Source organism: Haemorhous mexicanus, chromosome 1 (assembly GCF_027477595.1).
Source record: "Haemorhous mexicanus isolate bHaeMex1 chromosome 1, bHaeMex1.pri, whole genome shotgun sequence".
Classification (NCBI taxonomy): domain Eukaryota; kingdom Metazoa; phylum Chordata; class Aves; order Passeriformes; family Fringillidae; genus Haemorhous; species Haemorhous mexicanus.
Genome location: NC_082341.1, coordinates 93,843,398 through 94,894,494, shown reverse-complemented (window position 1 = coordinate 94,894,494; position 1,051,097 = coordinate 93,843,398). Strand labels below are relative to the sequence as shown.

The 1,051,097-nt window shown below is 39.3% G+C and overlaps 12 protein-coding genes and 1 long non-coding RNA gene across 35 annotated transcripts; 5 read left to right on the top strand and 8 right to left on the bottom strand.

Moving 5' to 3' along the window:
* Positions 1-22,437: 22,437 nt before the first annotated feature.
* On the bottom strand, positions 22,438-232,570 carry MOCOS (molybdenum cofactor sulfurase). 2 transcript variants are annotated; one of them, XR_009487894.1, is made up of 16 exons: positions 232,144-232,570; positions 204,577-204,666; positions 201,919-201,985; positions 147,703-148,341; positions 110,253-110,329; positions 75,840-76,039; positions 60,824-60,940; positions 57,692-58,135; positions 50,670-50,832; positions 44,490-44,571; positions 40,255-40,379; positions 39,573-39,678; positions 35,552-35,678; positions 33,154-33,258; positions 29,165-29,287; positions 25,832-26,053 (listed from the first exon to the last, which is right to left on the bottom strand). XR_009487894.1 is itself a non-coding variant. In XM_059856631.1 (15 exons), exons 1-15 carry the CDS (start codon positions 232,553-232,555, stop codon positions 25,907-25,909), a joined length of 2,901 nt encoding a protein of 966 aa, XP_059712614.1. In that variant the 5' UTR covers positions 232,556-232,570; the 3' UTR covers positions 22,438-25,906. The 2 variants fall into 2 exon arrangements, 1 of the variants encoding a protein (XP_059712614.1); XM_059856631.1 differs by lacking the exon at positions 29,165-29,287 and having other exon boundaries at positions 22,438-26,053.
* A 123,630-nt stretch (positions 232,571-356,200) lies between these two features.
* Positions 356,201-853,266, top strand: LOC132332309 (poly(rC)-binding protein 3-like). 18 transcript variants are annotated; one of them, XM_059856458.1, is made up of 16 exons: positions 356,204-356,495; positions 460,820-460,957; positions 554,115-554,171; positions 682,387-682,472; positions 792,181-792,336; positions 804,931-804,954; positions 805,058-805,090; positions 807,850-807,966; positions 813,860-813,991; positions 816,684-816,812; positions 817,638-817,781; positions 822,512-822,568; positions 823,051-823,126; positions 824,917-824,969; positions 833,163-833,332; positions 839,081-841,222. In XM_059856458.1, exons 5-16 carry the CDS (start codon positions 792,259-792,261, stop codon positions 839,427-839,429), a joined length of 1,362 nt encoding a protein of 453 aa, XP_059712441.1. In that variant the 5' UTR covers positions 356,204-356,495; positions 460,820-460,957; positions 554,115-554,171; positions 682,387-682,472; positions 792,181-792,258; the 3' UTR covers positions 839,430-841,222. The 18 variants fall into 18 exon arrangements, with proteins under 18 accessions (XP_059712518.1, XP_059712527.1, XP_059712441.1 ...); XM_059856527.1 differs by having other exon boundaries at positions 356,206-356,495; positions 822,512-822,553; XM_059856553.1 differs by lacking the exon at positions 839,081-841,222 and adding an exon at positions 834,585-838,279 and having other exon boundaries at positions 356,212-356,495.
* ZNF830 (zinc finger protein 830) lies at positions 848,452-859,681 on the bottom strand. Its single transcript, XM_059856619.1, has 10 exons — positions 859,523-859,681; positions 859,316-859,415; positions 858,173-858,293; positions 857,602-857,635; positions 856,215-856,426; positions 855,760-855,850; positions 855,029-855,092; positions 852,023-852,103; positions 850,638-850,714; positions 848,452-848,902 (listed from the first exon to the last, which is right to left on the bottom strand). The coding sequence occupies exons 1-10, from the start codon at positions 859,642-859,644 to the stop codon at positions 848,719-848,721; spliced, it is 1,086 nt and encodes a 361-aa protein (XP_059712602.1). The 5' UTR covers positions 859,645-859,681; the 3' UTR covers positions 848,452-848,718.
* A 643-nt stretch (positions 859,682-860,324) lies between these two features.
* BAG1 (BAG cochaperone 1) lies at positions 860,325-877,458 on the bottom strand. Of its 2 annotated transcripts, none has more exons than XM_059856424.1 (7): positions 877,310-877,458; positions 873,300-873,428; positions 873,079-873,161; positions 872,230-872,343; positions 871,653-871,760; positions 866,077-866,139; positions 860,325-863,688 (listed from the first exon to the last, which is right to left on the bottom strand). In XM_059856424.1, exons 1-7 carry the CDS (start codon positions 877,350-877,352, stop codon positions 863,599-863,601), a joined length of 630 nt encoding a protein of 209 aa, XP_059712407.1. In that variant the 5' UTR covers positions 877,353-877,458; the 3' UTR covers positions 860,325-863,598. The 2 variants fall into 2 exon arrangements, with proteins under 2 accessions (XP_059712407.1, XP_059712415.1); XM_059856432.1 differs by lacking the exon at positions 877,310-877,458 and adding an exon at positions 876,530-877,085.
* Positions 877,459-877,642: 184 nt separating this feature from the next.
* CHMP5 (charged multivesicular body protein 5) lies at positions 877,643-887,017 on the bottom strand. Its single transcript, XM_059856412.1, has 8 exons — positions 886,856-887,017; positions 882,905-883,009; positions 882,120-882,166; positions 880,487-880,580; positions 880,332-880,403; positions 879,247-879,355; positions 878,745-878,857; positions 877,643-878,238 (listed from the first exon to the last, which is right to left on the bottom strand). The coding sequence occupies exons 1-8, from the start codon at positions 886,922-886,924 to the stop codon at positions 878,188-878,190; spliced, it is 660 nt and encodes a 219-aa protein (XP_059712395.1). The 5' UTR covers positions 886,925-887,017; the 3' UTR covers positions 877,643-878,187.
* On the top strand, positions 887,016-888,010 carry LOC132332308 (uncharacterized). The gene is made up of 2 exons (XR_009487870.1): positions 887,016-887,213; positions 887,846-888,010. It is a non-coding gene; the product is annotated as an uncharacterized LOC132332308 (long non-coding RNA).
* Positions 888,011-888,308: 298 nt separating this feature from the next.
* On the bottom strand, positions 888,309-904,190 carry FH (fumarate hydratase). Of its 2 annotated transcripts, none has more exons than XM_059856395.1 (10): positions 904,034-904,190; positions 897,467-897,601; positions 896,604-896,714; positions 895,064-895,240; positions 894,121-894,303; positions 892,957-893,122; positions 890,990-891,193; positions 889,626-889,753; positions 889,051-889,204; positions 888,309-888,520 (listed from the first exon to the last, which is right to left on the bottom strand). In XM_059856395.1, the coding sequence occupies exons 1-10, from the start codon at positions 904,160-904,162 to the stop codon at positions 888,378-888,380; spliced, it is 1,530 nt and encodes a 509-aa protein (XP_059712378.1). In that variant the 5' UTR covers positions 904,163-904,190; the 3' UTR covers positions 888,309-888,377. The 2 variants fall into 2 exon arrangements, with proteins under 2 accessions (XP_059712378.1, XP_059712386.1); XM_059856403.1 differs by lacking the exon at positions 904,034-904,190 and adding an exon at positions 903,219-903,237.
* Positions 904,191-905,534: 1,344 nt separating this feature from the next.
* Positions 905,535-920,686, bottom strand: SDHA (succinate dehydrogenase complex flavoprotein subunit A). The gene is made up of 15 exons (XM_059856353.1): positions 920,537-920,686; positions 917,866-917,952; positions 917,413-917,574; positions 916,497-916,640; positions 916,201-916,365; positions 914,937-915,085; positions 913,516-913,640; positions 911,250-911,418; positions 910,461-910,656; positions 909,474-909,645; positions 908,039-908,157; positions 907,555-907,666; positions 906,845-906,975; positions 906,214-906,327; positions 905,535-905,879 (listed from the first exon to the last, which is right to left on the bottom strand). Exons 1-15 carry the CDS (start codon positions 920,606-920,608, stop codon positions 905,793-905,795), a joined length of 2,004 nt encoding a protein of 667 aa, XP_059712336.1. The 5' UTR covers positions 920,609-920,686; the 3' UTR covers positions 905,535-905,792.
* A 146-nt stretch (positions 920,687-920,832) lies between these two features.
* Positions 920,833-925,852, top strand: CCDC127 (coiled-coil domain containing 127). Of its 3 annotated transcripts, none has more exons than XM_059856367.1 (3): positions 920,833-921,206; positions 921,578-921,706; positions 922,315-925,852. In XM_059856367.1, exons 2-3 carry the CDS (start codon positions 921,586-921,588, stop codon positions 922,986-922,988), a joined length of 795 nt encoding a protein of 264 aa, XP_059712350.1. In that variant the 5' UTR covers positions 920,833-921,206; positions 921,578-921,585; the 3' UTR covers positions 922,989-925,852. The 3 variants fall into 3 exon arrangements, with proteins under 3 accessions (XP_059712350.1, XP_059712366.1, XP_059712358.1); XM_059856383.1 differs by having other exon boundaries at positions 921,182-921,245; XM_059856375.1 differs by lacking the exons at positions 920,833-921,206; positions 921,578-921,706 and adding an exon at positions 921,738-921,952.
* A 9,156-nt stretch (positions 925,853-935,008) lies between these two features.
* LOC132330415 (sodium-dependent neutral amino acid transporter B(0)AT1-like) lies at positions 935,009-955,691 on the top strand. Its single transcript, XM_059852747.1, has 12 exons — positions 935,009-935,265; positions 943,535-943,675; positions 945,135-945,272; positions 946,186-946,367; positions 947,135-947,245; positions 948,004-948,116; positions 950,381-950,509; positions 951,241-951,397; positions 951,533-951,737; positions 952,294-952,453; positions 954,759-954,921; positions 955,485-955,691. The coding sequence occupies exons 1-12, from the start codon at positions 935,064-935,066 to the stop codon at positions 955,689-955,691; spliced, it is 1,908 nt and encodes a 635-aa protein (XP_059708730.1). The 5' UTR covers positions 935,009-935,063.
* A 2,652-nt stretch (positions 955,692-958,343) lies between these two features.
* On the top strand, positions 958,344-982,196 carry LOC132325483 (sodium-dependent neutral amino acid transporter B(0)AT3-like). The gene is made up of 12 exons (XM_059842885.1): positions 958,344-958,500; positions 967,342-967,482; positions 969,063-969,200; positions 970,197-970,378; positions 970,789-970,899; positions 975,649-975,761; positions 976,041-976,169; positions 976,782-976,938; positions 978,224-978,428; positions 980,021-980,180; positions 980,555-980,717; positions 981,767-982,196. The coding sequence occupies exons 1-12, from the start codon at positions 958,344-958,346 to the stop codon at positions 981,977-981,979; spliced, it is 1,869 nt and encodes a 622-aa protein (XP_059698868.1). The 3' UTR covers positions 981,980-982,196.
* A 301-nt stretch (positions 982,197-982,497) lies between these two features.
* Positions 982,498-1,016,158, bottom strand: TERT (telomerase reverse transcriptase). Its single transcript, XM_059856341.1, has 16 exons — positions 1,015,765-1,016,158; positions 1,012,866-1,014,753; positions 1,009,735-1,009,930; positions 1,005,328-1,005,517; positions 1,003,837-1,004,019; positions 1,002,331-1,002,492; positions 1,001,843-1,001,938; positions 999,804-999,889; positions 997,855-997,968; positions 996,054-996,125; positions 994,064-994,249; positions 992,704-992,830; positions 992,351-992,412; positions 990,451-990,575; positions 989,954-990,091; positions 982,498-986,252 (listed from the first exon to the last, which is right to left on the bottom strand). The coding sequence occupies exons 1-16, from the start codon at positions 1,016,068-1,016,070 to the stop codon at positions 986,149-986,151; spliced, it is 4,035 nt and encodes a 1,344-aa protein (XP_059712324.1). The 5' UTR covers positions 1,016,071-1,016,158; the 3' UTR covers positions 982,498-986,148.
* Positions 1,016,159-1,024,279: 8,121 nt separating this feature from the next.
* CLPTM1L (CLPTM1 like) lies at positions 1,024,280-1,050,556 on the bottom strand. The gene is made up of 17 exons (XM_059856328.1): positions 1,050,305-1,050,556; positions 1,049,306-1,049,406; positions 1,047,783-1,047,972; positions 1,046,886-1,047,028; positions 1,044,897-1,044,975; positions 1,040,979-1,041,096; positions 1,039,495-1,039,589; positions 1,037,873-1,037,957; positions 1,036,412-1,036,515; positions 1,035,003-1,035,068; positions 1,033,945-1,033,995; positions 1,033,238-1,033,320; positions 1,031,407-1,031,441; positions 1,031,069-1,031,124; positions 1,030,942-1,030,986; positions 1,027,731-1,027,846; positions 1,024,280-1,026,528 (listed from the first exon to the last, which is right to left on the bottom strand). The coding sequence occupies exons 1-17, from the start codon at positions 1,050,479-1,050,481 to the stop codon at positions 1,026,450-1,026,452; spliced, it is 1,623 nt and encodes a 540-aa protein (XP_059712311.1). The 5' UTR covers positions 1,050,482-1,050,556; the 3' UTR covers positions 1,024,280-1,026,449.
* Between the last annotated feature and the right edge of the window lie 541 nt (positions 1,050,557-1,051,097).

Below are 1,051,097 nucleotides of genomic sequence, written 5' to 3'. Positions count from 1 at the left end.
ATAAAAGCCAGAGGAAGCACACTGCAATACACAGCAATAGCAGTGCTGAACGTGTCACTGCCTAGCAGTAAAATTAGGGGACCTGCATAGAACTCCTGAAATTATCCTAAACCAAGATTTTCTGAACAAGATATTAAACTGTTGGAAAATTTTTAGGTTATTTTTGTTATTTGTTTGTTTATTTTTAAAATTTAAATTAAACAGCAACTCAATGTTGATTTCTCAAAATCACAAACCAAATGCCATCACATACTTTTAGAAAAAATCTAGCTCAAGCATCCACTGGCAGGGTAATTTCTGTGTGATGTGTATCTGCTGTCAGATACAATGCAGATTTCTGAAGAGCAGAGTGGTAAGATAACTTGATACACTGGCTACTTCACCTGGAGTCATTTCAATGAATGCAGCTTTAAATACCAGCCCATTCAACACTACTATCAAAGCTTTTCCTTCTAAACTTCCAGTTCCTTAAGGTAAATGAGCAAATCCCAGCAGGTTGAAAGGACCATGGGAATGAAGTCAGCCTGCAAAGTTGCTGCAGAAACTTGAAGGGCTCCAGGGACAAAAGGCTGGGAGGAAGTGATGTGCTTTCCCACTCTCTGTGAGGGTGATGCAACCTGTTGTTATCCAGTGCCACTTTTTTTTCCCTAGCTTCAGCTCAAGGGATCAACAAACACACCTGAAGGCAGCAGGGATGTGTTTAAACAAAGGGCATTTGAACAGATTCAAACCTCAGACTTAAACTGGCAAACAAAAAGACTGCATAAGGGAAAAAGGAGGCAGCTGTAGTAATTGCAAGGGCAAAACCATGCAGAATAATGAACCCAGCAATAAACTGCTGCCAGCACACACAGCTTTCCAGTTAAGTCTGTAGGCTGTTCCACTGCCAAATCCTGCCTGTTGAGGGGCACACAATCAGGTAGAACATTTTTTTAAGGACTAAGTTCTTTTTCCAACTGGTTTTCTCTCCATATTTGGTTATGTTGTGGTGTGAGTGTTTGGCTGACTGGCTGGTGAGCCAAGAGGGCCGATGCCTGCATTTGGTTTTGCTGTATGCTCCCACTTGCAGCAGTTCCCCTCACAGCCCCACTGACTGGCTTCATTACTTGCAGCCTTGGATTGCTCAGGTCTGTAGCTCTTTGTTTTGCCAGTAGTGAGTCATGCTACTCCAGTATGGATGAAATAACGTCAGATGGAAACTGTGAAAACTCCATCTTACTGTCAAAATTTCATACTCTGGAGGTAAAGATTGTTCTTGATGAAAAAAGTAGGGAGAGGTAGATATTCATGTATGAGCTCTGGAATTCTTTATAATGAAAAATAAGGGCAATATACAAGAAGTTCTCTTTTAATGTTCCTACATTAAACAAAAAAGGAAGGACTTTATTTGTTGTTTCCATTCAAAATGTATTGATAGAGAGCAATGTGTCCACCAGTGGTTGTGCTTGGACCATTTTCCACAGTTAATCTCTGCCAATCGCCCTAAAACAAAGGAGTCAAGAAGCCAAATTAATGTAGCTCAAAAAGGGAGGATAGCTGGAGAAGAGAAGGCGGAGATATATCCCTTCGTTGTGGAAACCTCAGTTAGGTGCCCCCCTCAGAGCGCATTTGTGGCTGGTTCCATCTCTTAGAGTTTCTGAGAGTACATCAGGGACCAGGAGCCTCCTGGAGCAGTACAGGGGTAGGTGTAAGCAAAGCTGGCTAAACCCCCTGTTGGGCATGTTCCTCTTGCAGCTTATAATTTTAAGTGATTGTCTGGAATTTAATCTATTTTTCAACTACAATTAGCATAAACTGGCACTTCCTCACCCTTAGTGCTGAAACTTATTTTTGTCATGAAGAAAAAAACCAGAGAGGTATAATAACAAGAGGAAGAGGGTAGTCTTGCCTATTAGTCAGTGCATGTAGCCAGGTTCTTTTAAAAAACAATAATTAAGCACAAACAGACTAGATCATAGTATCATTGAATATCCTGAATTGGAAGGCACCCACAAGGATAATTGGAGTCCAATTCCTGGCCCTGCACAGGACATCCCCAAGAATCACATCATATGCCTGAAAGCCTTGTCCATGCTTCTTGAACTCAGGCAGGTTTCATGTTGTGACCACTCCCCTGGAGAGCCTGTTCCAGTGCCCAGCCACCCTCTGGGTGAAGAACCTTTTTCTAATAACCATCCTAAACCTCCCTGACACAACTTCAGGCCATTCCCTTGGTCTTGTCACTGGTCACCACTGAGAAGGGATCAGTACCTGCTTTTCCTCTTCACCTTGTGGGGATGTTGGAGACTGTGATGAGGTTTCCTCCCAGTCTCTTCTCCAGGCTGAACAGACCAAGTGACCTCAGCTGCTCCTCTTTTGGTTTCCCCTCAAGGCCCTTCACCATCTTTGCTGCCCTCCTTTGGATGCTCTCTAACAGTTTAACATCTTTCTTGTATTGTGACACCCAAAACTTCACACAATATTCAAGGTGAGGCTGTCCCAGTGCAGAGCAGAGGGGACAATCCCCTTCTTTGCCTGACTGGCCATGCTGTGCCTGATGCCCTCCTGGACAGGGTTGGCCCTCGTGGCTGCCAGGGCACTGCTGGCTCATGGTCAGCTTGGAACTGACCGGGACCCCCATGTGCCTTTCTGTGGTGCTTCTCTCCAGTATCCCATTTCCCAGTTTGTATGTTCATTTGTCCCATTCTGGGTGCAGAATTCAGCACTTGTCTTTATTGAACTACATATGGTTGGTAGGTAATTCCAATCTTTGCAGGTAATTCCAAATGATAGGCAGACACTAGAGGACACACTGAGGGTATTAAATGTACAGGAAATTCCTAGTATGATTTTGTAGGTCAACTGAAAGATGGGGATTATTCCGAGTGGAGGGCAAAAATGCAACCACAAACATTCATTAAAAAAAATCATAAAACTGATCATTTAGGGTGTAGGAGGTTGCTCAGAGTTAGCTGGAGGGTTTAATTACCCTGCATTTCTTGGATGAGTAAGCTTCTTGACTTCTTTTCAATGTGCTGACCAGAGGACATATGTAAGCTTCACTGTATTTAGTAAATACCTTAGGGTAGACGAATTCCAAGTGACATCCCCATGGTTTCATACAGCAAAATGGTGACATGTCATCACCACCATGTTATCATCACACAAATTGTCAACATGGCCATGTTATTCACTACTGAGTGTGACACCTTAATGACATGGAGTGACATTTTGTTCCTTTTCTGCACCTGTAAGTCCCAGAAGCGTGGCTCCTTCCTAGCCTAGTTTTAAGTCCCATCAATCCTTTTGTACTGACACTCAAGCATGACTCTTGCACACACACTACAAAGCAAAAAGTCCCTACTAAGTTTGTCTCAAAATTTTATGAAAGCCTAACACAGAAGGAACTGGCCACCCAAGGATCCTGAACAGCAAAAAGGCCCTGCAGAGGCAATCCAAATTTGGGCAATCTCTGAATAAAGCTTTAACCCTACTAGATTATTTGAGCCATATTCAACAGCTGAAGTGAATCTGAAGCTCCAGCTGCATTAAGCTTTATGCTCAATGAAGGAGCTAGAAATATTCCTGTACAATTCTACCTGGATTAGAGAGTCAGATGTGTCCATGAAGACCAGCAAAGAAAATGTCTCTCAGTCAGCAAGACACCCTCTATTTAACCACCTCACTTAGAACTCTGCAAACTGGGGGTGCAGACCAAAAGTTAGGTAAGTGCTCAGGTAGGTATTTGTCATCCTTAGATGAAAGGAAGTGACATATTTCATATACATTAGCTTAGAGACCAATAGCAAGGAACTGTTTTTAAAGCTGCATAGGACCAGTATTTCAAGAATATGAGTTTCAGAGATATGCCAGTTGAATTGAATCAGTCTCCACTTCTGCTCATTACACACAGATGATACTTCATCTTCACATAAGGATGCAGATTTCTCACATCTATGTGTGAAATGCTCCATACCTTAGCACTTTGAACTACTGTATCCATTGATCTCTTGGCAGCTATGCACACACACAAAATTTTAAGAATTTTTTACTGTTTGCAAATGCTCTCTGCACTAGGGGATTTCATCTAGCTAATTATCCACTTGGCTACTGATTCCTTTGGCATCTGTGCTTTTCCTGCTGGGAATCAGGAGATTCAACCAAAGATCTAAATTAAAAAAAAAAAACACAGCCTAGGCTTCACTTTATTCTCTTCATCCAGGTAGCTTAGAAGTAAAAGTTAAACATGTTGTATAGTAGATGAGGTTGTTGGACAAAGTAAACATGAGTATTTAAAACAGAATATTTTAATGCTTGATCTGACCTTAACTTCCAAATGGTGAAATACTTGTTCACATAGCTATTCAATTTAACTTCACTAACAAAATAATTTCTTTTCAGTTTCTTGCAAGTATCATGCTGGTTTTATGGTAACATCTGAAGGAAATAAGAAAAATTAAAGCTCTGTATTTAACACTGCTTTATGTATATATACACTTCTAACATTGTGCTTCAGCTTACCAAAAATATACCATCCCTTTGTGGCTTATAGAAGGAGGTCTGTGATAAAAAGCCAGCACATACCTCTCAGTATTTCTGCTGTTAATTGCCCCGATCTTATGAATCTACCTGCCACGACTAAAAATCTTACTGCTCTCTATGCAGTCACACACTCCAGCATGGAGAGTGAAGGCATTGTCTAGTGGGTCTTACAACTGCTTTATAAAAATCTCTGTGAGCACTAAATATTCAGAGCTAATCAAATGCCCTTACAGAAGAAGATGTTAATGTTCCCTGGAAAACAGATCAAACTTGTTAATTATCCACACAAGTATGCCTCTCTGCCTGTGAAGGAAGTGCCTCCAAAAGAAAGCACAAATGTAACACTGAAGAGTTTGAAATGCATCTTAAGATGCTTTCTCACAATCTGTTACTCCTTTTGACCGCTACAGTTTTTAAGCCATAATTCTAACCAAAATAGTTGATAACACAAGTTAGTCCATGATGGAAGTGTTTCACTACTCTTTCTTTGATAACTCTCATTGCCTTGTTCTTACACTGACAGCCTCAATTTCCTGTCACTTGTGGGTTTTTTATTATTCGAGGGTTTATTATTTTTTAATTATTGTATTTCTTAAATAATTTATGGTTTGCAATCTGATATTTTTTGATATGCCCCTTAGGATCAGGTACAGTTTGTAATTCAGTGAGTGTGAAAAACAGAAGTGAAATGATGGTCCATTGGTAATTCAGTAAATAAAGGAGATAAGGTAATTAACAGGAAACTGATCCTATTCTTATTTAGCATGTATTTTATGCCTTGAGAAAAATAAATCTTTTTCTGTGTTTGCTGTTAGATGTAAAGACCAGTGATCACTGCATTCCAAGTGCTGTGTAGTAAAGGCTTTGAAAAGAAGTGTGGGCTACCACTGTGTGCTGTGCATTTCTGCTTTTGAGGCCAGATATTCTGTTTTGTGATTTATATCAAAGTAACTTTGGTTCTATTAACTATATTTAGAGTGATACAAAGCCAGATATAAAAATAATAGATAATACATCTGATGCCTTGAGCAAAGATCCGCTAACTGAAAATCCCGACCCTTTTGCAGGATTTTTTGGATATCTTGTTTCATGAGGCAGTGGTTCCTCAGCATAAAATGTTCTTCAACAGCTAATGATGTAAGCAGATGGGACTTCTTGCTGTGAGTCAACTCCATACTCATGATACAACTTCATCAGCATTTTAGTCCGGGTGAGGAGGGCGTGCTGAAGTGGCTCTCAGTTCCTGGACTACTTAGCTTTGGCCTAGGAGAGCGCTAATTGGATCAAGCTCCAGCCACAAAAAAAGCAATCACTCCTTGGAGTAGAACAATCCCTGTGACAGAGATTTTGGACATGTTCTGTAGAGCCCCTGCTCTTGCTTTGCACTGTTTGCTAATGCAGACAAGGCCTCAGGGTGCCCAGTGTTGCTGCTTCTGTAAAATGCTGGTGGGGTTTTTGGTGATCAAATCACATCACCTCTGACAGTCTATGTTTGTTTAAAACAAAAGGTCTTGGGGGGAGCAGACCATATTAAGAGAAGGAAGGTTTGGCAAGATAATTGAAACAATTCAGTATCATGGAACTGACTGGGGTGTGGAGGCTGGGGGCTTTTTGATTTACTTGGTTCCAATTTCTTACAGGATTTTAGCTTTTTCTATATAATAAACTAAGAATTAAAACATTTTAACTTTATAAAAATGTATTTTAAAGTAATTGTTTTTTTTTCCAAATGAGAATATATTACCTTAAAACAAACAAACAAAAAAACCCCAAAAAACCAAGACAACCAACTAACGAACGAACAAAAACAATTTATCATCTAAATCCTTGAAAAAACTTGCATGATTTTGAAATTCCGGAGTTTCTTATAGGACCAGGTTTCATTTTAAAGGAAGCTCTTTTCTTATACTATTTCTGAACTGGCACAACTGTAACAGATATGGCCAAGCACCTGTTTCAGAACAAAACCATATACTCCAATTCCTTTCAATAGCTGCTGCCACCATGCACCCCCTCTCTCTGCTGTGAGCTATTATTTCCCAGGAAAAGGTGGCAGAAAATAAACTTATAAATCCAGATCTGTGGTAAATGCCCAAGGAAGCTCACCTTTGCTCCCGTTAATTTGTCCTCCTGCAAAAAATTCCACAGCGCTCTGCATTCATGAAGTTTTGTGCAGTTGCAGAGTCAAAAGAAAACAAATTTCTTTCTCGTGGTGCAGGCTCTGCCCCTTCCGAGGAAGAACGTTTCTGAGCAGGCAGAACAGCAAATATTCCCTTCCTTTCCTCACCTAATGCCCTGCCACCACCCACAACATTTGGACTCCTCCCAAGGTCAAAAATGACAGTTGTTTCTCTTCTCACCCTGAAAGATATGGCATTAAAACCATTAGCATGAAGGTGTGTGAATCTTGGAGAGCACGGCACTCACCTGCCCTGCCAAGGCAGTGGAAAGATTTATAGTTTCTAATTTATTTGTGTTGCACAGCTTTTATTGTGGTAAAAATTATATTGCTTTTTAAAATCCTGCTACTGCTGTTCCCAGACAGGAATGAGGGGATGCTGCAATGTGTTTTTTTAGAATTAGCCACATAAGAGCCTGCACAGTCAACTTTGTGCTTATACAACAGGTTTTGGACACTCTGGTAGAGCATCTAATTCCAGGAATGGGCTTTGCAGGTGACCCCACTTATGGCCATTTGTCATGAGCTTTTTGATTTTGTTGGGCATTGTCTTACCTCACTTTCTGCGCAACTTCTCTCTCTTGCCTCCCAGCAGGAAGGTTATTTCCAGCAGAACAAAACCCTCCTGTGATTTCAGCTTGGACACTGAGAAAGAGAGAGATCTCCTCAAGGAAGCAAGGACCAGAGGGGGAGGAAGATGCTCAGGATTAGGGCAGTGGTGCTCAGCTGAAATGGTTCAGGAAAAGGCAACCCAGGAGAAACCAGAGAGTGTTTTTGGCCACCGTACCACGAGCAGCAGCTGAGCGCTGAGGCTTGATACCATGAGCTACCACACATGAGAGGCAGTGGGATGATCTGAGGCCATAGAGGGCCTGACTCAGCCTCCTGGGCAGCAGGGGTGGAAGTGCTGGGGCTGACCTGCTGTGGCCATTTGGGTAACCCAAAGGCAATAACCTCATTTGAGTAATTCCAAGGTTTTCAACAGTTTCTTAATCTGTGGGTAGCCACCCTGCTGTGTCATGCTTTTTAGGGAGAGAGAGGCATCTTCTCCAGGAATGGCCAGATTCCTTTTCTCTGTGTTCAGTGTCAGGAGCTCCTTTCCCAGCCTTTGCTGGGGCATGAAGATAAATATATATATATATATATATATATGTGTGTGTATATATGTTTAAAGTTGATGTTTATACAGGAAAGGAAAATGTTTATATATTAGCGAAAAAATTACAGAACTTCCTGAAGGTCATATTCAGACATGCTTCCTGACACCAGCTTCAATTAGTGAATGGACTCTCAGATTGCTTTGGAATTCTGCCAGGGTCTAAGAGCTTTCTCTTAACCCTCGACTTGACTAGTTTTTAAAATCAAATTGCAAACGAATAAGATCAGTTTGCCAACACTGTGAGCAAAGCACATGTTACTTTAACTCCTGCTAAAGAGCAGCCAATCACAATGCCCTGTGACTCAGTTATTCATGAACTGGTCTAATTTTCCTGTGAAAACTATAAAGAAACTTTCAAATTGCTTGCACACAAATGCTTTTTGATCAGCTTAGCTCTATTTTTGGAACGAGCTCTCATGAACACATTAGCAGTCAGTTCTTCTCATATTTATATTTTTCATTCTGTCTGAGTTTAGGGGAAATATGTGTCATTTATAAATTGGCTTATTATAGCTTTGTGTTGAGCTCATATGTGGAACACACTGGTCTAAATTAGATTCCTTCATTATTTTAAATTGTAGCCCTAACAGAGGAGCTAAATACACAATTATATACTCATAATAACATGACTCTGGCCAAAGGGCAGTGGGGAGGGGTAAGATACTGACTGAGCCAACTGGTCAAGCAACAACAGAAGTCCTTTGTACAGCCAGCCATTCTCCCCAGGGCTTCCTTGAAACCCAAGGAGCACTGTTTACATTAGAAAACCTTCTCAAAGAGGAAGCCCAGGCTGGGTTAGGAGCCCTGGCTCACCTTCCATGGGCCCTTCTCCCTCTCTTCACTGCTCTGGTGATACCTGGCAGCCCTGGCTTGGCTCTGAATGTTGGACTGGCCTTTAGATGTCAGCTCCTGTCCATATTGCCCACCTATCCATGTGTACAGGAAAATAACTGACTGTGGCAGTGCATTACTGATGGATTTCCATCACAGTATTATGCTGGGTCTCTGGGACTTTGGGTTAAAATTTATGATGTTTTATTGAGATCTGGGATGCTTCTGCTCCGGAGAGCTGGAAGCTGAGCACAAGCAGACAAAAGGACTTGATACTTACTAGGCACCCTGAAGGATAGGTCCTGCTTGGAAAAGTCTCATGAACTGAGAGTTAATCACTCAAAGAAAAAGAGGAAAGATAGAAACAAGATGTAGGTCGTGCTCTGGAAGAGCAGATTAGGGATGGATCATTTGCAAATGCCATCCGGCTGGCAGCCAGTCTCGCCCTCCCGGCAATGAAATAGGCTCAGCAGTTGCTATCAGTATGAACAGAGTTTAAGATTATGTATAGGCTGGACTTGCAAAGCATGACTTTTCCAAAGGCACAGAATTTTTTAGCTTGTCTTCGTCACACATTTAGAGGTATGATCCGCAGCTATCAATATATACTGCTGTGCAGGACAGAGAGATTTCCATCACATTTGTACTGAGATAGGTAAAGAAATTCTTTATTCCAAAGCTCCATTTCACCAGTATTAGGAGACGTTTCTGATTTGTGAGGAGTCTCATAAGGTAACTACACACATGCATTTATAGAATGTTATAATATATATAATCAAAAAAGTGGGTGGTGAACCCAGCTCATGAAGGACTGAAAACCTCGACTCTCTGCACATTTAATGAGGGAGACAGCAGAACACAAGCTCAGATTTAGCTCATTCCGTACCTAAACTGTTTCTCAGTTAGAGCAATGCAAAGGAGATGAAAACAGGTGTAAATTGTAATAGACTCATTGCCCACTGTAAGTGGAAGAAGGAGATTGCAACTTGCTCTTCTAATTTGTTCCTCCCTCTTCCTATCGGGCTGGACAACTTACCTATGTGAGTGCTTCTGCACCCCACAAAAGGATAATGCAGCCTCCATGCACTGAGCTCTGTGTGAGATCCAGTTCTCTGGGTCTGCTCCAGCCCCAGGGCATAGCCTGAAGCAAAGGATGTAGGGGTGTGTTTAATTTGCATGACCTACTCCTTCACAACTAGAAAACCAGGCCAAAAATAATTTCCTCGGGGTCTTTCCATTGATTCTAACTTGAAGGTGCTGTAAAAATACAATACAGGATATATAAATATGCAAGCACCACTCACAGATCCACTTCTCAATAGCTTGAAGTAGAGAGGAAATAAAAGTGCCTAAAAAATCAGGGCATGGATGATTACATGTGTACTCAAAGCATCAGTATTTAAAAAATAGGAAGGAAGAGGAGACCTTAAGCTTCAGTGAAGCTCTGCTGCAATACACAGTAACCACATCATATTTCACAGACAAATCCATGAGGAAATATATCCCCTCCTCAAATTCCCTGGCTGGCACATCATCAGAGGCCACTGTTTCCTCCACAGCCCCTTCTACATAAGAGTCTGTAACATCACCATTTTTCTCAGCAGTTACACACACTTCTCTGATAAAGATTTTCCAGATTGTTAATCTGGATGCTTTGGGACACTCTGACCTTGAAGGAGAAGGTCTACATGCACCTCCCTGACAGCCAGGGCATCTTTTGAGTGGGGTGAAAGGAGTGCCTGCTGTGGGAAAGCAGCAGCTCAGGTGTTGGTTGTTCCTCCCTGCCACGAAGTAGGACCAAGGCCGTCTTGTGCAGGAGCACGTCGCAGGGAGCTGCGGTCCCAGAGCACGGCTGTGTCTCACTCCGGGAGAAGGGTTAGCCCTCACCTGTCAGCCAGGCTGAGCTGCTGAGAGCCAGAGGGCAGGGATTCCCACCACCCTCTGGGTTCAAAGGGATATGCTAAATGTATGCAAAGGCATGAAATCAGATGCAACAGGGAAAGGGAAGGCTGACTATCTGTGGACCTTCCAGAAGGCTGCACTGTGCCATTGCCTCAGGGAGGAAGAAGAAAGCTCCTCAGGATACCATGAGCACTGGGTCATGCTTGCTGTGTCCTTGCTTCTAAGCAGGGCCAGTTAGCCTTTTTTTCCTCTCCTTCAGCAGTAAAATTAGGGGTAAAATCAAGAGAAAAGAAAGTGTGTTGGCTCAGATCAGGAGAGATTAAGTTGTCAGAGCTTTCTTGTCAATATAGGGAGAAATAGTTGTTGTGGACAATATAAGAATTCAATCAAGTTCATGTATAGCAATAGCAAAGATTATATTACATTTTATGCACTGGCATGTAAGGACATGTCACATTCTCCTGTTCATTATCAGGGAAAACTCTGATTCCATAAAAGATGAAAGAATTACATGAATCCACTTCCCCTGCTATTTTGGAGGACAGTTGATGTCTGATCACAAAGTTCTCAGAGGTGAGTGGTGACCCTAAGCAGAGGAAATGGAGAAACAGGTCTCTTGGTGCCCTGGAATAGTTATGCAAGAACCAGGGACAAACCACTTCATTATCTAGGGCAGGCGCTGTCCCCAGGGAAGGGAAAGGCAGGGAGCTGGAGGCAAGAGGGAGAGGTGTTGTCAGGGACAGGAGCATGTGCTGCAACGAGGCAGCAGAGGGCAGCGACCGAAGAGGCTTCTCAGATGAGTAACTCTCTCCAGGTGACTCAGCTGAGGTCCTATCAGCAAAACTGCACAGAGCTCTGGGTACCCCTCCTCTAGAAAGCAAAGCTTCCTTTCCTGTTTCAATCAAATCCCTGACCAGACGCAGGTCAAGTGGTGCCAGCAATATTTTATGGGCTGGGAAGACTGACTTGTCCTAGCTGGGAAAACTGACTTGAAGAAAATTAAGAGAGCTTGGATAAGCTACAGGCAATTTCTGTGACAAGATTAATTGAAGGGTGGAGGTGAAAAAGGGAGTCAAGTCATCTAAGGCAGAGTAAGCACTATGGCCAGATCATTATGTACTTTTACAGCACTTAAAGAGTGATCAGACATTTAATAAAACAAATAAAAATCCATAGTCTGAGACCCTTATGCTCTAGTCAGAGGCATAACAGGATGCATGACTGAAGGAATGAAAGGCAAGAAAATGGAGATTGAGAGATATAATAATAAGTAATGTACTGAAACTAAGACAGGACAAACGTAAATTGAAATTAAAATTCAAATAGATCATTAGGGCCATTGCAAAATCATCCAAAATACTGATTAAATATTCAATTTATCACACCTGAACAAAATGTCATGTATAGCATCACTTGCAAAATGCATTAAAGGATTTCTCCCTAGAGGAATTCACAAACTTTCACACAGGAGAAGGAACAGAGATGGGTCTTAGCAAGAGGTATACAGAAACAATTCAAAGAGCAGAGCACTGGACACAAGCATTGGCCTCTATGGACATTGTCTCATTTGTCCTCAGAAAATGCAGGACAACAGTTATCATATAGAGACCCATTACACCAGTGATACACCGCTCAGCTGGGGTTTTCATAAACACCAAGAACATTTTTGGAAGCTCTTTCTGTTGTGTCAAGCATTAGGCCTGGGCCTGTATCCTGATTTGCAGAGAGATATGGGCTTGATTCTTTGTCATCTTGCTTCCCAGTAAATCATCCAACACCATCAAATCCGTAAGACAATTCTGTGTCACAGCACTACCACCACACTTCAAAAGAAAACCTAGGTTGCTAAATAGCTGTTGTTTAGTAACATTTTTTCTTTAATAATGAAATATTGGATGCACACGAGACCATCTTGCAGGAATTTTATACCAGAAAGTCCACTGGTGTAATTGCTAATTACACAAGACCTAGGTTGGGATCAGCTCTCAGGGCAATTTTATTGATTTCCTCATTCTATTTCTGATTTCTTACAATCACTCCTCACTGACTTAGCAGCAGTGAAAGTGCTAATACCTAGAAAAGTTGGGGCAGAGAGAGAGAGAGAGACTTCCCTCACATTCAGCACAGCCTCTGGGAGTAAACTGATCCTCATCTTCATCACTAGGTGAAGTAACAATGTTTGCAAAATAGGCCATCTTTCAAAAAAATTTAATTGTTCTACTTTACAAATCATATTCCACAAGTAAACACATTTCTCAATAAATTGGTGCATAATTCACAATTTTTTTTTCCTACAGAAACTTGCTTAGGACCCTAGGAGCTGATAGCTCAGAATTGACAGAACAGTCTGAGTAGCATAGCAAGTTTTTTCCTGTGTGGCTGAGCCTGAACACACTCATTTTTGAACAGATAAGATAAATAGAACAGATAAAGCTTGCCATCTAGAGGAACTGTACAGAAATCCACTTTTCTTTCTATGGAACCTGTTCTTGCAGTTACTCATTTGAGTGTGAGCAGACCAACAAGAGCAAGTGACACATTTTAGTATTGATCAGAACTCACCAGCTACCAAAGAGGTTGGAGCAAGATGATAGAGAGATCTGCCTTCAGCTTGTCCTTTTGCCATTCAACTTCTCCCTCCTTTTGCACCCAGTATAAAGATCCCTGCTCCATCTTGCTCCCACAACTACTCCTTGGTGAGATTCCCTTCCTACAGCTTTCTGTGCAATAGTGAGGAGGGACAGCAGAGGGGTGAATCCCTGCCCTGGCATTTTGCAGAGATGGAGTCTGGAGGATAGGTGAGGGAAATGCCTCAGGGGACTGAAGTATCAATTCAAGACGTCATTCTCTGCTCACCACAGAACGATAGCCTTTAGACCATGAAGAAGATCACAGGGACAGAAAAGGACCCAGGCCACAAGCTATTGGAGCTGCCTGAAAAATGCAGTAGATAAGGCAGGGGTAGGATGGTACAGCTGTGTCCTGCTAAAATATTAGAGGTACACTGCAGTGCCTGGGTAGGAGATGCTTCTTGGTGGGAGCCCCAGAGCAGCCACATATGACTTGCTTGGTAAAGTTGACAGGGTTTCCAAACCTGTGTGTGGCTTGGAGCGGAAGGAAGGTGGCCATGCCAGGCAGGGATGAATGCATCCAGGCAGCCAGGCCAAGGAAAATCAGGTCTTCTGCTCTTGAGGTGAAAGCAAGCTGCCCTGGCTGCGTGCAATCCAGTCGAGGCTGCTGTGCCACTCAACCTGGCCAAAGACACAAAGTGGCTCCCAGCTACTTTCTCTTGCATAAGAGTGTGTTATGTAAGCAGCAGAGGTGGTGCAATTATTTGTCTGGACACAGCACTGGGCACAAGGTCAGTGCCACTGCTTGTTAAGCTGCCTCAATTTCAGACCTGAGCTTCCGCCTCGAGAGCAGATGCTTCAAAGAGACTGTGAGAAGAAAGAGTACCACTCTCATCTCACTGGACGGAAAGTAATACGTCCTCCCAGCTTCAGGGCTAGCAAAAACAATAAACAGAGCTTCTCATGAATTTCCATTACATTTGGGAGAACTTCATACAATTAAGAGAATGACCTTGTCCTGCTTCTCTCGAAGTCACAAGGAGTTGCTGAAGTTTATAGGAATTAAAAATGTAGAAGTGTTCACTGTGCTTTTCCCTTTTCCCAGTCAAGGTGATGTCAGAAGAGTCACGTCGATAGAAGTCAGTGAGGTGCTGCCAACTTACACCAGGGCTGGACGTGACTGATCCTGAGCTGTCATCCCTCAGGCTAATTATGAACTCATCAGTTCAAGGATTCTTCTGAGTTCACTTTTAGGGATCAGTGTGGCTAGTCCTCCAAACCTAATTTTTAGCCTTACAATGACATACCTAAGTACCTATGTTTAACTTCTGAGTTACCACTCCTTTGGGCTGGGAAACTGATAACAATTAGATGAGTCGTCCCCAGATCAGTGCTGGCCTCATATTTCACCCACCCTGCTGTACCCTGTTGTTTAATCATACCTCACTGCTCTTAATGAGACTCATTTGTCTTACTCTCAAGTTTCATACTATTTCCTGCTTTACTGACTTTTGTGATGAAAGCAACAGAAACATTGTTAATTGATGCCTTTCAGGTGACATTAGCCCTTGCAAGAGGATCAATCAGTGGTGGTAAACATCTGTCTGATAAGAATTTTCCTTTTTATATTCCACTTTGGAAATTTAAAAATAGCTAAAGCTCTGCTGATAAAGGATAAGCAATACGCAGCCCTCATCTGAGAAATTACAAGGACGAGGAGCATGGTAACAGAAGTCTCTCAGATCTCTGGTGGCATGGTGGTGATTATAAGACCAAGTTAAGCATACTGACAAAACCCTTTCATCAGAGCTGCCCTTTGCACATTAAGTTGCATGAGCATAAGCCTGTGAGCACATTGTCCATAACAGTCTGGGTGCGATGTCAGACTGGGTCAGCTCAAGGACAGCAAGAGTCTCCAAGTTCAGCTATTAGTTGAAAAATAATCACCTTGGTCTTTGGCCCACATCACTTATCTGGCAGAAAGTAAAAGTCCATGAGAAAATCAGTGGAACTGACTGACTGAGGTGTGCAGACTTGTGCAGAAGCAGACTGACCACTTTGGTCCTTAGTCAAAGCAGTTACTGCTTCTTTCTGTGCCAAATGGAGAATGACCCTGATTGCCACACAGAGAGAGCTGTGTGTTTTCAAGAGCACTTATCCCTAGTTCAGGTCTTGAGGGCACTGATACACCTCAATTGCCCTGAGCAGTGTCCCAAAACTCTATCCCTGCTCAGCCCAAGACCTGTCTCAGCTCCATCTCGGCACTCCGTCCAGCACTGCCCTCTGCTGCAACAGGCTGGGCATGAGGAATGCTGGAGTTAGGGAACCCTTTCTGATCCCTTTGTCACCAGCCAGGTGATGTACTGCTATATTTGGTGCTGGCCTAGGGCTGAGGGGAACGTTTGATAACGTCTCAAGGACTCTTCTTCCTCCATTTTGCTGCTCTTCTCTAAGACACCAGGATGATGTTCATCCTTGAGATCAATTGCACATCACTGCAAATATTGAAGTCTTGGGAATCTTCCAAATGATCTGCTGGAAAAGCCCAACTTTGTACAGCTCCTCTGTAGTTCAGCCAGATAACATGCATATGAGGATATCCCATCAAAGGGACAAGAACTCATGAAAGCAAGAAATGTTGACTGACTTACTAACAACCTCTGCCGGGTAATAAAAGACTTTGCTGCAAGAATTTTCAGATTCACAACCTCAGCTGCTATACTTGCAACATTAGCCTAATACAACAGAAAAAAAACAATTAAAAAGTAAAAAAAATTGGGAATAATTTTGAGCCCTGCCACCTCAGCAGACAAAAATTTAGGTTCTAACACCTTCTCAACTTCTTTATAATACAAACATCCTACTGATCCTGGTTCAACATTACCTTGGAATTCATGTAGATTATTCATCACCTATGCATGGGGATTTCAGAACGATACTCGAGAGAAGGTTCTCTGCTCCCATGCAATTATAGCTTTTATACGTTGCACTGGGACAAATAAGTATGCCAGGTGCCAGGGAAAGAAAAATGAAGCTGCTCAGCAGTTCAGGCCTTATTTCCTGTGGTTGCCTGAAAATCTCATTGACCTATTCTGCCCGATTCACACTTTTTGCACTGTACATGCTAAAGAAAGAAGCACAATTTCATGTTCACATTTGTGAACAGCTGTCAACTTTCTCTTGCCTGCTGGCAGTGAAACAGCTGATTACCTGCTTTCAGATGTAATTCATTAAATAAATTAGGAAGTGGTACATCTTTGTCTAAAGTTCCAGAAGTACTCGGGCTGCATGGATATTTGACTGATGCATTGCTCAGTCAACCCAATTTTTATTGAGTGTTCAGCTCACGCTTCTAGGAAATCAAATTTGTTAAGTATCCAAAACTGTGTATACAGAAATGGAACTGCCTCAGTTGCATAGCAACTTTCTGAATATTGTGGAGATCCATTTAGAACATATTGAGGGAAGCAAATATGATTACCACTAACCTAGAGAGGAAATGTGAGTTTACTCAGCAAAGATGAGTTTAGTTCTGCTGCTGACTTCATTCAGACCAAGATTTCAACCACATTCCAGTCTTGTAAAGAATGTACTAAACACCCTGTCTCTCCCAATCCTTGAAAAAAAACCCCCAAATTTTCCTTGATTAAGTCAATGGTAACAGACTTATACCCTGAACTCAGTGAAAAGGTTAATTTTAAACTAAATGCAGAGACATTCTCTGAGGAGCAAAAATGGATGTGTAACAGTCAAATCTCTAAGCAGATAATAATATAGCTCTTTTGACCAGCTTGCCAGGGAAATGATGCCTTCACAAACTGTGTGTCCTTTCTCACTCATTCACCAAAAGAACAGATGAGAGGATGCTATCCAGCCCTATAGGCCAGGCAGTGATTTTCTTGAGTTCTCTGGTTTAAATCTTCCAGCATTCATCACCAGATATTTGAAGTCATGCATGATACTTCTGACTGGAGAGGAAGGTCTGAGGATTGCAGTGCAGGATGTATGAGGTGATGCTGAGGGAGTGGGTTTCCTCAGACTAGAGAAGAGAAAGCAAAGGGCAGGGGGTAAAATTACCTATGGACCAGAGGTAGAGACCAGTCTTCAAAAAGATGCACAGTGAAAGGATAAGAAGCAGCAGCCTGAAGTTGAATTTTGGTCTAAAGAAGGACTTCTTCATCAGAAGGTGGAAAAGCAAAGGAAGAGGTTGCCCAGAAACATTGTTGGAGAGACTCAAAACTCAGCTGGTTACAGCCTGAGAGACCTGATCTAGCCCTGAAGTTTGGAGCAGTGTTTTGAACTAGAGGACCTTCAAAAGCTGACAGCTCCACTGCCAAGAGGGTAACCAAAAATTAATGAATGCAAGTAGCACTCAAAACAGAATTTCACATGAATGAATTCATGTAAAGCCCATCACACAAAATTTTTAAAAATTTATTAAGTTGTTATTGCACAGCAATATTTTTGCTCATTAAATGAGAAAACAACTGGCTTATAAAGAAAAAGGATTCACTGAAATACACAGCTTTCTAATCTCATGTTTTTTTCTTTTTCGAATCCAGCTTTGCTTTTAGACAAAAATGAGAAACAGCTGAAAGACAGAGGGGAGAGTTCACTTTTAAGGCAGCATTTCCCCATTCTCAAGTCCATTCATGAATCTGTAGTTGCATTTTCAGATGGATTACTGGGCTCATGGCTCCTATTGCCCTAAGGGCACCAAGGGGTCTTTTTCTAGTTACAGGCTCTTAAAAGGCTTCATCTCCTCTGCCATTCATGCTCAGACATCCTCTTCCTGCCAGATGCAGTTATTTCTTCCACAGAAAACCCAGGTTAAGAAAGGCTGAGTGTATGTCACAATAATGCCAGCATCAAGAGGTCAAAAATCATGATGTTTCTGAACCAGTAAGTATTGCTATACCTAGAAAGCTTTTCAGCTCTTTATTGCAGTATTAAGGTCAGAATTTTCCTCTTTCTGAGAAAGAGTGTGTCTCTCCATGAGGGCATCCCTTACGATTTTAAGGTTTGCTTTGTCATATAACTACATTGATTAGCAACTTTATCTCCATGCCCACATCCAGCATGAGTACCTCTGTCAATAATAAGCTGATAACAACACTATTTCAGTGACTTCTATCCATGATCTGGCAGCCAGGGGGCTGTAAAAACAAGAACTGATAAGACAAAGTGTGGCTTGGATGTTCAAAATCCAAGAAATTATTTTATTTATATTAATGCATTCTAGAAGGCTTAGATAGTTTTGTTTAGTTCTATTATTCACTTTTGTACTTATTTTCATATTCTTTTTAAACTTAATTTTCTTCCTACAGAGAAAGCTGTAGAAAATCAAAGCATGCTATTTTCTTTTTAAAAGTTCCATTATTTTGCTGTATTCTGGAAATTTCCATCTGATACCACTTTGCCTCTCAATCTCTACCTGTTCCTTCTGGCATAAAGATCATCACCAGAGACTTCAGAAAAATAAGAACACCTACTTAAAGTAAATGTCCTAATTTGAGTTTCTGCGAGAGATGTGTGTATTATGGGATTTCTCTTCCAGCAAGCACTCCTTTTGAGCCTTAATGTGATGCCTGACTGTTTCTTCTCTTTGATAAGTGCCATGGCCATTTTTCCAAATGGCTCATTGGTAATATCACCATTCAGCTAATTTGTAGTCTCTCAGTTCAGAAAGCTGTGTCTTGGGCAGGAGTTTTCAAAGTTCAATTCCTCTCACTAGATAGAAATTAGAATTTAAATAAACATTTTGCACATCAGTTTTGGGGATGATAGATACAATCCGAAGAAATACAACACTGGTTATAATGACCCTCCCAATCCAAACATTCTTATTTGAAGCATAATATTGATTCAATATATATGCAGATAAATATGCTAATTTAATACCTGACAATCTCATTTAGATCACATATAGCTTCTTAAATACATGATTGATGGCTTTTATTACCTATGCACTTAACAAAAAGGGCTGGTAGGAATCCACTTACATTCTTCCCAGTGTTTCATGCAGGTCCATGCTCCACACAGCTCTCAGTCTTGCTCGACTGTTTTAACCAATTGTTTCAGATTACCCACTCAATGAAACCTCAGATTTTCTCTTCCTCGACACAGTCTTCACTTTGCACCTAAATAGCTCCAAATTACCATGCTGTGCCAGGGGGAAAGGCAAGGGAGACTGAATGAATACCAAGTGACTCCATGATGCCAGTAGGAGATATAAAATAGTATAAGAACTTGACAAAGTCCTTCCCTCAGAAAAAAACATACAAAACTAGTGAAAGAAAAGTCTTCCAAGGCTGGTAAACTAAATTATCAATGACTGTTGGGTTTTAATTGATCTAAAAGTCTCTGGCCACAATAAACAACCAGCGTGCTACAGCACAGGGCAGCAGTGGCAGCATTCCAACGTTGTCCCTGACCCACTGTGCCACTCTCTCTCTCTCACTCTCTCTCTCCATTTTCTTTTTTAACTGACCAGACATTTCTGAGGAACACAGTTACTTATTCAAAATACTGGCTGACAGATGAAGCAACTCAGACAAGAACCTTCACTTTTCAAGTGCATTAAATCACTACATCAAGCTTTGGATAGCCAGTCAAACACAGAAAATGTACATTCTTACAACCATAGGACCACTTAGTCTGGAAAACACCCTTAAGGTGTTTAACCCAGCACAGCCAAGTCCACCACTAAACCATGCCCCTCAGAACCACATCTGTGTGTCTTTTAAACACCTCTGGGGATGGTGACTCAGCCACTTCCCTGGACAGCCCATTCCAATTCTTGACAACTCTTTTCATGAAGAAATTTTTCCTAATGTGCAACATAAACCTCCTGTGGCACAATTGAGATTGTTTCCTCTTATTCCTTAAAGGAGAATAAAACCACACATTTGACCAAAGAAAAATTGAATTTAATTTCAGTACTAAAGGGTTTGCTGGGAGAAACTTAGAAAGGAAATGCAAAGGCTCCAAGGATAAGAAATAACTGAAAGCATTTGGCTAAACCAGTGAAATTACAAATATTTAATACATGACTCACAGGAATTACATCCATGAATGATGGATACTGCAGAGGCTCATCTCTATTTGTAGAATGGGTTCAGCAGTGCAGGGCTTTCTGTAGTCTCCTAGTTTTCTGTAGCTTCTGGAAATAATAACTCACAAACTTTTCAACAGCTTTATCTGATTCATCTACCATAAGTACCAGGAAACAACTAGCTTGATATTAGATCACTGCTGGCTTTTAAAACACAGCCTCATGGAAAACAACCCTTTCAGAAATCAAAAGCTGATTTCACTTCTGGACTGAGGAATCATCTCTGCATCAACAATCCTGGCCAGAGTGCTTTAATCCAGATGGGACACTTGCCTCTGAAAGCCAGCAAAAGCATGAAAGGGGCTCAAATATGGTATGTACTGGTTATCTAGGAGAAGCTGATGCTAAGTTCCAGATTTGAAGTGTGTTGAGAAGTTTTGGTTGCAAGTTTGGAAGAGGTTGGCTCATAGAAGAAATTTGGTTTAAGACAGAAATGTACCTAGTTATAGGCTACATATGAGCCATGCAAGGGAAGGGGCTTTACATTTGAGATCCATATCCTTTAAAATCTGCCATGAAACTGCTGTACTAAATCAAATTATCTGATTTCTCACATTTTGTCTTACTTGGTGGGTATTTAGGACACTCCTCCGCAATTCTGACTGGCAAATGCTACAACATGCAATTTTTTTTTGTTTCTCTCCTTTCCCCATCCTTCCTTTGCAATGATCTGTTCCCCAATGGCACAATTCTTGAATATCATCCTTAGAGGAAGACGTCACAGCACCAGCAGAAAAATGACTAACTTTTTCTGTTACACATATTTCTGGGATTATTAGGGAGGTTTCTGATGTACTCTGCCCATGACAGTGATGGTCAAAGATGCTCCATTTCAGACTTCCCTAACATCTCTCCCTGTCCATAGTCCTCAGTGAGTGACTTCACTCCTCATGCAGGAAAACTGCCTATTTTCTTTTCCAATGGAAAGGACCTTCAACCGCCACCTCACCAAGTGACTAGCAAAGCAAACTGGTTGGCATGAAAAGGAGGGAAGAGAAGCCTCTTAAATGGTGCCTTGTTTTAGAGGCACCTCTCTGTCAATTACTTACTCTGAGCTCTCAGAAAGTGATTTATGGGCCGAAAGATACCTTTATTTTTTCAGGAAAAAAATCACAAACTAGATGATGAAAGCATTCGCATCACAACTTTTCTTTCTCTCCCACATTTTTTCCTGTTCACTCTGCCCTTACCACTGGCACACCTACCTAGAAGTCAGAAATGTGGGTACATTTTGATTTCAACTTTTGATGACTTAAACTCATATTTCCTCTGATGGCCTATTTCAAAACACACTTGGGAATTTCTTCTCTATTTTTGATGAAGTTCCACGTTTTATTTCAACATTGGTGGCCAGAGGAAGGAGACAAGGCTGCCTCTGCAAATGCACTGTCTCAAAAATTCCACTGGAAAGGAGCACTCTGCCTTCTCCTCCCCTCTCTGGGGGCTATGCCTATGTTTTGCCCCAGCAGTTGCCTCATGACAGCTGTATAATGGAGAGACAGGGCTGTACCCACATTTCACCTCCATGGGAGTGACCTCTACCTGCTGTGTTGCAGAGTTCTGCTCTTCTTCCCCTCCCACACTCAGTGAATCAAAAAAAAAAAAGCATGAACAATTAGCTCAAAGTCACGTGTGGATGCTGCCTCACTGTGCTCATGTCTGTCTCTTGCTGGCCCTGTGAGTCACAGATCACTTCCATGTGTACCTCATGAGAAGGGAGGAACAAGCCTTCCCTGTTATTCCTACACACACTAACTCCTGTTTTGTCTTCCCTACTGACTGACAGGCTAAACAGCGAGGAAAAACAGTGTTGGATCCCTCCAGGCAAAGGAGAGGGAAATAAACCATCTCTTCTCTCACCATCTCACCCTTGGTAAAAGCTCCAACCACTGGATAACAAAGATGGATGCAACAGGACTGACTGTACATATTTCAAAGGAAACCAGTTATTTTGAGTTCATTTTGTGCAGGGCCTGAGTGTGCAGCTGACTGGCATGTGCCTACACAGATGGAGGAAACACCTCACCTGTGAATCCCAGCAGCGATGAGACATCCCTTCAGTCCTGAGCCATGTCACCCATGTGCCCAGCCATGCCTCCAAGCAGAACTGAGCACCTCATGAGCTTGAAGGTCAGGAATGCAACCATCACCAGCAGACACATCAAACACAATACATATTTTATTGGTTTAATTTCCAAGGAAGTTAGAAACCAGGTGAAAGAAGATTTGCATAGCATAATCTCTACAATTTGTGAAGAATAATCACATCTTTATGCAGTCCTTTATTTTGATTTGGATGTGATTTTCACAGAAAGATGACCTAAAATTTTTAGTATACTTTGAAGGACACCATTGATAGTATATAAATCATAAACTAATCTGAAATATCTTAGTCATATCAGAAAACACAGAGCTCAGAAACTTATCCTAAAAGAGGGGATTTCTGTTTTGTGATTCAGCCTCCTGGCTATTATTAGAGCTTGTAACAATCACCATTTTTACCTTGAGATTTGAGAAGGGGCTAAGTCTCACAGAGAATGGAATGTGTCTGAACAATTAATTGCAAGTAAAGAAGCATTTGGTTTTCAAACATATAGAGGACTTTCTACATATAGCACTCTGGAAATACTGTATTAAGTACACTTATTATCCATATAAGGCAAACATATATCTGCAATTTTTATTTATTATTAAAAGATTTAATTTGGCAGTAATTGGAGTATTTAGATCAAAGAGCCTACATTCATATGAAGTGGTCTTATTTTCTATATACTTGGAAAGTTAAGAAATAAACCCTTATAGACCATATAATTTTTAATATAGTGTTTCAAAGTGTTTATGCCCCTTTTGTATCTGCAGTCCTTGGGGTTACAGTAGGCTAAATTTCTTTTTTCACATTATGGGAGGGTTCTTTCTGCAAACTTACAGTGCATGCCATTTAAAAGTGACTTCTCGTCCTTCAAGATTTTCCACAGAGTTTTGTCACTAAGAAGAATTTGTCTTCATCGATGGAAAGACATATCAGTTCTGGCAGGAACACTCCACTTACTAGAAGGGAAATATTATCTTTTATTTAGCTGAAAGATTCCTTATGTATCTTCCATCAATCTGAAGTGTTGTGACATTTCCTACCACTGTACCACAAGGATGTTCCTTCTGGGAAATGAACAGACTATACTAATGACTATGTTCATACATCAAAAAAATCTTTCTTTTCCCCCTATAAAATGGCAAAATTATTCTTGATCTAATATTACCAAGCCAGAACAGAGAGAATGTGTAATTGACTGTAAATAATAGGCCAAAATGACCAAGCATGACATTTTTAAAGTTCAAATCCTCTCATCCACAGTTATCATAAATTGCATTATGGATATTCACAAACAGTATTTGTCAAGCCACTGTGTACCAAAGTGACTTATTTTGTACTAAATGTAATAACAAGTGAAACAGAACTTCTTGAGGTTGCTTTCAATTTCCTTTTCTAACTTCTGTGTCATTTTAAACAAATGACACAGTGGTGAGGTGAAGAGGACAGGACAGAGCACCAGAGATCACCGAAGGTCAGCATGCAACAGGTCTCTTCATATTAAATCTGCCAGAGCTATGCTGGCTTTCTACTCAACAAAGCAATGCTCTGCATAACAGAAAGTGAAGCAGTTAAGAGATTTAGATACCAGGAAACTGCTTTTCAATGTTCCAAAAAAGCCTGCTCATTACAACCTCTGAAAATTGACTTTTAGAGAGATAAACTCCTTGCTTTTCAAAGCAGGCATCAAGGAGCAGACCTTGGGCTCTGAAGTGGAAGGTACAACTCTCAAAACTGATTTTCAGTTTACATACATATGAAAAACCTCTCTCTTCCCATGTATTTTATGGCAGACTGTAAGAAACAGATAATGTTTCTTCTTATTTCCATTACAAAGCTCTGCTGAGAGACTGTTCCAGCTCAAGTGAGTAAAACCAGTTCTTCAAAAGAACAAAAGAAAAAAGAAACCATACATTAAAAAAAAAAAAAAGGAAAAACAAAGGAAAGAGAGAAAGAAGAAAGAGCATTTTTGAATTCTGATTTGTGCACTGGATGATGAGCTTCCTTTTTCCCATTCTCTGCTGCTCTGTGGTAGTCATTCTCTTTTCAGAATGGCTGTTTGACCAACTCTTTCACAAAGCCGCTGCCTCCCTCCGAGGATATGCTCAAACAACTCAAGGATTGCTTCAGCCAGAAGCACTTTCACAGAGCCTGAGCCAAAATTGCCCCTAAATCATATTGGATGAGAGTTTTCATGGTGCTTTTAGCAGGGTCAAAGTTTCACTTCCCAGATGGCAATAGAGCAGCCAGTCTGGGAGAATTTTGTCTTCCAGAAGGACTTTCTGGAAGCATGAAATCATCCCATAGCTAACTGGACACATGTTGAGGGTCATAAAACACCTGGCCTCCGTGTCTTGATTTACATCGACTTTCCATGTGGATTTTTTTTTTTTTTTTTGCTCTGCGTCTTCCTTTATTTATTTATGTTTTGTAATTTTCACAGTAATGGATACTTCAGAGTAAGGTCTCAGACATTTGCTCTCGTAAATCAGCACGAGTCTTGTTTAGGAGCTGCCAACAGCCGTTTAAGAAGAACATTATGAAATTAACAAAAGCTAAGAAAAAAGAATGCTTTGACCTGTTTGTGATGGGGAAACACTCAAACTCTCAAGAGTTCCCTCAAGTGGCCATTAGAGATTGCTCACGATAAACAAAGTTTGTATAGAAAATAACTGTATTACTTGAAAAATCTCTAATTAGAAATAATGTGTCAGCATCCACAAATGCGTAAGAAAACAAGAGTGTGGAACTCATTGAGTCATGAAATGTCTGGGGTTGGAAGGGACCTTAAAGATCATTTAGCTCCAACTCCCCTTCCATAGGCAGGGACACCATTATATAAAAAAATCCCAGGGAAGACATCACAAAAAATAAATCAGATGGAAAAGCAACAAATGGAAGAGAAAGAAGTTGAGAACAAATGGATGGAATTCCTTCACAGGGAATGTGCCTTGCAAACGAATCCTCATTTTCTTTGTTGGCATTCTCACACACTACTTCCAAAGGGGGAGACACAGACTTCCCAATAACTCCCCCTTTTCATTGCTTTCACACTGTCTACACATCACCTTCAGTTTTCTTTTGGAAAAGCTGAATGAACTGCAACTCTCATGCCACTCTTCCACTGTTCTATTCCCACCCACATTGTTTCTAAAATATGTCTTGCATCCCTCTCCTAATTGGGGTTTTGACAAAGCAGTAGAAGGAAGTAGTGTATTGTTGTGTTTACTTTCTTTCATTGAGATGTGGCTTTCTGACAACAAAGTTGGGCTTGTTTTGGGAGTCATCCACCACTAAGACTTGATCAAACCTGTTGCACCCTGAAGCAATTGTGCAAAATAGAGTTATGGCTGCTGCAACCTAATCACAAGCAAAAACATGTAGGTGAGCTGTAATTATCAACAGTTCTGCCATCTGATAACATTTACAGCAAACAGAAAATTACCAGAAGCAAATGAGTGGAAGCTTTTTCTTTTTTTTGCATAACTGACTACACACTTTTCCTTGTAGTTGCATAAAAATTTCATCTCCACCAGAGAATCTATCCTGAACATTTTTCTTCACTGGATGTCGGAGGCTGAATTTCTGTATTCTCCTTCAGCACTGGAAGTACTTGAGACCCAACTGATAACGTATCTGAAAAGGATGAGCACAAGGGCTGGTTCATCAGGTATATGCCAAAGTTTGTCTGAAAAAAAGCAAAATATTTATTAAGACGCAATACATGTAAGAGTAATCAAATCTATAGAGGATCTCACAACCCAGATATGTCATATCCTCTTCTATGATATATAGAAGAAATATATTGCTTTAAGAACAAGGAGGTATGTACTATGCCCATGTAATTAAGAACACTCTTAACTCATTAATTATAATAGACTGGTAAACAGAAGCTAATGTCATGCTATTCAAGAAGAGTAACTTAAGTAAGTGGATAAATAACACAGTATTTCATCATGAGCTCCATAGTATCATGTATGAAATTCACACTCCCTCACAATCCTGTTATTTAATGTCTGCTCTGGCTCCTTGACAGAGCAGACATTATGTAGTTAATGCAGTTAATGTACTGTCACAAACAAAGGCTCTGCAGCATGGGAACACTGGTATGTTCTAACAGTAAAGAAATCTTGCATCTCCTACCATGAATTATTCGCTTTGTTAACAGAACTTTATTCTGCCCAGCCTCTGTGAGTTTCCCTTCATTTGTTTTTTTTATGAATATTCTAGTATGTTTTACAGTAAATATTCAGAAAATTCATTTTATTGTTGCTCCCACTTGTTAAGTGTCATTATCTGTGAACCCATCCTCCATAAATATTAAAAATATCTAGAATATATCTTTGGGATACCGAGTAATACAGAAAAGAAAAACTGAATATTCACTTTGCCCACTGACCATGCGACCCTCACAGGCACCAAAGACCTGATCTGAGTGTCCGGTCTGCATTCTTATGTGAGGTCTTGATCTCAAGCAATTGAGTGTTACAGTGGTGGGTATGATCTGGAAATGTCACAGGAAGAGACTGATGTGGTTCCGTGGTTTTGTTTTCCAGCAGTGAAGAATTTAGAAACATGCAAGAAAAAGATATGTCATCTCACGACAATATTTTCCAAAGAATTAGATAATAGTTAATAAAAAAATATGTAATGTAGGACAAAAAAGAACACTGTAAACCTTGTTAAATTGATAACAGATTTTTAGACTTCAGAAAGTCTTTGCTCTTTAAACCAAGGACCTTGGAAACCCGATGTTAATTTTGTTGTCTCTTCTTGCAGGTTTCAAAAAAAAGTATTTTGATTCGGTACACTCCAGCCAAAATGTACAAGTAAATAAATAAAAAAACTAAATACAAAATTCTATTATCCTTTTCTTTTTCCTGATTACATTAACTGCCATTGTTCAGATCAATGATCCTGAAATTGAGTGAATTACATTTAGAGCAGGTTAAAAAAAATAGTAGGTAAAAGGACTGCAATAAAGAAAAAAAAATAGATTAATTTAAGGGGGGATATTTCACAGACTAAATATGAAGGCAGTATGCTGTCTCCTATTCTTGCACTGTGCAATTAAATAAAGATGAAGAAATGAGGTAACAGAGCACAGCTCTTAGTGGTAAGAGAGAGGTTAGTTTGAGACCTACCCCATGTAAGAGAGATGCTGAATCCAAACATGGCCTCAGACCCTGAATCTGGGTCTTTCTGCTTCATTTGTAATCCTAAACATCAATGAGAAAAATGGGCCCTAAGCTTAGGTATTCTTGGCTACCTCTGCTATTCCTTCATCCCACTGGCACGTGACATTAGAGGGCATGAGCTGAACATCTCAGGCCTGTCCTACTGCTGGCACTTTCTGGGTACCTGGGGCTGTATTGGTGTCAATGCTTGGTGGACGCACAGCACATCCTTGTGGTCACTGTTCTAAGGTTACTGCTGAGGAGTGACTGCAGCACTGTAAGATCCCAGCCCTCTAGCACAGTGACTCTGTTGGACCAACTGTGCTGCTGTAATGGTGTCAGTAACTGTTTAATGTAAAATATTAAAGTACTTAGTCTTTATAAAAATAGTCTTATTTTTCCATTTCTGCTTTTCTCTCATTCATTGACAAGTTCCTCTATTGGCATAAATGATGTATTTTTCAGCCTTGTGGTTGATAAGCTGGATTCACCTCTTATACCCTAATGCAAAAATGACTGTTGCCATGATTTTGTTTTTTTTTTTAAATCAGGCCATTATAAAACAAATATTTTAAGATTAATTCTAGTTCATATTACACCACATTTCACACAGGAAGGAATTTTTTAACTCATCTGTGTAAATGAGCTAATTTGATGCATGAGAAGTTTTTATGTATATTTACTGTATTGTCATCTTGAGGTATCTTAAAATGAGACTAAAATAAATCTGGGCAGCTTGTTCACTGTGAAGAACTTAATTTACCAGTTTTTGTTATTGAAAATCATTTAACAGGAATTTTTTTTTTCATGCACCTTAAAATATTCAGAATTATTTAAGAAAATGCATGTCTGAGTGCATCTTTTCTTAAGGAGTTCTCAAATACTGTTTTAATACTGGTCCTTAGTATTTTCTTTCTCTGACTGGGCATCTGAAGTCTTAGTGTTTTTTTCAGTGAGTAATGCCTGAGGAGTTTCCAAGGTGATGATACTGATGGTATACATATTTTAATGCTAATGCCTGTTTGGAATCACCAACCTCTTTTTCTTTTTTTTTTTTTTTTTTGAATGTTCTTAAAACCAAAATTTAGCCTGTAATTGCCAGAAGTGGATTTAACATCTTTTAAGTAAATTTCCCTGCTTTTTTCAATAATTACAAATAATGACTCAGCAAGTACTGATAACAGCAATCACACACACCCCTAACAAGCAACCACAAAAGCTGCATCTGCTACTTTAGCTCTCTTTCAAGAGAAAGATAAAATGTAGAAATCCTCACATTTCTGATGAAAAATGAAGCTTTAAGATGCAGAGATTACAGCTTGCAGAGTTATTACAGTGAACCTCATAATCTCTGCCGGCTACCTTTTACTGACTTCAAGGACATTTGGTTCTGCATATAATCTTTCCAGAGCACACCAAGCACTGGGCAGGGAGTGCAGGACCATGAGCACCATGGCTTTATCTGGCAGTCGAGACCCTTCCCATCAATGTAAAATGTTACAGAAACAAAAAATTCAAAGCTTCTTGATTAGGAAATAGTAGACCACTTCACTGCTGGGAGAAAGAGAAAAAACATACATATTCTTGCCAACAGTGAATCATATGATAGTCATCACACTCACTTAAAGGAGGAGCTATGAAATGCTGTCATTCTTGCATGTTGTTTCAAGTTCATTTACTGGATCAACAGTTATATGCTCTGCTCAGAAATTCACTGACAAATATCCCGTGTACACTATCCCCTTCTGCAAGACAGAAACACAAGGAGCTTCATCTGACAAAGGCCTGAGGTGGAATGTCTTCAAGCTATGACTCCTACAGAATCAGTTAAGACAGACTGGAACCTGGTAGAGAAATAACCTGCTAGAATGTGTAACAAGCCCATAAATCATACTGCATGCTAATACTTAGCTTTGGATGGATGAGCTCTGGATTTTGCGTCTCAGCTGCCATATCCCAGCAGATAAATTTACCTGTCCAGGTCTTTTCATTTGTTCATACAACAACATAACCTCCCTCTCATCCAAAGATTTGGGGGATGCAATTATTAAAATTGATTTTTTTTAAATGTAAAAATGTTTTATTAGCCTTAGATTTACTAGAATGTAAAGCCTTACGAAATAGGAGAGAGGAAGTACTCACTTCTGATATGCTGATTTTTTGTACTGGAAAAAGGGAAAATTTTAAGCTGGCATAAATAAAACCCCATATTGTTCTGTTGAAAATATCTGGACTGTAGAATGCTTCCTTAAGAACTAATTTTCCTTTGTTCTACCTTAACTAAATACATTTTCCAGTTCAGTCACTGATGAGAAAAAGAGAACCATATTATTTCAGAGGCCTATTAATTACAACAAGCACTGTTCTCAAATGTTCCACATATTTGAATGAAATGGTGTAGAGCCCTGTGTTACTATGAAAATAATGATAATGATGCATCAGATATGAGAGGTAATTTGCTATCCTTGCTAACATTTCACTAAGCAATCCAAAGGCATGGCATCTAATTCTGCAGGAAAATAAGCTCTCCCAAGGTACAATGAGATACATTACGGAAGATCAACAGACCCCAGAAAAAAAACACAAGCTTTTTAGTGTATGAAGGCATGTGCAAACATAATGGATTTCCCTTGATGTACTGCTATCCATACATTCAGACCAGGGCAGACTGCTAATGCAATAATTCCCTTTGCTGCCTTGCCAGCAAGTCCCAGCATATAGCACTGCTGCAAATCTACCCACAGGGCTTCTGCTATCATTAGTGCTAAACGGCATCTGCAAAACACCAAAGAGAGGCAGGAATGCTGAGTTCTCCCTTTTCCATCCCTGTGTGTTTTGTGTCAGGTGGTGAGGCATGTGAAACAGCATGTGGCCATTTGCTTAATGGAGTTATCCAGTCTTTCCTAATCTCCTGCAGTAACAGAGAGCACTCTGTCACACGAGGAGAGCTCATCTTTCCAGTCAAAAATTACAGAAGGAACCCTTTATGAGTGTTTCTTCAGAAAGCAGAGCTCAAGTTCACTTTATGGAGGTGTTTATATTTTGTGTTAAACAATGATATAAAAGGTTTCATAAAAAGCAGCTGGCAAGGCTTCAGCACCATGCTTTGCATTTGTCTGGAAAGATGCAAATTGCTTGGGTGGCTAGTTACAGTAGCTGGTCCTGACTTTCAACTGCAATCCATCTATGCAAAGGCTCCATCTTTCAATTTGAAGCACCAGGTTCTCAGAGTCTCAGAGGAATGGAGAAAAATAGGATTTTAGAAATAAATATTGAACTACCTCCTACCAGCCTTACATTATTTAGCTCATTATTGAAGTTCATTGGCAGTGCTGCTATTTGGGCTACTTGTTTAATAAATTTCAATGTAATTTTTTCAGGTTGGTGTTCTTGGAAAAAACAATCTAAAATGGTAAATATTGACATCTGGGTCTCTTTTCTATCTGCAGTATCTTTAATGTTTTGGCAATCAACTTGCTACAGCAGCTTTCCAAAAACCTGGGAAACTATCTTAAATCTTATTTTTCTGCAATAGTTTTTTTGTAGTTTGAATCAGATTATTGACAGATGGAAGCAAACACTGCTGAATTCCTTCACTGAATCTGCATCTGATTTAAAAAAAAGAAAATTAAGTCTATTAGACGACTCCTTAGCAGAAAAGCACATGGTAGAGAAATGAGTCACCAAAGGATTAGCTCTGCAATTTAACACAGTCACATGAACTCGATGTTCTTTCTCCCTACTGTGAGCTGTGAAAGGTTTGGATCAGTGTCCTCTGTTAGGTCTGCTGAGCACACTAAAAATGCCACAGTCCTTCCTGGGTGCTGCTCACTGATGATCAGCAGGTGCCCATCACCACAGGGGCGACCTGCAGGAGTAATGGGCTCTGAGGTCTTCTCAGACCAGAGCAGGCAAAGCTACCAAATCAAACTCTCCCTTTCAGTTGTCGGCTAAGCCAGAGGACTCACCCTCACGCAGAGCAGGGCACGCTCACAAGACCCCATCTGCCAGCAGCGCTGAAGGCTGGGAAAAGATAAAAAAGGCTGAATGCCCGTGTCTTTGCAGCGTGAATATCGGCGCAGCTGAGGCAGAGAGAGCACTCCCCCGCGGTGACAGCAGCGCCCGCCTCGTCTCGCAGCGCGGCTTTTATCAGGCGCCAGCTCCTTCTCGAGAGGCTGGATTGCTCTCTTTGCCTTAGTCCCGTTTGAATGAGCCACTTGGTTCTAGCAGTGCATCATGAAAATCTCTTCATTGTTGGGTTAATCAGAATGAGAGAGGAGCTCATCTTTGCTGTGGGAAACATGAGGAAGATGCTGTGCTTCTCCTGAGAATCTGCATCCTGAGTAAGGTTTTGTTGCCATTTTCTCGCTGAGTACAGAGTGCTCTTGACAGAGGTTTCAAATCATAATCCAGTAAAACCAAATGGGCACAAAAAGTCCTCTGCATACGACACCTCTTGTGGCAGCCGGGAGCATCCCTGTCCCAGATGCTAAAGCTGTGGCTCACCATTACTTGGAAAAGGGCCCCTGTCCTCAGACTACCCACCGTGGCCAGGAGCTCATCTCACAAAGGCTCATGTACTGTGGGGACCAGGAGCAGAGCCTGCTGTGCAAGCCTAGGTCACGTCAGGTCAGCGGGAAGCTGTGCCTCGACAGCCGTCCCTGCTCACTGCACCGGGCTGGCTCCGACAGGGAGCCAGAGGAGCTATTCACCAAGGACAACAGCCTACGAAAAGAAAGCCCTTTGTCTGCTTAATGAGTCACTGAGACGAATCAATTTTTTTTTTTGTCCAAACACAGAATGCAGTATTTGTAACTTGTTTGTGCATTGTCTGGTTGAATGATTTTCAGCCCATTTGTTATTGCTCTGTGCCGGTGCTGTGCCCTGTCTATGGTGTTTGGCGGGTACTGGCAAAGCTCCCGAGCCCCGACTGCCTGAGACACTTTAACAGAAGCTTAACCAACAGGAAGCAATGAATTTTAAATAAGGATTTTCAGCCAAATAAATACGTATGAGGGGATTTGTGGAGCCTTTGGGATGCCGAACTGTCTGGCCATCATCTGAGCATTCTTGATTCCAAGAAGCAAAGCAACCTAAGGAAGCAGGACCTCAAATAAACACCTGCATTTCACACTTACTTTCTGGTCTCTTTCCTAAGCCATTACTCTCCACTTTGACCATATTCACATCTGCTCTATTTTTCCTGCTAACTAATTTCTCAGAGTAAGAATAAAGTTTAGTCTTACATGCCTACTGTATGATATCAAACACTTTCTAATTTTTCAGCCTATTTCTTTTCTTAAATACATCAGTGCATCAGCTTGTGTTTTTAAGACCAAAATAAATACACTGTAAAGAAATACATACAAAATAAATGCAAGCACAGTTAAAAATCATGCATATTAATAGTCCATTTCTGAATGAAAAATATATTGAGCATTTTATAGAAATAAGCCATGCCATATCTGGGTTGTAAGTGCATCCTCTTTTTGCAGAAAAAATCCAAATGGTAACAACCTAGCTGTGAATATTCGCTCAGCAGATATTTCACTACCCATGCAATAAAGTCACTACATCTTTCACTACAGCTATTTTGAAGTACTGTACTGACCTTTCTACCTCTGGCAGCAGACAGGGACTGCAGAATTTCTTTGTTTCGTTCCCCAGACTGTTGATCAATGCAGATTATTTGACATCTGCTACATGGACCCACAACCTGAAATTTTAGTTGAAGAAAGTTCATGGCTGTTTATCAAAGCAGTACAGCATTGAACAGTACAAGTTTCCAACCATCATAATACATTAAACACATACCTTTTGCATACATTTTCTGTGGTTTTTCAAGCTTTCATTATGTAAAAGGTCAAGTCTGTTCACCTAGTGTAGTAAGTCTACTCGCAAAAGTCTCACTGAATTTTTAATTCATTTTTTTTGTTTTTTTTAAGGAAAACTTTCTTAGAGACAGAGAGACAGAATCTGAGAAATACCAGACATTTATTTACATATTTGAATTTCCTGATGGCTTCCCTTCTTCTGTGGGTTAGCAGGGCTGCTTGCCCAAAGAACTGAATACAAAATTAGGCCAATGCCTCAGGATTCAACCCAAGGAGGATTTTCTTGGGACTGGGAAATGCACAACATATTTCTTATACGCATGGCGCTTTTAGATACTCAGAATGTAAAATACTTAAATATACAAGTTTACCTAATCAGAAGAAATAATTCATCCTCTATTCATCATCTATTACACATCATGCTAACATCATATGCAGTTGTTCTTAAAGCTAATTGTTTGAACTAAAGTATGTTTTTAAGGAAAAAAAAAACAAACAACCCTGCAACAAATTTCTTCTTAGAGCTTTAAAATGGAGAAGGATGACATATTGCACTTTCACTTAATACTGCATCCCTAACTTTAGCAAAGCTGTACATTACAGAAATAATGTCTTACAGTATCCCAGTATACACATTCTACTTTAGTAAAATGTGCCATAAATTTCAAGTAGGGCAAATAATTAAACTATACACTTCAAACATTTTACGTGCCGATATGAAGTGATATTTCAGGTTTTTGAGATGCATCTAGACTGCTTGTATAACTCTTCAGCGTAATCATCAACACCAAACATCAGCTCTTTTAGAAAATTATCTTCCACAGCTCTATTTTTTTTTAATTACAAGAACAAGACAGAGAAGGAAATATTTTTCCCTGCTTTACTTTGTTCAACAGCTTCTACCATTTTTGTTGTCATAAAGAAGCATTAACATAACTTCTACTGTTACTACATCGGTATCTGAAAAAGGATCTAGCAGAGATGGGAAAAGACAGTGAAAGTTACATAAGACTTTCTATTTTTGCCTTGTATTCCTAAAGTATATCAATGCCAGAAATAGGAATGCCTTTTATTTTGTAGTTTTACAGTAACTTATCAACAGGATCCTCAGCTGAACTCCCCAGTGTAACTCCAGCCTCCAACAAGCTATACACCATGGATTTTGTCCTTTTTGTTCCTCATTTCTTACTAATAGGAATTTTTCCTCAATTTTCTGTAACGTATATTGCAACTTACTGATCAAAGTACACATAAGAAAAGAGCAGATAAGCAATATTTTCCACCCTTGCTGAAAAAGTTTTTTACAGCATGCTGACTAGAAAAAAAAGAGTGATGCCTATCACATCCTCTAGATTTGACCTCAGTATTCCTGTCATTCACACTTAAATTATAATCTCTATAAAACAACAAATAAGCCACTTCCATATCCTAGGCAAAGCATCTTCAAATACATATTTCATATCTCTTGGCCAGACAAATTCAGCAGAACATTTAATACATGTGTGCATCATTCCCTTAGGTGTCATGTAGCTTTTACAGATTCTTTGTTGAGAGCTTTTCTTGAAAGAATGTATTTACAAACAAGGTCCGACTCTTCAGCATTTTCCTTACAGCACAAAGGACATTATGTTGTTAGCTATGAGCATACCAAAAAACCCTACCAGGCTAGAATTAGACACATGCCTTGAGTGAAGACTAGGATAAGATGCATACAACAGAGGGCAATAGACCATGACTGTTCACTTGTATTCATGTCCAGTCTTTGGCCATCAGTTGCTTGATTTGCAGTAACGTGAGGTTATATTTGGACTACTGTGCTAAACAGCAACAAGTATTCTCTGCTGACGTGCTGGCTAAATATGTTGTGCCCTAAACTTTGCCTCAAAAAAACTGATTATTATTCAGTTCAGATAGATAAAGATAAGAAATGCTATGAATTATGAAATTCAATAGAGGTGTGGAGAAATATGGCAAAACCTCTTAAATATATTGAAGTATGTTTGTCACGGGACACAACACTTTTTTTTGACCACACTTCATAAATTTCACCTGCACAAAGTGTGCTGCCCATATTCTTTGATTCAGGAATCAAAGTCTTGTAAAAATTGGTTTGTCTCCAGGCGTCAAAATGCTTTGTGATACCCTGGGGCATGGCCAAGAGAGAAAAGGTCACACCTGGAATTGCAGAGCACCTATTGAAATCTCAGCCCACTCCTCCTCTTCAAAGGACTCTGGTGCACTGATGACAATGTTGGCACGGAAACGTCGGATCAGTTCCTCTATTTCCAATGGCTCCTTCAATCTGTCTCACAGAGTTGACAGAGCAAAAGAAAAATTAAAATTATTAACTAATTTTGCACTAGACGTTTGTGCTGCAAGACTCTGGTGACTCATGTCATTGGCAAATGCTTCTCCAGAATAACCTGGACCAAGTTTTATTACAGAGGCTATGGAAATGGCACAAGGTACTCAACTGGAGTTTGTAACCTCTCAACCATAATATGTAACCCTCTAGGTGGCTTGTTCAGAGGTGTAACCTGGAACAATAGGTATGAAAACATGCAGACAGGTGATTGTGAACCATACATATGAGAAAATTCCCAAATTGTCATCACATGTAAGGCTAATGGTAACAAGTAAAAAAGATCTTTTTAGTTAGTAATCATTTGGCTTGTTAAATATTGTAAAAATAGAAGCTTCTAGCACCAAAGGCAAATAAAATTTTATTCTGCACATGCTGCAATGTCAGAAGGGACAAAACCAGTAGTTGCTGAAGGTGAAAAAGGCCAGTAAAATAATTTTATGAGAGATATATCCCTCATATTATTATTATTTGCCTTTGGGAGGCAGCAGATTGCATCCAACGATAGGTGTTTTAAAAAAAATTAATCTCTGTGTGGTGATATCTTCCCCTCTTTACAAGCATTTGAGCTGCCAGAGTGTAGATTTGTGTCAGTGTGGAGAATGTATATGAGACAGAAAGAGCAGCAGACTGCATACAAATATCAGAAATCTTGCTGCATCTTTGAATTGCCATTCTTCACTCTTCTAAAGGAGAACTTGAACAGTAGCAGAAAAAAAAAACCAAAAAAACAAAAAAATACTGTAAATTTGCCAGAGGGTTCTCTCAGTGCCACAGTTAGTGGAGAAGAAACTTCTTTTTGCATTAGCTGTTAAGGACATGAACCATTTTTGATACTCCATAAACAGTACTCTGACAACTTAGGGATATGACATCCTACAGCAGAGGCAGAAAGGCATTTCTGTCCCAAAAAAAAAAAAAAAGAAAGTGAGGACATACAGTTTAAAATGTATTTTAGTTAGAGAAAAAACATGCAAAATCAAAGTACAAGGAAAACTTCACGTCAAGCAGTCTTGGCCGAGGTGGCCTGTTAGGTGAAAAAAAGAGCTTGATTTTATTTTAAACAGTCTGGATCATCTTCTCTAGCAGACAAAACTGCATGAGGATAAACTGCCTGTGCAGACTTTCAGCCAGACCACAGAAGCCCAGCTCCACCAAGCCGCAGTGTTCACAAGGGCTCCAGCAGCCTGGGGGTAGAAGGTGGGATGAGAAGCTGCAAGGCTACAGGTTTTCCCTCGAGATCCCACAGTTAATCCCATGGCTGAGACAATTTGTAATGAATGCAGGAGGTAGGAGCCAACAGGAAGCACAGATTATGCCAGTGCTCACACAAAAAAGAAGGAAAATAGCAGTTACTTGTGAACACATTCAATTATGCTGCTCTGCTTCCCAGCTTTGCTGTGGGCTCTTGGAGTTTGGCTGCAGTTGAGCCTCTAGTTTTGACTGTGTTTTGCAAAATTTAAGTGCCTGACACCCGAGCCTGCACTGGGAGCATCAAAAGACCAGTAACCTCAGAGCTGGGCCTGCAGTGTCCTGAGACAGCTGCTGAAAAAAACTTCAAGCTTCTATTAATTTACTCCTTGCTGCTGGACTCGAAGACTGCAATGCTCTACCCAACCTCTCTGCCTTCAACCCACTCGGGCTCACATCCAGAATACCTCACCCCTCTTGCACCTCCCCCAGCCCTCAGAAATGCTTATAATTACTTGGCAACATGTATCTGAGTAAATTTCCATTATTTCTTCTCCCACAAAACATGCATTGGTTGGATTTAGTGGCAGGTACCTTCATCCTGCAAATCCTAACACGGACCTGTTTTGAAAATCAGTGTAATGTGCCAAAGTCAGCCGAGGTGCTTTGGATTTTCACAGCAGTGGGCTCTGCAATGAAGAATGCATTGCCTATATTTAACAGGCAAACTTGAAAATTAATATTTATATCCTCAGGGTTACAGTTCTAACAAAAACATTCGAGCATTAGGCCAGGCCACAGGGATTTCCATGGAGGTGACCTGTAATGGAAACAGCAGAGAGACAAATGTCTACAGGTACATGAGCCCTCCAACAGTATGCTGGATTCTAATTTTTAATTGAATTGCTGTTTCTGTTTTTGATCATCTCTCAAGAGCCAAGTGCAAACTGGAAGACTAGTTTTTACTTATAGAAGATACAAAGTGAAATTATAAAAACTTGATTGAAAGTTGAAATAGCTTTGTAAAATTTAGCAGGTTTCATTTAAGCAAAACCAAACTCAAATGCCAAGAAGCTAAAGAATACTTTCTAAAAACCCTCCAATATTTAATAAAGACACCTAAGTGCAGTTCTTAAAAGTACATTGGATAGTTCAATATTTGGAAAGTCCATACTCCAACATTTAGTAAAATTGCAGAATGAGGATGCTGTGTAGCTGAATTTATTTCTCCAGCACCCAGAGAAGGCAATGCATGGCAAACGGAAGACATTTCCAAGTCACACTGCAGAGTGGGAAGCCAGATGCTTCTCAGTCACCATTGCAGCTCTGGTCACATCTGGAGTTTCCTTTGAGGAAAAGGAGATTACAAGCCTAGTTGTGCTGGAAGATATTAGGCATAAAACCAATGTATCATCTGATTTTGAATGTCTTACTAAAGTTCATTTTTCTCCTTTGTCCTCACTTGCTGCTTCTTACTCATCATATTTACACTCAAATCCCATATCTGGAAAGTTCCACACTGTCTTATCATGGAAAAAGCCCAACCTGAGTAAGGGATACCTGCAAGAAGTGCCCTCCCAAGGAGATGTAACCCAGCCCGTCAAGCCTCACAAGAAGACATGAATTGTCACTGAGAAAGGCTAGTCACAACACTGAGAGATTGACTGCTTCAAACCTTTTCTACACATATTTCCCATGATATTCTAAAATTGCCCAGCTGTCTTCTCCTGAAGAAGGAAAATCCTCAGACACTGCAAGCTCCAGTGGTCTTGGTGATGCTTCATTCAGTCAGTGGATTTAAATCCTGAAGCAGATATACAGATACATATATCCTCTTCTACTCAAAGCAGGAATTTTAAATGCAGGAGGTGTGTTTGGTGGGTGACTAAGAGAAGAGAAGATGACTCCAGGAAGAAGCAAGAGAGAAGTTTTAAGAGACAGGAAAAGAGGACTCAGATACAAATGCTGGGGTCTGGGATACATAGACATAATGGAGGACTTGAAGGAAGACTTTTTGTGGAATTTGAACATTTCCTAGTTATATTCAAGAAACAAAAATTTCCTGTAGTCAGTATATGAAAATTTGTTTGGTAATGGGTTTATCTTTGAACTATGGACTGACTCAGTGTTTCATTTGCTACTTCTATCTCCCACTTTTGTATAAGTAAAGCCAAATTAAATTAGGAATTAAAATTATTCCAGTCCTGAAAATACTTTCAAAGTACTCCTGTTGTGCATATTTACTCTAAATCTTAATAATTCCCATGGGAGAGAAATAGTTCAGCCAGACTTTGTATTTTTACCTGCCAGACAATTTATGTTGAGAGAACCCTTTTATCCTTGTTCTTCTGACAAACAGAAGTTGGCTGGTTCTCAATATCTTTCCACCAAATCATTTGACAAAAATTTCATTTACATTTTCCTAAAGATGACTGGTAGACAGATGATGCTCAGGCATTTAATAAAAATTTTCAGAAATCATAAAATAATTAGTAATTATAGCAGTTTAGTAGCTATATATTTTTTGAATGTTGAAAAGTAACTATCTCTACATTTCTACATAAAAAACCTATATTGGCATCTTATGGCAAGATTCTGGAATCCAAGATCACTGAAAGACATTTGGAGACAGAACAATCTTACCTTGCAGAAATGTGTTCTTTCAGCTGCAGAATGCTTGCAACATTTATCAGGAGGTATTGTGCTTCATTCACAAGAGAGAGTGAGATGTTTGTAGCAGATGACAGACCTAAAAAAAAAAAAATCAATCCAACATTCTAAAATTATAATAAAAATTAGTAATTTCACTTCATCTTTGCTTTGACCTCTTACTCATTCTCATTACTAGTTTATTCATTTGATTCCAGGCACTAAGGAAATATTCCAAGGATGCCCTTAAACCTGCAAATGATAATGATGCAATGCAGTTAGAAACTGAGATAAAGGTGAGGTTTTACCAAATTTGTAAAATAGTTTAGAGCCATATCTATAAATTTTTAATATTCTTTCAATTATTTCTGTAATGAAATTTAGTGTCTGAATAAATTCTTTGATTCTTCACAATCATTTTTCTAAACGGTCTCTAAGTTTCCAAACAAAATCATGGTCATGATGATAACTTCTCCATACTGGTGCATCTGTACATTTTCATCAAATTTAACAAGTAGAAGGGCAGCAAAAAATCAGTTTGGTATGAACATAACAACTAGATCTATACTGGATAACTCTTTCAGCCTTTATCAGGGTACCTATATACTCAGTGTGAAGTCCATGAGCCTGATTTTTATATGAGGAATCACAAATATTTTTAAGGATGACAACATACCTTTTGTATTTTTCTGATGTGACTTGCTTTTCGTGTCTGAACTTTGCCTTATCAAGCGACACGGACGACCAAGAAACATAGAGAGCCAGCTAGCAATTCTTTCTCCACAGTCATACGTTTTTACCCTATTACAAGAAGGGAGGAAGTTTAAATTTGATTGCCCAAACATTAATTTGCAAAACAGAAGTCAAATTGTGAAGATGTTTATTCTGCATCCTTCAATATGAAGTACAGAATCCATACTGTCTGATATGAAGCTTTGCATGACTCTAACTCCCCTCTTTCCTCAAGTTTACTCCTTTCCTATTGAAGTTGACTTTCACAAGTTCCAATTTAGTTTAGTATGGAAAATTACTGTGGAATAAAGGATTAATCATAACACTGAAGACACTGACTCTTAAGTACAATAAGTGTCTGCCTGTATAACAATATTACAATACAGTACTATGAAATAGTCACACTCTGTACTTTTTACTAGAAACAGAGAGGAATGATCTGAGTTCAATTTAAGACTGCTCTGCTGCGTGTAATTTTTAATGATCCCATCAGGTACAATGATGTTACTTCTCTAATTTAAATCATGTTTGTACTAACATTTCATATTAAAACATGGCTCCACTAACAAAGGCCAAGCATCTCTCTAAAGATGATTTCCATTACTTGTAAAATGTCTAGTGAGATATGCAAGCTGGCAATAAAATTTCCTTCTTTACCTGGATGTAATCTTTCCTAGAGGGACTTTGAAATCATCTCTCTCAATCCAAGAAGGCCACTGAAAATGGATGTTGTTTGACATTAGATTACTCAGCCCTGACTAAACTTAAAGTCAATCTTCCAAAATTCAGGCATCTAGTTTAAATTAGTTGTCTGGGTTTCACTCACAGATAATGGAAAGAAGTAAGAAGTTCCCATCTATATTAGACCTCAGGATGGGATGACTCTCACTGTGGGAATGTTCAACTCTCTACTGATCACATAAAGAGATTTGACTGATACCTAAGTTTAAATGTAAGAGCAATGTGACTTCTTATGCTGACCTAGGGAGGATTCCTGTAGCAAGGAAAGTGAAGTAGTTGTGTTCCTATGCTCACCTTGATGTCCTATCCAGCCAAAGTTCATCTGCATGGAAACCATCTGCTTTGTGAAACAAGAAAACAGCTACTCACAGCAAAAGGTGCTAAACCCCAGGACTGAGAGGAAATTGCCTTGGTTTACAAAGTGGTCTGTCGTGTTCAACTGAATTTCACAGGTACAAAGCCAGAGGAAGTGAAACCAAGGAGATTTTATAGTCCTGCATGGATCTGGTATCTTTTCAGCGCTTGTTCTGAATTTTGAATTATGGTGCAGCTCTGCATCCCTCTCCCTGCTCAGAGTGGATAGATGTCAACCACAGCTGCATCTAGCCAGTGATGCCCTAGAACCGGAATGAGTATGAGATGAGATGCAGGCACCGTGTCAAGAAAGAGGCCAAAAGGTGAGTGTCCACATGAGATTTCACAGTCTAAACTGTGTTAGGGAGAAGGCTGCTAATGAGAACACATGAATCTTCCATGATAACAGTGCAGGTGAAAGAAATTCCTCCAATATTTTTTTCCATCTTCTCAGAGGTTCTAGGGGTGTTTAAAATCTCTCCTGAGCCAATTGCCTCTGGCAGCCTGATGGAAATTAATACTGTATAAATCAGGAAGAAAGTTTTGCCCTCTCTTTATACATTTATTGTTTTGAGTCACAGTGGCTGAGTTAGACTCACCCCATTCTTGGTATTTCATCAAATGCCACTGTGCAGTTCTTGTATTCTAAAACATGTGTTTTCAAATTGCTTTTCCTTATCGTCAGACCATTTTCTGAGCAAGTACCATCATCTCTTCAAGGTCTTAGTCAAAGTCATTCTGTTGTAGCTCAATTCTACTTGTTTTCTGCTTGTGTTTATTTTTGTGGAGTATAACTTTACATCTGTCAGCATTACATTTCATTTGGCACATGTCAGGCAATTTATAAAGGAGAGCCTATTTCTCTCTGATTTCACCTGCTGTTTGCCTTGAGTTCCCCACTCATCTTTCTATTATGTCATTTAGCTTCAGTGCATTACAACTGGTCCCTCTAGCAGGGTAATTTACAGAACAAGAAACAAGGACAGATGAAGTCTGAATATTGATCTCATGGGATATAATACAACAGGCTCAATTCACCTTGTTCTTAACTACACCTTTGTCTTCTACCACTGCTACACTTCCCTTGATCTCTTTGATATTGCAGCCTGTCAAAGAGGAGGTTGTGTCCCTGCTTATTTCGGTAGAGCAGCAACCTTGAGCATTTTGGATCTTCTACAGCATCAATCCTATCAGCATTAGCTTCTACTTTCATCATTTATGTCACTGGTAGACATTGTACCTGAAAGCCAGGTCCCTCTGATGTGAGCAGCACATGGTGATGGACAGCCCCTGCTGGGATGAAGGCTAACACTGATGAATTGCTTCAGAAGGGAAATTTGGGCTCATTAAACTTCCATGGCTACTGCGAAATTAAACTTCCTCACATGACTGCTTGCGGATTCTACATCATGTACTTTTCTCAGTTATCTCAGTCTAAATTCAGAGTAAGCCAATAGAACTGCATGAAATAACTGCATCAGAGCACAGAACTAATAAATAGAAAATTCATTCACTAGGCATTTCTTTTGAATAAAAGCCTTTTAACAAAGACTTTTGGCCCCACTGCTCACCTTAGACATGTTGCAGAAAAGACCCCTGACCTCAAATCACCTCCTGTCCTCTTGCAAAGCGCTGTTTTTCTCATTATTTTTGGCCCTGGAGGCTCTTCTGCTGAAACACTGTAAACTGGCATCAATGGCTATTGGGTGTCTGAGCAGTTTCAGAGCCTCATCAGTGTTGTTGACTCATCCTGCCTTACTTCCTATCTTGTTTATTTGCTAGTCACAGTCCACTCCTTGCAATTTGCTTTCACAACCCCTTTCTTGTTCATTCTGTTCTTTCCTTCCTTTACAGAACTCTAAGAAGTTTCACATGAAAACTTCCAATTTGATACAATAAAAATGACACAGTCAGTTACATGAAAGAGAAGCTACAATAAACAGTATGGCAACAAATTTTATGCACACAGAGAGAACGATAACTCAGGCTGTTTTATAGCCTGTAATAGATGGGCTTACCATGGGGAGGCTAGGGATGAGTCAACACTAAGGGAAGTGGGACAGATGGTTAAAACAAATGACTCTTGGGTGGGTTCCACTACCTGAGGAAAATACACTTCTGAGGAAAAGATCCTCTTTATCATCTGAATAGCTAGTAGAAAAGAAGGAGAAAATAATTTTCTGCATGGCTCCATGGGGAAATTGCCAGGTCTTCTGCTGGTTTGTTTATGCGCTACTCAGAAAAGCAAATGTAGAGGGCTACAAAGAATTAGTATACCTTGGTGAAAGGAAGACATAAATCTTTAAGTGGCTCTTTTAGTTGGACTTACCAAGAGACTCATTGAAAAGAAACATAGTAGATAATGCAAATTGTGCTTTAGGAAGGCACTCGATACACTGCCACTCAGAAAACTTAATGAGACGGTGGGAAGTTCTTAGAAAATATGATGAATAAACACTTACATTTACGGATAGGAAATAATATTATTCCTAATCTTATATTCACTGAAGTGGTATGTCTCTTGATTAGAATTAATGCTATTTAACTTACATACCTGCAGTTAAGATCATTAAGGGGACACTGAACAACATGGGTTGTCAAAAAAAAATTAAAAAGTGTTGTAAATATGGAAAGCTGTTTATAACTTTAGAAGGTTCTAGCAATTTTGAATCCATGCAGTATGAAATGGGCAAAGCTGCTAACATCATCACTATTAAATGTGGGAACTGAATTCAAGTCCTGCTGAGAACCCCAATTGACATGTGGAGGTAACTGGGGACACCTCCTTTTCTCATGCTTGAAGCAAGTAAATAGAAAGATCTCACTCATTCAAGTGAGGGCAAAGTCAGTTTACTGTACTGTCCTTCCTCTCCTTTTGTCATGTTTTAAAATTTTTTACTGTTTTCTATCAGACATGCTGGGCATGCCAACTTACTCATTTAAATAGGACCACAGTCCTGGTCCACTAATCATTCATTGCTTTTCACCATTTTTTCAAGGACTTCTGTCTATGTGTTCATCTGTTCATATCCTGAATGCCACTACAGTGATTTTCAGCTTCAGTACCTCTCTGCTCTCCCTTACCTGTGTGAACAGACTTTACTCTCACAGATCACAGCCTCTTTTCCAGTATTGTCTTCTAGTGGCACAGATATTGGGTCCATGCCTAGGCGGGAATACAGAAAGTCATATTTCAATTAAAAAAAAAAAAAAGAAGAATGATAGGATCATGAAAAAATGTTCCTATTTTTGCTCCTTTCACAGTCACGGCAGCCTCATAAACAGCAAATAAAAACATATTTTTTCTTTTTGCTAGAATTATATTCTCTGCCAGCAGGTGGCTCCAAATGATAAAACAAAGCACAAAGGCTGCATATGACCTTGGTACTTAAAGCATATTTAAAAAATACACAATTTCAGCTTTGAGTAATTTCCTTCTCTGTTTATCTCAGGCAACAAAACTGGCACGGAATTATGGCCTCAGTCACAGTTTCTGTTGAAAGGGTGGCTTCTCTGACAAGTCAGGAGATGATGTTAAACACTGTCATGTTGTAGTAGAGGGATTGAGTGATCTGAAAGATGAAAGAGGGAGGAGGGGGGGGAAGAAGAAAAGAGGCACAGTCTGTTCAAAAAAAGAAATATATTGTGAGACAAAACTACAATAAACAAGACAAAATGTATGGAAAACTACAAATGAAACAATTATTCCCATCTATTAATCTCCAAGTTTAAACCAGACGAGGAATCCCTGGTAATGATCTATCTTAACTTCTCCCACATTTTTCTTATCTTGAACAGAATGAGACAAGGAGATGGAAAGAGTACTGTAGTTTGCTAGAAACAAAAAGAAAAGCTGTACTACTTTCCTTTCTGTTAATTGAAAACAATAATCTTAAATGAAGAACAAAGCTTTTTACTGTGTGGCTGCAATGAATCCAGCTTTTCCTTTACATTGCAACATATATTCACCAAAACTCTGACACCCCCCCCCCCATTTCCCAGAATTATAACTACATATTTTGATATCATACAATATTGTAAACCAAATAAGAATCATGCTCTACCAGCTCTGTGATACAGTGAAATCAAGTTGGCTTATTTTCTTCGGCAGAATAATGAAATGTAGTTCAGATTCATTATAACATGACTATCGACTCTGTTTCATGCATCTTTTGCAAAATAGAAAGTGGTCTACTTCTTCTTTGGTTAATTATGTTAGTACATGTCATAAGTGAAGACAGAGGGGGAAAAGTTGGGTTCACTTAAGAAAATAATACATGTAAAAAATGCTTTGAACTACCCTGTAACAACCTGAAAAAAAAGCCAATGTTATTATCTTATCAACTAGAACTCTTGGGCTTTGAAACAATTAAATATTAGAATCATTCCTTCTGGAAAAGATGAGTGTGAAATATTTTGTCCTGCATGCACTCTTAACTGTTACATCTTCCAAATACTTTCTAAGAAAGGCATACTCACAAAATTTCTTAAAATAGAATTTCAGGGCTTTAAAAAGGCTTTTATACACCAGCAAGTGTATCACATTTTTATTGAACAGTACACATTTTACAGTGATGTTTAGGTCAGTTAAACATTGTTAATTACAATTTTATTCTGTCTTTAAGGCAAAAAAATAAAGTAGAATATTGCCAGTTACTAAAGTGCAAAAGCTGTCATTTTCCATGGTAAATTGCTTGATAATGAAATTCACAGATGTGCTCACAGTATTAATATAAAAAATTCTTATCGTTATAGCTCCTATTTTCAGTCAATGAGGAAAATTAGAGATCTGTTATTTCAATAGACTGAAATATAAACCATTCATGTATATTCTTTCATCAGTGTATGCACTTAAATCCCATTATTTTTATTGGCAGTAACACATGACTATTTGAAGGCACAATAAACTCCAAGTGCAATTAGCTGCTCAGTTTTGCTAGCATCTTTCTACTCCAATATTTTAAGGTGCCTCCTCGACACTCAGAATTTCTCCCACTGTGCAGTGACAAACTAATGCTCAACTTGCCAGAGTAAAATTGTTAGCTAAAATGGAAAGAGAGAAAATAGTCTTTTCCAGAAATGTATTCTCAGCTGAATTCTGTTTGTCTACATGTTTGTGTAGGTCAGGAACAAGTGCAATGTAATCTGTGCTCCCACATATTTGATGGAAGAGGACAAGGAGATTTCCCTTGATTCTCACTTCAGTAATAGGGTTTTTGGAAATGAAGGCACTTGCTCCTGCCCACCTTTCAGTTACTGGGAGTCAAACCTCTAATAATTTCATTCAAGACACATAAAATTCTTTCTCTACATGAGGGCTGATTTAGAGTTAGGTACACTGATTTTCTCTAAGAGGTTATGTGATAGCAGGGCTTTGTTACACTTTGAACAGTAAACAAAATAGGGAATGCCTGTTAACAACTTCATAGCCTAAGCAAATAATTCTGACAAAATTAATAAATGCAGTTTCTCAAAACTAAAATGTCACTCCCTCTGCTGAAAGCAACAGAGCCAGTGAGAGAGTATGCACAAGCCCTTCCTCTCCCTCTGCCCTCACTTAACCACTTAGTCAGAGATCCGGGAAACACCTGGAGCTCCCCAGCTGCCGTGCAAGCCAACTAATTTTGAAGGCATGCCAGGCAAAGATCCTAAGCCTTCAGGCAGGTTTTGGCTCGTGTAGAGCCCCTCTCTGCCATCCTTGCTACCCACAGTGGATGGGTGGCACGATTGCACAGCTGGGTCGGTCAGACAGCAAGTTCTGCCCATCCACAGCTGGGGCTACAGAGACACTCAACGTTGCAGGGGTTGAACAATCCTGAAAGGGTGTCTCGGCACATGGAGAATTCAGCAAAAGGTGTTAGAGTAGTTACGGTCACACTAAATCATGCTGACAAACTTCTCTTGGACAGAGAAGACAGAGAATATTAAGCCACGTTGAAATAAAATAGCCATAAACAAATTTTCCGCTAATGAAAAGTTCTAGAGGGAGAGGAACACGTGTGCCTGGAGGGGAAGAGAGAACACACTCATTATGTTTTAAAAGTGGCACAGATAAAGTATTCACCATACTCTAACAGTGTAACAGCAAAACGCTCTTAAAAACCAGTGTGTACTCCAGCTACGTGGGATCCGGCTCTCTCGGCTTCAGGCACTTACCAGGGGCCCCTATTCCAGCAGCACGCTTGCCTTAGGCTCTCTCTTTCGGAGAGAGACACCTCCAGCCAGCAAAGCACGCCCGGGCGGAGGTGTGTGCCGCAGGCAGCGCTGCCAGCGGGAAAAGCGCGGGTAGCAGCGGAGCTGGCCGGGAAAACACTGCGGGTACGGCTCCTTGCAGAGGCGGGGCAGGGCCGGACTGCGCTGTCACCGTCAGCTGGAGCGCTGGGCCTGCACAGTCACCGAAGCAAGGGCATGGCAGAAATGGAAAGAACAGAGAAACTCAGCACAGCGACTGTGAGGGCAGAGGGAGGAGAGATGGAGGGAACAAAGCCCAGCTTGGAAAGATGCATGCGGCTGTGGCCGAGCAAAGGCGGTTTGGGTGGGTGGCCTTCCATGTGCACGAAGGAGCGGAGCAGGAGGAGACCTGGAGGCGGCTGTCAGTCACCAGGCCAAGAGCGGCGGATCTGAAATAGCATCGGCCACCGACACAGGCAGCCAAGGTTCTGAGCTTCAGAACAACCAGCCTGGCTCAGGTGAGCTCCACTGCTCCCACCACATAGATCACTGCTCACAGGCTGAGCTTTGGAACAACCAGCCTGGCACAAGTGAGTTCCACTGCTCCCACCACATGGATCACTGCTCACAGGCTGAGCTTTGGACCAGCCAGCCTGGCACAAGTGAGTTCCACTGCTCCCACCACAAGGATCACTGCTCACAGGCTGAGCTGTGGAACAACCAGCCTGGCTCAAGTGGGATCCACTGCTCCCCACCACATGGATCACTGCTCACAGGCTGCATGCAGCTGCAGGTCCTACATTCTCAGCCAGCTACAGACAGGCTGGAGGTGTGGTGACAAAAGCAGCAGGGATTAAAGTGGGATTTGCGAGGAAAGAGTCAATTTATTAAATTAAATTTGGCTGCCATGAAATGATTTAAGTGGAAGACATAACACTGACCCATGTTTGTGAAGGGATAAAAGAAAAAGATTAAAAATTTAACACCAACAAACAAATAATGGATTTAGTCTGCAGGTAAGAAGAAAGAAAACATAATAAATATTGAAACAACTTCCTACAGATTTATCTGCTCAGCCTTACCCTGCTGGTTTGTATGTGCTCCCATCATTGTGCCATCTTAGGAGCAGTAAGCTCTGGAATAGACTCCCCAAGGAAAAGACTCCCATTATCTCACTGTCAAGAATTTTAAAAAATGCCACAGGTTGCAAGACTAAAAAACAGCAGGAGTACTAGAAAAGAGGCCCCAGATCACCTCATGGGCTAGGACTTTGGTAGCTAGAGTCATTATACAAAGAATAAAATGACTCCATTCTTACACACTGGCTGTACCAAAGCAGGCTTGTAAATAAATGGCAATGACATTCCTGTTAGAGCATGCTGATCAATTACTTCTGGGTAGAAAAATGATCAATGGACTTGGACAATCATTTCCGTGTGGAAATGGTTCTCACTTTCATTGGAAGGAAGGCAAATGGTAGTGAAAACTTCAAAAAAACCACACAGTAAAATGTAGAATTTGAAGGCAAATTTCACCCTGGCACTAACTGTGGCAAGAGATTGGAAATCTCAGTGTGAAATGGGTGCCTTGACTGTCATTTTTGTCTGGGAAAACTTCCTCCAGACTCCCCGAAGTATGACAGGTCTTACTGACAGGTGTTATTGACAGGTGAACATACTAATGGGTAGGCACTTGTCTGAACAAGTGCTAGCAAGGAAAAAAAATGAAGAACAGACTCAGAATGGTCAGCAAGGAAGAGAGATGGTAAGGAAATAAATCTCTAGAAATAATTAGTTCTGAAGCACTTGATAATTTAAAAGTTGTGGGAGAAGGCTGTCTGTGCAGCTGTACTACAGAAATTTGAGGTGCAAGGTGCTCCATGTAAAATTGAAATGAATTAAAGATAGATTTTCAAGGAATTAGTACAGAGGAAAGAGGAGAAAGCAGCAGTGTATGTGTGTGAGCAAGTCTGGAATCCCTAAGAAGAGACTAGCTTGTGTTTGGGATTGGAAACCGAAAATAGCAAATAGAAAATTAGTGGAAGTATCAAAATGTACATTTGAGAAACCTATTTCAGACAAAAAGAATCAACAAGTCAGACCTAATTCCATGGAGAGTGCTCAGACAGTTGGAGATGACAGCAACCGTAATGTACACACAGAAAGGAGACTGTGGATACAGATCCACTTATATGGCTTTCTAAAAAAGGGTGAAAAATCTGAAGATAGGTTCCCTTGTTTTGCTCTGGCTGCTGAAAATGTGGGCATGTGCATTATTAGTGGTTAAGACATTATGGGCTGAGTAAATGTTGGAACCCAAGGAAATGATGAACACCATTCAGACACATGCAAACTCAGCATTAGTAATGACTTCTGTGGAATTCAAACCCATCCCAGTGTTCAGTGGCAAAGGCACTGTTATGAAAATAAATAATTTTCATCCCTGAGTAGTAAAGGGCTTTCTGTAACACTTTACATATTTTTTCCTTTTTTTCCCCCCAGCAGTGAATAAAAAGGATTTTGATAATTCCCAGGAAGCTCAAACATCATAAAGTATTTGCCTGCTAGTGCAAGTATTTAATTGAGTTAAATAATGTCTGGTCCTTACTTTAATTCATACTAATTTCCACTGAAGACTTTACCCTTCTAATCCCACAGATGTAAGGAGGAAGAGAGATACAAAATGGGAAGGTTTTTGTTCAAGGTGTTTAATGTTTACACTTCTATTCCTTTACCTTTGCAGCATTAACAATCCCTTCAGGCTATGGGACTTCGTGCTATGGAGAGACATCCAGTCAGTAAATTTCCACATCTGTCTGTTCCTTTCTCCATCCTGGAGCATTCCCTTTATAATTGCACATAGGGAGTCACTGTCTACTCTCTGCCTGCCCAACAATAAGTTAGGAAGCCCCCCAGTGCTGCTTCTAACAGGCTGGGCTTCATTGCCCACAGCTGGCACAGAACTTGTCCCTGTCACAAGTAAGTCACAAGTAAGCATGCACAGCATTCAGTAGTTTGGTGGCAGCATGCAGGTGTCCCTGCCTAGAAATCTGACACCAATAAAGAAGGGAAGGAAAGGATATTGTTTACTAACCTTCTGCCTGAATGACCATAATTTTTTGCTTCAGATCAATTGAGGGGTTCACAAGACACAACCTTGGCTCCTGCTTCTGAGTCATGCAGACTCCATTCTGGTTTACAACCATCCAGTTTCGGTCATACAGCAAACCCTGGTTTCCTACTGGCCATTCTGTAACCTGGGAAAGCATTAGGAGGGGGTAAATGGGTTTAAAAAATGTTTGCTTCATTAATAGATTCATGCTGAAAAGAAAAGAGAGGGAAAAGAATCCATTCATCAAAGATAAAGATACCACTGCACAAAGCTGACCAAAAAAAAAAAATTACTCAAATTTGTTACATATTATCATACAGTTTAATAGAGCTATAAGAATAAACAATCTCCAAAACACTCTGAAAACTGTCTTCAGTTTTATACTCATCCATTTTTAGGACCTATTCCTCCAGAAATTTTCATTTAACTTACAAAGCACAGAAATTTTATGAACTAAGGCAAAACCAAACAAACAGCAGGAAAACTGTGAAATTCAAAATTCTGAAAAAAATTGTTTTTCATAAAATGGAACCACTTTATCAATTAATCCATTTGAGAAAATCTCTGCCACTGAAACTTCTGGTTTTGCTGGGAGAATAATAGTTTCTTTAAATTCCCTTACAACAAAGCACATTGTCTTCTTTGCTCTCTGTTCTTCCATTATGTCTATAACAGCCTTTACATTGAATAGCCCATACAAGAATATTGTCCTTGCTTTCACATACATTTTTCTGGTGAAAAGAACATCTGTTTCTGATGCTACACAGATGGTAATCTTGAAATCCAAAAAGAGAGCAATTTTAGTAATGCCTTTGGGTGACATTAATATCTGCTTTCTTCTCCAGAATGTTAAAATATTAATACCATTCTTGTAATATAAAGCTGGCCACTAACATATTCTTCAGCTCGCGTATGCTTCCTAGTCACAGTTGAATAGGGAGAAAAGTTTACAGCTGAACTTTGTTGAATTCTTATAGAAAAGCTGAGCACATCTCACATGAATTAGTTGACAAAAGACTTCAGCAAAACCCTATTGAGTAAAAGGTACGTCAAGCACAGCCTGATGCTATGAAGAACAGCATGTCTGGAAGCACTGGTTAGATTAATTAAAAATCCCATTTTTGTTTATCATATGATTAACCCAAAAATTGACAGAAGCTAAAATATCTCATTCTTGTAAACTTTTCCTGTTTTTATAGAAGCCTGCAGCAGCAGTTTGACACTGACTGCCTGACTATAGAAAGCTAAGGGCAGGCATGGTAGAGCTGAAAACTTAAAGCATCAAAGCTGAAATAAAAATAATTTCACCAGAGTGCAACCAACTATACTGAATACAGAAAATAGAAAAATAAAAATTAGATGAAGAAACATGTTCTATCAACTCACTTGATTTATAATGGTATTTGGCATTTTTTTATGCAACTGTGGATGAAAGTTCCATGATAAATAGAAATTTTAGGTCTGACAGTGTCGTCTGAAATCCCATTATCCAAGTACCTCAAACTGTCAGCACCTCAGCTATGTGAACCTTTGCCCTGTATTTTTTAGGAGAGGAATCAGCCCAAAGACTGCAATATCAGCTGAAGAACACACTTTTGTTCTTAGTGGAAATTATTCTTTGGAGAGACCCGCATTTTTGGTTATCCTGTATAATTAGACTACAAAATGCATTTGAACAGCTGGTGACCATCTGAGAGCTGCAAGAATTTCCTGCTAACAAATCTCCCTTCCAAAAAAGAAGATCATTAATTGGTAATACATCCTCCCATGAATCCAACAGATCTCTACAGGATTTGATAGATATAGAGAGCAGAATGAACTAAAATAGCAGAAAAATGGAAGGAGACCACAAAGTTTCTCAGTTCCCTATTGCAACATTCAGTTGTTTTGGTTCCACTTCAGGACAGCAATCTTATTCAGGAAAAAGCTTAAGCATTTGCATACCCTTCACTGAAGGCAAGAGGCTTTATGAGCAAAATAAAACTTCTCTTTAATCAGAGCTTCAGGTAGTTCTTGCATGCTGAAGGGCATTAAAGGGTAAGCCCAGCTAACTAGCTAGCAGATATTTGGAAATTATCAACACCTTCCACTCAAGATACCTCTGACAGGTTCAAAATAATGGCAACTAACTCCATGCTTCATTTATACCACAAATGTGATGCAGCCCATGACTACAGGTCCTCAACCCATTTTTCCCTCTTCCTCTGGATTTTTGCCATTGTGGTGAGAGTCACACACTGTGCCCTGCAGTGAGTATCTATCCTGTCATGCATGTTCTCTGTGCACTATCAGGTGCCCAACTCCCTCTCCACTTTTCAGCTCACTGTATTGCACATGTTGCTAGGACCCTGGTAAAGGAAGTTGGAACAGCAAAATAACTGTGGCTTGCCTTGAATGGAGAGTCACAGACGGCTCTGAACAGCCAGAGCTGGTTGGCTGCTAATACTGACACTGGAGATGAGCAAGGAAGAGCACATTCATTTCTTCTCTCAGCACTTAGGCCTGTGCAGAGCATATCCTGCCCTTACTTCAAAGGGGCTGAAGGGATTGTTAAAGAAAGTAAAATAGAGCAGGTTAGCATACTTGGTAGTGAGCAGTAGTGCATTATATAGCCTGTAATATGATTCCCTGAAGTTGCCTGGCCATCTCTGGCTACTGGGACAAATTAAAAGTGGGAGGACAGAAGGAAAGCATGGAGTGCATGGTTTTAGATAGATAGCTGATTGACACCAGCAGAAACCTTCATTCCAAGCATGGCAGATGATGACGCATACCAGGATCATTCCATTTATGGTCTCCTCTACCTGTCATGAGGATCATTGCATAATACAGCCAGTACTTGGTATTATCCCATCTGCTTTAGTCCATCTTTTCCTATCGCAAAATGAAAATATCCACTGCATGTGGGGTTGTTTGGTTTTTTCTTTATTTCAGAATTTTCTGTAAAATATTTTGGGCTGCATTTCTCCCATAATTCACAGTAATGTCATCACAAAGGCTAACACAGTTTTTGAACACATTAAAGGAATCACTGAAAAGGCTTTAAATAATCTAAGTTCAAAAATATTAGTGGTCTTACATATACTTTATCAACGGATCACTAGGAATTTGCATTGCATTTTAAATTAAAAGCTAGTTTGTCTTCTCTGTTGAGATGCAATTTTTTATACTCTGAAATCTACTGTAAGAATAATAAAGGTATTAATTAATTATTAGTTTAAATTCCTAGCCTCTTTCACTGGGCACATTGCATTATATAATTATGCAAAAGTCATCGACATGAGAGATGTTCCTGTTTAAAAATGCATGTTTAAAACCCATTTTTATGCTGGAAAAAATAAAGTGGTCTGGGATAGAGGCTACTCCTCTGCTTTTCTCCATTTAATAAAATAATTGTAGGGAAAAAAAAAACACATTTGAGAAGTTGAGCTAGAAAATTCTGCCCTCCTCTTCCTGCACTATGTGTACAAAATCCATGGGACAACAATGGCCAGGAACACTCCATACAACTCTGAAGAAACCACCTGACCTGCAGCGAGCTGAAAATCTTCATGCCAAGTTTCATCCTCCCAGCTGCCAAAGCACTCTGCACTCTCATTTTCTCTGGAGGTCAAGAACCTCTTATACTGAACCACTTAGAATAGAACAGAGAAATCAGAGTTTAGGAGAGGAGGAGATTATGTGACTCTAAAGAGGAGATCAAACAGCTGTGAGTTCGCACTCACATCCTCCTCCAGTTTGTCCTCTGCCCACTCCGTTGCAACCAGCAACTCCGTGGGCAGATTTCAGTGGCAGATGGGCTGAGTCCTGCACACAGTTATCTGGAATTTTCCACTGCACACATTATTTTAGGAAAACTCAAGTGATCATGTAGTTACAATAAACCCTAGTTACAGCACACGCTAAAGGTCTGACCTCCCATACCAACGGGAGGCCTCCACTTGAACCTACAAATCTATGAGCTTCTGGTCTCAAGTATCAAAGTATTGGAAGGGGAATGAATTTACTACAGCTCTGCATTTGAGCCACTTCTGCCTTTTCACATCAGCTACCTGAGTTGCCCTATAAATGATAAACATGGAGATCAAGTTTTTAATTGGGAAAATACTGTTGTAAATTTCCAGCAACTACAAAGCATCTAAAGGTATTTTAGATTAAAAACAAGACACTGATTTTCATTTCTTGGATTCCAATCAAAGACTAAAGCTATGTGATAACTTTAGAACTACTTCAGAAGTTTATGTTTCCTTACTTTAGGAAACACAATGTTAAGTGTGAAGTCTATGAAAAAATACACTAAAACAGTAAAAGAATAGTTTTGTCTATGATTCAGTCTTTTCAAGATAAAGCCTAGAGATTCTGGTATAATCAATATTTTAGAAAGCAAAATGATTTCCAGGATTTGATTCCATTTAATTGTGGTAAGGTTTCTTTTCTACTATGTCTTGCTTCACACTCCAGTGCATGTGACATACATTGTTTTCCTGTTTCAAAGGAAACAGGATACAGGCTGAAGCTGCAGTAATGACATATAAAAACATATATATATATATAGATATATATTGGAGGTTAGTGCACACTGCAGGGTCTAGGTCCTGGCAGCGATGGCTTTCTATTCTACTCTTACTCATGGAGACTAAGCCACTTGGTGATTTAGAATGGGATAATTGAGCTTTAAAGTTGATTTGAAAAATGGTGGTCTATAAGATAGTATTTTTATCTCTTCTATAGGCAGACAGTGAGATTGGCAGATCTTTCACAGGCTGGTTATAAATGTATGACAGGTCTAGAAATGCCAGTCAGACTTTTAGGAAGAAAAAACATGAAGAACATCTGGTAGACACAAAAAAAGTCACAAGAGCAAACATATTTTTTGAAGGGATTTCATTCAATGTTAAAACCCTATCCAAATCAAAATAGTCTTTTGACTTCAACTCCTGGCCTGCTCTCCCAATGCAGTGAAAGCCCTTTCCCAGTGGATGACAACAATTTCCCAGTTCTTAGGTCAACTTCTACTGTTCTTTTGCATGCACTCATGTATCTTCTATAAACCACATGGAAGCCATGTGGAAATGCACAAAAATTACTTTTTAAGTAGAGGAGAAGAAGAGCTAAATGCTCTTTATAGTCGAATTTCAGTACCTTCCAATACCATACCTAAATCCAGTATTTATTTAATTTTCTGTTACTCTTTGGCAGTACAGGCTCTGACAGTGCTTAGATTACAGGGCTTTAATGTGGCTGAGGCTTTGTCATAAAAAAATCAAAACAGACTTCAAAAATTACTCTAGACATGCGAAATTAAACCTCATAATGTATTTGCAGTTTTTAAATCTGTTTTTAAATTATTCAGATCAGCTAGTGTTAGCTGCATAATCTAAGTTGCCTTGGATTCCTCTTGCAGTCAATGAAAAGAAACAGAAATATCCAGGAAAATTTATTTCTCCTACTGCAGATGCCTACTTTATGCTAAAATGAATAAGCAGGTGTCCATCTCTCACTGCTTACAGAACAGTGTTGAGCTGTAGAGGTGGGAGCTGAGGTAAGATGATTCCTGTTTTCATTCTGGGCCCATCAACACATGCCTGGCACAAGCACTATGCATGAGACCCGGGGATTTCCCTCCTCCATATAGAATTGCAGTCCTGTTTGCTGGGGAGTATTAGGTTTGTGTGAATTTATCACCTAAAGCTGTTTCCCCTCAGGGAGCTTGAAGAGAAGAAATCTGGCTCAGCTTGTGGGGAAACATAAGCTTTCTTTCATGCTGAGGTATGTCTTACCTGCTCCTGGGCACAATCACTTCAAAGCCTTCCTAGTGCTGAATGTTGTGGCATGTATCTCACAACACCAGCCTGCATGTCGAAAGCAGAACTTAACCCCAAAGGTACATGAGCACTGCCAACATATTTCAGCAGCTTCCATACTGGGCTTCTCTAATACAGCTATAAAAACTGCAATACTTCAACAAAGGTTAAAAAATTTTCACATGAAATGGGCAATTAATTTGATTTTCTAAACAGTTTGATCTAGTGGGAGGTTAATAAGGGGTGGAAATTGTTTGTTCAGGTCTCATTTGATGCTCAGGATTGTGTCTCTGAATTAAAGATATCATAAGCCAACCCAAATTTACAAACACAGATGTTTGGTTGATCATTTAATAGTGTTTAATTGCCAAACCTCTCTGCACTGAGAAAGATAAAAAAACAAAACATGATCAAATCAGCTGAGAAGCCTTATTTGAAATTCAGGAGATTCGTCACTGGATTTGACCCCAATTTTCTCTTAGATGTGAGACACTGACCTACACCAGTAAGTTTTCATAGGGAAAGTTATACCATTATTGACATTCATTAAATCACTTCCCAGTATGGTACTAAGCAGACTGACATTCTAGGTCATGTGTGGGCCATACACCTATTTCATCATGCATTATTTAAAAAAAAAAAGTCACAGCTAAGGTGATGATATTATTAACTTGGTAAAAAAGCAATTAAAATCTTCAAAGAATGAACTTTCAAATAGCACAGCAACACTTAAATGTCATATTTCTGTTGCAAATATATTTTTAATGATAACATTTCTTTGTAATGTAAATCAGCCGCCTCTCAATTATAACATGTTAATCAAGTTACTTCTCAATTGCTGCCTACCCATCAATGCCTACAAGTCCACCACATGTCATTCTGTAAAAGCATACTAATTACTTGATTATATTTTAGTCAAGTTTTGCAAATCCAACTTTTTTCTTCAAGACAGCATATTACATGCAGATTTGCCTGTTGTGGGAGAGGGGAGAGCAGAAGACACATTTACCCCTCCCCTGTAACTTCAGCCTAATTCAAAATCCTTCAAGGTAGCCTAACATGTGGGACTTGGTCCCAGAACCCAGAAAAAAGGAAACATGGGTACCCACACACTGCTTCCTAGTATGTCATACACACAGGTCTGATGAAAAACACAAGGCTGAGCTGCACAAATACTTCAGAATGGTTCAAAGCACATACCTCAAATGCAGAGCAGGATTTGATTGGGTACAGGTAAATTTTGGCGATAGTGATGGGCTTGCCACCTTTTCTACACATTGGCACTGCAGTCTCAGAAACAGCTGCCCTCATGCTTTCTGCCTCAGGCTCTGGTGGCTGCCAGCTGCTAGTTGTCTCTGCCTCAGACGGAATATTCCTGAGTTCTCTGTCAGAGATTTGCAGTATTGGAGACAATTTATCCGCCTTGTTAAAAGAAAGGTGGTCATCTGGAACAGACTCTGTCGTCAGCTTTGTAACAGACTGGAGAGGAATCTCAGCATCTGAGTTGCAGAGTCTGGTGGCTATGATGAAATTCAAAAAAGTCTGTGCATCTTCAAAAGAAGACATGTAGCCAAAGGATATTCTCACAGAACCAGTGGGACGCCCATCAACTAGGTCTATGTTATCTCCACAGACATGGCCAGCCTAGTTTGAAATAGGAAGAAAACCAGAGAGCTGTCATGATACTTTGCTTTATTTCTCTTTAATTTTACCTAGTTATTAACGTGTCTCTTAATTCTAACCTGAAAAACTGTTGTAAAAAAATAGAAGGTTAACTCATCAATACAAAGAGAAAATGAAGAAAATACCCTCAATCATCTTATGATTTACTTAGGCTATGAAGATTTTTTTGAGCTGCTTGTCCTATTCTATTCTAGGGGAAGAGATACTTCCCAAAAACATATCAGAATCACTTAAAGGTTGTATGTCCCATGATGGTCAGCTCAGACAATCTCCAGGGATATTCCAGTCTCACCTGCATAGTTCACTGGGATTCAAACTGTGATGTTATGTTCAGATAAGTGAACAAACCATGAGACGGCTGATTTTTTTGGGGCAGTTTTCTCAATATTCACTGTCAGAAAACTGCCATTTTATACCACCAGTGGCTTTATCATGGCTTATGTTTAATAGTCCAAACAGCAGAGAACTAACTCATTTGGGATAGCAGCAAAGCAGAGACTTGAATCTAGAGTTCAGACATCCTAAGTGACATAGGAATATCCAACAAATCTGTCTTGCTGATCCGTCAACACATTGTTTTCAGGATAAAAGGATCTAGTCTTCCCCGTAACACTTCCTCCTTTAAAGAGCACAAGTTTCCACTTCAAAGAATTTTGCTGAAAAATTTTTTGAATGTCCTATAGTGACCTCCATGTAGATACCTATCTGATAGGTCTCTCATACAAGACTCTATGGAAAACTCTCCCTTAAGAGCAAAAGTTTCCCATTCTTTAAGTGAGTCAGTGAGTGCTGCCACTCACCACCAGTGAAGCAAGCTAGAGTCCCCCCTTTCTTCATCCACTTAATAGTAGCTCACCAATGGACTTAAGATTTAGTCCAAACTCAGCATCATATTCCCTAAGTACAGCAGCTGTTGGGTTTTTTCTTCAGAATTTAATTTATTTACACATTTCTGTCACATTAAAAATGGACACATGAATAGTTTATTTACATGAGGGCTTTTTTTTAAAGCAAGAAATGTCACAGGACAGTGAACATAGATGCAATTTATGCAAGGAGAAATAAAAACCCTACATCTATGTCAAAGCATGCAACACAGTAGTAAATATTTTAATGCAGTGTGAAGTAGTTTTTATCCTTGACAACAGAGCAGAAGCAACATTTTCAAAATTAGGTTGCATCTGTTAATGTACCCTTCTGTAACCCTTCTGCCAAGTATTGCTTGATTGACTGAGGAGAGAGGTTCCTACTGTGCAAATAAGTGAGTGAGTTCCTACATAACATTCTAAGAAAACTAACCACACTTCTCCAGGGACACTTGAAGACAGAAAGTCCTCCCTCACAGGCATTTTATCATGTACAACTTCATCTGGGAAGGAAGAATACAGCCAGCACCCTGGGAAAAGACGAAACTGAAGTATATGTGCAAATAATGTGATAAAAGATGCCTTCCTCTACACAGTAATGTTGTCAATAACTCATCCTGATCCTTCTCAAAGCACTGATGGGAATGGAATGTCCCCAAATAACGACTGTGTAGCTGTACCACCTCATTATACAACCTTTGGCGATTAAGTGTCTCTCCATAAATTTAACTTTAGCCTATCCCCATTTAAATGAGACAGACCTAAAAGGAGTCACTCACTCCTTAGCAAAATCCTCCTTCTATAAGGAGATCCAGTAGCATTGCAGCTGGTTATTTGGCATTTTTCACTTCAGCAAAAGGGTAGTCTGTTTTTTGTTTTCTCAGAGGAGAGAGCTTCCATGGCAAGTCATAGCACCTTTTTCCCAAGGAAGGTATTAAAGAACTGCAGAAGCCTTTAAGAACTAGTGCTATCAGTCCTGCATGTAAATGTGCTTGCAAAATTATCTATATGTCTCTGTGAAATTATAAGGCAGCTATAATATCATCACAGCAATTAGATTTTTTTTTTTTTTTTTTACCTTTGGAAGAACATCATTAATAAGGTTTTTGATTGTTCTGAATTAATTTACTGTAATTTCAAACTCTGACAAATATGCAGACAAGAAGCCTCTTCCACTGCAGTGTAATACATCCTGCTATACATCTTTTAATGACAGCGTATGGGAAACATTAGTAATCTGGAAAACAATCTTTACATTCATATTCTAAAAATCTAACACACCAGTAATCTAAGTAGATTTCATCTAAATTTGTTTCATTCTCTGAGATTCACTGTGTAGTTGCCTTTATAGTTTCCTGTCCAATTTGCATACATATTTTAAATTGTAACACCCAACAGCAACAGGTCTACAAGACTAGAGCATTAGTATGTACAATAATTAATTAGGATACTTAAAGAAAAACATGAAAGGAATTGTTCAGGAAATTCTGTTCTGCTGGAAGTCTTGATATCATGCAATTTCAAAACCAAACAAGAAGGCCCAATTTCCGATTCTCCAATGAAATAATAACAAGCAACAGACACTTCTCTACATCCATTTTGTTTCAATACCTCATTTCAATGAGCTGAGTTTCAATCAATTTAGTTCTTTAACAAGGCAAAGGAGTTGAATGCTTAAAGAAAAAAAGTCAAATTTAACTTCATTCGTAAAGTCACAGAGACTCAAAACCATGGGATGTGATGCACTTCAGCTTTTAAGTTCTAACCACATTCAGAGACTAACCTGCAGGTTCCTTTGGATCTCCTCATTGCTTATGTCCAGATGCATCTGGCAGGCTCCAGTGTTACAGAAGCAGCCTGTGCGAACGTGTATGTTGTGGAGACTTGCCATGCTGTCCACCTTCCCAATTGAGCAGAAGACACAGGAGAAGAGTGAAAAATAGACATTTTAAAGTTGTGGTCAACAAGATACAGTGTTTTAAAGGCAGAAATCCATGGAGGTAAATTATGTCTCCAAACAATTAACAACTTACTGCAGCTTTTACCATTCCTATACAGATTTTGCATTTTTCAACTTTGTTACTTCAGCTAGAAGAAAGCAGTGGTAGGAGCAGAGATGTTTACCTTAGCATTGAGCAACTACTCCACAATAAAACACACACAACCAGGTCCTGAGCCTATGAATGCCAGTACATCTGCTGAATTTTAAAGCTGTGAACAGGTTTATTCACATCAGGGCTGCTAATTACAGACCTGCAGCCAGGTGTTATTTGGTGTCTTGACAGAGCCACCACCTGCAGCTGCCTCTGAAGAGAAGCCTGGGGCACATTTTCAGGTAGCTAAAGAAAACCTTGTGCTCCAAGGATCTGAAACTGCAAGTCCTCATTACAGAAACCAATGGCATCTATGGGATTTTGGCACACAAGTGCTGGAAGGATCATCCCCTCAGTAAGCAGTAACACTTGCCAGGACAAGGAATGAACTGGAATGCCTCAATGAGTCTTGTACATACAACCCCCCAATCTACCAAGTCCCTGGTTCATTTCTTCCTCGTGCTGTTTGGTATTATACCATTTCTTTATCATCCACTGAATAATGAATGGCCAGAAATACAATACTTGATGACAAACTGGCATGAATAAATTATGGGAAGGAATGAAAATGATGTGCAAAGACAACAGAAGAACGTGCCCATTTGTGCCTCAGAAAGAGACATATGTATGCATGCACTGGGAGGACAGCACTGCAAGGGATACAAATTTTAAGGGTTTCAGAGCACACCTAAGAAAGACTACAGGGATCCTCTTAATACAGCTAAGAAACCATGGAACCTCATGGCAGGGACCTGGAAATGTTTTATATTGATCTCAAAAAGCAACAGCAGCAGCTGATAAGATTAGCTGAGCTACCACCAGCTATTTCTTTGATGAAAAGTGATGAGCATTCCTGGTCAGGACTGCAAGAAAGGACAGACAAATGCATGAAATCTGACCCCCACCTCTACCACAAAACAACCCAAAACAACCTTGTACAACTTGCATTAACACCTCTGTGCTTTTGCTCCTTTTCTACAAAAGAAGAGCTGAGAGCCGTGCCAATAAGCACGCTGCAGACTCAGGGGACTCCACTGCACCAGGGACAGAATCCTTCATGCAGGAAGCTCAGGCTCAGCTGGATACACAGCAACAGCTCAGCCTAAAGGGGCAGGAAAGGGAGTGTCAACCAACTCACACTAACCACTTCCCTAACTGTGAGCCCATGCTTTGTCTGAGGTATCAGTATAAATGTTCGACCCAGCTTTTGTAGCTGGCTAAATCTCTACTGGCTTTTATTATTTTTAACATAAATTCCCTCTGTTTGGAGCAATGGCCCAGTACACATACCAAACACTTTCTGGTATAATTCAGTCTATCTTCTGTCTTGACATATCTTCTGATATCTCTGAGTTTACCTGTGTGCACCAAGTATCTTTAAAGTCACTATATCAGTGGCTAGAAAACCCAAGCCTTCTGTCAGAACTTACTCCATGCTGAAATAATTCAATCTAAATAGTATTTAGCTCTGCTAAAAGCAGTGAAGAGTTACTGCTTTTTTTTTCATGTGTGGGGCATAAGGATCTCTGCACAAAAATGTGCTGTATACAAAAAAAAATTCTACAATGCTATAGCATGCAAGTTCTCAAGTTCACATTTCAGTGTGTTCTGTGCCACTAGTTCAGTTCAAAATTGTTTGATTCTCCAACACAGACATAATCAAAATAACTCCATATATACAGACTCGGAAAGCAGAGAATACAATCAGCCCCAAGATCCCTATTGATGAATAATGCCTTGGAGAATATCTTGTGTTTAAAGCATGTTTCTCAAATTGAAGTTTTAGTAAAAGGCATCTGTTGAGAGAGACTGTTGTGGCGTCGTTAGCTTTGTTTTGTCAGAAGACTTCAATATGGGAACAGTGACATTTTCTTGATGTCTTTTTTAATTTAGATGAGAAAAGTTGTCATTCTGCCATAGCATGGTTTGTCATGGTGCTAGTGACTTGTGGGCAGATCTGTCATTCTGTTAATCATGACAAGCAAGGCAAAAATCATGACATACTTCACTGCTGAAATCATACAGCATTTGGGCTTATTTACTCAGTCTACAAAAACCTTTAAATAGAATCTTTTTACTTTTCATACTTTTTAAAAGGAATGTTCCTGGGGCAGCCTTGTCAATCAAAACGTATGTAGTGCAATACAGTTTCCATGACACATCTTCAAGGAATTGCAAACAGGATTTTTAATTTTTTAAAAATTTTGTCAAATAAATTATTACTGTTCTTTAATGAAGAATAATTTCACTCTAGAAATGCAATCCAATCCTTACCTACAGTAATACTTTAGTTGTAAGATATATTAATCTGTATACTGGACCAGGACTTCTGAGACATAAAAACATGATCATTAAAAGAATATGGGAATTGTGATTCAGGAGGAAAAAGGTAAGTTATGAATAGCTTATTATATTAACTGAAGTTCATTATTACCAATGTGATAATGTGCACAGATCTTGGGAATGTGATGCATACTCAGTGGAAACGATGGCACCATGTAAAGAACCAGTAAAGTCAGCACTGCAAAAATATCTGTCCCTTGAATAGATGCTTGGTTTTCCCTTGGACATATGCTTTGATTTCTTCTTGTTTATTTTCACCCTAGAAATACACTACTTGGGGAGTTAATTTAATCTCTCTCTGCAGTGCTATCACATAGCAAAACAAATAGAACATAAAACATCTGTTACAGTTATTTTGATGAAGAAAAGCTTCCTTAAATAAAACAAATCTATAAAATTGCCATAAAGAGCAATAATGAATATTGAGCTCAGGGTTATGAAATACAGAATGTCACTTGCAGCTCTGTCTGTAACAGCAGAGGGTGACTTTTGGGAGCCAGGAATGAGTTCATCAATGAAGGCACAGAAGCATGAATGGTACTAATGGTAAGTACACAGCTTCATGTACTTGGATTGCCAGTTTTGGTGATTCCCTGGATCTGATGCTTGGAAATACTGTGCCCTGGTTTTTAAGAGATTAGAGACTACAATTAAACTGCAAAATAAATGCAGAAATCTTGCAGCATTTTACTGATTTCAGTCAGTGAGTACATGGTAATCAAGCCATCATGCTATCTTGGAGTCCCTTCTGTCTCTCAGAGCCCCTTGGCATTCATTACTTTTTCTGAAGCTCTTTACTGTGGGCCTGGCCCTGTAGACTGCTTCACACCCCAACACTTCTGATGTCACATTGACAAGCAAAATGTGATTTTCACACTTCCAAGTCACGGTCTTCAAATTTAATAAAGATACGTAAAGGAAGTTTGCCTAAACCAATTTTTTAAAACAGTTAATTTTTCCATCAATGAACTTTTCTTTAGTGTTGTCAGATTGATCAAATGCTCACATTTGGGGTTTTTTTTCATGGTGCTCTATCTGATAAATACAATTTTTTTTAAATTTTAAAAATATTGGAGTGGAGAGCTTTCATTTTAATGCATTACTCTACATAGTCCCCTCTTGGAAATCTGCTTTTTCAGTTGATACTCATTGTGGGAATCCACAAAATCAGAGGGTTTTGGGAAAGCTGCAAAAGGCAGGCCTCAGAGACAGCAGAACTGTGATTAGAGCTAAGCAGTAGCCATGAGATAGGTCAGCAGAAAAATTATTTAAAAAGTAGAAAAGCAAGGACGAGTAGAACAATGGTCTGTGTATTAACGCTTGTCTAGGATAACTTCCTAAGCTGCAGAAAAGTTTGTCTAGCAAGATATTAGGAAGTTTGAAGTTTAATAATGGAGCTCTGTGCATTGTGTTTTAAGGCTTACAAGCAGGCATTGTATTCGAAATAAACAAGCATTGTTTTAACCAAAGGTACGTGTGCTTATAGTGGTTGGATGGAATCACTGTCAATATGCTTTTGCTTTGTGTGATTGGTCGAAAAAGTTGTAAAGTAAGTTGTAACATTAAGTTCTTGGTCTGCCGCCTGGGATGTGAGCTGCTGGCATCTTCCCATTGTCATAACCGTGTAATGAGACTGATGCTGAAAAATAAAACAGCTCAAGGCAGGTTCCACGGCAGTTCCGTCCCGTTCGTGGTTTGTACATAGCCCCTGGCCAGCGATACTCATCAGCTGGAAAGCTCTGAGAAGAAATGAGATTCTGGTCTGGTCTGCTTTCCCATTCCCTGCCACACAATGCACTGGTGACTTCTCTGTGTTTGCTAAATGACTGACTTCTGCTAACAATTCACTTCAGGGCTTCTGAAGCACTCAGTGAGAGCTGTAAGTTTTTCTCTGGCATCAGGTTCCATTGCAATAAGTCTTAGAATGATACCTGCTGTAGGTATGTAAATGCTAAAGGAGAGTAAAGATTTACAAATAGCACATAATTTTGCATTATTCCTAATCAACTAAATCTAAGACTTTCACCAAGAATGATGAATGCTTTAGAAACCCCTGCTGAAGTCATTCCGATAGGATGCAATTCTATGTAGCTCTTATTCAAGCAAGTACTTATTTGTGTAAGTTATCACAAGAATTATTCACATGAATAAAGGAACTTTTTATAATACATCGTGAAGTGTTCTGAAAAAAAATAATATAATTCAATACTGGCAAGTACTGTCCTTCAGGAATTGGGATTAGGACTTCTCATTCTGCTTTCTACAATGCCAGTGCCCAAGTATCAGAGCAGTTTGTCTGTCTGATGGATTTGCTCATTACAAGAATTTCATTGCACACCACTGATGGCTGGTTATAAAACAGGCTTCAAGATGCTGTTCTCCGCATCCAGTGGTAAATTAATTCACTGATTCATGGCATGGAATTGGAGAGAAAGTAAACTAGCTCTTTCTGTCACCCAGCATTTGACTAAGAAACGCTGTTGCTGATGCAAATGCATACTTAATCTTGTTAAATACAATTTAATAAGAAGTAGGTCAGAAGGAAAAAAAACCCAGCATTTGTTTCCAAACCATTTAGTGGCGGGGTAGGGGGGAGAAGGAAGAATTTTAGTTGAGTTACAGTATCATCAACTGTTTTAACTGCATTGTTTTCTACAAAAAAGGCTTTTTCTTTCCATCTCAGAGAAATAATTTCTATGTGGGCAGATTCTCTCAGTATTGAGCAATCTGATCCTCTCCTTTTTGCCTCTCTAGTTGTTGACAGTGGTTTAAATTAACCAAAGAGAGGACATATATCTCTTCTTAGTCTTCATCCATTCATCACTTTGACCAAAATCCCTTTGGTAGAAGGCAGTGAAGTATTAGACAGAGATATTGAAATGTAATAATATTGTCAAGTTCAGTGTCCTGAATATACTTGTTCAGTATAAATGCTGTCTTATCAGGAACTTTACACCCGATATGATAATTTTCTCAGCTAGTTTTAAAGACAGTCAAATAGCAGGTAAGATTGCATGGGAGAGAAGCAAGCTGGAAATATTAGCATAATTCAAAATATGTGGGTTGCCACTCTGCAGGAATTCTAACTTAGGAGATGCCATACACACAGTGAACTGCAGGTTCTTCATGCATAAAGGAGTAACAATAATTTTACATTTCTGACAACCAGAAGCTGGAAGATTTCTTGGGGATAGGGTGGCTATAAAAACAAAATGAAACAATGAAACACAGTCTTGTAATGGATGGCCTAACAGTTTTTTCAACTGTTTTTTTCCTTTCCTGTTCAATATGCAAGTGAATTTGAATCCAGCTATTTGAAATGGAACAGACTGATGAGTAAGCTAAACGTCTTGGTTTTCTTTCTTTGATTTGGAGCCTTAATGACCATAGTTCTCTCCAACCAATGACATCTTCTCTTCTGGTTTTTTTGGGTTTTTTTCCCTTCCGGTTAAAACTGCATTCATTGACAATGTAAAGCTGGTTCACTAAAATGATATCAGGAAAAGGATAGATTTCAGGAAGAAAGCAAAGCAAAGGAACTCAAGCCCTCAGTGGCTTCATAACTGACTTCAACAAAGCATCCTCTTGTGAGTCATAGAAAAACATCTGTATCTCTCCACCCCATTGAGCATCCCCAACCATTTTTGTAGGCTAAAGGCTTTCAGTCAAATTGCTGCTAGTCAGAAATGTTGAAGCTAGAGGAAAATTACACAGAAGACTAAAACATAACTAATATCAAGAGGGATAAAGGGGAATGTAGCAGACTTATACAAGTGGAAACAATGCCTAGGAATAAAAATGTGCAGTGCATGCTACTGAAAGTCCAGTGACATAGGTTTAATTCATGTCACAGCCAAAATCTTCTCCACCATTTTCTATTTATTTTAAAGCACTTAAATCCTCTCCTATCTGTATTTAACCCCTGAAAACAGGGATAATAGAACATAGGGAGGTTGTGGAGTCAAATTCCCATATTATTTTAGTTACAGTCACAGGATCCTATACAGTGGTGTAGTAGGAAGAGGGATGTGGGGACAGGAAGATGCAAACAAGGAAGCAGAGTAACAGAGAAGGTGGGGCTAGTCTCTTTTTGTCTTGAAAGGCATCAGATGGTGGACTGAAACTAGACACTGCATGCATTCAAAGGCAGTTGATCTGCTTTTACCAAGATCAAGGACAAGGGAATCCAGTGGAAGCTCTCAAAAGTGCAGTTCTTTTCCTGGTACCATGTGGTTTTTTTTCTACATTTCTCCCATGTGACAAGATCTGTAGTTTAGAGCCACAGTTTGGCCCTGTTACCAAACAGAAAATGTTTAGCCTCCCTCATTCATCTTGGATTCTTTCATCTGAACAACTATGAGCATCTTTCTTTTATCTCTTTTCGTTTCCTTAGCAACATGCAAGGACACTTCAGAGAAACAGTGTCAGACAACACCTTCAGTCTAGTCTTTCATGAGGCTCTCTAACCTTGATCAGCTCTGATGTGCAGTTTAATAGTAGGCAATTTCAGGCACACTAACTCACATGTGTCTTTGTCCCCCTGCAAAGAGATAAAACAGAAAGAACTCAGCCTGTACTCTGCCACTACTACCTCAGCAAGAAGAGAGCTTCATTACCTACTCACCAGGTTTGCATTTCTCACATTGAGCCTCTGAAGTACAGCACCTCCTTATGCTCAGTCAGTGATCAACTATTATGATTATGTTCAGACCTAGGTCAATGAAGCTGCCTCCTATATTGTGAGCTCCTTTTTGCATGGGCTGTCTTTGAGCACCCAGTGCCATGTTACAAAAGCAAAGATCCAGATTGTAATGATTTCTTGCCAGTTTGAAGAAACAAGGTGCCATTTATTGACACACCAGTGTGGTTTACTGCATTGCTGGTATCTCCCTGCTCCAAGACATTCACAACACAATTGGAAACTAATTGGAACCAAGGAAATCAGTATATGTTCAACAGGAATCTTCACAACAATCTTTTTGTCCTTATAATCTTGTTTGTATTCTATTGTGCAGATCCATCTGCCATTCCTGGCTTCCTGAAATCAATGGCTAAATCCATAGCTAAAATCAATAGTGAGTAATCAACTCAGCAATTTTTAGGTAGCTATTGGGAAGATGGCCAAAAATCCCATTAAGCAAGTTAGAGAACATTTTCTTTCCCTGAGTCATCAAAATTAATATAATGAGTGGTTATGCTTCTAAAAGCATTAGTGTAACTAGCTCAGAGTCATATGACCATTGCTGCAAAGCCGTTCTTAGCTGGAATTAAAAATTGCTGGATTTCCATTTTCTGTGGCCCAGATGAAAAAATGCTGCACTTACAAAACCGAATGATTGTTTCACATGGAAGTAAAAAGAAACAGACGGGGAAAAAACCCTAAAAAGACTAAATATGAAGAGCAACAAACATGTCTTGTCTAATAACTTTCTATGAAGATTTATTTCAAGTTGGATAAATGTAGTAGGAGGTTTCCCCCCTCATTGCCCACTTTCTCCTGCAGGGATATGGTATGAATTTCCAGACAAGTACTGACAAGTAGAACCAGGCTCTCTGGTCAGTCTGATCCAATTGATTTGGTATCAACTTCCCGTGCATGGGAAATGCTGTAGCTCATTTCTTTTTTTCACTCCCGTAATTCACATGTTGCCATTGCTCTAATTGTGTACACCATGTGCACAGTGGACTGGAGATGATCTTCTAGTGAAAAATATTGTCTAAGACACAAACAGCAATTATTTTGAGAAATCGACCCACTTCAGATATTGCCTGGGCCCTTTTATCAGGTAATGATAAGCAGTGATATGAATATGTATTGAACCAGCTGTGTGTATATACAAATGCATCCGCCACTTGATATCTGAAGATTTGACAGTATTTAACATATTTTCTCTCCACTCCTGTGAGGTGAGAGTAAATTGGGAAGATAAGGCATTGAATTCCTCAAGGTGACACTGAAAGCCTGCAGCAGAGGGAGGGCATTTCACCTGGCTGGTGCCAGGTCGTGGTTACTAATCTAAGTCCAGCTGAACAATTCTTTAAGATATTACTAAAGGAAAAGGAAGCTTTTAAAAGAGAATGTTGTGAAACCAAAGCACTGTATTTACAGTATGAAAGCACTTCCAGAACTGGCTATCACCATGACATTTACCTAGAGCAGCTACTTTTTTGTGCATTTCCCATCCTGCCTCACACCACTTTGTCCTGTGTTACTTTTGCTTGCAGACCTGTCCAAATACAAGCAGATGGAAGAAGTTCTACCTGCATATGCTGCTCTGTTGCTTCCCTCGTCACACCTCATCCACATAACACTGCTTCATGCTCCATGTCCAGCTCTTCCCCCATCTTGGGTGTCTGAAATCCTCTTTATTTCTGCTTTTCTGCCCAAACTGGTGTCTCTTTCTTTGCCCAATATATGTAATAATGGAGTCATTCTGAGTGCGAGAAATTTAGTTAAATACTCGGAAATATTTTGCAGTAGTGAATATAGTACTGCATGTAAAATGTAAAAATTGCTGCCATCTCTGAGAGTGTAATTATGGTGTGGTTATTTGTTTCTTGCTTTAATAAAGTCCCAGAACAAATTGCCTCTGATAAGAAAGGTTTAAGTAAAGATGACCATGCTATTCTAAGATATATTTTTCTCCCTCTACCTCTCAAACGACAGGGTTGAATTTAGCTCATCTGCTAAGCTGCTTACGAGAAAATTCACTAACATAGAATGCTTTGGATACAGAAGGAAAAATGGGATTAAAAGGAAAATGAAATTTTGTTTATTGGGGGAATCTGATTCTGATTTTGCCTTCTTCAAGTAAGGTGCTAATAATACCAAGGCTGTGGGTTTTATCCCTGTATGGGCCATTTACTTAGGGTTGGACTTGATGATTCTTGCAGGTCCCTTCCAACTCAGAATATTCTGTGATCTGGAACTAAAGATTATACTCCTAACACACACTGCTAGCAGAAAGAGGCTACAAGAGTACAGAAGGTGTCACAGTGAGTGGTTGGATGTAAGTGATTTGAGGCCACACATTCCGATGGAAGACCCTGGTCTTCACTTCAGAATGATAGAAAGCAAGGGAGAAAAGGAAAAACCCAGTGGGTCATCAAGTCATTACATTACATTAATTCAAGGTTGTCTGAGATGGAGGAAAATGAGTGAGACAGTGGGCACATGCCATTATAAGAGCAGTCATCGTAGTTATAGATTTACACTGAAGGGATGCACGCTAGAAGTTGTCTCTTGAGAAATGTTGATTTTTTTCCTTTTAATTGAGAAGTGGGTGAAGAGAGTCAACTGAAAGTCTAGATCTCCCTTCACTCTATCTGGATTGATGAGGGTGAGCAAGGACATTCTAATGTATGCTCCTAGGCAAAACTGATTGTAATATATGTGAGCAGGGTTCTCAGTCTCGAGAGGCACAACTCATTCATATGCAACACTGCAGAAGAGCCTTCCTTAGGCAAACCAAAATGTTTACATTCTCTGTCTCTGGCAGCTATTCCTGTTATAGCAGTTTGTCTATCACACACAAGTGTGAAGTGGTAGGCAAGAAGGCTGAGACTGCTAATGGACTGATGCTCATTCCCTTCCTGACAGGATTTTTAGGGGACATGGCAAGCATATATGTACACTAAGGGAACTTTTGTGGGTGAGCCTATCACAGAGAGTTACTTGTTTAGGTTCAGGCTCTAAGCTAAGGAGGCAGTGTGAAAAAGCAGAGTATGGATGTATGCTGGTAATCCACAGCTGAAATGTGAAATGATGGTCATTTTTCAAAAGACAGCCACGATGGTTTGCTCACTTTTTAAAGCCCATTACTGGCTCTATTACACACAGGAGGAGAAAAAAAATATTGTCTCAGAAGATCAGTGCGGAAAAAGAAAAAGTTTGGTAAGGGAAGGGCTATTTTTCACTACTGGCATAACACTGAACTGAAAGTTGTGGCTGGGCAAAAGCTCTCTAGTGCATACAATTCAACAAATATTTCAGATAAAATTCCATCTGACCATCTGTGTCATCTCTTTACCTTCTTCCGGCTTCCAAACTGACTTTATAGAATAAAATGTGAAGGGATTATAAAACTCTGGAATTATCTACTGAATATACAAAGAGAATTTTACAGACCTCATCTCTCTATCAAAACAAAGAGAAGATTTCATAAATTATATTAGCATAAAAGATCTCCCAGAGCAGAGATGGTGATGTTTTTTGATGTCTGCAAGTGTGAAGAGAACATACAACATTTGCACTTTGACCCAGTTTATAAGAAATCCACCTTTTTGTGTGTATGATTGTTGTTTCAAATCTATGTTGATCTCTTATGACTGTTCCATCTCTTTGAGATTCAAATCAGGTTGGACTTCATAGAGTCCTATGCAAGTTTTTACTAAAAAACTCTATGAAAAAACTTCATAGAGTCCTATGCAAGTTTTTGGTGAGAAAAAAAAAGATGACAAGGATGCAAACTGAAGTTGAGTCATTGCTTTCAGTGTTCAAGAGGCTGGCAAAGACTTGGGGATGACAGAACACATGACATTCATATATGCTGAAAGCTGCAAATATTCATTGTTAATGAATGAGCTGATGATTCTGTGTGAAGAGTTTACTGCATGAGCTCAGCACCAGATATATCTCTGTAGCACCATCTTTTGTTACATCGCAAGCCCTCTTTAAAGTCTAGGGCTGATTGCCTCTGTTTTTCTGGTAGCCTCACAAGGAGGCAGAAGATTGACAGTTTGCTGCTTTAATGTTAACTCCTCTGCTTCTATCCTGCAGAGGTCCTTCATCCCTACCCCTGCACTTTCTCACCTTTCCAAATTACCAGTCTGTCATCTGTCCACACTTCATTAGCAGCAAAAAATCTAATGCTGGGGAATTATCCATTCTTGACTAGACAAGTATATATGAAGAAGCCATTTGGCAAAAAGGCCATCTTTAGTCCTGGACCTGTCAAGTACTCTTCATAATTCAACTCCTGGTCATAACAGGGGCTTTTTGATGCTGCAGTGCAAATAAACACTTAACAAAATGACAGAGGTGCTACTGCAGAGGACAGGCATCTTGTGTGAAAAGGATGCAGGTGTCCTCCCAAGTGATTTCAAGAACAAATTACTACCAATAGTAGTCTATGAGACAGCTTTACTGAAGGAAATAATTTTCATGGAAAGTATGTGGTGCAGCTCAAAGGAGGAAATTTAATGCAGTTTTAGTGCTCAGAGACGAGAGGTTTATGGAAATTTCAAAATGGTAGTAGTTTAATTCCCAGAAAAAGAAATATTTCATGAAAAATCTAAATTAAAACCTAAGCTTTTGAGTGACTATTATTGTTTGGGGTCCACAAGTCCCTCTTATTTAATTGTTTTAATTACCATTTGGAGCAAAAACCTCTAAACTAGTAATTAAACTGTCAATTAAACCAATGATACATATAGCATACAGCACAAGTGTATTCCAAGTATAATGTTCTACAACAGTATTACCCTTCAACAGTCACAAAGATACATTTAAACGAAAAAGCAATAGCAATTCAACTGACTTCCACAGTTACTTCAATCCTTAACATTCAAATATTCTATATAATCAATATTGGGACAGGAGGCTGTAAAAATTGCTGCCATCTCTGAGAATATAATCATGGTGTGGTTATTTGTTTTTCACTTTAATGAAATGCCTTCATTTGCTCTTCAGAGCAACATTGAAGGTTTTACTCAAAGATGAACCTGAGATTGTGGCTGTTTCCTCTTGGTGCAATTGACCTTATGTATGTAATTCAAGAGTGTTTGTGTTTACTGGCACAATCTTGTTAGCTCTGGTAATTAAGCTGATAACACTGACAAATGGATTTCAATCGTATGAGCAGGTAACAATAACTTTCTTCCCCATTGCTACACAGATGAAAGACATAATTTTTTTTCTCTGTTCTCATTTTTCAGCAGTGGTATTACATGTCATGTATTTCACTACATGCCTTTCACATGCAAAATATCTTGGGCTTAGTTCAGAGTTTTGAATATCGTGCCAATTATGCAAATCTTGAGGCTTAAATGTAAGCTTGGTATCCTCTGAAGACAGTGTCTACTTATGAAGTCTTTCTTGCCAATCTCAAGTGTTCCAAATAAACTGCTCCAAAGCATCCTCTTAATATTTTCTCTAGAATCAGTTGGCCATATGGTCCTTTTCAAGCCACCAAATGTTAATGTCCAGTCACACTGTGCCCTACAATAGGCAATGGGCACATAACAATTGCCTGTCAGAGAGGTTTGACGCCTGGTTATAAGTTATTAATTATAGATGGGATATCATCCATAAAGGAAAAGGACATTAGGTCCTTTCTCTATTAATGTGAAAAGATAACCTGAGTCATTAACTGGTGTCCACTCGTAGTAAATGCCATCCAATTTTCCCTTCATAAAAAATTCCCCAAAATGTTTTCTGAGAGCCTTCTGAAACAGTGTTCTGTTGACTCCACTGGATTGCATGTGGAGACTGCACTGTGAACCCACATGAATGTGCAGACCATAGGCACCACCAAAGCAGAGGCCACTATTTCACTTCCAAACAATTAACAAAAGTATTGGATTTACCTTTGATTCGAATAAACCTATATAAATTTAGACATTCATGCAGGTATGAAGAGATTACATAGTCAGCTTCATGAAGCTTACTTTCTGTATTTTCTTTGTAATCATAAACAAGAAGCAGCAAAGGTTTTTTCTTCCCCATAACTTCTATAAGGTGTCTATGAAAGAATTTCATTTGATAAAGAAGCTAATTATATATATATATATATCACACATTTTGTAGCTTTGGAAAGAATAGTGCTTGTTAATTCCTGAAAGGCATTAAGTTGCACATTATTTTAATTAAATGAAGTAGTGTAACAGGCACTGCAGATAAGACTGGGATGCATTTGAAAATTTTATAGCTCTTCATTCCACATATGCTGGAAATCTTCAGAATCTGGTGAACAGCACAATCCAGATGATACAGATCAATAAAGAAGCTTTTTATGAGCAGACACTGTAGCAAACAGGCACAATGGATTCATAAGACTATGAAAGAATTTTTAATTTGAGGGTACGATTGAGTTTTAAAAAGTGAAACATGGATCAGCCAATTTAACTAAGAAGTTGTGAAAATCAGAAATCAGAATAAAGGTTTTAATTTTAATCAAAGAATAGAAGCAACACTGAAGTTTTTGGGGAGTTTTACAAACTCGATTGTGTTAATATCTCCAATCTTTTCTGAACATTGTCTCACATATTGAAGGCTACACAAATGACTAATTCCTAAAATGTGGACTGCTTTGAAATGAAATGTGGTGAACATTTGCTGCTATTTGATAGCATTGGCTAAAAAAGATGTATGTGAAGAAGTTATTGAGTACTCTACATTTGGCCATCCCATGTTCATCAGGTAAATGCCTTACAAAAATGTAAAACTCCACACTTGCGGCTACAAAACAAGTGCTTCACTTCTGTTCTCCCTAGTGAGAAATGGATCTCTTCCTGTATTCTTGTAGACATATCTCCATGTTCCCCTCATTATCCTATTCTCTCAGGAAGTCAAGGGAAAAAAAGAAGAAGCAAGAAAAACAAGAGCTCTGTGGTTTCTCTGCCTTCTGCTGATGAGCAAGTGAGCAACTGTCCCCTGTGTGACCCACTGCCCACACGGTGCACAGCCATACACACAATTATGGTCACTCTCTGCTGCAGGGAGGAAAGCCTAATGAAGCTTCATCTTAAAGATACTTGGTATAGCTGATGGATAAAGGCTACAAAAAGCTGCTGAGAAAGACAGCATTTAAGAATTTCTTGAGCTTGAATCTCACTCTTTACACTGATCATTTAACTTTATTCCATGGTTGCTCAAGAATATTACAAGAATGTAATTGTTACAACTGAAGGGAAAAGAGTACTCCTCTTTCATTGGTGACTGCAATATTCTGAGATCTAATTTCACTTGTATGTCAAAGCTCCAAGGCAGTCTCTTTATCAGCTTTTCCAGACTTGCTCTTCAATTCCCAATTTTGAGTACTCTAGAGAAGGAAGCCAGCAAAATATCAAACTGCCTAGTCAATGTATCCTGTTAAACAGCCCACTTCCAAACCTCCTGTTTGTGGAGTAATAAATCTGAAAGATATTGCCTCTGGCTATTACGTATTTTGTATTGTGCCAGCACTATTTATTGGATTCTTTTTCTACTGCTTTAAACATGGTGTGTATATGTGGTGCAGAGCTATGAAGAAACAAACCCAAAACCTCAGAAAGAACAAAAGATTACCTTTAGGACAAAGAATTCATTGTGAACACGCTTAAATTAAAGTACAACAGTAAACTCAAGACAAGAGTAAAACATACCTGTGAAAAGCCGAGCACTTGTCCATTTTCATCGAGCACGTTAAAATTAATGATTGGACCTTGGGCATCAGGATTGCTGAAATCTGTGTCACTGTAAATACGTACTACAGGAGCCCCATTGGCATATTTCAAGTTAGACAGCACAGTGTAGGTGTAGTGAGCTAATGCAAAGGTGTGCTGTTTTATTTTCTCCATTCCACCTACAAAAGAAAAGTGCACATACATGTCGGGGCATTATTTTTATGGCAATGTAAAAAAAAGGATGATTTTTCAGAATGGTGTGGTGTGAGGCAATTAGCACAAAATTGATAGTTTTGTGTTTCTTTAAATGCATATACAATTTTCAAGTGTTTCTTTCCTCATGTAGAAGTTTCAGAAGTAGCGTTGCACCAAGGATTTATCTATAGTTAATCTAATGTAGAAAGCTAAAGTTCCACTGAAATGATTTACAGGAATTACAAGATTTATACTTCCAGTCTCTACATAAAACTAAGATGTTCTGGTACAAATAAACTGAAAAACAAGTTTTTCTCCAGATATAACTCTGGAGATCATGGGAACACAGCACAGAAAGCAAACTGTTATGTCTGAGGTAAAAATTATTAACATTCTAAATGTAATGACAAAATAAAAATGTAATTTTACAAGGAATTTACTTGAATAATGAAGAATTATTCTTCCAAGACTTCCTACTACAGAAGAAAAAGGGCATTGTGAATTCTTCATTGACTACACCCCCATGCAATCTGGGGGGTCAAGAGAAACTTTACAGACAGGCTTTCACAGAACTTGGCCTGGCAAAAGCATAAAGAGTAATTTTTTTTTTTCCCTTTTTGCTACACTGTGCAGTTTGGAAAAGAGAACTGCAGAGAATTCCTGATAGATGAAGACCTCCAACATCTCTGCTCTTTGAGGAGAGGTTGTGTCTTTGCTAGATGTCCCTATTGAAGGAGCTTCCATTATGCACACTGTGCACTGCACTATAGTGGGTCTACATCATGTGCAAAGAATAAAAACAGGTAAAGAATCAGCAAAGACCTCTTGAAGTAGCAAAGTATTTTTCTTTCTGGGTTTTAGACCCAGAGTGTTTTCTGTAATGCTGAGTATCCTATTTGAGGCTCATGAGTATGTCTCACATTTTATTTTACCTTCTTTTATTAATCTTTGTAACTATGAATCTCACACTTACTTCTGTGCATATTACTTTTATATCTGAGTATCTGGAAAGATCCACACTTGAAAATTTGTAATCTTGTTGACTTTTGTGCCTTTATTCATGAAAAAGACCATGTAATTTATCAATGTATATAAAGAAAAAAAGTAAGATGCATTTCTGTTGACATGCAGAAGAACTTCAGCAGGATCTGTTATTTGACTTTTATTTTGAGTTTCTCTATTATGTGCTATCTTCTTTAGATAAGATGAGAGAGGATATGTTAAAAGCATAGTAACAGATTAGATATAAGGTAGAAGCGTATTTTTTTGGTGCTGAAGAATAATGAAGAGGAATAAGATATTTAATGAGATACTAACATGTAAAGCATTTGCAAGGAAGCATGCCAGGAGCTAATCAGTGCAATTTCTAGATGCTAGCCACAGTAAACTCGGTAAGCATCTCTAGAACATTTTGATCTGAAAGATGATTTGTATTTTTAGAGTCTCTGAGAATAAAAGATTGACTTGTCAGAAATGTCCTAGTCATTGTTGGGTAGAAGTTAAGAGTGTTGAAACAGCAAAAAAAGGAAACCAAAACCACACACACACACACAAAACGTTATTTCTGAGCATTTGCCAGAAAGTAGCTGTCTTAAGAGAAGTGACTGCCTTGTCAGCTTCTGAGATGTGTCTCATCTCCTGATTCAGAGCTTTTCCAAACTGACAGGGATCTTTTAATAGAAGATGAAACTACTGTCCTTGTGGCTGGTTGAAGAAATCACTTATTCAGAAATTTCAGTCACTCATTCACAGCAATCATCCCTGCTATCATTTCTATATTGTTTTCAGCTACTTTCCTTTAAAGTTTCTTAATCACATTTCCTTGTTCATTACCAAAAAGCTGATGAGCCTTTTAATTATTTTTTCTGACAAATCCAAATGCAACAGCCTGCAGTTGCTTTCCTGCCCTGTGATTGGAGAAAAAAAGCTGTGTTGCCAGGATCCCATATTTTTAAGTAGCAGAATAGGTGGTAATTAGGTCTGATGTCACAGAAAACCTTGTGGAAAAACTGCCAATAATCTGAAATTTATTCTGACAGAAAAAGGGATATAATCAGAAAATAGCTCTGATTTATTTTTATTTTGTTCAACAAAATTATCTGTACTATGTATTATATAAATACAGTGCTTACCTCATCTCCCTTCTAGGAGTAAGAAGGAAGGGAAAATAAGAGCCAGAACAAATCTCTGTTTGAGAATAAAAGTAGTAACACATCATAAGCCTTTTATAAGACTTACAGTTCAGAGAAATCATCGATACTTCACCTCAGGAAGGTGCTAGGAAGGACTCAAGTACCCTGACTTCTTCTCAGTTTAAGGTTTTTATTCCCTACAGCTGCATTATTTCAAAGTGAATTGCATCTAGTTGCTCCTAAAAATTATTTTAAAATTAGGAACAATTTATGCATTCTGTGATTTGGATCAGAATTAATCCCATGTTTAAATTACATCAGGTGAAGTCTATCTAATACCATCCACAGTATTCATGTGTGCAATGTGTGCAGGAACACATTCAGCACAGAGAATGCTCACAATCCACAACCTGCACTCATTAGTAACTTCGTGGTAAACTTTTTGAGCAGAAGAGATTGACAAAGCAAGCTTCTACTTACTTTTGTGTGCAAACCTCCTTGCCATAGTATTCTAGGAAGTCTATGGAGATGCTGGTACCTCTCATATTGCTGATGAATGTTTGCACACTACAGTATTCTGATAGGTCAGCACCATCTCAGACCTTCCATGCCACCTTATCCCTCAGACTGGCTATTGTTATGGAAACAAATACTGTTCAAGTATGGAAAATTCAGAGTGTCACTGCATTGGATAACCCACAGATAAATTTATAGTGTCAACTCTTCCATAAGAATTGCATGTATGCATATGTCTTCACAGAGACTGTGGGACAGTTAAGTCATATGTAAGAGAAGAAGTTATGCCACACTTACAAGAGGGTACAAACTGTGCGCATTCAAAGTATTCATGTAGGAAATCCACTGCTTGTCTAGACTGCTGATAAGATCTTGTATTTGCTTTACCCTCTGTCTTGTAAGCTGCTTGTTCTGTGCAAAATAGAATAAGATTTTTTTCCAGTGGAATTTTATCTAATCAGATAAGTCTGAGATATACAGATGTCCAATAACTATTCAGTAAAGAATGATTCTGAGTTAGCATGGACCTGGTTTTGCATTACATAATGGCACACATGTAATGGTATATTGTCTCCTTTCCCAATAAACCGGGATTTCAGCAGCCCAAATGTTCAAATGTTAGCTCTTCCTGAAAGAGCTGTAGACAAATAGGTGTATGTCAACACCTATAAAAGATTTTGAATAAAGAGATTAAGATAAAGCAGAGACTGGAAAGGAGCCTCTAGAATGAAAGATCTGGTACTTAAGGTTTTCAGGCTGTACTCAGAAACCTCTGTGATCTGCATTCAAATACATTTTTTGTCTCTCTTATTATGAGAAGCTAAATACTGGAGATAAGGAAGAAGAGAGATATAAAACAAATACACAGCTATTCTAACTCAGTGTGAAAAAGCTACAGAAATTGAGGTTTAAGGGCAACAAATTCTCTATCACTCCAGTAAATCCAAGCTCACATATGTGTTTGGATAAGAGAAAGATCAATATGATTCACTATCTGTTAGTGTCACCTAATAGATAGCAAGGAGGCAGAGAAATAATGAACTGAAATCTCAGCAAACCAATCATCAGGGAGTGAAACCATCATGTAACCACCTTCTACTGAATCCCAAATGAGACAGATCACCATGCAGGACTGGTGAGTCAATGTGTTAATGAAGCCATGGAACCTGGAAATCCTGTCAAACATTTGGAGTTCTTCCTTCACTTTCTCCAGAAAGCGTACATTAAGATTAATTTCTGAGCTTTTTTTGGTGTTCTTTCCTGCATAGAACTGGATGTCTCTGACTGAGGTCTTTCACCTATTTAGTGTTATTCTTCCCACTAAAAAAACCTCTTGAGGATGAACTTGGTAATGGTAATTTTTGGTGAATTTGAGTGTTTCAGCTTTAAACCACATTAAACAATGTATTCTAACCATGGCTATTCTTTTGCACTCCTGTTTTAACCAAAATGCTGCAAACATGAACATGAAATATTCTTAAGATGATCCAACTCCCCACCCCCAAAGTGCAATCCTGAAATGTTAAAAATAAAAAACAAGAAAAGGAAATAAAGAGAAGAAAATATAATCAACTTGATCAGCCACCCCTTGGTAGAGTTCCTACATTTATCAAAAAAACATTAAATATACCCACTCCTGGTGAGATTTTCCCCCTAAATTATGAGAATTTCTTCCCTTAGTTAAACCAAATCTAGCCTGTTTCCCAGAGTAAGGAGTAACAGATGCCTAGAGGAAAAAAAGATATGAAAAAGGTATGTAATTTCTCATCAGCTACAATGAAGTAAACACAATATATATATTTTTAAAAAAATCCCAGGATATGAAAATGTCCTTAAGGGTTGGCTAACAGCAACCAAACAGAACTTAAAATTAAACAGTTTTTAAAACAGAACTAGGGGTAGAAAAGCCACTCAGGGAATTTGAACATTACAATTAATACATTAAAATTTCCTTGGTGTAAATAGAAAAGAGCTCCTCTGATGTAAGAGAACTGCAATATTGGTCATAACTGTTACCAAAATCTCATTCATTTAATTCAAAATAAACCACTGTAAATGACTTACCAACCTATTCATAAAAATATCTATCATCCACACTCACAGTAAAGGCATAAGGCATGGACAGATTGCAAACCTCTCTTTCACTCTGACTCACATGACCAGTTCAATCAACTTCATCTATAAAACACATGTAATAAAAATTATTTTGGGGAGCACAAAGTGGGGTGGACCATGACTGTTTCTGCAGCTAAGGTGACTGCATTTAAGAGCAAGAAGGGTAAAATCTTTTTAGAGGTACCAATGAAAACCCCGGTTGTCATTGGTACCTCTAAAAAAATAATGCAGGCTTCTTTCTAAAGTTAAGAGGTAACAAAAAGAATTACATAAAAAGAATATTTCAGTTATGAAATATGGGGTTTTTTTCCCCCAGAAATGTACATAATGTGGTTTGAAAGTACATAATCAACTGGCAAGAATCCCTATCAAAAGATCAGTGTCCAGACTGAAACTTCAGCTGGATTCCTGAGAGCTAATTATGTACTTTCTGTGTGTCCAACATAGAGAGCTGTGTTACACTCAACACAACTAAATCCATGCAGAATTCAATGGGTAATAGGGGGACCTTTTACTCTCTCAACACTAATTCTTTGCATAATAGCTTAAATCCTTTTATTCTCCTCCTTCTCCCACACCATCTCAATAGTTTAAGACTGTGGGAAGCAACTGCTTAATCCTCTATTCAGAATGTTATACTGAAACCAAACATGAAACACATATTCAGTGTTTATCTTAATGAACAGAAGGCTCTTTGATGCCCCATCTCCCACTTCTTTAGAGCAGCTAATTCAAGCTCTGTTTTCACACAGTGAGGGGAGTTTGAAGTCTCTGTTCTAAATAAAACGAGCAGCGCATTCTGAAAGAAGCAGCTCCTGATTTTCAAACATCATAATGAGGAATACTTTGCCTCTTTAAAAATTTTTTGGAAGTTGTATGAAAGCAGGGAAGTTGTACATGCCAGCTGTCTGACTCAATTTTAGTAAAAATATTTTAATTACAGGTACAATTCAATTTCAGTTAACTGCCTCTTAGACTAATAGCTATCTAAGAATTCAAATAAGCTTTAAAATGTAAGATACATTTAAATTACTGTTTGAGGGTATTTCTGTCCATCCTTTCTTTCCTTCCATGTGCCCATGCATACTCTCAGCAGAGGTAATAATTGCAGGATTACTTTTCAAACTATAAAACCAGCAACATAAAAGGTGACTGGGGAGTCTCTCTCAAAAAGGCAGAGTGCCTTGCACACCTCATGGAAGCAGCATTCCAACTGTACCTCCAGAGTGCTGGATGACATGAGCCCACAGAGGTTTCGGTGAGAAAAGCAGAATCCTCTAAAAGTATGTGTTTATGTGATACTCACATTTTACCTCTAAAGGCTTTATCTCTCAAGGTTTTTCTCAGTCCAGCAGAACAATTTCTGCTTATGATTCTGTCATCTTAAGGACGAAATGCAAGAGAAGCTTGACTTTAAAAACACATGAATTCTCCTGACAGCTGTTAGAAACCTGAATATTACATCCAGGCCTGTTTTCTGCTTTATTATGAAACGTCTCTGTTCTTTGTTTAATGAAGCCTGCTGTACACAATTCCTTGAAGTCAGCATGTGGAAGCTTAACTGCTGCTTGTTCCATGGAATTTTTAACTCTCCACAATTAGTCTGCTAATACAATGCAGAGCAAAAAGCTCTTTCTTTGTCTCTATAATGGGAATTTAGGAAAGGTAAGATGAGACAGAAAGTCTTACGTTTTCAAGACAATAAGACTAATTTGACCATGATTTTGCATGAACACTTCTTTATTAATTTTTAACTTACTTATTCAAGTCAGGAGCAACTTTCTAATCACTGTAACATAGCTGGAGGAGAACCTTTATCATCTACTCAGCTAAACTGATACTATCATCAGATCTGCAGTTAAGTTGTATTCTTCCAAAAAATAACTTTCCTGTAGGATCCAGCCACCACTGCTACTTGATAGTATCATGATTTTCTAACATCTTCACAGTTTTGTGGGTTGTTTGTTTTCATTTTCCCTTGAGGGGAGCTGCAGACCAATGGATACAAACAATTTGCACCAAAAATAGACTGAATATAAAGAGAAATCCAAATGTTTGGGGGGGTATGGGGTGTGGGTGTTGTGGGAGGAAATTTTTCCCTCAGCATCAAGAGAACCCTTTGAAATATTCTGAAAACCCTGACAGATTCCTTCTTTTCCTTCCTAAGATGACAGATCCCAATCTAAAGCCTTGCTAGGATATAAATCAGTTCTGCTTCAAAACTCACCCTGCCTGCATTAGGTGAAGAAGAATGGCTAATGTTGTGCCCAGAACTCACACCTCAGCACCCCTTGGTTTGACTCTACCTTCCTATAGGTTTTGTATTAGCAAAACATTTAACATAACATTTTTGCAATCTCTCTGTTAGTGAAATACTTTGGTGTTCACTGCAGCATATTGATTTGCTGTACAGCTTTTTTTCTTACACATAATTTTGGTTGGATACCTTTCCTCTTTTTCTCTGACAATCTATGAACCAAGGCTTTTCCTACCAATATATGAAGTAGAGGGATGCTCTATCTGTGCTCTTGTGCAGCCCTTGTATCCTGCTCTAAGGCTCCACAGAACTTTCCCATCACAGCAATACAGAAAATACCACAAGTTCATTTAATTAAACCAAGAATCACCATACACTGGAAGAAAAGTTTCCAGAGAACAAATCTTAAAGCATGATGCTGAATAGTGATGGAACAAGAAAAAAAAAAAATCTCTCAATTTCCCCATTCTCTTTTTGTAACATTCAGGAATAGAGGAAGTTAGTAAAATAATTTCTATCTTTTTTAATGAAAAGAACAATCTTTTTCTTAGTGGAATTTTGGATTTATTGATATTAATAATTTTTAATAGCCTTAAAGGATGCTTTGCTATTTGTTTTGCATTCTCAGACTAGGTCTCTGCTGGTACAGTAGTAGTAGTAGTAGTAGTAGTAGTAGTAGTAGTAGTAGTAGTAATAATAATAAACTACCATGGAAGGAAGGGTGTCAATAATGAAAACAATGGTAATAAAGCAAAAACAATGAATTATAAAAACTGCCTTGAAATTTCTCTGATTTGATGTCTTAATCATTGGGAAGCATGCAGTCAACATTAAGAAGTGCTCTGAATTCTGGAACCTCATGCCAGGGCTTCTCCCAGGCTTTTTAACACGGTTAATGTTGTTTTAACAATTATCTACACTAACACCACAAGAGAGACCTATAGTTAACATATAAACTACCCTGAGGTCACAGCACGAAGCCTGCTTCAGTCACTGTTCTTTTGAGGCCCAAAAGGTGACCCACTGAAACACCTTCCCTCCTGTGTCTGTCTTTTCTGACTGCACATGGCAGGCTCAGACCTCTTGAAGTTCATTGCTGAGTTGTGAGACGTGTGAACACACAAAGCATTCCACAGATAGTGAAAGGAAAAATTGAGAGCAGAAAGTGGCTACTTTGGCACAGTGTTACACACTCTCAACACACAGGTTTCAGCAATGATGTTGTAGTTCCAGCCTCACTTCTCAAGAGTTCATGCAATAAAAGTGAGATGCCAGTACAGCCATTGCTGGGGGATGCTCAGCAATCACTCCTGTAAAACAGCACCAGGCTTTTGTATAAGCAGAATGTCCTGCAGTGTTGGCTGATATAAACCTCCCTTTTGGGAGGTTTTTATTACACTGTTCATTTCCCTGAGCTTCAAGGGGCTGTCAAGGGGCTGATGAGCAATTTGGAAGTGTGCTGGATTAAGACTGAACATTTGTAATTTTGTAAGCATGGAATAGGTATTTTACTCAATTGTAAGTTCAATGAGCAGATCTACTAAACAGAAGACTAGAAGAGAAATCTAAGGTAGAAAATGTTGATATTATGAAGTAATTTTTTGCAGTTTTTGCTTCCTTATAAAGGCTGTAGGTAGTGTGCTTGTGAAAAAAATAACCATTCTTGGCCTTATATCAGCTTCAATAAGCTGTAAAGCCATAAATCAGTCAAAATCCCTACTTCAGATTCTGTTTAGAAGAGTTGAAGTATTGAAGACATGAGCAATTCCTACGTGCACCACTTGCTGTCTCATGCTGTAAATCAAGCTCCACGGTGACCTCAGGAACTGCCTCTGAAGACAGACTTGGGCAAGGTTAAAAGAAAACACTGATGTGAGCAAGGCACCAGTGAAGGATGAGTGCTGCCAACACAGAGGGAGCCACTGACAGGGAAAAGAAGCAGGCAGCATGCACAGAGGAAGCCCTGGCCTCTTCCCATGGCAACCCATTACATTATGAGCTCTGCAGATGGAAGGGAAAAGGAGTAGGGGCTGCTGCAGCTCTGTCAAATGAGGGACTTTACAGTTAAGCTGTAAACAAATAGCTTGAAAAAAGCCATTTCCCTCATCATTTCAATTTCAAGTATTTTTTACAACAGCAAGGCTTTAGAAATGAAGGTCCAGTTCAAGGCACTGTTCACAAATTTCCATTTTTTAGTAACAAGGAAAAAGCAAAACAGCAAAGCTTTCCTTCCTACAAGGTAGGGATGAAGCTACAACACTCATGAGATGTGGAGGGGCCAACATTCACCTGTGTCTTCCCTTGAGGGGCTTCACACTCTAGTTTGTCACCACCTATAACTCTAAAAAAAATTTTTACTTTCCTGTTTTTTTTTGGAGCTCTCAGTTTTTGGAATTATTTTTCTTAGATCCACCAAAATGGTAATAGTAGCTACTGCTCTTCAGACTGTTCTATGAGATTCATATTTCAACATGTTAAAGAAGATTATCAGGGCAAATGAAGGAAAACAACAGAAACAACAGCTCTTCTTGTGGCTTTTTTTGTTATTTAGTATTACTTACCATGCATTTCTTTCCTTCTTTTATGCAGCATATTTTACAAAGACATCTACAATGCCTTTATTTGTAAATGGAAATATTCAGGAGAGAATCAATTTAAGGAAATAAAGACACAGATAATCCTTATTACTTTCCTTTTTATTCTTGCCCCACCAAGGGCAGTCTTGCTATTGTAAATGAAAAGTATGACCACGAAAAGAACTTCTTATTTAAAGCATCATGAAAAGAAAGCCCTCAGAAATGACTCACATTGTATATGGCCATTATGCCTAACAGGCCCTGAGTATAACTACTGTTGGCAAAGAAAGTTGGCACACATTTATCTCCATGACCTTTGGCCACACAGAGGTGCTGCACAACACGAGATATGCAAATGCCATACTCACAGCAAGGAATCTCTTTTCATACCTTAGCCTTGAATTACAAAACTTGATGAAATATGTTTATCTTTTTTTTTTTTCTTTTTTTTTTTTTTTCTTTTTTTTTTTTTCCAAAAGACGCTTAACTCAATATATGAGATAACTTGAATGGCTGCAATGGCACACAAGACACCCTTGCAGATAACACTGTTTTGGTTTGGAATCTCTAGCTGACCAGTCAGAAGCCCTGGCTTGCAGTTGAAATTACTGACACCTATTAAAGATTATTATTATTTAGTCTATTTCATTTATTAAGTGCAATAGATATTCTTATCTGAAATGAACTAATCAGAATGGCTGTTTCGGGCTGCCCAAGCTTCTAATACTTCTCTTGACTCAAACTCTGTAATATTTTATTGACTCAACCTTTCTGGCCTCACCACACCTCTGGTGGTCTGACATACCTAGGTGACAGTCCTGCACAAATTCCATCCCCCTGTTGAGGTACTTTGCACACCTAATTCAAAGCTGCAGCAAATTTTAGACCATTTAGAAGTGGAGTGATTAATCAAACTATTTGATTAATCAAACATTTGACTGCAAACCCAACAGGAAAACTTGTATAACTAAGAGGTGTGACTTTAAATGCATGGCAATGCATTTAAAGGCTGCACGTGTTAAACATTAGTGTGGCTGGCATTTCATGCAGAGCTGGCATATTCATTTACCTCTCCAAAACCCTTCTGCCTTCTTGGATATGGTAGGATAAAGGGGAAACAATATGCAAACAATCAGCCCTGTTTCCTTTCACAAGAACAATAACAGTCCCACAATTTTGTGGGTTGCCATCTGCAAATCTTTTTCTAGTACTCAGTAGCTTTCTTCCATGAAACTCCTCAATAATATTTAAGAGTTCAAGAACTTCTTCAATGTTTACTATAAATGGTTTGAATTTACTGAGCAGTTTTCAACAGTGAAATTTTACCAAATTGGTGAGACCAAAAGGCAACTGCAAGGACATCAACCATAGTATGTTATTCTATTCTAGGGTGACCAAAAGTGACACCAGGATCAGATGAAGTATTTATCAGATGATATTAGCTTGGACTGTGATATGGCTTCTCAACCCTTTCCCCTTTCATTATAATGCCTGTTGTAGCTCTCAGCAGGGAGTCTTCTCAAAGGAGAAGGCATCAATACAAACTATGAAGGGAGGTCAGAAGATGCAGGATGAGCTGGCCTTTCATGGCAATGGCAGACAGTGAACTTGAACTCCCCAGGAGAGACAACACAGTAGTGACAGCTACACAGCAAGTGCCCCTTCAGCAAGCTGCTGAAACTTCAGCAGTTTGGAACTGGCCTGGGAGGTTTTTTTACACTGGTTAGCAATTTTCCTTTTTCTTGTCTTCTCACATACTTTGACAACCATTCTCTCCAGAGTATGAGGAAGCTTATGTGACATATCTCTTGCTCTCAAGCCTTTGTAACAATATTGTGTTCTGTCCGTTTTTCTTAATTTCTTCCTAGTTATTCTGACATCAACAATTCCACAGTGTTGAGAAGTGATAGAAAAGCCTACATGTTGATCTAAAGAGAGACCTCTAATGTCCCAGAGAGTTCTACTCTGTCACATGCCATCTGAAGATAGAAGTTTCACAGGAGTAAAACACCCCTTGTAGAGCAGTACAAATAAATGAATTGATAAGTAAAGAAATGATGGCTCAAGCACTTTCCTTCTCTATATCTGATCATGTAAGAAATAAATAGATTAACATTATGAAGTTATGATGAATCATAGAATTTTTAGGATCAGTAGAAGCTGTGTTGAAACATTTCACCTATCTTAAACATAGAACAGAAAAGGAAAAAGGAAAGTAGTGTAAACTGAAGGGTCAGAAAAATTAGTTTTATGGTCCTGCTGAGACTTGACTCACCTGTAAGGTCAGACCAATCCATCAATCAAAAAAAACCCTTTCTTTTTGAGGACTTGACAATGTGAGTCCTGCCAAAGGTACTCATTACAGCTGTTCCCTTTTTTCTTTTTTTATCAGAATGATGCTGTCAAGTTCAGTATGTGATCTAATATAAAAGCTTAGATCCTTCTTTATCAGAGCAGATAACAAGACGTGCTGGTAACCAGACAGCACGTTGATTATTTCTGACTAAAAGCTGAACCTTGAAGGCTCACTTTGTTCAACAGCCAGAGACAGCAGCTGCAGTCTTTATTTTCTTCTGCAACTCCCAAGCTTTAAGTCATACCACACTTTCTTGGAACATTATGAGCTCTGTTACAAAGGATTAATTTGTTTCCCACATCTCATACAGTTTTTTTTCCCCCCCTCATTTCCACAGCTCTGTATGGATAATATTCTGGGTATGTGTGATATGTTTGTAATTTTATCTGAAAATATTCTGTAAGATAGAATTTAAACACATCACTGTACTGCTCAGCTATTTTGGCTTTTTTGCTATGCTGGTATTACTTTCCTGCAGACTTTGCCTCTTCATCTATAGGCAGGGAAGAGATGAAGGAGGGTGTCAGGGGCATCAGGCACTTTAATGTCAGCTGCTTGTAAGCCAGGTTAGTCTGTAATGTATTCAGATCCTATTAAAGCTGACAGGATCCTCCACAGCTGTAAAGCTCTCCTGCAGTAACCAGCAAGAACATTTTCCCATATCCTCTGTGATGCTGAGATGCAGATCCATCCTTCAAAGTGTTTTGAAATTTTTCCATGCTAACTGAATGCACCCCATTGGACTTCATCTCTTTAGTTTTCTCATTTCGTTTGAAGCAGAGACAGTGAGTATTTGACCCAAAGACAGAGGCTGGATCAGCCTGTTTCACACAGCTGCTTGTCGAGCTGACATTTATTCAAAACTCTTCCCATCAGAAGAGAATGATCTATTACTGCCACAAAATGGCAAAATGCCAAGAGACAGATTTTGAGAATTTCTGCTTCCATGAACAGGAAGATATTATCAAGACTAATTTATGAAAAGAAGAGCAAAATATATCTTTAAAACCACTTAACACAGCCATAAAAATATATTGCTTTTAAATGCCCACAATGTTTTTCAATTAATGAATTGGTATCACTACCCTCAATTTAAAAATTCCGATTTATAAGATTCTCAGACTCTATTTTACACCCCTTTTATTCCCATGCTCCCCTTTTACTCACCTCCAGCTCTTCTAAAGTATTAAAGAAAATAATGAATTTCACCAAAACCTGTTGCCACAGGATGCCTGTGCTAGGAGCAGGGCCTGGGATCTGCTGTCAGGGCTTGGAGATGCCCAGAGAACACTATGACACTGCAGGACAGTCACCCTGGTCCTGGGGCGATGGAAGAAGCACAGAGCTCTGAGGTGCCCAGCTCCCAGGAGAGCAGTACCCTCTCTCAGGAGGCAGCATTTGGCAGAGGATGCCAAAGACAGTCATGGAGATCCTTTTGGAGAACGCCAACTCCCAGCCTGCTGAGGGGCTGCCAAGCCTTCAGAGGTTGCCAGGAGAAGGATGGGGCAGGAGGGAGAGCCCAGTGGTGGCCTGGGGCCACACTGAGCTCTCTGGATGCTCAGGCCAGGCGTTCCAGCATGGGGGGCATGCTGTGCCAAGGCAGCCACTTTCATCCCATGCCTCTTCCTCCTCCTCTTCCCGCACATGGGACACGGGCAGCAACATGTAGTGCCTCAGGACAGCCATGGCCAGGCCTCGTCCCCACAAGGGGACAGGCTGCCACTGCTCCCAGATACAAAAATTGCAGATACCTAAGCTGAGAAAAGCACAGTTTTAACTTTCAGGAAGTATTTTTATTATCTCTAAGCAGGTGACAGCCGCTGCACATATAAGAACTATCTTCCTTTCTTGACTCCAGCTTTCAGTCGTCTTTAAATTTCCTAAGCTTTGAAATGAAGATCTTCTTAATACCAGAGAAAGAGGCTTTGCATATGAAATGAATTATTAAACTCACATGAGATGCATCCATTTTGGAGATGAGGGATTGCATGAAAGAGACACACACTGTGATCTTTTCCTTCTTGCCACTTTCACATTAAAACAAACGCTGTATCATTATTGGGACCAGTTTGTCCAAGGTCACTCAATTGTTCAGCATTTACAAGCTGGCAGCTCATCACAGGCAGAAGCAGCACATATAATTATTATTGATGCTGGCAGTCTCCACCCTTGCTAATACTACTCGTTCTGTCAGCCAGTCCCTCGTCACAGGCAAATGGAATTATTCTTTGAGCTCTGCCTCAGATCTGCAGTTCAAGGGAGCTGTTTCATGCTAGACCACAATTAAGTACCAAATGGTGTCATGCCTATTTTTGGAATATGCCAGGTCAACAGCTACTGTTCAATTAGGCTCAACTCCTCCCATCTACAGCTCAACATGAATGCCATGTCATGTGGTGGGCATCTCTGAGGGAAAGTACCTCACCTCCTGCCACGTGTGAATGGCTGAAGAGCTGCCTTCTCAATGCCATTGTAGTCCCCAGAGGGGGCTCTCACTTGGAAGGCATTGGTCCCATCTTCTAGCTTTGGGTGACCGACACCATTACTCAGCTCCCACTGTGAGGCAGAAATATACAAGCTATAGGAATTCCTGGCTCTAGAGTCTTGCAGAAAATTCCCTCTGCTCTGTAAACTTCAACAACCTTTCCCACATATTATTAATCCTCTTCAAAATTTGTATTTGTATCTGCAAATGCTGAATTTTGACACTATGTAAATGACAATTGTATTTATTAACATGAAACCAGGTATTTGAGTTTTCAGCCCAAAACTTTAACTAACTTTAATGCATGATCTTTTTGTAGATTACAAAAAATTCTGCGTAAAACTCCAGAGATAAATGATTTAATATAATATTTTTTAATTAATGAATGTTCTTTTAGTTTATTTGTTATTTAACTCATTAAATAAGCCAAAGTGGCAAGCACATCTGGAATGCCACACAGATGATACAGAGAGAACAAAATATATACTGAGGAACTTGTTTGTTTTCTAGTAACTGCTGTTCCATCAAAAAAAAAATCCCATGAAGTCCACTTCCTAATGTTAGTAGAGCACAGAAAAGCCATCGACTACTAAAATGTTATAGCTGTGCTTCTCTTCAGTACCTTGACAATTCAAAATTACCACTGAGGTAAACCACTTCTTGATAAGAACCAATACATAAAACATATCTCTGTAAGTTTGTTTGTTTTTTTTTTTTCTGAGGGAAACACTAAAATCCAATAACAGAGATTAAAGCACTTGATGAAGATCTGCTGGACTTCTGTTACCAAGACATTTTTTTTAAAAAAGAATTTGGCAATGGGACATAAGCATATTTATGTAGATGTACATAGGAAATTTTAAGTTTGATGGAAAAACAGGTGTGTATTGCAGATAAAGTTTCAATAAATTTGCTCTAAAATGAAGATATTCTGCTTAAAGAAATTACTGCATCAGCACTAGACTCTTAAATTGCTTGAAAATAAAAACTTCATTAAGACCTCAGTCTTGGCAGTAATTAATTAAGCATCAGTAATAGCTATATGCCTGTAAGAGACTACTTACAGAAAAACCTAGTAAAGTCACATCTATTTGGCTACCTTGCAGTTACTATGAAAGTCTAGACAGTTTGAGAGAAAATTTTTCCTTTTTAGAGGCTGGAGGCATTTCAGGAATTCATATGGGATTCTATAGCCAGTTCATTTTTCTCTTCTAATTGCTGGTGTATGGTTACAAATGTAATAGAAAAGCTTTTATTTTCTATTAAATCCTTGATAGCTTTTTCAGGAAGGGCTAAACTCTAAATATTTAAGATTAGTTTCAGTGATAATTTTGTACTATGCCCATAAAGAGCTTACAGGCTCCATCTTCTTCCCTTGCTACTACTCCCATAGGTATAGCATAGATGGATTCTTCTCTGAATGGTACAATGATCTCATGAACCACAAGAATAATCCACTTCCTGATTTTGTGCTCATGGAAATAAATGAGAAATTTTGGTAGTGATTTCAATTATTCCTGCAGCAGATACATAGTCTACATACCCAAATACCTGTTATTACCCAGTTGCTTATGTCCTTGTCCAGCTTTTCAGAAATGCTTCCCAGCACAGTTAGGAGTAGTGACTGCAAAAATTTGCGTTTAACCTAACAAGAAAAATTCAACTTCAGGTACAAAAAGCAAGTTTCAGGGATCACCTTCTTCAAGCTCAGGAGTGGTCCATCCCAGCAAGCAGGAAACATAGTTAAAGCAGCAGACTTTCATGGATGAACAAGGAGTTCCCTACTAAACTAAAACACAAGAAGTAGAAAGGTGAAAACAGGACCAGGTGACCCAGGAGGAACACAGAGCCATGGTTTGAACATGCAGGGATGCAATCAGGAATTTTGTAAGGAATGTAACTGGTAACAAGAAGGATTTCTATAAACAGAATTCCTGTTGAGAAAGGACACATAAAAGGATAAAGGTCTCAACATCTTCCATGACTCATTTTTTACTGGTGAGCCTTGCCTTTGGGACTCCCAGGCCCTCAGCTCAGAGGAAAAGCCTAGTCCAAGGACAACTTACCATCAGCGGAACAGGATCATGTTACGCAACCCTTAAAATAAACTGGGCATAAACAACTTCATGGGCCCTGATGGGATGATCCCACAAGTGCCAACGAAGCTGGTTGCTATTGCTTGCAAGGCCAATCCTGGTTGCAAGGCCATAATCTTTGAAAGATTATGGTGATTGAGAGAATTTCCTAAAGACTGGGACTGGAGGAAAGCAAATGTCATTCCTATTCTCAAGAAGGGGAAGAAGGAAGATTCAAGGAATTACAGGTGGTCAGCCTCATCTCAGTCTCAGCAAAGGTGATAAAGCAAGTGAGTCCAGAAATAATTTTCATACATGAAGGACAAGAAGGTGATGAGGAATAGTCATCATGGATTTACAAAGAGTGAAACATGCTTAACTGACCTCATAGCCTTCTTCAATGAGATGACCAGTTTGGCAAAAGAGGGAAGAACAGCAGATGCTGTTTATCTTGACTTTATTAATTTTTGACACTCTCTCCCATAAAATATTCACAGACCATCTGATGAAGTTCAGGTTAGATAAGTGGACAATGAAGTGGAACTGAAAAATGGCTTAACTTCCAGGCTTAGAGCATAGTGATCAATGGCACAAAGTCCATCCCAGGTGTTGATACTGTGTCCTTTGCCATTGAAAAACTTTATTAATGTCTTGGACAATGGGGCAGCATGCACACTCAACAAATTTCCAGATGATACAACTAATGATTGCACTGCCAACCAGAGGGATTTCAACAAACTGGAGAATTATAAAGAGAAATTGACAAAGCTCAACAAAGAGAAATGCAAAGTCCTGCATTTGGGTAGGAATAAACCCAGGCACCAGTATTGGTCAGGGCCTGACTGTCTGGAAAGGAGCTTTGCTAGAAAAGGGTCTTTGTGTCCCAGTGGACAAGCAGCTGATCACCTCATGGCATAGGAGGTTAATGGTATCCTGGGCTGCATTTATTGAGGTTATCCCTCCCTTCTATTCAGTGCTGGTGAGGTCACCTTTGCAGCGCTGTGTCCAGTCCTGAGCTCCTGTCTTAGGTTGGAAATGGGGGTGTGTATTCTATTCCTATCTGATAGAGGTGGGGCAGCTCCACAGTCCATGATGTAGTGGAGTGAGTCTAGTGAAGGATTACAAATATGAATAAGGGACTACACCATCTCTAATATGAGAAGCTGAGAGAGATGGAACTGTTCAGTCTGGAGAATACATCTTTCAGGTAGGGATCTTTTTGATATGCATAAATATCGAAAAGGGAAGGTTGTAAAGAAGATGAAGCCAGGCTCTTCTCAGTGGTGCCCAGTGACAGGTCAAAAGGCAATGGGCACAAGCTGAAAAAGAGGAAATTCCACACAAAGAAAAAACTTGCCAGAAAGCATTCAGCCTTGAACTGGGAGAGCTCTTTTTCTTCATTCCATTGAGTAAAACATTTAGTCCCTCTGTGGGCCTAGAAGAGACTTATGGACTCATTCAAGCAAAAAGGCCTGCCTATTTATGCTGCTAGTTTAGTTTTTCAATGATATATTAATTCTTCTCTTATATGGACACAATGACTAACAGTTTTAATAACCTGTGAGCAGCCAGACTTGATCATGACTCCCTTCATTGTATTATAAAATTCAGTCTCTTTGAAAGCAGGGTTTCTACACAACTGCTCAAGAAATGAAATTCCTGTTATATATGAAATTCTAACATATTAAAAAGTAGTTCTGATTTGAATTGCAAATATAAAGTGATGAAATTCCTATAAAGTGAATATTTTAAAAAATCACAACAAAGTTAATGCCCATGAACAAACATCTTCTCAGTATCTTATAAGTAGGTTTTAAGAAAGTAGTTGCTGGAGTTGCTGAAGATGTAGAACTCACTGTCCTAGAGGTCTTTCCACCAAGTATCTTCTGAGTGATGTAACTGAAAAACTCACCATGTTGGTTAGTTCTGACTTCTGAAAACTTCTAAAGTTAAAAAACTCCACATCTCATTATTATTTGACAGCATTTAACAAGATGTACAAAAAATAGTATCTTTAAAAATACAAGAAAACCTATACCAAATTAAAATATTTTTATTTTCCTAGGTACACAATCCACATTTTCTAGGTACAAAATCAATGACACTTCTTTGAAAAGAAAAACAAACCCAAAAGCTCAGAAATGGCACATTTCCAAAAAGGGTTTAAGTGTCATAAATTCATAATTCATAAATTTCATAAAAACTAAATGTCAGAGAATAATTTGGTTAGTAAATACACTGCTGTCCAATACACCTGCAAGCAAAGGCTGTATCATCAAGGAGCTTTGCAGAAGACTCAGCTCTTTCTAGAGTTACCTTTCTGAGATTTGGTAGACTCTTATTTGGCCTCAACACACAAATAGAAGGAAAATCAGTTTCAGGATTTAACAATTGAAGTGATGGTCTACAATTCCTTGGGAATGTGCCTTGTCACAAACCATCATGGGCACTGCTTGAGGGACAAGGAAGACTACTGTCAACTTTTCCCTCCTGACTACTGTCAACTTTTCTGTAGTCGATGAGGCTCATAAATTAAAAACAAAGCTCATATGTGAGCACATAAGGACTTCATAGAAACTTCCTGGGAGGAGGGAATCACAGTGTAAGACACCAGTTCATAACATTTCATGTGGCCCTTGAGAATTTTCCACATTTACTGGAAGTATAGCTTCAGTGCACAGAGGTTGCTTGGACACCTACATTCACTATTGCTGACTTAAAGGGGAAGGTTTATAAAGGGATTTCTGGAGGAAAACATTTGTAGGTCCTTTTAAAGCCAGGAAAAGAAAAATCTGAGACTAATAAAACTTCTTCCTTTTCAGAGAAGTCATCCCCTATGATGAACTATAGAGTGACATCTCTATTTTCTGGTTAAATCTTCTGGTAAAATCTTCTCATAAAGATCTGTAGGCTATAGATAAGTGGATATAAACTATGCTAGCTCCAAGGCTATATAAGTTGTAATAAATCCTGCACAGACTCAAAATAAAGGTGTCCTAATCCCATTTGTTCCTTTCTTTCTTTTTTTTTTTTTTTCACTTTCATATGCTTTAAATTCAGTACTAAGCACAGATCACCCAGAGTTGCATTCGACCTGCATCAGCTCATCAGCTCACAAAACCCATCCCGAGGTTTGTTATTTGGCTCGTTATTTATAAATTCATTTACTCAAATAAGTAGTAACATATTCAAAGTATCATGAAACCTTGGTGTTGAGCAGGCTTAATTAAGATTTGAATACCCGATTAATTTAACATTATTTGGAGGAGGCTGTTATAATTTACCTGCAATCGTATAGTATGGTAAATTTAAAAATTTCTGCTACTGCTAATCAAGTTACATTGATATACTAATAATTAATAAGACCAGAGGAAAAGAAACCCAACAGTAAGAACAGCCACAATAAATCCTCAGGTAGTGTCAGAGGTTCCAGCATCCAGAAGATGAATCTCAGCATTTCTCACTACTTAAAAGTAATGTCAGCCTCTGCCATCAGACAGTGGTAACAGAGCCTAGTGCTGCCCTCAGCAACCTCTGCTTGAACATTCTCTCCAAGGTCCTTACAAAATTTAAATGCTTATTCCATCACCACTAGCTGTTAGACACCGAAAACTAACAAAATCTGCTGAAAAATCAATCCCCTGATCACAGACTGTTGATGCATATCTCCAAAATATCTGCCCAGTAAAAAACATATCCAGACAGACTAATGCAGAGTAGGCAATGCTTATTCCTGTTATTTTGCCCAAACACGCGCCCTTCATCCCCAGAAACACAGGACCCACACAATTATTAAAACCTGCCATTTTATATGCTTTATGCCACTCCTACCTAATCTCTCAAAAAGTTCAGTAGATCCAATCCAGGTATCTCAGACTATATCCATTCCTTTTCAAGGATGGAGAGAACGCAAGTGAGGAGACTCAACAGCTCATCTGGGTGAAAGAAATTCTGCAGCAACTTAAGAGAACACTTCTGCCAGGTAAGTGGTTTTGGGAAAGTTGGGATAAGGAGCTCAAAGCAGCCCTTTTGTCAGATATATGAACTCACTGTCCTTTCCTACTCCTGGTTTGTCTATTGTTTTTTTCTGGTTTTGTTTTGTTTGGGATTTTTTTTGTTTTGTTTTTCTTTTTTTTTTTTTAATTATGTAGTGTTATACTGGCTTTTAGGTAGAAGGAAAGAATTGATGATGTTGCCAATCTTTTAATTTTCTTCCCCTTGGCCCCCTAAGGCCTCAGTTCCTTTTAAAATCTGAGCCCAGGAAAATCTTGCAAAAATTGCTCCTAACTTCCTTCTGATGTGATTATAAGTTACAAATACAAAAAGGTAGTCAAAGATTGTTAGCAGGGAGAATGGCAAGCAATCTCTAAGTGTCTCTTCCACCCTGTGCTGTAAAGCAGCTCTGGATGCTTTCTTTAAATCTCAAGGCATTAACACTGCTTCATAGCCATTCTGCCAGTTTCATTAATTGCACTTCTATTCCAATCATTTCATAAGCGGACTGTACTTATAATCTGGCTATTTATCCTAATGTTTGATGTTTCTGAGTCACATAAATACATTATGTTTGAATGCAGAGAAGTACTTTGCATGACAAATTTGAGATTTCTGCCGGAAATGTTTGACTGATATTTATTTTTGCTATCCATAGGGAATAAGCCTCTGCATTATTTGATTGTTATTCACATTTTGGTAATCGCATTACGAACCTCTACAAAGAAATGAAATGGCAATGTGCCTTTTTTTTTTTTTCGACTAAGAGCAAATGTCTCCTTCCCTTTCCAGATGCACAGACCTTGAAAAGGCATTAGAAAATTAAAAAGCCAACAGAAATAAAATAATGTATCTATGTTTGAATATTAATTAAAATACGACATTGCTTAGTCATTGCTTGCCATTTGGATGATACAGGGTGCTTAGGCAAGCTTAATGCAATAATGAGAATTCAGTCTTGTTTTTACAGGGTGGGTGGAGACTTCAGTGGACAGACTGGTGCTCAGACAGCAATGGTGCTCAGCTGTACTAATTCCATTAATATTTTTAGGCTATAAATCACCATACATCAGTTGATCTGACTTTATGTTGTAAATAACACTTCAGAAAAATAGTAATAGATCTCATTTCTGGGTGTTATTCACATCCATCCTGATATTTCTCATTCTCTCCAGCAGCTGTTCTACCTACAGGGCTTTATACTAAGGACCACATGTTTTGTCTAATGGAGCTTTTTGCCCTTGATGTTGTTTGCCCTTTGTTACTGTTGTATTATATATGCTCTTCTCTCCCAGAAACTTCTAGCAGCTCCCCCACTGGCAAAAAATTTACCACATTTTATCTCATTCTGTCTAGCCATTATCAAACATCACAAGCACAAAAAAGGATACAAACAACCATCTTGGGTACTAAAACCCATGAGCCAAATTTATTTCTTGTTTCACCTCACAAATCGCAGCAATCTGTTAATTGTGTCCCCCACTGCTTTTAGATTTTATGAGCATCAAATCACAGTAAGTTTTTTTTCTCTGGAATTTGATGAAAAAACCCAACAAAAAATAGAACAAACAAAACTAAACAAAAATGCTGCCTCTACTTTTACCCCTTTCTAACATCAATTTTCTAATGGGAATGTCTAATGTACTTCCTAACCCCTAGCCCTTTGGCAGCACTTCAGAATCTCCTTTGTTCTGCCCTGAAACTCCTACTGCCTGTGCTTCCACCAACTAACTACCAGAAGCCCTCATCTTCTGTACTCGGAAAAAAAAGGAAGACAAGTTGTGGTGGAATGGAGACTCAGGAGAACACACAGCCTCCCACCCCAAGCACGGCTGCTTTGCTGAACCAGTTGTGCCTGTGCTCAGGGTGAAGAGGAAGGAACTGCACAACACCATAGGCACGTTTTCAAGCAGTGACGCAGCACCTCAGGCTCAGCCCTACCACAGGACAGCGCATGGCAGACGTAGGTCCTTGTAAGACATCACCTCACAGTAGTGTCTCACACAGTCATGCAGAAATAAGGGGGGAGACTTAGGGTTTTATTTTATTTATACACATTTATACACATGAGGGAGAAACATAAGACAAATAATAGTTATATCCTTTTTTCAGTTTGATAACTTTCTGTACTGGATGCAGCCATTTGCCTGATGCTTTTATCCCCCGATTAGCTGACAAGAGATGCTCCACCCCAGCTCTCTTCAGCCACAAATCAGGAAGCCAGCCACATACCCTTCTCACAATACCTTATGCTAAACACACAGCATGACTTGAGATCTTTCATGTTGGACAGTGAAATAATTTGGAGGCCAGTCAAAGCCAGTACTTTGAAAATAGCCAGTTATAGTTTAGCTTGTTGCAATGTAAAAGATAAAACACAATTGCAAACCCCACACAATATGGACACACAAAATTACTTATATAGAACTACTATTTTATAGGAGCAAAAATCTCAGATCATAATGAAAAAGTTATGGTTTCTTCTCAAAATCTCATGATGTTGGCTCAAATCATGCACCCCTTAATGGGGTTGCTCAAGTTACAGTGAGGCTGATTCAACCTTTTGCACTGTCAGTATGTGATGGATGTGCCGAGCTATCCAGTTTGCTTAGTTGATACTTCTTGAAAAGGGTAAGAATTCCTTCCAGACTTGCTACCAATGTAATGTCCACTAGTCATGTAGGGTGTATTAATGCTGAAGACAGATAAGTGGCTTATTAATTTAATGAAAGTGATTAATAGAAACATGTCAACCCATTAAACTGAGTAATCATTATCTTCACATTATGTTTCTCACAATTAAAGTTGCAAAATCCAAACATCCACATGCATTACCAACATCAAGAAAAAGATATTCTGGAGTTTGAACTTCATTGTTTTCCTTAATAACTGGATGTACCCAGCAGTTTAACTGCCCAGATCAACAGTGCCTTTTGGCTAGCTCAAGGCCCTCGCATCGATCTTTTGCACACATGGTAAATTATTCAGACAACAGCAGCTTGCAGACCCCAAATCCTTTTAATGTTATTGCTCTTATTGAATCAAGTGGCACTGGAAAAATTGGATTGTCCTCATAGTTTTTTTTCCTATTTCCACCCCCTGTTTCTTGAACACTGGTCTAATTCTGCTGGTGACTTTCTTCTAAGAATAGCAAATACCCTGTGGAACAGCAGGAACAGGAAGCATTATGGGAATGCTTCAAACATGGCAAATGCTATGAAACCAAAGATATGAGGGAAAACAAGGAGATTTGTGTTCTGCTAAACAGGGTTTTAAGCCCATACAGGCTTCCTTTTTTTTTTTTTTTTTTTTTTTTTTTTTTTTTTTTTGATAAGCAGAGACACATCCCTAAAGGATGCCATTGATTATTTTAGTCTCTGTCCATATGAGGACTCATTTGTGCTGCTACTTGTTGCTGAGCACACTCCAATTCTGTGGATGTACTTGTGTGGTGAGGCAATCAGGACTGCATTACACATTTAATATTCTAAGAAACATCTGATTTATAGGGTGGCACCTAAGTATCTTCCACATTATTCTCCAAGATAGTCCATGGAACTTCTGTTCTCCACCCATACTATGTTAATATATAATTACCAGAGGCTTTATGTCTTTACTGCCTTTGGACCTTACTCATGTTTTTTAGCTTCTACTGGCATAAAATTCAAGCCTCTGCTTCACAGCCTCCTTCAGCCCACACAGCACTCTGGTTACAGAAAACAAGACAAAAGTGGCAAACTCCGGCACCCACAGTCCTGACAAGGATTGTGAATTCAAGCATTCAGCTGGAGGGTTTCATGATTTTTATTTGTGGAGATAGAGGTGGATGAAACTTCAGTTTGTAGGTTGGGCTGCCACCTGTCTGAGCTCAGAGTAGGTACACTGACAACTCAGCCTCTAGACATCAACGCTGGCCAAGATTTGCAGGGGAGGGTGGGGGTGTCTGGAAACAGAAATCTCTTAATCACTTAATCAGCAGCAATGACAGTGAATTTGCCGATTGTGCAAGCCAGAGCCAACGTAAAATCTGAGTTTCATGTCTCTCTAGAAGACCTTATCTATCTGAAAATAAAAATAAAAAGAAGATATTCTCACACCAGACAAAAAAAACAGCAGAGAAGAAAGAAATTACACCCCCAAAAAAAATCTAATGATACTTGTTCCAATTGAAACAGAGTTGAAAAAATAGTTTATCTCCATTAACAGACCTGACACCATTTCCAAAACTCTACAAAAACAGCAACAACAAAGCTTCCACTAATGTAAAGAGGGAAAAATAAATGTAAAAAATTTAAAAAAGGTGCCTGGAAGCACCCTGAAAAGGCACTGGCCTGTTGTTTTCAGTTGCCTATATAACAATTTTTGGTATACTTCAGAAAGTAAATTACCCACCCTTGGGCCCTGATGCTCTACTAATTAGAAGCTGAGTTTCACAGCTTAATATATAGCCACAAGAAGGAAAATAAATAATTTTGGTGATATATGAACTATATTGAAAAAGAAACCCTTTCAAGGCAGACTTCACCTCCCTCCCAAAACAGGCTCAAACACAAATGTGAGAGTACCTAGCCTACCCTGTTGTCTACTGATTGACCTAGAATCAATTTGATCCCATTTTTCTTTAGTACAGTAGAAAGATCATACCACTGTAGAGAGCTGCCAAAAGTTATGAAAGCTTATTTTTTATAAATAAAACCAGCCCAATAATTTTGAGCCCCAGCCTTGCTCTCTAATTTCTGGGATGAAGTTCCTTTAAGGTGTGAACTAGCCACATCCAAGGAGTGAAACAAGCTCAATTGTTACAGGTCTGTACTCTGATGATCTCGGTCAAACCACCTGTAAATTACAGCTTTTCAAGCAACGTCTCCATGTTCTTTGCCAAAGATTATTGTGTAGGTGGCATCAACTACCACGTCTCCACTAACATCTATAAACTATGGCAGTTTGTAACATAGAATCATAGAACCATTAAGGCTGGAAAAGGTCTTCAAGATTGAGTCCAACCATTAACCCATCTCTGCCAAATCCACCACCAAACCATGTTCCTAAGCACCACACCTAAGCCTTTTTTGAATACTTCCAGGGACAGTGATTCCAAAAGTTCCCAAAGCAGCCTGTTGAAATGCTTGAACATCATGACTGAAATAGAGTTATGCTGCTGGACACACAGAAGCAAAAAGCTTTTTTTTTCCTTGAAGGTTTTGCCAGTGTATTTATGGCAGCAAAGTCCTCCTAACAAAGGTAGTTCGAACAGCTCCTGTGACAATACTCAACCTAGTTTGCTTGGGGAAGCAACTAAGGAAAGGAGAAAGGAGGGAAAGGCATCAAAAATATTTTCCCACCTATTACAGAATTGCAACAATTGCAAATGGAGATTCTTTGCCCAGTAAAGTCTTCCTTTCATGAAAACTAGGATGTGGATGAAAATGGGGAAATAGGGGGTGTGATATGGATGAGCAGAGGTGTGGATCTCAAATCTGGAATTAGGCAAGATACACAGAGAGTCCTGAACGCATAACAGACCTGAAATGGCATTACAAATGAATATAAACCTAGAGTTATAAAAAATGAATTTTTGTAGGAATGTAGCACACAAATGCCCAAAGCAGGTTCAGTAGGATGAGTAGATTCAAAGAATAGAGACATTTTACTTGAATGAAGCCAATCTGAAAAAATTCACTTATTTGAGCACCTCAGATAAGACTTTTAAATACACTTTACCAGTAGTGATTGTGAGAAAATATATCCACTTCAACTGGATAGATGAGATGCTACTTAGTGTCTTGAATCCACAGGTTACCCAAAAAGGCAAAGGCTAATTTTGAAATATTAAAGACCTTTTGTTGGGGCCATGTAATCTGTGTCTTTTCAGTTCTGCTTTTGCACCTCTGCAAGGCTATGCCTGTCCCAAACTATGGAAGTGACTCCTGGCGGGGGGAGCAAGGCTGGACTGCAGAAGCTGCCAGGTGCATTCCCAGGGGTTCCTTGAGGGCCTAAGCCCAAGGGGGACTTGCTGGTAGCTCCGTTTGTGTGAGTCTCGTTCCACCCTGACAGCCTCTAAGTGTTTAAACCCCAGCTAGAGCAGGTAGCGTACAACAGCTGAACCCTTATCTAGAATGGCTCTATTGAGAGCCATTAACGACTGGGCAAAGGTGACAGCTGAGGCAGATCTTTATTGAAAAAATAAACTGTGAGTGTAGAGCGAGCATTAGACATGAAACCAGTCCCTGTAGGCAAAACAGCTCTCCCAATTATACCCTGTGGTTTCCTTCTTTCCATTTCATATTGACTGAATCAAAATCAATGGAGACTGATGACAAATATTACGTGACTTGCAATTAGTCCTGTTCATCTATAATGGATCATAAACTCCTTTTCTCTGATATGCACATTTCTGCTAAAAGTAGCTTGGCTGTTCAACAGGAAGTAACATTAGTGAGAATATAGAAAAATTTTATTTTGCCTTTATTGATTTTGTATCTGTTGATACACTACTTAACACTTCCCAAATAATAAATGTAATGCTTCAGCACATCTAAAAACTTCAAAGTAGTCATTTCCATATTAGCAGGTCTCTCCTCCAGAGATGTAAGAAATGGCATTGTAGGACCTGAGGAGGAGAATGCCAGTTAACAATCTGCCAGTAGATGTCTCTGCTAAACACACTGAAGGGAAAATACTCAGTTTGAAACTCCAGTGAAATGCAAGGGGAAGTTTGCATACTTCAGCTGAAGAGCAGGGTAGAACCAACTAGGTCACTAGTCCTTTCTGAAGACTACTTTTACATAGTCACAATAAAAATGGCATTTACTTAAAACTCAATGACTCCCAACTTAGTTAAATATTGAATTTGTCTACTGATATTGCCTTGCTGAGTAAGGAGACTCAAGAAAGGCTAAGCTTATACATTAACATTCTTGACAGAAATTATGAGTGTAGAGTCTCCCGGAAAAATATTTTTTATCATTTAAATCCTTACTTTTGTGAAAACAAGCAGTCCTTCCTACTTCCAACAGAGAACTTCTTTATTAAGTATTTTTGCCTCAAACTAAAAAAACATTACATGGAAAAAAAAATTAGTTTTAGGCTCAAATAGTGCAATGCATGGTAGAATAATTATGTCCCTGATGGAAAACATTCAGAGGTTCTCATATTTTCTTTACATCTATATGTTATTTGGCAATGGTCTTATTTGCAAAAGCAGAGCTTCTAAGCAAAGAAACTAAGATTAGTTTCACATAATTGGCACTTGCCGTTAACATACAGCATGATTTTCTGATTAATAATGAAGAAAAAAGATCTCAAAAGGCACAGATCAGCTGGAAAAGCATCTGCTTAAAATACACACTCATAATTAGGAAAGGACGTCAAACAGACTTGATTACATATTTCATGGGTATGTGTCAAAGAGTGTAAAGCATTTGACTTAACCCCAGGGTGACTTCAAGAGGATTTACTCTGTCTAGTGTTTGTGATTAGCACCATATAATCTGGATCTGCTGAACAAGTGGAGTTTTACATGATATGCAAATTTCATTTCGCTTTAATTTAGCCCCTTTGGATTTAGCATAAAATCTCTGTGTTGCATGAAGGGCTGAAACAGCTGGATCCAGTTAACTGGGAAATTAAAAATGTACTAAATGAAATAAGGTAATCTTTGCCATGGTAGCCAGCACACACTAGAGTGGGACCCTGAGATCTCTGAGGGATGGCTGAAGTGGGCACCAGTAACACCAGCCAGACTGTTTCCACAAACACCAAAACACTGATCCTTCCCTAGTCCCAGTGTGCTCTAATTTTTCATAAAACTGAATTATTTCACCGCCATGTCAAGGTTCATTTTCCAGGTGCATGTTAGTAAGAAAATCATTCACCTTATCAGTAAAGGAAATTAGCATCCACTAGGTAACATTTTATTTCCTTGTTAGTATATTAAGATGTGGCAAAAAATAATTAGCAATACATTACCCTGTTTAAAATGAAATTGAATTAATTTATTTGTAATTTAATTTGCCATTCCCCTCCAGGTTTCAGTTGGACTATACAGAGACAATTCTTGAATATTTCATATGCATGTTTTAAGAATACAGCTGAACAAGACTTTTTTTTCCCATTTCAAAAGGGTATTCTAAGAATAACAAGGTCCCTCACCTAATCTATCACTTGAGGCATCAAAAAGTCTTTGGGAGATCTGCACCCAAGTCTAAAAGCTGTCACTTCTGTTCTCCTTTGATAAAGATGGTTTCATAGGACTTTATCTCTCAGCAGTGGTAATGACAACTCTGTAATGAAAATGACAAGTCCTTTAGGTCCTAACTGTATCTGACACAGAAAATAATCTTGGGAAAAAGTTATTACAGACAGAAAGTGCTTCTTATCCAAGATATCCTTTGGCCATATGTAGGCAATGCTGCATCACTGCACTGCAATGAGTAGATCTGTTTCATTACACTTGACTGCTGCTAATATTCCTATGGCTTTTATTGAAGTCTTGGTCTTATTGTCTCTCAATGGGGGGTACGGCAATTTCTTCTGCTTTATTTCCTGGAAGTGATGGATTTCACCAGGCTACCTTAGGCAGAACTGGGAACAGATTTTGTATCTATGGTACAAAAAGTAGCCCCCATCTATTAATCCAAACTTGCCTTCCAAACACATTGTATGTGCTTGGCTTTACTTCCAGGTAGTTGCACAAGATGCCTCACCTCCTTGCACATTTTATAATACTGCCTCTGGAATTGTTTTAATTTCATCCATAGCCATTAGTAAATGCACACTCACTTAAGCCTCTTCTTCCTAATAAATTAACCACAGTCCCAACAATGGCTTCTTTTGATGCAAAAGAACCAACTGAGCTTTCTTTCCTCCTAATCTGCTATAACCTGTCATTTGAAAATGAAAACCACCACAGACTTCTGAAATCAGATGTACACACACATTCTTCATATATGGCATCTTTTTTTATCATAATAGGCACATTTGCACCCTGGAGACAGAATTTTTTTCGCCTTTGCAGGATAGTTTGCTGTCAGACTGTGAGCCTTTCCCCCTCTGAGAAAGCAACATCTACCTGAATAAACCTGGACTTGAAGCATGAAATATATGTTGGAAATCAGAAATCACTCCTGGAGTAATGGACAGATAAAGGTTTCAAAAATAGAAAACCTCCCCTCAGGGTTCTTCCAGAACATTTCCTGTTATGCTTTACGGGTTTCTTTCAGCCACAGGAAATGTAGAACCTGCCCTGCTCAAAAGAAGCTGCAATTCTAAGGGAAACAAAAAAATCCCAAAACACTATTTCCACCTTACCTAATCTGGTAGTTCAGCTTTCTAGTCCCAAAGGGATCATTAGCAGAAAAGTTATATAAAATTAAAGAAATGCCCTATGCCACACTAAGCTAATCATCTAAGCTCCTTTAATAGACGAAGAAAAGAGCTGATATTGCTGGCTTTAACTCCTCTCATACTAAATTTCAAAAAATTTAGAGGGATCAGGCTGATGAAGTTACTGTCTGTTCCATTGATTTCAGTAGGAATCAAAATGGTAGCTTAGACATCAGTGTTGACATCAAGTTAAGGTAAATGCCATCCAGAGGTTAAATGCAGATCTGAAAACATATTTGGTTACCTAACTCCCTGCTCCCCTTAAAATTAGTATTTACATGCTTTAATAAATGTCAAGTAAATTTTGTGGCCAAGGAAAGGAACTCAAGTATCCCAAGTCCTTGTCTATCTCTCAGGCCATTATATTAGACTTTTCATGGCCCCATTGACTTCAATGGAAACATCCAGCAGTGCCCACACAGACGAAACACAAGTGAAAGTCCTCACAGTGAAACACTATCTCATGTTGCAAATCTAAAAGCGAACAAGTGCAGGTAATTCCTCTGTAGAGGTTCTGAGCCATCAGTAGGCCATGGCTTAGTTTTACAGCAGCCACCTGATGTAAGGCAGGTAAACCACCTTTCTTATTATAATCCCGCATGTAGAAAGAAAGATACACACGCTTGCAAAATATTTAGAGTGTACTGTTGGAATTCACATTAATGAACCCCTAAATCTATTAAAACTATGAGTTAAAGCAGCACTAAGGATGAAAGCAGTTAAATACATAAGCATCACACCCATGGTCCAAGTTCAGGTGATGTGACCAGACAAGAGTAGGATGAAGCCACAAATTCTACACAAAAGAAATCCCGGAAATCCCTGACAATCGTACTTAGATGAACATTGCTTTTTTCTGGCCCCTAAACTGGAAGCCTTATATAAACTTAAGTGTTTAAACACAAACCACCTAAGCATCTGTGCAGTATCATTAAATGCATGCTGCCAAACATCCCATCAGTGACTGCAAGCAGTCCTTCATGGAGCAGAGCAAAACACAACAAAAGTTCCAAAGACCAAGTTAAAAAACTAAGTTACCATCACCATTTAACATCCTGCACTACATTTTGCTTTGGCTGTTTTGTGGTACAATTGTCTTTATGAAAGGCAAAATAACATTTACTCTGTAACAACCAATCAAGCATCTGGTGAATTAGAAGCAACTTTCAATTCATCATCCTTAGGAGACTTAGTCTGCATTTAAAAATTTCTTCCCATACACATTATATTTTCTTCTGAAGTGAATTAGTTTCCTGAACAGACATTATAATCAAAGTAAACCTTATAACACTAAGGCACAAATGACGTGCCTTGGTTTAATTTTTAAAACAGTTGAAAATTTACTAACAAAAATACATACCATAAACCATATAGATTTAAGACCTCTGTGAATGGTTTAAATACACATGCACATCATTATGCAATTCTGGCAGGAAATATGCCTTGTTTTAAATGGAAGTTGAGACAGGTCAAGGATGTATTCAGATGATATCAGCGTCAGAAACTGATCTGTATGTTTCACAAAACTGACTAACACTGAAACTCTGAGTTACTTTCTATTAGTGATTTTCTTCCCTATCTTCAATAATTACACCAGAATAATCCAGCTAGAGCACTGCACATCCCCAAAGAACTTCAGCAGTGCTTTCATTATATATTAGAACACGATTAACAACAACACTTTGTTTATTTTGCTTGTTTCTACTCTAGGCTATTTCCAACCCAGAATGAGAATCATTGTTTGTGTTTGGGGAGTGCAAAGCAAGTGCTCCAGTAGCTACAGCAAAGTGAGATTCAAAAGTGATTCACATATGACAGTGCATTTTGCCACTGAAAACTCTGACAGTTGAAGTGGAAGAAATATGCATAAAGAGGCTTAAAACAAATCTGCAGTCCTTCTGGATTACAAAGTGTTTCTACAGTATGCAACGGCTTTGTTGTATACACCCAAGTGCTAATAATCTCTGTTCAAAAGGAACACTGTGCCTTTGACAGAAATTAAATAATCTGCAAAACTCCATGTTGTCAGTGATATTCAGGGGAGAAAAGGATGGTGAGAGGAAATGGCAACTGCAAATCCCTAAATCTCTTGTTGCATCAGTTATGCCAGGAACATTTAATGCCTACACAACTGAAGAGCAGGGCCCCCAAAGCCTTTGTCTCACAGCCAGCACAGAAGAGCCAAGAGACCTGATATGGCTGAGCCACCCTTCACATCAGCTTTGAAAACTTTACACATAACAATGCATTTTATGATGGAAAAAATCCAAACATGACCGTAGTTGGGCTACGTTCTAGTATCACCTTTGAGTGGCTTGTTTAATTTACCTTTTGTATGATTAAATTCTAATTATCAAAAACACATCACATGGAAATTTTTCTACTTACATGCACATACATGTAAGCATAATCACAAAGGTTTTAACATGAACATGTTGCAAGTTCCTACTTATCTGGAAGAAAAGCTCAATTCATCTTTGGTAATGGAAAATAGTCTAGGACCAGCCCAACTTTGCAGAAAATTATTGGATCATGTGGTGATTTAAATCCTTTATAGAATTCCATTTTTTCTTCCATTATGGATTTCTCCAATCTCTTATACATGTAAAGAGGCAGTGCTGGCACTTCTGCTTTTAATTGTGGCACTCCAGAATTTGACTAGAGACTACTAAAGTAACTAGACTACACCAGTAGTGCTGAAATTTTAAAATTACAGTATTTGTCAAAACCATTTTTTATTTAATTTTTCAATTTTCTCCTCTCCAATACAGGTTTCTTCTTGTTTGCTCTTTCAGTCGATGTTTTCCCATCTTTCCTACATTTTAGAACTGTTGGAAAAAATGTTTTTAAATTTTTAAAATATTAATATTCCTAAATTTTTGATTTTCATTCATTATGAAAAAATTGAAATTATGAAAATTTGAGCCAGTTCATATTTTTGACAACTGAAAGATCTCAACACTATTTCCTCATGCTTCTCTTCTACCATGTCCTCCACTGATACCCACTTTATTCAGATTCAGGGCTGAGTGTTCCCCTCAGTCTAGTATTAAGAGAATTTTCAATTGTTTAGCTAAAATAGGTACCAATAACAGGTTAAGATGGATGAGAAATGCAACAGAGAAGGTGCTATCATAAAATCTCACATTCATGGCAGGCAATGCTCCTACACATTAAACCAAAGCCCTCTTTAAGAGTGAATGTGTTTTTTTTTAAGTTTGCACATTTTTGAGAAGCATTCTGTACTACAAGAACATATACTAAAGGCTGGTTTCTGATCCCTGGTCTCCATGTTGAGCAACATAAAATAAAACATCCTTACTTGTTGGGTGTAGTCAGACTATTGATGTGGATGAAAACTGCTATTGATTTCCACACAAACTAGACCTGAAGCTTCTAACAGAATACTCCTCACAGAAGCCTTGCACTGGGAGGAAGAAGAAACCAGAATCCTTCAGATAAATCATGACAATAAACCTCCACAAACACTAGCTGAAATTACACTAACCTGAAGAGTACATAGCCATTGTCTCTCTGGACTCAGGCGTCATTTACATCATGATGCACTTTATGACTTTATACAGGAAATCGAAGAGTGCACTGGAGAAGGGAGGTTCACACATTACACATTAAGTAATACACGTACCTGATCAAGAAACCCATTTCAGGAACATCCTTTGTTAACCTGGCACATTCTACATGTGGAAACATGCCATGGTACCTCTGCACAGCCTGCGGTGCAAGCTTCCCTGGCCAGGTGTCATCTCCTGCCCTGTTCAGGAGAGTCCCTGACCCATGGCAGCAAACAAAGAGAGACTGTGCTTTTGGGGTGCTGAGCCAGACAAGCATCAGTCTATCCCAGGGGGAATGTGCCTTCTCATGGCACATGAGTATCACCCTTCACTTGCAGGTTCTGGCTTGAAGATCAGCTTGAAGTTTTTTTTGGGACTTCAGCATCAGCTCCATGTCAAGGGCTTCAAAGGTTGACTCAAACAGTGTGAATCACCCAGCTCCTTTCTAGTATTACTTTCCTATTGCATCGTTGTGAGTGTGAGGCAGATGAGATGTACTCAAATCTTGCATATCCAAAACAGTCTGGACCCTTTTTTTCCTTTCAAACCAGGCCAGAATAATCCAATAGGGAGCATGCGAATAAGCCAGTTACACTGAAGTCTCATCTTCACAATGATGAACATAGATAGTAAAACTAGAAAGGAAAATAAAGCTAGAGCCATAAGAAATATGATCAGACCTGTGCCCTGAGCATAAATCTGGAACGGCAGTCTTCTTAGAGTTATATTAACTGACCTGTGAGTTTTTCCAGAACATCAAATCCATGTTTCAGAGCAATGATATCAAGAAAAGAGACTGTACCATCTTCAAACCTAAAGAACGGAATAAATGAGCACAGTAAATACAACAAGCAGCTATGGTATCAATTTTAAATCTATTTTAAGAGTTATTATTTTTATATTCAGTGAATCTAACTTGCAGAGTGGGAACTCTTCCCTTAGGGATTCATCTTCCAGTCTTGTAGTGTCCTGTGGCAGAAAAATATGTTCTTCAAAGCAATAGAGGTGACATAAACAGTTGCTTGCCCATAGGAAGATATAATTTTCTCCTGCACAGAGTAACTATGTACTAACCTAAATTAAAGTAATGGTTAACAGTTATGTGTCATGAGCTAATGTCACAACCCTAATTTACCTTCTTAGAATTTAGTGAATAGGTGAGAAGACAGGTGGAGACTTGTGTGCATCCCCCCACCCCTCAATGTAATTACACAGTTGAGTTAGAAGGCTCCAGGAATCTGGTGCAAAGACAAATCAGACAAAGAGATCACTAACAAATCTCCTTCTGTGTGCTTCTCCTGGAAATTAATTTTTAACTGACCTGCAACAAGAGCATTATACAAGGATGGGGGGAGGGGTGCATCCCATACCATCATCTTTTAAAGGAAACACCAAATAAAAGAAAAAACACTGGATTTAATGAACTACTGAAGCCACAGTCCAAGAGGAGAAAGTGAAGTTCCAAGGTGAGAATGTACTCAGGAATTGATGCACGAAAGTATTCAAGGGCCCAGAAGGGACACCAGGGAAGTATCAAAATGTTTAATCTGGGCTTTGTGAGCACCACACTCCACAGGAAGTTTTAAGGAGAAATCATTCATTTTGCTTCACCAGAAAGAAGAATGCAGAATAATGCAAAAGATGAAGTCAGAACTGTAGAGAACTCAATACTTGGCAAGGCTGAACCTGGGGCCACAGCAAGTCTCTCACAAAGGAGCTATGCCCAAAACTGTAAGAGTTATTGCTGGAAATGAACCCACCCCAAATCTCATGGTTCTAGTTTAAAATTAAACTCCAATCAAGAGGATGAGACCTCCAGAGGGACCAGGTGTTCTATGGCTTTTTCTCGGAAAGATCAGATGATATCTACATTGAAGAATTAGAGGATAAGGTGGAGCATAAGACACACACTCTTGGGCAAAAATACTTTAAATACACATTTTTGACCAGAAAATAGGTTGTTTTTTTTTTTCCCTGGGTGCATAATTTTTCATAATGCATGTTAAAAGCTTTTGGTGCCACAATTAAGTATGTCTTGTGAAAAGGCTCAAAGTTTAAAAATGTCATATATCAAATGCTTTTTCTTTAATAAAATAAACATCAATGGAATAGCACAATAGCTCTCACTTCTATCATAACTTTTCTTACTTCCTATTTTATTTTTCTATAGTTATAAAATATAACACAATAGAAAAATGCAAGAGTATTGTGTATATACGATAATATATTCAGCTGCAACAGAAGAATATAGAGGCAGCAAATAATTATAAACCATGTGATAAAAGTGGTGCACCACTACAAAGATGAATGGTCCAAAAGAGACCACTTATATTCACATATTTTAACGTAGCATAGGCCAAAGAATCCATCCTAGAAATGTCTGAATCTTCCCTACTAATTATTAATAATTGGTATTGAACTTTAGAGAAGAAATCTTGCAGGTTGCCAGTGATGAAATGTAAAATGGCCATTTGTGATTTGAAAGAGACCTAACACCAGGAATATTATCACAGAGACCTGTGGACCAGTATCTGAGGGAAGCATTACTCTATCAAAAAAGCCATAAAAAGTGTGGGAAGATGAGGAAGAAAAGACAAGGCAGAGGCTAAGAGATGTTTTGGAATTGAGTACAGAAACCTTTTGCTCTGGTTGCAGAAAGGGTCACAGCAGTCCCACATGTCTGCCAAGGAGAGATTACATAGAGGATCCATGAGAGGGATCAGACCTGCTCTGCTCACAGTGGCCAGAAAAGCAAACAGAACACTGGGAATTGAACCAGAGCAGAGACACTGGCACTGAGCCTGTCAAGGAGACTGCATGATCCCCAACAATGTTATCGCGATCATAGTGATAAAATTGTAGAAAAGCACTTGAAAGGGCAACAAAGATCTTCAAAGACATCTGAGTTGTACCCATAGCAAAAGGGGAGGCAACAATTGTATTTCTGTTTTTCAGATTTTATTATTAACTAAGCAGACAACTGCAGTACATCTAATGCTACATAATAGGAGATATGCATGGACCATGTCTCTTCATTCTTGTAAGATCTTAAATATTTTTATGATAATAATTCAGAGCTTAGGAATCTTCACCTAATTAAAAAAAAACCAAAGCCCAAAAAAACCAAAAAAACCCCAAAGAACAAGTAAACAGAGATTTGGGCTTTTGGTCAAACCTGCTCCAGAACAGGCCAATTGTTGATATGCATCCTGCATTAAGTCTTTCTGTATCACAAAAAAAATTATTTCCTGGGAGCTCCATGGCAAGAACCAGAAGCCACAAAAGAAGTGAAAATAATGCTAAAAATATCTGCTCAAAGATACGGGCAAGTCTCTCTACAATTTAGACATGGACTATTTTGCAACATTCATCTCTTCTATTTTGTTTGTTCATATGGCCCCCTTTATTCCTACATTACCAGCTTCCCTGTTCTGATTAACAAAGCACAAATACGTTGTTATTCCTATAATACATATATTTACACTACTTCCAGTGCACTTGACTCTCAAATATCCTTCAAATTTAGTGGATATGTGGTGGGCAACTTCATGTCAGAATTTTCAGGAATAGTGTATCAATTCTGATACTTAGCACATTAAGCCTTAAGTGCTATAGCAGTAGTGCCATGGCAAAACATAATACTGTGAAGGGCAGCTGTTCCTGTCTTGGGACACAAAGAGTTCTCTCTCAGAATATTTAACTGTATTTAAGACTGAGAGGAAGCATGCTCCTTGAATTGCAAAACATTGGCTTCAATGGCTATTTTTCTGTTTGGTGCAATTGATGCTTCAAATAAACTGTTTCCCCACTCAGTGGCAGTTGCAGTGTTAGAATAATCAGTTCAGGATGAAGTTCATTTGAATGCTGGTCTAGAAGCCACTTCCTGAAGTAATCAAGATTTTGTAGCTGATGATGTATAAAGGATACGTACAAAGGCTAATACTGCAGAATACCAACCCAAGGAACAAGAAGCTTACCTCTCTTATCTAGTTCTTAATATAATTGATCTCACTTAATCACGTCTGGGATGAGCTCAGTTGCTTAGCTGATTGTGTTTGTGAAGCGCTAATAGCATTTCACATCCAATTGCTATCTGACAAACTGACTAAGCAACTCGTGGCATAACAAAGAGCAGCGTGCCTAACATCTGTCCAGGAGTTATGAAGCTGATGAGCTGCTCTCCCTTTCCAAGTCACACAAAAACTCTGCTTTTGGAAGGAAAATATTTTGAGTCACAAGAAAAAAGTATTGCCTTACAATGAGCAGTCCTGCCTTTAGGATCTTCCTAGGGATGGAGATGGGCTAGTCTTTGAATCTTTATTGAAATGGTTGTTATGACACTTCTCTGTTACACTTCTGCATATAAATGCTATTTTCTAATGCCACTATCCCACACTTCAAGGCAACTGAAACACAGAAGGAAACTGTGACATCTTGGGCAGTTTCAACTCATCCTGCCCTTAGCCAGGTCACTTTTACACAGAAATATAATGACAAGAATTCTGGCCTGGACAGATGTGATTGGAAATAAAGCGCTGAAGGGCTAAAAACCCTTAATGTTTGAAAATAGGACTTAGAGGAAATTTGTTGGAATGCAAAAAAATTACTGTGGAGTTGGACAGCACTGACTTAAGACTTTAGAAATTCCCTCAAGACCCATCAACCAATGCTGAGGTGGTGAAATATTTTTCATAATATAAGCTATTCTGCATATAAAAAGTATACAAGGGATGGCTTTTAGGTGTTTTGGTAGGAAGCATCTGCTTCTTTATTGGGAATGCTGACTTGAGTGACTGAGTTGTTAGAGGGTTTTTTTTTTTTGTTTTTTTTGGGCTTTTTTCAATTCATTTGTGCAGATAAAGTAAATCCAGATGTACAGACATTCTATCTGTGCACAGAATCACAGATTCATAGAATACCATGTTAGAGGGAACCTCAAGAATCATCTAGTCCAACCTTTCTTTGCAAATGCATGGTCTAGACAAGATGGCACATTTTGTACAACTAAATCTTAAAAGTGTGCAATGTGGGGGAATCCACCACTTCCCTGAGGAGATTATTCCAATGGCTGATTGTTTTCATTGGGAATGTCCAGTCAGAAACTTTTCAGGAGCAACTTGTACCCATTACCCCCATATTTCCCATGTGACTCCTTGAATAAAAGGGAGTTTCCATCTTCTTTGTAGCCACACTTTAATTACTAGAACATGGTTATAAGGTTTCCCGTCTTACTAGTTGCCTTCAGCATGCTCAGAAAGATCCCAAATTCCACAATATTGAGATCACAAAACCATTGCTAACTGAGATTTAAATGAAAGAAGTTCTTCTTGGTTTGAGTCCAGCAAAAATGTCTTTCCCAGCAGGGACAGCTAACATATGTATAAGGAAGTGGTTTTCCACGCATTTCCAAAACTTGATAAATTATGTGCTAGCTATTGATTGTTCTTCCAATAAATGTTTAGGGTGTTTAAGTCACCCATAAGAACAGGGTTCTCAGTGATTTGAAGCTTGTTTTTGGCAACCAAAATATTGCTTTGTTGGCCTTACTGCCTTGGAGACGATCCCTGTGATCTTGAGCCAGAGGCATTAGATAGGGCTTCCATAATCACTGTACTTGACTTCTGTCCATTAGAGGCTCTCTTTAACTTAGAGTATGATTTCTCCTCCTCTTCCTCCCTGCTTGTCTTTACAAAAGAACCTTTAACTATCTATTACAACCCTCTGCTCATGCCAGCTGTCCCACCATGTTTGATATTCCTACAATATCGTAACTTTCTGACTGGGCATGCAGCTCCAGTTCCTCCTGTCTGTTTCCCAGGCTGCACACACTGATACGTATACACATACTAGGTGGTGTTCTGGTTCTCACCTTGGGAGGCAGCTGAGGAACATTTCCATAAGGGCAGTTCCTATCCAGAACACAGTCCAGAGCACTGAAACTTTGCTAAAAATCTCATCACAAGGTCAAAAATAATCCTGCTCATTTGAGAGCATTGCTGAGTCAATGCAAAGTGCAACAAAGGAGCACAGGGGGAACATCACTGTCAGCCAGCTGCCACTCTCCCTTACACCGGGGTAATGACTCCATTCAGGTCAAATGAACAGAAGTCATTCCCGAGTTTCTAAAGCAGGTAAAAGAGAAACCAAATCCACAGAGAATGCATATTTCTTGAATAAGCTGCTTTTCTTTTTTTTTTCTTTTTCTTTTTTTTGAACACTCCTCAAGAGTGGAGCTGCCCTTTGAAGTGAGATGTTACATGAGTTCCTTTCATCTTTTCAATTCATTTATTTTCATCTAATTAAAAAATAAAACAATACAGAGAGGTTCTTGGTATGCATTTAAAAGTAGTTCATTCAGATGCTATTTTCCAGCTCTAACAGATACTCCATATCACCACCACATGAAATATCTGTCCTGGCAAATTCAATTTTTACATTTTATATATTTTCATGTTTATTCTACAGTGACATTTTCTGGAATTACAACAGCACCAAGGGTATATAGCATGAAGCTCATGGCTGTAGGAACAGACTGTTATCAGTCGTATTCATGTTCTTAGGTTAGTAATTGCCATCTCTGATATTAGCAGGGGAACAGATTTTAATTGGTCTCACTGCTTTCCGACATCAAAACGCAACATTTTCAGAAGGACTGATATTTGTTTTGCTTTTCTTTAATTCACAATATATCATTACTAGGCTACAAAACCTTTAGGGCCCTGCTCTGCTCTTTAGAACTTTTATCAACTCCTCCTGAGACAAAGTTCTCAGGTACTTTTCCAGGGTATTTGTGTGTCTCCAGAGGATAGGATTCCCTTTGCCTGGCTTTGTCTCCTACAGGTGATACTCTTCATTTTTAGCAATTTGCTTATTGCCTGTATTAGTCACTGTCTTAACTGGGGGAAATCCTGGTCACATTAACACCAAGAGCTGAACATCTCCCAAGACCAGGCATTTGTCTGTGGGCTTTTTGATCCTCTACTAATAAAATCATTGGAACATGATATGATTCACAGATGACTAACCACAGGTACACACTCAATTTTGACTAAATATTTGTTGCTTCAATGGCATCCACTTTGTTTCACACAGTGAATGCCATTGAAGCAAGTAAATAAAGCTTAGGAGGTAGCCTGTTGTTAGAGACACATATGCTGCCATCAAACCATTCTTTCATAATTATGTAACATTTGTGTAACTGCCTGCAGAGGAGCATACTACAGAAAGCCAAGAATTTAAATGGTAGGAGGGCAGTACTTAATGTTAGACCTCTGAATAAGACACCTGTGTCACCATTTTAGCAACTCCTTTTTACCTCTGTTATTGGCACATTACACAACCATGAGCAGTGATTTTTTCTCATTCAATGAAGGGAGATCCAGTGCCCTAAAACCAGCCCCTTGTGGAGGAGCAAATTGAATTAATAAATCAATCCATTTTTATTTTTCACATCTCTGTGCATCTCTCCCTTATGTACAATTTGATAAACTCCTAGCTGGTAAGTTTGCTCACTATATATATCTAGAAAAATCTTCACCATTTGCACGGAAAAGATTAGCAATCCTTAAGCCTGTTACTCAAATTGGTCTGAGCGACACACTGCGATTTTGTAGATTATCAGCTCCTCAGAGCTCTGAAACAATGAATAAATTATATCTCAGGGATAATATACTCCCTCTGCCAACCCCTACAAGGACCCTCCAAAGTAAAATAATGACAAAACTACTTTATTTTTCCCCCACTAGAAGTCATTGGTCACAAAACAACCAATGCACTGCATGTCACAGGCCAAAAGTTCCCTTCCAAGTTCACAAAATGGGCCAATATATTTTCATTGCATTGCTGTGGCAGATGGGGAGAAACAAAAATAATCTTTCTCTTTTAAATTCCATTATACAAAGGGATATTTCCTTGAGGTATATTAAATTTAAATCTTTAGGAACATGAGGCCTGCTAGTTAACTACCCTCAAAGAATAATATGTTCAACTATCAGCTTGTTAGCTAGCAATTTATTCTCATTCATCTTGACTTGTAACTTATTAATGTCAACAAGAACCCCATTAAGGTGCAATTCAGTGTGAGCAGGCGTATTGCAAATGATTTCTGTATCTGTCTGAGTATTTAACATTTGATATGCATTATACTCCCATGATTATATATCAATAATCCAAATGTTCACACCTCTGCTTCCCATGGGAAAGTAATATCCACATATAACCCCAAGTAACAGTTAAAGTGAGCAATTTGCAAAGTGTATTTGCATAAACTGTTCACTGATCAGCTATGAGTAATGAATCATTAATAAAAATTCAAAGCCCCTTCTTTGATTTTCTCCTAAGGAGGTAGGAAAGGATGAAAGACATTCTGGAAGTAAATTTTTCATAGGCAAGAATCTGACCAGCTGTAAGAATTTTTCTATGCTCAGTATAAACAGATTTGTTTATTTCCTCATGAAGATTGAGATGTAATCTTTCATCCTTAAACAGGTACATTTGGGATAAAGAATAAGTTTGTAATTAACTGCTAAAGATTTAAATTGAAATATCAGTTTAAAAATTGGCAGACAAAAAGGGATCCACTTGAACATGAATTCAGTCTTAAAAACCTACACCTAAAAATACGACTGTGTAATCATGAGTGCCAGTGAGGCAGGCCCAGAGCAGTGACCTTGGATAAGGTTAGCAGTAACTTATCCTCAGATAATGGAGAAAAATCCCTATGAGTGCTTTCCAATGGGTGGTCTCCGTTCTATACAAAGGTCTGTCTCGAAGAAGGGTTTGCTGCGATGCATGAACTTTATTTCTACTTCAGATAGAAGTGAATTCAGCAAGACTTCTGAGCATTTTATTTCCTCAGTTGGGGGGTGTGTTACTGATAAGTCAAGCTTTATAAAGCCTTACTTATTCGTAACATGTATGGGCAGGTGTGTGTGTGAAAAGACTTCTCTGATGTCATCCAAAAAGCTTCTTTCTCTAGCAAAAAAATTCTTTCCAGAGGTAATTTCCACAGGCAATGTGTACCCACGATTAGCAGAGTGCATTGGGAGCTGTGGATTAGGACCATCATGTTAAACCACTCTGTGTTGAGCCACCATTTGAAAGATGTGCTCGTCTTTTGTGGCAACCCAAAAACTGACTTAAAGAACTTCAAATGTTGTTACTGCCTCTAAGACAGAGGCCCAATGTGTGCTCATGAATGTGAAGGATCTGGACAGGCCAATTGTACAAGATTTAACAGGGTGAAACACTGAGTCCTGTGTTTAGGCTGCAACAAACACAGGCAGTGCTACAGGCTGGGGGCAGAGTGGATGGAAAGCTGCCTAGTGGAAAAGCAGGGGAGCAGGGATTGTTTAGCCTGGAGAAAAGGAGGTTTTGGGGGAACCCTACTGCTCTTTGCAGCTTATCTGAAAGGAGGTTGTGGCCAGGTGGGGGTCAGTCTCCTGTCCCAAGTTACAAACAATAGGACAAGAGGAAACAGCCTCAAGCTGCACAACAGGAGGTTTAGATTGGATATTAGGAAAAATCTCTCCACAGAATGGGTTGTCAAGCTTCAGCATAGGCTGCTCAGGGAAGTGGTGGAGTCACCATCCCTGGTATTTAAAAGCTGTCTACATGTGGCACAGAGTGACACAGTTCAGTGGTGGACTTGGAGGTGCTGGACTAACTCAGATAAAGTACAAGCAGGAAATAATTATTGTTTTTATAAAATGGAATGAGTTAAGTGGATTTCAGAAGCTTTCATGATTGTGCTGAACATTTCATAGGTGTCAGCAAGAATATAATGTTATCAGTGTTTTTGTCTTTTATATCTGATGTGAACATGCATGTATGTGAAATCATTGTAGTTGGTGGCATACACCAACTACAAGTAGTAACAAGTGAACACTAATCAGCTAAAGTCAGTTTAATGTATATATGTATTTGTAGAAACAACACTGTGTATCCAGAAAAGCTGGCAGCTTGACAGAACTGGCATTATTAAATTACTGCTATGAAACATCTTAGGTTCAGAATAAGGTCTTATTAGCTAGTTTGCATTTTGAGACCTTTGTGGTAACAGTAAAATCACCAAAGAAGAAAGGGACAAGACAAATACAAGGAAGACTCTAGCTAATAAAACATTCTAAGGTATATGAGTAGCCTTTTTATGCCTAGGGGATACAATCAACTATGACTTTCACAAGGAAATACCCTTACTGCTTCTGCACCTCTTTCATGCTTGAAAAAAATTAAAGAATTGTATAGTAAGGTCTGCTGCACCAAATCAGGTGCATCCTGGTAACTACCTGGTTTACTGCAAGCAATTTTTCCACCTTGGGACCATAGTATGCATATTTCTTCCAATGTTTTTTTATTTTTCAGCATTGTTGTGAGGCTTGCTAATACTTCATGCTACCTTGTGAGGTCAACAGGTAGTACCTCAGTGATGAAGACTGGGAAGTTGAAGTAAGCAACTTTTCTTTCCAAGGAGCAACTCTAACTGATATTCCAAGCATGGGCTGGGTATTGGGAGGTACCAAATTTCCAGAAAATTGAATTCACAGTAGTGATACTGAATTAGCAGTACTCCTAATTTCTCACTGTTTTAAGCAGTTTGCAGCCTATACTGCAAAAAGCCAAGAACTCTTTACATGCAACTGCCTCTCCTCCAACAGGAGCGCAGTGATGGAGACCCCAGGAATTTCATGTCCTCATATAATCAAAGTTGTCCTAGATCTGAATTGATAAGGTCAGTAACTGGAGGAAGTTCTGGAAATCCTCCAATCATCCTAATCCAGAAGAAAGGATCATCTGAACTAACAATTCCTTCAAGAAGGCAGGAAAATTCTGGCATGTTACTGGAAATTGCTGATGCTTGAAGAAGGGAGCCCAGGGAGATGACTCCTGTCCCTGACCTTGACAGAAAAGAGCATGAGTCATGCAGCTGAGGAAACAACAGGGTAAAGGAACAGCAGAGGGTTAGGAGCGTGTGCATCAATAGATGCATCAATAGAAATAAAAACCTTAATATTCATAGAAGCATTTGTTATGTAAGCAAGATCTTCCCAGCTATCACCCAAACAGAAAACAGGATAAAAAGGCAGAGATGTTTATATGCTAAGACAAAGTACATGGGCTACAAAATGGAGGGATCAGAGCCACTCTAGGACACAACCTTATAAGAATGGGGTAGAAATCATGCTAAAGAAAGCACAAATAAATATAGGAGAGACAGGGATGAAGAAAACTTAAATGTTTTGAATTGAAATGCTTTTGGTGAGATGTTCAAAACAAGGACTAGTTGCTAAGATTCTGCTATAGGCTAGGTAGCTATGTAGGAAAAAAAGTTTTTGGGTCAAGCAGATACTTTTCTATGACTCTCACAGAAAGAAAATAATTTTTCTTCAAGCAAAACCAAGGTAACAGAAATGGTCGGGTTCAATTATTGCTAAATTTCAGAGCCAAACCCAAACAAAACCTTCTATAAATAAAATAACTACCTGAAAAATGGCTTTTATAAACAGTTATACAATACACAATAGGATTGAAACCCTGTCCAGAGGAATTAAAAGTTTACATGTCACAGACAGATAAACAACCTCAAATGAGATTTTGAATGTGACTGGGGCAAAATGAGACAATAATGAAGCTACTTTGCCAGGAAAACTGAACTGAAATCATCAAATACTTAGATAAAGAGGAGACTTAATGTAACTTCAAGTTGAGGTTAAAAAATAGATGGAATTTGCATCCCAAAAGTATGAAAGAAATAAAGAAAATCTATTAATTTAAACTTCTAGGGAAAGCCTCCATTAATAACCTGCACTAAACCCCTCTTATGAGAAATGTTAGTACTTCTCATTAATGGTGACATGAAATCAGAAGAAGTGCTGCTCAGGGAAGGAAGATACTGTTGGAAAGACAGAAAAAACAGGGATAAAGTGAGAATTCCCAGAGCCAAGCCCTGACAAAACAAATCTAACTGTACAGTGAACTATTATTTATATACAAACAATGGAAAATATAAGGATATATAATAACATATAAATATATAAAAAAGGAATATAAATAAAAAGAAAAAGAAAAGGATTATGATTGTTGTTCAAGAAGCAAAGAGCTGGTGGAAAAGTCTGAAAACTACCTGAGTACTTGGACTGAGATTTTAAAATGACTGATGAAAAACAGGTCAGGAGAGGGTGACTCATGGCTGAAAGGGCGTGGAAAGTATCAAAAACTGAAGTTATTGCAACTGATGTGGAAGTTCGTTTCAAAGGTTTTGATGTAGTTGAACACAGGCAGACAGATAAACTGTGCCCAGAATTGTAAGAAATTGGCATGAAAAACTCCCTAAGACAAATAACACAGGCCAGTAAGCAAATTTTTCAGACCGAGAATGGAAGCCAGAAAACAAAGTATTTCTGCTGAAGAAAGGGAAACAGTTTTCCGGGGAACAATACGTCTGTTAGCTTGAACTCAGTGTTATGTATGTTCTGAAAACAAGTTCTGAATGAAAGCACAATTAAATGAGTAAATAAAAGCATGTTCAAATGTATCATGGGTTGTGCCAATGGAAAATCAATCCCAGAGAGGCTACCATTTTAAAAGCACATTATTTTTCTAGGTAAAATGCAGAACTAATTTTTCTGGATTTCAGTAAAACATTACCTCTAGCGTCATATGACGAACTATTATAGAACAAAGAATATTAGAAGAGTGTAACAGTAGGACAAGCAATTGTGCTAAAAGGGGTATTATGCTTGGAAAAGGTTTCCCATTTAACTCCTTGAGCACTGGCTTTGGGACAAGTATCTCTTTTAGTGGGACAAGTATCTCATGATCCTGGCATATAAGGTAGGCATGTGAAAATAAATTGGGCCGCTGAAGTGAAATCTGGAGACTTTCAGTGCTGGAGATGGGGCTGTATAATGTGTGCAGTAGGAAACAGATAATGTTGAAAACCCTAAAAACAGAAATGAGATTAAATGCATAATATGCTATAATGTATGATAAGTACATCATCATGCATAAGCCCTATTATGCACTTAGGGATTACTGACATTAACTTCTGCCATGAACTGGAGGACTGTCATCCAAAATATTAGATTTGTCAGTCTATCAGATCAGCTATCAGCCATCAGGATGAAAACAGGAAAGCATGCTAGGAGTTACAGACAGAAAAATAAGAACACCATTAATAAAGGTTTGATAAGATTTTCTGTGGCAGGCTGTATATGATGAACAGAGAAAAGGAAAGCACATCTTAGAGAAGTGTTCGGTTCACTTAGTATGGAAATTCAAATCTAAGTAGAATTGCTTGGTAGATGTAAAGATGGAAAAGGTAGGTAATAACCAGGAAGGAATAAAATCTACAAAATGTAGTTAAATGACCAAACTGATCACAAGGTAGTGTAGACTGCAAATTGAAAGTTTGTAAACATCCAAGACATGAGATCATAGAACCATTTCCCAACATAAGAAGCAGGACCAAACCAAATCCAACATATCCTCCTTCACCTGTCCCAAAGGTATCCTCCTCATTCTGCACACAAGCTCAGTATGAAGAGGGGATTATATAGTGTGCGTGTCTTTGACCACGAATAGGTTGATTACACGACCCATAAGGTTTTTGCACCCCTCCAAGAATCCAAAAAAAGAAAATGCCAAAATAGCAACTCCTTTTACTTTCTGAAACTGCATATGAAAATAACACAACTGCACAAGATTGTTACTTTGGGAACCCCTGAAAACACTGAAGTCATCCCTCTTGATGATTTTCCTGTGACCAAGTTAGCTCCATTTGACATGCAATTAGGGTGACACCATCTAGCTAAACATCAGCTGAGTAAGAGACTACTGAGACAGCACGTACTGACAGGGCTTCTTTTCTTACAAATTTGTGTGCAGATTCAACCAGCCTGAGAGTATGGTGTATTGACTAGTTCCCTATGCTTCCATTAGGAGGGTCTCTGGTGATGGTGGTGAGGAATAAATAGATAATTTTATTTACATTGATCATCACAGAAGTAAAAGGTGATCTTGACAGCTGTACAATTTTAAAAGATGATGTTAACACAGTAACTGTGGAAATACACACCTACATTAACTTTTTTTTTCACTTAGGAGTACAGGAAATCTCTCTGCTTCAATCATACCAGACACAAAAGACTCATCAAGAAAGAAAAATTGTAAAGTGACATTGTAATAAAAAACATTCATTTCAAAAACTCAGCATGCACCAACACAGCAAGTCATCTATTCCTTCTTATGAATAGAACCACTTTCAAAATTCAGCTCTCAATGAGTCTATAATTCTCCTGGACAAAAATATATTGAGTTTTGTAAATGCTTTCAGCAGTGTTGCAGTAAGTATAGGAGAAAATATTTGCATGCAGGTTTCACCAAATTGTACCCACCACCAGAGAAAAAGAGGTATGTTTTCCGTAAAAAAACCTTCTCATAGTTCATTTACAACCAAACAATAAGCAGGGCTGAAATGAACCTACTTCCTCTTCCACTAGTTTGATTTTTCAGACGGAGCATATAGATATTTCAGGGACATGCAGCCAAATAACTGATGCTTGTAAAATAATAGGCAGTAAAGATATTTGGTGTGAGTATGAATATCCAGTAGGAGAACCAGGTGACATTGCTCCAAATAGAGTACATATAGTTTACAAAATGTACATATCTTTTCTTCAGACTTGCTAACCGCTGGAAATGGTAGAAAGCAGGTGGCTTTGTATGCAGGGAATTCATAATATACAGGGGAAAGTATAATCACACTTGAATATATGCTTAGTACTACACATGAAATAAAGTACTTTGCTAAAACAGAGTCTTAAGAAGATAGCAAAGAGAGCAAAAAATTCATTTTTGAGTTACCATGAGCTCTGACTGGGCCAATAGGGTGCTGTGGTGGTGCACCAGAGCACAGTGGGAAGCAGCACAAAGCATTGCTGCCCTCGGCTTGACTGCTAGACTCCCAGATTGCCCAGCAATAAGGAAAAGGGTTTGCACCAGCAGAATGGGAGCTCCCCAAAGGCAGAAAGTTCTGCAGTGGAAAATAAATGTGAATTTGGAGTGAAAAGGTACATAGAGTTGCTATTCCAAAATAAAATATACAATTTTTCGGGGAATACAGGAAACTTTGTAGTATGTGGGCTGAAATACCACACAGACAATAGGTTTGGTGGTCAGAGGGATCCCTGGTTTAAAATTTAGTTCAACACTAGTCTTCTATGCAAGACAGCAGAAATCTGGAATGTCATATGTCACCTTAAAATGACACAACCAGTAGGTCTCTGGAAAATTTTGCCTTCAAAATGATTATCCACATAATGAATTCCAAATGTATTTCAGATTTTTAATCTCTTAATATATGTAGAAAACCCCATATAAAAACCTAATAAGACTGTCAGCCCATTCAGTATTTTGATATATCAGCTATGCCTTCAGAAGACTTCTTTCCTTCACCCTCCCTTCCCCATGTATGTTAATGTTTGCTTTACTGGTTATAATTACTGAAAAAAATCCAGTTGAGATTAGATTTCAGTTATAATTAATGATGAATGTGTCAAAGTATTATGATGTTGTTTATCACGCTGCTTGCAATGTAATTTAGTGCAATAATACTAAAGCTTGCTATGTGACAGTTATTTAGCATTTAAGTCTTCTTAAGATGCTCTGCAGAGTATCCTGAATGTTAACTATGGAAAGATTATTTTATACAAAAGCAGCTTCAGGCAAAATGTAGCGACAACTTGCTAGAGCCCAGCAAAAGCTCTTAAATCTTATGTCATCTACAAGCTGAAACATAATAATTAAATAATCTAGACATGTTGTAAAGCTAATGAGAAATCCAAAGGATAAAATTAAAAATTGACATTAATAGGGCAGCTTAACCATATGAGGGAATAAACAGTCTTTGTTCTTTCTGGTACAATTTCTGAAGAAATATCTTTCTTTTCAATGTGCACATACACACAAAAGATTGAAACCTCAGATCCTGGGGAAAAGAAAAAATTAATAACTTTGGATGCCATAGACAGCTCAGGGTATTTTAAGGTAAGTATTAGCTGTCCTAGTTTGTTGTGTTGGGGGTTTTTTTGTTGGTTTGGTTTCGTTAGGTTGGGTTTTTTTCTCTTTGTAGCCACTAAATTAATTTTCTTTTCACCTCAGACATGGTCCTAAGAATTTTCTACAGTCAGGGTGTCCCCATTGTGTATTTACTTGAATGCTTGTGAATCCTGTTCCCGGCCTGGGGCCTTTTTCTGCAATGAATATGCACATTTGCCCCGAGGAGTTGTGTCCCAGCACAGCACAGAGCTGCTGTACATGACCTCAGATTGAAAAGGAAAGCAGTACTTTTACATATATGGACTGTGATGACCTTAGACAAAGGTAATTAGCTGCTACATGTTTTTACCAGAGAAATGTCAGGCATGGTGGGAAACAAGAATATGTTAATTATTTTCATAGTTAGCATAGCTAAAATGAAAAAGTTTCAACATTCAGTCCAAATCTAGATGCAAGGTCTAGTTTAAGAAAATCTGTACATGTACATAGAAAATCAGTTCACTTGGGCATATTGTTTTCAATATTGTTTCAGCATGCTGAAAATATATATAAAGTTAAAACTTCTCAACAGAATTTATTTATTTTGTTGTGGTTTCTCACTGTGCCATATAGAATTCCATGCACATATGACAATGCATATAAAATTGACTAACATGTTGTAATCTCATCCTCCTAAACCCAAACACAGTTGAGGGACACAATTATAGGATCTGATTAAAGAAAAGCAGTTGTCCACAAATTCTTCTGAAAATAAACTTAATGCTAAAAGTGCTGCCATTCTTGTAGAAAGAAATCTAAATCGTCCTTACTTTGGTAAAAACCTAGAAATAAATATTATTAATATCTTGCTGACATGTGTGAATGGCAAAAAATCTAAAATTTCTTTTCACTTGTAGCCTTTGAAAATAACTGTGTTTTCATAGCAAGCATATTCTCTAGTTTTTATGGTATCTAGCAAACTAGTGCTCTTTAGGCTATTTTCTGGCTAATACTTTATATTTTTGGGGGAAGGGATATATCTGATAATACACTGTTAAGGACATTATACCTAATGCAATTTTGCATTTGCTAATGTTTCTAAAGCTACGTTTGTTATTGGAATTCAGCTCTGCAGACATGAAGTTTAATACAACTTGACTAATGTACTTGTTCAATTAACCATCATTGCACCTATTAAAATTCTGGTGTTCAAACTCACCAGAGCCATTTCAAAGACTCCTTTGAGAAAACCAGAATAAACCAGTGAGATAAATGGAAGATTTTTGAGAGGTACAAATTTTGATATAGGCACATTCATCACCAAAAAAAAACTTGGAAATTTTAAGCTATGCAAAAAGAATCAGCATTTTTTACCACCTTCTGTTACCATAATCACAAATACCAATGATGGAACTGAAGATAACATTGACTACCCACAGAGATGGATATTGATTAGCAAGAGAGATCCTGGTAAAATTCCACTCTTAGGAAGCACTTGGCCAAAGGCCTGGAGAGTCTGCACCTTTAAGTTGCACCTTTGAGCTTTTGAATTGTTCTAATGACACTCCTGCTAGCAGCAACAACTTCTATGGACAAATTTATCATGGACTGTAACCTGAATTTGTGACTCCTTTTTCCCTTACTTCCTCCCTCTGCACACAGGTAGGTGTTACCAAGAAGAGTGTTTGTGCAGGTAGGTTGAGAAAAAGCACCATGTTGCCTTTTTCGGCTCATAACACCCAAGTCCCCAGAGGGAGAAAATGCCTGGGGAATTTTCTGGAGAGACTGGCAGATACACATTGCTGGCTGCCACCATGAGATGTTCTCATGGAATACTGGTGCCTATATCTAAGTTCACTGTTCTTCATAACTTGAACTTCCTATTGATCTAATAGGTGCCATCTGCTATGCTGCCTTTACTTGCACTTTTTCCTCCAAAAGATTGAAACTGTTTTTTCATTTAAAAAAGTAACATAAAAATGAAGTTTTCCATTAAAGTTATGGGAGTCATCTTGACTTCCCTGCTTTTGGGCAGATACATGGCACTTATCTCAGTTTCCAACCAAGTTAAATCATGCAGGTCATCCACTGATGTGAGTAATTTCAGATTTCTTTCCTATATACCTGTGAGATATAAGTCATCAATGTTTATCCTGATCAGAATAAACTGGACACTTTCCAAACAATTGCTCACCAGCACCAGCTTAGGAACACATTCAACTATTCAGCTCCTCCAGCAACCTCACACCACTCTGCTTGGTGGGTACACTCTGTGCTAACTACTGTGAGCAAGTTATAAATTAATACCTTGTGTCCTTCCACAGACATATTTCCCATAAAGAGATCTAATGAAATATAAGCAATATACATTAACTGAAATGCTACTGTAAGTTTATCTTCATTTACATTTTCCTCAGCAAACTATTTAAAACCAAATCTTAGTGAAGTTCTGACTGACCTTTTTGCATACACATACCAAAAATAAATACTGCTCTACTGCTTTACAAAAGTGAACTGAAGCTTAAGCAGACAAAAGCTGCAGTGTCAATTTTGAGATACTAAAATGGGAGCTGCATTTGAGTTCTGTTTTCAAATGCTGGGAGTAGCTACTGTTCTGCCAACTGACCAATGCTGGATTTCAGAGTTTAACAAAGGCATTAGTGTTGAACACATAACAGTTTGGGGAAAATAAAATCTGTGTCCACTTTCAAAATCTATGTTAACCAACAAGGATACATATCCTAAAGTACAACAAAAAAATGATGGAAATTGAAAAATAGAGATGAGCATATACATAAATCAATTCTAAGTATTTCCTTTAGTCACAAAATTATAGAACCATAAAGGTTGGAAAAAACCTTGAAGATCATCACGTCCAACTGCTAACCCAGCACTGCGATGTTCACCTCTAGAACATACCCCCAAGTGTCACATCCACATGCCTTTTGAACACTACCAGGGTTGGTGATCCACCACTTCCCCTGGGCAGCCTATCTCAATGCCTGGCCAACATTTCAGTGAAGAAATGTTTCCCAATTATTAATCTAAACCTCCTCCAGAGCAACCTGAGGCCATTTGCTCTCATCCTGTTACCTGTTACCTGGGAGAAATCATACTGAATCATGGGCTATTACTCCTTTACTGAGTCACAGTACACTGGCAGATTGCAGACTGAATAATGAAGAGCAAGCAATCAGTACTGTGTACATCTAAGACACAAAGCTGCACAGAGTGACTGTCTCAAAACAGAATGTCATCTGGAAAAGGACAAGAATTCCCTAAAGTGAGTAGAAAAATGAAAATATTTAGTCTCAGAGCCTCTGAAAAGCACAAATTAACATGACTGCTTAGCATACGGGAGGAATGCTTAAAGTACCAAGGGACTATTTGAAGGCAACATGAAGAAGATACCAAACAAATGCATTATAAACAACAATAGCACCACACAGACTCTGCTGTATCTAACCTATTTTGTCAGCAAAACTGTACCATTTGAGAGGCATGTGAGCAGGTAACATGGTCTTGCTAATATAATTTGAGTACTTTGAGTCAGATGTAGCAGCAGCGGAGGACCACAGAGCATTTCTTAACATAAAATGAAAAAATAAATAATGCTCTTTTTTCTAGTTGCTTCTCCTCTTTTTCTTTTCAGAAATGAATCCTTCCAAAGCAAGACAGTGCAGGTGCAGCTCTTGTGAACAGCAGGTATGTACATACTTGGTCTTAGCAAACAAAGCAAGCTGGCACATCTTAGCTGTTCTACCTCCTCAGGTGTCTTGGTACATACTGATTAGCCTAAGGCTAATATTTATGCTAAATAAGGGCATAATGCTAAGTCTCTGCACTGTTCTCTCTCAGAGACAATGGGTCCTCACTCAGCGTTCTGGAAGACTGTGCTTCCCTAGAAAAGCATCCACTGTATTCAGTCAATCCAGCAGCCATAAATCTCTTTTATTGCACAAGTACAAATTAACTATGCTTTCCCGGGTAAAAATAATTTATATTTAAGGAAGTAGCATTTTTAGGAGAGAACAGTCTTTCTAACTCAATGAAGGGTAAACTCCACACACACTCAAAATTTTCATCTAGGAGGCTGCTTTGAAGTTGAATCACCTAAACTGTATTATTTTCTGGTGATAAAACTCTTCTTTCAAAGAACATACACTGTAAATGACAGAAAAATCCATGTTTACTTCCAACACAGTCAGCTAAAATTTCATTCTTCAACAATGAACACATTATGGCAAGAGGAGGTTAGAGATAAACTAAATTGAATATACTGTAATTATATATAATTGTAATTGTAATGGTAATTATTTTCCTTAATTTGCGTCTTTATCAAATGGCTGAGGAAATATTTATAATGTAATTGTTATGCACACTGGCAGAATCATAATTCACACTGTAAATACAGAGCATTCTCTGAAGCTTTTCTTAAGAGTGAAGTATAATCAGGGGATTGCAAAACAAAACCAGAAAAAACAATGGAGTGGAAACAGAATAATGAGCCAACAGTTCCTTAGAATAATCTTACAAGGAAGATCATAAAAATGTAATTTATAAAAAAACCCTGCAAAACAGTCGCACTTAGTCTGAATGTTGACATTTTCTACCCATGCAAGGTTTCTGCAAACAGGATTATTACTGATGCATCTCATATATGCCAAGGAGGTCTTATTCTCTTAGGATGCTGCTATAAGGCAATGCTGAAAGCAAGAAGACAAACTTTGAACTTCTCAGTCATAAAGAAATCCTCATTTTAAATGGTAATCAAATTGCCAGGATCAAAAGGATTCAGGGTTTTATCACTCCATTGACTATATTTTTCCTGCAATCAGGGAAGTAATTGAAATAAAAATACTAAGACAGAATGCTGGAAATAGTACAAGGTAACACTGTCTTCTTGGATCTGCTGAGAGACTGCAAGAAGACCCAGGAGGGACCTCAGCTTCCAAATCTAATTGGGGCTGTAGATATATACATCATTAAACAAATAAAGAAAACACGATAGACACCATGCCTCACTGATTTTTAGTTGCCTGAGGTTACAGAACCAAGTTCATCTTTGAATGCAAGATGGTGTCTAAAAACTGAAGTACATGGAAATTAAAAAAAAAAAAAAATCCTAGATCTAAATACTACTGCTAACCATTTTTTATTCCTTTTAGGATTAGGTTTTATTCTGCAGTATCTTATAAAGGAGATTATCTTTCTTTTACTGTGCAATTTAGCTTAAGTCGTGCAAAGAGTGTTTAAAAGGATTTTTTTTCATTTTTTTTTCCTGCAAACTGAAACAGATGCCAAAGATACTTTCCCCTATGGAAATCTGAAAAATGGTACTGTCATTGCTTTACTTCTTCCTGCAGATCAGTAATGCATATATTGATTATATCACCATGGGTTGTCAAATCACTGTGGTATATAAAGCCATAAATGCTCTGTTGCAGTTGATAGCTATATGTTTCAGTGAAAATGTAGTTATACTGCTCTTCTTTCAAATTTAAGAACCAGATTTCATCCCCTCCAATAAGGCTGTTCTCTAGAAATCAAACATTGTTAGAATTCTGGTTTTGATTTAGAGAGAAATGGACAAGGAGCAGAGGATAAGAATCTGGATGTCTGTGTGTTTTCAGTAGAGCACTAGCAAACACTGCCTGATTTAATGGTGTCTAAAGCTTATAATGCAAGTTGCATAAAAAGAGGTAAATAGATAGTGGCTGGTCCCATAAATACGGTTACTTCAACTCATGAGTCTTACCTCACTTGCATTTTAGACACTGTAACTAAAACAACTGCCATGTCCTTGGAGTCTCAGGGACAAGAATTTGGCTGAACACTTCTAATTACAGCTCTATGCACTACCTGAACCACAGAAGCAGGCTTAAAACTTGCTCCTCCTTGTGAAAAGGAAAGAGATGTGTTCAATGTTTTGGTTTTCCCTTTTCCCGAAACGAAAACATTTTTGTATTAGAGGATTTTTCATGTATTTAGCTTTAGAATAGAAACTGAAGAGACACAAGAAAAATCCTGCACTAATGTTTAAGTAATCGAGTATTAATGTTAAAAAAAATACCAGTGTATGCCTGGAATGTTAGCAGTTTGAAATGAAGTGATTCATCAGCTATTACTACAGACATACTTAAGATTCACATTATTTATTCTCAGGGCAGTACCACCCAGACTTTCTGGATCACAAAGAGCCCTAAAAGCATCAAACCACTATCAGTTTACAGAGTTGATATGCTGATGTTTTCTTTAACATCAAGTTCTTTTGACATTTTCAAACCTTTATTCTGTAGCTATAATCAGCAGGCACCTCAGCACAGTCCTGAGATAAGGTGAGAAGGAGACTTGGCTTCTGTTTTTACCTTCTGTACATTTAAGCCTACAGACATGCTGACAGCAAGGCAGAGCAAATCATCCAGCAAGATTAAAAATAGTTAGAAAGAGACTATTGTAGCTATTGCTAGTCCTCTGATGGTGCACACTGATCACTCTTGCTTGCCAGGTCACTGCCTCAGACACAGTTTGGCCAGACAGAATTCAAAGGCAAAGGATGTAAGACAAGGCTCATGCACAGAACCTTGTGGAATTGAGAAATTAACCTGTCACGCGACAGAGGGTCCCCCTTCTCTGTTACTCTGAGAATTAGCTACAGTCTTGGCTTTGCTCTCCGGTAGTCTTGGAAGAAGAATGAGTTCTGAATGTCATATGGAGGAAGAAATACTTGTCATGTAACATGCTGCGTTCCATCCCTATGGCTTAGCCTTTCTTTGGCAAGTAGTTCCATGAAAAAGCTAGTGGCATGCTCTCCTTGCTCGTGTGTATACAGTTTTCCTTTCCATACATGTCATTTGCACCTGGAAAATGAGTTGCTAGTGCAATTTGCAGACATAAATATAGTGAATATTCTTCCTCCACCCTCTTCAGGACATCCACACAAAAGCAAGGTTCACAGGCTTGTTAAATACTTTCACATCTTTTGTTAGGCCACTATACATTAAAAAACGTCTCTGAATGAACTTCATATGATATTTAATAATGATTGGGCTTTCCTTGATAAATTCTTTGTGTACCTGAGGAAAAAACAATTCAGAAACGTTAAATTAATGGATTATTAATTGTTAGCTTGGGAAAGCAGCAGAGATAAGTTTACTTAAATAAGATGTTCTGCTGAGAATTCTTGTGTTTGTATAAATTTCTAACATTCCTGAAGCCACTTAAACAGCTGAAGGTAGATCTCCTTAGTTGTTATTAATGCTTCATTAACTACAAAATGGCTTCAAGATACACATTCCTACCTTTAGACCATAATTTAAATAAACCAGGCTAGGATAAGAAATATTTATCTTTGACTCACACTTCTGATTGCCAAGCATTTGTGTTCATCAGACTAGAAGGGAGATTAAATGAGAACTTACCCCATCCACCCTGCATGAAACAAGTATGTGTAAATTTACATTTTCTTGCACAGGGAAAACTGAAATAGACCCTATATTTGCTATACTCCAACCTTAGTTATACTCTAAGTTTGATTTGTCAAATAAACTGAGTTCCTGAAATATCCATATAGTTCATCTTAGAGGTGTACATCCACTAAGCTGTGCATAGTATCACTTTTAGGATTTAGTGACAATGTTGATAGCATGAAAGTATTAGAGAAATTTTTAGGGACACAAAATTAATATATCTACAGTCCTATGCACAGTTCAAATGAATGAAGCCTGCAGGTGGGTTTATGCTGTGGACATTAATCTTAATTTCTTTACAGAAAAATCTTTCTTAATCACAATTTCTTTACAGAAAATATTTAGGATGTCTGCTACAAACTGGCACACGAACAATTTCAAAGACTATTCTCCTTTACCAAGAGAAGAATAGTACAATTTGATTAACATTTTTTATAGAAGCTGCACACATTCATATGTCTTCATGCATGACTGAAGGTAAAATTTTGTCTGAAGGTAAAATTTTACAGCAGTTTCATTCATATGTTTATCTGCTGTGGACTTACATAAGCAGCACAAGATAAGGAATACAAACAAGAAAATTACAAAGGAATGGAAATGAAATCCTGTTATTAAGCTAAAAACAGGCTTCATTATATCCTATTGTTTAAACCATTTTGCATGCCATGTCCCTTACCAAGTTTTGCTTAGCAACACCACAGCATCTAGACCCGCTAAAATTTAAAATTGAACCTTGCACTTCTGTGTGTAAAACTCCTTGTAAATCCTACCAGCTGGTATCAGAGAACAAGAAGAGTTACAGCTGCATGAATTTGTTATATGCAGAATGTACACTTGCATGCAAAGTTTGGAGTTTCCATGGTTATTTGTCTGCTGGTGAGTCTACTACAGTTTTGGGTTATGTATGCCCTTAGATATATATATACCCATATACATAAAATGACAAATTCTTCAGAAAAATCAGGTGCATGGTCCTGCTTATTTTTGTTCTAATTTAAACATTACATTTAATGCCAGGAGTGCAATTCCTATGAACAGTTAGAGTGGCGATATTTTTGTTTGTCACCAATTCAGCAGCAATTTGCCTAGGAAAATCATCTAGAAATGTCTAGACAGAGAATTGGTGAGATCCATGTACTTAAAAAAAAATCTATTCACTTGATTAAAATTGATTAAATTTGGCATAAGGAATGTAGCCAGAGATCTCCTGTTGAATTGGGTCAACAGGCCTCCACACATCAGTTCTGTCACTCCTCCCAGAGAGCTTATGCTATTCACATTTACTGTGTCATGTTTTTGAATGCCAGGAAAGGCCCTTCCTGGGCTTTTAGCAAAACAGAGCATAACCTTTCTGGGGCTACATGTACTGTTCTAGCAAAGAGCCACACTAAAGTATGTGATGTGTAAAACCTTATTTTGAAAGATTTTTGCCACACAGAGAGGTGCTTTGAATCATAATAGAAAAATGTTACAAATGTTTATCATTAAAATGATTAGAGATAACTTGGTGTCTACATATTGGTATTTGACACTGAAGGATGGGTTGTGCAGGGCTCTGTTTTAGGCCATGTGCTCTTCAATATCTTCATAAATGACTTGGACAAAGGACTGGAAGGGATACTAAGCCAGTTGACAGATGACACAAAATTGGAAGGAGCTGTTGACTCCCATGAAGGCAAGGAGGCCCTGCAGAGAGATCTCAGCAAATCAGAGGACTGGGCAATAACCAACCGTATGAAGTTCAAAAATCCAGGAAAGTGCTGGATTCTGCATTGGACACGGGACAACCCTGCATGCATGGACAGACTGGGGAAGGAGATGCTGGGAAGCAGTGCCATGGAGAGGGACCTGGGGGTCCTGATCAAAGGCAAATTGACCATGAGTCAGCAGTGCCCTGGCAGCCAGGAGGGCCAACCCTGTCCTGGAGGGCATCAGGCACAGCATGGCCAGCCAGGCAAGGGAGGGATTGTCCCACTCTGCTCTGCACTGGGGCAGCCTCACACTGAATTCTGTGTGCAGTTTTGGGGGCCACAATATATAAAAAGATATTAAGCTGTCAGAGAGTATCCAAAGGAGGGCAATGACGAGGATGAAGTGCCTTGAAGGGAAGCTAAATGAGGAGCAGCTGAGGTCACTTGGTCTGTTCAGCCTGGAGGAGACTGAGGAGAGACCTCATCACGGTTACAAATTCCTCATGAGGGGGTGGAGGGGCAGACACTGATGTCTTCTCTGTGGTGACCAGTGACAGAACCTGAAGGAATGGCCTGAAGTTGTGTCTTGGGAGGTTTAGGTTGGATATTAGGAAAAAGTTCTTCATCCAGAAGGTGGCTGGGCACTGGAACAGGCTCCCCAGGGACATAGTCACAGCCCCAAGGCTGAGTTCAAGAAGCATTTGGACAATGCTCTCAAGAACACATTTCACAGGGCCAGGAGATGGGCTGGATGATTCTTGTGGGTCACTTTCAACTCAGCATATTCTGTGATTCTGTGATTTCTTATATGTATATACATGCTTTAGTTAATTGGATAAAAGCTCATGCAAGGTTTATAATTTATCTTTCTTAAGCCAAAGTCAAAAAAATCTAGGGCTAACAATGGCTATTTATTTTGAAACTGTCCTTCTAAACTAACCAATCATGATAAAACACAGAAAAATGTATATACAGAAAACCCAAGAACTAAATATGGGATGACATGAACAACATCCTTTTTTGATACTGATTGAAACTTCAAAGCAGTTGCCTTCATTCATATACTGACAGCAGAAAACTCAAAAAATATACTTTATTTTCTAGGAAGAGTTAACTGGGTTCCTGTTACTTGGCATCAATTTATTGATTTGCTTAAGAGGACAGACTTTGCCAGATCTGTCATTGACAAAATCATCACACCATTTTTCCCACCTAAACTGGTCATATATTAGTGTAGGTAACTTAAGATCGATCAAGACACTTCTAATATAAAACCAAAATGAGTGATAAGAAGAGTTAGATTCATACTAACCACTTTTTAGAAGTGAATGTTATAGAGAAAATCCATCCAATCTGTATTGCTGAACTTAAGACTGTTGGCATCAGCAACAATTAAAAAAACCAGAAAGGGCCACTTCAGAGTACAACTGAAAATACAATGGTAAAATGTCTGCCATAAAGTATGAAATAGGAGATACAATCCTTTCAGCATAAATACTTTCCCTGCTGTAACTCTAAAACTTTTTATCATTAAATTCACTAAAAATAAAGCTGTTACAATCATTTGACACAGTTATTAAGCCATAGCAGATGTTACTTGATAATATAAATGCATAGATATTAAAAAAGCAGATTATTATAATTCTAGAGAATCCCTCTGAATTTTTTAATTGAACATGAACAGACACAAATGTGACAGCCAAGTGTTTAATCAAATCTGCGTATTTCCATTTTTGGAAACCGTTGCTTATATGTGAAAGTTAAGGAAGACTGTAAAACCCCTTTTTCTCAAGAGCATCAATATTTTCCTTTTTCTTCTAAATTAAATCTGTTTGAGAAGCCTGTAGATGTTTCTTTCGCGGGTTCCCAAGAGCACAACTGCCAGATGCATTCTTGCATATATTAGACTAGTAAGAAGATGAATAAAAAAGAATCTAGACCAAACCCGTGCTTGTACTTGTAATCTTCAAATATTAGGTTGAGAGGGGTCATCTAAACACCACTCAAGTAAACTACTCTGTTTCTACACATCTTTTTTACCCCTAGGAAGGTAGCGAACACTAAGCTTTCTAAAAAACGTAGCTCCCTGTAGCTTAGCTATAAATAAAATATAAAATAACATGGGTATCAAATAAGCCACATAATTAGAGTCACTAAATTTAAGATAGTTCTGTAGGTTTTCTGCTATAAATGGACAAACCATTTCAGCTTGTCCTCTTGCATTCTGATGTCATTTAGACTAGAAAAACATATCCTTTTCTTAAATGATAAGACATCTCTGCTGATACTGACAACAAGAAGTCTGATTACAAATACCATTCCAAAAAGATTTTAGAGGCATGGTTCTGAGTGGAAGAAAGCCACCAAACTAGGGAAAAAAGTCACTGAAGTGAAAAAAAAAATCAGTGAAGGTGAAGATGTATTTCAAAAGGTCAAATCTGAAATTGCCACATGATATGCCACATGGAGGTGTCTCAGTCTCCCTTGCTGGAGCCTTTACAGTGAGTTCATGGATCTCAAGGGATCCATGCACATCATGCTGAAACCCACTGATTCTTAGTCCCTTCCTGCTGGGCAAGCAAGAAATGGGCAAATAAAAGTAAGCAAGAATGATTACATCAATTCATGACATTACAATGTATTAGTACATTATAGTAGAGGAGATGTTTTGTCATTCATGGTCATGCATTGCCTGACATAACCTTAGCAGCAGTTTCTATTAGAGGAGTATATTTCTTCATTTTGCAATGATTATTTCCATTAAGGACAAAATGTTAAAGGAAACTAACTTGTCCCATCCCATTCTGGAAAAACTAAATTTGGATGGCATTCAGTCAGTGATTTTAATTGCCAGGCAATTTGCCATGCCTTCCTCTGCTCACTGTCCACAAAAATGAATAAACTAAATCCATACAAGTAACATGGTGGCAGGAACTGCTGTGAGAAGGGAGAATATAAGTATTTCCTAAAAGTTTTGCTTCCAAAAGGATCAATACAAAAATACACCAATGCAATTAGCATAAACTTATTTGACAAAGTACAAGCAGACACCTTTGCTAAAGCTCAAGAAGTTTTTGAACCAGAGACTGACTGAAATAAATACGCTACAGTCCTTTTCTGGATTGGAGAACAGATTCCCCTCCCCACAATTTTCATGCTGTGCATTACTCTTTTTAAAACCCAACACAGTACTATCTCCTAAGTCTAACAGCTGTTTCAACTGAAAATTGACACAACTGTTGAAACCAAGAAGGTTCAAAAAGCAGAGTTTGTGCAGCCAGACAACCTTGCTCCTGGGGTGTGCGTCTCTGGAAAGGCACCCCTGGTCTATCACAGAGCTGCACTTGCAAAGGCACCAGCTCACCTTCAGACCTAGCAAATGGATTGGTGTGGGGCTCACAGTCTTGGTTACTTTGCTCTACCTGGACACTGAGAGGGCCATGTGTCTTTCAGCTCTCATCCACATGTGGCAAATTAAACTACATCTTCACAGCTGTGAGCATGCATGTGTATGAGTCTTGAATCCACACGTGGACCTGGGTGTCCTGTTCTGCAGCTGGCAGAAGGACTGGGTGGCACAGCAGCCATGCACAGCAGGATCCTGCAGTTTGGACTCATTCACTCATCAAAACAGAAAATCTGGAAAACCACAGATTACAATGGCTTCTTGGAAGCCCATGATGGCAGCATCCGTGCCAAAGACATGCCAAGAGCTTTGGCACATGCTGAAGGGAAAGGCCCTCATCCAAAGCTCATGACAGCTTCCAACAGGCCAACACCACTCATCTGAGGGTCAGAGACGCATAAGGAGAGAGAGACATTGAGCCACATTTCTTGGCTTTCCCCATCTGCTCCTAACACCCCAAGCCCTCCCCATCCTGCCTGAAGGAGCCCCCTCATGTGGATGGGTCAGCTCCCAGGGCAGATTCGCCTCTCCCCATGCAGAGCTGCCACCTTTGCAGCAGCAACCTCATTTAACCATATCTGGGGCTTGGGGCTGGCATCCTTACAGACACATTGCTTCAACTTTTCCTCCATTTTTGCCATCTCCATTCTGCTTGTTCTTATTTCTATTATCTCACACCTTTCTCCTGCCCACATTATCTCATGTTTTATAAAGTTGCAAAATAGAAAATATAAACACCTTTTCATAGTCATTTCTTGCCCTGATGACCTTCCTCCTTAGGAAGGAACATGGAAACATTCACACGCACACACACACACACACACACACATGAAAATCATCCTTCCTTCCCTGTTCTCCTCAAAAAGTCAGAGAAAGCAGTAACGGCTTTCCTGGGATAAGAGGGAAGATGTGAGAATGATTCCTTCCTGTTTGGGAGGTTCTGAAGAGGTCCAGGGACATGCTCTGTGCAGGACCAGACCCGAGGGCAGGCACATGCTGCTGCCCAGACCTGGCGCTCTCTGCATATCTCAGGCTGCACCATGTAAAATAAGACTGAACTCACTCCAAAGAAGCAAAAAAAGTTTCAGCAGCCAATTCAGAACCATTTCAACATCGCCTTGGAAAGTATTTAAGTGCACACACAGATGCCAGAGGATTCAGGGCACATAAAAACTAGGTTAAAATAATGTTAAATATCTAAATTGACCCCCTGATAGCAGTTACAGCTCTTCCATATGTCTGCCTTAGCTCATGTTTTTGTCTCTGAGACTTCAGGAGTCAAATAAAGAGCATTATACTAATTATATACTATACCGTGGAGTATTTACAGCAATTCCTGTTACTAAGAACTGCCTGAGGTAAAAAGAGAGAGAAAAAGCTTTAATTCCTGCACTTTGAAGTAAATCAATCCCTTAACATTAATTAAATATAACTTGTATATTGTAAATACTGTCTGGGTCAAAAAGCCAGTCTCACCCTTTTACATCCAGTATCACGACATTTTAAGTACACAGTACAAATGGCAATGAAAAAAATGTGACTTTTTTGTGCCAAACAAGTTATCTTTATATATACTCCCATATCAAACAGGCTAATTAATCACAAATGTAAAATCTACAAAGCATAATTAAAAATGTGCCATAAACTTATGAGCAGAAAACCAATTCTGTAAAGTCACAATAGCTGGTGCTAAAAATTTACAAAGCCTTTTAGAGAAGTATTAGAGAAAAGGTTTGATTCTAAATTGGAGCACAAGAACCCCATGGGGTAAAACTATGTTATGTCACCTTGTTAGCCACAATGATTTCAAAGATACATCCTGGTTCAAGCAAAATTTTTACTGTATTTGATCAAAGGCAAAATCAAATTCTGATATAAACCACAACTGCCTTCTTCCTTGCTATCATCTCAAAACACTTTCTATTTTAAGAAAAATGCATTTCACAACGAGCACCACATTTTTCTTTTTAAAAAATGAATGTGCTGTAGCTCTCTAGGAGTTTGTAAGGTTTATTTCATAAATCAGTTATTTGGTTCTATTCAAACAGTGGGATGGAGTTTCCCAACAATCCAGATTGGTGTTTGCTGTGATTTACATGTGCCTCTCTGTGGCAGCCATGTGGCTATCCTGGGCCCATGATTTCTACTGGCTTCTAATGGCACTTGGAAGACAAAAGATGAAACACGGCTAGTTAGATCAGCCTACTTCCAAGTAAGAGAATCTATGGTACAATTTAAAAATTCTTTGTATTTCTGGGTTTTATTGATTTCATTATGCTGAACATTTCTAAAAAGCATGCAAGAGCCACTACTTCTCCTGCCTGAGGAAAACACCTCCTTCTGTATTTATTACCATACTGTAGATTGCACCCTGGTATTTGGACACTCCAGGAGTGTGAAAATGAATAGAGGTGGGGCTGGCTGACTAACAGAAGCCACCTCTGCCAACTGTATTGCCTCTTCAAAGTTTTACTGATATTATTGCTTCTGTTTGGGTGACTAGCCACTAACGCAAGCTAACAAACATTTTCAAGTGACTGGTTGTGCTCTGCAAGCATTTATCAGGTGCACTGCTTTCAGTTTATCCCAGATTCAGTAATTTAAGGTGAATCCCATGGTGAATCAAGATCAAAAGTGATTCCCTCAGGATAGCATTTGGGTTGCTGATATACAATTTTCAGTTTATTCTGACTATGCTGGGGAATGAAACAACTTCAGTATTAAAAAAAAATCACCCGGAGGATTAGACTGCAAAATGATACACAGATGCCTTCTTAATGGTGGGACTTGGAGTCAAAAAAATGAGCAAAACTTCCCTTTGCATCAAATACTGAAGAATTTGGCTGGCTGCAGTGATGGCTGGCAGAAAAACACAGCAAATGTCAGCTGCCACCTTGGATGTCCTGAGAGGTAACAAAACAGACTGCAAGAAGCTTGCCAGCAGATAATTAACACTTCAGCAGAGAAGGGAAAGAATAACTGGTTAGTTAAACCTTCTTACAGTTACCCTTTTATTTTTCCACAGCTCTTGTCTTGAAAAACAGTTATAAAAGTTGTCAGAATTAAGTTCCATGAGTTAAATAAAAGGACTTTGCCTTTCAGACACAGGGAACAGCTGAGTGAGAGTCCTATGTAATTCTTCTCAATGACCTCTGACCTCTCATCTTTGCAGGACAGGGTGGCACTGGGAGCTGAAAGGAAGAGACTTGTTCACTGTCTTGATCCCTGTTCAGGCTTACAAGTCCCCGTCAGAAGCTGCAACAGGTCTGGCAGGTGCAGAAGCCATTCTCATGCTGCAAACACCCATTAGAAATTAGATGAAGATCCCGTCACTTCTGAAGTACCCAATCAGAAATCCATCATTGCTATTTGAAAGGGTGCTTGTTCAGGAAATTCTCCCCTAAGTGGTCCTGGAAATTCTCCCATAAGTGGCCTTGGTTGGAAATCTCTGAACATCACCAAAATGCAGAAGCAGCACAGCAAAATGCTTAAACAAAATGTGTTTTTGACAGGGTGATACTCCAGTCCACTTAGCACAATAAAGTAACCATGGGCAAATGGCCAGAGTCCTCATGTGTGGAGCCAATGAGCATGTGCCAGACTACAAGGTGAGCTTGCACATAAAGACTGCGCTCTTCTCAGCACAGTCCAGGCCCTAGGTGATTTCTCAGCACAATGAAGAGCTTCAGTGCAATAAGCCAGCACCTGTCAGTATATTCTTTCTTTCTAGGCTGACAGATACAATCACACTAAAGAGACTGCTTCAGGCAGATCAGCTTTATTTGCCAAAGGATTCTCAAGCTGCTGCATACCCACTACCCAGCCTCAGGATTTTTTCTCAGCTCCAGCTCTTGGGACCCTAGTTTTCATCCCTAGCTTTCTGCCTCTATTTTCCATTCGTTGCTTCCTTCCCTTCCCCTCAGCACGCACAAACCCAGAATGTAACTGAGGACCCAAACCATGTCAGTATACACTGCATAAGCATGCACAGAGTTGTCCCAGAGATCTCTAGCCACAGCATCAAGAATAAAGAAACCTGCTGTGGCTAAGTGCAATGCATAATAGACTACAAAAGTGTGGGTGCTGCTTTGGGATTGTTAAATTATTCAAGCAGCAGAGGCAAGAGTCACTAAAACTTGTCAGGGACAAAGTCATGTCATCTGGATTTCCAAAGCTTTTGAAAATGCATTTGGAAATGAACAACATACAACACCTAATGCTCTAGATAGTCACTCTGCTAGACTAAGATGCAGATACCCAATTTACAGATAACACAATAGCTCCTTTTCCCTTAGTCATAAATTCCAGAATGATCAGATTCTGAATAGCACTCCCAGATACAAAAGAAAAATAGGGCAGATGATGAATATTTTATCGCTGAATTCTTGCTATCCATAATCATATTATTTTATTATCTCATGCTGTGCAGGAAAAAAAAAAATGGGAAATGAGGCTAGATTTGTGAATGATAATAGTAATTTGTCAAGCTTTTTGATACAAGGATGAAAATACAATAAACATGATTTTAAAAGCTGAGATGAGAAGATTGGCTACAGACATGAAATGGGAAAACATGGAAGTGATTTAAGAGTATTAAAAAAATGTAAAAGACACTGCAGTACATTAATTTATATAGCAGGAATAACAAAATAAATATGAAGAACACTAGCAAAAGCTGTATCTATTAAGAAAAATGGCAACTATTTTGACAGTCCTGGGAAGGAAAGGTGGATAAAGCGTATCCTGTTACATGTTTCCACTTAAGTTTCACCTTGACTTCGAAAAAGCTATTTTCGTAGTACACCGCTCTTGGATTATGTGTGAATGGGGAATACCTTCTGCTAGTGGCACTCAGACACATATATTTAAGTCCCCTTTTCCAATGACATTTACTAGAGTTGAAGTTTTCTTATTAATTACCACATGAAATGACATGTTTTAGTGTATTCAAGCCAAATTAATCAAACACTGTAAAAAAGCATTTTTAAAAAAGAAGAAAATTAAAAATAAAACCTTTTGGAATTACAAAAACATGTCTGAAGAGACAATGCAGATGGAGTTTGGGAACAGTGCACAACATCAATCACAGAAGCACAGAGGCTGGAAAGGACCCCTGGGAATCTCAAATCCAACCTCCGGCATAAAGCATGTCCAGCTGGAGCAGGTTGCTCAGGGCTTTCACCAGTTGGGTTTGGATGCCTACAAGGATAGATGTTCCTTACTGCAATAAGGCAGGGATAAAACCTGACTAGACCTGCGACAAATAATGGCCCAAATGTTTCAGCCTCTAGCAAAGAAATGGAAATGTGGCCCAAAGATAAGGTAATCGTATTAACTCTGGCTATGGTGACCTGGCATTTCATTTGAAGCGTAGTAGTTCTGTTCCTAACTGCTCTGCCTGTGTTTCATTATTGGGAAAACACAACAAAGCAAAACCTATAGCAGCTGAGAAAAAAAAAGAAAAGGTGATAAAAAAAAAGAAAAGCTTGAATCACATTGATTGAGAATGTCAATGCAACTCATTGTTTTTACTCTTCAAGAAAGTTCTCCTCATTCCTGACCTACATTTGAAAACGTCAAGCTTCTCCAGGCAGAACTTTAAGTCTCCGCAGTTCATGAGAAATTATGGACCGCATCAGTAATGCCCTAGACATGAACTTTTAAATATTGGCTTTTCAAATAACAACCAAAGGATCAGATGATGCCAAGTATAAATATTGACCTATGAATAATGACTTAGACTGTCTGCATGACACTTTGTTGTTTAATGGGAACTAGTATCCAGCTGTCAGTTTTGATTATTTTAGTTTTAATCCCTCATACAAAGATTACACATTGTGTACCCAGCCTTGGAAGTCAATTTCCTTTTTTCTAACTCTGTAGCAGAAGACAGTTAAAGCAGGCCCTTCTTCTGAACTCAGTAAAAAAGCCCTTGAAACAGTGGGAGCCTCAGATGCATGAAAGGTTTATAATTAGTCAACTTCTGCAAACTCTTGAAAAAGATACCAGAAATAGAGTACCCCTCCAGGTTCCCACATACCTTTCCTTTCCTAATTAAAGAAAGTATAAAAGCAGAACTGAGATCTAAAACACATTTCAGATATTTTCATCTGCTATGCAATCCCATGAGTCACGTATCAATTACCTCTAGAAAAGCCGCTTGGAAACTAGAGCCTGCCCAGGTGAAATTAAAGGGAGTTTTATCTTTGGCTCGCAGATGATGCAGGAGCACCCCGGGATCCCATGATTGCTATGCTCTGTTACCCTGAATTTCAGTGAGAGTTGCACTTCAAAGCCTTTTTTGTTTGAAAAATCAGAAACAGAGGTCCAAATGACAATGTTTCCCTGTTCTTTTTATTTCTATATTAAAAGATTAACTGGACATTCACTGTACTAACATCCAATTCTGAAATAATGCATGGTCTCGTCTGGCAAGAGCTAGGTAAATGCAGTCAGCTTCTGCATTTACTAGTCCAGAACCAGAACCCCCCAGCAGCATCCACCAGAAGAGGTGCAAACACATGAAGCATTATTTTGCATACAGTGAAAGGTCAGATATTCACATCATGGGAGATGCAGGGCATCATGCTTCTGAATGCACGTCCAGAAATAATTTGAAGGAATGAAGGGCTTTTTTAACCATTTCCCCTTTTCACTTCTAGCCTTTCCCAAGCGCCATAATTTTATATATCTCTATTTATCAATATATATTTCATATTTGTTAGAACACTGTGGGATAAAGCCCTGGAAGGAAGAGTGAGGCAAGAGAGCTGGTTAAGATTCGAGGGTCATCTATTCCAAGCTTAGGAATGATGCATCTTAATAAAAAGGAAGTCAGGCAAAAATGCCAGGAGGCCTGCATGGATTACAAGGAACCTCTGAACAAACCAAAACAGAAAGGAAGCCTGCAGGGGGTGGAAGCAAAAACAGGTAACCTGGGAGGAATACAGAGGGGTTGTCTGAGCCACTAGACATCAGGCTAGGAAAGGTAGAACCCTGAGAGAATTAAATTTGGACAGGGACATCAAAGGAAACAAGAAAAACTGTACATTAGTAGTAAAAGGAAGACTAAGGAAAATGTTGGCTCTCTCCAGAAGGGATCAGGATACCTGGTTACCCAGGATATGGAGAAGGCTTTCATTCAATCACTTTTTTGCCCCTGTCTTGACCAGCAAGTGCTCCAGCCACACTGCCCAAGTCACAGAATGAAAAGGCAAAAACTGGAGGAATGAGGAAAACTGTAGGAAAATAACAGGTTTGAGACCATCCAAGGAACCTGAAGGTGACCAAGTCCATGGCATCTGATGAGATGCATCTGTGGGTCCTGAAGGAACTGGTGGATGAAGTGGCTAAGCCACTTTCCATTGTATTTGAGAAGGTGAAGTTCCCACTGACTGGAACCCCCAGTTTTAAAAAGGGAGGAAAGGAATACCTGGGGAGCTACATATTGGTTAGTTTCACCTTAGTGCCCAGCCAGAACATGGAGGAATCATACTGGAAATTATGCCAAGGCCCGTGTTAAACAAGGAGGTGATTTCTGCCAGCCAACATGGTTTCACCAAGGGCAAATCATGTCAGACATATTAGGTGGCCTATTACGATGGTGCTACAGCATTGGTGGATAAGGGACGAGCAAGTGACATCATCTACCTGGACTTGTGGAAAGCACTTGGCACTGTCTTGCATGACACCCTTGCTCTTAAACTGAACAGGCATGGGTTTGACAGATGGACCACTTAGTGGATGAGTGGATGGGTTGGCTAGATGATGACATGCAAAGAGCTGCCACCAATAGCTAGATGTCCAAGTGGAGACCAGTGAGAGGAGGTGTTCCTCAGGGATTGATATGGCGACTGGCACTGTTCACCATCTTTGTCAGCGACGCAGGCAGTGGAATTGAGTGCCTCAGCAAGTTTGTCAATGTCACCAAGCTGTGTGGTGCAGTTGACACACTGGAGGGAAGGGTTGCCAGAGGGCCCTTGGCAGGCTTGAGAGGTGGACCTGTGTGAATATCATAAATCTCAACAATGCCATGTAAAAGGTCCTGCACATGGGTCAGGGCAATCCCAAACGCAAATACAGTGAAGAATGAACTGACATCAGCCCTGGGGAGAAGGACTTGGATGTGTTGATTGATGAGAAGCTCAACATGATCCAGCAGTGAGTGTGCTGGCAGCCCAGAAAGCCAACCGTGTCCTGGAATTCATCCAAAGCAGTGTGGCCAGCAGGTTGCAGAGGGGATACTGCCCCTCTGCTCTCATGAGACTCCACCTGGAGTGCTGCATCCAGCTCTGAGGCACCCAACATAGGAAGGAAATTGATCTGTTTGAGTGAGTCCAGAAGAGTCATAAAATTGCTCAGAGGACAGGAGTACCTCTCTTACAAAGACAGGCTGAGAGGGCCGGGGTTGTTCAGCATGGAAAATAGAAGATTCAGGGAAGACCTTACAGCAGCCTCCCTTACCTGAAGGAGGCCTACAAGAGAACTGGGGAGAGACTTTTTACAAGGGTGTATACTGACACGACAAAGGGAAATTCCAACAGAAAGGGGGAAGGTTTAGATTAGATATGAGGAAGAATTTTTATACTGTGAGAGTAGTGAGGCAGTGGAAAAGGTTGCTCAGAGAAGTTCCTAGATGCCTCATCCCTGCAAGTGTTCAAGGCCAGGTTGGAGGGGCCTCTGAGTAATCTGGTCTAGTGGAAGGTGTCTGGGCCCACAGCAGGGAGCATGAACCTAGACGATCTTCAAGGTCTCTTCCAACACAAACTGTTCTATGATCCTGTGATGAAATGCTGATCTCTAGAATTTCCTTTGTGCAGATGTGAGACAGGAAGAAGGACCCTTAACTGCAAGTTGTTGCTGACATGAAGGAGAGGGGCAGAGAGACCAAGCGTCACTAAGAGTGGCACTTCAGTGTGTTCAGGAACTGGTGAAGCTTACCTTATTGGCCAGCATTTTCTTATGTGTGTATGTTTGACCTCCTTTAGGTGTTCTCTATTTTCTGTAGGAGAGCTTCAGAGCTACCTCACAACCTCAGCCAAGGAATAAGAGCACCACAAGTATTTGTTGTAGGTAATGTATTTTACTGGACTTGTTATTCTGATAAAGCTTGTCTTGAAGGTAAAGCATTGCACATTTCCAGTGAAATACATAGAACTAACTTTGCAATTTCACTGAGCGTAGTTACACTGTGTGATCAACCTTGCTCTGGCTGCTTTGGTTGAGGAGTTTCAAAAACAAATCAAGTTTCCACTGAGACACCTTAAATACAAATTAAAAAATGCATGGATTGACCTTTATGTCACTGAATGAAGCCTTAAATGTCACAGAATGAAGCCTTATATTTTTAGCAGTTTTGGCAAACTAGATCAGGAAAGGAAGGTAGATATTTCAGATGATGCTCTTTAGCTAGGAAAAAAGAATAATAAAATGAACTGAGTCAGATGTGAGATACCTATCCAACTGCATAAAAAGAACATGCATCACAGCCCAGTGCATACGCCAAGCCTGAGACATTTGTCTGATGCAAATAGTATCAGCAAAAAATCAAAAGCAAAAAATTTGTTTTTTTAAACAAAGCCTTACCTTTCTGCTATGGATTTCCTGGGGAAATAAAAATCCTCTCCTGCGAGGTAGGCAGCTGCAGTTCCACCTCCAAAATACGTTTTCCTCAAGAGGGGAGCAATCCTGTTGTTTACCAATAATGCTCCTAAACCAGTTGGGAATCCAAAGATTTTATAGAATGAGATGGGGATAAAGTCAGCTTGGTGAACTCCCAGGTCTAATGGAGAACTGCTCACGTACGAGGCTGCATCTAGTAGAACAAACCACCTCCCTGGTAGTTTGATGGGAAAGAGTCTTCCAGATTTTATGTCCTGTATCCATGAAAGGGGATATTTGGTACCAGAAAAATTGCTCTGAGCTGGGTAAGAGAATAGGTGAGGGGTTGTGCAGTTTTGTTCTTCAGCTGGTAACCTGCTTTTTGCTAACAAAATTTCCTTTGGTTTTATTGGAACAGACAAGACATTCTTTGAAGCAGTTATGCCTCTCATACCAACCACAGATGTGTGGCTGTCAGTTAGGTAACAAAATCGACTGCTGGGCTGCTTTGTGCCTTCAGGTATCCAAGGGAATGATTCTGCTACCAATTTAAGTGCAGCTGTGCATCCAGATGTGAAAATGATGGTGTAGTCCTCAGCAGTAGTGTGAAAGTGTTGCAATATTCTGAAAAATAAAAAGAAAAATATCAATTTATTTTCTGATTTTTGTCTTTTATTGCTCTGTGATATATTTTGGCTTTCCTCACAAAGTAAGTTCTACTCTCACATCAGATACGAATAGAAGTAGACAAGTTTTGCCAAACAGTACTATAAACTTCAACAAGGGTACCTGAATCATTCTGCCCACAAGAGACTCTTTTCAGTGTTGAAGTGAACGTGGCTGAGTTCTTAAGAAGGCAATTTGCCTGGCTCCAAATAGAATGGCTAGTCTGGTCCCTCAGTGGGATCAGAATCAAGCCTGCATATAATTAAAATCACAAGGTCCTTCAGAGAGACCAGTTTTATTTGCAGCTATGAGGGTTTTCAGTTTACAAAATATTTAGAGCAAACAGAATATGCTTCAGTTAAGATAATCTACCTAAATAGTGGACATCCAAATTAAGGGTCACAGTATTCAACAGGGAAGCCTTAGCAAACAGCTTTGCTCCTTGCTTGTGTTATTAACAATAGAAACAGAGGGCAGCAAGAAACAACCACACATTTCCACGGGCCTTATGCACAGAAGGCTGCAATCTCTGTACTCCACAAAGGTAGCTCAAACCAGAAGAAATCTGATGTTTCCCAATGAGCCAGACTATGAAAAGCAAACTGGTCTCTGGAGGCATGTCTGTGCTACACATTCTTTGATGTCTTGACAGCACCTTGCTGGCTCTAAACTACCTTTTGTGAACACCATCTAACACAGCTTGTGGTACCCATGCTAGGTTGTTCATCTACTACAGGTTTGCACTGCGCAAGATGAATCTTTTCAGAGGTTGAGGAACAGTTTCAATTCAGTCACCTTTCTCACCTTTTTCACCTGACAAACTTTCTCTGAATTAACTTTATAAAACTCCTTCTAAAATAAACAGAAAATGTAACAAACATCTGAGAGACATCAGCTTCAGTGAATGGAGCAGAGCAAACAAAATTGAACCAGAGGATACATGTTACTGCTCAGAAATGCTTTCCAAGCAGCAGGCATTTGATCTGTTGAATTCCAAGATGAAGACCAGCATTTTGAATTGGTGAACTCTGGTTTCCAATGTGTATCATTAAAAGTTTGCATGTTTTATACAACAGGATATTCCCTTGCTAGAAGAGGCAGAAAATGAAGGTTGAAGTGCGTTTAAATATAATTTGTACAAAAGATTATGTGACGAATTCAAGTTAAAAATCCCGAAACATAGGGTAGTGGTAAAATTCCTTAAAATTTTATTATCTGGTCTGTAACACAAATGCTACAGGCAAGGGGTTTTAGAGCTGGGTGGTGGGTGCAGCAGTCAAGTATTAAACACTGGAAAAGAAACAATTGCAATAGCTTTGATGATTTGCACTAAAACACTACCCTGAAAAGGCCTACTGAAATGATATTATGAATACTTTTCTCAGTTGAAGTACTGGGTAGTACAGGATGCAACAGATGGATTCATAGGCCCATATGAGACTCAACTTTCTTCAAATTTTTTAAATTTTTGAAAACTGATGCAAATGGTAGGCATTTTATGTTTTCTGGAAATGAAGAAAACACTGCAATTTTTATGAAAAAGCAGGTCATAGATTTAGGCTTTAAAAATTCCAAGAAACCATTTGAAAGAATCGGTAAGAATCTTTCTGAAACAGACTTGCTAGGGCATAGTTGCTGCAAGCATTCACAGATCTGGACATAATTTTTAAAGACTGTCTTCACAAAAATTTTCAATTAGAGTTTAGAAACCCTGTTAGGGCTGAAGACAGGAACAACCACAGACTTTTTTGTATTGGGTATTGAGGTGACAGCCTGCCTAATTCATTGCTGTGACCTGATCTCTCTGGCCACTGAATTACTCCCCTTTCCCCCTGCACAGAGCCGTGCAGCCTTTCCCTCCACCACCTGCTTTGCAGCCTGGAGCACGCATAAGTCATATAGGACACCTGAGTGAAGGAACCTGAAACCCTTAACCCAGGTAGCTCCAGGGCTAAGATTCAGAACCATGCCCGGAATTTCAGTTCTGATATCATTCTGCCTTTATTCTTCTTTCCTTGCATTCACCTAGATACAAAAAAGGTGGAAAGCAGAAAAAGCAAGTCTTAATTTCATCTTCAGGGACAGAGAAGGAAAGCATTATACCTCTGTTGGAAAGGAAAGGAATGGTGGAAAGGAATGGTGGAAAGTGGATTAGAAAGGAGGTTGGATCTTTGTGGTTGTGGGCATAATTTTTTATGTATTATATGATGTGGCGAATTTTTGTAGGATAGAGGATAGATTTTGGAATCATCACACTGATATAAACAAAACTGCAAAAACATTGTGCAATTCCAAGAAAAATCAACAACAACAACAACAACAACAAAGTATCCAGCTTGGTTGATTTCTACCTCTGTGAGCTGTAGGACAAATTATGTATTCACATGTATGTGTACACACAGAATACATTTTGAGCTAAAAAACTTGGAGATAGGAGCAAATTCTTAATATGTAACATCTTTTCCTAAGAGTCAGCTAACAAGAGCAAGAACAAAAAGCAAGCTGAAGGCTATTATCAAGTCTGCTCCTCTTTTACTCTCAAAATTTCTCAGTTCTCCTTCACTTAGCCTCTTTGTGCCACACAGGCTCAATCCAAGGTGAGACACACTGGGTAAAAAGCAAAATTTTGTATAAGATTAGCACCTGGAGCTCTCCACTGGAATTGTACTTGCTTACCACAGTACTTAATTTGACCAAAAGACTATAAATGACTATAGCTGGAATGCAACACTGGTGGAATGGGATTTAATAAGGGGATGCTGTCATCCAACTATGAATATCAGAGCCAGTAAGTACTTTTATTAAACATTTTCAGAATTCTACAAAACAATAAATACTATTTTGGATTGTTTAGGCTCACAAATAGTGACAGCTCTATGTTTAATTCATAAATGAGTGAGACAAAGCTCATTGGTATTTTAACTATATTTAGTTTTAGTTCATTCAAATTCAGAAATAGCAGAACAGCTCTGAAATAAAATCTCTGACACAACACTGTTGTATTATCTATTCAGTTCAGTATAAAAAACTGACTTTCACATTAAAAAAATCAAGCTTTAGGATTAACTTGCATAATTCTCCAAATAAATTAGAGGGTTTTTTCTTTTTAAGCTATTTCAGTTCCTGGAGCTGGAGAAACAACCAACTTATATTTCTAATTTACTTAGATAGGAAATAGATTCTTTGGTGAGTCAAATTAGCTACCTATTGAATTTTGAGTCTCCAAATGCCTTATAAAATTGCTATGACTCCAGTACTTGCAAAAGAGGTGGAATTTTTCATGTCTGACTTACATTTTGATTGAACTATTTCTAACCTTGAAGAGAAAAATAAATAAATAAAGCAATACCAATGAGTTCAGGTAATTTTCTTCTCCAGAATGACTTCTGACATGCAGACCAGAAAAGCTGCAAGAACCTCAGAATAAGGTTGATAAAATGAATACCAGAAACTCTTGAACTAGAACAGCACTGCCATGATAAAATCAGAGTACTCGGGGATAGAAAACTGCAATATGTCTCAATGACTTCTGCAGCCCACAGTCCTACATCCTCTGTTTTGACATGGATATTGGGAAGCACTGGCTATTACACACAAAATTCCTAATGCTGCCTGTCTTTGTGTAAGACATTCCCCATTCCAGTGAAATGCAGTACACCTTTATTACACTCCAGAAAGATTTATAGCTGAATATAAGATTGCCGTTGGCAGCAGGACTAAAGACTTGCAGTGGAAAACTGATAACTTGATCTACTACGGGTGACAGCTGCAAAGAGCAGTAGCATTTTATAGTATTACAAATTCCCACTTTTCAAAGGACTCTTTGGAAGAAACGACTAAGAGGGTAATTGTTTCATGAAACCTACGGATACCACTGTGCCATCACTTGTGAGATGGCAGAAAGGCTGAGGAACCAGTCCCTTGCTGCCAGGCTGGCAAGGTTAGGGAGGAAGCTGCAAGCTCCATCTTTGCAGGATATTGAAGGCCCACCGCGAGCGGCCACCTCTTCTCTTTGTCTTCTCAGTGTCCCCAGGAGCACAGATTGTGGCATAGATCATGCAACCTGTCCAGAGAGAAGGCAGTGAAAATGCTCTCAACTTGACTGCACTTCCCTGTGAGGGTTTGTATTTGAGACCTCTCTGTTAGCTGGTGTATAATCATTTCTAAAAGTTGCCAGGAGACTTTTGTATCTCTACGACAACAGCTGAGACAAAATGCCTTTCCACTTCAAAGCAAACACTGACAAAGAAAGTCCATTTTCAACCTAACCAAGCCTGCTGTCTCATTTTATATGCTTAATACACACAAAATTAGTAATGAATTTTATACTTTGAAGATTTCTATAATCAAGTCATATATTTAGATGGAATAGTTGTATTATCTAACTTATCTAATCCAAAAGCCCAAACTAATAGTTTAATTAGAACTATGACTCCACAGTGCCACTGGCAGCTCTGCAGAAGGTAAGAGGATACTATTTGTTCAGCTACCTTAGGGATACAGTGACACCCAAAATTAGACAAGAGAGATGCTCTCCAAAGCTGCTGCCTGGCTGCCCTTCCCTCATGCAAGAAGCCCCATGTTCCTCCTTGCCATCAGCTCTTTGTAGCTCTCAGCAGAAGATCATTAGCAAACAAACTTATTCCCATACTACACCATTTTCATTACAGACTCCCAAAATTCAGCTCATTGACATGGCTTTTCTTCCATGCTGCTAGGCTTAAAATACTTCTAAAATATGTTATACATCAATTTATCTCTATACAAATCTACCTTTTGAAAACAGCGGTAAAAAGCTGAAAAGCAACTTATATTATTAGGTTTTCTTCCCTCCATACTTTCATTCCAATTGATGCAATCCTTTCTATCTCTAGTTGGAAATATCAAAATATAGTCAAGGAATTTGTGGTTTATATGCTTTATATTTTTATTCACAATGTTATTTAGATTGCATGAGTTTTCACAAATATGAGTACAATGTTTCTATAGTCAGTAGCTGATCTATATTAGAAAACCCTTATAAAAATTTACATATGACAATTTTACCAGGAGATTCAGACTCAAAGACAGAAGCATAGTTACCAATTCAAGTTTAGGTAGCACTTAATAAAGGAAACTTTTCAGCTACACATTTGCATCTAAATTTTTTTATTTTAGCATTTTTTTCAGTGTAATGCTATCCAGATTCACAAATCTAGTTTGGACTTGTATTGAGAGATGCTTACCTTGGGCCTTAGATATATCATCATTTTGTTTTCTGCTTTATGGAAACTCTGAAAAAATGTAACATGCTATTGCTTAATGAATACATTTTGTAAGAATTGAATTTAAAAATTACTTCAGAGTCAGAAAATAATTTTGTTTAATTTTGTTTAAATGTATTTTTTTTTAATTTAAATTCTGTAACTGGCATTTTAAGCCTTTCTGCACAGAAGTGCAAGTCAAAGTAGACAGTGGCTGAATCTACATTTCTGGGTAAGAATTATTTAACATTCCCCATTTATCAATCAATAGTAAGAGGCAGCCAGCAAAGCAGTCAATGGAAAAACTCCCACCAACTTTAGTGAGAGCTCCTAAGGCTTGTAAACTGCTGTGCCTGTCACAGGGCTGGGCCCACCCTTGCTTTCAGGCTTAACTTCACATGCAGCAGCAGTTCTGCACATATTTTCCTCTCTACATATACAGAGAAAAAAGGAAAAGAAAATGTGGCTGTCCTCATTCAAGCCAGCACAGAAGGACACCATACTTTACATACAACCCATATTTTCTTTAATTTCTGTTGATGACAGATATGATAGCTTACATGTATATCCATGAAAGGAATGTTCCAGTTTACAAATTAAAAAGACAGGCTTTCTGCATAGGAAATATTTTATATCTTATTTCATAAAGACAAGGTCTAAATCCAGTATGTCACAGCACTGAGTTATATTCTTATTGTCAATTCTGAATTCAAAAAAAAGCAAACTGAAATCGATAAATTCTTTAAAGAATCAAATATATTCAAGCAAGAAAACATTTACCTACCCTGTCTCCCTTCAGCAAAACATTACTTAATGGAAAAAATCCCTCGTAAAAGTTTAGGTTTGGGGGTTTTTGTTTGGTTTGTTCCTTTGTTTATTTTTTATTACAGTAGTGTTTTCATCAGCAATCTATACCATATAATCTGAAACCTGGGGAGCTACTCCAGTGGAAATACACCAAATTGAAGGATTTCCCCATGGATTAATACCAGCATGAGAAAGAGCAGTGGGATAAATAATCTTTTACAGTTCACTATCAAAGTTTCCTCAGTCATTCCCTTTTTCTGTTTCAGTTTTCTTTCTCATACTGACAATGCACAAATTTAGATTTTTAAGAGTACATGCTAAATGTGAAATAGCTGCACACTGCCTTGTTTATCCTCAGCAGTTACATACAAATAAACTTCTTCTCTGACCATTTTACTTGAAAGGCACTCATTCTGAACCCAGCTTCTTCTCATTACTGCTTGCAGCAGAGTGATTAGGATCCTACCCATTGACGTGATTCTTGTTTATTTGCTCCCCAAAAAATTAGATGGAATGCACCTCATAAGTTCCACTTGGCATGGGCAAGTGATGGAAAAATCCCCACCTTCTATTGGAAAGCATTACTTTCTGTTGGCATTCACACTCAGCCACCTGTATTGAAGCATTATAATCCCTTAAACTTATTCCCCTGTCCAGTTCACTGGAGACACACTGTGGAAATACTCGTTTGCTTACAAAGGGTCATAGTCAGCCCTCACCAAACAAATCCCCTCTCCAGCTGCACCAAGATGACAGCTCAGCAGAATGCCTGGAGTTTCCCTCACACAACAGTTTTAGAAGAGCAGGGGCTCTTTAGTGGCCACAAAACATCTTCCTGCAGGAAAAGACGCTTTGATGAACAAAGCTATGAGAAGCACACACCCTGACTGAGAGGTGTTGACCCTCATTACTCATTTCAAAGTGCACATCCAGAAGGCGATCAGTGTCACACCTGGCACCCTGACAGAGCAAACTACAAATAAGGGTGGTATTATGGCTCTGCATGTAATCAAAAGAGCAAAACAATCAGAAGGACTCATAAAATCCACAAAATCTGATGCTGCAAGTGCCCTGTTAGCACAGTTTGTTCTAACACTCAACTGTATCTCTTCTCACTGACAGAAAGCTCCAATGCCTGTAACATTCTAAATGTGGCAGAAACCCCTAGGTAACTGTTTTCTTTGAAATTAACTGCTATTTTTCTGTGTAGAGAGGGAAGATCAATAGCTACCTGATTTTAAAACCACTTTGTGGATATCTTTTCTGAGTAAGACCAACCAGATCTGTTTACTTCAGTACTTGAACAAGTGCCAAAGATTTGTGAAAACACCCATGGAAACCTAGGATTTTCATTAATTACAACACAAATGACTGTGAAATTTTAACCATGGGTTCTTTAAAGGAAAATTCACCACCTGGTATTCAAGTAACCCGGAAAGAAATGTAAAAAAATAACCCTTGTTTTAGGCAACCATTTAAGGAGGACTAGCCATAAACATCAAACAAGTAATGACAAAACATTTCAAACTGTATTTGCACAAACTAATTGCCCAGTTGAAAAAATACAAATTAAAATGAATCAGTTTTTAAATAATTATTGTCTTAGAATTTAAGCTATTTCTGCAGCAAATCTTAGGAGTCACTAGGAGGAAGCAAAGTTAAAACAAACACAGGAAGGTTTTGTGCATGGACTAGCATATCACCTCAGCTGGTGGTCTAGCAACTCCACCACGAGATGTTTTCAGTACAGTATTTTCTTCATAAGTTACACCAAACACCTAACATCACTGTATTTTCCTCTTACCTAGCACAGACCATAAGTTTTATATTTAGGTATCCCCTGAACAGGAACAAACACAACAATATTTGCCTCAATGGTGAACATTCAAGACAGCACAATACCAGCCAGAGCTGCATTTCTACCATGAATATGTGCAATATCCTATTCACAGGCTACAGGAACAAATTAAAGAGTGTCCATATGGAAGTTTGTATCTCAGTAAGACATCTACACTGTAGACACCAGAGTAAATCCCTCTTTAGAGCCATCCAAAGACCACAGGCTCTGCATCAAGACGCTCATCTGACCTACACTAGAGGTCTGCCTTAGGCTAAAATGTCTCACCCTGGACATTTCCAAATCATCCCACTGCATGCCAAAGGCATCAAAATGCCTTGTGCACCATACACAGCTAAGCTCACCCAGTTTAACCTCAGCATCTTTGGAGTGCAAACATCCCTCTTCCCAATCTTACTTAGTAGGTTCTGATCTCTGACCTTTCCACATGTTCTGAGCTCCTGCTGGGAGACTAAGCGCTGCAGTGTTGAATTAATGCTGCTACTGCCAGCAAGCATCACTGCCACAGAGGTATTTCCTGGTAATTATTAAGAAGATAATGCACATTTTCTTTTCTGATTCTTAGAGACTGGAGCATAAGACTTGGCTACTTTCAGCAGCATAACAAATAAAATTTTGTAAAGGTTGTTTCAGAAAAAAAAATCCCACTTAGGTGTTCTGATGGTTCCCCACAAGTTTTTACAGTGGTTAACCTTTTAAGTAATGTCAGATAAGAAATTAAATATTCGTTATGGTGCTAAAAAAACTTTATAAGCTAGCCTTTCTTTTTCCTTAAATAACATACCATTGCTTCCATTCTTTTTTAACATTATTCTTTGTTTAACTTTCATTTAGTGGAATTTGTTTCCAGATCAGATTTGGCCTTTAAACTGTATACTTCTGCAATCTCTTCAGCCATGGTGGTTTGTTTTTGCTTCTGTAGTAGTTTTGTAGCCATTAAAAAAACTACAGCAATTTTTTCCTGAAACAATGTGTCACATACCTCAGACATTGACACTGGCCAACCCCTTTTTCGTGTAGGTGCCAGAGAATGGACATGTGACAATGAGTCCATGACCGGTTTATAAAATGGATTTGCTATCAAGCAAGCTTGACTTACTTACACCTTACCTGATATTTTAGACTGTAAGGCATGAGTAAAGAAGCATAGCTGCAAAAGCATAACCCAGCAGCTCTCACACTCTCCAGCAACAGTTTGGCTTATTCTGTGGTGTGTGAGTCAAGCACTGGCATATGCTCACTGACTCTGCCATTACTTATTTAGCCTTTTTGTGCTGATGTTGCCTGGGACTAAGGTAGGTTTGAAATGCAGAAGAACAGGTGTTTAGACAAGCCTGTGCATCCACCGCATACCAGAGTTTCTCAACACCTCCTCCAAGCAAGTCCATCCCTGAGCGATCCTGAGTGCCAGGGATCTTAGCACAACATTTCTGACAAGGTGTGTGGGTCCCAAGCACTCCCACATGGCTAACAATCTTCTTCCCCCATCTTCTGTCAGAAGATTGAGGAGTCAATCACTCTGACTTGTGGTTATCAGAAAATGGATACACTTGAGTCTGTAGCTTGTGAAGACTACAGCTGCCAACCTCCCTGTTAGGATGAGCAACTTGGAAGACAATTTTCCAATGGTGAGGTCTGTTTGATAGTTTCTACTCCAATTCCTGCTCTGAAACAAGGCCTTGATGCTAATCGTGAAACATATCAACTACAAACAAAGTATGATCACATCGGTGATCACACATGCATTGCCAATTCTTTAATATTAATGTGTTTCTCTGGAGTAATTGCAAAACACAGCATGAAAGAAAACAAAGACAAAATGCTTTCATGCCAAAACGAGTCACCTACATAAAATGTACCCACAGTGGTGATGAAGTACTCTGATTCCAAATATCCAGAAGCTCAGAAACTGACTGTTTCCAGTAAAAACTCTTGGAACCACCTCATTGTCACAGTGTGATTGATGGTCTGACTACAAAAAACCATCAGACCCCCTGACAGAACTTTCTTGCTCAAAAGGAAAAAAGAATTATGAAGAAAGGATAAATTTTTGCATTTCATAAAAGGCCTGTAGAGTGAGTTCACATTTACTTGAAAAATGGGGCCCAGAACTTTGGAAGTACTCAGGTGCTTAAGAGGGAATTGCATGATTTTGTGAATCTGGGTCTCAGTTACTATGGTGACAGGGACTATGGTAAATGCTCACAAATATATAGGCCTTATTTCATCAAGGGTAGTTTTTCAAGTACTGTACTTTTGTCTGGAAATTACTTTAGATGAAGATGTTAATCTGAAATTGCCTCAGTCTGCATTCAAAATACAGAGGACTTGCATAAATCTGTTCAAGTATTTCAGCAGTATTTTACTTTACATGGCATAGGTATCCCAGCAAATTTGGAGTTATCCTCAACAGCAGTCCGTACTTCACCTTGCTTTGGGGGAAAAGCCACAAGTGAAGCCTGGAAGACAGCTGGTCACCATGTATTTGCCATTTGTTTTTCATGTGATGTGATGTCCCACTTTATCGGCATAGCTCTGATTCTGCTTCCTAGGAAGGACATTGAAGCATTTTACACAAAGCTGCAGAAACTTCCTCAAGGGCAGTGACAATAATATGAAGAGAACAGCCAGTAAGTCTCCGCACATGAACTCTTGAAACCTGCAAGGTTCATACTTTGGTAAAACACTGGACTACCTGATTGCTTGTGAGTTAGAAGTAACACATTTCCACAAATGCCTTAGTGGAACCGTCTTGGTGACTATAATTACAGAAATACTCAAGCAGGAAGGCTTTTCTGCTTGTTTGATGCATGCCGTTCCCACATTCTTGTGTTGGCTCAGACAGCCCAAGATTTCCCAGAAACTATGAATGGATGTTTTTTCATACAGGAAACATAATTTCTGCCTGTCAAGGCTCTCTTCATTCACCTTAAATCCTGACAATTGAGCTTCCAGTGCTCCTGGCAGTTGACAGAGAAACTGTTTGACACATGATGGATGCAACAAGGCATAAATGGCTGTTGAGGGATAGCCTTAAAACAAAGTTGGTGGCAATCTACAACAGCAGGGAAAAAGAAACAATAAAAGCATTTTAAGGAGCTCACAAGTGACATTTTTAGAATCATAAAATAAAAGCAGCCTACAGGAAACTTAAAACCCAAGGGGTCACAAAACATCCATATAAAAGCCATTGCTTTATTAATTGAAGACAAATATGAATAAAACTCAGGAAGCAGATCCTGCATATGTGAGAGAGAGCTAAGAGAAGTATTTTGTGACTTGCTGCAATCCTTCCTATCTTTTCTGAGGATCATTCTTTTCAAACCAAAATGGACGTGACAATTATAACCTGATACTAATGCTATTTGAAGTGTCCCATTAGATAATCCCGATGTAAATTTAAGACACTATTGATTGGAAAATTCACACCAGAAGATGCATATGAAATAACCCTTTCTTTTTGAAAACCTGAAGAAATAAGAAATGACTAAAAACATGTATTAAGAGCCAAAATTTCATATAATCCTTCGACATTTCAATCTCATCTTGTAGAGTTTCTAGGCAGAAAATTTGAGTAAGAAAATGTAGTGGCTGCCCTGAATTTCTCTTTTTGTCACTATCTAGCCTCTAGAAAGTAGAAACCTGACTCAGGAGGCCAGGAATTCCAGATGTGAGATGGTTGAGTCATATATGGAAATACACACCTATGTTGACTATATTCTGGGAAACATTCTGAAAGCAATTCAACACTGAATTACAATCAAAATTGTAATTTAGAGCAAATTACAAGAAGAAGTGATACTTAGGAACCTATTTATGGCATTCCAAGTGTGCCACCCCACATAGCAAAGCCACAAAAATAACCCCAAAAAAACCCCAAAAAACCCCAAAAAACTCAACAAAACAAACAAAAAGAAACAAACAAACAAAACCGGTCAGGAAAAGATTCTCAAAATGAGCACAGGACTACTCACATGCATAGAATATTGCCATGCACAAGATGACACACCATGCTGAGCTGAAACAAAATACTCAGCATCTTATGGGAAAAGAGCCACAGATCACACCTTCAAAACAGTGATTAAGTTGACTTTTTAAGTTCAAGTTCCTTTAAAGAACAAAAGCAGAAAGAACCCAGCAACTTGGGATGGAAAAACCTCAGCATGTTTGACTTCTTTTAAATGCTATTTTAATTGGGATGGTTAACAGTTTAGAACAGCTGAAAAATTTTCTCTTTCCTATTCCAGGTATCAGTAACCTTAAAAAAACCAAAAAGTAAAGTAACATTGCAGCTGACAACTGAAATCTGAACTTTAGCCTTTCACCACTTGAGCTGACACCATGTGTTGAGCTAGAAAAGCAGGAATACCCATTCTTCTTGAATACATGCAGATACATTGAAATTGCCTCATTCAAACTAGGATAATGGCACAGTACTGTCCATGTTCATGCACTAACAAAATATTTGCACCTCACTACATGATTTCCTAGTTTTGTTGTTGTTCAGGGAAGGGGTTAATTAGTCTCATTTTCATTGGTAAATTGTGGTCATTTTAGCAGAACTAATGGTTGTGACAACACTGATGCAATTCCTGTCGATGTATGCATGTGTAGGGCCACGTGTGTTGTTACATGCTCACAGCTGCATAAAAGGCAGCCCTCTACCCTTGATTACATTTCAAGGTAAAGTATGGTCTAGAATTATTGCTACTGGGATCCAAAAGTTCTGAAAGTGTATTCAAGCTAAAACAAAAGCCTGGGTACATTCATGTATTATCTTATGTAGTGATGAAACCCTTTTGGGAAAAATGTAATTAAGTGAATAAATCTTTCACTAGACATAGATTTAACCTATAACCTTCTTGCATTAGGGAATATAGGCATTCTATAAATTCACCAAAATTGGAAAGGTTTATTAATGGCTGGAAAAAATACATTCCACAACAAATAGAAATTGCAACAGCCTCTGTATTACCCTGCACCACCACATTACAATAAGTTAGTTCTTGTGAAAGTGATCTCTTCTCAAATACAAACCAGAGGGGATGTGAACAGTAAGATCTGATCAGAGTTTTAGAGATCTACTAAAGCTGTTCTCCACAGCCCTCAACGCAAATTCCAACAGTATCAAGTAACATTTCACGTGTTTGAAGCGCGGGAACAGAATTACGAGTTGTTTATTAAGTTTATTCAGTTAAAATCTACTGTGTTTCTGGTCTGTACTTTTAAACTCTACCTATCATAGTTTCAATACCATTTTGGAAGATTTGTCCCACCTTTGATACTTTGATATTAGCTTTGGTAACATCTAATATCATGAGGAGCAGAATGAAAAGTGAATATATTTGATGAATATTTATTCAAAGTTCTAAGGACACTCATGGTGTGTATGTCTGTGCCCTTTGTTTGCTTTCTGCAAACATTCCAGCAAATGCACAGCAAGCATAAATGATTACAGAATGTTCTAGGAAGGTAAATACTGAACTTGTAATTGTACATTAGAAATCTGATTCTAAGAGCTGCGTTCTAAAGACCAAAGGCAGAAGCTTAACAAAGGCTGTATCTCATTAAAAGGCGCAAAATTTGAATTAAAAGACCTCAAAATTAATTTCTGGTCACCATTGCCTTCAACAAGCTTGTCAGCAAATTATGTTGTGAATAACAAACCATGCTGAAGAACAGTCTTATTTTTATGGACAATTTTCAGAGTAAGTGCTATGAAATTCCCAACACAGAATAAATAATTATGTTCTTTGCCCAGCTCATGGTCATCAGCTCACTAGAAATTTGTCCAGAAATAGTATCAAAAGGCAACCTTTCTTCAGAAGCCATACCTAAAGACAATTAAATCCCAGAAGGATGTGTGAAAGTCCATTGTATTGCAGTATGTATTTTTAGCTATGACACTTCAGATTTCATTAAGTGTTTGTTCAATGTGACAGAGCACCAGGAGGTAAGTGCTCTGGTGTATCATTTCACACTTTTTAATCATCTGTCTAGACCATCTGGCTGCAACTCAAAACTGCATGTCCCTAAAACAAAGGTAGATGCATGAATTGTCAAGAGACATCATCAAAGTAAGTTACCTATGAGTATTAGCAGAAGAAGTCAGAAACAGTAAGTGGTCTGCTATAAAAAGCAGAAGGGCTCATTCCAAATGTACTTTGCTTGTGATTCAAAGACAATTAAATGTGAAGGGTACAAGACACTTTTTGTGTTGCTGCTCATTCGCATTATAGTTCTATTGGGCTCTTCTTCATTATGCATAATTTTTCAACAAAGAAAAGGGCAAGAATTGCATAGATATTTTCAAACTTACAGTTTGATTGTTTTGAAACTTTGACATTTCTCTATGTACCAAAATTTTCATACCTATATAAAAATAAAGGTATAGTTACAGCCTGTTGCACAAAACCTTCAAGAAAGCAAATTTAATCAAATTATTAGGCAAACCTTTGCTCTGCTGAGATTGGGCAGCTATCAATCAGACTTTTATTCAAGATGTGCAGATGTTGTTTGCTAAGCCAGTGGGCATTACAGGAGGTTTGGCACTGCATGTATTGCTACATATTTGGACAGGCTGGGTTGATGGGCTGGGGACAATGGCATGAAGTTCAGCAAAGTGAAGCACCAGGTCCTGTACTTCAGTCACAAAAACCCTGTGCTATGGGCTGGGGAGAGAGGGCTGGAAAACTGCCCAGTTGAAAAGAACTTGGGGGTGCTCGTCGACAGCAGCTGAACATGAGTCAGCACATGCCCAGTTGGCCAAGAAGGCCAATGGCATCTGGCCTGTATCAAAATCAGTGTGGCCAGCAAGACAAGGGCAGTGATTGTCCCCCTGTATGCAGCACTGCTGAGGCTGCACCTCAAGTCTCGTGCCCAGTTCTGGGCCAAAGACATTGAGGTGCTGGAACATGTCCAGAGAAGGGCAAGGGAGCTGGTGAAGGGTCTAGAGAGTAAATCACATGAAGAGTGGCTGAGGGAGCTGGGGTTGTTCAGCCTGGAGAGAAGGAAGCTCAGGGGTGACCTTACAGTTCTCTACCACCACCAGAAAGGAGGCTGTAGCCAGGTCAGTCTCTTTTCCCAGGCAACCAGTGACAGGACAAAAGGAAATGGCCTCAGGCTGTGTCAGGGGAGGTTCTGGTTAGATATCAGGAATAATTTCTTCACTGAAAGATGCTTAAGCATTGAAACAGGCTGCCCAGGGAAGTGGTGGAGTCACTGTACTTATAAGTGTTCAAGAAATGACTGGACATACAACTTAGTGCTATGGTTTAGTTGACAATGTGGTTTTCAGTCAGAGGTTGGACCTGATGATCTTAGAGGTCTCTTATACCCTTCATGCTTTTGTGATTCTATAAGACTGTATAGCTCAGAGTAGATTTCGCCACTTCCGCTCCTCAACTCTTGCTACTCATTAGAGAGCTGCTATCAAGCTCACCAGTAAAATGCAAGAGCTGGGCATCAGCAGTCACTGATTCATTCGCCTGTCTTACAATTTTGTTTATACCACTGTCCCTTTTGGAAATATCCATTTTGGTTGGGTTCCTACAGTTATAGGCAGGAAGCTAAGAGCCCTTGCTCTCTGCCCCCAGAATTTCCTATTCTAAAAGATCCTAGCTGTATTTTTATTCACCTTGTCTTTCCCACTAGACAAAATCAATAGTTACCTTTACAACAAAACAGCACAAACTATAAAGGGTGGGATACAGTTGGTGGACAATCCTGTTCCATGGTGTTGAACTTCCCAGAGAGCTCCTGAGGTTAAAATGGTGTTTCTGCATACTATCATGAACTGGGCAATTTCTGTACTCTACTGAGACCTCCCTCCCAACCATTTACTCCTGCTGAACCACTACCATTTCTAGTGCACTTGCTGCACATTTTGGCTAGAGGTCTGGTTGTATCAATGTCACATTGCTTGTAGTAATCCAGAAACATGATCATTACAGAAGAATATGAAAGATATAAAGCTCTGTTGATATTTATTGACTCTTTATTGACTCTTGAGTTACTGCTTCATATATGTAGGGGTGCAGTGCCACTGATACACCACCTTTGTACCATATAAAGAACTTCAAAAAGCTCTCGGAATACACTTCTGAAAACAAAACACCCACAGTGGTTGGCAATAAAACAGATTCTGCTGCAGCATGTCAGTTTTCATCCGACAGATGTTGGGCAGGTTCTCCAATTCCCTGCATAGACCTACAGATTGATTTGTTTCTTTTCTTGAAGCAGGAAGGTTACTGCTTCCTCTGCTGCTGTCTTCCCCTCCTCCCTCTCATTTGGCAGCTATTAGAGAAAACTCCTGCAGCAACAGCTATCCCTTCAAATCCTGTCTATTTTTCACTGGAAGCAGCAGATGCACACATAACACTTCACTAAAGTTAGAAAGGGAGGGTTGACATGACATATCTGTACTACAAGTGCACTGCAGGTTTATTGGGTGCTTAAGCCTTGGTAAGGAGAGTATTTAAGCATGTCTTTAACTCTCCATCTTTACCCATTGTTTTCAATTTGTCTGCAATTACACACGTACCTAAGAACCTTCTTGAACGGAGACATTACACAGTAAATTCTTCACATTCATCCTTCTTCCTCAACCCCCACAAATGATTCAAATGCCATAAATATCATACCAATTTTATAGGCTATTCAACAGTTCTTTACTCAATGTTGAGGCATACTGACTATTTTTGCTTAACCACAGGGTCAAGCAGCAAAATGAAAGCACTCTGTCCTCTTACTGCTTGTAGGCTGGCAGAAGAGGGGGAGATGTTGTGCAGACTCGCAATGGATTTTAGCATAGCCTTTTTTGATACTTTTTTCACATGAATGCTGTGTTCTGGAGGTCTCTAAGGAAGAGATTCTAGATAAAGAAAGCTACTTTGTTTATAATATTCCATCAAGCTGCAGTGCAGATGTCTTCAAAGATCTCTGTGCCTACACATTTCTTAAATGTAAGTGCCGAGGTTATTTTTTTATCACAATAACTCCACATACTAGGTAATAATGATAATTATAATTAAGTTATTATTGTTTTATAAGTAATGAAATATTGCAATTACTATTTTTCATATTATTGCACTTTTAGTGCAAATTTTAGCAAATCTGTAACTGTTTCCATTGCCTTCATGCTTCACTTAACATGTGATGGTAGATTAAAAGATAAGGACTGAGCTTAAAAATAAAATCCCCAATACCATCTCACAGAATTTCAGTTCCTCTTACCATGAACTTGGAGTACACACACACATTTGGTCATTGTTGTTGTTTAATTATTTGCATTCTGTTACTACACAAGAAGCTCTGCTCACCCACAGGATGCTGCTGTGAGAGATGCTGTATTCACACAGAACAAAATAAATTCCCCAAGGAACTTCAGGATGGCTCTGATTGCCTTCTGAAAGCTTATGTGCGCTGCCGAATTGGCAAGGTTTACAGCACAGCCTTGAAAAACACTTTACAACCAGGCAGACTGCACAAAGCAAAATCAAACACAAATTTTGTTTTGCTTAGATATACATCTGTGTATATGCACAGACCAAAAAAAATATCCCTTTAAGCTAGGGGAAAAAATATGTAAATAAAAAGAAAATTACTCCAGAATAGTTGTAAAGCTTTACAAGATCTTATGAGCTATGCAAAGGAATAGAGCTTCTGTGTGCTCCCCAGACAAAGCTAATTGACTGTCGATTTAAGAGAAAGAAAAAGCCTTACAGTCTTGTGATATCTACTTTATTCAGTGCATAAGACTTCTTATGGACATATGGAGACCATTTGTGACTTTATTGTCCTTATTGTTCTCATGAGGATTAAGCTTTTTGTGATTCTCAGATATTGCTCAGCCATATTACAAAGGAAGAAAAAAAATATACATCTGCCACAAGCTTGCATTCCTTTACGATCAACAGAGGTACTGTTATTTTACTCTGAACGAGAAACCAAAGAGAAATTAGCTTTTAAGTCATGATACACAGGTGCTAAAAAGGTTTACATTTTGATAAATAACTAAAGAAGCATTTTTACTTAATATATTGAGTAAATAACTAAGCCATCAGGGAATTCAAAAACTTAGGAGATTTTTTCCTCCCCTTGATCTTTCTTTTCCCTTTGTGCTTTTGCAGAATATTTGGTATCTGATGCTCAGAAACCCAGGTCAGAAAAGGACAAGCACTGCAATGTTCTGTACATATCCTGTTGCTCTTTTGCAACCACTGCTTTGTGCAGCAATTGAGGTACACTGCACTTTGGTCCTCTACAGGCTGAGGCCCTGGCACAAGCTGAAGTTTTGCCATTTCTCTGTAACATTTAGACATTTACACGATTAAGTGTTGTATCTCTGATGTTACAAACTGACATTCTTGCTAGCAATTTGACAAAATTATTGCCAAATAAATGCTGCTTAGATAAGAAAATGTTGACAAGCGCGAATATTTATTTCTCCAAGGCTTCTCATACCTTTCTCTAAGATAAAGTGTTCCAAACAAATTACCAGTATTATTTAATTTCAAACATTTCTCTCAATAAAGTGTTTCTAAGAGAAATAAATAAATAATTAACTGCTTTGAATCCTTCAGAGCATTAGCTAAACTACACTTACACAACCTGCTATAATGTCCCAAGGCACGCCTGTTTCCATGTGTCCACAAGGACAAAAAATCTAATGTAACTCATATCCCTTAGCATGCCCTTTGCCTTTGGCATCACTCCCTTCTCCCCTTCCCTGCTAGTTCAAATTCTACTGCAAGAAACAGCTTCTCCCTTTGACACTTTGACCAACTCACTGTCCCCAAGTACCTCTCCCCATCTCAACTGAAACAAAAAGGGAATTTTGTTCTCCACTGCCAAGGTTTTGATTCTTGTCTCTGTGACACAAACCTCACTACTTTTGTATTTCCAAACAGCCCAAATTCTGCTCTAGCAAAAGCTTGTAGCAAGCATCCACCAGAAGAATATCCATTTATGGATATACAATTAAAATTCTCCCTTGTTGCCTTCCACCCCCACTACCCTCCAGAATAAATTTTCTTTCAACAAGTGGGGCATTACCACTGTTACTTCTTATGTTCGTCTCTCTTGTCTGCTGGCTCTACTATGCTCCCTTAAACATCTGTGCCCACCTGCAGTCCCTGCTCTTAGAACCAGATAATTTTTTCAGGAAAGAGACTACCTTCCCCAGACACTACCTAATACATCAAGCACCACAGTATGCATCAGGTTTTTTATGCACTATCAGAGCAAAAAGAAAAAGAGATTAATGGTAAACATTTGTATCCTAAATGTTGAATGCAATCCAAAATTCATACAAAACATGAAGATTTTGGATGCCTGATTTGATAGCACTTCTGAAATTTAGGCTTAAGTAATACACCTATAACACCTACTAATGACGATAACAGTTTGTCACATTCAACTGTCTTTTAATTAATAACTGACTATATTTTAAACTGATTGTACTTTAGCTGATAATTTTATTGAAATTATTCACCCAAGAAATCACACAGAGGATATGTGAAAATCTCCTCTTTTCAAATTACTACATAAAGCTGACTTCTATCAGCAGTACAATCTGAAATGTTTCACAATCAACATGATGCTAAAGGGGTACTAATTAGTACCCATAAAGAAAATAAAACATTTTTATTTGAAAGTTACCTGGAGACCTATTTTTTAAATCATGAAATTTAGCTACATCTCTGCTCTCAATGGCAGAAAGCAAGAGAGTATACAAATGGGCACAGTCAGAAACTATGAAGATAAAATATTTTGAAAGATTTCAGCATTAATAAAACATGAGTATCTGACCAAAAAGTCACACACAGATTCACAGAAAGGAAAAGGTTCACTAAAGAAGCTTTTTTTGAGATTTCAGTATAGTGGTTTCATGTGATGTATTATTTTCTTTGGAAGCAACAAATTGTACTGCTAGAATGAAACATCCACAAGGAAAATGAAGCTTACTAATGAGAAATTATTGTTATATAAAAGCAACCAGATTAAAAGAATACTCTGTTAAAAGATACACCTAATTTTTCCTGCTAAGACAAAAATACCATCAGAATAAACATTATGCAGTACAGAAAACCCCATCTCTTCCAAGAAGCCTCTGAAATGCTAAACTATTATTTCTAGACACTAGATGTAATTAGAGTACAACCACTTTAAGTGCAGTCTAAACTGGATTAATCAATAATGCATCAACTCCATGCTCAAAATAGCAGGTCACTGTCACTGGGGATTAGCAGGTATCACATCTGGGAAAATGTGCACACAGAGCACTTACAATTCACCAAATATATGACAGACCAAAGTATACAGTCTTTACAGATCCCAGGATCAGCTACATCTAGTAGAGAATAATGGAGCACTTTGAGTGAGGCCAAGCAATTCTGCCAAGTGTAAGCAGTTAACCAGCTCCTGCCACGAGGGGCTTGGTTAGCTCTGTAGTGTTTTCGAGTAACATTCCCTTTTAGATAAAGATATACATACACAGAAGGGAATACGGGCCTGATAGCCAAGAAAGCAAGCAGCATCCTGGGCTAGATTACTTGAAGCACAGCCCACCATCCTCTTCTATGAAGCAATCATCAGGAGCACCCAAGTTTCAGGCCTCCAGCACAGTAAAGACAGTGATCAAGTGCAGCTAACTCAGAGGAGGAACGTCAAGGCTGAGCACATGACCTGACGGGGTTGTAGCCTCTGAAGGTGAGGACTTCAGGGGGATCTAACAGCAGCCTTCCCTTACCTGTGAGGAGGTCCTTAAGAAGACAGAGACAAGTTCTTCACAGTGGCATGGTGTGAGGATGTGGGGCAAAAGATATTACATGAAATGAGAGAGGATCAATTTGGATAGAAGAAAAAGCTTTTGCCCTGTGGGGACAGCAAAGCAATAAAAATTTGCCAAGGAGCATTATACAGACCGGAGTTCTTAGAGGTTTACAAATGGATGTGGCTTTCAAGAACTGTATGGTTTTCACCATGTACCAAACACCTTCTTCTTCCATTCTTAAGGTCCTCTACATTTAAAGCACAAGGGATGACTGATATCTTTGGCTGTTTTCTTTTGCACTTTTCAGAAACAAGAAAGCCAGAAGTAGAGCAAAAACACCTCCCAAAGTAGATAATTTCGTCTTTGTAAGTGTGAAAATGGGTTTGATATATGTCACACAACAAGAAAAATAAAAATAGTTAAGTCTTAAATAATTAACAACTTGCAGTCTGGCTGCTAACTCTAACTGGATGTGCTGCTGGTTTGTTTTTTTTTCAAAAGCTGACAGTGCAAACCACTTGTCTAAAAATATTTAGTTTACAAGAACATAAAATGAGACAGAAATTAAAAACAACACGAAAAACCAAACACCCCCATGCTGTTCTTCATTGTGCTCCTGTAATTAAAGATAAACCTGCTAATAAAAAAAAAAAAAAAAAAAAAACCTTTTCTGAACAGCAGTTAAACACATACCTAGTTTTAAATGTGGGCTTGTGTCCCACTAGAGACTTAAGATTTTAATGCATACTTATATCTTAGTCCAGACAGTAAGAGATAAATGGAATTATCTTCTGGAGTGGAGGCCTGACACTATTTACCAGAAGGGAAGTTTAAGTTGGCTAAGAGCAGGCTATTAAAACCTGTTCATGTCTGTGTGGGTCATTCTGGCATCCACCACCAGAGCTACCTGCAAGTCCTACAGAAGAAAAGACAAGGCAGGGAAAAGGCCAGTGGCTCTAGCTTTCCAAAGTAAAGCATTTAAAATAATAATTTACTTTTTATTCACCTCCTTCCCTTCTGATTTCTTCAGCTTGTTCTGCCAAACACAAAATCCAAGGTAAAGGGTTTTCTATGGCCTGAGGTTCATGTGTGAGTATATATTTTTTCCTTCAGTCCTTCAGAGGAAATATTGTTTTGAACAAAAAAAATGATGAAGAAAATATGCTACCATTCCATATTTTGTGTAACAGCTCTTTAGTGTATTTTTTTTCTTAGTTTCCCAGGTTTCTTTGTATCACCTTGGTGTGTGAATATTGTAAAAATTTGAATCCAAATACAAAATGTGTGGTGATTTCTGGATGTGCAAGGTGAGGAGTTCTGATAGCAAACGAATTTTTAAACACAGACCATTGCAGATTTGCAAAAGCCAGAAGAATTTGTAACTTTGTGTAGTTTGCAGGAAGGTTAAAATTTCACATCCTATTCAGTCTTTGAAATACAATTTTTACAATTTTTAACTATCTTTTCAAGGAAAAAAATATTGATGTTTTTACTGCACTTTGCATAGCTTTCTGTGAAACGTCTTACCAGTAGGCATGATTGACTGAATTAGCTTGTTGCTGCTTAAACAAAATGAGAATGGACTTGGCTGATTTTAACTCCTAATGCCACTCAAGAAAGTCCTGGCTAATTATAGTTTTGCAAATGTAGAAAACCCTAATGTAAAGTTCTAAAGACATTAAGTTGAAATCTGATGGCACCAGTGGTTTATTGATTAGGCAAATGTCTTACACAAAAAATATATCTGTGTGTACAAGAGAGCCCTACAAGAAATATTGCATGTTCTTTTAATAGAAATAGGAGGGAAGCAGCCAAGATAATAACACGGTATATGAAGAAAAAATATACAAGAGATAGCACAAAAATATTTTTTTTTAAATGCCTAGAGCAAATACCACATATTCCTAAACCCCAAGCCACCTCCACTTTACAGACTGTTATACAATCACTAGAAAAAACCATTTTGATTAAGAAATCTACTTTTCGGTTTTAGGGATTCAACCAATGAAGTATTTACATGTGATTAAACATGTCACTTTTCAGACTCATAAATTGTACCTAAGGTCAGGACCACTCTTGATGGAAATCATGCAAGTCCATCCCTCAGATCCAGCAAGTTAAGCACAAGTTGTTGGAAATAAAGCCCATGAAAACCAGACACTGACATCACTTGAGGATGTGGCTTTGGTTTGCACTGGTAAGCAAGAGGCAGAGGGATTCTGCAAGCATTCTCATTATGAAGAAGATGCATGAAACAGCCCCACTAGTACAGGGCTGTGTCTTCTGAGTTTCAAAGAGGTTTTGACAGCTAGGAAGTCAAGGAAGAAGATAGTTTAGCTGTACACATTTTCACATTTGGATCATATTATTTGCTTTTCATTAGGTAAAATGTTTTTCAACTGTTACAGAGACACCTTGATATTGCAATAAATTTGAAACCCCTAAAAGTCTCCCTTGATTTCACCTTAAGATGGAGTGGAGTAAACCACTAAGTATTTCACAAAGGGCTTTGGCTGCTCGACTTGCTGGGAGATACAGAAATACAGGATCTCACAAAAAAGCTCAGCACAGAGAGACAACATTTCCTTCTTTGGTAGCATTGGCTGTATAGTGGATATCAAAGGTCTGTGTTTATTTAAAAAGGTGTTGTTAATGCATCAAAAGTTTTTATTAACAATAACACAGCTTGGAAAGTAATGTTAAAAATTTTAAAATTATTCCACTGTTTTCTTCTGCAGCTTACCTATAATCAGCACTGCTATTTTCCCATGTTTAACCAATTGGTAGTCCTATTCAGAAATGTCAGCAAGAAATATGATTACTTGAAAGGAATCACATTTGTATAACATTAAATCAACAGCTAATTAATTTAGCAAATAACCACTGCATTTTTTATTATAATCATTTTAAGTGTAATGGTTATAGCAACAGTAAATTTTATTACACAGATTTATCTCTGTTTTGATAATATTGTTAAAACATGACTATCTGGCTGACTGTTTTATGTATTAGAATATGCAAAAGCCTAATATCGTGTTCTTACACCTGTTTGGGTTATGATATTCATTTGTTTGAGTGTTGAGATGCACCCCTGAAATTATCATGAGCATTAGCTGGTAAAGAAAGAGAACAAGACATATTAATGGAAGACACAGTAATGCAGTGCCACAGCATGCTCATGCATAATGCAAACAGCCATTTATTTCCCTCAAGTAATAATAAAAAGGTTCATAAAGATGCTAAGCTCTGCTATTGTGCCTGTAGAGCCCCATTTTAGCATGTGTTCACGTAGCCAAGAGGCATGGAAAACCTCCACAGCAACCAAATAGGCCAAAAAATTAAGAGTCCTAAAATAAATATCATGTACAGGCCACCTTCTCCAAAAGAACAAGCTATAGTCTTGTCTCTCTATGGTACTGACCATCACTGCTCTCTCTGGTAAAGCTCTTTTATTTTTCCAGAACATCAGGAATATCTAAACTCATGTCAAAATATCTCCATATCTCCAAGGTGCTCAGAACTGTGGGCATCTATCCATTACCCTGTCCACATCCAGAGGGATATACCATCCTCCTGCTGCTCACAGAGGTATTTCTCCCAAGCCAGAAAGAAAATGCAAATCACAATTTCAATCTGCCTATATGTAGAAGCCTAGAAGATAAGAGGGCTAATGCATATGTCTCAAACACCAACTGCCAGATACTTGTGGAGCCAACCAAGGGCTATTGGTAATAACAGCACGAGAAAGACCAGGATGTGACTGGAGAGAGTGATCATATGGAGGTAGGGCTGCACTTCTCTGGTACAAACATCCTTGTTCTGGCTTCTGAAGACAAGCACAGCACAATACAATACAAGAGAAGCAGCATGGACTGTCAACCGAAAGCTGATCCACTAGGGGGGAATCAAGATCATTGAAGACCCCTGAGGCTCTCCAACACATTTCCACAAATGTCTAGAGGAATGGACGGTGCATGATAGGTAATTTGCATAGAAAGCAAGACACTAGTCTCCACCTGAGTGTGTGCAGCCAGTGCATTTGTGTGGCATTCCAGACATATATTGCACAGAATTATTAGCAGCATGGATACAGGTCCAGTGGTTGTCCAGCACTCAAAGAATGTTTGGATTTCTGTGTTCAGTTTTGTGTCTTCAGTATTTGTAAACTGCATTGAGTCCAACATTTAAGTGGCCCACTTAAATGGCCAGAAGTTGAAGCACTTGTCCTATAGAGAAAGACTGAAAGATGGTGTTCTCTCATCTGGAGAAGAGGAGGGATGCTTCAGGAAATCACATTACCATCTTCATTAATTAAAAAGAGAGGAGTTAAAGAAAAAACAAAGCCAGATTCTTCTCAGATATACACAGTACAGGATAAGAGGCAACAATCACAGATGCAGGAAAGAAAATTCGGATCAAAGATAAAGAAGAAAGTATTCCCCAAGAGGGCAGCCAATCACTACAACAGGTTTCTTGGAGAGGCTGTGTCATCTCCATCCTTGGGGATAACTCAAAACTAGTCTGGACACAGTCCTGAACAGCGTAACCTAGCTTGCAAGGTAGCCCTGTTTAGTGAAACATGCCATTCCAGAGATCCCTTCTAACCTGAAGTATTGTATGAATCTGCATGTCACAAGGGAAACTATGATCATTATGAAACGCCGTAAGGTGGGACATTGCTGCTCCTTTGTAGAAAAACAAAAACTGAACTGATGCTGGGGAGAAGGAAGGAAGGGTGTGTCAAAAATCTGGAACTGAACAACACTGTTTAAAAAATGGCAGGATAAAAACTTCAGAGATGTTTGAGAATAAGCAAGTTACAAAAGCACTGTGGCCACAAAACCAGAATTCCTGCCAACAAACAACCTCCAACTAGGAAAAAAATTGAGAAGACTCAAGAGCCAAAGGAATTGGGAAGGCTTACAGAAAATGAGTTCCTTCTATGGTAAAGGCTTTAAAAGTCATTCGGGTCAGTTTAAAATTGATCCATTGTCACTTTATAGGCAGCAAGTGAAAAGACCGCTGGGTGGATGTAATGTGATCGCAGCCACTCAGTCCCGTGAGCAGCGTGAGGCTGCACTCTGCCACGGCTGGGAGCAGCAGGCAGCCTCTTGCTGGAAACCCTACTAAGAGAAAATTGCCACTGTTGATCTTCATGCTGCTGTTCAATTTGATGGGAATTTTTACTGCATAAATGACTGTAGGACCATAGCCTACATTAAAACAGCATAAACATAAAAAAACAAGCTTTAATTTCACAATCATATGGCTCCCACTTCTTTCTAACCAACAGGAAATCTGTGTCAAAGGGCAAATTTGGCTCCCAGTTTACTGTTGCATTACCCCGTTGCTCTTAAAAAAATGAAGAAACAAAGGAAAGAAGGAAAACGTCATTTACAAGCATGGGTACATTTCCATTTCTGACTTGGAGATGACCTTTTATTCTGATAAATTTCTGGGCTGTCAAATATTGGAAACAATGTATTTATCACATGGAAACTGATGTGTTGGCAACATCTTTTTTAAAAAAACCTCTGTCCCAGCCAAATGTCAAAGTCTGTTATTTAATGTTAAATGGATTTATTCAATTCTCTTGCAAGTCAGTGCACAGCCTGACCTTAGGTAACCACTGCAATAAGGAAGCCTGTACAAGGAAGTAATCAGCATTACATAGCCAGTCTAGTACCAAGGGTACAATAAGTTCATAACTAACCTTCATCACCATTTATCAACAAACATGTTGATAAATTTCTAATGAATATTCTACTAATATTCAACTTTAGTGAGAATTCTAGCGAGTAAAGCATTTTTCTGCTGCTTTTTCTGTAAGCAGCAATGGAAAGGGGAAAACAATTAATGTTGGCACACAACTCTCCCCTTGAAGGCAGCTCAACTACATGCACAGTACTCAGCTGTGCTGAGCTTCCCTTGATAGATCTAGTCATCTAATTATTGGGAGCTTTTCCTCTTATCCTACATGGAAATTTAAAAATTAGCTCTGTGTTTTCTTGGGTGCTGTTGCAATATCAAAGAAGGTGACAGATCTTGTCACACTTCTTTAGACATTGTTCTGACATTGGGAGTAGAAGGAAAAAGAAGAAATGAGAGATTTTGCTGCTCATTAGATTTTTTTTTTTCCCCTCTGGTGCCTCTGTTCCATCACTATCCTTGAGGGAAAACATCTGTTACCTTACCAAAAAATTGCCTTCCTTCTTAGATCTGTTTCCCTCCGAAATATCCTTAATTTTGCAGCACTGGCATTTTAGATGTCCTTTATTCTTTCTCTCCTTCCAATATGCTTAGGTTTTAATCTGCACAACTTTATTTTTCACCTTCATTCTAAAAAACTATTAAAGAAAGACCTGTGAAATGTCTTCTTAGGGGCAAGGAATACATTTTTTTTCCTAGTCAGCTGAAGGACTTCTGTGAACATCTAGAGAGTTTTCACACAACGTATGCATGTACGTATGCTTCATGCAAGTTGTACATTTCTTGTTGCAAAAGAGCTCACTCAACTTTTTACTTGGGCAGATATTCGCAGATACTTTGCTCTGTTTTTATTCCAAGCTTAAAATCTCCTCCACCAATAACCAGAAAAGTTGAAATAAGGGACAAAATGTTATGACTTTTTTTTATATCCAAAATAGAGGGAAGATATATATGTGACCCAGCACCTCTGATAACCAAGAACTTGGGACAGAAGATTGAAAAAGCCAAGCCCCAACGACGATTTTGACTCTAATGATGAATTTTAATTCTAAGCTATAGTTGTATTAAGTCCTTCAAAGTTATTAAAAGATGTTTCTCTCAATCAAAAGTATTAATTTATTAATTATATTTTGCCACCAGCATTGATAGTTATCCTAGCCAAATCTAAAGGCTCAGTGATTTTGCTTCAAAGCTGTAAGGTTAGATTATGTAATCAATTTGACTTGCTTGTAGATAATTATATAGTAGCAAGTGACATAAACTAGACAAGATGTATTGATTCCAATAGGGTAAAAACTCAGCCATCACTCTGTGATTTTTCAATATACAAAAACCTCTCACAAAGCCACCATCGTCTTGTGGCTTGAAAATTATGGTAAATGTTAAAATGAGGTCAAGGATGATATACGCATCAATCCTTCTCTCTTTAGAAAAAGACGGTAGTCCTATAAATAGTTCCAAGGACAACCATAACTGTTAAATGGGTAAGGATGATGGCACGGACTTCAGCCAAAGTGCTAGATTCAAAAATCACTAAAGATTATGGCACTAACAAAAGGCAGTTTTTATTAACCCCCAAATTAATAAAATATCTCAGTCCCTATTGGGATTATTGTGAAAAGTGAGCCAAGTGTCTTGACAGTCATTGTAAGTTAATGTGGCAAAACTAAGTCACTGGAAATGCCACCTGCAACTCTGAGCTCTTACTGACAACTCAGTAAAAATAATACAGAACTTTTCAACATCCAGTATTCCTTTCACCAGCAACTAGACTGCAGTGTTCCATGAAGATAGAGATACAGATGCTCCTTGCAGAAAGAGATCACTGCATTGCTGTAAATAAATAAAAAGCTGTTGATACACATAAAATGTAATCTCATTACATGAGCAAGTCTTAAAGCTAGCACTTCATATTGCAAACATATTTTATCTTTTCTTTGTTACTTAGACAATGAATCACATGTATATCAGTTATGACTGAACATGGAATTCAAAATCACTGTTCCCAAATACAACATAACTAAAAATTCTTTCAAGGAAATGGAAAATGGAAGCCCTGTGTCATTCTGAGTGGACATGTCCACACAGTGATTGAATTATGTTTTTAATTACATTTGAGCTAATAGGAATCCTTCTCAGGTATCAAAAGACAGTGATTACTTACAGCACCTCATGCAATAGGAAAAAGAATGATTTTGATGACATGTAATTTGGACATGACATAAGGTGTAAATTATAAAACCCATGTCATGTAAAGAAACTTTATTAGAAAACAGAAACATTTTATGGATATGGGACATCTTCATTTGCAAATATGACAATTTCCTACCTTTTTGTTCAAAGACACTAAAAGTCAAAATGTACTGAAATTCCAACAATTCCCCTTTCCCAGGCCATGTCTTCCTTTTGTCCTGAATGATTCCATTATGCTACCCAGAGAGGCACTTCCAGCAGTTTGTTAAAAAATAAGAAAAAATATTATTGATCATAGCTGTTAAGAGGGAAAATATTTCCTAAGAATGCACTGTGACCTGCCCCCTTCCATGCAAAGGGAAGAGCTATGGTATTTTCAGGATCTTAAACAATGTTTTCAGGGTGTCATTTGAAGCTGATATTTTCCCACTTATTTACTTTTCTATATAAAAAGCATGACAGGTCAACCCTGAGGTCTCAGGGTTGTACAGAGGTACATTGTTTTAGAGTAGAAAAGTGGCCACAACCTCCTAGGCATTAAGAAAAACCACTTGTCAGGTGTTGCAGAATGCTACAGGGCTTTCAGTGGTCACCAATTTATTTTTTTCTTCTGTCAACAGCCATCTGCAGATGGTCCTACTAAATCCAGAAGCTTTCCTTAACTTTTAGAATATATCAATCATACCACAACAGATAGAGAGTATCTTTCCTGGTGAATAAGATTTTTTCTTGATGGCCATATGAAGACATTATTAATTTTCAGCTGAATCCCTACAAATCTATAGGACCTGATGGGATCCATCCAAGAATCCTCAAGGAACCGGTAGATGCCACCACAAAGCCTCTCTCAATGGTTTTTCCATGGTCTTGGGAATCCAGAGTGGTCCCAGCTAACTGAAAAACTCGTAAATGTTGTCCCAATTTTCCAGAAGGGCAAAAAGCAGGACCCTGGAAACTACAGGCCTGTCAGTTGCACTTCAGTACTTGGTAAAGTTACAGAGGAGATTATTCTGGAACATATTGAAAAACACCGTCATTGGCCACAGCCCGCCTGAGTTCATGAGAGAAAGTTCTGCTTATCAAACCTGATTTCCTTTTATGAGAGTATAACCCACCTAGCTGATCAAGGGAAGCCAGTTGATGTGAACTTTCTGGATTTCTGCAAAGTTATTGATACCGTCTTTCATAATATCCTCCAGGACAAAATGCACAGTACACATCAGGATAAACACATCATGAAATGGATGAGCAACTGGTTCATGGGATAGGCTCAAAGGGTCATAGTGAACCGGGAGACATCAGACTGGAGACCTGTCACTAGGGGGGTTCCTGCTTAGGTGCTGCACTCTTCAACATCTTCATAAATGACTTGGACACAGAATCAAGGGATACTGAACAAGTTTGCAGATATGCAAAACTTGGAAGAGCTGTTGATTTCCTCACAGGCAGGGAGGCCCTGCAGAGAGACCCCAACAAATTAGGAGGACTGGGCAATCACCAACTGTATGAAGTACAACATGCTGGATTCTGCACCTGGGATGGAGCAACCCTGGATGCATGGACAGACTGGGGAAGGAGATGCTAGGAAGCAGTGCCATGGAGAGGGACCTGGGGGTCCTGATCAAAGGCAAATTGACAGTGAGTCAGCAGTGCCCTGGCAGCCAGGCAACCCTGTCCTGGAGGGCATCAGGCACAGCATCACCGGGGAAGGGAGGGATTGTCCCACTCTGCTCTGCACTGGGGCAGCCTCACACTGAATTCTGTGTGCAGTTTTGGGGGCCACAATATATAAAAAGATATTAAGCTGTCAGAGAGCATCCAAAGGAGGGCAGTGAAGAGGATGAAGTGCCTTGAAGGGAAGCTAAATGAGGAGCAGCTGAGGTCACTTGGTCTGTTCAGCCTGGAGGAGACTGAGGAGACACCTCATCACGGTTACAAATTCCTCATGAGGGGGTGGAGGGGCAGACACTGATGTCTCCTCTGTGGTGACCAGTGACAGGACCCAAGGGAATGGCCTGAAGTTGTGTCTTAGGAGGTTTAGATTGGATATTAGCAAAAAGTTCTTCACCCAGAGGTGGCTGGGCACTGGAACAGGCTCCCCAGGGGAGTGGTCACAGCACCGAGCCTGAGAGAGTTCAAGAAGCATTTGGACAACACTTTCAGACACATGGTGTGATTCTTGGGGATGGTCCTGCACAGGACTGAGTTGGACTTGATGGTCCTTGTGGGTTCCTTCCAGCTCAGAATATGCGGTGATTCTGTGACTCAGCAATTAATTTCAGAGGACTGATTTTCAGCACTATGGTATATTTCTATATAAACTACTTATTGTAATTCAAAGAAAAATATAAGAAGAAATGAATTATTATAAAGCTTCTTTTGGTAAGAGGCTTAAGTAGGTGATTTGAGATTTTCACTTTTCCAGTAAACTTACAAACAAGCTCTGCACATTTCTCTGTTTGATGTGACATATTTTTACACGGTGTGGATTAAGCTTCAGCTGAACATTATCTTTCTTCATATGCATTTTCCTTGATTTCCGTGGGAACCAAAATCCACTGAATTCCACTATTAATGTAAGAAAATGGTAAAAAACAGGTGTCAGGGTCTCTAAGCTGCCTCCCTGTCTCAGAAAACATGTTTTCATAAATGTATGTGTTCTATGGGAGTATCTTCACTACTCATTGTAAAAGTTTTAACATATTTTAATACTTAGTTCCTTTGCCTCTCAGATACTGTTTCAGCCTGCAAACTCAAGTTCTTTCCTGATATTCAATTGCCTGCATTGAAAACAAAGAAAAATGTAAACTATAATTTTTTTACATGCATCTTTTCTTTCTGGTACATGCACATGTCACTTTTCCTCAACTGGCTGAACAATCTCTTTTGACTAAAATCCCCCATTTATTTATGCTAGCAGCAGAAGTGAAGCATATGTCAGTTATATCCATGCATCTCAAGCCTTTTTGAGTCACTCATTCCAAATTACAGGCCTTCATTCTGTGGAAAGAAAATCTGCTTTTCATGTCTGGGTGCAGAACCTTTAAAACATAAATAAAACCAAGAAAATCTGTACAGTGGTAAGTTAAATGCCTATCAAAAATCTCATATGTCAAGAGCTCTTTATCCCAATTAAACTCAGAAAATGGTCTCAAGCAAACAAAATTTGTTTACCATGAGTTTGATTTGCACATAGATTTACATTAAGAAAGTTGTTATCCTTTAATACTGTACTGATTGACTCTTTCAGATAGATATCAGAAGAGATGCCAAGCTTATGGGTATAAAGTTGCTTAACCTTCACAGGAGAAAAGAATACTTTTGAACAAAGCCTGGGCATTGCAAATGACACACCTGGAGTCCCCCAACAGCTACATAAATGGTAGAATGGTACTGTACATATTTTCCTCTTCAATAAGGTAGTTATTAGGTTCACTTTTTATCTATCCAATCCATCTGTGAGTTGAAGAACTTAGTTCCTAATGTGTGTAATTTGAAATCCATCATTTTTCACAATGTGAGCAATCAGACTTGAATTATTTAGAAAATATCAATGCAAGCTGTCTCAATTCTTTGAAGGGTAAGAACATGAATGGAGAAGAAAGCATATCCAATCAGTGGACTAAGTGAAATCAAGGTACACGAGGTCATGGTGACAAAATTCTGATCTCATCTCATTGCCCAGACCAAAATGCCCAGGTCACAGAAACAGTGCAAATTAGCTAACAAAAAAGCCATTGTTAGTTGCAATGTGGTTGTCAATCATTAACTTGTATCATGCTTCATAACCCTAAGTTTTCATAGGTATTTCCCAACTAACTGTGTGCTCTTTCCCCCACCACGTAAGAGGGAAAAAGGAAACAAAAAGTTAAAAAGAAGGCCTATTGCAGACTGGGGTTTTTTACCCTCCTAACAGCTATAAAAAGGATCTAATGCAGTTCAGCAGCACAAGTAACAAGAATGCTCCTCAGGATCACTGTAAACTAGCAAACTCCATAAAGTCAAATAATTTATACAAATACAGAACAGTAGGCACAAATTTCACAGTTAGAAAAAAAGAAAAACCAACACCATCAAGGCTTTGCTACTACAAATATACAGGTATAAATATAGTTATTTAAAGGTTTAATTAAAATTAAGTAAAACCTGTATACACTCTGCTAGCTTAAAGGACAAAATATAGGAAACAAGGTCTGAGAGTTAAACCACTGGTTAGGAACTCAGAAAATAGTGGTTCATTTCCATAAACCTCATGCATCACAGTCTTAGTAACTTCAGGCAGTTATTTCAGAAGAGCTATTATTATGGCAAAAGCATTACTGCCTGTGAACCCTCCTTCCCCACAGATTTCATGAGAACAAACAATAGAAACATCAATACAAACTGAGCTTAAACATCAACTGTATGTGTCATGCTTTGCAAGGACATAGCACACTCTCAAATGACTTAGAGAGCAATTCTGAGTACTGACAAGGCCCTAGGTCTTGTTAACTGCACTTGTGTATAGACTTTACAGAATTTTAGGAGCATTTATTTCACAGCAAACCATCAAAAGCAGTATGGGCTACTTGTATAAGCATAAGATATTTGTCATAAGAAAACATCTATCTGTAACCTTGGTCTTGAACTGCCCAAAGATGAAAGAGACACTCCTTTCATAACACTGATCGTGATAAAGTTTGGCTGTACATATTTTTTGAATTAAATCCAATATATTATTTTCCACTCAAGTATCTTACAATGATAAGAAGTATCCCCTTATTAAGCTTCAAAATACCTCTCTAACTCAGCGAGATATTATCTTCACATTTTACACATAGGAAAAAAGGTTCCAACAAGCTGAAACAGAGCCCTAGCACCACATAATTTGGTCTCTCAAGAAGAATTCTAATTCCTGCAAACTCCAAATCTATGATTAGCTCTCTAACTTCTAATGTGAGTGATTTTTTAATGTTGCTAATCAACAATCTCACAGAAGATTTTTAATACCTGGAATATAACAAAATCTAGAAACTGCAAACTTTTAAGATAAATTATCAATAACAATAATGATCAACTGAGTATCTTGTGCTACATTCAAGGGACAATGTAAGATAAAAATCTCAAAAAGGTCTTAAAGAACAGATTACTTCAAAGTTTGACCTAGCAAGCTATAGAATGCAAAGCAGCTTCAATACAGAAACCTCACTTAAGACTACAAGATAGTGTTTTAATTATGTGGCACAATGGCTATACAGGTTTGGAGGATTTAATGTCACAGAATTAAATTTCAGTAACTCATTGAAGTGTACACTTGCTGAATTAAAATCAGTTATCCAGAGAAGCTACGGATACCCCAGAGCCCTGGAAGTGTTCAAAGCCGAGCTGTATGGGGCTTGAATCACCTGTTCTACCAGAAGGTGTCCCTGCCCATAGTAGGGGGGTTGGAACTGGGTGAGATTTAAATTCCCTTCCAACCCAAAGCATTCGAAGATTCTATGATTCTATACTGAGTTTCTTTTGCACTGCTATGTTGAGTAAATTATCTACAGTACCAAATTTCTGGTTTGTGTTTTAACCTCACACATACCCTAAACCTGCATTTTGAATAGTCTGGCTGGTGGATCACCAGCAGGGCAGCACTCTACCACTACCACATTTTACCACTAGAAGAACACCTCAGGCAGATGTATGTTAATGAGACTACAACCAACATATTCCCCTTCCTCTCCAGTACTTATTATTCACTGAAGTGCATTCCTGCTTTACAATGTTTTAAAGTATATTAAATGTACTAACAATGCAGCTGGCACATTAGTAGCTGTCCCAAGGATGAATTTAACTTTGAGTGTGAACAGCAAAGTATACACAAGGGAAGACTGTATTTACATGCACAAACACACCTAATGCTAATTAGGCAGAATACTGGAGAGACTATAATTCCTTACAACATTTTCTATTCTACATTTTGCCAGTGTAGCTGGGGCTCCTTCACACTCACTTGTCTAAATACTTTCCTTCAATAAGTGGGGGGTTTTAGGTAAGAAATATATTCCCTCTTTAAATTTCCTTCCCAGACTTCTCAAAAAAATAAAATCTTTTTAAATAGACCCAAACGTAGGTAGAAAAATTATTCACTATATATATCAATTTCTTTGCTTCTGATAAGAGGACTGGCCTGTGCAAATGAAAGATTCAGCTGAAGCTTTCCCTATTTAATTAGCACTGGCTGAGGTGTAGCCCTAAGAACAATGCTGGGAACCCAAGTACAGGTGAGGTTATCTTTCCTCTTTCCCATACTCACTGGCTTCATTTGTAGTGAGGAAGGTGTTTGTGAAAATAAGAAGTGAGCAGATAGACCTTTTGGTTTAATTTTTAACACTGAAGTCCATCTTGCACTGTTGAGAACGTGGGCAAAATTTTACCCTTTCATGGCTTGTACAGCTAAGGGTAACTGCAAAATTATAGCCCTTTGCCTCATCTTACACCACCACTAATAAAAGCTGTCTAGCACATTTTCTTAAGGAAAGAACATTTTAAAATATCCCAGACTCTTGCCACAACTCTAATATGTGGGAAAGCTTTACAGCTATATGTTACTGCATATGAAAGTAACAGTGTCTGATTGTCTAACAAGTTTCTTTTTATAATATGCATTCAATAAATAGTTTTATTTCTCCAATGACTTTAAATTTTCCAAAAGAAGCTAAGGAACAGGCCTTTTAACACATAGATATGCTGCTGTCACCACTTGCTCTCCCCTAAAGTGGCTACACCACAGAAAAAAACCCAATGATCAGGCTTCTCCAACTAATAGCTCTTCTCATTTTCACTTATTCAGCAGAAGGATGCATGGTACCACCATATATTCCCACCTCACTACTTAAACCATCAGCTCTGCACCAAGAATTATATTGTCTCTTACTAAACTGGTATTTCACAGCCTCTGCAAAAGAAAGCTCTAAGCTGCTGTGCAAAGAGGAACCAAGCTCTAGTTCTTCCTTGTTACACCTGGCTTTTTGTGAGCAAAAGGCTTGACTCCCAATTTTCCGAGAAAAGGTTTTTTTAAGGTTGGACTCCAAATTGAATAATGTGGCAATTGTGTAACACACAATTTGAAGGACAGAGAGTGTGCCACATTTTGTCTCCAGTCACATGTACTATAGTTATTAAGAGTAACCATAATATAGTTGTTTGTACTTATAGGAAACTTACTGCCCCAGAGCTGAAAGGGAAAGAAATACAAAGAACAGCCCTGTTTTTCCCCTCTCCTCCCCCATGAATCACAGGGGGCATGATTAGTCCTAAATCTACCAACTTCTTACAGTTTCCATTGACTGAAATTATTTGTCTTTGATCCTTAACTAGCAGTTATGATGCTTGAGATGACTGTGTCCCACAAACTTTGCATTGAATATTCTACGTTTTCTAGTTTTTCTCAGAAGTAGACTGTTTTACACAAGTCATTGCTCTCTCAGGTTACTGCAATATAGTACAGTGACTATTTTTGTCACTTTTAGAAGTACAACAGTAATAACGACTGTCAATATCAATCTCGGCTCAATCATTTCTATCTGTCATTGAAAAAAAATCCTTTCTTATATTCTTTTTCTTTTGCTCTAAAGTTCTGCATAACAAAGGTTACCAAATTCAGTACCAGACATTTAATAAAATGTCAGGTTTTTTTCTATAAATAGAATTATAGCACCAGAAATGAATACAGTAAATAATGCTTTTTGGATTCTAAGACTGGAGTCACTTCACCTAAGTTGAACATTGAAACATAAATTAATCACCCCTAATAAAGAAGATTTATGCTACCTACCTTAGATACTGATCTCAACCTGAGATTTTTAAAATAAGGTAACTAAACTGACCAACTTTGGTAATGTGCAGTACCAAAACTCAGGTTAGGACTGACATTGAAGTGCTGGAGCAAGTCCAGAGAAAGACAGTAAAGGGTCCAGAGGGTAAGTCCTATGAGTAGCTTATGAAAGATAAGGAAAACAGAGGAAAAGGATATTAGCATACCTTTGGTACTGGCAACATACCTTCATGCATCCCAAAACGCGTAACACTTGCACATATTTCAGTGCAAAAGTCAAATTGAATAGCACACCTCTTAGAGCATGTCCAAACTACATGCTTTGTAGAAATACTTTCTGACAACTGAAGTTATCAAAAGGAATCAGAGTCCATTTACAGCAGCACAGATTCTCTGGCTTTGTGCATGTGGAATAGACTATAAAACTAAAACGAGCACTTCTCATGAAGGATGTGGATCCCTCATAATTCATACACACAAACTAACGGCTATTTTCAAATGATGTAAACAGTGCAACTGCTACCATCCAATCCTTTGTGCCCAAAAGCTGCATGGCATTTATTTTGTGTGATCATTCGGAGATGCTTACATGTAGATAATTAAATTCAAAATCAGTGATAAAAGGAAGAAAAGTCCAGATCAATTCTCACTGGATAAAAATCCAGACACCACATCAATTTATTTATCCACTATGAAAAACAGCTTTAGATATTACAGACATTTGTGGGATAAAATATTCTACCAGAACAGTGCACTGTGCTTGGCAGCAAACCAATTCCAGTGACTTAGACAGAAGAAAATTGAAATTGATATTGCAATTGCTGCAAATGGGTACAACTCCCTCATAGTATTATGAGTCTGTGCAATTACTACAGTAAGAAAACTTCACAGGTAACTGTTCCAAATGCTGAACAGGAAAGGTTTGGGGAGAATGTGTTTTCTTGAACACACAAGTGTTTGTGGGTTTGTTTTCCATGTTTCACAAAGGCTAAGACCGAACACCCTAGGACAGACAAAAGGAATCACCAGAACAGCTAAAACCCCATAAAAAAATGAACCACAACTGCTTATTATGCAAGACAGAGACCAGGAAGCTCATGCTAACTCCAGTATCACATAAACTAGCTGAAAGACACAATGTGCCTCTTCTTTCTCCACTTAGTACTTCTTTCCCATATAACTAATAATAATTGGATAAAAGAGGTGTTTAAGGATCAAGTCTCTTGACCAATGGCTAGTGGCATCCTCAAGAAAAAAAAAATATGAAGCTTCAAACCCATGGGCCAAATCAGGTAGAAAAGACTGCTTAGGAAAATATACTCAGGGACTATATGCTAGACACACTTGCATAGGATGTACTTCATATTTTTCTACTTCATGCATTACCTAGCCTCTGATAATCCAACCTCAATTTTCTGTTGTAGGTGTAACTTCTCTGTCCTGTTGTTAGAAGCAAATCAGCACAATAAAAACTCACAGAGGATCATAAAGACAAACCCCAGTGGTAATTGCAGCCTTTTGCGGGGATGGGGAGAACTTTATGCCATGTCACAACCTCTGGTAGGATCTCTACCTCAAGCTTTTCCTGAGGACACTGTCAGATTTCAGATCAGTACAACTGAGGGGAGAAGGTCTCAGAGATTGCTAGAACAGGAAAAAAATAAATACTGAGTTTCTCAGCTGCAGTTGAAATAGACTCACATAACTACATCCTGTGAGAAAAAAGTGAGCAGGATGCTGCTATAAGCCACCTCTCAGGAGTCAAGCCAGGCAGTCAAGCAAAATGCTCATTTGAGCCTAATAACAAGCTACAGTGCTCTTTACTACTAGTGTCAATCCAGAAGCATTCAAAAATGAAAAGAGAGATACCACAAGTCTCCTAATATTTACAGAGACCATGTCAGGTTTCCTTTTGGGAGCAGAAGTCACAGCTGTGGGCTTTAACACCCACAATCTCACAATTTCACAGTCAATACTGCCACCATTCCTCTTATACACAAAAGACACAAGTTTTTTTGCAGACATAATACACAGAGCCAGGTGCAAGACCCCAGAGTCCCATGGAGGCAAAAAAAGCTGAAATCTTAAATTCTATTCTGGTGTTTCAGTTTGTCTTCATATAAGTAGGTGAGCAGTTCATTAAATGCAAAGTACTTTTGAATGTCTGCTGTCATGACACAATTCTCATGTCCAAAGCATCCTTTTCAAATTTTTTCAAGGCAGGCACCAGGTGAGAACCTGAAGGCTGCTGCTTTTCTAGCAGCTCTTCAGAAGCAGCAAGGCTGATTTGGCAATCTATTTTACATAGACAATATCAGGATATAAGTGAGCTCATAGAGATTTTGTTGTTGTTTTTTTTTAACTGGAAAATATGTTGTGACAGTGAAATCAGTGAAGAGGGGCCAAGGAGTTAAAACAGTCAGGTAAAAGCAATGCAGTCTATGAAATGAGAAAATAATATTTTGGATACTAAATAAGCAGGAAAAAGATTGAAGATCATAAAAAACAGTGATGAATGGCAGTATCTCTTTTCTCCTTGAAGTGCAACTCTTCTCTGGGCAATAATAGTATGCGATCACTCTTATCCCATGCCATGAAGTAAGAGGACAGAAAAGAATGTCAAAAGTCCTAAAATGTGAAACTCAGAACTAAGAGGATGTGAAAATGGCTGAAAACCTTCTCAATCAGAATTTCTTACAAAACTTGGGTTTAAAAGGTGTGCTAGCAAAATGGAGAAAAAATATAACCAATAAAAATAAAATCATGGCAGCCACATAGCACTATAGAAGCCCTCTGGGTTTTCAAAATTATTTTAGGGCCTCTCATCTCAGTCTTCTTCTATTTCTGCTCTCAGAAAAATAACTGCATATTTAAAGACCAAAGAGTTTTCTTCCTCAGTAGCCTACCACCCACAGACTTGAATTTGCTGGGGTTTTTTTCCCCTTTAGATTACCAGCCTTCTAGGAATACCATACACATTACACAGGTATAAAAGAGCACAAAACCAGGGTTCTGCATATAATGCTGCTCTGCCTTACAAAGCTCTTTTCCTGTAGTCAAATCACCTGCCCACAGTAGCAGAAAGAAAACATAATAATCCCTTTGTATTGTTATGAATTCTACAGACAAATCCATAAGAACATATCTAGAGCAGAAAGCCTGAGGAAAAGGGAGGAAACATTTATTCAAAAAATGTAGAAAATATATTATTAAATTTGTTAGAACCCTACTTCTAGTCAATTAGTCAATTAGGCCCAGTACAAACTGCTGCTGGGATCAAGAAGAAAGTACAGAGTCACTGTTTAATTTTTGCATCTGACTAGCAGTTCTCCTCTCCTGACTGGCATCAATTTCTCTATCTTAGTTTTGCTTCAGAGAATTCAGCTATATGCTTTTGTGGTCATTTTTATCAGCAGCCCTAGCTTACTGTATCCACTGCAGGTAGCTTATGCAATTTATGTTTTTAATTTTTCTGCAAAGCACCTAGTACAATGGTGAGAGGCTCCATTTAAAATTACCTACATAAATAAGCAAATATAACACCATTAGCATAACAGATTGTACTCAACAATCTATAAACACTGTAAGTTCTGAAAGTTTAGAGGCAGTGGGACTACCAATGCATGGAGGGACACGTATTAATTTTCTAATAGCTCTAACAGACCTTAACTTGTTGTGTAACTCAATAATAATCTTCTCACAATTTTCTAGGAAGAATTTAGGATTCTCATTTTCTTCTTTACATTGTATCAGTAGCTTTTCCTGGGCAACACACTCGCTTGTGCTAGACCCAAATGCTTGAAGTAAAAAATAGCCAAAATCCATCTACCACAACTTCTCTGACACCATTATTGTGGGAATAATGTATGGGACTAGTCAAGAACAAAATTCCCTTCTGCAAAGCCTTCAGGAAGCTGATCTCTACCAAGTGATACTCAGAATGCTGGATTTTCCAGCCCCAGATCCTCAAATCAGTGCAAGTCTCAAGCAATTTGAATGTCCACTCAGAGCACTGACAGAAGGCCACATTGCAGGGCAGTAATTTCCAGCTGACAGCTCCACTCTCGGAGACAGGAGCCCAGCCTAGCAGGGACCCAAGCCATGCTACGTGCCACAGGCATTATCATGAGCTTCTGGGAGTCTGGTTTTCACCATGTCCATTCACCTGCCTTGCTGCCTGCCTAAAATTATCTGTCTCACCACAGCTGGTACTGTGCACATGTGTGTGTCCCTACTGCTCCAGCTCCACATTTGGACTTCAAGTGACTGTCAGCAGCTCCAGTCTGCTGGTACCAGAAGTGTACCTCTGGAAAAGGCATGGAAAGAACCCATGGGAGATAGTAACAGCACGTGACCAAAGCTGGTAGAGCATTATTTATGTGACCTCTCATCCCATGATTCTCTTAAAAGCTGTCTTCAAACACAGAATGCTCCATCAGGTAAGTCTGCTGACCTCTGCTCACCACAAAATGCTTTGCTGTTTTTTTCCTTTCCTTCTAAAAAGTGACAGTGATCTGTAAGCTACACAGAATAAATCATGAGGGCAATTCTTTCACTGTAGTTGTAAAAACAAGTTTGACAACACTTATATTTTGCTGTGATTAAACCTTCACAGAGAGTTGCCATTCAAGAATTTTAAATTACTTACAATATGCTGTGAACCTCAGTGATTATATTCTAAGCCATCAAGTTCACACACGCTCTCCCTCTGTAGCAACCCACGTGTGCTCGAGAGAAATTGCTTCTGAACTTGCCTAATTTCAAAGTCTTCATTTTATACACTGTATGTAATCAAAATTTTTATTAAACATTGCCAAGCAATCTGTCTCATTTAAAATGAACATCCCAGAAAATGTAAAGGTCCATTAAGCTGCTAATTGTGCACTATAACTCTGAATTCTTGAAAAGTTACTTTGAATATTGTTTTCCCAAACGCTTAATTCTATATTTAGCTAGTTCTACTGCAATAGTTACTATATTGGTCAGGTATATGATAAGAAGTCAGTATAGCCACATGAGCAAAATTCTTGCATCTAGAAAGAGGGAACAAAAAGAGAGTGTTTAATTTCCAATTCTCTTGTTTGAGTTTTATACAGGGAATTTCACTATATAGGTACAAAACACAAATCTGCTAATGTAGAAATATAAATACACCCTAAAGGCAGAGTGATTCTGCTACAGTAATGGTTTTAGTGATTTGATAGCTCAAATTCATTGCAAGTAAACGTCGATTAGACGTGAAAATGAAAGTCAAGCAAGTGACATATCAAATATATATATGCCACTGGTTTTAAATTACTTAGAATGGAGGTGAAAAATACTTTAGGCTGTGAAAATAAAGCTGAGATGACTCCAAAACACCTAAACCACATATAAACATATTCAAAAAGATTTCTACCTCTTATAAGTGGTTCTGAAACAGTTTGAATGCAGGTCTTTGTGTGCAAAAAAACCCCTCCAGTGAAACACTCGAATTTGACTGTTCCAAACTCAAGAAACAGGAACTCTTTTTTACATAGTAGCTAATTAAATAGACCTTATCATGTACTCTTGCCAAATAAAATTGTATTTCTTATCCTTAAAGGACTCTATATCCATCTTTGTGTTTTGTTTGTTGCAATGTGAATTATATGATCCTGAAAGTAAAGAAGGAGGAAAATGATGAAGAACATACTAATTTCTCTAAAAGACTTGTAAATCTAAGCGTAAGTATCTAAGAGTATTACATAAATGTTGACAGTTATTTTTTCCTATTTTCCCCTTCCTATTAAATTTGATGTACATACCTTCTCACAACAGTGAAAATGAAGTAATTAGCACTGCTAAGTGTGAATTTATTACAACTTGTAGAAGACTTTGTCAGGGGAATCTCTCTCCTCCAAGCCTTATGACCCTTCCATAGGAACATCTTCAGCCAACTGGCTTTCCAGCATTTTATCACGGCCATAAAGTTTAAAAATGGCAGGGCACCCAGCAAGAGTTTGTGGTCAATCCATTTCCACTTGGCAAGGCCTGAACTGCCAGGCATGAATTCCTCATATACAGCAACACACTTCATTGCATTGTCCACAGGCTGCAGCCACAAGCAGCACCTCCTCAGTATTCCAGATTCCAGCACCAGATACCAGGTGCTTTAGCCCTGTTGTTGATACTCAAGTGTTTACAGCTCTGATTTTCATGGGCTACAACCAAGGGGAAATTTACCTCAGCTCTTTTTCACACAATTGAAAAAGAAATACCTGAGGATATCAAAAGGGCCTGAAATTTACCAAAGAAAACAAGTAGTATTTTGTTGAACACAAACAGCTTTGAAATATATCAGCACTATCTTCCAAATAACAATAGTTGTTCAGGGCCTGAGACTTCAGATGAAGAGAATTAAATTTCCAAAATTCAGTGGAGTGTGTGCTTATTTAATTAAAAGCAGATAGAATTTCATTTGCACTTCATTGTTAAGAATGCCACCTATAATATCACATTTTGACAGTGCAGCTTAACTCCAATTTATACTAAAAGCATACTTCATCAAACTCATTCTGAAGTTCATTAGAAAAGCTAAATGTCAATACTATTTGCTATGGCAATCCCATCCCATTTAGATGTTTAAATAGGCAAACATGGTCAGATAAACTCACAGTGGACTGTGAATGTTCTATGGTTTTTCAGATGAATTCTTCTGTATCTGAATCTCTACTGCGAGCTACATGATGTATCCTTGATTTTAAGTTTTCACATGTATGGCACAAGGCATTGAAAAACTATCTTGCTTGTATGTGTGCCTATGAAGTAAACCAGCTTATTTTATTTTCCTCTCAGAAATGAAGCAGCATTAACTCTTCAGTGGGCTATGTCCCACACAGCAAGGACAGAAAGTTGCCCTTGTGCACTGTCTTCAGACAATGCATATGTAAGGTTAGCACAGAACTTTCCCCCACCCAAAGGAGAGAGAAGGAGTCTTAAAACAAGCAAGAACATACCAACATACCATGACAGCCACTCAAGAAAGCTGACAAGTGTTCCTGGAATGCTGGAGGCCTCCCTCCTTCATCTAAACAACTTTGTCGGCCGAGTAGGAGGGAGGAGAGGCACTGCCCCTACCTATTTTGGTTCAGGCATGTCTGGTTAGCTGAATTATACCATGGTTGTTTAGGTTTCTTCCTTGGCTGAGGTAACCTGCTACTGACAGATTTACAGACTCCTTTCAGTTGACTTCTGCAACACACTGAGCTTATCACAAATGCAGGCAGTTTGTGCTGAAGTCATGGACACTAATGCAGAAATTACCTGCTTGTAGCACACTCTTTACATAGGTGGAACATGACCAAGAAGAGTTAGAAGGTCTGTTTCAATCTAGGCTCTGCCTAGTCACTGCCTTCGTACACTGTCTCAGCCACAACGCTTCAGAGGTCCATCAACTGGTCTCATTCCAGCTTCAAACCATGGTAACACCTAAATTTCTAACAAGGCGGGCTGTAATAACAGTTATTGTAAATGTCTTGTTACATGATTGCAGATAAAAATCAAATTATCAAAACTGTCCATGAACACCTTTTTCAGGGAAGGAACCAGTCTTCAAGCATGTTACTGAAACATTATACGGTGTACAGGACATTGATGGAGTTCACATTAAGTATTTTGGCATAAAGTTTTACATATGTGGCGGGCTGTTTGGTCCTTGGAAGGCCAGACAGGCTCTTCCCAGCAAGCTTGTACATGGGGACTTTGGGGTTTGCAGTGTATTGGTGAGGGACTAAAGGTTTTACAGCCCTGCAAGATGAGCAAGGTAGCTATTGTCGAACAGAACATTTTGGATTCTTGTTTTCACCTTTCACAAGAAGACAGATATGTGTGAAATAAAATAACTTTCAGCTTTTATGAATTTACAGCAAGACTGTATGCATCTTGGGACAAGCTCTTACTGGCAGGCTGATCTCTTTCTCCTGTTGTAAGTTAGCTGGACAGTCATTGAACTGGAAGTTTCACACCCAGCTTACCAGAGAGCCACGTTCTTAAAGAAGACAGAATTCAGAACATACAAGATTTTGGCACCAGGATTTTGGAACCAACAGGTCAGCAAAAATTTTTTTAGCAGGGGAAAAGTAACTAGGATTGTGCCTCACACCTCTGCTGCAGAGTGCTTGCCTTGTTAGTACAGAAGCCTCAGCCTTACATGCTAGAGGTCAGTTTTAATACTGTTCATATCTTTCATCTTTTTGTAGTTTTGTGTTCATTTTTTTTCCTTCCTGTAAAGCAATACTGTTTTCATACATAGTTTACTCACAAGTCAGAAATATCTGGTCTCTGACCACTGACAGATTTTCCAAAAAATTGTTTCACGTGTCTAAAAGCCTATTTTTATCATATGACTGGTATTTGGGAAAAAAAAAAGTATTGAATATTTACACCCTTTTATAAAGGTAAAAGCAGACAAACTAAAAGAAATGGTGAGTGGATGGCTGAGAAAATCTGAGTTTTGAAAAGCTCATTTGAGAACTACTGCCTGCAATCACTGGATTCATTACAAGACTAAGGAGTCTCCATAAAATCCAAAGTACATACATCAAACTCCTCTAAACAGTCTCACCATCCAAAAGCTTGAAATAAATTCTAAATTATTCACAACATGTTATTGAGCTGGCACTCAATAATATCAATGATGCAATTTTCTTCTGCCTTGACACAAACCAAATACACTAATAAAACCTAGCAAATTACACCTGGATTCACTAAGTGTTATTAACCTTATAATAAAGGAGACAGTTCTCTTCAAAGTCTTGCTTTGTTTATCTTTCATATTCCTGTATTTTACTTCTTAAGTGCTTAAGTGCTGCTTCTTAAAGGCAGCCTTTAATTTCAAGCACACCATCTTTGCTTACAACCTTCAAACTAGAAATAAAGTTTAAAACAGGGAAGAAACTTAAATCAATGCAATCAGCAGAGAAACAATAGAAAGAATAATGAAATTTGGAAGGAACTGACTAATACTGCCATCATACACTACAAAGTTCTATCTGAGCTTTAGGTAGTTATTTGCTATTATTTCAATTTACCAATTAAAGTTGGTGTTTAGCTTCAAAGAAGAGAATGCTTCAAGTGATCAAGTTTAATCAAATTATTTTCTCTTCTTTAAGTCATTGTGGTACAAAAACTCTCTGCACACAATCTCACAATCTTCTTTGATTTTTGCTCCAGTCTTGTAAGTATCAACCAGTTTATGGACCACATTATCCCTTCCAGCCTAGCATAAAGTTTCATAACACAAACAAACAAGAAAGCTCATGTTCCAACAAATTTTTTACACTCTAGAAGAATTCCCAGAAAGAAGTGCTTTCTTTCTGTATGGAAATCTGTTGTGCCACCAGATTTCCTCTATTTGTTTGAAACGCTCGTGCCATTTCCTTAGCTTTACAACATTTTTGGTCTTCTTCCAGAACCCAGAACACTAGTTGAGGTCACACCATTATTTCAAGAATCTTTATTCTGTCTCAATTACCAAACCCTCAATTGCCAGGCTGCAGGATTTACTTCAGCAACCCATTCTATTATGGTCACACACTTGAGAAAGATTAAGGTAATTTGGATCAAGCCCAAAGAAACTCATTGAGATTGGCATGGGGGATGAAAATTGCATTTTGGAAGTAGTATCTAGAGGAGTATATCTTGTTCAGCCTACGAAAACAGGTCTCCTCTACTTATATACATCAGAAGGGGTTAATAGTAGAACAGACCACAAAAGCCGATGAGCAACACAAAATTATGGTATAGGAACAAAAGGACACTGGTTTCTCAAGACACAGTGTAAGAGGGAGTATTCTATTCCTTATAGTGGGGAAAGATCATCAACAGTAGATGAAAAGTACTCTATAATACTGGAGATGAAACACAAAATCCTGAAGGTTACATGCATTCTCTTTAACATACACACTCTTTTAACATACACACTCTTTAACCATATCAGCTGGGATAAGTTTCTGACCTGGCTGTCCTGAAACCTGGCACCCCTTACTGGGCTCACACAGACTCATTTCATCCCTGTCCAGGTTAAGGTGGCTGGGTTATACCACACCCTCACCCCTTGACAGTCACTGCCCATCTTTCCTCCTCCTCAGTTTCTTCTGCTGCTGCAGTGCTCTGCTGGCTCTGCTCCCTGTGGTGTTTAACACATCCCCTGGGCAGCCTGGAAGCTGTGCAGCTGTCTGTCTTTTGCCACAGAAAAGTTTTCATCAGGGCAGCCATGACCTCAGCAACAGGCTGTTACACATTTAATGAACACAGCTAGCTGGCACCTGCCTGCAGCCAGGTGCAGTCTCAGTGCTGGAGGAAAAAAGACTGCTAAGAGACATGGGATATTAACTGAGATTTTCAGCAAGACAGCAGGTTGGAGCGGGCAGCAAAATAAAAAAAAAAAACAAAAAAAAACAAACCAAAAAAAAAAACCAAACCAAACAAACAAAAAATCCAACATTGTTAGGACTACAGCATCTAGCATGGCTGCTGTAAACAACCTGCTCATTAGAGAAAGGGAGCTGAAGGCTTGAGCCATCATTTGACAAAGTAAATGTGTTTGCTTGGTCTATAAGAAAACCAGATGAGCTACAGATAGTCTGGAACAATGCAGAGAGGAAATTCGCATTATCCCAGATGAGAAGGCAGCCACAGTTACACTTGATATATCAGGGGCAGAAGCTAATTGTAAGGTTACATCAGAAATGAGAGTAAAATGAAATGTGATGAAATCATTCAAACTGCAGAGGCACCTACCCCAAAGTTACTACTACTTGCACATCATATCTGCTTCTGGAGAAAAAAATAGCAGAAGATCCTGAATACATTGCTATATTTAGGAGACGAAAAGTCCACCAGTAGTTAAAATATACATATATTCAAAATTTAAATAGTAAGTCATGAATTAGTTCACCCCCATTCATAATAATAAAAACATAGGCAACACTAATAGCTATTGACTTAGGTGGACTTTAAAATAAAACTACATCAGTGAATTCCAGTGTTTAAAGTATTGAAAATCCTGATCACTAAGGATCATGCAGTGGGGGCAACAAAAATAGTACCAAAGTGCCAAGGGAACAGAACAGTGAGTTAGAACTGGCAGTCAGAATTCTGAATGAGAGCAAAAAGACTCTTAGTGCAAATGATGACTTTTAAGGACTCAAATCTACTAGTTAAAAGTGCAGCAAGGTGGGACTCAGAAAATAAAGGATGAGTGACAAAAGCTCTGTCTTGCAGCAGCCATGATACTAGGAATTTCAGATTGATTGAGACACAGATGGCAGGCACCATGGAAGCCCTTGGGAATGCTTTAGTGTGTCCTCAACAGCTTAATTATAACAATAAATGAAATACTCATATTGCTTTGCAAGTGGAATGAATAAGATTCAAAATGGAGCTCAATACTGGATTTGCTAACTTCTCAGAAAGATTATTAGAGACTATTTAAAAAGGGCCAGAAATAAATTATCTCTGTGTTTCTAAAGAAGTAGATGAATTAGTACTTCCCAAAGTTATGATTTTAAATATGACAATAAGGTATGAACAGCACAAATTAAAATTTGTCATTCGTGCAGGAAAAAGTCAGTTTCTGATGGAGCAAAACAGAAAGTGTCTCTAGGGTTCAAAAAAATTAGACATGTAAAAAAATCAGCCACATTTTGAACAACACACATAATTGAAGATGGCTTTCCAAATTTCTTAACTTCAGTCAGATGGAGCACCTCTCCAATGCTACATAACTTCTGCTGAGAAACAGCAATGCACTGAAGCCAAAACAAAGTTGTCAAACACAACAGGTGCACACAGGAGATGGCAAAAATTATATTTGTGCTAAATATCTGGTCTTCCAAAAGCCTTACTTGAAATACAAATAATCACATAAGCCACCAATGAAGTTGTCAGGCTCCCCTGGAGTTGGCAAAGGAACTGCTAGTGTTCCCAGCAGCCAGGAAGGACAATGTTACTGCTCCTTGAACATCCAAGGCAACACAAACATCACCAGAAACATCACCCACTGGTGTCTCACAATGCTGCTTAGGAAAAACAGCTGTAAACCCAGAAGAGGGAGGAACACTACACTTCTGTGAGTATTGATAGCCTTGGGAGGGGAAAAAAAGCTTCCATTTAAATCCTGAAAAAAACAAAGAGACTGAGAAAATGAAAAAAAGGAATTTGCATTGGAGAAATTTCACTATATTTATCAGTACTTTGCTCCAGCTGGACTATCTCATTCATCAGCTCATGTGCCCTTTCAAAGACCTCCCCATGGGCACAGAGGCCATTGGGTCCTAGCCAAAAAAGCAGCTGAGGAAGCATCAAGGCTGTGTGCATTAAAAAAAATGTGAACTAAACCGGTGGCCTGAATCCAAGCAAGCCTGTACCACTCTCCCTACTCTGAATGTTATCTAGAGAGAAATGGCACAGAAAGATCCCCTTTAAACTTAGTCTCCATAGCTGCTTTGTCACAAACATATTATAAAAGCAAAGTCCTGAGGGTTTTTTTCTGAATTAGAAAAAAAAAAAAAAAAAAAAAAGGTTGTATCCAGTCTTTTTCAGACCTCTATGCAAAACATTCTAGCCACCAATACTAATAAAACTCAGAATTTCCCAGAAGCATTTCATCCTTTTTGTTCATAAACTAGCGATCTTGACCTCCAGTTTTTCATTTATTTTACTGAAGTATTTATTTCTTTCAACAAATGAAGCATTCCAGATGTGACTCTCTATGCAACAAAGATTAGTCAGAGAGCATGACAGTGCATGCACCAATTTTATTTGCTACTCTCCTTATATATGAAGGTATAAAGCTGACTACCAGAAGAGTAACAGAGGGCATTAGCAAATTCCTTTCTAAAGCTTCAGATCATCAAGTTAATGATTAATGAATTTATTAAAATAGAGCTGAAAGTCCAGGAGCAAAGTTCCAAAGTAAAACAAAGTGATTTTACTTGTTCCTAAAACAGTCTCCTAACACATTCAAAAATGACCTGTTACCCTGACCAGAAGCTTTTTACTACCTTGCATAGGATTGCAAAGAGTAAAACCTCCAAAAGTAATAGATTGACTCATGAAAACAACTGTTTATAAAATTGAGTCCTTTGAACAAAAGGCTAGGTGTGGCTGAGGGAAAAACAAGAAGCATTTGCACCAAAGCCCCTTGCTGTGCTGTCACTCAGCACATGACAGAGCCCACAGTGGCGTCATCAGCCACTCACTGGGGGGTACAGTTGAATTGTTTAATTGCACGCCTAAATAATTTCATGAACTATGAGGAAAAGATCAGCCCTCTTGCCTAAACGCTTCCAAAAAACCTATCCATTATTCCTAATTATCTTCTAATGCCTCTCTCATTTACATGTACAGAGTCACTGCACTGATCACAGTGACCTTTTGCTGGACTTCACCAACTGTGGTACTTCAGAGTTGTCCCACTGAGCAGTGGGATCAGGAAAAGCAGTGATTGCAAATGGTGCTCTAAAACAAGCATGCAAAAGGGCTGAATCACCCTAGACTGGAAATAAGGTTTTCAAGCTGATGGGTGCCGTGAAGGAGGACAGGATGCAGCGCTCAGATGTCACTCATCCATATGGTCTCCCACCAATGACCTTTGCAAAGAACAAATCAATACTAAGAAGATACTGTATCTACTACTTCTTACTGTGCAGGAAAGGTCAAGCCATTTTCATGTATGTTTCAGTTCCAACATTACTGTTTTGAGACATGGAACTGCCTAAACCCGGGAAAAAAAAAAATCCCTATCTTGAACAAAATACCATTTCAAAATGTGTTAACAAAGAAAAGACTTGGAAGGGAAACTTATTTCTTAAGCAAGGTATGATACTTGCAGAAGGAATGTAAAGTTCTATCTTGCTATCATGAAATGTTCTCTAAAAATACAATGCAAATGAAATTATAAAGAGCACTTATGAGACTGCTTCCTTAGCATAATCTGGTACCACCTGTGTGTTTTACCACAGAATCAAATATATTTTTAAAACACCAAGCCATTTACAGTCATTTTGTGCATGCCCAATGTACCTGTTTTTGATTAATTAAATACTGATTAATCTCCTCTTACAGTTCACTTAGGCAATATATTTTGAGAGAAGCCCTTACAGAAATACATGTTTTGGTTCTGTATTTTAACTTGATCCCATTTAGCTAAATGCCCAATTCTTTTAGCTTCAGCAAGAAAATTCTGTAATATACATATTGCCACAGTCTAGGAGATGCTCAGTACCAAAATCATAACTGAAATTTCTGGCCTTTTTTAAAATATGTATTTGAATTCCCAAAGTATGATTCAGCTTAACACTTCATAGGACCTGAAAGTTCAAGGATGAACATAAAAATTCTATTACAACACTGTTTATACATGAAAAAGTATCCTGTTATATTTCTTAAACATACCACAGATTTCAAACTTCAGTCTGGTTCTGGTTAGAAGACACTGCTGCACTGTTTGATATTGCAAGTGCAAGATCCACAAGGACGATGTGTTAAAATATTCAGAAATCTAGAATTTTAAAATGCTGGCATATGGGAAAAGGTTTATTTAATACTCAGTGTAATGAATTTCTGAGTTACATTGACTGCAGCATCATAAGGAGGTACTGTACTCCTGCTCTCTAGCTGTGTGGAACTGGAGCAATGGCAGAGCCATACATTCATAAGCAAAGTAATAAAAAAGGATCTATAATCTTTTGACACATACATTTAACACATTTCTGTAAGGTTTATTATATTTCTTGATTCCTCTTTTCAGCATCACTCATGGTTAATGTTGACGTATGCACAATGCTTAAAATCACTCAGCTGTTCACATTAAGAAAAGAGAAGCAATGTTTTTAAGAATAAAATAGTTATTTCTAATCTTTTTTGCACCTGAATTGGTTAAGAGGTAAAGCATCTTTTTATAATTTTGTAAATCAAAGAAAACATCCACTGACTCAATTATTTAATTATTTATGTTATTCTATTGCAAAGCCACATTCTAAGAATGGTTTCTCTCTGTCAATCAGATATGAAGGTAAAACCAAATCCCTCCGCTTTGTACCACTGAACAGTGTACACTGACAGATTAGCAAAGTCTTTTCTAATGCTGCTGCTACCCAAATCAGCAGATATAAATCTGAAATTAAGTTTGATGTTAATTTTTAATTAGTTGATGGGGCAATCACTTTGGAAAATCAAATTTAAAAAATAATCAAAAAAAATAAAATAGCATTGTCTTGGAGTCAAACACTGAAAAAAAAGCTATACTTCTGACTGCAACATGTGCCATAAGCCAATTTACAAGCTAACAACTAATTTTAAGATTTCTAAAACTACTGCTGAATTTCACTGAGGAAATCCAATCAAAGCACTGTGATGCAGGACAGATCTGCCTATCTCCCTGTCTTGTCACACTGCTTATTTTGATTAGCTGCAATGGCATAGAGGTATAGATTTTAATATACTTTTATTGCATTTTGGATAGCTGACTTATTGACAGTAGGTTTGGGGCATTTTCTTCCTGAATTTTTATGACTATGCCTTCTTGACGACTATGATTTTAAAATTTTTATTGGGAGTTTAAAAATGTCTGCATTTCTTTTGGGACAGATAAAAAATTTTATCAGTTGTAATATCAAAAAAAAGTTCATTCAGATGCAGAGGGCATTTTTAAGAAAAGCAAAACACACAAAAACCCTCTCAATACTAACATTGGTATGTTCTTGTCTTCTCCCATTCCGCCCTTAAAAAAGTCTCAAGCTCTTTTAAAGCAGCATCCAAAATAAAACATGCTGAAGATGTAAGTTCTTTTCAAGTGATCTAGGTTTTTACTCAGTGAAAGGCTATTTCTTTTCTGCCTAACAACGAAGAACATACAGTACAATAGTAATTATTCTAAAAACAGTTACCCCTCCTACTGTGCCTTCATAAGCAGAACTGTGAAACAGCAACATTGCAACAGCACTAAGTAAATGGAAATCAGAATGCTAACTCTGCATGCAAGCACACAGGTCTGATCAAAAGACTCTGCAGACTGTGGGTATTACTGTAACTGGCTATAAGTGTCTGCTTCTGAAGACAGCTATTCCTCATGGGTAGTCTCTTCCATTTCATTTGGCCATTCATTAATAGGATGTCATCCTGGTCAGCATTAAGAGAGGGTTGTGGCAGAAGCAAAAATAAATGCTTTCTCCAGAAAGCTGGTGATGGGAAGGGGGAAATGGATTGTAGCCAGCAGCAGCATCCAACCAGATATTCACTACAATGCTATTGATCTGAATTCTGTGATGTGTTCTGGAGAAATATTTACTTTCAAGGAAGAAGATAAATCCATTACATTCTTTACTTGCCTTAAGTGTGTCATTCAAATCAGGCAAATAAACTCAAAGCATGCATATTCTGTGATAAAAAGAATTTTATAAAATAGCAAGATTTTTCTGAAACAAATCCCTAAACCAAAAACCAAGTGCCCAAGTGGCATATTTCATCATGATGTAAATCATGACAAATCGATTGCAAGATGTGTACCTTCAGCACACTCCAGCCTGAGCTTTCAAAGGAATACTTTGTTTAGAGAATCAGTTCATTTTCTTGCCCATACCCAGAAGCCCCAACACTCAATTTTACCTTTTTTTCTTTCTACTCTTAAAAGTTATACTAAAACTGTTTTAAAAGGTATTTTATTACTGCTATGGAAGTACCTGCTGTAAAACAATGTACACATTCCCATAAGCTTTTTGTAAATTCTCACAAGCCATTACACTCTATTTAATTTTATCTGACTATTAACCATGTCTTTGCACCTAGTCCCACCTTACTATCTTATCATACCATCTTACTAATAATCACTTCTGAAATTCCAAGTCCTACATTTTAATTAAAACTGTGGACTTGTATTACAGCACTAAATTAACTACAGGACTTTGAGGATTTGGGCATCTGGGAGAAAAAGAATTGATATGATCCAAGACTTGATTGGATCAAATGCAAATACCTTGTGTTTTAAGAGTGAGGTGTTTTCTTTAGGCATTACATATGACCCTTAGAAAATGGTATCACATCAAAGTCATAAAAACAGTGCAGACCTAACCAAATTAAAACTATCAAGTGCATCATACAACATCTGAAATAAAGATTATTCTACCTGTATCGAACATGCTCGATCGTGTCATATGTCAGCTTGCTGCTGATATTCTGACTATGAGGGTTGCCTAGGAGACAATAGAGATACAGAAATTAATCATTAATCACAATTTTGCTATTAAATTTCTTTTTTATCAAAGTATTACACCAAGAGAGCCTAAAAGATGATAAAGATTCAATGCATACTTCACAGCAATTCCCTGTAGCCCCTTAGGCAAGAGAAGGGACATACACCAGGATAAAACAATTAGGACAGACCTAGAAACTTCACCTGGATCTCTTACTAATATTTAGGCAGTTCCCCTAAAAAGAAAATGAAACTGCCTATGCAAAACCATACTAGAAAAACTACAGACAGAATGCACATTCATAAATGTGCATTTGTATTTGTGCAGTAGCTAAGAAGCAAAAGACAGGATCTGGAGATAACAGACAATCATGATTGGATAGAAGAATTAACCCTTGGTTTTTTAGTGTCTGAAATTCAAATAATTAATTTAAATCTAAATTTTATTGCAAAATTAGTAGCCACCTTTGCCCAGCTCAACACAAGCATATATAACAATTAAGACAGCATGATTTTATCTTGAGCAAAAAAGGTTACAGCAATATTCAGCCAGACACAGCACACTCTGCTATCAGCAAATAATTAGAGAACATGCAAAAACAGTTTGTAAAGGAAATAAGGAAAAAATTGCTATACTAACACAGTTTTTGCTGTAGGCTCCAATATTAGCCACTCTTTTCAAAATTTAAAAGTAAGGCTGCTGAAAATTGTTGAGTGAAGCTGTTGAAAATAATAACTTTAGAGCTCAAATCCAAAACTTAGACTTTTCATGTCTGATGTTGCATTTCTGTAATTTCCAATTCAAATATTTTTAATTTAGAAGTGAGACTATCTCTTACTTATATTACTTTCCCTCATTTACACATGCAACAGCTAAACTGCAGTTCTTTGGACCTGTGGATTGTCACCAAGAAAATTAAAAAGCTGCAAGTCAAACTCCCCCTTTATTCACATCTGTGTTTGTTAAATTGACTCTTCCTATACTGTCCTTAGATAGCATTTACTGTCCTTAGAGTATGAGATGTAACAGAAAAAAAAAAAAGTATTGACCATGCTGGAACTCTTGTTATCATTTTAGATGAAAATACCAATAAAAATATACAATTTGTTCTCCCATAGCATTATAGGTGCTATGCAAATCTGCTCCAAACTGGCAGTACTACTATTTCTATTCACAAGTACTCAATTGATTCAGAAATTATTTTCTTTTTCTGCCACAGATAGTACTTATTAAAAGGGTTGAGCCCAATGTTTGAAATAACGTGTATCAGAGCACAGACATTTCACTTTACAATGTCTGTGGTGACAGAACATTAATTTTTGTATCACTGGCATGCACTTGAATAGGAGACCTTGAATGTAATCAAATCGCTGTATTTTGTTATAACAGAAAAAAAACCTCCCTATCTCTATAAAGAATAACACTTATTTTGTAGTGGAACTCAAATTTGTGCTCTGTATCCCAGCCCTTACCAGCATTCAGGAAAAAGAATAGGGGGAAATGACATAATGGCACATGGAAAATGAAAACTACCCCAAACTCTCAAATGGCTTGCCCAGATGACAAGCACGTGTGCCAGTGCTGAAGTGAACAAGCATTTTCTTGTAAAGCACTGGTACCTAGTTCCCAAGTGAGGAATCCCTTTGTTCCATGTATCAGGGAGCACAAAACTACCAAAAAGGACACATGACCCTCAGATAGTAACAGACCATAGGAAATTTGATTACTTCAGAGGGGACTTCTCACAGCATAATACTGTGCAGTATATTTTTTTTCTGGTTGAGCACTGCTCACTTTAATGTATATTGTCTCACACAGTATCAATATTTCTTATACAATGCATGCTGCTGACTTTGTATAAAATCACACTCCCTGTGTGATTCTAGGCTAGATAACATCAGAAAGAAATAAAAGGTTTAAGCAGAGGATCTGGGGATGAAGTGCTTACAGGTGGGGCTGTAATAGTCAAAACTCCACCAGATATTATGCCATTCTGCAGATACTTTTACTCACATTCCTCTGCACAGGATTGCTTTGGCAATACCTATCTTTTTTCTGAGTAGGCACCAAAGTCTAATAGACCACAGCAAAGTCTAATAGCACCTATTCTGCGCCTAAATTCACTTGGGATCTTTGAGCTACACTTTCTTCTGAATAAAATTCTTATACTGAGTCACAGTATAAGCTCTTTGTGAGAATTCTGTCTGAGAAGGACGGTGGTTCTGGATTCTGGTCCTTGCATAAGAAATTAGGTTTGCATTTCTGTGTGGAAATAAACCGCAAAGAATGAACAGGGCTTATAGCTAAAATGTATTTCTTTAGCCCAAGCCTGGTGCCCTAACAGAGTCATGCAACAGAGCCATGTTTGCTTTGATCTTTCTTCTTTACCAACATAGATAGGTCCTTGGTCACCAGAGAATGAAGACAGGGGTGACACAAAGGGCCTATGCTTCCTTTGTAAAAGCAATGGTCTTCCAACTACTCTATGGCATCATTAAAAAGCCTGCAGAAGGTATCTTCCAAGAAGCTCAGTTTTGAATGATTTAGATGGAAAGTTGAGAAGACTCATGGGAACGTTGCTTTGCACTTACCATAAATGTTGTTTCTGAGGTCATCAGTAAAAGCTTTAAGTAGACTCTCCGGGAAAAGCGCTGAACCGGCATGGTCAAGGTAAGTAATTCCTAAAACACAAATACAATTACTAGTTTCAATTTTTAAAAGATTCAATGCCATTTTCTCACATAGATTATATTGTGAAGTGCACCATTCAAATACCTCTTTTCATTCACTAGCAGAAAATAAAAAATTAGGCTAAAACAATAGAAGGTAAACATTTTGATTACCTGTATATAATTTTTAATTAAAACCAAAGAGGTCCTTCCTTTCATGCTTAGATTACACAATCTTTGTAAGAGAAAAATCTTTTGTTTGGCCTGCACAAAACTGAGGAAGTTGGTGTCTTCAGCCATAGTACCTTGCTACTTCTAGGCACTACTTATTATGAAAACTACTATTACCACAATGCTAATAATTATTATTAACAGCAACACAAACAGTGATGTCTCCTTACTGAGAGGTGACGCAACTCTCTCAAGAAGTGACAAGACCTAAATCGTTTCTGAAGACCAAAGACAGGACTAGTAGAAGTTTTAATGTATTTAATCATGTCTCTCCACTCAGTTGCACTTAACATTCAATTAATTTTTAAAATCTCCTTTTATATTATTAGGCTATTACAAAACTTTTAAATATATGCTTATTGGAAATGAAGGCTTTTTCATGTTTGGCCATTTTAGATTTCTTAATGTTTAGCAATTATTCTTCCATTTCTCCAATGTGTTTCATGCTCTTTATTAGTTTTCTCATTTCACTTACCTTAAGTATTTCAACCTATTTCAAATTTTAATAATGATGAATATGATTAAGATTAGAATTTATTAAGTATTTTAAAGGTCTTCCCTTTCCACATGGATTTAAAATTGAGTTAAGATTTAAATGAGATGTTATGACACTTGGAAATATATAATATTATATATCATATATTATGTCACTGTAGCAGTGATCCAGTGGGTAAAGCTGTGAGGCAGGGCTAATAATAAAACTAATCCAGACATCCACCCCTTATTTTCAAAAGAGAAGGGTCCTCTCCTGCCTTAAGATTTCCTGACTTAGAGTACCTAGCAGAAGAAGAATTTTTAACGATGGCTTGAAGTCAGTGAAGTGTTTTAAGGTGCACGGACAAAACCAAGGGTCAAAAAAAAATAAGGGTCAACTTATTAGCTGTACAGGTTTTCCAGGTTTTTACTTATTTAAAAAAGATGAATCCTAGGAAGCTTCTCCCAAGCAGTATGAAGCAGCACACGCAAGTACTCAGGGGTCAAAACACATATGGAGGTCTGTCCTGCTCAGATCCCAACAGCTGCTTAGCTCTCCCCAGGATTGCAGGGCTTTGGAGGGAGAGAGCACACTGCCCACAGCAGGACACAGCCAGGCCCCTGCCCAGCACTGTGGCACAGCTTCTGCCAGCAAGGGGACAGCAGCTTTCCCTCCAGCAGGACATATGCTCACCATGGCCACCCCAGGACTGGCAGCTTGGCCCCAAAAGCTCAGGCAGGCCCCGAGATGGAGCTAAAGCATGGAGCAACAGCCCCAACCTCCACCAGCTCTGACAGCAGCAGTCAGGGCAATAGGCAGCCCACGGTCACTGGCTACAGCTGGGAGAGGTGGGAAAGGCAGGATAGGGGCTGAAAAAGGGAAGAGGCAGCCCTGAGCCAGACACAGGTGGAAGAACTACTGTCCTGGAGGGAACCACCCTGGCTAACACTCTTCCAACAAAGCCTCCACAGAGGTGCCATTTAGCTCTCATGGGCAACAGGAGCACAGCCAGGTGATGCTCCTCTGGGGGCAGCTTCTGTGTTTGGACCTTTCCAGCCCCAAGGATGGAGACAGCACTGAAGTCATTACACAGTCCTACATCAAGAGCAAAAAACAGGCAACCAGCTGAGGCTCCTCAAACATAAACCATCCACTGACAAAGGACAGGCACTTCCCATCCTGACCAACACTCCTGTGAGATAATGTGGACAAAAAGACCTCTAGGTAAAGGCCCCTTACATGGTTTCTCAAGTTTGATTCCTTATGCAGCTCATGATGAAGGACAATATTGCAGTTCTGTGAAATGGAAGTATAAAAACCAGCTAGTCATTTTTTAAACTCCTCTTCTGGGTATAATACTTTTAAAATCTGTGAAGAAATTTGGCTGAGGAAGGAAATATTATTAATTCTTAAACTTTATTTTGTATTTAATGCTGCTGTTTAATTGAAAACAGAGAACAGCATTTAATACTCTCTCCCACTGCCCAAAAAAAGAAATGGGCTCTCTCATCTTTTGAGGCTGCACTGAAACAAATACCTCCATTGCTATTGCACTTTTATGATGTAGTTTTTCCTTGCTGTCTTATTTCAACCAAATTGTATTTTTAAAGAAAAGAAAAAAAAAAAAGTGGCACATGTATAACACAACAGAAAAAAAACATATTAATAACTTTAATTGTGTTTTTCCCCTGATTTAATAACATTTGCTATTTTATCTTTATTGAATGCACATTAGGCAAAGAGATTTGTCGGTATATAGAGAACAATACAGTTCCCGTTGTTTCACTGTGGTATTTAGTATATAGGCTGTCAGCACTATGAAATGATACTGTTTATGGGAAATAACAGGAGAAAGAAAATATAATATGATCAAGCAAAAGAACATTAAAATGCAATATCCATCAGGACATCATTTCATTGCTCAGGGACAATGCAAAATTAACTTTTAGTTTAATTTACATACTATTATGTTTGGAGTGTGTAGCTGACTTCACCAGTCTAACAATTCACCAACTATTTGATAAAATCATATTTCAGAAGTAGGGCTTTTTAATACAAGTATCAAAAACCATGCAATGTGTTGGCATTAGTCATGGAGAGTTATTCAGCCAGAGTATCGGTTCATAAGCTACAATATTCATATGCTAATATCCTTGCAGATTAATTTTACACGAGGAACTCTTTGGGAACCAATACAAACCAGTCTGTCCTGCTGGAAAGTCTCAGCCCAGCTCTCTGATCTCCTTATGTGCTACAATTCACCTCGTAACATAGCATTTACCATATCTGTGTGCTATTGGCCCCTTGTAAAAAACCTTCTTGAATGCACACCTACATACAGCCTCATAAAAGCCAGTTTAACTGAACATTTCTATCTCTTAAAAGAAAAATATATAATTTAATTTGGAGCATTTCAATATTAGAGTTTAAGGCCAAGCAAGAACACTCAACTGCACAAAAGTCTGAGAACCTGAAAAACCTACAAGGCAAATCTTCAGATTAATCAGATTAATCAAATTAATCAGATTAATCAGATTAATCTTCATGAGCCAAATATCTGCTTCTGACAAAAGCACACTTGCCTAAAATGTGACTCCACCTGATTTAGAAGAAATTGAAAGACATCATTTGATGAACTGAAAGTTGAACTAAATCTTTTAGTAACTACTAAGCTGTGTAAATGTCTACCACCCAGAGGACAGTCTAGAGGGGAAGCACAGAGAGCCACCCTGGAGGCACTTCCTACAATGGCCTGGTGCCACATGGCACTAAGTGACTAAGCTGTCTCCTACTTCACAACCCACCCATAAACCCATGTCTAGTCACCCAGCTCCTCTCTGTCTAAATGTTTACTAACTATTTTGGTATTATGAAATATGTTCTTGTAATCCTTGAAACTGTTCTTGGTGCTACACATTTCTGAACTTTGTCTAAGTATCACTTCCAAAAATAACCAATTTACCTACGCACCATCTGGACACTCTGTGTTCACCTCCTTAACCTTTCATTATTCTGTGGTTCTACTACAGTCACCAAAATAAGCTAACTTGAGCTCCACAGGTTATTTCTCACAGTCCTGACACTTCAGAATTCCTGCACTCCAGCTGATTATAGGCTGCCAGTTATATTGCCCAAAGTCTCATAATAAAGAATGAAATGTGTAGTTACAAGGCAGCAACTCTACAGAGTCATAAATTTTGATTGGCGGATATAATTGCTATTCAGCAACATTATATACACAATATTACTTGGAAAGCAGATACAGAAAATGCCCTAGGGAGAGAATATATATCTTAAGTATGGCGATATTAACAAAACCAGTATGAAATAAACACAAGCTGAAGGCAAAATTAAACATTATCTGTCAAAAGATAAATATCACATTTACATATACCAAGCCATAAGCAGGAGAAAAAAACGAGTGACAAAACAGGGAGAAGTGGGCTCTACAGAGGTTGTAGACAAGTGTGATTTCATTTGGACACAGAGAGGTTTTAACAGGTAGTATCACATCAGGCACCTCAGACTCCTACAATCATAGAACGGTTTGGGTTGGAAAGGACCTTAAAGATCATCTCGTTCCAACCACCCTGCCATTAGCCCTTCAGGTTGCCTGAAGTCCTATCCTACCTGATTTTGAACACTTCAAGGGATGGGGCATCCATGACATGCCTAGGCAATCTGTTCCAGTGCCTCACCACCCTCAAATTAAAGAATTTCTTCCTAACATATAATTTAAACCTGTTTTCCAGTTTGAAGCCATTCCCCCTTGTCCTGTCTGTCTTGGGTTGGAAATGGGGGTCTGTATTCTATTCCTATCTGTTAGAGGTGGTGTGAGAGTCTGTCCGAAATATCCCTCATCTGCCTCACAACTGTCATTGAGAGACCGCTCAGAAGACCCCTTTGCCCCTCTCCTCACCACAGTGGACACACCACACCAGGGGGGTTAAGTTGCCGTCTCCACAGGTGCAGTTCCCTGCACGCTACACTGAGCACATTGAGGCACTGTGTCCTTTTTACAACAATAATCTTGGACGCTGTCCACCTCTTGACCGAGCTGAACTTTTCCTCCCTGAGTTTTTGGGTAGTCTCCCACAGAAGACCCCTCTCGGTCATCTACAACCACCGTGACAGACAAGCTGAGATGACAGAAGCCTCTCCACCAGAGAAGACCCCAAGAAATCCCCATGTGAGAAAAGGCCTCCCTCACACTTTCCAAGGACTGGAACCCCCAGCCCAGGGGAGGTGCACGGGGGGAGGCAAGCTGACCAAAGAAAAATGACAATAGATTTGGTTTTGAAATAATCCCCTTCCCCCTCATCAAAAAGGGTATAATTGGAGTCCAGATTGACTGCATCTCTGAGATGTCCCCGGGACGTGACCTGGTGAACTTCTTCGGCTGGACACCGAAGGACCTCCGCCATTCTCACGTTTTGGTAGCTATAACCCCCCCCTTTTCTCCTTTCCCTTCCTTTATTTTTCCTTATTTTTCCCTTTTTCCCTAATTTTTTCCCCAACGCATTTTTTGCTGTGGTTTTTTTAATAAAGTCTATTGTGTTGATTAACTTGCAAACCCCCTTGTTTCGTGTCGGTTTTTTGCACCCTGAAATCAATCTAAAAGAACCTCTACGAAACCCGTCCATAGGGACAGATCGTAACAGGTGGGGCAGTTATCTTCTGTTGATTGGGCAGTTTTTCTTTTTCTCTTCCGCAACCAATCCTACCTCAGGGGAGATAACTTCTGTTAATGGGCCATTGAGTCTCACAGCGTGACTGACAAAATTACATCATCCCATTGTGAGAAGTTCCACCCAGAGGGAGGAGCCAAGCATTCCTAACTGGATATAATCTGAGATTTGGGATACCAGAACAGCCTTTCCCACTAGATTCCCAGAGAAAGACTAGGCCCATCTACACCACTACCAGACCTTCAGAGGAAGACTTCACCCTTTCTACAGGATCACTGCTTCAACAGAACCACATGTGCCACTCCAGGAGGACTGCTGCCACCTTTCCAATTGGACTGCTACCAACACCCTGACCAACAGGGTGTCAGGTTGTATTCTGACTCTGTCAATGTTGTTTTGTATTACTGCACTGTTTATTTTATTTTTTATTCTCTTCCCTAATTAAGTAGTGTTATTCCTGCTCCCATACCTTTTCCTGAGAGCTCCCCTTAATTTCAAATTTATAACAATTTGAAGGGAGGGGGTTTACATTTTCCATTTCAGGGGAGGCTCCTGTCTTCCTTAGCAAATACCTGTCCTTTCAAACCAAGAAACTGTCACTACATGCTCTTGTAAAAAGTCCCTCTTCATCCTTCTTGTAGGCTTCAAATACCAGAAAGCTGCAATTACGTCACCCCGAAGCCTTCTCTTCTCCAGGCTGAACAATCTCAGTTCTCCCTTTCCTTATGGGAGAGGTGCTCCATTCCTTTAATCATCTTGGTGGCCTCCTCTAGGTTGCACTACCAGGTCAGTGTCCTTCCTGTGTTGAGGACCCCAGAGCTGGATGCAGCACTGCAGAGGGGGCTCTCAACAGAGCAAAGAAGAGGGGCAGAATCACCCCTCTCACCCTGCTGGCCATGCTGCTTTGGATGCAGCCTGGGATACAGCTGGCCTTCCAGGCTGTCAGCACACACGGCTGAGTCACGTCCAGTGCCAGGTTATGTTAGTAACCTAAGTCAGATACCTTTTAGAGTCAGCTCCTTCTTTCCAGTCCCTGTGTAAGACTTACCTCCCCCAAGGGATGCTCCTAAATTAAATAGCAAAAAGTAGCTTTAACTATGTAATGTAGTACATATAGCCTTTCTAAAAGTGTCTGAAGTTCCTGACACAGGGCATGATATGCCTACTACAGACAGAGAAAGATCCTCATTACGCAAAACCATTAATAAAGTGCACTAAAAGAAAACAAAATCCTACTAATATGGCTTGAGATTTGCCTTTGCTGGATATTTTCTGGGTTAACATTTAATGGATATTTTTACCTGCACCTTAATTTCCTTTTTGGCATTGATTTAGACAAAAACTATCACTTCAGAGTATGTTTTCTCAATAAAAACATGCCCCTCATCTAAACAGTTCTTTTCTGCAAGACAAGGTAATGTTTTATTTCCCTTGCTTAAGGCCAAGGAGCTCTTCAAAAGACCACAAAAGCATAGTGCTTGATGGACAAGGCCATAGATGCTCAAAGCCTGAATAGTTAGTATGCAGTTAAAGGAGGTCCTCAGCATGACTTGACTTAATTGCTGCAGGCCTGGTGAAGTAACACAGCAGTCAGCCCACAGTCACGGGGCGCATTCTGCCAGTCCACCAAATTCATCAATTCAAGTATTCACAGCTTGACCCGACTGCCAAATGCTGCTCCACACTAGGCTCTGACCAACCTGGATAATGGTACCAATATTCTAAGGGCTGCTATCCAGTTACTGAGTTCCGTGGGAAAATGGTGTTTAATTAATGTGTTTGAGTGTTTGACTTGATGGACTCATTATAAAAAGCAAAGCATGAAATGTGCAATTACATTTATCCATAATAAGTTCCCATTATTTTTTCCATGTGCTATTGGCTTGCATTATTTGCTCTCACTGCATTATTACCTACAGCAAAGTAGGCAGAACATCAAAACCCTTTACAGAGAACACTGCACACTCTCTTTGCTTACTGTACTCCCCAGCAGGGGCTATACCAACTCCACAAAAGCTCTTTAGGTGGATGAGGTTATTCAGTGTCATTATGCACTGACACTGTTCTGTGTACGAGTTCCTACTTGCAGGTTTCAGTTTACAGCCTACTGGTTCTGAGGAAGAGGGGAGGGCAAAAGAAAGTAATGATTTCACATTTACTAAGAAATCACATCCAAGCCTATGCATTCTTCACAGCTACAGAAAAAAAATATATATATAAACAAAAACTGCAAGCCTTCAAATTTCATCACTTGCCAGCTCCTGTGTTAAATGAGACTGCAGGAAAGGGATCAGTCAGCACTCCCCTTCATCCTTACAGGCCTACCTCTAAGGCACAGCTTTGCTCAGAGCATCACTGGGGCAGGATTAAATATCGACTGCACTCAGTGATGTTATTTCCACTGACAGCTTTAATGGGTTGTGTGAGACTGGTTGAAGTCTTATGTGTGGGCATGAACCAGAGGTACCCCAGCTTCATACAAATAACCTACTGCAGCCTGTCTCTCCGTCTTTGGATGAAATATACATCACAAGTGATTCATATTCATGCATTTCTTCAAACAACTACAACTTCCTCAGACAAAAAACAGCACTCACACCTCCCTAGAGAAGATACAATCATCTTTCAGTCTCTTTCTTTTTTCCCTTTCTCTCTGATGAAGTTGATCACACAAAAGAAGAGTTGAAAGAGAGCATATTCTTCATTCTTCTATTACGGGAAAATGCTTTTGTTGGTTTTCCAGAAAATTTCACAGAAACATTCACATTTGTGTAGGAAAGAGGCAGTTTTGTGTAGGAAAGAGAATTTCCTCTTGAGATGAAAACACAATGGCAAAAAACAATGTTTAAGGAATCATAATAATTGTTTATAATAGCGGTCATTACGTAAACATTCTAGTAGCATACTCCTGCTCTTTGTTCCTTTCTTTTCTTCCCATGAACAGACTTTAAAAAATGTTTAAAACTGACTTTTCTAGTCAGTTCTATTTCTTGCTCTGTGACCTGAAATAATGGGCTTCATATTAGGACAAAACAGTGACTCAATATTCTCTCCAAAATATATACAATTAATTGTGCAGATATACAGAAAGCCTTTTAAATTATTTTATGTGTTTCCAAAAGCACTAGAAGATAAATTAAGTTCAAAACAAAAACTAATGAGCAACCCTTTTCCCTTAAAACTCATTTCATTACACAGAAATAACTCTTTATGAGCTTCTGGCAACTGGAGCCTTGGGTTGAACTTCCAACCATAGCAATAATTAAAAACCCCCATGAGAACTGGTACACACAATGAACACTCAGTGACAGAGAGCAAAAATCAATTGTCCCCACTGTTGAGGCCCTGCAGAAGTACTTCCTGACCATCATTCCTTCCCAATGACAAGACCACATTAACACCTTGTTTGGCAAATGTACCAGTACTTCTCTCTGCTGCTTTTTCTGGCAAAGAAGCAAGGCTGCTACTGCAAACCAGTAGAAAAGTTATTCTGCAGTGGAAGTTCTTCATACAAGGCTTCCCACAGACATTTAGAGCCCTTGATTTCCTCTACTGTCCAGCAAAAAGTCCAGGAACAAATAGTGAAGATCAATTTCAGGGATGTAAGAATAAGTGAAGCATAAATTTCCATTCAGCATAAATTTGATTTTTCAGGGAAAAATATGTAAAACAAAATGACCACATTACCAAGAGGAACTGAGCATAAATTCAAAGACTATGGAATGAAGAGTGTGAGTGAGGACTTCAGCAAAAGCCACAATCATAAGATGAAAGGTCTATGAAGTTTCTCCTGGCCCGTAGTGGGCAGTCCTTTGCTACAATACTCATCAGCTAAGCTACTTCCATGATAAAAACAAGCAGGTTGATAGTCTATTTGCTCAAACCAGAACAGTGCTTCAGAATTGTGTCTTTCTAGTAAGAAACTACATCTCAACCTTTAGACTGTTTTTCCACGACCAGTGTATTCTCATATCTCCCATGTCAGCGTTGCTGTGCTTTAATACTTATCTTGAGTCACTCCACTTTAACAGTATTTTTCCCTTGCCAACCCAGAAGCATCTCTCCACCTTTTCTGGCTAAAACTGCAGTGTTCCTTTATTCCTAATAAATGGTAATTCCAACAACTCATTTCAATCCCAGCCATGCCTCTTCCAGCTGGAAGCCCTTCCTCTGGGAGCAACAGGGGATTGGAGAGCAGGAGTGGGGGAGCAGAACAGGCATTCCAGAAGATGATGTCAGAATTTTGGAAATCCAGAGTTAAGTGTCCCTAACTTTACTGGAAAAATACCTCATTAGACCAACATATCCAGATTTCTTGGGTTACACTCCTAATTGTTATTCCTGATTTACACCCCTAAATTATTGTAGTGTGTCAGAAAAAAAACCCATTATTAAACCAGGGAGAGGTTTCAATGCTTGAAATGCCCATATATAATGCTTGACCAAGACCTCCTGTATCTCCTTTTCACCAGTGAGCAGCCATCAACAAACAGTGAAACCACAAACACAAGACAGAAAGAATGGTGTGTAAAAATGTTATGCATAGGAGTTTCAGTATGGCTACTGAGTAAATACTTGAGACTTAATACAAACAATTTACTTTTAATGAGGCAGAGAAAATACTGAGATTTCATTAGGGAGATAGTAAGTATGCATGAAAAACTATGTACAAGCTTTTCTTCTGCATATGTATTGGGTTAATCTAGACATTTTTCCATCATAAAACCTTTTGGCTCCAAGTTCCCACAGATTAACTTATACTTTATAGTAATTTGTTCCTAATGCTCTCTCAGGTGAAACTATTTAACTATAAACAGACCAACATAAAAGGTAAGATTATACTCAATTGCTTTACCTCTATTGAAGTTCATTGACCACATTAGGGATGCGGGTATCAATAACAAAACTCATTAAAAAACCTTATTTCATATTGAGGGATTTTTTTTAAAACAAGAATTATTTTGTAAATTTTTTGAGGACTGACTGTAATTTCTTGATACATGCACAAAATTGTAATACTTGAGTACAAAAAGCATCTACTAATTGGAAAATAAAATTGTTCCCACTAAAAAAAAAATCTAACAGACACAAGTTTCTGTAAATAAAATTTAACAGGTATGCAATTAAACATTGACATAAATATTCTGTTACTACTATATTTTACTCAACCTAAATTAATTTCCACAGGTTATCTTCCATTTCTTAGTGGTATTCCCAAGCATAGATTCAAATACCCAACAATCATTTTCAGAAATGTTCTAGGAAAGAAAAAAATACATTTATCAAAAAATACTGGCATAGGAAACCAAAGGTTTTAATTCTGAAACAGTTTGGCAACTGTAGAGGTTTGTTAACTAGTTCTGACAAAAATACCAACTTGCTAATGAGTAGGTCTGAAAACAGCAGTATAGGATAGAAATCCTACTTAACAGGCCTGCTTTAAATACAAATAACAGCATACAGCTTCCAGATACTCAATTTTTTTCAAAGTTCCCTGATGTCCATATTAAGGATTTCTAAAAGAAAACAAAAAATCTCCTGAGCTATTGGCACAAACACGTAATTTACAACCATCATCCTTAAAGAATGGCTAGCATGTGACACAACTTTTGGAAGTTTGGTGATTTCTTTGAATCTGAGTTTGGGCAGCAACAACCTACTGTTGGACACAGCCATAAAGGTGTTTAGAAGGAGGAGTTTGTGGCCCTTTGGGAGACATTACATTGCACAGGGTACAGATACTGTACCTTCAGAGGATAGGCTCTCTGAACTCAAAGGGCTGCAACCCAAAAAAAAAATATTTTCCAAAGTCCAGTGACTTGAAAGGATCCCATGCAGAGTCTGATTGTATTTCTGCTGTACTACAGTGAATAACCAAAGCAGAACTTTGCCTTCAGGTCACAGAGACCTCAACTCTGCAAAGAGAAACAAACTCACTCAAACATGAGAACACATGTCAAGGTTTCCAGAGCCTTTGAAGTAATTATGAGTAAATCTGAGTTAAACCATTAACAAATACACTACAAACAGCACTTCCTAAACACACTGCACTGGTCGTCCTTCTAGTTTCAGGCCAAAGTAAAGAGCTGGGTTACACTTCACAGAAACCCAAATGACCTTTGAAACAAGTGAAATTTTCATTTCTTTAATCAAAAGCATTGGACTGCTTATACAGCTGTATCTTCATCTGGCACCTACAGAACATTTTCAGTCTCTAGGGTATGCATGCACTCTCCAAAAGTCCAGGTATCAATTTTAGAAGTGCAGCTTTTGTAATAACCCAGAGACAAGAGGAGTAGGAGTGCTGTAATAACAGGCAAAAGTAACAGAATCTCAAAATCATACAAATCCATTTACTAGAGTCAGTTACCTCAAATAAAGAACTGCTCCAGAGGTGTGTTTAAGCATCCAGGTGATTATTTCCTCCTAGCACATATTGCACACATATTGTACATATCTTATTTAAAAATATGCACAAATCTGCCTGTGTATGCAGTGCGGAGATGGGTGTATTAAAATATGTAAATAAGTATCCCCTTTAGAGGATAATTAGTGTTTTCCTGTTGCTCCTTGTAGCAGAACATAAGGAAAAGCAGATGTGAGCCTGAAGACTCTCTTCCCTTACAGCTCTTTTCCACTTTCTCTTTTCTAGCGCTTCTCCAATTGTACATTTTGATATTTTTGGCAAAGTCATAACCTAGAAGCCATCACATCTGCTTTCAATTAAAATCAACATCTACAGAACATCATCAACACTCAACAAAAACAAAACCAACTTTCAGTAACAATACGCTAACCACAGCTACCAGTGAGTATCTTTGCAGACTCAGGCACCCTTCTAATTTGAATAAATTTTCATCCACTATAGAATTCCAGTACTGGAGACTGAGTTCAAATCCTGCTCAGCTCAATGCAAGTCTACTCAGACAACTACTCCTTTGCATCTTTGTTTATCAGAATGCTCTGTGTTTAAATGAAAGTAGTATTTGGGGCACCAGTGAAGTTAGTCCCAAGAGATATAAATATCTGAGCATCATAAAAACCCAATGAGAGCCAGACACTACTGATATAAACATACAGAATTTCATTTTTGGTAGCAACCTTACATTGTATACCTTTGGCTGCAAAAATGAGTTTCACCATTCTTCGTTTTTTGGTTTTTTATAATGGACCCAGCAACAAAGCAATTACTATGTCATCCCAGTTTTTATCAGCTTCACTAGGTCATGATATAATTTCTCTCAATCACACGGCTTCTTTCAATACTAAAGACTTTCAAAATTAAAGAGAATTATAATTTCATCATAAATTATTCAAAGTACTAAATACAAATGGTTTCATTAACTGTAGTAAAATGTTCTGCATGGAAAAAGAAATATTCCAGTCTCCCTAATCTCTGAAGTCTGAGTTTAAGTTTACAACTCTACCCCAACATCAGCTATTACACTTTGCCTCAGAGCATCTAAGAAAACATGATGTATTTAAAAATCAAGGTCTTCCCCCGGAAACTGCATAATACTTGAATAAATGACAAGACCAGACACAACGTTCATGTAATATATCTTACTCAATTTCTGAGACAAGACACTTGAAAATGCTACCTAGATAAAACTACAGATGGCATATACACTTCCAGAAGTGACTTCGGTCACTTGGATTTCAAGTATGGGTAGCAATTCCCTGTGTGGAGCCTCCTCCATAGCTAGCACAGTCACACAGAAGTGCTAGAGCTGCTGGAATACCATAGGCAGGCCAAAGGCTGCTCTTTCTTTACAGACCATTTCTACAGATGCCGTACAAACCAGATGCCTGAACGCCCTCATGGTTACATGGGCAGAGGATGTCTGGTGACACATGAAGAGTTACACGAGTGAAGAAATTCAGGAACCGATTCCGTAACATGAAGTGAGGATGAAGAGGAATTTTAAGTGAGGTGAGAATTATTTATGACAATTAATTACCTAATTAATAATGAACAGTATTACCATAATTGGAAAAGTAATAGTAATTTGCTATTATTTCAAAGTTAATTTTCAAATACATCCTCAGACTAGACTAGAGGTATAGAGTTGCTATAACTAGAGGTAACATCTCAGAATAGTACTGAGCTTTTGTAGTGAGTTCTTTTTATATCCTGTGAAATTTTCAACAAAAATTTCCACTTTTTGTTGAATTTGTGCTTGCAGACATGTTATTACCATATTCCCCCAAAGCAAGTATGTTTAAGGCAAGAACACCACATTTGGTTCCCATACCTTGCGTTCTGAAGTTACTTATTAAGATGGAATAAACTTGTAATTCTGTTTATTTTTATCAAAACTGCATCAACACTTTTCACCAGGAAAAACCAAAATACATCAACATCACTTTCTAAAATAATGAGTAAAGTTTCCTAGTGGTGCACAGAAAGGCCAAGGTAGGGCTCAGGGCTTTGGAAACTGTAAGAGAAAGGAGCATACCTCTAAGCAAAGGAACAACAAAATCAAACTGGTTAAACAAAAATTTTAATTTTAAAATTAGTATCTTAGCACGCCCTCATTTGTGTCCTTAGTTACAGCTACCTCAAGAAGGATCCAATTTCTAAAGAACTGTAAGATCACAATTATTGTAAATCTGGTTCAGTAAGATATCTCAATCTTCCCACCACATTTCAAATTAGACTATCAACAATTCAAACAACTAATGGGAAAAAAATATGGGTCACAATACCCTGAAACAGTGGTAACTCAAAGAATGCATCTAACTCAGTGCATACAACAATTGGTTCTACATGTTTCATTCCAGATCTACTTACTTCCTAAAACTCCTTTGCAAACTTGTGCCATAAATACTGGAATGCAAACTATTCCTATTTATGTCACATAATTACCACCATAACAAAATTAATGGCTCCCCAATAGTAAACTGAGAATGAGTTCAGGCAACCAGCTGCACAGATTCCTGGTTTCATGTGAGATAACTGCATTGAGGAAGTTTGTTTCCACATGGAAAGCAAGTATTCCTTGATATTTTGTACAGACACCAGATATCTGGTACTTTGCCTCCACAGAAAATTAGGATAAAGTGAACCTCGTGAGATCAGTCATTGCACAGTGCATACAGAGTATTTTATTTTTTACTATGGAGCAAATTACAGGGCTTCTCTTTTCCCATTTCTTCTGACTGAGAGACAAGAAAGAAGGTATTAAGGGCAAATTTTTTCCCATGCCTACTCTGTGCTCTGTTTCCCTTACTCCCTTTCAATTTGAAACAGTTTTCTTCCTTCTGCTATGAAAGATGATGCTGTGTTTTCTCACCACAGTGAGAGGAAGATTCACAGATTTAGAGAGAGACACCCATTTATTTATATTTTTTGTCTACATTTGGATATATATGCATTGTAATGACTGCTCAGTGGAAAGACAATAAGAAACAATCAGTTTTGATAGGAATAGATTCTTCCCTTTATAACTTTTTTCTCTAGTTTTTCCTTTTTTTCTAATATACTACTGTCTACAAGACAGGAACCCCAGCCAACATATATCCAGAGACTATATGTTAGACTAGACTGCAGTTTTCTTCTGAATCATTCCATATGAAATACACAGTGCAGTGAAGCAGACTCAACATATGCAACACTGGCTATATCTCACTTGAATTAGGAACCTAAACTGTAAGGTTTCTCCTCTGGAATCACCTATTTCTGTTCTACAACAAAGGTGAAATTCAATCTAAAGTAAAAAAACAAAACAAAAAACCCAAACCAACAACAAAAAAAGAATGCCCAAACAACAAACCAAATTAAAAAAAGGATATATGTAGTGACTAGAATGACCACAAGTTCTGTAGCTAGATTATAAAACAAACCAACCAATCAAGCAAACACCACATACACACAGAATCTCTTATACTAAAGTAAAAGACCCAAGAGATTTCCTTCCATGCTTCACCCCTCATACCAAGAAGATTTTTATAACTTTATTATATATATCAGTTTTACTGATTTGAGAAATTCTCATGCTATTTCAATACATGTAACAATCCAAATAATTTTTAAATACACAATACATTCTCTAAACATAAAATTTAGGAAGCATTTGAAGAAGTCAGAACAAGGCAAAGACAGGTGTTCCACAAAAATTCTGCATACCCCACTCTTTATAAATCATTTCACATGTAAGACTGAGAGAAAATTGTAAATTAACAGCTACTTGATTAGGTTAGTGCCTAATCACATGCCTACAACTAGAATGGATGAAAACAGAAGTGATGGATACTAGAAGCTGAATGTATCCTCAAGGTATCCAGCATTCAGATTTGAAGATCTGATCAGACACCTCTGGAGACATGACAGCTGTCATGAGATTATTTGGTCCTGTTTCCCCCAGTGGGACTGAAGTTTATCCAGAAAGCATTGCAGTGTAATCCTTGTGACACTTTACAAGTACACCTATCCTTCTCTGTACTTGCAGAAATGAAAGAAAAACTGAATAAAGTTCTGATGGTAACAGCCCTCTCACAGGAGCTGTCATGCTCAGTGACGCAAAGCCTGGATAATCAACTGAGTGCCTTCAAACAAGCATTACACACTGTGAACTCGACATCCAAAGGAAAGGAGGGTTTCGTAATTTTTTTTAAATGGGTAACTTTAGCACCCATGGACTAAAAAGTCTGATTTGCCTTTCATTATTGCTAATCAAGATATAAATATTCCAATAAAATCTGGTGTTTTTAAATTTGACACTGGGGGGGCTGAGAGGGGAAGACTTCTCCAACCCTTGAAAAATATCAGATTGAAAAGAAACTCACAAAAATAAAGTATTGAACTAACTCATTAGAATTTATACTTTTTCATTGTTCATGAAGTACTCAACCTCATACTATTACAGGCTTCTAAGGACAACCAAGAGGATGAGTTGTAAGCGAAGTAGATGGCTTCAATCCCTAGAGAGCATTTTACTGGAGTAGCTTCATCCTCTGGGCATGATGATATTGAAAAAACAAGGAATGGAGGGATGATTTGTTTTTACACAGCCTATATCTCAAGGAGGCTGCCCATAGTGCCACATGAAGGGTTTGTCTCCTGTCCACCAGTCTCTCCCAGTGGATCAGTAGAAGCTGGGGCCATGCCAGTGCTCCCTAAAAGGCAGCCCTGGTTCCACAACCCTGCGGTGCAGTGATGCTTCCTGCACTCTGCAGATGAGCTTCACCAACCTTGAACATGAGGCAGCTCCTAACAATCCCATCATGACTTTCTCACTCATTCACAGAAGTTTGGTTTCTTTCCAATCTGTAGTCCATCACTAAAGATCAGTTTAAATTCTATTTTCCAAAAAAATATACTTAGGCCTCTACAGAAACAGAGAATGGAAAGTTTAAAGCTCAACTTTAAAATAAGCTTTTGAACTTACTATTGAAACAGCTCTTTGTGACAGGAATAATGAATATTTTAAAAGCTTATTTTTTGACCAAGGCATCTGCCCCATTCCTCCTTCTTCATGCCCTACCCCTTTCTTCAGCTCAGCATTTTTACAGAGGCTTTGAGGAATGTAACTGAAGTGACTTGAACTCTTGATCAGCCCTTCTCAAGGAAAATATTTAACAGTAACAAATCCTCAATTGTCAGTATCTGAAAGGAAAAAAGGTGCTTCCCAAGGAATAGACTTCCTTTACGCTGGAGTTACAGTTGCAACATTCTGTTCATAGGAGAAAAACTTCAATGCATGGTAGTCTCCTCCACGCTGTAGTGCCATTAGCTATGTTTGAGTCAATAGCTGCTATTCCAATTGATGAAAAGCAAAATTTCCACGTAACCCAGAATCAGAACCTTTACTTTTTCTGCAGAAGAAAAACAAATCATTAATGTTCCAATTATTAGACAAGTTAACCTATTACTCTGAAAGCAACCCTGAAGGACAAAGGATAGATAAAGCTGCTGGTGCTATGACTTTTTAATAAAATTCCAGTTTAGAGAGTTTCACCTGAGCATGAATTTTGAATAGCTTTACTGAAATCCACAACTCATTTATCAAAAACCCCTCAGACTTTTAGCTTTGGTTTCAAGAAGACCTATATCAATGAGGGAGGGAGGGAGGAAGGGAGGAAGGAGACTAAAAAGCTAACGGTTTGTAAAAAGACGGTTTCATTTAATTACCAGAAAAAAAGTCTGTCAGGGACATGCACCTCAGCCACACAAGAAATGGAAAAAACTGAATGGAGTTTGTGGGTCCCAGTCACATGGGCTGCTCTGTCCCCAGAATAAGTGAGCTGCAGTTTAGTTCAGAGGTGTCGCACAGTTACTTCCTTAGTCCATCTTAAAAGTACACCTTTTGAGTCATCCCTTAAAGGTTATTTTTGCATTTTAATGACTCTTGCATGTAATTTCATGCTACCCAAATCATAGGTAACATGGTTTTTAGTTTATTTCTTATGTAGTCCCAGTCTTCCAAGTCACTTCTGATGACACTAAATGGCACATATTTTCATGCACTTCTAGTGGCATTAAATTATTTCCTTTGTAGAAAGGCAAAGAGTCCTCCTGCACTTGTGATATCAGGCTGTCTTGGCAGCATTGTACCTGCCACTAAATATCCATGCTAAGGTAGTAGGAGGAGGAACATTATCATGTTGCTACACTTCACGACAACCTTCCATGATATCAAAGAACCATAGAATTTTTAAGGTTGGAAAAGACCTCCAAGGTCATCAACTCAAAACTGTGACCAATCCCCGCTTTGTAAACTAGAGTACAGCACTGGGGCACAATCCAGTCATTTCTTCAACACCTCCAGGGATGGTGACTCTGCCACCTCCCTCAGCAGCCAATTCCTATTCTTCAGGAATTTACTCATTAATCAAATGCCTCATCTGTTGTGAATGCAAACACTATGACCAACAACAGAGTGAAATTACCTACATGCAGTTTTGTCTGAACATTAGTTTGGTCAGCTTCCCAGCTAAGCGATACCAGCAAGCTTGTGTGTGGGGAAGAGAAAGCAAAATGTCTGTGGATGGTAAAAGCTTCTTTTTCATTCAGTCTTTCATTTTGGGCCATTCAGTCTGCTAGGCAGGGAATTCTTGCTAGGTATCCATTTTCATTTATCTTTTTTTATTCAGTCTCATGAGAAGGCAAGATGCATTATCAAAGCAAATTGTCCATCAGAGCTGAGAATGGGGAAGGCATTATGAAAAGAAATGCCACTCTGCTCACTGGGCTTACACACACCTAAATTGATTAAATATAAAAGAAATATTTTCCTAGTTCATGATGAATCAAAGATGATGACAGATTTAAAGAAAGTTGCATTCTGCCAGAGCAGCCAAGTAACCTTTTGTTTTTAGACAATTCTGTTTAACATTAAAATAAATTTATTTTAATAAATAAATAATTTATTAAATTGGCATACAAATAATAAAAATGCAATTCTGAGACACATTTATTAAGCTACACTCCTCAATAAACTGGGAAATGTATGGCACAGCAGATGAACAGGGTATTTTACTCAACAGCAGTAGAAAGTTTTTTTCTTACTTTTTTCTAAAGAAAGGCAACATATGCTGGAACCCATTGCTGATATCATCAGTTCCAAATTACTGAATTATGACATCTTTAATGTGCTGTGTGGCACAAACACAAACATGTGAAAAATCCTGGGCTTCAATTTCTTCCTCTGGAAAAATTACAGGAGAAATTTTCTGACGACAGTGTAACTTCACCTGACCTGTTCATAAGTTTGCAAAGGGGGTACACACAGTGATATTTGGTATTTAATTGTGCAGAAATGAAATAATTCACACACCATTAATTTAATTAATGAATATTTCTTCAAATAAGCTTCCTGTCATCTTTCCAAATTTTAATTTGGAACATTATCCTGCATATTGGCAGAAGAAATAAGCTTAGTTGTATAATCATCCCTCACAGCTAACGATGTCACCAAAATATCACATCCTTGTGATCACATCTCTCTTTTTTAGGAAAACCGTGACAAAACCCCTGTCCAGTCATGCTCTTAGCTTTCTTTTAAAAGCATCTTAGATCCTGGTGCTCCAGGAACTAATCTGAATGAGCACAGAAACATCTGTTTCTTACTTTTTATGTGAAAGCCATATTCCCATAGCTGCTACAAGGAACCGTGAGTGAGTCAGGACAATGCTGAAAGCAAGAAGGAGGAACAAAAGACTGTGGAGGAATAAGCCTTGCCTCCCAGCTTAATACATGTATTTCACCTGCTGGGGGGAAAAAAAGAGCAACTTCGCACTTTCCTGCATGCCAGTCTCTCAAGAGCTGCCTACCTGGGGTCACATCATCACCGCAGGCATCTCACAGACCATCACTTCTCTACAGCAGAGCAGAAGGTGAAGGGGCAAAGAGCACAAAGGCACAGAATCTATCTGGGCTGATACAAATACTGGCAGGAGCCTAACAACTTGACTCACTAGCAATTAAACTAATTAATTACGACTTTTAAATGCTTTGTGGCCTGTCTTTACACTTCCCTGCCCTACTATACCTGTTTCTCTGTAACTCTGACCTCGCTGTCCCACACCTTCAGTCTTGACACCACCCAAATTTTCCAAGTTGTGACAGAAATCAGTCAGTGGTTCTCAATATGCAGACAAGGTAACACTAATAGCATGATTAACTTAGGAAGAGAAAATAATTATACCAACCCCAAGCTGACATATTCTTAAAAAGAATTTTGTTTCAGTCCCCTTTTCAAGTTCAGGAAGCAAAAAAAAAAAAAATTAAAACATGAATGCCCACCTTCAAAGTACTTTAGTGTCACACAAAGGAAAACATCTCTATTGATGGCTTGGGCCAAGAACCATGAGTTATAAAAAGCCTGAGACATTTAGATGCTCATCCTGCTTCCTAAATCTCCTCTCCGAATTAAGCATCCTACTGGCTTCCCGTTCCCCAAACATATTGTGCTGTCTACACATTTATCAATCTCATATCACTGCTTTTTACTATGCAGTGTTCTGCAGTATGGCTTTCCTAAATTCAATGACAGTCTCTTCACATCCAAGCAATTCTCTGCAGCATCTCTCTGATACCAGGCATGTAATGAATCAAGCTGATCAACAGAAACTGACCTCTCACATCTCCATTTGTCTGTTTGTCCTTATACAGGGAGCACCCCTGAATTCTAACAAGCAGTGCAGAAATGGGAATTCCTACCCTAACATGTAATGGAAATTTCAAGGGCATCAGATTCCAGGTTCTGATTTGGAAAAAGAAATTCCAGTATAAGTGCAGGAACACCAGAAGCAGATCACTTCTGCTAGAAACAGACATAAACACACTCTTTAGTTAATAACCTTATATTTAACAGTAAAAAAAAAAAAAAAAATCCATGATCATACAGAAACATATAGAAATAGCCTGGGAAGAAATCAATAAACATCTCACATATAGCAACATCACAACAACCCAAGAGGACAAACAGAAGAATCTAAGAGGACACAAAGGCAACAGAAGGAAGAAAGCTGCCAGTACAAATGGTAGAGGCACAACCACCAACAAAGAAGACTTCAAGCACCTGCAGCCCTTTATTGCTCTTCAATCCAACCTTTTACACTCTTCATCTTACATACCTTATACCTGTGTGCCCTCTGTGATTGGTCAGCACACCTGGGCACTCCACATCCCATTACCTTCAGTGCTGCTCACCTGTCCTGCACAGCTGTACCCACTGGGGATGAGGCTCCACTGCAGCCCCACTCCCAACCACCACAAACTGTGTGCCTACAGCAGAAAGCACCACTGATGTGGTATTTTGTAGGAAAAAGACACTACTGCTTTTCCAATTTTTGAGTAAGAGATAAAAAGTATCTTCTGCTCTTCTAAGTAGAACATCTGCCTGTTTCAATACTTTCAAATACTAATATACATCTTGTACAGGCATTAATTTAGAAGATAATGTATCTTTTAATTAAAAGTATAACTTTTTAGAAAATGGGTGGCTGATACCCTGCAGCGTCTGTGGAGTTCCATAAATTATCTTCCCAAATCTAATATTTTTTCACATCTACATAGTGACTTAAAATATCTAATGTCTATATATGATTATTTCTTCTTGTAAATAATCTAGTCCCAACTGATTAACTATTTGTTTCTAAAATACCACTGAATATTTGGAGTTCATGTCACCTGTATCAAGTTTATAGGGTTTGGGACTTTGCTTTCCTGCTCCACATTGCTTTTTTTTCCACTGACTAAACTTCAAAGTAGCTAAAACTGTTTTCCATGCTGAAATATTACAATGACAACATCATTGACTACTCTTCATTTAGAGCTATGTCCATCATTAACAGCAACTGAAAGATCAGTCCTGCACAGAGTAGACCATCATATGAACCCTGAAATGAAACATAAGGAATTCCTTCTGTGTAGGCAGAGGAAAACATCTGAAACTAACACACAGCTTTTGTTACTGCATTTGGGAGTAAACACCCTTTTAGCTCAACACATGCTTCCTCTTTGATATCAGTTCTTTAGATAAGAGCTTATGTAGATAACTGCTGCTGACCTGAAATCACCAGGAAGCGTTAAGGCTTTACATGAGCAAACATATGTTTTATTTTTACAAAACAATTGTCATTAGTTGTGCAGTTACACTTCCCATACTACAGCTTCTTTTCACAATACCTTCTCCACCCACTGAATGTATCTTCCCAGATGCCTTCTAGCATTTCAGACTGTCCAACAGCAGCTTCCTTTGATTTTTTTTTTTTTGCTTTCTTTTCCCCTCCAAATAAAAATAAATAGGCGCTTCACAAAATCAAATCATATTCTGGTGGAGAGGCTACAGAGAATGGGAGTAGGTTACCAGAGATCTCACAGCCACTGAGGAGAGTGAAAGGGCCTCAAAAGTGGTAGAAAGAGGAGCTCTCAGCTTTAAACACCAAATGGGAAGGTTTAGAAGATTTTTGCTCTGTTCAGAATGAACTAGAGATAAGGAAACACAGACTTTTTCTCCAGCACAATTGGCATCTCTTCTAGGCTACACAGGATCTTCCAGTGAGACAATAAAAAGCAGCCTCATCCTTCCCCTACACATTGCTTTTGCTGCCTTTGTGTGGGAGAGGCAAGCACTGGATTAACATTAACATATGCCAGTATCTGCATGTGGGAGAAATAATTTGTTCTTTCTGGAGATGCTGTCTCAACTCTGGCCAGCAATGGGTGGGTGTGCTTCAGGGAACTCACAGTAAGCACTGCACCTGACCATAAAATGGCACATGACTTGTTTCTGATTTATGATAGTCTTCAGACAAAGATTAATTAAAATAAACTTATCCCTCACTGTCAAACTGTTTTGTACAGAATAAGATCAAATTTGCCTCCTTGGTCAAAGCCCAATACTGCTCAAAGAACTTAAAGGTTTGCTGAAAACTCAGTCACTTAGTCTTCAAAAATAAGAAAAAAATGAGATCAAAAGGAAAAGATTCATCCACAGATAAAAATTACTAACAGTTAAGAAATCAGCAGAGTAACACGTACACATATAGAAGATAGCTACCAGATTGAACAGAATGGTCTTACAAAAAGCAAAGCAAAACAAAAAAAACAAGCAAACCAACACACACAAAAGCAGTCATTTTAGGAAGCAAAAAATTTTCTTCTTTCCAATTTTTTTCCAAAATAAAGAAAAAGCCTCAGGCACAAAACTGGTAGAATTTCTGGTTGACAAGGCAAGCCTAATTTGCAACAAAGAGGTGAGCACGACTCCTGAGGCTCACAGTCCACTCATCTTCACAAGTTTCATAAAGTGTGAGCATCAGCTACCTATCAACAAAATTACTCTGAGTTGACACACCAGAATGTATTTCTTACTTCTGAAGTTCACCCAAAAAAAACTAGATTACCTAAAGGTGACAAAACAAACTTTTCTGTTCTCAGAGGACAGAGATGAACTTTGCTAACCAAGCTGCTGAGGACTTAACTGTAGCACACAGAGATCTGCTTTTCACATTCTCATACTCACAGGAGAAGTCACCACACAAATAATTACCAGCAATATGAGTAAAAAAAAGACTTATTTTTGTGTAAGGTCAGATCCAAAACCCAGCTATTCCTTAACTGAACAGTACAATAAGCCCTCATACAGGTGACCAGTTTGTGGGACATCATTTGAGTCTCAAAGAAACAAAGGCCAATTCTGTTACTCAAAGCTCAGTCTTCCTTTCCTTTTTGATTAACAGACAAATTTCATTATTATTGTTAGTTGTATGTAATCATACATATCACAAATGTTCATACTACTAAGGTAAGGCATGATGTTGAAGTACAGGATAGTGACCAATTTGACATCAAATGGGACAGTCCATCTCAAGCTGACCTAAAAACTATCTTCAAAAAGTCAGTAGCCCTTAAAGAATACCTGATTGCTATTACATGCTGGTTTTTATTTGGAGGATGGATAGCCACTGCTTACTGCTCTTGGAAAGCTCCCACTGAACTACCACAGCTATATTAGACAGGAATACTGGCACACAACTTAAAATGGAAAGGTATCTTGTGATTAAATGCTGGGTCCAAATCACATGTCAGGTTTTCTTTTTTAAAACCATGATACAAACTGAAGCTGGTATTTTCCTTGCTATGATAAACATCACAGAAGCATATTCATCCCCATTACTTAACAACAGAACCTATAAACTCCTGCTGATTTCTTTATCCGTTTCTAAAGCACAATTTAAAATCCTACACTGCAGATAAGGGTACACTGCTCTCAAGATTAAAGTCAAGGTCACATATTGCACATACGCTGCTGCCTGTGAAACAGCGATCTGTTTCACAGACTCCACATATATTTTTAGAAAGGGCTGCTCTAGTCATCAGCTAACAGCCTTTGAATTACAGAAGCAAAGATAAACTTTGGCTTAAAAGGGAAAATTTAAGTCTTCTGTGCCAAAACAGACAGACCCCTGCTGATTTAAGAAAGTAAAGTAGTTCTTTTTATCTCTTCACAAAACCTGAAGGGGAAATCCCCAACACACTGAGTATGAACCTTACTTTCCTTCTGATGGAGCTAAGAGTGAAACTCCCCAAGACTTGATACAACCACAGGCGGACCACCTTTGAGAAATGCTGGCTTCACAGTATGCCTGGTAGCTAAGCTGGTGCTCCCTCCAGACATCTGTTGCACCTTCTGCTCAACAGGCACCTGTGCAACTATTCATACTAAAGCTACAACAGAAGCACCAGCACTGTGTAAGCAATGGTCTGAAACACAGAAAAGATTTCTGCCTTCCCCAGAGAACACCATTTGCACAATATGTCCTTAGTGGATGCCACAAAATATTAGTAATCAGAAAAAAGTGAATACATGGATATGCAATAATCATTACCACATGATGCTCATAAAAAGATGACTTTTCCTAAATCAAATATTAGATTTAATTTATGGGTATCTAGAAGGAAACTCCAAAAATTCTGATCACACAAAAAGTGAGCAGCAAAATCTGGATTTTTAACCAGCTTTGATGGCTGAAATATCTTTTAGGCATTCCCCAAATAAACAGCGCACAGGCTGAGAGAGTGAGGCTGCTCAGCCTGGAGAAGAGAAGGCTCCAGGGAGACCTTGTAGCCCCTTCCAGTACCTAAAGGAGCCCTACAGGAGAGATAGAGAGGGCATGTACTGTTAGGACAAAGGCATGTACTCACAGAACAGGGAGGAATGGATTCAAACTGGAACGGAGAAGGTTTAGATTAGCTGTTTGGAAGAAATTCTTTACTGCAAGGGGAGTGAGGGACTGAAACAGGTTGCCTGGAGATGTTGTGGGCTCCCTATCCCTGGAGGTGTTCAGGGCCAGCCTGGGTGGGGCTTTGAGTGACCTGGTCTAGCGGAAGGTATCCCTGTCCATGGCAGGGGGTTGGAATTAGATGATCTTTAAGGTCCTTTCCAACCCAAGACATTCTATGATTCTTGTTAACTCCCTAAAATAGCACATGTTCTCTTTTGCCCGGTGCAACTAGTTAAGAGTGCTCTTTACTGGAAGGGACAAAACTACAGCAACTTTGTGCAGTAGGGAGATCAACACCATGAACGGATAAAAGTTCATACAGTGAATCACTGTTTGTACAATCAGGACTTACCCAAAGAGTTGATCCAAGGTACCAGAGATGTAAAACTTCTACCTCATCCTACAGCCTGCATGTTCTGGCAGGCCACTAAAAATGCTTGAGCAGCTAAATACTGATTTTTGTAAGTCACTTGGAGAAGGTTCCTTTATTTACTATTGCTGCCACTGACCTGTACATTAGCCACCCTTTGCCTCGTTTCTGCAAGACAACAAAATTGAGAGCTTTAGAAGACTTTTCATTACATCAAAATCAGTGTGTTGAGACCTTTGGCAAGTGGGGACACATAGCTAAATAAAAGGAGGTCAATAAATAAATAAAAGAAGTGTGCTTCTTGTCCACACTGCTCTGCTGTCAGCCAGCTCCTGGAGCCTGTCCTGGACTAGTCCAATTAGTCAGCTTTGAGACCAAGAGATGTGTTAGGCAGGCGACACTAGGCCTAGGAATCTGTCCCTGGCCACCTTTCATTTGGCACTGCTGGCATCACTTGAAGGCACCAGTTCCTGACCAGAAACGTGTCACTGTTTTTCAGACAAGAAGTCCCAGACAGGACACCACATGCATGCACAGCGATCAGTTACGTTTCCTCACAGACACTGAGTTTCTGCACAGAGGTGACAAGCTTGCAAGATGAATGGATGACAATTCATTAATTGGATAATATGTTGAAATTCCAAGAGGGAAATCAGAAGGAATTTGCAACCTAGGTCACCTTACCATAGGTGATCACATGATTATGTAATTTCAATCAGCTAACATTAATGAAGATTCCATTTTATACCCTGTATTTGTTCATCTCTTTCTAGAAATATTCTAAGTTATCTACCTCTTATTTCAGCAGGCTGCACAACTCAGAAGACTACATTAGCAAAAACATTCTCAAATGGAAGAAAACTCCTAATTCTCTGCCTTTGCAGTAACCTCCCTTTGGGAACCAGACTAATCCACCAGACATCATTCATTAACAGATACACTTTATTTCAAAACTGTGGAGCCTCTGAGAAATGAGCCTGATTCTCGGGAGTTTTAAAAACTCATCTGCTTAAAGGCCTAAACAATGTTTCAGTAACAAAATAGCCACTTTTCAGAATTTATGCCTAAATTTTGGAAAAGCAACTTCTGGTGTTCAAACTTTCACTGATGTAACTACTACGTTTAATAACACACTGTGACACTGACTTACTAAACCATCAAGTTCTTTTAAGTGCTGCTTAAGTTTTTTTCACATTCCTCTAGAGGCCAAGTATTCCTCCATTCAATCTAAACACCTCTGCATGAGAAAGCCCACTTTTGTATTCAATCACCAAAACTTGGTGAAATTACAAAAATAAAAAGAGCAGTAACACTAACTTCTCGAGAGAAAGAGTGGCCTAAATAACAGTTATAGGGCATCTAAACTGATGCTAGTTACTCTGCGTTCTACCTGGGACTTTTTGTAGGAAGATTTTTGAAGTGCCAATCCCATAAGCATTGATACTTCTTTAAACAGGACAAATTACTGTCATATAATCATATACCCATATGATCATATATAATTATATATGATCATATATATATAATCATATATAATTATATTTGAAGAAGTATGCACAAGGATGTTTAATGCTGGGGCGATAGTAACCTATAAGAATAAAAGTAGTTCACAAACATCTAACTATACCTTTCACTAGAAATGGGTTGATGTACTATTATAATGTCTCTCCTTCACCTCCCAACCCCCTTCTTAACTTCCATATCGAAATCCTGTTACTGAATCCATGGCACCTTTGAGGCACTTGTGCCGGAGGGAGGAGGACAGGGACGATAGCGAGGAGAAGGAGGACAGGGTAGGACAAGAGCTGCCTCTTGTCTCCTCACCGTGCCGCAGAAATCACTGCAGCGAGCTGAGCCCAGCACTTGCTGACAGCGTCCCCGCCCCTGCCGTCGCTTCCTCGTACCAGAGCGCTCCCGCCCGGCGCCGCTCCGAGCCGGGACTGGCCCGGGCCTCCCCCGCCCCCGGCCCGCCCCCGGCCCGCCCGCGGTACCTCGGAGCCGGGGGAACTCGCGGTCCCGCAGCGCGCTGAGCCCCTCGCCGTGCCCGTAGCCGTACTCGCAGCCGGCGGGGCGGGCGTCGAGGAAGGCGCGGAAGGAGAGCGGCTGCCCGGCCATGGCTCCCGGCATGCAGGGCCCGGCGCGGGGAGCAGCGCGGCTCCCGCCTCCGCGGAGCCTCCGCGGGCGCTGCGCTCCGGGCCCGCTCGGCCCGGCCCGGCCCGGCCGGTCTGCTCCGCCCGCCTCCCGCCCCGCCTGCCCCACATGCGCCGGGGCCGGTCCGGCCGCCGCTGACCCGGGCACTGGGGCCGGCCCAGGGAGGAGTTTCCCGTAAGGAAGAAGTTTCCCGAAGCACTGGCGGATCGGTTTGGGGGTGGCAGCAACAAGTGTACCCTCCTGTTGAGGCATGCTGTTTAAAATACTTCATGGAAATCTCTCTCTCCTAAAATTTTCCAATTCAAGCTCAGGTTTCCCTCGATGCCTCTTCCATTGCTGCTAATAGCAGAGGTCGCTTTCTCACGCCTTGCACTTGGGATACGATACTCCTGCATCAGGTCGAGCTGGCTCTCTTGGCTGTCGATGCTGTCTGTATAGCCAATGCAAAGAACCACGGCCCAAAGCCAAAGGTGTGGAATGGGCTGGTCACCAGGGGTAGAGAGAACAGGACTGTTCTCCTGTGTAAAAACCATTCCTGAAAAATCCTCTGCTTTGTCAGATATACTATAACCGTATACATAATCAAAAAAAAAAATCATAGCCAAAGGAATGTGTTTGTTGAAGTTTTTTTGTTTGTTTGCCTTGATTGTTGTTTCATTGTAGGGTTTTGTTTGGGTTTTTTGTTTTGTTGTTTTGTCATGTTGTATTCATATTAATTTTTTCCTGACATACTACTCACGATTAATTTTTCTATATACAGCTCTGCAAACTGCAGAGCATTAAATGACCTCCAATATTACTCCAATAGCAAAATAAAACTGCACATGTTAGGATGGACCTACATGCAAAAACTGGTAAGACAGACTCTCGTTAGATTGTTTGAAATGCTACTCGTGGGATGTCAGTGAAATGGGAAACTACATAGAACAAACTGCAGCCCAAACTGAACTGTAAAAACATGAAGAAAATTATAAAATAAGCCTGACATGAAATATAGCATGCTAATGTGCTTCCTGATTTATATACTAGGAATTCTTTTCTAATTTAAATACATAGCCCTGGCTTCAGGGCATATATTTCTATAACACTATAAAAAGTGTATTTGCCCCTGACTCTATTCATGATTGGGGCAGGTGTATGACATATATAGTGTATGACATCCCCAGGTGAAACTGTACACCTTTCAGCCAGCCAATGATTTTACCAAAACCAATTGCCAAATAAGTTACACCTTAAAAATTTCCTTCCAGATGAACAAAGCACCATTGACAAAAAAAGAACAGTTGTTGTCAAGTGGAGCAATGTTCCTGGCTGATCTCCTGAAGTCACTTTAAAAAAAAAATAAAACCCCAAAACAGCAACCCAACAAAAACCTTGCACCAAATAGCTTCTTAAAAGTTATTTTAACAGTTTATGAATTGCAATTTAGGAGAACCTATGCCATCACTATGATTTATTTTTTACTGCAAGTATATGTAGAAAATGTCTTCTATGTATTTTCCTTAATATTTCTAGCTTCCTGTTATCAATTTACAGAGCAATTTATTTCTATTGATTGCTGTGCATAGTTTCCTCACCATTTTCATATATTGTTTATGTCAAATAGTTGTTTTCAATCCCTTATTGAAACATCAAAACAGATGACAGAATACAGTTTTCTGATCTTACAATAAATGTGTCTTGAAGACCTAATTTCCATTCACATTTCATATATAAAATATGGTCCCTCACACTTGATTTGTGTCTCTTTTCTTTGTCCTGATTTCGGAAGATTAGTCCCTTGGAAGTAACACATACATGGAGACAGTACTAATTGGGAATGTGCTTTGTTTGCACACTGTATGTAGCCTCGTGATGATCACTGATTATTGGGTTTCCAATGAAGTGCTTAGCTAATCCATCATAAAGGCTGACCAGAGTCTTTAAACAGTAAGAGGCATTCAGGTCGCTCAGTGTCAGTATAGAAGTTTTTGTCTTTGGAGATTAGTATAACTTCTAAACAATTAACTAGGCTTTACTGTTAACTCTAATTCTGAGTTAAAAGCTGGAGATTTTGTAGGATTTCAACATGAAGCCACAACTTTCAGTTCTGAACTTGGTCACACCCAGCTTGCCTAACCACAACAAGACTATCCCAAGGCACATCTTACAGTGTTCTGCTTTGACAAGGCTGCTATAAAATTCACAGGGTAATGCTGTAGAAAGCCCAGATCTAGGGCTTTGTCTCTGCCTCGGTCTGCTGTATGAGCAGGAGAGGGTATCCCTTCCTTGTGGTAGCCTTAGATATTAATTCTTGAAAACTGTGAGTCAGAGCTTATGGGCATGATTGGATATTGCATTAAAGGGTTGAGCAGTTTGGAATCATGTTACAGGAAGCATGCAGAATAGTAAGAGCCAACATAATGCAGTATATGTGAAAACTGCAAAATAGGCCTTGGAAGGGAGGGGTATTGCTCTCAGGCAGAACTTTTCCCAGCAGAAAGCCAGATTCTCTTTGATCCTCCACTGACACTGAAAGCATTAGTGGAAATGAATGCTACAGCCATTAAATGATTGCACTAAGGTCAGCACAGCCTTACCTTTGTGCTTCGATGTTAGTAAAGGCATTATTAACTCATTGCAGCCCAGATTACACTTGTTATGTGTTCAGGACTGACATAATCCTTCTCATTTATTCATTATATGCAAAATTTAGTTCACCCTGCTGTATTCTTTTGCACGTTGCATCATGGAACAATAAAATGCTGTTTTGCTCATTGTAGAGACGAGCTAAATGTATGCACTCAGTGCTCCAGTCTCTGATTAACTGCTTGATCTGAAAAAATGTGCAGGATCAGAACTCTGATGCTGTTGCTTATTAACTGTAAACAGTTTGATTTTTGGCTTTGTTGACTATAAGGAAAACTTAACCTAAATCAGAACATGCTTACAATTAGTTTCAGAAATTCCACTTATTGTATAGCGCTTTGAGACCACCAGTTATAAAAAAGCTACTATGACACACAGAGCAAAAGTCAAGATTATAACTGTTAGTTTATTCCTGTGCAAAAAAAAAAAAAAAAAAAAAAACCAAAAAAACCCCAAAACCAAAAAAAAACCACCAAAGCCAACAAAACCACAAAAACCACAAAAAACAAACTATGCTCAAGAAAAATACAAGAATTCTTCACTTACACCTGATACTCTGTTTTGCACATATATGATTGCCCTTAGTAATGAAAATGGCCAAATTTCTCATCAGGACTAGAGGTGTCATTGTGAACTGTTTAGACATTTGGTCTACGGCAATCTTTTACTAAGGGAAAAAGGAAGTGAAAATAGGTACCTTACACCCCAGTAATTGTACTCCAGTTGTAGCTAAAGCAAGCATGACAATGCAGTTTTGGTGGCTGAAGTGGAAGTGGTCTGTTGATTTAAAGAGCAGAAAATACTTCAGCATTCAAAAGACTAACTTCAGCTCTGAAGTTGGCTCATAAAGACATTTAGGAATAAACCCCAAGTCTCACAGTAATGACTTATTAGCAGAAGAATCACTGAGAAAGCTGGCTTGCTGCATGTCCCCCAACATTACCACTAAGAGCAACCATAGGTGCTTAGTGCCACCTCAATAGCTGAAGGGAAGCACTGCAGGAAGGGAATGTGAGAGCAGACAGGGAAGCAACCCCTCACATCACTGCAGGGTGCAGTGGGAAGGACACAGCACTGGCAGAGTCATAATAACCCTGTAAGCCTCTGCATCCTCCAGTCCATTGTGGTCAACCACTTCCAGGACTGCATAGCCACATGCCTTAATCATTCCCCTGTGAGGGCCAGCATTTCTAAATAAATCCAGACCAACAGATTGAGAAGACTCCTGAAGCAGCAGGACAGGTCATACAAGAAGCTTGAGCAGAAACACAGGTGCCACAATGATTTGGTGGGGCAAGGAGGATGGGTTGCCTCTCAGTTCCCTGCCCTTTTTGCCCTCCCATTGCACTAATGCTCACCATTTCCTCACAGCTTCAGCCTACATTTGCTTCCCTCTTCTTCTTCCAGTCTATTTGCAGCACACCTTCTTATTTAGTTTGGCTAAAAGAGAAGGTGTCTACCAGTGGTGAATCCTGAGACAAGATCCCCATTCCTGAAAAAAGTAGCAACTATTAAGAGATGGGGAAAAAAACCCCTTGATAACACAGATGGCACATTCTGCCCCATTTCTCCACTCCTCTTCAGGCCTGTGTTTTGAAACTTTAAGCTCTGGAACAGAGCCGTTTACTGTTACTGACTACATCTATTCAGTGTTTGTTGCAATCAGCCCTTGTTCTGAGGCAAATCCCAATCCCAATTTAGGTAGCAGGTGGTGAACATCTAACGGGTTTAGGCCATAAGTACCGATGCTCGATGGAAGTATTTAATTCCTGCAAATGTTATTGTTAAACTTTGTGTTCAAAGGTTTTAACAGTTATTAAAATATGAATTTTTGCAACAGCATGACAAAGCTTTGTGCTTCTAATGAAAATCCAAAAGTTCAAAGGAAGACTTGATGACATAAGCCTCTGCTTTTAAAAGGCTGATTGTGTTGCAAATATGACTGCATGGGTTTGACAAACAGTAGCTAGGCCATCTTTCATTAGTCATTCTGACTGAAGCAGACTTCAGTAGAAACACAACTGCATGCACCTCTTGTCATCCTAAGAGTCAGGAAGGGCACACTAGATAGAGATGTGAGAAAAACAGAAGGACCGAATGAAACACAAACTAAAACGTGTTTTAACAAGAGGGACCAAACCTGATGTTTTTGGCAGACCTCATACCCCAGATGGAGATCAGAAGTGAATAAGGTTTGGGATTCAGGTTTTACCACTTGTCCTCACCCATAACATCTGTCCAGACAGGGCAGTTTTATCATGATTTGCCTGTTACTGTACTGTCCACAGAAATCAACATGACTGATAGTGCAGTGTTAGGTTCAAAATTATAGTCTTGGTTTCATACAACATCCACCATGACTAGATTTGCAAATGCTTGCAGTATACAAATACTTTTTGCTTTTAATGTAATGCATCCAGAAAATATAAACACTTTCTAACTCTGACAGGGCTACAAGCTTCATGAAGATATTTTACACTGAATTATTAATGTGGATTGGAGAGTCATAATCTTGCTGGTTGAGTCTTAGTGATACTGACTTTAAATGAAAAAATGGCTTTTTACAGTTACGAAATCCAAAACATTTCATACACATGCAGAAGTGCAAAGAAGATTTCTCTACTGCATAGTAGATGCAACACGTACAGATTGTTTATAACCATGAAGCTTATAATTTATACCTGTTATCACAAACTACCAAAAGTCATTTCCAGCAGGTTAGCTTTAACACACTGGCAACTTTGTAAAAAATTTAATTCTCTCTCTCTTTGAAATAACATAAGAGATTATAAAATGTACCTAAATATGCAATAATGTTTCGCATGCAACCTCCCTTTTTTAAACTTTCCATTATCATTTGATTGTTCAACTTTAAAGATTCAGAATTTTTTGTGCAGACTGAAAACAAATATGAAACAAATATGTGATGAGCTACTGTTACCAGTTGAGCTTCATTACTTTCAGTATATTGCTTTATTTTTAGGGTACCCTCTGTGTCTGTAAGGTAATATATTTGACATCTCTCTTAAAATACAAATTAAAGTATAATTTATGCTGTTGAACAACTGTTAGAGTTTAACCCAGGCCAGAAATTAAACTTCAAACAGCCACTTGCTCCCTCCCTGCAGCGGGATGGGGAAGAGACTCAGAAAAGGAACATCAAGAAAACTTGTGGGTTGAGATAAAGATAGTTTAACAGGTAAAGCAAAAGCTATGCACACAAGGAGTGTGCACACAAAACAAGGAGAAAATTCACTGCTTGCCATGAGCAGGCAAGTGTTCAGCCATTCCAGGAAAGCAGGGCTCCATCACGTTTTATGGTAACTTGGGAAAACAAACTCCATCACTCTGAACATCCCCAACTTGTTCTGTCTTCCCCCTGCCTTATCTGCTGAACATGACATCAGCACAAGTCTATGGGGCTGGATGGGATGCACCCAAGGGATCCCAGGAGAGCTCACCAAGCCACTTTCCATCATTTACAAAATCACACAATAATCTGAGTTGGAAGACATGCAGAAGGATCATCAACTCCTTAAGTGAATGGCCCATAAGGGGATTGAACCCATGAATCCTGGCATTATTTACTAGCAGTTTTGGCTAACCAGGAAAGTCACCGGTGACAGGAAGTTAGCAAGTGAAACACTCATCTACAAGAAGGGTTGGAAAGAGGATCCAGGAATTACAGTCCTGTCAGCCTGACCTCAGTGCCAGGAAAGGCCCTGGAGCAGATCTTCTTGAATGCCATCACATGGGACACACAGGACAATCAGGGATCAGGCCCATACAGTGTGGGTTTGTACAAGGCAGGCTGACTTGACAAACTGGATCTCCATCTGTGACAGTGTAACCTGACTAGAAGATGAGGGAAAGGCTGTGGGTGTTTTCTATCTAGACTTTACTAAAGACTGCAACATAATTTCCGACAGCATTCTCATGGAGAAACTGGCTACTAGTGGCTTAGACAGGTGCACTCCTTACTTGGTAAAAAAACTGTCTGGATGGCTGGGTCTAGAGAGGGGTAGTGACTGGAGTTACATCCACCTGGTGCCTGTCACCAGTGGAGCTCCCCAGTACTTGAGCCAGTTCTGTTTAAATCTTTATCCATGATCTGTGTGAGGGTATTATCAGTTGGCAGATGACACCAGGCTGGGAAGGATTATTGATCTCCTTGAGGGTGGGAAGGCTCTACAGAGGAATCTGGATAGGCTGGATAACGTGCCAAGACAAACAGTGTGAGGTTCAACAAGATGACCTGCCAGGTCCTGCACTTGGGTCATGATAACCCAACGCAGGGCTATAGGCTAGGGACTGAATGGCTGGAAAACAGCCCAGTGGAGAAGCACCTGGGGGTGCTTGTTGATAGCGGCTGAACATGATCCAACAGTGTGCTCAGGTGGCCAAGAATGCCAAAGGCATCCTGCCTGTATCAGAAACAGTGTGGCCAGCAGGACCGGGTAAGTGGCCAGCATGCTGTACTCGGCCCTGGTGAACCCACATCTGAAATCCCATGTTCAGTTTTGGGTTCCTCACTACAAGAATGGCATTCAGGTGCTGTAGCATGTCCATAGAAGGGTAATGAAGCTGGTTAAGGGGCTGAAGCACAAGTTTTATGTGGAGCAGCTGAGGGGCCTGGGGTTGTTTAGCTTGGAAATAAGGAGGCTCAAGAAGGATGTTACTGCTCTACACAACTGCCTTAAAGGAGGATGTGGACCGGTGGGGGTTAGTCTCTTGTCCCAGGTAACAAGTTACAGGACAAGAGGAAATGGCCTCAAGTTGCACCAGGGAAGGTTTAGACCAGATATGAAGAAAAATTTCTTCAATAAAAGGTTATCTGATTCTGGAACAGGCTGCCCAGGGAAGGGATTGAATCACTATCCCTGGAGGTATTACAGAGGCAAAGTGTAGATGTGGCACTGAGGGACAAGGGTCAGTGGCGGATTTGGCAGTGCTGGGTTTTCTGTTTGGTTAATATTCTTGAAGGTCTTTTGCAAACTAAATAATATTATGATAAGGTGTAAGCACTGCTCAGCAGTAACAAAAACACCTCTGTTACCACTACTGTTTCCAGGACAAATCCAAAATATAACTCCATAATAGCAGACAATTATTTTAATCCCAGCCAAAACCAATTTTGACACTTCTGGCAGCACACTGAGGCATTGTGAATAGTGGTTTTGATGACAAATTTTTGCTATACAGAATATTTCTCATAAAAATACTCATTTTCAAACAGAAGAGCCTTTATTTCAAAGACACCGTGCTCTTCCTTTCTGAAGTGCAAATGAGTGCTGGGAAAAATGAAGATTACTTTTGTTAATTTAAAATAATCTTATTGTTAATGAATTTTGACAGTCTTTTTTGTTCTTGCAGATAGTTTTCAAGCTATAGCACACAGTTCACCAAGTAAAAATACCCTTTGTACACACAGAATCCGACATTAGATCTAGTGGTTTGGGTTTTATTCTTGAAAATGTTGGAAACACATTGTAAGAAGATATTGCCTCCAGTTTGGGACTAGAAGCTTTATTAAGTAATTATTGTTGGTCTTTTGTCATTTTGGCCTTTTTCAAAGTGATTTTTACTAGCCAGCAATTAAAAAATAAAAATAATAATAAAAAAAATTGATCTTGCATTTGATGGAGTCTCAGCTACCTAAAAATCTTCTATACTAAATTCTGAGAAGCACTGCAAGCATCATTCATAGCTTTAGAAATATTGCTTAGGAGTCTTATTTTATGTAAGAGAGTAATTATGCCATCGGCAATGATCAGGAAGTTAGATGTGATACAATGACCGGTAGCCAGGTTTTCACACACCTATAAGCAATCTGTTAGCTCAAATTGAACTGGGAGAAGGAAACTATCATATTAGTATGCATCTGTGATTCTGCAGCAGGGTGAAATAAATCCCATTAGAGAAGGGAGAGGGCCCTGGGTTTGAGAAAGTAATAATAAGACCAGAAAAAGGAAGGTCTTAGGTTGCTGTTGTGGCTTAACCCAGAAGGCAGCTGAGCGCCATGCAGATGTTTGCTCAGTCCCTACCATGTGGGATGGAGGAAAGAGTCAGGAAAAAAATTAAAGTTGGTGGGTTGAGATGCAGACATTTTCATGGGACAGGAAAGGAAAATAATACTTATTATAAAAGAATATACAGAATAAGTAATGCAGAATCCAGTAGCTTACCACTGCCTGACCAATGCACAGCCAGGCCATGAGCAGGGAGTTGCCACCCTCAGGCTCATCTCCCCCAGTTTTATTGCTGACCATGATGCTGTATGGAATTGAAGAACAACTCATTTACTGCTGGCACAAAAGCTTGAGTCCCAGGGGCATTTTAACACAAAGCAGTGCAGCATCTCAGGCTTCTGCCACTTAGAAGCAAGCATCTCCAAATATCTCCACAGGCCCTTTCCTCTAACCTATGAGCAGATTAAGGAATGAGTGACAGAAATCAGCTCATCAGGAAGCAATATAAACTAATAGAAACAAACCACAGTCCAATAAGCTTATAAAGAAGTACATTCTGTTCAGATAATCTGTTTGTCTCAAGTCTGACTGAAAATAAACTGCTTCCTGCAGCTGGTGTTATGAACAAGTGCACTGACAAGTGATAAATCCTGAAAGTTGGTGCTTATAGGGTTGCATAACTGTGTCCAAATCCCTAAATCAAAAGAGCAACTTCAAATCCTACTGCACAAGGATGCTATTAACACAGTTCACAGGGTCTCCTGCGGTATAGGTTCCCTTAGTGCTTCTAGTCTGTTGCCAGACTACATGCAACAAAAAAATGTTTAGTCCCAGTGGATTTATCCAACCGGATCAGTCTGACTCCAGAGTATTGTGTATCCCAAACCTTCTTCCCACTCTGTATTCACAATCAAACACATTTTAACTTAGCCTATTGTCTATTTCTGGATAAAAAAAACTGTACCATTTTGCTGAATCACCGAATTGTTTGGGTTGAAGGGATCTTTAAAGCACATCTTGTCTTCATCTTGAGCCACTCATGTGTCAAGTAGATCACACTACTCAGAGCTCCATCCAATCTGGCCTTGGACAGTTCCAGGGATGGGTCATTTACCACCTCTCTGAGCAACCTGTTCCAGTGTTCTAACAGTCTAATTTATGACAAGAGAGCTGCCTCCCAACACCACTGGTATCAGTGAGGGGCACTAGAAGCACGTTTTGGACTCTAAAGACTTCAGGATTTGATTCAAGTCTGTGGTTTGTAATATTCAAGAACTACACTGCCTAGCCAAGGAAAGGAATAATCACTTTGAATCTAAGAAGCTGATAATGGAATTGAAATTAAATCACTGCACAATTTAACTTGTGCCAATTTACAGGTTAGAGTTTGGAGTCAGTCGTACCACAGCAACATGCCAAATCTTAAATTTCAAGCTATACCCTTTAAAAGTTTTCACTTAAATTTTTTATGCTTCCCTTTATAAAAAATTTAAGGAGAGGGAGTTTTTCTGCAATTAAGAAATACTTCATGAACTTTTAGGAGGGACTACATGTTTCAAAAAGTTGGGATGTAGCATTCTGTAATTGGAGTTGACACTTGGCATAGTGAACATGCACACTTGACCCTGCCAGAGTGTCCCCTAATCTTGGAGACATCCTTCTACAGCATCTGACCAGCAGGCAGCAGCCCTATGTCAGCTCTCCAGCTTGCTGAAATAGGTGGGTAGAGGAGCAGAAATAGCCAGAATTTATGTGCACAACAAAGAATCAGGGGATTTGTAAAAAGAAAATGAAAAAGGAATGATTTCTAGCTTTTGTCAAATTAATAGAAAATATTAACACCATAAGAAAATAGGAGAATTTTGCATAAAAGTAAAAGGGCAGGTGAAGCACAAAGCAAGCACCTTTTCAAACAACAATGTGACACCTACCTGCCAAGTGGCATATAATGAAAAGGAGGTTATGTCAGACCTTAACAGGCAGGTCTGAGAGACTTGTTACACTAAAAGTGCTCAGATTTGGGGTTGGTATTTTTTGGTCTTTACACGGCCTCTTAGGCACTAGCAGCTGAAGAAAGAGAGGGAAAGGGAAGCTCTGTAAATAAGACAAAAAAGGGAAATCAATCTCATAAATGCTGTGGTATGGATATAATGAATATAAATGCAAACCTATTACCTACAGCAACAAGAAGTTACTTCTGGGATTTCCCTTTGGATGGCTGAGAGTATCTCAGCTTTTCCATATCTAGCCAAAACTCTGGTTAGGTGAATCTCTGTGTGCTGACAGTCTTGGTAGATTTGCTGTGTGGGTCTGGCAGCAGTGCTCTTGCAGCCTTGTGCTGACATGTAAAGTTCATAATTTCTAAGATTCTTGAATTTATAATGAGAAATTACTTTCACTTTGGAAAAAATGTTGCCATACAGCTTTAAATTTTTCAGCAGCCGAGTCATCCAAAGTAACCCTGTTGTGCATCATGTGAGTTCTTCAGTCAGTAGTCTGTGGCCAGGTAGTGACTGGAAAGATAATCTACTTTGCTCAGTGAAATGCAACCAAGGCTTTTTGGGCTAAATTGCACTCTTAACAATTTCCTGCTAGCAGCAACTGTACAGTAGTTAATATTAAGAAAAGCATTGATATGCAACTGCCTGCACCTAGTCAGAACTAAAACCATGTAAATCCTAACAACTACCACAAATTACATTTTTGTTCATTAAAACTTCATGTAAATGAAGAAAATGTCACTTGTCCACACCCCAGTTTTAGTGTGGTTAATAAAAAGAAGTACTAGCTTGCAGCAAAAGAGAAGGGACCATGTCAATGTTTGTAAAAGTGTTATTGGCAAAGTAAATAATTTATTTGCAGTAATGCTCAACATTTTTGTCTCAGGATACAGATCCAAAAATTGAAGAAAATAATGTGCAGAATGTCACTTTTTTCTTATGAAGAGTTTGAAATATTACACAAGGAGACAAGTAAAACTCTATTAAATGGAGACCAAGACCTGTCTGATATTTTGAATTTCCCAGATCAGTTTACTCTTTGGTAATTTCATTATCAAACAGTACTTTGGTAATAACAAAATACAAGCTTGGGATCCTTACAGCACAACATTTTTAACATGTTTCAAGAGTCAGAGAAATCTTCAGGGTAGTTAGAGATGAAGCCAGCCCCTTTCTTCACTTCACATACTTTCTTCTTTTCTACTCGGGAGAGATAGTTGCCGTTGTCTCAGGGAGAGAGAAGAAAATCTCTCTTCCTGTTAGAAGTTGAAAAGTGAAATTCTTGGAATTTTTTCTTCCTCAAACAACACTTTGAAAAGATTATTAAAAACTCCAAACCTGTCATTCCAGGTTGTATAAACCCTTCTAGGTTTATGGCTGACAAATATTACACCTGTAATATTTGTATTTCTTCACCTGTAAGCACACTGTATAATAAAGCCATTAATAATAACAGTTCTTTGGCTTACATAGTGCTTCTCAACTGAAAGATTTAATAAAAACAGTCCACAAAGCTTAACATTCACAAGGGATTTAAAACCTCAGTACTCCGTAATATAAACCAGCCCTACTATGAGGCAAAAAGAACAGCAGGGATAAAATTCTAAATTATTTCAAAATATCATTGATTTAGTTTCCTTTTGCCTTTCTGTGGAGCATATATATATATATTACTTGTCTTTCTCAAGGGCCAAACATTGTTGTGGTCAATAAGATAATGATTTTTGTTCCTACTCTGATTTTCAGACAGAAAAGCCATGAGGTATGGCTGAGATACCATTGTATATTACCAGGCTGCCTTTGAGTTGATCAGACAGAATGATTTAGACACCACCAAAAACACAGACCTGCAGTATAAATTTTCCCTTCTCAGTCCTATACTTTGACCAGTAGATCACACTTGTGCTCCCTGGAGCCTAATGCCTTCAGCATTTTCACAGCCATTGTGTAAAATATGGTAACCAGGACCCCTTGTAGCACAGAAAGAAATGATGTATTGCTACATGTATACCTCAAAGATGTGTATATTATCCTCTTTTATGATAATCTTTCGCAACATAGCAAGTGGTGCTTCTTTGTATTGTGTTTTGAAAGAGGTTACATTTTTAAAGTAGAAAACTGATGCAAAGAAAAAAATTGGAGTATATTTCGTATGAAAATTTCTGAAATCAGAAAAACACTCATTTTTTAAAATTAATGGTGTTCATTGCTTCTTTGCAAGAAAGTGAATGATTAAGGACATTTGTCAACTTCTATTGAGAATTAAATCTTCAAAGAACAAGAGACTAGGTTGCCACAGTATTTGTTGTAACTATCACACTACATCCTAACAGAATGATGAGCAACAATCATCTTCAGCTTGCACACATGCAATAGTCATCCCTGAAAGCTTTTCAAATCCCAGTGCAGGTGGTGCCAACAGAAAGGATCAGAAAGTGATGAGCATGTGAGAGGATGGAGAGGAGTTATACTGGCAGACACAGTCAGAGGATTTTGAACAGAGCTTTACCCCCATCATGTACAGCTTTGTCCCAAGTTTCTAAGCTCTGTACTGCAGCCAGGATAAAGCCACTCATTTAGGAAACATTGCAGAAAATTTGAACGTTGTGAACAAACTCCTTTCATAAATCCACTGGCACTAGAACCACAACCAGGACTTCAAGTCTTGTGTGAGTCTTGGCATTCATGAACCACCAACATCAATACATTTGTGCTATCACATATGACTTACTAAATTAACATTATGATAATTTTATGATATTACAGTAAAGTGACTCTATTCCTCATTCTTCATTTAACAGCAAAGCTATGTCTGAAAAGCATATGTGGCAAAACTGTACACACTAACATTATAATACCTATTGCTTAGCAAGCTACTTAATTTAGGTTTTTGAGATAACAACTCTGGTATAATCTGTTTTTCTATTTTTAATGTTATTCCTTCATTTTTACTTTAAAGCACAACTCCTACCACTCTTAAGTGTTCACATTACTGACACACAGCTCCCCTTACCTGCAAGCCATTGCCCTTCCTTCCACATAGGCTCACTGCACACACAGAATCTTGCAACTAATTTGAAGTTCCTTTCCTTTAAAGAGATGAAGAACAGACTGGGGACAAGGACACTATCACTTCCAATGAGATGTAGTGAAAAGCAGAAGGCTTAGTCCTTCCTCAGAAAGACCCACAGGGCCTGAAGCAGAAAGCAACATTCAGGCCTGGAAGTGCAAGATCCAAATCTGAAAAGCCTCAATAACATGTGCTTCTTCACTGACTAAATACTTGTAAGATTGACAAAATCAGCATTCTACAGCATGCTGCCGTGTACTGGGAATATCAGTTAATAATGGTGGAGGACAGAGAGAAATCAGCCAAGGGACAAAGGCCATACATGCAGTACATCCTCCACATGAAGTTGCTGGCCAGGCTGCAGTGCTGGAGAACATGTCCTACTGCATGCTCTAGCCCACATCCCTTCTCAGTGGAACAGCTGGGTGACCTAGTGACAGAAAGCACCAAGCAATTCCTTGGCCTCCTCAAGTGATGTGCATATATAACCTAGAAGAAACCCTTTATTTTTTTTTGGTAGCCCGAGTTCCTCATGCACAGCTTGAAGATGTCATTAGCACTTCCTCTGAACTCATCTGTACTGAATTGTAAAAAACGTCTCAATATTTTTGCATTTCTGTCTGACAATAATTGGGGTTAATTGATGATAATGGTAGGGGTAATTAGTTTTAACAGGCACTAAGGCCCATAACCCAAGCCTCTTATGACAGAAATAGAAAAGCAGTCAAAGTGGGGCATGAGAAATAACACAGCATCATCCAGTCATCTGCAAATGTCAGGGAGTGGAGATTACCTAAGCATTTGTATGCACTTCCATATGATTGCATGCAAACTACTTTAAATAAGGTGAAATCTTTGGCACGGTACAGTTATTACATTTTTGGTATTGCCATTGCCCAAAATACAGCAACTGAGTATTTGCCAACAAACACTCCAGCATCACGTTGGGATGTTGGACCACTTTGTCCAGGAAGGAAAAACTCCTTGAACTATTGTTGAACGAACACTAGATGAAGGGGTTGGTGCCAAGTTAAATCTTTTACTTTTCTGTAGGTTCCCCCCCACCCCCTCCAAGTTTTATGAAGCATCCCATCTGAGAATAGAAGAGAAAGCAAAGTCAAAAGCAGAAGTTCTCATTCTTCAGACTAGTACAGCAGCCTGAAATCTTGAAAAAATCAAAATACTCTGTCTCACTTGTTCTTTCCACACAGCCCTTCCATTACCTCCCCCATCAAGGGTTTCCTTGTAAGCCTGGCACCTCTTGGGCTGGCATCAGGCTTTTTAGGCTGTGCCTCCCTAACAGTGAATTCAGGTGACCCATGACAGCTGTACCCACCAGCCACCACCCATGTTCCTGCTGATCAGCTGAGACTGGCCTACACATGGTGTGCTGGGACCCATTTCCACACCTTATTAAAGGTACTATTTTACTGCAATACTGGGGTGGGTGGGTGAGAAAGTGGAATCACTAAAAATCAGCATTAGTCCAGTTTTTAATGCAAGTACAGCAAAGCATAGAAATGTATTAGTCTGTGAAATTCATCAGGGTGTAGGGAAAATCACATATCCTATTTGGACCTTAAGAGCAGCTTTAATTTTGGAGTCAGCACTTGGAGCAATCATTTCATCTAAAGTTAATGAAACCCACATTTTAAAATCAACTTGTTCCCGAAAGCCTGACAAATATTTGAGATTGAGATACAAATATTTGAGAAGAAACAGGATTGTGTTCCAAGGATGAAGGGTAGATGACTGTTCCTAGGACTACAGCATAGCAGTAACTTTTGAGATTCTTGGCTAGGCTGATGGAAGGTGACTGGGGGTGCAATCACAGTGTGACAAGGAAAGTTTACAGCTCGATGACATAAAAGCCTGATTTTAAATTTTCCTAAAGTCTTTAAAACAGATATTAAAATAATAATGCAGGCAGCAAGCATTTGTAATCCCACTGAGCTCAATTACTTTTGAATGTGCTCAGCACTTTTGAACACTAAGCTATTTATTTACTTGTCTATGTGTATGTACAGGCACATTTCTGAATCTTGTTTTAGACAAGCAAACACAGGGTTTAATCTTTCCACTGTTTTACCCTAAAATGCTATTATATATCCTTTTAAAGGAATAGGCTGCCTTCATTTCTTTTTTCATGGGAATAATCTGTGTTTCAAACACCAACAGCAAGACAAACCAGAGACATCATTTTACAATTTCAGTGTCACCTACTCGAGCCTGGAACATCAAAGCTGGATAGCCCCTTCACATTGTTACAGAGCAAATGTGAGTGAAAGATGATTGTAAGTTTAGCCTTGAGACTGAGAAATGGGTGACTGTTAGCAAGATGTCCTATCTGTCACCCATTTTCACCAAACAGCTTTTAATCTACTGACTGTTAGCAAGATGTCCTATCTCTCACCCGTTTTCACCAAACAGCTTTTAATCTACTGATAACTGCACATAACTAAGTTGAATTGTTATGCCACTATCTTATACCCCTGCCCTACTTACAGGAACACTGAATTCAATCCAAGAATTTTTAAGTGTTTTGTGAATGCTGGCACTATGAACATCATCACAGTTGCCCTGTAAAAGGAATTGGACATCTCTACCATACAACACATTTCAAAGTCACCAGGGAACTTTTTGGGAGGCGTGGGTATGCTATCAGTTGTAAGGTTCATCTAATATACTGTAAATTATTAGGCCATAAAACCAAAAGGAACTGGCTATAATCCTGTACCCACACTGTGCAATGCATATTAGAGGAATACTCTGAATGAATTTATGTTTTGGTGGGAAAAAAGGCCCCACAATCTTGATATGCCAATTTCCAGTTATGTGCAATCTGAAAATATCTCAGGCAAACTGCTCCAATTCCAAGTGACCTCATAGCTAAAAATTAAAAAACATCAGCTTTATTGTTGTAGATTATATTCAAGTATTATCATTGTTTTCCAAAATAGACACAGGAATGTTAATATCTTAATATAATTGATAGAATTTCTATATGCATGTATATATATATATATATATATAAATATATAAATATATATATATATATATAAACCATCATTTTCCAATGAAAACATCATAAATACAAAGTTCCATTAAAAACTCTGAGATGATATTCAGGTAAATTCTCTACATAGTTTAGTGTCATTTATGCTGCAGGAAGACCTTTAGCCTTATTGCTTGTGAAAAACCAGACATGAGCAATCAGAATCGTTAGAAAATGTCATCCTGATGCTGCCTTTTAACATTCCATCTAGCACAGCATTCATCTTTAACTGACTTCAGAGGCTACGCCGTAGGAAATATTTTCCAGAAATTTTGTGGATAGAAGATAATATACAATAGTGACTCTATTAATATTTATGGTTCCAGGAAACTCATGGCAGAAGAGGTTTCCAAATTAAGCCAAATGTCTCCTTGAACCAGGCATCAAGAACATCAGCAGAAATGCTAATATGAACCCTTGCCAGTGGCACAGTCATGAATCTCCAGGCTTAGACTGAAGAGAATGAGCCCTTTTAGTATATTTAGAAACATTGAGTGTTGTGGCAAGTTTAAAACCAGAAACCCTTTCTCCTTGCTATATGAATAAAGTCTTTCCTTTTGCTGTTTATTTCTGGTTTTCAGCCAGGGGAAGAACATCCCTGCAGCCTCTGATTTCAGTGTTTTTCTGAGCCTTCAGGAGCTGGAGGATTTAATTTTTATCACCAGTTCTAAACAGTGCCTGGCAGGATGCATCTGCAGTGACAAGCTCTCTGTCAGGAAAACCTGGAGCACCCAAATTGTTCCTTGTATCTTCACTTTTGAGGGCCAGCTTTAATGTTAAAATAGAGTGCCACTTAAAAACTAAGTGGAAGACACTAACTTCCTCTGGGAATGGTTCAGATCTGCAGGTGTCCTTAAAAGGAATTCCTGATGCATTTTCACTCAGTCTAGTATTTCTTCATTTCCTTTGACTCTGAGGGTAAGACAGGCCACTAAGGTTGCCTGGGTGGGGAAAGGCAAAGAGATGGCTTCAAGTTCCCTGATTTTGATGAGATGAGCACTCACTATACAGAGAAGGATGTAAAGAAACTGAAAGTGTTTATTGTGCACTATTTCATCTGCAAGTTGATTAAACAATTTCCAGGGAAGTCATTTTCTACTGGAAGATTTCAAGTCAATGAAATTTAAATGTGTCTTGTAATATTTTTATAAAATGCTGACAAAAGTTATCACAGCATCTTGATACAGTTGCAACAGTTTGTTTTTAGATGCACAAAAGCCAAATGTGCACTTTTAAGATGACATTTCCACTCTGATTTGTATTGTTTAAGTTTCTCATTCTAATCTAGGAAAAAATTAAATTTTGATAAATCCTGCCATTTTCAAAAAAAAAAAAAAAAAAGGCTATTCTGTTCTTTGACTAACTCAATTTAGTGTATCTCCATAAATGCATCACAGATTTGTCTGGTTTGCAAATAATCTTTCCTTGTGCCTTTCCTTATCCAATTCTTCATAATCCCAATGGGTTCTTTTTCAAGAATACTCATTAGTCAAATGTTTTTTGCTAAATTTCATCCTGAGCTATCCTGCCTAGCCTAAAGGTTTCTGATTGTGCTTTATGTGACAGTTATCCTCTCCTTTGCCTTTGAAATGTTCTATGAATGGTTCTTAACAAACAATTCTGTTGATAAAGTACAAGAAAAAGAAATCAAAGCGTTTCTCAGCAGTGGTACCTCTGCAGGGCAAACAGGAATAAAGCTCAGTGAAAATGTATTTGTGTCACTCAAATTAGAAGATGGGAATCTGAAAGTGCTCTGTACCAGCTATTGTGAGAAAAGCCACCAGTTTAGCATAGGTTCATTTCAGGAAAGCACTGTATCCCACACGAAATAACTATCCATCTAGAAGCAGGTTTTGAAATCTAAATTGCTATCTTCTGGCTTGTGAAAGTTACTTTTATACTAATAGGTTGGTATTTTTTAAGAACAAGTAGAAGTACAGAAAAAAAAAGTAGAAATATGGATAAACAATTTCTCCAAACAGAGTTTGCACTGATACTAAATACTGAAAAGCCAGGTATTTCTGGAGTTATTAGCTGCCTTTTTGAAAAGCTTAATAAATATGAGGAAAAATTTAGAGCCATTATTGTTGAGATCTCTGAATGTTACTGGCAACAAATTATATTGAATATGGCACCAACATCTTATTTGGTATAAAAATTGGAATTCTGTCCTAAAAACAATAGATTAAGAGGAAGAAATAGTCCAGTTGAGAATCCTAGAAGGGTAATCTGAGTTTTTTAGCCAGCTGCTCACCTCTTCATGTTGTTTACAATCAGTAAGGAATGCTTGATTTCAATTCCAGCCTCATCACCTCAGTCCTGGGACATCTGGACAGGTGTCTGGTAACAAGCATGCTGTAAAGCTGAACTAGAGCAATTCTAACCAATATTATTTCAGATAAAATCTAAATAGTACTAAACTAGGAAAATAGCAAAGCTGAATTATATTCACCCACACTCTGAACCACTCTGGTTAGTCTTCAGGATTTAATATTGTGCAATTCAACACATCTGATACCATCACTGTTGTGCTACAGAAAAACACAGTACACAGGTAGTATTTTAACTGACTGATATCAAGCTTTGGTTGTAAATCGGCTGCACCACAGGTTTCATGGAGAAAAAAAAAAGTCACTAGTTTGACACTGAGGCAGTGGTTAAGAAGCAGAGAATACCCCAGGTACACAGTAAGGCCTGTTTTGTTCAGTACCCTCACCAGCAGATTTGATAACAAGAGCACACCTCAGCAGATCTCTAGGGAGATTCAGTCTAGAAAGACCTGATAAACTTGTGGACTGATCTGTGAGAGACCAAAATGTTAAAGGTGAATGAGTCAAGCAATTGGCTATTTGCAAAAGCAGTGGGTGCTTTACTGGTGATGTGCAAGGAAACAGCCCAGGTGCAAGGGCACAGCAGAGGATGACCATGACAAATAATCCTTTGCTTAGCAACAAGCTGGTTTTGAGGCAGATGAGCCAGTAAGAGGCTATTTGACACAGAGGCCAGTAAACTGAGAGGTGGGATAGCGCTTTCTGTCTTGCCAATGTCCTCCCCTACACAACTGGCTGAGATGTGAAAACTACCCTCCTGTTTACACACAAGCCTGAGTGTTCGTCTCTTCTGATGGAGCATAATTGGCTTAACTACAGTGACCTGAGAGGCAGCTGTCATGTCTTGGAGGGTGTCATAAACCGTCAAAGACTCCCAAAGTGCCCCCAGACTCATTTTCAGGGCTTTCTACTGGAGGACTGTACATGATCCACAGTGCTGCATCAGATAATGTTTAAGACATCCCTAGGGGAGATACCTGGGTGTTCCCATATAGCCTGAGTATATATTAATACATTGAACTTCTCTTATCTTTTTTTTTCTTTCTCTTTTATCTCCTAGATTCCTCTTCTTGAAATATAATGTAAGCCAGACTAAAAAAACTCCAGTCATTGCCTTAATAAATACCTTAAATTGTCTGGATAAATTGAAGTTCACTAAGTTAAAGCTTATAAAGTACCTTACTTTGGATGTTGTTTTAAAATTTGCCAAGTACCTTATTCTATCTTAATTTTCTAAAGTTTGCAAGTAAAAGTTTGCAATTGAAGCTCCTGAGAACTTTTGATTTTCTCCTGTGCACCACACAGGGTGAATCAAGCAACATTCCCCTAAACCCACTGAGCATCTCAAGGTATAACATGAGCCAACACATGCCTCAAGAAGCTCAGCAAAAAACCCAGAGAATTATACTGGGGATCAGGGGATCCCATCTGTCAGCCCAGCTGGAAGAGACCTGGATGAGGAGCAGACCTGCTAAAATGCACTGGGGTATTTCAGTAGCACATGAGCCCATGAGCCAACTCTGTGCTCCCTATCAATGCAGGAAACTGGTGCTGGACTGCACCAGGTGAAGCTTTCCTCTTTGCCATGGAGACTGCAGTTGGAATTTTGTGTCCTGGTTTCAACATCCCATGTTAAAAAAATGATGCTGAGGAAGTAAAGGAGGGTACAATAGGCTTCTGTCAAAATGTCTGGGGACTAGAGCTGCTCCTCAGAAGCTGTGTGCCTTAACACACAGCTTAGTCTGGTGAAAAGGAGACTAAGGTTAATTTTCTAATAGCCCACAACTGCATGAAAGAGTTAAAAGACAATGGAACCAACCTCTTCCCAGCAATGACAGAAATGTGTAAAATAAGGGGAAATGGCCAAGACCTTCAGCTTGAGGAGTCCAAATGGCACAACAGGAAATATTTCTTCTTGAGGAGAATAGCACAGCACAGGAATGAGTTAATTTTGGAGACAATGATGACTTTTGAAGGATTTTCTTCCTTGGCTAGAGAAAATCATTGCTAAAATATGTGGAGAATGCATGCTCTGAAGTGGTTGAAGTAGGTGGTGCTTTGGGCAGCAGTTGAAGCAGACAGCCTGCAGAGGCCCATAGCAGCCAACACTTCTATGGCTGTGCCATCAGTGGCTGATGGTCTGCCTGCAGCTCTTGTCAAGGACACAGGGCTGCCTTAACCCAGATCTCCTCCCTCTTTTCCAGCTGAAAGAACTGTCATAACAGACAACTCTTCTTTCATTTCTCAAGACTGATCTAATTTTTCCAACACTAACACCAACCTACTTTGGGAGCATGTGAGGCAACAGTTAAGGAGTGCCTCAAAGCAATCCTTGAAAAGCTCCCAGTCAGCAAAACAACTGTGCATCTATTCCTGCCACCTTCATTAATATGCTCTAGATTTAGTGAATTCTTGCTGATTTTAACAGGAGTGTTCATCATAGATCTAGGGTAGTAAGAAGACCTTAATATAGATGGCCTCTATTTCCACCTCCAGCAAGAGTGAATGAAGGTTTTCACATATATATAGTATTTAAATGTCATAGTAAAGACTGCTCCAGAAACACTTATTTTAGAATAAAATTTGAAAGCATCTTTAGTTCTGTTCAGCTTTAATTGTCCCATTTCCTTGGGGGATTCTTAATAGTCATAAAAATGTTCAAGAAAAACTTTGTTTCCTTTAAAGTTTCAGACTTCTTGAGTCTGCTTTTTGGACACTTTTCCAGGGAACAAGTTTCCTTAACAGGAAGGCAAAGAGGGATTAATATACATTAAAGAAATTCTCTCTTCAGAATATAAAATAATTTCTGGTTTTGAAGTTTTCATTTATTTCTCTTAGGGATGACATAAAAATACAGGACTGAACTTAACGCAGATGTTTCAGTTGATACATTCTGAAGTATTCTTTGTGGATGGAAATTTTACACAGTGTCTCTTGTTTCCGACATGAAACAAGCATATAATTCAGTCTTGTCATTGCTGTCATTAATCAGAAAGTTATCCTTATGCAAGATAGTCCTACTTCGTTCCACTTCAAAATTTCAAGCTCATGCTTGAAATCACAAAAAAGGCAACATTTATGGGCAGTATATAATTGCTAATTTTTAGTAAATAGAAGGGATTTACCATAAGCTTTTTTTCCCCTGTATTACATTCTATTTTTCATTTCATGTGTTCGTTTCATATATATCTGATCAGATGTGGAAATAAACAGTGTAAGAAATACCAATACTCCTTTTTCTCCCTGTTTTCAGAACTGACCTTCCCCCTTTGAGATTTGAGAAAGTGATGGCCTTATGTCCTATCAGCCATAAGGCTGCAAGGTTTTACCATACAGTGCTCCAAACCAAAATGGAGGGGAAAAGTCCACTTAGTCACTGTGCTTAAGCTTAGAAATGCATCTCTGCTGTGGCTTAACCCCAGCCAGACACCATGCCCTGCACAGCCACTTGCTCATTCTTCTACCAGCAGGTTCAGGGAGAAAATAGGAAAAGGTAGAAAACACATGGATTGAGATAAAGACAGTTTAGTAGGGAAAGCAAAAGGTGTGTACACAAGCAAAGCAAAACAAAGAAAAAAAATTCACTGCTTTGCATGGGCAGGCAGGTGTTCAGCCATCTCATGGAGAGCAGGGTCCCATCATCTATAACAGTGACTTGGGAAGACAAACACCATCACTCCAAATGTTCCCCATTTCCTCCTTCTTCCCCTCAGCTTTACATACTAAGCATGATGTCATGTAACCTGGAATATCACTTTGGGTCACCTGTCCTGGCTGTGTCTCCTCCCAGTTTCCCATTCATCCCAACTTCCTCACCAGTGTGGCAGCACGGAAAGCAGCAAAGGCCTTGGCTATGTGTAAGCCATGCTCAGCAATAACAAAAACATCTCCATATTATTAGCTCTGTGTCCAGCACAAATCCAAAACATGACATAACTTAAATTTCCATTTAAAATCAGCTAACCTTCGTTTCATGAGGAATTTAGAGAAATTAATGAGAAATTCATGAGACATTTTCGTTTCATGAGAAATGATTTTTCCACAAAGATAATTTTAATGAACTAGCCATCAGCTGGTACAGTTCCTCAATTATTGTAAGTTTGAACCACTACTGTGTTCTATTCTTTTCCTATTCCTCTTGAAAGAATTACATGATTGGAAAATGCTATGCTTTTCATTAACTATATCCTGAAAAGGGAAAGCAGGACCTCAAAGTATGCCAATAGAGTAATTTGCCCCCTTTAAGTTCCACTTGCTTCCATGAAAGTGGAATCATACCTTCCTATTAAAAAAAGTCTAAATAATTACTTGCCCTGTTTTCAAAAGATAAAACAAATCAAAGAATTACAGCCACAGAGCACTCCTTTGACCTCTGTAACACCTCTCAGTCCACTGCAGCAAGTATCAAATGGACCCTGATGTTCAGCATCTGTTCTGGGCAGGGGAATTCAGAGTGTGGCAGGGAGCTTACGCCATTACCATGCAGAAGCAGGGAGGAACATTTGATCCAGCATTATTTCAGTTCTGCAACTACCTTTTGCTAAGCTTGGTTTGTGAATGATAAAGGTACTTTAATCTGTTATTAATTCCTTTGTTTCCTGCTTTATTTTAGGCTATTTAAGCTAAAACTATTTGAAGTAGTAAAAGCCAGCTGCTATTAGTATTACGTGCTTGTTAGGCCAGTATTTCAAATGCCTGTTGTATTCCTTTATCTGTGATCACACTACTTTGTGGAGTTTCAGTTGCTGAAGCACCACTCAATAATTATGATGTTCAATCAATATTATGGATTTAAAAAAGAAGTAGCTTTTCTTCTGTTCCTTATCTTGTAATCAGAGTAATGTTCAATTTGTATATATAGATGTGCTCTTGGCATTTGTGAGGCTTTTCTTCTTCCTTTCAGTACTGCATGCTGGAGTGTCACAGGATCATTCCAGTTTCATTCAAGGTGAAAAAATGCTGACCTCATAAGGAAAAAAAATTGCAACTAAAAAAAACCTCTAAACAAACAAACAAAACAACCAATGAGCTGAGTCAACAGAAAAAGCTGTATATATCAAAGCTCAGCTGGAAACAGCACAAAATAGCTTTTAGCCCCCATGATATTGTGGAGCCAGATGTCTTGAGGAGCGTAGACTACAGGATAAAGGGGTGAAATATATACCTGCTCTTTGTTGTATTCCTCTCACTACTCTAAGAACATGTATTTTGGTCCAGATCAGGTCTGTATCTCCCCATGGGCAAAACACAGTCCCATTACACCTCAGAAAGCCATGCTCCTTTTCTGTCACCCACAGGTCCCTCAGCTGCTGTTGTAGGTCTTACACTAGTGAAGTTGTTGTCCAGAGATTGCTTCCCCTAGTTTTTTTAACTAGAAGTTGTATTTGCTGCATATATCCAGCTGAACATGAGAGCAGGCTCTGCCTAATCAGAGGGGCCACCACTGTAACCAGGAAGGGAAGATGTAAGCTTCCACCTTCACTTGAGTAGGAAAGAAGTAATTCAGTGGGCATTGTAAAATGATACTGGAGATTCTAGTATAATACCCAATTCTGCTATTGATTCATAGGTAGCACATCATAATTAGGAAAATCCAAAAAGGGAGGTGATTCAAGAAGGAAGCAGCACAGGACAAGGATCAGGTGTTGTGCACCAAAGACTGCATTCAGCCAAGAGTTTAGTCCAGTCTGACTAAAGATCAAGTGAAATATGGCTTTATGAAAAATATTGAAGAAACTTTTTGTCATCAATTGTATAAATACTTCTCTGTCCTACAGATACTTGTTGGGTAAACATTACTAGGACAACACTTCTTTGTCCTCATTGTCATCTGTGTGCTCATAAATCCAGAATGGTGCTGTAAAATAAAGATTTTAATAGTGATGCAAACACAAATGGATATGAAAATTATGAAGCAAAGTTCCCACTTTCTCATGGAACAGAAGGTAGCTACTTTTGAAAGCCTGAAATAACTAGGCACACTCTACTGCAGCTTGGAGTTTTGAAATAATGAGGAAAATCTGTAATACTGTCCCTAAATAAAGGGTGATACAGGACTCCTCACATAAATGGGACTTTTGTGTAGGCAACTGAATGGATAAAATATTTAGAGGTTGGAATAAAAAGAAACCTAAATAAGAGAGTCAGATTCATTTTAGAAACAGGGTAAGTATAAAAATGGATATGGGCAGATGGAAGTGACTGAAAATCTCTCCAGGGAAAGGGTAATACTGTTAAAATAAATATTGTAAACTACTCTATATTTTTAGCACCTTTGCAGTATGGCTATGCATCATATGGCTTCCAGTAATGTGGTGCTGTTGATTGACTCCCAAAGTTCTTTCTAAAGAGATTTCAAGATAGAACATACTTTTGGTGATGCTGTATCTCAGAAAATGAATAGGAACTTCTTCATTTGTGTCAAAATGATTCCTTGCAGTGTTTGCAATCAAGGAAGAACAGCACTATGACAGAATAATAATGATAGGTAAAATAACTAAAGAGCTAAGTAAAAGAAAAATAAATGGATTAGATTTTTTCTATTCTCTTCACTGCGTGATGCATCTAACCATTAAAAACAGTTAGCAAGTAGGAAACGTAATCAATAGCAATGGTACAAGGCATTATTAAAATTTGTTGATATTGTTATTTTGAGAAAGTTTTAGTAATGCTGTTACAAACTTCTCCATTTTATACTCACCTTCTCTAGGCATGGTCTGTAAGAATGTAAAAGCCTTTCAAAAATAGGTAGTAAGTTTCCTAACTGTTTGGGGGGGGTGATGAGAGAAATGCCTAAAAGTTAACTATTCACAAAAGTCTAGTCCTTATTTGTCAGAGGCACCAAATTCTTGCCCCACCCCATCCCACTTGGTGTTTCTCCATTGAAGCTTTTAGCAAGTTCTCTGAATGCCTGCGGAGCAACTAATGCAGGCAGAGCCTGTGGCGTGCCCTTCTGGGTATCATTTGTCTGTAATCTGTGTAAGCAGGTTTTCCCTCTTTTCCAGATTCTTTATGGGCAAAAAGGAGAAGGATTTATTCCTTTAACACAAGCAGTGTAAAAAGCATTTGGTGGAACCCTGACAACTGATATCCCTGACAGTCCCAATATGGCCTTACTCAAACCAGAGGTTTTGGATTCTGCTTCTGGGGGATCGGCTGTCTGTCCCTGCCCCCAGACACGCTTGGGATGGTTCTTGCACGCTGGGCTTCAAAGGATGAGACTGGACGCCAGGTTTTTTCGGTCTTCAGTTTGTTTATTATCTCTTATCTAAAAAGTCCTTTTCTCTGCCTGAAGGATCTGACCAACACGGCAGCCAAAGGCACTCTGCCCACCCCTAAGGCGGCCGCATCTTTTATAACAAAAACTACGTATATCATATTTACATTTTTTCCCCAATACCTATTATCTTCGTCACTAAGTACACCCTCATCCCAGACCAATCCACAAGTGCCAACACCACCCCAGAAGATGGAAGACAGGAAGAAGAAGGAAAAGCCTGGTGGCACACCCTGATTCCTCCATCTTGTCTCTACCACCCCCCTGTACCGAAACCCCAAAATTTGTAATTCACCCTATAATAATATCTTCCCTTCACCATTTACACCTGAGTGGTTCTCGCATGTTCCATTTCCTCATACATCGGTGGCACATCTCTAGATGGATCAAAATCAAGCCACCAAGTGCTTTTGGCAACATTCCAGGGCTCCCGAGCCCCCCAAGGGTTCTCTCGGTAGCTCTGGACATCAGGAGTGATGTGCTGAGCTCCCACATCTGCTCTGGAATTCCACAGGTCTTTTTCTTTGCTTAATATGCTTCCAGTGAACAGAGCTTCTGTCAAAGTCAAAACCAAATGCAGATATGTGCCTAAAGGTAAACTTGGCCTTAAATGCTTTCCTGTCTGGAGAAGGCAAATAGAAGCAGCATGGCAGTGCAAAGGCTTCTCTGATGAAGTAAAAGCACACAGGAGACTGTTTTTGATCTCTAATACTAGAATCCATGTACTCATACAGTTGAGTTTGTGAGGAATTTCCCCTGGTTTGCGCCTGTGACTAGTCTTAAAGCACATTCCAAACCAGGTATACAAACTGTGGACCTGTTTCACGATTGTATTACTCTATTTAGACATCTGTATCTACACCAAGAGACTAAGGTGAGCACTATGAGCAAATACACTAATTAGGCTCAGGGTTTCTAACTTTGCTTTCCACTTTTATTTGTGGTTTTCCTAGAGAAAAGAAGCTTGAGCTCATCCAGCTTCTTAAAATCTGAAGGGGCTTTGAAGACAAGATCCTGGTTTGGTCTGCCTGTATTTTGAGTTTTGGTTTTGTTTTGCTCATAAAATGTGAAAATAAGTTTCCAAACAGGCAAATACAGATTTTTTTTCCCCACTATTTCCAAGGATTGTTAATCCTTTCTACTCTATTATTCTTTCCCAATCAAAGAAATAACCTGCTATCACTGATTGGCTTGTATTTTAAAATTGGGTTATAGTTTATAGTCTGGTTTTATATAACACTACTTTTTACTTCTTTGGTAATGCAAGTCTTTCCACCTTCTCAGTAACTCCAGAGTTGAGTGAACCATGCAGCAAATTGGGATCACCCAAACATGTTTGGAAAAATAGTTACCATAAGCACCCACTGAAAAATCACACTTCATTAGGTACATGTATAATGCACTAAACAAGATTATATAAACATGCACTTTTAGTAAAGGACTTAAAAAATCATCAGATCAAATGCCTACAGAGACAGCATCCAAAATCATCATCTTCATCACAATAAAATTGCACCTAAACCTGGCAGCAATGCGTTAATCAAAAATCACCTACTTCACAGAGCAAAAAAACTCATGAAGCCTGTATTGCCCAAATCATCACAGGATAAAATGCAGCTAATTGCCTATTCTGTCCTTTGCTAAACATATTTCTATCACCCTCCAGGCGTGGAACTTGCCCTTATCCTGTCAGTCAGAGCTTTACCAAAGCATAGTGCTTGCACCTTACATTTCAGTGAGACAAGCTCAGAATGAATCTGCTGACCAAGTATTTCTGCCCAAGGTAAAGAAAAACAGACTTCATATTCACAAAGTCACTGTCCAAAGGTGTTCAGATCTTTCTGTTGCTCTTAATTTCCTGCTGAAGGATACAGTCATTTCATTGAAGCCTAAGGAAAATAAAGATGTATTTTGTCTTGAGATATCACCAGGATAAACATGATTAAATTATTTACCTGGCCACCAGAATTTAAGACATAAATCATAAGATAGCTTGGCTGACTTTATATTAGCAAAGTATTATATTTATTTATATATATTTGTATCACTAAGAAATGTGCATGCCTTTGGGAGAGAAATAATTCTTGAGTTTAGTTACACTTATTTATATTAATATATGCAGATTTAAAGAGTTTATATGGAATTTAAAGATAAATTACATCAGGTACTCCAAATGCTGGAAATAACTTACTTTGCCTGTCCTACAGCATTACTATTTGTTTATCATTTCAAAGTTCACAAGGCAATGGCTTCATTATCCCTTTATCTAATTTCACAGAGAAATGACAATTCCTAGCTGCTGAGGTCATGGCCCATCAAAAATTATACTGTCTCTAATTTTATATCCGATCTCTGGTAGATCTTAATTTGCTTATCTTAGTTCTCATATATCGACTAAATTGGTGAATTCCATTAAAATTTCTACCAGCTGTCCAAGATTTAAGACTGAACTACTGAATTGTGACTTATTGAATTAAGACATTATTGCCAATGTGAGCCAGTAAAACAATAATTAAAATATACAAGATTAATGTGCTTTTTAGTTTCCTGTGCACCATTTGAATTCATCCTGAATGTGGCTTTGTTCACATGATATCTGATCACCTCAGTTAGTATGGCAAAATCATATCTCTAGTTTTTCTTTTTTTAAGATATTTTTTCCTTTATGCATTTACTGACCTCAGCTGCAAGAGCTGTAAGAAACAGAGATAATATTAAAATTATTGCACAAATTTTCATGGGTGGGTAGCGCAGTATTTTCAAGGTTTATTTTTCTGTATAATACTTCAAACTGAACCCTCTGAAATGTTATTCTGCAGTGCATACTGAAGACCATTCCTTCTGAAGAGTTATACTTAGTACAGTATTTAGCTTCCTGCTCTAATCTCTAAATGTGCTCATGTTCCCTACACAAAGAGAATGGCAGATACTCTGGTGACCAGTCAATCTCAGATCCACATTTTCCATTTTGGCACCTGCTACCATATTTCTGTTACTAGAGCTGAGAAGGAGCTTGCACAAGCAGCAAATACAGTTTTTCATAAAACCCAGTTGAATATTTATTGCTTGGAGAAATGAGAGAATGGGGAAATGTGACATTTTCACATGTCTTTTCATCCTGCACCCTTGCTGAGTGAGACTGTGGAACCTTAGGAGATCCCACTTGAATAGGTAACTTGCCAGAAGTTTTATCTTACTCTGCTATCTTGGCACACTGCTAAGAGATACACTTCTCTACTTCTCTTCCCAGAGAACTCTGGTTTCTGACAGCAGTTGCATTTCCAGCACTGCTGGATTACCATCAGATAAGAGGATTATCAGCATAAGTTAAGAGGCAGTGATAGTTGCTGCATCTTCTTTACCACCTACAAATCTCTAAATTTGCAAACAAATGTGTTGCAGCTAGATTTGTGGTCTCAGTGCCTGTTGACCAGCACCTGAGCTTCTCCACTTCATCATAACATAGCACATGTCTGAAAGATCATTTCCATTCTGAAGAGCAGGTTCCAAAGGTGACACACAGCCTTACTTTCTACTAGGGCATGACGATAGCTTCTAAATGAAAGATGTAATAGAGAAAACAGATTTTCAAAGTACACCCAGAAAGACTGATTCTTCACTGGAAGAAAGATTTAACTTCTCTATACCATTTTTCTTACATGGCAGAAATACACTCAAAGAATTTTGTAGCATTCATCACTGAAGGGAAAAAAAAAAAAAACAAAACCACTAAATATACTTACCAGCACCTCCCACAGTGCTGCTACCTGTGTATGCCTGAGACTCCAGAGATGATTAATCACAGGGCTTAAAAGATCAGGCTGTCATAAGCTTTTTTGGATATCCTTGGTACTTCATCATCAGTGGGGTATGGTTCAGCAGAGAGGGAATTTGGCATCAGAAAACAAACCCTGAGGTCACTTGCTTCTCATTGCCAGAGGTAGAACTTTGATCGCTTTTGTTCTTGTAAGTAATTTGGTAGTTTGTTCAAAGTCTAATAGTGCATCACTTTTTGTCTGTGACTTCATTTGTGTGTGTATCTAGTGATAGCCTCAGAAGTATCCTGTTATGATGCTTCCCACTGGACTATTTTAAGAAAGTGAGGAGCTCTTGCTACATGCTGACTTGGGTGACCAGGAGGGAAAGGAGGGAAAAATCATAGATGAGTAAAATATACTGCATATATATTCCCGCATACTGTATTGCTTCAGCCCTTCTGTGTTGCCTCTCCAACTCATATCAGGATGTATGAAGTCCCCATAAGGACCTGGGCTTGTGAATAGGAAGTTGCTCCTACTTGTCTATGAATGGATTAATCGGCTCTGTCTTCCTTGTTAGGTGGCCTGTAGCAGATCCCACTATGTCACCTGTCCCTGCCCTCCCTTCAGTCCTGAACCATGAGCTCTCAGTCAGCTCCTCTTTCATCCCCAGGTGGAGCTCCATACACTCCATCTGGTCAGTGACATGGAGAGTGAAACCCCCTCCTCACCTCCCTTGACTGTCCCTCTGAAAGAGCCTACATCCATCCATTCCAGCACTCCAGTCCTGAGGGCCATCCCACCACATCTCTGTGATGCCAGTAACATCACAGCCCTGCAGGCATGTGCACGTCCCTAACAACTCTTCTTTATTTCCCATCCTGGGTGTGGTTGCTTTCATGAACACCAGCTTCCAAGGCAGCTAACAAGAGACTCATTCCATACACGTATTTCATTAAAACACAGTGTACGTTGACCAGAAAATAATTTATTTTTTGCTTCAAACTGACCATGAGCAAGTAATGAACATTTATATTAGCAAATTCCTTAATGGAAAGCACTTTGCCAACTAGTTTGGACATACCATTTCTAATGTCAAACTGTTCTATTTTGTCTGCTTGCTGTTAATGGCTCAAAACTAGTCCTTAGTTACCAGACAGTATTTGTACTTCCCGCTTAAATATATTTATATTTTAAATATATTAAAACAAAAGACGACAAAATAATAAATAGCAAATACTGAATTAATGAATAATGAACACCACATTTCTGGTAAGAACTGTTTGATGAAAAATCACCTACACTAAGGAATCATGAATCATCATCCAGAACTCATTAACTCTTAAAAGTATCTGGCAATTCTTATAAACAACTAATAATACAACTAAAACCAACTGGAGAATGAAGGAAGGCTATTTATTCAGATCGTCTTGATGAACCTACATTAATCCACTATTTATTGTCCCATAAGGATCTTCCTCCCCACTGCTACAAAAAGTTTTGGAATATCTTCTTTACTCTTGCTCAGGCCCCAGACAATCACAAACAAACATGATGTTATGCCTAGCACAACATAATTATTCAGAATCGGCTTTTTTGACATGAATAATCTGTTACAGGGCTCCCCAGAAACATGCATTATCTTTATTAAGGTGTTAAGTCAGTTCAGCAGCTACCTCAGCAAGCTGCTAGTTAGGATTTAAGTCATGTGCTGTTTACACCAAGGGCCATGGTTTACAGGCTTATGAAAACACTCTTGATTGTGTTGGGAACTTAAAAGCACAGGCATGCAACTTCAGCACGTGTTGCCTCCTCCCGACTTCACCTTTACCTTCCATTTCACATCATCTGGTTGTTTTTATGCTGTCACAGTTCATAGATTTTGAGAAGAGAATACTTTTTTTTTTTGCTTTCCCCAAAATATCCCTTCTTCTGATAACATAGATTTTTCTGCCCTGAAACTTTGCATTGGAAATCAGGGGTCATAAGAATACAAAAGACCTTAAGAAAATCCATACTGAGTGAGATAAAAGTTGTAGGAAGCCTAGCACCAGCCTCTAGTCATATGCTAATAACTCATGCCCAAGGAAGAATTGAGGGAGGCACATAGCAACAATTACCCAGCATCCTCCCTTAACTTCAGGTGCTAACTGCTTTAAGAGCTTCCTGAAGCGGAGATGGTGCCTTAAATATTTAATAACCTTAATTAGTGTTTCATCCAGCAACATGCCCAATTCCTTTTCAAACTTGGAGGATTTTACTGTCTATTGCTCTCTGTGGCAAGCTCAGCCACAGGCTTTGCCATGGGGAAATCTTTGGTATTAATCTGGACCATGCTGGTTTTATTTGATGCCCTGTAGTCCTTGTGTACACAAACCTTTTATTCCTGTAGATATATATATTTATTTTAATATATACATATACAAAAAAACTAGTATCAGATCAAAATTTACTTTGTCAATGAGATCTGTATCCAAAGGCAAATAGGCTGGGCAGAGATGATAGCAGGGCTCCAGCAGAGATCCTGACTGCTGCTCTGCCATGAGAACTGCAGTCATCACTTTCTAGCATCACTCATGCCTATGGCCAAAGACAGTCTCCATAACATTGCCTATCCCCTCAAAGATACAGAATTCCAAACCTTGTTTAAAAACTTGTTCATTTATTTGCTTAGGAGAGCACCAGGCTTTCTCAGGTCATTTCCAGGTGACTCTGGATGCCTGGCAGACTGGAAAGCTCTGCAGGAGCACAGTGTCCACTTATGTGGACAAGCCCATTTATATACTGGCACAGATGCATCTGTAAAACCCTCTGGGCAGCAAATCTGAAGATCAGATCCTGCACTGCCATTACAATTTAAAGCATCAGCTATGAAGTAGTCCAGATACTGAAAAGACTTTTCTTGGACTCTGCAAGTGAGGAAGTGAAAGCTATGCTGTGCTTTACACAGGGCTCTCATCTGTCAGGGCCTGAATATATGCAAAATATATTCAGGTCTGAGTCAGCCTACCCTTCCCATGTTTGCAGACTGCCAGACATATCCTCTGACAATATAAAGTATCAAATAAGGTTATTCAACTTAAGATCAGAGGTTGAAAATATCCAAGGTTAAGTTTTTCAAAATCGGCAAAGTAACATTTTTGAAATTAAAGATCTCGCAAAAAGCCTAGAGCTGGCTGCAGCACATTCAGGATAGTGTCAGTGGCCAAAGCCAAATACTCTACCACAGGAGAGCCAGCCATGTGATCAGGCAATGGCAAAGGCCTCGGCATTTGCCCCAGTTCTAAACTAGGGAGGAGACTTTAACCAGCATTTACGTAGCAGCCAGCATATTGCCTGCTCTGGGAACAGAAGCTCCGTTACTGACAATTGCTCTTCATGAGATGCTGAGATTCTGCTCAAAAGACAGCAAGTGGGCTAAGACCGAATAAGAAAACAAGGTAATAACTTGCCCTTGCATAAAGTCACTCAGGCTTAAATACTTTCCTTATTCTTGGGAGAAAAAACCCCAACCACTTTTATGTGTCTGTTTTAACTAGTAAGACATCAAAAGAAGATACTCCTAACTAAACACGTGCCAGAAATTTATGTTGTATATCAAATAAAGCAGTTCTCACTATGTGTACATTGTGTACTATTGCAGAAAAAGTGCCGAGGGATGGAGAGCCTACCAAGCACCATTATGGCCCTGTGATGAGCAATCTCCTGTTTAATTCCTCTGGGATTCTGTTGCTGGAAGTACTGCTCTGATTAGGCCTGTTTACATGTTATCCATTTTCTGCAGATCCAAAGAGGAATACATTTTGAAAGTCTATGATTAAAGCTATTTGCTTTAACTTAGATGTTGATTGTACTTGTGATGTATGGCCTGCCATCCTTCTAAGGTACTTCCTCCAGAGATAAATTTGGAGGAAACAAGTGTTTTATCCAGTTTGCCATGGAGAGTTATAAATTCAAAAAAAGCAATCTTTGCAGCTTAAACTACGTGAACAGTGTGGCATTCTAATTCTATACAGTCATGTAGAATTTGTTTTTATGTAGATTACACTTTATCTTGTTAACTACCATCATGTAAACAATATCATTAGTATTCTGAAATATTTTCCTAATAAAACTATATCATATTCTGTTGCTTTTTCATGAGAAATCACTATAATTTCTTTTCATATGGGAGTGTAACAGTTGCTGCCATGTTACTATACTTAAAACAAATTCGGCTGCTACCTTGCACTTGGAAACAGTTCCACTAGCCTGGCTGGAAATGGTATAGAAAGGATTTTGCACTTGGACAAATACCGCTTCGGTCAGAAGGAAAGAATAACTAAATCTTTTACTGCCATCTCTGAAGCTAAAAGGCACTTTAGTGCCCAGACATATGATTCTGCCCTTTGGGGAAGGTGGAATCAGATAAATCAAATGTATAAATTCAGGAGCTCTTCTCAGGCAATTGCATTAGCAGGTCCTATCCCACTACAGGAAGCCAGGAAACTGCGCTCTAGGTCTGCACAGAACTAATGGTTTGCAGCAAGTTTAAGGCATTTCTCATTTTGAACAAATCTCTGAAGTCTCATAAATCTAAGTTTACCATGTTTATAAAGCTGCAGACCTCCCAATTTGTACTCTAATTATGTTTTGTTATTGTTATTATCAGCTTATTCTTGCTATGAATGTTTTTGTATCACTTGAAATTGATGCTAATGCTCCCTGACATACAGCCTGACATGTATTAAGAATGCAGAAAATGAAATGACAGAACTAATTAAAAAACCATCTGTTCAGTTAATTTAGAGGTGTGCCAAACAGTTCAAATGAGACTTGGTCAGCAGTAAATCACATCCACCTGTACCATTTGCTTAGCAGTTACTGTCCCTAGTCATGTTATTTCCTTAGAAGCACTTCTACTATTCAGTCCAGAGACTGCACACTGAGCAGTGGGAGCATGAAATCACAGCTATTACTCTTGAACAGAAATAGTACACATAAAAATGTAGTATAAGCCTGCTAAATGAAAAAAAAGACATACAACAAAATGCTGTATATCATGTAGACTCACTCCATTAATTGTAATGACTGTGCCTCCAAGACACAGAACAATCACATCAGTATTACCTATAGAGATATTGCAGCTCTCTATCCAGGAAAAATTTCCTCCTTAATGTCAATGGGCTGTACCTTTCTCTCCTGTAATCCCATCAAAGTTAATAGAGTTGTACCAAGGATACATTTGGTACCATCTGATTATAGCACACTGAACATGTTATCTTATTGCCTGGCTGCTGTGTTACTGCTTTACATACAGAAAACATAATGATTCAAAAAACATTCAACTGGCAAGTTAGATCTTTTTTCTTTTAAAAATAAAGGAAAATAAGCATGTCTCAGTCTGATGAGCAGCAGTCCTGTCTGAAGAACTATATTATCACAGATTAGGTATATTTCCTCTGCACCAAAGAAATTTTGCTAGAATAACACCTATATGTAAAATAAGCTACTTGGAATTTTCTTCTGGTTCATTCTGTATTCGGCTTCCCTCCAGCATGTACCACTTGCGTTTGCATTCCAGGCTCCTGTGCACAGAGGGACTCCCTTAGCCAGGCACTTTGACTCTTGAAAGCTTCCACTAGTGGGCAACTTGAAAAAGTTTAAAGCAGACAGCTCCAATGAGAAACAAAGCAGACAGCAGCCACCTGCTTTTAGCATGAATCTAATAAAACAGCCACTATTAAACAACAAAACCTCAGACAGAAATATATGAACTTCTTATTTTTCATCAGAAAAACTTCCACCATTTCCAGTTCTCATCATGGTTTCAGGCCAATATTCATATTAATTTTCACCAACTTCTAATATTGTTTTACACAGTGTCATTTTGGAATGCCTGGGAATTTAACCCTCTATAAGCAAATGAACGGTCAAGTGCATAAACACTACAAGGTGCATCGAGCCAGAAAGGGGAGGTCCACCAGAACCAGGATATCAGTGTGCCAACTTCCATGGACAGGGAACTTGCATTTTGCTTCCCTAAACATGGGCATAAGAGGGACTTCCAGAATGCACACCCACACTTTTCTACATTGCTACAATGAGGAGAATGAGCAGTGGGGAAGGGCAGAGTTGGCTGAGGGCCACAGTATCACTGTGGGCAGACAGAATACAGAAGGTGTGAAGGGAGGGATGGCAGAACCCTTTTACTGAGAGGTCTGGGGGTCTTTAATGACTTGGGGAATGTTTAGGAGAAGAGTATACAAAAGAGATGAGCAAAAAAGGTTGGACAAACTAAAGCAGACAGAAGCATGGGAAGCAGGACAGTAGCAAAGACCCTGAGTGAGTGGAAACTCACCTGCTGGCAGTCCTCCACATGCAGCAAGAGCATTTCTCTCCCATTTATTCCAAAGTCACTAATGGGATCATATCCTTCTAGCTACATTAAGCCTGCAAATGTGTTATGCCCCATTCCATGAAGGTTTGTATTAGGAAGAAGAGTGCTCATTTCAGAAGGATTCACTGAGCAAGGTAGCAACGTGCCAGAAACCATATTTCATGAATTTACTGGAATACTGGTTGTTCTTTGTTCAAGTGATGTCTGGGATAAAAGGGAGCTGGCTGTGCACAAGGGGTGTAAAAGATTCTAATAAGAAATTCAGTATTGATCCCAGAATGTGGGATCTGATTAGCACTTCAGTTATTTTCTATTGTCAACAGAAATAATAATTTATCATCCTTTTCAGTGACAACAATTCACTGAGAGACAAAAGAAAAATGTTTGAACTTATTTACGTCTCACTAGAACAAATCTGAACTCTAGGAAGCAGCTTGGGATTGGGGGGCATCACTGTTTGTTACTGACTAAAAAAAGGACAGGTTACTAAAACTCTAGGTTTCAAAAACTGTAATGATCTGTCAGTCATCTGAAAAGTAGCATCTCATCTTGCTCTCTGTGTGTAATGTAAGTTTTTTGATTGAAAGGGACAGATTTACTAGATACTGCTTCCTTTGGGACCATCATGTTAGACAGACCTATGGGAATGATCTGAATTTACAATTTTACCTTTGGTGTTTCTGGTCCAAGTCATCACTTCTACTATAGAGCCAAGGATCCTTACAATTTCCACAGAAAAGGACCTAAGATTGGACCCTGAATAATCTTTTCTGGGCTTTCTCTGCACACTTTTGGAGCACAGCTGACCCCAACCTATTCTTAGACACCTGACCTGTGTTTATGATTGGCCTGTGGGAGACTTGCTTTGGAGCAGTCTTCACCCTAAGCCCTGAAATTCAGAGAGGAGTTCTTTAACCAAGAAGAAACAGAGAGAGCACAGAGTTTGCACTCTCTGTCCCCAGTGTAGAAGTCTTCCATATTCACGCACCATGTTGATGAGCTTGAGCGGGAAATGGGAAACTAATTCTGCTTTGGGTAGTGGGGTAGATCCGGTCTCCTGGCATCTGACCAGTTAATTTGAGCTTTGCTCAAAATGAGAGTGACCAAGTCACCAGGGTCTTGTTGGAGCACCATGGCCAGATGATTGGGGTGTAAATAGATGTTTGTCTTGGATTCACATCCCAAAGAGAGGCTAAAAAGCAGGGCAGTACAGGAGATTGCTCTTCTGTGTTGTCATCATATTGCAAAGCTCTCATATCTTCTCAGTGATTTTTCATGGGCAGCTCCTCACAGCACTGACTCCTTGTTCTTCACAGCCAACAAACTCCAACTCTCTCCTCAACCAGCTAAGCCACTCTTTTGTAGCCCTCTTCTTCTTACTGGACACAACTGTGACCTATTAAGAGCAAGCCTGTTCCTAATCTTTGGTGATTAGTACAGCTGCAACTCCTCAGGTGTGAGACTACCTTCTGCACTATCTTTATTTTCTTACATTCTATCCCTCCACACTTCTGTGTTGTGGATGAAAGGCTTTAACATGGGAGCCCTTGCTGGGATTTGTGCAAGGCTCCTGTCAGCAGCTGGGCTCCCACTCAGAGCTCGCAGGGGCTCAGCAGTCTGGTTTGGGGATCTTCATGTGAATTTAACTGCTGAGGGGTTTGGTGTTTACATCCAGCGGCAACTATGGAGAAATATGGGTGCTTTAGGAATCAGGTTGATTCCAGGCCTTGGAGCTGTAACTAGTGGTGACTCCCAGCCTATCTGACTTTAAGCCTTGTTCAGACACAAGTAGGGGAAAATAATTTTATGCTTTAGAAGGTAAACTAATTAGTAGAGGTACAAGGAGAGAGGATGGAACAGCTCAGTCAAGATTTAAGTGAAGATCACTGAGCTTTATTATGAGTTCAGTGACATTTCTGTGTTATGACCTTACAAAAAAGTTCTCCATCCCTAAAAAAATAGAATCATTCAACAATATATATGCTACTTTCACACAATGATAGCATTTTGGTCATTTCTTATCAACTCTAGGAAAGGACTTGCACTATGACAGATATGTAGTGTCTATGTCCCCTGGAGGAAATTAGCATGCCTTTACAATTTATGTAAATATTTTTTTCAATTCCCAAATACTTGCTGGTTTTGTTTTGTTTTTTTTTTTTTTTTTAATCTGGGATAAATTAACTCTAATCAAATCAATAGCATGGGCGCTGAACTGTTTTGTAGCTTTCAAATCCCTTTCATGATAACTCTTGTAATCTAGAAATTGTCTAAAATACCACTGCCAAAGTTGTGAAGCTGAAGGGCTGGACTCATAACAGCTCCAGTTTCTGTACTCTTTGGGCTCACAGCACTGGGTAGGGAAACAATATCTGATGAAACTTGAACATTTCCCTCATACAAAAACAACATCCATACTCACTGCTAGGAAAAGACTCCATTCAGTAAGCCTGTACTCCAGTAAAAAAGTTACCAAGAATTTAGGTTTTCCCTCTGCATCCATGGTCAGGTCAACGCCATCCGCATCCACTGCCCCATCTGATCTTAATGCCATTTTCAAGGCTTTCCAGGTTGGCATGCCAGGACTGTTGAATTCTGACACTGTTTGAAACCCACTTGGAGAAGCCCCAAGAAGCTTGATCCATCAAAGTTATAGCCTAAACAATACTGGTAGATTTACGGTGGTCGTAAACCAGTAAAACATTCTGAAAAGAGAGATTCAAGCCAGCTGAGTGAAGAATTCAGCTTGGGGTTCATTTAGCATTTTACTTTCTGAAAAATATTTAAAAATGTTTTAATTATCTTGGAAAAGTTATGTCCTGTAAACTGCTGGAAGGTACCTTGTGTTTTTGAGGCAGAGGTATATCATCTGCATATTTGTAGCCTTTGTACATTGTTGACATTGCTTTACCTTTCTATGCCCCACAATGGACTAAAATCCAAGTTGCTCATTTTGTCTATCAATATGTTTATACTGTAAGGTTAAAAAAATGATGTTACTGTTATTAAATGTTAGATCCAATTTAACATTTAATCTCCAAAACATATTTATAGCAGCAAATAGGGGAATTTTTATTCATTTATGCATCATTTTGCCTAATGAGCTAAAACTTACTGACTCATTTTATTTTACTGAACGAAGATATTTATATGCAACAAGACTGGTTTTGTTAAAAGGGTAAGCCTGGTAACCAAGATTCACTGAGCCAAGAACTAAAAGCTGTGTGTACAGCAGTATAATTTAGCATTTGGACAATGGATATATGATCCAAGCAAGTTACCTATCGTGAAGATAGCAAAGAGTAAGGCAGGAAAAACTGTGTTCCAAACTTTCATGTATACCTTCTTATGTTTCTTTTCTGGCAGCTACATTTCTGACTGTAGCACATAGTGTACATTGAATTATAACCAGAAAACTTGAATTTCCTGATCTAAAATTCTTTCTTCAGTTCTAAAAAAAGCATAATGAAAAATGTAGAAGGACAAAGAAGGAAAAAAATACTGAAAGACCAGAAAACACGTAATTTAGTGAAAGACCTCTATCAGTATATACTATCAGAAAGTAGCATAAGACATGGCTTCATAAAAATCTTATCTCCTTTGCAGGGAAAAAACAAAGGTTTAGGTGGTGGTTCTGCTGATACCTGAAAGATGATACTCAACAAATTTGTATTCAAACCAAGATGTTTGAAAATTGGTCAACTATTGAAACAAATTTCAAGGAGGCATGACTTCCCTCCTTCTCATTTCATCACTGTCAGGCAGAACTGGGCTGGTTAGGGGAAATGCCTGGAGACCCTGCAGTGCCCACCACCCTCTGGAGAGCACACAGGCCACCCCCACACTACCTGCTTCTGCCCTAAAGCACACCTTGGCTCCCTGCTCCTGTGAGGCAGACTCACCTACAACAATTTCAAAGCATGGGGAGAACAAGCTCCAGCCTACTGCTCAACAAAGCACCTACGTATCTTTCATCAAACACGAGTTACTCTGCTCAGTGCAGCTAAAGGAACCCAGACAAAAGAGAGCACTGATAATTCAGGGGTCAGGCAGATGGGTTTGCTGTCAGCCTCAGTGCACAGCCAATAGCTGCCATATCCTAGCTCCTTCAGAGCAGTGTGCCCTCTGGTACAGACAAATGTCACCCACCACTTCCACACAGGCTGCAAAACACTGGAGTAGCTTACCCAAAGTCATGATGCCTAAACAAAGTATTTACAAAAATGTATTCTAATCCCAGTGCAGAGAAGTCAACCCTAAAAACACAATGTCGTGACTATGATACAGAAACACTAAACATGCAGAGGATGAGCAAGCCAATTCCTTGGGACTCATCTGCTGAGGCTTTTCCTCTGGGAAAGTTTCTGCCCAATTCTTTCTGCTCCATAGACTGTTTAAATGGAAACTGGCTTATTTCCAGAACCTGACTGCAAATGTAAGTTTTATTTTATTTTTTATTTAAAGATGATGGAAGATTAAAAGTTTGAGAACACTCTGCCAGACCCATAAGGGATGGAAGTTTGCTATAATTGCTGACTTTCTCTAAAATATAGAGAAATTGAAGTCTAAACTTGGGGCTTTTTCATGTAACTGTGACGTGGAAAAGGCAGTTCATTTACTGTGCTAAAGATACATTCAGCTGTCTCTGTTGCAGTTTGAGCTTTGCAAAAGCCCAGAATAAACCTCAGTAACCACAGATAGGTACTATTTTGCATTACACCATAACCTTTGGGTTCCAGGATTTGATATGATGGAAGGGGAAGACAAAAAATTGTGAAATGTTGCTTTCATCTGAGACTACTTTAAGTTTGGGCAAGACACTTGAAACAAAACACTGGTTGTAAGCTAGGCTCCTAGGCCTATTTTTTCTAAATAGTACATTATAATGTTTAAAGAGTTTCTGAGCTTCAGACAAAGTTTGCTTAAAGTATTCTTGGATCCTCAATAAACTGACTCCAGGGAAGAATACCCTATCATTCTTGACTCCCATTTTGGTAATTTTCAACCTTTCATTCATTTCACACTATTTAAAAATATATATCCCCAGTGCTCTTATTGTTAAATATTTAGCCCAGCTGAATATTTCTTAGATCATTGATCATTTTACAGTACTGAAAGAGAAATTAACAACATCAAATTGTAGCCCCAAATGATTTATCTATTTGAATAACTGACCATATTCAAGCTTATTACAGGGGGAGATTTGTTCATTCCCCAGTTTCATTGCTGAAAAAATATGTATTTAATTTTATTCTTACAGGCTGTTTTCAGAAAGAAGCAAGGAATTTTAACCAGGAATTCCCAAATATTAGACCACTGGACTCCTACATACTCTCAGAATAGCCCATGGACCACTATGCAGCCTCACCATCTGAAATATAAATTAGAAAAATATTTTTTTCTGTTCTGCAGGGTTCCAAAAGCCATAGGCTGCTACCTCAGCCTGATGGCTGTCTTAGTCCTATAAGTAAGATAAGTAACATTACTATTTTTGAACAACTTTCAGGGTTTTGTTCCAAAAAGGGAAGGAGAGAAGGTTTTCTCAATACAGGATGTTTCTTCTTAGTTTGATGCTTCTTCATAATGGTCCATGTGCTTCTTCCTTTGTGACTCTCTTCCCTTATTTTTTCTAGCCAGTAATAATAAAGACATAAAAGCTATACAGCAATAATTTCCTAATAAAAAGATAGGCCATGCAAAAATCCTTGAGGTACTCTTCAGATACATCCCCCATTCTTTTTTTCTCTTGCCAATTATGATGTACTTAAGATTAAAGTGTGATTTTTTTCTTTGAAGAAGAGATGAATGTGTTTTCCCACTTTACTAATTACAACATGATATATGAGGCAGAAAGCTTTGCAAGAGGTAGCAGAGCATGCAAGCACAGATGAATAATAATTAGGCTCACATGTTTTAGAAATTAAGATTTTATTAGAAGGCTGTTATTTGAAAGTTTTAGTGATGTGTGTAAGTGCAGTTACTATAAGTGTTGGGGTTTTTTTTCTTTTTAATCCAATCAACCAAGTCCTGCTTATAATGTAGAGGCCTCTGCTAACTCTCAGTAAATTCAAAGACTTCCACTGACTTCAAAGGGAGTTGACTCAAGCCCTAGAAAAAGAATTTGTTAAAGTGATTAGTGTCAGAGCTTTGTTTTAGAGCTAAATTGTAACTAACCAGAAAAAATGGTTTTATAATAAAGATTTAATACACATCTGGGAATAAGTATTTCTCTCTCAGTTACTGTAAGACACCCAACACTGAGGAAGAAAGGATGGTCCTATTGCTTTGTTACAACCCGTGGTATCCTCATTGTTGAAAAGTTTGTGCTGCATTCAGCTACACAACATAAAAGAACAGTATTTGTGTTACCAATGTGTACATCTCTAGGGATGTGCTGGGAAAGAAGCTCTGGATAGATGACTAAGAAATTATGCAAACCCATCTTTTCCAGCAGGGTATAAGACAGCATGTATCCTTAACTTCACTCACCTAGCATTAAGAGGAAAAATAGGCCATAGAATGTTGCTGGCCCCAAGTGAAACCCCAAGTGAAATTACCTTTATTCTTACACATAGTATTTCCTTGAATTATGAAGCTATTCAGCATGGCAAATTGCACCAAGCAGGAGCACTGCACCCTTGGTTTGGCTGTGATAATCTGAATTACCCTTCTAGGGCTCTTAAATAGCCAATTCTCTGAATGCATTATTTCATCCAACTGGAGCTAGATGTTCCTCAGTGATGAACAGAATCATCACTGTACCTATTTCAGGCACTATATCTCTTGCCTTCCCATTTTCCTTCTGTGTTGTATAGATCCAGCCAAGGCCTCAGTATTATTTCAATCCCTTTACCCTGGACACAGATCAGTATGTACAGAGAAACATGCAGGTCTCCATGAAGATCAGAGAGTTCACCAACACTGAGTAAATTTTAGAACCAGGGACTCCAATATTTATTGCTTTAGGCCAAGCCTACCTCTTTAGAATTACAGAACTAATTGCTTGGCAGTTTCTTAACCAGCAGACATCTAGAAACCTAGAAAATACTAATGCTGAAGAAAAAAAAAAAAACAACCAAGACAGCATTTGTGATTATGGAATCATAATAATCACAAGTAATGATTTATGGCTGTAATCAGTGTAAACTTAAATTGCTACTAAGGTCATATTCAGTTTGTAACCTATGAAGGAAACTCCTGCAAGCCTTTTATACCAACCCAACCAAAAACTAAGGAGGTCTGGCTCCAGCAGTGGTGTAGTAGTGGCAGCACAGGGTTCGGAATGTTCTTTGCAGATCACAGAAAATCCTGGGATGGAACATGCAGTGTTGCAGGCATCCACCTTAGTCTAAAAGTAGGTATGGGCACACAGCACCTTTCACAACTGCCCAGGTAGAGCAGCTGGCAATATACAAAAAAGTGCAACTCCACTAGTTCTTTATTTATTCTATGAGCATTTCCAAGTGTTTAAGACTTTGAGTATTTAAAAAACAATGAGTCTGGAAATAAATAATAACAATTTTTAAAACCCCAAGACCAATAGCAAACCAACAAAAAATAATTAAAAAAAACACATAAAACAAATTTAAAAACCCCCCAAACGACAAAAAATAATAAAAAAAACCAACCCCAAAGCACTAATTATAGATATGTGCTTTAGTTCAAATCCAAGCTACAATCTTCTCAAATTCTGGTGGGAAATTCACTTTGGGATTCAGCCTAAAGACCCAGAAGTGAGGCCTGGTGGAGCTGAGCAGAGACCTGCAGCCACAGTGTGAAATGACCTGTACCCCTGTGAACACCAAGTAGTGGGCAGGATGAAACATTTGGGGTTGAACCAAAAATGGAGATGGTGCCCACAGCTCTGCATATGGTTCTGTTGTCAAACCAGGTCAGCATAGTAGTTCCCAAAAGCATTTCTTCCTAAGAGGAACTCCCAGAACAGCAAAGACACTGAAAATTCTGCTGAAATAAAAGAGCTTTCTATTCCACCACCACCCCCTCCCCACCTCTTTACAAGGAGATGCTTAACTCTGTTGGCAATCAAGGGCCACTCTGTATCTGTTTGCTGTAGGTTATCTATTGATTTTAACTGCTTAAAGTTTAACAGAGCTTTAGTAAATTTCATATTGATCTATTCAACTTAATCATGATTGGTTTTATGGGTTCTGTTAAAACATATAGTGGCCAGGTGTCCCAGTCAATACCTATATACTGTTTTCAATTAACTCACTTCAAGGGGGAAAAAAAAGTCTATGGAACATATATCCCTGGTTATTAATTTTGCTAGTCCATGCCTCGACTGCTTATGCAACTGACCAAATCCATTTTTAAAGAATGTAACACAGATGCAAACTATCACTGAAATTCAGGGGAAGTATTTTAGTATTAACTGCTTAAGGTTGCACTAAACATACAAAGCAATACAAACACCAATAATCTGTTTTAGTTCAGCCTCAGTTTCATTTTCTCATAAGATTATGGTGCACACTTTTGTTCACACTGTATTCTGGACCCTCATAAAAAGAGGTCTAAGCTTACCAAGAGGACCAGAAGGAATTAAAAGATGGTGTTACACAGTACAGCAGCTCTGCCAATAACAGGAAAGATATTTTTCTCAGTGTATAAAATGTCTGCATGGCATGAGGGAAAGGAATCTTAATTTTTAAAGACTCGATATCAAAGTTTTGTGTTTGTTTTTTTTTTTTTTTTAGATGCCACATTTCTTTGCTAGTTTTAATAGGAAATATTCTCCTTTTTTTACAAAGATGTGAAAAAGCATCCTTTTCTCTCATTCAGGACCACACTAGTATTGTCAAAGATCTTTTTTGGGTTTATTTCAACCAGTGAAAGTGTGGCCTGCCAGTTTCACATCAAGCTTATCACAGCTGGTACAAATCATTCCTGTCCATCACAGCTGTGCTAAACTTCCATCATCCTCTGAAATTTAGAGAGAATGCTTTAATCATTTTACTGGCTTGTGCTGGTGTTCTGACAGTGCAGAACTACTTAAAAAAAAAAAAAAAAAAAAAGGGAAAAATTCTAAAACTAGGTCAGATGTATTGTTGGCATAATAAATCAGTTTGTTTAAAACCTGTTTTTATTCTACTTTGCAGTTTTGGAAAGTGCTAATGGTACATACTTCAAAATTCAGTACTTAAGAAGAAACTCCTGATATTTTTCTCATTTCCTTCTTACAGATTATAAATGTTTTGACTTCCATGATGCAAATTGCCATAGGCTGCTTCATAATTGGATACCATTTCTATTCAGAAGCATTACTTGGACAATTTTAGCAAAGAAAATCTAACAAAATCCTAACCTAGATTTTAAAATAGCTAGTTTCCAGAAGACTATTATATTCACAGGTAAAGTGGACAGTACATTTAATTCAGTTTATGTTTTCTGTATTTGCAATTTATTTTAAACACAGTTTATCTGTTCAAGTTTTAAGAAAAACATTTTTAACCACATAGGTAAAACAAATCCAATTTTAGAACTACAACTCATTTTGCAAGGGAGAGAGATATCAATTTGGTTTATAAGCCTTGAGGCAAACCCTACCCCTGTTAAAACACAGAAAGAGTACTTGTTTAAGTTACATGAAAAAGTCTGTGTTGCCAGCACAAGGAATGAACCATCATGGAGCATCCATTTCTTCAGTAAGTCAAGGAAAGAAAGAAGCACAGAAGAGCCACAGAGCTGACAGGTAATCCACTAAAACAGTGGTTTAGCAGAGATTTCTCCCAACCTCCGCTTTTTTTTTTTTTTTTTTTTTCCAAGAGAGGAGTTCCTAGGTTTTGATTGCAAATACATCAGACACATGTTCCAGTAAATCTATTTTGTTTCATTTCGGTAGTAAGTAAATGGACAAAACAAGAGCTAGAGGTTTTCTTATTTCTATTAGGCATTAAATTCCTGGGTTTTATTATATTTCATGCACATTTTATAATAGCTGTTCCTCAGCTGGCTTTCTCAGGTGCTGTGTGATATTTTTATTTCCTTTAATTAGGGTTTAAAGTGAACAGAATTGTAGAAGCTTCATCCCTCTGTGTTCCGTATAGAGAGAAGTTGACCACACTGCACAAATCAGAAAGCTATAAAGTCAAGCTGATAGGACAGCCATCATCACTCAAAGCTCTTGTCTATCAGGTTTTTTGACTTTCTTCTGGAAGTGAAAACTCAGTTCTCTTATTACCTTCTAAAGAGTTCAAAAAAGTGCGGGTTTTTCTGTAACTTGAGCAACACCCTCAAAAAGACCTAAAACTGTGAAAATTGCTTGCCAGAAAAGGACTAAAGTTTTCCATGGAAGATCCAGGAAGCAATAAAATATCACTGCATAAATGCCTGTTAATGTAGCACACCCACTATTAATGCTGCACAACCTGCTGATTTCATGGTAATGGTTCTGTCAGTTTGATTTTTACAATTTTATAAGCAAAACATTCTTTTCAAAGTAGGCGAAAAGACATTTCCAATTAGCATTCCTAAAAAAAAAAAACAAGCAGCAAGGAAATAAAAGGGACAAGTAAATTCTTCAAGAGGAAGACAAAGCACAACAGAGTTGATTAATATGAGAAAAAGGACACTTCTTTATTTTATAGGTTTCAAATCCAAAATAAGAAAAATATTTCTAAATTTAGAAAACCCCTATGGGAGTCAGATGCGAAGGACGTGAACTGGCTGTTGTGGAAAGAGCCTTGAATATCACAACCACAGTAGACCATTTGTGTCTTTTTCAAAGACAAAACTTCCAAAGCTTGTGAAACTTGCAGGTTGTTGTGGTTTTTTTAAAGAAAACCAACCAAACCAGTAATCCTTCATGATAAACCTATCAAGGTCACAGAAGCTCCTGCAGGAAATGCAGGACAGGCTAAAGAAGTTTCAGAGGAAAGGGTCCAGAGAAATTTTAATGAAAGATTCCTTTGGCAAAAATCTAATTCCAAAACCTTTTTAGACAAGGATAGTCACAGGGCAACAATAAATATATGAGATAGAGGATGTGTAACTGATGACTCAGAAAAACTTTAAGGCAGGCTGAAGCTCTAACTCACAAGGGAAACCATGCTGCAGGCACAAGAAAAAATACTGTCAGTAGTAAAAAAGGGGATTTGAAGTCTCATTGATAAGCTGTTGAAAATAGATTATTCAATTACCAAGATTTCTCTTTTCACCTAGTCTTTTCATGGCTAGGTAATTTGTGACTACAAATCAACAGATGTGCATTTCTTGATTTAAAAAAAAAAAAGGTGACAATAAACTAATGCCCTATTTCCCTCCCTTTCACATCTTCTGATCCCATCATAAAAAATATCACATGCTCTTTTTAATGAGAGTGATTAAAACTCTCATTTTAATGAGAGTTAAACCAATTCCAGGAATCAAAACTCTTGGCTCAAAACTGAGACAAGATCAGGGATATTTTCTCTTGTCGTTTAAGATTTTAAGGGTTGTAGAGACATCTAGATGGAAGATCAGGCATATAAATTAGATGATCTTTGGCCTATTTCAGAAAACAGTGACTCAGTCTATCATAGAGCAACTCTTCAGATTATTTATTGGGATGCTTGTGTTCTAACAAAAATGTCAGCAAGCTTCTACAATTACATTAGGATCAGCAGAAAAAAAGTTGTAAGTTGTCCTGAGCAAGAAGGCAGCTGAATTCTGATCTACATTTAGCAACAATGAGCCACAAAAAACCACCAAAAATCTCTTGTCTATCTCCTAAAAAGAAACAAAACACTTTAGCCACTCTTAATACAGATTACAACCTTTTTTAAGGAGACATAACTTAGATCAAATGTAGTTGATGTGCTTATTTTTCACAGCAAACATCACAGTTGAGATGCCCACCATTCACAAAGTAACACCATACAATTTCAGAATGCTTCAAGCACCTACAGCCCTTTATTGCTCTTCAGCCCAACCAGTTACAATCCACCCCTGCAACCTGGCACCACCTCTGATACCATTCCATGGTCTCCATCACACACACCTCAAAAGATGCTATGAGACTGTTGAAATATTGGGTTATGTGTCAAATATGTACATAAAATATTCAACAATAAATAAAAGAAATCCCAAATCTCCAGAACACAGAAACCTCTCCCCTTCGTAATAAGCAACTCCTTGAAGTCTCACAAATTATTCCCTAATAAACCAGGTGAATATGACTTAGAATTTTGATTTTTTTTTACAGTGTGAAAAGCTACAAGAGGAAATAGACAACCAGAAATATCACCTGCAAGTCCCTGACATGCTGAGAAAAACTCTTGGGACTGTGAGCAGCTCATATTGTGCCACCCAAATAAACTGAGTCATCCTTTCTCTAGACACTGTTATCGAATTCAGCCTGCATGATTTGACCTTGGAGTTCATAAAAGTACATTGGAAAAGAAAAGATCTCAGCCTATAAACCCAACAGAAAATTTCTGAGAGCTTTGAAGAAAAAATGCCTTTTTCTCTCTGGAGAGGAAATAGAATAGTTTGTCTGAGTCTTGTGTTTGCATACAATTGCTACCACACTAAGTTTTTACCTTATTTATAGATGTACTTCTACAGGTGTGCAGCATGTTTTACCAGCAAAGAACTAGATGTCCTGTATACTACAGCCCTGAGCTCTGACACAGGATTATGAACAAGATAGTTGAAGACCAAAAGGGAAGGAGGAGTGCTGGAGGAGCAACAAGGCTGAGCACATGATGTACAACACCACAACTTAGAGTCAAACCATTCATTTGCAATCTAAAAATGCTTCCTTCAGCACAAAATATGTACCCCTAGTTAAGTCTTTGCATAACCTTTAACAGCTTGTTTGTAACAATCTCTGCAGCTGAAATACACAGCCATCTGATTAGGAAAATCCACATTCATTCCTCTTCACCACAAACCTCAGCATCACCTGTCTTTCACCTGCTCTTCCTATCTTCGTTCAAAAGGTCAAGAGGATTCAGTGGAAGGGGACCTATACATCTTTGGGGCATTCACATTTTGTGATTCTCTCCTGTCCTTGCAGGATTTATTTTCCACTCTGCTGTAGCTGGCTGTTACTACACAGACCTGAAGCACCATTTGTGGTATGACTCAGGGTTTCAAGCCTATATAAAGCACAAAGCTAGACAGAAACTTGTTTTCCATGATGGCAAGAAAGGACACTAGGACAGCATTATTCAGCATTCAGGATATAGATGGCCTTTTCCTTTAACTTGACAGGCCAGACTTCTGCTTTCTCAGAAAGAGGTAGAGAGATAAACCTCAGGGCTAGGAAGAATTTGTGCTAATGAGCTAAAAGTTCACAGCAGTTTAAATGAAAGCATAGCCCAGCTGGTTCACATTAGCTTTATTTTTTGTAAACAAGCCTTCAATGCACAGAGGTAACATTATCTGAGATATCTGAAACCCTGTCAATGATTTATGCAAAAGCTATTAAACAGTTCCTCTGCGGTGTGCTCCTAAGTTGTTACATGTCTTTAAATGGTGGCATCACATTTTTATCTATGTGTTTTTCTTCAATGAGAGCATTTTTCTCTCTATTCCTCTTTTAAAAAGTTTATCTGAAACTCAGAAGTGTGACAGCAACATAGAACATAGATCACAAAGCTCAAGCAGAATCAGAAAACTTGAAGTCATGCATGAAGACACTATTATCTTTTTCCTGAATGTCCATTAAAGTCAGGCAATAATTAACAAGGAAAAAATATTTGGGAGGAGAATTATTACCTTCTGAAGGAGGACAGAATCCCAGCAGTAAACCAAATTTTTATCCAGGTAGGCAGCTGGTGTGCTAAGGAAAGAAAGAGCAGAGATTTCATCCAAATAACACAAAACTTAATGCCAGATGCACAGGGTTGGAAAGGTAAAGTAGAACACCACCAGCATGTATAATGCCCTTCCAGTCATCTGCATTTTATAAAAGCTCAGGAGATGGTTAGGTGTGATCTATCAACAAGGCTGTCTGTAGTTAAACACCATTAAGCAACTTCAGAAATTGCTGTTGGTCCTGTCCATTAACTGCTGCATGTTCTTTTTAAGTGTTTAGGAGTTTTCTATTTATTGGAATGTCACAGGTTCTTGCACACCTATAGAGAGAATATTCTAATTTCTTAAGCCTTACAGATCCTAATACTTAATCCTATGCTAAACAGAGCTTGTGGCTTACATTAGGACAAAAGTTAAAAATATGTTACTTGTAAGGATTATTGATGAGAACCTTTAGGTAGAAGACTGGAGTTTGGGTCATCCTCCTAAACTGCAGGTATGATTCAGTTCTCCTTAACTGATATTAAATAGATCAGGGTCTCTCATCTGACCTTGAGCTTCTGCAATGACAGATATTATGCAGCCTTTCCTGAAAGTTTATCCTTTGTCAAATTTGCTTTCTACTGGGAAGTTTTCCCTAATATTGAAGTTACATTTTCCCTCTCTGCTTGAAGCTTTGGTTTCTTATCTTCCTCTCTAAATTAATCAACCATGACTGTAACATGCTTAATGTAGAAATTATATTTTGATCAACTAATTTCCTGACCAGACATGCCCAACTCTGATTTTTTTCCTTGTACAATCTTATTTTACTCTTTATTGATACTTTACTATCTCTAAATTGTTTTCAATTTGTCTGTCTTTCAAAAATGTGGCACCCATAATCAAGCAAGGAAGCCTGTGGGAGTAATGAGTTCTTACTCACAAAAGTGACAGTGTAGGGTAATATCACTCTTGCTTTCATATTATGCTGACAAAGAATTCATGTGTTGTTTTGATCCATTATCATCCTCACTGCTCAAACATCTTGTCACTATATCTTATGGCTGATTGAAAGTCAAAATGTATCAAATGTGCGCTGCAGGTAGAGCTGTCAGAGACACTGGTAGTCAGGATTTGATTCTAGAGACAGCACACAGTGCCTGTCTTATAAGTGAACTGAAAGGATGGTAAAAAAGCTAAGGCAGTTCTTCAAGAACCCTGAAGGTGTGGGAGGCCTGCTAGCTATGAGATTGGTCAGGATGGAAGGAGGAAAGACAGCTGAAGAGGAAAGGGTAAACCCCAATGGAAATAATAAAGTTTGAATGAATCTAAGCCAGGTCAAAAATGCAAACTTAATTTGGGACATAAGATGCAAATTATACAGGCTCTTCCCCAGAACTTCCATCCAAATTTGCCAATATCACTTCTCACTCATGTATTTACGTAGATAAATAAGATTGTTCCTCTGGAGTTCAGAGTTCATATACTTGTAAAATAAACCCCAAACATGGCATGGGAGACATCTGTGTTGATTTTATCTCAATTTCTATATTTTGGACTCTCATATTATTGGTTTTAAATCCCAGTCCTCTAAACTCAACCAGCTTCTTTGGTTTCCAACCAAGGAAATTAAACTTGTGTGGAATAAATTGGGATGTTTGTTATATCCACAGAGTTTCCATTATCTTCAATTGATGTTCTCAGTGACACTGAGCAAAATTTACAGCTGCAACTAAGTCAATGAGTCTTGTTGACATGCAGTGTAGCCCAGCCCAAGCAGACCATTATGGGAATAAAGCAATTTTTATTTTTGCTAGTGAAGGTAACTGATGGAGACTACAATGCAAAGATCTGCACTCAGATCAAAGGACGACAGAATGCTTTAGGCTCCTATTTTTCCAAATAAAAATATACTTAAAGATTTTATTTCACTTTCATTTCACTTGTTGTATTTAAGTCATTCCCAAAACATCTTACACTCCCTCTTGATTGCATTCTTTCTGTATTCAGCCCTCATTCTGCTCTCCAACTTAGTGTTTCAGTAAGATGCTGCTGAAATTGAGAGGCTGTGTGTTTTTCTCTCAGCGTTTTCTCTTTGACTTTGGTGTTGTTTAAACAGAGATGTATGTATGCCTACTGCTGGTTCACGACATCCAGTATCTTCTTTTTGATGATGCTAAACAAAACCAGAGTCCACTTTGTGTCATCGTTGCACTCTATATGCTGCACAGTGGATGTCAGAACATCTGGGCACTCTGCTCGCTGCTCAGGTGTGCCAACATGAAGAATCACACCTCAGATCCTTTGGCTATCCACCACGTATGCTTAGAGTTTCCTGCTAGTGTTTCCTGCAGGTAAAGTCACAGTAACAGACTGTCAGTGCCTGGAGATCCACCCGCTCGTACAGCGTGAGTTATCTGGGGCAGCAAGAAGAGGATTAGTAAGAGCAGCTCTTTTTAAAGTTCAAATTAAACTTTATTGGAAATAATCTTGCCATAAAATTCCTGAAAGCCTCAACACATGAGGGAGAGATTGAGACCTATGTTTTTATATCTGCTACTTGTTAAGGATCATTTGTCATGACCTATTACCATGTAATAGGTAATGCACTACGGGGAAATATTGTCTCCTATGGTGCTTTACTGTGGCCAAGGACTTCACTCCAACCAACATATCCCTGCTGAGCTTTTCTGACAGCTCTTGTATATAATGCCAATGTTTTACTGATATTTACTAGACATGCTCAGATTAGAGACAGATTTTCAGGGACCACACTTAGCATCCCATACCACCTTATAGTATTCATCAAACATCGCAGCTTGTGCCATTTTAATTGAGGCAGCTGGTTTTGTTTGCGTTCCTTTTTCTGTTTTAAGGACTCCCTTTCCCCAGGTAGCTCTGTCTAAGCAGTACTTTGCTGGGACAATTAATGCCCAGTTTGGGCTGCACTGTTGCTCTGAGGTCAGCACAGTGGTGGGGCACTGAAGGCAGTTTTCAGAAATGACTGAGGCCATGATAGAGCTGGAAGTCACAGGGTTTTGTGAGAAAGTTTCCACCTCTTTTGGTGGATGTTTGTGAGAACATTCAAGCTGTTAATTGCTGACAGTGCAGGTTGGATCAGCTGAAAAATTTTCGGTGGCTTCTGGAAGAGACATGGATTTCCATGACTTTCAGAAATTTGGGAAACAGGGCTATAGCATGTTATTGCGTGTTCCTACGGTTTTCATGGTCTTGAGGAGAGAATTTACAAAAGAGTAAAGTTGCTCCAAGAACCCCACCTAGAAATTCTTTTAGGAAACAACTCAGCCTCTGATTTGGAAGATTAGGAGTTGGGCATGCCTATGCTGTTCTCAGTGAAAGTCTTTTCACTGTGCCAATGGGTTAAAGATTATGCCAGAAATAAAAAATTGTGTTGAAACACAGGTGATATAGGTACTATTGATAAAGGGGCCATTGGAGACCTGGTGAAAACTTACTGTAGGTCTTTAATTCTATAATTGTCCTTTATATTCTACTACTGAAGTAATATTTTCATGTACAAATAATATAGACTATTTGACAATCACAGTAATTCAGAAGAAAACACGGTGTGAGAACTGTAAGGTAGTGAGGGTGAGTCATTTGCTACACGTTCCCCTCCCCACATGGATATAGAAGTAAATGTTCTGCACTGGAGTACTTGGCATGTACAATTATGCTCAAGTACACTCTGTCTTGCAGTTGCAACTGTTAAGCCATTTTTCTCTTGATGGTTCCTTCAGTACATTTACCTTTCTTTAAAAACTGTGTGTGTTGTCAGGCTTGCAGCTGTAGACACTCTTTTCCTCCTTTAAATATTCTGGTCAGCATTTTTAAGATATTTTTAAGAATTGGGCCCACAATATGAAAAACAAAGAGAACTGCATACCTCACTTTTTTAAGCACACTTGAAAATCCCATTCTTCCCTCATGCAAGGTCAGGACTAAAAGGGTAAAAAACATATACTTTCAGACCATCATCTTGCAAGAATTTCTTCATACAAGGTGAATTAAATATGTGCAGAAAGATTTGTAGTATGTGGATTTAAATGCAGATTTGTTTGGAAAAAGACCTTTATATATGCAAGGAAATGCCATTTTTAAGGAACATTTTAATACTCTGGTGTGCCTGGCTTTCCCAGATATTTAGCAGCAGAAAAAGCCAAACTTTTTAGCTCTGGTATAGCTTTGGATTAGTAAGCAGGTCCTGGACACACATTGTATTTTATATACCGTGAACAGTTTCCTCTTTATTAATCCAGCATGCAAGGCTTTCATTTCTTACTGAGGCCAATTTTTTTATTTCTTGCAGATTTCAAAATCTGTTGTGTTGGCACTTCACTTCTTGGAGACCACTGGTGTCATTTTCTCCAAATTGTTAGCGTAAACAGTCTGTAACTTGAGTAAGCCAAATGTGGGTGTATTAATCTTCCTAGTGCCAGCTAAGCAAGCCTGGCAAGGCACAGTTTAATTCTGATTTCAGAAGAGCAGTAAATAATAATCACTTTTTCCCCCCTTTTCAGTGCTGAAAGACCCAGATCCTTGTAAGTATATTTGGCTCTTGTAAGTTAAAAGATGAACAGAAGATGAAGGAAATTCTTTTTATAATCGTATACAGGAGCAAGGATGAGCAAGTTAGGATAGGAAAAGAACAGCGTGGAATATTTTAAATAGTGGTCAAATAGTAGACTGGCATATACAGGCAGTTGGCATCAGCAGTGTTAGTTACAAGCTAACTTCACCACATCAAATAAAGCAAAACATGACTTCATGAGTGTTCTGCAAGGTTAATAAGTTAAAATCTGGCTACTGTTAGACATCAGTCAAGATAACTGCCACTCTCCTTGGTGAGAAGCCTGTCTCACAAACCACTACATCAGCTTCAGCATATGTTTGCCTTGTGAGACATCCTCCTGTACAGTGCCCATGGGGTAGTCCAGGTCAGCTTCCTGCGGGACACTTAAGCCTGGCTTTCAGGATGGAGGGTGTAATTCAAGCCCCTGAGCTCTCTCTGTGTTAGCAGAAGGTGTGGTGACAGATTTCCCACTCCTTGAGTTGAATGTCAAGAGTTGTTACTTCCACAGCAATGTTCCCCTTCCCCCGCAGCCCACAGATAGAGCTCACTGGGTTTCTGGATCAGGATACAGGAGAGCAGGAGGCAGGGTGATGCCAAGGGAAAGATCCAAACTGTCCTGGCAGCATTGTGCTTCAAACAAGGAAAATATGGAGAGCCTCAGACAGTCAGTAATGCTGTATTTGCAAGGACATTGCTGGTGCTTCAGGGGTGTTCATGGGCAATGTGCTACCCCCAAAACATTTGAAACCTTCAGGGAGATTATCAGCACTCTGGAGCCAATTTCATGCCTTCTCGTAGGAGGACAAATATCTCTCCTTGCATTTGTTACCAGGAAGCAGAGAGATCCCATCACATGCCCATTCCAGCAAAGCTCACATGTAACCTGAATCCCTATGGAATTATTAAGTCAAGCACTGTCTTTATGGATTTTATGCTCATATTCCACACTGTGTTTAAATGCTTTGCTGGGAGTGGGCCAGTGCTCAGCCTAATCTAACACCAGCTTTAGCCCCATAAAAACATCATGGATCAATTCACCTACAGGCTTCAGTATGGCCTCAAATAAATCAACTAAAGCTTTTGAGATCCACACACTCTTAATTACTGTTGATATGAACAGTGAAATGGTGAAATGATATGAACACCATCCCCAAAGTTTCAGTATTTACATCTATCAAAGAGGTTTGCAGACACACAGAGCCCTTGATTTTTATAATATATTCTCCTTAACAGCAGATAATAAAATTCCTTGGGAAAATAGGGTTGAGTAATCTGTCCCAGAAGCTTTACACATAATAATTTACTACTGTGCTTTCAGGTTTCTCTGGCACACACATTATTCCACACTACAGAAAAGTACTGATGCACTCTATCAGAGCACTGGTGTTGGCATATGAGGTCAACAGCACGTCTTAGAAAGGCTCTGAAATCATTGTTTTGCTTCTTGGTGAGAGGGTGGATCCTCCCTGGTCTCCAGCATCCATTCTCTTCCTAGCAAAACAAAATCCAGCTCCTTCCTTTTGTGCATGGTCAGCCAGCTCAAACCTACTGCTCTCTGGATGCCATAGCTGCTGCTTTTCTATGGCCAACAGAAAAGCAAAGAGTGGGAAAGCTACTGCTGAACCTAGGAAAAGAATTTCTGGCTTTGTGCAGGTGGGTAAACACACACTCTTTCAAATTTTGCTTTAAAATTTAACTGTGGCTACAGAGATGTTTGTGGTTAAAAGAAAGCATTACCTTTTCCTGCTTGAAATCAATATTTAGCACTGCATTTTCTCTGACATTCCTGAAAGGAATGCAAATAACCATATATACACAAGCAAGAATGATCTGCCAATCACAGCTCATCACTACTTTTTCTGGAAGTGAACAAGGCCAGAATATGGGACAAGAGCCAATAAGAAAAATAATACTCCAGGAAGCCTTAATGCTTACTGTAACCACAGCCTGAAGCATTAGCATTTCAGATATCAATAATTTACAGGAATAGATAATGACAATAGCTTGATTCAACTTCTCATATGCCCCACAGGAAACTAATCAACTCAGGTAACTGGAGATACACTGCAGTGATTCTGAAATGCCAGATTTTGTCAACTTGGGTCTAGTACTGTTTCTGAAGCTTCTAAGACATTTGAGGGGTGGGCTCAAATCTGTTGATGTGAGGTAGTCTTGCCATTTACTTCAACAGGCTTTTCAATTAGGCCCTTTGTGACATTTCTCAAGAGGCCTAAAGTACCTAAACCAAATCATCAGCTAAGTCTCCACTTTGTCCTATTGCAAAACTCAGACACCTGTGGCATGTCAGGCAGCAGACATTAAACACAGACATGTTCCACTGAAATAAATGGGCATTTCATCATTGGTTCTGAGACCAATTTCCTGTGGTGGTGACATGCAAACACAGGAACAACAGGAGGATCCATAGGTGATTTAAGGAAAGTCTATACCCACTCATCTTAAATGGAGAGTAAAACCTACTTTAAAACTGACAAATTATGTCATTGATGCAGAAGTACATCAGCAGAAGGCTAATGTAATTGCATTTTTCTACAATGGCAATGTATTTTAAAATATCTCCAATTCATTCTCTTTTAAATAAAATACAGTGCAATAATAGAACAAGAACAAAATTCTATCAAATTATGATGAAACCACCTACTTTAATCTGCAGGTGACAGAACCAATACCACCTTCATGCTTTATTGAAACGTTTTATACAGATGGCCTCAATTTCTTTATTCCCTCCACTTCAGGACAGTTCACTGTTTAAGACTAAGAAGGAACAGCATAGTTCATGTTGGATTGATACTGGGCAAAGTCATTAGAACAAGACAGAGGATGAATAATAAATAGTCTGTTTTATGTCGTTGTTTTCCAGGTCTGGCATGGGCATCACTTTGTACTAACTTAATAGCTACGTTCTCATCATTCTGAAATAGAATTATTTCTAACTCCCAGGCATCTTCTCTTGATTTGTGTGACACCTTGCTTAGGACCCAAGTAAATTCCAATCCTGTACATTCAAATGCCAAAGGATTCAAATTAGTCATGAGATGGTTTTTAAAATCGTGAGAATATAAATCAGACTGGAGGGGTTAAAATTCATTTAAGTGGGCATTTGTATGCACTTGTGTGACTACTGGTGCTTTATGAAACACCAGCAATATCATGAACCCAGGCAACATCATGAAGCACATAACACACCTTAAGTTAGTAAAACAAGGCCTGTTGTAAGAGAATCCCTATCTAAATAAACACACTCTGCCTGTATGGGGGCTTTGAGCTAGATCTTAAGATTTTTCTGTCCAAAACTAATAGGTCTTCTGGTTCATATTTAAGATACATTCACATGTTCATTTAAAAAAAGTATTTGGGAAAAAATCAGAGAAAACCTCAAAATGGTAGGACAGAATTTTGACATTTCAGAACTTCACTAACTTTGGTTTCTGGACTGAAACCATTACCACTGTGGCACTTCCACAGGGACATAGCCAGTGGAAGTGAGGAGGGGACAAGGCATCCCTGACAACCCGAGTCAGGTCATTCCCAACCAGTTCCCCAGTGGTATGAAAGAGACTGATATCTTTCTGTTTCCATAAGTTACTGCAGGCCCTAGGCTGGGGTGGACAAGGAAACAGAAGCAGTGGGACTGACTACACATGATTCTTTCTACTAATGCAGCCCAGCCTTCCCAAAAGTAGATGTTATCCCACCAGGCTCCTGGCGCATGATGGTCACACTGGGAGGGAATGAGTCGCCCAGATCCATTTTGGGTCTTTTTCCTTCCTACTTCTTTGCCCTGTGGCAAAAGCAGATGCCCAAAGGTGTCGGGGTGCTCTTTGTTAGATCTGACTGTCCATCAAAGTGAAAGTAGCTCACGAACAGCCACATGGACCAGGAACACACCTGACCCATTTGGTCTGACTTGAAACACAGGCTGTGCATGCTCCTGTTACCCACCAGGGGACAGAGTATTTGAAAAATCTAGGAAAAAGCAGCTGGCTACAGAGCTCAGCGCAGCAAAGATGTGCATCCTTGGGACTGGGCAACACCCTCTTAACTCCATGCTTTTTCCCATCTCCACATGTTGTCTGTCACCACAATTGAAAGCAATGAGATTGAAACACCTGTGAAAGAGCCATTCTCTCTTAGGTGTTCTGAAATACTGTGAAAAATGTGCCTCTAACAAAAAGTACAAGTCCTTCGAAAAATATAGTGCAAAGGAAATAAGGATCGCTGTCCCACAGTGTCTCTGTGGGAAAAGTCAAGAAAAACTTGACTTTTGATGGGGAACAGAGGTTTCACCCAGCCATTTTTTATTAATCACAAAGATATCTCCTAATAAATCAAGCAAATTCAAACACACTGAATTTACATTTCACTTAATTTCCTTTCAAAGTTGTTACAAATTATATAACAACATGGTCATTGTTTTAACTCCACAGGGATGTTGTCAAGGCAGTGTATCACAATACATAAAGTTAAAAACCCCATGTTGCCAAATTTATATCATCATGCAATTTTGTGCCATAAATTTCAGGTGGCAAGTTGAGCATTTTGAACAATTCATCTGGAAAAGTGACAGTATATTTACTTCTACCTTATATTTCCTCTGAGTTCACATAATAGAAGTAGCTGGAAAGCTATATCAGACTTGTAATGTAATAAACACGCCACTGCATAAGGAATTTGGAAGCCTTTGACAAGGCAAACCCATAAATGTAGTCCTCAATAAATCTCAGGTCTGGTATACCACCTGTTGACCAATGTCATTTCCTCTGCTTAAGTATTGTGCAAATGAGTTCTGGGGCTGATTTACTGGCAAAAGGAGAGAATTGAGAGAGGGGCTTTAGTCCCAGCCATTAATCTCAGTGCTGCAATGCCCTCTCTCTTTTCCAGAGGACTCAGGGTAAGTCCAAAGCTACTTAACTGGTTATACTGAGGCTCTACCTTCCTCTGGCATGTGATGTGCATATAGACATATATATTGCAGGCACCTTGTTCAGTGGCAGCTCTTATTTGTGAAAAATGCAAGTGGTACACATATATATTCAGTTCTTTTTTTGCTGGGTGGTATAAACTGACCCCCAGTAATTTGTTATTAAGAAGCTCCAGCTTCACAGAACTGACATTATGACACACATAATATTTTCATAAACTGTGAAGGCTAATAAGTGTTATTATGGAGTGAGCACTTCTGTTTTTTCATGAAGTGCTTGATAGGATTGGACCTTCTCTAGAGGTAGGATATGATTAATATAACCTCGGCCTCAGATCTAAGAATACTTTGATTATTTGCCCAGATAATTAAAGCTGCTTACTTGTGCAATGAAAGGCCAATTTAAACAGATTGTGAACCTTAGCCTAGGGAGCATTCAAGAGTTCTGCAGCTTGTTACTGGCAAAGGATGAATTTTAATACTGACATAATTATTTCATCATAATGAACATACTGAGATTGGTAAGATGCTTCCTGAAATTGGGATTATGGTCTAAGTGTGCTGCAGATATACAGAAAGCTGTCAGCTATTTCTTGAGCCTGTCTTGTGGCTAGAAATAAACCATTCTGTAAAGAAACATGGAACACTAACTATAACCTTTAAACTGCTAAGGGAATTATGTTAACAAATATAAACATGAACGTGTGTGCAGCATAACAGAGTGACCAAGTTATGATCATTTGGGACATCCAAACACACCTTACACTGTATAATTTCTTTCCCTGTTTTTTTTCACATGTCTTTTCTTAGTACTGAGTTCATCCATATTCTCTCAGACCTCGTGGGAGAATGAATTTTTAGAGGCAGGCATGATAGCCAAAAGGCATGGGGTGTAAAATCTTTGCACAGGGCTGGCAGGAAAATAAGAGGATGTGTTACAGGGCCATGTCTGTGTCAGGAGGTCATGCCTTTATCAGGTACAATGGAAATTTAACTTGCATCATTTCTGTTCCTTTAACTCTCTCGGCAGGCATTCATATTCAGAAGTAAGAGAGAATTTTTTGGCATGAGATTAACCAGGAGAGCTGCTGGGGGTTGAGGAGGAGTGATATCGGCAGCCAGGGCTCCTGAGAAGGATGCTGTGAGCTGCAAGGAGGGCTTGCATTAACAGACTGAGTGGATGCTCTTAATCCTCTTCAGTGCAAGTGCCAAGGTTATGGGAAGTGACCAGCAAGCAACATCTCCTGCCTTCACATGGGCCACAAATTCAAAGTTTTCTCTGTGTGTGCAGAATTTGTCATTGCCTTAAAATAAGTAAATAAGTAAGTGAATAAATAAATATTGCTGCAAGGCTGTGGAGAGGTCCCAGATGTCTGTCTGCACATTCAAACCACTGCTTATTTCTTGTGCCCTGTGAGGACTTCTATTTTTCACTGGCAGTGAAGGTCAACAGATATTGCATGGAAGGGTTTTTTTTTCCAGTTTCTATTTTGTTATTAATACGCACAAACATCTAACCAATTTTGTTTTAAAGGCGAGAAAAGAGTGGAGGGAATCCTGACTGCAGTCTGTGTGCAGTTCCAATGGGACCTCTCATTTTCCCCCTCTAATCGTAGGCATAACCTGAAAAATGAGATCTCTACCCACTGGCAGGGTAAGGTGTTCTCTGAAACAATATACTGCCATAGAGGGAAATTACACAGAGAAAGGAAGATGGAAACAATAATCAATAATATAAAACTGTGGAAAAGTAGCAAAATATATTTGGAAGGGAATACGGGAGTTCTTGTGGGGACTATTTGATGTAGTTTACACATCCAGTGATATTTTAACAGGATGTACTTCTGATTGATTACTGTAATACAAAATTTCACCTAAGCATCATGTAGATTTATTATTTTTTTACATAAAAATACATTGCAGGAAATTGTTTTAAAATGTTCCTAAATTCAAGACACTGAATTGGCTCTTTGAAAATGTTACAAATGAACTTGCTAATGTAATATTTTGACCTTCTTACCACTCCTTTCTCCATATTCTTCGTCTGGCTATAGACTAGACGAAGCATACTCAACTAGATTTTTTTCCATTCTTGACTGCAGGAAACAAAAGAGCAGAGGGAAAAAAAAGCAAACAAACAACAAACAAAACAAAATCAAAACCTGAGCTGTTAAGAGAATCAAGAAATATTTGCTGAATGAGTCAGCAAGATCTAGATACTTGCTCTTCACAGAATCATGTGCAGAAATTACTCTGTGACATGAAATCCTGTTAAAGAATTACATTTTTAGGTAGAAGTGTGAAAATCAAATATAGGGTTTTAAAGGCATTTGATATCCCCTCCAAAATTCTCCAATACTTTGCTAGAGAGCACTGACATGCTGGGATGCCATCCCCTTTGATTTTAAAATAAATGGGTAATGAGAAAAACAGAAAGCATCCCTAACCTCTAATTGCAAAATTCACTTTTTCTATTGTTCAGTTATTTAACGAAAAATTAAAAATCAGAGTGAACTTCTTACACATGAAATGTTTTAATTAGAGTAGGCTAAGGAGGTATCTGCCCTCAGAAGACCATATGGCTTAGAAGTAAGTAATTCCACATCACTGGTTTGCTGGCAATAATGGAGTGAGGCGGAAGAATGAATTCATTTTAAATCACATCCATAAGGGAATGAATTGTTCAGAATGTTCTTTGTGCAACACAATGACTGTAATTTTAAACTGCTAATACCTTACAATAAGACCCATAAATGGGTTATTTCTTGCTTTTCATGGGGACAAATTCTGCTCTTTTCATATACTTGTGTAGCTGTTATTAAGATCAGTGAAAGTCGAGCCAACTTTTACAAGTGGGGGATTTGTTTGAAATCTTTTGGACATAGTCAGATAAAGTTGGGCTGCCCAGCTCAGCAGTTCCTCCCTGTGTGCCACAGAGCACTTGCAGCATTGGGATGTGCAAAAAGGGGGTTCCTGCCTAACTACTCTCTTGTAATGAGCCTTTTGGGTCAGGGATTTGTCTTCAATTTCTTTTTTGCAGTTCTGGTTAGCTCAATGGGTGTCTCCCTGTTCTAGGTTGCCTGTGCTGGGCCCAGCTTGCCTGATGAGCAACCTTCCTGGAAAAGATAAAATATGAGGATGTGTCTTTGCAGGATAGGATGCATCTGATCAAGCTGAAAATATAGTTATTGATTTAAATAGTTCAAAGTGTTGCACATTCATTACTTGGAAAGGAAAACTATTGTTGTTGTTCCATGTTACTCATGGTACAGTCAAGCTGGAGGCCTTGATCTGCAGGATCAATAGGAGATTAAAATTCCCACTGTGTGTGGAGTTATGCTGTCCACTAGCAGCATCTGCCATGTTGGCTGATGTTGGCTGATGTTGGCTGATGTTGGCTGGTTTATGCATGGGAGCACGGATACAGGTACTCGAATATCACTGAACTACAATGACCTGAGCTTTGAAGGACTGAAACTTAAGTGACAGCACCGCACGGTTTCAGAATTTGCTCCCTAGTTTCAAGCCTGCCTGGACAGAGAAGCACCATGTTGCAGCCCTAAGGGCAGCTGGGCAGAGGGTGTGAGCTGCAACTCACCCAGGGGCCAGCTGCCCTGATGTGATGACTGCCCACAACCTCAGCAGGACACAGCCCACCCCAGGCTACAGCCTGAATGTGAGAACATGTCCTAAATCCCACTGGTGCCACCAATGGATGAAGCCCCTCAAGGTCTAGGCGCTGTTTAATCTACAAAAGGGTCTGCTAAGCACCTACAGCTGCTAACTGAAGCTCCACACATTCTACTTGGGTTGACAACTCATCAGCCCTGAGGTGCTCAGCCTCTCACTGGAAAAGGTCCCACAAACCCCCAGCCATGGCCTGAGCAGCTCCAGCCTGCAAGCCTGGATCTGCCTGGCTGGGGCTCCATACAGAATGAGGGGAGATGTGAGGCAGCTCTACGTTTGGAGAAAACAGCTCTACAGCTAAAAAATTTTAACATAGTTCAGTTAAATTTAATCCTCTTTCTGAAGGGATCTGAGTCCACCCATAAGAACCTGCAAGCCACTATACCATAAAGTAGACAACCACAGAGACATTAGTCATCTTCCCTGGCAGGACTGCTCCCTGGCATGTGACATAATGAAAACACCTAGGCTGCAATGAATGCTGTTTTAACTCTAAAAGCTACACTGTTTCACTCAGTATTAAACTAAATAAAGCCTTTACTGGGGTGGGTAATGGCACTCAGGTTTCCATGGTTTACATTGCTAAAAAACAGGACCAGGTCTGAACCCCTTAGTAAACCGAATATTTAATTTTTTTGTGCCAGGTGTAGAAGCTCAAATGAGAACAACTTTGAGGAAATCAACTGCTGTCAGGGGACAGAGCCATTCCTTTTGTACCACTGCAGGAAACTTTTTCAGGGGGAAGTACTTTGGCTAAATCCTGCTAATGAATCAGCTGCGTCTCTGTGCTGGCATGGCCTTGAGATCTCCCTTCTACAAAAGATAAATGAGAGATCAGGATTATTAACTGTATTAATGTAGAGAAGCAGACAGAGAAAGATGGCATGACCTAAAGGGGGGAGGTCCATAAGAATCTGAAAGGAATTATACCGATGCTTTCCTCCATCATTAATATTTCTGTTCAGTTGTATTCTCCTCTGAAAGGATTCAGCAGTAGTCACATGCCATGCAAATGTAATTTTTTTTCTCATATGGCAGCAGAAAACATACACCTGCATATTTATTTTTCCTGTATTGTTTTCCATAAAGTACATTTGTAAAAAAGTAGAATTGACTAGAAGAGGTCTGCAATGCTGTTAGTTCAGAGATAAGCATCCTGCTCAATTCCTTTCTGTAGCTAGACATGTCAAAATGATGGAAAGAGGCAGAACAGTGGCAGAAGAACAGTGGCAGAAATAGAAGTTTGATGGGCTAAAGTAACAGAACAGAAAAATTGGAAGAGGCTAAAAAACATTCAGTGATCTTTGCATACATATAGGCAGTTTAGAAACACTGTCCTACTTGTAATATATCCATTGAAGCCTAATCAGCCCCTGAAATTCTGTTAAGAACAGCCCAGAACAACAGCCATGTTGTAAGAATTTGAGGTAAGTTCTTTTTTTTTTTTTAGTCCTTACAGAGACTGAAACTTTAGCTCATGTTCCACAGACCAAAGAATCTAAACTACACTGGGAGGCTGCTCAAAAATGAACAATACTTTTCTTCTTACAAGGAGTAACCTCCATCAGGAATTGTGAACAAGCAGCTCTTCAGAAAGGGATCCCAAACATAGCCTAGCCCAGTGACAGCAAGAATGAGTGCCTGGGTGAGTAAAGGAGAGCCTGGCATGCCAGGACCCCATATCTGAGCCAGGGCAAACTCAGCTCACAGAACAGTACTTGCCCTGTTCTTAGAAGTGATTGATCTTGATTCCAGTGCTTTTGTGGGGTACCCTCCTTTTTCTGCTCTCTGTCTCCACAGCTCCCATGTGAGAGACAAAGCACTGGGGTCTGAAGCAGCTACTGTTTGTGTCAGTTAGCGGAAATTGCCAAAGGAGGGGAAATTTTTGGATCCTCTGTTTCTCCCTCACCTATCTCTGCTTCACTCACTTGTTAGATTTCCCTGTAACTGTAATAAAGATTCACCTTGGTGATGGCTCCAGCCCAGTTCTAGCAACAGAGAACCCTTCAGTTGCTAGTCACCCTTCCAAAAAATTTCTTCAGCCAGACCAAAATATGTGGGAAAAAAGAATCACTTGGTCCCAAAATATGTGGGAAAAAAGAACTGGTCTTAACCAGTTCTCCTTGTTCACAGTGAGATGACTACAGAGCCTTCTCTTCTTGGCAGAAAGAGAAGAAGTCCTTTTTTCTGTGCTAGAATCATTGAGACATGAAGACTTCCCTCAAATAAGTGAGATTCACAAAGGGACTGTCAGAGACAGAGGGAATGACCCTTATTCTCATTTGCCCTGAGGTTGATTTATATTCTGCTTCATGTGTGATGGACATCAGAGCGCACCTGAAAAAAATAAATGTGTTCATACCTCCCTAGCATTGCTGGGTTGCTGCACTGGGTCCTTGTGTGGATTGAAACAGCCCATCTGCCTCTCAGCTGGAACTTGCACTGTGTTTTGCTTTTACTGGGCACAGGTGGTGGCCTAATGGAAGAAAATTTCAATTCAACTGTGTTGAGCAGCTCATGGAGGAACACAGACCCTCACTGAAACTGGAACAAAATGTCTTAAGTCTGGGTCTCAGAGGTGCACCCTGTATCCTCTGCCAGGGCTTACTTGACAGAAAAACTTCCAGCCATAGCGGTCAAATGTGCAGTACTTTGTCTTGCAGAAGCTGTTGCTGCCACACTCTGCAAACACACTCTCCCCAGGCAGCAATTGCAGCAGGTACTGTACCAATGCAGCAGCCAGCCCTAACATTCTGTGCCCAGACACAATTATTCAGCTTTGTTCTGCTCTGCCATCATTTTGTGTAAGAAACCACTGAGAAGTTCAAATCTTCTTAAACTAGCCAGTGGTAGAGTGGAGTGATGGAGTGAGGATAAATAAAAGGGGTGGCTCTTGTACAGCCTTGATTTTGCCCCTGACCTTGACTTATTTTGGGATTGTACTCAAGTAATTTTATTACTTTGTGCATTTTCTGCCTGCAAACACTGCCTTTTCCTTGATGTTCTTTGGATGTTCTTCTTTCCAAATGAGTCTGCACCTCTGGGTTCTTGCTAAAACAACATGATAAATAAACAACAGTAATAAATGGTGTATCTTGGAAAGTGTCTTAGCCACTCAGGAGTGGATTGGATAAATCCAGGCTCTCCTGTGCACTTTTTCCAGGGGAACAGTACATACAAAGTAAGACAGATCTTGACCTCCTCATCAGTGAATCAGGATGGCTCCATCACCTGAGAAAGGATGAGCACCCTCTGCAACTCTGTAACTGCACTGCAACATTAGTCATCCCTGGGGATGATGGGGAGTATATTTAATAGTACTGACATCAATTTCCCAGGAGAGGTAAACACCCCTAAGGCAGAGTGCAGCCACCACACGGTTCCCTCCTGGCTGATGGGAGCTGAAGAGCTGGCCCTTACTGTTGCTGCAGTAACGCAGCTGCTCTGAGTCGTTACTAACTTCTACACGGTACCAGGAGTTCTGACACAAATCCAAAAGAGATTTTTAAAAGGCAACCAGAAAGATACAGCAGATGAAAAAGATAAGGGCTGGGAGCTAAGTCAGAAGCAATCAGGACTCCAGCTTCATTGCTTCTTGTGGAAAATATGGGCTGTCATTGGAAAAGCTTAAAGCTGTATCTTAGCAATTTGTGCAACTGAGAAGCTTGATAAACACAAATTAGCCTTGCTTCTTACAGTTTTAGAGTCAAAATTGGTAGTTTTAATGCATTACACAGGTGGAATAAGGATAAAATTTATGGCAATAGCATTTGGTATAATTTATTTTTATCAACCCACAGAAGCTTCTATTTGGGTGGAAATACAATGCTGAAATTTTTTTTTTCATGTTTCAGGTTTACATATTCTCAAAGAGTAGATTGTTAGGCATCTGGAAGGTTTTTACTTCATATTTAAGTCAAATATTGTATTTGCAATGTCTCCTGCAATTTTGTCTTTCTGCATCTATAAACCTAATTGAAGAATAAAGGTCATGAGTGTTATTCACTCATGGAGAATGATTAACCATTATGCAATAGATTCACATATCCATTCTTAACATTCCTGTAAATTTATTCATTTTATGGTAAATTTAAGAAGCACCTACATCGTGTTACCTTTTTTTATTTTTTTTAATATAAATGCTCTATAAACAGCCAAGGCTATAAAGCTAGCTGAAGTCTACACTGTTTGGTCTCAAAAATTCAATACGCTGCAGTAAGCAGGAAAGATTAAATTACTTTGAGTTCAGTAGTTTAAAAATATTTTCCAATTCTCCTCTCTGAGAGGTTCGAGATTGTTCACATGACTTTCTCCCGCTGAATTATGATCCCAGAAAGAAAGCAATTACTCTTTCATACTCAGTCCAGAAAAGAAAACTTGCACTGAAAGCAAACTGCTGAAGATGTACAGTTCAGCAGCCCAGCAGTAAGAGGCAGACACCACATCTGGCACACGTGAGCATCGCTGTATCAGTATCACTGTTTTACAGATGGGAAATCCTAACACAGAGAGATTAAGGTAAATTCTGGTTGCTCTGTTTGAAATACCTTGAACCTACTTTTTCAAAGGATTTAGTGTATACAGCAACTGTATCAAAAGACAGTTTCCATGGATTTCAGCAGCATTTGAAAGTTATCACTCTTTCTGCAAGTGAGACCCTGAGGTATCAAATCAGATATCCAGAAAATGAAGAAAACACAGTAAAAAAGACCACAAGTGAAATACCTGCTTTATATGATTTTCAATGTCTTTTTCTGCATTTTCCTTCTGTGATGCCTTTTTACATTAGCTGCACCTCTTCCAAATCCTGCATGTCTCCCAAATTCTGTGAGTGCTATCCCACAGAAAAGGAGGCTTCATTCCTAAAAAATTGCACACCACCAGCAAACTGAAAATTGAATATAAAATCCGTTTGATGCTTTCCTATATGACCCTTTTTTTTCTAGTAAATTGGTGATGCAATAAAAGAAAATAATTTTGAGGAATGTGTTGGCGTGAATGCTTTGAATTTATTTTTTCTTAACTACAAAATGTTAGCTTATAATAGCTTTAGAATAATACAGGTATACCTATAATTCAAAATCACTTTTTTAGATTAAGGCGTAAAAATGCTTAAAGAGATAAATGTCAAAACTTATATTCAACTTTTTGAACACTATGAATAAGAAACTTGTCAACTGACTTTTTTTCTTTTTTCACAATTTAGTTGAAAAATCTTTGGGTTTGGTTGGTTTTTTAAAATCTTTGGTTTCCTTTTCCCTTTCAGAACATACTCTCCAGTCCCAATCATGAAATTCTACAACTTCATACAACCTGGAAAAACTTGATCTTGCAAGTGTCATGAGGCACTTTAAGACATGTATATGGTCTGTTTTTCAAGTTGGGCAGTGTGGGCTTTTCCTGCTTCTTTGCTCATAAATTTCCATTTTCCTCACTGTATTTATTTTCCAGCTCCCCTCACCTTCTTTATCCCCCTCTGTTGGTCCTTATTCCCAGGGTTTTTGGCTTCCCACTCTTTGCATATTTTTCTCCTGTTGCTTACTGACCTCCACTCCTATTTCTCTTTCCTAAGGAGCTCCTTTACAAACTCTCCTTTTTTCCACAGGCTTGTTTTCTTCTTCCCCTTCTCTCACAGGAAGCAGATTTTTTCTTTTCTTTAGCTCCATCATGATAGCATGGAGAGCTTTGAAACAACCTTGTTACTCAATAGTCCAGTTGCTAAATGAAGATGAGAATGCTGCTGCTTACAGCTGCATTTGCTTGATGTTATACAGCATCACACTGGATTGTGCTCAACAGAGATAGGAAGTTTGGGGAATTTTATTCATGAGCAACGAGCATCTTTAAAAAATCTTTTTAAACAGCTTAGTCCTTGTACACATACAGGCTTTACCTCCCTGTCCTAACAGTCTGTCCTCACCAAACTTCTTGACCTTACTTCAGGTAAAGAGGAATAACAAATAAAAAATTACTGGTGCTTAAAGCAAAAGACTATCAGGTACCATTTGTTTTTCAACATGTGTAGAAAAAAAAGCTTCTCAGGCATTATTCTATAAAACAGCTATAATACATTTTCACTGTATTGAAAATATATACCTAAATCACCCCAACAAAAGCAGACAGAGGAAGACACCTTATCAGCATGAAATTTTGAAGATCAGTAGTTTAAAACTTAGACAAACTTAAAAGAAACTAAAAGGGAGTTTCAAGGGCACCATTCACCAGTTTTAATAGCAGGCAGTGCTATCTGTTTCACTGCTAATAAAATACAAGGTGAAATAACCCATGAGTAAAGTTAGCAGATATTAGTCTCCCTCTAGTCAAATCCTTCTGGTGCAACACTAAACCTACAAGGTAGTAGAAAAAAGTTGACAACATGCTTTGGGATTGAATTAGAGGATTCTAGCTTCTAAAGTTACCTTGCCCTTTTTCCACTCAAATCACACAAGTGTATGATCGAGTTTCCAGTGGTAATGTGAGCCCTGCTTGAACCTGAGGTGACCTGTGCAGAGCCAGCTAAAATGCCTAGGTATTGATGTTACAATTTATAAAGAAAATCCCAATAAAACATCACCCATGGAGATGAAGACAGTGGCTATACTGACACTGCCAGTGAGCAGAACATTCTATAAACTAGTTTGTGTCACGTGGCATCTGGACAGAGTTCATGAAAGATGCTTTAAGAGGTGCAAACACTGTATATCTCCTCAGTAATTATTAAAAAAAAAAAAAAAAAATAAAAAGAGGGAAAGGTTGTGGCTTAGGTACAGTTTGCATGAGGTTTGCTGAGAATATTCCCTTTCAGCATAATAAAAGTGACTGATAATGACAAAAATCTTGTGTCTTTTGTGGCAGCATTTGGCTTTATTTGCATCACTCTTGAGAGTTCATTCAGTCTATTTCATTAGGTTGGGCTGCAGCAAATACAAAACGGCTGGCAGGAAACTTGGTGTACTCTGGAGGAACAAACTGTGTGGGCTTAGTCTCATCAAAGCCATTGTGCTGATCATGGCTGCAAGACAATGGTTAACAGCTGTTCAGAAAAAAAAAAAAAAAAAACAACCAAAAACTAAAACATTTTATTCCTTTTTTGGTCTTTTTATTTTTAAAGAAGAAAGAATAAAAGAAGTTCTTTTTAAAATTGGCTGGAACAGGGATATATTGGGGTTTCTTGCATAAGATGAGGTTCTCTATGTCCACTCTTCACACTGAGCTAATTGCAGATCTAGGATGGCTCTTAATGTAGTATCTGACTATGGACTAATGCAGTCGTCAGTGCCCGTGCCCTTGAGATCACTGTGGTGTGTTTTGGGATGTCAGTACATTTTGACAAAGCAGTCCATCCTCTCTGATTTGAGAGCTCCACACAAATCCATGCACAGTGCAGCTGCAGCCCAGCCTCCAGCCCAAGCTCCTGTTAATGGTAGTTGTGTAGTCTGATATTGGCTGTTTATGAATTGTCACCAATATTTATCAGCTAGTATGCTCAGTGGAGGAGGAAAAGCATCACAAAACAAGTCCAAAGCTGTCAAATGACAAAATGCAACAGCAAATTATTGTACTAAGGCATCTAGAATTTTTCCACAGATACAACCAACTCTTGGAAGGCAAGACTCGTTTAGGTAAGGATTTGTTTTCTTCTGAAAGGAGATTATACTATGGAAAGGCATAGGGAGATATAGAGAGATATCTATTCTAATATATGGGGGTCAGACAAATTGTATTTGTAGGATCCGGGGCACGTGTTTCAATCGCCAGCCTAAGAGTTAGTGAAAGAGAACAAACCATGGCACAGATATAGAAAATGCTCCATTCCCAGAAAGAACAACTTGTTTGCAAGATAATTGGCTTCATATGTGAAATGAAAAAAAAAAAAATTGAAGCTTTTATAGCAGACTTCAGTTTAGCAAGTCTGACATGCTGTTTTTTTGGGTTTGTACAATCTCTAATGTAAGATCAGATTGTGGTGGGCCTCGGAGACATGGAACAGAGATAAAAAATACTTCTGAAAATAGGCTTAAACATAAGAGAATAAGAAGCTGAAATTTGCCACACTGCAGAACATACTCAGATCAGATTACAAGTTTTGATTTCTCTTTTTTAGGCTCCTTGGTGCCATATCAGTCTTGGTTTAAAAGCAAAATAAAAAAAAGCCCCAGGAATATTCGGAAGGAAAATAAAAGTGAACCTGCAAGAGGTTGGAAGAAAGAATGTCAAGAGGACAGTGATAACCACAGAACTGAGCACTCACCACCATTTGGCAGAGATGCTTTTCTGTAAAAAAATAGAGCCATTACCACACAGCCTCACAGACAGCACCAAAGGGAAAAAAGGCAGAAGTCTAAGGAAATACATTAGTTAGTTGTAGAAATTGCTCGAAACAGAGTCACATCTATTGTCTGGACTACTGTCTAGAAGCTTTGACACCCCAGAGACCTCACAAGTGAGTGTGGTATTTGAAGTCAGAGTGAAAGATTTAGAGAGAAAATGTAGGCATAAGGAAAGATATAACAATGATGCATTGCAGAAATTATTCTGAGAGTGGGTGGATGTGGATGGGTCATACAGAAAAGACATATTCTTCAAAACAAAAGGGTTGGAATTGTTTCAAAAATTGTTGGGATGAACACATATATTACCCTGACTACCAATTACACTTTATTTCATAGAAGGGAAGGCAGCCAATAAGGTGGTAAACATGGATATTCAAATTTTAAAAAGGGAAAGAATAGCCATGATTTCAGCAAATAGCCTTATAAAATAAAACAGCTTTCTCAACTTTCAGAAAGCATAGTAACAAAGAAAATATAATGGAAATATATGAAAAAAAATACAAAACAGTATCACTTTGATACAATTCATCTAAATAAAGCAAAAAAAAAATTGGTTGGTATCAGATTGGTTTGAACCTCTTAGTGCTGCATCATTTGTGGGCCACTTGTTAATTCATATTCCCATTACACAGAAGTAGCACTGAGACCTCTTGTATTTCCCCATCCATACAACCAAGCACCATTTGTTGCAGACATTTTCAGGAATTTTTATTGGATTTTTTCATCTTTTGTGAATTTTCCACTTTTAAATTCTCACATGTTTTGCCTGGCCTTTCACCTTCCTCTAGATTAAATGTGGGAACTGCATTTGTGAGACAAGCAACAATTCTGGAGACAGCCTGGTACTGAACAGTAGAAATTTCTGTTAGGCACCACCTAATTGTTACTTTTCACTTAAAGTATTTGTGCCACCCTAAACTGCCAACAGTGACATTTTTAATAATTGGTAGGTCACAGATGAGAAAGATCATTTTGCTGCTAGACACAAAAGGCCTGCTGGCCCCTACAAATCATGAAAATGTTGCATTATTTTATGAAAGAAGAGGGAAAGACAAAAAAGCCAGAAAAAGATAAAACTTCTAAATCTTTAATCAGCCACTCAGATTCACTGATGGAGAAATGCAAGTGCAGGGAACTTATGCTCAGTATCAAGAGGGAGCCTACTCTGCACCAAAAAGTCTTTTGAAAAATCCTAGTAGTCACAGAGAAAAGATCACTGGCCCTTTATAAATGCTTACAGCCTGTTTATTATGAGGAGATTTTTACAGAGACAACATAAATATAAACAACAGATGTTAGCGATCTCTTTGTAGGGAACACGAGGCAATTTTTGATAAAGCAAGGTACAACTAATAAGCATAATTGAGGAAATAAATATTGACCAGAGCTTTGAGGTTGATCGGTCCAAGCTTTCATCTCCAATGAGCTCTTCCTCCAAGACAAAAGCCTTTTAAGTCAGACCAGTCAGGTTTTACTGTAGTATTAACTAAAATCCCTAACTTGTCTGAAGAGAGAAAATCTGAAGTGGCTATGCCAGATGGAGTCTAAATATCAACAATTAAATTAAAAGGTTCGTAAATAACTCGTCCTTCCCTCTGTGTCCTTGCAGGTGAGTCATTTCCTCAAACCTGCTTTCAATGACAACTCAGAGACTCTGAATTGCAGCAAAATCCGCCTAGCAACTCCTGCTCTCTGGGATATTTTTCAGGAGAGCTTGGCTCCCTGAGCTCTATACTTGCATCCTCTTTCCTGCCACACACAGTGGGCCTAAATATTTCAGTCCCAGAGACAATTTCAGTTCTCCACAATGCTGTATCAAACTCCTCTTCCTCCTGGGAATTTCACTCAGTTCAGGCTTTTAATGGACACATAAAGCTATTGCAAATAAATAAATAAATAACTAAATAAATAAATAAATAAATAAATAATATTTTTTATTTTTATATATATTTATACATATATGTACTATATGTGTACCTATATACAGACACATTAATGGTATTTTTGTGTATAACTGGTGTATCTGATGTCATGAAATAAAGCTGGTGCAAGCTTGATGTAAACAAATCAAAGGAGATAGCTCTTCCCACAAAAGGCACTCACACTGTTTCTAAAAGATCAATCCATTTTGGATGCCAAAAATTTTACATGGATACAAGCAGAAGCTATATGATAATTTGGAATAAAACTCCACTGAAGGCTACTAAGCTTATGAAATCTTCAGAGCTGCAAGTAGTTGACTGCTGGGAATGTATGAGGGTAAATATCACGGGCTTGCCCTGTTCTTTGCCCTAGGAATCAACCTATGTCCACTGCTGGGACAGCACTCTGGTCTGAATCAGCACAGCTCTTCTTCATAAGCTTTTGAGTAATGAAGAAAAGCCTACAAAGCATTGTTTTTCTGAAGCAAAGACATGGATGCTTACAAGCTAAGCACAGGGGGAGTCTCATGCTTCTCAGCACACATATTTACCTCAGAATGACCTTGTTGCCACAGTACAGATCATTGACACAGCACTGCAGCAGAGTCTCATGAAGAAACCTAGCTAGATGTACGTGCCTGTACACACGTGTCTGTGTGGATTTATGCATGCATGCATATCTGCATATAAGTAAATATCTCTGCATGTATGCATGTGCCTCTCCCCCTCTCTCTATCTACCTCTTTTAGCCCATCCTTTTGTTTTCTGAAATATGCATTCCTTCCTCTGTTTATCACAAAGAGCATCCATCTCAGAGTGCAGAATGCATTAAACACCAATTATGGCTCTTTATTCTGCAGGTGAGCTTACTTGTTTAGTTTAGTTTTCTTTCCAGTCATGGCCCATTTGCTGCTTTTATTCCTCAGAATACCTAGGCTGGATTATTTTTCCTTCAGTTAAGGTTTGCTACACATAAAAGCCGACTGCAAACACATCATTTTTAGATGAGCCACCTGGATATTTTCATTGCTGTTATCATTTCCCATTTTTGTGTCATTGTGTTTCTTTTTTTACAAAATGTTTACAAAGTCTCTGTGGATCGCCTTTCTTATCATTTGCTGACATATTGAGCACCAAACTCATTTAATTATTTCAGGGCCGGTCACTTCCATTTTTCTCTAGCACTTTAGATGATAGTCAACCCATAAAGGATGGCTTGTCAGTTTGAAAATTTCTCAATACATGATCTTTCTCCCAGTGAATCAGCAACTCCACATTAAGTTAAAGCTCCAAAGAGGGGAGGAAACCTTGTACATAATAAAATGAGTGTTATTTTTGAAAATATTCTTTCTACGTTTTATAAATATCATGATGGACCATCTGGATGAGGGAGTTTCACTTCATGTACAACAAAGCATAGACTTTTACTATGTTATATATCTTTTTATTATTTATTTCTTTTTATTTAAATCACCCACTACCTTTGGAAAGGGTGAACCTCAGAGTTGCATGCCAAGATCCTGACACTGCTGAGACACTGGTCTCTATGACAATAAGAAGGCTGGCTGGACTGTCAATGTGGAGTGTTAATATTAGGAACTCTATGAAACAAAAAAAAAAAAAAAAAAAAAAGGTGAAGGAGTGGCCAACACTCAAATACCAGGAGATTAAATCAACACTGCAGGATTCAGGACAAGGAGCAAACACCAAGTCAGGCACAAATTTTCAGTCTGAAAGCACAACAAGCAACATCCAGGCAATGCCTACCTGGATCAGGTTTACCTACACTTAGCTGTTAGGGAGAAGACAGCCAAGGCTTGCTACCACCAGCCCCAAAGAGCCACTGATCTGGATAGGAACATATATTGACTAAGATTCCTCTTGAAGTATCAACTGCAGAAGCTTCCAATCCCCAAACAGACCAAATAGTCCAAAAGTAGTGCTGCTGTACTTACTGCTTGTTCACAGAAACACAGAACAGGGAGGACTGGAAAGATGACTGGAGGTCATCTAATCCAACCTCCCTGCTCAAGCAGGCTCCCCTAGAGCATGGTACACACAGGTTTTCAAATACAGCTCAGCTCATGTGGGCCTTGTAAGATGGTGTCATGAAGTTGTGTAAATGGTACAAATACTGAATTTCATGGAAATCTGTCTTTTGTGGCGCTGAACTTACTCATTATGATCAGCAGTTTGAAGCTTATGAGCTAAGGAGATATTTAGTGTCTCAGCTACCTAACTGTGACAGCGACCAGAGTCAGCCAAGGTTTTGCAAGGAAACTGCCTAGACCTCTTCTTTATAATGAGATCCCCAAAGAAGATTGAAAGACTTTGAAACTCAGAAAGCAATTTTTTAATAAACCTTTAATCAAAACTAAAGATTGAAAAGAAAAAAACCAAAATTACCAATTCAAGGAGATTAAAAATAAAAAAGGTTTCCTAAACATGTCTTCCTTGGTTACAGGTTTGTTTTGGTCAACTCGGTGACTTTCTTAGTTTGTCACAAACTTGACTAACCCCCTCTCATCCTAGGTAGTCTTTTCCACCAGCATCTGAAGTCTGTCTGTCTGCTCCTCCTGAGCTGCAGGATCCCAGTTCTCTGCTGTAACTCTTCTACACTCAGCTGTCTTGCAAAGTTTTTCCACCCACGTATGCCCAGCTGCTGGATAGACAGGAACCATCTGCTTCACCCTCCAAGGGGCTGCACCTGACCTAGCCTTCATAAAGGGACATACTACAACTGTGAACGAAGGAGAAAAAAAATAAATTAATGTCCAGTATGCAAATCTTCAACGATTTGATGATAACCTGCTCGTGGTTTTTAGTAGAAAGGGAAATGCTAACACTAATAGATGCAGCACCAGTCTAAAATTAGTTTTTCTGAAGTATAACACAGACAAAAACAACACTGTTACTAACCACATCCAGATATATTTGACAGCAAGGAGGAATATGTTAGTCATAGCCTTTTTAAAGATGTGATAAAGGAAGAGGGGCAATAGAGCAGAAGTGATTAGATTTTACATTTTCTGAAGCTGACACAACACAAAATAAGATCTCTTATTTAAATGCTAAAACAGTAAATACACAAATGTCTCAGATATCACCACTGTGATACTGGAACAGAAAGGGATACCTGAATGAAATGTCTTAGAATAGCAGAAGACACCAAAACATTGGGAGAAGAAAGCATTGCAAAGTTTTGAACATGGGTATAAGATGGTTATGTGAAAGTGAGGTTGATGGCTGTACACAGGCTAACCATGGTGGTTCCTCTGGTTCAGCATGAAGTATGAAGGATGAGAGCTCTACAAAGGCATAGAAAATCATGGTGTCATAGCTTAACCCCAACCTGCCACCAAGCACGGAGCAGCCACTCACTCCCCCACCAGCAGGACTGGGGATACAACAGGAAGGCAAAAAGCTGAAGATCTTGTGGGTTAGGATAAAGTTTAATACAGAAAGCAAAAGCCACACACACAAACAAAGCAAAACAAGGAACTCAATGCTTCCCATGGGAAGGCAGGTATCCAGCCATCCCCAGGAAAGCAGGGCTCCATTACATGGTACAGTTACTTGGGAAGACAAACATCATTGCTCCAAACATATCCCTGTGTTTCCTCTTTCTTACCCCCCTGTTTATATACTAGGTGGGGGGTCATATGGTCTGGAATACTCCTTTGGTCAGTTTGAGTCACCTCTCCTGGATGTGCCTCCTCTCAAAATCCCATACAGCCACAACTTCCTCATCAGCAGTATGAAATCCAAAAGAGCCCTGGCTCTGTGTAAGTTCTACTCATCAATAACAAAACCAACTCTATTTATCAATCTTGTGTCCAGCACGAATCCAAAGCATAGCCCTGTACCATCCACTGTGAAGCAAAACCCCAGCCAAAACCAGCACACATGGCCATGAGAGATAAAGAAGGACAAAAGGACCTGGGTCTCATATAGAATCAGCCCCAAGCACCCTGCACATGCCTTATGCAAAGGTGTTATCAAGCTTAAATTAAAGGCCAGTGCTGAAATCCATAGCAGAAACCAGTATGTCAGGTTCTGCACAGGATTTTACACATACAATGCTAACAAGAAAGCTGTGTGCCTTCCCACTACATGATGACTTTTGTGACCAGGGTGGCTCTGGCGTGACAAAAGCAGGAAGATGAGCTCTGACTTGGTAAGGTTCTGCTTCTTGAATATCCTTTACCTTTAACTTGGAGAAGACTAAAAGGAAAACGCAACATTACACAACAGCCAACATGGTACAACCTACAGCATGACTGTCAAGACTGGGAAACCAGTGAGCTCAAATGGCAAAGATCCAAAGGAACAGTTAAAGGCCATTAATTTGCTGGTCTTCTATGAATTACACAATTAAAATTATATACCAACTAAAATAGTATCCAGCTAATTTACTCAATTTCACTAAGAAAATAAAAAAAATCAAACATTTAAAATCATGCCACAGTGTGAAAAAGAAATAGGCATATCTATAGGCTCTAATTTTAAATCACCAAATCAGTGCAACATGTATTCAGATTCATGACAAATCCTTCATTGAAACCAGACAATGGCAGCACCCTTTAAAAGTAGGTACATTTGCAAAATTATGCAAGTGACAGAATCCCTACATGAGGCTGGAGTAGGCTAGGTTTTAAGATCTGAAGGTAGGGTTCTCCACAGCCAGTCAAGATTTGGCAATAATATTGAATTAAACATGCCTTGCACTTGGCTTACTGAGAAATTTCATTTCAGCAGAATTGGTATGTTCACTGATGACTGAAAACTTATTATTTTTATTAAAATTATCTAGTATTTGACTTCATTTGCTTCAGTCGTGGGAGCTCATTCAGTCTTTCTTTTTGATTAGTTTGGGATATAAGGCCTTGCAAGAGCTCTGTCAGCTCTGGAGGAACAAACTGTGTGGGCTGAATCTTGTCAGATTCACTGATGTTATGCTGATCATGTTTAATATCTGTTCAGGGATGTAAAAACTTTTTTTCCAGGAGTGAAATTATATTGGCTCTGCCCAGTACCCATGAAAGAAAGCTAATCTAAGGGCAACTGAGGGAACACTATTCACTTGTTAAAAATTCTTATTTTAAACATATTCTAAAGAAGACACTTTTTCCAGATTAATAAACCTCTCCTTTCTCAGAATACTGAGCAGATTTGCATAGAGCCCTAAAGTTAGTTCATAAAATGTGTTCAAAGTGGCATGAGAGAATCTTACGATAAAATAAATTTCACTGTTTCTTAACCTATACAAAAATGTACTCAATATTTCTATTATATAAGGGAGCACAAAACTATGGATATGTTTGTTATTTACTGCCTCCTTCCTGTTAAAATATATATTTTAAATGCAGCCCTTCTTTATTCTCAAACTGCCAAAAGAGATTCCTCTTTTTTAAACCTGTTCTTTAAACAAAATAAATCAAGAGGCTAGAAGAGTGTCATATAACAATTCATTCACAGCTTTGAATTTCCAAAAGATGTAAAATCAAAATGAGCCTGTGACTTGCATATATAGGTCCTTGAAAAAGAGAATCTCTAAACCTGCTTTCTCCTTTTCAGGTGCTTGCTGAGATCCTCTGCTTTTCCTCTGCCTGATCTTCTCACTCTCAGATCTCCAGCTGCCAACCTCTCTCTTTTAATTTCTTTGCCACTGTGGCACATGTCTATCTCCCCCACTCCTCTGCCATCACCGTTTCCTTATATCTGCCAAGGATCTTTCTTGGTTTTAGCCATCCTCTCAGCCCTTCTACTTAGTTGCCCACCCCAGCAGGTGCCTGGGAGTGAGGGACTCAGGGCTGCTGATGGGCAGTCAGCCACACTATTCTACTATGAGACCTCCCAAGTCCTGCTGAACCTTTGCTGTTGTCCAAGTATTAATGAAGAGAGAAGGCTTCCTGGATGGGGCAGAAGGAAAACTGAACCATGGATAAGGCATGAGAGCACAAAAGATGTGATTTCTGACATCCCAAATGCTCCTTATGAGGCACAGGGTGCCCTTCTTGAGCTACCCTCTATGGAATGTTGACTGTGTTCAGTAATTTTTGGGTCAGAGATATACTGCAGCTAAAACTTCTGAGCCTGTTAGGATAACTCATTTAACAGAACTAGAATCCCAAGTGATTAGTTTTCTGAGGAAAAACTTCTACTGAAATATTCTGTGTCACATTCCTCCTATCCTTTAATCTATAGGCAGTGCCTTGAAAACTTATTTGGAGGTAATTTGAATTTAAAAGAGGAAATAAATCCACCCAAATCATCCCAACAGCAGCTGACTTCACTAATCAAGAAAGATTTTTACATAGCCAGGGATCTTTCATCAAAGACATGAGGAAACCTTCAGTGGAGTCACTCAGGACTTCACAGGATACTATAAAGCATCTTTCATTCAAGCCCTGTCTAAAATTCATTATTAAACTAAGACTGTCAGAAAACGAGGGGGACATTGGGCAAGACTTGTGTGAACATATGAGGCTGTGGTCTTTCACAGAGCCTCAAACAATCCCAGCACTCACACTCCACTCAGACATCCCCTGTGGGCAGCCCTAGAGGATGGAGCCTGCTGCCCTCAGCCGTGCTCAGTCGTGCTTACTCATCTATGGCACAAACTCTGTGTGCTGTGAGGTGGCAATGTGTCCTCTCACTCCTAATTTTCATACCCAATATACTGAGTTAATGAAATAGAGAGTTGCCCTAGTTGGTGTTTTCAGTTTGCTTTTGATTGTGGACATTTTCTCTGTGGCAGACAGAACTGCCTTGGTTTCTAGAGTAAAATTTCAGAAATATCTCATTGAGTGGGATGATGTTAGCTTGTTCTCCCACTGAAATGAAGCTTGTTTCATCGCTCATCCTGCCCATGTAGGCACAAGCTGATTTCTAATCCATTGCTGAATTTCAATCAGATTTGACAAAGATTCTCTGAGTTCGGTGAAAACAGAGTGAGAACATAAAGGGCTGTTAGTTCCCACTGGGAAGGAAGACAAATAAAACAACAATCTTATTTTTCTTGGGTAATCAGAGACTCAAAGAGTTAAGAGAGTGAAAGATTGGAAGAAAGATATGTTGAAATCCAGGCTTTTTGTTTCCTCTGCCCAAGGAACAGCTTTCCCATTGATAACTTCTATTCTTGAAGGCAGGAGGAATAGAAGTTTACATTCTTGCCACACCAACTATTACAATTTCATCATTCTTGCCGCACCAACTTTTACAATTCCAAGGTTTATAGGGAACAGAGTACTTCCTGGTTTCCAAAAATTTCTTCTCATTTATTTCTTTTAGTAATTTTTCTATGTATAGTTGGAGAAAAATCTGTGGAGGAATCAAGAGCTGAAAGAGAATCTGTTACTGCTTATGAACTGAAATGATGGGCCTTGCTGAAGTTTTCCTGCTGATACCTGATATGTCAGCAGTCACTGAGTGTGAATTATTGACAGTTTCTGCTCTACACTGTTTTGTTCCCATCCATTGGCTCTGTAAATAGTGTGGCAGGTGACAAACTGCATGGTTCAATGGTCAGCTCTTACTAACCAAAGAGCTTCCAGGAAACACCAAGTTGCTCAGAGACCTTGCTGTGAGGCAAGTATGAATCATATTTGACAAAAAAACCTACCAAAACCTCGATTAATAGAACAAATGTGATTTTGTTCTGCTGATCGTTTCGGGTAATCCTTTGTGTCCTTGAATTAGGAAGGCCAGTGTCATGCCAGCTGTATTGGCATGCTTTAAAATTCAGCCTTTAGCACAGAATAATGATGAAACTTGGCTTTATAGGAGAAAACCTGATTGAATTCCAAAGATGAAAATATACCCCCCCAAAATAGAAATAATGTTAGTAATTAGCTAAAAAATAGTGAGATTCAATGACTTAATAGCACCATTCACAGTTTTAAGCTCTTTATAATTAAGAAAAACTTTAGAAGAACAGATTATGAACTCTCCTGTTATGAATGGAGGTAGTTTGCTAGGGGTGTTCTGGCAGCAGAGTAATTCCCAAAATAGAGCACTGGATTCACTCCCAGCTAAAAGCAGCAAAACTTGCAGATGTTGCTAATGCAGACAAAAACCAGAACATATACATGTGACCAGATGCTGCAATTCTAAGAATTGCATCTGGCACAGAACATGTGGCTGTTTTAGCATCACACCAAGAGGTGTTACTCAGTCTTTATGTACTATATCTTTCAGAAGGCAAGCATTTTAAATACATGTTTAAATTAAATATGTAAGTAGTCCCAGTGGAATTATTCAGATGCACAGGGACATGTTTAAGCAACCTTCTGAATCAAAATCCTCAACAACCTGATCTGACTGAGTCAACTGACTAACAATATTCACCACTTTTTCCTGGAGACAAAAGCACTTTTATTTTTTTCCATGTTTTATTTGCCTCACTCTATTTCCTTCAGATTTATTTCTTCTCTTGGGTTTTGGATTTCCTGCTTCCTATTGTTATTCTTCATCAAATATTTCATGTACAAGTGCTTTCCAAAACAAGGCAATCAATCCAGAGCAACATATTTCCAGTAATATATAATTAACTGAGTACTTTTTGTGTCATGCAATTGCTCCAGGATTTACAAAATTATTTTCTGCATGCATTTATGCTGATAAGCTAGAAAAGTAAATAAAATTTCATGCAAAACCCTAAAGAGAGCAATAGACGATAGCTATGTGGCCTCACATTATGCATAGCCACATTTTGGATTTTCAATTATATCCACAACATGATGAGGAGTTGTTGGGAAATTATCCACTTCACTACTTTCTTCTTCAGCTTCTTTCTTCAGCTGTGGATTATCCCATCTGTCTTGCCTTCATGAATTTTCTGTCTCAGGACTACCAGAGTTGGTGCAATGCAAAGCCTTGAGGGCATTGACTGATCATGGAAAATAGCAGATGTCAAAGATTCGTTAAATAAATGAAAAAGTACAATACACAGTTTCCTGCTTCTAACAAACGAGGTAAGAGATCTGTTGGTCAAATATTATAAAAATCCTTTTTCTTTTATATATTCTTACTATATTTCCCTGTTTATCCATGATTCTTTTCAACACTAAGACTGCTCACCCCCATCAGTGAAAAGGAAGCAACTGAAAAGCATCATTTTTTTTCCCATCACCATAAAGAAGAACTGACTGGGAGACACATTCAGAAGGGGCATTGTCTTCTTGTCCACTACTGACCCTGCTTTCCTTCCTCCCTGGCCTCTCTCCTGACTGCCCAGATCAACTATTCCCCCTTGTGCCAGTTCTGGCACTCTTCACTCTTTTCCAGGAGTCAGCTTAACCTGCTCACGCAGCAGTTCGCTGGCCAGAGTTAGAGTTGTGCACTGCTTTTGCTTTCTGCTCTCAGGGAGGTCCATGGCAGCTCACAGACAGGCCTGGCAATCACTAGAGCCAGCCCAAAAGGAGAGGTGGGAATGTGTGGCCATGAGCAGGGTGGTTTCTGGGAGGGGGAAGTGGGAAGTCCCTCACTGAACCTTGTGCAATTTTTGAATTCATCCACCAAGCTATACGCTTAAGATGATGCAGTTTTCCCAAAGAACTTGAACAAGAACCACTGGCAGTATCCATTTTTGATGTATGAAATTTCTGTATGTGGTCAAGGGATCACATAGTGCCACATGTCCTAAGGAAGAGCACCAGAAATCCCACTGCCACATGTCATGCAAACAGTACAGTGGAGAGATGGGGACTGGAAGGAAAAAGGCAAACATCGAAGCGACTTGGCAATAGTTTACAGGCAAAACAAGGTCTAATCTTTTAACTGTTGGTAGTGAGTTTTTTTTACCTAGCTCTACTGCTTTACCTCCAAGAACCTTTTGAGGAATAGCTGTTATGTGTGAGGTGTTTTATGGATGAAAGTGCTAAATGTCCAGAATGGAGGCTACTCCCACTGGTTGCTTTCTGGCATTCTGCAGTATATATGCAAGGGAAAGCAATTACTTTAAACAGGTTTTATAGAAGCCATTTGATTGGATAAAGAAAACACTCCTGAAAATGCTCAAAGGCAAAGCTTCTTGCACAAAGAAAAAAAAAGGACAGTTAATTTCATCATTCTGGTGCAGAAGGACATAGTAGCCCTTGCTATCTAAATAACATGCTTAAAATCTTCTAGGAGTGTAAGAGAATGCAATGCAGTGAAATCCTTCTTCTGAGAACTAAAAAGCAGCAGATATGAGTTAGGGATTTCCTGATGCCTGCTGGAAGACAGCCCTTTCAAAGCTGAGCAGAGGGGTCACTAGGCTGCTTGCCCTGGGAGCTGGTCACCTAATTAATCTCTATTGAGGAGAACAGAGTAATTGGCTTCTGAAGTAAAAGGTGCTTGTTCAGATAAAATCTATATGTTGAAAACTTTGAGATTTACCTATTCATGGTTATTAACCTTCATTAGACCTAATTAAGCCCTGTGGGTAACGCACAAGCAGTGAGAGATTTTATACCCATGTCATATTTTCTCAAGGGAGTTTCAGTACAATGTCCTCCACCCTTTTTCTTTGTGAAGTGGTAATTCTGTCATCCATTGGTTTTCTGCAAATAGTGGATAACATCAGAGAGTGCTCTATCTGGAGTAACCTACATTTCTGCAGTTCCCATGGAACATTAAGCACCTACACTTAACTTTGGGAACCCTGATTATTGCTGCCATATAAGTCGGTTTGCTCTGAGTGTTCTGTGTAAATCCTCCATCTGCACTAAATATAGGACCAAGTGTGAGAGGCTCCCTGCTTTAGAGAGAGGAAGCATAGGCTCAAATACTTTGTTCAGTGTCTCAGCAAGCAGAGCACATCTCTGTATCAATTTATTTGGATAACCATTGTCAATGCACTGATGGATACTGAAACTACTGACATGGTAGAGCCATGCATGACCTAAACCTCAGTTCTGCAGCACTTTTCATACACTTCAATTGCTTGGTTGGAAAGATGTTTAAAAAGAGGCTTGATCCTTTAAGGTTCACAACTGAGTCATGCATAGCTGAGGTGAAGCTGATGTGAGAGATTCATTCTCATTGGGGAGCTCTGTTACAAGAAAAACTTGTGAGAGCTGTGGCTGGTCTGTCTTTGCAAAAATAGGGAAACATTTTAAAAGTATTATGCCATGTCACAAAAACTGTACAGACTGTAAAACGACAGAGTATGGGGGTGTTTTTTTGGTTTTTTTTATTCCTGCAGTTCCTGCCTAGATTTCTTCAGTTCCTGGAGGCTTTACCATGTGATTCACTTAGAAATCCCATGTTTGCAAGTGGCACAAGTTCAGTATTAAAACCTTCAATGGTGATTTTCAAACTGTTGTATTTTTTGTCTGTAGAAAGACAAGTAGATCCATGATATTGCTGGCAAGAATGCCTTGAAGCATAGAACTGGAACTGCTGCTGCTGGGACTGCTGCATTAGAGAGCCATCCTCAAGCCCAGCAGGCAGAAGCATCACCAGAAATTCAAAACAGGAGGACAGAAACTACTGCTGCTGTGGAGAAAGCCACTCCATAGGATTTGCTATGCTCACCAACAGGAGCATAAATTAATGCAAACAGCAGCAGTTCTTTCAGCAGTAGCACTAACTTGTCATTGAACAAGTAAGAGAGTCATTCTGTCACTTAAGGCCAGAAGGCAGAGTTGCTTTGAAACCCCTCTGAGATGGCAAGAAAAACTCATATCTTTGCTGAAGATGTCAGTCTTTCAGAGCCTTCTTCCCCTGAGGTTCAGTGTAACCACACTCAGTGCATGCCAAACAAAACAGGGAGCTTTGTTCATTGAGTGGGAAGTTAGAAATGTTTCCAGGAGCACTGTCATCACTATCATCTTCACCTACAGGTTCAGAGATGACTCAGTGTGTCTGAGGATGCCACTTTAGGAAACCAAGCTGAGTGTGCTGCTCGTGCCAGAGACAAGGCTGATGTCGGGCTTGCTAAACAGGCGTAGCAATAGCCCTAGCAGTCACACATTAGTTTCAGGTGTTGAGGTTATTTGACTTCTTTAATTGAAGGTTAAGTGAGGTTGTGTATTATAGTTCTGTGGGTAAAGTCACTACAAATTAGCTTAACCAGATCTGGCTGTGAATCAGTAGTCAGAAACTATGTAAGTATTTAAGTGAAGGCTTCAGTGAGGGACATAAAAAAGCTACAGGTTTTTCTTTGAATGCAATACTGTTTCCATTGATAACATGGTACTATCTTAAATAGAGGAAAATTAGTTTCGTTTCAGCTTAATTGACCTTATTTCTTTCATATGTGTAAAGATACCTGCTATTTCTAATAATCATTCATGATCACTTTAAAAAATATTTAGAAACCAAGCACATTTTTAAATTAAACCGCATTTTTCCTGATTGTATCTCAAATGCTAGTGCTGACCTAAAGACAGGAAAAAGCAGCATGAACTGCTCCACTGGAGCAGCAGAAGAAATCTCCTGGGCAAGATTTGCTAATACCAGATTGGGTGGCGTGGTACATTCCAAGTGTTTAAAAATAACAGTATGACATTACTGTATCAATGGTGGAAAATCAAAGGACCGCTGTCCTGGTTTGTAGGTCAGAAGTCTGGCATTCACTGCTATTTTAAGTGGTAGTAAATTCTGCATGGTGACAGTATAATCAGGAAAATGTTTCTAAAGAATGTTGGTCTATTACACCAGTGACTGAAGAAGAACTTCAATTGCAAGGCTGCCTGTGCATTGCAGGTTGAATCTGTCTTACTTGCCATGCATTTATTCTGGCAAAAGAAAAAAATGCCCATGTAGGTGCTCACAAGCAAGGTGGACATGGCAAGAGGTGCACATGTACTTGAGGAAAATCCAGGTGAGTTGAAGCAAGATAGTACTACTTGTATCTAGTAATTATCACTTGACTCTGGGGCCAAAGTGAGATGATCATGGAATTGGCAGCCAGAGTAATTATTCAATATTTATTACTGAATTTTAATACCAGTGAAATTAAGAAGCTTAGAAAAGTAGGACCCTCCTCTGTCAAGCATATCTGAATGAGCAGTCCATGCAGGTTGATGTTTTGTTGTCCTACATACATATCAAATCCCTTGGATTTTTCAAAGGTAGGGAAATCCATCACCCATCTTCAAAGATCTTAACCTAAACTTTAGAAGTCTTCCTTCCTTGGTTGCCAGTATGGACAAATTTCTCTCATCAAGAGATTTCATGATCAGAATTTTGTGAACAAAATTAACTTCCTGTCAAAGTTTTGCTATTAGTTATATATAGAAATGGCAGAGTAACTCTCTGAGTGGATCATTTTAAGTCTTCTAAGAGGATTAAAATATCTGATTTAGAGACAGAGCCATTAGAGGGATGACTCTTCAGAGTGAAGCAAAGCTCAGTCCTGCTCTGATGTTTATCCTGAAACTTCTATACTTATTAGAGTTTACATTGAAGGTATGTTACCAGTGTGTTGGTTCTGTATTTCGCTAATACTGAATGTGATTTCTTATACTTAAAGTGACTTTTGCTTTATACGTAAGACATAAGAAGCTATAAATATATAAATAAGGAATGAGATTTTTTTTAGCTATGCTCCCTATTGGCTTAAGTTTACTAGGACATTTGAAAGCCTTGCTTGATGCTTTGCTTTAGGATCAGACTTGGAAAATAACTAGACTTTTTCACATTTTAGACCTGAAATTATAATGCCAAAAGGAAGTGTATTACTGCTGCTGCTCATATTGCATTGCTATGTGGAGCTCAGAGCTGTCCCTCATGCCCAGCACAGTGCAAAGCCTCAGCATGGAACTTCTCTCATCTAACAACTCGTCTTGTCCAGATAAAAGATGATGTAAGATCTGTCATTTATGTGTTTTCTCCAGTAGGGATGGCCATCATTTTGCCCAAACGCCATGTTGATGCTACATCAATTGCTAAAAAATGGGGTCAAGAACTTTATATTACTCCTAACTAGTAGCAAGCTAAATTAGCTGTTGAACTTCCAGCGTTATTTCCACTTCAGCAATAAACTGCAGCACATTGTCCTCCTGAACTGTGTGCTATGTCCTTCTGTAGAAAGATAGATAGTCAGAAAAATAGCTTCATGTGGTTAAAAGCATCATTCAAGATTTTGTGGTGAGACACAACCCAAGCATGGCAGTATGCCTGGGCTGTCTATTACTTTTTTCAATTTTTGCAAAAATAAAGCAAGTGGGTAAAATCGAAATATGCAAGACAGAATTGGACACCCTTAGTCACCTGTGACTCAGTAACAAATTAGACTCTGATCCAAAAGCAAGCACTGCTCCAGCAGTCTTAAAAATCTCTTTGCTAAACTCCCATCAAATTAAGATAGAACTTGGTAAGCTCTGGCCTGGAGCACAACTTAAATTAATATTGTGGCAGAATTTATGATTAAAAAATAAATGAGCGGTCACCTCTTTTGAATTAATTGGGTATGAATCATTACCTCCTTGGAAGTGACAGCTGGAAGAGTCTTCAGACTCTGCTCAGACCATAACATGCTCCTCATGGCTTTCCACAGAGATGTGACAATACAGATTATCAGAGAATGAGTTGAACGTGGCAACTGTACTGTATGAACACAGGACACTGCTATTTAGTGTGGACAGCTGAAACTGGGAAATACTTCATGGTGTTGCAACTATACTGGGCGTGTCTGACTCCTTTGAGAACAGTATTTCTTTTTCCTTATAGAAAATTATTTCCTTTCTCCTTTTACCTTTGAGAACCGTGGTCTTGCCAAGGTGCAGGGTTCTTCTGCTGAAGATGACTAATCCAGCACTGGCTTGTCGTGTGGTTTTCTCAAAAGCATTTAGCCTAACAAGAAATAGAATTTAAGTGTTGAGGTGAATCTACCAAGCTATACAACTGCATTTATATTCATTCATTCAGAAATGCATTAAATCAGCTCTTTAAGTTACTAAGTTACTTGCATGAACTTCAGTAATTTAGTTTACAAATATAGCATCCAACAAAGTTTACCAGCTACACTGAAAAAAAGGTGCAATCTCATAGGGAGCCCCAGCTTTTAAAATATTTGCTCTCTGTTTTGTGGACTGTTTTAGGACTGAAAAGCTATTTTTAAGTCTGAAACAGCAGAAAATAATTTCATGAATTCGTTTCTTAGAGGGCATAGATGGAAATGAGGTTTTTTTTCTCAAGTATGTCTTTTAGCCAGCCAAGGGTCAAGCTAAATGCTGTTAAGGCTTTCAAATTCTTGAGGCATGTCTTGAGGCAGATGCTTAGGATTCAGCCCTGGCAGATGAAGTTGGATTCTATAAAATGTGTGTCTGTGAGCACGCCTGTCACTCCTTGCTCTGCTTCTGTTCAGGACTTTTCAAGAGGAGATTCTCTAAATACTGAAGGAGGATGGAGAGAGTCCTTCCATCTCTGTCACTAACTTCCTGAATTACTTCTGCTTCCTCCAGTCAGACCTGGCCATGTCTGTTGGATGAACAGCGGAACAGATCTAGACAGACAGTGGAACAGACAGCTAAAAAACAGCCCCTGATGGCATTTTACTGATAGCCACACTGAGAGTCTGTCCTACTCCAGTGGGTGTCTGGCGATGTGTACTGCAGAATGAATGCATGCGAATCTGCAATTTATATATAAAACATTTTGTTAACGCTTACTTTCCTTAGGTATATCAATCTTACTGTCTCCAGGTTTTTATGGTTCATGGCATGCACTAAAGAGTTTGCTCATATGAATAAGAAGCACTGAAAGCAGCTGAGTTATTGAAGGTTTTTGACTTTTTACAACATCACTGTGCTAAACGGCCAGATGCATGTGATGCTCTGTTTATTTAACACATCCCTCTTTATTCCAGAAAAAAGTCAAGTCATCTCCTCTAAATTTGTAGTCTGATCTCCAACATAATACAGGCCCCAACATTTCTAAAGTTATTAAAGTTTTTTTTTTTTTCTGATATAATATTAGGAAAATAGGTTCAAGTTAAATAACATAAAAATGTAGATAATATTAAAAGCAAGAAAATGAGACCATTAAAAAGAAGTGGAAGTAAAAATATCCATTCAATACCACCACCCTCAAAGGTCCTCAACTGCACTGAAATTTATATTTTGAATCCAAGAATGGGGTTCATGTGTACTATTTTCTTGGAAAACAAGAATAATTTTGACCAAAAAAAGCAGAACTTCACAATGGCTAACTGCATTTCCATACCACATGTGATTACAAAGAGAGTAGTAGTGATAAGGGTATTTCCTTGACATGAGCACCTATTCCATCCCATTCTTTTCCTTAATAACTCTTTAAACAGTTGGACACTCACAGGGTTTAATTTTCCCAAACTCATTCTATGTGCAGAATAGAAGTACTGATTAATTTTTTGAAAGGCTTTGTTAAGGCCTTCACTGTTGAAAAATTAGGCAGCAGGAATGATAATACAAAACACGATTGTTTCTGTTGTCTCTATAATGCTTTCTCTTCTGAAGTACTGGATTTCACCAACTGATGTGTCTAAATACTACATAGATATTGGCACCTGTTTAGCTGAACATCAGATTATTTTTAAACTGAGGAATAAATATTGCTAGAATTGAAGTTTTTGCCAATAATTACCTTGTTAGAATACACATTTGTCTTCTGATCAGTCATCAGATAGACAGACATTTTTATATCCTTTTTCTGTTATTGTTTTTGTAATATTTCATAAGTAGAATTTTGTGCAGCAAGCAATGGAAGGCACCAGGGAAGAGGGCACAACAACCTCTTTCAGAGGTGGTCACATCTCCTAGGCCTTCCTTGGGAACAGTACTGGCATGGGAGTTTTTTGCCCTGAATTATAATACACAGCTAGGAACTGGGAAAATAGGAATGATGGCTGTAGCAAATCACTAAGCACCAGAGCCACAGACAGTGAGCAGAAGACAATTCCCCAGATGCCCTTCCCATCCAATTTTCTGTGCCTTTGGCACTGTCTGTAAATACTTATGCTGAATCTCGTGACCTAAATATAGAAGGGGTATCTTTTCTTTTTAATCATCTCACTGTAGAAGGAAGATGGGGTTTAAAGCAGCACAATCCAGTGCCAGGAATAAGAAATTTTAGGAACTGGTCTTGCCTCTTGGTGATGTCAACGACACAATTAATGTCCTGATCTTAAACCACTGAATATTGCAGCCATAAAGAAACAAAATAGAGAGAGAGAGGAACCCAAGCAGCTCTGTATTATACAGTGTTTCCAAGCCATATGGATTTAGTACACAGGCATAAACACTCAGAGCAAGACAGGGCAGAGCAGGGAAAGCTACTTCAAAAAAAGCTGCTTCAATTTCTCATTCAGCTTTCAGGCTGAAGGCAACTAAACAGATCCTATCTGTTTGGCACAGGCCACACCAAAGAAGACACAGGCTAGCAAGCAAAGTGCAAGTCTAAGTTCTGTGAGAAGTTTATATTTAGCTTGGCAAGCCGCAGAGCAGCCCCTTACAGTACATTGTTACTATTACCTGCATCCCCCGAACCAGAGCTCACATGTGCATGCCTACTTGCCATGCCATTACCCATCTATTTCCTACACTTATTTTCAACATGAAACATGAAAATATAATTCCAAAAGAAAAACAGATCAGATGCCTATTCGGTTTCCTAGCCCTGTCTCTTCCCTCCTCTCTATATTTAAGACCTTATATAATAAATTCATTGACATATCTGCAGGATTTTGCCTCAAGTTGTGTTTGTGCCACTCACAGGGCATCCCTGATATCCCACCTTTGGTAACAATCTCCAGGAGTAACACTACCCTGGGCCCCCTATGGTACTCTGTCACCTTTAGCACCACATTTACAAGCACACTTTATTCCTTTCTGGGCTCACCCCGGTGTCAGATGTCTGCTGTCTCTCCCTTTAGCATGCATAAAAGCAGCAATGGTTTTGATCTGCCCTTTGATCCTTTGAGTTTTACTTTGCTTTAATCAAAGGCTGAAAAAGCCATTCTAGCAAGACTGCATGAGAGCAGGTGTCCAGGAGAAACACAAGTGTACAGAGTGGTCTCTGTGTTCAGCAGTATCAAAACAGTGTCTCTCTCCATAAAGATAAGTTTGAAGAAAAGAAGGATAACAGATAGGCCCTTTTTATGTAAAACAGGGACACCCATAATGTTTCTCTAATCACAGAAAGGTAATGTGGATACCTATGGCAACTAGATAGTCTCATTCTGCTCCAGGCAATCATTTAGAAAAATTAAAACCATCTCGCATAAGTATGTGAAGATTACTTAAATGGAAGGCAACAGTGCAAAGATAGAAATAGAAGTAAAATAAAATTATTTTTAAATACACCCTCTATGCAGGATGTCAAGTCCTAGTCAGATTATAAAAGGGATTAAATAACTTCAAAGGAAAATTAATACATAAAGTTGATTCTTAATATCAGAACCTGGTCTGCCTGAGCACAAATGCTAGAATTCCTTTAGATCTCAAAAATGGTAATTTCTTTCTGCCCTCTAACAGCACAAATTGCCTTGCTGGGTGAAGTGCCTGTGGACAAAGGGCCATCCTGTCAGTTTTACCTGGCTAAAACCTCTGTGTTTTATTACAGGACAGAAAATATAAGGAAGGTAGATGATGACATATGATAAACTGTCATAATTTTGCTGGAGATATTCAGTAATTCTCCTGTGGCTATTTCTAGTCATGCTGAAATTTAGGAAGATTTACCAACCTTCTGGTATTGCCTTCCCTGTGGCGACAAAACCCAACTTCCCTACACATCTCAAAATTTTTCTAAAGCAGTGAATAAAAATGCAGTAAAAACTGAATGTTCAGAATTTTTACAGCATCTTTTTGTCTCCCCAGTTATCTGGTTTTTATATTTAATCTTGGACATTTTGGGTTGCAGCAGGTTTGTAGACAATCCTGAACTAAGCTGCAGGTGACCTTATTCTTTGCCAGACTTCACTCATTTTGAGTCAGCTACAGAACTTAACTGCCCCATGAAAATTGTGCAAATCTTAATTGAAATTGGTTTTGGAGCCCCAAACTAAGGACACAATGTAGGGCTCAAGAAATCTAAACATTAAATAGTACAACTAAAACCTAGATAATTTTAGTGGAGTTTTTGCTTTGAAAATAATATAGCAACAGAATGTCCAGCTCTCTTAATCTTGTAGGAAATATCCTAAACTAATATAATTACAATTAAGAATAAAGAGATATTTTCCACAGTTAATTATTTAAACCAAAATTAACTGAGAGTTATTTTTCTGATTTTCTGATACATCTGATTTTCCCCAACCTCTAGGATTTTTTTTCAGAGGTGTCTGAAATTAAAGCAAATATTTACTGGGTCACTACAGGTTTTCTAGTGTCAGTTTTTAAAGTGAGTCTCCTGTTAGCTTTTGTTGGGATTCTGTATCAGCCAGATAAATCTTTTTAAACATAAGCACTATAGTAACAGCTGTGGTCACCACTTGGGACAGGATAATGAGGACTGCTGCCCAGATCTCTGGGTTTAAGGGAGTATTAGATACAGACCTGCAGTCAAGCATAAAGCAACATGAGGTTTCATGGATATTTTGTGTCAACAGAAGAACGGCAGGATTCAGGAATCACTGGTTCTTTTCTGGGCTCTGAGGAGAGCTGATCTACACTGGCCATAGTTTATTCTCTCTTGGCCCCTGTTTCTTTCCCCCCTCTTGTTCTTTGTTTCTTTTCTCTCTTCAGGTTGCTCATTCACATCCTTATTCCACAAAACAGGTTCCTCAACCTCATCTCAATTTTTCTCCATGTGGAGAAAAACTTCCAGGATCCGACCTTCCATGTGTTGTTACATCTATACAGGTGCTGTGTTTCACTATTTAACTTTGCCAGCACCACACAGAAATATCCCTCCTAAAGCCTTGTGAGAAGTCCTTGACTTCCCAGACTAAATCTTGATGTTCTGCAATTCCAAACTAGCTGTCCTGCAGGGCTTTATATCTAGTGTCTTCCCACAGGAACAAAGGAAAGGAATCTTTCAGCCCAGCTGACATTCTTTTTTTTAGTGTAGGAAACTGCTTCCTAAACCAGAAGAAACTTCAGACAAAAAAAATCAAATATTACCTTCTCTAGATATCCTTTAACTTCCAGAACAAATTTAAGCAGATACAATTTATAAGTTTATACCCTTTTTCTTTGTGCCAGTATTCCACATCCCATGTTAGCTGATTTACCTACAAATTTCAAGAATGACCTCTTTTTTATTTTTACTAAACTAAATAATATATGCCCTAAACTAAACAAATTCTGCTCTTTTAATCCCCTTCCTCCAGGTAAAGTTTTCCATTACCCATTAATTTTAATTCTCCTGTTCTGCACCTGTTTGTGCTGGACTCATCTTCATTAAACAGAATCGCCCAGAATAGAACAAAATATTGCAGACATGGCCTTAGACATCAGCACTAATACTTCATTTTCTGTAATAGAGATGCTACATCTAAGTTTTCACATACATTTTTGAGGCTATGCATGTCAGACCGATGTCTCATATATTCCAATAATAGACTTAGACTTCCTGTTGCTTTAGCCTCATCAATTTTTAAGAGTTGACAGGTTCCAAATTCATCAATGAAATTTGTGTTATTCATTGCTAAACCCACTTTCACCTACAGTACTGAACTCTACTTTTGCCACTCCAGTTGTCAGCGATACTCTGAAGTGTACCCTGAATTATATTGCAACTCTTCTTGAATACTGTCAGTGCCTCACAATTGCTTGTTATCACATTTAGCACAGTGCCATTTTTGGTGTCAAGGTCATTAATAAAAATATTTAATGAGTTATGTCTCAAGGCTGATCTTTGAGGAGTTATCACTCTATAGCCAGATAGATGCTTTTTCAGCATATTCTAGAGCTCCTTCTCTATTTTTTCCTTACTAATCTTGTCATTCTTCTATAAAAATTGCATCTTCTAGAGCTAAACTAAAGCTTCCTACATGACACCAGAATGAAGAAAAGACAAAGAATATGCAGTATCTCTTGTCTGTAAAATCAATTCCCTAACTAAGAAGGGTGTGAAGCCAGTATAGTGTGAGACATTTTCAGCAGAATCAAGTAATATTTTATCACATTTTCACTTCATGCTTTTAGTTATTTTCCCCACAAAAATTTCTGCAAAGTCATACCATGCCCAGGAGGCCAAACACTTGGACCCTGTTATAATGCCCACCCCCCCCCCACACCTCTCAAATATTTTTATTGTGCTTGTTGCCATTTTGTCATATGGTCCAAACCCACAATAGAACTGTTCAAACTCCTTGCTATGAACCTTTCAAACACATGTGTCAGGCCATTCTGTATTCTACAACCCATGGTGTAGCCAACCACTGTGGCTCAAGCACCCTGTGCTCTTTGCATGCTGTTTCCAGGTCAGATGACCTCATTTGGAGTTCTAAACTCTCACCTCTTTTATACTTCCTGACTTCATCCCTGTTCTAAACACCCCATCCTTCTTACAGAGGCTGATATCTATTAGCTAGCTCTGCAAACGTTCAAAATCAGCAGCCACCAATTCACCTGCTGTACCATATATTCAGCACTTCTGCAAAAAAGGGTACAATAGGGTCTGAAGAAGGGAATGACCCCAGCTGGCAATCACTTCCACACAGAAGGAGAGAGAATCCCACCCAAGGGCAGATATATTAATTATTTAACTTCTCCTCAACCCAAGATTCCCAGTCCAAGGTTCTGGGTGTCCCCAGATGGCCCAGCTCTCCTGCTAGTCTTGCCCATTTTTGTTCCCTCACATACACTGGCTCCAGGGCTCCAAACAAGTTAGGTACACCCAGTCCACCACTAACTTGCTCTGCAAAGGAATGGCTTGCAGGGATGTTTCAATGCAAATGGCAGAGAGACTAGCAGCACTTCAGCTGAAAGGATGTGGCTTTCACCTCTGGCCCTTTAAAGTGGCTCCTCAATCTGGCACTTAAAGAAACCAGTTGAAACTGAGGACAAGAACATGATTTTGAAAAGTGAGTTCAAGGCAGCAGGATGCATCTTCCCAGTGTGATTTAAGGACACACTAATTCTACCATCTTAATTTGGGGCCAGGACACACACCAGAGCCACAACCTGCTGAGCACCCACACCAACTGATTTGTAATCTAGCCCATGCCAGCTGGCTTGCCAAGAAGGGTGCAGGGGGGCTGAGATATGCTGCAAGTCTGACAGCTGAACCGACAGGCAGTTGGCACTGGCCATGCTCAAAAAGAGATTTCCTCTGAGAGAAGCTCAAGCTTACCTTCCTGCACAGACAACAGAGGAACATCTCACACCTCTGGACTCCTTTAAAACCACAAATAGTGTCAAAATAGTGCTGATATCCTGGTCATTGTGAAGCAGTACAGCAGGCTCTGACTACGGATGATTTGTTCAAAGTCAAGTAGGAAACCTGTTGGCACAAAATAGGAAAAAAAAAAGCTCAGTTTTTCCAAATTTCAGAGATAATTTCAGCCATATTTTTTCACACTTTAAAAGAAAAATTAAAGCTTTACAGTTGAAAATGGATGAACTATTCATAGCAAATAATGTAGCCATCAAACAGAGACTTTTAGTCACTTGATGTATTATCGATGAATAGACTGATTTTTATGAATAAGCTCATTAGCTGTAATTGTTTAACAAATGATTTATCTGAAAAAGTTTCATCCCCTGAGTTGCCTCTGATCTACTTGCTTTTTGATTATTCAGTAGATGTGGTACATTACTTTGCTCCCTCATAGAATAAGTAAAATATTAGCAGTATCTGGGAACACTTGCAGCATGAATATTCATTTGTGAATGCACATGTTATATGACTTGTCATTAAAGGCATCCATTATCTCCCTATGAAGAGTAGTCTGATTCTTTTAAAAAATAAATGTAATTTATTGTGGCACCTATTCATTATCAAGGTTACTCTAAAATACAACTAAGTAATTACCTTTAAATGTTAATTCATCCCTTGCTGCAAATATTTTTTCTTTTAAATACAACTTTTAAATGCTGATGTAAACAGAGAAATGGACTTAACTCTTGCACTGCCAAGCATGGGTTATTTTTAGAGAATGAGCTTGTCTACACTGAAACCCATCATATGATAACAATTTGCATTCACATATACTATGTGTTCCTGAAATAATTTACACTGTAAGAGGCTGAGAAAAGTTAAGGTATCCAAAAGTTAAAGACAAAAAAAAGAGAGAAGGGAAGAAATATGAGACATTCACAGGAAAAACTAAATTCCCCAGAAAATAACAAAAATGCAATAAAGTAAACAAGTTGAAGTGCTGTGGTACAGTTAAAAAATTCGACTAAATGTAATGAAAAATGACTCAAGAGAGGAGGACATTGGAGATGGAAATTCTGCTTGTAATTTGAGCATATTACAGGAAACCTGCTCTATGTAAAGGGCTGGCATGAATTTATTTGCTTAAACTGGAAAATATTACACATTGTTTAGAATTTATTTTTTTTTTTTTATCCAGAAATAGCACTCTGAGTGCTACTGCTGTGCTCTTGCAATAGCTTCTCACATGTAAAATCAATATCTGCTAAATATGGCATACCAAGTGAGGTAGTGACAAATAATGGACCACAATATGATTTGTTAGGAGTTCTTCTAATGTTCTGCTAAAGAATATGGTTTTAAACACTCTGGTGTTTAAAACATTCTGGGTCTGGTGTACCCACAGTGAATTGCCCTTAGAAAAGCTCTGTTGAATATTTTTAAAAACAGAACTTCAAAAGCCTTAGAAAGAAATTCAGATCCCTCCTTGGTGTCACACAGTTTCAGGGAATGGTTGTAATAATTGCATAGAAATGTTTTCATACAGTTCAGTAGGAAGTTGACAATCTCTTAGGTTGTCACTGCTGCTAATGAGAGTATAGATATTTATATCTATCTAGTTATAGATCTTATGAGCTATGAGAAAATGAAGCAGATTATGTTATGGAAGATAAAGGAAGTTGAAGCTCTTTTATCCATAAAACATGAAATATAAAAAGAACAGAAAAACATGGGTGCAGAAGGCAAGTGTCCCTCTGGAAGATGTTACCTGTTCACTGCAAAGCAGTGGTAGGAATTGCTAAGCAGAGGTAGATCAGCAGGAGAAACAGGAGAGCTTCTCAGACATCTCCAAAGGAGGGAAAAACAGAAGCTGCCCTCCAAGCCTACAAACAGTAAGTGAGAATGGGCCAAAAAGGATGCAGCAGATCAGATGCCATAATGGAGTGAACTGTGTAAATATGTCCAGAAATTAAAACCTGGGACCTACTGTGAAGGAATACAGGATTGAAGTGACTGACTCCAACCCTTGTGTTGTAAGTACTGTATCTTCAGTCAGGAAGATGGACACACTTGGCATCTGTGGAGAATCCTTCTAGAAGTCTAACTCTTGCTCTTTCCACGTGCTTCCAAAGAAAAATTCAAAATCTACCACTGGAGAACTACACTTGGTACCTGGAAACAGAAAAACAGAAGCAAAGACAGTAAAACAGTGCAGCAGCTAAGGAATACTGTGTGTTTCAGCACTTACAACTGCAGAAGTTAAAAGGGAAAGGTCCAAACAAGAGTTTGGGATCATTGTGGAGGTGGGTAGAGACACAGCAAAGGATGAAAATTTGGTTTAATATGCAAAAAGCAAACAGAGTAAACTCAGAGTGTGGAAGAAAACACAGACCAAAACAGAAATTTGTTTTCAAACAGAGTTGCTATATTAGTGAGATACAAAATCATTTTCCAAAAGAGACTATACAAGAATAAAATGGGCTGATAAGAACAGCTGTGTATGTATTTTCAAGAAAGAAAAGTATTCAGGAACAATCAAGATCATTATAATAGCATCACTAAGGATTTCCAGTGGAAGAATTAGGTCCAATAACTTGAATAGTACCTCAAATATGAATGGAGCATGTGTTAATTTCAAATGGGATGGCAGACACCAAGTCCAGTTGCACATCAAAATTACAATTAAAAACTGAAAAGGAAACACAGACATGTGGAACACAGGTGGTAAATCTAACATTTTACATTGGAAAGCCAACTTCTAGTGGGAATACTTGAGAACCGGTAATTAAGCGAAATAAAATTCTGACAGATTATATAAATTGGCTCTGGTCTTCCGTTGCATGCCCTAACCTATGTAACTAAATTTGATTTTACTACTAATATCTTCAAAATTGTGATGCTTATGATGGCTAGAGTACCAAAGGTAAGGCAGGCTATTCAAATGTTTCAGAGTAATATATTCTTTTCTGGTTCTTCTGTCCTAATATATATGTTACAAATTTCTAAAATATAGCTAAAGCTATGCTGCCTATGCCTATCTTTTTATGGATATGTTATTCATGAAACACAGATTGAAGACAAATTGCCTCAATAAATTGTGTTATTTGATGCAACAGCAGCTATAATGTTGTTCTTGTTGTGTTGGCATCATTGGAAAGATATTTCATTGTTGTAATGCCATAGAGATTTTTATTTTTCATTCAGTTCAGAACCACGCAGTTTATTGCTTTTAGCTGATCTCTTGATTTTTATTCTCGTGCCACCGGATATTCCATTTAAAAATCATAATCTATTACTTCCTTTATGCTGAATGAATTCTACCATGTAAAAATCCCTAATAGAATTTAATTGAATTCATTGGAGTTTTCAGCAGTTCATTCCATCCTGAATAAGAATAAAAAAAATTTCTCCCTCTCAAAACTAGTGGTGAAAACATTATTTTATTACGTGAGACTTAGGAATAGAGTATTTTCTTAGATTCCCACTTGAAATACTGTACCACTGGTTCCCAGAATCTTTCTGGCATAAAAACTTTTAAGGCTTCTCAGGTTTAAGAAAAATTTCATCTGAAATCTGGGTGCTTTGTTAATTGATTGATTCTTTCCAAAATGGTGACACAGTAGAAGAACTGCATGAGTAAAATGGGAATTCTCTATATTTTGGCTAAATACCTTCATAAATATTTATCTCTAGCCAGCATGTTGGGTGTTTTCACTGATACTGTGTTTCTCTGTGGATATAGTTGAATGAACAGGATTCAAAAATGAATAATATTTCAAGATTTGAAAGCACTGAGGCAACTTGTGCAACTTTCTCCAAGTGTCAGCATACAACCAAAAATACATGGTGACACCCTCTCTAAAATAATTTCTCGTCTTTCTTGTGAGTTTCCAAATATATGACAAAAGAGAGCAAGAAAAAAAGAGACAAATATAGATGCTGATAATTATAGGAAAAGCCTTCTGGCACGTCCAGAAATAGAAAGCAAACTTCTGACTCATAGGTCTGCATCCTGCCCACTGCACCACACTGCTTTTCCTAGAGACTTACTTTTATGGAGTAAATGCATATTTCATAAATATTAAGATTGATATATACTGTAAAATTGTCACCAAAACCTCATTTTGAGTACTAAGAGTTTACTGTGCTTATACACATTTTAAAATAATGCCCCATAAGAAAGCCCCCAGACTGCAAAATATAACAATTTCACTACAAATGCTTAATATTTTATAAATCAGCAATGCTAATCTATCTGTTGAGCTATGAAAGTCTTTCAAGCATAAGTAATTGGAATTTTTCAAGGATCTTTATTGTATGAAGAAATGCAAAAATGCCAAATGATTAAGGTGTTTTCATGAACAGAGACAGTATGCTATTGTGAATTAAATTAGTTTTAGCTCAACATTTTGTCAACACAGAGAAACACTGTGTGTGTCTCTGATCTTCATTATCCATTCTCACTGACTTCATTGCTTTTAGGAAGACATCTTGTATACCCTTTGAAGGATATTTTAATTAAAAAAATCCCAAGTATAAAACATTCTGGTTTCTAAGAAATACATGAGCTTAAATGTGTTCTCCATCGAGTGTTTACTGTCCTAAATGTGTGCCCCTTTAGCTCAGTTCACTGAGTTCCAGAGGGTCAATCTGCACTTTTTGCATACAACTATGCCCCGGGTTCTTGGATACATTTTTGATAAGGGGAGAGTCCACTACCTGAAGGGAGCCTACAAGGAAGATGGAGAGGGACTTTTCACAAGGACATGTAGTAACAGGACATGGGGGAATGGCTTCAAACTGAAAGAGAGTAGCTTTAGATTAGATACTATGAAAAAATGCTTTACTGTGAAAGTGCTGAGGCACTGGAGCAAGTTGCCCAGAGAAGCTGGGCATGCCTCATCCCTGGAGGTGTTCAAGGCCAGGCTGGATGGGGCTTGGAGCAACCTGGTCTAGGGAAAAGGGTCCCTGGACATAGTAGGGGGTAGGAACTAGATGACCTTTAAGGTTCTTTCCAACCCAGGCCATTCTATAACTCTATGACTCTAAAATACATATTTGGGAAGCACAATAAGTACAGATTTAAAGTCACACATTTATGCAGATGAGTAAAAATAACATACATATATGCCAACATTCTTTATGACTTTTGGGCAAACCAGGACTAAATACTTAAACATATTTTAATACATGCGAAAGGAGAAGGTTTGGGATTTGTGGAGCATTGTTTTCCCTTTTATGTGCACAGGCAACCAAGCAGTCAGGATGGTCTACTTGGCACAGGAAACTATCTCCAAGAGAATAGTCTACCTACAGCCACTGGTGGTATGTGGGCAGCAAAAGAAGACAGAAATTAAATCAGCTCCTATTTTGTTCAAAATCTAATTGCTGAGGAAGAAATAAATCAAAAGACCAGAAGACATGAAGACGCTTTATATGCTGATGTATGGGCAACAGGTGAGAGATATGCAGACTGCTTCCCTCTATATTTAATTTATTTACTGAAGCAGGAAGGGGGCATATTAATAAATATTTTTAAAACTTGCTATGTTCTAATATATTTGTTCTAAGGAATGAAACACCAAAAGCAAGAGAGGAAGGATGTTCTTCCTCATCCAGTACTCCCAAGTCATTTAATGCCTGAAACCAAAAGGCTTTCACTCGTTATTCACCACCATTCCAACAGAAAAATCACAATATGGATAAAGTGTTTATGTTCTTCCTTCCATCAAATTTGAGTGCAGAGTGAGCTCCAAAACTATTATTTAAGAACATGCAGGGAGGAAAGTTAATTACTATGGGTTCTTTCTCTCCATCTGACAGATGTTTCAGCAAAAACTACACCTCTGCCTCTGGAACTTGTGAAACTATAGGTCAATATCTCCTGACCTGTAACAGTGTTCGACCCTGAGAACATGGTATCCTACAGAAATTCCTTGATTATCAGACTAGTGATGCTTAATTCAGTGGGAGTGATGAAGTCTGATTTAAATTTCTTATGTGGAAACAGAATATATAACTGTGTAACCAGTGTGTTCTAGACTTGGTGCTTACACAGGGCCAACTTAGAAATGCTGAAAATAACTATGAGTCAAATCAGTTGAAAAAAAATATAAACAGAAGCATCTGAGAGATGACTGGAACTATTTCGCATTATATTCAAAATCCAAAGTCTAAAAAATTGGAAAAATATCCACACCACTTAAAAGGCAACTTAATAAGAGAAAAAAGCAGGAGCAAAATTATATTTAATTTATATATGTATATGTATTTTAAAAATGAAATGGGGAGTTTATCCATAAATGTTCAAAGTGTTCTGACTGTGGTTCATTATTTTAAAATGTGTATAAACATGGGGTAAACTCTCAACATAGTGCTCATAATAAGCTTTTGATGAGAATACTCTTCATTCCTTGTTTAATATTTATGAAATAAGCATTTACTTAGTGAAAGTAAGCCTTTAAGTGAGGCACATTTCTCTGTGACCAGAATGAAATGAATATAAATAAGTGGGAAAGTAAGAGTTATAGGAAATATATAGAAGGAAGAAACAGAAATATGATGAAAAACCTCTAGTCAGCAGAGTTAAAAACAATGCAAATTAGACTTTAAAGTAAACTAGGAACAAAAGGAACCCTGAAAACAGTGTCAGTCCATTGTTTATAGATAGAAGTCCTGGTCTCTGTCTAGGCTCAACTCAGAATTCCACTGCAACAATGATGCAGTCTCCATGCAGGAGGAGGTGGTAGACTTATTCCACCTAACTGAGGAAAGGCAAAGTGATCCGTCAGAAATGTGCTTTTTCAGCAGTGGGATGAGGCAGCTAAGCCCAGAGGTGGTGAGGGCACTGGGATAGTTCCCATGATACCAACACTCTGGTCACTTCTGCTTCACTGCTTCCTTAAGTGAGGGGTTCTAGAGGAGCACATCCATGTGACGGTATATTTTAGACAGGAGCTGATTTTTGTTGTTGCATTGGGTTTGCATAGCCAAACTTTGGGGGGGGGGGGGGGGCGGGCACTTACAGGGGTGGCTTCGGTGAGAAGCTGCCAGAAGCTTTCTCCATGTCCAGCAGAGCCAATCCCTGGCAGTCCCAAAGCTGGATACACATGGCTATCAAGGCTGGGCCAGTCAGAACTGGGGGCAACTCCTCTATGATAACTTATTTAAGAAGAAGGAAAAAGAAAGATATTGCACAATTGTAATTTTGGCAAGAGAACAGTGGGGTGAGAACACCTAAGAACGACCCTGCAGACACCAAGGTCAGTGGAGAAGGAGGAGGTGCTGGGATTCTTCTGCAGCCCATGGTGAAGACCAAGGTGAAGCTGTGCCCCTGGAGATCCATAGGGGTGCAGAGAACCACCCACAGTCTGTATAAGAGTGATCCAGGTTGCAGCAGTTTGTAGAGAGCTGCTGCCTGCAACATGGACTCATGCTGGAGAAGTTCAAGGAGAACTGTCTCCCGTGGGAGGGACCCCATGTTGGAGCAGGAGAAGGACTCCTCTCCCTGAGCAGAAGGGAAAACATGCAATGAGCTGACCATGATCTCCATTCCCTGTCCCCCTGCATCCCTGGGGGAGGAGGTATAGCTGGGAAGGAGGGAGAGAGAGGTGGGGAGAAGGTGTTTTTAAGGTTTTATTTTACTTCTCATTATCCTGCTCTAATTTTGTTAGTAACAAATTCAATTAATGTCTCTCATTTGAGCCTGTTTTGCCTGTGATGATGGTATTTAGTGAGTGCTTTCACTCCTTATCCCAGCTCATGAAACCTTTGTGATATTTTCTCCCCTCTGTTCAGCTGTGGAGGGGAGTAGAGAGAGAGGCTTTGGTGCCTGGAATCCAGCCAGGGTCAACCCTGTACAATGGTCTTGATCTTCCTTCTGGGAGCTAAGTATTCACCTTTTGTTGGTTTGTTTGTTAGCTCTGAAGACTCCCTGGAAGGCTGTGTGAAGAGGACCCCTCTAAGATCTTGCATTCTCACCTCACCTATAGCATGCTGGTCAGGCAGCTGTCAAAGAGCCTTCATCACCTGCCAACAAGATGACAGAGGGGCAGAATCTTGGAAGCTCAAAGATTACTGACCTGCAAACTCCTCAGCACCCGGCTCTTTAGCAACGCAAACTCTCTTGGGAATCTGGAAGTCTGCTAATGAGCTAGGAGAAGCAAAGGCCACAGGGTTTTCAGTTAAGGGTCAGTGAGTTACATGAACTGCCCCAGAGTAATGATTCTTGTCTTTTCCTTTTCCTAAAGGACTTCATCTGTCAGGGCTTTGACTGCATACTCTGAAAGTGAATATATTGCAAATCATCTACACAGTCCTGATATCAGCTACAGGAAGAGGAAGCCTTGGAGACTTTATATTAATGGAGATGACTTAAGCTCTAGCTTCTCTACTAGGGAAGAGGAGAGGAAAAAATGTCTCAGCACAGGACAAAAAGGAGTTTTAGGCAGTGTGAGGTGGAAGAAAACCGCATGTCAGAAGTGTGTTATTGCAGATGGGAAAATACAGTGGGAGTGGTATTCCTAGTCCCACAGACAGGAGCATCTATGGATGTTAATGCCCTCATCCAAGGTCACTATGCCCCAGACAATTATTTAGTCAGGCTGGAGCTCCAGGGTCACCCACTGGATCATCAATCATGGCAGCACCATCTGTGTGGGAATAGCAAGGTGCTTACAAAATAACAGGAGAAAGGGGAGGTCAGAGGGGTTTCTGCAGGATCTGTAGCCAGAGGAAGGCACTGCCTAGAAATTCTGGACAGGGACTCGGGAGCAGGTCTCAAAAGCCATCACAGTCATCACACTGTACCTACCAACATGCTCTTCAGACATACCCTGTATCTCACAATAATAAAGTCTTGAGACCTCTCCCTTTTGATAGATGCTACACATAAATAAATGGTAGAAGGATTTCTCCATCCAAAGCAGTTTGGTAGACAGAAAAAAAAAAAAAAAAAGAAAAATCACCAAATAGAAGCCAGCTATTTTTTATGTTCTTTCTGGTCCAGAGCTTTTTAAAATGACTTTTATGGAAACTGCCTGAATGATGTTGTTCCTATGGTTTTGCTTAGTCCCATCTCAAAGTTTCAGTCCCTCAGTCCACTGACTGCCTGCACCCATCTGCAGGCAATACTTCCTGAGATTTGGGAATGCTCAGCGCCTGGTCAAGTTAAGTCCGTCCTTTTCTCAGGATTTCTTCCAACCACACAAAGTTAATTGTCACACCACTGTGAGCCCCATTCCAGAGATAAGTTTTCAGCACAGTTCCTCACAATATGCCTGACTAAAACTCACCATACAGTCTTCCAAAGAAGGCCCCATCCCAGCTTTGCTGTGGCATACTTAATTCTCTTTAAGCCCAGGGAATTTCGGCAAAGCTGGACTGGAAAATCAGTGCAGTTCTGCATTGCATTGAAGGTCACATCTGAAGGTTTTTATGTGAAGCAATCATAGACCTGTGCTTCCAAAAACAATGTTTTTTTGGATGTTTCAGTTTTATAGGTGCTTAATCAAAAAGGCAGTAAAGAATTAATTTTCTCTGAAACAACTGAGGATTTGCCTTAGAGATCAACTCTCACAAAAAGAAGAAACTATTAAAAAAAAAAAAAGAAAAAAGTGTCAATATGGGATTGTTTTCCCTACAATAACACTTTCCCCCATTTTAAAAACAAAATGATTTTTAGAGAATGCATTAAATCTCCCATTTCCTTTCTATCTCTCTCTTGAAACATGGTTTGAACCAATTCTTCAGACACATGTATTTAAACTATTTACTTTAAATTGTGATTTTCATACTGCCAAGTATTTAAATATAGCTGTAATTACGATGGTTGGGAGTGACAAATACCAGGAGATCATCTATCAAGCTAATTTATCTCCCTATCTGTATCAGTATCAATCTACTCTCTGTTCTTCTTTTACAATATCTGAGATAATACAGTATTTACAATGTTATGTGTTTGCCAGATGCATGTTAATTAAGCCAGAGGAGATTTAAATGTGTCTTTGGCTGGTTTCTTCATTCAACTGTCTTGAGAAATACTCAAAAGCAATTTCCATTAACTGCTGTGCTATTTACTGGTGAGGACAGAAATTGTCATTAGTGACTCCCTGCTGCTGAGTGCAGTCCTCCACTTCATCATAATTCTTGGGGAAGGTTTGCTTCAATGCTAAAAGAAACTCTCTGTATCATTGTTCCAAAACTGCTGCCTTGTTGCAAGTGCCAGCATAACTGATATTTAAAGATTAGAATGTGAATTTTAACAGCTGAAACAAAATCTATGCATCAGCAACAGGAACACATTTTTTAACAAACTTCAGGAAAAGAGGAAAAGACCAGTTGTGAGTCCAATTAATCTGGTATTCTCATAAAAACCTAGGACTGGGCTTTCAACATCTCAAACCAGGAAAAGTTTTTGGAAGTTTTCTTTCACACCTTTTCTGTTTCCTTCCTTGTGCCAATATGATGTGTAAAACTGTCTGGAACAAGATAGGGGTGGTGTCACTGCCAGTTAAAGACAAAGAAATGACTTGCTGCTGACACGTGCCCTGCGCCATTCTCTGCTCTAGACTCCCTAGGGCTCAATTTTTTTAACAAATCATTTTAGCATCCACAGACCTTGCTTTTTAGGCCTTCCTGTGTCACATTTCCACATATATGAACTATTCTTGAAGAGTTCCTCCGTTCTATAGGACAAAAAAGGACTTTTCATCAACAGCAGACGACTACTGTACATATCCTTGTTCCACCCAGCTATTCCACGACAGGTGTATTTACTGCACAATTTACTGCAGAATCATTCCACATTTATTGTGGAATTTGGGAGAAAATGCCACTTGTGATTATTTTTATAGTTCTCATATTTTTCTCTCACTGTCTTGAGGTTGTAGCAGAATAGAATCTCATTCCTCACCAACACTGTGACACAAAAAAAAGCAATAAGTGGCTGTTGGTTTGCTTTTGTTGGTTTGGTTTTTTTGGTGTTGGTTTTTGTTTGGTTAGTGTTTTTTCGTAGTTTTTTTTTTTTTTTTTTAATAGTATTTCTTTATTTCCCCACAGCATTCTGACTGTTTAAGAATGTGATAAACCTTGCGGGAAGTAAGTAGAGGATGATTTTTTTGGTGGGAGTTTAGCCCTACTTCAGACATACTATGTGAATACACAGAAGACATAAATTTTCAAACATCTTAATTAACAAGCTTAAACCCGTCAGTAAATCAATCCATGGAAATTCATGGTAGGGTAAAAAAGTAATACAAGCTATTTCCATGAATCACTGCACTTTTGGCAATGTCATGTGTTTAATCACTATGGAGAGCTGTCTCTTTTAGGTACACTGTCTTGCAAAGGTACCAAATAATCTTTCACTCCATTCAAAATTCTCTGTTAGTCTTTTAAACAGATTCACCCCCCAAAAGAGCATATGAAATATCCCTTTAATTAAACAGGCACCTAAACCTACGCATAAATTGATGCTAATATGCATATCAAAGATTTTCTGCAGAGCCATACAATGCCAGAAGCACTTTTCTGTTTCATAAAAATCTTAATGAAGCTTAAAACAGCAACTTCTAACATCTTTACTTAGAGATATAGAACCTTGTAGGTTTTTTTAATAAATACACTCACTGATTTCTTTAATTACGTGCAATAAAGTGTAGAGGTTTATATACACACCGAATGAATGAAATTATGTTATCTAGACAAATTATGTTCTTGTGCATGTAGAATATCTATTAAAATGAGAATGAGGCCCCGTGCTGAGTGCATGAACTCTGACTGCTTTGAGAGGAACACTGTGATTTATGACTTACAAGTGAGCTGTCTTCTCCACCAAGAAACTGCTTCTATTCCCTTCCAATTTGGGGAAATTTTCATCCTTTTTCAGCACTTTAGGTTAGGGAGTACTGGCCAGGTATGGGTTACAGACAACTGAAAAATAGAGGAAAATTCCATTTCACACCCACACAATTGTGACCAGTGAGGAGGTTTGTGGTTTGCAATTATTAAAGGAAATAATCTACTTGCATAGTCTTTGCAAGTGTTAGGTCTTACTTATTTCCTTTCTTTGAGGAATGATAATGCAGTAAATCATACACCTATGAAGTTTTATTAAATATTTATCATAAAGATTTTCCAGCCTTATTAGTTTCACCTCTGCCAGCAGAAGAGCTTTCGCAAAATGGAATGGGATTTCTATTTTCCACTTCTCAGCCATTGGCTACAATGCATTAAGAAAAATACAGTGACTTATTTTTCCAGATGTGTCTTCTTTCTTTGAGCATAATTTTCTCACTGGTTTTGTTTAATTTTACACTTGACTGAGGTGTATAAACTGAAGGAGCTGAGGTAATTTCAGGAAAATACATATGTGAATTAAAAAAAAAAAAAGTTTGAATCATCATTTTGACAAGAAACCCCAAAACTAATGGCAGCAATAACATAATTATCTGGAGTCTGAATGGAATTTGCTTAAGAAAACCCACGATCCATAGCAGTGGCACAGCAGTGGTGTAAGAAATACTACTCCCAGCTTAGATCAGTGATGGACTGAAGATAGGTGCTTCATTTCTAACTTCACCTCATGCTTTCTGATTCGTGTCATGGCTCAAGCAAGGCCATCTAGAGCTGGCTGTCCAGGACTGTGACCAGATGGCTTTGCAACATCTCAAGGCATGGAGACTCCACAGCTTCTCTGTTGAACACTGTTCCAGTGTACAACCACCTCCACCAAAATAAAGTATTTTCTGATGTCCAGGAGGATGTTCATATGTTTCAGTTTGTGCCCCTTGCCTCACATCCTCAAGGCAAGGGGACCTTGAGGATAGTGGGACCTCACCTTCCATTTGAAACTGAAATACCAAATGAGAAAAAAAGACCTTGAAAATGTCTCATATTATGCATATTTAGCAATTATGCTAAATAGGAAGCAAGATCAATGAGTCCAAATGGGAGTTTGGATTGCTTTCATGATGCAGGTAGTCAGTTTTTTATTTTAGGTCAAAATCACAGTTATGTACTGCCCTGTGCTATGGGAGACCTGCTTTCTGCCTGGATCTGTCCATCCTCCTCCAGCAACCTAACAAGATTTCAGGCTTTTTTTTTCAGGTTTGCTGGGCACTTCTGGCATTTTCTAAATTAAATCAGCACTGAATTATTAACTGAAGCCATTGTTGATGTTAATAACCTGATATGTGGCCCTAGCCTTGCAAGCTGTGCTCCCCACAACATTGTGTCTGAGCGCTTCTGTTTGCTGCCAATAACTGCTCCAAAGTGATCTCTCCCAGATGTGCCACCTCTGGGCTCCCCAGCTCCATGACTGTGTCTTCCACTGACTTGCTAAAAGATTGTCCACAGGACTGGCTCACATCTGAGCACAGACAGGAGCAGTAGAAGCCTGCTGAGCTTCCCCCAGCCCATTTGTAACTGGAAGCCACGTGGCCTGCATCCCTCCTGTACAGGCCACTGCCAGAGGAATGTCTGCTCTCTCCTGACCTGAGACTACTGCAAATTCTCCAAACCAGTGTGGTACTCCCATGTTTGCTAAGGTATAAACTCCATCCTGTAGCAGCAATGCAGGATGGAAGATTTAGACTAGCACCAGATATCCACATGCATCTTCACTCACACCTTGGGGTTGTCCTGGCATTGACTCCTTCTGTGGTGGCCACAGGTTTGAGGCTTGATTTCAGCTTACATGAATAAATATTTTGTCCTGTTTTGAATTTATCCATAGATTTTGCTGTCAGACTATAAAGGGCTTATAAAACCCTATTGCTGATTAAAACATTTGTTCACAAAACACCTGGAAAGCAGCATTAAAGGCATATACCACTAATTTTGCAAAAGAAAATGATGCTGACTAAAGAAGATTTGTCTTGACAAAGACCTTATGCCATTTCCTACACACTGAAGTAGCTGTAAATGCTCCCTTTTTCTAGATCTCCCATCCTTAGAAAGAAATATGGCATGATGTGCAGAAGGGGAGATGCAGCCCTGGTTGTGTCCAGTGACCCAGGAAAGGCATCCAGGTAAAGCTACTGATCTAAAGGTGACAGAAGCTGTGAGAGTTTCCCTTGCAATGACCTTGCTCATCTACTGGCCTTGATTTTTATTTCCTACTGCCCAGCCCCATGCCAGCTCCTTGGGCTTTGTACTTGTCAGAGCAGGAACACACCTATGCCAACTTTAGGAATTACCCAGTGGCTCCTAAGGCTGTGGCAATCACCAGTCTGTATCAAACCAACTTAGGGTCAAAGGCCCTGAGATACTTTATTGACAAAAAAGCCCCAAACAAAACAAACCAAAACCAACCCAAACCGAAAACAAAGCGAAAAGACCACAAAAAAACCTCAACCAAACAAACAAAAGAAGAAAAAATGCTGCTGTACAAAAACATTAGAGTTCTTGTGTGATATCTTGCTCATAACAAACTCAGGCATAAGCTAAGGGATCATCTCTTTTTTATTAAAGAAGGCATATTAAGTTTTCCTTGCAATATTAAAATCTGTATCTTTGAGAATTCTTTACCCATAGATCCAGGAAAAAAACTCACTTAATGGCATAATCCTCCTTCCCTAAGTCTTTAATTTCACTTCCTTGCCTTCTGCTACCTATGGCTTTTCCTACAGCTGGGAAGCAACTGTTTCTGATGGCTCATTAATTGGTCTCCTGTATTGCAGTTAGGAATAAGAAATGTCCCATTTGCTTTCAGCTCATGCTGCTCTTGTGGTATTTATTTGTGAAGTCTCTCTCTTTGAGGTTTTCATGCCTTTCTAGCTGAACCCTCCGTTCCTTTAATGTTTTGAATTTTCTGTCATGTCCAGATTGCAAACCATCCTCAAATTAAAGGCTTGTATTACATTGCTTGTTTTGATTGGTAAATTCTATTTGCTTTAATCATAGCTTAATTCTGTGTCTCCTCCTTTCAAGATCTGTTCTCTTATTCAAGATACAGGTACTGAAAATTGCAAGCCTAGCTCTACAGTCTTATATCAGTCAGAAGCTCCTCTATGTTTTTCTCCCATTCACACAATCTCTGCCAAAATGCATCTTTCTCTGTATGTATTCATATATTTTCAGATGGGACAAAATACTTCTCAGATTTGTGTAATACAGTTTCATAGTCAGCCTCCTCTTTCTGGGATACCTAAAAACTAAAAAAAAATTGCTGCTTCAGAATCTGCTATTATGAGAAACAGAGTACCTCCATCTGTCTACATGCCTTCTAGTGCTCGTGGGCACTTTTTAAAACCCTCTTTTATCTCTGGCACCATGTGCTGTCCATCACGAGCCAAGGATTTTAACAAAGAAGTTTTCCCTACCACATCCAAATTCAAAAAATTGGCACATTATATTATGTATTTTGATATAAAACCACAACACTTTGACCAATTAACACCACAAACTTTTAAGGGTCCCTACAAGTTCTGTAGTAGTAGAGCTCCTGCATTTTTACTCCCTTTTTTATTTTCCCCTGAAACTATTCTGAATTGATCTCTATCCTGTTTGGTGGTGCTTTTTAAAGTAGTTAAACAGCTCCACCTCAAATATTACTCTTTCCATTGATACCACTAATATATTTTCTTATGGGAAAGGCATGGAAACTTCACAGAAAAATGTGTCTTAAGAAAACCTTCAAAACAGTTTGTCTCTATTGCTTCCTCATGGCTTCCCTCCCCCCACTTCCTGTAATAGCTTTCACATGTATATTCAGACAATTCAAAAAGTGTTTTTCCACATAAGAAATTGTCACACTGCAATTCAGGTCTGAGGTGTTGCATGTTCTCAGAAGCTTTTGATGTTTTGCCACCATTGATTTTTCCAAAGAAAAGTGATAGCTAACATCTCTTTTTTATTACCCCACACAGAGCAAGGGAAAATACCCCCACTATTTGCTGAGAAAGGACTAAAGGCAAGCTAGAATGGTGATTCCATCTTCAAAGTCTTACCAAATTTGGTAGATGAAATGCTGATTATGGTTTATCTTTATCTGCAGTAATTTTGAGACACTGTTGAGCTTCCTGCTTCTTAGCATCTCTGAATCTGGATGTCAAAATCCCACAGGGCAGATTCAGTAACCCCAGTACCATTTAAGGTAAGGGGATAGGAGTCATTCTATGCTATCTAGAAGTTTGCACAACTGCATGGCACCAACCTGAATTCACTTGCTCACTACCAAACTTAAACTTTAGAGCCTTTTTTGGCCTAAAAGGAGGGATCTGCCCCTCACTAACCCTCTCTGTGAGGCAACAGCTCCCTGTCAGAGGTTGCTACAACCAGCAATCTGGAGGAGGAAAAGTCCACAGGCTCTACCTCACTGAAAAGAAAATGTGTTTATACTGTTTACACCAACCCAGCTGACCTAGCCTGAAGCAAACTGAGAGTATTCACCACTGCTGCTGGTGGCTGTGGCTCCCAGCCCATCCCCTGCCACCCTGAACTGGAAAAGCCCCAGGCTCAGGGCCAGGGTGAAGTAAGTCTGGGACAGGTTTGGAAGATTATTAGCGCAAGACTCTTGAAAGCACTCCGAAATGATCCAGGACAATCCCTGTCTCAAGGAACACTGGAGTTTTGATTCATCTGCCGGAGGCATGTGTGTGCTCAGGAGTCACCAAAGAGTTGGTATTGAGTGCCTGTAAAAAAACCTCCTGAAGAAGGTCAGATTGATGAATAAAGGTTCTTGTAAAACAGGGCTTGGGATGAAAAGATTCTTGAAACAATTGATGGATTTGACATGTCAAATGGGAAAAAAACCTATTTTCATTGCTGGTTGAAACAAAAATACAGAAGAATCAAATTATTCACAGAAGGAGTCTGCTTCTTCCTAGTTCACATTATCAAATAATACAAATGAATACATGCACTAATTCAATTAATTTGGCAAATTACCTGTTCAACATTCAATATTTAACAATTTCAAATGATAAATATAATTTCCTCTTATTAAAGTAACTTGAGTATGGGCCTCCCGTTTCCATATTAAAGGACTACATCTTGTCTGATCCTGTTATCACATACCAGAAATAGTAACATAACTTCTACATGCCAGTTTAAGAAATAAAAAGGCATGTTTTTTTCCTGACAACTTTTACATTAGACTTGATTTAAACTATTTAGGTCAGATCAATAAATCTGATGCTTCATGCATTATTTTCTGAAAGGAGAAATTAATTGTGGTAACTGAGATTATCAAATCTGTCAGATCATGCATGAATTTAAATATAAAAGTGAGAGTAAATTGGATTATGGGCCAGATCTATAAGCATAAGGGTAAACTACACTTAATACAGTTGAATTGACTCTGATTAATTCACAGATAGCTATCTCTTTCCAAATACAGTCAGAAGTTACTGTCCACAATACAACTATACAACAATGGAGTTATATGTATGTTCCATAGAAATATTTCTTATTCTCTTTTGTATTTTCACTTCACTTGTCCTGGTAAGTAACATTTTCATTCATGCTGTGGTTCAGTTATTTTGAAAGCAGGATGTGAAATCCATTGCAAAAAGAATCAGAGCTACAACTGTTGTAAAAGACTTGATACGTTTTCTATTTTTTTTCCCTATATTCTGGTCATTAATAGAATTAGGACCATGAAACAGGTAAAACTGTGAAATATTAAAGGTCTGTGGAATATTTTAACACAACAAAGTAATAGGAATTTACATTTATCTTAAAATATACTTCTGAATGTGAAAATATAAAATGATATTACATTTGATTCTCATTTTGTGAAATGGCTCATCAGTACAAGGTTGACAAGGACAATGAGAACTGTGCCTAAATCTATTATTAGGAAGCAGAGGAAAATGACAGCAAGAAAATCTGAGTTGAGAGAGAAGTATCAGAAGAACTGAAAATGGAAGGGCTGAAGATACATGAAATTGGAAGTAGTATCATTAAGGTGAAAGAAGCATTTTTGACATGGGTTGAACAAATGCTAGACATAACTAATGATGATCTGATCTATGCTCTCCTAGTATAAATCTACACTCACATTGCTGCAAATTCAAATTCTGGTTCAATGGAATGCTATCATCTTATTGCAGGGGTTCCATACTGTTGTCTCCTTGTCACAAAAGTTTAAAACCTTCTTGATGTTTTTCAAGGGCAGCTCCTCAAAGCATTGACTCCTTCTTCTCCACAAAGTAGCCAACTGACTCCAGTTCCCCTCTCAAGGGGCCAACCCACTCTTTTATAGCACTCTTCTTCTCATTGTTTACAGCTTTGGCCTGCTAAAGTCAGGCCTGTTCCTAACCTTTGCTAATTGGCCCAGCTGCAACTCCTTAGGGGTAAGACTACTTTCTACACTATCTTTATTTGCTTATATTCTATCCCCCTACAATGGAAGTAGTCCCTTCCTTATAAAGTAAACAGTGAACTAAATAAATACCAAAGGAAAGAGAGCAAAGCTATGAACGTGATGCTACTTAGGTGATAGGAAATTCATGGCACAGGTCAGGTTACAGACAGACGTTGGGAAACAGAAAGTAGAAACAAAGGGAAAAATAGACATCTTCATAGGAAATCCTACAGACACCCATGGCAAGTAGAGATACTTTCATCAGAGCAGAATAAGATGTAACAGTAAAAATGAAGGCAACTTGAAGGAGAGAACAGAGAGATGAAATATAATGACTTAGTAAGATGTTTTCCCTTTTTGGCACAGTCATAAGGGCAAAGCTCCAGCTGCCACAAAATAGGTAGAATAAACACTCAAGCTTTTTCCCTTACTTCCATAGAAGTGTTATTATTCTATAACTGCATTATGCTTATGGGAGCCACAATTTTCCTCATTACTCTTTTGTTCCATCCTTTCTTTTCTCTTTCCAGTTTTCACAAGGTTGGATTTGTTTCCTTTTTTTCTAGTTTGTAATCACCCATCCCTTCCATCCTCCTCTTTTTCTTATTTCTAACCTGGCTTATTGCTACACGCTTAGTTTGCATCTCCTCTCTTTTTTTTGTGGCCCCTCCTGTCAGCATAAAAACAGACAAAGAAGGGAGCAGAGATAATTCCCATATTCCTTTCACCATCTCTTGGTGAACAAACAATTCCTTGGCTCTGAACGCATTAAGAAGCCTTACTGGCACTAATCAGGGGCCTTTATGAGGGGCCTTGACTCACACCACTGCCCATGGACACATCAGCTTTTTTAAACTCTTAATCTTTTGCTTGGCTATGCTTTGGGAGATTTGCCGTCTGAATTTCCAGCTTAATCTCAGATCTCCTCTGTCACAATGGATATGCCTAGAAATCAATGGAGCTGATCTTGTCCCTGACTTGTGGATTGATTTCACAATCACAATTGACTTTTCTGAATTTTCACTTGAACCTGACAATGAATTCTAGTCTTGCTTTGTTCAACTTACTTGGATGTTGTGAGATGAAATCCAGAGTAGGGCTATGGAGAAGATTACAAGACTGGAGAATTTCTTTGATGAGGAGGAAAGGCTGAGGAGCTGGGTCTGTTTAATCTGGAGAAGAGATGACTGAGAAGTGATCTTGTCAATACACACAAATATACTAAGGACAGGTGTCAAGAGGACGGGGCCAGACTTTCTTTCAGTGATGCCCAGTGACAGGACAATGGGCACTTGGGGCAATGGTCCCTTAAACTTAAAAGAAAAACTAACGTGATGGTGATAGAGCACTGGAACAGGCTGCCCAGAGAAGTAGTGAAGTCTCATTTTCTGGAGATACTCAAAATCTGGATGTGATCCTGTGTAACCTGTTCTAGGTGAACCTGCAGGGGTTGGACTAGGTGATCTCCAGAGGCCTCTTTGAACACCAACAATGCTGTGATGGATTCTGTGATTCTGAGTGATTAATATCCTTGAGATGCAAAAAATTTGAGAAGCTCACTGGAATTTAAAAGAATTCAGCTGCTTCCTTAAGAGAATCCTGCCGACACTTTTTAACATGCAAAATGGCAGAAGAGGGACACTTCACGTCTTTTCTGTCACAAGCATCAGAGACAAATGAAACCAAACCGACAAAGCTTGCGTAGCTGTGAGTGGAGCAGGACTCTTGTATATGTTGCTGTTCTATTTTACTGGGTTGATCTTGCCAATGGTGTCCTATAGCACAGCTCCATGCTATGAGCTATATACATGCACTGTAAAATCAAGCAATCTCATTCTTACTGTTCACAATGTATTTGCTATAAGTACTTGAGATGAGTTGTAATCTCTGACTCACTGTATATGATGGGAAAGACAGATTTGACAAATGAAGAGAAAGCTTTGACTTTTTTTCTGACAAATGAAGAACATGGACTGACAGCCAAATGAGAAATCCATTCTAGTCTCCTTTTAAAATGAATGAACCTGTCAGTAATCTTCTTGGTCAGATAAGAATTACCACTAAGTCTGAACAGATAGCCTACAAAAGTTTAATGAATAAGTTAATAGTATGGGGGAAGAGCTAGTGTCATTCTGACCCATTGGAAAGAGCTTGCAGAGGTCAGCCTCATGTGTACGGTGCCAGGTGCCAAAATGAGCAGCAAGCTCTCATGCGCATGGGTGAAGAGGGCGTGGTGCATTATCCAGGGCATGGCGCAGCACTTCACACAGGCAGGGCAAGCAGGAAAGGCACTGGGGCAATGCAGCTCAAGCAGCCACTTTAGGTGGTGGCCATTGCCCTTGGCAAGAGAGCTCAGGGACGATGTCCACTTGAAGGGGGGACAAGACATTTACGCTCACCAAAAAGGATGTATGTAGTGACCCAGGCACAGCTCCCAGAAAAACATGGAGCCATTCAGGTTCCAGGCTGTGGGGAGTACCTGAGCCTTTCACAGGACTAGCTGTTGTGTCAAATGTGACCAGGTGGACGATTTCCTCAGCCTGGTATCAGTTACAGTATGAGATAGAAAGGTTAAGGAATATTAGAGAATCAAAAAGGGAGACAGACTCCTGTAATCAAGCTCTGGCCTCCATGAGACAGAGGCAGACATCAGAAAAAATTCAAGATCAAGGGGACCCTTTCTTCATCCCCCAGCAAGGAGAAGGTAGAAGTTGCAAAGAAAGGAGTGCATGGAGGGTACTCCATGTTCACTCTGGGTGGCAAGTGAAATCCTTCTTCACCCACCTCACTCCCCAGGTGCCCCAGCACAAAATGCATGAGGCTTTCTGCATGGAAGGCCAGTCAAAGGAGGAAGAGGATGAAGGTCCAGTTACACCAGAGGGGTCACCACAATCAGAAAGGTTAACCCATCTCATTGCAACCACTTCCAAGAGTACGAAAAAGTAAGTTGTAGGAGATTCCATCCTAGGGGAATGAAGGGATTATGCTGACCAGGCCAAACCCACAGGGAGCTCTGCTGCCTCCCTAGGACTGGGGTTAAGGACATCACCAGGAAGCTTCCTAGCCCAGTGCAGCCCTCAGACTACTACCCATTACTTCTCTGCCGCATAGAGGACAATGAAGTAGCAACATATAGTCCAAGAATGATCAGAAAGGACTTCAGGGCCTTGGGACCGTTGCTGAGGGAATCCAGGACACAAGTTATTTTTTCCTCTATACTTCCAGTTGAAGGCAGAGACATTGGAAGCAATGGGTGGACCGAGTCTATTAACACATGGCACCACAGCTGTTGCCACCACCAAAATGTTGTGGGTTTTGACATTGGGATGGCCTACTCAGCACTGGGCATGCTGGCATCAGGCAGAACTCACCTTTCTCAATGAGGAAGCAGAGTCTTTGCTCCACAACTAGTGGGAGTCACTGGCAGAGCTTTAAACTAGATGTGATGGGAGAGGGGAACTGCACCAGGTTTGTCCCTGGCAAGCTCTGGGATGGCATGCAAATGTTAGAAGGACAGGGTGCTAGCAAGGCCAGGTTGGATGGGGCTCTGAGCTACATGGTCTAGTGAAAGTTGTCCCTGCTCATCGCAGGAGGGTTGGAACTGGAAGACCTTTAAGGTCCCTCCCAAACCAAGCCTTTAATAAATCATTGAAATGGAATGTAATTTTGAGAACTTGATTGTTTTCTGGAAGAAGTATGTTCAGTGGTAAGAGACAAATCCCTTTGCATTGCTTGTGCTGAGTGTGTGACATATCTGCTGAAACACAAAAAGTGATTGGGAGTAATACAACTTTCACAAAAGTCCAATAGTCCTGGTCTGTGTGACATCCTTGGATGGATGCAGGAAATAGACTATTACTCAATAACAAAGCAATTAATTAGTGGGAGTATAGGGGCTGGGAGTGCTCATCACCATCGTCTGAAGACACACATTTACCAATTTGTACTAGAAAGGACTGATGGGAGAGCAGTATAAATGAATATTGAAAGTTTAGATATGACAACTCTCCACAAAACCCCATACAAGCCAAAGTACCACAAGTAATCCTTAAAAGTTTAAGCAGTTTTGACAGGAAGCAGACACTCAAATACAGCTGTGACTCTGGACTAGTGATCACAACAGGCATTTTCTCTGATAGAGGGTAGAAGCTTTCATTTTAATAAGAAATTTAGGATAACAGCTCCTTCTCTGCTGAAGAAGAAGGGATTTCCATCCATAACTCCATCATTTGTCTGCTCGAGTTCCAGCTCAACTGCTCTGGAACAAAAGATTTGCTCACAAGTGCACATTATTAGCCTGGTTTATGTTAATTCAAATTATGTAAAATCACATCCAGATCTATCACAATGCTAATAATTTTAGAGCAAAAATATGACAGTGCATGTCATATTTCTATTAATATGTAGTTAGATATTTAAAATTGCTGTCACTTGAATCAAACTGCAATCAAATAGCAAACAACTCACTCATCCCTACACAGTATTAGGAATGTTTATTATTTTTAGGACATGTAGGCTAGAATAATAGCATTTTAACAGAAGCCTTTGATGACAATTGGCAAAGTGCATAAAATTTTTTACAAAACAATCAATAAGCTGTTGTAAGACTATTCAGGTTGGTGATCTAGTCTGAAGACTAGACTAGACTAGTTTCATTTCAGTGTTGTTACCTATGTAATTTTCTTTAAATTCAAGAGCCTGTTTTATCTTTTATTTCCTGGTCTCATTTTTAGAATTTTAACATTGCTTGCTTGTGAAATACCTTCTTTCAGAAATGCAGTAAAACCCAAGGAACACCTGCTTCTGTTGTGTTGTACAAGAGAAACTTAAGTCACAAGGCTACACCCCTCACACAATAATAGGTAATGGGAAGGTGATTTCTTAAAGGGCATAGTCTAAAGTAACTGGCATATCTGTGATCTCTGGGGACTTCCTAATCATTTCAAGTACTACTGCTTGCACATCCTCACTAAATTTGAGAGTGTACATTAAATGAAGGTTTTGACATCTCTGTGAAAACTTCTCAATAATGTCCACAATCTGTGAAGTGCTATCACACCTGGGCATGACTGACAGACCTTACCATACTCAGGTGAAGCAGACAAAAGCCTACACATCAGGGACAATCAGAGAATCCCAAACTGACTGAAACAATATAGATATATATTTCCATTTATGTGCAATAATATTATTTTTAAAATCTACTTTTTGGCCTGAAATTCACTTTCTAACTTACACTGATAAAACAAGCATCTGCACATACCAACAGCAAGGACAGAAAGACTGGCATCATGCCTCTTTCAGACATATCACTAATGTGCACCATTCAATTGATTCTTGGTGATTTAGAAAGAATATTTTTCTGGAGAGGAGAGGAGAGGAGAGGAGAGGAGAGGAGAGGAGAGGAGAGGAGAGGAGAGGAGAGGAGAGGAGAGGAGAGGAGAGGAGAGGAGAGGAGAGGAGAGGAGAGGAGAGGAGAGGAGAGGAGAGGAGAGGAGAGGAGAGGAGAGGAGAGGAGAGGAGAGGAGAGGAGAGGAGAGGAGAGGAGAGGAGAGGAGAGGAGAGGAGAGGAGAGGAGAGGAGAGGAGAGGAGAGGAGAGGAGAGGAGAGGAGAGGAGAGGAGAGGAGAGGAGAGGAGAGGAGAGGAGAGGAGATTTGGAAGGCACCTTCAATGACCATGTAGTCCAACTGCCTGACCAGTTGAGGGATGACCAAAAGTTAAAGCATATTATTAAGGACATTGTCAAAAGACCTCTTACACGCCGACAGGTTTGGAGCATTGTCCACCCCTACTAGAAGCTTTCTCCAGTGTTTGACCAGCCTTTCAGTAAAGAAATTATTCCTGTTTTCCAGTCTAAACCTCTCTTGACATGGTTTTGAACCATTCCCATGTCTTCTGTCACTGGGTACCCAGGAGAAGAGCTGAGCACCTCCCTCCTTATGTCCCTTCCTGAGGAAGCTGTAGAGACCAATGAGGCTTTCCCTCAGCCTTTTTTTCTCCAAACTAAACAAACCTGGAATCCTCAGCTGCTCCTCACAGGACACGTGTTCCAGCTCCTTCACCTTTCTTGCCCTCCTCTGAATGCATTCCAGGACCTTTGCATCCTTCTTAAAAGATGGAGCCCAGAATCACACGCAGTAGTCAAGGTGATGCTGCACCAGAGTTTCACCTGATGTTGGCTGCAGCATGGCTTTGAGGGAACAGTACTGACAGCAGTGGAGATCTGCAGGCATCTACAACAGGTTGAACGGAAGCAAGGTGCTTTGTGGCTGGGTCTACCCTGCAGAAGATCAAATTTCTGCTCATGGGTACTACCGATTGACGAGGGGTCATGGTGGCCTGGTTCATACCCCTCAGCAGTACAAGGACATCAAATGCAGTACCCAAACTGAAGTTTTTATCTCTCTGCTTTGCTGCTCTGTCAGCGTACAAGATTTGTGTGTTTCATAATGAACAAAACAGAAAGTCTGTCTTCCTCTGGACAGCATGAATGAAAACCAGAGGAAAGCTCGCTGGCAGTAACTGTTTGCAGCAACAGCGATACCCCGAAGCACTATAATGACCTGTGAGGAAGGATTTTGTTTGTGTCAGTTGAGATGTTCTGTCTTGTTCTCTCAATAACCTTTCTGACTACCTTTGGGTTATTTGAGCAAATTGGACAATTCAATTATCTCTAATACAGATATATTGTCTTCTAGAAAAAGGAATTTCTACAGGAGCTCTATAGAAAATAAAAAAATCTCTGATTTTAACCTTTGTCATCATTTCCATCCACTTAAATGTATGTTTAAGCTGTAAAACTGTTTCCCAGCATGCAAAAGGCTTGAGTGCCAAGTTATGCTTGCAAATCAGACATTAAATATGCAGATCCTGTGACATGGAAACTGAAACGTACATTTCACAAAGATATGCTGGCATTAAACATTTTGTATTTGGGTGTTCTTGAACACCATCAGTGTGTGTGCTTTTCATCATTCAACGATAAAGCCTGTCATCAAAAAGGGGTTTTGGTTTTGTTATGTTTTTTGGTTTTGTTTTTAATTGGAATAAAAAATAATAACTCTGTGCAAATTTGGGAAAGTCAATAGGGACACAGTGCCATAACTGACAGTAAGTACTACCCTGATATTGCTGGGCATAGAGCAGCTAAGGGAACTGGTAAGGGTCAGAGCCTCACACTGCATACTGAACGGACCTGTGGTTTACAGTAAACTGATGCTTTTGTAACAGTGCAAGATGATTCATAAATATTAAAAACCAATGAGAGTTCATGTGAAAATACATGCTAACTGAGATGGAGTTTCTTGAAAAGGAACTGGAATTAAAGAAAATATTTACTAGCATAATGTATAAAACATTACCCTCACTTTAATGTATAAAATGTTTTCCCAACATTAGTTATTGCAGAAATCAAGAGCCAAAGAATAACAAACTTTATTTCCAACATCTTTACTCTCTTTAGTGTGGCTAGGAATAATTCTGTATATACTTGGTTTTTTAAAAAAGGGAGACATGATCCAAACCCTGTAAACTCTTGGGTTCATCCTTTATACTGCTGAACAATTTGGCTCAAGAAGAAACCAGAGAAGAAACGGGAAGAAATCGAGCCTGCAACAAGACAGAAGAGGATCTTCTTCCTCTGATTCCTGTGAAAAGCTCACTTAAGGAACTACGGGTTCTTATTTTACTTCTACTTCATATGAGAGGTTTGGAAAGTTCATTATTCTTCCAGTTCCTCTTTCCTGTAAGCCCAGAGCAAGTACCTTTTATCTGGAGGAAAAAAAAATGAAATAAAGAATAGTTATTTTTTTGTTTCATTCTGAGGATGTATTTTTTCCTATTTAAATTAGCAAGGATGTTCTGGTTCTAACCAAGACTTGGGTTCAAAATATTTTACCTCCTCCTCTATTTCAGCTGATAGTGAGTGGTAAGCCAGAGCACAGAGGTCACTGCTGTACCCCTGAGAGCTCCTGTAGGAGTGCTTCAAAGGCACCTGTGAGGCCAGAGCCATGCTGAATGGCAAATAAAACTAGGCACTCCACATCCCTTGCTGACGGTTTGGTTTCCCACCATTTGGCCACCATGACCTGCTCATCAAGGCTGCCTGCAGACCTCCCACTGGCAGCTGGTTCAGACAACATCCTCCCCGTGGGTACCCAGGACAGTGTTTAGGAGCAACCATTTCATACCCTGGTACCTCCACAACGCTCATTCCAGATACCTTTATCTACTGCCAGCTATCAACAGCCAACACTAGTGTGAGTAAGCATCTTTCTAAGCATCAGTTTACATCCTGGAACACACCCTTTTACTATTTACTACATCTATTTACTATATGTACTCATGGAGTAAGTATGCACACTTACAGAGTTTGCAAACTGGAGCATATCCTTCTACTATTTACTGCATATGCTTATCTCAGTGCAGCAGTGGTGCTGAAGCACAGCTTGTGTATCAGTTGCAGGTTGTGGATCCAACAGCTTGGTCTGCATTTGCTCTCATCATTTATGGGACAATGCCAATTCAAAATCACAAGTCATAAACAGATATATTTACTTGCAGTTGCTAATAGCACTGTAGATAGAAATAAAGTACTTTTTAGAGCTCATTCACTTATCTGCACTTCAATTCTCCATTTTTTCATTTTTGTTCTTTTCTACTTCTCTCAGTCTAAGCAATGAAAATGTAAAAAAAGGTTCAAAGTTTTTTTATATTTATCTGCTTCGAAACAACTTTAACAGGTTTTATTTTTAGTTGCAAAGTATTCCTGAGGGTGTCAAGTCCGGTAAAAATCTTCCTTCAGTAACATGTACATGTTTGCTGGATTTTGTCAGCTGTTTGAGATAAATGTGACCCGCCGATGGTCCTCATCAGCAGAATGCTGCGAGCGGCTTCCATTTGGACCAGGAAGGAAAATCATCTGCTGGCGCCGCTCTCTGTGAGCCACGCTTCTGTGTTAAAGGCACGGCTGAACGCGGTTTTACTACTTTTGATACGATTAAGTGCAGTTCTCATCCTCCCGGCTCGTTACTGATGCTCTCCCCAACGACACCGAGCGACGTTGATGTGCCGCTGATAAGCGGCGTTCAGCTGTCAAAACGCCGGCTGCCTTTCAGCACGCCCAACTTTCGCTTCCCAGCCCTGAGCTCCCTTTCCCCGGGTGCCGCGGGACGCGCGGCCGCAGCAGCGGGGCCCCGCAGCCCGGAGGGCGAGCCCGGGTCCCGCACGGACCTCGCGGGCGGGGATCGCGCTTCCCCCGGCCCCGCACGGCACTGCTCCCCTCGCGGCCGCTCGGCTCGGCACGGCCGCGGAGAGGGAGAGCCCCCGCCCGCCGCCGTCCCGCCCGGCGCGGAGCCCGCCCGCGCCCCGGCCCGCGGCGCTGGCGGCGGGGGGCGCCCGCGGGCGGCGGCGGCGGGAGCGCGGGCGCGGGGGTGGCCGAGGAGCGGCGGCGGCGGCGGCGGCGTGAACGCGGCTGCAGAGCCCCAGCGAGCCGCGGGAGCGCCGCGCCCGCCGCAGCCGCCGGAGCCGGGCGAGGAGCGAGCGCGGCCGGCCGGAGCCGCCGGGAGCCCCGCGGGCAGGCAGCGAGGGGCCCCTCGCCGAAAGCGCGAACACCCCCCACACCCCCGCCCCGCCGCCTCCGCCCGCCCCCAGCGAAGAGAAACAAAACACAACCCCGGCACCGCCGCGCTCTCCCTCCTTCTCCTCTCGGCTTTTGGTGGTTGTTTTTTGGGGTTTTTAAAAATTTTTTTTTCTTTTAATTTTTTTTTTCTTGGGGATTCTCCTCTCTCCTGCCAGACTGACTTACACGTTCTTGATAATTTCTCTTCCCCTCATTTTTTATACTCTTCTCCCTGCTTCCAAACCCTGTGTCTGTGTGTTTCAATACTATCACAACCTCTGCTAAAAATAGATCTTTTTATACCCTTCCTCCTCTCTGACCCCATCCAACACCCCTTGTTAAGGTGAGTTGTGTCTTTTCATCACTTTTTTCCTTGTGTGTTGGTTTTGTTGGTTTTTTTTTTTTTGGTTTTGATTGTTTTTTAGGTATTTTGGTTTCATTTTTTTCTTTTTTTGTTGTTTGTTTTGGTTTTTTTTTCCCCATTTAAGGCAGGTTTTAGGGAGGAGGGGATGTGGAGGAGAGAATTTCAGGGGGAGTCAGGCAAAGCCTTATTTTGCCTTCTGCAGCCTCAGCATCATTCCGGACTGCTCCCTTTTATCCCAAGGATGTAGCTAGCTTATGAAAGTGGGGAACTACTCTTCCTTAGCGCTGCATGCTTGGGAGCCACAGCAACAGCAGGAAAAAAAAACAACAAGCTTCTCATTTTCCCTTCGTCCTACCCTCCACTCCCTTCCTCATTCCCTCCTCCTTGCTGTGTTGTTTATTTGGTTGTTTGGGTTTTTTGTTTTTTTTTTTTTTTTTTTAATATTTTGGTGGGATGTTTGGTTGGGATTTGGTGGTGGGTGGGTTTTTTTGTTTGGTGGGTTTTTTGGGTTTTTTTCTTTTTTTTTTTTTCTGTGTGTATGCTTGGTTTCTGTTTTGAAGCAGTACACAGGGGACTGGGAATGAATTGCATGTAGTGCCAAGGGAGCTCTGTGTGTGTGCACGTGTGGCTTGAGAGCGAGTGTGTGGGTGAGTGTGCAAAGTGCATTTGTATTTTGTGTCCCTGGGATGATGAGTGTTAAAGCTACCAAACAGTCCCTGTACCTAGAGCAAGGAGCACAGCAGGGGCTGCTGAGGGAGAAGCTGGTCAGGGATGCAGGAAAGCTACAGAGCTCTCCACAGAGTTCAGTCCCTTATGCTCCAGAACATCTTTCCGTAGATCATTACTGGCACCTTCAAGGTGATGGCTCCCATTCCTCTCCTGGCTTTTCAGTAGAGAAGTGCAGAAAAGGAAAACTTTACAGCTAATGAGAAGGAATAGCATTTCTGTCCCTCCAGCAGCCCAAGACAGTGTTATTCCAGGGATGAGTGGGGAAGATAAGAGTTGTGATCCAGAGTAAATGGATCATTTGCTGTTACATATTAGTGTTCAGTGAGAAAAAGAGACATGAAACAATATCACTTTGGTCAGCCAGCAGAAGCATTGGAGTCTGGCTTACTTCCCAATTCCAAAGTTGTTTTAGACTGTTTTTCATTCTTCAGAAAACTGTGCCTATTGATGGCAGAAATGTGTTTTTATGGTTAAACAGTCTATTATAAATCTGCTGGGGAACGATTTATTATTCAGAGGCAATCAAGTCATTTATATGTTTCATGGATTTCCCCCAAGTCTTTTAGTGTGCCTTCAATTATGTATTTTACCTATGTGTGTGAAGCGGGGTAATATAGATTTTAGTTGCATTTTAACAAGGTGTTAAGGCATAACTTGCAGGGTGCCATTTGCAAAGTGTCACTTAATATGAAGCAAAATAACAGCCTCTAGCTCTTTTTCATGGATTTTTCACATCCCTCTTGTTTCAAAACAAGCGGTGAGTTTGCTTAAGAACTTGTAAGGAAAGCTGGCTTCACAATGGTACACAGTTTCAGATATTAGCTCAAAAGTATTAACACTTGTCTGGCTGTGAGATTTGGATTTACTTATGAAATAAATACAAATACAAAGTAGATGAAAGAGCACTTGGTATACATGGTTTTCTAACAGGTTGAATCGTTGCGTCTAAAAGTTTACAAAGGAGCTAAAATGGTTGTTATAATCTCTGTTTGGAGGCCTTCACAGATACAGGAACATTAATGTTTCCTGTCTAGTTAATGCAATTCCAAAATATCCTGTCTTTCCACATGCTGCATAGATAACACTCAGTAAAAATGAGCAGTCATGGAAATAGTCTTGTGCTATCAAGGGACATCTCATCATTTCTTGTTAGCCTAAATTAAAATATTTTACACAAGTTTGCCTTGGAATTTTTTTTTTTTTCTGCTGTGGCTGGCTGATTGTGAAAGTGGGAAGCATGCTTTGAGTGAGATGTGACATTCCTAACGCTTGATAGCTGTGAGGGGAGAGACACCTGATGTGCTGTGTACATCATTCTTGAAGGAATGTAGGGTAAGAAAAAGGGATGGAAAACGAGCACAGTGCACTGGCAGTTTAGATAAATAAATATGGGTGATGCATGTTAGCTTGTCATCTGCGGTTCTGCTGAGCCCTGACTGCTGGCTAAACATATTTTCTTGGTAAGCACTGCAACGTGATACAATTTTTCTGGTTTGATAGAGTTTGCTGTTAAAATCACATGTAGCACAGAACAGTTCTTGTTTGGTAGATAAAAATCGTGCCACCTCGTTTTAATCCACAGAAGGCTGAAATATCCAGTACTCCTACTGAAGTCACCAGGAGTTACCTGTGATCAGCATTCTTCAGGATTTTTTTATCTCACCATGTCAGGATTTAGGATATTTCCAAAGAATGCTATTGACAGCAGATCTCATTTTGTTTAGATTTTACTTTGGGTGCATACTGTATGTTTACAGGTAGATATTGTCTTTTATCACAGCAACACTAAAATATATCAGGAAATGGAAAACTCCTAACACTGTTTTTCTCAAGAGCTTTTGAAGAGAATTCTCCTGGTGTTCTTTAACTGTTTCTGGAAAAGCAGTGCTCACTTCAAAATCTACACACTAGGAACCTTTAGTTGGTTGCTTAGCTGTTGGTGAAAAAAAAGAAGATAGAATGTTTGTACACAAAAAGAGCAAGTCATGTGTTTGGGGTTTTTTTATGACAACTGAAAGACAGGAGTGCTTTCAGCTGGATATGACAGTGTTGAAGTAAGGTTAATGTTGAGTTTGATCTGGGGGTTGTTCCCACTGGCATGAGTGACAACACACCAACACTTAGCTTATTCTTTAATGTACTAACCTAGATTAAACATCTCTTTAACTTATATTTTGAGATTTGGATATGGCATCAAACCTTGGATTTATTCACTTCTAAAGCCTTTTTTGTTTGTTTGTTTTGTTTTTGAAACAAGTCTTTTAAAGTTGTGAACGTCTATAAACAAAGTAGTGGAGTGTTCAGAAGTCACTCCAGCTTTGTGGACATTATTGCTGTGAAAGTAAGGTGGGAATTCTTTCTACTGCTAACCAGCTGAAATTATTTTCTTGTATTATTGCACCTTGTTATTCTGCAATGTGAGTCTAAAATTCTTAGTCAAAGAAGTTTTTATTCAGTGGATGTGGTGGTTCCACAAAAGAACAACATGTGTATTTTGTCTTGTCCTAAATTACAACTACCTGTCAGGTTCAGTGACATTTTGTTGCAGGGCAAGGTTGCTGTTCCATTTGGGTACACTTATCAAAGAAAACTGTATTGATGATGGGCTTTCTTAGAGTTTTAACAAAGTAAATGAGAACTATCACAGGGCTGCCTGGTAATTTTGGGGCTGGGGTGCAGTGGTTTTATCTGTATCCACGCAGAATGCAATCACAGTGTACATTAAAAATCAGTAGCCTCTGAAAATATTAATCCATTTTTCTCTTTAGATACCTCTTTCTTTACTGGTTTAAAATGGTACTATATGTGTATGTGTTTCCATCTGAGTGTATATTTGTAATTTTAAGGCATTTAGATGAATGATGTTACCTTAAGCAAAGATGACCATTTATTTGCATTTTGTCTGCTGGAAATACAGTCTTTATAATAAAATAGGTATTTTTCTTCTGTTGTACTTGCTTATGCATAGAAGAAAATTAGTATTTTTCCTCCTGAGAAATGTGTTACTCTGAAGAACCAGATGCTGAGCAGATCTAGCAGCAGTTCCCTTCCCAGTCTTGGTGCATGTGGATGAGTGTCAGAGGTTACAGGTGCTCAGGCATGGCAGGGACAGGAAGAGGTCTAATGATCTGGTGCTGCAGTGGCTGAGATGTTCAGGGCTAAGAGAGCAAAGTGTCCCCTCACCCTTTATAATATAAACTCCTCTGTCTTGTCGTTTGCAATCATCAGTCTGCTTGGTTTTCCCTTTATTAGATAGGGATGACTTAATTACAGTCTGGTAGGGCTAACACAGCTCTCTGATAACAACTGTTTGTAGGAGGTCAAGTGAGAAGTAATTCTGGAGAGGGGTCTCCAGCTACGGTGTTTCTTTATGGTATGTTTTTATTTACTCCAGTTTTCCCTGGATTTGCATCCAGCTATTATACCCTACTTGCCAGCGTAGGCTGGAGGTTGTTTTGTGTGCAGAAAGTGTTTGTAGGAAAGGGAAAAGAATGTTATTGTTAACTTCAGACAACACAGTGTAACTGCTCCACCTGTTCTAACCAAATGCAAGAAAAGCTGTGGCCTTGGAGCTAAAATGCTCAGAATTTGCTTGAAATAAATATGGTATTTCATGTCTCGTGAGGAGAGACACCTTTTTAAATATAATTCAAAGGGAATGCATTTTTCGGAATGAGTTTTACTGTAAGTCCCAGCGATCACTCATGTCCCAAAGAATCTGCTAGGAGCAGCCCAAATAATTTCAGCTTAAATGGAGTGAGGCAGTTCCTCCTACTCCATCCACTGCTGCAGCTTCATGCTGGTAGATGGGTACCTGTTCCAGCACTGCCATTGTATCAGTGACAAAACTGAAATTTTGTTTATATACATAATGCATTATTGATTCTGCTGGCCTGCAAGGCTTTTAGCAAGGAGTATGAATCCAATAATTTTGATTATGGATCTTGCAACATCTGACTTTGTCATCTATGCATTAGATATATTTAGATATTGTGAACACTTAATCCAAAGCAGCAAAATGCTTGTCTTCTGTAAATGACAGAAAAAATACTTAATTAGTTCATTCATTTTGAGGTATGGATGGCTCAGGACTATACATTTCTTGATTACAGTTTGGCTCTTGGTTTACTTAAAAATAGTTGCAGAAGGATTCTATTAATTATAGTTTTTGACAGGCTCTTTTGTGTGCATTTTAAAAAGTAGTTAGTTTTATAGCAAGGTTTTAGGGCCAACTCCAGAAGTCTGATGAGAAATTAATCCTCTTCTTTAATAGTAGTTAATATAAAATTTCATTAATTTAAGTGACATGTTGTTGTGGTTTAACCCCGGATGGCAACTAAGCCCCACACAGCCACTTGCTCACTGCCCCACCAGCAGGATGGAACAGAGAATCCAAAGAGTAAAAGGAAAAACTCATGGGTTGAGCCAAAGACTGTTCAACAGGTACAACAAAAGCCACACACACACAAGAAAAACAAAATGAGGAATTCTTTCATCACTTCCTCTGATGTGGCAGGTGTTGTCATCCCCAGGAAAGCCTGGCTCTATCTGCTCTAACAGTGACTTGGGAAGACAAACACCATCATTCTGAACATTCCTCCCCTTCCTTCTTCCCCCATCTCTATGTGCTGCACATGATGCCATATGCTAAGGAATATCTCTTGCATCAGCTGAGGTCAACTGTCTCTGCTGTGTCCCCTCCCAGCTCCTTGTGAACCCCCAGCCTCCTCACTGGTGGGGTGGGGTGAAAAGCAGGAAAGGCCTGGACACTGTGCCAGCACTGATCAGCAGTTACGAAAATATCCCTGCATTATCACCACTGTTTCCAGGAAAAATCCAAACCCCAGTCCCATACTGGCTCCTGTGAAGAAAAGTAGTTCTATCCCAGTTAAAACCAGCTCATGTATATAGTGGCATAGTCTGTTTCAAACGTACTGGCACTTTACATACAACAGTATCTTTTATAATTAGTATCTTTAATAATCTGGAGGTCCCATGAAGATTTTTTAATCTGCAATCAAAATTTGAAAATTTTGTGCAAATCAAAGTGGTAGAGTTCTTTGAGCTCTAGTAGAATAAAGCACCATGACTGTATGATTCTCTTACCAGTCATACCGTTGCCATTCTTTCACCTGGTGAATTCATAAAACATCCACAGTCCAACCTTTGCAGTTTCAGGCAATATCTTTAGGTCATGATGGCTGCCTCAGTAACCTTGGGTACCTCAGTATTCAGAGACAATGTGGTGAAAGACAGGGAACATGAACTGGGAAGGAAATAGGATCCTGAGGTGGGCTCAGAAAACCCTTCAGGATAAATAAAAAAGCCTGTCTTTCGGAAGGTGAAGACAAGTACCTGGCTATGATGTTCTTCCAAGCTTCTTTGGACTTCCTTGCCAGACAAAATCCGAGTGTTTATCAGCAGTGCAGAAACTTAATGAAATTTTGTAGAATCATAGAATTACTTGGGATTGAAAAGGATGTTAAAGATCATCTGGCTCCAAACCCTGTGATGGCCACCTTCCAGGCACACCTCAGAGTAGATCAGGTTTCAAATTTGTATAACCCAGCTGAGGCTGTAGCAGGAACAGGAAGGTAGAACTTAGCAAATGTAAATACTTGTATCTGAAAAAGGATGTGAATGGTTCCTTCTCCTGTTGTGATATCAGTGGAGAAGTGTGTTCTGTTTCATTTGTGTGCCTTTTGAAAAGGTTTATACATTTTGCCTTTATAGTATTTAATGGGGAACAACTTAGGCTGTAAAAGTATGGAAGTTCAAAGTTAAATCTCAGCTTTCAATTAACCATTACAGAGTCATGGTCCATGGAAACATCTCCTAAAGTGGAACTGAATGTGGGGTTGGTGCAGTGCTGCTCCTACCTGTAAAAAGGGATAGCAGAGCTATGGCTAAATTCAGCAATTCCTATTCCTGTTAAATAATTTCTTGACTTCAGTAGGATTTTTTGCCTAAGTGAGAGACTCCAAACAGGCTGGTAGAACACTGACAACAGGGAAGGTGTGAAGTATCTATTATTATTACTTCAGAGAATCTTATCTTGTATGAGATGGCTCGTGTTTCAGGCAGTCTGCATAACTAAACCAAAATTCCTTGGCACTTTCATTTGATTTCTGCAACACGACACTGCTTGATTCCATCACAGGATGAAATAAATTGAGAGTTCTTTCTAAAATCTAAGGTCTAAATAAAGCACATGTTAAGTATAGGAATCTTTTAAATATATTAATTCTATATGATAAAAAAATAGAGTCTTTTAGCTGTATGTTTCTGGTTGTCCATCTACATGCAAGAAATTACTTTGTCTGTATTTGGATTTTCACCTAATATAAAAATATTCGATGAATTCTAGAAGCAGGTGGATACTTCATTGGTTACTCTTTACATGTCAGAGATGAGACACTGGTGAGGCACTGGAACAGGCTATGCATAGAAGTTGTGGATGCCCCACCCTTTGAAGCCAGTTTGGATGGGTCTTTGAGCATCCCTGCCCATGGCACAGGGATTAGAACTAGATGACCTTAAAGATCCCTTCTCACCCAAACCATTCCACACTGATTAGTCATCTCAGCAACCCCACCCTTGGGTTTTGTAGTGCACAGACAAAATATTAAACAGCAGTAATAGTAAAATAAAAGACCAAGAGAAGGTAATTTATTTTCCTTCTCTTTTTTTACAGTTAGTTTTCAGTGGTAATGTGGGGTAGAGACTGGAAAAGAATTGTAAATGTGGCTGTTCCTAGCCACCAGCTTAGTTTTAAAGCTGTATTTTGAGTGGGGATAGGTGCCTGTGTTAGCATTTGGGATTGGCAGAATTCTCCTGCCTGGCAATACGGAAGAATCTGGGAAGAGGAGGATTTTGATTCTTCCGAGTCTGAAGGTGAAATCTGCAGTGCCATATGGATAATATCAGATCCTTCACTCCTGTGAGATCTTTCCAGTATGTATTGCAAAGGCAAACTCATGCTTGATCTTCAAGGCTGAAATCCTAAAAGCAGCTTCTAAATTTGCACTCTCATGCAGATTTTGCTTGTGTGTGACACATACAGTGCACCTAGAGGTGCAATCTGAGGCAGAATCAGGGATAGTAGAATATATGGAACCAAAGAAATTTTTAAACAAAAGTTAACAAAGTACCTGCATAAGCAAAAATTAAAAATAAAAATAGTAAGCGTGAGGGAGTCTTTAAGGGAGGATGGAAGAGGGAAAAGCATTGCTCTGGGATGGGATTAATAAGATTTAAGAGAATCTTAAGAGAATGTGAGCTAAAAAGCACATAACAAATATCAGAGATTGGAGGCTGGATTGGAAGAAAGCACAACTAATGTTAGAAGGTGAAATTGCAGGCTGAAAGGGAGCTGTACACTGTCAGTTTAAAGTATAGTTTCAAGAGCAGCTTAAGTTGGTCTAAATTCCAGCTGCTTCTGCAGAGGGAGTCCTGCACAACCCTCCTTCTTTCCTCTGATTTGTGTGCTGCAACTGGTAATATAAAAAAAACAAACCACTGTAGCCCAGTCAGATCCTTGATCCATCTGACTAACTGCTCATATTAACACTACAGCTGCCTCAAGGCACAGTGGAGGGGAGGTGTAGGAAAATGCAGCATAAAATTGACTTAGGCTGACGATGGATCTGTGCTCTTGGTCTGAAAGTCCTGGTGAGATTCTGAGTTATAAATTATTTAGAAGAGAGTCTGGCTAGGAAGACATGGAGTGGTAACACAATGGAAGGAAGAAGCCACCTGGGACAGTACTTAGAGTGAGCAGTTAAAATGGCTGCATGCAAAGGAAAAAAGATGTTAAAAACATCTAAGAGGCAAAATAAAGCATTTAAAAGTCACAAAATGAGAGTATTTATGTTGTCTTTGTATTTAATTCATGGGCACACCTGCTGACGCAGTCTTTAATTACATGATCGAGCAGGGCATTTTTCCTGCTCCTCACAAGCAGCTAACCCTGTCCCTCATGACCCTGGTGGAGCAGAGCAGTGCCTGTGACCTGGGGCTTGCTTCACCTCCTTGTGTTATGAATGACAGAGTCCAGTGCTCAGCAGTCTTCCTGGAAGCTTCAGGCTTCCATCTCACATCCTTCATGTGCATCTCCATCAGAGACCCCCAGCATATTCCATACTGACTTTTGATAACCCAGTGTTTATGGCTTCCAAACAAAACATTTTTCTGCCCCTTTTATCTCAGAGCTGCACCTGCAGTCTGCCATACATGTACAGAATATGTTATTCTTACTTTTAAATGGTAATGCACAATTCAAGTTTCTTTTGCAATAAGAAGAAAGTATATAGAAGGATAAAAGTAAATTCAGAATAAAATGCCTTCGGAGAAAAGGAGGAAAAGATTAGAATATGTTTTGTAATGAATGAAATATAAAGCTCCCAGGTCTTACTGGTTATCTTTTTAATTATTTGTTTTAAAATATTAAATGGGGACATTAGATTATGCAGGAATACACAGACATATGCTAAACCACATTATGGATTCCATTCTTTAGAAGAGAGGGTTGAAAAAAAGCATTTTACCCAGCCCTGTGAGAATTAAGGTGCAGGCAGATGATGTCATGCTGTCTAGACTGGAATAAAAGATGTATTTTTAAAAATTTTAGCTAACTTACTTAAATAAAATATTTTGAAAGTCTAAGAAATCATAAGTGCTAGATGATTATCTTAGATTTTGCTTTGATCATGTTCTATGGGTTCTGGTGCCTTTTCATAACATTTTTTAAAAACTTTATTTTCTCCCTTTAAACATACCTATAGAGAATCGTATGCTTATAAGAAGATATGACTGATTCTTCTGGGTTATGCAGTTCTTTCCCTTGCTTTTGCAGCCAAGATGTCATACAATTCCTTTCATGTACTGATCAAACTCCTTACAACTATTTAGGGAGTTTTTTACTTCCCATACTCCATTTGGAGGCTGTTCCAGTTTTCTGGTTTCTTTTCCCTTTAAATATGTTCATGGCCTGCTTTTATTACTTTGTTTTTGGACTACCTTGAGCTGTTGTACTTGAGCTTCAGTGTAAGGTGCTTACTGACTCAGAGCGTGGAGCAGTCCTGCTCACTGCTGGACTTGAAAAGGAAAGTTCTTGCTGGACAGAGGCCAGCTATAGTGATGACTCCTAAGTTCTTGTGAAGGATAGATGACGGTGTAGATTTAGGCACAATAGGTTTCTGGTCATGCTCCTCATTTAAGGATGACTAACCTTAAACCGGATTTCACTATTGACCTTCAGAGTGTAAATGATATGTCAAGAGCCTTACCCACATTTCTCTTTTGGGAGGTTTGATCTTCCAGTGCACAGTGCTCCGCAGGGTTTTTTGCAGACTCATTTTCATTTGGCTTAGTTCTGGTTTCTCACTATAAATAGTTCAGTAAAACAGAAAGAATCTTTGTTTGTAGTTTGAAAAAAAGTCCTGTTTCCCCTTTGGATTAAATTTCAGTTGGTGAGAGTTGAGTTCTTAACATTTACACAGATGCAATATTGTAAGCATTAGTCAGTCTTTCAAACAGGAGGTAGCCATTATGCTCTAAGCAAAATTATTTTAATATTGGACTATATAATGTTCTTAATCAAGAATGCATTTGATTTCATGTAGCTTTGGCACTCTGTTACTGATAAGTACTTCATTTGGGAGGCCAGAAATTACTAACTTTTGATTCTGAGCACATCTTCTGGTTTTAAAATTACTGGCAAAGGGAAGATGTATTTTTTTATTTGTGATCCTTGAAGTACAATGTAAATAGAGGGTAGGAAATTCAAGTGGCTGGCATTTTTATGTTTCAAGAATTTATTTCAAGTACCTTTCAGAAAGCTGCAGGTGCCAATGTTGGCATACCCTCACCCCGAGCACTGTGTGCTGGGGGTTCTGGACCCTGCAGTTTAAGAAGAATGTGAAGGTTCTTGAATGTGTCCAGACAAGGGCATCAAATCTGGAACATCTGTCCTGTGAGGGGCAGCTGAGGACTTTGGGCTTGTCTAGTTTGGAGAAGAGGAGGTTGAAGGGTGACCTTTTGTTATCATCTTATTGCAGGGGTTCCATGCTGTTGTCTTCTTATCACAAAAGTTTCATACTTGCTTGTTTCTCATGGGCAGCTTCTCCAGGCATTGACTCCTTCTTCTCCACAAAGTAGCCAGCTGACTCCAGTTCCCTTCTCAAGGGGCTAACCCACTCTTTTATAGCACTCTTCTTCTCATTGGTTACAGCTGTGGCCTGTTACAGTCAGGCCCGTTCCTAACCTTTGCTAATTGGCCCAGCTGCAACTCCTTAGGGGTAAGATTACTTTCTACACTATCTTTAATTTATTCTATCTCCCTACAACCTTTCTACAGCTTCCTAAGAGAGAACATGAGGAGGGAGGTGCCCAGCTCTTCTCCTGGGTACCCAGTGATGAGACACATGGGAATGGTTTAAAACTGGACCAGCAAAGGTTCAGACTAGATATGAAGAAAAATTACTGAGAGGATGGTCAAACATTGGAACAGGATCTTTAGAGAGGTGATCAATGCCCCAGGCCTGTCAGTGTTTAAGAGGTATTTGGACAATGATGTGCTTGAACTTTTGGTCAGCCCTGAACTGGTCAGACAGTTGGACTAGATGATTATTTTAGGTTCCTTCCAAGTGAAATATTCTGTCCATACACAATATTTTCAGTTTTCTATTTCTGTTCTTTTTCAAAAATCAAGGAGTGAAGTCATGACATCGAAGCTTTACATCATTTGCAACTTTAAATTCAAAGTCCCCTATGTGTGAAATATTTTAAGCAATTGTATATATTATTATGTTATACAGGTAGTTATGTTTACCTAAAATGGAATTATTGCACTTATCATTTATGAAAAACTACTTCTTTGCATATTATCTGTCATTATTTTTCTGTTGGAAATTTAACATGGATGGGTAAGATACAGTTCGGTTTATCAGATATTTTTGAAATACCACAATAAGTAATATTTACTGTGTCAGTGCTATAATACTACTACAAGAAGCAGTATCTGAAACAGTAAAATTCCACAGTGAATGAAGCAGCTGGAACTGTAACTCATATCAGCTGCCCGACACCAAAAACTCCTTTGAGCCTTCTCCTGGGGACGTTGACATTTGCCTTGCCTGCAGAATGACTCTGCATGTTATCTGCAAGGCATTAATCCATTAGTAATGAGCCACCTTTAATCCTGGTGTAGATGTCCTCTTCCTGGGAAAGGGTGTGTGTCACAGCATAAAGATTTCTGTATACCTGTGCGGGCAAATCACTTCCCTCCTTGGATTTGTCCCGTTTAACCTAGCAGGACTGCAGTTTTGAGTGCTTGTAGGTGTCAGCTGTGAGTCATGTTTGTCCTGCAGACCTGGGCATGGAAGGGATTCAAAATCCATGTGGGGGAATAGATTTCCAGTGTGTGTGTGTGCACAAAGGTTGGGGCTGGGAAAGAGCCGAGAGTCCTCAGCACTAACTCTGTCCATCAATCCAGGATGTTTATGCTGGCTTAAAAGAATGCAGCAAGGCACACAGAAGTGTTGTTTACATTGCTGTTATTAATGAAAAAAAAAAAAAAAACCAGAAAAGAAAAGTCCACATGGGGTTTTTTTGCTAAAAAATTAATTACAGATCTGGAAAAAATATAATAATTATATGTCATGGCAGTCTCTGATCTGTTTTCCTGGGATGCTTCGGATGCTTTTTGATTTCAAATTTCTTTTTCCACATGCTGTTGCTATGGTAAGAATCAGCACATCAGGGACAGGTGTCATTGCAAATAATGTAATAAAAAATAACCTATAAGAGCTTTGTATTTCATGGGGCAGCATAGGGACCATAGTTTGGAGTTATTACTGAAGCCTTGTCAAAAGAGTTTTCAAACTGTGGGTGGCACCTCGTTATTCAGGGATTGTTTTAACATGACCAAAGCAAATCAAGAAATTCAGCCTTTTTATCAATAAAATTACATTAACTACAAATTAATTCTTACTTTCTTTAGAAAATATTAAGTCTTCCAGAAATCAAGAAGGGAAAATAAAATAAAAAAAAAGAAGAAAAAACCAAAAGGAAAATGATAGGGCAATAGAGATGAAGCCAAGCAAAGCAAAATCAGATATTTTCAGTTTTTCTGGGGAGTATGGGAGGGAGGAGGAGCAGAGAGGGATGATGTAAACCAAGGTTTTCTCAACTTGACTTTTAGTAATCAAGTCATGACAAAATTGGATGAGTACAAGAACGTGGAAATACCAGCTGTGGCCTGTAGCAGCATGCCAAGCTCCTACGTAGTAAAGATTGATCAAAGTAGTTGAGTATTGAAAAACAGGTGGCATCTTCAGATGGTTCCAGACCTAATTGCTGCAACTCCATTACCAAGAGTACTTGTGTACCACAGCTTGCTAAACAGAGAGCCTGTTGAAGAGAGTTTTGAATTTACTGAACAAAAGTTACCTCTGTTTTAAAATGTGGTGAAATAAGCTCATCACAAGATGAGGCTGTACTTTTAAAATAGCAGCTGTAGTTATAGATTAATTAAATGCATGAGAAGAGGTGGAGAGGGGATTAGAGACTCCAGGTTCTCTGAGTAGCCAAAGACATGGGATGACAGACTCTATTGGAAGGTCAGGAGATCAAAGGGAATCCTTATACTCAGTGTTAGAAGAGAGTGAGTTTGCCATACAACAATTCTGACTTCAATTCCTACAAGACACTGGGAAAAAATCTAAGAGTGGGCTTCTGGTTCCCACCAGAGTTATGGCCTTTGGATATAGGAGACTCCAACCTAACTTGCCCATTCAATAGCCAGAAATAGGGAGACTGACCAAGAGAATTTAATCCAAATTAAATGTTTGTCACCACAAAACTGAGTTTTTTTTTTTTTTTTAATATGAATGGTTCCATCAATCCAAATGTTGCTTTAAACTGCCAGCTAAATGCTATGTAGAAGAGTAGCTCTGTATTATTAAACCATTTGAAATGGAAAGTATAAAATATGTTTAGTTAGGGGTTCAGTTAATTCTTCAGACTACAATGACTTCAGTTATTTTTTAAGCAGATACCTCCTCAGTTGCAGTCAGTGGTCTCGTGCCAAGCCCAGCATCAGCATCCATTTGGAATCATGCAGAGTTTGCACTTCAGTAGTGTTTTAGCAATGTGACAGGCTTGCCTTCAAATGGCCTGGCTGCAATTTGCTCACAGTAACCTCATTCAGACCCACCCATGTGTTTCAAGGGTTGGCTTTCTGCTGTTTAGCTGATATTTTGATCCCACATACCAGATCTCACTTGCAGGATGGTTTGCAGACTCGCAGAGCAGCAAAGTTGTGGTGAAGGTGCCTTCTTGGCAGCAGAGGAACGGGTTTTCTCCTGAGGAATGCTGCTGCTTGTTTGGTCCTCCCGCCTGTAAGCATAAGTGCTCTCACATAGTGTGACAGCAGTGGAGTTCAATAACAGCTAGAGTTGAGGAAGCAGGAGGAGGATAAGCTGTCCAAAAACAGACTTCTTGGAAAATCCCATTCTAGCATCACTCACTAAATTCCATCAGTATTAAAGAGGATTTTACACCAAAGACGTCTCTGAAAATCCTGCTAAGCTTCTGTCTTTGTCAGTCTTAGTTGTGGATATTTCAAATCAGAGAGCAGAATTACTATTATTTTTAGATAGTTTTTCTGAAACACTGTTGGCAATGTGCTTCTTGCCTTCCTCCTCCAATCTCCTGTAACTCTTGTGTACACTCCCTGATATCAGCCACATCTGCCAGGAGAATGTGAAGTTCAAAATACAGTCCACTCCCTAGAAATTCTTTCAGATGTGTGCCAGTACAGATGAGGAGATGCAGACTGTTTGTGATGGGCCCCAAGCCTTGACAGCTCCAGACCTTTGGCATACTCCAACTAGAGGGGTCAGACAAGGGCTGGACCTTCTTAGGCAGCTAAGAGACTTACAATCAACAGAAGCTTGTAGACCCACTCTGTAGTGCTTTTGTTCATAACCCTGACATGATAACCACCCACATCCTTCATGGCTAACCATGGCATCCAGGGATGCTTGGCACTGTGCAGACCTTTGTTTTCTGCTGCAACTTTTCTAAGAATTGTGCTAATTTGCACTGTTATTGCAGCTTGTGGTGAGTTTTGGATAGTCATATATTTCGCTAAATAGTTTATTTAAAATGCTTCTTTGAGAAGGGTGTTATTTTGAGGTTTAAAATGTGGATGGTCTGAATGAAAAGGAATGTTCTTCTTTCTAGTCCTGTTTTGAGGATGTCTTTTGACATATGAAACTTTCATTATCCTTTAATTATTGATAGGAAGCATTTTCTTACTAGCATAGCACTTACACACAGTAAAGTCACTTTTCAGGAGAAATTACTGCAAGCAGTTTTTGGATGAGTTTCAGTTTTGCAAATTGCTTAGGTTTTTTTTCCTCTGTTTTTTCTTAGTATCCCATAAATTAAGGCACAAATTATAAGCAAGATCGTTATGCTGTCATGAATCACTCAAGTACTAATGGCCTAATGCACTAAGCCTTAATTAGTAATATTGTATTTTTAAAAAGACAATATTGTGAATGAAACCTGAGCATGCACTGTTTTATAACTGGGTTTCCCAGAAGATTTTTAATGGATTCCTCTTCTTAGTATGTTTTTAAATAATTGATACGGCCACTTCAAACCCTTACTAGACAAACGAATTATTGGCTGCTGGTGACAAAATTTGGTTTGGGCATAATAACTTCACAGAGACATGGCACTGCATACATCTGCTGCTCTAATTAGAAAGTTTGCCTAGGGTGCTTGTATCAGAAAGAGTGGGAAAAAATAGTGCTCCACAATCTGTTGTAACAGAGTGATTCCCGCACAATTTGATTTATACAAGATTTTCTGTTTAACTCTTTCACTTCTGCTGGAACAATCTGATACCATTTTGGCAAATTTAATACAGGCAGGACAGTACTGGCCTTACCTGAATGGGCTGCCTGCTTGCAAATGCCCCTTTTGTGTGCCAGATTTAGGGCCTGCAAGTGCATTGTTCCAGGGTGCCAAAGGCCATCTTGTTGTCCTCTGTAGAGCAGATCACTGAGACCATTGCTACTGAGTCCTACAGGAGTCTGCTAAGAGGCCTTCAGTCGCTCCAACCACAGAGAATAACCAGCAGCCATCGTGCTAAGTCCCTTTGTTCCAGGTAGGCTCTCAATTTATGAGTTTTTAACAGAGAAAGTGAAAATCAGGACTAACAGCTTAAAATGAGTTTTAGTGGCCCAAAATGAGTTTTAGTGATAGCCGTATATTTTTGGAGGGAAACTTGTTAAGCTGGGACTAAAAGCAGTCACTATGAGACAATGATCAGGTGCATCTTGTTTAACAGGGGAGCAAACAGCACTGGAAACTAAGCCCCGTCTTACTGGAGTGGTTGGAATTCGTCCAGCTGAACAGCATACTGCTCAAAAAAAAAAAAGATGTTGTTATGGGAAGAATTAATTGGAAATGTACAAGTAAGATTGGCATTTCTTGCTGCTGATTTTAATTTATCTGTTCACCAAATATTTCCTGGGAAATGATTAGTTTCAACAAATATCATGTGTGTTCCATGACAACAAATAGCAGGAGTTTGGTGTCATGGAACTTTAATTTATTGCATCTTTCTGAAGAAAGTTAGTAGGCTTGGTGGAGAGTGTAGAGAGCGAGATCTTGTTCTCCTTAGACCTCATTAAAAGTTAATAAGTAATTCCAGTACAAGGAATTTTTAGGGCACTGAAAATAAAGCAAAGTAGAATTTAATTTAAAGAAAAGAAATCATGCCAAAAATGTTTATGCTTTGAAGGAAGTGAAAGGTATTCAGGCACATGAAATTCCCTGTTATCAACCAACCAGAATGTTTCAGAGAATAGATAAATGTCTTAAAGCCAGGTAAAAGTGTTGTTGGACATTAAACTCTATTTTACATGTCCAATTATCTGTTCATACTATGCTGTTGTTGAACAGCAAAAAGGCAGAGCAGCTCTTCATATATGCTAATGAAATGTTTATGAAAGCAAAATCCAATGTCAGAAATTGGAGAAATGTAGCAACCTGAGATGAAGGTGTACTTTGGAATATCTGTGGTTATTTTGAATCTTCCTTATCCAAATCTTTACAAAGAAATGATGAGGCAGAATGCTGCTGACATACATTTATAGACACACAGTCTGACAGAAGGCTGGATTTAAATTTATTTCTTCTACAGTGTGATGCTCTGCCTAATCCAAGTATTTATGTAGGCTGTTAACTCAATGGCCAGCGTAGCGACAAAAGTATTTTCCTTGTTTTCAAGACCACAAATGATGATGGTAGAATAGTATGTGGAATATTTATACATATCCACAAATTTATGGATAAAAAGCATAAAGTCTTTATATTATTTCCAGGAAATATTAGGAATTTTCTAAATAATCAAAAGAAAGTGGTTTTGTTCCAGGATGTAGGGAGGAATTAGAAAGGAAAGGAAAGGAAAGGAAGCCACAAGTTGTCATTTATTTGTTCCCCCAGCAGCAAACACCTAAAAATCAAAGAAATTTTGTTGGAATGATGAGAGACTTTAGATCACCTGGAGCTGAAGTTAAGTTTATTTTCCCTAGCAGGTATACTTATAGTGTTCTATTTATGGGTATTTGAGAGGTTTTTAAAGTTTAATTTCTACTGAACTGAAATATATGGTTCTAGGGAGGTTCTCATAAGGGAGAACTATATAAAATTCCTTTCTTATCCTTCTAGATGATTTTTCCTTTTCAGTGGGTCGTTGGCTTTTATGCAGTGTGCTGTGTTCATTTGTGGACTAACTTGACATATGCATTATTCATGTTGGGACTGGTACAAGTTTTATCAATGATTGCAGTGTCCAAAAGAGCATTAGGAAGAATGAGGAACATTTTGAATGCACTGGTACTCTACAGACTTGTTCATGTTGGGCATACACCAAGACTTTTTGCATATCCTTTCTCAATCACTCTTGATACACAAGCAAAATTGAATTAAGTACAGAATGGTATTTCAGCAGCAAAGATGCATTCCATTCTCATTTGTCCTGCTTGCCTCATCAGCCCAAAAGACCATATACACAGGCAATTTTATCTGCCCTTCTCAAGTCCCCAGGCAATGGTACAAGACCAAAAGCATAACAGAATGCAATTTTTATGCTCAAATCACTTCCCTTTTTCAGAAATAATCACTCTTCAAAAATAAAAAGGAGAAACAAAAAAAAAAAAAAAGAGAAACAAGAAAAAAAAAAACCCCAAAAAACCGGAAAGTCAGAAGCTGATGGTCAAAAAGTGCAAAGGTGGCTAAAACCTAAAATGTGACAGCTTAGAGATATTTCCATGGTATCTCGTTTCCATGGGAGTTCAGGGGGCTTACATCTTTCTATGAACTTGACTTTCTGACCAACCAGTCCTGAGCAGCCTGGTATAAGAAGAGGCTTTTTTCCTTATCTGGGGTATCATGGGAATTTGATGGCAAACAGCATCATGAAAGATCTAGTCAAGCCAGAGAAATGAATGGGAGTAAATACGTTTCAAATCACATGTGGGAAAAACTATCACTTCCAAGTGCAAGTTTGCAAGCTTTGATTAATACTGGAAAAGCTTTTTGGTCAGATATTTTCATGGTAAGCAAGTTTTTCTGCCAGCAAGGGGTGAAAAAAAAGCAGGTGGAGGTGGGCATGGAATGTTGATCTCCGAGGTATTTTTCTGTTGAGATGAGTTTCTGAAACAAAGTACTCAATCTTGTGCCACAGCACCACATGAGCAGGATGTGGCAGAATGTTGTCATAGCACTACATGATCAGTATAAGAAGGATGAGCAGCCAAAACCCCAGCTACACATATTTTTGGGCACCTGTTAGTAGACGCCAAAAAGTTCCTTGGATCTTATCTGTAGCTGTGACAGAGAGCTGAATGAAATACAAGGCTTGCAAACAATAAGGAAAAAAAAGCACTAAATATTTTGAGTGTAATAGAACTATATGCCAGCAGGCAGCGGGGACTCACAGAATGAGAGTCTCATTAAGTTGTTTTGTATGTGTTCATACAGAGAGATATATGGAAAAAATGCAAGAAAGATTTTCTGTGGTGTTCTAAGCAGAAGACAGTCCTTGTTAAAAAAATAAGGTAATTATTTTTTATGCCAGATGACCTAAAAGTTGGATGAAGAAAAATAAAAATGTTGTTAGGTGTCTCTACAATACTTATTTTTTAGGCACACTGTCTTAATCTGTACCAATTTTAAAGTTACTGATTTTTGATAATCCTTTGAAAGTGCCTAGTGAACAGTCCTTTGTTAAAGCTCTGCCACTTTTTTGCAGTGCAACTTATTGCAGGCTACAGAGCTGGACTACAGACTGGAATAATCTCTAACAAAAAGGCAAAGATCTCAGAAAAGCAGCTCTCAAACAGAAATAGTAGAAGGAGATTCAGGAGGATAACTCAAAAGACCTAGTTGCCTTATTCTGGTTTGTTATTATTGTTATTTACACATGCTGCTGCAAACTACCTAGACTGAGTTGGTACAATTTGAGATGTGCCCTGGTCTCAACTATTTGTTGTGTAATAAACATCATTATCTTCAATGTGCCTCCTTTTCTTTGGTATAAGAGTAAGTTGCGTATGGAAGAGTATAGGAGACACTTTGATAAATTTTCATTATCATTTCTTTCAAGGAGAGCTGCTATCCTGCCTGGGCTCCTACAGAGTCCCTCCAATATTTGAAGCATATTTTCTGCTGGTTGGAGAGTACGTTGGGTAGTCACATTCACATGAATTGGGGACTTAATGAATAAGAGTGCCTCCTATGGATGCTTAAAGGAATTTTTCCTCCTGAGCTTGCTCTTGTGAGATTTATTATGAGGAAGACTAAAGACTGTTCCAGGCCAGTATTTGCTAAGTGCTTAATTACAACTGAGATTTTTTCAATCTGCTGTCTGCCTAGATATTCACAGTTTCCACAAAACTCAACCCCAAGAAATGCATGTAGGTGTGTAGTCACTGTGTACTTTATTTTTCTGCAATGATATTGCATGGAATGTACTTATGTATTCTGCTTAGAGAATCAGGTTTGAATTTCCTTATTCAAGGCCCAGTGGAGTTACAGTCTTCTGTGGTTTTGACTTTCACTGTAGAACTTTTCACAGACAGCTTCACTGGTGTATTATTATGAGTCATGGTAGTCTGCTAGTCTCATCTGTTTCTACCTAATATCTTCTGAAAATTTTCAAGAAATATTGAGTTACCTTTTTACTGAAAGTTTACCCTGCAGGATAAAATATAAAACATTATTAAGATATTGCCATTCAACATGATTCAGTCTAGCATTTATATTTCCTTCAAAATCCACCCCAATAGCTAACATTCAGAAGCACTGAGGTTTCTGACTCTGTGGGTAAGCTAGGTGTTGAAATCCCTCTTATTTATTTCACCATTTTGAACACTAACATATTCCACCACAAGGTCTCTCACTGCACAGAAATATTTTAAATCGCTCTGTAAGAGCAAGTTCAAAGGATGATCTCTCTGACATGCATTCTTCAAAGCAAGACTACATTTCTCTGCAACAAAAAAGTGTCTTACCTCTTCCCCTTCCTACTGTGAGTTGTGCCAGAGCTGTCATTTTTTCAGTAGGGATTGTTTATAAGAAGGACCTATATTCTGCTGTTCAGCACAGTAGAAACCCTTGAGTTTTCAGTTTCAGTGTATAAATATTGATTTTTGTACCTCACCGGTTTTGTTAGCTAACTCAGAGGTTATAGCATTTTTTGTTGAATGAATGTCTTTAAGAAAGTAAAATATGACACCTTCCTGAAGACTAAGTGCTTGTTTCAGAAAGTGACCATTTAATCCCAGCAGCTAACTGTGGTCTGTTTGGGGTGTTCTCTCTTGGATCTGATGAGTTTTGTGGCTTAAGAAAGCCCTTGTCAAAAATGACCACAGAGGGCTGTTTGTGTGCAAGCTACGCAAAATTTACATATAGATTCAAGTCATTAAAGCTCCTGATTCTTGTTAGATGTGTATAGTTATTCTCGATGCATTTCCTACAGCAGTTTGCTTAATTCTTTCAACATATCTTTAGATTAAACAGAAGTATTATTCCTCATTAGAAAGCACTCAATTTTTCAGGACCCTCTTGATTTCACGTTTCTTTTTTCAGTACTTCAAGAAATTAAGAACAGAGGATAAGTTAGAACTGGGAATAGTCCCAAACTTTGATCCAGTGAAAGTGCTCTTCATAAAAAAGCCTTTATAGCTAGTTATCCATGGAAAAACTGCACTTTGAACCTCAGGTTCATGTTGTGGGATTTGATTCCTAGAAGTCATATTCGTGGATCAGTGACCAACCTTTGCTCTCTCTCCTGTGAACCTGACTTCAGAACTCCAGCCAGTTGGAAAGCACTTCTGTAACCAGAATGAGAACAGCCTCAGGCTTGCAAAGATTACAGATAGAGGATATTTGGCAATGTGAAAAATCATCCTCACTGGTGTATATTTCAACACTTCCCTGAAAGCTCAGTTTTGCAGGTTGTTGTGCATTGCTCAGCCACCATCAATTTCTTCTGAAACCAGTAGACCAAACCCTCAGCTTCATAAATCAGGGAAACTGCTGCTGTCCCAAAGATATGCTTGATTGCTACACAAAAAAGTCACAGCAAGCCTGAAGGTGGTCTGAATTTTCAGGTCTGTATATTTTAAGTCAGTCTGAATTTTCAGGTCTGTATATTTTAAGTCTTCAGTTCTACCCAAAGCTTTTTGATACTAGGAAAACTTTCTCATAAAATAGATTTGTGGAGGGTTTTGATGCATAGATTAGGAAGTTCCTTTATTTTTTTCTTTTCAGAGAGGTGGTTTTATTTTTTTTTTCCCCATAAGCATTGTATGTCTCATTCCTCCTCCACTGATAATAAGATATGAAAAGCCACCTCTGACTTACCAGCAATTCTTCTTTCAAGTACCTTCAGATGACCTTTGCTGAGTAGCACCAGTTGTGCAATATAAACAGGTGGCAACATTTCAGTTACTCTGTGCAGGTAGTCTCTGCCTCAGACTTGATGAATTGAAGATTTGGTGGTGTTCCCCAGCAAATACAAGAAACAGATCTTCATTGCACTGAGGAGACTGGAAAAAATTGAGGGAAAGTGAACACAGCAATTTCCATAACTCAGTAACACCTGCTTTTGTCAAAAATTCCACAAGTTTGACTAACACAAACAAGAGCAAGGAGGGAATGGGACAAGAAAGTGTAACAAGTACTCTGGTGTTTGCCCTTGTCCTCATCCTACAGTCTTCCAGAGAGCCTCACAAAATGCTCCACACCAAGCGAGGTTTTTCACCCTCTGAGCCCTGGAAGCTCACCCTTAGGGTTTCCCAATAACTCCCAGTTGTGCTTACATGGAGAATGACAGCTCAAGGCTTTTTGTCGTAAGGCTTTTTGTGTGTTAGTGAATCAGAATTTCAGTCTTGCAAGAAGGCATTCCCTGCTCAGAATCACTACTTTCTAAATGCTGCTCCTTTCATATTTAATTTTGAAGCTATTCAGCAGGGCAGCCACTCATAGCTCTCTCCTTCCTCTGCCAGGCTTTCATTCCTTCCTTTTTCATCATCAGCATGAAGGAGGTATTTCACACTTAGCTGCAGTGCTTGAGTGGCACAACTGCAAATTTTGTTTGAGGCAGCAATCTGACTCTAGTTGTGCAAGCCTGTCTTCACAGGTGCAGTGGTGGCAATTTTATCTGCCTCTTAGTGCAGAGGTAGGAGCAAATGTTTTTGCTATGCTATTTATTTAGTTGGAATCTGAGTAATACATCTTTCCCTTTGAATTGTACCTGAACATAAAGAAGGCTCAACTTTTCACAGCTCTTTTACAGTTTAATGTACTGCAGTTTCTTTGGTCACTGAAAGTGTCAACTTTACTATAAGGAAAAAACACCTTGTAAGCTGTCTCAATGAAGATATTGCCTCTCCATAACTGTCTTCCTAATCCTTTAAGCCTTTCCCAGCCCAAATTCCTGTCAAATTCATAGGAGTGTAAGAAATCTAGGACAACAACTTTAAACAATTACCAAGATCAGTCTCTGTCTGAATAATGCAATAGTTGTATAAATATTGAAGTTAGGACTCTGCATTTGTGTTTGCATTATTTCTGTCAACTAATCCTTCAAGAAGCCAGGGGGTTCATAAGTGGGAACTGGTGATAGCTTACATAACCTTGTTTTGATGCTTGTTTTCATTGTGAATCCTTGCCTGGATATAGACCAAAAAAAATGCAGCTAAAATTCCATTCGTTACATATTAATTTTTAAAAATTTTTAATTGTCTTTTATAGGTGGCATGATAGCTAGCAAAGAAGCTGCATCTGCATATATTATTTGAGATAACTTTCTATTTTTAAGGTAGGGACTGTGAAAAAATTATTTGCATAATGACTGTTGGGGTATGGCAGTGCTACACAAATCTTGTCAATAGAAGTGTCAATAGAACCAGGAGGAAGAAAAACAATTGAGAGAGCTCATTAGCACTCCAAAGTATATACTGTTAGTTGCACAAGAAAATACTTACTGAGCTGACAAACACTGGGAAAGGTTTTCCTTGCTGCAGATAGAGTGCAGCTTCTCATTCCCATTTTAAAACAATGTTTGCAATTAAATGTCTAATCAATACAAACATCAATATATAAATAAAAGAGATTTACTGATAACTGTTTACTTAAGCATGAGTGCCCCCCCGTCTCCTTTCCAGAGTCTTTGCTCGTACTGCTCAATCCATTTCCTGCTATGTATTGGTGCTCAGCATCTCTGGGAATCTGGCGGGGAAAAGACTTTGAGAAAGAGAGCCCTTTTCTCCTTTTACAAAAAGAAGCAAATGTTAAAAACCTCAACCCAAACTTAAGGCTTAAAAATGAGTAGTTTGGGACATGGGACACTGACAAATGCTATAGCCGTCCATACCCTTGCTCTTGCCCTCCCAGGTAAAGGCAGAGTTTCTAGCAGCGTGTTCACAAAGGATGTGCCATGAGCAGTCAAGCTGCCATTCTACAACTGGTGTCCAAGCAGCAGTATTCTTGACTAGTTTTGAATCTTCTGATACAAAATACACTGCTTGCTTTTTGATTGACCTAATGTCTACAGGAATCTGTGTGAATCTGTGTTGAACACAACCCATGTGAGAAATTTTTATATGTGCCCCTTTAGAGTGACCTAAGAAAGATGTGCACAGGACCCAGTCTCTCAAAGGCACCAAACTTCCACAGTGTTTTCTGTGAATCTTCACATGAGTACCTTTGAGGATCTCCATCTTGCCCTTTTGATGATCCAACCTGATGTATCTAAGCCTTGAAGCAACTACTGCACTGAAATATTATTTTTTGAACCAACATCTGTCACAATAAGGCTTCTTTTCGTTTCAATCAGATATGCATTTTAGGATGAGAAGCCTCTTGACTGTAAATACCATGCATTTCCCTTTAAGCTCTTCAGCAGCTCCCTTGAGCATACCTGTTACTCAATGTAGAGAGCTGGAAATTTCCAGAGGGCCATTCAGTTACTAGATGGATCAAGGTTCCCTCAGTTTTAAGAGGGCAATCATCCCCTTGTAAATGAAGAGTTTTAATTTGTCCTGAAAAGGCTTAATAAATATTTCTGTAGGAACATTAATAATAATTGTAGCAAGCATCATAATGGTTTTCAGTTCTGGTCTTACAGACCTCCAGGCATCCCCCCTCAGAGATCAGTGAAAGGTAATTAACAATAACAACTCACTGGTAAAAATTTTAATTTTGTTATCTAGGCATCCATGCATTCATCATAAAATTATTGGGGAATATAAATGGAAAAAAAACCCTGAAAAACACAGTGAGCTGCTTTGTCACAGCCAAATGATTTTGGCATGCCAGATTATGATACAATCAAAGATACTCATTAAACATCCCAAAATCATAGGGGTTTCTGTCGATACATCTAGAGACAATAGTTATCTTACACCACTTCCTCCTGGGAGCTCCATTTTCCATGTTATTGTATTTTCACAGGACTCACTGAAGCTTCATTTCTCCTAAAACAAATCATCCTGAAATAGGTCTGTGTTTCTGAGTCAGTTCTTCCAGTCTTGTATTTATGAGTGAAAAAATGGGTGTTTGAAGCGCAGTGCTGCAGCTGTCCGTGTGCCTGTCTGTAATGTCTGCTTGCCCAGCAGGTAAAGAGGGAGACCTTGCAAGAGACCAAGTCTTTGAGCTTTTTCTGTTCACACTGATGGCAAAGAACACAAGTGAAGATATTACTCAGATTCCTTGGGGTCTTTCTCTTCACACTGGTGGCAAAGAACACAAGTAGAAAGCCGTGTGCAAAGACAGAGGCAGTGAAAGCAACAGGAGCATTTACACAGATGCTGGAGGAGGTTTTGTGTTGTGGGAGTACTGTAGGAGAGGGGATCACTGATTCACCCTTATTTACTGCCCAGCAGCATTTGGAGAGTATTTTCCTTTCTCCTACTTGTAGTCATTCAGATCTGTGCAAATTACCCTGCCTGAGGTTCTCAGACTGACCAAGAGGGACAATTCACTTTACAGAGGACTGTGTAGGTAGAGTGATGCAGGCAGTTGAATAAGAAGAGATCACACAAAAGGATTTTGTTCAGAAAATGAAAATACACAAAGGAAAATAAATCACCACCCCAACAGGTAGTTTAACCTGAAGTGAAAATTGTGATTGTGCAACATATGGGTGTTTAAAATTTTCTTTAGAAACACAGCTAGTTTTACTCAGAAGTAAACATTCTAATGCTCAGTTTACAGCTTCCTGCTTTTTTTTTTTTTTTTTTTTCCCCAAGCACAGACCAAAAGACCCCAAGCCTTTTAACTGAATTTACTCATTCATTCATTCATGGTGAATTTTGCCAGGGCAGGCCCACAGGGTCTTTTCCTAGGTGCTCTGGATGGTGGCATGCCCAGACCCAATATCTGCAGTGTTTGAGTATGGCAAATGTTAATTTTGAAAAGATCTGTGATTTTTTTCTTTCCTCTTTTTTTTCTTCAGGAACATGGAAACATTTCTGATCGGATTTTCATTATCTTAAGAGGTCAAACACCTAGTAACTGGAAAATGGGAAATGTTTGATATGGTAGTTTGAGTCAGGCTTTGAGTCAGGCTGTGTAAATGGTGGTTTAGTTGTACAGAAATAAATAAAGACTTCAAATTAGTATCTTGTCTTATTAGCACAGGAAAATTCCATTCAAATTATGCACAAAGACCATTCTGCCTTGTCCATAAAATGCTCTTAGGGCATGATAATCTGATAATAACCAAATGCCATGGAGTAGTCTTGTTATTTTTTATAAAATCTAATTAGTTATGTGAATAAAAGTACATAGAAAAAGATTAAAGATGAGATTGCTCATTTGGAACAGCTTCTCTTCTGGTTATTAATCTCTTCCCTTAAATGTTGATCAGCTACTCTGAGTTCCTCAGTGAAATCACTTCTGGGAGTAAACCTGCATCATCTGTGAGCAGTATGACTTGATGGAGCTAAGGAGAATGATGCAAATCTTTGAATTTTCTTAACATAGAGAGTGACAGGGAGATTTGTCATTTTGGTGGTGGCTTTTTTCATCTCTCCTTTTGCCATGCAAATTTTACCATCAGGTAGACCGGAATTTTGAGCGAGTTGTTAATCAGTGAAGGGTGTGTGTGTGTGTGATTGTGTGTGTGTCAGAGATTTTAACAGCATGTGGTCAGTTTTTCAAAGGAGTTTAAGACCTAAAACCCTTTCATGTGTCACAGGCTAAGATCAGGGCTCACTCTGCTGAGCTTTTATAAAAAGCTGGACATAAAAGTAAGGAGTCAGACTCAGGTCTCACATGGTATGAAATTATGTTCTGTAGATTGATTCTGCAGAACCAGATACAGGAAAACCTTCAGGAGGCAGATGCTTCCCTCTAGGGTAGCCCTTTAACAACCCATTAGATTTTCATGAAAGTGATTTCTGTTAGCTATTAAACCAGTGGACTCTTCTTGGCCAATATCCCTTCTCAGTTCTCAGAAGCCTCTCTGGAGCATCAGTATATAATGCTAGAATAAAAAGGGAGCAGTGAAGTCAGAGTTCATGTGGCTCATTTCTTCTCTATCCCTATATTTACAGATTATAAGATGGGATCTCTTTGAAGTAATTTGTTATTTCCCCTGAAATTTTCTGTAATCTCCATACTTGTGAGATCATTCTCTAGGTCTCTATTCTACAAAAATGTTTGGATGGCTGTGTTGCTACACTGAAGTTCTGACAGGTAAAAAAAATACAGTGATCTCTGCCACATGTCAATCCTTACATATGTGAGGAGTTCCACATTTGGGTTCAAGACTGAAACTGGGCTGCTGGTATTCAGCATTTTTGGAAGCAATTGCAAGCTTTCTGGTGACATCAGGAGTATGCTAATATTTTGAATAATGAACCCACCTGTTCATTCATGATGCAAAACACCCTGTTCTTAAACAAATCCTACTCTGCTTTGGGATCTATAGTCTCCTCTGAAACCTATGTGTGTTTTGTATGTAAGTATGATCAAAGTCATTGAGCATTTTAAGGATGAGATTTTTCTTTCCTTTTTGGAATTGGCTTCATCCAAAGGGAAGGCTCACTATAGACCAAACAACTAATACAAGTATTTCAATCAAGTGAGGCACTTCAGTCAGCAGCTCCAAGATTCACTGAATTAAGGTCATTGACAAGGCTAATTAACATAAACCATTAGAGCATTAAATCTTTCCACCTGTAGAAAAGTTCTTCAGGAATTATGTTTCAACATTAGAAATCTTTGCAAGTGAATTATGATAGTGGCAGTGCTTCTGCTTCTTTAGTGGAGGGAAGGTGTATCAGGGATATGTCATAAATAACCAGAGATGGTTTCATGGTTCGGACCCTGAAATTTGGCACATGTGATTATTGGTCTGAGCTCTACCCTTGTCGCAGGTTGTTTTTTCTATGAGCATCATATCTTAGTTTTCTAGCACTAAAACAGTAATTGGAATTTTCTTGACTGAAAGGATTATCAAGCACTTGGGAACAGGCTGTCTGGGGAAGTTCTTGAGTCACCATCCCTGGAGGTATTTGAAAGTCATGCTAATGTGACACTGAGGGACATTGCTTAGGGGTGGACTTGGCAGAATTAGGTTAATGATTAGATTCTGTCATCGTTAAGAGACTTTTTCAACCTAAATATTTCTGGGATTCTATGATGTATTTTCAGGAGGAGTGGCTTAAATTATGTGATTTAAAGTAGTTATCAAAATCTGTGTAATTATTTATAGTAAGTTTAAGAAACTGATTGGGCAAATTAATGAAGAAAGGCAGTATTTCCGTCCTAGTTCTACATTAACATTGTTGAGTGTATCTTCCAACACATTCAGCACAATCTTTTAAAATAGTAAATTATATTCAGAAAATTATTGTTCAATCGTTATTATTCAACATTATTCAAATAAATTCACGTTGGTTCTTATTTGGTGCTTTTACACTTTATTCTCATTTTAGGTCATAAGAACCATGAATTTATTCTACCTGGTAAAACAAACGTGTAAGAAGAAAATAACACCTACATCACAAACTTAATATTACCTATGAAGGCTTCTGTTTGTGCTTTCATAGTATTTTGTAAAAAGAAAATTTGTCGTAAATTCCAGGCTGATGAATACTTTTGCATCTTGAGATAGTGTACATACATAAAGTTAGGAGTTTTGAAACTTTTTTTCAAGAGAAGGGTTAAAGCTTTTGTCTTGAAGTTTTTGAAGGGTAATATGGATCGTAAAGGAGAACAGAGCTGAGCAGACATCTGGTTAAATATATTTTGAAGTGACCTGTAGAAGATATATATATATATACATATATATAGGTTTTGATGCTTTTTTTGTTTGGGTAGGGTTTTTTGGTTTGGTTTGTTTTCTTGGTTTTTTTTTTTTTTTTGCTTTGCATCAGAACATTTTACTTTAACATGTTCAGTTCTGTATAATTGAGATAGCTCAGGTTTGTGCAGCACCAAAGCTGCATGTCCAGTCCTGAACTGTCAGTCAAGTTGATATGTATGTGTCCTGTTGACTGCTTCTGTCAAAAAAAAGGTGATGATGGAAATCATTACATTTTTTTCATTAAGTAACATTAAAAAATTTTCATTGGCTTGAATAACATTTTTCCTGCTCATAAACTTCTAATTTTTAGCATCTAGGAAGAGTCTAATTTGACTGAATGTAAATATAAGTTGGATTTTCACGTCCCAAAGTAACCCTGCTCCAATTCTGCATCAGGGGCTTTCTCCTCCATCTTCTGTACCACTATTTTTTAAAAATAGTGGCTTTCTCTTTATAGTCCAGCTAGGTATTATTCTGTCCTGAACTTATGTCTATTCTCTGTTCAAAAGAGAAGTAGATGTTCTTAATAACTACATTTCCCAAATTTTTATTTACAGAGTGTATTAGTACACCACTTTGACCATGAATAATTCATGTCAGCACGCTTTCTTTTGGTTTACATTTGACTCAGTAGAATGATTCAGTAATAGGAATGCTAAGGCTAGGTTTTACTGACAGTTCAAGAAGAGCTATTGGATATGGATTTTAGGGTACTGAAGAACATTCAGTTTTATTTAACTTCTGGTCAGGTACCACACCTGAGTTTTCACAACCTGTCTCCCTATTGCATTAGTCTTGTGCTGCCAAATACCATTCCATTGACTCCAAAGAAATTTTTCATCATACAGCAGGTAAATATGAGGTCCTGCTAAGTGTATTTGAGATGAAGTGTGGAGACATAGAGTGTCTTCAACTTAAAAGACTTTTTATGAAATATTTTTATGTCTATTGATGCTTTTGTTGTTTTATTTGATATAGTGACAGTATCAGTTACCTAAGGTGTATTTATGGGTTAAGAATCAGCTTTTGCTAATTATGATCCAATTACAATGAAGCCATAATTTAGGTTGAATGATTTATCCTGGAAACAGTATTTTAGATGAACCAGAGGGTGGAACAGAGTGATGACAAATGAGCTGATGCACTAACCACTTTTATGTGGCTAGCTGATAATGCCCCTGTGATTTTTCCCATTGGCTTCCCCAACAAATGCATCCAGGTAGGGTTACTGTTTTCATGTGGTTTTACTGTGATTTTCTTCTTTCTTTTTTTCACCTTCTTGTGAGAAATAATGAAAATTTTATACTGGAGCTAAGACTTGGATGAGGAAGTTGGTTTCCTCATACAAGTTCATCAAGAGTACAAAAGTTAACTTTTAAACAGATGTTTGAAGTTCTGACACAAGCTGTATCAAACTCTTTTTTTTCCTGCCTGCTGTGCACAAGTTATTACAGATGTCCTCTGCTTTAAATGATATAGAAAGCATGGTGTTTTCTTGAAGGAAGCCCCTGTGAGATTTATTATTGGATAGAGTTGACTGATTTAGGACTTTCAATACTTTTTTCTGAAACCTTAACATTCTGCTGAAATGAATGACCAAGTGTTATCCATAGCCCCCCTTTAATCCTTCATCTCCTATCTCTTTGCTTGCTGATGGTTTTTTTACACTAATTTGGAGCACTTCTGCCATGCTGAGGAACTCTTAACTCATCAGTGACACTTTTGAAACTCAGGAGCATCACAGTGCAGTGTAGTTAATAACAACACCATTCCATCTCATGGATTTAGTACTACTGTAACCACTAGCAACTTAGTTTGCTAGGTGTACAGCATAACACAAAATCTATCTCTCTTTTGGTTTGTCCAGAAATTAATGTTCTCAGCTGGATTGATTAGGAGCATGCAGCAGTCCTAGATGTTGCACAGGAGAGAGTGTCTTTGGGAGACAGAGGAGAACAACATTGAATTGTCTCTTTTTTTTTTTATTGTCCCCCTCTAACTCTAGTTATTCAGTGTATTTGAATAAATTATATTTCAATTTTCAATGTATTTTCTATTTGTAAAACATGGACTTATAGGTTAGGTACAACCTATGCTATGGCTGGAATACTGCAGGAGACATGTTTTCTTTGGCTGGTTGGACTAAGTCTACCCATCAATCAGTGCATTTGGGTAAGGAGGCCAAGAAGTGAGTTCTGGTTTTGCAGCACTCACCATTTCCCAAGGAGCAGAGAGAAAGTTCCTCTTCTCTAGCAGAGTCATCCTTGCCTTGGTGAAGGCAGCACATCCCAGCATGTTTCACCAACAGCTCCTCTCTTCCATGGTTTCCCCCTGAGCTGAAGCCTTGCCCTTGGCTCCTCTTGCTTTGGTGTGCTTTCCCTCCTGCCTCTCCTGGTACCTCCTGTGGCCACAGCAGGGCCCTAACTCCATACTAACTTCTTAGATGACAAGCCATGCAGTTTATGACCTCCTGTTCTGGTCCATGTGCCACTTGCTGGCAGCCCGGCTGCCCAGACACGTGTCTGGAGGATGAATGATTCACAGGTATCACACAGAAAAGCAAGATCTTTTCCATTTCCCTAATGGCGTTTTGCTTTTCTTTTTGGAAACAATGCTGCTGGTATTTTCCATCAAAAACTCTGAATAAACACTTTTCCTTGATCAATGTTCTTTTGCTCTTCTTTTGTTTTCCACCTGTTTTTCTTATACATGTGCTATAACTCCCTTCTCCCACAAACAAATCCCAGATCCAAAAGTCAGGCGAATATTTTCAGTTTGCTTTTTGTCACCATCATTTGTACGGTTATCTGTAACAGAAGTTTATACTGCGGAATGTGGAGACTTGTCATTGGTTGACTAATTTTGAACAGGAGAATGTTCTTTGGGAAAACTGGTATAATGGTTGGCATGTGCAGTATCTGCTGTTAAAATACTTTGGAATTTAGTAGTAGTAGTAATGGAACAGGAAGTGGATAAATATTTTCAATTTATTGCCCCTGATGTTTGAATTCAACTTCATTGTGACTAGCAGAAAATGGGTCATATTCACAGCTCCACTATGAAAATTTCCCTTCTCACTGTGACAAAAAATGAAAAAATGTCAGGAGGAAAGATAAACAGGAAATTTCACTGCGGTATTAGGCACCAAGAATAGTGAGGTACTATTTTGAAGAAAAACGCTGCGAATGCTCTGGCAACTGGCATTATCTTTGAATCAGTATTCATGAAGTTCATAATTAATTAGAATGTGTTGTTACTCTTGCAGCTGAATTTTAACTCTACAGCATTTTAGCACGCTCTTTTTTCTTTGACCTAAATCCGTCTAATTTTTTGTCTTCGTTAAAAGTGCAGAACAAAAGCACTATTATGTCTTGTGCTGTGCTCAAGCAGATCAAGTTTGCATTGCTAAGCAAAGCCATATACATTTTAGTCATCCCACAAATGTATGACCCCGACACAATTAAATGAGAAGAGTGTCCCCATGATGCAAATGTTAACTGTTTTTGCTTAAACCTGTTTGTAAAACAGACAGTCCAATAGGGGAACAAAAGAGAGGGACAAATCTGAAAATGTTATCAGGCATAATAATACTTTAGTCTAGAGAGGAGGAAAGCATTTCATTTGTGGATGTAAATGAAATATCATTACGATTCAGTGTCTTCAAGAGAGTTCTTCATTTACATTGGTTACTGGTAGCATTTCTTAAGGATAATTTAATATATATATTCAAAAGCTTTTTTTTTTTAAACTGGGAGATGATTCAGAAGAGCATGGCTGCATTATTGCAGATGTAATACGATCCTCACTTCCCAGTCCTGTGATTTAACTTTCTATTCTAACCAGAAGAAAATGGAATACATTTAAAAATGCTGTGAAAAATAACAGAACACCCTATGTGCTAACACATTCAAGACAATTGCTTGTGATATTATTAGATTCTGTTTTGTTATTTGGAAGTTAGTTCTATTTACTCTCTTAAAAAGACTTGATTTTTATTAAAAACTTTCTGGGTTTGTTGGGGATTTTCTGCCATGAAAGCAAAGATCTTTGATCTGTTGGTAGGGTAGGATCACCAGCTGCCTTACAAGCTTTCGTGCAGGCATGTCTTGCTGGTGTCTCATGGCCCCAAGTGAAAGAAATTGTCCTTGCAGCCTCATAGGCATGTGTCACCCTGTGCTCACAAGGCTGGTCCTCTAAATAAGCCCTAAGCCTGAAGTTCATGCAGCACCAAACCAGGACAAGATGCTGCTGCCTGCTAAGAAATGGAGTGGCCACCAATTCTTTTTAATATGGCTGAAGAGGTGGGACTCTAGGACAAAGGCTGACATAAAAGTTTGAGTATTTCTCATCAGGAGCATGAACCAAACAGGAGGAACAAAGCTAAAAAAAAGGAATTTTGAAGGCTTTGGAACAGAGCAGATCCTGCAAACTACAGTGCCTACTGCAATCTTTTTTGAGGCAGTGTACAGCATAGACCTCTAGTTCACATTTTTTGCAAGATCCAATACTTAGATCCATCTCTAAATAAAAGAAAAATATCAGTGTGTTTTAATTTTTTTTAAAAGATAATTTCTGGGTTTTTTCTGTCTTCAAAACTTCTAAATGTACCTGCAGTTTTTCAGGAAAGGTTTCACAACACTGGATCTACAATTCACTGTCAAATGTACATACAACAACTACCTATAGAAATTTTCTAAGAGTAGCCACTGGACAGCTACATTCTGGGTTTTGTTCACTTACTGCCCTCCTGCAGATAAACCTGTGGACAAATAAAACATCCCTGAAATGTGATGAGCATCAGAAGGCAGAACTGTGCATAAGAACAATTGCATATTCAGGATCCCACGGCAAAGAGAAGACACATGGCAAGCTATAAATCCTGCTCTCGGTGTCTTTCCTTCTCCTATCTGTGGACTGAGATACAGAGGTAGAGAGTTCCCTTTATTTCCAGGGGAAATATTTTCCCAGCAGATTTAAGAAAGATGTAACTCCAGACTGAACTTTTTTGGTATCTTGGCTGTATGCACAAAGCACTGGTGTAGCTATACCGAAGCAAATTCCATGAGGTGGATTATTTCTGAAGGTAGGCAAAGAGAAAGGAAGGTCTGTTCACCCTATTTCAGGATTATCACATCTTTGTTCCACAGTAGGCATGTGTTTATACTCATATGGCTTACAACTGTGACCCAGATAAAAAGAGGTATGTGTCTTCTTACCTTACCTAAGCCACTCAGTCTTCTTTTCATAGCTTTTGTTATTCCCTTGGACCCATTCTGCCTCCATCCATGACATTTCCTAGGTTTAGACATTTTAGAAGCATGTTGTTTTTTGGACAGCTGAATTTCAGGTGTGCTGATGATCAAGTAGCTCAATTTTAAATGTTGGCAGTGTTATTTCAAATGTGATTGTATATTTGTCATGAATGTATGTTATTATGCTCTATTCTTTGTCCTTTTTTAAACTTTGAATTTTCTGATGGTTTTGTCATCTGGCAATTCCTTGTTTTAAATTTGTTTTCAGCCATTCCCTGGAGTTTTTCTAGAGTCAGCCAAGCACAGTCGCAGTTGACATTATCTTGTGTTAGTGATAGTTCTTGTTATGAGTGGGAGGTTAAAGTAGGTGACCTCCAGGATTTTTTTCCAACCATTATTTCTATGGTTCATCATGTATTAGTCATTCTTTTTACTGTGTATCACAGGCGTCCTTAACTTTATATGCTTCCCATGACTTTTTAACAAGTTTGAGATGGAGCGGGAAGTCATTTGCTGCAGTTCCACAGCAGACTGAGGTCTCAAGAGAGACACAAACTCCTGGGAGTGGCAGGCAATGCCACATTCAGATGGCATGTGCTGCTAGTAAAATCTGAGTTCTTCTGTAGCTGGTGCTCTGATCTTTCCCTCATGGAAGAATCATTGCACACTTACAGTGATGGGGGAGACCTCAGAAACTGAGTGTTCAGATTTATTTCAGTAGCTGTCTGAAAAGCTTCACATTTTGTGCCCAGATCTGTGAGGCTGGAGTTTGATCAGATTGATTTGACCTAGCTGGAGAGAGGGACGTAGCAGTAGACAGCACACATTGAACCTAATTCACTGGTGTTTCTCCTGTACTGTGCCAGCTGCAGTGTTGACAAAGCAGTGTATTTATTTGACCTAGACCCTTGATATTTGCTTGAAAAGACATGTGCAGAACTGCAAATGTGCTACATGTGTTGCTGTATTTGTAAGGCCAAGGTGTGGTATCTCACTGAAAAACTCCAGCAGACCCTGTACCCATGCACTTTCACACAGCAAGAAATAAATAGATTAGTGGTGAGGAATGGAAAAGTAAGAATCGGTTGAAGAATGACAGAGGTTGTATAATGAGCTGAAGATAAAAAATGAATAAAATTTAAATGTGTATCTTGGCTAAGTGAGAGACAGATGGAGGAAATCTACAAATTTTGCGGGTGTGAAAGCTCTCCTGGAAAATGCAGCTCTGTTGAAATCAAAATACTTTACAAAGCAGGTCAACTGCAGTAGACTTTTGCTTCAAAAAAAAAAAAAAATAGACTGTCAGACAGAACACATTTTAATATTTTGGAATACATTTTTTTGAATTCTTAGTTTTGAAGTGATCCTTTGGATTCTTTTTTTTAATCTATTTTGATTTATTTAGAAATAAGTGCGAACAATAAACAAATAATCAAAGGAGACTTGAAATTTTCCTTCCAAGATTATTTGAAGTGTTCCAGTTTTGATGTAATTTGGAGCAAAGCCAGAGTATAAAATCCTTGGAAATTGCTGCCATCCATTCAGTTCCCAGGGGGCCTGAGAAGGACTCTGTTCTGTAGCACACTTCAGCTGGTATCTCTTGAGAGGCAGAAGCCCCAGTAATTGCCAGAGCTGCACCAGAGCTCGTTTGCTTTGCACTCTGCAGTGCAGGGGATTGAATGTGCAAGTGGTTCCAGCACCCCGCTACGCCTGATGTCCAGCTGCAGTGGAGCCACTTCTCCTGACACACGGCTCTGAAAAGTAGAAGCCTTGCTTTTTTTCCCCACGTGCTACACCAAATCTCTTTCAGGATCACAACAATTTCCTAACTGAAGATTTTCCTATTAACACTTTCTGAGGACTGTATAAGGGATTTAATAAACCTTTCCTTTCTCTGCCTTCCTTTTTCCATAAAATCTACTACGAGGTGACTGAGATAAGTGCTGACTGGTATGTCTTGCAAGAAACAGCTCAGTTCTGCTATTGGCTATTAACTAATTGTTGTGTGCCATTGAAGTTCTTCTTGTGTTTGTACTGTGATACAATCTGGTGTTTGAGTGTTTAAGGTGTCGTTTAGTGCTGAAGAAGTTATTGTTCTTGCAGGAATTCACAGAAAAAGTGTCTTGGAAAAGTGTTGCTGTCACTGCCTACTTAACAATCTATTATAAATCTATTGCATTGCAGTAAGTTGATTTGATTGGTGGTTTTTTGGGGTTTTTTTTGAGAGACAAATTTCCTTGTGTTTCATTATGTCTTGTAGGTAGGATATTTCAAGAAACATATAGGTAGGACCTCATTTAGAAGTTAAACAATTGAATGAGCTTCCCAATCGAGCATGAAAACTGGCAAAAACAAGACCTGTAATTTTCATCCTGTTTCTGGTCCTGCAAAGCAACCTTTGGATTCATCTGGTGTGAGAAATTTGCCACAATCCATTCAGCACTTTTCTGCCCACTTTGATGCAGTGCTGTCATTACTGTGAAATCCATGTTCGGGGGCTTTTTTCCTTTCAGGCATGCACATCGCTCCTGCTGTGGATAATTGGTTATGTATGGTAGCATGGGAAGAAGACTTTTCTAAAGTGCCTACAAAGACACTGCTCTGCAGAGCTGCCGTAAATAGCTACTTTAGCAGTGGTTTTTAAAACTAATTTATTAGTTTGTCCTTTTTAGACATGCCAACCTTTATACTAGCAAATACAAATTGCTCTATGGTTTAAAGACATCATTTGGCATTTTCAACTGCTACTTAAGAGCTCTGTGTGTGTTCAAGATCAGTGGCTGATTTGCTTTGGGGAATGAAGGAGCTAGGTGTTCCACCCAGCTATCTTTTCAGCAGATTCCTTACTAGGAAGGAAAGTAAATTTGTCCCTGTTAAAACTTTGGTTCTTGTGTTTCATTCTTTGTGGAACCAACTTTGCTCTGCTCAATAGGTAATGTCACTCCCATCTGCATCACAGCTAGGGAAGGATAGTCACAAAGTCTGTGAATCCCATGTGTGAAATTGAGACTGATGAGTTCTTCAACAGAAACACCTTTCTATGATAGAAAAAACTTTTATGCTTGTGCCTTGTACCACTTGCATTTACTGTGTTTCAAGTAAAAGGTTTTTGTCATAAACCATAAAGAGAATACTCTATGGTATTAGTAGAGTTAAATATTTTGAAATTATAAAGTGCTTTTAAAATCTGAATAAATTACTTTAGGGTGGAAAAGGAAAAGAAAGATTTATCATTTCTGTACCTATTCAGGGAATGCACTTAAGGGCTATTGTGTCTTTAACAGATAATTAGCATAAATAACATGGAAATTTGCAAAAGTGACAGGCCGCATTGCAAAGTCACAATTAGAGCTACCCCTGTAAATAGCACAAAAACTGGAGCTTCTTCAAAATAAGACATTAAGAAGTTCAGATTTTTGGGTTTGTTCTTTTGATTTAATTTGGTTTGGTTTGTGAATGGAAAAGACCAAGGTGGATATGAAATAAAAAGCATTATGCACAAAAAGCATCTAATAGCTTTACATAATATCTCTTGAGTGAATGGCTTAGGTGTATTTTGGTGTCAAACTTGATCTCTTTGTGCATGACAAAGAGATTTTCTAATGGCAGATACAAAGGAGTAGCCAGGAATCCATGCCAATCAAATGACAAAGCAAGTTATGAGCTTTCTTCATTTAGGACTGAGATCAGTGTAATACCAAGTGGAGGGGCATCAAGGTTTATTAAACTTATCCAACATTATCAGCCATATGTAGTTTAAAAAGTACACGTATTTTTTATGAAAGATGTAAAATCTGGAGCTAGTTTGCTTTCAAATGCTCCTGTGAAAATTAGTCTTTTATGATTTCATAAAGCCATTAAATGGCTAGACCAAATGTATTATTAAAATGCTTAAGGATATATTTCATACAGCAGCAGGAAGCAATGTGTGTTCCTGTTGAGATGTTTTTCCATTCATGAGAGAAAATGGGTTTTTTTAGTATGTAAATACTGAATTTGTAAAATATATGTAGGAAGGAGGAGCTGTAGTTCAATGCTTAGCTTGCAGAAATATCTAATGGACATGCAGATGAGCCCTTTGGAAACAGAAACGCAGAACAACTGTGGTTCATCAAACATAGCCATAGAAGAGGTTCTTCAAAGTGATGGAGACACATGGCTCAGCTTCCTTCTGAACAGTAGGGTGTTTGTCAGAATTTAGCTGTCCTGAGCAGGTCATCTGGGGTGGGAAGGATTGTTTCTTGTCAATGCTGGGGAGGCCCCCTGCTATCTGACTTCAGACCTGGGAGCTGGCTGTGCTGATCTCTCAAGGTGGCAAGGATGGTGGAATACACACAAAAGTCCTCACCCTTGGTCTTCTAGCACTACTTGGTTCTGATCTAAAATCCTTCACAGAGCAGACCGTGATGACTTAGAGTAACATAGTGCTTGAATCATCCTAGCCTTTTCTCAAGATGTATTTTGGTAACTCCATCAAATATGAGCCTCAGGTAGGCAGAGGTCAGGGTTTTTTGCAAATGTTCTGCAGATGTGTCACTCCTGACTGCTCATGATGGCTGGTCTTCAGTGCTGTGTGCTTGTTCAGGTGTAGTCTTGTATACAACCGCAGTCACAATCACACCTACATTTCAAAGTACAGTGTGAAGATAAAGGTAAATACTTCATTTATATATTCTCAAAAATTTAATAAAACAATTACTTATGGCATTTTGACCTTCTAGGTGACATAAAAAAACCCCACGTTCTCTCAGTGATTGAGAATTCTCCTTTTTAAACCTGTGTCTTCTGTATCTTGTGCTGATCTTTTCCATGAGTCACTTAATTGCTGCCTCACAGGAGCCTTTGTGGAGTGGGTTGAAGCTGTGCAGCAGTCCTGAAGTCCATGGATAAGCAGAGGGAGCATGCTGAGAGGTTATAATAATAGAGATACCAATTGCTCTGCTAAAAACCTTGGTTTGCCCCTAAGTCAAAGATTTTTGCAATATCTTGCCTCTTTTCAGTACCCCTAGACAAGCCAGAGAAATTGCACTGAGTAAGCAGAATTCCTTTTCAATGCCTTGATAGACTTTCACTCTATTTTTGCACTAGAGAAGTCCTAAAAGGAGTGCTCAGAATTCATTGATTCTATTTTTTCCTGCAAAACATGTGGAGAGATTTCACTACATTTCAATAAGCTTATTTAGTTAATCATACAGATAGGAACCCATATTTCTGTCAGGGACATTTCCAGCTCAGTGGTCCAGCTTGGAGAGTAGGAAAGTATAAAAAAAGATTTACTGGAATCTGTGTGAGTGACACAGGTATCTACTCCCAGGGAATAGATCTCATAATGTCATCTTTATTGCATTTTGTGAGCGTCAGACATACTTCAGGCCTCGTACGTTGTGAAGACAGAGCCATGGCAGGGGGAGGGGGAGAGGATTTAAATACCTTCTGCTGCTTGTAAAAATCTGGACATCACAACAATAGTAATATAGCTTGCTGATTTTCTAATATGTTCAAAATATAGTAGCTTTTGCTTGTGTTCAGCAGTGTCCAAGAATCAATGCTAATTTGTTAATGGATTGAAAGGGCTAGAGTGTTCAGACATGAAAAAAAATAGATTTTTAGTAGGCTGAAGAGTCAGCATTCTCTATGGAAACAGTAACCAGGGTTTTTTTTTCAAATTCAATTAATAATGACCATACTAATTTAATTGCAGGAGGAATTTATCATCCCTTGGATATGATGAAATTCAATTCTTATTTCACTTGCTTCTTGTTGATTGTGGAGCAGAGAAAAACCTAGACCATGTTGAGTTCTAGGTTTTCCAGAAGTGCTTAAAGCAGTAGTGGGTCAGATTAAGTTTGTTGACAAGACCCATGTGTTTTGTAATTTAGAGACTCTTTAGCTATTAAACTACTAGTTCAAAAGAATTTTCTTCTTAGAGGATTAGTTCTTTTGTAAATGAGTGCATTACTAATATAACGTATTGATACTAAAATAAGTGGACATACGAATTAAGTAAGGAGTTCAAACAATTTCTTTTAGCAAAAAAATCTTTCAAAAGAAATAAAACAGAAACAAGTTAAAGTCGTATTAACAAAAAGTCATAAATTTAAAATTAAATTAATGCATTCGTTTTGTGATGAAAAACACTCCCTGAGTGGTATGCAAAACCCCTTGCAAAAATTAACAAAAAATATTCAAGGGCCATCATTTTGTTTTACTTTTATGAAGAGGCAATTCTTCTTCACAAGATGAGGAGAATTCTTGTCTTTTTGCATACAGAAGTGTTAGTTTTGGAAGCCATACAAAAAAAAAGAAGTGGATGAGTGGGTCACCAAGTGCATGACATATTGCATTGCACACAGATTCTGTTAAAATACAGTGGTTTCCACTTGACTACAGCTATTCCTCATTTTATTATTATGTTTACCTATTTCAGCTTGCATCATTTACACAATCTACAAAACAGCTGTCTGTAAGGAGATTTTTTGCATAGGCTTGATGAAGAGAAATATGGAATGACATGATAATATGAGAACACAATAATCCTCTCATGTGGGTGTGGCCAAGTGGTGTTATTTTTAGTTAGGGTCAGCTAGTGGTTTTTTTGTCCTAAACCCTTCTTTTACAGATCTTGTAGAATTTGTGGGGGTTTTGACAAGAACTAGTCGGTTGTTCTGTATAAATGTAGATCATCCCTTCTAGATTTGCAGAACTGTTTTAGACTTTGAAATCCCCTTGTCAGAAGTGTTGTAAGAGCCAGGATAAGAGATTTTTCCTGACGTAACTTCCATTTTTCATGCCTTACTGTCTTAAAAACAGAAGGAGAAAAAAAATTGCTCTCAAGCAAAACAAATTGTCATGCAGCAAGATATATCCTAACCTCCCACTTTAAAAAAATGAAGCATATGGCTTTCCTTAGAAACCAAGGGGCAGCCTCACTCCTACATTAATTTTTATCACTCTTTCTGCACATGTTTCTATTGCTGTGGCAGTAAATCTTTGCCCGTGTGATCTGTCATGCTGCGGGTTATCTTCTATGGCTTCTGGGATTTTGAAACTTATTGTTGTCTTCACACATGAATCAGAGGGCAGTGGGGCCTGTGCAATGAACAGAGCTCTTTCACAACCATCACCAGCTGTGGTGAGTCACTGAGGAGGGCAGTACACACAATCCACTGTCCTCATGGGCAGGTGAACAGCAGTAATGCTGAATAGGGATTTAACAATCCTTTTTTTTTTTTTTTCCCAGTCCTCTATGGATGTTATTTTTGTTCCTGAAGAATCCTCAGAGAAAGACGTTTCTCTGGCTGACGTAGGCTGTCCTTCATTTCCAGGCAGCTTCACAGCCATTTCCAAGCTGCAGAGTTTCCATAGAGTGCAATCCCTTTGCTCAGTTGTTTCTTTGAAAGCAGTGACCCTAGATCTGCAGTGCCTAAACATGCATATGCTTGATTACAATAGACATTTCTAAGTGAGACAGTTCCCCCACTGCTGCCTATTACAGCAATAGTATTCATGCTGTCAATTTCCTGACTCCAACAGCTAGGTAACATAAATAGCATATGCCTCTCTTTACTTCTAGGGCTTTTTGGAAATCTGAAATTTTGTTCTTGCTTTTTAGACTGACTCTAGAATCCTACCCTTTTTAAAAATAGGTGTAAATCTTTTTGAATTTTTATAGGAACAAAACCTCTCAGTATGTTCTCCTGTCAATGAACATTTTTTTTTCCAGGTTGTCTGGTCTTTAGGTTCCTGTGGATCAGTTGCACATTTTTTTTTAAAGTTCTGATGGAAAAATGCCCCAACAAAATGATGTAATATTTTAAAAGTTTTTCTTTCTTTTTAACTGTCCTGTGTGGATGTCATTTGTCAACATTTTCTAATCAATGTGGTTAGTGTGTACCAGTTAAAGGACTGGAGTAGCTAGACCCATGCAAGATCCATGCAAAGATACCCAGGATCATGCTCTTTTGCAAGAGGCATCCTGTGAATGCTCTGATGTTGTGAGAACCACTTACTCAAAACATAGTCATGATGTGATGCTCATTCACCTGTTGTTTTCATGACTCTGGTGCTAGTCAGAAGCAGAGTACATGGTAAATGTACCTCCAGAGGCAAATCTGCAAATCTGGGGTTCCCTGTGGGATTTCATCTTCAGGCTGGATCATTATGGCAGTTTAGTTCCTACAGTGAAAATCCTGATCTTGTCTAAAAGTTTTGGAACTGCTAATCAGACTGGGAAGAGGCAGTAAGGGCTGCTCTTGGTTAAACATTACTGTCCTGCCACTGAAGCTGACAATACACGTTTTTCTCCCCAGGAGTATGATTGGATTGTAGGCTTTTGTAGCAAACTACAAAGTGGTCCAAATTTCCTCTCAATGAATTTCTTCTAAGATTTTCATTTCAAACAACCAAAAGAATATAGAACATCAACTAATAAGGCGACATGGTGTGACCTTGCCCATGGAGAGCAGCTGACTGCTGCTGTCCAAGAAGTTTTACTTTAAAAGCAAGCCTTTGAACATCAGAGATGCTGAGCTGTAGCAAAGCAGAGCCTCTCCAAAATCTGTGAGATCTTTTGTGTACTGAATACTGAAGTAGAGGGTGGCTGTAGTAGTGCTGTTTTATAAAAATGTTAAATATGTTGCTAAATAAAAACTACTCATAGGTTTATAAACATGGCTCTGTAGGAATGTGACAATACTTCTCTGAACACAGCATTTTTTATTTGATGTTTCTCTTCTGTTGACAGATATATCAACTTAAAAGTAGCCATACGGTTCCTAGTTGAATATGAATTTGAGAGGGCTGATGCACATTGCTTAGTCTAAAAGTCTAAAATAAGTTACTCTAAAGCTATTTGCTCAACTTGCCAGACTTTAAAGGATATCCATAAATAACATTGTGTGAAACTTGAATCCACTGTCTAAGTTAAGCCATATGCCAATTTCAAGATCTCCAGCATAGGAGCATCAGACATATGCACCACTCCCTAATATTTTGGTGGAGCACATGGTTGATAGGAGACTGCAGCTCATGCCTCCTGGGGGCTGAGTCAATGGAGTGACTTCTGTTTACCACCATCGACTTTTGCTCAGGCACCATCTGTTGGATTTTTCCCCATGTTGGTAGTAGATGTCTGATTATTCGAAAATAGGATCATGTCATAATATTATTGTGTATTTAAGGGGCCATTGAAATGGGCAGAGTAGAAGTGATTGTTTGGGTAACTGAATAAAACAAAGAATGCAACATGTTGTATTAATAATGCAACATTAATAATTAATAATGAAGGAGTAAACTGATTTCTCAGAAAAAAGCATTTCCTAAACAGATAAATCCTTCAGAAGAATGTAAGATTTACAATAAAAAGTATTGGAAAGCTCAAGGAATCTAAGAAAGGGGGGATGGAAGGACAGAAAGCCCTCTCTCCTTCTTTCCCTCATTTATTTTGTTCAGAGGGCCACAATGAATCATACATCTCTTGCGACTTGCAGGAATGATCTTACTGTCCAAATGGCTTAAAGAGAGCTTCACTAGGAAAGAAAATAATCAATAGGATGAGATATTAAAAGGGAAGTTTTCTCCTTCTTACTCCAAGCAGCACTGTCAACTCTCTATTGAATTTATGATCTACAGGAAATTAAACATTGACAGCATCACCCACAAAGATAAGCATATATTGCTTAGGGTTAATGACTTGCTGAATTTTCTAAATCAAGCTATGTATACATTAGTACCTCAGATTTTTGTCAAGTGACTGTTGGCAAGTAACCATGGATAATGATAGCAAACGAAAATTCCTTTTATAAATGACAGAGTCGTGCTGTTGCATTTTAAGCTCTGGCTTTCCAAATATCTGCCTACTGTCTTGGCATAACTAATTTACATGTGTGCAGTATTTTATTTGAATAACAGAATTGTTATGTTATCCACTTTTGCACACACTTATGGAGCCCTAAAAAAGGAATTAGAGATGATGAAGCAGTTTACAGTCCGGCAGACTTGGAAACATGTGCCCATGGTAGATTCCAAATTCATAATTAAGCATCTAAATTAATGGCTCTATTTAAAAAAATGCTGGGGTCTCAGGAGTCCCTTTATTTGCTTGAGATAAACTGATCTTTAAATTAGGCCTCAGCTCATGATATCTGCAGCTGTAATCAGACTTTTTCTTAACTTTCCAGCTTCCCCAGAGCTGCAGGCTCCTTTGAGCTAGAGGAGTGAACAGATTGATTGAGCCCAGGAGTTTTTAGTTTGCTTCTGTTTTAAATCACATAGTAGGGGCAGGTCTGTATCCTTTTCCTTTCAGTGATATCAAACACCAGTTGCCTTTCCAGACTCACCTTGCTGACCTACTGGAGGAAGGCTCCTTGGTCAGCAGGGCACGATGTCCTTTATGAAAGCTGTGCCAGGAGACTGGTGATGATCACTGGGAACTGGTTGATAAGGAAAGGGCTGTGTGATACATACACAAACAGAGAGCAATGCTACTGTTGACATTTAGGTTATCTCTTTGGGAAAAAAAGAGGGAGAGAAGCTCCACACAAAATGCTCTAAATCACATGGAGGAGCCTGTGCATTTCCACTGGCCCCAGAGGGAACCTCATTTGTCAGTCTAAACTAGATATCTGAAATTCATGCAGCAATTCTCTAGTGTGGCAGAGTCAGAGTTAATGTAGATACTGTTTTCTTACTCTTTTCTGTACGCTACCTATGTGATCTATTCATTTTTCACTAAAATTGAAGGAGGCAGTTGCAAACCAAGTTTATTTTTTCTTTTAATGAGGAAATAGAGAGGCAGAGAAAAAGCAGCTTTGGCAAAACTACAGGAAGAATTTCAGAGCAGAAAGAACATTTCCTTTGGGATGCATAATGATGGTACATGCATCTCCTTTAATTTTTCTTCCTTTAAAGGCCTCTGTTTAGGCACTGGTCTGACACAACTGACCAGTGCTTTGTGAGCTGAAAAGATTAAAGCCTAGATTGGTGTGCTTGGTTGGTATTGGGTTTTTTTTTGGTTTGGGTTTTTTTTTTTTTTTAAACTCTATTACGTGAAGCCTCAGGGGTTGATACATTAGTAAGAGGAATAAAATCCAGGTAAAGTATATAGCACTTCTGATAATCCAGAGCACTGGCAGTGGATTACCAGAAAAAAAATCAAAGCAAAAACAAAAAACCAAACCAAACCAAGAAAACAGCCCCAAAAAACAACCCCAAAAAACAACCCAAAACATAAACATGGTGTTTGAGTAAAATTTCCATGGAAATTGTACAAAAAGGAAAAGTTTTGCACTAAACTTATCTCCCTCTTACCTTTTTGTATCCAAAACATTTTGTGGCTTCATCTGTCTTTCATTAAAAAAATTACAAATGTGAAAATGAGGTGGCAGACAAAATGTAGTTAATACAGACAAGAAATAGACCTTTCCCTTTTATGCTTCTCACTCTCCACCACTCTCATAACCTCTCAAAGTCCTGTCAGTCAAAACCATAGCCAACAAAATAACTCAGATATAGGATTAAATAGAAGAAACGTTGTCCATTCCCACTTTGAAGGGTGCTGAAGGCTTCTTATGAAAGACAAATGCCACAACTCTCACACAGGCACAAGCACCATGGTAGTAGCATCTCTTCCCATGTTGAAGCTGTTTTGGTTTATCAGCCAGATGAAAAGCCAAAGAAATTGACTTTTCCAAAAGGAAGAATATCAGTCTGACCTTCTCATGTGTACCTCCCTGTTAGTGAGTCTTTAAAGAAATCTCTCTGATAAACTCAAATTTGGCATAATTTCAAGACTGCCATTTGTCAGCATCACTGATAGGGCACTTTGGCTTTAAGTGAGGAACAATGATGAACAAAAATATATGAATCATTTTTCATGCAGCAGATTCAAAGAGGTGAAAAGCCAATATTTTATTACAGTTGCATTTTTGGTAGCAGTTTAGATTTAAGCAGTCTTCAAGAATTGAGCATTTACAGAAACATGACCATCAGAGTAAGAGTAGTACTAACAAGAAAAATAGTGATACTAGTGCAAGCTGTCCTATTGCAGTCTTTGACTGTTTTCCCTCTGGGTTTAGAATAGGCTAAGTAAGTATATTTCTATTTAGAAGCCATTAAGGCAGCTTCTTTCTTAAAACAGCAGTACCTGTTTGCTGGATAAAAAGGTATTAGTCATATTTCATATCAAATCTAGAATCCATTTAGCAAGACTGAGATTGATGTACCACTCTAATGCCTAAAAGCAAGGGGACTAAATTTCTAGTCTCACAGAAAAATCCTGAGAATATGGAGGGGAGAAGAGGGTCTTTCATTGAGTTGTGGAAAAGATGCTGTCTTTACTGTTCTCTCTGTGGTACCAGGGCTCCTCTTGCTTCTGAGCAGCGTCTGTGGTAGGCCTCTCTTTTGCATACTGCAACCTTCAGGGAGAGGCTTTCCTTCAGAACACATACATTGTTGGAGAGAGAAGTAATTTCTGTATTTTTGGAAGCTGCATGCGACAGACTAATCACTTGGAAACAGTACATGTTGAATCTTGGATGACCAAGTTATGAAACACACTAGTTTCATAACTAGTGTGTTTCATAACTTGGTCACAGTAGACAGGGAAAATTGTTATATTGTTCTTGAATGTATAATTAAAAAAAAAAAAAGAAAAAAACTATTTCAGAAAGTATTAAAAGAAGATTTTCTAGATGTTCAGGATCAACTTTTCAGATAGGTGGGTGATCACTGAGCTTTCACAGCCTAGGTTTGTGGAAGATCAACATCTAAAAATTTGTTTGTAGAGAAATTTCAAGTTGCAGCTAGTCAGACTGTAAGGATGTGTTAAGTACCTAGAGAAGCTGGAATGCCTGTAATGAGAATCCAAAAGTACAGCAGTCACAGAATTTAGTCCAAATTAGGTATCTAAGTAATGCTAAAAATTCTAGCAAGTACCTACATGCTTCTTTTGGCAGGAATAAATGCCTCTTAAAATAATTCCAGAAACTACAAAGGAATGTCCTAAACATCTGTGAGCGAGAGAAAGAGAAAAAGGCTTGATACTCAAAATTTTCAGAGATTAAGAAGAAAGGGAAAGATACAATACAGGAGGAAAATGGAATCACCTTAAGGGGTGAAGTAATATCAGTAGAATGGAATTTTACAGTGAGAATTGGAAGGTTATGCATTTAGGGCTTCATAAAAGCTCTGATTTTTTCCTAAAGAGATATTTGGCTAAGTGGCAGGAAAGTGCAATTTTCTATGGCACAACTTAAAGATCGCGGCTTCTTATTCCAGCAAAACAAACACTAAGAGCATTTTTATTTTAACAGAGTATTATTCTCTGTTATAACACTACGTAAGTAAACATTTGAGATGAATGAAGTAAGGGACTGCCTTGGCACAAAGTAAAAGTGGGCACAAACACAAAGTGGGAAACAAATGAAAAGGTTTTTAGCTATTAGAGGAACGGATTTCTGCAAAAGCTTTTCAGTCTGGGAAGAAAAAAATCCAGCAAGTTCTAGCATGAAGATTATGGCATTTGTAAAAGGCTTGATCTGGTGTTACTCGGCAGAACTGATGTCCTAGTAGCGGAGAAGAAAAAGGTCTTTAGAGTCTGTAATGCTTGAGGACTTTTTAACACTTTACATGCTATACTATAGGCTTTAAAGTGTGTTGTTAATGCCAGTTCTTAGCAAAATTCTCCTTAAACACTACCTATCTTAACTTAAAGCAAGATGATAGATTTTTCCTTTTTCTGGTGGGGATTGTTGTTGTTATTATCATTATTATTAGTAGTATTATTATCATTATCAGCATCATCATTATCTTGAAAGTAACATGGATAATCAAAATGTGTGAAAAATTTCAGCCTGTGTATTTTTTAAGGAAAATCCTGAGGAGCTAAAACTAATTTTTCATATGTTAGTTTTATGACATTTGCAGTTATTAAAGAGGAGTGAGTACTTCTGAATGTGATGAATGGCTGGATGTGTACTCATCACCAGAATCTCTGTAGATGGATAGAACTGATCTGGGACTACTGACCTCAAGGTTTATCCTTGCTTGTTGCATGAATTATCTACCATGTTGCCAGGAAAATTATAAATGTAATTCAGGCCTCCATAGTGTTCTCTTCTGGTGTGTGGCATCTGTGGCCTGTGAGTGTTTTAGTCACTGATCTATCCAGTCATTGCTTGGCTGTCTCTACTGAATAAGCAATTTTGTGTTGCGCATGCTCACCGTACCAGTGTTAGGCACCCATTGGTTGTCTTAGCTGCAACACAACAAAGTTGGTCTGTTCTTCAGCTAAAAGATGCTATGAGATACAGCAGATAATTTTATCTGGTTATTGCTCTGTTATGGCTTGGATATGCCTTGATTGTTTGCCTTGTAGTTGTATGTTGATTGCAGTTTCTAAATGATTCCTTCCCCCAATAAAATTTTGTGGGTTTTTCTGGGTTTTTACCCATGTTTTTTCTTTTTTCCTCCATCTTCCTGGACGCACTGCTATTTATTCTCTTTCATTCATATATTGGAACTAAGTAAACACTTGCTCAGGAACTACCTTAACTCAATGGTATTCCATGTTGTATACCCATTTTTTGACTACTTTCTGCAAAGTAAAAAGGATTTGTTGATATAAGCAAGCTTTCAAGTATCATTGGTAGATAAAAAAATTCTTTCTGTAGTCCAAGAATATTACTGCAATTTTACTTAAACCTATAACTCAGAAGGGGAATGAAATATCTTTTAGTTGTGTTACTGGTCCTCAGTCAAACAAGGATTTCAGAAAGAGGACTGAAATTCTGAAGTGATTTATAATAAAACCTACTTCTTTCGGTAGTTCCAGCCCCTGTAGGTGTGAACAAATTGACAGAGAGAAAATAATTATTTTATTAAAAAGTAAAAGAAAATATGTTAATGCAAAAGGGAATTCACATATTGGATACCTAGTGAGAAATGCTGTCATGATGTTAGAGCCACAATCCAAAATAATCTACATTAATAACAAGGAAAATATGAAGAAATACTAATATTTTACAGTACTAAAGATCACAATATTGCTAGTTTTTATAAACATGCATACAAAGAAAACACTAGTCAGTGCTGTACGTGTGCATATGAGTACTTGCCGTTGTTATTTTTCTTCATCCCTCATTGAACAAGCCCTGAATGAAAAAAAAGGAGTGAGGTTACTTTGCATCAGAGTTGGTATCTATGAAGAGAATTTTGGACATTCAGACTTCAAAGCAATTGTTCCAAAATTTCTGAAAATTTGAGAAGTCATCACTACAATAAACTCAGGGAATATGATTAAAATTTTCCTTAATATTATGGGGGGATGGAAGTTCTTTGGGGGTTTGGGTTTGGTTTTTTTTTTCAAAACACTTGAGTATAGAGATCTCCATATCCACACTCCAACTAGCCCTCAACTCATGTGCCTCCATATTAGTCTGGAGCATATTTGCTTTCTGGAATAATCTTTAAAAACCCTTGATTAATGCAGATCTAGGAAACATGCTTACTTTATGATGTTTAGAAGAGATCTGCAGAATTCCTGAGGGGCGGCAGCCTGTTGTTGAACTAGGTACAGCCAGCAAGATCATGACATAGCATATCACAAACAATAACAGTTAAAATTACTCTTTGTGGCATATAGTGGGATAGATTCTTTCACTTGCTGAATCATTAGATTATCTTGTAAAAAGCCTGCTGAGAAAAATGACATAAATCCTGTGTGCTGAAGTAAAAAAGCATCTTTTATAACAGGGTAAGGGCTGAATACTAAACATTCTCTTTGTTGTATGCAATGAAGAGTGTAAGATAAGAAGTGAGGAGATACAACAGGGTCAAGAGAAGCTACTTTTGAAGGTCTCATCCATGGCCATCAGCTAGAAAGCCATGATAAGAAACGTTTTCTTTTGAGTTCTGTTTCCAAGTGAAAATTTCAAAGGCAAAACATCACCTCAGCCCAGCAGAGATTGTTTTGTTTCTTGCCTTTTTTTCAACCTACCATTGGCATAATGCAAAAAAAAAAAAAAAATGGTGTTTAAATACTCTAAACTGGTGTTTAAGTACTCTAAACTGACATAGTATTGCCTTGTTTCATTATTTTTCCTTTGACACCCATTTTAATTTCAGGTTTCTTTATAAAAAGCACCACATTTTTGGCCGTCACTGTTAGAGAAAAAAGTTTTGCCAAGCTGATTCCACATATATTTTTTTAAATTACCACAAAGTACCTCTATATCTGTGATATTATATTAGATATCTATTCGATTTTTTTGATGGTTTTAGCAAGTAAAAATGTCTTTACAGCTCAAAATATTATATTACTTTCTTTGGCTTTTTGCTACTTTGGAAACATTATGGAGTGTCAAGGTGAATAATGTGTGAATCACAGTAATAACATCTCTGTATCTAGAGAGGCGAAGGTCCATAGCATTCCTGTCTTATTTTTTGGTTTACTTGTGCTACGTAGTTATAGCAGTAGTCTGGGGTGACATATAGTCCAGGAAAATAACCAGAGGTCTTATCAGAAGTAGAGGATTCATAGTAGTAAATTGCCCTTTTTTTAGTTACTCTTTTCCATAGCAACCCTGTTGAAATAGAACAGAGCTTCTGATGAAAGTGTGGAAGGCTGTGTCACATTCCTTTCCCCTCTCCAGCAGCAAGAGAAAATTAGGACAGGGTATTTTACACGGCCTATATTGCACAGCTCTGTGCTTCTGGATTATCGTGTAGAGCAGAAATCTAACCAGGTGGCCAGCACAGTCCTTCAAAGAAGAGTATCTGTCTCCATTAACTGTGGATGACTGTGGACAGCTGAGAGAGAATAGCCGACGCTTGAGTGCGTTGTATATCATGATATTCCTTCCTTCCTTCCTTCCTTCCTTCCGCCACTTCCGCCACTTCCGCCACTTCCGCCACTTCCTTCCGCTACTTTCTTCCTTCCTTCCGCCACTTCCTTCCTTCCACCACTTCCTTCTGCCACTTCCTTCCGCCACTTCCTTCCGCCACTTCCTTCCGCCACTTCCTTCCGCCACTTCCTTCCTCCCTCCCTCCCTCCCTTATCCCTAGCTACTTGCCTTGGAACTCATGCTGATCTAGGCGATGAATTACAGACCTGTGTAAATGATTCTATTTTTTTACCAAATTGCTCCATCTCTTCGTATATTACCAGTTTATCTTCCCCAGCACTAATTTGAGTGTTCAGGACTTTGGAATTTCTTCAGATGACTGATTTTGTTTTCAAAGGAGCTAGCAGTCTAGCACGGTGTTGTTTCTGTTTAACCTACAGCCACTGTGTCTATATTCAACAGCTACCAGAAAGCACCACTTGCTAATGATCTCTCTGGGAGTGAGGCAGGTTGGGCTAGCAGCACACCCTGCACAGCTGGAAGGCCACAGCACAGCTGCTCACAAACACCTCACTCCCTGAGCCAGTCAGCATCTTCCCATTCTCCTTCAGCGCTCCACCTCATTGATTTCAAACCATCAGTATCTTTCCAGAAACGCCCCACTAGGGGATTTCCTACACTTAGATGGGAAACTCATTGTAATAAATGTCTTTGCCATGCCATACCACTGGTTTTAAGCAGACTTCTCTATTGATCTCACCACAGGGTCTGCTGTAAACCAAGGGCATGTCTGGCTCTTTAGCAATAAGGTTTGTTCAAGTAACAGCAGTCTCTGCTGCAGTCACAAGAATGCTTCCACACTGAAGGAATAAACATGCCTTCTATTTTGAGCTTGACTTTGAATTGCCATCTTGCCCATCTTGAAATAAAAGTTTAAACAACTCCATATTTCTTATTGCCTAACACATTCAAGTGTAACTGGGACAAGATGGCATTGAAATGCAAAAGCCTGGGAAAAGGAGATGGTATTTTCTTTCTCAGAGCAACTGCAGTGTTTGTGCTGAGAAATAGCTCTGTGCCCCACCCTTAATCTCAGGAGATAGTACTGCAGCTCTGTGTCATGAAGTCCTGCATGCATCAGATAATTTGTGACTTAGCTGAGTCTTTACAGCCCACTATAAATACACATGTGAACCAAATAGTGCGTTCAGGAGATGGTTTTCATTGTTCTCTTTCACCACCCAGGCCCTCTGCACATACACCAGGTACCCTGGAGGCACAGGGTATTTTTTTGCTATGGACATTTGTTCCCTATCCAGATGAGAGGAATTAAGTGCTTTACTAGAGATACATGCTTTCAAAAGCAATAATAATAAAGGGATCACGTAGTTTTATATAGATGATGGCATGAAGTACTTCAGCAGGATGTGCAAGATCCAGTGCAGTTATTGAGTGAAGGATACAACATACGGCGGCGCAGTGATGGAGAGGCAAGCAATCTGTTTGCAGCCTTATCTCAGCCTCAGCTCCTTATCAGGCAACCTTTTATAGACATGCCGATCCTGCAGAGAAAGGCATCATTAGTGGCTGTAATTGCTTCCTGTGCTGGAGTGGACCATTTAAAGAAATACTCTATAGCAAGTATAAATATCAGAGCTGCAGCTGAAGAAGAATGGTGACAACCAGAGGCATCCTTTTCCATGGGCAGGCTTTGATTTTATGTTTAGATTATGGGAAAATCAGTAATGTTGTGAAACATATCATTGCACGTATGGAGCAGTACATAGTAAGGTAGCTATTAGACAAGACAGAAAGGGTCAAAACTGACTATTCATGGTTTGGATTTGTAATTTTACTGGGAAGTCCTGTTTCATCTATGTTTGACCCTGGGCTTCTTTACTTGTTTAATTTTATGTTATTTTCTTGTTTTTGTTTGTCTTCCCTTTGCAGTGGCTTAGACTGGGATAGCAAAAATTTTAAACCAAATTTGCTTAGTTGAGATGTGGTTTAAAAATAAGCTTTATCTAAATTGTCTGTTGGATAAACTGTCATTCTGTTTTACACAGTTTTTTAGATTGTAATATTCACTCACAGGTATAATTTTAGATAACCACCCAAACACAGTGATAATTATAATAAGCAAAAGTGATTACTTCCTTAGGAGTTTCAGAGACAATGTTTCTCGTTTCTGTCAGTTAGCAAAATGCTATATATGTATTACCTAATGAACCAGTGTGACATCTAACAAGCCTTTAATGAAGATCTTCAAAAGGCATTTAAATTAGTCCTGGTCAGCCTGCTCGAGGTGGCCCTGCTTGAGAAGGGAGTTAGATGCTATAACCTCTAGGGGTCCCTTCCCACCTCAGCCATTCTGGGAGTCCGTGATTCTGCAGTGCTCTAATATAATTCCCTTTATTCATTGCTGAGCATGTCCCCAGTTTACATCTAAAATGCTCTGACCTGACAAAAAGTATTTATTGCATACTGTTGAAATGTAAGGATGGTTTGATTGGAGTTTCTTAAATGTTACAACTACTTTTTTTAAATAGAGAACATAGATGGCTTCACTTTCCAAGCATCTGATGCTGATCTCAATCCCACCAGCATAGCTCAGGAGTAACAGAATAATTTCTAGGATTGCAGTAGCCTGTAAGCTGAAGGGTGATACGTTTTCCTGCTGTTCATATTTTTTTCTGTCTCATAATTTAAAAAAAAAAAACAAAAACAACTTTTTGTTATTCAGTAAATCATTCAAGTCCCCACCATGAGGGTTTTTTTCAGATTTTCAGATTTTCTGGGCTGCCTTCAAAGCAAGGAAGACTTGTGTCCTTTTTTTACCTCATTTGGGAGTTTATTTTGTATAAAACAACCAGATTATGCCTGCCTTATTATCTTGTGTGTTTTTTTAGAGTTTTTAACTAGTTACTCACAGGTGGAAAAAGTTACTTTATGTTGAGCAGCTTTGCCTGTAAGGGAGAGCTTGATTGGTGTGAAGACCCGAGCATATCTATACTTTCGATTTTAGTGATATGCAGAGATACTAAAGTGAAATATTTATATATCTAGTTTGATTAATCAATGCAGTCTTGTCACAAAAGCACAGAGCTCAGGGTCATAACTCCATTTTCAGAGTATGTTTTGAAGTTTCTTCTCCTTAGTACAAGATCTTCTGATGCCCAAAAAGCACATTTAAAGCAAAAGCCTATCTGCCCCAGATCTTGTTGTAGAAGTCAGTGTCACAGCTGCTGACACCATTCCCCAAAGGGAGAACAGCTGACAGCCATTCAAGGAGCCTCTCTCTCAAATACATTGATTAGAGATGAGAGAGTCCTTTCCTGCAGCTCTCAGTGTCCATAGAATGGGGGAGTAGTCCCCTCATAAATCTAGTCCTAGTGGTGGTGTTTTTAGTGTTATAAATCAAACTTCTGCTTCTTTTGCAAACAGGACATGGAACTGTATCTAGCAGGGGAAAAGGGGGCATTTTAGAGTGTGTTATGAAAATCAAGGAACAGAAATATTTATATTCTGGTCTTGTGAGTCAGAGTTGGATTTTGGCAGGAGGTGTCAGAATATGGTGGGTATGGTGGCAGTATACTAAGTGTGACTTTCAGCTGAGGAAAATTTAACACTAGATTGGTGGCTGAGTATCAGATGGAAGTGTTGGTTTTCACTTACCTTTTTATCACAAAAGCAATACAAGGACACATTTCCCAGAGTGTGCCAAACTGGGCCCTCATTAGAGGGCAAAAAGAGAAAGATTCAGCAGTAAAATATACTGGACAGGAGTACAGAGAGGTGAGAGTATTTATAGAAGCCATAGATTATCATCCCTGGTTCATCTCAGAGTCTAGCCGTGTCAGTGGAGGTAGCCATGCGCTTCTGAACCCAGGCTGACAGTACAGCTTCCAGTCAGAAAGACAGCACTGTGCTTAATCTGCTGCTCTTTCTGCACAGACCTTCCTAAAATAGGAGCTTCCCCAAATTGCCAAGGTATTTGGAGATAGCAGCTTTGTATCTGTAACCCATCAGTCAATACAGTATTCAATGGGGTGACAAGTCCCTGATGTTTCTGACATTTAGGTGTCCTATCACACTTTTTCTATGGTCTTCTCCAGTCTTTGCTTCAACTTTTGAATTCGTTGTTTACTTTATAAATGTTGTTTACTTTATAAATAATGTTTATGTTTTACTATGTAAGTCTTTGCCAGCCTCTAAGCTGAACGCAAATTTCAGTACAGCCAACTTGACATCCCTGGATCCAGAATTTTCACATTTATTCTCCAGTATGAGCAGATGTGACAAAGTCCTGTCTTCGAATTTATAAGTTTCAAAATATCTGATATCCAGAAATTTCATCTGGAGCTTGTTTTTCCACTTTCACTTTGTGGTTCTTTGCATGAGCAATGAGGGATTTTTCAGGCATCTGTGAGGCTTAGCAGTACAAGCTGGATCTTAGTCCTAGGGAAACAGAAGAACCATGGGGTTATGTGCCAGTATTTTTGTTTCCTAAGCTGCTCCCTTGACCAGGACTAATACTTCTCTTTGTACATTCTCATCTCAAGCCCTTAAGAGAAATGAGCTATCATATCTTTGGCAGCTGCATTAAAATAAGACCTTACTGTCTGTTAGGTGAAGGGATTAGTTAAATGGGAGCAATAGAGGGCTCAGCCAACTCCTTGGATAAAAAGAGAGAGCTCTTCATAACTTGAGTCAGCAGTGTTCCTCTTCACCCCAGTGTCTCCTGTTGCTTCCCCTCTGTTTCAGTATAACATTTAATGCCATGCTACAGGGAAAGGCATGTCCCTGTTCCTTTTATTGAGTCAATGCCTTTAGAGACAGTAATAAATTATCTGTGAGATTTCAGAGTGACATGAGACTGTAGTCATAAATGCTGGGCCTCCAGATTTCCTGTGGTAAAACAGTAGGATCCCAGTTGATACAAGGTTCTAGTTGTTTGTGTGTGACACTCAAATATTTTACTGGGATGTGGAGGTTAAATATCAGGCACTTCAAATCTTGAGTGCTGTTGCAAACTGTAGCTCTTGTGCTCACTGGCAATACACTACAAGTGCACTTCTCCTTCCTTACATTTTGCAATCACTTTAAAAATTATTCTGCTAATTCCGTGCACTGCAACTCCATTCTGGCAGGTCAGAATTTGTGAGGAAATGAGAAAAATAATTTGCTGACCAAGGAGGAGAAGAGGACGAGCCCAAACTATCTCAGTCCTACCAATAATTCCACATTTACTAAAATTGTAATCTTAGTAATGGATGGATTTAGATACATTAGGATATCAGGACTTAGATATATTGGAAAGTTTTTGAGCATCAAACCTGAACAAGCACTTAAGAGACCATGGAATTGCCATGAGGAGGGTTCTATTAATTCTTCTTTTCACTTGGCAGCAACCCCTCCAGGAGTGAGGGTATCCACAGCATTTGTGGTTGAAAGGAGGAATGGAAAGGACAGATCAGCTGTTGGACCAGGGCCCCTGACCACTGGCATTAGAACTGAGTTGGATTTAGTATGCTAAGCACTAATAGAAGCTGTTCCCCTAGTGGATGATTTTAGCAGATTTTTGGGCTACTCACTTTTCCTGGGAGTGCATTATTCCCAGTTGTGCAACATATTCAATGCGCAATGGCAAATTGAACAACTTCCACAGAAGATGGACTGAGACATATAATTGTTTAAGAGGAGATTACTATTCCTTTTTATTTTTTTATTTTCTTATTACTCTTTTTACCTTTTCAGTGCCATTTCCATGTGGATTTAATCCTGTTCCACATCCATTAGCCACTAGTGCTGCATTAATGTGGATTGGCCATAAAAGATCCTCCCTGGAGTATGGTCCTAGCTCCTGTGGCATTTATAACTGAAGCAACTTGGTTCCCCATGGCTTCTCTCCTTCACTCCTAATGTATTTACCCACCCTGCCTACTTTTCTGAATGAATTTCATCACTGGGCTGGTTATATTAATGCTATCTCTGAATAGTGACTGGATTTGGAGGTATGAAGTATTGAAAATTGACCCTAAAAAGACCAGAAGCTGGAAACCAATGGAAAAACCTTGCTGAGAGGGATGTGTTCTTCTTAAGAACTGTAATGCAGCACTATTTAATGACTTTAAATTATCTGAATAGCAAAAAGAAAAATTGTGCTAATAACTGTGTATTTAAGTTATCTTTAGAAACCTTTTTTCGTCCCCCAAGTAATTTATTCATACTACAAATTGTTTTGGTAACTTTGCAACCCACATTTTATTTGACAGGCCTATTTTGTGAATGTAACAGTAGCACTTCAGCTTGAATACTTTTTTAAATTTTATGAAAACAAAGTGTTTACTTTTATATTGGTCTACAGAATGCAATATAATATTTCCTCAGTATTCGTATTGAAATTGTCAGATGTGCATGTGCACTGTCAAAGTCATTGCAGAATCTTAGATAAATATTGACATCGGTAAGCAACCTACAATGACAAAAAAGGATGACTCTGTGGAGAATAAATATAATAGCATGATAGATAGCCAAAAAACATGTGAAATAATTTTCAGACATGCCTGTTTTTCCCCCTATTCCACGCCATACACCCCTAGCTGTCAAAATGAGCTTGTGTATTTTAGGTATTGCATATTCGTCAGTGTGTAAAATACAGAGAAAATAGGTTCCACACAGGAAGGAATTATTCCTTTCAAAAAGTTTATAGTTTCAGGGAAGCAAAAATATTTGAGAAGGAGTTGTTTATGTAAATATGCACACTTATCTCAGGATCACCATAGCCTGGAGTGGATGTGCATAGCCAGTTGGCTTGTTCTCATAGGGGAGACTGTACCAGGTCCCTCTGCCAAAGACGACAAGGTCAGGGAGTGACCGTGGGGGACAGGGACTGAATGTGACCTGTTTCTGGCTGGTCCTTTGCAGGGTCTCAGCCTTGCAGCTGCCTGGTGGGTGAGCGTTTCTGCCCAGGGCTGACTGCCACAACAGGATCCTGCTGGAGAGCGCTGTGAGGCTCTCAGCAGAAGGTCCCCTGGAGGCCCTGAGGGAAAAAAAAACAGCTGATATCCTTCAGTAGTTCTCTAATTGTGGAGTTTAACAGGAGTAAATTCACATGGGTAAGTCTCACATGCAAATATAGGGTAATGTCCATCAAGAAAACAAACAGGGAATTCTGCAAGTTGCTTTCAACAGGAAGCTTAATTCAGGACATGTTGTCCTGAATGAGAAAACTGTATTCTGTACAGTTTATGCTTTTAATAGAGTTTTCCTTATAGAGGAACCCAGGGGAAAGCTAAAATGAAAGCAATTCTAGCAGATGTTTTTATAAGGATGTTTACTACTAAACTAACCAAATCTAACTTGCATTTTAGCAGCTATTGTATTAAAGTTGCTTAATCTATGATCCACATTCTGGTGTATGTCATTACTGGACAGGATTCTTCTGTTATCAAAATATTTAGTGGAATGGGTAATCTCTTACATTTTCATATTGTAAAATTCATCGCGTACCTACAGTAGGAGACAATACAGGTTATTCATATTTATGTTTGTTTAACCTTCCCTAAGTTGTGTGTGGTGCATCTGTTACTACATCAGGGACATGGTTTTCTGTTGTTCGTTGTCCTAAAATAAATGTTGAAATATTGTCACAAGGAATGAGATGAGTAAATTCCTTTCTATTCATGCAAAAGAAATGAGCATTTAATCTTGTAAAACCTCTGACTCATATTCTTCCATGGAAACAAAATCTTACCAAGGGCCAGAGGGTTCGACTAGGAATTTTAGTACCAAATAAAGTTAATTTTTCCCTTTTTTTTTTTTTTTTGGGGGGGGGCGGTGGGTGGTTGTGAAGTGGAGGAGTGGGAGAGGAGGAGAAGGAGGAGGGGAGCTTGGTTACATCTAACTGAAGTATTTCTCATTGCAAACAAAGGACAGGGAAAAGACTGTGACATTGTAGAGATAAAAGTAAAATAAATTACTTCTAGTCTGAAGCCATGATCACATAATGCAGAGGTAGGAACATTTTCTCTTTTTAAATATGCAGAGTGAATAACTGGAGGCTAATAGTAATAATTATTAAAATAAAATTCCATTGTGTTCTAACCACTGCAATCATTACACTCTTACAGATGAAATCCCAGACTCTGAAGTCAATCATTAAATGCTTTGAACAGGGCAAAATTATTCCCAGGGAGTAGTTTGATCTCTACCACCTCTTCCTTCTCTGATATGGTATCTGGATCAAATTATTACTTAAAATGTCTAGATAATACTATGAAAACCTATGGTAATGCTATGAAAGGTTTCAAACAGCACTATATGTACTTGGTAGCCAGGAATGTGGCCTTGAGCATTTCTGCATGAATGGTAGAAGGTTGATATTTTCAGACAGGTATTGATCAGACGGAATATGGGTCATAGTTGTGGGAGGCTGTGGAAGAATTGTCTCTACCAGTCAAAGCCTCATGGAGCAGACTGTTTGTTAAGGTTACACTAAGCTGGCTTTTTTATTATCTTTTATGAAAAATGACTCCTGCTGTCACAAGGTCAGGTCCTTTGCAGTGCCATCTGCAATATATTCAGCATTCCTTGTAGTCACTGAAAGGGCTTTCTCTGCCCATTGCTCCTAAAATCCTTTTGAGTTGAAGTTTAAGCATGGCCTGGGAACCTCTGTTTGAAATACTTACATTTGATTCATTCAGCTCATGAATTACAGTTCTTGTTTTTATCTTTTCCCTATAAGACCTTTCAGATGCATAACAGAGCTCCAACGTTGTGGAACTGAAGATAGATGACATATAGGAAAAAAAATTATAATTTTATATATACCAGAAGGCAAAAGAAGATTTGACTTGGAGATGTTCTCAATCAGATCTGAAGAGCAAAATAAATGCAGAGGATCAGCAGTATAAAGAAGTAATGAATAGCAAATTAAACATAGTTGTCATAAAGCAAGGTTTAAGCTCTTCTGGCTGAAATAGGATCGTGTGGCTTAGTAAATGAAAATGCAGAATAATACCATTAATTTATATGCCATTTTTCAAATTTCTATCACACTCATTGCTTTGCATTGCTCAATCTGTCCTTACAAGTTTGCTCAAATTCAGCCACATTACAGACAGGCAGTAGGCAACAGTTTCATAGCATACTGCAAAACAGTGTGAAAGAGGAGGAATTTTGCCAAAGATATTGACATAAACCTCTCAAGAAAAATGATGCAGAGCAAGCAAGGAGTGCAGTTTTTAATACATATGGATGCATTCACACATGGGCAGGCTCTGTGTAATCTATTTCATCTGTAGTAAGCTGGTAGGATGAAAGGCTATGATTTTACTGATTCTAGGCATCTCAGTCCTGACGCATACAACCCTTACATCTTCCTTCTGGTGAGGTAGAGGCTTTAGAGAAAACTACTTTTAGGGCAAAGAGATTTTTAAAGGTTGGGAATATGTAACCTGGAGGGCTTAAATTTACAGATGAAACTGTTATAGCTGGATATGGAAGAATAACCTGCAGACAAAAACACTGTTCGCAGCCTGGCATTTCAAACGTATTGCAATGCTTGTCATTTTTTCAAAATGTGGGGCTGTAGCCAAGTGTCAAGTTTAACTGCAGTCACAATATGTTATCAGTATGGAAGTGGATGATGAATTTTTCACTCAAGGTCTTGAGCAGTTAATAAACTGGTAAGTTGGATTTGCAGTGCATTCTCATGTTTTGTTTTAAACTTGCAGATTCCTAAATTTCTTTGCTTTTTCAATTTAAAATGATGATGACTTTTGTTGACTTCTTTGCTTTTACTGTGTCTCTTACCAGAGAAGAGCAAGGCAATAAAAGAAAGCATAAATGAAGAAGCATCCACTGACATTTCATGTTTTCAGTGATTCAGCTGAAATCTAAAAGTCTAAGAATATTGTCTAGCCCCTTCAAGACATGTTCCATTTGTTAAATAAGGAATTTAAAATTATTTTTTCTCAAGTCCTGCTCACTGTTCTTCCATGGTTCACTGTGAGATTTGCCTTAGTGCCACAAAAAACTCCAGAAATGCCTTCATTCCTTTCCTGTAGTAGATCACTAAGACTGAAACATTGAGCTGAGAATTGCTAACTGTGTTTTCCCTCCACCTGAACTGGGTGTGATGATAGTACACGCATTATGGAAATAACAGGCTGCCTTAATACACAGCTTGGCATTTTGCCATGGCATAAATGAGCATACACCAAATTTGCTGAATATTTGTATTGGCTTGGGTTGGTGGCAGTGGGTGTTGGTATCATTTTGAGCAATCAAAGGCAGAATATCAAATTAATTTTGTCTGGTTTACTTTAATCTTGGTTGAATCAACAATGACTCAGTAGGTTCAGCATAACAGTTATTGTTGGAAGTTACTTCAGTTTGCACTTTGCCATATGAATCTGTATTCAGAGTTGAATAATCACATTTCATATGGATATTCCACAAAACTGAGATTTTATGTAGCCCTGACCTTCAGGTCTATGCAAAAGCCTTCACCTTGAGAACTGTCACTGTGTTGTAAGTTACAGTGGTTTTAAGGAATTGCCACTAAGTAGGAAATTCCAGGAGGCATTTTTTAAGATAATTTAAAAGATCATTTACAAGATTATCATTTGCCCCTTTAAATATGGTGTAGATATTTTAAAGGCTTTGCTGGAAAACATAATGTTTGTGAAAAATGGCAATTTTCCTACATTACCAGAACAAATAAAACCGTAGGCACTTGTTCCCCTTGGCCTGACTAACACTCTCACAAGGGAAGTATTGCATTCATATTTGAGAGTGGTAGGTGCAAGATCTTAATTGGGTGACCATTCTTTGGTCACCATTCTCCTTTGGAAAGAACATCTGTACTTTTTGGATGTGTCAAATAAATACTTCTTTTTTTCTTCTTCTAAGAATTCCTTGCTGATGTTCAGCTTAATCACTTTGTATTTTCCCCTGTTTTCAAGTGTTCATTCATGTATCATTAGAGATGAGGTATGAACAGGATAAATTGGGTCATTTAGTTATATTTCCACTTTACATATTGCCTGTTTTAAAAGAGCCTGCTGGAATAATTATATTTCACAAAGTATTCAGATATTGACAAAGACAATTTAGAGTCTAATTCTGCTATAGCTGTGTTACTCTAAGGATCAGAAGTCAGATGAAATTCAAGGTATTCTGTGCATTTTGCTGGAAATCCATTTCTAGGTTACCATAAAAAACGCATTATCTCTATTCTGTAAATGCTCATGCAATACAAGGTGACCGTCAGGTGATTTTTAACCATTTGAACTTTTCCCTGTATTTGCAGGGAATGAGATAGATTGGAAAAGTTCTTTGAAATGTTGAATTTTTTCTCACTATTTAAAAATAAGGAATGTTGGAAACACCTGTTCTGATTCTTATTTTTAGAATACTCCCTGGAAATCTTAAAGACGTATATTGTGAGTTCTCACACTTAAGCCGAGACAAAAGTGTTACTGAAAAATCTCTTGTCCTGTGAACTGTCAGTCACTGTAGTTGCAGAAATTTTAAAGAAATAAAGATTTTTTGTGTCTAACAGGAACAACAATTTCTTTTATTTACCCAGCTTTTCTTTCCTGTTTTCCATGCTGTCCTTTTTTGATGAGTTACCTTGTCATTGTAGTTTACTGAGGTAAGCAATCTTTGAATTTTAAGTGTAAAAAAGAAGGAAAGTAAAGCTTCTTCTTCATCAAAAAAGAAAAGAAAAGAAAAACCAAAACCCAACCCAAACCAAAACAAAAACCAACAAAAAAATCAAAAAACCCACCACAAAACCAAAAAGAAAACACTAAATATTTTCACCTCTTTTATTTGTTGCACAAGGCAAAGAAATAGGAAAAAATGCCAGTTCTGGTTCCATGTTCTTTGCTCACTCCCTTTACAGTCATCCAGAATGACTTTGAATCCTATTTGAAAGGTTTTGCAGAAAACTTCCCTGCCCTCCTTGCACATCCAGTCTTGCCATCATTTAGTATCTGAAAATTTGATGGATTTGGATTTATCACTTGCTTTTTGCCTCCCAGGTAGTGGACACTGCGTATTGGTTATGAACTGTTCTTTACTGCACTGGTATCAAATGGAACACGAGAAAAAGCCGTGATTTGTTCAAAATTATTTACCACTATTACAATTCATATGGGATGAAATTTATACTGGATAAATGAGTAGATGCTAATGCTGTAGATATTGACACAGACTACTATTACTCTAACTATTTTAAGGCTTTAAAGTTGATAAGGGAACAGTTAGCAAACAATTTTGTGTTAAAAGCAAGAGAGAGTATTTCTAATAAATGATAATTTGAGTCTTTTACTTACAGATATGAGGCAGGCAGTGCACAGTCAGTTTGACCTATTTTTCCTAAAATGAGGAAAAGATAAAGCTGGAAAGAATAGCTTCATAGTGTTCATTGCCTGAGGATTGATTTAGATTTATGCAACATGGCATGTATTTCAGATTAACTTTTTCTTAGCTTTTTACCTTGCCACAGTTAAGGTTTCCCCTCTATAAATAAAATCAGCTCTATAACATGTTCTTCTACGTTTTCCCTTATTATACTGCAGCTTCAGTTGGATACCAACCAGTTTTTCCTACATACTTTGATCTTGCAGCAGTTTATTCAGATTTTGTGTCCTTTGCTCATTTTCCTGTGTTGTTCATCTTTCAATGGCTGCTTTATGTTTTGCTTTTTAAATAGCATGACTCATCTGTACCTTTCACACCAGTTTACTGAGAATGACATTTTGTTTTTAGAAAAAATAAGGCTTAGAGAAGTTGTGTGATGCAGAGATCAAAGGCAGCAAGAGAATTCAGGTCTTAATTTGCACACTCTGCCTGCCCACTCATTCTACCTAAGTGCTATATGGTAACCTTACAGTAACTGTGAAAATCAAGGGGTGAGAGGAAGATTCGGGAAGTAAAATCCTCTAACCCTGGACTGCATGCCTCTGTGTGTGAGAAAATGGGATGCTATGGAGTAGAGTAATTAGGAAGAGGTGCACCCTCCCTTAACCTTTAATAGTTTGCAAAAGATTCAGTGGACATACCAAATCAGGGTGGAAGGATGAGGTCCGATTAGTTTGGGATGGAAGTAGTGTCATCATGCATAGAATTTTTTATTTAAAATTATGAACTGATGGCATTAGTTGTGGCTAGTTGTAGCTCAGCCTGTGTGTAGTGGCTTTTTTCTCTCAACAGAGTGGTAAAACACCTCAGCTAGAAGTGACCACTACCTCTATGGTATCATACAGTGTGGTGATTTAAGGCACAAGCAAGAGTCCTGCAGGAAATGCCATCAGATCACTAGTCATTATCCTCATTTGGCTCATACTGGAACCAGTAGCATTTTTCCACCTAAAAAGCAATCAATTGCTGTCAGAGTCCAAATAGTCTTAATTATTTATGTTTGAGGTGTAGCAGAAAAAAGACTGTGTGTGTCAGAATATGCTTTTGGATGCTCTTTATGTCTTTCAAGGAAATTTGTTCTTCACTAAATTAGCTATGTCTTGTCATTTTACTTTAGTTCAGCATCTACCAGCAACTCCAAAATAAGTCCTTGTAGAAAAAGTAATCTCTGGCTGGACTGTGTAGAACTTTGGAGCTGCATTGGATTTTATATTTTCATGCTTTTTAATACTGAAATGATTCCTTTTGTGTGCTAAATTTATTTACAACTTGAATCTCAAGCATAGGATTGCCCATTTGGGTATTTTGAGACAACCACTCACTAAAAATTATGGGGTAGCTAGAGATGGGATTTATGGTCCCCCTTCACTCTGTTGGCCAATACAGTTTTTCAGAGCTGTTCAAGCTTCATGTAATGTGCCATTTTATTCCATGGCAGACAGACAAAGAGAAATTCTGTAATTTTAAGAGAGTGTATGAGGTATCCTACATTTTTCTGAAAAAGGTTTTTTGGGATATTTTTATATTACGTTTATTTTATGTCCCACGGTGGACCTTTTAGACTCATCAAGAGTTGCAAGTGTGAGTCCCATGGACCTTAACAAATTATATACTGCAACCAGAACTTCGCAAAATCATTATTCAACACTGCGCAGAATGCAGAAAAATGTCTCTGTTTCACTCAAAGTCTAATTATTGTATTGCAGAATTTTGAGACACTAATAAGGATGTATTGAGCTTTTGCAAGCCTATTGCCAGTAGGCAATTTATTACTCAATAAATCCCCTACCGATGATCAGATAGCTAATGGAAAGTGCTCCAGACTCGAAGTAACAACATTTGCTTTCACTATTAGCCCAATGTTTGCATTTAAAGATCAATCAAAATATTTATTAGCACAATATCTACAAAAGAACACTCAGATTGATCCTGGATCATTGAAACAGAATGTATTTTATATCAGGCTTCAAAACAGTTCCTGGGACTTTGGTCTAGTTTTCTCCCTAGTTTTATTTTCAGCCCAACAATGTCCTTGTTTGGGGCTTTTTTCTATATCTAGGATTTTTTTCTGCATCTATTGCTAATGAATATTGAACTTCTTTCTAAGCAATAAAAATCTGAAATTTGTTCTTTATGTATTCCTTCTAGACACAGGCTGCTTTGCACAGTAGCTCTCTGCAGCTTATCTTCTGTGCCAGCTGCCCTAGCTGTGGGGTCAACTCTCGCCTGGCATTTCAGCAACTGTACTGTCAAGACAGAGCTGGAGCCTGGGGCTGCTCTCTAAAGATGTGTGTGACTCCTCTGTGGAGAAAAGTGCACAAGGGTGTCATGGTATTGAAATCATGGCATTGTACTCATAGAGTTAGCATTCAGTTTCTATATATTGATAAGAATATAGATTGCTTTGATTTTTTTTTCCCCCTACTAACCTTGAGCTCACCATTCCATTAACAGAAATACCACATGGCTACAATTAATTAAATGTTAAATCTTGAATTTCATTAGCTCTTGTTTGCATTGGCAACCTTAACCCACATAAAATTGACAGCACAAATGAAAAAAGATCTATTTGCTGTCCAGTTCTTTCATTAGGACATGGTTACATTTGGCATTAATCTGTTTTCTGCGTTGTGTCTCATCTTGCAGCAGGTAGCAGGAACAGAAAAGCTGGAGTCTAAAATTCCATTCAGCTCTTAATAGGTACTTTATATCTTAGCCTGCAGCTAAGATTGCTTCTGTGTGAGAAGTGTTGGAACTGCACTTGCCGCTGAATTACTATGGATGTTTCTCATGCATTGTAAAGAAGAATATGTAAGTCCTGTGCTATCTTTTGAAAGTTGTCCTGAGTCAGCATACAGTATTGCCAAATTATTTGTTGCTCCAGGCAAGGTCCTAGATACTTCCTGAGGAATATTTCCCTTCAGAGAGGGTGGGATCCAAAATATGCATGGACTTGAAGAGTGCAACATCTACAACATTTCTTTCCCTATGCTACAGTCTGCCTGTGGGTGGACTTTGAACAACTACTGACCTCCTTGCTACTTCTGAGACATAAATTCAGACTGTAAATGAAGCATGGGGACTTCTTCCCATGACTTCCCAATGACTGGGGATGGAGACTGACACGGAGGTCCTGTCATACCAGTATGTGAAAGTTTTGCAGACACAGGAGAGGTGTTGCCAGATTGTCAAGCGCAAAGAGCAATACATGCTATTTACTTGCACACTACTGATCATTTTAGATGCTTAATATAACAGGTTTCTAACATTTTGAGCTCTCCTCTACTTGTAAATATTCATTCCTTAGACAACTGAGATGGTAGTGTCAAGAAGATGGATCCAGGCTCTGCTCAGTGGTACTGAGCAATAGGACAAGAGGTAACAGTGAGAAACTGATGCACAGGAAATTCCACCTGAACATGAGGAAGAACTTCTTTACTGTGCAGGTGGCTGGGCACTGGAACAGGGTGCTCAGAGAGGGTGTGGGGTCTCCCTCACTGGAGATACTCAAGAACCATCTGGCCAAAATCCTGTGTCGTGTGCTCTAGGATTACCCTGCTTGAGCAGAGATTGATGATCCACTATGGACCCTTCCCACCTTACCCATTCTGTGATTCCATGTTTTTTAAGACACCTCTTCATTCTAAATGAATTCTCAGGAATAAGAGCTTAGAAAAAAAGTGAAGTATTAAAAATTTAGACCACGGCTTCATCATGAACAAACAAAAAAGACTTAAATATTTGGGACATGCTGTATTGCCAGACCTATAAGAAGGGAGTGGGTTTTACAGGGTTTCCCAAGATACCTGAGCACACAACATCTTGAAAGTTTAGAGACATAATAGACCTTATTACCTCATACAAGATATAATTTGTTGTCCTCATATCCTACAGGCACTTGCTTTTAGGATGCCATTTATTTGCTAGGCAGTACTGAGAGACATAAGGGTTCAAACTCTCTTTGGAAAGATGAGCTTCTCCTGTCTGGATAATAACAGCCTTTTATTTCATTAGGGTACACCAAGTATCCTGCTGTCTATCAATTCATTTGCCAGAGTTTCCAACATGCCATTAAAGGTAGTGCCAGTAACAATGGGAACAAATATAAAAACAGGGATGAGAACAAAAGAACTCCATTGATAAAAAATGCAAGAGGAAGTAAATCTTTATTCTCATTGTGTTACAACTCACTGACTCACTGGGCTTGAAATGAGATCCCTGGATTTGCACTTCACTCTCGTGTCTTGTTCAGTTGAGATGTAAAAGCTTCCCCATCCTGAGTTAATTAAAGAACTGCCATTAATGCAAATTTGTTTGAAATTAGCTTTCATGCTGCATGCACAGGGAAGAAAAAGTTGGCAGATTTGAGTGGCAAAAATCTGTGCATACATCTGTGTGCCTCTTCAGGGTCCTAAGTCATCTTTGGAATCCAACTCTTTTGTTGGATTGTGGTACTCAACATCATTGCTGAGATATACGTGGAACTCAACATCATTGCTGAATACCCATGGAGTACTCATTTCAGTGAGGTCCTGGACTGCAAACCTATAAAAGCTGTTTCTTTTCAGACAGGATATCTTATGTCAACTGCAGAGGATGTAACAGTTTGCATTAGTTTGCTACTAGTTTCATTTGTCCCCTGTGCAAGGACTTCCAAAACTACCTTGGTACGTTCCTAGACTGTATGGGTGATTTTCCTGCCAGCCATTTCTCACTCCTAATTTAATTCTTTCATGATCTGTATAAGACTACCAAGACAGGATTTTCCTGCTGCCCCACAATGTATATTCCTACATATTTATTAACTCCAGCTCGATGAGAAGGAGTAGTGACCTTACCATCTGCAGCATCTTTGGTCAGGTAGGGTTTCATATTACAAGATATGTCCAGCCATTTACCAAGTTGAATTTGCCTTACATTATCAGAAAATAATGTGAGATGCAAATTGTGGGCAAAAATACTGTCAGACCTCTGTTTGAAAACCAGACCCTTTTTCATTCTCAAGCTTAAATGGAGGGAAAGAGATTAGGTGTTGCCCCCCAGATGAAGATACAATTGCTGCACATCTTTCACAACCGGACTTATTTTTTCCCCATCTTCCATTGTGTTGCTTCCTAGGGCTCCTCTCCTGGAATATATTGTGGGCATTGTTTATGTTCACTGTGGGATATAAATTGCAAGCATACAGCAAACTGTGATGACCCAGATTGTTTTTCTATGCAAGAAAGCTTCCCATTCAGGATTATCTGAATGTAAATATGATGTGTCATCTGATCAGAATAATGAAGATTTTGAAAATTCATTTATCTATTAAGTGTTGATAGAAAACCTACACAGATAGAGATTTTTCATCATTTACATTTTAAAGTACTCTCTCTCAGAAAGATTATACTACATCAAAAGATTTGCACTTAAGACGTCATTTGAGTAAAGTAATGCTGCACAAAATCTTTGATTTAAAATCAAATTAGAAGAGGAAGCCATATTTTTCTCTAAAAAATGTGAGAGTTAACCATTTGTAGATAGCCTCCCAGATATCAAACTTTTGGTTGTGCTGGCAAAATGCTGGGGAGAGCATGCTTGTCTTATTTAACCTAGATTACAGGCTTGTAAAAATGTTGTAGTGAAGGTTAATGCTTTGATAACTGAAAATGTTAACCTTTGCACTGCTTTCTCTGGGCTGAACATGCACCATTCATGCTTTCTGTTAGCACTGACAGCTCTGGTACACACCCCCTCATCACTAGAAGAGCATTACATTTTCATTTCTTCAGTATAGCCTCCGATCAATGTCATAGCTGCCCTCAGCCCTTGAAAACACATTCTGTAACTAACAAAAATAATAATTCTGAGATGAAATATGAAGCAAGCACTTTTCTCCTCTCAAAATAGGGAAGTAAGTTTCAGTGGCTGTACAGTGGCTGTAATGAAAGCAAAGTGAAGCTCATTGTTTGACAACTTGAATGAAAGTGTCCTTCACACAGTCACACCCTCAGAAGAATGAACTTGCTTTGGACACCAGGAGCGTGAAATGCAAGGAGCTGAATGAACTCTTCTGTAAAGTGGACCTGTGAGATCTGACACAGTTCTTTCTGTCTCTAGCATAGAGATACCCAGACTATGGAAAGGGGATTATGACTAACTCTAACTAGTTCCCTTGTTGTTAGCCCTCTTGCCAGGACCTGTGAGCACCCAGTGTTCTACGGGGTCTGAATCCTCCATTCTGCCTGGAGATGGGAGCTGGATTCCCCCTGCTTTGGTGTTATCTGATTCTCTGGTATCTAGCCCAAACATCTGTGCTAGCAAAAGGTATAATTAGGAAGAATTTACCATTATTTTGCATAGATAAATAGTGCATTGTTTACTAACTGACAGTGAAAGGCATAAATGAAAGAGTTCTTGTTGGGTTTGGACTGGTCATAGAGATGGAGCAGCTTGTTGCTGTCAGTACTCTTGATGTGTCCAGTATGGATAAAAAAGGGGATGTTGCACTAAACACTGATACAAAACAAAAGCCAAGTTTTCTTCACTGGGACTTTCATACTGGCTTAGTTCTGGATCATCAGGCTGATAAGCAATAAAAATAAGGAAAGTAAATTAATGGATTAGATCAAGTGAGTGGAATATAAGGCTTTAAGTATTTAATTATTTCAAAGAAAGTAGAAGATAAACTATGATGCTTTTATTTTCTTTCTTGAATCAAAAATCAAAATATTCTCTGAGCCACTAAATTAGACAAGCAGATTTATGTTTTGTTTCTTGTGTTTTATGAGTGGCATTAATTACATGGGCATTGAACCACTTTGGAAATTGACAGAAAAAATGCTGAATGAAAAATGTCTTTATTCCTACTGAAATGAGCCAAAAAGAAAATAGTTCTTATACTGCAGTGTAAAAATCCTGCAGTGCTATCTAACCAATAGGATGTAGTATCCCAAAGAGGGTAAATATTTTAACAAAACAGAAAAGCTTATTGTTATTATCCTTTGACTAATTTTTTCTTTTCAATAATCTCAGTTGTTCCAGTAATTCTCAGTAGTGCAATTTGCAGCAGTACCTTTCTATTAAAACAGATGGCTATACTATATAGGTTTCTCTGCAATGTGGCTTAAAGATGCTGACTAATTTTGCAACACAGTGTTTGTTTCATGTTGCAAGAAAAAAGAGGCAAATATGTTTCTAATGTGATCTTGTCATGTGGGCCATTGAGACTAATCAAATCAAATTAGAAAACCACATTTTTTCCCTTTTACATTTCTCTGTACAGCAGTTGGCCATCTATGATGCTCATACATTACATTGAAAATTTTATCTTGGAAAAATCACTGTTGTTTCATAGAAATATCTTTATTTTCATCAGGAGGCTCATCTCTCTATCTAACCAAAAAAAAAAAAAAAAAAAGCACATGTATATGCACACAGTCTGGCTTGTGTTTATAGTATTTTCTATTAATTTCTTTCTTCACTGAATATGAGTAAATAGTATTTAGTGTCACATATATTTGAAAAAAAAAATTGGGTCCACATACCCTGTTAAAAATTAGGAAAAATGTTGGATGACTGAAGAAAAGAAGATGATAAGAGCTTAAGACTAATTGATGTTGTCAGTGGCTGAGTATGTTTGGCAGAGTTTGGGAGAAATTGCAGTCAGTATGAATTTGATATGTCCTGTCATCTTGGTTAGCTCATCTTGTAATTCTTTTTTTGCTGTCTGAGGAGTCATAATTTCATGGTGATCTGTGCCTGCAGCAAACTTTGCTATGTTCAAGCAAGTACATCTCCTCAAAATGTTAGCAGAAAGCAAAGTGCAACCCATTGGTCAATACTTACTCGAGTCCTTGCCAGCAGGTCATGTCTTCCTCAAGCTAGGGACTTTTCCTCTTTTTGGAGGGTACCATCACAAACTGTAAGATACAATTGTTCCAGCTGTAGGTTTTAGTGCTTAAAATGACAAATCAAATAAGGTCACGAGTGGATCAAGCTCTTCTGGATCCTGCTCCATCAGTGTGAAAGGTTACAGCATCCTGTGGGCTGTGCCAGCCATCCTCCAGCCGACCAGGGCCCTGGAGCAGAAATAACAGAAGAGAGCTTCTATCAGCTTCTTGGCTGCAAATCACAGCCCAGCACATCTACTTCAACTGCCTCTGCATTCAAATTCCAGGCTGTCAGCTGGAGCCTCCAAGGAACAGCCGGCTTGCTACAGGAAGATTTACGTCCAGGAAAAGTGGGAAAATAGAGAGGGTTCAACCAGTTGACGGTTGCATCTTAAATCTCTGTTGTTCCTCTCTTCTTGAGACATTGGTAGAAAACCAAAGACTAAAATAAGCATGGTGCTGAAATTTAGTTGTATGATTGATGTCCTGTTTCCTTTTTTTTTCCCTTCCCTATTTGTAGCTTTTTTTTGCTTCTGCACAAGAAAGGCTGACTAACAGGTTTAGGGTTATCACAGCTTCTGCTTGTTTAGAAAGAAAATTCAATGCCACAAGAATCTTTTGTGTTTTCTTCATATATAGCTAGAGGAGAACTATCTTCTTTAAGGCTTCACTCATCAGGGATAAATAACTAAGTTGTAATATCTATCCAGAGCAATAATTCCCACAAGCTTGAAAAGTGCATAATAAAGCAACAAATCTTTTACAATAGAAAATATGTGTGCCCATTATGCTTTAAGAGAGGAGAATTTATATAAAAATGCTGAATACAGTGACAATTTATTTTTACAGTGACTATATATTTTCTTCCACTACCTGCCAATCCAAGCATTGTACCCAGGACATACATTGTACTGAGCAGCAGGTTTTTTACAAAACATCAGATATAATGATACAATATAGCTTTTCTTAAATATTTCCTTAAATCTTTATCTTACCTGTGTGATATTACTCAATAAATGTCTGAGGATTTGAAAATCCATTTTGGAAGTCTTACTTTAGCCTTCAGATTCACCGAATTAGCCTGTTTGAGTAAAATGATAATGCAATAATGTTTTCTCCATCAAATTCACCAAGGGCACGATTCCCCCCCCCCCCCCCTTCATTTTGAAATTACTAGTGTGCTGATCTTTCCTCCTGGATGTTGACATCATGACAAGATTTGTGAAAATGCTGTTTCTAAAATACTGCCAAGCTTTGTGACTGAAAAGCTTACAGGTCATTTAGTGTCCCTTGAGTGAACTCAGAATATTCAATGGAAAAATTAGTAGATCCATTGTAATTATGGAAAGTTTCCTCTAAAGAATATGTTCAGATGAGATTTTTCTAGGATTCTAAAGGAATGAATTGCCTTGTTGATTTATCTGTATAAAATTATATTGTCAATCAGTATTTTCATCCCCATAGCTGTTAGAGAAGAGAGCAAACCTCCTCTTTAATGCATAAATGCCCTGGAACTTAAATCACAGTTTGTTGGAACACTTATGTCAGGCAGGCATGGCTGATCAAATTACTGAGCACATCGGCTCTGCATGCATTTTCCCTTTTGAAACTTACTATTACGAAAAAAGAACTATATGCTCTCCTCTTTTATTACATTTGCAGGGTGAGAGTGAGAGATGAAGGATGTAAGAGAGAACTTCACTTGGAGTTCAGCAGCCCTTGGATTTGGCATTGGACGCTTTTCAGTCTGCTAATTTTTTTTTCATAGAATACAATCACTAATACCTTGTATGCTGGATTAGTGAGGCAGCCCTGCATAGCCCTGTCAAAAAAATCTCTTCAATGTGATTCTCTTTTTTCAGTCCCCTCTGTTTTCTCTGATGTTGCCAAGACAAATTATGACAATTATGGGGGAGTAGGAAAGGGTAGGTGGAAAGTAGATAGAAGATTGCAAAAAAAACCTCAACAAACAGTAATTCTGAGATGTTTATATAGTAGAAAAATATATTTAGTCCTGAAATTATTTAAGCCACCTTGTAAAACTCAATTTAAAATGTCCTGTTCCCATTTATGTTAATTGAGAATGATGTTTGGCTGATGTTCCATCTCTTAGCTGTCCTGTTCCTCTCTCCTTCTCCCCCTCCTACTCATTTCATTACTGACTGATTATCTGAAGGTCTTGCAAGTTAGTAGGTGTGGATGAGACTAGCACTGACAAGTGCATGTAACTGGCCTTTTCATTTTTGTTTCTGAGTGTGTGTGGACTAGCTGTCACTCTTTCTATTATTTATATCACTGGCACTGATGAAGATACTGGGATTACTGCTTGAAAGCTTTTCCATTTAAGGAAGACTTTCTTTTAAACACTCTAACAACAATGCTGTTTTCTGCTAATAAAATAAGCAAACAAGAGCCTTAGTAATTACAGTAAAAACAATAACCCAAGTACAAACAATATTCCAAAGACAATTTATATTACTGTGTCCCTCCACTTCTGTGCTGCTAGATGGGCAAATTATTTGATTCCTGTGCTAATCCACATGAACCAGAAAGCATTTTCCATTGAGCTCCACAGTGCACATTTTTTCACCTTTGGGCACCTCTGTGAAGAAGGCAGGGTGCTGGGGTCCAAATAAAGCAGCCCAATTTATACAGGCAGCTTCTTGAGTGTAACTGTCTTGTTGCACCACCACAGCTCAGTTATATGAGTTACAGAATACAGCCTGTTCTGTAAATATTTAGAAGGACTACACGACTGCAGTATGTTAATTTTGTTTTATTTCACAGTGTTCAGTCAAAGCTGCTCAAGTTCTCACCAATTGAATATTTTTTGCTTTCTAGTGGTTGCAGGCACACATTGCATTATGAGAAAATATATACATGTTTACAAGTAGGTGTTTATCCAAGCCCATATCTATGTGTAGTCATTCAGAGATTATTGGTAAATTTAAGAATAAATTTTCTGTATTTAATTATTGGCCGTGTTTAATGGCAGCTAATGAGGTTTGGTTTTGAGGGGGATATTATAGCTTGGGATTTTTCCCTGCATCAGCAAAGTGAAGGAGATTCAATCACCCCACTGAAATAAGTGGAGATATCAAATTTTTTAATCTCTTGTCTTAATTGTAAAAAGCAGTCTTGTGTTTTGGTTATTTCATTAAAAAATTGTTTAAAAAGAAAGAATACTGAAGGAGTTACCTGGCTTATGGTAGTACATATACAGACTTTTATTTCACAGAATCACAGCATCATTGAATTGAAGTTGAAGGGAGCATCTTGAGATCATCCTGTATACCACTCCTTCTCAAGCAGGCTCAACCAGAGCAAGCTGACAAGGACTTTGGGTTGGGTTTTGAATGTCTCCCTAGAACGAGACCCTGCAACCTCTCTAGACAACCAATTCCAGTGTTTTTAGCAGTTCCCATTGCTAGGAATTGTTGAATAATGTAGCACAACTTATGGCTTAAGAGTGAAGAGAAGTTTTAAGGCCTTTTTTTCAATCTTAAGAAATAATGGCTTCAGTTGCATGCAAGATCACTTGATAGAAATGAGACATAAAAACCTGCAGATCTGAACATCAAGTTGATCTCAAAAAACATATTATAAAGTCTAATAGAAGATCATTGTTTTATTTCACATTTTCTACATTTCCTCTTGTTTTGAAGCTGGGATTTCTCTCCTGACTGGTAACCGTGATAGATCTAAATATTTGTTTGAAAATAAAATGTGGGATTTAGAATAGGAGAGAGATATTTTTTATCTGTGTGAAGGTTTGGATTCCTCCACCTAGTATTTACGTTGGGTTTTCACATATCATATCTCTTTCACTGTATGAATAAACAATTCACATGATATGTGCACTATAAGGAATTCTTTGATAGCAAGCAGTTTTCCATATCCCACAATTCCTTTAGACATTGGGATCAATTTTATATGGGTTTGTAATGCTTCTGGAGTTTGTGAGTTCATTAACAGTATCCACAAATATTTTTCTATGATAGATATATAGGCTATATTGTTCTTGCAGCAAATAAGAAACTGTAATATAATTTAAAGTAGTTTCTTCAATAATTTTATGTTATTCTTTGTGTCCACATACAAACATGTCAAAGTGGAAATCGGTAACAAAAATATACCTAGAATTTTGCAGGGTACCAGGTGTCATGTGTGTGACATGAAAAATCTAGCTTTTGGGTGATCCAAGAAGATGTAGACAGATAGAGATTAAACTCAGAGGGAATTCATTGCCAGGAATTATTCAGGCATTCTGGGATTCCAGTGCAATTGTGCACCTATGCACTAGCCTGTGGGTGTACAAAGCAATATTTCTGGAAGCAAGAATAAACAGACCCTCATGCAGCTAAACAATGCTATTGGAAGGCTTGATCTGACATTCTGGGTAGAATGAATGGGTAGTGAGAGAGAAACTACCCAGACTGTGGAACATGCTTGGTAGCAGAAATGCTAATTGCAGGTTATGGAAAAAAATGGTCTGAGAATCTGTGACTGACTCAGAAACAGGAAGAGGGAAGACTTCTTGGACACAGATCTTGTTGTAACAGAAAACCTGATCAAACCAAAGACAACTGTTTGTTTTTCTTCATGTCTTTCTGCTGCATTCAGAGAAACAAGACTTGTTGATCTTTTAATTTTTTCCCATTTGTGCGTGTTAGCAGCATTACACTCACACCAAAATGCTTACTTAAGCAGATAAAGCATTATAAAGCCCCAGTTTTGGGTAATGTGCTATTTTTGTGTCCACTGCATATCTGTGAACATCTGTTCAGATGTTTTATGATCAGATCTGAATAGCCTATATTGAATGCCGCTAGAGTTTTGCTGAAGAAAATGAAACCAGTTCTTCCTTCTAGGAGTAAGCCTCTGAGGTGAGCAATGTCTATACAATAGCTAAACCCCAAGGGCTACATTTGAAAAACTTTGGCTGAAAAACATTCCCTTATAAATAATGTCAGTAACTTTAGATGCTGCTCATTGATTTTAAGTTAGCTAGCCTTTGAGCCAAGATGGAAACTGTGAGGATACAATATTTATTTTTTTAGAACTCAAAGTGCCTTAAATATATTCTTTAATCTTCCTGAATAATTAGAGTATAGATCTCTGCTAAGCATTGTGCCCCACTTTGAAAGGAATACTCAGATATTAACAGAACACATCTGAAAAAACAATCCAGAGCTCTGCGGCTGCTCACTAGCAGCTCACACCCCTCCAGATTGGTCAGGAAGGCTTCTTACATCCTTTGGACCTTGTTGTGAAGTGTTATGATAAGGTAAGGTGGCAAAAGACCTCTCTCAAATCCTGCCAGGGTAATCATTGGTAACTGTTCTCTTTGGGCATTGAGTCTACTTGGGAGAACATAAGCAGATTACATTTTATTCAGAAACATGAGCCAAAGCAGAGAAATGTCCATCTACAGATGCACTAATCCAGTGTGGCTGGGCTGAGGACAGTCTGAAAAGACATTGTGCCTTTCTGTTGAGTAGAACTGGATGCTTGGAAAGGCAAATACAGAAAATGAATAGTTCAAGAACAGTGCTTATGTGCCAGGATGACTTTTGTTCTGTTCCTCCAGGGTAGATGACAACTCAAATTCAGTAGCTTCTTTCCTGTCAGACCATTGTAAAAGGGAGCCAAATCAATTTGGCTTTGTTTAAAGAGCAGTGCTAGGAATGCTTGATCAATATTCACTTCCTCTTTTTGTCTCTTTGTATGGCTAAGTGATTTGTACCTTTGTTCTGTTACATAACATCTGTTACAGACTTCATTGGGCAGTGTTTATCACCTGAGAAGTTCATTACTTAGAAAAACACTTCATTTGATCCACATGCGACTGTCAACTGAAGGATGTTTCTTCTTCAGAGTGAGATCTAAAGTTTCATTTTATAAAATAACCATGTCAAATTGCACAGAGGAGAGATGGCCAATTTACCATTAGCAAGTTAATAGAATTTTTTGCCCTAGAATGCCAATGAGAGGGACCATCCTTTCCCTTTTAGTACAGTACACCAAATCTGTCTCCTATATTCTTGTCTATTCTTGGACAGTCTTTGGCCCTCAACAATGTTATACCACTGTCTATAGTCACTTTGGGTAGAAAGCAAGAACACCTAATTAATGGTTTAAAATCTCAGAGAGATGTGAAAGCTTATCTCTAGCTACTGAAGTGTCAAGTGGCACAAGGTGGATCCACTGGCTCCATTCAAAAATATGGAGCAATTTAAGCTTTACAAAGTCCCCAGGGTTTAGCAAGGAAAAGCTCTTGTGAAACAAGTGTTTGCCAGCTAGCAAATTCCTTCACAAGTCACACAGAGCTAGGAACTTCTCCTATTGTCTTCTCTTTGAAGCATTGCACACAGTGCAAACACCTCTCTCCCTTTCTCCCAGAATCATGTGATATGTTAATGAGACTTTTTGCACTTGGCCTCTTTGAACTTCATGAGGTTTGCAAGGCATTGCCTCCCAAGCCTGTCAAGGCCCCTCTGGCTGCCACCCCTTCCCATCAGTGTATCAGCTGCTTGGTGACACTGGCAAACTTGCTGAGGATGCACTCAATACCACTGTCCCTGTTGCCAACAGTCAAGTTGTTCATCACCAAAAGATGGTGAAAAATTATGGTCCCGATGCCTATCCCTGAGAATAACACTCATCACTGGATTCCACTTGGACATCGATATATTAACAGCAAGTCCTTGAGTGTAATAACCACACAGCCAATTCCTTATCGCTGAATGGCCTGTCAAACCCTTATCTTTCCAGTTTAGAAACGGGATGTCGTGTAGAATAGTGATATGCCTTGAACAATTCCAGGTAGATGATGTCAGTAGCTCTTCCCTCATCCACCAATACTTTATTCCCATCAGGGAAGGTCACCAACTTTGTCAGACTTGACTTGCCCTTAGAGAACCATGCAGGCTGTCACAAATCACCTTACTCCATGTGCCTTATCATAGTTTTCAGGAGAATCTTTTGGAGGTATCAAATTCTGGAATATCTAAATTTTCAGTTCCCTTTAGCAAATGGCCAGGGTTTTTTTCTGTCACATGTCAAAGAAAAGATAACATTGAGTTCCTGCACCTTGTTGAATCTCCCTGAAAAAAAAAGAAATTCTCAAAGGGCTTCTCTATATATTTCCATCTGTAACATATGTTTATGGTGTTTGAATTAGTATTTACTTGATTGAAAGGGTACTGTGGATAAATATATCTGCAGAATCTCTTCCACCTATTATACATGCTTCTAGCATCTAATGCACCACCCATATTTTTAAATTAACAAATTAACTCCAGAGAGCAGAGGAGTACCTCATAAGTGTAATTTTCCCATCTTTTTTTTCTTTTTTATTTTTTTTCCTTTCTTTGGCTTCTGTAAAATTCATTAATGAACTTTGGAGCTGATCTCCTGCTAACAATTACAAACACTTAAAGCCTAAGCAAAAGTCTTGATCCAGTTAATCTTCTTTCAAAGTCAAATTTTCTGAAATGGGTTGCTTTTGCTCAGAAAATCCTACCTGTGTACTACTGTGCTTCTCAAACAAATAACTCTCTTGAGATGGAAGAGGAAGATAATATAATGAAAACTGCCTTTGAAATTTCACAATTCCTAGGATTTTGAGGGGTAGAGTTACTCATGCAGAACATTCATTTTATCATTGCTCTTCATGGTGTCTTTCAAACCAAAGTCTTTGCTGGTTTAGCTGCTGCATCAGACTAAGAAATTTATGTGGCAGTAGCAATTCTGCGTTGAACTCCTCTACAGCAGACTTCTTTACCAATGTGACTTGGCTATTGATGCTGTCAATATAAGCTTGATACATGGCATTTCTTATAAATCGTTATTTTCTAAGATTGTATTTCTGTCTAAAGTCAGTATATCACTTCTTGAAGAGAGCAGTTTAGTTATGCACCAGAAGAGAAACACTAAAATCTTTGAAAGGCAGGTTCTTTGCTAAACCAGAATAATGCAGTGCTTTTCCATAAATCTTTAGATGCCACTTAAAACCTGCCTTTTGAAGTAGCCCAGCTGCAGTCTGTTCTCTAGCTACTGTGACTACAGGCATTTATCCTCAGTTTTCAGGTCTTGGTCATAGGCAACTTTATTTCCCACAAGACCAAAAGGCTAAACATTATTCTCATTGTTGTGAATCCAAGATATTTTGCATAGAAAATTGTGTACTAACAAAGTCCAGAGAATTATTTTCTTTCTCCCAAGGAGAATTTTTTTCATTCAAGTAAGTAGTATGTCCTATAGGCTTTCAGGTTGGAGTTTTTTTGCCTTACCATGGGAGGTTTTCAAAGACAGAAGGATGAATTAGACCTCTCTGATTTTCACTGAGATGATGTATCCAATGAATAGGCTCCTGAGTTTCCTCTAGGTCTTTGAAAACCTTTCACGTGATTCTTTTCAATTTTTTGTGCATCCATTTCTCTGTCTCTACTGCTTTTCAAGCCTCTATAGAAACACTCCTGGGAACCTGGAGGAGGTATATGCTCTACAGTCAACTCCTAATTGCCCTACTGGGTCCATCTCATTAAATGTTATGTCTTATTATCCATCTGTATCTTGGCCTTCAAGCATTGAACGTGACCTTGGGCTGTGATCCATCTACTAACTAGACAAGATCAGATTTCACTACAGCTTACACTAGAGATCTTCAAGGGGAATCTAAGGTATCTAAAATAGGGTTTTTAATGATTGGGTAGGTGACCTCAGGGAGCCACAGGATCAAAGAACCTGATATGTGCTATCTCACCGTTTTGTGAAAGAAATAGCTGCATTTTACGCCGGTTCTGACCATTAAATGCTGGATGCCATTTTTTCCAAGAATTGGTTAACAAAGAATATAAGCTTTACCTCTGCACATCGATGCTCAAAATCATGTGCAATGAACCCAATTCTCATTCGGTCCCTTCAGGAGTAAAGCCAGTGACTAGGTGCCATAATTGCTATGATTTTGGTAATAATAAATTTGTAAAAATTATCTAGCACTTTCTGGTGAAAGAAAGTTCCTCCACTGGATAAAACCTTTGTTGACAGCAGCATCAACCATTTCTCCTTGGGTTTGGCCATATGAAATGCTCCCTACTTGTAATTGTTCACATGGAATACTTTTATGGTATTCTAATGAATATATTTTTGGCTTCAGGAGACTTAACATATGTAAAATTATGATTTAAGAAAAATTCTGACTTTAAAAATCAAATACCTACTAATGAATAGTAACTCCTTCCTCTGAGTGACATACTAAACATGATATTGCCCCTTTACATGAGTGACAAGACTGACAGAACTAGAAAAATGCCTCCACTGTGACTTCTATTTTAAGAATTTTCATTAGTTTAAACTTAGGAAAATTGCCTTATTAAGAAAACATGATGATAATCTAGGCTGACAACATAAGTGTTAAGAACAGTATTTATTGTTATATATGAATGCATACACAGATGCACACACACATACAGACAAACACATACTTGTATAAACACAATAGCTGTCTAAATGAAAACAAAATGGAGCAATCAGTAATAATAATGATAATCAGTTATGAATTGAGGAGTAGACCTTGGGAGTTAGGGGGGGAAAAAAAATCACAGATGTGGTGTTCCCTGGTTGAAGAGTAACCAAGCACAATAAAATTATTTTCTTTTCCTCTTGAATCAACTAGCCAAAACCTGCTGTTAAGCCACAAACATGACACTCATTAAAAATAATGCTCCAGAAAGAAAATATTCCCCGTGCTTCTCAGCACAGGAGGTAATAACACCAGAGGACAAAGGAATGGTGCAATAAGTCTTACAGTAGATGATTCATTAATTACTCCTGTAGGTCTGCAACACTATAGACTCAGAGTCATACAGAAGGGAGTCTTGTGAAGCTGGACTAGATTAGCTGGATTTGTCCATACCTTTCCCATGGTGGATAGGTCAGACAGCTGCAGAAATCCTCAACATGTTATTACACACTGTAATCCTCATGGTTGATATAGTAAAACTGCTTTTTTTTCTGCGCCTCTTAGACCTTTCTTCACTTAGTTGCCTCTAAAGGTAAGAACTGGTTCTGTCAGAAATCATGTATTGTAGGGAACTGCAAAATGTGTTAGTGAAGGGGTGGTGGGAAAAGTCTGCTTGAAAGGTGAATGAAGCATTCTCTACAGTGGATACTTTACAGTTGGCTTTTTGAACTCAGCAAAGTAGGAGATGTTCCCAAAATAGCATTTAGAGCTTAAGAGATACAACTGGTCCCATTCAGAGGTGACATAAATAGGGGCAGACAGAGGGAGTAAGCAACACTCCTGGTGTTCGTGCTAGAGTTTACAGTGGCATCACTTGAGTAGCAAAGCAATTGGAGAACAGAGCTGAAACAGGCAGGCTGACTTGTGAGAAGAGAAATACAGAGTGCAAGAGTGTTTCTGGAGGATAGGCAGATGGGAAAGAATATATGCTCTATATAGGCCAGGGACCAATCCTTGAAATGTTTTTGTGTTTAAGGTCGGATGGGACTTTAAGTAACCTGGTCTAGTGGAAGGTGTCCCCTCCCACGGCAGTGGGGTTGGAACAAGATGATCTGTAAGGTTCCTTCCAACCCAAACTATTCTGTGATGAGTATCTCCATAGGTTCTCCAAATTCATCCTTGTATAAGCAGTGATCTTAATCAGTGTCATTTTCCTATTAGTCAAATTTGACTTATGGGCCAAAGAAGAAACCTAGCACAAGGATATGAAAACATGTCAGTGTGTTACCCAGATGGAGGTGCTTATGGTGCCATTCACTGCTCCTTTCAGGAAATACTGAAAGAGTCTTCCTCTTTTATTGAGGAAGAAGGCCAGATTTTTTTTCTTCTGTTTTCTGGAGCTGAGATCTAAAACTGTTTCCAAATTAATGTATGCACATCCTTGGTCACAATCTGCACCCCTGCTAAGTTTGGAACTTAAGAATTATCTGCATGTGAAAAGAAAAAACCCAGTGCATAGCATTTTTTATCATGCTTAAAAAGTTGCATGAAGAGTGCTTTCATTTGGTGCAGTATTGCTCCTGACAGCCAAAATTAAATCTGCCTGTAGTGGATTGTGCCTGTTACTGGATAGAAACATTTGTTAGGTCGAGTACGTGCTGCCTCAACAATCAATGAAAAAGATAAACAATTGATTGCAATCAGAAACCAAAACAAAAACACTGCAATAATGTTGCATATTTGCATAGTTATCATGAATCTGGGGACAATATGAAAAAATCCCTTTTAATGCATATACAGATGAAAATTAATTTAAGAAAAGGGCCTAGGGAGACAGATACCAAACACTATCAGATTGTGCAGTGACTTTTGACTGGTTTTGTACTGAATATGCAAGTCATCCAAAGCCTGGAAAAGCCAAAAGAGGAATCTTTATTTTAATCTTGATGTTGAATGGGCAACTACTTTTGAGTAAAAATGTCAGTTTGTTCTCAGATGAGGTCTAGTGGAGTTCCTATATGAAATTCTGCCTCTCTAATAAAGATTAGAGTTTCTTTCTCCAACATAACTGGCTGACAGCAACAGTCCAAGGCTTAGCCTTCATGGCACTTACTCCTCTCCAGAACGCTTTGGAAATTGTAATTTCCATTTCACAGCAATTCCAATATATTCGAGTCTATCAATTTCCGAAACAGAGTACAATACCAAGCAACATTTTGTCATTCTGTCCCTAAAACAAATCTGGTAGAAGAAAGAGTGCACAGAAATATTTCTAAAAATAAATACTTAATCTTTTTCTGTTCATGACCATCTCTGGCTTTAGTATGTACATATCCCTGTATGTTGCCGTGAAATGGAAGTGCTCTGATGAGATTACCACTTTCTACCTGTATTCATCAGGAGTAAAGGATATAATTCTGGAAATCTAAACCTGTCTCATCTCAATCCTGTAGTTTTTTTTGTCTTACTAGTATCTGTATTGAAACTCCCAATTACTTCAGTGGAAGCAGCACCGAGACCTAAATTCCCTAAAATGTTAAATTTAAATGAAACTCCATAAACAATGCTTCACCTCCTCCTGTTCCCAGAATGGAATAATACATTGGTTTTGAAGCCATAGTCTGGAGAATAAATCACGGATCTAAGTGTGAGGGGTTTTGGAGAATGGAATTAGAAGTGAATCAGTGGGAAAACAGTTTAGACAAATTGTTTATATTGTCTGCCAACAACTGCTTGGGTTTTGTAATTCAGCCTTACTGATGTTGCTAACTTAAATATTGTAAAATGACATGACGTCTGTTCTGTGGGGGGAGAGGAATGCTGATGTGAAAGCACCTCTTAATGAGGAGCAGTTGATATATATGTGGGCAGTTTTATATTTTTGTCAAACAACATAAAAATGTTATTCTGGATTTACTAGCAGGAAATAAAATCCAAATTGAAATTAGATTTTTAAATGGCACAAAATTCCAATGTTTTAAATGTCACCACTAAAAAACCCCACATCCTGTTAAATACGAAGCCTTAAAGCTGCGGTAGTACATTGAAGGAAAATCAGGGATATTATTTACTCAAGCAAAACTTTTTTCTGTGTTACTGCCAGTGGAAAATGAATAAGTATTATCCTCTGTATTGTCTTTGTTATGAGTTGGTTGCTGTTATTGATAGAAACACTGACTTCACCATATCCTATTAAATATGATTGTGAGGAGGTAAATTCTGGCACCTTTTCTTGCCATACTTCCATCTTGAAATCTCAGTGAGGTTTTATCTCTGTAACAACTCACTTGCAATTTGAGATGGTTTCAGGACATTTAGATCAAATCTTAGAAGCATAATCCTAAACATTCTCATAAGTCAAATTATGGTTATTGACTTTTGAAATAGAGGTAATAAATGTTGTTGCTTTTCTTCTGTTTTGGAATGGAATATTTGTGACCTAACTCAACTTTTCCCTCTTATTTGATCCATATCATCAACTTTAATGGGAAGAAACAGAAAGGGTTTAATCAGTGGCCACATAATGTTGAAATTCGGGCAATTCCACTTTATCATATTTCACATTTTTCCTTCCATGTCTGCTGGACAGTCAGTTGTTTGCACTCAACTTTCATGGTTCACCATTGCTTGTAGCATCATATGGTCCATTTTTTTCTTTTCTTGAAAGACAAATTTATCTCTCAGGGCTTGCTCTTTATCTCTCACACTTGCTCTTGCTTTTACTAGTTTTGTGGCAAAGGAAGGTGATTCAGGCAGTTTTTAGAACCTTTAAACCTGTTTAGAAGCAGGTCTGCTTGTTTGATACGTTGCTTGTTTCTCTGTGAAAAAGTAAATCTACTTAAATCTACTTCAAAGGAAAAAAAATCCCTCTTTTCCTCTTCCTCATTAATATAGAAGAGAACCTCTTAGTGGAGTGCGAGGTCCTTGGGACAAGATAAATGATGTTTTTATTAAAATTAACCAAGCAAACAATTTTCTGCAGGTTAGATTGCATTAAAATATATTTTTCTTCCTAAAACGCAAATGCAGTGACTCCCTAATCTAGAATTAAAATAATTCTAGATATTGCTGGCGTATTATCAATAGACATAGAAGAGAGCTTGTTTGCCAGCTTGTGAAAAGAATCTGAAAGTGAAGAAGTGGGACCTGCTCTCTTTTCTGACAAGCAGGAGGTCACTGACTTTAGCATGTAAATCACAAACGTTTCTGAGGATCACCTCTTGTCTGTGAAGAAGGGCTCAGAATGACTGCAAAATTGAGTTACAGTGCAGTATTTAGAATAATCTATCTAAATCACATTATAGGTATTCTTTTACCCTTGTGCAGAAAAATATATTGAAAGAGAATGAAAGAGAAGCTGCATTTAACATAACTCTGTCCTGCTCTGATAACCCACATCATGGGACCAAAGGCTAGCCTGTATCCTGCTCTCCTTTCTGTCCCTTAATACAAAAAGGAAGGAAATTAACAATTCCCTGGTGTTTCCCTCTGTTGTAGGAGGAGGAAGTAAGCTCAGCCCATGGAAGAAGGGTAGAACTGAATTTGAAGCAAATTTGTTGGCTAAGAGAGCATGGCATGATATGATTTGAGGTGAGAAAAAGCAAGAGTTTACACTCCAGAGCATTGAATGATCTGCTGTAAGTATTGGTGACCAAAAAGCTATTTGTAACTGGAATAGAGCAAAACTTTGTGATCTGAAAACAAAGCAAGGTCAGTCAGGCAGGAAAACCTGACCAGAACAATTTACTTATATATCAGACAGTGGTCTGAGTCCAGGCATGATTTCAGATAGCCATGGCCAGGTTAGCCTGTTGTCTTGCTCCAGCCTCAGGTTGTCAAAGAAGAGAAGTGCTGAAGAAAAAGCACAGCCAAACAACACATAGCTGGGAGATCTGGGGAACTGCACTGTTCCATGCAACTGGGGAACTCTTTCAAATGTTGCACTCCCAGCCACTGTGCAAACACATTATTTCATATGGTCATTTCTTGCTGTGCTGCAAGACTGGATTGAATTGTGCTAGAAACTGCAAAGAACCAGCTCAGGAGTCAGGGAAGTGAGTGCTCCCACTCAGACTCTTTACTTCATATGTTCCTCTGATTTATGGATGGAGTGAGGAGATTGACTTTATCATGTTTGAAAACATGAAATCCCATAAAAAATGTCAGGATCCTGAGTTGCAAACAGGCCAGGATGAGGTAGAATTTTAGATGCTGTAGATTTCTGTATGCATGCAGGTAGGATCTGTCCTGCAGTTACAGTGAATAAATGAACCAACCCAATCTATGTACTAAGGCATTTAACTTACACCGATCAGAATTTTATCACTTTGATAATGCAATTTTCAATATAGAAATCTTTCAGCATTCACAATATAGTGTCCTAGTTGAAATATGAAAGGAAAATAGCTAGAAATACTGCACATTAACCATGCATGCATTTTCACATGCTAGCATTTCAGGTCTGATAAACTGATTGTGTATGATCTGAATGCACCCGTTGTTTTAGAGTAATCAAGCCTGATTATAATTTTCCCTTTTTAGGCTCCTTGCAAACAACCCTAAACCCAAACAAAAATAACAATTTTTTTGTCTTTTGGGGCAACATGCAAATGAGCTGCTGACTCATAAGTCCTTGTGTTAGGCACAGATTGCCAGCTTGAGAAAAAACGATGAGAGAATGTAGCATTTTGTAGTTTTTGAATTTTGTGGATGCCAGTTGCTAATATGTACACAGGGCTGATGTTAGTGAAAAAGTTGGTATTTTTTCCTCTAGGCCTTCCATTTAAAAAATTAGCTTGTGATTAATTGCTACATGCTTCCATTACTGCAACATAGCTGGATTTTAAAAGCCATTTGACAAAAAAAATGCACCTTGGAGTATTTCAAGTGCAGCAGCTGTAGAGCACTCAGTAATTTTATTTTGTGTTTTTTATATTCATAGTGACTGAAAAAGCAACTTGAGTTAGGATCACAGGATAATAACATCAGTTCTGTTCTGTTCTTCTCCAAAGTTTGATATTCTGTTTGTGTTTAAGAAGCTGACAACCATATCTGAAACTCATTGATTATCTGCTTATATTAGCTCATCACCTCAATGAAATAGATCAACAAACCTTTTCCATTTTGTCAAATGTATTCCAAACGACAACAAAATGGGGGCAAAGGTATTTGAAACTGAATTAGAATAATGCTAATCTGGTTTATTTATTCTGAAAAAAAGAATTCTTTAGAGAGTAGTTTGTGGTCAGTTTAAATGGATCTTAATTTCAGATTAGTGAATTGTTCTCTTTGCTTTTCTAAAGAGTATATTTATCTATTCTATATTTTTGTAGAATATAGGCTATAGTATGTTTATTTATTCTATCACTGATTCATAATTTTTTTATAAGTGAGAAGAACATTTTAAAACAGTGAATGCATTCAATTAACATTATTAAATCTATTGATTCTAAGGTTCTCTGTCCTAGATTTTTAAAAAATCCATTTCCCCACACACCAATCTTTCATGGTCATCTACATAACTTGACATTTGCTGCTTCTACAATAAACTCACCAGATTAACATTGCCATTCAAGTGTGTGGAGTTGGATGGCTTTCTTGTTTTATTTTTCTTTGTATTTAAAATCCTGATAATCTGCTAGATAGTCTTTTTCCAGGTTCTTGGCCTATTCAAACATACCAGAAAACAGAACTGTATCCCTTCTATGACAAAACCAAGACAACCCAAAAATATCTCTGCTGAAGTTCACAAGTGACTGTCACAAATGAAAACAAATTGATAAATTACAGTTTGCAAATGACTACAATAGGAAATTAATTAAGTCGTTAGAAATAAAGCAAATTTCAGCACTTTTAGACAATTGCTTACAACCATCTGCAAAAAAAAATTCTGTTTCTTTTTGATTGAATATACAGAGATTTTTATATTAACAGAATTGAATCCTTTCAAGAGTCAGCACTTGATCACAAGAGAATGAAATGATCCTTCACAATGGATCTGATAAATGAGACATTTATATACGAACAGGCACATTGATTGACCTCTGATTTTTTAAGGACTTTCAAAAATCAAACCAGAAAGAAGTTTAATTCTTTGCTATTTATTTTGGGAAGCAAGTGGTTGAGCCATGTGCTGTAAGTGACTCAAATCTGGATATTTGAATTTCTTATCAATATTTTGACAGAATGATTGTAATGCACAGCCTTAAAATCAGTTAAAATGTTGGGCCAGGATATCTGTGAACATACAAAGTCGTGTATCATCCTAAAATACTTCCATTTGATTTTGGTACTTCACTGCAGGAAAAAAAAAAGGCAGCAGTGAAATCTGAACCTCTCAGAAAAAAAATTTATTTTAATTAGCAATTGTGGTGGCCAGTCTTTAATGTTAGCAATATGTAAAATCCTAAGGAAATTTTGATATCAGTACTTCTGCCCTGCATTAGTTCAAAGAAGCATTTGGAATAGGAAACTAAATTAAACCAGTTGACATTCTTCCTTTGATCCCAATGGAGATATGTGTCATGGCTGTGCTGTCCTGCACCCTTCTTGCTGTGGCTGAGCAACTTAGCTACCCTTAGCTACCTGTGAGTCTGTGCAACAGGGAAAATGAACCAACCAGAGCTCTGCTGTGATGGGGCAGCATTGCAGCATCATGTTCTGATCTGTTTGCTACCAACCCAATGCATGCCAGCTCATCTTTCACTTTTAAACGAGTCAGGTTTCCCTTGGAGCCTTTCAGTTAGTAGAAAGAAATAAACACTTAGCAAAGGCTACTGATAAAATCTACACTTTTACTACTTTTTTTAGAATTGTTATTTTTAATAGGAAAATGCAAGCTCCCTTCTAGCAAAAAGATGTAAATTGTGGATTTTAAGAAACAAATCCTGCTGCACAGCAGGTTTAGACAGGCTGCTACTGTTGGGGCCTTAAGGCATTCTGTGGCTTCCCTGTGGTAAGCCATGGTTCTCATTTGTAAAGCCAGGAGAATTCCCACTGTTGCTGTAATCATATGCATGATCCTTCTTCCATCTCAGTGCTTCGAGCATCAGTTAAAAAAAGAAAAATAGGGCAAATGGTGGTTGTCATGTAGTCAGCTATCCAAGAGCTTAGAAACTTCATTTATTTTGTGGGATTTCATTTTGTCCTCAGGAAAAGAATTAAGCTTTTTAGTGGAAATCTTAAAAAAAAATACAACTAAAAAAACTGAAAACAAACAAACAAAAAATCAACACAGAGAAAAAACCAAACAACAAAAACAACACCAAAACATGTCCTGATTCAGATATGGCAGTGAAGACATCAGAAATTTTTTTTTTATTGTAAAATGAGAATCATTTTTCCCATTTACTTCTGTTTTCCAAATATGTAAAATCCTTTCAGAAAAGGCCTGAGTCCATCCCATGAGCCTTGTCGTATAATCTCTGTGTTTTGTCACTTCTGCACTTGGTGACATCCTGTCCAGTGTTTGATTCTGCAGCTTTCCTATTAACAGCCCTTGATGGACTAGTTTTAGCATGTCTTTTTGATTCCCTTTATTCTTTTGATACTCAGAAAGTATAAATCAGTGTGTTTCACAGGTCAGTTATGTTTTGTGGGTAAAAGTACTTTGGTGTCTTTCAAGCCTTCCCTTTGAAAATGTCATTTTCTATCCCCTCCTTCCTGCAATGTGAAAAAGGCTGAGTTTCTGTTGCCTACTTATCTTCTCTGGGTCTTTCATGATCCTGTAAACCTCAGTCTCCCCTTTTTCTGTCCTCTGTCTTTTCATTGTTAAAAAGTGCTGGTCTGCTGCTTCCTGCCCACTGTGGAAGCGGCTTCAGAAATTTCATTGTGCCTGCTGCCCTCCCATCTCGAAGCAGGGAAAACTCTAGATTGGAAGGAGCCTCTGGAGATCATCTGAGCCCACCTATAGCTGACAGCAGGGGTTTGGATGAAGTTCTCCGTTGGCACAAGAAGACAAGTCATGAATTATTTCCAGTAAGGGAGATTCTACAACTTCTCTAGACAACCTGTTCCAATGTATGGCTGTTCTCACAGTGAAGAACTTTTCCCTGTAGTCTGATGAAATTGCCTTTTGAAGCAACTGATGCTCATTACTTCTTTTCCTCTTGCTGCGTCCTTGTGAAAAGAGTACCTCCACCTTCTCTGTAACCCCTCTGCAGATATTGAGAGAATGTAATTAGACTCCCCCTTCCTTTCTAGTTGAGTAAGCTGAATTCCTTTCAGCAGGCATCAGCTTGGTGACCCTTCACTGAAACATCTCTAGTTCTTCAATGTCTCTTTTGAAGTGAGAGTCCAGAACTGGACACAATATTCCAAGTGTGGCCTAACAAATCCCAAACAAAGCAGTGACAAACTTTCATCTGCTGGGTTTACTTGGGCTGCTGCAGTCAAGGCCCCAGGTTGGTTTCATTGCTGCAAGGATGCACAGCTCAGCCAGTCAGCCCTTGGAATGCTACTCAGGATTATTCCATCACAGATGCAGGATCCTATAAAGATCTTTGTTAAATATGATTCAATTCCTGTTGGCTGAGTCTTACAACTTGTTGAGATCCCTGTTTGCTGTAGTGTATAATGTATACCTTGCTGTGTCTTACTCTGTTTTTTCTCACAGAATGTGGAGCAGAACTCTGTGAATCAGTGGAGGCATGGAGCCATGCTATTTGTTTACATTAGCATAGAAACAACAACAAATAATAACAACAAATAATATTAATATCAATATTAAAATTATTCCAAAATTATTTTGATAGTATTTTATATTATGCTTATTATTATTAATATTATTAGTTTATTATTTCTTTATTATTAGTTGATAAAATCTGTTTTCTGTTTTGTTTTCTGTTCATTTACAGGTTATCAATACTGATATATTTGCTTTTTTAACCAACACTGAAACTGATTTGATATTTTCACTAAAATGTCCATGCTGATTTTGAGATCTGTTTCATCAACAGCGATAGCTAGTTCAAACCTAGCAGGGTATTTGAAGAGTAAAAAGGGCATTTTCTTCTCTGTACACATTAATTTGAACTTATTGACACTGAATATCACCTATTATTTTATTGCCTAGTTTTTCACCTTCCTTCAAAAAAAGAAAACTGAAATATTATATGGTTGAACATGAAATGGTACTGTTAAAGAAAACCAAGTGTTTGGTGTTTCTGGTAACTAAAGAAACAGAAGTCATCAAAAGAAGCTGAAAAATTTTTAGAACATACAGAAATACTCTAATTTCTACTCTATTTTAGCTGCTGGAAGTATGTATGGTTTCAATGTTTACTTTAAAAATATGTTTTAAAGTGATGTCTCAAGACTGAATAAGGATAAACAGTCCAGGCTCAGAAAGTCCCAAACACAATGGTTACAAATTTCTTTATTTGACTGATTCATAATTGTTCTATCACCATGAATATCTGTTGTTACCTATTATCAAAGACAGAGTACTGAACTAGATGTTGTGGCCAAGTACAGCCATTTCACATTACACTTCTGAGGAAAACCTTCATCCACTGCTCAGTCCATCTTAGACTGAAGTTTCCTGAATAAATCTTTCTTGTATACTTCCTTCTGTTTCTAAACGTGGCCAGGGGAAAAAAGTGTTTTTCTTAACTGTAAAACATAGCCCTAGAACCTTGATGAATACATTATAATCTGTTTTAGAGAAATTCATTGTGAGAAAGTTCATTGCAAATAGTCAAAGGAATGTGCAAAGAAATGCGTTGGAAAGATTCATAAACAGCTGCTCCTGTAAAAGTGCCTGTAAGTGAAGCAGTGATCAGGCTGTGTATAAGGAGCAAGCCTTTCCAAACTCCCTGAAGTTTGAGAGGAATACTAGATATTGACATAATTTTAAACATAAACCCTTGGTAGAGTACACAGACTGTATTTCTGAGAAGTGTATGGTAAAATAACTAGCAATGACTAGTTATTTTACCACACATGACTTTATGTTTCATTTTTGGGATGTTACACCTAGGAGATTTGCACCTTGCATCTCCATTTTTTTGTTTCTGCACAGCACAACTCCATTTTTTAAATTCCCTTATCTTCTCCCAGAAACAGTTCTCCTTGTTTGCCAGATATTTGTTACCTATCCTTTGGCATGCTTTCCTCTAAGAAGGGCTTCAATTCTAAAATGTTTCTTGCTGCAATTTCTGACAAGGTGTCATATTTTCTTCTTTCACTAGCAAATAATTGGAAGTACACTCTTGGTTGGTTGTGGCAAATAATTCTGGAATGTAGAAGGAAGAGTTCCTCTGGTTTTGGGTTTGCTTGCTTCTCTGCTTCTAGGGGAGAGGGTGGACAGGAGATCAAGAACTTTAAACTTCTCCTGCCACTGAAGGATGAGATCCTGCCCTTCTTCCAGCCAACAGCTTTATTTCTTAGCCTGTATTTTCTCTGGTGTTGTTACCACAAGTGTTTCTGGAAGGAGCCAGCCTGGGTTACACCCACAAAGGCAGCAATGTTAGCTGAGAGATCCAGGGCTACATTTGGTAGCAGCATCTGTTCATGCCAGCTTAAAGTGTTGACACTTTAGCTTAAACAGGCTTTATTTGCTAATATTTGCAACATCAATGAACAGCTTTTACACTTCCAAATGGCTGTATAAATGGGTAATCACACATATCTACATCACAGCTAATCTCTTGAAGGGACTGACTACAAAAGTTAATTTTTTTTTTATTTTGCCTTTGATAGAGAAATTTAAAAAAAAATAAAGTGGATTTAACAGTAGACCCTGTAAGACCCAAAAAAGTAGCAGGTAATAGGTTAATTTATTATTTTTGCCCATTAAATTGCTTGAATGTTCCTCACTGAGCTACTTGGTAGTGTAGAAGTCAACTTCTCACTAAATAAAATGGTGTCAGTAATCCTTGTTAACTGAAGAGATGGCCTGTAACTGCACATTTTAGTTAATTTTAGCAACTATTCAGACAAATTCTCACCTCCTCCCCTTCACAGATATGTTATAATTCCCTAGGAAGAAGGCATAAAAAAGCCTGAAAATGATGTTTCCAATTAGTGTGGCTTTATTTAAATTCTGTGTGGCTCTGCCAGATAATTGAATAAAATGTGATGCATTCTTTTGATCTTTGTTGAGATGATGTAGGCTGTTAAATATTGTTCCGTTATACCGTTCATGTTGACATAGATTGCATTGTGCCACTTATAGCTTCTTTGGCACAGCTCTGGAACCAAGTGTTCAGCAATGATTAATGGCCAAGGATACACAGACCTACTGTTGAGTCTATGAGCTCTCTAATCTCTGCTCCTGTTCCCTCCCTCAATTCCAGCATTAGCTAATGTGGCCTCTGTGAGCACAGCAGTTCTGGGGTCTCGTCATACAGCTTGTACTGCCAGCAGTTAGCATAGTGATAGCATAGAGCTAATGAGCATTAAATTCTCAGTTTTCCTAATTCTTGCTTATCGTTGCATTTTTGATGCCCTTTCTCACTCTTGCAATCTTTTATTTAGTGTTTAATAGAGAAAAGGCTTTCAAACCTGTGCTAGACCCTATTTTTAGTCCTTGCACACTGTAGAATCATTTAATATCCTTTGATATGTTATGCCAATTAAGTGATATGTGTGTTAACATAAATATTTAATTGTTTAAAGAGAGATCACTTTGGCCTAAAGCTTTAATTGAATTAGATGCTTTTCAGATGATTGTCAAGATTAAACAGTCCATTATGAACATTTGCCTCTGCAGGAGATTTCTGCTTATTGAAAGACAAAAGGGCAATTTCATCTAGTATTGCTGTAAACTGTACGGGTCCTTCATACTGATAAGGGAATTCTCCCTCTTTTAACCTTGATATGTACTGTAGTAATGAATTTATGAATCTTTAAATTCAGTCACATCATTAAAGTGGGGATATGATATTAGCACTGCCAAGTAAATTAAAAGGATGAAAATTTATCTACATAACAGCTAAAGAGATCAGAGTCAATACCAATTTGTCAATAATTACCATTGCTTTAAAAAGCAAAACTAACACAATAAAAGGAGGCAGCTATGGATATTGCATACTAACTGGAGTTTGATTAATTCCAATGACAGACTTCACATGGCAAAACCAAGTTTTGGGGAAACTAATTTTCCTTGACACTGAGCTGCTGAGGCACTGAAACTATCACTCCCACAAAATATGCTTGTGTTAATGTGGAATCCAACTGGTTCATTATCAACCCAAAATATTTCTGGTTTGGGGCAGAATGTTCCTGTATTGCAGTTTTGCCTAATTATGTGAACATCTTCCACAGATCAGAATCCTGTTTTCTTGATATGCTCTGGACTGTAGTCATGCATATATCTCACACTGAAAACACGTCACAGCAGTTTCCTTCAAAATATAGTACAGCTATGCATAATGCATGATAAGACGAGAGAGAAGTGCAATGTGAATCAAAGTTTTAATGTCCTAGTTTTCCAGATATTATTATGTATTCACTGTGTTTTTAAAGGAGCTCTGATTAAAAATCGTGTCAGCTGTGACAAGCCATAAAGCCAAGCACGACAGTCAGTGAGAACCTGAAAAAAACTCTCTCTGAACAAGTTTTAATATTAAACTTATTATTGGGGAACCTTGTTCTTAATTTGCCAGGGATGGAGGACTGCATCAAGAGAATCCCAGTTGCTGGCAACATTTTGTCACCAAAGGTCATAGAGCAAAGACATTCAAAGCACAATACCTTTCCTCATTGTGTCTAACACACCTGTCCTTACTCACATGGTTGATCTGTATTTGCTTCTTTGTATTTGTTGACCAGGTCTTCAAAAGAGCAGATGAAAATTTTAACCATCCTTTCTGTCTTGGGACATGCTCTAAAGTAACCGAGTGCCTGGCTTGACTTGAATTCATATCTGCCCTCTTGGTCTGCAAAGCATCCAAATGTGAAAAAAGCTGTTTGAATGTAAAATGTACAGCTCAGGTTCACATCTGAGTGCAGTCCTGTTGTGGGACTGCACATTCTAAGGTCAGCTGTTTTTTCACTTACACAATCTCAGACTACTGGAGTCTACCTGAGATTTTACACTAAATGCAGTTCTTACACAGGCCTCAGGCTAATGGGCAGTCCAGCCACACTGCGTTTTTTATTGTCTGGGGTAAACAGCATGAAGTAGTCAACAGTGTGACTAAAGCTAAGGTTATGTCTGTACAAGTGAAAGAAGTCATATCTAGAGTAAAATGGAAGTGAAAATCAAACATCTTGCCACTTCTGCAGGACTGCTGGGAAGTGTTCCCTCATTAATGTGAGATGCTCTTCTCATTTTGCTGTAGGGCAAGTGCTTGCTTAAGCAGGCAGGAGGGTTTTCTCTTGTTCCTTGTTATGTGTCCAAGATAGTGAAGGAGGTGCTTTTAGGGGCCCAGTCATGTGACAAGTCTAAAATTAATTATTTAATGTACTTAGATAATTATATTGTCATTGTTTTCTCTAATAAAAACTAGTTACCGAGAAGTGTATTATTGTGTGTATTTACTGAGTCATAAGCAAAATTAATTTGATAATTTCTGTGTATTTATAGTTGATGGTAGCTGGAAAAAAAAAGTAGTGTAAAACTGATTTCTATACTTGGAATGATTGAGAACTGATTCTGCTTTATTTAAGAATTTTAAGCATCATTAAAGCAGTAGGCTAGAGAGTGTGCTATTTGCCTGAGTGCTTTACTAGCCTTTGGAAGGGAGGTGATAAATTTGTATTGAAATATCATTTGAAAACCTAATACACAGAATGACTTCTTACTGGGTTATGTATGTTCATTGATCTCTTTTCTAGCTGTATTTCTTTACTCTACTGGAGACAGTAAAAGGAGAAAAGGACTGGTGGGAGTGTAGGAATATGAAGGTCAGTATGAGGGGCAGGTTGAGAAAGTGGGAAGAAATCAGACCAGTCAGGGGAAATGCAAATATTTACTCACAAATATGTTGGTACATATAGGAGGGCAAGTGCTGGAGGATACTGCAGTAAATGGTGCCTACAAAATTGTCTTGGTTTGAAAAGACAGGTGTCTGCTAAGGAAGACAGGATTCTCCTCTGAAATGGAAACTGTAAACTGTAAAACCCCTCCTTCTGAATCGGTATAAATTTGAAATTAAGGGGAGCTCTCAGGAGAAGAGATGGGAGCAGGAATAACAGCTCTTTATTAGGGAAGAAAATTTAAAAAATACAATAAACAGTGCAGTAATACAAAACAACACTGACAGAGTCAGAATACAACCTGACACCCTGTTGGTCAGGGTGTTGGTAGCAGTCCAATTGGAATGATGGTGGCAGTCCTCCTGGAGTGGCACATGTGGTTCTGTTGAAGCAGTGATCCTGTAGAAGGGTACAGTCTTCCTCTGAAATCCAGTAGAAAAGGCAGCTGCTCCTCTGGGAATCCAGTGGAAAGGCTGTTCTGGTATCCCAAAATATCAGATTATATCCAGTTAGGAATGCTTGGCTCCTCCTTCTGGGCAGAGCATCTCACAATGGGATGATGTTATTTTGTCAGTCATGCCGTGACACTCAATAGCCCATCAACAGCAGATGTCTCCCCGGAGGGAGGATTGGTTTGTGGAAGAGATAAAGAAAAACTGCCCAATTAACAGAAGATAACTGCCCCACCTCAAACAGATGGAAAATAGAATACACATGGCCTTCTAGGACAAAAATAAAGGAGCAGACTCATGTAGTGAGAGGCATTAAGAAAAACAGGCAATTCTTTATTCCTTGTTTCTCCTTGGTAAAGATGATCTTTGCAGCCATGTCTCTGTCCTTGCCGAGTGGTGTGGCTGGACCTGAGGCAGAACTGACAAGAGCAAGAGGGCCAAGGAAAACCCTTCCAGCTTCCCTTCCTCCTGCTGCCTTTGTCCATGCCTGCCCTTAGCAATGAGAGTAAAGCTGAAGGGCAAGGCATGTCCATTCACTGGAGGAGGTGAACCTTACATATCAGCAGCAGTAAAAAGAGAAATTGCACAGTGGGAACTGAGCTGGGCAAGACCAGCCCACAGTAGTCATTGAATCTAACTTCAGACAAGACCACATGTGACAGCCTGTGGAGAAGATTCCCCCAGGCCACTAAAAATGCCATTAACTTGGACATCTCCTTTACAGATGACCTCAGCTGTTAGCGGAGATACCAATCTTCAAAGACCATGCCTGCCCATAGCATGTGAAAGGCTGCATGGACCTGCACTAGGATTGCTTTTGATGCCTTCTGCCAGTGAAGGGGGAAGCAGAGTGCACAGTCTGAGTATGCAACTTTCGCTTTCCCTCTGCACTCCTCTCCAGGATGCTGACACTCAGCAGAGCACCATAAGGGTTAGAGGTGCGGATTCAGTGAGCTGTCATTACTGGCTCCAAACTGAGTGAAAACGCACCTACCCAGGGAATACTCTGCATAGGAATGGCTCATGCTCTTCTTTCTTACACCATATTGTCCTGGGTCTGTACAGAACATCTCGAGCACACATACACTGCTTTAGCTCAATGCAGAATCTAACACTAACTGTCTTGCACTGTATAATTGTGAAATGTGGGGAAATGTAGTACTTCTCATGTGCAAAATTCAAGTTAGAACTTCAGCCAGCTGAAAAAAGTGACTTCTTTGAGAATGAGCTTGTGATCCTAAAGCAGTCTAACATAACCACATAGAGAATTGGAGTAATCCAAGTAAAGCCAAAAACACAGCTCTGAAGAGAGATGATATTTGGTATTTACAACAATTATTCCTGCAATGTAGTTTGGTTCCACAAAGAAGGGGCTTTGTGAATACAGTTTCTGCAAATAATTATAAAAAAATCCTTCTTTTTTTGCAAATTTGGAAGTCAGATGAAAATTCAGCCTTAAGAAAATTTCTTTATAGCTGTGTAGTAAAAAATGTCTGTTAGCCTATAGATGTGTGATAAAGAAGCTCAGGCAGAACACTGACCTGCACTGACAGCATTTTTTTTTTTTTCTAGCTACCTCTTTTGCCCTGTAATTTAGTATTATGTGGGTGAGATTTTTGTACTAGTTCACAGGAAACCCTTGAACATGGAAGATAGTACTTACTAAAATAGATAGCATTCCCAAGGGGGAAACAGCAAAATTACATGAGATTCATAGAATAAGGAATAACTAAAACTGCCCAATTATTTAAACTGAGGTATTTTTCTATCAATATCATATCTTGCTGAGCTTGTGGAGCGTAATTTAGAGTAGGCATTTTGCCTGCAGATCATGATATAAATATTTTATATGATCTCCCACACTATTAGAATAATAGAGGTAGTGTTATTTAATCCACTCCTGGCAAAGCAGATGCTTGCCAGAATGCATAAAGCACTCAAGGACCTGGTTTTTTTATCATTGAAACTGATTGGTAGAGTGATTTATCTAAAGTTTGATTCCTCATTGTGGAAGTGGGTTTGATTGTGCTTGTGAGACACAATTTAAGGTTGTGTTAAAGCCTCATAAAAAAAAAAATTGTTGTTGATGGAAATATTAACAATATGAGGATGAAAAAACCTCCTTAAATGTAAGCAGGTAAAGCAAGAGCCATGTTGGGAGGAGGGGTGGGAGAGACTGCCTTTCTGCAAATTGTTTGATTTAGACTTAATAGAAATTGTGACTGAAAAAAGTGAATTTGAATACACCTCTTTAAAAGCAGTTTCAAGAGCAGAAACTACAAGCCACAGCAGAGAGCATGCAAGTGCTACTATATCTTCGTGTCAGTCTCATAAAGTATGTTGTAAGTAAGCAGGGGCGGAGAAGTTCAAAGTTTAATAAAACTTTTACTAAAAACACAACCTTGGGAGTGTAATTTAATGCCTCTCTTGACAGTCATTGTTTCTCTTATTTTTTATTGCAACACATGTTTCAGTTTTGGTGTCTGATATGCCCTGACTACAGTCCTTGGGCCTGAGGTGGGTGTTTGGATGTTGCAGGATTTAGGGTAGGTGGTCCAAATACTTCTCTATCTTCCTTTTCTACAAAGTGGATTGGAGATGAGTATTGATTGCTAATCACCATAATTTTGCTCACTTGAGCAATCTTTGGTAATCAGAATGCTAAAATCCTATGGAAAACATTTACAGCTATGCCCTTTCCCCGAGGTGATTGTGCCTAAAGCTGATATGCATAGGGAATGATGAAAAGATTACCATTGTTTTGTGCATTTGTATGTGATATACTATGTTATTGAGCACTTCCTCTGTCTGTTTATGCTTTGTTTTTCATGCTTACTGTAGCTTTTATTGATGTGTTTGATAACATGGCGCCAGCTGCAAGGCAGAAATGTTTACTCTGTTGGGTTTTTTTTAAAACTTTTCAATGTAGATTAAAAAACTTCAGCAGCCCCTGGATGGATAGGCTTAAGCTGAAAATTTACATGTGAGTAACAAATATTATAGTGCAGATGAGCCAGACACAGAAAAGGAAATTCATAATAAGGGACTGCTCTGGCAGTATTAATCTGCCTCATGTAGATTGTGTGATGAATCATCCCATGTCGCCACAAGGACTGCTGCTGCTGCTGCTGCTGAGCTCTGCCAGCAAGTGGGACAATAAAAAGTGTGCATGGAAGAGGGGAGGGCAGGGCACACACAAGGGAAGAGGAAAGGGACAAAAAAAGAACAGCTATTTAAAACTGGACATGTCAAGCCTGGCCAATAGTTCATGTTATATATAATTCAGCCAATTCCTTGGGTAAATCATTTCATATGCTCCACAAAATGCAATTTGCTTCCATGGCCAAGCATGACAAAGGTTTCACAGAATTGCAGTTGGCAAAGAGCTCTTCTAGGATAGTTAATTCAGGGCCTGTGAGATTGCTGAGGCATCTTGTCAGAACATTAAATAATCACGCAATGTCATGAGGGAATATCTAATTAAGGGTCCAATTTCTCAAGGGTCTGAGTACCTGTTACAATGTGCTGAGAACCCTTAATTCCCACTGACAAGAGCAGCAGCTTAGGCTGCTCCCAGCAGGCATTTAATAGGATTGTGCCCTTACTTCATTTGGCTGGGATAAGTCCAGGCCAGTCAGGTGAAGCAACAGTAATGAAACAAGACAAGATAATGACACATAGGGTTACATTCCAGCAGGAATATTACTTGCAGATGACGAAACATACCCAGGTGTGAAGTCCCTGTGAAATACAGGAAAAGGTATAAGGATGCATTCTTAGGGGTTAAATTTGTGCCTTTGAGAAAGACCTGTCTACATTCATTCCATGCAAAAAGAGCTGTAAAAGGCAACACAAACCCTTTATCACCCCAGACCATTATCCCATATGAACAAGTGACAGAATTCCCATACATGGTTTGGTTCCCAAGAACTTTTGTGATTTCAACAACCCCAGGAGGGTTGTCTGCCTTTCAAAGGCAAGCAGATTTTCATCTGGTGTTTGAGAAGCAGAAAGCTTGAGTAGGGGAAATGTGGGTGCTGAATTTCCCTGAGCAGCATTCTTGGTGTGACCCAAGAGATAGAACAAAATTTGAGGTAGACTGATGAAGGCTTACCAATAAGACTTTTCCCTCCTTGTATACCTGCAGTTATATAAAGGAGAAGAATGTTAGATGCAGCAGAAGAGATTAAACATTGAATTTTGGCTTATTCTCAGAGATGAAAGTAGAAATAGTATTATTTTCTTTGTCCTGAAGAAGTGTTACAAAAAAGGACTAAATGAGTAGGGAGCATGGCATTATGTTAAGCACTTTTGGGAGAGTGAAAAGTTAAAATTAATCTTTGTGTTGCCAGGCTCTTAAGTGAGGAATGATGCATTAGACAACCTGATTTTATTTGATTTGTTGGGAAACAAGAGCTGCAGTGCTGTTTCTTGAACAGAATTACAGGCTTCATTTAAAGAGAGAGGCAAAGCGCACACATCACTCTGGAGTAGATCAGCATAAGCATTTTCTATATCATGAGTAATGTTTACTGGAAGAAATCAAATTACTGTTACACAGACCATCTGTTTTCTTTGCATGCAATCATGTAAGTGTTTTAGGACAAGCCATCCTTTTTAATCAGTTGCAAATCTCTTATGGCAAGGCACTGTTTTCTGTAATAAAATCTATTTTTATGATAAATGTAAGAGTTTTAAATACTGGTTTCTTCTGCATAAATATAGTGTACATATTGTTCATAACATAAAAAGTAGGGGTGTACAGCATTAGTTATTATCTGTCAAGAACTTAATTTTAGGGCTTTTTGCATAGCCATTTTTGGATATTTGTTGAATCTGCAACTCACTGGTGTTCAACTATTATAGCAAATAACATAATGAGTAATACTGTCCATTTATAGCCCAAGAAGTTGATTCCTGTATATATTTAGTAAATGGAGTATAATAGGGTCTCTATTTTGTAGCATGACTCTATGATAAAAGTGATTACTGTGGAAGATGACTTTCCATTGTCTAAATTCTTACCCTTGGAAATACTGAAGAAAACTAGGCATGGCTTATTAAGAAATGAGCCTGTGGGATGACATAATGACATTAAGGAGACTGGAATTTATGGTCCAAGAAGGAGTCAACAATAGAGTGTGATATTTACTTCATGTTTAAGGGTAGCTCATTCACAGATGTAATTGTCCCATTCATTAAAGTGAGTGCTGAATTGAGCCTACTATTTTATTTTTTTATCACTGTCAGCTGTCAACTTCCCCGATTCATGTATTGTCTTTGGGTGCTCTTGAATTCAGAACAAGCTGAAGTTCTGCCTGCTTAGCAAAGTTTCTTCTGATTAGAAAAGCAGCTGTGTGATTGCTTTGCCAGAATTTGCTCTGAATTGCATAAAATGACCCTGAAATAAAAGAAAGAAGAACTGTAAGTAACACAATTGGAAATTCCCTCAGCAGGTTGGCTGTCCTCCTCAATGAGGTTGGCAAGCCTGAATTTCATTTGTTCAGACACTTTCAAATCAATGCTATTTTGTCTGAATAATTAAGCTGCTTACTCAGGCTTGAAAAGTGTATGGTGTTAAATTCTTGCACTTTTTTGGGTAAACATGAAGAGGCAAAGAGGGAGAAACAGATGGACCATGCACCTGGAAAAATTATAGTGCCTACAGTCTGGTACCATCCCATGCTACAGTGGAAGTTTTCTGCTCAGGGAAATATCAGATGAAATGAAGGAACCCTACAAGTCTGATTGTGAAGGCTGGACTCAAAATCTCCATGTCCTGTGTATTGCCACTTAGTTTCAGTGGAAGGAACAAAGCAGAACAAGGTGAATGGCTTAAAAAATCATACAGGTGAAAGAGAGTGAAAGGTAAAATAAATCTGTAATTAGTAGTAGTCTAATAATTTGTTTGCATTTTTTTTGGTGTTCAAATTCAGTATTCTTTTTTGACAAAATTATTAAATATGAGATAAAATTTTACTTTTTACTCTGTCTGGCTTTTCTTCTTATGTTCACCCTTCTTTTATTCACAAGGAAGAAAACTGCAGGCAAATTAAATTATGTCATTGAATCACAGCAATTTGTTTGTTAGAATAGACTTCTGCAGGGCTCTGGAGGGTATCATAAATGTCCCAGTCTAAGCAAGAAAAAACTAGATAACATCACTCACTGCCTTGTCCTGCTGAATTTGGAGTATCTACAAGGATGGAGATTTGCCAGCCTCTCCCAACAACCTATTTCTCAGACTTCCTTTTGTTCCCCTAGAAGTCCATCTGGTTGTTTCTCATGTTCCTCACCAGTGTCAAATCCAGCTGAGGTCTGGCTTGCCCAGTTTCATCCAAGCAGTCCAGAACAAGGAAGTTCTGCATTGCTCCCAGGTAGCCCTCCCAACCTTCTCATCCTGTGCTGTCCATCTGCTGTGCCTGCATGACTTCCCACATGGCAACCTGGGAGGGCCCAGTGCACTGGGGGAGCTGTTTTCAGAAAGCAGCTTCCTCTTCTGGGCCCCTTTTGCTGTCTTGCGTTTCAGGAGACACATTTCAGTTGGAGCCGTCAAAAAAGTTGATGCAAATATATATTTTATATTTTTCATGTCATTCTTCCTACTCTCATCTTCATACTCCCAAATCTTTTTCAGCAAGATATATAGGATAAGGCGAAAGATATCAAAACAATCTATTTCCACAAAGATCTATTTCCACAAGGGATTTTTTTTTAGTATGATTTTTAATTTGCATGTAAGTAAATTTACTACATTATTTTGATTTTTTTTAATCTACTTATTTTTGTTGGGGTTTTTTGCCCAGAACTTTGGAGGAGTTACCACATGAGTTCTTCACTAGCTTCAGTAGAATAGGCACAATATTTTCCAGCTGTATGGTCTGTTTTTATCTAAGAAAGATATTTTGATGTATTTAAAATTGTCAAAAAGACACTGGCCTAGCTCTAAGAACAGTAAATGCTAACACTACTGCTTGCAAATTATCACATTTTTATTATCAAGAAACAATTCAGCAAAAATTACTTAATTTGCTTAATGGTAAAGACTGTGATAAACTATGAATTACTGTTGTCATACCTACACTCTATTTTGATACAGTACATTTGTTCATTGAAAAGATAATAGAATAATTTGCTCTACAGCAAGTATGATACATATCTTAAATTACAATGAATTACTTATTGTAATGAATATCTTAAAATATAAATGCAGAGCTCCTGACTCCTTTTTAAGTGCAGTAAGTAGAGAATACTGCTGTTTATTTTAGGAATTTCCTGTGTCTGCAGTGCTGATTACACTGAAGTGGGAATCAATGACAATGTGCCATATAGGAGACTTTATTTATAGTAACTTTATAACTGATCTAAAGTGAGACCATAGATTTTGATACCCATGACCTTTAATAGAAAACTCTCTGAAGAGAAGTTTCCAATTTTACCTCCAAAGTAACCCCTAGTGAAAGTCCTTTGTATTTTAGACTCTGTGAGGCAATTAAATAATGACCTATTCTTGGTTCCTTTCTCCCTCAGTTACTTCTGTATCTTGGCTATTCAGTTGACAAAACAGAAAAAAGTATTCAGGGGATCTTTACAAAGATAAACATTTACCCATTTCTGCTTTTTAGAATGTTCTTAAGTGCAGCATGTTTGGGGGTTGCATGTTTGCTTTTCTCTCCTTGACCTATTGAGGTCCAGTGGTTGTAGAGAATATGACCTGTGCATGTGTTCCAAAGTCTCCTCTTCCACCTCTTTACCAGATGAATTTTGAAGGGAATGGAGCAGGAAAGTGACATAGATGATGATCATTTTTGGCTTTGAACTGGTGTCCCTCAGCTCACTTGGTGGTACAGGGAGGAAAAGAGAGAAACAAAAATGCTTGGTCACAGTTTTGAAATATATTTAGGTCTGAGCAGTTTATCCTTAAAGAGGAAAGGTCTATAGGTATTTTTAAAAAAGCCATAATACCAGTGAATAATCTTCATGCTGAATGTTCTAGAGTGAAAAACAGTAGAAAAAATAGCTTAGAAAAACTACAGGGAAGAGAATAGGTGTAGAATGGTGAGATTGAATTGATATTTCAGAACAGATCATTGTAGTATCTGAACAGTGAGATAGAAACTAAAAGTAAATGCATCTAACTAAATGTATCTATTTGAAATGTGATCTGTCAACCAGTAGAATTAATTAAAACACTGAAAACTCTACTCACATGTATAATTTCTCTACAACTAAAAAAGGTGTCATAAAAAAATTGAGGCTCTTACTAAACAGTAATTCCTCCAGGCTGCTTATTTTTAAATCTTGGGGCTTTTATTCCTCAATATTGGCTACTATTGAAGGCAGGAGGTAAGAATTACCTGAATTATGGAAATTATTGTTCCAGCGCCTTCATACTCAACATTTGGTCTCTTTATCCTCTCTGTCACAGGTAACTATCTTACACCCAGAGCAAGAAAAGTAAATTCACTTGGCTGTCCCATATCTCTAAGGAACCTGATGCAGGAGTGGACTAGAGAAGAGACAGAGAGAAAAACTCCGAAGACCTACAGATCATCTGGCTGGCAGGGTGAGTAAATGTCCTGGCATCTCAGTCATGTGTTGTCAGGCACACAAGGAGTGAGCCTGCTTTGAGCATTGCCTCAGGAATTATTTATCCAGTAACTGTTGGGAAAAAGAGGATCAAAATGTGTCGTTTCCAGGACTCTGACATTGGTGCCTCACATGCATTCAGATGTACTAAGCCAAATACCTCCTATATTTTCAGTTTAAGCACTGAATGTGGATTTAATGGGCAGGCAGTTCTGTATAGGGAGGCGGGGGTTAATGCGTGCTGTGCTGTCAAAGCCATTTTTAAATGTGGTAGGAGAAACAGAAATATCTATTACTGAATCAGTCCAAACTCCTCATGATTCATAAAGAGATCCAAAGAAGAAAAGAAAGGAAGGAAACTCATTTTCCCAGGGCTGACTTAGATTGCTATGGATGTGGGCCTGTGTTCCCTGCTTTTCATAAGCAAATTTTTCTTGTTTACAAAACAGAATAATAATAAAAAATTACTTAGCTGAGAAGCAGACATGCAGTAGGCTTATGTAATAGTCAGAACCTGATTAAATGATCCCCTTTTCCTTCTGGCTTGGCCTGTTCCAAAAGGTGGTAGAAGCAGAGACTGTAGCAGGTTCTGGAGCATTTCCTCCAGTTCACAGCAGAGTCAGGGTTTCTGTCAAGTACCAACAACCAATTTAAGGGAATCAAGAGCCACATGTACAGAGGATGACTTATTTTTCAAAAGGATGATGCAAATAGAAATAGACAAACACGGAAGAAAATATGACCCAAAAATTACCTCAGAGCTCTGGTGGTTGTCTGGTTCCACAAAAGACAAAAGACATAATAAAAATGTTGCCCTCCTCCACTGGAGTAGCTGATGCTTCCCCCCTGTATTTGCTCCTGCACATTTCTGCACCCTAAACACTGGCCAGGTCCCATGTGCTCTGGTCCCCTCTGTGGGGTGAAAAGCATGAGTACAGCAACCCCATCTTCCCTGCAACCCAGGCCCAGTCTAAATTTTTTCTTAGAAAGGAAAAAAATTACAGTTTTGTGTGAAGATCCACCCTGGCTAGGAACCATAAGACAATTTACCAAAGCCTACAACATGATAAAACTAAATAAAAGGTACTCCAGGGGTTTTCCTTCAACTCCAACTGCTCTCTTATAGGGGAAGCAAAACCTAGCAGTACAACAGTGCCTTTACAATTCCTATTAGATGATGTGTTCAGTATATTGGGCTGTTTTTCTTAGCATATAAGCAATATCCTGACTTTGGTGAAAGTGTGCACTTTCTGACTCCACATTCTTTGAGGGCATCTGTCTAAATGCAAAGGTTGTCTGGACTTTGCCTTATGCTCCAGTTAGAAGAAGGAGAATTTTGCTATTTTTGTTGTGCTTTGGGTTACCTTGTTTTTAGTAAGTACTCCTCTGAGTGTGCTGGAAGATGACTTTGGTGCACAGAATTTTTACAGAAATGAGGTTATTCCCTTGGCCATTCTGAACCCAACAGCAGCAACCAGCCCTGCTCTCTGTTTCTGGGCTCTGAAATCCATAGGAAAAGGTGTTCAGATGCTGATGGACACTTTTCTGCTCTAGCAGCTGTTTCTTGCCTCCTTGTGGAAAAGGCAGAGGAGCAGATACAGCCTGGGGGCACAGATTTGTCCACACTTCACAAATAACAGTGTCTTCTTCCACAATGTTATTAGTCTCTTGTTTTAATACAGTATCTTGCTTTTTAAGTAGACACTTATTTGCCCCTTAATTTTCTACTTTATTTTATATCATATCTGTGGAATAGAGGTGGGTTTGATGTGTTTTGACACAGCGATGTGTCAAAATGACACAAATGAGGGCTAGTGTGACTGAGAGCAATCAAGTAAGATGTCAGCATAGCTGCAGATTAAAGTTAATACATTTTTTGAGTCTTTAAACCATTTCTATTTGCATTGCTTTTGCAGTTCACACATGAAATCAGTCTCAAATTCAAATCTTGTTGAAGCTTCATGAACATTACTTCAAGAAAATAAGATGTTGGCAAATGATTAAATGTGTAATTAGAGGTTTCACAATTAATCTTGTCACTGTAGTGATTTATGGTTTATTATTTTGTCTAAGTAATGCACTTCTTTTCTTGTGTTTTTTCTTCCCTTCATTGTTCTTAGTGGCTGTATTATTACAGTACGGAAATTTGTCACAAGGACAATACTTTTGTTCTCAGCTGCAAGATACAGAGGAGAGTTAAATCAGAGCACAGAAGATGCAATACACTTCCCACTGCAGCTGGTGGGAGAATTGTGACGTGTTTACATTGTTGGGCCAGCAATGCTTTAGTGGTGAGAACAAAGGGCAGGATGTAGCCTCTGTTCTTCTCTGCTGTCATATTTAGGGCTGAAACAGGTGTCTTCAGTAGCTAGTCCCAGGAAGGCTCAATAAAGACATGGAGCTGGGACACACAATCTCCCTCTGTAGTGCATGCCAGAATTGGGTGGAAACCTGCAAACGCAGCAGAAAGAGCCTTGAAATAGCCCTTAGCAAATGCTGACCAGAGTCCAGTGCCTACAGGCTGTGGAGTCCGGGCCCTTCCCCAGAGGTAGGTCTCCATAGCAGGACTTTTTTATAAAAGGACTCATCAGGATTTGTGCTCACCACAGCTGCCCAACAGATATGTGGGACCCTGTTGCTTGTGTGAAACTGATGGCTCTTCCCTCCCTTCCCAAGCTGCCCAGCCACTGGGCTATGCTTTCCTCTCTCTCCTTTCTTCCAGCTGCATGAAATTTGCAACTTCACTCTGGCAGGACTGTAGTATGTCTAGTAAAAGAGCCCCAGATCCTGTTTTCTAAAACAGCTTGTAGTTCTGCTGGAAAGGCGGTGTCCATACTGCCCCAAGGTGGGGAGAGCCTGGAAATGGGATTCCTCACACTCAAGTGAGTGTTCCAAGTTATGCTTGTGTAGTACAGGATATTACTTCTTCCAGCTGCACCATAGAAAATAAGCCATATTTGAGATTTTGGGACTTAGGTGTTGCTGAAGGCTCACAAAGGCTCTTGAACTTGGAACATCTTGTTGCTGAGGTGGAGTTGTTTGTGGGACTTCAAAGACAGAGTGAGAATTGAATTTTTTGGTGGCAGTTTTCTTATGTAAATGTGTAAATTTTTATGTGCTCCTAACTTCCTCTTGATCAAGGACCTACTTAAAAAAATAAGATTTTTTCTCTACTAACATATGATATTAAGAGTTCTGTCTTACAGTAACTTCATACAAGTGTTGTTTCTAGCCTATTGCAAGATGAACTAGCTTAAATTTTATTTCTGGTTGGGAGTTTGAGTTCACATTCCTGTTAATTTCACCTAGTACTATTAAAGTGAGCAGAAAAAGTATGTTGGCATTTTCACTGTTTTAACCTAACTATGACTTATAGATGCACTTTACAGCAATGTTGAACACAGTTTAATTATGCTCTGTTGAAAATATTGTATTTTACATTCTCCTAACCATTTTGTAATATTATTATGTTTCTTCATATTGTCTCATTGAAAACACTGGGGCCACTTCTTTTAATGCTCTCCAATGATAGAATGGTAGAAACTTCCATGAGATCTTTACAAAATAGTAGCTGAATAAAAAGTGTAAAAATAATTTTTATTGAGAAATGGTTATGTAAAAAAAGGACTTCTGTTTTGTCTTTTGTTTTTAGTATGTCTCTTTATCTTTGGAGAAAAATTTTCATTGCTGAAATATTTTTTCAGCTCTTATTGCTTCCTTTTCATTGCTGTTTGTTTGGGTTTTTTGGTTTGGTTTTGGTTTGGTTTGGGGTTTGGGTCTTGTTTGTTTGTTTATTTTTAAGGTAGGTAACCAGCAAGAAAATGCTGTTCCAAGAAGTTAGAAGAAGCCATAACTCCAGTACTAGCTTTCTTAATATTTTTGAGGCTGATATTGATGTCTTTTGAGCTGATGTGCGTTTAGTTTAGGAAAGGAGTTGTTCACATTAAATTTGTGATTTTTTTCCCTGAGTTATAATAACTAGTTTAAGATCTGGCAATCCACATGAGAAGTTCCTGTTGCTCTACTCAATCACCAGACCTTTATTGGCTGTCTGGCATTTTTCCCTGCTATTGCAGTCCCCATTTGAATCAGAGGTCGGTCAAAATTTCATAACAGCTTTCGTCATATCTGACTTAATTAGTGATTGGTTATTATCTCCTCTTCAGAATTATCATTAAATATGTGCAATAAATCTAGGCCTACAGAAGTACTGTGTTGTACCATCTTATGCTCATGATAGAAAACTGGGGGGTGTGGCAGATGCACCTGAGGGCTGTGCTGCCATTCGGCAGGACATTCAAAGGCTGGGGAGTTGGGCAGAGACAAACCCAATGAGGTTCAGCAAGGGCCGGTGCAGGGTCCTGCACCTAGGGAGGAAAACCTTAAGTCCCAGCTCAGGCTGGGCTGTGATGCACTGGAGAGCAGCTCTGCAGAGAAGGACCTGAGAGCCTCGCTGGCCATGAGCCAGCAGTGCCCTTGTGGCCAGGAGGGCCAGTGGGATCCTGGGGTGCTTTGGGAAGAGTGTGGCCAGCAGGTCAAGGGAGGTGATCCTGTCCCTCTACTTGGCTCTGGGGAGGCACATCTGGAGTGCTGTGTCTGGTTCTGAGCTCCTCAGCCCAGGAGGCAAAGGAGAGGGTCCAGTGAGGGCCACAAAGATGATTTGGGGTCTGGAGCATCTCTCTTATGAGGAGAGACTGAGGGAGCTGGGGGTGTTTAATCTAGAAAAGAAAGGACTGGGAGAGGATCTCATCAGTGTGTATAAGTGTCTTAAAGGTGGGTGTCGGTAGAATGATGCCAACCTCTTTTCAGTGGTTCCCAGTGACAGGATGAGGAGCAATGGTCATAAATAAAATCACAAGAAGATCCACCTCAACATGAGGAAGAATTTCTTTCCATTGAGGGTGTCAGAGCACCCTCTGCCCAGGGAAGAGACTTCCCATGGAGATGTGAAGTTGCCCTCTTTGAAGACATCCCAAACCCACCTGAATACATTCCTGTGTGACCTGATTTAGGTGACCCAGCCTTGGCAGGGGGGTTGGACTGGATGGTCTCCAAAGGTCCCCTTCAACTTTAACAATCCTGTGATTCTGTGATTCACATCTTGCTGTTATTTAAAGTCTCTTGGTGTAACTCATTTTATGGGTACAAAAAATAAGTGTGGTAACAGTTACCCCTTATGATGCCTGAGATTTCTAGTCTTGCACTGTGAAGCAGAGTTAGAGGTCACCGCACTGCAAGGTGAATGGTCCTGGTGGCTTCAGTGGGTTTTTAGCTTTGCATGAGTCACTGTTTAAAGATTTCAGGATTTGCCTTCCTTATGAGAAGCTTCTAGAGAAGCACTGCTATGGGCTGCCATCCATAATATTTAGCTCTGTGCTTAGAAGTGAATAATTTATATTTTGGAACCCTCATATACATGCATATTTTGACAACACTATTTGTTTGGTTTTTTCGTTTTTTAGACAAATTCCTGCTTTTCACAGTAGATTGAACAGCTTTTGCTTCCTCTGAGCCATAGAAACCTAGTGTGTAAATTCATTTGAGCTTGAGGATTACTACCCTTTTAGTGTTTATGATCAAAAGTGTTAGCAAGACCCTTGGGGCAATCTCCTTACTGGAATGAAGTAGCATGGGCTATTTGAAGTCAACTGGTTGAGCCATTCCAATATGCAGTAGAAAGGAAATTGGCCTCTGGTCCTTATGCCAGTGGAATGTACTGGAATTTTACATACAGTATTAGGATATAAAAGAGTACAAAATTTGGAGGCAGAGTTTATTTTCTGCTCTCTGCCTGACTCAGTATTAGAATCACAGAATCATTAATGTTGGAAAAGACATTTGAGGTCATTAAATCCAACCATTAACCCAGCACTGCCAAGTCCTCCACAAAACCATGGCCCTCAGCACCACATCTACATGTCTTTTAAATACCTCCAGGGATGGTGACTTCCCTGGGCAACTTACACCAGTGTTTTCGGTGAAAAAATATTCCTGGTGTACAATGTAAACCTCCCTGCTATATTCTGTAAGTGTTCGGATGGTCTATAACAGGATATCCACCAGGTTATCTACCCTGTTGGCCTTCCCTCTAAACATTCATAAACATTCAACCCATCATAGGGCTCTAGACAGTAGAAACACTTCCTATCATACAGGACTCCCCCAACCCTGTATGATAGTCCTATCATACAGGACTACCCTCTCCTTCCTTGCCCATCCCTTCTTAGGAGTTTATAGCCATATTGTTTGCACTTCCTAGATGCTACAGTGCTACATATGCCATATTAAAACTTGAGAGCTAGAACAGATATTTTCATCGACTAGGAAATACCGTGTGAACTTTGAGGCCTGTGATGTAGATGCACTGAAGTCCTGTTTAGGTGAAATGGTCCTTTTTTATTCACATTGTACACATTTTTGCGGTTTTAGCATGGAAGTGTTATGTTATGTTACAGCCATTCCTTCAGAAAACTTGGGCAAAAACTGCTTTCTCTAGGTCACAAGGAAAAATAGCCACAAGGGAAATGGTGCTTGTTTTCTAAAATGCATATATTCTGTTGTGCATTGTGAGTAGCAGGGGGCAAGCAGTTAGGAAGAGCTGATTCACTGATTGATGTAGAAGAGAGTTAGCATTGTGAAGAGAGTTGATGTGAAAATTTTTATTGCTTACTTGTTTCCAGGCTGGATTTCTCCATCATGAGAACCTCAAGGCACAAAAGCCTCAGGGCCCAAAGCAGACAGTTTTTCTGAGAGGGGATCAACACTTTTTTGATCACTGAGTTCTTTAGGAACTTTGATAGGAATCACATAAAGCTGCTGGATGCAGCAGAGCATGTGCAATTTGACTGGATAGGCAGAGACACTCAGGGAGCTGGGCTGCTGCCCTACACCTCTGCCATGGCATCAGGCAGACCTGGTCCCAGGGTGAAATATTCACAGCTGGCTTCTGCCATTTCAAGCACAAGACAACAATGCAAAACACCTGGAGCTGTTCCTCTAGTTTGCTCTTGTTCTACTCTTCTGTACCCAGATGATATAATTTATATGATTATACATATATAAGAAATATATAGCATATACTTGCTACAAAGGAATAAAATGCCATTCCCAAGAGCTGCTGCAGTCAAACTGTCCTGGAATTCATAACATGACTCTTTTGTAGCACTATAACACTCCAAGGCTGAGGACTTTTAGCAGAATGGGATGCACTCAGAGAGCAAAATAAGTGATGTTAACTTGAATGATTGTGTGAAGTACTTTGAATCTCATGTCCAGATTTTCAATAAAAATCCTATTAAAAGTAGTGTAAACACTTCACAAATATTATTGAGTTAATCTGGATTTAGGGAGGAAGCCCAAGTGTACTGGAATTTACCAAAAGGTCACAGGCCTTTTGATGTAACAGAAAGAAAACATTTCTCTTTCTAACCACCTAATCCATACAAGAGAAAACTAAATTTATTTCCTACAAACCACTAACAGCTTTTTCTTCTTGCTTACCTCCCACTGCATCTACTTTGATGAAATAATTGCACTCCCTCTTGCTAAAATATTAGCATGAAATAATTAATATTTGCATTTAAAGCAGTGTGTGCGTGAGCTTTGTAGTTAATAGTGTGTTAAGGTGGAAAATGTGATTTCATTCACTGTTTTTGGCAGCCCAGTGCTGTGCACAGAACTGAAGTTTATTAAGTTGCTCTTCCAATTGTTAGCAACAAAAATGCTTTGTCTGCTTTGCAAGACATACTGCAAACTTGGGGTACCATTATTTAGTATATTTTGAAGATTGACAGCAAGGTAGCAATTTCTCTGTGATATTTTAAAGTTTTAATATATATAATAATGTTTTTTTAATGCATGTGAACAGAGACTCAAAAGGATGGCAGCTTTTTTAGGGAGACACATTCCCTTTTTCCTGTTAGACACTTTTTTGGAGTGGAAGGTGGGAAGTAGGTAGGGTAAATGGAAGTCCCTATGGAATTTCTGAGGCTGAATGAAAGAAAAACAATTCTGGTGAACTTCATAGGACAATGACTGGTTTTCTCACTTGTGTGATTGCCTCTGGCTGTTGTATTTAAGAGGCAGTAAAACTTATCAACAAGCAAAAATAATCATTTGGAGCAATAAAAATTGGTGGTTAATGCAAATGAGAAGGAACTTAAGTAAATGAGGAAAGCCAGTGGGAAAGGTCAGAGTGACTGAAGCAATATTCAAGTGAAAAAAAAATTGGGAGATGGGAAGAAAGAAAATTGTTATGATAGGACTGATAATACTTTTGTTCCCACAATCTTTGCCATTTATTCACTCTTTTGTCTTTATGCACATAAACCTCCCACCAGCCTGTGTCTCAGTGTATCTGACTCCACTTAATACATTAAATTTTTCTCCATGCTTACCAAAACTTTTTGAGAAAAATACTCTAAATTGAAAATTAAATAGTGTTTTTGTTAAAATGGACAGCTCCTTAAATAAGCAAATGAAATATTAAATCTATATCTTCCGTGTTCCCTAGCCTTTTGGCTTTCTTTTCCCTCAAGCAACCCAGGACTAACCTGGGAGATCATACTGACTTTAAATGCATTAAATATATTGATCTTTAGAAAGCTTTGGCGCCAGGCTGTCTGTAGCCTGTGTCATACTGTCAGAAAGGAAATGCTCCTGATTTTGTCTACAGAAAAAGCCAAAATGAAAAACATTATACTAGGTTCAGATTACTGTGAGAGCTGGCGAGGCCAGGGGAATTAGCTAATAGCAGAGGTATTGCAATTAGGGGGGAACAACTTGGCTAAGAGCAGCAATGATTCCTTTTATTATCTCAGAAAACATTAAATGTGTAATTTTTGAAAAATCATTCATTCAGAAATAACCTATGTATTCACTATATACCTACTCATCCAGCTCAGCAACATTTTGGAGGGGATACTTTGCCCATCCTTTCCCATTCATAACACCATATTCTTTCTTCATAATGAGATTCACTTGATGTCAATGCAGTCTTCTTTGAGTTCTGGACTAACTTCAAGCTGTGAGTGGATCATATAAGCCACTCCTATTCATCTTTTCTATTTTGGTAAGTTGCCTGGGTTCAGTGATTTGCCCCCATGAGCCTCTTAGTGAGAGGTTAGTTATCCAAACACACTCCCCCTGCAATTACAGCTCACACAAACATTGCACTACCATCTTCTCACAGGAGCACTAAGTCAAGGCTTCAGCCACAACACAGATTGAATCATTGTTGCTCTCTGTCACAGAGTTTGGCTAAAAGTAATGTGACTTTCTTTGGTCACTGAAATCAATCTGGCTTCACCCAAACTAGTTAAAGAATGTGACTGCTGTCCTGAGTCACTTCCTACTCCATTGAATAATGACTTTTTCCATCAGCAATTGCCTGAAGAAAGTTGCCCTTTAGTCAAATGGGAACTCTAAACAACTTTAGCTGCACTGCACAAACACATCCCCTTGGTGGTGGTATCCACCACCCTAACACCACACAAAACTCCTATTCCCACCAGCAGCCACCCACAATTCCCTGGTCCCATCACACTCCTGTCTTCCCTGCCAGACCATAGCTGAGCTATTTTCTGCATTTTTCCACACAGAAGAGCATCTTCTACCCCTGTTACCAGGAACCCTTGCACGTGCATCTCTCTGTGCAGGTTTCATGCAACCAACCACAGGCACCTCCAGTCCCTGCCTCTTCCCTCCTGAACATGGTGTAGAGCAGTGCAGGGAGCACCAAGAGGAGTGGCAGTGGCATGGCAGCCCTCTCCCGAGTTAATCTCATTGGATCTGAAGATCAGGCATGCTTCTGGGTGCTGTCTGCTCTTCAGATATGGGAGTAGGTTTGAGGTTTGTGGGGTAAAAAAAAAAAAGTTGCTGTTTCAACATTCATCCTTTTTATTCTGAAATATTTTTGTATTACTACTCTTGTAGTAGTTCAGACCTCTGTGCAGAGATTGCAATTGTTTTATATTTTTATTTTACTTAGGTAACATATACTGTTATATAGTATACAGTCTTGCCTAGAAAATTTCCTTAGGGATCCATTTTTCTGAATGTCAGTGCCACCTTCAGAGGTGCTGCTGCTTTGCTTTCATTAATTCTGATACTTGATTATCCTCCCAAAGAGGAGAAGAACCTTCCTGTATGGCCCAGGTGAAATGTCTCTTCTCATTACAGCCAGTTCTTAGCTGGTGCCTACCCGGCAGCACTGAGGTTTTTTATGCTGTGCAGCTCTGCTCAAGGGAGACAAGCAAAACCTTTTGGTAAGGTAAACCTGCATTGCAAATGAAATGTGTGTGTTTCCTAGATTATATCTGATTGTTGGTTATGGTAAATATATATAATACTGTATAGTTTCCTAAAGGAGTTGTTTTACCAGAGTTGTGGTAAAACAACTGTGTTGTCTTTCAACTTTTAAATGAAGTATCATATAGTGCATTAGTAAGGGTAGTGCTGGGATGTATTTAAGTTATTTTCTGTTATATGGCTGTATAGCATTCTTTCTGTGTTAAATGAAGGAAGAGGGATTGGAAGCTGTCTTTTTCATTTTTTTTTTTCTATTAGGAAAGAGGTGATTTAATTGCAGAAAACACCAGGTCTGCTTAGTCTCCCTGGCACTAGTGTCTTAGGGTATGGTGAAGGCAGAGAGGGTTGAGATGGGGGAAGAAGAGGAGAGACTTGAAGTTATTCAAGCAGTACTTGAATGTTGGACTCCTAGATACTGTCACTTCTTTGATCAGCTTGACCTTTGCTCTTTAGTAGAAATTCAAATCAGGACCATAGGATTGGAAGGGACCTCCTAAGTAATCCTGCCTTTCCTCATGCCAATACAGCTCCAGTAGTATACAATTCTCTGAGAAGGTTGTCATAGCTTATCTTCAGTTTAACAGGGTTCTTTGCCCTTTTATAGGCTGGCTATTCTGTAGTTGAGTTTCTGTGGAAATTAGATGCCTTCTAATTTTTTTTACTAAGGCAAGTTCAAAGATAGTTTATTCATATTTATTTTACTGCTGGTATTGCCCTTTATCTTAAATGGTTTTCCCTCTTTGTTGCATGTGGAACTTCCTCAGGTTTTATTTTTGTGAGAGTTGACAAACTAAGGTCTTTGAAATGTGTCTTTTCAGGTGAGTGTGGTGGAGAGGTAGGTTTTGTTGCTTGAAAATTTCAATTAGGTGTTCTGTCTACTTTCTTCATTTGTTAAATTGTTCTTGTTTTAGGCTGTGTAAAACTATTACCAGTCAGCATTTCAAAATGACTATTCCAAGAGTTTCTACAGTATTGATGCTTCCTAATATAAAAACATATATTGGTACATCTTGGGCTCTCCTATGGAGACAGTTTATTAGACTTGCAGCTTGTTAGCTTGTAGACTTCTTGAGTAGGGGGAGTTTCATTTTTCTCCCTGTATCCATGTTGGAAGTGGCCACCTTGGGCTGTGTCTACTGTCACTAGAAAGAAACAGGTAGAGAAACAGACCTATTTTAGTCATCCAACTTCAGATAAAAGGAATTACACCCTAAATCTCAAAACCATTGAAGCCTAAGGTGGCTTGCATTGATGAGAATTTCTGTCTTCTACCAGAATAATCTTACTTCTTCTGAGTGGCATATTAGCTCCTGGTTTATAGTGGTAATTCTTGTTGATATCTATGGCTGCATAGGAACCCACTCGAATACAATCTTACTACATCTCAGTTCTTAATTTATGACTGAGACATAAGCTAAAACCTGCTTGTACTAAATGGACTTATTTTTCCTATATTTCTGAATCAGTTGCTTCGGAGGGCTTATTCTGCTCTTAATCTTGCAAAAGTTAAGAACCTTGAATTTCTCAAAGACTTGAAGGTGGGGGTTCAATGTTGGCAAAACAGGAATCTCTTGGAAATTCATTTGGGTTTTTTTATGACGCCTATTAGATGTCAGACAGGGCAGCAGGACTTGGCTGCTATCAAGGAATAGGGAGGCAGACAGAGGACTCCAGACAGCATAAAACCTTCACTTTAATGATTTTAGTAGAAAAGTGCTTTCTGTTATCTCACCTACTAGATAATATCCAAGTAATATTATTGAGGATGTAGAGCAGCTCAAGAATTTTCAAGCTTGGTCAGTGCTCTGCAGACCTTGAAGAAAGTACAAAGGTGTTCAAAACGCTTGAAGCCTGGTTTTCAATCTCACACTGAAGCCAAGGATTGGCTTGGATTGTATCGATTTAATGTTCTCCATCAATCTTTTTTCTAAGGAGGCAACAATGTCTGTAAAGTCTTACTGAATGACAGTTACTCAGAATTATTTGTAATGCCCTGTTTGGAAATGCTTCACAGCTGTCTGCAAGCGTTGTAAGCACTGTATCAGGGAAGATGCTCAAAGCTAGTACAAAGCTATGAAAAGTGCCTTCTCCAGCACAGTCCTGGTAGTCAGTGGTGCTCATAAGACCCAATGAGTCTACTTGTACTTTAAAATTTGACTAGCCTGCCACTCTTCCCCTGCCCAAAGCAGAATTCCTCACCCAGAGGAATGGCTGGTCCTTAATTCAAGAAATATTAGTCCTTCAGGACTGGAGGGCAGTTCAGGCTAGGATACACTTTTCACTTTGCTGGGGAAAGGGAAAGCATGTTCCTTTGTTGCAGACAATGTCTGTTCAGAGCTGCTCAGATACAGAGAGGGGAGATGGATAAGAGGAGCAAATGCAGCTGAGACAGTCCAGAGCCTGTGGGCCAAGGTGGGACAGACAATTCTCTTCTGTGGTATGTGCATTCACAATGCATAGAAATGCTGGTTTTGCAATGAAATGTAAAGGGAATGAAATTCCATGGACGGTGTTGAAAGACCTTAGGATTAGGTATTTTGTCTTGCTCACATCATCCTGTGTTGAGGTCCCACTGATAGGTTTGTCTGCCAAGGTACAAATGAAGTGTTGTCTTGCCACATTGTAGGTTTTGAAATATTGATTTGTTTATTTTTGAGGCAGAGTTCGCACTTCGTGAAATAATGATAACGTTCATCTAATTTACATCTGCTGATATGACAGCTGAACATCATCTTGATAGCTTATGAATGGGCAAAACCGACTCTATTACTGAGTCATCCTAACTCACAAGTCACTCTGCTGTTTGGCTCACCATGCATGGGCTTTGCTGTGCAATTGTTTTTGTGGGGTCAGAGCTGATGGATGCCATCCAGAGTCTGTGCTCCCACTTAGAGGCAGCTGACAGAGTTTTATGTCACTGCAGAATTTCTCTACTTCTTTATCCTTGTTCCCATAGCTGTAGAACTGAGGAACTATTTTTAAGGTAGTGTGGTTCATATAATCCTATGTTTCTGCTCAATTTGTAGACCTTGTGTAGGATCTTGTTAATTACCATCACCACCCATATAGTCTAATGATGTTGTACCAAATTCATATGAATCTTTTCACTATCAGTCAAATCACATTTCACTATCACTTCATACCACACTTTTCACAGCCATTCTATTGGCAGCTTACTTGAAGACTTTTAAGCCAACTAAAAATGATGAGAGCTCATTTTGTCTTATTTGGCTGTACCTGCATGAAAGCTTTATGGGTTGCTGAAGAGTAACTGTTCAGCAGCTGCCAGAGAGATCTGGCAGTTCTCTTAATTCATTTATAACTTAGACTTGTGGGATTTCAGTGCTATTGTATCTTTTTACCTTGGGAATAATATCTGTAGTAATCATGAACGTTGTAAAGATTGGAGTCTGCCAGGATCATAATGCTGGTGTTATCCACCTCCTTTCCAGTGTTACCTATATTGCAGTCCAAGCATCACCTTCTACCCTTTAGAAGACCACCTTTGAGGTTTGTCTTTGATAAGACAAGCCTTGACCCTGAAGCCCTTTTCCAGACCTAGAACACTGTGTTAGGAACATACTGGCTTTGTTTTGCTGGATTTTAAACTCAGGAAGGGAAGTTGCATTTATTAGTGAACTTTGTTGTGTTTTAAAACTAGCTCTAGTCTCTGAGCTAGAGTCATCCTACTCATGAGTCCAACTTATGGTTGTGTGCTGGTTTGTGTGATCCTGTCTTGAACAGAAAAGGTGAAATATTTTCCTTGCTTTATGTAGATCAAGACCTATCAGGTTATTTTGTCATACCCCTTCTCCTGTGGTATAACAAAGGGGCTTCCTTCTCACCCTAAGGACAAATGTAATTATTTGGGCTTCTTGCTGTATTTGAATCACCACAAATCCTACACATCCATGTAAAATCACCTGAAGGGGAAAAAAAAATTCACACAGCAGATACCTGAAAAAGGGAATTGGATACTATCAAAGCTGAAATGCATACTTCAGGACATACTTATATAGGTTCTATAGTACTGCTTCATTTCAAACTTTTGGGATTTAAGCAATATAAAATATTCTCTGCAGGTGATGTATGTGTAAGTTCAGAACCATGTGTCTGTATACACGTATGTACAAATACAGGCTAGATATGCAAATTTATATATCTGTTACTTGAAGATTTCCAAAGACATCCCATGTCTGACCATGTGAGCTTCTTTCTTTAGGCCTCTAGCAGCTTCCCACAAACAATGTGCTCTACTTCTCTCTTGAGGACTCATTTTCTTACCTTTGAATAGCTGGAAAGGTGCTGATACTCCTCAGGCAATACTCAGACAAGAACATTGTGAAAACTAATGCAGCTATGAAAGAGGAAGGAAGCCAATCCACAGAGTCATTCTTTTATAAAATATAAGTAATAATTTCTTACTGAAAGAGATGAGGACAAGAAACTAAGATAGCTACTTCAGGTGCAAAATATTTTGACTACTGAAGCTTTTAAGTGATGAGTTTAAGGAGATATAATAGAAAACCTATTTGCAACAAGGTCTTCAGACATTTTATGGAGGAGCAGTGTGGATGATTCTAGTTGAGTTCTATGAAACAATTAGATGTTTTGAAATATGTAATTTTGTGCTCAAAGAAAAACAAACCTTTGGACAGTTCAAAATTGGTTCATGTCAAAAGGGCTATTTTCTGTCCTGAATCCCATTGATTAAACGTAAAAGATGTTGTCAAAGTATTATCACATTACTGAAGTATTTCAGCTTTTATAAAACATGTTTGGCAGAATATTTATTGCAAAATTTCTACCCAGATCCTTGTGGGTATAAGATGAACTGTCTAATATGAGATAACTTTTGCTAATGGTATAGGCTGATTAGACTACATGCTACTCTAATTATTTTGATTGATTTACAAATGTAAATAAGTATTAATCCCTGTTTTTAATATATATTTAAAAAGACTTATTCTTTGAAGTGTTAGTTTGGATATCAAAGGTAATTTAACTTTTAAATGGATTTAGTATTCATAAACTGTACATCAGCTGAGAACAATATGAGTCCCTTGCTGAAAAGGTTCATTAAGTATTAATAAGAAAAATACATTCTAAAAGTAAGTCTAATATCAAAGCAAAAGATAAGGTCTGGCTTATTTGTAGTACATGAAACTGCCATGTGTACTCTCAAGTTTCTGAAGGATCACCACATGGGAGACTACTTCCTAAACTGTGGTATAACTATTGTTTTACACTTCCTTCCTATTTGTTGTCAAGTTTTTTTTTTTAATCTTCTCAAGATGAATTGGAGTATGGGACCTACCTATCAAGACTTCCAAACAAGAATAGTGCTTCCTCACTAAAATATATATCTGCTACTTGCTTGTTATAATCAACGCATCATAAGTTTGAAAATGTTAACTGCAGATTTTATCGGAGTAAAATTACAAGATTTTTGCCAGAATCTTGTGATTTAATCCCAGCTGTCAACTAAGCCCCACCCAGCCACTCACTAGCCCTCAGTGGGATGGAGGAGAGAATTTACAAGCCAAAAAAAAGACCTCACTTCAAACTTCTAAAGGCTGATGCAACATAGTATATATATATATATGTGGAAATTTTTGAACCATAGAAGCCCTCAAATTTTGTATTTTTTGCTTTTAGTATACGCAAAAGGTATTTTCTGGAACATTACAACCTGCATATCTCCTTGCCTAGATCAGTCAAAGCCATATCTGCAGAAACAGAAGCTGTAATGTTTTTCTGTTCCTTTGGAAGACCCTTGACAATCACTTAGGAGCTGGAGCTTTCATTTTTTTGTCCGTTCACAAGAAAAGGTGATATCTTGAGAATGGATGTACCAGGCAGTGGGAAGTTAGCACCTGGCTCTCACTACATTAAATACAGTATGCCACTGTTAATGTAAAAGACTTTTCCAACAATTCCAGGTCTTGGTGACCCTAGAAACTGTGAGAGTTTTAGTTCATAAATGTTATTGTATGAAAAATCCCTCTATGTTGTGTGGTCTGGTCTTATACCAGTTTTTAATTTCAAAACTTCACTTTTAGAAATGTTTCTTAAACTGCAGTCTCTGCTGACTAGAAATAGATTCACATTGCTTTGCTAGGAGGAAGAGAAATGTTGATACCTCTGCTTCATTGCACAACCTAGAACCACCTTTTGCTCTTAGAACTGGAAATATAAATCCCTTTCAGCTACTAAGGATGCCTTTGTTCCATGTTTGCACAGGATCAAATATTGGGGGTCTGGGCCTGTGATTAGGATGTCTAAATGCTGTGGTATATAAACAAAAATGGTTATGAGTGGAAATTTCCAAACTGGCTGTAGCTTAGCCTCATTCCTAGTTGCTTGGTGTATTGAAAGTGTTCATCCTTGAGATTCTGAAGTCCAAACATGTGATTCATATACTGCTTAGGTCATAACAGTGAATGGCTGGCTCAGTGCCAATCAACAGACCTGAAGCAAAGGAGACCTTGTATGAGAGCAGGCTTCCAGCTCTTTTAGACCAAACAGGCAGTCTAGGACCTTTCTCAAACTAGCCACTGCCTGTTTCCTTCCACTGGGGGGATGAGAGGCCTCAACAACTAAGATTTTTTTTTTTTTTTTTTTAATGTTTAAGTTCCATCCATTCTGCCACATCTTTGCCTTTTCAATGAGCAGCTTGGGACATGATGTTAATGTTAAAATGTATGATGTTTTTCCTACAAGGCCCTGAAAGAAGACACAGGGAGAAACAAGCAGATCTATTTCAACTTTAGTTAATACAGCAATTCTTACCAAGTATGTGGACAGGTTGCATTTGGAAATAAAAGGATGGATATTTTTGATTTCTTTTGGTTTCATTTTTTTTAACAGGTGCTATATTGTATACTTCAGGTTCTCAATAAAGTGTTCACATTTCTATTTTTGTTCCTATTTTGAAATACCAAGAAAACAATTGCAATCTTTTTCTAACTTCCCTTCAGGCATTATAATAATAAATTTCCTGGGCAACCTCTGAGATAAATGTAACAAGTGTTAGCACATAGCTATTAAATCTTCTAAGGCTGTGAAATAGCTGTTCCTGTCTGGACATTTTCAGCCTTGTAATAGAGCATGTTTTAACTACAAAATCTATCAAAGGTATAGAAAAGTTCTCACATTCTATTTTCCCATAGTACTCCCTGTTAAGCCTCAATGTATAAAATAACATCAATGTCAGCTCTAACTCTAGATTCACACATGCACAATTAAGAACATAATAGATTTTTTTTCTTCTAGTTTTGGAATAGGACTAAAGTGATACGATCTTTGCTTTTCCATGCTAATTTTGATACTTGTCTAGAGCACAGGTGTTTTCTATCATGTTTTGTACCTGGTATTGTAAATTATTATTGGCTTTGGTTTAAGCTCAGACTTTGTTCCATGTTGTGCTGTTTAAAGCCTGTTCTCTCTGTAAGATCTGTTCTGCATTTGCACACAGCACATCTTTACCAGAAGCAGGCAGAAACTTGTTATTTCTAGCCCATTACTCTTCATAATGCAATGCATGTGATTATGACATTTTGGAGACAGGAAACCATCTAATGCTAGTTTGAGGCTCTTCTGTTGGTGAGGTTTTTCCCTTCCATTAATTCTACTACAAGGATGTGATTTTCAAAGCAGTACAATGAGGATGTAAATGAGGAACTTAGTCCTGCTTTATCTTCAAACACTGCATGCCCATTATTCACTTAAACATCTTCCTAAAAAGCATGGTCCACTAAAAATATGTCTCTAGCAAACATGAATGTCTTTGCTAATTTTTTTGAATTGAAGTCCCTAAGACTTTGGGTTTTTTTCATTCTGCATCTTCAGATTCACAGATGTTTTATTACAATCCTTTAGTTCCTTAGGGCAAGCTGAATAGTTGTATTCAATGTTATCTCCCAGATTTTCTTGCTTTCCCGTTCCCTTCTGCCTTTATAATTGAGAAAAAAGATACTTGCTGAATTTCTCCAAGGGAAACTCTTATTTTACTAGCAATCCCCATTTCAGGAAGCTTTAAAGCTACCCTTACTGTTTTGTAAAGAAGTAATGCAAGTATAACTGAAACTGAATAAAGTATTTTAATAAATTGAATTTCTCAAGTTAGTGTTCCATTAGTAAATTGAGTAATTCCACGCTATCTTTTGCCTTTTCCTAATGCATTTTTTAGGCCAGATTTTGTGTGGAGTGGGATGGTGTCATTCCCTAAGAAAGTAGTTTTATTCATGATTCACTTTATGGGATGAATTTCTGGAGTCCTACCATTACACACTCTTCCCTCTTCTCCCCAGCAGTAGCTCTAGCCAGATGTGCAGCACTGCTGCCCCTGCAGAGATCTGAGCCATCTGCTCTGTGCCAGTTGGGCATACCATCATTTCTTAAATAATTAGGTGGTCTTAACAACAATTTTAAGATACAGTGTTTGACATAAACTGCAGGCAAAATAGGTTTCAGACTGTAATGTTTTGCATAGAGTTTTGACTCCTTTATAACCATAGCAGTCATTTACTTCTCCAGTGAACTTGATATTTAACAGTCCAGTGAAAGAACAAGTGTGTGCTTTTTACACAAACACAAAAGCAAGAAAAAGTCTGGCTTTTATCCACTCACTTTCCATCCTCATTCTTCTTAAAGGGCTTAGCCCTAGAGCAACAGCCTGATTCTGCCTTCATCTGTGAGCACAAGGCCTGGGTTGGGGTTCAGTGGGATTATAAATCACAATAGCTATTTATCTTGCTCTTCTTACCTCACTTCTAGCTGGCATGGGATATCAGGTGTTTTTATGGACCTACAACAACAGTCTCACTGATGAGCAGAGTATTTGTTTCCATCTCAAACAAGGAGAAAAATATTGGTTTCTTAGAGCTGCAATGTTGCAATTTCCAGAAAAGTAATTTTGAACCATTTCAGGGAGTATAACAATGTATTAGTACAAACTTCTTGACAAATTGTACCTTGGGTGCTTGCAGAATAGGAGACAAAACAACACTAGGTTATAAAGAACAAAATAGTGCTGATGCTAAAGTATTTTTCTGTTGTTACAAATAAATTATTTGGAAACATTTCTGGAATGGAATATATCAATCTTGATTTTGCTCCTGTGGTGTTTTGGGTCCACAGATTAAACATTGAGTATTCCCTCTTGTTCATTGCAGAACTGAGCAATGAAAGAGCCTCAATGTGGTCTGAATTGTGGCACTCATTGGAGGTAACCCCTATGACTTGCTTCGAACTTTGATGCCTTTAATGCAGCTAATAAGGTGTTCTTAGTCATCTTATTTGCCCAGTATGGCCCTAAGAATAAAACCTCTAGGTGTGACTCATGGTATTGTTTAAAGTAATTCAGGCAATGCTAGTTAGATCTCTCCTCACATAGAGCCTCACAGAAGAGTTGAGGATGGAAGAAACTTCTTGAGATCTTTTGTTCCAATCCCCCTTCTCCAGCAAAGTGCCTAAGAGCAGGTTACCAGACCTGCTCACACCTTAAAGCAGGATAGGATGCTGTTGGAGTTTTTTGCCGTGAGAGTACACAGCTGGCTTGTGGTTCACCACACCCCAAGGCTGTCCTCTGCAAATCCACTTTCCAGACTCTTTGTCTCCAGCAGGTACTGGTGGGGTTATGCCTCTGAAGATGCAGGACTTTATGCCCTGCCTTGTTGAGGTTAATTAGATTCCTCTCTGTCCAGGTCCTGCTGAATGGCAGCACATTCCTGCTCAATAGCACAGACTAATGGTGTGTCAGACACTCCTCCCAGTTTTGTACTGTCCACAGACTTCCTGAGAGTACACTGAGTTTTGTTATCCAGGTTGTTACTGAAGATGTTGACTCTATTGGCTCCAGGGTAAGCCTGTGGGGTACATTACTAGTTGCATTCCTCCTGCTAGACTTTGTGCCACTCATCATAACTCTCTGGCACTGGCAGCTCCACCAGTTTCCCACCTACCCCACTGCCTGCTTACCTAACCCACACCTTGTCAGCCGGTCTAAGCATGTTATGGGGGACTGTGGCAAAAGCCTTACTAAGGTCAAGGTGAACAGCATCCCCTGCTCAAACAAAATCCACTCAACTGGTCACCTCACAGAAGGTGATGAGATGCTTAGCATAATTTCCTCTGCATAAATATAGGCTGACAACCTTCCTGCTGTTTGTCTGTTTGGAAATGGTTTCCAAGATGTTGCTCTGTCACCTTCCCAGGGATTAAGGTGAAGCTGACTAGCCTGAGCCCAAGTCCACTCCCAAGTGTGTTAAACATTTCCTCCTCTATGCAAAGCACAGACAACACCAAGTGTTTTGACATAAGAATAGTAATAACCATCAAGTAGTTAGGTGTAGTGACTCATGTTTTTCTAGCTAGATGATTCTGCTCTGAGACACAGCACGGTAGACCAATCTGGTTTGGCAGCAGGTAGGCACTCCACAAAGGGAATTATGGCTGTTCCTAGCATTTGCCAGCATATATGAGAAGCAGGCAGATTTCATCAGTGATAAAAGGTGCCATTCGTGTCTTCCTTATGACGTGTTCCTCTTCCAAGAGAAAAGAACAGTAACAGGTTGTTCTGACACTCTGGCCCTATGTGTTGTTACCTCTAAGCATGCAGGTAATCTCTGCTGCAGAGATGGCAATGGGTCAGTGAGGTTTCTTTTTTCCTCTTTGTTTCTGGGTCTCACATCTCAGTCTTGAATGTTTTCTGCAACTGTAATTGGTAAGTTGATGTACTTGAAGGAAACTTCCCTTCAGGAGGAGCATTGCGCCTCATTATAATTCATTTCTAGCCCGTTGCAGCTGTTCCTTGTCTTAAAAATATGGAATTTAGTAGTCTTCTGGTGAATTGTGCTTCTTAGACAATGAGGGGCAGGTGGGGGTGGGGAGAAGCTTTTAAAGACAGCTATTTCATCTGTGCTCACAGTTTTACCACAGCAGCATGCTGTAACATAAAATTTAAGAGGTCAGTAAACAACTTGGCAGTAACTAAGCAATTTAAACAAAAGCTTCTCTTCAGTATTTGATGATTGGAGGGAGAGGAGGAGAATCAGGATTCTATTGTTTAAAGTGTTACCACAGTTGCTCCATTTTTAAAGAGTAGTGCTTAATAAGGATAGTAATTCTAGCATTAAAATAGCAGGCTTTTTTCCCAGATCATTGTCAAATTTCTTTTTTGAAATTGATTGTTGATTCATTGCCTCTAATGAGTTCTGTATCCTCCAACAAATGTAAAATTGCGTGTCTGCACTGGGGAATTTACAACTGAATTGGTTATGCCCCGCTTTTTAACAATTAGCATCAGGAAGATCTATGATCTGCATGCAACTAATGAAGGTACTGATTAATATTATTTTTCTCTTTAAGGCCTTTATGTGCTCTTTTCCTGACCTATAAATATTTTACAGCATCCAGTCTATGATAAAACTTGCTTTCCTTAGAGGACCACCACTAATAAAATGATCTGGCTTATTTTATGCAAAAAAACTCTCCTGCATGTTAATTATTAGACACATGATTGTCTTGTTTGTCTGTATTACAGGTCAAGACTTTATTGGATAATGCTATAATTGTCTAACAGATGGATGGTAGATTAACAAAGTACATGGATCTGAATTCATTTATTTGCAGCTCTGCCTGTAGTGATGAATTTCTAGTTGCTCTTTAACCATATTTGACTACAATTTAAAAATCAGTTTCATATTCTGATTACAATTTAATCAGTTAGATAATTTTTATGTAATAAATGAATTCATACCAATAATAGATTTGAATTTTGGCACAATAGGCCATATTTGTTTTTTGTAATTTGGATAGCAAGACTAGCAAACATCGTGGACTAAAGTAAATATCACTGGTTTTGGAAACAACCATAGAAACTGTTCCCAGTGAAACTGAAAATTCAGCAATGTTTGACTCTGAGAATTCTGGTCTGACCCTTACCTGCTGTTTCACAGTCTTACAAGCACACACTGTGCATGTGTAGGGATTTGGGGCAGCATCCGCTAGGGCAGGGCTGAACATGGAGACAGCACCAGGACAGAAGAGATGAGGGGCTCAGTCAGGGCAGGCACTGCAGCAGCACCACACCCAGCCAGTCACTCTGCACAGCCCTCACAATATCCTACAAGCACACCAGGCCTTCCTTCATCTTCTCCCCCCTGGGAGCACCATGGGGCCCTGTGCAGGAAGGCCAGTCAGTGATATGGGGCAGGCTCACAGCCATTGATTTAAATTGGACTTTTCCAGCTCTAGATTTTAGAAGAACATTTTTGCTGCCAAGTGGCTCAGGAAAGTAGTTAATGCTTTTGCTGTATTTCATATATGTATGTGAATGCACACACACACATATATGTGTGTGTGTATATATACACTAAGTTTCATACTTGCTGTTGTCTCTAATGATTTTTGTTATATGATTGAAAAAGGCGAAATTATGTACTTTTCAGAATGGGAGTAGTTTTTTTTCAAAATACCTTTAGCATTGGAACTTGTTGGCTTTTAACATGTACCATTTACAATCTTTGTGCTTCTAGTTTGCACAAAATGATACAAGTGTGGGGGCTTGACATGGGTCAACAGCCGCCCAGCCACCTGCTCATTCTCCACTCCTTCAGAATGTGGAGAAAATAGATGGAAGGCAAGAAGACTCCTGGATATGGAAAAAGACAGTTTAATAGGGAAAGTGAAAGCTGTGTGTACAACCATAACAAGAGGAAGAGTTAATCCACTACTTCCCATTGCTGGGTACATGCTGGGCACATTCATGAGAAGCAGAGCCTCAGCATGTATAACATCTGCTCAGGAGGAAAATTACCACACCTATGAACGTGTGTGTGTCCTCTTTGTCCTCCTTTCTACACGCTTCTGTTGCTGAGTTCTTTAGGCACACACTAAGTTCCTTCATCCTTCTGTGTTTTCTACCAAGTGCACCTGGGTTCTTGACAGAAGGCAATCCTAGGAGTGGACTTGGCTTTTCCCAGGAGAGGAGAAACCCATGCTGCTTTTCAGAGCTGTTTCCTTATATGCACTATGAGATTTCTGTGTTCCCACAGTATGTAAGCGCTTTGTTTGGGTAGCTGTTTGGATCTCTCCTCCAGTAGCCTGAAGTTTTACACTTAAACAGCACTGAAACTAATGATTTGTGAGTGGAAGCTAAAGAGGAGAAGCATAATAGTGCCTTTTTCGGGCACCTGTTTCTGAAAGAAATGTAGCAGTGGTCTAGGAAAGCAGCTCTCATTTGACAAGAGTTCCCAAACCAGAGCAAAAGCTGGGGGGAATTGGGGTCCCACCAAAAGATGTTTTAATATCCCCATCTTGTCCTCACTTGTAATTGTTTACAAAGCAGTTTTCATGCATGCAAAAAAGATTATTTGAAGGAAGGCTGTACATAAAACACTTCTTAAGTGTGGTTCAGTACTACAGTTCAGTCTCTAGTGGGGATGGGACACTGGTGGTCTCTTTCAGCATCTTGGTACTGCTTCTGCATTGGGAGCACCTATCCAGGGAACCAGGCAAAATGTAGTCTCAAGTCAAATACACCAGCTGCAGATAGATGTTGTGTCTTTAATGGCAATTGCTTCAATGTACTAATCTGTTCCTCTTGCAGTAATTTCTTTGAACAGACCTAGGGAGCACTACAGAAATTGCCTGGAGGTTTAGCTTTTGACATGGTCTGCAAGTTGGGGCTTTTCCCTGAGGCCCGTGGAAGCAGATTATTTCAACTAGATGAGCCCTTGGAGCCAGATTCAACTTTTCCTTGTGATGCACTCCAACCTAAGCCCTCAAAGGAGTGAAGAGTACTGCACTGACAATTCTTAATTTCTGTGTGATGATAATGCACTTGCTGCTGTGTGCCTCGGATGCTAATTGCATGACTGTTGGACTCACTTGAACCAGCTAATCACAGCAAATCCAGAACTAATGGTGATTATGCTTTGGATGGGTCTGATACCTATTTAAATATTGTTCTTCACTTAGGGAGGGTGCATCATGTTCAAATAGACCTACAGAATTGCTCTAACCAAGTCCTGAAGGCAGGAGGCCTATGAGAAGAGAGGATGTGCAAGTATTGCAGGAAGGGTTTTCCAGGCATGACGCTGAAGGGAAAGGGTACAGCTCTAAAGGCTGAAGTTAAATCCTTTGAAAGGCAGAAGTGTTTGTAGACTGAAGGGCTGGCTGAGCATGCAGGAGTTGTGGACAGGGCAGCTGTGACCCACCATGGCACACAAAGCTGCTTGCAGCAAGGCGCTTGCTTATGTGGAGGAAAGGCTACTCAGTGTTCCTTTGTGTTAATTCAAATGCAAGAATGAGGGAGCTTTAAGAAAATATAGTTTCACAACCACCAGTGAGCAAATCTGTACAACGCCTTGCTTTGAACAGCCTTTTTTGCCCTGGGTGTGGAGTACCATGCTGGGTGGCTGTAATGTGATCACTGCAGCTCTGTCCCCATGGCCAACACACTAGTGGCATGCCACATCTACTCGGCATTGCAGGAAAACCCTGTAAGGAAACTCAATACAGGGAGAATTACAATAGCTGGTCTTTGTGGCTGCAGGGCACAAAGATGTTTTGCTGTTGCGAGGCTGTACGGGGATAAATAAGGTGACAACCTGTTCTATGACAGGTTGCATGAACTATGCAGCTGCATGAACTCTTTTCATGCTGTGTCTGATGCCAAGCCTTTTTGGTGGAATGACCAAGGTCAGAAGCATTGTGAGGGTTCCTGACGTGCCATGTGGCTTTCACATATCCTGAGTGGCAGGCATGGTGTTTCATGTCACAATTTCAGGGGCAGGGTGTCCCTCCACTGAGGAGAGCTTCTTCTTGTTATGCAGATGTCTTTTGGCAAAACAACTCAGTGGAAGTTGATCCAAGTTAAGCAAGTAGTTCAGAAAAAGGAATATCTAATTTTTATTCTGATTGTACAGAAGATAATCTGAAAATGAGCTTATTTACAGGCTTTCCATGATTCTAAAAAGTAGTGGTTTTAATGGGAGGTGGGTGTGTTACTTTTGTGCCATAAATTCTCATTTTGTGGAAGGAAGTTTCACAGGCATCAAACAAAACAATCTGGTGCTTCAAAATAAGATCCATAGCAACTGGTAGCCAGATTTATTTGTTTTTGTATTTATTTTTAACCTGAAATCAGGAAAAAATAGTTTGTCTGTGGAAAGAATCAGTTTTAAGCTTGGAATTTCTGCTGAAATGGAAGAAACACTGAGAGTTTCCATTGGCTTTCTCTTCTTCTCTATTCAGCTCTGTGGCTTTTCCCTGCCCAAGCAGAGTGTACACAGCACATCATAAGCAGGTGACTATTGCCAAGAGTTGCAGATTGCTCAGTTTAGTCCAAAGGGATGAATGTTGCTGTAGGATTGGTCCCCTTCTCTGTAAGGCAGTGTTATCATTAGCTTTCATTAACTTTGCTTTTTCTCTAATACTCTGACACTTCTTTTCCACCGCTGCTGAGAAGAGAGCTGAACATATTTTTCCTGATCACTGCCATGCTAAATCTGACTACTGACAGTATAAAGCTTTTTGCAGGTCACTAAGATCTTTAATTTCTTTCCCTACCCTCAATTTTTAAAATTTCAGGAGTTAATCCTACATCTGTTTTGGCCCTTGTTAGTACAATCTCTGTCCCAGCATTTCTCATGTATGATAAGAAGGAGCAAGAGAAATTAAGCAAAGTCTAGAACAGTATAATGAGCAGTTTTCTTCAGTGGTAAAAATCTTATTTTTTAGTTTCATGATATTCTTTGAGGGGGTAGGACATCCTTAGGGCCCTTAGAGCCTCATCTCAACCACATGTAAACTTTTCACTGTTCAGAGAGTTTGCTATTAAAGCACATCCATTTTATTCCTACTGTGGGTATGGTTTGAGGAGGGATTTAACCTCCAGAGTGCTTTAGGGAACAAGCAGACTGCACGAGGTTGAATATTGGTATCTGCAGAAGAGAAAAATCATTCAAAGCAGACACAATTTCTTGTTTTTCTCCCGTGTACAACACAGTGCATGCTCTAGCATGGGCAAATGGTACTGACCTGTTAATGTAGACTGATTTTTTACTTGTGTACCTTGTACTGTCATTGCTGTTTGAAGCTTGCATGTGCCTGTGATGTACAGAGGAGTTAAAGCCTTTGTATAAAGATGAATTTTATAGCTTGCTTTCCTCTTGATATTGGTCATACTAATTATCCTTCAGTTCCCAAGGGCCATTTGAAATAACTAAAGGGCATAAGAGGGTTCAGTTTTAATTATGCAAAAGCTGTTTCTCTTTGAATGATGATCTGATGCTTGAATAATTGTAGGTTAGGGATTGAACGGGAGGATATGCTTTACTTTGTTGTATTGCAACTGTAACTGCTGGTCTGAGGGGACTGAGGTTCTGTCCAAGTTAAGTAGATATGTGGAAGGTTCAGCACTCCAACAGTCACTTACTGAGGACAGAATAGGAAGTGAACATAGGAAAAGTACTGTATTTCTGTAAAGCCATAAACATTAACCTTTACTCTCTTCTGAGCCTTAAAACCTGGTTTGACCACCGACAGATGGAACTGGTTTGCTCAGTTTTGCCTCTAACTTGCCTTGTGGTTTAGGAGTGATACTGCATGATATAGTTCTCCCACTGGCTCTCCAAACCACTCTCTCCCCGTCCCCTCCCCTGTGGTGGAACAGAAAGGAGAATTGGAGGCACAAAAAGTAAAGAACACCGTTGTTGAGATAATAACAATTTACTGGAAACAGCAGTGAGAAAAAACAATAAACTGTAACAGCAGCAATACTAATGGCAGAGGGTGCAAGGAAGAGGTGAATGATTCACACAGAAGCCCCCCCAAAAACAGACAATACCTGACCACTCTCTCTGCCACACAACACCCAGGCAGAAGAAAACCACCTCCCTGGAAGACATTGCCTTGCTACTGCCCCAGAAAATGATGTAAGGTGGTACACAATAACCTCTGTCCAAGCCATGCTCCCTCCTGGCTACTGTAAAAATTAACCCTGTCCTGGCTGCAACCAGGACAGTTGCTTCTTAAGTTCCTCTGCAGAAACCCCATTATCAAGCCTATTGTTCTCAGTATGAAAATCCATTTTCATGGCTGCTTGCTAATGATTCTGCTCTTGCAAATCTTATATGAACAAACGTTAAATGTGCAATTATGGCACTGTGGACTTTTTAGATCTGTGATTTCCATCTTCATCTCTGAACTTCAAGACTTTAACTTTCTGTGATATTATAATTTTAAAGAAATGGAATACCCTGCTGCTTGCTCTCTCAATGCTTGGAGGAAAGGGGAAGAGAAGATATATTGCTTATTTTTGACTTAATGGATGCAAAGCCAGTTCAGGAGTCTGAATATTTGCTGAATCACTTGTGTGTTACCTCTAAAGTCAGACTGAATGTATCTCAGTTTTGGCTCAGAAAAATTCCAGGACACTCCTATTTGTGGAAGTGGGGAGGGAGGATTTTATTTTTGTTTGTTTGTTTTTCACAAACAATATCAGGATTATGACAATGTTTCCTTCTTCTGAGCTGCATAAGACATTAGCTGAAATAATGTTTTTCCCCTGAAAGATGTGAATCTGTCTGTCTTCTGTCTACAGACTTCAAGGATGGCATAGCTTTCCGGTTCTGCAGCTCTGTCACCCAAAGCTGAGATAGTTATCAAGCAAGTAAAGAAGTGTTTATGTTGTCTGAAAGTCTGAAGGTTTTGATTCACTCATCTGTTCCAGTCCATGTATAATGGCAAAACTAGCCATTCTGTCTTAAGTTTTATGCCACTCTGGAAAAACTGATGTGCTAGCAGTGAGATTTCTCCTGGGATGTAATGGGTTTGACTTACCTATGACTAAGGGAATGCTCTGTGCAATAGGATATTGGTTAAAATTGAGCGTTTGGTGCTTTCTACTTCTCTGTTTATGTGAATCCTTTTTATTTTCCTACGTGCTTAAACCTGTATATTTAATTTTTGTTAGATTTGTTAGAAACTTGCATTTGAGATGAATGCAAACAAAAACATTGTGAGGTTTATGCTTTCATGCTTGCTTTTGTTCAATGGTCAAGCCAAGAGACGTTATCTATGCAGCCTTACATTTGATTTTCTCTGCAGGGACCGTCATGAAATACAGGGGAAATGTGAGAGCTCTCCCACTGCAGTGTTTCACCACCAGCCAGAGTTACAGGACATCTAAAGCTAGTGCAATACATCCCTTGTTTTTGTTTTTGTGTGGATCCAGATAAGGGCAGGATAGCTTGTGGGACAAAAGGTGGCTTAGATCCCTGTTACATTAAGCACAAGGGCATGAACTTTACAGTAACAATAACTTTATTACATCTTAAAAATGATGTAATTGGACAGATTGTCTAAGGCATACTTTACCTGCAAGGACAGGAAATATGACTGCATGATAAACCTGTAAACACTAATCTTCAATTTACATTTTAGAATATACTGTTATAATGAAAATGCCCAGAGTAACTCTTTGTGAATGAGAAGTTGCCTTAGTCCTCAATTCCAAAGTGTAACTGTCAAGGCTTGCTGGTGAAATGTTTTGCTGTCAAGGCTTGTTGTATAGAATTTGTCAGTTTGCTAAAGAGCTTTAAATAACTTGCCTGATTTTAGATCATTCTGATTCCAAATTGTGCATACTCAGAGAGAATATTGAGATGGGTAAATCCAAGTCATTTCTCAGTCAGAGTCATCCAGAACAAAAGGACCCTTTTGTTTTATTTTTTGGGAAGATGTTGAATGGTAATGCTGAAGCAGTTTGGACTACTCTGTAAGCCTGAAGTATCTTTGAACTGGCTTCCATGCATTGGGAGTATGAAAATAGATTTACAAAAGAGGATACAGCAAAGCTGATGTGAATATTGGAACAAAGAACCACTTAGAGTTCATATTCATGCTCGCTGAATGGTGTTCTCAATTTCAATTAAGTACTTTTGTTTCATGGAGATGATACAGATCTTTCTTCAACTACATCCCCCCTGTTCTGCAATTTGCCACTCAATTGATGCAAGAGTCTCCTAATTATCTGTGGTGGAAGGAGACAGAGCAGGGAAGGACGGTGACATGGGTGGCTGTGGGAAGCAAATATAGATACTCCAAAACATGTGAAAATTATGCTATAAAAGTGTAACTTTTATTTACACTGAGATGAGATGCCAGAGAGCTAATACTGACTTGAGCCAGTTGGACACTGGCTGTGTGAGCCTGGTTCTGTGGGTTCTGAGTCCAAGCTGGCTATGCTTGGAGCCAGCACAGATGCCTCTGTACCTGTAGCCTGTGTAGTCCAGCGCCTGAGTACTCTTCCTGTGGCTTGTGGTACTCTCAGCTAGCTGAGTTTAATGCAAACATATTTTCCTCAAACTTTACCAGGTCCATTTGCATTATATTTTTGCCCTCGGCTGAGTGTTTTTAACCCACTCTTTAGCCTATAAAACCCTTCCTCTTTGGTAGAGGATTTCCTGTCTTTGAATTGAAATTTGTGGCTTTTCAAAGAATGCCATGGCATTTCTTTCTACAGGATGGTGATATCCTAAGATTTCAGTTTTGAATAGATATGACTGTATATAAGAACTGTTTGGAGGAAACTGAGGAAACGAACCCATGAAGAATGTTTTCAGATTGTGTAGGAAAGTTAATAAAATGAAATAAATTGGAGAGATGCCAGAAGAGTAAATGAGTTCAATAAGAACTGATTACTTTTTTAAAAATTTCTGAATTCCCCATTTTAGTTGGATGTGAACATAGTTGTTCATGAAATTGTCATTAATAGTATGTAGATTCCCATATATGATTTTAGAATAGGGATAGTAGAATAGGATACATCTTCTAAACTGAACAAAACAAAAGCAGTCTTTTAATGATCAACTAAGGCCAAGCAAGAATTGACTGTGATCATGAGTATGTGTCTTTCTGTAGTGTTAAATATTCCATAGAGACTCCTGACTGAAGTGAACTGAAATGTGGGATGGAGGGGAAGCATCCCTGCTTCCCAACATCTGTTGCAAACTGCTGGATTGCTGCCAAGCATAGGCATCCTCTGACCACTACAGCCACTTTTTACTGTTTCATTTTTTTTTTTTTCTCTTAGTAAGCTGACTTCCACCACAGTTTTGGAGCAGATGGATGGCGGCATGCACGATGCTCTGAGTGGTCTGTCCCTCACTTGTAGAAGTAATGGCCTTTCCACAATTAGATAAACTGGGGTAAGATTTTAGCATCAGTAAGGCACAAGCTATGTCTCATGCCTTTGAACTGCAGCAAATGTCCATCTGTTGTTTGAAGGCCATTTGGAATGCTTAACTCTTGCCAAATCCCGTGGTCTTTGAAGTTCATGGGAGTCTTGCCACTGACTCTAGTTGGGATAGAATTTAGATGACAACATTTCTGTTTGCCTTTTTTCCACATAATTTTTATGGGAACTCTAACAGACTGATCTACGTATGATCAGGGCTGGATGAGGGAAGATAGAATCTGTAAGCAAAATGTCTCTCTGGCCTAGTGGTGGAGAATATTCTAGTTCAGTGATTTTAAGAGGTTAAGTTTTGATGATGTTTTCTTTTCTAATTCCCTTTTAGGAATCATTTACTGGTGGTATGTCTTGACAAAAGGAGATTTAATTACATGAACTTGGACATCGTACCAATTATTTAAAAATCAATTATTCATAGAGTGCTGCTTTCCTGATCAGTGAAAAAATACTTACCCTTGTTAGGAAAGGCAGATGAATGACTCCAGACACTCATTATAGTGAGTGGTTGTATGAAATATTTAATCTTTTGGTAATATGCGGTTCCACACTTGTGGAATTTATGATGTTTTATTTCTGGGTCACTTACATACTTGTGATGTGTAGTATGCTCTTAAGCATCTGCTTAAGTATTGCTTGCTCTTAATATTTTCAGGATCTGTGATTATACCATATGCTGCCATGGAGAGGATTATACTGTCAGTTTTGTGTCAGAGTAGCATGGAAATGCAGTCTGATGTATAATTAGAAGGATATATTCAGGAATGTTTCTTAGGTGACTGAATTTATATTGATTATTCAGAAGAAGGGCACATCAAATTATAGATTTTGCATCTATGTAAGGAGCATACATACACTTCAAATGCCACAGGCTGGTAGGGCACCGAAAAAATATGAAAGGATGAGCAGAAATGGATGCAGACCAGATCAAGTGCTCAGAACAGATTAGGGAGAGGTGTTTTGTGCAAAGTGATTTTGTGCTTAGTGGCTCCTCATCTTTCTTAGTGCCAGACTGTTCCTGTCACACAGATTAGCGATGGCTGGAGGGAGGATTCGGAGAGCTCTGAAAGGCCTTTGCAGCAGCAAGCACCTGTGAGACACAGCAGAGTCTCTTCGGTGCTGGGATAAGCAAGGGGAGGTGGGTTTCCTGGAGAATATGCTGCAGATGGGAAGACACTACACAGTTCTGGTATGTGCCAGATTTATCCAGGGTGGGATACATCAAAGCAGCCCTACAGCTTCAGGAAAAGTGGCCCTATTAGCTGCTGCAGCCTTGGTGCTGGACAAGGAGGATGAAAGGGTATAAATTGCCAAAAGTAAAGGCTGCTTCTCTTTCTGCTGAATGAAGAAAAAAAGATGGCTGAAGATAGTCTCCCTTTTGCCTTTGCTTTTTTTCAACACATAAGAGTAATTGATAATAAATAATGGGAGTTTTCCCTTAGAATCTCCAGCTGTTTGAAGGATACCTTGTGTTTATAGGCTCATATTGGAAACCTAATAGATAATGTAAAATAGATGTTCCCGTGTTGTGTGAAACTCTAGCTTATTGTTTAGGGACCTGCAGAATTTGACATGAGATCTAAATATACTTCCAAGTGCTGAGTTCAATGCCCTGGGGTCTGTACCTTGCCAGAGAGATGCAAATCCCTAGAACTAAAGAACTTGTTCTTATATTTCTTCTACCAGATGCAAAATAGGAGTTTCAGGTGTTTCTCAATGCACAGTTTAACCAAGAAGGAAATATATGTCTTGAGGAGGAATCGTAAATGAAGAAACAATAACTATTACTAATTTACAACTGATTGTTTATACCAGATGCATTGTCAGAATCTTGCTTGACTTTTGTATCACTGTGAAGCTGTAGAACTCACTAGAGTTTCTGATTTGCTTCTGTCTGTAAATTTGTGTGTAAGAATGAACACAGGACTTGTCATAGTTGCCCTTTGCAGCTACTAAATATTGTATATGAAGTGCTATTTTGAGTATTCCATTAATTATTTACAGCTAAACATGCTTTCTCTTTATGACACGTGAGATTTGTGAGTAGCAAAGGCTAAAATGTAGAGAATACTTTTGCTAAAACTATTTACTTTTTGCAGTAATCTGCTAAAATCATATATATTTCAGCAGTCATTTAGGTAAGATTTCTCTTAGATAAAATCCAGTCATTTTAACAGAGATTTATGAGTGACCATTTAGACCAGCTTTGTGGCCTGTAACATTCAGTGTCCTGTCACTGCTCCCAGATGCTCAGATTTTTTCCAAGGAAGGTTTAATAAATCTATCTATAGAATTGAGATTATTTTTAATAGTGTGGTTAAAATTAGTTCATCAAAGTAATCTCATTGGTTCTCCTTTATCTCCATATAGTGCTGATGAATTTCAGCTGTGTTTTATGCTGCTGAAGTTATAAGTAAATAACACTGTTTCTGTTTATTGGAAATGTACACTTGAAAAACTAGGGGAAAAACTATTACAAATATATAAACTATTGAAGCACCAACTATGAAACACCTACATGCAAAAAACCTGATATTTTAATGCTGAGAAATCTGGGTTTGTTCAGTCTGTACAGCAGACAGCTTCAGGGAGAACTTCCAGTACCTAAAGGGGGCTACAAAAGAGCTGGAGGGGGATTTTTTTACAAGGGGGTGAGGATGAGGAGGAATGCCTTCATACTAAAAGTGGGTTGTTTTAGATTAGGTATAATGAAGAAAATTTTGCAGTAAGGATAGCGAGACACTGGAACAGATGACCCAGATAAGTGGTAGATGCCACAAACCAGAAAACATCCAAGGTCAGGTTGGATGAGGCTCTGAGCAACCTGATCTACTTAAAGATGTCCCTGATCTTTGCAGAAGGGTTTGACTGCATGACCCTCAAAGGCTCACTCCAACCCAAACTATTCTATGATTCAATTCAGTCCTAGGAGTCCAGCCTTAGGCTTTTTTTAGCTGTCATTTACTGGCAACCTCCTACATTAACCACATCACAGGTTGCATTATGTTGCTGCTTTTTAATTCTGGTGACAATATTTTCAGATTATTGCCCCAGTTAATTTAAAACTGGGCCACTTGCAACACTTGCTTTTTATACCTTTTACATCATACAAGAATAGAAAAAGTTTTCATTTACTTGATCATTTTGCTTTGTGCTACGTACTTTTTCTGGTTTAAGAAATGTGGGGGGTTTTCCTTGACCAAAAAAAAAAAAAAGAAAAAGAAAAAAAAGCAAGGCAGTAGTAGTATACCTAGTGATGTTTAGAATTCTGTTCAAGGATATTTTCAATCTGATCTAGAGTTTATGTGAATAATTCAGGCTTGGGATGCTGCAGTTAAATTCATGCTTGAGACTTATGGGAAAGCATGGCTCTGGTTTTAATATGTTATACCAGAGCTTGTAAAAATCATTCTTTATGTCACAGTCAGTGATACTTGGATGTAAAATTAAACTCAGAAGCATTATTGCATCCACACATTTCTTTTTCTTCAGTGGGGCTTACATTTATGTCCTTATTGCATCATAGACAGTGATTATGGGTAGGTCTGGTCCCACTGTGCTGTGTATAGGTTGTGTAACCTTATTGCAGTAGAGCAAGAAGAAACAGAGATGCTGCACCAAACCAAAGAAATTCAGTGGGTCTGTCACTCTGCTTCTGAGTGGCATTTAACAGCTTGTGAAAGTGGGTGGCCAGACTCCTGGGATTTTGGCTGTCCCTGCCTGCCTTGGTGGCAGGCCCTCTCCTGCCAGGGGGCACATTGGTCCTTTTGTTATTCCCAAAAAACAGCACCCTGTGTTTCTTTTGGATTGGCCTGTGTCTGCTTAAATTAATTTTCAAAGTGATTGTATCTATGGGTTAGAATCCTTACATTTAATATCATAATCTCTCAATTTTTGTAGTTGTAACATTGCTTTTGTTGGTTAGGAACAGTAGCTGGAAGATTGCAAAGTTTAACTAAAGCATGAGATGCTTTTAACCTTTTTTTCATGCATGTTTCCTAAGCTTCAAAGAGAGTGTGTGGACTCCACAAGATTCCTGTATACATAATTTGTACCATTACAGAAAAATAACTGTATATTTATTCATTAGTGTAAAAATGTACGGTGTTTGTCTGTTAATCTCTTTTTTTTTCTCTGAAAATATTTGGGAACAATTGTGATTCAAAGGATATATTTGATATAGTATTTTTAAGAGAAGTTTAGAAGAAGAAAGATTACTTGAATTATAATTTTTTTTTTCTTGTAGCTGGAGGAGCCATATGCCTCTTTTTTCTAGGCAATGGTGGTACATGGTGCTTCTCAGGGCTGCTGGGTGATGGGGTGTTTCCTGTCTAATAGCTTGAGTCTGAAGTTTTTAGTAATTTTTATAGAAAAGCTGCTGAAATATGTGAACATGAACTCTATAAGTCTCAACATCTCTCCTGCCCTACTTTTGAAGACTTTGCCAAAGACTTGTGCCTGCATACTGTTCTTGGGATTCAATGTGACTGTCTTGTACTTGGTTTGTTTCATTTGAAGTGTAGAAGTCCTTCTATGAGCAAGGAACTCTTCATTTTGCTGTGATTCATCCAAACATGCTCAGTGATAGTGAAGTGATTCTGATGGCAAGATATGGTGGCTGGGGGCTTTGCTTGAGAACACAGGTTTGCTGCCAGTTCTGTCAGTGTTTTATTGGAAGATTTTCTGTGCAGAGAGGATGCAAGTCATCTAAAGCTTTCATACACCATAGTAACAGAGGCTGGTTTTCAATATTAAAGTGAGATTTTTGCAAAAAGTTTGGGTTTATGTGTCAAAGGGTGTATATCTGAGAGCCTTTAAGATTTAATCCTTACTTCATGTAGAAACTATGCCCATGGTGCTTGCAACACCTGCATAGTCCTGTGGAAAAAAAAAAGAGAACATTTTCCACATCTTTGTCCTCTGCCTTTTCTACTTTTTTTTCTTTTCCACTTTCTAGTCTAGACTTTTTCTGCCTTTATGCCTGTGATATTTCTTTCCCTTTCTTTAATCTGTATCACTTCTTCCACTGGTTGCCTGCTAGCTACTATTTGCTTTTGAGGATGGAGCATCTGTATGTGAGACAGGTGAATCTGCTAGGTGTTCCCATTCTAATGTGAATGCCATAGGAATAAAAAGCAAAACTGGTCTTGTTTGTATTGACCTTACAAGTGGAACCTTCAGGGTCAAGAACATGAAAATACTTTGGCTCCTTTTGTCTTAGGCTGCAGAACAGGACACACAGTAAAAAACTGATTCCGATTTGGGTTGAGTATGATCTCTTGCCTACAAAACTCTTTACAGCAATCCCTTTGCTGAGAACATAGAAATCTTCTCACCTTGCCTTCTTCTCTTCCCTTCTCCTTTCCTGGGAGGACTTGGATACAGCAAAAGGTACCCACACTGGAAGTGATGTTGGCAGAAACCCAGGAGGGGCTTCCTTCCTAAAAAGCAGGGAAGGTGTGGATTAAGAGAGTTGTAGAGTGGGGATAAAGTCTAACACAACTAGCCAGCTTTCTCTTACCTCTCAGGTTAGCAATTCATTAAGCCTTGCCCGAGAAGCACCAGCTGCAGTGCTGTGCTGCTCAGTTTTTGGAACACAGCATGCATCAAGTCTTCCTTTGCCTGTTTGCACTTGATGTTTCCTTTGTTATTTACAGATGGCTGGAAATGGATAATTCCAAATGTGAATGTATTAAGCATATCTTATGCCTAGCACTAGCTGTGTTTTGTGCTGTCAGTGTGGGTGGTGGGCTGCTTTTTGGGTTTTGGAGGCATCTAATTCTGCTACCCCAGATAATTGTGTTGGCTAAGTGCCATCTTTTGTGGAGAATTGTGCCAGGATTTAATTCCAGTAGAGCATTCCCTGTTGGGTGCTGAGGATACATCAGCTTAGGCCTTGCAAAAACACATCTAAAGCATCAGTGATGCTAACAGGAGTTTCATCACTGACTTGCCAAGTCCAGGATTTTCTATGTGGCTCTAAAGAGAGATCTGACTTTGCCATTGTTCTCTTTGTACTTAGCTTGTGCACGACACCTGAGTGCTCTTGATATCAAAATTTCTATAAAAGCTCTCTGGTTTCCTATGTCTCAGTTTGTCTGCCTAATCAAGAGGAGGATTTTTAAACAATTCTTTAGTAGGCATAAGAAAAAAGTGTGCTTAACATAACAGCAAGTGTGAAATAAGCAACCTTCTGCTGAAAGTTCACATGCCAAACACAGCTAATCCACCATATGTGTGACCTAAAAAGTACAGACATATGGATATTCTTCCCTCCCCCTGCTTCTCAGCCTTTTCATGGCTGCTGCAATTGTTAGTAGCCCAGTAACACTATATGCTTGATCAATGCATGGGATCTGTGATGGTATTTTGCAGTTGGGATTACTGCATTGCATAGCATGCCTCAAAGTAAAATGAAAGGAATACCATAAGCTTTTCAGCTGTGACATGTCACCTCGGCAGTCGTGTGCCTTTTGAAAATACACAGGAGTGACAGTTTTTCAGTAGCCCAGGGAGAATGATGTGTAACAGCAAATACTCTGGTTTTGATTCTTCTTTAAGTGGTTTGTACATTCCTGATGACTTTCCTGTATTATGAAGGTCTTTCCTTGCCCTCTGCTGCAGCCCCTGGAGTTACCTGGCTCTGTCATGGAGAGAATAAGACTAATGGTAGGGGGAAAATATTAGGATTACGTATTTTAAGAAAAGGATCTATTTCTTGGCAAGAGCATAGGGACTATGTAGCTTTCATACCCTTTGGATTTGTTTTCTTGCCTTCAAAGACCAGTTACAAAAGATGAAGCAGTGGCCAGGGCTGCAACCTCCGAAGTCATTTGAGGCTTGATCCAGAACAGACGTCGCATAAGTGGCAGACCTTTTATTCCTGTTCAGGTAGGCTGGTACTCATCGTGGGTCCAGTTTTGTGACACATAACTCATGTCACTTATTATGTTGCTGTGTGCTGTGGTATGTCACCCATTTAGGTCAAGATAAGAAAAACAAGCACAGCACAACCCACTTCGTAGCCCAAGTGTAAGCACGTGCTTCACAACTCTGTTGTAGACAGAGCGCAGTTTGGCCAAAGTGAATATAATCAGTTCATTTGTATGCAGAGCTAAAATTACTGAAGAGTAGCTTCCAGATAAGGGTTCATTTAGGGAACAGTGGCGACTGCATAATTACCTGTAGGTATGGCTTTAATTGCAGTCTGTAGCCAATAAAGAATATATTTGGTCTATAGAAAGAAGCAAAGGAATAGAACATGTGCACGAGGCAGTTTAATGTTTAAAGTACTGTTTGCAAATACAAGCTATTAAAAAAGTGAATCGTGCTGGAAAATGGTCCCAAGCCATAAAATATTAATTGATCATTAAGTCTTTGCAAGAGGCACTGATATATACTTTGTGTCTAAATGTGTCCCCTTTTAACTTCCATCTGCTTTGTGTACACCAGCTAGGGGGAAAAAGGCACATTTTGTAGGGATCAGAATGTAACAATGTTTTCGTTTTACATAGGGTAGGGTGTCCACAGACTGACTAATATTTCACCATTTAGAGATTTTGTTCTAATGGAATGATTCTGTTAATATTTTTGTTTTTCAAATGAGAGAAGAGAGCCATGTCTCTTTTGGGAAAGTGGCAGGTATGGAATATGGAATTACTAATTTTATTTCAAAGCTCTAGCTAATATTCTAGTATAAGAGAATATATATACAATGTAGATATATAATCTTAGAGAGGACTTGAACCTTTGTCCACCTTGGGGCTGAGTCTGGAGAAATTTTTATCTTGCAGGCAGAGAGCTGGAGTGATGATGATTGCAAGGTCTGGGTTGGGGACAGTTCTTCAAGAGACAGCAGAATACAGGATAACACATGTGCCCGTACAGGGCAAGAGCGTCAACTGATGGAGAGTATCTGAGGGATGTACCAGCAGATAGAGGACTTGATAATTATTTGGCAACGTAATGATGATTCTTTACAGAATCCTAGAATGATTCAGATTAAAAGGGACTTTAAAGATCACCTAGCTCCAACCTCCTGCCACAGGCAGGGACTATTTTCACTCCACCAGAGTGCTCAGAACTCCATCCATCCTAGCCTCAAACGCTTCCAGAGATGGGACATCCACAGCTTCTCTGAGCAACCTGTTCTTGTGCTTAATCACCCTCACAGTGTAGAATTTCATCCTGATATCTAATCTAAAACTGTGCTTTCAGGCTGAAGCCATTACCCCTTATCCTATCATTATATGCCCTTGTCAAATCTTGCTCTCCAGCTTTCCTTCACTTTAGGTGCTGGAAGGCTGTTATAAGGTCTTTCTGCAGCCTTTTCTTTTCCAGGCTGATCAGTCCCAATTCTCTCAGCACAACTTGAAAGGAGAGGTCCTCCAGCCCTCTGATAATCTTCTTGGTCCTCCTCTGGATTTGCTCCAACAGGGCCGAGTCCTTAAGTTGTGATCCTCAGAGCTGGATGCAGCCCTCCAGGTGGGACTCACCGGAGCACAGCAGAGGGGCAGAATCCCCTCCTGTTACTTGTTGGCCATGCTGCTTTTGCTGCTGGGCTGCAGCAAAAGCAGCATGGCCAGCAAGTAAAGGGAGGGGATTCTGCCCTTCTGGTTTTCTGCAATGTGAGAACACATTGCCAGGTCACACTGAGCTTCTCGTCAACACCCAAGTCCTTCTCCCCAAGGCTGCTCTTAATCCACTCTCTGCTCATGCTGTATTTGTGTTTGGAATTGCCCAGACACCTGTGTGGGACCTTACCCTTGGCCTTGTTGAACTTGATGATATTCACAGAGGTCCACCTCCCAAAGTCGCCCTGGATGGCATCCCTTTCCTCCAGTCTGTCAACTGCACCACATTGCTTGATGTCTTAAGCAAACTTGCTGAGGGAGCACTCAGTCCCACTGTCCACGTTGCCAAGAGAGGTTGAACAGTGATGGTCCCAATATCAACCCCTGAGAAACACTTCCTCTTGCTGGTCTCCACTTGGACCACTTTGCATGAAAAAGAAATCTTCCAACTGAAAATTTCACTATATCCTGTTGTTTAGGCAGCCAGGGAGGACAAGCTAGATAGATGCAAAAGAAAGGAGTCAATTAGCCAATGCACATGGCTGTGGGCTGTAATATGCAATACATGCATATGTGAGGAAAAACAGCAGAGCACACGCTGAAGTCTGCTAGATTTTTCTTTTTCTTATTGTTTTGTGTCTATACTTGACAAATGTCTTCTGGGAAAATTTGAGTTTGATAACAAACAGTCTCCTGTGAATGCAGAGGATGATATCTGCATTACTTAAATATTTAACATGCTAAAGCAGCACTAAAATGCTACCCAACAGTACAATATATACTGTATTCCTGTACATTTTCCAAAACTGAAGTCTGATGGCCATATGTTAAAATAAAGGAACATGGTTTTCCCTGGAAGGTAATATTTTTTACTTCTAACAACAGATGCATGTAGTGCTCTCTGCCAGAGAGAGAAAAATGTCACAGTTAGGAGAGGGGATGAAACTGGGTCTTATTTGCCTACTCAGAGAACTAGATTTCTCTCTAAACTCTTTCATTTGTGATTTTTCTGACTACAGATGAATAGTTTCTGATGCATTTTACTTCTAGTGGGACTCTCTGGTAGCGTTGATCCTTCAATTAAAGAGAAAACCTTGACAAACTGTCCTAATGTAAATAACTGACCCAGAGAATTTGAGAATCCATATTCTGAAACTAATGCCCTAATTTTCAAAAATACAGTATACCCACCATTTCAAAATAGTCTCTTGGTCTTGGGGAAGGGAGAGTGGTTGTTCAGTTTCTCTCTCCCAGAGAGTCTTGGTGACTGCTTGTACCACGGTGGAAAAGGGAATGTCTGTAAGGACTGTTTTCTCCTTTTTTTTCTTTTCCTTTTTTTTTTTTTTTTTTTTTCAGGGCATGCAAATGTACCATATTAAACTTGCTGTATAGCATGCACCTGTCAGTGTAAAAAATGGTGCAGCAAATAGTGACACCAGAATTTTCCTGTTCTCCTTTGGACTGAGTGTACCCGTGGTACCCCTGCATAGGTCTCACTAGTCTTCCACAGATAAATCAGCCACTCTCTGTGCTCTCAACTACACTAGTGCCACCCATGCATTACAAATTAAAACTTGTGAAACACATGGATTCCTTTATTTCTTTGGCTTGTTTATACCAATAGTCGTAGGCAGTCCCTTTCATCACTACATTCATATCAGTCCTCATCCAGTCCTCTGCAATCACAGGGAATTCTGCCCTGCTGTGAAGCCCACATTACATATTCCATGTGGGTAACACACAAGCAGCCATAAAGCATCTAAACATCTATTTTGTCACAAATTTAATCTATAGTAAAGGTGAAACCCAGCAGTTTCTACTCTTTCTCTCCCCACAAGAGAGTCATTGCCCAGAGATGCTGTGAGGAATCGAGTGCATTATTCACACTCAGTCCCTGTGCTCTAGCACAACACTTGGTTACAGTAAAACTGCTTGCTTTGGACCCCATACACACTTTGTGTTCACACGCTATATTATGTGGAGCCTGCTTAGAGCTCCTGTCAAGTCCAGAAAGAAACAGAGAAGGGTCCTGAGGAAGTTTACTCCATGCAAGAATTGAAGGTGGGATGTTTGGGGACTTTATTTTCCAGTACTTTGTGTCGGAAGAACTGGTAGGACTTTCTTTCTCTGGAATTTGAGAACAGCCTGTAACTCCCATCCATGGTCAAGAAGGGATGGTTGCTGAATGTTTCTAACTGGTCCAGTAGCTGGAAGGACTTATTTCATGAGATCAGAAATCTGGTGGAAAACAGCAGGGGAACTGGAAGGCTGAACACAGAGAATTGGATCCTTTCTCCATGGATTTTCTGCTTTGTGAGAATTACTGGTGTTCTGATATTCTTACCGAGAGCAGATTTTTAGAACACAGTGACTGAAGCTCTCATCCGTTTAATGGCACACGGAGAAAAAAAGAATAATTTATGCTGTGAAATGCTGACAATTACAGGCAGAAAAAAATCACCACAGATCAGCTTTGCAAAGTTTAATGCATCTACTGATAATTTAACTATTACTTAACTAAATTCTTCACCTGGTTAAAGTGATATATTTTCACTTTAAAAAAGTGAAATAACATTTTGAAATTCCCTCCTAGTTTGGACCCAGTTAAATAAAATATTTTGGTTTAATTTTTTCCCTTTATGTCTTTTTTAAGCTGAATGCGTACTTGGTTGTCAAAAGTTTGGGGGTTAGGTTTTTTGTTTGTTTGGTTGGTTGGTTTTTTTTTTTTTTTGTTTTTGGGTTTTGCTTGGGGACAGGTACCCTAAACTTGTAACATTTTTCATAATTTACTTTTGCTGAAAAACCACTTATGTGAAGAAATTAATATAAGGAAGTAGTTTTCAAGCTAGCTAATTGCATTCTAGCTCTGTAACTCTGCTTCTGAGACCCCAGCTAGACACAACACACACTTTTTGCTAATCAGAGAGAGAGACCCTAAGGAAGGACTAAGGAAATTACCAAGGTAGTTCGTGTACTGGCATCACAGCTGCCATCTAAAATAGTGCCTCAACATGTTTAATTGATGCATCTGTTAGCTCTCAGACAAGTAACAGCTGTAGGTCAAGTTAGTTTCTCTACCTTGATGAAATTCCTATTCTCTGTTGAAGGGGAATACTTTTCTGCTCTCTACGCTATGTTTAGGCTCTTGTTCTGAAACGTGAAGGTGCACAGGAGTCCCTGGTGCAAATTAATCTTCTGTGGTCTTCTTTCAAGTGAAACTAACTCCCATGCTTGTCTCTTCTGTGCAGCTGTCAAGCCATTTGGAGACTTATTGATCCTTGCCACAATAGAACAGTGACACTTGAGCAACAACAAACTGCTTTTGAATGTTTTCTGATGTATTGCAGGCATTAATGCTATTCAGGTTAGCACTTGGGCCAGATATGTTGTTTTGTTTCGCTTGCTGTCACTCTGTTCTTTCTTTGTTGCCTTCAAATATGGATATGCTTACAATCTAATTTACACAGCAACCTAGAAACAGAGCTCCAGTTTTTAAAGTAGGCTGTTGTTTACTACTATTGTTTTTACAAACAGAGAAGCAAATAAGCTCTAGCATTGCAGTTTGTTCCAGTGCTGAAAAAGGAGAGACAAAATTGCTGGTATGTGTGTTATACACGAAGCCAAGACTGCTAAACTGCATGGGCTTGCTGGAATCCTCTAACATGACTGGGCACGTGGAGGCAGGGCAAGTATGGGTGTATATGCTTGTTTTTTTGGAGGATGTAGGTAATAGAAGCCATATGGCTGCGCTGATCTTCAGACAGAAATAAATTGAGAGAAAGATTTGGAACAACTGAGACCGATGACCAACTTGTGGCAATGTAGAGAAGCAGAATATTGCAGAGCTTGTTTTACACTCCCTGTTTGGAGATGATTTTATTGAACTGCACGGAAAGATGCATGAAAGATTCAGGAAGGCTTTGTGGTAAAGGGTAGGGAATGTAGAGTAATGGCAGAATGCATATGACAGCAGGAACAGTGGGACAGTTGTTGTACTTGATTGCTGGTATCAATCCTTTCCAGAAAAAGAAGCTGCATAATATGTCACACTACAGGGAGGAAAAAAAAGAGAATAAATGTGCAACGTGTGGAAATAGGACACAACTTGAAAACACTCCAGTTGGAGACAGATGAACTTTATTCTGATATGTCAAATATACTGAAGCTTTTATGCATAACCCTGTAGGCTCTCTGGAATTTCAAACCAAAATTTCAAGGGGTTTAGGTGTGATTGTTTGCAAATTGCAAACATTTCTATAGGGCATTTGGGGGGACCTTGAGGTCACAGACAAGTAGCTAGGTGTAGATAGTGCCTACTCTCTGAAACTTACGTGAGAGACTTGAAACCTTTTTTAGAAAGGAAAGCATTGATAAAATCCTATTTGAAGAGCCATTTGCGAGAAGGGTAGCAGTCACAAATGTCAGGTGTTTGAAGCAGCTATTTTTGCATGGCCTGTGGTAAATGTACTGAGTAATACTTTTAACAACTAATCTACTGTCCCTCCAGATGTACCAGATGTACAAGAAAGGTGTCTTTTTTTTTTTTTATGCCCAGGACTGGGAACAGTCTCAGAGATGCAATTTGGTGAAGAGAAGATAGGTGAGTCTCAGCATCTCCTCCAAAGACTTTCAGAAATGCTGTCTGCTGCCTCTCTCTCTGCAGCTGGTAGCCCTATAAATAGCATCAGTTTGACAACAGCTTTTTTCATAGGAAATGGTTGTGGAGGGAAGAGGTTAGGAAAGGAAAGAGGGTGCAAGCTCTGCTGTGTGACAGCTGAGTACAGGTTAGAGGGTTTATTGAAGGCTTCTCCTGAGGCCAAGGTGAGGCATTGTAACAGGAGGAAAGAGGACCAGGCATTTTAGAAGAGAACAGAAGCTGATGAGACAAAAAAGGAGTCTTGGAAGGGTTCTGAAGAGGGATGTTCTGAAAATATAAAAGTATATTCTATCCATCCTATTTGCTTGTTTGCTAGTTTTACATTTGTGTATTTTATCAACATATGACAAAAAGAGGAACAGTTTGGGTAAATTGTTTCTGGGTTGTGACAAAGCAGATTGCTTAATCTTCTAATGAAGTTGAAATACAGATTTGTTATTTCACCTTCCATCATGCTGAGAAACTTGGAAAAGTGAAAATCCTAGGGAATTTCTTGTGTCAAAGGAAAATTTCAGGTTTTCATTCTTCAGTCAATGGCAGTCAAGTGTGTATCCTGTACTGGTGTGTGACAGACTGTCAGAGAATGAGTACTTTGTTAAGTACTAGTTAATTTATTGTGACATTCATCTCTTTGCAGTGATTAGGTTTTTGACAGATGTTTTTCCCTTTTCAATTAACACCTGTGTAAGGAAAAACCTCATCTAGGCAGGTTATTTATTTGAGCCAGCTTAGACCTAGTTTTCACCCATGGATGCAGGAATGCATACAGTACACTGAAACTGAGCTCTGCCTCTGAGTCAAGGAAGCAAATACTCTTTCCAAAGTTAAGGCAACCCTACTCTGCTGTCTGCCTGAATCTTTTCTACTGCTTGCTTTGCCAGAGGCTCTGACCCTGACACCACTCTCCTGAGCAGCATTGCCTACAAAATGGTGCAGTGTTCCTGCAATGTTGTCTGATGGATTATTCTATTCCTGCTTCAAAACTAAAGCTTCTTTGATATTGCCTTAATCAACTTTAAAAATAAATGCATTTTCTGCAAATATATTTCTATATAATTCTGATTTAAAGATAGAAATATTTTTTTTAAATAGCCCTTTTGGGGAATATTCAAATCTAAAATCTCTATCAATGTCCAATTGATTATTTATTTGAGCAAATTAAGTAATCTATTTCAGTCTTTGAACCAAAGACCCAGGAGTACTGGGGTTTATGGAAGTCCATAAACCTTTCTTCTCTTGGAAAATGAAGTTGTTTAAGTTAACAAACTTTTGGATTGAAATATATATGTCCAGAAAAAATGGCTGAGAGATCAGAAAGATTTGAATGTGCTGAAAGACAATTTGGTAGAGAAGATGATTGGACTGGCTGAGCTGGGAGCTTTCATAGGAATTAAAGGAAAAAAGCAGGGTGTATCATCTTTGGGAAAAGGGGCAGACAACTCAGGAAGTGTCATTAGATCATGTAGAAAGAAAACTAGAAAGATGAATGCTCGGAACTTAATCTGGCCAGTTAAAAGCCTTATGTCACCTGTCTTGGTAATGATGTGGAAAAGAAAAAATCTGAATATGCAGGACTATAATGCATGTGAGATGAACATCACTTTGGGGATAGTTATCTGCTAAATTCATAATTCATCCTTCCTGGTGAGGCTGTACCCACCAGAACATATTTGCAAGAAGAGGCAATTGCAGCTGTGGCCTGGCTGGGCCAGAGGGGAGTTTGTGTCTGCATTTGATGTCCTCTTGCTGATGGGCAGCCAGCACAGTATGGTCCTCCAGCTCTTTCAGGAGTGTAGGGGTCAGACCATGGATGATGGAGGCCCTCCTTGGTGATATGAAGGAGCAGGGAGGTGAGAGGGTCTCTGTCTCCCCCAGCCTGAATAAAGAATCCCCTTTACACTCCTTAAAACTCAAATACTGTTTTTGCTCTGCTAGGAAGGATCCTGCAGGCACCAAGCACAGGGAAGGTGCTTAGCAAGTAATAAAGAACAGCAATAACAACTGATTAGGTCTGGGCAGGTAAGAAGAAGGGGAATACTTTGTGAGTATTTAAAATCTTAAAATGTATTGCAAGCAGGTCCCTCCATGCACTGTTGTTAATTACCTAGACAACAGAAGCTGTGCAATCACCTTCAATCACAGGCTTCTATTTAATAAGCTTATTGTAATGTATTGCAATTAACTCACTCCTAACAGTTTGTGCAAATTTTCAGCTTTTTCTCCCAGAATAGCATTGTAAATCAAGCTATAAAATCCATTGGTAAATCTACTTTCCCCCTATTAAGGTAAGTGGATGAAAATATGTGGTGGCAGAGCTGAAAGGGGCACCCTGGGTAATGGGGTGGGATTGCCAGGCAGGGCTGGACAGCTGCAGCTGTGCCCCCAGTGTTTGTGGGTCCCACAATTAATTGTGAAAACTCTGGGGGAAATCTCCCAAATCCACTAGAAACATTTGCACATTCACACCATTTAAAATACTTTCAGTGTCAGAAACAGAATCCTATTTGTCTCTCATCCATAGCTAAATCAGGCAAAATTTCTTCTCTTTTGTACCAGCTCTATTCAGGGCAACAGTCAATTGGAAGTTGTTCCAATTGACATCAGAAAAATGAGAGTAAACTTCATCCTAAAAAAGTTTCCTCTTAGATAGTCTGTGTATGGATTTTGCTGAATTTGTTTCTTAAATGTATCTGCAACATCTGGATGTATGTGTGTGCACTTGTGAGATTCTGCTGGCAGACAGCTCTGGTGTGTGTGATTTTAACAGTCACAAAAATAAAGTAATGAGAGGGAACACTTGAGAATGAAACTGCCCAGGAAGTAATTCTTTAGGATAGTACTGTTTAGGATATAATTCCTTGGCTACTTATGTTCATACTGATACTTTTCTATTCCAGGTTACATTTAGGCAGTGCACTAGAATACTGAAATAAAAGAAACAGAGCAGTATTATTACAGACACACCCCCAACAATAAGCATTAAATTCTGAGAGATGTTTCTCTTTTCCTCATAAGTTCAGACTATTTACTCAGTTTGCAAAATATTTATGGAGGTAAAATATCTGCAACAGAAATATCAATGACCAGATGAGACATTTAACTGTTTAAAAGATGTTTATCTGTGATATCTGAAGATACCATGCTGTGTAGAATTGGGCAATATAAATGCCCTGTGTGATGTTTGTATCTGTAAGACTCTTCAAGGTTGAGCAGATGAAGAGAGGAAATTCTAAAAAGATAAAGCACAGGCAAATAGAGGTTGTTATCTCAATTGCCTACTCTCTTTTTTTGTAGTGTTTTTTCTAAGCACAGAGTTGAGTGTAGCCAGCTCTCACAACAGGTGGACACTTGCCAGTCCCTTCTGGATACCCATGGAGAAAAAATAAAATCCTCCTTCAGGAAAAATATTTAGGCTTCAAAATTAAAATATTTGGTTTGTTTGCTTTAATACCTGTCTTCATCTCCAAGTAACCATGTTTAAAAACGAACGCTGTCAGTGGAGGTTTTTTGTTTGCTTGTAAGTTGTTAGCCTCTACACTGTGTAAGTCCTCAATCAGGTTTGTTTAAACAGTTCCTGTTCTGCTACAGAAATTGACAGGAGGCAGGTGCTTTAAGCTTTTATAGGGAACAGACTCATCTCCACCTAGGTGTAGTTTTAATCCCATGCCCTTTCCTTTCCTCCTCCTTTTTTTTTTTTCCCCTCTTTATCAGTAATATTTCCTTCTGCATTTGTGCATTGGTGAGAAACAGGCAGAGAATGGCTCTTCAGCCCTCTAGGGAGTGGTGCAACTGCAGCCTGAATGTGGGATGCTCAGAGAGACTTACTCTGAGCCAGGTCCTGCTCCCTGCTTGGAAATATTAGAGCAAGCAAGATAGTGGTGCAAGCAGCTGTGGAGTGTGCAAGGCTGTTGTCGTTCAGTCTGATCTACAAGAGCTTCTTTCTGTAAAGCTGAGTCTTTACACATCTATGAAACATTTTGATTTTTCTGGGTTATGAGACTTCCAGTGCCTTATTATCAAGTTCTTAGCCAGTGGCAGCACTGCTGTCACTTTGATTAGTGGACTTAAGGAGCTCAGCTGCATTCCTCTTCCTGTAATGTATATTCCTATCACAAATGTTATCTCAAGTTTGCAGCATAAGTCGGGAACACTTTTAACTGCACAGACCAAGGGATATGAAAACAGGCCAAAGTGCTAGTAGAGCTACAAGACTTACTGAACAGTTATTTTGAAGTTCAGAAAATGTTACTAGCTGTCTATTGAAACCAAGCCCCTGAGAGAGAAAAAAAAAGAATTGTGCAGATTAATTTTCAGTTTTCATCCAAACTAGATCTGTTTAGCTATAATGCCATCTATTTGTGGAAATTAAAGGCAGAAAATAAGTTAATTGTGGTAACTACAACAAATGTCTGCTACATGTAGCTATGAATGAACCCTGTATTCAGATTTCCTCAAAGTGAGGAAAAAAAAAATGTTTCAAAGTATTAGGGGTTTGCTTTTTTGGTTTTGTGTTTTAATTAAATTTCTGGGAGGAAATAAAAACATAAGAAATAACGCTTGGGGGAACAATATTCCAAGAAAAGATTGTGAGAAATAGCAACATTCAAACCAAAAAACTCCAGCCAGAGAAGTATCTTCTGTAAGTCACACCTGTGTGGCTCATGTATTTTTGACATTTTTTCTGGGCTAGTATCGTGTTGTTTGATTACTGTTGTTTGATTACTTGATTTTTCCCTGTGCCCTTCATCATGCATGCTGTTTAAAGAATATCTAGGTGATCATTTCCTTTTCTTGTTTTGCTTAAAAGAAAAAAAAGCAACAAACAAGTTTTTCATAACGTGAACAGGAAATGCAAGTTATACATAAATTAGGAAGCCTTATTTCTGATTCATGAGACATTTTGGTTGTAATATGTGTGCTCCTCAACAGAATCCCCAGAGGAGTTTACACAACTTCATTCGGTGATATTTGTTTAGAGGTTTCAAGGGAAACTTTAAATAAAGGAGGTTATCAAAGGTTAGAAGGTATCACTTCCAAAGCATCTATGTAGATGTGACCACTACAGTCAGCCTTCACATCTGCACAATAAAACTCTTCCTCAATCCCTTTTTCTTTCCTTTGTTCAATTTTTGACAACATAAAAGGCAAATTTTTTTTTTTTGGTGTATAAAACTAGGCATGATTCAAACACCCTATAGATTTGGCAAGGAGAGGGATGACTAGCACTTATTCCCGCTTTATCCTAGACCATTGATTAAACCTTTGCAGGTTTCTTTGCAAGTTTTGGGTTTTTTGCAGTAGAGTTGCAGTACATTTTGCCTTTTCTCTTACATGCATATTTTCTCTCTAATACAGAGAAGTCATGCATAAGATGATGCAACTTCTGTGAGAGACAAGAAATATTTGGCAAAAAAAAAAAAAATCTATCAGGGAGTCATAAGAATTCTCATATTTCAATGACAGGTCTTTCAAGTTCTTTCATCTTCCAGTTTCTGAGTTAGTTGAGAAAAAGTGGTCTTGAAGTACAGACTGTATCCAAGAACAGTAACAACTGATATGTGTTAAAATTGGTGTCCTAAGCTAGAGAGGAACACTGACAACTCTCATATGCTAGGGTTGGAAGTATGGGATTTGATTACTGTCAATATTTAACAGATGACTGTTCAATTTATGTATATGCAAAGTCCCTGGGATCCTGATGTTGATGCACATAAATATAGAATGCTTTGCTGCTTAACAGAAAAATAAAATCTGGCATTATGTAGGTTTTTAGGACATCTCTCTTGATACTTAACAGATATAGGGATTTCTGAAAAATGCTGAAATAATTTTGATTGTGCATTCTTGCTGAAACCAAATAAATGGACAAAAATGTTTTGCAGAATCCTATCTGGGAGGTGTATGAAAATATATGTAAGGCCACCATGTTTATTTTTGTGGCGCAGAACTGTCCTTGAAGCCAAGTGAAGGGAATTTGCCTGTGCTAAATCCTTCCATACTGTTCTTCACAAGCTTATTTGCAGCTGAAAAGATAAAACAATATTGAGAATGATGCTTGCCTTGCCTGTGAGATGTCATGGTTCTTTATAGGTAACTTTGCTTAAAAGATCTTGCACAGGTAACTCTAAGTGAAATGATGCTTTGATACTGGAATCACTTTGGAAATTGCTTTTAATTTAAACCTCTGAGTAGCTGCACAAGGAGGTGGGGCTTGAGAGCAAGCTCTGTATTTTCAGCAAAAAGCAAGGTCTGGCATCTGCAAGCTGAGGAAACTTCAGACTGGGAATGCAGTGTAATTTCTCAATAGTGAGGGTGGACTACAAGTAGAATGCAGAAGTGTGTGGGTAACTTGGCACTTCTTTAGGTCAGTGTCAGATAGTTTGGGAGAAGATACTTTTCCTTCTATTGAACGTTTTTATTCAAAAGGAACGCTTGTTAAGAGTATTAAGGTTGAACAGAAAAATTAGGAAATGGCATTCTTGGATATTACATTAAGAAAGGATGACAAGATAATTTCAGTGATAGAATGAATTCTTAGCTTAATCAAAAGGTATTGTAAGGAGCTTTGTTTTGTTGTACAGTTTAATGGTAGTTTTCCATACTGTATTCTAGGGTGTACATTACCTTATTTCATGCTTGAGAGGTGTGTCTTTTTGCACAAAACCATTGGTCATGTTAGCATCCTCGCCTACTGGATCCCAGGCTGTTTTCTTATGAAGGTTTTGACAGAGATTTTAGGTTTTCACTCAGCCCTAAAGATGTAATTTCTTCTGCCACTGATACCAGAAGCCAAATGTTCTTGACATAGAACAGAGGCAAAAGTCAATGAGTTTTTGTACTCCTGTCACTGCTCGAAATAGAGCACCATTCATGAAAAAAGCTTTTCTTTTTTATTGTTTCTAAGGCAAAGGTATTCATCAAGATACTGAAACTTCCTATATGTTTTGAAAACAATTAGAGATAGCAGATGTTTTATTTTCAAGGAGTTTATTCAAGATTCAGATCTTGAGCACAGAGCACAAACTGTAGGTAGTGCAGAAAGGCTAAAAGTCCTTGTGTCTCCATTATAACAAATATCCTCTCACTTTTCTGTCCTTCTGGGAGAGGAGATGGGCTAAATCTGCTCTCTTGGCTAAAGGTAGAGTCTTCTTTTTCTGTGAGTCATGGGTTTTCTTCCCTTATTCAATTTCCATGAACTCCCCACTTCAGAACTCAGATGACAAGAATTGGTTCAGGGTAAGATAATTTCTGTAAACTTGTTTAATGCCTCTAAAGTCTTGTATGTCTTCTTAAAGTATCTATTTGACTACAATCTGAAAGGGACTAAAATTATTGTGATGCTTTGTGGGCTCTCATGCAGTCTAACAGATTCTTTGTGTGTAGTACCAAATTCTTGACTATATTAAAAATTTAATAAATCATCAAAAGAAAACAAAGCATGCTTTTATAATGAATGAAATAATGCTTTAATTTATATCAAAACTTATACTGAAAATATGCATTATAGCATCAAGTAAATCTCATTTCAGATTTACTATGCCCAGAAATTTGTTTTACAATCTATGTATTCAGTCAAACATCATGAAGGAACCCTGGAAACACAGGAGGTGCAAAGCTTAACCTACATTTTCAGGAATTAGCCAAATATGTTGGGGGACCATGAAAAAAAAAGAAAAAAAAGATAAACAGAAATTTCATTTATAAGAAAAGCATTGAGTCTGTGTTTCCTGAAGATATGCATCTTGAATGCTACTGAAAATCCTTACTATCATTATATAATGAGGTCTCAACAGGTTTGGGGGCACTATTACACTTGACCTATCATCCTGCATGGAATTAATTGTAGGTAATGGTAAAAGACAAGGGTTTGAGTTTCTAGGTGTGCCAGAGTGAACTGGGTCATTCATATCTGGACTTGCTACAATAAATTCAGCTTAAATGATGGGGAAGGAAGATGCAGGTGCTCATAGGGAAGCTGGGAGAAGCAGTTACAGATATAAACAGAGATCAGTTTGCAGCAGTATCGGAGAGCCCAGGGACTAAAGAATCCTCACTGTGGTGATGAGGGATTTCTGTCAGAGCTTCTACTGAGCATCCACGCTGACCTGGTTGCATACAGAGGCTTGCACCAGATCATTTAGCTGAAAGGGCACTTTTCCCTGGCTCTGAACTGGGAAGAAGGGGAAGCTTCAGATACTGAAGTTTTAGAAAAGAGAGAGGGAAATGTAAAACGGATGTGTGTTTTTGTGGGTCAATTGAAATATCTGAGATCAATAAAAGTAACCCATGTCTTTGTTTCATTACCTATTAGAAGAAAATGGGGAGATTTTTGGTTTTATTGCCTGATAATTGGGTCATGTTTTATGGAAGATGTGAACCTCTTTAAGAGTCACATTTTCATTTAAGCTAGTGGAATTGGTGTGGGGGAAAGTCGTCTTAGGAGTAGAAGTCCTCTTTGAGTTCATATTTTTGTTTTGGGGGTCTTTTATCTCTTCAAAATAACATATATCCAATATTGTAAAACTTTATGCCTTACAGCCAATTTCAGGAACTTGTTTAGTTTTATATCTAGCAGGCTATCTGTAGGCATCACAAAGACAAGGTTCCTGTGAAAAACTGAAAATGAAGACATTTATCTTCACATGTCAAGTTTGCTTTTTCTTTTTACGGAGAGAAGTGTTTCTAAAAATTGCATATATGTCTAGAAGACAGCCTAAAGTCCACTTAAGCAGCATGGAATTAATCTCAATTCCTTTGTTTTTATAAAGATATTTATTGCTCTATGAACGCAGCTATAAATCTCAAACAACGCAAATAAAATATTTTTGCAGTTGAAAACTCATTTGCATGTTATGGTAATAATTTATTTCAGATACTAGTTAATCTGCTTTAAGTGGAAGTATGCTTTTACACCATCCATACACTAATGAATTATTTATTAATCCATTTGTTTTAAATGTATCATAGTAATTTTATTTTTTTAATTGCCATATTTTAAAAAATATGAGAATCCCCCCAGTAATTAACAGCAGAAACACTGATTATGGTATCTCAAATTCCTCTCCCAATGCCAAACCACCTTCATCTTTGGACTACAAAAAATATTTTTAGAGAACATGCAGATTGGAACCAAGACAGGCTCACTGGCCATGCAGTTTTGGGATGGGCCAGAGACTCCCAGTTGTTTTTGTGTAGTGCCCCTTCATGTAAGTCTGGGGTCAGAAGAGATCTGGAAGCTAAGGAGGAAAATAAATAAAATAATATTTAGCAGAAGTTCTATTAGGAATTTTTGCTTTCCTAGGGATATTGGATGTCACCTGTGGCCTGCTATGGTCAATTTAAAGTATTTGAGCCATGATCCCTTAAGCTTTTGTGCAACTTAAGTAAGAACTGGCTTACAGTAGTGAAAAGATCAGACTAAGCCCCTTCAGGCGGTACAGCAAGGCATTTGTGTAATGAAGTTTTGCCAAGCCAGCAAAATTAGAAGCTTATCCTTCCCAGAATGGGACTTCAACACTTCTTATGGGCTTTGGATGTGACAGAAAAACAGGAATTTGTTTGTGTCTGGTCAATTCTAAATTTATGCTAGAAAGGGCATGACTGAAAAACGGGACAATAGACTTAAAAAAAAAATAATCTGCAGACTCTGATGCCCTCAATTTTTGCAAGAGGTTTACAAAGTGAGAGGTTTAAAAAGGAAGCTTACCTTAACTCATTTATTCATCAGATGAATTTAAATTTATTTTTGTCTCCCACTCTTCCCTGCCCTGCCTCTTTCCACAATTGTCATGGAAGGATAATTACCAAGATACTTGACCTAAAAATGTATTCACAAAATATTTCAATTAAAATCAACTATTCTGCTTTACACTAATATTTTTTTCTATATTATGAGTTTTGGGGGTTGTGTAGTGGGTTTTGGTTTCTTTGTGTTTTGGTTGTTTGGCATTCTGTTCTTGCTGGGGGGACTGGAAGTCATTGGGCTCTTTTCAGTATAAAGTCAGGTTGAGATGCTTATCTTTTAAAAGCAATAGTTGCCAACATCTCTGACAGGGTTAATTGAAAATATGTAAATATGAGAAGGCAGCTCTACTGAAATGAATGAACAGCTTGTTCCAACTGAAGATTTGCTCTTGTATTTTGTTTTTAAAATTCTATAAGCCTGCATGGAAATTTGCTTATTTTTACAACCCAAAATAAACCTTTTTGCTGATGCTCTGCAGGCTCATAAACAGCTTAAAAGCAATTCTGAGAGCTGATGTTATTAACAACTGGAACTCTGTTTTGATTGACTGGGAGTGTTAAACCAAGAGCTCTTCACTGAACCTTGTAGCCTTACATCAGTAGCTCTGAGTAAAAATGAGATCACGCCATCATCCTTCTGCAGTCTGAGCTTTATATTGTACCCACTGCACAAACAGTTTCTAGTTTGGTTAAAATTGTCATCCTGTTGCTTTCATGGGAAGTGATTTCACTAATAGGTTTAATATACAGTAATGGTGCAGATTGTTTTCCATTGCCTTGTGGGTTTGGGGTTTTTTATTTGCTACACGAACTGTGCAATGTGAAGCTAAGACTATGTTACAGTGAACAGGGAGTAAAGAATGAACTTCTGATTTTATTTAGTTTATTTTAGAAAGATCTAACAGTCCTCTGATACCTTCTTAGCATTGAGATTTGTTGGGGGAGAGTAGGATGATTCAGTAATCATGACACAACAGGCTGACTCAAAGTCAAGGTTCATTTCTTATTTCTGCCATCAGTGTTATTTTGAGATTCTTAATCCTTATGCTCTCAGTTCCCTGGGGTATATAATGTGCATAGCAAGGCTTTCTTGGGGAGGTGATTTTAGGGCAAATTGATTTATTTCTGTAATGTTTTGTTTGCACCATTTTTGTTCACAGATGAACTGTAACAAGGAATTTAAAGGAGAAAAGTATGTAACAGACTATGAAGGGTAAAAAGGTGTCAAACCATCATGTGGCTGTCACCTGTAAAAATAATACCCTATACATTGTTTTTCTCTTTTACATATGCTCAACATCTACCTTTCCTGTGCCCAGTGCCTTCATTGCCAGGAGTTTTTCTCTTGGAATGCCTGTCAAGAAAGAGTGAAGTATTTGCCACAGCACATTTAGCTGACACTATGCCTTCGTTCTTCTAGCATGGTGATGTGCCTAGGTCTCCCACAGATGCAGCTACTCTCAGATTTGGAGTATTTCACACCACAGCAGCTCTGAGAAGATGGTAAAGTGTAAATTGAGGATAAAAACATCCTGGCAGGATTTCTTTTTGCCTTTATTTCTACCTGTTCAGAGCAGAGAGATGCAATGACTAGTGTGTCATATATACAATGGCAATATTTTAGGATGGAATTCATTGATATTTATATTAAGACTTGCAGAGGAGAAGTAGAGCTAAGATACAGAGCTTTTTATCTGGTGTTAATTTTGACTGTCTCAGTAATTAAGAGTGTTTGTGATCCTCTAAGGAAGTAATTTTTAACAAACTTGATGAGTGATTATAACGTTGAAAAGCCATTTATTTTGCTTACAAATGAGCAAGGATCAGTGAAAACTATGTTTGCAATTTAGACTAAGTTTGACAAATAGGTCTCCTATCTTTAAAATCATTGGTAATTTTTCCTGTGACTTTCAAGGAGGGTTTAGATCTTGAGGCTTTGTGTTATGGCTTTGGGATAATTTTGACAAAATGTGTACTTTTTGATTTGCAAAAGGAAACTTTGTTTTCGTATTCCTTGCAGTTTTAAAACTGAAGAGTTGCTGAGCATAAGACATGTGCTTGGCCATCATAAACCTTGGGGAGGATTAGGTAGAAATTCAAAGGTTCTATATGAGCCAAAGGATGTGAAAAAGCTGATTTGGGAAGTAGCCTTCTCTAACACCTCAGGAATGGTGAAAGCAGAGGAACCTCAGATCCAACAGATGCTTGTATCTAAAGGTTGCTTTGATTTGTAGTCACTGGATTAAGGGATCACCAGAATTGGGGCAGACAGTAGGAAATCAGCCTGCTTGAACCCTGTCCCATTTTCACTTTCCATGGGACTTCAGCAGCAAAATCTGAGAGACCTGTAGGAATGTGTTGTTTGTTGTGTGACTCCATTGCTTCTTTCTTTTTAAACTGTACAGTGCTACTAAAAGATTTTTTTCCACAACGTATTGATTTTTTTACATTGGTTCTCAGTATCCCCAGCTCCCAAGTTAAATGCAGAGGACATCACAATTTCAGATTACAAAAAAAGAAAAAAAACCTCCTTGTTTGATGCTGAAATAATGCTCAAGGCTTTTAAGTGTTGTAGTAGTTCTTCATTCCAAGCATGTATTTTGGAATGTGGGTAAATGTGAGTTTGGCATTGCAGAATATGGAGTATGACTCAGCCTCTTCAATGTAATAGTATTTAAATTTATCTGGTTTCTGACTGATCTTTTCTTTCTAAAAGTTCATATCAAGGGAAGATACCAAAGCCCGTATACTTTAGTTTATAATTCTCTTCCATACAATTCTCTGTGTTGTCCTGGTTTCTCAATTTTCATTCCCTCTTCTGTAATCTTACTGCTTTTGTTTCCCCCACCAGATTAGAGGACAGTATCTTCCTGTTCTTGTTCAAGTTCTCAAGGATAAGACTCAGACTTACAAAACCAGTGAGTGCTCTTTTATTTTATGCCAAAAGCTATCCAAAATAACTTTTCCTAGATGCCTTCATTGGTAATGGTCTTGGTACCAAGTTTGATGCTAAGGGAATAGAAACAGAAACCAGGAAAGTTGTTATGCTTTCTAAAGTAAGTTTGTCACACTGCATCAAAAAGATTTTTCACCAAATTTAGGTGCTTGGTGCTTGATTCTGACTATATCTTCCTGTACCTCAACGATTTCAATAAATTCAATATTGGATTGCATTGCTGTACAACAATAAAACATAATGTACAGATTGATTTTTTTTGTCCCCAAAGAGCTGTACTTCTCTCAAACACTATATTTGGGAGTCCTCCATAATAGTCTTTTTAAGTTCAGTTTCTTCTTTTGCTGGTGCACTATTTTTTTTTTTTTTTCTGTTTTTGCATAGTGTCTATGGCCATTTTTAATGAGGTAGATGGAACCACACTATTTCTGTTCATCCTGTTCATCAGGGATCATTTCTTAAGTTGAGATTGTTGGAGGGACTTTGCTAGTGAATAGCATTTCAGGCTCAGGGAATTCTGCTGGCGATGAACAAATGGCTCATACTTAACAAATGATGCAGCTGGAGAAGTTGTAATCCTTACAGCCTTAACTGCCCACAGTGCCTTTTTTCTGGAGGCTGTCTGATGGCAGCTTTCTGCTGGAGGGAGTTCAGTGGTCCTTACATTGAGTCCCTAGGCCCTGCAATGTATCAGCCTGTGGTTGAGCGAAAACTTCTGCTGCTGTCAGTGCACATGAGTGGGATGGCTGGGTGCTGTCCTCTGAGATAGCTCTGCTCTGAGGAAGGCAGTCCCTCACAGGTTTGTGACCTCTTTTCCTAGGTTGCTTAGGAGTGCTACAAGACATTGGTCAGCACTATTCAGGGTTTAATATGTCACTAACACAGTTCAGGTATTTTGTTGTTATAGCTCCTAAGAGGAAGCAGTTGCCACCATTTAGCAGTGTGCAGGGTTGCTGTCCCACTGTGCCTGCTCTGCATTGCTGCCTGTGGTCCATTCCCTGCACTCTGGAGTGGAGGTTTTTGGATTGCATAAGAGCTCAAAGTAACCTCTAGTAAAACTTTAGGGGTCTGCTGTGACCGTGCTTCTCTCTTGCAGGGTTTGGAGAAAAAAATCACTTCAGACTATTCCTGTGGTAAATGGGTGCAGAAGGCAGTCCTGAGAGGGTGCAGGGCTTCACCAGTCCTAGGAGGAACTTAAATTTATGCATAAAACCAGAGAAAACTTTTAGTGTCTAACACTAAGGAGAATTCAGGAACATTATGCATTTGATGACCCTCTTTGGTATAATCAGAGAAAATGGACAACAAGGACATACAAGGGGAGGGGAAATTGTTTGGGTTGTTTTTATTTCCATGGAAGCAGGAGCATTAGGGCACCACTCTTTTTTTCTTTTTTTAAGCCACTTCCATAATATTCCCCAATCAAACTTTTGTTCTATTGTTTTCTGTTTGAACAAAGAAGAAATCTGTCCTGTAACATTACCATTTTGGTTCTTAGGAGCTCTGATTAATTTGTTTTCATTTTTGAGACAGTAATAGAAGGGTCTTTGGGTAAGTGCAATTTTTTTTCTTACTTGCATGCAGTACAGCCGCTCACTCAATAAAGCAGATATTTGCAACTAACGACCGTTTATACTATCCTAATGGAAATAAGAATATTATCTAAAGCTTTTATTTTGAGGTTTCTTACTAAAATATTTGTTTCTCCTAAAGAGGTGTCTCTAATGAATGGTCACTCACTACGTGCTGATTTTGATTAGCATATTGTATCCATCATCCTGAATAGGTCACCTGCTTGGTTAATGTCAATTAAGGAATCCAGTATTTTTAATTTTTTATTAATAAATACTGCATACCACAGTAACATGGCTCATCACAGTTATTTATGTTCCTGGGTGTACAGCTTCAGCTCTTTGTCAAGTTGATCCTCTTGTTATCAAGTGGGGTGGGAATTTTGGATGTGGAGTCAGTCTGCACATACTCCCTTACCCAAAAATAAGCAGCAGAAGCACTTGCTTATGCAGGGTTCCTGGCAAATGCCTGCTATCTACTCGTGCAAAATAAACATATCATTTCCATAAACACTCTAGGTATGCAGCTTCTACCCTGTTTGAGATGCATGGCATTTTAATATGAAGAGAAGAGGCATAAATCAATCTTCACTTTTAGGAGCATGCTTCTCTTCCTGATAGACACTTTTTGGGTGTGCTCAGCTGACATGCAACAGGTTATATATACCACACTCTAAATAGGAATGTTTCGCACCAGAACATGGCACTTGCCCAAAACGAATCTATTTGAAAGGCAAGCAGGAGACTTGCTAGCATTAGACTGAGGGGATGGTCTGCTCTAAGAGGAAATGAAGGGGAACGAACCTGGATTGCATTTACAAACAGCAGAAGTCAACTATTTGTGTCAACATTTCAAACCTTGTTCTTCTCTAAAGGAGTAAAATAGAGGAAAATGATGGCTCTTGGAAACTGATATGAGAATCATCCGCAGAACACTAGCTATTGTAATGTGCAGAACTATAATTAACTTCAAAGGAAATGAATTCTATGCATCTGCTGGCAGCAAGACAGGAACTTTGCCTTTTAGAATAAAATAGCACAGAGGTGGGCTTTCTATTCACATTTCTAATGTGGTTAGAGCCCCTTCCATTTCTCTGGGTTCTATAACCTTTTCTTATCTTTATATACTACTTTAACTGTCATTAAGCACATATTGGGAAGCATTATTTTTCATAAAACTGCTACATATAGTTTGCTTTCCCCTTGCCCTTTGTATTTTCTAGCCTCAGCACCACCAGTTTTTTGCCCCTTGCCTTTCACCAGTTGACTGGGATTTATTATGTAATTGTAATCAGGCATGATAAAAATGGTAATTACCAGTAACCTTCTTCCATTCTGAGATGTTTTTATCTGAAGAACTCACTACTGTCTTGTAGGTTTTCCAGAAGTGTGTGTATACATATGTACATTTTTTTATTGTTTTAAAATAAAATATAGCTACCCATATTTGAAATTGATATATAGCAAGTTGTACTTGAAAAGGATCTATGAAAAATACTATGAAAAATAAACTTGTTTTGCTTGTTGAAAAGAAATAACCAGTCAGTCTGGGTATTTCTTCTGTCTAGAGAGATCTATATATAACATTTTTTTTAATACTCAAAAACTTAGGATTAGTTGATGGTTGCAGTTAAAACTTCTGAATTTCTCTCCTGGTTTTTCTTGTGATACAAATTTCCTCTTGAATGTGTCTTTTACATTAGAAGAACTGTGATGGGTTTTTTCTTCATGCCGTGTTAATGTCTTTGGTAACGAAAATTTTAATACATCACTCTGTGTTCAACTTTTTGAATATCAAAATTACTTCTTCATTAATTTCCCTGTGTTTCCAGCATATCTGTATTAGAGACAATAATGAAAATTCTACATAAGAACTTCATTGAAATGTGTATAGAGTCATAAAATATCCCATGTTGAAAGACATCTGTAAGGATCATAAAATCCAGGCCCCTGCTCCTCACAGAGCTGCCTAAAAGTAAACCATCTAAGGTCATCATTCAGACATCTCTTAAACTCTGGCAGGAATGGGGCTCTGACCACTTTCCTGGGAAGCCTATTGCAGTGATCAACCATCCTTTCAGTGAAAAACCTTTCCATATATCCCATCTGAACTTTCCCTGACACGGCTTCATTCCATTAGAATGTGTGTAGACAACTGAAGGACTATGCTGACAACTTCAAACTATTCCTCACTTTCCAATTGCCTCTGTACATTTTCCTTATACATGGCCAAACTTTGCAGGTCTTTCTCCTGCAAATAACAATCTCAATTTTAAACTTACCATTTAAAAGCAGCCTTTCACCTGTTTCAATGATTTAAAATTCTGAAATATTTGATATTGTTTGTGTTTCATACTTTTGAAAATTCAGTGGCTAGAGAAGCTCTCAGCTTCAGGAATGTTTGGATTTTGGTGGGGGTTTTATATATATATATATATATATATATATATATATATATATATTTAGATGTATTGTGAGAATGTTTGAGCAGGCTTGACATCTCTTCCATTTATGTACAGATGTACTCCATACAGATATAAGAATAAGCCTGTTTTTTACAGGCAAGTCAAAAGATGTCTGTTATTATTTTTTTCATTTCTGTATGTGTTGAATTAAAGTGTGCCTAATCTGAAATTAATTTTATTTCTCAAACTTGTTTTGTGTCCAGATTTAAAAAGAAAATTTTTCAAATTAAAAGGATATTATTTAAAAGAATTTTTTCTATGCAACTTTCAAATGAAAGACAAATCAGCAGAAGGCACGTTCTTTAAAAGTGCACAGAGGGGTCAAGAGATCACCATGTCTTTGCTAGTCCTGCAGAGGTTAAGCCAGCTTCCTAACCTTTTCTGGATGACATTTCAACAGTGACACTCAAGAAGCAGACCCTACTGTTTGAAGTAGCTTCTCAGGTTGCAAAAACTTACTGATCTAATCTAACAGCTGGCTGTCATCTAAGCTGGTAATCCTGTTTACTCTTCTATCCCAAACTGGCTATCTGGTCTTATCTCCTCTCTCTGACTCTGCTACTTGCTGTTCAGCCAGCATGCTTTGCCAGCAAAACAGACAATGATGGCTTTTATTCTTTCCTCAAAAACCAAACCAAAAACTGTTTCTTGCCAATTTATAGAGGTAAAATGTCCAGGCACTGGCTCAGATAAATGCCTATGCCAGAGATGAGGACGGAGGGTAACAGCTGGCAGGTGGGTTGGTCTATCCCCCTTGGAACTGCAGCATTTCCAGGACTTGAACTCAGAAAATTCTGTCCTATTTCCTACTTGTAAAGTGCTGATCTCCCCCAAAAGAGACCTTTAGCATTTGTTAAGTCCTCTTTTGCTGGCTGCTCGTCCTGTTAGCTTGATCTACCAAACTTTACATTCTGATTTGCAACATGTCCTTGAGATGGATACTGGTAATATTTCAGCTACCATAATATTCAAGAGAGCGCATCTTAGTCAGATTTCTTCAGATGCAGCTTGAGAACCACCCTCTTTGCACCTTAATTATGCAGAATTCCTTGGGACTTCAGCAGGAGTTTTGACTGTGCAAGTGATACTGAATAAGGTCTCTAGTTTACAGGACTAAATACCCCATAGTTTGATTTGGCTCAGAGTGCAATTACTGCAGGAGAAAATAGTACTGGAAGAAACCATCTCAAGGCAAAATTTGTTTAATTAATATCTTTATAATTAAAGCTAGTGAGTCTTTGCTCTGTGTCTTACTATGCTTCTTACATATCCCAAGACAAAATTTGTAACCAAAGTAGTGTGAAACAGATGAAAAGAATCTGTGCTTTATGCTGCAACATTTGGCTCTGTGTTTTAGTTCACAAATGTTATCTGGGGCTGCCAACGAGTGTTGTCATGAGACACTTTTTTTATTTTATATGTTGGCTTTCCCAGTAGACTTTTACTTTTGGTTTTCCCAGAAGGTTTCAGTGTCTTTTTTAGCATTACTAGCAATAAAAAGATCTCCCAGAAGGACAGATTTTACTTCCAGCTGGGTTCTACAAGTGACTTGAAAAGTCTTAATAACTCATATAGAAAGTGGCTTATATTCCCAGGGAATTACTTAAATTACTCCTTTTCTTACTTCAACTCTGAGTTCAAAGGGGATTCATATGACACCCACACCACAAATTCTGTCTTTACTTCAGAGGCCAAAATGACATCAAACAGGAATGAAAAGCCCCTCTGCTGTCCTCACCAGCTGCGCAGTGAGCTTTTAGCTCGGGGGAACTGTGATACCCAAAAACCTTCTAAGAGGCCACTTGTTCAGCAGCTCTTTCAGCTGCCTGCAGGAGCAGCCTGCAGAGCACTGCTGCTGGATGCTGGAGAAGTCCCATTATGATAAATTATGCATGATAGAGGTACCTGCTGCTCCCATCTCTGATGCACTTTGAATTCAGCTCGAGTTTATTTGAGGAAGTCAGTACCTCTTGCAAGCTGCACTTTCATAAATTATTACTAATTAAAAATAGCTTAATGTTCAGTGGTGCTTAGAACCACAATTCCCATCGAAGTTGGTGAGTGTGCTTACAGCATTAAGTAGGTCTTACAGCAAACCTTGTGGACCAGGTACCAGATTCAGATTTTTTTCCTGTATGTTTTTTGCCTTCCTGAGTAGGCATGCTGGTGTAAGAAACATATTTTGTTTTCAATTATTTTGTGACCTTGTTTTTAAAGAGTATTACATGCGCTGTCTTTTTATGTAAGTAGTAAATGCTCTTTTCCTCCTCATTTCAAGTAAGTGACAGTTGGTGCAAGTAGCTCCTATAAAGGACTTGTGTTGGAGTAACTAAGTATTCAGCGGATAAATGTTGTAAACTGAAGAAGCTAACAAAGCTCGTGATCTTTATCTTTAGAATTTTCAAGAATAGGCTCTTTAGCAAATATTTTATGTTTCTTTTTCCTGCTTAAAAAAATGCAAGCTGTGAATTCCAATCCATTTCTTTATCCCTTCAATTCTACCCCTAGATATCAATGATAGGTCTTAATATCCCTAAAAAATGCAAAATTGATTTTGTCTTTTTTAGCTTTTTCCTCTCAAAACTCAGATCAGGAGATCATCCTTTGTGGATTGTGTCTTCCTCTTTTTAGTCTTAGCAAACTGGCCTTTTGCACCATGCTTTGATACAGAACTCTTACAATAGAAAAATTGTGACTCTGACATGTGGAGTGTCTAGATGCCTAATAAGTTAAACTAATTTTACTGTTTTGATTCAATTTGATTAAAAAACTGTGCTCCCTGAAGAATATAACATGTGATGTGTTGCCTAGTACAACTGACTTCTACAAAATTTGGAACAGAAACACATAAAATTTGACTTTTCCCTTGCTTTTTTTTCTTTTACTCTGTCTGTCCAACCTGTTGCTGTTGAACAGCAGATGAAATAGAAGTGATGGCTATGATATGCCAGTGGTTGATAAGTTAAATGCTGTTTTAAAGACTATTCAACTCTACATTGTTTTTCTGGTCAGTTGTCCCTGTCATTTAAATTATGATTACAGTAGATGTTAAAACAATCCCTCAATACTGCAGCTCCCTTGATATATTTAACTTGATTTATTGTGGTTCATTGTCAGGATGCTTTGAGGGACACTTACAGAGCCCCTTAGCCTTTTAAACAATGGGAAAATGTATTCATTGTCTTCAATGAATCCAGCTAGAATTTCCAGCTCTATTGCAGTTAGTTATTGAGGAATACTCTGGAAATTCATTTTAAATGCTCTTTTCTCTTGACCCCAGTGAAAAGCTAATGGATCTTCACCAGCAGGACCAAACCCAAGGATTTATCTTTTCAGGTTTGGTTTTATTTGTTTTTTTCCATCTCATTTCTGTGTTTTGGCATAACATGGGATAGGCAAAGCCCATGAAAGAGAGCCAGTCTCTGTGCATCTGCACTGCTGGCAGTGCAAGGGCAGGCGCTGGCTGGCTGGCTGGGGAATGCTGCTGCTATTTTACCTCATTCCCCAAGGCTTCTAATGTCCATTTCTCTCAGGTACCATAGAGAAAATTAAACACTTTTAAGATTTTTTTTTCCTGAATGTCAACGCATTACCCTTTTCAAATAAAAAGCATGCACCTCTCAGTTTAGGGAATAGAAACTTGGTCTGTGTGGTAAGGGCTGTTTGGTAGGATTTGGGGTGCCTCTCCTCAGGTTTTCTTTCTGCCCTATTCAAAATAGTTTTGCATCCTCTATCGCTCACTGAGACAGAGCTCAGGCAGTTGAACCTGGGCTTCCCACTTCCTAGCCTGTGATATTTGTCTTAGTTTGCTCTTCTTGTTCCTAAAATTTAATTTCACTGAAAGCATTCTCAAAATGGAAGTGTTTGCATGAAACATGTTGAGTTTGATGAGTTAGCACGTATTTGACATGCTGTACAGATCAATCTTAGTGCCTAAAGTTGGCAGGAGAGAGAAAATGCATAAAAATACTTGCAAAGAGACTACAATGGAGTGAATGCTGCACAGGGATTTTTGCAGAGTGAGGGAGGTGCTGTTTATTTTGAGCCAACTCATGCTTTGTTAATTCCGTTACTGGCAACTTGTCTGGGAATTGAGTCTCTCCATTTTGACTCATGAAAACTTAATCTTGCCTGACAAAAATGCAGAATGATGAGTATGTGTTTCCAATTTTGAGAAGGCTGTTAAGGAGGATCCAGTCCTGTGCTAATGGAAGTCCTGCTGCTACTGTTGTGTAGGGAAAAGCAAGACTTGAAGGGTTGCACAGATAAGTGCTCCACTTAGCATTGCATAGGGGATAGCATTTCAGCTAATGCGCCAGGCTCATTTCCTGCCAATTCCCACTCCTGTTCTTGGTTTGTTCTCCCATTTCCCCTCTTGGTATACTGAGGGAAGGCTTCAGAGACTTTTATTGCTAGTGACTATGGTCTAAGCCAACTCCTTGGCCTTCCTTGCTCTTGGTTACCTTGTGCTGGTACTGGCATGCAGAAACTAGAAAATAGTCTTACTCTATTAGCTCATAAAGATTACTGGAGTCCCTGGAATCCTTGCCACTAAGGAATAGGGTGATATTTCAGCGTACCCAAAATTTAATATTTTTATATATGAGTCTTGCATCCGTTGCTGAACTGGAGGGGTTTATCTTTTTAATATACTTGAACCATGTTATGAGTTGGTGTACTTTTGAGGACTTTTTCTACACTTGGTTCTGCATTTCTAGCTATTTCAACTTCTATAAAATTGAAAGTTTCAAAATCAGTTAATTACTATGCAAAACAGAGCTCTGTCATAAAATGTGTCAATGTTGTAAATGGTATACGGATAGACAAAAGGGGAAACTTTTTTAACCTGGCCTTTACATGTTTTAGAAGAGCACTGTATGTGTTTATTTGAGCCAGTAATGTTGAAATAAATTTTAACTGCATGCAGAAAAATCCTCTGAAAAATAACAGCAACAACAAGACTGGATCTAAATTCTGGGACTACAGCTTGAAGGATGCTGCTCTCTGAGGGCTGTTTTGCAATTCCAGTTTTGAATGTCACAGTTTTGTTTTTAAATTTGGGACTCTATGTGGAACCTCCAGGATTTTCACCTTTTCACTTCCCAGCTGCCATGATTGTTTTTCCATGCCTTCTTTACCTTTTTAGTGGCATTGACTTGCCCACTCACAGCTACAGAACTAATCAAACAGTCTGCTCAGGAAACACCCTGCAGAGTGCATTCCGTCAGTGTGGCTTTCCCCCGTGGCACTGGCCAGTGCAGTGGATTGCTAGTGATCCATTCTCTTCTGCTGCTGGTTCTGTGGTTATGCCCACCCTGGGATTCGTTCATTGTTTCTGTCACAAATGATGCTGAAACTTCTGTGAAATGTTTAGAAACTTTTCAGAAGTATGCAAGAAATGAGAAATCATTAACTTGATTCTGTTCTCTGCTGGCTTCTGTTGCACTTGCTGTTGTGATTTCCCTGGCCCTCACTGTTTCTATTTTACTTACAAAATTTCCAAGTTTTTACTTTTTGTGCAGTTCGTCATTTTCCCAAGCACTTAGAATAATACTTCTGGACATCTCACCAACAAAACGGGATCATGCATGTGTCCACTAATCCCTAGTGGATACAAGCTTTGTGAACCATTTCAGGCACTCAGTTAGGAAAAAAAAAATGTGCTGCAGTCATCTGCACTTCAAAATCCTCACCAAGAGACCTGGTCCTATTTGTGTTGGTGTGAATCCAGAATCTCTTTATATCCATTAGTGGCTTTAATATAGATTAACCCTGTTTTTAAATGGAATCAGGATTGGGCCAGTTGCACATTGACTTTACATCTTAAATGGTGCTACTAGATTAAAAGGAATTTCACAAGTGCTCATTTTTCTCAGGTGGAATACTCTGGCCACATTTGTGTTATGAACTTCAAAACTGACAATGTACAAAATTCCTTTAGGTTGCAGCAGGCTGATCCTGCCTTTGGAACTATGATCCCAGCTTACGTACCTTGTGAAGTTGCATTTTTAGCCCATGCACTAAATTTTGCTCCCAGCTGTGCTTAGATAGCAATGTAGAGGAGTAACTTGCAATAATATTTGGATCCATTCTTGAGGGAGAGCAATGGGCATAGTTTGGAGTAGAACCTGAGATGTACTCTCCTATGACTTAGACCAAGAAACTTATTTTAATAAGTGCCATTTGAAATATTTAACAAATTATCTGTAAGCTTCATAACATATAATGTGTTTTATTTTGCATGTGTAAACAATAAAATAATAATTATTTAAGACCCTGTTCAGATTTGAAAAGTTAAATATTAGCAATTAACAATAAAGAGGATTTAACTTCTCAGTGAGAGAGCATATTATTTGATGAAGCTTATGTTTCTAATAGCTTTACTCCTATCTGGTATCAGTGAATGAACTAAATGCAAGGGCTGCTTGTCTAGTTCAGCTCATAGTGTATGGCCCCCTAAAGAACACAGTATTGCTGCTGTAAAGTTAGGATAAATGGAAATGGAGACTTGGTTAGTAGTGCCTGTGTTGTTTGGTCTTGAGAGAGGGAGATCCTGGTAATCTGTTTCCCCGTGGTTTGCAGGAAACAGCCTAAATCTAGGTGGGGACAAGGAAAGAAAGGAGTTCCTGGGAGATTTGGTTGCCTCTCTGAGAAGATTATCAGCATGGTTAGTTACAAGTACTCTGATGTATCTTGGAGCAGGAATAGTCCACCTTTTCAGTCAGCTGTGTGTTATTCTGAAAACCCTCCTCAGTGGCTTTGACCCTCTGTAGCCATTTCAATTAAAAACTGCTGTGCTAGCGTTTGATGTAAGGCTAGTGAATGTTCTTGAGAGGGAATAAGAGTGAGTGCAGTGAGCATTCATCCCACAAAATGCAGGGCTGGATAGGGATTCTTGAGCTCCACCTACAGTCAACTCAATGCCGTGCCTAAACGCCTGGAGGTTTATGCGAGCACCATTCCCACAGCTAAAGTTGCTTGCACATTTTCACAGCATGGTTATGTTAGGGTGGTGCTCCGGGGGCTGCTATTCCCTGTTTCTTAGCATAGTCTTGAGCACTGTGCTGATAACTTTATAATGCTGGCACTGCTGCTGCTGGCATGTTCAAGTCTACCTTGGCTATCTGCACCTGACTCTCTTGCACGTGGATGTGCCCAGCTTTGACTGGCTTGTGCTGAGAGCAGATGCAGTTTGAGAAGCTGTGCTGGACAGACCACTTAATTTTTTTTTTCTCTGCCTTTCTTGTGTGTGAGTTGAAAACAAGGCTTTTGAAATTGCTTTGAAAATTTTAGCACAAAGGGTGTGACATAATGTGGTATCAGCATATTTACGTGGAATAGTTTATATGGTGAGGAGGGTGGAGATAGAAGTCTAATGTCCAGCTGAATTGTATCCAACTAGAATGATGAGCCACTGAATTTAGGGGAACTATCATTTGGGAGGGGCATGGCTTTTCTTTTTAAATTGTATGGTGTTCTTAGACATAGTCTTAAAGATTCATAATGCAGTTGGGCCCTAAATTTCTGACAGTTTTCTTCTTCCCCCTACATGCTTTTGAATAAGTTTCCTTTCTCTTCTCCATTCCCAGCACATGCATGTATACCTAGCAATAGTCAGACAAGACTGAAGAGAAAAAAACCTGAAGTTTTTTCCCCTGTTTTCTTCTCAGGCTGGTATAAAGTGCACCCAGGACATATTTTATGCCCTCTGCTACTTCTTACCCTACTGAGATTAGTAAGAGTCATCTTCCTGCTATGAGTCCCCCCACACCACTGGAAAAAGGATGGATTAGTGATTCCTTCTCAATGTCACTAGAAGATGGTGCTCCTCAAAGTGATAGAGGAAAAGTGGGAGACAAGAGGGGTTATCCATGGGGTTGTTTTCTCACTAAGTGCATCAGCTGTTGTCCTATTATCTGCTTCATTTTAGCAGATGTTGGATTACTATTCTAAGACTTGGGAGGATTGTCACCTTCTTTCCCCACCTTCTCTGTCAACCTCCCACAATATGGTGCTTTACACCTCACCCTTGTGTTTTGCCTGCCCTGGTGTTTAAGGATAAGCTGAGCAACGTCACTCCAGAACAGAGAATTTGAAGATTCACTTTGCATTGTTGGAATCTTCTGCTATAGATGCTGGAAATACCCCAGTTTTGACTTTTTCCTTTTTTTCAGATTTGTTTTGTTGCTCTAAAACATATGCTTAAAATAGACTGCTATCTCCAAGACTCGTTCTCTGTTAATCAGCAGCAAAGTAAGCCAATGTGAACCATGTGTGTAGAGAAAAATCAAATGGATGAAGACATAATCAGAGCTATTCTTCTACTCTGAGTAAATATTAACAACAGTGTTTTATGATAAACTGTAATTGAGGACATTAACTTACTGGGGAAAATAATCTTCCTTGATAAACAGGCACATGTTGCTGTTGAATCAGGTGCTGACAGAAGCAATATTATCTAGATTTCAGTAAGTCTGCCTACATGAGTATCTGTCTATAAAAGGGTATTTTTTGATGCAAAAGAATATTTTTGTGGAAGTGTTCCTGATTCCAATTTGATTTTCCCACTTGCTTTCTCGTCTTACAGAGTTAAATAGGTTTCATTTCTATTTGCATTTTTGCAGCTACAAGAATAGCCTATATACATATTTATCTATACCCATGCATATTTAGCTAGATGTGCTTCCCCAATTGCAATACTATCAGAAGCTTTTATGCAAAGGTAAGCCTCATTTTTGGTCCAAATTTATATTTAGATTGTTCTGTCTTTTATTCTTGTATGTCTGAATCTGTGTAATTCTGTTTGCGTCAGTGGTACTGCATATCAGATTCACAGCTGAAATAGAGAGACAAAGGCTATGCACATTAATCTGTTTTACTCTTCTGTTCTATTTGTAATAGAGAAAAAAACTTTAGTCCAGATCATAGCAGTAAAAATAGAAATTTAATTTCATTTAAAAAAGAAAAAAAGAACAAACCCCCCCACCCCCAAAAAGCCACGCACGGTTCACTAATAGCAGTGGAAGAAGATTAGAAAGCATTGGTTCCATTTAGGATTATACAGAAGAAAAATTATCTGTGTGATTTTGGAGACTTCTTGTTTGTCTGTTTGTCTGCTTGTTTGTTTTCCAGTAGAACTTGCTGTATGCATGGAAATTAAATTGTTGGATACAGCAGCAACAAAAACAGGAACTGATCACTGTGAATTCATGTACTATAAGAAAGAAAACAAACAGAAAAACATATGCAATAGATTAATGCAAATATGGAAATGGGCAAGAGCCTTGATCCATAAAAGAAATCCCAGATATCTTCAATTTTATTTTGGCTGTGGTGATTCATGTCTTTTCAGAAGTTTCTCAACAGCAACAACTGTTGTATGCTGTCTTTGAAACCCACATGCTCCCACTGAAGCAGGGTTTGAATCAGCATGGAATTTGGCTTATCAGACTGTGTCTGGGAAGCCAGCAGTTTTTTTCATGCCAGATTGCACCTGGATTAAAAACTGAAGAAAAATGTAGTGACACATTGTGAAAAGAAAAAGACAAGCTTTATTGGCTTCAGTGAAATCTCATAATCAGATAAAAGCTTCATACTTTGGATATAATAGTTATTTAAGCCGTAATTATATTCATTAAATATGTGCTTTAAAGTTAATGTTGCTGGAGATATTTCAGGTATTAGGGATGTTCACGTAAGTCACTTTTCATATTTAGAAATCTTCTGATCCTCATAAGAATTTCATGCTTTTTGATGTGTTTATATGAGGATCAGGATGGAAGAACAGACTTTTTTGTCTGGAAGTCACAAACACAAAATAGTTTTGTTTGTGATCATGTCTTAAGAAGACACTGATGCAACATCCTAGAGCAGTATGATTTTAATTGAGGAGAGGCTTTTTTGTCTCACTCTGAAAAAACCCGAAGGTTCTTTGAGTATACATTAGTAGTCTGGCCAGAAAATCAGAAAATAAAAGTTCATATCTTTATTTAGGAGGTTAAGTTGGCTGAAATTGGTTCTCTTTCCTAAATGGAGTCTGATCAGCAGTCCTGTTTCTCACCAAGGAAAGAGAGCACATTGGTGTCTGCAAATTGAATGATAACCTAGAAGAAACTGTAGGATTGCCAACACCCTCTCCTGAACATTTGTCAAAAGCATAGCTGTGGAAATTAGCTATTTCTAGTTAATCATAGCTAGATTATAAGGAATGTCAGTTTGATGGAGGTGAGGAAAGAAAGGGGCAGGAATGGGACTGTCAGAGTTAATTCTGCAAAATGACATCTGGCAAAAAAGCAATTAGGGTTATTTGGACAGCTTGCCCAGAACAGCATATTTCTCACCTTTGTCATTCATAGAAGTAGTAGCTGCCTGTAATAGATACATTTTTGTGTAAAGCTGCAAAAAATATAGGTCGTGTTTAAGCAAGCTGTCGTAAAGTTGAAAACTTAAAGGGTAATCCTAATATAACAAGTAGTTGGGTTGCTCACTACAGTACTAAGGTTTTTTTGTTTTTTAAAGTGACATATCCATCTGTGTTTTGTGTTTAAACACAGTACAAGGCAAATAAAATCAAGCTTTATCACTGCCTGTGCTAAGTGCACTGAAAAAATGAAGGCTGAGGTGTTTTGACTCTGAGAAAAGTGTGTCAGCTTTGCAAGAGTCTGGCAGATATGAGAAAAGATGGAGAAGGAAAAAATATAAACTCACAATAATCTGAAATCTCAGCAGTTTGCCCCAGTTTTACGATATAACAAAACAGAATGAGATGACCAACTCTCACAGCATGCCACCACCAGACTTAATATATTACTGGCTGCTGACAGTGATTATGTTAAAAAATGCCTATATAAGGCACCCCTAGGATTAATTATCAGGTAAAATTATGAAAATTCATTTCTGTAAATATTGTTGGGAAATGCAGATGAAAAGAGTGGCTTCTGCATGGGCTTTTGGAAAGGACTGGCTGATAGAGGTGGAATAACAGTTCACATAGCATAGAATGGTCTGCAACAGTGGAGGAATGTCTCCCTTGGTTTCCTCACTGCCAACCAATTCCTGACCATATCTGGCCTAGCCATGTGCATTTAGGTTCCTTCACAAGTTAAAGGATCTGCTCTGCTATTTTCCTGTAGCTCTGAAGCTCTTCTGAGGCTTTCTAGAAATAACAGTAATGTCCATTAGGCTCTTACTCAATTTTTCAGGAATATGGTGGTTATTGGGACATACAGCCTTCTGGATTTGTCTCCCACTAACATTAGCTGTAATGAGAGACGAGGCAAACAGAGGTCATCAGCTAACACTAGCACAGGTACAGGGTTTGGGACTTATTGTCTTGGCTTTTTTATACGTTTAGCATGCCCTATCCTTTTTTTTCCTTGCAGCAAGAGTAGATTTTCCTTCCATTTCCCAGTAACCAGATGGCACTGCAGTCACAGAGCATGCAGACTCACATGGGGTTAAATGGTTTTCTCCAATTCAGATTTTGTGCCAACCAGATTTAAATTCAACATTGTTTGTTTAGGATTCTGTACTCAGCACTTTGTATTAGATGAGAAGAAGCCGTGCATTTAAATTATTCAGTCTTTAGGACTGATGAAAATTGTCAATCACCTTCTAGTATATTTAACTTATCCTAAAGGATGCTTACAGGTGCAAAAATTTACATCCAGTTGCATTTATATATTCTTGGTTTATTTTGTCACTAAGTGACTCTGTCCTCCTCGCCTTCTGATGTATTCTTGTGCTGCTCCATAGACAGTAGGCAGAAATCAGTTTTTGGGTATAAAAATAATAAATTCCATTTTCCTCAAATTGATAAGACTGATAGAGAAACAAATAACATGGAAACATTACACATTCCATGACATTAAGTAACAATGGCTGGCATATCCTGCCTAAAGCAGGAGAAATGCCACTACAGCAGGTTATTTTCTTGGCACTAACTGCAGTAAGTATTATAATTATTTCTGATATTTACATTCTGTCTGGGCATCAGAAGAGATGGTGTTAACTATGAAATGAAAACAGGGCTGAAGTGAAGGGGGGATGGGACATGCAATCTGGGAGGGTGCATGTGACAGACCTGAACCAGACAACTGCCTTTCACATCCTACAGGGTCAAAATGCTTCCACCCCACATCAGGATCATAATGTTTAATTTAAAAAATTAATAAGTAAATACTTGTCAAGATCCTTCCAGGACCAACCTTTTCAGAAGCCACACTGGGGTGCAAGGCCCAAGCCTGCTTGGAGTGGGAGAGAGGTGTAAGTTTGGCTGCCTGTGACAGTATGTCCCAAGTGTCCAGTCATCATGGGGGCAGGGGATGACATGGGCATGGGGGTGGCAGGGACAAGGGATGAGGCCCCAGGCTGGCACTTCCTGAGTGCCCAGGGTGCAAGGAGAAGTACGGACAGTGCAGGCTGCCAGGTGAAATGTCTCCTCATGGCAGAGCTGGAGGCAGCCCTGCCCCTGAAACGGGGTGGCTCTGGGGGGGCTGACAGGCACTGCCTTTGCTGGCCGGGGGCTTGGTGTTGGTTGGGAGTTCTTCCTGACATGGATGTGGTTTCATTAGGAAAATCCCAGCCTGCTCTCTGCCATTTGAGAAGCAGTTGGTCAGGGCAGCTGTGTTCTCCCTCCTGAAAGAAGCCTCATGGGCATGGTTATTGGTTTCTCTGGGTCTGAATTGAAGAAAGAAAATAAAGCATAAAGAAGAAACTTAAAATGACATTCTCTGCCCTCTATCTTGCTTTTGTCTACAACACACTAAAAATCTTAAAACTTAATTTTTTCTCTAAGTGATACTTACACTACTCTCTGTAACCTATTTTACACTTTTACAAATGCTAGTCTATCTTAAAGTCTAAGAAACTTTCTCCATAAATAAAGTCAGTACTCCCCTAAGAGTCAAGACACTCTAAAACAAACAAAACTATTTTCCCAGTACCCTAAATTTCCACACATGGTGAGCCAACCCCACGGTGGGAGAGGTTTGTGCTCTTGAGCTTCTTCTGGGTTTGTGGCTACTTTAACCAAAAGAGTCCCAGAGAATCGGCTGGTAGGATGAAATTCACGTTCATTCCTTTCACATTTGCCCTTCTCGTTAACCAAAAGAAAACAGTTGTCTTTATGCCACGTTCTAGTCTTGAAACAAGATGAAAGCCAGTGGGTGATCTCCATATGGTAACAGCCTTTAGTAAAAAGATGCTTCAAAGAACAGGGATGGTTAAAGCGTCACCACTGAGAAGTGGTTACTGAGCCAACACTTTGCAGCTCTTCAAAACCATCTGAGGAAAATTGCCTCATTCAGTGCCCCTCAGAGTGGACAACAACTTCATGCAGCTTCATGCAGGACTGTTTTTACTGAGTTTGTGGTTATTCTGTCCTTTTATGGTGATATGAATTTTTGTGAGAACCTCCTTATGGACTTTAAAAATACCCAAACATAATAATGAGGAGTTAGAAATACCAGCCTCTGACCAGAGCTGCATGCATATGCTCCCAGAAGGACAGTATAGAAAACATGTTTTACTTTTTCATATTTAGAAACTTTCCCTCATGCTACTGAGCAAGGCACTAAAATTCAAAGCTATACATTTTTTTACTACATCCTGCAGGTCTCTGTACTCCTTTTTTCCCTTCTTGTGAATCTGGATAATTTTTTTTGAAATATCATTTTCTGCCTGACTCAGCAGTTGTCTCTATGATAAATCTGAGGGACAGGAGAGGAGACAGGCTCTTTATCTGGCAAAAATTTAATGAGGTATGTGTTTCTTTCAGCTCTTAGTGGGAATAAAACTCTCTTTGTAAAAACCCCTGAGAAATTTATCCAGCTGAGGGTTGTCGGATTTACGTTGGCTTTTTTATTCATTTGCTAGCTTAAAAAAGAAAAATCAGGCCTAGCAGTCAGGTGTACCATGTAGGTGTGCAACACACCCTAGAGGACTACGAAGCTGATGAATAATTAGCTTCCTATAATGCCAAGTATCTCATCCATGATATATAATAATATAATCCTGATATACAATAATCATATATATAGAATACATATAATGTTATATTTATATATAATATATATTATAATTTTTAATAAAATAATTTTTAATGCTTTCAGAAATTCCCATGTAAAGGAGCTCTGCAAAAGCAAAGAACCCACATTAAAAGCCACATTTGGTTTGACCTCTGTTTTTCTTGCTTTATGATAAATAGTTGGGAGTAATTACTTTTATTTTATATAATTATTTATGATGTTTCCAAATGAAGAAGGTTTGTAAGTACATAATTTGAATGTAAAATTGTGGCTTCCTCATCAATGTTCAGTCCTAAAGAATTTTTTGGATGACTTTTAAGTGTATCATGTGAAAATAAAAAAATAAATACAGGATTGAATCTTTAAATTAGCATGATGTCTTGAGGGAGAATATCTGGCTAATGAAAGTCAACAGCAGCATGTCAAACAATCATTTATTGGAGCTACAGGTGGCCAGCTGTCAGATGGGTTTCCACTGAAATACTTTCCCACTTCTGAAGATCTTTCTTTTTGTTGTTGTTTTACTCATTTGAAGTGAGAGGATCATGCTGTCATTTTTCTTACTGAAACTTTTACTTACTTGTAAGTTTGGAGTGTGCCTAGGAATCATAAAAGGAATATGTCCTTGCAATTTGACAAGAACCTGAAACCCTCACACCTGGTAATCTGCCTGTCATTTGCAACCAGGGAGATGTTAATATGAAAGGCAGGTTTTTAAAAAGGCTTGGGAAAGAGAATAAATTCCCATCACTTGTCCAGCTGCTGTGTGCAGTCACCAAACAACTCTGAAGATACCTACACTGTTTACAATCAGTTTATGACATTTCTTTGTTTTTGGAGGAATGCCCAAACCAAATAAATGGGTAAGCTTCTACAGAAGCCATCTTATCAACTGTGTATTTCATAGTTAACTCTCCTACCATCCCCATCCTACTGTGATATGTCCTATCCAGGCCTTGGTACTTACATACATTCCCTTAATTTCATTGTCTCTCTTTCCAGCACAAATATAGGTACTGCCCCTTTCTACCTTTTTTGAGGTGTAGCAATGTTAACACTGACTCTTAATATTCAAAGGGTGGCACTTGCTATATTTACAATTCAAATTACCAGGTTTTAGGAATTGGATTTATCATTTAATTACATTGTCTCTACCTGCTTTCTCCTCTGCTGAGGCCTCACTGTGTTATCCCCACTGGCCTCAGCATAAACATGTATTTTGGGGCAAGGTCAGAAGAAGCACATCTGTGAGGAAATAGTGCACTGTTGTGAGTTAAAGCCTAAGATGGAAGGTGAAAAATGCCGCAGGGACTCCCATGAAGCCTGAAGAAACAAGGGTGTCTTGGGGAAGGAATTTGTATGTTTGCAGGCTGTTTAAGTACTGGAGCTGGTATGTCAGAATGGTGGGACTGTGTAACTAAAGGGGCTGAATACTGAATTGGGGTCCTTGCAGTGGTTCCCTAGGTCACTCCTGTAAGCGGTAGAGCTTTACCCCCATGTTAGTCCTGATTATCTGCTAAATATAGAGATTCAAATTTCTCCCCACCCCTGTATTTATCAGCTTCATCACCACCACAAGGCAGAAAATGGTCTTTTGATTTTTAAGAAGGTCCTAAACAAAATCTGTTACTGACACATAGTCAACTTTCAGAATTGGAACAGAGTGAACAAAAATCTTTTCCATGTTCCTGATTGTCTTGCAGTCAGTTTTGATGGGAAATAGGAATAGGATGCTTGGTCTGCATGAAAACTGAGAAACCACACATATAAGCTGTGGGCATTTCTCTGCTCAGCACAAACTTGCCTTACTGCTCAGCTGCAGGCAGAAAACATCAGTGAAAAGATGCACATCAAAGATATTCCAGCTGTGTCTGCACAATCCAGCTCCATGGAGGAATGAATATCAGCTAGGGCAGGCTGGGGCTGTCATCTAGCAGCAGCAGTGCCTGCTGTCCCCTGTAAAGTAGCCGGGGTTTTCTGGCAGAGCTCTGCTGCTCGCTCTAAGCTTTGCTGCAGGGGTGGTTAGGCTACTGATACCTGACTTAGGCTAAGTGTGTCCACAGATGATTTTGGTTACTATTTTGGGACACAGTCAAACCACACGTACACTTTTTTTGTGTCTTTGCAAATGTGTGAGAGCAATTTGCTGCAGCAAATTACAGGTGGACTAATAATAAGGGCTGCCAGCATCTCAGGATCCAGTCAAACTTTTCTGAATTTGTCTCAGAGGTACTCTCAACATCTCTGTTCAGGAATATATTAAGGATGGTAAGAGATATTTATGGAGCTTTGATTCTGTGTTGTCACATAGGAGTGAATGATGTTTTCAGGACTGAAGAGTTAAGTTGAACTGAACATTGCCACTTGTAAAAGTGTTAATCTCCTGCAGCTCACTCATGCTCTGATGATTCAACTCCAGTTATTGCTGCTTAGCTGACTACAAGATGATACTGTAAGACCATGGCATTAATTACTACTGCAATAATTCAGGAAGGACGTGGCTAAAAATATTTAATTCTTACTGTTTCCTGCTTTCTTACCTCAGAAGAATAGTGTTTCAGAAGGCATTTAGGAACAATTTAAGCCCACTGTCCTTCAGACTGATTTTGTTCAGTTTGCTCAAATGTGCTAGTTTGTACTTGCAATTTTTGAACTAGGGTAAATTACAAATGTATCTCCTGTTTTCATTTACTCCTTTTAAGTAATGGAAAAGCTGTGACAAAAGGTGTGACTTGCATGGGAAATGTACTTAGGGCCTTTTATGCATCCAAAGAGGCTAGAAACATTTTGGCTTCTACAGGAGAGATGTAGTCATGAAACTTGAAATAACAAAATAAACATCTCCTTATTTTGTTTGCCTGGAGTATTTTTATTTCTACACTGAGAACAAAAATATACGAGAGCAGCATAGTATAAAAGCATATAAATGTTTCTATTTCTTTCAAAATAATGTAGAGATAGTTATGCCCCTGATGCACAGTCCTTGCAGTATTAAGGCCCCTTTTGCTTCTCACCCCACCCCAGCAGAGGGGAGACTGGGGGTGCACAAGGAGCTGGGAGGGGACACAGCTGAGACAGCAGACTCCAGCTGACCAAAGGGACATTCCATACACACAGCATCATGCTCCAGCCTATAGAGCTGGGGGCAGAATATGGAAGGAGGGGGTGTTCAGAGTGACAGCATTTTTCTTCCCAAGTCACTATTGGGTGTGATGGTGTCCAGCCCTCCTGTGGATGGAGCGCCTGCCTTCCCATGGGAAATGGTGAATGAATTCCTTGTTTTGCTTTCCTTATTAAACTGTCTTTATTTCAACCCACCAGCTGTCTCGCTTCTACTCTTCCAATTCTCTGCCCCATCCCACCCAGGGGAAGAGAATGAGTGACTGCAAGGGGCTTGGTTGCTGTCTGGAGTTAAGCCATAATAGCTCCCTTCCTGCCTTTATGCAGTTGGGGCTACAGAGCAAGGCTGACAGACAAGTCCAAGTGCAAAATTGATTGTGGCAGGGTAATTTCTTTGGAAATATTCTCCTTTCCTTGGACTATGGGAAAAGAACATTGCCCAGTCAAACCTGGTGTCGGTGATGACTGTGACTGCAGTGCAGTGGCAAAATCTTCCACCAGAATGCATACATTTTCACTTTGGGGCTGTATTTTAATTTTAGGTCTCAGTTCTATCCCATATAATAATCAGTGGGACAATTTGACTCCACACCAAAATGCTCAAATGGTTTAAAAAGTTTGGGGCTGAAGTAGTTTGGAATAATATCCAGTGTTTTGCTTGCCATGGTTTTAAGATTTTTTTTAAGTAGATATGGTGAATTTTTTTCTCATTTAACAGGAATCACGAGAAAAGACTAACAAGTCACAACTTAAATTTTTCTGTATATTGATTTGAATTGATATGGGATCAGGGAAGTTTTTTGTGTGTCTATTTTATTTTTTCAAAAGTACAAAATATTTAAATCAAGAACGTAGGAAAAATGAGCAGATTTCAGATGAACTGGAAAACACAGAAAAACAATAACATTTTTTCAACAAGAACACTAACACTACATAATCAAAGGACAACAAATGTGTATTGTCTTGAGGTAGAACCCCAGACAATAGATGCCCAGTGGTGATTTTTAAGCACCTAAACCAGAATGCCCACAATAGATTTACCTGTTTCAGATTTTACTCTGTATGTTTACACAGTATGTTCATTCTGATGACTCCCATTCCAATTAATATCTTTGTTTGTTTCTTGGGGGTTTTTTGTTGTTGTTTTTTTGTTTAATGAATAATCTATTACTCTGGAGTTCTCCTTAGCAACACAGAACATAAGCTGTGGTTTGTTGATAGATCCATGCAAACTCAGACCTTTCCTAGTAGCATCACATGCATTATTTGATTTCCCCTCAGCTGTGCATGTCTTTGAAGTTTTAATGGAAACCTGCCAGAAGTTGTGACAAGGTAAAGAACTGCATATTTTCTACCTCTCCCATCTTCCTGTTTGGGCTGAGAGAGCCTGTCTTAAAGTTTATGGAATGTGATTTGACAACAAAAACCTACAACTCTGTATCCCAAAGCAAGTGAGCACCATGAGGTGACACAAAATGTTGCAATCCCCCCAGGATACTGGCAGAAAGCAGTGAAATGGATTGGTGTTCCCAACTCAGGTTTTATCATTGTGATCTCATTGCTCTGCAGCAATGGTGGGTTATGCCCTTACCCGTAACTGACATGGGATTCATTCACAAGCAAAAACTTGTAAGTGTGTATTAGGGAAAAAAAAAGAGTTAGAAAACACTAATTAAAATCAAACACTTTTAACTATGGAGTCTTTCTAATGTCCATCTTGTAGCTGTCTAAAATTCCACCAAAAAGAATAGTATTTTTGTCACCAAGGCTATTATAAAAGGTTTTCACCTACAATTTTCAAAATATATAAGATCAAAATCCACCTGATTTTCACAAACATATCTGTGATGCTTCAAAATTATTGTGAAGGTTTCTGTTATAGGAGATATTTTATTAGCTTTATAACTTACTAGCTCATCTATGTAGTTCTTCTGACAGAGAATTTATAGAGTTGCAGACCTTAGGCTTGGAAAGATTCCTGATTTTTCTCTTCTTTTTCTATACTAACCAATGCAAAAATAAACTAGAGGATAGATAGGACAGAGGAAAAGACTGAACTAACTTTAAATAAAAGTGATGATATTTTTATGGCGCCATAAATACTAATATTAATCATCATTACTAATCACCTCAGAAGTCAGATTAGGAAAATAGTGGACAAGAGCCCTGTGGATTTGAATAATTTAGTTTTGTAAACTGAGAACAGAAACATCTTTGGATTCTATCTAAAGTCCTCTTTCACTTAAAAAGGATATCACATTTATAAGATATTATATTTTTTAAAAAAAATTATTACATTACATATGCTGCCTATGGTTTCTCAGCTTCTGCTCCCTTTTTGGCAAATCTCAGAAAAAATAGAGATCAAAACTATAATTTTTGACAATGGGATGTAGAGAATTAAATTGTTATGTAGATAGATAAAACAGATACCTCTTATTCTAGCAGTTTCAATATTGATCTCATGAATTGGTTTATAATACACTGTCATCTCTGTTTAAAAAACAAACAAAAATCTCTGTTCTGATGTAAAAGACTTGAACTTTGCTTTTTTGAATATCATTCATGGGGCAGGTGAGCATACAGGTTAAAGCATCTTCATCTTTAATCCAAGGTACAAGGTTTTATGCTAATGATGCCAGATTTTCTTCATCATTCATTCATATATTGAATTTCTTTTGGAAAGGACAGTAAGAAATTCCTGACATTGTACAGGTCTTGTTTCCAAATTTTGTCTTGCTAAAGATTATCTTAATAATCATCTTCTTGACGAAGGAGGTGTGGGACCAGCAAAACTATTCCATCAAGAAACATCCTGATATATAAACATTTGAGACACATGAAACTATGTTTGTCTTAGAACTTGTGGGTTAAAATAAATGGGATCCATTTATGTGTTTTAAAATAGAATTAATTAGGTTGGTACATGAAGTGTAGGGGGAAAAAAAAGCATGTTTTTAGGGGATTCAGAATCCCCTTAAACCAAGACATTAAAAAAAAAACCCTAAACATACTTGTATTTAGAATTCCTAAGTGTGCTATAACTGTGCTACATTCTCCTGCATCATCATTTTCCATTTAGTTTGCCTCAATACACAGAATATCTGGCCCTTATCTGTAATAAATTAATGGTACTGAGGCCTCAGCAGACCATTTCGTTTCATATTTTCTCTCTCTGAATGTTCACAGAGAAAATACAAGATACAAAGGATGAAACTCCCCCTCATCCTGCTTTCTTCCTGGAAATATGGGACTTGGAGCTGGAGCATCAATGTGGGTGTAGTTGCAGTTCCAATTATTTTGATGATGTTCTCCCACCACTAAGGCTGAGAATAAGTGCACATCCCCATTCTTGCCAATCTGTTAATGGCATGGGATTGTGTTTCCCCAGGGTGGCAATGCTTTGGTGCAGGGCAGGAGGCAGTGCTGCCTGCTGGCACCATTGCCCCTGGCAGGCAGCAGGGGCCAGCTCCCATCAGACAGATCACATTCAGATATCTGTGGAAGTGGACAGATTGCCTCCAGGGCCAGTTCTGGGGTGGAAGAACTCTAGGGTGGGTCTTGCAGTCTGAAATCCCCCTGAGCCCCAGGCTGGCTCCATGCACATCTATGGCAGGTGTGTCTGTGCTGCACTTGCTTTTGGAAGTCAATACAAGCTGAGGTGGCTTTCTGTGGAGATAGCCATGGTCCTGTGCAGCCCTTGCTCATCCCAGCTGCCTGACTGGACCCAGTTTTATTCCTAAAGAGCTACTTCAGTACACAGGCATCACCTTTTCTAGCTTTTCTGGTCCTTGATAGATTTTTTGATTCATGGAATGAGTTATACTGTGGGTATATGGGATATCTCAGTTCCTATGCAAAACCAGGCTGCATCCCCCGGTTGTTAACTCAGGATATGCAGTGCAGTTAGAAAAAAAAAAGAAAAATGAAGTGTCCTATTTCATACAAGGGAGTCCTGCTAAGAAGTCCAAGCAGAATTCAAAAGACTTCAGGCAGAGAAACATTTGTATGAGGGGGAAGAGCTAAAAACTGAATCTGTACTATTAAAATGAGAAAAAGAAGAAAAAAAACTGCATCAGATGAATGGTTTTAGTAGGCTGGTGAAAAATAAGTATGAGAATTTAACAACTTCTAGAAAGTAAGAGACAGTTAAGGCAAATGCCTCTTTTTTTATATTATCTTGTGCTTTTAGAGCTGGTTGACAGCCCAGAGAATTACTGGCAGGCCCAGAAGGAAAACTCTGCCTGTCTTAACTGTGACAAAATCTTTGAAGGAAGACACAGCCATAATGTCAGCATTTCCATAAAGGAGAGCAACACTCCAGAGTCCTGAAAATTCTTCAGAGCAGCTTCCCAGCGGGGCTTTGTGAGGAGTTCAAAGAGGCCATGTGAATTCACAGAAGGGAACTAGGTTGTCCTTTCTCCTTTCTGCAAGGTAGGGAGTTACCTGTTCTCCCACTGAGCCAATAAATTGCTTTTAGAGTTGAATAAATAACATGAGGGGAGAGAGAAGCATTCAGAGGTAGATCTCAGTTCCTGCAAGAACAAAAACCAGAAGATCCTTTTGGGCACAAGATCCAGGCATACGGACATTGGGATTTTGGGCTCTTGAATAGCTGCCAGGTGATGCAAGATCTGATGGCATAGGTGAAGCTTGAAATTAGTCTTTAAACCTCCTTAGAGCAATCACTGCCCTTTGAAGTAATCCTCCTTGCTCATGGTACAAGCAGAGGGCTCAGAAAGCATGGCCAAAGAACAGCCCTACTCAGTGCTTCAGAGGCAGGAGAGAGTCCTTTTCTGTTAGGTAACAGAAGTAAAATATGCCACTGTGGAAAATGGAGATTCTAGAATGCCAGTGCTGACAAGCTTTGAGACTTCTTGCAGATGAATCCCATGTGGAAAGCCACCTGATGTTGATATCAGTGTAACACCCAGAAATTCAGGCTTTGGAATCAGCCATGTATTTTACACAGGAGATGGAAAAGCTGTTCACTTTCAAGTTCTACAATATTTGAATCCATTCCTGCCTGACATGCACAGACAAAATGTGTGTGACCAATGGATGAACTATGTATTATTATATCTGTGATATCATGAATGACTGCCTGATACTCCATAGCCTTAAAAATTATGCTAATAACATTTTCACTAGGTAATGAAACTATTTTTTCAAGGAAAGAAAGAATTATGGGGAGAAAGCATGGAGAGAAGGGCATTTTCAGCAGGTGTAAAATTATTTTATAAAGAAGACATGAACATTTAAATTCCTGATGTGGACTTGTAGCGTTTGATCAAGGGATATATATGGGTTACTTGCAGTAATGTATTTACCTGTCAGCAAGGACATGAACCTCAATACAGAACAAAATCTAATATTAATGGAAAAACTCCTAACTTTGACTTTTTTTTATTAATTTTAATTTCTTTTAGGAAACATTTTAGCATGTTGTGTTAAAATGTACCTCATTGATTTTACTTTTTCTTTTTTTTCCTCTTTTTTTCTTTTACCTATGCCATTATGCATTCAAGTACATTGTAGCATCTACAGGCTCTTTTCTGAATCAGATTAAAGCATATCATGTTTGATGAACCCATAAATAAAGACTTCTATTTTCACTTCTGTTTCAATCAATGTATATCCACCAAACAGAGAAAGAAAACAGAACACATTTTCCCTTCAGTTGTTCTGGGTTACCTGAAAGTTAGAGATGAAAAAAATGTGTTTGAAATCTCTTTTTGTAAACCTGAATAAATTAAAACAATTTATTGTGCAATTTTTCGGAACAAGACGCTTCAAGGAAAGGGGAAGTAAGAAACTTAAATTATGTTAGTGCACATGAATTTTCGTCTTTAAATAGAGATAGACTTTTGACAAGCTGTTGAAGCAAGATTATACCCTCTTGTAATACTTGTGCAGGAAGTATTTAAAGTTTGGTAACAGCTGAGTGAAAATATTTTTCAAAGATTGAGATGGAAGTCAAAGTAGCCAACAGCTCTTTGTCAGCAATATAGTTGCTGGGAACATAACTGTGTGAAGTCTTTCAATTGTGCATTTTATCCCCCATGTTCTAGGAAAAATAAAAAATTATAGAAGGCTTTTATTGGTCAGAGTTCTTTTAAGCTTTTGCAAATTCAGGGCTTAAATATACAATACAAATAAATACAGTTTGGCATGCTAAACATATATTTTCCTGGACTTTTGCATATTGAAAAGGAAGATTTCTTTTTTTTTTCTGAGGTAACTGGAAAAGCCAACCTGAAAATTGCTGTATCTGGTAGCAGTGCCTGTGGAAGCAACAGGTCACAAATGTATATGTAGTAAAATGAGATCTATTTGAAGCGTTTGCTATGTCTATCATCTACAGAGTAGCAGGATTTCTATTTCTCAGCAAAAATTTTAATATCTAAGGCATATTCTTTTCAGGTGCTTTCTTATCTACTGTTAATTTGTACCTCTGAGTGGTGGAAAATGGCCTTTATCAATGGTTAGGACAGGAAGACACATTCTTTTCTCTTAAATTTGATGTACCTATCTGCTTTTTTTTTCTTACATTCTGTATTTGAATACACTCTTATTTAAACAGTCTTGCTTACAAACACTTTTTATTTCTTTTTAAGCCTACTTAACTGACTTTACTGACTACTTCAGTGAATGATGCCACTTCTCCAGAGTGGGTTGTAAAAAAAAAATTAACATTAAAACAAAAAAGAAAATAAAGGGAAAATTTATCTTCTGAAGCAGTTAATCTACAGCAGACAATTTCCTATATTACATGGAAATTCTGAAAATGCAACATCACTTCAGTAGTTTCTGGAGTCCAAGGAGCCCATGTCTAGCAGTCCAGGAAAACAACCTTTAAAGAGCATGGTAAAAACCAAAATCACTATGACAATTCTGAATTTGCAGAAGTGCAGATATATCTACTGAAAAAGCCTTTTAAAGGTAATTTTTATATGTGTGAAAGAAAACCGATCAAAAATTTAAGATCTAACCTGCTTTGGTTTGGGTTTTTTTTTTTCCCCTCATATCTATTCTTTCCATAGCTGGTAACAAATTTTTACCTGTTTCATTCTGTGTCCCCTGCCAGTTTTAAACTTGCCCCTGCCCTATGTTTTCATCTCCTCCCAACTGCTTCCTCTCCCTTTTGCTGAGACCTAATTTTCTGCTTGAAAACAAGCCAGGTGAAAAGAGTTCAGATGCCTGCTTATTTAAAATACTGAGGCACATGGGGCATCATCATTTCATGCAGCTGGCATTGATCATGAACAGTGGGGTGTCATGGAGCTGCTCCCAGGTAACATCCTCACAGTTCCACACCCAGAATGGTCATTTGTCCTTCCTGCAGATCACACGAGACTCACCCTTCCTCCCCCTGCAGCAGAATCAAAAATGGATGAGGAGAACACTTGAAACCTTGCTACTTGTTCAAAGAAACCAAAACATGGAGCCATTATTTTTGCAGAGGATAGCTTGCAAATGTAGAAGAGTAAATCCCAGAGGAAACCAGATGGCGAATGAAAGTGCTCTGAATTTTAGAAATACCCTATTTTATTTAACAGCTTTAACAATTTAAGGTGTATTTACGTTCTCAGGTTTTAGCAGAAAGTTTCTCTTCTATGAGCATTGTCATTCCTATTGCAGTAATGAGCTCCAGTGTTGAAGACAAGGTGCAGATGCTCACCTAGGAAAAGGCTGGGAAGGACACAGTGACAAGCTCTGCTGGTTGTTTTAGTTAGGGCAGCACAGCAGCTGGAAGAAGGGTCAAAACATCTGAGTAGTTTTGGGGATCTGGAAGCTGTGGAGGTCTCTGTGCTGGGAACAAAAGTGGTGCTATGTCCTCTGCTGACAGTACATTGCTTTTCCCTGTGGCCTCATCATCAGCCCAGGTGGTGTAGTGGCCAAGAGGACCAGTGACTGGAGGACACTGCATAGGCTGGCTCTTCACTGCACCTTTTCCTTCTGCCCTTGGATGTTTCCTATACTTGGCTTCTGCTTGGATTCTGTTTAACAAGTTTGCTTGGCTATTAGAAATTACTTGCTAAATCTAAATGCTTGGTAATATTGGTATGTCTGTCATCTATGTGGGATGCCCTGCTGTGACAACCAGTTTTACAAAACTATGAGACAGTGGTCATGTTTTCCACTACCTGATATTTTTCTATTCAACACAATACAACCCTTTGTATTAGAGATCAGTTTGAGGAATCTTTATAAGAAATGTCATATCAAAGTGGGTTGTTTGATAAAAAATGGTGAAACATTTCCTCAAGATCAAAGAAGATGATGCAGTTATTATTTTAATATACCTACAAAATTATAATTCCATGTTGATTTTTAATTTAGTCTACAGCTCCCAAACACCATCTAAACTGAAGAGAAGCTCAGATCCCTTGCTTTTCTGTAGTCATTGACTCTAGTTAAGGGACTGTTTAGGAGCTGATGAGCTATATTGAAGTTAATAGACCTGAAAAGGAGTTTGCAGTAATTTTATTGATAACACAGAAAAAATTAATCCTAGTTTTAAAACAGCTTCCCCCAATTTAGTAAATTGTTGGAATTGTTAAAATAACAATAGCACTGGATTTCAGAAGACAGTGATTTGAATCACCAAGCACAGGGACAGGCATCTTGCCGTACAGGTGCCTGCAAGTGCAGTAATTCTAAAGGTGAGGGAGGAGGACAAACAGCAATAGTTCAGAAGATGTGAAGCCCTACACCTGAAAGTCCCTTTTAAGGGCTCAACTACTAGCCACAGAATGACTCAAATGTTAAAAAGATCAAAGTTTCAGATTGTCAAAATTCAGTGTAGTGATTTGGAGTAAAACTAAGCTGCAAGCTTCAAAAGTCAGCACAGGCCAATTCAAAATTCTTGGCACTTTACAGGCAGCCAAGAGCAAAGAGAAGAGAGGGTGAGTGTAGCAGGTAGTTCTGTGCTGATGGGAGCCCTTCTGACAGGGAGTTGCAGGATTGGAGCTTCTGATTGAAGGGCCAGGTGGTGTGGATATAAGAACTTAAGGACTAAAGAGAAAAGAAGAAATTCCTGTGTGGAGAGTGTGCTTGGAGAGAGGAAGGAGACAAAGGGCTTTGAGCCACATTTTAAAACAAGATTTTATTACTTTGGTAGGTGTGTGTAGCAAAGCTTCTTAAAACAAAGAAATGGCATCCCTATTAAGTCAAAATGGAGTTTTATGAATGGCCGGGGCTTAAATTTCTGTGGCAGGAGTTATAATTACATGCTGAATACTAGTGTAATAATTGCTGATTGGAAGTTGGGTTAGTTCTCAACTGATGGAAGAAAGAGCACAAATTTTGTCCTTTGAATTTAGAGAAATCTGAGAGGTTTGTGTAGGTGTCTAACAGCATAATGGTGTTTTTGCTAATAAAATTTTTTGCTAATTTTAGTGGCATTACAGCAAATGCTGCAGTATCCATATAGGAGTAAGAATAATACAAAGAACATTACCTGCTAATGTTAACTGATTTGCACTTGCTCTCATGAGTATTTTGGATAGGCACAATATCTGGAATCATCTGCCAACAAGAAGCACCCTAAGAAGCAAAATTCACAAACAGGATATAGAGTCTTTAGCTAGTTAATTTTTTTCCTTTTTGTTTCTTCCTTGTATAGACAGTACCTTTCTTTCCCCTTTCATCTTTGTGAGCTGACCACTTCTATTACTTTCTTATTTCTGCTGAGGCTGGTAAGCTGGTTTGATGCATTCAGCAGTCAAAAGTGCAGTTCTCTGTGCATTTGTGTTGGCTGACTAAGCAAAATGAAAGAGGCTGACTGTGAAAGTGAAAAGGTGATTTACGCCGGTGTCATAGTGTTGTGCAGTAATAAAACTCAGGGATTGTTGGACACACATTATATTGTACAATTATATAATTATAAACAATATAATTGGAGGCAGTTGAGCTTGAATGCAGCAGGCTGTTATTTAGCAATCATCTCTTTCAAGGCTCATTAAACACAGATTTATATAGAAAACCAAAGCTTTGCTCTATAAAGGCTAACTATGTGGTGGCATTTATTCCCCAAAATGTAATGCATGGATCTAAAGCTGTCAACGTCTATAATGGATTTACTCAGTGATTGTGAATGAGTTTTTTTAGCAGATATGACAATCCCAAGCCCTTTGCCTTTATCTGAGGCATTTTTTTTCTGAGTTTATTTGTATGTCTGGTTTGGAAGGCTAAACAGCCTACACACACACACACACACACACACATCTGTCATCTTAGATTTTGAAATCTGACAAGCAGGGACAATACAGATGGTAAAGTGTTTAGAAAGGTCACAAAGATCTCTTGAAGTCATCCATATTTTGGTCTTACTTTAGCCCTTTAATATTTTGTAGTTCTGAAGTGATGAATGAGTTTATGGGGATGAAAATTAAGAACAAAAAAAATTTTATTGCTCCTGTCCCAAGGAATTTAGTTTCATTACGTGATACAAGTTTTATTTAAAAATGTAAACTTATAAGAATTTTATGAATAAAGAAGAAAAGCCACAGAACTAAGAACATCCTACCGTGAGGAGATCTACAACACATGTGTGGGTCCAGTGTGACTCAACCTTTTATTAGCTGGCAGAAGTTTGTAACATAAAGTTGTATTTAAATATTTATATATATATAAACTGAAAATTAGGTGTTTAAATATTTTTATCAGGTATTTTTAATATCTAGAAGTCTATCTGATTTTTAAACTGAGTTGTTAAAGAGCTGTATAAAAAACTAAGACGTGTACTTGAAAGGAGAGCCTGCAGACCACCTCTCTGGGTGCAGCCCTGTGAGAGCACAGCTTGGCACTACCAAGTATCTGGCCCCCATGTGCTCAAGAGAGTTTTGCCTTTGTTATAATTTCATACATGAATTTTTAAAGTCTTCATTTTAATGGTGTCTCTGACACGCAGTGGGTTTCATTTCTGTTCCTTCTCTCAGTGATCCATGGGGGCCTGACAGATGCAAGGCTCCTGTGAGTTTTGTCATGCCTCTGACTGCACAAATGCTCTGCCATGGTACAGGTGCTGCATCACTGTTCCCAGAATGCAGTACCTGGCCTCAGAAGCTTGTGGCTGTCAGCCTTTTAGTAATTACTGCATTTTGCATCACTGGCTTTCACTTTGCTGGGTCAGAAACATGTCTGCTCAATAATTGTAGTTTACTTCACCTACGATACTGGAAAATGTTAATTATTCAAGTATCAGTCATTGTAGATAGATGTTTTGAATGCATGCAAAGCATTTTGCAGTTGATACCTTTATCAAATATATCTTAATTTTAGCTTTTAGTAACTGTGATATAGAATTGTGCTTCAGAGTTGTTTTTCCTTCCCCCTCTTCTGACATGTTTGCTCATTTTTCTAAATGTGTTAACTTGCAATGTTTCTCAGGATCACATTAGTGAATTAACAAGGTCCAACTTCTTGTAGCACCATTTTTAAAGTTTAGAGATAAAGCTTTTCAAAATGCCAGCCATAAAATTCAATGTTTCTTGGTAAGACTAATTTTTTTTGCTTTTCATAAAAAAAAAGGTGTGTATTTTCTAAGGAGCATAGAGCAGTCTTCACTGCCATTGTCAAATGGTGTCACAACATTATGGTTTGATAGAAAGGTTTTTGCTTTTTTCCCCTCTCCTTTATGCAAATCTACTCAATCTAACTAGGTAGTCTAGGTAGTTGGCTTGGTTTGTGGGTTGCGTTATGTCTTCGTATTCCATGTTTTCGTCAGAAGTCCATAGATAATGAAACTTAGCTGAAGACAGTCTTGGAAAAGCTTGTCCTGCTCATGTTAATTCTGTATTTTCTGAGTGCACAAGCAGTGTATAACTCAGGTTCCCAAACTTTCAATTTCTCAGTTACATTAAACTGTTTTAAAAGAAAATTCTGAGTTATGTTAATTAGCACTGCCTTTTTTGTTTCTATTTAAAGTCCTCTCAAAAATAAATTGCCAGTGGTCTCCTGGTGCTCTGGATGAAAGAGGCAATCCTTATCTAGTGCTTTACAGAATTTCATGGCTAGAAAACAGTGCAATGTGAAAATTTATCTCGGTTAATCACTACAGTATAGTGTGCAGGCTTCTATGATTTACAAAATACTGAATTTAGAAGCCAAATCAAGAGCTCATCTTTCTACATGTGTTTTGGCTTTGAGGTACTCTTTCCTGATGTACTACAGCTATGAAACAGGATTGCCATATCACAGGGTTTGATCACCCTATGGATGACAGAAAAGTGAAGCAGCATCACGGGATGTCCCTTAAAATTTGTGTTAGCAACATCTTCCCAAGGTTCCTGGTTCCTTGGAAGCCACAGACACGGCAGTCTCCACGACAGGGATCCCATATTGCCTTTGTCTTGCATGACTTTTGCTGTCTGTGAGTCCTTCTAATGAAGGTGAGCAGATTATTCTTCAGAACATGGAGTTTTGCTCTTCTTCTCCCATCATGGCTGGCTCGTTGGGAAATTCTGCACAGGGAAAGAGCAGTAGCTAAACAAGCTTTTGTCTTTAGAGGCACTGTGATATCTGAGTTCTTTCCCATACTTGAAACAGTAAATTAATATCTTGCCTCAGACATTAGGGAGTAATAACTTAGAGCTGAGGGTCTTTAAATTGTTACTTGAGGGAGAATTAAACAATACATAACAACATATATATGGTAAGTATAAAACAACCCTAAGAGAAAAACAGAATTACACTCCATGCCAAACAGTTTGCTTGCTGAGAAAATTACACTTTTTTTAAGCTTTAACTCTTTTAAGAAATTGGATATTGGTTTGTGTGACTTGCACATTTTTCCAATTGTATTTGTATCAGCTTTCATACAGTACATTTCCTACTCTGACAGGTAGTCCAAAGATAAAATATTCCCTATTGTAAACAGCCATATTGCAGACAAACAGCACAGAGCACAACTAATAGGATTCACTCACAGATCTTTTCCATCATTAGTATTGCATAACTCTGTTTCTGGAACTGAAAGGTGATGGTGTTTTCAAAGAAGGAAGCAAAGAGAAAATTGAGGCATGAACTCCATCTTGATGTAAAAAAGAAATTCTTTCACTTCTGTATATAAGGAAAATTTGAAATTGAAAGAAGAAAAACACTATGTATTAAATCTGGTGAATCTTCAAGCTAATTTTTTTTAATCTAGATGAACATATGTATCAATGATTGAATGTGTTGCTAATATATTTCCATTACACCGATTTTTATTCATAAATCTTCCTCTAAACAAAAATGCAAATAAAGAGAAAGACACTATAGATTTAAAACATAAAGAGAAATACTCTCAAAGAAATTATGGATCTTACAGCATAAAAAAATAAAAATTCCTTCAGATTTTAGCAAATATATTATAAAGGTGAGAGAAATATGCCAGTGTTTATCCTGCCACTCACCTTTAAATTATTTTCAGATCCTCATAGAAAGGAGGCTGTGAAAGCCCTTCTCGGTCATGGCTCTTCCTATGGCAGAGCCTGCTCAAGTGCCTGGACCACCCACAGGACTTGGGCATTTTCAGGGAAATGTAGAGAGAGACCCTCCTGAGCTCAGCAGGGGCCTAAAGGAGCTGGTTTCATTTCCTCTTCCTAATAGTTTCAAAGACAGAGGTTGTACTGCTTCTGAGGAACTAATGCAAATATTACTTCAAAGATATTCATGGCACAGGAAATGTAAAGCAAAGTGAAGCATAATTCACAGGGGTGGGGGTAGAGAATCAGCTTTGGTATGTTTATTTGAAAGCAATGAATACATTTAATCTGAACTGCAGAGTGCTGTAAAACTGGTTTAAACCTCATCCCTTTTAATTACTGAAATGTTCCCTAGAAAACTGTTCTAACAGCAAACAAGTGCTGCAAATCAGCACAAAGGAATGTGTAACTCTTCTCTTGCATGAAGGTGTAAGCGGGTGACAAATCAATTTGCTTGCAGGCCATAGCAGAAAGTTGATGGTCTGCATCTCTTTCCTCTTCATACCATCCAAGTATGCTGCAACAAAATTATTGCTGAGGAAATTTCCTGATGCATTATAAAGCCGACTGCTGGTTTGAACCTTGCTGCACCTAATGGTGTTAGATTTTACTTCTTGTTTGCACTTAGCTATGTGCAAACATGGCTCACCACAAAACAAACAAAAAAACCATGAAATATCCCCTGTCTCAACTCTCCCAAACTACTTTTTTTTTTTCCTCCGTCTTATATCCTAAAATACTGATGGATATCATTCTAGCCCAAGGCAAGAAAAGGGGGCCTGGAGGATGTTTTTTGCCCTTCAGTCACTGCTATAACTCCCTAACAAGTTAATGGAAGTTCTGCCACTCAATTGAGTAGAAATGGGATTAAGCCTTTGCTTACTGATCCCATTCTGATGCAGTTGAGTTTCCTGCATCCGTACCACCAACAGAAAAACAGGAAGGCCAACGTTGATAGCTATTGCTTAAAAAACACTATTAGGTGTCATAGGTTAAATGACCCTGACTTGTGTATCTTTTCTTTGCCTACTCTGAAACAAGATTTCTTGTGCTGCTTAAGTGGAGTCAGTGAAACAAAATAAGTCAGCCATGGTGTATTCATGTTTCGTTCTTCACTTGAGAACTTCCATTTCTCTTCACCAAAAGATGGAGCTTGTGTGTTGCATCATCTCAAGCTCATGTTCTATTACTGTCAAGCTAGTAGAGAGTTGAAGCTGTTTTCTTTTCAAGAATATTAGCACTATAAATATGTTCTGCATATATTTCTGAGTGTTGGACAAATCTAATTTCTGCTTGCTTTCTAGCAAATGCAAGCTGATAGGGAGTCTTGCTTGATAGCTCAAAAAATTTCAGCCAAGTTGTTCAAGATCTTAGGCTGAATATACAAGGACTAAATACTTGACAGCTATGATTTTAGATAGCTGATTTTATAAAAATACAATGATATAATGGTACTGTTGGCAGAAAAGACCCCCCTCATCTCCATTACAGTCCTCATTGTCTCTTTCCATTTCCCTTTTCACCCCCTTCCTTTGTTCTTTCTCTGAGCAAGACAATATGTAGAATGGAGCAAAAATGAAAAGTGGAAATAAAGGAAGAAAAACATGTTTTCTTTTCTGGTCTTTGAAGATTTATTCAAAGGGCATCATAAGAATTTGTGCATACCAATTCTAATTTTTCAGTAACCTCTAGGGGATTCTGTACATCTTTCTGAGATACTTCTTAGAGCCCAATGCTGGACCCCAGTGAGCACTGTATAAATATTAAAATTAGATAAATCACTGATTGTGAAATCAGTGATTTATCCGTTCACATTCGAATTGTAACAGAAAGTAAAAAGAAAGTTTTGGGATCCTAAGTTGTCTTTGGTGCTAAACTGCTTTTCATCCTTCCCCACAGAAATCCATGGTTTGTTAGCCTGTTCTAAAGAGGGCAAGACTTTATCACGAGTGAAAATGTTTTGCTTCATATTCAACAGGTCAAGTTTTCTCTGGATTGAGGTGGAACTGTGGCTCATGGACATCTGATGTGATAAGTAAGTTGAATTTGATGTATCCTGTTACATTATTACCACATGACAAATATTTATCTTGATTTATGCTAGTCTAAGTGCAATTTATTATCTTTCTTATTTTGCGTTTTCACCTGTAGCAGTGAAATGAAAATTTGCCTTTCTTTCCATTTCTCCCAAACAACACTCCAAAAACAATGTTTAAATTGTTAGAAATTACCATTTTATTTAAAAACAATATACATCAGGAGATGTTTAACAAAAAAAAAAAAAAAAAACTTCCACAGACCGTATTTCTTGAAAGAAGATGTTAAGATTTTCTATTGTGAAAAAGGATATTTGGGCTTATGAGAAGACAGTTCAGAAAATCTGGTGTAATTGATCTGCAGCCCATGTGCTCATACATTAATAGATAATTGTTTGGGTGAGTGAAGTAATGGTCAACAGCACCACATTACTTAATGGCACTGTTTTCTCTTTGGCTATTTAATCACTGTGCAGTGTTTAAAAAAGGAGTCCAAGCATGTCACTAAAGTGAGATTAAAGTGGGGGTAGTATCTTATGTTGTGCTGTTTGCTGTATTTTATTATTCCCGGTAATTGTTTAATACTTGGGGCATGCATCTACAGATCTGTTTGGTCTTATGAAACAGTGGTGGGACCAAGCAGGAATTTTGCTTACCCTGAAGTATGTGGAGCTGCTCCTGTTCTAGAGAAATAGTGAAGAAAATGTAAAAGGATTTGAGTTAAGGTTCATAACGTTCATAAGGCTCTAGAAACACTTTGTCATGGGAACATCCACCATGGAAGCGATTCCTGGAAGAGTTTTGGCAATCAGAAGCAGTTAGGCAAATGGTGTCCTGCTCTGCTTGTGTCAATCAAATAGATGCATTGTAGAAAAGTGTATTTAATTGTGGAGAGTTGAGCTGAAAAAATTGAGACTGCAACTTAAAGTTGCAATAAAAATTTCTAGGTATAAAAAAAAAAAAGGAAATTATAAATAGCTATTAATTTGCCATCTCTGAAAACCAGTTTAGGAGACTGCTTAATGATGTAATTTTTCAAGTTGCAAGGTTACATTTTCTGAAGTAATCTAGACAAGGTATATATTATATATCTAGACAAGATAGATATATATATATACACACACACATATATACATATATACACATACATATATATATATTTTTTTTTCCCTGTTAGGATTTTCAGTCCTATTTACAGTACATATTGTTGTTTACATTAACTTTTTTATGGTTAGGATTTAGCAATTAAGGTAAGTAAAAAATGTCCATTTTCACTCAAATTGATACAGACCATCAAAGGCAAACTGGTAGCACCAGACTAACACTGGGATGATGAAGTGACAGTAAATTAAATTACAGGGAAGGTAAAATATATGATAATATTTTTAGCACCAGAACAGTTTGCCACCCAGACCTATATGTCATGCATGAATTTAGTAGCTTCTAAAATGTCAGTACATTGTGATTTACTGCTCAGAAAATTTTCCTTTCCTATATAAAATGAAGTTTACTTTGTGTGCATGCAATACCTTGCAATTTTTTATACAGGCAGGCACTTAATGGGGTCTGAGCATGAATGCCTCAAATGAGAGTTGCACTCATACTGCAGGAGTGCTTGAGAGAAATCAGTGTTACACACATGTGTATGTAAATGTGATTGAGAACACTGGATCAAGTGGATATATTTTTTCATTGCTATGTTGCCTCTCATCATGGATCGGATAAATCCATTCTTGCTTGTGGGAAGCAGGAGAAGGAAAAATGGCACTGCAGAAATAAGTGGATCTTTCCCTCCTTGCAGAAAGAGAAGTATTCATATCAGAGAACTGCATGAGCTCACCTTTCCAGGAGAGGTTTTCTTCCTGGTGTTTGTGTGTATGAGTATCTGTTATGTAGCAGAAAAGATCAATGCATTCCGTAGATAAGATCTTTCCTTTAAAGAGGAAAAATCTAAGATCTAAGACTGTGACAGGAACAAGTGTCCAATGTTCTGGAAGGTCTGATCCTGAGGAAATGGAATATAGATTGTACCACAGGTTTAAACCAGAAACAGAGTGACAGAATAACAGTCTGTAAAATGCATACAATGTTGTCAAGCCATGAGCACGTTGAAAGTTTTTTCATAGTAACATAATTAATGTCCTAAAATCCACCAGGAAAACAGATGGCAGCCAGTGGATTTCATGTGCATACAGTTCATTATGTGGGTAGAAGGATAGTGAGACTTTTTTTCTTGCAGGAGGAACAGCACTTTGCTGAAAAAGAGAGGCAGGCACACAGGCAGCTGTTTCAGGAAATTACATTCCAGCAAGTTGGAAATATGGAACAGGGAGGGAAATGAAGAGCCCAAAAGTGAAAGTTCAGTGGCAGCGGTTATAGCGGAGGAGATACAGTGAGAAGCTGAAAAAATGCAGTTAAAACCACCCTTCATTATCCCTGGTTCAGTACCTTGGGTTTCTCTGGTTGCTAGTGCTTAGTTACTTGTTGTGATGGCAACTCCCCACCTTGATTCATTAGGCTTTAATTATCAGTTGCATGGCTTGAACACAGCAAAAGTACAAAGGAGATGAAATTGGAGTCATAATGGCCAGGTTCAGACAGGTTCTCTAAGGATGGCAGAAGAGAATAGAATTTGCTGAAGGTATTTAGGAAAAGTTGCTTCTCTGCTAAGGAATAATGCCAGTAACTGGTGTGTAGAGAAAATGAAGGAGCACCATCCACATGTAGTTCAAAAGTACAGGAGAAGTAAACTGTGCATAGAACACGGACTATATGTTAAAGAGCACAAGAAAACTCACCTTTAAAATTCAGTCATTATATTGCTTTGTTTTTAAATTAATTATTATATTTATTACAGTGATACCATTATATATGGTTCCCCCCAGAGATGAATTTGGACTTGAAAAAAATCGAAAATAAACTTTCAGTGGAGATAGGGCTGAAAATGAAGCTATTTCTGTTCTGACAGCATTGTTTCTAATAGAGGGTACTGCAGTGTGCAGAGGCTCAGAAAGATGTCAGTGAAAATAACAACCTGACATTATATGTGCAGTAAATACTGAAGACTGGAGGCTGGTTTATTACTTTTTTTTTTTTTTTTTAAATATGTGGGTTGTTTGTTTCAGGTTTAGTTCATGCTAATGTGCTTGATAGCTCATTATCTTTCTCCTTTGGTTTCATGGCAGTCTACCAGTTTATGTTAATGGCTGTTTCTTTATCCAGTCTCATAAGGTCATCATCCGGAAATGGTAACTTAGGGCAGATGATTACATAAGTTACTATCTCTTTTCATTTCATATGGGCACACTGAAGATCTGAAGATCACTTACTTTCAAAAAATTGTACTAATAATATTGTGCAGTCTTTTGAGACTAAAATACAAAATTCAAAGTCTATTAGATTGGCTATCTAATCAGAGTTCATGACAACAATATAATTTTTTTTGGTTTAAAAAAAAGAAAACAAACAGAAAAGCAGACTAAACAAACAAAAAAATCATGACCAGTGAGAATTTGGCCAGTTAAAGAAAAGCAAAAGTGCTTCTTCATCTCAGAAAACCTCCAGAGCTAGAATTGGCACCAGTATCCTCCCTGCTGCAAATATTGAGGTACATAGGTCTTAAAAAGCTGTATTGCAGTAAACACTGGGCTACCTGCTTTAAAAAAATGTGTGGGTGAATAGGAAGTGCAAATGATTGCTGAATTACTCAGGTGGATTTGAGTAACTGTGTCAGCAAATGTATGTTTATATGGGGGACGTTGGCTGGCTCCTGGATATAAGTGAGGAATCCTTGCCCCATGAATGAGCCACACAGTGTTGGCTGAGTTGCAATGGCAGGAAACTCACTGTCAGACCTTGGCTAAGGTCAGGAGCCATGGTGTCAGCTCTCAGTTCATTTATTGAGCAGAATTGAAAAACAGTAAGACTTCACCAGTAGCTGGATTGCTCTTGTGCTGTAGCATTGGAAAAGAGGAAGAGTGGAGAGCAGAGAGAAAGAGAAAAAGATATAAAGTGATTCCTGCATGATTGGGTTTGTGCATGAAACTCTTGTGCGTCTTCTCAGCAGTATCTCATCCTGTGGAGTAGCACACTAAGCTAGATGATCATCAGCCAGGAGGGATTCCTTGCTATTCTTCCTACTTAAGGCCATCAAACATGGATTTTGGAGCAAGGCCAGGGTTAGATTTTGATAAACAAGTGGAGCTGTCAGTATTTTCTGCAATGAGGGCATCTATGAGATGAGAGCCTCATTTTGGCTCTCAGCTTGTTGGCTAGGAGGACATATTTGACCATGACTTTTCTCTGATAAACTCTTACACGTGTCCCTGCACTCAGATCTACACTTGTTGCAATATTTGTACTGTACTGAATTAGCAAGAGATCCTCTATGAAACTTTGGTGTCTCCTCTAGCAGTAATTTGAAAGGGAAGAAATAGCATCAGATCTTGTAGATTATTTCATTTCCATCTAAATTCATCGCAGTGCTAGAGAAATCTTCCTGAATAGTGGAGAAAGTGAATTTCATCTTTTCCCTGCTGCCTTGGTACTGTGGTTATTCTGAGGATCCTGTGAGTTCAGCTGGTTGCTCATGCCATGGCTCAGCAAACCAGGAAGCTCCCATTCTTGAGACCTTAATGAGACTTAAACATGTGCTGAAATGCCTTTTGCTGAAAAATCACATAACCACAAGCAAAGTTGTAATGTGGCCTTAACTGCTATCATAAAACTTAACTTCGTATTAAATATTCTGGTTTAGAAAACTGAGTACATTTTAAAAGCTCTAGTATTCATTTACACATATATGTACCATGTATATATCATGAGGAAATGTCATTTTACAAGCTGCTACCACCACTTGATCATTAACTGTCTTTCTTGTGCTCTTTCATTAGTTCATGATAGGAAAAAATGTCACGTGCTGTGACATTTTGGTGTAATTTGAGAAATCAGAATATGCCAATAGATATATGACTTGTTTTCTGTAACTGCATTGAAATTTTCTTTCTGCAGCTGGGGAAGAAGAGAGCAACTGTGGGAGCATATGTGTTTGAAAATGTGTAATTTCACAGTGTGGCAGAATTGGCATGTGACAGGAGGGTCTTTCCCAGAGTGGTTGTTTTTGTGAATAAGGCTTTCCTTGTCCTGCTTCTTCTCTTGAATGCCTCCTCGCTTTTGCAAACCTCAGAGTAAGGGATGGGGGAACTGGAAGCTCAGGTCCTTCTGAGCTTGTGGCATTTATATTGTGAGACAGTTGAGATCGAGTTCATTTTGCTAAGCTGTTCACCCATAATGGATCTGTCACATAAACTTGACAACATATTTGTATCCATTTTGGACAGCATTTGCTGCTCAGCTCTCTCCCTGTGAAAGTTTCCAGCAGACCACTCAGATTTACTGTTAGTAACCCTTCCTCTCCCCCTCAGAATACAGCTATCCTTTCCATAGGTTGGGATCACCTGCTCATCCTTCCCATAGGCTTAATAGGCAGTCATCTGTTCCAGCCATGCTTTAGCTTTAAATTGGTAGAGAATTTTGCATTTGAGAGCACCTCTTAATTTGATCCCAATTTTCTCTTGTTCAGCTGGCATAAAGATGGACCAGCCAAATAATGGAAAAAATGGTATTTTATGTCAGAAAATCTATTGGGTTTTTTCCTCGGGAATTCAATATTTGTTTGAGTTTCTGTTTATTGGTAATTTTCAAAGAGTTGCTGGTTTGTTTCTGATGTAAATATGTGGCAGGGCTGGTGGAAAGGAAAATAATGGTATCTCATAAACTGAAAATCTGACTTTCCTGCCAACTGTGTCTGGGAAACCAAGTTATCTTTCAGAGACTGGAGTTGCTAACAAATGGAGAAATAAATGAATGCTTTTTTGTATCCAACAACTAATGCTGAAATTATGCAAGTGTATTTGACTCCAAGTTCTGCTTCAAAATTGGGTGGCTTATTCTATTGAAGAGTTGGTTGAATCTGAAATATAATGGCAGTCATTGTGGCACAAGAGGATATTTTACCCTCTCCCTTTCTCTTCCCCCAACAAGAGAATTTTTTTGAGTTTAAATCACTGAATAAACCGGCAGGAAGACATCCATTTCTAAATATAGTAAGCTGAGCTATAGGCAGTACCAAGGCCTGGAGAGACAAGTGAAAATGAAACCACTGACTATTCTCTACTAATTCACCCCCTGGGTCTCTACTTTCCTGATTTCTTTTTCTTCCTTTCTCTCCTTCTTCTCTGCTTTTCCCCTTCAGTGCTGCTTTTCCCTAATAGTGATATAATGCCATCTTTCCTTCAGGATGCATCCTATATAGTACAGCTTATATATGTATTAGTAGCTCTGTTCAAATCCATATCCTTTCAGTTCTCTTCAGAGACTTTTTCCAAGCTTGAGTTAAAACAGGCAGTGGTTTTCCCAGAGAGGGACAGCTCTCACAGCATTGCCCTGGTTCCAGGTCAGTGAATGGAGTTTAGGTTTAATAGCATGTCCTGGTATTTTCCTTCTTTGACCTACACAGCCCTATCTCTAATAAGACAGCATCTAAAGTGCTCTTTCTGTGTTTCCTGAGGCAGATAGAAATAATAATACTGGTCAAAGGGTAATGCTTGAAGGCACATTTCTTTTAAAAACAGACACAGGTTCAATGAATTCTGCCACCAAAGTGTGGCAGTTGCAAGTTAACTATCAAGAGAGAGTGAAGCTCACTTCATTCTCAACAAGGTCCATTTAGCGAAGCTGATCTTTTTCACTGGTGTAACTTACTGCAATAAATAAATAAATAAATAAATTCTGTACTTGGTGCTTCTTTATGGCATGTCTTTTTTTTTCAGCACTCTCTCCTAAAGCCTTTCTATGGCTTTCTGATACTTGCTGTTGGTCTTCCATTACCTCCCCTTGAAAATGCATGTTGGAGACAGCCAGAGCACTTGGCAAATCCACTGTTCTTCAGAGACCTTTCCAGCACTTCTAGTGTGCATGTTAATTGTAAAAGCTGAAATGAAATACCTGGGGCTGCACTGACCTCATAATCTGTTTTTTAAATAGCGTCTCCATTCCATAAATCCTCTTAGAGATAAATTAAAAATGCCTGTAGAAGAGATATAGTTTGAATGTAATAATTAAGCAGGTGCTAAGAAGCAGCCTATTATTCATATATGTGTGTTTTTTATGATAAAAAAGATTCTAAAAAGTTATTACTTTTTGAAGAGAGAATTGATCGATCACCTTCTCCAGCTGCCCAAGCACAGAATTGAGTAATTGGAGAAAAATCTTCTGAAAAGGACCAAGCATCATCAGAGCAGAAGTTTCCTTCTAATCAAAGCAGTTTTAGGAGTAGCTTCTTCCTTGATAGGCAGTACCACTTACATTTTTTGTCTGAATGCTGAATGAACCCTGAAGGGGCAAATACCTTCTTTGAGTGAAAGGTGTAGGTGAAAACAGCATTGCTTCTATACCAGTGCCATTTAAAATCCATTTTTAGTTAGGCCTGGAGGATAAGAGGTGTTTAACCACAAGCCTGTGGTTAAGCAGTGGTGTATCAGAGGCTCTTGTTCACAGATCATTCAAACTGAAGATTATCAGTTGAGTCCAACCCTGCAAATGAACAAGCATGCAAAAATTCTGATACCATTTTTAGAATGGAAAGTAGAGGCAAAACTAGGACATTTATGTAGTGTGGCAGTAAATTCAGATATGTAGTAAGCAACTTCTGTAGTAAGTTTACTATTTTCTACATAGGGAAAGTAGCCAACTGGGATTTTTATTTTGTTTGGGTTTCTATTTTTTTCACTTTCTAAACTGCTTCTCATGAAATTATGATCACTTGCAATTTGGGAGCAGCAATACCACACAGGGAATAAAAAGCCTCAGCTGCTTTTTCAAAATGAAATAGCTGTGTCTAAAAGGACTCTGCCTAGACAGCTTCCAGAGGGCTGCAGAGCATGCTGGCTCCATGTGTGCTGTGCTGGAGAGAGAAGAGCCTGGAGCCTGGGTAACCTGGGCTTTCCTGAAAAGTCGGTGGCTGGAGACATTTCAAATGCCTAATTGTCTTCAGAATAAAACCTTCATGTGTGGGATTGATAAACATTACTTTAAAGCCGTGTGTGAAATCATGACAGCATCACTGGAGAAGGGCCTGTCTGACGGCTGTGATTGCGCTATCGCCCGTCAGCCACGTGTCCCAGCTGCCGGATCAGAAGCAATTTGGGGCAGATAAAACATGTGCCATTGTGTTTTGTACTCTGGCTGGTACAATGAGGCCCCACTGCTACCTGGCTCTGCTGGGCACTGTCAGTCTGGGAGCATTACAACAGCTTGGAAATTTGTAAAATGCACAGACAAGATGTTCAGATAAAAAGGCTACTGGAGCAGTGTGAAATTGAAAAAGCTTTTGAGAGATTTCTCGGTTCAACATTTGCTACTCTTCTGTGATGTTTCATCCTCCCAAAAATGTACTTTCTCATAAAAATAAAAAAGTATGCATTTCTTGTTTTCTGTAGAGAGTAAACATGAATGCAGAGTCACAGTCAGGCCTCATTCAAGGTGGATATTTTTCCCCTTTCCAATTTTCACATTCTTGAAGACATCATCTTAATTCAGTATTATGCAATGTGTTAAAATCAACAAAAAAGAAACACCCTTGAGCATTTTTTGATTTATAAAATATATCCTTTCAGATTTTTTTTTTTCAGAATCTAGTTATGGCATTCTCCATTTTATGAGTGGAGTCTCAAACACTCTAGAAACCTTTTTTTGGTTTTCTTTTGTATGAAAATAAGAGGTGGAAATTCCAAGGTAGAAAATTGTTTAAATTACTCCAATGTTTATTTTAAATCTTGAATATTTAACATTGTCATGAGTATGTTAATTAGCGTCTTCATTTTGGAAATGTTGCCTTCACTTATAAAATAAGAACTCACAATTTTTTTTATTGTTCAGATTAGCTTTTGCAAAAAAATATATAAATAATTAAAGCACGAGAACAGTATAACTATTTCCTTGTTATCTGTCAGGAGTTTACATTTTATCAGTCTCTTGAACTTGCAATGTAGTCATTTTCTCCACTGATATCATAGTGCAGATCTGTGCATCAGCAATTTAAAAAAGTGTCAGTATTTTCCATGTAAAATGTCTACATGTTGGTGACTGTCTTTCCCATAGGTACCCCTCCAGTTGCCTGAGCATTTGAATAAGAGCTAAGTCCTCTAACTCCCCCCATAGTGTCACCCATTGACTTGGGTGGGACCACAGTAGCAGTCTTGAAAAACTTTTTTTCAGTGATTGGCAATGCAGCAGTGTAAGGATTTGAAGGAGGCTGAGAGCACAGATAAATTTGATTTGCAGGAGAAAAAAGTTTGTCTTTTGATAAAATGGAGTGGTTGACAGCAGTTATTTGATTTCTTTAGTTACGTCCCTAACATCTTTGGGTGAGGATGATGCTGGAACCATAAGTCAAGCCTAATTGCTTGTAGCACTCACCTAAGATTAATACAATGGGGGAAGAAGAACATAACCCTTCCCTTCCCTTCCCTTCCCTTCCCTTCCCTTCCCTTCCCTTCCCTTCCCTTCCCTTCCCTTCCCTTCCCTTCCCTTCCCTTCCCTTCCCTTCCCTTCCCTTCCCTTCCCTTCCCTTCCCTTCCCTTCCCTTCCCTTCCCTTCCCTTCCCTTCCCTTCCCTTCCCTTCCCTTCCCTTCCCTTCCCTTCCCTTCCCTTCCCTTCCCTTCCCTTCCCTTCCCTTCCCTTCCCTTCCCTTCCCTTCCCTTCCCTTCCCTTCCCTTCCCTTCCCTTCCCTTCCCTTCCCTTCCCTTCCCTTCCCTTCCCTTCCCTTCCCTTCCCTCCCCCATCAGTATGAACATCTCTGTCTTTTGTTCTGACTTGGGCACCTGCAGGGGAGCACCTGCAAAAACCCCATATTTGGGAATGATCAGTGTAGGGGAAGCAACAGTTCCCTGTCTGAAGAAGGGTTGTATTGTACCTTAATTGTCGTTAAATGTATGCTTGCCCTTACCAGGAGCATTTCTCTTAGCTGGAGTTGTCTCCCAAAGGTACTGCAAAAGCTGAAGATACTTCAGTGTGTGGCATGTTTTTCTGAAATATCTGTAGAGCTGTTCTAAGGAGAAAAAAAAAAAAAAAAAGAATATTTAAGTATATCAATTATTTCAATGCATGTAAAGCATTTTTAAAGCTTGCCTTTCACAGTCAGTGTTGATTTGTATACTCCAAAATTGTTAGCAGAACTGAATGTGAGCATTTTTGTTTGAAGTGATGGAGAGGTTGAATACTCTCCTTTCTTTGCCTTCCAAAAGACTACACTGCTTTTAATTAGCTGTAGTCTTTTTGCTAAGTAGAATGAAATTTCCCAGCTGTGTAGGAGATGTGGCCCAGCAGAAGGTGTTGGAAGCTAGGAGCACTGAGACTGTTTCCAACAAAAGCATTCACGAGCCAATCTCATGTTGTGAGTAAAATAGCAGTGAAGTGCTTAGCTCTGTTTGCAGATCTGGACTGCAACCACATCTTTCTCTGGCCAAAATGTGCTGTTTCTGGCTTTTAAACTTAACTGTAATAAAACATTATTATTGAGAATTTTCATATTTCCCAGTGCAATTACACACTCTGATCTGAGCAGCAGTGCCATTCCTGTATTTACTAGGAATACCAGCTAGTGTTTTAGCTTGATCCTTCCCTGGTGCTTGCTTGGCGGGTTAATTTGGATCTTTCTCTAGAATTATGTGGAAGACCAAATGGCAGAATCAGTGAGGTCCCTTCTGCAAGCTGATGGTCTTTTACTGTGTGCATCGATTAAGTTTTCTGCTCTGTTGCATGGCCATGCCAGAGCTGCACTCAGACTGAGACCACACGTTCTCCACATGCTCACAGCTGATTTTACTGTGTGTTGTAACTCACACATAAGTGGACTGCATGTTTACCTTCTCAGTTGCTTTTTGCCATCCAGGACTTCATTTGGAAACATAAGTTGGAGAAATGTGTGGAGAATGATATAGCTTCTAAATTTAATTTCTGAATTATGATTAGATTTAGTCTCCTTTTGTTGGTTGAGCGTAGTTGGTTCACCTCCTCAAAATAGTCACATGCAGTTATTTAGCCCTTCTGCACAGAAGGAAATGTCTCTTTAGTACTAAAATCAACAACCACTTTCTCTCAGATGTGCAATCCCATCATAGGAGAAACAAGTTAATGCTACATTTCAGAGTAGGAAAAGAGCAGCATAGAGCCAATTCTTTAATATTCTTCTTAGCACATAAAGCACATGGATTGAATGCTCAGGGGTTTATTTAATATGTATGTATATATGATCCTACAGTAAAAGAAAGGTACACTATTCTGCTGATTTAATAGCTCCATGAGCATTAGAAATGTTATTTTAATTTACCTTCTCCATATCTACTTATGCAAGATAAAGTACTCTTTGACTTTAAGCAAATAACTGGAAAATGCTTTTCTCAGTTTTTCCTGTTTTTCTTAGTTATAGCAGCACTGTAATCCTAAAAAAATGAGTGGTTTTCTTACTCTACAGTTTGGGTGGCAGAAATCAGGTGCTGGCATGTCAAAGACAAAAGAAAATCATTCTCATATATATGTGTTATCAGAATCTTTAGTACTCTTGTTCTTTTTTTTTTTTTTTTTTTTAGTTCTCTAATTCAAGCCTTAATTCTTTTTTTGCTACATTCCTTAAAGTATTAAAATTAGTACTTTAAATGTGAATTGCACAGAACTGGCCAAATGATTGGACAAAATGATTAAGAGCAGTGAGAGATAACTCTTGTGGCAAAAAGGTCTAGGAAAACTTGATGTTATAGAGTGATCTTTCAGAAAAATAGCAGATGAAATTTCAGATTCAAATACTAAAAAAATTCATAGTTGGAACCAACCTAGACTACACATTTTGCATTAATGGTACCGAAATTAGCCATTAGCATTTAGATAGTAGGTCTTGGAGCAATGCTGTATATCACTCCTTGAAAATTTCTCTTCAAACTAGGTAACAGTCAAAATTGAGCACCAGTGAGAAAGAATAATGAAAGGAAAATGTCTTACAGTGCTGCACATCTGCCTGCAGAAGCCACAGTGTGTTCACGTACTGAAGTTTGCGTGCTGGTCTGGATTTCTTTCTCAAAAGAGAAAGATGGATGTGAAAAGAGTAAAAAGGCCAGCAATGAAGAGGTACAACACAACTTCCATTTATGAGGAGATGAAGTTCACTGACAGATTTCACATTAGGAGAAACATATCTGAACCATATCCCAGAGTTTTATATAACCTTGAAGAGTGTGGAAAAGAGTGCAGACTGTTTATTCTGTTTCTTATGGTGCAAGGAATCGGGTATCAAACACAATTTTTCAACCTGAAAGATTTCAAAAAAATTTAAAACTGCTGGACAGTCTTTTACACAATCAGCCTGTGAAATCATTTAATGAATTCTTGGCAAAATCCCCCTGAAGCACTATCAGAGCAAAGGTATAGACACAGGATTTGACTTGGGAAGTCCCTTGGCTGTTGAGGAAATATTGCTGCCATCCCCTCACTTATTTACTCTTTCCTTAGGCATCAGTTGCTTATAGTGGTAGTCAAGAGGCAGAGCAGTGAAAAATAGACATTACATTTGACTGACGTTTTTCCTACCAATATCATGGCCCATGTACATATAAGTCTTTTAAAATAAAAATGTATTTTAAGGGCTGTTTGCAGTACTTATGTGCTTAATTTAGTAGATGAAGGGAACTGGTTTTGTTTAAAATACTATATCTGCATATATCTCATGAAAAATTATTAAAATCAGAAGTACACTGAAAGCGTATGTCCAGACAGAAGTTATAAGTTATTGTCTGGACAATAATATATAGGGAATATCTGTTATTAGTCTGCCAGTCTAGGTGGTGATTTTCCTTATTATCAGCTTCACTATCCTAGTTTTACCTTTTGAGCACACAGGGACTAGCAGTTCTGATGAAAAGGGTGAAATTGCACGGGATACAGAAGGATCTCATTCACATTCAGGTTGCACAAGACTGTGATTGCTATCCTTTCTGAGAGAAACAATAATGTTTTACAAGACTGATTTTTAATTGCATCCCTTACTTGGGTGCAGAGCAATCTCTGGAGGATGCTTTTTCCCTCCTCAAATTGAAAAAAAAAGAAAAGCAGTGCAAAATTATCATGTTCAAGGTAGAAGCAATGTATGTTTGGAACTTGCTTGCTGGCTTATCTTCCTTGTTAATTTTTAACTGAATAAATACTGTCTCTGAGACAACCTTGTAAGAAAACAGTGGGTTTTAAAGAGATCTTTCAGTATTAGAATAGGAATTTTTTCATTCCAGTTCTGCACATGATTATGGTTTCATAGCTTCAAAGTGAGGTAACTGAAGTTTTATTCTGATTTGGGAGCTCTCGGATAAAGAAGTTGCATGTATCATATAATTATATTTCATTAGTGGTATAACTACAGTACATTTGATATTAATAAAAAACAGAACACGTGTGGCAAGGCTTGAAAGCAAAAACACTTCTAATTCACTGGAATTGTGCTTCATTATATACCTTCCATGGGAGATCCATGAGCTACTACTAAAGCCTAAATGAAAACAGCATGTTTATTGTCAATGAGTTTGAACTCACAATGCTTCTGCTGGGGAATTTTTAAAGGTTTTTAATTTCAAAATGGTTGGAAAAATTGAGTTTGGGCACCTTCTGTTTCCAGCTGTTTTTTGCCAGTAAGTGACAAAGTTCTGTTAGACAAGAAGCAGCAAAGGGGCTCTCTGGTTTTGTGTGCATCCACACCCATCTTGGACTTGGTGGGGTACAGTGCCAGCAAGTCACAAATGGCATCACTGATTCTTTGTTTTGAAATAATGCTCTACTAATCATGAATGTTTCCAGTGCATAACCTCACCTGAAATGGGAGCAGTAAATGCATTAAAACTTTCTGTGCTGGGGGTCCCCTCCACCAGAGTGTAGGTGTGGATTGACAGCTCTCAGTGAAAGATGATGCTGCAGCTGAGAGGCAGTAGATCATGGAGCTCTGCTGTGGGTGCTGATGTCTACTGAATTTGCAGAAGACCTGCCCCACCTACTCTTGGTGACTGGGATTTGCTTCCTTGCATTCCTGTCAGGTACATATGCTATTCAGAAGTTAGCTTTGTTCCTTTTACTGATCATTTTCAGGGTGCAAGATGGTGGGCTGGTTAAATCTTCTATTTCATCCAATCAGATTTGGTTGACTTGGAGTTATGTTCTGCATAGTGCAGCAGAAGGAAAAATTTTTCTCCAGCTATCCACCTATGACTTGTTGTCCTGTGGGTGTTTACTTGGGAAGTTGTTGGATGGTATTTGAGTTGAAAGCTGGAGGTGGCTCCAGCAGTTCTGTTCCATTGCACTGGTAAAAGTCCTAAATATTTTTTGGGTTTGAGAGGAGAAGGAAAGAAACACAGAATTTATGGTAGTGGTTATTCTTCTCTGAGAATTCAGCTTATGGCTGGAAGATTATTTAGTGGCTTATGCCAAGTGGAATAGCTGCAGTGGAAGAAAGAAAAACAAGTAGAATATTGATCAAACCAAAGCAGCCTGGAAGGTACTGTTTCATAAAAATTTCTTGTCTGAGAAAATATGTTTGGATATTTCCCCCTGGAAGGTGTCAAGGGACAGAGAGAAAGGTTGTTTGTTAATGATTTTTCTCTCCTTTGGAAAAAAATTTTGATAGGAAGCTGAAATGTATTTTGTAGGAATAACCTCCCAGCCGAGTTTGATAACTGATGTGTGAGGACAGCAGTTCAAAATTGTGCCTCTCTCTGTCCAGACATTTGAGGCTTCCAATTTGGATCATATAATAGTTTGGGTTAAAAAGGACATTTAAAGGTCACCTAGTCCCACCCCTGTGCAGTGACCAAGATCAACTAAATCAGAAGGTGATCAGAGCACCTTCCAGTCTGACCTTGACAGTTTCCAGGGAAACCATCCCACTCTGGGCCACCTGTTCCAGTGTCTCACTACCCTCCTTGTAAAACACTTCTTCCTTATAACTAATTAAATGGATCTAATTTGGTACATTTAAGACATTTAAGTCTGAAAGCTAAAGGCAGAAGTTCTGAAGAATACCGTAAGAATTGTCTTTACAAAACTTTAGTACTAAAAATGTAAATGCTTGCAACGTTTTGAAAAATACCAACTTGTAACTCTTACAGGAAATGGATGCCTCCTATGCAGTATTGCCAATGCTCATGTACTTTTTTGGCTGTCATTTTTCAGGTACAGCCATATTTGTATGCTTGATAATGCTGCAGCTTATGTGGTGATATGAATTAGTCATTCTATAAATTTATGCAACATAAGAAAAACATGGATACCTGATCCTGAGTATATTATTCAGTCCAAGATGGTTCCCCTTAGTTGTATTTACAAGGACTCCTATAAGGTTATAAGCCTCCTTGCAGGTTACCAGCTCCCTGTTTCTGTCTGTGGTGTGGTATGAAGAGATGAAAGCACAGCAACTGTCCAGCTGCTAGGTTATACTACAATGCACATTATTGATATTAAACAAGAGATGAATGTGCAGCTAATATTTTCCCAGTTCTGCCCTTTCTTGTGTTAAATGGATGAGGTCAGCTTTCCCTGCTGAGGCAGGCTCTTTGAAAAGTCAGAATGGTGTTGCCCAAGTAAGGAACAAAGAACATCAGAACTCTGTTCCTGTTCTGCAGAATACTAACAGAGAAAACATAATATGCCATTACAGGAAGACCTTGTGGCTGACGCTCAGAAAATCAAAGTAGGTTGAAAATTACACAGATGCAACCTGACAGTCTTACTTTTTGAAAGCAGGGCTGTCTGAGAGTCTGTTTGGTGTACCAGATTTAGACAGGAAGCAGCAACAAAAACAAAATAAATAGGCAGGTTTTATGATTCTAATAAAGGTTACATTTGAGATATCACCTATTGTTTTAAGGAAAGAATAAATAAGTATCTGGAAATTTAATTTATTTCATAGTACTGGTTCTCAACCTATCAGGTTGTGTGTCTGAACTTTATAATCCATTAGAAACCTAAGTGCTGTAAGAGACCATTAAAAATATTAAAAGTATTTAATGGTCTCTAGGTAGTATGATCTGTATTTACTGCAAATATTCAACTGCAATTAAAATCAAAGGCATTTTTTAGAAACAGGAGGTATTAGCAAAAATACAAGTTCTGAAAGATATTAATATTTTTTCTCTCTGTTAAAGTCTTATAAATAAGAATATACAATATAACTTAATGAAATTCCTCTGATATATGAAACTGGAGATGGAATGCTTTTTAGATCTAATTCCAGTTTTTCACCGTGGTATGTAGCATCCAAAAGAGAATTTCTGCAAGCTTAGAAATATTAGTAGCAATCTTCTATAATTTGGTTTCCTTCTGATTGCTCTTATTGGAATATTTGTACATTTTCAGGAAGGATTTAGTATGATGGAAGCAACCTTCCCACCAAACTTAATTAATCAGTCCTTTAGGTAACTAATTACACATGCTGAATTTTCAGTGAGGTGTATTGTTTCACTCTGGGTTTTCACGCCTGTCTTACCCAGCTGACATCTGTAAACTGAAAGAGGATGTTGCTACAGTGCATGGTTCCTAATAAAATTCAAATTAAATAATCACCTCAATTATAGATTAAAAACTCAGGTTCAACAATTATCCAAAGAGCTTCACTGAAAACCCACAGTCATGTAACTACTCCTTTCTCTTTCTGCCTGAATTTATAGCTCTCTCACACAGACATAATTTAGATTTAGTTTAAATGGTGCCCTAAGTTGTTTCCATTATCTCAGCCTGGAGCAACCTGTGTCTATTCCTGGAATATGATTTCATTATTCTTGAACTGTGTTACCTGCAGTTTACGCTATCTTTTCTATACTGAACATTTTCCAGGAAAAGCTTTTTCAGTTCCTGTTAGTGCTTAGACCTTTGAGGCAGCTAAATGTGGAAGGAGAAGGACTGTGCCTGATGTATTCATTCCAGTAATGGTAATTGTATTTGAAGAACATTCTTATTTATTGCAGATTATACCAAGTTTTTGGGATGTCCAATCTAATATTTATAACACAGAACTATACTATATTGTGTAGATTAAGATGGGTACTGGTATTGGGTGGAAGAAGGAACAGCTGAAAACTTTTCACACTCCTGAGTCACTGTCACTACAAGAATACCTATTTACTAAGATGACATTTCTGGTGAAAAGGTTCAGGTTTTCAGAGGCTTGATCAAAGACACATGGAAATTCCTTTCTCACAAAGACATTTCATTTTTCTTGTCAAATATCCTTGTGTCTTATATGATTTACCCTTTTGTGATTCAAGCTCATTTTTGTTTGCTGCTGTTATCTGGAAAGTCAGATTTCTATAAAATAATGGGAATACTTTCTCCATGCTCATCCAAAAATGCATCTGTTTGAGGGTTGCAACCATGCAGGAACTCTGGACAGAAGTCTTTGGAGTAAGAGGACTATTTGTGTGGCAGAAGAAGAGTAAACAATGTATTAGGATCACAGATTATTCACATAAAAACGCTCTCAAATCAGGGAATTCTTTACTTCTAGTAAAACTTCTGAATTGTGGTTTTCCTTTGTATTTTGTGCCATAGTATTATGAGAATTTGTAGGTACAGCTGAAGTGCTAGATACATGCTACTGATAATGTGCCTAATGGAAAAAGTGTGCACTGGCTTCTGGGTGCTTTCACAAGAAAATTTTTCCTTGGATTTAGTGGAGGCACAATTCTAGCAGTGCCTTTAGACTGAAAAATCAACTTATTGATCCACAGTGCAGGCATAAATTCCAGTAGTTTGGGTTGGAAGGGACATTTAAAGGTCATGTAGTCCAGACCTGCTGCTATGGAAATGAACATATTTAACTAGAACAGGTTGCTCAGAGCCCCCATCCAGCCTCTCCTTGAAGATCTCCAGGGATGGGGCATCCACAACCTTTCTAGGTTATCTATTCCAGTGTCGCACTATACTTCTAATTTCTTCACAATATCTAATCTACACCTATCCATCTTCAGGTTAATTCCCCCTTGTCCTATCCCTTCATGCCTTTGTGAAAAATCCATCCCCAGCTCACTTGTAGGCTCCCAAGGAACTGGAAGGTGCTATAAGTTCTCCCCAGAGCTGGCTCTTCTCCAGGGTGAACAAACTCTCAGCCTTTCCTCATAGGAGAGTTACTCCATCCCCTCAGCCTTCTTCATGGCCCTGGTCTGGACTTGCACCCACAGGTCCATGTCAGATTTCACAGCTTAGCTCAGCTGGGTAGAGCATGGTGCTAACAGCACCAAGGTCATGGGCTTGATCCCAGTCACATAAGAGCCCAACTCGATGATCCTTGTGGGTCCCTTACAGCTCAGAATATTCTGTGATTCTATGTGCCTCCTATGCTGAGGACCCCAGAGCTGGAGGAAATTCTTGTGGTGGGATCTCACGAGTGTGGAGTGGAGGAGTCTCCAAGGGATTGCTAAAGCTTTGGCCCTACTGATCAAAGGTGAAGTGCTGAGACTGAAGCAGCTTCTGAGGTTGAGACCAAGCTCAGGAGAATACAATTAAGAAAAGGCTGAAGGGCTAATTTGATGTTCTGTCTGCAGCTAGTGCCTCCAGTCTCTGTTGGCACAGGCAGTAGGAACAGGAGTGAGAAAGGAGGGAGTTAGCGCCGTCTATCAAGGGGATGGTACAGTTAATTGGAAATTAATTTACAGGCAGTGCTAGCAGTCCATCAGTGCTGCCATCTGCATAAGTGACAGGCCAGATCATTCAAGGCAGAGAGAATTACTTATCCTGGGGCCAGGAGGCAGAGTGCAAATGTGATGCTAGCTCTCTGTCTTTCCTAACAGGACAATCCTACAGAAGCTATAGTGTTTTTCCAAGTGTCCCTGGAATTTCAGACCTGATCTCATCCATACCTGGTTGTTGCTTCCTCTTCCACTTCAGAGAAGGCTGAACAAAGAAGCATGTGACATCAGGAGGGGTCAAGAGGCAGGGCAGGTCCTGGCACTGTGGAGTTACTGCTGCTGGGTTTTTTCAAATGCTAATTGCCATGGGGTAGGGGGCTTTGCCCATGGAGCTGAAAGGATTTAAGAGCTGGTGGAGTTCACAGTGCTAACAGAAACTGGTGTTTAATTGTGTGACTGTGTGATTTCCAAAACCCTTTAAGCTTAAGATGTGAAACCTCTTAAGCTTACCAAGCATGATGTGCTGTTTGTAAAGATTTATTAGCTTTTCAAAGTTTCCACGCTTTCCCTCTGTGACTCCTAAAGGATTTTGAATGAGCAAAATGAGTGCAACTCAAGAGTGGACAGGCAAACCTATTTGCCTTACCACCAAAGAAACAGAACTGATAGTTGTGCCTGAAATAAATGAATAATTGAATCTGGAATTCTGTCATCTTTGAAACTTATGTTTGTAGATGCCCTTTGTGTGCATCTTTCAAGAGAATATGGATAGTCTGATAGCTGGCACCTACTCTCAATCTGCTTGCCATATAGATGGCTCTGTGGGGTTAACCAGTTAGAAATTACCCACTTATAGGAAGACAGGTAGAGCCCCAGGTACCTTCTCACATGTTGTATTTACTTCACTGGCTGGTTTGAGCCACGATGAAACACCAGAGACCCAGCTTCAGTCGCCTGCTCATGTCCTCAAGACCTGCGACCATAAAGGCAGTATCAAATTAATCCTAAGCATGCAGACATGTGCTTTGCTAAATTAGACTAATTGATTAAAAGCTGTGTGGGGTGATCAGATGTATTTACATTGAATTCTTTCTACTTCTCTGTCAAATTACAGGGGTTTTTGTTGTTCACTGAAAATTATTACCTCTTTTTTTTTACCAAGGCTTCTGCTTATTACAGATATTTTTGTATTTTGTTATTACTATTACTATATATTCAGCTTACTAGGAAGAAGAAAGGGTTATTTGAGATTTTGGCAGAGAAGAAAAACAATTACTCTAAATGCAAGAAAATATTCTCTTTGCCTGATACATTTGAAATGTAATTTTGTCTGGCAATTAGAGCCTATGAGAGACTTACTGGCTGGGTATATCAGGTAACAGCCATGATCAAACAGAGTCCACTTTAATTACTCTGATTATTGTACATTTTGTGGTACTCTAAAATTGTTTAGGTTCCCTGACATTTATTAAGAATAAACTTCTCTTTTACCTAGGGATGATTGCATGATGTAGAATTATTAATGGTTAGTCGTAAGAAACTAATCAAGTTAGAGGCAGTATGAAGTGAGGGAATGAGCACTGAAGCAGCAGCTAAGTTCTTATGTTAATTTGATACATGGTCTTGCAAAAAATCACTTACTGCTCATCACAGTCTCATGATTTTCCTGCAGCTAAACAAGAAATATTAATATTCATCTTCCTACTTTATCAGTTTGAGGAGAATTAGCTAATGCACATGCTTATAGATAAAATGTTAGTGCTTCAAAAATGTAAATTTTGTTTTATCAAATGTTTATATCTGTATAGATACATGTGTGTGTGTGTGCATCCAAATAATTATTAATGAAACTAGAAACCTGATTTTGTGATTTCTATCTGTAGTTGCCAATCCATCAAATAGGAAGGAATATTATTTATTGTGTACTTAAATGGCTACTGTCACCAACAGGAGAAGTAAGGAGAACTTCAAGAAGAATCAATTGTTTTTTCAGGCCTTAGGTATACATGTAATTCATAATTTTGTTTGCTCCTAACTGCTCACTGATTTATTTAGAGTGACAAAAAATTCATATCTATTGAAATATTGATGTTTTGATTTTATTTTTTAAGTAGCTTGCTTAAGATGACACAGTCCAGAAGGAGTCTGGGAACAAAATTTGTTTCTTCTTTATTCCATGTAATTGCAAGGCTCTGTGAGTGTTAAGTAACTTCAGTTCACCTGTAGTGTAGGCTTATTTAAATTAAAGGCTCAAGTTCTGAGATAAACCTTTTTTGTGTAAAAACTCATGTGTTTTCCTTGCAGTGAAGCACTGTAATCTTTTGACCGCAGGAATTCTTTCCTCCAGGACATGAAATGCTCTTTGAACAAAACACTGAGCCTTGAAACAAGACAAGGCCAAAGTTGTGTTGTGTGTTCCCTATTGGGTAATTGTACTTTTGTGGTAGCAAATATTAAAAATCACAGAGTCATAGAATTAGTTAAGATAGAAGGGACCTCTGAATGCCATCTGGTCCAAGCCACTGCTCCCCTCAGCAGTAGCACTAAACAAGGGTAACTTCAAAGTTGGAACTAATTTCAGACTTCCATCGTGTTACTTGGGCCATACAAAACATCTATTATTTCTATCTTCCTCAAAATTTATTGTGGTGGCTTTCTTATCTAACATCATCTGGATGATGACCAAGTCATCATCTACTAATCCCAATAATGGTGTCATCCAGCTGAGTCAGTCCTTGATCATCTTGTCTAGATTTTCCTGGACACCAAGCTTTCTCAATATGTTTTAGAGGTAAAATCTGGGCAAGAGATAAAATAATAAGGAAATACTTACCTTGAACAGAGCCTACACCATTTGACTGAGTTCCAAACAGCAACACCTGCAATATTGTTTTACTGTAATGCAATAAAAAAAGAGTTTAGTATCCTATTTTGAAATAATGTTAATGCTCAGAAAAATAATGTTTATATTCTATCTCTCAGAAAAAGAGTGGGGAAAAAAAATACAAAACCTAAAAACAAAACCCCAAAATAGAACCAAGCAAGTAAAAAAGCCTCAAGCCCAATATATTCCAAGACTATTTTAGGCCCTTTTTTCTTATAGTTTTTAACTTTCTGAGCTATGTCAGCTTACTGTGCATGCATTGGAAATACAGATTAATCACTTACATAAAATTTTGTAGATTATAAACTTTTCCTTATCCTGATTGACTTTGCTCCTCCTTCCTCATTATGTAATTTAAATTTATATTGTATGCATTCAAAATATAGATTTGGTGAAAATTACTGCATTTGGCATCCATTTCTTACCTCACAATTTACCACTCCACTAAATTTGAGCTTAAATCTTCTTCCAGAGTCTTTAATGCATGGTGGCTTTATCTAGACAATAGTTCAATTGTTAGATAGAGAAAAAGCATAAAGCTGTCCCATTTTAGAAGACTCAACAGCAGGGTGACAGGTCAGGACAATCAGAACATACTGAATATCAGCCACAGCAGCTGTCTGTAGGTTTACTAAGGTCTTCTTCCAGTGTCATTCCTTGGGCTGAGCCTTCCTTAACAGGGGGATGCACTAGACACTTGTGGAGCACATATTTTGGTTTATAGAGTAGTTTAGGTTGGAAGAGACCCTCAGCTATTAAACCTAACACTGCCAAGTCCACCTCTATGGACCATGTCCAGAAGTGCCACATCTGCCTGTCCTTTAAACATCTCCAAGTATGGGGGCTCAAGTGCTTCCATGAGCAGCCTGTGTCATGCTTGGCAATCTCTTTGGTGAAGAAATCTTTCTTAATATACAATCTAAACCTTCCCTCGTGCAACTTAGGCCATTTCATCTCATCCTATCTCTTCTTCCTTGGGAAAAAGACTGACGTCCACCTCACTACACCCTTCTTTCAGGAGGTTCTAGAGAGCCATAAGGTCCCCTGTCAGCTTATATTTCTCCAGACTGGACTCTGTTATCTTGACCCTTCACCAGCTTCATTGCTCTTCTTTGGATGCAAATACCAAGAGTCCAGCTCATGAGTTCCTTTTGTGATATGAGTCCAAGTAGAAAGTGGAAGATCTGCTTCAGAAGTGCGCTACTATTTCAGCTCAAGACATTATTGTAGGTCCATCAGACATTTAACAGATTTGCTTGAAAGGTCCCCAAGTACTTGTCCATTAGGTAGCCTTAGGATTGGTCATGAGGTAAACTAAGGTGATGTATGGAAAGAGTCCCTCCCTAGATTTTTGTTAGCATAAGTAACTTCAGAAGTAGACCCTTTAGGTTTGCTATTATACCAGATCAGAACTATGGGAAACCTGAACTTCTGTGCAAAGGAAAGCAAAGTAAATAAATCTTTCTAGAAATTTGGACAAGCCTTTAGTAAAATTGAACTGAAAGCTGTACCAGAAACGCTTAATAAAACTGGTACAGAATATCTCTTTCAGTCTTCTGCCAGATCGAGCCCACTTCAACCACATGACATGTTTTCTAAACTCAGTTAGATCAGCTCACAAAACATTGACAGGAGCTTTGTTCCAGCAGGCTTCATGCCTCATTGTGTATCATCTGTTCTTCTGCAGCCAGCATAAACACATCCACAGTGCACAGTGTGCCTTGGTGAATTTCAGGGCAGTCAGTGCTGCAGCCTCAGTGCTGCCTGATTTGGAACATGCTCCTACTGCTGAGTAAACCAACAGTGCACAGATCCAGCTCTTAGGACCGTGGCATTATGACTGTGGGACGCTCGCATAAATCTGCTTCCATTCTTTGCTCATGCTGCTTATTAAACATAGAATCCTAATTTCTCATAATAGTGTTTGTTAAAGTAAATTTTAATGACACCAGGGTGAGCTTTTCTTTCCAATTTTTCCTTCTGTGGCATTTGCAAAATGGCTTTTTAATGACTTCTAAGACAGGAAACTATTATCAGTATTAGTAGTTCATACTCTCAGAAAACTAATTTTTTTCCTGAACAGACGATATGCTGCTTTCCTTAGGTGTGAAAAGGCAAGCAAAATACTCTGCTTTCAAAGCATAAAATTATTTCTGCTCTGAAACAAAAAAAAGCAGAAGGCAGACATAATTATCAATTTGAATGTTGAATAGTTTATAGAGTGAATAAAATTAACATTTAAATGCATACACTTTTTCTGAGCTGGGTTTTTTCTGAAGGCATGGTTTCAGTCTGAGCTGTTAAAATATCAAGTATAAATATTAATCAGTTTGGGCAGATTACCTTCTTTTCCACACACATACACTACTGGTTTTACTTAGTTGCATGGGTATAAAAAAAGCATATTTCAGAATCACCTATTATTTATGTTGGAAATAAAAGTTTTGATTTTTTTTCTGAGTGCTCTTATAACACAATAATTATGGTACAGCTAATACAATGACATCTTTCAGTGGTGGTAAATGGTGATTTTGATAAGTGTCTTCCCTGAAACCAATGCAATAAGTTACTTCTTAAAAAATACATTAATATATCTGTTGACTTTTTGGACATTGACCTGTGAGCCCTCAATAATCCTGTGCAATGGTATTACACTTTTCCAAAGAATTCCATGAGGTATTTATTCCTACACTGTATCACAGTTGCATGTGATGTAATAAAAAATGATGCTAATGAAAACATTTTATGAATATTAAAAAACTTACCTAGAATTTTTTTTTTTACTGACCACTTAAAAATCAAGGATTTGTTTTCTCACTTCATAAGCAGCAGGAAACAAAAAAATAAATCTGAGATTAAAATACGTTACATCTCTCTTAAATGATGCACATTGAAAGAAAAGGAACATAAGCAAAAATAACTTTTTTCCCCCCTTGTTACATAGGTCTTATTTAGTATTCCCTTAGGAGCAATTGTAATACTTCCAATTAGACAGTGAAACGGCAGCTGAAAATAGGGGCTGTGAGCAACACTGTGCAGAATAAGTAAGTTCAAGGGAAAGCTAAAACTTTGGGCAAATTTGAATCCCTTCCAAAATGAAAGTCTGATGCATCTGAAGCACAGTAGTGTGGATGTGTAATTCACTGCTTTATAGAAATGTAGCCACTTTCTAACAGTCTGGTCACTGTGTACAGTTTTGTACCTGTAGTGTCTGAAGAGTCTACAAATATACAGTCAGGATTCAGAGCCAGAAAATCAGAAATTCTCTGTAGTGTTTCATTCTAACTATATCTCTCATCTTTTTTTTTTTTTTTTCCCTTTTCTTTTCCTCTTTTTTTTTTTTTTTTTTTTTTTTTTGGTTAATAATCTTTTCCCCTCCTTAAACCTAATTTCCTAAGGAAACAAGACTCTCATGACCATTCTCTGGATGTGTCTGAGAGCTGTCTCCTTTTTAAAAGAGCTTAAGGCAAATTTAATAGAGGGGTGGAATTCTAAAGCTCTTGAGTAACAGTGACTGCCACAAGAAGAAGCAGCCAGGCTACGTTTGTGCCCTCACTGAGTAAAAACAACTAAAAAAGATCAATCTATATTGAACACTAGGTAATGCACATTCACCTTGAGAAATCCATGCTTATTGGTAGTGATTCCCCTGATTATTTTGGTTTTTTATTAACTGCATTGGACATTTTCTTCTTGTTGCAGACAAACTGCCAGTTTTACATCAGTCTTTGGTGTGTGTTATACATGCATAGTATTTTACATATGCATGCATAGATGTATATATATGTCTCCTTACCAAATCAGGAGAACTCATCCTATTTCCCCTGTGACTTCAGACACTCTTAATTAATTTTCTCGTTTCCAGGCTGAAAGGAAGCTAATGAGCCCTCTGTGAGCTCACTGGGTAACCCAATACTAGGCCCAACTGCTTTCTGTAGAAAATGCTTATTTTCACCACCCATAGTTAAGTCTAGTTCCATGTGAAGAGCTTTGACAGATGTTGTTACAATGGCTGAAGTAATGTGTTCTTGGCAAGAAAATAATGGGGCTAATAACATAGAAATATTTACAGAAAAAAAGTGCTGGTGGTGGGAAAAATAGAAAAAAAACACCACCAACACTTAAATTTGGACAGACTGCCCTAACCTCTTCATTCAGACGCTGAAGCAAAGTATTGCCTAAAGAGTTACATGGATAGCAGTATTTATTACACCTTCTTTCATTTGAACCATTGAAAACTTGTTGTCACTCAGTAAAGACTTTACTGAACAGCAGAGCACTCTTGTAAGCCTTGCAGGGATTTTTAGCTGAAATAATTGTTGCCTATATTGCAGTTCTGGAAGAATTAACTCCGTACTGTGCTGTTGTTGAGGTTGAAAGGTAATTAATAATCACTAAGAGTATGTGTGAGCTCCATTAAAACAGTCAGCTGAAAATTCCTCTGATGCAGCCTGTCAGGACCAACAAGTGTTCAGGAATAGACTGTTGCTATCTATCATTTGTATTTGTAGCAATGCACTGGGCTCCTTGTTCTGAAAAAGGACTCTCTGCAACTGAAGAAATGTGCCCAAGATCTTTTGTGGAGGAGCCTCTCTTGATGTCTAACAGGAGGTTTGCATGCAGTAGCACACCAAGCTGTATTCCTGCCTGTTAGATTTCCAGCTCTGGGTTGAATCTCACCAACAGTCTGTTTCTGTTTTCTCTTGGCTTATTGCTGAGCACAGTTCATGCTCTCCTTGCCATGTCTGAACTGCTCAGGCTGAAACCACTCTTGAGAACTGCAGCTGCCATGGCCAGCCATGGACTGGAGGAGGTGAGAACTGTGCAAGCAGTTCAATGACCAGCTGTCTGTTAACTGCTGTGGCGTCCATCAGGATGAAAAGAATTAGACGTGGCTGGGTTCTGCTCTTAACACTCCTGGCTAGTGCAAGGGAATGTGTGCCAGGCTGCATTTGCAGTATAAAAGAGGGGTGCTTGAAATGGGACAGGGGCTGGCAGTCAGGCCAGCTGGAAAACCCTCTGCAAGATGCACAGACACGTAGAAGTACATTTAGAAACAATGGACAGGGGAATAATCACATGCACATCCTCTGGATCTCGAATTGAAGATGGATGCATCAGTTGTGTGGTACCTACTGTGACTGGTCTGCAAGCACAGCTCAGAGCACTGAGTGGAGACAGATTTTGGCAGCAGTCCTGTGGCAGTAATGCTAATATTGGGTAATGTTCTCCAGTGTTTTTTTTCCAAAAGAACAACTCCAGCTTTAAATTACAGCTGATTATAAACTGACATAATTTCTTTACCTCAGAACTAGTTTATTAAAAATGGTGATACAGCCCAGGAGTAGTATTTTCAGGACCAAGACTTATAAAAAGAGTCAGAACTTGTTTGTGTGAATTGCCAGGCTTGTATGCCAAGTATAAGACGAAAAGTGTTCTGGAAGAAGGACAAGAGTTCAAATATGCTTGTTGGGTTTTTTTAACTTGTTAATTAGTGATGTATATTGAGTCAGGAAGTCCTGTTTCTGTGGAAAAAATATGAGACTTGACAGACATTCAAACTATTTGGGTGATTGGTGGGTGGAACAGTTTGAGTTACTTTTGTATAATTTTAACAAATCTTTTTGTGTATTCATGGCCAAAGACTATATTTTTGTATTTATGGTAAAGTAAGCAAAGCAAATATTAATGTTCTTATTTGCAGAAAAAAATTAGAGGGTTGTAACACTGAAAATGGCTTCAAAAAACCTTTCTATTTTCAGCATTGTTGCATCCCTGGTTTACAACTGATTCATGGTAGATGTTTTCTAAGGAAAGCAAGCAGGTTCGTGCATGCATGGATATTGGCTGGGTTTTACAAGCAAATGTAAAACCGCAATGATTTGTGTGTTCCTGAAATGTTTCATGACTTTGTCACCTTCTAGCAACTTGAACTAAAGTGTAATACAGAAGATTGCATGAGAGGTATAAACTTGGGCAGAATTTGATGTGTTTTAGACATGGAATTTACTTCTCCTACTTTGCCTCATAATTCTCCCATCTAAGTAATCACAGCAATTGCTCAGTTGCTTTGTGTGGGGCAAAAATCACTATCTAAAAGTATCCAAAATGAAAAGCGTATAAATGAGGTGAAATTTTACAAGAGAGAAGAAAAGCACCAAGTTTACTGAGGAAGGTCTGATATCTGTCAAATAATCGAGTATCTGGAATTATGCTACATGGTTTTTTCATTAAAAAGCATATGTGAAAGCTATCAAAGGGCATGGGAACATCTGCTGCAGTAAACAAAGTAGTTCCAGCATGTATCTCCCTTATTTGTAATTATTTAACAATGGAAGATTATGTTGAAGTTTTTTTTAACAGTTTCTGAAGTTTCTGGCTGAACAAGTTGACACTTAATAGTGAAGTTGGTGTTCTTGCATTAATGAGTGGTAGACTTGCTTTACAAGATTTCTGACTGTGACTTCAATAGAAATGAAAGGGTTTGGCTGTATGTGTTATATCTCTTAAGTTAGAGGCATTGCTTTTCTGGGATTGTGTCCTCACTCAGAAAAACCACTGTGTGTGGAAGGGGGAGGGTGTTATTTTACATAGCTTTGGCTGAATCCCTCTTGCAGAACCAGAAATTTCAAGGTCTGCAAAAAATGATTGGTGGTTTTTAAAGAAGCTTATGCCCTAGTCTGGTGAAGCAAACAGTCTAAGTTTCCAAACTCAATACAGATTCACAAACTATAACATGATCTCAGTGACACTGATTTCAAGCTTATAGTTTAAAGTAACATTAGACAATAACTAGTCTTTTTTATGTACAGAATAGTTTCCTCAATTTGTTGTGCCTGAAACAATCTCATCTTCTCTCTCAGGACCATTTCCTCCTTTTCTGCATGCAGGAGCAAGCACTGTCACACTCGGCACATGCACTTAGAACTCCAAGAGCAGGTGAATAGAGCCCTGCAAAGCTGATGCAAATACCAGTGGAAAAATCAGACTGTCGAGGGAATGCTGAGCAACACGAAGGCAGTGGGTTTATCTTCTCCACAGATCTGCTGCCTTCATTGGCACAGGATAACAGCTTGATATTTGCTCTCCAGTTCAAGTTTCCATCTTGTCAGGTAGTGTGCAGCCTCTGAGCCTTTGGGGAAGCTGTCTGACAGACTGCACGCATCAGGCTTGCACAGCTGTTTCTTACAGGTGTTCCTTTACACGAAGTAAATTTTTTCCTAAGTATGCTACCTCACAGGTTCTATAATTGTGGCACTCCCTGTTGACTGTTTTTTAAAAAATTGCTCAGCAGGAATTATTTAAAAAGCAGCAAGGTTTTGAGCTATGGATAGAGATATTCCTTTTTAACGTAAGAATAGCACCAATATATGTATAAATAAGCTGAAACCTGATTATTTTAGATGATGTTATACTCTGTTTTAAACTATTCCTTTCTGGGACATGGAGTAGTAACACAGCCACCTGAAAACTGGTTTTGTTTCAAGATTCAAATTAGGATTTACCAAAAATGTTTGGTAATCTAAATTTTTGTTTAAGTTTTACAAGGTTGTCTCCTCATTCTGTCATTATCTTTTTGTCCTTTCCTGTCACTTCTAGTATCTTCCTATGTAGAGAGCAGTTGAGGTGTGACACCTCAGGATAGCCAGGGAGCTGCCAGGTTGATATGAAAGCAGCTGGGGAAATCTCCTGTCTCTGAAAGGCACTGACAGTGGGTGAGGATGCTCAAACAGACATGCTGAGTATGTAGAAAGATTTCTAGGGAGCAGGAATTCCTCAGACTCTGGGGAGTGGATCTGGGAATCTGGAATAGCAGATGGGCCTGGCTTCACCAACAGGATACAGGGTCAAATCTTTGGGCTAAAGAGAGGGAAGGGCTGGTGAAGTAGGACTGCAAGCTGTGCCTTCCGTATTCTCAATTTACGGAGTTACGACTATGGTACTAGGATGCTGCAGTGGGCTTTTTGATATAGAGCTCCCTTTCCCACAAGCTATCTTAGGATGAATTTCCAAAAGACATTTTGGAAGTATGAGTTTTCAGACATAAAATATCTCTCCATTCCTCAACCTGATCTCTCATCTAACTGGATTGCTATTGTTACTCACACTTCAAGAGAATTTCTTAGCCAAACCATTTCCTGGGTTAGCTGCACAGAATTTCTTTTTGCTCCTGTGAGGCTTCTCACAATGAATCTCTCATTGCAGGGATATATTTGTTTATCTTTTTATTTTGCTGAGACCGCCCTCTCTTTTTCTCAGCTCACTGTTACATGAGACCACACCTCCACTGGAGCATATAATACCAACCAGGGTTGCTGTTCTGAACTGGATGCCTTGCTCTGTCTCACCCAGTATTTCACTTCATGTGGCACAATAAATGTTCAGGTGATTATCTGGGAAAAACAAATGCAGTATTTTCCCCACTGCATTTGTTCAACAGATGAGTTATTGTCTTTTCTCTAGTTTTTATCCTGTTATATGCAAAGTTACCTACAGGCAGATAGTTTTCTTTTCAATAATATTTAATTCTTACAACCATTTTAGAGATTCCCATTCAAGATTTGAAACATCTGTAGTGGGTTCTTTTCAAGATCACAATAGGTTTATCGTACGCCTTATTTGTGGTCACAATTTAAACACAAGAATGACTTTGCTGAGATGCAGGATAAGCTCTTGTGCCTTTGAGCATGGTGCCATCACTGTCACTTGTCCTAGGCACCTCACAGTTTGACCAGAGAAACAAAAAACATTTCATCAGCAGGATAAAAAAGAAATTAAACATGTGTGAACCAAGTGCTAAAGATCCTATGGTCCCTGTTTGGTTTTTATGGTAACACGTTGGCCTCACTTTCAGACTGCTAAAGCAGTGCTTCTGAATAAGCCCTGTACCCCGATTATTGTAGGTTCCTAATTTCAATTAACCAAACCTCACTAAGATAGTGAACTTCCTTTGCAACTGTCTCTGAAAAATTACATGAGTAAGGACTATAGAAGAGTTGGACGATTTTGGTTTTATTTTGGAAAACATTGTCACTGTTTTGATAGATTATTTTTTTCCCTTTTCTACCTACTTCACTTGCTCTCCTGCTATGATTTTCTCTGAAAAGCAATATTGTGTTTACCTAGTAACAGTGAAGGATAAGTTGTTCTCAGCTGTCAAATAGGAAACTACAATTTGTGTGTGACCTCGAAAGATTTAATGGTAACGTCTTTTTCAGTGTCGGATTGGAAGGTTTGGGAAGCTGGGAGCAATCTGTGAGATTTTTAAAGGGAGCTGCTTCTCAATGCATGGAAAAATAAAATTGTGTGAGAGGGAAAATAGATCTTTCATTACTTGATAGGAAGCAATAGGGAAAAATAGAAGTTTCTTTTCTTCAACTGGTAAAAAGATTTATAAAAGCAAAGTAGCATAAGATAGATTCTTATCTTAGAGTACCAGATATTGCTTTTTCTCCTAAGTGGACTATCTAGGGACTACTGCACAAAAATTTTTCTCTCTGCAGAACAATTTATTTGGGATAGCAAATTCTATACTTGCAATTCCAACTGGGTGGATGAGGTTACTACACCCTCTCCCTTAGATCTGCGGGTGTGGAGATGCCCAAGTCACTCATGAATCACTTTACCATATTGAACAAGTCTGTCAGGCCTTTGGTCAGGCAGACATTGCTGGCCATTAACATCCCAGATGTATTGCTGTCCATTCTTGGTTTAAGTAAGTACAGAGAGAAGGTTACAGTTGAGAAGGTTACAGATGTGCCTTTTTACATGGTGACAGATTTGGTTTCAGCAAAGTAATACATCTTTAACATTTCATTAGTTTTTCTCTTTACACCATGAAGTTCCATGGCATATTCAAGTTCTGCCTGAACATGAAGAGCAATAAATAGTCTGCTTTTCTTGCTTTAATCATGAGTGCTGCTGTGTCATGCTGCAGAGCAGAATTGCTAGGACTCTTGACTGTGAAAAAGTATGAATTTTGTGGACCTGATGTTGCTTAGACATACTAGTTGACTGCACTAACTTCTGCATATAAGCTTTTAAAGTCTGCTGAGAGCTTATTCCTCTTTAATATTAAATATCTGTTAGATTCACTTTGTTGTAGTTAATAACCTGGTTTTATACTGATATATAATTAAATGGCATAAGATATTTGGTTTGTTTTCTTATATTTTTAAAATTTCCTAGTCATGTAAATATCAATGCCTCTGGTTGTGTGGGTCCTTTGCATTTGATTGTGAGAATTTTAGGACTTATTGCACTCTGATACTTCGGGGCATCCATATAATTCTCTTCTTTCTCAAGACTATGAAGTTTATACTCTTTTCATTATACCAAATTGATGGTTTGTGCCTGTAGACATAGATTTATATTACATAGATACAGATATCATTACAGGAGTTTTGTATTTTTTGTTCGTTGAAAGGCTTTTGTCTTAAAATGCAGTAGCTGTTCAACTGATATTCTCAAGAGAATAGTCAGTCTCTCAGACAAGGTATCTGATTTTTTTTACAATGCCATTGACTGCACATGAATAATGCATGATTATGTCAGTCCACCTCTCGTATTACTTGAAGACTGAAGTACTTAGAAAATCTATTTAATGACATTTTTAGCCAAGCTGCACTGAATCCTGTTGTGGATGATGTAATGGTTCTTGATAGCATTTGGAAAATTGATGCTGTTAATTTTTGTTTGTACAGCTTCCAGCCAGCCAGTATGTTTAAGCCAGCTTGGTTATCTTACAGTTGAGACTTTTGGCAAACCATGACAATCAGGATTTCCAGATGTAGTGCCAGCAGACTCTGACTCCACTGACACATATTTGAGTAGAATAACTCTAGATTTCCTTAGAGATGCTTTCCACATATCATATGACTGAAATCTGACTCCACTAAGCCTGGCACTTTAGTCAAATAAACAGCAATAATTGTAATGCGATTCAAGCTAGAATTTCCTATCTGTATGGCACAAAGTCTGAAGAAAAGTAGTGATTAGATGTAGTGTTTGCTTTAGAGATTATTTCTAGATTTTACTAGAACTCCGTGAGCAATAAATGATACACCATATCTTCAAAGCAGAGCTACATTAAGAAGGCAAAACATTTTTTTATTAGTTTTGAATTGAGGACATATAAACAGAACAGCTTTAAAATGTTAACAATTTGAAAAGAATAGCGACATTCAAAATGATAGGTATTTGGAAAGCTGGTATTGACAGTAAAATGAATGCCAGAAGAGCTTTACATCTTCTAAAGAAGTGATAGGAACTATTACGTGAGCTTTTGAAAATAATGAGGGATAAGTGATTATTAGCAACGATAGACTGAGTTTTCAATGCTGCTGAAGATTTAAAGGTATTTATCCCAAACATGGCAATTAATTTAAAAAATGCCATACTTACTGTTGACTTACTGAGCTTTGCACAGCATGCATGGGCATAAAGAGTTCTCAGGATGGTAGCAGCAGAGAGGACAGTATGTTTAATAAGACTGAGGAAGGAGCTGGGGATTTGGCAGTTTCCAATGTCCTGAATAAAGAATCTTCATTATGTTTGTCATAACTGAGTCGTATTCCTCCTGCTGCAACTTGCATACATCTAATCACACATGGAGACAGGAGATTTACCCTACTCATTTCCTTCTTCACTCAAGAGCAATTTGGTCTGAGATGATGATGATTCACAATGCACTTTATTAGAAACATTAAATAGAAAAAAGACAAATTTGTGTCCCTGTATACAGAAGCCATTAGCAACTGATTCTTCAGGAGCCCGAGAAAAGATAAACAGGAACAGAATAGAAAATTCAGGAAGATCTCTGAAGTGAGAGAAGTCTGACACAGTACAGTAAGGTGCAGATGCACTCACTCAATATATGCCATGTGCACTGAAGGTGAAAATATTTGGAATTAATTTCTCTTGGCTAAAAGGATGAGATCTGAATAATGGTGACCTTCTTGCAGAAGTTAATGTAATTCTGAGACTGGAGGTAACCAATAAATGGACATGCTTTTAAGGGAGTGTGCAGAGACCTGGGGAGAATGTGGAGGTCTCTGAAAAAAGGCATACAATCAAATAGGTATTTTGAGTTCAGTAAGTAAGAAAAAACACACAAGAAATTGCCTGTTTGCTATGACCTTAAACAAGGACCTTTCAGATGAAAGACCCCTTTGATACCATCAACCACTTTGGGTGTAGCTTAGCCTTAACCTAGCAGAAATGGAATATTCAGTACTGTCTTTGTGTAGATCACAAGGTTTTAGAAGTCCTAAAAGATCTAAGTAAGAGTCTGAGCCTTACAATATGGTAAAATCAATGCTGAACCCTCTAGTCCTACAATATGTTCTTTACTACTAGCAGACAGATACATAGTGATTGTCTAAGTAACAAAATTTTCTTCTGTAAGGAAAAACACTTATGTAGCATTGCTTGTGATCAACCTGAGGATTCTTAAAATCACATTTGTTAAAGATGACCAGGGCCAGGATGTTTGAGATGCCTAGACCTCTGATTCAGTGATGTTAAATTAAACAGTTTTATTACCTTCCCTCCTCAATGCCTTTTGTGTATATTTAGCAATGCCAAAAGAAAAAAAAAAGGTCAATAGATCCCAGTTTCAGCATAATAATTCTGTGGCATGCTGAGTGAATGAGGGTTTTTTTCTCCTTGTCCTGTTGAAACTGTTGAAATATTCAACTATTTTTTGCTATAAGGTCTTAAGAGTAATTTTCAGTAGAAAAAAAAATCAATACTCAAAATTAAAAATAAGGAACTATTTATCTTGTTACCCTCCTTAGTGTAGTTTATTTTTCTTACAGTTGGATGTAGATGTTATTTTAATTCTTCCACTTACACATCTCTTCTGTTGAAAATATGGATGAAATTAATCTATCATTTATGTCTTTTTTTAACCTGCCTGGGCCTGAGATATGCTTTCATTGTTGAAGTATAGGATTTGAATGGCTATAGTAGAGATATATGGCATAGTGTATTTAAGCTATTTGTGATCCCCTTTAGGAAATCACTTGGTTTGCTACCATGATGCCATTCTTGGCACAGCTTTCAGGAGCACCAAACTTTCAGCCTGTGTTCTTGGAAGAAACTATTAGCATTGCAATGAATAGAGGAGGACTAAGCAATATGTGACTGATCAAAATTTTGGTGGAGAGGAAGCTGCTTGTGAGTCAGCAGTGTGCCCTGGCAGCGATGAAGTCAGGTAATATGTGGGTACACATTAACAGGACTGCAGTTAGATCAAAGAAGGAGATTGTTCCTGTGTTTCTTGGGCTGCTAATAAAAGGGAAATTACAAACTGGAGCACATTCAGTGAAGAATCACCAAGATGGCTGGGAAACTGGTGTATTTGCTGAGGCATTTGTTCACTCTGGGGAAGAGTGGAAAGCTAACACTGACCAGTCAACACCTGTTGAGGAGGTTAGCAAGGAAACACAGCCAGGCTCTTCACTGAGATATATGGTAGGAAGATGAAGGCAAGAACTGTGAAATGAAAAGGGAAGATTTAGACTGCTAGATATAGCAAAAAGCTATTTCACCTTGAAAACAGCTAAGCATGGCAACACCATTGCTGGGACGTCTTCATTGTAGGAGTATTTCAAGACCTGCCTAGAAGAAGCCCTGAGAAACTCGGTCTGACCTTATGGCTGACCCTGCTCTGAGCAGGGGATTGGTCTAAAGGCCTCCTGAGGTCCCTCACAACTTGACTGGTGCTATGAGCCTGTGAAATACATGATTTCTGCAGACAGTCTCAAAACGTCCTGTGAGCCATCTCATGGCAAACTGGGTCTCTTTTCCATATTTTGCTCTTGCCACATTTAAGATAATCTAAAAATGTAGACAGATAACCTTTAAAATGTACACCTGAACAAAAGCTATATGAACAAAAGCTGGATGATCTAGGCCCTATATTTTCTGGCTGCTTCCTAAAGGCAATTTAGACAGAAGTAGACAAAGTATGGGTCAGATTCATCTTTCTTGCTTGCTGTCCAGTCCTTTTGAGACAGAAAGGGACCAAACACAGTAACATACACCAGTAATGCATTGGAATAGCACACTGATGCACCAGTCCTCACAGGGATCTGGTTACTTGGGATGTCAGTGGACTGAGAATTTTTAGATGTGACCGGGTTTGAAATGCAAATAGTGTGATTAAACAGACCAGGTGTCAATTTTGGGACCACACTTTTCTAGCTGGCTATTAATGTGTTGTAAGCCGAAATGTGAAACTATGAGTTACACAAAATAGTAAGTTTTCAAAAAAGCAATTAACTGACTCCTATCCTACCTCGACAGAAAATGCAATGATAATTTGGAAGATTGTTTCAGAGAAGCTTGATACTTATTTAAAAAGACTCCATACTCTTGCACTTTTTGGTATTTCCCTGTAGTCTTAGCATACTACTGTGTCCACCCTTACTGCTTTGTCCTTCTCTAACATTTACTGTCTTGCTGACTGCATCTTCGTATTACCTTTTTAAATTCTTTACTTTTTAGCAGTGAATTATTTTATCAGAAAAAAACTCACATAATTTGCATCCTATTAAGAAACAGTGAACTCTATGGTTGGTACAATGGTGACAATCATTTTCATTTGCACAGAAATTCATTTCAAAGCATTTGACAAATTGGTGTATGGTGACAGGTGAAGAACTGTAATTTCATTACTAAATTGCGGTCATTTCAAAGGGTCAAAATAAGCATCTGTTTAATAACCTTGCTCTTGCAGAAAGCAATGTGAAAAGTTTGAAAGAGAGCAATTTTAAGTGTTTCCTTTTTAATGCATCTTAATATAAGAAAATAATCTTTGACTAAATTATGGTTTTCAGAATCCTTATGCAGTTATGATTAAATCCTAGCAGGATATAATAATGCCATGCGGCATTGGTATTTGCTAGAGATATTAATGTATCTGTCTTGAATTGTACTTGGAAAAGAAGTCACCCAGCATCCCCAAATATCATGGTTCTGTGTGTAGTCCCTTCAGTCATGTGTGGGCAGGCTCAGGGAATCTAAATAGACTAACTGAGGAGACATGAAGATGGCCTGTTTGCTCATAATCTTCACTGAGAAAGGAACTAAAAGCAGATGGTGAATCAGAGGTTTTCTTTGTCTAGTCACTGGGAAATTAAGCTCGGGAGTGATGTTTTGAAGATGCACTTGTAATCAGAATGATGTTTCATTTCATCTGCTGAAAGTTTGATTACAAAGTACAGGGATGGAAAGAATAGATAATTATCCTAAAACAGTGAGTAATACATCAACTCTTCTCTCTGAGCCAGCTCAAGTCTTTGGGAAAGTGTAGACTGAGCTCCTGATACTGTCAAGGGCAAGAGGTCAGCTGTAGTTGCCTAGTGGGACCTTTCCTCTCTCCCAGTAACTTTGTTCTTCAACTCAGCCTCCCCCTCTGAGGCAGCAGCAGAACTGAAGGGCTATTCAGGGGAGAGAAGCTGCATGTGATGCTGACATTGCTGGATCCCTTCTCCAGCCTCAAATGTCTCAGCATTCTGCTGTCAGAGAATTTTACTTATACCTACTGTCTCCAGGCTGGCTGTTGTAAAACCAGTGTGGACTCTGCTTCATGGAAAAATTAGAATAGATAGTTTTTCCCTTGAGGATATCTGGTTTCAAAGGCACTTCCTGGGAAGTTTTTTTCCCTATTAGATTTCCCTGGTTTTGTATGAACTGAAATGCCTCCATGGAATTCCAAGGCATGAAGGGGAACAAGTGACTCAATTTATAAAGTAAATCTTGTTGTGGCAGGTCAGCTTTCAGACACAGAGAAGCAGACATTGTTAGTGAAGTTGGTGCTGCAGGAACCTAAATATGTCAGTGTGATTTTCTTTTTAAGTCTCCAATATAAAGGCTTCAGAAACCTAAATACAATGGAAAAAGTCGAAGAATGAGCTCATCAAGCAGAAGACATACAATAAATTCTTATGACTTGTCTCCTAGTGAGTGTCATTTCTCAGAGCTTTACTAAAGCAGTTTGTATGTTAAAATGATAGATAAGTAAGCCACTTTTCTTCCCTCCATGTTGTATTGAACCCTGAACATTTTTCTGTTTCTCACATCAATAGATATTGCTCCAGCAGAATCATAAACTGTTTAGTTTGGTGGAAGTTCAATTTCCTAGAAAACTAGAGAAGTCCCTAGTTCTGGAGATTAACTGCCTTTAGATACTGGTTTGGCACAATTTTAATTGTGTGCTAGCCAGCTGATTTAGAAAGAAACGTTTGTCTCAGACAATAAAAGAAACTACTTCATATAATTTCAGGATAAATTACAATTCTGTTCATACTTCTCTGCATGTCTGCTTATTTATACTTATTTGAATATCCATATACAAATATGGTTTATGTGGTTGAAGAAATCCTCAGGGTGATAGAGCTACCACTCCATTCCCTCTCTCTGCTTCTTCCAAGGAAAGACTACTGGTCTTTCTTTAACCCAGCTGATATAAAGGCTTTAGGCTTTAATTTAGGCTCTCATGAGACTCTGAGGCATTAGCTTGGGTTTCAATGTGTATAACATGTACATTTTCTCATGCATTGTTTTAGAGCTTTGAACTAGAGCAAATGATAAGCTATACATTAGGAGGAAGCAGATGGGCAAATGTATCTGGTGCTTCTTACACTTTTTGAAAGCTGAACACTTCACAGCTGCTCATGAATGCACCGTGTTTCTATTTCAGGGTACACCTCCTAGCTATTAAAATAGCTGCAGAGCATGACCAAGACAGAGTTCAATGCTTTTGAGCTTTGCCAGTTCAGAAGTTTTTCAAAAGAGCAGGGGAGCTAAGCAAGGACCATGTGCTTGGGCAAGGAGCATTTCTCACATCCCACGTTGTTTTGAAGTAGCCTTGTTGAAAAAGAGTAGAAGGTACAGTCTGGTGTTCTCTTTCATATTGAAACAAATGGTGGATTTTTTTTTTTTTTAAGTGTCCCCTTAAGGTATGGATTTTATATCTTAAGCTCCATTATGCAGCCTCTCAGCTTAACAAAACCTGTTTGGTCTTTAGCTTTGAGGTGTATGTTGTACCTGACAGTGCATTGAGGGTGGAGGCAGAAACTGGGGAGAGACTCTGTAAACTGTGTCACTCCACTGAACTTATGTGGAGTTGTGTTTCCTATTGAGGAGTATGTGACATCACATTTTAGAAAGAATTTTGTTTTGCTTTTCCCAAATTTCAACTCCATAGAGTAGTTTTAAACATTAAAGCCATGTTTCATTTCAGCAGGGATGCAGCTCAGTCTCATTCTACATTTAGTCAATTCAGAAAGATAAAACACAACTCTACTTGTCTTTTATATATAACTGAGATCCACAGATGCTCCAGCACAAGATGTAGTTACTGCTCGTGATAAAAACCTGACAGAGCACTCAGAGCAGGACAAGGATGAAAACTTTTGCATTTACAATTTTGCTAGTTGTTTCTTTACATGGATTCAGACTGGAGAAATCAATGGAAGATGAACATCAAGGTTTTCCAAATGGAAGATAACGTCTTTGGTTTGGGGTGTCCTTGAGTTACTGGAGTCTGGGAGAAATATTTTTGGCCTTTACTCACAATACTCTAGACAGCTACTGCTGGCAGCGGTAACAAGCTTTGTTTGACTTGTGTAAGATTTTTTGCAAAATTGCTAATTATACCAAGCACAGAAGAACTGAACCTTTTTCAGGTCATAAGTATATCCTATTCAGATCTACACAGCAGTGAGTAACTCCAGCTGTAGCATTTGGACAACGCAGTATGCCAGGCTGAAAAATTATGCCTTCATTGAAACATGCTGTTCAATTTTTAGCAAAGCAAAACAGAAATAGCCAGAGACTTCCCCCAGGTAGTCCTTGGGATGTCCAGAGGACAATCACAAACTGAGATGCTGGCATTTCTACTGGGTACAATGATAGAAGTTTGGGGTACTGCTTCTACGGCAGGATAGAAAACATTCATCTTTTTAAGTGAGTGTTTGGTTAGGTTCTTTACGAAATGTATAGGAAATTAAAAACAAATGGAGTGTCTTTTAAAGAGATTGCCAAGAAAGGAACAGGGCAGTGGTATATGTACTTCTAAAGAAATTGTGTCAGTCTAAGAATTAAGGTGGATTAGGAATTCATAACTAAATGAAGACATGAATGTAATAGTGAATGTCCACATCTTACTGGAAAGAACACAATCAAATAGACACTAATGCCAAATATTTGTGCAAGATTTATTATTAATATAAGTGAAAGGAGATAAGATTTTAACTACAGAGTCGACTCACTACTGCAATTTATAACATCAGAATTAATGTGGACTGAAATTCCATGTGTGGACAGGAAGAATATATTGCTTGAGCTGTATTAATGACTTCTTGAGCAGAATGGTAGAATGTACAACTCTTCAATGGAGGATGTTACCAATGCAAAATGTAGACTCAACTGGAGATTGGAAAATCCCTCAGACAAGAGACCTGTCAGAGATTGCTTTTGTTGACATTTTGGTCATTACACAGGCTCTGCTGTGTCTCAGTGTGGATTATGAGCATTTTGCAGAGTACATCCTTCTTTATTTATACACTTCACCACAAGTTTAAAAATTTCCCTCCTGCTTTATAAAACTGGAAGAAGAACTCGACATAACATGATATTGAACTAGTGACAATCAGACTGATGACTGATTCAAAAAGAAACTGCTCAAAGCAAGAGGTTTTCCTGTGGGAGACAGAATGAAAGCTCTCCAATTTGCATCTCTTAATAAACTTCTGTTGGATGAAATAATGTGGTAGGTATGGTTCTAATTCTTAGTCCACTTTGAAAAAAAATTATCTAGATTTGATTGCAGTAGAAATAGATCAAAACCTAACATTCAAATTTTAATCTTCTTCATAATTTTAATGTGCTGAAAAGTATTTGTATAATTTTGGATCTGGGAATCAACTGACATTTTAGGGTTTTAAAGGGCATTTTTAAGCAGAACAAAGTTGTATGTGGTGCAACTAGAAAAATAATTCATTATCTTTCAAATAAATTTTAGCTGTTATTATGATTGAGGATGCCTTGCTCTTGCCAAAAGAGGAGGACCAAATGGATTCATTTAAAATTGAGTAGATCAGGAAATGCAGCAACAGCTTCTGAGGAAAATTGTGCAGAAATATAAAAAGCATATATAAAATATGATGATTTGGATCTGGGGGTGAGGGAGTTGTCAAATGTCTTAGAAAAAAAGACATGTTGACACTGAGTTGAGAAATTATAGCATTTTTTTTATGGGTGCCTGAGAAAATTCTAGTACCAGTAACTTCCTGAAAAAATCCTTACATGAAACCAGCCACAATAACTGTGACTGTGTGTTATAAAGAAATGGAGTCCCTTATGAATCACCATGCAGGAGATTTGGGGTGGGGGGGTTTTGGGTTTTTTTTGTGAAATCAAAGCTGTGTCTTCACAGCACCTTGAACCTCTAGCATACAATCAGGTCCACTTAGGAAGAATATAACTTTTATTACTTCAAGTTCATCACATAAAGTTTTCTTGGGGTTACAGCACTGCTTGTTTTCTTGTAGTTTTGTCTTGATTCTCCTGAGTTATTAATGTGCTTTTTAACATGGTCCTTTTCTTTTTCACAAATTCAAATTTCAATTTACTCATATCCATATCTTACGAGGTCTGTAGTTCCCTGAAGGAGTTCTTTTTATAATGTTTGTCTCTGTGCTCTTTCATTGGCATTTTTACGTCTAAGCAAAATTTAATAATGGAAATTAGGGGAATAGAATGCTGCAGTGTGGGAGGAAGAGGGAGAAAGACAGTGTTGTATTCTGAAAAGGAAAAATTTCTTTGTTGTCACTAAAAGAATGTGGGGGAAGGATGTTTTTATTCACATGACTCTTTCAATCCCTGGTGCTATAAAGAAGGTGCCTGCCTACAACCCTACCATTTCTTGTACCAGTGACAGTCAGATGCTTCTTAACACTGGCTTGGCCTGTCATATGCATAGATAAACTTCTATTCTTTAGCCAAAATTTCTGTAGATAAGAAAAAAGACAAAAAGAATAAAGGAAAGGGAAAAAAAGGAAAGAGAAGAAAAAAGAAAAGGAAGGGAAGGAAAAGGAAAGGAGAAGGGGGAGGAAGAAATGAGCATAAAATTTTGTCATGATCCTTCTATCAGGGAAGAGATGATGCCTTATAAGAAAAAATCAGCTTCTGGGTAAAATTTTCTTTGCTGTTTTTTTTTGGGTTTGTTTTTTGGTTTTATTTTACCAGCCTACAGCTCTGTTTCCCAGATTCTCCTCGGCATGTACTAACTTATATGATCTTGGTCTATGGCCCCAGTTGTTGCAAAAAGCAATTTTTAAAGCAATTACAGAAACTCAAAACCCAGATGCAGCTACAAAGAATTCTCAATGCATTATTTAAAAGGCAGGAGAAGCTTTAATTTTTAATTAGTTATTAGACTTGAAAATACCTATTTAGAGGAAGCCTCAGGTTTTGACTTCCCAAGGGTGTCAATGTTGGAATCTAGTGAAACTAGTCTAGAATCCCTCCCTCATACTAAACAGCAGCTGAAAAGAAGAACCAATGAAACAATCCTCCCATGTGAAAAAAGTTACTTCACCTGTTAAGTCTGTGTATGCAAACATTGATCTAGTGAAAGGAGTTTGAATAATTGATTTGAAGTCTAATCTTTGCAAGGGAGTTCAGAAAGGTTTTACTTGATGCAGAATTCTTTTCATCATGTCAGAGTGTTTTCTCCTTCAAAAATTTCAGCCATTGTCTGATTCCCAAAAAGCTCACTGTGATTAGGAAATTTTATACAAAACTTCTTCTCAGATGTAGCAAAATGAATGGAAAAAATACCTTAAGCAAAAGAAATTCTGAGAAACAGGCACTCATATTCTTTCTTTTACACTGGTAAGGTACTGAAGTTCTTTGTAGATGTTGCCCAAATGACTTAGAAACATTGGCTAGTAAAAGATCCCAAGAAATCCATTGGATAGATGGGGAAAATATATAGTTTCCCTAACTTCCCCAGCAAGGTATTGACAGAGATAAGAAAAGAAGGGCATCCAATTTCTGCAGACTTGCTGAAACAGGGACTGCTACTCTAAGTCAAATGTTTGTTGTAGGCCCCTTTGGTTTTATCTGCACATATTTGAATTTTATTTTTTTAGTGATTACTGCTTAGATACGAGATATTCTGAAATATATTGATTACTTATCAGAAGCAATTTTAATGGAGAAAAGAAAATTTTGCATAATTTTCAGATTTTTCTGTGTAAATATGTTCTCTAATAGTTATTCATCCACTTTTTGCCTGAACATGCAGGAGCAGTAACACTTTCTGCTTGTCAACATTTACACAAAGACCATTTTATCAAGCTGAAATACTGATTTGTACTATTCAGGCTGATTCTGTTTTGCATAAATCTCATGACAAAACTTCTCTCATCTGTAGTGGAAAGATTAGGATGCATAATCTAGTTCTCTGGTAATGTAATGATGCAGGAGTTATGATTACAGTTCTTTCATAATACCAGAGAGTGAGTTAATTCTGCCTTTTCTGAGATACTGAAATGACAGATATATCACTTAATTCAAAGTATGACTACAAAGAATCTCTACTGGTATGGCTCATAAATACACAGCATCTCTTTGACTTTCACAGGGTTATCAATGTTTGTTATGCAGCACTTCCTTTCTTGCCACATTGCGTGTTACTATGAATGTTTTTTAATTTAAAAAATGATTAAAATTAAAAAACATGAAGGTTTTTTGATTTAGTTTCGTTTTCTGGTAACAGGTAATCAGTGGGTAATCAGTGGGTATTAGTTGCCTAAGTATCTATTTACTGGATATGGATATTTTCTGGATATGGATATTTTCTTCCAGGCTTTTCAGACCTCTGACCTCTACACATTAGTGTGTTTCTACAGCATTGAAAAAAGTAAATCAGAAATCAGATATTCTAATATTATAATATGCTCTACTGTCATCTCATCAGTTTTTAATTCCGTCACTTACTCTAAGCCCAAATTGAATTTCCAGCACCAGAATGGATGACCTCAAAAATGATCCCAGTGCTCCAAATCTGAAAATCTTGTATTCACAGATTGAGGTCAAGGGTCAGCAATATGAAGCACTTTAACAAAATGCTCATAGAAGCAAACCTTTCCTCCTTTCCTGTGACTTTAACATCCTGATCACTCCACAATCATTTAGTCAGCCTGAATCATTACCATCACTGCCAGTGGGGATCCAGAAATTTTTGGTTTATAATCAATGCTAGAAAAAGTTATATAAAAAATTTAGGCTTAAAAAGCTTGCAGGGAAGATGTGGCCATCATGGCTCATGCAGTCCAGAAAATTTTAGCAGTAATAGTTACAGGAACAGCGAGCAAAGGGTGCCATGGAAGCAGGCATCACACACAAGGGAAGAGACAAAACCTGCCATTTTCCCAGAGCCTGAGGATTCCTTGCTGTCTGGCTGCTCAGGCGGCTGCTGGTTAGGCTGTGCTGCTGGCTGACCTTCCACTTGGTGCAGGGCTGCAGGGGAGCACATGTGTATGCACTGTACTGTGAGCCGTGCCATTTCCATTCTCAACAACGTAAAGAAACATGGATCCAACATCCACACCATTTTCAGGGAGAGCCACAATGATGGATAAGCTTTAGGGTCTTCATCACTCCCTACTGCCCGTGTGGTTGGACTGGAGAGCAGCTAAGAGCCTGGAAGAAGGTAAGGGTTTTGGTGTACTACTCTGCCCTGGGTCTGTGCCTCAGCGTGTGGAGAGACATTGTCTGGGCTACAGCAAAGGCTTGAGGATGTATTACAAACTCATAGTATGAAGAAATAGTATAAACTCTTTATTAGGCTATTCTCAGACAACAGCAGATGGAAAACATTATATTAAGCTAGGTCTGGTGATACAAAATTCTTTTGGAAGAATTCTATGGTTTATTATTTAAAAAATAATAAAAATAACAATATTCCTGCTGTCTGTTTTTTCATAGAGGTGAATCTCAACATGTACTTTATCATCTTTTCCCAGAAACATCTCTTGTTTTCTGTTGCTTTGTGTTGTTAGGGCAAACTTTTAAATTCCATTCACTGCACTTTGCTTTCATTTCACTTTACAGCTATTCCCTCTTTTCCTGAGCCTTGAATACAAAAATAACTTTAATACTGTAGAGTTGCATTTAAATCAAAGGAAGAAAAAGATTAAGAAAAAAAAAGGAAGACATTTGGAACACCAAGACAAATGAGCATTTATTTGACCATTCCTGCATCCATATTTCTTGAATGCTATGCTCTGCCTTCTCTGAACATGGAAAAAAATATTCAATTTTCTGTTTTTTCAAGTTTACCTTTGGATGACTGTGAAGTGGTTTTAGCAGGGAGAGTGAGTAAGATAACCTCACTTCTGACAGGAAGGCGTGTCTTGATTATCATCTGTGCCCCTAGCACAGATGATAATCAAGGCATGCCTTGGGAGGCATTTCAAGGAATTTGGGAAGGAAATGCCCCATAAGCCCATTCTCTAAAGCAGAGATACAGTGCAAGGATGCAGCAAGAGCAGCTTGGGGAGCTGGTGGGGGAATGTTCTGATGCACTTCTCCCTGCTTCAGCTCCCGCCTGCCTCCCCTTCAGTCCTGCCCCTAGGTCTTTTGAAAGAAGTCTCTGATAGGGAATGTTCTGCAGGCACTTTTGGTTTCAGAATAGCTGTTGGTAGGTCTGCAGTGGACACAGAGCCTTTCAGAAACACCAAAGGAATAAGTAGACATATTCAGGGAGTTCAGGTAAACATGGTTTCATCCCCTTTTGGCTATTGCTCAGTCACACATTTTATTGTAAGCCAAGGCTTGAGTATCAACCTATAGGCTGGTGTCCCTTCCTGCCTGTGTATGTGAAAATAATTTGATAGGCTGAATTAATCTGGTCTACAAAAATCAGTATGCATCTCTTGCCATATGGTAGGACATTAACTGAATCCCTGTCTGTCACATAGGGTAGTGGCTACCAATCTGTCAGAAATGGAAATGTGTTGACTATGTAAAGTCTGTATAAGCACAGGGAAGATGAGCAGAAGAATGGGAAGCACCTTGAGTTTTAAATATTGACTTGTCCTTTGAAGTTCTGTTGCTCTATTTAAGAATTTCATTTCAGACAGCTAGCCTCAACAGCTCTCTTTTGTTTCTGAATGATTTGCTGAATGGGAAAAAATATAGTGAGCTTCATATAAATAAGAAAAAAATGAATTTGTGCATAAGTATTACTGAGCTTGTATTAGAAGAAAGCTGCTTTTTGCCCTTTTCCAGAAGATAAAGCATTTTTACAAGAGGCATTCATCCCCATTTCTAGATGAAGCCAATTCACAAACAAAGCACCTAATTTTTTGCATTTTCCTACTGCTGAGATGATGTACTCTTTTAGCCTTTCCATAAGTCAGACTTAATGAACAAACATGGTAGGTTCATTGGCATATGCTCACCAGCATCCTTCCTGGTAATGGCTGGTTATTCCATTTGTCAAACTGTTCTGTAAATGCTCTGTGGGAGAAAAACGTTCTTCTCTCCAGGGCTGCTAAGGAAGCTAAAATGTTTCTCTCTTCATCTTTGTTTAATTTTTCATTAATTTAATGAAATAATTGAGAATCAGGCCTTAAGAATATGATTGCTTTATTAATAATGGATGGGCACCATTAGAAAGGGCTAATCAACCTGTTAGACTATTTTTTAAATGCCATGTGCAACATAATGGCAGCATTGTAAAGCTCTCATTTGAAGGGACATTTTCCCCAGCTGGTTGCATTTTCATTACTACTGATTCATCAAGTGAAAGAGTGGTGATTTTAAATAAGTTTCTCAACTTATCATTGCTATCAACTGAAATATATTGGACTGGATTCTCAACAGGCATGAGGTAATATAGCTTTATTTAAGTGAGATAAATACACTGATTTTTATTACCCAGAACCTTAAGCTGCAGTTCAGGCCAGGTCTCAGCAGGACTCTGGATCACACAACCACCCCTGGCTGTTTCCTCACATCCTGTGTGCCCACTTCCTCTCCTCCACTGCCTGACCTGCAGGGGCACTGCCTTTGTGTTGTACAGACACTGGTATAGCTCTTCTGGTTTTCTCCCTAGCCTTCATTTCAATTTGTGTAATTAAGCTAAGTGTGGCACCAGCTCAAATTTAGTTTTAATCTCAGCCCTAGACTGACTTTTCAAATTCATTTTTCCTGTGTGTTCTTGTGTGTCAGCCTCTAGCACACAGCAGTAGTTTTGGAATGCTGTATATAACCAACAGTTTGGAGAAGGAGCGTTGTAAAACAGTAAAACTGAACAGGACTTTATGATGTGTTTATTAACTGTAGTGAGAGCTGGATGGCATTCCAGACATCTCCACACCCTTCACCTTTATGTAATTGTTTGAAATAAACAATGCATGTTAGTTATACCCCATGTTGGAACAGCATAAGCTGGGGCATGCCTTTAAGTAGAAATATGTAAAATGGAAAAACAGGATGAAAGACAGAATGGGCTGAAAGGTGCTTGGTAATGGATTTAAGTTTTGTCGGTCTCATTTTTTACTTGCAACAGTAGTTGCAAGAGACCTGGTCAAGTTATATGCTGCAAATGTGCTGGTAACCTCATGATTTCCTGTCATTTCTGCTCTAAATTGCACCCTAAAGTTCTGGCAACATAGCTCAGCAATAATAAAGCCTCATTTTATTTCATATAAATAAGTATATAACCAGAGTAATTAGATACACACACAGAGTAATGTGTGCAATACATATGCACACACGTGTACATTCTCTGTATGTGTGTTTATAAATATCTTTCCAATAAATACAGTAATTGCAAGAAACTCTGCAAATCTAATATGTCAAGTTATGGCAAGATTTTCAGGACAATTTTCTTAGTATTTGTATTTTTCTTTGTGATGTTCTTTGGCCACTGGGAAGAAGCTGTTCCTGGAGGTGTCTGTGCCAATGGACCAGGTTTTTCTCAACTCCTCTGAGTGCTCTGATAAAGAACTGCAAGATCTCATAGAGCACTGTCCAGGAAAGGGAAAGCAAGACAAACAATGTTTCAGCTGCCAAAGCAAAGGCAGAAGTGATATTAATGTGTACACCCATGTGGGACCTCACAAGAGCCTGGGAGAATCCCAAGTATAGGGCCCTGTCCATGTGTGCAGAATGAACAGCAGAGCAAAAAAGTCAAGTGCCTCCTGTCAGTATGTCAGTATCTGCAAGAAGGGATTCTTTGTGAGCTTTTCAGATTACAATCTGAAATCTTGCTTCCTTTAATCTTGGCCACAACACCTCTCTGTCCTGCCCATGATGTGAGCATGAAGGTTTCCTTACCCTTGAGATCAGCGATGGAGTGAAGACTGAATAATGGAAACCTCAGGTTTCAAATACAAGGTGTATTATACCAAAAAAAAAAAAAAAAAAAAAAAAGAAAAAAAAGAAAGTAATTTAGCTACCAATAGTTATAAATCCTGACTGAGGCTGGGCGACCTTCTAATCTATCTGCACACTCACTTTGATGTTAAATGTTGGGAAAAACACTTGACAGGCTGCAGAAGAAATCTTGAATTCACATGAAAATGTGCTTTTCACAAAGTTCAGTTAGAATAAAACAATGAAGGAAAGCTTTTCACGCCTTTCACAAAAGAATATATTTTGCCTGTATTAACATTCCACTTTTGCCCTTGCCTTCTAACTTAACCTTTTCTCAGGCTGTATAAGACAGTCTTTTGTTGAAGCAGATAGTGGAAACCTCTACATCAAAAGATAGTACCATAATATGATACAGTGCTCTGTCTGGCCCTAATTTCTTTCTACTTACCTTTTCTTTCCTTCATGTATTTTCAGTTCTTTCTTGCCTCTATTGCTGCTGCTTCTCCCATTTTTTTATCATGACAGTGGCTGAATATATTAATTGTACAGGCTAGTAAAATAACTTTTTCACAATCTTTTTCACATCTCAATTTTATTCTTTAAACCTCAAGCCAAAAAAAAAAAACCTAAAAACCCAAAAAAACCCCACAACCAAACAAAAACCTGCAAGAATATAAAATTACTTATTACACAAAATAAAGTCAGGTGTGAATGGTTTATTCTGTTTGCAAACACCATTCTTCTCTCCCCTTCTTTCCTATTCTACACAGATTCTGCACTTGGACCTGCAACAGTAGCAGGAAAACAAAGTTTTCTTTTGTCCCATTAATTGTTTTTAAGATATTGCTGGGAGAGGTTTCCCTTGTGGCATAGTGCAGAACACAATTAACACTGCTAATAATAAGGGTTATTCTAGAAAATCTGAATTTCTCACCTCTTATGAAATCCTGTGACAGAACAGTGCCAATCCTGCCTGGCCTTCCTGTAAAACACACTGTGGGTGTGTGTGCAGGAGGCTTTTGCTTCTCTGGATGGAGGTCTCTGCATTTTGCTCAGCTAGGAGCAGCTGACTGTAGCATGAAATGCCCTATGGACTGCTCCATGTCTCTGCTTTTTCCTGCATTTTCTGGGCACAACATATCTCTGAGGCTTCAGGGTGAGACAGGGAGATAAGGATGGCTAGTACAAGGAAGGATTTCCAGGGCCTGGAATGTGTGCCTGTGGTTGGAGCCAGAGCCAGAAACACTTCTGCAACACCACCCAGATGAAGCAGCCTGACTCCCCAATTAGGGCCCTTGACAAGCAAAACTCGTTGAAGAATCCCTGTAATGATGTAGAAGAGCTGAAATAACACCTGTATTTTTAGTGAAGGTTAAAGGGTATAACGTACATAAAGATATGTTTGAATATTACCATGATTTTCTGTCTTCATACAGTTTGAAAAGCAATCCTCCAGTAAGGCTAATTTAATCTTACGATTCTTTGGTGCTTCTGACTGCTGCCTTCTCCAAGAATATGCATTTAAAATCTGAAAAATCAGAGTATGATTCTGTGTCCATTCATTTACCCTGACATGGTGTCTCTGCCTTCAGTGCCTCTACGTGAGTCGAATGCAGCAGAGAAGGGCAACAGCAGAACATCCCCTTCTTAGCTGTAGCTTGATGGCAAATGATTCTCACCTCCTTTTTCTCCCATACCCACCCTGCACACCTGATGTGCACCAGCAGCATCCAGGATCTGTCCCTGCAGTTGTCTCTGCAATGGTTTTCCCCCATTTGAAAAAGCAGCTGCTCTTTCTATTCCAGAGCTTGCTTGTAATTGATGACCTGCTCCTTCTCAACTTACCTGCTCATCACAAGCTGTGATTCTTCTCTCAACTTACAGTAAGAACTCTATTAGCTATAATTGGAAAATTGAACCTCTTCCAACTGTGGGTAGCTTATTCAGCCAAGATAGGTTTTGCATGTAAATGGAGCATATTACATGTCAACTGAATTGAAAAGTGACCCTTAAAACTCTGTTTACCTTTTATTGAGTTTCAAAATGATTATGCCCTCTGCCTAAATTAAGTTTAGAAGCATTTCATTTTCATTTTTGTTTATCTTGCTATGTAGTCTTATTTAGCTAATTAATGTCTCTTTTGCTTATTTGGCATTCTCAGCAATACTTAGCGTTTGAAAAACAAAAAAATAAAATTTCAATTAAAGATCATTATTAACCTTCTTCACCTGTTATTCTCTGAATTTACATATTTGGGGGATTTTTTTACCAATTTAAACAAAATAACTTGTGCCTATAATCATAAACTTATGAGGGGTTTTTTGTATTTATTTAAGTCAAAAGTTATGCTGTGTAAATTCTTGGTGTTATTTTTCTGGCTTTTATGTTGGAGTAGATACATACAGAATTTTTAGAGCTTTGCAGATTATCACTTAAGGGTGTGGAAATCTCTGATTGTTAATGCTTTATCACATCTTCCATGGGGCTTCAAACAGTAATTAAAGCAGTGTCAGTACTGGCCCTATGTCTATGTTGCAGTTGATGACATCATTAGTTGATTAGAGTAATAAGATTCTCTAAAAGAGTCTTCACCTTGGTTTTGGTTGTGAAATAAGGATGAACCTCAGAAATTTTGAGTATTTTCTCATCTTGGTATCTGAATTTACTGTAACAAAGGGAAATTTTAAAAATAAATGCATTGTCTCAATACAGTCTGGAGTTATAGTTAAACAGGATCAAATTTGCTCATTCTAGTAGTCTGATTTTAAAATCAGGAGTTCATTTTGATATGTTTCTGAACTATTCTTGCTGTGACTTGATTCTTCTCCCTTGAAAATTTCCATGTGCCCATTTACTAAAAAAAAAATGGGACTGGTTCCATTTAGATATCATGTGATTTCATTTAGGATTGTAGATGAGCTTGAAGTGCTGAATAGCTCATGATCTCACTAGGGAATGATGATCTCACTCTCTCATGCTCTGAAACCATATTGATTGAAACATTTAAATCATTATTGAAAAAAATTGTGGTAAATATCCATTGCAGGAGTTTTTATATTAGTTTCTCCTTCAAAGCAAGTCGGTGCTAAAACCTATGAAAGGTTATTTATATGGCTTTTTTTCTAAATTAAAACTGAATGCTTAAGTAGAATTGAAGTTGGAATACATTTGTCAAAATATAAAGCAGAACAGAAGAGGAGCATCCATAGTGATATCATGCTGGTATTTTATATATGTCATAGAAACTGCAAATGTTGACTGAACATATCTGACCTCAAAAAGGTTATCTAATATCTTAGACTGCAAAAAGAAACCACATATATATATATGTATATAATTCCTTCCAAATTAGGAGGCTGGGCAATCACCAGCCTCATGAAGATTAACAAAGGAACACACAGCCAGGCTGAGGCAACCCTGGATGTATGGACAGACTGGGGAAGGAGATGCTGGGAAGCAGTGCCATGGAGAGGGACCTGGGGGTCCTGATCAAAGGCAAATTGACCACGAGTCAGCAGTGCCCTGGCAGCCAGGAGGGCCAACCCTGTCCTGGAGGGCATCAGGCACAGCATCACTGGGGAAGGGAGGGGATTGTCCCACTCTGCTCTGCACTGGGGTGGCCTCACCCCAAATTCTTGGGCAAGTTTTGGGTACCACAATATAAGAAAACATTAAACTATTGGAGAGTGTCCAAAGGAGGGCAACAAAGATGGGGAAGGGTCTGGAGGGGAAGCTGAATGAGGAGCAGCTGAGGTCACTTGGTCTGTCCAGCCTGGAGGAGACTGAGAGGAGACCTCAATGCAGTCTGCAAGTCCCTCATTAAGAGAAGAGGAGGGGCAAACACTGATGTCTTCTCTGTGGTGACCAGTGACAGGACCTGAGGGAATGGCCTGAAGTTGTGTCAGGGAGGTTTTGGTTGGATATTAGAAAAAGGCTTTTCACCCCGAGGGTGGCTGGGCACTGGAACAGGCTCCACAGGGGAGTGGTCACAGCACCAAGGCTGACAGAGTCCAAGAAGTGTTTGGACACTGCTCTCAGGCACACGGGATGACTCTTGGGGTGTCCTGTGCAGGGGTAGGACTTGGACTTTGATGATCCTTGTGGATCCCTTCCAGTTCAGTATATTCTCTGAGTCTGTTTTGGGGGAGATTTTAGTTACAAATATTTCCTTAAGTCTTCCTTCTGGGATCTGGCAGTAACATACATGTACACTAATCAGAGTTCTGCACAGTTTGGTTTTGTCCCAACGTGGGGTAATAGCTGAACACAGAAATGGTTTATCTGGCAATGTTGAAATGGTGTAGCTGATGCAGTTGTTATACTTGACCCTAACCTTCTGTTTACTTAAGGTGCTACTGTAGTATAGTAATATTTTCATTTGACACCTTCAGGAAAGTCCTTTTCATCTTCCTAATGGCTTTTAACATTGTCCATACTATTTGGGAGTCATGTTTTGTAGCCCTCATCATCTCCTTAAGTGTTAATATCTTCATTTTTTTTCTTGATAGCTGATCTTCAGACCTGCTAAAAGTTCACCTTATGTGCTTTCTTCTTTTTCTTTTAAAACTGTTTTTAAACCATACTTTTGCATTACTTTTTTATTCCCTATTTCCATTTTTAAGGTTTTGTTTAATTCCCTAAAATGTCAGCTCTGTTCACCTGCATCCTACAACATCTCTTGTTTTAATTTAAATCTTGACTTTCAAGTAGGTACAGTCTCTGAAGCTTTTCCTGTTTTTTTTTGTTTCCTGAGTTACTTCTCTTGTGGAACTATGCAGTCAGTCATGTTTTCAGCTTTCTGCCACTTGACCTCTGCATGATCATTATTTTCACTTGGTGAAATGTTTTTTAATGTTTTTCAGCTTCCTAATGTTTATGTTTATAAAATTGAAGTTACTTCAAAGGAAACACCTTCCACCCTGTAATACAGAGGTTATACAAAGGTTATACAGAGGTTGACCTTCTTGTTGCTCTATTGTATATATCTTAGGCTTTATATCAACAAAAGTAGAGTCAGAGCAGCATGCACATACAAGAGCAGATAAGAAGCTAGGGGGAAAAATATTCTCAGAAATAAAAGTTCTCTAGAACCTGATAGTCAGAAGAAACCCATGTATATCTATACCAGCTCTTGCATTTGACAAGTTTATGAATTCTGGGAATCTTTTATTTGACAGATTATACAAACAGCACTAGTAAACGGAACACTTCATAATATCTAGAAATACCTAATTTCAGGGATCACAGATTTTAAAGGATCCATGAGTAAAGCAGATGAGTTAGTATTTTATGTAACTCTGTCTTGCATCCATTACCACTGGGTCTTGTAACTTCTTTTAAAATATAATTTCTAAGGTCACTGATCTCGAGAGAAATTGTTGAATTAAGGTTCTATTATAAAAACAGCTTTCCTGGTACTTCCAGTGTTTGCCACTGTGAATATTACTTGAGAGTTCTAGATAATCAGAAAATGTCCAATGCAACAGTAATAGACTGAAACTATCACAGGCTAAGTCATGAAGTCCAAACTAGAGTCTTTCAAAGCTATTTCAAGTTTGTTTTGTTTTGTTTTGTTTTGGGGGTTTTTTCTAAGTTTTTTTTCTCCCCTAAATCAGTGACACTGGTAACTGATGTTCAGCTTTTACAAGTTCTGGCCATAGAGTTGAGGCATACTGTAATATCTGTGAGAGAAAGATCCAAAGTTCATATAAGATAGCCAAACACTTTGATGTGACTTACTGGTATTCACTGTGAATATTTAGGAATGCTTCTGTGTGATGCTTATTAGTACAACATTTCAGTGGTATGCGTACATTTATGTTTTTATTTTTTTAGTCTACAGGAGAATAGGTAAGTGTTATGTATTTGTTTTTGAATTATGTGAACAGTGCAGATGAAATGAGATGCTCCAGGGCTCACAAGAAACCCTTTGGTAGTGCTGGGAATAAACCTTGGTCTTTCCAAGTTCTCCATCTCATGGGACACTGTTAAAGCTATGAGAGCAGCACACAGACATGTGCCCAAAGGCAGTCAGATGTAGAAACTGAGTCTGAGGAGGTAAGAGGAGGCAGTGACCACAGGAATGTTTTCTCTTGCCATACAAGAGAGAATTTCCTCTCTAAATTCTGATGGACAAGTGTCAGCAATAGGAATCAACTACCTTGTTTCAGATATTGCTTCTAAGAGAATGTAAATGCTTTGTCCAAACTCACTCACAAGTTTCTACTCATTCCCACATTTCAGGAGCTTTAAAAATCTGCCAATCACCTTGAAAGAATTTTTTCTTCCTGATTGATAAAATTGTTTCCTCTTCTTTAACTTAAATTGAAAAATAGCACAAGCCAAGTGGTGCATTGTGAATGGCACAGCCATTCCTTCAGCCCTGGCTTTAACTGTGCAGATCTCCACATGACAGTTCTCCCTCCAGAAGTTTCCACAAATCTAGTCCAAAAATGCTCAGAAATGGGCAAATCTCTCCTCCTCTTCTGGACACTGACCTCAGTTTAGCAGTGCTCATATGGAAGTCCTCCTTCTTCGGTTTCATGAGATGACCTCTATCAATGAAGCTGATGCCTCATGTGGTCCACTCAGAACCTGTTGCTTCTCTGCTGATCATGTTTGGAAAAACCAACCTTCTTGAAGAAATAGATCTCTCCAGAAAAAAATGGAGACCAAAAGCCAAATACAATGGTTAACTGTCGGAACTCAGGACATTCCTTTGGGAGTCCGGAGTTTCCTGGGACCCTTGCCAGGGGGCTCGGAGACCCTGGCACACAGCCCAGAACACCAGTGGGTTCGATTATGAACCACGGAATAACTTGTCACCTTTATAGAAAGAGATAAAAGCCACAATAGTGTAAATAGTGTAAGAATAAAATAATTACAGAGTCTAAATGTAGGTTTTAGGATTTTTGGTATAGGGGTTTCTGGTGACAAGATGGAGGGATTTGGGCGTGTCTAGCCTTTCTTCTTCTTCTCTACCTCCATCTTGTCTGGTGATGTTGGCACTTTTAGATTGGTCTAAAGTAGAAACTCACTGTCTAATATAGATGATAGGTATTGGAAAATAACTGTAAATATTGTACACGTAGTTTGTAGTATATAAAGATAACACCGCCCTGGAGGACGGGGGGAGTGCCTCTGGCTGTCCTGCCAAACGGATCTCGGCTGGACAGGGAGAAAGAACTTTATAGATAAGATGCAATAAACAATCTTGAGACCGAAAAAATGAAGAGCCCTGACTTCTTCTTCAAGTACCGGGCTGGGAAAAGAAACTTTCGAACTTTAGTCGGGGTCACTCTGACCAGCTAGAAAGAGAGACCCTGGCAGTTAACCAACTTTCTGCTTTTTCCAAGAGACACCCTGGATTTTGCCCTGCCCAATGTAGTTAACCACAAAGTAGGGGTATTTGTCCATATTTTACAGGTGAATCAATAAAATGGCTATATTAGGAAATTATTTTTATTCATAGAATTATGTCGTATGATCTGAATAATGCATGACAGCACATACTTCAATAATAAAAAATATTATTTAAGTGTTTAGAGAGAAACTTCTTTGTTCTGTAGAGAATAACAGGCAGTTGTTTGGGGGCTTATGTTTCTCCTCCTGCATTCAGAGAGGAAATCTGTTTGCGTTTATCATATCTGTCTTCTTCCTGTACATCCTTCAGGAAACATTTTTTTTGAAGACTAGGAACAAATAAAACTAAATATGGCACAATAATACCCTCTTTTAAGCTCAACACAGTAATTTATATCTACTATCAAGCATATATTATTTTAAATACCAGAAAAATTATACCCTAGAATGAGCTCTGCTGCACATTGAGTTTTAATCTTCTCTCCCTAGCAACAAGCAAAAGAAACAATAAGGGCAATAAATAGACAAATAGGGCATAAGAAATGAATAAAAATAGTGTCTCTGTTTGGGGAAATGGATCTTTAATCACTTCTCCTCTGATGTCACCAAAATTGAAGGTTAGAACAATTAACAGTTTCAAACAGCAGTTTCAGAATAGCCTCAGAAATGGTCTTAGTCTCCAGAACAATAGGCCCTTTCTAAAATAAACATGATAATACCCAGGGGATCTTGCTGACTTCAGGAAGTTCAAAAGACATCCATGCTGGAACAGAGAAGGGAGAAGCAGCAGCCTCAGGCCGTGTCTTCACTGAAAAAAGGGATGTCTTTACACTGCATTAAATTTAGATGGTGGAGGTGTTTCTTTACTATGACAGTGGGGGCAAGAGTAAGGTAGTTTTAGCTTTTTCATGGGCTATTTGAGGTCATCCTTGAGCTGAGGTACAAAGACAACCTTTGTGAGGCTCAGTAATTGTTTAAAGCTAAGGGTTGCCTAGTTTCACTTGCTATCCTAGGTTATTTATTAAATGGAAAATGGAAATAGTTCCCCCATATTTGCATGAAGTCAAGCCTGAATTTGTCATACACCAGCAAGCTGGCAACAGCCCTATAGCAGGAGCTAAAACTGCAGCTGCTCTGACTTTCTGTGTTTTACAGAGGTTATGATAAAATGAGAATCTCTTTCGGTGCAGGGTCAAAGGGTGGGATTTATATGTCCAAGGGCCAGTCTCCAACTGAAAGCACTGAGTGGTTGAAGGTATCTGTATTTGGGTAAAAAAGTGGTAATCTAGGTGGATCTCTGCTGCTTTGCTCTTTGATCTCTACACTCTGCAAGAGAGCTGAAGTACTTTTCAGAGGTTTGCTACAACACTGAAGCTCCGTTGGGAGAGCAAAATGCCGTCCCCAGCAGCTCTGTTATGTAAAAGCAGCAGGGAACCAGGACTGTGGCTGAAACTTTTAAATTTTAATCTCAATTTGGCTAAATGTGAGAGCATTAGGAGCCAACTGCTATGTATGGCTAGTACCTGACCACAGAATGAGTCTAGGAAAACTAAATGTAACATCAGTTGGCTGGCATCACATGGCCCAAACATGAGCTACTCTCAAAGTGAGCTGCAGAGTTATAGATGTCATTTTACCACTCTGAGCAAGTGGGACAGTGTTGTGCCTCCCAAAAGTTTAATCTTCAGTCTCTTAGACTGCTGGCTTTTTTTTTATTTTATTTTTTTTTTTTTTCACAAAGGCTCTTAGAAGCTCACATGAGTCAGTGGAAGTTTTAACACTTACTTACAACAGGAGCTTTTCAAAGCCCCACTTGGGCTTACCCACCTCAAAGTGATGACTTCCAAAGTTAAATTCAAAGATGCGATGATGCAGTTCATTCTTCATGAACAACAGCTCCAGTGCTGTTTTCTGCCTAAATGAAATATTCACTGTGTGGGTTTTGTCCTGGTCTATGGGTGGGAGCTGATGCTGCAGTTAACTGCACAGGTTATCTGAAACACCGGTCCAACCCGCATGTGTTGCGTCTTTGGGCTTCCAGTGGGCACCAGGGAGGATGAAGTTTTCAAAATTCTGCAGTGGGAGCTGGGTACTAGTTGCACCTTGAATAATTTTTTTGCTTGCTTTAATAATTTTTGCTTTTTATTCTTGTTTTCTCAAATTAAAAAATGAATGGGGCAGTAGATTCATGGTAATACAGAAAAAAAATAAAAAAATAAGATTTCATGTTTATTAAGAAATGCATTTGACAGAAAATCACTATGGCTGCTTTCAAAACAAAATATTCTGGTTCCAAAGATTATGAAATTTTTAGGAGATTTCTTACCCTCAAAATAATGTAGAACTAAAAAGGCTTTTCAAGGGGAAATTTTCACCAGGGGCCATTTTTGTATTATTGTTGTAATATGTTATGGGTTTTTAAAGAAACTCAGAGCTTTCCAGGATGAGAAAAAGTGTAAATAAAACCAAGAACTGTAATTCTTAGCTCATCGTTTTAGAGAATCTGCCCTCATTTGTTGTTCTGAACTCAATTTGTACAATTTGTTTTTTTCTTAGTTTTTAATTCAGTCTTGGAAGTTTGCAGGAGAAATCTGACACAGAGAGCGCTCTCCTAGATTGCTATTTTGCCCGTGTGGGTAACTTGATGAGTTAGCATGTGCATTTATATTAAGAGCCTCAACATTTTATGACAAAGAGCAGTGTGGTGCAGTCAAGTGCCCTGTTGAGAGATCTTTCCTTGTCTATTATTACCCCAGATTTGCTTATTGTTATAATCATTCAGTTATCGCTAATTTTTGTGCATTAAGGGAAAATATTTTCTCTCCCATTTCATTGCTCATGACATTCCGATACTTGAAACTGATTTTCATACCCCCTAGCTCCATAGCTTTAATTTAACTATGCATTAATCTTTTAATCTTCACCCATAAATCACAATGTCCTGTTCTTGAAAAATCTGTTCCTCTTTTCTAAAAATTCCCTGTATTTTTTATGATACAGACTTTCCAGAAACAGAAACACAATATTTTAGATGTTGTCTCAGTGGTATACTCATTGGGTTTTTGTTTTGTTGGAGGTAAACAATACTATGTTCTTTGTTCTACTGTAAAATGTTATTAGTAGTGTGCAGCTAAAATGAGTATTTTGTTACTTCTTTTCTTGTTAGCATTGGATGCTCATGATATAAAATAGATCCTGCTGATAGAATCCAGCATGGTCTTCAACTGGGAACCATTGTGATAGGGAAACTTCTCTTTCTTCCACCAGCCACTGGTGAAGCAGACACACTGCACTTGTTCTTGGAGAGCTTGCTGTCCCCTGAGCATCATTTTGCCTCACTTCTCTCTGCCCAAATGATTGCAAAAGAAGATGATCTGAGTCTGTATGTTAGCTGTGTGTAGATATCTGTAAAGATACAGCTCTGTATCTTTAGGTACCTGTTCATGGAAATCTCCAATATCACCTGCATGTCAATTGAACATCACCGATGATCCAGAGGTAAAATTTTGTTGAGTTTTCCTTCAAAGGAATTCATTAGAAACATGCGACATGCAAACACACAACTGGTTTTACCAGTTGCATATTGTCTCCTTAGGTAGAGATTTGATACAATGAACACACTATGCACAACATTTGCAATCAAATATTTATAGCTACCCTTACAAAGAGTAACTTTGCTGCCAGAGGTTGAAAAGGGCACAAAATTTTATTTAAATTCAGCTTTCTTCTCTATTGTGAATAATTTTCAGGCACAACTGCATTTCTGTAAACTTGTTTTTTACTAAAGACTGTGTCAGAAGACCCTTCTGGGTATGTACTGCAGCTCTGTGGCAGCAATTTGTGTTCCGAAAAAGTGAAATTTTAAACATTTTAAAGTGACTACATTGCCATGGAAATATACAAATGCTTCTACAGGCTAGGGAAAGAGTGGCTTGAGAGCTTTTTGGCAAACAGGGACCTGGGCATGCTGGTTGACATTCAGCTCAATATGAGCCAGCAGTGTGCCCAGGTGGCCAAAAGGCCAGTGGCATCCTGGCCTGGATCAAAAACAGTGTGGCCAGCAGGACCAGGGAAGTGTCCCTGCCCATGGTCATGGCACTGGCGGTGCCACACGTCAAGTGCTGTGTTTAGCTCTGCACTCAGCCCTCACCTTAAAAAAAATATTGAGGAGCTGGAGCATGTCCAGCAAAGGGCCACAAGGCTGAAGAAGGGACTAAAGGATGTTTTATGGGGAACAGCTAAGGGACCTGGGTTTGTTCAGCCTCAGAAGAGGAGGCTCAGGGGGGATCTCATTGCCCTCTACAACTCCCTGAAAGGAGGTTGTAGTGAGGTGGGGGCTGTCTCTTCTGCCATAAATGCAGGGAGAGGACAAGAAGAAATTACCTTAAAATGAGACAGGGGAAATTCAGATTAGGTATTAGCAGAAAAAAAATCACCATTAGGGTGGCCAGGCATTAGAATGGGCTTTCCAGAGATGTAGTGGAGTAACCATTCCTGAAGGTATTCCATCTTGATCTGGCACCTGGAGATATGGTTTAGTGATTTACAGGTTACAGTGATAGTGCTGGGTGAATGATGGACTTGATGATCTTAAATGTCTCTTCCAACCTTGACAACTCTGTGATTCCATGGTGCTAAGTACATCAGTGACCAAGGTCCCTGATGCACACAGAGAACTTGTCATAAATGCATTCACTCTTGTTAGCCCTTCAGAAAACTCAGACTTCTATCCTTCTCTCTACGCACACACTTTTTACAGAAGCTATGCTCTCTCTTGGAAATTATGCTTCAGCAATCACATCTTCTAGTCTTCACCTCTTCTTTTTTTTAATCTTTTTCAAAAGTCATCTTTACCTCTGAATAAATGAGGTTCATCCAGCTAGCTAGCCCCACACTAATTGTTCACTCTTTATTCTCCTTTTCTCCCTTGTAAGCGTCACTAATCTGTAGCACACAAATTCTTTGCATATGGGTTTGGAGTTGTTTAAAAAGTTAGGAGGGAAGAGGGTAATTACAGATAGGTACTGTTGAGGAAAAATTCTTTGTCTGTGTTTCCAGAGAGCAACCCCAATATCACGCAGCAGAGTAAGAGCTTTTGAGGAACTGGAAGTCTTTCCATTCAACTAATGGATTCCTATAGTCCTGTTGAGATGGTCAGTGTGATGGTGTAATCAGGGTTGACAGATGCCCAGTGCCTCCCAAAGCAGTGATTTTGTTTCATCTAAGGAGATAAAAAGCAATACTGCCTGACACAGCAAGGTCTTTGGAGCCTTTCTTAGCAGGATACATCTTTCTACACTTTGCTCCTAAGCGCTCAGTATCCCATGGCAACCTCTTTTCTTCAGGGAGCTTTAGATTTTGACATATCATTAATACATGAGTTGAGGAAGCAACGCTGCAAAGCTGGAGATTGGTTCATGGATTTAGCTGAAGTAAATAGTAAGGAAATTTAAAGGCAGGCTGAAACCAATTTTATGGTACTTCCTGTGGGATTAATGCCTAAATTTGTTTGTCTGGTAATGAAGAAAAGTTATCCCCTGCAGGTGCAGGTAGAAATTGCAGAGGAGAACTGTTTTTAAAAAGGAGAGCTGCAAGATGACACCAAACACTTTTTTAAAAACTCGTGTATTTTAAAGCACTAGCTGCAAATTGAAGAAGAGGGCTAGTGAAATTCATTCAGTATGGAGGTACTGGGAACTGCTTGTCTACAGAATAGATATTATTGAGAGGTCAGAGAGACCAGTGGGGGAAAAAAGAGTTAGGGTGAAGTATAAGCTACATATATTCATTTATACTTTGGTATGTAACAGACTGAAACATTTGAAATTACAACTGACTCAGTTCATTCTTTTCTTATGTTGTCTTCATCTCCTGGAGGGTAGTTGTTTACTTTTTGGCTACCAGTTGCCCTAGCAGAGGGCAAAATATGAGATAAAAAGTTAAAAAGATAATATGGGGACAATGAAGAGCAACCACTACATATGCTGACTGTACTATTCAGGAACACTCATTGACTAACCTCAAACTTTCATTTCTGTCACACTCGGAATATGATGATTGACCACCAGCATCCAAAACCCGTTTCCTCTAGAATACACAGGGCTTTGCTTAGCAAGAAAGATGCAAGTGTGTTAGCACCTCTGTATGCTTGGTGCCTGCCTGTGATGGGTTATATTAATATTTGGATTATATAAGGAGAAAAGGTGCATGGCCACAGGCATGGAAGTAGATTCTTCTTTTATTTATGAGATGCAGATCTTAGTTTCCCACAAGATGCTGATTCATCTGAAGGCAATTTCTGAAGTAAGAAACACATCAACAAAGGAATACGGGGAGATAAAATACATTATTTTTATGAATTTTATCTGCTGCTGTCCCTTGATGCAAATTTGGAAGAATATGGTTTCAGATTTAAAATATAGTTGTTTGGGGTTGTGGGTAGAAGGAACTCAGGATGAAACTCAAGAACTTCAAAAAGAAATACCTTGTGGGATAATTTTACATGGAATTGGTAGAAGTTCATTTATTCCAGAGTAGACATGAAAAGGAACCTGTATGCTTCATCTAGAGAGAATAGAGGATAGGTTGCATAAATACTTTACTCTTATGTCTTATTTTACCAACTCTGACACAAAACAAGGTGTCTGAATGCATTTTGCAAGGACAAGCATCTTCTGCTCATGCTTTATTGCAAGGACATGTCTGAAGTTGCTGATCTAGTAAATCAAGCAGAAGGTCCTGCTTTTTTATTTGTGATTAATAGGTTAATTGTAAAATGATGATTATTTGGACTGACATTGGTAACTTCAGTTAGGAGCTAGCATTAGCAAAGACCATTCTCTCTGAATACACTTGAGCTACAGAACATCTGAGAAACAGTAAGAACAACATTTTATATATTGAACTTTCTAAATCAGATCTGACATTTTGCATTGGTTCTTCTGCCTTAAATTTTATAAATGCATCTAGAAGATTCTGGGAGATAAATGTCATCATATGTTCTGATCTCTTGCCCGGTTTAATTTTCCTTAGGACAAAATCATGTTTTAGACAGTAGCACAGTTAATTTGTCTGTGTTAAGCCTGAAATCTCAACTTTCAAATGGTAGGGAAAGAGGACAGGGTATACTTGCTGGAGTGTTCAAGAAGGAATACTTGCTGGAGTATTCAAGAAGCCTGTCGGGAAAAAAAAGAAAACCAACAATACTAAAAGAGAATTTCTGTATGAAAAGCCTTACTTAAGCTAGAATTTGACTTTATTGATCCTGAAAAAATGATGCGTCTAGTCAGAGAAATGCCTCCAGCAGACATGAAATCCCCTCTAAAAGCCGTGGAAATGCTGTGGCTCTTCAGAAAGTGGCCATAGCCTTGGCAGTGCTGGGCACTTATGTAGATGAAGGGTTACTGCTAGTTTTTCTTCAATTCACCACATCTGTGTATCTGGTGCACCATTTAGAGCACTGAACACATTTTTTGCACAATGTTATCTGTTTGTACAGCCACAGTGACACAGTGTGACTTTTTCATCCCTCATACCCAAACTTTTAGTTGTTAAATCTGCTGATTCTGGGAGGGTTTACTGCAAGACATGTAGTTGTAGTTTTTCCTTAAATCTATAGTTCTTGTGAGAAGCCAAGAGAAGAAACTTGATTGTCTTCATGATCGCAGGGGAAAGTGGGAAAATATGGCCTTGCTTCATTTTGGATGTTCAAAGTCACATTTAGAACTTCCTATTTTATCATTAGACAGCTTGTGTTTAGCTATTAATTATTGTGTTTGGAGCTGATGATGGAAATGAGATCCTGAGCTGCAGATGGGGGCTGTAAATGTAACTTCGAAATAAGCAATGACAGCCACAGTAACCTGAGATTTGTTGTCCTCAGAACATTAGAAGTGACTTACCTCTGGTGGCTATCATGGTCCAGCAATTGCCCTTCTTTCCATGTTTTCCAAAGAGTGACCTCTCACAAAGCAGATGGAAAAAGATACTGACAAATCCTTCCACCTTTGGGGAATGGCAGATTTTCTGTCCACAAATGGAACGTTCAGGCCTGACCTAATGAGGTGTGGGGAAAGAGAGACTTCACAGAGACTGTGGATTGCTTGGGTGCATGTGAAAAATGTGAGACTAAAATGAAGAAGATTGACTTAGATCTTGATTTGTAAAAATGTGCTCTGGTATACTTTAATGTGTCTCTAAAATACATTCCTCGGGTATTTTATTCAGCAGGACTTCCTGCTGTTGAAAGATATGTAAATGATAAAAGGCCCAGAAAAATTGCAACAACTGAAAAAAATCACTGAAAGTATGCTAGTTTTGTCAACCCATCAATATGAATTGTCTGTGCAGGAGAAGCTTTTTTGCTTTTTATATGTGTGGTAACAAGCAACCTCCTACAGGCCTTGATCACATTAACATCAAACAATCATACAGCTACTGGGGATAAAGAAGGTGCAGCTGTGGGCGAGTGGTGCATTTCATATCTTGTTTTTTTTAAGAATCACGCTCCACGTCAGAAACACCGCAAACAACAACAGAAAAAGGGGCTCTCAGCTGTGGCCAGGCTTAGGTGAACTGAATGGCTGCAGATGGCCTCATAAATAAGAAAACAAGTGATAAAAGCATCTTCAACTATCCTTTCTGTATTAAGACACATATGCTTGAATGGGTCTTGCTTTCTTTATTAATTTTAGTTTCCCAGACACAGTATGTGACTGAAACTCCCTTTTGATATGACTGGTAATTTTTAATTTTAAATTAATTTTAAAGGTACTGAAATGCAAGCACATAGAAGGGGTGAGAATGATGATGTGTCACATACTTCATCCCTCACCACTTCCTACCATTGGAGATTCTCAAATAAATGTTTTTACATTAATACCTGTAATTGGTGCTATTTTTCATTTGATTGAAAGCTGCTTACAGTCTAAGCAGAATAAAGATGCTGATGCTTGTTGCTCACACAGAAGTGGCAGCTGGAAGATGCCATGTAAGTCCATACATGCCCAGAAAGAGGGAAAGGCTGATGATTCAAGCAGTTGTCCTGCCATGGTCCTATTTCCCTTCCCTGGGCCTCAGAACCTGGTCCATTTGAAGCACTTAAGCAAGCACTTAATTGTTAAAATCTTCTGTATGCTTTCTCCATCCTCATTAATTCAAATTTTCTTTCTGATACTTCTTTGAGGCAAAAGGGAACATGTGCTATGTATGGTGTAGCACTTCATCAGCTGGGACTGTCCCTCCAGTGGATTCCCATTTGGGTAACAGCCTGAGGCTCACTGCTCTCAGATATTTTTGCAGCAAAGGACAGCTAGATCAAAGCAAGATAGCAAAACAGAGTGGTAGGTGTAAAAGTTATCTTCATTGGTTCTACACATCTTTCTGATATCTCTGAATTGCTCAAATGTTACAGGACTTCATAGTACTCCTTGTTCCTAGGTGCTCTTCTTGTGCTGCCTGGGCAGTGACAAGACAAGAGAGATATTTTCTGCTCTGACCACAGGATCTGTGTGGCCTTTCTCTGTGGATGAACATGCTCATGATCTCTATCTATTAGTATTTTAGTCCCCAAGTCTGAAGTAAGCTCAGAAACTAGGAAACAAAATATTTGAAACTATTCAAAATACCTAAATATTTAAATTTGGGGGTGGCTGCTACATTGGGTCTTAAAGCATTTTGTGTTTTTCAAGCAAGTGAGCAGTATGCTTGTGGCACAGATGAGTAATGCAAGGTGTCCAGTCAGGGTTAGTGTCTTCCATTAAATCACTAATAAAGTCAGAAGAATGAACAGGATTTTGGCAGCTTGGTCTTTTATGTGTGCCAAATATACAAATGAGTGTGCAATAAGAAGTGCATTTAGCAAGATGTGTTATGCTTTTGTTGTATCTTTTTCTATCATTTTAGTAGGCTAAGATTTAAGCAAAGGTAGAAGACAGTCCTATTTCTGTCTGACAGAACCTCATCCTCAAATAGCTTCATCTTTTCAATACCCCCTTCAACATATATGGCCCGTGCATTTTTATGGCTTTACCTATAACATGATTGTGTTACCTGTGCATGTAACAGCACCCCAGTGCAATTTTGTAAAATTCTGATAGTTATGAAAATATGCCTACAATTTATAGCCTGTTTGCAGGAAAGGTATCATTTCATCTATATCTTAGACACACAGAAACAGAAATTTAAATGGAATTTAAAAAAGGAAGCCTGTAACTATTTTCTTAATCACATATAATTGAAAAAACAGACTTAGGCTCAAGTGTTGATTTGAATGGGATATGTAGCATCATCAGAAAGGCCCTGGCAGTTAAGCCATTTTATGCTCTGATATTCTTCAGTGGTCACAGTCAATCTATGATCCAGACCAAGGCAAAGAGGAAGAGGTATACAGAAGGGAAATAACAATTATCTTATGTGTCTAGTCATTCCTTTCTCTCAAAGGTGTCATTGAGCAGAATCATCTTCATTATTCTTCATATACTTTTAATATTAGAACAGTTGTCGCAAAAAGACTTTTAAATTATACTCTATCTGATACTGCATCTTTTTTTCTTAAATGATGTTCACTGTCTCAAGCTGTCAGTTAGTTTTGCAGAAGATACTTTTCATGTCTGATCTTTTCAATGACTTTATCATTTACCTTCACTGTCTCACAAAGGTCTTTGGAGTAGTCACAGTTAAACATGCTTAGGATTCTCAGAGTTCAGGAGAAAGAAGATGAGTAGCAGAATTAAAACAGCAATGAGAAATCAATATTACAGTGCTGGACTCCTGAAGATCTATGGACCAGGGAATCAGGAATTCTCTGAGGTGCTGTGCAAACACTGCACTCCCTCTACACACGTGCTCTGCCCTGCAGCTTCCCCAAAGAGCTGGATGGGAAACAAAGCCAGAAGGTCATGTTCTGCTGTCCTGCAGGCATGAAGGCATTCATCACAGGGCCAGGGCTTTGTCTGTGTTGTGTCAGCACTTCATCATGTTTCTTTTCTTTCCTTGTCTCTCCTACCTGTGTGTGTGGTCAGAAATATTTGGAAAAAAAATATAGCTTCTGCTTTCTGACTCTTGTCCTTAAGCATGGCAGATGGCAGCTCAGTTTCAGAGTGTGCTCTAGCAGACTTTGATTAACAGTTAGCAAGCATGGACTTTCAGGCTTTGCTTCCAGTCCTTTGGCAGTTCCCCATTATTAATTGTTGCTGTTTTCACTAAAGTCCTTTTGCTGAATCAAAGCAAATTCCACAGTGACAGGCTTACAAGTGGAGAATATAGCCTTAAATAGAAAATAGGATCCTGGTATGTATCACAGATAATTTAACATCTGTTTGTGTATTTTATCTATGGTAATTACCTTTTGTTAACCAAAGTCTTCATTTTTGAGACAAATAATTGCATCATCATTGGAAAATAATGTCTTTAGCATGCTTTTCTCCTAGTCCAGTTCCAGTTTCTTTAGAAGCACCCTGTGACACCCCATACAAGTGATTTTCTCTATGGTTATGAGATGGTGTTGACAGCCTTCTAAGAGTCCTCCTTCAAGCTCTGTATAGTAGTAGCTGATAATTTTATGGAAGTAAAAGGGACAGTGTAAGACTGGGAGAAAATCGGGGAGCTATAAAGTAATTCTTGAGATTCACTGGACCTCTAGAATGAGCACAAGTAATGCCAGAAATATTACCCAGGAGGTCATTTAACATCCTTCCTGTCTTAAAGACTCAACTCTTGCTCATTCTTCATAAAGTTATTTATCTCTCTGTGGGGTTCAATAGCTCTAGGGTTTATGGTTATTTTTAGAGAAAACATAAAGCAAATGTCACCTGCTTTCTCTCCCTTACTCCTCACCAGTATTTCTCTCCAATGCACTGTGCCACTGATTGCAAAGCTTAATGTTGATGGATACTTGTAGAGTCCAACGTGATTTCATTCCCATTTTTACTCCAGCTATTCCCATTCAGAGGAATGGGCTGACAGAATTGTCCTCCTAGAGTTCCTCTAAGTTATATGGCAGCAGTTGTGGTGAAATTCTCATCACAGAAATGGTATTTGTAGACCGTTGTGGGGTTTTTCATGCCAGGAGCATGGCAAGCTCCAGCAGTGGCGTCTTTGCTGCTGAGCATTTTGCAAACCACTCCCAGCTTTCCTTTCTGGATTCATTGCACAGAGGTTGTGAGGTGCAGTGTGAACCTTGAAAGTTTCTGGTTTTCTTACATGCAGGACCAAACATTTTGTGGTTCCTAGATGAGTGGAAGGTATAAATGAGGGGTTTGGTGAAGACTCTCTCCAAGGATTTGGGCTAAAATCTGTTTGTACCTAGTGAAGAGTGGGCAAAAGGGAAGGAGAAAAACACAGGGGGTATGTTTGAGGAAGTGGTTTAAACCAGAGCCCTGGGGACTTCCTGTGCTGTATGGTAAATGAGACAAATGCAAGATTTGTCAGGGGGGATTGCCATAAATTAATTGGAGTCAGAGCTTGAGGATTGGTCTCTGGGATGAGCCTTCCTCTGGCTGAAGCATTTGGCAGGGTCCAATGGCTCAGTTTGTACCATGGCTCTCATCTGGAAGCAGGACTGGCTCTCCAAGGGCTGGGGGCTTTGCACAACTGCAGTGTGAGAATCCCAAACATGGATCCTGATAAAAGATTATAAAACTCTGAAGTCACTGAAGCATAGCTGCTTGCAGAGGCTTTTGTCATCAATACTGTAATCCCTTTGGGAATCATGGTTCTAAGGCAGTGACTTGTCCAATCAGCATTATTGAGGGAACAGCACTGCTCACGTGGCTCAAATGGTTTGGCCTGTAGGGCTACAGCACTTCCTAAGTATTTACTGATGTTTACATTTTTGATGCAATTGAATAAATATTAATGTATCTAATTTAAAGTGCCTATTACTTAAGATATCATTATTTTTCTCCTACTCGTAAAAAAAAAAAAATTATGTATCATGGATTCAGTTTTAATGAACATTCTCATACACCACTTCTAGGAATTGTCTTTAAAGTAATGGAGTATCAAATTCTGCTTGTAAGAGGATCCACGTAAATACTTCCATCAAAGTCCAGGAGTTAAGTCTTGTTTGGTCTTAAGTAACTAAAAGAAATGAACAGAGAATAATTTGCCTTTGCTCTAAAACTGGGGTTTTTTTCTTCTCCTAAGCTGTGCATTCAGGTTTGCAAGATAAAACAGCCTGTAAATATATTATTGGGAAAGATATAAAGTCAAACATTTCTTACTCAGTTTTAAGACTCAAATTCCATTTAAATTTATAGAGCACTTTAACTTCATGTTCAGAAAGTAGTAACCCTCAGATCTCAGTTTTCTATTAGGTATAAATCAGCTAAAATTTTTTAGACTACCCTATCATGCCTATATTCATCAAACTTCATATGCATTCAGATTAGACAGTTTGAAATCTGTAAGTATTTTCATGATGCTGTTTTCCTTGATCATTGCCATTTGCACCTTTGCCTCCAAGCTTGGGCAATACCTTGTTGTGGGAATTAGTAAAGGAAAAAGGGTTTCCAGAAAGCTGGGAAAAGCAGACCTTAGAAAGAGCGGAAAAATGTAGAGCTAGCTGCAACTACAAAGTCTGAAAGTAGAAAAAGTTACAATGGTATAGGACGCGAGGACATTAAACAATAGCTTGAGTTTTAGGCTTGGCTAAGATAGACCTTAAGACTGCAGGAAAATGTGCTTAGCAAGATATTAGCAGGTTTTAAGTTTAATAATAATGTCTTGTGTCCTGGTAATAGAAAGAAAACAAGCAAGCATAGAGTGAAGCAGGGTTATGTGTGCTTTTAGTGATTGGCTAAAACAATTGTTTGTAAGCTTTAGCAATATGCTATTGGCTAGAAAGGTTTTAAAGTGCTCTGTAACAAAGAAATCTTTGGCTGCTGCTGGCTGTATGTGATCTTTGCCTTCTTCCTATTGTCTCAACCATGTAATGAGGCTGATGCTGCAAATAAAGCTCAAGGAATGTACCCCAGCAGTCCTGTCCCATTCGTGAATGAAAGAGAAAATATAACCACACCAACACACCTTGGTGTTTCTGAAGGGAGTTATTGCAGCTCTTCTTTCAAATAAAATGATGTGGGATTGGCTTCTATCTCAAAACCTTTTGTTGTTACTGAACAGAAAGTCTGCTTATTGGTTAGTTTACCTCAAGATACAGCTATTTGGATATAGCTTCAGATTATGACTCTTCTTACTTTTAAATATATGAAGAGTCACTTGAATTAACAGACCATGAGATATAATGAACCCATAAAACAAGTAACATCCTATAAAAGCAATGCTTCTCATGCTGTCATTTTTTTTGTATTTCTCATATAGTAATAATACTGGCTCACTCTGAGAAAATGTCAGTAGTTTGGATGAGATGGGATATTTCTGGACCATCCCATAAAGATATAAGTAATTAAGTGTAGCTAGATGTCAGGATGACAGATGCATTCACCATGTAATGACTGTGATTCCATCTTGCTGAGAGCATTGCCACGCCTCACTTTCTTGCTGAATTTAAGTATTCAAAATGCATTATTTTCTCATATTTAGGTCTGCACTTGTAGCTGTTACAAAAAATAAAATATTGAGGAATACAGGTTGTTATAGGCTGAAAACTGAACTAAGATTGCAGAGCAGGGTTCTTATATTTCATCAGCAGGTGTGTGTTTATGTATCTTTCAAAGACATAGAAGTCATGAATTCAGCTTGTTGCTTATTAATAAATTTCTGTGCTGGTGAGAAGTCCAGTCACTTTATCTCATGGGATTTTCCCCCTCTCATCTCAGCTAAATTCTTACTGCTTTCATTTTTTGTCTATGCTGGAAAAGTTAGGGTTTCAATGTGATAACAAGGTCAATGAGAGTACTTCAGAGAACAAGAATTGTGGAATTGGGTCAGTTTTACTCAAGACAGTGATTTATATGCTCTGATTGGCATGATGTTCATGGACCTGGGCTTGGAAAGGACAATGAAAGCTCTTTCCTAGTGCAGCACCAGCAGCCTGGTGGGCATGACTGGATGAACATGCAACATGACATTCAGCTGACAGGCAATTCTACCTCTAGAAGAGCCCAGCAAGGGCTTGCAGCTCCTCTGCTGTGCTGGTCAAACACACCCATCCTCTTCTTTCAGTTCAAGCCCTGATAAGAGCTTCTCAATTTCTGAACAATCCTACGACCCCAACCATTGATGACAGGAAGCAATGTTCCTTAAAATTTTCTTTTCTTATGGTTGCTTTTCATTCTGCCGGGTTCAGGGAAGCATCTCTACTAAGAATCGCAGTAGGAGAGCACAGAAGAATGACTGAGCAATGAGAAGTTTTCTGGGCCTTTTTAATCAATAAAAGGCTGAGGATACTGAATCAAGCAAGTTGAGGGGGCTTAAATGGGTACTGGGCAAGCATCAGCTTAAATTTCAATTTTAATTTTTTGTTACCCATTTTTGTGTCACTTCGTCTAAAGAAATTAATCTGCAGGATAAATCTAGTTATAAAAATTCTCTGTAGGAGTTAGTTTCTCTTTTGTGTAGTCTCACAAAAAAATACAACAAGCAACATATTTTTTCCCTTATTCTTTTCATTGAACATATATAGCTAGCAAGTGATCTGATTAGGTGATTCCTCTTTTGACTAGCTTGTGGCAATTCAATATCTAATTCAGCATTGCAATTCAGACTAGAACAAAAATCCAAACTCCTGAAAATCAATAAATAGAATATAAGGCTTCAGTTTGATTCTTCAATGGTACAAGCTATGCTAAGTGCAAATTAAAACTGTGCTTTCTACTAGCTTTGCTGAGAATTTGAAATCAAATTCAAAATTACAATCATTTTCTCTTGCAGTGATGCCCTGGGGGCATTTGGGATGCTCCTTCCTAGGGCAAGAACCTGTCTCAAACTGTGTCGCTTATTGTTTCTTTGCAATGCAATTTCTCACTCCTTTGAAATCAAAGTAGATAATTTGCCCTATCACGAAGAAATACAAGAGCCACACAATTTTTTTTAACAATAGATTAACAGTGTATTACTTGCCAGATTTATCTAAATTTAAAACCAACAAAAAAAAAGTTGCTTTACATTTTTTTCTTTCCTTGTTTCTATTTGTTTATTTTTAATGAATGAGAATGTACATTCCATGTTTTTAAATCTTTGATTAAAACCAAAAGGTGTTTTTGATTAGTATTTGGACCTGTTTCCAAAATCTCCTTAGTCACTGATTGAGTAACATTGTTTGGCAATATGGTTGAAGTGTATGAAATGGATGAAATGGAATTTGGAAGAAAACAGTTCTTGGCTGATCTTTCTTAAGAAGTGAGAATGATCACAGTCTTGTCATTCTCAACTCCAGATGCAGACATGTGTCTTTGGCACCACTTTTGCTAATGAAAAAATATTGAATTCTATGCCTATTGTATTATTTTTATCTAAAGCAAGAAAAACTGTTTCTGAACTGGGGACCTCTTTGTGCTGGGAAGATGATAAGTTAATGAAAAGCATGTATCAGATGTTATTTAATGCATTGTTGGAAAGTGTTGGCAGCATGTTTTGCAATGTTTTTAAATTCATTTCAGAGTAAAATTATTTGAAGCTAAATCTTTAATTGATTTAAGTTAAAAAAAACCAAAGCAGCTTATCACTGACAATCAGTAGTGGATCATACCTGTGTCAGATCTTATTGTACATAGCAAGAATCATAATTTAAAGAAAGACTGTAAGTTTGCTCTCTTTTCTCTTTGCACCTGAGTTCCCTCTTGGCCTGCAGTGCCAAACACAGAAACCAAGCTTCCAATTTTCTTTTTTTTTGTCCTGGATACAGGAATAAAGTAGCAATTTAAATAAAATATTCTTTCTGCATGAAAATCTGGTTGTTACAATCCACAGATGAAATCAGAAATGAATGATCTGACTGAACTCCATCTAATATTTATGGTCACTGGCAAGCAAGTCTTTAGCAGAGTTGTGGATGAGAACAACAAAATAGTTAATTTTAAATCCTGTTTTAAACTTTAGATTTCAGAATTATGGTAGAAGTCTCCATATCTACTGTGATGTCATGGTTAAATCTTTTGTCAAATTGAGCTGTGGAATGGGGGTGGTTTTTGTTTGCTGTAGGAAACAATGAGTATGTGAACCTGAGAATTACACTTGTTTGCCTTGTGATATTAAAGTCTGGGTTGTATGCACTTGCATGGCACACACTATATATAAGACAAGAAATACTAGGTCATACTTGCCTCTGAACCCAAGGAAGTGACGACAGGTGTGAGATATGTCCCTGAGAACGGCAAAAAAATCAAAACTCACCTGGAAGAAGGGAGTGAATTTTTAGAAGAGAACATAAAGTCAGGGTGTTCATCCTTCCCTAGGAAAATGGAAGTGGCAGTGCTGTGTTATGACATAAAGGCACTGAGTAGACAGCCCTGCAGACCAGATGCTGACTGCTATGGCTGTTACCAAATCTGTGTGGTAGCATGGAAATTCTGGCACTGGATGGCCACTGGCAGTTAGCTGGAAATTTGCAATAACACGGCACTGCCTCTGGCAGGTGTTGTCAGAGCACCACTTTTAGTGGTGCAGGGTGCCTGTCTGCAAGGGTAGGGTGCTAATACAGGGATCATGTCTCACTTTCAGCTGGGGAAAGAATGACCAAAACTACATCTCTTTCACACCCCTTGGGATACAGAGCACTGAAGACTGCTGCTTTACACAGCAGGGACTAGTGATGGTGTGCAGAAGGGCTAAGGACAGATCTTTTGTCTAAAACGAGGTGCAAGGTAGTGACACTTCTATGATTCCTTGTTAATTAATCAACAAAACTGAATTTAATGTTTGTGATGTGGCATTAGTGATGGGAATCAAACAATTTTTGTAAATAATATGGATTTTGTTCCCACTCTGCACTAAGCTAGGCACCAGGAGGCTGCTCTGTGATAGCTGGAGCAGCGTGGAACAAGCTGTCCGTAGTCTCAAATATCATAGATCATCAAGTGCAAGAAACTCTGAGAGTTTTTTAATTAATTATTGCTAAAATGGTCAAAGAAAGAGTGTGGCTGGGAAAGCTTGAGGTGAGTGCATGTGAAAGTAAATATTTGGCCTGCAAGCCTCACAATGGTGAAGAGGCAAGTGCAGCAGTGTAAGTGAAACACCACAATGGTAGTTAAACACCTGTAAAAAGGAATGCCTTTGAACCACAGCGTCAGCTCATTCCAGTGTTTTCATGAAATTGCAGCTGCCACTGAAGCAAAACAGGGTTGATGAATGTGTAAAATAGAGATGGGGATAGCAAACAAAAGTGACACCAGTGTAAGTTATTAATGCCTTCAGCATTTCTTGATTTCAGGGCTTAAGCAAGTCCTGCTGTGGTTTGTCTTGTGATAGTAATTGTTGAAATTGCTCAAGTCAAGGGTCTTTACTTTTATTTTGCTGTTTTTTAATGCTAGGTAACTGTGAAATGTGAACAAGTTTTGTTAGTGAATGGACTGCTGTTTAAAGAGGTGATAAAAACCCAGTTTTCTTCCGGTTTCTTCACGAAGGCTTTGCAGTTCTGCTCAACATAAATGTTGTGATGATAGTAGGAGATGGTGGACTAAGAGGTCCAAAAAGCATACTTTAATTCCCACTGAAATATGAGACACTTTTTCTAAGAAATCTCTTGCTTGAGAAGGACCTCTGCATATGTGATAGAATTGAAATGTGTGCTGGTTTAGCCTCCCAATGCTCTGTTTTGATGTCATTGTAGATAATGCCTTGTGCTTGCTTGAGGTCTAGTGCATGGAGAATTATCTATCCAAAACTGGGTCGGGATTAACAATTTAACATGGTCTGAAAAAGAGGGTGGCTGTGAGGTATGAACATTTGGCAAAGACTGATGTAAAAAAAAAGTAAAGTTTACTTTATATAAGCTCTGCCATTAGCAATAGTACTAACTTAACAGTTTTTAAAGCACTCAGAGAAAACAAAGACCTGCTTATGAAGCATATATCAGTGTATTTTACAGTTTTCCATTATTTATTGTACACAGCAAACTTAAGACATAAGCTTGGTTACTTGCTTGTTCCAGGTCAATACAGGAATGCCTCAGCAGAAAATGGCTATTGTGTATTGCTTATGATAATGCAACTGCGTTTTATTGGTTTTTATACAAGTAGCAGAGTAAAAAACAAACCTGTTTTGCCACTGTCTTTCAAATTCTTTTTATAAGGGCAAGTATAACTCTGTGGGGAGTAGAAGGAATTGATCCATGGGAGACTGAGGGAAGCTACTAGCTTGACATCGAAGTCCTCCATCTTCAGAGGGGGATAACGTGCACATACACTTGCTTTTATAGAGTCAGTAAAAAAGCAAAATGAAAGCAAAATATTTCTTTTTAGCATACAAATAAACACTACTCCACTGAAGTCATATTCACCATAGAACTCACACGTCTGCTAGAACATGTTTTACTTATTTATATAGTTTGCATCCGGTGACCTCAAATTCTTCAGTGGATTTATCTTTGCAATAGAACCTAAAGATAGTGAAGAACACACATTTTTACTTTACAAGTGGGATTAACTAGACAAAGGCTATCAGAGATATTAGTCCTAGTCTTTTTCTAACCCAGTCACTGTTTTCCTCCTACCCTAGTTTCTCATCAGGCTAGCAAAAAAGTAGAAAAAATCAGTAACTTGGATTCACTTTCTACTTTGCAACACAACTGGCATTTGGGGAAGGCTGCTTTGAATCTCTAATGTTCAGTAGTTTATTTGCAATATAAGAGCAGTAACACCCTCCAGGCACCATAAAAAAGGGTACCTGAAAGATAGTCATGAAGAGCACAAGTTTTATAATGAGAGTCAAATAAACCTCCAACAACATTAAATTTTGTTCATTACCCATATTTAAGTCCACCAGCTTCTGTGGGCTGAGTGGTGGAGAAGAGGAGGTAGAGTTGGTGTCCTCAATTACACTGTCCTGCACTGCTGCAGCCCAAGGGATGAAGGAAGTTTATCCCTCTCCCTGTGGAGCAGTCTGAGTTCTGCAAGGCAGGTGATTGGTGGTAAGTTGCATCATGGAGAGGGACATGGGAAGAATGGAGCTTTCCTAGCAAGAACATGAGCTCCAGATATTTTATCCAGCTCTGAGAAACCTCCTGTAAGTGCATAAGCATTTTCTGAGCAGTAGTTCCCATTTTCATAGTTTGGGCAACCTTGGGACAATTTGCATAAGAATAAGGAGCATATTTCTGACACAAAATCTTACCCACCAATCTTCCAAATTGCAACTTACTCTTTCAGTGCAGGAGGTGCTGCAATTTCTCAGGGAACAATCACCTGAATTGTCTGAAATTGCAGAACATTGGGCTCTTTAACTTCTTTCATAGAAATGTCTGAACGGTTGTGTCTGAAATTGGGTGATGTGATTGTGTACAGGAAATCCAGACTGTCAGGAAATAACAACCCAGTTATTTATTTTCCCTTCTCTTCAGGGCTTTGTGAGAAGAATCATCATGTAGCCCTAGTGACTGGCAAAGCCATGAGTTCTGCCAGTGATGATGTTATTGATACAGCTACCAATGTTGTTGGCTTTCTAACAAGGCACACTGGCTAAAAATTACTAGTGCTCTTCTTTTTGTGTTGTCAGGATTCAGTGTAGGGTATTTTAACTCCTAACCAAAGACTAGTCTTCATGATGCCCAACATAAAACATCTGGCACACAAATTTGTTACTCATATTAGTAATAATTCTGGAAGTTGAAGGTTTTGATGTGTCTTTCAACTGTTTTTTTTTTTTTGTATGTATGTGAACAATTAATATATCCCCTCTCATGATATAGTTTGCTTCTTTGTACTGGGATGCACATGAGAGTTATTCTAGAAAAATGCAGAAAAGCAGAGTTTGTCAACTACTGCAAGTGGAAAATTTAAACGTGATTCAGCTTTTAATGAAGAGAGTAATTCTCTTTCATCTCTCTGCTAGACATGTAATTCTAGCTGGTCCTTCATTAGTACAGCTTTCATCAGTATGAAGATAAAGCTGTGTTTAAGAAATTACTTAAGATTAGAGTTCAGTATGAATTTTGTTTGCTATCTAAAAATGTGTTGCATTTTTCAAATTGGAGTTTGAATATGTCACAGAAAAACGTGCTTCTTCCGATTTTTTAGTTTTTTGTGGGGGTTTTTTGGGGTGTTTTTTTTCTTTTTTTTTTTTTTTTTTTTTTGAGGGCAATATTCTGGATGCCAGAGCCACTGTGAAACTCTTCAAATTGAGATGATGTCTGTCACACATAGTTATGAATTAGTGAAGGAAAGGTTCAGAGTAAGTTGCATTAGCAGAGGTGCATGTACTATTACATAATTCATTGCAAGCAGTGTTTTGTAAAATTAATATAAAATCTAATATAGTCTTTAAAGGTTTACAGTGGAAAGACTAATTGCGTCAGATCCATTTTGTCCTGTTTCCTGCTTGCTGAATTCCAGCTGACAGCCTAGGAAACCCACACCTCATTACCATATTTTGAAACATCTGTTAAGGAAAACAGATCTGCTTGCCAGAATTCATCTTCCTTTCAGAAGTGCCAAGTATGTGAACAGAACCATTATTCCTTAGGCAAAAAAGACCATATTCAGCTTTGCTGTCATCAACCACATTAAGGCTTTATTTGGTTCAGAATGTATGTAATTAATTGAGGAAAGCTATTCATACAATGTCACTGTAATTACTGAAACATGAATATTTCTCCCTGGTATTTCATCTGAGAAATAATCCTTAGGTATCAGCCACATTTATTTTAATTCTACATTTTAACAGCTTGCTACCTGTTAATGTTGTAATTATGACATCAGAGCTACTGCTCTGTAAATGAGCTGCCATCAGGAACCAGATGCTGAAGCTGTGTTTTACATGGAGTGAGATGGTGTCCTTCAGTCCATGGTTCTGGACCAGAGGCTCAGATACCTCCTGTACGCTGTAACTCCCTGTCTCTCAAAATACCCCTTGCAAGAACAGTATCTCCCTTAACTGTAGTTGCTAAAAATTCCATTAAGTCTTGCAAAAGGTATTTATTTAAGACCTGTTTCACAAAACCAGTGAAATGTTAGCATTTTATATTTGCATACTTTTTTCTTTTTTTTTTTTTCTCTAGTTTTGCTTATTCCAAGTCTCTGTGGCCTTAAAGGGATTCCAGTTATTGACATGTAGGTAAGTGGAAGGTTATAAGATTCTGGAGGACATCAGTTTTCTTCTTATTTCCTAGAGCAGACAGCTGTGTAAGCACACCATGCCTACGTACTGCTTTTCATCTCATCCTTTGCCTTCAGTTTCCTAATTACAAGTTTGCTCTGAATGAAAATGAAAAGCAAAACAATTAAATTTAACTTTCTCCTTATCTCTTAATGAGGCAGTGGCGAGTGGTAACAAGAGGGAGCCACTACTCCATAACTGGCCAAATCTCCTGGACTCAAACACCTGTTTTATGGGGTCCCAGGACAGAGGGCACAGTTTGGTGCTGTGAATGTGTTGCAGGGCTGTGCTGGGTAGCAGGGTGATTGGTGCTCTTGATTGACCTCATCTAAGTACAAGCTGCACTAATACCATTGCTGATCACACTGCCAGTTACATTCAGGGAGGGATCCAGCTGAAAAGTAAGAAGGGGGTAGCCTCACTTTTCAGCTGGATCAGTCATTGTTTAGGTTCATCACACTGCTGGTGCTGGTATGGTGAGAAGAAGGGCAGGGCCTTAGCACCTGAAAGTTTACTTTGGTGGGAAAAGCTTCATGGTACACAAAGGTTAGTTTTCAGATGTTCTTTCCACTTTCCCCTTTGTATTTATGCATGCTGTTGTAATGCTTTTCTCTTTGCTATTTCCCTTTACACTTCCATCTCTTTCCTCTACTTCTTGATAGTCAGATGTACAGATGTACATCTGTAGTCTGAATTTATCCCATTTGCTCTGCATGTGTCTCTAGTCCCTGCTAGAATTAGGGTACCTTTCTTTATACTGCATGTTAAATTCATGCCCAGGATTACTAGCCCTCTCCTGACCTTTTTCCTGACCTGCTTAAAACCAGGCATCACCTGCTCTAGAGCCCTCAAATGGGGTCAACTCAGTGAGACAAGTCAAACCCTTACATTGTAATGTGAGCATATTTGAAGGTGTGAACAGAAATAAGCCTTGAGATGATCCAACAACTTCCCACAGCCACTGAGAAAGGATGTTATTGTACCTCTTCCCATCATCTTCCCTGCCTGTCCTGGTAAAACAGTTCTGTTCAGTACCTTGGGCCAGCTCTAGTGCCTGGTCAGCCTCTCCTGGAAATGCTTTGTTTCTCTGACGTGTCAGGAAATTCACCCAGCAAAGGAAAGTAGACAGGCAGAGTCCAAGGAAAGGAGAAGAGTCTTGGGACTGTCTGTGAAATAGCAGGTAAAAGCAGGGGAGGAGAGATAGGAAGCAAAACCTTACCATTTTGACAGCAGTGAGGTTTGAGCATCCTTGTTTCCAGACTGACCTCACTTCTGGGGTCCCATCTGACAAATTATCAGCTGAGTGCTGAAGCAATCTAGTGCACAACAACTGTGCTACATACACTGGTGCTGACTATTAGACCACAGCCAAGCCTAACCTACTTTGTAACTGTGCAAATATTGGTGAGGTGTTTTTCTATTGCTCTTGGGAAAACTAATGACACTCAGAGTTGTCACTAATCCTTGAAAAGGCCAGCACATTGTAATCCAGAAGTCCCCTGCCCAAGCTCTTCATGTCCTCAATGAAGTAGTTACACTGCTCTTTCCTTTCCTTCCCACTTTTGCCACTGCTGGCTGAGTAATTGCTGCTTCTCTTAACTCAGCCAGTGGTCTCTCAGGTGAAGCACCTAAAGCAGGTAGCGGTTACAAGATAGTTTTCTATCACTCACTCACTCTGATGAGTGCTGCTCATCAGTCACCTGTAAATTGTTGTTCAAACACCCACTGCGTGTGCATCTGTGTGTGTGTGTATACTCTGGCTCTGTTGTTTGGATCCAAAGGACCTGATACCATCAGCAGAGTTTAAGAGAGGGTATCCCTACCTGCAGATCAGGTGAGCCAAGGTCAAGGCTCCTGGCCTGAATTTGAAGTGCCATGTCATCACATCCACCAACCTGTTTTTCAAAGCTCTGGGTTTGGATTTACAAGTCCTTGATCTCCATTACAAATCCAGGGAAAGGGTGCTAATCTCAGATATGCTCTGTGTGTGCAAACCAAGCATTCTGAGTGGTTTAACAACATATTGTTATGCCATGTCTTTATGCTTTGGTTTACAGTTGTAAAAAAAATTTATCCTTCCTTTGTGATCCTCCTCTGTAGGCTTTTCTGCTATGTTGCAAAAAGGTACTGGGTATGAACTGCTGCTCCTGCGACATCCAGAGCCACAGGAGAGAGACTGCAGTGCATTGTATCAGATTGGTTTCCCTCACTTTTCTGGGTTTGGAACTTGCTTTGAAATATTATTACTCTGTTTCACTTACATATGTGAACTGGATCATCTCTGGTAGCATCTTCAACGTTCAAATATCAAAAGTAGCCAAGATGGGGCAATATTCATACATCTTTCTTTTTTCTGTATTAGTGGTGTCCAATGTCACTTGTAACTCTGAGCTTATAGTAAAGATAGGTCACTTTATTACTTTTGTTCAAAAGGTACAAAACACATTGTTTGACATTCCTCAGAGAAATGTACCTTGATAAGATAAATGAAAAAAAAAGGGAGATAAGGAGAGAACGTGCCACAGGCAAGGGGCTTGGAATTAGATCCTTTCCAATCCAGAAAATTCTATGATTCTATGATTTTTTCCTACTTACCTCTGCTCAGATATGGCATGTAGGGAGATGGAATGAGATGGCAACTTCTAGATGAGCATTTACCTTGCAAGAAAAGGTGGTTAAAAGGAGCTGGTTTGCTTACTTATCTGATTGTAAGAAAAATAAGACATGCTGTTTTGGCCATGGAGCTGGAATGAGAAAAGCATGACTCACCAAGACCCATGTTTTTCCAAAACTTTTTTCCAATGGCAGTTAATTCATCTCTCTGTGCCTGTGGGAGCAATTATTCTTCATTTGTCTGCCTTTTTGTGTTGAAAATTTTTCCTTTAGTGACAGCTATCTGTTACTTTTGCAGTTTACTCCAAAATGGGACTCCTACTTCAAGAGGGACTCATTAGTGAGACTGCTTTTTAAATACAAGATAGTATTAATAAAAGCAATGTTATGGAAGATGTATGTGAAGGCTGGTGGAATATCAATAGCTTGATCTCAGCTGTATCAAAAACATAGAGAATCTAAATGTTCAGGCTCATAACTGAAAAAAAATTAAGTGATTACCTCCCTATATCAATGTAATCCTGAGATCTCGGAGTGTCAGAATTTGTTATTCATGCCTTTTGAGCATTTTTATGTTTTTTGGGGGAAAAAATCCTGTTCATTATCTCTTCCTCTGCAGCGCAGTCTCACCTTTGAGAACTTTCTCTGCTTTCCTGTACATCTCTCAGGAACATATTGCATGGAGGGCATACATGGCTGACAAGTTTAGCATGTACTATTCACCAGGAGTAAGATAAAAACGTGCTTAGATGCAGCACTCCAACCTATCTTGGACCTATTCCTTGCACCTATAGGCAAGGTGGCATATTTTGCCCAAGAAGATGATTTCCATTGCTATCATGGCTCCCATTTGATTTTTCAGAGGCTGAACTTCCTGAGAAATTCTCTTTTATTCTTTCCTTCTTACTTGGATGCCTGAAAAAAGTTGGGCAGTAAAATGTTGTTAGTCCCTTTCCTTTCTCCCCCATTTCACATTCACGTTACCTCTTTCTCCCCTCTTCTTGCTTCTCTCTCTAAAGGTTGAGAGTATCTAAAGTAATGTATGCTCCTGCATTTTGAATTTTTCTGAACTGTTTATAATGAGATTGCCAAATGCTTTTGTGACTTAAAGAAACTACAGAGAACCCAAGGGTGTAATATAAAACACTCCAAGTGACTTGAAAGCAGAAAAGAGTTGGGTTCAATTTACTATCAAGATTTGACCTTTCTGTAATTTTACAGGACTGCGAAGGTCTACTGGGACAGAAACATTTTCAAAAAAATAAATTCTGTTAGTAATCCAGTCAGCACACTAGGGTGCAAGTCCATTCCTGAGTATACTGCAGCTCAAACAATAATAACAACCTGTAGTTGTATGTGTCTAACCTGCAGGTTATCTGCTTGAAAAGCAAAATGTCATCCAGCAGCAGAGTGGGTTGTATATGTGTGTGGGTAAAAAAAGGAAGAAAAATTTTCCTTGGAGTCCCTCCATTGTCTGTCCCCTCTCCCCCACCTTCACCTTCCTTACCTTGCATTTTGTTTGAGTTATCCCAGGGTGCAACATGTATTTTGAGGAGTAGTGCTTTTAGAGGTGTGGGCGGTTATCTGAGCACAAGAGCTTTACACATGAAAATACAGTACTACTGATGATATTGTCTGAGTTTGTTTTAATCTAGTGCAAAGAACTATTAAATTCACTTTAGGAAAAAGGTCTGTCATCCCTCTCCTGACTGGACTGAAAGCAGGAGAGTTTGAATTCTTAGCTGTGGTAAAGGAGAATTGCTCAGAGCAAATTTTCATTACCTGCTTAATGAATGATACTTTTGAAATCATATTTTAACAGATAGTATTTGTCTGCCCTGTGCAATAAAAGTCACATGGTTGTGCAATACTATAGGACACCCTGTGGTAAAGTACATCAGTGAACATACCATAGCTATGTCCCTACTTTTCTTCCTGTAGAAGTGAAGGGGAGTCTCTTACTGTCTCTCTCACTCTGTGGAGCCACGAGGACTGGGCTTCTCTGTAGTGGAGCAATGCAGTGAGCCAGATTACTTTATTTGGGTATAAGATTTGGCTTCAAATCAAAATATGTACAGTTTCGGCTAACATGTTTAGTGTTGGATTGGTGCAAGATCCCAGTGGCCTGTGGTAAAAGAAAATCTTGCCTCTACCCTCTTGGGATTTATTCCTTGGTAAGTAGAGCAGAGACGTATTAAGATTCCTTATCTAATCTCTGCCCTAAAATGTTATTGCCCAAGGGATCTTCAGAGTGTCTCACACCTTGTCTAAGCTCCATGAACTCTCTAAATTTGGATGCTTAATCTTTTTTGGTGTTGGAGACCATTACAATTCAGCTGTATGTACTGCAAGAGGAAACAATATAACTGGGTTGTAAAACCCTTTATTCTTCCTCTGGGGAAGTTTTCAGAGACCTTAGGCTTCAGAGAGATGGTCCGAGCTGGATTAAGCTACGGCAGTAAGGACATTACTGCTTCCAGGCGTCCACAGCCTGAGCCGAGAGACATCGGCAGGTACGTGGTGGAGTGGCAGAAGGGAATTCTGTTCTCCTCAGCATCCTGATGAGGACTGGTTAAATGCTGCAGCTAAACCCAAAAGATTGAGTGTAGTTTAGACTAATTCACTGAACTTGTGAACTCCAGTATCCAGAGAGCCATTGCCTTTTTCTGCATGCTGTTTCTGCTGTCCTTGCTGTGAAGACAGTAATTGCTAAGAGGGTGGATGTCCAAGAATGTAGTATCTTAAACCTCAGCACTTTAATCCCACAGAACAAATCTATGGGAGCACTACAGGAGATCATATTCTCTGTTTAGAAACATTGGTCAATTTGTTTCTTTTGCTTATAATATCATGACTAAACATTTATATCCTTTGGGATATGTTTGGTTTTGTTTTAATTTTCACACTGGATATATAACTTAGTGTGCAACTCCATGATTGCTTTCTCTTAAAACACATTCAGTATGTTTGCTATGAATACAAATATACAATGCAGAAAATAAGTGCCAAAGCAGACAACAAAACCTATCTATCATAATTTATTCACTCAGCAAAGCTATAAAAAATTTTAGTACATAATATATTAAAGCTATTCCTTTTGCTCCACCACTGGTTTTAACTGAGTTAAATCGGGACAAATGTGAACCAATAAATCTGTGTAATAGATCCTCACCTGCTACAATGCAACACAATCCAAAAATTATTCAGATGTGTTTCGGTTGATGATTCTGGGCTTTGCTGTCTCCTACTGTGATTCTTTCAGAATTGTCTGATCACGCTTTATTTAGTTTCATGAAGCCAAATGACAACTAGTTTTATGTTACTGGTTCCATTGTTATAAATCTTTTTATGGCTACTGGCTTACGTGTTAATGCAAGATAAAATAAACCATGAAACTACAGGGACAGCTCTACCAAAGATTACACCAGAGGAGCTAAACCTTGAACTAAGGCATCCTTCTCCACTTGATTGCATTTACAGCTATGATCAGACTCAGAGGGAGCTGTGTAGCACAGCTGTTATCCAAAGAAACCTCATTTCAGCACTGTGTGCACCCCTGGAATATCCCACGTATATGCCACCAAGATGGGGTTAATGCAATTGGCAAGTGTTTAGAGAGAAGGATTGAGGGGTATTCAAGAATTAGCATAACAGGCACTGTAGAAGAACTTGTGATTCCACTTTGTATTGTTTCTGTTTTGTGGAAAAATCAGAAGGGGGATTTATGCCAATGTGTTTGCAAATCCTGGCTGCAGTACATCCTATTCTTTTAGAGCCAGCTAGACAGGAGCCATGTGCAAGCAAGATGTTGTGATTGTTTTTCCTTCACTGCTTGCTTGGAAGCAGAGATCCCTAATTTTATCTTCACTACATGCAGGAATTCAAGATTATCTCCCATTTTCTCCATGATGAAAATGGGGACATTCTGAAATGAACATTTTGCCAGTATTCATGATCCTTTCAGACATCAATCTTGGCGTGCACCTTTTGTCTGAATTCTTGCCTAGGATAACAGACACTCTATGAAGCTGGAGAGGTTTGTGGCAATGAAATAAAAGAAGTTAAGAATCAAATCCAAAGCACTACTCTTTTCAAAAGACAAAATTTTCATGTGGGAAATTCTTCTTTTCAGAGAACTTTTAGTGTTTGTTGGGAAGACATGAATGGCTGATTGTCCAGCAGGTACCAGCTGAAATATCTAGTTTCATTTTTGTAGGCACCCACCAGTTGGTATACTAAAGCTTATCTTATTATAGTTTTGTTATTCTGTGTGTGACACTTAGCTTAATAAGGTAGGAGGGTGCATTTTTCTTCACAGAGTATTTTATTCAGATACAAAGCCTCTGCATGTTGTGTCTCCCTACTCAAATTTTGTGAGGGTTGAATGTGAATGAACTTAATCTGAACTGCCTGATCTAATAGACAGCACAGTGCTAACACCTCTATGTGAACTCCAAGCCAATACAAAGATCCCTGTAACTCAATAGTTCCTGATGTTACTTTACCACTTGGACCTCAGGACCTGTAAGGCAATCCTTTTGAGTACATGAAATTAAAATGGGTTATCAAATCAAAGCCCAGATAGTCTAAGAAGGAGAAGTCAAACTAAAGCTGACATACCAAAGCCTCCAAACTATATTGTAAGCTATAACCTTACTGTAGATAATAAAACCATACTAGGAGTAAATGAGGCCTATTACTTCCTTTTTTCACCATTGTCAATATGAAATTCTGATGATAGTCACTTTATTGCTCTGCATGAAGCTGCATATATTATTTAACCAGTATGAAAGATTTCCATCTATCCAGCTACGTGGGCAGCTTTCATGTGATAAAGTTTTATTCTGGCAGGGGAGTACTGCCAAGCTTTACTTTGGTTAAGTACATTAAAAGAAATTTTATCATCCATGTGAGTCTGCATTGTAAAATTCTGGTTTGCTCCCTGGATATTATTTTCACCAAGGTTATCAATGCGAGAAACCTTTTCAGTAATCTTTAGCACGTTTGCTATGTAAATCAAATTATAAGTAGCAGATAAAACCTTGCTAGTGCTTCTGAAACTGTGGGTGTAAAATGGATTTGAATTCAACACTAAGTCTAACTTAGAGAATGAAGAGCTTTGCTGTCTTACAAAATTCTGACTATACAGCTGTTAAATCTGCAGTTCCTGCCACATTCTGTTTTGGTGACCTTGTCACACTTACTTCAGGTGTGTTCTACTCTCCCATACGAATCAGTAGCATATGAGTTTTAGTCTTTATTACAGTAAGGTAACACTTTGAGGCACTACCACAGTGGAAATAATAAGCAGGAAACAGCATTTCAGGAAACAAAGAGTTTAGACTACTTTCTTATGAGTTTCTAGGAGGCAGAACTGTTCATCCTTTTAAAATCCTACTCTACATCCTGGAAAGAAGAGGCTGACAATGGGGCAGAATGGCTCATTTTGAGTTTGGGATTGAGATTTACCTTGACTGCAGTTGCATGGTTTTTGGTGCTTTTGATCAGATAGCTTCCTGAAAAATTGAGGAGTTCAAAGGCACCCATTCCATTCTTTCTTGTCATGATAGCTGCTTTGGAGATCGTGGTGGCATGGCTCAATAATTCTCAGATCTGCTAGATCTACAGATAGAATAGATTTGATACATCACAAGTACTTTTGCACTCTCCATCACTCTCTTCCAGAACTACTTTAGGTTCAGAAATCTGATACATCTTTTCATTATGGTCCAATTATCACCAAGATCCTTTGCATGCTTTGAGAGAGGCTGTGCTTACCTCCATCAGAATTTGATTCCTCTCAGCCTCAACCATGTTGCATCTGCTTTTCTATCACTTTCCCTCAGATCACTCACACAGCTTCACAGCAGCTTCTTCTCTGCATCGTCTTCAGCCCTTTTCTTAACCACCTCTTTTCTTAACCACCTCTTTTCTTAGTTTGTCTTCCCATCTTTGGTTTCTTCTCTTGCCATCACTGTTGTCTTCTGTTCCTCCCGCTGCCCATCAGCCCTAGAATGTGCCTCTGGGCTAATCTTTGTTTTATATCTTTATCTTATCTCTTTAGAGCAGCTGCTCTAACAGTGCCTGCTGCTTCTCAGTGCTGAGCCCTAATGGATTTGGTCTCTGAACTTCTGGTAACTCGCTATTTTCACACACTCACTCTGCAGGTCCTTGTTTTCCCACATGTGATTAAGGGTCAAACTTTACTCTTTAAATGGTTGCCAAGAAGTAAGAAGAGCAGTGATGAGTCAGAAGCTCTATAAAGCCAGCTGCATAATAAAGTTTAAATGTTCAATGAATTAGAGCAATGGGAACAGTCATAAAGCCTTCAGTGCCAAAATGGTCTTTTTGTTTATAAACACCTGCACAGTGGGACTTCCCATTGCATGACTGTAGTGCTTTGGCTCTTTTTCATTAAAAGATAATAATTTTTGAAAATAGCACAAGCACTCAGGTTGAAGACTGAGAGAGTCCGTGGGGAAATTGCCTTTAGATAAGGAATCCTTGCTAGATAACACACGCTCATATTGTTTTTCTTTTTCCTGTTTGGCATTCTCTTTTGGACTTTATGGGGATGAAATAAGAGAAGAGGGTAAATTTTAGGGAGTTGATGTGGTATTTCTGAAACAGATGCTTATGTCTTGCTCTAGTTTCTGTTTAGAGACCTGGATTATGTCAATCCATGACCTAGACAATAAAAGACATGGCAGGTTCTCTAATTTTTCTACAAATGTTGGCTGCACAGCATAACATTAATTTCTGTACATATCCCTCTGCTTTTTTTAATAGAATGAGCAATGGCAAAAAATGCTTCAAGAATGAACTACACTTCAGATCATATTGATGGCTTAAACACTTTCAACAGTGGTGAGGTTACACTCATGGCACTCCATTTTTGGTTACTTCCCTAATATATGTGGTTACTTTTCTTATATAAGAATTAAAGCTGTTTTAAAGAGCATAATAGGCATGCCTAAAGGAGAGTTTGGCATTTCCAAGGTGCTCCTAGTTTTACTGATAAAGTAGAAAGAGGAAAAGTAGAAAGAAAACACTTCAAAATAAAAAAGCACATTTTAAAATTTCAAATTTTATGCAAATGTATTTATTATCAGTATCAGGAAGAGCTAAAGCATTCAAAGGCAATACAGGGTTGTGACTCTGCCTTCCCAAACTTCAGGCATGCACTTAGTAAATCTCCTTGAGAGCCATGCATAGGATTTTTCTAGGGTCTGAATGAAGAATTTTGTAAGAGGCTATTGCAGACAGTGAAGAAGCAAGAAGTAAAAATAGAAGTATGTTGAAATTCCTTAGATTACCCTCTGAATTTTGCCTAATTAACTTCTGCTGCAGGTTTTTTGTTCAGTGTCTTATGGTTCTCTTTTACTGGTATGTTTTATGTATAATACTAGAAAGCAGCTATAAATAGAAATCAATAACTATGTGAATGCTGAGGAAGCAGCTGAAGGCTGGAGCTGTTACAGAGATGGAGAAATGTCCTTTACAAGTACAAGGGAGGCAAGATGAGACAGAGGAAAGTAAGCATCTTTCATCTGATCAACCAAATACAAACAAACTTTAAGAAAAACCTCTTCTTTCTAGGCTGAAAATAGACACAACAGCACCAAGTGCAGATTAGGAACAATTTATGTTGATTTAAATTAATTCCACTGTTTGTTAGATAATCTCAAAGACAAAAATGACTGGTGCCTGTGCAGCAAAATGATAATATGACAGTGATTATTCTTTCTGGAAAGGACAGGAAGACAAGTGTTTATCACTTTCAGAACAAGATCCGGATAGAGAGAAATTTTTACAGCCCTTGAAAGCAAAACATGCTCCTTATGGAGGCTCACTCATTCCCAGTTATTTTGCTCTTAGACCTTTTTCCTGTATCTTCCTAGAGGATCAGAACTAAGCCAGAACTGGAGCTCTGTGGCAGTGGTGTGGTGGAATGTTACTGTCCTCTGTCAATTGTGAATTCATTCTGATGTGTAGAGATAGTTTATTTCTGCACACATGTTTTCTTTGAAGGCAACTTAGTGAATAATAAGCACATTATCTTTGGGAACACTGATATAAGGTGAATGAGAGCACTGAGTCCTCCCCCTCTCCATATTCTATGAAGTATTTACAATGATCAATTTATGTAACTTAAAACACCTTAAATTCACATAGAATATCATTCCAAAGCTCTACTCAGTACAGTTTAAGCCACATTAAACCAGTCACAAACTTCTTTACCTTTTTCAGTGCTAATTCCATGAAGGCACATCAAATTTTTCATTGATTTTTTTCATAGTTTTCCTTGTTCTCCCATGGAGAAGGTCTTACTATTTTATTTGTGAACAGTTGTGTGAATATATAATTTTAAAAATAATTCCTAGATTTAAAAGACTATTAAATCAAAATAAAATATGCACAATACAGAGAGCACTGAATCTTTTTTACACTGGCTGCAAGCTATCTGCACCTGTGAGGCATGTCTGCTTCACAGACCCAAGGATCTGCTGGAGCTTCCAGCAGGCCCTCCAGTTTTTTCCCTGGTGCAAGCTGGCTTGCAGTTAGAGTAAGGAGGCAAAAGCACATGCAGAGATCTGTTCTACATTTGTTTGACCTTGACCCACAAACTAGTCATGACTAATAGAAAACAATCATCTTCACCACTGAGTGTGTATTGCAAGTAAACAGTTTTGCAGAGCACACATGTTTAGAAACCTCATCTCACATCATCTTGGATTGGCAAAGGGTTTTGCCTCTGTGGAAGGCCACTCAGCAAAAGTCCTTAACTTTCTGACCATGATTTCGTGGGAGTGGCAGCTGCACATTGAAGTGATATATTTTCATTTGCTGAAGTTTGGTGATTGCTTTTAAATTTCTCTTGCACTGTAACTGCTCAGCTTTCCTGAAAAGGGAGATGGAGGAAAGAGAATTTCACCCTGTAGCACAAGCATGGTTTGATGAGATGGGGTATGTCTACATTAACTTTTTAGTTCAAATTAGGAGGGCACTTATCAATGTAACTCTCCCGACTATCCCTACACACTGCGCTTTGGTTTGTGGTGCTGAGCTGTCTCAGAACATCTTAGATGCTTTCTTTTAGAAGGAAACAAAGTTGTAAGATTTTCTCCAGAGGTGTTTGTAGTATGTTCCAGCTGAAAACAATTATTCAGCTTGTGAAATCAGATCAGGGCCACTCTGAAGTGAAAAGCTGCAAATTGGGAAAATTGCAGATGTGGGATCTCCAGTAACAAGTGTTTTGCTCCAGCAAGCTACTTTTGCTGGTGTGCACAGCAGGTTAAGGTGGGTCAGCCCTTGTGATCTCAGGTGTGCAGTATGTACATGTGGGCAGAGATTCCCCCAGTTTCACTGAGTATTAGAAAATTATTTACTCCCACGTGTGCTGGGAGAAAGGACATATAGACATATATAGGCATATATTGACATTAAAAGCTGCCTAAGGAAGAGCAAGGAATACTTACAGTATGGATTGTTTGAAGTACACTCTTAAAAAACAAATATGTGCTGTAGGGAGCTACCTGTCCTGGTTTGACATAAGTGAATCATTCCAAGCACTGGAGGCATCAGAAGACACCTAATCCTAGAGAGTCAGTTCAGCAAAATTAAGACCTAGTTATTAAGTATAATCACCAATGTTTATAGGGCAGATTACAGCTTTTGGGTGCTGCTGATGTAGATATCTGATATACCACCATTGACGTACCAAGTGAGAACTTGATTTTTCAAGGTTCATTATGTAATTCGGTCATATTTTTTGCTAGGTGTTTCTTACTGTAATGTCTTCATATCATCTGCAAAATCTCTAACATAATTTTCACAGGTTAATTGTTGGTGCAGAAATTCTGCCATGCTAATTAAATGTGAGAAATGTACTCATTGCATTTGTGAATATGCATATTATTTCATACAAGTTTGCTAGCAAATGTATTAAAGGAATTTCTGTAAGTAAGTATGTACTTTCTGTAAGTAATTATGTTTTGGAGAACTTACAGTTGTTTTTACTATGTTCTTGTGCTTATTTTTCTGTAAATGTGGGGATGCATTACACATGTGAGGAAAAAGTTATTTATTCCTATGAGGGTGAATTCCTCTGCTCCCTCAAGCCTCCAGATAGAAGGTAGATCACCAAAATCCAGATTAATTACTCGTGGACTTCATGTTGGTCTGTGCCTGTTTCTTTCTGTGCTTTATTTGGGGAGGGGAAAGGGTGTGGCAGAAGGGTAGCCTGTTAGGAAGTGGACTCTGACACATCCCCTTGGGCTTGACCTCCAAGTTGAATGTAATCATGTAGCTCATTTATTCTGAGTTAATAGAGTCTGTGTTTAACATTTATTGTGTTTGATTAATGAAGGTTTTGCTGTTCCTTTGCTGAAAGAAAGGACAGGTGTGTTTGTGGTCCACTGCTTCTACCTAAACAAACACAAAATCAGGTTTCAAATCTTACTCAAGGGTGTACTTCATCAAGGGGACAATACACAGCCTTCAGTCTGAAATCAGCTGTCAGAAGCAAAAAGTACTATGTGTTGTTTTTAATCATAGGTGAGAGAGCAGCTGTCTTTGAGCATCTAGTTTTCCATACCACTGAACACCACCCAGTATTCAGAGACAGTGGAAGAAACAACAGGCCTGGAAATCCAAGGCTGGTTTGGCCTTTGTATTCTTCACGTCCCTCAGCATAATATCCCACATTCCCTGCTTCAGGTTCCCTTTCAGATGCCCAATGCCCACAGCAGACACTGTCTAATCTGAATGATAACAATCATGTTCAGTTTGATGTGCAGTACTAACTCTCAGAAACTACATCATTTAGAGAAAATCAATCCCTATATACCAAATAGGCCAAATTTTTAGTCCACTCCTCCCTTAATCTACTTTATTTACTCTGTTCAATTAGGGACAGTAGAGATCTCAGTCATTGTCTGTACATCTATCCATTTGCCATAAGGACAGAAGTGGTCCTTTGACACTCAGTCTTGTTTGCCCATTCAGAGCAAAATCAGAATAGCATGGTTGCTTACTATTGCTTCAAACCATTTTTTGACTTAAAAGTAAGAAATGGTTTGAAGCAGTAAGATGTGGGCTTGTTTAAGGAAGAACAACAGAATGATGGAGTATGTTTTAGTAAACCTGAAGCACATCTCCAAAGCAAAATATCTTTGTTATCAGATATGTCCCATGTGTAGAAGCTGAGTATTGTAATGTAGAAGCTTTGTATAGTAATGAAATAAAATGTGTTGTGATTTGTGTTGCTTGTAGGCAGATATCCCCATTGGCCACACTTGAAAATTTTACACCAGTGCTCTCTCATATTTGTAGCTCCTCTAGCAAGTACAGACACTTTCACTAAAGCAGCATCTTTAACATATTTGTTTAATTTGCTACCTCTAATGCAAGCTGCTGAAGAAGTCCTGATTTACAAGGACATAGGCAGTATCCATGATAGTGATGCTGCTGTGACTCTTCAGCTGATGGTGATGGTCTCCTGATAGCAGAACTCTTTGACATATATGTTTTCCAGGACTGTAAGATGTGCTGTGCTATAAAATGTTTGTATTACTGCTGCTGAAAAGACTGAACTGGAAATGACAATTGCCTGGCATTTTTCAGGTATTGTTACTAATGAAAAATGGCAGAAGAGTGACTTCATGCAGGTTTGTGCTGGGTGGTGTGACTTAGTCTCTCCGCAGAGATAGCCTACCAGTTTGTTCAGCCACAGCCCTGAAACGGTGTTCATTCCTTATGTATGCCTGGAGAAGGGGCTGCTTATCCAGGTCCAGTATTTCCAGGTCAACAGATCGACCTGGAAGTTACAGAGAAACGAAGTTACTTAAACAGTTCTTATCAGTAGCAGCTTTTCTCACAGATTTTGACTGATAGCAGTTCCTCCTTGGTCTTATCTCAGCAGAGTATTACGCATGCAGTCGTGTGAGGCTTATGGGGCCTGCACCTTCCTCCACTGAGCCAAATCTATCACTGGGCTTCCTGTTGTTGAAAGGAAGTACAAGCTTACAATGCTTACCCATGAAGGCATTTTTCTCCTGAAAAGAAGAATGTGTAAAAGATTTTCCTAGAAAAAAAAAAAGTACATTCTAGATGTGGCCAAGGGCTTTCACTTCATTTTAAGGTAAATGTACTTAAACAATCCTAAATCTATTTCTGTACAGTAGGGAACATGTTATAGACACACAACCTTAGTGTCTCTACAGATCATTCTGGGTACATATAAGTGCCAGTTCAGGTTTGCACTAAACTTTTCAAATAATTTCAACAGCTGCTAATGCATGGTAATGGATTTATTTAGGAAAAGGATCATATTTTCACTTTATGTGTGCTTAAAAGAATCCTTATAATAGGGGAATCAGGTAGGGAGCTTTCTGATGACATCTTAATTCTAGAAAAGCAGCTGACAGTTACTAACATATCTAAGAAATAGCCTTAGTGTATTACTGCATTACATATCAAAAGTCATTCACCCGCAGAAGAATCAGCAAAAAATGCAAAACATTATATGCAGCTTTATTTTCATCATGAATTGGCCAAGTCAAAATCTTTTCATGAAATCCATAAAAATCATAAACCACCATGTGTCATAAACCTAATACACGGCATTCCTGCTTTAGGCTACTTCTCTAGGGATAGTTTCATGGGATTCATTGAATTGTAATGACTTCTTTATTCTGTTCTGCTTTTTCTAATTTCTAATGATGAATCCCAGCAGAAGCTGAGGTGCAGAGAGACAGTGTATGATGTAATATGCTAATGAATCTGGTAAACGGCTTTCTGTGCTAAATATGGATAGACCTGGACAGAAATGATTAGCAAACGTTCTGTTTTCAGGATTCCTGCCAATTTTCAATATGCATGACAGCTGAGAACTGCCTGTTCTTGAACATGAATGCTACCGCAGTAGTTGTTTCCTGTTTCTGGCAGGAATATCATGTCTGTTCTGAATCTGTGGGCCATAATCTTATTTTACCACAATGCCAAATTCCAACGGTTCATAACAGAACTCCCAACTGCTTTTGGTGCCTAGAGCACTGCTATACATCCAAAGCAGACCTCCACCCAGCAGCTCTTATCGCAGCCTGTGGAATAGCAGGACTGCCTGCACAGAAAGATGGGTTTGTGTGAATCTCTAAGCACCTGCTGCATTACCACAGCAGTACATGCTGCACTCCTCATGTGCTTCTTGCTGAACTATATATCTATATGCCTCTATTATACATAGGTATAACTTGAGTGTACCTGTGAAGTGTTCTTGTCTTTAAACAGTAAGCCCAGACACAGTGCTGAAACAAAGCCACTTATATTTCTCCAGTTCTATATAGCCTGTCTTAGGAAAAGAGGACCAGAATAAATTTCATTTCTCTGTTGTGGCTGACAAGACAGTTTTTTGTCTCTTCCTTGACCATTGCTCTTGTCCCTAGTGTCCCTAATACACTGTGCTTCTGCTTGCATTCCGAGGGTTGCCCTACTCCAGCAGAATTCTTTAGTTTTCCTGAGAACCTTTATGATACATCCATGCTCCATTTATGTTTGGCATCTATCTCAACCTCACCAGAAAGGGAGAGGAACATAACTTTTTCAGCTGCACAGAACATTTTGAATCTGGAACTGTGATATCACGCAGGAATTTTGGGTTATTCAGATAACCTGAATGCAGGAAAATCTAGTGCAGGACAACCTCCACATTTACATTTTCAATGAGTGTATTGGAGCTGTCTGGTGTTCCAGAGGCCGGTATGCAAATGAGGTCCTGTGATGCAAAAATCCTCAAAGAAGCTGCTAAAGCATATTTTTATTCTGATTAACATTTCTCCTGAGAGGAGCTTGTCTTTGGACCTAAAAGCATCTCACATTGTAGCAGAGGTTAATTATCAGCCTTCCACTTCAGCATGTACCACAGAACCCATTGTACAAACCAATGAAATGGTCACTGCATGGCTCCAGACTCAGAGTGTGTTTGCAAAGCACCTGACAGATGTGTGGGCAGGGTGAAATGAGGTTAGGTGTCATGAAAGTGCTTTGGTAGCACTGGAGAAGCTCATTCGACTTTTTCTGACTCCTAGTCATATTTCTTTAACCAAATTATGAGAATATTCTGGGCTTTGACCTGCTTTTCAGCCTGCTTTTCATAGGGAACAAAATATCCTAACAGGTGTGACCAGCATGACCTTAGTGCTTGGGCAATTAAAATAAGTAAACTATAAAATATTCATAGCACATGATACTGTTGTGATTTTCTGGCAGATTGATTGCTTCAGTCAGGCTGAGGGGACTGGCTGCCAAGGATTTACACTGGCTAGCAAAAAGCACTCATGATAATAGGTCCTACTGGTAAAAATGACAAAACCTGGAGGTCAAAGCACATAGAACAACAAGTGAAATAAAAATTACTCTCTTGTGACTATTCTGATGTAGGTGGCAGCAGCAAGTTCAGCATGCTAAAATACCTGGCAAATGTTTGGTTGTTTTTCCCAGTGCAGCACTCCATTAGGAATAGGGACAAAGCTCTCATTTTAAAATGAAATCCTGATAAGGAACTGCTGGAAGAAAGGTTATAAGTTTGTGCTAAAAGCTACTTGATAGAACTTGTTCTTACTAAAGTGTTAGTTTAAATTGCACGCACTCAAGCTAATGCCCCTTAAGTTAACGTGGCTTGAATGAGGAAAGCCACCCTGTAAATTCACACCATAGCAATGCAGAGTAGTTGAGCTGATCAGCTCAGGAGATCAGTTTCCTGAGCTGATTTCCACACTGGGTAAGATTACTCCTGTTGAAAGCGTAACTATTCTTGAATGAGAGTTACTGGTTTGTTGGTGGGTATTTTTTCTTATAATTTTTATACTGGTGGGTATTTTTATCATGAATGGGACCTGAGTTATCAACAACACAAACATTAACTGAAGCTAACTCTGCAGTGAAAAAAAGTCATGTCTCCATGCAACCCCCAGCCCTCTTCACAGGCTGGGAGAGGAAATGTCTCTGTCTGTGGCCAAAGGCAGATTTTGGTAAGGATGTTCCCACTGAAATTTGCTGTGTGTTTCCTTTTTGTTGAGGACATCTACAGTTGGAAATTTAGCAAATGGGATTCCGTCTTCTCACTGAAATTCACAAGAGTTTTGCTCAAGTGAAAAGACAGAGCTTCTGCTTTGCAGATAAGCATGTGATTATATTAGATGTGAGGGAAAGATATGTTTAAATAACAGAATGGCTGTCACAGAAATGACAAAAGACAGACAGGTGTATGACACAAAGGAGGAACCAGCAAGTGAGATATTAACTACTGCCATAAAATACAAAACAAGGACACTGCTGAGGCACTGAAGGACAGAGTGGTACTTTCCATTTCTTTCTCTCAGTGGCTACTAAGGCGTAGTAGTTGAAGATTTAAATTCTCTTTAAAAATCATTTATGAAATTATAAAAATTGAAAATATTTGCCTCTGAAGATGAAATACCTTTTTTGATGCAGCTATCTCTTGAGAGTAAATACTCTGTTAGGCAGTTGTTTAAAATGTGCACAATATTCCCTCATAGCTGCACAACTCTGATGGTTAGAAAGAAGTTTACAAGCAGATTAAGGGCACTGCTTTATAAATTAGATTTAAAATAAACTTTAAAAAAGACAGAAGAGAATCTCTCTTGTTGCATTTCCATGTTCAACTTAATTCAAGGCAGGCCAAGTTTCCACATCAGTTCAGATCAGAGAGGATCATAAGCTTCTTTTTTGTAATGACCAGATAGCCAGACTATCGCGTGTGCAAGGTCAGAAGTAATTTCCTTCTTTCTGAAATACTGATGATCTCTGTCTGTGCTTGGGACAACATGGGGACCACAGCTTGCTTTAATCCAGCTAGTGGCTTAGCCTTTCATTTCCTTTTTCTCTCTTTTCTTTTGTATTGCTTTCAGAAATTAAGTAACCACAGCTGTATTTTATATCCTTTAAAAGACCTCACTTGTGTGAGTGTAGAAAATCTTGGAGAAAGAACACAGACAAAGCTAATCACTGAGATCTGGTGGTTTTTCCTATTGCTGCTACTTAAGTTGAGCATGAGGACTTTTGCTGGGGGTGGGGGGAATTTATTTTCTTTTTTGGATCAAAATATTTTTACTCAGGAAAACTCTTACATTATATTGATGTAAAACTTCCTAAAGCCACACAATGTGTTCCCCACCCCATTAAGGTTCAGTTCTGGTCATTTCAGCAATTTCATACTGATGTATTCTGCTCCACTGATCAAACTACTTTAATAGGTACAACCATCAATTATGTGTAAAAATACCTTTATTATGCTGATCATATATCATAAATATTCAGAGCTGAGCCTTGGTCAGCTATGCATGTGTAAATCAAATGTAGCACCAGTAAGCACAAGAGAAATATTTCCCCTTGTACCTTACTTTGCTGGAAGTAGTATTTGAACCTATGAAGAGTTACTGGATCTTTGGGTGATGTCATATTTATCTATCTCTTCCAGTGTGTGAGGTTGCCTTTCTACTCTGAATTATCTTTGATGTCCTAGCTCACCAGAATGAAAACTTGAAAAATTACAATTTTCCTCCAGTCCTGTCTTACTATTTATAGCTATGGAGCTAGCACACTGGCAAAAACTTTATTGTTGGCCATTTTGTGATTCAATTCCTCTAGTTAGTGCTTTGTTAGGTATTGGAGTGGTTCCATCAGAACCTTGATTTAGAGGACAAAATAAGTATTTTAGTTGATGAGTTCTACGAAAATCTCAGCTGTCTTTTGTCAGTGATATGGTGTATTGGGTTTGTGTGGCCAGGTTTTGGTAGTGGGGGGCTACCGGGGTGGCTTCTGTGAGAAGCTGCCAGAAGCTTGCTCATGTCCAGTGGAACTAATCCCTGGTAGCCACAAAGCTGGATATGCTGGTGGTCAAGGCTGGGCCAATTAGAAATGGTAGTAATGCCTCTGTGATGACAGCTTTAGTAAGGAAAAAATAAATTACTGTGCAGAATTAATTGCAGTCAGAGGATGTGTTGGAGGAACAGCCCTGGAGACACCAAGGTCAGTGCAGAAGGAAGGGGAGAAGGTGGTCCAGGTGCCAGAGCTGAAATTCCTCTGCAGCCCATGGTGCAGACCATGGTGAGCCACCTGTGCCCCTGCAGCCCATGGAGATCCACAGGGATGCAAAGATCCACCTGCAGCCTGTGGAGGATCCCATACCAGAGCAGGTGGATGCTTGGGAGGAGGCTGTGACCCTGTGGGAGGCCCGTGCTGGGGCAGGCTCCCAGAACAGACCTGCAAACCCATGAAGAGAGGAGTCCACACAGGAGCAGATTTCCTGGTAGGACTTGTCACCCTGTGGGGGTCTCACCCTGGAGCAGGCTGCACCTGAAGAACTGCACCCCATGAAAAAGTGACCAGCGTTGGAGCAGTTTGTGAACTGTTGCGTGTGGGATGGACTCATATTGGAAACGTCCACGAAGAACAGTCTCCCTTGGGAGGGAACCCACATTAGAGCAGGAGAAGGACCCCTCTCCCTGAGCACCAGGACAAACAATTAGTGATGAACTGACCATAATGCCCATTCCCCATCTTTCTTCACCACTACAGGAGAGGAGGTACAGCAAGGAGGGAGGAGTGGTGGAAGGTGTCTTTAAGATTTTACTTCTTGCTATCCTGCCCTGATTTTGTTAATAATAAATTCAGTTACTATCCCAAATTCAAGTCTGTTTTGCCCATGAGAGAATTTGGTGAGTGATCTCTCCCTGTCCCTATTCAACTCATGAACCCTTAGTCGTATTTTCTCTCCTTTGTCCACTTGTAAAGGAGAGTGATAGCAGTTTTTGGTGGGTGCCTAGCATCCAGCCAGGGTTAACCCACAAGATAAAGTAACCAATTTCACAGATTTCCATCCCCAGTGCAGAGAAAATACTTTTCAAATTGCATCTGAGCACCCAGTTTGGATCATATCACAACCTCAAGACATTTTTAAGTCCTCCACACATAGCAGACAATCCATCATTGATAACTATGCACTAAGACACACATAATGTGTGTATCAATAAACTGGTATCACTGTGTATCAATAAACTGGTTCTACACCCACTGTAGAAATGCACAAGTGCATTTTTACATCTCTCACCTTGAATATCTTCATGCTGAGGGACCATAAACTATGGTGGAACAATCCTGGAAATGTAAGAAAGATGTCATCTCTCTTGTTCTCAGCATCCTTTGGTAGCAGTTCTTGCTCCTCCAGAAGGCTCAGATTTCTCCCCATTTTTTAAGGAATAGAGTTTGGTAATTTGGTGGTTTGGGGGCTTTTCTTATTTCTGTACTTCAGGACATGTAAAACTAGGTGACCTTAATCTGGCAATCATAGTCAAACGACATCCTTAATCTGTTGTCCCCTTAAGATGACTTGTTGTCTAAGAAGGAAAAAAACAAATTCAATTGAGAGCATGAAACTCTAGGATAAATAATTTCCCAGTTTTATTTTCTGGTCTGGAAAAAGGAAGGGCTCCAGTGCTCTGCTGCAAGCTCTGAACTTTCAACTGTATTTGCCAGCTGAAATGCAAAATGGATTTCTGTGCTAGGTCTTTCAGACAGGTGTTTTTCTTCTCTTTGTGAGACAAATACTTCTGTATCACATTTCACCGGTCCTCTAACAGTTCCCAGTGGTTGGTGGGAGAATCTCATTATCATTTCAGAGTGCTTTAACTTATTGATCTTCTGCAGGTGACTGTTTTAAGTTGGTAGCATGGCAAAGTTGCAAAAGATTCAGTTGCTTTATATCTATTCTTGCAGAGCTACAAGTTTTGCTTCTTTTTGGGGGCAGAAGCTCTCAGTGTTCTTTTTAGCATTTTATGGAAGTTTAACAAGCCAGTACAATAAAAATCAATTAACCTGTAAACTTTTTTCTTTTACAAGACTGATTACAAGAGACTAGTACAATTAACAAATCAAATTTGTAGTTGGAGATGCATTGATTGTGCTTAGTTGATTAAATTGATTGTTAATGAATTAGTATCTGTGTGAAATTAAATCAACAGCGTCTAGTTGTACATGGAAGGAAGATTCAAATTATGAAGTTGTGCAGCATAGCTAGAGAACTGCAAGGAATTTAACAACTTTCTAGCCCTTCAAGACACAGTTCTGACAATCAGATTTGCTTTATTAGTTGTTTTTTTCTGTTCTTTTTTCCTTTTTTTTATTTGTTCTTCTTTAAAGAAGGTGGGATTCACAATGCCAAAATAAATGTTTACAATGTAAACATTGACATAGCCAACTTCTCAGTTAGTGCCTTTTTATTTCATAGAAAGTAATAAGCACTTGTCAGATGTACAGGAGTCCATTCTAAATTATGTGTTTAAAAATTGTCACATAAATCATATAGTTCAAATTTTTATTTCTCTTCATTGACTCTAAAGATAGTGCAGGGTATTAGTTTGACTGTAGACATCTTCATCGCACATCTAAAATATTAGGTGGAAATTATCTTATCAAGATGGCTCAATTTCGTTTTTCCAGAAGATTAGTTCCACACAAACACACTCTTGCTGTCTCCAATGAAGCATGCTTATTGAAAGTAACATTTGCTAAAATGTAGATACTGCAGTGTTAGCATTTCTTGTGCCCACAGATGTGCATTCACACTTTGAGAAGTGTTACATCAAAATCAGTAATCAGGACACAGAAAACCCCAACACTATAAAATACAGAAGAAAAGGTATTTAAAGAAGAAAGGAAAAGCTCCTCTGCTTGCAAGGAATTGAGCACTACAGAAGTGGTAACACAGATGAGGGAGGCTCCAAATAAGCCTCTGGTTTGCAAAGCAAACTTGCAGTTTTCTCATTACATAGACCCTTCTGCATAAAACTACCAAGCTACTAATCATTTTTCACCATAGAGGTCTAGAAGAAATGCACTGTCTTTGGAGCAGCTGGACACATATTTCCTTCTCAAAGAGGAGCTACGAATAAATCATGTTATCTGGTAAAGTGGCCCAGTTTGGAATAAGAGCTAAGAATATAACTTTTGTTAAGGAATTTCCTCTACTTTCTTCTCTCTGTAAATTAGATATCATATACTGGGTTTGGGGGGTTTTTATGATATACATACATTCCAACAATCATCATAATCAAAGCAAGAAAGGATAGCCCTAGCAGCAGGAATTAGCAAGTAATACAAACCCCTCCTTAGGGAGAGCCGTGGGAGTGTCATGAGTTCAGTTTCTTTGCTCTCCGGTTTTGGTACAGCCAGTTACTTTTCCATCCTTTTGTTCTTTTACACTTACCTTTTTAATTTGTTCTTGTTTTGTAAATGGGAGACTTGATAGATTCCTGATAACTAGCCAAGCAGCAAAAATACCCCTCAATGAGTGCAGCCCCTCTGGTGCTTGGACCCTGGGAGGAGATTCCATGGGAACTCATACTTAGTGAGTCAGTCCAGTGCCTCAGGACCAGAGACCACATTGTCCTGCTCTCTTTGCTCATGGAGCTGTTAAAGACATTTCCTCTTGTGCTGAGACCCCGTATGTGTGTCGAGGTTTTACCAGGGCCACCCAGCAAGAGCACGAGGAGCAGAGGAGGAGGCCTCTCTGGTAATTTCCCCAGGAGCAGGAGTTCTGGTATGCAGCAGTGATTCTAGCAGGAAAAGAGATGATCCCACGTTTTCTTTCACGTGACTTGATGTACTGACTGTCAGCTCTGCTGGCAGAAGGCTGCTTTGCCAGTTCAGCTGTGCCTCCACAAGGGACGGCTTACAGGCTACTGTATCAGTGTTTTGTCAAATCTTAAATTATTGGAATAAATGTATGTAAATCTTCAGATACATTCAAGACCTCCAGAGTAAATATTCATCACTCCTAAGATTAAGGAACTTAATCATGTTTTATAAGAGAGACACTCTTGAACTCTAGCTGCTTCTTATCTGGTAAAATAACTTTGTAAATTATTCTGAATAGGAGGTTCTCATTCATTTGGTTAAGGCACTCTCTCTGATACAACCATCCTTTGTGAAGGATGCTTACATTTTCTTGACTGTCATTCAGCTGGTCAGCAGATAACCCTCTTATCCTAGCATTCTCTAAAATTTTCCAAATAGAACTTAGCCATATCTAAATTGGATGCTCCAAGTGCTGCTCTAACATCTTTTCTTCATGCAGCTGAGAGCTACCAGCAACACCTTCTTGCTGAAGCCTTTTTGTTTCAGGAAAAATAATCCAGAGAGAAAAACAGGATAAAATAAAAGAGCATCTGAATCCTTCAGATCTCAAGTACAATTTAATTCACATAGGGTTAGGGTTAGGGCTAGGAAAGGAAACATAGGAAAAATTTAAATAGAAAACGATTATGCATGACAGGTAATGCAGGTTTTCCACCATTCCTAGCCATTGGAGATGTATCCATTGGTAGTTTTAGGTCTAATGATAAATCATAGGATTCATAATTTAGATGAGAATGCCTGAAATTTAATTTGTTTTACAGGTTTCACCTTAAGCATAAAACAATTGGGACCAGAACTGACTTCCAATAAAGAAACTTGATCTGCCTGCTCCACTAGGATTTTAATGCTGCTCTGAGCTTGTAGAGTGTTCCTGTGTCGTGTTCCCTCTCCTCTTGTGAAGCAGAGATCCCATTATACCTCTGTTGAATCGTGTAATGAGGAGCTAAAAAAAACTCCTACTGTGAGTTAAAATAGAGTAAGATTTTTGAGAAGGACAAGACCTTCTTTTAAATTAAAGAAAAACATCCTGCCATGTTTCTTATTTTTAAAATGAGCTCCTCTGCCAAAAAAGCAGGGAAAACAAACGGAAATATATTGAAAGCTAATATATGTGCATTTACATACTCTGCTCTGTTTAATTAAAAAAAAAAAAAAAGGACTGCAGCTCTCTACCCTTTATATATATTAATGTATACTCTTCCTTTACAATCTTTTCTACTTTTTTTCCTGCATAGGGATGACTGGAAGCCTTACAGAGAAAATCTCCCAATGAAATAATTTTTACTCCCTACCAGTGTGTTTTCCCTCTACCACTGTATCATTATATTCCCTTCAGTTACAGCTCTACGGTGCAGTATCTCCAAGTGTTCAATTTTTAGATTATTGAAGTTTTAGACAAATTCAAACAGGTCTTTGTAGTATCCAAGAATTCCTTCAAAGAAAAAAAAAATTGATGTGCTGTTTTTCTGCCTTTCTAATAGCAAAACAAGGTATTTGAGGTTGTTTCAAGTTTGTTAGGAGGACTGCAAATTGTATCCCCAGAAAAACAGCTTTAACAGAGGATGGCAATAATGTACTCCTCTGTGTTTATAAGCCAGCCTGCAGAGCAGGCTGTCACTTGGGAAATTTCTACCTGTTGTTCCATTAACAAGCAAGGAAATAACAGATCATTACAAGAAGAGGAAATATTCAGAAAAGGTTATAGGTAAGACTTCCAATTAACTCAGCTAACACAGGTATTACTGAAATTTGGAATCTTTGACAGTTTTCCCCATTGGACTCAAATGCAGTATATCAATATTCAGCTTCTTCACAGTGTATTTTCAGATGCATTTTTTGCTAGGTAGTAGCTAGTTCATTCTCTGTAATGAGGTTTCCTGTGAGCACACTATTCATGAGACCTTGGCTTTAACAAGTAATATGGTATGCTGGCATACACATACCCAGCTCGTCCCTCTTGGCACAAGAATTTGTATGTGGGCTTTTTGTTGACTATTATGTAGCAATCATGGTTTTCAAAGCATTAGTTTGAGGGGAGTAGTTGTAAAATCTCTGCTACAGAGGATTAAAAATCAGCAACTTGATGTTAAATTTGCAGATTTTTGTAACTCGGTGGGGAAAGAATTTAAGACCTGTGTTGTTGTTGCTTCTTATGCAACTTGGATGAGCATATCTCTTTGCTGTGTAGCAATGTATGCAGTGTCATCCAGTCACACACTTTCATCCCTAGGCCCCAATTCATACTTTTCCTGCTACAGAAAGATGTCTTTGTGTACATTAGTGATGCTGTGGCTTAACAGGATTTTCTGGTTGCTATTGCTAGGTAGGGCTAAACAGAAACCTCTAAAAAATTCTTGCAATGAAATGCTTATTTCTCTTTAACTGTTCATCTGCCAGAACACATTCTTATGCTACGGCTCTGCCACATGGCGCCTCTGAGCTGAGTGTATTCCCTTGCTTTGGCTGTGGTGTCCTTGAATGGTTCAGGAGAATCTTTCAAATCCCTTAAACAGCAGGAAAAAACCGCAGCTCCTCTAGACTGAGTTTCAGGGTATGACTTCATCTGGTTTTTAGTGCCCAGATGCAGAGCTTCAATTCTTGCCCCTCAAAGCCCAATGTCTTGCTGACACCACCCATCTTCTGCCAACTTGAGTGCCATCTACAGCAAACCAGTTCAGATACCTGAAATGGCATAAAAATAACTTGGTAAAATCTGCTTAGACACACCTTGCAACTTCACCCTTTGTACAGTATCTATCCCTCTGAAAAAGGTTCCTGACTCTTGGTAAGTTGACTTGTTCACCTCGCCATGATGCTTGGGAGCTGTTTTGTGCCCACAATAATTGGTGAAAAAAAAAAAAAATAGCACAATATGGCAAGACAGGAAAATGTAAGTATTTGTTCCAGGCCTACCTGAAGATAAAATTCTGCAAGAGTCTATCTAATGTAAAAACATTCTGAATTCACCTTACGTTTTCAAAAATATAGCTCAGAATAATATAGAGAATCTGTGTCATCATTTGTTATTGTCCCCTGAACTTTCAAAAATAAGCTTGATCCTCAAGGATTACAGTATTGCATCCCACTGATTTAAGCAGTTTAGAAATATACAAACATACACCTCCACAGCTGTAAAACATTAAACCAGTAAAGCTCTTAGTGCTACTGCCTAGGATCAATGTTTCATTTCCTAAGCTCTGTAGTAACCTGCTTTTTTTTTTTTTTACTAAACTGGATTGATGCAGATTGCTCTGAGAATACTGGCTGCTTTAATGTCTCTCTTGATAAGACTATCCTATTATTAGTATGTGGAAAAACAGAGGGATTTAGTATTAAACTTTCCTAAAAAGATAAAATCAATGGACAGGAATAGCATAAAAAGAAACACAATATGTTGAAAAGAAAAAAAAGGACTCTCCTTCCGAACATGGACATGTTTTAGGTGTGCAGTTGGTTTATATCTGTCTGTATGCTTTGGACAACAAGCATTGCATGGGCTGAGTTTGTTTAAACTGCATGCAGTCATGCCCATCTCTGCAAGCTTGTCTGGGGCACCGTGAACCTCTTCTGAGCCCTAGAGCATCATGTCCATTCCCTTTTCTTTTGGAAAGGCTCTGGAGGCTCAGATGGAACATCAGCCCTAGGCAGAGCTGGGTTGCAATGTTATTGTCCTGCTACTCCTGGCACCTTTCTGCTCGCTAACCCTTGATCCCGGCTGACAGGACAAGAGAATCTTGCTCTCACCTTTAACTGGAAGACAGTGCTGAAAATACTGCAAGCATTCAACGACATATGCCTGCTAAAATGAGAGATAATGTATTTGTAATGTATTTTTAGATTATTTTCGCAGGGCAACAAAGTGTGAAGCCAAATCACTCAGCGAATGAAGAAAGTGCTAGGCTGTCTCTAGTAAAACCCACTTTTTGTATGTCAAGGCAGCAGTATGAATCTGACTCCTGACTGACAACCATTTTTCCAAGCTTGACACACAAAAGGAATAGACAGTTCTGCAGTCAATATTTTCAGGTTCTGATAAGCAGATAATAAAAGTCAATCTGAATAAGAAACAGGTAGATTTTGGCATACCTCCAGGTTAATATTAAGGCATGTCAGGTTACTGTAATGTTTTCTTTAGTCTACTAAAACATTGTTTACTAGCTAATATGTTGTAAAGAATGCACTTTTTTATTTATGAAATTTAGGCCTGCAGGTAATTGGTGTAGGTGAAGGCATATACAAAGGAGTTTTATTTTAGGATTAGAGCAATAGCTGTTCAATTTTTATGTTGTATTTTCCCAGTAATGTCAGACATGTTCAGAAGCTTATCTGTCAGACAGCTATGGACAATCATTCAACTTTGAAGCAGTCATTCTTATCATCATCCTTATCAGAGTCACATTCATCCACTTGGGCATTGCAAATCAATAACTGGGAATTATTTGGGGAGCATTGTAGCAAAGCAGTCTCTCAGAATATAGCCCTTAATGATGTGGATATTGTGTATGTTTTTTGCAGTTAGCTAAATTCACATTCTACCTACAAGTTGCTGGTAGTTATGTCCTTTTAGTAATTCAGTTTTCTGTAGGCATCTTTTTAAATTCAGGTTTAGGCACAACTAGTTTTGAATTAAAGGACCTACATTCAGAAATTGTGGCAATTCTCTTCAGTACAATATGTTGATGACATTGTTTCTGTAAGTACATTCTGTGTTATTTAAATCATTCAAGAAAAAACCTATATCTCATATCTGTAGTTGAACTACATTGCAGTTCTTTAGAAAAGCTTCAATCTTGATTTGACATTACTGGCAAAATGTAGCATGCTTTTTTTTTTTTTTTCCCCCAGAAGTTAACTACCATTCCTGGTTAAAATGAAATACACTAGTAAACAAACCTGCCTGTGTCTTTTCTGAATTTGAATGTATTTATACTCAGCTTTCAACCACTGGACCTCTGAAAATTAGGTAGAAGATAAACTCTTTACTGTCAAACTTCTGCTTCTCTTATTAGATATGAGACTATGATTAAGACCCCAGCCTTCACCTTCTCTTTGATGAGCCAAGTAGATTAACCTTCTGGAGTCTTTCACTAGAAGGCACATCTTCTAATTCTGTAATCATTCCCTAGGCTCTGCTATGAACCTTGCCCAATTTCTCAGCATCCTTCTTGAAATTTGGATGCTTGAAATAGGCACAGTGTTCCAGCCACACTTAGACTGGTGCCAAATACAGAAGTAATATATTGTCCTTCTGTCCCCCTCAATCAAGCCTGATGAGTAAACTGGGAGTTGGGCTGCCTCATTTTATACAGACGAAACACAGTGACACTGTCTTACCCTTGAGATTACTGTCATCCTTTTTGTCATGCTAGGTCTGTGGTAGCATCCAAATTCTGCTCTTCTGCAGGCTTCCTGGGAAGGGGCTTGGTGTGTTTGGCAGGCCTAAAGCTAGCTTTCCCATAGAGCTCTCCACTCTGAAAAACACATAGGTTTTTGGTTTTTTTTTCCTTTAATGATGCTCTATCCTAGAGAAGATATAGAACCAGGTGTGGCAGTGAGGTGACATTTCAAATAGCCACACTGGGCTTCCCTTGAGTAGCAAGAAGTGTGTGAGCTAAGGAAAGAGAGCACCCCAAGCTCTTTGCAGCTTTGTTCCTGCACCCAATGTGTTCTTGGATGGGGACAGGAGGAAAACACAATTGCTGCATGTTGGACCTCTGTCAGCCTCATACTTCAAAAGAGAGGAGTGACTAAATCAACACCTGGAGTGGCACACAGAAACAGACCAGAGTTAATCTTTTATAATTTATTTTCCTTCTAAATTCTTAAAGAGATGGCAGTGCTTGGTGGTGCTCTTTTCCAATAGTACCTCATATTTTTTAGTGATTTCTCTTCCCATAGTATTCTTACCACCCACAGATCTGTCAGCATGGAGAATTATTTAAGAGGTACATTTTAATTCCTGCGGTTGCCACTTGGCCCCTTTATAATATTGGCCAAATTCCCAAGTTGCTTTATAAGTGTGAGGGTGGAATTAAAGTTTGAGAAAGTCAGAAGGAAGTCTGCTGTCAGTATGGCCAGGGCTAGGCTCTTCCCTCAGGCTTTCTCTGATAGTTCTTAAAGGCATTTAAGTAACTAACTGCCTTTGGCTCTTTTTTTTTTTTTTTTCCTGTGCATTTTAAAATTGAAGGCAACATTTTCAGTGTAGTCAAGTTGTTTTGACCCTTACACACCACCATCTTTCAGGGCATTTATGTCACTCAGTCCAGTACAATAGAGCATTTTACTAATTGTTGACCAATAAGAATGTGTAGTTTCAGAGAGAGAGCTCAAGGGAGGTCAGTCCTTGGCTTCCTGCACCAGCAAAGGATTGTTCCCATTGAAAGACAAGGATGAGTACCTTGCATCAAGCTTACATAAATCTGGCATCATAAAAGAGCCTTGCTTCAAAGCTCAAATACATGCAGATAGGATTCAATTAAAAATACCAGCACAATTGAATAAATTATGAGTAGATTATGAATTTTACAAATAATTTTGTTACAAGTTGCATTGTGGTAGCATTTTCTTTAATTTTCTTTAACTCAGGAAAGTGTTCCCTGAGTTTCTAACATGTAATGCAGATTTTCTATATAGATTTGTACAGCTGTAAAAATGACCTTTCAAAGTTTTGTAAAAACATATTCTAGTTTTGAGGTTGGGTATTATCCATGATGGAAAACTTAAAAGAAATCAAATAATGATCAGAACCATAAAGCTGGAAAATGCTGTTGCAGACACAGGTAATTAAGTGTGTTTATTTTGTCAAGCTTGGACTTGTGAGAATGAATTAATGTATCTATGCCCATAACACACACAAAGGGAACAGACACCAGATTTTTTTTTGAAGGATAACAGGAAATGCTAAGGGAGTTTCCCAGGTAAGAAATATTGCTATTTTTTTTCTTATTCTTATTTCTATATATGGATCATGTTCACATTTACTGTGCATCTTAGACATGTTATGTTATATAGGAAGGCATCTGCCTGACTTGGATTCCTCACCACTTTTCATTAGCAGGAAAGCATCAATATTTCTGTGTGGTTTATTTTACTGTTTTCTTCTTTCAATAATAATTGTTTATGAGAAAAAAAAAAGAAAAAAGTTATCAATGTTCATCAGCTCTGTATGGATCAAAACTAGTATTTGCAAGTGGGAATGGTCAATAGTTTTACAGAAAAGTCCACATGTATGACAACGAACTGTTGATTAAGCAACATTATAAAATGTGCAATCATTTTATCTTAAAATTATTTCATCGTTCAGGTACTAATAAAACGTTTTAATTATTATTGCTATTAAAGTTAACACTGTCACATTTGTAAGGTACTCCAGCAAGGGGCAGTGCAGGACACAAAAAGCAGTTCTTGACAGTAAGTCAACTCCTCCCTATTGAGGTTTGAAACATGTTTATTTCAGTTCTTCTCTTGTGTTTATTTCTTGTAGAAGTTCAAGCAAATCAAAATAATTTAAAGTCGACCAAACACTCTTGTTATTGGTCTACGTTTAATTTCTGAAATGGTGTTAAAAAGGCAAGAAAAATCTTCCTTGAAGTCAATTAATGACTGTATCATTCCTTGGAATTGTTATCTATATTAAGTATAAGACAATGGTACTCAAGGTCAGGGCTGCAGAATCAGACCTGTGTCTTACTTTTTACCTTTTAAAAAACAGCTACTCTTCCAGATAGATGAAACTGATAAAATACCCAGTTAAATATACTCTACATATATATCCTGTTACAAGCAGAAGATAGGCAATGATTTGCAGGTTTATGTAAGTCAACAGAAAACAACAATCAGACCAAAATGTCATTTTAAAGAATTTATGGAGTTAAAGAAGACCTGTGAAGAGGTTTTTTTTGAACAAAGTTATTTTCTATACTGGAAAGAATCTCAGACTTTTTCTTATTCTTCTGTTGATTACATCAGTGAGGCAAAAAAGGGCATTAAATAGTGCAAAAGTTGTTCCAGGTTATTTTGCACTTTGGTTTACATTTACCTCCTGAGCAATAATTAACCTGATGATTGATAGTGAATTGAAACACAGGTGTCAGAATCAGAACTGTATTTCTCTGCTAAATTCTGAGCTTGACAAAGCCATTTTTTAAAAGTAGCAACCTATTTGCTAATGGCACAGCAGTCTGTGAAATGTCATCAGATTGAAAAGATGGAACAGAAAAATATAAGCATGTTCTGAGGTAAATTTGACATCCTGGAAAGCTTGGATAAATTCCTCTTGTCAGAGCCAGTAATGTTGCTGCCCTGGGAATCTAATTCAACTTGTCTCCTGTATATTTAGCTATACTTCTTTTACTTTATTAATTAGATTTTGCGAAGATTCCGCATTCCTCAATTCCCATTCAAGTGAGCCTTGTCTTTTTTTGACCCACGACCTTGCAGTTTCCATTTGAGAAATGCAAGTGGTGTGAGTTAGTGTATTTCTGGGAGTGACAAATCCAGGTGCCTTATTTATTGAGAATGTGCAAGCTGTTTTAAAGCATTTGGGTGTTTTGTATCAGTTGTTTGGAAATTTGAGAAAAAAATAGTCCATTGATTAGCTAGTTCCTCATTAAACTTCACCTGTTTGAATTAAATACTTTGCAATGTTTAGGTTTTAATATGAAGTGTGAATGTCCTCAACAGGCTGGGGTTTGGCCCTGTGTGTTGGTATGGTAGGTTTGTACTCTCTTGGGCAGTCACTAATAGGTAGAGGAGCCTTTCTAGTAGCAAAGCATTAACACTACTCAGTTCTTCTGACCCCAAAAAGGAAAAAATAACAAAAGTCAATTAAATTTATTCCCAGCATTGTGTCAGATCACTAACACTTCATATTTAAATAGATATTGAAGACCACCTAATATATAAATCCTTAATGGATTGAGTTAGGCAAGCTCCAGGCCTCTGCCATGCTTGTACAAAGAAATTGTCTCACTCCCACAGTTTTATTAAAATAAAACACAACCTGCAGTGGAGCTGACAGCTGAGCAGTCAGGTTACAAATCAGGCTGTGATGGTAGGGCAGACCAAATGAATATTGCCATGCAGCCTGTCAAAGGCAGGGTGAAAAACAATGATGAATGGTGGAGCTTGGTCTGTAGTGTGAGGGACCCTGGCCCACAGCACCTTCGAAAAGCTGTGAGCTGAGGGGAGAGAGCGCCCCAAGCTCTTTGCAGCTTGGTACAGTTCCTGCACCCAATGTGCTCCTGGATGGGGACAGGAGGAAAACACAATTGCTGCATGTTGGACCTCTGTCAGCCTCATACTTCAAAAGAGAGGAGTGACTAAATCAACACCTGGAGTGGCACACAGAAACAGACCAGAGTTAATATTTTATACTTTATTTTCTTCCTAAGTTCTTAAAGAGACATGAGCACGTTTATTTTCACATCTCATGTGGACCTGAGGCTTTCATTAACAAAAATATTCTGGAAGTCAGATTCTGGATGTTCAAAAGGAGAGGTATTTAAATAATACCTGTAACAGTGCCAAGAAGTGACTGAAAAGTGCATTGAACCAAGATCATGAGGTTTTGCTTCCAGCATGTGAGTTAATGGGCAGATGAGAGTCTGAATTAAACTGGTGCATGGAGTTGTAACCAGAAGGATCATTTTAACCAACAGTCTTTTGCTGTGATCTGTTATTGCCGATAAAATGAGTTCTCAGCACCTATTTGGATCAAGTGATCCAAAAAATTTGGATAGGCGATCCCTTCGAGTGATTTTAGGATGTAATTCTGTCTTTCCTTCTCTGCAGGCTTGCCTTGTAACTACAATTGTCGGGGTAGTAACAGTGTCTTCTGAATTTGCTTTCTCATCTTGATACATGCCCACTGAAGGTGCTCTGGAATAATATTTTGGCCTCTCAGAGTCTGAAAAGTAATAAATAATTTTGAGAAGTTAGAAACTTTAAAATTTATTGTCAGGGATATACAGAGCTATTTTTCAGATCAAGATGCTTCACATACAGAACTGCAGCTCTTCACAACAGTAGTAAATGTTGTCACTGAAAATAAGAGCAGATACAGGTTAGAATAAAGGTATCAGCAATGTGGAGTATGATTTGGGGCTTTTCTTTTTTAATTAAGGTTATTGGAAAGCTACATAATTATTACTTCCTCACAGAAGAAAGAAGATCAATGTATGCTATAGAGGAGTTCAAGAAAATAATCTGTCTTTAGAAGCTATAAATGTTCAGCAATTTAAAGAAAAAATGAACAGCAGTGGAGAACAGTGGTGAAGCAATTATGAGACTCATGGCAGAAGAGTGTAAGAGATCTGCACTATTGGCCTTGGTTTCTCCAAGTTTTAGCATTTGCAGCCGCTCTGAGATAATTAAAATGCAAATGTGTATTTCTGCCTGGCAAGAGAATTGCAAGCAGCACTCTCTGCTGTGGGCTGTGGCTGCAGGCTGGTAATCCAGGGTGGGCACCCAGCAGCCCTGCAGGGCCACCTTCACCACTCTGTGCCCACTCCGTGCTCCTGCCGACAAGATGCCATCGGACCTCTTAGGCTTCAAATCAGCTGAGCCAGCTTTGTCTTGGTTTGCAGCCCAGGCATGTGCTCTCTGCCACCACTGTTTGCCAGTGCACTTGGAAACTGGCACACACAAGAGAAACATCTAAAACCCTCTGTTCCTCAGAATAGTTATTGTAGTATCAATACCAGTCTCCAAAGGGGTTTTGTCTGCCTCCACTTGACTGCCATCGTCACAGAGGAAGGAGATGCTTTAACAATATCACAACAGCAGACTATTTTAAAGGAAGATCAATAAATAGAAATATTGATTGACCAGTGTTCCTTTAGCTAGTACACTGTACCTTTCTATCATGTTCTTAATAAAAATCATTTTACTTGAATAGGCTAGGGCTATTACTATGTTGGTTTTCACATATGCATGCATGCACATATATATATGTATTTATCTATTTATATATCTATTATACATATATACATATGTATCTATTTATCTATCTATCCTCTAAACTAAGTGTTCTATAATAATTATTTATTTGGCCTGAAGATGCCATAATATAATACGAATGGAATTTCATCCTGGTTGAGATTTCATTGATATTTCTGAATACACTTCAACAGTTCAAAGACGGTACAATAATGTTTTATTAAAACTCTGATCAGAAAAAAAAATATTTCAATTCCATATTATTCCATTTAATTCCTCAGAGCTGTAAAATACTAAACCTTAGTACCTTCAACCCTTTCAACGTGATCCACTCAGAAGAAAAGTACATGTTTGTATTAGTCTTTTTAAGATGGGGTGTAAGAGTGAAAAATGGGATTTTGGTGCAGTTGTTAGATGACGTGTGAGTCAAACATACAGCATACTTTATAAATAAACACAGAAAGTAATGCTTTTGATTGCACAGACTGTTAAATTAAATTCCTCATTTAATTCCTCATTTGTAAGGAGACTTTTGGAAAACTTTAGTGTAAATGCTTGAATGAATTGAAGGTAGGAAATAATATGTTTAAAGCCTGTGGAGGTTGATACTTAGTGAAATGTAGGTCAGTCAGATTACACCATACAGTCTCAGCTGCTGTGTTTTGTTATCTGCCCGTAATAAGAAATAATGTAGGTAGCAGTTATTCTCAAAAAATTTATTTTTCTCCTAAGGAGAAAAGAGTGATTGATAGGAATGCAGCCATGCTGAATTGGAGTCTAATGTTAATGCTGAGCTCTGAAAAACAAGGAATAGTCAGTGACACAGGACAGTGAAGGAATAGACAAAATAACACCGGTTTCTTTTTCTCCTCCAAATATCCTGCATCACAAAACTTATTTTCTTTGACTTAGAGAAAAATACAAAAGGATCAGGAGGTAGAAAACTGAACTCACAAAACCAAGGAAGAAACCCTTCCTTCCCCAACACAATTTCTGCCTCTAAATGTTCAGTCTCTCACGTGCCATGTGAGCACTGGGCTCTGCACCAATACCCACATGCAACACCTTCCTTCTCTCTGAGGTTCATTGGTAATTTTCCTCAGCAAAGTGGGTGGACACCACCACAAAAGACGCAGCAGCTGATAAGTGCTATTTTATATTGTGCTATCTTAGGTGTAATGTTTCCCATCAACAAAAGCATTTAACTCATAAATTAGAATGGCCATTATTAAAATTTTTCTGAAGTTATATCAGAGCTAATTAATTTGTGATTATAGTTGCTGAAGATGGAGTTGTCTTTTTCTGTATTGAATGCTGTCATTTTTCCTTATACCTGACAGTTACATGAGTTGAACCTTAATACATAGTTAATTTATGACTATTTAGGGATTTTTTTTTTTTTTTTTTTTTTTAATGAGTGGGAGGTTGTATGTGCACTTGCTAATAAAAGTAGCTTCTTGAGAGCCACTCAGAATTTTTGGACTCTCACAAGATTCACTTGATTTTTCTCACATGGCTTTCTGCAAGTCAAATATATAATTTTGGTTATAATTATTCAAGAAGAATTCAGCAGCTGAATCTGTGCTTAAAAAGGTAAGCAGCTTGTTATGTTCCTCCAAACAGTGTGGGAAAAGCTGATGTTTATCTCTGGGAAGGAATTTAAATGGTGTTCACGTGGGTTCACATGAGAAGTCTGAAGGAGGGAGATACTGGACATAGTGAAATCTGTGGTGCAGGTGGAAGGGAATGTGTTACCACAGATGGTGCTGAATCTTTTTACAGTAAACTGATGGGCAAGGAAGAGCTCAGGGAGGACTGACTTTCCACAGGAGAGAACTTGCAGTGGGGTGAGAGGTTTTCTAAGGCTCAGGTTGTGTAGTCAGTGCTTCCAGTAAGTCCGTGGCTCTACAGGCACCAGTGTGTACTTCACAGACTTCTGTGGATTTTCACCTTCACAGGTTATCCCACACCCTGTCTTCATTAATGACAGCAAGTCCTGTGTCACGGGCAAGCGGACTGGTTTGATTAAAAGCTATGTTTAAAGGTAGGATTTCACCTCCACTTTTGCTGTAGCCTTCCTGGGAACAGGGAACAACACACCTGCCTGTCATCTCTGCTGACAAATTGTTCTCCCCTCCGCAGCTTTGCTTTCCCTGCTCCTGCCCCCTTTGGAAAAGGAGCTGAAGGAGCTGGCCTTAGCCCACAGCTCTCTGCTGGTACTCTCTACCTCCTCTTGTTGGCTGCTCACCAACCAGAGCAAGAGGACTGACAGGTTCCTGGTGTCAGACTCAGTGTAAGGCATTTCTTACATCCCCCTCTGAGCAGTCAGGCTGCAGGGGCCACCACTGCTGCTGGCAAGTGTTCGGGTGTTGCACGAGGGGCACGACACTTGGCAGCTGTCTCAATTTAAACAAAAAGGGTCTTCCTGCTGCAAACGGATGTATGTAAAGATAAACACTTCATGATGGTACCAATTCATATCACAGGAAATTCCCAGCCTTGTTCTTGAAACAGACACTTCTAAAGGAGAAAACTATGGTGTCAAGTCTGTGTGTCACCTCCAGGGACTGGGACAAGTTATTCCTTCATTACACATTTATCAGATTGATTATTCATCTGCTATTATGTCCAGGAGTGCAAATGCCCATTGACTTAGTTGGTGTCTCAAGGCATTAAAACTCTCTAACATAGTTACAAGGAACCTAATTGTTTTATAAGCTCTACTAGTAACACAAATATGTTTCAATGCTTTCTTTACTTTTGTGTATCATGGAATTCGTTGGGGATACAACTGAACAGAGGTTTGCACAGTTTGTAAAGGGACTCAAATGATCAGGAAACCCATATTAGTTGCAGATTATTTGGTAACATTTCTGATAGATGCCCTGTCCAGGATCTTTTCTTGAAAGAAAGTTTTTCTTTGTTTCTAACCTGAATCTACCTTGTTGTGGCCTGTGTTCATTGTTTCCTGTCCTTCCTGTTGTGGGCGTGAAGAACGGATTTGCCTTTCATAGAGTAGTATGAAAATCAATGGCAATCTTTTATGAGTCTTATACCCTTCTTCCATTGTTTTCTTGCATGGGCACTAGTTTTCCATACTGCTCTTGCATAGACACTCAGGGAGAGTGATTGATAAATTTTAAAAAATTGTGAGGATCTTATCATAGAGGGAGATCAAATCTCATCAGCAAAGTAGTTGGTGTTTGTCTGGTGGTGACTGCAGTCTCCACTGTAAGGGCACTTGCAGCAGCACTTTCAGCTGTATGGAGTGAGCCCTTGAACCCCTGCTCTGCTCACTTCTTGTAATCCAGGCACCATCCAGCACTTGTTTAACTCATTGCTACTTATATATCTTAACTACATAAGAAACTCCTCTTAAATATCTTCCCTGCACATAAAATACTGTCCTGCCTGACCATTTATGCAGGAACAATTTGTATTGATTACTTGAAAATGTCTTATTTACATAAAATTCTGCAACCAGCAAGAGCAGTCTTTGGGACACAGGGTGTTAAGACAACCAGCTATACAAACTGGACCAGGCACAGTGTGACCTGGGAGGAGGGAGTCATTTCTGGAAGTGTAAATTCTTACCAGGAATCCTCCTGTAACTCTTGTGACTAATAGAATGGGAAGTCTTTAAAATATTTTCCTTCGGAATATTGCTATTTAATATTTTGTGGTTAAGGTAATGCCATCTGGGAAAAAAAAGTTTCTTTTTAAAGTGACCCATATAACTTAATTTCTAACTTTTCAGGTGTATTACATAAATTCATTTCTTTCTGTTTGAACAGAGGTATGATGACAGTTCATTTTCCCTTGACATTCCTTTGCAGAAGCTATAATTTCCTCCCTTGCTCCCTCCTGAATCCCTTATTCTTTCTCTGGGCAGAAGAGGAGAGTAGGAGCTTTAATGGTGCAGTGGATCTTCTCTTAACATCTGAACCAAAAATGGTCATCTGGGTGCAAGCCTTGGTGCTCCTCAGTTTGAATCTTTTCTCCAGCAAGTAAACATTCTAACCAAAGTGATAGTTTTGCATCCAGAAGGGTTCCTGGTTACAGAAAGATTTCTTTTTATCTTGGAGTCCTGACACTCCAGGAACTCGGGTGGGCTTTAAAATTCCACAGAATCAACAGAGAATGACCTGATATGGGACTCCTTTTCAGACTCTGGATATCTCTCATGGCACTGACATCAAACTGACCTTAGTGAGCAAGGCATGTGCCTCGAAGTACCTGGTAGAATCTCTGCTGTGCAGAAAGAGTTCACTGGTTCATTGAAGCTTGATTATTTGTTATTTGCTAGTTTTATTTTTTTTTTAAGGAATGTGAGCATGGAAATTTTCATGTGATTATATGATGAAAATAAAACATGGCTTAGATATGGATTCAATACCTTAGAAATAAAGTACAGGATAAAAAAGTTTAAATATTTCAAATGTTCTGTGTAAAGGAGAGTGAATTCTGATTTTCTGGTCTGTCCTGAAGGATTTGCTCTGATAGGTGGGGATTTATTGATTCAATCTGCATCATTCAAAGAAGCAAATTAGTGCTTTGCTGTCAGATTCTGAGAGTTCCATGCTGTGATTTGGTCTGTTTAAACAAGAAAACGTCTTTTTTTTTCCAGTCTTTTCTTATTTGTTTTACTCCTGATGCACAGGAGTAGTCTTCCCACCTTGTTTACAGCAGTGCTTCAACACATTCATTGCTGAAATTATAGAAAGATATCAATTATAAGGGACGTGCTTGCTTCATTTGTGCTGTAGAAAAATTACAAGTTTATAGAAAAGACTGTATCTTGGTTTCTGTAAACCAGATTTGAGCACTAGTTGAAATCCCTGGAAATGTCAGTGGCTAGGAGTTGTGTGGGCAAGGGGTGGCCAAAACGTGTGGGTCCTGATTCTGCCCCCAGCTGGGCTGGTGAGGCGCCACGTTATGGCTTCAGCAGGGAATCCTCAGTAGAAAATGTTGGTATCAAACCACTATGCTGGGCAACCAAAACAATCTTTGTGAATAAAACTGAAAGGCATTGTGGTTTTATTTGCCAGCAGTGGTGTTTATTTCTAAATGTACCTTGATCTAGATAGATGCATTTCTGATCATTCTTTCTTGATCTTGTAAATCTAGCAAAACTAGACAGATTAAGCTCTTACTTTAGTCAATAAATATCTTGATACATTTATCAGTGCCAATAATTTCTTAATATAAAGCATCCCTAAAATGTGACCTCTGTCAAAATCTTACACCTACAACTGAGGAAAGAAAGGAGCACTGTGGCTTCTTGAAATGTTATGAGAGAGAAATTATATTGGAGTGAATGGAGGAAGCCTATTACAGTAAAATAGAGCCTGTTCTTACAGCTGATGTCAAATTTGCTTGGCTTTGTTTCTCATTAGTGCAACCAAGACTATGGCCTATGCTGGATTTAAGTGAATTCATAGGCAGTGAAAAATAGCCCCATCACAGAATTTGAAATGAACATTTTAAATTAAAAAGGGTTAAAGGAAAGACCATTAAAGCTGAATAAGCAATACACTTCCCAGGAAAATCAGTGCTTCAAATTGTTTAAAAAAAATATTCTTCTTCCTCCCCCCTCCATTTCTTTTAAATGCTTAGAAGATTTTATACTATCCTCAGGGACGATGTTCCTTGGTGCTCAAAAAGCTGCCCTGGTAAATACTGGGAAGGCTGAAGGAATCACTTGATCCCTCGATCCAATGTGTGTACAGCTGGGGAGAGGCTATGGAGGCTATTCCAAATTGTCCTGCCAATGTGCATAGTCCATGCTGTGGAGGGGCAGAGCAGCTCCAGGGCTACACCCCAGCTGAGTTGCTCAGGTTCTCTAAGAGTGCAGCTCATAAAATGCTAGCAACCACACATCATTGTTTTCACAATTTGTCTGATAAAATATGCAAACCACCAAAGCTGAGCAATGTGGGAGCCCAGCACTGAAGGTTTTTTCCTTGTGCTAATCACTAGCAGGGTGACAACCAGTGTAGCTCGGAGACTAATGGTCTTAAGGTTATTTCTACCAATTGAAGATGTGACCCATTGTGTTCAGCTATGTCTTGACCATGCAGTTCAAAACCTCTTTTATTTATTCCACTTCTTCTGGTTTTGAGTCCCTCACTTTAGTGCATTGCTGCATATTCTCTGCTCCACTGTAAAGTTAGAATAAAGTATTAGGGGGCAGCTGGTCACTACCCAAAAAATCATAGTAATACCCTGCTGCATGTGGCCTGGGTTCAATTTGGAAGGTTGCATCTAGGAAATTCAAACAGTCAAGAAAAAAATATGAAAGCTGCTTTCTGATGAACATCCTTCCAGGAGAGCAGCTGGGAGGAACACAAGGAGGTTTTCTCTGGCCCTTTGTTTTTATAGCTCTTAAGTTCTTGTTTCTGAATGTGCAAAGGGAAACAACAGTATAGGAAAGAGATTTTTCTGTGCCTGCTAGGAGGCCACACTTGCATGTAGGGAGACTGCATGGTTTCAGTCTGGTGTATGTTCCTTGTATGAAGAACTGGTTTCAGTTCAGGTTGAAGTTTGGTTGTTTTTTTCAGTTCAGTTCATCCAATCATAAAAGTGCATTTCAGAATTACCTTTATGCAACTGCTACTGCAGGGATCAACTTTCACTTGGTGCATGGTGAACGCACTGCGCTGCTTCTTCAGCTTGCACCCAACATTCAAAACTGAGCACTGTGAACCTGGATGGACAGCAATACCCACAGTTATGGGTAAAGCTCAACGTGTGCAGTTGTACCAATAAACAAAATAAGCTGGCTCAACAGGGGAAGTGTGAGTCAACAAAACAAACCAAGGCGCTATGCTGAAACAGAACCAAAGTGTGCCTTGCCCATTGCATGCCAAAGCCAGTTTTTCCAGGTTCTCTGAGTACTGGAGAATAATGGAACTCACGGTGCTTTTCTGTCTTCTATTTATTTTAATAGACCAGAGAGTAATTAATTACCTTTATTTTCAATTAGGTTGACAATACATTAAAAGAAGCCACAACATTGCACATAGAATATCTGTGTCTATTTTCAGAGTGATAAACATGCTGTTTAATACCTAAAAACTGAAGCTCTTTGTTTATGTTCATGTTCCATAGATGTGGCTTCTTCCATGCAGTTAAAAGTAGATGTTTTCACCTCTTTTAATTGGCATCTTTCTCTTTGTTCTGTACTTTCCTAATCAGTGGTATGTCAGCCACATGGAACTCTTTAGAAGTATTTGCAGTTCGTATTCTTTTAAGGGTTCTTCTTCCATATGACCATAAAGTCATACAAGTAAAAAATATAGTAAATACTTTTTTTAAAGTATCGTTTTACTCAAATTAATATATATTTTTGCTCAATATATTTTTGCAGTATTTGCTCAAGTATAGTTCAGTGTTCTACACACAGATGCACACACAGGTACAAGATCTTTTACCTTGACCTTCAGATTTCTCTTTTTATATCACCGTTAAACACCAATTTGTGTTGCATTTTTAATTGCATACTTTGCAATTAAAAATTTATTGCTTTAAAAGCAAAGGCAGTTTCCTGCCTAGTCCTTAATTAATCTTTATTTAAGACACTTAAATATTTATAGTGACTTACTTCTTTTTTTCATTATAAACACTGTAGTGCTTCAAAGAACTTTTATGTTTTTGAAGAGTTTTCACTATAACTGCAATGGCAACTCATAAAAAAAAATTCAGCACCAGTCTCAGTCCATAGACTGGGATGTTATTGAAGATGTAGGCACAAAGATGTGAGGTTTAATGATGGCAGACTGGTACAGAAAAGGTCAGGTTTCCCTTAGGCCTCATTCTCCCTCAGTGAGAAGTCAAACAAAGAGCAGGTAAACTATTTTACTGTGCCTGCTAGACATAAGCAAGGTCCATCTAACTTCAGTGCATGCCAGCTGCACAGCTAAGGGAGCAAAGAAATACTGGATCTATTGCTTAACCTTCTGCTGCATCAGCATTCATTGTGCCAGAGCAGCACACTGCTCTCCCAAAGGACAGCAGCAGGGAGTGGCAGGGGGTGTTTTGCCATACCAAGGCACAGTGTTTCCTGGCTCCTGTGCTTAATGAAAGCCACTGTCCAGTATCTGCACAGAGGGCTGAGTCATGCTTCCATCCTCAGCCCACCAACTGACTGTGCTGCACACCACTTGGCCCAACCCCAAGACAATATTTTAGGCTATCTCAAATTTGCTGAACCCCTGCTTATTTTGCAGATTTTCCCAGGAGTGCCTAGACCTGAAATCATCAACTGAGCCCTGTTCAGTACGCAACTTTTCAATTTCCCGAACTACTTAGTGCTTTTGGTAATGATGTAGCTGTAGGTAGAATAGATTCTGCTTCCTTATTTTACAGGCAAACCTACCCTGGCACTGGATGGGAGGAACTGGCCAGAAGTAATTCCACAGGACACTTTCTCTGACCTTCTTTCAGTCTGTAGAGCCATTCTTTTTCTATCAGCTTTTCTTTTTCTTTTCTGTTTTCTCTTTAGAGAAGAAGGAAACATAATTGTAAGAGGAATCCTATTTTCATACACTAAAACAAAACAGCTTTGCTATTGAAAAGGAGGATAGATGTGGGAAGGGAGTAGTTTAGGCTCGTAGTCAGGGATTTGCAAACTGAGTGGGATTCTGCATCACATACTCTGCAGGAAGTCACACTTAGTGTTTAAAGAGGACCCATAAGAAGGTCTTAATCTGTAAGCAATGGAAACAACCATGCCTTTCCTTCTGGCACAAGGAAGGGCAAGGTGGACTTCTGTGTGCGAGTTAAATTAGAGAAGCATCACTATGCTTCTGCATGGTCAAATTGCCTTAAACAATGGGATCACCACAGTGTTCTGGGAAACACAGCAGGTAAAATTGCAAAGCAGATATGAGAAAACTGAAATCTGAATTGCAGTACAAGCAAATGACCTGCTGCTATAAACTGTACCCGTACAGTTTTGCTTACTGAGTGCAACGTGCTATTTATTATGTGTATAAGCTGTAGATTGAACAAGATTATTTGTTTCCTTTTTATATCTTGTTGGAAAGCAATGGGAGATCACTGTTTGAATGAGGTAGATTACTGCCAATCATTCTAATATGTGAAATGAGGAATTTGAATAAGCATTATTCTTGTCACTTTCAGCTGAGTTATTTAACTGAAACCATAGCTTTAAAGGTGGGATTTTTCACACTGTTTAACTGGAAATATTTAATGTAGCCAGAGATCAATAGTGATGCTTGAATGGATGAAATATCATCTTAAGTATTGCAGTGCTGAGTAAGGATAACATAACAATATAATTGGTGATGTGTGGTATGCATCAGGAATGTCAGATGACCATAATGAGTGAAATCTTCCTCATCTTAATCATGTGAATTATTTCAAGGATGTCACTGAAAAGGATTCTTCTATAAAGTAAGACCATTTTTATATATAAATGAAATGGGACTGTGCCCACAGATTCTTTTAACAAGGTATTCATTTATTCTAGTCCTGCAATAAAAATAGCTGATTAAATTGACACTATGTCAGCAGTTTTTTCTTCCTAGTGTACCTATATCTCCTGTACAGCGTGTTCTCTGTGCAAATTGTATATCTGTGTTACAATTGTCCTGTTTTGCTTTGCTGGAGAGTGGTACTTTAATGAGTGTCACTTTTGTGATGCTAGCAGTAACTTTCAGCAATTCACAGTGGGAATTTTATTTTCAGTTGCCTTCTGATAGCATCACCATTTCATTAGCCTTAGCTTATTCCAGAGGCAGAGCAATTTATCAGATAATGAAGGTTGAGTAAACCTCACCTATGTGACATGAGGCAACTTATGTCATTTCTCTGCCCTCACCTGTTAGATGTGCAATCAGTCTGCAGAGATGGGGCTTGCACAGCACCTAGGACAGCTGACATAAATTTTACTTCTAGTTCTACCCCTTTCATTGCAAGACCTGAGGCAGTGGCACATCCTCTTTGTACTTGCACAATACTGCATCTCAAATAGTGAAGGATTTTGATACCTACTGTGGAGAAGAATGATAACTCTGGAAGTCTTTAATATTCCTGCTGAGCAGTAAGGCACAATAAGCATGCCAAATTGAGATGGTGCATGAACTAGACAGTCTCTCAGAGATTCCCTGTTCTTAACCATTACTGATCAGTGCCTACTGCATGGAGAAGAGGCTATCTCCCAGAGAGTGTGTCAGGGAAACAACCCTTGTTCTTTGCTATCTGCACAGTTTCCTGAAGTGTCAGTCTAAACTTGTCAAACAAGGATACCATACTGACCACCACACTCTTTTTTGTCCATCCCTCCCAAGGCAATGCTTACTCAGCTGTGGAATGTTCCTCACACACATCTTTGTGTTTCACATGTCCTTATGAAACTAAGCTGAGGCAATTAGAAAAGTTTAACCATTTATGTATTGCTTCTTGACACACCATGGAAATCTTCAATAAAAAACCAGCTTGCTCCTGGATAAGGCAGCACAGTGACTGCTGCCTCTAGAAGAAGAGCACATCACAAGCAGGTGGGAGATTTCTCTTGCAGCCACAAGGAATCTCAGTGCATTATGGACAGTTGGGACCAACAGAACAATCAGTATCGAATTAGGGAGGGGACAGCTGGGAGGACTTGAAATCTTTTGCACTCTTGCCATAGATACTGTGATATTGTCTATCTCTCTAAATGAAATAACAATAGGGAAGCCTCAGGGCAGATTGTCTGCTTTCCCTCTCTTGGGGAGTATGCCTTATTTTGCTCAGCATATTAGAGGTGGCAGATCCATTGTAATGCAATGTCAAAGGCCTTTGGGACTTGAAAAATATTGTGTGTGTGGTATTGGAAGGGCAAAGTAAAAGCATTGACCCTACCAGATGTGATCTTTTCAGGTGGTATGTATGCACTTTGGTTGACCAAGCTTAAAGAAAATGAAATAATTCCAGATGATTGTCCAAACTTAGAGCAAATATAATTATTTTAATTGATTGCATAGCTCCATAGCTTTTAATCAAAATTCCTTGAGGAATATGGCAACTTTTGCATTACAGATTACGTGATGGTCCCAATAAACTTGTTTTCCTAAAGTCAGATTCACTTCTGCTTTAACTTTTGACAAAAATGTTTGTTAGATCCAAACATCTATTTAAGAAATACTCACCTATGTGAGGAAGTACTTTGCTATGCTGATTGTTTGTACTCACAGCAAATCAAACAAACAACAAATCCAGATGCAAACTAGCATGGTACTTTTTTTCTGGTTGTTATTCAGTTATTTTTTACTCACCTGTATCTTGCAGAAAGTTGTTTCCATCTGCTCAACAAGAAACATTCTGCTTACTATGAGGTGGCCATTCATGAACAGTATCATTCTTCCTCCATCATAAGGCACATAAGGCAAAAGTAGAAACAATTGTTGACAATGCATAGCCAATAGAAAACAGCTGGCAAACCACCCACATGCTAAAAGTGCCTTGTCCAAACAATTCAATGCATAATTAACAAATGTGTCTGCAGAAATCTGCCCATTGACAATTTCCAAGTGGAAAATAGGGCTGGATCATACATTTTCAGACTATCTGTACTGGATGTAGTCGGAGACTAGGGTTACATCCTGGCACTCCCAGAGAACAGAATCATTCTTTGTCTATACAGGGGTTGCTCAGAGCAGTTCAGTTTAAGTTAACTGAATGTATGGAATTGGTGAGCAACCAGAAAACCCAGTCTGGACATTTTCACTGAAAACAGAGTTGCATAAATATGTTGCCTGCTCCAAGGATCCAGTGGGTTGATCTTGGCCAGTGGCTAGGCACCCATCTGTCTGCTCTCTCAATCCCTCTCCTCAGAAGAGGAACTCAAAAATCTCATGACTCGGAATGAATTAGATCATTTACCAATTACTGTCACAGAGAAAACAAACTCAGCTCGGGGAGTTGAGTCCCTTGCACTAGACCAACACAACCCTGCTAGCTGAAATACCAATCAACTTGAGCTGTGACCTTTTAGAATGGACAGGTGTTGGAGTAAGTACATGCCTGCATAGAAAAGTCTCTTTGCTTGGACAGAATAACAATTTCATGTTAATTGAGGTAAACTTTGAAGGAACTTATGCAGACACTCTGATTTGTATGTAAACCTCGTTTGTTTCCCATCAGTTTTGAAGAGCTACTATTTCTCCGTATAATGTATGAATTTTAAGAGCAGTCACTGTTCCAATGCAGGTAGCTAGAAGTAGCTTTTTCTGCAGTATCTCTTGAGTCTGGTTTCCCTTTTTTGGGCAAGGCTCTTAGGAATTGTTCCAGCTAGTGTGCAAGAAAATTTTTGAGGGCAGAAAATTCTGAGTTTCACCAGTACCTTTGTATAACTTTACATTCAAGGATAACTAGAATAAACAAAGGGTTTTATTTTCAGAGTTCTTTACAAGACCATCCATAGTTTGGGAAATAAAAAATTAATACAATGATAATTGTAATAATCTTCTGTACAGACCTGTGATAATCTTTCAGTGTTTTGGAATTTTGCAAAAATTAGTAGCTAAAAATGTCTACATGAGGTCAGATGGGTCTGTCTACCTAAGCCAGAATCCCACCTAAAACAGTAGCCAAAATACCAAGTCAGCTTAGCCTAGCATGACATATTCATCTTTCAGGATAGTTAACAGTCTAAGAAGCCATGCAAACATTTTCTGTCCTGAACAAACATTGAGTAACCACTATGAAAGTACTGGAAAAACATCGTCCTCAGGCTTCTGGTTCACTCCCCAGTGACAGGGGTCACACCAGGCTATGCCCCATCCCTCCTCTCACCTCCTGCTTTTCAATGAAGTAACAGGGGTCGGTAGCAGAAGGGAATAGTGATAGCAACCAAGGTTAGTGATCTGGCAACCAAGAGTTGTGGGGCCAGACATGCCCCACAACTTAGCTGCCACCTACACAACTAGAGATCTAGTCTGCCAAAGTCAGTCAGAACATTTCCATCATAGTCCTCTAAAAGTGTTTCCTAACCAGGACCTGATCAGAAGCATCAGCCATCCCATGGTGGAAGTCACAAGCCCTTCACTTGTAGCACAAGAGTTTCAGAGGGAAGCCTTTAATACATCTGCATCAGATGAACAGTAGATGGACACAGAGTTCAAGCAACCTTGCTTAATCACTAAAATATTGGTATTTTATCACCACAATAAACAGAAGGTGACAACTCCCTACATCCTATGTCTATCTGTCTGGGAAAATCTCTATGCCTCCCATCATGAGACACATGAAACTGTTAAGATGAAGACCACTACCTACAAAGGAATGGTATTGCCATTTTCTTCTTTTTGAGGGGAGAAAATTCAGTATCATCTCTTATTTCCATAAATGAGAGTTTTGTTTACCAATCCCTTTAGTCTTCAGTAGCAGTTGGATGCTTGGATGCCAGACCTGAGGATCCTCAGAAAATCCTAGCCTAAAGCCTGCCTGCCTGAGTAGGCTGCACTGTTTGAACCTAAAATGGTCTGTAAGCCCCTCTGCAGATATGTTTATAGAAATCAAAAATCACATATTTGCACTAATGCTCTCTAACCTCTGCATGTTGGAAGAGACAACTAAGAATTCAGAAAAAAAAAAGCTAAATTAATGAAAAGAATTGCAACAGCTGTATTTAAACCAGACCAAAGGACAACCTCCCTTGGTATCACCCTACAGCACTCTGTAAAGCTTCTTAACCTGAAGATTTATAGCATGAAACTTTGGGTAAAACACAGGCTGGTACTGGTCAATGTTTCTTTTACCACTACAGTGGCTTGCTTTTTGAAGCCCACACATGTTTGCAGCTTCCCACCACATCCTGTGGCAATGAGTTCCACCCTTTAATTATGATCCTTGTGGAAAGCATCCTCTCTTGGATTTCATGTTTTAAACTTGTTAACTACTCATTTTATTGTGACTGCTTCCTTTGCTATGAAATAAAGTAAAAACCATTCTTTATTCACTTTCTCAGTACTGTTCATTATTGTCCTGGGGCTCTGTCACAGTCCTTTTCCTCATTTGTCCCTCTTCCATATGAAAATCCTAAAGCCTTTCTTTTTTCTTTCCTAGTACAGAAACCATTAAATACCTTTGATCATCCTGTCACCATTTTCTTTATCCTTCTATTGCTATCCTGTCATTTTTGAGATGAGATGACTGGAACTGTATTCAATATTCAAAATGCTAGGTGGGCAATGGATTTCTTTGGCAGTATTATCGTGTTTCTTCTTCTTCTGTTTTCTGTTCTATTCCTAGTATTTCCTAATATACTGCTTTATTTTTTTTTTGACAGCTGATGAGGATTTAGGTGACATTTTCATAAGGCTGTCTCCAAGCTCTCTTTCCCACCTAGCAGTTAATTTCACTGTGTGTTTATAGATTTCCCAGGCTACAGGTAGGACAGCTAAGTAATTTAGCCTTGAAAACACATCTAAATTACAAGAGGGCTTGGGCTGCAAATGGGAGATATTGTTGATAGAATTTTGTACTTGGTCAGTTCTGCTGGCAACTTTTATTCTTCTAGGTTTTGTTATACCAGAGGTTTCTCTCATGTATGTGAGGCAGTGTAAATGTTTGCCATGGATCTCACCATTTCAGTGGGTTGTTGATTATTTGAACAGAACATTAATTCTAACAGAAAACTCATTCAGGAAAGAGATTGTTCCAAGACTTTTAGAGAGGGTTTTGCTAATTTTGCCACTGTAAGGCATATCCTGACCTAAACCAAGGGAATCCAAACAAATGCATAATCTTCTGCAGTACTGACTTGATGGAGATTTTATCCCATAGCCTTCAATATCAGGTAGAGATGCATAGCACTTCAACCTTTTTCATAGCTGAAATGTGCTGTGAGTACCATAATGATTGCTAAAATGGAGTTCTGGAGCTTAATGAAATCTGGAATTAAATAAATCACTTCAGGACTGTAAAAACCTAGCTGTGAAAGAACTTTAAATAGTTGTTTCTAAAATAGTGCTGACAGAATAAATATGTTGCTGCAAGTCGATCAGTCTCATCTCTGACTTTAAAAAAATTGCTGTCAAAAATTCCTTAATGGACCAAAGACACCTCAGTATCATATCACAAGTAGAGATCTTTTTAAAATGAGGTTTTCATCTGTCTCCTTTCATGTAGTGGTAGTCATTTGACTTTGTCCTTGTAACTATAAGCTCGTATTTTCAAATTTGTGGCTGCACTACAGTACAGAAGGTAGAGATCTATGAAGTTTTCCTGTTAATGCAGTTTTCTCTGAGCAACATTTCTGCTCCTTACTAATTCTGTTTATTCCTATATGTTATAAGCAGAGTTTTATTAGTATGGATTTTATATCTCCATTCCAGTCTAAGTCCTGGGGATCTTAGAAAGATTGACAGTGAAAACATTATTTCCATAGCTGTGGTGGGCTGACTTTGGCCAGCAGCCAGGCACCCATCCATCTAGTCTCTCACTTCCTCTTCTCAGCACATCACAGGGAGAAAATATAATAGAAAATCTTACAGATTGGAACAAAGACAAGGAGATAATTCTTGATTATCATAATAGGAAAAAAAAACTGATTGCCATAATAGGAAAAAAAAAAAAACAACCCAGACACAACTTCAGGAAAACTAATTTAATTTTTTGCCAATTGAAAATAGCATAGGAAAGTGAGACACAAAGACAACACTAAACCCACTTTCCCTCTAACATTCTTTTTCATGGGCTCAACTCCACTCCTTAATTCCCAACTCCCATAACTCCTTCCACCACAGCCTGCATAGATGGATGCACTCATCCCAGTCTTTCAGTTTCATTTTGATTTGGAGAGCTAAGATGGCTTCTTGGTACAGTCAACTCCCCTGTCTTTTAAGGACAATTGGAAATTACAAAGCTAGACTTCAATGTAGAATACTGTTTGAGTACAAAGGGATACTCTCAGCTACTAGACCAAAAATTAGGAGGCCAAATGCATTAACTAGTCCAAAAGATAGCAAATGGACTTGTAGTCATATTTTTAAAGACATTCAGGGATGTGATTTGTTTTGGAAAGTCATTTACTCCAGTATATTGTTTTATTAAGCAAGAAAGGAGTTCAGACTTCTTTCATTTTCTCTGCTCTCTGTCAACTGTAAGAGCTTGGGAATGTAGGTATGCAAGATAAATAAGTTCTGTAATCGTTCTTCTCATTGTTCTGACTTCCTATACACTCCAGGAAGTTTGATCTGAGCAGTTCAACTTCTGGAAGCCCATAAAATCCCTACAAATCCAGTAGGGAAATAAAAACATATTTTATGAATTAACAGCCTCATAAAATGGGAAAGCAATCTATGCTGCTGTTTTGGTTTAGTATTTGATGGGTGACAAAATTACTAAATCCTTGTTTCTTTTCCTTTTCAGAGCATACTCAACACTTTTAGATATCTTGAGACTGCAAAAGCTGACCACCAACAGTAGGTTTTTAAATATCACTGCTCTTCTGACAAGTAAGTTCTCCATTCCATATTTTTTTCTCCTCTCTAATATTCTTGACTTGTATTTTATTATTGCATTTATTATATGGACTATCACATTCATTTTCTGGGCCAAGTAAACATGAGTGCGAATTGAATAGTATGGAACTGCTCTTAAATTTCCCAGCGAGAATGAAACCAATCAATATTACAGATAGAGCTGAGATAAAGCACTGATTCACCTATTCATCCCAACTTGTAGAGCCAACGGAACTGTGGTCATATCTCTGAATGTTTTGGGAAACCTTTTACCCATTAAAATATTTTTAGGATGGAAAAATTCAATTATTTAAATATTTATATGCTCTTGCTGGACTTAGGGAATGGAAGCTAGAAGAATTTGGAAGCTGCTGGAACTAATAGTGTCTGAGGATAGCCTCTATATTTAGGTGAAAGAGTGTTAGAAGAACTGGTAAGGATTGGGAAAAGTGGAGAAGGGAAAAACATTTGCACTGGAATGAGATGGAAGAGGATCTTTACTAAGAGGAATAGAAAATAAAGTCCCTTTCTGTTCAGGTCTTCTTGAGGGAGGGCTTCAGAACTTATTAAAATTTTATTTTTCTTGTGCATAAAGTTTAACTTTTATAAGAGACTGCATTTTAAAACACAAAGTTATTCTAAACAATGAAGTTCACTTATCCTAACTTCTTATGTGAGAGATCTTATATATCCAGAGACTGCTGCTCCAAAAATATCAATGGAGATTCTCACAGCACTACTAAATTTCATCTTTCTTTCTATTTTCATAAAATTACTGTAAATACTATGTTATTTGTTACTTCTTGGAATATATTTCACTTATTTACACTTCAGTGTATCCAGTAGATTTTATGAAATCCAGTTCTTGGTTACAGGTTGGTTGAGTTTTGACAATCATGTTTTATTACTCTGTGGATGATTGGTATTGAAATTTTAGGACTTTCTTTTTTGCCACTGCATATTTCTGAGTTAACTCATTGAATTTAGTTCATACAGCATCAAATACTTCATGACCTTGTATATCATAAGTAAGCACGTTTAGCTACCAGCAGTCTCCAAAACAAGTCTTCTGATTACTTCTTATAAATGAAGAAAAGTGATATAAAGAATATGCCCTATTTAATTACAGCCCATGGGAATAAAAATCTTTGGGTTTATATTTATAAAACAGCTTCCTTCTTACAGCTTGTTTGGTTGCTTTTCAGGCATTTTAACTATAAGCATACAGCCCAGCTTTTGAGTCTTATTTGGGGTCTTAAAGGATCCCAGGGTCATGGCTTCTATTTCTCTCTTCCCAGGAAGCAGAAGTACCAAATATGTCACGTGTTACTAAGTGATCCACCCGTCTGCACCTCTGTGTGGTTCACTTTCCTATATGGGCCAAAACACACCAGAGATGTGGATAACAATACAAGCTTCCATATCCACTTAAGTGACCATTCAGTTGTGTTTTGCTAAGAGGCAGACAGGCTAAAGCCAGGAGCTTCCATTCTTCATGGCTTTGTCTGTGAGATGCAGTTTTGAAGCTCTGTCCTGTTTACCATGAAAAGCAGACCGTAAGGAAAATGAGGCTGTTTGGCACAATGAATCCAAGCTTAATAATTGAATTACTGAATCTCTGTGGCATTAAGCATGTCAGGACTGTGCACAGAACTGATTTATCGGTTCATCAACCCAGGAAATAAATAATAAATTGTGAGTCTGTCTGAATGGAGAAAATGCAGGGTTTTACTTTGAGATGAAGAAGGGGGGCAAGATCCAAGGAAGAGGCTCCATTTCTGCTTAGATAAATTATTTCCATTAACAACACTGCATTTTGAGGCAAATGCCACAAAAGCAAAAGAGAAGGATAGGCATATACCCACGAGTGAAGCAGTGGTGGCGGTATCTCCTTTCATTTTGTAGTAGACATTGTAATAGTCACAGGATATCCCCTCCTCTGCTAAATAATATTGGAACACAAATCCCTCACCTCTGATCACAGTAGCTATCAGTTTCCTTGGTTCTATGGTATCCCCAGTAAAGTATTTATTAGAGTTTACTTCAGACTATTCAGTGTTCTCATAAAACGTTATCCCTACACAATATCAATGGAGCACGTGCTAAATGACAATAACATAGAAAATACTTGGCAAGAGGAGTCATAATTGAGGGAGAGTTTTAGCCCAATATTTCAGCAAGGTTCACAATTAGATGTTTTCAGTATTTTGCAGACAACCTGGAAGCTGAAAGAATTTCCTTGTCAATGAAATTTGCAAATGATACCAACAGTCCGGACCACTTGCTCTATCAAGCACCTGGGTTGCTTGGTAACCTCAGCCCATCTATGCGTAGCAACATACTGAACTTAGGGCTGAAGAGTTTATCTCTTCATCAAGAGAAAGAGGAATTGTGTTCTAAAGGGTCCTAATCGTTGAGGAAAATATATCAGGAATCACAGCAGATAAGCAAGTTCACTGTGAAAATTGATAACATAGAGCAGGGGTTGTTGGTTTGGTTGTGAGTCTGACTTTGGTGAGCCTGATACCAGAAGGCTGTGGTTTGGTGCCTCTGCTTTAAGAAAGAGTGCTATAAAAAACATAGAGGGTCAGAAGAAATTATCACTCCATCTTTCTTCTGTGCATTTACTTTGTAATTAGTTTTCTGGGAAAGGGTTTGTTCCCCTCAGTTGGTATTATTAAAGTATTCTGGCTTTCTGCCAAAGTGTAGCAGGAAATAAAATGGTGGTTGACCTCACTAGTTTAATAATCTAGACTGGGAAGTACAGTATTACCACAAAAAAAAAAAAAAAAAAAAGTGTGTAACCTCCTTTTACATCATCTTCTCCCTGGTTACTGTATTGTGGACTGGCAGCATAATTCCTGTAGTCAAAATACAGATGGGAGAAAAACCTTTGATCACTATAATCAGTCCTGTTCCACTGCTGTGAGAATATCATAGGACAGATCGGTTTGATGGCTACTTTGTTTACATTAGGTACTTATATTATTAAAAGTGGACCTATATTGTTGCATTTAGGGAATGACATAAAAGTTTCTGATATATTTATTCAGATTCTTGATATTTGCTTTTTGTTTTCTTAGAAACCAATGAATGACATTTCAAATCTTTGTGTTTATTTATTTATTACATATATTAAGGTGATTTTATTAGTCAAATTAGCCATTCTTTGTACTGAGTAAACAGATCAGTGTGTTTTTTTCTGTGCCCTGCAAGATTTTAGAATTAACAGATTTCAGTCTCTACCATGGACCTTTTCCCTACAGTAGAAAGTAAGATTTTCTGCCTTTATCAGCTCTCAAGAGATAACTGTGCCTGAACTAGATATCGCATAAAGCTAACCTGAATAAAGTGAAGAAAATACCTCCTTTGAACATGCAGACAAAGCTACAGATATCAAACTTGGACTAAGCACTTCTGTCAGAGATTGTTTTCTCCGGTTTCCTAAACTCTCCCAGCTCAGTGGTTTGATGGTCAGCAAATATTTACCAACAGACACATAATATTTGAATATTGCATGTTATTTAATGTAAATCCAAGTTTGGAAGCACATTGTTAAAAATTCATTTTTAATTTTAAATTATCTTGTTTGAAATGAAAGGATAATTTAAAATAAATACACATATTTAAATTTGAAATTGCACCTATTAAAACAAATACAAACAGCATTTTCAGCAAAATCCATTCTTGTATTAAAAAATTATGCATGACTTCCTTTGCAGGCCGCCTGCAGTACAATGGAAAATGAAGCAAGCAGCTCTACTTTGTATGGCTATTTGGAAACCCTTGAGGTGTTAAAGAAGTGAAATAGTGGCTTGCCTAAGGCAACAACTGTGTTAAACTTAGATATTGACTCGTTTATTTAACAAGCATAACAAAAAGGCAAAATACTAAATGAATTATCTTAGTGAAAATAAACAGAATTATTACCACAAAGAAAACCAATATTATTTCTTATTTAGGGAATTTCAGAACTATTTGGAAGGGACACTGAGATATAAAGGGAACATATGTTTTTTGTTTCAGCTTTTAAAAATAGCATCCAGGCAAATATATTTGAGTTCTGTTTGGTAGTTATACAATATGAAGAAAAAAGAAGCTAAATGTGTATTTGATCTTTTGATTTCTTCCTAGAAATGCACCTTGAGTCTTAGGCACTACTCCAGCTCCCTAATAAATTCTGTTCAAATGAGTGCATGCATTTACTTTCAGATATTTTTTCTCAGATTTCTAGCAGAATTTCTGCAGTAGAAGCCAAACGGTGCCTAATTCTTTGCTGCAGAAAAAGACACAGGAAAATTCTGATGAGTGTAGAAAGACTATAAATAAAAAACATTAGCCTCTGACCCAACAATTGTCCAGAAACAAGCACAATTATGTAGACAAATGGTGCTGATCTCAATCCTCTTTCCCCACAGCGTGGCAATTGCCCGGCATAGAGCAACGCTGAATAAATAGATGTGCTTTTGACACCAGCAGGATGGAATATGCCTGCCCACAGTGAGATAGAGCAGTCATTGACTGGGCTGACAGCTATAACAAATAAAGATCTTGGCTCAAAGAGAGATGTTGAGCACCTGTGACACTTGTCTTTGCTAATTCAGATTTTTGCAGTTCAATGCAAGAGTGAATATGAAGGGTCACGTCACCTGGTTAGGGGTGGGGTGGGCAGCAGAGGGGCTGTCTGAATGAGGAAATCACTTTTAGGGAGCCTCTGATCAGTCAAGAAATGCCTGTGGGACCAGACACAAAAAAAGACAAAAGTTCAGATTTCAAATTATATTCAGGGACTACCTGTGCCCTCAAGATTTTGTTCTGGAGCATTCATTGCCTGCCTTTGCCATCTGATGCTGAACCCACAGGCAGCACCTTCCCTCCCTGCAGCAGTGGAAGCTCTTCACAGCCCTCCATTCCTCCCCAGAAACATGTCTGTGACCCCAGGCCTGATCCTGATCACTCAAGGGGACCCTTTGAGGGGACCCTTGTGTAATCCCCACTTTGACGGGGCGCTCTGCAGGGTGCTTGTGGCAACAGGAGGAGTTAAGTGGGCAGGCCCTGCTGGGGTATTGGGTGCCATAGTCTCTGCTCTCATCCTCATCGATTCTCATTCCTCGAAAATCCCTTGAACACAGGTCTGTCTAACTTCTGGCATCTGATGGATGGTCCTAAGTCATGCCATCATCTCACACTCTTCCAGCTAACACAGAGGAGGAGGGCAAGAACTTGAAGGATTCTGGTCCTTTCAAGGGCTGAGTGAGCCTTCCAACGTGTCTAGTTTCTTTATGTAGTTGGCCAAAAGCAACTGTTCTCCAGAACTGGGAGCTTTGGCTATGTGCCTAAACATAGGCAGGATCACTGTGAACTTCAGTCCTCCCTCCTGTAAGAGAAGAGTGGCCTCAGTCCTTACAGTGACTGGCAGGCTGCTGCTCTGCTCCTGCTGCTGCTGCCCTGCTCCTGCTCTCCAGCAGGCAGAGGCAGCTGAGCCTCCCAGGTCTGGGATCTCCCAGCCTTGCTCCCATGGGCACAAGTCATGGATGCCCCAGCAGCAGCCCCTCCAGTGAGCACAGGGCTCTGGGCTGAAAGGGTGTGTGGGGTCAGCGTGCCCGTGCCAGCCCTTTGGCCGGAGAACAGCGCTGCAGCACTTGCAACATTAAAAATAGCAGAAATCCATGTCGCTGCAGCTGGGATCCCTGGGGCTATGGAGTGTGTCTGGGACACCCTGCCCACAGCAGTTCCTCCTGGGGCTCTGGCAAAGGGCTGCAAGTTCCTGACAGACCAAAGAATTTGGGGCAGAGAGGGAATGTTCAGTGTCTTTTTAAGCAGGAGTGCCACTTTTGATTCCCTCATTCTGATAGGACAGGGCAGGTTCAGTCCAGCTTAAGAGCAGGTTGGCTAAATGCAGTCCTGTGTAGCTCAACATGGACAGTATTTTTATATTGTAGTAGCAATAACCAGTTAAAAGACAACACTTATTAGGCAGATACAGACACATTATTTGCCTGTCTTGTCAGGGTAGAAATAAGCAAAAAGCCAGAAGTACAGTTCATTAAGAAGGAACTAAGCCATATAATTATCCTAAGAAAATTGTCTTTGTAATTTTTTTCTCTCTCTTTTTTTTCCCCTAATGTTCTTACTATTCACTAAGATTTCTATATTGAATAGAAGAGCAGAGCATCTGTCTTCTGGCCTACCAGCTTTATCAGGCTTGGGGAGTAGAGGGGGGAAAAGGAAAAGAAAATATGTGAGTGTAATAGTATTAATTATTTTATGCTGCCACATGGAGTTCAACTGGTTTAAAAAAAATGAGAAGATTTCCATTTCAATGCTATTTGTTTTATAATAGAAACTTTTCTTCATCCTCCCACTTCCAGAAGGGTCTTATTCGGTGTATTCAATCCTAGCTGAAAGGTCACTGTTGTCCTACAAGAGAGACTCCCTCCCTTTCCTGTCACTCCTGGATGCTGTGAATAGGGCTCTGTTTCTCTGAGGCTGAGATCCATCAATGGGAAGGTGCACGGGGAGCAGCTGAGTATTGCCCTCCACTCCTAGAGGTCAAGTGTGCCACCCCTGGGTGCTGCAGAAATTTGGGAGGAGAGGTATGAGCAACCCCACCAGCCCTACTGGCTCTGACCCTGCAGCACTCAGCATCCTGATAACCCTTCCACTGCACTGTGCCATTAACTTAATTTATTTCAGTCTCTTTGATAAATAGTTCCCTAGATACATAATCTTTATTTTTTTATTAAATTTCTTAGTCTAGGCATTTAACATTTGTATTTGCATACACATTTTTCTTTGTGTAATCCTGACTTTGACAGGCATTGATGAAGTAACACATCTTGCAACACGAAGCAAAGGGCTGCTCATTCCAACTGAATTCTGACATTTCTAATCACAGTAATTACATTTCATTTTAGTTTTGTCTTATGGCATTCAGTAGGAGTTCTTATTGAGTGAAACTCAAGTCTGTGTGAATAATGCTCTGGGCTTTTTTCTGTGATATTGGGAGGGGACATGCAGGAAGGCTGTTGCCATTACATCTTGTGCTGTAAAGAAATAAGAGACTAATTAACCAGTATGAAATGGAGACAGGGAGACAGGACTCTACTTGGTGATTTCATTGGTTCATGGTCAGAGACCTTTGGCTGCACTGGGCAGTTTAAGCCCGAGCAGAACAAAGACCAGCAAGCCCAACACTAGAGGAGGATTTGAGCTCTAGGAGGAGTGAATAGTCTCAGACCCCCTGGCAGACACATTTATGAAAAGATGGCCTGTACTGCAAGAAATGGCTGTGAGGGCATAAAGGGACTTTTTTCTACTTGTATTTCCATACTTCCTAAATTAAACTGTGCCTGTGTGCCTTTACAAGCATCTCTCTCTCTCTCTTCACTTGCTTATAAAAACAGACCAACTCCAAGATCTTGCTATTAATAGGAAACAGTAAGCATATTTGAAGAAAAGAAACAAGAGAGACTTATTACCTGCAGGTAAAAGCTCAGAGGGAATAGGATATAAACAGCACAGAAGAAATATTTAGAGAGTCTACCTGCTAGTGCTTGGCATGCTTTTACTCAGTGTCTGCAAAAGGAGATTTGGGTCAAAGCTCAAAACACTCAAGAGGCAGAGCAGAGATTGCACATGTAACATCAGGGAACTCCTGTCAAAATTAGAAGAGTTTCTGAGGAAAAGGGAATAAGAATAGATAAATACTATTTTGCAAAACAGCTACATCAGTTTAATTGTAGCCTTTCAAAATATCTAACCTCAAACAGACAAGGAGCCTCAGAGGTTTCATACTGACGATTTGAAAGTATGATAAGGTTGCAAACAATCTGTTAATTTTGGCTTAACTGTAGTCTTTTTTATCCTTAATTACTGGCAGTATTTTCCATGTATTGCCACAGAAAAGGACAGATTAGAGACTCCTAAAACGGGACTCTTGTAAGGCAGTGAGAGTGTACATATCAAAATGACCAGAAAGGGACAAGATGAGTCCCCAGCAAATTAAGAATGTGTATTCACTATGCTTGTAATAATGATAGTATGTTTTATAACATTACATTTAAGCAATTGTTGTTTCAGTTTTATGGAGCAAAGAGTGCAATCACTGGGATTTAAATAGTTGACTTAATTGACACTGCTTGAAGAATATTCACAGCTCTTCAATAGCTGTATTATCTCTCCCCTTATCCTACGTGATTGTTTTAATTCAAACTAGCTCCCTGCTTTGTGCATAGAACTATTGATGAAAATATTTCTTTCTTCTGCAAATGATTAGCTAAATCATCCTTTTATTTACAAGCAACACTGTGTCCCTGTGCCCTAAATCTTGCTAGTTGGAAGAGTGGGAGAGGAAGCAATTTAATTAAGTTAACTTTATTGACACACTGGAGCTGTTGTTTAATAGCATGGCTCCTTGGAGTGTAGTGCAGGTAAATTGAATGAATGCCACAGAATATCACTTCCCTGCATTGCATATTTCAAACCTCTGCCAGGCAGTTTGGGATGAGCAGCCAATCAGGAAAAAGGTTTTCCCAGCCTTGCTGGTGCGGCTGGCATTTCCCGTTATGCTCCGAACAAGGTGCCGAGTGTTACCCATGCGTTCCCCTGGGTGTATTGAGAGGGATAACTCTGGGACTGTGTGATGTGCTCAGCTGCTGCATTTGGAAGGCAACTTCGTGGATTGGCTCTTCAGCCATGTATCCCAAAATGCCTTTTTATGAAGGAGGAAAACTAGCATGTGAGTCTGAATGAAATGAAAGTGCTGTGAGTAAACTATTTAATATTAAAACCTCAATACACTCATTCTGCATGAGAAATCAGACTCTAGAGGGATAAGAGATATTTTCTGGAGCTTGGGAATAAAAAGAAGAAAAATTGCAAAACTTCTTTGTTTAGCAGTTTTTTGACCAAAAAAAAAAAAAAGCTGCAAAAGCTTTCACTGTGTATACAATTGTGCCTGGTACTATTTCAGTTACTGTCTCTGTTGTTAAAATCTTTGTCTGAATGTCTTATTGGCATATAAAATGAGAACAACTGCTCTTCTGCTGCTGACAGAACACACACCCTTTTCTGCTCTGTTCTTCAACACTGCCCACTGAATGATAAAAGACAGTATCCCAGTCTGTTGCACCTGTACTTTCAATCACTTCTTTTAAAAGTCAAGCCAGATACATAGTTCTGCAATGTAACAGCAACTTCCTACAGCTTTTAAACCTTAAAGAATTTAATTTTCTTTGATTAAGGCTGAGACCCAAAGACCCAGTTTTACAGTTTTGCATGAAGAATTAAATACAGCCACTCAGCTAGTTTGTGTTTCACTATGGAAAATAATAAGAGATAGAACTTCAATTACAATTCATGCTTTTCTCATACTCATTCAAGTCAATGTTTGAAAAGGTTTTTGTGTAATTTTTTATCTAGAAACAGTTTTCTCTTTACATCAAATGCTAGTTTTTTTATTTTTATTTGATGGTGAGATGACAGAGCTGGGTTGTAGGGGAGGGGCACTGTTCTTTCTGATGTGGACCAGAGCAGTTTAGAGACACAGGCAAGTTTCAAGCATTTAAATCCTTCTTTAGGTCAGACTTGTGCACCTTCTAACAATCACATTTAAAGAGTTGTGCTGATTTTTGCCCCCATGGCAGACTGATGATGAGACTGACTGTCCTTTAGAATGTCATTTCTCATGGCACACAGACACATTTGGGGGTGGATGGCCCTTGGGGCAATCATTTTCAGTTCCTCTCCTGACCTTTATGCCCTAATATGCCACAGACATCCTCAGAAGTGCTGCCAGGTGCTTTTAATATAGAAACTCAAGCTGTGGTGCAGCCTAGTGAAACTCTAGGCACTCAGAATCTGGCCCTCTGCTCTGAGCTCTGGCCCATGATGTGAAGTCCAGAAGGTTAAACTGCTTTTAATTCAATGTTAGATTAACATGGCTTTTGACTGGCACTGTGTGTTTGTGTGTTTGAAGAAAATGATGATGTCTTGCATGAGTAACCCTGAGCAATTTACTAGCTGATATTCTTTAGTGCTCTTTCACTTTATTTTCATTAATTGTGTGCTTTGGCAGCCATTGCTTGAAGTCCATATTCCATATTTGTGCAGAAAACGGCAGGTTCTATGCTAATGATTGTGTCTGAAATAAAAATATTCTGAAAGCCTTATTGTGTGTCTGATAGAATGAGGAAAAACATATTTCCATGATGCCACCTTACAGTTCCTTCCAAGTGCAACAGACAAATCACAGTGACTGTCATAAATGACTGTTTTCCTGTGTAAGAATGCGTATTATAATTTTAGGTGAAGTTCTTTAAACTAAGACACATTTTAGATAAAGTTCACATTTTAGGTAAAGTTCTTTAACCTAAACTTCACAAATACATTATAATGCCTTTATTTTAGTTACTTGATTATAGTTTATAGGACTATTAAATCAAGGTTTCTAATACTATTTATTTAGTATGTTTAATTTTTAACTTATATTTATTTAATGTATGTGTATATTAGTACTAATATAAATAAATATCTGCTAATTGATGGTTCTGGGTGGGGCACAGAACTCATGCTGGACACTATTTTAGACTTCCCTGTGTATCTTTTTTGATGGCAAAATTCAATTTAAGCATCTCCCACCCTTCTCCGCAGCCTTCCACCTATCTCTGCTTCTTTCCTTCCCTCTGTGCTGTCATAGTTTTCTGTAGGACTGAACTCTGAACTGGGTTAGTAACCTTGGAAGGCTACCCATCTCCTTTCTTTTCCTCAAGATCCTTTATAAGGCAGAGCAATGTGCTCATCTGGTTTGCAGCAGCCTCCAAATCATTGCTCCAGTGCAACTGAACAAGCATCCTGGGAAAGTGAGCTGACTCAGCTCAGGCAGGCCAGGGAAAAGCGCCCATCAAACCATCACTGGATTTTAAGACATGCCATTTGCTTGATGCTTTAGCCTGAAACTCTACACAGACACACTTAAGTAATAGTAATGGTGTTTTTTCTGAGCGAAATTTTTGCTGAAAACTTTTGCCAGTACAGAAACAACATTTAGGGTTAGATCTAGTTTTTGAAATCTGAAGGTTTTTACGAGTTTGGAGATTTTTAATGCCAAAGACTAGGGAAAAGCTTATGTCAGTGCACTTATACTACAGATAAGGATCATTTGTTTATCTTAGAATTGGGTACAATTAATTTATACTTTAATTTATACTTTCTATATTTAAAAGAGTTTGCTGCTTTACTAGCTGTTTTTGGGTTTGTTTGTTTTGGGTTTTTTTCAAGTACAGTGTATATCAAGTGGATAGAAGTAACATACTGTAACATTTCCCCCCAGATACTAAAAGATGCTTTTCCTGTGGCTGGTCTTTCCCACACCTAAGGGACAGTGAGGCAGAAGTTTTACAGCTGCAGAGGGATGGTATCTTCTATGCTCCAGCTGTTCTGCCTAAAGATAGCCTGTTCCTGCTTTCCTCTGTCACAGCCACCCAGCAGCTGGCAGTGCTACCCCTCTGGTTTTGCTCGTGGAGTGGCTTGCATAACTGCTCCTTAGCCTGAAACCTGCTAACTCAGCCAGCCAGTTCAGATCCCCAGTTCACACTGCTTAAAATAATCTGGCTCATTTTGCCTTGAGCATTTTAGGGAGCGTTCATGCAAACCCCTCTGTTGGCACAGCTGTGGGACAGGGTGTGATAAACAGGGAGCAGTAATGTTGTCAAACCACTGATAAATTTGCTGTTCCCTAAGTCTGAACCAATTTAAACACAAGAGACGGTGATAACTTCAAGATATCTTCAAACTACAGCTTGGTTGTGTCCAGCAGACTTGCATTCAGGCATGATGCTGAGCATGTAGCAATAAGTAAACACATATGCAAATATTTTTGTTTGCACTGATATTTAAACAATTATTCATGGTTTCCTCCTTTCTTAAGACTAGAGCCGGCTTATGCATTCATTTTGAGGTTGGTTTTATTTACTTCACATTAATTGATTGTTCATTTATTTAAGTAAGTAGAGATCAATGACGATGTGCCAAACCGTTGCTACACAGGAGACAAAATTTTGATTTAGACTACATCATCCCAAAGTCAACCAGTTAGAAACATAAAAGTTGATTAGGAGGTGCTCTCAGCAGCTCATGAAGCTTAACCTGGCAGCAGACAGCTAATGCTCCATAATCCCAGCTATGGAAAGGCCTAAGGAGTTTGAAGAGTTCAGTTTGGTAATTTACTAGGAAATCCCTGATCATTCCTCCAGAAGAAAAATTAAGTATATGGAGAAGATAACATGGCCTGGACACTGAGGAGGAACCCAGATGCTGAACGGGATTGATTAGTTTCATTGACCTCAGTCAGAAGCCTGTTGTTGCAATATCTAAGTGGATTGTTTGCCTTATTGTGTATTACCATGGAAGGATGGCAGCACCCATGTCACAACAAGAAGATCCATTCTCTTCTGCAAGGTGTATCATCAACAAAATTGCTGTTCAAATTCTCTACCAACAGATGACAATAACCTTTATGAGTAGAATTAACAGAAGAAGCAGGAGAAGAAATGTAGTTTCTCAGCTTGGAAGTAACATATGACAATTAATTAGACCCACTGGGTTTTGATCTTAAATAAGAGAGGGTAAATAAAATCATTGAGAGGAACCTAGTTCCCTTACATTGTAGCATTTCAAAAACTCTGTCCACAGGAGAGAGGAAAACATCACAGGAAAGAAACCTTGTTATTAAAAAATCCAGGAAGTCTGAAGGTAGTACACTACACCTCTGTAGTACACTGGCAGTGGAGGTGTTCTGATTCAAGAAACTACTTCAAAAGCACATCTGTCAAGTCAGACGTGGTATTTTAAAGACTTTTATTGAAGCACAAAAGGCCGGCAATAACCAATATCATAATTTCTGCCCAAGAATAGGAATTAAATAGTAATTTCAGCATTTTATTTTATGATCATCATTAACTGTCTTCTGCAACCAGGTTATTAGATATCCCTTAGCTGTCATCTGCATCCACAGAATCACAGAATCAATTAGGTTGGAAAAGACCTCTGAGATCACTGAGTTCAATCTTTGGCTGAACACCACCATGTCAGCTAGGCGAAGGCACTGAGTTCTGCATCCAGTCTTTCCTTAAACACTTTCAGGGACTGAAAGTACTGACTCCACTACCTCCCTGGGCAATACGTTCTAATCTTTAATTACCCTCTTTGTGAAGAAAGGTTAATTGTACACAAAGAGAGCTGCTGGGTTGTTCTTAAAACCTGTCCCATACCTTGGCCTTGAGGAGAGGCTGAGAGAATGAGTTGGGGGAAGAAAGTCATATTCAGATGGCCTAATTTCCATGTAAATTCCTGTGTCAGATGTTACCTAAAGTTTTAAAATCAATTAAGAGGAAAGAATTAGACACAGAAGCTAGCATTCTTATATAGGCCCTGGGACAATGGCTGATGGCTGATACATAAAGAATAATATCTAAATGCAAGTCAGTGTCACTCAGCTACCTTCCTCTTGGACTGTAATGGAAGACATGGGAAATATAGGAATATCAGTGGTGCCACTTTAGCACAGCAAATTCACAGCTTTATTTATGTTTTAGATTACCAGTCACAGACTGTCATGGTGCTCTGACTGAAAACACACAGTATCTTGTTAATCTGTGTGTACTAATAAATTTTCTGTGTTGCAGAACAGGAATATAATCTTAAATAATTCCGCTCTTGCAATGTGAATAATTTCTACTCTAAGTAACTACTCCATCTTTTAGTAATAATTATTGATATTTTTAAAGATACAGGTTATAACTGATATTTGGGAGTTATAATTACTTATTGAAAAAAAGAATCCACTAAAATACCTAGCCGTAGGTACTTTATACATTTCCATGTGGAGTGGATGCGATCGCTTTAATTCTAGTTAAGTTAGAAGTTGCCTACATACTGGTCTATTTAATGGGTTTTACATCTAAGAATAATCAAAAAGAAAAACTTAATGTTCTGGTTCTATTTTCTGCTTTTTATTTCAAATTCCACTTTATAGCTCCATTGTGGCAGAAATGGGATGCTTTTATGCCCATTGCTATAAGTGTATTCTGAAGCCCCAGGCCTTGCCCAGTAGGACTAGTTCTGATGCTTCAATAATTTAAAAGCAAATCTAGCACTGGCAGAGGAGGGGGGAAACACTTTTTGTGAAGTTTGACCCCACTTATGTATCCATCAGTCTGGAAGAGTTTTAGGGATAAACAAGACCCACTGTTTACCATGGAGCTGCAGTCATGCATGTCACTTATAGGATGACTGTAAGGGACATGCATGTATTCTAGCTAAGAGCACAGGATGTGTTCTTGGCTAGAATAGTTCTGTAGGTTGTGGGACAATTAAAAGAATGGTGGCCCTTGGCTTCTGGGACACCTGCTGAAGAGACATTACTGCAGACTGTCTTTAGATCATATTTAATTATAAAATAATAGAATATGCTGGGTTGAATGGTACCCATCAAGATCATCAAGTCCCACTCCTGACCCTGCACATGACACTCTAAGAATCCCACCATGTGTGGTTCTTGCATGGCAAAGATTTTTCTCTGCACGAAGTACTGGAAAATATAAAAGCTGATGTTTTTCATCCTTGTGTATTTGCTCCATCAAAAGGAACAGCATAAACAGGAGTCGGGATGGGATTAAAAGGAGAAGCAGGGAGTGACTGGCAGTGCTATGTAGAAGTAGCATAGCAGAGACTATGGGAAGAGAGAAGATGAACAGGAGGGAGGGCCCTATATGAGTCGCCCTCAAAGAGGAGAAAAGAGATCAACAGACTGGGGCAAGGGAAACATGCAATGATAGAAGGGCCAGAAAACTGTTAATGGAAAAATGAGAACAGAGAAGAAAAAGAGATGGCACATTTTGTGATTTAATGTAAGGCCTAATGTGCCAGGTACTCAGAAGAATTTTTAATCTAAATAAGGCAACTGAGTCATCTTCTTAACCTGAATTCTCTAAGCATTCTCTTATATCCAGATGTATGTATGTGTCATCTCATAATGTGATTATGATAGAAGATGCAAGCAAAGCAGGTTTGAACCCAATATCTGCAGCATATAGGGACAGCTCTTAGGAAAGTTGGGAACAGATGGAAAGTCAGTGAACATACCCAACTTTTAAAGCAGAATGCTTGAGAAAGCTGCTTTTTTGTTTGAAATACTAGTTAAAGATCAGTGCACGCACACACACACACACACACACGCACGCACACACACACAGAGCCCCTTTCACTTTCCAACTCAAAGAGGGAGAACTGATAGCTTAGTCCTTATGGGTTTAGTCACATTTCAGCTCAAGCAGCTACGCAAATCTAGATCCTGTAATAATTTTTTAGCCATAAAGGATACTTTGCCTACTCACCTAAGAAGCTGCCAGCTGCAGCACAGATATTATTCAGTCAATTTTTCTGCAGAGAAAAAAATCATAAATTCCTGCCAATGAGCAAAAAGAACTGAAGGTAACATCCATTTACTTGTGTTCATAATGTAGCTTTATAAGACACTGTACAATATTGCAGCTTGTTGCTCCTCAGTAACGTTTCATATCTCGTTTATGTTGTAAGGGTTAATTTGATTTCTCTATCTGCTACCCTCCCCCTGCACCCATGTGTGACATTTAACTGCATTGCTTTGGCCAAAATTACCAAAGTAATTTCTGTAATATGGTCCTTAATGGCACTATCAGATTTAAGGTGAGATTGTTTCTAAAAATGCTTTTATATAACTTGAAGAAGAAAATGTTATAGAAACTGAAATTTTGACTAGGTTCCCTACAGGTTTCCTTACTTTAAAGCATACATGTTGCACTGTTTACTTTTTGTGCAAAAAATGCTGTGAGAAATATAGGCACAGATTAGTTCAAATCATTTTATTCATCAGCTGTGTGTGGAAACACAGGATACTGAGAGAGCCATCAGTAGGCTAAGAGATTATTTAAAGTGATACTGCCAAATTCTCAAGTGCCACTTCAGTGTGTTAGTGGATTAGTGTTTAATCATTACTTTAAAATGTGTTGCAGATTCCAAAGTGGTCTGCTTTACAAGGGAAGAATTTTGAAAAACTGAAAATGGAAAGGCTAGATAAGAACACTGCCTAGATGCTGTACAGGTTGTAGCTCCATTCAGAATCTGAAATGAGAGCTGCTTTCCTCCCTTCTGTGGCCGATAAGGTTTGTGTGCCTGTGTGATATAACACTATGTAGCGAACTATAATGTCTGGGAAGCTAAAGTAACAAATTAATGGCTATTGTGATTCGAAAGTCTGTTGATCTTTCTCCCTGCCCAAGATGGGGATGGCAATGTGAGCTATTACCAATGTAACATTTACTGGAAAAAAGCAGTTCTGGGGAAGTTAAAATTAGAACAATCTTCATTTTTTGCAATATTAAAATATAGACGATGAATCACAGTCAGTGTAGATAAGCCACTTACCTTCATAATGCTGATGTGGGATGGGAGCAAAAGCTCTCCATTCAAATATCCTGTTGGATGCCTGTATCCTATCCGACAGGCAGTAATCAGGGCAAAGCACTACTGAAATTAATTCCTATAATACTGAGGGGTTTAATGAAAATCCTGATGACAAATTGTCTTTGTTGTTCTGTTCACCGTTTTCTCTCTTGTATCCTAGGTTAATTACAGGGCATTTTAAGAGAAGCTTTTTGAGCATACCATACATGTAGAAGGAAAAGTAAAACGCTGTCAGTTTCTGGAACATACCCAGACTCTCACAAACACATATGAATTTAATTCCAATAGTATTTTAATCTGAGGGTTCATCATTTATATTTTTACCTGTCAAACACTCATTTAGCTTCTCTTAGCATAACAGGTGGGAGCAAAAAACCAGTATTCTCCCTCTAGCTTGTCTTTTGTAAATAAAATGAAAGAAGCAGTAATTGCACATCTCACAACCCCATTTAGGACTAAAAACCACAATTACAGAATGTTTAAATTAGGCACTGCTGTGAGTTGCAAAGCAGGCAAGACAAGGTTGCTGAAAAGTGAAACAGATGTTGATAGGCAGCAAAGAAAATTCATGGGATGTTGAGTTGGGAGGGTTCTTTGAAATTTTATTTTCCAGCTGTATTGTCAGACTTATTCATGGTTCATTATTTACCATTAGTATTTAATATTATAAATAATCTAAATTATTTATATTCAATAAGCAGTAAGCATCTCTACTCCATTACTTTTCATTTCACCTTAGTGAATGAACACAATTAAGTGACTATGGCTCCTTATAAAAGTTCAGTTGCATCTAAATTGACTTTGATAAAAAAATAAGTTTCACTTTCTTTTTTTTTTTTAACACTTTAAAGAGGGCTACTCAGGAGCAGGGCATTGTTGGTCATGTAGGCAGGGAATTAGGGAAGTCAGAACTCAGCTGGATTCGAAATTGGTGAGGAATGGAAATGGCAACAAGAAGAATTTCTAGAAGCAGAATCAAAAGGAGGTCTAAGGAAGATGAGGGGCTATGAAGCAAGGCAGCGGACTTGAAGCACACAGAAAAGGCTGAGCAACTCAGCATCTTCTCCTTGGTCTTTCATTCTGTCCCCATGCCTCCCAGGCAGAACCTGAGAATATTGCATTAGTGACCAAGTAAGCCAACTGGACACACACACAAGTCCATGGGACAAGAGAGAATGTATCCAAGGATATGGAGAGAAGGAGCTAAGGCCATTGCAAGGACTGCTTTGTATCTTCTTCAAACGGTTCCTAGGAATCAGGAGAGGATCCTGAAGGCTGGCAAGTGTTCCATGTACATGGGCATGAAGGCAGATCAGGGGAACTATTTGCTGATAGACGTCCCTTCAGTTTCCACAAGGATTTTGGAGGAAACCCTTGTGAAAACCATGTGCAGTCACAAGGAGGCCAAGAAGGCGATTGGGAGCATGGATTCACAAACTACAAATTGTGGCTGAATAGTCTGAGTGCTGGCTCTGAGGAGATGTCTGGCTTGATGGATGAAAGAAGAGGTAATTTATCTTGGCTTCTGCAAGGCCTGTTACATGGTATTCCTACAGCCAAATTGGTGAGGCACTGACTTGAGCAGTGGACTACAAGGTGAATGCACTATTGGCCATATCATGAGGCCCCAAGAGTTGTGATCAGCTGTAAAAAGTCCAACTGATGAGTGATTTCTAGTAACAACTTTCAGGAACCAACACTAGTGTGGACATTCGTTCATGCCTTCACTGCAGATGTATCCAGTGGGATGAAATAAAGCCCTCAGCAAGTTCACAGATGACACCTGATTAGGGGAGCAACTAATATGCAGGGCTACCATGCAGAGCATTCTCAGCAAGCTGGAGTATAAACCTGGCAGGAACTTTTGTAAGTTCAGCACAGGCCAATGCAAATTCCTGATCATAAAGCAGGACAGGCTGGGCACCAATTGGCTCCAGAGCAGCACTGCATAAAAAGTCCTGGGTGTCCCAGCAGACAAAAAACTCCAATGTGAGTCAGCAGTGCATCCTGAAGGTCAGCACCATCCTAGGCTCCACTAGCAGGAGAGTAGCCAGCAAGTTGAGAAAAGTGATTCTTTGCCCTCTCTTTGGCACTAGTAAGACTACCTGGAGGACTGTGTTCTGTTTTGGATCCCCCTGTAGGAGATGGACATTGACATAGTGGAATGAGTCCCTTGGAGCACCAGGCAGCCAGAGCACACGGCATACATGGATAAGCTGACAGAAAAAGGGTTCTTCTGGCTGAAGGTGAGAACAAGGGGGGAACCTGATTGTTTTCACCTACCCATTGGCAATGCACAGATGAGATGAAGTCAAACACTTCGAGGTAGTGCAACACAATAGGACTAGAGGCAGCAGCCCCAAGTCACAACATAGGAAATTTTGTCTAAATATCAGAAAAATCTTTCCTTTCTTGTGTATGTAGGTGTGTGTATATATGTGAATGAAATACTGGCATGGGTATGAGACTCTGTGGCATTTCCATTCTTGGAGATCAGATGAAGCTTTCTGTGCAAGCTCCTGAGCAACCTTTGAACTCGGATGTAACTTCAAAGCTAATCCTGTTTGGGTAGGCCCAGATGAGCCCTAAAGACATCTTCCAACCTGCTGCTTCCAATAGAATTTGGCTTTGCTTACTTAAATGGCTGCTTTAATGATTGAAGCAATATTCCTGGGATACTTTGTATTTTGAAGAAAAAGAACAGTGAAAATACAGATCATTATTATAACGAAAATGTATGTCATTACTGCTAAGAAATATTGTAGGAGTGATCATGTACACCAGGATGCCAGGATAGATTGTGGGTTTTTATTAAACAGAACAAAAAAAAATATCACTTATCCCAACCTACTTATTGTTCCTCACACAGATACCATCCCTTACTATTAATTATTTTAATTATCTCTTAATTATCCATAGATCCTTGTTTATATGTTTTTACTTCACGTGAGTCCCTTGAGGCTTAGAAGATAAGGTGTGTTTTCTTTGTGACCTTATAATCTCTCTTCCATTTCATTTTCCTAATAATTCATAATATTATTTTTACAGTAGGCCAGTGTTTTTATAGAATGGCCCATGGTTTCACCACTTGCAGTAGCCATATTTCAGATTTGTAGCAGCTCACTTACAGCTCCTCACTGGGTATGCATGGTTAGGATTCTTTGGGGTTTTTTGTTCCAGATTGAGTATTTATCAGCATTATTCTTGGTCCACACTTTTATCACCAATCACAAAGAATTGAGATTAGTCTGCAATTTTTCAGACATCTTTGGCTTTTACTGCCTTAAATAATCTAGTATGATTTAATCTCACCTCACTATTCAGCCTTAACCAAATTACTGAGGACTATGCTGAACAGTGCTTTTCCCTACACTAGAAATCTCTCTGAATTGTGAAGAGTGACCATTTGATTTTCTGCTCTGTGTTTCCTACTGTCTAACCAGTAAGGAGGTTGTGCCCTGTAAAGAAAGTTTCAGTCTGGGAATCTCCAAAGTCTATTCCATAGTGTTCTTTACACCTATATAAAGAATTCTTTTCACTTTGCTGAGGTAGAGTCTGATCTTATTTGTGTTCTACTTTCATATCCAAGTTACTTATCAGCCCTACAGACATTCTGGCAGACTTCCTGTTTTGGAAGTGCTTTAAAAATATTTTATTATTAGTTTTATGCCTTTGGAAACTTGCTCTTCAAAGTAATTTTTTTGGCTGGACTTGCTAAATCTAACTTTCCAGAGTTTACATTCTTTTATATTTTTCTGGTTGGGAAGCTTCCACTTTCAGAAGAGCTTCTAATAATCACCATTACTGTGTTGTGTATTGAAATGGTGTAGAAAAAATGAGAACTCTGGGGAGTTTCTCTTTCCACATTTCCTGCCTTTCCCTCCAAAATGATCTGACATTAACTGAAAGAGGATTTTTATTAGATATAAGGAAAAAATACTGTCAGGGTGGTGAGGCACTGGAACAGGTTGCCCAGAGAAGCTGTGGATGCCCTATCCATGGCTGTGTTTAACAAGTGGGATCATGATCCTCACAACCTGGTTTAGTGAAAGGTGGCCCAGCCCACAGAAGAGTTTTGGAACCAGATGGTCTTTACAGCCCTTGCAACCCATTCTATGATTTTATGTAGTTAAAATTATTAATTTTTTACCGTTCTTTTTCTGAATTGCTTTCTCTCTATTTAGTGCCTCCTCAGAAAAGGCCCTAAAACATGCAGAGAATGCTCATAAAATTCAAGTGAGGGGAAAAAAGAAAAAGAGAAAACATTTGCAAATATTAATAGAAAAAGGATCAGAATGAAGAAAGAACAAGTTGGAAAAACTTACACAGATAAATAAAAGAGTGACCATACCAAAATAATCCCTTCTGAAATGCTAACAATTTCAAGTGGAGCTTGCTTTACCGTTCAGTGAGGTGAGACCTAGAAATATTCTGAAACTATGAAATTGTGCTTTCTGAAAACTGTACCCACATATAGATAGAAGGGTATATAGGATATATGCATGTGTGTATGCATGTTCTGCCTCAGAAGTGAGGAAAACTGAGACAGCAAGGTTTCCATCTGCTTTGATGGGATTTGAATAGCAAGCAGAACCCCCAAACTAGAGGGAAATTTCATCCTTGAGCACCTGGGAGGCTTCATCAGCAGATTCCAAGCAGTGGGATCTGTCTCCTGCAAACAGGTGTGTACAGATGTGATTCCTGGCTATATTTTAGCAACGACCCATCACTGCACGCTTGCAGAAGAAGCCAAGGATGGTACCAGATTGTGTCAGTGCCTATGTAGGACTGAGTCCTGCGAGCTTTTCCTCATGAGCCACTCCAGGAGAGTTGCTGATTTCTCCCTGAGGCAGCTGCTCTGCACAAAAATGCTGGTCTGTTTAGAGTTGTAACTCTAAAGTAAGGCATTCCAGCAATGTATTGGCAACTTTAATGTTTCTCCAGATTTGCAGGGAGAAGATCTCTTACCTTCTGGAACTGAGCAATTATCAAACTTTAGAAATGCATCTACCACCACTTAAAGGGGAGTAATACAAAAATGAATATCATTCCACATATAAATAACATACATATCCATTCTTACTCTAGAGTTCTGCTGGATTCTGAGTTCTTATTTGAAAAGCCAAGTTGCAGCTGCAGTTGTAAGCATTTTTTTTTAACTAGGCTTAACAATGAGAATTTTAATTTATAATTCTGAGGACAGATCTAGGTCCTCCAAATGATTGAAATCAAGGTAATGACAGCACTGATTGGTTCTGTCTTGCACTTCTTGAGAACCCACAGCACAGGGTAAGGGAATAAGCAGCTGGGAGCCATCAGCACCTGGGCTGCAATCACCCCATAAACCACGTGTTTTGTTGCATGCAACAGCTTTGAGTTTGTTTCCCAGTTGAGTTCAAGATGTAAAATTTAACCTGTAAAGCCTCCTGGGGTTTGAGCTGTAGCAATTTGAAGGCCTCTGCAAGGTTAGCAACTTTTCTGCAGTGAGCACTGAAGAAACCCTCATTTCAGGCACATACGACCCCTACCCTGAAGCACTCATTATCTCTGAGGTGTTTTACACATCACTAAAGGCCTTCATGTATCCCGAATAAAAGCTCTCTGATCATTCCCTCTTTCTGATTTCCCTGTCTCCTCATCAATGAATGCTTGTGGGTGTAATGCTCTCCTTTACCCCTATAAAGGGAGACAATTCCTTCAGGAGCCAAAGCAAGGTGGTTCACAGGAAAGGAAAGGCTCAGAGTAAGAAGAAGAGAGATACAAAGACCTGACTAAGTTTGAGAATAGTTACCTATTCTCAATCTAGAGAGACTGGCAATATATGAGAAATAGAAGATTGCAACAGTGGAGAAAAGAAACATTGAAAGAAACCTCATCACAGTTAAGGGACACAGAAAAGTGACTGAAACAAGGAGAACACTATACCAGGAGACACACCACAGTACACAGCAAAACAAGGGGATGGAAGTTAGAAAAGAAAATGAAAAAAAAAATGTTCAAGAGACAAATTTAGGTTTTGTGGTTTAAAAAAAAAAAAAAATCAGTGGAAAATGTACACATAGAATGGTACATATAGAAACCATTTTTCTCCCATAATGCTGTAATGCTATAGAATATAAATGGGCTGTGCTAATAGTAGCTCTGAGAGGTAGGACAAGACTATTATTTTATGTTCTTGGAGCTAAGCACTGAAAAAGTGAATCTCAAGAGGGCACAGTGGAAATCTGCTGGTGTAGAATGGGTCTGAATTTGCTGGGCATCACTGAATTATTTCCTCCTTAGAAAAGTTTCATGTATTAAAAAAATATAATGGAATTAAAATATTTGGTTTGATATAAAAAGTCATTATGGTGCAGCAACGTATGATTTGATGTTGAACAAAATTATTTTTCTTTTTTTCCTGTTGCTACTCTACTGGGCAACAACAGTATTTTCAAATGCCCTGATACAGTATAATCTGTCAGAAAAGCTGCAGCAAATATACCTCCCTAAGGATTTAATAACTTCAGCTTTAAACACTAATATTTCCTGAAATTTGAGTGTTATCACCAATATTGATGCAACACATGGTCCAATGGTCCTGTAAAAGGAAAAACTGCCAATACACATCTCAAAGCTGTTTCTGAATTTACACCTATCATTTACGCTACAGCTCTCCACAGTAGTTTCCTGATCAAGCTAGTCATGCTCTACCCTGACACACTGATAACTCTTACATTGCACCAGCATATTAAAATACCTCACAGTAGCTTTTTACATCAAGAATTTCACTGCAATTTCACTTTCATAAGGAACTTGAAGAGCACAATACAGACAGCATGTTAAAAATATTCTTAATCATTAGAGATGAACTATTTGCTTTTTTGAGCATAATTTTATCCTGGTGACTCTGGAGATGGAATTAAGATTGACACAAGGTGGATTTCATACAAGGGTCAAGGCCCCTGACTCTCAGAAGCATTATGAAACCAGTGAACATAAGTTTTGCTGAATCTTCTGAGAATGCAGAAGAAGCATTGAGTTTTCAGCTTTCAGCAGCCAACTGTGAGCACAAGCAAAGCAGTAATTGTCTAAGGTGGCAGGCTTCTGGAAAAACAAAGTGCACATCCCTTAACATCTGTCCACCCTAATTTTGTCCATATTAGGACAGGGAAAACCAGGTTGTCTGAAAGCACTGCTGCCCCTAAAGTAGGAGTGGAAACTACTGGTAGAATGCCCAGTGCCAGCAGCTGTGATAGCTGACTGCTATCAGTCCCTGGAGACAGCCAGATTAACAGCATGAATCCTCTAGATCTCTCCATTGCAATTCCCCACTTCTCTGTGGCAGGCAGAGGTGGCCCTGTCCCATCTGTTATTTTAGGAAGATTGACTGTCAGTTTTGTCTGAGCTGTTGAAAATTCTTGTGCTGGCTCTAGAATAAAAGGCATTTCAAATGTTTATAGTGAGGAATATTTTAAATGAGGAATAATCATGGCATTACTTATATTTAGAAATTCAGGGAGCATCCTTGGTCTCAATGTAGTGTGTAGCATGCTACTCATTCCAAAATGCAGATGACTTTATCAGTGTTTGATTCTCCAACTCTGACTATCTCAGTTTCTTCTTTTTCTACTCAAAGTTCTTTGTAAATTCTTTGTATAATATTAAAATCAATTTTCATTCAGGATGGATGGATGGATGGATGGATGGATGGATGGATGGATGGATGGATGGTCTGCCATCACTGTCTGCTTTTGAGATTTGAATCACAAAGGTTCAGGTTTGACTTTCCAACTTCCCTGTGTTTGGAAAATTTTCGTAATTTCCATACCTTCTACCAATGGAATTTCCAGACATTACCAATTTGGTAACTAAAGTAGAAAATGTATGTGGTACTTCCCAAGTCTCTTACACAACTGTCTGATTGATTTTTGTGCCCTGGAGCTTTGTTCCTTCAAGCTGACCCTCAGACCTCAAGAGATGGAAGAACCATTCCTTTAGATTTCCAATTTTTCTCTTGGTCCATTCTGGACTTATGCTATCCCCTCATGTTGCAGCCAGTGTTTTTCATATTGGCATAAGTTTTGAAAGTAACTGCTTCTCTAGTTTCATAAATCAAGATAACTTTTTACTTAATTAATTACTTTTTATAATTGTTCATAAGTGTCACAGTGAACATATTACCGCATATTATAAAACCCCTTTCTTTCATCTCTGTTAAATCAAGGATTATATTATGAGGCTCATGAGGATCAGTTTTCTCACTCCTTATTTCATTCTCCTTATGGCTTCTTCCTCTTTGGTAGACTACTGCCCTAGGAGAGAGGAGAAACTTTCTGTGAGTTTTGCTCAGGCTCAGTCTAGGGCTGCACTCTAGCCAGCTCACAGGCTTCCTTGTCCTTCCTATTTCTGGCATAATTCTGGTTATTGGCAGGGTTTTTTCCCAGATGCAGCTTATTCCAAGAGTAAGCAAGCTCTGATGTTTGTATGCACAGATCCTTGCCCTTCTTTGTGAAAACCCTTTAAGCACTGTGGCTAGAGGCTTACTTCAGCTGTTTAGTTGGACAGTGGCTCCCATTATTTCAGTTGTCATTACTGTCAAGGAGCTTGATTAGTTTTTATATTAGTCCCCAGTGAAGACTGGATTCTTGCTGTTCCAAAGAACTATTAGGAAGCCACTCCAAAAAAGAGTACTTTGAGATTTTAAAGAAGAAAATGGTAAGTGATTTTAAATTATTTTTAGGTCTGAGATTAGTAGTGTATAAATGTTATTTGAACTTTATGCAATATAACAGTAATTTCTTCTCTGTACCAGACAACTAGCAACTCCCCTCACACCTGCTGGTATACTTAGTCACTTTTTTGCAAATCAGCACGAGCAAACTTCCCAAGGGCAGATTTGATGAAATGGCACACTCCCATGCATGTGAAAAATGACCTGCTACCTTCCCTGTAATAACCAGGCACAGTGAGAGGCTGTTTGAAAACCCAGGGTTCACCCAGAACTGTGGAGTGTTGCTTTGCCAGCATGCAGGAGGAGAATTAGTTCATGGCTGGTAGAGATAATCCTTTCCCTGCTAGTAAAGTCATCCCAAGCCAGTGACCCTTTAAAAATTGGAAGGAATACTTGCCAACTCTGGTCTTCTACGACCCTGCTGTAAGAGAAATTCATGTCTCAAGACACCCTCTGCACCCTTCTTTGTTTTCTCCCGATAATCTACTGGCTTCACTCTGTTTCATCTTGTCTCTCCACTTCACCAGGCTGGTGGTGAGATACTGCAAAATTATGTTAAGCAAGACCTAAGGGCGGACATCCAAGTGCAAGACTGAGAGCAAAATAAAGCAATGACAAATTCACTTTGAGTATGCTTAACCATTACTCCACTTCCGAGTATCCCATGAGGGACTTCTTTTGCACTGTTCTGCAGTGAGAGCAGAAGATGGTAGATTCATAGTCAGTTTCCTTCCCAGGTGGTGAGCTCACTTCTGCGTGGCTTCCATCCCTATATGCCCTATATTCCTTTGGGACTCTGCTTCTCGATACACAGGCAAATACTGATCATGTCCTGTCTTGAGAAGGACACCTCAGACACTTAAAAGGTTATTTGGTTATTTCCATGTGAGCCTGGCAGGGAACTGTTAGTGAAATACTGCTGATTTTGCCTCCTGAGATTAGAAGTGTTGTCCACCAAGAATGCACATTCTCCTTTTGTCCTTTGGCAGTCTGCTGACAAGCTGCCCCTGCCCATGAGATCCTTTAATTCTCATCATGCTCCACTGAGGTTATTTATACAATCATCATACCTCTATTATGAGATATCAGCTGTGTGTGTGACTGTGTGTGTTCTGCAAGGTTCATGATCACTGTTACCTTAGTGACATTCTAGACACCTCACACTTTAATAACATGGATATCTGATGCTGTCAAATTCATATGGTATGAGAGTTAATGCAACTTGCACCCAGTGTTTCAGACAGTGTCCTTTTGGAAGATCAGCTCCTCTCTGCTTTGCTGTAAGTCTAGGTAGAAAGTGCATTTTCTTCTGATCTAACTGCATGAGAATTCCAGGCAGAGAATATCACTTGTATAGAGTTATAGCATAACTCCATTAAAAAAAAAAAAATCTTGATTTTATCTTATCTTGGATGTAAAGTGCTCCTGGTTCCCTGCAGATACTGTCTACCTTGATACAGAAACCCAGACACTGATTTTGAAGATAGAGTTAATTTTGGACTTTATTGAGGCAATAGACCTTGGTTTTGGCTGCCTTCAGAGGGCAGAATTTCAGTGAAGCAGAGCTGATGTTGTAATCTTGGATGATGATGGCATTTGTGATTGTTCAGTGAGCTTTCCAAGGGATCAGCCTACTGCTCTGGGTTTGGACACAATTATCTTCATTCTGACAAAATTACTTGTGGTGTGGAAGGAGATCACTACTACAGCTGGGGTAGATTTAGATATTTCCTAGCCATAAGATTTTTTTATTGTTTGCATCATGTCCTGCATTTTTAAAATTGTCAAAATCAGTGGAGTAAAAGCCTGATTTTCTTCTCAGAATGGTATATGAGGTCAGCCGCCCTGAGATATTTTTCTCTTTGTAGTACTTGTAGGAAAAGAGGCAAATGTGTAGATTTTTTAAATTGTGATAAAACAGATATCATAATGAGATTATAATTTTAGAAAACAACTGATGAAAGACTTCTCCTCTCTTCCTTTCCCTAATTCATCTTTAAAAACCCAGCTTGGCACTTTTTTCCCATGAAATGATACCTGTCTCTCTTCATCTGTACACGATAGCTGTAAACCAAAATTATTCAATTAATTGAATGACGTGATTCAAATGCTGTATATGTGGGCTTTTATCCCCTTTCTGCCACCCACTAATAAGGAAAAGAATTCTATGTTTAGGGGATTATACCATTAGGATCATGAGTTTAATGTGAAGCTCAAATAATTGGCATTGACAGTTTTATCAAACAAGAATAGAATTAGGATGGTAAAGTAAATGCAACCTAGAGAAATGAGACAGAAGGCAGAAACCGAGGTGCAGTTTTTCTCCACTGCTAGTGTTTTTGTAGTTGGTGGCCACAAAAGCATCTTTCTGAGATATTTTGCTTGGTGTGGTGGGCTGACCAAAGCAGGAGAGAGGTAGTAGGACCAAAAGCTTGCTCAGGCTTCCCGGTGACAGGTATTTTCTGATGAAGAGGGCTCCTAACCACTCAATAGAGCTATATGCTTTATGCCTCACTTACCACAGCTTTCTATTGCAATCTTTGGTTTACTCACATCTAGTGAACATGATTGTGCTTACATTTTTTGGAGAACTAAATTTTTTACTGTTTATTTGAAAGCAAGCTCTTGAAACTCATGGTATGGAGTCAATTGAACAAGGGCTTTTAGAACAGAGTATTGACTATTCTTTCTTCAAAGATTAGACTTTATTTCCAAAAATTGGATAGCTTTTTGTGCCTTTCTTCCTCAATTTTTTTTTTTAATCTAGTGCATGGTGCTACTGCATTCGCCGAGTTTGATCCAGAAGAATCGAAGCACATGCTTAAGGAAAAGAATGGCATGAGGTTCATGAACCCCATAATTAGTTCCCCTTCCTAGCTCTAAGCAGTAATTAAATCTGTCACTTCTGCTCTGCTGATTCATTTATTTAGCTATTTAATTGCTCAGCTCAATAAGTCTTTATCTCCGGAACTGAAACATTTTATTCAGGCTAAGGAATAGCATAACCCATTATTATTTTTTGTCCAAGGGCAGGGTCGTGTAAAAGAAAAGAACACTAATACTAGATGATTTGGTGGTGTTGTCAGTTTTCACTTATCAAATAAAATAGTATTTAAGGGAAAACTTCAACCAATGTTTGAGGATAGCTCTCCATACACAGGTTTCCTTCTCCAGAAAATTATGTCAAATGCAAGGACCCAATGTATCTGATCCAGGTTTCTATTTCCATAATGAGTTAACTTAAAGCACATCCAGGTAATGCATAATTCTCTATAAAATAAGTGCTCTATTGGCAGAATATTTTATGACAGTTTAAAATTGCAAATATACATTAAATTGTTTATAAACTAAATAGTATCTTTGCTTTGTACATTTTAGTTTTGGGACATTGCTCAGTTAGGGAGATTTCTGTCATCTGTCTCTTAGATTTATCATCAAATGGAGCATTTTGATCTGAAAAGCAAATGGCATTTGGAATACTTTCACACTTGCAAAGATAACCTTCTAAATATCCCTTTGTGAGGCATATATCCGTACTTGCAGTTTTTCTTATGCTACATTTTCATCAATCCTTAGGGGAGGTTGCAAGATTCCTCCACCATTTCTATCCATAGGTTGGAAAAGCTGGTGTAGGAAAGCAGCATGCAAAATGAAGAGGAGCAGATCAAGACAGATCAATACAAACAGAGTCTTTTGGTGAAAGGAGAATTTTTTTTATTATTTTATTTTTATAACTCTTTTTATTTCCCCTCTTTGAACTCAGGACTGACACACACAAAAATTAAACATACAAAACTCTCCCAGAATTCAGAGACAATCATATTTTTCTGTCACTTCTAGCATCAGCAACTCAGTTCTGACAATTTGTTCATCTGCCTGGCTGGCTAAATTTTTATACCATGCACATAGCCTTGCATTTCACTCCATTAGTGATTTAGTTTTGCTGTCTTGTTATTCAGTCACAACTATGCAGTTCTTTAAGTCATTGCTCATGTTTTTGTCAAGTAAGCTTATTATTCTAAAAATCTTTTTCCTGCTTACCTCTCGGGGTTTTTGTTGTTGAGGATTATGTCAGGGGTTTTTTATTCCTTCAGTGAGACTTCTGGCCACTCTTTTGCAGTGCAACACATGTTTGTACTGCTGCTATGGCCAACACACTCAGTTGGCCCTGACTGAAATAGAGGCAGGAGCCTGTGTAAAGACCAGCCAGTGGAACAGGCAGGGTTAATTAGCCATATTGCATGGAACACCTTAGAAATTCAGCTGGATGTATTTCCATTACCCTGACTGCTGGGCTGGGCTGCACAGACCTGCACCATGCCTGTGCCAGAGTGAGGACCTCTGCTTCCCTGTCCCCCATCATCAGGGAGGGCTCTGTCAGCCCGTGGGCTGGCAGCTTTGGCCCAACAATGCTCAGTCTGTGTCGTTTGTGCTGGTGTTGTTGTTTTGCATCTGTGCACTTGGGGTTACTCACAACTCTTTGTTGAAATAACGAATATCTCTCTCTCTGCTGAATCTAGGAAGTCTGGAAATCTGGTGAGCAGTTTTGTTCTTGCAAGCCTGCATATGAGATATTTGGACTAGGGTTTCATATGAGCTTCACTTAAATATTCTCTCTTTTAAATCAAGTAATCTTCTAAAAGTACACTCTTTCTTACATTGGGCACATGCTCAAATTCAGGGAATTAATAAAGCAGCAAAAACCCTCTGTGATCATCCTTTGTGGATAAAGGTGCTTTGAGAATAAGTCTGTATGTGAATTGGTTTAGTTTGAGAAAGCAGTGTTCACTGCAGCATGACAAACAAGTGTGATCAGAAGAGGGCATGGGAATGAAATGGAAAAAATAACATGTATTTGTAGTAGGAGAGAAGTTGATTTTTGAGTTGATGGAAACCCAACAGAGGAAACACAGGGTTAATTTCAGATGGCCTTTATGTCGGTTCTAAAAGAGCATGCGGTCGGTCAATAGGATTAACTACTTTTACACAGATTTGTACACAAACATTGAGGCACGAGACTCGGACATGAGCTGAGTGCCCTCCCTTTGAAATGATTACATTCTTGAATGTCTGGAGAGGGAATTAGGTGACAGTGGCTATTGGCTTCCCCTCAGATGAACCTAGCTGTTGTCATCTGGCCATCAACAGACTGGAAACTACTATCTCGAAGGCACTGCAGAGTTTACAAGTAGTCCTGCGGGACTGAAACCACTCCCTTCTCCCACTCTGCCGTCCCCATGCCAGAAACAGTGGCATCCAGCTACTTGTACATTTGTGAAGTAATGCACAAGCCCAAGGTCCAGGCACTGCTGGTAGCGGCACTGTGCTTGGTCAAGGGTGTGTTGGCTTTTTGTGAGTTTTGTTTTTGTTTTTTGGGTTTTTGTTAGATTTCAACTCTAGTTCATTTTATAGTTAGAAACCTCAGGCTGTAGTTTCTCCTCACTCACAGCACTGGAATAATGATAGTGTAAAATGTGTCTAAATCAAATTACATTAAATCCTCCAGTCTTCATATAAATGCATCCCTGTCTGTACTGTATTAATATATTGGTTTACTTATTGGTGTATTGGAAACTTCTTGTTAATGTTTTAATTAACAAGGGAAGCCACTGCCTGTACTATTTGTGTGAGGCACCATATCTGTGGGGTTGGAGTCTACCTCTGCCCAGCCCTGGTCAGTCAACTTGGTTATATAAGGTGCACAGACTTGGGTACCTATAAATATTAGCGAGCAGCTGTCACAAAGGGATTCTGAACGAGCTGCTCTGGACCTCGAAAACATAATAATAGCTTGGCACCCAGAAATACACAACTTTGATAACATACTACAAGGTCACGTATTGGGGGGAGCGGGTAAGGAGGTGGTGACTGCTTTTAATCTTTGTCTCTTTTACAAAAAACAACCTGATTTTCTTGCTTTGTGTTTCTGGTATACATCGGATATTTACAGTTTTTATCACATTAGGATATGACATTCCTGGCCTTGCCAGTGCTTTTGTTTGGATATTTATAGCAGCTTCTGGTCATTGTTGAGCAAAGGCGATTGCCCTGCCCTCTGGCCCTTTCTTAAGCAGATTTTGGGCAGAAGCTCCTCTCGTGTGGCACTAATTGAAGTGACTGGTGGAGGGGGGGGTGTTGTGAGCACACTTGTGCTGATCTGCCAGGGTCTAAGCCAAGGGAGGAAGAGAGGATAGAACGGAGAGAAGGGAGGAAAGAGGAAGGGAAAAAAAAAAAAAAAAAAAAAAAGCCGGGCTTTGCCTCGCTCCGGCAGAGCGGAGGGCTGCGAGGGCTGCCGGCCATCTGTCCGCGCAGGGCGGCACGGCGGGAGCTGCGCCGGGGAGGCGGGAGCGGAGCCGCTCCGCAGGTGGGTGCCGGCCCCGCGGGGTCCGCGCTGCGCCGGGGGCGCTGCCCGGGGGGGCGCGCGGCTCTTTGTGCGCGGCGGCGGCGGCGGGAGCCGAGCGGGCCGCGAGCGGCCGCACCGCCGGCCCGGGACGGGCAGCGCCGGGCCAAGTCGGGAAAACTCCAGTTGTGCAAGCTCGGAGCCAACAAGTTGCGGTAGAAGTGCTCCGAGCGGAGATGGGGCTGGGTTGTTCGCCGCACGAGTGAGCGGCGCTGAGGGAGATCCGTCCGGGACTGTCAGTCGGGGAGTGTGGGCTTCCCTCGGGTGAGTAATCCCGCCTGAGCCGGGGCTCCGGCGCTCGAAGGCGATGATGGTATCCGGAGCCTGCTCGGTGTGTGTCCGTGTGCCCCCGGTTAATGGTTTCCTGCAAGTTTAGCGCGAAGCGGGGAGAGGCCGAGGAAGACCACAGGGGTTGCGGAGGGATTAGGAAGGCAGAGGTTAGTAAGTTTCGGACGTGCTGTAAACCAGCATCACTGTCAGAAGCAACCAGTTTGGAATATTGTCCCCTATTTTGAAATTTGTATTGGCATTGGAAGTTTTCTCGTTTCGTTCAAGTGTTGATGTTTCTGGAGGCTTTTCTTGCTGTTGTTTTAAAGTTGCTGTGTAAACTGCCTGAGTAAACAACCGGGTCGTCGCTCAGCGAGTTGTGCAGTGGGGGAAAAGTGAACTTCGAAGAGTGTGTTTCCTAAAGAAAAGTTGGAAAATATACAGTAGTTTTAAATTAACAGTGATAATGGAGGAGTCTGGGCTTCATACCTCATTACTATGGTCATTATATTGTTATTTTTGAAGATGAAAGAAAAATTGTTCCTGTGCGCCTAAAATGATGTTTTAATGTCCTTTATGTATCTGTTAGAATGTCCTGTTAGTGGATATGGTAATGTTTAGAGTACAGCTTGTATTTGTGTTTCTGGTAACTTTCCTAGTGCTACTGGAAAAATAAACATTCAGTTAACGCACATTACTTAAACATATTTTAACAGCTCAGGCATACATTATAAGCAGCAAAATGCAGGCATAACTGGCAATTCCTTTGAATGTCTATCTTAAAATGTTATAAATAAATAAATAAATATCTGTTAGATGTGTGCGTACCATTCAGTCTAGCTGTAGTCCTTGTTTGTTTCTTTTGTATATGGCTCCAGTAGAACAATAGTGAAAAATAGAGTTGAGCATCTGGTAATCCATTTGTCCATTGCTTATCCCTAAAAAGATTCCTGGTGCAAAGTTCATGAACTATCACTGAGAATGGTTCAAAGCCGAGTCTAGGAATTGGCCTTGCTGAAATCCGTAGAGAGTTTATAAAAATGAACAGAAAAGCTGAGGTTTGCTTCCTCATAAACCTCTTAAGAAATATGTCCTCTATCTAGTACGCTACTCCCTGTATCCAAGGCAAGGGAAAACCTTGGCAATATGTGGATATTACTCCATACCGTCCTTATCTATAATCAGGCAAACAAACATATTTTTTCTTTCTTTAGTCTGGAATAGCTGGTTTCTTACAGAAGACCTTGCCTTCTGTCTTTCTCTCATCTGTGTCCTTGCTGCAAAAAAGCAAGTCCTCAAGAATATAAGCATTTGTTTTATTGGGTATATTCCTTATCTCTCCTGCCTTCCAATTTATGCTGGTTTGAAAATTTCTGTAATATTGAAGTCAGTTGCCATTACTTCCTTCAAGGACCCTGTTTAAACACATTTGTAGAGTGTGTGCAGTATGATAACGTGTAGTAGCGCCATGGATATATTTAATTTTATTCTTACGTGATTCCATCTATTTCTCTTGTTACTTCAGAGAAGCGAGAAACATGATGAATGCTCCATTAGTGGTATTGGTAAGAAATACATTAATGCTTAGTAAGAAAGCGTTTTTATTTGATAGCCTTCTCGTACCAGACAGCGTACTAATAATCATAACCTGTGCCACATATCTTCAGTGCTAGATTGCATTTGCTTTTAGGTTCCTTATAAATACAGCTTTTATTCAGGATAGCTGCATTTTCACCAAATGCCCGGTCTCCTTGCTCCTTTTCAGCCTTCGCAGCCTCGGAATGCTGCGGGAATTTGCTGGGCAAAGGACTGGGTGTCGGTGGGGTAGGCAGTTCAGGATGCAGCACTTCTCAGAAGCCAGCCTGGTATTGTAGGGTACTGAGGTTTGATAATAAAGTCAAGTGAAATGTGGTATTAAAAATAAAAGTCAAATCCAAAGACTGCTGTGTTGGTTGGGTACCCAAGAGCAAGCTGGAATAGCCACTCTGACAGATAACTGAAAATGCGGTGAGCGACTTTTGCAAGCCATGAGGGAAAGCACTCAGTTCTCTGCGTGGGAAGCCGCTTTCCACAGATCCATCCCAGGGGAAGAGGCTGTCCTGGTGAAAGGACAGAGATTCACATCCCTCATGCGCAGTACCCAGGGAAAAGGACAGGACATGGGGAAGCAGAGGGTGAGGTAGCCCTTCTGCTTAGGAGCGCTGGGAATCTGTCCAAGCGTGCTTGGCAGGGACAATTCCAGAGGGACCTGAAGCAGGATGAGAGTGTATCACTGGAGTTGAAAGTTGTGGAGCAGCTTGCAAAGTTAATGGTGGACGTGACTGCATCCACAGTTGTATGTGGCAGAAAGGAAAAAGAGGTATTTGTGGGAGGGAAGGGTTTTGGAGTGTCAGATGTGTGGCAAAACACATGGTGGTCATGGTGTCATGTTATTAAGGTGAAGAGAGATCAGAGGTCTGGTGGAGCAAGCAGTAAAGGCAGGCAGATGACGCCAGCAGCCAAAGGTCTTAATGCTACCACAGGGAGGCTTTGCAGCTGGATGGATGACCCAATTTGGGTGCTTTGGAAAGAGTGAGTCAGGAGCTGGGAAGAGCCATTGAGGTTCCTGTTTGTCATCGTGGATCAAGGAGGAAGCATTGGGCAGCTGAGCTGAGGGCAGATGATGTGCAGTTATTATAACTGGGGTGCAGCATGAGGGCTGACAGCCAGGAGACAGGGGCACAGTGAATAATCTTTAGCCTTTTCTGTGGAATATGTGAAATTGGGAAGACAAACTTAGAGTTCAAAGCAAAACTTAAGGATAGCAACCAAAATGATTCTGTAGCACTGAAGCTTTTTACTCTCTTTGTCTTTCTCTCAGTTAGTGGGATCTCCATCTTCTGATGTTTATAACAACATCATGATTCGGCATTGTAGAATGCACAGAAATTAATTTTCATAGACTTTGCCAGATTATTTTCCTTTAAAAGGGACCTAGTTGCACTTTTAATAACAGATGCACTCTGTTGTAATCATTTGCTAAGCAACAGGCTCACTGTGCTGCCTATGAAGCACAAAAGCAAGGGAGGCTTTGACACGTCACGTAAAGCTTACATAAAGTTTGTGAGCAGCAGCAGAAAGAGTGAGTGATGAATGCTCTTGGTTTTGTTCCTTACGTGAAAATAGTTTATAGTTGGGTATTTTTCTCAGCTGGCTGCCATCAGCAGTAGAAGTATCAACAGGAGAAAAATGGGTCGCTTGGGTTTTAGCATTAAGCAGCAAATCCAGGGCCAATAGGATTTAGCTGGGATGTTAAGGTTTATTCAGTGCATTTAGTTAATGAAGTTGGGGAGGGGAGGAAGAAGGAAAAAATCAGTGTCTGGGCTTGGGGGAAGGGATGAAATAGCCTGCTGCCTCCGAGTGCATCCTGCGGTGACTCCTCCTGATTGATAGATGCTTCACAAGACAAAAACAACTCAGCAAAGGAGGTTTTAATTAAAAAACAGCAGCTCAATGCCAGCTCTTTTGGATTAAAATCAAGCAGAAAATCTTTGTAGCAGACATCTACTTGGTCTTAAGGGTGTGTGTTTTTACCCCTAAAGGTGTAGTGCCCATCAGCTGGGTGAGAGGGAAGAGGGAGATAATAATATGTGCAAGAATCCTTGAAGTGGCCATAGAGCCATGGGGATATTCAGCAAGAGCAATTGTATGTTAATATTCATTAGAAGTCAAGTTCAGGCTAACAAACTCCCTTTTGAGCATTCTGCCAGATTTCTAGCAGACAGCCCATCATCCCCTATGCACACGGGTGGCCCTTCACTGTGCTCACCCGTATTCTGAAGCCTTTGTGTCCCCTGCCAGAGGCTGTCATCTTGTGTACACACATGCTGTTCAGCATCTTGACTTGCTTTCTGAGCTCTGAAAGCCCTCAGCACAGAGACACAAAAAACAATTAGCACAGAAAGTCATTGTTATTTAAAATGTAAAGCCCTATTATCTATATGTCCAAAAAAAAAATTTGCAAACAGACATGAATTGATCTCTTCTCCCAAGGGAGTTAGTTTGTTGGGTTTTTTAATTCTGGCTCCCACTTGGATCAGACCTTGTTTTCCACAAAGCTGTAATGGCCATTTAGAGTCAGATGAAGTTTCTTTCTCCAGTGCACCTCCTCGGAGGTCTGTGCTTGACCATAGTATCTAAACACTGCTGGGAGTTGCTGAGCAGCAATTCACACTGTAAAGCCACTGACCTCAGCAGACTTTCCTCCTATGGCAGATGTGGGCATCGGTAGCAGGATCTGACTAATGTTATAAAATAAATAAGCAGCAGGTTTGCAAAATTAATAAATGTACCTGTTGTTCTTTGCATCATCTAGTTGCTCAGACAGCCTATAGCTTGATGCAATTCTGTGAGGAGGGTGCTTAGTAGGATTTATTGCAGTGACACCTGAAAGCTTCCACAAAATGATCTGGAGAAAAATGTGAATGTGTGATTTTTGGTGGTTTTTTTCTGGTTTTTTTGTTTTTGTTTTTTTTTTAATCTTACAAACATTTTTAAATCATAATTTAAAAATAAAGTTGTGAAAATGCTTAGGAAAACACTGTATAGAATAGTTTAGGCACATGTCTGTAAAAAGAGAGAAAGAATTTTATTTCATTAAAATTAAACAAACAAACACAAGGACTTGACTGTGATGCTTACAGCAGGGCTTTATGAATGTTCAGCCAACTTTTAGAAAATGGGGGTGGCTGTGTCAGAGCAGCAGTCCCAGGCACGGCAGCAGGAGTCTGGGCAGCTGCACACAGAGAATGTGGAGGTCTAGGAAAAAACTTCTGTCATCTTTTATATACAAATAGGTATATGTTTGTTACTAAATAAATACAGATGTTATTGCTGATCTTAGGATTTTATGAAGTGAAATCTGAACAGTCTGATTGTCTCAGTGGCAACAAGGGAAGCATATTATCCCACACCCAGAACATGCTAAAGAAAAGTGAAGAGGGGTACATCCCCCAAAAACAAATACTTTTCAATGTATCTACATAGTCATCAAGTGTTTGGTGCAATGTTGACATCGTCTAGTCCTGTATTTATGGTGGCCTATTAGTTTTACCTCTGTTGGCATATATTTTCTTGTCAGTGGGCAATAAAGCACCTATTCAGCATTTGAGCCTAAACAACTGGAAGGACAGAATCTGAGACTTGAAGACCATAAAATGACCGTTCTGTGATTTTATTCAGTTAACGAATCTGTGTGCATACCTTGAGGATCTCATTAGCATAGTTCTAGCTACATGCCAGCATCTACCCAGAAGAGCAAAAAGAAAATCGCTGGCTGTGTTGTAATATTAAACATTCTATAGAGTAATAGCAGAGATTTTACATGAAAAGGCTGTGAAACATTGGGGGCTAATGCAACCTTTGTAAATGCTGCAAACTCACTCAATAATTACTATATAGGCTCAATAATTACCATATAGTACGGAATTAAATACTGAAGGTCTCCTTGATCTGCATGGATCTGGTGGAGGTTTCCTTACATATGATCAAAGTGATTTAAAAAACTGTTTTATTTCTTTATAAGTGTATGCTATACCTGTGAGAGTAAATTAAAATAAAATGTTTTGCTCCTGCAGATAGGAAGACATGAGAGCTCTACCTTTGTTCCACTAGACAAGTTTATAGTATTCATTCACAGCGATGAGAATCAGCTTTGGAGTTCCAAGTGATTTTAATTCAGAGAAGTTTAGATAGGTGGATTTTGACTGAGTAGTAGGGAACATCAAAAGTTCCACCATTAGATTTCTCTGTGAAGAACAAGGGCTCTGTGCAGACACCGAGAGAGATGCACTTTGTTTCCCCCTTCCTCCTTTCCCCATCAGCATTCACAGTGCACAAGTAGAGATGCCTGCTAGGTATTGAAGAGGCTGTCAATGTTAATTTACTGTGAGCATCCCACAGTGACTGGGGTGGGGTGGAGGAAGCTGAATAAAAATTATAAGCACTATTGAAACTGGCTTGTAACAAAGTCCAATGTCCCTTCAGTGTTTCTAATGTCAGATAAATAAGATTCTCAGAGTCTGATCCCGTGTTTTAAAACGCTGCTTAAATTTTGGAAGCTTTTCTTTTTTGTGTAGGAATTATACTTTTCTGACAAACTACTCCAGCATGAGCCATGATGGTGGAGCCTCCTAAAGGTGTTATTTTTGCATTGGCTAGAGCAGATCCCCAAGCAGCCCCCAGTCCTGACAGAAATGGGGCTTCACTTGGAGGTGTCTGCTTGGAGGTGACCATCACATGCTGGGTGTGGCTTTCCCACACTTCCAACCAGTATTCCTGTTGGCCTCCTGTTTGTTTACAGGAACCTGAACTGCCAGTATATCTCTGGGAGTTTCAGTACCAGTTAATCTGTTGTCGTGTCCTGTTACAACTTAATACGTGTTGTCATGGTATTCCTCCTCTTACTGTTACTAATTTGCATATCTGAGTAATTTCCCCCATGTCTTGAATAGCATGCCATTAGAAGACACTGATCTTGAGCTGTGACACAGTAACTTCAGGGGTAGTTATTCCTGTTCCTGACTGTGGAGCAGAATGCATCAGCTTAAACACTGGAAGTGCAAATTGCTTCCCTCTGCAGCTATTAAGACTGTCATGACTGAATGTAAGAGCAGCTCACCTGTTTTGTTCCATGTTGCTGCAGAGTAGGATCACATCCACAGCCAGTTGCTGCATTCCAGGTAATGAGTGATACCCCTACCCCTCAGCGGTACTTCCTAGCCAGTGGGTGAAAAAAGTTCCTTGCAGTAGTGTGAACGTCCCTTACAGTAGTGTGAACGTCCCTTATTGTGCTTGGATGGCACTTTCTGATTTCTCAGAACCATCCTTCCTCTCTTCCTGGTTTCTAGTTTCAGTGAAAAGATGATAAAAGGCAGAAGTATGACCATTCAAGTGACCTATCTTGATATTTCCATGTTTTCTGTTATTACCCTTTTTCTGTCAATGGTAGCCTTAACTACAGGGCTCTCTTTGTTTACTTTGGTTTTTGACTGGGCAATTGTATGAACACCACTTGTGGTGGATTATATATATGTATATATATACACACATGTATATATCCAGTTTTGTTGGTAGTTACTTCTTGACCCCAGATTTGCTAGCGGGAGATTGCTGACACACAATTCGGACTTTGGGCGATGCCTTGTCATTCCAGAGTTTCCTTTTAGGGTGATCTGCTAACCAGGACCTATTCACTTTTAATCCTATTTATCATCTGGAAAGAAATCTCCCAGCACTGTGACCTTTCCTTGCCTGTTTTACTGCTGGTTAAGAAACAACCCCAATCATGCTTTGAGTGAGTGTGTGGAGTTACTGGGCTGCTGGCAATAAAATGAAAGAGAGCCCTTACCAAAAAAGTGTACAGGAATCTATTTTACTGTGCTTTTATTAAACACAGGTTATTCTGCACAGATGGATGGGCTTTTATTTGGCTCAGGTGTAAAGGGCCCACCAGTATATGTCTAAACCTTTCTAAAGCAACTTGAATTTCCCTAGGAGAAATGCATTAAAATTCCTGTGAAAATGGAATTTTCTTTTACCTTGTGACCTTTTTGATTTCCCATCCCTAGACATGAATGACCCAGTCTCCAGTGAATATTATTATTATTACTATTATTATTATTATTATTAGTCAATAAAGTTAAAAGCAGATCTTGTATATATTGAGGGATAAATTAAAATGCAAGTAGCCATAACTAGGGTTGCCTATGGCTACTAATAAAATGTCACCTACATTTTAGCTCTGAATGCCTCTGAGATCATACTTAAAAATACATCAAAATGCAATTCTCTCAGTGAGAATATAGCTGAGCTGCCAGGAAAATAATGTTATTTCTAAATGATATGTTTAAAATATACAGGATGAGCTTGAAAGATTGCAGATACACCTTAAATCAGTTTAATTTCTAGTTCTTATGCTCCTAATGCAATTCACATTTTTTCAGATACATATATTTTATTACATGGGAGAATTGTCTTATGAAGAGTTTGAGATTTTTGCACAATCCTTTCTTGGTTGTGTTGATTTCAAAGATATCAATTCTTACTCAATTGAAAAAAATAACTGGAATCTTTAACTATAACTTTCTCAGGTTCATATAACATGAAGTGTTTTGCATGCTTTTGTTCCTAGCATGTGGGGAATTGGGCAAAATGTGGGCTTATGTTTGGTCTAGTTTAAAAGGAAAATAATTTTCACTGTTACTAGTGCTTTCTGAAAAAAAAGTTTGAGAAACTTTGTTGCTTGGAATAACCACAGAAATGTTTCAATTTAAGTGTTTTTGGATTGCTACTTTTATTTTCCTAATAGTAATTGCAGCTTTTTGAGGGTTGGGAATAGCCACAGAATAAAACCACTTTGCCCCTGCAAATATATCTAAAGCTAAGGGCAAAGACTTTTATAAAAATCACATTAGCACAGATTCAGTCTAGTGATAAGTTTGGCTCGGCATGTCTTCTGCTGCAAACCTTATTTCAAAAGATTATTAGTCAAAAATTGAAAACTGTGCAGACATCTCTTGCAGAAAACTGATAATCTGCCTAATGAGCCTCAGCACTCTGGGTGAAGCCAATGAACAGGGTGTGTACTTGAATGCTTTTCATTAAAAACATTTATTAGGGTAGATGTCAAATGGATAGGTTATAGAAATAAACAAAAATGGGGTTGTAGCTCATGTTTGAGGCAAGCTTTCATGTCTGCAGCCCTGAATAGCTGCTGCCTGTAAAAGTCTCTCTACACTTCTCATAAAAAAGAAGGACTTACAGAAATGTATTTGTTCAAATGAATGCCTTTTTTAATTTATGATGTGTAATCAACAAGGTATGACATCATCTATATTAGTTTTAACCTTATATTGTTCAGTTAATACTTGGTCAAATTCAGTAGTTTTGTGCAAGCACTGAACACCTAATTTACATACCTACATATGGTTTATGTATATGCATAGTGACTTTGTGACAAAAATGGTATTAAAGGAGATTATGAGACATAAATATCTTACCTTTATTGTCCATCTGAAGTGTCATTGATCTGTATTCCTAGCCAGAAATGATCTTGTATTTGTAACTAGTTCTATTTTAATATGGTTTACCTGGTAAGTTTTTGCAAATTGAAACAGCTATTTCAATGTATTCCATTAATTTGCTGCCTTACATCTTTGGAACAGACTGTGAAGGTTTTCTTGAATTTTAACATGTGTACAGAATATCAAACATGATAAAAGTCCAAGCTGTAGGTAGCCTTGCCCAGTTGTAACAAACAAGGAAGATGTTGAGGATGAGATGTCCAGAAAATCCCTGACAGAATTTCTCCTTGATTAATCTGTTGAAGCAGCAGAATGAGAACAGGTTGCTGTCTAATCCCTGAGGATTTCTGGGATCTTCTGTCCTCCTACATCCAGTTTTTGTGATGACACAAATATGTTCCCAGACTCTTCTACTGACTTTGGCTACAAAATGGCATCTCATTGTGAAAGTGATGAGTAATTTTGCTCCAGCTTGTATCTGGATAAGAACTTTTTCTCCAAGTAAAACATGATTGGACAAGAGGAATCATCTTCAGTTGTGCCAGGAGAGGTTTAGAATGGATATTAAGAAAAAAGTTACTTACTGAAAGGGTTATCTGGTACTGGAACATGCTGCCCAGGGAAGGGGCTGTGTCACCACCCTTGGAGGTATTTAAAAGACAAGTGGATGTGGCACTGAGGGACATTGTCTTAGTGTTGGTCTTGGCAGTCCTGGGTTAATGGTTGGACACAATGATCTTAAGGGTCTTTTCCAGCCTTACAGATTCTGTGTTTCTATTGTCCATGGAAATTGTGTTTTCATAGGCTTTGTCTTCTTTCTCCATCCATTTCTCCTAATTTTCACTGCCCTCTTCAGATCTTCTGAGTTTTAAACCTGGGTGGCTCCTTCTGTTGGGGTAAAAGGAGAAAGGATTGAGTTTGCAAAGATACAGTGTCTCAGTGAGACCAGTGGAAAGTGAGTGTGGCATGTCCATGAGATTGGAAATGGAGTGTTAAAATCTTTGCAGTATGTGTGGATAGAAAAAGCTTACCTTGGTATGTGGATTTTTTTCCACATCCCTAAGAGGAGATAATATTTTTGTTGACGTAGGAAAGTTTAGTGGTTAGTACAGGAACACTACTGTGTCCATCACCACTTAGCTTCAGAAGGAATAAACTTTTCAAAACTTGAGTATTTTCATTTCAACCACTTGGAACGTTCAGCAGTGAAATAACTAAAAGATTATATTCTAGGCAGACTTTCCCCCTCACTCCCCCATTCAAAGCCGCTTTCTAGATCTCATATTAATCATAAGGCCAGCTTCTTGTCATTTTTTAGATCTCTGATGGTCTGTTGAATGTATTAGAAAAGTCACATTGCAGATCAAGGATTATTTTGGAAGCCTGATATGTTTACAGGAGAAGCTGATCTTTTGTGTGCATGTATCCACTTTTTTTCAGTTTTGAGGTAAATCTCTACTTACTCATTCCAACTTATATGAGAATGTATGACTTAGATTGATGTTATTTGAAAATATGCAAGTTGGAATAATTGGGAGGAAGTTTTTCTTTGCTGTTTGAGGCACATCCTGGGCACCCAATGCTCCCAGTCTTTAGGTGTTATGATGGGTCATTTGCCATGTTAACGCCATTTTTCCTGTCTATGGTTAGTTTTAACAACCTGCCTCCCATAAGGTGGAGGAGGAAATAAAATTACTTCTTTTAAACAACCTGTTTTCTAGGTTTATACTCAACTTTGGTATCTCCTTTGAATTCATCTCTACTGTTGGGCACCCAGAAGCCAAAACAAACCCCAGTTCATTTGGCAGATGATCACAGGACTGGATTGCGTCCTGTGAGGCCCAAGATTCACCTGTTTTACTTGGAACTGCCACACGTGTGAAGTGACTCCACCTTGGTTAAAATGCAATCATTTTGCATGCTGCTGTGGGGTATTTAGTTTTGCAAATGTCTGGCCTACATTCGTCTGTTCAGTTTTTCCTTCTTTAGCTCAAGGAAGTTGCTTGTCATCTTACCCTGTACCAGAACTCTCAATAAGTCTCTTCTTTCATCTATATTGTTACCTGTAAGTTATTTATAGACTATGATCATATTCTGCTCAATCCTCTTTTCTGGATTATAGAACTTTAGCTTCCTTAGTCTGTCTTCATATTGAGTGTCTTATCCTCCAATTCTTGTATCATTTAAGTTAGCCTTCTTTGTATATGCCTAGTTATTTTATATCTTTTTTTGCAATATATGAAGATAAGAGCTGCATGTGATATTCCATTTGTGGTCACATCATGACTTTGTACTCTGGAATTATCACCTCCTTGGATTTATATAAGATACATGCACATCAAAGACCAGCAGTTGCTTCTCCTGCAAACAGATCAAATTTGCAAAATAATCTTCAATCTCCAATCAAATATTGAGGCTTTTTTCAGATGGCATCATGTGCTTCTAAACATTTGGTATCGCTTATATTCCAGCCTAAAGCAAGAATAGCTTTACTTATTGTGAGTAAATGTTCCCTTGTTTTCTGCTTCAGCACATTTCAAATGTCTGTGGATTACTATTCTCTTACAGACAAAGACAAATCAAATGGGAAGGTGGAAAATATTTCCCCCAAAGTTCATGAGCTTAATGCTTGTGGACTTAAAAAAAATAAATTAAAAATTCATCTTTACTGGAAATATGTTTGGGTTTTGGTTAATTATCATCTGTAGTTGTGGGGTTTTTTGGGTTTTTTTTTTTTTTCAAGAGAGCAACAAAATAATAGTTCTAAAATAGAAGGAAATGAACTGCACATAGGACCAGCTGCTGGTAGGACTCCCACAAAATCAACTTCAGTTTCTGTGCTTAGGAGGCCTCAAAATTTTTAGATGCTTGGTTGGTTTGGTTCTTCACTCCACACTTATGCCCTCAGTACATCAAACCTCTGAACTGTCTAATTTACCTATCTTGAATTCAAAATGTTTTCAGTTTGTATGACCCAACAATGAATTGCATTCATAAATCAAATTACATAGAAATGTCATATGGTTTTATTAATGATATCTTTAGTAACTTTTATGATTGAGAAATCTTTATTTTAGCTTGCTATAATTTACTCATAGTGTGCATTTTCCAACTCAGTAGTCTTTTTCAGATAAATTTATCCTACTTGTCTAATTCTTTCTCTGCTGCAGCTGCTCCTCCCTTGAGTAACATTTAGAACCTTTTACTTTCTTCCAGAGCTGCTTATCTGTGGAAAAGCTCACATTACTAGCATCTTGTATACTTGCTTGAGTGAATCCTAGAATTTCAGAGCTAGTAGGAAATCAGTTTGTTGCTTGATTATCAAATTCATCTACCCATTTGGGTGTAAACTCTTAAAAGATTATGTGCTGATTATATTGCCATTGGTTTCTTATTCTTCCCATCCAGATTTAGCATTGTCCTAAGTGGTCTCATTTCTTATTTTCTTCCATACTAGTCTGTGCCAGAGATTAATTTGTTTCATCATCTTCAGTTGGAAAAAAATTAAACATTGCTGTAATATTTAAGAAATATTTTGCTGCAGGGATGACTTGTTGTAATTCAGGGGAAGGTTGAGTAAGGCCAGCTGTATTTAAAATGTGCCTGCTTCCTCCTGTGGTGGAGGTCCTTGCCAATTCTGGTAAATCCATCTTGACTTCTAGGTTATACTGGTTATTTAATATAGTAGTTTAAAAAGTTTTAAATGCTTAAAGTGCTTTAAGATTAGTGCCAGAATGAATGTCATTAAGTAGTCTAATGAATCCAGTGTGTTCCCTTTTGAAGTTAGCAGTCACTGAGATCTGGGAGAACAGTGTTAGTCCTGCAAAGTTGAAATGCAGTACAAAGGAAGCCCAAGGAAAGGGGAAGTACTGCAAAACTTGAACTGGAATTAGAAAGTAACAGGATTTAGGGAGAAAATTTAAGCCATTTGAAGTTTTCAAACCCCAGTACTGGAACCTTACACCTTATTGCCACTGAATCTGCAGAGACATGGCTTCGATTACCATCTGCTCGGTAAATGAGTGGCTCCTTCCTAAAGTCTGTCTTGGGCTATTAGATAGGGAGTTTATCTTGCCAGACTGTGCTGGGAGCTGAGGGGTTCAGGATGGTTATTCCTGGTTTGCTTCCCTGATCTGTAGAACAGGTCTCTTGAATGCCCATGACATTGCTGTTAACAGAAGGGTGGGGAGGGGCATTCCAGAGGATGAGTGCATTCATGTGTGCCTGAGTTTGGGATATTGAAGGGGCTAGTTATTTATTTGAGTGTATTTACTTGATGTCATTTCAGATTAAGAGCCCGCCTAGGAGGTTTGTGCTCTAGTAGGTAAATAGCAAAAGAAAAATGTGTGGTGAGGCAGACATGTAGAGATAAGAGGTTCTCCAGATCAAAAGAAGCCATTTGGTTTCTCTTGTCCAGCTGAAACTCTCTGTATTGTTTGGTTTCCGAAACAAATGCCGCTGCCATGTTACTGTGGTTGGCTGCAAAAGCCTGGGAGTGCCCTCCCAGCCCTGCAGATCTGTCTGGCATCTGGAGATGAGGCCAGGGAACAGAAAGTGTGAGTGGGCTCCACACCACAAGTGTGCATCCCCATGGTATTTATAGGCACTTACAGCCCTGTTAGAAGGCAAGGCATGGGCGGGGAGCATGTGACCATGCTGCTTGTGGCTGAATTGTCAGAGAGAGAGAATAGGGGTGTATTTTGAAGTTTCTTGTTTTGTGGGTTTTGGTTGGGTTTTGGTTTGGTTGGGTTTTCGTTTTTCTGCATTTTTGGGCTTTTTTTCATTTTTCTCTCCTTTCTTCCTTTTTTTTTTTTTTGTGTTTGTTTTTGTTTAAACAAAACCACCTGGCATGGTTAGTCTGCTGAGTGCAGGTAGTTGTGCTGCATGGACTGGTTGTTGTCTTATGTCTGTACCTTCTGGGATGAGCAGAAGTGGCCATTCCACAGCTCCACCTCACAGGCACTGGAAATGCAACTACATCTGCTCCTGAGTCAGCAGTTGTTTTTTTGGGGAGGATTACTTTGCAAACAAACCAGATTTTCGAGATCTGAGCAGAAATTTTTGGTAGGTTTACTTGCGTTGTAGTCAGCTACCCTTGCAAGGTTAAATAGGAAAACAAGCTCCTAGTCACAGAGTTTCCTTGGGAGCAGGGGGAAGTCTATATCCATTAGAGGATCCAGAGATGAGGTGGGCATAGGATATTAGTGACTGCATGTAACACTCCCCTTTCTGTTCCCTCAGCTGAGGCCGTGCCTCCTCATTCACAGGCTGAGGAATGAATCCCAGGCTGAGCTGGGACCCAGCTGTATTTGGGACATGAACTCCCTAAACGTTGCTGGCACTGGGCTGGGAGTAAGGCAGCTGGGACCCACTGACTGTGCATTAATTCATTTTGACAGGGAATCAGAACTGGAAAATGATGATTTTCTGAAGACTTAGGGCATCAGAAGGTGATACTACAGCACCACTGTGGGCTTAAAGTAGTTGTATCCTGGCTGCTTTTTGTGCCTGGGTAGTCCTTGCACTTTAATTGCTTCATCCTTTGGCTTACAATGAACATGACCACCAGGGTGTTTGTCAGAAAGTCTGTCTTTAAATTGGAATGGCACAGGGAATGCTTACAGAGGCAGGAGCTGTTCTATCCCTTCCTTGGGCTCTCTCTCCCCTCCCCTGCCCCCACCTTTTACTCCCACCCTTTTTTTTTTTTTTCCTTGTCTGCCAAAGAAAATGTAACACACAAATCAGTAACAATCATTTTGTGCGCTTAAGATATCAAGAAAGTGATCAGCTCAGGAGAGTTAAGTTGCAAAGTGCTGTGGAACAGTCACAGTTTAAGACCAATGGAAAGTGTACTAGTTCATAATGCTGGGAGGGCTAAGTGTCTAGGGTTAACTCTCCATTTCTCCTCTGTACCCACTGATCAGGCAGTTACCAATGGTAAGGAGGCCCTTTCTGGTGTGATCTGAGTTATTTTAGTCTATGTGTGCCAGTATTCTTTGCAAAGACAAGCATTTATATTTCAAATTGACATTATTATTATGAACCAAGGGTAATAAATTTTAGTGCAAGTTTCAATAGCATGTTTTTTTTGTTGTTTTTTTTTAGTAGTTTTATTAACATGACTTTTGATCTTCTCTAGCTAAGCAGCCCAATTGCCAATAACAAAGATACTCAGTAAGTTTTCATGGCTACGTAAAGCAAAGTCATAATTTTATTTCATCCAAAAACAAGAAGGATTTTTTTCTGAAGTAGTCAATTGTTCTTTGAAGCCACTCTGGACCAGATTCCTAGATTCAAGATTTTATTTGAGTTTTTTGCAGATTTATAGTAATACAAATTTGAACACTAGATGTTTTAGGATGTTATAGCTTGTTGGGGGAAATAAGCGTACCAGTCTCTGTTCTGCATGTTTTGTTCTTAATGAAGATTTCTGGTGTTATTTCACGTACTTGATCTGGATTTCTCTCATGTCATGGCTGCTCCCAATTGCAAATGAGAGGTGTTGACTCAGCCACAATGTTAGTCAGTCAGACAGAGACTAAAAGAAAACGATTTTATTTTTCTTGATCAAGTGCAAGAGTAGATGCATACAGCTTTTCTGGTTGATGTGCTCATGAATTCCTCTCCCCCATTTTTGATCCATTTTTGATCCTCACAAAGAATCTTGAATGTGAGCCAGATTTCTCTGGGAAATTGTCCCCTTGATGATGATATTTGCCAAGAAAGGGATTTCCACAGTGTGTTAGCAAGGGAAAGAACTGTTAGCACTCTGTAGATGGGGGAATGGCTAACATGAAAACCACCATGGAATAAATGTGATTATTCTTGCCTGCATCATTTAAATACATAAGAATTCTTTCTGGTGATTCTATCAACCTATCAAGGTTTTTTCATGTTTTCTATCAAATTGCATTATCTCTACATAGGAATTGTTCTGAGTATTTTTTGAATTGTTATTTCCTGTATAAAATATTGAGAGAAGGGGTTTCTGTTATTGTAAAGAGCCTGCATAATTATCTAGGTTGGTCCTTCACCAGTGCATTGTGGCTGTATTGTCCTTTCCTCTCTGTAGTACAGTGTATCACCAGCAGCCATGGCATGCCTGTGACAAACATCAGAGTAAGAGCTGAAGCTCAAACCTTTTAGTCAGAATTTGGAAAGGGATTAGGAAAGAGGAAGTACATAGCCAGGAAGAACTCAGTTCAAGTGATTGTTTCTTTTAAATGCCTCCACCAAGAACTCTCTATAAAGAGCAGTAGGGATGCATGTCTTCAAAAACAAAATGTGTACAAAACATGGATTGAACTAAATGTTCCAGGAATTTCAATGCTTAGTGGGCAGAAAGATGCTTTTGTTTCCAAATGCCTGAGGGGGTATCTGTCATGTAGAAGAGTCTCCTCATAGACCACATAATCCTGGCAGGGCCCTTTTTGTGAGTCATATCTGTGGCTAAATAGGTGCATGAGATTCTCCCAAAGGAAATATGGAGAGAATATACATCTGTCAGAGTAGCAGGCCCTCCCCTGGCTCCAGTGGAACTGAGGGAAGGAAAAAATTCTGCAGGCAACTAAAATAAATAAAAAATAAGTGTTCTATTGGTTGGTTCCACGTCTGGTAATTCTTGGACAAATGGAGGTGATGCTCAGGACACTCAGATACGCAGCACTTCTCCAGGGTAGCAGGTATGTACCTCCCTGGGCCCCAGCTTTTATATTGGCATTTCACTTGGTGCTGTAAATTAAGTCCAGACATTCTGGCTCTGAACCAAGACCAGGTGCAGATCTCATGTGCTGAAGGTCAGTCTCAGGTAGACAGACACTGGTGCTGTCCTGTGTAATGGAAAGCTGATAAACTACACAATAGAGGTTTGCAATGCAGTTTGTACCTAAACCCGTCCATGGCAAAGACACCTGAAAATGTAAGCGTCTGTGGCTTTAGTTCAAAGAAATCTTATCTGCAGAACACGAGTTGGATGTCTCTTCCTTCCCCTTCCTTTTGAGGAAGGCTGTGATGGAAGTATTCTAAGCAAAACAGGTAAATTCTGATAAAAATATGTCTTTGAAAAAATGTTTTTCAGCCAATCCATATGTGAACCGTATCTCAGAAACCCATGACAGGTAAAGATGAAAAGCAAGCATTTTGCCTTGGGCTTAATGTTGCTATTGAAAGGTCTACATATCTGCTGGAAAATATTTAGGGATCTGTGAATTGAAAACAGTTGAAAATCACTGACCTGAAAATATATTTCCTTGTTTTCAGAAAACCAGTGAGACTGAGTTAGCAGAACATTTCTCTATGGTGAGGTTGATGTCTTTCCCTCCTTCCCCCATCCTACTAATGGATCACATGATTTGTAACTGGAGTATAGCCTTTTATTTCTTATGGTCCTTCTCTAATGAGATCTTTCTGTGTTGAAACATCAGCATGGAGCTTTCCTAGACTGCTTGTACAATTATCCAATGTACTGCAAAGTTAAATGCAAATGAAAAGTTTGATTAGTAAAAAAAAAAATTATTATTTTTTCCACTTAATTTTAAATTATCAGTCTTGACAAAGAGATCTCCCATTATAATTAAGATGTCTTATAGTTCTGGGATCAAGGTTTATTTGTATTTATGCTCAAAAAAACCCAAAATTGACCACTGTAAATGGAACAGATGTGTCTACACTAGATGTCATAATTATGCATGACAGTGTAGGCTGCCTTTGGAACACATATGCTACAGGCACAGCATTCGAATATTCTGGACCTCTGACCTTAAGCAGATGTCATTATTTTAGTCATATGGACAAGCCAGAAGGAAGGTCAAAGCTCATGCATATATGTTTATAGTCTTTTATTTTATGTATACATGTGATATTTTTGCTTGAAGGCTGATAGGAAGAGGTCAGCACTAAAACGTGTTTAGGGTGGAATTTGGTTTTTTTGGTGACAGAACACAGTGTTTTTGGTGATGTGGCATTGTTCTGTTTGGTTTTTTTTTTTTATTTGGGATTCCCTACTGTCTTTTTTTTTTTTGGCATGGAGCCTGTAGGAGGTTGCTGTTACCTGAATTATGCACTGAAATCACTGGGATTGCCTGGAGTGGACATCAGCCCAGACTTTGTTTCCCTCAAAGCAGCTGTCATCTCAAGTAACTGTCATCTTCATGGAATATGCTCATGTCTGGTCATAGCCTTTGGCAGCAGTCTTGAGCAGGAAAACATTATTTCAGTTCAGATGACTGGGGCTTGTAGGTGTTGCAGACCACTCTGAATGCAGGTAGGGAAGCTGCAGCTCAGGGAGTTTAATTGTACTGCATTTTACTGGAGCACTGCTGTGATATTGGTGGTCTTCCTCCTTTCATTTTACTGAAACCATATAATTTCATTTTGTGATGTTGCCTGAAGCCAGCAGGTTATCTAAATAACCTAAATAATGCCAGCCTCAAAGCAAAACTCTCCCCTTTCCTTAAAGATCCTTTCACTACTACCACCAGCAATTTACCTTTTTTTTCTGGAGGGGGGACGACATACTAACCTCAAATCATTTTACAAATGCTAACACAGCAAGTGAGTCTAATAAAAATAAAAGGACAGCTGAGCAACAAATTAAAGGAAAAGCCCTGAAAGGAAATTAATGGATGAGTTCCTTTGTGGAAATCATGTTTTTCTTACATTATATGTATAGGGTGACAGTGGCATTTTAGCTGAGTAATTAAACTCTGGGGTATATGCTTATGATGCCAGGAGAGCAGAATGACTGAGGCTGAGAATTTCTCACTGTTAAATCACAGACCTATTAGAGCTGAAGCAGCAGCCAGGTAACACTGTGGTGCCATATTACTGGTAAGAATAGTCAGAGGGAGGGATTCCTGACAACTCACTCCCATGAATTTACTGAAACAAATGCTGCTTTCAGCTCTTTAATGAAAGCACTTGCCTTTAAGCAATGGTCAGAAGATGCTTATAGGTTATGAGAGGTACTTCTTCAACTGTGTACTTTCCTATCCCTGCAGAAGGATATACAGCATCAATATGACCCCCAAGACACAGGTGAAAAATTATTTTCTGTATGTACGACCTTAGTTTTGAAGAGCACTCATGGAACAGCATGGTTGCAGCAGTCAGTGTGTTGGAGCTGATTCCACCCATCAACCTGTAAAAAGTCTCTATTGGGACTGCTTGGTCCTCTCCAGCCTGGTCCTCCTGGGACTGTTTGGTCCTTTGCCATATGCTCCTCCCAGGCTCAGTGCTCAGGCAGAAACCCAGGCAAGAATGGCTGAGCTGACACCAAGCTGCAGCTGCCCTCTGGCTTTCTTACAGTCTGTGCTTTTTGATACTCTTCATAAAGGCAGGGTAGGCAAGACTGGCTTATTTGTAAAAGGTTTGTTGCTTTGTTATTCATATTTTAGGGAGAAAAAAAATCCTTAAAACCTTGGAAACTGTAGAAATTGACAGCTCAATTCCTCCTTCTACCAAAACTCTCCTATTTCTTGAATTATCCACCGTTCTGTTGTGCATTGGGGCTGAAAAGTATCAGAGAAAGTTAAGGGCAAGCATTTATACTGTATGGATCTCTCTCTGTCCTTAAAGGAGCCAAATAAACTGTGCTGGGTTAAGATCTGCTTTATCGTATTTTTTGGCATGGTCCTGTAAAGCTGCATTCTGTAAGGCTTAAAGCTGTTGAAGTTTAAAGAAAAATAGATGAATCATGGAGAAGAGATATGAAAGTTCACTTAAAGTTACTTGGCACCTGTTTCCAACCACAGGTGGAAGGCAGCATAATTTGGCAAAAATATACACAGAAATAACCCCAGGCATTGTTTCTGTGTGGCGCTAGACCACATCAGAATTACTTAGGGCATGACAATATTTAGATCAAAGCATTAAAGCTGAAAGGTCATTCAAACCTTATTGCACCTAAAAAAGATCAAGTAATCCTTGTAAAAGCTTTGGCACAGCATTGTTGGGTGGGAGGTGGAGATAACTCTTGAAAAGACCCAAGGTTTGCATTGATTAAAAGTGAAATTGAGATTTACAGGTTGGCAAAAGCCACTTTTAAGGGATGAAATGGCATTGTCTCTTCTTTTTTTATAGAGAGAAGATTAGTAACCTGATAGGAAAATGCCATTTGGCTTCTTTGTACAATGTATGAGTAAATAAGTGTGCTTTATGAGTTAGCCCTGAAATATTCAGCATAGCTCGTACTGCTGGGTATAAGTCATTTAGGTTCCAGAACTTTGCAGGGGCCAGAGTAGAACATGTTTGAAAATCACTGGTGTTCTTAAAGCCCAGTTTCTTCCCGGTTCATGCAGCTCAAGTTCTTAAGACCAAAGCAGTGGAAGTTTAGGACACAGTTTGTGTTCTTTCATAAGTGCGTTACACATCACAGTTGCATCTAAAACATAAGAGATCCGTGGGTGGAGGGAAGCTTTTGACTTTCCAAGGCCCTTGCTGGTAAGAAACTGTCCCTCAATATTCAACATCCTCATTAAAGAGAAGATTTTTAACAGGGGATTTGCCTAGGCATGAGGGTTTAAGAATTCTGCTAGCTTTTCTGTAACTTGGCTTTTTAAGAGTATCTTACGAGTTCGATCTAATAGAATAGCAAGTGATATTTGATCTAGAGAAAAAATAAAGAAATTATAGGAGATGAGCCAGTAAGTTGAAATGGGATAAATCCTTTGAACAGTTTGCAGCTCTAATTTCTGTATTAGCCTGTAGAGAGACACGCCCCTGTGTCTCTACTGTAAATCTTGCAATATTGAAGCCAAAAAAATCTCTTCTGGGCCACATTGGAAGAGCCCTATATTTAGCTTCAAATTTAGAGCCAGCCACAGTCTGCAGAGACAATGATACACTTCTATGAAACAAATGCTAAAGTGAGAAGGATCAAAACAATATGACTTCAGTTCCAATTTCTTGTTGATGTCCAGACTATAACAGATCTTGGACTGACTCCGCAAGATAGGTATAAAATAATGCTGGTACAAATTGGTGATGTTTTGTTCTCTTTTTGCAATGTTATACTGCAAGAGAAAAAAGCCAAGCAAGTTCTGTTATCTGTGCTGCCAATAGGGAGATTTTCACTGACTGAAGACTACTGCTGTAAAAGCTTTAGCTGGTGGTAAACCCATCACAGGACTGAAGGAAAACCGTTTTTAATCCTCACTTTGGCACAGATGCCATTCTTTTCATGGAGAAGAGCATGGGGAATCTCTTGGCAAGTAAATTTTGTGAATGCTGCACCTCTTAAGATTTCTCTCATTTCTGTAAATCTCACAGAACAAGGGTTTGGTTGTTTGTTTTTTTGGTTTTTTTTTGATAGGGGATTTATCGCTGCTATCTCTTAACTGCCTGTAAACAGTGTGTACTTTAAATATTTTATGCTACATGGAGAGATTAGGGCTCAGAGCACTATGGTTTTATGCAACTTATCATCAAATGGCTGTTATACCTTTAGTTTCATAATATGTTATACCGAGAAGTGTGATTATCAGGACACATTTTAATAGATAACTCCTTTATACCAGGAGTAAAAAGTGAATAGACAAATTTTAAAAAATTCCTCATGAGTTTTTACATGTTGGTCCCTTGTTTGTTTTTGGGTCATGGAAACCTTTAGCAATGCATCAGAATAATCTGATTTAATGACAGGAACAAAGAAGTAGCTCTCTGTTTTCCAAAGTTGCAGCAGATGTAGAGAGAAATTATAAATAATTTTCCAAACCTATTATATAAATTCTTAGCAGTGACATCTTGATCTTGGATGAAAAACACAGCATATAGATACTAAACAGACCAGTTCACTCTAACCAGATGCTGGGTCGTCCATTAGGAATACTTTATCTGATTAGTATTGTTAATGGAAGGGCTTATCCGGCCATTCCGTAAAAGCAGATCTGCTGTAGATCATGATTTCTTGTCAATACAATCATCACGGCTATCATGGTTGTGACAGCACAATATTAACCTAGTAGAGAGAACTGGGCAGGATAATATACCAAGCAGTCAGGGAAACAGAGACCCTTCCATTGATTTTTCTTCCATGCCTAGCATTGCCCCCTGCACTGCTCCTTTTCTGTCATTCCACTTGGCAAGACAGATTACTTCAGCATCTTTCTTTCCTCCACTTCTGATATATTCAATGGCTTTATTGTGATAATTTATAGTAGTTTTGATTTTTGTATTCATCATAGCCTTGAGAAATGGAAAGGTAGTACAGAAAGGGCATATTTCTGGAACTGATGGAAGTACCATAGTTATATTGTAGATTATTCTAAAACATGTAAATTAGGAAGCAAACCAAAACCTCAGTCTTCTACCTGAAAAAAGAATGATCTTGAGATTTGGATATCCTACATTAACTTTGCAGATGACTATCTAATATTTTAATTTTGTATAACACACTTCTGTTGTTTGTTGAAGTATTTCTGACAATAATCACAGTGTTTAATGATCCATCTTCATTATAAATAGTATGATTAGATATTGACATCTGTTTTCGTTATAAATTTTATGTTTACATATTAACAATTAAGCATAATTTTAATCAAATAGAATTTATGTAGACATCAGTTCAATAGGTTATATTTTATTTGAAGTTATCTATACTACTTTTGAGTTGGTCTTTGAAGCCACTCTTCAGTTAAAATATAGTAGATTTCTTGTTTATTTTTAATAACCTGGGAAAAAGAAATATTCTATTTGGAAGTAAGATACATGTTTTTACACAAAACAGGTTTTCCTTAGCTATTTGTCTAGCTCTGAGGAGAAAAAATTTATTTTTAATTTATGATACTGATAGACTTAAAAAGCTGTTACCATTGTAAATTCCTTGGAAAATAATCCTCATCCAAATGAGGCCTACTGTGACTGGCATGTGTGGCAACACAAGAAGTAGCTGTGCTGTAACAGAGCTCTAAAACTCAGTGCTTCTCTCAGTGCTGATCATGGTCCCACTGCTGCACTGCTTTGCAGCTCCCATGTGAGATCCTGGCAGCAGGAAGTCAGCTCTTTGTTGCCATGGTTGTAGAGCTGCACCACTGACTTGGAATAGCTGATCAAACCAAACCCATTCCTTTGCTGTTTTCAAGAATAAGATAAAGATTAATAAAAACTTCAGAAATATTTTGAATTTTATATACCTCCTGCTAAGACAAGGTGATTTTCATTGACATTTCATTGTATTAGGGGGTTGTATTTCTTTTCCTAAAATTGTAACTGAGCTTACCTACATAATTTTAGGGTTTTTTAAATATCCTTTTAAGTTTCAAATATTTCCCCCACTATTATTTTTTTCTTTTTCTGTTTCAGCCTTTACTTTCATTCCTTTACTTTCATACACTTTTCATTCCTTTATTCTTGTTTTCTAACTGGGCTTGAATTTCTTAGATTCTATGTCCTTTTCTTTATTTCCATATCTTTATTATCTTTGCCTTTCTGTTTTTTCCCTTCCATGTTTTCCTCCCCTAGGTGGGATAAAGGACTTTATGTCCCATGCACCTGGTGTGGCTGAATCTGTCCCTCCCTTGTTCACCTGCCTGCCTCTTTCACTCCTTAGGTAGGGGTAGGGAGTGAAATGTGAAAGATCTGAAGAAGGGTCTGTCATAAACACAAGAAGATAACAATTCTTGAAACCCTGAGTGTACTGAGAGCTGTAAAAACTAGCAAAAATACCACACAAAAAAAACAAAACTTGCCAAAAAGATAGTAAAGCCTTTAGTGAAAAGCCAGACTGCAAGAGGTTGAAAATGTAAATGGAGGGTTTGAAACAGTGTTTGTAAAAATGCTTGTGGGAAGTGGGATATCTGGACAGTTCCCAAACTTTGTAATGAGGGAGAAGAAAAAGTGAATTCAGAGTGAAAAAAGTGGAAAAGAGGGATGATCTTCCAACTGCATGCATGGGAGCAAAGGAATGCAAGAGTAAATTTCTAATAGGCAAAAAGACATCAGGGTTCATGACCTGAAAATCAGTGAGGCTTCTAATGTCAGGGAGGAGGGGTTGATGCTCTGTTTTGGCTGAGATCAGAAGATGGAGAAGGCTGGGGAAGAGAAGGCTCTGGGTAAACTTAAGCCTTCCAGTACATAAAGGACTACAAGTGAGCTGGAGAGGGACTTCTCACAAGGGTCTGTGGTGATACTACACTGAAGGAGGGTAGGTTTAGATTAAATGTAAGGAAAAAGTTCTTTACAGTGAGGGTGGTGACACAGTGGAACCCAGGTTCCAGTGGTTACCCAGAGAGGTTACCCAGAGAAGTTGTGGATGCCTCATCCCAGGCTGGATAGTGCTTTGAGAAGCCTGTTCTAGTTTTATTCTAGTTCATGGAAGGTGTCCCTTCCCTTGGAAGGGGGATTGAAAGTACATGGTCTTTAAGGTGTCTTTCAGCCAAACTGTGTGCTAATTCTGTGAATGAATGAAGATGATCAGACATAGCAGATAGAAACCAACAAGTTAACAGAAGAAAGCAAAGGGAAAAGAGCAATTGGATCTATTGTAAGGAAAGAATAAAGGAAGCAGATGCTCTGAGGCAGTAAGGGTTGTGATGAGAGCCCTAAGAGACTAGCAGATGGACCTGGGTTTTTAAAAAAAGCAACAAACAAAAAAAACCCAGAAGCCAAACTCCAACAAGATAAAACAACAACAAAACCCAGTAATGATATTCAGGGAATTCATGGGCTTAATCTACCTTCAGGAAGAAAAACTCATAAACAGCTAGGATATCGTTGTCAAATGGATAAAATGTGAATAGTTGTAAAGTGCATGGGTAGACCCTTAGATGCAGTAAACTGAAAGGTAGCTGGCACTGAAATTTTAGCTTGGCACAGTCTTCCTGCTACCAGGGTGTGCATGCCTTGCTAGAGCCTTAAAACTGAAAGCAGCAAACCTGAGTTTCTGTGCTGCTGCAGATGTGCAGAATGACATGGAAAATGCCTTTTCTGTCCAGCACCTCTCATGTCTTATATCCTTTGTGCCTTTTCTGCATTTAGTCTGATATCTGAACACTTGAAACCAGAATTCCCAAGTGGATTCTCTGAAAATCTATCCATGATAAGTGTGAATTTTAGACACTTATCACAGTATGTTCTTGCATTTGGAGTTCTTCAAGATCTAATCAATGGAATACACTGAACTTCTAAGTCATCTGTTTATAATCCAATCAGGAGATACCAAAGCAGTCGTAACTGGTGTGCTTTTGATGACTATGCTCTGAATTTGCACTGATGTCCTTCAGAACAGAATCCAGCCACTTGGTCTGCATGAATGTAGGAAGCTTAGGAGTTTTTCTCCGTGAATGCATTATTCCTTGCTATACACGCTGAGATGCCAATTTCTTTGAGGTCTTTGTATTGTGAGCTTAAGGGACTGAAAGTGACACAACAGTCATCCATGCCGAATTATTTACAGAGTATAGCACAATAGCAGTGACACCAATGCATCCTCTAATGTGTGCTTAACCATCCTGATGCCATATTTGACTTAAAGCAAATGTTGTCCTGTTACTGAGAATGATAGCTGCACTTCCCCTCCCTACTCAGCATCTTGACTGCACAAGCCATTGAATGGAATATGCTCTAAGTGGCCATATTTTATATTAAAATTTGATTAAATCCATTCTGTAGGCCACTCCAATGTGAATCATAATTATATTATTCTGTCAGTAACTGAGGTAATATGATAAGAAGAATGTCACATTCTCTGGACTGCTTTTAATGAAGTATATATTATAGCTCTGTGCTTCACGTATTCAGCAATACTCACTTAAGAAAGAAATTTGATACTAAATGGCAGCTTAAAGCTGTAATACTTGGTGGGTCACACTCTTCCAGCTCATGCATTAGCATCATTGGGAGTAATGGAAATTGTGCAAGATGAAAGTCCAGTGAAGGATTTAAAAAGAAGTGAGGATGGTGATAAAGCTTCCTCATATTATTAAACATTTTTCATACACACTCCTCGTTATTACAAGGCAAGTGGGGGCACTTTACTATCTTGGTTGACTTCCTCTGTGACTTATTTTCAGCTGACCTCCCTCAATAGATGAGAATGGACGTGGCTTTCTGTGGCAGTTTGTCTTACTGCAGCAGAGCTGGCAATAACATTTCATAGCCTTCCCTTGGAGAGTTCAGGTCCTCACATACAGACATTCTTGTGTGGCTCTGTGTTTTCAGCCATCTAACACAGTTTTGGTTTTAATGAGTGTCCTTAAAAGAATAAAAGGGGAAAGATCTTGGTGAGAAACTACAGATCTGAGAACAATGTAAGCAGTTAGAGCCTGTTTGTCAGGTTAAAAAATCTAGTTTCCAAGTAGGAATTCTGTGTTGTGGCTTCATGGAGATGGGGGTTAGAGCAATCTGTTTCAAAATAATGATTTGCTGTTGGTTATCTGATGCCCAATGGCCTGAAAATCAAAACAACAGTTGTGGGTTCCTACATGTTCAACATACAGTTGTAGGAAAACAGAGCTTAAAAAAGTTAACTCCTTGGGAAAATGTTTTGAATTTAGTGAGTCAGCTGCTTAGATGAGCAGTAGGGTTATTGCAGATGCCAGATTTAGGGTTTCCTTTACTATGCTGCTGTTTCTGGGAGGTCATTTTGTCGTAGTCCCCTCCACACCGTTGTTCACTTTTCCTTGAGCACTTACAACACTAATATGCACTGTACAAGCATTCTTAGACAAACTTTCAAGAGTAAAGGGTTTGTGCTTTGTATCCAAAGAAGAGTTGCTCAAGTCCATTGCAATTAGGCTGTGATGGGCGAAGCACTGGAAGTAACAAAGGGTGGGGCTCTCCCCAGCTGAAGAAATCAATTTTCTCTGTAATACCAGTCAATGTATCTGGCTTCTCCTAGGTTTGGAAGCTCTGTGTGCAAGAATTAACAGCTACGCTCTGAGCTCTGATGGAAAATGTAGTATGTTACTGTTGGTTTGTGTTTTCATATCTGTGCCAAACAAGCTAAAGCTGTCAGAAAGAAAAAAAATTAGTGACCTTGTCCTGCCATGCCTTGAAATGGCATTGGAGCAGCAGCTGACTTTGGCCAAGTTCTCTTGTAAAAACACCCTCAGCAACATTGCAACATGTGAATAAACAGTAAGTGTTCTTCTAATAACAACACAAAGGTTTAATATAAAAATAAATAAAATCAAGGATAAAAGCTGCTGACCTGAAGCCCAGTTCTCAATGACAGAAGTCAAGGGACTTTCAGCATGTTCCAAAGCAAGCAGCATGTCAGGCTGACCATGATTTGTATTTTTTCTGGTCCCACTTGTATTTGCTCTCAATGCAATCTTACAGTGATCAGTGTTTACAGTGTGATCAGACATTATTAGCTCTACTAGATGTGGGTCTTCTTTCACTGATATTGAAAGTGCAAATTTTTAGTTGTAGGGAGTTTTATTTTCACCTCAGCAGTAGGATCACATTTTGCAATAATGAAAGTGTCTCGTCGTGCTAGCTGGTGCTTCTTGTGGCTGTGTCTCTTCTTGTTGGGCTGGGTTCTAAATGTGGGATGTCACTGAATTCATTAATACATTGAAATGATGCATTTAAGGGAGGTTTCTTTCCCCTCTGTACATGCCTGCTAATTAGCAGATGAATTTTGATGTTCTAATTGATCTGCTGCAGAGAGACAGCTGCGTGCCCCAGCTGTCCCCAGCTCCGGTGGGCCTCCTCTGCAGTAGGGAGGCAGCAGCCCTGCTCCTGACAAATTGATTTAACTGGAGTGCCGTGCCTTGGGGGAGCCGTGCTCCACGCTGTCGCTGCAGATGACTGCAGCCTTTGCGGATGGCAAACACTGGAGCGCTGTAATTGCCCAACAATGTCCTTTCCATTGCCTTGCTGAAATTCAATTTTTCACGCCTCACCAAGTTTTCCAGTCCCCCTTCCTGCCCCTAGTGTGGAAATACTGTATTCTGCCTGACTGCCATTTTAGGTAAAAATTCAGCTGCTTGACAACAGGGCTTAAATTGTACTTAATATGCTAATACTTTGTAATGTAATGTGCTCAGTCACATATCAAAGTATTTGCATTTAATTAATAGGAAATTGTTCTCTAATGGCATTGTATTTAGCAGGTAGTCATTGCTAAGAACCTTCCACACTAATCTTAGTGCATCAGTGTTCTTTCCCAGCGCTGTACAGCTTGTGTAGGAATGATGGCTGTGGTGCCCTTTAAACAATTGCTCTTTCTATTCAAATCAAGTGTAGACTTTTAAGGCTTCATGTCCACTTACACCCCATTTTGTCAAAACTGTTAAGCACTTCTGCTGTAACAGGTGCCTCTCCACAAAAATGACAACTGTGGCCCCAAAAAGTACAGCTATCTAATACATCTTTCATGTCAGTCTCCCTCGTGAATGGATTTCCAGGCTGTGCACAGCATCATCTACCCTTTCTGGAGGCCATTGATTTGGCCTGAATATACCTCTGGGGGAAAAAAAGAAACAGCACCACAAAAAGTGCAGTAATGAATTCTAATGTGTGCCACATCGCTACCTTTATGCATATCTGATAGATAACCAAGCACATCCAGCACATTTATGGGTGTGCAGCTTTATAGACTACTAGTAGGTAGCAGCTGTTCTGGACATTCACAGGTTTTGTGTGGAGGAGGACACAGAAGTTTCCTCAGAAATGGCTGTCCATTGTGTTTGCAGAAATGTAATGTCATTACTTATTATTATTACTATTATTTTTCCTCAGTATGTACCTCTTTGTGTAAATATGTGCAAGTGACAGGGAATCAGCAGAAAGGAAAAAATAAGTTTGCCTGTTAAGGTAAGACCAGCATATATATGTGTGCAGGTATTAAGCCATAAGGCTGCTAAAGATTTTGTCAAGCTGACCATATGTTCAGACATAAGTGACAGCCACTAAAAGTTTTGAGAAAAATACCTTTCTGAATTGCACTGAGCTATAGTCTCAAAGAGCAGCAGAAAGTACAGTGGAGGGGAGAAGTCAGGATTTCATCCATCTTGTATACCACTATTCTCTATCCTTGCACACACAAACAGAACAGTATGGGTTAAGCTTAAGCAAATATTATTTAGGTAAATGAGTATTCCTTGATGGGAGACAGACAGTTTTCCTAATTAGCAGTGCTTTTCTCAGAACTCCCAATCTTCAGGAAAAATACCTTTCTCTCCTAAGGTCAGGCCCTGTACCACATGTTACCATTATTTTCATCCTTCAATAGCCTTTCTTGTTTTATTTGTTGTATTTCCAGTGAGATATAATGTAAGTAATTAGGCATTTTTCCCTCAGAGAATGGCAGAAGCATATCTTGCATAATGAGAAAGATGTTTTGTGGTTAAAAATAGTGCTTATTGGTCATTTTATTTCATTTTATAGCAGCAGCTGAAGATTTACTGAGTACTGCATGGTAATGCTATATGAAATTCATGGGTTGAGGAAGCATCCTGAACTCTTAATCTTTGGCAGTATTTAAAAAAGTGATGCCCAGTGGACCATCACCAGCGGAACTGGATTATGCTGAGCTCATTTATAAGCCTTAATAGGTAGAAGGATATTCTTAGGTATAAGGTTTGCATCCCACTACTGTGTGTTGTAGCTCCAAGGGGTGTAGAAGAAGGTGTGTGTTCTCCTGACATGCCCGGGATCGCTAAAAGCTGAATTGCTCCATGGAGACTTCTGTGTTGATGGCTGTGCCTGCAGATGGCTGCAAGTCATAGTTGCTGCTTCACTGGAGTGGGAATGGTATGGATGCTGTATTGGCTCACCTTTGTCCAGCCATCTTGTGCAGGGCATTACTCTGCCAGCCTGCTTGTGGCTTCATACCAGCACTGCAATTATGGCTGGTAACAGAAAGCAGGAGGCCACAGTAGGGGGACTGTGGAAAAGGAAAGGAAAGGGTCCTGTATCCTCTCTGAATGCTGTGAGGCAGTTTTATCCCAGAAAGGCCTGAATGAGTAAGGCAGAGAGGCACCCTTTGGCACATTGCGCAGGATAAAAGTTCTCATGCTCTGTATGCCACGTCTGGCTGTATGTGGCTCATCAGTCACATACACTGACTCGAGGTTGTTGCATTACAGGATATTATTTTTTGCAGGAAGTACTGCAGGTCTTCAGGTCTCCATGAATGGTCAGATGTTTATCCTGCTGTATGTGCAGCTCTTTTTCACTGCCCTACATCAGAGGGGATAGCATCCTAGTAATCGTGTTTTCTTGTTAATACTGTGTGCATGTGCCCCTCCACAGCCCATATTCTAGATTCTGTCATTGGGAAAAGCCAGTCCCTCCCTGCCTCCCTTCCTGCCCTCCAGTTCAGATGAAAAGCCAGCAGCTACCTCTGGCTGATGCTAAACCTCTATTTGCTTTAGTACACACTAACAAGGCAGGCTGTTTCAGAGGAACACTGGAAATTGGAAAATATGGGGGGTTTACCGCTTTAGGGATTAATTTTCTGGGATGGGATTTTTTTTCCCAACATCTAAGATGGCTTATATTGAACATTTTAGGCTGTCACTTCACTCCAAGGTGGTACTTAGCTACCAGCAGGGCCCTGAAGATTGCCAGTCCTCTTGTACATCTCCATCATAATGTTTGGCTGTTGTGTATCAGAGAGGTGTTTATTCCAACATATGTTGCAAAGTACCGTTTTGTGCTGCCATTATTTAGTTTTGTTTCACAAGAAGTGAGCAAAATGGTAAAGGTACACCTTCAATAAAGATTCCACAGTGTATTATTACAGCTAAGGCATTAAGGAACTGCCACTTCAAGCCCGCAAATGAGTACAGACATGAAAGAAAATGCAGTGCTTAGCTCTTTTATTTTGACCAGTGTAATGTAATTACTTATACTAATCTTCCATTATATTTCCTTGACTAGCAGAGACAGGGACCTAATTGTGTCTCTAGCTGTTGCTACTGCAAAGTACCTTTTAAATCATATTAACATCCATACTTGATCTTCCTACTGGTTTTGACGTGTAGATCACAATATCCTGTTAAATTACTCAGCAAGAGTGGCTGGCTTGCGGTGTATCCAAGCCACAGCATAGCAATGTATCTAGTGTGAGTGATTTGGTGGAAGTAGAACAGGCACTGACCCCTTTTCTCTGGGAAAGCACTTGACCTTCCTTTTTCAAAGCATTATGAGTTCTGTGCAGCATTCTAATCTAGCTGGTACTTCAATACGAAGATGCCAGAAATAGTCAGAAATTAATTATTCTACTTCTGGCTGTTCAAGAAACTATGCTCCCTTTTCTTTGGCGTCAATCTAGCGGTAGTGATGAACACGTTCTGCACAACCAGGCTGGATTATTGTAACTCACTGAAGCTGAAGATAAAAGCTCCATAGAAACTTCAGCTACCGCAGAGCACAGCAGCCTAGCTCATTAGTAGGTGCAGCACTGGGAGCACACAGCATCAGTGCTGTGCTTCATCAGCTGGCATCCCATTTACTTCAGCAGCCAGCTGTGGGCTCATTCAACACATAAGGTCACCAGAAGACTGGTATGGATGCTGTTTGTCTACACACTGCCACATTGCCTCTGTTACAGGGCTGCCCATCATGTGCAGAATTAAAATTCCCTGGAACGGGACATGACCAGTTTTGGCCAAAGTCCTTTTCTAGAATCTGAAAGGCAGCTACAAAAAAAAAAAAGTCTCTTCTCAATTTATAGCCTTTGTGTTCTTTTGAAGGAATCCTTCCTCCTACAGTAGCAGAAGAGACATTTAAAGATGTGTACGTTTGAAAGGAAGGATAGTAAAACTTGGGAACAGAGTAGAGTTCACTCTAGAGCAGTCTGTGAACTTCCAGTTATGACATTGCCATTCTAGTGATGTAGCAAAAAATGTCACAGAAGTGCTTTAGCTTGTGTTTTACTGATCAATACATCATAGTGTGCCATGGGTAGATCTCAGTCTTGCTGTCAGGATAGGCATGAAGAGGTCATCTAACTCCTCTTGGTAGCTTGGTTCCTACAAGAGACTGCTCCAGTCTCTCCAGTCCAAAGGGACCTGTTGTCCATGCAAAGATTTGAGAAGGCTTGGAAGGCCATGGCAGAGGGTCACAGCAAAGACTGCAGGGGGAATGAGGAGGGCTACAGGAAGGCAGGTCTAGGAAATGGCAGATGTCTTTTGGATGATGTGCTGACAGAGGGACTTCTAAAGAAATTGGGTTGTTTGACTCTGCTGTGTGCAGGGAAAGGGAAATTCTGTCATTCAGCTCTGTTATGCTGCCCTATCTTGTCAGTCTCAGAAATACAAGACTGGAAGGTAGAGAAGTTGTGAGAGTGACTTCTCTAGGCCCTTGGATGGGAGCACCAACCCCTACCAGTCCTTCCTCTTCATCTGGGATGGAAAGCCGTGCTACAGGAGGAGAGGGGCTCATGTCTTGCCATTTGCCTTAAGGACAACCATGGTTCTTAGGCTCCTTCTGCTAGAAGGGATCTCTAAAGGTCATCTACTTCTGCTAGGATGAATTATTTATGGCTACCTTATCTCTTACAGAATTTTTTCCTTAAAAATCTGCAGTGAAGTGGATTGCATGCAGTAGTCTGTTTCTCTCTTTTGTGATCCTTTTAGTTGGAAGGTCTGCTCTCTTACTAATCAGAATTACAACATTATTCCTTTTTTGTCTTTTATTTCCTTTTTTTGTTTTTTTTTTTTTTTTTTAATTTCCAGTTAAATCAGTGATTTTTTTTTGTCCAGATACAGAGAAAACCAGCACTGTCCTCATTTATAAAAACCTTTTTCTCTCAGAAAGCTCTAATCTTTTAATAAGACAAGGAGACTCCACATTTCAGTCTTTTCTTCCCGATCAGACCTTCAGGAACTCTCTTAAATATGTTGCTTTTTTATACATTCTCTTCAATTTCTCCACACTTCCTGCAAGTGCAATGCACCAAAACATCAAATGTGGCCTCCTCAGTGCTAAGCAGAGCACAGTAATTGCTTCCTGGTTTTTTCTGCTAAAATGTCACAGAATGGGAATTATCCCTCCATCAATTAAACCTTACAGTATTGGTTCTTATGCAAGTCATAATTCATTGTTGGTTGCACAGCCAAGGTTCTTTGTGTGTTTGGGTTTTTTGGGGTTTTCTTTTGTTTTCTAGTTATACCCCATTGTGCATCTCTTGTATTTTGTACCAAACGTGAAGGCGTCTGCATCTAAGGATGTCAGATTTCATTGTGAACTTTTTGTTCTAATGAAAATAGTCCTCTGAATTTTGATGTATTGTTAAGGTCAGAAAGGGATATCAATAATTTTTCATGAGGTATAGTGGTCTTAATGTGATGAATAACACAGTCATTACAGCATCTGACTTTAAAATTGGTGAGAAGAAGGACTGATTCTAGTGTTTTGGGCCATGGTACATGTTAGGGTAGAAACAAATGAGGATCAGCTGTTGTTTTCCATATGAAACCAAACTGTAGCAATGAGTCAGAAAGCCTGACAGAGTTCAAGAAAATTGTGTGGGTTTCCTGCTGAAATAAGTGGCATGCCCTGCAACATATGACATGTCTTCCTCTGACCTAGGACACTTTGCTTTTAGCAGCATTCATCTCTGCAATTTATACAGGCATTCATATTTCACTTTCTCCATTTAATCCTAATAACCAGCTTTTAGAAGAACATGACAGCATAACATATGGGTGGTAAAACTACTCATAAACCATAATAACGTGGCCAAAAAAGCTTAGATAGATAGATGCACTATGCTTATTGTGACATTCTCTGATTAAGAGGTATAGCTACTTATTACAGCCATTAGCTTGGTGACTTGCAAGAAGACTGAAGCCATTATTTGAAAACCAGGTTGTAAGTCCAAATTTTAAACAACTGTGTGCTTACTACATGTAAGAGATATAATTATGTTAGCAATTCTGTTCTTCAGTGTGCAGATGGTAATTTTGTTCATTTGTGGTTTGCACACTGATAATGTTTGCTGTAGAACTGGCCTTGGCAGGATTAAATGTGTGTTAACAGTAAGTAGGCAGTCTGTAATGCATGGTTATAATTTTGTTGATAGGGTTCTGGTGGGATGAAAACCAACCAGAAACATTAGGCTAAATAATTTCTTACTATAGACAGGCTTTCTCTGTGCAAGCATATGTTTTTGCACCTTATTTTTTTTTTTATTATATGAAGAATTGTTTCTTTTTTTCCTTCTCATTTGGAAACTTTTATGTTAGCTTCATTTTCAGTGTAGACAGTATCTGCAAGTTTGTGCCTTTAGGAATAAAATTCAGTTTTTACTCAAAGTGATTTGAAGTTTCCTATTAGTTTTAGGGGTTGATGTATGTAATATACATTTATGAATGTGTATATGAGAGAGATATAAAAAACCATCTATTAAAGGTATTCTTTTGATTTCATATTTTCTCAAGAGTTATTCAACAGATGTTTGAGAACAATTAACAGTGTATTTTCAATAGCTACTCCATTTCTCCAGATTGAAAGGAGAACAGATAAATATGGAGATCAAGTCTGTAAAATACTTTTATGATATTGAGGTTAGATGTTAGATTGTTGTGGTGCAGTACACCTATTTGTACAGTTCATTGTTCAGGTTTTCCCCTTTTAGAATTGTGTGGCACTCTCACTTTAATTAAATAGATGTAAAAGAGGAAATAAAAGTAGTTACATAGCAAGCCCAAGATCCTTAATAAATAAATAATATCTTCTATTCTTTCTTCTTGTTTAGCCAGAACAAAGAGTTTTGCAGTGTACTAAGGAAAAAGGGCATAGTGCACCATACTGTATAAATGTACATTAAATATATAACATACAATATAAATTTTATACAAGCATACTTATAAAAAAATAGACTGCATATTACAATTATCTATGCATGTTTACATGTTAAAAATTCAGTATAATAACCACAAATTTTATGGCTAAAAAATAAAAATTTTCATAGGATGTATTGTCTTAGAATGGCACAAATACAATACATTCTCAGAATAAATGAAAAAAATCTCAGTCTGGGCTTTGATATTATGCTCTAGCAACTCAAACAAGATTTTGCCAAAAGCATCATAGCTACCAGAGCCACATAAAGCAAATATGATTAAAAGATCTCATTTAGTATCACCAAAAGCCCTGACTACTTAATGTTCTTTTATTATTCTCTACATCCCTAAGTTTGTGAGAGCAGCATTACGGGTAAATGAGGGTGTTTCATCTCGGTTTGCCATGCTCCTAGGAGAAGATAATCACTCACGGCGCCCTTCTTCCCTTTTACCTGTAACTTGTGGGCTGCAGCCTGGTGTGAACAGACCTTCCTCCGTGCGAGGCTGCAAATGACACTTTGGGAAAACATACTCTGTAATAGTGCTGCACAGAAATGTGTTCAGTAATGTGTGTGCAGTGTTCCTGCTGTCCTTCCACTCTCACTCTTCTCTCTGAAGACTGTCGCCTGCCAAGGCAAGGATTTAGTCTCTTCTGTAAAGAACTTAATACAGTTGTTGGCAATGTAAATGTGAAAGGAATATTAAAGATCACTTATATTAACATGAGCAAATGTATTCAGAACTTAATCAAAACTAATCCTTTCTGTGAGTGAAATGGTTACTGTGATTTTAAAGGAATATATTATTGTTTAGGGAATGTTAGACCCTTTGACTTTTTATTCCAGATGTGTTAATAAGTCCTTTATTAGGTATTATTAACACAAATTTATTATATGCTTTATAGATGTAACCATTCCACTTAGAATATGTTCAGGTATTTTTTAACTTTTGTTTTATAAACCAGTATAGCGTCAACTATCTGTGAATAAAAAAAAAAAACAAAAAACAAAAAAACCACCCCTGTGAATTAACCTAAATATTCTGAAAAATCCACTTTTTTTAAAGAAAAGGAGTATTAATTTTGTAACTGAGAAAAAATTACACTTTAATAGAGTGTAGTTAAACATTTGAATATGATCTGCAGCACACAACATGCATTTGTTTTCTGGTCTGTAAATAAACTTGCCTTTCATTGCCCCTTGTTGATCTAATTATTGATGTAAGGCTGTTGATACTTCCTTAAATTGCTACAGCTTTGGGCAAATATTCCTAATAGAGTCTTTTTTCTTCCATCAAACAGCAAGATGTCTGTCCTGTATTTGTCCCCAAAGAGTTACAGCGTTAAAAAATATATCCTTAAACATATATTGCAAGTAATATTTTCTTCTCCTTCCAACCTGGAGTCTTCTGAAATTCAACAAACCTACCTGCCTGTCATGCAGGCCACCCTGCAAAATAGCAGCTTTGGAAGGCATAAGCCACAACCCTCCTTATTTATTCCAATGCATTTTTGCTCCTCTGAGTCACTTGCCTTCCCAATTTTGAATCCTAGATAATGCTTTATTTCTGCCCTTTTATTCCTACCTCACTGTTACCTCTTTTTGCAAGAGCAAAGTCTTTTTTTCAGACTAGGCGTTCAAACATCTGACTCACTGGGACTTTGATTGCAGAGAAGGATGTGGCCTCAAAAAAACCCAAACGGGATGTTATAATCTGTTTTCAGACTGTCAGAAGAGATAGGGCTGATTTTGAATCAGTCAGCAAAACTGGCTTTGACCATCTCTGAGGCCTTAAAATGTTCCTTGAGAAATACTGCTTATTAAAAGAAAAGATAAACTTCATGAGGCAGCAGATGTTTATGCAGGAAAAAAAAAATCCTGTAAGTCTGGAGATTTCCCTAGCATGCTTTTTATATAATCATTAGCAACCATCTCCTGTACAGTAGGTTGCTTTGTATGGCAATGTAAGTGAAATGTTGGAAAGCATATCTCATTTATTAGCCACCAGCTAATAAGTGTTGCTTTTTGCCCCTATTTACGTGTGAGTAAAATTTTAAGTAGTCATGGAAAATAATCTGAATTGTGTGTTAGTGACCAGATGAGATAGATAACCTTGTGTAAATAACAAATTAACAGGCCAGTAATACTGAGTGTAATACCTCGAATTCAAGCTCTGCCACAAATGCTGTCCAATAAATGGGGCTTTGCTAGCAGTCATAGGAAAGAGTGCTTCAGGGCACCTCAAAAGGGCATCCAGTGCAGCCCCTCTGTCAGAAGGATCATCTTTCCTCAATCATACCCTGAAGGTCATCATGTTCCAGTTTGTTTGAAAAATTTGCTCCTTGTTGTGGTCTGCAGTTTGTTGCCCTCTCATGAAAAGTGTGGGAATTGCAATCCTGGGATTTTTTTTGTACAACAGTGAGAATCTACTCTGTAGCTATGGCAGAAAAGCACAGGAAGAGGGACAGTCACCTGAATGCATCAGACCTGGCTCGAAGTTCCCAAAGCTGGGCTGAGCAGTTGTCTAATACCTGTTCAGAACTTCATATACAATAACCAACATCTCAAGCTCTGCCTGCAGCCTAATGCAGACTTCCAGTCTTTGGTGAGCTCAGTCGGAATGTTGCTTTTCTCCACAGTGACAGAAAGGTAAATGATATCTGCCAGAGCCCCACTGTTGCTGGAGGTGGTGAGGCCATGGAGCATGACTAGCTAGGCTGGTGTATCTGGAAGGAAAAGCTTAATTGGCTCAGGAGCATGGGGTATGAGGTTGTCTGGAGTAGTGATGTAATATGGTCATGTGCCAACAGGTGGATGGGGAAGAAGGAAGTAAGTAAATCTAAAAGTACATAAATGTACTTTCTGCCCAGCACACATTGGCAGATGGGACATGACCTGTTTTCCCTTGGTTGGTAAGGTGGGTGGAGAGCTTTTGTATGGTGGAGTGGAGGGCAGGGCACTGACCACTGTGTTGCACATGTGCTGTTCTTCAGGCTTTGTGGCACTGCCCTGGGGACGTAGCAACTCTCCTGCCTCCTAATGCACATTATCCATAAGTGCTCGTAGCTAAACTCAAGGAGATGTCCTCTCTGCACTGTGGTGGTGCCCACAGGTGTGCTGTGGATCTGGGCTCTGTAGTGCTTTGATGCTTAGGGGAACCCCTCTGGCAGCTGCAGTTGCATGCAGATGGTGCAAGAGACTGTGGTGCCTTCAGGGAATGCTGCTATCCAGCTTGCAGTACCTTGGGAGAGCACCTGGTCCTCCCTGTGACCTTGTTGGTGCTGATTGTTTCTTGTTACAAGGCTCAGCTAGAATTGTGTCACATGAGGAGACAAAGTTCATTCATGATCTCGGCAAATGCACTACTGGGTAAAGATGGACACGGTGTGCGTGACCAGCGGAGATAGCGAGGATTGCGAGACTGGAAAGGACTGGTACTGAGAGCCAGTCCTCCTATTGCTCTCTGAGTCAGACTCCTCAAGGCAAGTGCACTGAATTGCTTCAGTCAGCTGTGCCCTGTGCCACAGGCTGATTTCTGTTTGGGTGCGTGATGTGTGAGTAACTAACCACCATCTTCCATGAAGATTTTGTTCATTCCCATGGAAAAGGCTGGAATCTGCCGTTCCCAGCTGAAGGCACAGTTAACTGCCTTCCTTTGATGCGGGTTACGTCACCTCGGCATTGGGGGGAGCATTGTTGTTGCTCCCCAGCTCCAAGGTTCACTAGGTACTCCAAGTAGCCTTGTAGTAGGTTCCTGTCTTCTGTCTCTCAGGTGGGCACTGCACACTTAATGGAAAAAATTATACTGGAAAGAAACAGTATGGAAATAAATGTATAGTAATTTAATCAGAGTAGAACTGCTTAGTTGTTCACTTTCCCCTTTTATTGGGATTTTAAACACTTTCTTTTTCCTGAAAATAGAATTTTGCACAAGTAATTTCTAGCTTTTCTTTTCCTACTAAGGCTTTTTTGCTCTTAGTTCTGCCTTCTCAGATGTTTTCTGATGTCCTTTCATCTTGGTGGTTGCCATACACTTGCTTGTGAATTAGAATGTATTAAAAAAATTCTATGGGCATGCTGTCTTTAGTATTTAAGAGGTCTTTATTCCCTGCAGAAGCTAAGTGACCTGTGATAGTTAATACATTTCTTTCAAAGACTCCAGGGAAGAACAATCTATCAGCTTGTAAAATAGATAAATTAATTCACTTGACAAAGATCAAGCAAAAAGTCTTTGGGAGAGGGGACATGAGGCAAGGTTTCTTACAAGCCTGTTTTGGTAATGTGCATCCTTGACCAGCCGCTGTCTCTGATGAAGGCAGTCAGAAGCATTCAAAGGGATGCTTAATTTTGGCTACTGCAAAGGTAATTTCTTGGAAGCTGGTATTTTCTGTGTCAATGATTTCTTCTTATATTTCTATCCATCGTTTGCTTTTGATCACAATTCATTCTTTTTGGGGTTATATTGCTTTGAGAGGGAGTTAATTTCATGGTATGAAATGGTAGTGCTTCATCCAAAGAAGGGCTGAATTCTGGTACTAAGGTCTGTAGTGTCTTTCATAACAAAAGTAGCATCAGGTCTCCAGTTGATGTAGATCCCAGGGAAGCTTCAGAATTGCATTTGAACTAGGTTGCATCCTTATCTCAGACCTTTGTTGCATTTTATCTTTGCAACCAGCTGTCATTGCAAAATACTTGTTTTTCAATGCAAACGTGATGGGCTTGTAGCTGTTCAGACCTGTCAAACACTGATGGTTGTCTCAGAGACATCACCCAAGGACCTGCCAGCCCAGCAAGTACACACTTGGTACTTTGCACTCCTTGTGCTTGGTTCAGTGAATGCAAGGGGAATCAGGAGAGTCCTGAGGTTACACACCAGCTGCAGAACCTCATCAAGGAGGTACAGTAAAAATAAAAAGGCCCCAGCAAGGGTTAATGTCCTGGAACAACTGAAATGATCACTGTTGATAAATACTTTATGTAATTAGTATAATACTTTCTTCTGTTAATGAGCTGAAGCTGGGGTGGAGTGCAGCTGCTTGGGGGCAGGCAGCCCTGAGGGGGATTTGAGACTGTTTGACAGCTCACTCAGCCTCTAATAATCTACTAGACCATTTTTAATTCACAATAGTTTTTCAGAATATTTGATGTAGTCCTTTTTTTTGTGCTTATTGAAAGTGCCCCTAATGTTTTAATTCCCACCCCTGTGGAACAGAAAGTGAATAAACAAGGAAATGAATGGAGATGTATGAAATTATGATCTTAAACTTAACAAGCCTGTTTGTTTTTTCAAGCTGCTGAATAAATCCTCTGTGATTTGTGCTGCAGAGGTCAATGTTCTGCTGTAGGAAATGACTGGTTGCATGTCAGTATTCTCCAAGAGTTCATCTCAATTACTGGATTTGTCAAACATGACAAGCCTGAATGACTCTGTGGTGAAAATAGCACACAGTTTGACTATTAAAGTAATTGGAGCACTGACATTTAACCAAACTGCAAGAGAATTGCAGTAATAAGTCTGAGGAGCACTGCCACAAGCAAAGCAGAGGCCAGTATTTTTATAAAATAAAATATTTTATATTTTACTGGTTAAACTGGTGCTTTTTTGTGTTTTGATTAAGGTATATTTCAGTATATTTTTAATTCAAACATAAGATATGATATAATAATTCCTTCTTGCTACTTTTTTTGAAGAAGCAAGATTTGTGTAATTGCAAACTCCATTAATTTGAGGCACATTCAATTAAATTCAGTTTTAATATTGGTTCAATTTTAATATTGTTATGAATAATTAATATATGTATTTTTAATGTCCTCTTAAAGTACACACATTATGAAGTTAAAAATCTATGTATGTGTATACATACATGTGGAGATCATCATGTGATGATCATCACAGAATTAGGTTATAAATGTGTCTATTACTTGATCTCCACTTGCTACTCTGCCTTGCTAAAGAGCTATTTCTGGGCTTTCAAACCTGAGATGTGGATATTAAAACTCATTGCTTTAGTAAATGCAAAAGAGCTTTTCTAAAATCATTTGAAATTCATTTACTTGTCTCCATTTGCGATGAGATTTTAATTTTTTTTAAGATATTATTTCTGATGGTAAATTCTATATACATCAACTTTTTCAATATAAAGGATTTTGAGAACAATACAACTGTCAGTCACTTTGGCTAATTTGGATTTATACTTGTGGATCAGACAAGATTTTACAGTCACCAAAATTGTGTTTCAGACAATGGCTTAAACGACAGCCTCTTCCAGTGTCTGGAGTAGGGACTGAAGTAATGGTGATTTATGACAGTAGTCTGAGGGGGCTCATCCTCAGGTGAGTTACCTGCACTTTGGCACATTAATTTTACCTTATCTGAACTTGAAAATTTGTTCTCTCCCAGTTACGGGAGCAATTCTTCATGTGGAAATTGGGACTCATCTGTTCCTGGTGAAGTAAATCAGACAAAATAATCCCAAAAGACAGGGTCGGGAGCATGGTACAACCAACAATATGTCTGGAGTACCTCAATTACATTAACTTATATTTTTTGTGGGGTACAGAGTATGATTTGCCACTTCTGCAGCCAGATCTTAATTATTGTGCTATCACAGAAGCAGAGAGCAGTACTTATTGATTTAATATGTTACTTGCCTTGGCTTGCTTAAGTCCCATCCCCTAAGAGCTGTTGAAAATAATGCTTAAGTCTGTCTCTCTTGAGTAAAAGTAAGTATGTGTTTAAATCCAGCTGATTTCAATGAGACTCATATGTATAGGTGAGGTTTTAGCTCAGCAGAAAAACCCAGAATATAAATTTGACTGCTTTACTGAATTTGGGGCTTGCATGATCCAAAGAAATATTTAGTCACAGCCTAAGTACAGATTTTGGGAAGTCTTTCTAAGGACAGACTTTCCTGTATTTCCCTATGGAAAAAACCATGGAAAATTGGAAATATGGAAAATTCTCCCTATGGAAAATTCAAGGAGATAGAGATGATGTTTGGCTGTTTGCTGACCTTAGTGTGAAAATAAACTATGTGTTAGGACCAGAGCAAAATCTTTGTCAAAAAAAAAGATGCAGGTGAGAGTCGTAGTTTTGGTTTGTTTGTTTTCCCCCTCAATTACATCCTGGGGGTCTATATGAGCTCAGGGTTGGGGAGAGGAGACCTAGAGCTGCTTCAGTTTTTTAAGTACATTCTATAAAACCAGTCATCTCCACCTAGAGCTGCTTCAGTTTTTTAAGTACATTCTATAAAACCAGTCATCTCCTCTGTCACTGATGTAAGTCCATTCCATCCAATGTCCTCACGTTGCTCCTGATTTTCCCCTAGTGTATTAGAGATCAGATACATTTTCCCAAAGAACAAGCTCCTGTTCCGGAGCTGAAGTGGCACTATCCTTACCTAATATAATTCCATTTACTTGGAGTGTCATGGCATATTGCAGTTGTCCATCTTTTAGTGTTCTTGTCAGTTTCACCTGTAAATTGTCTTTGAAGATCCTAAGTCACACTGAAGTGTTCCTCACAAAAGTGCCTCAAGTGAAATGAAGTAAATAATTATAAAGGAACAGCAAGCTGTGCTCTTTTCTGGAGCTTGAGAGTCTTTCATGCATGAAAAAAGAAACTTCCTTATTAAGCATTAGTTTAGACAGTTTTAGCTGCAAAGGTTAATGTAGAACCCAAATCAGTTATTTGCAACATCAGGAAGAGAGGAATGATTTTTTCTGTACCATACAGTGGAAAAGGGAGAAACATCCATCAGTTACATCCAGAAGAAACATCCATCTAGGAAAAAGCATCATGATTCTGAATAAACAGCAAAACAGGAAAATGGTTTGGAACAATTTTTTTTCAAAGCTTCTGGAGTAGAAAGAAATCAGGTCCAAACTGGGAGCAACGTTACCTTTCCGCTCTTGGGCAGGGATGAAGGCAGCGTGCACTCTGACATTAGGAAAGCAGCATAGCCTGTGTTAGCCATCCAGCCTGTTAACCATGTCTTGAACTTCCAGATGGTGGAAACTATGCAGAAATGCCAGATACCAAACACAGTAAATCAGCAGCCAGCAAAAAGCTGCTGCCAGAGATTTTCGAAGCAACAGGAGGACCTTGTAGCAATTTTACCTAACATGTATGCTTAAAGTCTGAACACAATGAAATAATGTGTGGTTCTGGATGGTAAGAAAGGAAATGCTAGGGAGATTTTGCAGATGACTGCCAGGGAGTAGCTGTCACTAGAGACACTTGAACAAGTGCCAGTTGTGTTAGGACTTTTGAGACAATCTGCATAAATCCAAGGTGGAAGAGCACTTTGCAAAACACCTAGTTTTTCTCTAGATTGGTAGCCCTGCAAGATGACAGTTTGTGAGGCCTCAAAGTAGTAGCTCTAAAATGCAAGAGTACAGTTACAAAATACACACAAAGTTCTTTCAGTCAGATTTCATTCTGATGGTTCTGCAAATTTGCCCAAGATCCAAAGCAGTCCATGTTGCTGCTTTACTGAGCAGAACTGTCTGTCCAAGAAATTTCATCTGCTTGGTGAAATTGAGTTATAAAAAGTTTAATTCGAGAGATTTGTCAGTGATTTGGCCAACAAAAGAAAGCAAATCCCAAGATACTTTAGCAAATCCTATTGTAGGTGACTTACATGGAGCAGATGGGGAACTAGGCTGGGTTTTGCTCTGTGGACTGTGATTGAAGAGCTCCATTGATTCAGGCTGAGGAAGCTTAAGAAGTTACTGCCATGTACTTTGCCCTGCCTCTGTTGGAATTTCTTATCCTAGAGGTAAAAATAGCAAAAAGTAGTGTGCCTGCTCCCCAGCCACTGCAGCTCCCAGCTTGAGGGCATTGTGATTCACCTTCAGGTTTTATTTGCTATTGAGGCAGCTGTGAGCTGAGGCGGTGGGGAGCTTGGAGTCACTAGCTCATCAGATTTAACTGTGGCAGTGGAGTGGTATGGGAATAGGATGGGAGGACCAGCAATCTCTTCAGTCACCACTGTTAAATCCAGTAGGAATTGCTTTGCAGAGGGCTTACAGTCCCAACTGGAGAAGTTGCAGTGAACCGTTCCTTTCCTGCAGCATGGTTGACCAGTGCTTTGCTGTCTTCAGCGAAGGAAGGAGCCCTCTGTTAGCTGGTAACTGCAGTCATCTTCTTATTGAGCTCCTTTAATGAGTTTGTTTAGAAAACTTTGATGGTTAATTAGAAAGCTAATACTAAATACAAGCAGTAAATAAATAGCAACAAATATGGAGCACACTCATTTACCTACATTGTTTTAGTGTTTTCTAAGAGATAATATCTTAGTTTTGCTCCTGTAACTGATTCAGGGCAAAAGTAAATGCTGTCATATGACAAATGACTAACCATGCAGTCAATAGCTGGAAAGGAGTTGTACAATTCAAAGGTGCTTCTGAAGTAATCTTTAAGAAACTGTCAAATTGTCAAATGTGGTAAGCATGAAGGCATGTTTTTGTTCCGTAATTCTTCCCCTTTTTTTAGCAAGTTGTGAACTAGAGATCTGATTATTGTTTTGTTGGTTTGGAAGAGTATTTTTCAGATTTCCAGACCTTCTGCAGGGATCTAAAGTTTTGAATTTACACTACAAGGTATTTTGTGATGTCATGTTATTTTTACAGAAAAAAATAATCTGTAAGTCCATGAATCTCATCCTTATTCATGCCTATAAAAAAGTAAAGCATTTAAAGTAAACCATCTCTACTTGCAAAGTCAATATAGGCTTGATGTAGAAAGGCATTTTGGCATTAGTATAGTGCTTAAGCACATGCTTAATTTTGAGTCCAGAAGCATTGAAGTACCTTCCTGAAATGGAGCAGTAACCTGGGGCTTTATTCAGCACGACTTAGAAGCTTTCTCAAGGAGTAAAGAGCTTGATTTTCCTTTCTTATCTTTGAGGGGACACACCCAAGATTCCTTTCCTAAGGATTTTTACTGTAGCACTCAGGGAGAAGCAGGAAAGGATGTTTCCTTACACATTCTGATACACTGCTACCATGAGACAGCATAACTTAATCATCATATTTTTTCACTAAAATGATGTGGAAATACTTTAGGTTTATAGTATGGAAACTTTGAGACTTAATACTGAGTTCTGTTTTTGTATTTGGTATCCCACAGCACTTAGGTCTGTGAGCTTGTCACCTTCACTCATAGCCAAAGACAGTGTTCACTTATATAAAACCCTACATAGTCAGAGCTCTTTTTCATATTCTGATTTATTATTAACTTCTTCTTAATAGCAGAACCCACATCTTTCTTTGTTGTTATTTTTCTGTTAAGGGAAAAAAAAGTTGCTTTCATTTTTACATAAGTTCAGTTATTTAATCTGAGTGTGACACTCAGGCTTCAAAGAATTCTGTGCAGTACATTTTTAATCTGTTATTTTTAATGAATTCTAGTCACTAAGAAAAACTGTTATCTAGGTCAGATTTTTTGAATATTATTTTTCTATGGCTACACATCCTGCTGTGCTTTCTCTAAATGAGCTCCCCAATGAGGTCTTGCTGTTTTTCTTTCTCACAGCTTTGTGGAGTAACTTTTCTTACTGTAAACGTAGGCTGTCCTTTGTTTTTCAATATAAATGTATTCTTAACCATCATCCACCCATCTAAGACTCAGTCTTAAACTTTCTTGGGGGACAAGGGAACAGGACATAAAATACTTCCAAATTTTATCATTGATATTTTTGAACTTTCCTATCTGGAAGGAATGGAAAAGAGATGATAAACACAAAATTTATTACTTCATTTCAAAGGCGTTGATATAACTGTTTTTCAGCTAGTCACAGCAAAATGGCCTTGACCAGGAGGCAGAGCAGGACATCATTTGATGTCATGGAGAGGCTCTGAGATTTCTGAGCATTTCTCTTTCTGGACCTTTGTTGTAACATCTCTATCTTTACCTGAACTTATCTCTTAGTATGTGTCCCCAAGAGATTTCTCCGTCCCTTGAACAGAAAAGTCTGTTAGCCATGCCTACAGGAAGGGACATTGAGCAGTGGTCACCTTAGATCACCTAGATCAGTGACAGAGTAAAATTGCATCAGATTTCCTTCAGTTGGCTATCCTACCCTTTTCTGACATCATCTTTTCTTCAACATGTATGGATTGGGCACATACCTTTTTCATTGATAGAATATCACCACTCAGCTGCATTGTATCTTTATTTAATTGAAATCTTTCACTCCTGATGGAATGATTACTTACATAAAGATATTGCCAGGTACATGTCCTAACAAAGCAGTTCATCTCTCAGGTTTGTTTTCTTCATCAAAGAAATATTAAAGCTTATAATTGTGATGATTTTCTATGTGGAGTGTGAATTTCTGACAGTGATGTCAGATCAGCTTATAGGTAGCTGAAAAGAAAAGCCAGTTTTGTAATCTAAATGGGTAAGAAGAGAAAAGCAGAGGAATAATGTGGAGTTTATAGCAGAAGGCGGATGCTGAACTGAAAAGATCAGAAGAAAGCTGGATGACAGCCGGGGGAAAGCACTTCTGAGGTAGCTCACTTGGTGCTCCCTGTTCTGGAGCTCACATCTTAGGGTTCTGAACTTCCCATCTCACTGAGGTTTATGGCAGACCTCAGCAGTCTGAAAAAAGGGGCTGTAACAGGGCACTCAAGGAGCAGTTGCCCTTAAAAGTTTGAGCTTAGAGAAATTCTGGGTAGAATCACTGGTGCCAAAGCTAAATAAAACTGACTGATCCCAAGGAGTTTTGAGCTCTGTGAATGCTAGCTTGGATTAAAAATCTTATTTTTAATCAATAATTAATTAATTAAATACAATACTGCAGCTTTACTAGAAGTTTGCAGCTAGCATTGACATACAGCCAAAAAAGAAAAAAGGAGATGTGGACATCAGCCAGCAAGAAATCCAGCCATTTCAACTGACCTGACCTGGTGTAATTTCATTTTCAAGTAACACAAGAAGGACTTCAAAAGGCCCTTGAATAGATGGTGGATAATTGACTCCTAGCAATGAGTGCTGAATATGGAGGTGCCTGTGCTGGTTATTATTAGATGTATTGTCAGCCTTTGACACCGCAGATCACAAGGCTTGTTGACACGTGTGCTGTATGATCTACTTCATACCTAAGTTAAGCATTCAGGCAGGTGGTCAACATAACAACAATACCTCTCCCAAGTCTCATTTAAACCCTATTTTAAAAGTTCAAGAGGGACTTAAAGTTGGCTTACTCTCTCCAAAAGGGAAATTACTGAGGTGAATTTTGCTGTCTGAAGGAGCCACTGGATGTGGATTTGTGTTTCAGTAGGCACCTGTCTCTGATTAGATCTTCTAGCACTCATTACTGAAAAGGTAGTGCATTGGGACACATCTATGGAAATGGAGGCTTTTTTTAGTAGCAGTTTGAAGGTAAAGCAGTCTTTTTCAATTCTTTGCCAGGTCCATAAACATCCAATTCTGCTTTTGTAATGTAAATTAAGTGTCATTAAAGACCATCTGTGGTGCTGGATTTGTTTTTGTTTATATATATTATATTAGTGCTGAAGATATATATCCTTAGAAAGTACTTGTACCTTTTTATTAAAGGTTAAAATTCTTCTGAAGCATATTTATTTGGACATCTCTGACCAGTGACATTTTGAGATCAAGACCTTTGAGGTTCAATGTGTAGAACAAAATGTTACAATTCTTTTGTTTCTGCCATCCCATTCATTCATTGAGATGGCTGAAAGTGTGCCCAGTGAATTCACAAAGAGCTGTATCTTGCCCTCTTCAAGGCTGGTGGGCAGGAATGGGAGAGGACAGGAGGGTGGCATTTAGAGAAATACATCCTTTTCTCCACAGTTTTGGTTGTTTTCCCTATGTAAGCTTGGTGATGCCTCTAATAGCAGGGCTAGTACTGATAATGGGCCTGGTTTCCTACAGGAAAAGGTGGATTCTTGTTCTTTACTTTCTGCTCCTGTATCTATGTAATCGTGCAGTGGGAACAGTCTGTCTGTCACAGTCCTATTGCTTAACCAACTGTCTGTTGGTTAAGCAGTAGGACTGGGATTCATGAGGACAATAACTGCACAAAGTCATCCAGAGAAGTTTTAGGGAATTTCAGAAGTGTGTCAAACCCAGCAGCAGGACAGGGTGCCTCTTCACACTGGGCTGTCAGCACACTTCATCCGAGTTGGCAAGGAGGGCACCTCCTTCAAGTGTGAGCCTGGGCTGACACAGCCCCTCTTCGAGGTGTGGGAGTGGGAGCTGACAGGCATCCAGGCTTTCTGCGAGTTCCCAAAACCTATTGCCCTTTTTTTTGGAGGTGGTGGAAACACCTAGATCCAGAACAAGGTGGAACAGCATGTGCATCTCAAAAGGAGCAAACAATAAAACTTTTACAAATCGAGATGATTCATTGCTCAGAGCTGCTCGCTGGAGAAGGGACCAGAGAAGAAAGCAGGACAAAAGACTTCAGTACACAATGTTTAATCGAAAATGCTCAGTCCTGCTGCTGAGTTCTTTAATATATCCTAAAGCAGCAGTAGGGACATAGCTTTTTGCTTAGCAGTTCATCTTTAAATGAGGAAAACAGCTGATTAAAGTGTGTATCTTATTCGAGCATTATGATGGCAGGCTGATGCTCACACACAGAGGCTGACTAACAGTAGCCTAAAGGTAAAAGTCTTTACATGTGTAAGAATGCCAGAAGCAATCTTATATTTAATGCATCTTAATTGACAGTGATGGATTTACTCTAACTTTTTATTTCACTAATGGACTCTGTAACACCTAACATCTACATTGTAACAAATCAATCTTATCCTGACTTCTTTTTTTACAATAAAGGCATGTTTGTAGGCAATTAATTTACCTACCATTTCCATTACTATTGATGTGGCTACCATTTATTCTTATGGCTGAGTTCCTGGTGCTTTCCACTGGAGGAGTCTTGGGGGTTTAATCCATGTTTTTGAAATCTAACTTTTGCAAGAAAGTGTGGATTTAGAGGAACTTTTAAAATATGTTTCTTTTCTTTTAAAATGAGATTCTATTTTAAAATGCCTACAGCAAGTGTATTTTACTATTTTTAGTACTGTAAATTGGAGTCTAATCTGCCTTTCCCATCCCTATGCAGTAATACCAATAAGATAAATTAATTTACTCTAGACTTTTATTAGTCCCAGTGAAAACAATATCTAGTGAGACTGAGGTAGTAAAGGCTTTGTATATGTAATTTGGATATGTATTTTCAGGAAAGAAATGTAAAAAACAATTCTGCTGGCTTTGTTTGACCGAATTTCTGTACAAATATAACTAGCAGATTAACAATCCATAATGTGCTCTGTGTGTGTGAACTTCTGAAGAGCCCTCAACTCTTGATGCGTGACATTTTCAAAGAGGGCAACACCTTCCACAGGCAACATCATATCATTGTGTGTGTTCATCTGTTCAAATTGGTTTTAAAGGTATTAATCCCATATTTCATTGGAAAAAGGCTCATCCAAATGCTCAGTTTCAGGAGATGATTTATTCTTTTCAAGATCTGGTTCAGAAAGTGCCATATTGTTTGGATGACAACTGTATATATTTTTAGGCTGATGTGTTATTTTGGAGAACTGTGACTCATTGTAAATTGGTTTGGGGCTCTCTTCTTCCTTTGTGTTCTTTTCTCCATGCCATGTTAACTTACTCCTCATGCACTCCAGAGATTCTCTTCATGCAGTGGCCTGGTTTATGTCTTTTTCTTAATATTGTACAATCTCCCACCACTTACATATGGTCAAAAATTGCATCATCAATTTTATTCTTGTTATAACATTACCCTAGAATCTTCCAAGCAGATTATCATATGTTATCAGTGTAGCAGCAATGTCCCTGGGGCATCTCTTCCCAGGCAGTATCCTAATAATGTGTTCTCCACAGCATCTTTTCTCTCTCTTTCTCTGTCTAGCACTGGACAACTGTTCTGAAGAGTGCTTCTTCCCAGACCTACAGGTCCAGTCCCCTGCTAATTTGTTTAGCAACACAATCAGTGCTGCTGTTCCTAGCAAGATGAAAATCACTGCTGTGTGGATACAAAAATGCAAACCACAGATGCTTAGCTCTATTGGAAAGTGAAATCTTAATTTGATAGGAAACATGAACTTTCCTTACTTTGGCTGAACATTTAAAATGTCTTTATAAAAAGAAATCATCTCATTGAAGCAGTTTCACACTGGTTTTATGCTAAAGCTTGCCAATTTCCCAGCTGCCTGCTATTCAGTAAAAGACAGGTAGCATCCTCTGTTGTGCTTTTTTGACCCAGATTCTTTATTCACTTACGTCAGTGTTTGCAGTAAACAGGAATTTGCAGTAATCAAGTGCTGAATCCTGTTGTCTTGTGACTGAACTTTTCAATCTTTGAATAACTACCCAGCAGCAGAATAAAAATGAGGCAGAGGAATAAAGCCTGAAATACTCAATAAAAATACAAGTGAGGATCATTTTAAGAAGTGGTTTCTAGGAAGCTATACTGGAGGATTTGCATATGTTGCAATTTACAATCACATCTGCTTTGCACAGTCCACTGTCACTTCTGTATCCCATTCCCATCGTAGCCAATGCACACAAGCCTAAATGTGGAAAAAAACAGACGGCTGAAGAAATTTTCTTCCCTACCCCCTCCTCTCTGCATTTTTGTGACACTGTTAACCTAACTGGGCTATGTGTAACTTGGTAAAGCATATAGGAGTGTCATCGCCGTTCTTGAGCTGGACTTGTGCTAGTTGGCAAAACAAATTCTACTTTTTCAAAGTTGCAATAACAGTAACAAAAGGAAATCAACTCAGAAGCCTTTTACCTAATTCAGAGTAAGCTCATATATCTCCCTGGGAGGGAAAGCTGCGATTAGCATGTTTGAATGCCTTACTACAAGTGATACTTTGTGGAAATGCAGCACTTTTTGTGGGAATGAAAAGTGCAGTTGCAAAGCAGGCTGTTGATTAACAGAGGAGTTAGTGTAGTGTTTGCTGTGATTTCATCCTAGCTTAACAGAGCAGAACCAAACTCAACAGCCAAAAACTCAGGCAAGCAAGAGCCTTGTTGTTGTTTTTTACATCCTGAGAATTTGACTTTATACATTATTCTAGTTCCCTGTTGTCCTGGAAACAGGGGGCTTGAGGGGCAGAAAATACTGGTGCTGATTTCAATTAAGGCTTCCAAATGTTATACAATAGGTACCTCTATTTTTCTGACATTATTTCTAGTTGTTACAAAGCTTGGAAGTAAACAAAGCAGTTTTATTTAGTGCAAATTGTATCCATGTTTTAGTCTGAGCGGAAGAAATAAGAAGGAAAGAGAGTAGGGTAAAGGCACCATGTTAAGGCCTCTCTTGTACTGCACTAATCCCACTGCCTAAGCAAACTCATGTGCAAATTCTCACCTGACATCATCTCTGTGACACACTTGGAATTGTGCTTCAGGTTTAACTGAGTGGACACTACTTTGCCAGTGACCCAACGAAGGTTGTTGTGGTCTGCATGTTCTCAAGGTTTTACAGAATTGCTGTGAACAAATTAGGTGCATTCTGACATCTGATAGACAATGTCACGAAATATATACACTCAGTGAAAATTAGTATTAACAATGCCAGAAAAACACATCTAATTTTATTAGGAAAGTCCTTCAGATAGGCAGTCCTTTCCAAGTTTTTAATTGATACCCTATTTTCTTACATGTATAAAGCAATATTACCACAACCTGTTGTCAGATGAGGTTAACTGATGGATGAAGTTTACTTTCAATGTTAAACTGTATGATAACGGAGGGTGACAAAAAGTGAATTATAGATCAATGACAGATGAAAAGTGCTCCATCCATAGAGTCATTGATATTGTGCTATGGCAAAAAGACTCTCTCTGTATGTGCTACTTTATGAAATTATTTGCATTGCTTGCTGTTCCTGAACTACTGAGCCACTTTGGTCCCTCTCATCATATATGCTCATGTTCCAGTAGAGAACAAGACATTACCTTCACATCCTGGGAATTTTAAAGCAGACTCTTAGCACAGATTCTTTGGGAAGAGGATTGAGGAATTCTTCCTGCCTCTCCAGCCTCAGATTCCCATGTTTGCCCAGCAGTAACTGGATAAAGGCAGTTTTTCTTTTAAAAGCTGTTTTTCTTTGATTCTAGCATTAATGAAGATGGTGGTTCATTGTGGTCAAAAAAAAGATAATACTGGTCCCAGGTTTTGAGTGTCTTACTAAAAACCCCCTCCCTCAACAGTAAGAAATGTAAGGGGGATTTTGCCTCAGCTTCTAGAGTGACATCATGTATTCATCTCTCTGTTTCATTTATTCTTAAGCAAAGTACACTTTGTAAACTAATTTTTCTTAGCTTAAGACCTATTTATAAGTGAGTACTTAAACCTGCATGACTGCAGATGAAGACACCCTGTGCTGTTGAAATGCCCAGGGTTGTTCCAGGTCTGGTGTGAGGCCAGAGAGCTCTTTTGGCTTCTGGTGCATGCTCACAAGTGCACAGCATGGCAGCAGCACACTGTGATGTCTCCCAGGTTTGAGTAGGTCTTCTCTGCCCCCAGCTGTATCACTCATGACACAAATCTGCCCTGAGAGCAGGGTTTTTCTCTGAGGCAGCCTTGCCTTATGCTATGGAGGACATCATGCTATGTCCAAAATGCAAAGTAAAAGGCTGCTGGGGACAGCACGGGCAGGTCTGGGATGTGGCATGCACTCTGTGAACTGGCTGTGAAGGGGCACAGCTGCACAGCGTGTAAACCATCACCCACTGCCTATGGCTGGTACCACTTGGCATCTGAAACACCAAGAAACACTGTACAAAAAACAGGCTTCCAGACCCATAAAGACATGTCACTTGTATTGCAGTTGTACATTAATTGTGCAGCACTAAGCATTAGCAAGAAAAGATTGTTTCATTACTAATATTGGTGAAAAATCAAGTGATGTCTTTGTGACCACTCTGAACAGGACTGTGGTTGTAAGCCCAAAAAATGCAAACTACAAAGCTTTTTTGTTTCCTGTGATCAAGTTATATTCTCACATGAATGTGCATAGCAACAACTTCAGAAAACAAAAAGAGTCTTTGTTCAAAATAAATGATTATTCAGTCCTTTTTAATTTAGCATAGAGTGAGCCTTTATATTGAGAAGCTCAAACATATCTGTGAATTTTTTGAGTGCCTAAAATTCTCAGCATATTTAAATTGCACTTATTAGAAAGGGAAACAGTGAGCATAGCAGTTGCAAGGCTTGCAAGGAAGAAGAGGGCAGAACCAAAGGTAGTGCTGCTTTTTTTTTTTTTTTGCATTGGTCTTTAGCATGCAGCTCTGACTCTCATTTTAAAAAGTCTTGGTGTGTGATGTTATGTGATGGTAATTGTAAAGCAGAACAAAAGTGGATGTGCTATTGATTAGAATTATGAAGCTTAATGAAGTAAATGCTAGGGCATAGCCTCCATACTGAGGTGGATTACTGTGCAGGTTTTGCTCAGAAAGAAAACCAAACCAATCCAGACTGTGTTTACGAATGAAGGCTGGTTGAACACTAGGGATTTAATATCTCTGCTGTAAGAGCTGCCACACTTGATTGGTAACAATATAGACTTAAGTTGTGCTTAGCTTTATTTCCAGATGATGGAATTCTTGTGTGTCCCCTAGTAGTGGTTCAGGGTTGTGATGCCTGTAGATTTTTCTTGGCTGGTTGTGGGAGGTGATCATGAAGTTCTTTGAGGCCACAGGGTCTGAGTCTCTTTTCTTTCTGCATCTTTTTTTGCTTGAAAGGATATTTCTCAAGACAGAGACTCTTTATATCTGTTTATACTGTGGCATTAACCTCACTGTCAGTGCTTAACAACGAGTATGTAGCATTGCACTGAAAACCAACATGAAAAGAACTTTTAAGTGGTAGAAACAAGCTCTTAGAAGTTAGGAAAAGCCAGATGTGTGGTTTCTTCTGTGCCTCTGATTTGGCCTTATTATTCATACATATTGTGTTACAGTCCCGAATTACATCATTGCAGCCGTTTTTCCAGAGGACCAGCATTCCCTTTGAGCATGAGATGAGCAGTGTTCAGGACATGAATCAGTTTGGTCTAATGAATGAGGATGTTGTTGAAGAAGTTAATCTAGGAATTGAAAATGGTGTGATGAAGAGCAAGGATGGCTTCAGGAAAGGAAATGACAGTCTTGTGTGTAAATCAGATGAACTGGAGACAGGAGACTGTGCTGCTGGCACTGCCCCAGGGTGGCAGGGAGAAGGATAGCACTGGGATTAGAAATTGACTCTGAGAAGTGTGAGAAGGGAGAAGTGCAGCCAGGCTTATCTGTCCCTCTTGGCTACTGGCCATGGGCAAGCCAGACTGCTCTGGTCCCCAAGGTTCCCAACACAGGGTGCACAGCGGTGACAGCAGCAAGCAGGGTTGGGGGGCAGCTGTGGGACAGGCTGAGCTTTGGATGTTTTATAATCCCAAGTCTGGAGGGTGCAAGCCAGTGGTGGATAATGATCATTCTCTGGTTTGTTATGCAGAGGGAGGCGGTGTCTGTCCAGGTTTGAAGATGTGGAAAAATTCATGCTGGTCCGGAGGTAGTGTTGGCAGAAGGCCACCAGGCTACCATGCCTGCAGCAGGCAGCACAGGAGAGTTTGGAGCCAAGAGCCTGGAACAAGTGTCAATGCAGGTTTTGTTTGAGTGGGCAGGATGTGGGTCATGAGGTTGGATCAGAGGGCTACTGAGGAAAGCAGGACCACTGGGAGATGTTAGGAGCATGCAATCCTTAGCTGCTCAGATCTTTGTGGTTTTGTGGTCACTGGCATATGCTCTCCAACTGGCCAGAGCAATACTCCATTCCTGATCTAGAGACACTTAGTGAGGAACTGCAGATATTTTGCAGAGCCTTATTTGCAAATTATTAGAATATAATCCTGGTAATTATATTGTTTGATGGAGAATAAAAATAGAAATAATTTCTAAGGCTCGGTTTTGACGCTTAAATCTTTCTGTTGGCCTTGGGTGGAAATACTTCTAATTGTCAGCAGAGTTAGGGAGAAGCAACACTTCCAAGTCTGGCATTCCCAGCTCAGGTCTTGATTTCAACCCATCTCCAAAAATCACATTAGCAAAATTGTTGGAATAAGATGGTTGTGCAAAGACATGCTGGGATACTGGCATAGAAACAGAATGGTAAAGTTTGTTTTTGGGTCTTTGGGAAAAGCAGGATACCTGCTGCTGGTGCTTGTTCCTTGCCACACACTTCAATATAAGTATCGTCTTTATTCATTCCAGGAGCATCTAAACTAATCAGATTACTCTTGTGTGGTTCTTCCTGCAGGACAAAAATGGGTTTAAATCCATTCCAGGTGAGCCAGGAGAATTCAGTTAATAACACTGAGCCATTTACACTGGAGTGCCAGCAGATCACTAAAATAAATTCAAGTTGCTTGGCATGCTTTTGATAAGATATCTGCTGTTGAATTTCACCTGGTAACATCTGGGTCCAAGTGCTTTTCTAAAATAGGGGAAAAAAGTTGTCTTAGAGAAATAGTGTTGGCATTTCTACTGCATTAAAATTCACTATAAGCATTTTGTGTACCATTTCTCTAAGGATGAGCAGGTGGTAATTTTAACAGTAAGGCTTACACTTTGTCTTCTTTCTGAGGATCTTGAAACATTTTTGAAATGTGAAAGAACATTTTCATTCAGTAATCAAAATGTGTTTGCAATAAAGCTTTCATTTTCTTAGAGACTTATAATTAATATACAAGAAGGCACTGTAAATATGTTTTTCTTTCCTTGACTTTTCAGCCCATATTGAGCATTTAGCTGTCACAGCTTACTGGAAAACAATGTATGCTGCTCTTTTCAAAAGAAAAGAGATCACACCATGTTTTGATATGTGAATTGCTGAAGAAAATCTGCAGGTTAATTTAGCCTTGTGATTTGATGGATCTTTCCAATTGGGTTAACAGTGAACACTGCAGCTCTAAGAGTGACGAAGATGGCAGTAGTAAGAACTGACCACTCCTCTTGTTTTGCCAGCAGAAAGGCAGGTCATGGCACATTGCTGAGACATTCAGCACCAGAATGTCCTCCTCCATTCATGGACGGCGTCAGCATGATTGAGAGCCAGCAAGGAATTACAAACAGATAGCAAGCTGTTGTGTGGTCACATGAAAACAGCAGAAAATTTTAACCCTGGCCAGCTAGAAATGGGCAAAACGACTAGGGAAAAATGTGGCATCTGATTCTTCACTACCATCCATTCTGTGTAGACAAGTGCAGTTGCACAAGTGTTTTCTCAGCCAGCAAAGCTATTTTAATAAGGTTCCATTCCTGCACTGTTTTTCACCCACTTCCACTCTGCTGGATGATTATTTGTAGGGTTGTGCTACAAACCAGACCCAGAATTTGGGTTAATTTTTTGGTTTGGTTTGGTTTTCTAATCTTCTTTTCTCACTTCAGTACAGTTTTGTTCAGTACGGCTTGTTTGTACAGTGTATGGTTGCATCAGCATGACTGAGGGGATGGAGGACTGCACAAAAGAAGTAGAAAAAGAAAGAAAAAAGTATGAAGACTTCTTAAAACTACATTTGTCATCACATGACATGTTTCTGTATCTCTGCTTTCATTTTTGCAGGGTGAAGGTGTGCAATGCCACTGTTCTGATGTGACAGCACCTTTTCAGGAGTTTTCTAATGAAAGAGAAAGGGGAATTGTCAGGAAAAAAACCCATTATCTGTCACTTCCCAAATAGTATACGGAAACAAAGCAGTTTCTTGTAATGAAATATTCCTTGTTGTCTGTCAGGTTATGGAAGGGGGCTGCTGAGGATGTGAAAGTAGTAGCATGTGTACGGGAGATAAGGATGTACAACATGCATGTGGGCTTGCCTGCTCTGGCACCAGGAGATTGGGAGTCTGAGCTGTAAGTGGCTCAGGGTCACTTACAGTTTTTAAATATATATTTTTTTTTATAGAGAGAGAGAATATATATATATATACACACACACACACACACACACACACACACACACACATATATGCATAGAGGGGGAATGTTTGATTAATTTGAAATTATCTTTTATTCTGTGGCCATGGAGGTTTTAATTCAGCTTCATGGCCACATTTAAAGACTTATCAGTGTTTAGAAGGGGTAATTACATTATGCATGAAGCCATAGTTTGAAACCAGCAACTTCTAAACAAACTGTTAAATTTTGATCTCTCAGTACCTCAGGTACTTATAAACCAGGTTGTATTAAACTGATTCATACTATTTTGTAATGTTAATTCAAGCCAGATTGCCCTATGATGGGATAAACCAAGTTGGGTGCACACACAGCCATCTTTGAATGCCAGATGCTGTATGTTGTCCAGTCAGTTTGTTATTCACTGTGAACAGTTCAGGATAAACCTGGAGCTAGGTAAATCAAACCCAGTATGCCAGAGAATGGCAAACACACTTAGAAAAACTTTATTTTCTTTACAGACAATTTACAATCAGGATAAAAACATGGTGTTTGTCTAACTGCTGACAAGCAGTGGTTGATCTAAATCTATTGTTCACTGTGATCCCTTAACTTCTCCAGATTGGCAAGATTTTGGATTTAATCTTTGGTGCCAGTATATGATAAATTGTAACTGTCACAAAAAGTGTGTGGTCATAAAGCCCCTTAAACACACAGGGATGTGTATGAAAATAAGTGGATTAGCTTTTTACCTACCAAGAACAAAAAGGACACGGAATCCTCAAAATTAAATTTATTAGAAAAACAAACTCAAATGAAGCCAGCACTTTTAATCTACTAAAGATGTAAATGGCTGCTCACCTTGCAGAGTTCAAGGTAGTATTACAAGGATAAGACCCAGTTCGGTATACTTTCAGTCACAGTGAAACTAAGGGCACCTGCTTTGTTTACAGCTTTGAATATCAAGCTTGTACATTATAGCTTGCACTCAGTAAGCACAGTAAACTGCTTCTGGTTGGTGTGTGGCTCTGGCCATATATTGGCCTGGAAGTTGCATTGGCAGAGTTTAGCGCCCAAGAGCTGCATATTGCTGTCCCTCCATAGCCCATGCTGGCAGAAACCTGCAGTATTGATCTAGTTAACCCTTGCTAGAAAGCAGACTAATGCTCTCACCACTAAGCCTACATGTAGGACTTGCTGTAGTTTCCATTTGCTTTGGGCTTGTGTAGCTGTGGAAGCCTTGATGCCCTTGGTCTGAGCTTGGTAAGTCCCCAGATAGTCCGTGGGATGTTACTGTCTTCATTGGCTGCAAAATTTGCAGCACGGGGCTGTAATTTTTTCAGACTTGAGATGGCAATGGTGGGATCTATAGGTCTAAATAGCAGGCCTGGGCTTGGCCAGAATTCCTGCAGGATCTGGGGCACAGCAGCAGTATAGAAAATGGCACAGCTGGTTGATGACTTCAGCTGCACCTGAGAGCTTGGACTGGTTTCTGTATATTCTGGCTGCACCCAGCAGAGGAAACGCCAGGCATGGGCTTTGCCCATCTGAACCTGGGCTTCAGGGTGACTCTGCCTTTTTATGTAGTGTGTGTGCTCAGTGCTTGTGCTGTCTTCAGTCATTGCTAGCTGTGGGGTGAAGGGACAGGGGACAGTGTCCCTCTTCCACATGGAAGACACAACTCCTTCCTCTCACAGTCCAGAGAAAGGCATTTATGTTCAAGCAAGGAGAGAACTGGCCAAGGAAAGGGACTTTTCCCTTAAAGCTCAGATTGAAACTGCTCTGGGCAAGATCTGAAAAGAGTAAAGGGAGGGAGCATGGCCATGGGTTCCTGCTTTGGTATTCTACCAGCTACATGATATTTGCTAGCTGCTACTTCATCCAGAAAAGACCTCTCTCTGGGAAGAGCCATTGTTATTCTAATACATGCTGCAAAACTGTTTTGTGATTAAAATTGGAAAGTGGGATTCAGAATGCCCTTCGTGCAAAAAATAAGACTCTTTGTTTAAAATTATAAAGGAAACAGCAATAGAATAACTCCATTTTCCATGAAAGAGCTGTTTTCATGGAAATCTTGCAAGCAGCCTGTCTCAGTTACTTAAGGGAGAGACCAACAAGATGCCTTTTGTAATAGGCTGTGCACAAATTTGCTTCCAGCAAACCTACATGTCTCAGTTACAAGCCTATATTTTCCTAGAATATGTGAGTCATTTTATCTTCCGCTACATAGATTCTTAATTTTTTTTGTAAGTATGTCATCTGAAAGGAATTTCATAGCCACAAGTAAGAAACTGGTCTGATGACTCTGGTGACAAAATTAATTACCACAGATCTCATTTTATGAAAGAATGCAGGTGTTAGTGGATTCAGTCTGCACTTAAAAGTCAAACTAGCTAGGTTGTGTTAATAGTCCATTGGTAGGGAGAAGGTAAGATCCATTGAGTTTTGCATTTACTTCCTAAAGTTGGATGACAAAACAGTAATTTTCAGAAGTGCCAGGATGTCAGCAACAGGGGAGTGATGTGAGAGGGTGTGTGGGGGAGGGAGAAGAGCATGTAAGCTGTAAATATTCCTCTACAACAGCTTCAGGGAATAAAAAGACTCAGATTTTTTGTTTTTGCATGACCTGAAAAGTACTGCTTCTTAAGTATTTAGTCAGCTTTGCTCTGTTGTTTTGCTATTATTTTTGCTATTACTATTAAGAGTACAGTAACATTTCAGTATTGCAGTTATCTTGGTTGTCTGTACTCCTTGGAGAACTGGCTTCCGCTGTTTTTCAGCGGCAACTGATATTTGACATATTTTTAGGTAAAAGAAATAAAACCTTTAGACTAGTTTTTCCTTTAGGAATTATTAACAAAGCACCTTGCAGAAATTCAGAATATTTGGCTTTTGAGTTTTGAACTAAATGGCAGAGACCTATAGCAGGGAAGAAGGCAGGCTCAGAGTGAGGGGAGTTTGCCTAGGGCTTGGGGATGTCATTACAGATATCCCTCTATTAACACATACCCACCTCATATAAAACATGCTGCCTTAGGCTTTAAAACTACATCTTTGAAGAAATGATGGCAGTGATGTGATTTTGGAAGTTTTGGGTGTTTTTGTTTAGCTAGCCATAATAACAAACTCCCTGTGTAATTCTTTTCCAAGGTCCTTATGTTTCAACAGAATTTATGCATCTCAGACTTCAGGGAAAAAAAAAAAAAACAAGAAACACACAAAATTATTAAAATTATTAGGTTCAACATCTCCAGACTGTCTACATAGTTTTTCTTCAATTTTGCCATTAACCAAATATGTCACAATGAGAAATTGTGAAGTAGAGCCTTGTGGAGGCTATCAGTAAAGCCCAGTAAATCCTTCAGACTGGTTCACCACCTTTCCTATTTAGAACACAGGGAAATCAAGAGAAACAGAAGGAAACAATTAACACATCAGGTATGTCTGATATATCCTTTCTTAAATTGCCTTGGTTTTCACCCTCTTATTTCACAGACATCTACCATCAGCCTTTCATTATCAACAGGTTGCTGTAGAAACTGTAAAGGAGTGTTTTTCTGTAGAAGTCACCCACCAAGTGTTGTGCTGTTCTCCTTTACATGGTTTTTATATGCCTGATACCCTCCTCAAAGGTCCACTTTGTGCCCAGAAAAGCCATCCCTGTGACCTCAAGTCTGCACTCACTTGTTCTCACAGATCAGGGAAGCTGGATCATTAATTTTATATATCCACAGAAACTGTGCTTCTGCAGCAGTGCTGCCCTGCTTTTGTTTGGTGCTGCAGTTTACGGGTCAAAAGTGCATGGACTTAATATTTTATTTGTGCCTCTTCCATGCCAGAAAGGCAAGACACGTGTACCCTTGCCTGTCACTGTGGCAAAGGCTTTTCATCCTGTGAGGTGCTGAGAATTTGTGCCTCAGCTCCATAGGGGACCCAGAATAATCTGGGGCACGTCTGCAGCCTATGGCCAATCCAAACTGACATTTGCACTGGGAAGAACAATACATAATCTGACATTTGTGTATAGAATGACTGTGTGAGGAAATAGTGGTTGCTGCTGCATTTTATGGGGTCAGAATAACGTCTCCGAGCGCTGGAGGAGTGTTGGGGCTGATACAAGCAGTTTTATGCATGTAGGACTCTGTCAGAATGAACAGACATATATGTGCATGCGTATTGCATGGCTGATCTCTCAATTATCTTGATTTTACATTACAGTACAGTCTGGGAAGACTGTAGATGGCGTGACTGAATGCTGTTGCAAAGACAGAGCTTCCACTTTGTGGAAGCAGTTGAAAACTTAGATGATCTGCTTGGGGCTGTTGCAGTCTGGGAAAATCGTGATTTGTTTTATAAAGTAATGCAGACTAGTTCCTCTTGGCAATGTTTTGGTGCCATACTCCAGAAGAAGATACATCAACCCTGTTACTAGTGCACATTGGTTCTACAAGCTTGTGTGTGGACATGAGGGTGCACACTGCTGTGTTTCTCATATTGAACAGCAGCTAATTAAGCAGAGCACAGTGAAGCCTCCCACACAGATCATTTTCCTTTTGTATCTTATAACTTCTCCTCTCCTGAGCTGAAGGATAGCCACAGACAGAAACTAGGTCTGCTTCTGACAAACACAGTTGATTTTCATTCAACCACTATAAATTGATTTCACTTCAAGGAGGTACAAGTAAGATCCTTGTAGATGAAAATCCATTGCATCAGAAAGCAGTTTTAAGTAGATTTTCTTAAATGCTGCAAGACCAATGGTTAATTTTGATAGAGCACGTCAAGGGGAAAGGGATGAGGAATAGTTGGTATGCTGTAGAGAGGCCCTCCTTTGGTGCTGACCTAAGAGCAATAATATGGAACATCTCTTCTGATGCATTGTTGGGTGTACCTAATTGATTCCAGAAAGCCTTGGACAGTGCCTGTGAGCAGCTGCTGGAAGATGACTGTCCTATACATAAGATCTTTCAAATAGAATGACTGTAGACAACATTTTGTTTCATGACAGCTAGATTTCATGTTTGTGTCCACACGGGGCAGGTTCCAGGATCCTTTATGTGCTTGAAATTAGGAGCCTCAATCACTCCATTTTACAGTCAGCTAGGTAGCTAAAGACCTGCCAATATCAAGATGCTCAGGAGGCTCTGCTGTTTCTGCTGGCGCACAAAGATTTCACTCTTGGAGAAGCTATTCCATGTTATAGTGTAGCCTTTATGGTGTCTTCAAAAAATTGCTCCTGTGCCCCACCTAAGACAGGATTGGTGGGCTAAAGGCAGGCTGTGCTTCTGCATAAACTGAATTCCTCTTGTTGCTGGAGTTCAGTGGAAATGTCTTAGAGCATGAGCTGTTCTTCCTGCCACTCCCTGAGATAGGTCTCAGGTGTTCTGGATAGGAACCTGTGGTTACAGGAAGAGAGCTCTTCCCCGGTGAGGACTGTTGATCATGTGACAAGACCCAAACCAATTTCCACTGAATTTCCACTCTTTCCAAGCGGTTTATTCAAATTTGCTCAAAACTAAAGTTTTACCTCTTAAAAAATTGGTTTAAAGAAGGCAGACTGGCATCACCACATGCAACAAGCTGACACCTCTATTGTTCTCTTAAGTAACCTGAGTAAAGAGCCACTTGCCCCCATGCTGCCCTGTCCTGACTTGACCCTGACCTTATAAACTGCTTTTATTATCAGTGCTAAAGGGAGTGCTTTGGCTTCTCTCTCTTCAGTTGCTACCAGTGGTTTGAAAGCTTCATTCCGAGTTCATGTGGCTAAGCTAAGGTAAGTGTTCAAACATTTACCTTGTCCTTAAGAGCATTTTTTAATGGAAGAGTTGCTGCCGAGCCACATCGGACCAGCAGCACAGCACAGGCATCTCTTCCTTGTCCAGGAGTGGTCACAAGCTGGAGCTTCAGAGGAAAATCAGTTTTCACCTTGGCTGTTAAACAGTACATCCTTACAAATTCTTTAGGGAGAATTGCTAGTTAAGCATGATGGCTTTTGTTCTTTGGTAATACTGGCAAGACAACAAAGTCTTGTCAGACTCTCTGTCTCTTATGCTGTGTACATTTTACACTGAAGCTCTAGAAAAGCAGTGAGTAATTTCTTTGCGTGGCCACTGGCCCTGTGCAACTGCTGTGTTACAGCCAAAGGTTGTGAGATGGAAAATGAGGGGAGGAATTAAATTTGTCTAAATTAAAAGGAAAAAAAAAGAAACAAAATAATTGTTAATAGTCTCTTAATAGGACTTTCACAGCATGCTCTGTCACTAGAACATATCTCTCTTCAGGGCAGTTTCCCTACCTGATTAGCTGATTACAAAACTTCTGTGCATAGCTGATATCCTCTCTCAAATCTTCACCTCATCTTCAGACATCAGAGTGGTATCAAGGACCTTGGTTAGAAAGGGGCAGAGAGATCTACTGGGTTTCAAGTAATTAATCAGCAAAATACACTTATGATTCTTTTCCTTTTTGCTAACTGCAAATTTTTGGTTTGGTCTGTTTCCTTCCAAAAGTTTGAGTTGTTTACTTTGGGGATTATGTCTTTTATGAAAATAACCAGACTTCCAAATGCAGATTGTCAAGCTTGCCAAGTTACTAGCGCACTGGTTGCCAGAGTTTTGCTTCCTGTATTGCCTGTAAGTAGATCAACAATGTGGAAACTTTGATTTTTTTCATGTCCTCAGCTCACCTGCTGTATTTTGCTGAGGAAGGGTGAGGCAGTGCAATACAGAAGAAAGAGGAGGAATTTTTTGTTTTTCCCTTTTGTGACCTTCTCATGGGGATAACAGCAAAGAGCATGGGCACCATGTCCAGCTATTGTGTGTTTGCATGATACCTGTTACTTCTGGGGACGATGATTTTTCTTCACTGTTTTCCAGAGAACAGCAGGGCCTTGCTTGGAGTTGTCTTTAAGTAATTCCTAGGAAATATATGTGTCCAAACCAGTTAATTTCTGATGTGCTTGCTGCAGCAATATAGCCCAGAAGACCAGCAAATAACAGGAAAAAATCTCCAAAAAGAAAGGAGCACAAGACAGGCAAGATTTGAAACTCTCAAAAGTAAGACAGTGTTAGGAATTGTTTCACTTGTTATCCTTATGGTCTAGCACTCCAGCACTTAGAATTTTAGTGGGCTTTGTCCCTAAAGCCTTGCTGTCTGCTTCTGTTGGCAGAGCTGCTTTCCTGCAACGTTCTTAGGGAGGCAGTGGATGTGTCTTGACAAGTATATGTTCACCCTCCACAAAAAAACAGGCAAAGAGAACAAAAAAATGAAATAATACCTGGCCAACACCTGTGATCTTTTAGAGGGCACATCTTTAACTGCTTTAAATGGTTGTGGGTTAACAAATCCATCTATAACACAAAAGTAAACAGGAGTCAACAATGCTGGTTTCCATTGTGTTGAATCAAAGCTCAGGCAGGCATGGGCATGTTACAGATGCCTTGAACTTGGTCATCTGATACACAGGTGACCCAGTTCACGAGTGCTGGTATTTGGGAAGTTATGCTGAGCTGTGTGCTCGGCCCATAGCTGTGCAGTGGCACTCGGCAACAGGTGTTGGCTGTAGCTGCCTTTGGAAGGATGTCAGGTCAGGCTGGAGCCTGGATTTAGCTCATTTATTACAAGGACTTTTGTCAACTGTTACGGATCACTTCAGACTGCATTGTGATTCTCAGTGGATGAGGTTGCAAATGTAATTCATGAAAATTTTATTAAACTGATCAAGCACAGCATGAAGCTTTAGCTAGAATGTATTCCATCTATGGGCTCCCCCTAAACATTAAAGGGAACTGACTTAGTCACTCATCTTTTCATGTATCATATCATCCATCAGATAACAACATTTGCAGAAGCACAGGAAGAGGAGAGATTATTTTGACGTCTTCTGCAGCATGCAGCATAGATCTGCTTTCTCTTTTTCCCTGTCTCCAACTCCGTCTCTGTGTCTCTCTCTTTTCCAATTTATCTGGATTAAACGAGTCTCTGATTATTCTTTATGCCACTGCAAATAAAGTCATTTTCAGAAACAGATGTCGAAAGAGCCCAGTGAAATAATCCTGGAGGCAGATGCAGTCTTCCATAAGCTGCCAAGTGCATGGTGCAATCAAAGTGATGAAACAAAATGGAACAGGCTGCAGAAAAAGTAATTAAATTATAGTTCCATTGTAGAAGCACATTTTAAAATTACTGAGATTCAGAGCCCATAATGCTGGTATTATAGTTGAAAGAATACTTGCCATAGGTCATGAGCATTTTTTTTAACAGTTATTAATCATGCTTGACTGGAAAGACATGTGTAACCTACAACAAGCAGTGGCTGTAGTTGTGCCAAAGGAAGCTTTTGTTCCCTGGAGAGAATTGTATCAAAGGCCAGTGTGTCCTATTATTACGTGTGCAATAGCAACGTGCAGAATCTGAAACAGGCTTTTCAGATTTCAATACAGAGCACTGGAGGGGAAAAAAGAAAACAAGTATTGTATCTCTCTGAATACTGTATGACCTCCTTTTCCTCTTACCAAGTTAACTTGCTTATTGACTAAATAATAGTAAAAAAATTTCTAAAATATCCCTCCCCAACTTTAATAAAAATAATTCCAGTGCTCTAGTATAAATGAAAAAGAAACAGAAAATGTACAGAGTCTTGGAGACTGGAGATTAATAAGACTTGATGGGTTCATTTGCCTCTGTTTCCTTTACATTAGACTGAACAGTAGCTAAGATCCACCTCCATCTTTCTCTCAGTTTTAGTAAGTAGGTTTGTCTTTTCTCCTGTTAATGAGCTCCTTTTTCTTTTTTTCATTTTCTTTTTTCTTTTGTTTGTGATTGTGTTTTTGGATTGCATTGGATTGAGGTTTTTTGGGTGGCTTTGGTTATGGATTGTCCTGGTGCAAATATAAAATTGGAGTTGGTTGTGAGAACATAGATGCTTCTTATTCCCCTGCTTCAAAGTACAAGTTTCAAATCTTTAATTTGTAGCCTGGGTCATCCCCAGGTCTTTGTATCATCAGGTCTTTCCAGATGTGAATAATTTTTAAGAACTGGGTTTCTCAGTTGTTGTATTATTGCTTGTATTGTAGAATTATTGTCACTTTTTTCCCACTGTGTCACTTTTTGGGTTATTATCTTTCTGCTCCTATTTGGGCTCTTCTCTTTATAGTGTCTGCAGTCCATCCAAGTGACAGTCATTAATGTGATGGTAATACCTTCCTCAAGTTATTGATGTAGACAGTACCAAAACTTTAGTAATGCCTTTTTTTTTTTTAGAGAGGTTTATATTTATTTATTTATTTACTTACTTACTTACTTACTTGCTTACTTGCTTATTAGTAATCCACTCCTGGGTGTATATCCACAATATATCTGTGATGTTTCTGCAATAAGTCAGCAATTATCTTCTCTTAACCTTTACTTTTTTCTTTTGAATGAACTACTGTATCACTTTGTAGTCCCAAGTCAAATGTGGGAAGGTAGGGGCACCATAAAATCATTCACATTGGCAAAGATCCTGTCTTGTTCTTATAAAGGAAGTAGAGCACCAAATGACACACCTGGTTATGTCGATGAAAATCTGTTTAAGGTAGCGGGACTGTGTATGGGCCACAAAGCTACTGGAGCAGCTATGGGGGAAAAACAATGTGTGTCCTCTGTCTGCTTAAAGCACCTCTTGTTGGGAATTTCTCTGAATCTGGGAGCTTTTAAAGTGGTTGTATTAGTTCACTTTCAGAGTCCCCCCCTTCCACTTTTGCTCACTCAAGGTTGTCACTGGGAGAAGAAACTCGCAGTGGCCTTCAGTTGAACCATGACCTTGCACCTTCTTAGTCTATGTCTCAATGAAACTTCTGTGAACCTGACACATTTTTAAGAGTTAACCCTGTTAACTCTTAAAAATGTTGAAAGTGTTGGGGAAGCTTGTATTCATTCATGGACATATATACAGGTACGTGTGTATGCATGTGTTTGTACAGAAAGAGACTGAAGGTTAGACAGAATGGCAGACATTTCATGAAGCAGTGTTTCAGCTGAGCAGCTTGGTGAAAAAAATGAGTTGTTTCTTCAAAAAGAGGCTCTTTGCTTTCTAAAGGTTCCGTAGAAGTAACAAATGAATGGCTAGGGCCAAATGCTGTGCTAGGGCAAGATATAGTGGCTCACTTTACAGCTGGCACTTTTAAGTCACTAATAAACTATTTTATGTTTTTCTTTGGTTTTGAATACTTCATTACTTAGACTGGCTTTTGAGCTTTAAAGATTCTCCTGGTTTAAATCAATGACAAAAATATCGATATAAGTGGCTTAAATCTTGGGATGTGTTTGGCTCTTAACTCTGAGTATTGACTGCCCATAAAAGAGTAATTTATTGTGGGCTGAGTTTTGGTTTTTTTGATTGGGTGGGGGTTTTTTTGTTAAATCTTTTTTCAAATGAGGCTCTGGAACTTACTGGATTTCCTTACCTACTCCATAGTCATTAATTTCACAGTGAAATCTGTGTAATGCTGTATGTTTTCACTAACAATCAGTGGCTGAGAACTTAAATATTCAGGTTGTGGCTTTTGAAGGCAACAATTCCAACGCTCTGACAGGACGTTGCAACATTGCTTTTTGTTTTCCCCTTTTATCCCCATGAATGATGGAAGTCTTTGCAGCACTCAGCCATATTTGCAGATGTTACAGCTGTGCTGCTGTTGGACTGGTTTCTGAGACAATTCCCTCTTTGCCTCAAGCAAACACAAGTGTGGCATCCCAGGAGGGAGCCTGTGACTCACACTCCAGAGACTGGTACCCATCTCCTTGCAACTGAAGGACTGGAGCTCATCCTCTTCCCTTTCTGAGAGGCTGAGTGAGTTTCCCTTACTTTAAATAAGTATTTATTTTATTCATCTGGGAAGCTTGAATGGCTTTTCAAATCACAGCTTTGTAAATAACATCATGAAAGTGATGACAAAAGTGATGTTTTTTCTTGTTTGTGTCAGAGTTTCAATTCTATCAATATGTAATATTTTTATGTTTAATGTAGTTAAATGTATCATCATTATTATTAGCCTCATTTCACTGACCGACAACCATGTTTGTGGTTTGAGTGAAACAACTGAGTCATGTTTATCAAACCAGATATGTCTTGAAAGCATTTAATTTACAATTAGGTTGGACAAAGATATATTCTAGGACAGATATCATTTCAACACCAATGGAAATATAAAACCCCAAATATATTTAAATATCTGCTTGTTCTGTGCTCAGTGGGAACATACTTGATGGGTTAATGTTTCCTGTTAAAGAATCTTCTGTATTTCCTTGACTGTTCTTCTGATTTCGGGATTTTTTTCCTTTGATCAATATGCAGCTGTTCTTACTCCTATATATAGTGGCAAAGAAAATTATAGATCTCTATGTCTGTGACACTGTTTTTATTGAAGATGAAAATCTCATTTAAAAATCATTATGTTCAAAATACTTGTTTATTAGATTACACCCCAGCAATGCGGTGCATAATGTTTTAAAATTTGTCCACATCTGTCATGTAAAAAATTGTACCTTACTTGCTTGTCATTATTTAACCATATTCTGTACATATATACATACTATGTTGAAATGTATGCTTTTTTTAATGCATGTACATAAATCTTACTTTGAATAGATTGGAAATAGACTGGGTGAACAATTTCTCTGTTCTCTTATACATTTTAAAAAATGGGAAAGAGACTTAGGCTTGACTGTCTTCTTGCAAGTACATTTATTTTTAAATCAACAACCAAAGCTGTTGCTTTATTTGTTTTAAATTATATTAAGGTAAATTTAAAATTTAAACACTTTTCCAGAATGAAATTATTTATTGAGGAAATGTCAGAGTCATGCATTTGACTTTAGGGGGCAGAGATTATTTAACAAATATACCACACATTCACAATGTTTTGGTCATCAGAACACAGATTTTTTTCAGGAATAGGTGTGGACCAAAAATCTCTTCTTATAGGGTACGGCCATTCTTTTAAGCAACTCTGTGCTGGACAGACCACTATGCTACTTGTGCTACTTGTACCTTCCCTGTGACTTACATGTACATTTCTTTATTAGATTTATTATCTCACACCATATGGAATGATTAATCCAAGTTAGGTGGAGTGACTGTTTCTTAGTTAAAGATAAGCAAGTAAGGCAAAATTTCTGTTTGAAACAAGCAACATAAAAAATCCCAGAGGTCTGAAAAATGTGGTGTTTTCTTGAGGGTTTGGAGCCACAGGATAAAGTGGCAGTTAAAGCTGATTTTATGCTTAAAGCTATGATTAGAGCTTTAGAGTCTGGTGAATAAGTGGCCTACCATATGCATAAATTGTCTTCCCTGATGTTGCAAACTGGCATGTTCGTGATGAAGCTTACAGTTCATTTCATTGCTGCCATTAGGAAAGGAAAGAAAGCACCTTCTGCTCTGTCCTCCTGCTCATCCTCAAATCGTTTTGGAGAATATTTGTTCTGAGTAATTTATAGTGGGTTGCCATAACTTTCTTGTGGAAGCATTTATGTTGCATTAGTCCAGCATGTCAGCTTCTATCTACAGGAGCTTTTATCTGCCTGGCTTTTGCACAGATGCAGAAGCATTAGTTGGCTGTTGGGTTTGTACGAAGTATTGGCATGCTCGCTCCATTGCTCGCCTTGTAGTTCATGGGGAATTGTAAAGATGCTCTCTGCATTTTTGCCAGGGTAGTTCTTTCTGGAATAATTGCAGAAAGAAGGGGAAAAAATAGAAAGATGGAAGATACCTTTGGCAAAAGAATCACTCTGATTTCCATTTTTTGCTGTGTTATTCTATTATTTACTTCCGTCTGATCCCAGATTTGTTTGGCATTTGCTGAATATCATTATGTATCTTTTCTAGATTTCCTGATACTTCATTTCCAGACATTTGATAGCATTTATTACCTGTTTGGCATGTGATGCTTTCTAATGGGATAACTTTCGATATTTTGGGAGTGTGTAGTTGTCTAGGCACACACAGAATAATATTTTGACATTAATTTATGTTAAATAAGTAATTTGTCATTAAATGTTGATAGTAGAAAATTTGTGAGCAAGACAATAGTCTTTATTATGCTTCTGTGATTTTTCCTCCTGTAATAAATTCATGACATCTTATTGTTTATTCAAAAGGCTTTACAAAAAAACATTATTAGTAGAAGAGTCAATAAATATGTTGCTGTTTACTTCCTTTAATAAATCAAAAAGGGAACAACGAGTGTAATTGCCTAAAGCTCATGCTTATTGACTAGCATGAGGAAAAGTGGTCCATTTTAAGAGGAGGACTCATACACATCAAGTTCAGTAGCTGAACATTCATCAGTTGAGAATAGAAAAAATAAGTCTCTAATCTTTTGCTGTTCTCTTCAAAGATTATTTGACATGCAGTGATCTTCAGCAAATGAGATGTCAGTTGTATAGTCTGAGGGCATTTCTCGTTTTAGGGAGAAGACAAAGGCAGCTGCAGGGAGAACACAAGGCAGCTTCTTCTATAGATAGGATAGGTTCTTCCTCAGGCAAAACACCATCAAACATATCAAGGAAAAGCTACTGTCATTTCACATACTTCATAAAATTACATTCAAAGGCAGCATTCCTGGAGGCTTGCCAGATTTTATACTTTCAATTGCCTTTAAAAGTTGTCCTGTTATTTTTTCATCCTGTTCTTTCCTTATCAGTTTCACATCTTTGGCAAAACTACTACTTCCAACCATCTGTAGTAACTACACAGCTTAGCAGATGACAGATAAAGAGATTTTTACAATAATTGGTAAAAGCACAGGGCCTGCTAAGCTGTGTAACTGCTTTTTGTTAGTGGCTGTTCGCTGGTAGAAGAATGTGTTGCTCTTTAATCCCATTTGGCTTTTGAGCTAATATTTTACTGCTTAAAAAAACCTCACAAACATGTATTTTCTGTATCTGTTTGTGTACTCAATTACTGCTCTCTTAGTAGCCCAGATTCAGCTTACTTTTATTAGGTACTATTTTTAACTCCTTGAGCATGTAATTTCCTGAATCCTTCTTCTCTCTAGTGTTTAAATTTCATTCTTGAGCTGTTGTTTTATGTTATTTTATCTTTTTAGGAAAAACCCATTGTGCCAACTGACACATGCAAGCTTTGTTCTGGTAACACAAATAATTAATTTTCTAATTTCTGGATTTTTGTATTCACACCAACTATCCCCCTACTTAACATGGGCCATGATACAACAATTTAAGGGAGCCATGATCTGCAGATCTTGTTCTCTTCATGAAAGACTTAGAGATTAGCATTAAATCTATTTTGGGGATATAAATTATAAGGATGTGTATAAAATGTATAATCTTATTCCTTTGTGTAGAGTTCTCTCTAGTAATTTGGAAGATGGAAGAGATAAAGAAGAAAGGTTGATACTGCACCTGCTTCTTTAGCTATTGTTCATTAATCAGGCTCTCCTGGTGAGGCTTCTGTGTAAAACTGGAGTGCTCCAAACCCTGATTTCTCCTTTTGCAAGTAGTTATTATTGGGAGAAAAATCCTTTGAAGAATTGTCATTATTATTACTGTTGTATTATTGTGGGCTTCCTTTGAGCTTTTTTAGTAACCTCACAACAATATAGTTTAGAAACAGTCGATATCTTTATCCTTCAGTTGACACAGAAAGTGAAGAAGTGTATGTTTAGCAAATATCCAGTTGTCTTCTTTTGCTTCAGCTGAGACTATAAATATTGTCAGATCATTACCTCTTTTAATAATTTTTTTTAAAATGGTCCTTGAAACAAATGAAGACAACTGCAGCTGAGCTGGTTTTGCTCTGGATTTCACCTGTAGTTGTGGTTGTTGGTTTTTGGCCAGTGGGGGGAGGACGGGGTGGTTTTCTTTTACCAGTGTTTTTTTTTTTTGGGTAATTACACTGTTTAGTCCTTTGACATCCAGAGATGTTACTTTCAAGTGAAAAGCCATAGATCACAGCTGCCTAGCTTATCAAAGACCTTGTAAGCAAAGTAGTCATCTCCTTGTTTGATAGCACCAACCCATCTGTGGCAGACAACTTATTTCTAATTTTAAGCCTTACTGTATGGCCAAATATGTCGACTCTACTGATAATGTCATCACTTCTTGTCCTGTGGCAGTTTTTTATGTTCCTCATCCCTTCCTGTATTCCCTCCAGTTTAGATGAAAGACTGAAATCATGTCAGTAGCATAAATCTGCCTCCAAAGAACTGTGCTCTGCTAAAAGCAGAGGTTGTTTCTTCTCATCATGATCCTTGGCAGTGTGTTTCTTCCAATTCCTGGAAGGTCTCCCTCCACCTGGAGTCTTCTGATCAAGAGGACTTAGCTACAGGCTTTTCATGATTTCCTGTGTTTCATTTTTCTCTGTTCTTTTTTTATTCACTCTTGCTATCTTTTTTTTTCCTTTTTTTTTTTTTTTTGGTAGTTCTGTTTTTTTTGAGGTCTTGCTAAATAGATGAAACTCTGAGCTACTACTTCGTAAGTAGTGTGTTTCTGTCCAGTTTTCAGTTCTTCATAAGTCATGATAAATCTCTTTGTTATTCTTCACATTACTCTGCTGGTGTCTTAGTCTTCTTTTTCATGCCCCCGTGTCTATGCCTTGATATCTGCCTAGTTACTCCCCCTTTGGGATATTTCCCTATATTCTGAAAATTACATCTTTACTGAGAGACTGGATTTTCTCATGTTTCCCTTAAGAAAAAGAAGTTATCTGTTTCTAAACCTACAGATACATGGAAACTATATGACTGAGTTTAAACATCCTCATGTGAATTAGAAGTGGCTTCTCCTGAATGTCAGTCACTATCATTGCCCCATTCTTTTATCTTTTTTTCTTCTTCCAGTGGAACAGCTAGAATTTATTCTTTTCAATTTTATCAGTAGATTCTTCCTTGCTTTCTTCATAATTACATTTTTCAGTTCATGGTGATGAAGCATCTTAATTAGGTTCAAGAGGTTTTGAGGCCCAAACACAGAGAATGCTGTGCTGGGTGCTCTGGCCAGTTTCCTCTTTCCCAACAGCTCAGATTTAACAACTGTAAAATCAAGATTTCACATAGCAGAGCAGGCTTCCTCCTTTAATATTTCCAAGTGGTTCTTGCTTCCACATTGATTTTTCTTACACTGTTCCCTATATCACCTATCTGAAGCTAAATTTCTCTCTTTCTCCCTGCCTTTCACCTCTTCTCTCTGCATCCCTTTGCTTTCAGCACGCCTCTGTGACTGTGCAGCTCCACCCCACCTCACCCTGTGCACTCTCTTTCTCTCGCTTCTCCCTTGCATCCCTCTGGATCTTCGAGATGAGTAGCTCTCTTGGCAGATTCACAGATGTCAAATAATTTATTTGGGCTTTAAACTCAGAGATCAATTCCCTGATGTCTGCCTTGGTACTATGTTGATTTTATTCATTTTTGGCATCCTGGCCTGCTGTTTTCTTACTCTGCGTGCCTGAAGTGCCCAAACATGCATATCTTTTATAAAGCACTCTGCAGCCATATTCTCTGCAATGGCCTGCTCATTTTCTTGGAGGTAATTAGCAGCCTTGAGGGTAGGAAGAAAGGGGGTCATGAGGTTGGTTTTCCCTGTCTCAGGCTTCAGGCAGCCATCTCACACTATCAGCCACGAGGATTCCTAACCTCCATGAGTGTGCATGTGTGGGGGCTGTGACACGGCCCTTCAGCTGTACCGTTCATCTCGAAGCTTTTATTAATTCACTGAAATCCCCAAGAACTGTTTGGGGTTTTGTAGTAGTCCGATGAACATGCAGCTGAGCTGCTTGTTGTTTTATTTGCCTAATCTACCCGCAATTACAGAAAAGCCATGTTAAAAAAATTGTGTGAAATAAATATTGAGCATGTAGGACCTGTGGGTATACGCCAGCTTGAGATAGCTAATATTAAAAATGTATAGAAACACATACTTAGAGATAAAAGGCATTTGCATATGACTTCACATCCATTTTGTTGAAGTTTTAAAAAGGTTGTGGTTTTTAAAATGCATTTGGATGTCTTTTTCTACCTGAAGAAAAATGTTTGCTTTTTACATGATAAACAGCAGTGGAAATGTCCGCAGGACAATGGAAAAGCCCCAAAGGAAGTAAAGATCTGCCGTTTGCTGGGACCTATCTGATGTGAGCTATTTTCCTTTGTTCTGTGGGCGTGATATTTCTTTCACTTGTTACCTGGAGCTGCAGAGCCCCAGATCTTGGAATTTGTGCATTCTGGTCCAGAGTCCCAAGGTTGGGAAGGGGATCTTGTCCAGCTGTCCTCCTGTCACTGCCAGCTCTCTGCTGAAGGCAGGCTAAAATGCAAATACCCTCACTCTTAACATTTAGCTGTGCCACTCCTGCACAGTATTCTCTGCTCACCTTTGGAGTACCCTGACTTTCTTCTAACATCAGGAAAAGTGTGAAACAATGATTTTTTTTTATTTTTTTTTCAGTCTGAGACTCAGCTCTCCCAGCCCCCAGGGACCTCACCACACAGAGCTTGAGAAAGGAAAGCTGCCTGTGTTCAGCTTCCTGTTTGCTCACAGAGAGGCACACACATGGCAGGAACATAGTAAATTGTTCAAAATGCTGACTTTGCAAAGGAGAGAGGAAATTATTTTACCAATTAAATACTCTCAATGCACTTGTATATGACAGCAGAAGGTTTATAAATACATGGATGTCTTGCTGTCTGGTAGGAGGCTCTGTAGAAGGAACCATTCCCTTCCTTGTGCCATGATCTGACATCTGCATGCACACGGAGATCTGCATGTTTGCAACATCGTCTGCAGAAAAATTTGCATTAAAAGTAAAAAAAAAAATAACTTTAAAGTTAAAAACAATGAAGTATAACAACACATTTTGTTTTAATCTGTCTTTAAAACCAAAACACCCAGGTCATTAACAGTGCTGTAGGTTTACTTTGTAAAGCTGTAAATCTTTTACTCAGAATACTTGCACTCTCAGGACAACTGAGGCAGATGTGGTTGACCTGGCATAGTAAAAAGTCATGGTGTATGTGTAGCTTTTAAATATTCTTCCTTAGCATGTGAGACTGCCTTTTTGAATTAATTCCTTTTGTATCTCACACAGCTGCCTAACTCCTTGCAGGCACACACACTCCCAGCCCTCCCCCAGACATCTGTTCTGATTCTCAGTGCCAGGTGCCAGAGTTTAAGCTTGTTTGGAGGAGGGACAGTGACAACATCCTTCATAAAATCAGATAGCTGTGGTTTTTTTAACAATATTTGTGGTGGAATTTAATTTCTAATCTCTGGTTTTCTGAAAAGAACCCGAAAGGTGTTAGCCTTTACTACTGATTTTTTTCAGGTTTTATCTGGAAAAGGTCAGGCTTGGGTGGAGATTGGTTTCTTGTTGGGGTAAAGATTTTCCTCCATTTTTCTTTTCCAAAGTGATGCTGTAGCATTCCAGTAGTAAAAGGCCATGGCAACTCTAAACCTGTTTCTATTCTGGAATTATTTTTCCCACATGGGAGTACATCTCATTAGAAACACAACTGTACCTTCATCACTGAATTTTGATCCACAGAGGTCTTACATACCTTGCTTCCACTTGAAACACAGCTGTTCTTGAAATCTTCCAAGCATGCCCTGAAGCTGCCATCAGTTTCTAGAGGTCTCAGAGGGCCAGTGTTGCTCTCGTACAGTCCAGAATGACAAGGTCTAGGCTGCTGTTTATGTACAAAGTGCTCCTGTTTGGCATTGTGGGTTTGCTTGGATTATCTTTGACAGATCAAAAACTGCTGGTCTGTCAGAGCCAGGACATTTGCCTCAACAAGGAGCAGAGGAGCAACAAAGACCATTCCCTGTCTCAGCCTGGGAACAGCTGCAGTCATCTCCTCTGCTCCACACTCTGAACTTCTCAGAAAGGGCTGTCATGGTCATCCAGTTGCTGGTTTTCCCCTGAGTCCTGGTCTAATCTTAAACAAGTAGAGTACAGCTGATACCCTTCTCTGCCATTCCCTGAGATCTGCCTTGGAACATTTTCTTGTGATCTTCTTGCATTCATGGTGCATCAGAGACATGGCCAGGCTCCTTCTGTTTTCTGCCTTCTCACCCAGGCACCTGGCTTCTTGTGTCCCTTTCTCCAGTGTGATAGGGAATATGTAGTGTAAGGGATAAGCCTAGAAATGTGAAATAAATGGATTTATATCAGCAGCTGTGGTCTGGGTGGTGGAGGACATGGTATTAATTACCCTGAGTCCATGCTGGGTTAGGGGAAATCAGGAAGGTGGAATGAGGAGTTTAAGCTGCTTTTTCTCACTCTTTCTTTTCACCTCTCCTTAGGCGTGTCTGCCACTTATTCTTGCAGTCACTGAAGGCACAGGAACTCTCTGTGAGTCTTGAGAGAAAACTCTTGCAGTGTATTTCCCAGGGGCAAAAACATCAGGAGTGGCTTGGCCACTCACAGGCCCTGGCTGAAATGAGAAGTTTCAGCTTCAGAGAAATGACTTGGTGTAACAGTCTTCAGATAACACACAAAGGGCAAAATGTGCAACAAATGGAAATATCAGTGAGCAAATTTAAGCCACATAGATGGAGAACATTTTTCCACACTAATATTAAATATATGAGACCTCCGCTTTTGGAGAATAGATGTATGGATTCAAGAAGGCACTAAACAAACTCATGAATCTGTCCATCAATGGCTATGGGAAATGCAGGTCTGGAGGCAGTCTCCCAGGGTGCCAAGAATCGCTGATTGCTGGCAGCTCAGCAAGTCCATCAGCAATCACTCCACACTTGGGCTCTTTCTTTAAGAATTGCTGTTGATGTCTCTCACACATAACATGTTCAGCCAATGTGGGCTTCAGTTTGATCCAGTAAAGTGCTTAGTGGCTCTTAGGATAGAGCTTAGTCAAATGGTGAAACAGCCTCACGATACTTCCTCCAGAGTTTTTAGGAGAATGATCCCATAGGCCCTTCCAATTGTTTAGTGCCCTGCCATGCCAGTCTTGGTGAGGGCAGAGCAGCCTGCCACTCCAAAACACAAAATGGGTGTCCCTAGGAGTGCTCATTAGGCAGTGCCCTATTTATATATAGTGCAAGGTAAATATTTGGGAAGCCCAAAGATGCAAAGCTTACAGGGTTGTTACAGAGGATGGTTAGCAAAAGGGGATGGTTACTGAGAGGCATAATGTCTAAGGGTTTTCTGCTTTCTAAGATAAGCCTGAAAAGGACAAAACTAAATAAGGAGTCACTAAGCCTTTTCTGCTGCAGAATTTGTCTGCCCTTGGTAATGTTCCTTCCTGCTCACATTTTTGTTTGTGCTGATAAATGTCCTTGCATTAATAAACTCATAATGCAGCTTGTTTATCCCTTCAAAGCCAGCCCTTGCAGCTTTCATTAGCATTTTAGGATATTTATGGCTTTGTAAATGACTGGAAATCTGCAATTTGTCATTAGGAATTAAGAAAAATCTTCCTTCCACTTAGGTCTGAGGCTCAGTTTTGGCCTTTGAGGGACTGAGCCACCTCTGGGCCTCATAGACAAAAACAAAGTCAGACAGTGCCCAGATTTACAACAGCAAGTGGCTCTTAGTTATTCAGATGTCTTTGATAATGTGTCATCCGCTGTTGCTGGCAGGGATCAGTGTTTAGGCTCAGAATTAATTTCTCTCTAGCTGGAGAGAAAACAAAAATATCTCTTCTGCAAGAGCAAAAAGAGAAAGATGTAGTAACAAGGAGAGAAACAAAAACAGCACCAGGCACATGTAAAAAAATGCATGCGTAGATATGTGTATGTAACATATACACACTGCAGAGGTTAACAAAGTGCTCTTTGGAAGAAAACATTGCACTTCACTCTGCTGTGCTCTGTACTTTCAACTTTGAAATACAGGAACTTAAGAAAATTTTAAAGGTTTCAAAAGGGAGTTTATCTTGTAATTGGTGAAGGGCTAAAGAGTTGGATGGGGAGGGATAATAATCAAAGGAGCCTTTTCAGCACTAAACTGTAGTCCAGAAAATCAAAGGAAGGAATGTTAATTGGTTTGTACAACATGATATTCTCAGTTCAGAGTAGCTTCAGCCACTCAATGGTACTTTTTTCTTTTTCTTTCTCTCTCTCTTTAGGTTGATTAAGTGAATAGAAGAAAAAAAAAAAGAAAAAAAAACGAAGCTACTTTCAAGTTTTGAAGATACAAGGCCAGGATGAACACGAAGGACGGAAAAGTGTCTGAAGGAGGTCTCAATGTCACTCTTACCATACGCCTTCTCATGCATGGCAAGGTGAAGCATTTCCTGTTGCCTGTGTGTTGAGTGTGTGTGCAGCTACCAGCAGAGCCTGGCACTAACATTGACAGAGAGTCTGCTCCTCCTCCACCTTGAGTCAAAAGCACCATTGCCGCGGCCAAAAAATCACCCCCTGCCTTTCAGGGAATCCTGCTGAAGTTCCTGCTGCAGCCCAAGCTCATTGAAACAAACCCTGCCTGTAACGAACCCATTTTGAGTGGATCCGGCGGCAAAAAAAAGTTCTTCTATTGATAGAGAGCCAAATTGGGCAGACCCTTGCAGGAGGCTGACCTGCATACAGCTCGCCTTTCTCAGCATTTGCTGGGTTTTGCAGGGCTTTTTTAGGATACCAGAACATTGTCTCATGTGAAATAATTGCCACAGAGTTGGTGTTGGTCTGTTTCTGTTGAATGCAAATGGGGTGCAGTTCTTCATTATTCTGCTGTAACATCTCATCAGGGTGAGCCCCCTCATATGCCAGGGGCTCGTCCAGGTCCCTGCGGGTTTGAGTTGGAAGACTGACTCTCATTTCCTTTCTGTCCAGTGCAGAACTTAAAGCATGCAGATAAGTGGGAAATCTGTGCCACAGACAAAGTGCCAATTCAGTATTGTCAGATTTAACAGTCTGGTTGCTGCTTATTTCACATCAACAGATCATAAAGTGGGCTTTTAATTAAAAAGCACATTTCATAGGTTTGATCGTATTATTTGCATCAGGCAACTCCAGACATTTTTAGGCTTAATGAATGAATGTTATAGAAAGGAGGTGGTTGAGTCTCATCCTTTACAGGGAACAGTGAATATATAATGCCTATTATTCTGGAGATCAAATTTGTATATATAAATCTAAAAGAAAAAAACTTTTACTCCTAGAGTTTAATTTTATCACTACAATAGTTATACATTTTAAAATAGTGGATGTTTTCAACCTATGGTATGAACACGCATATGTGATAAACCCATAGCACAAATAGGACACTAAGGTATCTCCCATTCTGTTTTACTTACGGAGAAGTGTGAGGGGGTACAGCTTAAGATTGCAAATTAAAACCCTCAGAAATTAGGTTATGTCAGATCAAATTATGTTTTTTCTCAGAAATGATCTAACCATTTTGATTTTTTTCCTCCGAAATATTCAGCTTCAGGCAGGCATCTGGTGTGTAAATCTGCATCTTAAATAAGGATCTGTCAAACAAATTTAATAACACTCTCTTACAAAACCCACCTAAAATCTGTACACGTGTCTATGCTCAAAATTAGGTCTTCAGGGTTGTTTCTACTGGTTTCTGGTCCCACTCCATGAAAGCATTTGAGCACATACTTATCCCAGTGGGTATAAGCAGCCCTACTGGTTGCAGTCTCATTCCCATGTTCTTAAGTGATGGTGTTTTGGGCTTTTTTAATCATTGTCAGACAGCTCTGCTTGGTTCAGAATCATGCCTTTAAAGCAAAAATGAAGTATCTGTCATTTTCAGGACATTTTATTTAAACTGTGGGCTAGGATTATTGGGATTTTTTTAAATCAGAAATGAAATCAGATAGAGTTCATTTTCTCTGTTAAACATCATTGATTTTGTGTGCAACCACTTTTAACAATAATGGATGTTATGTGTCCAGCCTTCAATGCATATGTAGCCCCAAGGGTCTAAATTAAACGCACAAAAGCTACAAAGTTCAAATTTTACCTGGATCTATACCATGCATGCTCAGTTAACAAGGCACGATGGGTATTCTTTTAGCTCCACTATGCTCTAATCATGTATCCTATTGTGCCTAAGTATTGGAAAGAGTACATTAAATCAGAATTTATTTTGGTGATAAAAGTCAGGCGCTTTCCGTTTCTTTGATGTCATTTCTGTGATTTAGAAATAATACAGAGGAATGAAGGATGTCTGAATCAATATGAACTCAATGTGAAAAAGCATTCTGAAAGCTGTATGTGCCTCTGGAAAAGAAGAAAGACATTTCTAGACTCTTCCTTGAGATTTGTTATGATAATGACATCAGTGGAAATTGTTGCTCTCTAATTAATATTTCTAGACAAAAGAGTTTGTCTAGAAGCAGAAGTTGGTCTGTAAATAACTGGTCATAATTTGAGAGAGAAGAGAAGGGATAAAAAGGTTTTTTAAATAGCAGGACCAAACTGGATTCAGTTATTTTTAAAGTAAAATAATTTTAATATTATTTATTAATGCATTGCATGGAAAAATGAGGTCATCTACCTAATAACTTTCACTATGTCTAAACCATTATTACCAGTGTACCTTTGCATAGGGAAGGCCAATGTGTTTTGTGTTGTTTGCATGCATTTTGATTGGAAATCCATAACTTGTGTGCTTGCTTATCTTGACTGTAAGTCCTGCAGACTTAGGAAATTTTCAGCGTGTACTTTTCATGTGATTTGTATAGAGGCTTTAAGTCAAGAATGTACACCTTAATGAGGCAATTAAGGTAAATTTTATACCTGCAGAAAAATGAGGATTTGTATAAGTGGCCAGACCTCTGCAAGGTGGTAATGAATAAAAAAACCATCACAACAAACAAATTATGTTCCAAAAACAAAAGACATTATCATGTGGTGAAAGGAAAAGAAATAGGAAGAATCCTGAGCTCTGGGAGAACCAGGGCCAATGTCTCCCCAGTGTAGGACATCACTGATCAGCACCTTTGCTTTATCTTGCTTTAGGCAAAGGAGTGTCTGTGCATCCAGCTGAGCCCCTGCCAGGCTTTGTGCAGCCTCTGGCTGAGGAGGCTGGGATAGCCCCTGGGAGCACACCCACTCAGCCACAGCATAGCAAGGTTTGGGAGCAGCCAGCTGGCAGCAAGGCCAGGCACAGCCTTGATATTCTCATGGCAGAAAACGTGGTGTTTAGGGAGGGCAGCAATTTTTTTAACAGTGATAGCGGAAAAAGAATTTGTGCAGGCCCTGCAAAAAGCCAACCACTGCTAGGTATGGAAGGTTAACCTCAGGGTAACCTCAGTGTTTCGTGGGCCTGGTATGAAAGGTGTCCTCCTGAGCAGGGACTTTTAGAGATTTTGTGATGATGTAAGATGAAAGGCCTAGTTTTCGTCTTGTGCTATGTTACATCAGTGAAAAAGCTACGATGGTGTTACAGCCCTGAAGAGAAAACATGAGCAACACAAAATACTTGTCACATTTTCTTGTGACGAATTAGAGGGCGGGTGTTGGTGAGGATGCTGCAAGGGCAGTGCTTAGGCATTCCTTGCATCCACAGAGAAGCAACTGTCAGTGTCTGTAGGAAATCTCAAAAGCAAGATTAGGAAAAACTTGTTACGAGGATGTGTGAGGAGGGATGGAGGCTGCCTGGGCATGCTGCACCATCCATTTATCTGATTTGTCCTGAAGGTTTGTAAGGACAAATCAGACAAAACTGAATTCATCCTGTAAAGCTGCACTTCACAGGCACTGCAGCCTCTGCTGCACAGCACCTTTCTGACCAAGTTACCTGAGTGCTGCTCCAGAGGGGTCAGAAACAGGAGAGTCTTTTGAAGGACATACAGTTAGAAATATAGATTATGTTAAATAATGCAGATACGCATTTTCATCCTTTATTAATGAGAAAGATGCACCGCATTAAGAAATAAAGCTGTTTCATACATTTCAGTAGAGAAAAACAGACAATATGAGTTGAGGCTGTTTACAGTGCCCTACTTTTGCATTTTCCATCTGATTCTTGCTGTTTCTTGAAGTAAAATAAGTAAAATCACTGTGTAGGAAAGAGACATGAATGAATGTAGGTATTTTGTTATCTTTGTCTACTTCAAAACTGTAATTTCTGGACAAGATTGGAGTACTGTAAGGATTGCAAGATTTCTGCTTCCAGCAAAGGCAAGAATAGCAATATTTGCCCAGACCACATTACTGGTTTTGAAGGGCATAAGGAAGACAAGTAAAGTGTATGTGCATTCATGGGCAAACAGCCCCCAGCCATCAGAGCCCTCTGTATGGAGAAGCAGAGCTCAGTCCCCAAAAGAACTGTATCTCTTACTTTTTCTTCCTTTCTAAATTTTTGCCAAGATAAAAATTATTTTGGCTCTTTGCATGTCGTAGGGTATAGGTGTAGACCTCCATGTTTCCTACCATTCCTTGCTCACCTTTTGCTGAATTTTCTTTTCCCATGACTTGTGGCTGATTTTTCCTTGCTTACTGCCTCAGGTAATGAGGTTGAAAGACTGGAAATTGTAGCCTTGCCCACAGGTATCTGCCAACATATTAACATATGACACTTGACATCTGCAGTGGTCTTGAGCTAGGTTTGGTCAGTTCATGCCCAGGAAGAAATAACTGTTGATAAAGCGCCTATTTTGACTATATTGGATAATGATTACGTGATTTTGGACTAGTTTGGTTTTGTATACAGCCAGTGTTAACAGGCTGATTAAGACTCTGGAGACTCAGAATTAAAGTTTAATTTTAGATGTGAATGGTGAAGAGACTGTGGCAATAGAAAGGTCTTAGATCTCAGGAAAGTAGCTTAGTGGTGATTTAAAAGCCAGGTCCATGAGGTAGAACAGGAGAAAATGTTCAAATGGGCCAGCATAGAAAGGGCAGCAGGTCACAAATCCACTGTGAGATCCACCTCCATCTCATAGTGGTGGTGCAAGAATCTCTGCTTCCTCCCTCCAGTACAAACCTGCAGGAGAAATAATGCATTGTTTCCAAAGGCACTGTGTGAACCTCTGCATTGATGAAATCATATTGGGTGCAGTGAAGTCTGCAAGAAACCAAAGTAGAATAGAGTAATGTATTGAGCCTGAGGAATCTTTTTGAGAAAGAGAAAGGAGTTCAGCAATAAAAACCAAAATGGATTAATGAAATCAGATGGGTAGGAAGAACAAGGAAATAATTTACAGGTAGGATGAAGAAGTGTAGGGAAAACTGGCAGGAAAGTAGGACTCTTGCCAGATACTGAGAGGTGTAAATTGGAGAGATGAGGCAATTAACTGGAGAAGGTAATTTAGAAGATACATGTTCAGTGACAGAGGGAAATCTGGAAAGCATAACAGGCTAAAAAGCATCAGATGTGTCAGTGTCTAGAGAGTGGCACATTTGGGATATGCTACATTGGAGAGGAAAGCTATTTCAGCAAGAGTGTGTGCAGTTTTGGATGTATGGTATTGGTGCATCATGGGGCAAGGAGAAGGTAATTACCTTACTGTTCTTCTGGCAGAATCACACCTGCAGTTCTGTGCTCTGCAGCAGGTGCCACGTGTGTGAGTGATGGTAAAGACTGACAGAGGGGGAATTCACAGAAAAATAACAAAAGTTTTAGGAGACTGAGGAGACTATGCTTAGCTTTCTTCAAACATTCTCATAAATACATATTATAAATACAAATGTGATGGTTTTTTGAATGCTGCAAGTGCTTGTGGCTGGAAATAATGATATAAAATACTACTTTGAAAATAAATCTAATAAGAGAATCGCAAGAAAAAAATATGGTATAGAGACTTTTGTTATGTTCTGTAAGTCTTCTATGCAAATTTTAAACACGTCCAGTAAAGAGTAGCACATGTACTATTAGATTGTATAATCTGCATTGATGGAGGAAAGATAGGATGACTGAGTGGAGCTTTTCTTTCCCTGATACCATTTGCTCAATGATGCATTTCTCATTCAGCAGCAGTGAATTCGAAAGATGTATCTGCAGTCAAATGTTTGGGTTTGGACAAAACCCTATGAGTGCCTTAGTACTTAGAGCATAATTTTACATTCCCTGAGGAACTCAAAATGTGTTCAAAATTATTTCAGCCGGATCAATGAGTGACTTGTGGCACCAGAAGCACTGGTTACAGTGACTTACATCCAGCTTCAATGGTGACTTTCAGACATGTTGGAGGTTACTTTGTGGTGCTACATATATAATTTTTGCAAGAAAAAGAAAGAAAATTTAGACTCATAAGGTGATGGCTTACATTTAACAGCTCAAATACAGAATAGATAATTAAGAAAAATTGCCTTTTTCATTTGTACAGATAATACCATTTTAGCATCAGGGATTTCTGTTAGTGGCCACTTTTTTGGTGCCTTCTTAATTGCATTCCTGCAAGACCATAAAGCAAGTACAGAAATTAATTTTCCCCCTCTTAAAAGTAATGACCTTCTCCTTTTCTATTTTTTATTTTTTACTCATTGAAATACAGAATGTGACAAAGTAACTTTAAGAATCACCTTGTCAGTAATACAATCCAAGCCATAAAATGCCAATCAAGCCAATGTTTGTTCTGTTCTTTCCAGTTTCCACAAACACTGTCAGGGTATTATGAGGATTGACTGTTCTGCCTATTGCTATTATAGTTCCTGTTTTGTTTGCTTGCATTACTGTGATACCTGAGAGCCCTGGTCATGGAACAAAACTCTGCATGCAGATGCACTACACAAGATGGGCCTCTTCTCAGTGTTTTTATAGGAGCAGCCAAGATCTCTTACTAGCCTCAAAAATCAGCAGAAAGGAAGAGAGAGAGTTCCCCCAGCCCCTGGGCACTCTTTACTCCCAAAAACAATCTCCATAGCTGACTGTTCCCACTTTTACCTAACAAAATCTCCTCATCAGTGCGTGGCTGTAATGAACTGAGATTGCAGAAGGTACACGCCCTACTCAGTGCTGCTGCTTCAGCATCACAGGTGCAGGGACAAGCACAGGGGCAGAACTGAGTTTTGGGTTGGTTTTAGCAGGGAAGGCTGGGAGCTTGGGTGTGAAACTAAATGTTAGCTGGCTACCCATCTGTTATCAAAAAGCAAAGGAAAAATGCCCATTGGCACAGCTGCCCAAAAAAATGTTAAATGTGCTTGCAGAAGATGCATAATACTGGAATCTCCATCAGAAAAACCATAATTTTTAGATATCCTCATGCACTACCATATTTGTAAGCAAAAGATCTGCCTCAGTAAGGAAGGCCATGGACCACAATGCCTTTCTAAATTAGGGCTGTGGGCATCAGACAGTGACAACTGAAGCATCACCTAGGAAAATGAGATCTCCCGTGGCAGTGAGGCTAATCCCACATAATCCCAGAACACAAATCAGTTCTCAGTTTACCCAAGGTGGCTGTTTTGTCTCTGAGGCTGACAGATTTCTCTGAGGTTGTCATGTTTCCAAAAATTGACTTTTCTTCCAGTCTTCGAAAAATGCTGATGCCCCTCATGCTCCACGCAAACGCGTTGTTCAGAAATGCTTTGTGGAATATGTTCTTGGGATCTTCCATGCAAGCATATTCATGATCTTAGTTGACTATTGGCAACTCCGTCCTAAGGTTAAGGTGGGGAGAGAGAGAGTTGAGTTCTGTTATGCCTCCTTATGGGTGGGAGAAAGGTAACTGGTCTGGGTCTAGAAAACTTTATCAGCACAGCTGTTGTGTGCTGTTGCCAGGACCCCTCCTTGTCCCATGATGGGTGTTTCCACACCATGGAAGACTGTATTCCTTTCCTTTCAAAGCTGTTTTGTTTGTAGACTCGAGCCCTACTGGTTCTACCTTGTCCTTGCTTTATAGAAAGCAAGTTAGCATGTGCAATCAGAGCATTGCCTGAAGGAATTTCAGGCTTTAGGATGGAGCCTGTGCTTTGTCAAATGCTTTGAGGTGAAGGCATATATTCCTATATTATTTCTTAAATGTGTTTTCCTTCTAGACATGGCTTTATCTCAGGGATTCTATGAAGTTTTTGTTCCATTTGCCCCATAGCACTGATAATAAAAGCTGCATGATAATAGATCAAGACCTGTGCGTTTCTATGGTCCCACAATAGCTACCTGGTTTTGTTTTGATTTTTCAGGACTCAGTAATTATTAAACCAACCTCACATTTAGAAAAAGTAAAGGAATTTCACACTTTATGTTTACAGATCAAAGGTTAATCTTTAAACCAAGGTTTGTTGTCATTTGTTAAGCCTCTTGTTTTCTTAATATGACTGATTTCTTTCTCTTGCTATTCAAAGGACTCATGAGATAATTGATGAGAAAATAAGTTTCTTCTACAACCAGTTTTATATCTTTGTTTAGTCATTCTTACCATCAAGAGCCCTGAAAAAGCCTTGACTCAGAGGAATTTTTGCTGCCCCCTTTGTACTGCTTTGTCTTCACCACAGATGACACATAATCTACAGAAACAGCTTTCTGCCCTTTGATGGGTTCAGCACTTCCCAAGTGTTCATTAAGAACAAAATTCATCACATTCTAGTGAATAAGGTGTGCAAATAATGTTATATGCTACATTTCAGCATGAAAGTAACCATTCCCTGTTTTTACCATTGCTTTTCCTCAAGTTATCTGCAATGAATTGGCTAGTTGGTTAGCAATATACTTTACTGGTGCTGGGCAGTCTCCCAAGGTTTGTTGGTGAGGTTCAGCTCTTGTTTTATCTACTTGATTAGAAATTTCCTACTTAAGAAAATCATAATGGCAACTCTGTCCTCCTTGAGAATTATCTTCAACTACCTGAAACCAGCATCTGGATTTCAAAATATCCTCCATTATCTCTCCCTGGACTGCAGTGAGGGTTGGTTGCCTGATTTACACTGAACTCCAAACTTGTAATGAACCAGTGTAGGTGACAGACATCTTATGCACTTAACTACAGCACATTGGATGTCTGGCAGATCTAGAAACATTTTCTGAAGAAGGTAAAGCCATTAAAGTAACCTTGGTTAGAAATAATGCTAAAACTTGAGGGTCATAAAAACTTGGTGTTAGGTATCTCATTTAGCAGTAAACTTATTTCATGGTGATATGAGAAACTGTGTGAAACAAATACTGGACTGTATAAAGAAATATTAAAGGTGAAGTAGCTTTGGTAGTTTGAAGAATGAGGTGAAAAGAGTGTATTGATTTAATCTGTGGCTGAAATAGGTTTCTCTTCATAATTAAAGACATGATCTATTGTCACCAGTACTTTCTAGGGGCTTTCCTAGAAAAAGCTAAGGCCCCAGAAAAATCTGAAGTGACCCATTTAAAACCATTCTGTATTTTTTTTTTTCCCAGTAATTTGTATAAAGCAAAACTCTGAAAAAATTCTGAAATGTCCATGTAAAGTTAGTGCTTCTCTCTGCCCCTGTGACCTTACCTCACATGGCCACGCAGAATCCCATTTCCCAGAGTATAGGGAGAGGTGGCCTTGGCTTGGATGTTTTGAAACTGGCTTACAGAATAAGCTCTGAAGTTACCCGTTGATGAGGGGGAGATTTGAAGTAGTCCATATGATTACAGTGCCATTTGCTAGCATGTTTCAAGGAACTGGTCACCAGTCTTACTGAAATATTTTTTTCTCAGTGGTATACACACAGTTCTTCCACTCATTACTTTGGCAGCTTGTGCTCTTCGTTAATAAATAACAAGGTGATGATCAGTCATGTAGAATCCTGTCCCCACTGAAATCCAAAGCAAAACTCACTGAGAATTCAGTGAAATAATTGACTTGAGAATCTTTTTATTCTGTGCTCTCCTTTGCTTGTTTAAATACCCCTAATTTCCGTGTTAGAAATTGACCATCTTTTTTACCATTGCTACAAACAGTACATGGCTTTTCTGTTCATAAAGCAAAGTATGTTCTCCTATTTCCAAGGAAGATATTTTTGCATTTATTAGCCATGACCCATCCATTCATTTCTGAAAGAACAGCACCTCTCATTAAGACCCAAGATGATCAAATGGATTGGGACAGATTTTGTATTAAGTTTATACTGACAGAGCCTTGGAGGTTCAAGACTAGGCCTACATATTCTAATGAAACTTCAGGTATACAAAACCTGAAGTTATACCATGGACTGAAATATAGTTCCTTGCCCATAGCAACTGAAACAGAACACTCTCACCCCTGGCAAAAGGTCCTTCTACCTCCTAAGAATTTGTTTTATGAAAGTAATTATTTATGAAAGCTGGAACTGTGAAGAATGGAAGAAGTTTTTAAAATAAAACTGCCAGATGTGTTAAGTGGTCAGATAGGAACTACCTGACATGGGGGATTCCCAAGCCTTGTCATCACTGAGAGCCTTGCTCCCTGTATTGCCCATTCAGCAATTACTGTGAGATTGACAGTTACAATGATAATGTAAAAAAGAGTAAGATCTTAAAAATCTGGAGGAATGGGTGTCCCACATTTGTGTCACTGCTAACAAAAAGGCTGCATCTCATTTGAGAACCTACACAGCATGCTGGTGTGGCTGTCTCAGCCACAGGAAAAGGATTGCGCTAAACCCACATAGTAAGAGAATATTACAATAATTTGGTTAAAAGTCAGAAAACTGCAGTGAGCCCTTTCATTCCCATTCTCACAGAGCTGCTTCTCTGCATTGTATGTACAGAGATGCAGATATTCATAGTCCCAAATGAACACAAGCAGCTTTGTCAAAAACACTCACACAGCTGTGTGAAGTGTAAAGGTCTACTCTACACTGGCCAGCAGAAGTGTAGGTTTGTAAAGCAGATACCACTGGAAGATTTGCAGCTCCTGTCTGGACAATATCTGTTCTCAGGTCAGTGTGTACAAGAGTGCAGAATGCCATCTCGTAAGAGCAGTTGGAAGAGAAATAAAAAAGGGAAAGGGAAACAGGAAAAGCACAGTTTGAAAATAAACTTGAGAAGGTGTGTCACATGATTGACGAACTTTGTGGCTAATAAGGCATTGACTTCACTGGGAATAAGGCTGTGACTGAAGAATCACAGACCGATGAAGGTTGGAAGGGACCCACAGAGGCCTCCAGTCTGACCTCCTGAAGCAGATTGCCTTGGAGCAGATTACACAGGGCCTTGCCCAGGCTGGGCTCTGACACCTTTAAGGATGATGATTCTCTGGGTGCCTCTTTCAATGTCCAGCCATGCCCATGGTGATTTTTTTTCCCTCACATTGAGTTGGAATTTGATATTGTAGCTTGCTTTCCTTATTGTACACTGCAGTAAGACTCCCCTGTCAAGTCTTTAGTTCTCTCATCTCTCCTCATGTGTCCTGTGCTCTGGTCCCCTGACCAGCTTGGTGGCCCTGCATTGAATTCACCTCAGTGTGTCCTTGTCTGTCTTGTACTAGGAGCCCAAAAGAGGCCACAACCCTCCAGGCATGCTCTCACAAAGAGGATTACAAAGAGCCATTTGCCCTAGCCCGCTGGCTCCACTCCTGCTATTACAGTCCAGCCTTTGATTGAGCAGGGGTGCACTGCTGATGTACTCATTTATTTATGTTGAAGTTCTGAGTTAGGACCATCGGGACTTTTTCTGCAAAGTCAGTTTTAAGGTAGCAGGTTTTGTCCAGCTTGTCCTGCTGCATGGGCTTTTTCCATCGCAGACGTGGGGCTTTTCATCTGATTTCATTCTACTCCCTGAACTTTCCCCAAGCCCAGATTTCCAGCCTGTCCAGCAGTGTATTGACTGTTCCCCTCAGTCAGGTGTTGTGTGCAGACTTGCAGGGAGCATAAAGGAACGGTATGCCAGAGTTCATTGAAATAGGTAACTTAGTCTCGCTGGAAAGTCTTCATGTCTTGTGAGCAGGATGTGAGGAATTGCAAGCACAAACAGCTTCGTGTTATGAGCTTATAAACAACTGGCAAAAATAACTCAAGGTCACTGCAGGTAGTTCTTTCCTGCAGAGTAAAGTCACTACCACTTTTATTGCAGGTCTATCACTGGATAGAGTGTTGGAGGACAAAAATTTCAAAAATTCTACACTTTGGACTGTGTTCCAGGATGGATCACACTGAAGTACATGGACTGGAAGTGGTGTATCTTACATCTGAGACAGCTCAAGCATCTGAGGCAGTCTTTAACTGTAGAATTAGATTTCACAATCTTAGTATAGGAGTTTATATTCCTTTAGCTGGTCTCTCCATCACATGATTTCCAGTCTGATGTCACAGCTTGACAGCTGATTTGTGTAATATGTCCAGACTATTCATTTTAGTGTTAATAGTTTCATTTTTGCTACCTCTTGGTTTTATTCACCAAGATTTTCACCCTTGGGATGTTGCCAGAACTGCCACATTGTTGCCCTACTGTATGTTCACAGACACACTTCTCAGTATTTTCTTTCCTTTGGTGGAAGTTCGTGGGAGCCCAGTAGTAATTCCCAAATCCCTAAAAAGTGATTAGCAATTATTGTTCTCTAAGTGCTTAATAGGGAGATTAAGACAGGCCACCAGGTGTTTACACAATAACTCTTGGTAGCGTGGAAATTCAGCTCTCACTATTACAAGGCATAAGGAGGGTAAATACCTGCCCTTGGAGAAACCAGCAATTATTTTGATGCTTGCATTGCACCTCATTTTCTCCACTGGACTGTGCAGTTCTATCTTAACTTTTCATTCCCTGATAGGGATTTGTCTGTGTTTATAGTAGTGGGATGGGTCTGCAACCACAAGATCGGTTTCTGTTAAAAGTGTTTTTTTTCTACGATCACTTGGCTGCAAAGCTGCATTTTTAGTCCATCCCTTTGTATCTAACGTGGCATATTTGTATACAGCAACAATGGAAGGGAGCTGTGCTTCACACTGAAGGTTTGAAATAAATGATAGTGAAATAGCTTAGGAACAGCACAAATGCTCTTCTGTAACAAATCGTATCATTCACTGTGTCTCTTTTTTTTCTGTTTCAGGAGGTTGGAAGCATTATCGGAAAGGTCAGAAAATAACTTTATATTCATGTCAAACTATTGTATATCATTTCTCTTTTCTTAGCCCAGGCTAATGGTTTTTGGTTTTTTTTTTATGCTTCTTTAACAGAAAGGTGAGACAGTGAAGAAGATGAGGGAGGAGGTAAGACAAGCTTTGATGTCTTCACTTGCCTTCCTTTCCAGCTCAGAGAACAGTGAGTTCAGCATGTGCAGACCGATGCTGCCATCAAGTGGGCCGATCGCTTAACATCCCCGTTCTTTGCAAGCGGTGGGGTTTAAATATGCTGGCCTAAATTAAACATTGTTGTTAATGTAACCTCCTTATCGCTGCAGCAGTCTGGAGTCTTTCATTCCCCTAGCGATGTGCCTGCTGCTGCTTTATCTCAGAACAGCTCACAGCATGGTTCTGTGCATCAGACCCACTGTATCTTTCATTAGCATACCAACATCAGTCCTGCACATGGCTTGGCCTCCTGGTAGAGTTTCCAAAAATCTGAAACCAAGTGTTAGACTGACGCACGTCGAGTTTGAGGGTAGACACAAGCTTCAGCAGAGCTGGAGCCAGACGTGTATAAGCCAGAGCATCTCTCTGCCATGTCTTGGCAAAGCCTCAGCTTTTCCTCATTTTGCAGCCGTGAGCAGGATGTGGGCAGGGTAGACCTGCACACCTGCCATTCCAATCCTTTGAAAAGGCTAAAGACAAATAGGATTAAAACAGGGCACTGCATGAATCTCAGCCTCCCCCGTGTCTGCAGGCTTCTTTCCCTGCCGCAGAGCAAGCTGTGCTATCTTCAGAGGAGTGTGCTTAGGTGGAGGCTACAGACCCACACTGGTCCTGCAAGGCAGCACATCCTACCTGGAGATCCATGTAATTTTTCTGCTTTGAAGCAACTGCTAAAAGTATAAGTCTAAAGAGAAGTCCTACTGTTTTAAACCTTAGGAGTGCCTTGCATAGAGGATGCCTCAAGAAAAGTCAGTTTGGCTCTAGTAAAGCTGCAGTTCATTACTGTGTCAGCTGCTTCATTGTTTTCTACTCTGATAGAAGGTCTGTGGCAGGGAAATGTCAAAGTATTTTAGTAAAGAAAATTGCAGACATCCATCTTTAAATATACACAATAGGGATTTCATTGTCAGACTGAGTTCTGAGCTCCTTTTTTGATGACATGTTTTCACCCATATTTTCACACGTTTGCTAAGACTTAAAGGAAAAAAATATAGGAAATTTTTTTTCCAGTGTACTAGGTAAACTTAATTAAACACATTTTAGTGCAATTATTAATTATGATCATGAGCAGATATCTTTGTACATAAGTTGTATGCACAGAAGGGAAACCATCATTGGAGAGTGCTCCTGACTTCTAAGTAAAACATCTTAGAGAATACCTATGATGCTTGGTCAGTCTGTCAAGATAAATATCAAATGTTCTTCCAATCCTGCACCCCTGCTGACATGTATATGTGATCAGAAGACACTTTATTTTTTGGTTTTTTTTAATAATGGAATTGTATGCATCTTTATATCAGCACAGGACTAAGAGGCTGTATCTCCACATGATGATAACTTGGTCATTCTTTAAATGACTACCTTTTTGAGTACTTCTTTAAAAGCAAAATGCAGCTTTTATTTTGACTTCCCTGGCAGATGTGGCAGGGTACACACCATCTTTATGGTGTGAAATGTAGCTCTGTCTTTGGGGAAATGTCAGAGACAATTCTGTCATTGAGGAAATGTCAGAGACAACTTCAGGCCTACAGAAAAGTACAGAACTTTCAGTTCTGTGCCCAGGTCTGTGGCAGGAAAATTTTTCTATCAGTAGTGTTGAGCCTTGTTTTTTTTCCATGCTGTGTGGGGGTGCTGTCATTTGGGGAAACACAGTCTCTTGCATTAGAGCAGCAGCATGGGGTGGTTCAGGGCTGGGACACAGCACACCAGCAGCTGTGAGGTGACCCTGCAGGCAAAGGGCCAAACTAACCCAGGTTGTCTCACACTGGCTTCAGGCCCTGCTCCCCAAGAAGGTCAGTGCCTGTGGGTGATTTGAGGCTCCGGCGTCTTGTTAGGCTGCATTAACAGATTTCCAAGACTGAAATCTCAGAGAACGCGTAGGGTGGCTCTTACCTGAAGCGGATTTGATCCCCTACACTAAAGATCCTCTTAATTATATATATTAAAAATCTATATAAATTTCTAAATATATAAAAACCCCTGGTTCAGGCATTTTCTCTACACTGCCGAAGTGACATAGAGAGTTGAGTATACTTGAGAGCAGCCTGGCTTCTCTAAGACACTTCTGGTTTTCTAACTCCATCCAACAGGCTCCTTGCCCTATGGGCACATACTGTTGGTGTGTCCTGTCCTACCGCTAGTCCTTTAAAGGGGTGCTCAGTGCATATTGGCTGGCTGTCTTCATGTAAGGCACACCTACAGGGAGCCTTCTCCACAGTGCAAAGCAAGGCCCCAGCAGAGAGGCAGAGAAGCCAAGCCCCACCTTTGGGGCTCCAAACCAGAGAGGTGCATCGCTCCTGGGAAATGCTGGTGCTCCCTGGAGACAACCACCTTCTCTTAAATTCTGCAGCTCCAGTCCTACTTAAGGTTAATCCTGCAAGAAGGAAGGGAAAAGACTTGATTATACAATTATTTGCAACTTTGAGTTACAGAGGTGCTATTTGCATGCTGCAAAGAAGGCTGTAGAAGTATTTACCCAGACAGAATCCTGCTTCCCGCAGTTACATGAATTTTTGGAATGTGATCAGTTTATGCTGAAATTATATGATGTTGGGGCTGCAGTTGTAGGGAGGGGAATTAGATGCCTCAAGGTATTCCTTCCCAAACTATATTCCTAATCCTACTTTGTTTGCTCCTTGGGAAGTATAACTTTGAAAAATATTTGTTCCTTTTGACAGAGTGGTGCTCGAATCAATATTTCAGAAGGCACTTGTCCGGAGAGAATTGTGACAATAACAGGCCCAACAGATGCAATTTTTAAAGCTTTTTCTATGATTGCACTAAAATTTGAAGAGGTAAGCAAATAATTTTTTTTCATTCTTCAAGTTGAAATCCAAACACTGTTTGAATTTTCTCATGTTTGCTTTAATGTTAAATAGGATTTGTTTAATGTTCTATTTAATAGCAATGAAAGCCGTTATATTTTTATAAATGCTTTTGGCAGCAGTGCTGAAGAAAAATAATGGGTCAATTTACAAGATGTTTGATCATTTCTTTTGCTTTTTGGAGGCTTCAGGGAAAAGCAATTGCTTCTAGTAATGTGTACTAATGGTAGGAAAAATGTCTTGGAAAAATTCTATTCCCACTGTGGGTTTGATTTGAAAAGAATAATTGCCTAACTTTTAACTCTGTTTGTATGAATCCAGTTGGTATTGATGTAAATGTTATATATGTCAAAATGAATATATAACTCATTTAACTAGAATTTTTTTATTTTAAAAGCATGCTATATGATTACCAATTACCACATTTAAGGCTTTTCTTTTAAAACCAATTAAAGGCACTCAGAGTAAGTAAGGCAGGAGTTCAATTCACTGTAGACTAAGTGTTCTGTGCAGATATGTATCTAAATTGCTGAGATTTCCTTCAGTTTCATGGACCAGCTACAATTAAATATGGTCACCATCTTAAAAGGGAACCTCACAGAAAAGGCAGCAGAGTAGAGAACATGAACCCTGGTCACTCTGGAGAGGATTTAACTCCCTCTACTTTTGAAAATCATATGTCTAGTCCAGGCAGCTCCCCTGTCCTCTCTGGAGAGGCAGATGCCCCTGCAGGAAGCAATTCCCCTTCTCCTAATGGAAGAGCTTGCAGACAGGTAGACTGAGTCACCTGCAGCTGAAGCAAAGGGCAGGGTCTCTCCAGAACAGATTAAAATAGAGGGACGTTAATCCCTTTAAGAGTTCTCATTTCTGCAAGGCAGCAAGGTTAGTCTCCACATCTCCTCATAGCACAGGGAGATGGTGGAATTGCTGAGAATTGTCAACTTGTGCCGTCATTTACACATGGCAAATGCTCAAATTTAGAGCAACACAACTAGAAGAGAGCTCATAAGCCACCAGATGCAGTTGTCTGCTAGAATCAACTGTATGGCTTGGACTTGTGGCTTCACAGCATGATCAAAAGCTAGTTAGATTTTTAATATTTCCTGATACTGGGTCCACAACTTCAGGTCTCTGATAATTAGACACCTTCTTTCCGCTCCTCACCTGACTTTATTCATGAACAGTTCATGCAGCTTTGTTTCTATGCCAGCACTGATCATTAGTTTAGATAATTCTTGCCTTTCCATCCCTGAGGATTCTCTTTCTAGATATATATTTAGAAACTGATTTTATCCCCACACACCTTTGCTTTTGCCAGAGAGAGAGATCCAAGCACAGTCTTTCAGCGGATGCATTCCCCACCCCTCTCATGATTCTAGTAGTCCCTTTCCACCTTTTTCCAGTTACATTTTATCTTGAATGTCTGTGTTAATTGTGGACAGGTTGCAAATGAAGTTCCACAAAGGCTTATCTAACAGCATTAACAGTCCCCTGTCCTACTTATAGCGCTGTCATATCCCTGCCACTGATGGAAATGCCTCACCTCCTACCAGTTTAATTCTTTGCACATACCCCTGCTTTGCCTGGTGGGTGTTCCCCTCAGCTCCTGCTGAGGAGTTTCCACCTCTTCAGTCTTGGCAAACATTCCTGTCAGGCTCCAGACAAATGACTTTTTTTAATACTGCAGGTGTTAATCCCATTTATATTTCTTCAATCCTTCATGGGTTTCCAGACCTTCCTGCATGATACTCCAAACTTTCAGTATGTTGATAAAATTTCTTCCTTTTGTGGCATGGCACATTTTATAAGAATGCTTGGGGAGGTTTTTGCCAGTTATTAATGAAATAATAATGATTTTGAGGTTTAAGTCTGCAGAACCACAAGTAATTCTATCTAACCCAATTTCAAAACCTCCTATTGTCATCTCTTTCTCCTCTTCATCTCCTACCCATCATGGACCAATCCCTGTTTCTTCTAGTTTAAGAGGTAGGTCGGTGCACAGTGCCATGTCCTCCAGTCCAGAGAATCCTGGAGAGAGCAGTGTCTCTGCTCTCTACAGGAAAACCATGTTCCTTTTCCTGTAAAATGCTAAGAGAATCATTAGCACAGATAATCCCTGCCAGTTCCCACCAAAATGAGTACCCAGTAGAAATAATGCTGCATTTTTCATGCAAACATCAAACACTGCACGGCATCAGATCCCCAGCCCACCACCCAACGCGATGTAGTCTTTGAAAGTGCTGTAGGTAGCAATAGGCAAGGAAAGCTGAAATTCAGGCATCTGGCTGGATTTTGCACTTATTTGCGCTTGCAGGTTTTAGAGGGTAGCCTGGGCTCTTCATATGAGCATTAGCAAAGGAGTATTGGCAATCTCTGCAGATCAAGTACTGTTCTGAAATATCTGTATTTAGTTTTTAACATAATTAGTTTGTGGTATATTGAAAAGAACAACAGTAAAGAAACATGTGTATATAATACATATTGTATATATAATACATTATATATATAATCAGTTAGGTTTCCTATAAATCTTCCTGCCAATAAAATGAGGTAACCGTAACACTCTGGAGGCAAAATAAAGGGCTCTTTCAAAAATTACAAATTGGCTAGCTACCAAGTGCTACTTTTCATGCATATATTTTTGCTTCAGTCATTTAAAATATTCAGACCAGCTCTGGTTATTGCAGCTATGTTGAAGCAGAAGAAAAAAGATGCATGTGTGAGACTGCTTCTTTGGGGAATTGTTTTGGTATTTGTCATACATGCCCACATGAAGACCTTGGACCCTTAATTTCCCCCTTACATCTGTATACCTAGAGATAAGCAGGTGTAGGAAGTCCTGGAATGCTTTTGTAAAGTTAGTAAAAATTTCAAAATATGTCAGAGAGATAAAAAATTGAGAAAGGCTGGGTTTGTCTTGTGGTTGTTCTGTACCCTTATATAACTCTGCTTTGACAACCTTCCTAATGGAAGTGCTTTTCTAGGAGTCTTATGATGAATTTACAAGATAAGTAGGTATTTACATGAATTCCTAAAGTGTTCACTGCAGGGGAGAAAGAGAGTTGTTAGAAAATGACACTAACCCAGGCAGACCCCTGGAACTGCAAGAGGGGACATTTTAGCACAGTCCCTTTTGGGTTGGAGGCTGAGACCCAAGAAACACAGCTGTAACTTCTCTGGTGAGTGGGCCAGCTCTAGCTTTCCTTCTGAGCCTGCATAATCCTCTGAAAGCACATGATACTTAAGCGCTGGAGTAACCAGCAGGCACAGCTCAGTAGTCAGACCTTCTCCAGATGAGTAAGAAAAGGAATTTTGGAATCCTTGTTCCTCTTTAAACATCTATGAAGCGCTTGTTTGGCTCTAGGAAGTAGAAGAGAAAAGGAAGGTGTTAAAAGCAGTTAGGGGGATACCTTTCTGACAAACATGAATTCTTGCCAGTACAACTGTGATCAGTCATTTGGTGTCATTTCCAAGGGAGGAGCCACCTCACAGAATCCTCTGCTGTGGAAATTGGACAGTTTAACATCTCCTTTGAAACCAGAAAAGAAGGATTTTGGTATATTTTTTTCTCCTTGGAGGTTTGGTAGAATTCTCAGCTGCCAGGTCAGTTTGTCTTGGGAAGCCTTATGTGCTATGACCTGGGGATGCCAAGAGCTTCTGCTGGCTTTTCAGCACTTCCAGGCTCCCAGTTAGCCTGTCTTGGCTGAGGAGCAGCCCACCAAGCATGGAGAAAGCCATGCAAGGTCCAGCTGAAGTGTCTGCCAGAGCCCTGAAGAAATGGATGCAATGTCACAAAAAGTTAGAACTTAAATAAATAGGAGTCTCCCAGTTTGAAAGACGACTGTTCTGTGAGAAAGTCCTGAGCCATCCCTACTTGGAAGCTGCAGTTCTGAGGGGGATTTTTTTCTGCTTATTTCTCCTTTGTCATGTTTTTAAGCTGGAATAATTCCTGTATGCACTCCATGCTGCTGAGCCCCCATGTTTAGATGTTGCTTTTCTTAAATAGGGAGGACAAAATAAAGAGAGCAGTGGCTTCCAGTTCCTGCAAAGTGCTTTTGAAGGCAGAAATTTCAGTGAAGGCTTTGAGGTCAGGCTGCATATGATATGGAAGTAGGAGACATGATTAAGTTTTGTGCTGTGTGGCTGAAGAGGATTATTCACCTACATGTGCCTCCGCCTGATACAACCAATGGTACAGTGAGATGGCATCTTCCAGCTGAAAAATTGGCATGACTTTATCTCAGATACATGGGTGCTGCAAAAATCTGTTATCCCTCTGGCTTTATTTTGGATTGCAGTCTCTCATTGACACAGCCACTAAACAGAATATGAGTTACTACTGGCTGGCAGAGGATTTGGTAGATGGTAGAGGATTTTAGTAGATTTGGTAGCAGTCTTGTCACATGCAACAATGCCTTGTTCCATTCGAGATTTTATTTTCTTCTTTTTTGAGGTAATTAAGGTCATACCAAGCCTTTTCTTTGATGGAAGAATGCTGCCATCAAAACTGGGGACATACCTTAGGAATCAGTGCTGGTATCACCAGGTTCCCTCACTGGTTCAGTGAGATGTGCAGAGTTGCTTGAAGTGCTGAGTAGTTTTGTTGTTGATTGTTTTTTTTGTAATTTGGAGTCCCGATTGCATAATATAGGCACTTTTTATTGGTTGGTGGGGTGGTTGGTTGGTTGATTGGTTGATTGGATTTTTTTGTGTTTTTCTTTTTTGTTTTTTGTTAAAGTGATAGTCTTTATAAGCATAGAAAATCACATCAGTTCTGTCTGATGGAGCTCTTGTTGCATCATAAGTGACTTAATAGGAAATGCATGTTTTCTCATTCCCGTCCTAATCTTTGGTAACATTCATGTGGAGAGTGTAATAGCTGTGCCATGCCACCTCACAGATGAGTCTTCTCAGCTCATAGCTAGTGTTACCAAAACTCTCTGAAATTCCCCTGAGTTGTTAAGCAGCTGCAGTGCAGCTTATGGCTTTTTATTTTTTCATCCTAAGTTCCTTCAAAGCATCCCACTGATCAGTGGGAAGATAAGCTTTATCTTGTCCTCTGTGATGAAGTCTTTAGAGGGATTGTTTTGTCTGGCCTACAAGATTTTGAACAAACAAAATTTATTTAAAATAAGTGCTTATGGGAGTGTGTAATGTAGTCTCATCGGACAGTGGGATACATAGATGTGTTTCATTACCTGGACACAGGCAATTGCTGTTCTGCTGAATTTTTTCTACTTTTGTTACATTACCGTGAAGGAAACGGTTTTAGAAATTGTGTAGTGCTACAAATATTTATGGACCTGCTACAAGAGAGAAATTAAATCTGGAGGGTGGCAGAAGACTTATCAAAATCATCTGGTTTTCTCTGCTTCAGATTATGCACATGTTCTTTGTCATTCCTCTTTCTAACCATTTTCCTTCGAATCCAATCTGGGAAGAGATGTGAAATGTAGAGACGTATTACACAGTATAAATTTACTAACTGAGGTGATGGAAAAGAGACCAAAACAGACTGAAACAGGTTTTGGAACCTGTGAATCCAAAAGCCTCTTGGCTTTTCCATCTGTTTTGGCTGGTTTCATGGCAGACACCACCTCCTCCTCCTAGTACTGCCCTCTGGTCCCACAGCATGGATCTTGCAATGCCAGACATCTGAAGGGTCCCTCTGGCGCAAGCGGCTTCATGCTTACAGTGTATCACCAGCAGAGCTGTGGTGGGTTTTCCTTACCACAAAAGCCAGCCATGCTGGTTGCACACTCCCCAGGTCTCCACAGACAGCCTGGGCATTTGCTCTGAGCCCTGCAGTGCTCACCAGGAGTGACAAATCCCCCACTAATGCTCACTGACACTGTGATTACAGGACATCAACGCTTCGATGACAAACAGCTCGGTGACAAGCAAGCCGCCCGTAACACTGCGGCTCGTGGTCCCAGCAAGTCAGTGTGGATCCCTCATAGGAAAAGGAGGTTCCAAAATCAAAGAAATCAGGGAGGTAAGTCTTGGGATGTGTGCTGGGGACAGTGGCTAGCTCAGCATCCTACTGCAGTGTGCCCTGCCAGCATCACCCACTGCACCTTACTGATCACACCAACATGAGCATGTGTCGACTAAAAAACCTGGAAAAACCTTGGTCTGAGAGAAGCAGAGGGTCCAGCACAGCTGCACTTGAACTTTTCGTGACACTAAAGACCACGTGTGAAATAGAGAAACAGCTTTACAGTGTATAAAGTCTTTCATGCACAATTAAGCAAAGCAACAGTGACAAATGGCTCCTCAAGTTTCTTTTCCAGCACAGACCCCTGCCCAGCAATATTTAGGGGACCCCAAGTCAAAGAGTTGCAGCCATTTCCAAATTAGTTACCAGCCGTACAGTCAGAGAAAAGCCCAAGCAGCACTGGGGATTCCAGGCTAGTAGATCTACTTTCTAGAAAAGTGTGATTTTCATGCTCCTTCTGTTTCTCCCTAATGTCACTGGGCCACAGGTGACCTGATTTGATCCATTCCAAACACATGCAGAATTTATTTTTAGTCCAGACTTTAGCTAGAGGTATTAATTCAGTGTGCTAGGAAACGCCTTTTTGTCTAACCAAAAAATGCAAAAAGTACCATACAGTGCCTGTTTTGACTCTTCCATGCATGACTGTTAACAATGCAGCACTTGCCAAGCCAAGGATCTGGTGTTTGTAATCACTCATACAAGAAAATCAGGTACATGCTTAGTTATATAGAGAAAATCTGAATAGGACATTTCAGAAAAATGGATTGTTATTCTGGAGGAAGTGACAGTACTCCTTCTAAGTTCGAATTCATTCCAACATGGGATGAAGTTTGAATGCTAAGATAACATGTTGATCAATTTTTTTAATTTGCCTATGTAAAAACAAAAGGCTTTTGACAGGTTCTATGAAGTTGAAACTCTGTTTTTTTAATGTAAAATGTGGATCCAAGATGGTAGGTTTTAAGGAGCTTTTAAGTTGATTTCTTAGTTGTGTTAAAATAGAAGCAGGCATGACTGTGAACTGTGTGCTAGTGATTTCTTAGCTCTAGGTTTTACAACTGTCCATACTTTGGATTTTATATTAAAAATATTAGTAACTTCCCTCAGAGCACTGTGGGAATGTGCCCAGGACATAGGTTTTTACAGGTGAGATTGGTCTGTTGGGTAAATTAAGTGACTGAAGTGATTTTATCCTGGTGATCATAGTTTCAGAAGCAATTGCTGTAGTCTGGTACAAGAAAGAAAAAGGAAAGTTTTTGGCCAAATAGGTGTTTTGATAAGGTTAATGTAGCAAGAAGTCACACTGCACATCTTCCTAAGCATAAGGATAATGGACAAAATATTACTTGTTTTTTGCTACTGATAAATGACCAAAGTCAGAGAATAAACAAGATTAGCACTGGGAGTAAATGCATAAGCGACTCTGGTACTTGGCAGTCTTGTGCTGGATGTACAGATACCCAGGAATGTACATTAAAAAGCAAATACCAGGAAAGAGGGGGAAATCAAGGAGCATCCAGACCAAGATGTGGTCTAATTTCATCATCACACAACACACTGAGCAGTTGCAAAAGGAGGGGTCTTTTGCATTCAGTCATGCACCCAGAAACAGCATGTAGGGTTGCAGTACTATTTTTGAGATAAGATAATGAAAAAAAAGAAAGTAAAAGCATGAGAGATTTTTCAAATAACAGTGAAATTCCAAAGTCTGTTATGGTGCATGGAATTGATACTTTGGCCTTAAATAGCACTAGTGAACAGAAGATGGAATCAGTACATTAATCAGTTTTTGGAAAGAAGAATAACACATGTTGTGTATAACTAGCAGGAAAACAAATTAACTCCTTGCTGGCTGATACAAAGTCAATGGTTAAAGAAAATACTTGTACTTTAAAGCCCAAATGCTGCATTGCAATAACACTCAGGAATAGATCTTTTGTGCAATATGTTAAAGAGCATATTCAATATCAAATGCCTGGGTTTTTCTCAGTTGACTGTAAAGGTCTTCTGTGTTCGTGTAATAATGTCAAGGATTGTTTGGGCCTCCTTTTTCTTTTTTTTTTTTTTTTAATAAAACACACTAGTGCCAAGATGAAATTTAAAATCAGTGCAAAAAAAACCCCCAAAGTGGCTCATTACTTTCTTGGTTTCATTAATGAGCTAAAAGTTAATTTAATCAACAGTAATACAGTAATTATGATTTAGAAGTGCTTCTGTACCTTAAGACATAAGGAAGCCTGAATTTCAACAAGAGACACAAGTCAGCCATCAGTAGATCAAAGAGGCATTTTTCAGTAGATTAAAGAGTGACTCATTTGATTAGCTGAGCTTCTTCAATTATTGGAGGGGTTTTTTTCTTACTTTTTTAGTATTGAAGAGCACTTCATTTCACCCTTTTCACTTTTTAGTCAGCATTGCAACTGTCAGTCTTTGAGAGGGTTAAAATGCTTCTCCCAGAGTTCAGGTCTCAGCTACTGAGGACTAACCTCCCCGGGGTGATAGTGTTGGCAAACTGGCTTCAACAGCCAAATCCATGTCCAGGAGTTTCCAAACATGCTCCAGCACATCCAGCAAAGAAAGGAGAAAAAGTTTAGAGGTGTCTCCCCTCCATTGTCTCAGTGAAAGACTGGAGAGGTGCCATTGCCTGCATGGCAGTGACAGTGTCTTTGCTGTGTCTCTGCTGAAGTCCACAGGAGCCCAGGTGCAGGTGGCCGGGGACATGCTGCCCAACTCGACGGAGCGCGCGGTGACCATATCCGGCACTCCCGACGCCATCATCCAGTGCGTGAAGCAGATCTGCGTGGTGATGCTGGAGGTGAGCCGGCACCCTGCGTGTCCCTTCTCACTCAGGAGATGCTCAAACACAAAATTAATAATTGTCAATTGCCATGGGTTCCCCTGGGGTGCTGCCTGTCCTTCCTGTGCCAGGGATTTCCAGAGGCTCTGTTAAACTCGGCTTTTCCTGGTGTTTGAGAGCCTCTTGCAGCAAGGTTTAGCAGTCAAGGGCTGTAATGACATTGTCAAACAACAGCCAGGTCCAGAACAGAGCTGCAGTCTTTCTGAAAGAAACACATTTTATTCTGATGTAGAATAAGGCAGAAAACATCCAGGTCTTGTTTCAAATAGAAATAATTCTGACCAGCCAGGACTTTTTGCTTCCTTAGGGTCAGGTCATTGCATCAGACCAGTAAGTTTCATGTTGATGGCAGTTTTTTAGCCCTTAGATTAAGTGATACACAAAATAAATTTATATAAAAATCTGGGCCTTTTAACCCTTGCTGAAAATGCCCATAATTTCCAAGCCATCAACCATTTTCAAAATTGGGCCCATGTTTCCTGAAATGCCTTGACATGCTTAATGAAGCTTCATAGCTTCATCTGACAGTGGCAGCAATGAAACCACGGGTGACACCATTGCCTGGTTTGGCCATGCACTCAGGTCCTCAGCTCCTCCCTTGAAGCCCAGACAGGAGGCCTCTAGCATATTTCTGGTCTGACGGGGTGGTGGGCAGGGTGGGCTGGGCTGGGTTACCTGCATGCCTTGTTGTCTGAGGTGACCAATATTTATAAAAAGACACATCTTTTTAATACAAGCTCTGCTTCGTTTTACATTTTGACCGCTTTGTGTTTTTGTCTGCAGTCCCCACCCAAAGGTGCCACCATCCCCTACCGTCCCAAACCTGCCTCTGCACCTATCATTTTTGCAGGTGGCCAGGTAAGAGCAGACACCATTTTGGCTTCAGCTGGAAACCACACCGTCCTGGCCCAGCCTCAGCCAGCGCCTGTTAGTTTTCAACTTTTACTCTTTCTTGCCTGGTATAGTATTGATGTGCTTTGTCTACTGTGTGTGCTTGCAGTTTGCAGGACAGGAGAACACTGCATTGCAAACTTTACGCAAAATTGTTTTGACCTGGTATTTTACCAAGGTTTAACATTGACTTCTGTAATTAAGAAAGGTTTTCCCTTCTGCAGATTGAGAGGTGTCCAGATCAGGAACTCATTGAGTGGGGCAGCCCTGCTTATTGTAGTGGTTGGGTTTTTTTTTTTTTCCTTCACTTGCAGCTTCACTTGCAGTATTGGCAGTTTTGTGAATTTTCAGAGATGATGAAACAGCAGAACATTTCTGCTAATGAAAAGTGTAATTTTTCTGTCATAGTTTTCATACTTTTTGGGACCAAATAGTGCTTTTTGCAGTAAGGATTTACACACTCATAATTTCCACTGCTTGTAGTTCCTCGGGATCAAGTAGCAATGGAATTCTGAGGAGGCTGCAACTACTTAGGTGGAAGTGTAGACCTTCCCAGCCATGGTGTGGAACAGCCTGGTTGATAACACAAGAACTGTGTTCCTGTTTCTTTTTTATGTAAAGAAGTTGATGATTCCTCCTTTACCTTAAGCTGTATCATTCAGGGTGTATCTCATCTGCCTTTAAAAACCCACTTGCAATTGGTTCTTCTTTGTATTTTAGTAATGTCTGAAATGGGTCTGCAGTGTGTGACCGAGGCATAGCAGGAATGTTCTGCCATCATCCATTGCAGGGTGAATGCAGCTTTCACTGAAGAGCCAGTGATGAACAGAGCTGATAAATACCCTAAAAACACCATGGGAGGGTCACAAGGGGACCTGTGTAGTGGGGGAGGAGTGAGATGCTGCAAGCCCTGCCTGACTCAAGGGGAAATCGACCCCATAAACTCAGCCCAGAGGAAGGCAGAGATCTCTCTACTCAGGATTAACATATGCAAAGCCCCTCTGGCAGCAAGGCACCCGCACCCAACCAGATGTTTTCCCCAAGGTGATGCCAAGATCTCTTTTTAAGCAATTACCCAATTACCTGCACGGTGGAACATCTGCAAGCAGGGCCCCCCTCCCACCCCATCAGCCCATTGGAGGTCATCACCCTGTCACAGGGTGTGGGCTGATGGCACGGACTGTGTCCCACCTTAGGCAACTTGGGGATCATATGAGAAGCTGGACATGGAGTTCCTGGTGGGGCTGAGTCCCCAAGGTGCTGCTGGCGTTGTTGGTGTGACAACCTATGCCACCACAATCTGCAGGTGTGAAGGAAGCTCTTGCACAAGAGCACACACCTCTGAAGCATATGCCAAAATGCTTCTGACAGCCCTTGACTGTCTCTGCTTTTTTTTTTGTCTCAGTTTTACTTTCTGTTTTCTAATGATTTGTTCTGATGTATATCCAGATTTTTGTAATCTGGATGTTGTAAGCTTTCATCATGTTTGAGCCTACTTCTGTTACTTGTTGTCATCAAAATAAGAAATCTGCTTCCTTAGTGACCAAAGCTGAATTGAAATGTAAAATAACGTGCCAGAAACTGGTCTATGACTGAAAGTTCAGAATAATTTACTCCATATGTGTAAGTTTACACTGCAGTGCTGTCCTTTAGGAAACATGTGTGTATATATATATATGCAGCAGCCCATTCTGTCAGTGTTGTAATTACCACTGCCTTCAAAGACTGTATATGATTGCTCAAAAGCATTGAACCTGTTTGCTAGAGGGTGCTGAGCAGTTTGTATAAATAATTGAAAGTATCCTATTTTCAGGTCTAATAGCTCTTGTCATCTTCAGTTTTATCAGTTAAAAAAGTGTCCTCATTTTACTAATGCAACCTTATAGATGTGAGAAAGAGTGTAAGAGGCAGACACTGTCTGTGTGCTTTGAATTTCTGTGTGCTCTTACTAAGCAGAATTTTTAAGAAAATGCTTAAGGTGTGTTTGGACACCAGTATGGAAAGCCACTTTAACCAGGTTTCATAAGTGGAAATTAATACCAAAAATAAAATTTTATTAGCACTGTTAGTTCCATTCAACATTTTAGCTAAGCTATCAGAAGTCATTTTTCTATTCTAAATTATATCATGGCTATCTTGAAAGGATTTTTTTGTTTAACACTTAGTAAAATAAATAATATTAGAAAATATAATCTCTAGTTTTCCTTAAGAAGTCTGGGTTCTTCCACTCTAAGTATTGTTTTTAATTCTCTTGTGCTTCTTTGATACTGCATTGTGCAGCAAAAGTAAAAGGAAACTGAACACTGCCCTGCTCTTTCCCTATTGTTATTTAGCATGTGCAATGGTTATATTGGAATTTTCTACCCTGTGTGCTACACTGGTGTTTAAATGGGTACTCAGAGGGTGCAGCTTTGCTTTATGTCTCTCACCATTATGATGGTTTAAATTGAGGGAGATGTGCAGACCAGGTCATCCCTGCTGCTACTTGCATCAGTAGGGAAGTTGTCCTTGACTGTGATGGAAGCAGATCCATAGCCCGTGTGCTCAGTGGAACATTACAGGACAGATGTCTCAGTAGCCTCTACTCAGGCTTGAGCTCAGCAAGCCCCAGCCCTCAGCCCCAAAAACACACGGTTCCCCTGACAAGGGCTAAAGCAGACAGAGACTGTTTTGTCAAGCTAAATCAATCAAATGACCTTTTGGTAGCCTAAGAAATTAAAACCTTTCTTTCTCAGGTGTTTTTTTTTTTTTTTTTTTTTTGGTGGAAGAGGGTTTTTCTTTTTGTTTGTTTTTTTTTTCACTGGGGAAGAAAATTCAAGGCCCATCATGTCCATTCTGGTGTGATGGTTTTCATGGACTTCCTGTAAACTACAAGTAAACCTGGTCTGAGCACTGAATGTTCATTGGTTTTGTTACTTCCTATGTACACATGGAAGTTTGAGGGAGCAGGATGATGAGGGAAGGGGTGGCTTCTATTAGGTTTGCTGGTGACTTTTTTGTGATGGGTTCTTCCTGGTTTGCAGACCACTGCTTGGAAAACAGGATGTAAATATGTTCTCTCAGCTGGGTCTGAAGTAGAGCTGAGACCAGAAAAGGCGCTTGTGACCCGGCACAGAGGCTCAGACACCAAAGCATGGTTTCCAAACCCACTGTTTGCTCACAGACCCAGCTGTAACCTCCCTGAAGCTGCTGGCTGAGCACAGAGCAGCCCCCCCACCCGCCACCTCTTCCCACTGAGGTTGTCCTCATTTGGTGAAACTTTTAAACAAGTTTCACTTGCTTGAATACATGTTTCCTTTAGACCCCCTGATGACAGTGATCACTTGTTTTTGTGGAATGGAACCTTTTTTTGTGATATATAACTCATCAGTGATGCACACCCCCTATAGATGCACATGCATATTTGCCCATGAGCCTCCCATTGAGCCGGGTACACACATTTTTCTCCCTGTGCATAACTGCTCATGTGCATAATGTTTTCCAGATTATGGCCTGGCTTTATAACTAATTTAAAAACTAAATTAAATGTTTCTTCTCCAGAAGGGAAATTCTGCTACAGAAATGTGCATCATGCAGTTGAGACATTAAAGGTTTTAATATCTGAACTCCATTAAATGAATTGTTTTATGATTTGCAGAGGATTCATTACTTTCTAAGAGGCCTTTTGTCAAATAAGCATTTTGCAAACTAAGCTAATCAGCTCTGTTGCTGTTTATAATTCTCCCACTACAAATATTTATGTTATAATTTGTCCTTCTGCTTTCCTGCCTGTCTAAGCACATGCACATTAATTTTTTTCTGACATGCCATTCCTTTCATACATAATAGAAAATCATAAACTCTCTGTAGTTTTTTTTTTTTGTAGGCCACAGCAGAGAGTTGAACAGGACCAGCAGGAGAGACAAGGGCTGTGCTAACTGGTGCCAGGCATGCCACCATATCCCTCCTCACTCATGTGCTTTTTTCCCCCACACCTCACCCTAGTACTGCCAGAAATGATGCCAGAAACTACATCCCTTGCACTGCTTCTGTGGTGCAGAGTGGCTGGATTTGGAGAGAGGATATCTGGCTTGTTGTGGGAGATAAGACCACCCACCATGCTGGGGGTCTCCATGATGCTCCTGTCTCCAAACTGGCCTGCTGGCCCTGTGCCCAGGCACTGCAGGACAGGTTGCCATCAGCACACAGGCTCAGCTACCCTCTGGCACGGCAACCTGGGCCTGAACTCCATGAGGTGCTCCATGAGGTATCTGTGGCTGTCAGATGAGGTGGCTCAGAGCTGGCTGGCAAGTGGCCCTGCACGCAGGTGGCAGTCAGGAGCTGGAGGACAGGGCAGGGCATCCCCTGAGCAGGCCTGTCCCCTCCTCACTGTGCCTCTTGCTGCTCTGGCATCAGCATCTCCCTAGGTGCCTTGGTGTCACTGGCCACCCCCCTGTGCTCCTTGACCCTCTCAGTGTCCTCAGCTCTGCTGCTGGCAGACAGAGCTGGACTATGGAGAGCTCCTGAGGGCCAGGAGCCTCAGAGCTCAGCAGTGGCACTTGGGGTTCTCTGCTTGCAAGGGGTACATGGGCAGCCTGACAGAGACCTTTCTGTACCGTGCCGAGGGTTATCAAGCAGCACAAGAAAATTAAACCGCACTCAGTGTGGAAAGCAACACAGGTGGCATTTGCTGGGGGGGGGGGCATGAAAAGCTTTTGTGATGAGAGCAGGAATGCTGCTTGTCCCACCTGACTAACCTGTGTCTTAACTGTGCTTGTTGTTCCCAGGCGTTCACGATTCAGGGGCAGTATGCCATCCCTCATCCAGACGTGAGTCCAGCACATGTAAATTATTCCCTTTTTGTTCCTCTCCCTCTTATTTGTTCTGGGCAGCATTTGCTTTCTACAGTTAGCAATAAAGACATGGCCTAAGGACACCTTTCCTGACCAACATGGTCTATAGCCAAGTGTTAGTCCAGCTACATCTCTTACCTTGTGTAATAATTGCTAGAAAGTACAATGGCCCAGGAACAAATGACAGTTATCTTGATCTTTTTGCATGTGATATATTTGAGTTCTTTTAATATGTAATTCCAAAGTAATTAGTGAATATTAACAATAGCCATTACATGTAATAACAGTAGAGATGTCATTTATAACCAGTTTGGTTTTTTTTTTTCTCTACGGTAGATTAGAATTAATGATTAAACCTTTTATTTTTCAATATAATTTTAATTAATCCAGTTTTAGAACACGTAAGATGGTTTCTCTGCTCTGAAATAATTCCATTTGATTGGTTAGTTCTAATTTCCCATCCTGCCCTGCAGTTGACCAAGCTTCACCAGTTGGCTATGCAGCATCCCCCCTTTACTCCCCTTGGGCAGACCACCCCTGGTTTCCCTGGTACGTACCCATGACCCCCTGGGGATGTCCTTCTTTTTAACAGCTTTGTTTCCCGTGGTCATTACATCATTTTAATAATAAATGTGGTCAATGACCAGCAATCCTTCTGTTTTTACACATTAATTTCTCTTCTTCCCTCCCATACCTCTGTTACAGTTCCTTTCATCATTACTAAAACGTGCTTTGTTTGTTACTTTTATTAATCACAACTGCTTCATTTGTGCCCTTGGCTAAAAACCCTGAGTTTCTTCTGTTCAGTCCTAGCAAAGTTATTGTGGACCATACAGCATGTACCAGTTGGTTCTGAGGGAAGTGCTTGAGCATGCTTCTTGTCCATGCTTTGTTGACATGGATCAGAGAGAAGCAAGCATGGGAAAACAGTTTGTGCTCATGGCACAGAAACACCAATTAAAGAAACCATGGCATTGCTGAAAGTTGAATTCTTGTAGAGCCCAAAGTCTTGAGAGCATCTGTAATCATCACTGCTGGGACAAGTGCCTCACTTCCTACTAGATAACGCAGATATAGCTACAAAATGCAATGGAAATTTAGTTAAGGACGTAAAAATTTGCTCCCTACTTAGTAAAGCTGAGGTTGAATTCTTAATTGAAGAGTGTAAAGTCACTTAAGCCTGCAAATGAACATTTTTACTGTGCTTCACAACACACATGCTTGGCATCTAAAAACTTCACAGAAGTGCATCTGTGCTGGTACATGCTTTGTATGGCAAATAACATTTTATCACATACATCACAAATCCTGTGAGCAACTTGACTACTTGATACTCAGTGTGAAATAAGCTTGTGCAATTCATAATTGAATACAAACAAATAAAATTAGTCACTTTTTAATAGAATATTTATTTTTTGTATATTCTAGTTAGAAATTACTATTTTTGGCATATCTTTACGGATTATACAATAAACACCAAAAAAAGAGAAAATAAGATAAAGATTCATGACATCAAATCATAATTTTGTTTCTTTGTGATATATCTGATAAAATACCTACAAGTAATACTAAATGGCTTTTCCTAGCTTTGTGTTTTCCTTATTCTTGTCATTAACATCCTGCTCCTTAATCTTTTCCTGGTTATATTTGTGAGATGTACATTTCTGTAATGTTACTGTGTGTTAGAACAGTAATTCCATTTTTCCTGAGCATTTTCCTTTTGTCCACCCAAATTACAAACAAATGTATGCAGCTTAGAGTACTGTCTCCATTGCCCTTTCAAAATTACCCTCCCCAACATTTCTTTAGCAACTAATCCCACATATAATTTCCAGATTTTCTTAGGTTAATTTCTTTGTCCTTATTTTAAATTTTTTTGTAATTTTTCATAAACATGTATTTTGTTCAGCTAATTGTTCATTTGACATCTACTTTAATTTTCCGTATTCTAGAATTCCTAGTAGACAGGTCCAATTTCAGCCATACATTAATTTCTCAATTGATGTGTTTAGAACAAGCTTCGGACACTTATTTTTAGAGGAAACTCTTCATTTTCTAGAAGCTTTTTATGATGACCCTGTGGAATCTGCCCTGTGACATTTGTTGCTTTGATGGGTTAAAGGTTAATTAAAATAAGACTCATTTAAAATTAGCCCAGCCCTCTGAGTTTTGCATCCTTTGCTTTCTTTTCTGTTTCACTATCAGTTCTCTATTTTTCTTTGCTCCTTTTTTTTTTTTCCTCTCCTTTCTGTATGTTTCCTTCTCTAAAATTTCATTTGTTGTGTCTTGCCCTTCTTGCAAACAGCTGGCGTAACATTTTCCCTCTGTCCCCTGAATAGGACTGGATGCCACTACTCCAACCAGTTCCCATGAACTTACTATTCCCAATGATGTAAGTGGACCAATAGTCCGTATCTCTTTCTCTTCTCTCGCTCCTCTGCCACCAGAGGGGACACCTCTGACCTTTGGCTGATCTGTAAACACCAGCCCCAGAACAAACTGTGCAGCACTCAGTCTGTGGGGAGGGGCGTGAGGGGTTGGTGAAATGCTGGATGGCAGCAGCAGGAGTGACTGTCCCCTCTCGTGCCCCCTGGTGACAGTGCCACGGGGCTTCACTGGCTTCAGGAAAGCCTGGGCTCCCAAAACTCATCTCTCAGGTGGCACTGGCATGGGTGGTCTCAGCAGAGGGGCCAAAGGGGGTGGAAGAATGTGCAGCCCTGTGTGCTGTGTGTTGGGCTGGAGTCCTCCGTGCCCATCTCCACTGAATCCCACATTTACGCAAGATGGAATTTTTCCTGAGCCAAAAAGCTACTTTGGAAGTGTAAAGGTGCAGTATAAGGGTTTCTTTAAAAAACAAGGGCTAGGAACACTCCTGCTCCAGCAGCTCTGGGTTGGTTGTGATCAACAGGCCCAGTATCCATGAGCAACACGGTGCTGAATCTTAAAAACAGATCAAAATGCCCAACTGATATGCTGGGCATCACATAAAAATGCCTTCCCCTATAATTTGATTTCATTGCAGACAGGGCTGGGGTCTTTTTTCCATTTTCATTACATATGAGTTACTTGGAAAATGGAAGGATTCCCCTCCAGTAAAAAAAGCTTTGAAGCAGGAGTGGGATCACAAATAGAAATTATAGTACTTAAGAGATACTTACAATATTGTGCAAGCCCTATTAAACTCAGTGGCAATGATTTACAGTAAAAAAAAGATGCAGAACCACAAAGTGGAGGTGTGAGTGCTGTGATTCATTAAGTTGTCTGTTACGTAAAAAATTTCCTGCTGATTTATCAGGTCCTGCTTTGCAACCAAATTCAAATTAAGTTAAGAATTTTTTAGGAGCATCTTCTTTATCCTTACAGCACAAGTTTCCTAATTTCTCTTTCAGACAAATGTTGTTCTTGCCATCAGAGTTGTAAATCCAAGGTTACTCTTCTGACTTACCTTCTTTTGGGGTTCATGGCAGAGAAAGGGAGGGAGAAAGTTGGTCCTGGGTCCTGTAGTGCCATACAAAATTTTTAAAAACCATCAGTTTCTCATCCATGCAGTGTGAAATGCCCCAGCTCAGTACTGTCCATGAACAGAAACCATGAATTTGCCTGATGATTCTCATAGAAGGTTTTTCTGGCTCCGCAGTGTGTGTCTTGCTGTTGCTGCTAAAGGAGCAAAGCCAAGGCCAAACTGGGGTAAGGCTTAGGAGGAGCCTGCAGGAGTTCTCCAGGTGGTGAGAGGGAGTTCTGATGTGTGTAATGTGTCAAGGTGTGCATTAGAGGACCAAGAGGTCTGTGCTGCCCACCTGAGCTCTGTGTGCTCCTGTCTGTGTGTGCATACCCGGGGCTGCAGAGCAGAGGGAAGAATTGGCTCTTGTCCTGTTGGGTTGCAGGAGCTGCTTGGGAATTTCACAGGTGCCTTCCCTGGGGTCTCCCAGGGTGACCATGCATACTGGTGTCCCATGTCCCCATCACAGCTGCTCTAGGGCTGCTCTCCAGGCAGCCCAGTGCTAAAAATGTATTTGTTTTTGTCAGCAGTGGTGTGACCAGCAGGACCAGGGCAGTGAATGTCCCCCTGTGCTTGGCTCTGGTGAAGCTGCACCTCAAATGCTGTGTGCAATTTTGGGCCCCACAGTTCAGGAAAGACATTGAGGTGCTGGAGCAAGTCCAGAGAAGGGCAGTGAAGCTGATGAAGGGTCTGAGCACAAGTCCCATGAGGAGCTGCTGATGGAGCTGGGGTTGTTTAGCCTGAAGAGAGGAGGCTTAGAAGGGACCTTATTGTTCTCTGTAACTACTTGAAAGGAGACTGTAGGTGGGTGGAGGTTGTTCTCTTCTCCCAAGTGAATGATAGGAAAAGAGGAAGTGGTCTTAGGATGTTGCACCAGAGGAGGTTTAGGATATTAGGAGAAATGTCTTCACTGGAGGGGTGCTCAGACATTGGAACGGGCTGCCCAGGGAAGTGGTGGAATCACCATCCTTGGAAGTGTTCAAAAGGACATCTGGAAGTGTTCAAATGGACATTGTGACTGTGGCACTTGAGGACTTGGTTTAGGAGTGAAATGATGGTGCTGGGTTAATCATTGGGCTCCATGATGTTAGAGGTCTTTTACAACCTTAATGATTCATAGGGAAATGAGGATATGAGGGAGACAGAGAGAAATGAGGCAGTGAATGAGCAGGGTGGGAAGGTACAGGCACCATCAATCAGCTGCTGTGTGTGGAGGGAGGTCAGGGTGGGAGAGGCAGCAGCAGCTGGGCAGCAAAACTTGCGTGGGCAATTTGACTTTGCTTTCCCAATAAGCATCTCCTAGTCCCAGTTCTGATGGGCAGGCTGTCAGCGTGGCACAGGGATTGTTTATCTGGCTGAAGGTGAAGGAAGCTGCAGGCCCTGGCACAGAGCTGCAATGCAACCCTGAAGCTGCCCAGGGTTTGTCCCCTGCCTGCTCCAGCTCCAGGGATCCCCTGTGCTGCACGAGTTCCACAGCTTTCTTATCATTTGTGCTTTTCTGTGTAAAAGTCCAGCACACATGAAAACACCATGAGACTTGCAAATACCCACATGCCTTGCAGCTACCAGAGAAATCAGTGTATAGCTACACGTGCTACATATTTTTATATACTTTTAAAGACCAAGATAATGATAAGCATACCTCAGTAAGAACATGATTGAGCAAAATCAGATATAAAGACAATAAGGAGATGAGAGTTCAGCCTAGTCTACAGCAAATAGATATTAATACCCTTTTACAAATTGCACTGCTTCGTATTAAAATAAATTTTCCTCATTCCCTCTGGCATTTAGGCAGTGACAGAAATTTATTTTTCTGTTATTAATAATCTCTGTAAAAACATCATGCTGCCTTCTTCATACAATATGCTGACAATTGCAATTAACCTGTTGCTCAATAACAAAGAGATACTGGAGAACAAAAAAATTTACAGAAAGTTATTTTTCACATGCTAAAAGCTGAGGCTTCCTCTCCAGATAATGAATTCAGAAGATTTGCTTGTCTAGGTTTTTTCATAACTTCTGTGTAACTCCAAAAAGAGAACAAAGAGAGCACTTCTCCCAGTCCATCTCAGAAGTCACCTTGGTCTTTATAGTATCTCATTTTGATCATCAAAGTCTCTTACAGGGGCATTTGATTGCATTTCTTTTCTGGCTGGCATCTTGTCTGTCTTTCCACTGATGCTCAAGTTATATGGTATAAGTGTGTTTCACCTAAATCCCAGAATAAAGTGGCATAAACAGGTCCTTAAAAGAAAGAAGAGATGGCACCGTTGGGTGTAGATAACAGATGTCTTAAGATTTTGTAATTCAATACCCAAAAAAATCCATTGAGAATAAATGAACAGACCAATAATAATTTAAAAATCCATCTCATAAAAATTAGGCATATTTTGCATATGTGTGGGAGAGGCAGGGACAAGCAACAGGAAAGCCATTTACCCCACAGAAAGCACCAAGAACATTTTAAGGCAGCTGTAAATCTGATCACCACTCCATGGAAACAGAAGCGTCAATCCATCCAAGACGGACTTGAAGAATTGCCTTGATTTCCCTATGGTAGCTCAAACACTTCCCTGCCAGTGATGTGGGATCCACATGTCGAAAATGTTCTCAGAGCAGCCCACATTTTCTCAGTTTTCTATATGGCTTATTGCAAAGTCTGTGCAATTATTATGGTCCAGATTTTGCATTGTTGTGGCAAGGCAATTGGTTAACATTATTATTGTTTTGTTCTTAAGAGATACAGAGTATTTAGGCATCTTTTTCCAGGCCCTGCTGCAAGTTTGTAAAGAACTATAATCTGCCTCAGGAGATATTTCCCCCTATAGAGTACTCCACCCCAGACCTTCTAGTTAAAAAACACAAAACAGACCAACCCAAGCCTGAAACTAAGAGTTTCAGCCTGTATCTTTCTGAAAAGAGATTGAAGAGTCTCATTCATTACGAGCACCTGCTTGCTCAGCTAATGCAGAGGCTTTGCCAAAGCAAATGGACTGGCTGTGTTGGCAGCAGGGAACTAGGGGGAACCATGAGTACCTGTCAAGCCCTCTACTCCTGACAGCAGATACCAAGTAGCAGAGGCTAATTCTTGGCCCTTTTTACAAGCACTATGTTATAAGAAAGGAAACTGATTCTTTTTCACCAGTGTTTAAAATCTCCATGCCATTTCCTGTGGCAGTCGATGCTCTGCAGCATTGAACTCTTTTATTACACTCTATCAGTGCTTCAGCATTACAGGAAAAATTATATATATATATATATATATATATATATATATATATATGTAAAGCATTTATATTTAGCATTATGGGGAAAATAAAATAATGGAAGAGAGGTAGCTGAACCAGACATGCCATAGCATATTGGGAGAAACTATCAGCATCAGTAATTTGGAGGTGGAAGGAATTATAGGAGACCTTCGAATCCCAGCCTTTAAGAGTCCAGACTCCTGACTCAGTTCTATTTCTGTTTGTGCCAGCAGAACTTTATCAAAGAACAGAGTAAAGCTAGAAAAAGGCAAAAAGCAGAACATGTGTTTTAGGGTTGGCTTGTTTGGAGTTTTTTTGGCACAAGGAGAAATGAGGTATGTTGAGGTTGAGGAAGACAGACAGAAGTGGTGTAGAGAAAGTGGAAAGGGAACCATTTTTACTTGATGCTCACAGATCAAGGAGAGTACATCAGCTTAAATTTTCGGCAGCACAAACAAATGGTGATACTTAACACATCAGCAAGCTCTGCAAGTCACTGCCATGGCCCTTGGAGAGCAAAAGGAGAAACAGGTTCAAAAAGGCAGATTGACTATGGAGCATAAAGGCAGAGATAGCAGCTACTGCTCAGGTGGTTTGTAAGCCTTAGGAGGGAATTTGAAATACCAGCAGAAATTTTATTTTATACCTCACATTGGTTTTACCTTTTTTTTTTCTTGTAAGTGTGGGCTACTGCCACAGTCAGAGACAGACTACCGGGCTTGATGCTCATCTGATGTGAGCTCTTCCAGCCAAGTCTTGAGAGAGTCAAAATATCTATCCATATACATGTACATACTGTGTGTGTATGTACATATGTGTATATTATAGATCCTTAAAATACAACTATTTGTAGAGTGGGTGAATCACAGAATGGGTCAGGTTGCAGGGACCACAGGGCCATCTGCTCCAGCCTCCCTGCTCCAGCAGGGTCATCTTAGAGCACATGGCACAGGATTGCGTCCAGATGGCTCATGAACATCTTCAGTGAGGGAGACTCCACAACCACTCTGGACAACCTGTCCCAGTGCTTGGTCATCCACACAGTGAAAAAGTTCTTCCTCACATCCAGGTGGAACTCCCTGTGCATCAGTTTTTGCCTATTGATTGCCTCTTGTCCTATTGCTCAGCACCACCAAGAAAAGCCTGGATCCCCCCTCTTGGCACCCTCCCTTCAGATTCTGATATTCATGAGGTCCCCTCTAAGTTGTCTCTTCTCAAGGCTGAACAGGCTGAGTTCCCTCACCCTTTCCTCATAAGAGAGGTGCTTCAGTCCTTTACTCATCTTTGTGGCCCTGCACTGGACCTGCTCCAGGAGCTCTGTGTCTCTCTTGTCCAGAGTAGCCCAGAACTGGACACAGCACTCCAGACCTGGCCTCACCAGGGCTGAGTAAGGGGCAGGATGGCTTCACTTGATCTGGGCAGTGTTATTTATTCCTAATGCTCCTCATTGTCCTTCTCGGCCCCAGGGGAACACTGCTGGGTCATGGACAGCTTGTTGTCCCCCAAGACCCCCAGGTCCTTCACCACAGAGCTGCTTTCCAGCAGGTCAGCTCCTACATTTGTTGAATTTCAGACAGTTCCCCTCTGCCCATCTCCACCCTGTCAAGGTACCCTCTGAAGGGCTGCACAGCCCTCTGGGGTATCACCCTCTCCTCCCAGCTTTGTGTCATCAGGGAACTTGCTGAGCAGAACTCTTCCCCTTCATCTGAGTCATTGATGAACAAGTTAACACTGTGTCCAGTATTGAACCTTGGGGGACACCACAAGTGACAGGCCTTCAACAGGACCCTGTGCCACTGATGATTATATTTATTAGTAAATACAGTATTAGACTACAGTGTATAGCAGGCTTGGTATAGTCTGTGGTAGGTTTGGCTCCTCTCTCAAATGGGCCAGAGGTGTTTGGATGCAGTTTGTCATGACTCCATCTCAGAGCAAGGCATCTCAGGCAGGGCTCTTTATGTAAAACGAAATGCCCATAACTAAATGTCCCTTGAACTTCTTCTAGAACACATCAGCTCTTGAATACTCAGATACTGCTCAAATTTCAGTGTAAGTAACATGTAATGAGAAAGGCATCCCAGAGAGAGCCCAAGCCCTCAGCACTACTATCCTTCCTGCATGGCAGATGGAGTTGACTCTTCTGCATGAGCCGCAGGCCATGTCACAGCTTAAAGAGGGTGTCCAAGCATCCTGTTGTCACAGCAATGAGGGGTGACTTTGGAGAGCTTCAGGCCAAAGGCTACCAAACCTCTCTTCCAGACACCATCATCACCAGTGTCCTTGACCAGTGTGGACTGAATCCTCACTACCTAACTCAAACTCAGCTAGGAGATGGCACATTCTTTGCACTGACCCAGCTGGGTGACAGGCTGGGCATCACTGAAGACCCACAGCACCTACAAGTGGCAGCTTGCTGAGTGACCCCAGCAGGTGCCTGCTCTGGTGCTCTCCTCTCTTGCACCAGCTTCACTCCCTGAAGACCATGGAGGCCAGTGAGACTGAGGCATCAGAAGAAGAGGCTTAGGAATCCCTGTGCTGCCCACAGGTAGCCAGTGCGGGCACATTGGTGTGCACACAGACAGGCCAGAGGCTTCCTGGTGAAGCACACACCAATCCTTTGCACTGGCATGTAGTCACACACTCAGAGAGATTCCCTGGGATAAGGACAGGGAGCTCAGCAAGGCCCTCCTGTTGTAACAGGATGGGAAATCCTGTGTGCGTTTCCTGCCACCCCATTTTTCCCCCCTCGTGGTTGCTCCTTTTGTGCTCGTCAAAACTTGGTCTTTGTTTCAGCTACCTGGGTATCCACTTTGGCTTTCTGTTTGTCCCTGAGTGTGTAGCAAGGATTGCGTTGGGAGGTTTTTCTTCTGTTGATAAAACATGTTGGACAACGTGAATGTGTTTCTGACCAGTTACTCCAAGTACTACGGTACCACAATGGGTAACCTCAGGGCCTGAAGCAGCAGGAAGAGTGGGAAGGGAAGGGCAGTCTCTGTATCTTGGCATATCCTGCAAAACTGGCAACGTTATCCCAGCATCAACAGACCTGTAGAACAAAGTTTCTGTTTTCTACTCATTCTGGCCATGGCTGAGCTTCTCAGCACCCATCCTTCCTTAACACAGAACAAAACCCCCCCTCCTCACCCTTACAGAAACCAAAACATCTCAGCCTCAGCTGCTGGCTCTGTGCCCACTTGCTCCTCGGGGCTCTCCATGCTGGAGGAGAAGCACCCTGGGACACACATGCACGCATACACAGAGCTCAGGCTCTGTTCTATTCACAAAATAACAGTTTTGGTAAGTTTCTGTAAAGGAAGGCAGACAAATTTCAGTATCTTCCTATGCCTGCTTCTACCTGCAGTCAGAGAGCTGTAAATCCCACTGACTTTAATGTACAGTACCTCTCCAAGCAAGAACCACGTGTACCCAGGGAGATGTAGGGCTGTCAGCACTCTGGAAAGGTGCAGAGCCACATACAGCAGCTGTGGATGGTCAGCCTGACTTCCAGCTGCTGCTCTTGCCTTGCTGCTGCCACTGGCAAATGGTTTGGTTTTCTCAACATCACAGCACACTGTCGTTTTCTGCCATGGAGATGGTGAAACACCAGAAATAAGATTCTGACTTAACCATGTAGCAGCAAAACTGGATCTAGAGGCATATGACCATAGAGACACTAGACTGCACTAGAGATTCCTTCCAAACAGCAGAGCAAGAATCTTTTTGTTTTGCTACTGAGCTGCTCATAACCATCTTTTTAGCAATACTACAGATTGCAGTTAAGTGGTTTTTGCTTGTGTCTGTGGCACTAATCTCAGTCTTTGTCCCGCTCCAGTTAATAGGCTGCATTATTGGCAGACAAGGCAGTAAGATAAATGAAATCAGGCAGATGTCAGGAGCGCAGATCAAGATTGCTAATGCCACAGAAGGCTCCGCAGAACGACAAGTTACAATCACAGGATCCCCTGCAAACATCAGCTTAGCACAGTACCTCATAAATGCAAGGTAAGTTGGCTTTGTAAGTGATCATGCTTCTGCGAGATTGCTCTGTCTGCTCTCCAGCAAATGTCTGTCCTGGGTAGATCCAGAAAGTTGCTTTGCAGTGTCCATTTGCGTAGTATTACTCAATTCCTAAGGGTTTGTAAAGCCTGTATCTTTAGAACCTGGGTTTGCTGTTGGCTTACATGAAAAGGAGCTTAATCCGGTGCAATTCCAGCTACATGTTGAATGAAAAAGCTGCAAAATCTGAATACTCATATTAGCATCCACCTAAAATATCAGTGGATAAATTAAATTAAATGAAAATCATAAATTGTTTAGAGGAAAAACACTTTTCACAGACCCATTTTACTACCCTGAATGGCAAATATAGTGAAACAGACTGCAAAACAGCTTTAATTTACCAAGCGGAAATTGCCATTCAGAGTTGATAAACTGACATTAGGTTGCTGAAGAGGCACAGGATTTACTTCTTCAGAGACAGCACCACAAATCTTTAGGAAGCATTCCCTAATGAGACAGGGTGAGACTATTTGCTTCTCCACTTCCTGCTCCCAGAATTAATGAAAGCACTGGCTGTTTACTTAAGCCATGGTGATGGCTTAGGTCTCTTAACAGTTTTTATATGATTATTTAGAAAAATATTAAAATTGATCCCACTTTTATTTGCAATTATGAGGAGAAGAAAGTGCAATGGATATAGTGCTGTCTCATAGATCTCCCTGTAAATGCTGGACTGAAGCAATAGATGGTGGGGGAGGGGAATAGCTATGTATTTTATGACTTTTTTTCTTTTATTTTCTTTCCCCCCCCACAAAATTACTGTGATATGAATCAAGCTTTGTGTTTACCAATGTTTGCTGTTAAGGTAGTACAAAGTATGTGATTTATGTGGGAGCTGCAGTCACAGCAGGTCTGTGGCTCCCTGTGGTCCAGCCTCCTCTCCATCCCAGTTTTGTAGAGCACCACTACAATGGTTGGAGTGGAGGAATGGGATGTTTGTGCAGCTCTGTGTTATAGCAGACAAAAACACTGCTTTTCATAATGTAGAATGAAAGCAGCTTCCTAGAGAAAGATACATCTAGGGGTGGCACTGTGAAAACTAAGATAAACCATTTCCAGAATCTTAAAACAACCTACAGCTCTTTTGATTTATATTCTTTGTAGCAGATATAAGTCACTTCATAAGCCCTGTAATCAAATAAAAATGTGTTCCCTCCTTTAACCCTTAAGGATATGTTCTTCTCTTGGTGTTCAGGGATTCCCCACACATCGAGACGAGAATAGACCCCTTCATTTTTAGTTGCACAAACACCATATGGCATGCATCTGGATCTCGGAAGATAACAATTTAGGATCTTGAAGACAGCTAAAGCATGCAAATAAAATAATGTACTTATTAATGGAGTTGCAGTGAGCTGCTCACCAGAGACAGAAACTCTAGTGAACAAAACTGTTTGACTCACTTTAGAAAAATCTGTGAACTCTCACATTTCTGTTGATGACCGTTTAATGGTTCTTGTGGTGGAATGGGATCTATGTGAGGTCTTTTAACATACTTTTGCAAAGAAGAAAACTCCTCAGCAGTTATATACTACGGATCTCTATCTATACCCTGTGAAACCAGAAACAAAGTATTTTGTTCCTGTTAAATTTCTAGATAGAAGTCATTTGTTACCATCATCTACAATAAACCATCATATATTATTATGTACCATGTGTTGGAACTGTATTTAGATGAAGTGACTTCATTTGTAAATGAAGACTCTTTAAGTAATGTGTTCTAAATTAAGCTGTAAGGTAACATAGGCAATTAAGGTGGCTTTTTCATTTTAAAAAGCAACACTTTTCCTGACGTCTCCTTTCACATGAGACATTGCTGTCCGGCCAGGTGCCACCACAGCAGCAGTGCGAGTACCCCCAGCTCACACTGGGGGAGGACTGAGAAGGTGTGAGGCAGGCGGGAGGTTTCCTCTAGTGAGGTTTAGGTGCTGGGGGAGGACAGAGGTGAAGAGCCAGGCTGCTGCTGCTGCTGCTTCTGCCTCTGTGTGCTGGGAGCCATCTCCTAAACCTGCCACAGGTGATGCTGACTCTTTTAAAGACAGTGGCATAAAACAGCTTTGGGGAAGAGATGAGTACAGCATGCAGACTGCCCAAAGTGTGGTGTGGTATATGAAAATAATAATTACAAGAAATAACAGCCGTATAAGCATTCAGCATAAGGCAGATCTTTTTCTCCCCTACAAGATCTATTGTTCACGGGAATCTGTTTCCAGGGCCAGTATTTCTGCATAAACCCATGTCTTTCAGCAACATAAGATGTAAAAAACCAAAATTATCTATCCACAGTGTTCCTGAAACATATTGTATGTATCTTTAAGCTATCCTCCAACCAAAGTTGCTGTCTATAGAATAATTTATCAGCTTGCTTTAAGACTTTTATTGCAAACTGGTGTTGGATATGTACATAGTATATTCTAAATTATAGATATATAAATATATTGATATCATATCAAGACAGAGATCTAAATCTTATAAAGTATTGGTTTGATTCTGTATTGCTTACCCGAGCGCTGGCCTCTGTACGAATGGAGCGTGTCTTAGTTTGTTTGCAGTTGAAATGTCTTTTTTTCTGTAAAGCCTTCTGTCTCTTTAACTGGTCTCCACTGTAGTAACAAGATTTTCATTACCCAATTCCATCTTCTTGCTTTTATCAAGATTGAACTGCAGTTTAGTTTTTCTGTGTAATATCTGATTTTGTATTATAAATGAATTTAGCCAGCAGCACTTGCTCCTTGTTGAAGGGCAGTTTCCTGGAGGTATTTTTTTTATGAAAAGTTCATTCACAGACCCAACAGGACTGCCAAAGCCACACCTGCTCTCTTCTCTTCACCAGTTTCAGGTAATGCAGGATGTGGCCTTCAGTGTATATATTCAGAAGGTGCAGGGCCGGCAAAGGGACAGTGTAAAATTGTCACTCTGAAATTTTATATGAAGGCTGCCTCACCTCCTTTCACATGCAACGTTGTTGCATCCACAGTTGGTTTGGGAAACTGCCGCTGCTATGGGACAGCTGATAGCTAACCTGATGAACTCCCACCTTATGAGTTGCCACTAGTTTTCATGAATGGGAAAGAGGGCAAATAACTGCTACAACCATACCTATAAGGGTAAACCAGAGACAGGGAGGTGGAATGGCTGCTACCAACACTAGCATTTTGGCCTGTGGGATCTGTTCTCCCTGCAGGAAAAAGCTTAGGCTCAAACAGCCCCCCCCCTCCATATCAGTAAAGATTTTTTGTTTTTTTAAAATGCACAGTAGACAAATTTGGAGTCACTGAAACACTGAGTCCTGCAGTACCTTTCAATGGACCTCCATCCCAAAATAATACTGAGTAACACTAAAAAATCCAACTGTATAAACTGAGGTTTTCAAAACATACTAAGGTATCACATGTAGTTCCTACACCCCTAAGTTGAGGATGTACAGTGGAATTGGAGTCTCTGATTCAGTGGTCTTGACATAAACCCCTCTGTGTGAGTAGATGGCAAGCAGCACAAGGGTGCACTTTCCTCTGCTTAGAAAAGTTGAGTTTCTCATCCATGGGGACAGATAAAGACTTTGGGGTAGGAAAATCAAAACTTCCCCTCCCTCAAAGGAGTCTGAAATTTCATGCACTCACCCTCCTTCCCTCCCAGCTCCTCACAGAAGATGTGCTCCTTCCAGCTTCCCAGCAAAAGCTGCTGAGGTGTTTATGCTCCAAGAGCCCTCTTTTCTTTGTGGAGAAGAGAGGAGCTCGGTGCTCAAACATTGCCCTCTCTCCTCCACACTCCTCTCCCCACCTCAGACCCACTTCAGGTGTCCTTCAGACTCGCCATCCGCAGCAGTGCTTCGGGAAGCTCTAGTCCAGTGTCCCCATTGCCTGCGTATCCTGGTAGATCCTTGCATCCTTGCACGAGGCAGGCAGTGTGCTGGTCATTGCCTTTCTCTGGCAGTGGATGGCCATGGGGCTGTTACTCTCCAAACTGTGTCTAACATGAGGAAAAGAGATGCTTTTCCAAGCCCTGTTGGGGGTGACCATGTTTCCTTCCCAGCCTGCAGTGTGGCTTCAGCTGCTCTCCGAGCCTGCTTACCCAGTCCTCAACAGGGACCAGCACAAACCCTGTGTTGGGAAGCCTTCCTGAGCCTGATGGGGTGTGGGAAGAAAGCGCCAAGTCCTCTGCATGGCCAGCCAGCAGCTTGCTGGCACTTCACTCTGGAAGCAAGGAGCTGATACAGCTCCTCAGCTCACCTCAGGAGAAAGCCCAGGAGTCTGACAAGTTAGTAATTGCCAAAAAGCCCAAATTGACTAGGAATACACATGCAACCGTAGCTAGCAAAGGTTTTCTAACCCACAGTCCTATTTCTATGCTAGGCTGCCATAGCTCCCAGCTGGTCACCTGCAAAAAGCATCCTGATAGTAGTATTTGTGTTCTTTGCCAACCCAAAACCCAGTGCACAAGCAGCAACAAGCAAATGGGCAAAGGGAGTATCTAGGCAAACATTCTGGCATGCAAAGAAAACTGTGTGTCCTTGGAATTATTGTATTTTAATGTCTGAAAATGTAACAGAAAAGCAGAAGTATATGGGCCAAACTCATCTTGCCAGCTGATGGGTGGAGTTAGATTAAAGTGAAGGTGGTTTGATTCCTACACCCTCCCAAGCCCATCACTGCCCTGGGCTCGGAGGTCAGGTCTGTCTGGAAGTTCCTGGTGCTGGTGGGGTCTGTCTGAGGATGTGTCTGTTGTATCCATGTGGTACCTTGTGTGTCAGCTGGAAAGCTTTGTCATGTTCACTGTAACCACTGTGCAGGCTCAGAAAGGATACCACTGCTGTGCGAGCCGGGGTGTTCTTCAGTGTTCCTTTTTACTAATTTACTTATAATTAGATTGCATAAATATTTTGTTGTGATATTTGGAAAAAAAAAAAAAAGTCTGGGGAAAGTATAAAGCGAAGTGAACACACTGGCTAATCTGGTTTGTTTTATATGAAAAATGCACATTGACCTCACAGTGAATGAAATAAAAAACTAACTCACTTAAAAAACAAAAAACCAAAACAACCAAAACTTTACGCCTTAAACGGAAGCAGCACATTGTTGCTTAGTCTCCTCTCATCCTAGCAAAATGATTAAGGGTACTAATTGTGTCACAAAACTGAAAATTGAAAAAAATTACCAAAACCCCCCGCGTCCCCCTTTAAAAAATACCCTAATTTTGGAAAGCAAAATTCACCATACCAGTGCTGGGGAGTAAGCTTCATAGTTATTTTAAGTTTTCTTTTAAGTTTCATTTTTTCCATCTTTTTACCATTACCTGCATTCTTTAGATTTCTTTTTTTCATATGTAAAATGAACTAGCAACACCCCCATACCCTCTTCCTTTTTCTTTTTTTTTCTGTTCTGAAAGAACTTTAGAGTCTCAGTAATGTTTTCCCCATCAAATCATGGAAAACCCTTTTGTTATTTCTCTTCTTTAACACATAACATGTTCCTCCTTTGACCCTCATTTTCCCTTTTTTTCTCTCTCTCCCCCTTCTCCCTCCCACTCGTCTGTCCCCCTCGTCCACTGATCTAATCCTGGATCCTGCCCTTTCGTGGTTGCTGTCCTTCCTTCCTTCCCTCCTTCCCTCCTCCTCCTCCTCCTTCTCCCGGCCCCACCGCCCTGGCTGAACCCTCCCAACCTGTTTGTTCCTCTTCCTCTCTTCGTTTGCAGCTTAGAGATGGCTAAAGTCAGCACCCAGACCGCTTCCGTCACGACCCCTGTTGACCTCAACATGAACCTCTCTCAGTCTGCCACCCCTACCTCCACCCCCACCTCCATGGCCGTGCTGGCGGCCGCCTCCGCCGCTACCGTCAGTACCCCCCCTCCCCTACCAACTCTGCCAACCACCCACTATGCCGTTCCTGTCTCCAGTCTGCTTGGCATGAAAACTGTCCCACTCCTGGCACTAAATGCCGCGGCCGCCGCGGGGGCCACGGGGAGTTTGTCCGCTTACACTGCCAAAATTCCTTCGACGAGCGGGGTTAAGAAATCTGACCGCCAGAAGTTTGCTCCATATTGAAGGGATGAGACACAATGCAAGCTTTGCCAGCTCTGCCAAGTCTGTGGTAGATCCTAGTTATCAAGGAAACAATACGGCATCTTTTATTTTCTGTTCAATTGCTAGTGTTAACTGTTGCCGACTCAAGTCGTCTTCCGCTCTCCATAACACCTAACACCAGGCACCACCTACCAACTAGTTCCAACAGCCAGCAGGTTCCAGCCCAGGCTCCTTCTCCCCGGACACTGTCCCTCCGACGGGGCTGTGCCCAGGGCTGGCCCTCGGCAGACCCACAGCAAGGCAGGGCTGCCCCCAGCCCAGCAAGGGAGATAGAGTGAAGAGAAGGGAAAAAACGTAAATGAGGCAAAATGGTGACAGCCAACCCTGCTCCAGCAATGCTGCCCTGCATAAAAATACACTTAGATCCAATTGCAGGGATCCCTCCAACTGCAGAACAATTCCTTATGGCAAACTGGCATTTCTGATGCATTTTTTCTATTGCTAGAATGTGCAAATCTGGCACTTCTGATGATCAGTGCCAATGCAATGCCCTGTGAAGTGCTGCTGGCCCCCTCAGTCATTCTGCTGCTCCCAAAAGGCCTGGAGACCCCCATCCCCATCCCAAAATCCGCCTACAAGATGGTGGTTAGGAGGTACCAACTTCAGGTACTTGTGCATACAACAAATGAAGCTTTCTGGTCTGAGAAAAACTGCTAAATTAAAATGACTGTAAAACAGTAAGGAAAAAATACCAGGTACCTGTGCCTTTCCACATGATTCCTTTAAAGGGTGCAACCATTTTTCTCCACTTTGGAAAAGCATCATTTTAAGAACTCTGCTTTAGGGAGGGAGAGAGAGAGAGCAGGCTCCCCTTTTGCACTCAGATGTTTTACATATACAGACACAGTACTTATTCCTGTAAGTACTTCAGAGCAAGTACAAGCCAGATGCCGTCACTATCTTGTATTTCTCGTGTATGTTTTATTCAGCCAAAATGACCGTTTTTCGTTAGGTTTCTCTACAAAATACATCCCTGTTTAACTCCCCACTAATCATGCAGTCAGGTTGTATGGTAATCATGAAAAACATGTAGCATTTTAGAAGTCATTCAAAGGCTGCTGCCTGAACAGATCCCATCCCTTTACCAAGCACTTCAGGATGTTCAGATTAACTAAAACGAGACAGGTAATGGCAGCCAAAGCCAAGAGAGCTGGGGAATGGAGTGGCTGGTTGCCAGCTGTTGGAACTAGTTCTTAACTGCATTTTATGTTTGTCCATCCACCTTCTTTTTAATTTCTGTTGCATAACTCAGTAATGCAATATTGTTTTCCTCACCACTTCCAAATCCAGAATCCCATTAGCCTGCCATGTTCATCCACTCTGCACTCCTTGGACACAAAGCTTTAACAATTGAACTGTATTCAGTGCATTTTAATATAAACTAAAAACACAATGCAAATGCAATACTTTTTAAAACATGGTATTTCAAAGTGTGTTATTGTATAGGGCTAAGTACTATCTCAGTATTTTGTGTCATTTCTGTATTCTGTGGGCTTTTCTTCACCTTAGCACCTTTGCACTAAGTTTTGTCACTGTAACCATTTGTAGAACTGCCATTGTTACAATTTGCACTTATCAAATGGGGTTTTTTGGTTGGTTGTGTTGGGGTTTTTTTTGGTTTTGTGAGGGTTTTTTTGTTTGTTTGTGGCTTCCTTTTTTTTTTTTCCCTCTTCTTTTTTTTCTGGTTGGATATCATGAAGGAAAAACTGGGAATAATGTCAAGGTACCACAGCTATTTAAAAGCTCTAGAAAACTGCTGTAAAATTGTTCTGGATTATTGTAACGGTTTCAATAATTGACATTTAAGAAAAAAAAAAAAAAAAATCCACCAACCTCTGTGTGAGAAAACTTGCCTGCACTGAAATGCTGTTCTATGCTGGTTGTACTCAAGTGGTATTTTTTTAATAGTGAGAAGATTTTTTTTTCTTTTTTTTTTTTTGCCTTTTTTTTTCCTTTTCTTTTCCTCGTTTTTGTTCCTACATTTTAGGCTGTCTTCAGAAGTTACTGGCCTGGGGGCTCTGTAATGTATCTCATCATGCCCTAGTGCATTAGCCACCAGACAGGACTTTTCCAAAGCCCCATGAGACAATGCTTTCTATGGACTAATCTACAGAGGATTTTCTGCCATTTCTAACTTTCTTATTATTCTGAGACATCAAAAGAAAACACTTCCTTTACTCTTTAAGCAACTGTGCTTCCTAACTCTTGTGTTGCTTTCATTACTGTTCCAGTTTTAACACTGTTGTGGCTCATAACATACAGCAGAGACAAGTTATTTTCGGGGGTTGATTTTCATTGATGTTCATGCTTTGGCTAATCTGTATAAAAGCATGGGCCGTTAGTGTTCTAAACCACTGTATTATTCAGCTAGAGACTCGACAGTAAGTTAAATGAGACGTTTTTATAAATAAATTTTTTTCCTGATTAAAAAACAAACAAAAAAGACGTGGTAGCTTTGTGCATACAACTGTTGTGTTGTTTAAACTTTGTTCTTTGTAACCGAGTTGCTAACTTGTCATTGAAGAAGCATTATTTTATGGATTGTCAAACTAAGATCACAGACAAATTGCTTGTTTTCAATTAATGATTAAAGGTTTCATATCATCACGCTTAAGGTCCCAGTGCTCATTGGGAAACAGTGTAACATCTGTGCAAGACTGGCAACCTTAGTAAGGATGTTAGCCCATTGTCAGGCATGATGAGTCTCTTCAGGACTAGAGGGAGCCAGATTGTGCAATTAGTAGAGTCAGCAGTATTTCTACAAAACTTGATTCGGTTTTTAACAAAGCTGCTCATTGAGAACTTCTCACACTGCATAGAAAAGACAAATTTGGCTTCATGTTACAAGCAGCCACTGATTTGTATCTCTGGTCTTCTCCCAGACTGAGCTATAGATCAGATACTGGGAAAAGGAAAACAGGAACAAAAGAATGAACTTGGATGCTGAGTACTGTATTACTGAGGCCCTTCGTAATACAATCCCAGCAGCACTGCCCAGTGGCGAGGCTTCCAGTCATCACCTTCCACCCTGCCAGGAGCCAGCCCAGCTGCTGGGAGGAGCACAGCAATGTGCAGTAGGATGGGGAATGGAGAGCTGAGCAGGCCCAGGAGCTGTCTCTCCTGCTGCCCTGACACTCTGCTCCAGCTGTTCAAACCCTCCTTTGGATCTGCTGAAGAACTGCAGTCACAGCCCTGATTCTCTCTTCACACACAAGCAAAAGGAAGGGGCTGGCCCCGAGCTGTTGCTGCCTTACAGCATCCTGGCTGTGCTCTGGCCACCTCTGCTCTTAGGGCACTGGCAGTACTGTCACAGGTACTGCTCTGGCCTCATGAGAAAGCAGCTTTTCTGGCAGTGCAAGAGCAGCATTCTTAATGACACAAAACTGTACAACCTCCATCTCCCTACTCTGTTAAAGGTCTCCACCTATCTTCAGGGACTGAGCCTGGGGTCCTGCTTCCCCTCCCTGCCCCTGTGAGCTTTTGGGGCATACGAGGATTATTCTCGGTGGTCTCCAGGATACGGACAGCTCTCCAGTGCCTGGAAATAGGGCACGACCAGGACATGCATGCAGACTTGGAGAGCTGTAGAAATCAACTGCCTTCTCAATACAGATGCAACCACAGAACAACCCCTGATGATGGAGGGTGCCAAGGGGCACCCTTACAGAACAGCTCACTGCACCCCAGCACCCAGGAGGCCAATGTTGACAATTAGCTATTCCAACTCTGAGAAAAACTATAGGCTGTAATACTAATTTGATAAAGTTCTCTGTTATTATTACTTAAAATACATTTTTATTACTTAAAATGTATTTAAATTCTCATTCTTGAAAGGAGAGCTGAAGCTGCTTTCACAGCAGAGATCTCCATAAGTCTTCATTTCTTCAACAGCAAAAGCTATTTCTATGGCTAGCCTGGCTACTGTAAATGAAAAAATATATATATTATTGCAGCTCAACACTAAGTAGGTCAAAGCTTTGCTCTCCCAGTAAAGCTGCCAGGCAAAGGGCAGCAGCAGCTCTGGGGTATATAGTATCTCTCACATTAATAATTCACATGTGGCTTGCAGAATTGAAAGATTTAAACAAACTAGTGTAGGGGAATGTTTGTGTGAGGAATGAGAAGAGGTAAAATAAAGACACGTATACTAAGAAGGAAGTATTCTGAGAGGGTTTTTGCAAAAATACAGGCAGAAATGTGATAAAATCTAAGTTTGTTTTAATTTCATTAGTTTAGTTGGAAAACATTTCTGAATGGCAAGAAAAAGCTCCTAATATCTTTAATATATAAAACAGGCAAACAAGACAAGATGGTAAAGAAAAAAGGAGGAATAAGGGTAAAGAATAATAGTAAGAAAAGTAGAAATAGAGAAGTAAACCACTCATGCCCAAAGGTAGATAAGTGGAAGCATGTACTCGCTGTGAAAAGGTCACTGCCCACACAAATGTGAGCTTCCAGATGAAAGACAGCACAAATTCCGCAGCTTTTGTGTCATCAAATTGGAGTTAGGTTTCTGGAAACATCTCAAATGAATTCAAGCAGCTCTGTTGTGTTTTTCAAGTGAAAAAACACTGACAGCATGAATGCTAGCTGAAACCAGAAGGAAAATAAACAAAGTTAGTCCTCTGCTGATACAGAGTGGTTTCTGTTCTCAGGCATAGCCAGAGGGCATCTGTGGACCCCAAGGTTCACATTTGGGGCAGTCAAGCTCCCAGGAAGCAGCACAGTCTCATTGGTGCCATGAACAGAGGCACCTGGGAAGTGCCTCAGCCTCGGAAGGCTGCACAGGCAAGGTGCTGTCAGGTTTCACAGAACAGTCTGAAAATCCAATTTCTTCCACAGCCTTAATACCAGCTGAATGTATTTCAGCACTGTTTGTATTCTTGGGACAGGACCTTCCCCTTCTGGAGTGAGTGTCATGATTATCTAAAAGTCACAGTGCTCACTGATCCAGTGGCTCAACAGTGGCACAGCTTCTGCAGGGAAGACTCTCATTGTTAGGCTGCTCAAGTGGGTGACACAAAGTGAGTATTCAAAGGACAACATCAAAAGGAGGGATTTGAACAGAGATCTCTTCTATCCCCTGTAACTTCTGCAGCCACCAATGGTGCAAGGCATTAGTGCCTCCATTGTATTTTTGGAAGAAAGACCTGGTTTAGATGTCTACACAAAGGAACTGCTCGCATTTGTTTTCCCAGCAGTCGGGCCAGGATAATTCTTATGAACTGATGAACAGAAGATCAAATGAAGGCAGATACTGAAAAACTGCTTCACACCTGAAATTTCCATCTCTTGGCCCAAGCAACACTTTCTAGGGATGTAAGTACACACTGCCCTTCTTGGCACTGAAGTGTACTTAATTCCTTGGTTCCAGGAAGGAATGCAGTACTGTTGATTAAATCAGTTTCTGCATCAGTGCATGTGTCCTGTCCCCCTACAGACTGGCAATGTGTCTTATGACAGTAACTGAAATTAAAGAGTCAAAGTCATTTGATGGTACCTAACAAAAGGGAATTTCTGTAACATTACATACGTGAGTTTCTAATGACACCTACAACATGATTCAGGCAGGCTGAATGTCTGATTTTCTAGGGCAACCTTGATGGATTATAAGAAAAAAATTATTTTAAAGTGCTGAAAATATTTTAGTAATATGGCTTTTCTCATTTCTAGCTCAGTGTTTTTAAGATGATAAAATGCAGAGAATCTAATTACAGTGGAATGTAATAAGCAAAATTTGTCTCTTAAAATTGAATTTATTGGTAGGGGGCCTGGCCAAAGCTAACGTCAATGTTCTTTTCAATCAGTATTTGCAATTTGAAGCAAATTTTAAAATTAAATGCTGTAGTAGAGGAAGAACAATCATGTTAGCAAATGAGAATGTTGGTTTGCTGTTATTTGGGTTTGTTGGTTTTGTATGGTCACTTTTGGGCTCCTCTGTACCAAATACAGATTTTGTTCCACATCTAAGCCATGACAGCAGCAGCTTATTTCTTCAGGGCAGGAGAGAAGTTAGCACAGCAATTACCACTGGTGACTGCCGGCCTTGCCAGAGGAGAGCTCACTACCAGCCATGGTGAGCTGCTCCCTGGAACTCCATTTCAAACATGCAGACACACACATTCTGCCCCTGGAAGTCACTTACCAGCTCCAAAACCACCGAGCTGGGGAATCTCAACTACTTTTTGGTGGCATGAAATTCCACAGTTCCTAAGTTTGGACAGCTTTCCATTATTATATGAGTAAATAAGGATTACAAATGTCTTCCTCCCTAACTCCGATATTTCAGTTTTCTGCAAGTTTTCTCCTGCGGATGAGAGAATTAAAATAGTCTTCCTAATTCCAATTAAAATTTCATTTTTAATAGTGCTTATTGACATAGCTAGTTATTAGGATTACTTTCCTCTTTATTGTTAAGAAACAGAATTCAAGGAAGATAAGAAGTGAGAAATAAATTAAGTACATATTTTTAAAAACAATAATTTCCTCTGGTTAATAGTCTATCTGAATAGCTCATCAGTACATAAAATTGTTTTCTAAAACTGAAGATATACTTCAGATCACAAACTTTTTATCCCTATGTTTTTCTAAGATACAGGAGATTATTCCCCTTAATAAATTACCTTGAATACTGAATTAGGTTGGGATACTTGTCTCTTATAGCCATGCTACTTTCATTGCTAAAAAGCTGGATGATTTCTTGCCCTCTTGACATGACAGCACATGCACATCAGTGGTCACCAGGGACAAAGACACTCCCATCATCTTCTCAAAGCTCTCTAAAAGCTTTGTTTCAAATGCTGAAGAAAGGTACAGTTGTATGCAGTAAGCTGTAAAAAACTGGGATAAAATTGTTTGGAGATCTGTGAGATTCCTCCAAGGAAAAGAGCACCAACTCCTAAACAAAACACAACCAAGAGGGATGAATGCTGCCACTTTCCCAGCAATGCACACACCCCCTGGCTGGTCCATGTTTCCCTTTCAGCAAGTTATGCAAGGAGAACAAACAGTACGATGAGCGATCTGGTGTTTATTCCTGCCATCTCCTAATAATAATGGGGTGCACTGGTTTGGATTTGAATGTTCAAGATCCTGCATTTTAACTAAACTCACTGCCTTTAGCTTCTTACAAGATACCTCTAAAGATGAAGGCAACTGGACTAAAACAGATGAACTGTTTTAATGCTCAGTTAATTTCCTACTCATCCACAGCTGAAACCATAATTTGCAGATTTCTGTGCAAGATGAAAGTAAAATTACAGGAAAATGTACAAAAAGGAAGTATAATTTACAGTCTCAGAGATTAGCATTTTTATACTGTCAAAACATGCATGTCCATGATGTTCAGTGTATCCTGACATTCACTACATCTGTTTCTCTGAAATTAAGCCAAATGCAGAGTGGTTCTGAAGTTTAAGTGTTAACAAGCTTGTGGGCTTTGGTGAGTGGTGGTCAGTGAAAAGCAAAGATAAACAGAACAATCAGAAACTTAGCTTAGCTTTTCTCAGAGGGAAACTGGGGGAATGTGCTTTGGTTTGTTTTGAAAAAGACTGTCCTGTTAATACTGCACCACCCTCTCAGCTGGAAGTTCTCTTTGCAGGCATGAATGGATCTAGAGATCTTTCACTACAGCATGACAGGCACCTTAGACATTGATGTTCGAATGTTTCATGCTATACAATGACATTTTATTTCAGTTTTGGTCCAACTAAGTTTTCTCCAACTTGTCCAAACATTCATTATTTATTTCAATATTCTCTGAACACTTACTCTCTATTTCAATACTGTCTGAATGTTGCTATCTCAGTGACAGTCCTAATTCATGTAAGACTCCAGTGTCACATCAAACATTTCAGCAGCAACAGCTACTTACACTTCCTCTTACTAACAGCTGTAAGCCAGCACGTGTGAGCAGGAAAGTGTGGATGCAATAAACCTCTAGGGACCATTGCCTGAATTTTGACAACTTCATAAATAGGAAGAGCTGAACCCAAGGATCACAGAAATTGGGAGTGATAAAAAAAGCATCTCACTATAAGGAAAGGGCTTCTGCATATCAAATATTTCCCTCAAAACAGGCAAATCAAACATCTAAGTTTTGTTCTAATCTTTATTGCTTGGTTGATATTCATCTCTCAGGCAATAAATTTGAATGCTTTCATAAGAGCAAAGCTTGTTTTCTCCCTTTAAAATCTCACTAGTTTTAAATCTATAATATTAAAATAAGAGGTTAACCTGTTCTTAACAACTTTACTTTTTGATATCAATCAAGCCACACATCCCTCTTATTTTTAAAAAGTTCTCAGCAAATTTGAAGTATTTTAAGATTTACAAAATTAAAAAAAAATAAAAATAGACACTTACCTAAGGTAGTTCTGCTTTCCATGTCCCAGTCTTGTCAAGTTTGTTGGTTCTTGGTTTTACCTAATCTGTGTTTATCAGAATAGAATCAACTTTAGATGCTTTCTGTGCCTAAGATAGTATTTTAAGAAAATTTCCAGTATTTGCAGTTATTATTTTACCTCCTCAGTTTCCAGTGCAGTACCTTCCTCTCAGGCATTTTGTCACCCTTTCATTAAGTGATGCAGATATGTAACCACTGCGTTCTCATCCCTCCGGTTCAAGAAGTGTGAGATATGCTACATGGTGGCTGCACTAAGCAAAACAGGAGACTATAAAGAAAAACATCCAGCAGTGCTATGGCACATTACAGGCTATGCACTGTGGAGAAGTTGTAGCTCAGCATTTCTGAGCCTAGTCCTTATATACACAGAGAAACTGTAACGGACCCTAAAAAAAATGTACATATTTTACTGGGAGCTCGGGCAATGGACAGAAGGGCACCAACAAATTTTAAGAAAACATAAATGCATAACATTTCCCTTTCTCTAAACCCCCTAAACTTTGTAGACTATGCACTTCTATAGACAATAAGCCAACTCTCAAAATTACCAAACTGAGCTAATGCTTCCAAAAGTCTAGAGATTCTTTACAGATTTATTAATCCCATAAAATACTTCTGGTAGGAAACCAGTCACTTTAATAGGAAAGGTGCATTCAGTATTGTAAAACATATGCAATATACAGTTTTTACAAGTAATACACTACTGTAGATCTACAAAATTTTTTTAATAAGCTTGGCTCTTTACCTCACAATCCTCTTCAAATAAATATTTAACAAAAGAATCTCCCTTCTAAAAATGGAACCAAGACCACAGATAAAAAGAGTATCAACCACATTGCAGAAATACTACAACAAAGCCCCTTTCACCCGCCAGTCTTGTGACAGCAAATCCTGCAGTTCTTCTTCATCTTCACTACCAACATCCTCCTCCTCTTTCTCTTGTGCTGCTCTTAATCTCATGGCTTCCTTTAACTTCTCCTTTATCTCGTCCTGGCGGTTCCGCAAAAGCTCGACACGGCGGTAACATTCACTGTTGGAAAGTGAAACACCTGTTAACATTTGGAGCCTTTCCACATTAATGTGATCACCTCCAGTGCTAGATTTTGCTTCTACAACTTTGGATAAAGAAGCTTTACAGCTTCCCAACAGTGAAAAAGAAATAAGCTTTCAAGATGCTAGTGCACTTTCTCAGTATTCATCAAGTGAAAACAGACTGAGGAGAGGTTTGGTCAATTCTCTAGCAATGAGACCTAATCCAAATACTTAACAACTGCAATACAGTCACAAACCATTTTTCAAAAAGCACAGAACCAATATCTTCTTCCACACAAGAAAGAACACCATTCTTTGCTCCATTTATGGTTTTCATGAGAGAAAGGTGTGACATCAATTATCAGTTTTGATAACTTAGTGGTGGCATCTCTGAAAATAAAAAAAGCAGCACAAAGTGTTCAGATTCTTTATCTGCTTCCTCTCTGCTGTAACAGAACATTTTAAGTAAGCACAATCCAAAAGTTTCAGGTTACCATTCACTTAAAAAGTTGTCCTTGAATAGTGTTTTATAACCATTCTAGCCACTTTAAACAGGATATTTTTTTGAAAATGCCAAGTAGTACCAGCCTGATTTAAATTCTCCTTTGCCCCTTTCATTCTTATTTGCTCAGAAGGGTCAACATGGAGGGGTTAGTGTCAAGATCCTGTTTCCCCTGGCATATTACCAATATGATTCTTACATAGCTGAAGATTTGAAGGCCAAGGAATTTATTTCATTTTCAACTTAATTTGAAATAGCCTGCATTTGAATACATTCAGAAGTCAAAAGTTACAAAAAGTCTTTTAAAATGTTTTTGGAACTTTTATTTTGGGAAAAAATAATTACAGGTAAAACTTGAAGTACTCTACAAATTTCTGAATTTGGTTCTATGCACTTAAAGCAGCCTTAACTAGTGAGAAAAATAAATCCTCAAAGACAGGCAGGTTTAGTTCAAGCCCACAACAGAATTACACCAACATTGTTAAAAGGCATTCCTGTAATAGCAAAGTTCAGTTTGAACCCAATGCTGTTGTTACCATACACTGATTATGTGCAGTATGGAAATTCGCCCAGAGGGTTGAAGTGTTGCTTTAATTTTTAGTGTCTTTCTGAGTTGCTACCATTGCCATTATCACTGTTAATATCAGTGTGTTGAGCTACAGGAAAATGGTAACAAACTGTTCCACTGAGCTGTATTTCAGGTTGCTTGAATTTAAACCAATGCCCATCCAACCACCACACTCCCCATTTCAGCAAAACAAAACCAAACAAATTGCTTCATGTAATGAAGTGCATCAGTCCACAAAACCTTTAAGTAAACTTCTACTAGAATTAAAGAGGGTTTGCCACAGGATAGGACATTTTCAGTACAGGAAACGTTTCTTTAAAATGTTCACATAAATTCTACATCAATCAAAATTCCCAGGGAAATAAAAATTAAGACATTAAGCCACCTGACAGGGGAAGAGGGACAGTTTGTTCCAAGACTTTGCCTTGTGTACTTTCAGTGATTCCAGTGCACTCTCTCTCTGGAGAAAGTTACAAAAATTTGTATCAAAATCCATGTCTTTATTAGGTATCATTCTGCAATTTGAGGGACTCTGTCCTTCAAATACTCAGATGATTAATGAAAGGTAGTATTGCAGATTAAAAGTGTTTTTATCCTTCTAGTCAAAGAGCAATCCATTACTGTTAGAGAACAGAGAATTTGAGGAAAAATTGATCTACTTACATCTGCTCATCAATTTCTCCAATCTGGCGATCTAGTCGTCCCTCCTCATCATCTTCTGCCACTATTGCTTCTGAAATCTAAACCAGAAAAGCACTGAGAAAATTCACCTTCATCCTGAATTCCACTTCCACTCCTTTACAATGTCTGTGTCCTCCCCTGCTCCCCTCCTCCTGAAGTTAGTGTCAATCTCCTCTATGTATATTCCCATCTTTACAAGAGCAAAGACAGACAAAAAAATGGTCTGGTTTAATTGGAAATGGAAATGCTTTTTCTTAAAATCAAAAGAATTTTGACTGCTTTGGGGTTAATTTTTGGAAATTTTCAATACTCTACGATTTGAAACTGAGCATAAACAAATGACACATACCCACAGTCTGAAGCTGAAACAAGAGCTCTATCCCAGTGCTTGGGACTTAAATACACACCACTTATTGAACATACTGTTTAAATATTCCCACTAGATCCCGAAGTGTTTCTAACCTGTTATTTTTTTCAGCATATACTTTCTCAAATCTGAATGTCTGGGAGATGCTATGCAATCAATGGTCCACGCATAACTGAGAAGATTCCTCCTAAGCTGAAGAATTATCTGAATGGCTTATGCTAGCAAAATGTATCCACCACCGCTTTTGTATGAACATTTGCTCTGTTTATAGTGCTGACTGCTTTAAAATGAGCAATGATACATTTTTCTGCACCACTTTTCTCAGCAGCTGACTATTTACAATTAAAATAATTAAAATAATTAAAAGGATAGCAAATACTCTAGGGGAAGATTGAGAACACCAGGTAATCTTTAAATTTTACACAAGGGCAGATAAACACCTGCTGCAGGAAGACCTTCCATGCAATGGTAAACAGTAAAAAATTGAAGTACAGAAAAACTGGCCAATTTACATGTCTCAAAACTCTTTTGTCACCTTCCCAGATTTTGGAGTTCATTTCCAGTGCATTTAAATTAAACATGAAATCCAGGTTACCTACACTTTATAGATACTTTTATAAAAAGACAGACAAATGGGTAGTGTTTTTAAAAGTTAAAGTATGAATATAGAGCTAAAGAAGAGCCCACAGTTGTGTCCTGTTTGAATACAGGACACTGTATTCTGAGGTATATGCTAGCTAAACAGTATTTAAATAAAATACAGTGTAACAAATGTAAGCAGATACATATGACTTGATAAAAAGTTTTCATCTAAATTTCATTCAAGTGGAAAATACAAAGAACCCTTTGCTCATTTATAAAGTGCATTTAACCACACACTGCATTGATCCAACCAGCTGACAAATGCAGATGTCAGCCATTCTGCAGAGCTGCATGAAACTGTTGTTTTCCTTATTGTGTATAGTATTTAGAATCAATAAATATAGATTCCATTACTTACTGTGTTGACCTGTCGCATTGCCTTTTGAAATTCATCCCATTCTTTGTCCATCTGATCCTTTGGAGCATCAACTTTTCTCACCTAAAGAACATGAAAATTTATAAATTAACAATTTAAGTCTAATGACTCTTTGGGACACTGTAAAAAAAAAAAGGAGAAATATGAAAAATTATGCTGTATTATCAAAGAGGTCTGACTGATGTATTTCAGTTTAAGTAATGAATATGAGTGTGAGAGTGCAGCTGCACAATGGTTTCAGAAGAAAAATCTGACTCCTGGATTAAACAACATCTGTGACTGCAGCATTAAAGAATAATTATTGACTAAAAGTGGCTGGTGTGGAATGTCTGGAGTAACAGAAGTTACAGAGTTTGATGGTCTGCCATTTCACTGTGTCAGGTGATAACTATTAAATTCTTCTGTAAGCTGCCTGTACAATTGCATACAGTAGCCATCTCACAAGCCAAAAAGCAATGAATTGTTTGCCTTTGGCATAACATAAAATATCAAATCTTTCAGTCACTAGTATGCTGGTGTTAGATAGCCTGACTGTATTTCAAATCTAGTCTAATTTTGTTGGCTAACAGAAGAAACTGTACAGCTACAAACCAATTTTAATGACATGCAAAGCTTTTTATTCTGTGGTAGATGGCATTTAGTACTAAGACATGAAGTCTGAAAAAGTAGTCGTGGTAAGAATGTGTTTAAGATCTACAGCCAAGGTAATCAAAGCCAGATTGTGCTTTTAATGCAAATAAATAAACAAGGTAGTCTACCTGTGTAATTGAAACTTACACAATTCAAGACTGGAAGATGTGGCATATAATGTATTTTAGAGGACAGATTATGTCTGACTCAGGACTGGGTAGAAATTATATAGCTAGGAGAACTAAGCAGTTTGAACATAATAAGTCATAACACCATCTTTTTGCATTAGTTTTATTTTCCCTTTATTCATTCTGCTCTTTTGGTGACATGTCAGTCATCACCTTAGTAAAGACAACAGTTTGGTGTGTTTTGTTCCTGAGTGATTATACAAAATCAAGTAGTATGAATTAAGTTTATAGAATAAATTAGAAGCTTCCAAGCAAACTCATACTGGGAAGTAATAGTCATCATTTCATTTTTCTGTTCTGTTATTATTTCTATCATATGTGTATGTAATGTGTTATTATGCATTGTGGTTGTCTTTTGTAATTCATAATTATTTGTATTTCTTACAATAAATTTAAACACTAAAGTTATTATTTTTTCTTGAAATATTTATATAATCCAGAATTTATATGCTCTACAAGTACCTGATGCAAATAACAAGCATTTTTCACACCCACAATCTCCCTTTCAAATGCCCAGTTAATTCTTCAAATTATTTTGTGTTTGATTCCAACACAGAACCACTGCAGCCACCTCAATACAAGTGATGTCACAAACATTTTCCTTCCTCTGAGTATAAGTCACACTCAGAAAGAGCTGATTCAATGGAACAAGTAACCACTTGTAAATTTATCAGTGGAGGCAATAACCAGAATGAAGGTCATTAACCAGTGTCCTCACAGATGTAAGCAGATTCTCCTTTCCTGCTAGGCATTCCTGCATTCCCTACTTATGATGAAACTAAGTATTTGAAAAATTTACTACTTCAATAAGACACAAAACACAAAACAAAACAAACAAACAAACAAACAAACCCACAAAAAAACCAGCCAAAGGATGGCTTTTTCAGCTACATATTTCAATATTCAAAATATCATTATTCAAAACTATTCACACATATGGCAACACCTGGGCATGACTAGTGCCAAAAGAGTCTTGCCAGAGCAAATAAAACACCTAAGCTTGTTAGCTGGGCCAGTGGGAATAACTGAACATGAAGAAGTATTATTTGGAAGATCTCCAAATTAGATGTCATGGCTTGGCCTCACAATGCCATTTAAATACACCAGCAGCCTTCCACTGTGTGAACAAGGAAACATATTCAAAGAAAATAAAAAAGACTTAGGCCTACAGCACTATATTTCAATAAAGAAAGCAAGAAAGGCATCAAATCTGTGGCAAATGTGACAAAACAAAAAAAGGTTTGTATTTCAAATAGCAGTGTTTATTTTGGTCATCATTTGGCACCGTGCAAGCTGAAGAAAGTATGAATGTTTTTGAATTTCAAGATTTTAGTTGTGGGGTTTTTTTTTTGGGAAACAAGGTGAATACCCACATTTCTTTTCTTTTCTGAGCATCATAAAACCCCCAAGTGGTAAAAGACGAGAGGGCTGAAGACTAGGTTCACTCTAGTGGTGTAACCAGCACTAGAGATGACAGCGTGTGCCATAGCAGAGCTGTTTTCATTCCAACAGTCACACAGTGACTCAACACTTTTCAGCAGGATCTCACAAAGGACATTATAGAACTGTTATATCCCCAATTCCAAGGCAAAACTGAACATATAAATTAAGTGAACTGCTTTTCCTGGGATGACTCACAGAAATAAAGGTAGATTGTCCAAATCTCAGTTCAGTATTCCAACCAACAAATGACATTTCTTTAAGAGTCACAGAGGAACCATAATCAAAAATATTTTCCAAGAGATGGCTTTAACAAGCTCTTCCTGCCCACCTCCATCCCTTTTCATGTTTTCTAACTCACACAGAATGAATGTTTAAAGCTGCACCAGGGGAGGTTCAGACTGGGCAGTAGGAAGAAGCATTTCTTTACCAGGAGGGTTGGCAAACACTGGAACAGCCTTCCTGAAGAGGTGGCCGATGGCCCAAGCCTGCCAGTGCTTAAAAGGGATTTGGACAGAGCCCTTAAGAACAAGTTTTAGCTTCTGTTCAGCCCTGAAGTTTTCAGGCAGTTGGACTAGATGATTATTATAAGTCACTTCCAACTGAAATAGTTCAGTCAATTTTTATATTCCAGTATGACTGATTACCTGGAAAAGTATTCTTACTACCCAGCAAATCATTACAACTAGCAGAAATAAATCCAGTAGCATAAAACAAGGAGATCACTTACTTTTGCATCCACTTCGGGATCATCAAAGAAACCTTCTGGCAAAGCTTCAGCAGTGTTTTCTTTCCTGAAATATTTGATTACTATCAGCCCAAGTTTACACTTTACAATCTGCTTTATTGCAGAGTTAAAAATAGTCAAGGAAGAAATTCATAATCTTTTGTGTAAGTATGTAGAAACACAGCAAGTTTTTTAAGCCCTTAGTTTTATCTACAACCATCAAAACCTCCTCTTTAAGCTTGATCTTTCCTTGCTTTGAAGGAACTGCACAGAAAGGTTTAAATCTCACTGTTAAAACAAGAGCTGTAGCTTTTGCTTCTTAAATTGTTCTTTCCAGTGTGCTGAACACCCGAACATTGTAACAGCAGAGATTCTACTTCTGAAAGACTACAGCACAGTCTAAAGGAGTGCTCAAGTGAGCTGAACCATTACTACACAACAAGCAGTTTCCTCTAAACAGTGGAAAGCAGTGGTTGACATGAAGGTCCCACAGTACCCTGTGTTAAAATTTGCAAAGAGATGTCAAATAGACTCTGTATGACATTGCTCCATCTCTTCTCCTGTCCCTAGGGTGCAAGATACCTGCCTGAAATAATGCCTGAGGCTCACATATATACAAACTATTCTAAATGCAACATAACAATAAGTTCTAAGGGATCACAGTCTCTATTTCCTGGAAGCCAAATGTTTGTTTACAATTGCTAAGACTATCAATATTTGATCTGACTGCTTACCTTTCGATTACCTTCTCTTGTATCTCTGCTTTCTGTATGGATCCTGAATGGGAAACTATAGGAGCAGCTGGAGTTTTGGTGTCAAAAAAGTCTATAGGAAAGGACAGAATTCTATGACAAAAAGAACAGCTGTTCAGGCCTTTTCTAAATTCCTACTACACAGGCATTTCAGTTAGTACCTTACTGAATCAAGGGAAGAACAGCCAGATGTTACTTCCCTTGGCAGCCTCAAACAACTAGAACATAAAATCAATAAGCAATCACCACACATTAACAGGAGATTCTTTGCTAGTTTATCTCTACTTCCAGTATTACACACCCTCACCATCATCTAATGGCAATAATTAGAAAAATAAAATAAAAACCTTTCATCATCAGTTAAATCACAGCTTCTCCTTACAGAGAATTACTATTAATTACTAAGAATTACTAATTACTATTTCAGTCAGCATTACCTGCAGGCAGAGAATTAGCTATTACTTCTTGAGTTGGAGGTGGAATTTCAGTTTTATGCACAACAGAAGATTTGCTTGATTGTTCTTGTTCCTCCTCTTCATCATCATCGTCGTCATCATAATTCCCTGACAATAAACTGGGACCTGGGCCCTTGGAAAGCCGTACACTGGCACTGTCTTGCTCTGCTTCATCAAAAAAATCTGCTGGCAGCCTGGTAAAGAGTCCACAACACAACTGTTAGAAACTTCACAGCAATGACTCCAGTCCAGCACCAGCAGCCCAGTCCCTCTGAGAGCACTGCAGGCCACGAGATACTGAGCAATGCCCTGAACTGCACAGGTGCCAACACAGCCATTGTCTGAAGGCAGCACACGCTTGGGGCTCTCATTTAAAGTTCCCCAGAAATGCCCAGGTTAATTCTAAAAACATATTTTAGATCCATTTTTCCATTTGCATTTTCACATTAATAAAAATAACCCTTAACAAATTGGAATGGTGGTTAAAGTAATTCTTTTTCCACCTACTAAGTAATTTGCTACTTATTTTAGGTACCTAGTGCTGTCCAGGACTGCAATTTAGAACAGCCACACAGCCTCAGCAATGAGAAAACACAGATTTGCTGGAGTAGCTGCAGCCTGCATTTTTCCACCTTATATTTCAAACCAGTTAAAAAATGGACAAATCTCTCAAGTGTTAATTTTGCACACAAACTCAAATTCCTACAAGGAAACAGCATGTGGTACCTATGCAAGGTAGTAATTTATCCTGTGGAGTGCAGAGGAGACCCACAAGTGTCACCTGACATCTGTCAACCCTACAAAGATGTTTGAATACCATCAGAAATTTTTAGGGGCAGTTGAGATGCTTAACCCAACCCCCTGAAGTCAAATACAGTCCTATATTTGTACAAGTTCAACTGCAGCATATGCACTTACATGAATTTTAGGTGACAAAAACCATCCTAATGAAGATCTGTCACTTGTTAGTAGTTTTTGTTAATAAATATCATTTAATTATACACTGAAAATTTGTCTTAATTTCAGACTGCCACCTCTTCTTTAGGATGTCAGCATTATTAGAGTACAATCTGGTTATGTTCAAGCTGTGTAATAGCACCGCATGTCAATCCTTTAAAGTCTGTCAGTGACAGTAAAATAATTCCTGTTTTCTCAGAGAATCTTAAGAGTTGATACAATTATCTCCACCCAGGAAGATGCTGCCATGTTCAGGACTATACAACTCTGTTAGAGAACATGCAGAAGCAGGGATCTGCTGACTCTCTGAACCTTTGCCCTTGTCTAGAAAGCAGAGACAAGGAAGAGCTGGATGAGAATGCAGCCACTGTTAGTTAGAAAAAATTCCCATGTAATAACAAGATCTACTTACCCTGTCGAAGACGTGTGTGGCTTTTCATCTGTACCTGTACAACAGCCAAGAAACTTCTTAAAATCCATGTTTTTAAAGGAAACATCCCTAAGGCTTCTATGACAGCACCAAGTCCCCAAATGCATACATATTTAACATATATATTTACATGGCTGGTAGCAACAAGGGAAAAAATTAACTGTCTTTCCTTTGGCAAGAACTTTGGTGCATGGTTTAAGGAAAACCAATTACTTGATTCCACTGAAAAGGAGTAACACCACTTCTAGGCAAGTGCTCCTACTGCTTAATTTACACTGCTTCTCAATCTATTTGGGCCATGCCCACAGTACCATGACCTAATTTAACCCAACAACATAGAAGAAAACCAGGAAAACTTCCAAAAGCATTGTTTTCTCCTGACACAGAACTCACAGAGAAAGAGCAAGCAAACTTTTCCCCCTTTCAGCAGCAATGGGCTGACATTAACTGAACAGTCTGGTGTATTCATACTCACTTCCACAGGAACAAAACAAACCAAAAACATTCAAGATGTAAAATGGACAGATTCTGACAAGCATTTCCCACTCATTACCTTTTACTCTCTTTAGGTCTGTATTTTCTGTCTCAACTGTTTTTCTCTTGACAGGATGAGATGATGTGCCAGCAGCTGAGCCACTGGCCATCTGCTTTGTGCCTTTTAATTCTGCAACTCTCTATAAAGAAATAAAAATTCAGGACACGTTACTAGCAGTAACTTCTGGATTGCAGCTTAAAACACAGAGCTTTTACAACAGCTCATCAAAGTGAGCTGATACCTTTCTAGAACAGTATCACTGAAATAGACACCACAGGTACCACAACAAAGACCAGTGTTTCTGTCAGCCTCTGGAATGATGTGACATGGAGAAAGAGGAACTGACACTCACACAAGGGAGGATGTACAGTAAGAAAGAAATGACAGAGCAGTGACACTGACAGCAGTAAGGTACTGGAGAGAAGAGCAGAAAGGCTGGATTTGGAATATTAAGTGTTTTAAAATTAAAACATGGCATTTTAACATCATGAAAGATGTCACTCTGCTTTGCCACAGTCATCTAGTGTGAATGAAGGCAATGAACTGGAACTCCTCCTTTCCCTTGGTCTTTTCCTGAGTACTTGTAAAATTAAACACAGTCTTTCAGTTTTTGCTAAGCAGCAGCAGCAGAACTTAAAAGGATAAAAAAAAAAAAAATGGGTCGCATCCAAGTTACAAACTTCCTGACTGGCTTTACAACTTCTTTATCTTTACTACTGAATTACAGAGAGAAAAAATAGTGCATTTTCTTAACCCCGCATAAGCTGTCACTTGACAGATCCCCGAGCAAGCCCGGGGAGGCGGAGGGGGCAAAGGGTGCCGGGTCCAAGTCCGAGCTGCCAAAAGCTGTCGCTAGGGTGGCAACTGCTTCACCGGGGGAGCAGACCCCTGAAAGACACGGGACTCCCTTTCTAAGGGCTGGCTTTACAACCCCCGCATGGGCTTTAAGAGAACAGAAGCCAGACGGAACAGCCAGGCGGGCTCCCACCCTCATCCCGGCGGGCTCTCCGCCGCTCCCGCTGTCGCACAGAGCCCGGAGCAGCGAACCCCAGGCCCCCGTTCCGGCGGCGCGGCCTCTCCCCAGCGCCTCCCCTTCCCGAATGCTGTCCCGGTGCTCCCCAACAGCAAAGCCCGGCCGAGACCCTCGGCAGCGCCGCTCACCTCCCGGTGCTGCTTGCCCAGGACGTGGGTCTGCCACAGCAGCTCGCCCTTCACGGGCGCGTTGCACAGGGAGCAGCTCAGGTGCCCCAGGCTGTTGTACGTGCCGGCCGTGTTAAGGGAAGCACCGTGCGGAGCGCGGACCCCCTCCCGCCACCCATCCCTCCCAGCCTCCTTGCCGAGCCTTAGGGAGCCCGGTGCCGAGGATATTTGGCGAAGGGCGAGTCGATGCGCTTCTTGCCGGCGTTCTGGCGCTGCTTCTCCCTCATGAGGCGCCGCAGCTCCTCCTGCCGCACCTGCTTCCGCCCCGCGCCCGCCCCGGCCGCCGCCATCTTCCCCCGGCGCGCGCGGGCGGGCCCGGCGCGCGCCGTGACGCTGCCGGGAGGGCGCCGGGAAGGGCGGAGCGGAGCGGGAATGGATCCGTGTCCTTCGCCGCCTTCCTCTTTCGTGGTTGTTCTTTAGCCTTTGGAGCACCAGCAGAGCTCCATAGACACAGCAGTCCAGCTGTGGGACACGGCTCTGAATAACCTGCCTGAAACGTACCCCACCCTTCACGCCAAACCACGGAAATAAGTAAAAAAATTATAAACATTACATCCCATACGTCCAGATCCAGAAAACACAGAATCACAGGGTGGGTCAGGTTGGAAGGCATCACAGCGGGATATCTGGTCCAACCTGCCTGGCACAGGACTGTGTCCAGATGGTTCTTTATATCTTCAATGAGGAAGACTCCACAGCCTCTGGACAGCCTGTTCCAGTGCACGGTGTGCAACACAACTGTGTACTTTTTTTTTAAAAAAAAAAACAACCAACCCAGCTTTTTAAAAATTCTGTGTCATTGCCAATCCTGGGAACACTGGAGGCCCCAAATCAGGCACCCTCTGGGAGGCCCCGCTTGCTGCCCTGCACAGCACACATGGCAGCACCAGCCAGAGCCCTGTGTGCCTTCTCCACTAAATACAGCCCAAATACAGAATTTAGCAACTACTACATGACCAAGGACAGCAGAGAACTTTCCATGTTTTATTCTTCATTTATCACAGTACAATAATGTGAGTTAACCAAAAAAATAAAAAAAAAAAAATCTAGTGCCAACTTCCACGGTGTCAAGTGCTCCACTCCAAACCATGAGCGTCCATTAGAAGTCAAAAAGTGTTGCTCCAGGCTTACAGTGACACTACCTTCCAGAGGACTTGGTCATGGTGGATGCCACTATAATTTTGTGCTGTTTCCAGAGAGCAACTCATCCCATGGCTCCAGACTCCACATCTCCCTGAGTCGGGTTTGGTTCTTCTCACAACCAGCCCATGGGATCTGGGAGAGAAAACGGGCCAAGGACGTGTGCAATTCAATTTCCATTTTGTTAAAAGACAAATCCTATGGTACATTTTGCCAGGATGGCAAATCCAAGGTCTGTAAACACAGCCAGAGCAACACAGCAGCTGGAGGAAGACGATGGGATAAGTGCAACTAAGGCAAAAGGAAATAACTTCTGTTTGACATGATCATGGCAGATAGTTGGGCTGAAGAAACGATTCAGTAGTGAAACAGGTATCACAGTACACCTGAACTACAGAATCAGTGAGACTATAGCTTAAGCTTGATTATGTATATTTACAAATTCTGAAGAAATCTTAAAATCACATCTTCCTTCCCCTTCCTCCCACAATTGCAGTCTGCTGCGCTTTTGAAAAGCACAGACGCTGGCTTTTACTGAATTTAAGGCTATTCTGACAAAAAATGTTTACGACTCCCCTCTCCAAAACTAGATATAAAAGTCAATTCATTCTAGAATGTCTTGGATAACTCTAAATACAACCATCTGTTTTCCAAAACAAATCAGCTCATTTTTATATTTGGAAGACAAAACAATTTATACTGCAGAAGTTGGTCTTCATACACATACTTGTGTCCTAGAGACCAAACCACTTAGCACTGCAAGGTAAATGTGGCTCAGGACACCCACCCTCTGCTGAATACAGATGTGCTGGTGGGAAAGGTTCACCATCACTCTCTTTGCCTCAAAGTACTAGACCCTCAAAAGATCTGCTATGGAACATCCTGAAGTCAATCCACCTTGCTCTGAGACAGGCTGAGGAAGTACTCACACAAGCACATCTAAGGAAGCAGCAACTTCTGGGAAAGACTGTTGGGAAGATGATATCTGCCTGTAAATGTTCTCACCCAAGAGAGAAATCTACACAGGAACAACAGAAATGGACACAGTCCTAGCCATGACCACAGGTCTCAGTTCTCTCCAAGGGTACAGGAGGATTCTTGCTTATCGTACATGCACCTGTGAAAGTTACATGTACAATAATGCATTATAGAGAACCCACATTTGGGAGGGTGAGGATCCTTTCCATCATAGCAAAGTGGTTGATTTTGCATTCCCTGAATTAGGCAAGTGTTGCTGGTGGTTTAAGAGTCAGCTGAATCTGGTCCAGAAGCAGCCACAGGATAGGCAGGGCTTCACAAAAATGACTACAACCAATGCTTCCTCCTCTTAACCTTAAAGTGCTGGGGAAATGCAGCATGACAGACTAGTTAGCCTAGGGAAAAATATTCCACAGTCCTACCATACCAAACCCTAACATGATAGATAAGGTTCCTAGGAGTTTAGACTATGAAATCTTTCACAGATGCTGATAAAAGAATTTCATAAGGAAAAAACAGAAGCTTGGAGTAACTGGTTAACAGCAAAAAACATGGCAACTCAAATCTTGGTATGGTCAACCAGCATTTTTAGAATATAAGTGACCCTTTGTAATGCACAGCTATCCATTCACTTTCAATGGCATTTTTCACTAAAAAAAAATGTTACTCCAATTACGAACATCAAAGACAATACTGTAATAATAATACTTTAGGTATTATTTAAGCTTTATAACTTATCAGAAGTTAAGATCTTTTTACATACATTTCCTCTTTTTATCTTGAAAGGACAGCTAACCTTAAAACATATGGATAATGCCTTACTACCTAAGGGCCAATTCTAAACATTCTCAGTCTGACTCATTTGGGATGAAGAGTTTATTTCTTGCACAGAAAGAGGCTCCTTCCCAGACCCTGCTTTGCTGGCAGCTGTGTATCTGGCTGACCTCCCAATGAGGAGCATCAGTGAAAAAGCAGCTCCTGTACATTTATGTCACCTACAGGCTGACACGCTCCACAGTCTACTCAGAACCTCTGAGCAAGCACTGCAAAGTTGGCTGCACCCACTCAAAGTTTGTGTCTCCTGCAAAAGCTGACTTCTCACCTAGCAGAGGTTAAGCACGGTGACTGCAAGACTCAGCCATAACCCTCACACAGATGGCATTGCTAAAATAAACCTGTGTCTCTTTGCAACATGTTATAAAAATTCACTGATTGCCTTAACATACTGGAATAATCACTGCCTTTTCCCATTAAATATAGCATCATGAATTCAGTAAATTCAGAAAAAAAGAATTAAAAAAACCTTTCAAAATAGCTCCTCAGTTATACCTTGCTTCAACTGAACCCTTGGTGTTTGAGCAGCATGAGTAATCTCATTTCATTTCTCAAGACAGAACACAAATAATAAAAATACAAATAATCTATAAAAACCACAGTACATCAGAAATCTGTGTAAAAAACATACATCTGTATCAAGGAGCTCAGTAACAACTTAAAGCACCACTCAAAATTAAGTACCATACATGTTACAGTACATTCCATTTATTATGACAATTTAAGGCTAAAATAGGTACGACTCCCTTATAGTCAAGCTTTCTTATATTTATAAATGTATACAAACATTAAGTAGATTCAAATGCGTAGGGGTTTTTTATTGCTCTGAACTGTCTACTAGAATGCTCAACTTTCCCAGATGTTGTCTCAGTTTGCCTTTTTCAGTCTAGCTGTAGTCCTACAACTGCAACTTACGGCACTTGTATGATTATAGACCTTCTTTGATTTGAGCTGTAAATAAATTCAAAGATATATCAGACAAAATTGCCCACCACTGAAAACTTCATAACTTAGTTAACTTAACTATCTTATTGTCCATAAGATACACAATTTGTCACAAAGATTAGCTCAGCCATTCTTCAGGAAGGATTTCTTTTCAAAATAATAGTTCTAACCAAGTGGCAAACGACAACCAGCAAGAAATGACTGACTGGTGCCAGTCTAACAGACTGGGCTTTGAGGGGAAAAAAAAAAAAAAAAAAAGGAAGCTGGATATGTGCTCCAAAACAAAGAGCAAACTCTTCTTCTTGCTCATAGAGCAATTATGTTTCCTAATTATGTAAGGCGATGCCTCATTCTGCCAGTGCCAAATTCTTTGACTGTAGCTTGTCCATTTCTTGACCAATGTTCCCTTCAATGGTATCACACTGGGCAAGAAAAACCTGAGAATAAAAAACAAACAAATGTTATTGGATACAATTTGGCACAGGGAGGTGTTTCTGAAGAACTGAAAGTGCAGTTTCTATAGTGAATTTGAAGACGTCAACTCAACAACCACTTTCCAGTTGTTCTGGTAATAGCTTATGCACACCTGTATTTACCCAGAACCCAAGAGAAACATGACATTGGATAAGGATAATAGCATGGCTGCCCACTATCACCAGTCCTGATGCTGATGTATTTTCAGTTGATCCAAAGTTCATGAACAATAGGAAACACAAAGGTTCAGACAAGTTAGTGCTTCATTCAGTTTGGAATATGATTTCTACGCTCCTTTCTAAAACACATACTTCAGAGGCCGAGGCTGGGAGGGACAAACCTGCTCAGTCAAATTTAAAACAAGCTTTCATTAAACCAAGATCTTTTCTACTTCTCAAGACTACAAGGCACCATTGAACCTTCATCTTCACCAGTAGCTGGTGTTCCTTAAAAGAGAGAAGGCTCCATCCCAAAAAGGGCAGTCCACAGCACCTTACGCTTTCTCAGAACCTGCCCATGAGTCCTCACAAGTAGAAACACACAGAGAGCAAGTGGCAGCCAGCAGCCCCTGGTCATTTTGCTCACACAGCACAACACGCCAGCACTTTAAGCCAACAACCTGTTTTAGGACAGCCCCAAGGTATGCAAGTACACTGCTCTTCCTGAGAAAGATTCTCCCATTAGCTCTTCATGTCTCACCTTTGTTTTTGCTATGTCTGCACCAGACTCTGACAGTCAAACCAGACATTTCATGTTATTTACATTAAAATGACAGTATGAAAGCACTTTCCTTGAGAGCAGCAAACTGTTGTGCCATGTGAATGATCCTCAACCATCACACTGCTTTGAATCATCTGTTTCCAACCAATCCCTTGATCAGTCATCAACTCACATCTGTAAGAACTTGAGTGGTGAAAAAGTGAAGGTGGTAACAACTGCAGTTGCAGCCTGCTATTCTTTCATATTTCTCTTCCCACCCTGGAAGATGTGTGACTGCCAGCAGTAGAAGGCAGTTACAGCTCCCCCTTGCTTTCATGGATACTTAAGAGTAATAAGCATAACTTGCCACTGTTTTCTTGTTCTTGCTCTGGAAAAACAAACTGTGTTGTCAGCTATGGTCTGAAACCACTTAGGATTCTTCTGGAGTCCTCAAAGGGTTCATAGCCCACAGCTGCATAATGCTGTGCATATAAAAGCACATAAATAATTCTGATCTCTGCTCAACAGAATCCATTATGCTTAAACAGCAGTTCTTAAACAAAGCCCCACTTACTTCTGCTGTAACTCCACCCAAGAGTGGAGATACAGTAGCGTCCACAAAGTTGACAGCAACCAGTCCATTGCAAGCTTTGCTGCCTTGGTTAGGCACATGGAATCATGAGTGTGTTCAGAACCCCCACATAACACAGCCACACCAGCAACGGCCCATATGCATTACCTGAACTTATCGCAATAACTGAGTACAAAGTGCTTTGTCCCTAAAGCTGTAAGTAAACCATTTCTCCTATGAAGTACTTCTTGGTGGGCCTTCCTCTAAAATAGATGGGTATTCTAAAAAACTTGTGAAACATTAATGGGAGGTATTTAATAAAGTTACAGTAAAAGACAAAATCATTCAACTCTATATGTGAATGCAAGGTACTTCCACTAACAATTTTTAGGAGCCCAACCTGGCACTGAAGTTAGCACAATAGAAATAAAAATAGTAATACAAAGAACATTACCCTTCATTTATCTAAGTTTGAGTGGAGGGAGCTGAATTCCAGTATTTACTAACAAACCTTCAGTTCAAGGTCTCTAAAAAAACAATGCCTAGGAATTTACAAGCATCATACCATAGTGTAGCAATTAAACCCTCCATCCCCAGCACAGCTACTCTGCTGTACAGAGCTCAAAGACCCACTCTCCAAAGGAAGTTGGTGCATTGCAGTATAAGCTAAATTTTCCAAAGAACACCTCTGGCAAGGTCAGGAGTAGGTCAGCAGGAGTTACAGTTAACTGCATCCTTGTGCCCAGACCTCAGTCACTACTCTGGTCCATCAAGATTCAAAAAAGGAGGAATGATCAATCTCATTGTCTTTACAAGTTATCAGGATTATTTCACATCATCTGGCAGCCCTAAGACAAACCATTAATGTAAATGACAAACATTATCTGAAAACAGCATGACCTATGAAAATCTGTAGTTTGTGTGCTATTTTACAAAGCCATTAAATACCTCTCAAAGGGAGGTCATACAAAGTACCACTATAAGAACAAACACTGAAAAAATCTAAACGGCTCATTTTCACAAACTCTTGGTATACAACTGCTCAGCATTTATGGAACAAGAAAAAAGAAAGAAAACTCACCTGGACCCTCTTCACTAACCCCTTCTTTTTCAGTTTGCAGTCACTGAAATTCTCTGGCAGATTCTGCAGTAAAATAAGCAAATAAGTTGCAGGTTAATGCTGAAATGAACATATTAGACTTACAGCAAAAACTGGAATTATCAAAGAATACTGTGAATAGGCATCCTGAAAATGTCATGCCTGCTCAGTAAGGATAATTACACAAGAAATAATATATAAGAAAAAGTTATTAAAAAGCCAGGGATGCAGCATGCTGACTGCCAAGAACAGAGACAGCAAACCTTCCATGTATCTTTAGGGAATATACAGCAATAGAATACACACACTGCTTTTTCTGCTGTGGTGTGTGTTAACTTCTTCAGAGCTTTTCTAGAGTTTATAACATCTCTTACAAATGCATTAACTCAATCACTTGCCATCATTAGACTGTATCATTAGTAATGCAGCCATTGCCAGTCTAAGCTGTACATCTGATCATCTCTGCAATGTACTCAGGGAAAGAAACAGATGAGAAGTGTTACACGACGTCAGCTTTTCATTTCATTCAAACTGCACCATTTTATGTACTCCTGCCACCCATTACGTTCATATACGCCATCCTGCAAGTGCTACATGCTTTGTCCTTTTCGAGCTGTGCGAAATTGGAATGTTGCTGAGGAATAGTGCTCAGGTTTATGAGTTTTTTCTTAACAGGTAAAACACCTGTACAGATGAATATCATTATATGAAGTTTCTGTGAACATTCTTAAAAACACTGTTCTCACTGGTGAAAATGCATAAAAATCTTGAAAGTTTCTCACTAGTTTACCTTTTATTTTTCACCCTAACTCCAGACCAAGAACACCAGATTAGGTTTCCCTAACCTAATCTGCTTCATTTCAGCCAAAATGTGAGCAGAGCTGGGAGGTTTAGATACATAAACTTTTGTAAAAATCAAAATACAAAAAACAACAACAACAACAAAAAAGGTGCTCTTTTCTTTTATTGTTCAGACAAATGGACTCTACTCTCCCTGTTTGTTGCCCATGCTGTGAGGCACTTCAGCTGAGCTGTGGGCTGCGTCACCTCCCTACAGGAACACTCCTGATCTCCTCAGAGGTGTTTCACTGGTGTTTCCCTCTTGAACCCTAACAGCATGATGGCTAGAGTAGAAAGCTACAGCCTAGTTTACATTACTCAAACTTGGTAGGAAAGTAACAAAAAACTGTCAGCACTGAGTCAGCACTCAGGCTAAGGGGGGATGAAGTGGAGGATGGAGCAGGGTGGAAAGTATGGAAAATTACAGGGAGAAAATGCAGTTGCTGCTCCCTGGATGGAATGTGGACAGCATGCCCAACTTCCCACACACAATACACACTAAGGAGGCCAAAAGAGAGGGTGGACTGGAGACACCACGGCCAGGGCCTGTCCAAAAGGATTTTGGGGCAAGAGGGGGAACATGGTGATACCTCGTAGCTGATAAGCCATGTAACAGCTGTCAGCCAAGGAAGGAAAAAGATTTCCTGGTGTTGAACCAGCAACTGTGGCAAAATCACAGATGCCCACCTCCATTCCAAAGTTTACCTTGGATGCAATACTGATGTGTGGCTCCAGCCTCAAAGGTCATCTCAGATGTAAAACTGACATTATCCACCCCCAAAGTACAACCATCCCCCACTGAACATGATGCATGACTAGAGTCACTCTAGCTCCACCTAAATGTAAAAATAGTATAAGAGTAAGTTAAAAATGGCATAAATATAGGGAAGACTCCCTCACTGGGAATTAGAGCTGGTAAGTATATTGCTTTAAGTACATTTTTGCAGCCAGATACTACCACCAGCAATCCTGTCAAGAGTTTTCTATTAATAAAGGAAGGCTATTCCATAAACTGGTAAAGTGAGTCCTTCAAGGGCACTTAAGAGTCACTGGCAGCAGGTAATATTTTTGACTGTGGATACCCAGGAGGGGGTCCCTATGCTGTTGTGTCCTGAATTTGTCTCTGAATCTTGCCTGGGGCACCAACAGACCAATTAAAGGTGTGGAGGTCCAGGAGGGGCCTCTCTGTTTGCATGTGACCCCAAGCAGGTCAGGTGAACCACCCTCCCATCAAGTGGGCTGCTCAGGGAAGTGTAACAGGACACTGACAGACTGGTGGGGCAAAATTAACCTGGGGCACTGACACACAAATCAGACAGAAAGGGCTGGAAAAAACCTCCCCTTTCACGTGACAATGCTCCTTGAGGCTTAGAAATACCTTTCTCTGAAGGTCTGATTTCATGTTTACAATTCATGCTAAGAGATTAAAGAATTACAGTAAGAAATGCTTATCACATTTTTATTGATTCAGATAAATTCAAAAAGTTTAGTAATAGGATCTCATCTAATTGTAAGTGGAAAAATTTCCCAGATATCTGGAAAATGTTTGTTACAGGAACAGTGGTAGGGTTTTTTCAGAATACTTCTTTCTTTTAATCCCTGAATAATTTCCCTGTTAATTTCATATGGATTTATTCAATGACAAGTATAGCAGAGACAAGGAGACAGTTAAATTTCATCAGAACAGCTTGTTAATTTAAGTAAGTTATACAGTGGAAATACAATTTTAAAAAATCTTCAGGAAAGGAGGATGGGCCACCAGAGCATAATTATGAGTCAGTAGCACTATCAATGTCCTCAATACAGACAGATACAATTTGACAGATTTGGTGTGAATTTATGTTAAGAAAACCAGTGACTGGTATTTCAGAAGGGAAAGCTTTTTTCAAATCTTAGAACAATCTGTTCTCTGCAATACTGTCTTTCTAGATTAAAAAAATCTGCCATTTAATAGGAGACCATCTTGAGGATGAAGTGAGTGCTCACAATGCAATATTGGTGAAAACAGAGCTGGTTCACAGGTACCTACTGTCATGACTGTGGATTCAAATCCTCCTACTGATCTCAGAAAAACTTTGCTTTTTCTTGAAAAAGCCTTTCAGATATTTAAAAAACTGATCCAGATAACCAAGTAAAGCATTTCCTGTATTCTTCTCACTGAGATTTGTAATAAATAGTGTATTTTGACTTCTATTCCTGGACCAATTGTTTTATCTGATGAAATAAATAGCACATCTGTGAATGCACACACACAAATTTTTGAGTATTGAACAAGACTCAACTGCCTTCTTCCTGAAGAAAACTTCTATGATCTGTGGCTTATGGCAATGTCTGACTGTGTCAGACAAATTAAAATTTTGTAAGATGCTGTGAAAGCAGTAGCTATTTAAACACATTTATGTTACAATGCTTAAGTTACAGATGCTCTACCAAAAGCATCCCTTCATGACTTTTTTTTCACACCTCTGCCAGTGACAACACTGTATTTTTGCTCTCACACCCCACTTCTGTATGATTATAAACTTACTTCTCCACCTTCCAAATCCCATCTTTTAAATTCACAATTGTTGAATGCATAGTGTCTAGTAAAAGTATTTAGTTCCAAACTCAGCTCCTCTAATTAATGAGCTTGTCTGCTACCAGTAAGAGAGTCATACTCCTAGAATAGAAAGAAAACAGTATGCAGGCTTCCTCACCCTTATCTCATTTTGCATATGTGAGTGATCCAAATAACACACAGCAGCTGAGACACCTTAATGAGTTGTGACAATTCTGCCAAAGAACAAAGCTGGAATATTTATAGTATGAGCTTGCTGGTATGTTTGACTTCTACAATGCATCATCCATTCTTCTCAGTCAGTCACATTTTTCCCCTCTAAATTTTTTAACATGCTGTTGACTCAATCAACAGCACCTCTACATGTTCAATAGCATTTAACAGATGTGTCACAACTAGCTTTACACTTCGCTGCTGAAAAGAACGCTAATTACTTGTATAAACCAATCCAACGATAAGATAAAATACTTTACTGCTTTGCATTTCTATTTGCCATTTTCTACTCCAGTGGAACTCATTTATTGCTCATACACATTCCTCACTACCAGTCTGAACTGATGCCTCCGTACAGTGCACAACCACAGTACAGCTGAGTGCTGCCTCAGCAAGTTGGTGGCTTGTTCCTTCGACCTGGTTTGATACCAGCACTCTGAATTCCCACATTTTATGTAAAGATTCCACCCACCTATATGTATTTCATTTGCAAGATTGCACATTAGTCCAGTTTTCATGACAAATCTCACAGCCAGCTTTGTATATTAAAAGAAACAAATATGTGCAATGTAACTGCAATCACCAGCAATCCAAACCCTTACTTCTTAAAAAAAAAAAAAAAAAAAAAAGACTTTTCAATATCATAGGCTCTTATACAATAAAGTAACAAACAATTACTACAGACTTTGAAAGAAATTAATTATAATTAATCTTAGGTGTGGCTGCTCCACTTTCTCAAGAAACAAAGTACAGGGACTCCATTATTTCCCAAATCTAAACACCAAGTCACTGATTATAAGTCTCCTAAAACATTGTACTAGACCTAAAATCCCTTGTCCAGTACTATTTAGAGTATTTTGGATAAGGAGATACAGCACAGCATGCTCATCTGTTTAAACCACACAAAAAGTAACAGAATTAAAAGTAAACTTGGGGAATTTGAGTTTGGACTATTCAGGAAGCAGTGAAGCAGTTTTACAAGGCTGCCTGCTGCATTCCAGAACTGCACCCAGAATACAAGTACTGAGTTTTTTTCCAAATAGGATTTGGTATCAAACCTTGAAGGGGTCAGAAATAAGCTTTAACACCATCCAATTGAGACAGTTGTCACCTTACTGATATTTTCATGCCACTTCAAGCAGGAAATCAGTTATATGAAGTCTTTATGTCTAACAGCATTCAATAACTGTCAGCACAACATTCTCCTTTATATGAGGCACAAAAGAAAACAGAAATTTGAAGACTTCAAAATACTTAGAATACAGCAATTTTTTAAAAAAGTATTTAGAACTGTTGGCTATGACAAGCAGCAAAGACTACGTTATCATCATAGGCTCACAATACAAAAGCAGGAAATTAGTTGGTAAGCTTCCCACCATTCCCAGGATCACATCCATATTACACAGCATTTGATGATGGCCTGTTCAAATTATTACTCTGATTTGGTCCACTGCGGAACTTTTACAAAGAGCCCATCAAATTAAACTACATTTGTTTCACCAGTTATAGGTATTTGCATGGCATATTTCTGAAAAAAAAAAAAAAAAATCCAATAGAAGGTCACTGTACCAAGGAGGAGACCCAAAGACACCACTAACACAGAAAAGCAGCATTCCTCCTTCAGAGCAGGCTATTATGATCTTGATATGCAACATAATTATATAATGAGGCTTACAGAGAATGACCAGCAGACAGAGAAACATAGTAAGGAAATACACTGGTTGGGGCAATTTTCTATTTATCTCTGTTCAAGACCTTTATTCTCATCTAGCTCTGAGCTACTACATGATACAGGAAGATGTATATTATACTCTGGAAATGTAATGTAAGGTTATGATCTACTACTGACTGTGAAGGATTGGATAGCCAAAAAGAAATTTCTTAGTACATTAAAATACCAAATAAGTTTCTGTTGGCGTTTGACCCTCTTCTGTGGTTAGTTACTTACAATGGCATCAATCTGTTCAAGGGTCTTCATGAACTGCTCTGCAGTTCCTTTTATCCTCTTGTCCAGCTGTTTTAGTGCTTCTGCTTGGAGATCCTTTGCTAAAAATCCCTGAAGAAGAAAAAACAAAATTATTCTATACCCTACACAATACTCACCTTAGAAAATCTGTCAATCCACAACAGCAGAAAACATCTTTTACTATTTCTGTATTTTCAAGCATGATAGGGACTCCAATCTTAATCTGTATTTCCCTGTATTTTATCAATTCTTGACATAGTAAATGTAAGATCTGTTAGGCTTACTAAAATGATAAACATGTAATAGACCTTCGTTTACATATAAAGAATGTAAGTTATCCCATATGAAACAATATTTACCTTTTTCCAAACATTTGCCATTTGCAAACTCATAAATGGCATTTGGAATTCAATAAGAATTATTACTGACTCTTGGACATTTAGGAGGGGCAGCTAAAACTGACTGCTCAAAACCTCCAAATTGGTTTGGAGTTTTTTTTACATAGAAATACCTACAAAACTGCTTTGCAAAGATATAAAGTGATACAAAACTGGCATACCTTCTGGATACTTGTGAACTCTTTATTAACGTCCTCTAACTTATTAGCTATTTGCTCCACTGACTTCTCCAAATCTTTTAACTTCTTTAATTCAGCCTCTTCTTCTGGACTATTCTGCGTATTCAAAAGTACAACATTCACAACTAAGGAACAAATAAAGACACAATGCAGCTAAAAAGCAGCAGAGCTGATACAGACATAAAGGCTTCTGAGGGTTTAGAATACACACTACACTGTGACTATTCTTTCCATATTTCACTAACTACCAAATCAGCTTCTTCCAAAGCTTAATTACAAATATATTTAAATCAGCAATGTATATAAACACAACTAATGAGATTAATTTAAAGAAAAAGGAAAAGTCCAATTTTTTTTTGTCAACTTATAATTTCTAAAGTATAGGCAATATTTACATCATAAGATTATTATTACCTCATCCTCAAGTCGCAAAACCAGCCACAAATCATTTCACCAGAAATAACCTAGATGATCAAGGCTCATCTTGGGGATTGTTTTTTTTAATGGGAATGTTTTTTTTTAAACCAGAAAAATAAGATGAGCAGATAATGTCATCAGTGCACAGAAACTTCATGGGCACTGACCACAGATTAGGCAGAGTCTTGTCAATATGTAAAATATGTCAATGTGTAAAGCAGAAGCCAGTCAAGAATGTAATTTCAGAGAAGTACAAACTGCAGTTATTTGCAGTGCAAATGAGACTGTACTTAACTTTGTGGATAGGTATACAAAACTAAGTTAATGCTCCAGCTTGTTTCTGTGTCCAGCAGCTGACTTAGTGACAAAAATGATGATAGTTTAAGGGGAAAAGAGATCCAAAGCAATGCTTACCCTTTTCCCAATCAACATGACTTTGCAACCATTTTTAACACCAAGTGCTGATAATGGTTGTTCCAATTCTTTCAGAGACTTTCCTAAACGAAGAACAAGAGAGGAAAAAAACAGTTTAAGTACAGTTGGCGGCATAAGAATTTCTTTCTGAAGATATTCAAAACATGGACACCTGATGAAAGCTCATCATCTATAAGAAACATGGCAGATTTAAAAGTTACCTTTGTATATCAGTTTCTGAAAAGGAACTGGAACTCCAGTGACTTGTTCAATAAGTACAGCCATGTCTTGTAGTGTAGGTTCCCCATCTTCTCGTTGGGAAGCAACTTGAATATTATGCTTTTCATTACCTAGTAGAAAAACAGAGTAACAGTAACACTTATTGTAACCTAGAAAATATTACAGAGAAAATTCATCTCTAATACTTATTACCATTAATGCAGAAAGTTCTCAAATGACAGGTTCTTATGTAGACTTATAATTTTCAATCAAATTATTCTACCACACTTCCTTCCTCTTGAAGTGACTGACCTCAGCTGAAAATTTTGGTTTACATTGGAATGACCTGAAGAGTTCGACGGGGTGTATTTTACTAGCATCATTTAGCTCCTGCTAAATATTATTCCCTATCTCTTTTTAAGAGTACAGATGGTGTCCAGACATCCCACAAGCCAAAGCATGAAAGCCCACACCTTCCTGATGTATTCCATTTCCTACTTGTAGGAATTTCTAATGACATGAGTCTTTGGTATCTGAGACAATTATCACTTCCTTTGCTCCCTTCTTCTCAAACATGAGAAACAAGCGATCATTGTCTACCCTGTTCCATCTCCACCAACAACCAGAGAGAATTCTCAGAGTACAAAAACTACTTCTCCCCATATAATACTGATAAGCAGACAACCACTTGGAGGAGTCCCAATTTATCTGTCACCTTCCACTTCCTATTCAGACTCCCTAAGATTACTAGTATGCAAACAGGAGGTAGTTCTAAGAGGAAAAAAGGAGTATGCCTATTAATCTCTGCTTTGCAACAGACCCTTCCACCACCCTCTGCTCCCACACATAGAAAGTCTGTCAATCTGAAAGCTCCCACAGGAATCAACCACCTCTGGCTGCAAGGGAAATCAAAACAGGCATTTTTTACTCTGCAGGAAGAGAGAACACATACCAGAAGAAAAACTATTCTCACACCTCTAATTTAAAGTGCACATATCTTTTACAAAGGAGAGTGCTACAAAAACTGATTTTAAAACACTCCAGCCTCTCACAGTCACATGACAAGTGACACTATTTCCTCAAATATTTTAAAGCTTCAACAAAATTTGTTATTCAAAGACAATTTTAAGCTTAAGATCACATTATGTCCCTCTCAACCAAAAACTTTCCATAAACAGCCCTTCTTATCAGTTTGTTTTGGGGGGAAAAAACCCACAACCTTAATATATTTCAAAAGGTTATTTTGATATATACAGCTGCTTTGTATAAGGGCTCTGCCCATGAGCAATTGAGAGGAAAAAAAAACCCAAACACTAACTGAGGAAAAAAATTGATGAAGTTTGTGTAACAACAGAACCAGTTTAATTACAAATTATGAGGACCACTTTGGACAGACTGTAAACAAACTTTACTGTGAATTCACAGCAGAGTGAAATTGCCATAAGAAACAACTCGGGGGTTGCTCCAGGTGCCAGAGGTGAGATTCCCCTGCAACCCACAGTGAAGACCACGGTGAAGCAGCTGTGCCCCTGCAACCCATGGAGGATCCCATACCAGAGCAGGTGGATGCCTGAAGGAGGCTGTGACCCTGTGGGAAGCCTGTGCTAGGGCAGGCTCCTGGCAGGGACCTGCAGACTGATGAAAAAAAGAGCCCATGCTGGAGCAGGTTTGCTGGCAGGACTTGTCACCCTGTGGGGGATGCACACTGGAGCTGTCTGCTCCTGAAGGACTGCAATCCATAAGAGGTACCCATGCCGGAGCAGGGGAAGAGTGTGAGCAGCCCTCCTCCCTGAGGAGGAAGGAGCAGCAGAGATAAAGTGTGATGAATTGACCAGAGCCGCCATTCCCCTGCACTGCTCAGGCAGGAGGAATTCGAGAATTCAGGAGGAAAGTTAAGCCTGGGGGAAAAGTTGTTTTCTCTCTTTTAGTTTTCACTGTTCTACTCTGATTTGAATGTTAATAAACTACGTGTCCCCAGGTCAAGTCTGTTCTGCCCATGACTGGGTGAGCGCTCTCTCCCTGCCCTTCTCTCAAGCCACAAGCCTTTTGTTGTCTTTTCTGTCCCCGGGCCAGCTGAAGAGGGGAGTGACAGAATGGCTTTGGTGGGCATCTGATGTCCAGCCACGGTCTGCCCACCACACTTGCAGATTGTCAAGTCACACACATGGGTCTACTGCTCTATTTCTCAGCCCTAATTTCCATCTTTCCCCACTTTCACTCATGCACACAAAACTTTACTAAAAATGTTCTGTGCAAAGTGGCCAAGCCAGCTCTGACAGCTGCAGGTGTAAATCACACAGATGAAGCCCAAGCTGAACAAAGGCTTCTATTTGCTACCTGTTAACAACAAAGTCATTATCAGGTAAGAAAACAATTGGAATGATGAAAACATTCTCAGACAAGCAGGCTGCTGCCAAACAGCAAGATGTTGGAATTATAAATATGTCAAATCATTAAACTGCTGACATTGCAAAATGAAAACACATCAGATCAAATGGAACTCTCTGAAGGAACCAGTGAGCACATGAATCATGATGACTCAAACAAATTATTCCACAAAATTCCTCTCCAAAGACTCTTAAATAAAACTACCAGGTGATAAAGGAAACATTTTAACAAAACAATTTGAAACACAATTTGAAAACACAAATGAGCAATCAGATATAAACAATAAGCTTTAGAGATGGAAACAACATTTCCAACATAGGGCAAAAGAACCAAAGGCAGAATTTATTATTCAATTTCATTTTCAAAAATACAATAAAAAATTACTAAGTTTTGCTAACAAAACTCAGCAGAACATCTTGCTGATTTAATACCTTACTATCTTCTTCATTCCTCCTACTGTCTCACTTAGATCCACTTCAAAATTTAAACACGGTGCTTCCCATCTTATTTTTAAGAACTGCAGCGTCCAAGCTATTCTCACCCCTTTACAGTAAGGTTTTATATTTGTTTATAGACACATCTTCCCCTCCACCTTCTTCTCCCTCCTCTGGTTTTTCTTTTCAAGGGGGGAAAAGCCCAATTCAGCTGGCCTTTGAGTGACCCATTCCATCAGGTCAGCATCCATCTGTCCTACCGAAGAAACCACTCTCTGTTGCAGCCTTGCAGCTCACTAGGTGCCGATATCCAAGTCTCTTCAACAAACAGAAGAAAGCCTACTGGGTAGCACCTGCTTTTAACACACAGTGCTAAATTCAGCAATATATTTCATCTAAATGAAGATTACCCAAACAGCAGAATCACAGAGTGGATCAGCTTGAAGGGATGACAGTGGGTCATCTGGTCCAACTTCTCTGCCCAAGCAGGGTCATCCTAGAGCACGCTGTACAGGATTGTGTCCAGACAGTTCTTGAATATCTCCAGTGAGGGACACTGCACAACCTTTCTGGGCAAGGCACTCCCACAATAAAGTTCTTCCTCATATTCAGGTGGAACTTCCTGAGCATCAGTTTCTGCCCATTGCCTCTTGTGCTATTGCTGAGCACCACTGAGAAGAGCCTGACTCCATCTTCTCGGCATCCCCCCTTCAGATACTCATTCACATCAATGAGGTGCCCTCTGTCATCTCTCCTCGAGGCTGAATAGGCCCAGCTCTCTCACCTCGTCCTTTTAAGAGAGATGCTCCAGTCCTCCCAAGATCCTCGTCGCCCCCCAACGACCTCTGAGAAGGCCGCCGTGTCACCTGTTCCCACTACCGCCCTTGCAGCACACCTACGCCCGCGATCCAGCTGGAGGAGACGCTGGCAAGCCGTGGCCAGCAAGGAGCGAAACCTCACAGCAGCAGCCGGGATGGACCCCGGGCTGAGCGGAGGCCGGGCCGCGCCCCGCCGAGGCCGCCCCCGCCCGCCCGCCCGCCCCCACCGCCGGTGCAGCCGCGGCCCGCCCGCCCCGCAGCGCCCGGCGCCGCTCCGGGCCGGGATGGCGGGCAGAGGGGCGGGGAAGGGCCGGGAGGGCCCCCGCGGCCGGAGCTGCGCCCCCGCCCACTGCCCCAGCCCCGGGCGCTTACTGTAAGTGACGGTGACGGTCACCGGGGCTCCGGGCGCCGCCATCTCGCCCCGCCACAGGAACCGTCGGCGGCGCTGCCGGGGCGCGCCCGGAGCGCGTCACTTCCGCAGCAGGAAAACGGGAATGCCGCTCTCCCGGGCTGCCCTCCTGGCAGCACCGCCGCGCGGCTCCCGGCAGCGGCAGCAGCAGCAGGGAGGCGGCCGAGGCGTGAACGGGACCGGCTCTTCCCCGTCCCCAGGCAGGCTCCGCCTCTGGCGAACCCCGTGCACATGACGCTACTAAACTGCCCCGTGCTTCGGACCGAATTAATCGCCAAAAACGCCACACAAAGGGATCTGCTAATCTACGTGATTTTATGTCTCCATGGAATACATAAAGTTTATGACAACCCGAGCAGTTTTCAAGAAGGTTACAAGTACAATCGCATAAAAGTCTCAGGACTGCAGTAGTTTAAAAATTGCTTTCAGTTCTTTTATCAAACAGGCGTAGTAATAAGGGAGCTATTTTACAGAGAGTAAGCAGCAACGTGTAGTTTAGTTTCAAGAAAGAGAAACATAATACAAAGTCAAAATAAACCTCAGCTATCGACAGCCACCACTAGTCTTCACATTTTACTTTGTCCATAAGATACGGAAATCAAAACCTATCAGACTGCTTCCACTGAAGGGAACTGGGATGAATTTTCCATTAACAGAATTCAGTAGTAAAACAACTTTCTCCAAAGAAAGAACACCACCAGCCACTCATACTGCATTCTAGGATGTAGTGATATTAAGGTTACACTGGAAAGACAAGTTCTCCAGAATTTAAAAATAAAAAAGATTCTTAATACAATTTGAAAAGTATAGTTCCATTGTATCCATTGTGCTTTTGAAACGTTTATGTTGCAGGGATCTTTGGCAACCCAAATTCATCCACCAATACGCCATCCTGTAGGAAAGAAAAAGAAGCGACGAGTTACCAACTCTCCAACAACCAGAACATTTTACAGAATCTTCCTTACTACTTCTATGAAGTGTCTCTGTCTGCAATTGCCACTGTGTGACAGCTGGAATCAAAACAAGAGTATCAGTTCTCCCTCACTACAAAGGTCTATTTAAGCTCCAAAAGCAATCATACAGAAGCTTTTCTTATGGTTTTAAGACTAGAGCTGTAATGGTACACTTAAATTCTACTGGCAGTCTGACCATGTTTGATAAGAGTGATAAAATGTCATTCTAGTGATTTTAAACATAGTTAAGAGCATTCAGTACACTGTACACTGTATTCTCAAATTCTCTGTATTTAGCATCCATACATATAAATAGCATACATAATGTTAAGCATGCTTTTTTGTTCAAATTATTAAGGATCCTACATATCAAGCAACCAACACAAATGTGATTAACCCAAACCAAAGAAAATTGTATTTTGCTGTTAAAGAGCAAAGGACTCACTTTGTTTTTTGTGTCTGTAGGTGTGACCTCGGGGATTGCTGGAGCGGATGCGGCTTCATCTAAGTAGGAGTTGTCTTCATCAGCTAAAAGTTCATCACCTAGTGCATCCAGTTCTGAAATTGAATTATGTTGGCTGAAACATTATGCAAGAAGTTCCTTTTGCAAGAGTAAAGCTGCTCTTACAGAAACTCAGGATTCTTACTGAATGCTTACATTCAAATTGACCTGACGTCAGTTATCAGTAAGAAATACACACACACATACACACACACTGGACAGAACCTTCTTCCCTGTCTTGTAGCATTCCATTGAAATCTCATGTTTGTCTATGCTCTTGTTACTTCTCTTAAAGGAAACGCAGCTTTAATGTTCAAAAAAAAGCTATCAAAGCTTTTTAAAACACATTTAAAGCATCTGACCAAGGAAATAAAAAATCACTGTATGACAGTATTATGATTTTTATATTCAGTACCATTAAAAAATCATCTTCCCCCTTCCTAACCTGCTTCCAAATCATCTTCATCAATCTCTGGTGTTCCATAGCTACGACTCAGCGCCTCCTGGACCTCATTGGCTTCTTCCATCATATCTTCCAATTGATCTTGTATGTCCTGAAGCAAGAATTATTTTCAATTGGTCCATATTTACTCAAATTCAGTTTAGTAATTCCAACATACAAAGCACTCAGTTCTTTTAATTCTTACTCAATAAACCATTTTTTGAAGCAGTATTAATATAAGTCAAAGCACACACATTCAGGACAGGAGTACTTGAAAAGGAGAAAATGTATGAGATTTAGTCAAATCTACCATCTGGAAAATAGGCACTAAGCTGAGTTGTGCCACAACAGAATTTAGAAGATACATTAGCCTTTTTACTGGCACTGTACTTGAGTACAGGTAAGGAAACAATACTTGCCTAAAGGTTTACAATGCAGGCCATTTATAAAAGACAGAATAGGAAAGAGAACTTAAAGGAATTCAGCACTGGCATTGGGTAAGAGCTTAAGTGCAGCATACTTGAAATGGTATTTAGAGATCTTATGGGAGATTTCTTTATGCATCTTCTGAAGCCAGAGCCAGCCCTTGCTGATGTTCAGTTAGTGGCTTGGTTTTTTTATTTGTTTTGTTGTTGTTTGTTGCTGTTGTCTGGGGTGGGTTTTTTTGTTTGGTTGGTTGGTGGTTTTTTGTGGGCTTTTTTTTAGGTTTTGCTCTTTTTCATCAGGCACTACCTTGAACGGGGTGGGGGAGGGGGGTAAAGGACTAATCTGCATGTTACTAGTATAAGGAAACAAAAAAGAACAAAAAAAGCCATAGCAGGAAGTATCCACTAACATTTATGCTGAAGTGCAAGGAAAGGAGAGATTAAAGATTAGCTCAGCAATGAAACAATAATCACTACAATAAGGGAAACCACTAATTGTGCAGTACCAGAAAAGTCAGGAAGGAATTATGATGGCAGTCCCATAAAAAGGCAGACAAACTCATGTAAACAAAAATAGTCATCTTGCCTTGAAGTTCATCGTCCACTCACCATTATTTCAGTAAATTATTTTTATTCTTTATTGATTTAACTATAAAAGCTCACCTCAATTTGATCAATCTTGACTTGCTTGTAAGCTTTCTTCATTTCTTTCACCCCCAGTTTCATTGCATCCACCTAGAAGAGTCAAATATCATGCTTGTATCTGATGTAGCACAGATTCAACAACTTAAACAAGTGTGAGATAAACAAACTGGTACCGTTGTCTTTGTATCCTTCAGCGCCTGAATAGTGTAATTAGCTTGTTCCATATTAAAAGACTGCTGTGACAGATTATCCCTCTGTTGTTCATACCTGTTTTAAAAAAAGGCAAATAATGGCTTTAAAACATTACACTATTTATCACCACAAACATTCTTAGCAGTAGTCTAAAGACAGGAACAGATTTGATGGATTTTTTTATCACTTACTATACACAACTGCAGAATAAACAGCTTCATAAAAGTCCAGCTATTATGCATTTCTGTGCACTTGAAGCCAACAAAGGTATTCCTGAACTAAGTTTTGTTTTAAATGACAGCAACACCATATTTGCCTGGACTCAGAAAGCAGGTGAGGATACAGCAAAAGTTTAATCACCATAAGGGAGACATGCTTGCCATGCTCACTAATGCTGTAAAGAGAATGGAAGAATTGGCAGATTATCCAAACCACAGTGGCTCCTCACTGGAGTTTTTCAGGGCAGGGAGGAGGAGGAGGATAGGGTACCTTAAAGGAAACCTTTAAGACTAACCACAGAGAAAAGAGAGACTTTAAAAATTAAGAAATCATCTTTCTCAAAGCTAAACTTGTATCAAATCAAGAATGTAAACTATGTCAAGTTGATCAAAATAATGAATGCATAAAAATGAACCATGAGTGCTTCTAACATGCAAAGCAGGAGGTCTGAAAGGCAAAGAGGATCCACATGCAAAACCTTCTGGACAACTAATGACTGCATCTATTACTATTCCACAAAGTCAGAAAGAAATGACTGAGGGACATGACAATAGCCTATTATGAGACGTCCAGTAATCCCACCAAGAAAGATTAGCAGGCAGCATAATCAAAACCCTGGGAAAAAACCTCTAAAGCCAGAATCAAGCAGACCTCCTCAAAACATCTAACTCAAATACCACATTCCTTGCCATATGATACTTTGTATTGTAAGAGTTTACTAATACTTAACAAGTAATTGAGTCCATAAAGGTACAATTCATCTGAGGGACATGAAATACAAAATGATGGGAGCTTTGGCAGAAGCTTAGACAGCTTCTAAGATTTGCAGTTTAGACTATGAGATATTCCAATGAAGCATTCCTGAACACTTGCCATGTTCTGATATTCTTTCCTTTGGATCTGTTGCTGAACACTTTCAAGACAGTACACTAGACAGTACACTAGATAAGACCAGGCCATAGGATCATCTATCCTGTCCATTTGGGGGTTTTGCATAGACACAATTACCTGCACTACATCCACTCAAGTCCTCAAAGGTGCTCATAGAGAACAGGTAAATTTCCAGTAAACCAGAGCAAGGTCATCAAATACAAAATTTAGAGTAATCAATTAAGAATATAAAAAAAGGCAATCTCTCAGAAAGTTTAGGAGCCAAACATATTTGTAATAATGAGCATATTCAGGTCACATTGTAGCAATCTAAATTTATATACTGGAGTATCAATCATAAATATCCTGGTGCAAAATATGTAAGGAGATACTTCTGAAAGGGTTCTTCAGCATTTTGCTTTAAAGAGTGCTCAGGAGAGTACTGGAAAAAGAAATAAAAGTGTGCCACTTCCCCTAAAGAAAACAACCTTTTATTAACCACAAACTAGAAATATTTCAACTTACATTCGCTTCTGCTTTAACACTCTTAATGCTTTCTGCTTTACTGTATTCTGAAAAACACAACAGTGTTACATTAGATAAAATATCTGACTTTACACTTGATTATGCTGTTTAAACCTAATGCATTGTATTTAAGTTTCCCAAAAGATTCCTCAGTTACTAGTGCCAAGAGTTTAACAATAGTTACATTCAGCATTTGGCCTGCACTAATGATTAACAAAACAGGAGAGTACACAAAGCTTCTCATAAAAAATACTTTCAGTTTCTAGCTTCTGATATATGTTTTCAGTAAGGAGAATAAAACATCAAACTTAGTCCATCAGAACTATCTTTCATTAACACATTTTAATGGTCAGCATAAAATAATACTGCAACAGTTACTTGAACAATACTGTTTAAATAATATATGCTTATTTTCAGATACATTTTATCTGAAGTTTATCCTCTTAAAAAACAGGTTGCCCTGCTCCCTTTAGGCATAGGGTAGAGCTTTTTATTTTGGATGAGAAACAAAACAGCCTCTCTGCCAGACTTAATTCAGGTAATGAGGAAGAAGGGAAACAAGTTACTTCTCACGGAGGAATTACATTACACTCTGTAACAAATAAAAACCAATGAAACACTGTTCAAAGATGTATGTCAAATAAAAATAATCCTGCAGGATCTTATCTCTCATCCGTAGGGCAAGATGGAGTTTTAAGAACCTGATGGACTGGCTGAATCACATGACAAGAAGTGTGAGTCACATCCTCATGTGAGCATGTTCAAATTCCACAGAAGATTCTTACCTTTGCAGGTCCCTCTCTCATTTTCTTCATTTGATCCTTATACTTCACTAGTTCTGCATCGAGCCTAGCAATTTTCTTGTCAATTGACTCAGCTCTGCTATCCACCTTTAATACATGAGGGGAAAACAAAGAAAACAACATTCATTGAGGTTTTATTCAGGTATGGAACAAAAAAAGAACAGCCTCTGTTTTGTTGTGTTTCTAACTGAATTGTTTCTTCACTCATTGGTTTTATCAACAATTTCGATTTCGCGAGAACCCAGAACCAGAATCAAGTGAAACAACTTCTACAAGGAGCACAAGAAAAAACACTGAGGCTGCAGGAAGCTCTGTTATTGTAACATGTTCTCATCATTTTGAGATGCTCCCTTGCAAAGCCACTCAAGGAAGTTCTCCATTCCAGAACTTCTGGTCATACGCAGTGCCAGGGACTAAGGTGGAATGGAAAACTTCTAGTTGTACCCTCCTGGCATTCCACAGAGCTCTCATTTGGGATATATTTTAACCCTTCACCACAAGAAGGATAAATATGACAATTACATAACCAAGCACAGGCACAGGTAGTTCTAACAGAATACACCAATTCATAAAAAGCCTTTTTAAAATGAACTGACTACCCTAGCATTTCTCTGGAAACAACAAAATAAAGCTTATTAACTTCTCATTCCAAGAAGCCTCCCTAGGGATTAGATTATAATGACATTCCAATTATAGCATAAGACAGATCAGTGCAAATCTACAATTCTGCCTTGTTAATGATGTGGCTAAGCATGTACAATTATGTGCATTTTGATTTCAGTGGTTCAGTGACCCTTTTAAAACCCTGCTCTATGACAGCAACATGCATTTGCCAGAGGCATCCTGAGTGGTACATCTCATATGAACATTCCACACAAGACTTAAAGTGCCTGGGCACAGCTGGCATTGAAAAATTTGTATTAAGCTTTCTATTATCCAAATATTTTACTAACAGCAAGAAAGAGAAAAAATTTGTGATGTTAGGACTCCTGTATGTTTAAAGCATGGCACCTCCTCAAGATCTTTATCAGCTAACTGCATCTTTGAGATCAGCCTCCACAGGAGAAAAAAATTATTTGGTTTATTTATATAATGATTCTTTCAAGCAGTATTAGCAGGAAACAGAGACAGAACCTCCCACATCGACTAACTATGTAAAAGTTTCCCACACACAACATGGGACCTCAGCTCTTAAAAATGAGACTGGACAGAAGAGGGGAGAATGGATCTAATTTATCCAAAAAACAAGACTGTACACTAGGACCTGAAGAGCTTCTGTCTATTACCCACAAATAAGGCACACTGAGGAACCTTTCATTGCTACAGAAGGACCCCACCTTACTGAAAAGAAAGGGAATTTGAGTTTTTACACAGTTGTCCCAACTATTAGCCTTTAGTTCCTATGTTTCCTGTTTACTACACTGAAAAAAACATAAGTTTAGAGTGTTTTTTCAAAGAAGAAAATTTAAAAACAGTATTAATGCTTCACTTCCTGGAGCATCCTTCCTCCTACAGGCCTTGTGACAGCTTTGAGTCATCTAACTGTGAGATGACAGCAAGCATAAAAACCCTGCCTTTAAATGCAATGAATTTTAGATAACTAAACATTTCTACACAGGAAAGAACATCCAAAACACAGGCATGATTACTGCCTAAGAGCTGTCTATGTTTTTAACAAATGTTGCATTAATCACTGCTCACCTAAAAAATTTCCAAACTGCTCTTTAATAGCTAATTACCACTGAACTAACATGGTTAAGAGATCTTACAAAGCAATTTGACTCCTTCAGAAGGTAGAACAAAACGTGTCTAAGACAGAAGATGCCCCAGAAGCAACAGTAGTTGAGCCTCCAAACTGTTGGATTTAACATTGTAAAGAAATAATAGAAGTTTTTTAATATCTCGCACAACTCTCTTCAATAATAATTCACGTGTAATTAAAAATGAACAATCTAATCATGTCTGTAGTTTTAGCAGAACCTATCCTAGAGACTCCACTATTGTGAAAAGTCTTTCACAAATCAGACAGATTACTACATATACTTTGGCACAAAAAGTTAATTCATAAACTTCAAACTACTGAAAGAAAGCATTTCTCCCCACGCTTAGTAGTAACCACAAGTAACTACCCTGTAACTCATCATTGGTTGCCAAAGTCATCGCATGGATAAAATAAACCCAAAATTCTTCTTTTCACTTAATCTGCTGTCTTGTATAGTCAAACTTTTAGACAGTGCAATTACAAACAACTAGAAGAGGATCAAAACTGAGTTCAGCAGGATTTTTTGGAAAAAAAAAAATCCCTGGTGTTGCCAATCAAACCATCTGTTTAAATTACACTTTTATATTCCAACTCCTCTAGGATTGAACAAGCTCTTAGCAGAAGACAGACTGGTGACCTATCTAAATTTTCTTTTGATTTACCTGCCCATTAGAAAATGAATATTAACTTGGAACTGGCAGCATGAAAAATCTAACAGACTAATAAGTCTCAGCTGTTGTGAAAGAAACAAGGCTTCCTGCTCTTCCACTTATATTGCCAAAATAGCAAATTTAAGCAGTTAGTATCTCAGACGGATTTTGAAGTTCAAGTCATCCACCAAATATACTGTTGCTTACTGGCAACAATGGGAAAATGAATCCTGATTTTCAATCAGATGTTTTATTCACTGTTATAACAAAATATATTTAGAGTCATGTTTGGGCTTAATACTGCTAAAAAGCAATACAGATTTTTGTCAGTAAGATAAACTACCAGGACAAACATTATGAGCACTTCTCTTTCCCCATACCAGCCAATGGCATACACAAGACACTGATGTGTAGGTAGCACTGACAAATATTAGGTAATTCATTTACAGAGTCTCTCCACTGGGCAGCAAAATAAATCCTCTGAGAGAAAAACTGTGATTTTTCCATGGAAACTGTTTGTTGTCAGGTTCCAATGACAAAGCTTAGTCACACAACATTTACTGACAGAAATACACAAGAAACTCCATTTTCTTTCTTCATTTCTTAAAATTAGCTTACAACAAAAAGAGCTGCAAAACCATGCTACAGTTTTCTTCATAAACTTTAAAGTAAAAAAAAAAGACTATGAAATTACCATAAATCTTAACACGTTCTCTTAACCCTCTTTGCAGGCAGGCCAACAGAACAACAGTTGTAAAATGCTTTGCCACGTGTTTCCTGAGCATTTCTTAATTGGTCTGAGCTTGCTCATCTGTCCATCGGCACACACCTTTGGCATCGACCCTAGAGCAACCCCTCTCACCCCGAAGAGACACAACACTCCTCTGTATTGGACAGGGAGACTGATCTTCTTGTTCCTGCCCCTGCCTTGCTGCAACTTGTCACGGCAGGAGTTAGCTAGTGCAACCGGAGAAGTCCTCAGCTGGAAATACTGAGAACATCCACCAGGATGTAAGGAGAGCCATGCCTTCCACAGGCTCGCTGTGTACACAGTGAGCGCTCATTTCTGGGATTTACACGTTTATGGGATGCGCTCCGAGGCACAGGACACAAACGCAGGTGTGGGTGTACGGAGGTGCATACAAAGGTACATCCCTGTGTAGGTGTGCGGACACCCCAGCACGCTCACCGAAACACTCCGTGTATGCCCGCACATCCCAGCGCTCAGGGCCAGGCCGGGTGTGGCTCTGAGTAACCTGCTCTAGTGCAGGTGTCCCTGCCCACGGCAAGGGGGTTGGAGCTGCGTGATCTTTAAGACCCCCTCCAACCCAAGCCATTCCGTGGTTCTATGATATACATACCCACACACGGACACACACGCTGTGCCCACGCAGGGCGGTGTCCCCACACACACTTACACACACCTATACACCGCTACTGTCCCTAGGGCCACCGCTGCCGAGGCGGCGGCCGGGCCGCGCAGCCCTCAGCGGGCCCGGCCGCCCCGGGGCGGGCGCTCACCTTCCCGATGCAGTCGGTGAGGCTGGGCGGGGGCTCCTTCGGCTTCGCCTTGCCGAAGAAGCGGTTCATGGCGGCGGTGCCTCGGAGTCGCTCCCGGCCCCGGCAACAGCAGCGGCGGTGGCGGCGGCGGCAGCGCTCCCGGCCGACCCGGAACCCCACGGCCGGCCCCGCCCCGCGGAGGAAGGGCCGCGGGAAGCAGGAAGCGCCGGCCCGGCAGCGCAGCGCCGAGCTGTCGGCCCTCGGGCCGCACAGAGCCTCAGCAGCCCCGCTCAGGGGCACGCTGTCCTCCCTCAGCACAGCCCGTAGCCAGCTGCTGGGCCTGCAGCTCCTGCTGGCAGGGTAGGATCACCCCCTTAAGGTCAGTTCAGGTGATCTGTCAAGAACGCCAGGAAAACATACAAAGTGTACCAAAACCGCGCTGTGAATCGGGAATAGTGGAGCCAGCAGGGTAAGGGCAGGGATTGTCCCCCTGTACTCGGCACTGCTGAGGCCACACCTCCAGTGCTGTGTCCAGTTCGGAGGCGTTCAAATCAGGAATGACATGGAGGTGCTGGAGCCAGCCCTCAGAAAGGCAACAGAGCTGATGAAGGGTCTGGAGTACAGATCCCACGAGCTGTTGAGGGAGCTGGGGGTGTTGAGCCTGGCAAAAAGGAGGCTCAGGAGAGAGCTTTATCACTCTCTACAAGTGCCTGAGAGGGTGTAGCCAGGTGGGGCTTGGGCTCTTCTCCCAGGTAAGAAGTGACAGGACAAAAGGACACAGTCTTAAAGTGCCCTAGGGGAGGTTTAGGCTGGACATTAAAATGGTATCATCACAGAAAGGGTGCTTAGACAGGGGAAGGGACCACCCAGGGAGGTGGTAGCAATGCCTGAAGTTTCAGCTTTCATATTTTTCAGATGCTGTACTGCCTTAGCATTTAAGTCTCAACTTCATATAAAGTGTGTTAATAAGTTCTCTTCACAGCTTAGTTAAACAAAACAATCCTTTTCCAGCCCAAGAACCAAAGACACCACTGCAGCTTCAGGCCCGAAAACTATAAACAGCAGCAAATTGAGGAGAGCAGTCGGGGGGTTGGTACTTCATAACCCGAAGATGTAATTGGACAATTAACCCCAATGCGTAAATGGACCAAAACTTATAAAAGTGTGGAAACTCGTGATCAGTCGTCCCTCTTGAATCCATCTTAGGTTCATCTTGGGCAGAGCCACAGCAAGGCTCTTGTACTGCCCAAGGTGTATCCTTTGAAGGTCTTTTATAATTACCTACTTTATTCCTTCTTAGCTCTGTCTAACCTCTGTTCCAGGTGAGCCTCTTTAGGCATCAGTTCAGTCATTGTCCATGGAGGTGTTTAAGGAAAGATGGGATGTGGCACTCAGTGCCATGGTCTAGTTGACACACTGGTGTTCAGTCATAGGTTGGGCTCAGTGATCTCAAAGGACTTTTCCAACTAATGGATTATATTATATCATATTTGTTTTATTTATTTTTTTATATTAAGAACACTTTTTTTTTTTTTTACAGAAGTTACTGAGGACCTAACATGTCTTTAGGCTTCACCCACTGATCAAACTGGTCTGACGTAAGGAACCCCAGCTTTATAGCAGCTTCTTTTAACGTCGTCCCTTCTTTGTGCGCTGTTTTGGCAATCTTGGCTGCTTTATCATATCCTGTTACAAAACAAAACCAACAAGTTATCCATTTGCAATTTCAGATGATTCATCAGATGTGAGAAGTGGGACACAGTTTTTGGAAAATTATTTGCTAGGTATTACTATTACTGCTTAACTCAATTTGCAGGAAATGCACACCAAATCTTTACTCCTTACCTGAACTGAAAGGAAATCTTGTTATTCTTGTCTTAATTAACTTAGATCAAAGATTTATGGGAATTTCTCCTTTAAAAAAACCTCATATTGTAATCTTTCACTCAACCTCTAATAATGAAAATTTAGGAAAACAAGTACATAAATTCTTCCAATCTCCTTTTGACTCTGATCAGTTATTTTTCTAATACCCTGGCATGGCCACTGCAAGGAGAACACAGCTTTTACAACAGCAACTGGTGATGCTGAAGTTAGTTAACTTTTGACCTGACTTGGCCTTACAAACATTGTGACAACACAAATGAAGCGTACAAAATAATGTTACCACAAAATATTTTGGTATGTTCTGAGAAGCTTCTGAGCCTTAAACCTACCTATATGTGGGTTCAGTGCTGTTACCAACATCAGAGATTCATTCATCAGTTTGTTGATCCTATCCGTATTGGCTTGGATTCCAACTACACAGTTGTCAGTGAAAGAAACACACACATCTCCTAGAAGTCTTGCAGAGTTTAAAACATTTTTAATCTAACAAGACAAAGAAAGAAATACCAATTATTTAATTCAGATATTACCAGTTGTACATTCTGGCACCTTTGTTCATAACCAGTGCCCTCCCTGAAATTTCAATCTATTTAACAGGCTATTTTCCTTCCAGTAGCTGAAGGGGGCCTACAGGGAAGGCAGAGAGGGACTCTTTGTCAGGACCTGTAGTGATAGCACAAGGAGCAGTGGGTATAGACTGGAAGAGGGGGAATTTAGGCTCAATATCAGGAAGAAATTCTTTACTGTGAGGGTGGTGAGATACTGGAACAGTATCTGAGGGATGCTGCAGATGCTCCAACCTTGGCAGTGTTCAAGTGTTCACTGAGGGTTTTTTCTGTCTGTAAGCTATCTGACTGTACAATTACTTAAAACGTCCTAGATATGTAAAACTTTATGAACTTACCATCATGGGCTTAAAGACATTCAGTTCAAAGTGTCCATTGCTTCCTCCTACAGTAACGGCAACATGATTTCCCATAACTTGGGCTGCCACCATGGTCACAGCTTCACACTGGGTAGGGTTCACTTTTCCTGGTTGTGAAAGGGAGAGAAAAAGGTTACCAAAGGAGAAGGAAGGGGAAAAACCAACCAACCAGCCAGCAGCTTTCTACTAAATCACATTCAATAGAAAACATTTTGTAAAAGGTAACTTGTCTTACTCATCTGTATCTGCGCACCACAGAAAATAAGGTTATTTCCACAAATGATATTAAGTTCAATTTACTATTCCAGTATTTTCAGTGAGGATTTCTAGAAAACCTATGGCTGCTTCAGCAGTCTCTCAAGACTCAGAGCTTGAGGATGAGCTCAATATGTGCATGAGCTAAAGAGCTGTTCATTACCATAGCTCTTAATAGTCAAGAGATCATCACCTGTCTTAACACGTGTGAGTTGGCATTTCTGGGAGACCCCTACCAAATCCTACTCAGCTCAAGGAAAGTATTACTGATGTGTTAGAAGTTGTGATAAAGTTAGTACACTCTGTCAGAAAAAAAAGCAAAGCAGAAAAACCCAAAAAAACAACCCCCTGCCAAACCAAACAAACACACCAAGTTAGAGTGGCCTCCAATCAAGTCTGTTTTATGTTTTTATAATTTAATTTTTAGACATAATCCTAGTAAGAACATTCATTGTTTACTTTTTTAGAGACAGATATGTTCACAACCTACTTCTTTTATAGTTTATGATACAGGAGGAACAACTTAGGAATATTATATATCCAAAACATATATTGTATATCTATGTACATACTTTTTAAGGAGAGGAAAAGAAATTATTACCAGTATTATTCCTTTCTTCCTTACCCTCCCATACAATGAGATCATTGCAGAAAGGAAAATATGAGCGCATAACATAAATCATACCAGGAAGTAGAGACCAAAGTCAAGTTACACAACAGTACTGCTACAATTCACAGATTAAAGATTATTTCAGAAAAGCCTTTACCTAAAAATTGCAGGGAACTTGCAATTCTAGAAGCAAGCTTTGAGAAGTAAGTTTGTGTTAATAAAGCCATATTCTTACAGATACTACACTCCCCCATACCCTAGCTAACACACAGCTGTGCCAGCACTTTTATGAGCAGAGGTTTTGGTAAAATAGGGCAGTGATTCTCACAAATGTCAGTAAGTCTGTAATTCTCTCAGATAAAACCTGAGAGAATCACACACTTACTGACATTTGTGACAGTGTTTGGTAAACACCTGTTAAAAGACAGTGGTCAAAAAAAAAAAAAAGGTCATTTTTCTCTGCATGTATTCCGTGTACCTGGCATGATGCTGCTCCCTGGTTCATTTTCAGGCAGGATGAGCTCTCCCAGCCCAGAGCGTGGCCCAGAGCCCAGGAAGCGAATGTCATTGGCTATTTTCATCAGGCTGCACGCCACTGTGTTCATGGCTCCACTGAGCTCCACCAAGGCATCATGAGCTGCAAGAGCTTCAAACTTATTTGGAGCAGTGACAAAAGGCAAGCCTACAGGGAGAGAGAGTAAACATTAAACCAGTGAAGCACTTCCTTGCAGACATAAACCAGACAACCAAACACATAACTAGCTTAATCAAGAATTAAAAATTAACAGGGTTATTAAAAATAACCCTGTAAGATCATCTCTTTCCTCTAGAGCGTTCTTCACAAACATATTTCTTAAAATAAGTTAAATACAAAAAGACATCATGAAAGTGACTAAAATATAAAAGAGTATAAAATTTGAGCACCCACCTACAACAAAGGTACAAATTTCAACCCTTCATAATGTGTTGCATTCTAAGCACTGCTTCTGCACCACAGTGTTTTGTGAATGTCAATCATCTTTCAAAAGTTAGCCCAACTTAGGCATTTCTTGCATTAAATCAAGTTAGATTCTATAGATTGTTAATTGCTCTCATGCCTTCAGTTATAAAAATAGATGTTTCTGCAGCATAGTGAAGGCATTAGTGTAAGTAAGAAGTAATCACAATGGAAGGGAACAATAAACCAGCCAGAACATGGGAAAGCTGGATCAGACTTAGGAGGATGCCTGCCAACAGCAAGAACACAGGAGCAATGGAAGGAACAGCTCTGTTATGTTAATTAAATGCCTGAGATGTAAGCCTAGGTTCCATGATTAAAAACATTCCTTCAGGACTTTGCCCTGAAGGGGCAGTCCCAGCAGAATGGAACTGTAAAAAAATTATAGACATCACTAAGGACTGACTGTTGGGCTGGATTTCTGCCCCCCCAGAACAACTCATCTGAGCTTTCAGCACCAGTTCAAAGGAGAGTGGCATGATTCCTGTAACTTCCAGTGTTTTGCACTTCCTGACAAACACCAAATCCCACCCAATTTGCATGGACTTGTGAACTGCACAGATGCCTTCTGTTAGAGAGGTCTATCCAAACTTCTCCTTTTGTTTTTGCCAATAACCACACTCTATAACAGCATAAGGGACTTCAGGAGTCTGCCCTACTCATACAATTTGCCCATACAGGATCCAAAACATCCACTGACATGGGAGAGCTTCCTAACAGCAACAAAACATGCCCTGTACTGCTCCTGGCAGCTGTTGTTTACAGCAAGTTACTCCTCTTTCAGGGTACAAGACAGTCTTGACCCTCTGAAAAACAGTGAATAACAAATCCATTTAAACAAAAATACTGTGACTAAGCAATTTCAGATTTTACAGCAAATGTAAATGACAGATGTACACATTTGTTGGGGGATCATTTTGAAAACTGATACTGTGACACAAAAGATCTGGTTTACAGATCAGAAAACTCAACTACGCTATAAATTAAGTTTTAAGATCTATAAAGACAGGATTTAAAAAAAAAATCAGACAGTTATCTTTTACTCTTTCATATGAAAAAACAGAGTGGCTTTGGAAGCATTTTTTTCCTTTTGTGCCAGGTTGCTGCAAATTAAGAAAGCCAGAGGAGCAGAGATCAAGACAGAAGCATTATAGTTGGGCTAATAATAGAAGTCTGAAACTGTATCCATATCCAAAGAGCCTTGCTTGGATAAACACCATCATTTCAATCACTTTCAATGCACTGAGTATACTTTTAAAAATAAATTGCACAAAAAATGCAAAGTAGAAGGCATAAAACACATGGCATTAACAAAAGCTTCACATTAAAATATAAATACAGTTTAAGCTTATGAGAAGTATGGAAACTGGACAGATTTAAGTTTGTATTTGACTGCATGTCACATACACTACTTTACTGATAACTCACTCCCACATATAATTTCTCACCTGTCAGTTCTGCCACTTTAGCAGCAACTTTCTCAGCAAAGCCAACCCTTGTGTTCAATCCCGTGCCGACTGCAGTCCCGCCAGCTGCCAGCTGATACACCCTTGGCATGCTGGATTCAATCCTGGCCACACCGTATTTGATTTGCTGCACATAGCCACTAAATTCCTTTGAAAGAAAGGAGGATAAGTTTAAGGAACAAAGACATCAAGCAAGAATAAGCATCCAGATCATTCAAATTTTTAACATGATTTGACTAATTCCTTTAAAACCTGAAGGCACTGAAGTTTACACAAATGCTAAATCTAAGCATATTTTCATTAAGAGGGGAAGTATACACCTATTAAAGGACTGCTCTCATGCTACAAAAAAATTTATACATTAAACCAATCTTAATATACAAAGACATAATACAGAATTGTACATAATGCATCTTTCTTTCGCTTTTTATCTCAGTTGAGTACTTAGCAGGATCTGATTCCATAGTAAATCAGCTCCAAGATTATATTAATGCTCTCAAAGAACAAATAGAGAAATGGATCTTGGACTTTGCTCACTTAATTTTAGTTAGTAAAAACCCCACCTGCGCATTCTTGGAAAAAGTCCATAAATTCTACCTGCTGTTCTATCAATTCAGTTTAATTCATTACTAAATTACTGAAATGTAAGCCATTCCTGACAATATGATAACACTTGCCATCTTTTATATATATATACACATATACACACACACACACACATATTTATACACACAAGATTATGTACTGAAATTTTTCATTCAAAATATTTAGTCGTTTTGTGTGTCGGCAAAACATAACTTACACAAATTTACAGATTACAGACAACAACTACCTCTTCCCTGCAATGTAACAGAAAAACTGTGCTGTGCTATCTGGTAAGGAAACATCATTTAAAAATTATTTGTATTTTAATACTGTTAGAAACAAAATACACATGGGGGAAAAAAACTAATAAAAATTATGACGCATGTATTACAGTACAGCATATCCAGCAAACTCCAGTACAGACTGAAAATACTCAGGCTGAGATTCAGCCATTTTCCTGTATTTTATTCTAAACTATCAATTTAATTTAGGTATTCTTAAGTTTGACTTAAGTTTGAGTTTTCCAAAGAAAGCCATAATTTTTAAATTTTTTTTTTTTACCTGCCCAAGTGTAAGTGGAACAGCATCTTGCGTATGAGTGCGCCCTATTTTTATGATTTGGGAAAACTCTTTGGATTTCCCTTCTAGTGCATTCTGTAGCTTCTTTAGTCCAGGTAACAAGACCTCATTAACCTCCTGGGCAGCAGCAATATGCATTGCTGTTGGGAAAGTGTCATTTGAACTCTGTGGAAAAAAAATGAAGAATAATAATTTACAAGCTTTTCTCACCATTGCTGCTGTAAGATGCACATGAGTGGCTTTATTCTCTTTACCTCATAAACTACTAGTAACTAAACTAAGAGTAAGCAACTTTCGAGTGTTCCACAAGGTCAGTTCCTTCTTGATAAATCCCACAGAAAGTTAAATTTAGTAGACTGTTCATAACAACCTTGGGACAAAAAAAAAGAATTGCTATCGTAGTTATGAGAGATGGCTAACAAATGGACAGATGATTTTGAAGGAGTAGTAGGTGACTTTAAAACACATGTGTTGCTTTGATAATGTTAAATCCATAGTTCACAGAATACTGATTAAGCACAAAGGATGAGGAAGGGAAAAAACTAAGTCAGTGGCTTAATCTTTCCTTCAAAGTAGGTGAAGAGACAAGCATAATAAAACGCCTACCATGATCCAACTTTTAGAAATTGGACCTATATTTAACATTAAGACTGTAGCAGTGGCTGTCACAAGGCCACCACTGTCTAATACAATATGTATGAACTTATCTATCATGAATGAATTCAAAGTTTTTAATCTGAAAAGCTCATACTGTCACTGAAAAACATCCTAAAGTTCATTTGAACTGAAAAAAACAGAAAATTGTTAGCAAAGTTGTCCACAAAACATTTTTTAACCTAACTGTGGATACAAGAAAGCTAAAAATTCACAATTCAAAGACACAAAACTTTTGAAATTAAAAGCAGTATAAAAGAAGTCTAACAACCTGGCTTTTGTTAACATGATCATTTGGATGCACTGGCTTTTTGCTTCCCAGTGTTCCTCCCATTATCTCAATAGCTCTGTTGCTGATGACTTCATTGACATTCATATTGGTTTGAGTTCCAGACCCAGTCTGCCACACCACCAAAGGGAAGTGATCATTTAATTTTCCTTCAGCTACCTATAATGGAAAAAACAGAAAAAATTGTTCCACTAGGAAAAAAAAAAAACCAACCTATGCTCACCATTGTATTTTTAAATTTACAAACAGCAATTAGTGAATTTACATTAGAATAATTAAGATGTTTTTATGTAATACCAGATATTAAAAGAGAAAAAAACACTTGCTATGCTTTTTGAAGACTGAATTGTGAAATCTAGAGATATACAGAATTTGATTTCATGTTCTACAGACATAGACAGAAAGTATTTGTAAAAGGTACTTTAGGTTAACATCTTCTCTCTGTGTAACTGGACTCTGGTATCTCTCAATAGAAATTTCATGCAGGGAAATTCCAGACCTCTTACACCTGCAGATATTACATGTTGCATCAACAAAGCCGCCAGACGGCTATCAGTCTCAAACACTTCCTTCCTTCTTGTGTTTGATCAACATTTTTGGGAGCCTGTTGAATCTTACACACATTCAGATGGTTTTCTAAACATTGTTTATAATAGTATCAAAATCTGTGCTCAGAAGTATCTCCCCACACATATCAGACTCAGAAAAAGGAACTGTTGTCACAAAGGAGTTGTCACAACTCTGAGGCTAGACAATCAGATTACCAGGATACATCAGTCCTCCTGGAATCATGCTGTTCAAGAAAGGATCTTCTGTATTTCCCATCTTATACAGGGGCAATGTTCCCACCTCCAAGAGTAGCTTGATTCCTCTTTTTATTTAGGTTGTATTAGAAAATTATTTTGGAGGTGAGGGAAAGTGTATCATAGCAGGAGTGTTTTTATAATACAATAAAGAAAGCCAAAAGCAACTTTCAGAATTTATGAATCTAAACTAAGGAGCCTTAATCCACCAAATCTTCTAATGCACCTTTAACTAGGGGAACCCCAGAAACTAGAAGAAGAGCATGGATACATTCTGGAGTTTTCCAAAGCTATTGGGTCTTAGGACTTAAGGTGCTACAGCTGGTAGGAAGAGGATACAGCTTCTGCCACCACTGAAATATCTGAAATATTTCTAAGCTAGTCAGGACAAGAAAACTCTGTAAAAGTGCTTCTAGATAAACAAATCTGTTGATTTATTCAAAGCAAAACACCTGGTATCACACCTCAAATAATTGTCACTCACAGTTCTGCACCTGGGTGGCATTTATCAACATGCATTGGAACATTCTATCATTTCTTTACATGCAAGAAAGAGAATAGTGAAATATCATATTAAGTAAATGATCTCTGGAGAACAACATCTACTAACAGGAAATGCTTTCCTCTAACAATCAGAGAAATGCATTCCCCCACCCTCCTGTGAAAAGCTTAACAAAAACACAGTGACAGCTGCAGTATTTTGAACAGCTTGTTCCTACCTCATTTGCTGCCTGTACAATGGCTTTAGCAATCTTGGGGTCGAGACCATAGTCTTGATTTACTTCAGCAGCTGCTCTCTTCAAGATACCAAAAGCCCTTATGACCTGGACCTGAAACACAAGGGTAAGTTTAAACACACAATTTCTTTCTCCCAAAGGACACGTCATCAATTTATAGTGCATGTCAAGTTCAAAACCAAATTGCTGCTGATCTTAAACCCAGCAGTCCATCAGCCAAACCAGAGAGCAATCAGCTCATCTGGGATTACGTTCCCACTAACAGTAACATTCACCCAAGCAGCCCAGAGGGCAGCACACAGCTGTTTTTGCAAGCCCAGGTATGCTCTGTGTGTCAAAAGTTATGTGCATTAGAATTGAACTGGTTCCATTTCTAAAACAGCCTTTTGAGGGAAAACTGATACATTTCAGTACATGGAGAGTCAGTATATGACAAAGCATGAGCACATTAATGGCCTATGCACAGCTACACATGACAAATTAAGTTTATATCAACTCGTGCTATACTAGACTACTTCAATAACAAACTAGATAAATGCTACATCAAAGTACTCAATTTGCTTTTTCATCTTTGTAAAGATGAAAGACGGATTTCTATTCATCCTGATTATTAAAAAATAAAACAACACCATAAAATTATACAAAGCAATATTCAATTCATTTAAACACTACAAGAAATACTTCTACCAACATAATATATTGCCATAAAATTTCTACCTTTAATTAAAATTCAAAGTTTTTCACACTTCCAGCAAAAGCCTAAGAAAAAGGTATTTAGAAGGTATTCACTTTCACATACAAAAAATACTCTAGAGAAGAAGGGAACACAGATTTTAATTACTTACTGGCATCCTTTCTGAAACACCTCCAATCTTGAAGTTCATTGTAGACCTTACAGTTTGAGCACCATAGTATTTGTCACTTGGGACCTTCAGCTCCCCAAAGGTATCATATTCTATCCTGAAAGCCTCTTGAGAAGACTATAGGAAAGGAAAAAAAAAATTACACTGGTAATCAGTATATTCTTCTTGAAAGCAGGTAGTCAAGAGAAAGAAGATGGGAAAATAAGCCAAAGCCAAGACATGCAGCTAGTCACAGGTGTTTCTAACTACATCTGGAAAGCTGAGACATTGTTCTGGCTTGAGCAGCTGTCTCACCAGAAGGCACAAGTACAAACCACCTACCATTGCTGCAGCCAGGGCACAACAACTCCCGGGGCCCGAGGCTCAGCCCCCCGGCAGCCACCGACCACCAACAGGGCAAGGAAGGCAACAGGATGTCTCTCGGTTTACCAAAATCCAGCACTCTTTTGTTTTGCCAGGGACCAGGACAAGAAACGAGGGCGTGGGGTCATGGGCTTTATAGGGGTGGAGTTTAGGGTCGGGGTCCAATAGTAAGGAGCAGGGGATTCCAAAGGGGTGGATCGAGGAAGACAACCAATGCAAAACTAAGGCGGGAACATTGCAGCAGAATTTAAACCAATGAGGGTCCAGGGAAAGAAGAACATTCTGGGCCATTCCTCATTTGACAAAATGGGGTGGGGTGTCTTTTCCCGGGCTTGTGGGGGCACAACCCACAAGGTGGAGGGGCGGGATCTTCTTTAAATCTCCTTTAAATCTTTAAATCACGCCCCTCTCCCAATGCTGTCTGTCTGATAGAATCCTCGCTTCCTGGGGTGGGGGCACTCCACAAGTCCCAGTTTTTTATTTCTTTTTGAAACAGGGAATAATCTTTAAGTTAGGGCCCTAGAGTATTCTTAAAATTAAATTACTTAATACTTATGGGATAACTTATAGAAGGATTATGACAACTCATAAAGGAGCTCCCAGAGACATAGTAAAAAAACAGTAAAATACAATTAACATAACAATGACAATTACAGAACTAATAATTTTAGCTAAACTTGTGACAACAAACAACCTCAATGGGAAGATCAAATGTGAAAGGGACACACATAAGAAATTATTTTTAACGTATATAAAGAATAGAAGGTATAGGTAAAAATAAGTTTAACATAACTATTAATGCAACACTTAATTAAATAAAGCCTTCTCTTTCATGTCTCTGCTCTCAACTTAATACCCTTATTCTTAGTAAACCACTCCTTTTCCTTTTCGCTCACTCTCTTACTGTCCCCCTTTTTCCTTCTTTCTCCTCCCTTTTTTCTTCCCTTTAACAGTCTTTCAAGTATTCTATATTATCACCCCTCCTGATATATATCTACTACACCGATAGGTATGGTGGATATATTATATGTAGGTGTATTTTATGTAATATTTATCTATGGTAACATTTCTATGTCATGTATCCACCTAGCATCTGTTATTATCTAACACAGGCACAGCTAAATTCATTTTAGCTGACAATGATTTTTTACTTTTTGTAGAACAGCCCAGTAACTTGTGATGATGTGATCACATTTATATACAGCTCTACAAAGATTATGGAACTGACAGAAAGCAAGACCAGTTTACTCTTCCCACACCTTGGTCAGCTAAGTCCCAATTTTCTGTGAGAAAGGTATTCATCCTTTCCCAGGAGAGGAAATTACCTTCTTTGAAAGTCCTCAGGAAGGGGAAGAAGTCTGTGTTTTACTCTATCCATTTTAAAGAAATAAAAATCTCATCCCTGTAGGCAGGGAATATACATTTACAGTGCTGAGTTCCTGACATAACCACAACCCTCAGGGGTGAGTCTTTGGGAAACAAACCTCTTATCAATAAAGTCAAGTCAGTCTTGCAGTGCAGTGAAAGAAGAAAATCAAATGCCAGGAACTATCAAGAAAAGCAGAGGATACAAACAGAAACACTCCTGTGCCACCATGATTCATTGGCAGTCTGAGGTCTTTGTGCAGATTTGGTTCTTTCATCCCCAAAATATGTATTACTGGAAAGAGTTCAAAGGCAATAAAATTGACAAAAGGTAGGCAACAGCTTTCTTAAGACAAGTGACTTTTTTGTTCAGAAAAAAAGGTAACCTGGGGACTGAAGGAAAACTGAGGTATAACCTGTGTTAACTGCTCACTGTCTCTTCCAATACAAGACACAGGAGCCCTAACATTCTCGTAGGAGTCAGGTTCAAAGCAAGGGACAGGGAGCAGCTCTTCACACAAGTCACAGACTGACAAAACTCCTTGCCAGCTGATGCTAAGGATGCAAGAAGTCCACCAGACTTCAGGGAAGATGAGATAAGCCCTCAGAAGAAAGATCTAAACTGGGTTATTATACAGACAAACAACAGACTCAAGAAACTCCCTGATGTGAAAATCATAGAATCATTAAGGTGGGAAAAGTCCTCCAAGATCATTAAGTCCAACCTCTGACCAAACACCCCCATGTCAACTAAACCACAGCACTAAGAGCCACATCCACTTATTTCACAAACAATTCCAGGGACGGTGATTCCGCCACTTCCTGGGCAGCCTGCACCAATGTCTGATCACCCTTCCAGTGAACAAGTTCTTCCTGATGTCCAACATGAACCTTCCCTGGGGTGCAGCCTGAGGCCACTTCCTCTCATCTAGGGAGATGAGGCCAATCCCCACCTAGCTACAGCCTTCTTTCAGGAGCTGTACAGAGTAATAAGGTCCCCCCAAGACCCCATTTCTCCAGGTTAAACAACTCCAGCTCCCGCAGCTGCTCCTCACAGTACTTGTGCTCCTCACCCTTCACCAGCTTCATTGCCCTTCTCTAGACTCACTCCAGCACCTCAATATCCTTCCAGAACTGAGAGGCCCAGAACTGGACACAGGACTTGAGGTGTGGCCTCAGCAGTGCTGAGTACATAAAGAGTTTGGGTGAGAAAATGGGGAAATCATCATCTATGTTCACACAGTTCTTACTCTTCCTTAGGAGTCCACTTCTGAAGTCAGACTGTTCCTCTCTCTTCTTTGTTCATTTTACTTGCTCCTTCTTTAGTGAACACGTTAGAGAACAGTCTCTCAGTGCTCTTGGACAGAAGCACAGCTGGGTATTGGCCAGAACACCCTCTCCAGCAGCCCTGACCTTCTGCCTGCCCAGGTTTGCATCACCATGGATGGCAAGCTGCAGCAGAGAGAGGGAAGCGTCCCAGCCTCTTTACTGTCATTCCCAGGCAGATGGAGACACTCTGCCATCAGGTACCATCAGCCACATACCAGAGACTCCAGGCCTGCTCACTTTGAGTACTTCAGAGGAGGTGGTGCCTGTGAACTGGAGGAAATTGCAGCCCAGCCCACAACAAGGGTAGTTCTCACATGGCTATCCCCACATCTTGTGTTTTGGCTGATGCTCTCCCAGGCACTGACTCCTCAAGAACAGAAAGCTTACTATGGAAGAGTAAGTAATTCCTATGTTATTTAATCCTCTTTGTCCTGCTTGAGCCACTTAGCATTCATTTACATGCTAACAAGAAACAGAATACAGTAAATGCTTCTTTAGTATATCACTACCAAAAACGTTTAATTGGGATGCTCGTGGGTCTTACTGGACATGTGTGCACATTAATATTCCATCGGTTGGGATCACTGACTCACTGTCTTCAAAATCCCTGCTTTTGACATTGGGACACCTTGTGAAAGCACACAATGCAAAGCTTTCACAGAGCTGGATAAGCAGAAGCCATTCAGCTCCAAGCCCAGCTCTCAAGATCATCAGTGGTTTAATAACTGAAAGTATTCACCCTCAAACAATATGAAAAGTTAAACCACTGTGACCTTTTAGACAAAAAAGCTGGCAGTTGCACAACTGATTCCTCAAACTTACATAATTCCAATGTCAACAATGATGAAACAAAGATAAATAGGATCAGTACATCCTCGTACCTTTCAGCAATGAAATCATTATTTAAAAAAAAAATCAACTTTCCGAGCCAATTCCATGCTCATAAATCCCAATGAAGTTAAGAGGGCAAGGTGCTTTAAGAGGAATGTCATTTGCTGATTCCTAGTGTGACAGGTGCCATTAGGCAAAAGAGCAAAGTGATGTTTTTCATGCAGACTGAAGGAACTGAGCTGCAGCATTACTCTCAGCCTGCAGCAGGCACCGTCTGAGTGTGACTGTAACAAACATGACTCCCTCACTCCTCGGCCAGAATTCAACCCCTTGAGCAGCTTCATGAGCTGAAGGTCCTACCTCCTGTATGTAAAGAGGTTTCTGAAGTCACCCTCTGACCCAGAGGACCAGCTGTAAAATGGTGCATCAGTGGCACACTCCATCATGCCTGGGCCTCAGGAGAAGCCAAAAGGAGACTTGGAAACTCTGCCAGTAGCCAAAGCGAACTCCTGTGCTCACCTAATTTCTAACCTAGCTACAAGCAAGGCTCTGCTCACAATTACTATTCATCACATTTACCAAACTTTTTTTTCCCCTTAGAAGGCCTGAGAAGGTGTGGTCAGCCCTCCAAAATCCCTAGAACCCAAACACAGTCCAAAGCTTACAGTTAGGCAAACAGAACTGTACTTTTGCCTTGTTGCAGAGAACTGATCAGAACTGATTGCACTATAACACACCAGAGATACTCAAACAGCAGAACCACAGCAGTAATGCTTCCTGTGGAAAATCACATTCTCATTTATGGAGGCAGCAACTTTTGCATGTAAGTATTTAAATCCAAAGGACCATAATTTTTAGCATGTCAAAAGCAGTCTTTCGAGGCCATCAGCATGTGCAATTTATGTTTTACTGCTCTCCTTTAGCAGATGAACAATGTTTCCATTTTTAAGCACTGTCTCTCTTTTGTAACATAATTTGAGTCACAAATTCTGAGATTTACCCATAAGAACCCAAACATAAGTATTTTACAATGTTCAGCTACAGAAGGACCACTATGACAATACCATTTACAACACCTTGTGCAATTTAGCTCTAAGTAAAGGCAACACAATAAACATACCAGGACAGCATGACTATTTGGTTGTATCTGCATACACAATGTGTTTAAAAACAACTCTTGCTACTGAGAAAATCTCTACAAACATCAAAAAGTGATGGCTTGGTTTTGTTGGGCGGCTGTTTTTTTTAATTTAAATATTGGTTAGTATCCTTTGGTAGTTCCTCTTTCACATAGCAACATACAGAAATTTTCCCGTAAGAATTCAACAGTTGCTTGACTTCCAAGTCCACTGAGGGATGTTTTAAGTAGTGCTGCTATTTAAACTCCAGGAACTCACAACACACACAGGACTAGTCATATTTCTGACCCTCAAAGAGCAAAACACATCTCATTCTTGTAAGATTGCAGACCAGACTCATAAACACCAGGTTTTCAGCAAATGAATTAAGGCCATGACTTACAATGTTCTTCTCAGACAATGACAAATGGCAAAATAGAAAGAGGGAACCATCCAACAGGCCAGTGGTTTGAGTTACATATTCTGCTCTGAAGCCAGTTTTCTTATGCAGTTAAGTTTCACCCACCGTGAAGTTTTTTCACTCACTGGAAAGCTTGTGTTATTAAATGCTACTTTTTACAACTTCATCAATATTACAGATTGGAAACTGCTGTTCTAGATAAATTTATTAACTAATTTAGTAATTTAGTAAATTTAGTAAACTAAGGAATCGATAAAATCCTTAACACACCACCTTCTGCTGAAATTCTTCTCACAGTCTACATTACCTCGTTTTAAGGAGTGAACTCACAAAGATAAACCTGAGGCTAAGGCTTCCATGCAACATTCAACGCGTTAGAACTGAGAGTTGAACTTCTGTATCCAAATACTGTTTCTGTTTCTATGCTGAACCGCTTGCAACAATCAAGTCCCACTCGCGTCAGAGCCGGACAATCAACTGATTATACAGGAATACCTCCTGATGATGCCTGCTAGAAGTACCGGGCAGTTCTCAGCTGAAAGCTCCCTAGTTTTCAGGCAGCCCCAAAGTTATTCCAGTGACGAATATTCCTATTCCTGTGAGGATACAGCTTTTTATTATCTGCACCTCAGCAGCTCCAAGAAAGCGCCAAGAATTCCCGTGGAAGCAGCTGCCGCACAGCGCGGCTCTGTGAAGCAGGTCCCGCACCAACACCTTTCCTGCCCGGCAGGATGCCCGCCCGGCCCGGCCACACTGCCGCGGCTCAGGGCCGTGCTCAAGGAGTGAATCTCATCCGGGGCAGCACCACGGGAGAGCTGAGCGCTGCACATCCCGGTCTGCCGGCAGTGGCTGCCCAGCGGGGCCGGGCCGGGCCAGGCCGCAGGAAGGATGCGGGAAATGGCCGCAAAAGCCCGGCAGAGGATGGCGGACACGTTTTCCCGGTGCCAGCACGCTCCCGATGGAGCAACACACGGGATTAAAGCCCCGACGCAGCCGGCGGCCGCCACTCCCGCTGTCACCGCCCGCTGCCCGTTCCCCGCAGGGCGGGGGCGGAGCGAGGGCGGCGGCGGCCGGCGGTGGCACTTAGAGGTCACAGCTCCCCGCTCCCCTCCCCGGGCTCACCATGGCGGCGCGGGGCGGCGCCGGGATCCAGCGGCCGGGGGTGGCGGGAGGCAGCGGGGGCGGCGGGCGGGAGAGGAGGAGACCGGCGGAGCTGCCGAGGCGGCGGCAGGCGCGGAGTGAGCGATGCATGGTGGCGGGGGCCGGGAGCACCGCGGGGGCGGGAGGCGCGGCGGGACCGCCCCGGACGAGCGTCACGGTGCCCGCAGCGCCCGGCCCCGGAGGCTCCGCCGCGCCAATCGGCGGCCGCTGGAGCAGCGGTGGGCGCTGAGTGCGGCCGCGGGGCGGGTCCGCCCAGCCTGAGAAAACCCGGGAAAACCCGCCTGCCCCGGGCGAAGGGCAGCGGGAAAAGCGCTGTCGCAGCGATTTCTCCTCGGGCGGCGGGAGAAAGATGAGCTTGTTCTGGTTTACTGTAGTCTTTTTAAAGATTATATTCCCTCCTTCCTAAGGACAGTCAAGACTCCTTTAATAAAAAAAGCTAAGTCAAGGTGCAACCCCCTCCTTATTTCCTGCCCAAGGCAGAGCGCTCCGACGTGCTACATCGCTCCCAGGTGCAAAGTGCAGAAACCCTTCGAGAGTGAAAGAAGATATGTTCCATTCTTTCACCCACCAGCAGCAACATTCCAATAGTTCAGGTTTTCCAACATAATGTTTTTTTTTTCCAAGAGCAGCCAGCATTCAGCCGTTAAGGAAACAATTTTTTTGTCTAACATGGAGAACGCTTCATTCTATTGCAACCTGCGTAAGTACCCTTCAGTCCTACAAGAACTGTGTTATTCACAGAAATGCTGCCAGAAGCTGCTCTATTAATACCTTACATTTTACATCCTAGCACTAAAAGCACACCGAATTCGAGTCTTGCAAGCTTTAACATTTAGGCAAATCTTCTGCCCCTTGGCTCCTCTGAGAAGAGACAGTCTAGGAAATACACAGGGCATGCCACTAAAATGGCTTCAGAAGTTCCAGAGAGAATAAAAATTGGGTAATGATATTATGATCTATATTATTCTGTATCAGAGGAAGTAAGTGAAAGTCTCTTTTTTCAGTCAATAAAACACTATGACAATACAAAGCTATAACTACAACATCTTCTTCATGTATTATGCTTAAGTCCCCACATCACAAAATTCAGCATCTCCATCTTGTAGACAACTTTTGCAATGAATAGCTGTGGTTGGAAGGCACCTCTGGAGGTCATCTAGTCCACTCCTCCTGTGCCAGCAGCTTCACCTGCAGCAGGTTGCACAGGATCACATCTAGGCAGGCTTTTAGTATCTCCAGAGAAGGAGATTCCACCTTTCTGGGCAGCCTGTTCCAGAGCTCCACCACTCTCAAAGTAAAGATCATCTTCCTCATAATTAGATGGAAGTTCCTGTGCTTCAGTTTGTGCCCACTGCCTCTTGTCCTGTCACTGAGCACATTTCTTGCTCTTAAAATATGGAAATAACTACACATTCACAATAAGAGCTTTGTAATTATATACAGATCAGCATATTCAAACAAATACAAGACTTGTAATGACTTTATTTAGACACATTTTGTGTTTTCGCTGTCCCTTTTGACAGATGAGTGAAAGAACATAAGCTGTTCTACATTCCACTGTTAATAAATGTACAGTAAGCCACAGGAGAATACAAGCTGGAGAAAAGTTTTGTCAGCATTTTCCATTCAGTGCTAAGTGCCAACACTATTTTGGTTTGCTTGTGCTATGCTTATGTACATTGGCCCCTCTGGGAGAGGGCTTCAAGTGAGATGGAAGCTGCTAGTATGAGCGGATCGCTGGTGGGACAGTCTGGCAATCTTGCTCATTCAAAGTCTTGTCGATCACTGGTCTGTACTTCAAGGTAACCTGAAGTAAGAGGGAACAAAGAACTTCAGGACAACAGGATTAAAGAATGAGATCCAAAAAACCCCAAGAGTTTAAATTTTTATAGGGTCAGAATTCAATTCTGTCTTTGAAATCTCATAAAGCTGTTCTACTGAACACCCAACAGCACATTTTGTCACCATTAGAAGAAAAAAGCTTTTGAACTAGTCTGACACAAGGGGAAACCCAATTCCAGCTCAAATAGCAAAGTCACTTCCCAAAGATCAACAGCGCAGGATTATCACAATTTCCAAGGCTGTTTACGAGAACAGCTGTTAACAGCAAAAAAGATCCTCAAGCACCAAGCTCAAAGTACCTTCCCAGTTGGGATATCCACATACGACAGGGTGTGCTTTCTCCAGTGCTCCTCAAATGGCTTCCGCTGTTGGCCTTGGAGTGGCTTAGAATAGTCAAACTCATCCACCCGTAACTAGGGAGAAAATGAGATTAGGACAGACCAGAAACTGTATGTGCAAATCACTTTACAAACACGAGATCAGCTGCATTTCACTTACACCTGTAACCCAGCATGTCTCAGAACAGACAGCAAGCTTTCTCTTAACACTGCCCGTGTCCAATTTGAAATGCTCAGGCTTAACAAGGGCTCTAAGGTAACTTTCCTTGCAAAGGACAATTCTGTTTATGCCTCTTTATGTCCTGCTTCTGCATCCATGGTATTATTACTATAGTCCTGGTATGGAGGTCTCTAATCACTCAGATGTGCATATGGAGCAACTCTTCTCAAGATCATTCCCAGTGTTCCGTATATTGGTCCTTTTATAAATAACAAGGAGACAGAGCAGAACAAATAGGGCCCCCAAAAAATACTACACTAATCTTAACACTGAAGACTGCATTTGAAGATGTTACAACTTTAAAATAATCCATCTGAGGGCACATAACAAGGAGATTCAGTCCTACATTCAGGTCACAGAAAACATTTATACCTTATAATCCTCTCTGGCATGGGCACCCCGGGACTCTTTGCGAGCCTCAGCACCGTAAATGGTTTGTAGAGCACAAAGCATCAGGTTCTGCAGTTCGAGGGTCTCCACCAAGTCGGTGTTCCACACAATACCTGGTAAAATATTAAAACACTATGGAAGATGGTCTACAAACAAGAGAATTACTTTTGAGTGAACCAAAGGTGCATCATCAGTTGCACTTAAATAACCAAGATATACCAAGGCAAGATATACCACAAGGCACAGCAGTATCTGTCTGCATTGTGATATCTGCTCAGCTGGACAATGAAAATCGAGTGTTCAGCCAACTCTCTGCAACTCCCAACTTTCAGAAGATTCTGACAAATTTCATCATTCATCTTAGTACTTGGAGAAGTTCACATCATGTTCTGAGGGCAGTTTGTACCTTACACACGTAAATCCAATTTCAGTCTCTGCTTCTCTGAAAGATTTTTCAACCAGAAAACTGCAAAGGTCAAATATTTTACCTGATTACCATGTTTAGTAAGTAGGGCTCTACAAAATATTTTGAAAGATTCAAAATAGTCAAAATCTTCAGCCAAAAAGTCAAGAAACATGTTAGGTTTACAGAAAAAAAAAAAACAAAACAAAACAAAAACAAGCAAAAACAAAGGCACCAGCACTCTTCCCGGAGTACTCTGGGCAAGGTGTGTTCTTTGCTATCACATTACCTCTGTCAAAAGTCTTTAGATGAGCCAGATCACCATAAATCTGGCTAAGCTTCTCACAGCCTTCTTGGAGTACAGAACCAGTACGAAATACAGCAGCATGGTTTTGCATTGCCTGCAACACAGTATAACAAAATCAGTTTGATATGCAGCATATGAAAGCATGTAACTTCCTTAGCTCCAGAAGAGCTTGATACAGAGCTGTTCTGAGTTCAAACTTGTCTGCAGCCTGAAAAACCCTACGTTCTTCCATTCACCCCAAACAACTGAAACCCCACTCTATTATACAGCAGGTAAACTACACAAGGGAATGACCATGAAGGGAAGAAGGAATTAACAAGTGATACAACCTTTGCTTAAGACACACTCTTCTCACCCACTTTTTCTTCTGCATGACAAATCCTGACATGCACTTTGCCAAGTCACCAAACCCCACAGTTGCTTGCAGCTTATCCCACCCTATCCCTGAGAGCTTCCCGAGGCTTACCTTCTGCATGTTAAGTCGCACTTCTGAAGTCCTTATGCTTCCATTAGCAAACCTTAACTTGTCAAGATTAGCAACTGACTCTTCACCAGCATTTGGTTTAATGGAAGGAACTGGCTCTCCTAATAAGAAAATTTTAGTAAGTTTGGTAGTCAGGCTTGGGTTTGGTTTCAGGCAGTTTCAGAGACTATCAATTACTAAAAATCCGATTCAAGTAAAACATAATCTGTTTTCTTCCTCTGAGGTGCCCACTAAGTACAACTTTTCTGAAGTCCCACCAATTGTATCCATGTATTTAAAGTTCTCAGTGGAATATGAATCCCATTCTTTCCTACAACAATTGATTAAGATTTTATAGGTTTGGCAAAATTCTGCTATTCATTCTTTCAAAGCAGGACTTGATGAAGATTCTTCTACACTATGGAATAAGCCCATGGTCCTTGCCACCTACTGCTATGCTTTCCTTGTCTCCTCAGCCCCAAACCTCCCACCTTTTCTTGGATGTGTAAGGGACCAGGAGCAGTCAATAAGCCTGGCAGTTAGACATGAGCTCTGCATCTTGCCTCTAATACTGGAAGCCACATATTACTGGGCAACAAAGCAAACACAGCATCTTACCAGCACGGTTCATCTCACATGTAGCTTTGCATTCAGATTAATAAACCCCCTACTACAATTTCTTACGCTAAAGAGCCACAGAAGGATTCAAATAAATGTTGGCACAAAGCCAGACCAAATAGGCACCACAAGATCTAGGCTGATTCCATGAGGAATCATCAGTCTCAGCAGTTGATGCAGTATGGACACTAAGCAGTAAGAAAACACATGACTATTTGTGGACTCCAGCTGCTCTGGCAATGTAAGTGCCATGTTCAGTATTTTGTTGGGGGTTGGAAGGGAGGGCTTGCTTTTTTGTTTTCTCAGGTCAACAACTGTGTCTGAACCAGATTATTTTAACATATGTAAGATACAGAAGTGAGAATCCAGTGAATGAGATATTGCAATTTTTACTACCTCTCACCACTTGCACTTGTCAGTCCTTCTTATAAATAAATCAGCACAGTGGCAGCAAATTCCACTATACAAACGTGCCAAGTGCAAGACAGATAAAATTTTGATGTAGAAGATGGTGCAGTATGTAGAAAATACAGTCTTCACATTCAATAGTCTGTGTTGATTTGTCAAAAATCCTAACAGCTCTTGCCAATAGCATTGGCCCAATTCTAGTTATCAAAGGATCAATTACAAAGCAAATAGTAATGTCAAAACATTTGCCTGGCACAGAATATGCCTACCAAAAGCATAAACACTGATTTCTTCCTTTTCTAACAAGTAAGAGCCTATGAGTATCATTCTAAATTTGAATCAGGTAGCAACAACTCTTCATTGGGCAGAAACTACATCATAAAGGCAAATGTCTCTGAAAAGCAAGACTTACCAGGCTTGCATGTACTTGCAATAGTCAGGGCACAAGCACGACCGAAGACCACCAAATCCAGAAGGGAGTTTGCTCCAAGTCGATTTGCGCCATGGACGGATGCAGAGGCCGCTTCCCCGCAGGCGTACAAGCCAGGCACCACCTTATCCTCACCATTCACGTGTGTGATCACCTGCCACGGCACACACTCCATGAATACTCAGCCACTGAAAACACTCGGAAACAGAGCTAACCTCCCTATCTGCAAAGGCCACGTGCATGTAATGGTGGAACACAGCAATCTAAAGTTTCTTCCACCTCTAAACACAGAATTATCTTAGCTCTAAAGGGCAAGTAGAAATCTATGCAAATACATACATTTACATCTGTATGTAAATACAGACAGGACTAAACCCCAAGATTTCCTTACATATTCTTATGAAGAGTGCATAGTTCTGTTTCACCACAATTCTGCAGCAAGTCAGAAATGCACAGGAATAAAGCCTGATATGCACATGCTTCTAACGCAAAATTTTACACTGAAATTTAACAAGTACAGGAAGAGAATAATTCAGATGACACCATCACACTGATTTCCGAGTAAGTTGGAGGATCTGCTTTGGTGTTTAGATTACATGAACTACAGAGGAATAATACACATTAACTCATGCTACAGAATGCAATAGAGGCCTACTTTGATCTATGCTCAACTATATTATCCTCAGCTCAACTAACACAGAACTGTTGTCAGACCTGACAGTAATTTCATTTTAGATGTTTCTTGGAACTACCATCTCTAGATGGACTGGAACATGGTTATCAAGTTATTTTAAAAAACCAAAAAGATTGTGTGTTTTAAGTACTCTGACATCATTATTATATTATTATTAAAAATTGTATTAATCATACTTACATTTATAAAAAACATTCTTAAAGCTTTTCTATTTGGAAAGTAATTTCCTAGTGTGATGATGAAAATACAGCCCAAAAGTGATGTGTATTCCTCACCTGTCCCTTGTAGTTAGTAGGAATACCTCCCATATTATAATGCACAGTAGGCAGGACAGGGATAGGCTCTTTAGTGACATCAACTCCAGCAAATATCATGGCTGTTTCAGAAATCCCTGGGAGACGGGTGGCCAGCTGCTGTGGTGGCAAGTGGTGCAACTGCAAGTACACATGGTCCTTTTCAGGACCACAACCCCTAGCAAAACAAAAAAAAAAACCAAAAAAAACCCCAAACATTGGAATACATAACAGGAATTTACAAACACTAGTAGCATTTCTAATCCTGTTTGTTTCATTTATGAAAATAAACAGGTTCTTTTTCAAATATTATCTGACAAAAATTAATATCTAGTATATTTAATAAGACTGTGGCACTTGGATGAATTGAGGGCATTTCCCAACTCCCAGCGGTCTTTCCACAGTAATTCACATTATTTAAGATTTTCAACTATTACATCTCTGCAGAAATATGTAAAACTTGGTAATCAGCCAAGAGAACAGCACCAAATTATTTTGTTGGTAGTAAGAGCATATATATTAAGCTTGTTTGAGCAAGTGTCTCTAGACATACTGAATTCAAACAGGAGACACTTAACATCATCTGTTCTCTGTCAGTATCATTAGGAATTAACAAGAAAGATTTTCTGCCTTGCACACAGAGATCAGCTTAACAGTCATTACAGCTCACTCTCATGAATTACCATGTGCTTATCAAATGAACTATTGCACTTCACAGTCTAGCATGATTAAGAGTTTGTTCTGCAGCTTTGTGAAGAGCATTTAACTAACCTTCCTTCACGGATTTCTATGGTCATAGAACGAGACACTACATCCCTGGAAGCCAGATCCTTGGCAACAGGTGCATATCTCTCCATGAATCTTTCACCTTGACTGTTGATCAGAATACCTCCCTCTCCACGACATCCTTCTGTGATAAGGCAGCCAGCCCCATAGATACCTGTTCAAGAATGAAAACACCATCAAAGGAGATTTCCCCACACAGCTTCACAATCAGGATGAACACTGAATAAACAAGGTCTTCTCAAAATAATCAGAGGTGCAGATTTTACTCCACCCTAATCATACCTGTAGGAACTGTCCCTAAAATGTTGTTATTCCTTTTAAACACTTTTTCCACCCACAGTATTTAAAATATTAAAACTGGAAGTGATCTGCACCTATCAATACATCAGGAGAATTGTATAAAGACCTTGTAGACCTTTACCAATTATTATAAGATTTTTAATAAACCAGAAGTTAATTCTTTCAAGGTCCATTTGCCCATTTTTGTTCCCTTTTCTGTGCTGAAGCAGTACAAGATGGCTTCAAATCCTGTGGAACATAAAAGATTACTTGCAAACTAACTCATGCACTTCACTTGATAATTATCTTAAAAGCTACAGAATTATCATGCAAGCAGTGAAGCTTCTTTAACTAGAAAAACTTTAAGTCAAAGGAACATTGGATCTCTGTAACAATAACATTGTAAAATTATACAAGCCATTTACAAAAATTGCATTACAAGTTAAAATGAAGCATTTAATTAGCTACAAATCTAGTTTGTGATCATTGTTATCCACAGTTTAGATACTGATATCCACAGTTTAGATACTGATCAGTTTAGATACTGTGCTAGAAAACCACAGTTCTATTATATATATACCTTAACTTCAACTACCCCACTTCACTGAAGATGCTAGTATATAATTCCCTAACATTTGCACCTGACCCATTGCTCTTGTATCTAATATGAAACCCCTAAAATATTAAGGACAATGGAAATAAAAGTTTAAGAGGTAGTTTCAGCTTGTAATTCATAAAACTTCTTACTTAGTATTATAAGGACAGAACCTCAAAATATTAAGCACTGCTCTTTAAATTAGAACAGCTGAGACCTTTCTCACATTATATGTCTTACTCTCAAATTTATATTCAACAACAGCTGCAGGCAAGTCTAAACACGTCACAAGCAACTTCTCAAATGTTGCAGAAAAGTGGAAACTGAATTCAGCACATCATGCTTGAGGTGACATCATGCTGGTGACCTGTCACTAGTGGGGTTCCACAGGGCTTTGTCTTAGGGCCTGTGCTCTTCAACATCTTCATAAATGAATAGGACACAGGACTGTAAGGGATACTGAGCAAGTATGCAGACACTACACAACTGGGAGGCCCTGCAGGGAGACCCCAGCAAATTAAGAGGGCTGGGCAATCACCAACTGCATGAAGTACAACAAGGGAACTGCTGGATTCTGCACCTGGATGCATCCACAGACTGGGGAAGGAGATGCTAGGAAGCAGTGCCATGGAGAGGGACCTGGGGGTCCTGATCAAAGGCAAATTGACCACGAGTCAGCAGTGCCCTGGCAGCCAGGAGGGCCAACCCTGTCCTGGAGGGCATCAGGCACAGCATCACTGGGGAAGGGAGGGGATTGTCCCACTCTGCTCTGCACTGGGGTGGCCTCACCTCGAGTGCTGGCGGTGTTTTTGGGTGCCACAATATAAGAAAGACATTCAACTACTGGAGGGTATCCAAAGGAAAGCAACAAGGATGGTAAAGGTCCTTGGGGGAAAACTGAATGAGAAGCAGCTGAGGTCACTTGGTCTGTTCAGCCTGGAGGAGACTGAAGGGAGACCTCAATGCAGCCTGCAACTTCCTTGTGAGGGGAAGAGGAGGGGCAGACACTGATGTCTTCTCCGTGGTGACCAGTGACAGGACACAAGGAAATGGCTTGAAGTTGTGTCTTGGGAGGTTCAGGTTGGATGTTAGAAAAAGGTTCTTCACCCACAGGGTGGCTGGACACTGGAACAGGCTCCCCATGGGAGTGATTACAGCACCAAGCCAGATAAAGTTCAAGAAGTGTTTGGGCACTGCTCTAAGGCACATGGTGTGACTCTTGGGGTGTCCTGTCCGGGGCCAGGAAGTGGGCTCAATGCACCTGATAGGTCCCTTCCAACTCAGCATATTCTGTAATTCTGTGACATTTTAAAACAACATAAAAATCTGTTCAACTCATTAAAAATAACGTTGTAAGCACTATGTCATATTCGGTACCTGTAGGGTGAAACTGCACAAATTCTAAGTCCTGGCAAGGGAGCCCAGCTCGCGTGACCATGGCAGTGCCGTCACCAGTACTAGTATGAGCAGATGTGCAGCTGAAGTACGTGCGGCCATACCCACTGCAGAACACAAAAGTTAGCAGAATTAACAGGAAGAAAAATTAAAACAACGCTACAACATACCACTAACTATGCTGTTTGCACAACAGTGGAAAAAGGTTAATAAGAAAAATGCTTAAGTTTTACCATCTCCTGTACTATTTCCACCAAAAGAAAACAAAACTGGTTTAGCCCAGTTTTGCTCAGCCATACTTGAAAAATGGCTGGTGACAGAAGATTGAAGAAAAAGAAAACCAATCCCAAAGCAGGATTGTTAGGTTAATATCAGAAGCCTTTCTGCCAGGAAAAAAAAAAGGTTCTTTCAGAAATATTTCTCAATCCATACCATTCAGTTTCACTAGACCAATCACTAGCAGTTTAATAAAAAATAGCATATAATGATGGTTTAGATTGTCCATGATCCTGGTTTTATATTCTTAGATTTAAAAACTTGGTTGTCCACGTATTAAATATTAATTATTATAAAACTTGGTTGTCCACATATTAAACATTAATTATTATACTGCTAGCATCTAGGTTAACCTCCAACATTATTGAGACCAGCCAATCAGCCCAATTTCAGGACAAACTCTCATGAGAAATAGCAATGTACATATTCCATGTACCTCAAAGTACACAAGCATGAAAGCAGAAAGACAAACTATGCAGGCAACCTTTTATAAATTAATTTATAAGTGTATTTTTCAGATACATTTATAAATATTTTTCATCATGAAATAGATAGGACAGTGCCATAAGAAGCAAAAGACTAATGCAAATAGCATCCTAATAAACATATGCAAACTTTGCAACCAAGTAATGTTAAGTTACACTCATAATATAATTTTATCCTAGAATAGTTAGAAGCACAGTGGCAGTATCTTAATGAAAAATAATCTCTGGAATTTTGACAAAAGCTGTTTCCTACAGGAAATTCAGAACTCTACACACAGACATGTTGGCAGCATTGCCAAAATGTCTGTTTTAAACAGCATGTTTTAAAAATTGAAGACCATCTGAATCATATATATTACTCTTACACATCTTACATTCTTACTTTATATCATTGTTCTAGAATTCAAAGTTAGACCTCATACCAAATTTATACTTGGTCACAAAATTAGCATGTGCCTTGTTTCAGAGGGAGTGACTGAATTCAGTTATATCCCTCTTAGTGTGAGGGGAATGAACCTATAAATTATGTCCTGTTGGTCAATGTATCTTCTCCACACTGTGGATCCAAACACATGTACAAGCACACAAACTTTCAACTGGTAATACTCCCAAGTTTTGGTCCTTCATCAAATGTTACATTACCCAGTGGCAATGACCGTGTTCTTTGCTCTAAAACGATGTATGGTTCCATCTTCAATGCAGAGAGCAATAACACCACGGCATTCTCCATTCTCCATAAGTAAGTCCAAGGCAAAATATTCAACAAAGTAGCTTGTATCATATCGTAGAGACTGGAGGAAAATTACAAAAGGAACTTTTACTGAAGAAACCTCTCTTCAGAACTGTCCATGCACATGGGTTTTATCAGGATAAAAAACATCCCCACCAACTCTCAGGGAAGACTGTTTCCTCATAACTATTTATTAAAGAACTTGCTAACTAATCTAGTCTAGCTTTAAAAGACACAAGTAGTAGCAAAAGCACTTAATTCTGAGCAGTCAGGAGCTAGGCAGCAGGACTTGTCATTTCAGTCTACATTTGGCAACACATTAGCCAGCGGCAGTGCTCCATACATGTAGAAGCACGCTGCACTTAAGCTCTCCCAGAGAAATGAGAAACACCTCCAGAACCCAAATAAACCAGCAGGAGCAGCAGGCACAGAGTCAAGCATTCTTTCATGCCCTCAGGGATCAGAGCAGTGTTTGGCAGGACAGAGCATTTGTATTGCAGCAGCACACACACCACTAACCTGGAGGAAAGCAATTAGCTGGCTAAAAAGTAAATAAAAAACAGTAGCTACTAGGTACTTGGATTTCTGGTTTCAAGTAGCTCACTACCATTTTCAAACAGCCAGCACTTCCTTCAATTATGATTTGTAGAATTAATAGGCAGACATGCTGGAACACCAGTCACTTACTTGCCATAGAACAAGATCAGGAATGCACAGTAGGCCTTATTTCATTTACACCCTCTGTTTCCCCCTCCTCCCAGTTTGAAGTTGAATGAAAAAAAAAATGCTGGCTTGTACCTCTTTCAGAGTTCCCCAATGCTGCTGTGTCAAATTTTTGGAAAAAAGGGGCTTTTGGGGAGAAGTGTACATAAATTCTCTTTGGGTCTAGTTTACAGACACAAAAGTACTAACAGTGCAGAACTAGTCCAGACCACAAAACTGACACTGTACAATAATTAGCATCTATTGTCTTCATCCCTCCCCATTGCCTCAGGAAGGAAGGTAACACAGAACTGCTATAAGCCATTCCCCTGGAATCCTCATTTCTATGTGACCAGTTACATGTTTGTTTGGTTTGGATTTGATTATCGTTTTTCAATCTCTGGGGGAAAAAAGGAAAAAAAAAAAATCAGTAAACACAAAACCCCAAACCAAGTTAACTTCACAACTGCTTACCCTGCCATACAGAGTATGTAAGAGTGAATGTCCAGTCCTGTCTGCAACACAACAGCATCTGTGGGCCTGTCCTCCTTTTCCAAACTGAAGACTCTGTCCACCAAATGCACGCTGATAGATTTTTCCTTCTTCAGTTCTGCTGAATGGCATCCCATAATTTTCCAGCTGATGAACCCAAATACAAGCATCAGAACTCTTGTGCATCACAATATGACGAGTTATTTTAAGGAGATCTCCTTGGAAGCTAGCCCATGTTATTTATAACTTCAGCTGACATCAAATCCCATGAGTCTCACCTCTATCACGGCAGCTGGGGCTTGCTCAGTCATGTAGTGTATGGCATCCTGGTCACCCAGCCAGTCCGACCCTTTCACTGTGTCATAGAAATGCCACCTCCAGTTATCATCCTCCATGTTCCCCAGAGCAGCATTGATACCTCCCTGAAAATGAAAATCCATTTTCCTGGAATTACATTACTCAAATACAGCTTTAGTAGGTTTACCTCATTTCTATTAAAAATCACATACCAGATATGCACCCTGTGTACAAGAAATATAGTCAAGACAGATTTAATGTGGCTGTGAAACTCCTCAGTTTCATAATGGCTTGTCCTGCTTTTTTCTGTAACGCAGTGAAACACAATTACACAAGAGGAAGAGAAGCAGCACTGCATTTTGATAATGTTTAGAAATGGGGAAGAAAAAAGGGGCAGTATAATAAAAATAAACACATAAGGGGAAATAAGGGTTTTAACAACAACTGCAACTGAGATTAAAAAAATGTGTCTTGCAATGTCATTAGTTGGAAGCAAAATGAAAAGTACCTGTTACTTAATATAAAGTCTGTCAGTGATGAGTTCATGGTTAAGCTCTTATGATCTTACAGGTCCTTCCCAAACTTACTGATCCTGTGATTTTATTATATCCGACCCTCTGAAAAAGTTTCAACTAAACATGCAATATTTATAAAAAGAAGCATGGCCTTGAAACAAGATGTTCAAGTGCCCCATTCCTAGAAGTGTTCAAAACCAGACTGGATGGGATCCTGAGCAATCTAATCTAATGTGTGGAATGCCTACCCATGGCAAGGCCACTGGAACTGGGTAACCCCTAATGTCCCTTCCAACCCAAACCATTTTATGATGATTCTACACCCAAATCAGCTATCTGACTGCAGGCATTTTTTAAACATTTGTTCTGCCTCATTTCTCACCTGTGCAGCAACAGTATGAGAGCGGGTGGGGAACAGCTTGGTAACACAGGCTGTGTTAAACCCAGCTTCTGACAAACCAAAGGCAGCCCGCAGACCTGCTCCTCCTGCACCCACAACAACTGCATCAAACTCATGGTCCACTACTGGGTATTGTGTAGAAATCTGGAAGAAATAAATCACTTTGTTATGATCACAAATAGTTCAAGATAAGTCAAATAAGTTTCATAAAAACACAAGCAGGATTGGTATATAAATTCTCAACAGACTTTTGCAGCAATTCCTACATCTGAAATACTCTCTTGCTTGGAAACTGTCATAAAAAAGACCCACACACCTCAGCAACTCAGTCTCACAAAGCACTTGAACACAGTGCTCCAGTAAAAGCCTGAAAGCTTCATGCCTGTGAAGCATTAAGTGCTTGACTGAATCAGAACATAAAAAGTACAGACATACCGAATCAGACACCTTCGTGGAGGCGTTTTTCTTTCCATAGACTGTGAAGTGTAAGTTCCGTGCGGGAGCCTGGCACGCTGCTGGCCACTATGGAAAGAAGCCAAGACAACTATTATGGAACAGATGTTTCTACAGGATAGACTTACAGCACTCTCAGCTATCCCACCTTTACAACAAATCTTCACTCACCACTGGTAACACACATACAAGAGCATTAATGCATTTTAGAGCTACCTGTAATAAAGTTCTGGCTTTCCTATAATCATGCTACATAATCAAAAAAGGTTTGACTGATGAGAGAATAGCCTGCAGTTAACAGGGTGTTCCAGACTATCCATTATGTTCTTCAGCAACAGTGATCAGCCTCTCAGACCTGTCTGAGGCTGCACCAACAGAAGAATATGTCTGCAATTTATGCTGAAGGATTCTTGCAGTTCTTTCATAATTAAGCAAAGATGAAGCTTTGTGGAAATCATGGGAAGTAATGGAAAATTACTCTCCTGTCAACTAATCCTCAGAATTGGAATTATTTCAGGTGGTCATAGTACTGAAAATTAAAAAACGTTGTAGGGAATGCTCTTCCAGCTGCATATTGCTTCAAAAGCCAGAGATATTTATCTTATTCTTTATGAAATTAGTGACCAATTTAGAACCATTTATTAATACATAAACTTAGCACAAGGATGCAAGTCTTACCCTTCTGCAATGTCACTCCCTACCCCCTGACCTGTTCAAAACCAAACCAAACCAACAAAAAACACACCCAAACCTACTAAGTATGCAGTCTTTGCTTTGATAAGATTAAAACAGTCAGAATGTTAGTCTCCACCTGGCCAAGGTATCAGAATCTGGTATTCCTTCTTTACACAGTTCAAAAAATAAGCCTAACTCAGCATGTATGATTACCAAGAACAGCAACACAAAGCCTGTCCAGTGACATCAGCATTTCCTTATTTGAAATATAACCTAAAACGCACTGGAGTGATATCTGCAGCTGTTACATTCATGGTCCCACCACTCTACAATATGCTAACAAGTGGCTCTTCCCGCCCCAAATGTCCACCTCTTCCACCACCTCTGAAGTGAACTGAAGTACACTTTCCTCAACCTAGTTTTATCATTTCTCATACCAGTTTCCTCAAATTATCTTCTTGCATAACAGCAAATCTACTGCGTCATTACTTGCTATCTCTGGTTTCTGCAATCATCTTGGAATGAGATCAGTTCCTATCACCTATGCACCTCCATGGTACTCTCCTCCAGGCAGCTACTCTCTTCCTGGTTCCACACTGCTGTTACCAGGCTTTGAGCTCAAACAAAAGCCCACAAAGCAGAAAAAGATGTCACACTAAGTCTGAAGGAAACACTGACTGCAGCAATCCTGAGTTTTTATGCCACCAGGAAGATCATGGCACTTTTTAAACCTTTCCCTCTCTCTGCAGTTGTCTTTTCTGCACTTGCTTTGTAACACAAGTATAACTACAGCCCATTTTTGTAATGCCAAGCTTGTTATGAGCATGCAGGATGAGAACAGTGGGAAGAAACTGAAAATTCCCACCTCACCATGGAGAAGAACAAGCCTCCACACAAAACTTCCAGCTCCCTAACACAAACCTGCCAGACTCCTCAGTAGCCCTTTCCGGGCACAATCACCAGCCAGGTTCAAGCAACTCCGATAGACACTGGCTTCCCACACAAGTCCAGAATCACAGAATGCATTAGGCTGGAAAAGGTCTCTGAGACCATTGAGTCCAACCAATGACCAAACACCACCAGGTCAACTAGACCATGGCACTAAGTGTCACATCCAGGCTTTCCTCAAACACTTCCAGGAATGGTAACTCCACACCACCTTCCTGGGCAGCCCATTCCAATGTCTAGTCACCCTTGCAGTGAAAAAATTCTTCCTGACGTCTAACCTGAACGTCCACTGGTGCAGCTTGAGGCCATTTCCTCCCTTCCTGTCACCTCACTCAGGCAGTTTTAGAGTGATAAAGTCCCCCCTAAACCTCCCTTCTTCCAGGATTAACACCCCCAGCTCCCTCAGCTGCTTCTCACAGGACTCGTGCTCAGAGCCTTCACAGCTCCGCTGCCCTTCTCCAGACTCGCTCCAGCACCTCAATGTCCTACGTGAAGTGACAAGCCCAGAACTGAACACGGCACTCGAGGCGTGGCCTCAGCACGGCCGAGTACAGGAGTCCCTGGTCTTCCTGCGCACACTTTTGCTGATACAGAATAAGTCTGCGGCGAGCTTTCTATCCCGGTGCTCGGGCTGCACCTGCCAGGCTCCTCCAGGGCCTTTCCCCAGCACATCCCACTCCCGCTCCCTCCCTCAAAACCCTGCTCAGGGCCTCAGGCTACGGCGCTCGCTTCCCGAGCCGGGAGGAGCGGCCCAGCCATGCCCACAGCCACCTACTCCCAGGAACCTGCCCCCGGGACACAAGTTGCGCGGTCGGTGCCGCTCCAAAATAGCACCGGAGGAACCGAACCTGCCGGGGGTGGGAAGATCACCGGGCGAGTCAAGGTCACGGAGGGCCGCCGCCGGCGGGAAAGCAGGGCAGGAACAAGGGCAAGGACAGGGACAAGGACGTGAACGCGGCCAGGGACAAAGGCATGGACAGGGACAAAGGCAGGAGCAAGGACTGGGAAAAGGGCAGGGGCAGGGACTCACCGCCCGGGAAGCCGCGGCCGGGCGCAGCCAGCGCTTCGCCAGCCCCCGCGCAGCCGCCGCCGCCGCCGCCATCACGCGCCGCAGAGTTGGGGTGGGGAGGGGGGTGCGGACGTGAAGGGCGCACGCGCGGGGCTCGGCGGGACAGACCAACAATGCCGCGAGGGAGAGCCCTGCAGAGCGATTCCACCTGCCCAAGAGCTGCGTGATGGAAGATTTCTAAATAGCTCCTGTTTCGAGCGTAAAGAACATTTTCAAAAAATCGAAAACTAGAATTGTGTTACTGCCGTTATTTTTCCCTTTTCTCCAATACAGTAAGATTCAGCCTCTTTGTCTCTCTGATAGCGCCTGAAAGTTTGCGCAATAAACAGGCCAGAATCATGTTTTGAAGTTGTGGGAAAGACCATTTCGTAGACACGAGATTCGGACAGAAGGGTGAAGGAAAGACCGTACTGTCCCTCTAGGACAGAAAGCAAGCTCGGCAACTCCAGACGCTGGCATTCAGATGCCGCTCACGGCTGCCTCTGGCCCTCGGCGTTAATGGAATAAAAAGGGCCCTTCAGGGGCGGAGACGGACGTCCGGCAGCGCCCCAGGCCGGGGCGAGCCCTGTTGTTGTCCACCCCCTTTTTCTCCCGGCTGATGGGCCGGGCCGGGAGGGGGCGGGGCTGGCAGGTGAGTGGCAGTGCCAGGGGCTCGCGCGCTCCAGGGCTCGTACGTGGGGGTCCCGCCGTGGAGGGAGCGGGACGGGGACGGGAATGGGAATGGGAATGGGAATGGGAATGGGAATGGGAATGGGAATGGGAATGGGAATGGGAGTGGGGATGGGAATGGGAGTGGGAGCAGGAGCAGGGATGGGCCCGGCACGTTGTGTCGCGTCCGGGGCTGCCACTCGTGGCGCGGCCAAGCCGCCAAGTGTCGGGGCCGCTGTTCGAGGGGCTCGGACAGAATTCCCAGTGCCCCAGCGGGAGGAGACGGTGGCGGCTGGAGCGGTCCCGGCCCCTCTCCGCGCTGCTGAGGCCATTTCTTCCCTCTGTGCATCGCAGGTGCCTTCATGAATAACTTAAATGACCCTCCCAACTGGAACATCCTGCCCAATCGGCGCGATCCCGGCGATGACGGCAGCCGGTGGAATTACGCCCTGCTGGTGCCCATGCTGGGCCTGGCCGCCTTCCGTGAGTAGCGCTGGGCCCCCGGCCCGAGGGGGGCTGGCTCCTGGAGCAGCGCGGGGATAGAGCCATGCCCCGCCTGGGGACTTCCCCGGTCCTCCTTGTTTATGGCGCTGTAAACAACCAGCGCTCTTGGTATCGCTAAGGCAAAGACCACTTTTCACACACGGAGACTACTCCATATTTAATAAGCTTCAATACACAAAGCTCTCTCAAGAAAAATGGACACAGGATGTGCTGGAGAGCCCAGAGGTAACAACGCCAGATGCTGCGGATTTATTTACTAGGCCTAGAAAATTCTCCATGTAGTATCCACAGTATCCTCCAGTTTGTTTCTCCATGACTTTATTTTCCTTCTCTAATCTAAGTAGTGCTACTACAGACCATAAAAGAATAGGGGTATTTTATTTCAGAGAAAGGATGATCATTTAAAGTGACTCACTGTGAAATAAGGACCACAGAAATACATTTTGTGGGAACACATAAATAGTAGTGAAGGGCAGGAAAGAAAGGTTTTCACCACTTAGTAGCTTCATTTCAGGCATAGCTAATTAATCATACCCCTCACTGTTACATGTTATACTTGCATCTGAAATCTCATTTATGTGTGATAGGTTGGATCTGGACCAGAGAATGTCAGAAAGAAATAGAAAAAGAAAAACAAGAGTACTACAGAAAAGAGTCAACTTTACAAAAAGACCTGGAAGGCAAATACCGGGATATAATCACGGAGAATCGTCGCGCTGTTGCTCATCTGGAGGTGGAGCTGGAAAAGGAGCGCAACAGGACCCTGAGTTACCGTGAAGCCCTCGTGTCCCAGAGCCGCAAACTAGTGGAAGAGAGGAAGCTCCTAGAACAGGAGCAGGAGAAGCTGGAGCGAGAAAAACAAGTCTTTCTGCACTCTGGAGCAGAAGGTACCTTGTACCAGAGTTGCCTGGCAAAGGAAGAAGAGTGGCAACAGAGAGCCAATATTTTACTAAAAGAATTTGAAGAGGGACTGAAGGAAAGACAGGACATCTACTGCAGTCTTGTAATACCCAGAAGTCAGAGACTAGAAATAGAGAAAAATCTGCTAGTTAAAGCAGCAACTAATCCTGTTGCTATGGCTTTACATGTGGAGAGTGGCTTAAAAGATATTTTCAAACATGATAACTACTGTGGCAATGTGCTGAACAGAACCAGAAATCAAAATGGAAAGCTTATGTGGCTGTATCTGAGATACTGGGAACTCGCTGTTGAACTGCAGAAATTCAAGAGGGTAGAAAAGGCCATGTTAGGAAAACGCTAAGTAGGGGAAGCAGTGGGATTCCATGTGATCCATCATGCATGGTAGGGACAATCACAGTTGTAGTCCAAAGCTGTTAAATTCTTCTGCTGTGTTGCCATCTCTCCTCCTCCTTGCACTTGTGTTTGCATGGGACGTGTGCAGTGCTGGTGCCTTTCCTCTCACTAACAGCAGATGCTCTGGTGAGCTGTGCATGCTCCTGAGCTCCGTGAGCGTGTTTGTGTGTTGCAGTATAGAGATATGCCAACTCCCCAGATGTCAGAAGCAGCAAAACAGAACTCAGTTTAGAGGCATTTGCCTCATTGATGGTCACACTCCAGCAACAGAGAATGGTCATTTGTCTCCCCCAGGTGTGGCAGCACATTGTGCTCCTTATCCCTGACATTTTACATGGCGTCTCAACACTATCTTTTTTTATTACTATTATTTTTTAAAAATTAGTTTAAACAAGACTGATTTTGAGGCAGATGTTTAGGAGAGATGGTGCTGGAGCCAGCTGTTTGACACGTAAATCTTACATGTCTGTGTGTTCAAATACATATAAATGTATGTTGTATGTGTGTGTGTGTGTGTGTGTATATATATATATATATATATATATATATATATATATGTGCATGTGTAAGTGTATGTGAAAGTATTCTGAGGGTGGAATAGATTGATCCTCTCTCAGATTAGTCAAATCTTGCATTGTCTTCCAGCTTTATATACAAATAGCGCTTTATGAATGAAACATCCAAAAGTTGCTAATTCAAATAACACATAAAGAAACAGATTGATGTCTCATTGGCACTTGGGATCCATTATCAAATTCTAGGGAATATATAAACTGGAAGTTATAGTTTCATATATTGGAAATACCTTACGAATACTTATTTTTTTCTCAGTCAAGGTTTTAGTTGTAACCCAACAATGTGCCACCATTATGGATGTCCCCGTGCTGCTGCTTCTGCCTCTCAGGGCACTGGCTGCCTCCTGGGTTGCTTGTAGGAACCTCCTTGCCATTGCACCTGGCTCTGCTCCTTTCACAGGTCCTGTTTGTTATTTGCAGATGGGAACATAAATGCAGCCTGCACTGGTAGCCACTGCTCGCTCTCCACCTGTCTCCCTTCTCCCAGAACTGAAGTACATACTCTTTTCTGCAGCTCTGAAATTTTGTGCTTGTGGTTCACCACTTTACATACACAAGACCATGAAAGCCTACAGATATACAAGCTTTGCGAACTTTTAAGAAAGGGGGCCTTTTAATTTAGCTAGTAAAAAAAATAGATTTGGTAAAAAATAAAATAGTAAGTGGAATAATAAATACAAAAATAAACATCCAGATTAAAAAAATCCAGCAACAAACAAAACTTTAAAACCCGTGCATTTCAATTTCTTAGAACTTTGAGTTTACTTTGGGTCCTTTTAGCAGTAGGAACCACCTTTTTTCAAACGTGCCATGTATTTAAAATAATAAAAACTTTTTTCTTCCCCCTTTCTAATCCAGCCTTAGACCTCAAAGGGGCAGTGTTTACCCTTGTGTTTATAACATCTAGTCTTCTCTGTTACTTGACTTTGATTAGTGCTGGTAGGTTATCTGTTCATTAATTAGCAGTTTGTTATTTACTGAAGGCTGGACTTGACAAATGTGTTTGCACCAGGCAATCATGTAGAACCATGGTTTGGAAGCAATCCAAGCTAAGTGAATGCCCATCTTCCTGCAGATGTAGGGTTTTTCTCACTCTTTTCTCCTGGTTTCATTGTAGTCTGAGCACAGAAGACAGCAGATAAATCTTTTGAAACAATATGCACAATTTAATCCAGTTACTAAGTAGAAATATCTAACATGAAACAAAACTCCTGAGCAGAATAGATGTTTCCCAACTACTTGGTTTTCCAGTTGAGATTTTGCTTACCTTGATAGTACTAATTATACTGTTGTGTTGACTTATTAATCCTTTTTTTTTTTCATACTGATTATAAATAAATAAATAAATAAAGTTTTAGTAGACAAACTTGGAGGAAAAAAGAGATATCACAAACACCCAAAGGGCCACAGTTTGTCAGGGTGCCAAGCCTATTCCCGTTGGAAGATGAGAATTGAGTTGCTAATCATGTGTGATGCCATGAGCCAAGTCCGTGTGTAATTCCTTCAGGATGTGGAAAGTGACTGTCCGGCTGTGGCACACTTCACATGTTCCTGCAGGCAGTTCAGCTGCTCAGTTGACTAAGAGCAGACAGTGAATCAATGTCAGTGTATTTGAGATTCAAGCCTTGAATTTGTATAAGTTAGCCTTAAAAGATCAAAGGTTTTATGCTTTTTCATTTTTTCATAGTTTATTATTCATATCACTCAAAATGTTTAAACAAAATGTAATCAAGGGTAAAATACTGTTTTATCAGTATGAAAATGTACATTCAAGCCTTACACACTTGAATGTACAGGTTTGGATGCAATGTAGTAAAGGTTTGGTATGCACTTTCTCTTTTTTAAAGTGTCATTTATTTGTACAGCTAATTGAACTATCATTCATGGACACTTTGAAGATCATTGTCTCAAGACAGAAGGGTTCTTTCAGAAGGCTTTTTAAAAGTGTATAACTGATTTAGAATCACTGGTCCTTTCAGTTTCTTCCAAAACTCATGTTTGTGGGTATGCAATGTATTTTTGAAATGTTCCCCCTTTGTAGGTTGTTATTCTGAAAATTCTAATGTAAGTTTCATCTTGCCCAGCATTTGTTCTGAATTGGTTAATTGTTTGGAACTGCCCATATATGTAGAATGCAAGAATAATTTGTTTTCAAAGTATTTAATGAACTTATTTTTATTATAAAATTGTCACTCAGCTATTAAACAATAACAATTAATAAAAACCTTTACATATTTCTGCACTGTTTTGTAACTTGGGCAAGGTGGGTGGGGGAACTGGAATTTGCCACTTTATTCAGAGTTTCCAACTTGTAAATTTTTTTAATTGGCATGTAAAAAGTTTTGGTCTTGGTGACAAAGTTTTTTTCTCAGGAAAGAGCACTCTTAAACAGGTAAGTGCTGAGCATTAGCTAAAGATGTGGGGTTAAAGGTGACCATCCCTCTGAAAGACTGGGGACATTCCTTCAACAGAATGTTGTGTAGGATATTCTGCTCTCCTCCAGAATCCCTCAGATGTCTCATTCTGCATGTCAGCTGCTTTTCATTTCCCTTATCTCCCTGCTCTCTGTGAAGAGCTGCAATCCAGCTGCTCTAGGACAGTGTTCAGATACTCTTCAAATCCTTGTTCCTGCCACAAAGGATCCTCAATCTGTTTGTATTTGACACCATCCTTCACCGTCCTCTGGCTCCATAAAGCACAGGTTTGAGCACTCCTGTGTGAGGATAAGAAAACTGAGTGTTCCTCTGTGGAGGATACAAGGCCGAAACAGTGGTCAACGGTTCAGGTACTGTGGTGAAATCAAAGGAATTCGAGTTATTGCTGCAAAAAGAGGAAGAAAGGCAAGGTTGCAGTTGCAGTTGTGGTGCAGCTGGATATGAAGGCTTTGCTGTTTTGCATGCCAAGGCCCACATTTATTGGTTATTAATTTACTGCCTGGTCCAGGAGCTTTCCCTGATCACTGCCTATCTGAGACAGCAGATGGAGCTGCAAAGTATTTCACTGAAATTGGGCGTAGCTCAGCAATGAGGCAATGGCTGCTTCGCAGCAAAATATCTGATTGCTGCAACAAAAACTGAAAGTAAACTGAGGCAACCTGAAAATAAACTGAAGTAAACAAAGTAAATGTGCTTCTGGAAACAAGGAGTCTGTGACTGGAAGAGTTTGAAGAGAGCTGGTGTATTGTGAGAACAGTGGTGGCAGCTGTTCAGAGTCATGCCCCCCAACAGCCCTGTGCTGAGATCACCCAGGCTGTCCAGCTGCTGGAAAAAATGCCTCTTCACTCTTGTGTTCGTAACAGGTTTGTATTTCTGAGATACCTCCCCTCTAAACTTAGCGCCGTCAGAGCAAAATGCTCAGCTGCTGTGATTGGTGTTCGTGTCACTGGATGCTGCTTCCCCCTTGTGGCTGATGGCTCTTCCAGCCGGCAGCCGCGGCCGCATCCTCTGTTCCCATGACTCCGCTGGAACGCATCTCCTAATGCTACACCGTCAGAGCTCTCTGGCCCGAGCACCTCCGGGTATAATAACAAGAAAGGTGAGCAAAACCGTGGTGTTCGGTGACCAAATGAATGAACTTGTCTCCACTGAGGTGGGTGCTGCGGCAGACCCCTGTGCAAAGGCGGCAGGCACAGGGGGTTGGGTGTAGTTCAGCAACCTACTAGCACCTCATCATATATTGCAGTACTGGAAAAGAAAACCTTGACAAACTCGGTTAAGGAACGTTGTTCATTGTTTAATGAAGATGGCAAGAAGCAATCTACAACTGTCAACATGTTCTTCTGCCAGCGGGAGGAGACGCACTTGTGGTGTGACAGATCCCAAGCAATAGCACTTCACTGACTAAGAAATTTAGGGGGACACTGACCACTACAGAATGGTTTGGGTTGGAAGCACAACCTTTAAAACTTCTCTAGTCCAACCCACCTGCAGTGAGCAGGGACATTTCCAAACAGACAGTGCTGCTCAGAGCCCAATCCAACCTGACCTTGAATATTTCCAGGGATGAAACACCTACCACCTCTCTGGGCAACCTATGCCAGTGTTTCAAAACCCTTGTTGTAAAAGAATTCTAACTTATGTCTAGTCTAAGCCAACTCTCTTTTCATTTAACACCATTATCCCTCGTCCTATCACAACAGGCCATGCTAAAAATTTATTCCTATTCATAATGAGCCCCCTTGAAGTACTGAAAGGCTAGAGTAAGGTTTCCCCAAATCTTTTCTTCTCCAGGCTGAACAACCCCTCATCCTGTCTTCATAGAAGAAGCATTCCAGCCCTCAAGTCATTTGTGGCTGTTAAGTCATACTCAAACACAAACCACAGTAATCTTGTCCACTCCTCATCTCTCCCCAGGCCATACAGTTTCAATCCCTCCTTGTCACCCATGCTGGTGTTTCTGTGATTTGGCTCTGAGCTAGTTCATGGAGCTGAGATCATGAGATCAATTTGGTGCTGTTCACATGTGGATGCCATGGGACAGGGCAAGAGAAACGGCAAGCGTTTCTCACAGCGGCTTGTGAGAGATTTTAGGGAGTTGGAAAGATGTGATAACCTGTTGACCATAAACAACTTGCAGGTGCTGTTTTTCTACCTAGTTTTTCCACCTTGTTTTTCCGTTCCTCTCAAGGACAATACATGGGAAAGATGTTTGTGTTTGTTAGCCAATAGAATAGAATCTATCGTACCACTCTATAAAAACCGCGCGGTTCGTTTGAATAAAGCCTTCTTCGCCTTTGCTACGATCCTGCCTCTCGTCTGTTCCTGCCCTGACCCCGGCGCGCGAGCGACAGTCACAGAATCATTTCTACCCCTATGCTCCTTAACCATAATTCCCCCTGAAGTTATTCCAAAGGTGAGACATGTCCAAAGATGGAAACAATGTTTTGGTGATCTTCTGACTGTATATAGTGAAATATTAAAGACAGCACATCTATCTCCCTGATGTCAAAAAGAAGAACAAAACAACAAACCATGCTGCTGCTGGAGATGATATTGCTTCAGTTAAATATTTATATATAAACTAAAGTAAATATTAGTCAAACTACCAGTATAGACAAGTATAAAGATTGTGCCTCTTTCTGGAAGATAAAAAGGAGAAAGAGGCCACGTTGACATCAGCGTCAGCTCAGTTCTGGATGAACTACACCAGACATGCTGTTCATAGCTTGTTCCCTTTTATTTTTCTGTGGCTAAGGACACTGCCACTTCCACAATAAACTGAAAGTTTCTCAGCATGTCAGATTGCTGAAGGAAACTTCTTGACACCATAAAACTATTCCAGAATGGGATGCATGTGGAAGTCACTGTGTGTGACGTCCTACCTCTGCTGTGTTCTCAGTAGTCTGGGACAGAGTTCCAACAACAGCTCAGTGCTGCCTTATTTCTCCCTTGCAGTGATACTTGTTGGCACAAATTGGAACTTCTCTCCAATCTGTAGGAGTTTATAATCTCATGGGAAGAAATTTAGGCTCCAAAGTTTGTTGGACATCTCCACAATCTTTGTGTATCCCTGCTTGAACTGCTGTGGGCTGGTGGTAGCAGCTTTCCACACAGGAAAATCCAATCATGCCAGCTGAGGAGCTGTGAGAGCTGTGTCTTTTGGTTACTTATCAGGTAGAGTTTGAGAACAACTGAGCATAAAACTTAGATCCAGTTAAAGATCTACAGATAATTTATTGGCAAGGTAAACTGCATGACCACCTGTGATTGTTTATTACCCTTAAAACTAATCAACTCTGAAATATCTTGCCTGTGTATCTCCCTTTTTTAAGACGGTCATTATTATCCCCTAGGCTGCAGATTTTGAGTCTGCTCTTGAGCCTGGGGCCCCTTTTTTGCATACCTGGTCAAGGATGTTACCCACTGGCAGTTTGTAAAAGGATTTTTTGTTTTCACCATCTATTTTAAAGGGTGGGCTGTCACAGACACTATTTCATTTATCTTCTCCTCCTTCTCCTCCTCCTCCTCCTCCTCCTCTTCCTCCTCTTCCTCCTCCTCATTTTCCACCATCTTTACATTTCTATCCTTTTCCAGTTTAGGCTCATTACACAAGCAAGAGTAATTGTATTGCTTTATATGATGCTTTGACTACTAAGTAGAAGCTGACTGGAAAGAAAATGGGATTAGGGTTGGTAAGATATTGCTATAGAATTAAGAGTAAGAGATTTCACTCCAGTATCTGCTGCAGTACTGAAAGGGTCAGAAAATAAGGAAATAATGTAGTTAATCCTAATATCCTGCTATATTACAAGGAACAATGAAAATATCTGGAGAGTTACTGATCTGTCCTATGTCATAGCAGACATGACAGACTCACAATGAAAGGGTCATATTGCATTTCATGCCAGAAACTGTTGATTGCAATCTGAAACCTAGTTGCCAACAATGTGCATTGCCAGTGGCCTCTGCTTTTCTCAGTGGCTGTACATGAAAGGAATTGTTTTTTCAAAAAAATAGTCCTGTCCTTCTTCTTCCTATTTGTCCTCCCCTTCACAGGATCCAGATTAAAAAACTTGCCCCAAGGTAAGTTTTGCCCCACATCCAGCCTGTGATGGAGGGCAGAAAAATCATAGAATCATAGAATATCTTGAATAGGGAGGAACGCAGAATCAGTTCCATCTCCCTGCTCCTCACAGGAGCATAGCTGCACACAGCTTTATGTAACTGTAAAAGATTTCAATTTGCCTTTAAATTATCTCAAATATTTTATTGTGACAATAAATAGGAACAATTTATACACTATTATGAAACTGTGCAGAGGAAGTTGATCTGAAAGCTGTTGCACAAGGAATCTGCTGAATTTTTCAGGACCCAAGGCTTCAAACTTCAGTTTTTAGAACTGGATTCCAGTCTTTTGCTTAATTTATTTTTGCTGCCAAGTCTGGTGATCCACATTTATCAGGATGTTTCTGTCAGCTGTTCTGATTTTGTCCTTGTCACCACCTAAAAGAAGACAAGCTGCTTGAGCACTTGTTTTCTGTTCAAATCCTCCTTTACAGTAGGGTGAAATACTACAAGTTCCAAAGGTGGAAATGGTACACAGAACAGTTGCCTCACCAAGTCCAGCTGCTGCCATAGTTCTGGCCAGCCCTAGTCTGGCTTGGCTCTGCTCTGCCAGCACCTGCAGGGGCCCTGGCACCCTTGGCACAGTGCATGTCCTGGAGGTGGCTGTGGCTCCTTCCGTGGTGAAGGAGGAGAGGGTCAAGCACTTCAGCCAGGTCCTTCAGCCTGCTACCTCCACTCTCTCATAGAAGAGAAGAACCCATCCTTGAAATCACAGAATCGTGGAATCACTGAGGTTGGAAAAGACCCCTGTGATTGTTGAGTCCAATCATTTTCCCAGACAGGTTCACCACCTTACCATGTCCCCATGTGCCACATCCACACTCCTTTTGAACACTTCCAAGGCTGGTGATTCCACCACTTCCCAGGGCAGCGTGTTTCAGAGTCTGGCCACCCTTTCTAGGAAGCAATTTTCCCTACTATCTAATCCAAAACTCCTCTGGCACAACTTGAGTCCATTTCCTCTGGGTCCTGGACTTGTTACCTGGAAGAAGAGACCACCTCATTACAAGTACCTTTCAGTCCTTCTCCATGTGGGATGTCTTCCTGAAGGGCTGGAAGGAAGCTGTGCTGGCCCAGGGGTGCCTGTGCTGGCACAGAGAGGTTACAGCAGGAGCACCTGCCCGGCAGGTAAATTGTGTCAGGCTGCACCTGAGCTGCAGGGGAGGACAGCTTGTCTCCCAGCTGGGAACATCCCTGTGGAGCCAGGCTGCCATGACCTTCTGAGGGCTGCCCATAGCCAGGAGTCTCTTGGCCCAGCTGGTACCACACCATGACCAGATCTGACCCCACAAAAGGAAACGAGTGGCTCCATCCTTCCTGTGGCCTTGATTTATATCCCAAATAACTTTCTGCTACCATTTCTTTTCTTTGTTGCCACCCTGTCTCACACTCTTTCATAGCACCATCATCATCATTATCCTGCGAGATGAAAGATGTGTTCATCTAAGAAAAGGAGTATGCCCACATTCTTCCACAAATGCCTATGTGTGTATGTTCCAGCAAAATATAGGATTTTTATAACATTTTATAACATTTGCCTTTTAATTGGGTTTTTGTAAAATTGTGTGTTATTTATAGACAAGTTGACTTACTTTTTTTATAGCCCTTTTTAACTTTTGAAAAAGTAGTACATTAAAAATATGGGAGTAGGAGATGAAAAAACAAATGTGTCATTAGAAATGTTTTAACACAAGTAATCCAATCTAAATGTAAGATCCGTTTTCTCCTGCATTTATAATTAGCAGTATGCAATACATTTCTTGTGTAGTAGCCTATATCATGAAAGGATGAATTTGGCAGAGATTTATTGGCCCTAATAGAGCTGTGGGACCTGCCAAACATCAGCCTAGCATCTCTTGAAGGAGGAGTTCACCTCAGAGCGCAGGAAAGGGCTCTGTTGAATAAATTAGTGACTGTGACAGGGAAGGGCAGCCCCACCTTGCCTGTTCCAGTCCACAGGGTGGCAATATAGACAAAACCTCCGAGCACCTGTAGCTCACACTGGAGCTGGCACTGTAAGTCCTTCAGAAAAAGGCACAGTGCCTTCCAAGGTCATTAGCCGTGCTATTACACCGATAAAGACATCTGAGCTAGATGCTGGACCAGCGTATTTGCTTCTGCAAATATTTAACTGATAGATAACTAACAACCACTGTCACCTTGCATTGCCAGAGCAAAATAAAATTCTTCAAAAGGAGGATTTTCTCAATGTAAGGCAATCAGGACTGTATTTTTGGATCCTGATAGAAGCTGCTTGCTCATGAAACTTAGAAGAGAGAAATTTTCTGTAGACCAGTTGCCACATGACCACAACTAGATGTATTAATTGAACTAAATTGGAGATATAACATAAACACGGTGTTGCAGTTGACACAACAGAAGGAAGGGATGTCATCCATGGGGACCTGGACAATCTTGAGAAGTGGACACACAAGAGCATAATGGGGTTCAACTAGTCCAAGTGAAAGGTGCTGCACCTGGATCAGGGCAGTTCCAGGCACAAATACAGGCTGGGTGACGAATGGACTGGGAGCACCCCTGCAGAGAAGGTCTGTAGGGATGTTGATGGACAAACACCTGGATGTGAGCCAACAATGTGCATTTACAGCCCAGAAGATGAATCTACCAAATTCTGCATCAAAAAAAGTGTGGCCAGCAGGCCAAGGGAGGTGATTCTCCCCCGTACGCTGCGCTCATGAGTCCCCACCGGGAGTACTGCATCCAGCTCTGGGGCACTCTGCACAAGGAAGACATGGACCTGTTGGAGCAAGTCCAGAGGTGTTCACAAAGATGATCAGAGAGCTGGAGCACCTCTTCTGTGAAGACAGGCTGAGAGAGTTGGGGCTGTTCAGCTTGGAGAAGAGCAGGCTCCAGGGAGACCTTAGAACACCTTTCAGTACCTGAAGGGACTACAAAGCCAGAGAGGGACTTTTGTCAGGGCATGCAGTGATAGGACAAGTGGCAATGGCTTCAAAATTGAAGAGAGTAGGTTTAGATTAGATAATAGGAAGAAAATCTTCAGTACAAAGGTGGCAAGGCATTGGAACAGGTTGCACAGAGAAGTTGTGGATGACCCATCCACAAGCTGGGTGGGGAATTTGAGCAGCTTGGTCTAGTGGAATGTCCCTCTGCCAATGCCTGGGAGGTTGGAACTAAATGACCCTTAAGGTCCCTTCCAAAGCATTCTAGGATTCTGTGATGACTCTGGGAACAAAGAACTAGGTAAAAATCTACTTATGATAGCAAGCTATGCTTGAAAGAAGAAATGGTGGTCTAAGGGGAGGTTGCTAAGGCAGATCCTGAAGGATCAGTTTAGGAACAATGATTTGTCATTCTTCTACTAATGACTAAGGACAAAAAAATAGTAGCATGATAATTAAATGTTCCTGGCACATTCTCAGAAGGATCGGGAATGCTGTAGCAGTATCATTCAGGAAGAGCTGTGCAGCTCAATGCACTGGAGTAGGAGAAACAAAGTGAAATTGAACATATGCTTTCAGCATATGTTCAACTTCTTAGAAAAAGAAGTTCTGCCACAAGCTAGGTAGTCCTTAGTTGGAATCAGTAAAGGAGAAGAAAGTTGCTGCTGCAGTGGTTAATCAGGAGATAGCACATCCACAGACCTGACAGGGTCATGAAAAAGGCAAGTGCTATCACTAGACAGACTGAGACATATTTCAAGTCACTTTAGGGAAATATTAACACCTATTGCAAGACCCAGGGAAAATCCATATGGGCTACTGTATACAGTTGGCCACCGGAAGGATGATTTTTCTTTTTCGTGGCTTTTCTACAAAGATATTGAACAGCCTCTTGAATCAACTTTGAACAAACATGATAAAGTTGCAAAGGGATGCTACGATGTGTTCACCTCTTTCTCCAGGGGCTAGACTTACAAGATCTCTCCTAGTTCTTTACTTTGGCCACCCTGTATCAGTGCAATGAGCCTGCAGCTGGCAACATTTCTTATTGCATATACAGTGTTAGATTTTACATATAGTCTTCAGTGACAAGTAACTTACCTTTTGAAAACAACAAGGTTCAAAGGGAACAGTGTTGTTATGATTGTGCTGAAATAATGAGGATAGGAATAATATCTGTGATATTTGTTAACCAGTGGGTTTTTTTTATTTTTGATCACTATATTTAGGGTCACTGAAAAGGTGAAGGGACCTTTGATTTCAATCCCATTTATAAAAAAGACATGTTCTTCAGACCTTGTTCTGTACTGATTAAAGGTGTTGGGCTAAGCAGATTATGCTTATGACTTTAAAGGTCAGATTTTATAATCCCTTTCATACTCCATCGTTTTGGTCAGAATGTTTAGTAGGGTACAATCTGTTACAGAGAAGCATTCATTGTGAAACATTCAGTTTTGTAGGCATACACAATTGGAAACAGAACGTGATGATGAGTCACAATCAGTTTATCTCCCCAATAAAAATGATATGAAATCTCTACATTTAGTCTGAGGCCAGTGGAATCCTACTATTCCTCATTTGCTAGGGCTGTATTTGTATTTAAGTGAGTTTAAACAGGGGAGTGGCAGGGGGTGTTAGATATCCTTACAGGTGATTAGGGTTTACAGCCAAATTATCTCCTGAATTACATTAGCTGAAATCAATGTATTCTACTGGATGAGCAGACTGTTCCATAAAACCTTGGCAGATAAAGCATTAATAAGTGTCAGAGCTGACTTGGTCAATTGAATGATTTGCTGACGCTTCTTTTTACCACAAGCCTGCACTTAGAAGTCCAGTGCCAAAGGTTCAGTATATATAGCTGAAGACAGCAAGTAGATGCTCTCTTTTTGAGCAGGGTTCTGACAAGCTGCCTTTCTCATTATCCCTCGCTGGCAGCACTTTCAGGCAGGAAATTTAAAACATGGTAAAGCTGAAGCTGCCCAATCCTGGCCTGGAGGACAGGATACCTTCCCATGCTGAACTTGAGGTCCTGGAGAAAGAAGAGGCAGACTCCAGACCAAAATGGGACAACAAGGCACAGTATATGCTGACCTGTGTAGGGTTTTGTGTGGGCTTGGGAAATGTCTGGAGGTTCCCGTATCTCTGTCAGAGCCATGGAGGAGGTATGTCTTTAATACATCTTAACTAACTTAACTTTGGGTATAAACCAGGTTTAATCTCTCTTTTGGCAAGCAAATAATGGAATATGTTTAGAACTGTTCAGGTGCAGTGAGAACAGGGATGATCTCTCTAGAAGACTGCATAGCAGAGAAGGTAATTTCACATGTCATGATCACACACTGAAGTCATGTTACTGATGGAAGAAAAGGAAGGGTCTGTTTCTATTTCAGGACACAGGATTGAACAAGTGAGTCTTCCACAGTCATGTCCATAATGTAGTTTCTCAATCTAAACCCAATGTTGCTTTCCATAAATATATATACATATATATAGTGTGTATTTAAAATATTAACAAACTACTTGGGACTATGATTCTGCTCATGATACCAAATGATCTTTTTAGAATAGGTTTTTCATTGGGCTTGGACTGATCCATGTAGCCCCTGTAGAGTGAGTGTTTGTATAATTTGTGCTAGGATTAACAGCACGAATGAAGTCAACATTAAAAATATTTGTTTAGCAGTTGGTGTTATTAAGTCATTTAAAATCCAAGCATATATTATTTACTGTATAATTTACTGGAACTCCTTAAGGTTAAGGTAAGGACTTAATGACCACGTTAGAAATTTTGTTTTCTTTTGCTGTTTGTTTTGAAAGGTAACTTTGAGCTGAACCATTGCTTAAATATTATACAACAGCATAATTTTTTCATTTTGTTACTGACTTTTTTGTCCGCTATCCGGTTATTGTCCACTTTTCACTCTGGGATATGTGTAAAATGTATTTGTTCCTTTGCAATACTTGGTCTTGAAAGAAAAATTTTGGCTTAAGGAACAGTATTTTAAAGTAATATTCTTTTACATGTACATGGTGAGATATTAAAAATTGCTTTCCTTGTTAGAGTAGGGACAGCTGAGGGCTCTGTGGGGAGTTGCTTACATAGACTCAGGGACATGCAACAACAGGTGCAACAACAGTTGCAAGAAGAGATGCTTTTATCATTAATATTTCTCTAACATGGGCTGATATTTAAAGTTTGCAGTGCAAACTGGAGGTCATTTGCAGCAGAGTCAGGTCTTGTAGCAAAAAAGTTACAGCACACACACAATCAGAAGTGTTTGACAATTTTAATTTTAAAATAAGTGGATGTATATCTCCAGAACTGATGGCACTCATTGGCTTCTCTTAGTTTTAGAAAGTGGACATGCCCTGTTTTCCAAGGTACATTTATAAGCACTTCCTAGCTTTTTGGCCTTTATTTCCCTTGTGTTTTAGTCATGTGAAATGCAACTGAAAAGCAAGCACCCAACAAAAGCAAAGAACTTGGTATGGATCATGGTTTATCACTGATGTCAGTGAAGATTTATGGATTGCTTGTGTGTGTGTCAGTCCTCTGGCAGCGATTCTCTTCCTTTCTCATCATCCTGTAACTTGTTCTTTCTCAGAAAACGCTGTCAGGAGCACTGACAGCAGTTAATCCTGGGTTCTTTTTCCCCTGGGACTCTCTCACTCAAATTTTAGGCAGAATTTGAAAGGGAGCACATAGCAAAGGAATTATAAGCTAATACACAGATATGTGTCCTTCCAGCTAGACTTGCTACCTTCTCTAATATTCTTCTGCACAGCACCAAATGATGTGACTCATATCAATAAACACAAGTAATGCCTTCCTGTGACTTCTTAGAAAGGATTCCCTAATTTCATCGCACATAAGGATGGAGAGCTCTTGTGCAATCCCTACCCCTCCTCCTCCTCCTCCTCCTCCTCCTCCTCCTCCTCTGCTGTACAGTGCACCTCAGCCTCTCATGGCAGGTCTAAATACAGCTCTTGCCACCACTGTCCTCCTCCCATTACAGTTTCTGTTCTCAGACTTCTCCCTTAAATCAGAAAAAAAAAAAAAAGACCGCCTGCTTTTTGGATGGGTGCCTTTAAATTTGTACACGTGATTATTTGTATTGTAAAAACAGATCTCAAAGTTCTTATTTCTGAAAACATTTTGGTGTTGAGACAATTTCTGCCTCATGAGGTTTTGTGGCTCCTGCATCTCTAATTCCCATTCAGCCGTGTTCACAGCACACCAAGCACCCAATAGAGGCAGCACTGAAACATCTGGGATTGCAGCTGTCAGATTGCTGAAGGAAACTCCCTGACACCACAAAACCAGTCCAGAATAGGATGCTTGTGGTAGTCATCACATCCAGCCTCAGCTGTGCTCCCTCTAAGCAGCTTCATCTACATCCAGTTGGAAATGGTATTTACTGGGCATTTTGGGCAAGTTCTGCCTTAGTCCTTGCCTCTCAACGTGGTGGCCAAGATGATTTACTCATCTTTGGATTTGTGTGGTCCACTCAGGGGCACAGATGTGCATCTATAACAGAGTAGGGTAAAACTGTAACAATTATGCACCTTTTTCCAAATTATCCACTAGAAAGCAAACATGAGTTCACTGAGGAAACTCCATTCTGCCCCAGTAGTTCAAGTCCCTTTTTCCTGGGTAGTGTTTGTCCTCATACTTTGTGTCTTCTAGATATGTCTTTGCTGAAGCCTGAGTGCAGAGCAGCAGGAATTCCTGTTCTTGCTCTCCCACTGGCAATAGGAATTATGTTCCTCCTTAGATTGTTCCTGGAGTGATTATTTTAGAGTCCTAAAGCTCACATTGGATATGATGGCAGATTACGGTTGCCAATTAAGAGATTAAATTAAAAAAAGAAAAACCCAAAACCAAACCAACCAGCTATATTTTGTGCAGGAAATATCTGCAGTAGATGTGAAAAAGTCACTCAAGGTTACATATACTGTCTCCTGGAAATTGTTTCTAATTTCTAAAGATTGGCTTTGCTATCTTAACTTCTTTCTTTTTGACTATATGGATGAATGTTTGGATAATTTTGGTTGGGTGAGCTCTGGTAGCAATGGTGTGGAGAGTATTTCAGCCAAGGACACTCCTGATTGAGACTGGCTGTCCACCTACTTCGTGAACCAGTGCTTGTACATGTTACATCCCTTATGAAACATAAGGGGACTACAGTAAAGCATAAAATTTACCCTTGTGTGGTACTTGGACTTTAAAAAAGGTGGATTTTTTTCTCTGCAAATTATCTGCAGCGAAGGTAGTTAGGAGCACTGTGTTTATAAGTAATGCTTATTGTCAGATGTTGAACTTAAATCTGGAATTATTTAAGAGCTGCTTCTTCCTAAGCACAGCACTGTGATAATGTTTTCACACTGAGATACCCAAATACACAAAAGTAAATTGGTGGTTACATAATTTACTTACATTTATTGTCATATATAAAGTTTATATTTTTTAAAATGGAATATTTACTCCAGTGAAATCTAGTAGAGCAAAGCACATTTTATCCTTTAATGTCTTAAAAGTTGTCAAATCCATCATTACCAAAGACAAAACAGAGTTCAATATGCACACAATGCAGAAGGGGTGGTGTTTGCCTCAGTGATTTCACCAGCTTAATGAGATTGAAATTTCCCTTCATTTGATAGCTGTCTCTGACATTGCTCGTAGCTTTTGTTTGATCTTTATTGAGCAACATGTCATTTAATCAACTGTTAAACGTTTTCATTTTATCCCTGATGACCATTATAAAGTAGAGGATGCATATTTAATGTTTAAACCATTGATTTTAAAAGAAAGTCTCTAACTCTACAGCTCATATATGGAAACCTTGCCACTGCATGAGGGAGAATTTTTTATCTCTCTGCGTGCCATGCTGAAAGAAGGGACAGCAATGACGTCAGCAATTCCTCACCTAGCAGCTGATGGAATAACATGTTGCTGCAGTTGAGGTCTGAGAACATGTTAGTACAGTAAAACATCTCCATCTGAAGTCTGCCTGCCTTCCCTTTGTGATGAACTGTGTGCAAACAGTAATGATTTTTCTTTCAATAGCAGTTCTTAGATTAGAGAGGAAATAACAGCTATACAGGTGTTCAAACCAAATATTATTTGTTTTGAAATACAGTATTGAAACAGGATGAGAATCTAATACCTCAGTTGTAAGGTTTTCAGACTAGAATATCAATCATTTTTTGTGTGCATATATACAGTGTCTGATTTCAGAGCATTGGTTCATTTGTTAGGATCATAAAATTGTAGCAGCTTGAAAAGTATTAGTTTATTTTTTTGTGTCCCATGTGAACCTGAAAGTGTTCTAAAGGTGTGTGGGTGTGGCACCTGGGGACAGGGTGTAGTGGTGAACACTGTGGTTAGTGATTGGACTCCATGATCTTAGAGGTCTTTCCCAACCATAATGACTCTATGATTCTATATGGCAGCTTTGCCAAGCCAAAATATTGTTTTTCCATTATAGCTTCTTTCAGAAAGGTTGAGGAGAAATTGAGAGAAAGGGAAAATGCAGCAGAGATGGATTTCTGAGCTGGCTGCTAGAATTGAACCCTAGAAACCAAAGAACCCAAGAAAAAGAAGTGTCATATATCACTGAGAGCTATAATTTTATTTCTCTTGAAAATATAACAATATTCCTACAGCTAAATATTGGTAGTTTCAAATACATAAAATGCTATTCAAAATGCTGATTCCGTTGTGGCACGTGCCACACATCAAGGTGAATGATTAATCACTGAAAAGTGATTTGTGCACAAGAAAAGATATTTTTATTGAAGCCAGTTGCTAAAGGTAGCTCTGCAGACACAGTATTCTCAGACTTCTGTACAGCATGTCATTTAGCCACAAACAAAAAACCTTCTTACTAAAAAGTTATAAATTTTTAAAATCAGTGTGGTTCATCTTGCTTGCATTAAAACCTAGTTACTACTCTAAAAATATACACTGACAAACTGAAAACATTTCAGAGGAAAGTCAGAAGAAAAACTGAGACATAGTTTTCGTTAGTCAAAGACTGAAGGACTCATTATTATTTATTTGTAGAGATGTTTGTTAAACTTCCAACTTTGATGACTGTTCCTTTCTTTCTTCTGCTCCAGTCTATCTCTTCAGGAAAAGGATTATGTGGACATCATCTCCAAGAAGAAGAGTATCTCATTTATTTTCTTGCTCACTTCTCTCATCTCAGCTACATCCCCTTCTCAGGAGACCATTTAATTCTTGCAAGAGCAGCCTTGCATTAGTGTGGAGCAGCTCTGTGGTAGATCTAGGAGCCTCAGGCTGCTGCTGTCTCACCGTGGAGAAAAGTGGCTATTTTGTAATGCCAGGAAAGAGTGAACTATGATGATCCATCCTGGTTTTGAGGAAAATAAGCTCCCCTAGTTGCAGATTCAAATTTAGCATTGTGGTCTTAGTTGAGATATTGTTACAAATGGTGTCAGTGCTAAAAGCAGGCAATTCCTGACTCATGGCTTTCTGTGTATTTCCATGGCACAAACCTGTGAAACATACAGGGCTTATTCCAATTTTTGAGTACCTAGGATTTCTTCCAAAACAAGGCTCTTCCTTCTGTTTCTCACCACTCCAGGGACTTCTACAAATTCACTGACTGCAGGAGGTACTACTGTCAGATGTAACAGGGCAGCCTTCTCTCCATGCTTTGTTGACTGTCACCTGAAAGGCATCTAATCCAGAAATGGCAATGGACTCCTCATCCACCTGTGCCTGGCATCGCTGCTGACAGCACAAAGGGTTTGCCCGTGTTGGCAGAAGTTCTGGGACTCATTGAAACTGTGTCAGACTCAGTCACTGCAAAGAACTGACTGTCTGTCCTTTCAGTTTCTAAAGGCTTGTCCTATTCTGTCTTTATGGACTTCCTTAGCTGTGCTGGAACATGCAGTGGTGCACACGTAAGGGCCCCTGTTCATCTGATTAGACATGCAGTGCATGCAAATTTGGCTTCAAATAGTTCTCTGCTGATTCTCCACCCTCTTTCTCAATAACACTTCTCATAACTGTTTTAGTTTTCATAGTAAGCAAGATTTTTGCAGTGTATGCAATGAGATCTCCCTCACTGTTTCATTCCAAGCCCTTACATCCTGATGGCCTCCTTTCCTGATGGGAGGGAACCCATCCTCCCCCTCCTGATGGGAGGCTCAGTGGGACAACCTCCACACATGGAGTCTGGCCTTTCACAAAAATTACAGTGCATGGAAGTGCAAGGAGCCATAAATCTGGTCTGTGCTCCATCCCCATGTAGCCTGACACAGTTTCCTTCATGCCACACTCTGACCAGGAGCCCTCATGAGGGTAAAATCAGAGAAGAACACAATCATTGTTTTAAATTCCAGCAGTTCCAGCAGTTTTAAATTCCAGAGTACTCTCTCTGTCTCAAGCAAGACACCTTATAAGAGTCTGAAACCTGACCCTGCAGAGTTTGTATGGATGCCTCATCTGGATCTTTTCTTGTTACCTACTCTTTTGGATGCCATATGGATTTCTGCTACACCACACTCTCAATTCTCTCTGGTGAAGCCCTTCTTGAGCAACAGTAACAGACAAGTCCAGAAGATGGATCTGTACAGCTACCTGATCCAAACACTCCCCATTTGCACTGAGGATAAGTCCTTGTCATCCTTTGAAACTCAGCTTGCAGTGATTTTCGATCACGCCTTGATACTTAAGCATGGACCGGCAGGTAGTTCAGCTGAGGTGCTCCTAATGGAGACACATCACCTTTTTTGGTCAGGTCACAGTAAGATCACTTGAGGACTTGATTAGAAATTATGTCTCTGGTCAAAGATCTTATTGAAGAAGGAAATGTACATCCTTTATAGTCTTTTCAAGCTATGCCCAATTGCTCCTTATCATTCCTATCAAAGCAAAACCTTTTTTGATAGCTGTAATCTCTGTTGGCAGAAGGCAGAGAAGATCAGGCTGTTTCTAAGCAGCTTTAGAAAGTATTCAAAGGTAGTCTGAACCTTTTGCTTTCAGCAGACAGCAGGCAGACTGATATTCTGATTTAGGGTCCATTTTTTCTCCCTAATCTAAAGTGCACAGTTCACCTCCCCTCACACAGTTCTAGCAGTCTGGTCAGACATGGCTTTCCCTCCAAGACAGGGAGATTCAGCAGCAGCACAGTCCCAACACCACAGCTCTCCCTGCTGACAGCACAGTGTGTAAAATTTGCTGCAGGACTGTCAGGGTTGAACCATCTTCTATGGTGGACATGGCAAGAGTGTTGGATCAGCCTCAGGGGATTTCCTCCAGATGCCTTCGGAGTTCACTTTATTAAGATGCTGCAGAAGAAGTCTTTAAGTATAACATACCTATGACAGAGCAGTCAGATAAAGGGGTCCCATGGCTGTCTTTGCATAGACACAAAAAGAGGAAAGGAAAAAAACTAAAAAGGTGTGCTGTGTGTTCACAGCTTGCCAGCTTTCTTGATAGCTCGGAATCCCCAGGAAGTAAATTTCCATTTCTGGAATGGCTTTCATTCTTCAGATTTCCACTTTCACTTGCTATCTGATTTTCATTGCACACATGAAGAAAAAGTCAGTAAATACTCAGACCTGAACCCTTAACATTCTGGTCTGCATTCTTTTTATTGCTTTCAGATTAATTGCTCCTATTTAGATTAGGAAGATAAAGCCAATTTGTGATGACAGATAACCATAATTCTAATGTACAGCAATATTCAAGCATTTGACTCTGCACTTCTACAGTGCAGTGTGGTGCTCTGGGGTACCTCCCATATCCAAGGTACACCTTGTTCAGGAAAAAATTAGTTAAGAATACTTGTCCTATACTAACCAACTTTATTGTCATTAACAGGGTTTGAACCCTGTACTTCAGATGTCTTCTAATCAAAGAAGAACATTGTTGAACACAGATGCCAAGAACTTCTTGTTGTTTCAGACAGACAGCCCAAGGCTCCTGCCTAATATTTAGGGGTACTTTGCTTAGTTCATTCAACTATTTCACATTTTCATTCAACTATTACACTTTGCATGACTCACAGCTATAAAACCATAATTTTTCGCAGGGAAAAAAATAGAGGAAGTCATTCCAGGAGAGTAGCTATCTTTCCTTCACTTGCAATACAAAGGTAGCTTTTTCAAATTTTAACCTTGAGAGTGTATAATTTTTGTTTATGTGTGTCTCTTGGGAAGAATAAGAATTCCTACCTGAAATGACACATGTAACTGAGTGCCCTGCCTGGGCAATCAGGAAAAGCATTGCTCAGAAAACAGGGAAGGGTTTCCACAAAGGTGCTTACAGTTGCTTATCATGCCAAAAGTGCTTACAGGTTGCTTACAGGTCTGCTTATCACAACTCACAAACCTAATGGTTTTTTATTCTTTTAGTACTTCACTGATTGAAATCATTATTTTTCTTATCCATTCCAGGAGCTTTCATGATCCCTTTCCTGATTTTGCTGGTCCTGGAAGGTATCCCCCTGCTTCATCTTGAGTTTGCCATTGGTCAAAGGCTGAGAAAAGGCAGTGTGGGCGTATGGAGTTCTATCCACCCGACCCTGAAAGGGGTTGGTAAGTCAAAAAGCTGCCTGAGAAAGCACAAGTCTCTGAACTGATGATCTGAAAAACAAATCTACTGGGTTTCATTCTTGTATGCCATAAGAGATTTCAGGATCTATTAGTTTTCCCTTCTTCCTAACTCTCCACTGAGACGTCAAACTAATCACTATAAAGCAAAATGACAATTTTGTGTTCACCTTCCCAAGTACCGTGGATCCTGTTAAAACCTTTCCCTAATCTGAAACCAATTTCAGGCCTCAGAGATATTTTCTGTATTATCCTCACTGGCTGTTTTTACCATTAGGATGAATATTTGGGTGTGCCAAAAACTGTTCTGTAACTGTTCTGTGGATAAATATTAGTTGAATCTTTATCTGATAGACCTCAGCTCCCCTGAATTTTATTTTTTTGCATCTCAGAGTTGCCATTCCATAAGCTGTAGAAACAGTATTTTGCAGAAAATACTTCTTCACCACTGTACCAAACTTTTGAGTATAACAGTCCATTTGAAAATGTTGCAAAAGCAGCATTATGCACACAACATGAAAATCTCCACAGCTGCCTCCTTACACAGGAAACACAGAGGTGCCTCTGAACATCAGGAAATGTGGTGAGGGTGAGCAGACACTGGCACGGGCTGCCCAGGGAGGGTCTGGGGTCTCCAGCCTCAGAGATACTCAAAGCTTGCCTGGACCTGGTCCTGGGTAACCAGCTGTGGGTGCCAGGGCTGGAGCAGGGTGTTGGACCAGGTGACCTCCAGAGATCCCTTCCAGCCTCAACCACACACTTGAGAGGGAAGAAACAGAACTGCTTTGGCACCCACTGCTTTTGTAAATCAGTTACAAAAGATAATTGTTCATTGCATCTGGAATTTTTCAAGATTCTTTAGAACGTAGGAGCTCTCAGGAGCTAATGATTAGCATTTACTGTCTGCCAGAGAAGTCATCAGAGGGTGATTGCTGGGGAACAGGCAGGGGAGGACAGATACCAGTGTGAATTCTGTACCTGGTCACAGACTGTGCCTCCTGGCAGCTGTCCATCCTGTACAACACCACCTCTGCTGACTTTGCAGGGACATTGTGGAAGAAGGAGATATTTCAGTCTCATTTAACCAAAATCCCAAGTCAGTTGAGCTTTACATGTCTCCAGCATCCTAAACTCCCTGGATATCAGCTGGCAAGGCTCTGAAGAGGATTGTGTGGCTCCTGTAGGGAATTAGTCCTCTCATAAAGCTGGCTCCTAAGTGTGCATCACCTTCAGTTTCAGAGAGTTTTTAGGATGTAACTCTACGTTGGACTCGCCTGTCCAACCTTTAGGCAAAAAAATCACAGTGATAAACCTACATCCAAAATGTGGCAGATTTTTTCCATCCAAAATGAGGAGGGAAAGGTTGAGTTTGATACCATGTACTTTGATATATCTTGAAGGCAAGAGTGTTGCAATTTACACAGTGTTCTGATTTTTTTTTCAGGCATAGCATCAATGTTTGTATCTTTCCTGGTGGGCTTATATTATAATACTATTATTGCCTGGGTGATGTGGTACTTCTTCAATTCCTTCCAAGAACCCCTGCCGTGGAGTAACTGTCCTCTCAATGACAACAGAACAGGTATATTTTATAAAATATTTTTTTTGTTGCACAGCACAGATTTCTGTTTCTAACAGTTACCCTAAATGAGCCTGTCTGTGAAATAGCAGTAAGGTGTGGCAGTCCTGTCAGGCACATTGCACTATTTGCAACTTGTGTTTTGTACAAATTCACATTAACTAAAATGTGGTCAGCACTTAATCTTTGAGGCAAATTTTGCCTTATATGAAACCTCATTGTTGATTTTGACAGATGTGTTCATATTCAGAATATTCACTAAGGGCAAATCTAGTATAAACATGAAGATTTTCCAGATTTAAGCATTGTTTTTCATCCATCTCTTCAAAAGCCCTCCATTAGCACACTGAAAAGGAAAAAAAATAAAGCATATTCCATTTGAAACACCTGAACCTCTCAGTATGACAAGTCTACAGCTCCTTGGAGCCCGCTTGGTGACAGCAGCTTTGTTTCCATAGTCAGTCCTACACGACACTGTGTGAAGCAGGTTTCTCTGCTGGGTCTGTGGGCAGCTGCTCAGAGTGCTCTGCCCCTCTCCTCCCAGGATAGGCATGGAAAGCCTCATATAAGGGCAGGCCAGGACAGAATATTGCACAGGCCAGCACAGTGCAGGGAGCTGGGGGGATTCAACTTGAGCTGACAAGATATTGAACAATGCCCCACAGAACAGAAGAAAAAATATCTCTGAAGGAGGTGTGGGAGGAGAAGAGCTACTGTATTAAAATACCTGTTAAAGAGCTGTCTTTTAAATCTCTCATTTTGTCATTAAACTAGCCTCCAAAAATCTGAAAATTTGCCAACAACAAATCCGTTGGCATTAAGTGGAACAATTTAAAACACTGATGTTAATTATTTAGCTTCCTTTTTTCCAGGCAAATCAAAGACATACAGAATGACAACCATTTTGTGGTTACAGATTATGTAGCAGAGTGTGCCAAGAGCTCTCCTGTAGATTACTTCTGGTACAGAGAAACGCTGAACATCTCCACTTCCATTGAGGATTCTGGCAGTATCCAGTGGTGGCTCTTGCTGTGTTTAACATGTGCATGGGGTGTGCTGTACGTGTGCATAATCAGAGGCATTGAAACAACAGGAAAGGTACTCTGTCTTGGGGGAACTTTTAATGAGATTATGTTAATCTCATTAAATGCTGTTGCGATCCTTTATTTATACAGAATTATTAATGCTGTAGAAGCTGTCTGGTTTTTGACTGAAAGCATGTCCAAAATTTTGTGTCATCACTGGGACAGCTTTTTGAAGGATGAAAGTGAATGAAATGGAATCTGGCTTGATTTGATTTATGTGGAGATTTTTGTGATCAACATTTTGTGAGTCTTCCTTGTCCTTACATGTCCTAGTAACACATTTTTAGGTATTATCACTTTAACACTAACATTAATCTTTAATGCAAGATCAAGGGACTCTGTTTTTATGATGGCTATTCTCTTCAAAACATACCTCTACAGATTTATTGGGGTTTGTGCAAGTCCTAAATATTATTTCTACAAAAGAGTGACCAACATTCTTCTTCCCAGCAAAGTCCTGAGAGTCCATCCTTGCCTCAGTCTGGTCTCAGGGTGCACATTATTTTTGATGCTGCTTTTGAGTGATCTGAGTTGAATTTCAGCAATGACAATTTCTCTTAAATAGGCCACTATTGCTAAAAGAGTATTATCCAAATGTATCACAAATACTATTTCACTGAACATTTATTACTGTAGAATGCTAATTGTGACTCACTTGAAACTTGCCATTATTGTTAATGAGCAAACCCTGATTATTTCCCTATTTTCTTCACTTTTTAAAAAAGTTCAAGTGTTTTGTTTCATTTGAGTGGTTTATTTACACTTTTTTTTTTGGTGCAGGCTGTGTATGTGACATCAACTCTCCCGTATGTGGTGCTTACCATTTTCCTGATCCGCGGCTTGACGCTGAAGGGATCAACCAACGGGATTGTGTATCTCTTCACCCCTAATGTAAGCCACTGCTGGGGCCATTGCTCAGTGAAACATGGTGTAGTCCTCTCTGTGATTAACAACTGATTGAAAATTAGTCCTCCCCACTGCTGCTTTTCTAACTATCCCTCAGGCACCTTAAAAAAATCTTGATTCTGTGAGGTGAATCCTCTGCATTGGATAGAAAGAGTGTACATGTACGCAAATATTTTCTCTCTTTCTCCATCCTCCATCAAAAGGTGTTCTAACAAGCTGAATGATCATCACACAGCAGTGGGGTTGACATTTATTTGGCTTGATTTATTTTATTGTATTCTACCTAAGAGCCAGCCTAAATTTCAAGCATAAATCATGTATTTGGGAGTAGAACCACCTAATTGCCATATGAACAAAAAAACCTGAGAGAATGGTTTAATTATATAACAGCATTTAAACAAAATTAAAAGAGGGATCATTTCCATAAACAGATCTCTGAATGTTGATTATTAATGCTCAGTAATAAACACCTTTTCTGAAAACAGGCATGGCATCTGTCAGCTCTGGAAAGCATGCTTTTAATCAATTTTCAAAATACTTACATAAAAACCTAGATAGGTTCTCTTTTATTAAAAAAAAAAAAGGTAAGTTTGACAAAAATATTGACCTATTTGTTGAAATTCTTCAAGAACAGTGAGTCTTGCATGATTAATGTACTCATTTTAATTGTTGTTTTAAATCTCTCATACTCAGTTTAAATAGCAATGTTGGATGTGCTTAAAGCTGTGTGTCTGATGCCTCAGGTTAGTGAGCTGGCGAACCCAGTGACATGGCTGGATGCAGGAGCGCAGGTGTTTTACTCCTTCTCCCTGGCCTTTGGAGGCCTCATTTCATTCTCCAGTTACAACTCCGTTCAGTAAGTAGCCAGGCAAAACCCAAATTTCATATTAATATTTCATTCTTTCAAATGAAACATCTCTATTTTGCCCTGCTGTTGTACTGCTTGGGACTGGGACAGCTTCCCCTCAGACATGTAAGGTGCAACCCCTCTGACTGCTCCTAGCCCTCCCAAAACAGGATTTCAGGCCCCTGCTCTGGCTGACTTCCTAGAGAAAGTTGTGGTGATGCAGGATAGGAAGAAGGGGACTGGCTGCCCAGTAAAGGTACAATGATGATGAGCAGGAGTTTCCTCTCTGGGAGTGCTCAGTGCATGGTGATGCCCTTGGTCTCAGGGCAGGTGGTAAAGCACATATTTCAAATAAATTCACAGAACACAGTTTAAAACTTTAGCTTTGCAATGAAGAGATATAGCTAATCTTGAAATTTAAATTCAATTCCTTTATATGTGTGCTTTGGGGCCAGGGAGTGAGAAATCCATCATCCAGAGACTGACCCAGCCTGCAAATTTAAGTGCCGTGTGATGCAGTGCTATATTCTACACTCTCTCTCATAAAATGTTGCAGCAACCACCAATGCCTCTTGGTGCCTGCCATCCCTTCAGAACTCTTGAAAAGAAAACTGTCTGGAATTCACTAGATGTAATATTTTTGATAAACACCTCTGAATTAAGTTTTGGATATGTGGTTTGGCAATGCATTCAGAGACCTGTGTTTCAGTTTTGGCTTGGATTCAATTACACCACAGCAGCATTTCAGTCTCTGAGGAAGTTCCTTGCCACCACTCTTGATTTCAGGTGTTTTTGAAAAGATCACCTGGAATTTTTGGTGTCTGCAAGACTCAATGTGAGATGTCAAGCCCTGCTTAAGGTCTAGGTCAATGTCCCCGGGCCATGGGGTCAGAACTGGGAGCATCCACCTTTCCAAAAGACACAAAGGAAAGAGCAGTGTCCTCTGGGTTTTCCAACACATGGGGCAGTTGCATTCAGGCCATATTCAATGCTCAATGATTCATGACTTAAGGGGGGAACTGAACAAAGTCACCAAACTCCCAAGGAATATAAGTAAAAAAAATCCCCATGCAAATTCCGGTGTTACACTGTGGTGTTGGGCCACTTGCAATCCAGCACCAGCTGGACCAGGTGTCAGTCTGCCCCGGATGGTCTGGGAGTACAGAAACATCAGAAAATACAGTAAGGTTTCAATGCTGTCAAGGATTCACTAATTCATAATGAGAAGGAGCTTGAGCATCTTACTTTCTCTAAAAGGAAGACATGTTTTTCAAGCCTGTCATTGAGAATCTCATGTTACATTGCAAAAACTGACACAGGACTACAGCAAGGAATTTCCATTCAATGCCCTACATCCAGCAGATGCCTATTTCCAATGCTATAAATGGGGAAAGGACACAGTGAGATAGGTGTTGGCTGGACAAGCTTGTCTCTCCTCTTGAACATATTCAGAAAATTAAATGTGACAACATCAAGTTTATCTCAATACCCCTCTCTTGCCCAAGAGAAATGAGTTATCTACAGTTTTACAGCCTTCTCTTACAATGACTAATTTAATATTGATATTTTATCTTGTCCCTCAGATGAAAGTCTGTTTCTGGCTCTGCAAATTCTTTGCATTAGCATGAGCACACTAGCAAGAAGTGCCTGCAGCAGAGGCATTTCTACAAAGAGTTTTTCTGTCTCATCTTTTCAGCAGAACATTACATTGTTCTTCCAAAACTTGGGAACATTTTGAACCATATTTTGTTCAACAGTCAAACAAAACTGTTCCCAAGTGCTCTTGGCAACTGCAATTTCACCATGCCTAAGTGCTATGAAAAGTGAACTTGTGCTCTCTTTTCATGTCTGAGTATTTGAATTCAAGCCCAACCTTTCCCCTTCCAGTACAATACACCAGCAGTGAAGGCACAGCCCATGGCAACGTGTTTCTGCACACATCCATGACAAGCTTGAAAAGCAGGGGACTCTTTTGCCCCTCATACTTTACTTCCCATGAACCAAACATGACAACAGCCAAGGCAATTATTCCTTATGAACAGGTTATTTGAAGGGGAAAAAAACCACCAAAAGAAACCAAACTCATAGCTGTTAAATTGCTTAAGGCCCCAAGTTTTAATTTACTAAATCTAACAGCACTACTTGTGTGCTTTTAGAGGGTTCACTGATGTACCTATGCATCCTAGACTATTTTTTCTTACTCTTGGTAGCCAGTTTTACTATTATTTTAGGAATGTGATTGACATCCATTGTTTCTTCTCTTTGAATTGCAGCAATAACTGTGAGAAAGATGCTGTGATCGTTTCCGTGATCAATGGCTTCACATCCATCTACGCTGCCACTGTCATATACTCCATCATTGGATTCAGAGCCACAGCAAGATATGATGACTGTTTTGACAAGTGAGTTACTGGGGGGAAAAAAACCTCACAGAATATGCAGGTGTTTGTTTGGCTGAGGCAGCTCTGTTAGCCCGCTGACAATGGATTTTTCATTTATGAATAATTGCAGCTCTTGACTCACATGGCATCAGAACCACTCATTACTCATAAAAATATGGAATCTTGTGGAACAAATCCCATAGAAAGTGACAATTGTTTAGGTCACCTTATTTCCTACATACATATATTTTACATTATTCTCCATGACATAGGGCATGAATGTAATATTCCCTGTTCCTGTGTTAGCTCCATGGTTAGGTTTCCTCCTGGAGAGCTCAAAAGCTTTGGACTCATCAGAGGTGCCTCATTTTACTTGGGCAGTCAGACTCTGTGGTTTCCAGTCTAGTTCCTCCACATTCAGCTGTGAAACTGCATGATTCACAGCTGCAGACAACTTAGACATTCCCATAAGCCACCCAGTCTGGGGACTGGTGTTTAGTCAGCAATGCTAAGACAAGCACCTAAATCCTGCATGGGTTTCTGGAGTGGCCATTCATGTAGAGTCATCTATGCCACGAGAGACAGTGTTATATTCACCTTGGAAGAAAGAAAATCTCACATGCACATCTGCTGGACTTCCCAATGCAAATACGATCTTGATATTGTACTCTCAATAACTTGTTTGATGATGTAAACAAATCCTGATGCTTACAAATTAATAATTTCAAATTACTTACATTCCACTTTTTCAGAAATATTCTTACTCTGATGAATGCATTCGATTTGCCAGAAGGTAACGTAACCCAAGATAACTTTGAACAAATGCAGCAGCTCTGCAACATGACTGATCCGGCAACTTTTGCAACCCTCAAGTTTGAAACCTGTGATCTGGAAACTTTCCTGAATGATGTAAGTTTAACACTCTCAACATATTGATACCTTAAATACTGTAGGAATGCATAGCAACTATTTAATTGCCAAGTCTAGCGACTACCCACGTAAATTTAAGTGCCGTGTGATGTTATTAATCCTAACTTCCCCCAGGGAGCGGAAGGAACTGGCCTAGCCTTTATTGTCTTCACTGAAGCAATCACCAAAATGCCCATCTCGCCTTTGTGGTCCATCCTCTTCTTCATCATGCTCTTCTGCTTGGGTTTGTCATCTATGTTTGGAAATATGGAAGGTGTGCTTGTACCTTTACAAGATCTCAAGATTATACCCTCCAGAGTGCCTAAAGAACTTATAACTGGTAAGTGCATTTTTAGAGAAAAGTGACCTCCCCACCCTCCCCAGAGAGCAGCTTGCATGCTGAAAAAGCAGCCCACCCCACTTTTACCTTCTGATCTGGAATGGTATAAGGTTCCTAGATAACCTACTGAAGATTTTCTCATGTTCTCCAATGGGGCAGCTGGTGTGAGGCTCCTTCTGAGCCTGCAGGCAGCTGTTAACCCTTAGGCTTGCCCATCAGCCCGCTCCTCCATTGGGAAGCTGGAGGACCTGAGTCCTTCAGCCAGGCAGGATTTGCCTCAGAGCAACATTATCCCCTCATGGAGAAGAGGACCTGTTTTCTCTCCTCAGCTTTCTCCCTTTTTGTTTGCCATATGTGCCACCTGTGTAATGTCAGGAGAGTTTTACCCAAACAGAAGCCAGCCTCCCCAGAGTGCCATTAAAAAATAAAATTGTGGCCTTCAGGCTGCAAGAGTTACTTTTTAAGCTTTATAGCTACTGGGGAAATACTTTTCTTTCCCATTTTGCTTTCGCTTTCTTTGCCTAAGTGTGCTGTTGTTTTTTATTTCTTTCTACAGGTCTCGTTTGTTTGGTGTGCTATTTGATAGCTTTCATTTTTGTGCTGAAATCTGGTAATTACTGGCTGAGTCTATTTGATGGTTATGCTGGCTCTATTCCCCTGCTGATAATTGCATTTTGTGAGATGTTTTCAGTTGTCTACATTTATGGAATAGACAGGTATGAAATACAGCTTAACCATTACTTGATATCAATGGATAAAGTGATTGTTGTTGTGTGATTGTTGTTGTACAGCTACAATCTTGCTGCATCTCTGTGCACAGAATTTCTGTTATAGAAATCAATGAAATTATGCAGGTATAATTTAGGGTTGCTTATATATTTCAGGTTTTTTAAGGGTTCTCAGTGAAAAGAAATAGTGCTTGTTAAGTATTTGTATGTGAAAGCTTTCCACTTTATTAATACATTATAATAAAAAATGCTCCTTAACAACTAGTTCAAATAAAAATATCCCTAAGATATTGCAAGAGAATATTAGAAATCAACAGGAGCCCTAGAGCGCATTAATATGAATTCAAATAATTTCTTTTTAAAGTAGGCATCAGAATGTAGATATTTGCAACAGTTACATAAGAGCCACTATAGATCATTTGCCTTTTAAATATGGTCATTTATATGGACATATAAATATGGACATTTATAATAACTTCTCTTCAGGATAATTGCATTAAACATTTAATTAGCAGAAGCAAAGTACAGGCACACTGGCACCGAGCTGAAAGTTTAACACAGAGTTATATCTCAGGAGTGTTTACAGGGAGTGCTAAATGATGCTCTCCAACACAGGGATCTCCAGGCAGGCTGCAGATATTAGTTTACAGCAGCTTGCAAATCCAGGCTACTGAGATACCTTCTTAGCTAATAAATCCAGGACTTTATCAGTTGCAGCAGTGAGTAATTGTCCTCTCAACTTTCTACAGATATAATAAATCAAGTTTCAACATCTTCATGTTTGTAATAAATACAGAAGAAATGTGAAATAAAGTACAGGGAATCCAATCACCCACAAGTTTTACTTGAACTTGTGCCAGATTCAGCTGCTGCTCCTGGCAGTGGGGTGAATGCCCTTGTGACCCATTTTCCCATACTTTTGTGCTACTCAAAGAAGCATGAACCCGGTTAGGTAAATTAGATGGTGTACCCTTGAGAAAGAAGGCTTATTTTAATTTGTTTAATTAAGGACAGAAAAGGCTGTGTTGATCACTTTTCCTTCCCTTTAAGATCTCAAAACTCCTTACAAAATACATTGTAATAATTCCCAGGACACAAGCATGGGTTGAGTCCATAAAGTGGGGCAAGGTGTGTGTGTGTGTGTTTGTGCTTGTTTCAGAAAAGAGCCTCCTACCAAACTTTAATGTTCCTGGCCAGTACACACCACTGTAGCCCTCATTGAGAGCAGGGCTTTTCAGGACTGCCCAAAAGTGGTGTTATCTGCTCCAGATGAGTTTCTGTGACCTTTCTCTGAGAAAGGGCTATTGGTAGAAAGATGGCTGTGTTTCTTGAAGGAGAACATGTGTATTACCCATGACACACATGAACTGCACCTGAACATGTGCTGCAGTCAGGACATGGGCCTCCATATCCTTTCAAGACACCTCGATCTCAGCAGTTAGGGATGAAAAGATAAAATAAATTTCCATAGTAATTGAGATTCCAGTGGATTCAGTGTGTTGTTCATAGTTGAAGGACCAACTGAATAGTCCCCTCAGGGTTATTCCCACAGAATATGCTATGCAGGAAATCCAGACAAAAGGACTAAAGAAGAAACCTAAGACTTCCAAACTATTTTTTAAGAAGTGTGTGCACAAGGTGTTGCATAATATGTAGAAGCCATAAATTGCTCCAGGACTGATGCCGACATTACCACTCTCAATGCGGGGCTTGTTTCTTCTTGTAGAAATATTTTTGCCCCACTGACCACTGCATGTTCCATGAATAATCCAAATAACACAATTTAGGTGTTTTTAATAATGTGTAAAGTTAAAAAATGTTTCATTATGAGCCTGAGAAAACTGGTAGATATCCAATTTAGGCAAACATTATATTATAATCTAATGATTAAATTACTTTTATTTGCTTTTGTTCTTTTTAAATATTGTATCAGTCTCTTTAATTTATGCAAGACTGAGATACTTATCAAAAAATTGTGAAGCAGTACTGCAATATGTTCTGGGCAAAATCCATCTGCACGCACTCTTTTCTGTTGAAGCTATTTCACATATGCCTCATAGACATCTTCAAGATAGTACATCTCCAAAAATAATTTTCCAGACTTGCAAGGATATGTGCCTTAATTTGAACTACTGAGGTCTAACTCCTGATCTTGTCAATTCTGATCTCAAACTGACATTAGCAAATTCCTGGGAGCTACAGTTAGGGGTAGCTTGGATTTCCCTGTTTATAAACAGGCATTCTTTTATCATGGCCAGTTTTTAAGTGTGAACCTCCTGCTTTTTGTTTCTAGGTTTAACAAGGATATTGAGTTCATGACTGGACACAAGCCCAACATTTTCTGGCAGGTTACCTGGAGACTCATCAGTCCTCTCATTATGTTAGTTATCTTTCTCTTTTATTTTGTGGTGAAAGTCAACCAAGAACTGCTCTACAGTGTTTGGGACCCTAACTATGTAAGTGTGCAAGCCAAAATATTTATTTATAATTATTTTAGGTATTCTTCTTTAATGTAACAGTCATTGTCAGTTATATTCATTTTCTATCTCAAACAGTTTTCTAGAAAACTTGCCACAAGACGTGGAAATGGGACTGCTTTTTTTTCTCCTCTTTTGCAACCTCACTTTCCCCTTATTAATGTTTCAGCCCTCCCTCACCCTTTGATTTCAGCCTTCCCACAAGAAGGCTGATTGGCCATAAGGCCCTGGTGGCCTGTCAAGCCCCCCATGCCCACATTCCTTCGTGCCAAGGAAGTGTTCCAGTCCCCCAGTCTCCCTTCCTGGCTCTAACTGCTTTCATGCCATTTCCTTTACATCATTTTAAAGTAAAAATAAGAACAAAACAGCTGAGGCTGGAAACCCTTGAACTGGAAGCTGCTGTGGAATTGGCAAATTGTTGTGCCACTATGGCTGGCCAGTGTTCTGATCACATATTTGATCTGTTGAATTATTGAATGTGTGCATGGTCCCAGGTATTTGCTCCTCATGGTTTTCTACAACTTGGTTGTTTGCTCTTTCAGGAGGAGTTCCCCAAAACAGAGAAGGTTGAATATCCCCCCTGGGTGTATGCTATCATTGTAATCCTCGCTGGAGTGCCCAGTTTGACCATCCCTACCTTTGCCATCTACAAAGCCATCAGGAACCACTGTCAGAAAAAAAATGATCGTGCTGGCCTCATCGCTACATCTGAGACTTCCATTAATGGAAACTTGAAGTATTCATCATAAACCCTTTTTTTCAAATGTGGGAGGATGCCCTGTCAGTGAGAAAAGTAAAAAAATTATATTTTTTAAGAATGTGGAGTTAATTTTACTTTCATTGAAGGGTAACCATGTGTTGTTTCCAGGTAAACATTTGCGTAACAATGCAATGCACGGTGAAGAGTCGATGGGCTAGCACCTGGAAGTAAAAAAAGTGACATTTGCAAGTGATCGGGGCACCAGACCAAATAATTTGTCCTCTTTCTGGTTCTGAAGCCAGCTTGTTTGAAACTGGCTTCTATCCCCTCTGCTTGGGGATGCACTGTGCATGAAGTGACTCTTCCATGTGTAATCATTCTGGTTGGGTGGCCAATTTGAAGGGTAACTTAATGCAGTCCTCTCTTGCACATTAAATTGTTTTTATTTTACATGCCACTGTGTTGCACAAAGCCACTAATATTATTTGTCTCATAGAGAAGTTTAAATATTTAATAAAAACATTTCTAAGTATGAGAATGACAACTTGATTAATTTAGAATTATACGTATTTTATAAATTGCCTATAGCTTCCAAGTTCCTAGCAGAGAGTGCTGGTTTTGCTGATGACAGGACAGGTAATCTTGCAATGGGGCAGCAGCAGCTCAGGAAAGAGCAAAATCTGCCTTCTGTGGCACCGATGAGCAAGGCGTGCACCACTTGCCTGGGGGATCCGTGCTGATGAGAGCACTAAGGCACACCAAGGTGCAAATCTTGCTCTCCTCTGTTGCCATCAAGGTAGGTGGCTCTGGTTCATGTACACACACAGACACACAGACATATGCACACACACAAACACATCTGACAACTATTTGAATTTTTTAACTTCTATGTGACCCAGTGGAGCTGGGTGAGGAGGCCCATTCCTCATGTGGCCACTGGAGAGGGAAAGGGGCACTGTTAAAGCACCCAGGCAGAGTGCCTGCAGCAGTGTCCATGTCCCCTCTGGATGGGTGATCCTCTTCATCCAACTGTCTGTGTATATGGACAGTGATACACTTGCATCACCTTGCAGCAATTCCTACACCAACCTTTTGAAACAAGAATTGATCCAATTTAGATCCTCACACAGGTTGTAATCAAAGTAGTCTCTTAAAAGGAATAGGTACACTTAAGGTATATTTACTCCAGAATGTATCTTTAGAGTAGTCTATCTCCTCCAAATTGAGAGTAAAGTGCCAGACGTTGCATGTGTACTTCATGGAATCATAGAATAATCAATAGTTTGGGTTGGAAATGAACTTGAAGATTATCCTGTTCCACGCCCCCTGCCATGGACAGGGACACCTTCCACGTGGCCAGGTTTCTCCAAGCCCCATCCAACCTGGACATGAAGACATGCAAGGATGGGGCATCCACAGCTTCTCTGGGCAACCCATTCCACAGAATCTGAATGATTAAATTAATTTACATTCCATTTTCAATTTTTTAAAATTACATTATGTAAGTAACTATTTAAACTATTTGAAGATGCTACTCTCTAATAGGAAGAACACTTTTTGTCAGATTTTTCTGCTGATAAAAAGCTCAGCCACCAGGAACGAGTAATGCCAGGTGTGAAGTGGCTGGCTGCGGTGCCAGGTGTGGAATTTGGAGAGTTGCTGGAAGGGCCCAAGGCATTTCCTGATCAGAAGAGCATCAGGGAAAGGAGTGATGGTGGTGTGTGCCCTGGGACCACTGACATTGTGCAAGGGCTGCCAAACCACCCTGTGTGTCCAGCTCGTGTGTACTCTCTTGTTTGGGGAAAACAATTCACCTTTTATTTTGAGGAAAACAATTCACCTTCACTTAGAAACTCTTCCCATTTAGAGAGGAGGATAAACTCATAAACTCTTTGCTGATATATTGAGGCAAGCAAGCTGACTGGCTGCTCTGTTTAGCCTGGAGTGAACTGATTTGACATGCACACCAGCAAAACCCTGGTATGACTGAAAGAAAACAGAAAAATATTCTCACATACTTTTAATTGAAGGAAAGCATTCAGCTCTTGCATTCATCAGTAACTATTTAATGAATAATAAAAATAGCCACTGGGGATTCATTGACAGATGGGAAGTGATTAACTTCTAGCAACTATTGTGAAAATGGACCAAATTCTAATGTCTGAACATACAAGGTCTAATTTTTCTTGGCTTTTTTTTCTAATTGAATTTTTGTATTTGGAAAAGATGCCTTCATTTATTTACTTCTATTAATAAACTAAGAAAGGAAATGCCATTTTTTTCCCCCCAGATTTTTACAGGTATTTTGCAATTTTAATTAGTCGGCTGCAAAGGTTTCTTTGTAATTATATTCAGTGTCACACTTCTCTGACAGAGTCTGAGAACATAAGGAGAACAGAAAATAAAAACCTGTTTGATACTGAGTTACCCATTAACAACATATTCCCAAGCTGTCTAACTGTAGAAGGAGCTGCAAAAAAAGGCAAGAGTGGTAACTCTCTATATAATAATAATTCCTAGTTTTGTCTTTAAACTGCAGCCTTGGCAATGACACTGCCCTTTGCATCAGATAAAAAGAAAGCTCCACCTCTCTTCCAAGATCCTTCTGTCACCCTGCATAAAACCTGTAGGAGAGACAGGTTTTGAAGCATCTTCCCATTTTTAGGGAAAGGTGCTAAGGAGCCACGGATATTTCATTACAATGTCACAAGATTTATCAGCAACACCTGAAACCCCCAAAGAAGATGGCAGACCCAAGTGGGACAATAAGTTCCAGTATATTTTAAGCTGTATCGGATTTGCCGTTGGCCTGGGGAACGTGTGGCGGTTTCCATACCTGTGTCAGATACACGGAGGCGGTAAGATTGGAACGGGACTTTGCCAAAATACTGAACTGCAATTCTCATACAACTATACTAACCTCTGATGGGCATGGAAATGACATAATTTATATCAGTTCTATCCCTTTTTAAAAAAAAACACTGATTGTCATTAATGTCTTGCATCAGTTTACCAGCTCTTTCCATGGAAAGATATTTAATTATAAAATGATATGTTCAGTTGGCAAGACCAGACCGATGCTGACCTGACTGATGATAGAACAAATCTATGTTGAAGTTTTTATACTGCTACTGAGGTCCCAATGGAAGCAGGAAAGTGAACCTGCAGCTGGCTACCTTAAGGAGAAATGAGGCCTGAGGGAGCTGGCCCCTAGACAAATGGCCACTGAACTTCCCTTTGGGATGGTGAGTGAGCCATTCCCCACCCGTGCTCTTAGGAGCTACCTCACCATCTAGAATTGTCCCTGCACAAAACTAAATTGTGCTTTTGGCTGTCTGTGAGGCTGTTTAAAATGCTCAGCTGATGGAGCAGCAACAGGAGCCTGCCAGGTGTCATGGACAGCTGCCTAAGCCTGTGCCTGGGCACCAGTTCTACAAAGAATTGCTCTGGAAGCAGACAATTTGGTAAATATAAATGGATCTGAAAAGAGTACTTGGTAACTCACCATTCACAGAAGCTTTTGAAATCTGCCACAGTAAGCTGTCTAAAGAGGAGTGAGCAAATTGTTTCAAGCCAGTATTATTTGTTAGCTTTCAATTAATTGGAGAAACCAAAAATTCACACCTGGAGAAAATGTCAAGTAACAGAAAGTTTTATCACATCCAAGTTTGTTTTACTGAGGTGTCTGTATTGATGAAGTACATCTATTTCAATCAACCAAGGAACCAAGAATGGATGTAGCCTGTAAAGGAAGGTGTTTCATAGAGAAGTAGCCACTTAGACAGAGACCGTGGTAAGTAGCTCAGTGAATGAGCTACAGCAGGTTGTATCAAGAGAAAAAACCTCAGCAGATGTAAGCAGAACACTAGGAATTAGGCAGAGATATTGCTGCCTATGGTAAGACAACTTCTGAGTCTCTGACATTTTTCTGAAAGTCTACTTTTTAAAGTAAAGTTTAAAAATTCGACAAAATTTTTAAAGACAAAATAGAGAAAAGTCCCAGTAATTATTCAAGGGTTAGAAAACTTCTGTAACACAAACCACTTTAAAATGCAGTCTATTTAGGTAATGAAGTTGAAAATTAAAGAGTATGTTTATCATAGCCTATAAACAAGAAAGTGAAAATTATTTTGGTGACAAAGAACTTTTGAAGGCTGAATACGCAACTGCTGAGAGTTACACAAATAGAGATAAGAAAAGAAGCAGTAGGTTAGATTCCTCCCAGGACACTAGATGGCTTCTATTATTTATTTTAAAAATGTGACACCCAGTGAAACTCCTGCAGGAAAGTACCATCACTGGGTGACTAGAAAGCCAGGAGTACCCACTGTTTCTCTGTGTTTGTCCATGGAAATTACTGGGGAAAAAACCTGTCAATTCATGTAATGATACTGGCATTTATGAGACATGATGAACATCTTTAGAGAGACATCCCCACAGCAGATATGGCATGAGACCTGCAAGAAAAATACTCTTATGGAGCAGGAGCCATAGGTCAAATCCTCTATAGCATCTCAGGTGATCTTTCTATCTTGGAAAGCAAGGGGAAAAGCATTCAGGATTAACAAATAACATAATAAAGCAAACATAATGTGAAGTTTTTATAATGTAGTAAATGATTAACACAAAGTGCTCAGTGGAAAGTTTGAAAATCCCAGGCACGGCCATAGCAAGAAGAGCATGCAGCTCTTCCACACATTTCATTGCACAGAGCAGCTTCTGGAGCCACCAGCTGCAAGAGGCTGCACAAAATTTGTGCAAAGTCAGGATTAAGATGAAATATTGTTCTACTGGCCATAAAAAGGCTCTCACACTTTCCTATGAAGCACCAATTGTTGCTTCTCCATGGCCAGCTGTGGCCAGTGGTGTTTCAGATTCCAGCCTCACTTCAGAAGATAGCAATGCTCATCTGCTCCTGAGGTTTGATCTCTCCCCTCCATCCTGCCTTTCAGGTTCCCCTGCATCCCTGTCCTCACTGCCCCAAGAGAAGCATGACTGCAAGGAGGTCACCTGTCTTATGGACTTAGCAGTGCTCAGAAAGTCTGCTTGCTTGTGCATCCAGCTCCAGAACTCTGCTATTTCCCACAGGAACTTCTAGGGACAAAAAAAGACAGGGGTACAGTAGGTTTAAAGAGAGTAAAAACAGGGAAATGCTGCAGGGGCAAGGGCTGAGTTGCTCCTTTTCTCCTTGAGTAGTAATGCTGCCAGTGAGAAACCAGCTTAAAATAGCCACCAGACTCAGTAATGGCAAACAGCCACTTTGCATCACCACCAACAGTGGCACAAGAGAGTGGTGAATTAAGGTCAATGTATGGAAAGGCAGACAGTGTTTGGTCATTACTGGTCCCTTCAACGAAGAGCTCAAAGAGCTCAATAGCAGGATGGACTCTCTAACAGAATGCTGTGAGTTTTCTGAATAATTTATCATAGAAAGCTGGCGCTGGAAAAGTTGAATGAGTTATGATGATCACTGATAAAACAGAGCTCTTACATTTGCATCTGCGTGTAAGGTAGCTGCATTTTTCTTCAGTTAATTTAAAGCAGCGACGTGGTTTGGGTTTGCATTTTCAAAAGCAAGCAACTCAGGTGCAAAAGCCCAACAGATTTTCAGGGTACTGGAGCATAAATCCTGAATGTGTGCATGTGAAGATGTGCACATGGGAGACACCAGCAGCACTGAGTTTAACTGGGAGCCTTGAAAGTGCCACATCTTTCTGCATGCAGCCATAACCACAAGCATGGATAAACCAGGTATGGATATGGCACAGACATGCTTGAAGGCTGGATGGCTTCTGGAGTAGTTTTACAGGTGGTTCAGGTGATATGCTCGTTTCTGCATCTTTTCAAAAACAAGAGATGAAAACAGGTGCCTGTACATTTGTCTCATGTCAGCTGTTCCCATCAGACCTCTGGCCCTGATTCATTGCACATTAGTGTTACTCAGTAACTCGGATCTAACATAATATCGGTTCTGCTGACATTTATCACTGCTGCCGTTACTGATTGTTTGGGTTTATTGCCTGAGTAAAGTTAGCTATTTACTTTTCATGACTAATGGGTATGAAGGTTGTTTGCCACAGTTGGTAGAGACAAACACAAACGTTCCCAGGCAACTGGGATTGAAAAGAATTCTCTGAATAGCCCAGTACAGAGTTTGTCACTTAAAACTGAGACACTAACAAGTCTTACATCTATATGTGTACACAGGGAGCCATCTGAGTATACTTTAAGAAACCAACTCAGTTAAAACTAGAACTGACTGCAGTGGTTTACTTTGGATTATAGCTAGTGTGTGTATACATGTATATATATATATATATTTGTCATATATATGCATGCTTGCTTAACCCATGGGTATTAAAAATGTGTACAGTGCCTGAGCCTATAAAATTACTGAAAAATATCTGTAATATAAAATACAGTTTCTTTCTGGGAAAATAAATACACATAAACACTACTATAGGTAGCAGCAACCATCTAAACCCCACTCTGCTACACACTACAGTCATGCTACAAAGGCAGAACTGTTTTCTTCTGGGACAACCATTTACAGACTTTCTTAACCCGTGGCCTACTTGACCTTTTGCTCAAATTTGAACTACAACGTGCTGTGAAATGCCTGGTTCACTGTGTCCTCAAAAGGAAAACAAAACCTAAGAGGAACAAATTGTATAACTGAAAGGTACTGTTAAGAAAAAGAAAAAAATTAAAGCAAAACCCAAAACCAACGCAAACAAACACAGTATGCTGGGAAGAACAGAAATATTCACTGTCTGACAGAAAAATTGGATTACAGCTTAAACCCTTGGTGAAAAGCTGCGACATGTGGAGTCAATCCTTCCATAATTTGTTATATTTGATTGCCCTTTACATCTCAGGTTGGGGCATGCTTGTATTTGAAAGCTGCCTTCTTGCATCCTTCACATTTCACAGGGGAGATTGCCAAGCTTATTTTATGAGTTATCTGGGAGTGTTACCCTTCTTCATTTGAAATGGCCATTGATTGTCCCTTTGGTTTTCTGGACATGGCCTTGGCTCCCTTACTGTAGCTCAAGGAGATATAATCATTTATGTGGGAAATTCAACCCTGCCAAGTTTCAGTCAGTAAGGTGTGTAATGTGGCCTGCAAGGCAATATCAGTGCCATCATAAGTGTGCTGCACAAATACAATGCTTAGAGCAGCTCATAGTTTTCATCTGGACTGAGGCATGTGAGAAGACATGAAAGAGGTCATGTGTGCTATTTTCTAGAGAGAGGGCTGAGTGTGATTGAGTTGCTTTTTTTCCTCTCTGATGTCTTGACATAATTCCTTGCTGTGTTGACTATACTACACTGCTTAGCCACTGAACTGCCATGGAGAGAATGGGACAGGCCTGGAGTCCCTTTTCAATAGCTAGTATCTTTTTCTCTGTATCTGAACAAGCAGTTCCCACTATTGCATAAAATTGCATTAATTATCTCAGCTATCTTGCCATTAAGTTCTCAGTCTTTTGGAAAAGTGCACCCATCCCCATTCCTCCTATGTACCAACAGAAATGATGAAGTGGATCTCCGAATGCTTGCTGCATTTTATCCCATTGAGATGGGCTTTCTGAATTTTTCAGACCCTACAGATGCATCTCCTTCAAAACTACTATTTTGCCATTTTCCAGGTCATTTCAGTCTTTATTATAGTTCTTTTTCCTACTCCCAAATCTCTATCTGAAAGAAAAGTATTATTCATGCTCTGGTACTTCAAATGCTGTTGTGTCTTTGAATCATCATTTCAAGTCACTTGCTTTTCTTCTGCTAGCTGATTCACAGGCACTGGTAAGATGCAAGACTGAATCATGGATCAGTCCTTCCTGATTTTTGATCAGTTTTTCTCCACCATTTAGGAAATCTTAGTGTCCCAATATCAAGCACACCTACTGGGTCTTTTTCTCTGCTTCTCACTGAGCACATAGATTTCTGCAGGTCTTAGTACATATAGATTAGGAGGTTGCCCAGCTGATACTTTGAACTGCTTTACATTTCCACTAGCGCAGTCTGTTGGTCTCTCTTTCCAAGTGACAAACCCAATTTGGTTGGTTCACTCTGCTTTCCTGGCTGCTGAGAGCCAACTTTAAACTGTGCTCCTCTGGAGCTTCGTGTCTCTCTGTCCCATGGAGCACTGGCAGCTCTCCCCAGGCTGCCTAGAATTCATGCACTTCCCCCTAGACTGTCACCTGCCAGTGATAGATCAAAGGTTGTGCCCTTCGAGTGTCATTTTGCTGGATATAGTGGGGCAGTTGCTGTCCTGACCTGACTTGCCCGTGCACTGCAATCACAGGGTTAGGTTTTAAAAACCCTCTGTGTATCTCAAGTGCACCTGCTCCTTTCTTTCCAACTGCTGTGGCTGTGGAGCTGCCTCCACACCAATGGTTCTTCAGGAATCTTGTTACACACTGGTGCACCTTGACACTTGCGACTCTCTTGTAAATGACACCAGCTTACCAGTAGTGCAGTAGTTGCAGTCTTTGATAGCCTGATTTGAAAAAGCTTTTGTAGCCTTCTGTGCTTTCTCACCTGCATGGGGATTGTTCCATGGCTTTGTGATATCCTTGTGCAGGATTCCTTCCAAAATAACTTTTGACTCTTGCAAGTTTTGAAGAGTTTTGGGGTTTTTTTCCCCTCAACCTTCTTTGAGTACCACGTTTCTACTTGCAGGATCGATGCTTTATGAATCTTCAGTGTCTTTTTGATAGAAGGAATCTTGTAAACTAAAATTTTCCTGAGACACACCCCAGGGATGCAACTAAATCATGCTTTGGCAATACTTTTTGTTTTTATGGGCATTTCTCCAGGCTTTTAAAGCATTTAAAAATCCTTCACCACTATAGTTTCCTTTTTCACTTTTTGAGAGGAAAAAAACCCCTAAATTTTTATTATTTTTTTGTAGAATGTACAGATACAAGATAAGTTGTTGCTTGTGCTTTATGATTTTTTCTGTTATAGTTTCCTTTTACCATGCCCCATGGAAGCCAAATCTACAGAGTTCTGCTGTGCCTGGGCTTAACATCACATGGGTTCTGCTGAGGTTTTGCTGGGCTTATGTTTGAATGCCCTGGTTTGTGGTACCTGTCGTGTACTAGGTTCTCTGCTTTTTGGATTTTCTGCTTGCTTTCTCCACACTTAGATTTCTAGTGGCATTTTTTAAAATAGGAACTTATTTTTTGCCTTCTGGCATATCCTCCTCTATTAATCAGAGCCCTCAACTATACAGTGCTAGAGGGTTCCTACTCACTATTCTGTATCTGGTAGCTTACTGTTAATGTTTCTCCATGTTTTTCTATAGGTGGGGGATTTTTTTTGTGGAAAAGAGTAAGCTTCAAGTGCTTCAGCAGACTGTCTGTTCTTTTTCTCTTTTCTTTTTGACTAAAAATCTTGTAATGCAAAGGAATGAATAACTAAAAACTTACTTTACACTACAAGCCATTTACTTGAATTAGGTTTTAGAAAGAGTAGATTCATAAAATATTTCTTGTTAACCCATTCCTTTGCCATATTTTCATATTTGCAGATAGCAGATTATTTTATATAATTCTCATGGAAAATCAGTATTTTTTTTCCAAGTGTGACATTATGTTTTGCCATGCTGTAAATATGCCTGAAGATACACACAAGCTAGCACAAAGTAAACATGCTTTTATCAGCAGAATGTCTAAACACACCCTGCTGCCAGTGGTTCAGCTAGCAAACAGAAAAGGGGAGAGAGATAACAGTTTGCACTAATTATTACTCAGTTATTTCCCAGGAGATATGATATGGGAGATAGGCTGGTCTCTTATGGAGTGCTCTGCTAGCGAGGGCTCAGCAGGGATTGCAGCTGCTGCCCAGAGCTGGTGGATAGCCAGGCAGATGGATGAAGAAGTAAAGCACTCCATACTGCAGTGCTCTGGTCACTTGCCTCAATAGTCTTCTCTTCTCAGGAGACAGTCCAAGGCATCAGACTGTCAGAAGGGCTGGGCTGGCATCTCCAGATGTGCTGTGGAGAGGAATACTGCAGCAGGTTTGAAACAGACCACAGGACTGAGCATGGCAAGAGGTTACTGGGTTCTTCTTGAAGGGACCTCAAACTGAGGATTTAACATACTGGGAATTAACTGCGAGGTTCGTTTTTCAAATCTGCTTCCCAGTTAAAAGCACTTCAAGAATAGAGATCTTAAGGTGAGACATTTATTTCCAAGTTTGGCAGTTTATGAACAGTTCTTTGCTGAGAAGAGCTTTGTGATTTTTGTTTCCACGCATAACTTGATAAAAGGCTAAACCATCCAACAACGCACCTTCTCTGGGCGCTGTGTGTATTTATTGCAGCACATAACAAGAGGTAGCAAAGTTATTGCAATACAACACTAGCTCAAGTGCAGATTTTATCTGCCCAGCCTTTCTATGTATGTATTTATTGCAGCACATAACAAGAGGTAGCAAAGTTATTGCAATACAACACTAGCTCAAGTGCAGATTTTATCTGCCCAGCCTTTCTAAATAGCCAGTGATTGCAGAACCCAGGCGCCATTCCAGGTGGAGACCAGAAATCCTTGTGCATTCCCCCACCTCTCTCTCAGGGCAGAAGATGGAGCATAAAGAAAGTTTCCTGAGCTGGAAGAGCAGAGCTGAGCAGAGCCAGATATGAAGTCTGGAGGCAAATCAGAAGTTATAGAACAAGACACAAGTTTATTGACAAAGCCATGAGGAACAGAGAATCTGTTCATATTTGTAGGAGGACGGGGAGGTAGCTGAGGCAGGATTTCTGCCTTTGTCTCCCTGGAGACTTTGTGGTCACAGTGGTTGTTGGTCATGGCAACAAACTTCAATCTATTCCACCATTTCAATTTAACTGGACATTTGGGCAGGTGGTACAAACATACTGATGAAACTTCTGGTCTCATGAAAATTAGTATCTGTGAAAAAGAAGGGAGACCCAAATTTGTGTCCCTTCTGGGGGAAGATGGGGGAAGAGAGGCATTGCACACAGTTTAGCAGGAATCAGCCAGGCTGTTGGTAGGACTGGTCCCTGCCCACAGAAAACCAACAGGACACACTGCTTCTGGCCCAAGGGAGATGTTGTGAGGAAAACAGAAAAGATGTGAAGGACACAAACTGGGAAGAAACGAAGTTTCATGGCTCACATGTCTCAGAGAACAGCTTCAGCCTTGCTTTCAGTATTTCATTAGCTAGAGGCTCTGTGGTCTGAGCTGAGCTTCGTGCAATAAAATAACCTGGTCTCTTGGGGGTATACAGCACATAATCCTGCTTTTCCAGAGCAGGATGAAGGAGCACAGGCCTGAGAGCCTTAAGAAATGAAACGAAGCAATGCACTGAAGGGAAAACAGATGGAATAGGGGACAGGCAAACCCTTGTGCTTTATGAGGAGGAGGACAAAAGATGCTTAAAAGAAAGGGAAATGGACAAAACAGTGAGGTTACATATAATGGGCTGTAGCAATGCCTGAGGGAAGTGTCCTGCAGCACTAAGCATCCCAGTCCCACCTCCTCCATCCTCACTACCAAAATTACCAGAAACAGATATTACTTGTCAGTGTCCCTTGCAATGATCCCTCTCTCAACACATCCTCCAAGGACTTTGTTAGGCTCATAAAGCAGATTAATTATAAAACAATAATTTCAGTGAGATGCAGAAAAATCATGTGGCTTAATCACACTAAAATGTCTTTTCAGGGGCTTTCCTGATACCATACTTCATCGCTCTTCTCTTTGAAGGAATCCCACTGCTACACCTCGAGCTGGCCCTTGGGCAGTGCCTGAGGAAAGGCAGCATTGGAGCCTGGAACACCATCTCTCCTTACCTTGGAGGCATTGGTATGTCCCTTGAGTCCCAGCTCAAGGAAGTGCAGACAGCTCCCACCCAGCACTCACTTCCTACAGACCTGCGCCTGATGTGTTTCAGGATATAAAAAGAAATGAGTGTTAGGATTAAAAAGGAATCTTCTGTAATGAGGGTGGTGAGATATTTAGGGATGGTTTCCCTAGAAACATTCAAGGCCATGTTGGATGAGGTTCTGAACAACCTGGTCTAGTTGAAATGTCCCCGTCCATGGCAGGGGGGCATCACTAAATGATCTTTAATGTCCCTTCCAACCCAAACCCTTCTGTGATTCTGTAATTGTGTATTGTTCTTACCAGGCGTTACTCCAGGCACATTTTAGGATCATGTGAAGAGCCTAAAATGCAAACCTAATAACCTTTGCTGTGGAGAGCATAATGAATATGGGCTCTGCTCCTCAACACTGCCCCATACCAACCATACCCAGGTGCTCAACAGGAGCTGCCTGCCCACAGTGCTTCTTGCTCCTCCCTCACAGCCCCTCAAGGACCCAGTCTTCTCTGTCCATGAATAGCAGACTTCAGGAAGGACAGAAAGCCAGGAAATCAAGGATCCTGATACCTCCTAATGAGTCCAAAGCACATTGGAAGGCTTCCCTCCACAAGAGGGTGGGGTTACTGAAAGGACTTTATCAACACAGCTGGACATGAGGGACAATCCACATGGCATAGTGCATCAGATGATGTGCAGTCCTCTACTGCCAGGTCTTCTCTATTTATTTAATATATGAAAAAACACATCTGGTGCCCTGTGTCCACCATTGTTAGGCTGCAAAAAGTGATCCAGAATAGCCACCAAGAGGAGGTTAAGGCATTGACTCTACTGGGTATTTGAGATAACACCCTTGCCTGCAGGGCAAGGGGAAACTCCTGCATGCTTCAGCCAGCTCTCCTGGATCATGACCTGCTTTAAGCAGGTGCCTGAAATGGGCTTGGCACTGATGGCCCTGCCTGTGGGCCTGTGTGGGAGGAGAAGGGGAGGGTAAGAGGAGTCATCTAAGGGCCGGAGGGCAACAAGAAAGAAATACCAAGCGGCAGGTGGTGCTTCCTGCATCTCCTACAACCAGGCATGTTCATACTCCCTTGCAAAAATGCAAGCAAACAGAAACTGTGGTGTTGATAGTCTTCCCTCCTCACCACAGGAGTAAAACTGCCCAATTTAGGGCACCTGTGCATGATCTGGGACAAGAGTGGCCTCATGCAGCTATAGCACACTATAAAACCTTGGTCTCTTTTGCTGTCTGCTATTACAGTTGTCCAGTATTGTAGAAAACAATGGACTACATACTAGAGCAAAGATTTCAACCCTAACCTTCTAAGTAGAGAGTCTCAGCATTCCTGGATCAGGGCTGGTGGTCTGGGGGATTTTGTGCCAGTGTTTGGCTACTGAGGACACAAATGTCCATCTTTCATTGGAAAATCTCAGGATGGGTTTGGGGGGATGGAGAAGAAAATCTTGAAAAACTAGGAAATGAGAACTTCTAACAGCTAGTGCAGTGACTGACTGATAACTTTTCCCAAAACTTTTCTGAAGTGAGATTTTGTGCTTTCTGTAGGAGTTGGTTCATGGATGGTGTCGGTTCTGGTGAGCTTATACTACAACACTGTTTTAACTTGGGTGATGTGGTATTTCATAAACTCCTTCCAAGAACCTCTTCCTTGGAGTGTTTGTCCTCTAAATGAAAACAGAACAGGTGAGTGTACCTCCATGAGCACTTCTAGCAAAACATCAGACTCTGGGCAAATCAAGAAAACACACTTTATTTTGCCATGAATTGTGCACAAGTCCTGGTTTGATTTTCTGTTAAAAAAGTACAAGAGTCTTGCTGGCTTGTTCAAATTCATCATCCTCACAGGAACAACAACAGCCAGAAAGCCCATAAGTCCTTTTGCTTGACTTTAAAACGGGAAACAAAATAAAGAACAAGTTCTGTTATCCATTACAAAACCTTTACTAAGACTAAAGGACAAAAGCAGAATAAAGAAGCATGCTCTCCGGTTTTTAAAACTATTTTTCAGCTTCTGTCATTTCTCAGAGCATGAGAGAAAACAAGTTCCAGGGCACGGCAAGAAATACCACCTGAGTAAAAGGCTAAGAAAAAAGACAAAACATAGTGGAATTAAACTTCCTTTTGGAGGCCTTAGGACTGCTCTAGAGTAGGAACACAAACAGACATCACAGGTTGTGGTATACAACACATTCCCAGTTCCCTTTTCTTTAGGCACAGAGCCTGGCTGGGGAATACCCACTCTCCTGCATGCAGATGCCTGAAGTTCCTGTTCACAGAAGTCCTGGAAAACTCAAACCAAAGAGTCCTGGAAACTCAAACCAATGCCTGGGTCTTTCCCCACCACAGGGCCATGACATAGGCAGGGGAGCCTGGACTGAGATATATTCTCAGGTGCCTGAAGTTTGTTATGGCTCCACCAACTTGTAGCTATACAGCTAAAAAATGTTGTAGTTTTCACTACCATTAGTTTCGATTTTACCTTGCACTGAGTACAACACTGCTTTTCAACAGGAAGTTATCCCCTGGTGGTGTTCTGGTGAAGGTCTCTCATAAGTCTCATAGTCTCAGCCTGCTGTGAGAGTTTGTCTTGCTGCACATTACAGAAAGTGCAAAAGTCCATCTCTGTATTAGATTTTGCAGCCCACAATTTATTCTAACACTTGCCACTTTTCTTTTCAGGGTTTAATGAAGAATGTTATGAAAGCACTGCAGTAAACTATTTTTGGTACAGGAAAACTTTGAACATAACACCTGATATTGCTGAGAGTGGCACATTCCAGTGGTGGCTCATTTTGTGCTTAGCAGCTTGCTGGGCAATTGTCTATCTCTGCACCATCCGTGGAATTGAAACCACAGGGAAGGTATGGAAAGGGTAGAGAACTGATTATCCTGCAGTTTGAAATCCTGCCCTCCAGACACTGAGTTTTTACCACAAGGGAAACCCCATTTTACCTCATTTACCACCCTGGCACCATTCAGTATGCTCCCTGTCCAACAAATTGAGAACAGCAGTACAAGTGGCTTAAAATGATGCTTCTCTCTTTTTCCATTGCAAACACTTCTGCCTTACCAGCCTTCCCTCACACAGTTTTAAGAGCCATTTTATTGCAAATATATTCTGCAAAAGTACACCCTGTTTATTTGAAAGATGGCCATATTCATCTGTAGCTGTCTGATCTAATATTATTATTATTGTATGTTGCATTAATTTAAATAGGATTGACTGAATTTACTGCCAGTAACTCTCTGTCTTCTGACCTCCTTATTTTAGGCAATTTATGTCACAGCAATATTTCCATATCTGATCCTGACTATATTCCTTATTCAAGGACTCACTCTACCAGGTGCCACTGAAGGTCTGATTTACCTCTTCACCCCTAATGTAAGTATAAGATTAATTTTCCTTTTACTTCTCCTCAGATTTCATACCATTTTCTAACAACTCCTGGTTTAGATGTCTATCTAAGAGCTCAGCTAAGCTCTTTTTTTCTGAGATGAAGTGACTTAATTATTTTAATATATTTTCACAAGAAAATAAGCAGCAAAGAATTAACAGTTCAATAGTAAGCCTGTAAGAGAATACTAGAAAATTAAGTTTAAGAATGTTACGGGTGCCTTAGTCTTTAACGTGTAAGTGAAACTGATGTACTTCACAAGTACATGAGAAAGATGGGATTTCCCTGCCACTGCTACAGAATTTACACAGCTTTAATCTTTTAAGAATTCACACAGAGAACAACTGAGGATTTACACTGTAAAGTGATTTTTTTTTTTTGAAGGTTCAAAGTAATTTTCCCCTACCCCTGTTTCTTCATAGCCCATTTCTCCCCTCCCCCATATCTCTTCCTAAAAGACAGAACTGCTGGAGAACAGCCTCTCTCCCATTTTTCTTAACTTCTCATAAGGACAGGAGTTCCAGATCCTTCCACATGCTGGCAATTTCAGAAGCACCTTTCCTACACTGTCCTTGGCAGCATTCCCAAATGCAAAGTCAAACTGTCCCACTAAGTGGTTGCTATCCACTAAAGGCTCCTCACAACTCAGCCTTCAAGGCTGAAAAGCCCCATGAAGTGGTGGGTGTAGAGGAGGAAAAGCAGCAGTCACATGTGCTTCAAACACAGGAGCACTGGATTTTTCCTTTCCTTTCCTACAACAAGAACAGATATTAAAGAAAACATAAGCCAAGAAGCTCAGAGATACTTTACATGCCAGGCTGGAAAGGAACAATAGCAAGAGAAAGCTCAGATGAGACACTGTTTTAACCCTCTTTCTACAAGCCCAGTGGCACAGACACCCACCTAAATGCTCTCAGAACTCAAGGACAAGCTTGGTTTTTACAGATCAGGATATTCACTTGCATTTTTGCAGGGCCAGACAGGACTATGTCTTAGGGAAGAAAGCAGCTTTGACAACACAAACAAAACACGCCTCAGCCTGTCATCAGTTGGTCTCAGCTAGGCTGTCAGGTTTCTCTGGAACAGCTCAGGCATTTTTGGAATTTAGTTTGCAATGATCCTGAACTGAATGCAGGAAACTAGATTTGTGTGTACTCACAAAGCCTGGAGGTATTGCAGTGCTGAAGAGGAGCAGATCTTCATAAAAGAGCCGGATGGATTTGCACACTGGCAACAGAAGTGAGAATGAAAATCCACCTGCAGAGAGCCTGCAGCTGATGGTTAGCTGGTTTGAGGAAGGAGATCCCGGGGACATCCTTGAAAAGTCATCTGAAGATGGTTTTAGTGATGTTCTTATCTACAAATGTGGAAAAGCTGATGTAACAGTCTGGTAAGTGATACCTGCTATCAGTGTTGCCATTGCACAGAAAGTCAGATGGCTTTGTTAAACTAACCTACCAATTGCTACACAGGGTTGTGGCACTTCAAGGACTTCAAAAGCACAGTAAGCACACAGCTTCAACATCGCCCTTCTCTCTTCGTCCCCTTACTCCACAACTGCAGCACCAGTACTGCCTTTGCTGTTAGGCTATTCCCACCCTCCCATGAGCAAACACTGGTTTTTCTTTTACACTTCTTCACAGGGGATGTCCCAAAGTGAGATGTACAGGAGGGCTGTTAGGCAGAGATTTACTTGGCCTACCCAGACCCCATCAGTTTACAAAACTGTAAAGCATATTTCTCAAATGTGTGCTTCTTTTCCTGTCTTTTTGCAGAAAAAGTTTTAGCAAAATAAAGTAAGAATTAAATCACCTACTGTCTATTTCAGCTTGCTTTTAAAATACATAAAAGCAACCTTCTTGACATTCTTCCCTGACTGGAGGCAATATTTTCCACCTTCTTTACAACTCTGCAGTGCAGCAGAAATTGTAGTTTCTCCGTAACAGCTGCTACATCCATTATCTCATAACTGTGACACCTCATTGTTGTTTGTGAAAGTCTGTGAAAGTAACACCTAGCACAAAAAGTCCAATCTTACACAGTTTCAACATCATAACCACCTAACTGAATTTGTTTTATTAAACCACAATTTTTTAAAGTTTATTCACTTTCCAAGTTTGTATTTTAGCTTGTTACTACGTACCACAAATAAAAGCATGCATGTGGATTCTAAGAGGCTGTGTTTTTATTTTCATGCAAAAATACATAATCAGCTTTTGTCATTTGACACACTTTCCACCTTAAATTTCAAAATAAATAATGAATACTTCTTTTCATTGACTTTCAGACATAGAGAAGTCTGATGATTCACTCACCTTCTCAAAATTCTTGGTTACTTGGAAAATGAAGCTGCCAAGAAAACAAAAAAGTATCCTGAAGTGACATCTGAGGGGAAAGCAGAAGTTGTACAACGATGAAGCCACACAGGAGCTGGAATAGACTTTTGAAAAGGTTTTTGGAAAATAGATAACCAGAGGCAGCAGAAACAAAGAAACAAGATTCCATCATGCATCAGCAACAGTCTGCATGGTTCAGCTTCTGGGTTCACCTGTGTAACCTGAGGAATACAAACATCTCCTTCTCCAGTCTCTTTCACATTTGAAAGAACTCCAGAGATTGTAAATATTTGGAGGTTCTCTGGCAATGAATATTTCCAAGAATTCCAAGAACTTGGTTGGGCAACTGTTGCCTGTGCCCAGAACTCAACAGCTATTTAACAAAAAAAACCAAAAAAAGCAGCACAGGCCCCCATCCTCTAGTCACAAAACCATTAGCTGTTTTTACAGCAAAATTACACATCACAAGGACCCCAGTAATTTTTAATTCTGTTTGTCTGGCCTTCATATATTCAAGAATCCAAACATCTTACCAGTCTTGAGGGAGCAGTTATATTTCCTTTCTTCCTTACTCCCCTGTTCATTCATTAACACTGATTGTCTATCTTCATCAACATGTTTCTGGAATCAGCACATTTTTTCTTCTGAACATATGCTTATAAAACCTGTATGCCATATAAATATAAAATAACACTTAAAACAATTTGCTGAAGACCAGATAATGACATTGTCATGGCATGCCTGCCTGCCCATTATCTTTTCGAGTTTGGGGGTTGATTAGTATCTTTTGGAGTCAATAAATGCACTGTGCCTAGTACCAGTCTAAACTATCTCCAGACTCATTTGCCAAAGATCCCAGTGAGAAAGCCAGACTTTTAAGAGTCGCACCTGTCAGCATCAACTGACTTGGCAGCACTTAATCAAAGCGTGAAGGCCACAGAGCCATGTGAGTGCCAAGTTTCTGCACTGCAACAGCACCTGTACAAGGTCCTGCCAGTGAGCACTCTGGCCTTAGAGGGCTTGACTGTGATCTTTTAAAATAAACCTCTAGAAGGGTTTGCCTTTGCTGAATCACTTCAGCCAGCAATGGTTCCATCAATCTGCTTGCTGTGTTGTGTTGTACAAGAGGTGACACGGTTCTGCTGTGACCAAAGCACTGACCTCCCTGTGGAGAGAGCACCTGCAGTAATAGCATTGCCTGAATCCATTCACACTGAGGTGGACCCATTGTTACTGCTCTTCAAGCACAGGCCAGCTTCAGAGAAACCCAAAATGCTGTGAAGGGTCTTTTGGCACACTTACCTCTCACTCCTACATATGTTCCCAGTCATGGACTTGGATCACTAGCACAGGCACACAGACACAAAACACAACTGCATGACTGGGTTGCAGATTTGACTCAGACTGTTGCAAAACAAAGTGAAATAGTCTACAGCATTACTTTTGAACTATCTGGCTTTTAAAACATTCCCAGCAAACATTCTTCTATTCCCTGTCCTTGATAATGGATCAGAGAGCATTCACATGGTAGGGTATAAAACACCAATTTGTAGTTTCTGCAGGAAAGTAATATTCATTGATCACACTTACATTCCATTCATTACTCATATCTTATCTCTTATCTCATATCTTATCTGATATCTTATCTCTTTCTTTTACATAGATTTCAATGTCAGGATTCCTTAGTGCAGTTACTTAAAACTGCTCAATGTTCTCTGTAATCCACCAATCACTGCTTTTTAACTTACCTTCCTGTATCACACAGCCCTTACAACAAAATTCAAATTTCATTGTCAGTTTCTCCTTTTTTCTTGTATTACCTATGCTGACCTTCTATCTTTATTGCTGCTTTTACAGCACTTTGAATAGCAGATGCTGCTCTTAATAACCGTTTTCTCTGTTTCCTTCTTGCCTGCTTGTGCTTTTAGTCACTGCTATGAAATTATTTTTCAGGTAAATATGGACACCTGTGGAATCATTTTCTGTCTTAAAACAGTGAAGGTTTAGTATCTGTTTATATAGTTTTAGGAAGACAATATTCTTTAACTGCAGGTTAAGTATGTGAATTTAAAAAAAAAAGAAAGTAATTGAGGAAAAATGTATTTCCCCTATTCTGTTCCTAGTGTCTATCACTTAGAACCACATTTTTATCATCAGACAGATGAAGTGTACAATAAAGAAGATACTATAATTGTTGCACACATTTAAATAGCCTCCATTATACTCCTAAAAACACCTCTTTCACTGACCTGTTTAGTACCTATTCCCATTTTCATAGTATTTAGATGGCACCTCAGCTCAAAATTTCAGAAGTGAAGTAACAGGTGGGCTACAAGAACTGCAAGAGAAAAATAAATTTTAATTTAAGCCTAATGCATGCATTTCTTCCAATTATTTCAGCTGAACACTTTGAAAAATCCCCGTGTATGGCTTGATGCAGCCACACAGATTTTCTTCTCTCTCTCTTTGGCTTTTGGAGGGCTTATTGCATTCGCAAGCTACAATCCAACAAAGTGAGTAGAACTACAACCTTTATTAGCTGGCTGAAATCTTGCTGTATTTTGTGCACTTTCTTTAAATTTTCAAAATGTTTTCCTTAATTCTTCTAAAGGATCTTTAGAAGAGGATCTGTCTTTCTGAAAGGCCCACTAGATTTTCTAACAGAAGGGGGAAGGGGAGAGAGGAAGGGAGAGAAGAAATGAAAAAAAAAAAAAGTTTGCACAAATAACTGCATCACAGATAAGAAAACCTGCTTTTTTTAATCACTTCACTTGTTTGAATGCTATCTCTAGAAATGACTGTGAAAAGGATGCTGTGACAGTAGCACTTGTGAACAGCATGACATCCCTCTATGCTTCCATCCCAGTCTTTTCTGTTTTGGGGTTTAAAGCAACCACAGCCTACTGGGACTGCTTGGACAGGTAAGAAAGCTGCGTTCCCAAAGTTATACTGTGGTTTCAGTGCCTAAATTGATAATGTGATAATGTGTTATTTGAAAGACAAGTATTTAGAGAAATTATTTTCATTAGAAAAGAAGAGCATCTGTATGGAGAAGTTTAATGTAAAAACAGAAAGTACTATGGGACTGAGTTGAGGATGATAATTTGTAAGAATAAAGACAAATTGCAGAACAAGCCATTTCAAGTAGTGCATCAAGGTCTGCACCTTACACTCAGGCTAGCATTAGAAGCAGCAAAAATCTTCTCCTTTCTCTATTTCACTAGAAATTTATTTCACTAACTTATTAATCACAAGTAGTAGAAATAGTCTGGAGACCTGATAAAACAAAAAATGTTTTAGAGACTGAATCTGCATAAAGTACTCAGAGTTTCTGTTTGAGACAACATTAAACAGTCTGAGTACTTTCTACTATTTTATATAAAAGCTGTCAATATTTTGCTTTATATTGTAAGTAGCAGCACAGAAAGTAAACACAACTTTGGAGTAACATCGGAATACACAGCATAGCATTGCCAGCCACATCACTTGCAAACTTTAAAACTAAACTTTAAATATGTTGGCTTCTCTGGCAGGAACATTATCAATATCATCAACGAATTTGATCTTCCAGAAGAAAGCATCATGCGACAGAACTATACATCCTGGATTAGCTTTTTGAATTCATCATATCCAGAAAAAATTGCTGGACTCAAACTGAAAAGCTGTGATCTTCAAGAATTTCTTGATCAGGTACCATAACTGCTTACAACAGGTAATCCTTAAACAAAGTTATGTAGAAGGATTGGTATCTTCCTTTTTCTTATAAGTACATGTACTCTGTTCTACCTGCAATGATACATGTTTACACATAAACATGCAAAAAAATCAATCTTTCAACATTTGAAATAACAATACTGCTGTAGGACAGTCTGAATGTATAACTGTCTGTTAAGGCAGACAAAACTACACATCATTACCACAAAACTGATCTTCCAGTGTGCTCCCACCAGAAGTCTACCATGGACACTAGATTCCATCCTAGCTTGGTTTACAGAAATAAGCATAATGGGGGAACACATCTAGATGAAGGATTATGAGAAAAGGATGCTGAATGGGAATTTTCTATATCTGTATTTAGGGAAGTCTTAAAAAATCCATTACAATGTACACTGTTCACCATCAAAGTACATCATGAGCCTCTCCTTATTTTCCCACCTTCCTGTAACATTTCCCCTACCACTAAACACAGACGTTTCTTCTCTGTTTCCTTGTCCTACCTCATTGCACTTGCTCCAGGGATCCTGTCTGGCCCAGTCAGTGTGTGCTACTGCACAACAGGCCTATGATACAATAATGGTACAGTAGGCTATTTTACTCACAAGATGGAGAAGTCCAAGGACAACATTCCAGCCCTGGTACAAGTCAGTTTCTTTTGTCTCACTTCTTCTGATGGCACCCATTTCTGATTTACAGTTTGAAATATTTTATTTCAAAACTATAGCAACATTAGCATTTTTCAATGCTTAGATTTGCATATCCTTGTCCTAGAGAGACTAAATCAAAAGAAATTTGGTTGAAATTGGCTTTTTCCCTATTAGTCTTTTCTTACCTTGGCCACTATAGGGGGTTTTGTGACCAATGATTCATGAATTCTCTAGGTGTAAAGAGTGATAATCATATCCTTATTTACACCTCTTTTTTTCCAGAAGCTACTACACCATAGATTTTTAAAAAGCACATTTAAGATGGTATTAGCAAAACAATTTCTATCACAATTACAACTCTCCAGTCTTCTTTATACTCTGAACCCATCTTTCTGTACAGGCTAAAATTCTGCTCTATGATTGTCTAGATATCTCTGGAACACTTAAAATTAAACTCCCCACTGCCCATTTTCTCAACTGCTGGCTGCCACAGAGGCCACAGGGTGACCAGCAACCTTGACTCCGGAAAAGGACAGCATTGTGTTATAATTACTTTATGCATGAGAAATGACATTGTAATGTGTATTTTTATCTTTTTGTGAATAATGCAGAGTGTCTCAGGAACTGGCTTGGCTTTCATCGTTTTCACTCAAGCTATCATCCTCATGCCAGGCTCCCAAGCCTGGGCCATCCTGTTTTTCATCATGTTGTTCAGCTTGGGCCTTTCTTCGATGTTTGGAAACATTGAGGGTGTCTTCACTCCTCTTCTAGAGCTTCAAATTATACCTAAATCAGCACCTAAAGAGCTATTATCTGGTAAGGTATTTGCTTTGTTCAAAGAAGGTGACTTCCTTATAGGTGCACAAACTATTAGCTGCTTAATTAATATCACAGAGGAATAAATAATTTTTAGTATTAATTTAGCTGAATGTCACAGTGTAAGTAAGGGCAGTGGATTGTGTTTGCAGAAGATAAGCAGAGAGATGAGGTAGCAGTTATGGCAGAAGCTGTCAGGTAACAATATTATATTGCCTTGGCCAGTTTTTTTTTAGTTTGCAAGTTAAGCTGTTCCAGTCTGAGAAAGCTTGTTAAATTGCTATCCCTGGAGTCTAGTCCACTCTGAGCTGTTGCAGTCATCAGGAAGAGCCTTGCCTTCCCTTAAGCCTTTGGCACTGATACAAATCACTTTAAGGCAACCAGTGACATCAGCTGGTCTGCCATAACCACCTGCACTTGAACTTACCACTGTAAGAGAGGTCATTTGCACCTATTTCACCCAGATTTATGCTGCTACAGATTCACATTTACTGTGAACATGTCAGAGTAGAAAATTACCACTTGAAAAATTAGGAATGAAGGTGTGTGATCCTGTTCTGGCACCAAAATGGGAATCTTTTCAACCAGCCATGGTTATTGAACAAAACCTGCTCCTTCAGAACCAGACTCAGTGAGAGTCTGAGAGATCCTACCATGAAATTGGTCCAGAAAAATCTATGGTAGTTGCAACTAAGGGATTAATATTTCTGCAACGTGCTCTTTTTAAATTCTTATGGGAAATACTGCTGCCATGCCTTTTGTAGAGTCTTCCTGTGGCATCTAAATTGCATTCTTAATTTTACAATTTTTCATGTAGAAACAAATTTATTCCCAACTTGATGAGTTAACAGTATTATTTTTAAATTGACTGTCCAACTGTGAACTTTAAAAAATAATAAAAAAAAAGTCTGGAGCCAACATTTTACAGAATTGAAAGAGAGGCCATCTCAGAGTTAGAAGCAATTAGCAACACAGTAGAAAGACACACAAACTGATTTGTAGCCCATGTCTGTGTCCAGCAACACCTTTATTCCCTCCTTTCCTTCCCACTTTTTCTCTCAATTACCCCAATCTAAATCTTGGCTAAAGGGGAACTGGCTGTACAGAAGTGTGCTGAAACCCAAAAGATACACGCTGGAATATAAGGGACACACACATTTGTAGCTCTGGGCTCTTTGATGAAATGGGGACAGAAATCCAGGGAGTCCTTACACTTCCAAGGTACCACCTGCCTGCAGTTTAAGCCTATGGCTGCATGGAAATGAGGCACTTAAAACTTACTACAGCAGTCAAAAATTAGCACTGGGTCACAGCACATCCCAGGCTGTCTGATGGAAGAAGTATGAACAACTGAAGGATGCTCTGAGTCACATGAATGAATTCATCCTGCAACAGTAGTGCTCTTGGCCAACACACAGGGGAAAACTGAGTTTGGGAAGTGGTATTAGCTCCTCTAAGGAGAAAGCAGCTTGTTGTAATTCCACAGAAAGGGAGAGAATAAAAATGATTAGAACAAGAACAAAGCAATTTAGAACAAAAATAAACCTACCAAGTTCAGTACGCCAGTAACAAAGATATCTTTTTTTCTTCAGGTATAATATGTCTGATCAGCTTCCTCATTGCTCTGTGTTTTACACTGGGTTCAGGGAGTTACTGGATTGACATTTTTGACAGATATGCAGCTTCAGTGCCTCTTCTAATCATCGCTTTCTTTGAAGTGATTGGAGTTGTGTACGTCTATAAAATTAAAAGGTATGTTGGAAAGAGATGGATTTTTTTTCTTCTAAGACATAAATGTAGCTTGTAGGTTGTAGTAACTTCTGTAGTTTACAGAACTGCTGCAGTATTATAATAATTTATTTAAGTTAAGAAACCTTACACTAGGTGCTCAGGTAATTAAACTGACAATGTAAATTGGTCATTCATCTCAGGTATGGCTCAATAAAGACCTACTTGAATGATATTATTATTTATTCAAGCAAGCAGTGTGTTACTAAAGAATGGTGTGGAATAGAAAAGATTTACAGTGCTGTGCTCTGTGTTTCCAACTTACAGGAAGCTATAAAACAGGGAAACTGTTACCACTCTAGCTCTGACATCATCATAAACATGCCCTCTTTTACAAGGTTCAGTGAAGATGTGGAATGGATGACCGGTCGAAAACTCAATCTCTTCTGGCAGATCACATGGAGGTTTATTAGCCCTCTGCTCCTGCTAATTGTCTTCATGGCCTTTGTTATACTTCAGATGCAGAAGCCGCCAAGCTACACAGCCTGGAACCCTAAATATGTACGTGCTCAAATATTTCTAGAACTTCTAATAAAAGGAAGAATTATCTATTTTCCTCCCTTACCAGATCCTTTAACATATTTTTTATCTACAGCTTACCCATTGAAAATAGCTTGAAGTGATAGAGTGCTCAGAATGAGAAGGCTCCAGTGTGCAAAGAGGTTACACATACCAAAACGTGTCTCCTTTTGAGGTGTCCTGCTCACCCTGTGCTCCATATCTCTTATGGATGTGTGTAATGCTGAGAAGTGTTGAAGTGAAACATGTCACAGACATTCCATACCCACAGAGAGTTCAGAGGTAGAACAAATGCCTGAGCAGAGCTTTAGAGCTGCACAGCAGACGTCAGGGATGAAGGCATTTCTCAGTGAGAGCTACCAATATCACTGGGGCCCTGGTGGATATATGAATGTGTACTTTAGACAGGCAGACGGGGAGGCAGTGGTCTGAGTACAGTGTTGGTTAATTCAGCAACAAAGACATGTCCATGCTGAGAACATTTCACCTGGATGTCACTGTCTCACATCAACTGCAGTTTCTTTGACCCCTCTCAAATACACCCCTGTGTGGGGGTTTGAAGATTGATTCTGTCCCTAAACTATATGAGGATTACACAGCAGCAGTGACTCATAGCCACAGACTTGTAGAAATTGCTCTGTCATCTTTCCCTCAAAATCTCTGATATCCAACTCCCCTATTTGACAAAGAACATACTCAGTAATTGCTGAAACCAGTTAAGCTTTGAGTACAACAAGAATGAACGTAGTTTAACCACGAGAGGGTGAAGATTTGATAACAGTTGGGCAATCCCCATATCCTTAGGAATGTGTCAAAATTCCAGCTATACATCTTTGAAAGTGTAAAACATTTACAGTGTCTCTAGACCCACAAGAAGGGTTTGCAGAGGACACAGCCACTGACTGCTACTGTAGACAGAGTAAAACTTGCTATCCTTATTAAAACAGTGTAGGAAAATAAAAATAGAAATCATAGCAAAATCTAAGTGTAGCTATGAATTATTTCTTTTGTTTGCTTTTTTATCTCCACAGGAAGGCTTCCCCATGAAAGAGGAGAAAGTTTATCCACCTTGGGTACAGGCCATTTGTGTGCTGCTGGCTGCCCTGCCTGGCATGTGCGTACCTCTGGTAGCTCTCTTCCACCTGGTCAAACAAAGGCGCAGGAGCAAGGAGCCAAGCTTTGTACTACCAGAAGTCTCCTCCTGTCAGGGGGCTAACAGCAACTTTTCTCATCCAAAAGAATAAACATGCATAGTACCTGTCTGCAAGCAAAAATAAGACTGCCTTTGTTACACATTATTAGCTGTCATTTAGTATCATCCAATCAACCTGGTATACACAGTTCATATGCTTACAGCAATCTGTAAACAATGCTGTTGTGTTTCTGTTAATTTCAACCAATTTCAGAGCTTCATGTATCCCTCCAGCCAGAATCCGAACTTGGAAAGCCTGTTAATTATTGTTGCTGGCTTCTGTCTTTCTTCCCTTTTAAAACATGGGTCTGTTCCCAAGGATCAGCAACATAAATTGGAACACAAGCACGTACAGTTTCATTGACTGCCCTGCCCCCCTGCTCCAGGAGATGCAGAATGGGAGCCGTCTAAGAATAAGGACTGCTTTTTACCAGCACACTCTAATTTTTGTAAATCCCTATACACACTTAAACCGCAGTCATTTTGTGATTATTTAATATTCCCAAGCATTGCAAGGAGCAAAGATAAAGCATCAGAAGATAAAAAGAATGTTAAGTAAATCTGAGCAATTAATTCTGCACAAATATCCTAGCAGATTCCAGAATTTATTGTAGTGGAAAATACTGTAAAAAAAAAAGTCCCCATTTTTCCCCCCCTTTATTTCTCATACTAAACACAACAGCTGAATAGCATAACATAAATGCAGATGTATAGCAGTCTTTCCGTGAACTGCAACCTTACAGGACATGACAATGAAATAAATGTTTACTGAAAAACAGGATTTCCTGTATTTGGCTGCTGATCCTGGCCACTCTATAGTGCTGGGAGATGAAGATTCCTCTTGTCACAGTACTTAAGGAATCAGCAGCCTCTGAAAAAATATGGAGAAAGTATGTGAGGATAAAGTACGACAATGCCTTCAGGGTGAGTAGCTGACTCAAGAAAGAGAAAGGATTAAGGTTATAAAGCTGTCAATACACCAAAATTTTTTTTTAACTAACTAAAGCATACGTTTCATATTCACATTTCTGACTACAGATAGCTTAATGTTCATTAAAATCTTATAGGCAACTATACGCAGAAAGTTTAAGTATTCAGAGTTCTGTTCTTAAACAAAAACATATCCAACTAATACAGAGAGAAGCTGAGAAAATAATTAAACTAGATCTAAAAGACTTTCAAATCTATAAATCCATCTTGAGTCACTGTCACAGTACCCAGGCTTGACTTTTGAGCTGTCCCTTCCATTCAGCAGAAGGAAGACTTTATGGATCACCGGACATGCAGTTCAACCCAGGACAGGACTCTGGGGGAGAACAATTTTCAGCTCCACTAACTACAAATGATGGCTGGGAAACACAAGCTGAAGTTACTGTTTAGCTCAAGTAGGCATGTAAAAAAATGCATTGAGCAACTCTTGCATGAGCACTGCTTTTCTGTTGAGGGAGCACATGTATGCAAACACCTTCCACTCACTCTTTTCCCAATCTTTTATTTCCATATTCCACCAAATCTTCTTTGCTCTAAATACCCTGCTGTGAACTCATAATGTTCTGAAAGACAAGACTTTCCTAGAATTGTCTAGGCTGCAAGAACCACCTGGGTTCTTTGGGGGTAAATCAGTAAAAGACACAAACACAGCTATGGTGATGTTCAGCCTTAGCCAGAATCCACAGCCCTAAAACAAGGAGATCAATTGCCTTTTAAAGGAAAAAGCCTCAGAAGGAGCATTGGAACAGCACTATAAATAAGGACACATCCAAATTATCATAATACAATAAACAGAAAACAGATGCAGAAAGAAAAGCACAATCCTTCTGGAACACAGAGGAGTTTCCTACATTGTGAAATTTGACACATACCTCAGCCTGAGATTCCCAGTCCATATTTCCTTCCCAAATGGAAACAGTGAGAGGACTTGTTTGATGGATGCATCCAAGATACTGTGATCTCCCCTAGAGGGGTTTCTGTCTAATTCCTTCCTTACAGCTCTGTAGACACACTAAAAACAATGTTCAGCCCTATTTCTCCCCCTCCCCATTTAAACCCTCCAGCAAGCTCAACTTCCTGAGTAGTTTGCAACACTTGCAGCGCAGAGAGTTACCTTCAGTGGTTTGGCTCTCAATTCCTCTACTTACCTTCTCTTAAATACTGAGACCTTAACCCTCACCACAACTCTCAAAGATTTTGAAATTTTCCCAGCTGTACAATGATTGCTGAAAATCCACATTACAGATTCAGAACCCTCCTAAGGTAATTCATTTAATACTTCTAGATTCAAGTTATTCACTCTACCCAAACGTTTCCTGTCAGCAGTTGCTGTTTAACACATTGCCTTGCTACCAATTAGGTAGAATATATTTTACCACCACAATGGATCACACTATTTCTTTTAGAAGAGTTCTGTGCCAGAATAGCTTTATGGAATACTTCTACCTTCCCAACATTATAAACATCTATTTTTAGAGCAAAAAACTGTATGCCTCTGCCATGGTTAATCTATTCCTTACACATATACTCAGAGTATTTTCTTTCCAATTATCATAAGCCACAGCAGCAACTTCAAGTTTCCAGTACAGACTGCCAGCTCTTCTTCAAATCTCCAAATTCTCCACTTGCTAAAACACATACCAGTTTCACTTTACTTTCCCTAGCCTTTTTTGGGGAAGGATATTTTTAATGAAAAAAATCTTCTCTTGTGATTTCTACACTGTATTTGTATCTCTTGATAAACAGCTACTCTTTAAAACTGATGATTCAGCCAGTAATTGTGGGGAAAGGCTCAAACATCAGCTCAGAGAATTGCAAGCATTACCCTGTTTTCATTTTTACAAAATACACATTCAGCTGAGACCACATCATAAGTTTATATTCTCACAGAGAAAGATGGGCTAATCCAAGCCATTGGTGAAGTTTACACTCCCTCCTTTTTTCATGTTGGAGCATCTTGCTGCCTCTTCCTGCCACACGATCCCATAAAACAAAGCTTTCTGCACTGCCAGGCCTCTCTTACGCAATGTTGTTTCTGATAGTGCTCCCTCATCCAGTATCACTCAGACCCCTGAGGGGCATGGGGGTTTTTAAATGTTTGAGCTGCTGGCTGGAGGGCAAGAGTGCTGTTCTTCATCTCTAGTTGGAACAATTGCTCTGTGACTTTTTTAAAATGTATTTTAAGAGTGACACTTTGCAGACAGAAAACCCCCAAACCTGTATGATTGACTGTACATTTTGAACTGATTTATGATGTTAAAAGGCAGACTGCAATACTGCAATTCAACCACCAGTCCCTCTGTGGTGGGGATTTGCCAGGGATGAAGCAACCATTACTTCTCTGGGCAACCTCAACACCATCAGAGTAAAGAATTTCTTCCTTATATTGAACATAAACCAACTCCCAGTTTAAAGCCATTCTCCCTTTTCCTACCACTATATGTCCTCGTAAAAAACTTGGTTTTGGAGAGCCAAAGATATGCAAATAGAAAAGCAATATACTTGGTATATTATCTAATCAAGAACTTCTCTTTTGTAGGTATAAATGCACCAGCATCATTCTGTACAACACTGTATTAAAAATATCAACTTTACCCACCAAATAAGTATTCAAAATAAATAAAACATACACCAAACATACTCAGCTTGGACAGTGAAATTTTGACATATATTATTTGTGATCTGTAAAGCATAACATTTCTAGCCTCTACATCTTGCCATGAAATGCATTTGCCCTGTGCAGGTAACTGCTTTTTGTGACATAAACCAGCATATTAAAGATTACTATAAAAGAAAGGCCTTGCAAACATGTGTTATTGCAATTAACCAGCCAATTTATTACAAAATTGGCTGGAACACAGAGAAATAAAAAACAGCCCTTCAAGACAACTCATTGAAACAAGAAAGTTAATAATTTTGTACAAAACATAGTTTAATGATTCCTTCATCAAGAAGATAAGAATCATGGAACATAATCAGGTAAATTACTTTAAACAGCCTGTGAATTTACAAAAAAAACAACCTACAAACAAAAAAAATCCAAACAAGAAGGTATTAACAAAACTGTCTGCTCTTTTTATGTCCTTGCAGGGTATCTGAGAAACAAACACATAAAACTTCTGGGTGAACTTGCTTTTGGCCCACTCTACCAAAATAAATTACAGAGAAGTCACCTAAATACATAGCATTTATTTTCAAACCTGAGAAAATTATGAAATAAACCTCAATCAGTTAGTCCAGGATAGCTTTGAAATCTTGACAAAGAGATGGTTCTGTCACTGCCTGCAGTAGTGCCACAGTATCCTCTGGGATCCTCCTGATCAGCTTCCTCTTACCTACCAAAACATCAGAAACAATTCATTACAATTGCAAAGAACTATTCATTCTGGTTTAGGGAAAATGCTAATGAAGCAATGAAATAAATACTAGCTAAAACCACCTAAAAAGCTGAAACACATGAATTATGGGGAGAAAAAAAGCTATAATAAAATATGCTACTGCTCTTCCACACTTAAATCAGGTTAACAAATAAAAAGGTTCAAAACTGTATGTGAAAATATTAACAAAGAAAATCAAGGAGCAAATTCCTCCTACTTTCTGTTTTTGTGACTTTTTTTCAGATTTGAAAACTTCATCTTTTCAAAAGTATAAGCCCATTTGTTCAACAATTTTACCCACCGAATAAGGCCTTCTGTTAAATGACTTTGAAAGACTGAATGTCCCATCAACAGAAACACAGACAGCAAAAAGGACATTTTACAGATTAGTAAGAACGAGTAAAATCCTAGCAACAGTTTAAATCTGTCACTAAACAGAGTCAGCAAAATTGTCAATGATGCAGAAAGCCAGAAGTACTCAATAAACATTTGCCCTGTAACTGAAAAGGAGAGAGAGAGATGATGTATTTATATCTTATCATGATAAGGAAAGACTCTTGCTCCTTTCCCCACTGGTAATAACAGGAGGGATGTTAAACAATAACTGTATTTTAAATACTTAACTCTGAAGAATGATGACGACTCACGAAAAGCCCCTGATGTTGACATTTAATAGGTTTGGAAATAGTGGGGAGAACCTCCATCCCAAAACCTATGAGCAAGATTTAGATTCCCATGGAGAGGAATGGAAAGGCATGTGCAGGGACACAAGAGAAAACCGCATTTATATCAATTCCTGTCAACAATATAATCTTACAGAGGTAATAGGTTTTATACAGCCAATACAAACTCCAAAATGACAACAGGAATTGCAGCTGTTAAGTTGACATAGGGGCTTTCACAAGCCTTGTTTATCTCTGTGCTACAGATTACAGCAGCATGTAGAGATACTGAGCAAACTTCCAGGATCACATCCCTGTCATGACTACTGACATCCACACATGTTACCTGATTTCCAGAAGACAAAACTTAAAATACCATGTTTAGAATTAGCTCTGACATCTCTACATAATGCTTAGCTCTCTAGTAACCTTCTCTACAAGATGCTGTTCTGATTACAATAACATTGCCCAGGACTAGGTCTGGGGCAGGGGAAACAAAACTGACTTGTAACTGCATAGAAAACTATCAATATCTCTGTAAATGGATTTCAGTGTATGCCCAAAGGATCAGGACACTTAGTATAGTACCAAATTCAGAAGAAAATACAAATATAAACACCATGGGACTGAAAAACAGCCTTCACCTATGACCAGAGACCTTGGGGATATAGAGATAATGATGCCAGTTCACACAAGGGTAAGCATGTGACTTGTCACCACAAGATGTCTTTGTACAGCGCCACCAATTATTGCATCAACCCCTGCTGCACCAGTGGAACAGGGCTAGTGGAAGTGCAGGTAAGATTTTAAGATGGCTATAAGCAAATTGAGAGAAAGCATTTGAATTACTTGGACCCCAGTGATCTGTCAAGCAATCACAGTGAAAGTTTCCATCTTAAAAGTTTCATAGTAAAGTCACAAGTCACAGCCTGCTAATTGCTCAGGCAGCTGTTAAGCAAAGACTTCTGAAGCCTTGATCTCTCAGTAGAGTACTTGAAGTCTCAGATATTTCCAAAAGAAACTGGACTCTGTGGATAAGAAGAGTGGTTTGTCTTAACACTATGGATGTGAAGAACAGATTCTGCCTCAGAGAAGGTGAAATTTATGAAGGAATAGCTGAAAATTACTCTTTTCAAGAGAACGCCACCACTGACTTTCTACAGACCTTTGGACTTTTCCTGCTTCACCTCCACAATACTCAGGAAGTACAACATTAATAGGCTTCCCCAGGAATTTAGGAAGAAAGGGTATTCCCTTTCTAAAGGGCAATTCTCACTGCCACAGAAGCCAGCTGACAGGTGGTCAGCTTTCTCTTCCTGGGTAAGAAACTGTGCAGAGAGTTAGGCCTGGACCTCGTGCAAGTTTCAGGTCAGTATTGCAGTTAGGCAAGTTAGGCAGCTCTATGGGTACAGCAGAAGGAACCTAGTGACAATTGCTATTCAAACCAGGAAAACTTCACCTCTACTTCCCTGCCCATTTTCCCTGGCATCTGTGGTGGTGTGACTCTGTGGACAGCAGAGACCACTCTTACTGATCCACACAGCCACGGAAGGTGGAATTCTGCTGAGCAGTAAAGCTGCCTGGGGCTGAGCCTCCATCCTGGAAGTACTGTCAGATTAAACAGCAAAGCATGCACAGAGAAGGATGGAGGAGCTTTGGGCTTAGACTGTGATCTGCCAGTCCAAGATCCCAATAGCAAAACCTTCAGCATTAGAGATGAAAACTTAAATGTGCCCTGTATGGATCTTAGAGAAGTGAGGCAGCTCCCAGAGAAGCCACTGTCCTACTGGTTGTATCTACTGCATTCTCTGCTTAGTTCTGCAGTCCCTGTCTCCTCCAAGTGAAGCAAGCAGCCCTGCCCTGGTTTCTCAGCAGCAGTGAGCAGACTTGGGGCCTCTGGTTTTGTGTCAGTGAGTAACTCAAAGGAGTTCCTCTGGGAAAGGCTGTTGGAATTCTGCTCCATACAAAAAGTCCATAGCTCTCAAGAATGTGGCTAGCAAGATCCCAACCACTGGTTTGTTTCCTGTGAAAGGGTAAGTGTCATCTCGATGCATTCATACTGCACCACCAAAACTCAGACGCTGCACTCAGGTGTTGCCGCAAGCCTTTGATCTGGGAAGGAAATGCTTCCTTCCAAAAGAACAGCTGCTTTCTTTTTGGGGCACTGGACCTCAGTGCAGCTATCAAAGGAAGCTTATCATATATTTCAAATCAAATAGGTGTGACTCTGGAATGAGACCCAGGAATTTCTTGGTCTTGTATAACAAAACTGCCCAAGCAATGACTCATTCAGAGTGCAAATTAGAGTCAGCATCGAGAGTCTGGCCATCACTGCAGCTAAATTCATCAACAGCACTGGCTGCTTCAGGAAAACCTCTTGCTGTCCACTTTCTGTATCTTAAAACTGAAATTTCTATTATTTCTGGGGCTGGCCTGCAGGCAGACTGCACAACTGTTTAAGGAAAGAGCTCCTCAGGGGCCAGGGACACAGACAGCTTCTTTCACCAAATGCAAGTGTCAGAGAAAGGCCAACACCACAACTCTGCAGGAATACACATGCAGTGGAGCCAGTGCTTCTGTTTCCAAGTGACTCTGGTGGCACTTTTTTGGGTACAAGTTTAAATTGTGGGAGGAGCTTATTTAGTTGCCAGTTAATCTACATTTTTTAAAATAGAAGCTTGAGTGTTTGTATTTCATTCAGTTAAACCTGCTGACAATACATACATGATTAACGCAGTCTTATTAATCCTTCTGAAATGTACAAGCTTACTGAGTGTCAAGCATCAACTGTCCTGTGAGAATAAGGCTCTAGAAAATGCAGTGCTGGAAAACATTTTAATCTGCCTACTTATACTTAGTAAATTTGAATAAAATCAGAAAGATCATTAATGTACATCTGAGGACATTTTAGGCTTAGAAAACTTTAAAAATTCATTAGTTTCTAAGTTTAATTACAATGAACCATAGACAAAACTGTAAAAATAGCTGAATACTTACAGACTTTTAAGGATGTAAGCAGACATTTGTAAACAGCTCTGTGATTTAACAGTTTGACAGTGAAGGCATGGTAGCAGAGCCATTCTGCTACCTGAATAGGGAATATGCCAGATACACCTTTGTTATCTTTAGCAATCCCTAGACATAGAAAAGGAAAATAATGTAACTGATAATGATAAGCATTAAGAAATATATCTGGTCTCTCTTCTCCTTCTATAAAATCACCCCAGGATTTTTCACTAGAAACCTGTGCAGTCAGTGAAGTCTTGTGCATCAGCAGAAAACTAAGAAACTAGTGTTTGAAAGGACAATCTTCAGAAAACTGAGTTTGAGAAGAAAAATGCACTGTGATGCTTATTATGCATTTCTCGATATTAATTCCTGACCTTTATCCCAAAATTACACCACTGGACTGCACATTCAAGATGTTCTATTTGTCTAAAAAAAACCCCAAACAAATCCAAACCCACTACTTCATTGCCATTAACATCCTATACCTGCATTTATTGTTTTCAGGATAGCGTAGCAGCATGATGCAGTCTGAGAGATAATCCTTAGGAAGAAATCAGGATTTTTTCTAACTTGCTGGCTGAATGGAAACTGGAGAACACAGGCATGGAACCTGCTCACAAAAACAGCCTATTTAATAAAAAGTCATTTGCAAATTCAAGTGAAACTATGACTACATAGCTTAGGCACTATACAACATGTAAATGCACACAAGAGTCTTTAGCTGTATCAACACTGTGACTGCATGACAACTCTCCCATATATACACATTCCTGGAATGCCAAACATAAACAAAAATATGCTTGTTTCCAAATTTTATGCTGAAAGAAGATCTTGAAGCCATCTGCCTTGGTAACAGACTTCTCTGAGGACAGCATAACTGTGTTATGTGCAGGGAAAAAAAAACTATCCATCGTCACCAATTCCATATCACAGACTATGCCACCAGAGAACACTCACATGAGAGAGAGAGAGGAAGAAAAAACAAAGCAAAACCCCACAATAAATTCTGTTCAGGTATGCAAGAAAATAGACTTCCAAATGATTTCACAGCCCAGGACACTCACTCCTTTGCCTATCTGGAAGCCAACTCTTCAGATGTTATATGTATTGTATGCTTCCTTACACCTGTTTGAAAATAGTTTGAAATGGCTGACTTTTTTTTACCTTCAGACTCTGGCACTATAATACTGCTTTTGCTGAATATAGCCAATTACAATGTTGATTTTTAATTTATCAACAATGTATATACTTGTTTATTAAATTAACCCAGCAATCACTTAAAAAAATGGTGACATTTTCAACATATAAAGGATAGACCTAAGTACCATGCTGCATTACAGGTCTTTGGCTGAATTAACAGATGTATACAGTTATCATGGTGGACAGTCTTTTAAATAACATATAAAGGCCACTGTTAGAATGTTACCATAAAATCAAACAGAAGTAACTAAGTGATCATATCTATCAGAGGAAAATCTTAAATCACCCACAAGCCAAAGTTTAGGAGCTGGACACATCAGTGCTGTACTAGACAAACCCAATTACACTTCTTGGACAAAGAATTCGGCTTGAATGTGGACCAAGATGAATTTAAGAACAAAGCCAAAATGTCCCTTCATAACAAGTGTGAGCATAGCAAAAGAACAACATCTGATTTCTGTGAACAATGAAGAACTTCTTGCACATTTTTCTGTTAAAACACTAAAAACCCAATTACTTGCTGCTGCCAATCATTCCAAGTTTTCAATGTACATAGTTTAGCATTTTCTTCCAACTTGCTTATCAGTTTTGATTTCTTTCTCTTATCTTTGTTTAAAACATTCACTTCCTCTACTGATCAAGCCAAGGTCACAAATGCCAAGATATTACCAGATAAGGAGCAACTAAAATGTTATCAGCAGTAAGAAACTACAATGAACTTGGTAGAATGAAACCTCACTTTACCTGGAGTTATACTGGTCAAAGTTCTGTATGACTTTAACAGATACAAAGTTCTAAATATAAACTGCCTAATATTTAACTGATCTAAATATAAAATGGTTAATAAGGCTTCTTATCATACTCCCAAATCAAAACAGACAGGTTATCTTGAGGTCAGCTGTCAAAACCAAGACACTGAAAATCCATCTGGTGAAGTATCACTTAAACACACACATCAAATATATTCCTGTATCCTAAACCTAACAGTATTACTTAAGAACAGCATTGAAACAAGAATAACTTGACCTACTATTGACATTTACTACTGCACACATCATACATATATATGCACACACACACGAATATACATGCACACCTACATGGCACACTTGTTTTCTGATTCACAGCTCCTCCGTGTGTCAAGAAAGAGTAATGAAATATTGACTTCAGAAGACTGTGACCCACCTGTAAGCCTGGAGTAAAAATATCTTGTAGATGTTAATGAGAACTGTTCTAAGGCTGTTAATCTAGAACAGAACAGAAACAGAGCTATAAGAATATTTTAGTGACATAATAAGATTGTTTGAAGATCTAGACAAAAAAGATTTTATGCTGAACTTTGGAGATTTCTTTTATGCAACTAAGTTAACAATGTTGTGAAGGGTTAGTTCTGGAACCCTACACTTTATCTGATGTCAACATTTCCAGATTATGTGGACTTTCTCTCAAAAGAAACTTTTATGTTAGAACTCAAAGCAGTTTTAATGCTCTTCACCACTAATCACTATATTGCCAAACATCCATTTTCATATTCCCACCTGCAAATCAAGAAATAAACTATGACATTTCAGTTTGAGGACTGCACTCAGTTTGTATTTCATGTTTTTCCCAGCTGTTATACTTGAATTGAAGGAAAGACTTGATCTGATAGAAGTACAGGTGTAACTAGAAAAAAAAAAGTAAAAAAAGTAGTTAAACTCTATGGGCTAACAGACTAAATTAAATTCTGTAAAGTAAGCCTCATTTAACTTCCCATGTTACAGAGACTTCCTGCTAATCAATGAGCCAGTAGCTAAAAGATGACCATAATTAAATTCAATGTTGAAAGAGACTAGGCCCTGTGGCATTAAGGGTATTAGCTAAGGGCTGACTTCAATATCTCAGGGCTAAAAAATTCAGCCTGCTAAAAAAAGCTAAATCAATAACCTTAAAAACAAACTAAATGTATTTCTTAAACACATTGTCTAGCCAGAACATTATTAATTACTCCAGTGACAATCATCTTATCTATATCTATGATCCATGCAATGCAGGAGCCTAGGCTTGAAGCCACCTTAGTAACTGGAACAAACCAGATGTTCCAGCTACTTAAGTCAAGCTTATCAAACGCAAAGCCTTGAAACAAACACTGTGGTGGGCTCGGCAGTGCTGGGTTAATGGTTAGACTTGATCTTAAAGGTTTTTTCCAACATAAACAATTCTTATGATTTTATTATTCTGATTAGCGTCTCCCAGACCAGTAGCATCAATATCCTTTTCAACATAAACTGTTTCTTTCAAGAACTCAGCTAGTGAATAAATCTCTTTGGCTGTTGAGTTAGGTCCTTCACTATGGGAAACACTGTCATTTAAATTCCTTTCCTAAAGTGACCAAGCTTTTCTGTTTAGGAAGACTACTGAGGAACTTTACCACCCTATTGGTAGAAAATCTCCTCTTAATTTTCCACTTAAATGCTTAAGGGCTGTTTATACTAGAAATGGTCAATAATGAAGCTAATGAAGCAATATTATCCTTGAGTTTAACAGTTCTTTCTTTTTGATCTTTAGCAAATATCTAATGCCACCTCTCGTAGCTCATGTACAGGGACTATAGAACTTTTCAGTAGGATACATTATCCTGTCTGGAGTTCTATGCCACTTCAGACTGTTTTGTGTAAATGGTCAAGGTTGCTAGTTTAAAGAGAGGTTCACTTCCTCACACATTCTTTCCCATCTGAAGTGTACCAGAGGGAACACCTCTGATGTTGAAAGGATTGCTAATCCCTGTAGTCTATACCAAATTAATCCCAATCTATTGTGCAATTAATTCAACTACACCATTCCCAACACACCCTTGTGCTTCTCCCACTATGGATGAGATATTGTAAAGCTGACACTGGAGTGCACAACTCTATTTACCTGGAGTAATCGCAGTAAACCTCAAGTGTTTTTATATCTAATAACAAACCACACCATGGGATCAAACGACAATCTGGCAGCTGTTTAAATTTGGAACATCCTGGGATATCATCAACAGGAAAATTCACCACTGTCTTATTTGGGTTTATTAAAAGGCCGTACTCAGGAATACCTGTTGTTAGAGTCCTAAAACAGATATCAACAGTTAGGCTAAGCCCCCCCAGCAAAGCAGACAAAAACTGGCACCATGCTGCAAGACAGAAAATCTTGAACAAAAGGGCAGAAATCAAAGAATGAAGGGAATCACAGACAACTCTTCAGGATTAAGGAACATAGCTAGAAATAAAGAAAGAAGACATTAGAGATAAATAAATATATAAAATAAATAAACTTGAGGATAATGGAGAAAAAAATGTTACAGATTAATGCAAATTAAGCACATCAGCCATGCAACACTTGAGACAAGCAGTATGAACCACACTCACAGAAACCTCTGAAATAAAATTCACTGGAAAAAGATGACAAATTACTGTTTTTGGATGTTAACAAAACCAAGGAGAATCCATATAACAGGAACCTCACTTATCTGATGAAAAGTCTTGAAGAGGAACATTTTCCCTAAGAATGTTTTCACTGCCAGAATGCCTGCTGATTACCTGCAACATACTGGACCAGCAGTGTCATGGACAAGAAGCAGTTCGTCTTTGGCAACGTATTCATGTGCAGGCTTTAAAGAGAGGAAGAGCTAGGCTCTTTTTCTTGGGGAGTCATAGTCTTAATGCTGTCTCCTCAAAACTAATTTGCTGAGTCCCCCAGTTCTAATACTACATTAGGAAAACCTGGTTCTACTCCATTTGTGGCAGAGAGCTCATAGGATCTGATCGGTAAACAGTTCTGGAAATCTCTCACAGAAAGGGCTACTTCTCTACAGAAAATCAACACAGCTAGTACAGAAGTTGATATAGAACAAAGATGCAGACAACTTCAAAGGGCAAGAAGGACAATATCTGCACTGCTCCTCAAGTGACATTGTGCTGAAAAGATGTTATAAGAGATTAATAGCTTGAAGCCCTCACTGTTAGTTTGATTTATCTGTAAACCCACAGATCCCTAGAAATTTCTTTCTGTTCTGATAAGGAAATGAGGATAAATGAAGTCTTCAAAACACACTACCACTATTTCATACAATTTGTACTTCAAACTGTACTTAATTGATTGCTCCATCACCTTTCAAGCTCACCACAGAGCTGCATCTTTGTGACTACTGACAGCACTGCAGATGCTAAGCTTTTCTTCAAGACCTATCCTTTGGATCCTTTAAATTGATTTTCGCACTAGTGGAACTTCCCTAGGACTGACTGTACGCTCCTACCCACAGTAACCAGGAGCTTCTGGGATTCAATTTTTAAAGAAAAGGTAGTTCTGAAGCACAATAAATAATTGGTGTTTTAAAACTTCAGTGTGAACTGCATACTACCATGCTATTGGTATCTTCAGATACTCATCATGGAATGTTAATGACCAGAAAATTCTTAGCAATATTGGATTGGACCAGAGATGCATTTTTTCCTGGGAACAGAAAACAGCAGCATGAGTTCCCAATAAAAACATTCTGAGAATGTAAATAAGGCATCTTAAAAAATTTGAGGGAAAATGGTTTTCACAGACAACTGTCAGCTGCTTTGGTTAGGCTGCAATAGTAATTTTTGCTTGAATCTCCACCAAGGTTAGTAGGTAGGTCCCTAATTCAAACTTTAGCAGGAATTGCCCACCATGTGATCTGCAACAGATTGTTAACTGGCTACCAAGAACACAGTTTCAGGATTCTTCCCAAGCACAGGCTACTACCAAGGACTCCAAAATAGCCCTTGATTGTTAACTCATAAACCAAATACACCTATGTGCATAAAGATGAAAAGAGTAATTACATAAAAGATAATAACGCTTAATAACACTTACTACCTTGCAGACTATGTCTCTAACAGCATACCTTAGAAAAGTTCTTGCCTTCATTAAATGTGGTGTAAGCAGCAAAAAATCATCAATGAGACGTATTAGGACTCTGTAATCAAGAAGAAACCAATCTTAGATTTTTTAATACGCAATCTTTTCACAGTTTTTTCATACACTTCAGAGCAACAATGTGCCTGCCTATTTTAATTCACAAGATGATTGAGGCAGATATGAACTCAAAATTGAGACTCATCAAGAAATTCTCTGTTTTGCTTCTTTCCTAAATATAAAAAAAAAAAAAAGAAAAAAAAAGAAAAAAAAAAGCAATGAGACTGGCTAGATGAAACATGAAGAAATTTACAACATACAAACTATTCCACAATGGCTTCCCTGGATACAGGGCTTTATACTTTTCCAAGGGAGAATTTGCAGTATTTTTCTCGACAAAGGAAAGAGGCGCCAGATCACGTACACAACTACATTTTTGATGGGCTCCAACTCTCTCTTTGTTTACCAGGTAATAACTTGTTTATATAAAGCTATAGCTTGACTGTAAACCAGAATACCATCTACCACTGCAAAGGCTGAAATTTTCCAACAGAATTCAGACCCCAAGCATGCCCATATTTTCTGGTAAATCCTGCCTAGCAGATCACAGAGAAGTAGCTCTGGAGATGATGATGTACAGTCTCATCTCCAAAGCAAGAGTACTGCCATCACTATGACCAGATCAGCTGCACCTTGGCCCAGCCAAGTCAATAACCACCTTATTCTTCTGACTTAAAGGACAAATTAAATTATTACGATCATTCAACAGACACTTAAACAACATTCTAAAATCTGCTCTACATAACAGCTGTTACATTAAAGAGTCCATTCTTCTGAATCAGTTTCATAATTTCCACTTTCTAAACACCATTTGAAATCAACAGACAGCTTTTCACACTCACATCAGAGCACCCTCAAGCCTGTAAGTAGTACTACTTTTGTAGGGAAATGTTTAAAATTCTGACACCCAGCAAGCCTCCCAAGAAGAGACACCAGACAGATGTACTTATCTGGAGTATTCCCACAGCTCTTTTTTAATTTTTAGGGGGAAGAATTCACACCCATGAAGGGAGATGTCTGAACACAAGTTTGAGAGTCCAGCTCATGACTAAATAATCCAGGATTCAGTTGGGGATCTGCTCATACAAAGGTAAAAGGAACCTCAAATTTTTTACCACTAACAAAGAGGTAAAGTTTTTATCAGGCTAGGTTTCTGTCAAGCTCCTAAGGAGCAAGCACGTGCAGGGCACAAAGACTGAGATTTACCAAAAATCACACAGTGCTTCAAATAAGAACCAACATACCCCACAAAAATCTGCTATAAAGCTCTGACCTTGAGAAAATGTTAAGATTTACCGACAGTGGATTGGAAAGCCCTCAGGCCCTGGAGTATCAGTATTAGAAAGTATGTAACAAACATCTCATCTTGTCTGAGGTGAAAAGACCACAGATGATGTGGGAACGAGTGAGGCATAAACTTCTCAGAAGTATAAGAGCAGCTTGTAAGACTCCTTACAGCATCCCTAAATACAGTGCCCTTTCTAAGAATGAATCTGCTGCAAAAGATACAGGAAGGCTTCTCTGCATTTTCTTCACAGTCTTGCAATGGGGAAGTTCTCCCAAAAAAACAACCACAATTTCACTGAAGCTGCAGAGATGTTTGTGTGCATCATACTCCTAATGAAGCTGAAAATCCTTGAAATTCAAAACTAAATGTCAGAGAAAATTTCTATCACATGTACTACGTTTTATTAATTACTGTAACAGAGCACAGAACAAAGCATCCCTACCCATCCTGCTTTATTCCAGAGAGCCATTTGTTTTCCATATCTCCATAGAACAAGCTGCAAAGTAAGGTTGACAAAATGGAGCCTTGTGGAATTCCACAGCACTGTAAGTAGTACCTACCAAAGAATAAAAGAAAACAAAAAAATCAAACCATGTAACAAGATCACAACAGCTGTTAAATATTTTTTTCCAAGTATAACATAAGAAATATGCTATAGGTTTGCAGTTAACCTTAATTTTTTCCCTTTCTTCTAAGAATCTACATTGATATCTAGAAGTTTTAACTTTAACAGTGAAAAACACCCCACTAATACATGGACTCCTTTCATATTAACAAACTCCAGGAGACAAGTGCCATTAAATGAAAGAAATTGTATAACTGATCTCAAACCACAATGCCTCCTTCTGCTGCAGACACATCCTTCATTGAAGTTTTTTAATTCTTTGTCACACCTTACTGTGACAGCTTCAAGAGAAGTGCTCTTATACACAAAACAAAGTGCACAAGAATAATTTTCTATGCTGGCATCAACCAAATGGGTATGGCTCACAAAACCCAAGGGAATTATTTTCACAATACTTCTCTGAAGCAGTGAGATACTATAATGTCCATTTCACCACTATTACATGAATGACTTTGTGAAGCTGAAGAGACCACGTACTTCTCTTGAGCACATCTGAAAACACTCCTGGTAGCAATTTTATTTTCTTACAGACTTTTGTTCAATGTATGAAATGGTATTAAAAGATTGCTTAGAGGTCCCCAGCTCAATAATCAGCATTTTTCTCAAAACATCAAGCTAATGTTGACTAACTGTCATTTTTTCATGAGAAAAAGAGACATTTCTATTTTTTTACTGAACATATGGAGTTTTTTTTGACAAACAAGAACAAGCTGCTTAAAAGGGCTAAGTTCATTTCAGGACAAAGAGTATTTTTTCAGACAAGTTGTGACTCAATTTGAAAGTGTGAAGGTGGTTTTGTGAGGGTATCCTTTCTCTGAAACCATTAAAATTCCATGAAACATACTCACATTGGTTAGTCATTATTAAAGTATGCCACAAGAGCATTCTTATGATCCTGCCAAAGGGAGCATAAGCATTAATGCTAGAAAAAAATATAAACATGCTCCTACTATGGGACTCCTTGAGAGCATTTCTCACTCTCCCTCAATCCTGTGAGATTCTAAAATAAGTATGCTAAAACAAAGGTATTTTTTTCCAGAGCTAGAAGCTACTCACTCTAATATAAATCATCCTGAATTTACAAATAAGGATCATGTAAGTACTTCCTTTTTTAGACATGGTACACATTTGCCACCTAGAGGCAAAACAGAAGCACCAAGTCAGTATCTCTACCAACACAAGAAGAAATCTGCATTACTACTTTCTGTAGCATCTGATTCTTAATTTTGAAGTTGCCAATAATTTAAATTCTATTGCTACTGCCTTTTATTTTTACTGCAACTTGCCAAAGAGAAAACCATTGCACTTCAGGAAAATGACTAACAAAACTTTTGCATGATTGCTTGGATGTTAACTCTTGCTTTTGCTCACCACTGTGCATCCCACCATTTTAAAGTATATTCCTTTTGAATAACACTTGCAGTTTTAAATGAAGGTTACTGCATATGCTATGGAGTAATAAACATTATGAAGGCTATTCCACATTCTATGGAATAATGCATTGTAAATAGTTAACATCATCCAGGTAGGGAAGAGAAATTTTACTAAATATAAAGTTGACTCCAAACTCTTCATGCTTTTTTGGAGCTTAAACTGATACACAAATTTCTCACTAACACGAAATTAAAAAATCTTTAAAAGACAGCTATTCAAAAGTCCCCAGATATAAACTGTAAAGTCAATTAAACATATCCTCATAGCAAGAAATAAACAAACACACAAACAAACAAAGCATACCACAAAAGAATAACTAATTTCTTTTTTACCTGTTCCTAATCTCCAGAATGGTGCTATGTATCATTTGAAGGAAAAAATTAAACAGGCTGGAACTTGTCTCATAGAAAGTTAAGCTCTAGAAATGTGACAAAACAAAACAAGATTTGAAATGAAAAGTACACTATAACTTTGAAGATACACAGAAATCTTTACCAAAGTAGACTGCAGCAGCTCAAACCCCCATGTAAGTGAAAAGACAAACCCTAAACCCAAGATCTGAATATACATACTAAAAAGCTGCTCACATCCAACAAGTTAAACCCCAACATCCAACAATTTTTTTTTGTTTTGTGTTAGGAGAAATCAAATATAACATCTAAATCCACTTTAAGTGCTGGCATAATATATTGGATTATTACAAGGTGGCTCTTTCTATCCTGTTGGACAATTTCTGTATGTCAGGATCTTTATGATTCCCGAAGTCTTGACACACTCACTTGCCCATTCTGCTGCAAAACACACACTTCTTCAGGTATTACAAACACTTCCACGCATTGCTGTCCACCCAATATTTATGGAACATTTTGTTAAAAATTATAAGATAAAAAATCATTTACAACAATTTAAATACCCTTAACAATGGCTTAATTCAAATTAAAATAAAATTACTTACTACTTGCATCAGACACCAGACACATGTACCCAGCCTTTGACAGAGCCATGCAAGATAATGATTACTTGCATTGAAAAGATAAGGTGATGTAACAATGGCACAGACACCCAGCCTGACATGACACTTTTCTCAAAATACTCTGTTCTTTTAAGATAATGACACACAAATTGTTTTCAAACATAGAATATTTTTGACTAGAACACTGCTGCTCATGCAATACCTAGTATAGTTCTCTAAATTAGTTTGAAAAAGATAAAATCTTATAAACTTATACATCAGTGATCCAGCCAGCTTCCATTTTCATTCAGGTACTCATTAGACTTTCTTATTTTTCTAGGATCCTGGAATTGTGCACCAGCCACACAATATATATTCTACTCCTATGTCCACAGATACACAAGACCATTTCACTTATATGTTAGAAGTCACCTTTTGCCAGTCTTGTCATTTTCCACTGCCAGGTTCAGAGAAGAAAAATTTGAAGAGGAATTACTAGCTTAAAAGAACATACCTGTCTGCTCTTGTCTACAATCTTGTAGGTTGTTATTAAGGAACACCATGATTCCAAGCAAGAAATGCATGTAGAAACTGTCTGAGCCTATGACCTACTTCTATGCCTTTGTCATGCTGCTTGCCCAGAAGGAAGTCTTGAGAACAAACACTTGTATCACAAGAATGAAAACAGAAGGATGCTTGCTTCTTGCAACAAAGCATCAGTTGGAATAAAGTTAAAATACATGTAATTTTTAACCATACGTGAATTCACTGAAAGCAAGAAATCTCTTTTAAAAAAAACTTAGAGAGTTGATCTTGTTTACTTTGTACTTAACTCCCCCTAAAGAAGAGTTCATTCTCATCCACGTTGACAGGTAATCCTTAATATCAGCTTTTTAAATTTTTAATTAGGCACAAAATAAGATCTTAAAACAAACAACAAACAAAAAGCTGCACAGTTTGCAAGTCAAGATGTCACACCCTCAGCTACTTGGATTATAATACATTTTGCTCATTCTTACTTCCCTATGTTTTGGAGATAGGAAGTGTTGACATTCGCTTTTATAGACAGTTAATTTCTCACTTGAGGACTGCTGCAGGAAACAATCAAATTAGGAAAGGAAAAAGAAAACACTGTTTAAAATAAGTTTGATAAAATAATGAGAAAATCTGGGAGAAGTCGAGAAGGACTTTTAGTCACATTTCTTGCCTGGTGCACTCCTCCCGCTGAACACTCAGAGCCTGTTACAAACATCAAAGAAGAGATGACAAAAGTCTTTCTAAAGGAGAAAGAAGGCGCTGGTTAACTAGATGAGAAGTAATGGCACGACATAATATGTAAATACAAGTAAAAATCCCAATCTTCCTCTAATTCTTCTGTAGCTTTCTTTTTCAGTTGAAAAGAAGCCTCACAATACTGACCTGCTCAACTACTATAGCATTTTGCAATGAGTCATTCTCCTGAAGCTGGGACACAAACTGCTTCATGTCCGGCATAAAGTCCTTGAAGGTAGAAACCTGTGTAATTGTTTAAATTGTAAAGAAACAAATGATAAAATCAATAAAAAATTCAGCAACCGACTTTTCTGTTTAGTGGAGGTCAAAGAACCAGCCTTATTGCATTATTTTAATCCAACAGTTCTTCTACCGTTAAATTGAAATGTCTCACCCACAAATCTCTATTTCCACAACATATTTATCTTTATTTTTACTAAGAGTGAGTAAAAACTTTAAAAGGTATAGAATAAAAACAAGCTTTTCTACCGCTGGAAAGTATCTAACAGCATTAAAAAAATGTTTATGAAGTACTTAACCACTTCAAAGGGTGGCCAAAGAAAGCTATAAAGGCAAAACTTTCCTTGGATCAAAATATGCTTCCAACAGCAAAGAGAAGAAATCAGGAATCATACATGTCTCTTATAGAGCCTCTTGGCTCTTCCACTTGGGGTAATCATAATCACAGCATAGCGCCGTATGCAGTACACAGTTCTCTTCTCAGGCTTCAGGACCCGCGAAATCACTTCCACCAGTTTGTTGTGAGGAATGGTATCATAAGCCCTGGACACATCAGCCTGAAACAGAAGAAATATCTTCCTCTACATATTCAGCAATATTGCTGTAAACATTCTGGTAGTATAGAGGAAGTACTGCTGTAGTATGTAAGCAAGGCTGAAGGATAGATCGCACGGGAGTAAAATTATTGCATCATTCAGGCCAAATTCCTGGCAAAACAAAAACACACTGCTTATCTGAAAGACCTTTCCCCACTCATCGAGTATTCCCTTAGAAAGGAATATCCAAATCATCAGTTTTAACACAATTCTTATTATTAACAGAAGCTTATATCAAATGTGACCTGAAGTCTAACACTAAACATCCAATCATTTAAGTTAATAACTAGTACTTTTCTGTTAAAACATATTAAGAAATTTGCCTCACCATATGGCCATGAAGATGGTATTTTAGACTTTTGGAAAGCTACAAAGCTACATATTTTTACCTTTCCCTTCCTTTCCTTTTCATATTCGAAACCTACCTCTGCTTTTATTCATCCTAGTAAAATCAGAAAACTTTCTGTAGAAGCAATAATCTTAGGATTATTATAAGACAAATTATGTCAATGACTCGACCCTTTGGCTAGAAAGATAAGACAAAATTATGAAAGTTATTTCAGGGCAGGATGACAAGCAACATATGAGAGATGAGAACACAGCTCCCCTACAACACATACAAACCTGTGTAATTTACCTATTTCTGTATACATTGCCCCAATTCAAAGCTAGGAATTTAAATCAAACACAAGATGTTGCCTGCTAGACAGAACTGACAGAAGTGTGAGGATGAAGAAGAAACTCCTTTAAATAATGGGCTATCACAAGCACTGATTTTTTCAAAGTGGGAGAAGAAACTTCTTGGAAAGACACCAATCAGAAGTCATGTGCTCATTTTCAACAGAAACTAATGATAGTGAGATAGAAAAAAACAATTTTTTTAAGAAAAAAACAAATTTTTTAAGAGACACTGAATTTATTCAAAAGCACATAGAACATTTTTTTTTTCTGGTTTTCATATGGCTCAAAAGGCTATCTGAGCTTCCATCTTTCTCCCACTTTTATACCCAGCTAAATGTATCTGCAAAAAATTCAGTGCATGCATAGAAGCAGGAGCTCCTGCATGACAAAAAGATGGACAGAAAAACACCCAAGCAAAGGAAGCTCTACTGCAGGGTCACCCATCCACAAAAAGCAATCAACCACCCCCATGGAAAAACTAACCAGAGTCTGGAAGATATGCACAAAATTTTATTTAGAAAAAAAAAAAGTTATGCAGTCAGATTACAGCTAATACAGCTATAAAAGTATCTGCACAAGCAAGTTTTGAAAAGCTAGTTTGAATATGTAACTAAAAATACATACCTTTACACAGTAGAAATGAGGAATTTCAGCACCAGATTCAAGAATCTTTGTAACAAACTGCTTCCATATCTTGTAGATATCATCTTTCCCAAACACTGAAGAGCCTATAAAACTGGTGTTTATAGTCCGTTCATAATTTAAGACACTAAACAGATTTTTTAGTTGAGTGTTGTAATGATTCATCTAAAGAGATCAAAGAGAATCACCTTAAATTATGCTGAAACATATTAAATTCTTTTCAGTACAAAGATTACAAATTTAAATAAAGTTTGAGATAAAATTGATGCATTTACTATATTATTTTGTTCAACTGAAGCTTTCAGAAAGCCTGACTATCACTGCAGTAACTACTTCAAAGTGACAAAACAGTCTCAGAGATTTTTCTTTTGGTACAGTTAAATTCTATGGAAAATGTTTTTGCTCCTATACCTGACTCTTGGAAATCAAGGTGTAATAGTTACAGTCACAAACAGATTAATGCCAGCAAATAAACCCACTACTGATCTGAAAATAACTTCTTAAATATCATTCATTCTCTCTGCTGGAGATGATGACAGCAACAAGAACAGCAAAGAGAAGATGTGCTCTGAGATTTTATGCTAACTCCAGCTGCACCATCAGCTGGGCCTCTCGAGGTACTTTATTCAAGTAACTGAAGAAAGACTTAACTCAGCTGTGGGAGTAGTCAAATACATCAGAGCAGCACTGAAGTCATGCAGGTTGATTAGCTCTGTAAACACCATAATGTGCAATATTATGTGAACTAACACTCCACAGCTCAGAACAGCTTTTAGCTGATGCTCTTTTCACCTGGTTTGTGATCACATGGTCTGAACAGTTAATGCTAAGAAGCTGTTGACACCTCACCTATTTGGGGAACATTCAATCTTGGGAATGAGACTCAGCCTTAAGGAAAAGCAATTCATTCAGCCGGGCAAGATAGTGAAACTGGGCTGTCACTATTCCTTCTGGCTAACCACCCTGTTAAATAGATTATTCTGTGCACTGAGTGTTCTGTTTGTTCCCACACTGCAATTACTCTCAGCTTCCTTCCCAGCCCTCTACTGTGCTTGTTCCAGCTTCCTTCCCCTTCCTTAGAGCCTCTCCTGTAACGCACCCAGCTCACCACTGTTCACTGGCACCACAGGCAACTTCACAGACCAACATGCACCATCAGTACTAAGGCAAATCCTAACAGGCCAGACTCACCCACAGCAAAAAACCGGGATTACTTTACAAACCATGTTATTCTACTGGGCTCATTTGCTTAAGGCAGGTTTGCCAACAGAAGTTTGTGATCCTGGAACTGGAGGCTTGTGGTAATTAGGCATTGGAAAGGGAGAAGCTAAGCTGCAACAGACCCATTCAGATATTTTGATCAGAATGCTACAGTCCACCATGTTAAAACTAGTTTTATGTAACAAAAAATGTTTACTCCATTTATTAGTCACCTACATCAAATGCATATAAAACAATGAAGTAAATAAAAACCTTCTTTTCTCTGCTTTCCTTGCTGAGTGCTCGTGGTTCGACAACACCGCTCACTTTTACTATGGGTCTCAACCCATTTGGTTTTGGAATAAACCGGAGCTTTGATGCCATAGGAACAAATTTTTTTTGACGGATAGTTTCAATCTCCTCTGAAGACAGAGGCCGTAGCTGTACTTTGACAAAATGGTTTCTAGAATACAAATATACACTTAGTGTAAGCAATAGGAAAGGCAGAAAACTAAAACATTTAATGTCTTTAGGATAACTAAAGCCAAATACTTTCCTAAGATAATACAAATACCAACATCGACAGAAAGTGACAAGAAATTCTGAATTTCAAAACAATATCACAGCATCTTAATGACAATGTAATACAAAAAGAAACCATATATTTCTGCTTAATGCAAATAAAAACCCTTAACACAAATTAAAATTTAAGCACAGATTTATGGAATACATATGAACATTTTGAAATATGTTTTATGCAAGAAACAGGAAGTTGGATATTGCTCATGGTTTCAGAAGTTTGAAAGGCATTAACAAAGCTGAAAAGAACCTTCCGAAAACTACTCTAAGACAGCTCCTGGGAAGAAAATACAAACTGTAATGGCAATTCTACTCCTAAGAGTTAGGGGATCTACCACTTATTTGCTGGGATACACTGACAACATAAGGGCTTTATATATCCAGGTCTCTGATGAGCCAGTTGAAGCAAACAGCAGAAAATAATGAAGAACCAAAGGCACCTAAGTCACAGCTTCTGGGCTTCCCAAGTTCACCTTAATGGGAAATGTGTTTTCCTCTCAGATCCCCCGCCTCAGGATTTACAGTTCCATGAAAAAATCAAAATCAATACTTTTCCATACAATGAATCAGGAAAATGGTGGTGGAGCAGAAGCCCTCGTTTTCACTTAAGATGCAGAGTTAAAGTACCCTACCTGCAACATAAAGGACCTGGATAAATCTCCTGCACTGCTTGTATTGTTCAGATGGACAAAATGTGCCCTACAGACTAATGGCTATAATATTACCCTGGGAAGTAAGGGCGGCAATTCAAGTCCTCACAAAACACTGGACATCAATCTAAATTTGCATGAAGACTTTTTACATCCCACACAATCCAACAGGCTGGTTTAGCAAAAGGAGGCCACACTATTACAAAAGGCAGTGGGTGAATGGTGGAAACCTGGTAAAGATGCTCTAGGAGACACCGGAGAAGCCAAGAATGCAGGTAAGAGAGGTTCACAAATACTTCTTCTGTATGCATATACAACTCAAATACAAGCTCATGATCTGTCTGCTTGGGACTCTTGGCATCTGAGGGATACAGTGCACGACACCTAGAAAGTATAGTGGCATGCAGGGCCAGTGAGTTGAGCTACTGAAAAGAGAGCTTTGAGGATTAATATTCAAATTTTCAAATTAAGTTCCTGGTACAGATGCTGCCCAATGGAAAGCAGAAATGATTGCTTTTCCACAGTGAGGCATCACTACTCTTTATAAAATTACATTCTTTGCTGAACACAACACCTACTACGCTATTAGACAGATAACCAGGATAAAACAAATCACTCCAGTTCAACAGAAAAAACTTAATGATCAAATTTCCCTCCCTCCCTTTACAGCTCACATTCAAGACCAGAAGGGAAAAAGACCCAACAAACCTCTATCACTATACTAAAAAACAAGGCTTCCTTTGAAAGTGAAGACAAAGGCCAGATATTGGCACATCTTCACTACTCCCTCTGGCCAGCTGGAGATGCCATTTTGCCTGCAGCAACATTCATTGCTTATTTCATGGCATTTATAGCAGGGCTGATGATTTTGAATGTGTGCTCATCCAGCAGCCACTGAAGTATGCTGCTCTCACTGGCACTCACAATGCTGTTAAGCACTGAAACTTGAAGGAACATGACTAGATGGTCCTGCTGTCTTTTGATATCTCACCTCAGTCTGATGGGGAAGATTCAGAATTTCTGCAGTTTTTAATCCTCAGCAGCCACTGTGTGTGGCAAGGGCAGGGACGGCATAAGCTTTAGGAAAACAGGTGTTCTCACCACAACACTGTGTTCATTATTTTTAACACACAACTTTACATTCTGCAGGCTATTTAGCTTGAAGCAACTGTATCACAAAATACTGAATTTTTCTTAGCAAATTCTGCTTTTAATTTGGGAACTGAAGTTTGGTATAGCTTAAAAAATTAATACAAAGTTTTCTGTTCACAATGACAGCACACACTGATCTCCACCAATGCAGCAAGGCTAATATACAGATCCAGGGTCCCTCTCAGAACCCTCTCCATATGCTTGAGCAGGATTCTGTCTAGGATGATCTACTCAAAAGGACAGTCCTTCAAGATGATGATTTACTCCCCAATGACAATGCAGTCAATGCAAAGGTAAGCTCATAAGTAAGGTCCAGGTCCACTCAGCCCAGCCTGTTCCATCCATTCTCTTCCTCCAAAGGAGGATGCAGAAGAACTCAACAGGAATCAGTGGCTACCAATACCTTCCTGTGAACCAGCTCACAGCAACTCCCTTGAGCAGCTCCAGCTGAGGAGATCCAGAACAAGAACAGAACATCCATTAGGGCAACAAATGAGGTCACCAGACACTCCTCCTCCAGAGAAGATGGAAGCAGCTCAACAGCCTTTGGCACTACTTCACCAGCAGTGCCTGGCTGGTTAAGAGCAGACCAGTGTCTGAACAGCCTCAAAATGGCCAAGGCTGTCCTAAATACAGTAGATACTGTATCCCAGTATCTCTAAAGACCTATATTCCAATTTCTTTCCTCCTATGTGAAGTTGGCAGCTGGCCACCTCTATGAATGCAGGAAACTGGACTCGTGGCAGACTCATGTAATACATCACACCTGAGAGAGCAGTGCTGAAAGCCCTGTCAGTGAAGCATAACTGCAGCTGCTGGAATGAGACTCAAAGTCCTTATAAACAATGATTCCTGTAGCCAGAAGCAAACATCCTGTTCTTAGAACACGCCTTTGGCAAGCACACAACAGCAGTTCCGTGGGATGTTTCTCCAGCTTCCAATAACCTGCACTTTAGAGACCTTCCAAGCAAAGGGTGAGAAGGGGCTTCCTGCATGGTAAGGAAATATGTGGGGAGAAAATCAGAAGAACCAAGACCCTAGCTTAAGGTCTTCTGAGTTCAAAGCACCTTACACATTGAGCTTTTCTGAGAAACTGGGAACACAAAAGAGCTAAATCCCAAGTTGACTGCTTTTAACCACAAACTCCATAAAAAATCTATTATTTACTACCTCTATTATTTTTTATTGTATCTCTAGTATGTGAAAGTCAGTACTTTATCATATTTTGTGCCAAAAAATAGTCTTTAAGTACAGTGAAAGTGCATAAAACACTAATTGCAACATTACAGCTGTTAGTTTGAAGACAAGACAAACAGAATGTGTGGGACTGAAAATGACATTCTACTACTATTCAAAGTGCATTTTCTGTGCTACAACTGCAAACGAGACTGAAACCCCATTAAGTGCAAACACAAATGCAAAGAGTGGCACTGGAGATCTCAATGCTGAAATCAGGGAGTGACAGGGCAGGAGGGGGAAAAATCACACATATAACACTGTGGACCAAAAGATCAGAGCAAAAGCAAAAGGTTCACCATTACAAAACAGCCACTAAAACACAAGACATTAGGTATCCTAATTTTTCACAGTTTCAAAGCTCTCTCAGATACCAGCAATTTATAATGAAAACCTGAAAGAGGTGAACTAAGGAGATGGGTGCACAACACTGTTCATTTAAATTGCCTTTCCTATTTTCTCACTTAATTGTTCAAAAGTCTGTCTTAAATAATGCTCTAACTTAAATGCATGCATTTTTAAGACCACAAAAATCAGCATAGAATCCCAGCCATACTAAAAAATGAGCTGTGGCTTCTAAAACTCTTAATCTTTGGAAAAAAAACCTTAAACCCATTAGGCTACTGTCTGATTTTTATGAATAGAGTGTTACAGCATTTCAGCAGAGCCTTGTTTTTTCTTTTTCTAAATTAAAGTAATTGAAGGAAATTGAGTATTTTTAAAATGAACTTTCATTTTAAAAGGTTACTTTGGAATTCTATCACTATGCTTTACTCATAAGATATAAAAACTGGACTTATAACAAAATCCTCTTCATAGTGGATTTTATTATTGCAAAGATTTCTAATAAAGAAGTCTCAATTTGAATTAGTTCTCTCACACAAAATGTTTCTGAAATTACTAACTGTGAATGCTACAATCACAGGTTGAATTTTCCTCTGGGAAATGAAGCAAATAAAACGAAGATGAATGGGCAATAAATTAAAGCAGAAATATATCTTTACACAACAAAACACATGATTTCTACATATCCATTAAAGGTTAATTAGTTTTCTAGTGTTACCTAATTCCAATGTTCTGTAACTTGCCCCAGATAAACTTTCGGTAGTAGAAGAGCATGTTTTTCTGGAACATGGTCTCGGTGATATAGAAAAATGATCTGAGCAACTCAACAACATAGGTACCCATCAGCCAGTACAGGAATTTGGCCAAAAGTTCTTCACGGAAACAATGTTCATCGGCAGGAACAAAGTGATCACCTTCAATAAATGATTCAAAGGTAGTTATAGTAACTATCAACTCTTAGCATGAGTAAAGAAACAGAACACACAAACAACTTGGATAACATTCTTGCCCTAGCTTGAGGTCATGAGAAAGAAAAAAGGTAAGTACAAACAATTACAGAGGTGACACTCCAAATTTTCAGGGCATTAAATAATGCAACCGACCCAAGCTAAAAGCATAAACACAGGAACTAATCTGCAGTGACAAACTGACATAGAGGATACAAATACATGCCACAGTAGCCCAAAGACTTTCTTACCCCAACATCAATTGTGCAAGCTCTTTAATGCACAAAGGCAAGATTATTGTGAAAGGAGAGGTAAAATAAAAAGAAACAAGTCCACTACAATATAAAACTTAAAAAAAAAAAAAAAAGGAAGGAAATGACTGAAAATAACATAGGTATACTGTAAAATTAACAAAAGTAAACTGGGATGATTTGGGGATAAGAATGATATTCAGATTTCCCAATTACATGAAAATTAACTAATTATAGGGTTGGGCTTTATTTCAGACATCCTATATAAAACTTATTGTCGCAGTCAAAGAAAAAAAGAAAAACAAAGAAAAAATACAAATCACCCAAAGTCTATCAGTACTTCCAACATTTAGATGGGACAACAATTATGAACCTACAGCACTCCTAACTACTGCTGAATTTAAGGTCACATAGATCTGTAATTATGTCTAAATACAGATAAACAGGGAATAAGGCCCTGGGCTACAATACTGATGTTTTGGCCAACTTCCAATAATCATTTTTCTAATTACATTTCAAGAGTTGAATTTAGCCCAAATGCAACAGGATTCTTGAAGAAACTACACAGAAATATTGGTTTAGCTGCTTAACACAGATCATAGTTATAGCAAGAATGTGTTAAAAAAGCTTAATTTTGATGCAACAGACCTAACAGAAAAATTTATAAAATGGAAATAAATTTTCAGTTTTCTACTCTGTTTTGTTTTTGCATGCTCCAGGGCAGAAACATTTTGATGTATTTACAGCACTTAAAAAAAGACTAGTACTACTTCAACAGAAGCCAGATAACATCAGGGAAGAATTTCACTGCTGGAAAAAACTCTAACTGAAGAGTTACAACATGCAGTTGTACTATGCAAGTTGAATCAGGATGCTGATAGGTAGCTCTCCTGGAAAAAGATTACTTCTTTTCTAAGTTATTGACAACAGATGTAAACAATGACTGCAATTCAGAAAATTGTCAAGAAACCATTACTACTTTTGGAGGAAAAAACCACCCCCACCTACAGTGCAGCAAAGCAATTCAAAGCATGTTTAAACATCAAGCACATGAGAGTACTTCCATGAAAATTAAAATAAACCTATATCTTGCTTTGCCTGAAACATGACCAGAGAAGAAGGCACTACATTTTTCAAAGATCAGATGATCCAAATTACTATGAATCACACACATATTTTACAATAAAGCCTTTTTAAATATTTACCTCCTCAGCATTTTGGAAAGTATGCTTTTGAATCACAGTATTTGAATAAAGAAATACTGTTTCCTAGAATTAAGAGTTTCTTATGAAGTGTAACCTCCCTTACTTTCGACATCAGTTCTCCAACATCATACTTTTTATTTTCCTCCTACACTTGAAAGGACCTGTAACAGCTTCAAAACTTATTGCACCTCTTAACAAAAGAATACCATTTTCAGCTCACATTACTGTAGGATCCAAGTACAATCCCAGGTAAGAATAAACACTGGAAGCATACCAGTTAAGGGAGTGCAATCCATATTGCAATAGATGAAGAACAGAGGCACAGAAAAATTAAAATATGCACTAGATCCTACAGCAATCAACCCCAGAACAATGGCTTCAGCCTAGATTTAAATCCTGGGATAGAGTCTGAAGAACAAACTCAAGGAAAGGAAGATTGACCTGTCATTTGAAAAGAGGATTAAAGAGAAATGGATTCATACACAATCTGGAGCAATCAGCTGATAAGAGCTTTTTAGTCAGGGACCACTTAGCCCGGGGACTTCTGTACCACCAGTCAGCCAGGCTGAAGCAGTGCTCAGTAAGGCTCTCTTGATCCTAGAGAAAGGCTCTAGAAAAGGTGACAGATGATGAGAGCCCTTTTCACACACACATGTAATGACAGGACAAGGGGGAAAGGTTTTAAACTGAAAAAAAATTAAGTTTAGATTATATGTTAGGGTGAGGGTGGTAAGGCACTGGAACAGATTGCCCAGGGAGGTTGTGCATGTCCCTGCCCTGGAAGATTCAAGGACAGGCTGAATGGGGTTCTGAACAACCTGGTCTAGTGGACGGTGTTCCTGTGCGTGGCAGGGAGGTTGGAACTAGATCTTTAAAGTCCCTTCAAATTCAAACCATTCTGTGATTCTGTAGTAGGCAATCCCTGTACTGAATGGGTCTCATGTCCTTCTCACAAGGCTGATGTGAGGGAGTAAAAAACCCTGTTTTTTTTCACTCTCATAGCAGAGGAACCCATGCCACTTCAAGTGTGTTAATTTGCTTTTAGTTCTTTCTGAACTCCTACAGTAACAAACAGGCAGTGTTTGTTCCTTACGTGCTTAGGTCACACTTCAATGGATTTTTTGAGTTACTGCAATTTGGATAGTAGGAGTGGATGGGAAAGAGTTTTGGTTTTTGTTTAGCCCAGGTTCTGATTTCATACTTATGAAAACATCACTCCACTAAACACAAACAGCAAGAATGCCAACAAGTTTTGGAAGGAAGACAAGCTTAAGTGTCCTTCCACCATCAGTAACAAACATTACCAGCTTTGCCCTCTCAGCTATGGTTACTACCAATGAACTCAGCAATTCTGAGTCCAGATTCAATATCCTCCCCTTCCCACCTTAACCAGAAACACCATTCATCTGACAGCCCCACCACTTAGTTCTTTAACATAAGAAGTACCTTTGCCTAGACGAAGCCACATGCAGTCATTCACTCTCATCCTCCACATCAACTCCTGCAATGAAACCTTAGCAAACCTCCCCCTGGAAATGAACACTTTGACATTTTTTAGAAACCGGCACTTGTTGTGATTTGAACCCCAAAGCTCATCAGGAATGACCTTCTCCAGGCAATCCCTCACAAACATGTACACCTGCCAGTGGCTGCTGTGCTGCTTGAGGAGCTCCATGAGGGCTGAATCACGTGCCTCTCGCAGGTATTGCTCCTCACTCGGCGGCAACTCCCCACGCACAGATTCTGTGAGGGGAGCACCTAAGTTGTCTGGCACATCAGTGTGACCAGATTCACATCTGCTGCTTGTCACACACTTAGCAGGCTCTTTCCCAAACTGTTCTGCTTGCTTCTGAACCTCTGCTTCCCCAGGCAAGGCTGCCTGACAAGACAGCTTGATTTTTTTCATACTGATTTCAGATATCCAAACAGGGCAATTCTTTCTCAAGAGAGCTAAGTAAGCGCATTTTCCATGGTTGTTTAGCAGTTCCTGAAATGTGTGCCTCATTTGCCGGTAGCGTTTGGGCAACGTCTTCTTTCTCCGCTTGCATTTTGGCAGACTTTGGTTATGCCTTTGCTGCACCTGATTTTGGTTTAAGAATATAGCTTCTATAAGCCGTCTTCCACCTGCCTCAGAGCCCTGCAAGCGATTCAATACAAATGACTTAGGAAAACATTCCTGGAAACTCCTGCAAGAATAGAGAAGAGACTTCCTCCCAATACATGCTGCAGAACTCAGGAGTCTATTTGGTAACTTCTTTGATAAACGAGGTTGAGGACTTTCCTGCTCTCTGCATTTTGAAGTACCCTCCACAGGTTTGGTTTGTCCTGAAGCCAAATGAGATTCATGCATACGAATCTCTACTCTTTTCCTACGGGATTCTGCTTGCAGTTCAATGTTGGACTCTAAAGGTTTGTTACTCTGAAATCTCTGCAGAAGAGAGCCTGCCATAAACTTTCCCCTGCCACGAGATGTGTGAACTAAAGAAGGACCAGACACAGCACTGTTACTTCTTTCAGAAATACGGGGGGGTTTAATGACACTTTCAGAATGTGGTGCTACATACCCAGTTTCAGATCTTTCAGACCTACTTTGGTTTACATCAGGAAGAAGACTACAAGCCTTTTCCTCTCTCACTTTCTCCCCTGTTTTTGCCCTCTTGGCTGGAATTTCAGATTTTTCTCTATGAATCTTCCTTTTTAAAGATGGAGCTGGGGCTGAAACACATGAACTGGAGCTACTCTGTTTTTCCTGATCTTCAGTAACCATTCTGATCTGTTTGCTTGCTTTAGAAACAGCTTTTGCAGAACACTGGTCAGTGGGCACTAAGCTTTGTCTCTTGTTCTTTCTTTCATTTCTCATTCTGGAGACATTAACTTCACATCTTTGTCTGTACGACTTTAAAAGATAATTTCTATGAAACATAAGCCTTTTTCGCATATATTTAAGCAAGCTAGTACGTTTATACTTTGAGAACCTTTGTCTAACAAATACCAGGGATGAGTCTACACTACGTGAAATAAGTTCATAAATTGGTTGACCACAAACTTGGTAACAATTACTAGGGGGTACCAGCATAAAGACTGCACAGTGTTCCAATAAATACATCATCACATCATCCCCTATCCGGCTCAACAGTGTCTCCCAGAAGTCGCTGATACAAAGAGTTTCTGTGGCAGTATTGGGTAGGTAGCTGTGTATCTTTGAAAGTGGCATGACTGGGAATTGAGAACTGTTCTCATCCGGTAAGGAGTATCCATATGCGAGGACATTCTTCTTCTTTTTTTCACACAGTCTCTGAACGACTCTTGCGGTGACCTCACTCTGACTAGATAACTGAAGAAACAAAGAAAAAAGAAAATTAGCTTTTCTCACTTACTCCTCCACCACAATAAACACTTTAAATAAAAAACACATGCAAAGATACACAGCCCTAGACAGCAGTTTTCAAAGCAGTATTAATTACTCACAACCATCATACTCAAAAATTAAGATTTTCCAAGCGTAACGCAAGATGTTCATATATAGCAACGTAAGCCAACGACTTGAAGGAAGTCTTTTTAACATCTGTCCTTTTGATTCTGGCTTTTATGGCCAGGAAACGCCCTGCATTATTCCCGTTGAGTCCCTTAGCAGTTCAGACTCCACTGGCTCCAGTGATTCCGTATTCGCAGATCCACATTTGCAGGCACGCATACGTGCTCGCGCAGGCTCCAACCTCCAGGGAACTAACGCTAATTTTCTTGAGGCCTCCATTTCCTTTTATGTAAAGGAAAATTCAACGGAACGACTCGGCACACAATTCCAAAACCCAAAATTTAACAAGTTGTCCTGGGTTTGCAACATCTGCTTCCTACCACAGCACAGTTGGGCTCATATGGCGCTAGAAAAAAAGCGGTCTTCCCTCTCTGAAAAGCTTTTCCTCCGCTCACACACCGACCTGCAGCCCGTTCTACCCGCTTCTTCTTTAATCTCTCAAGACTGGGGCACTCTCCATCCCCAGTCGCTCCCCGGCCACCTTCGGCTAGTTCATCCCTACCCACATTGCCAGGCAGGGAGTCAGGGAGCCCCAGGCACGCAGACCTACAGCGCTATTCGCCCGCCCTACGCCGGCACCAGGGCCTTGCTCTCCCACCCCCAAGGAGAGGCAGGGAGTGATTCCCACCGCTCCCCGCTGGCTCTGGGACGGGATGGAGCGGCGGACGGCTCCGGGAGCCGGCCAGGCCCGCCCGGCAGCAGCCGCCAGGGGCCAAGGGCCGCCGCGCCACCGCCGCGCACGCAGGGAGCGCGGGAAGCGCCGTCCCAGGGAAGCCCCGACTGGGCTCTCGCCCCCGGGCCCCTTCCTACCTGCTGGAAGGTGAAGGGACGCGGGATGGCGCGGGCGCCGCGGGGCACGCACACGAGGCACTGCCCCACGAAGTTGCGGTAGCCGGGGGCGTCGTCGGCCCGCAGCACCTCGGCGTCCCCGGGGCCGCCGTCCCCCAGACGCCGGACGAAGGTCTCCAGCGGGAAGACCTCAGCGTAGCAGCGGCGCAGCGCGGACAGCACGGCCGTGAAGGGCTCCCTGCCCGCCATGTTGCGGCCAAAAAGGACACGGGTCCACCTGGAGCAGCCGCGGCGTCCCTCCGACCCCGCCGCTCGCCCACCGGGCATCGCGGAGCAGCTGCTCAGCGATGAATTAATAAATAAATAAAAGCATTAATTGGTGAGGCGGGAGGAAAAGGAAGAGGCCACAGCATCCTTTTAAAGTTGCGGCGCTGGTGCGGCGGACCGGTGCCCCCCGCGTGGCCGCGGAGCAGCGGCGGGCGGGGCGGGGGCGGCCGGGGCGGGGCCGGAGGCCGCTGTCCAGCTCCGCCGGCGGGGCCCCAGCGGCAAGATTGCTCTCCGAGGAAGGCTTTTTTTCCCTCAGCATCAGCACTCCATTGAGAATCTATCTAAAATAAGAGCAACTGTAGGAGAGATTATGGTGGAGATGAACACACTAAACCCTACAAATAACCGAAGAGGTTCACCCTGCACTTTTTCATCAAACTCATGAATGAAGAAGCCAAATCGCTTGAGGTAGTGTGTAACCTCCTACTCCAAATTTGCCTTGCTATCTGAAGATTTCATGATAGAATGCTTGATGCCAGACTGTGAAAGAGATTGCAGTAGAGTCCTGGGGAAGTGCAGGTCTCTAGACTCCGTGTGTCTTCCAGGTGAATGAGTAGAAATCCTAGAATTATAGCGTGGTTTGCATTGGAAGGGACTTCAAAGGTCACCTAGTTCCAACCCTCTTGCCATGGGCAAGGACAATATATGCAAAATATCTATGCAATAACATAATTAGGGGATGCTGGGAGGAATACAAATTGCTCAGCCAACATCTCTTCCATAAGGAGTCCTGCCTTTGACTTCTGTCAAGTGTTGGAAAGACATGAAAATTATCTGGTCAACTGGTTGATATATGCTACTTGAATTTCCAAAAACCTTTGCAAGAAAATGTAGCATGACACATTGCATAAATTCAACAAACCCAGGACTTTTGTGTAAATGTTTGGGCAAGATGGAGTTAGCACCGCACAGAGGGTGAGGTTGTTATGAATTGAAGCAAACTCCAATAAGCTTAGTCCAATTGGAATTTATTAATTACAGCAAGCAAGGCATAAGCAAAACCAGCGCTGGGCGACAGGGGAGCCTCCGCTCGCCAAGGACTGCCGCACCCACTATTCGATACAGTCTAACTTTTGTACTGTATCTTTTCTGGTTGGTGATGTGTCCAGAGAGTACTCTGTGCATGTGTCTTCTTGTTGCTAAGGGGTCGTCCTCTGCTGGTAGTCGTCTGATGAAGGCTGCTAGTCTTCCTCGGTCGTCCTCTGGTCGACTTCTCCTTATTTAGTGGTCATGCCTAAAATTCTAGAACTTATGGTTTATTGAGCAAGCATTTATTAAACAAGAATATTTTAAGCAAGCATTTATTAAGCAAGAATATACTTGTGATTGTATGCGGTTTTGGTTACACGTGGTTTTAGGTCTAAGTGTTTTATTCCCTCTATCTTTAGCCCTTTAGTGAATAGAACATGAACAAAACGCACCAGGTTCCACCACAAGGTGACTGACTCTCTTCTACCCAGGCTTCATAGTTAGGTTGCTGTGAGTATCCTGCAGAAATATAACAGAGTTCTCTCCTTCCCAAAGATTAGAGAGTACCTCATCTTTGAGAGGAACCATCCAACAGATCCCATTGTAAAGAAGGTTATTTTTTCAGGTGTGTCACCAAGTGAAGGGAGTTGTTACTGTCCCCATGGTCATGGACAGTCTTGTCCCTGGTAGAGGTGGTTCCGTGCAGTGAGTAATTCTCACCAGTGGCAGGGACAGACGTGTAGAACTTGTGGGTCTGCTGAGACAGAGCAATGTGTACCTTCCCTTCCTCTAGTGAAGCCTTTACAGACTGAGTGAGGTCAGCATCCCACCGCTCATACAGGACTCCCTCCTTTCCTACTAAACAAAGTATTTCTTCCTGGGAGCAAAGCAGCTCATCTCCTAACACCAGCATGGCTGAGGAGTCAACTCCCTGGCACCTTGTGACCTACAAGTTGAGGTTTGCCAGACTCTTTTAGCCCTTAACAGAGACAGGCCCCAGCTGGCATTCCCAAGGGAGGCAGAGCAATAGCACCAGGCTTCATGGGACCTCAGCAAGGCTGTAACTGAAATACTGCACTGCCACTGCATACTGAGGGGCAGGGGATTTGTAGACAGTCTGAATCCATCAGCATCTGCACCTAGGGTAGTGTTAAAGCTGATGCCCTTGGTCTGACCTCTGAAGAATTTATTTGACATGTATTTCCCCCCATATCTCTGTTGCTCCAAAGGTGACAGCACCCTTAAGGTAGAATGTTGCCTGTGGCAAACATAAGGTTCACCATTTCCTGTGAGAAGCATGTTCAGGAAGAAAGTAAGAGGAAAAAGAAGGAAAAGGGATTCATTAATCTCCACCAGCTGCTGTCAGGTCCCAGCCTGTGCCTCTTCCTGATGCATGCTTGGTGGCAATAACCACAGCAGTGGTGGAGGGGGAGAGGGCTGCTGCAGCCAAGCTAAGGGGGGCTCTTTCCTCTTTCTTTTCGCTGGTACCACGTGTTTTGCTGTGTGTCTGCCTTTGGGCTGGGGAGAGAATTCAGAAGGGAGAGGCAGAATGAAGTAACATGGAAAAAGAGTAAGGTTGATTTTTTGGCTTTTGGGTTTTTTTTTTTGGAGGGGTGGGCAGGATGAACAAGGAAAATAGAATCACAGAGAATTCAGCTGAGACTGAAAGAGCTCTATAGAGGTATCTAGTCCACTCTGCTGCTCAAAGCAGTGTCACTTAGAGCAGATTGCCAAGTGCCATGTCAAATCAGGCTTTAATACCCTCAAGGATAGAGACTCTACAACCTCACTGAGCAACCTGCTCCAGTGCTTTATCACACTTTAAAAAAAAAAAAAGCATGTTTAAATGGGATTTCTTCTATTTTAATTTGTGCCCACTCGTATCCTGATATTGGATACTATTGAGAAGAATTTGGACCCATCTTGTATTTATTCAATTTCATATGATCCCCACTGAGCCTTTCCTCCTTAGGCTAAACAATTCCTTTGATATGATCCCCACTGAGCCTTTCCTCCAGCTGCCTCAGAATCACCTCGTATGTGAGATTGTTCTGCTCCCTAATTACTTCAGTGACCCTTAGTGGAAAGTTCTCTGTGCTCACTACAATATCACTCTTTTACTGGGAACCTTGATCTGGACAAATAATGGGGTCACAGTTCTCAAGAAAATTTGCTTCAAGGCATACTTAACCTTATCCACATCCTGCTTTACAACCAATTTCTGTGAAAGGGGGTTACCCTGGGAATGGATGATGATAGTGGAATGATAAAAATAAAATGCTGTTTTTATGGTAAAGCAGCAAAGTTAAAGGAAATGAGACGTTATGTTTGGGTCCAGCTTCAGTAATGGCCATTTAAAGAGGTGAGCTTTCTGCAAATGTACCTCTGTTTTCAAAGCTCCATTTGAGAAGGCTAAAGGAAACTCTTTGAAGAAATGTCACAAGATGAAGTAAGGCGTCTTTCAAAAACATGAAGCTGTGTTCAAATAGAAAAGTGAAAAACAAATCAAACAATATCAGATTAGTTTGATTAATAACTTCTCAAAGTTGAAAGAAACATGAAACATCAGAAGTGGAACAGCTTGCCAGGAAGTCTATAATGCAAAAATAGAGAAGGAACACTTAGGAGAACTGTGGTAATACTGAGGAATTTCAGGGAGGCTCTTGTGTCAAATCTTCACATGCAGCATAAACAGTCTCAAGGTCTAAGTACTGTGAATTCTGTTGTTCAAGAAAGGAAAAAAAATACAAAAATCGGTGAGTCTCTATAATTAGATGGTAAGTACCAGTGAGTTCAAAGGAACTTGGGGATTGCCCATGTCAAGACAGAAAGTTTCTGTATCACAGGCTATGAAAATACATAACTTGACATCAAGAATCCTGAAGGATATCATGGGGATTTACTACCTAGCAGTAAATCTGAAGACTCAGCTGTGAAAGTTGACTAACTTTGTAGTAGAGAATGCACTTAGAGGACACGTGGATAACTATAGCATACTGGAGGAGTTAACATTACATTTGCTGAGGATGACATTATAGGATACAAGGGGACATTCCTTTGGTCAGTTCAGGTCAGTTGTCCCAGCTGTATCCATTCCCAGTTTCTTGCTCACCCCAGTCTGCTCATGTTGGAGGCAGAGTGGGAAAAAAGAAATCCTGTTCCAAGTGCTGCTTAGCAATATCAAGATGTGGGTGTGTTGTCTGTTAGTCACAGACCCAAAGAAGAACAAAAATAGACTGCTTTGAAGAAAGGTAACTCTGTCCTTGCCAGACCCAGTACAATTTGTCAGAGTAAGACCCCTTTTTGGCCCATCAGTCTGAGTCATCACTAACTAGGGGATCTTCAGCCAATGTGGCTGACCTTGGTGCCAGTCTCACTGAGGCTACTGCTTGAGACAGATGTGCCTTTAATCAAGGCCATCCCTTCAGCCTAACCAGCTGCTCAGTGTAATCCCTTTTGAGAGCATCCGTCACATGTCATGGCTTTTATCTGCTGTGGAATGAAGCCTATTGTGATGGTGACTTGCTCTCTTCTCTGTTGCCTTGCATCTGCAGTCTTTGTTTTCTTTACAGTGGTCTTGGTAAATGGAGATGTGATTTGTTTCTCTGGCTCACCCTGTGCAGAGGGCATGTAGTGTGAGGAAAAAAGCCCTTTTTAGCACTATTATCACAGTTACCAGGCTTACATGGGTTTGGCTCTTCCCATGTCTGGATGGGACATGGGAAGAGCCAAACCCATGACTCTCCAGAGGGAGAGTCCCTCTGGACTGGGACTCTCCCTCAGAGCCGCAGTGGTCCCTTCACCTCTTAAATAGTTTTTTTCCAGGCCACTGTGTGTCTCTCACACTGTGTGATGGTCCATGAATGGCATCACTCTACTAACACTAGCCCCAGACTTACTGTTTGATTCAGCTTCTCCCTACTTGCCTATTACTTCTTAAAACAGATGTTCAGCCCCTCCTCTCCTCCCACATTTGCCTCCTTGAAGTCAGTTCTTAATTGAATATCAGCCATACTTTGTGCCCATCAAACACTGAACTTTTCTATTCTGTTTAACAAATGCTCAGGTCTGCTTTTCACACATCAGTTCCAGTATTTCCTCCCCAAGCTCTTTGACCCTTATCTCAGACTCTTGGCTGGCAGCCAGCCACGCCCAAGTTCATCACACTTTGCTCTTCCTCAGATTTCATGCTGCCTTTCAGTATTAGTGAGTTTGAGGGGAAATTAATTTTCCATGTGCTGGTTTTGGCTGGGGTAGAGTTAAGTATCTTCAAACTAGTTTTTACAGGGCTATATAGTTACAGTTTTGAACTTGTGCTAGAAAGAGTCTTGATAACACAGAGATGTTTTTTTTTTACTGCTGAGCAATGTTTACAGAGTCAGAGCCTATTCTGCTCCCTTCAACACTCCACCAGTGAGGAGGCTGGAGGTGCACAGGAATCTGGGAGATGACACAGCTGGGAAAGCTGACCCCAGGGGTATTCCATACCATATGGTGTCAGCATAAAAGGCTGAGGGGAGACTGGGGGGTGGAGGGAGAAGGTGCTCAGGGAGTGGCTGGGCAACAGTTGGTTGGTGTAATTGCTTAAATTTGCATAATTTTTCTTTTTTGGGTTTTATTTTCATCTTTTTTTTTAATTTTCAAAATTTTATTTTATTCACTGACCTGCAACCTGTTCTAACCCCCTCTTCTTTAATATCTCATGAGTGGGAAACTGGCATTTTTCATTCCCAGTTGCTCCCTGGGCACATTTGATTTGTGATTAACAGGACCAAACCACACAGATGAACCACACCAATGAAACACCTACCTGGCTTTAGGCTGCTTCACACAGACTAACCTCAGGCTAGATACTGCTATAGGCAAATAATGCCTGGTAAAAATGTTCAGAATCAACTCTTCAAAGTCCAAAATAAGAGAAAGATAGTCCACAAGTCTTTGCAGGTGTGCAAGAAATAGAAGGAGGACAAATCATCATAAAAGAAACCATCAGAGCTCTCTCTTAATATGGACTGTGGAGCTGGAGATGAAAAAAAAGACCCTTAGGGGACAGAAACTAAAAGGCAACTATACCCAAATACATACATATACTCAAAACAGCTTGCAAGACATTTTATGGGTACCATATGGCAAGGACTAAAAGGACAGAGTACCACTAAACAGAAAGCTGGAGGCACCAGAGGAGAAGCTATCCTACTATTTTGACCAAACATAGGCAGGCATAAGCCAAAATGCCCCCCCAGTGTTAAAAATGCCTTTTGAATCTATTTTGTTCCTTCTGATGAAGGTGGGGGGGGGGATGTTTCTAAAAAGAATAATTAAAAAAACCAATTCAAACCAGGATTTTTAGGGACTCATTAAAAGGAGCAGTAAGAAATAGCTTAAAGAAAGAGGTGAAGCAAACAGATTAGTTCCAGATATCCTTAAAAAGGAGACATCACTGTTCTTCCTTTATACTAAGAGAAAATTCTTAAATAGAATATGTTGAGTTGGAAGGGACCCATCTGGACTATCAAATCCAATTCCTGGCCCTACCCAGCCCCATTCCTAAGACTGACACCATGTGCCATAGAGCATTGTCCAAACACTTCTTTATCTCAGTTAGGTTAGTGCTGTGACCACTTTCCTGGGCAGCCTGTTCCCTTGCCCAAACACTTCTTTATCTCAGTTAGGTTAGCACTGTGACCACTTTCCTGGGGAGCCTGTTCCCTTGCCCAGCTCCCCTTTGGGGGAAACACTTTTTCCTAATAAAATCCTAGTCTAAGCCTCCTGACTCAGCTTCATGGTGTTTACTCAAGTCTTGTCAGTGGTCATGAGAGTGAAGCGATCAGAATCTTCCCCTTTGCTTCCCCTTCACAAGGAAGTTTTGGACTGCAATAAAGTCTCCCCTCAGTCTCCTTTTCTCCAGACTGAACAGACCAAGTGACCTCAAGCTGCTCCTCGTGAAGCTTCCCCTACAGTCCCTTCCCCATCCTCATTCCTCTCCTTTGACGCTCTCTAACAGGTTAATGTCTTTTTCCTATACTTCTGTAACCACTGGAAAAGTGCATCAATCCTAACAGAGGGCCAAACACCTCTTAGTGGGAGATGGGGAACAGTCAGAGACTGTCACTGGGAAGGCTGAGCTCTTCCTGGCTCCATTTCTCCATATCTACTGTTAGATTTATTCACTCAGAGGGCTTTACAAGGGACTATCAGGAAAACATAATTAGTGTTGTAAGAGGGGTAAGAGGCTGTGCGGGTAGTGGGCAGCCTTCTGAACTCCCTTTTCACCTCTTTTAGATCGTCTATAAGAAAAAGCTCTAAGTTATAACAAAAAGGATATTACCAATAAATTGCCACATTTTACTTCTTCAAGATGAGATTTATCTTCTGATGGAAAAAAAATGGAAAGCATGGTGTTTGCAGACAAACTACAGAATTTTGTGTCTTAATGCTTCTGTTGCTGAGCTGTATGTGCTGTAGCTGAGTTACTGGAGTGTCGTGTGAAAAGGGAACATGTACTGATGCCGAGGCTGCAGCTCCAGAGGTACAGAAGCATAGCAGAGCAGACTTCTTGAGCTCTGCTGGTAAGAAAAACCTGCCTGTGCTGCTGCTGTTTTGTAAATCCATTTGATCTGTAGCTCCTGGGGAAAAAGTCCAAAGGGTGGAAGGTCGCCTCCTGGAGAACAACAGCAGGAAATGATGAGCAGGAAGTAGCAGGGTATGGAAGTGGAGAGCTGTGCAGGAATGGAGTGCAGTCTCTGTCACAGCTTGGACGCACTGCACCACAGGCTATCTACACCCACAGAGTCCAGCCAGCTGCCTTCTGTCACTTATGTCCTTAGAGAATCAGGACTGCAGTGCTAAATCCTGGGCAAGAACAGCTTCCAGAAGCATATGATGGTTTTCTGAATTAATTCTAAAACAGCCCCAACCCCAAATCACAGTAATCTTGTAATTTCCAAAGCCATTACAAGCCTAATGAAGATGAGAATATGAGATGGTCACCTAGTTGCTTACAACAGTAAATCCCATTAGAAGTGAGGAAGTTTTTAAGTTACTCTTGGACACCTTAACAGATTCTAAAATATTGAATATCCAGCATGAGCTGGTTCACATACAGAACCACATTTTTAGCTGACATTATTACCACAACTAGAAAGTTAATAATATTATTAGTTAATACATAATTCTGTATTTCCAAAGTTACTACTTACAGTTTTTTACCACCTTCCTTTTCAGTAACAAAAGGTAACTCTTTATCCTGTATGCCAAGTCCTTTATTTGGAAATGGAATGCATAAAACAATGACTTGAACAGGAAAGTCTTGCTCATCTTAAAGACTTATAATGTTCTAATTTTATATGCTTTATGACTACTGTATAGAATATCATGAGGTCAGTGTCAAGAAATGCAAGACAGAAGACCAGGAAACTCACAGTATGTAAAGGTGCAAGAGAAAGTTTTCAACAGCTGTGTACAAAAATGAGCCACGAAACATCAGAAATACCCAAATAAGGTGTTCTGGACTTTGAGAAGCTACTCTAGAAGAACCAATGACTTGGTTGTTTTGAAATGGCACAAAAAGGGAACGTGCTATATGCATTCTTTGTATCAGGAAAACTTTTCACACACATTTAACTTAATGTGAAATATTAGTTTGTTTAACAGTAAAGAGCTCATTCCAAACAAATTCAAATCAGGTACAAGATACAGCAAATGCAGCCCCAGTTTTGCATAGACTTACTTAGGTGTCTTTAATGCTAAAGTCTATAATCTGTAGTTACAATTAACAGTTTAAAGAGACTTTAACATTAACAGGAGATAAATATTCACTTCAAGACTCCCTTCCATTGCCAGCAGAGTGTAAGGAGGACCTCAGTACAGGAAAGGCTGTAGTCTGTAGCAAAACACAACAGTCAGGCAAACTTCTTTATCTTTTTAGAAACCAAATATTTATACATTCAGACTTTTGCAGTACCAGAACTGGATAAAATCCACTTCACAAAGTAGTTACAGACCACAGGAGCTGACCTGTTTGAATATTTTCAATTCATGACAAATTGAAGTTAAACAGCCTTGCACAAACAGCATGCAATTTAATAAACTTAAGAATTATTATGGCTTACTTGGAAACTTACTGACCAAAGCAAAACTAGAATTGAAAACTAGAATTCTGCCTTTTGGATTTTTAAAATTGTATTTTATTTGCTGTTGAAAGGAATGCACTCTGTATTTTCCTTACTGTTACAAAGAAACTTGCTCTGAAAAATCTTTGAAGAGTTAAAAAATTTTTCTAACCATTTTTATAAGGGGTTTCTAGATATAGCTGTGGAGTTTGTATTTTGGTATAATAATTGAACCTGATTATTTTTTACAAATTTGAAAGAAACAGATTAAAATACCTTCCTTAATAAATTTCATTCCCATGGAATACAGATTTTAAATTGAAAGGTATGAATTGATCTTTACCAGGCTATTTTTTTTCCCTGTACTGTGTAGTTTGTTGAACCTGTACTTGAGCAAAATAATTCTATTTGAATGATGTGTGTTTCATCTAAAAAATAGGATGGGGCAGGGAGGGAGAGAGGAAAAGACTGAGGAATTATTCCCTTTGAAACATGACAGAATTGGCCTAGTAAGGTCGAGACTTTCCCAGCACGTAACAATGATTTGCATTACATGAATACCTACTATGCCAAGAAATCAGGTTTGTCAACAATGCAGAAGGATTTCTATAAACTTGCATACATATTGAAAGAAATCATGTTACAGTTTTTTCACATCTTCATTCACTTTAAAAAAACTAAAACCCTCTGCCATATTGTAGGCCAAGAACGTGGCAGAATTTGAAGTTTAACAATGCCATCTACCTAATCAGATATTTCCAACAATATTTTTTTTTAGCTAGGAATTCACAATTTCTACAATTTCCATTATCTTCATTATCAAATGAGAATGATTTGTAAGTAGAATATAATCCAATATTATACCTTTTATTTTTGATAGCCCCCAGTTTGGCAATAATTCTTGATTCTGCTGTAACACAGTGTCTTGTTTTTTCAGTTTTCATAGTCTAGTGGCACAGGCACCACAGTTTCAGTTTGTGAGTTGTCTTAAAAACACAGATTTAGATCTTAATTACAATGGTCAGGATGCTTAGGTTTTCACTGAAGAGAAGCTGAAATGCAGGAAGTTTATATAATGTCATCTGGCAGACTGTAGACCTTGTGAGGACGAAGAGGGTCTTGAAAGAGGAGGGTATCAAAACTAGATTTTGGCAATATAGAAGATGTATTGTCCACGTAGTTCCATCATAAGCTTTAAAAATACTCTTTTAAATAAGTTTTTCCTTCCTTAAGACCAGGTAATACACAAAGTGAGGAAGAGTCCAGGGGTCATAATTTTCTTCAGTTCTTAGTTATTCTCTATGAGCTTTTTTTTTTTAACTTTTCTTCATAAGATTCTCCATACTCATTTACTCTGCTCTTATCCACAGGATAAAGCCTGGCAGAAAAAACCCAAATCTTTAGTTACATTACAGCCTCCTATCTGAAGGAATTAGGTAGTTCTATGATGCTTAATTTTAAAAGTTAATTTCTTTGTCATCATATTCTCTATTCCCATTTGTGGCAAACCCCAACATCTTTAGAGATTTGTACAGACATATCAGCTTTGTCACAATATGACTCAATCAGCTGTCTCATAACAGAACCTCTTAAGAGGTATTAGCTCCCTTAAAGTTTGGCTGGAGTCTTTTCTCAAGCAATCCAGGACACCTCTCAAACTTGAAACCAGTGCCCAGCCCTTATCAGAAGCTGCTGACCACTTAATTTCTACAAAAATAACAATAAACAAAATGCTTATTCTTGGGAACAAAAATACACTTTCTGTAACTTCACTATGAACAGTATTTCATAAGTAGTGCATATAGCTTTCTTCCCTATCTGATTTTAGTTACTCAAAGATTCTGAAACTCGACAGGTACTCAACTTACAAGAGAACCTGATAACTTGTTTTTGCAAACCAGGTAAATAGTAAGGCAGAGCAGGGCAGCCCCCCATCACACAACATCCTTCAGTACTGCCCTGCAGAGCACCTTGGAGAACATGCCTCAGACATTGAGCATATGGAGACGTGGCCCTCAGCAAGGGTTAGAAGCCCAGAACTGCTAAGGTGAATACAAGCTTAGGAATTTCTCTCCTTTCCCTAACTTAAGGTATTTATGTCTCACATTTGATTTGTGGTGTTTTTTGTTTTTTGTGGGTTTTTTTTTTTTTTTTTTTTAGTTTTTGCTTGGTTTTTGTTTTGTTTTTTTGAGGGGGGTGGAAGAATTTGTGACTTTCAAATCTGGTGAAAAGAAGGATGTTGTGGAGAGGGAAAAGGGGTAACTGACAAAAATTCTGAGTACTGTGAGAAGAGGAATTTTTTTACTACTCCACGTCATGTCCAGGATTACTGTCAGTTATGGGAAAAGGGTTTAGTTTCTCTTATTAGCATTGAGATCTCCTTTACAGGGTGCTCTGCTCACCATTCCCTTCACTAGGCATATACATAACTAGCATTATCCAGCCCATACTATACCAGACATTATTACAGTATAAAACTTCTGCTCCAAGTCTATCCCAATCTACAGCTCTTTATAGCAACAGGACTGCAACCATCTCTAGCATTGTAAAAACTGTGACAAATATTAAAGGAAGTCATACCATCTTTGGTAGAGATAGACCAGGAACACAACATCATCTCTAAAGCATGCCAGCCTATGAGATGTTGGCATAGTGATGATAAAAGCAAATATATCATCGATAAAGGTGTTGAATGCCTACAAATAAAAGAAAAGTATACTTCAGTTGGCTGTGAATAAAGGAAGTCATCAGTCATACTAAGTTAGAAGCTTCCTATATTTTTCTGTGGGAACACAGACTTCCTCCATATTTGTAACAACACTTAACAGTTATGCTGCAAAACTAATTATTGCAAACTTTAAAATGCCTTCTTTTAATGAAGACATACTGTCTACTACAGACCAGAAGTTACAAGTAAAAAGGAAGTAGGACTGTTTCAGGTAAGTGAGAGTATTGTCATGGGAGGGGAAAAACACACACTCAATTTCAGAGAAAACTTCAAAAGGAAATGGAAAAACCCCCAGATTTTTGATCATTCATTACTCAAATGACAAGATGTACAAAATGTCACTTCACTTTCGTTTTCTGTAGAAATTTGTGTAAAAATTTGTTAATTTATTGCTTTTAAGAAGATTAACTTAATAGCCTTGGAAAGACTTTAAAATATTTTCAGGGCTTTCCTGGAAGTTACCATGTCTTGAATAACGGATGGATAATTTTCTACACCATTTCAAATCAACTAGGCGTATTATAGGCTCTATTTCTGCAGCAATAATGAAAAGTAATTTAACCAAAAGGCAACTCTTCTAACAGGGATGCTGTACACATCAACTCTTACAGTGCACCAGTGCTAGTACTCATGTTGCAATAAACTGTTTCAACTCACTAAAAACATCAGGAAACAAACCCAATGAATATTCACTGCTAGGTTAACAAACTGAGTCAGTAACACGGCTCCTTTCAGTTAAGCCAGCTGTATGCTAATCCATGCCATAAGAAGGGTGTAAGTGATGTAAGCACAAAACTCACTCTACAAAATGAACCAATGTTTATATGATAGAAGAAAATACCAGCAGAAGATGGGGGCGTTGGACAGGAGAGAGTTCTATCTCCTGTTAGAGATCAGTTACAACAGGAGAGCTCTTTCTGTCAGGTCAAAACAAATCCATAAATCTGAAGTGAATGAGGAATATGGCTGGCACTTCTCAAGCCTGTGCAAAGGTTTGTCATGGAACAAAAATAAAAACCTTGGCAAGCTGGAAAAGACAGCCTTTCCAAGTCAACACCCAAGTGAGTGATCCTACAATAACAATGGGAAGAAAAAGCTAAATGCTCCATCCTTCAGGCACACAGGCAGTCCTCATAAGGCACTGCAAGTGAATGCACCAAGGCAGCCCATTTGATAGTGTTTGGACTGGATAATTTTCTTTTGAGATTACCTCACTTGAAGGTACTCTTTATTAACAATGAAACATAAAACCCACAGAAACTGGAAAGTCAGAGTTCAAATTAAGGAAAAAAGACAACAAAGCTCTCTAAAACAATGGTCACAGGTGAGCCCTCAGACTCTTCTTTCCACTTCAACTGAAGAAGAGAGCAAGCAACTTTAAATATCCATTAAAAAAGTAAAATACTCCCTCCAAAGCTGTCTAAATGAAACATAATTGAAAACAAAAATTGACTTCTTTCTCCACACACACAAGCCTTTGCTGTGGATAGCCTATGGCATCTAAACAGGAACTACAAATGCTCTGTAAGAAAAGGCTTGTTCAGCAAGGTTGTACTGATTTAAAGGTTATTTGCTTGAATAACCTCCCTCTGTTGTTTATTTAACTGCTGATGTCTCTGCTCAGTTATTTTCCTTGGTGAAGTAAAATTGTGAAATTATTTCACTAATATACCTTTTGCTCCCTCCTCTTAAGAAACATGCTGATTTGCCTCGTATATGCCTGAAATACTGTGTTTATTGTTATCTTTGTCTCTATTTCCACATCAAACACTGCTTAGTTGCTATTCTGCTACCTGCTACATTTCAATCTGTTTTCCTAGATGCACCCTGTTTCTTTAAAAACAGTAAGGCAGCAGAAAGTTGGACAATTGCTATAGGCTCATAGAAATGGAAATGCCTTTGTAGTCTCTTTAGGTGTATACGTTTTAGCTCTTTTGTCCCATATCTTCTGTTCAGAATTGGACACCATTTCTTGAGCAGTTTTTAACACTGTTCCTTTTAAAGTACAGATGTTCTGGGCAATTGTAATATATCAGCACAAAGGAAAAATGAAAGCATTTATGAGTGGAAGCACAAGTAAAAAGGGTACATGGTGATGGCATCAACTTGATGATCCCAGCACATCCAGCCAGGGTTTCTCAGGGTACAAAGATCAGGAAAACAAAGCACAGTACAAAAACCCTAATGACTGGGATTGGTGGGAAATGATAGTCAAAACAGTATCGGCTCTTTAGGGGTACAAGAACAGAACTAGCATATAGCTGCTAATTGAGGGAGAACACAGGAGACGTGGGAACTCAACAGTGGGTGTCCCTCGTTATCCATATCTGCGCATATGAGAGCTGACTGGGATACCTGGGTCTATCATCTTGGTGTTTGAGTACTATACAAACCACCTGGACACATGAGGGGGTGCTTGTGGATATGCAGCTATCAAAGGGTTAGTGAGGTGATTGTGATTTTAAATAAACTCAACTTCCCCTTCAAGGTCTGCTATTGAGCTTGGCTGCAGCACTGCACTGCCTTACCAGGGCAGTCTAGGCTGTGGGGACACCACAGTGCAGCCGCCCTTCCCCCATGGAACAATCCCCCTCACATTTTCCCAGAAGCTCACAATTACCACCCTGGCATAGAAAAGTGTGTACATTACTTCAACCTCTGGTAGCTCCTGGAACCTGCCAAAATAAGGTCGTTTAGCATTCCTAACTGTTTCTTGGGAACTATCCCTTGTCAATGATGCATTAACACCTTCTTAAAATAATGCATTTAACTGAGACTGATAAATTTATCTGCAGGACCAACATCTGCACTCATGCAAGACAGCTGACAGTACAAAAAGCAGTATTATCATAAAAACTAGGATGCAACTATTCTCATCATATGGAAGTCATTATGAAAAACGAAAATCGGTGTGGTTTTTTATTTTAAGGACAGTTGCAAACAAGTTTAGTTCTTAAAACAAAAAAGTACTGCCATCCTTAATCTGTTTATTATTAGGCTGTTTCTTACAGAAAATAATTTTCAAAATGACTGCACCCAACCTTAAATTAGAGCTTTACTTACTTTGTATGTGAAAGCCTTCCATGGTAAGTGTGCAACAGATTTCATCTAGAAATAAAAAATATCAAACTGTAATCATGTATGGAAGAAGAGACTAGAAAAGTAGACATTCATCACTTTTCAATCTTACCTTGTAGTTTACAAATAGTTGGGGCAGCATAAACAGGAATCCAAAAGCATACACTCCTGAAGATGAAATATGGAAGACAAACAAATGCACAGATGTTAATCACACGACTGTACTTCCATAATTAGTAATTTTACTCATTATTTTCTGAAGAAAGAAGATACATCTAATTCTTTTGTTCACTTTGAGTTGATTCTTCTCCCTTTTTCAATCACTGTGATAATTTAGTAATAAGTTATTGATCTGTATTACACTCAAATGACAGAAGTTAATATTCTACTTTTGAGTCCTGGTCTTCATCTGAAAAAATATGTATAGAAATGAGAACAGAAGGGACTCACCATTGACAAAACTGTTAATCAACCAGGAGTACCAGCTACAAACAAAGAGAGTATAGTTATATTTCTCTTCGGCCAAAATTATAACACATCCCATACACCACTGTACACCACATGACTACTCCAAGAAATAGCTGTATAAATTACTCCATACAAGAACTAAATACCTCACATCTTCCTTCCCTGGAGGGGCTCCAGAGAAGGTACTTTAAGCAAACGATACTTATCAGTCCATACAAGAAGTTTTGACAGATTTATCACCAGTTTTTATACTTTTACAGACCATTTTAAGACATCTGTATTGATAATCAGATAACTTGACATGAGTTACGTGCACTGTGTGCGCAATACTGTTGACTGAACCCTGACTGTATTAAGGCCTGCAAAGATAACACTGTATTCTAAATATTAAAGAGTCACTTAGCATGGCCCAGTAAGGACTTAACAAGTACCATTCAGTAGAAACCACAACAGTAAGTATTTAAAAAAAAAAAAAAAGTAAATACAAGGAATCAAGATTTTTCCCTCCTTACACCTAATAATCTTCCCAGATGTTCAATGGAGCACAATCCTAACAAAATAATGGTAGGGCTACAGACAATGATAGAATCCCATACTTCTGCTTGAAATCCTGAGAACAGCTAATAACTGTCACGCTCCGCTTACATAATTTAAAATTAAACTTGCATTGCTGTGTTACTGGCACATTAATAGCAACTTTACAGTTGTAGCAGCATTTCAGCAATCCACAAGTCTTTAAAGAATGAATCAGAAAATGCCTCCAAGATTAAAGGATAATCCACTGCTAAGATTATTTGTTCTGGCACATTTCCGTACTGATTTAACAATGGCAAGAATTCTATTATATGAATTGCTCTCACTGCCTTAAGCTGCAGCTCATAAAATACCTGGAATACAGTATTTTGAAATACTAAACAAATTCAAGAATTTTGTCAGAAAAGCAGAATTTTAAAATGCTGCATATTTGTTAGCTGCTTACTAAGACAAGAACCTTTTGAAAAAAACGCTTTTCTAATAGCCCAGAAATTGCCTCAGTTTCTAGTATGAGTGTTACAGCTCATGTATGCAGCAACAGCTTAAAATAATATTGGGAAAAACTACTACTGCTTGTTTTCTCCCATCCCATCTGGGCCTAACGACTATTAGAAAATGCCTACATGGCCTCACCATGTTTGCGTTTGCAGGATTCTCCTACAACAAAGTCTCACTGCTACACACTTGCATCTCTCCAAGACAAAATGAACCAGCTATTTTGAGTGAAAGGTGACAAGGGTTTCATTTGTTCATGAAATATTAAGTGTCTAGCTCTTGCTGAAGTTTTACTATGTTGCAGGAAATTCATGGCTCTAAAGGAATAAAGAGCCCTTTCTAAAAAATGCTTTTGCTTGCTTGCTATTATAGCTATCATATCCAGGAACAAAGAAGCCTCTTGTTCAAACCAAGTAATTTTGTGAAGGTTTTTGCTTCTTTTTGCTATTGGACAGGTTCAACCACTGAATTCATTTCATCTCTCCTATCACCAACTGGCCTTCTGAACATCAATGGCAGCCTTCTTCCTCCTCTTCTGATTGACATGTACGCAAGCTATTGAATTCTATGCTGAAGTAATTATCAGGTAACCCGTGAAATACAACAACCTGCTGCTTACAGGATATTAAAAAATCATCTATATTCTTTGGCTTTAGATAGACAGAACAAGGAAGTTTCCAGTTCCTGGCCTATGCATTAGGCTAACAACTGATTTTCATAACCATATAGAAAAAAATGGGGAATGTTTCAATTCCTTGTAAGATCATTTACAGAGTTACAGTACCTTTTGTATTTGACATTTAGCAAGGAGTAACCTGCACCTCCAATACACAGTGGATAGAGCAAATATGACAAGTATTTCATAGCCTAATGGACAAGGAAAATAGTTTGTTAGTTCACATTCTATATGGACAGATTTTTCATGGCATTAAATAGCCATGAAAAGAAGACAACCACATAATTTTTTTCCTGAAAATCTTTTCCTATTCCCAAACGTCTGGTAAAATTTCTACTATGTTTCCACTTCTAGTGGTGGTGGTGAAAATTTCAAAGCCCAATTCAGACAAGCAATCACCTCAGAGCATTGGCACCAAGAGACAGTGCAAAGATCAGTCTCTAAAAGTAGCTTCCTACTTAACACCAATGTTGTCACCTATGCTCAACTCCTTTCAGAAATCAGGAACCACATGAACTTCTCTTCAGTAAAAATAACAAGTACAAGTACAAATATCAGCTTTCAAATTTTTGAGTGGTAATGCTTCTCAGAGCAATGCCTCAACTAGATTCAACAACCAAAATAACTCTTTCACTGTCTCCTTTCATAAATTATCAGAATGAATCTTCGCTATCTGATCATCTACACAGTGATGATCCACTTGACAACTGTGAGGATGTGGAAAATACACTTGTAGAAAAAAAGAGCAAAACAAGTCAATCCACAGGTGACATATACAGACTTCGTAGATCAGAAGTCACAGGATTCCCTCTTACCTGGGCATCATATTCCTCGGTTTTCTTTTCAGAGTCATTGTATGCACCAAACTGCAACACACATGAAATCCATAATCACATCAGAACATGGAGAGCAAATGTTTTCCCCTAACTCTCTACATTAAGCAGGTAACAAAGCTTTTACAAGCTTCTATAGAGGAGAGTAATATATTCGTCCTGTGCAGCCTACTAAATATAGGGTAGGCAAGAAGATTAACCTTTAACTCATATTTTATACCAAACTTCCAGGACTTCTTTGCTTAGAGAAATGCCATTGAAACAGCAGAATTCACAAAGCAAAAGCAAGGTCAAGTAGCTAGAAATTTGTCAGATACAGGAAGCATTTATGAAAAGCCATAACCATGAAGAGGTCATGGATTATCGCCACATGTCCAGAAATTCTGCCTGCTTCAACACAGTTCCTTAACACCGGAACAAGCAGAGCCACCAGTCACTCCAGACACAGACTTTAAGCAGCACAAACCCCCAGCACTTCTTCTGAAGAAACACTGAATACTAGACAACTGCTTCTTCTACCAACATGATAAACTTTCAGTGCAGACTGCACTTTGCCACTGCATGTTCTGCAATCTCAGCACTTCATTTTACCCAGAAGAATCATCTAAGAGTGTACTGTCCTCAGAACATGCCACATTCTCTGTTAGTTCCACAATGGAGAAGTTACACCTACAGGTTCATGAAAAAGCCATTTTCTTATTTCAAAATATGATGTCACTTAAGAGTGTCTTTCCCACACAGTGGCAGAAGCACAGCCCCACCTATAAAGATTTAGCAGAACTAACAGAGAGGTTCTGAAGTTTCTTGCACCATAAATATATATAAATAGCTGCTTCTAAAAATTTCAAAGAAAGAAACAGGTTTGCAAATGCTCATCCTGCTATTGAATTAAGCCATTCATAGAGAGATGTACACAGGAAACTTTTATAATTAAAAAAAAAATAATTCTTCATTTCAATAGAAGTCAAGTTGCACAGTAACCTGGAAACAGATGGATGACTCTTAGAGTGTAATCATTAACAGGGCAATGCCTACTATACCTGAAATTTGGGTCTCAAACCTTGCCACCTGATTGTCATTTTCAAGGCCTTCTTCACCTTCCAGAGCTGTGATTAGCAAAGCCAAAAAATGCACATAAAATATTATTATACAAAGGTACATCTTATAAAAGATCCAGATTACCTATTTTAATTTTTCATTGCATAAAACAGTAGCAGCCTGATTGCAGCACACACTGCCTGTGTCTACACAAACCAAATACCATGTCATCAAACAAGTACAATGTTGTGAGCTTGCACTGTTAAGTCTCTTTATCAGATGATGTAATTTAAGTGAAGTAATGTCATTGTTCCAGGATATCTGAATGGCAGTGCCTAAGTGGGGTTAGCACCAAGATGAACCCCAGGTAAGGCATTTAGAAAATTCCAGTAGTCACCTGCCAAGCAAGTTTTTATGTGCCTTCGATGAAGGTGCCTCAGAACTCCTAACAGGGATTAAGTTGGCACTTACGTGGTCATTAAATTTCAGTGGTGAACTACAAGCAAAAATCAGTGAATCCGCTGAATTATCTGGTTACTTACTGTAACAGCTGTAACAGCCTGACCCTAATGTAAACCTAAAGTTTCAGTTCACCTGAAAATGTACTCAAGTATCCACACTGCTATACAGATTTGACAACTTGGGCAATGCAGGTCCCCAGGAAAGCTGTACTCCCTGAAGCTTTCTGTGGACAAGGTTAATTTGCCTAACTTTAGATACACCAATATTCTCTTCTCACCCACCATATATTCCAGGCAAAAGAAAGAGGAATAGTGTAACAACAATCCTTTACTGTTATCTTCAGTATAAGTGAGAAAATAATTTCTTACAGAATCAATGTCACTATTAGTACTGCATGAGAAACAGGAGTTACATCCAAGTTGTGAGAAAGCTCTTCCTAGCAGACAAATTCCTCTGAGATGTACTGTCTTGTATGATTGCTGTCACTTTGAGACAGCTGTGCTACCTGCAACCCACTGACTAGATGCAGACTTCTGGAATCATGCATACAGGCAGCAGTCTCCTCCTCGTCCTCCTTCCCCAATCACCTCAGTCCTGGCACTGTCTGTGGGCACACAGCCTGCTCTTTGACAGTGCTTCCATGCAGGCTTGTTGACATGGTTATACTTGCTTGGCCAGGAGTGAGGCCTATCGGGTGATGTGATAAGTGGAACCTTAGCATCACTCTGTGTTTGGTTTCTGCAATATCAGCTGGACCATCCCAGAAAAAATGGATACTTCCAGTTTAGTTATTTGATCAAGGGACAGCATCTCCTCTGTCATTGAAAGCCAAGGACATGCAAGCTACAGCAGAATTTTTCCAGTAACTACTTTAGCATTATTTTTCTACTACAAACTATGGATGTTGCTGCAAATACTGGTATCTGGTGCTAAAGCTTTAAGAACTCACCTCAATCACCGCACCAACGCCTGCTGGGATCAGTACCAATAAACTTGTTTGTTCATCCAAAAGGAAAAGAAATATTACCACAGTACTAAAGCACCGCCAAAGCACTAGACAGAAAATATGAAAATGGAAGGCTTATTAATATTTAAATGATTAGGTGAGATGACAGAAGACTGATGGTCTATTTGGTACAATTCTGTCTTACACAATTTAAGTATGAATTTCTTCTGTGTACAGCTTGATATATCTAGTAGTCCTAGAAACAGCCAGTGATCTCTGGGCAAATAGGGAACAAGAACATTTTATGCAATCCTTATCACAGGAGATGAAAGAAAATTGGAACATTTAATGAAGACTTTTGTACTGAAGCAATTCAGCAATATGTGAGTACAATTAGGAGCTACATTTATGATGCTTGTCTCCTGGAAGCTGAAAGGCTGTGAGATAATATAATGTCAGTATTTGAGACTTATTTATTGTTTGTAAATGTTAAAGTCTTTTAAATTTGATGTCACTGAGTCTTGAAACTGGCAACTGACTCTTATTTCTGAAATTCCATGGACTGTTTTGAATTTTTATAAACTTTTTGGCATACACAAGCCAACAGCAGTACAACTGCTTTAAAAGAACAAATGCACTCCTAAAAATGATAGATGGATTCTCCACATGGTAAAAACATGCTGTTCATCATAAATTAGAATGCCTTCCCCCCCCCACCCTGGTATTGATATTCCTTACATGTTTGAATACATCTATAGATATGATAGAATTAGGGATAGTCTCAGACATCAAGTGACTCCAGGTTTACAATTCTGCTTCATAATAAAGATTGGAAAAAAAGCTATTGGAAAAATCTTCATCTGTTTCTAGGAAGGCTTGGCAGGATGTCAGATCATTATGTTTCTCTCATCTTTCCTATGCACAAATCAATCCAACCCTCCCATGCTCTCCCCCTCCCCCCACCCCAGGAGCCTCTATTGCTCCTGTTTACATCAAAGCCCAAATCAAGCAAGAGCATTACAATACAACACTTTCCACCCACAAATATTTTGGAACCTGTAGTTATCTACAAGGAACACAAGGGACTTGCAGAACAGCATTACTCATGAAAGCACATTCTCTCCACCCACAGAACTTTTTCTGCTCTTCGTTCTTTTCTCGAAGTACTTCTCTGTTCCTTCAGCAAGGAAAACATGGTAACTAACTCAATATTAATCTAATTCCCAGCTCCAAGACAGTCAAACCTCAGTAGTGACACAAGTGCTTAAACTCAAGTGACACCTGAGCACAGAACTAACAAAGTTAGAACCATCTGTGTAGACTGTTAGCCACCTCTTCTTCATACACAAACCATCTCATTTTGCTAGCTCTATAAACCTACAAAGTGTTAACTTAGAGCAAGACTGAAAACACATACCATAAAACAGACAGCACATAGACAACACTTTGCATTCTAGTCTATACCTGCTTTTGTAGACATCCCAATCATGCTCCTCTTTTTCTTCCAAAAACTGATGTCATTTTTAAATGCGAGAAAATCAAAGAGAAGCTGCAAATAGGAAGAAACACTCATTTGCTTGACACATACACTAACTAGAGACTGAAAATGTTAACAATGCATTCAACATGGTATTAAAAAAACCCATTTTAGAAGCTTCAGCAATTAAGATTAACTCACAAATAAAACCTAAAAAGAAAAGTTGTAGAAGCCCAGGCTCTAAAAGCAATGCAAAAGGACAGGATGAATTTCAAACACTACCATTGCATTTCTGCACAGATTAGTGTCCTGTAAAGGAAACCAGAAACTCAATACAGAGTAACTCATCATTGAGGGAGAGGAACAAGGACTTTGAGGAACCACACACCACAGGGAAAAGCATAGTAAATTAAACTAAAAATGCTCTGTATCGGATTGATAGTCAATTTACATTTGGATAATATCAAAACTTCAGAAAAAAAAATCCTACAATACACCAAGCCAGGTTTCCTCTGTGTTTTGTCACTAAGTTGACATAAACTTCCATTTTAGAATTCAATTTATTTGTAGGAAGCTTTATTTTCTTCTGTATTTTCATTCAGTAAAGTTTTTGGTATTTCCTTTAAGCCTTCAGTGTCTTAAAAAAAAAAAATCAAACACAGATTCCAGAAATTCTTGGGTCAGTGGATTTAAATGAAGAACTTTTCAGTTGTCTTTGTGGGGTTTGTTTGTTTATGGGAGGGGCTTGTTGTTTGGCTTTTTTTCTGTTTTTTTTTTTTTTTTTTTTAATTATTTGGGAAAATGATACACAAAAGAAAGAAATATAAGAAAAGCTTGTCCTAGTCAACAGATACCTTGCAACCTGATGATCAGAGTGGAAAAATTAAATTAATATGCCATGGAAGTCCAAGGCTTTCCAAACTGCGTGCAATGTAAATATAAGAAACATAACATTCCAGGCAGGTTCTTATCTCTCCCAGAGTATGGGAACTGTATTGAGTATACCTGTAAATTACAAAAATGTTCCCAGTGTCTAAAAAAAGTTGTTCACTAAAATCAAGATTCAGATTTAAGCCAATGCTAAAAAAGGGACAAACAACAACAAAAAAGTAACCATGAGCGTTCCACACTTTACAGGAACATTTCTGGAAGCTATTTCAGAAAATATCAGCTGATCTAAATTCCTGCAGGGATTAGAAGTCAGAAACACAAACCCAAGTACAGGTGCCCCAGCTATGCCACTGCAGCGATAAACCTTGTGAGAAGTCAACAAAATTTAAACCAATGTTGACAGGCATATTAATTCTAGGGGCTTTGGTTCAACTACAATGTAAAAAAAGTGAGAATGAAGGTAATGTTTTATATTTCAGTCAAGACTGTTAATTTCTGTACAATTATCTCAAATTTCTGCCTTATTTAAGGTTTTTATATTAACTCTGTATTAGAAATACAGACTGACTTTTGTACCAGATAATGCTTCCACTGCTCTACTGAAATTACTATTTTCAAGAATAATTCTTAAGAAATTCAACACCTGAAAGTCAGACACACCTCCCCATTTTTTTTTTCCCCCCATATTATGTACTTCCTAAAAACTAAAACCACTTACATGGAACGCTGCTACGAAGAATGTCAAAGCCAGAAAGTACAAATTAGTATCAACAAAAATTCCTTTTACTTCATCTGCATCCTTTTCTGAAAACCCTACAAAAAAGAACAAGTCATTGTGCAAGAAGTACCTGACAGTTCATTGCTGTTATGCTCAAGTCCAGCGTGAAAGGAATCTTATGTCACCCGCACAAGTTTTGTTAAGGAATCATAAATCCAAAACATGATGGAAACTTTACTGGTAAAATCCTAATCTACCTATATTTTGGCAAGTTATTTAGCTTGCCCAAACCCAAAACCCACCAGTTGCAAGCCTTTGACTTATGTAATTACAATGTGGTTTGTAACGTGCCTTTAACATGTTGTGTCATTACAACCTAAACTGACCACCTGACAGACAAATGGGAAAACACATTAAATCATTTTGGCCTGAGCAGGAAGTAAAAAAAAAAGGTTTTACAAATTGGCCTCTGAACTTTAGTTTGATACACAGGAAGAGAGAGCTTCACATCAAAAGCTGAAAAACAAGAAAAGGACTAGGCAGTAAAGGACAACAAAAGTCAGTGAGAAACATGGCCATAGATGCAACACTATGACTGAAGTCCACAGTTCTCAGAAAATACACAATGCTGCTTTTATGGCAATAGTGCTTGAGTGCAGCACCAACTTTGCCATCACAGCAAAAATGTGGCCATTCTCAAGTGATCTTGGAATTTTTCTACTAATCTGACTGCTCCAGAAATTACTCCAGTAGGAAAATTTCAAATCTTATCTTTCACTATCTACATACATAGGGGGAACAAGCAGCACCTTACACAGGCCTTTTTGAGGCAGAGGAGGTACCCTTGGGATGAGAGGTCTTGATATCTGCGTCTATCACATGACAACCAAGGCATGGAATATGAAAATTTCAATTCTGAGGAGGCTCATAAAAAATTATGGAGGTCATGGTGGACAAATGCCCTACACAAACTCTGAGCAAGCAATTACTTGACTCTTTCAAGACAGTCATGTTTAGCAGACATAACTGTCTTTAATATAGATTGGCCTGAACTAAGGAGAAGCAGTTGAATTTTCCTTGGTATGGCCTGCCTGTATTTCACTGCAGACATATGGCTACAGTGAGCAGCTGTGAATACCTTATATCAAAGTCCATGTGCCACTGATCCAACTTTTCTGTTCAATGGTTGATAGGGAAAACCCATGGTGAAAATGCTCTTCTTGATTATGTCCTCCAGTGCTTTTACAGAGTACTACCCAAATAAAATTAATTTAAAAAATGGTTCGTTCACCCCTGTATTCTTGTTCCCTACCACATATCAACATGTTTTTATCTTTAACTTAAGGTGAAACAACACAAGATTTGTAGCATTACATCTCTTCACCAGCTATCCAGAAAAAAAAGTGTAATTTATGTGCATAAAATAAACAAATTAAGGGGTGAGTTGTGGTTTCTTAGCCTAAAGTCATTAAAGGTAAGCATACCAAATTGCTGGAGGGAGTACACAGCATCCTGCATGTGGATCCAAAATCGGAGTTTTCCAAGAGATATTTTGTCATACGACACTGTAAGAGGTAGTTCTGTTGTTGAACGATTTATAACCTGCATTTCAAGAAGACGTTTCATTTTTAATAGCAGAAAAATGGCAACAATTACTTCCATTAATATTTTTTAAAATAAAGTGATTGTATTACACTATAATTTAATCCCACAATTTTATGAACTCAGTTTGTTTTCAAAAGGGAGTAAGATCTTAGACTTCTATATCATGCTTGAAGTCATTGTGTTTTTTCCAGGAAATGCTAAATTACCAGTTTGTTCTGTTCAAGTTCCTATAGCAACCTCACTGTTCCTGTATACAAATGCCTCTGAGATGGCAGCATAAAGTGGGAAACACATGCTTAAGACAACTCCGTTGACAGTTCTTCTCTGAATGTATATGCTAAGATTACCTAACCTAGAATATTATACAAAAACCCCCCAAAACACAACCAACAAGTAAATTGTAGCCCAAAGGCCACAGTCAGAAATTTAAAGGGTGAGAAATTGAGAAAGGGTGAAAATTGAAAGAGTGGGGAAGCAAGATGATGCCACTAGCTCAGACTAATGAAAACACCACAGCTAAAGCTAAGTAAGATAACTTTGGGATCCAGAGTATCACAAAAACTTTCTTTCTGCACCCCAAAAACTAAATCTCTGCTAATCCTACTGTATCATCTACATGTTACTTAAGCTGGAAAAACAAAAGTCTTAAATTGCCCCAGCTCCTTCTGCATGACAGCTGTCCATGTCCACCTCTCAAACAGATTTAAAAAAACCACAAAAACCCCCTTGCCCTCTAAGATGTTAGAATACTCAGCAGCTATCTCAGAACAAGGTCAGGCAGTCTCTTTTACATTTCCAAGGATAGCTCAGGATTACAGATTGGCAGGCACTCTTTGCAAGAGTTCAAGATCTGCTGCTCCAGGCTCCTAATTACTCCTAATCATAATTCCCATCTCAGACCTGCTACTCTACTCTGCATCTGTTTCTACAGTAATTAGTTAGTGAATGGGCTTCTTCTGATTCTTGTGACACAGATCATGGTTTTAGGCTCCCCACCTGTCACTCACATGTGAACTGAGGGCTACGTTCATTCTCCCATTCACTCTTTCTTCCAGTGAGTACAAACAAATCTCAATTTCACCACCCTCTCAAGACCCTGTAAGCTTTTCAGACAGGGGCAGAACATGCAGGCACATGAGGGAAAGAAGGGAAGCTGAGAAAGTTTTATGAATACAGCAGAGAGAAAAGCTTGAGAAACTAGAACAGTGTCAGGGATCTCTGAACTGAATGGAACAAAAAAATCAAGGGTGTTTACAGCTGACTGGAGAGAACACTAGCAAGATCCTACAGTCATTTACCAAAACCATATAAACATCTTCCACACTGCTTCTCCTTTTCAAAGGATTCCCGTAATTCAATTAGTCTAATTTCAATTTCTCAGTCAATCAAAGAGTGTTAACATTTACGGCAGAAAGTGAAAAGATATTTTATCTGTAGAGGATGGGCAAGAAACAAAAATTTTGCAAATGCTTGGGTAAGCAGCATGTGGAAAATGCACTCTCCACAGACAAAGAATTACTATGGAGGAATTAAGGGTAGTGTGGGGAGGAAACTGGATTGCAACAGAAGACAGAGATGGGAATTGTCCAACACCAAAAGCAAACTAAAATAAAGGTAAGATTAGAAGAACGAAATCTTTCTTAATAAACAACTTAAAGCCCACAAGTGGTGCCTCACAACCTCAATGTGAGTGTGATGGTTGCTAAGCCTTTGAAAGCTAAGAATGACCAAATCCCTGCAATACACCTACTCTTGCAGTATGGCATCAGAGCATCATTACTTCTAGCACTCTACTTAATCAATACTCCAAAACAGTGTGCAAACACTGCAAATAAGTTCAGTGGCATGAATTTTAAAATTCTCTTTATTAAATTCTGTGCAATCCCAAAACCACAGCATTTAAGCATGTGTAAGAACATGAGGAGCACATAATCTCTAGACTGCAGTACTCACCACAGAAGACCTACATCTTGATGAAAATGAGAGTCAGTTGACAATCTACACAGCCCAGCACAAGCAGGAAAAATGCATCTTCAGCTCCCTGATTTTAGGTCAGGCATAGGAAAGAGATACTGTCTGTGCCCCTATTCACAGTCAAATATTGACCTGGCTCCACAAAAGCTGTACCCCCTTCTCTCCTTATTCTTTCCTGCTCTTCACTTACCACTTATTCTCTTATAGAATGTTTACTACAAGACCACTCTTTCTGCAGGGCTTGAGAGCAGTTTGGCCAATCACTACTGAGACATCACATAAGCCAGTGCTGACGGGGAAGTTTGCAGATTTTAGTGGAATAGTCTTTGCATCACTTCCCAGGATCTTTAATGACTTTCTAAGGCAGTGAGTTACAACAATATTAACTGTGGCATGCATGACAACTGCAGGAACGTCATTAGTAAATGGGAATGCTGAATTTATTTGTAAACAGGGTACATGACTTGACCAGTTAGAAGTTCACATGAATGTACTGAACTGGACTGGATGAGCTGTGATAAAACTTTAAAAATGACCACTACTACAGACATTACAATTACATGTCTAAAAAAAATACTGGACAAAATCTGCTTTCAAGACTTGTAACAAATGCTCAGGAGTTTATTTTGCTGTGCAAATCTGGGGTGGAAGTGACACAAATTTGTAAAGATTCTCTTGAACACTAAGTAACAAAACTCTTTCTCTGGGCTAAAGTAATGAACTGGAGAGAAAATTCTGAAGGTTTATGGCAAGTTTACATCTACAAAGGCTTCCAACTAGAAGATGCATAATTCAGATGTGCTCATTTAACAGTTTTGAGACATTTCCCAAGACTACTGTTCTCAGTAACTCCAAATTCCAGTCAGTGCAACTGCAACTGGAAAGAACTGCAAGGCTTAACTAAGAGCTGCTAAGATCAACATGATTTAGCTACATGGGATTGCCATGTGTAACCTGTAGCAAAGGAACTGCATTATGTCCTACAAGAGAAGAGTTGGGCAAAAATCAAATACAGATTTTTTTTTTTTTTTTTCACTGCTGGTGTGACTGAATACTAAAGCAGGTTGCCCATACAGGCTGTGGCCTCTCCATCCTTGGATATAACCAAATCTCAACTGGAGAAGGTCTTGAAAAACTCACTCCACGTGATCCTACTCTAAGAAGAGGCACTGGACTAGTAATCTCCAGAAATCTCATCCAACTTCATCCTTCTGTAATTCCATTACTGAAGTTTCAAAGTACTGATTTATTTAAGTGCACAAAATCATTTGATGTATTGTGACACCAAAGTTTCATGTGCTCAAGTTAGTCTAACATGATAGACAGCAGCACCAAGAAATTTACCCACATGTAAATTTTGAGGAGATAAGAGAATAGCTACTGACTGATCTCAAGTGTAGCTCCGCTATCAGCTGTGGATCTTGTCAATATGCCTAGAAGGTATGAGAATCTACTCTGGGATGCTAACACAACTTCTTCATATTAGGGAGTCAAACTACTGAAGAGACTGGTCCTGCCACTACTGCTGCTACACTGATGTCTCCATATCCCCCCAAAAGGCAGAAGCAATGGAATCCAAACATCTTTGGTGGAATAGAAGACAGTGACTGACAGATACTTCTGCCAGAGAGAAGTCTCAAAACCCAGATCCAGCTTCTGCAACTACCACATTAGGTCACATTAAGTTAAATGGTCATTGAGTCCTTTTGTGCATTTCTACTTCTTCATTACAGCAACCAACCTATGAAAAAATCTTAATTAAAACAACATTGAAGATTACTGTTAAAACTGTTAAATATAATTAAAGGTATTCTATTACTCACCATCAAATCTTTCACTCTGTTGCTTAGCTGATCAATAAATAATATTGGAAGGTAATGCACTGTCTTCCCCAACTGAACCCTAGGATGTTTAAACATGGATTTTATAACTGTAGTGATCTAAAAAGAAAACTACTTTTATTCAAATTAGCACTTATTCATCACTTTCAAATCTACCCATGTAGAAACTTCCCACCATCTTTTCAGACACGTTTTCTTTTAACACACAGCAAGAAATTAGCCACTAGTCTAGAATAAATTTTTCATTGAAAAATACAGGTATTGAAAAATTTTGTTTTCACTCTTCTGTAGAAAGACAGAATAAGCAAATAAAAATACAAATTAAATCGGTTGTGATGATGCTGAAGCTTTTGAATGACCAAGGGAAAATTTAAAAGTCTATGGAAGAGAAACATGCTGAAGTTTACTGCCATATATTTGTATCCTTTGTTTCAAACATCCCCCTCCTATGGCAACCATGACACCTCTCCACCATCTCACCCCCTCATCGGTGCCTGGCAGGACATCAGTCTCATGCTCTCACCCACATGGGACCATGAATGTGATGGCTGATGCACAAATGAGAAGGTCAAATACTACTGCAGGGACTGTATAAGGAGCAGAAATCTCTGCCATCTACAGAAGCTCTCATTTGGGTTGCTATACCACCTCACCAATCTGCATGAATCCAATAAAAACGTCCTAGTTGTCAAGCCCTCTATCAAATTGGTTGCTGTAAAGTTATTTAGCAAATTATGACCTACATGCGGTTGCTTTGTCAGCATCTTGGAAAAGTATTTAGCCCAATACCCTAAAAGAGACAAATTCTTCAAGTCTTCACTAGAAAGGCAGTTATCTACACTGTGATGTTCTTGGTAAAAATCTATGGAGTAGCATCATGGAGATTTTCAAAGCCTGAAAGTTGAACTTGAGCTGTTAACAAAAGAAAAGAGTCTCTATGCATGCTAAGGGACGGCATGCTAAACACACAATGTGCAACAGTAACACAGAAAAGTACTTAACTGAGGCTTAGAAATAGCTCTTGGTTATTTAACTGGAGTGATTTGATTTCTATGTAATAACTATGATTAAAGCTATTGTTACTGAAATTGCAGCAGGTTATTTCATATCAAAACTCTTTTCCTGTATAATGCCATAACTAAACAGCACTCATACAAATCAAACAGAAAAAACTTCCTCATCCATCAACCCCAGTCCAACAACTCCTTCTTGTTATGGTTCTACCTATTCTGGATGGAAAGCTATTCCAGAACGCTGGGGTCTGCTGGCTAACCGATTACTTCTGGATTTAAGAGGGTACATGTAGAGAAAGGCATCAATATACAGCAGCACAAGCATATACTGCATTACTTATATGCTTGATACTGGAAGTGACTGAAGCAAGCTGTGAGCAGAAGCTACTGCGTGCATCTAGAGGCCTAAAAACCCAATCCTGTTTGTCAGAATTTTCTTGAGGAAAATGACATAACATAGGAACAGACACCGTCAAAGTAAAATAAAGCAAATCATAAAGGGAGAAAAAAATATTCTAGGAGATCAGCTGTACCACTTCAGCGTTTCCAGTCTGTACAAGTAACTTGCAAATGAAGGAAAACTGGAAAGGGTCAAGGGATGGCAATTGCTCTGAAGGCCAGAAGGCCACAATTGGAGAAAAAATAGGTTTGAGGTCTGCTATAGCATTTTACCTGTGTCTTCATAGTCCTGCTTTGCCTCACTATAGTAACTCCACACAGAAAAAGTATTGTAGACTCTGAGCTGTCCAGGAACCAGGTATCTGCAGTAAGGCTTTCTAATACATAGTATCTTAGCAGCAATTTGTCACTACCAAAATGCAAGCATTAAGAGCATTTGCTCTTGTCTCTAGGTGCCCATTTAAACATAAAATACTACAGAAGGTCAAGGAAGATTTTTGAAGAAATATGACGTAAGTTTATAAATAACATATCTGACAAAATTAAGTCATCCACTTACATTTTCATGTAGCGGTGAACATCAGCAGGGAGCGATGATCCATCAAACACAAAATCTTCCACCATGACATTTAAGGTTAGTCTTGACCTCCAGTGAGAGACCGGCTCATCCAGGGCATTGGGCTGCTTTTCTGCTTCAATTTGCTTAAAAAAAAGAATAAAAATACATGCTGCTAACCAATATAATTTTGAACAAGGTAATAATCTAACACACAGAATCCAGGGAGTCATTACTATATCATAAACCAGAAAACCACTAAGAAACAATTTACCTTAATTTTGACCAGATCAAGTCTCTTGCTCAATTACAACAGAATGGATTTTAAAGGCCCACCACAATCTGACACTAAAAAACTTCAGAGTCCATTCACAGCCTAGTTCATCAAGAAGGAATATTCATCTAATTAACCTTCATACCTTAGGATTGTGGATACTAGTAAGAAGAAATCACTTTGAAATCAGGACTATACAGTAATCAGATGTTATTTCAAAACAGTCAAAAGGATGATCAACCAAACATTATCTGCTTGTCTTCATATCTTATTCTGCTATTTTACAACCGCAAAGCATATTACTTCAAATTCATTCAATTCACTATAGAAAGCAGCATCATGCTGTTACAGAGCAATACAGTATTTCTACCAAAAGCAATGAATCCTTGAAGCATTATTGTTAACTAGTGTTTAAATAACTAGCCAGCATTTTAAAGAGCTCTGCCTCTGCTCTGTTGAGTGGTCTGCTATTAGCAAGATAATTAATAAGAGGATTTTAATTTTTTTTTCCGTTTTATTATCCTTAGTTTAAAGATGCAAGCACAGCAGATACTAACACCAGAAATGTCTATAAAATAAATTACTTATTCTGCCGATGCTCTTCCATAGATGGGACACACACCTACCTGTGTGGCTGATTCACCAGTGAGCAAATTAATCTCTTCTGGTTTGGGGATCATGTACGTGGTCAGAGGGCTTACTATATGCACCTGCTTACCGTCATGCCAAGGCAAAATGCCAGCATGGTGAAGAAATACAAATGCATATAATGTGCCATTATTTCGGGTTTTCTTTGGTACAGAGACATTCACTGTCCTAAAATACAAAATAAATATATTATGAGATGACACAGCACATGCTGAAATATTTAGCTATTACTAGACCCAATTACTTCTGGCTAACATGTTCCATGGCTGGATGGGGTAAATTTTTATACTTATCACAATATATGCATTTCCAAAGATTTATTATTATATTAAGATAGGTTAACCTTTATCCACTCCCTACTTTATTGCCCTAGATAACATGGGACTTCATCATCAATTCTTTTGTTGCTTTCCTCTACAGATAGGTCACAGAGACAAAGTTATGAGAGCACTTGTAAAAAAACCAGCCTTCATGTGCTGAAGATGGGTCACAGATTGTATACACGATACAAAGTTTAAAAAGAAAATCATGAAGCTTTGCCATGCACTTTGCATTAATAAAATATCTTCTCAGCTATGGCATGCCAAGCAGAGAACTCTAAACTGGCGCCCCAAACCATGAAGTCACTCCCCTTGTACTAGCCAAGAAATCATCCTACTTGCACCCTTGCATAATGCCTCCTCTATTCCTGTAGTCTTGCTCAGCTTATTCTGCTCTGAATACTTTCAATAGCTTAGCAGATCCTGTCACTAAAACAATTCTTATAAGGTCTGTCAGAGAAGTAGCTCAATATGACATAAACTCTAACCAACAAGTTTTTTAGTCATAGAAAATGTAGAGAGTGAAGTAATCTTGGAGACTACGATAAGAGTCAAGAATGGGGCAATTATTTTAAACAAACAAAACAAAAGTGAGACAGCAAATCTAAGAACAAAACAAGTAGTTCCAGTCATTTTTATTGCTCAGAGGCATATGCAGAGTGCAGTGTTATATTAAAAAATTTCTCTAAGGGCACAGTCTTGGCACCAATATTGCTTCAGAAGATCCCCAAACCCTAGATTATCAGAAAATAAGGTTTTCTCATGTGACTTTTAGCAGAGAAATAGTTACGGAAAAGCATGTTGCTAAAACACATGAAAGGAGAACATGGTTTGACATCTAAGTCCTGTTCCTGGTCTGAAGCCACAGCAATTAAGAACAAAACAAAACGTGTAGCCACTGTCCTACCTATATGATTAGAGGTAAGTCTCAAGCACCTCCAAGCACATTTGTATTTAGATTTTCTCAATGGAAAGTAAATTTTACTATTATGAGCAAGGCACACTTCTGCAAAACATTTGCCTATATGGCTGAGAACAGCATGCTGATCCAAGCTAACCAATACTGAAATCCACCTTGGCTTCATGCATACTCTTATTGATGTAACTCCTAGTTAGGATGCACACTTCAGAATTTAACAAAGAACTCTGATACCTTGGATACGACTAGTCCAGATCCTTACCTTTCAAATTTGGACTCAATATCAAAATCCTCCACATTCAAAACGAGATCTATATTACTCTCAGCACCAATGCTTGACCGTGTGGTAGTGTACACGCTTAACTGAAATCAAAACACAGCACAGAGAAATTAAGAGTATGGAAATACATTCATGCCTCTCTATGTTTAGAGAGCAGGTCTGTCTTTCAGCTTCACTTATTCTCCCAGTTGCAGGAAGGTTTTACACACAGGGAAAGAAAATGGTGTACTCAAAAAAAGTCTTTTGGGGGCAGAAACACAGTCACTAAATACATTTTAATGGGATGACCCACTCTGGAAGTTGAAGGAAGTGGAGCCATTTCAGAAAACCAGAGACCCTGTCAATAAAGGAAAGGATCTCTGTCAGGGCTGGAAAGGACCCTGGAGATCACCCTGTCCAATGCCCCTGGCAAGGCAGGGTGATGTAGAGCAGGTAGCATAGGAACACATTTAGATGGGTTTCGTATGTCTCCAGACAGGGAGATTCCATCTTCTCCCTGGGCAGCCAGTTCCAGTGCTCTGCAACCCTCAACATAATGAAGTTCTTCCTCACACTGAAGTGGGAGTTCTTGTGTTATAGTTTATGTCCATTACTCCCCATCCTGTCGCCAGGCACCACTTAAAAGTCTGGCACCATCCCCCTGGCACGCATCCTCTGACATATTTATATGAATTAATGAAGACTCCTCAGTCTTCTCTAGATAAACAAGCCCAGCATTTCTTCCGCAACGCTGCTCTAACCAGTGCGCGTGTGACAGCAGATATGCGAAATCAATAAAAACACACGAAGCCAAGTCCTACCCGCGCACCAGCCAAGGGAGCTCTCCACAAGGCCCAGCACCGCCCAGAGGCCGTGGGAGCGGCTCGCCGGGAAGGGAGCGAGGACGGGCGGAGAAGCGGGGTCAGAGGGCAGGGACAGAGGGCAGGGGCGGTGCCGACGTGCCTTGCGCGGCGCGCCGAGGGCCGTGCCCGCCCCGCTCACCTGAAGCTTGGGCCTCCGAGCCAAGTAGGGCCAGACGCATCCCCCGGCCGCGCCGTCCGCCGCCGCCGCCGGGCAGGGCCGCGTGTAGACGATGCCGTACATGACCCAGCAGGTGTGCGCCACGTACACGGCGAACACGCCCACCACCAGGCTGGTGAAGGAGCTGCGGCTCAGCATGGTGACAGTGCCGATGGCGATGGCGGCGGCCGCCCCGGCCCCCCGCCGCAGCCCCGCTCGGGATCCGCCGCCGCCGCTCGCGCATCCCCCACGCGCCGCCCACCCCGCCCCGCCCCACCCGGACGTCACTTCCGTCACTTCCGGCGGCCGTGGGAGGCACCGCCCCTTGCTCCCGTCCCGCCCCGCCCGGCTGTCGGTGCCGGGAGCCGTGCGCGCCCCGCGGGGACGGGTAGGCCCCGCTCGTGGCCGCTAGGGGGCGCTGTGTGCGGGGCCGGGAGCGCTCCGCGCTTGGAGCGGAGGGAGCCGCGCTCGGGGCCGGGGCAAGGGACAGCGGAGCGAGTCCGGGGAAGGGCACTGAAGCTGGTGAAGGGTCAGGAGAGCAAATCCCATGTGGAGCAGCTGAGGGTGTTCATCCCGGAGAAATGGGGCCTTGGGAGGGCTTTATCGCTCTCTACAACTCCCCGAAAGGAGGCTGTGGCCGGGGGGGTCCGGCCTCTTCTCCCGGGTAACAGGATGAGAGGAAAGTCTTAAATTGCACGTGGGAGTGCAGGTTGTACTTCAGGAGGAGTTTCCTCACAGAAAGGGTGATTCGATGTTGAAATGGGCTGCCCAGCGA

Excerpts from the sequence above, each read along its gene's own strand:
- MOCOS (XM_059856631.1), bottom strand. The coding sequence starts at position 232,555 with ATGCCTCAACAGGAGGGTACACTTGTTGCTGCCACCCCCAAACCGATC. Across the intron at positions 110,330-147,702 it reads AGGAAATCCATAGCAGAAAG|GTTTGAAGATGGTACAGTCT; the intron begins GTAAGGCTTTGT and ends TCCGTTCTTTAG. Across the intron at positions 44,572-50,669 it reads TATGGTCATTCAGGCAGAAG|GCATGGACCCAATATCTGTG; the intron begins GTTAGTAAACAA and ends ATTCCCGCCTAG.
- LOC132332309 (XM_059856495.1), top strand. The coding sequence starts at position 792,259 with ATGAACACGAAGGACGGAAAAGTGTCTGAAGGAGGTCTCAATGTCACT. Across the intron at positions 813,992-816,683 it reads AAATCAAAGAAATCAGGGAG|TCCACAGGAGCCCAGGTGCA; the intron begins GTAAGTCTTGGG and ends TCTCTGCTGAAG. Across the intron at positions 822,569-823,050 it reads CAGACGTGAGTCCAGCACAT|TTGACCAAGCTTCACCAGTT; the intron begins GTAAATTATTCC and ends CCTGCCCTGCAG.
- ZNF830 (XM_059856619.1), bottom strand. The coding sequence starts at position 859,644 with ATGGCGGCGGCCGGGGCGGGCGCGGGGCGGAAGCAGGTGCGGCAGGAG. Across the intron at positions 852,104-855,028 it reads ATCCCGAAGTGGATGCAAAA|GTGAGAAAAGTTGATGCTCC; the intron begins GTAAGTGATCTC and ends CATGTTCTTTAG. Across the intron at positions 850,715-852,022 it reads CAATGCGACAGGTCAACACA|ATTTCAGAAGCAATAGTGGC; the intron begins GTAAGTAATGGA and ends TTTCTGGTTTAG.
- BAG1 (XM_059856424.1), bottom strand. The coding sequence starts at position 877,352 with ATGGCGGCGCCCGGAGCCCCGGTGACCGTCACCGTCACTTACA. Across the intron at positions 873,429-877,309 it reads GACCGTCACCGTCACTTACA|GTAATGAAAAGCATAATATT; the intron begins GTAAGCGCCCGG and ends TTTTTCTACTAG. Across the intron at positions 871,761-872,229 it reads AGTTCACAAGTATCCAGAAG|GGATTTTTAGCAAAGGATCT; the intron begins GTATGCCAGTTT and ends TTTCTTCTTCAG.
- CHMP5 (XM_059856412.1), bottom strand. The coding sequence starts at position 886,924 with ATGAACCGCTTCTTCGGCAAGGCGAAGCCGAAGGAGCCCCCGCCCAGC. Across the intron at positions 882,167-882,904 it reads TGAGAGAGGGACCTGCAAAG|AATACAGTAAAGCAGAAAGC; the intron begins GTAAGAATCTTC and ends TGTGTTTTTCAG. Across the intron at positions 878,858-879,246 it reads TGAAGATGATTTGGAAGCAG|AACTGGATGCACTAGGTGAT; the intron begins GTTAGGAAGGGG and ends ATTCAATTTCAG.
- FH (XM_059856395.1), bottom strand. The coding sequence starts at position 904,162 with ATGCATCGCTCACTCCGCGCCTGCCGCCGCCTCGGCAGCTCCGCCGGT. Across the intron at positions 895,241-896,603 it reads TTGTACAGGCAGCAAATGAG|GTAGCTGAAGGAAAATTAAA; the intron begins GTAGGAACAAGC and ends TTTCCATTATAG. Across the intron at positions 893,123-894,120 it reads TTCCACTTACACTTGGGCAG|GAATTTAGTGGCTATGTGCA; the intron begins GTAAAAAAAAAA and ends TTTCTTTCAAAG.
- SDHA (XM_059856353.1), bottom strand. The coding sequence starts at position 920,608 with ATGGCGGCGGCGGCGGCGGCTGCGCGGGGGCTGGCGAAGCGCTGGCTG. Across the intron at positions 915,086-916,200 it reads TACATACTCTGTATGGCAGG|TCTCTACGATATGATACAAG; the intron begins GTAAGCAGTTGT and ends ATTTTCCTCCAG. Across the intron at positions 908,158-909,473 it reads TGCAAGTACATGCAAGCCTG|GAGAGCCAGTTCCTTCCATT; the intron begins GTAAGTCTTGCT and ends TTTTCTTATTAG.
- CCDC127 (XM_059856367.1), top strand. The coding sequence starts at position 921,586 with ATGAATAACTTAAATGACCCTCCCAACTGGAACATCCTGCCCAATCGG. Across the intron at positions 921,707-922,314 it reads GCTGGGCCTGGCCGCCTTCC|GTTGGATCTGGACCAGAGAA; the intron begins GTGAGTAGCGCT and ends TATGTGTGATAG.
- LOC132330415 (XM_059852747.1), top strand. The coding sequence starts at position 935,064 with ATGGTAAAGCTGAAGCTGCCCAATCCTGGCCTGGAGGACAGGATACCT. Across the intron at positions 951,398-951,532 it reads TGGAAACTTTCCTGAATGAT|GGAGCGGAAGGAACTGGCCT; the intron begins GTAAGTTTAACA and ends AACTTCCCCCAG. Across the intron at positions 952,454-954,758 it reads TACATTTATGGAATAGACAG|GTTTAACAAGGATATTGAGT; the intron begins GTATGAAATACA and ends TTTTGTTTCTAG.
- LOC132325483 (XM_059842885.1), top strand. The coding sequence starts at position 958,344 with ATGTCACAAGATTTATCAGCAACACCTGAAACCCCCAAAGAAGATGGC. Across the intron at positions 969,201-970,196 it reads TCTAAATGAAAACAGAACAG|GGTTTAATGAAGAATGTTAT; the intron begins GTGAGTGTACCT and ends TTTTCTTTTCAG. Across the intron at positions 975,762-976,040 it reads GCAAGCTACAATCCAACAAA|AAATGACTGTGAAAAGGATG; the intron begins GTGAGTAGAACT and ends TGCTATCTCTAG.
- TERT (XM_059856341.1), bottom strand. The coding sequence starts at position 1,016,070 with ATGCCCGGTGGGCGAGCGGCGGGGTCGGAGGGACGCCGCGGCTGCTCC. Across the intron at positions 1,001,939-1,002,330 it reads AGAGGCTCTATAAGAGACAT|GTTTCTACCTTCAAGGACTT; the intron begins GTATGATTCCTG and ends ACAATTACACAG. Across the intron at positions 999,890-1,001,842 it reads ATGCTATAGTAGTTGAGCAG|AGCTTAACTTTCTATGAGAC; the intron begins GTCAGTATTGTG and ends TCACATTTCTAG.
- CLPTM1L (XM_059856328.1), bottom strand. The coding sequence starts at position 1,050,481 with ATGCTGAGCCGCAGCTCCTTCACCAGCCTGGTGGTGGGCGTGTTCGCC. Across the intron at positions 1,047,973-1,049,305 it reads ATTGAGTCCAAATTTGAAAG|GACAGTGAATGTCTCTGTAC; the intron begins GTAAGGATCTGG and ends TTTGTATTTTAG. Across the intron at positions 1,036,516-1,037,872 it reads TGGGATGTCTACAAAAGCAG|TGCTTTGGCGGTGCTTTAGT; the intron begins GTATAGACTAGA and ends TTTTCTGTCTAG.